At 49.5% G+C, this 1,124,703-nt stretch overlaps 33 protein-coding genes and 10 long non-coding RNA genes across 109 annotated transcripts; 22 read left to right on the top strand and 21 right to left on the bottom strand.

The window, feature by feature from the left end:
- Nucleotides 1–4,326: 4,326 nt before the first annotated feature.
- On the bottom strand, nt 4,327–39,641 carry SBNO1 (strawberry notch homolog 1). Of its 3 annotated transcripts, none has more exons than XM_068654503.1 (33): nt 39,387–39,641; nt 33,277–33,410; nt 32,581–32,685; nt 31,635–31,944; nt 29,881–29,922; nt 29,402–29,502; nt 28,224–28,320; nt 26,927–27,087; nt 26,184–26,317; nt 25,959–26,049; nt 24,878–25,039; nt 24,174–24,309; nt 23,993–24,098; nt 22,566–22,719; nt 20,920–21,102; nt 20,698–20,795; nt 19,946–20,097; nt 19,160–19,357; nt 18,691–18,861; nt 18,424–18,593; nt 17,241–17,372; nt 15,896–16,031; nt 15,380–15,492; nt 15,204–15,275; nt 14,674–14,773; nt 14,075–14,149; nt 13,660–13,806; nt 13,487–13,581; nt 13,187–13,279; nt 12,625–12,762; nt 11,997–12,073; nt 11,236–11,429; nt 4,327–10,429 (listed from the first exon to the last, which is right to left on the bottom strand). In XM_068654503.1, exons 2-33 carry the CDS (start codon nt 33,406–33,408, stop codon nt 10,287–10,289), a joined length of 4,218 nt encoding a protein of 1,405 aa, XP_068510604.1. In that variant the 5' UTR covers nt 33,409–33,410; nt 39,387–39,641; the 3' UTR covers nt 4,327–10,286. The 3 variants fall into 3 exon arrangements, with proteins under 3 accessions (XP_068510604.1, XP_068510605.1, XP_068510603.1); XM_068654504.1 differs by lacking the exon at nt 39,387–39,641 and adding an exon at nt 38,561–38,703; XM_068654502.1 differs by lacking the exons at nt 29,881–29,922; nt 39,387–39,641.
- Nucleotides 39,642–41,271: 1,630 nt separating this feature from the next.
- On the bottom strand, nt 41,272–43,667 carry LOC137841394 (uncharacterized). The gene is made up of 2 exons (XR_011088601.1): nt 43,542–43,667; nt 41,272–42,932 (listed from the first exon to the last, which is right to left on the bottom strand). It is a non-coding gene; the product is annotated as an uncharacterized lncRNA (long non-coding RNA).
- KMT5A (lysine methyltransferase 5A) lies at nt 43,560–53,499 on the top strand. Of its 2 annotated transcripts, XM_068654243.1 has the most exons (8): nt 43,560–43,704; nt 44,025–44,119; nt 46,122–46,278; nt 47,425–47,641; nt 48,404–48,488; nt 48,855–48,914; nt 49,925–50,115; nt 51,227–53,499. In XM_068654243.1, exons 1-8 carry the CDS (start codon nt 43,560–43,562, stop codon nt 51,435–51,437), a joined length of 1,161 nt encoding a protein of 386 aa, XP_068510344.1. In that variant the 3' UTR covers nt 51,438–53,499. The 2 variants fall into 2 exon arrangements, with proteins under 2 accessions (XP_068510344.1, XP_068510345.1); XM_068654244.1 differs by lacking the exons at nt 43,560–43,704; nt 44,025–44,119 and having other exon boundaries at nt 46,139–46,278; nt 47,326–47,641.
- A 1,817-nt stretch (nt 53,500–55,316) lies between these two features.
- Nucleotides 55,317–59,556, bottom strand: RILPL2 (Rab interacting lysosomal protein like 2). Of its 2 annotated transcripts, XM_068654249.1 has the most exons (4): nt 59,203–59,556; nt 58,287–58,438; nt 56,089–56,199; nt 55,317–55,633 (listed from the first exon to the last, which is right to left on the bottom strand). In XM_068654249.1, the coding sequence occupies exons 1-4, from the start codon at nt 59,554–59,556 to the stop codon at nt 55,609–55,611; spliced, it is 642 nt and encodes a 213-aa protein (XP_068510350.1). In that variant the 3' UTR covers nt 55,317–55,608. The 2 variants fall into 2 exon arrangements, with proteins under 2 accessions (XP_068510350.1, XP_068510351.1); XM_068654250.1 differs by lacking the exons at nt 55,317–55,633; nt 56,089–56,199 and adding an exon at nt 56,543–56,681.
- Nucleotides 56,521–61,566, top strand: SNRNP35 (small nuclear ribonucleoprotein U11/U12 subunit 35). 4 transcript variants are annotated; one of them, XM_068654246.1, is made up of 3 exons: nt 56,521–56,660; nt 58,835–59,070; nt 60,355–61,566. In XM_068654246.1, the coding sequence occupies exon 3, from the start codon at nt 60,358–60,360 to the stop codon at nt 61,153–61,155; it is 798 nt and encodes a 265-aa protein (XP_068510347.1). In that variant the 5' UTR covers nt 56,521–56,660; nt 58,835–59,070; nt 60,355–60,357; the 3' UTR covers nt 61,156–61,566. The 4 variants fall into 4 exon arrangements, with proteins under 4 accessions (XP_068510347.1, XP_068510346.1, XP_068510349.1 ...); XM_068654245.1 differs by lacking the exons at nt 56,521–56,660; nt 58,835–59,070 and adding an exon at nt 59,645–59,789; XM_068654248.1 differs by lacking the exons at nt 56,521–56,660; nt 58,835–59,070 and adding an exon at nt 59,836–60,153.
- A 997-nt stretch (nt 61,567–62,563) lies between these two features.
- On the bottom strand, nt 62,564–85,977 carry RILPL1 (Rab interacting lysosomal protein like 1). 5 transcript variants are annotated; one of them, XM_068654240.1, is made up of 8 exons: nt 85,445–85,974; nt 81,962–82,112; nt 76,968–77,086; nt 75,925–76,143; nt 72,509–72,681; nt 71,997–72,089; nt 67,835–67,922; nt 65,229–65,372 (listed from the first exon to the last, which is right to left on the bottom strand). In XM_068654240.1, the coding sequence occupies exons 1-8, from the start codon at nt 85,748–85,750 to the stop codon at nt 65,367–65,369; spliced, it is 1,155 nt and encodes a 384-aa protein (XP_068510341.1). In that variant the 5' UTR covers nt 85,751–85,974; the 3' UTR covers nt 65,229–65,366. The 5 variants fall into 5 exon arrangements, with proteins under 5 accessions (XP_068510340.1, XP_068510341.1, XP_068510342.1 ...); XM_068654241.1 differs by lacking the exon at nt 67,835–67,922 and adding an exon at nt 68,766–68,841 and having other exon boundaries at nt 65,233–65,372; nt 85,445–85,973; XM_068654238.1 differs by lacking the exon at nt 65,229–65,372 and adding an exon at nt 65,800–65,886 and having other exon boundaries at nt 85,445–85,977.
- A 2,153-nt stretch (nt 85,978–88,130) lies between these two features.
- Nucleotides 88,131–94,115, top strand: TMED2 (transmembrane p24 trafficking protein 2). 2 transcript variants are annotated; one of them, XM_068654357.1, is made up of 5 exons: nt 88,131–88,363; nt 89,270–89,462; nt 89,883–89,903; nt 91,621–91,728; nt 92,602–94,115. In XM_068654357.1, exons 1-5 carry the CDS (start codon nt 88,184–88,186, stop codon nt 92,724–92,726), a joined length of 627 nt encoding a protein of 208 aa, XP_068510458.1. In that variant the 5' UTR covers nt 88,131–88,183; the 3' UTR covers nt 92,727–94,115. The 2 variants fall into 2 exon arrangements, with proteins under 2 accessions (XP_068510458.1, XP_068510459.1); XM_068654358.1 differs by lacking the exon at nt 89,883–89,903 and having other exon boundaries at nt 88,132–88,363.
- A 285-nt stretch (nt 94,116–94,400) lies between these two features.
- DDX55 (DEAD-box helicase 55) lies at nt 94,401–101,076 on the top strand. Its single transcript, XM_068654346.1, has 14 exons — nt 94,401–94,580; nt 94,808–94,858; nt 94,947–95,033; nt 95,308–95,399; nt 95,513–95,575; nt 96,287–96,436; nt 96,917–97,106; nt 97,365–97,447; nt 97,763–97,894; nt 98,016–98,108; nt 98,668–98,782; nt 99,535–99,703; nt 100,047–100,348; nt 100,838–101,076. Exons 1-14 carry the CDS (start codon nt 94,473–94,475, stop codon nt 101,003–101,005), a joined length of 1,803 nt encoding a protein of 600 aa, XP_068510447.1. The 5' UTR covers nt 94,401–94,472; the 3' UTR covers nt 101,006–101,076.
- A 103-nt stretch (nt 101,077–101,179) lies between these two features.
- EIF2B1 (eukaryotic translation initiation factor 2B subunit alpha) lies at nt 101,180–105,196 on the bottom strand. The gene is made up of 9 exons (XM_068654347.1): nt 105,061–105,196; nt 104,862–104,963; nt 104,622–104,758; nt 104,420–104,536; nt 103,829–103,941; nt 102,900–102,968; nt 102,372–102,447; nt 102,054–102,179; nt 101,180–101,616 (listed from the first exon to the last, which is right to left on the bottom strand). Exons 1-9 carry the CDS (start codon nt 105,155–105,157, stop codon nt 101,461–101,463), a joined length of 993 nt encoding a protein of 330 aa, XP_068510448.1. The 5' UTR covers nt 105,158–105,196; the 3' UTR covers nt 101,180–101,460.
- On the top strand, nt 105,064–110,243 carry GTF2H3 (general transcription factor IIH subunit 3). Of its 2 annotated transcripts, none has more exons than XM_068654355.1 (13): nt 105,064–105,203; nt 105,347–105,426; nt 105,758–105,867; nt 106,263–106,426; nt 106,666–106,728; nt 106,984–107,013; nt 107,367–107,395; nt 107,480–107,554; nt 108,041–108,094; nt 108,786–108,854; nt 108,984–109,119; nt 109,201–109,237; nt 109,318–110,243. In XM_068654355.1, exons 1-13 carry the CDS (start codon nt 105,194–105,196, stop codon nt 109,385–109,387), a joined length of 927 nt encoding a protein of 308 aa, XP_068510456.1. In that variant the 5' UTR covers nt 105,064–105,193; the 3' UTR covers nt 109,388–110,243. The 2 variants fall into 2 exon arrangements, with proteins under 2 accessions (XP_068510456.1, XP_068510457.1); XM_068654356.1 differs by having other exon boundaries at nt 105,761–105,867.
- Nucleotides 110,244–110,433: 190 nt separating this feature from the next.
- On the top strand, nt 110,434–121,194 carry TCTN2 (tectonic family member 2). The gene is made up of 18 exons (XM_068654345.1): nt 110,434–110,602; nt 110,913–111,026; nt 111,322–111,395; nt 112,469–112,664; nt 112,892–112,992; nt 113,234–113,430; nt 113,657–113,786; nt 114,395–114,530; nt 115,229–115,294; nt 115,932–116,060; nt 116,713–116,790; nt 117,089–117,169; nt 117,557–117,668; nt 118,065–118,168; nt 118,575–118,731; nt 119,406–119,531; nt 120,027–120,115; nt 120,904–121,194. Exons 1-18 carry the CDS (start codon nt 110,530–110,532, stop codon nt 121,017–121,019), a joined length of 2,079 nt encoding a protein of 692 aa, XP_068510446.1. The 5' UTR covers nt 110,434–110,529; the 3' UTR covers nt 121,020–121,194.
- Nucleotides 121,195–121,642: 448 nt separating this feature from the next.
- Nucleotides 121,643–138,190, top strand: ATP6V0A2 (ATPase H+ transporting V0 subunit a2). The gene is made up of 20 exons (XM_068654344.1): nt 121,643–121,902; nt 122,993–123,071; nt 124,301–124,398; nt 124,956–125,093; nt 125,622–125,722; nt 126,406–126,532; nt 127,623–127,705; nt 128,091–128,184; nt 128,517–128,729; nt 129,159–129,309; nt 130,076–130,215; nt 131,170–131,327; nt 132,824–132,914; nt 133,216–133,334; nt 133,807–134,017; nt 134,577–134,696; nt 134,953–135,072; nt 136,281–136,398; nt 136,996–137,167; nt 138,068–138,190. Exons 1-20 carry the CDS (start codon nt 121,786–121,788, stop codon nt 138,168–138,170), a joined length of 2,553 nt encoding a protein of 850 aa, XP_068510445.1. The 5' UTR covers nt 121,643–121,785; the 3' UTR covers nt 138,171–138,190.
- A 1,154-nt stretch (nt 138,191–139,344) lies between these two features.
- DNAH10 (dynein axonemal heavy chain 10) lies at nt 139,345–203,056 on the top strand. Its single transcript, XM_068654360.1, has 78 exons — nt 139,345–139,755; nt 140,846–140,939; nt 141,744–141,849; nt 143,140–143,256; nt 143,737–143,958; nt 144,654–144,811; nt 145,476–145,706; nt 146,282–146,472; nt 146,935–147,133; nt 147,893–148,087; nt 148,721–148,891; nt 149,634–149,810; nt 150,143–150,316; nt 150,641–150,810; nt 151,537–151,688; nt 152,086–152,250; nt 152,937–153,144; nt 154,054–154,210; nt 155,268–155,741; nt 156,199–156,357; nt 156,756–156,872; nt 156,942–157,044; nt 157,275–157,453; nt 158,140–158,351; nt 158,687–158,843; nt 159,258–159,491; nt 159,591–159,713; nt 159,863–160,096; nt 160,616–160,839; nt 161,333–161,602; nt 161,692–161,875; nt 162,162–162,296; nt 162,879–163,031; nt 163,591–163,779; nt 163,889–164,035; nt 164,438–164,629; nt 164,802–164,920; nt 165,094–165,252; nt 165,566–165,701; nt 165,827–165,949; nt 166,792–166,926; nt 167,226–167,442; nt 167,923–168,042; nt 168,949–169,094; nt 169,534–169,686; nt 170,254–170,514; nt 171,218–171,390; nt 171,769–171,862; nt 172,955–173,122; nt 173,442–173,630; nt 174,129–174,300; nt 175,223–175,426; nt 176,218–176,298; nt 176,718–176,915; nt 177,568–177,729; nt 178,264–178,438; nt 179,283–179,464; nt 180,230–180,366; nt 181,292–181,509; nt 181,893–182,114; nt 190,314–190,461; nt 190,977–191,256; nt 191,643–191,872; nt 192,910–193,183; nt 193,590–193,694; nt 194,209–194,363; nt 195,087–195,241; nt 195,477–195,660; nt 196,280–196,480; nt 197,676–197,885; nt 198,292–198,387; nt 199,054–199,225; nt 199,723–199,854; nt 200,360–200,571; nt 200,658–200,825; nt 201,080–201,260; nt 202,313–202,458; nt 202,721–203,056. Exons 1-78 carry the CDS (start codon nt 139,511–139,513, stop codon nt 202,865–202,867), a joined length of 13,758 nt encoding a protein of 4,585 aa, XP_068510461.1. The 5' UTR covers nt 139,345–139,510; the 3' UTR covers nt 202,868–203,056.
- A 113-nt stretch (nt 203,057–203,169) lies between these two features.
- Nucleotides 203,170–271,329, bottom strand: CCDC92 (coiled-coil domain containing 92). Of its 6 annotated transcripts, XM_068654348.1 has the most exons (9): nt 269,817–271,329; nt 268,903–269,084; nt 268,304–268,431; nt 261,377–261,440; nt 228,457–228,636; nt 222,273–222,417; nt 207,803–208,010; nt 207,384–207,425; nt 203,170–206,080 (listed from the first exon to the last, which is right to left on the bottom strand). In XM_068654348.1, the coding sequence occupies exons 7-9, from the start codon at nt 207,930–207,932 to the stop codon at nt 205,305–205,307; spliced, it is 948 nt and encodes a 315-aa protein (XP_068510449.1). In that variant the 5' UTR covers nt 207,933–208,010; nt 222,273–222,417; nt 228,457–228,636; nt 261,377–261,440; nt 268,304–268,431; nt 268,903–269,084; nt 269,817–271,329; the 3' UTR covers nt 203,170–205,304. The 6 variants fall into 6 exon arrangements, with proteins under 6 accessions (XP_068510449.1, XP_068510451.1, XP_068510452.1 ...); XM_068654350.1 differs by lacking the exons at nt 228,457–228,636; nt 261,377–261,440; nt 268,304–268,431; nt 268,903–269,084; nt 269,817–271,329 and having other exon boundaries at nt 207,803–207,949; XM_068654351.1 differs by lacking the exons at nt 222,273–222,417; nt 228,457–228,636; nt 261,377–261,440; ... (1 more) ...; nt 268,903–269,084; nt 269,817–271,329 and adding an exon at nt 221,201–221,369 and having other exon boundaries at nt 207,803–207,949.
- Nucleotides 271,330–271,956: 627 nt separating this feature from the next.
- LOC137841441 (uncharacterized) lies at nt 271,957–337,487 on the bottom strand. Of its 2 annotated transcripts, none has more exons than XR_011088618.1 (14): nt 333,337–337,487; nt 331,059–331,227; nt 327,921–328,056; nt 325,300–326,236; nt 323,970–324,133; nt 320,780–320,933; nt 320,088–320,260; nt 318,705–318,824; nt 316,576–316,744; nt 307,990–308,199; nt 293,920–294,082; nt 287,671–288,180; nt 287,158–287,266; nt 271,957–272,077 (listed from the first exon to the last, which is right to left on the bottom strand). It is a non-coding gene; the product is annotated as an uncharacterized lncRNA (long non-coding RNA). The 2 variants fall into 2 exon arrangements; XR_011088617.1 differs by lacking the exon at nt 271,957–272,077 and adding an exon at nt 280,242–282,364.
- RFLNA (refilin A) lies at nt 327,113–344,974 on the top strand. The gene is made up of 3 exons (XM_068654359.1): nt 327,113–327,733; nt 337,667–337,776; nt 339,657–344,974. The coding sequence occupies exons 1-3, from the start codon at nt 327,521–327,523 to the stop codon at nt 339,988–339,990; spliced, it is 657 nt and encodes a 218-aa protein (XP_068510460.1). The 5' UTR covers nt 327,113–327,520; the 3' UTR covers nt 339,991–344,974.
- Nucleotides 344,975–355,055: 10,081 nt separating this feature from the next.
- On the bottom strand, nt 355,056–576,936 carry NCOR2 (nuclear receptor corepressor 2). 21 transcript variants are annotated; one of them, XM_068654328.1, is made up of 47 exons: nt 576,624–576,936; nt 514,021–514,232; nt 501,139–501,266; nt 492,160–492,340; nt 473,106–473,285; nt 467,650–467,763; nt 456,939–456,995; nt 453,208–453,260; nt 442,979–443,045; nt 438,454–438,626; nt 437,187–437,280; nt 435,032–435,210; nt 432,002–432,056; nt 430,066–430,164; nt 417,082–417,206; nt 416,021–416,193; nt 412,047–412,109; nt 402,765–402,907; nt 398,092–398,239; nt 394,664–395,237; nt 389,982–390,102; nt 388,892–389,135; nt 384,900–385,055; nt 384,256–384,395; nt 384,073–384,178; nt 383,315–383,419; nt 382,331–382,434; nt 379,846–379,996; nt 375,404–375,556; nt 374,930–375,016; nt 374,208–374,485; nt 373,128–373,491; nt 370,405–370,632; nt 370,004–370,249; nt 369,734–369,883; nt 369,165–369,305; nt 368,894–369,056; nt 367,673–368,220; nt 366,077–366,220; nt 365,790–365,932; nt 365,252–365,445; nt 363,723–363,872; nt 362,860–363,005; nt 361,580–361,633; nt 359,017–359,244; nt 357,395–357,574; nt 355,056–357,305 (listed from the first exon to the last, which is right to left on the bottom strand). In XM_068654328.1, the coding sequence occupies exons 2-47, from the start codon at nt 514,123–514,125 to the stop codon at nt 357,130–357,132; spliced, it is 7,611 nt and encodes a 2,536-aa protein (XP_068510429.1). In that variant the 5' UTR covers nt 514,126–514,232; nt 576,624–576,936; the 3' UTR covers nt 355,056–357,129. The 21 variants fall into 21 exon arrangements, with proteins under 21 accessions (XP_068510429.1, XP_068510428.1, XP_068510426.1 ...); XM_068654327.1 differs by having other exon boundaries at nt 437,187–437,283; XM_068654325.1 differs by having other exon boundaries at nt 438,439–438,626.
- On the top strand, nt 467,781–469,747 carry LOC137841443 (uncharacterized). Its single transcript, XR_011088620.1, has 2 exons — nt 467,781–468,142; nt 468,801–469,747. It is a non-coding gene; the product is annotated as an uncharacterized lncRNA (long non-coding RNA).
- Nucleotides 576,937–615,981: 39,045 nt separating the features above from the next.
- Nucleotides 615,982–628,535, bottom strand: LOC137841442 (uncharacterized). The gene is made up of 2 exons (XR_011088619.1): nt 628,001–628,535; nt 615,982–617,377 (listed from the first exon to the last, which is right to left on the bottom strand). It is a non-coding gene; the product is annotated as an uncharacterized lncRNA (long non-coding RNA).
- A 1,546-nt stretch (nt 628,536–630,081) lies between these two features.
- On the bottom strand, nt 630,082–648,190 carry SCARB1 (scavenger receptor class B member 1). 6 transcript variants are annotated; one of them, XM_068701280.1, is made up of 13 exons: nt 647,988–648,189; nt 644,580–644,737; nt 642,711–642,852; nt 642,055–642,258; nt 641,647–641,742; nt 641,404–641,516; nt 639,531–639,697; nt 638,831–638,967; nt 637,115–637,188; nt 636,227–636,278; nt 635,634–635,780; nt 633,148–633,267; nt 630,082–630,593 (listed from the first exon to the last, which is right to left on the bottom strand). In XM_068701280.1, exons 1-12 carry the CDS (start codon nt 648,105–648,107, stop codon nt 633,148–633,150), a joined length of 1,530 nt encoding a protein of 509 aa, XP_068557381.1. In that variant the 5' UTR covers nt 648,108–648,189; the 3' UTR covers nt 630,082–630,593. The 6 variants fall into 6 exon arrangements, with proteins under 6 accessions (XP_068557381.1, XP_068557384.1, XP_068557380.1 ...); XM_068701283.1 differs by having other exon boundaries at nt 638,849–638,967; nt 647,988–648,188; XM_068701281.1 differs by lacking the exon at nt 630,082–630,593 and adding an exon at nt 631,992–632,671.
- Nucleotides 648,191–650,057: 1,867 nt separating this feature from the next.
- Nucleotides 650,058–651,730, bottom strand: UBB (ubiquitin B). Its single transcript, XM_068701285.1, has 2 exons — nt 651,579–651,730; nt 650,058–651,061 (listed from the first exon to the last, which is right to left on the bottom strand). The coding sequence occupies exon 2, from the start codon at nt 651,053–651,055 to the stop codon at nt 650,138–650,140; it is 918 nt and encodes a 305-aa protein (XP_068557386.1). The 5' UTR covers nt 651,056–651,061; nt 651,579–651,730; the 3' UTR covers nt 650,058–650,137.
- LOC137865816 (uncharacterized) lies at nt 651,652–653,489 on the top strand. Its single transcript, XR_011102079.1, has 2 exons — nt 651,652–651,786; nt 652,345–653,489. It is a non-coding gene; the product is annotated as an uncharacterized lncRNA (long non-coding RNA).
- A 1,900-nt stretch (nt 653,490–655,389) lies between these two features.
- Nucleotides 655,390–663,441, bottom strand: MAJIN (membrane anchored junction protein). The gene is made up of 10 exons (XM_068654107.1): nt 662,892–663,441; nt 661,904–661,949; nt 661,604–661,679; nt 661,052–661,177; nt 659,695–659,726; nt 658,752–658,861; nt 658,177–658,231; nt 657,266–657,338; nt 656,529–656,673; nt 655,390–655,746 (listed from the first exon to the last, which is right to left on the bottom strand). The coding sequence occupies exons 1-10, from the start codon at nt 662,990–662,992 to the stop codon at nt 655,701–655,703; spliced, it is 810 nt and encodes a 269-aa protein (XP_068510208.1). The 5' UTR covers nt 662,993–663,441; the 3' UTR covers nt 655,390–655,700.
- A 5,607-nt stretch (nt 663,442–669,048) lies between these two features.
- LOC137841300 (apelin receptor A-like) lies at nt 669,049–671,103 on the top strand. Its single transcript, XM_068654053.1, has one exon. The coding sequence runs from the start codon at nt 669,179–669,181 to the stop codon at nt 670,286–670,288; it is 1,110 nt and encodes a 369-aa protein (XP_068510154.1). The 5' UTR covers nt 669,049–669,178; the 3' UTR covers nt 670,289–671,103.
- Nucleotides 671,104–673,089: 1,986 nt separating this feature from the next.
- On the bottom strand, nt 673,090–727,512 carry MORC2 (MORC family CW-type zinc finger 2). Of its 3 annotated transcripts, none has more exons than XM_068653984.1 (26): nt 725,944–727,512; nt 705,893–705,946; nt 704,060–704,094; nt 703,480–703,548; nt 699,090–699,180; nt 696,724–696,832; nt 695,302–695,461; nt 695,108–695,219; nt 694,284–694,409; nt 690,777–690,856; nt 689,732–689,814; nt 688,713–688,798; nt 686,732–686,872; nt 686,014–686,168; nt 685,735–685,863; nt 684,634–684,739; nt 680,444–680,576; nt 680,030–680,104; nt 679,530–679,910; nt 678,997–679,137; nt 678,851–678,905; nt 678,082–678,223; nt 677,543–677,734; nt 677,350–677,443; nt 676,476–676,664; nt 673,090–675,764 (listed from the first exon to the last, which is right to left on the bottom strand). In XM_068653984.1, the coding sequence occupies exons 4-26, from the start codon at nt 703,517–703,519 to the stop codon at nt 675,696–675,698; spliced, it is 2,889 nt and encodes a 962-aa protein (XP_068510085.1). In that variant the 5' UTR covers nt 703,520–703,548; nt 704,060–704,094; nt 705,893–705,946; nt 725,944–727,512; the 3' UTR covers nt 673,090–675,695. The 3 variants fall into 3 exon arrangements, with proteins under 3 accessions (XP_068510085.1, XP_068510084.1, XP_068510083.1); XM_068653983.1 differs by lacking the exon at nt 725,944–727,512 and adding an exon at nt 711,851–711,985 and having other exon boundaries at nt 673,090–675,673; XM_068653982.1 differs by lacking the exon at nt 725,944–727,512 and adding an exon at nt 711,851–711,985.
- On the top strand, nt 712,204–715,840 carry LOC137841258 (uncharacterized). Its single transcript, XR_011088508.1, has 2 exons — nt 712,204–713,001; nt 713,657–715,840. It is a non-coding gene; the product is annotated as an uncharacterized lncRNA (long non-coding RNA).
- Nucleotides 725,279–749,889, top strand: SMTN (smoothelin). Of its 4 annotated transcripts, XM_068653986.1 has the most exons (21): nt 725,279–725,440; nt 731,802–731,962; nt 732,173–732,266; nt 732,436–732,514; nt 732,622–732,953; nt 734,114–734,216; nt 734,485–734,798; nt 735,017–735,080; nt 736,195–736,272; nt 736,602–737,021; nt 738,051–738,142; nt 741,887–742,180; nt 742,321–742,396; nt 742,706–742,870; nt 743,734–743,796; nt 743,939–744,002; nt 744,373–744,543; nt 744,621–744,744; nt 744,822–744,973; nt 746,355–746,525; nt 748,843–748,939. In XM_068653986.1, the coding sequence occupies exons 1-20, from the start codon at nt 725,390–725,392 to the stop codon at nt 746,497–746,499; spliced, it is 3,042 nt and encodes a 1,013-aa protein (XP_068510087.1). In that variant the 5' UTR covers nt 725,279–725,389; the 3' UTR covers nt 746,500–746,525; nt 748,843–748,939. The 4 variants fall into 4 exon arrangements, with proteins under 4 accessions (XP_068510087.1, XP_068510086.1, XP_068510088.1 ...); XM_068653985.1 differs by lacking the exon at nt 746,355–746,525 and having other exon boundaries at nt 748,843–749,889; XM_068653987.1 differs by lacking the exons at nt 742,706–742,870; nt 746,355–746,525 and having other exon boundaries at nt 748,843–749,889.
- Nucleotides 749,890–750,234: 345 nt separating this feature from the next.
- Nucleotides 750,235–752,090, bottom strand: SELENOM (selenoprotein M). The gene is made up of 5 exons (XM_068653993.1): nt 751,968–752,090; nt 751,847–751,882; nt 751,733–751,767; nt 751,082–751,160; nt 750,235–750,995 (listed from the first exon to the last, which is right to left on the bottom strand). The coding sequence occupies exons 1-5, from the start codon at nt 752,049–752,051 to the stop codon at nt 750,783–750,785; spliced, it is 447 nt and encodes a 148-aa protein (XP_068510094.1). The 5' UTR covers nt 752,052–752,090; the 3' UTR covers nt 750,235–750,782.
- Nucleotides 752,091–752,232: 142 nt separating this feature from the next.
- On the top strand, nt 752,233–761,727 carry INPP5J (inositol polyphosphate-5-phosphatase J). Its single transcript, XM_068653990.1, has 12 exons — nt 752,233–754,551; nt 755,573–755,683; nt 757,100–757,208; nt 757,743–757,859; nt 757,926–758,101; nt 758,291–758,402; nt 758,818–758,927; nt 759,205–759,394; nt 759,637–759,774; nt 760,109–760,201; nt 760,419–760,523; nt 760,617–761,727. Exons 1-12 carry the CDS (start codon nt 753,728–753,730, stop codon nt 761,250–761,252), a joined length of 2,721 nt encoding a protein of 906 aa, XP_068510091.1. The 5' UTR covers nt 752,233–753,727; the 3' UTR covers nt 761,253–761,727.
- Nucleotides 761,728–762,211: 484 nt separating this feature from the next.
- On the bottom strand, nt 762,212–764,841 carry PLA2G3 (phospholipase A2 group III). Of its 2 annotated transcripts, none has more exons than XM_068653992.1 (7): nt 764,377–764,841; nt 764,153–764,285; nt 763,926–764,060; nt 763,352–763,818; nt 763,125–763,254; nt 762,783–762,917; nt 762,212–762,537 (listed from the first exon to the last, which is right to left on the bottom strand). In XM_068653992.1, the coding sequence occupies exons 1-7, from the start codon at nt 764,819–764,821 to the stop codon at nt 762,327–762,329; spliced, it is 1,656 nt and encodes a 551-aa protein (XP_068510093.1). In that variant the 5' UTR covers nt 764,822–764,841; the 3' UTR covers nt 762,212–762,326. The 2 variants fall into 2 exon arrangements, with proteins under 2 accessions (XP_068510093.1, XP_068510092.1); XM_068653991.1 differs by having other exon boundaries at nt 762,212–762,540; nt 764,377–764,840.
- Nucleotides 764,842–770,154: 5,313 nt separating this feature from the next.
- Nucleotides 770,155–774,141, top strand: P2RX2 (purinergic receptor P2X 2). Its single transcript, XM_068653729.1, has 12 exons — nt 770,155–770,366; nt 770,701–770,836; nt 771,035–771,106; nt 771,412–771,487; nt 771,592–771,685; nt 771,883–771,963; nt 772,418–772,556; nt 772,704–772,834; nt 772,920–773,010; nt 773,352–773,417; nt 773,489–773,566; nt 773,694–774,141. The coding sequence occupies exons 1-12, from the start codon at nt 770,239–770,241 to the stop codon at nt 773,700–773,702; spliced, it is 1,101 nt and encodes a 366-aa protein (XP_068509830.1). The 5' UTR covers nt 770,155–770,238; the 3' UTR covers nt 773,703–774,141.
- A 776-nt stretch (nt 774,142–774,917) lies between these two features.
- On the bottom strand, nt 774,918–801,554 carry POLE (DNA polymerase epsilon, catalytic subunit). 2 transcript variants are annotated; one of them, XM_068653891.1, is made up of 49 exons: nt 801,418–801,554; nt 801,197–801,332; nt 800,986–801,066; nt 800,830–800,874; nt 800,194–800,286; nt 799,665–799,819; nt 798,593–798,734; nt 798,183–798,263; nt 797,773–797,880; nt 797,193–797,303; nt 796,830–796,915; nt 796,143–796,262; nt 795,163–795,295; nt 794,295–794,408; nt 793,384–793,596; nt 792,604–792,711; nt 791,892–792,020; nt 791,389–791,491; nt 791,152–791,298; nt 790,327–790,472; nt 789,435–789,583; nt 788,942–789,034; nt 788,544–788,688; nt 787,772–787,929; nt 786,612–786,807; nt 786,011–786,225; nt 785,620–785,722; nt 785,335–785,415; nt 785,119–785,241; nt 784,818–785,036; nt 784,323–784,532; nt 783,728–783,871; nt 783,209–783,349; nt 781,588–781,741; nt 781,395–781,501; nt 781,109–781,285; nt 780,506–780,729; nt 780,102–780,322; nt 779,174–779,378; nt 778,739–778,912; nt 778,393–778,518; nt 777,810–777,942; nt 777,509–777,686; nt 777,037–777,168; nt 776,715–776,908; nt 776,286–776,486; nt 775,778–775,903; nt 775,450–775,539; nt 774,918–775,298 (listed from the first exon to the last, which is right to left on the bottom strand). In XM_068653891.1, the coding sequence occupies exons 1-49, from the start codon at nt 801,486–801,488 to the stop codon at nt 775,185–775,187; spliced, it is 6,855 nt and encodes a 2,284-aa protein (XP_068509992.1). In that variant the 5' UTR covers nt 801,489–801,554; the 3' UTR covers nt 774,918–775,184. The 2 variants fall into 2 exon arrangements, with proteins under 2 accessions (XP_068509992.1, XP_068509991.1); XM_068653890.1 differs by having other exon boundaries at nt 777,509–777,689.
- Nucleotides 801,555–804,482: 2,928 nt separating this feature from the next.
- Nucleotides 804,483–844,854, top strand: AIFM3 (AIF family member 3). 5 transcript variants are annotated; one of them, XM_068701133.1, is made up of 22 exons: nt 804,483–804,860; nt 812,477–812,660; nt 818,294–818,507; nt 822,150–822,259; nt 824,114–824,223; nt 824,691–824,735; nt 825,578–825,674; nt 826,473–826,585; nt 828,458–828,544; nt 829,484–829,575; nt 831,402–831,532; nt 832,577–832,692; nt 834,148–834,219; nt 834,658–834,721; nt 835,321–835,397; nt 835,730–835,847; nt 836,545–836,643; nt 837,150–837,225; nt 838,137–838,196; nt 841,470–841,574; nt 842,349–842,369; nt 842,955–844,854. In XM_068701133.1, exons 2-22 carry the CDS (start codon nt 812,630–812,632, stop codon nt 842,992–842,994), a joined length of 1,878 nt encoding a protein of 625 aa, XP_068557234.1. In that variant the 5' UTR covers nt 804,483–804,860; nt 812,477–812,629; the 3' UTR covers nt 842,995–844,854. The 5 variants fall into 5 exon arrangements, with proteins under 5 accessions (XP_068557234.1, XP_068557236.1, XP_068557237.1 ...); XM_068701134.1 differs by lacking the exon at nt 804,483–804,860 and adding an exon at nt 805,581–806,100; XM_068701135.1 differs by lacking the exon at nt 842,349–842,369 and having other exon boundaries at nt 804,485–804,860.
- A 179-nt stretch (nt 844,855–845,033) lies between these two features.
- LOC137865761 (transmembrane protein 17B-like) lies at nt 845,034–847,227 on the top strand. The gene is made up of 4 exons (XM_068701146.1): nt 845,034–845,930; nt 846,243–846,346; nt 846,665–846,778; nt 846,903–847,227. Exons 1-4 carry the CDS (start codon nt 845,813–845,815, stop codon nt 847,194–847,196), a joined length of 630 nt encoding a protein of 209 aa, XP_068557247.1. The 5' UTR covers nt 845,034–845,812; the 3' UTR covers nt 847,197–847,227.
- A 536-nt stretch (nt 847,228–847,763) lies between these two features.
- P2RX6 (purinergic receptor P2X 6) lies at nt 847,764–856,764 on the bottom strand. Of its 6 annotated transcripts, none has more exons than XM_068701141.1 (12): nt 856,634–856,764; nt 856,400–856,550; nt 856,147–856,218; nt 853,752–853,827; nt 852,992–853,085; nt 852,596–852,676; nt 851,502–851,643; nt 851,199–851,308; nt 850,630–850,723; nt 849,775–849,840; nt 849,120–849,197; nt 847,764–848,238 (listed from the first exon to the last, which is right to left on the bottom strand). In XM_068701141.1, the coding sequence occupies exons 1-12, from the start codon at nt 856,756–856,758 to the stop codon at nt 848,161–848,163; spliced, it is 1,167 nt and encodes a 388-aa protein (XP_068557242.1). In that variant the 5' UTR covers nt 856,759–856,764; the 3' UTR covers nt 847,764–848,160. The 6 variants fall into 6 exon arrangements, with proteins under 6 accessions (XP_068557242.1, XP_068557244.1, XP_068557246.1 ...); XM_068701140.1 differs by lacking the exon at nt 847,764–848,238 and adding an exon at nt 848,481–849,032; XM_068701143.1 differs by lacking the exon at nt 849,775–849,840.
- LRRC74B (leucine rich repeat containing 74B) lies at nt 856,757–870,166 on the top strand. 2 transcript variants are annotated; one of them, XM_068701138.1, is made up of 9 exons: nt 856,757–857,035; nt 858,746–858,878; nt 859,868–860,074; nt 861,140–861,249; nt 861,830–861,945; nt 863,526–863,604; nt 864,230–864,325; nt 865,202–865,345; nt 868,827–870,166. In XM_068701138.1, the coding sequence occupies exons 1-9, from the start codon at nt 856,757–856,759 to the stop codon at nt 868,935–868,937; spliced, it is 1,275 nt and encodes a 424-aa protein (XP_068557239.1). In that variant the 3' UTR covers nt 868,938–870,166. The 2 variants fall into 2 exon arrangements, with proteins under 2 accessions (XP_068557239.1, XP_068557240.1); XM_068701139.1 differs by lacking the exon at nt 868,827–870,166 and having other exon boundaries at nt 865,202–866,978.
- A 445-nt stretch (nt 870,167–870,611) lies between these two features.
- On the bottom strand, nt 870,612–877,103 carry SLC7A4 (solute carrier family 7 member 4). Of its 2 annotated transcripts, none has more exons than XM_068701132.1 (5): nt 876,567–877,103; nt 874,520–875,570; nt 873,727–874,403; nt 873,027–873,135; nt 870,612–872,509 (listed from the first exon to the last, which is right to left on the bottom strand). In XM_068701132.1, the coding sequence occupies exons 1-5, from the start codon at nt 876,780–876,782 to the stop codon at nt 872,316–872,318; spliced, it is 2,247 nt and encodes a 748-aa protein (XP_068557233.1). In that variant the 5' UTR covers nt 876,783–877,103; the 3' UTR covers nt 870,612–872,315. The 2 variants fall into 2 exon arrangements, with proteins under 2 accessions (XP_068557233.1, XP_068557232.1); XM_068701131.1 differs by having other exon boundaries at nt 876,528–877,103.
- Nucleotides 877,104–880,205: 3,102 nt separating this feature from the next.
- LOC137865762 (protein DGCR6) lies at nt 880,206–887,800 on the bottom strand. Its single transcript, XM_068701147.1, has 5 exons — nt 887,639–887,800; nt 887,375–887,535; nt 886,749–886,849; nt 883,139–883,279; nt 880,206–881,195 (listed from the first exon to the last, which is right to left on the bottom strand). The coding sequence occupies exons 1-5, from the start codon at nt 887,752–887,754 to the stop codon at nt 881,112–881,114; spliced, it is 603 nt and encodes a 200-aa protein (XP_068557248.1). The 5' UTR covers nt 887,755–887,800; the 3' UTR covers nt 880,206–881,111.
- Nucleotides 887,801–896,619: 8,819 nt separating this feature from the next.
- SCARF2 (scavenger receptor class F member 2) lies at nt 896,620–927,573 on the bottom strand. 3 transcript variants are annotated; one of them, XR_011102074.1, is made up of 24 exons: nt 927,254–927,573; nt 926,909–927,117; nt 922,849–922,883; nt 922,358–922,510; nt 922,187–922,251; nt 921,951–922,067; nt 921,742–921,821; nt 921,372–921,453; nt 920,987–921,079; nt 920,746–920,892; nt 920,400–920,575; nt 920,210–920,308; nt 920,013–920,101; nt 913,826–918,931; nt 908,503–908,561; nt 906,800–906,901; nt 905,958–906,477; nt 905,625–905,843; nt 905,122–905,250; nt 903,403–903,506; nt 903,215–903,332; nt 901,711–901,832; nt 898,781–898,933; nt 896,620–898,623 (listed from the first exon to the last, which is right to left on the bottom strand). XR_011102074.1 is itself a non-coding variant. In XM_068701179.1 (12 exons), the coding sequence occupies exons 5-12, from the start codon at nt 906,437–906,439 to the stop codon at nt 897,413–897,415; spliced, it is 2,538 nt and encodes an 845-aa protein (XP_068557280.1). In that variant the 5' UTR covers nt 906,440–906,477; nt 906,800–906,901; nt 907,594–907,636; nt 908,503–908,561; nt 913,826–914,261; the 3' UTR covers nt 896,620–897,412. The 3 variants fall into 3 exon arrangements, 2 of the variants coding, with proteins under 2 accessions (XP_068557280.1, XP_068557279.1); XM_068701179.1 differs by lacking the exons at nt 920,013–920,101; nt 920,210–920,308; nt 920,400–920,575; ... (8 more) ...; nt 926,909–927,117; nt 927,254–927,573 and adding an exon at nt 907,594–907,636 and having other exon boundaries at nt 913,826–914,261; XM_068701178.1 differs by lacking the exons at nt 920,013–920,101; nt 920,210–920,308; nt 920,400–920,575; ... (8 more) ...; nt 926,909–927,117; nt 927,254–927,573 and having other exon boundaries at nt 913,826–914,263.
- Nucleotides 927,574–996,091: 68,518 nt separating this feature from the next.
- LOC137841360 (uncharacterized) lies at nt 996,092–999,029 on the top strand. 2 transcript variants are annotated; one of them, XR_011088588.1, is made up of 3 exons: nt 996,092–996,215; nt 996,997–997,680; nt 997,755–999,029. It is a non-coding gene; the product is annotated as an uncharacterized lncRNA (long non-coding RNA). The 2 variants fall into 2 exon arrangements; XR_011088587.1 differs by having other exon boundaries at nt 996,997–999,029.
- Nucleotides 999,030–1,042,714: 43,685 nt separating this feature from the next.
- LOC137841328 (uncharacterized) lies at nt 1,042,715–1,043,879 on the bottom strand. The gene is made up of 3 exons (XR_011088568.1): nt 1,043,603–1,043,879; nt 1,043,319–1,043,481; nt 1,042,715–1,042,923 (listed from the first exon to the last, which is right to left on the bottom strand). It is a non-coding gene; the product is annotated as an uncharacterized lncRNA (long non-coding RNA).
- A 26,818-nt stretch (nt 1,043,880–1,070,697) lies between these two features.
- Nucleotides 1,070,698–1,075,553, top strand: LOC137841335 (uncharacterized). Its single transcript, XR_011088574.1, has 4 exons — nt 1,070,698–1,070,974; nt 1,072,292–1,072,543; nt 1,073,524–1,073,609; nt 1,074,610–1,075,553. It is a non-coding gene; the product is annotated as an uncharacterized lncRNA (long non-coding RNA).
- Nucleotides 1,075,554–1,083,847: 8,294 nt separating this feature from the next.
- On the top strand, nt 1,083,848–1,102,128 carry LOC137841297 (uncharacterized). Of its 2 annotated transcripts, none has more exons than XR_011088547.1 (3): nt 1,083,848–1,084,148; nt 1,100,710–1,100,858; nt 1,100,941–1,102,128. It is a non-coding gene; the product is annotated as an uncharacterized lncRNA (long non-coding RNA). The 2 variants fall into 2 exon arrangements; XR_011088546.1 differs by having other exon boundaries at nt 1,100,953–1,102,128.
- The last annotated feature ends 22,575 nt before the right edge of the window (nt 1,102,129–1,124,703 follow it).

The raw sequence follows: 1,124,703 nt of genomic DNA on the forward strand, positions 1-1,124,703 counted from the left end.
TCACAACAAAGGAACCTGCAGGCGAGTCCCACTTCATACCAGCGATTACACCACCTGCGTGGCCTTGCCTTTATCTAGAAGTGCAGAAAGTTCTCGTGTGAACATCCTTTCTGTTTGACGGAAAGGACAAGCAGAATTGTTTTCTTTCCAGAAAAGCCTGTAGCAGCTTGAATGACCGAAAATGGGCTAACTCCTTCCACAGCCCCGGCATGCTGCACGCCTTTCAATACTGAACAACTCCACATTCCTGCATCTGAAGGGACATAAGTTTATCTATGCTATTTTCTCTTTCTTTTTAGTGTTAGTGCTAGCAAATAGCATTTGAAAAGACGCCTTCCAGAGCCAAACACCTTCCTCACTGATCGTAATGAACCAGCACTTCCTGGTGCAGAACACCTCCTGCCCCAGGCCCTGCTCCAGGGATGCTCCCAGGGTCGTCTGGGACGCTGACAATGAGGGCAAATTGTGCATTTTATCCTTTTGGGCTCCATTGTCGCTCCCTTATCAGCTTGCTACAGCTCCTCACGCTGCTGTCTCTGTTCCCTGCAACTGCATCCTCCAGGTTTCCGTCCTGCTCATTTTGTTTCCAAGAGAAAGCTGACAGCCCTTGGTATCCCTCCACTATAATCTGCTTTCTGGCTGATGTTGGCTGCTTACTGCCCCGTCCTCATCAAAATGCACAAGGAATGCTCGATCCTGGATAGAAATACAGATTCCCTAGTTCTACTCTGATACCTTTTCTCCCCGAAATACCCCTGAAAGGACTGGATTGCTCCCCCCAGCGGGAAGCAGCCCTCTGAGACCCTCTGCAAGGGGGGCTGCGATGCAGCGTGACGAATCCAAGAACTCTGCCGCAGCAGCAGCGAGCCAGGCCCCAGGAAATCCTCTTCCAGCGCCTGGCCCGCATCAGCAGACAGGCTCGCTGTGATTTTGGATATAAGTTTGGACGCCTATTCCGGACAGACTCTCCCCATAAATTCTGCCAGATAAACTTTTTCCCAGCCGAGCCCTGCTCCCCACTTTCAGATGGTTCCTCCCAGGCCAGATGCCATATTATCTGGAGCGACTTTTCCCTCCCAGCCTTGTTTTCCTCCTACTCCTGAGCCCTTTGTCTGTCTGCCAAGTGGAACAGCCCTGCCAGGCAGACAGCTGCTCGGCATCGCTGCGCGGGTGCTGCCCTATGGGCCGAGGAGCTGCTTCCAGGCTCGTTCCATCTTTGAGGGGGATGCTGTGCCTGAGAAATGGCGTGTGCAGGAAGGAGGGAAAAACGAGCACCTGTAAAGGTGTCAGAAGAGACTGGAAACATTTAAGATAAAGAGGCCTTAATGCTGCTTGGGTTTGCCTTAGGGACAGCATGAGGAACGAGGCTGCTCCCTCCTGCTCTGGCTGGAGGTCTCCCTGGAGGACCGCAGCCCGGCACTGAGAAGTTTCCAAGCCCTCAGCCACAAAAGCGCAGGCCTGGAATCTCTCTAATGAGAGTTTTCCTCTTTGCCAGGCGAGCAAGCACCAGGCACCAATATCAAAACCAGCCAGATTCCAATGAAAACCAGCAAAGAAAATACGAACGGAAAGGAAATCGGTCTGCTGGTTAAGCCCAGGCAAATAGAGGCACGGAGCCCTGCAGCCAGCAGGACGGCCCTGCTGGGAGGGAGAGGCTGGCAGCTCCACCGAGGCTGCTCCTCCTTCGCTGCTCGCAGGGACAGCTCACCGCCTGCAGAGCATCCCGCATCGTCTTCCCAGACAGGCAAGGGCTCCACCCTGCCCCATGCCTTCAGTTTGCCTGCAAGGACTCTCCCTTCTTGCCCTGCGGGCTGGACTCCTGCTTCCCTCCCACTCCCGGGCCCTTGAAGGCCGAGCCAAGGCGGGCGGCGCGGCCCAGGGCGCAGTCAGCTGGCACCGCTGCCCTGCCTCTGCCTCCCGCCCTGTGGGCCCCAGGCGGCAGCACCCCGCCCTTTGGCTGGGGCAGACGAGGTTTGGAGACTTGCTTTCATCCCAGCCCTGTCTGGGAAAGCTCCTGAACCTGCTCTGCAGCTGAGAGTGGAAGGATCCGCAGCAAAGCTGTGCGCTGGCCGCTTGAAGTGCTTCCCCTTCGTGGGCTGTGACCAGCGGTGTCAGACACCCCCGTGCCCAAATTCGAGTGGTGCGCAGTAAACGGCCCTGTGACAGCTGTGATGGCTGCAGGATCTCGTTTCCTTTTGGAACCATGCACTGGGGTTAAGCTTTTGGCTTTTGTGGCTTCACAGAAACCTTTCCAAGTGCAAACCGAGTGTCACCAGACCCGCGACATCTTCCTGAAACAAATAATGGAGGGACACCAACTCGCCAGTCCCTCAGCCTCCTTGCGACATCAAGCTTCGAGCCTGATGGGAGCGTCCCCAATTGTTTTGTTATTGGTCATTTGAGCAGAGGAAGTGGAGGAGAGAGTAGAAGCAAAGCCCAGGGATGGAAAATGGAAATGACTGCGAGGAAAGGAATGTGGAGCTTCACAACAACTTGGGGAGAGGAGAGCAGAGCAGGGAGAAGGGGGAAGGAGGAAAACCTGAGGGTAAATCGCAGCAACGCCGTTGCAGATTCTTGCAGAACATAGTCCCAAGTCAGTGACGGGCTGTGGTCTCCAGGCAGGCTGTGTGATACTTGCCTGCAAACCCCTTCTCCCTATACAGAAGCAGAGAGAGAATCAGGTTCCCCCACGGTCTCCCTGGAGCAGAGATGCTGGGTGTTATCCCCACGGAGCCACCACCCAGCCTGGCAGCAGCCATGCCAGCTCACCTGGGGCTCCCTGTGCACAGGGAGCAAGAGGGACAACCCCAGATGTGGAGGATTTACAGCCCTGGCAGATGCTCGTCACAGGAGCAAGCATCACCTGTAATTTAAATAGTGCAGGCTGAGGCTCAGAGACCTGACAGCAGCCCCACACCACACAGCTGAGGCAGGAGCCCAGTGCAAAGCCCCCAAAGCCCTGAAGGAGCCACTGCCCTCCTGCTGCTGCCCAGAAAGGGGAGGCCACAGCATCCTCTCCTCCCCAGGAGCACACTGGCCTGGGACAGGCTTTTCTTTTGCCAGGAAAGGAAGGAAATGCCAGTGTTGGCTCAAGTCCACTCCAAGAAGCAAATGGCCAGCGGGACATGCACAGCTCAGCTGCAGTCCTGCAGCCCCCAGGCCCAAGCTGTGGATGGACAAATTGAGTCCCCCCCCCAAAAAAAATCAGGTAGGAGCTGGCACCAAGAAAGGCCCCGTCTGAGAGGTGCGAGCACGGTGCAGCACAGGGCGCTCCCAAAGCCTCTTACACTGAGGGCAGTGCCAGCAGGTTGTGGAGGCAGCGGCAGGCCCAGATCTGCACTCTGCTTTCGTTGCTCACATCTCCATTTTTATTCACTCCAACTAACTTCAGGGGAGATCTTACCTAGAAGTAATTAAGGTGCTGGCACCCTGGTTCATGACTTAACTTGGCCGCTCTGGCTAAGCTGATACAGATCTCTGTTTCGTGCCCTGCAATTCACTGCGAATTCAGCAGGCACAATCAATTCTCCTGGCTTTTGTGTAACGGGACCTCAAGTAAGGAACAAATAAACTAGACCTGGACTTCCAAGAGTAAAGGCCATCAGCTCACTGGCTGCCTCTCTGGCATTTTTAAGGTGTATTAAATATGTAAATACAAACACATATTCATACACACACAAAGCAAACAAACAAAATATCCAGTATCTTAAAACATTTCTCCCTTAAACACCAAAGTCTGCTGCTTTATTACTTCGAATTATAGAATTACTACCTAAGTTCTGAGGTTTGGGTATCTTCATTTATTGCTGAAATCTTGGCATCATCACTTTTCTGGATTTGGGGAAAAAGAGAATAAAAATAAACTCAAAATTATTCACAGTGACAGGATTAGATTAGCCTGTTTATCCCAAACATATCCCAGACATAGGAAAGATACTTCCGTGCTATGCATGGAATATAAAGGAGTTGATACTTCCCAATCTGGATACAGCTTTCATAAACTCTCCTCCCCTTTGTAAGATTACTGCAGTTAGCATTCAAAGAATCCTGCGAATCTGCTCTTAGCTACCAGTCGTGCCAATGCAATGAACCAGCGAAACACCCTCTGTCGTTTAAGAAGTGCCAGGTGCCTAAATAGATAGCAACAAAGATATTTGGCTTATTACAGCACAACTTCTGCTACTCCGAAGGATCCTAAGATGGAGCAACAATTCCTATGTTTAACGTATGCAGAAGTGTTGCTGAAAGGCGTTCCGGTGTAAACAGCCTCTGTGGGGAAGTTCCACAATAGAAAATTAAAGGGGAAAAAAAAAAAAAAAAACAAGGTAGTAGTCAGTTTAATTTATTTAGCTTAAAAAAGAACTCAATACATAGTTTGTGTTCCACAGTTTGTCATTTTTGTGAATATAAATCATTCTAAACACTATTTTATTGCCAGGCACTCACAATTCTGCCACTTTGTATGAGAGCAGTTGGCCCGTGCAGGTATCGTCTGCTCAAATGGGGAACACGGGGACGTGCGGTGCAACACTGTGCTGTAGGGTGGTTTTTAAGGTTGGCAAACATTTCCCATTAGGATAGGCAACAACAGTAACAAAAATAACCGTACACAATTCAACTGAAATGTTACACGTCTTTGGAATTTTGTCACGTTGGATTATTAAAGATGCAGACTGAAGTAGCATTAATAGGGAAGTCCTGCTATAAAAAAATAGCGTGTCCTTAGTGCAGAGGTAGTCTCACAGCAAAAGTTATTGCAGGGGTGCAGTACAGACCCTCCACAGGATTGCCAAAAGCTGCTGAGGCAAAGAACACCCACCTCAAATAAAATTCAGTATGCTGTGGGGCTTTCTGTAAATAATTAAACAATAAATCAAGTGACCCAGCAAATAAAAATGCCATCGTGCCTGCAATGAATCTGGCATTTTACTGATTAACCTCTCCAAATCAGAAAGCAGATAGGTAAATATACTTGCAGAAATGTCTCTTTATCCTTCCCAGTGCAAATCAAACGTAGGAAACCCCCTCTGCTGCAGGTGACCTGTCTAATTATGCCCTAAGAGCAACCAAGTTCAGAAACAGTAGCCAAACTTAGTTGTTATAAAGCTTAATGTGTATTGATTCAGCTACTTCACCATTGTAGGTCCTATTTATTTTTTTTTTTAAATACACCATTTGAATCTGGATGTATTTCTGTATTGGTTAAGCTAACTGCATAAGTGCATCGAATCTTTTCCCTTCAGTCTGTCCTCCCAGCACAGCTGTCTTTCTTTTACACATGCAGCATGGAAATCTGTGAAAACCTGCAATGTCAGTTCATAACACAGCAGATTGAAATTCTATATGCTAGTTTTGGCCTCAACTTAAACCTGCCCAGCTCCTATTCTGGAATCTTAGCATAGCCTCAAACTTTGTCCCCTCAAAAAATGTTTTGGGACCAATTAAGGAATAGTGAAGCAAAGCTGATTAAGAAAGTTCGTACTAGGTTTTTACTTATCAGCCAATTCAGCAGAAGCTGTTAGAGGTAATTTGCCCTCAGCTGTTCTAATTGCAGCTGAGACACTCCTATTTCCAAGTCTTTTCTTCTCTCCTTCATGTTTTTCTCCTCAAAAAGAGAACTGTTGCTTCTCAAACTGGGTGCACAACCTAAGCAGCAAAGGAGGCCAACACCACTCTCGGCTGTCTGAAGCGTCAGCCCCGGAGGTTTCCCATGTCTCATTCTGCACTCACGCATGTTTGTGGTTGCATTACTTCATTACTTCTGCCAACTTTGTCAGCCTTTACCATCAGATTCCACGACACAGAACCATATAGCTACCAGCACACGACCAAAACGCTTCTTTCTCAGCATTCATTGTTAAGCCTGTATTGACCATAGAAATTACCAGAAGTATTTTGCTGCTATTTGCAGCTGGATGCTTCTTACAGTGACTTTCCAGTCAATGGACTTTGCAAACCACTTAATTCTGGAAAAAACCTATGGGCACAGTCCATCCCAGTGTGAAGAAAAGGGGAAGGGCAAAGCTGGTGTGAGAGCTGCTGGAAGCTCAATAAGCTAAATTGGAAACAGACAATTCAATGAAATTCTCATCTGTCTCTAACTTAGATCTAAAGATAAGTGTTTTTATCTGCCAATTAAAAATGTGCACCATTTTTCAAAGGTGTAGAAATTCCCTTACCTCTGTTTTGCACATGTACAGGAAGCTCAAAACTTTCCCAGGAAACAATCTACAAGAGCAGCATCTTTTCTACTGCCAAATTATCCCTCTCTTCTAGAGTGCTTTTAAGACAGTTAATATTTAATATGGATATAGCAATCAATCTTTTACATGTTAGGCTAGTGGGCAGGTTCTGATGCTGATATGAATTCCCTAGAGCTCTTCTTGTAGGAGCTCACAGAAGGCATAACTGGAGATACCAGTAGGTGCAAGAAAATTTAAATTTACCTAGGACTGAAGCTTAAGATCTGAAACACACTGAAAAGACTAAAGAAAAACAAAGTATGTTTCTTTCTGATACAGGCACTAAAAGTGAATAGTACGAGTCAAGTCGAAGATACTGGGAACCAATTTCTTGCAAGAAAATGCATTATACACTAAAAATATCAAATAAAAACACACAGCATGAAAAGGACCGTGGAAGACAGACAACTGATAGTTTTGAAAAAAATGATGACAACATATTAACATCTACAATGTATGCAGACATCCCTTGGAAGTTTTATATATGCTATATATATTTCAAAGTACACACAAATTGCCTATTTGGCAAGTTGAGAAAATAGGAATACATCTTGGGAAGGTCATGAAGAAAAAAAACACACAAAGGAAAACAAGAGTTATTTACATTCATTAATTCAGTAGCCTTTAACATCTCTATATACATACATATTCTTTCTATATATGTACAGACTGCAATAGGATCTGAACGAAGCTTATTCCAAACGCAACTGAAAAATACAAAAACCCCTTGATAATTCACTTGACAAATGTTTACAGGTTGCAGAGCTTTCTTAATTTACAAAGAAAATACCACACATTGAGTAGACAACTAGCATCTTTGGGGAACTTTAAGTCCTTACGAGAGGTGTATATTCCTAACACACCACACAGCAATTGGAAACAATCCGAAAACTTGCTGTGCAGAGTGGGTTTTAGGGGGTTATAACTGCATTTGCTGTGTCAGACACATCTTAAGTATGAAACTAGTTAACAAGTCAATATTCAGTAGCTGTCAAGGGACATTTTAAGAAAAGAAAACCCAAGTTTTTTATCCCTTCATTTCTCAAGTCAGCTTAAAGAAATATCCTCCCCTTCTACAGCGTGCTTCCAGAACTCATCCAGTACAGGAATTTCCACCAGCATCTTACGTTTAGGCTTGCCTCTGTTATCAGAGGCATCTATCCTTTATAAATTTAACATCCATTTCAGATGCTGATTTTTGTGAAACAGTTCTGTTGTTCCAGAAGTAACAGAAATATAGATACAGTTCTAGCCTTATATTTATACGATGTAACAATTGGTCTGTCCTTTTTCCTCCCTTTGAGGATGTTTTTCTGACAGGCAGTGCTGCAAGACATTAACACATCCCTGTCCTTATCTCATCCATAGTGCTATTCATAGTCCTTTTCTTCCCCAAGTCTTACCAGCAGTTAATACAAGGATGTATTACCAAGTAATAATTAAAAAGATCTAGCAGGAATTTTTGAGAGTATATTTCTGCAGCTTGAAGACTAACTTTCCTTCTTTGGAAAGTTAACCTTTCAGATGTTGCAACACTCTGGAGCTGTGGATACAGCTGTGTTAGTAACAGAATGACAGAGCCAAGGAACTGAGAGTGGCAAGTGGGTAGAGAACATGCAAAGAAGAGTAAGTAGGGGGAACCCAGTACTGGAATAGGAACAAATCTTACAGCTCTTTTAGTATGGTATAATTTTTTCCTCCAGGTAACACAAGTCTACAGGAAATTTAAGAGGGTGTGAATGGTTTGGGTTGGAAGTGGCCTTTAAAGATCTAATCCACCCTGCTGCTACCAGCAGGGACATCTTGTGTATTTACTACTCCATTTTACTGGGGATTAAGATGGAAAATACCATGTCACCCTCAGAACAGAAGTTATTTCTACACTGATTAAAAAACAACTGAAGTCCACATACACAGCTTGCTGTTACTAGCAATTTGGTTCACTATCTGTTGCAATAGTAATCTGTCAACATACTTCTCAAAATCCCATTGCTTTTCCTGGAGTGGATGCCAAATACATCCAATGGTGGGTACATAGCACATGAACATCCTCCCCCACACCCTGTCTGTGGTCTTGAGTTTTCCAATGCATAATCAGCTTCTACTGATATCACAGCATTCAGGCAAGCTTCCCTTCACTACCAGAGGATAAAAAAAACCTCAAGACACACCTACCACCTGCATTACAAGTACTTTACAGAGATGTAGCAGGTGCTAGAGCAATAGCAAGCATGCCAATTTATCCTGGATCTGTATTTCCAGTTTGTCAGAACTGCGTTCCGACCATTTCAGGTTGTGGAGTTGAGGAGAGCAGGCCGAGAGGAGAGCAGGTGACTGCCTTCCACAACAAGCACGTGCACCATTACTGCACGGGGATGCTGGCACTGGTAGCACTAACAGAGCCTCAAGTGAAATAATCCATGCAAGGGAGCTCACTTCAGCCTGAAGTGATGGAACTTCTGGCCCCATTACTTACGGAAAAACTGAGACACTTGAATCTGGCTCCCTGAAGGTTTACAAAGTGACATGCTACGATGAATTGCTGCTCTGGCAGGAGACCCTTATTTAAAATCTGCATCAAGGTCTACATACAGTTTACTTCTTGCCTCTCTAATGAGTTCAACTGAAATATTTGGACTGCAAGACAGAAGCCTGGTTAAAGCAGACCAGAACATGCCAAGTCCTGTAAATTCCAATTGTAAAGACTTGTTAGTTGGTTTTTTGTTTTTTTTTTGGAATATAGTGATTGCCTAAACAAGACTCCACTTCTTGTTAGTACAATAACTTTTATTTGACATCTACAAGATCATTATCTTGTAGTTTTTTTGGACAGGTTTATACAATCTCAATTTTTCAATAGTGCAACCTGTGCAAGCAAGAAATGACAAACATTGTCCTTCACTTTCTTATAAACATCTACTATTATAGGCAAAACAAAACTTACCCATATTATAGATAAGTGACTATTCACATTTGTACATTACAATTTCTTTTAAACAGCTCCAGATAAACTCTACAATGTCTTACAACATATTAAACAGTATTCAAGTTACTGGGTAACAGAAACAGCACATACAGCGGAACCCTCAAGTGTTTCCCATTCTCTAATTTACAGCTCAAGTAAGGTTTCATCTTACAAGTGACAAATTAAATTACATTAATGAAGTAAAAAATATAAGATTGTATGCGAGATGGAAGTGAATTTGCACTTAAGTTTCCATAACCACCTCGGATTAAGGAAATGCTTCAATTTAAGGAAAAATAGGCATCCAGCCATCTTTGCAGTACACATTAGGAATACCATTAATACATTAAAAATGAACTAATTTTAATTTAAGATGTTTATCACAAAAAGAACATGTTGTAGACTCAAATATATAACCCCCAGGAGAGAACCAGAAAAAATGCAACACCTGGGTATAAACACTATAAAAATGCAATAACCAATGCTGTACAACTAAGATTGTGTTTCTCTCTGAATTCCTGTCTCGTGTATTTATCCTGTCCATGCCCGTTTCCAAAGACATGCACTGTCAAACAGAAACTGGGAAGGAACCTGAATGCATGATGTGCAACCTCTAGGTTTCATGCTTTTATAAACTTATAAATTGAAGAGAAAAACCCAATATATATTTTCTATATATATACTCAATACATGCATTCAAGGATATCTCCCACAGCAATGGCATTGATGCACTGCGTTAAACCCTGAGCACTGTATGACAAGATAAAAATAAAGCCTGCTTGGGGACTTTCAAGCATTTTCAAACAAATTGTGGTTTGTAGCTTAAAAGGCCAAAAGTAAAAGCAAACAGGAAGCACTACAGAGAGCATAAGGAAAGACAGATGCACCACCATGAACAACTGCTGGCTTTCAGTTCTACCAACCTTTTTAGATCTCTTTATTTCCCAAAGTATTTGAGAGCACACAACTGAACTGAAAAAGTTATATTTCTTTGGAATCTGTCCCTGATTTTTATGCAAGTGATATGCTTTTACAGCCTTTTCCTCAAACACCAAAGTCAACACCTGTAGTTTGTCCTCTTATGCATTGTTGAAATTGGTGATGCTTTGTGGGTGATGCTGCTGCCATATCTGCTGCTGTTGTACTGCAAGCTGTTGAGACTGGTCTGACGTCGACAGGAGGTTTACAAGGGGCGATACACAATTTGCAGGAATGATCAAGCCTGAAAACAGCAAGAAATCAGTTGTTTCACAAGCATACAATTTTGTTCCTTAAAACTTCAGGCCAAAGGCTGACGATTCCACCATTTAATTTAGGCAACACAACAGTGCCTGTTTCTAACATCAAGTCTAACCAAGCACAGCTACAAGTTTTGCCATGTAAAACCAGAATTCAGCTACTGCTGTTTTTCTAGTCTCAAAAAAAATACAACAGCATGAAAATTTAAAAACAAAACACCTAGTTTCACTATCTTATAGAACCGGCACTATTGTGACATTACAGATCATGGAAAGTCCACATTTAAAAAAAAAAGATTTCAGACTCTAGGATATCTATGCTATGAGAGCCTCCCTAAATGGTTTAGCAATAAGACATTACACACTTATCTCAAAGTCACTCTAAGCTACTGGTTACATGTGCTCAAAAATCACAAAGGCAACCATTTCAAGGGCTCACTGTTACTTGCGAGAAATGGAAAAAAGCTGAGCCCTTATAGTTTCAAAGACAGGCTGGCTGGAACATGCTGAATTTTATTGCTTGTGAAGGAAAAGAACTGAGAGAATAAGTGTTTCAAAGCCTGTCTGGAAAAAAAAATTTTCCTTCTTTAACTTGAGTCAAAACAGTGTTTGCACACCCAAATCCCTATTTTAATAGTACCTTCTGCCCATCTTCAACATGCACACAGATAAGCCTTTTCTCTTGTAAGCATTTTCATAAAAATATCTCCTACATGGCTCTCAGAGGGACTTGTAAGTTACAACCACCTCTACCTCAAAATGGAAATAAAGGAGCAGACAAGCCACTTACCTACGATCCTCTGACCGTCCTCTGTTCTTAGACGAACTATTTGCATTTTCACATTTGTACCACTCACAGAGGCTAGAACGCCTTCTACTTTTGTCCAGACGCTCAATACTGAACCACACAAGACATAGTAAGTTCGACAGCGGAGTCCCACTTCACAAACTAATCCCAAGCCTGCCTTCTTACAATTGCCTCTCCTAGAGGAAAGAGGAAAAAAAAAAAAAAGCTTTCAAACCAAAGTTCAGTTAAAAATAAGCCTTGAAGATATTTAATATTATTCAGAGTTAAATAAGTGCTCCAAGTAAGTATGTGGAGGATACTTTATCCACAGCCACAGAATGCTTTTGCTGGGAAAGTTTTGAGAAGTTTTTGCCTATTTAGAACCACATCTTCACAATGTGAATCTTTAAATCAAAAGATACCACTAATTTAACTCCCCTAAATCTGTTACATATGAAACCAGTATCTGATCAGCAAGTTTCAGAAGCTGATATCAACCTGAAAGTTCTGCCATTGTGCTGTTCCCCTGGAAGGAGGACATTAGCAGCTGAGTTCAGACACTGCTAGAAGAGGTAGCATGAGAGCAGCTGTTGCTGAACAACTGTTTTGTCTCTACATGAAGTACGAATATTCCTCCCCTCCCCCAAATAATACCTTAACTATTCTATCACAAACAAGGTCTCACAAATACAGAACACCATTAATGATAAACCAGTTCGTGTGAAACAGCTGAAGAAAGCATCTATGTGCATACAAATACTAACCAATACGCATGTGTGCAGGTGTCTGCAGAAGAATTGTACTGCTCTAACCAGTGTGGTAAAGCATCTTCAGAAGGTACCTGGAGAAGTAATTCAAAGTGGAAATAATATTAGTAAGATTGTAAGTAAAACACATCAAAACTTGCAAAAAAACAAAACCAATTTGTTCATTATTATGAGAAAATAGGGAGCACCAATGGTGAAAAAGGTACAGTGTTCTATAATTCGAAGAATATTCAATCAAAATGCAGTCTTGAAGCGTGAACAAAATACTTGACACAACAGCATCTCAGGAAGAATTGTGGAATTTCAGAGTTTTTCAGTAATTAACCTAATTTCAGTTTCACTTAGAATACACCATACATAGCTGCTTTTTCAAGAGCATGCCTGTACACCTTACAGAGAAGTAATGCTTTTCCTTGCCAGCCCTGAAAAACCAACCCATTTCAAATTACCACAATACAAATTACTTGTATTCAGAAAGCTTTGGATACAGCAATACTGAAAGCATGTAGCTATACTTGCAAAACCATGCTATGCAAAAATAATCCATAATTTTGATTTGACACAATTGTATACAAACATGAGAAAAAAAAACGAAGCTTGAAACTAGCATCATTTTAATGGTTACCTTCTTATATTTCTTTTTCAGGTCTGCACATGTTTCTAGTTTGAGCTGTTTCCCAGTATTTGGTCTGTATACTAAAAAAAGCTTCTTTTTAGGATTCACTTCCTTCACGAGAATAGCGGTTTTCTTGTTATTTCTTATCTGGAAAAAAATAAAGTTTCAACATGGTGACAAGTCCTACATTAAACAAGTCCATACTGTGTTCTTAGCCACACTTCATAATAGCATATGTGCAATAAATAATAACCTTAAAGAGTATCACTATATCAAAGTTTTCCTTATAGTGAAAGCACCTGGCTTTCTTGATGAAGGTTTTACATGAAAGCTCCTCACTTAAGCTCACAGTCCTATCTGCAAATACCCAGAGCTATTAAAAATGAATGCTTCATACTTAAAGAGTTGGAAACAAACTTAACATGAATCTTGAAGTAAAATTAAAAGCATTCTGAATAAACTGAACAGTGACTGACTTGAACATTACATTTTTCAAACTAGACAGCTTATTTGGTTAGCCCCAAAACAGACTTCTCTGAACATACTCATAGATACGAGCAAAGGATCTTACCTGTAGTGATAAATAAAACCCATCGTCCGGACCTGTTTGTTCTGCCCAGAGCTTAGTTGCTTCATCCCAAGACATTCCTCTCTCTACGCTGATCTGGAAGAAGGCCACACAGGGGTATTTGAAAAGGAACAGGCATTCGAACAGTTACAGAAATGGGAACTAAAGGACTACAGAACCTAATATCACCCAGTGAAAGGCACGGAACCCTTCACTCAATGCAAACTTAGCTGATCACAGTATTTTAAGAACTTACTGAAAAGAAAGTTTTATTAGTTCATACCAAAGAGGAAAAAAACTTACTGTGTATAATTCTACATGTCCAGAGGTAGAATATCCGGGAGTTAAAAACTTCTTAACATCTGCCTTCCTTACTTTCTCATCCCCAGAGCCCAGATCTTAAAACGAAAGAACAGAGTTACTCCTCTTATCTTTTCTTACCTAATTACAAGAACATTGAGATGTTGAGTACTCACCTAAGATGCCCATATCATATCTTCCATTCTTCTTAGCATTTTGAATAACAGCATTTAACGTGTCAGAAAAGTACTGGAATAAAGCATTCTGCTGATGTACTTCCATACCAAGAATTCTATTCAGAAACTTTCCTATGTTGTTATAATCTAAGAATAAGAAATACATACATCAGATCAACAAAGATTAAATTTAAACAACAACAAGCTTTCAATGAATATTCAAAGCATCTCAAAAGGACTACTTAAATCCATTCTTTCAGAAATGAAGAAAACACTCAGAAATTCTTCAAGTCTTTTTTTTTTTTTTAAAGATAGTTACAAATTCAGTTCTGCTGTTAGGAATCCCACTATCGTAATATGAGTGGACAGGTGATTTTTCTTAGTGACATTCTAAAGATACACTAAAAGCAAATACCTTTATCAAGTGTTAGAATTCCAGATCTGTCTTCTACATTTATCAAGCCCACACCAATCAATCCTTGACGAACATCTAGGGGAAAAAAAAAGTTAGATCACAGCTGCTTTGACATCTAACAATAAACCAATGACATAACAACTTATTTAATCAACCTTGTTTCAAGATTGAATCCCAAAACTTCGATACTCCCAAATACATTGCTTGCAATTACTACCTAATATATTTATAAGTAAGACATAACTTTGCCTTCTGTCCTTTCAGAAAGTACAAGTAAGGAAGACAACCAATGACATTACATATGAACCCACAGGAGAACAAGATACGTTAACTTTGACCATTATCTGTTATAAAAGAGCTGTACTTAATACTTTGGCCAACCTGACACAGAACGTGTTATATTGAGAGAGTTTACTTATCTTGTTTCGTATGTGAACTTCAACATTCAGCAAAAATACATAGGAATAAAAAAAATCCACTGACAACCAGCTAATCAGTTCAAAGAACAACAGTATTTTCTAGCTCTAGAAATACTTGCATTTTCTGTATTCTACAGAATGACCAAAACCAAGTAATTAAATCCAGTGGATTAAAATTACCTTTGAAAAAGTCTCCAGGAAAATCAGGTGGTGGAGAGACCATTGGGGAGTCTAAATTCACAATGGATTTCATAACAATCTCTAAAGCATTCCTGCCATACTGCATAAGAAAAAGAGTTGTTTTAACAACATGATTCAGTATTTGTGCCTCAGCTCCTAGCACACATGGGTTAAAACAAGCATTTCTGATTCACAACAAAACTTTTCACTCTTTATTAACTTTTCAGTTATTAGTTACACTACATAACAGCCCAGTGTTAATTTCTAATTACAATTGCCAAATTAATCTTTTAATTTTAAAAGAAAAGGCATGGACTCTGACCTGGATTGTTAGCAGATGCAGAGAACTTACATGCATATTTCTGCTCTGTGTTTTCTGGCTATTTGTAAAGCCACAATCTTAATTCTATTTCAGAAAGAGGCCTTTCATCAAGAAGTAGCAGTTAAAAGTATAAAATGCTTCACATGAGATGGAAGAGGTCATTTGTGGAATAAGCACCACAGCTTTCAAACAAAAATAGAACTGTCACCTTGTTGTCAAAATTGAATCTGCTGAGGTCTCGAGTTTCTGTAGCCCGTCTGTCACCGTGGGTGAGGGCTCCCTGTTAAGACACACCTTTGTGATTAGAACAAATTATGGAAACAATAATTTTAGCTCTATTTTCTCAAATGAAGGATCAGATTTCTTGGAAGGATCAGATCTTACCAAGCTTTCCAGTCTTTTTGCAACTATGGATGCAAATCTTTGCTCTCCAGCCAACTCAGAAATTAGGAATACATACTCTGGAGCAGTCACTTGATTGGACCTGTGAGTTCTTCCTGGATAGTTAAACAGAAACGCATATATTAAATAAATTCCACTTCAATTAACATTTGAATTGTTGAGAATTAAGAAAATAGTTTAACCCCACTGAAAATCAGCTTCTGCTGTAATACAGCCAATGGAAACTGGTACAAAAATAGAGTTTTGGTAACTTTATGAAGAGATTCGATATATGCAAAACAAACTAAGCTGTGGCGTAAATTTGTTCACTAGGTTTCTTTCAAAGCTTTTGAGACTATTAGCTACATGTATGACTATTAATAAAGGTGAATCCACCACAGGTGAAGGAGATTTCTTAAGGATTCCTTAAGAGGCCACTTACTCATTCTTCACATGAATTAACTGTAAATCTAGTATTACTGAATCTGCTAGGAGAAAGATACAAGAAGAGTTATTTACCAAACTGCTGTATTGCTCTATCCGCACTCCATGGCAACTCCAGAGTCATGTGAACTCTCCGCCTCTGATTCTTAGCTCTACGGTCTGCTTGCAATGAGATACCAGAGCTGGCAGCCTCTGAGATTATGGCAATGTTCTTTTATTAAGAAAAAAAAAAAAGATATTTAGTAATAAATCCAAGATCGAGTTTCAGTTTTCAGTTTCACAGAAAAAAATTATTTCAGAATTACTAACATGTCTGGAGTAGTATCACTGTCATTTGGTCTTAATATCTCAAGAAGGGAAGAGGGGAGGGAAAAAAAAGTCTGGTTCTCTATCAGAGTTAGAAATGCTAACTTTTTTTTTTTTGAGAAAAGTTTTTTTCACTTTTTGGCAACACCTTTCTATGCAAATGAAAAAATGCAGTGTTACAGTCTTGCCATTCTAAAGGACACATTTCTCTGATGGGAAGAGAAAGAAATGAGAAGGGACAGAGGGAGACCTGTTCGACAGCAAGCAACAGAATAACTACAAAAAGTTGTGGCTAATACCACATAAGGAAGAACACGTGGCCATTCTGGTATCTGCATTTGCCTTGAAAGAATTTAAGCTCTTGGACTGTGTGCAAGTCACTTACAGGAACATGAATATTTCCCCTCAAGTGTAATAACAGATCACAGAAGTTCCACACAACAGCTACATTTACTTGATTTGCCCTCTTGTGGTAGCATACCCAAATGAATCAGGTATGGTGTTTGGTTTTTCCTCCTCCTTTTATCAGCTCCAATTCTATCATTCCAGTCATCATTTCTTTTCGGAGTTCAATTTAAAGGACAAAAGCTATTGCTCTTCCCAGCATTACTTCTCAATCTGTGTTAACATTACCAAACTCCCACCCGTTTTCATTGAAACTTCTTCCCCCTATTGCACCAAGTCAACCTAGTTTTTCCCCCTTTCAACTGTTTTCTCTTCATAGGAGAAGTACACATTAATCCAGATAAAGGAATCTGGAAGACATGGAAGGTTTGTCTGCTTTTAAACACATGCTGTTTCAACAAGACTAGTTTAAGGGTGCTAGCTTTCCAACTGGCACATGTATACATGCCTCCTAAGAACAGGCCTCCATGCCCACCCAAACTAGAGCCTGACCTACAAAGAATGTTGTAGCCACATATTAGATAGGACTACTCATCACACTGGTTTGAAAAACAGAATGCACAGCGCTGAATAGGAAATGCTTTCTCGCTGGTACTTATTGTACTTAAAGTCACTTACAGTGAGATAAAAGTAGACTGAAATATTCGAGTTGTTGCTCTATGTGACTGACTCATCTAGCAAGTTCTTCTAAATCGTATTTAAGAGCTACCTTATCTCCATCCATGAACCTCTGCTTTTCTGTGATGTTCAGAATTTCAACAGGCACATCAAGTTCAGATCTTGACTCATAAGATATGCTGCCATCATCATTGCTCACAACTCTCCCTTTGCGGCCTGTCATCTTTAAAAACAAAAAGGGAATATAAACTCATTATGATAATACCGAAATTATTACACGCCACAAACTTCAAGCAACGATGCTATTTATTCATATACCAACCTTAAAACACAAATTACTGATTCTGAAATTTACCAAGTACAATACTCCAAGCACAAAGCTACATTTGAGAACCTGCATTTTTTTTGCTTGACGTCATTATCTGCTATGTAGAACACTTATTCAGAGGTGGCTGAGGGAAATCAAAAGTACAAGAACATATTTATGCAGAAACATACACTACACCACTGTCCATAACGGATTTATTAGTCATCAAATAATTCTACAGACTACTGGTGAAGTTATGTCTTAAAAAGAAGAGTCTAATGCCTGTCAGAAGTGAAGAAACGCTGTCACATACTAAGAGCTTGCTATTTTTACTCCTGACAACAGCAACTGGGGACATATAAAAATGCTCACAACTCCAGAGGCCTCCAAAGGTACTAGGAAAATGAGCTAAAATGGTAGCTGAGATTGTCAACGATTTTAACATGGTCTTTTAAATCATGATGATGTTTCTACCTGACAAGGACAGGTAGCTTAGAGACATGTTCCTAAGATTTTTGAGAAAGAGATACGATTGCTCACCTGACTTTTCACAAAGTCAGTTTTATTATACAGGTTCTTAATCTTTATTGCTCATACATACCAGCTTCGAATTGACAACAGCTAGTTTGAACTATATACCACTATTAAGAGACACACAAACTAATGTTATTTATCTAATAAGAAACTACCGCCAATCTCAGAAACAACCTGGTTATCCATCAGAGCTCTTCCCTGTATTCCAGTAAAATCTTCAAGTTTCTCCTTCATGCAGGGACATTCAGCAAAAATAAGTTACATTCTCATACCTGTGAGATGTCTAAAACCGATGATCAACTTCTCTTTTAAGATACTTAGGCAATACATAACCTTGAATGACAACAATGATTTACTGCTGCCAGATCAGTAACACAGCAACACAGCTGCAGTAGAAAAAAAGAGTCTTCTCTGAATGTAAACATCAGCCTACCTCTGCAACATTTTCAGGACCACCCAGTTCATCTATAAGCTCATCCAGTGTATTAGGTGGAAGATCTTCAGCCAGCTTTTCCAGTTTATCAAGCAGTTCTTTCTTCATTTGTTGGGCCCTTTCAACAGCATCCTGACTTGTTACAAAGCTGCTGTTTGTGTTACTGTTTGCTGAAATTTAAGAGAAAACCTTTATGATTAGAATTTCACTGCTGAATTGCTAAGTAGGTGAACCAAACAAGTGAGTTCCAAAGAAATTTATTCTTACCTGATGTGTTGGTGCTAGAAGTAGTGGTACCAACAGTGGAAGTAAAACAGCTAGGTCGTTTTGAGCCAAGACCAGAAGCTAATAAGGCACTTTGAATAGAATCCGGGTCTATACTTTTCTTCTTTTTCTTGTCTTTATTTTTTTTATGCTCTTTTCTAATTAGCCAGGGATCTGGGATTAAATAAAATATTTTCAAAAAGTTTACAAGCATTTAACAACAAAATGCATCCTTTCCTCTGAAAAACAATGTTCTTGTCACAAAAGGTGACTTACTGAAGTCTGAATTTTAGTGTGTAAAAATCTGCTGAAGAGATGCAGATCACTCTAGAATTAATTCCTGTCTCAGTAGGATTTAACTACAAGCTTGTCATTCGCAGTCTTATTTTTGGGTCACTGAAATATTTAAGACTTTACGCTTACTATCTGCAAGTGCAGATACTTGCTTCATGAAGCACTTAAACTGCCTTACCATCTTCGTCATCTTCACTGGATTCATCTCTGAATGGGTTGAAGTCATCATCATCTCCAGAACTCATATATCTGAGGCTCTCATTGTCACTTTCTTCATTGTCTGAAGCATCAGATTCACTTTCACTCTCATCAGAGCTGCTACCCGCAAGGCCACCTGTTTTACGAGCTTTTTTGGCTTCTCTGCTTACTTCTTCACCTAATTCCATCACCACCCCAGGACAAAGAGGTAAAAAAAAAAAGTTAGTTTAGACCTTGTAGTCTACTTTTGACATTTGTTTTCAACACGACAACAACTGAAAAAATATTCAACATTAAAACCAAATCTGTTTAAAATAAATTTAATTTTTTTCCAGTAACCCCTCCCCCCAACACTTTTAAAATCACTTTTTTTTTTTTGGTAAAAGTATCACCAGCCTGTGGAAAGAGGTTACTACTAGGCTTCTCTTTTCTTAGTCATGAGAACAAGGAAGCAGTTATTTGCTTGACTGCATCAGGAAGTGGTCTGATATATAAGCTGCTTTGGGACACAATCCCACACTAGGTATCAGCCCAATTTTTGAATGAATAACTAAAATTTACAGATTGTATTATCTTGGCAGCAGTTTTAAGTCTATTAACAGAAATTTATAACAGAAGTCTTAGAGACCTGTAATACACGCTCTTCCATGAATATTGGTACTGATACTTACATTCCCACAATTTATTCTTTCCCCCTCAGAGTTCTCTTTTCAGCAATTGTAAAATTGCTGTTTTCACTATATTAGCGTAGCAACTCAAGCGTTACCTTTCCGCTTCTTTATTTTGTTCTCCTTGCAAGGGCTGTCTCTGGGTGAATTGTTGTTGCTTTGAGCAGTCAAGTCAATTCCCAACAAGCTAAACAGTTTCTTCCTGTCAGGAGCTGGAAAGTGCTTTTCAATAAGAGACTGGAATACTCCTCTGTTTAAGGAAAAGAAAGTTCAGTTCAATTTGCATTCATCTAAAGTAGAAACTTGTAACATTTGAACAGCTTGACTTCTGTGAAGAATTATTCCTCATGAATGCAATTACAGATGCACCCTGTATAATTATCACCCATGTTACTGTGTTTGTCACCCTCTAAAAAACAGTGGTAGGAGACATTTACTTTACAGCACTGTTACTTTTAACTCATTAAATTGGTTTTTGGTGTCAAGTGTTATTGCTGCTGACATTTTCTTACTGCTCAATGTTTAAATGATAGATTAACCTAAATTATTAAGAACTTCAGCAAGGTAGTCTCAGTATTTGATCTGGCTCATCTGATAGAAGTTTTGCTGCAAATGCAGCATGCACTTGACACATCTACCCTCCCGCACACTTTGAGGTAGAACAGCACCAGCTGTTCCACCCGAAAACATCATTTAACATGGCATTAACAGAACCAGGAACTACAGAATGGCTTATATAAGTAATACTGTCAGGCTTCACATAGAGGCAGCTTAAGCACAAATTGCTACATGTATTCCAGTATTCCAGTCACTTTGCTAAAGCACAGTTCTGACAAACATCATATCTTACTTTGCTGTAGAAACAAAGTCATTCAGTTCACCACCACCTTCCTCCAAAGCTTCTAGCGTCCTTGCTTCTCCTGTTGACTGCAGGCCAATAACAACACACTAAAGGACAAATTAACACAAGGTACACGTTTCAATACCAGAGTACAAAAGCATGTTGCCACCATACCTTTTACAATATTAGATATAAACAAAAATATTTAGAGGTAAGTCTTCATCAACTTACTTTCCCATTCTTGATTTCTTCCCGAGCCAGCTGCACCACCCTCTTCACTTTAGATGCTATGCAAAGGTACTTGAAAAACCTCTGATGAGCTGACCAAAATTGACCCCACATAGACTTTTTCATTCGTTGTTCTGCATCAATAAGATCAGCTGCTTGTTGAAATCTTTCTCTAGCACAGACCCACTGAAAAAGAGAATGTTAATTGCTTTACGTGTCACATTTCAAGGTTATATAGATACATTCTTTAGTATCCAAATAAAGAAGTGTAAAGTTAGGATACTACAGGACTGCAAGTCAAGAAACTCCTTGTACATCAAAGCACACAAAAAGAAAATAGTTATGGCTGAGTGAAGTCAAAATATAATTACTTTCATAATGAAAAGCAGATATTTACATTACTGCCAATGCAAACGCAGTTTTTTCTAATTATCTACTTTCTCCATTAATGTATTCAGGCTAAGAAAGTCAAGAGAACTGCCCATAATTAGGCATAAGCAACAACCAAAAAAAGAAAACTACTGCTTTCACATTTACAGTGTTTTGTTATACTCTTTAAAACTTGTCTAAGACAAGAACAGTAAAGTAAGACTTTTGCATGCTTTTAAGTAAGCTTTGGATACGAGTCTAATGACTTTTAAACAACTTCATAAAGTACAATGCTGTTTTGAAGTTGATGTTATAGCTGTAAAAGAACAATTTTAATTATTGTAGCTATGCAACATGAATACTGAGTCATGCTTAAGCACTTATTCAGCAGGTAAAGACCCTGTTCATTTTAAACGATGTCCAAGGAACAATTAAGCTGTGTCAGGAAGTTCAGATTCCCTATTAGAAAAAAGTTCTTCACTGAGAGGATGGCAAAGCACTGGAACAAGCACCCCAGGCAGGGGATTATGGCTCTAAGCTTGTGTTCAAGAAACATTTGGACAACACTCTAACATATATGGCTTAACTCTTACACTGAGCTATGTAGAGTCAGGAATTGGACTCTATGATGGGTCCTTTCCAACTCAGGTTATTCTCATTGTAATATTTTTTCCTAATACAGTGGTGATACTGTACAAGAATGTGTACAAATGAATGTGTTTTGTGGACAATGTTAAGAACAACAAGAGATAACCAGCCAGGAAATAATAACATTAAAGGCAACGACAGCTTTGCCAATTCAGACTTGATCCACTGCACATGTAAAACTACTGTCCTGCACTGTTTAACTACAAGCACCGCTCTACCATACTGCTTCCATGAAGAAGTGTGTGCAGCCTGTCTAGCACTTCTGCAGCTTGTTGTCAGCTCAGTTGCCTAAAGGGGGAGGACTGGAGCAGCTATGGCCAGCAGGAGAACAGCAACATCTAAGGCAACAGTGACCAAGGTCTCTGAAGCACTGCTACAGGTCTGTGGATCAGTCAGATATTGGAAGATGCACCCTAAGCTACAGCTTTTATGACTCCAAACAAGAACTAGCAGCTTTTGCCGAAGTCTTAAATGCAAATTTTTACACTAAGATGATACACAAGTAGATGCCATTCCTGTCTTTCAACAAGCAACAGCACTATATTTCATTTCAAAAGCATTTAAGTTTAATGCAAGTAACTTGAACCTCTCAGAACTCAAGACAGGAAGCAAATTTAAAGAAGCGTTCTTACCAGTTTCACAGATTTATTGTACATTTTAACATATTCCTGTGAAAGCAGAACTTCATCAATTTTGAAAGTTACACCTGAAAAACTCAACTGTCTAGCTATGTACATTCCTCTCAGTTTCATATCCATAGCAACTATTTCCATGGCACCAACACCTCTAAAATAAAACAAAAAGTGAATGTTAGCATTTTCAAGAGCAATGATTTGTTAAAAACACAAAACAAAATTCAAGTGCATTACAAATAAATAGCATGCTTACAAACGTGAAGGAATGTTTTCAAAATCATTAGGAGTGTTTAACTAAACAATACTAATAAATAAGGTCTTGAAATCTAGCCTCCACATAGAACTACATCCCTGCTCCTTGAGTACTACATGTACTCCAATGGGTATAAAACACTCAGCTACTTTTTCCCTAAAAATGACCCAGCATGCATTAGGATATCAACTCATTAACAGTAAGTGAACGATGAAATTGGTCCAAACATGTAACAGAATCTTTTATTGCAATTTTATGAACTCCAACGAGGATTTAAAATAATGGATACAAACTATATTAAGTTATTTTCATACCAGTATAAATCTGAATAATTAAGTTACCTAGTAACTTAAGTTCTCTTCAACAGAAACACACCTTTAGCAATACCTCGAGAGCACTGAAGTCAATTGCAAAGCTAAGCTACTCACAAGCTTGGGCCTGTAATTTCATTATTGCTCGTTTGATGCATACTCAGTAATAAAGTGGAGACTCCACTTGCACAGTCTAGAAAAAGCATGCATCATGGAGATGGTATGTGAGAAGATGCATACTAAGCCCTATTGTAGCATTTTGAAGTGTTCAAAAATCCTTGTCAAGTAGGCAAAAACAGAATATATTAAAATGCTCACCTACCAAAGAATGCAGCAGTGGCATTATCTCCCAACCTCGCACATTTACTTTTCTTTAAAAGGTCTGAAATACGAACTACCTTTCAACAGCACACATCATTTCTCTGAACTGGGTTCTTATGCCAGAAAGCATAAGAACAAGACTTCTTACTGTTAAGCTGCCTAAACTGAGTGCATAAACATTAGAGGGCTTTTGCATATAGGGAGACACTACCTATACTGAGAGCATACTCAGTATACAGAGTGCGTTTTCATGATTAGCAGCAAAACATTTTCACCTCATACCACCACCCACATTTTGAGAGGGCCATTCTCCTAGCCAGCTTCTAAACCTCTCAAAATCTTCTGCAAGTAAGGGAAGCATCTCATCTTTCACCACATAAGATAAATTACATTTTTGCTAGATTTAGAAGCTAGAGGCAGAAAGTCCTTAGTGACAGGATGAGTTTGGGGAGGACTGTGTGTGAGCAAAGACAAAGAAACTGGAAAGCACATTCAATCACAACCATATGTGTTCTTGCTATAGCTCTTCAAATTATTACCTTCTTTCGACAGCCTGAATAAAGTCACTGAATTCCCTAAATGGAGTTCCTTCACCCCATATTCCAAGACGGTTCATGTATGCCATATTTCTTGGCTCAGATGCACCTAGGAGAAGAACACACTTTGTACCAGTGCCAGTAAAAGCATACAAACATCTAATGTGAACCAAGTAGTACATACCTGTGGCACTAGCATAAACAACCCTAGCTTTTGGAAGTTTATTTTGAAGTTCCAGTACAGCCAGACCTGTTTTTGTCGGTTTTGATGAACCAACAGGACACAGATTCTTGGCTTTATGACACTCATCAAATACAATCTGAACCATAATTAAGGAAAAGGTTTGCTCCACTGAATTTTTTTTTGACCTGAGAGTTAAGAAGAGAAAACAAGAAAGTCTACTAATTAGAAGTAGGTTACAAATGGTAAATTGCACTTTTTACTAGTCACATTTTACAATTACCACTTTAGGAAAAAATATTTAGCTAGTATTTAGTAGCACAACTACCCATACTCTTCAGAATTGAATCCTTCAAAGCATCATCGATACTCCCAGAAAAAAAACACTTAGTATACTGGAGAAATGGAATATGTAAGCTTAAGATTCTTAAGTAACATTTTAATTTTGTGTTCTTTATAGAAAATGCAAAAGCTCTTCTCTTGTACAAGAGTTGTGTGGTAACAATATGATGGTCGTAGATTGCCATGAAGTTTTTTTGTAAGATTTCATGTCTACTGTCAATGCATGAATGCAATTCATTACTGTGTGACAGTACTGTGAGAAAGAACAAATACAGAAGTACCAGAAAATATAAAAAACAGGATTGTCTTTAAGGATGTGCGCTGAAACAACAGCTTTGTTACAACCAACTTCAGAAAAAGGATACAACTCCATCAAAGTCTTCACCACACCAGTGAAGAAGCTGCTTTAATCTGGTCTTGTATTTACCACCAGACTGACTTTCACCAATAAGAGAGGAATATGTGGCAAAAATGACACCCTTCTTCACGCTTCCATTGTGTTTGGAAGAAATCTTCCCATACTTGAACTGCCGTAGAGATAAGAAATCAATTATTCAAAGGATACCTCCTCAGAACCATCTACCATATGACTAAGGCATGCTGGAGGTCTTAACTTCATGGCTTGTACACTTTGAAACCCCTAGACCCTACATCATGCTTAGGGTATATCTGGCTTATGGGAAGTTGGTTAAGAGGTTTTACAGCACTCTGCTTATACATATACTTAAGAAAGACTAGATCTGAGGCCTCAAAGATTAACAGCCAAGTTCTTCAACTTGACGGTTTTCTTAGCTTAAATACAATTAACATTTTTGTTCTGATGCATTCCTTAAAGCTATTTAGAGAGTGTATTTATTGCTGCTACTATAACTGACAATTTCTAGAAGCTTTACTGTATTTTAGAAAAAAAGCAAGAATACTAACTCAAAAGGAATTTTAAGTTCAGACAGGGAACTCAACCAGTAATCACACTTCACAATTTATGTAAGTGGCTAATCCTAAGCAGACAGCACAGAAAATAACTTCACGCGCTGCTGCCATTTTAATACATTCCAAGAAAGTCTATTATACAATAATTACACACAAAGTGTACTACATACAAACTCTGCACTGGTGGTGTAAAAATGAAAACACGCTACAAAGTCTAAAAGATTTAAGGATTATTTCAACTTCTAGAAGATACTCTACTAGTAGTATCAGTAGTAGTTTGAATAATAATGTTTAAAAGTCGCATGCTAAGATTTAATCCTACAAGGGGCCTATTTACATGATTATCTTAAAGCACTGCATGGTTCTCACAAGATTAAGGCCTGTCAAACAAGACCTAGACAGCAGTTTTATTGAAATTAGTACATTCTTGCTCTTAAAACAGTTAACATGCATAACTTGTCACACAAGCGTACCTAAAGTTTTGCCTCAACTGTACATAGTAAAAAGTTTCCACACCTTGTTTAATGAATGAACCAAAATGTTTTTTGCTCCAATATCTCTCAAGTCTCTTTCAGCATCGTATTTCAGATCATTCGACACGCTAAACCTGAAGATATAAAAAAGCATTTAAGTCACAACAGTTCAAAGAGCAGTTCAAACATTTTTCAGAAGACGGATTACACTGAATTTAAGTACTATAGTCACTATAACATCTGCTCTAACAAATCCTTACACACTTACCAGACTGCTCTTTTTCTGCCTAACAAGTAATTTTCATAGATTATCCCAGCTATGGTCCTTCCTTTTCCTACACCAGCACCATCACCTATCAAGAATCCAGCTCTGTCTCCATTGGGCAGGAATGTTTCATGTTGCTGTAGGAGAAAACAAAAACTTGTACTCATTCTCCAAAACACATCACTGTGGATTGTCATAAGCAAGCCAACATAAGAAACATCCTATCGGATGAGACCAGTGGTCCACCCCACCAAGCACTTTCTGACAAAATGAAGTTTCATTGAGGGAGAGCATACGAGCTTGACTGCTCTACATGGTTCCTGATCCCTGCCTCCTTCCCTCAGCACCTGGAACTGGAGAAGAAGATATGCATGGGTCTAGTCACTAACAGAACACTAGCAGAATTTTCTTTAAACCCTTTGATACAGTCACTGCTTACTTTGTAAAGATTCTCTTATCAGTTTCACCAAGCTCCCATTTGTGCCCATTTTGGGGAATCTGATGAATAAATCATAAATCTTGATTTTCATCCCCCCTTTATTCTTCCCTCTTCTTCTGCCTTAGGCCCAGACTTTAAGTCTCAAATACTCAAGGGGCAACTTCTTCCTACGACCATTTTATTTGTCCTCTAACCTTCACTACCTTCCTGATTTATGGAGAGCTGCATACTCATTATCAGACATGTGCCCACTGAAGTTTTTAATACAGCAGTAAAACACGCACAAGAGACGTAACATCTAGCATACCTGGGCTGCATAAGTGATCGCTTCAAGTTGCAAAGCTGACAGCCAGCCATTATCAATTGTTTCTTCTGATATCGATGTCTGGTACCACACATCAGGAGGAGTTACACTGGATAACGAGCTGGTTTCCACTACCGGGTCAGGATGACGTAGACCAATTTTTACTGGTTGGGAAGGTAAGGGGAGGAAGGAAGAGGATGAGAACATCATAAACAGATCCGTTGCTACAGAAAAGGTTAGTTTATTTTCTAAAACAAACTGCAGTTAACCACTGCAAAGGTTGAACTCAAGAAATACACTTCATTGTTTACTCTAAGTCATGTTAAACTATCACATACAAAGGAATATATCAACCTGGGTTTACATAACTGCAATTCATAACTGTTTCTCTTCTAACCACTTTCCATCAATTTTAATAAAGTTATATAAAAGCTCATTGTATTGAAAATTAAAAATATTTATGCACTCAATATGTTTGAAACTGCCCTGAACTTTGCCTTCCCCAAAAAAATAGAGGCAACCTCAAATGTCAGAATCACAAAAGCAACATTCTTCTCACTATTTATACAGTGCTGTTTTTAAGTAGTACGAGAAGAGAAAAGATTTAGAACAGACATGGTTTAATTACTGACAGATATCATCCGTGACAATAAAAATTAACCATTTAGCTGCAAGCCTCACACAATTTTTTTGCTTTACTTTTAGAGCTGCTCATTAAGTAACTAGTAAATAAGATTAGACCTTTTTGTCACTAATTACAACAAAGAGGGAAAAGGAGAAAAGAGAGGAGATGGCAATTAACAGCTGTAAGAGATTTGCTTCCTTTTATAGAAGAATAAAAAGGCAATTCTAAGAAATAAAAGTCAGGAACAATACAGGAAGAAAGCATTTAGGGTAAACTTCATACTGAAAGACTCAAAATGGATTTTAAGGATAGTAGTGACCACTCAAACTTTTTATAAGACAAGTTCCTCTGCTGAGGCAGAAAACTTAGAGATAAAAAAAAAAAAACAACAAAAAGCTTAAGAGGTAAAAAACCCGATTTCAGTTCAACTCTATTTATGAAACAGGCAGTGCTCAACTAACGCCTTTCTTATTAAAGAAAGGAACGCTACCTTCCAAAACTAAGTGCTATAGAAGAAAAAAAATCCTAGGGAAAAAAACACCATAAATTCAGATTTTTTCTTCATTCAGATAGAAACCTATAGGACTTATGGTGTATGCTATTCACTCCAGTCTAGTTACTAAAAGGTGTCAAAACATTTCAGCATTTTAATGCAATTTAGCTTTTAGGTCATACATTTTATTGGCATATACTCAGCGTAAGTTTCTGCATGGCCCATTTCTTCTTCATCTTCTTCCTCAGGTTCCTCCTCCTCTTTTACTGCTGGCACTTTCTAGAATAGAGGAATATCTGCATTAGAATATTAATAACGTGCTGTTTGACTATGTCCTGAAAATTAATCTGAGAAACATAATGAACATAAACTTGCACTTGATTTTTCTTAGCACATGCAATAGAGCAGAAGGGCAAACTACGAAAGGAAATGTACATCTCTTAGGCTCTGAAGGTATCTTCAAACACAACATCATGGAGCTTCCTCTCCCTTACAGAGAGACTCACTACAGCATTTTAAGCCCAAGCTTAAAGAAAGAAACTTAAAGAAAACAACAAGTTAAAAAACTAACTTTCAGGTACTCCCATGAAGACTCTTCTAGTTGCACTTTCATTGCACAATTTCACACCTTCAGGGAACAGTTACAATAGTTACCACAGTTATACCCAGTATTCTCCCAAACTTGACAGTTATCCATTTTTACTGTGATTTTCATTACCGTAAATACACTAATATTTTAAAACTCTCTAGCCAGCAACTCAAAGTCTTTCACAATTGATATTTAATATTTCAAAATTTGCCCAAAGAAATTTTTTGTGCCAGTTACTGAGGAGCACTGCTCATCACAATCTGCAACCCAATTCCATCAGCGAAGACGTTAAAACTCTAAAACATGTTCTGCTGCTGTAAACATCTATTAAAATTTAAGGCTATTGAATGATACTCTATTTACATCTTAAATCAAACCACCCAAAATGTCAGTCATGCTAGAGAAAGTCTCCTGGTTTCCTTGTTGCTAGCTACACAGATATTTAAAAGAAAAATGTCTTAACACAGCAAGTGAGGTGTTTATCAGCTTTAACTGGAGCACATCCTTTCATATCCAAACAACAAGGTGCTGTTAAAGATAACTTCAAGTAATTGTCATTTGGTATGCAGGCTACCTGGTCTACACGGCTGTTAGTTTTAGTCATCTAATCAAGTACTCTTAGTGGAGAAGCAAACCTTTTGAAGAAACAGATGCACTCAGTACAATTCTACCACAACAGGCAAATACAAGTAACCACTGAAACTAGTCACAGTTGGCTGGGGCCAATAAAATATAAACTCAATTAGCAGATTAACTACTTGTACTACTTACCATAGTTGGTGAAAAACTCCTCATTTTAATATCGTTTATCCATATTCTTGCTACCTCTTTTGTGGAAGCCTCCTTCTTCACTGCACCATTGCTTAGATCAGCTACAAAAAAAAAAACAACAAACATCCGCTGTGTTTTACAGGAATTCCCTCTAAACGCTGACTCAGATTTCAACACTTCTCTTCTAGCTCATTAACAGAGAAGGACACTACTGTTCAGTAGGACACAGGTGCTTCATAACACTATCATTATTTATGTCCAAAAATAATGTATCCAAGCACAAAAGGATTAAGTTCCACTACTACTTAAGATTTCCCATGCAATACCATCACATCTGACACAGGTGTGTATTAGTTTCAAAATAAAGAAAGAAACCTTCACCAAATCTAGATCCAATATTTAGAAGTACTCCACCTTGTGAACTTCTGGAGTTTAACAATAAACCAGAAAGCCCCATGTTTCAACAGAAATGAACGTACCTGGTCTGGTGGCATTTACCACCTTAGGAACTACAATTATGTCTGAAAAAAAGAAAACCAACTTTGGTCTCATTGTTTAGAGTTTATAACAGGATCCTTCAAGATGGAGATCTACTAACTTGCCTGTCCTCACCCACATTTGGAATCAACTAGCAATAGGGCTCAGTACAGAATTCAAAGAAATTCATGCAAGGATACATGTAAAACAATTAAAGGAGCTGTCAAGCTGCCATGAGGTTGATAGTCAATACGTATATTAGATTTCATGCAACTGACCATAGGAAACAAAACAATTGCACAGAAAGCATTTGCATCAGAAAGGCTGTACAATTTAAGTTTTTGTTTACAACCTGTAACTTCTGCTGCCTGAGTTGTATGAGAAGACCACGCTTCCTTCCACAAGCTCCTCTGTCCAGAGTTTTCTCTGTACTTACCAATTTTTTTTAAATTATTTTTGAATAAGAACAAAAAAGGTCCAAAACCACAAGCACATAAATAAGACTAGAAATGTGGTTCTAGAAGTCATGTTCCCTTACTTGAGAGGATGCATATTCAACTACTTTCTGCAGCTGTGCCACTACACCACCTATGGGGTCTTGATACTTCCTCATTATCTACATGCTTCTGTGAGCTTTCATTTAGTACAAAGAGTCTGAGATCCTATAAAACTCTTTCCTGTTCTCCCTCACTGCTTTTCCTGCCTCCCACCCCTCAACTTCAGTTGTTTTTTCAAGTTCAATTCAAGAACAGTGAGCAAAGAGGAACATTCTTGTTTCCATCCTCACAGCTGGCTTCATTTAGAGTGCATTCTACCTGCATATGAAAAAAGGCATACTTTCATCTCTGCCTATAAAAATTAGCAACATTTATTTCAGAGACAATGATAATATAGTAACACAGAAGAAGCCCGTGTACTTCTCAGGAAAAGCAGCAATAGAGCTATTTTCAAACTGAAGTAGCCTAATCTTACCTCATGCTAAAAGCAGAATAATTCAAAAGAATGAAACCAGTATGTTTCATGCAATACTTTAGACATCAAATTGCAATTTAAAAATACACATGCACGCAGTTTTTCCCCTTTTATTTAAGCTAATTGTGTAAGTTAACTACATGTTAGAAATAGCATACAAGAAAAGACTATGAAAGGTATCACAAGGTGAAGATTTAGAGCGTGCTAACAAAATACTTCTGGCACATAACACCATCTTTAAGCGGTAACATGGAAGCAAACAGCAAGTTTTTAGCACATTTTCTTAACACAACAGGTCTGATGCTTCCCATGGAATTTACAGGGCTACCAAGATTCTCCTTTCTTGGGAGATACTTTAGAGAAACACCGTATGATAGGAGTACTACAGATCTGTTTTGGAAGATGCAAGAGAACAAGCCCATCTGTTGTAGTTCCACAGCAAACATACAGCAGAACAAGAACTCACACAGGCTCAAGACAGCTAAGCCATCAACTTCAGTAATGCCCACAAATTAATTTTACAAATTTGCCAGCTGCATTTTAAAACATCATTTTCCCCATTCCTTATGGTAAACTGAAGGTGTTACTTCTTAAAAGCCTGTTATTTTTATTATTTTACCCCGAATTGGAGTTTGAACAGAATTTATAAGGTTTTCTGTACACTTTCATTTTACTGGGATATTCCAAAAATCAACCAAAATACAAGATGTACAAATATTTTCACACAAGATGATTTTACCATTTAACCAAAATACTGTAATTATGAAGAAAGAAGAACACTCACTTGCTGCTGTTGCCACTGGTTGGGCAATGTTAGGAGGTGGCTTCAATTTCATTAGTTCATTAAGACTATTATTCTTCAGAAGATCTTTCAGCTGAATCTGGTCCTTCGATGGTGCAGTGGTCAAGGCATTCCGTACTGCTGGTGCTGCAACTGAGGGTCGAGTAGTTGTGCTGGTCTGAATGATTTTTGCTACAGTAATAGTCTGCCTTGTGGTTGTAACAGGTGTTGTTTTTGTCATCACTATTGTAGTCCCCAAAGTTGGAAGCTGATTTATTTGATTCAGCACAAAGGTTGTGGTGGATGGTGGTTGCTACCAACAAAGAACCAGGGAGATTTTTCAGACAGCAGTGAAAAAAGCAGACTATTAGCCTTTCAGCTAGAGCACAAGAGCCACCATTTAAGAACTCTGTTAATAAGAATTGCCTTGTGGTACAACAGTCTGAGCACTAAGCGTCTTTCAAAACATTTATCACTATATTGCTGTATGTTTTTGCATTTTTTTTTTTTTTTTTTAAGATAAATAAATAGGATTAAGGATTAAATATCTAGGTACGAAACACAACTTCTACAGGTATAGAAACTCTAAACTGAAGAGAATTTCCAACATACAAACTATCTCCACAGTTGTGGTGCTCAGAATTATCTGCAGTTACAAAAGGTGATGCATAGCTCAGGTACAGGCTTCAAATTCACAAAGCTTTCACATACCCAGAATATGCATGCAGGGGAAGTAAAAGGCACACTGGACACCCCAAAATGTTTTTCTGCATGCTGTTTGTCTTCTTTGGTTCTCCTTGTCATAAAAATCCTATCAACCCATGGGTCTGTTCAGCTTTCACGGGCTCAAAATACATAGCACTGAGATGATGTCTAACTGGCACATTACAGTCCTACCTCTTGTATGTGTACCTTAGTGAAATGTCACAAAAAGCCCTGAAGTTCTTACCCGAACATTTAATAAGGCTGGAGTTGATACTGTCTCTGGTTCTTGTTTCACAGCAGCTGTGGCCTCGGTTTCCAAGCCTAGCTCTAATGCACTAAGTGGCACTGACTGCAGAGGGAAGAAAGAAAGTATCAGTAGGTACTCAGATTAGCAGGAAATCGAATTCAAGTCTAAACACCCACCCACAAAATGAAAGTTAATGGGGAAGTCCTTAACTGAGCTTATTAACAAAGGCTGCACTGGAAACAAAGGTCATGAAGTGGTTATTTCCATCCAGAAAAGTTAAAAACCATTAGTTAACTGCAGAGACAATGTTATTAGGTCCGTGATGTCACTGACATTTTATAGGAAGCAGCCAGAGTCCAGTGATATTAAGAGTGCACTTTTTAAGTGAGGGCAAGAAAACTCCAGTAACACAGAGTCCTCTATGGACACATGACACTACATCCCCATTTAATGTAACGAAACCAGGCAAGTTAAATATATGACTATAGTGACCTCAATAGCGTGTTTCAGATTGCGTTAGTTTAAAGTTTAAAATGATCTAACAAGTCATTTGCCAATCTCAGCACTATGAAGCAATAAATTTATGAAAATTCCACATTCTTTGAACATTTGCTATGGACCCTCCCTCCTCTCCCAATACATCAAGTACAAGCTCTTATGTCCTCTAGCAAACAACAGTGTTCTTGTTTTAACCTGCTGAACAGCTGGAGTTGGAGCTGGATTTGCAAGAACCACGTCCGGAGAGTCAATATCAAATAGATCATTTGGACTGATTCCACTCTCACTCAAAGCAGCAAGCAACAGATCTTGTCCTGGCTCCACCATCTCTAAAAAATTAAGATCATAAATACAAGTTATATTTAATTGAGGTTTAGTGTGCATGTGCACAGCCAGTTTAAGTTTCCTTTCCTAGATTTAAGAACGCGTGCAGTGCAGTCACCTGTCTACACAGTTTCACTTTCTGTATTTGTTCCGGCTCCTTTGTTCGTTTAAAAAAATAATCTACAAATCTTTTCAATATGCTCAAACTTACAAGTAGGTAGGAAAAAGTTTGCTATGACACTCATAAACTTAGAGAAAAAAAGGCCTTTTTAGTCTTCATCACACTACATTTTTAAGCACGACAAGAAATATCAAGAGGCAGAAGTGGCGAGACTATTATGCTAATGATGTGTCTCTGTCAGAGAAGCACAATTAAAATTCATTTAGTTTATCTTGTAACAACAATTTAGTGATAAAAAGCTTGTAAGGAAAGCTTTCATTTCTTGCGTACCATTTCATTAGGTAGTAATTCATTCATGGGAGAAATTTTGTTTTGCATAGTGGGAAGAACAAATGTTCCATATTGTAGTATGTTAGCTACACATTAAATAGGACACTAGCATCAGGTCACAGGCTCCTTCATGTGTAGGACAAGCAAAATTAATTCCAAAAAGCCGTGCTAGGCAGCGTACAAACTTCTGAAAAAGCCAAATGCTGTTCAAGACAGATGTGTTTTGCTCTCCTAAGGAAGCCCATTTGCCCTAGTCCTAAGAGAAAAACTGAATTTCACTCATTACCTCAACTATTGCTTACATATTCCAAAATACACTTTAAGCAGAAATTCATTTCACTTGCTTTCCACACCACCACCCCCCCCCATTGGTAACAAACCAGAAAACCAACAAAGCTGAACACATACTCTAAAGCAGATAAGAACACAGAAGTATTTGCCATTTCCGACACATTCACAGAGGAAGCAGCATTCAGTCACTCATCCTTCTCTACGCATACATGAAGCCACAGCCAGCTGGTCGGTTGCACACACCACCTAGCACGTTTGGCAGAACAGGTAATTCTTGTAGTAAATAAAGCCTCGGGCATTTAATTCTTGTTCTTCCTAGCTCTAGTATGCCTGATAATAGGGAGAGACCTCCTTTTAGTGGACCAACTCTCAGACGGTGGCATAACAGCTGGAGGAGTGGACGTACGGTACAGGGACAAGGGGAAGATGTACTTTTAAGCCTCAAAGACTGTTCTGTCCAGAAGAATACCAAAGCAACAAAATAATCAGTGGAACTGCTACTAACCCAATGCCACCCCATTAAAGGCCATTTGCTATGTCAGAACTATACTCTGACCTTTTTTTGCCTAAGAAAAATAAGGCACTTGAGGTGATCAGCCAAGTCGGCAGAACGGCCTACTTTGTAGTTTATTGGCACGGCAGATCTGAAGATAGCGAGCAGACAAGTTCCGTGTCAGCTCCTCCAGAGGACGTCACCTCCCACGAGTCCGTCTCCTGGAGCCCCGAATGGGTCAATAAAAGCGAGTAAGAGCAGACTGCTGGCTTTACCTTTCGGAAGCATTAAGCCCCCTATCTCATGAAAGGGGTCTATAAATACATACGCACATCGAAATGGGAAGGATAAATCTAATTTTCCTCAGGCTAAAATACTGGCAGCGATCATTTTGTTTAAAGGCTTGCAGCATTGTTCCCTGATTATAAACTGGTGGGAGGAGAAGGATGAAGCCTGAAAAATGAAGTTTGGGCTTCTCAATCCTTTTGGGGTTCGGAACTTCAGCCACTGCAGGTGAGTTTGTAAAGTGAGGGGAATTAGCACTGGTCACTCCTTCAAACTGGCAGCCCTGAAACACTTCACACTTGTAACTTTGCAGCTTTCATTTGGGAAGGAGCAGGCACTCTTCTGTACAGCACAAACACCTTTGCTCAACACAGTCAAACAAGAACATCTAAAATGTACAAAAAGAGTGACAGTTAGGTCATTGTTCAGCCTGCACATAGCTTTGCTCGAGCCATCTCTAGGAGGAGCTATGGCTAGAGCCCAGCTGAGAGGTAAGTATGCCCCTCTGTACAGAATAGGGGGCATGGGAAAACAGAAGCTTGGAGCTGTTTACTTAAGTATTCTTTTGTTCTAGTTCCCTTTAAGATAACTTCTAGTCTAGTATTGCAATACGAGGCAAGGACTTCCTACGAAATTAAGACTCAAACCAAGGCTAGGAAAAATAACAGTACCACACAGAAACACACCTTGCCCAACCACTCTAAAATGGTGCCACAACCTATCAAGTCTGTTTAAGGTCAAGTTTAACAGAACAATTACACTGAACACTTCATTTTTAACCCTTAAAAACACAATGGCTTGGATACTTCAATCAGGGTGAGTTCTGAAAATCAGTCACAGAAGTAATTTGTTAATTGCTTGCCTCAAAGTTTCTGCAAGATGAGCAGCAATAAAAGCCAGCATAGCAATTCCTAGAATTCCAGAGTGCGTATGTTCAGCTCCGAACCCCCACTTTCCTACCAGAGCTGTCTTCATACGAGAAATCCCCCAGCTGTATTCCTCCCATGCTAACTCCTGGTTTAACAGTCTTAAAAATTAGCTTTGGCTGGACTGTTAGCAACCGTTAAGAGAAACAACAGCAATTGTTTACTTGTCTGTCAGACAGCTTGGACAATGAAAGTTTGACTAACTAGTTTCATTTATTTTGTTTCTGGATGGTGGGAACAAAGCTGCATTGTTTGAAACTAGAACAAAAGGAATTCTGAACTTCTAGAATTTTTACATTAAAAGCCCTGAATACTTGGCACCAGTTTTAGATTTTGTGAACCTTCCAAGTGCCACCGCGCTGCCACCCCCCCCTTTTCTCCCATGTAGTTTTAGATTAGTAAGGGAGAGAAGATGAAAAAAATACATAGGAAAAGCTGCATCTTGATAGCTTATTTTATTTTTTGTGACATACACTAGTCAAGCCTAAAACGTTATCAGGCTGAAACAGCCCCATAATCTTGCAAGGTAGGAGGCTTCCTAGTTAACATAAGTGAAAACAACTTTATCAGGCTCTGCAGCTCAGCTTTGGCAATACTATATAAGGACCTGTTTGCCACATCTTAAAAAACTCCAAAAGAAAATATTTATAAAAAAAAAAGTTGTGAATATTACAAGCTGTTCCCTGAGCATTTCACCAGTCGAAGAGCCATTCTGAGCATGCAGAATCTTGCAGACAAGGTTGTCTATGTTTAGTCAGGCTGTCCAGTGTCACAGAGCAAGAACCAACCTGTTAGATAAAAACTAAAAATATGGATTTATAAAATTTCAAATGGTAGTGTCCCAGCTATTCTTTGCATTAAAAAAGAATACAACCTGCTGCCATTTCAAAGAGGCCTATGAAAATATACCAAACATTTTGTAAGGTGCTATACTGCTGAAGAACAGGGCCTGAAACTTTGATAAAACGACAGTTTCCCTACCACTGTGCATTATGTAAATAATTCCTGATTTAAAGAAACAAAACCAGAATGCCATGTTTAATAGTACGACATGTATCCATGCCAACCTGGCTCTCTCCCTCCCTCCATTTTAGCTTTGTTAGAAAGACAGAAAACAAAAAAAAAAAATCTAAAGCACACGGAGAGCAACCTGCTCTCGAGTTCCCCCAAGAAGAATAGGGTAGAATCTGAAACCATGAGAAGGTTTCATTCCTAAATCTGTCAGTTCCACATCGTGACACTGTATCGGTTAAAACCTATAAAAGGCACTGAACTACAGTATCACAACTTAGCCTGAAGTTAACATCCCAGTCAGCTAGGGAAGCTGTTACCAAACCCTTCAGACAGCCGGCCTCTGGCATGCCCAACCTGCAAACTCGGTTTTAATGCTCAGCCTGCAACACTACCACAGTTAAGCAACTAGTTCTCCTTTTATTAGGAGGAGCTTTCTGAGGAACACACGTCACTTAAGCTATGTTGGAAGCCATGTGAGGTATCATGCAAATCGTGATGCAGCACTGAAAGGCAGATGTGTACCCCGGCTGCCTGACCTGTGCACTAGTGGCAGCAGAAACATTTCACAATCCCATGGCAGCCTCGCACAGGACATGTGTGAGGGCTGTTAACCCCCAGTCCCACTCTATGGGATTTGCTGGATATCCACAGGGGTTCTGCCCATCCTAGCTTTTGCCTCTAGAAAGTAGCCTGGGTAACAACAACAGCAACAAAAAACCTGAGCTCAAACCCAATCCCTTCTGCTCCTTTCCAGTCACTACCCAATCAAGGAGTACAAGGCTAATTACTGAACTCACCCGTGCTTCCACGCTTTAACCTCAGGACTACTGGCTAACGCTGCAGTTAAATGCAAAGTTATCTTCAGATTTCTGTGAAAAGCAGCCCAGTCCTGTAAATACCCTGCCAGTTGTTCAAACACTGCTTCTCTCCCCAAAGAGAAACCCACGAGGACACGAGGCACAGCTCAGGATAGCACACCGTGGGATTCAGCTCTGCCCTAAAGCTCTCTCCCAACTGCCTTATGAATTTTACAGCAGGCAGGACGTACAGAACCACGATGGGAAATCCAGCTTTTTTTTCCTTAATATTATAAGGAAAAACAATGCAACGATTTGACGTGAAGTCAGCTTTCAGACTAGACACATAGAGGTTAAGTTAGCTGACAGGAAAGGTTTTTAAGAAATAAAAACCCAGAAGAGGTGATCACAGCACCCAAACACCAGAACCCTTCCTCAGTTTTGCCGTGGGAGTCAGTTCCAGGTGTAACCCAAGGCACAAGCTCCTAGAGCAGCTATCAACCTGTTCTGACACCAAAGAACTTGTCCGGACAGTAAGACAAACTACCCACGTTTTTATTTTTAAAGACTAAGATCACATTAAAATATAACAGCACACCAGCAAGAAAGGAAGATAACAGAAAAAAAAATCTGAATGTCATGCTCTTACACAACTCCTACCGTAGTAAATTATTTGCTTGACATCATCAAGTTCTTCCATTTAAGAAACTCGCAGAATATCCTGGTATTTTCACTCGCAACTTTAATCCAGACAATTTATGCACTTCAAAGGCAAACAGCCTATCGCCGAGTTAAGAATTAACTACAGGTTTTGTGTTTTTGTGTAAGAAATCGTCGCTTGTTCACGCCAATAACCTAACACATTAATTTAAATGTTTTCTACACGTAAGGTACTAACCTAACCTTTAGCAGGCACCCAAGACCAACAACCACGCCGCAAGCACCTAGAGAAAGAGCTCCGTACTCCTCGTTTCTCCCCTCCAACAAAGCGCGGAACCCGGCCAGATAAAAATAACAGCGGGACGAACGGGAGGGAGCCCCGCAAGGCCTCCCCCCTCCCACACACACACACACCTCGGGGCTCGGCAGGGACGCGGGGCCCGCTCCCCCTGGCAACCCGGGGGCGAGGCGCGGCGGCCCCGCAGGCGGCCGGGGGGAGCCGCCGCCACGTGGGGCGGACAAAAACTTCCGGGTTGGGCCCGGAGCGGCTGCGTAACCCCGGTACCGGGGGGCGCTTCGGCTGCGGAACGCCGGTACCGGGAGCCGCCTGGCTGCGCGGCCCCCCCCGCACAACGAGGAGAAGGGGAAAGGGCGCTGGGCGCACCGCGAAGCACCGGGAATCCCCTCCGTGGGCAGCGCGGCGGCTCCGCAGCCCCGAGCCGAGCACAAAGGAGCCGGGGAAGCCGCGGCGGGGAGGCCGGGGGCTGAGGGGAGAGGCCGGGGGCCCAGGGGAGGCCGCCCGCCCCCGCTCCTCACAGCCCCGCGGGGCTCCCCGCCCGCCCGAGGCCCAGCCCGGCCCCCGCCCCGCTCCCAACCGCCCCCCGCCGAGGCCCGGCCCGCGCCCAGGCGCTGAGGCAGGCTCGGGGCCCGCCGCCACCCCCGGCCCCTTCCCCTCAGAGCCCCCCCAGGCCCGAGCTGAGGCGCTGAGGGAGCCCCGGGAGGAGGCCTCGCCGCGCAGGGAACGCCCCGAGGAAGCCGCGGGGAGCGGCGCGGGGCTCACTCACTCGCTCGCGTCTCGCTCCCGGTCCCGCCGCGGCCGCTCCCCGCAGTGCCTGCCGCCGGCCCCGCCGCTCTCTAACTGCCGGCCGCCATCTTGGCCCTCCCTCCCCTCTCACAGGGGAGGGGAGGCCGGAGGGGGAGGGGGGGGGAGGAAGGAGGGGGAGGGCCGCCCGCCCGCCGCGCCGCCCCACGTGACCTCCGCCGCGCGCCGCCCCCACGTGACGCCAGGCGCTGCCCGCCGCTGGCGCGCGCGCGGCGGGCACGTGACCCGCTCCCCCCCTCCCTCCTTTACCCGCCAAGGCCGCGCGCGCGTCACGTGACCCCGCCGCCGCCTCGCGCCCCTCCCCCCCCCCCCCCAACCGCCCCCGCCGGGCGTTTTGGCGCGCTCCGGCTCGCGCTCGGCCATCACGTGACGCGCCGCTCCTCTTCCCGCCCCGCCCGGGCGGCGGCCGGTCCCCGGGAGGGGGGGATAAAAATTAAAAGAAAAAATTAAAGTAAAAAATTAAAATTAAAAAAAAATAAACGGAGAGAGGCTCCCGCGTTCTCAAAAAAGCGCCGGGCCCAGGCTCGGGGCGGCGGCCGGAGCCGGGAGGGGCCGGGCCGGGCCCGGTTCCCGGGGGTGGGGGAGGGGAAGGCGGAGGCGAGCGGCTGCAGGCGGTCACGTGATCCCGGCGCCTCCAAGATGGCGGCCGCGGCGGGGACGCGAGAAGCGGCGCTCTCGCGAGACCCGCCCCGCGCGGGGCATCATGGGAAGAAAAAAGAGCCAGGGGCTGCGCGGCGGGGTGGGGGGGCAATGCGCATGCGCGATGGCAGGGCTGGGGGGGTGGTGCTCAGGCGCATGCGTGTTGTTGAGGCGACCGGGGTGTGCTTGTGCGCATGCGCACCGCTGAGGCGCCGCGGAGGGGGTGCTGTGCTCAGGCGCATGCGCAGTGCTGAGGCGGCGCCTGCGCAGTGCTGAGGCGGCGCCTGAGGCGGCGGAGTGGGACCGGTCCTGAGGAGTCGGGGGGGGCTCGGCCCCGGCCCGCCGCCATCCGCGGGGCTCTCCGGGGGTCTGCGGGGCTTGGGCACGGTCCTGACCCCCCCCCCCCCCCGGCGAGGATCGCCCCTTTCCGCCACTCCCCTGACAGGAGCTGCCCGGCCCCCTGAGGAGAATGCGGCCGAGGCCGGCCTGGGGGTGCCCCCCGGCTGTGCCCCCACACGGCTCGGCCCTGCCGGGTGGGCCGCAGGGTGTGGGAATCGCAAAGACCTGGCTGCTTGAGAACCCGCCGGCTGCACGGGCTGGCTCTACGTCTGGAGAGTGTTGTGCCACTGAAGGCCCTCAGACTCGATTTTTTGCTAAAAGGAAGGCTTTCGTCAAAAGGTTTACCCAGTTGTGTAAGAATGCAACAGTTTCGAAGGATTTTCACAAAGTTGAAGCAGGCATAAAGCGTGGGCGGTAGTGAAATCTGTTTAAAATGTTAAGTACTGCGCATTCAATTTTATCCAAGTCCACCCCCTTCTTTTTATTACACAAAAATCCAGCAATAAAAGTTAGGCAATTTAAGATCTAAGTAATTTAGATCAATCAGTGATGCTTCAGACACTAAATGGAGGAAAAGATGACAGACTGCTGGCCAGAGATTAGAACAATTTAAATGGCACCTCACTTCTCGACTGTTGCCCTCTACATACCTCAAGTAAAGGCACAAAGGAGTACAGGTCACATACAGCATATTTAATGCTAAATGCATCTGAACAGCACCACACAATCATGACAAGAAAGTGACATTTCTGATGTCTTGAGTTGAAAAGAGGCCCGGGAGCAGAGTTTATGATCATCCTCGACTGGGAGGTGAGTAACCCGCTGGTGGCACTGCTGCTCCCTGCTCACGTGTAATTACCACATGAAAAGCTATTTCCCTATGACCTGAAATATGAAATAAGTATGTCACCAAATGCGCTTTTTGGTTAGAGAAATTATTTTTTTTTACCACTGGGTAGATGCTACTCTGAATGTATTTTTATAATCAGGGAAATGGAATTGATGCCTACTAACATTTTTCTATACAACTTTGTAAAATAACATTGCCTAGCGTAGCACTCAGCAGTTACCCTCAAGGCATTTATTTTTACTTCCTTTCCGAGGGAGAGGTACAGTGGCTGAAACAAAATTGTCAGCATTTCATCTCGTAGAGAAGCAATCTGCGTAAATGTTGTGATGCTTCATCGCAAATTTGACAGGTGGGAAAGTGAGACGCGCAGCAATCACTCGTGCTCAGTTGGAAATACTTAACAAGTGTGTCTTTGTGGTGTGTCTGAAAGAAATTTAACTGTCAGATTCAGAGGCACCCAGTCCTAAAAAGATGCTTAAGAAACGAGTTGAAGTGTTAATGGAGACTGGATGTATTTACTCTTAAGATTTTCTTTCCTTTCTGAGCACACCCAGCGCCTCGCTCGTTATTTCTCTTGCTGTCCGTTTCACATTTCACTGTCAGAAGGCTGTGCTCTGAGGAGCTGCTCCGACGCTCTCTGGGAGATGAGATTTGGGTCACTGGGTTCCACAGCTGGTGTGAGGAGGAGCCCTGCTGCTCTCTCTGGAGCACTCGGCAGGCCGACGCTGGGCGCCGAGTCACGGTGACTGGCACTGGCGGCAGGCACATCCTCCGTGGGCTGCGGGCTGATAACGCTGGAACTTCCCCTCGGCGCTGGCTTTTTGGCCACAGCTCCCCGAGGAGCTGACGCAGGGAAACCAGCCCCTTCTGTGGGGAGCGGAGGCCAGCTGGGGATGACGCTGTTTTCTTTGTTGCTCTAGAGATGAAAATGATTTAGCTTGCTTTGCCCTCTAGTGGCAGCCTGGATGGCTTCGATGCCAACTTGGTTGCTTTGTTTGTTACACATACATAAAATATTAAGAAATATCTGAGATTAAATAAAAATAAACTGAGCAAAGTGATAGGAAATGAATTTCCACAGCTTCCCTAGGATACAACAAATACTATTCCCAAATTACTGCAGGAAGGGAATCGTCATTAACAATTTATGCAGGATTTTTTTCCCTGTGACATCGTAGTCGTGTCAAAAGCACAGCGTGAATTGGGGTGGAAAAATCAGCCCAGATTCTGCCAAGAGCTGCAGTGCTTCTCCGGAGAGCCTGGTGTGCCTGTCGTAGTGGGGCTGCCTGAGGACACGACGCCCAGCTGGCAGCAGCCCCTTGTCTGCTAAGGCTTACAGGAAAACGCCCTGCATTTGGGTCACCTCCCTGAAAAGCAGCAGCGTTGCCACGGAGGGCGCAGAGCTGGGCTTCTGCTGCCTTTTCTCAAAACACCTGGGCACCTCCTGAAGCTCAGAGTGTTGCTTTTTATTTATTTTCTGTTTTCTTCTTAAGGAGAGGGGTAGTTTTCATTGGTACCGACACCTTCAGCAGGTTGACAAAGCCCCGTGTGGATACTCAAGAGGACAAGTGGCCACTGCTAAGCTGCTGGGGGGCAACCATTCGCCACGGTGGAGGTGCAGGGGCTCCGTGACTGTCGGTCCATGCCCCGGGCACGCCGGTCGCTGTTGTTAGAAGAGTCCTAACAGGGAAATAGGGCAGAAATAAGGGAGCCTGGCGGCGCCTTGCTGCTCGGTGTCACTGCTCTGCTTGGCCATGCGTGCGCGGCAGCTTCCTGACTTCACACTGCCAACACAGAGCCTCCCGCTGGTGCGCGCCGCGCCGTGCCTCCAGTTCCCCTTCACCCGGTTCCACTTCCTCGTGTCCCGGGTTTATCGCCGGTTCCACCCCGCTGACACCAATTCTCCGGTATTTCACCGCATGCGCTCGGGGCTGCGAGCAGGGCGCTCACGGCCCTGCAGGTGCTTCAGGCAGCCGGGGCAGCCCCGCCGTTCTCTGCTCGTTTTATTCCGGTGCCCTTGGGCCGCGCCCGGTGCCGGTGCGGGGAGGACCAGGACCGGCCCCGGTGGCGCCCTCCCCGCCCCCACCCACGTGGCGCAGTCCCGCGCCTTTGGGGGCGGTCCTCCTGCTCTCCGCCAATCAGAGCGCCCGTTGCCCTTCGCGCGGGCCAATCAGCGCCCGCGGAACGCGCGTTTAAACGCCGTTCCCGGGAGCTTGCCCCGGCTCCGCTTGACACGGAGAGGGCGGGGCTGTTCCACCACACCCAATCAGAGGGCGCGGCAGCGCTTACCGACAGCGCTCTGAACCAATGGGAAGGCGGCGCAGGGCGCGGCGTCTCCCCGCGGAGCAGTTGGCGGCGGCGGGGGAGCTCCCGGGGAGGGCGGCGGCGGAGCCCGGCCGCGGGGGGCTGCTGAGCGCCGGGCCCGGCCGCGCCGCCGCCGCCATGGCGAAAGGTGCCGGGGCTCGGAGAGGGGAGGCAGCGGGTTGGGGGTGGCGGCGGGGTCTCCGCGGCGCGGGGCAAGGCGGCGCTCGGGGCTCCCGGCGGCTGCGGGGCGGCCGGGGCGCGGAGGCTCCTCCCGGGAGGTGCCGGCGGGACTCCTCCCCCGCGCGGTGTGCGCAGCTCGCCGGGAAGGGGCTGGGCCGCCGCGGCTCGGCCTGCCGGGAGCAGCGAGCCCTTTAAACATGGCGCAGGCCGCGGCAGGCGGGCAATGACGGTGGCCCGGAGGCAGCGCCGGCCATGGCTCAGCCGCCGCTCTTCTCCTCTCGTTCCTAGGGAAGAACATGCCCAAGGCCAGGGCGGGCGGCGCGGAGGAGGCGAGCCCCGAGAACGCCGAGAGGAAGGGCCCCGGCCGCCCCCGGGCCGGTGGGGTAAGCGCTGCTCGGGCCCCGAGCGGGGTGGGAGGATCCTGGGGCCTGCCGTGATACCCGGTTACCCTCACGGGGCGGTAGTGGCCGTGCGGAGCCTCGGCTACCCGGGAACCGGGCCTGTGGGGTTCCTGGGGTGGGTCAGGAATGGGGGGAGTGTGAGAGGAGTTGGGCTGCGGCCGTGTCCCTCTGTGCCCTGCTGCCAGCTGTCCTGAGAGCGCCGGGTGCTGCTGTCAGCCAGCCGGCAGGCCCCAGGGTGGGCGATATTTGTGACATTTCCGGTGCCCTGTGGTCGTTCTAGAGGCATCTAGCTAGAGGTTGGTAATCCCTTTGCATTTAAGTCTCCGTGGAAATAACAGTGGGTATTGTATCAAAACCCCAGCCTCCCTCAGCAGCTCTTAATGTGCTCTGCTGTGCTGAGAAAATGTTTGCTTTAGGTCTGAAGCCTGGCACAGACAAAGACGTGGCAGCCGTGCCTCTGTAGCTGACAGCGCAGCAGGAGGGGAATTGGGAACTGGGGAGGAGGCTGCACTGAAAAAGTGGCTGTTTGGTGCCTGTTAATAGCGAGCTCAAAGCCAGGAGGCTTCTTTGGCAGGTGAACTGCTGCAGTTGGCTGCTTTTGGCTTTCTCTGGAAATGCCCATATTTCAGGTTCTCACTAAACTCAAAGATTTTCTCATTGCAGGGTTCACTGCTTGCATTTGTTAAAATGCAGTGCTTTTGTAGCACTTAATCCTTACAGTCAAATGGACTTCCTCCTTCTCAGGTTGTTCTGCTGCAAGCTTAATTCTTACTGAAATTTATTTATGCTGTAAGATTTGAGCCTTTAACTGGTTTTATTTTGAGTATGAATTATGTATGCACTGAGTATGTTACTCATGTCTTAATAACTATTAAAATTACCGTTGGTATTCTATTGCATGCTTTGTTTACTTTACTAGTTTTATGGGACAGCATACACCGGACCATTAGTTTAGTCAAGTGGCATCTTTGAGCTATTTTGTTTTTTAACCAGTGAGAACCTTTGTATGCTTAAAAAGGAGGCATTTTTTTGTTGTTTCATCTGGGTTGTGGTGCCTGTAAGTGCTTTTAGTTGAGTCAAAATATGCCAAGGCAAGCTTGCTCTAGCCAAGCTGCCTCTGTTTGCCCGGACACTGAGGCTCACAGTCACAATCCGTGTGCCCTCTGCACACAGTGCAGTCAGGCCTGGCCAGGTGGCAGAGACCACAAAAGCAAAGGTGGCCCAGCTACACGGAACTGCTAGGTCTGTGCTCCTCACGGGTGATGTTCTCCAAGCCTGAGCCCACACACAAACCCTGGTCTTTGTGGCGTTTAACCACATCAGAGCCTTCACCATTACCCTCCTGGGACCACATGTTTTGCCCTTATGTGTTTTTTTATGCTGTGAACAACATCTACACTTTATCTTTATCCGTTATAACACAAAAGATAGCATTGTTTATCTCCCAGACCTTACTGAGAGATGTCACTCAAAGTAGGCTGTCCAAAACTGATTCCTGTCCACAGTGTTGCTCAGTAGAGCATATAGTTAATGGCAATGATATTTGACGCTTTACAGGAGTGTTTGGGCAAGCTCGTATCTCTCTGACTGTGAGAGATATGTTTGAGGCTTGTGCAGTTCTTGCTGTGTTATTTGTACTTCTCTTGGCTTGCCCTCTGAATAGCTTGGTTATTTTTTTAGTACCAGAGTTCACATTCTGAAGCACAGGACGGAAATTGTAGTTATGAATATCCCATCCTACCACATTTCATGTGAGTCTCTTCTTGAACTGAAAGTTTGCATTAGTAAAGTTCTCCAAGCGCTTACCACAGTTATGTTTTCATGTAGTAGAAATAGCAACGGTAGCAAACATGAGGCATTACGGCAATATAATTTACGTTTGCCCAGTCAGCTGTCAGCCTTGTTTTTGCAGCGCGTTATGGATACCAGCTGGAGGTTCCTGGCACGTCTGTAATGTACTGATTTTTGTGTGGCTCTGTTTTAGGAGAATGTGTTTATTGGTCAATCCAAAATCTGCAGCTACCTGAATCCTAGCAAAACTCCTGGTGCTCGCCCCCCACTTCAAGAAGAAAACTCGGTCATGTATCACGAGGTGAAATGTCAGGGCAAAACACTAAATGAAACCAACAGAAAAGGAGATGGTAAGCTTGATATTTGGATTATTGGCTTTACAAGACATTCTTTCCTCCTCCCCCCCTAGTTTCAGAACTTCAGGAGGCCAGGCAGCTCCCTGCCCTGGTCGCTTTCCCAGTCCTACAGCTCTTATCAGCAAACAGAGACTCTATGGGGGTGATGGTGTCCTTATCCTTTTCAAAGCCTAGGTCCTGGATTTACGGGGTATCGATGGAAAAATAGATCAGCTGGTTTCTGTTTAAAGGTGTGGTTGTTAACTGTGGTAATCTGTCAAAATGTTCTGAGGCAAACACTTGTAGCAAGTAGGTGTTTTAAGCCCCATTTAGCACAGGGAGCCTGAGGTTTTCTGGGAACTGAGAGCTTTAGCTCCCAAGCTTTAACAATAAGGTGAAGATGGCTTTAGCCTGTTCTGCAGTGGAGCTGTGGCCTTTCAGCTGTACTTCATTTCTCTACTGAGATCGAAGCATCTGTTTTGTCATGTGGGGCTTCAACCTGGTAATTTGCCTTATATAAAAACTTTATTCAGTCTTAAGGCATGCTTATTTACCTCTAAATCAGTGAGCTGAGCAGGAGGATGTGGTCAGCTCAAGGTATGATGCACTCAGCAAAGAAAATGGAATGGGCGTGGATTAGGCTCTTTCTTGGAAGTGTCTGACCTTTGGATTCCTGAGTGGTATTGACTGCTTTGTACCAGCCTGCGAGGCTATTGATCACAGCAGTGCAGGATCCAGAGACTTGCACTCCTTCAGTGCAGGGTGCTGATTCATCAGCAGCAACTTGATAGCTTAGAATGCCAAAGGCACTGACTGGCTAACTGAGCACTTGGCTCAAATACCGCGCTGAAGGTGCTGTGGGTTCAGGTCAGGTTTGCTGCTCAGTTTTCCAATCATGACAAGATACTCAGGCTCTGTTTTACCCTTTCTCTTTCTCTGTTCATGCCTCCCTCTGTACTGCATGTAGTGTAGCAATGACTACTCAAGAGTCTGGTAAGTGTCTGGGTTCTAGCACAAAGAGATTGTATCATTCATTCCCTTCCTCTTTCTCCTGTTTGACAGAACTAGAAACTTGGACTAGAAACCATTGGAATTCATTTAAAAGCACTCTGGTATAGATGATCTTGAGTTCAGAGCCTTACTTTATTTTCCTGTCACCAGAAAAAAAGAACGGTAGCAATATAATTGAAGGTGCTATGAAACCAGACGACCAGAAAGATAAAGAAAGTGGGTGCAATACTCCGGTACCCTCTTCTGATCAAAACCAAGAAACTGCAGAAACTGAGAAGACGCCCCTGCCTTCCGATGGTGCTGATGAGGCCAATGCAAAGCCAGCTCAGAAAAAGATGGTTAAAACAAAACGCGGACCAAGGAGAAAGTAAGTGGCTTCTGAATTGTAAAAGCTCTTCTGCTTTATGTCCTTTTGTACTGGGAGGCTTGATCTACATCTTATGCTCAGGGGAGATATAGTCAGACTTGTCATTAATGTTTCTCTTGTTTGTTTAAGCAAATGGCTATGTTGGAGGGAATAAATTTTAAAGATGACTTTTCCTCAAGAATAGCATGTTTGAAAATATAAAATAGCACTCAAAGTACACATCTTCTTGCAGATGACCTTTTCCTGCAAGCAGGGCTTGTGTATTTTAACTCAAGTTAAATAGTTTCTGATCACCTCTAGAAAATGAAATTAATGAACTATTAAGACCTACTTTTCTGTGGACAAATGGGAGTGTATATTGCCAGAAACAGTATATTGGATTAATTGCAGATGGTGGCTTTCTGGCTGAGCTGGAACCCTTTCTCGTGTTATTGCAGTAACGTAACCTAATATTAATGAATTCTTTGCCAAACAGGTTATTACCTAAATTTTAGAGAGCCTTCTGGAAAGGACAATAAGGTTTCAGAGTTGTTTCAGTTGATTTCCAGCGGTATCTCATTCCTGTGGATAAAGGACTAGTAGAGGATGTAACTTGTGGCTTGGGAGGAAAAGCAGTGATGAGAAACATTGATTCATCCTAACCAACTTTCAAAATACCAAGCTTGAAAGCAAAAACTTTTTTACAGATACTTGTTCTAGAGGTGTAACTGTAACTTCAGAAATAGTCTGATATGTGTGATCCTTATTTTTCTTATTCCTTAGAACGCAAGGAAGAACCCCAAATCGAAAAGTGACAGATTATTACCCAGTTAGAAGAAGTTCCAGGAAGAGCAAATCTGAATTAGAGGTAGTGCTTCTTGTTAAAATCATATTGCTTATAATGTTGCCATTTAATTGAGCGTTTGAGAAAGCACATAACTATCTGTAAATGTTTCCACTATGTGGAAATGCTAATGCTAATGTTAGCCAGTTCACTGGAAGTATTGTTAAGAACACTTCTAAAGTACAGAAATGTTGATCCATTTCTTTTAACATAAAATCTAGATGATACATCTTTGGGGTGGGAGGGTAGAAGTCTCTCTCCAATTTTAGGAGGATGGGATGGTTTGGAAAAATGAGTGTCACTGGCTAATTGTTTACTCTTAGCTCTGGTACAAACTACAAAATCTGAAAGAATAATGTGGTCATGTGTTTTGTCTTGTTTCTTCCCCAGACTGAGGAAAGGAGGAAAATAGATGAACTAATTACAAGTGGGAAAGAGGAAGGAATGAAGGTAATTGCAGTGTCAACCCGAGTAGCTGGGCAGTCTGTTGCTCTTAATCTGTTTAAAGAGAAAGTTGCAGAACTCAGAACTGTTCCAGTTCTTTGGTAAAAAGATGAAAGGGGAGCACAATGTCTACCCCTTTTGAATGGGTGATACTTGACTCTGAAGAACATATTCTTCCAAAAATGGGGTTAGATATATCCTCTTAACTGTAATACGTACAAAAGGTAATACCCATATACCCACTGAATAGCAACAAATTCTCTTATCCTGTGTACAGCTAGTTGCTGTGGGTTCTTCATTATGGCACTGAAGCTAATTGATTCTACTGGTTCTCTTCCCAGGGGTAGCAAATGTTAGTTATTGGCACCAGCTGCTTACTGTTTGGGTTACTCTGACCACCCCTTCTAGAGTTTAAAGCAGAAGTAGCTCCTGGAAGTGCAAGAGAGCTGTGAACCCTCCCCCCCCCCTCCCCCCCCCCCCCCCCCCCAAAAAAAAAAAAAAGGAAAAAAGTAGCCTGCAGTTAACACTGGATCTTCTAGGATGGTGATTGGAGAACTTTCTTGGAGTGGGAGAGTTGCCCAGGTTAGGCTGGGGGCAGAATAATAAAATACACTAGTGAGTGACAAATGTGACTTCTGTGATTGATCTTTCTGTACCTCTGACATTTCTTCCTGTGCCTGCTGATGGTGCCCTTGAAATGGAAAAGCTTAGTCCCTCAGTAGGTAGTTTAAAAGGAAAAATGGATAGTTTCTGTGTATATAATTTATTTAAAGTAATTCTTAGTTCCTTTTTAGCAAAATCCATGATAACTTGTAGGTTGCATCTTGAACTCATCCTGATTCTTCCATGATATCATGCATTGTGCTTCCCCAGCTCTGTCTGCAACACATTAAAAACTGCTACGGCATGGTGTTTGTGACAAATGTGACGCACGCTCATTTCCTAGTAAATGGCATATTTGCAGTCAATGTAAATACTTTGTAATTTCCCAGCTGATTTTCTTTTCAACTCAACAGATTGATTACATTGATGGCAAAGGGAGAGGCGTAATTGCTACTAAACATTTTAATCGAGGAGAATTTGTAGTGGAATATCATGGGGATCTCATAGAGATCACTGATGCTAAAAAGCGGGAAGCCGTGTATGCTCAAGATCCATCCACAGGCTGCTATATGTACTATTTTCAGTACCTCAGCAAAACGTACTGGTAAGCTTCTTTGGACTTAAGTGTAGTAGTTGAGCAGTAGAAACTTTGAATGCTGTTTTTTCTTGTTGTGTATTCATACAATTTTTATTGGGAGCCATGAATTAGGGAATTTTCTTGGAGCACTTTCACAGTCCAAGGGCCTCCTGTACCTCAAAGCTAAAAGGAATGGCAGATGACTCAAAGCCGCCTTCTCTGAAGCACAGCACAAGCTATGTGGAAAGCTGTATCCGCTTGGATGAGGCTTACAGCTTTGCCACGGATTTCTGCCTCAACTCACTGTTCTGTAAAATTCTCCTGAGTTGTAATGACTTCTTTGAAAAGCAGTACGGACAGACCCTGTAAGAGAAACACCTCCTTCGGCCATACTTGACTGGGTCTTTCTTTCTCTAGTACCTGGCAACAATCTCATGTGCGTGCTTTATCACTCTGCTGTTTTATTTGCCCCAAACTCCAATTCTAAAGCAAATGCTCTACCTTCTTTCTTCCTTGGCCGATGCTACTATAGACTGGAGTGTGGGTTAGTTAACCTGTCTGTTAATTACCTTGAAGAGCTCTGTATTCTGAGCATCTGCCTTGCAGTCTAGATGTCATAGCAATAGCTGCCATTGCAATTCTTAGAGCACTGAGGCACTAGAGCTTTAAGATGTGTGTCTCTGGAAGCTGGACACGTAGCCTTTGGGCATTATCTTCTCTGTGAGTAGAGGCTTTTTCATTTTTCACTTGCTTACTCTGTGGAGACTACTTTAGCTTTGACACAGTTTTCTTGAGGGAGATTTTGTGAAGGTATAAAGGCTTTCTGGTGTTGTCCTGCATTTGGGTTGTGCTATTCCTTGGGAACAATTGAGAGCTGCTTAGAAACAGGCAACTTGAGAACATAGTCTGAAGCGTTCATTTCTCTGGTAACTTACAAGTCTTCCAGAATTACTTTGGTTAACCTACATAGTTCTTACATACTGTTTAAACATATGAATATTCCGTGATGATCTTTTTCCTTCTTTTTTGAGCCTTGTGTGAATTCCTAAGTCTTTCTGTCTTGCACTTCGGTTTTTGTCCCCTGACATGACTTGTGCATGACATGGAGCAATCCTGCACTCTGTTCTTGTTCTTTCAGTGTTGATGCTACAAAAGAAACTAATCGTCTGGGAAGACTGATTAATCACAGCAAATGTGGCAATTGTCAAACAAAGCTCCATGACATTGATGGTGTGCCTCATCTCATACTGATAGCTTCCAGAGACATTAAAGCAGGTGAAGAACTGTTGTACGACTATGGAGACAGAAGCAAAGCTTCCATTGCAGCACATCCATGGCTGAAACACTAACTCTTCATCTTTGGGTGTGATTTTGTGTGTGGATTTCTATTTTTTTTGACTGAGCACGCTCTACAAGGAGTCAGTGGATTTTTATTTTATTTTCTCCTGCCCTCATTTCCCTCAGCTTTCTTAGTGGACTGCTTATGGTGTTCTGAGCTCCTTGAAAACTACCTTTTTGCTTCGCAGTTTTTAAATTCCTGTTCCAGATCTCCAGGCAGGCTTGAGTAATTGACATTAGATTGCCAAAACTTTTATATTGTAAACGGAAACCCTCCCTAAAAAGTGAACACTTTTTCATAGTGACCAGTGCCAGCTGAGCATGTGAAGACTTGCACAGATTGAAACGTAATCGTTTGGGTTGTGCTTCTACTTTTGCAATGAAATCTCATGCTCCGTTTTGTGGGGTGATGAACTTGGCATTAGCTTTATGACAGCAGATGTACTTTTGTATGCTGACTCTTACATCCAATGGCTTGTCTACTTGTCAGACTTGTTTACATCCCAGTGCTGACAGGATTTTTTTTTTGAGATGGATGCTATTGTTTCTATCATTCTCAAATCTGTTAGGGATCTAAGTCTCTTCCAGTGTGGTGTCTCTGGCAATGAAGTTTAAATGCACTTGTGCTGAGGGAAATGGATGGTCAAATTGGCTGCTTTCATCAGAGAAATGACTCCAAGCCAAATGTGGATGGATTTTGATAGACTGGGTTGATAATGATTACAAATGTGGAGCTGTAACTTCACAGTGAGAATCAATGCTTGACATTACTTATTTTCTAAATTTGAGATGGTACCTTTTTATAGTTGACGGCTGATTCTTGGAGGTGTCTCCTAGAGGGTTTTAAAGAAGCAAAAGAAGCTCTCTCCAAAAATTTTTTATTGCCTTTCTATGCTAACTAGCCACATCAGAAGCTATTTATTTACTGTGAATGCTTGAAATAGAGCATAGTGGTTCCAAAAATAGGAGTCATCTTCATATGCAGCTTCAAACTGTAATGATGGAGTTCATGCAATGAAGAAAGTAGATTCCTTATTGCCTGGTCCTGTAGGTCTGTCCAGCACGGTCTGGTCCCACTGTCTTAAATGGGAGCTGAGCGTTTGGCATCTTACAGATGTTTGTAACACGACTGTTGGAGAACCAAATGGGTGGTATAGGCGGGCAATATACAATGCAGGTCCTTTATGTTAAAGATTAATTCTTACCGGTTGGAATTTTTGCCAAGGCAGGCTTGGCATGTGTGTAGATGAAGATGGCTGTGAGCCATCAGCCACGCTTGCTGCTGGAAGATGTCGGCAAGGGGTCTGTGGCTCTGTTAATGTCTTCTATTCCTCAAGTCTTGAAGGCTGCAGCTGCTCCAGCTAATGCCCTCTAGGACAATCTTACATGCTTGCCTATGTGATAGGTTAGACAGCAACAACATCGTGGTTGTATGCTCCAGCAGCAGAAGAGGTGGCTTAGTGATGTATTTTTTAAATTAAAAACTTGAAGACAATGTCTCTGTAAAATAAAGAATATATTTATTATTGATGAAGTGGCTGCTATAGTACCTGTCTCCATTGCAGATCGTTAGCATTTTGAAGGAAAGCTGTGAAAATCATTAGCCATTAAATGCTTAATGTTATTTACCATTTAACACTAGGCAAGCTCAGCAGAGAAAGCCTTTGTATTTTCACAATTTCTGAAGGATTAACTGGAGACCTGTTACCTTACATGTACTGAGTTACAAGTAAGCTTCTTTGGCTGACTTGTTCTAGTTGGCAGTGATTTCTCTCCGGTCTCAGTAACAGAGACGCTACAGCAGTGTACAGTACCCTGTTCTAGTAGAGTGCTTCCCTGAAGTCAAAATTGGAATCAAATGCTTCTTTATTTGTTCTTTATTTAAACATTTGCTTGTTCTATATCAGGTTAAATAGCTTAAAACCTCTGTTCTTCAGCATCACTTCCGTAAATGAGAAAGGGAGAATCTCCCTGTTTTACATAAAAAGGAAAATGTCTTCTCTGAAATGCTTAACTGGTAATCAAGTAGCACTGCATCGGAAGATGGTAATAAAGCTGATATTGCACTGAGAATGTATCTTTTACTTTTCTAGGAGCTATATATACAAGTGTATGTATATATGTGTGCATATATATGTTTGTGTGTATATATTTCAAAATAATTTTCACAGGAACACGCAGTTCTGATTTTATCCTTGTGCCTTATAGGAAGGATTCGCCTTCTAAATAAGGTTTAAAGCACTTAGCAGGGAAAGATGTCCTTGGGTTGGGAGTTAAACATCTCTCATAAAGCTTGTTCCTCTTTACTGGAGGCAGCAAGGTTGCTTTAGCAGGGCTTTAACCTGCCCTAGCCAAGGAATTTGCTTCCATTCTGAGAGAAGTTGGGCAGTTCAATTGATACCAGACTGGATGGATGCAGCTGTGATGGTGCTGGAAAAGAATAGCCCCAAAAGGTTGGGGTGCTCTTCTGTGCCCTCTAACTGGTGAACCCCTGCTTCTAGTTTTCAATAAAGAACATCTTCAGTGGCAACTTGAATAATTGCTGCTTTCATTGTCTCCTTCATCTAACAGTAAAGAAAGGCTATGTTACAGTCTTCTGTACCTCCTTGGCAAGCTGCTACTTTTACACTCATCTGTTTAATTTCTGTACTTAATGAAACAACTTCAGATAAAGATTTGATAGTATAATTACTGTGCGTTTGGACATAATCCCCAACACCTCCCCCCATACCCACCCACCCCCAAAGGATCCTGGAAAATACATCTTTGGATGAATCACCCAGGAATTTGCATTTCAGAACATATTTACATCTTTCCAGGTCAGATATGTATCCTGGCTGTTGCCAAGGCCTTACAGTTGTTTTTTTTTGTTGTTGTTTTTTTGTTTTCCTTTACCTATAAACCCTTGAAAGAAGATACAGCAATTTCTTCCCTGCTACCGTGCTCTAGAAAATCTCAGACATAGGAGAAAGGCTTATCAGCATTTTGAAGATGACAAAGTTATTTCATAATTTCAATGCACTGGCTGTGTTAACTGTAAACTAACCTACCTCGGTCAACCATCTTTGTCACCTTGCGAATTAATGTACAGTTGCCAATAAATTCTGAGCCTGCAGTCCTGCCTTCTGCGGAGCCACGTTTGCATTGTGTGTCTGAGCAGATATGCAAGGTGCCCTACATTTTTCATGCTGCTAGCATACGAGAGGGAATCAAAGGACTTCAGAACCTGCTTTTATTTCTGAAGAGTTTAAGATCATAGTTGGGTTCCTGTCACTTCTCTTTTTATGTCTGTTCAGAGACTACTGCTCTTGAAATTCTGCTTTTTCTAAATGTGGAATCTAATTGGTATTTTTCAAGCTTTTTCTACTCTTCTGTTTGCCCTATATCGTTCTGCTAGTGATAAGTGTCATTACTTAGGCTAATACACAGCTCGTATCAGCTAACTGCAAACTTGAGCTTATGAAAAAAACACAACTGTCTGCCACATAAGGCCCTCAGCTGTCAACTGAAATGTCTGGTGCATCTGTTCCAGTTTGAGTTTGTCTGTGCCTCTGAAATGTTACCAGTCCTTGATGTGTGTGAAGCACAATGTGGCAGCTTTTCCCTTGCTGTGCTGTTCTCTATCTTTAATCTTAACCCTAAAGGGTTGCTCCTGCGTGTGCCCCTCTAATGCAAAGAAGGGCAGAACAAAAGCAACAGGGGCCTTTTCTTCAAGCAGTTTAGGAATTGCTTTCCATATAACATCAGTGAGAAGTACAATTGGAATGGGTGCTTCTTTCCCAGCACTTTGCTATGAAGATGTGGGAATGGCATATATCCTTTATAAATAAAATCTGAATCTCATAAAATCATTTTGGGCTGAGCATTTTGATAGGCAGACCAGATAAATGTGTGGCCACAGGCTCTTTTAATAAGAATAAAAAAAAACACTCATATAAACGTTTATTCTTTCCAGATGGGTAATGTCTGGCAGGAATCCAACAATGCAAAAAGTGTCAAACAGTTTCTAAAAAATTAAGGTAAAATCTTCTGTGAAAAAATATACAACAGAATTCTTAGGAGATTGCTTATTCTTTACAGTAAGAGTGATGTTTTATTTTCCAATCCTTGACTCCGAACTCCTTCAGAGGCTTTCAGCAGTGCCATTTCTGAACATAAGTGGTTAAAAGTTCTCAAGGATGTTCATTTTCCATGTTTAAAAGAGAACCTGCAAAACAAAAAAGTACAAATGGAAAAGCAGGATCATACAGTGCGACTGCTGTGTCCTGCTATTTTGGGGGACTTTTAAGGACAAGGCTTGAGCATGTGGGTACTGCATACAGCTGTGTACATACAATGTAAACAAACCTCCAGGGACAGCTGGCACCTTTCATGTGCTAACAGGGCCCAACTCACATACATTTGTTCTGAAATGCTGATTCTTTATAGAAAAAAGTGATACCCTGCTTGCCAGGGTGGAGCTTGCTTTCCTGTAAAGTACTTTTTCCACAGGAAAGGATTTCCCTATCAAGTTTTAATTTTATAGAGAGGAGAGAACAATGTCCAGCTAACTAGGCCAAAGTTCAGATTTCATCCCTGGATTCACTAAATGTGAGGCATGTCCTTGTCCCATGTTCTGCCAAAAAAGGTGAAAAAAACAAACAAAAACCAACACAAACTTACAGACGCTTGGTGATTTTCTTCTCTTCTTTGTCCTTGCTGGTTCTTGGGCTGCTGCCATGGGATTTTTTTTCCACTTCTTGAGTTTGGTCCTTTGTCTGTGAGATGATCCCACTGGCAAGAGAAGTGGATTTTTTTTTTTTGTGGTTTTGTGCCTAGCATGGTATACCATTGCTGTCCGCATTTAGTCCTTCAGTGGGCAGCCTGGGACATGGGTGAGGGGGTGTTCCCAGGACAGGCGCGGCAGCCTGGCCCACTCCTTTTAATGAATTATTCATATTTTCCTTGAATAACTACTGCATTGTAATTTTGCTTAGGCTATGCTGTGATGAGGACACTAAAAAAAAGAAATGAGCTGACTTTTCAATGAAGGAAAAATGGCAAACCATAACATGAGTGAAAGGGAAGTGTAGTTACATACTAGATTTGTATGTGTCCAAAGACAAAAACAAGATGCAGACACAAATAGTGATGTTCTGCTTGGATGGATCCATTGTACCTTCAGCGCAGCCATGGAGGCTCAGGCCACACAACTGGGAACAGAAGGGAAATTCCCAGCTTTTCCTGCAAGGCAGGTGAGTGTTCCTCTTTCCATCCTATAGAGCAGAAAAGACAGGCTTTGCCTGAGCTGTAGATTTTGTCAGGCTGCTTTCGTGCTGTTATACTTTACAAAGGTTGTAATCACACATTCTTCAGCTTCACCAGCTTCTCATGCTTGCAATCAGGCTAAATTTTTACCAAATGCATATTACATTGTATTTTTGCAGCATGCTAACTTACTACTCTGAGCTGACCTCTCCTATCTCAAAAATTGAGTGGATCAAAGTTTGTTACTGCAGTAGCTGAAGGCTGAAAGTAGCTAAGCAGCACTGCTTTTTGGCCATCGAAAACACATACACAAGACATTTTAGAATACATGTTCAGATTTATCCTCTTCCCCTGCAGTTTTATGTGAACGCTTAAAGGGAGGGTGGTTTTTGACTCAACCTGTAACGCTGCATGAAGAGAAAACCACATAGCACTACTTGAACCGAAAAGTAGCTTTCATGCATTTTCTAGGTACAAAGCACTGTGACATTCACTCAAATATGTAAAACATTCATACCGTTAATTTTTAACTTGCCATATAGAAAGCTGTATAACACAGCTGGGAAATCAAAGGCAAGAAGCTATTCCAATGGTTGCACTGCAAAGGTAGTCAGCTGGGACGGGGAAGTTGGTGCCTCACTGTTATGTGAGAACTGCTGCTGTGCAGTTTGTAAACTGACTTTTTGGATTTAACTTTAACTTCTTGGCTTAACTTGATTCTTACAGACAAGGCAAAGGGCAGGCTTAGCAAATCTAAGGGATTGTTGCTGAGATAATTCAACTGAAATCTTATGTGCTCAGACATTTTGTGTCTAGATTAAAAAGTAATTTCTTGCCCCAAAGAGCTTATAGTACAGCCAGATGATGAGGGGCATGGGTGGGTGGGGAGAACAGCCTTGTAGGTGAAGCAATTTGTAGCGCCAAGAGAAAGACCTTTCCTGCAGCCCATCCGTTGGAGCACACTGATTCTCCTAGGCTGTTCCCTTCTAGAAAGGCAGAGATCCTTCTCTGAAAGAACCTGTTTTGCATCATTTAAGTGTCTTACACAAATCCCTATTGGTACTCTTTAAAAATAAAATCTTCTCAATGATAAAGAACTTAACAGTCTGCTGCCTACATTAATGCTACACTCACTCTGGGGACAAAGGAACAGTAGATAAGCTAGCGTGCCCCCATCTGTACCCAACAGGCACGTTGGAGGAGGAAGGAAATTTTGACTAAAGTGAGATGGAAATCCCCATGATCTTCTGGTATGTGGCTTTAGACAAGAATAACACGTGTGCAACTGCCGTGACTATATAGGTTAATTTGTGCGCATGAGAATCAAGCTTGTGTGTGGAGTTGCAGTAACCGTACGTAGGCTTTCAGTGGGACAACCATCAGAGCAGGCTGCTAACTGCACAGACTAAGAGAGAGTTTAGTTTTAAAACTATATTGCATAGATACTTCATTGTTCCCCCATATTTCTTCACTCATTTGTAGGCTTTTAGGAGCACAGATGTCTCACACATATTTTGAGAGTGCCCAGCCCAAATTAGATGCTCAAACCTGCAATACTTTGATTTGATAAGCTCCCCAGACAACATTGTTAGTTCTTTGCATGATATATATACCTTTTATAGCACTGTAGCTCCTCTTGCACCACTAGAAGCTGAGCTTTCAGCTGGTTACGCTCCTGCAGCACTTCTCGCAGCTCTTGTAACGTGAACCGAGGGCGGTTTGGATCCGTGAGGTCTATTACCATTTTGTCTGGTCCAAGCTTGAGCTGTAAAATAAAGGGGTGAACGTGATCTTGTAACCTGTCATAAACAGGGCATTCCTAAAGTAAAATCTCAGACTTTTATAAATCCTGGTAACTCTTAGTATCTGTTTTTCACAATCCTGTTTTTTTTTAAGCAGTTACTGTTTTTCTTATTCTCTGTCTTCCCTAACCAAGTAAGGGGCCTACCTGTGAGGCTCTGACCACATCTAAAAACAGCCTGTTCCAAAGAGTTTGCGATCTCATTTGCCAGGAAGCTGAAAATGAAAGCAAGCTTTTCTGGTGGTGAGAAAGGCTGAGAAACCTATGATCACACCGAAACACTGTAGCGGAGAGACTTCTGTTTTCCTAAGGCCTTTTTCTTAATGTCTTTTTTTTTTTTTTTTTTGTCATGTTCATCAGCTTTCCTTGTGCAGAGTACCAAAGCTTTACTGTACGATAAACGGCAAAGTGTCTGTATGGAACAGACTGGTGCTGAGAGCTGTACAACTGTGGATCCACGCTCTGAAAACCTGTAGCTGTGTGTATAAACTGATGTGAGCTCTACAGGTAAACCTACAGCGAGGGATCCCAGCCAGGCATCGTGGCCCCTCCGAGACCCCTTGGGCTGCAACAACAGCCTGCAGACGGTGACAAAGGTACCCTCCAACCCCTCTGGCGTGAGCCTGCGTTTCGTGACAGACGTGGCAGCTCCCAGGGCCTGTCCCGGGGGCAGGGACCCCCGCAGCTCCCTGGCAGCCCCCGACCCCCTCCGGGGGTCCCGCACCCACCTGCGGGGCGCTGCCCGGGGCTCCCTCTCCCCTCAGCGCCTCCACCTCCATCCTCAGGCGGTCCCGCTCCAGCCTCAGCCTCTCCTCGGCCAGGCTGCCGCCGCTCACCAACGCTTCCAGCATCTCCAGCACCCTGACGATGCTGAACTGCAGCCGGGCCGCGGCGGCTGAAGTCCGGGGACCGGCGCTGAGCTGCAGCAGGTCCCGGCCCACCACCGAGGAGATGTCGTACACGTCCTCAGCCGTTAGCTGGAAGGGGCTCTTCTCCAGCGCGCTCTCCGCGCCGCCACCTTCATCCTCCTCCTCCTCCTCTTCCTCATCTTCTTCCTCCTCCTCCTGCCGGCCGTGCTGCATGCCCGCCGCTGCCTCCCTTCCCCGGGGCGGGCCGGCCGGGCTTAGCACCCCCCCCTCAGCCGACCTCCTTCCTCCTCCTCCCCGCGGGGGTTTCCATGGCGGAGCCCGCTCCTCGCCCTGCCCCTTCCCCTCAGCGCTCGCCTCAGCCCGGGGGCGGGCTCGGGGGAGGCGGCCGCTGCTGCTCGCCTCCTCCTCCTCCTCCTCCCGCCCGTGGGGCCGCGCCGTGAGGAGAGGTGAGGGGGAAGGGAACAGGGGTTGGGGCCGGGGGGAACCCCTCAGGACGGGGGGCGCCAACCCGCAGAGCCCCGGGGCCCTCAGCGCCCGCCCGGCCTCAGGCGGGGCAGCGCCGGCCGCAGGCTCCGGGAGCTGCGAGAGGGCCCCGCCAGGCCCAGGGGTTGGCTTTGGAGGTTTTATTTTTATTTATTTCCTGAGGATTGTTGTGTTCTGGGAAGAGTTTTTCAGCGTAAGGAGGTGACCGGCACCGCCCCGTGAAGGGTTTCGCAGCGTTTTATAGATGTTTGTGCTCACATGAGCTGCTCGCTGCTGTGGAGGCAGAACGCTGCTGCTGGGCCTCAGCGCCTACCTGCAGGAGTGTAGGTAACACTGTGGTGTCCTGCTGAAAAATCAGGATCTAACAACAGTGACACGACCGTTTTGTCACACTTTTGGGGTTTCTTGGATGAAAAATGCTGTACAGCAGTGCCAAAAGTGCTTCTCGCACCACCTGATTTTGTTTATAAAATGACAGCAGTGACCTGTGAGTCCGTGTAACGCTTATTTATTTATTTTTTCCACCAGACAATGAATGACTGGGCCCCCATAGCAAAGGAATATGACCCCCTCAAAGCAGGGAGCATCGATGGCACGGACGAAGAGCCCCATGACCGTGCCATATGGAGGGCCATGCTGGCACGTTACGTACCCAACAAGGGAGTTACGGGAGATCCTCACCTCACCCTGTTTGTGGCAAGGCTCAATCTTCAGACAACAGAAGAGAAGTTAAAGGAGGTCTTTTCCCGGTATGGAGACATCAGAAAGATCCGTCTGGTTCGAGACTTGGTCACAGGCTTTTCCAAGGGTTATGCGTTTATTGAATACAAAGAGGAACGTGCTTTGTTGAAGGCCCACAGAGATGCCAACAGGTTGGTTATTGACCAACATGAGATCTTTGTTGACTTTGAACTGGAAAGAACTCTCAAAGGATGGATTCCTCGGAGGCTTGGAGGTGGGTTTGGAGGCAAAAAAGAATCCGGGCAGCTACGGTTCGGAGGACGGGACAGACCTTTCCGAAAGCCCATCAATTTGCCAAATGTGAAAAATGATTTCTATGGAGAAGGCTCAGCAGAGAAAAGAAACTTTTCTCGAGAGGGAACAAGGGACTGGAGAACAAGGGACCGAGACCATGAAAGGAGCAGAGAAAAGAGATGGCCAGAAAGGGAACGGTCATGGGCTTGGGGTGACAGTGAGAGAGAGAGGGACTCCAAAGATGAGAGGAGCAGAGGAAGAGACAGGAAGGACAGAGATAGGAAAGACAGAGAGAGAGACCGGAGCAGAGAGAGAGACACCAAGAAGCAAAGAGATGAAGATAAGCATCGATAGCTGACAGCACCACGTCTTACAGGAACAATGGGAAGTTTGGGTATGGTGACCATTCTTACCGTTCCCTAGAATATTGTGAGCCAAGTCCTGCTGCCCTTAGTGCTGCCTGGGACCTGCCTCTGCTGTCCTGGTAAATGAACTGGTGTGGAGGAGGTGATGCGGCAGGTTTGGCTCCCTGCAGTCTCTGGATAAAGCTGCTGCACCTTCTGGAGGACACAGACATGATTCAATTGCAGATGTCACCGTCAGCTTGGGGCTGTGAGCTGCGTTCCCTGAACCAGCAGCGGTCGTGTTACTGTCTTGTGCCTATGACTTTGACCTGCTAGCAGCTCTCTGTAGTTTGGTTCCTAGTGCAGTTACAATACCTTTTGTCAAATTGTTCTTCGGAGAAATTAAATTCTTCTATTAATATTTTGAAGTGGTGAATACTGTAAGAAATGCACTACATGTACTGGCACCCCACTGAAATTGAGTACACACCTCATTTGATACTCAGCTTGCTGCTTGGATGAGTGTTCGTGAGAGAGCTCCATATTTAATTCTTTATGTGTCAGATGTTCACACTCATGTTGTGAGACAGGTGCCCTTTATGAAGTCACTTGTGAAGGAATAGAAATGAAACAATAGCAACAAACAAAGCTTTTGAAAAATGTGGCCCAAACCAGAAGCTGAAGGGAAGTGACTTTATTTTCTTGAAGACACTGGGACAGGTGAGATCTTAGTAATACTCCATCCTTAACTAGTTCTGTAAGGTATGAGAGGCATGTAATAAGAAATCTATTTTTAACATCATGGGAGGGTGTCATTCCCTTTATTAGAGGAATGCACACCACACAGCAGTAAGCAGGTCAGAAAACATCCCCAGTCATTATGTCAGAGGTCACTTAAGGACGGTGTCATGGCTCGATGCTGTGGTTGCAGCTGCATCCAGCTCTCCTTTCCTCCTCTCTGCAAGTGAAGTTCTGTCTGTGCAGGGTTTGAATGTTCCAGCAACTGGGCTTGCTGCTGGTTCTAGTTGAATTGGGGAAACCAGAGGGCAAAGCACCCTCTATTTTCTGGCAGGATGTGTGTACAGGATGTGTATCCAGACATGCATCTTCCACTGAGGAGCTTACAGCATTCCTCAGTGAAATGGAAAGGATCTGTGGTGTTCTTTGCCATCATCAGCAACTCCTAAATATGTGCTAATATATTTTAAATCATATTCTTGGCAGTTTTTGAATGGCCATATCCAAAACCTTGCCCAGTTTGAGGCTGTATTTCCATTTATAAGCCTTTTTCAGGGCAAAGAAGACAGACCTGTACACTGCATCCCCAGAACAGGTATGTGGAAGTATTAGACTTCCACAAAAAAAAAAAAAAAAAATAAAAAAATAAAAATAAAAGGACACAAGTCTTTCAGAAACGCTTGTTTTTCAGAAATATTTATTAAACTGTTAAAATGATTTACTGCTCAACCAAAACAAAACCAAAAAAAAACTTCAGTGATCCTGCACTTTGGAGACAGGATTGTTACGTCCCATACCTGACAACATCCCGGCCCCCTTTTTAAAAGCAGATTTTAGTTAATATTGAGAAACTACACGACAGATCTTCAACTCTTTACATACTCATCCCTACGTGCCATCTTCTCAGATGACACTTGGTGTGTATAAACTCAGCGCTTCTAACGTGAGAAGGAGGAGCGAGGTGGTTAATACTAGCAGGTCAGGAGTGACTCATTAGATTTTTGAGGTAATGGGCTACAGAGATGAACAGGGAAGGTTGTACTGCTTAGTGCCATTGTTTGAAATCAGCTGCAGATTTGACCCAACAATAGCGCACTGGGCTCTAGCGTATGGGACTAGCTGTACGTGCACTAGGCCAGGAGAGTTTTTAATACATGAGCTTAGATGCTGGGGGAAACAGTTCAGCCTGTGGTTTCCTATTATCCCAGCTCAGTGCTCTTGGCTGATTTGAAAGCAATGTGCTTATGCAGGCTGGGAATCTGCCGCATTCTTGCATTGTTTCTGATCACTGCATCTCTTCTAAATGTGTCAAATGACTGTAAACTATGCTAGGGAGAGAGAGGAATCATTCACAATTTATTTAACTGCCTGATCCAACTGTAGTGTGCTCTTTATTCCTCCGCCCCCGTGCGGAAGTGAAGTCAGGATGTAAGCAACTTAACTTTACAATAAGACTTCCCCCATGTAAGAACCGACTCTCACGGCAGGGTGAAGTGCTGCTCTTTTATGGATACAGCTTTCTGTAAGCATAAAACTCATGATGTGTTACCAAAACGTAACCAGGCAAAATTATCTCTGCCTAATATTAGCATCAGATGCTAGTGTCACTATTTCAAATGGAAAACCCTTCCGTGTAAGGCCACATTTCCCCCTCCTGCCCCAAATGGCAATGATGCCTGGCAGGCACCGTAAACACCTTCTCTACCTAGAACCCGCTGAGGGTCTGTGTTCAAACAGAGCAGTTACAGGCGGGAGCAGAGCAACGTTCAGCCCACCCCAGCAACAAAATGGTTCCCTGGCACAGCTCCCCAAGGAGTGAACCGTTTGCTGCCCTTACACATTTAGGAATCTGGTGGGGGATCATCCTGGACTGAAAACAACTGGCCTGTACTCGACACCGGGCTCTTCACAGAGCAGATGCTGCACTGCCACCAGCAGCCCCCAGCACTAAGCAGCACCTGCACAAGCCTTGCTGTCACTCGAGGAACTCCTCACCAGTAGTGCTCTGCTTCAGCACCGACTCTCCTGGCAGGCAGCGACGTTCACGGGTGACCTCCTCACCACCTCCCTCACAAGGAGGAGCAGCCGGTGGCTGTGTTTGTGCTCTCCCACTGGGCCAGAGCCTGGTGAGGTGCAGAGCCAGGGTGCCACACGCAGCGGTTACACTGCACGGAGCTTTAGTGTTAATGTTTCTGTAAGCACAACCTCAGGCGGTCCCAAGGGTCTCACGCTTACTTAACTGCAAAGCGGATCTAAAACCAATCTCCTGGCAGTTCATGTGTGGGGTTTTTGGGGGCAAATTAAGGCCCTTGTAATTGCGGGTTACCCAAACATCAATCAACAGCAGCAGAGCAACCTGCATATGCAGAATTCGCCCACTCTGCCACCCAAAATAGTGTTTAGACTAGTCAGAAAAAAGGTTTTGAGTTGGGGTCATCTCTAAGTTAGTTAAAATAGCTCGTGTCAGCTACTTGAGGATGTCTTTTACTCTGAGTTAGGCAGAAAAGTGGAGTGTGACTTAAATCAAAACCTGTCTGTGGGAAGGGGACCTAACTCCTTTACAGCAACTGTGCTACTCTAGGGGGAAGTCCCTGGTAAGAAAAAAAAATAAGTGTTAGAATTCCTCATAGTAAGCAATTTGTTTTCCGTTAATACTGCAGAACTCATGGCAAAATGCAAGGCACGCTCACCTCGTACATTGGTTTCTTCATGCTTTAGGCACTATAAGCAGCAAGGGAAACGTATACACTCACTATCCCTCTCAAGGCTACTCCAGTTTATCAATTTGTATCAGGTGAATTTCCAAGTGGTTACTCTGCAAAAGGCAGGTGCCAGCTGAACTTGACAGGACAGAGCAGTGCTAAGACCTGCCATGGAGAGTGGCCAGCTGTGGTGTTTTCCTCTTGAAAAAAAAAATCCTAGCAAATTATGAAAAAGCAAACAACCCAAAATTTTAACAAACAGGGTAACGGAGTCTTTGCCAATAGATATTGTACACTGCAAACAAACTTCTATTAATGGCACAGGTCCTTTTTTTGGTTTAGAGAAGCTCGTGTTACTGTAGTTAATGCGTGAACAAGAACGTAGACTTGTTATTCAGCACGAAACAAGTCATCTAGAAGCTTCAACGTCCCAGGGCATCGATGACTGCAAAGCTTGGACTCTGTGTTCAACAGTCACCAAGTGAACAGTGCAGGATCCCTTTGGAGGAGTACAGCTGAGACACAACCACAGAGGTGTGCAAGGCAAATAAAAATGACGAGCTGCCAGATTTGTTCACAGAAGCTTCTTGTTACTAGACTGTCGAGATCTACTGCAGGAAGCTGATCACCTCAGGGTTTTAGTCACAGGTGCTGCAGGGCTTCTTGTCCTTGTTCGGTGTAGGTATCATCTCTATTTGAATTTGACCATTCGCCAAAAGTATCCTGGAAGTGGACATTTTTCTGGGATGCCTGCATGCGTCTCTTATCACGAGAGAAGAAACTAAACCTTCCGGTTAGGAAGGAGGAGGAAGGGAGGGGAGGGAAAAGAAAGAAGACTGTTTACCGTCTTGAAAACACTTCAAACCCCCGACACGACACACAGCACAAAAAAACACAGAGCAAAAAACTCCATTTGCATCTGCAAAAACTAAGGCAGTGAAGCCTGATGGGAGTGCATGTCAAAATGTTATTAGAGATGAAGTCATTGCAATCTCAAGCAGCTTTGCTATGGAAGCTTCACGTAAGCTCTAAATGCTGTTGACTCTGCGAGGTGCAGTTATTGTTTTAGGTGTATAACCCACCCCTTCCCCAGCCTTGAAATACAAAAGCAACAAAATACAACACGTTAGTTTCTCAGCATAAGTAAAGTGGTATCTTTAGCATTAAATCTGTATAATTTACCATGAAGCAGAAATAAATAATATTTTTAGGGGTGCCAGCAGGGAAATTCATAAGATAAAAGAAATAAGCCTCCACCATTTTTTTCCAAGTGAACAGATTTTGATACATACGCTAGGTTCCTGCAAAAATAATTGAACAAATGCACATGGGCTCACAAGAGTTTGCAGGATGAAGGCTCTAAACAAATGCACACAAGTGTGCACGTCATTTCCTGTCACACAGCTTGGGTGCTCTAAGATAATGACGTACGTGAACCAACAGCCATTTAATACAACAACATATTGCCAGCTGACAACACAGCTAAAAAATAGTCGGAAAAGCGCTTAGTGTCATTCTCATTTGTATAGCGTGAGGTTACTTGATTAAGCAAAATCAATATTCGTAACGAGTTCAGTACAAGAGGTGTTAGTGCAGTGTTTAAGTCTGCTGAGAAATGCAAAAGTTTTGGTTCCAGCTGCCGAGGGTTCGATTTGGCTGCTTGCCCTCTGGGCTTTGCTCATGCACTTCAGGGGGAAGCACTGTTGTGCTTGCACAGGACCACGCACAACACGGTGCTGATCCAGGACAGGACTTGCTAAATGCTTCTACAGTAAGAGTTTACACAAATATAAACGCAGCTCTTACAGCAGATGGACTGTTTGCCAGGGCATAAACCTGGCCCTGTGTCTACACCCCACTGTCATCACTGTTCCTCCTCTGCCCGCGCTCCCTTCAGCCTCCCTTCAGTACCACGATCCCAACCATCCCAGCTGTCTCGTGCAAAACAGGGCGTTCTGCCTCTGATGTCACATAGGAGGCTGAATTTGAGTGTCAGGTGAGGTTTAAGGCAGCTTTCCCACAAAAACATCCTATGATACGTGCAGGTAAGGACACTGGTAATTATTAATAAGCTGTTCTTGACTAGAAAGTGATATAAAAGGCTACCCAAGTGCACTGCAAAGTAACGGATGTTGCTAGCAGGACCTGAACTTTTGCATTTCCTGGCTTCAAATTACAGCCTTAACAGTGAAATAAGTCTTTTGCATTTAATTAGTCTGATAGTTTTCTACCACTTTCATCACAGGAGCTCAAATTCACACATATATGCTCTATCTTTTCAGGGCCAAGTCCAATTCCAGCTGACACATGACGTGTGCATTCACTAGGGCTTTCTTCTGGGCACCTTCAGTCCTGCGTGGTCAGGTTGAGCACCCTGAAGTCCACGCAGAGGACTGCTCTATTTATGCAGTAAGTTTCAAATGTCAGCCTTCAGTATTTTTTCACTTTTTATCATGAAATAAGCAAAAGAAAAATGTTTTTGTAAAATCTCTACACCAAGCAGAAGGATTAGGGGGGTTTATTCCTTCTGAAACAATGAAAATGGTTCTTAGAACTTGAAAATGTTTATGGAGGATGTTTCAAAAAAGCATATCTGTGGAGAGGAAGGGAATTGTGTATACTGTGTTGCTGCTGTAGATGTAAAAACCTCCAAAGCAGCAGTTCTAATGCAAAAAGAGTTTGCTTTAACAATTATCAGCAAGTACCTCCTCCGGGGACAGCCAAGAATAGGGTGACAGAATTGATTATTGAGTGTATACTCTATTCCAAAATACATAATTAGAGACAAAATCTACAGTGCATAGAGAGAAAGAAAACATGGAAGCAACAACCTATCATTAAAACTGGAAATTACTGTAGATATCAGCCGTTACATTCTGCAAATCTAATTCGTTTGTAACAAGTCATTAGAATGACATTTTTATTTAAAAGCATTCGTGTGAATTATGAATAGGCTGGCTTAGTAAGCAAAATTAACAGATTCTGGTTAAAGATGCATATTCCAACAGTTTTCTAAGGAGTAATGATTGGTTTAGCATGGTAACAGTAAGGCAAAAGGTGATCAAATGTCAATAGTTGAGGATGAGCACGGAGGACTATGACAGTTGTGCACTGACTGGTCATTCTGATTGGCACTTTGTGCTTCTGTGATCCCACAGGCAGCCGATGAGAATGCAACCAGCAATGCATGTTAACAGAGGGTCATGCAAAAGGAAAACACGGTACCAAACATTTAAAAAAAAATCCTACAAGGGACACAAGTCTTCTTATTGGCTGCAATGTGGGATCATCTGGAATCAATCCAGCTGCTACCATGGGCATTATGGCTGTAAAGATCCTGGTCAGGAAAGTACAGACACAGAAGAGGTAAGACTGGAGCAAGGGAAAGAAAAAGCATTCCATTAAAAAGAAAAGAGGCAAACATGATACACGGGGTTACTTTGAATTACCACACAGGACATACTACAGGTAGAGGTGGATCTGCATCACCTAAGACAGCTCTTCTCACTGAAAAACTCTCATTTAGAAAAAGCAGTCACCGAAACAGTTTAAATTGCTCTTGGATTTCTAAAAGATACCACTTTTCTGTTGTGAGGCAGCCTGCAGTCTGGGTTGGATTTCATCAGGGTATCACCACCTCTAGCAATGCAGAGCAGAGTGCACATTTTTCTTCCCAAGAAACAAACAGGCACAGACATAATGAAATGAACGATGAAGGTGTATGTTAAATACAAAACAGGACTGTGCTGTGACTACCGGCTATTTGCACAGAAAACAGGGTTAGATAAGACGAGCATTACAGTTAAAAGACTTTACAAATTAACGTTTGTTAATAGTTGATAGTTTCGAGTTAAAAATCACCACAGCTGAAATCTTAAAATCACCTCCTGTGCAAGCTACTTGGTTAAAGGGCCTGGGTACCTCTTCCAGAAGAGCCTGCATTGTTTCACATGCAGAAAGATGCTAACTGCAGGCAGCTAAGTACTGGTTTGAGACCTTGCAGCTACTCCAGCAGAAACACTTTCTAGCTGGCTAGCAGCAAGATCATTTCTTTGTAGGGATTCAGCACTTTCACTAGGCATTGGACAATTCATGCAACTTAGAGGCTGAGAGCATGCCGGCCGGGTGCTCAGCGCCCAGCCAGCCCCACACAAGCCTGCCAGCACACCTTCATCCGTACCTGGAACACCCTCTGTTTTTCTAAGGGTTCTCCTCAGAGGTTCTCCCTTGTGCCAAATATTTTTTTGAACTGTGGACTAATGTCAATTAAAAATTAAGTTGAAATCACGAGAGACATTTCACTTGTGACCAAACGCAGCTCTCCCCAACACAGCCACCCTTAACTGCTATTCTTAGATTCCAAACAAAAACAAACAAACATTGTTCTACCATTAGCAGTAGCTAGGACTTCTACTTTTACACACTGTGGCACACTCAGTTAGCTGCAGCAATCAGGCAGACACATCAGCTTTTGTAGGCTGCAAGAATAGGAAGAAAACGTATGGCTGTTTCAGGCATTACATCAGTGACAAACAAGCACATATCCGTGAGGAGAAAACAAAAGGGTGTTTTCTGCTCAAAACAGAGGGAGCATTTTTAATCCTTGCACTCTTTCTCCTCGATAAAGCCTCCTGGTTATATTATTTCATCAAAATTCTGACATGTGATGTGGCTGAGACAAATGCAGTATGATGAGATCAGAACCCAGTTTGCCCCAAACCTGCAAACTCTGGCAGTGAAAAAATGTGGATTACTGTGACTTCTGTTTCCTTTTCTTTATGTGGGTGCTGCATAGAAACATCTGAGCACATCTTAGATGGCACAAGCTATCCATATCTCATTCCCTGAGATACTGCATGGTCAAAGAAAAAGAGGCACACTACACAGGCAAGGATAAAACTTCTCCTGAGATGACAGCATCAGTCTCTTACTTTTGTACTTCAGCTTTTAGTTTAGTTAGGAGGAAAAGCCTGAAACAGAGGACAAAAAAAAACCCCTGCTTTCTTTTATAAAAGCACTCTGCACGCAGACTTCAACCTTATGAGCTTTCCTCACGTCATTAGGGTACACAGAGTTTGTGTGTCAGCCTGTTACCAAGGTGTCATAGGTGAGGTGCTGAGAGTGTTCGGCCTGTGACAGGGAGAAAGCAGCTCTGGAGAAAGCTTGCATCAGGCCAGGAGTGCAGGTGGAGGTTTTAGAACAGGACAGGACAGACGCTACACTTGGGTTCCTTGTTTCTCCCAGCAGTGAAATTTCCTGTCTTTTTAAAGCCGACAGCTGTATCCCTGCCACCAGCCCCTTCTTAACCACTTTGAGGACTGCTTGGGTTGCAGGAGTAACCAATCTACAAACACAACACTGACGAGACACACAGCAGAGGGGGCAAAGAAAATAAACCCACACTTGGCAAATCCCATCCAGACAGGCTGCAAGGACATGACATATACGTAAACAATTACTGTCCTTCAGGTTATTTAAATAGAAGGTTTTATCTTCCCTTATTGAATGTGAAGGCTAAGTAAGGAGAGAGCAGAAAGAAACTGAGGGATTGAAGACGGCAGCTAAAGAACATAATTCCATCCCAACAGCAGGCTCAATACGCCCTTTCACAGTCCAGCAGAAGAAGACTCTTACCTTCTCTGGAAGGGGCCAAAAGAACATGTTTTCACTTTTTATTGTGCGAGTTTTCAATTATATAAATTTAACCCAGAATCTGAGAAACAGGAAGATTAGATAGGCACCTGAAAATGTGTACTGATCAAATGGCCTGATGCTCAGCGGGTACTCGCTGATAAATTAACTGAGAGGAAGAAAGCAGCAAGCACCACAGCTAGTTGGACATGCTCACGTTCCGCCTGCCATGGCTCCCTGCACTGTGATGTCTGCATGCAGACGGCAGAGCCAAGGCTGACACCCAGTCAGCGTGTGCTTTGACTTACAATGGCTGCTTACAGCTTCATAAATCGACTGTGGGGCTGCAATCAACACAGACTGGGTACACTGAAAACAGCCACCCCCCCACAACAGCGCAAGCTTTAAAAAGTACTAAAATAAATTTAAAAGAAAAAGAAGCATTACAGGGGAGAGATCTGGTGAGACAAAGTATTATTACCAGTCACTTAATGAGTCCAAACTCAAAGTGTGTTTTTCAGTCATATGAGAGGAAGGGCTCTCAGCAAACCACGCAGCACAGAGGGAAGCTGGGGACTCTTGAAAATAATCAAAAGTGCCCTCCTGACTTTATGGTGTTTTGGACCAGCACAGATCTTCCCATGAAACTTACTGTCACAGGGCTGCTGCTATTATTAAACAAAATCTGGAGGTTATGGACATGAAGACAGGATGGAAGAGCTTTTTATGCTGAAACAAATGATTGTTCCAAAATCATTTATGCAGTTAAAAAAGCTATGCTTCTGGTATCAGAAAAAAAAATCCGAAGACTTGCTGTGAGATTATGAGACTTAATTTGGAATAAATCTAGAAGGAAGGAGTTTCAACTTCACTTTTGGACAACACTGTTAAACCCTTCACCAGGAGAGGGTGGAGTTCTTTCTAGCCAAGAAAGCTGGCATCCTCTCCAGCAAGGCAGTTGTACAGCAAACAAAAGGTTTTGTGCTGTCACAGTCAGAATCTAAAGACTTAGATCAACAGGGAAACAAGCCCAGCAAGGTCATGGTGAAACCTCATTTTCCACACCCAACTGCCAGAGGTCTGCACTTGGCTTTACTTGTGAACAACACTCTTTACACATCTTCCGAGCGTGACCTGGGGGCCAGTGGTTTGCGACATTCACCACCTTAGGGACTGTGCATTAAGGAGCTGGGGCTTGTGCTTGAACAGGAGCAGTGCTCCTACAATCCTTGCATGCTGAGATTGGTGCTGACTTCAGTTCTGGGCACACAGGACAGGCTGAGTGGTGCTCTGGATAACACCACATCTATTAGCACCTCCCTTTGGAGTATGACTGCATGGTGGAGACAAAAAAATACTCTGGGAAGATCAGGTGTATGTCATTAAGCGTTCACTGGCTCATACAGCTATAATGAAACAAAGCAACACATGCTCTTTTGGCTAGCCTGAATTACATACTTAGGAAAGAAACAGAATTGGAGTGGGCTTCTTGCACACGCCCATCTAGCCTATAAACACAAGCACATGGAACAGTTGTATTCTCTACTGCTGTCTGCATGTAGGAAGCAAAAGGTGGCACAGCAAAATCTGAGGTTGGAAGCTCACCTATAAGTAGGCTGGAGTTTTGGCCAAAGCCAGCTCTTGTTTCTTGACACCTATCCAATGTTCCTTTCTGAAGAAAACACTTGCAGACATTCAGGACCTCTCCCATGTATGTTAGGGATGTGGCTATCAGCATTTGCAGACTATATCCAGTATCCTTAGAAAACATGCTACTTACAGTCGTTTGATTCCAGATTCAGGCTGAGTCGAGGGTTTTGACTGAATTATGGGCGGAGGTTGAGGGGTTCTGGTTTCTTCTTCTATTTCCTCACTTGAAAGAAAGAAAAGGTAATTAATATTGTCCTCCAAGCCACAGAAGCACTTTCAGTTCTAAAATTCAATCTGAAGGTGGACTGTTTATGAAGAAAGGGTCTCCTTTCAATATTTTCTTCCCATTTTGACAAACAAATAAAAAAGTAGAAGAGGAATACATGGAATAAAAGTTCTATAATATCCATTTTAGACCCACTATTACCCTCATTTTTTAAGTTCAATTTTTTAAAATGTTTCTAATCTTTCCAAGAATCAGGGGGAATCTGGGAGTTAGGGAAGGATACAAGTTTTTCCCAATGTTGAAAAACCAGATATAAAAGCTTGTTGGACACTATTTAAGAGCACATTTGTTCTTTCTAGACCTGACCTATAGCTCCTCTGTGCATAGCATGCAACAGGAGAGAAGACCTAACCTACCTTTTGTAATATAAAAGCTCCTCTTGAAGTAAAAACACTTTAGATTTCAATTCATTCCTCTCATGAAGGACATCCCGGAGCTCCTGCAAAGTGAATCTTGGACGATTTGGATCTTTTAAGTCCATTGCCATCTTTTCTGACTCTGAGAGGCAGTCGTCATTGTTTGATTCTGTCTAGGAAGCGAAACACAGGCTTTAAATTCACTGTGCAAATGCATTTCTGAGGAGTTTAAAATATTTATCGGTCTAATCCCCAATATCTTTCTTTTCAGCACTATTAAATATTCTTTTAAGAGAAAAAATACGAGTGTTTTCTATTTTATTTTTCATGTTAAAAACTGTCAGCAGGAACAGCTCAGAGATCCAATCACTTTGTTCTTTCTTGTGCTCAGATTGACCGATGACACACACAGGGCTGATGATACCATGACAGCTCTCTGAAAGACGATCTGAGCGCTGTTCTACCGCTCTTCACTCGGTGCTCAGGGGAACCTTGCAGATGAGGATGACCTAAGTGACCTTCAGTCAAAGCCCTGTGCTCACAGGAACCTTTCCCAGAGTTGTATTTTTGGGAAGATGAACACACACGGCCCAATTGTTTCTAGCAGCCTAAAGACTGGATCCAAAGTGGGTCACCACACAGGTGCGAGCTTTCTTGTGGAGAAATTCCTGTGGAATCCAGGTTGCTAGAAAGCCCATTGAAAATGTAAAGCCTAATTTTTGATAAACAAGTCTGTTTAAGGAATGTATACTTTTAACCAATAGGGTAAATCAAACATCAGCATTTATATAAAAACTGAAAAAATAGCATAGCAAAAATCATGACAGTTCCTTCCAGTTCTTCCACAAAGAGAAAGTTTGTTTGGATGTAAATATATTAAGTGGAGATTTAAGTTCTTATTGCCTTCATGCCTTTATTTAAAAATGCAGAATTGGTATTAGCACTAGGATCTAGCTACAAAGTGGAAGAAACCTGCAGACAAAACAGCAGAACAATGTTCAGTTGTCCATTTGTTTGATTCACCCCATTAACCCACATGCATTCCTTTACACAGATGGTATTAAATAAAGATAGATGCACAAGAGGTTCACAGGAAATTATCCAAACACTTTTCTTCTTCACCCTCCTAGGTTAGAGTCTGAGCTGGTTTGTACAAATAACCTCTTTTTTGCTAGATTTTGCTCCAATCAGCAAAGACTGAGGGCTGGTAGCCAATGCAAATGTACCGCCCAAAGCCAACAAGCGATGTCCATGGCAGAGCACGCAGCTATTTGAGCTGCACGCCTGCCACTGCAATTCCTGTCTAACCATCAGCCTGGCACAGAGAGCAGGGAACGGCTCTAATTAGAAGAGGCACCATTGCCACGGACCAGATGAGCTAGAGAGAGGTGAAGAATGCATCCTTTCTCCCCAGAGACTGAAGACACTTTCTCTCCTGCTGGCTTTGGGCCTGGGCTCCGCGGCCCCGTTTACAAAGCGGGGTGTCTTGGCTGAATCAGCAGCAGTGAAGTCATCCTCTTCATTATTAATACACTGCTTGCCCAATTCAGCCGTGACATGTTAACAGTGGCTGTTACATTCCTGGGGGTACCAGAGCACCCCATCAGCCTTTGCCCCTGCTTCCTGATGTACGGCCCTGCCTCCTACAAGCGAATTAGATGGTTTGCTCTCTGCTGCAGTCCGTCAGGCATGTACAATGCTGCTGTGCTTCTTCAACATCGTGGTACTGGAGCTTTTACCAGCACAAGCTCTATACCACAGTGCTCCTTGAAGTTCTTTCATCTTGTAATACCCCTTATCCTACAGCACATTTGCTTGAGTAAGACAGAAGTGGTGTCACATGCACAAAGGAAAGTAATAGGAACCATGAAGAAGACTGAGGGATACAGCAGAGCAGAGAAACATCCCCTTGGATTTGCATTCTTACTACTCTGATCTCAACACCAAGCCAATTTGCAGATTTTCATTTTGCCTGTTCCAGCAAGTATTTGAGTATGCAACATTCGCTTTTCATGAACATTTGTGCTAGTAACGCTTCACTGCACAAATTCTGGTGGGAAGCAAAAGCAGGAATATGGCCAAAGTTATTTCCTCTAAAACATGCCTTCAAATATTTATATGTTGGTTCTGCAGCAACAGAGCAGCTCTGTCCCAACAATTAGATCCAAATGCCATAAGCAGTGCAAGAGTCAAGTGTGCTCTCACTCATTTTTGAAGCACAAGACCCCAGCTTTCCTGTCACTTCTTGGATTAAGAAAATTCTTATTCAGTTGTGAACAATCACAGTGAGGCAATGGATAGAAGTACGGTCAGGAAGAACAGAAAGCACAGCAAGTCTCTGCAAAACTTGTATTTTCAAATCTTTGGACACATGCTCATGGGTTGCAGTGAAATGCTGTTATTTGTTTGGTCATAACAGAGCATATCATGGAACTGTGACTGCACTGTGTTTTGTTTCTACCCCAAAGGCTTATACGCTATTAATTGTAAAGCCACTGTAAATAAAACCCAGAGGATACAAACAAAAAAATCACCCACAAAACATGCAACAAGCAGTTGTACTGGAGTTGCAGAAGGATGTTAAAACTGCTCAAAATATTCAGGGGAAGGGGGAAAATGACATTCTTCTCCTGATGCAGAGCTACAGCTACCAAGATACAAACCCACAGCACGGCTTTGTTCTGGATGTGGCAATGGCTGCATCTCATGCATGGTTTAGACAGGAACCGTTCTAACTGCAGGGCTCCTCAGCAGTTACAGACCCATAATGACCATCACGAGTATCACAAGATTCATCTCCCTGAAATGACTGAATGCCAGAAGCTGGACTAACATCAGGCCTGTTTGTCCCACTGCAGACCAAGATGTGAGACAGATCTGGTGTTTGTAGAGACTCAGCAGAGACTTTCGTAAAGAGTGTTTGTAAAGACTCTTGGAGACACTGTTCCTAGTCAAGTCACCGGCACAACCTAGGCTTGCCTGCACACACAGCCAGGGAGAGCTTTAGCAGTGTGACAGCAGCCAGCCCTCCCTTCACCTTTTGTTTTTCATTCTTTACATTATGTCCAGGGGCCTGAAGAGGACAGGTAGCATTTTAAGATTATGAAACAGAGATTTCAGGCAGAGCAGGCATATTCCACTGCATGTGAATGTTCTGTCCTCAGGCACTGTCTGCCTGCAGAGTTCTGCATTGCCTCTGGGACCCCTTCCGACACAATTTCTTTTCTACTGTGGTTCTCACACCACCACTGTCATAGTGCTGTGCACCTTCAGGACCTGTTGGGGCTTGCAGATTTGCATGCTCAACCACCGCTGCTTCTGATGCATGTTGATCACATTTAGCCAACGAAGAGGTGTTATGAAGACCAAGGCTCTGTAAAAGGCTGTTTTAAGAAGTGATTTGTAGTGCCTCTTACCTTTATTTCCTCCCCATTTTGGCTGTCCTCACCCTGCAGTTTTTCCCTCAGTTTCCCCAGCTCTGCTCGTAGGCTGCCCATCTCCTGTTCCTTGGTTTGCAGATATGCTTCTAACTCCACCTTCTGCTCGATCAGTGCCTTCCCCTGAGCCTCAACAACAGTGATCCTGTGCCGCAGGTCGTGGTTAATTTTCATTAACCTGTTCTGTTGCTGCTGAAGCTGCAAATGTAGAAGGTCAGCAGAAGTTCAGTATCCATTCAGCTATCAGCCATAATGGACAAGTCCCAGATATTACGTTAAAGAACACGTACTGAGTTCCTGTTAAATTTGATCTGGAAAATTCTCCTCACCCCCTTATTAATATCTAATCATCTAATACTGTTGCAGGCACCAAAACTTCTTTAATTCGTTTCCAGAGTAAAAAAAAAAGAAGTACTTTTCTCAAAGCACAGGGAATTCTCCAGCTAAAACCAAATCCATCACTTCCAATATAATGTTTCAAAAAAGCAAAATTCAAGGACGGGGTGGATTACAGGATTTTGAACCACTTCTTAAACTCCCTGCTCCCTCCCTGCTGCCAAACTCTGTGGAGAGTACATAAAAAATACGTAGTACCTGCTCACCCAAAGCAGGGGTGGATGGGTGGGTTGAGGAATGGGACTGCTGAGGAAAGCTGCACTGCCAAAGCAGAGATTCATGAAGCCAGAGCAGGTTACCTGTCCTGTTCCCATGAAAGGAGGGAGGTGTCAGGTCTTCAAGGAAACAAACAAAACAACAACCTGTCCTTCCTCCTCCTTCCTCCCTTGTTACACTGGTTTCCAGTCACGTTCCAAGTGTGCCTGGTCCCTCCAAATGCAGCAGAGGGCGTGTGCCTGCACCGCCTGCCTCATCATTTGGGGCATTCCACAGTTGTGCTGGACGTGTCAGTTTCTGGACTGATAATCTGACATTGCTTAAAAATTCCACTTTAACTTAAATTTGAAAGAAAGCTACAGAAGCATGGGTGAGAAAGAAATGAAAGAGAAAGAGCAAGAGCCACTTACAGCCTCTACATCCTCATTTTTAAGTCCGAGTTCCCGGTCCTTTGCCCTGATTTCATCCCTCTGTTTATCTACGACTTCCTTCAGCTTCTTCATGACTTGCCGCTCTCTCTCCGACATTCCTGGTTAAAAAAGGAACACAGAAAACAAACTGAGGACAAGCAGGAGCTGCTGAGACTGAGAACAATAACAGTTAGAAGTATTTGGATAAAGACTCTGGAAGGTGCCTGCTGGTAGAATTAAAGAGAAGCTGCTGGGAGATGCTTTGAAGGTTACTTTGAGGGCAGCAGGGAACACAGATGACAAAGTCCACTCTACAAAGCCACTGCACAGAAACTCCTTGCAAAAGGAACCAACACTCCTCAGAAACATTTACAACAGTGAAGTGATCTGCTGCCTCCATGGCTTTACATCAGTGTTCACTTTATGCCCCATGGAGCTGATTTATTTGGGTGATAAGCTATAGAAACAGGTGGCTAAGACCTTAAATTTTGGCTTGCAACCCGTTCCCCATCCTTTGTATGATAATTCACCTTCAGGATAATTGTACTACAGAGAAAAGTACCATAGGGGCTTTCACTTTGGAAAGACATTTGGAACATTGCCAAGATTCCATCATTGATCCTGTTTGAAGATGACTAAGGGATTAGCTTAACCTGAAGTCTGACCAGTGAATCATTAAGAGATATCATAAATCACAATGTAGAAATTGTTATTCCATAATCTGCCATTACAGAGATGATCAAGAACTCCTGGGCTACAGCGATGGGCTCTTCAGAGCAAACAAAGCAGAAGATTTACCTTGTTAGGATGATAAATCTATTGCACTAACTTTTTCTTGTCATTGTACAGAGATGTGCAGTCTGATGATCCTGAACTGTCACGTAAAACCACCTTGCACAACGTCCCTTTTGATGGCTTGAAGATGAGAGGCAGCAATCAGGGCACTGTGTGGCTGCTTGTTCTGTTACCTCTGGCAAAGCACTTCATTACCTGGGTCCTCAGCTTCCTCCACCCATGAAAGCAAGTAGTGATAATTCACTCAGCTCCCTCAGATAGCTGGAAAGCTACTTCCTTCTGTATTAAGGCAGTTCCCACATGAAACCCAGTGCATGCACATCCAGTGGAGCCAGCTGCTCAAGTCTCTACCTTCTGACATCAGCTCTGACTCCTGGTTATGTTCTTCCTTCATCAGAGAAATCCAAAATTGCTGCCATAAGATGGGTATGTTGCATGCCTTTAGGGACTCCAGCTTACAGAGTTTAGGAACAGTAGCTTACAGCTACATTTGAACTGGTAGATAATACAACAGAGCAAGACAGACCTGAGAGGGACAAAGGGAGCAGGAACTCTGGTGGGTGTGCACTTCTGCAGTAGCTGGGGGTTCCAATGTGGGTGTACAAAGCATGTCACTGCAAACAAGAACAGCAGCTCCAGTCCCTCATTAAAAAAGCACTTGGAATCTCCCGGAGCAAAGACCAGGTAACTGCTCTGCTGGGAAAAGGACTGGGGATCAAGGCTGGCTGGGAAGCTAGTTCAGAGGACGTGTTCCCATCAAAGCCCAGAAATCAGCTGAGTGACGACGTGGTGTTCATGTTCTCGTATTACATTCTCATCTTTTTAAGTTCTATGATAAGTCTGCTCTATTTTGGGAGCCTGGTCCTCTTTGTGTTGCAGGTTCTAGTGTTTTGCAGGATACTTTTCATTCTTCACTGCAGTAAGGGCTCATACCCACTTAGAAGGACAAGTAGACACTGACACACACTGCTGCTTGCTCTCCTAAAAGATCCACGCTCCTATCACGACACAGGGCTGGAGGGCTAGAAGCCTGTACCCAGCCCTGACACCTTTCTGATCCCTAAACCTCTGACTTAGTTTCCTGACTTGCAAGGACATAGGAAAAGATGGAAGAACTTTGATAATAACTGAAAGGAGCTGTGTAGAAGAAAGAAAAATCAAACAAACAAACACAACCAACCAACAACCAAAGAGCCAGACAAGGACCCTTGCACCAGCCAGCACAACAGAGCACTGGAACCTTCCCACAACTTGTTCTTGTTTACCTGCAGTTCCTGAACCCCACTATATCTGTAAAACCCTACTATGGGTTCCTGGATCCACCCTTCCCCAGCCACTCTCAGGGCTGGGGCCTAAAACATCAGCTGTATCTTAAAACAAAACAAAACAAACAAACAAAAAAAAAAACACTCCAAAACTTCGCCCTGAGGTACAGAGGAACTGCAGTGAGGCTGACCAGCAGTTCTACCCCAGTAGGAGCTAAGAATAGTGAGTGCAGCTATATTCATTAGTATTTGTGCAAAGCTTTGAGATTTCTAGATAGCAGGTGCTATTTAAAGAATAAAGTACCATTTCGGTGCTGACTGCTTTTCCTCCCACTGTACTCAATTTTCTCTGTAACATTTGGTGAGCATCAAAGACTCAATTGTGTGCACGGATCACTACATTATCCTCTTTATTTCAGGAGGAGAGGAAAGGAAAGGTGGGAAGTGTTTTGAAACAGTCACTCACATCTTCTTCCATTTCTCAGGCACTAGGGAAGAGGAGAGGGAAATCACCAAGTGCCCTAAATGTAAAGTAATTATCTCTAAATGACTCAAACTATGATATCTGCAACATCTTAAAGGGCACACCCAGCTGGCTTCTACAGGCACATCCTATGAATTCAGAGCTTCCTGTGAATGGCTGCGATCACAACATTGTTCTAAGGAGCAAGAGAAAGGAAAGAAAGGAAGGAAAGGAAGGAAAGGAAGGAAAACCATCCTTTATGTTCATGCTTGGAGACGTGTTTACTGTTGAGTTTATACAACATCTGTAGCAAGAAGCCAAAGCGTGGTCAGGGTCCGTGGCACTTCCTAAACATTCAGAACAGAAATTTGCCTTCACTTTGGAAAGGGAATGGCAGGCTGCTCAGCAGCTGAGCACAATACCCCGCTGCCGGTCCGTATTACCATCACCAGCCTGAGAAGGCAGCTCCTCTCGCAGCAGAGACGCAGCAGCCTGCTTGTCCTGTTTGACACACGGGTCAAGTCTGCTTGTGGCATTTCACTAGGATATTCTGGTCAGTCAGCACCAGCAAATATGCACTCGGTTTGAGCTCAGGGAGGAGGAGTATTAACGGAGGTTGCAGATTCATCTTTAACCTCTCCTATCTATTTTGTATTCTGCCACATGGAGCCTTTCATACAAAGACTGCTTGGCTCAGGCTCTCAGGGAGCATATGCTCCTCTTATTTATATGGGATTGTGTTTGCCTTTCTCACAAACACCTTCATTATGCTAAAGCAAGGCTCTGTCAACTATAATGCGACTATTAATTGGCAAGATTGAATCTCAAAGCCTTAGCACACCCAGATCACTGTCCTCTGTTACCCGTACTAAAAACAACTCCTTCAACTAACTGTCTGGTGAGCAGGCAGCAAGCTGCTAATCCCAGGAGAGTTAGCCACTAAAGGAAGACATGAGCACACCACCAAATCATGCTGAGATATGACTGGAGTCTGGTCAAAGTTAGTCTAGCCAACAAAGCGTTTAGCTTGAAAACCTGCCTCTGTGGAGTCTGGGTGTATCAGATCAAATGATGAAAAGGGGAAAAAAGCAGCACGACTGCTTTTTGACATTATTTAAACAAGTAGTTTGAGACAAACCTGATTCCACTCATTAACGATAAAAATTCCTAAAAAATTAAAACAATTGGGCTTGTTTTAACTGGTCCCACTAACAAGCTGAAGTTACTCTAAGTGAGGGTGATTTGACTTGAACTGATCAGTTCAGCTAATGAATATCAGCGATCCCAGAATCTGATCTCTGGAATGGGTTTTGTTTGTTTTGTTATCCTTGCGTAGACACAGTAAAAATAACATGCAAAGCATGTGTGGCATTTGCTTGGCTAGCCGAATGTAAAGAGTATGGTTATATTTAAACGCAAGCACATGAGCTGCAGTGAGCTAGATACCCACTGGAAAAAAAGACGAAAAAACAAAGGGGAAGATGGTTCTTTTTAACAACACATCAGTCTTTATGGTCTGTGACACATCACTGCCACTCTGACACTTGCCATGGAGTTTGTAAGCTGGCATTGAGCTACTTCTTAGAGATTAATTGACTACTAAATTGAAGGAGCTGCATTTGTTTTAGAAAAGTGGTAATCTTTAAAGTTTTAATAATTTTTGCTTTGAATTGTGGAGCAAATAGACATCTGTTCCTCTCCCCCTGCTCTTTGGAAAGAGCTATTTGCTGAGCTGTGGGTAAGAGCTGAGGACAGCAGCTGTTTCAGTCACTGCAGCAAAATCTACCTGCAGTTGCCAGTCAGAACCTTTTGTCTTGAAATTCATTCTGCCTCCAGAAAGGTGCTCATGAATTAATCAGTTATTTCAGCTCTTCCGGATTCACCCACTTCCTGCTTTATAAATCTCTTCACCTACTCTAAACTGACTGCAAGTGTCTTGAACAGGTGAGGGAATCCTAAAGGGTAGTAAACCAAGTAAAATCAGTCTCTCAACATATTTTTATAGCATATCTCTGCATGGTGGATTGATGTAATTCAGACAAATCTTGATTAGTTGCTTTACAAACAATTATCCTGGGTAGACTGACAGTTACACTTCTTTTTGTGCATAACGGTGTGAAATTGCTGAATGGATTATTTTTTGTTAGAAAACGTAAGGAGGGATTAAGAATGTTTTTGCAAAATGCTAGCTAAAAAGAAAAAGAAAAAAAATAACAATAGACCAAACAATGATGCTAGACTACTTTCAGAGATGCTTCTCAGCCAAACAGAAAGCTGTTCAGGCTTCTCTTTCCGTCCTGCCCCCACCTCTTATGCCTCCAGTGTAATCACGTGTTCAGAAATTGTCAATTCAGAAAAAAAAAAAACCTGCATTAGTCTATATAAAAAAGAAATCCAGAATATCCAGTATTTTGATAATGTATTGCTTTTCGTAACAAAAGCAAGTACTGAATTTGAAATACCAAACTTGCCTTCATGCTTCTGAAATTCCTCTTCCGTGAAATTAATGTCTTTGTGAGACAAGTTTGTCATCAGTTGTTTATTCTCCTCCTGCAGCTGTGCAATTTGGGTAAGAAGGTCCTGTGCTTCCCCTCGCCAGACATCCTCCACCAGTTCTAATTCCTAAAGGGTAGATTTAAACACATTAAGAGTCTTGGACTGGACTATTCACAGATCAAACCAGTAACAATCCTACTTCGATTCTTACGGAAAGCAATTACAGGAGACTACTTTGAATTTCTTGGAAAATATTTACCTTTGTGATGCCAGCATCAAAAAAATGAGTACCAGTCTCTATATGCTAAATGCTGAATGTAAACACACGAGGAGTCAATTCCTGATGCAAACGTTTTTGATGTGTGAGTTACCCAAAGAGTGGCTACTTACTCCCCATTTTTCTGTGAGAAGATTAAGCGGATTGCAATACAGCCAAACTCGAGCAAGAATTACCTCTTGCATCGCTAAAAGCAACCACGAAGGCTGTTATAAACGCCCCAGAAACATCACAGCACAGACAGGGGGAGGCAGCGTTAGGCTCATTTGGAAGGAGCAGCATCTGAATTTCTGTTACAAAACAAGTGTAAAACATGGAGTGCCTGAGACTGTGCCGCAGACCCAGAGCTCATAGTCTGAATGGTAAACACAAGACAAAACTGTGCTGCTTCTTACAGAAATTGTTCTGTATGGAAGTCTTGAGGGACATCTACGTTAGTGGCAGTGAGAACGGTCAAAACAGCAGCTCCCATTTGTCAGGACACCGCATGTCAACAGCAGCTGTCACCAATCCCAGTAAAGGTCAAATTAGGACAAAAAGTATAAGTGATCAAGGAAAAACGGTTGTATTAGAGTTTCATTTGTTCCAAACATCTTTGCCATAAACCATATTTTTGTAGTTGGGGCATTCTCTACTCCGTTTTCATGTGTATGCTTCAAACAGAAAAAGCTGCCTGCAAATCACTGCAGCCAGGCTGAGTCACTTGCTGACTTTCGCATTCATCCAGCAGGCCCCTCTCCTACCTAACAACAAAACACTCAGACAACAACCCCGCCAAGCACAGCTCTAGGCTAAAATAAGCTCAGCTGAGAGATTAAAGGATAGCTCTCTGCTTTGAATGCATGCTCTTGACACTGGGAAATCACGTTCCTATTGATTTCCGGGTCCAAATAAAATGCTATTTTATTCCAGCATTTATTATTGCATCACTGTCATTTTATAACCTCTGTTAGTGTGCTACGAGCTTTGCAGAAAACACTATGACGGATTATAAACAACATATAGAGCATTGTAAACTATGCAGACTTGATTAAGAAAATTTCATGAATCGCAGCTATTTTTACCTGAAACTCTTGAGAAATACAAATCTGTAATTAAACTGTTTACTGCCCAGTGATACCTAGACGATTTACAGTGATGCTGCATGTTTTAACTCTGTAGCCAGAACAACGTGCTGACCTAGTTTAGGAAATGAAACAGCACATTCACCAGCTATAAGCATACTGATAAAAAATAGAACACACAAAACCCCAGACTATCTAAACTTACCTAGTGTACAGGGAGCTACCCTGTAAACACACAACTATACCAAGGTTTAACCTGGCAAACGTTCTTATTTATTGCTAATGAAGAGCCCGAGGAACTGGAGCAGAAGTAAACTCCTGAATCCTCATTGGCAGAGGTGTCTGACAGAGCAGGCAGGAGACCTGCGGGCCGGTAGGTGCCAGCCAGCTTGGGACACTCCAGCTGTGCTCAGCCAGGCAAGAAGGATTCCCACCTGAAGGCTGAGTGCTCTGAGTGCTAAAACCCCATCAATTGCTGCTTGCCAAGGACCGCTAAAAGCTGCCTGAATTGGCTTTTGGATGCTTCTTGTTCACAAGTGTGTCCCAGTCTCTGGCCTTTTGTGTTTACCAGTATCTGTCCTGTGAGAGTTCGCCTTGAAACGCTCGCACTGGAAGACAGCAGGATGTGACACTACTGGACTGCAGCAATGCAGCATGCTGGAAATCGACTTAATTTTAAAAAATGCATCGTATATTTTATTTTCCCCATTGAACATTTCCACACAAGTTTCACATGGATTGTCTGAACGCTCCGTAAGCCACTCTGTGACTACTGGAGAAACCGGCAGAGTACTGGTGGTTAGCTGGCAGGGGCTGGGTGGCACCTGGCAAGCACAGTCGTACGTGGCTGACACGTTTAGGAAACTTCTTAACACAGGCGTGGACTTCAGAGGCATCTATGCAGACTGTCAGCTTTTCCAGCGATACTGGGTGCTGCTACCAGGCTCAGGTCAGTGTCCATTTCACCAGGCAGCATTTTTTTAGTATCTAGAGATAAAGAATTCCTGCTGGCTGACAGTACAGCGGTCTCAGGGAAACCAGCAGAGATCTGACTGCAGACACAGCACAGGACCAGCACAACAGCCCACCGCTTGCTTCCATGATCTGTTAGAAGGCAAAGGCATGGGTTTGGGATGTGCTGTAATTGCATCCATTCTCTGGACCAGTAGCCTTCATTTTCTGGAGACTTACCAGGGCTTTATACACTAAAGATCTTCTACCATCCTTTTCAGGACCCTGTCCTAAGACTCCTTCTGCAAAACATTGCAAGAATTGCCCTGCATTTTTCATATGCTAAGCACAAGTCCCCCAGCTGATTCTTTTAAACAGACCTAAAACTTCCTCAAATAAATTCAAACCAACACTTGGAGCTTGGGGTCTCACTTCCAGTAATTCCCCATTTCCTCTTTAATCTGGGCCTGTCTGAGCAAGCAGGGATGGATGGAGGCAGCAGCGATGCTTTAGTAGTCCCTTGCTAGAAGAACCATTTACTTCAATCAGTTATCCGCCTGGTATGAAAATTAGATCTGGCACTTCCATTGCACCAAGTGGCACAGCTCATCCTGTCCTGCTGCATGAGGGTAACAGGATACGGGAAATTATTTCCACCTTGGGCTTTCATGGGGTCGGGGACGCTGCACCAACCATGGGTCAAGCCGAGGGACCTCGTGCTGTCAGAGGATGGAGCAGGAGCCTGGGGGAGCGCTCCTCCCTGCTCTTCAGCTCAAACACTGACCTGAAATCCTCGGTCCTCTGTCTCTCTCCTATGCCTTGCCTACCTGATGAGCATGCCAGAAAGACCGGAGGAGCTCGGGAGAGACAAGGGTATCACAGGCACTGACTTCTCCTGGCCTAGCAGGAAGCGGCGCAGTCAGGAGAGAGAAGAACTTGGAGGGAAACGCACTGGGAAGGAAAGGCGGCGACTGGGGAAGGGCTGGGGGACGGGAAGGAGGCAGGGAACTTCCAGGAGGGAATTAATACACCCCGATGACAACCACACACCCAAACCCCCGGCGGTGGTGAGGCAGCATCCCCATGGGGCTCTCCCAGCCTCCTCCTGGCTCTCCCCCACGCCGTCGGGGCCCGTATCCCCCATATCCCCCCGTATCCCCCCGCACCTTCTGGTGCTTCCTCTCCTTCTCGATGCGATCCATCCTCTCCAAGCGGAGCCGGTCGAGCTCCAGGCGCAGCTCCTCCAGCTCGGGGTTGATGTGGTTGCGGCTCACCAGCACCTCGAGGATCTCCAGCACCCTCACCACCTTGGGCATGAGGCGGGCGATGGCCTCGCAGCCGTGCTGGTCGATCACCCGCTCAAACTCCTGCCCCACGGCCGAGGCGATGTCGTACACGTCCATCACCGTCAGCTCCGCCGCGTTCTTCTCCAGGGCGGGCGGCGCCACCACGCCAACGCCGCCGCCGTCCATGGCTCGCCCGGCCCCGCGGAGCCCTCATAGGCGGCGGGGAGCCCCCTCCTCACGGGGCGCTCTCCTGGCCGGGGACCCCCTGCCCGGCTCGGCTCTGCCCTGCCCGGTGCTGCTCTGCCCCGGGGGGACGAGGCTCGGAGGGCTGGGGGGGGCTCGCACTTGGCCGGGAGGGAGGGGAGGGGACGGGGAGGGGACGGGGAGGGAGGGCAGGGGAGGGCGAGGGCTCCCCGCCGCCTCCTCCTCCTCCTCCTCCCGGCCTCGCCCCGTGCTCGGGGCCAATGGAAGGCACCGGGAGGGCCGGGGGAGGCCCCGCGCATGCCTGGGACCGGCGAGGGGAGGCCGCCGGGGGAGGCTGCTCGGGGCTCGGTGCCCGCCCGAGGCTGCTGCGGGGAGAGGGGCCCCCGGCGGAGGGGTGCTGGGGCTCGGGGGACTGCTTCTGCCCGGGGTTCTCCAGGAAAAGCTTCGTGTGGGTGGTGGAAAAAGCGCGGTGAGGTTTTGGGGGTCTGCCTGAGTGCTGCCCAGCTCTCCAGGCTGTATTCAGCACTGATAAGGCTTCGCCGCAGCGTCTGTGCTGTTGCAGCATCCAGGGGTCACCACAGCCTCCGTGTTCAGCGCTGTCCTGTAGGCACCAGGACAGGAGGCAGAGAGATGATTCCTGCTGCAAAAGAGTTAACGAGGGCTGAGGGTAACGGGTGGCTCCACACAAACGTAATGGGAGCCACAAAATCAAGTTCTGTGTGATAGTAATGGTCTTGCTCGCAATGTTTTTGGGTTTAGGTCCTTGCTCTGCAAGAGTAAAGAGAGTCTTTATGCCCCAACACATGTTCAGGGTATCAGTGAGGACAGCAAGAGAGTCTTTATGCCCCAACACATGTTCAGGGTATCAGTGAGGACTTCATGTGCAGAAGTAGTTTGCTGGCACAAATCAGCTTAGTGATGAATCACATTAAACCAAGATACATTCTTCTGGTTAAGATTTTCAGTACTTTTGCCTTCAGGTGTGACCGTGTGCTTTTGAATGTTCTTAGGGTGATTAGTGAGAGGTGCTGTGGATGAGACTTAAGATATAAATGTGCCCTGAATTGCTCTAAGTCCTAATTCCTCTACTTTACACAGCACAGGAATACTGCGTTAAATTTTGGACCAGAGACTGCGAGTGATGTCAAACACTGGAATTAGTCAATGGAAATAAAACTGAAGTTACGAAAACAAGGCTTGGAATGACTAATACATGCTGCATGTTGGGAATACAGAATTAACTCTCTTATTTTTGGCAGATGCAAAATGCCAGCACAAGTGAATGGGAGATTTAAGTGACATGAAAAGCAACGCTGTGACACTCAAACTTATTTGTGCCACTGTGTCAGCGTTGCATTCAGTCACACGTGATGTTTAAGAAACTTCCTTATGTGCTGTCAGCCAGCTCTGGTCTTTGTTGACCTGGACCATTAAGTTTAAAAAAAGAAAAAAAAGCCTCCATACATCTGAGTTTGACATTCAATTGCCTATTTTATAATAATAATCAACGATATCCTGTGAAAATGTATCTACATGTAGTTTGTGAAACTTCTTGCCAAAACGGAATACCACAGGAAGCTGCCCAAAGTCCCAGGGAGAGGAGGAGGAGGATGAATAATGGCACAGTCATCCTTTCCTGGCCAGCGCTGCTTACGAAACCATGAAACGTGGTAGCAGCGCGAGCAGAACTTTGCGAGAGGGCTCTGCAGAACCTCGGGGATCAGATGGGATGGGAAGTGAGGATTTGGTCTGAGTTAGTGATGAGAACGTGTTCATACCACCAGCACTCCGTATCTGATTTCCTGCTGTTATGTAGGGGAAAAAAAGTAATAATTTAGAGAATGTGCTAGTGACAAACTACTTTGAGGCAGATGACCTGGGGGGCTCACTGAAACGTGTCAATGTTTCACAAGGAAGCCGGTTTGTGCTTAGTGTGTAAACGCTACGGGGCTGCTCGCAGCCTGCCGTGCTGCCGAGAGCTCTCGGTGCTTCCCCGGGGCCGCCCCGCCCGTTACCGCCCCTCCCCCGCCCCGGGGCCGCCTCAGCGCCTCAGGCCCCGCGCTCCCGCCCGGTTGCCAGGCAACGCCCCCCTCCCTCAGCCAACGCCGCTCCTCCGCTCTCCGATAGGCCCACCTTCCCCGCCGCGCGCTGATTGGCTCTCCCCAGTGCCTCTCCGCGCCCCTCTCCGTTCTCATTGGTCTCTCCGCGCACAATCCCCGCCCCCTCCCCATCCCGCTCTCCCCACCCCACCCTCCCCTTCCCTTTGTCCCTCCCCGGCCGCCGTCTCCCCGGCCCGTACGTGGCAGCGGCGCGGCGCTGACCAATGAGCGTCGGCCCCGTGCCCCCGGAAGCGGCGTGGCTCGCGACCGGAAGCGCCGTCCCCCTCTTCCTGCCGCCCCGCCGCTGGGCTCCGCCATGTCGGCGCTGCGGGCGGTGCTGGCGCTGCTGGCCGCGCTGGGCGCCCCGGCCGCCGCCTACTTCGTCAGCATCGACGCGCACGCCGAGGAGTGCTTCCTGGAGCGGGTGCCGTCCGGCACCAAGATGGGGCTCATCTTCGAGGTGGCGGAGGGCGGCTTCCTCGACATCGACGTGGAGGTGAGGCCCGGGCCTGCCCGCGCGGGGGGCGCGCTGAGGCGAGGAACCGGGACGGGGAGGGCTGAGGGGGCTCCGTGTGGTGCTGGGCGGCGGGGGGCGGCCCGCGGCCTGGCTGCGTGGCCGCACAGCGCTGCTCGGTGGGTGGCTGCCCCCTGCAAAGCGTTAAAAGCCGTAGGGGAGCAGTAAACGGGAATTGGCCTCGTCCCGGTGGAGGGCACCTCGCTGCTGGCCCGTGGTAACGTTAACGCGAGGGAGCTGCTGCTGAAATGGAGCGGAGCTCTTTACGTTTGCCCGTTGGCCCGAAGCAGGAAATAGCCAGGAAGCTGCGAAACCCCGCTCGGTTATCGCCGGTGGAACCTCGGCAGCTGGGCCTGGCGGCCTGCTGGGGTGGGAGACGTCAGGCCACGGCAAGCCCGAGCGTTCGCTGCTCTGGCCCGGTCAGAGAAGGCAGTTGCAGCACTACAGGGTATTGAAGCCAAAGCAGTGTTGACATACTGCAGGATGCCCTTTTTTCCTTTTTGTTTCCTTACAAACACTGGAGATAAGGTTTCTCTGCAGTTGTTAATTTGGCTAACAGCCAGCCTTGTGGCCGGCGTTGCAGCCAGCTCACATCTCCCTTGTTGAATGCCTCTTATCTTGAGGACAGATGCCCAGCAATCGCAGCCAGAGGGCGAGGCTTTTACATGGCTCGCCTTACTGAGAGTGCTTTAGAGATTCCTGTGCAGAAAAATGCAGCGTTACTTTGGGCTGTGGGAAGGAAAACAAAAGAATGCCAAAGCAGTCAGAGCATGGGTGCTGTTGTGAATCTGACTAGATAGCTTCAGGATGTGCATGCGATCTGTCATGATGTATTTTAAAGCGCCGTATGTTAAATAAAATGTATGATATCTTGTTTTCCCTGTTCAGATTACAGGGCCTGATAATAAAGGGATTTATAAAGGCGATCGAGAGTCCAGTGGAAAATACACATTTGCTGCTCACATGGATGGAACTTACAAGTTTTGCTTTAGTAACAGAATGTCCACTATGACTCCCAAGATAGTGATGTTCACAATTGATATCGGGGAAGCTCCAAAAGGGCAAGATATGGAGACAGAAGGTGAGGAAGACTTCTGGAAAGAAATTAGCTCCAGCTTGCGAGCTTTTCCGTACCTGCATGACTTGTGAACTTGCCTGGCATTCTCAGAATTCCTGATTCTTCAGGCAGTCTAGGTAGCTGTTCTCTTGCACAGCTAGAATGGATATGGATGTTTTTAGACCTCGTAACCCAACTTAATGCAGAATCACCAGGGAATCTTTTGGCCATCAGCAGAAACTAATGCTCTCATCCTTTAGTCTTTTCATCAGCCTCATTCTCTGATTTCTAGTTTGCTCAGCAGTACGTAGATTACTACACGCGTTAGTTGAGCTCTTTGATAAATGTGCTAATAAAAAAAAAAAGCTCTTAGCTGTGTAAGTTACTGTTTTATCTGCAGCCTTTTGTCCTGTACTTGTGTTCATCTCTTACACTTTTCTCTAGGTGGTGGAGATACCTGGGATGGTATGTGTCCTGATTTTTGAAAGCTCATTAGCATCTTGTCTTTTGCAAATGTTTATTCACTAACAGCTAACGTTTGCTTTTTCTCTGTAATGTTTGTTTGTAGCATGAGAATGTCTTTTTAATAAACTACATAAAAGGTCTGATTCTGAGCAATGCTGAGCACCTGCAAGCTTCCATCGAGGCGTTTATGTACTTAGCAGCTCTTGGGATCAGGTCCTTCAACGGACCGAGACAGTTGGTCTTCAGGTGGTTATTTATGGCTAATGCAAGACCTGATTAGGAGGATTTTTAGGGAGAATTGAACTAAAACAGTGAACATCCAGGAATTAGATATTTTAGATGCTGTTTACTTTCACTGAAACAAGTGTTGGATAATCAAGGGCTTTTGGAAGCAACAAATTCCATCTCTGTTATGAATTAGCAATAACTTTACAAGAAAACTTCAAATTTGTCATTTGCTGTAAAATAAATGTTTGGGTAACAAGTTCTAAAGTTTTCTTTAGAAATTGCTAGCTGAAGCTAGAAGGAAAAGAAGCCTTTTTTTTTTATTTTAGCAAGTAAATAACTGTGTGCCTTGAGTGCTTGATAGCTTTTGAACAAATTTAACACATTCCTAACTTGAACTTTTCATAAGTCTAAGTTAAATCTTTTTATTGAATCTGAATAGACTCTAAATATGCATCATAAAGAATATTAATGCAGCTTTAACTTTTAAGGCAAACACTTTCCCTTGAGTGTGCTTTTAGTGGATTTAAACAACCCCTGCAGCTGTGGTTTCTTCTCTTACTAATAACTGCACGCATTGCAGTGACCAGTTGGCCATGAAAATAAGGGATTGACAATATTAGCAAAGTGAGTGTGGTTTAGACATCTATTTAGGTGTTAATTATAGCTTGTATGAGTGTTACTCTGTCTGTGGAATGACTGCTTGAACTTCTCTTGGTGCTAGAAAACTTTGAAAATCCCTTGCATCATTCATAATTTTTCTAAGTGAGCAGTTCTTTGAGCATGAAGGTGTTTAAAGGACTCTGTGATTGGCAGGGCACTAAACCTCCAATCTCTGATCCGTCCATGTGCTGAATTATCTCAAGCTAATTTCCTGTCATTATTAGTTTATTTTCCTACTCTTCTGCTTTCATGGCATACCAGAACCTGCCCTGTTCCAGGCCCCTTTGGCAATGTTTCTGCTGAATGCCGTGCTTCAGCTAAACAGGAGGATCACAAGATGTGCCACTGCTTCAGAAAGTCATCTCATTTTGCCAGCATCATGATCTTAAGCTAATTCCTCAGTTGTTCTATTTTTGCAAGCTTAACAACTAGAAAAGGCTGTATTGTGAAGATAACTTGCTTGGAATATGTTGGAAGGTATTTGCGAAATAGCTAATGGTATGGTGCTGATCTCATGTGGTCTTACACTCTGTTTTTCTGGAGAGGTATGTCCAGATGGGATACAAGTGGGCTGCACTGCCTGTCCTGGGTGTCCTCTGCCACCCAGAGAAAGGTGTTTTCTCGCTTGTTAAATACCATGGAGATGTGTTAGGAAATGTGGCGGTGCGATAACAAAACCTTATGGTGCTGTAAGGCTGGGACGTGCAGTTGTACGGATTGCATTTCTCAGAACTTCCTCTGTGACAGGAAGCTAATTACAACTGTTCGTATGTTCTAACAAACTGGTTTTGGAGTCAATAACAGAATTTCTTCTGAAATTATTCTGCAGCTCATCAGAACAAGCTAGAAGAGATGATTAACGAGTTAGCAGTGGCCATGACAGCCGTAAAGCATGAACAGGAGTACATGGAAGTTCGTGAGAGAATACATAGAGCAAGTACGTGTCTTTGAATTAACTGCCTTCTCCCCTCTCAAATGCATTTGAAATCATCTTTTTTTTTTTTAGGTTAAAGTCCATAGCAGCTTTTTCATGTTACTTAAAAATTTAGAACAAGTCCTGGAAGTTCTGTCAGTATGGTAAAGAACGTGATTGACACTTGCTATCTTCTTTAATTTGGCTCATCTCTCATGTAACGAAGATCATTATGCAAAGTAATCTTTGCTTAATTGGTGTAAATTCTGTAATTCTTTGAATGTCTTACTCATGAAGATAGCAGTAACGGTGTGGTTCCTAGCACTGGACTAGGACTATGGCTCCTAGCGCCTGTCAGGAATAAAGGGCGAATGTTTTTAATGTGAAAATACAGCACTACGTTACAGCCCTGGCCTCTCAACATTTTGAACCTATGATTATTTCCAGTTTTGTGACTATTTTTTCTTTTGTTACTAATGGTCTGACTTAAAATGCTGAATTTTTAGACCCAGAGATAACAAACTTTTAGAGGTTTGAAATTCCCCACTTGACTTTGAGACCTTAAAATGTGGCTGTTGCTTGAAGCAGCAGGTGACATCTGGTTGGCAGTTACACATCTCTGTCGGCCTCTTTGAAGGTGGGCAGAATACAGAAAGACGTTTCAGTTTGTGTCCAAAGGTGAGGTTAACATCTGCTTGCACAGCACGGCTTGAGATATTCAGAAAAATAAGCCCCTGAGCTCATCCCTAAGACTGCAGAGTCTCAGAGCACTTGTACTGACATAATACAAATATCAGTGATGTAACTCGAAGGTTTATGTGCAATTGTTCAGTTCCTGTGACTAAATAAAGTACTTTTAAGTTTGTTTTAAACTGTTTTTTTTTTTTCTCCTAACAGTTAATGACAACACAAACAGCAGAGTGGTCCTCTGGTCATTCTTTGAAGCTCTTGTACTAGTTGCCATGACACTGGGACAAATCTACTATCTGAAGAGGTTTTTTGAAGTCCGAAGAGTTGTTTAAGAGTACTGTTCCTGGTCCTGGATTTCAGTTCACTATCTACCAAACATCCTGGTCACAAAAAAAGAGTCATTTAGTTTCTAAACCCTCTTTACTGAACTGTAAAACTTATTTGCTTACGTTCCTTCCTAGTTAAAAATGAATTGTTTTTATATATCTTCTGTAGCAAAAGCTATGCTGAAATCTCATCACTTGATTGGCATATTTTTTTCACTTCAATCTGCCTAGTCTGTATGCTAAGCGAGGTCCAAGCAAGCCGCAAACGCTGTAACTCAACTGTAGTAACAAGCAATGTCGGTGTCTTTTCTAACTTTCTGTTTCCATAAGTACTTGCAGTTCTGTCTAGGGAAAACGGTACAAGGCCCTAATGTGACTTGCATTTTTCACGTCTTTAACCCTGCAGTAGGTGTTATGAAAGAATCCCTTCTTCACGTATAGAAACCACCAAGGAGGAGCAATTGGAACTTTATTCTGAGGAACTTTATTCTGGTAATGAATGGAAGACAGATGACAACTTCCACTCTAGTATGTATACCTGGTTAAAATTGAAAAGGAAGTCTTTAGTAACAGTCCCAAGTACTCCAACTTATTTGTGAAGCTTTTTAATTAAGTGGTCGATTATCAAAATACATTCTCTCCTCTACCGAGTGTTCACCATATGATTTTTAGTCTCTCACCGGTTTCCTATCGAAGCCAATTGTGCAGTGTCTTGGCAAACAATAGTTGGCCCTTTGGTTTTTGCAGCTCCAAAGCTCAGCCTGTTGGTGCTATTGCAGAATGCAGTAGTGTTCAGGAAATCTGGATTCCAGATGCCAAAGGGTTAATGATTCTGGGGGTTTATTGCGATGCTATGCAGCCCTTGTATTTAAGTTAAGTGGCAGCCTCTGCCATTATCTGGTCATAATTAGCATAATGCTAAATACTGGTGTGTTTTCTTTTTCAGGCACATGTAGATTTGTTTTTGTATAAAGTTACTTTCCTTGGTATCTGATGATCGGTTTAAAATTAAAGCAGCGTCTGGTGTGGGTGCTGAGCCAGGATTATGTTGTGACTGATGTACATTAGTTGTAATCATTTTTGGGGTGGGGGGGGACCTTTTCCAGGGGGGAGCCTCTACAAGTTACACACAACAGTTTTGTACAATTAATTTAAAATTTGTTACAGGTTTTCATGTTCCAGGTAAAGATTTTTCAACCTCGGGCAAACACTTGCAGCAGTTCTTCAGCAAGGTGGCTGTTACACCTTATTGCAACTGTTGTGTGCCAATATTTTTGTGTAAAACACGCAAAATTGAATTCTAAGATGTACATTTAAAATTGCTTGTGAATCTACATATGACCCAGGTTCGATAAAATAAACAAATTCTTTAAAAAAAGAAAAAGAAACAAGAAAGCTTGTCTCTTTCTTCTTTGAGCCTACGAGGGGCTGCTTGGCACTTGGCATTTTTTTTTTTTGTGAAATATTTCTTTGGGCGTTGGGAAGTCGTTAGGCTGCTGCCCTTGTGTTGAAGGACTGAAAGGTAATTGTACACTGGTATTGGTGCTACTGGGCTCTGGCGCTGCAGGGCCTCCAGCAGCGCCTGAAGGGGCGATTTCCCTTAAAAACGGGATTTTTTTGTGGTACTTGGGGCTGCCGCGGGGCGTCGCGCAGGGCCGGAACCAAAGCTCCGCGGGGCGAGTTTCCGGGGGGGGCCCCGCCGCGGCCGGACGCTGTGAGGGGGAAGGGCCCTGGCGGCGGGACCGGGCCGGGATGGAGGCGGTGACGGAGGGGAGCTGGGAGGCGCTGCCCGTGGCGCTCAGCCCCGGCGTCCTGCGGGCGCTGCGGGGCCTCGGCTTCACCGGCATGACCCCGGTGCAGGTCAGGGGGGAGCCCCCGGCCCCAGGGGGGGGGAAGGAAGGGGAGCTCCGGGCCTTGTGAGCGCTGTGCAGGCGCTCGGTCGCAGCCCTGAGGCCTCCCCTCAGCTGTCCCCTCGCTCGGGTGGTTTCTGGAGAGCTCTGGTGGCTCCTGGGGGGGGGAATTTGGGCTCGTTGATACTTACTTCCAGCAGCGCAAGTTGAGCTGTTCCTGTGGTGTTTCTCTTCCAGTCCGCCACCATTCCGCTCTTCATGAGTAACAAAGACGTCGCTGCGGAAGCGGTGAGTGTTGTGAACCGGGGGAGCCTCCTGTTTTTCTCGGTTTGTTTCTGGTGCTGAGGAAGGGCTGATTCCGTTTCCCATTTCACAGGTAACAGGCAGCGGCAAAACCTTAGCCTTCGTAATTCCCATCATAGAAATTCTTCTCAGACGGGAGCAAAAATTGAAAAAAATGCAGGTAAGATTAAGATGTTCAGTTCTGAATGGTTTACTATGTTCTTATGATCCCTCAGTAAGATTGGGGACCTCGGTGAAAGCACCAGTCAGTCAAACTGAATACACGTAAAGTGTCTGTGTGCTCAGCTCAGGTATAACAGGAACAACAAACTGTGTAAAAATTGAAAACAAATATTGGGGTGCTTTCTTTACACTTACCTTACAGTGGACAATTTTCCTGCAGTCTTTTTCCTGTTCTGTTACTTTCCATAAACTCCTTTTGTCTTCTTGTGCAGGTTGGAGCTATAATTATCACACCGACAAGAGAATTAGCTATTCAAATTTATGAGGTTTTGTCACACTTCACAGAACACTTCCCCATGTTTAGGTGGGTGAACTTAAGGCTTTTCATGACCTCTGTTCCCTTTCCTTTGGACTTGTGTCATTTGTAGACTAGCGACATTCAAAGGTGACCTAAATCTTTCTGTTCTCTTGTTTTAGTCAGATTCTTTTAATAGGTGGTAGGAATCCCATGGAAGATGTTGAAAAATTTAAAGAACATGGGTAAGTTGATTGGCTGTAATTTTTATCAGTGCCTTGCAACTGTGATTTTCTCCTTATCATTAAAACGTTCAAATTATGAATTTGGTCTTGCTGGTGGTAAAATTTGGTGGTACTGCATAAAAATATTGGGTGTATGGTGAAGAAATTGTGGATTCGTGAATGAGGTACAACATCCTGAGATGGTAATGAGATGACAGGAAAAGATCATATATGAAATTGGTACCATTTATGTGCTGTGCTGGTAAAGCCCAGGGTACAACCTGGTGAATTGAAGAACTGTCTTCACTGACAGGTTTTCAGTTCCTTCCTTCATGTAAACATTGTACTAGCAGTAGACTCTGGCGAGATTGGTTCTGTGTTGAATAATTTTCTGGAACTATTTCGTGCTGATACTGATGGGGAACCTTTGGAGCAATTATATTTGCTGCTGGCTTTTGCATGGAGGTACCAAATATTTCTTCTAGCTAATGGTTGTTTTCCATAGTTGATGTTCTAAACTTTTATTGCTGCAAATAGCGTGCTTTCTCCTGAGGGCTTTTTTTCCCACCAATGTACTGCCTGAGAGGTCCTGAAATAGGAATACAGTGGGAAATAGCACAGAAATTGTTTCATTGAAGAGTGCAGCTTTGTGCTGTGGTAATTGTTAGCAGATCCTCCAAAGTCCTTGCCTTGTGAGGTTACAAAATTGCTGTATGTTGTTAACCCAAACAGTGGGAACATCATTGTAGCTACGCCAGGCCGCTTGGAGGATCTGTTCAGAAGAAAAGCAGATGGGCTGGATCTCGCAAGCTGTGTGAAGTCTCTTGATGTGTTGGTGTTAGATGAAGCAGACAGACTTCTCGATATGGGCTTTGAGTCAAGGTATTTAAATACTAAACTCCAGTTATACTTCTGAAATTTTAAATGAGTTCCTGTGTGATTGGTGTGAACGAGCCTGGCCTACAACAGCGTCTAAACTGAGATTTGTTCTGTTTTGGTCTTTTACCTCTCTTGGCTCTGCAGACTACATAAAGCACTTGCTAGAAGGGGAAGAGGATTGGGAAAAGGTGATTCCTTGATGAGTACAAAATTTAAGATTTCTTTTTTGGTGATACATATTAGCACATACTCATCTAAGGGTCGGTATTTACACGCTGCAATGACTTAAAACACTGTAACAAATAAGCTGTGATATTCTTTGCCTTTTTCTCAAAAAATTATGATGGTTAACTGAATAGAAGATGCTGTATAGTTGGCACTCAGTAATAAAGGCTATTTTTTTTAAATAAACTCACAGTTCCAGTGATTAAACTTGTGAGGAAGATCTTGAGACATTTATGTTTTACATGTGCTTACTTGCAGTTTAAATGCCATTCTGGACTTTTTACCCAAGCAGAGACGGACAGGTCTGTTCTCAGCGACTCAGACTCAAGAGGTGGAGAACCTGGTGAGAGCAGGTCTCCGGAATCCTGTCCGCATCTCAGTGAAAGAGAAAGGAGTGGCAGCAAGCAACACACAGAAAACTCCAACACGCCTGGAGAACTACTACATGGTGAGGACTCTGTGCCTTGTGGTATTTTTTTGCTCCCTTTCCCTTTTCCCTGGTTCCATCAACAGGTTTTTAAATCTTGGCCAGTTCATGGCCACATTAACAGGGGAATCAGAAGTCTCAAAGACACAAAGCTCTTGCAAGTCCTCTGAAGATCAGTAACCAAAATTGGGGGAAAAAACCCCACTAAATTAGCAACTGGCAGGTCAACTTGTATCGAGTCCATTTCCTTATGTATTTTTTTTCCTTTGCGTTGTGTAGATATGCAAAGCAGATGAAAAGTTCAATCAGTTGGTGCACTTTCTTCGACAGCACAAACAGGAAAAACATCTAGTCTTTTTCAGGTAATTCCATTTAGCTTTCATTGTGAAAACAGAGTGGTGTTTTATTATTTGAATTTCAAAACTCTGCCCTGTGTTGACAAGGACACAACTACTTTAAAAGTGTTTCATTTTAATAGCAGTCTTATAGAACATGCTGGTTTTATACATATTTTTAAAGTAAAATGTATATACGGTGATTAAAAAAATGTACCTATTTTAAATAAAAATAGGCAAAAGTGGCTGTTTTTGAAAGGGCTCAGACTGCTCTAGCTTGACTGCCTAAATCAGATGAAAAATACAGCATAATCTTCTGCATTTCTGTCATCATCACAACAGCACATGTGCCTGTGTGGAATACTATGGGAAGGCTTTGGAGTCCTTAATTAAACAAGTGAAAATAATGTGCATTCATGGGAAGATGAAACACAAACGTAACAAGATTTTTACCGAGTTTCGGAAGCTCCCAGGGTAAGACCATACAAATAGGCTAAGCCAGCCAAAAGTAGTAGTATAGGATATGGAATTGTGTCTGAAAATATGCTCCTCTCAAATGACAGTTTAATGAAAAAATGCTTTTTCTTCTTCCTAGGGGCATTTTAGTTTGCACTGATGTGATGGCCCGGGGCATAGACATTCCAGAGGTACACTGGGTTTTGCAGTATGACCCACCTAGCAGTGCAAGGTACAACTTCAGATCTTAAGAACCTTTACTTGTGCTCATGTTACCCTACGGTTAGATACAAATTGAGAACCCACAGCTGTGGAAAATGCATTTACTTGTTGCCTGAAAGTTGGTCTGAGTTTGTGCAAAATAATGCATGAACAAGGGAGGATGGAACATTGCACTTTAACTGGACATCCATTACAATAAAAATGGCTTTGTGTGTGTTGTGCAGAAGTCAAACAGGTGGTCACCACTTGCACTTGTGTGAAGAGGCTTTCTGTTCTAAGGGTTGGTATGAGAATACCAAAGAAGTAATGGGGTGAAACACCAGGGTGAATGAGAGCAGAGAGTGGGTACAGAGGTCTTCGAGGAATGGTACATTGGAAGCTCATTTGAAAGGAGCTTTTCCATGTGATTTAACTTCTATTGCCATAATTCTCCTGTGCGAAAGTTATTAGTTTAGTTCAAAAATAACCGGCACTCTACGTTTTCCATTCCATCAGATTTGCCCTTTTGCTCACAGCACTTTTGAGTCAGACTGAGTGTCTCTGCTTAAATGAGCTCTGTTTTGTTTCAGTGCCTTTGTGCACCGGTGTGGTCGAACAGCACGGATTGGCAATGTCGGCAGTGCTCTTGTATTTTTGCTTCCCATGGAAGAATCCTATGTTAACTTTCTCTCAATCAACCAAAAGGTTAGTAAATTTTTATTCTGTTAGACAAGGGGACAGGCAAGCTCACCAGAACCTTACTGACAGTGATGTTGAAATCCAAATTCATAGGGCTAAAGGTGACGTGCATAGATAATGTTTTAGCAGTCACATAATTTAAAAAAAAAAAAAAAAAGACGAGCTGCTTATTAATCACCAAATTCAGCTGTTAGAATGCGATTGCTACCTGTGTTTTTTTTTTTTTTTTTTAACTGAATCTTTGAAAGGAACACGTGATGCATCGATTAAGGAAAGGTTTTTCTTTTCTAACGGTGTGTAGGTTCAGCATTTCCATAAGGCAGCAAGGGCTTACACTGCTTCTGCCTCAGATCCTACCCCAGCCACTTTGTATGCTACACCCTCGGAGCTGCTGAAAAATGGCCAGAACAAATTTGTTCTTGGAATATTTGACCTTGAATTATTTCCTGGTCCTGCATTTATGGGATTAATTTGAGTTCTCTAGAGGCCTGCTAATGGGAACATAGCTTGATAAGGCATGAGATGAAGGTGTTGCCTTCTCTTGAGCTGTACTGTGTGAGCTCTTGTGCAGGGCTAGGATGATTGTTTGTGGGGCTAAACAATGAACTGGAGTTTTTAAATGACACAGTAAAAGATAGAGAACTGGGCTCAAAGCTTACTGAAGATTAACTGGGAAGAAGTGTGTGTTTGAAGTTTCTTTCACAGCACGTTTTAAATCGTTCAGCTGAACTTTTTCTGTTTCTGTTTTTGGTTTTCAGTGTCCCATGCAGGAAATGAAACCACAGAAAAATGTGTTGGATCTTCTTCCAAAACTGAAGTCTATGGCCCTAGCTGACAGGGCAGTGTTTGAGAAAGGGATGAAAGCATTTGTGTCTTACATCCAGGCTTATGCCAAACACGAGTGTAATCTGATTTTCCGGATAAAAGGTAATTCACAGCAGGACTGGTATCTTCTACTGTTCTTCAGAAGACAGTGTTTGATTTGGCAAAAATAAAACAACAACATAGTAGTGTGATTTAGGAGCTACAACTACCCATTCCTGTTCTCAAAGTTACTTTCTGCAATGTCAGATTCTGACAAAACTCCTATTTTCTCAAGCAATTCAGACAAAACATTTAATTAGCAAGTTTGACTAAAACAGACAGAAGCACAAGTAAGCGTGACTTAGCATTGTTACCAGTATAAAGTATAGAATGCAAGATAAAGAGTCACGGAAAAAAAATAACTTTTTATCCAGTGGGATAATCTTTATAATCTTTATTTTAACAGATCTGGATTTTGCTACTCTTGCGAAAGGTTTTGCCTTGTTAAAAATGCCAAAGATGCCTGAACTAAGAGGAAAATGTTTTCCAGACTTTACTCCAGTCACTGTTAATACAGACTCTATTCCATTTAAGGATAAAAATAGAGAAAAACAGAGACAAAAGCAACTACAGCAACTAGAACAACAAAGAAAGGAAAGACAGGAAAGTGGAGGAAAAAAGAAATTAATAAAGAACAAATCCTGGTCAAAGCAGAAAGCCAAAAAGGAGAAGAAAAAGAAAGCAACAGCTAAAAGGAAACATGAAGAGGTAAACTGTGCCCATTCTCTTAAGAAACATGTCATTGTTATAACATAGGTGCGTACTTTGAAAAGGCAGGGAGCAAAGGGATTTTAGTCTACATAAGTGAGATGCACTGCAGAATTACAGACTGAAAATTAACTTTCTAGGGCCTTGACAGGTAAAGTATAAAAATAAAAAGGATAGAAGAAGCTTTTTAGAGCAAAACACAAAAACAACTTACTAGTGGTAGTGAATAATGCTGCCAGCATAGGCTGCATGGGTTTTCCTTCCACAAGCTCCAGCAGCGCTTAATTGGACAGTACTTCGTTGTTATTGCTTTTTAAATTCTCAATAGGTGTAACAGAGTTAGATAGTTTCCTAGGTAGAACCTGAGTATTATTTCCTGCTTGGACACTCCTGGCAAAGTGTGGGTTGTAAAATTCTGTCATGTTCAGATGTATAGAATGAACATGGTTTGGAGTTGAATTTAATTTTCTGTTTTTCAACTGCCAATAGGGATCTGATGTTGACGATGAGGACATGGAAGAGTTGCTGAATGACACAAGACTCTTGAAAAGATTAAAAAAGGGGAAAATTAGTGAAGAAGAGTTTGAGAAGAGACTAACAGGCACCCAAAGCAAACTGAAAGCAGAAACTGCTGCTGACTTAGAGTCTGAATGTTGACAGTTATTCTAACCAGACTTTTATGTTGATATTGCCTATTTCAATAAAACAAAATATTTGTAACAAAATAATGATGCAGAGAGCAGAACTGATCTAATTTCTTCATAAAGGGACCTAACAGGTCCCTTTCTTCAGGTATGTACCACAGATCAGTAAGTGACACCACACTTTACAATGAGTCTGAATGCACCATAAGGTATTTTATTTTACAGTATCAAAATACTCCACCCATCTTTAAAACATTTCAGGTCTTCAGAAGCTGTAGCGACTTTTTTTTTTAATCAGTGGTCCATCCACTGGTAATGCTTTGCCTTAAATTCAAGAAGGCTCATAGTTACTTTAATCCTTATAATGTTGTCTTCTTACCACATCCATATAACTTACATCATCTTCCACTTTGTTACAACTGTGATAGTCGTTGAAGATGACACATTCTGTACACAGTGTCCTTTTTGTTACAGATAGAGTTTAATAAGTTCATCACTGACAGCTGATGGAGTTAACACACCAAGGTCTGTAAACAGTAATGTGATTAGTGATGGTGATGTGTAGTCAATCCAGGGATGCTCCTCTGTTAGATTCTGACTTGTTTTCAGAGTGTCTGCTTTGTACTAGAAGGAAACGAGACCATTAGTTTTTACACATCTGCAAGCTAAAACCCCTTGTGGGCAAGGGTGGTTGTGAGCAGATGTTTGTGGTAAAACTGAAAAAAAGTCCATTTAAAAACAAGGCACAGACTGCCACCTTGGTCCCAACTGTTTTATCTTTTGTACAAACAACAGTTTGTAGTTCTGAAGTGTCTCAATCTAGCTATTTCTTGTCCTCAGCTACTCTTCCACCCCAAAGGAACCACTTTAGGAAGTCAGTGATCGTATTAAGACAACTTACGGCTGTCTGACGTTTGACTTTACAATGGAGCAACTCCATATTATGTCAAGTAAGCTAGAGTAGACATCCAAATAAATGAAGACGTGCTCAGAAGAAAATTATTCATAGACACGTGAGTGGATCTTAGCCTGCTACGAAAAAAAAAAAGCATTCCTCTTACCTTAAACTTATCTGGGACATCCCGTTGATTTAGAGGGAAAAGCCTCACAAACTTGAAACTTTCTGCTACCACATAAAATGGCTTATTCTGAGCTTTGGCGCACACAGCAATTTGATTTGTGCCAATCTGTGGAGACATGTAGAAAACATGCAGACTTGGTGCTAGGAGGACATAATACTGCAATATTTTTAACAACAAAAAACCTGACATACTGGATAACGCCCCAATAGAGCAAGGATTTTTCAGAAATCCCTGACTTCTTCAAATTTTTAGAGTCCAGAGTTTACAGAATGTTATAGTAAACTCACTACTTATTACCTTGTTAATAATGCCTCCACTTTCAACTACACCTTCAGCACCAACTAAGACCAGGTCCACTTTCTCCATAATGTAGCTGTTGAAGGGGGAAAAAAAGGCATTTTGCACTTAAGCAAGATGTGAGATTCAGAATTGTAATAGTTTCTTTTGTCACATTTTGGATTTATACTAAGCAGTAGTAATTTAGTAGTTAGCTTAAAAAAAACCACAATGATAACACATGGGAAGTAGAAAAAAATGTAGCTGTTTTGTTTAGCACCTCAGTTCCTTTTTCCAAATATCCCTGAGATCTAAGATCCCTTAGGTCTGCCTCTATTCTTCATTCTAATAGGCAAACGTCAAATACTTGTTTTGTAGTAGGCATATTCTGCTAATCATGCACCTAAAGGTGTAACTTGTTTAGCTTGTTTGATGACTATGACAAACTAAGGAACAATTTCTGTAGTTTGAACAAGCTGCTAGGAAACATACATATAATTTAAAATAAAATTGTGACAAACAATATTAAGGTTTAATGATCAGACTTACCCAACTGCAGCATCCAGAATCACGGTCACAGGAATATCCAGCTTCCTCAGGGCTTTTGCCATTTTTTGCCTATTGAAATAACACGTTTGAAGCTAAGAAGACTTTTTAAAGACAATGCTAGAAAAATATTGTCTGAAAGACTGAAACCCGCAACTGCCCATATTGCTTGCCAGCAGTTTTGTACCCCCTAATAGAAAATAAGTTATCCCGTAGAAATGGAAACATTACAACAAACCCAGCAGAAGTAAAGCGAGGCTGTTTTAACAGTCAGGAATTACAGCTATAGAAAGATGAGTCAGTGAACTATTAAGATGACAGGTTACTAAGCCCTCTCAGCTTCTCCATCGCCATGATGTAAGAAATAACTACTAGCAATGCACCCCACGCTTTAAGCGAAGCTGATAAATCATACCTACTTAATTTGGCTGAACATACTTGATTCAAGTGAAAGTGGATAGCAACATGTATTATCCAGTATGCAGGATATGCTCTGAAGAGAGAAAGCTTCCTCTCTTGCTAACAGTAACATACTTTATTTGGCATCTTCAAACAATGTTACCTTGTTATCTAAATGTTTTGCTGTGTGATGCTTAAGACAATGCTGATTATTTCAGCCTACTTTTGAAGAAGGCAACTAGAAATCAATTATTTACTGTCTCCCGGGGAAACAGGTTGCTTGGCTTGGATTGAGAGGTTGTAAACCTTTGAGGAAAACCTAGGTAAAACTGTAATGAGGATATTAGTATGGGAAATTGCTTGCTAATACTGATACTTCAGTTTTCCAGAATAATATGGTATTATTAGTCATACAGTTATCATTTAAAATGCTACAAAATCTCCCATATTTTAAAAAAAGCTAGTAGGATATTTGATGCTAGCTGAAACTTAACCTGCTAACCAAGCTCAAACACAAATTAATGAATACTTGCCCTGCTTGGTCTGGCTGTGATTCAGTAACATAAACGCTGAATCGCTTCTTTGACTCAACAGCTGCTTCTAACACTCTGAGGACCACTCTTGAGTAGGCATGTGTCAATATTCGCTGTCAGAAAAGATCAGATATTACTTTTTGCTGAACTTTAAAAAAAAATTTAGTTCTGTTAGTGGTGCCGGAGCTTTTAATTCACACATCTGTCAACATTAAACAATAATGTAATGTTTGTGTACGACAAAATACAGGATGGCAAACACACTGAGATGGATGCTATGTGGCCAGCCCTGACACTGTCGGGGGGTGACAATCTAATACTTTAAATGGAAAGTTGATGTTGTGATGCTTCAGCACCTCATAGAAGTAGGCCACAGCTTAATGCTGAATTGCATGGGAACTGAAGTAGGGGAGGGCAGAAGCCTTAACAAAATAAAGCAGCGGGTGATGTTATCCCTATGTACTTGCAGAAGCCATATCAGACAACACTGCCATGAATGTGACTGAACTTCACTCCCCTCCTCTTCTGTTTTTCCATCAGTGCAAGCAGCAAAGCGCCAGAACAAGAGCAGCCCAGCCTCGGCCTACTTACAGCACCGTCTCTGATGAAAGGATGACAGAGCTTGGCGATTTTGTTCCTCGACAGCGAGACCTTCCTCAGGAAAATCTCCCCGCGCTCGATCATGATTTCTTTGCATTTGGAGTAGTCCTGGAAGAGACGGCGAGGCGTCTGCTGCGAGCCCGCTGGGTCTCGGTGCCAGCAGCGTGGCCGAGCGGGAGGCAGCCGCCCTTACCGAGTACTCCAGCGAGGTGAGGCTGATGAAGCGCAGGAACAGCTCCCCGCCGGAGGAGACGGCCACCGAGGAGTCCACGCGTGACAGGGTCTCGATGGCATCCAGCAGGCTGCTCCTCAGGCCCTGGATGGTCTCACCTGGCGTGTGTGGGGAGGGCAGAGAGAGGAGCGCGGTCAGGGCCGGGCCCGGGGGCTGGTGCCTGGCCCCGAGAGGGGTGAGGGGGGGGTGCCCGGTGCCCACCTCGGTCCCGCTTGAGGAAGCCGAGCAGCGCGCGGATGGCGGCCACCGCCGAGGCCACGTCGGGGTCGTCCCTCAGCTGCGCCCTGAACGCCTCGATCAGGTCTGAAAGGGAAAAAGGAGGCGCCTCAGGCCCGGCCCGGCCCGGCCCTGCCCTGCCCGGCTCGGTCCCACCCCGGCCCCGCTGCGCGCCCCCCGGTACCGTCGGTGCTCATGGCCGCGCTCCCGGCCGCCTCCCCGCAGCCGTGGGCATGACGCGGCGCCCCTGGGCGTGACGTCACGCCGGGCCCTGACGTCATTTGGAAGCGCCTCGCAGTGGCGGCAGCGGCAGCGGCATGAGCGCGGGTGAGGCGGCGGCGGGAGGGAGGGAGGGAGCGGGCCCCGGGCAGGGGGGAGCTGAGGGCGGCCCTCAGGGGACCCGGTCCCGGCCCCTCAGAGCCGGTCCTGTCCCGGGGAGGCCGCGAAGCACGGCGCTGTGTCTGTTGCAGATGAAGAGCTGAGCCTGCTGGTCATCGTCATCGACACCAACCCCATCTGGTGGGGGAAGAGGGCGCAGGGGGAAGCTGAGGTACGGCTGCTGGGGCTGAGCTCGGAGGGAAAGGCTCCTTTTTTCCTTTTTTTTCCTCGCTCTTATCGAGTGGACAGCGAACGGGGGTAGCCTTGGGTTCCTGAGCAGTGCTTGTCTGATAGAATGGATGTTAGAATGCCTTTTTAAAAAGACCTGCTGCTGTGTGTCCATCAAAGCCTCGTATGAATGCTCCTTATGAAGAAAGGAAGCTCCAGATCTTAAAACCCAAGTTCTTCCAGCTGCAGTTATTCCAAAGCTTTCTTGTAAATTGTTTAACTGTAGATACTACTGTGCTGTTTCTGATTTCTTTCTTTATTTTTTATTTTTTCAGCAGTTCACCCTATCAAAATGTATCGACGCAGTGATGGTACTGGGAAACTCACATTTGTTTATGAATCGTACCAACAAGCTTGCAGTAATAGCAAGTCACACACAAGAAAGGTATAGGTACTTCTTACCTGTGTTAAAGTTTAATGGGGGCTTTTCTATATATATCTCCTGATACAGTGTAGGAGAAATAATCTGATTTAGTGCCTTGCACAAAGCAAGAAAGAGACAATGAAAGTGACAAGTTTATCATTTAAATGGGTGTTTTTTACCCAGATATTCATGAGTCTCAGGATCTACACCTAAGTGCAGGAATGGTATGTATTTGATTTTTTAAATGTCTTGGAAGAAGGACAGTGAATGTTGGTATCACACCATTTAGGGTTTGAAGATTTTGTGCCCTAGGTTGCATTTTTAATGTCTAAATTATTTGAAATTATATTTCTGAATATTGTTGTCTAACAAGCTTAAAGTTGAAACAGAAATGCTTTTTACTTCCTTTCTTTCAGCCGTTTCTTGTACCCTGGGAAGCGCTGGGCTGTTGCTGATCTCCTTGGAGATGGCAGTAATTCTGTGGAATCTAATTGTTCTGGCAGCAAAGATGGAAAATATGAATTGTTAACAGCAATAAATGATGCAATTGCAGAAGAGATTAAAGATCTCATGACAAAAAGTAAGGAAAATAAATTTATAGGTTTAATATATTGAATTGCAGAGCACTTAGGCTCTCAAGGAGTTTCAGGAATTTTCTTTATTTTGATAATCTAAATTTGAATATGTTTAGAGTAGATAACTTTATTACGTTGGCACTTGGTGCCTGTCAGTTAATCTAATATGCCAAAGATAAAACTTGTAGGATTTAGTATGGTCAGATTGAGCAACTGTCTGTAATTCCTGTAACTTGTACTGCAGCTGACATGAGGGGCCAGCAAACAGAAACTTTGTTAGCAGGATCACTTGCTAAAGCACTTTGTTGTATCCTTTTTATTACAGAACTTTAAAAACCTTTATCTGTTTTCTAAGACTGTTTCCTATAATATTAATTGTGCTTCAATAGAGGCTTTACAATTACTGCATTTTATAATAACATTCAAAACTGAAATGTTTGCTTAATAACTGTGGGTCGTGCTTACTAAAATGTGTGTCGTTTACGGTGATGAATACATGGTACAGATATTGCAGTTACTTCCAAGGAATAGAACATAAATTCCTTAACATCATCTAATACAGATATTAACAAGATGAGCAAAGAGGTAAAAGGTAATACCTTTCTTTTGAGTATTTACACAAATATGTAAATCAGAATAATGAAAGAAAATGCATAACAATCAACCTTGATATTTCTAATCAATATTTAATTGTTTTTGGACAATAAATGAAATGGGCCTGCTTTCGTAACAACTCTGAATTAGTGTACAGATACTTGTCACGCATTTCTGCTGCTCTCTGTGCCACTGGGACTATAAGATAGTTTCATATATTTTAACTGAAATAATAAATCTAACACCTCGGGTGTTAGATATTTAACTGAAATGTTAAATGCTATAGAATTACAAGAGCAAACTACAAGGAATGAGTGTACTCATACATTTTATTTTCTTTTCAATATTTAGCCAATCAGGAAATGAAATCAAGGATTTTGGTAAGAGCTTTGCTGTTACTTTTCTGTTAGTCTTTAAATCCAGCGATACTATGTAGGTTAACTAGTCTGACTTGCTTTATTTAGGTCATAAAAGCTGCAGAAGACAGTGCATTGCAATATATGAATTTCATGAATGTGATCTTTGCAGCACAGAAACAGGTGAAGTTGTCATTTCATTTTGATCTTTTATTAATATGTAAAAGCATAAAAAAATGTTCATTTTTGTTATGATTGTGATCTGATTAAAGAATGCTTGAAAAGAAACCTGTCGTGCCCAGGGGGAAAGCTAATCAAGCTTTAAATAAATAAATAAAATTTCACATCACTACATCTTAACATAAAAGGTTTGCTAGACTAGTTTAAGATTCCTGTGTAAGTACAGACAGTAGCCTTTTGTCCTGCCTTGCAGGTAATGTGTACAAGGTACTTCTGCTGGTAGTTCTTTTAATGCCATGTGAGAGAACAGAGATGAGATTTGACTTTGTGTTCTGACCAAGGGAAAGAGCTTTGTTATCGCTGTGGTGGTCCTGCAGCTGTAAAAACATGTATGATGGTAAAACTGGTGAGGGTACATTGTTCATAGCTGAATTTCTGTTGTTTTTTGTTTGTTTGTTTTCTTCATGCTTTTCATCTCTTTGCTTGCAGAGTATTTTGATCGATGCCTGTGTCTTGGACTCTGATTCAGGTCTTCTACAACAGGTACAGAGTTTATTTTTACTTGCTGTTTACGTGAATTCATAGGTACTTGATGCTAGGCAGTCTGTCATATTGTAAAGGGAGACATTACACCCTTTTATATGACATCTTTTATGCCCTTTTATTATAACATAGATCTGTATTCCTTTCTTCTTCCTTTGGAACAATTACTATAAATTGTTTTCTTCTTTATAGGGCTAAACATATTTCATAGCAATTCACTTTGTTTTTTGAACAACAAAAACATGTGGGATAACACAGCAAATACTATGAGCTTACTAGGGTGTAAATTATGCCTCATGGCACATTATCTGGAGATGCTGTTTTTCAGAATTCTTCTCAAAGGAGGATTGGGGAGGGTAATTAGCAAAATCCTATAATTTTTTAGATATCACAGAGAGTATCACAGAGACTGAGGTATGAGTTGAACAATTGAGATGAATGAGAATAAATTTTTTCATTTGTCTCTGGATGTGAGATCATAGTTTATTTTTACACTTTAAATGATTCTTTTCTTTTCATAAGAGCAAGAGAGATACTTCATGATGGAAACAGTTGTTACCATTTCAATTTTTCTAAGTACTTTCATTTTTAGTTCTTTGAAACATGCAGACCTTGAGCAGCATGTGGATATTTTAAATAATGTGTAAATTTAAACAGACACAACTATCTGATCATGCTTTCTGTTTTCCAGGCCTGTGACATTACAGGTGGCATATACTTGAAAGTGCCCCATATGCCATCACTTCTGCAGTATTTATTGGTAAGATATTTAAAAAGCACTTAAAGTGTTTTTTCCTGTGTTAGACGTGAAATCTTACTGATTTCATTGACATGTTAATACAGCAGTACTCTTGCAATTTCTGAAATACATTTTCCTTTATTTGTATAGTGGGTATTTCTCCCTGATCAAGAGCAAAGAGCACAGCTTGTGCTTCCACCTCCTATTCATGTTGACTACAGAGCTGCATGTTTCTGTCATCGAAATCTCATTGAAATTGGTTATGTATGCTCTGTGTGCTTGTCAAGTAAGTTTATAAATATCTAAGACTCTAATTTCTTAAATTCCAATGGAACTATTTTAATGACAGAATTTTTTTATTTTTCAGTATTCTGCAACTTCAGTCCTATTTGTAGTACGTGCGAGTAAGTGTTTCTTCTTGTTTCAGAGTTGGGTGTGAAAATACGTTCAGTGTACCTGATAGCTTTTTTTTTTTTTTTTTCAGGACTGCTTTCAAAATATCACTGCCACCTGTCATGAAAGCTAAGAAGAAGAAATTAAAGTTAGCTGCATAACAACACTACGTAAATGCACCATTGTCTCCTCCAGTAATTCCATGAAATGGAATGTACTAGAGAAATTGACGGCACTTTTTATAGGATATGAAAGAGAACTGTATGCAGTCTTACAACTTGTTTCTTACTGGATAAATATTTAAATCGTATTTTCTACACAGTAACAAATCGCTGTATTACCATGTAACCTGTGCTGTTTTAAGTACTATTTCTTAATTGTAAGCAGAAGTTGTAGCTTGTTAAGATGTAGATCTTGCAAAGTTAGAAGGTATTCTTGCCATTGCAAAGCTTCTACCTCCAAGTTATTTTCAAAGATAAAGCTCTGATTGGTTTTAGTCCTATGTTGGTGTAAAGATAAGTTATGACTACTCCTGATGTGTAGGTTCTGAGTCTTAGCACTGTGTTATTTGGGGACTTTGACATTCTGTTAACCTTTGCTACCTATTTTTTGAGTGAAACAGGCTCAGTTTCAGAATAAATAAACCAAAATTTTCAAGATGGTTTAGAAATCCCCTTCCATTTAAAGATGTTAATTCTTCTGCATGTGCACACTTGCATGTTTTATATTCTTTTATTCCCTTTGATTGTGATTTTCTCCCAGTTGTGTTCTAACTAGTCTTCTCAAAGGAATACAGAAAGTTGTTATTTCCTACTTAAAAGAACTTTTCTTTCTTAAGGTGCATAGAGGAATTTGTGTAGTCTCAACGCTTGCATCATCAGGTTTTTATCAGCTTAACTTGTAATCAGGGCCCAACTCTTACTGGCTTGTTTCATCACCGAAAGCCATTTTGTTTGAAGCCTGTATTTATACTTTGTACAAACCATTTGTAATAAAACCTGCTCCTTTTCTCATACAGTTACTGCTGTGGCTACCACATCTTTTTAAGGGTGAGCCACACGGACTTGTTACAATTCCACTGTGTAAGAGCAGAGGAGGCTTGGGCAGGGAGGACATCACTGTGGAGGAGTCAGGAGGAACCCCGGGCCCGGCCTCGTCCCGGTGGCGGCGCTGCGGTGCCCGCCCTGAGGTGCCGAGGGCCAGGCCGCCTTCCCGCCCCTTCCCGTTGCCATGGCGCCGCGCTGCCGCCGCAAAATGGCGGCCGGGCGCCCGGCTTCTCGGCGGCGGGGCCCACCCTGACGCCATGGTGGCAGCGGGCCTCGGGGCGCTGCTGCTGCTGCTGATGGCAGCGGCAGCACCGCGGGCTGGGCAGCCCGGTGGGTGCCGGGGGGCGAGGGGAAGGCTGCTGAGGGGAGGGGAGCGGGACCTTCCCCGGCTGACTGGCGATGGGCTAGGGCGGGAGGGCACGGAGCCCCCGAGGGGTGGCATGGGGACGTGCACAATGTAAATACAGTCCTGTGGTAGGCAGCACGGGATAATTTGTGACTTTTGTGGCAATTTAAAGTATGGCAGGGTGTAAGAAGCCTAAATGTGAGACATGAATGCATCTTACAGGTAGTGCGTTTTTCAGTTTCTGTGTGTATTAAGATGTGTTCCCCCCCCCCCCCCCCTTTTTTTTCTTTTTAGTGTTTCAGCCTTCGTTTATCCATATGTCTGGGCTAAGAGTTAATTCGTTTTTTCATGGAAATTCTTCAGGAGTTAATTTTTATATAATTTTAAATCCTATAGATGAAGAGACAGGTAAGAATGCTTCCCCCCCCCCCCCCCCTCAAGTAGCATGTAAATTCTTTTTTTTTTTTTTTTTTTCCTTCTAAAGTTACTGGAGCAATACAAGTTAATTTACTACTTTAACAGTTACTAAAATATTAACTCCTAAGGACTTCTGCTAGTTAAGCCCTTAGTCCTCTGTTGTCTGCTTGTCAGCTGAGCTTAAGGATGTGCCTACCTGAAGCCACGGGAGAAATTTAAATTTACTACTCATTCTTTTCAGTCTTTTTTAAATGAAAACACAGTATATATTTTTATTTTAATATAGGAAAATTGCAAGTTTCAAATTGCAGTGGAAGTAAAACAGCTGGTCATTGGAATTTGAGCGTAACACCTGGTGTGGTATGTAAAATACTGATTCCTCCCTAAAATAGGAAGGATTGGACTATCATATGTTAAGGGCTAATGAAATGTCAACAAAATGTTAATTTACTAGCAGCCTGGTTTGCGTGTCTTGCCCTTGCCGTTTTTCCTTGATATAGCTTGACATACAAAGCTGGTGAAGGGCCTGGAACGCAAGTCCTGTGAGGAGCAACTGAGGGCACTGGGGTTGTTTAGTCTGGAGCACAGGAGGCTCAGGGGAGATCTCACTGCTCTCTACAACTACCTGAAAGGAGGTTGTGGGGAAATGGGGGTTGGTTTCTTCTCACAGATATTAGCAATAGAACAAGGGGGAATGGCCTCAAGTTGCGTCAGGGGAGGTTCAGGTTGGAAATTAAAAGAAATCTCAGAAACAGCAGTCAGGTAAAGGAACAGGTTGCCCAGGGAGGTGGTGGAGTCACTGTCCCTGGGGGTGTTCAGGGAAAGGTTGGACATGGTGCTTAGGGACGTGGTTTAGTGGGTGATAGTGGTGGTATCAGATGGTTGGACCAGATGATCTTGGAGGTCTTTTCCAACCTTAATGATTCTATTGTTCAAGACTGTTAGAGATCTACTGGAAGGAGTTGGTAACACAACAGCATTTTTATATAGCATGAGCTCTAGAACATCCACATCTATTACAATTGTCTTCAGCAGTGGTTACATTACATATAATTCTTTAAGGCTTTTGTCAACTCTGTAGTCATTTTAACCTTCAGCTGAAGGTAGCTATAAAAAATGAAATTTACTGTTTTAGTTATTTGTTCTTTTCTTTAAAGCTATGTGTGCAATTTCTGAGGGAACTTGTTCTGCACGGATTCCTTACAATTCCATGTACAGTTAATATACTCGCTTTATTTGCATATTCCAGTAGCATACCCTTTGTCATTCTGACTTCAACAAACATCTGATTTTTATATTGAAATAATATCATTGCATTGTGGCGCTGACAACGTGGTACTGAAACTTCTCTTTCGGGAACTGATGAGTGATACAAATAAGAGCAATGTAATACAAGCTGTCATATCTGTCAAACTTTATTCTGCGTTTTTCAGGACACATCCGAAGTGATCATAGACTTGACTAGAAATCTTCAGTTGTGTCTGCCCAATGCCACTGACTGCTGCACAGCCCCTCTCTGCGTTCTGGAAACGCTTCAGGTTTTAGCTTGCCATGATTCGGTGGTACTGGCACATCTCCTGATTCAAGCTGAAATATATGCCAACTCTTCCTTTACAGGAAATGTGTCAGGTAAGTGTTTAGATATGCTCAAGAAGAAATAGTATTTTCTTTTCCTCTATATATGAAAAAAGAAAATCTGGGACTTCAGCAGCAATGATTGATCCTTTGTAATTGTTAATAAAATTTAACAAAGGATTTATACATGGTTGGAATAAACTGTAATGTGCAGGGCCTACTTCTTGGGATTCTAGTTCATGTGGTTTAATTTGTCTCTTACTTTTTGTAATTCTTTTTAGAAGATGCATCTGTCATCCCTAACCAGGTGTTTCAGCCCTTGGGCCCTTGTCCTTGTGACCTGACAGATGGAGCTTGTGATGTCCGTTGTTGCTGTGATCAGGTACTTATTTCATACTAAACTTTGAAATGTTTCCAAAGTTTCTAGGCTCTGGGGAAAGTGAGGAGAAGGAGAGGTACTGAATATTTCAAGCTAGAAGAAGGGCTTGTCTGGGTTTTCTGGTATTTCTTATAGTATATAACACATCTCTTTACAAACCTGGTTTGTTTAACTGTGAGTAGGCTGTAATGGCTACGGTAATGCAATTACTGAGCTAAAAAGTGACTGCTGTTTTCCCTTTCAGGAGTGTACACCAGATTTGAAGCAGTTATTCAATGAATCATGTTTCACTGGCGTGTTTGGTGGGGATGTAAACCCACCTTTTAATCAGCTGTGCTCTACAGAGACAGATGAATATACTCCTGATTGGTTTCCCTTCCTTTGCGTGCAGTCTTCTCTTAACAATACACCATTTCTTGGCTACTTTTATCATGGCTCTATGTAAGTTTTATTTTTTTTTTCTCAACACATGCATTAGCTGTGCTACTGAAACTGTAACTTGTTTTTTATAATGAAAGCTATTTTGAAACTGGAATTTTAAGGTGTGAACTTTAAATGCAAATGTGGAAATGTAATTGGTACTATATGAAAACATGGTATTTGAGAGCAGTTGTATAATTATTTGCATGAGATAGGGAGTAAAGAATTGTCTAATTTTTGAACTTAGTTGCAGCTCTACACCAAGAGTTCCTTCATTTAAGATCCCTTTACAAACGTCTCATGCGAAAGTTTTCACTGGTTACAGTCAAGGAGATCCAATTATGACAGAAGAAAATGAGTATTTTACCATCCCTCAGGTAATCATGTCCTGTTTAGGGCTTCTGATTCCTCTTGGCTTGTTTGGCATTCTCTATCACATTCCTTACGTCTTTGTAACCAAATTCTGTAACTTGCTGTTTTGAACTGGTAAAAAATATTTTTCACCTAGCACAAAATCATTATTAAAAAGAACATTATCCTTCCTGTTTTCCCTACCCAACTCCCAAAATGGTAATGTTTTAATTATTTCAAGAGCTAAAAACAAGCTTGGCACCCCAATCAGTAGTTTATGGCTTATCATATTTCTGTATGTTACTTGTCTGTTATATTATGGAGTACTATAGTTGTTTTCCCCTTGTCTCATCTGGCTGTATTCTTTTAATTCCTTCTGCATTATAGAGAGAGGCTTGTTAGTTATAATTAATTTGACAAATTGAGATGAAGCTGGACTGTGCATTATAACTATTTTGAAAGCTGTCCATTTTAAATTGTAACCTCTTTTGTGATGTTTTGATAACATCAGAGCACTTGTTTGTCAGTCATATATGGCTGTAGTACATATTTGGAGCATTTCACTGACAAATAGTTTTAAAATGAAAACCAAGAAAAAAGCCCAATGTACATATTTCTGTTGAATTACCTGCAGCAATCCATGGCGGGGCAGTGTGTTGGAAATGCCCCTGTAGCTTATCTTCATGACATTGATGTTAAGTGCCTCACTGATCTAACATCTTACAAAGAAGGACTGCCCCATGATGTGAGAATAAACAGTGGTACAGGAGGTATGTTGCATTAACCCTAACAGAAATGTGTTGTATGTTTTCACAGCTGATAGAACAAAAGAAACCAGAGGACTTCTGACATGTCAGCTACGTGTAATATCATTGATACCTGGTAGCTGTAGTTCAGCATTTGGGGATGTTCTAATCAGCATTTGGGGTGATTTCGTACAGCCTTCTAACAAGATTCCCACAGTTACACAGGACTTAAGATATAAGAAATAAACGGGAAACAAAAGCCAATCCCATTGTCTGTTTCTGGTGACTCATACTGAGTATGGCTACACATGACAGAATAAAGCATCTCTTGCTGTTGTTTTGCAATTGTTGCAGAGCCCTTTTTCTGTCAAAAGGGTGCAGTATCATTTTAGAATTGGTGAGAGGTGCTTTTTTCTGCATTAACAAAGCATATACTTAGGAAGCGTCTTTCTGGAGTTCGAGATGGCATTATTAACAGCATGAAGATAATTTATTTTATACCGCCTAATTAAGTTGTCTAATTTTTTAATCTATACTACCTTTGTAAGATCCAGAGATAATTAGCTATGCGCTCATAATACATAAACAGTTTGGTCCTTTACCAAAAGTAATTTTCTAAATAATTTTCTGCTCCATTTCTATAATAAAAATGATTGTACCTTGGATGTGAAAATACTATCTATTAGTCAGGATTACTGCAGTGTTTTTTTTTTTATTCTCAGACTTCATCCAACAAAATGTGATCTATAGGACCATCGCTGACATGGGCAAATTCATTGCTAAAAGCGGTATGTCTCTTCCGTTTAATAAGTGCACTTCTTACCGAACCTGGATGAAACAGTTGATTTTGATGCCTAAAATGTTTACCTGCATTGATTTTTAGGAGGGATCTTGTATGTCTTCTAGTACTCAAATAAATAAGTGGCAGGGCATGTGGTCTGTGTGAGCTCTTGTGCCTCTTTAGGGACCTTTTTCAGTCAGTGAAGCAGCTCTTTGATGTAGAACAGTGGCTCCCAGTTGGTGTGTGTGTACCGCAGCACAGATGAAGTGTTGAAACCAAGCTGGTGTGTTTGTTTTTTCTGGGCAGTTACGTTCCTCTTAGAGGGATGAGATGAAATTAGAGGGAGTCCTGTGTCCAGAGAGCCCCATCAACTGATGAAATAAAGCCCAGTGCTGGGCTCTTGAGGCTTAGCTATGAAAGGACTTGCAACTACAGATGTTAAAACATTGATAATCCAGAGGACTGTGCTGTAAGTGCAGCATTCTGACCTTATATGATGGGACTTAAACAGTAAAATAATTCTCTAAAAGATCAATGTTATAATTTCCAGAACTTTGGTAGAGATTTTTAAGGTGTTCTTCATTTATAATACAGCTTTCTAATTAACAATGCGTTTAATTGTGTGGTTTTATTTTCTTCTGCAGAAAGCCTTCCTACTACTGAGGTTTTGTGTCAAAATGTAACGTTCGCAGAGAATTATACGTTCATTGGCAAAGATGAGAACATAGAGGGAATAAACGTAACAGTCTTCCTTGGACGTTTATGTGATGGAGGTATCACGATACTTCTTTTACAGATTTTTCACTTACTTTTATAGAATATAATAGAATAGTTCAGTTGGACAGGGCCTTCGAAGAGCATTTAGTCCAACTGCCTGACTAGTTCAGGGCTAACCAAGAGTTAAAGCATATTAATAAGGGCACCGTACAAATGCCTCCTGAAGACTGACGGGCATGGGGCATTAACCACCTCTCTAGGAAGATGGTTCTGGTGTTTGACCACTCTCACAGTGAAGAATTTTTTCTTAACATCCAGTCTGAATCTCCCCTGGCACAGCTTTGTGCCATTCCCATGCATCCTGGCATTGGCTACCAGAGAGATTCTTCTTTCGTTCCCCTCCTCGGGAAGTTATAGAGAGCGATGAGGTCACCTCTTGGCCTCCTTTTCTCCAGGCTAGACAACACTTTTTTTTTTTCTGCAGCATGAAAATTCTTTAATAGACTGTCTTAATTAGTTTTTCTGCTTAAAAAGAATTTCCTTTGGATTCTGGAAGAAAATTTATGGGTCTGATTTCTATTAATTTCTATTATTTTGAATCTTATGTTACTAATGAAGGGTGGAAGTTTGCATCCTATATAGAGTTGAACAGAATACTTCTTGTTAATTTACTTATTTAAAAGTAAAGTCATTTTTTTATTTTACCAGAAATACTGACGCAGAGATTCACAGCCAAATTTGTAAGTTTGAAGAGTAATAATGCAGAAGAACTGTCTGGGAATCCAGGTATTAGTTCTTTATTTTGCTTCTTAAATTAATATTTTTTTGTCCTGGACTGACCATCATCAGTGACCATATTTTATACCTCTTTCATACTTTGTTATGTTGCTAGCCTCACTCTCCTATCTTCATTGTACTGTTGGTTGTAATAGTGGTGATTGGCTTTTAGGCTAAGCATTGATTATTTTAAGTGAGGCTACTGTAATGGAAAAGCGTTTACTGTAAGACTGATGATATGTATTATTAAAACAACGTCAATGCTTGTAGATTCTTACAAAATGTTTGCAATTTCTCCTACATGTAGGTTATCAAGTTGGGAAACCAGTGAGAACTGCAAATATGAATGCTTCTGATACTTCTGGCAGCCTAAACATTTTTCAGCCAGGTACTGACTTGCAAGGTTGCAACTTCAACTTCTTTTACTGCTAAAATGCTTTTTATTTTGTCCATATTTTACTTCAGAACCTCCTCTAAGCCAAATTTTGCTTTTTCTAGACTATTTCGTAGCCTTCATTCAAACTTCATTGAGAAAGCCTGTATTAAGTACCTGTGTTAGTGAGTACAATGTACTTTAGGTATCCAAACATATTGCAAAGGAGACAATTGCAATGGAATTTAATATCAATATTTCCAGTTGAACGGACTTGAATCTATTTGAATTATACTACTTAGTGTTTTGCATCCTAATACTTGATATTTTTGCACAAAATTGAAAGCTAGAGATGAAAAGGTAAATACGAGAAACCTCTAATAATATGTTTTTGATTTACAGCTGGGAGAGGTTTATGTACATCAGCAATTGATACACCAGTTTTGTTTGGATTAGATTCCTACTCTGGATGCATACTAGAAGTTGGTATTAATGAAGACTGCACACTTTTAAGGTGAGCTACACAAGATTAGTTGTTTTTCCCTGTATCCCTCTTGCTGCTCCTTATGTGATTTTCTACAAGTTTCTACTATCAACACTGATACGTTCTTTTTAAATGTTCTTGCATACATCTCAGCTTTCTGTGGTTGAGATCATAAAAATCTCTTGTGGTTAAGATTATAAAAATTGTTTCACTCAGATTTCCTCGTATTCAAGTGAGGATTACATTGGAGTGGGATACTTTGTCATTTTGTACCTTTAGCAGATAACTCAATACTTGAAGCTTGTTTTAACTAAATGATAGCATCTTTCTGAGGAAACTGATGTTATGATATAATAATACTGTAACCCAGAGTGGTTTACACTATAGATTTACTTTTTGCTTAATATATAATGTTTTTATTTTCAGAGGAAATGTAACTGAAAGATTGAATTCATTAATACAAGCTACTCATGTTGGAAAGAGGAGCAATTCAAGTTACAGTGATGTAAATGACTGGGTGGAAATTATACGTAAGTGAGGTTTATGTTGTTATTTGTAGTCTAAATGTTTAAAATATGCTCTTGTAGTATGATCATCTCAAAATAGAATCCAAATGTAAAGTCAAGTGCCTGAAGATACTGATCTGTGTCTGGATCCATCTAGCCATCCACGTATAAATTCGTGCACACACACACATAACTTCACATGTATATGTATACCGTAGTAAGATGTTTACAACTGTCAATCAGTAGATATAATAACTTGGTATTTTTAGTTCTCTGTGGATAAACTATTCCTTTATGTATATTTATACAGAAAAAATGTTTTTGCTGTATTCCTGTGGGACAGTTAACAATGTTTCACTGGAATGTGACAATAATTACTGAAAAGATAATATTTTCTATAATATTTTCATTTAACTCTGTTCTTCCACAGGTCTTGATCCATTTAATCCTAATACAAGTGTGAGCACTGGAAACTTGAAAGGCATTTGTCCAGATATTCCTGCAAATCTGAATATTCGCATAATTTTTGCGGATGTGGGTGCAGTACAAGGGATTGCCCGTCAAGAGATACTCGCTGTGCAGATCAGGTAGAACAGAGCTGTGTCTCTGGCTATTTGATAAATAAATGTTTAATTTTGAGACTCACTTATGTGTCATACTCAGATTAAATTTTACAAACATACATATTATTTCCAATTTTTACATGCCTTTTACTTGTATTTGGAACACAAATTCTTTTGAACCCAACCAGAGGCTGAAATTTAGGTTTTCAATCTCCTGAAATTAAAAAAAAAAATAAATGGTGATCAGCAGGCAATCTTTGTGCTTCATTGAAGTATAAAAAAAGAAAAAATACTGCTGCCGCCAGTAATAGGCGTATGCAGGGCATTCCATCAGAAGTATGTTTTAATTCCTTGTTGTGGTGGAAAGGATAACAAAACAAATGTCTTATGTTTTGCCTTACCCTAGTGAAGAGCTGCTTCTTGAGAGCTGTGGTAAATGTTTTCTTCTTTCCTGAAATGGGGGAGTTTAATATTGCAAACACTTTTTTTTTTTTTAAGTCAATACAAATCAAATAAATAGATTGAACACAATCTACCTCTTTTTCCAGCCTTTGCACATTCTCCCTCTGCACAGTGTTGAAAATCCATCAATCATTAACCTCCTTCAAAATAGTGTGTATTTTGTCCTTTTATGGTTATGTTTAGGCTCTGCATTTCCACTTTACAGCCTTTTGGTAATGTTATTCATGTTCTTACAGTTACTCGACTGTCATATGGCAATTCCAGTGTGGGCTTACCTGTGAAAACACTGTCAGCTTTCTTCCCATCACTGCTTCTGTTCAGTTCATCAAAGTGCCAGCTCAGCCACCGATTCCAATGACAAGGTAATTCTTGTATTTAAAAAAAACAACACACAAACTTGTCATTAAGTTAAGCAGATGTAATGTAAAATGCATTGATCAAAAGGTTATTTTGGTTTGCTGGAGTACAGAGCATGAAGGACTGCTTCTAATATTTATTGAGTAACAGTTTTGTAGGTGAGGATCTCCCCAGAAGCATGCAGTGTGGGAAGGCCTGTAAATTACTCTGCCAAGTTGTCATTTGGTTTTGGCAGAAAGCATCCGTGCCTTTTATTTGAGTGAGCAGAGATTGTTGTGTGAGGCTTCTAAACTATTGCCTGAAGATTTGCTCATCACAAAAAGAAACACCTGGCTAAAAATGGCAGATAGGGAATAAAAAGGGGCTTCTGTTTTGTTAGAGGAACTAGAAGCTTGTGTTTTTTTTTCTTTCGTGTAACCTGGCCACTTTTCCAACTCTTTTTTTTTTCTATTTGTCCTAGTGTTCTGGTGGTATTGTAGGTAATAGACATGTTTTTTCAGGTTTCAGATTAATTATACAGAATTTGACTGCAATCGAAATGATGTTTGCTGGCCACAACTCTTTTATCCAGTGACACAGTTCTACACAGGTAAGAATAATAAGCAACGTGGAATGCCATGAACTGGCTGTATTTTTTTGAAACATAACTAAATGTGTGGATTTTTTTCTGAAATAATAGTTTGTAGTAGGAAATTGGAATTTCAAAAATGTGCTCCAAAAGTCGGATTATATTTCTTTCTTACTAATGCATTAATTTCTTAGTTATGCTTGCAGAAAAATAACTGCAAGAGTGCTTTGCTGATTGAAATTTTGTGAGCATCTGTTCAACAGATTCTTTTTCATGCCTGTTTACAGTTGGGAGGGAGGTATGCTTTCTAGAGAAAACGTTGCTTTATGATAGGGTTCTTTTTCTGTGTCTTGTGGTAATTGTGGCATTGCATTAATGTGGGCTGTTGCCCATGAAGGGAGACTCTCATTTTGCCAGTACGTGCTGTTCTGTCTGCCCACGGAAGCTGCAGCAAAATCTTGCCATGTTGGTAAGAGAGAGACCTTTGAAGTTTCGTTTGTGAACAACTGTGATGGATTATGTCTCGTGGGAGGCTGTATAGATTAAGTATCTGGCATTTCAGAGGGCATCAAAGGCACTTGGACTCTGTTCTGAAAGCTGCATGGACAGAAGCACGTGTCTATTACCTGTACTTCAGGGACTCAAGTTCTACAAAGTACAAAATTTTATAAACACAAAGGATCTTCTTTGTTTTATACTGTTATTTTATTCAGGTTATGTATATACTTAAATCTGTATCTGACAGTGGGTTTATGTCCAAACTGAAGCTTAGCTTGTTTGTGCTTATACTTTATCTTTTTTTTTTGCAGGAGAACCGTATTCCCAATGTCTCGCTAAGGGCCTGTCACTGGCATTTCTTGTTTTCATTGCAGCAATTTTGAGTAACCCTTGGTTTTCTAAAGTAAGGGATAACTTTTTGATTTAGAAAAATTGATGTAAAGAAAAACACTTTGTAAATAAGTACATTTTTGTAAAATTTATGGACAGATATTGTATTTTGCAGACGTTTTATATGAACACTTAAAAGACGCATGAAATGAGTGCTCGTAGGATGCATGGAAACTGGTTGTACTAATAAAAAATGAAAATGGTAGAATTAATTTTGGGTTCTGGAGCATTTGGTGCAGCAAGAGTGCAGAGCTGGCTTCAGCAGCAGGCTTGGGGGCCATCAGTCTGGGTGGGTGTGTGGTGGGCCCCTGGGGCAGCAGACCCAAGTAAACCTGGCGTGTACACCTCTTTCTGGAACAAGGAACTGAGTATTGCTGCCTTAGGACACTAATAAGGCAGTTTTTTGGGGGGCTGTAATTTGATGTGGTGATCACCTGCTTGGAGCTGCCTATCCCTCACAACACCCTTCCTACAGCTTTTCTTGCGGTTATTAACCACTGTGCCACCCGCAGGTACATTCCCAGGGCTTACCAGGGCTTAGAGGATCCCCTTTACCCCTCCCAGTCCTTTATTTTCTCCTTTCCCCTCCTTCCACGTGGACCCCCTTGGCTCCCCCCCCCCCCCGGCTCCGCCTTTCCCCGCTCAGCCCCCTCGGGGCCCTGCCCCCGGAAGCAGCCGGGCCGGGCCGGGCCGCGATGGCCGCGGCAGCGCGGGGCAGAGCCGGGCCCCGCTGAGCTCCCCCCCACCTCATTTTCCCCTCGGGTCCTTTCCCCTGGAGCCCGTTCTCGGAGCCGGGCCCCGCCATGGGCTCGCTGTTCCGCGGGGAGCCGCTGTGCCTGGCGCAGCTCTTCCTGCAGAGCGGCTCGGCCTACGAGTGCCTCAGCGAGGTGGGCGAGCGCGGCCTGGCCGAGTTCCGAGACGTGAGTAGCGGGAGCTGGAAACAGCCCCCGGGGACCCCCGGCTGGGCGCAGGGTCCGTGTGGGGGGGAAAAAGAGGGCGATGGAAAGGCCGCGGCCTTCCTGAGGCAGCGGGGAGGGCCCGAGCCCACCCCTCACAGGGGTATTGTAAGCTCTGGGGATGATGGAGCATCCTGCAGAGAGGTTGTTCTGCGCCTGAAGCCACCCTGATCTCGGTCTGTAGGTGCTTAGCCAGGAGGTGCAGCCACCCCACTGACAGACCGATGGAAACATCGCAGTGCTGTCAGCTCATTCCTTCACCATCGCACGCTGCTGCTCTGTAAAATGAGTTTGTTCCCAGAGCAGCAGTTCACCTTGAAGGAAAGCGAGTGCCTCGCTAATAGAAGATGGGTTGGGCAATAATTAACTTTTGTTTCTGCATAGTCTCATTGCAATTATATGATCTTTGCTTGCTGACTGAGACTTTGGAATTTCTCTCAGGTATTCTTCATAAACGTAGGTTACAAAATCTTAGTAAGGAAAACTTACATAACAATTAATTACCAAATAGAATGGGTAGGAGGATCCTGTAGGAATTAGTACTTGAGTTTTGTGTTTAAAGGCCACTGACGCCATTTCAGGTAGTCCAGATTTTAAAGTTGAACGTGTAGCCAGAGACAATGCACACTCATGGGAAAGTGGGGAAAAAGATCTGGTCAAAGTTCAACATTTCAAATAGATTTTATGGAAATGCATAGCAAAAAAATGTTTATCGATAGGTTCTTTTTTATTTGAAGTCTTTAAGCAGTAACTTAAAATGGTAGGACTGATATGGGGGTGGTTTCTCCAATAGGCTTGAGTTAGTTTGTTATCAGTGTCTTTCATTCTTTTTACTCAAATCATTCTGTTTTAGTAAAACCTTGCTATTTGAAGACTTCTGCCTTTTTTAAAATAGCTTCCTAGCTGAAAAGCAGTTTTTAGAAAGAGAAGGCTTGTAGAAAGTTTTGCATGCACGGTACATGCAAAACTGGCTCCATGGAGTCAGAGAAACAGCTGTGTTTTTTAGTGGTGTTTTTTTGTTTCATCACCTAATAAGCATTTTATCCTTCTTCAGCTCAACCCAAATGTAAGTGTATTTCAGAGAAAATTTGTGAATGAAGTAAAGAAATGTGAAGAAATGGAAAGAATACTTGGTGAGCTTTATTTTCATACCTATTTTCATCTCATCTGTGGCTTTATTAAAGTTCACTTTGCCAGAGAATCTATAGTGGAGGTTTCAGCTAGAGCTTTTCTTGTTTTTCCTAGTGTTGCACTATTCTAGTGTTTTGGAATCTTTTATACGTTTTTCATATCTGTGAAGAAATAAAATGCATGCACTCAAGTACATAGAGTGTCTGCAGCTCTTCGCAGCTAGAGCTGGCTTGTTTGACTGCAATGCTGAATTGGGTCAGAACATACAAGTATGTTGTTTAATCTGCATTCATACGCTGTGTCAGCTTTGAGTGTATCACAGGTTTGTTTAAGTTGGAAGGGACCTCTAGAGATCACCTAGTCCCACCTTCTGCTCTAGCAGAGTAAGCTAGAGCCCATTTTCCAGGGCTGTGTTCAGTGAGGTTTCCAATACATGTACAGGTAGAGACTCTACAGCCTCAGGGCTGCTTGGAAAATGGAAATGTTACTCTAGATATTCCCTTGACTAAAAAGAAAAACCAAATTTCTCATGTAGTGCTGTTGAACTTCCAAGCACTCTCCAAAGCATTTTAAGTTACTAATAATCGTTTTCACATGATAGTCAAGGAATAGAGAAAGAACATGAAGAGCATTACAGCCAGGATGCCGATTACTTCAACATACCCAGAGGAAAAGCTGCTGTTGAAAGATTCTTTTATTGAAATCTCTTATTAGAGCCACGTGCTGGTCATGCCAAATATCCCAGTAGCTATCGTGGCAATCTCACTGCCCAGCATGAGCTGCAGGCGTTGTCAGGGTTTCTTAAGCCTCCTTGTTTGAACACCTTTTATTCCAAACATGGGATGTTGAGCAGGGCATCAGTTTTTGGCAGATGGCATTAGGAGCAGAAAGTAGCGTATTATGAAGAGTCAAAAGCTTCTTAAAAAGTGCTTGCGCTTGGAAAGTTTCGGTCTGCGGTCCCTGAAGATAGTTTACTTCTACAAATGCCCAAGGGAGCAGTGCTCTCTGTCTTGGTGTTGCTAGCACTTCATAAGTCGCTCTTTTTCTCCATGGAGCACTAATCTTTATCCTTCCTTTGTGTTCTTCCTGAAGACTCTTTGTGTATTGTTGCCAAAATAAATTAATAAAATAATTAGGGCCTGATGCTGCAGTGTGATCACTGCCCTCAATAACAGCTGAAGATCAACTGTGCAGTTTTCAGTTTCATTTCTGATTGTGTTTTTTTCTCCAGGGTATTTAGTACAAGAAATTAAAAAGGCGGATATTCCTCTTCCTGAAGGAGATGTTGCTCCTCCTGCGCCCTTGCTGAAACACATTTTAGAAATCCAGGTAATTTTTTTTACACTCCAGATGCCTGAACTGTTCTCAGTTTAAAATATAAATTAAAATAAATAAACAAAAATAAATATATAAAAACACAGATAAACAAATTTTTAAAGTAATAAAAAAATAAACATCCATGTTTTCCAGGGTGTGTGGGAATTTTATATGCCCAAGACTCTGTTTTCCCATGTTGGTTGTGTAATGAAACACGGTGCTCTTTCCTGTGAGTGCTTATAATTTTGAATAGCATTCTGTTCTGCTCTAATTCTATCGGTAGAATAGGTAGCTGACTCACTCCAAGTTCTAATTCCAAGTCTGCCTTACTTAGCTCAAACACAGATTAGAGTCGTAACAACAGACTTAATGGATGCTAGTGGAGGATCAAGTATACTTGATACAAAGCGATCTTTGGCAGGCTGAGGAAGAAAATCTATGGAGCTTAAGTTAACTAAGAAATTGAGAAGTTCCTATTTTTAAGCCAAATTAACTTACTTAAAATTCATCCTCTCCTGGTTTCCGAAATTCTGTAACCAATTCTGTATCGCTTTTATTTCATGTAACAGGAACAGCTGCAGAAACTGGAAACAGAATTGAGGGAAGTAAATAAAAACAAAGAAAAGTTGAGGAAAAATCTGCTTGAACTGACAGAATACACATGCATGTTGGATGTCACACAAACGTTTGTCAGGAGAACAGCAGAGGTACTACTTGTGGTGTTTGACTATAATTTGTGTGTCATGTGATGGTTTTGTTGCGTGCTGTTAGTGCTTGTAGTTAAGTGCACGACTTCCTGTTGGGTTTTACACCACCGTACATTATTTGTTTGCTTGGTACCTAGAGAACCTGGCTCACAACTACTTGTGCTTGTATGTGCAGGCATTAGGCATATCCACAGCAAAACGCCGCCCTGAAACTTGGGAGCTTTGTGATTTCTCTGATTCATCTGAACGTTACTGCTGATGCCAGCAGACGATGAAGTCATATTCGTGTTATTTTGATGTGTAAATTGTGCTGAGAAATTTATCACGTAACCTTTGCAACAGTGACTATAATTGCTGAGTGACTCACATGAGATCCCAAGATATCTTTGTTATCTGAATTGAACGCAGGAAATGCTTTTGTAGTTTTACTGAAAGACTTTACTTAATTAGCTTTTCTTCTATAGAATAATAAATGAACTAAAATATTTTTTTCTGAATGCTGTGAATGATCTTTCTTTTATTTCATAGTATGAATCCCATTTACACATGAATTATGAAGAATTTCCATCTGTGGAAAACGAGCCATTTGTGGATTATAACTGCATGCATAGACTGGGTGCCAAGCTTGGGTAGGTATGGTTCAGCTGAGGTATGCCAGCTTGTCATGGTGTGCTGTTTCAAAACTGCTGGATGAGCTGCTGCAAATAACAGGCTGGTTTCTCAGGATGGGATGTTGTGTGACTCCAGTGATTTAAGATGAGCCAAACCATTTTAGACTGAGTGTCCCAAATGCATTTCTGAAACAAAACTGGATTCTTTAAAGGGATAAGTAGGTCTGCACCAAGAATACTGTCATAAAGCTTTTGTGTGTGTTTAAAGCATCTTCTACTATACAAACTGTTTTTCCAGGATAAACACACAGTGTTTCAATGAGCTGTTTGAGTCAGTTGTAAATGTAACATTATTAATGGTATTGCCTACTTGCCTTTAAAATGATATAGGGACACAGCTCCCTGCAATGTCGTTATTAGAGTACCTTACTGAATAAAAAATTAACAACCTTACTACTGCAGAAAGAAATTGCATTAAATATTCTAGTTGTTTGTTCAGACTTATAATCCATCTGTTTTCCAAACAGAAATTGCCTCTTTATTTTATATATTGGTTAGTTCCTATATAGGGTAGTACTTCCTTCTTTAGAGTTGACAGATATTAAATTCTTGTGACTGATCTGGAGTGATGATGTGCTCTGAGATTTTAACTCACGGAACTTGACTTATTTTTCAAATGTGTTTTTTTTTTTTCCCCATAGATTTATATCCGGGTTAGTTCATCGAGCAAAAGTTGAAGCGTTTGAAAAAATGCTGTGGAGAGTCTGTAAAGGTTATACTATTCTTACGTATGCAGAGTTGGATGAATGTCTGGAAGATCCAGATACAGTGAGTAAACATTGTAACTATTGGTTTTTGTTTGTTCTCTTTGTATGATGTGAAAGAATTGCTGCTCAGGTCTGCAGTGAATATAAATGATGTCCTAGAGCCTTTAGAGAGAATCCTTTTCAAGTATTATTACTTCCAAGGCTTCAAAATTAGAGGTCTCAATTCCATCATAACTCTAAGAATAGCAATTAATTTTTCATGGCTCAGCTTGATCACAGAATATCCCAAGTTAGAAAGGACCCACAAGGATGATGGAGTCCAACTCTGGGCTCCACACAACACTACCTAAAAATTAAAACACATGTCTGAAAGTGTTGTCCAAACACTTCTCCAGCTCCAGCAGGCTTGATGCTGTGACTGCATCAGGCTGTGAGTGGGAGCCTGTCCCAGTGCCTGACCACCCTCTGGGTGCAGAACCTTTCCCTAATGCCCAGCCTGACCTTCCCCTGTCCCAGCTCCATGCCGTTCCCTTGGGTCCTGTCGCTGTCCCCAGAGAGCAGAGCTCAGTGCCTTGAGGCCTCCCGTCAGCCTTCTGTCCTTCCAGCTGAACAAACCAAGTGACCTTGGCTGCTCGTCATATGTCTTGTCCTTTATTGCAGAACTTTATTGTGGAATAGTTGTGTCTTTGTTTGGCTACCTTGATCAAAATGTGTGGCATAGATGCCTGCTTGGATATTTATTAACCAGGTCTATACAGGCCATTACCTTTTAATAACCCTTTTATTTGTTCATTCATTCAGTAGTTAAGGAAAAAAGTCTGGAATATAGTCAGCCGTCTATGAAGATTTTTCTCTAAACTTACAAATTCACTTTGTAAATTAGCATCTATGGCTGTCTAATATTAATTTAAATTTTGCTTTGCATCTAATTTGTAACACTTAATTTTTTTCAAGGCTTATGTTACTAAAAAAAAAACTTGAAATATTGGTACACTTGAATTTTTGTTTTTTGTTCTTAACTAAAATGGTGGAATGTTAATGCTACTGACACTTTTCTAATTATATAGTAAAATAACAAATTTGATTAAGTACAGCACAGGAGAGTTGTCGGTTAAAAAGCAAACTTCATCAACTTAACCTTTTTTTTTCAGGGTGAAACCACAAAATGGTTTGTGTTTTTAGTGTCCTATTGGGGTGAACAAATTGGCCAGAAAGTTAAGAAGATTTGTGACTGGTAAGAAGTAAATTTTATATATATATAAATAATATATATAATAAAATATATAATTTCTTTATGTCTGGATTGTTTTCTTCTTTGTTTCCCCCCCCTCCTCCCCTTCCTTGGAAACATTGATTTCATGCAAGGTTTTGAAGTTAAATCTGTTTTTTTCCTAGCCCCTCAGTTGCATCTAGCTTTATAATTATCTCACATACAAATAAATGTATGGGTCATTTTATCTGCAATCCTTTTTAAGTATTGGCAAAACAGTGACTGTGAGTTGAATCTGGTCTGTGGTTATTAGGCAGCATGTATAACATGCAGATTTCACTAGGGCCTGGGGTTGGCTGTTATTTTTCTTTAGGTTGGTTATTAAGTACAGACTTCTGTGTTTCTGTAGCTATCACTGTCATGTGTATCCCTATCCAAATACCATGGATGAGCGCACAGCAGTTGTAGAAGGACTAAACGTTCGTATTCAGGATCTTCGTACTGTGAGTAAATTCTAATAGTATATTCCCTTTGCTGTAGTTAATGCACTATAGGAAATCACTTAATGTATCACAGTATTAAATACATTAATATGTTTCTAAAATGTTTGCAGCTATGGATCTGAACTTGACCCTATGTAGTGTCCATGGTCTTGTGTTGCAAGTATTTACTATACTTCAGGGTAATTCTACTGCCTAAAACAGAAGGCAGTGCTTAACGTGGCCTCCTACAAATGTGGTTCATCACTGAACAAATACTTAGTGCTTTACTGTGGTTAACATAAATGTTCCTACATTTTTCAATGAAAGTTTTTTGTTTTTCTTCTTGGACAAAGGTGCTGCAAAAAACTGAGGATTATTTACGCCAAGTTTTGTGTAAAGCATCTGAATCCATCTATACGTGGGTTATCCAAGTAAAGAAGATGAAAGCCATTTATCATGTACTCAACTTGTGCAGTTTTGATGTCACAAATAAATGTTTAATTGCTGAGGTTTGGTGTCCAGTGGCTGATCTGCAAAACTTGCGCCATGCGTTGGAGGAAGGTTCGGTAAGTCAGCTGAATGCTCACAGATGTTAGAATTTCTGTCTTCAACTAACTATACGCATAAGGAAAGAAAAAAATAATTTAAAATAGGGTGAAAATCAGTCACAGGCAGGTCTTGGTCTCTGTGTACTCATATTAAACAATTCCTTTATGGACAGAGCCTTTTTTAGTGTTTTGTATAAGAAAATTATTAAAATCTGGTATTTCATATAAAGTAAGGATTAGAACACTGTATGTTAGTGTTTTTAGAGGAACAGGTTAGTGTAATTTTTATTTTTTTAAAGGCACAAAGGGATAAATGTTAAATTTGAGGGTTACTTCAGGCATGTTTCAAGATCAGTGAAACAGTTGATAGAGAAAACATTTTCACTTTGATTAAATTATAAACTGAGTTTTCATATAAATGTATCTTCTCTTTCTGCTTGTAATTAGAGGAAGAGTGGAGCCACAATTTCTTCATTCATGAATACCATCCCGACAACACAACCCCCTCCAACTCTGATACGTACCAATAAATTCACCTCAGGGTTCCAAAATATTGTTGATGCTTATGGAGTTGGAAACTATGGAGAAGTTAATCCAGGTTGGTCCTCCAGAATCTGAACTGTGAGCTGTGCTGCCGTTATTGCTTGTTTTGTAAGGCTGTGTGTTTAAATACCTTGCTCAACTAGACGCCAGTTGTGGCTAAACAGTGACAACCATACAAGTAGCTGTTTGAAAACCTCAGTAGCTCATCAAAAGTACAAATGGGGTTCCAAGCAGTAAGATTGGATTTAATTTTAGTGCATTATTTCAGCATTAAAACAGCAGTAATGATTGTATATTTCTTCATAAACCTTACCTTGGATAAGAAAAATATTTAGGGAAAAGAAGAAAACTTGGTAATGGCTACTGTTCTTGCTCAAGTGTGCAAGCTCATCACTTGAAAAATCCTGCTTGTTGTATGGCCCAATTAGTTTAATAGCCTCATGTATTTTTGTAGCTATCTTGAGTATGAGAGTATCATGTCACACTCTACAGGAGAATGTAAGTTATACTACAGAGTCAAAGTAACTGTGGAAAATAACTATTTTCTCATATATTATATACTTTCTCATATATTATAGAATTGTGAGCTGAAGCTCATCTGTGGAGTTGTCACTGCAAAGGGTATATTTAGATAAGCAAGCTTTAAACTGAGTTAAGTTTATGGTGTGGGTGAGATGTCTGTTAGCATGAGGTGAAATGTCTTTCAAACTTAAAGCTGAACAAATCAAGAGGTTAAAATACTGTAATTGCTTACACATAATTCAGATACCACCATCATCTATTGTGCTATGTGCCTGAAATCTGTTATGTTGCCATTTCAGCTCTCTACACCATCATCACTTTTCCCTTCTTGTTTGCCATTATGTTTGGAGACTTTGGGCATGGTCTGCTGATGTTCATCTTTGCACTCCTGACAATACTGTATGAAAACCATCCTAGGTTACAAAGATCACAGGATGAGGTAAAGAAAATTATAAATAACTTAACCTCCACCAGCAAGATAGTTTCAATTGGATAGTTACTGTGTTTCTGGAAAGTAATATTTTTAGTGCATGTGTATTTTCTTTGTTTTAGGATTTTACATGTTTAAAATTACCATATTTCTCAAGATTAATGCTTGTCAAGATTAATAATGCTTGTTTAGATTAATTTTAACAAACTATTATTTTTATTTGAGAGAGGGGGCTTGTGTTTCCTTATGCTATGGCTACTTAGCAATGTGTCAATTTTACGGAATGGGATTACAGTGGCTAACCTGAAGAGAAAATGGCTTTTCAAATTCCACCTTCTTTTATTGTTTCTGAAAATGAGCTGTAGTTTGAAATTAATAACACTTAATTTTATCTCATCTTTTAATGACGTAAACTTGGAAAGCAGGAACACTTGCATCTCTTGTTAGAATTATATTTAATTAAGATTAACTTCACTTCTTGAAAAACAGTCCAGGGGAAGTCCAGGGGAAGAAACGTGGCTTACAAAGGCTATTCAATTAGTATAAGGATACCAGTGGGAAAAGTCTCAGTTTGTGTCACGGGAGCTTGCATGGGAAATTCAAATCTCTGCATTCACCTTAAACCAAAGTTGTCTTTCTGAATCTACCTGCTGCTAGCTCGATGTCCTAATGCAGCCTCTGCATATAAATCTCTTGGCATGAAGTTGCGAATGTGGAGATCTGAACCTCAGTAATTTAGTGACTGGTATTTGCAAATTGCTTATTTGGATGCTTAAAGAAAAGGTGTTTGTTCCATTTTGATTGATCTTCATACTATTTATAGATTATTTGCAAGAATTTTTAGTTTTTTAGAAGTTTTGTGAGGCAAAAAATGTTTCTTTTAGAAATGTGTAGATAGCAATTCACATAGCAGATGATGAATAATGTTTTCTTTTTTTTTTTCTTTTTTTTAAATACTTACAGATAATGAAAATGTTATTTGAAGGCCGATACGTTATTTTATTGATGGGTTTGTTTTCTGTATACACTGGACTGATTTATAATGATTGTTTTTCAAAGTCATTAAATATATTTGGTTCCGGATGGAATGTTTCAGCAATGTTTGAGCAGAAGGTTTGGCGGTGAGTAGCATACCTTCGTTTGCTATATCATTAAAGCAAATCTACTTCCTGTAACAGTTTAACCCTTTTGCCCTTTAGCTGTCCTTTTACTGAGAGTAGTAATGAAATCTAGCAAAATCTAGTTAAACTATCAAATGCTAGTGAGCTAAGCACTAAGTTTCTTCTAAAGTTTCATCTACTCTTAAAATAAAAAAAAAAGCAGTAGTAGTTATTTAGAAACAAAATAAAATTGTTTGCTTAAATTGGAAAATCCACAGAGTACACAATTTCTTCCAAAACTGCTGTTGGAATTGGAGTATGTATAATTCAGTCGGTCTGTCAGGTTAATCTCTTACCAATACTACTTTATAGGGTTATCTTGCTGTCATGTTCTCAGTCACCGAGATCATTTTCTAGACTTTTATAATTAGATGTAGATAAAAATCAGTCTCCTCCTGGACCAAATTTCGTTGCAGTACCCTCATGCTATCTATGCTAGCTAGGAACTTGTATTAAAAACTGCAGCTAGCATAATTATCGGTGGTAAGAGCTCACATGCATTAATTTTAGAGGCAATATTTCTTGGGTTAATTCAGTGTCTAAAGCTCCTTAGGGGTGTTCAGCATCTCTTCTTGTGGTCTTCTTGAGGTTAGTTCAGGATGTTTATTTACTGATAGCCAGCAGTTTTATTTCAAAGTGTTAAAAGTGTACAACTGTTCTGCTGTAACTAACGAAAATAGAGCAAAGTTTTTGAGAGAAATAGAAAACACAGGGCAAGTTTTGGAGAAACTTGTCCAAGAATACAGTTCTGGAATTAGCCAAGAAGTATGGGTATCTACTGTAAAGGTACAATGACATTAATTATCTAGCAAATATTAGTCTATGTACAGCCTTTCTTGATAGCGCAAAAAAAATAAAGCAGGCTGTGAAAAAGTAGTTCTGATGAATCACATAAACTGGGATAAGTTTATTATTTTAGGGTGTTAAGGCCTTTTGGTATTTAAATGTTCACAGCTTGCATTTCAAAAACAGGAAGTGGCTTAAAGTAGAGTCAAAACTACTGACTTCAGTTCAAATGTGACAAGGTTGCAAGTAATTTGTTAGTTAAAGGAAGTAATTTGTTAATTAAAAAGTTTGAACTTATAGTGGAAACCTTATTTTTCCCTTTTACATTTGAATATGCAGTCCTTTGAGTGGTTGTTAGTGAATTTTATGTAAAAGCAAATTGGGAGCTTTTACAATGAAGCTTTATTCTAGGGGAATGCAGAATTAAAAAAATCTAGAAACTTTCCTTTTAAAGACAGTGAATTAAGCACAGGTTCAGAGCCTTGATTTTGGTTGTTATTTTTACTAGCTGGATCCTTTGTACTTAGAAGTTGCTTTATCCTTTTACAGGCTGAATCTGGGTGAATGCTTTAGTTATGGAAAGCAGGAGTAGTGTCCTGCAGAATGCAAGGTATACATTGCCACAGTGTTTAAACCATGTTAGATCTGATTGTGATTTTCTTTCTCTGCAGTCTTGAGGATCTGAAGTCTAATCAATTTTTAACGCTGGATCCAAATGTTACTGGTGTATACAATGGAGCTTATCCCTTTGGAATCGATCCGGTTAGTTTTATTCTTTTAAATTCTCCTTTGTGATGATTACTCATCTTTAAATTAGGCTTTGGTATATATATTAGGAAGATAAACAGTTCTTTTTTTTCCCCATAGTATGTTTTTTCTCTCCATTCAAAATGTTTGTTCATTTATGAATCAAAGAAAGACTTAACTATTTTCACAGAACTCAGACTTCAGTTGTGATTTCATTTTGAGGTAGAATTATGCTGTCCTAATAGAAGAAGAATACTGTTTTATTCCTGTTACTACATTGTTCTGAAATGTGTGTTTTGTCTTTTTTCTTCCTCAGATCTGGAATTTGGCAAGCAACCGTCTCAGTTTTTTAAATTCTTTCAAAATGAAAATGTCTGTGATTTTTGGAGTAGCTCACATGACGTTTGGAGTTGTATTGGGGGTGTTTAACCACTTGTAAGTACAAAAAGTTAAGATAATATTGTCATTACATGCTTTTTGTCAAGTCTTGAATTATAACAGTTAACCTGCCAAGAGAAGTGAAGATCTATTATCGTGTTTAAAAAAAAAAATAAAAAAAATGTATTAAGACAGTAACAGGGAGATTTCCTTTTACATAAATGAGGTAATGGGTCAGTATTATGCCAAAAAATCTGAAGCGACTGATAAATGTGATAACTTATTTTACTTTTTGTTAAATGCAAGTACATGCTTCATATGGTCTTGATTTCCACTGAAATACCTGGTTAAATTTTCCTGAATATGAAGAAATTATTATTATTTTTTTTATTCTAATTTTAATCCTTCTCCATAAAAGTGCAACCACTGTTCTGTTTCATTGAAATCATGTTTGGGCCCCATATTTATCCTGACCTTTCTTGGTAAAACTTTTTTTTTCCCTTTTTTTTTTTTTTTTTTTATCTTTCAGGCATTTCAAGAAGAAGTACAATATTTATTTGGTTTTTCTTCCTGAACTTTTGTTCATGATGTGCATTTTTGGCTACCTTGTGTTTATGATCTTCTTTAAGTGGTTAGCATACTCTGCAGAGGACTCTACATCTGCTCCTAGCATTCTGATTGAGTTTATTAACATGTTCCTGTTTCCTGGTGGTGAAACAGATGTCTTTTATACTGGGCAGGTCAGTAATGTGCTTGCAATCTTCTGATGATTCTGTGTTCCCTGTGCAGTTAACTTCTTTACAAGTCATGTTCTCCTATGAAGGGGAATGTATCAGACTAAGGGGAAAATGAATAAACGGTACCATTTTTTCATTCTTAGTTTTAAGATTTTATGTAGTGACTTGTAAAAATATGTTACTAGAACAAGAACAAAATCTCCCAGTTTATTGTTGAGGCTAGAAAACAGAGCAGTATTCTTGTGATTTTGATGCTTTCCTGTGTACTCTTAAAAAAAAAAAAAAATAAAAAAAAATAAATCTTAGTACACTGAGCATCAGTCATGCATTAACTTAGAACCAAGTCCTGAAGGTGCCGGGTGCCTGTAACCCCATTTAAGGGCCTGATTAAGTAAATACTTGCACGTACATGCATTTTCAAATTGGAGCACATGCCCACTGATATCAGTAGTATTTTTCTCATATTTTGCTCAAACAGTTTTTTAAAGGAAAATGGGAAGGCTTTTACTAATTTTGATTTTGGAACCTGATCTAATTTTCTTTCTTTCCTACTTATGAACAGGTTGGTCTACAGAGGTTTTTACTGAGTATTGCTTTCCTTTCTGTTCCCGTAATGCTTTTTGGAAAACCACTTTATTTATATTGGTTGCACAGTGGAAGACGAGGCATTAGAACGTACAGGGTGAGTATTGAGATACATTTAGATATTTCTTCAGTATAGAAAAATTGAGCTAGTAATATGGCATACAGAATAATGTCCATAACTAGATGCTTCTACGCAACATGGCACATTCTCAACTGTAATGTATGATAATGCTTTGTTCCTCTACACTGGTCATTTTTGCCTTTGGGAATGTTACTTCTTGCAACTACTTTAAACAAACTTTGACACTGAGAGTCCACTTAGCAAACAGACATGATGCATATCAATTTTGCAGAGTGGCTACAAGCTAATACGAAAAGAGAGTGAAGAAGAACTTTCTCTGCTGCGATCTCATGATGTGGAAGAAGGAAACAGTCATTCAGACAGTGGTCACAGAGAGGGGGAAGAAGAGGAGGTGACTATCTTACTTAATTTCTAATTAGTGTGTCCTTGAAAGCAAATGAGAAGTTGAAAATCAAGAAGATTGTTTGTGTACTGAGTCCATGGAAATTTCTAAGAATATCAGCTGAGCCTTTTCAAATACCTTGATGCATGAATGCAATTAATGTATTCTTGTTTGTTGCTATTTTATCATTATTTGTTGATATGTTCAGATTGTGGTACAGCAAACCACATCTATCTGTAGTGGAGAACATGAAGAGGGCTTTATTTGAATCAGACTAGAGTTGTTTTGTTTTTGTTTTTGTTTTTTTTTAATTGAAGAAGTGGTATAAATTTTCTTTTTTTTCCTGTATGCTTTTATGGATTCTTAACATTAAGGAAAGAAGATGGCTATGCAATTTCCTGTTAATTAGCCTTGACTTTCCACCTAGAGAAAACTTCTTATAGTTGAAAATTAGATGTGACAAAGCTTATTTCTAATGGCGGTTTGGAGACATTAACTTGAATTTCTAGTCCTAGCTATTATTGCTATCTAGTTTGGCCAAATCTTTAAAAGTATTTACTGTTTCCACTGACGTCATGTAGATTTTTAAAGCAAGGAAACTGCTTCGGTTTCTGAGTGTGCGGTCTACCTGTAGTAGTTACTTCACTGGGGGCAGTAGAATTTTGCTTGCTATGTGTAGAAAATAGAAGAATTGTTTGGTTAAATAAAATGTTTTAGTTTCTTGCAAAGGAGTTGAAACTTGCAGTGGTATTAGGCTTGGTGCTCTACTAGCAACAAACACATGAATTTAGATTTTTCATTATTAACGTAAATGCTTCTATGTCACTTGTATTACTAATAATTAACGCTGATTTTAATGATTCAGAAACTTGCGATATCAATAGAATAGGAATTGGAGATGTGGTTGGTTTTACTACCTTTATTTTTCAAGTATTAGATCATATTCCATGTGGAAAACATAAATTTGCATACATCTGTCCACAAAGTAATTAGGGAAACTAACTAGAAAACTGTAGCATCTAATTTTTTTTGTGGTGGTGGTTATTCTGTAATGAGGCTCTTAAACGTGCCAGGGGCTTTTTTAAAATTTGATATGAAGTCAGTGTATTACCCCTTAACGGATTTTTCTGTATAGTAAGATTTGCAGATGAATGTTTTTTTTTTTTCATGCTGTGCTATGTTGTTCAAATGAATACAAACGTATTTTCATATTTTAGTTTAATTTTGCAGATGTTTTTATGAATCAAGCAATTCATACCATTGAATACTGTCTTGGATGTATTTCTAATACAGCCTCGTATCTGAGACTCTGGGCATTAAGTCTTGCTCATGCACGTAAGTATTTTTGTTGGTTTTTGGTTGATTTTAAATCTGTTTTGATTTTTAATGCCAGGTAGAGGGGGGCTGGCCTGTTGAAGTGATACTACTATGAAATTATATTTTACTTTATAATAATAATAATAAAAACTATTTAAACTAATAAACATCTATGGAAAGCCCCAAAACTAAAATTGTAACTTACTGTTTGAAACCTAGTAACATTTTTCATTGATTGTTCTTGGCTGTGTGGAAGTTGATTTATCTGGGTACAATGTTACATAATAGTATATCAGTGTCCACAGTACCATTTCTTACCTTCCCTTAATTGACCAGTTTGAAAGGTATTTAAAACTTGCTGAAGTCTTAATATCATAGTGCAAAATGTTGCCTACAGTAGACCTTATTTTGAAACTGAGATGTACCTTTAAGTATTTCTTGAAGGAAAAGGGGAAAAAAAAAAAAGGGGAGGGGGGTTAGCATGAAGACTTGGTTGTAGTTTCCATGCTCAGCAGATCCTGTAATCCTGGTTAAGATACAATACAGGTCAAGTAGAGTAGCTCACTTGGTGGATGTCTGCAGTATCAACATGAATTATGATTTTTTTTTTTCCAGAACTATCAGAAGTTCTTTGGCAAATGGTGATGAGAGTGGGTCTTCGTGTGGATACAACATATGGTGTCTTACTGCTAGTCCCCGTTCTAGCCTTTTTTGCTGTGCTAACAGTTTGTATTCTTTTGGTAATGGAGGGGCTTTCTGCTTTTCTCCATGCTATACGACTTCACTGGTAAGTTTTAACTCACCATTTTATACTTACCTCACTACAGTGTATACCGGCTTCTTTAGAGGAATTTTTGTTTCAAAATATTATGTGACTTTTTAATAAGTGTAAAGTTAAATAGTCTAATGTTATTTTAGTAGATTTTATCTAATTGCATCAAATAAATGGCTTGTTAGTTGAATGTGAATATTCCTCAGGAATACTTTCAGTACATTCAAATATTATATTTGCTTATGGTGTATATTGACCTCTACCACATTGAGTTTATTATGTGAAATATGAATGAGGACATTTGATTTATAGTATTTTAGCTTTTCATACCATAGAATGTTAGTCACTTTGATAAACATTTTAAGTTTCCATCTGGCTATATCACCGAATGGCTCTGGTCTGTTTTATTTATTTGACTCAGAACATTATATCTGAGTAAAACTTGCTAAAGTGGGACTGCCAACCCTTAAATATTTTCATCCTTTTTAGTCTCAACATCACGAGTTCCACATTATAGAGTGGGTTCAGGGATTTAGTTTGAAACTTGATAAAATTTACAATGTAAGAAAAAGCAGACATTTAGAATATAAACACATGATACAGAGCTATTTGCATTGCTAAGTATTGTCATCATGATACTGTAGATTGGCAAAACAATTAACAGCAACTCAAAAACTAATTAATAAGACTTTAGTGAGATATGAGCCATAACAGCAGAATGTCTGTATGTTTGAGTCTCTTGAGAAACATCAAATTTGCCTGTGACTATGATAGGAAGGTTAAGTAGCTGCACAGAAAGCGTAAGTGATGGGATTAGGATTGGTTTCATTTGGTTTCTCGTGTTGTACAGTTCTGTTGTTTGACAATTGGTCATTTTGGATTAATATCCAGATTCTGTTTTTTATCTTGTTTCAGGGTGGAATTTCAGAACAAATTCTACACTGGTGGAGGATACAAGTTTACGCCCTTCTCTTTTAAGCACATTTCTTTACATTTTAATAAAGATGATATGGCATAGTTTGGTTGCTGTCAGCAGAAGTGTTTGGGATTGTTCTAGTAGGACAGTGTTTTTCACTGATTGCCTTATAATGCAGCCAAATAATTTTGTAATATATACCTCCCATAGAACTACATAACAATTTGGAGCATCTTGTAAAGTATAGATATAAACTGTACATTTTTCTTGATAAACTAATGTTGTAAATTAATTTTATTCTTAAAAAAAAAGTGTTACTGCTTGTCCTAAAACCAGTGTAGGCATTTTTTTGTTTAAGCTGTTTATTTTCTTGACCAATTATTTCTAAGTTATCTGAAACATTTTAATCATATTCAACATTCATTACTACTCATATAATCATATACTTAGGCAAGCTACCATCTCATGTACTTTGGGAACAATTTAGCAGTGCAACAGAAGCAACATCTATTTTCAGTATTTATTCCAGAAGGATAACATAATATAAACATGTACATAGCAACATGACATGCTCTTCTTTGGCCATATTTAAAATTGCACTAAAAATGTTAACTTTATGTTCAGAGTTCTGCCCTGAATTACTACTTTAATGTTTCAGAAGCCACAGTCATATTTAATGGTACAGGAGGCAGGATTAGGTGTGGGAACTTGAACTTTCAGCCCTCTTACTTCTCAGTAATGAAGAATTTTGTGATACCTGCTGGTCTGTAAAGCACCTGCAGTGATTGTTATGGGTAAGAGCCTCGGAAAAAACTTGCACTGTCTAAAAGATCTTCGTGCAATGTGGTGTCGTCATGTGGAAAGTTTCTACTCCTATGAATAAGGTTATCAAGAATGAAGAATGGGTCTTAAAATCAGGTGTGCTTGTTTGGCTACCCCATGACACAAAAGCCTGGTTTGTCTTAACGCTGTATCAAAGCTGTTTTTACGCAGCAGGATGGGGGGAGGCTGCAGGGAGACTGCAAAGGGGTCATTTTTTCCACGTGTAATAATGGGGATATTGCCATAATGCTTTACAGCTGTGGAAAGGAAATATTGCCATATTGCTTAATAACCGTGCCAGTTAAAATTTGCACTTATTTCATACTAATTCCGAATAAAAACACTCTTTACGCTGCTCGGAGCCGGCCCTTACATCCCTACGTAGCCACTTAGGGCCCTGGCCGTGCCTCACACAGAGCCCGCCGGGCGGCGGGGGCTGAGGTAAACGCGATCGGGCGGGAAGGGGGCCGGGCGCGTGAGGCGGCCGTTGGGCGGGAAGGGCGCGTGAGGCGGCCGTTGGTCGTGAGGCGGCCGCTGGGCGGGCCGCGGCCATCGCTCCTCCCCGGGCCGTTACCCCGGCTACCGCTCGGCGTCGGGCGGCCGCCCGGGGCCTCGCCGCCATGAGCCTGAACGACGTGCGGGTGCGGTGGCTGCGGGACCAAGCACTCGCGTCGCTGGGGCTGAGTGATCCGGCGCCTTTCGAGGAGCTGCTGAACCGTCATGGTGGTGAGGGGGCGCGGACCGTGCTGCGCTTCTTCAGCCGCGGTGCTGAGGATGATGAAGAGAGGAAAGCTGCGGGGGTGTTGCTGCTGCGGGTCGAGCGGCGCCCCCAGGAGACCGAGGAAGCAGCGGGTGAGGCTGCCCTGCTTGCCCGGCCTGCGGGACCCTCCCCTGGGTACTGCCTAGTCCGAAACCCTTCCTGCTGCCCTCTCTCCAGCTGTTCCTCTCTCCTTCAGGCCCCTACATGTCCCATCTCTAGAGTCCCAGTCCCTTTCCTTACCCCATTCCCTGCCCCACCATCCCTTGAGCTGTGCCCAGCTAATAACTCAAAAGCTTCTGAAACAGTTACTTGCAGAAGCAAAGAGTCCTGCTCTGGTGCTTTATATCCATAAGAGAATTTTGTTCTTACTGTGTAAAAAAGTGCAAAGTTAAGCATGAAGTCTGATGTATGTATAAGTAGACTAAAGGAGTGATGTGACACAACTTTCCACTCTGTACCTCTCAGTGGATGCAGCTACAACACTGCAAGGTGGTGCTTAAAGGCATCAAGACAGGGAGAATTAATATTGCTTCGTAATAATTATAGCACACAAAGAAGTGTGATCTTTCCAGTTGGGGATGCAACTATGCTTCTTCCACCTTTTAACTGTCTAGAAGCCTGTGCTGAAAGGGGAAGGAGACATGGCGCAACATCTGAAAGACAGGAAAAATAACATTTGAAATTCTTAAATGGCCCTGGAATTCATGTAGTTGTTTCTGTGTTACAATGTCTTCACCTTTGCTTCTTGGGCGTGGCATTACTACAGACATTTTCCTCATCATAGATCAGTCACACAAAAAAAAATAATTTTTTTTTGAAGGTTCATTTTGCAAAATGCTTTCATCTTGAAATTTGTTAACCTATTTATTTTATACTAAGAAGTCAATTGTGTTGGAAAATGCTGATAAAGATATTATAGATAAAGCCCTGTAGAATGTAGCATGGTCACTTCCATGTTTGGATTCAGTCCTTCAGCAAGAATATTCTCCTTTGGGAAAATGTATGGATGTCTGATTGTTGAAAGGCAGTACTGTATGGAGAAGAAAAAGGTCAGTTACTTAATTTTAGAAGAAAATTGGAAGGATCCATCTTATGTGCATGGAATACCTGTTCTTTAAGTGAGTTCTCTTGTGTTATTCTTAGACACAACTCAGAAAAGTAAGACATCTGATCCGGAACCCTCAGATAATAAAAGTGTGTCGGGTCATGTATCAGCTCTCTCTAGCGTGTCTGAATTGAGTGAAGTAGAGCAAAGAGTTGCAGCTGACAGTGTGGAACACACACCCGATGTAAGTCTGTTGTATTCACTCTGTTCTTTTGGGGTATGAAGATTCTGGCTTTCTGATGCAAATATATCAGTAAAACTGATGGGCTAATTAAGGAGGTACAATGCAGACCAAGGACTCAGAGCAGAACAGAACATTTTACAAGAACAAAAATTTTCATTGAAACCATTGGCCTGTGGTGTCTACCACAGCCTCTGAAATTGACTGATATTACAAAGGTAATTTACTTAGCAAAACTCTATGTTTTTAGTGAGGAAACATGGTAGTGAGTTACTCAGCTACCACATTATCTATTCCCAGGTTTGCTTGTAACAGAAAAGTTGTAGTTAGAATGATTGTTAGATAAAGACACCATGGGAGGATCCTGTAAGCGACAGTGAAAAAAAGGCTTTTGTACCTCGAGGCTTTTGCCTAATTAGACACTTGGGATGGAGTCTGGCATTTATAACTAAATTTAGTTTATGACTGAGATGCAGTGGGAGGGGAGTAGGTGCTTGCACTTTCTCAGAAAGGCTCTATGGGGGGCATTTAACTGTGATCCATTTTTTTTATGTTTCAAGCACTGTTGCTCTTAGTCCTGTTGGTCTGGAAATTAACATTATTTTTTACTGTTAGCTGAGTGATTTTTTAAAACTTTTTTTTTTTTTTTTTTTTATGTCACCTGTTTACTTGGACAGCAATGTGAAGATAACGTAGTTAAAATAATGCTTCTATTCCATTGCTCATAGAAGGCAAACGTTGTCTTGCTGTTAGGAAACTTGGCAGCAAATAGTAACAGTCATTCTTCCTTCATGTTTCCTGCTACAGTTAACAGAACAGAAAGCTGACAAAGTGTATTTGTATGCGGCTCTTGATGAAATTCCTGAAGAATTTGCGCCAGATGTTAGTGTCTATTTTTTGAGAGACACCAAAGGTATTTGTCCTGAATAACTGCTGGCTCTATGTTTCCAGACTTTGTATCAATTATAGAATCATTTAGGTTGGAAAAGACCTTTGAGATCATCAAGTCCCACTGACAACCTGACCTGCTGTGTCCCATCGCTGTCCCTTAGCAACACATACACACATTTCTTAAATATTTCCAGGGATGGGGACTCCACCACTTCCCTGGGCAGCCTATTCCAATCCTTGACCTCTCCCTCCATGAAGGAATTCTTCCTAATATTAAATCTAGCCTTCCCCTGGAGCAAGTTGAGATCATTTCCTCATGTTCTATAACTTTTGATCTGAGAAAAAGGGGCTGACAACCTCCTTGCTGCAACTTCTTTTCCAGGAATTGTAGAGAGCGGTGAGGTCTCCCCTCAGTGGTAATGACTGGGACTTAGGCTAGTGCCTATCCATTCCTAACTGGGTAGGAATGCTCTTAGAGTAGAGTAGAGCCAGGAATCAAGAACACTTTTCATATTAAATTTTTGGAAAATTACGTATCTTCCACATTTTGCCAACAGGGATGAAGCTTTCAAGCTGCTCTCAGAGGAACTAATGAGATTTGGTTACTATAACTGCTAGAACTGTACAAAGTGCATTGAGAATGAGGAGCTGTATGTGAAAGTTGGACCATAAGGTGGCAATAAGCACAACTGGGGTATCAAACCTCCAGACCTGACTCAAATTTTGATATACAATAGCAGCATGTGAAAGAGAGGTTCTATTCTGATAGTTCATACTTTTATAATAAAGCCAGTGACAATAGCTGCTGTTTCTGGTCATGGTCAGACTTCAGTATCTAGTTCCAGTCCCTTCTAATCTGAAGCTTCTAAACTGAAACAAACAGCTTCTAAACTGAAACAAACAAGTATTTCCATGCCTGTTTACAGGAACAATCAGCTGCCTGTTAACTCTAACTTAGTGCCAGCCACTGATCCCAGCATACATTTATGTGGATTCACTCACTGAGCAGCAGCATGTGTGGTTTAAAGCTACTAAGTATTTTGTATGTGCCTATTACTTTCAGTTTCTCTAAAATCATGAAATTTGAAACAATAAAACTTCATCAAAAAAATCTGCAACATTAAAACCAGCAGCAGTTTTGAAAGTGGCTTGCATCAAGCCTAGTTTATTATTACAATGGCAGTCTGCTTTATTGGAGTTTTAACTTGTTATGGAAAACAATTTATACAATTGTTTTAATAATTGTGTTCTGTACAATTATTAATTACTTAATTATTGTATTCTGTATGCTAATTGTTTGTATACTGTTTAGAAACAGTTACTGAACCTAATGACCTGACTGAAGCTAACGAGGTTCTTCCTAAAATGATAGAATTTGGTTTACTGACTGCTGATACTCTTTTGATGCTAAAGAATGTCATCTCACAGGTAAATGTTTTATGGCTTTTGTATGTGAAGTTTTCAGTTTTCTGTGCGTGATTTGCCTATTTAGTATTCTGCTGACCATGTAGACTACGTATATGAAATCCTCTCATGAATGACCTTCTTATGCCAAAATGAAGTTTGGGGTAATGCTTTTTATTTTGTTTCCCAAAATTTTATAAGGGTGTGGAGACAGTCATCATTTCATTGAATTGCCTGACCCTATATAAGAAACATTTAAGAATGTGACACCACATACTTCTATTTTTGTGCTGATAGACTTTTGTGAAAGTATGCTGGAGCTATTCTCCTGCAGAACTTGTGGAGAGAATAGTCCTAAAGAGGTGAAATGGAATGAGATACATTTAAATTAAATTTTAGAACAACCTATCCAAATGCTTAAGTGAAGTAGTAGTAAGCTGAGGGTTTTGTTTATTTGTTTATAAATACAAACCATCTAATCTATGGTTCCTGTTTGAATTATACTTATTTTTTCCTGCTCTCTCCTGTAATTGGCAGCGGTCTGAGGAAGCTTCCTTACATCCAGATAGTGAAAACACAGGCTCTGAAAAAAGTTTATCTGAGACTGAGGTTGCAGGAAAGAAAGAACAGCCTGTTGAGTACTGTAATACTCAAATGGGGAGTGAGCTCCTAACAAGCACACAAGAATTTTCAAGTATTACTCAGCAGATGGTACAGCAAATTGAAGGTGCGTATTCTGCCTATGCCAGTGCTGTGTTGATTAGAGTACAAGACAATAGAAGAAGGTTCACCTAGGAATGGCTTTGTTTAGAATAACACATACAATTTCTGGGGAAGCTCCAGATCTGATTAAAGTTTCTTTTGCTGATCACAGTAGTATTTTTACTGCTCTGAAGCATAGCACACATATGAGGAATGGACTAAATCAGTTTCAAACAGCCTGGAGTAAGAATTAGGAGAGAGGGTAATCATGCCTCAGTTCTTTCCAATGTTCAGGGGACTCAGGCCATAGCAGGATATAGAAGGCAGAAGACCAAAGCAGACTTGACATGAAGTTTAGCATCGTGTCTCTGATAGGGGTTAGTGTCACGCCATTGAGGAGAATGTAATGGTCTTCAGTTAACAGACTGATAATCTTCTTCAGCAAAGCCCTATTCCTAATTTTTAATACTTAGAGGTTGCGTTGAAGCTTGAAAGCTGAGAGCTTTTCAGTTACTTCTAGGAATATATCTTTGTTTGCACTGTATTAACTGTGAAACAACTGGATGCTTTTTGTCATATTCTCAAATAGGCAGAGCAGATGGTATGTTACCTATACTCAAGTAGCTAGCAAAATGGAAGGTGTAAGCCATTTCAGTGATGTTACCTTAACAGTGCTGGTGGAACAAGACAGTTAATTTCAGATGCCTTTTCTCCCAACAGGAGAAATTAAACTGGACATGCCAACTATAAATCTAAACAGTGATGCAAGTGTTCTTGCCACAGTTCCAGAAGTGGTTGAAGCTCTTGAAAGTTGCGCAATGACCTGGCAAAAATTAATATCCGCAGCTCTAGAGGAACAACTGAAAAGGGTTCCACAGGTGATGTTGCCCATAGCACCAAGCTTGTTTTACTCCCAGAGACATTTCTTTATTCCCACAGTAATATCTCTGAATGGTTTGTGCTCTGTTTTAATCAAACTTTGTGTTTCATTTCTGGAAAGCCCATTTACTAATTGAAGTAAAGTAGAACAAAGGTAGTGAGTACCTGCGTGACTGCAGGAAATGGAATATAAAGCAATTCTCTGCAGATCCTATCCACCTGGGAGACTGTGGAAAACCAAGGCACTTTAGCTAGTTGCATTCTTACTTCTAAAACCAGTGAGATAGACATGAAATATTAAAAACACAATGCTTTAAAAAAATATAGAGTACTATATTTTCCCTGGAAAAATCATCTCTCCCAAACAATACGCAATCTAATTGTAAGGTTCTGATTCTTCAAAAAGTTACACATATGAGTAATACCATTTAACGTAATAAGACGTTTCATGTTTACGAAATAAAGTGGGCATATATTTTTGCAAGCACGAAATCTTCAGATCCAACTCAAGGATGTAATCCCCATTTTTTTGTTGAATCACATCTGGGTTTTCTCAGTATACAGCATATTGGAAAAAAAAGAACAAATATAAACCTCGTCATAGGTTTTCATCCTCGAGTAATTATAATTTAAAAATTTTATTTTTCTGCACATATCTTGTAGGGCAATGGTCCACTTGCAGAAATTGACTTCTGGCGTGAAAGACATGCTGCTTTATCTGGTCTTACTGAACAGACAAAGCTTCCAGGAGTTGAAAAAGTCTTGGCAATATTACAGGAAGCTGAATCTGAGCGTAGCAAAGATTTACAGGCAGTCTTAAGTGACCTCAGAAAACATCATGTGGAAGCTCTAGATAATGCTAGATTCCTTTCAACTCTTGAACGCTATTTGAAGGTATGTATCCTTAAGAAAACTGTGGAGTTGTAGCTGTATTTGCCCGAGTTTGGTTTCTTTGTTGGTCTATTATTATTATTATTATTATTATTATTATTATTATTATTATTATTATTTATTTATTTATTTATTATTATTATTATTTTACCAGCAATAAAGATATACTCTAGATTTTTTACATTTAATAATAAAAAAGCTTGTTTATTTTGTCTGAATTGCTGCTGTTCTAATACCTGAAAGCAGAAGCACAGAGCTGTGAACAGCTTGGTTTGTAAATCACAGCTTTGGAAGAATGAGATAGCACAGCTGAATTAAGAAAAACAAAGATTTATCTTCTCCAATTTTTGAGGTAACTTCTATCACTGGTTAGAGCTGATAGGTCAAGTTTAAGTTCTGTTGAAGATTATTCAAATAAACACTTGGGCTAAAACCAGTCTTAGGACATCTTTTTCAGAAAGTAGAATACTAATGAGACAGTACCTGACAAGTATTTGGAGCAATAGATGCAAATCTGCACAATATTTATCTGTATTTACATGAGAACTTATTCAAATTATTTAAAATATATTTAATAGAATTTAACACATGGCACTGGGTTTGATGTTGTCTTGGACACAATTCCTTTGCTGATGAATGCCCTGAGAATGGTATGGGTTATCTCACGGCATTACAACAAAGATGAACGGATGGTACCCCTCATGGAACGAATTGCGTGGGAAATTTCAACACGAGTGTGCAAAGCCGTGGACTTACACACCCTGTTTAAGTAAGTACTGGATTCCTATTTAACAAGGCTGCATTTATTAAAAGCTTTGCTTGTTTTACAGGAAGTGTGATTGATAACACTTGCATTGAATATGTTTCAGTGTTTCTCACTATCTGAAGTTGTATTAGAAGGTCAATTAAAAGCCAATTAATGTTCTAGTTTTCACAAATTATTGAATCAGCCTGAAGAAATAGGTGCTTGTCCTCTTTTCTCTTGAAAGGACATAAATCAATAAACACAATGCAAATACTCTGGTACAAAAGTGACATAAATATAAAAATCAGTCCTGAAATAACTTTTTCAAAATAAATTTCACTGAAAATGAAGACCTTGCAGTTGTAAGTTTTGCCTAGATCTTGTACAACTAGAAGATACTAAACCAGGATAGATAGATCCAGTTGAAATATCATTTTATATCTATAATCTTTCCATCTATAGTATCTTAACTCTTTTGATTAATAGAGAAGATAGAGCTGCTGCAAAAAAGAAAATAGCAGAAGGAAAAAGTACTCTTGAACAATGGAAGAAATCTTATTTGGCTGTTCGTGCCCAAATTGAAGCATCAGGAAGAGAGCAACATTGGGAATTTGACCGAAAACGTTTATTTGGAAAAACAGATTATATGGCTTCCATCTGTCAAGATCTGTATGACATTTTGCAGGTACTAATATAGACAGTAATTAAAGAGGACAGTTTGTGGTCAGTGTCTTTTTCAGGAGAGGAGATTCTTTTGTATTATAGTTGTGGAAGTATTAATAGCCTTTATTTATTTATTTATTTATTTATTTATTTATGTATGTGTGTGTGTGTGTTCAACCTTAAGAGAATTGAAATAACTCTTCTCAAGGTACTGGTTGGTGCCATGAGAAAGGTATTGCTGTATACAGTACTGTTATCAACCTGCAAACTTGTAACAGTTGTTTCACAGGTTTGCAGTTTTCATTTCTCGTTAATTTAATGGTATCATTTCAGATAAAATAATCATTTAAGTATATTGTAATATAAAATTTGACCGTATATGAATCAATGTATCAACTGCAGGATAATATACATGAAAGATAGGTGCTATGTGCAGGTTCCTTTAGGGTAGGGTAACTAGAAATAATAGTTGTCCATCAATGGCCACATGCTATGTAGACTGTGTATGTAAAATCCCTAGTGAAATAAAAAGAAATAATAACTGAATGTTATCTGTTTTGACAAATGTGGTGTTGGGGCTGTAGATTTTTTTTTTTTTTTTTTTTACCCCAAAAAGATACTTCATGTCTTGCATAGGCATATACAAAATGTAAATCACAGCAAGAATTGATTGTTCTCTGGGCTATAGTTATCTTTAAAGGAAACAATAACAGAAGAATATTAAATAGCAAAGAAAAGCATTAAAAGTAAACCTTTCTGTTATGTTCTTCTGAATTAACAGGTTGTTGAAGAGTTTTACAATATATTTGGTTCTGAACTGAAAGCTGTCACAGGTGATCCAAAACGTATTGATGATCTACTGAGAAGGGTAGATAGACTAACTAGTCCAATGGAAGAACTGACTTTTGACCCTTTTAGCATCAAAAGCACACATGATTGGAAGTTAATTATGGGAGAATTTAGAACAGAAGTTTCAGTAAGTGCCATCTACTGTGATTTTTCCCCCTTATTCCTTCCTATATGAAAATCTTTCTAGAATGTCAACATTTTCAATTAAAGAATGAATGATATGCTTTTTTAAAAAATATATAAATGAGTGAATACATAAATGAAAATGTGAGAAGTTTTACCAGATTTTTAAAGTCAGTATTTTGTGTTCAAGTTCTTTTTGTTTATAGCTTCACTTCATCTTGCAAACCAGTGAAACATGTTTTATATTCATTGGCAAAATAACTAGAGCATGAGCAGAGGCTACATATGACCTCCCTGTACTCGTGTGCTGACATATCTCAATCATATTCTACAAAGAAATCAAACTTTTTTCTGGATTTACTTCTCCCATTCAGCTACGAATAACCACAAATGCAAGTAGTTACAATGCCTTCTGTGACTTTTATACCTGCCCAGCAGACACTGGGTTAACACAAATTTCCTGTAGCTTACTGGAAAGCCATCAGTTTACTATTTGGTCTTATAAATTGCTAACAGTAAAGATATGTCTCAACACTATTAAAAAAAGATATTTTAATATTGCCTTCCTTTCTTGGTTTTGCAAGATGAACTTCTAAGTGACAGGATTTCTTGGCCTTCTTCCTTTGTCGCTGTCTAGGTTATTGAAGAAGAGGCCAAAAACTTTATTGATGAATCTTTCAAGACCCTTCGATCAGCAGAAGCTGCATTTGACATGCTGTTAAACTTCAGACACATCCGCTCTCGTGAAACCATTAATAAGCAGATGATGATGAAATTCAATGACGTTTTGGACCAATACTGTAAAGAGGTATTTAATTTAGCATTTCTTAGGTAGTATATGGAATTCTTCAGTGAAAATAATAAATCTGTATATATATCTTTAACACATATGTAGTGTCATTTACAATCCAAAAGACTTCCAGGCTTTTAAAAAAATAAACATAGTAATTGTTCTCACTTTTTTGGAACCTGTACAAGAAATAGCATGGTTAATTTGCTGAAATTATGTGCACATCTGTATATTTGTAGCACAGTACAGGAACTGAAAGATGTTTACATGTGCAAGGAAGCTTGTGGCTATTCCTTTACTTTGTGAGCAGCAGTTCAACAGCAGTCTTTTCAGAGAAAAGCCATCTTTCAGCTTTCTTGTATTGGACAATAAGTTCACAATATGACCAAAAGGAGTCCGAGATTAACAGTGAAGGCAGAAAGAATTTCTGGGTTCTGGGAAAATAACTTCTATGAAGCCCAAATATTGGAAAGTTTTTGCTATCATAGCATTTCTCTTGGTAATTCAAAGAACACTGAGTTTAACAATAAGATGTAATCTCACAAAAAACACTGACAAAGTAGCAGTTCCACGAGACACAAAAAGGAAGGTGTTCTGTGTAATGCAGTTAATGCAAACAAAAGATGAATAAAAAAAAATGAATTATTTTTATCTTGTTGCTGAAATTAGCTTCAGAGCCTGTGCTGTGTACCAGGTTAGATACTTACCGTGGAAAAACAAGTGGAGAAATGATTCTTAGCAATGTTTTATTCTCTTTTAGGTCGAAAATGTTAAGCAAATCTTTGTTCAGAACCTCAAGGATCCACCTTTGTTCAAGAATCACCCTCCAGTGGCTGGAGCAATATATTGGTCCCGATCCCTTTTCTATCGGATCAAACACACTATTATTCGATTTCAAGAAGTAGAGGACTTACTTACTAGTGAACGGGGAAAGGAAGTATGTTGTTTCTTTTGCTGTTTAATGAAGGAAGAATACTTTCCTCATACCGTTCTTCTGGGGAGGTGGAAATGTTCTTAAGTGAGCAAGAATGTTTTTGCACATAGTAAGCAATGTTAGACGTGAAAAGCTGATTGGTACCTTCCCACTGTTTCCTGAAGAAATAGTGTCAGAATAAATGACAGAACTCAAGAACCTGAATTCTTCATCACCTGTATTACAAGGCATTATTTACCCTCTCATCTGATAAAGATCAGAAACCTTATTAAGACAGGATAGTGGAACATTTCTCATGATCTTTAAAATGAATTATACAGAATTTTCCTTTCTAGGTAAAGCAAATGTATCTTAAGGTGGCCAAGAGGATGAAAGAGTATGAAGATCAGAAATATGGTCATTGGACAGAAGGAACAGAGCAGATGCTCCCATTGTTACTGAGAAAACCTCTGCTGATGGTTGTTACTGGTGAGGCAGCAAACCATATTAATCAAGAGACTTCTGAGCAGGTGAGAGAGGAAAATAACATACCTGATTTCTCTGTGGGAAAGAACTGAAACCTATCTGATGTTTGGTGAGATTTTTCAAAGAATGATGTCTTTAAGAGAAACACTGTTTTTTAATGGAAAATTTTAAAAAGTACTGAGATCAAAATTGAAACTAGAATGCTGAGATTGCTGTCAAATTTTATTGGCATTTCCACAATCTGAATGTTAGCTGTTCTGTCTGACTTTTACCTACTGTCTTATCAAATGTCTCCAGGAGTTAACTTTTTTCCTTGTGTTGTAACAGTCTGGTGTTTCTATGCTTTCTGCTGCTTTCTTGTGTTGTAGGCCTCGGCAACAGAGGAGCCTCTCACCACAGAGAAAAGAGTGCAGTTCATAGTGAATTTTCCTCCTAGACTCCAAGAGATTATAACTGAAACAAAGTACATGGAACAACTGGGGTTTCCAGTCCCAGAAATAGCAAGAAATGTGGCATTACAGGAAGACAAATACCTTGGGTAAGGTTATAACAGAATACCTGCTCTCATACAGATTTTCAGCAATGTTTCAAGTGATTTCACTCCAAACCAGAGTGTGCCATGAGTCATCAACTTTTGGAAATATGAGAGCTCGTAGTAACTTCTTTTAAGGGTAAAATTGCTGATGGCCATGGTACACTAGCAGTCTTTCCTCTTTTGCTGTCTGCATCCTTCTCCCTGTAGCACTACATTTTACAAATGAACACCTCCTCAAAATCTGAAGGAAAAACAAGGAAAGAAAGTACTTTTTTTTTGCAATGAATTCTTAATGCCATTTAGATTTCAGTTCACATTTGAACTCACTGCTGCTTTTTTGTACAGCCTTGGATAAGGCACTTTTGCCCAAATTATCACAGGCACTTAAGCACAGAGGTGTGACAATAAGAGACCTAACTGGATTTTAAAGTTTACCTGTTGAGTTCACGTATCTGATTCAAACTGAGGCTGTCTTAAATACTTCTTCTGGGTTGGGGCAGGAGAGGATGGTCTAGCTACTACTGGAGTCATAGATGATTTTTCTTTTGTTTGTGAGAGGAAGAGAATTGTATTTATGATCAATACATAGCCATTATTTCTGAAAATTTTGATTTATGTGGAAGTTTGAACAGAATGAAGAAAGTGATCTGCCTTGTTCAGAACGGTATTTCCAGAAAATAATGATTTTTATTTTTTATTTTTTGTTGTTATGTTTCTTACACTCATTAGATATACAAATGGATTAAAAACCATGCTGGATCACTATCACAGCTTAATGGGAACATTGAGTGAAGCAGAAACCAAACTTCTTGATGACCATATTAAAGAGCTCTGGAGAGTATTCAGATCAGGGCACAGAAGACTCAACTGGAACTCCCTAGGTAATGGAGATACTACTTTAGAATGGCCTTTGCTACTGATTTGCAGTTCAAATATTCTCTTCAATTCTGCATTCTATTTGATTTGTCAGATTAAAGCTATGCATCCTTAAACAGGATAGCTTATTGCCATGGTGTAAGACAGAATAGTATGTTAGACAGGGTCTGATACAAGTGGGAGTTTCTTATGTTTTTATTATATGTAAAACACCGAGTGGAAATGGATATAGACTGTTAGAGCTAGAAGGGAGATAGATGAAGGATTAGGTGATAAAACATCTAATCTATCTTTCTGCAAAGTATCAATTAATTCTCAAACACATCTGGTTGTTGACAATTTTGATTCATTGGTGAAAGATTTGGTAGAAGAAAGAAAACAAATGATTGTAATTTATTTCAGGTATTGGTGACTTTACAATCCAATGTACGCAAGCCATCAGGAAGTTTGAATCACTCGTCCATCAGATTCATATTAATTCTGGAATCATAAGCGACAAACTTCTGTTGATAGAATCAACAAATCTTTTTAAGTTTCCACTTCCAAAAAATGGTGATGAACTTCCTAGTAAGTCTTTGTGTTTTCATTTTGGAGCTCTGTGATGTTTTATCTTGTTCTGTCTGCTACTTTGCATTTTTAGTTGCGAAGATCAATCCTTATAATAGTTACCAGAATAAGTTACAGCAGTATTGCCTGGTTTAATACAGGAAGCACAAGCAGAACTTCAGTACCCTAAGCTGACAGTGTCAATGAGAGGAACTTAGATACAAGTATATAAATAGATCATTTGACCTTGCTTTTGATTACTTTCCCCCTAGCTTTCCCTTGGATTCTTCTTCCTTCTTGTATGCAGTGATGTAGTCTTATAGTTGCAATCTGCATAGAGTGTAACTTCCATCTGGGCTATCTCGACCACACTCTTTTCCTCAGAGGGAAATTGCAGTGAGGTGATTGTCTCCCAGGCCTCCCTTTCGCTTCCAGTGATAGGGTAGGGGTGATGTACCACATTTCTTCCAATGATTTGTGAGTATTACAGAAGTTACTTTTGCATCTAATGGTTACTATTGAATAATTGAATCCATATAAAATCAGAGGGTTGAAATATTAATAAATTAGCATTACATAATGAAGATATTTTTCTAGTGTGCAATATCAATTTCATGTTTACAAATAAAGACCCGCTAATTGTTCCACTACTGAAATCTGTTAGATCTTTTGCAGTTATTAACACTGTTTTTTGTAATCTTTTGCAGGTATGAAAGATTTTTTTGTATATGTTAAGGGTGAAAGAGAAAAAGATACAGAACTCATGGTTAGAAATTATACTGCCATTCCAAAATCATTAACAAAAGTAGAAGGACGGGTTGCCAATTCAAAGAGTGGCAAATCTCCAAAATTAGCTTCCTATTATGCATACTGGGAAAACAGGATTTATCAGGTGTTGACAGAGTTAATTTTGAAGTAAGTCAGTTGTTTGCTTTACTGGGTTTTTACTCGTTCATCTTTAGTATTTTCTACATCTGTTGTTCTGAATTCATGTATACTGATATTCTGTTATTCATGTATTCTGATATACCTGAGTGATTTGCTGTTTGAGACAGACTTATATTTGTACTGTTCTGTTTGTTTGTGCAAAGAATGGAGAATTGATAACAATGTAGAAAAGAAACCCAAATTGTGAGAAAATGGATATTGGACATGTTGTGGGCAGAAGAGAGAAATGCACCTTTTCTTCAGTGTATATAGTTCCATATCCCAACTTTATTTTTAAAGTCAGTGCCTTGCTTTAGTAAAGAGTACAATCTTGAAAATTTGGAAATTTGAAAATGTCTGGGTGCCAGATGCATCCCTGTAATGCAGAGAATACCAACACAAGAAAAAAGGTTTGTTGGATTACGCTTTATCTGGGCCCAAGGAAGTTTCTGTAGCTAGATATTACAATGGCCTTTTAGAGCATCTCTAACAGAGCGCTGCAGGGTTCTAGAAGCTTCTCAGCCATCTCTTCTTCTCATGATCCATGTCTTTGTATTCTAGTCCATGCTCATCTGACTTCTGTGGGCTTCCCTGGCTGGGCTGTTGCGTAGGAGTTGACCGTAGTCTCAGGATCCTTTTGCACCAGTGTATTCCCATTCTGTCCTTCCAATAGCTTCTTTTAGCCCGCCAAGTTTTTGCATTAAATCAGTCCTAGTGGGACAATTTTGCTTAGATACACATCAGTGTTTCCAGCTGAAATAACAGTTAACTGACTTCTGACAGATCTGATTGCATATCTAAGTGCATACCTTATAATTGCAGTCTCTGTTGGACATTCTGTGGAGGGATCAGTACCTGATCATTACTGTCTGTGACATGATTTTTTTCCTCTCGCAGGAATTTGCGAGCTTTTAATGAAGCTGTTCTTGCAAATGTGCCATTGTTCCAAATAGAAGCTGTTTTATCTCCTCCCGAGATAATCTTGCAACCTAATGCCAACAAGATTGACAAAATGATGACACAATGCATCCAAGACTGTGTTGAGGTCACTAAGGTGATTTTTGATTAAAATTTAATTGTTGCCAGATTTTGCTTGTGATGATTATGAATTAATTGGGCAAGTATTAATGTCAAAGGGAATATTCATATTTCTCTATCTTGAAATCAAAATATCCAGTACATAGTTCTAATTTTACAGACTGTCTTAACTTTGCAACCTGGTAACAAAGGAGGAAAAAAAAAAAACGCACACACAAAAACAAACAAACAAACAACAACAACAACAACAACAAAAAAACAAAACAAAAAACAAAACAAAACAAAACAAAACAAAACACCATAAAGCTTTATGTACTTTTTACTTAGGCAAAATTATTTGCTGCTCTTCAGCTTATACCATTGTAAGGACATCATTTGGTTCTATAAATCAGCATACATCACAAGGAAATAGTTTTCACTGCAGATACTTTTTTTTTAAATGTATGAATAACCTGATGGAGTAACAAATATGGGTAGCCTTCTCCATATTACAGCTTTCCACAAAAGTAGCATAAAAAGAGTTCAGAAAACGATAGGAGAAGGGCATCTAGGACAGCAGGTTAGCAGTAGATGGAATATGTAGCTTGTTGACAAAGATGTAGCAATATTTTCTTTATTTCATACCATAAGTATGATCATGTTGAACTTCCAGAAAAGAAGCCAAATATTGTGGCAGTAGTCCTGCCCTCTGATGATGAAGAAATGATTCCAGATATCACATGAAATGAATAAATTTAGATCAAGTGTGTTTTCTATGCTCAGATTTGCTGTTCTGTTCTATTGCTGCATCCAGCCTTTCTAATGTAATACCTCTTTTCCTGTGCCATGCTATATTGCAACTCAGTGGAGATTTTAAAACAGACTGAATAATGCATGGGAAGATTTTGTTAGGATGAAATTAACTCTTCTCTCAAGTGTTTGTGAAAATATAATTTCTTCTCATGCTGTCAGAAAAACAGTTGATGTGAGAAATCATTCACTTCCTACATAGTCTCCTAAATAATAATGAATTATTTGAATAATATTACTCTCTGAAAAGTTACTATTTTTCAACCCTGTCTTGAAAACTCTAGCATTTTGTGCGCTGGATGCACGGCACATGTATTGAATGCCCTCCTCAGCATGTCGAAGATGAAGTTATCACTTTCAGCTTTTACAGTGACATCTCCCAGAATCCTCTGATAATTGAGCAGGCTGCTCTCATCACTCAGAATGTCCACAAACTCCTGGCTTCTCTCAGCAAGTATTTGAACCAGTGGAAGAGGTATCACCTTCTGTGGGAATTAAACAAAGACATAACTATAGAGAAGTTTGCTGCAAAAAAGCCTGCTTGTGTCACCTTTGATGAAAAGTTGCAGTTCTATATGAAGATAGCTCAAGAAGTGACTCAACAGCCCTTGATTAAAGATGAGCAATTTATCAGGCTTCACACGGGTCCTTTAGTTTACATGGTGAAGGAGAATGCTAGAGACTGGATGATTTCACTTGGAAAGCTGCTTAATGAGTCTGCAAGACAGGAACTCTTCAGTCTTCAGGAAGAGATTGAGGTAGGTGTTCTCAGTTCTTCTTGTCCTATGCAGCTAGTACAGAGTAGCAGGTGACCATCTGAACTACTCTCTGAATTGGTTGAAACTGTCTGGTGTACTCTGGTGTGCCATACATAAAGAGGTGAGCCATCAATCAGTGTAGCTGGTAAACAAGAGAAAACAGTCACACACACAAAAAAAATAGGACTTTCTCACTCCTATGCTTGTGAAGGGTCCAACTAAGTAAGTCTGAAGTTCCCTTTAAAACACTGCTTATAACTATTTTTTGTAGTAAAAACATCCCTACTGTAGTGGTGTTTACTTTGTTTGATTTGTTGTTGTTTTTATCTTTATCCCATAGACTATCAATGTAAATGAATCAGCATATTATTTACTTGTGTTTTGTATTTCACTAATAATTATAATTTTGGCTATTTGCTTTCCTGGTGTTGCCTCTGGAAATTATTTATTTTTACAGAAACTATCACAGAATCTTCAGATACCACCTGATTCCCTGGAAGAGCTCAAAATTGTCCTCGGTACAATTGCAGAGATCAGAGGCATGTCACTCAAGGTGGAACTGAAATATTTAGACATCTGGGAGAGATACCGAACTCTTGCAATGTACAGTATTCCAGTAAGTGAATGTTACGCCTTGTCTCATAAAACAATTTGCGTTGGAGCTTGGGGCACAAATGCTTCACATGTGAATGAATAAATGTTTTCCTATTAAGACATTTCACACAATCACTGTACTGCTGAGGTGAGAAGGGAGATTGTCTAGTCCAACCTCCCTTCTCAAAGCAGTATCTCCACTTTAAATGGACATATTGCATGTGTTTAAATCTGATTCATAGAATCATCTAGGTTGGAAAGGATCTTCCAAATATCCAATCTAAACCTCCCCCAATGCAACCTGAGACTGATTCAGGTAACTTCAAACTGTTTTCATGTTTTGCACATTTACAATGTGAGTACATCTTTATTTTCTTGTGACTAGTTATTGCTTGTGAGAGAATGCTTGTTTTGTTTTAGATAGCTGAAGAAGAGCAAGAGATGGCAGACAAGATTAAGGAAAAGTGGGAGGCTCTCTTCTTCGAAGCATCAGAAGTTGATCACAACCTTGGAGGCATAAAAAAGAAATTCACAGAGGTAATATTTGTAATTAATATAAGAAAACAGAAATGGAAAAGAAAACAACTTAAACACTGTTCTCTTTAGATGACACAGCAACAGATTGAGGAGTACAGTAAGGAGATAGCAGATTTCTTCCATAAATTCTTGGCTGAAGGGCCTGGTTCTGTTGGGGAAAATCTTGATAAAGGTAAATGGATTAATATGTGTATAGTGATGCCTTTTTTTACAAAACTAGTCTTTAGAAAATTCTTCAAAGGTTAAATAAAACAAGCAAATTATGATTTCCTTATTGACATAAAAACTGTTCAAATGGAAATGTGACATTTTCGGTACTATAATTTCTACAGAAATGCCGTCTTACTTATTTGCTATGATTGATAGGACTGTTTATCTAGAAAATTTTCTCTCCTTTCCCAGGATTGGAACTCCTGGCCATTTTTGAAAAAGAAGTGGAGAAACTGGAAAAAGTTCAACAGGAACTGGGCAGTGTTGAGAGACTTTTTGACTTGCCAGCCACAGTGTACCCTGACTTAATGAAAGCACAGAATGATATGAAAGGTCTAAAGCAGATCTATGAAATTTATGAATTACAAAAAGTAGGTGTATGCATACATACACGTGTATTCAAAGCACATACCACACATAAAGTTGGAGGGTAGAAGCTGCTTTAGTTACTATCAAGCCTGTATCTGAGCCTTTGCATGAAATAAACTGTGACCTGTAAATGACTGTCACCATGAAATGAGTTTAATGATGTTAGCAGAGAAACAAAACAACGTCTCTGGAGTGAACCAAACACATGCTCTTATCAGATACGAACAGACCCTGGTCCCCCAGAAATTATTGGGTGGCCTTATACTGCACAAGTCTCATGATTATTGCAGTTGAACTACATTTAGCTTTAGTATGTGTACAGGTGACAATGTGGTTCTCGGGCTTTAATTGATTTTATCTATTTTTAATATGTATATATATATATATATTTTAAATTAAAATGCCTTGATAGCAGCAGCCAGATCAATCACCTGTAAAGTATGCTCTTACAGATGATTTTCCTGTTGTTTGTATTTTTTTTATTTCTTTGTTATATAACTGCTTGTGTTTTGTTATGAATCTGTCTTGAATGTGAACCTGTCTCTTCCTCTGTTTGTAAAATGTTAATACAATTATATGTACATACTGATTGTGGTCTCTAGATCCTACTATACTGATTTTTTTTTTTCTTGGTCAGAAATAAAAAGAAATATTATTTATTTTTTCTTCCTGGTGCCCTTGTTCCCAGGCAGCTAAAGAGGAGTGGTCTCGGACACTCTGGATAAACCTCAATGTCCAGTTTCTTCAGGAAGGAATCGAAGGATTTCTTAAAGCCTTTCGAAAGCTGCCCAAAGCAGTCCGCAGTATGCCAGTGGCCTTTCACTTGGAAACAAAAATGAAGGCATTTAGAGACTCCATTCCTTTATTGCTTGATTTGAAAAATGAAGCTTTAAGAGAAAGGTTTGATTTGATTTATTAAAAAAAAAATATATATATATATATATATATATATATATTTAGGAAGATTTTATTTGTTTTGTTAGAACTTTCAATTTTAGTTACAGAGGCCATGCTGTGTCCTGCAGCTTGAAACTTCACTTTCTGCTTAATGACCTGCTTAATGAACTGATGTAATAGCATATACCGTGATTATGGTGACTGAAGTACTTTGTGTATTTAAAATACTAGTTCTTTAAACAATGCGAAACATGGTTTCATTATATTTAAAATTACAGTTGTTTTCTTTTTTACTGTTTTGTGATGGTTGGTATAGTTGTTGTGTCAATTTAAAACAGGCATTGGCAAGACCTTATGGAGAGAACAGGCACAAGATTTGAAATGACAACAGAAACATTCACTTTGGAGAATATGTTTGCTATGGAACTTCACAAACACTCAGATATTATCAACGAAATAGTTGGAACAGCTGTTAAGGAACTTAGCATTGAGAAGGTAATTTAAAAATTGTAATAAAACTAAAAAGAGATGACAATAGTTTGTTTTATGTGAGATCTGTGTTGGAATGGCAGAAAATTCTGCCATCTTCAGGGAGCTGCTGTGAAGTAACTAATAGATCAATAGCTCTGTTAATAAGCTACAACATGGCACAGAATCTTAGTTGTCTTGACTTCTGCAGCAGTATTTTGGATTTCTGCTATTACATTAAGCAAGTCTAGTTTATGAAAAAGGATCTGAAACGGAATTTATTCCATTTTCATCACAGTGTTGTGAAATAGACCTCCTTATAAACCAGGGGTGAAAATCTGTGCAAAAAAAACTTTTCTGAATTAATTGATTTTTAAGTTAAGATTATAATTCCCTAGTTTTTGAAGACTGAAATACGCATCTTTTTATGCTCACATGCAGGGTGTGAAGGAGATAGCAGAAACATGGGAACAAATGAAATTTACTGTACAGATATACTTCAAAGGCACTGAGAAGAGAGGATTTATTCTGGGATCTGTAGATGAAATTCTAGAGGTTCTTGATGATAACAATGTCAATCTTCAGAGTATCTTGGGCAGTCGTTTTGTGGGTCCTTTCCTTGCAACTGCTCACCACTGGGAAAAAACACTGTCATTGATTGGTGAAGTAATTGAGGTAAGGAGGAAAGTGCTGGACTAAATAATTAATGCTTATTTATAATCAGGGTTTTCTATTGTATTTTTTTTGTTTTTGATGGCAACATTTGACTCTTAGATCTGGATGGTGGTTCAGAGAAAATGGATGTACCTGGAGAGCATCTTTATCGGTGGAGATATAAGATCACAGCTTCCAGAGGAAGCCAAAATATTTGACAGCGTAGACAGGATGTTTAAAGAGGCAAGTAACTGGCTTGACTTGTGATCAGCACAGTTATTTAATGTGTTTTGCTTTTTGTTTTTGCTGTGTGTTTTGTCATTAGCTAAATATACTTTAGTATAATCTATTGCTCTTCGGTATTTTCTAGTTTTTCTTTTCTTCCCATGTAGATAATAGATGAAACTGTAAAAGAACCAACGATAAAAAAAGCCTGTGAAGCCCCAAATCGTCTATCAGACCTCCATCATATAAATGATGTGCTGGAGAAATGTCAGAAAAGCTTGAATGATTATTTGGATTCCAAGCGAAATGCCTTCCCAAGATTTTTCTTTATATCTGATGAGGAGTTGCTTAGTATCCTTGGCAGTGGTAACCCACTTTGTGTCCAGGAACACATGATAAAGGTACAGTGTCTGGTTTTCCAAAGTGCCCTGTGCTTTTAGGTGCTTTTAAATGTTGAACAGACTATACTGTACATGCTCTTAAGGGTGCACTAATATTTCTCGCATACAAAGAACATCCTGGCAGCTTCTTGAAGTAACTTCTGAATAAATAAATCAAATCTGATCAATGGTCTCTCCTGACTCTCATACTGGACAGTAGTGGTTATGGTAGAGAAGATTCAAGACACACCAGAATGATCAATCATTAAAGAAACTTCTTGTAGCTCCCGATAGGTCTTTATTTCCTAGAAAAAAAAGGAAAAAAAAAGAATGTAATTTGAGGCAAATCATTTGCTTGTTTACAGTGCGGTTGGGCTGCTGAGCTATACATCAGCATTTATATTTGATTACTTAGAGCCAGATCCATTTTTGCTTTAGAGTCCATGGAAATTTCCTTTCAACATTAAATGGGGGCTAGATATACTCAAATCTCCAAAGCTTGGTTTCTCAAATGCCAGTGAGTTTCTTTGTTGATTTCAGATGTATGATAACATAGCTTCCCTGAGGTTTCAGGATGGTGATAATGATAAGAAAATCGCAACAGCCATGATTTCAGCTGAGGGGGAGGTGATGGAGTTCCGACAGGCTGTAGCTGCAGAAGGCAGAGTGGAGAATTGGATGACAGCAGTGCTAAAAGAAATGAGACGAACAAACAGACTCCTTACTAAGGAAGCTATTTTTCGATACTGTGAAGACAGAAGCAGGTGAAATGATCAGTATCAAGATAATACAAATACCTTATATGTTATTACGAGCCTGTAGCGATATAGAAAATGAGAAACCTAATTTTTAAATTTTTGCACAGTTTAACCTGTATTTCTGTAAGTGGAGGGGATATGCATGCATATCCGGCATTTTAACTGACCAGAAAAAATTGTGTTATCTATTGTATGCTATTTCCTAAGCCTTGAATTTTCATTTTTAGTGATGTGTGTAGTGTGTTTTTCTCATTATGGATTCTACTTGGCAATTGTTACATAAGGAATAGGTAGTTTTTCTCTGAGAGTATTTCTTAGGCTTTAGAAATAAAACATCACACCTTGATGTAATTCTATACATCTTTATAAACCTTTGTCCATGTTGTAGCTGTTGCAGAAATAGGAGGAGCTTCCTCTTCTTTTTTTTTTTTTTTTGTTCTGATGAGTTACTTAAAATAAACAGTAACTCAGACTCCCAAACTATATCTATTTCCCACAGAGTTGATTGGATGTTACTCTACCAAGGCATGATGGTGCTGGCTGCTAATCAGGTGTGGTGGACATGGGAGGTGGAGGATGTATTTCGGAAAGTGAAGAAGGGAGAAAAACAGGCAATGAAACTGTATGCTAAAAAAATGCACCAGCAAATTGATGACCTGGTTACTCGCATTGCAGTGCCTTTGAGCAAAAATGACAGGAAAAAATACAACACTGTTCTCATTATTGATGTTCATGCCAGAGACATTGTCGATACATTTGTAAGAGACAGGTAAACTCCCCAACCTCTTGAGAAAATACCATATTCACAAATTGTATTTCCATCCTTTTATCTCATATAAGCACATTTCTCTTGTGTAGCATTCTGCAGGCTCAGGAGTTTGAATGGGAAAGCCAGCTGCGTTTTTACTGGGACCGAGAGCCAGATGAACTGAATGTGCGGCAGTGCACAGGCACATTTTCATATGGTTATGAGTATATGGGTTTGAACGGACGTCTTGTGATCACCCCGCTTACAGATCGTATTTACCTTACACTCACACAGGTATATATTAAAGTAGATTTTTGCTAACACACATTTAAAAAATATACTTCCATGCAACCACATAACTGGCAACTAAGAGATAAAGTTGAAAAAAAAAAACACAACATTTTGAACACAAATATATCTGAACTAGGTGGCAATAGCCTTTTCAACTGATTTTCTCAAAGATAATATAGAATGCATTCACAGATAAGATTTGAAGTTTTTTGTACCCACAGGTTTGTTCATGATTTTGCTACCAGCTTAATACAAATGCTTTTCTTTGCTTTTTGCTCTGTCTTCAAAGGCTTTATCAATGTTTTTGGGAGGAGCACCAGCAGGGCCAGCCGGTACAGGAAAAACAGAAACAACCAAGGATCTGGCCAAAGCACTGGGCTTGCTATGTGTAGTGACGAACTGTGGAGAAGGCATGGATTTCAAAGTAAGCATTTAAGATCTGTATTCTCTGATAGCAGTTACTGTTCATTTTCAGTGCCCAGGGTAAGGGCATAATTTCAACTTTTGAATAAGAGTAGTTGGATCTCCTGAAGGTGTCAGATCTGTTGTCATTAATGCCTTTTGCCAGGCCCCAAAAAAGTGAGTATATTTAATAATTTGATATTATTGGAATTCAGGTTGTAAAATACCATAGACTGCATTATTCAGACTTGTGTAGTCATGACATGATCAAGAATTAACCATTCCTCCCATAGAGGTACTGTACCAACTGATAATGAAATATAGTAAAAAAATGTCTATTTTGAATAAATTCTCAAAGGAATTTCAGGATTCAATCTATGCTTTAAGCAAGGAAACAATGACTAGGTGATGTGTACCTGAGCTCATCATGGGCTATCTGCACTTGACAAATATTTATTGAAAGACCTTATGACAGATTGCTAGTTCCTGCATATATGGATATCCAGAGGCTTTTCCTGGTCATTAAGACTTTTAACATACTTTAAAGTTTGCTGTTTTTTTTATGTACTTATTGCTGAGGTATTTTTCTGCTTGTTTTTGTTAGGCAGTTGGTAAAATCTTCTCTGGTCTTGCCCAGTGTGGAGCATGGGGATGCTTTGATGAATTCAATCGTATCGATGCTTCTGTGCTGTCAGTCATTTCTTCTCAGATTCAGACTATTCGAAATGCTTTAATGAATCAGTTGAAAACATTTCAGGTAAAGATTAAAAAGGAAGAGCAATTGTGAAGGCTAATCTGGTGCATGAAGCCAAGATTCAGGTCTAGACACCATCATTAGATCAAAGGGCTGTTTCTTTGGAAATTACTTTGTGCTGAACATTTCAAATTCCATAATATGTACTCTTACATACTTTCAGAGATATTAAATCTTTCCTTATTTCCTAATCCTTTCCTAGCTTTTCCCTTTGTGAAGTGGGATAAGAGTAATCTAAATAGGATAACAGTAACTAAATGGGATAATAATATAGTAGTAGTTATGGAGAATATTAACTTAACTTGATGCTTAATTTGATGATGCTTATTGGAATTCAAAACCCTTAGACAAAAGATTCTATTGAAAAATTTGAAATGTCTTGATGTTTATGTCCAGGATGCAAATAATGAGTTGAATGTACCTACATGACTATCTAAAACTGAATTTTTAATATGTTGTGCTTACTGGGTACCCCAATATTTCTGTTTTTCTCTTTTATCAAATGATACTATTTATTTCAGCTCCAAATGCACATTGTTCTGAAGTTTTCTTACACTTTTAGTTTGAAGGACAAGAAATTAACCTTGATAGCCGAATGGGCATTTTTATTACGATGAATCCTGGTTATGCTGGCCGAACTGAGCTCCCTGAATCTGTAAAAGCTTTGTTCAGGCCTGTGGTTGTTATTGTACCAGATCTTCAGCAAATCTGTGAAATCATGCTCTTTTCTGAAGGATTCCTTACAGCAAAGGTAAGAAAATTGTATTGCTATCCATACCCACATATACACCCATGTATGTGTGGTCAGTGTTTGGTCATGACTTACATATTTGTGATTATCTACCTTAACTCTTAAACAGATCCTTGCCAAAAAGATGACAGTGCTATACAAGCTGGCAAAAGAACAACTTTCTAAACAACATCATTACGATTTTGGACTGCGAGCTCTTAAGTCAGTGTTGGTGATGGCTGGAGAACTGAAAAGAGGATCAGCAGACCTCAGTGAGGTAGACTTGCCACTTAGTTACCCTCAGCAGATCATCTTTTTAATTAGGAACAGGATGTGTTGACACATCTGCAGTTTGTCTGCTTTGAAAATAGGAACACTGATGTTATTTGTCTCTGTATTTTCTTACTGAGTTTCATCATGCCCTCTGCCAGCAAGTTAGTATCAGAACTCAAAGTAGGAAAACCTATAAAAAATAAGGTGCTTTACTTCCTGGTATATATTTCATATGCAGTTTTGATGTTAAATCTAGGATGCAAATAGCCTCTGGGTGAATTAATTTGCATTCTCAAAGCTGTACTAAAGCAATCAGGCAATGTTTTTTAGAGGTGTTTGAAAGTGCTACATATTAAATAATTGGTTAGCTATTTGGTAGAGATTGATTCTGCTATATTTTGTTTAGGAGGTTGTACTGATGAGAGCTCTACGAGATATGAACCTTCCCAAATTTGTGTTTGAAGATGTACCTCTCTTCCTTGGCCTAATATCTGACCTATTTCCTGGTCTGGATTGCCCTCGAGTCCGCTACCCTAACTTTCATGATGCTGTAGAACAAGTGCTGGAAGAAGGAGGTTATGTTGTTTTACCAGTCCAGGTATAAAAAAATGTTAATTGCCTGACTTTTTGTTGTAAACATTAGGCTGGGTGTGCATTGCTGCACTCTGGAGTAGTTCCAGGAAAGCTAAGCAGATATAGACCAGCTGCTGATCTTGTTCATAGAAGATTTATGAACAGCAGTCTATTGAATTAATATGTTTTTTTTTTAGGTGGATAAAGTTGTTCAGATGTATGAGACAATGTTAACTCGGCACACTACAATGGTAGTTGGACCTACTGGAGGTGGCAAATCAGTTGTCATTAACACTTTGTGCCAGGCCCAAACCAAGTGAGTATATTTGATAATTTGATACATGGAATTCAGGTTGTAAAATAGCATAGACTGCATTATTCAAACTTGCGTAGTCAAGACAGGATCAATAGTTAACTGTAATATTTGCTTGGGTTAACATGAAATGGTATTGTGTCATCCTAAAATTGGTTTTCTTGTTACATTTCTAGGCTGGGATTATTGACAAAACTTTACACGCTGAACCCTAAAGCCATGAGTGTGATTGAGCTGTATGGGATCCTTGACCCTACCACACGAGACTGGACAGATGGAGTACTGTCAAATATTTTTCGGGATATCAACAGGCCTACAGATAAGAAAGAGCGAAGGTAGACTGCTAGAATTCATTGTGATGATTTTTAGATACTAAGTTTTATGTCAATATTTTATTTTTATATAAAACAAAATATACTGTGCACATTCAGAAACAAATGCAAAATAAAGTGTCTAGGGGGTCTTTCTGTCTCTTGTGAATTTCAACCCTCAGTGAGATGGAGAGAAACCCTGCAGTTATCAAAGATGCATGGGAGGCTTCAAAGCACTTGGATTGACATTGGTGTCTTTCACGGCACCTCTGTATTGTGAAATATGTAAGTGAAATCAGAGATTAGTCACTGTATTCCTTGGATCCTGTATCCACAGATACATTCTGTTTGATGGAGATGTAGATGCTCTCTGGGTTGAAAACATGAATTCTGTCATGGATGACAACAAGCTACTGACGCTGGCAAATGGGGAGCGGATAAGACTTCAGTCACACTGTGCTCTGTTGTTTGAGGTGGGTAATAAATATACCATTCAATACATGGGAAGGGTTAGATACAGCTAGGTCTACAAAGCCTGAAAAGCAGTTACTCTGGCTATTCTTTAAGTGTATGGTTATCTAGTATGTTCATTTTATAGGTTGGTGACCTGCAGTATGCATCTCCTGCCACAGTATCCCGCTGCGGAATGGTTTTTGTAGATCCTAAAAATCTGAAATATAAGCCTTACTGGCAGAAGTGGATACAAAAAAGAGAAAATGAGGTGGGAATTTCTGAACTTGGTCATAAGGTATTTATTAAATACTGAACTGTAGACAGATGTTAAAAAAAAACAACACATCACCTTTGTAAAGCCAGTCTGATTTTCTGAATTGCTTTACAGTTCACTTGTCATTAAGGTCTTTGTTACTGAGTTTCATTAAGTGTGTAAGTTGGCCTTCAGTCCTTGTTCATGGAAAGATGCTCTATTAGGATGGGAACCAGTGAGAGAGGGCCTGATTTCTAGAGTAGCTGCCTTACACTCTCTCCCTAGTCAGTGCAGTAAGACAGGCACTTCCAGAGCGTTGTTAAGATCTTAGCAAGGACGAATTCCATGTTCTGTACCTGTCTTTCTCTTACCCCCTCCGTTGTAGGGGGTAACCTAATGCAAATATGATCCAAATGTACAAATCTCAGCTAAGTACAATCTGGGACAACAAATCCAATCGCTAGGCCTGTGGCAGAGGGCTAAACAGAGTTCTCAGATTTTCTAACTTGTAGTTGCTTCTGAGCAGAGAAGAAACAATAAAGCAGTTTACATGATCTCCAAAGAGTTAAGTGAGATTGCTTAGGTCCTTGTTTCTTACATTTAGAATAAAAACTCAAGTCCACAGGGAACTCAAGTAAGACAACTTAGTTGCTATCATATAATGAATCCAGATCCTCACCTGATGAAAACCCAGTCCATACAACAATGTCAAATTTCTTTATGTGACTGTACCCTGTCATTGGTAGAAGTGATTCCTACAAGAGCAATTATATTTGGTTAGCCACGTGTTGATGGAAAGCTTTGCTTTCACAAATCAGCTTTCAATGGGATGAATTCTTGTCCTTTTCTTCCTTCAGCAAGAGAGAATTGAATTGAATCGTCTCTTTGAAAAATATGTGCCCTGCCTTATTGATATGATTACGGAGGGAATTGTGGATGGCAAACAAGGAGAAAGGCTGAAGACCATTGTTCCTCAAACAGATTTAAATATGGTGAGGAATAGAAAGTAAATGTTGAAAAATCTTAAAAGTGAAACTGAATAATGAAGAGACTAAAACCTCCCAAGGAAATCACAAGAGTATAGTTCACACTTGAAATGTCAGTTTGCTAACAAGAGACAACAGAAAGAGTCAGTTCCTAACAATGCTCTTCTGTCATTAAAATTTATATCAGTAGATATACCTGTAAGAAGAAAAGATCAGTAAGCACTCAGGCATCTAAAAACATATTAAGGGTTCTTATGTATCTAAATGGTGATTCTATTTATAGTTTTGTCTTGTTTTTTCAACAGGTGGTGCAGTTGACTGTGATGCTGGAAGCTTTAATTGCGGTACAACCTGATGATCTCGATGTTCTGGAGTGCTTCTTCTTGGAAGCTTTATATTCCTCCTTAGGTGCTGCTCTTCGTGATTCTGGAAGAATTAAATTCGATGAATATGTTAAACACATTTCCTGTATGTCAACTGTTCATGATGACAACATCCTTGCTAAGCCAGGGGAGTTGCCAGGTAGGATTTTTTCATAATTTACTCTGAATCCCTTTGATTATGTTGGAAAAGTCTTAGTTTCCATAAAGGTACAACACTGTTCTTCCTTCCAACTAGCTATCCTGGCTGCAAAATACGTTTGATGTTCTCTGACTATCAGTAAAAATCCCTTATAGTTCCTGATGCTAGATGACTCTTAGCAACTGGTTTATCCTCACAGAACAGTCCTTTCTATGCCAACCTGAAAAGATAAACAGTGAAAAGATAAACAGAAAGGGAAAGGAAAACCAGTGGAAGGGTGCTAATAAGCAATAATATGATCTAAGTGCAGGACTAGGAGAATTTTATTTAATGTCTTACTGGGTTAAATGATAAGTAAATGTAACAGTGTTGCACTGCATGGTCCAGAAATCTTACCCTTCATTTTCATTTCAGTCAGGTTATTTTCTTATGAAATATTTCAATGTCCTAGAAAACTTCCATCTCTTTAATGGTTTGCAGGTCAGCTGCCAACTTTGTATGACTTTCATTTTGATGGTATTCAAAAAAAGTGGGTACCTTGGATGAAACTTGTTCCTGAATATATTCATAATCCTCAAAAGAAATTTCTTGACATTCTAGGTAAGTATAAGATAAAATATAGCGATGTTATATTTTTAATTTATAATGTGTGGCCACTGAGTGGGTGGCACTTAACATGAGACCTCCTCTTTCTGTGATGAAGGTCATCTGCTCATGTTCAGTTTCTGGTGATGGCAGAAATCAATTTCTTTAATGTTCTTGTCACCGCTTAATAGGGATAGAGTTAATATATACAGCACTGTGTAATAAAGAAATGAGGAAAGGATGAATATATTTTTTTCAATGCCTAAAACTTATTAGGAGAGCCAGAAGAGCAGAAAATAGATTCACAATCTGCTCTGCCAGAAACCCTAGGAAAAATCTCAGACCAGTGGTTCAAATGCTCAGTAGATAAAAATTACATTCTTAAGGCCAATATTGGTTGTTACTTAAAGCACTCTATAATGGTGAAAAGTGCTTTCCATAGTTAACGGCAAATTGACCCAGGCTGTTTTATAGTAGGATTCAGCAAGCACAGGTTAACTTCACTGACACAAGAGATAATGGTATGATCCCTGAAGTTGCTCCTGATGGCAGGCTATTCACAAAGAGCGAAATTAATCTCTGTAGAGTTCAGAGAAAATGCTTAGGATCCAAATAAGTCCTGATTATGTCCTTGAAATAGGACCTAACCAGTCCATGGCCCTCCTATATGGAGGAAAAATTCTTTTCTAACAGATCTATAGTAGAAAAGATCCCAATGATAAAAGCTGAAAAGAGATAGTGAAGCAATTAGAAATTTCCTTTGACATTGGTAGTGAATTGATATTTCATATTATGTCTTTGTGCAACTGCACATTAATACTTGGTGAGTCTGATCCAGCACTATTCTATAAATATAAATCTCCCAGCTGTACTGTACTGCATTTTAATTTAACCTGCTGTCCTATTCATAATCTTTTTCAGTGCCTACAGTGGAGACAACACGCACTACTTGGTTGCTAGAACAGATGGTAAAAATAAAACACCCAGTTGTTCTTGTAGGTGAATCGGGTACTTCTAAAACAGCAACTACACAAAACTTCCTAAGCAATCTGAACAAAGACCTTAATGTATGTATTGAGTCATTTTGCATTTTTTGTAAAGCTGCATTTTCATGTTGTGTCCTTGTGTTAAATTTCCATTATGAAGCCTGAGCCTGTGGGTAGCAATATTAACTTTAGCCTCACATGGGTTCAGAGATTGAACTGCAAACTCAGACACAAAGTGTGTGGATGATTTGAGAATACCTAAAGATCAGAAATGTTTTTGTTTTTTTTTTTTTTTTTACTTTATAAAGTAAAGCAAATGTATATTGTCAAAGATTTAAGAACAGGATTTTTACTTTTTTTTTTGTCATGTGTAATTAAAGTGAATAACTGGACCAGAGGAGTGTTTCCTGTATGTCCAATAATTTAACACAAAAAATATCTTCTAGAATGATCTAGTTTAAAAAAAAAAAAAAAAGGAAAAGGTAAAAATCCATTCTTAACCATTTCCTCCCCTTTGCAGATGCTGCTAGTGATTAACTTCTCTTCTCGTACAACATCAATGGACATTCAGAGAAATCTAGAGACAAATGTAGAGAAAAGAACTAAAGACACTTACGGCCCTCCCATGGGAAAACGTCTCATTGTTTTCATGGATGATATGAATATGCCAAGGGTAAGTTGTGAATGGTTTGCCAGGTAGTTTAGAAACATCTGGGGGGGGGGCACTGCTGTGGTCCCTTCATATATAGATCCAGCTGTATGAAGACACAAGATCTTGTATTACAAGTCAAGGAGATTCGTGGTAAGTGTGTAACTGGATTTCAGCTTAGAAACTTTGGAACAGTTGGACTTGTGAGCAGCATGGAGTATTTCTGTCTATTACAATCTTTGTCTTCTATATAAAAAAATATCTCCTTTTGGATCACTTCTTTATGCCAATAAAAACATTTGTCTGTGGCCTGATATTGGTTGCAGGTTGTCTCCTGTAGAAATCATGCCTTCCTCTTTGCAAATGGGTCAGGAGAGTATGTGTGTATGAAGTTTATCTTGGAGAAGAGGCACTTCTGCTATATGAGACATTGGAATGAACATTCACAATCAATGTCAGAGCTTTACAAAGCGTCATTTAGTCCTTGTAACGTTCTCTTGAGTAGGGAGCACAATATTTCCACATTTATAGCAGTATTTGGTGTGGTGATGTACTGTGCTCTAAATATCTTACCTCTTTTCTGTTGCAAAGGTTGATGAGTATGGAACACAGCAACCCATTGCCTTGTTGAAGCTACTACTAGAAAAAGGTTTCTTGTATGACCGTGGTAAGGAGATGAACTGTAAAATTTTCCGAGACCTGGGTTTTATTGCTGCCATGGGGAAAGCTGGAGGAGGTCGGAATGAAGTTGACCCTCGATTCATCTCACTCTTCAGTGTTTTTAACATACCTTTCCCTTCTGAGCAATCACTGAATTTGATCTATACCTCCATCCTGAAAGGCCACACTGCGGTAATTTCACTTTTTAAAGGATTTCTTAACATGTTAATAATTTTGAAATAGACATTTATTTCTGTATTGTCACAGAACCTGAAATCATTTCTTATTTCCTGCTTATTTAGAATCTCATGCAAACTTTTCCCTGCTTGTATTTTTCAAGAGATGTGTTCACACTGTGTAGATAAATTCTTGAATAATATGTGAACTTTCAAGTAAGGAGGTAATTTGTAAAACTGGTACTTTTCATAGGTTGAGACCTGTGAATCAATTGGTTATGGTTCCTATAACCACATACACAAAGGTCAGCGAAGTCTATCCCAAATGACAGTGAAAAATTCAATGTAATGCAGTAGACTGCATTACTATGCAAGTGAACTGCAACATCGAGTTAGAAGAGAGCAGTTTATTTTTTCTCCAATGGAAGTGCTGTAAAAAATCCCAGTCATGGAGTGTGATGTTATTTTCAGCATTGTGCAAACTTGGGGGTAAAGATGGACCCTGCCCGAAACATTTAACTTCAGAATGTTAATACTGCACAGGAATATGAATTTCTAAAAATTTTGCCCTTAAAAAAAAATTGCCCTTAAAAAATTTGCCCTTAGTTATTTGAAATATGCCAAGTCGGGTTAAAAGCTAGAAAGCAGAATGTGTTTGATAGTATTCAGTTTTGTATGGGCAGTTGCATCAAACGTTCTCTTCTTTCTCATGTTTGCAGATGTTTAATGAGTCTATATCAGAAATCTCTGAAAGGATGACAGAGTGTACTTTGAAGCTTTATAAAATGATTGTCTGTGACCTACCCCCTACTCCTTCCAAATTCCATTACATTTTCAACCTGCGGGATCTTTCCAGGGTCTATAATGGACTTACTCTTACAACCCCAGAGAGGTAGGAATATAAAAATTGCCTTCAGTGGTCCTAAACCTATTTATATGGGATGAGGCTGGGTGAAAATGAGGCAGCTTGGTAGTATGAGAAATCAATCACATTTTGTCACTTTTCTTTAAACTTTCAGCAAAATGAAAAGATGTTTAGGAACATCATAAATTGTGATATTATTATTGATGACAAATATTGATACATCAGTCTTTCTTAAGTAAGATATCTGGAGGTAATAATGAAAACTTTTTTCATTCTTATGAAGAGAACAATATCAAAAGAGATTTTTTAAAAAAAGCTCAGACTTCAGTCAGTGTTACTAACTCTGTGGCCTTAGGAATCTTATCAGTTTGTTTGGTGCAGTTTGATATTTTGATATTAATGCAGGTTTCAAACAGTCACCCAGATGGTGAGAGTTTGGAGAAATGAGTGCCTGAGGGTTTTCTATGACAGGCTGGTTAATGAAACAGACAAAGCATTGGTGAGTAATTTCTTTAATTTTTTTTAGTAGTCACTGAGTATTACTGTGGCAACCAGCAGTATTACCACCTGAAAAGCAGTATTACCAACTGTTGCATTCCAGTCTTGCACTCGTAATGCAGATTTGTTTAAATACTATGTTGCTCGATTAACTTAAAACATGGTATGAGGAGTTTTTGTTTCTAAAATAAAGTTACCATGGCAGACTAAGTGAGCAGATCTGTTGAAGGAAAAAAAAGTGTAACTAGGTTTGCCTGTCTGGGAAGGTTGATTAGCAGTGGCACGGCTGCCAGAGTGTGAGAGCAGTGCAGGAGAAATCTCAGGAAATGACTCCTGTTTCAAATCAGTATTTTCCTTTAGGAAGGATTATATCAGAATGTGACTTTACAAACAAGTAGGAAAAAGAGAGGTAAGAGCTAAGTTTCATTTACTCAATTTTGGTTGTTATGGAACTCTAAAATTCTCCAAATTAAATCAAGATGAGAGAATTAAGCATTAAACATTAAATCAAGAGCAAATTACGCCAGTTTTATAGCTTGAGGATTAGGAAAGGATTTGGATAAAGTTTACTTACATGTAAGCTACTTGCAAAGCAACTTGCTTAGATAAAAAGTAGTAGACTTAGGTGGCTTCATATTTTTCAGCTTAAAATTTTTTCTTCTAATATAGAATGACAGAGTTCCAGATCAATTTTCACAAATGAGGGTAATTATGTTGCAGCTTTTCTGTATTTCTACACTTAATTCAGATTTGCGAAATTTGTGAGCAATCTTGGTGATAAGACATCAATATGAATGCTGAGAAGAACATTCATTAATATAATATTAATACAAATATAACATATTTTTTTTTATCAGGTTTGTCCTTTTTTTTTGTCTTAAACTTCTGCAGCTTAGTATTAGATCATTTTATATCATAGAACATAAACAATAGGAGGCTGTGGTCTGTGGATCTTCTGGTGACATACTATTCCCTTGAAATCAGTTAGTGTTTTAGCAAAGACTCTGCATTATCAGTGTCACTCTTCTGAGTGTTCCTGGACCTAGAAATACCTGCTTTGTTAGGTTGCCTGACTAATTTCATTTATTTGAAGGTACAAGGCCATATAAAAAAACTGATTGAAGAGAATTTCAGAGATGAATTGGAACAGGCCATGAGGGATCCTATTCTTTTTGGAGATTTCAGAATGGCACTGAGTGAAGGAGAGCCTCGTATTTATGAAGATATCCAAGACTATGATGCAGCAAAAGCTCTCTTTCAGGTAGTGTGCTTCAGCTTGGAACTGTGCATGATTTTGTCTCTCTGCATGCAGAGTGTGCTGGAGCCTGCCTCAAACAGTAAGAATTTTGTTCTTCTATGTGCACGTTGCAACAGTGAGCATAGAAGAACAACCTCCCACCCCCTTCTGTGGTCTGGAGTAATGAAAATTGAGTATCATCTATGGAGTTGGCTGTGCTTTCCAACTGTTTACTTTCCCTGATGATCTTTTGAAGCAGTAATGCTGCAAAATAGATTGTTATTTTATTAAAATTATTGTTTGCTTGATTTCCTAGTAACATTCTGACCACCTTTCTCTGCAGGAGATTTTGGAAGAATATAATGAAGTTAATATTAAAATGAATCTAGTCCTTTTTGATGATGCTTTGGAACACTTAATCCATGTACATCGCATCATGCGGATGGATCGTGGCCATGCCCTGCTTATAGGAGTGGGAGGCTCAGGAAAGCAGTCTCTTACAAGATTAGCTGCCTTTACAGCTGGATGTGAGGTTAGTGACTGTGCATCTTTGCAGTGAAAGAAGAAAAGGAAAGCAATACTGGAATCAGGATTAAATTGAAGGGGGTTAGGAAGAGAAAGTCAATCAAGATACAATCAGGCTGTTTTTCTCTTCCATGTGAAGAGAAAAACATTGCTTGGAGGTCTAGACAGTGGATGATCTAGGCAGAAACCCTGCTGTGACTGATACTGTAATATTAGGAAATGTTCCTCCCTCAACAGCCTCTTACAGAGGCTGTTGGCTTGAAAGAGAAGAACAAAAAAGGAGGGTGAATGCAAAGTGCAATCAAATTTTGAAAGTGCGATCCTGCAGGGCTGTACAAATGTAGTTGTTTAAAAAGAATGTAGCACTTAATTTTTTTGATACTTACACATTTACTGAAGTTAGTATATAAACCAAAACCTTTGATTCAATCTAATTAAAATTGAGTTTCATAGTTACCGTCATGTCTTGCATCCGTGTCTTCTCAATATATGTTTGCATCCTCAGGTATTTGAGATCATCTTGAGTCGAGGATACAGAGAAAATAACTTCCGAGAAGACTTGAAAAATTTGTACCAGAAGCTGGGTATCGAGAACAAGTCAATGGTCTTCTTGTTTACAGATGCCCATGTAGCAGAGGAGAGTTTCTTGGAACTCATCAATAACATGTTAACTTCAGGTGACACAGACAGCCTGAATTACTGCCAATTAATATGCTTGTGAATTGTAATCTTGCGTGCACCCTTGGTCCAGCTATTACAGTTTCACCCTGTGTCCTCTGCTGATTTAGTTAGTTGCACCTTTCAGTACTACCTGATATTATCTTGGCCTTAATGATGGCTTTTTCACATAATCTTACTGTCATTTATATGCATTTGGGAAGGCTATAAGGGTTAGTTCACACTGATCATAGTGTTGCAGGAGTCTCAGATTTCTTCCAAGACTGGACTACATCTTCACAGTTGCATTTAGTCACAGGCCCACCTTTTCTCTCATTTGCTTTGGAATTGCACTCACCTGAAATGCATCAACTGCTTGTATGTTTATTCTAAACTATAATTTAGTATCTTTTATTGTATACAGCAGTTGAAAATGAGCAGCAGCTGGCACTGTGTGACCACCCTCCTTATATAAGTTCCTATACAGTCTGATTTGAAAGGAGATGTATTAAATCTCAGCCCTTTCCTTGTGTAGTTCTACAGGTTCCATTCTGCTTATGGCAGTCATTAGGGAATTTATGTGATATTACCATGTGACTGAGAGAATGAAAATGAATTGATGGTTTGCAGGCACTAATGATGATTTCCTCTGCAGAGTTAAAAATGTTTTGTGTTCTTGTGACATTTTGTTTATGTTGCTGAAGCCCAAACAAAACCAAATCTTCCTCTAAATCCCCTTGCATCATCCTAAGTACTTACTCTATTTTCCATAGTGGCCTGGGGTAGAGAAGGAGGAGAGATTAATAGGTTCATCCAAAACTGCCCAGAATCATTTTGGCTGAACTAAGTTTAAAACCTGTGACTCTGATTTCTCATCTTCTCTGCCCCAGCACTATGGTTACAGGTTGTTCTCACTAGCATTCTTCTGTCCTTATGTTCCAGGAATGGTGCCAGCCCTTTTTCCAGATGATGAAAAAGACACCATAATGAGTCAGATTGGAGATGAAGCTACTAAAGCTGGTGTGAATCCAACTAAAGAGAGTGTCTGGCAATATTTTGTAAACAAATGTACAAGCAACCTTCATATTGTCCTGGGAATGTCCCCAGTTGGAGACAATCTGAGAATGTGGTGCAGAAATTTCCCAGGTATTAATCGTATACGCTGGTTAGTCCCTTCCCTGTGAAACACAGGTTTGCAGGCAAGAGAAAATCTCCAGCAGGCATTCACACTTTATGGCAACTAAAGCTAAGAAGAGCAGGTTTCATGATTAGACACTTGTGTAATTTTTTTTCCAGTTAATTACCACATATCAGTGTGTATTATTGATTAACATTTACCAGATCAGTTCATTTTCCAGCTGAATGGTTAGAAATCAATTAGTCATCTTCATTGACCTGGAACTACACAGGCAGCCTATGTCTGCAGCCTCTCTTCTGTACTTACAGAGGAATGCATCATATTAAATCGTTATGAAACTAGGATGGTGGTAAGTGAAACATTTGTGTATCCAAAAGCAAAAGAAGAGCAGGATGAGAGGGACACCTACTGAGAGAAAAACCACCTGAGCCAGGTGGACATTGCTGTATAACAGGTGGCTGAAAGAAGACCTGAGAGACAGGAGCCACATGAATGGGGGGTACTGGTGGGAATCCCAGCCCAGATACTAAAACATCTAGTTACTGCTCTTGACTATATCCTGCAGAATGTTACAGTCTAAAAAACAGTATGATAGTGTTAGCAGGACAGAGATGCAAAGTTGACTGTTTACTATCAAAATAGAAGCATTGGCTTTGTGATAATTATTGTTCCTAAGTAGGAATCAAATAAGACAGATCCTGCAAATTCTTTATGCAAATGAAGCACAGGATGATCTGGCAGATTAAGGTCTAGTTTTACAAAGGAATTGTTTCAGGTAACATTATGCTTTTATTTTAAGGTCTTGTCAACAATACTGGTATTGATTGGTTCTTGCCCTGGCCCCCCCAAGCCTTGTTTGCTGTTGCAAAATCCTTTGTAGGTATGTAAAGTGTCAGTATTTTAACTCCTTAACACTTGGGCTAGCCTAAGAAACGTGTTCTTTAGTTTGAAATTATTGTAGGTCTCATTTTCCCATTGTCATTGCTATTTTAAGTCTACATGGGTAATGCAAAATCCTGGTCAAAAATGTTTTTGGATGCAATTTTCCTACTCAATTAGATTTAAAAAAATTGGTGAAATTCAGTCTCCCAACTCTGGAGACAATGTGACGTGGCTACCTGCTACCAGGAGGCCTGTGTTCTCTTCTGAACTCTGTCTTGACCTTGCTTTTTGCTCCAGAAAGCAGATTTTTTTTTTTTTTCTCACCTGGCTTAAATGTATGTTAAAGAAGGAAGATGGTCATTGACATACTCTTAAAAAAAAGTCTGATTTGTTTTTGTTTTCTTGGCCCAATTTTAGGAGGTAACACACGTGTTCCAGCAGAGATTTCCAAGTCAGTGGTTGAGCACATGGTCATGGTGCATGAATCGGTAGGGGATTTTAGCAAGAGGTTTCTGCAGAAATTGAGACGTAGCAACCATGTTACACCAAAGAATTACCTTGATTTTATCCATACTTATTCAAAACTGTTGGAGGAGAAAAATGAGTTCATTTTAGGTAAGGCTGTGTAGCCATTTTCTCCTTTTTAATAAACAATGTAAATATTAAAAATAAAATAGTGAAATGTGGTGAAAATGGGTGAAAATCCCACATGTTACCCACATTATGCAAAAATAATGTTATCTATACTATCTCAAATGTTGTGCTGACATCTGTTTTTGACATTGGACCAATATCCTGGCCATATATGAATGTTCATAATCTGTCTACTGGTATGTTTTTCCCAAAGTCTTTTGTGGATGAACCTTAGCCAGAGTTTCCAAAACAGACACTTGTCTGCTTGGGTAAGAGTGATTAGATTTAACACCAGCTCAGCCTAGCTCATGGTTTTACATTCTTCCTCAAGCAGCAATTCTTGCTCGTACTTCTGTGGGCACTGAAATATGTGAAAAGGATAAAACATGACAGTGTAGTAGGAAAAACAAGCTGTGGTGCCGGGCCACTATGTGGCAGCTCAGGTGACATTAACACCTTCTAGGGTGAGCGGTTTAGGAAACAAAAAATCTCTCACAGTGATTTTCCTTTCACAACTGAGGTTGCCCTGCTACAAAGTGCACCTATAAGTATATTTACCTTCCATGACATTGTCTATTGCTGTGCAATAATTCCAATGAATCAGTAATATTTCTCTCTTTTGTTTCCTTACTAGCACAATGTAAAAGGCTGGATGGAGGCTTAGATAAACTGAAAGAAGCTAGTATACAGCTGGTTGAGCTGAACAAGAAACTTGCAGAGCAAAGGATTGTGTTAGCAGAAAAGTCAGCTGCTTGTGAGGCTTTGTTAAAAGAGATTTCGGCAAACACAGAAGTAGGTAGGTGGTTTACAAATACTGAAGAGTCCCACAGGCTAAGCAAGGCTTACATAGTCTGTGTTGGGTCAGAAGACACTCTAAGAGCTCAGACTGCTTTTGGAGATGACCCTTTTGTTCTGTCTATGCTGATTTGGTATCTTGCTAGAAGAGTAGGTCCTGTATCGTACTCGGATTGCCATTGCTTTGCACACCTGATTACCATGTTCTGCACTTGTCTTCCCTTACCAAGGTATAGGGTGTAATGTGGGAAAGAGAAATTAGCAAGAAAGGGACCTTGTCATTCAGAAAATTGCTTTTAGAGGAAAGACAGGGAAGCAAAGGAGGAAAAGAGATTATGTATGCTTTGTGTGGAACACTAACAGTGTTCCTAGACTGATGATGGATGGAGCCCTGTAAACACTGGCAAGCTAGCTGTAAAGGGTACTGAGTTGATGGTAATTTCTGATTTTCAGCCAAGAGCAAGTCTACATTAGTACATGTTCTGCAAACAAATTTTGAATAACCCAGTTATGGTCCTGCTTTTACAATTCATAGCTGAGGAGAAGAAAAAACTGGCTGAAGAAAAAGCTGCAGAGATACAGGAACAGAATAGGATTATTGCTATGGAGAAGATGGAAGCTGAGTCAGCTCTGGCGGAAGTCATGCCTGTTTTAGAAGCTGCCAAACTGGAGCTGCAGAAGCTCGACAAGTCTGATGTTACTGAGATCAGGTGATTCATTCGGATGTACAGTAGCATAAACCCTTGGAAATTCACTGCAAGACCCTTGTTTGTAGGTCTGAACTTTAGCTTTATCTTCCTCGTATTCACAGTGTGTGGGTAAAGGTCAGGACATCAGTTGTCTGGGAGCAGAGGTCACAACAGAATCTCCTGACTTCTAGCCCAGGACGTCTCCTGAAGCCTGTTCTTCCTGCCCTTCATTTGATGTCTTCCCTGTAATTTCTACCCTGTGTCTGATGCACTGGAAACTGCTTTGGTTTCTGCTTGAGCAGTGGCTGTCCAAACCCCTTCATTCTTCCTCAATTTTTGGTCTGCATGAGTAGGAACACATAACAGTTACTTTTCAGGGATGCTTTGATAGCATCAAAGTATACTTCTCTGCTGAATTACTTCCTCCTTTGTTTTTATAATACACCTTGTATTTGGGGACACGTATGAAAGCACATCCAGTCTTTGGCTCTCCCAGAAACAGTAACAGCTTTCCATTCCCTGTCACACTTGCTTATTTTAATTTTTTTTTAGTAGATCTGTGGATTCATCCTGTACTGCTACTCCCAAAGGACAGCTGCCTCACTGCCCTAGGGAAAAATACAGATTAGGGTTTTAGGCCTTCCACTGCTGAAATCCTTTAGTCTCTTATTGATCAAATTGCCCAAATACAACAGTTGGTTTTGAGCTCATATCTAGTTATTTGTTTCTTGTCTGGGCTGGAATATGTTTTTCCCTTTGAGTAGGATGTCTTATGCACTAGCTGTTGTTGGCAGTCTTAATGGGAAGCACATGTTTGGCATCATGTGCTTTGTCTCCTCCATTATCTCTTTCACCTGTTTTCTAGATCATTTGCGAAACCCCCCAAACAGGTGCAAGCTGTCTTGGAATGTGTTCTTATAATGAGAGGGTACAAAGAATTAGACTGGAAGACAGCCAAAGGAATGATGTCAGAGGCAAATTTCCTGCGATCCCTGATGGACATAAACTTTGATGGAATTTCTTATAGCCAAGTGAAATCTATCCGAGGTAAGTAACTGACCTGTGTACTTGGAATGAATGCAGTAACTTGTTAATGTCGTTAGCCGTGTCAGTGGCAATCCTTCTGGTGTTCTTTGGAAGGTAGGATTCACTTTGTGCAAAGGGACAGCCATGTCTGGGGTGCTGCAGATGTTGTGCTGTTGGCATTACGGGATTTTTCAGAGTACAAACACCTTCTTCTCTGTGTTACATCCAGTTTGTGCCTTAGCTAGGGCTTCATACACTTTGGCTTAGAGCAGGCAAGAAACAAACACGACAGCTGAGCAGGCCCCCTGTTTGCTTTTAGATACTCAGAAAGTAGCATTACAACCTCATCCGCGTGGTTACAATTCGGATGTGATATGTACACAGTGGAAGAAGATAAGCTATATATAAAGGTTATTGGTCAAACTTTGCAGGTACTCCCAAAGTTGTAATCCATAGCTCCATTAAGAGGTGAATTTGATTCTTTCAACAAAATGGCATCTAACTTCTGTGGAGAAAATAAACCTTGATACTGAGATATGCTTAACAACTCCTGTATGCACTCCTTTTTTGGAGAAAGAACTTGAGAAATCGCTAGCAGTATTTTTTTGGTATTGTTCTAGCCCGGTACCTTCATCTTAAGTTCAGAGTCTCTTTAACATTTTGACAAATGTTTCATATTGTCTGTCATATTGTTGCTCAATATTGCTGGTATGGAAACCTTATTTCTTTGAGGATTTCTGCACTATAATTAACTCACTTTCAATATTTTTGTTTTTGCCCATTTAGCTCTGTTAAAGAATCTTAATACTACTGCCACTGAAATGGAACTTGTTAGCAGAGCAGGCCTGGGAATGTTAAAGTTTGTTGAAGCAGTGATGAGCTACTGTGATGTCATTAGAGAAGTCAAGCCAAAGAGAGAGAAGGTAGTGTATGGATTCAAACTGTGAGGAGGACAAAACATGATTGTTATTAGAAAAATAACACATCAATTTCACAGACAAGGCCCGTTTAAGAACTCTGAAGTGCTTAACAAGAGGTGTTTATAAATATTGCAGTAGGGGTGAGAAATGTGATATTCAGTGATAAACTGCTGTGTTTGTTGTGCTGTGATGCTGTGGTAGGGGTTCCCATCCACTCCATTGCATGAAGGAGGTGGAGGAATTTGGTCAGGTGGCATTTGGTAATCTAACATGGTTAGAAAAGCACAGTTTTTTAACTTTCTACTAAAAGCATACTTCAAAATGAATGGCATTTGGACAAGAGTAGAGCTCAGTAGTACACAATATCCATGCCCCTTGAGCACAGACCTTTCTCTTAATTTTTTTTTTTATTTATTATTATTTTTTTTTTTAATAAAGACTGGAAACTTAGCTGTGTTACCAAAGGAAATCTAATGTCCAGAAGATGATGTAGAGAAAATTTCTTCAAGAAAAGCTCTTTACATGCATCTAACCACTGATAAACTATATTCACTAGATGATGGGCCTCACAATTTTTGAGGTCATTGTTACTGAGTGGACAAACCTCCCTTTTTGTACAGGATAATAGTCTTGCAGACCTGCCAGGTATTGGTAGGACTGCTTACATGTACATGCTTAATATAACTTGTGTGTTGAAAGATCTGGTTTAGGAGACTTAGCTGCTTTGTAACTACAGTTTCAGACCATAATGTATATATTTAGGTTGGGGGGAGGTGGGTGAAAAACTGTGCCAGTTATTTTAGCTTACACTGTTTATTACCAGGATGCTTTAAAATAAATGAGATAGCCAAAAGAAATCCAAGAATTTAAGATTTCTCTCAAAAGCCTTTCTTTCCTCTGATACTCTTATATTTCCTTCTTAATGTAGGTGGCGAGGCTAGAACGGAATTATTACTTAAGTAAGCGGGAACTGGAAAAGATAAAGGCAGAGCTAGCTACAATTCAGGAAGAACTTAAAGCTTTGGGGGACAAATATCAAGAGGCAATAAAAGAAAAACAACAGTTACAAGAAGAAGCAGAGATTATGCAGCGGAGATTAGAAGCTGCTGACAAACTCATCTCTGGCTTGAGATCTGAGAACGAGAGGTAAATCTAGATTCAAAGAGGATCGCTCTTGACATTAGATGGCCATGTGCCAGGAATAAAATATATCAAACTGAGACATTTTTGGGAATGCCTCTTCCCATGATTTTTTTTTTTGTGAAGAGCTAATATTCATTCTAACTAATATTTATGAGACCTTGAAAAATGCTAACAACAATTTTAATGCAGATGAGAAAGGTGAATTAAGATTAAAAGGGAGAAGGTTCAGACCAACTCAGTGTCTGATGAGAGATAATAATGAGAGAACTTCTGACTGTAAGTTTCAGGGTCTGTTTCAATTTGCAGCTAAATTAGCACCAGTTAATGTACATAATTCCCATCCCCCTGTTACAAACTCACCCAGGATTCCCTTATTTTTCTTTCAGGTGGACAAAAGAATTAGAGGACTACAAAACACGAAAGTTGAATTTGCTTGGGGACTGTCTGCTCTGTGCTGCCTTTCTGAGCTACGAAGGAGCATTCAACTGGGAGTTTCGTAATGAAATGATTTATCAAATGTGGCAAGAAGATGTCCTCTCACGAGAGATCCCTCTCAGTCAACCGTTTAGGCTAGAAAGCCTTCTGACTAATGAAGTGGAGGTTAGCAGGTATGTCCAGTAAAGAAGTCCAATGACTACTGTATGTGAAATCATAAAGTGGGAGTCTGGATCTGAGTCTGTAGCATAGAATTGGCATTGTGGATGGAAGTGCACAGCCATTCTAGGGAAGAGAGCATTTTACTTTCATGCCTCAAAGATGGCAAGGAAGGAGACATTTTTTTTTCCTGGTTAGCAAGTGCACAGCCATTCTAGGGAAGAGAGCATTTTACTTTCATGCCTCAAAGATGGCAAGGAAGGAGACATTTTTTTTTCCTGGTTAGCAGAGGCTGTTTGCTATAACAGACCGTTGTTCTTTATATTCCAAGGACATTCAGTGAACCTGCACGCATATAATGCCTTTTTATATATATATTTTTTGTGAGTTACCTATAATATGTGTTCAACTCAAGGCCTAACAGGAGTCTTTTCATTGACTTCAGTGAATTTGGAAATAAACGCATGCCCAGGTAACCCATGTTTCAACTGCTGCAAGATTCCTCAGCAAATACAACAGTTGGTGTTTTGAGTGGTGTAGTTACAAATGACTCGGTCCGAGTTTTGACGCTGCTCTTGCAATCCCATACATTATATTGCTCTTTGTCCTGGTTTCAGTTAGCACAGAATTAATTTTCTTCCTAGTAGCTGGTGGAATGCTGTGTTTTGGCTTGGGATGAGAAGAGTGCTGATAACACCCCGATGCTTTAATTGTTGCAGAGCAGTGCTTATACTAAGCCAAGGACATCTCAGCCTTTTGCTCTGTCCTGCCAGCGGGCAGGCTGGGGGTGCAGTAAGAGCTGGGAGGGGACAGACCCAGGACAGGTGACCCAAACTAGCCAAAGGGGTATTCCATACCATCTGACGTCATGCTAAACAATATATAGGGGTGGCTAGCCGGGGGGAGGGGGCCGGACTGCTCGGGGTTAGGCTGGGCATCGGTCAGCGAGTGGTGAGCAATTGCATTGTGCATCACTTGTTTGTACATATTATTATTATTTTCCCTATTATCACCATATTATTATTATTGTTATTATTGTTATTATTATTTTGTTATTATTATTTTCCTGTCTTATTAAACTGTCTTTATCTCAACTCACGGGCTTCACTTTCCATTTCTCTCCCCCGTCCCAGAGAGGGAGGGGGGAGGGTGAGCGAACGGCTGCGTGGTGTTTAGCTGCCGGCCGGGTTAAACCACGACAGTCTTTTTGGCGCCCAACGTGGGGCCCGAAAGGTTGAGATAACGGCAGATCTGACCAGAGTGTGTTAAACTAAAATTGGTGTAAGGATTAGACCTGCTTAATAGTCACTTGTCATAATGCTGATTGCTTTAATCTCAACTCTGCTGCGCCTGTTTTCCAAATTGAGTATTATAGTACATTATTTTCCGTATTTGCTCTCTGTCGTGTTGTTTATCCTCTCCGGGCCCTGGTTTCAGATCATTATGGTGCTGTGTGTTGTAGCAATGGCTTATGAGACGATGAAATACGTGGTCATGACTCTAACTTGTTATTTGTATTCAGTAACATCGTCGACTCTGTACTTTGGAAACTGTATCTTGGAAACTATTAGCAATTATACCTATTGTTTTTTTTCATTAGGGAGTCAATCTGTGGAGGGGAAAGGGGAGGATATTTTTCCTTACTTGCTTACTCTCCCTTTCTCCTTCACCCCCCCTGTATCCTCCTGGGTCACTCTGCCTTCCTCCTTCACCACTCTCTTATCCCCTGAGCTTGTCACAATAGCTCTCCAAGATATTGAATATTTCTGGAATACTCAGAGTACCATAGTCTTGTTGTTCTGCCTCATGAATGCACTTCAGATTCTGCTTATGGTTAAACAACTACTTGGGAAGCTCATCCGGATATCTGCCCGGAGGCAGGATAGTTGTGGGTGGCAGGGAGTATGGGCGGATATGGGCAGGCATCTAGAGCAGTTGGCACCCCCAGTGTGTTGGAAATTCACCCCTGAACAATGGCAAAATCCTCAAAAACTGGCAGAATGCTTGAAAAAAAGGTGTCATGATTCTGGCAGTTCCAAAGTAACACAAATCATTGTAACGTGCTGGGGCCTGGCTCATGCCTATCGAGCTGCCATTGATACTGCTATCAACTTAGTGACAGACCCTGCGGCCACTCCAAGCCCTGTGACAGATCCAACGGCCACTGTGACCCCTACGGTGGACTCGGCAGCTGCTCCAGATCCGGTTCCTGCAGCCACTCCAGATCCGGTTCCTGCAGCCGCTCCAGATCCGGTTCCTGCAGCCGCTCCAGTCCCAGCTCCTGCAGCCGCTCCAGTCCCAGCTCCTGCAGCCGCTCCAGTCCCAGCTCCTGCAGCCGCTCCAGTCCCAGCTCCTGCAGCTGCTCCAGTTCCAGCTCCTGCAGCCGCTCCAGTCCCAGCTCCTGCAGCCGCTCCAGTCCCAGTTCCTGCAGCCGCTCCAGTCCCAGTTCCTGCAGCCGCTCCAGTCCCAGTTCCTGCAGCCGCTCCAGTTCCAGCTCCGGCCGCTACTCCAGTCCCAGATCCTGCAACTGCTCCAGCTCCAGCTCCTGAAGCTGCTCCAGCTCCAGCTCCTGAAGCCGCTCCAGCTCCAGCTCCTACTGCTGCTCCAGTCCCAGCTCCTGCAACTGCTCCAGCTCCAGCTCCAGCTCCTGTAGCCGCTACAGCTCCGGTTCCTGCAACTGCTCCAGCTCCTGCAGCAGCTCCTGTGGCCGTGTCAGAGAAACGAGCTGTAGCAGTGCAAGTTGACCCTGCAGAGGGTATTCCAACCCCTGTAACGGGGTCAGAGAAACGAGCTGTAGCAGTGCAAGTTGACCCTGCAGAGGGTATTCCAATCCCTGTAACGGGGTCAGAGAAACGAGCTGTAGCAGTGCAAGCTGCCCCTGCAGAGGGCATTCCAACCCCTGTGGCAGACCCTGTAACAAAGTCAGAGAAACGAGCAGTAGCAGTGCAAGCTGCCCCTGTAGAGAAGGTGAAAATATGGTACAGAAATTCAAGTCGTTTAGAACGCAGAGAGTCTTCTGCCAATCCAGGTAAGGCTTCTGCCAAAACTAAGTATAGAGATGACGAAGATGATGACGACGCTGGGCCATCAAGGATTCAGGAGGAGGAAGATGAGGATGCCGAAAGAGCAACAGTAACTACCCGAAGCCTAAACGAGCGCGAGCTACGAGATGTGCGAAAAGATTTTGGTCGCTGTATAGGTGAGCAGCTTGTCACCTGGCTGCTCCGGTGCTGGGACTCTGGAGCCAATTGTGTGGAATTAGACGGCAGGGAAGCCAAGCGGCTGGGATCCCTTGCTCGAGACGCCGGCATTGACAAAGCAATTGCAGATGGAGCACGACCCACCAGCCTCTGGAGGCGTCTCCTCTCAGCTGTGAGGGAAAGGTATCCCTTCAAGGAAGATATTTTATGTGTACCAGGCAAGTGGACCACTATGGAGAAGGGAATCCAGTACCTGAGGGAATTAGCCGTACGGGAAGTGATTTATGAGGATCCAGACCAGACACAAACATCCAAAGATCCAGATGAAGTCAAGTGTACACGACCCATGTGGCGGAAGTTTGTACGGAGTGCACCATCATCATATGCCAGCTCATTGGCAGTAATGGCCTGGAAAGAGGATGAGGAACCCACAGTGGATGAAGCGGCTAAACAACTCCGGCAGTACGAAGAAAGTCTCTCCTCTTCCTTACAGGCCTGCGTCTCAGCTGTGGAGAAACTGTCTGAAGAGGTCCACCAACTTAAAGAGAATCTATCTTCCCCCCAACCTGAACCAACCAGTGTCCAACGACCGAAAGAGAACACCTGGGAGAAACTTTCTGAAAAGTTTCACCAACTTGAAGAGAGATTATTCTCCTCCGCACCTGTACAAAGCAGTGTCTCAGCTATCAGGGGTAGGCGTTCACCCACACAAGGAAGACGATATAGTGGGTACTCACCCCGTGCCACCCTGTGGTTTTACTTACGAGACCATGGAGAGGACATGAGGAAATGGGATGGAAAATCTACCGCGACCCTAGAGGCACGGGTACGTGAGTTGCAAAAGAAAACAATCAGGAAAAAAGGATTCTCCGAAAAGTTTGCTGCTCCAACTTCCAGCAGACAATCCTTCAAACACAGAAACGAAGAAGATTCTGACCAGGATTAGGGGGGCCCTGCCTCCAGCCAGGGGGAGGAAAGGGACAATCGAGTTTATTGGACTGTGTGGATTCGATGGCCTGGCACATCACGCGCACAGAAGTATAAGGCTTTAGTAGACACCGGTGCACAATGTACTATAATGCCATCGAGCTATAAAGGACCAGAGCCCATCTATATTTGTGGAGTGACAGGAGGATCTCAGCAGTTGACTGTATTGGAGGCTGAAGTAAGTCTGACTGGGAATGAGTGGGAAAAGCACCGCATTGTGACTGGCCCGGATGCTCCATGTATCCTTGGCATAGACTATCTTAGAAGAGGATATTGCAAGGACCCAAAAGGGTTCCGGTGGGCTTTTGGTATAGCTGCCTTAGAGACAGAGGGCATTAAACAATTATCTACCTTGCCTGGTCTCTCAGAGGACCCCTCTGTTGTGGGGTTGCTGAGGGTCGAAGAACAGCAAGTGCCAATTGCTACCACAACTGTGCACCGGCGGCAATATCGCACTAACCGAGACTCCCTGATTCCCATCCATAAGCTAATTCGTCAATTGGAGAGCCAAGGAGTGATCAGCAAGACCCATTCACCTTTCAATAGCCCCATATGGCCAGTGCGAAAGTCTAATGGCGAGTGGAGACTAACAGTGGACTATCGTGGCCTGAACGAAGTCACGCCACCACTGAGTGCTGCAGTGCCGGACATGCTGGAACTTCAGTATGAACTTGAATCGAGGGCAGCCAAGTGGTACGCCACAATTGATATCGCTAATGCATTTTTCTCCATCCCTCTAGCAGCAGAGTGCAGGCCACAATTTGCCTTCACTTGGAGGGGAGTCCAATATACTTGGAATAGGCTGCCCCAGGGGTGGAAACACAGCCCTACCATTTGCCATGGGCTGATCCAGTCTGCGCTAGAGCAGGGGGAAGCTCCTGAACACCTGCAGTACATCGATGACATTATTGTGTGGGGTGACACAGCAGAGGAAGTTTTCGAGAAAGGGAAGAAAATAGTCCAAATCCTTCTGAAAGCCGGTTTTGCCATAAAACAGAATAAAGTCAAAGGACCTGCACGAGAGATCCAGTTTTTAGGAATAAAATGGCAAGATGGACGTCGTCAAATCCCAATGGATGTGATCAACAAAATAACAGCTATGTCTCCACCAACTAACAAAAAAGAAACACAGACTTTCCTAGGTGTTGTGGGGTTTTGGAGAATGCACATCCCAAATTACAGTCTGATTGTAAACCCGCTCTACCAAGTAACCCGTAAGAAGAATGAGTTTGAATGGGGCCCTGAACAACGACAAGCCTTTGAACAAATCAAGCAGGAAATAGTCCATGCAGTAGCCCTTGGGCCAGTTCGAACAGGACCAGATGTAAAGAATGTGCTCTACACTGCAGCCGGGGAGAACGGCCCCACCTGGAGCCTCTGGCAGAAAGAACCTGGGGAAACTCGAGGTCGGCCCCTGGGGTTTTGGAGTCGGGGATACAGAGGATCTGAGGCCCGCTATACTCCAACTGAAAAGGAGATATTGGCAGCATATGAAGGAGTTCGATCTGCTTCGGAGGTGGTCGGTACTGAAGCGCAGCTCCTCCTAGCACCCCGATTGCCGGTACTAGGCTGGATGTTCAAGGGAAGGGTCCCCTCTACGCATCATGCAACTGATGCTACATGGAGCAAGTGGGTTGCACTGATTACTCAGCGGGCTCGAATAGGAAACCCCAGTCGCCCAGGAATATTGGAAGTGATCATGGACTGGCCAGAAGGCAAATACTTTGGGATATCATCAGAGGAGGAGGTGGGTCGTGCTGAAGAAGCCCCACTGTACAACCAGTTGCCAGAGAATGAAAAGAAATATGCCCTGTTCACTGATGGGTCCTGTCGTATTGTGGGGAAGCATCGGAGATGGAAGGCTGCTGTATGGAGTCCTACGCGACGAGTTGCAGAAGCTGCTGAGGGAGAAGGTGAATCGAGTCAGTTTGCAGAAGTGAAAGCCATTCAGCTGGCTTTAGACATTGCTGAACGAGAAAAATGGCCAGTTCTCTATCTCTACACCGATTCATGGATGGTAGCAAATGCCCTGTGGGGATGGTTACAGCAATGGAAGCAAAACAACTGGCAGCGTAGGGGCAAACCCATCTGGGCTGCTGCATTGTGGCAAGATATTGCTGCTCGGGTAGAGAACCTGGCTGTGAAAGTACGCCACGTAGATGCTCATGTGCCCAAGAATCGGGCTACTGAAGAACATCAAAACAACCAGCAGGTGGATCAGGCTGCTAAGATTGAAGTAGCTCAGGTGGACCTAGATTGGCAGCATAAAGGTGAATTATTTATAGCCCGATGGGCCCATGACACTTCAGGCCATCAAGGTAGAGATGCAACATACAGATGGGCTCGTGATCGAGGGGTGGACCTGACCATGGACGCTATAGCACAGGTTATTCATGACTGTGAAACATGTGCTGCAATCAAGCAAGCCAAACGGTCAAAGCCTCTTTGGTATGGAGGACGATGGCTGAAATATAAATATGGAGAGGCCTGGCAGATTGATTACATCACACTCCCTCAAACTCGCAATGGCAAGCGCCACGTACTTACAATGGTGGAAGCAACCACCGGATGGCTGGAAACATATCCTGTGCCTCATGCCACCGCCCGGAACACCATCCTGGGCCTTGAAAAGCAAGTCCTATGGCGACATGGCACCCCAGAAAGAATAGAATCAGACAATGGGACTCACTTCCGAAACAACCTTATAGACACTTGGGCCAAAGAACATGGTATTGAATGGGTGTATCACATCCCCTATCATGCACCAGCCTCCGGGAAAGTTGAACGATACAATGGCCTGTTAAAGACTACCTTGAAAGCAATGGGCGCTGGGACGTTCAAAAACTGGGATACGCATTTGGCAAAGGCCACCTGGTTAGTCAATACTAGGGGATCTACCAACCGAGCTGGACCTGCCCAATCAAACCTGTTACGTACTGTAGATGGGGATAAAGTTCCTGTAGTGCATGTAAAAAATATGCTGGGTAAAACAGTCTGGGCTACTCCTGCCTCAGGAAAAGGCAAACCTATTCGTGGAATTGTTTTCGCTCAGGGACCTGGATACACTTGGTGGGTGATGCAAAAGAACGGAGAGGTCCGGTGTGTACCTCAAGGAGATTTAATACTGGGTGAGAATAGCCCATGAACTGAATTGTACCAGGTTAAATAGTATATTATACTGTATGTTATCACTACCATGATTACTATAGGTGACTAATTAGAATGTATGGAAAAAAGTGTAACCTGAGCATGACATAAATGGTATGGAATAAGGGGTGGATAGATGTCCTGGTTTCAGTTAGCACAGAATTAATTTTCTTCCTAGTAGCTGGTGGAATGCTGTGTTTTGGCTTGGGATGAGAAGAGTGCTGATAACACCCCGATGCTTTAATTGTTGCAGAGCAGTGCTTATACTAAGCCAAGGACATCTCAGCCTTTTGCTCTGTCCTGCCAGCGGGCAGGCTGGGGGTGCAGTAAGAGCTGGGAGGGGACAGACCCAGGACAGGTGACCCAAACTAGCCAAAGGGGTATTCCATACCATCTGACGTCATGCTAAACAATATATAGGGGTGGCTAGCCGGGGGGAGGGGGCCGGACTGCTCGGGGTTAGGCTGGGCATCGGTCAGCGAGTGGTGAGCAATTGCATTGTGCATCACTTGTTTGTACATATTATTATTATTTTCCCTATTATCACCATATTATTATTATTGTTATTATTGTTATTATTATTTTGTTATTATTATTTTCCTGTCTTATTAAACTGTCTTTATCTCAACTCACGGGCTTCACTTTCCATTTCTCTCCCCCGTCCCAGAGAGGGAGGGGGGAGGGTGAGCGAACGGCTGCGTGGTGTTTAGCTGCCGGCCGGGTTAAACCACGACACTCTTGCAATCCCATACATTATATGTTTGCTTGTGTTTCTAATACTATGCTCAATGGATTGCATAATTTTACTGACTACTGAAATGTCCTGCTCTCCACTCAAGTTTTCATTCCAGCTTAGTCTTTGATCCATTGCCTTCCCAGGTGGGTTTCCCAAGGATTGCCTCCAGATGAGCTCTCCGTCCAGAATGGCATCCTGACAACATATGCAAGCCGCTTTCCACTCTGTATTGACCCACAACAACAGGCATTAAACTGGATTAAGAAGAAGGAAGAAAAAAATAACCTGAGGGTAAAGATAAATTTTTAACCTCTTTACTTGTTTTAAAAGCTGCATCAATACTTGTTACCTTGAATGGGGAACAATTATGCAGTTATATAAAAACAAATGTGGTGACTATTGTGTCTCTAAAATGGATAGCAAGTATCACTGTTCACATGACCTTCAAGTCCTTGGGGATGATTATTTTTTCAGGATCTTGGACAGCCTCAGTACAAGAAAAATAATATAACCAAAATGCTGGTGTTGCTTGTGTTCTGTCTCAGCTCCAGGATGGAGTTCTGTATGACAGTAACACAGTCAGAGGCATAGTTGGAATAATTCTTCAAATGGAAGTCACTCTCAACTGATCAGAAAAAAGAGCATTTTTACTGTTCTGTACCAGTGTAGTTTATATCATTTATAAGAGTAAAGGCAAAGAGCAACATAGAGCAATCTTCATTAGTGCTAGCAGCTATTGTAAAAATAACGATGTTCAGAAAATTGAATCAGTCCTGTTTGCATATCTTCCCATTATTCTCTTGCAGATGGCTTCCTTTAATGACCCAGATTTCCTTAAACAACTAGAACTTGCCATAAAGTATGGAAATCCTTTCTTGCTGCATGGTGTTGATGAATACATTGATCCTATGATAGACAACGTCTTAGAGAAGAATATCAAAGTTGCACAGGGGCGAACATTCATTATCCTGGGCGACAAAGAGGTTGACTATGACAGTAATTTTAGGTTGTACCTGAATACCAAATTAGCAAACCCAAAGTATACTCCCTCTGTGTTTGGCAAAGCTATGGTTATCAATTATACAGGTAAGCAATAGTTTGTGTTTAGTAACAAAGTAGTGATTATGCTGTAGTGCAAGTTTAGGGCATGTGTGGTTTTCTGAAATGACAACAAAACTCTGAAACTTCATAGTCTCCCTTATACTTATCATCTGACTTAATATAAAATTATTCTCACTTCTCTCTCTTAATTTGAAATGATCTGAAAGATCATTAATTTGAAAGATCTGTTCGTAGACCTGCCAGGTTAGGATGCATTGGTAGAATCAATATATACAATTACTAACCAGGTCACTCAGTTGTATTGCTGTAGTTTTATGAGATGATTAAGATGAAATTAACTGTCTAAAGGCTGTCCTTATTTAAAACAAAACAAAACAAACAAAAAACTGTGTGCTGCGTTCTATCTGTAGTTACACTAAAAGGTCTAGAGGATCAGTTGCTCAGTGTCATTACGGGTTTTGAAAGAAAGGAATTGGAAGAACAGAGAGAACATCTCATCCAGGAGACAAGTGACAACAGAAACTTGTTGAAAGATCTGGAAGACTCTCTCCTTCGGGAGCTGACATCTTCCACAGGAAACATGTTGGACAACTTAGACTTGGTGCAAACCCTGGAAGAGACGAAATGCAAAGCTACTGAGGTACCAACTCTGTTTTTTTTTGGGAGAAGGATATTTGCTTATAGAACTTCTTTCATTTTCATTGTGCTTCATCTTCTTTCGTCCTTGAAGCTAGGAACTAGGTTGAAAGCAATGAAGAAATCTTACAAGTTTGTTGCATCTTTCAGTATTGGGCAGTATGCTTTTTCATCCAAGAAACAAATCCTACCTTCAGGAAAGTCCTTATAAGGACCAATGGTTCTTTACAGTTCTAAGTCAAAGGGTTTGTGATGTATTTGTTTCAGAGCTGAAAGAATCTCCATCTTGGATTGTATCAGATCTGAAATGAAAAATTAAGATATTTGTTATTCAGAGAGGATATCGAATCTCTGTCCTTGGAGGTTTGCCCTTGTGGGCAAAACCACAGCTGACCTGATCTAGTGGTAGTGATAGTCCAGTACTGTGCTGAAAGTTGGACTAAACATCCTCAGAGGGTTTGTCCCACACTATTTCCATGATTCTGTGTCTTTACTTTCCATAAAAATACAAGGTGGGATGTTTATTCTAACCTTTGATTTTTACAGTTCATACTTCTTCTTTAGGGTTACTTGCCCAGATTCTGAATATAGTCAACAGAGAGGCACTGGTAGGGAATGATTCTTTTCACATAGTTCAGATGTCTGCAGTTGGATGGGGACTTTGCCTCAGCAGTGTCTTTTTTACTGCTCAGACTATAAGGGGGCATGCAAGATAACTGGCTCTTATTTCTTCACAAAGTCCTGTTTGCCTTCTAAGAGAAATTTTGGTACAGTGTTTAAAGATGACTTGCATTTTTACATAAATATAGTCTTTTTAAAAGTAAGTTAATATATGGACGTTACTAGTCTTCAGTATCTTGCCTCCTGATGTTCATATGGTTTTAATGCATGCCATTACATGCAATATTTTTAGGTCCTAAATGTTCGCCATTATTGTTTCAACATGGCTTAGCCACAGAATAGCTTTGCTTATTGTGACATGTTATATATACTATGGACCCGTGTGTTAACTACTTGTGCATAATATCTATGTATGGCTAGGTGATCGAAAAACTTGATCTGGCTGCGACAACGGCGGTGGATATTGATCGACTTCGAGATGGCTACAGACCAGCTGCCAGGAGGGGAGCCATTTTATTCTCCGTTTTGTCTGAAATGTCAGTTGTCAACATCATGTATCAGTACTCCCTGGTCTCCTTCTTAGATGTTTTTGGATTCTCTCTTCGGAAATCCATGCCCAGTCCCATTCTTCTGAAGAGGTTAGAAAACATCATGGATGCATTGACTTTGAACACCTATAACTATGGCTGCACAGGTTAGTGCAATTTAGTGATACTGTGTTGTTCAAATGCTTGGTAAAACCATGCTTTCAGTTGGTTTACATTAGAGGCAAATTACCAAACACATTCACTACTGTTCAGATCTCAGCATTGTTCCTGGTTTATTCTTACTACTTCTATTCCTGTTTGAAGAAACTAATGCTTTAATTATGGATTTACAAATGGCAAATTGCTGTTATGGATTTTGCATTCCTGGATATTTCTCACAGATGCCATTTTGATTCCAAACATGTAGCTGGTCCATACTTCTGTAAGCCTAACCCAAAGCCTTTGGTCACCCAGATCTTTGTGGCGTGACCAGATGCAGAATGTAGATTTAAAGGTTGCTCCCGTTCCACGTTTTAGCACCATATTTTTGAAAATATTCTCATTTTAATGTAGGCTTGTTTGAGAAGCACAAGTTATTATTCTCATTTAATATGACTATCAAGATAGAGCAAGCTGAAGACAATGTTCCACAAGAAGAACTTGACTTCTTTTTAAAAGGTAACATGAATATATATATATATAGAAATGTATAGCTATATGTGGTGATAACTAGATCTTTCAAAGATAGATTTTTGTCTAGATATGATTTGCTGTGAGAGCTAGAACCTGAAGTCAGCTGAAATATGTTGGTTTACACAAATTTTGGATTTTTACTTTTTTGTTGTTGTTGTTTTAGAATTTGTTAAACAGTGAAGAGGCTAATCTGTTTTCACTTACAGTTGTTGACAAATCTTGTATTAGCCATGGACAATTAGAATGTTACCTGAGCAAATAGTGTCTTGTTACTTTCTAACTTTTTATAAATAATTTTAGAAATGGTTGAGAAGATACAACTTCGGCTTTTGCAAGCACTTGTGAAATGGCATATTTACTTTAGCAAACCAGTTTAATCTTATAGTGCTTCCAGAGACAAATTACCAAATGGTTCCTCTGTGCAGTGGGACTGTATGTGTGGTCATGTATTGGAGAATTTATGCCATGGACAGTCACTCTGGTTTCTGAATGTGACTAGGCAATATTTCCCTGGAGAAGAGTACACGAAAGAAACCATTCGCTTGGCTTCCAGATCAAGGCTGGGAAGACCTAATTCGCTTGTCTGAACTATTTCCTGAGCAATTTGAATCTCTTCCAGATGATGTGGAAAAAAATCCAGATGTATGGAAAAATGTACGTGCTTTTCTGCAATCCTGTTCTCTCTCCTTGTTTTTCTTCTGGAATTAAATGTTCAAGTATGATGCAATGTGCCATAGGACTCTGTAGGAGGCATGTCACCGCTGGCTTTTTCTGACAAGGCCTTCCTTTTCTTCTTGGACTCAGTGATTGGCTTATTTCCAGAAGAATTAGGGCTCTTATTTAAATGACAACCCCCCCAGAATTGTCTCTGATATATTGTACGTATTTTCCAGTCAAATGCCTTAGATGAGTTCTTTGCCCCATTCGAGTCAGTGGAATTTTTGTTGTTGGATTTCAACAGTCAATATTTCGCTGTTGTTTCTGTACAGCTAAATTGTACTTTGATCTTCTTGTGGCAATGAGTTTTATAGGCTAGTTACAAGCAAAGGCTTTCCTTTGTTCTGCCTTCAGTTTCATTCCATGTCTTCTTGCTTTATAAGAATCTTTCTGTAAGCAATCTGCTAATACTGTTTGTTGCTGTTTTCTATATCTTAAGAGAATTACTTGTCACATAATTAAAGTACAGATGTGTTTTTGGACTTGAATGCTTTATGCTGTAAAATCAGTATTTTTTTTTCAGCTGGTTGAATTTCTTCTTTGTTCTCCTTGAGTATTTTAGCCCTTCCTCAATCAAATAGCTTTGCTCTGCTTTTCCTAGTAATTTCATTGATAGATCCATTTGATCCGTCTGCATTGTCTCCTACCTTTTCTTGCCAGTGGTATGACACAGATGCTCTGGAGCAGATGCCATTCCCCATGCAGTACCAAAACAATCTCTCAAGCTTTCAGAAGCTCCTACTTTTGCGATGTTTCCGAGTGGATCGGGTATATCGGGCAGTAACAAACTATGTTACTCTGACAATGAGTGAGAAGTAAGTCAACTTGTTTTAAATTAGAATACTACTGTTAAGGTATTTCACACAGAACTGGAGTTGTACTCAGTTATGTAACTGGTTTATATACTTTGTCTAAACAGTAGAGCATGTTTTGTCTCTGTTCCATTTCTATGTAGTCTGCTATGGATGTTGATGTCTGTGTAAGAGTCATCTTTTACACATGATGGCTACTTTTTTGTAGAGCAGCTTATGGTGCTTCTTTTCCTACCAGGTATGTGCAGCCCCCTGTGATCAGCTTTGAAGCTATCTTTGAGCAGAGCAGTCCCCACTCACCAGTTGTTTTTATCTTAAGTCCTGGCTCTGATCCCATTAGTGACCTCATGAAACTGGCTGAGAGGACAGGCTTCGGAGGGGACAGACTGAAATTTCTAGCCATGGGACAAGGCCAGGAAAAGGTAGGTTCAGTGGGCGGTTGAGACATTCTGTGGGCAGTGAGTTAGTGTGAGAATGGCATCCTGTTATTGTCACGGGCCTGGCGAAATTTCCTTTCCAAAGGCCTGCTCTATTTAAAATGGAGTTTCTTTGTGCTTCAGACATAGTGTACAATATGCCAGCCTGGGAATAATGCTTTCCTGTAATGTGAGCGAGAGCATTTGGCTGTTAGGCTGATTTTATGGGTTTGGTTAGGCTACATTCAGAATTAGGTTTTCATGTTAGAAAATAGTTGAGCTGAAAAGACATTGCTCTGCAGCCTTTCAAAGGTTAATCGGTGACCCTGTCTTTGTGTAAGGACATGAGCTGATTGGAAAACAGTGTTCGTTACCAAAAACAGGATCCTGCTGCTCTTTCTTTCTTGTAGCTTTCATTTTTGGTTGTGGTCACAGCTTAGCAGCTGACTGAATTTGCTGTGTTTTTGGTCAGTGGGAGAGTTCCAATTAGCTTTGTTTAGACACTACTTCCTAGGCTCTGATCACCTGCTAGCAGGAAGAAATCTGTTGCACTAACCCATTAGAGCTGGTTTGCTTGCAGGATAAAGGGAGAGTTACTAACAGACGGTCCTTTCTTTCTCTCAAGATTGCTCTGCAGATGCTGGAGAACGTGGCAGTTAGTGGAGAGTGGTTGATGTTGCAGAACTGTCACCTTCTGGTGAGGTGGCTTGTCACTCTGGAAAAGGCCCTGGAGAAAATTACAAAACCTCACCCAGACTTTCGCCTCTGGCTGACTACCGACCCTACCGAGGGCTTCCCAATTGGAATATTGCAGAAGTCATTAAAGGTACTGTGCAGTGGGGAAACCCCAGTCAGGAAGACATGGCCTGCGTGTTCAGAAAAACGGAGGGGCTTTGGGAGGAGCATGACCTGAATGTAGGATGTTGACTTGGGCTGTATGGCTTTTTGTCTTCATAAGCCAAATACATTCTTCATCATCCTGTTTATCTTCTGGTGATTTTTTTTTCTTTTGGGTAAAAGCTGTTCAGCATATTTTTTCCTGAAGCAGTTATTTCAGAGTAAAGGTTTGTGAGTAAACCTGGAGATGTAACAAATGCTCTTCAGACTGAAATGCTGCCACAAGTATATCAAGTCAGAAATAATCCTGTCAGTCCCAGATGCTGAAGTACAGAACTGAGGTCTGTGCCTAGCCTGGCAATAGTACCAGCGGAGCAGACGCTGTAATAGGATAATGGTTTCCAGCTGCTAGTTCACAAGCAAGCTGAGCTGATTATTTTGAAGGCGCAAGCCATGATGCTGTCCTAATGTTCTTTTCTGTGGCTGCTTTATTTCTGTTGTGGTGAACCACTCCTGTAAACATAATAACTGTATTTCACAGATCTGAAGGCAGTGGTATAACAGATCCACCCAATATGTGCTCTAGTGTATCAATGACAGCTCTAGAGTATTCATCTCCAGCAGTGCCTAATTCTGCAGTGGGGGAGAAGTGAGCATGAACATATCTTTGATTTATGACTGCAGATACGCACTTTGTAGGTCTAGCCATGCGCAGTAAGATCAAAGGTTTTATAGTACTTTGAAAATGTTGCCAGGAAGCTGGCTCTGCCTTCATTTGATCACCGGTAAAGACATGTTAGAGACTGTTAAGCCATTTTACTATCATGATATGTAGGACACAGCAAAATGTGTAAAGTACTGATAATATTTCAGTATATTTGACCTTCGAGTATGATAAAATATTGATGTCTTTCCAGTAACATGGCTAGTAACATGGCTATTTCTAAAATAATACTAAGTTTCTCTTTACATATGTATTTTTACCTTGATGTACTTAAAAGGTCAGTTTCACGTCTTTATATAAGAAAAAATCCCATATTGATATGAATTCAGGAAGCTGATAGTTTTTTTTTTTTTTTTTTTCACGTTTGCATTGTGTAACTTACTTAGAGAATGTGATACATTTGCTGTTTATTTTCCTAAGGCAATTCAGTAATTGATGGCTTCCCTGATTATTTTCATAGGTTGTAACAGAACCACCTAATGGTCTGAAGCCAAATATGCAAGCCACCTACTTCAAAATTCCCCAAGAAGCCTTAGAGCAATGCCCACATCCCTCCTTTAAATCCTTAGTCTATGTCTTGGCATTTTTCCATGCTGTGGTTCAGGAGAGAAGGAAGTTTGGGAAGATTGGGTGGAACGTTCCATATGACTTTAATGAATCCGATTTCCAGGTAAGAAAATAGTGACAATAGCTCTTATATTTTTGACTTGCTCAAATTATTTTTGAAAACGATATATCCAGATTTAATCCTTTTTCACAGTAACATTTTGCCTCTCCCTTTTCCTTTTTTTTTTTTTTTTTTTTTTTTTTTTTTTCTTCTGCTGCTGTGGACTCGTGTAGACTCACCATCTTCTATAACATCAATTTCGGCCACTAAAGCTCAGATTCCCAGTCCTTCATTATTATATTGCCTCCCTTGCGGGCTTCCTTTCTTAACAAGATGTACATTTAACTTTCTAATTCTTTGAGGAAGAAACTATTGTTAGCTTTCAAACAAGAACTACGTGAAGTAAAATCTATGGACTTGTATAGATGATTTATGAATCTTATCTCACACATTTAAAAAACTTTTTTAGGTCTGCATGGAAATTCTTAACACATACTTGACGAAAGCTTTCCAGCAAAATGATGATAAAATCCCGTGGAGCAGTCTCAAGTATCTTATTGGTGAGGTGAGTGCCTACAATGTCACTAAGCAACATGGGTGGCTAAAGAACCCTGACAAATGAAGCTTCCTTTCTGTATGAGCTGCATCATAAACTAAAGCTGGTTGAGAATCTCTCCTGGGTGGTTGTCTCACTGCCTGAATGAAACAGGGCCATTGTGTTTAACTGCACAACAGGGGAGTTATGGGGCTTAATTTGGAGTGAAAGAGCCCTTGGGATCCTGTGATGAAAGGTACTGAACAGCACAGTGTTACAGTATTAGTAGTACAGTGGAGTACTGCTGATGTGAGCTGTACGAAAGGGTATTTCTAGAGCTCTTGCAGTGCTGTATGTGGTATGCGCTGTGTAGCAGCTGGCCAGTTCAAAGTCAAGGACATCTTACAAGATGTTATTTTGCAGCATTTAATCACAACTGAGATATTACCTAAGGGAGTTCCTGTTACACATTGATCACCAAGACTGGCTATTAGAAGTGGGCCGGAGCAGTTACCGGACTGAGTCAAACACTTCATGTGTTCCCCTTGAGAGGGAGCTAGAGAAGCCATGAAGGGAAACAGCATTAATCATCCAGTCACTGCAGCAGCAAGTCCTTTGGACCTTTCAGTGATTTTATTTTTTAAACTGTATTTGCTGCCCCAAAAGCCAGTGGTGTATTAGTATTATTATTTCTAGGTCATGTATGGTGGACGTGCAATTGATAGCTTCGATCGTCGCATTCTGACTGTCTATATGGATGAGTACCTTGGTGATTTCATATTTGACACATTCCAAACCTTTCATTTTTATAAAGATGATAAGGTTGATTATAAGATTCCACGAGGGACTGTAAAAGATGACTTTGTTGGTAAGCAATGCTTTTCCTGGACTTAAGTTAGCATTAGAAATAAATAAGGCTACTTACAGTATTCCTGCTCTTCCCATGGCCAGTGTTGGACATGAGAAATCGGAAGTAACTTCAGGCGTAGTATTTGTACATGTTGCAAAGTTATAATCCACAGCTGATAATGCTTTTGCCTCATATGAGCAGGCCCTCTTAACATGTGAGCTTACCAGCCAGCTCTTCACAGTTCTTAAAAACTCCAACAAAGCCCTCCCCAGATAAACAGCATGTTTGAAATGTGGTACCTTTCCATAGTGGGGAGAGTGTGGCTGTCTCTGTATTTCATGCTCTAAAATGTTTATTCAGTCCTTTCAGTATTTCAAAATCAGCTATAGCATTTCATTTTTTTCAATCATAACAATAACAAAAAGCACTCACGGAATTCTCTTACAGCATTCTTTCGGTCTGGTAGCTGTGGCTTAATATATGGTGTATTTATGAAACATGTTTTTGTATTGCAGAAGCGATAGAATCTCTGCCACTTGCTAATACACCAGAGGTGTTTGGGCTTCATGCAAACGCTGAGATTGGGTATTACACAGAGGCAGTTCGTGATCTATGGTCTCATCTCCTTGAGCTGCAGCCTCAGACAGGTACATTCACCATCGCTTTGGACTGTTTCCATGAATAGGAACTAAGGTGGTGAGCTCTGTGCTAAGAGATTGCAATGCCAACCGTGCCCCTGCCCGCTTCATGGGGTCTGGGGCCTGGCATGGACGCTGCAGCCAGTAGTGCTGCCTGCACCCTGCACGTTGCCACAGGCTGGCACGCAGAGGTTTCTGTGGCTACACAGGTTAGTGTTTGCCTGCCAGCACAATGTGTAGTGGCCTCGTGGAACAGAGGTGGCAAAACAGCAGGGACTGGGAGGCAAGCAAAGCAGCTGAACTGCTTAGTCCTGCCAGCATGGAAATTGTTCAGCATGTGCCCAGAGGCACAGTTTGAGGCATGTGGGAAGTCTTCTAGTGCAAATGTCAGTGCCACAGGGACTGGGCAAAGAATTCGGTGCCAAAAGGTGAGTCAGCCCTCAAAATGGTCTTAGAGAATAACAGAAGGGATAGTTTATTCTGATTTAGTCTCACTAACCCATTTTTATTTCAGGTGAATCTGGTACAGGAATTAGTCGAGATGAATATATTGCACATGTTGCTAAGGATATAGAAAGCAAGATACCACAAGTATTTGATCTTGCCCAGATACGAAAAGGTTTTGGACTAGACATATCCCCTACAACTGTGGTGCTGTTGCAGGAACTGGAACGTTTTAATAAGCTGATCATTCGCATGGCAAAGTCACTGGCTGAACTACAGCGGGTACGTAAGAGCACAGCTACTGGGTGAAATCAGTTGGGTTTTAACTGCGCCCATTCAGGCACTCAGGACTCTCACTGTCTTTCCAGGCCTTGTCTGGGGAAGTTGGAATGAGCAGTGAACTGGACGACGTGGCTCGGGCTCTCTTTAATGGACAGATTCCTGGAATCTGGCGGCGGCTGGCCCCTGACACCCTAAAAACACTTGGAAATTGGATCATTTTCTTTAGAGCTAGGTATAACCAGTACACCAGCTGGGTGAGTAAGACACTCTAGATAAAGTTCTCTTTTTTGTTAACCTGCATGATACGCTGTGCAAGTTAGTGCTAGGGTGCAGAAGTCATTGAAACCACGCTGCTTTAAATAAATTACTTGAACTAATGTCAATTACTACCTAAAACAAGACCGATTCATTGTACAACAGTGGAGTTAAACTGGTTGGTCTCTGAGTTGAGTGAGGTGGTAGGAGAAGAGAACAAGTGCTGCAGGTTGTCTTCTCGGACTGATTGCAGGTTAATGAGTGTGAACCAAAGGTGATGTGGCTCTCAGGCCTGCACATTCCAGAATCGTACCTGACAGCTCTTGTTCAGGCCACCTGCAGGAAGAACAGGTGGCCCTTGGATCACTCCACCCTCTACACTGAGGTGACTAAATACAGGACTGCAGAAGACATCACTGAAGGGTCTATACAAGGTAAGTGGTTTTATGATCATTTGAGGGGAAAAAAAAGCAGTTAATTGGGGCCAGAGGGGTGAGGGAGAGAAATTGCTTGGCCTACTGAATGGAATTATTTAGATCATACCTCTGCAGACAATGTGCGTGGTTATGGTTTTAACAGTCTGCATGATTACAAGCTGGAAATCAGCTTGATTCAGGTTCCTGCTTTGCTGCTGAGCAAGTGTATACACAAATGATGATCTTTTTTCAGCTTCTTTCACACACACCTGTATATTTCTTCAACTTCCAGTCTCTCCTTGTCTCTCTCTTATATCTCTTTATGTATTTTCTTAATGGGAAAAGCGTTATAAACTTGCTAAGACTAAGTAAACATGCATTTACACTGCAAATAATGTATTTAAGCAAAAAAAAAAAAGTAAATATAACTGTTGTATTACGTATTGTGTATATATATCTCTTAGAAATGACAGTGTTCTAATCACTAAATGCAACAACCTCTGGCTAGAGGGCCAGGTAAGCAACTCTTTTTGAATATCATACCTGACTGGAAATGGAGAAGAAATACATTTGCCAAATATAGCTATCAGTTAGCAACGAAAAAAAAGGTCACATCAAGCCTAGATTATTCTGTATTTACCAACATTTCAACAAAAATGCTTGGTATTAGAACAACTCTGTCCAAACCCACACCTTTTGTCAGCATGAGCTAACCTTCAGAGTGAACAAGTTCTCTCATAACTTGGCTATTACTTGAGCAAATACCAAGGGTGGTATCCACTGTGGGGAAGAAAACTGGTAGGAAATTGGTATTTATTCCTGTTTATCACATATAATGCAGCTGAGCCAATTTTAATTTAAAAATGTTTTTTTTAAACCCACAGCTCACAGCTGTGTTATACAAACAGACACCACAGGTAAATATACCTCTGTGTAGATGCAGTTTGAAAGGATAAGTTTTGTCATCACTGTATTAATGCCAAGGAGAGCCACTGCAGGAATAACGTTGCCTTAAACAGTGTTTTTTAGTGGCCTGACTTACACAAGATGTCATATTTCTGCCTTTACAGGTTGCTTTGTTTCTGGCCTGTTTCTGGAGGGAGCAGACTGGGACATAGAGAACAGCTGCCTTACAAAAAGCAAGCCCGGAGTGCTGGTGGTGGAGTTACCCATTCTGAAGATAATCCCCATTGAAGCGCACAGGCTCAAACTCCAGGTACTTTTCCTCTGGGGACACTGAGGTACATTTGTTTATCACCTTCTTCCTATTTTTAAATCTCAGTAGCTGCTGGTCATTTCCCTCTTAGCACAACCAGAACTACCACTAGCATTTTAGAGTATGCAGTGTGAAACTTCTTACAGAAACAGAATGAGTGAATTTCTGAAGTCAACCATCTCTCATAGAGGCTCCTCTTGTTTCCACTTTCATGCACTTTGAGAACTATTCAGTGTCTTCCTTTTCTTCGACACTCTTCTAGAATACCCTCCGGACACCGGTGTACACCACCTCCATGAGAAGGAACGCGATGGGCGTTGGCCTTGTTTTTGAAGCTGATCTTTACACCACAAGGCACATTTCCCATTGGGTGCTTCAAGGTGTTTGTCTCACTTTGAATGCAGATTGATAGCTTGAAGTTAGGCACTAGATTTTTCTCAAAGAACTCACTGCTTCAGGGAGGGAAGGAAAAAACAAAAACAACAAAGAGGCAAAGATTCACTACCCTGGGTGGGGTAGTGTTCACCTAGGTGTACTTGACCTTAAATAGTATGTTACAACTAAGCTAGTAGTCTCAATAAACACATTTGAAAAGGAAGCGTTTTTCATCATTTGCATTTTGTTTTAGAAACACTCTGAGTTGCTGTGTACAGATATAGGAAAGATGTAGTAAGTTTGTCACACACACACACAAAGACTAAGGTTTGCCTGTATGGTTGTAAGAAACATTTTTAATTGCCCAAAGCATCGCTTCTGCTGTGTTTAGAAGCGATGCCTTCCATCGGCCTTGAACAAGTGGCAGGGTAGTTCACTCATACAATAGATAGCCATCATAATATGGCAACAACAACCAAAAAAACCCAAAACCGAAACCACTGCTGGGTAATGCAATACACTTAGACGTGGTAAACCCTGGAATAACAAGCTGTCTTTAACCAATCATTTTTCAGGAACACAGCCTTCTCCCTGTCCCTCCCCACAATTCATGAAACAAATCCTACCACACAACTGACAAGGCACAACACTGACGAGTGTTTCTTGGGCTTTAAACTAGCAAGTGACTGAATTGTGAAGGTGCACAGGCAGACGACACGGGAGGCCTTAGGGCTAGCGGACATTCAAATCCTCTCTGACTGGCAACAACCCTGCTGTAAGTTATCATGTTACACAGGAAATTTAGCATTACCACAATTAGGAAGAACAGCTGTCTTCATCCTGCCAGTGCCTTTTTTTTTTTTAAAGGGAAGCTGACAAATAGTTGTTATCCAAGGCTCCCGAAGGAAACATACACCAACACACAGCTGCAGAAAAAGCTTAAGGGGGTTAAGACTACAGCTGGCAAAGAGGAAGGAAAGAGGGCAGGCAGGAATCCTTCACCAGGTTTCACAAAGGTTACGTGTTCCAAGTTTTTGAAGGCACATCATAAGCTTAGCAGCATTTGGGAGCCATTTTTTCTTGCTTGTCCTACTCAGAGGCTGCAGACAAGAGTGAAGCAGAGGTGAGCTGGAGGTGCTGATCAGAATTTAGGAAAAAAACTGTCAGATTTGTGCTCCCGTCCAAAATTACATACTCACACTGCTCTCAGTATGCCTTTCTTTCCTAGAAAAAAGAACAAACATAAAAAATCAAGTAGTCTAACAAGAGATGTTGGGGCTACCTGTTGCTAACTAGGCAGGAGTAAGGGAACCAGGACAAGTACAAGGCAAGTGTGTCCCAATTGGCTGAGATAAAACTTGACGATGCCAGGTTCTCCTCTCGTATGAATTGGTTAAGTCAATTACATTTCAAACTAAATGCACACATTTTAAAGGGACAGTATGGGCTTCTAATAGCTTATATATATAAGATATATATATATATATATATATATATATATATATATATATAAGCTATATAATAGCTTAGAAGCCCATGCTGTCTGATGATACCCAGAACAAGTCTACGGCTTTCAGGAAACAAAAATAATCCCTTTATAAAAAGAAAAAGTGCAGGTTAGAGCATAAGGAACCATTCCCATATTGGATAGTCAGTTACATTTGCTCCCTGAAAAAGGAGCTCTGAGCCAGTATGGAAGGTGCCACAAGTGCAGTGTACAGACTAGTGTAAAACGTGCAATGAAGCCATTCAATTTAAAAAATAAAAATTAAAGAAGTGTTCTTACTCTTTCTGTAAGAATCATTAACCATTGAAAGGAGTGCTTTAGACTCTCCTTCCCTTTTTTTTTTTTTAAACTTAAAGCCACAAACCAAAGTATTTAGGACTAATAAGTAATACTTGCTGGGACTCTCAGGATTTTTGAGCCAGAGAAACTATGAACACAATTTGCAACCAAAAGCCTATGAAGGTAAAAAGTCCTTAGTGCCTTTTAAAGTATAGCTGCAGCTGCATTATTTTCAATGCTACCATGAGAAAAGGCTTTGTCATGGAAGTTAATGTTTGTGTACGAATTGCTACATACACAGTGGAGACAAAAGACCTGTTGCTATTTTAAATGCTAACAGCCATTACCTATTGCTGCAGGGTTAGAGCTAAGTTTGTTTTCGTTAACAATAATAACACAGCCTGCAGCCTGTGCCTTTGTCCACATGTGTAGTTACCATAAATGGAGCAGTGCTCAGAAGCAAGCGGTCAGGTACCCCTGATTTGGCCACAGCATTTAGTAGTTATATGCCTTGCCATATGAACACAGTCCTATTAGGGTTCATTAGAGGAGAATAATCTATTAATGATGTATCTGGAAGAAGTTTGGCATGCATGGGGCATCAAAAGAAACTTTACTGCAGGTGCTATTTATCCTATAGGATCACAGTGCATAAACAGCAACAGAATAGAGCAAGTGATTTTACTTAAACAGTTCTGTCTGTCCCTGAGTGCTTTCTGACCACTTTGCTTCCGTTGACCTGATCCACTGCCAGCGTTTCAACCTCCGGCTGAGGCTGGGATGGCGCGACGTGGTGGATGCGATGCGCCACCCCAATGTGTGCCTTGTGTGGCTTCTCTCGGGCCGGACTGTGTGATTCACCGGATGCTCGATCTGAAGCAATTGGTGGAATAACCAACGGCCTCTCCTTGATAAGGTGGACCTCTGCCGTTTCTCTGGCCAACAAAAACGGAGTGGGATCAGGCATGGCATCCACAGGCTCTCTTAGCAGCAGCTTCCGGCTATCCGATCCTATTCTGTAGGCCTCTTCAAACTCAGGGTTGAGTGGTGTTGACAGGCTCTTCTTCATTCTGCGTCGTGGAGTCTCCGGCAGTTTGTCTTTGGGAGGGGCTGGCTTATAGTTGGACAACACTGGACTGCCAGAAGGGGTCCCCTCTGAAGTCCCACTGGAACTCAGCAGCTTCTTCTTAGTAGCGTGCAGTTGAGAAGTTAAATAAGCAATAGTGCTTGCTCTCTGCTCCAGTTCACTTGACAGCATATTGAGCTTATGGCTTTTCATTTTTAGCTCTTCCAAATACTTCTTTTCTCTTTCTTTAATAGTGTTTTCCAGCACCATTATCATTGCATTCTTTTGTTCCAGTTCTTTCAATAATTCATTGTTTTCAGCCTCTTTGCTTTTCAGTTGAGCTTCAAGATCTTCACACTTTCTTTTGAGTTCATCACTTCTTGAACTACCATTTTCTAGAAGAATAGGAAAATCATTCAAGTTAATGACTATCATTAAGTAAAACAGTGGAGCAGGGTTCCTTTTGACAATTCAAACCCATAAGACCCCAAAGGCTAACTTGTGCAAATGCTGTAAGAATCACTATCTTCAGAAGCACTGGGATGGCTCTTACAGAAGAGATGAAGAGCTACTGCCACTCACCACAGTTTAGAAGAAAGCAGTTGACACCAAGTAAAGATGCTTCACGCATTGAGGTAAATGGGGATTACAGAAACCATGAAGACATGCCCAGGCATTAGCTTTGGTCCCCCATGGATGGCGGAAGCCTGTGACTGTAGGCAGAGACGTTCCTCTTCACAGTTGTAGAAGCCTCTACCAGGATGAGGTGTCTGAGCCTGGCTGCCTCCTTTTCACAAGAACACGCCACCCTGTACACCAGGGGATCTTGCACTGTGGGCATGCCCTACAGGCTGACCCCATCTCCGCACCTGTGCCCTCACAGCACACATGGGGCATGTGGGGTGATTTTGTCACTCTTTAGTTTTTACAGCTGGACAGCTTTCCAACTGTTCAGCAGGGACCTTCAGCCCCAAATTCTCCAATAACAAGCACTCTAGTCACAGAACTTTCAACTATATATTGTTAGACATTGTCCCCTCCACAGTGGACAATGTCCATATCTGTCACAGCACCAACACATCGGCATTACTAACAGACCACCTACTCTAAAAATCCTGTTATAAGTACCTGACATACACTGCAATATCAAAAACTAATGCTAAGCCCATGCAAAGCAGCTCAGTTGCCTTGCTAGATTTGCCTGTGTTGTCTCTTATTCGCGACACACATCCAGTCCTACACTGTCCCTGATCCGGGAGGTTACACCCAGGGAGTCTCTCATTCCTCTGCTTCACCTGTTGATAACATCACAGAAAGAAGAAACCTTTGTGGTATGATAACAATACCAGCTAAGTTTTAATAAGTCTCTCTCCTGCCTCTAAAATTCCGTTCCTGCTTGCAATGCATGCAGCATGCACAGGGAACTCGGGAACTGATTGTCTAGAAACAGAGGAGTCAGCAGTTCTGCACTCTTTCTAGCTCTTTCGAAGATGGACTTGTAAAGAACTTGTGACATTTACTCCATAAATAACTGTAACTCTGGAAAGTAGAAAGCTCCTCTTGTATCTTTTGAATCTGTAGAGTCAACATCCCATACGCAAAGTATTCTCAGCTACTTATAATAGAGAAAGTAAAACATTAAGAAACATAAGGCAGTTTAACATGAACACTAAACGAAAAATGTTAGGCATTCCTTACCTGACAAATCTGAAGTCTTTACAGTCAGCTCATAGGTTAAATCTGAAGAGGAAAAAAAGATGTTTAGCTTTCTTTGTTAGAACAACAACAAATAAACCACTTGGTGAGCATGTTTACAGTAATAGGAGATCCACTGCAAAAGACCAAATCTGTAAAAAAAAAAAAAAAACAAAAAAAAAACACAAACACAAAACAACCCAGCCACAGAACAATCCCATGACAGTTTGTTTTTTTTTTTTTTTTTAAAGACAGATCTTTGCTTACTGACCACACTGTCATGCCCTGAAATACACACACCCTAACTATACCCCAATGGGGGGCTCTGTTGCAGAGGCTTCACTGCTAAAGTAGGAAGCAGTTACCCCATTCTTGTGAAGAGTCAAGCACTGACCTAGCGTATCAGCACGCTTTCCAGTTACCTGTGCAGTGCTGCTGCAGGCGTCGAATCTCAGCGTGCAGGCCTTTCAGTGTGTTGGCATGCTCTCGCTGAAGAAAGAGTAGATTCTTCTGGGCACTGTGTAGCTGGTTCTCCAGGTTTGAAGTTGCCATCCTGGCATGCAGTCGCTCTGTCAGTAAACAGACGTAGACCGGTAACACGCAGTTATCTTGCAGATATAAAGATCCTCACTACAACAAGAATCAACAGAAATAATTGAATTATACTATTAACAAACTGATATGCAAGCAAGCAAATGCCCCAGAAGTGTAAGTGTTTTTCTGTTTCATGACTATTTCATTGAGTAGTGCTCTTGGTTCCTAGAAAGCCTAATTTAACTCCAGGCCAGAGCAGCACAGGGAACTCATTTGTTTGGAGTTAACACATTTAAAGGATTAACTTCAGACAAAGTCACTAATCTTATTACAAGATATAAGTGGAGTTCTGAGAAATGGGCTAGTATGTCCCTCTGTCTGGTTGGGCATTCTCCATGTACCTCCTGGGTTACAGGACTCATTAACATCTCTGGACAAGAAAGACGAAGAAAGGACTAAACTGCATCGTCACTAAAGAGAAATGCAAAGTAAGGAGCCCTTAACTTGCAGCTGAGCTCAGCAGCGTGCATGCATGTGGCTGCTCAGGGGCACCTTAGCTGAGAAGTGCACACTGGAAGGGGGAGGAGAGCGCTCTGGCTGCTGCTGCATTTCAGCTGCACTACAGCACGGACGCTGGCCCCATGGCACTGCAGCCTGGTGTCCCACACAGGCCCCAGTGACACTGCAGTGAGGCTGTGGAAAAGCACAATGTCCCACTTAAAGACAAAACAAGCAGATATTTGTTGCTGAGGTTATGAGTAAAAGGAAAACTCTCACACCACTGGGGTTTCCTCGCAGAGCAGTCTCATAAAACTAGGCCCCTGGCCACAGCAGCGCTCAGATTCAAATAAAGGCAGAAATGGTTTGCAGTGCGATGCTGGGAAGCATCTTTGAAGACCCCTGCTGTGTTACTACTGCTCCTTGTAAGGCAACAATGGTTTTAAAACATTGTATACCCACAGGCCAAACAACAGAGAAACACCTGTCTAGTAGAACTGGAGACACAGACTCACAAATGAATTCTCTGATAAAAGGTATAAGTGCCTCCTCATACAAGGTGCAGCCATATGCTTCCCTGGGGCTCCCTCTGTGACATCTGAAGAGTACCTGGTGAGCTGCGGTGGCGGGATGACGCTCCAGAGGAGCATGGACAGGAGTTACCAGGTCCCTGGTGAATCTAATCAGTCAGTCATGACACTATTTTCTTGCTTCCTAGGGAAATTTAACTCTAAAACAAGTACACTAATGAAAAAGTGCAAAGATGACAGCATGCCACCCTCCTGCAGCACAAAATACTTCTAGTTGCTCTTGAACTTCACAGTATGACCATTGCCCCTCTCTGTGTACATAGGGTGCTGTAACATGAGCAGCACTGCTACAGCGAGGGCACACAATGCTGCTCCACCTACAGCTGTTTTGCAGAGGCTGCTGGATCTACCCGAAAAGAAGCTTCGAGAAACATATGCCCTCAATTCCTCCACATTGCTAGATTTCTCCTTTCTTTAGCAAGGAATCTGTCAAGCTTGGGAAGCCTTCTCCTCAGACAGCCCAAGAGTGTAAGGACAGCACAAAAACAGGTGGGCAGACAAGTTTGAGAGCCAGGCTGGTGGGAGGGGGAGTAGCTCATGCTGGATGGGAATCGCCCAGGCCGTACTGGGGGAAATGCCATCTTTTCCGGGCGCTGCAGAAGACAGCTGCTGACCTGCTCCCAGGAGCGAGGAGGAGAGGGCTCCCAGGCGCCCTGTGGCACCCTGCACACAGCTGCTGCTGGTGCCCACCATTCAACAAGGAGACGGGACCGACAAAGCCGCTACCATGCTGTGTCAGACGCTGCTGTTGCACAAGGAGCATTAGCTTTGTCATTTCAATACTAAGGATAAATTGAGTTATCGGTGTAGCTTTGTAAAAGCAATTCCAGCTTTTAGATTGCAAAGATAAGACTCAGGACTCTCACCATCTGCAATGGCATTACAGCTACAGACTGTAATTGTGGGATCACGTTGTGCAAGAGATGGACCTTAATTCCGTCCCCTGGCTACCTCGCAGGCTGCCTTAAGTGGTTCATATTGCTAGGTAAAACATTTCCCATTGGGCTCTTTTGGTACGTAGTTTTGTGACAAAGATTTGATTCTACAAGTTTAAAGTTAGTAGAACATACAGTCAGAGGACACAACATGCATTTGTCATTCCTTAAGATAACACAGACTTATTTTAATTTTATATCTTTCATCCCAAAGATGTAACCCAAGGAACATGCAAATGACCCCAAAGAAACACCAAAGACAGAGACTTGATAAAACATTTGAAAATTAAAAATGTACGTATACACATACACACACAATCTTCCTGGCTTTATGTGTAACCATAACTGACATAATCAATGACTTATCCCTACCACAGAAACATATATTTGACTGTCAAAAAATAAAGTAAGGGTGTAAAAGACTTTCACGGAATCGATTTCTATGCAAGAGGCAAAACAGAGCTTTCAGTTACTTTATAACGAAGATGAAAGATCAGGTTCAGTGCTCAAGAAGAATGAGGGAAACAGTGCCAACGTGCTTTATTGTGTGGAACTGGTCAGTTTGCAATCAACACAATTAAGAAAGAAGCAAGGTACAGATCAAAAATACTCTCAAAAGAGGTTTCTGGGTTGGCTAAAAATGAAGTAACCTCAGTCATGCGTGCAGGCTCCTGTGCAGCCACTACATGAGAGCGGCTCGCTGAGTTGGGACTGCTTTCTGCCCTTCAGCAAGGGGACGCACAGGGAGCCCCATGGCCAGCCCAGGAACCTCTCGTGCTGCAGCCTCAGCTGGTGTCTCACGGTCACAGCAGTTACCACGGGCACTGTTAGTTTAAAGGATTGTTGATGCTTTTGCTGTTACATTTTCAAAGTGACATCATCCTGTCCGCAAAGCTGACTATATACAGAAGCTACTGAATCATCCAATTTTGTAAGTGATCATAATACTCTTATCGACAGTATGACAGCAGAACAAAACCTGCTTCAGAGTCCATTCCCTCAACACAGCTGGAGCTCAGACTGCATGGTACACTGAGGCTCAGAAGGATTTTTACTAAGAAATGTATTTTCTAAAAAACATCAAGTACTGACAGTGCTATGTGACAGAACGGTCTACATATAATGTCCTGGAACCTTTCCTATCCCACTTGTTACTAACCACTTACAGGCTTTATGCTTCTAACTATAAACCCAACAGAAGAAGTCTTCATCACCAGCAACAAACTTTGATATAAAATGTTCATAACTCAATTCTTGGAAATAAATGCATTTTTAAACAAGTTTTGCTTGTTCTCACATTCAGAGCAAGGCTGTCACTGTTAATGCCTTCAATTATTTTTTCATCTCCATCTCTTCCACACTAAAGATCACACTAAGATTACCTCATCTGAATAAAAACAATCAGAGGCAGGCTAGTTTTATGGGTTTGGGAAGAAAAAAACCAAACTATCAGCATCAGAGCATCACCTCCCCTGCAGCACCGGTATGTGATCAGTGAGAGCAGTTCCATCAATCTACCAGGAGTTTTAGCTGCAGCCCCTCCACGGTAAGTCGGTCCTCCCTCCTCTGAGGATGAAGGACCAGAGGACTGTAGACTTGCAGGCCTTCTGCAACCCTCCGAGGCTTTCCTTCCTCACCGCAGCCTTGCAGTCTGCCTGTCCTCTCCTTCAGCCATTGCAGTGGCTGTCTAGGAAAGGGAAGGCCACTGTGGTAAAGTCACAGTTTCCACAGAGTTCATGGGCAGCAGTTTCAATCCAGTCCCCATTCAGCCCTGCCCTGTCACGTCTTTGTACACAGCACATAAAACACAGCGCAATCCTGTACTCAGGAACAGGTGAAACTACCACGGGAACAGGGAAGATGTTTTGCAGAGACAGTCACTATACAAAGCCACTTATGCTGAGAAACCTGCTTCAGCTACACAAATTAGTATTCATAAGCATATACTCCAAGACACTATTCACTTTATAGCTATTTTACTCCAAATTAAAAACACAAACCTAGGCCTATTATTAAAGCCTGGGATCTGGATAAAATAGATTTCTACTGAATCTGCCAACTGAGTTCATTAATATAATATTAAAAATATTTTAGTTTATTTTTCTTCCCTTATTTGTGCATCAGAAATTTCCTTGTGAGTTTACCTGCAAATACATTCACATTCTCAGATACCAAGGGATCACATGCATTTCACCCACCTCTTGTTTTTCCCCGTAGGAACTTTTTAGCCAGCACCTAACCAGAAAGCTGGCCAAACCACCAAAGCAGAAGCCAGCCACTGAGAAAATATCTCCCTAGAACAGCATCAAGTCCTTTTATGTCCCTAGAGATAATACAACTGAACTGGACAAAAGGTAACTGAAAACACAGATAGATGTGATCAGGCAAACCTAGCCAACTGATACGTTCTGGGGCAAGTTTACCAAACAGACCATGTCAGAAGATCTAACACGGCACTAAGAGGAAGGAAAAAGCCTCCTGGCACGACATCCCAGAACAGCACTCTTGAGAGCTGGGAGCTCTAAAAGCTGGACAGCACTGGTGCTCCCCCTGAGGAACCTAACACATTACACACTATGCTACATACAGAAAAACCTACAATTCATGCCTCTAACACCACCCTATTTATGCTGCTTGCATGGCTTGTTCCAATTTCTTCAGGTCTGTCAACGGAGTTTTTTTTTTTTGCTTTGCTGGTGCAGCTTGTCATTTTGGAATCGCTTACTATCCTAAAAGTACTGCCAAGCAGACTGATTGCGGAGTAATTCCTCAGTAAAAGCAATCGATACAAAGGACTTAACTTCCCTACTGAGAATACTGGCTGGCACCACTGTTTAAAGACTACTCTGGCTATGGCCTACTCCACTTACTCCAAGCTCCCTAACAATTGTTAACCCCCTGTTTTGTGGTACCACACGTAGCCACAAATCACATCTAACAACCAGTCTCATGGGCAGCTGAGATCTTACAGAAATGACTATCAGTCTTCAAAATCTACACAGGTACGTTCCTGTTGGAGTTTCTAAGAGGAAATCCTATAAAGTAGTTCCGGGATTGCAATAAGCTCATTACATCTCCTGCTCTTCCAAGCCTTAAGGAATGTGAAGCCATGGATACGATTACAATTAAAAAGCACAGGATAGATATGAGAAATGCAGACGTCACCCAAGCCCTCTGTAAGAGCCAGATGAGCAATCTTTACTCTCACTATGAAAATCAGCAGGACAGATTTCAGAGCAGCTAAGGCAATGCCGGGAAGAAAGCTGTAACCGCATACCACAGAGTAGTTTGGGCTCTATGGTTTTTCTTCCTTCTCTGGTCTCCAATCCAATTTTTTTTTTTTTTTTTTTTTTTTTCTTTTTTAAATGCTTGCTTTGTTCTTACACAAAAGGGGACTGTGAAACACAGAGCTAGGCAAACGCCAACTAGGAATGCATCTGTCACTTGATAAGGTTGATAAAACATTAAAAGGGGCATCACAGTATTCAACACTGCACTGGTAACACACCTGGTTCACAGGAAGACCAGCATTAAAACCAATTTCCAACCTGTCACAGTCACAAAGCTTTATCTGTATGATGGGCTGCATTCCACCCTTAAACATATAGTATTTCTCATTTCTTGATCACTACAAAACATTTCTAGATATAGCTAGAGATTTAGATCTGGAGACATCCCCCCAAGCAGTGGATTTAGAATTTGTTATGAATACAGTCTGGGAGAGCAAACTGAATGAAGCAGCTCTCCTTCAGAAATGTGAAGTGCAACACCACTCCCTGCTGCACCTGAGTCCTCATCTTCTCTTTACTACGGGAAGGTAATTGAACGTTCTTGTAAGCTCACCCTGAGAAGGAACTGTTCCACCTCTTTCCTAAGAGCGTGTTCCCTTAAAAAGGGAAAAAATGTCTTAAATTTAAAATAAAAAGAAAGAAACAAGACCTTCCAATATCTGACATCATCACATGCTCACCATAAACAACTGCTAAAATTTTAACAGCCAAATTCTACCTTGTAGATGATGAACAGGCTCCAGGCCTTTTCTGATCTCAATTATTTGGATAGAGTTCAAAATATTTCAATGAAATGAGCGCAATTTTCTGGCTCTGTATTATTAGGTGCCAGTGCACAACATCAGAGCATATCCATACCTCGCTGCAAGATAAGAAGAGGGAGATGCTAATCTATGATTTTAGACACGGTCTAAAGGAATCCACTGCAACAAAGCCCAACTGACCACAGTTATTTAACATTTTCATTCCCGTTTGGGATCCACTGAACAAAACAGAACAAATCTCCTTCAAAAGAGATGGGGCAATTATCACCTGGAAAACCAACCACTTCAGCTCCCTGCCAACAAATATCCAAGTCTTTTTTGGAGACACATTTGGGCAGGCCAGCCTTTCCCTCTAAACTGGTATCTAGCTGTTGCCCCCTCAAAATGTGACAAAATCTGCCAGAACACTTTTTGCATGCTATACAAAATACAGTTTCAAGAACTAATTAAGGACATGGGCTCTCTTGGAAGAACCTTGTAAGTAACAGTCCCCATTTTACAGACCGTCACTGACTTGACCAAACATTGCTCAGTACTGTAAGCTCTAATGATAAAATGCCCAACTGCTGGACACTTAGCTGTTCTTTGCTTAGATCAGCTCTCCCATCTCTAGAGACTTATGCCATCCGAAAAGTGTTTGGTCAGCTTGTTTCGAAGGGCACGCAGAGAAAGCCTGCAGTCTCCACAGCCAACTCGAGGGCTTGGCTGTGTCCTTCTGCTCAGACATTTCCTTTACCCGCACAGCTGACCCAGTACCACTGCATGTCCACCGACATAGATCCAGCAGCACATCCCAAAGACAGCCTGCTACGCAGGAGCAGATGTATGACCCCCTCCCCACCCCCCTGTGCATTAGACCAGACCACGTTGACTAGTTAGCAGCTCTTGATGTTCGCCCTGCCTTTCAGACTACACACTAGGCCATTGCAGCCACCTTCAGCAGCTCAGCTTGTAGCAACAACTCCGGACACTATTCCTGTGATTCTGTGCCAATGTCTATCAGCTCTTATCACATCTAGCTGCGGTCCCAGGATGCTGTTCTCACCCTCTTTTGGTTTATGTCTTTAAAGCCAGACAAAATTAGTTCTTTCCTGGAAACAGCTGAAGGCAAAGATGAAATGTGCCACCCCCCTCCCAGAGGAAGGATGACCGTTTTCTCAGCACCCCTTCTATTTCTAACACTTTTTGATGTTGTTTCACTGGGTAGTTTTTCCACCCCATTTCCTCTTCATTTTGTGATCAGGGATTCTGCAGACTCTTTACAGGGAATCTATGAATATCCCTGAGGAAGCAGAGTTTTAATATTTTACTAAAAGAATAAAATTTTGTTACTGTAACAGCAGTGGGTATGGCAGCAGGAAGAATAATTAAGAGGACACATCTCTGGTAGCAACGCTTTCATTCCTCCAGATGCCTTAACCTAACAGGCTGGTGGTGCAGGAACCACCGACTGCTTACACACTGCCCTGTGTGAAGCCACGAGGACTGACAGAGACAATACACACAGTTCCCGTCCTTGAGACCACACCACCCTGGGGCCGTCACAGTGGAAGCAGACTAAAAATAAGCCAACGGTAAGACCGCTGGTATGCCAGAGACTGGAAGAGAATCACATTGAAGTGAAGCGGTCCTACAGCGGCATTTTAGACCTGCGTATTTTCCGACTGTTACCAAGGTATCCCAACACTATGGCAACCGATGCTATGGCTGTCAAGAAGAAAGGGCTTACTCTGGCAGAAAACACTGGAAATGACTAAAGTTGGGCGTTAGGGAAATGGGGAAGGCATCACCTAAGTAGCACCAATTACTTCAAAAACAACACTCTTCTTTAACGATGATTTTTTTTTAAGTTATATTAAAACCCCTCATGAGTAAAGGGGTAATTTAGCAGAACTGGCAGGCTCTCATCAGTAGCTCCTGATGAGTGGATTTTCTATTTTATTCACCCCTCCACTCATCCCGGGGAGGAAGGAGTTTGTCACTTTAATACAGCCTCCATCAAAGCTTTCACAAATTGCACCCCAATCACAACTTGATAATATTGGAAATATATAATATTGGAAAGAAACATACTGCTCTTTCTACTAAAGCCAGTTGCTTTTGCAAGAAGGGCAATGAAAAGGAAGTTAGTCTCCAATTCCCCCCAACACTAACATAATATCAGTGTTACACGTAAGAATGACTCTGATCCTATTACTTTCAGTCATTAAGTTCTCCGGCTTCAGTTAAAGCTAAATCAGGCCTTCACCTTGTATAGCACCTGTAGGAGGTGTAGAAGGGTATGTTAAGTACAACTCCACACTTACGCTTAGAAATTATACCGTGATGGAAAAGTCATTTTTTTCCCCTATGAACACAACTTTGTGCTATCTTTTGAGTTCACTCTCTATGACCAGTAAGCAATGTGTGAATCACAGAAAGAAGTCACAGAAGATGTATGTGTGTCATTTTAAAACGTCCCAGTTCTAAAGGCTTAATGAAATGCCAACCAAAGCAATTATTATGGCTGGTTTCACATAAGTGACTTCTTTTTTTCCCCTCCCACTTAGTAGAAAAATAACCTGCCACGATGCAGATACGCAATTGTGCATGGCTATCCAGACTAGCCATGACTTTGCCTCACAGCTTCCACTCAGATATACCGATTAAGTTCACTGCCATGTTTGTGAAATGCTCCAAATCCACCTTCCCCCGGACTGCCTAGTGCTGCAGGCCGGGGAAGTGGTCCCACTGACACAGAGCCACCTTCCCACTGACTGGTTTTCACTGAGGGATTCACACTGCAGCCACCTGAAGGGCAGGGGAAAACAGGTGAGCGGAGCAGGCGAGTGGGATGGGCACAAGTGCGTCCTGAGGCAGCAGTGCCAGCTCCTAGCACTGCCCTGAACTCGAGCTCCCACTGCGAGGACAGCAGAGGGCATGATTTTCAGAGTTCACCCAGGATGAAAAGCATCAAGAGAACTGGCTGGACCCCGCTGCAGAGCACAGCTACTTGAACTGCTCTGCAGAATAAAACAACATTTTTCCAGGCAAGTTTAACAGGCTGAGGAGTATGTTTGTTCTCTAAAGCATTCTGTGACAGTTGTTTCCTAAGGCATCGATTTGATTGTTTGAGAACAATCAAACAGATGAAAATTACTCTCCATTTTGCTGAAGTAAAGGTTTTGAGAGCTGCTGCTGACAGGAACCTAGTGGCAGTGATTACCTATGTCTAAGTTCTCCCCATAAAAAAGTACAAGATTTTTTATTAAATAATATGATGCTGAGACCTAGGTACCTTGTACTCTTACCTACATAACTCAGGTACCTGGAAGACAGCAAAGCTAACAGAGCTTGAATCAAGTTTTCATGAGGAACGGAAAGCAAACAAGCACATATACTTGTGTTACAAAGGAAACCTGCCACTAATGACATCATTCAGGCTTTTTCCACACAGACACCCCCTACGTGCGACACCTCTGCCCCACAGTGGTGTGATCAATGACACCTTGTGTGCCCTCCCTCTGGGCACCGCCTCGAATTATCAGGAGCTACCTTCCCTGGTGAACCTTCAGCCTTTCTACAGGCAGGCACTTGTGGGAAAGGAATTTGCAGGTGGCTTCGCGCTGTTTCACATGTCCCTGAATTAGAGAGAACGAGGAAACGAGCGGTAGAAACAAAAACTCGAGCAAGGTTGAGATAAAAGTAAATTGGCTACAGTGTTAAAGATGAGCTTTGGGCATTGGCCACTTGCTGGCTGGCTCAAGGCGCGTGTGTGAGGGTCTCTAACCAACTGTATGACAGATTCGGGCGTGAGGACAGCGCGTGGGGCTATGGGGAAAGTAAATGTAGTAGTGAAAAAGGGAAAAAAATGTCTCCTGTTCAAGAGCTATCAGAAGTCTGTGTCTTGCATCCCTTCAGCACTGTTCTATTTGGGTGGAAGTCATGAAAAGTTCCAGTTTTCAGTCAAGCAATACTTTTAAGTAACTTGAATCCTGGCTCTCACACACATAATTAAGACTGACAAGCAGCGAGATATTTTAATGATATTTTCAAGTAACACCCCAAGTTTTCCTAGGAGTGAAATGAGAATAAACGTGCTCCTCAACAGCAGGAAGGAAAGGGATCCAAATAAAAGGCCTTTTTTTTTTTTTTTTTTTTTTAAATAAAAAAGACTATTTTAAAACCAGCTTGCAGATATTCCAATGCACTCAGAATACATTATTTTCAGAAAAGATTTGCCACATCTCTAACTTATCGTAGCATGTAAATGTACTGCTCCCATTTATAATACCATGCTCCTTCATATCATCAAGGGAAACAAGCTGGTGCAGCATCCCCAGACAACGTTACTGATCCCATGGAGATACTGACCAACACCCATTATCAGACTGCTGGACAGCTTCACTTAGAAGAAAACAGTTTTGCTATCATTTAAAAATGAACACCAACAGATCAGGCACACGCTCACTGAAGATACTACAACCAGATATATGAAGGATACCGGCTCTCAGAGAAGTGCAGGAATCGGAGACAAGGTGCAGCAGGCAGCACCTGAACACCAACACTCAAACCCGGCTCTCCAAAATACAGCATTCATCATCTTCAGTTGCTCTTTCAGGTGGTGTGTTAGACACGCACACGAAAGGAGCTGGGAGTGTTCTGGCATGCTGCGGATGCAAAGGGAAGCCAGGCTCTGATGACAGCCTCCTGCTTGAACAAAGGGCAAGCGCCGCGCTCGGGCTCCACCCTGGCGCTCAGCACCACGTCTCCAAGGGACAGGACCAGCGCTGCCACAGCCCGGCCTGCCCACGCTGCTGGCAGCTGCACAGCACCAGCTGACTGCAGCATGCTTCCACTGCCGACAGTGTGGAAGCAGAAATAAGGCACACAAACCTGTGCTTTTCTACATCTCACAGCCACTCCGAGCACACACAATGTTTTATTGTATGCTGCAGAAAACTGACATGAACAAAGCTGCAGACAGCCAGACCACAGATGGTTCATGCAACCGCCTTTTCTCAACACCAACACCCTTAGGTCTTTCTTTTCTCAGCCTGTGACTTTGTTTTTCAAACAACCAGCAGCAGGAAAACAAGGAAGATCTATGCACTTGTCTACTCCGACTACCCCTATTTCCCCTAAAGCACAACAGTAAGCTACCCGACACAGGGATTTCTTCAGTAAGTTGCTACCTGTTAAAAACCCACTGCTGTTAGTTACTAACAGACGCATTTACACAGATACACAAATACATAGTGTCACTTGTTACTTGTCACCAAAAAGATCTCAAGCATTATGAACTATTTCAGAAAGATGTTTACAATTTGCTACATTTCTTTTTACTACAAAAATGAGGTGAAACGTGAACTTGAGCAAAAAATGAATTACATAACAGCATTCTGTTTACACAAGTAAGCATTGCAATACATTGTGAATCTTGAGAATATAAGCTTGAGGGTTTTGCAATTTTAAAACACAATTTCTTAACCCATGGAAAAGCAATTACACACTTAGAAATCAGTGCCTAATGGTATTAAAGGCAAACTAGTTTGTAAACAGTAAAGTAGAGGGGCTACAGTTGTACTAATGTTCCAAAAATATTTTACCGTACATTATGCTTCACATTCTGCAATAATAGGACCAGGGAGTTTTTCTTCTCCCTGCTGCTGTCAAAGGACCCACTAATGTGGCAGATGTGAACAAATATATTGCCCTTAATGCCTACAGCCCCTTGAATTAGGGCATATGGAAGAAGAGCTTGATTTTTGTAATTAGAATGATAAAGAATATACATTTTAAATACATTTAAAAATAATTTAGAAACCTTAGAAGTATGCAATTATACCTGGAATCTTAAGTAAAGGAAAGAGCTTTATGGAATGAAATAAGATTGCTATTTCTGAGTTTACAGCAACCACTGGACCTAAAACTGCATTGAACATTTGGACTGGTCACGAGGCTTTTGTCTTTTCTAAGGCGATAGGGGCGGAAACTTTACAGATACACAAAGCAGAAGTATGGCAATAGGATGAAAACAAACAGTTATGCACCAGTTCAGCCAATTTTCTAATATTTCTACATGTTATATAATCAATATTTTCTGCTTAAGCAGATGATACTTTCCTCTGTTACAGCCCTTTTTCACTAAAAATCACTGCTGGAACCTCAGCACAACATTCACATAATTACAAGTCTTTTATTATCTGCTTAAGAAACGCTAGCTTTAAATAAATCAAAAAGTGATGCTCAATTCAAGAGCACAAATGTCTGTTTTTGTTTAAGAGCATAAACGTCCAGCTTCCCGCAGAGGTTCAGTCACAATAAAGCACTACAGAATTACATTAGCTAACGAGCAAGTTATACAGAAAAAATGCACTGTATTTAGTCTGTTTATTTATTTATTATGTTAAGGAGCATAGTTTATATTGCCAAAGCCTCAATAAAGCCTTTTAAGCTTGAGCATCTTACCACCGAGGCAAAGCCAACAAGTACCCTGTGTGCCTCCTGTGCACCTGCAATGCAGATCAAAACGGCCAATTCCACCCTCCAAGGCCGCCTCGGCGGCTGGGCTTTCATTTACCTCCACGGGCTCGGCTCTGCCCAGTTTTGCTGCCAAGCTCCCACCCTGCTGCTGTCACCCCCGGAGGCAGCGCCCCTCCTTCCTTCCTCCCGTGTCCCACCCCAGGGCTCGGCTGGCAGAGCCTCCCCGCAGCTGGCAGCTCTCCATGTCCGATGTCGCGCCGCATTTCTTTGCTGCCAGGGAGGAACCCGCTCGCCTCAGCCCAGGGTCGCTCCCCACCCACCTGCTCCTGCCTTACCGGCACAAGGGCAGCGCTAAGGCCGCCAAGCAAAACCCGGGGCGGGGGGCGGCAGCGCCGAGCTGCGTTTTCCAGACAGGGAGAGAAAAACGGGGGCGGCTCCCCGGGGCCGGGGGCACCCAGACCGAGGTCCCCGGCCAGCAAGGAGCCGGCAGCCGCCCTCCTCCTCCTCCTCCTCCTCCCCTCAGGAACACGAAGCGGGGCCGCCCAGCCCCCGGCCAACCCCCCCCTGCTCCTCTCCTCACCCCACCTCACCGCCACCGCCCCGGGGCCGCCTCACAAAGGCCAGGGGGGTCCCCTCAGCCCCTCACGATAGCGGGGGGGGGGACGACGACGACAACGCGGAGCCGTTGGGGCCGCATCCCCTCAGCCACAGCCCCGCCACCCCCCACCTCCGGCCGCCCCTCACCTGCCTTCGGCCCCTCGGCGGCCGGCAGCGCTCAGCCCTCAGCCGCGGCTCATGGCGCCCGCCGGAGCCCCGCGGGGCCGGCGCTCACCGGCGGCGGCGGTGGCGGAGGGGGGGGGACGGGGGGGACACGGACGGGGCCGGGGGCGGCGGCGGCGCAGGCGCAGGTGCGGTTGCGGCAGCCCGGCCCGGCGCTATGGCAACGGGGGGGGGGGGGGGGGGCAGCGGCCGTTACCGCGTTCCCGCCCACGGAATGGGGGGGGGGGGGGGGAACCTGGCCGCGCGCTGAGGAGCGGGAAGCGCGCGCGGGGGGCGCGGGAAGCGCGCGGCGGCTGCAGGGGGCTCGCGCGCGTGGCTGCAGCGCGGAGCGCGTGCACGGCGCGTGTGCAGCCTGCGGGAGGGAATGGGGGCCGTGCGTGTTGCAGCAGCCGAATTTGGGGGATTTTTGTGCCAATTTTTTTTTCTTTTCTTTTTTTTTTTTTTTTGCTCCCGGCCGCACGTGTGTGCGCTTTGCTGTAGGATACCTGAAATAGGCACAGCTGTATCTGGACTGCTGCATGGGTGTGCTGCTGGGGGTGGCTCTGTGCTCCGTGCACACCTCTGCACGTGCACCGTGTTTGTGCGCTGCTTTCTGCACCGACGCATGCACGTGAGCTGCACTCACACCAGCTGGGCACATCCTGGATGCGCAGCCCTGGATGTCTGTGCATCTGTGCTGGCTGCACGAAGCCACGTGAGATGGGGCCGAGTAACACAATCACATTCCTGTCTGCTCATACGAGTTCACGTGAGCGCCAACAGACGCCCAAAATCCCCCACACCCAACAAACGCAGTGAGGATGGGGCAGTCGGGGACTTGGCCATCACTAGGATGTTGTCTCTGTGAACACGCAGGGAGAGCTGAAGCTTTGCCTTGCACGCAGATTGTGGCTTTTCTGTGTTTGTAATGGAAATAAAATACTTCGTTATGGGGGACTTCAGAATGAAGACACAAAAACTTGATGATGTTCTAAGGAAAAAGAAACATGCCCAACACAGGCTGGGTATATTTCAATATATGCATTTCAAAACTTACCCCAAACCAAACTGAGCACGAAGCAGCAAGCTGATGGGTCTATGACTCCTTAGCATGATTCAGTTGCACATAAGCCAATGGAGGATGATCTACGTGTGCTTTGCACTGTATGGCTCCTGGAGCTGGGGGAAATGCAGCACATCACCTAGAGGGAAATATTTTCCAGAAGGCTTATTAGTTCTTAGTTAGCAAAGCTAAAACCAAAAATAAAGGATAAGTTTTAAATGGATAAGCGTTAAGTGGGAATCTAGGAGTGAAACGACGAGCAGAGAGGAGGCTGTGCAGGGATGCGCAGGAACCGGCAGGCAAGGTCAGACAGAGCCGAACAAGCCCTCTCCCACTCGTGGATTTCCTTCCATTTTATCTCAGATCCATCCAGCTTTTTATATAAAACAGGCCGTAACAGGGTGGACTCTTAATTTAGGATCCCGTTAGGTGATGAAGGAATGGTCTGAGGAGCTGATTCACTTAGGACTCGCGCCAGGAGAGAAATGCATTTTGCTGTTTGACTCATCCTGGCAGGGAAGACGGGAGGATGTTAAATTCAATATGGGTCCTTAATAACCTAACGCAGATGAAGGAACCCCCCAGCCGTGTTGCTGGACAGAAACTGCTTTTTATGAACTGCCCTTGGGAGTGTGACGTTCAGCCAAGAGAAAGAGATGCCTGCAACCCAACAGTGTGTTGGAAACAAAAGGACAAAAGCACAGACATTTAGAAATGAACTAGAAATAGTGCTTAACAGTGCCATTTTTTCAGCTTGCCCCCTGGTTTCTCTGAAGTTTTCAGTTCTGTGAGGTTTCAGCCTGCAAACGTCACCCCAGTTTGTGGCTCTGCTTCAGCAGCTGCATTGGCTGCCAGGTGAGTGGCACGCTGAGCTGCCCCACTTTCGTGTTCAAAACGGGAATATCTTGGTTGTGCAGGGTGCTGCCAGCTTGGTAATTAACGTGCCATGAATATCTGCAGAGCTCTTATAAAAAAAGGGTGCTGAGTAGTACAGCTAACTGTGCTCAGTGGCTCCTCCTTGCAGAAGGGGAGGAAGTTCAGGCCCTGACCACAACTCTTGGCCAAGGGTTTTGTCCCCAAAATGCAAATCAACAGGTCAGCAAAGGGTAAATCCAGGCCCTTAAGATAGGAGTGCCCTCCAATAAACTCTCCATCAGGGATCACAAGGAGCTGTGACTTGCTGTGCAGCAGTCCTCCAGGCCCTACCTGTGCTGCCTGTGGCCATGCCTCTTGTGTCATTGTCAGTGCTTCCCAATTACAGCTGCCTCTGAAAAACGCAGGCACTCTTTCAAAGACGGGTTCTAAGCAACCACCCCAGGGTCAGATGAGGAAACTGAGATAAATCCCAGATCTGACTCCCATGATTTGACCGGATCAGGAAGAAAATCCAGCAAGCAGCCACCCGATCTGTGGACCTCCGAGTCCTGGCTGTCGGTTCAAAGACCTCTGTCCCTTTATGGCTTATTCAACCACACAGTCAGGCTCTGCAGAGCGGGGAACTCCTTGCAGCAGTGGATTTACCTGGATCTGACGGGATGCAAGCATCTGCAGACTGCCAGTACCCTGCTGCTAAGCGCAGCTTGGCCAGTTTGCCTGGGAGCAGCTGGAGAACCGCGCTGATCCCACACCACGCAGCCCTGCGTGCCCTCTGCAGGCTGGCTGGGCCGTGCTGGAAGCATCTCCAAAGTTTATATATAGAAATAAACCAAGCGGCTGCAAAGCCTGAGCAGGCAGTGTAATGCCCATGCAGGCAGAAGGCTCCCAGCAGTGCCGGCAGCAGCAGGAGCTCTTCTCTGTGCCATGCTGCCTGGGGACAGAGAGAGGGACTCGGTAAGGATGAGTGGAAATCAGTTTGTACTTGGTTGAGGGGCCACGTACACTTTGAAAGGTCCAAGCTAATTAATTAATGGGAGACGAGTGTCAGGGAGAGGTGGGGGCAAGGCTGATGCTGTCCTGTACCTGTCTCAGATGATCTGCCTCTTACCCCGTGCTTTCTGTAGTCTTGGGTTTGCTCTCCAGGCCTTCCTAGGAGCAGGGATAGAGATTTTCCAGGACCTTAGAGGCAGTGTATCATCCCCTTGTTGCTGTCTATTTGTTTTTTAAGGTGCCCCTCTATTTTCTGTCACTTGCTTTTTAAAGAGCACAGATTTCAAGGAGAGGAGACAGCAGCAGGCTGCAGGGCTGGAAGCAGAAGGGGTTTGTCACCTCTCCTGGGACGCTGCCTGTGGATGTTGTTTCACTTTGCCATGCATCTGTGACACCAGCACACACTGCTGGCTGCGTTTTGCTTCTGGTGATGCAGATCTAAATCCAGACTCCTCCATTCCCTAAAGCCAAAGGCATTACCGTTAACTAGATCAGTGTGGCTGAGACGAGAAGCTGGGATTAGCTTCACATTCACCCCGGTGGAAAGGAGACGGTGCCGGAGCAGCTGCCACCCCCTGCATGCAGGCAGCCTGCAGGTTGCATGAGTCCTCTCCTCTTGGCAGCAGGGCGATGCTGGGAGCGGGACGAGGGAAGAAAATTGTGCAGAGCCTCTCCCAGAGCTTGCGGCAGAGCGAGGAACAACAGCTGGGATGAAATTCAAGCAAAATGTTAAAATCTGAAGGGTGATGTGATCCCTCCCGAATCCAAAGGGAAGACTCCAAAAATCAGAACCAAATGTACATAAGTGCATGTATGAGACACGTCTATACTAGTCCTCATTTAGTACCTCTGCCATCAGACATCCCATTCGGATGGCATCAGTGAAAATACCCCAGTTGTGGCAGTGCCACCGGCCAGGCCAGCGTTCCTCCCGCAGCATTGTGCTGGAGTGTTGCCTTTAGGTTACTCTGCTGCATCTTACCAACAGCCTCTAAGATAATTAGCAGTCATCAGATGAGATCTGATTTTTAACAAAATGAAGATTAAGAGAAGGGGGAGAAGACTTACTGAATGGCAGGAAAAGTTGGTGTCAGGGAGTGACAACAGTTCTTTTTATCGTCCTCTGGAAAACAGTGCCATGACCAAGGATTTATTTACAGCAGTTGAAAGAAATAAGGGAGGTGCTGCCATCTCCTTAAGGCAGAGACTGGTTTTAGTTATTGTTGTTTCACCTTTGTTTCCACAACACTTAGGCCAGCGGGGTTCCTGGTGCGAGACGAAGCCCCCTGCTGCAAAACAAATAGCATCTGATGACAGGGGCTGAAACAGGGGCTCAGACATCTACTGAGGAACAGAACTGGAGAAAGCGGGTCAGGATCCAGGAGGTGCCTGATCCAGGGTTGGAGGATGGGAGCAGGCTGCCGTGAGCCAAGCACAGAGGGAGGCACAACAAGAGATCCTTTTTGCAACATTGCTGCAGCGTGGGTCGCTGTTGGTGAAGCAGTGCTGAGCACAGCGTGGTCATCAGCCGGCTCCCAGAGGCAGCACACTGGGCATCGCTGCCTTAAGCAGTCCTTTGCTCTACAGTGGGATGCTCAGGAGCATCCCTGTTTGTTTTTAGTACAAGAGCGTCATCTCTAAATAGATCTGCCTGGCCTCGCTCTGGAAGTACACGCAGGCAGCTCCCCGCAGCAGCGGGCGGCCAGAAGGGCTTCGCATCCTTGATATCTATCATACATTCACCAGAAAGCTAATTTAGTGCAAGCTGCCCTTATCTCATCCATTAAATGTGCAAGTGAATTGACCAGCTCCCTGATTGGAAAACATTGCTCTAATTGCTGCCTGGGAGAAGGCAGCAGACCCTTGCTGGATCAGCCCCTTATCTGCACTTTACCAAGCACACACTTAGAAAATCTGTTATTTTTCAGCGATAATTCATGGGGTGGATGTTGGCCAGAATTCTGTGATGGTACAAATCCTAACAATCTCAAAAGCAGTCCCCACCTTTCAATTATACAGGCCTTTCCCAGGGACCTGGGGAGCAAGGGTTCCCATTTCAATTAGAAATGGTGTGATTAGGGCCCAGAACAGCTTTCAAAAAGCTCTTCAACTACACAGCTGAGCTTAGACAATCCATCCCCAAATGACAAAGGACAAATTGTGAATAGTTTGGAAGTAACAGAAGACCAAACTTTACTTTTTTTTTTTTTTTTTCCTGGGGCAAAAGATGAACTGTGCCATCTGCATTTTTGTTTCTAAGGCTTTTCCAAAAACAAACAAGTAAATCAAATACAATCTATTCTAAGTGCACAAGCAATCACTGACAGATTTATGTGTGTGTGCCCAGGCTCTGCCTACTGGGTTCTATCACAGATCATCACGATAAAGGCCAGTGACCTCTATGTTCAGGGAGCAAAATACAGACAGAGAACCTTCTCCGTTTTGTCCAACCCGCTAGATGTGCTGTAGCTATTACCATGCATTAACTCTCGTCACATACATTTACACACAGACCATGATTGCTTCCTTTCAGGTCAGTGATAAAGCGGCTTTGGAGAAGCAGATTTGCAGTGGGAGATGTACCCTTGGGCCAAAGAATCATTAAATCATCGGCATCAAGAAACCTACTGCAATGCGACTTGACAGCTGTACGGTGCTAGGCCGGGGCTGTGTTTACTCTAGACTTTTTGCCCTGGCTCACGCTGAGTTTTTTTTTCTTTTCTCTGAGTAATTTCCCATCATTGCTACCACATGGGTTCATTTCCATGGCAGAAGAAGAGACGAGTCACTGAAGCTGTCGATAGCTGAATCGGTACCATCATCTCCGCAGGTCCCAGGGTCAGCAGGCTGATGCCTCCCCCAGCGAGGCAGGCAGGCAGGTGGACAACTCCAGATCCTGGCTGTACCCGAGAACAAAGCCAAGCACAGCAAAAAGTGCTAGCCCAAACAACTGCAGGGGGTCTAGAAACTCCTCCAGCAACCAAACTCTGTGCTTTATAATCCTGCTGATTGCTTCGTGTCCCACTGAATCACCCACTGGCTCCATGCAGTCCCACAGCCAGCCCAAGGTCAGGCTTGTCTTGCACACAACCAGCCCGCTGCTGACACAGCTCCCCCTTGCCTCGTCCTAATAAGCAATGGCCACCTTGAAGAGCTTTAAGCCTTGTTGGACAAAGGGTGGGAGGAATACAGCATTCGTTTTTGCAGATGGGAGATTCAAGGCATGGAAATATTAAATAACCTGCCAGAGCACACTGGGAAGCTGAGCTACATTGCCTGAGGGCTTGCCTCACATTTTGAGAGAGATGATCTCTATTCCCATGAACGAAACAGGCTTACTGTTAGCTAGGGAAGTACAGATGCCTATAATCTGGTTTGCAAAGAAAATGGGTTTAAATGATCAGGAAACAGCACAAAGATCTGAGCTTGCTTTGGGAACCTAAACCAGCCAAGAGGTGCAGCATCCTGCTTCCGTACAACTCCCGTCTGTGGTCTTCAGGTGAGGAAAAATGAAGGGATTTTGTTTCATCTATCCTGATGGTGAATGGTAATGACCTGAAAATTGGTGTCATGTGCAGTTTTTGTTTGTTTGTTTGTTTGTTTTCCAGGCAGTAAGACAATTAGGCCTGTTCCACGGTTATAGTTTTGCTCCTTGCATTCAGGAGGGTTTTGTGCTTGCTGCTGGCCAGCACTGCGTGTCTGGGAGTTGTAAAGATGTCTGTGGTTTTACTGCTACACTTTTATAAACCCGAGGTTTGTATTTTTATTATGATTGCTGCTGTGAAGACATTTTAAAAATATTGTGTTTCTCTTTGCTGATGTTCCTCTTGATGTTTCAGGGAGTTGGGAGGTACTGGCAAAACATGCCAGGTGAGCCAGGAGAAACTCCTTCACCCCAACCCCTACCTTCACTAAACTGGGGAGGCACAGGATGTTTTCCTTCATTAACATCCTGTTAATAATTATTTATATTAACACATTTCAGAAATTAACATAAATTATCATTATTAAACCACAATACATTTATTATCTTAGCATAAATTAACATAAATTAACATGCTAGTGTGAAGCCGTATCAGAACAGAGCACCGTATGGGATGTTGTTAGCAGCCCAAGATAATGCCGTTTTCCCCCAGCCTTCCTTTCTGCTCATCCAAACCTCATGTAAGTACTCCGTTCTTGGGGGTCATGGACAAAGTGCACAGGCATTTAACTGTCACTCTTTCAAACCTGTTTTCAGACTGGGGAGGTTGTGTTTTGGATTAAGTAAATTATATACAAAGAGGAAATATCTCCATCCCTTCCCTCTTACCTGAGGTTAATGGTAAACCTGAGATGCAGAGATGCACGGGCATTTGGCTGCTGTAGAGCTGTATCACTTCTCTCTTGTGACTAGCCAGGGGAACTCTGAAACTTCATCATCCTGCCTTGAAGATACAGAATTGTTTCCATTAGCTTGCTTGCTGAAAAGACCAAAAAGGCACGTAGGAACCTGCAGACATGAAACGTGTGGTCAGTGTTGGCTCACATCTTTCTATTGTGTTTGGTTTCAAAGGGCTCCAAAGAACCTGGCAAGTATTAAGGAGTTAGTGATATAGCTGTAAATTACATGGCAGCGTCCTGAAAAGAGCCAGTTTGCAGTATTTGGTAAGAAGAAAGTTAAACTGCATTTACTGTATAAGCTGTTGCAAACACTCAGCCCTTCTGATCGATAGGATGAGGATGGGAACAGCTTAAGATAGGATATTTTTAGATGCTGGGAGTAATCCTGTATTATTTATTATCAGAGATGGTTTGGTCCAGCCAATGATAATGACAGCGCTGCAGTCGCTGAGTCTCAGCCTTAAATAAAGTATTCATGGATGTCATTAAAACGCTGCTGCTCATGTCCTCAGCAGATTTTGCAGGGATGAACTCTGAGATAATGCTGGGAGAAAAGGCTGCGTGAGCAAGTGGCACGAACCCCTAGGGGGTCCAGGCTACTGATTTTCCATCCGGCCCTACCACTGATTTGTGACCTTTAGCGAGGCAGATGCCTTCTCTCCGCACACCTCCTGCCTGGCTGGGACTGTCAGTGGCTGTGCAAGCCTGCAGCACCTGGAGCAACAGGACCGAGGTGTTGGTAGAGGCTTCGTGGCATTAGAGGGATGCCAGCAGTAGATTATCACCGGCTTGAATCACTGCATGAACACAAAGCTGCTCCGTCAGACACAAGGCTGTGCTCCGACCACCCCCTTTCTGGCCTTGCTGTGAAACCCTGCTGGTGGCAGATCTGCCCCTGCTGCAGGTTCCTCCGGGGGCCTCCACGCACGGCCAGGGCACAAACAGAGCTGGGCTCCAGGGAACGTTTCTGAACAAAACTACACGAGATAGAAGGTTTTGTATTTTGTTTTGTGTTTTTCCATACAGGGTATGGTGGTTTGGCATCTGTCAAGCGACCAGATTAAGAACAGATGGGGAGAGATGTGAAACCCCATTGATCTCTGAGGGATTATTTCAGAAACGCAGAGCACAAGCGCATGCTGGATTCCGGCCCCTGCTCTCACATCCTTCCTGCAGGGACTGCCCGAAATAGGTTTCATGGTGGTGGGGAGGTCTTCTGCTCCCATGTCTTGGGCACCTCCGATCTCTTGTCCCTTTCCTGCCCCGTCCAGCCTGCCCCATCTCATGTTTTATTGGGGATGTCGGGGGAACTGCTCGGGGAGAAGGGCTGCTCCCTGCCCTGCACTCCCAGCCTGAAGGCACAGACACCCTGACACCCCTCCTTTGTCCATGCTGCAGGCAGCCAGCTTGTAGCTCCATTTCACAGCTGGATTATTGTCCATCTTTAAAACAAGTCAGGTTGCAAACTCCACATAACATTCCTATTCCAATGCTGTTCCTAGCCCGGGTATCACCACATGCATTTTTTGCTTGCAGCCACCAGAGGACACTTGCTTTCTTCGCAAAGAGTTTGCCCTCCACTTGGATGCAAGAAGGCAAAAGAGGAAAAGATGCAGAGCTTGGCCACATGTGGGCACTGGAACAGCAAGAGATGGGCCCGTCCCAGGCTGCTTTTCAGCCCCAGGGCACTGGTGGTGCCTTTTTATTTAGCCTTTCATGAGAAGTTTGAGCTGTGCCTGCAGCAGGCTGTGAACAAGGCAGGCTGGCTGTGCTGGGCTCCCTGGGCCATGTTAGTGGCCATCCCCTCGGGCTCGTAGCCCCCAGGTGAGGCGTTACCGGGCTTTGTGTCGCTGCGCCTGACTCCGTGGGTGGCAGGAGGACTGTGGGCGGACTTGGCAGCGTGGATGCTGGTAGCAGTGCAGATCTGAGTGCAAAATGCAAAACCTTGGCAAATGCTCTGTTACTGAGCTCGCTGTTACATGGCTGTGCAACCAAACGAGCTTCCATCGGGATCAGATCTGTAACTGTGCACACGGAGCGGAGTGTCTGAGATTCAGACAGCTCAAAAGACTGTATCCAAGCCAAGCCAGGACTAACCCCTGACCTCTGCAGCCTGCTGGCTGCTCTGTCGGCCTGGAGGAACATTAAAGTTCCCCAATATTCAGCTGTGCATGCCAGGAAGTGCTGGACGAGCCGGGGTTGGCAGGCCCCAGCTAAGGCAGGTCCCTGCAGTTCTGGGGCAGTGAACTGCTGGGGTGAGAGGTACTGGGGCTCCCAGGTGCCCGGAGCAGCTCAGCCCTCTTGGAAGGAACCTCCCTCCTGCACGTGGCCCTGAGCCAGGCTTGAATGCAGGACAGCAAAACTCCCCATGTGGCAAACAGCCCACAAACTGCCCCTGTCCCATCAGGGGCTGATCTGGTGAGCAAGGGCAGGGACATCTGCAGGGCAAGGTGTCATGGCACTGACCTCAGTGTCTCTGCCTGTAAATACGCTGCTCCTGCTCTCCTTTTTCAGGCCAGCCCTGTTTGTGTTTGCAGGGCATGCCTCTGGGGAGAAGAACTCAAAAAGGCTGTTTTTGTTTACACTCGTGTTTTCTAAGTGGGTAACTTTTTGTATAAGGGTTGCTACTGGCTTTCCCCACCTCATGCGGAACGCTGATGTGTTTTAACTCTGGTGATTTATGGGAAGAGAACCAACAAAAGGAGGAAGAACACAAGTGAAATCTCAGCAGAAAGCGCAGGAGGTGTGGGCCACGTGTGACAAACACTGCACTCACTGTGCTCTGTAAAACCGACACAATCCTATCTAACCAGTAACCACGTGTCCTTAAATCATCTTATTTAAATCACAGCAGAAAAGTGATGTACAGGTGATGTACAGGCAGACTTTGGGTCCACACCAAGCAGCTGAAAAGCTTTGCCCAGTGAAGCCTGACCCTGCTCCGGCCATAAAAGTCCCACGTTGTGCTTTAAAGATTTGCTAGCTGGGGTTAAGCAGCTTTCTGGTCCCGTTCTGGTCACATCAGCTAGATGTACCAAGCCTTCCTAGTCCATTAACAAAAAGAGCTGGCAGGCCTAGATTTGATGACTGTCTGAACAATATGAAGAGGTGGTGATTTGCTGGCAATGTGTAAAAACAGGCAGCAAATCAGCTGGCAACATGCGCTGGATTGAAATTAAATCAAAGCAAAAGGCAGATGACTTTGAATGGGCTCCAAAGGTCACAGAGAAACAAGCACAAAATGATATGGTTCACTGGAAAACAGAGCAAGCAGAAGGAGCACCGCATCTTCTTGGCACTGGGAGCTGCTGGCATCTATTTGCTACAAATGTATTTCGGAGTTAAAAAAAAAATAATAAATTTATCTGGAGGGAGGCTGGAGGCATAAAAAGACAATTAAGTGGTACAGAGAAGCCTGCCATGGCACTGCAGAGAGCGGGCAGAAACCATGGTGCTGGGAAGGGCTGAGCACACAGTGGGGTTGTGATGCTGTGGGGATGGGGATGGTGGTCACGGGCTCCAAGGTGGCTGTGCAATGGGCACTCAGAGGGGCTGGCTGTGGGGCCATTTCTGTGCCCCACCTGTGCTCCACGCTGTCCCAAGCATTCCTCACTCACTGGGAAGGGCCTCCTTCATGCCATATGCGCTGCTCGAGTTGATGGCTACTGGGTAATTGAATGTGTAAATGCAATTAGCACAGAAGAAACATCTCCAGCACTAGAACACTGAGGCCAATGGTCCCATGTACAAGGCGATATGTAACCAGCAATGAGAAAAAAACAAACGAGAACCTTTGCACCGAGAACACAAAACAACAGTGCCCCAAAGTCAGTGGCAGAAGCACCCTCAGGGCAGTGCAAGGAACAGATGGGTCAGCCTGACCACGGTGGGATGTCTGAGCAGGAGAATATGAATGAAATTTGGTACTTTCCTTATCACAGGGTCCATGCAATACCATTGAAACACATGAGTCAAAAATTTCCATCACCTGGCAGTTTGGTTAGCACAGCATTAAATTATGTCTGCAGCTTTGGGGCTGGCAGCAGGTGATTTTCCTACACCTGGATGTTCTAGCAAGGACAAAACAGGCAGAAAAAGTGCAAATATCCCCTTCTCTCTTGGCTGTTAGCAAGGGCAGACTCTAGCCCCCCTAGTAGCTCCTACACAAGCTGTTTCCTCAGTATGGAGTGCATGCAATCCCATGCATGCCCCTTGCCATGGGGCTGTGAGGGATACACGAGCTTCATCCAAGGGAGGGATTGTCTCAGTGCTGTCTGCCTGGGTGGAGTGGGTCATGCCACTTCCAATTCCTAGCAGCAATCTGGATGTGTCCGTGCTGGGAAATTGCAAAACACTACGTTGTACTAATTAATGCCAAACGGGAGGGCTTTGAATATACATCATCAAACCTCAGATTCCTTCCATCCATGGGTATCTCATAAAAACATTTATATTTATTACGTGGTAATGGAAACACACCTCAAGAGCACACTGTCCAGCACAACCATAATGCTGAGTTAGGCTTAAATTGTCTAACGTGCACAGAAGGAAACACCGCTCTGTTCATTCATGCTCCAGGGCTGCTATTTTCAACACTGGCAGCTCCTGCTGCACTAACTAAAATACTTCTGATCCAGTCCAACAAGTTTTTTTCCAGGTTTGCTTCTCCACAGCGAAACCACAGATCGTGCTATATGGAAAGCTCGGAGCCTCGAGAAGTGTAGAGTTACTGTAGGTTGCAGCGGTTGGATTTGATCCTAAAACAATGAAACCGAATGTGAAAAAGACACAGATGGCTGTCGCCTCTGTGCCATTTGGAGTGGTTTTTGGTTTCTAGCCAGTCAGCCCCATGCCACAGTTATGCAAATAAAGGCAGCAGAGTTCGATGCAGTGGTACACACATCTCCAACAGGCTGTGGCAGGAGGGATGAAATAGCTGCGTGTTTCTGAAGAGGGCAAGAAGATCAGCACGCCAGCTTGAAGGACAGAGGATTTAAGGACACAGAGTGAAACCTGTGGAAACCTCCTTGGGATGGGGGCACATGGGAGCAGTTCAGCCCTGCTGCCCTACCACCAGCAACGAGAGGCAGAAAAGGAAAGTCTGATGAGAACAGGAATGAGAAGAAGCCATGGGAAAATGGTTCAAATTGCCTTGACAGAGGGCACACTGCTGAGGTCAGACCCTGAATTCCGCAAGGTGTAAGGGGATGTACATGAAACTGCATCCTCTTACTCCAGGGTTACACATAGCCCTGGTGAATTCCAAGAAGAAACACACAGAACTGCAGACCCCTTTTAAAAATGCTGCTCTTCAGTGAGACACCAGCAACAGAACAGATTTTGATAGCTGATAATTAAACTCCTAATCAAGCCCTTTTTAAAGATGCCTGATGGCTCCCTTCTCAATCTCCTGTAAGGATCGGGAAGGCTTAGAAATGTAATACAATTCTGTGGCTGAGTTAAACATCGGGCAGGTTTCAGACTGTGTTTTACTAGAACCAGATGAATTTCTAAGCTTGAAATCCAGCGTACAGAATGCTGATTAAGTTTGATCTGGTGACCATCTGTCCTTGTGTTTGTAGTATGAGTAGCTAAATGAAATTCTGGAAAAAAAAGGTTATCTTAAATACACACAGGATAAAGCAAATTGAAGAAAGCCCCATTCACTGTTGCTATGTGAATCTTCTCAGCAAGAGGGGAAAATTAGGTCTGTCTCTGAAGTTACATATGCTCAAACTCACTTTTTTGACTCTTGGAAGCTGAAACATCAAGCTGTAAGCTTTGCTTTAATTGCATCTTGTGAATTTTCCCTTAGCTGCACACTAAAGCCAAGCAGACAATACATTGATTTCTGGTAATTAGAAATGTTTTAGAGCAAGTCAGTATCTTGGAAGGTGTAAACTGCTGCTGCTCAATGCAATTTCTCACCCTTTCTGCCTCTGCTTGGGCCATTAATCACCACAAATGACTCCTTCTCTCTCTTCACCTTTACATCCGTCTATGTATCTATCCATCTTTTCATTTAGATAGAGCATGAGAAGACAATTAAACTGTGAGTAATATCTCAATAATCAACCAAAGGTCATTAAAGAGCAGAGGTGATGGCTGCCAGATTTTTTTTTTCCAGTCATAATGGAAACTTGCTGGAGAAAAGAACAGCATGAGAAGTGGTGGCATAACATAATGCCCTCCTTTGAAGAGAGACACTGAGAGGCTGGGCCCATCAGCAGCCTGAAAGGGGAAGAGAAAGTATCAGGAAAAGCAGAAATATAGCACTGGGGCATCCCACATACAGAAACAGAGACAGTGCTTGTGAGGCTGGCTAACGGAAATGGTTTCTGACATGCAAAGGCACCAAAGTCTGTTCCCCGAGCCCCAGCTCACGCCACGCGGTTCTCCTCCCTTCGTGTGAAGAACCGCAGGGAGCGCAAAGCAAAACCAAATTCAGTCCGTGCCCCGTGCCAGTTTTCCCCGGCTGCCCGCAGGACTTTGCTCTTTGAAACGGAGGGTATCTGTTCTTTAAAAGGATTTGTTCACATGTCAGCAAGTCCGTCTGTGTACCAAAGGGAAGCCGCCGAGGATGGCTGCAGGGCTCGGGCTGGGGTGTGGGACAGCTGCACAGGAGGAGGCGGCTCTGCAATAACCACAACAGAACCGACCGGCTGGGAGCTGGGGAGCACCTTGGGTGTGGGAAGCTCTCTGCTACTCCGGGAGCTGCCTGTTCCAGGCTTTCCCACCGCTTACCCTGAGCCCGACTGCTCGATCTCTTGACAAGAGGGAAAAGCCACGAGAAGTCCTTGCAGGGGCTAGAAAGGAATTTGGCAAGAAGAGCCACCCGGGCGCCTTTGAAACTCCAAGTGTGTTGGCTTGTCTGCTCTGGTGACTCCCTGCGTCCCCAGGCACGTGGATTCCACAGGTGTTAATGCTCAGCAAGGTGGGCCCTGCTCATTTCCAGTGGCCAGGAGGGAGGCTGTAGAGACAGTACCTGTGCAAGTGCATCTGGCTTCGATAAAACCCTGCTATTAGCGTTCAAAGTCTCTGGCTGACACAAGAAAATCCAGTTGTTAGGCTGCTTTCTACCTCAAACAACCTAGGAAATGAACACATCGGGCATCATTGGACTAAATTTATGCTTTTTACATGGCCATTTTCTTAGCATTTTTTTTTCCTCTCTGAAGTTTAAGAGACGCTTGTTTTCCTTGCTAATTCTTTCCTCCCGGGTGCTGATAGGGATCTCTGTAACACGAAGCCAGCTGGAAGAAATTCAAGCTGCTTTCTAAATGCTGTTATGATAGAGTGCAGGGGACGTGTCTTTGAAGCTGCTGGACTCCAGAGATGTCCCTGATTCAGGAGAAACGCAAGAGGCAATTAAGCTCTTTTTCTGGACCAGGCTTGGAGCCCCTCCATGCGAAAACACAACCACTGGCTGCTGTCACCCCACACTGACCTCCAGGGAGAAGAGAATTTGGGCAGCTGTTATTTGGTCTATCTGGGAAGATGGGGGCGTTTGGCAGAGCCACCTCCTGGTGCTAGGGAGGCTGCTTTGCCTTTGTTCAAACTAAATAGCCCAGGTCAAGGGGAGGCGTGAAGATCCCATGATTTGTGGTTCACATCTCAGACGCATTACGTCCTCTGCTAAGTCTGGAGTAGGAGAAGGAACAAGGGAGTCCCATCTCTCTGCCTTCACAGAGTCAAAGACACTTGTTGAAAGCGGAACCTGTTGCTGGCAAATGCGTGAGGTGAGTCAAGGCAGCAACCTTGCAACAGGACATGGGAATTGTGAAGATTTTCATGCAGGAGATAGTGCTTTATTTTTTATTTTTTAATTTTATTTTAGTTCCTTTGCTTCTATTTGTCTTTTCTTGCTGTGTTGATCCTGCTGTACCTGCATGGATCCCTGTGGGAACGGCCTCCATGACACTGCTGTGACAAACAGTGGCTGTCCCTGGATTAACACGAGTCCATATGTGGGACAGAAAGAGGGTGATGGTCACCATGGCCCTACCTGGATTCTGCTCCTGTCCTGTCCCTCTCTGGTGGGTCCTCCTCAGACACCACCACTCAAAGTTAATTGAAAAGGGACCATGGAATGGGACAAGGAGCAAGTCCCACTTCCTGGTCACACAGACAGCTCTTTTTATGTTCAGTGACCTGACATGCTTTACTCTGCCTCCCCAAAAGGCCCAAAACACCCTTGTGTAAGGTGAAGTGAAAATCCTGGCCTCATGCCTGGGAGCTTCAGGTGTTCAGGCCCACGGGCTCACACTGCCTAAACACAGCCCCGGCTGCTGGAAAAACTGGCTGGTTACTCCATCTCTCTGCCAGGGAAGGCTTGTTCCTGGTTCTCTCCTTCCCGGTCCTTTCTGCAAATTGGGTTGAAATCCCCACGTAAGGGGGCTCCCTTGGTCCTGAGGGAAGGAGACAGTTTGACAAGCACACACATTCGTTATCGGCACCTTGAAGCAATACAGGAGGCAGACAAAGAAAAAAAGTCCTCTAGGGAAGAGATATTCAGCCTGATGTTTGTACTACTGGTTCAGTCCTAGTTCAACTCCAAGGCACAGGGAAGAAAAAAGGAAAAAAGCAAAGGGCTTTCCTCTGAGAAAAGCCCAGTGGTTTATTGAGCTCTGGCCCTGTTTGAAAATCTGGCTTCAGTCATGGCTCCAAGTTTCTTCTTCTTCAGAGGAGAAGAGGCTTAGCGGGACTCCGGCATGGTGGGAGGCTGACAAACCATCGTGAAAACCATTTGTAATGTGTGGGGCCTCGGAAGCAAAAAGAAGAGACAGCCAACAGCCCTGAGGAAGTGCAAGAGGAGAAGCTGCACATGGGTTCCCGGTCCACAGAGATGAATCCAGGTCTGCGCCTTCATCTCCCTCCCCCCTTCCCTTTGTAGATATTTCCTGCGCAGACAGTTTCTATAGGCATTTCCTGGAGAGGCTGCGCAGCCAACGTTGCATTTTTGACATATTTTTTAAAAACCACACTTTGCAAAGTTAAGGGGTGTGTGTAGGGGGAGCACAGAAGCAGAATTGCCGAGGCAACTTTATCTGCACAGACAAAGTGTAAGCAAGTTGCCAGCCAACTCTAACAGACTCTGCATCAAATCGTACAATCTCCTAAAGCACGCAATGGCAAAAGCATCAGGTTGCCTGTCTGGAGTCAGCCTCTCTTGAGCTTTCCAGGGCTCTGCTCCCTCAGCTCAGCCATGCCCTGCTTTTTGCAGGGTGCAAAGCAAAACCCAGGGCAAGGAAAAGCTGGCACCTCCGGCAGCCTCCTGGTCCTGGGTGCTGTTACTCTCATCTCCCCGTGCTCACACATCCCTCCTCCTGCACCCACCTGCTTGCTTTTGCCTTTTCCACGATGCTACGAGCACTTTGGAGCACGTCTGTTTTACACGGCTGCGTGCAGCACTTTCTGTGAAGCAGCCCTGGTTCCTGGCTGAGAGCTCTGAGCACTCCCATATCTACATCTATATTGCAGTCCTCTGCCTTGGGAAGACAGAGCACATGGCCATTTTCCCTCCCGTCAGGGTGGAGGGAGGCTGGGCCATGGCCTGAAAACTGGATGTAATCGCATTGCTGGGGGTGCAGTGCCTGTGGCAAAGCCCCAGGAAAGGCTCTCTCTGTTGTATGATTTCAGGGTAGATTTACAGCTCTGAGGAAAGACGTGCACATCTCTGGTCCTGCCCCACAGGGTGGGGAGGAGCTGGGACACCGTCACCAGGGACACCTAATTGCTATAAATGATGGCAGCTGGAAGTAGAGAAATCAGACAGACAGCTCCGGCTCTGCCTTGTTTCTCTTGGCTGCACAAAAGAACAAAACGAGGCTGACTTCTGACAAGCCTAATGCCCAGGCAAGGCAGGCACGGTAGTTTTTAAAATAAAGGAACCCCTCTGGACCATCCTGTCTCCCATATACATACTGGTTTACAAGCATCAAGCACAGGGAAATAGCTTCAGAGGATTTCAAGTCCATATAAGACCACATAAGAATAGATGCCAGGCTGGCCCTAAGGATGTGGTTGAGACCTGCCAGCTAATTATTTCATTAGTTAAAGAAGTGACTCAGCCAGTGCCGATCCCACCCACTGGTGGCACCTGTAATTAACACGACACACAGAACTGGGTGAATATCCACAGATAACATCCAGGGATGGCACTTGTGTTGCTCTCCCTGCTTGAATTTCTCAAGACATGTAAGAACACAATGCAGCAGCCCAGGTAGAGCTGCTCAAGGGGAAATAAAAAAGAGAGAGCACCCTGGCAAGAGCACTAGTGGATGAACATGTCCTACGAACACCCTGGGACCACTGGGGGCAGGAACTGCCTTGTCCTGAGCCATGCTCAGCATCCACCCCTCCCAAATCAGTGTGCTGAGTGATGCTCAGCCTCACACAGCGCAGTCCAGCAGCTGTAACTCTTCCTCCCCAGCCTGGAGTGAGCACCCAGTGGATCTCACTTCTCTGACTGGCAAACCTTAACACCAGGAGTGCGAAGCAGCCTCCTGAGTCGCCACCCTCAAAACCTGAAGTAGAGAACATGTTTCAAAATAAAGGCAGCTTGAGTGGTGTCAGCTCTGCTTGTGTTTGTTTCTACGGAAAATTGTTACTCTAATGTGAGTCATGGGAGTAATTAAGGGATAAATAGCAGCACTGCAGTTCGTCAACACCCTGGTGCCATTGCAAAAGCGAAGGGAAGTGTACACATTCTTAGGGAGACACAAACCCAGCCAGGATGCAGGCAAAATAACCATTCCCATCCTTTGGGCTTTGGCAGTCTGCTCTGGCCTTAGTCAGGCTGGTGTCAGTCTGGAAGAGCCTTGCTGATGTGATTTACCAGGGAACCAGTGAGGTCAGGGTTGTGACTGTTCAGTTTATGTCAGGATGTACCAGACAGAGAGACCAGTGCAGGAGCCCAGCATCATAAATGTTGTAAGCCCAGATGGATGTTGTTGTTAAACTGGACAGTAAAGGAAAGCATAACGCACGGTTGCATTTTTTTTTCCCCTTCAGGATATGTTGAACAAAAAGAAGAGCTGAAATGGCAACTTCCCAGGCTGGCTAGAGGCTACAGCAAGTGGGTTAATGTGTTCTGAGTCACAATCCCCCCTGCTAATTAATCAACAATTTGGCAAATGTTTACTACAGCACCCTTGGTGCTTCTGCACACATCTCCCTGGCACAACGAGAGACACTTGGACACGGCCAATTTACCTGGCTTCAGGGCTGGCTCACCTGGTGCTCAGCAACCTGCGCTGTCCTACAAGAAATGCCTGCAGCCTCCGTTCCTTCTGCCCGGCAGATCTGGCACCACGGCCCCTCGGGGGTGCTGGCATGGGGGGCACTGGCAGCTGCTCTGGAGGGGGATCTGAAGAGTAGCGATGTGTGCTGCACGTGCTCTGTATTTGCACCTGTCCCTGTGGAAAGACTGCTTCTCACCTGAGATCCACACTGTGAGCCCTTCTTTCATTCTCCATTCTCTTTAGTTTTTGAGGATGATTTCAAGTGACTTACTTTTCCACTTTCTAACAAGCAATTTAAATGCTAAAGGGCAGCTCTCTGCTGAAGGCAACTGAAGCCAAGAGAACTGTGACAGTTTATGCCAGCTGAAGCGTTGCCTTTAAGTAAATGTTTTAAACTTTCCACTAAGGAGACTAAAATAAGCCATAGCATGAAACATTAAGAGCAAAGAATGAACTCTGGAGACCAGAGGGATTTGGGAAATGAAATGAGATCCATCTTACTGGCACATTTTTCCCCTCCTGTCTATTTTTGGAATTTAAAAAATTCCCCCAGATTCGTCTTCGACAGACCAGCTTTTTGTTCAGAGACCAGCAGTGAGCAGCCTCCCCTTTCACACAGAGCAGGTGAGCTTTGGCACGCCAACATACAAAATACAGACCTGGAAACTATTAATATCTTTTACTGCTGGAACATGGCAGGGCCTGGCACAGGTGCTATTTGTTTTCTTTAACAGGCTTTTCAGCTATGCAACTTGCAACCAAATACTAGATGAACAAGAAGATTTCAAGTTAGTGAGCTAGCCGTGATCAACCCAGCCCTTCTCCAGAATGCTGTGACACCTACCGTGACCGGGTGGATTTTACTTCGGGCGTTAAATCATGGGTTTGACTGCGTGGCTGTGGTAGTTGTGTTTACAGGGTGGAGTGGAAGGCAGCCTGGTCCTGCTCATTGGACTCTGGACAGACTCAGGAAACCTGGGCTCCAGCTCCTGGCCGTGGTATTAACTCTCAGTGGGACCTCAGCAAGTCACTTCAAGCTCAGCTCTCCAGTTGGCTTGCAACCCACATTTTCCACTGACTTTAAATGGGGCAAGGGATCTTTGTTGCCTATGAAAACCGAGCCTCCAAACACTTCAGTATCCCCATGTCTAAAACAAGGAGGAGAATATTTTGAGATCAATGGATAAGAACACCTGCATGCGCTAATACCTACGCACCCTGCCAAGATATTGGGAGATTAAGCAAATATTTTGAAGGGCTGTAGGATCTTATGAGGCGGGTATGGGGCTGTTTAGTTTGTCCAGGACATATTTTTCCCTCCTTTTATTTTTTTTTTCCACAAATGGGGAGATTTCAGGCAGAGAAAAGAAGAAGCATATCCTTTACAGGTTTGGTTTCAGCCATGCTGATCTGCTTTGTGAAAACTAAACTAAGAACACCTGCACAACCCCTTCTGAGACACAGCAGAGGGACTCTGAACTGAGGAGGAGCACATCTGATGGTGCCCTAAGATTTGGCTTGAATATCTCCAAATGGAACATAGCTGAAAAAGCAAATCATTTAGGGAATGCTCTGTCTGGGTATCACAGACCACAACTCCAAACAGGATGTAATGAAGCTGATAAGAGCTCAGACAAGATTTGCTCTGTAGTGGGAGACTTGATCCATACAGTGTGAAAGCTAGGTCCAGTTTGGGGCGGCGCATTTCAAGGAAGATAATAGACTCAGTGGAGCGTGCGCAGAGAATGAAATGAACGATAAAAAGGTTTTGAAAACATGACCTGTATGGAAAGGTGGAAGGAAGTGACTTTGTTTAGTCTAGAAGAGAGAAGAATGAGTGGAACATGATAATGGTTTTCCAATATTTGCAAAGGGGACAGCGACTGCTGTCCAGAATTCCGGAAGGGCACGAAGAAATCAGTTTAATTTATAGCAAGGAAGTTTGAGACAAGACTGTAGGAAAAGCCACATAAATAGAAAATGCTCAGACAAGCTACCTATGGAAATGTACATCATGGGAAGTTTTTAGGGACTGGACTGTAGCAATTCATATGCAAAGCCAGGTACTTCATAAATCAAACAATGGTGTTTGCAGATGCAAAGACATAAGATCGTGCCAAGTATGGGCAGACTGATTTACACAAAACAGATCTGAAAGTCACCCAGGTGTGACAACACTGAATACAAGTTGAATCATTCCAATTAAATAAATATAACTGGTGTGGAGATAGCAAACAGCATTACTGTCTTCAAAATTGCTTTCAGACCTCATCTCTATAGCATAATGCATTCCTTAAAAATCACTAATGACAAAGGAAATTACAAAGAAGGGTGACTGTGGTACTGACCTCAACAGTAGAGTGCTACGGCACCTGGAAGGCTTTCAAATCCAGCACATCACAGAATAAATAAGTTAGTACATTGTGTGACTCAGGCAATGCACCTTTGTCTCTATCTCTGTCTATTCTCCCTCTCACCTTCTGTGTCTGAAGATTAAAAATAGCAACTTTATGTATATTTTCACCCTCCTAATGACTGGCTCAAGTCACCGTTCTCACAGCCCTGTCTCTGCAGCACGGGCAATTAATCTGCCTGTGTAGCAAGATGGGGAAGGTTCAAGCGTGTCACCTCCAGGTCTGAATATGGAAACGCTACAACAGCAGAAACACGGCGTGCAGGTGGCTCACACAGCCAGTGAACGTGTCTGCAGGCACACAGAGGCTATCCACTTCACAGCCCATGCAGAAACCTGCAGGCATCTCCTGACAAAATCCCCAGTCCCAACTCTGATTTCCTACAGGCAACAGAGACCCTTCCCAGAGAGCTGAACCTTGAGTTTTGTGAATGCTGATGGTGCAGTTGTTTTGAAATGAGAAGAGGATTTGCAGGAACTACTGCTCCTGTCCAAAGGGAAGTTCCATGTTCCCCATGGGAAGAGCAGCACCTTGGCGGAGAGAACACTGCTATCTTCTGATTGGTTACTGATAAGATTTGGGTGAAAATCCACTCCCAATGACACTATTTGTCCCCCACTAGTCTTGCAAAATCTCTTCCTCTAGGGCTGTTTTTTAATAGTACACTGATAAATTCTGCTGGAGGACAGTAGCACAGGCCAAAGAATGAGTCGAAACCACCCACTGGTTTTAAGGAACTAAGTAGCCTGCAAGGACCAGGTGCTATCATGATGAAAGCTGGTTGTGTGGCACTGCCACTTAGCAAACACATCTCTCCAAAGCTCTAGGTAAGAATAAGGACAGTTACTCCAATCCTGCAGACACAGCCTTGCTCTCTTCCCAAAGTGAAGGCAAAGTCTGTGTCGAGCCAGCTTCTCTGTGGGAAGAGAGATGTGTTCAACACCAAGACGAATGAGGGGATTGCCGGGATGGAGCTCACAGCTGCATGACAGTAATACAGCCCTGCTGGGCAGGGGGAACTTGCTACAAGCACTGACCTACCTAATCCGCTGGAGATTGCCTGGCCTTTCTCATCTGCTTGCCAGAAAGGCTCTCAGGTCTGTGCCTCACTGCAGGGATGCCCTGTGTTAGTTCCTCTTCCATTTTTCACTTTTTTTTTTTTTATTTTTTATTATTATTATTATTTTTTTTGCCTAGGAAACCTCTTGTTAGGCAGGACTGAACGTCCTTGAAAGCACCACTTATAACAAACAACCAGGGGCAGATCTCAGGCGAGCACTGCACGAGTCAGAGGTCACAGCTGGAACTGCTTTTAGGGGAAATTCAAAATTACTGTCAAAAGCAGTTCTCTCTCATTTTAATTGTAATTGGTTAATCTCATTTTATTTGCCTTGTGGCTATGGCTGTGAAGCTTAGGAAACTCTCGGGGCCCCTGCTCCGCTCTCCGTTACCCTGGGAGCAATTCTGAAGACTTCAGCAAAGTTGCACTGGATTTATTCCTTGTGCCACTGAGACCACAGGCTAGTGCTTGGAGAAAGCTTCAGCAAGGGAGGGAATGGATGTGGCAGATGGCTGTTCCTTTTTCAGAAAGGAAGACAAACAAATGGTATTCACTGATTTAACCCTCCTCCATGGCCACTCTGCTAGGAGCTGCCAGTGGCCAGTGCAGGGAGGGATGGGCAGGGCTCCAGGTGGTACAGCTGTTCTGGGAAGGGTTGAAGAGGGTGTCAGGGCAGCATCAGCCACGGATACACCCCATTAGATTTGGGGAACAGAAAGTCTCTGGGAGCAGTCTGTTCCTGTAAATACATAACACACCACGCACAGTGCTGCTGGCAAACTCTCCACTAACATGTCGAACCTACCTCTGCGGTATGCTAACAGCAGGGCAGTGCTTGTCCAGTGGTAGCTCATGGAAAGGTGGAGCGCACAGTAAATACGGGTTTGCACAGCAAGACACTGCTGCAAGGCCAGGCGGTGCACTAACAACCTGCACCTCGCCTGGTTTGAGGCTGGCAACGATCGAACACGTTGCTGGCTTGTCTGAAGCCACCACCGCGCCCGCCTCTCCTCGCACACGTGCGCAGTCACAAGGAATTTGCTGCTTTGACTTGCAGGCAAGTCAAAAAGCTGTCGAACAGCGATCACATCTAATACCACTCATCATCACCATCAATTGTTCTCCAAATGAAACAGCCCCCGTCGCCAAGCAAAATGCTTTGGAAGATGTTTTTCCAGTGGACACGCATCCAAAGTAAATACAGGAAAATCTCCTTCTCCAAGCACTTCTCCTGATTACTTTTCATTTGAATCATTAGTAAACCCGAGATACACACAATAGCACAAGGCTGATGAAAACCCACTTCAACATAGTGCCCCCTTTTTTCCTTTTTCCCAGAGATTAATCCTCTTTGTTGCTCTCAGCCTACAAGAAAAACATCCTGTCAGCCTGTCCAGAGCCAAGACGATGTGCACATCTTCACACATCCTGCCTGTGAACATCCTTCGCCAGATGACCTGCCAGTTCTGATGGGACCCTGGTGCTGCAGCTTTGGGATTTTGTTTTCAAGCCACACCATGCTCCACCCTTCTGACTAAATCCCATCTCAGCCAGAAGCCCAGGTTGTCTGCCTTGGTATAGAATGAGTGGAGGAAAATTCTTCCTTCTCTAGGGGCTGGGAAGGAGCCCCTGTCTCTGAGAACTGAGAGCAACCCCACATCCCTGACAATGACAGTTTGGGCCTGGGAAGAGCTGAGATCTGCAACCAGAGCAGAAGCAGGAGGAGGAGAGAGCTTGGAACAACAGCCATGGCTTTCCCTCACCGACCAGCCCTCACCAACTAGCCTCGTCAAGGCCGAAGCTTAGTTCTGCCAAGATTTGAGTCCAAACCACACACAGCCTGCGAGCTTCAGTGGGTCCCACCCAAATGGCCCAGGTTCACTCAAACCTCAACCCAAGATCTGGCCCCAGGCTCTGCAGACAAGAGCTTCTCTCTTCTTCTCTTTGCCCAAATCCCTGCCTGCAGCAGATGTCCTGGAAATCCTGGCTCACTGTTCGAGACCGTAAAGAATGTATGAAACATTCACTCAACTCCAGTGGCCCAGAGATGGCAAAGGCAAATTACAGCCCTCTAGTTCCTGGCCTCTGTGTGCAGGCATTGCCTTTGTGCTAAATGCTGTGGGCAAGAAATGTTCTGGTTTGCAGGAAAGTAGGCTTCCACCCAGTTGCTTTTCCCTGAGGATTTTCTGATAAATCACTACCTGGCTCTGCACTTGTCCCCGTTTCAGTGTGATGAGACAGATCACAAGACCTGGATGCTCTGAGCCCAACACTTGCACTGTGCAGGCAGGTGGGACTGAGGATGTCAGCAGGCTCCCTTCCAGACCTGTCGTACCAGACACCAGGCTGGTTACCTATTTCTGTGCCAAGTACAAGGCAGCCCAGATCCTCTTCTGGAGGTGCCTGCACTTCAATGGAAGACGTTTCTTTCAGTCTTCCCTCACCTAGGCACACAGCAGAGCCCTGCTGCATCTGCAGTGAGACTGGGAGTGTTCAGATGTTAAACATGCCAGAAGCTAGGACTGTACCACTGCTTGGACAATCAATATTTCCAGCATCTCCGGTCTTAATTCCTAATGCAATTCACTTTCCCCTGCCTTGGATTGCTTCCTTTGCAAGAACACTTGGCTCCTTTCTAGCCAGCTCTCTGTCTCACACTGAAAACAGGCTCGGGGCCCTCCTTCAGCTCTCCCTGGGATGTTCCCTGCGAGTGGCACGCAGCTGGGGGTCTGGCAGGGACGTCTGCTGCTGCGCCACGGCCCCGGCAGCACCGGGAGGCACCAAACCAGAGCCGTGTGCCAAAGGGGCCGTGCTGTCCTCAGCTTCTCTGTATGTGCTGGAAGTGCCTGGGGCAAACGGGGCTCCATCCCCTGCAAAGGCAGCTGCAATCACTGTCTGGAAAAGAAAAGCTCTTTCTTTTTGGTATCTGGATGTCTGTCCTGATGAGCAGGACCTCAGTGCTGAGGAGCCTGGCAGAGCTCTGCTTCAACCAACAAGCCTGGCACTGCAGTCAGCCAAGCCTGTCCTGCCATGCCCTCGGACCAAGAGAGGCTTTGGAGATCTCTGCCCTCACTCCTCCTTTTCTCTCCTGTGATTTATGTAAACTCTCCCCCTCAAATGAAGGGTCCCTGTGTGGTGGCCTCTGAGCCACTGGCGACATCCACCCCTGATTTTTCTCACCTGCACTGGCAAGGTGGATGTGCTTCCCAGAGCTGCTGGTGACTACAGCCCTTCAGGGCAGACCCGGTACCTGGCATGGCTCTGCCTGCCCCTCTGGTTCTGCTGGCAGCAGCCAGAAGGGCAGAGGAGGGCAGTGCTCCCAGCCAGGCAAGGCTGTGGCAGCCCCCAGGAGCTGTGCCTCAGCAGGAGGCCTTGCTGTCAGTGGTACAAGATGACAGGGACCTGGGGGAGAACTGAGACGCCTTCACAGAAAGCCCACCCGTCAGCAAACCTCCCAGCTCTGAGACTTTCTTCTGTGCAAATGCCTGACATTTACTAGCATAGCCTGAATTTTGGGCAAGAGTATTTTTTTTCCCTCTTCTTGCTCCATAGCTCACTGCTGACATTTTAAGAGCAGCGATTCTGATCTCAGATGATAAGCTAAATCCAAACCTCCCGAGGCTGCAGCCCAGAGAGCAAACAGCTCTGTCTTTCACCACTTGGAAAGTGGGGCTCTGGAAGCAGCCCTCTGGGTGCCCAAGAGCTGTGCAGGACCATGCTCAGCTATAACATAACCAGGAGCCTTCCCATAAGTAGTTAGCAGCCACCAGCCAGACTGAACACATTGTTCAGACTGCTGTCTCACGAGCAGGGCTTGCAGTGATGGATTATGTTTCCGTAAAAAAAGGAGGGAGGAGGTAGCAGCCGTGACAGTGACTGTGGTTGGTAGGAACTGGTCATAGCTGCAGAGCAAGAGAGGAAGGGAGGAGGGGGCACGAGCTGCATTGTGCTGCTTTGTTAGTGCTGACACCACGACAAACCAGAGCTTGGAAGAAATTCGACTTTGTGTTTTCTTCCCCTTCCCTCTCTCAACCCACCACATTTCTCATGGAACAAAAATCCTAGCCTTTGCCCAGCTCTACCACTGGAGCACTAACACTTTGGCTGTGGCAGTGAATTAGGTCCTGGTCCCTGAGCAAGCTCTTCCAAGGCACAGTGAAGATTTTGTTTGTTGGGGTCTAACCCATGTGGCAGCTCATAGCTGCCATGGTTGTGAAATTGTGCTTTTTCTTTTCTTTTTTTCAAGCAGCCCATATGAAACAAGGATAGGAGGGCTGTTCAGAGAGACTATTCTTAATGGTCTGAAAATAAACCCAGTATTTTTCTTGGCTTGGAGAGGAAAATGGTTACCTTGATTGAAACTTGGTTCTAACATACATTGCAGACAGTAATGAAGACTGCAGATATAAGACTTGTACAGGCTCTGTTACACAGACCTTCACAGATGTCTTTTTTTTTTTTTTTTTCCTCATTCTTTCCCTTCTCTACCCAAAATGCTGCCTGGTATAGCTAGGAACCTTCAATAGCTTGTTGGGAAAAGGAGCTTTGTCTGAGGTGCAAATGTTGAGAGCCACCTTTTATTCTTTGCCATACTGACAAAGGTTAATGAAACAGCTGGCATTTCATCAAGGCCAGCACTGAAAATTAGGGACAGAGCTGCCATTAAAAATAACCAGATGCATGAGCTTCTATCCCTGACACACCGGTCTTGAAATATCTCCCTCTTGGGCTGTACAGCTTCCAAGGAATAGCAGGAAATTGCAATTGTTACACTGTCCAGAGAATGGATTTAATTTGTACTGTTTTATCCTCCCTGTTGGAAACTATCCTCTTTTTTCTTCCACGCCAGCTAAAAAGAAAAGGAAAAAGGAAAACAATCCAACAAAACCAGCACATTTCTCTATAAAGCTTTCCATGCAGTTGAAGCATGGTCTACCATAAAGCATGCACACTTCCTCTGCTAGAGGTATGGATTGCCTTCTGCAGGGCTTCTTGCAACATATCCATATAGAACATTTTATGTGCAATATTGAAGCTGTTTAATTAAAGTCAGTTTGAAAGCCACTGGTTAGTTTGTTCAACCAGCACACAAAGTTGATGCTAGAGGTGTGGGTATATATTTGCTAAAGGAAGGGCTGCTGCCTTGTGATGAGGAAGAGCTGGTAAAAGGGGTTAAATGAGTGCTGTCATTGAAGCCATGTGAAGGCAAAGCCAGAAGATTACAGTTAAAACAGTCTGCAAGGGGAGTATTAAACTGACCTTTGGATAGAGAGGAGGAAAGAAGCTGCAGTACAAGTAACACTTTGAATTGCCCAGCAGCGACTGTCCAAGCAGGGGCTCAGGAGTGCTGGCTGGTTTAGATTAGATCAGCAGGCACCAGTTTCTTCCTAAGGCCATCATGTTGCGTAAGTGAAGTTTAAGAGCTGGGCAAGTTAAGAGCATGCACACAATGGTGATGTTGCTCCAGCTGAAGGGCAGTGACTTGTTGAGCAACCATAATTTAATTGCATTTCATCACATGCCTGTACAAGGAGGTTTGCATTCAGCTAAGTCACCTGTTTTCCTTAAGTAGGTACAGCTCTGGTTACGCAGGTGGAACCAGCCTTAGGAAGGACAAGTTGCTGGCCTGGGCAGACAGCAAAGAGTTGAAGGTTTATCAGGGCTGAGCAACACTAGACACATTATTTAAAGGGGAATTTTGTACTCTTGTGACATCACGGTGGGAATATATTTGGCCCTGTTAAGACTGGAAAGATGATTGCAGTGATTGAGTTACGGAGGCGTAATGAATTACCACTGCTCATCAGCTGAGCTGCGGTAACTGACTCTGCCTGTTGAATGCACAAAGTACAATGTGTTAGCTCAAGGCTAATTTCAAGCAGAGTGAGGCATAATGTGGTTACCCAGAGCAGAAGCTGGCCTGAACCCATAGGCTAAAACCCCCTTGCTTTTGGAAAAGTACCTCGTAACGTTAATTGGCTCCAGAAGGGTTGGTTTAACAGCTTATCTGGCTCCAGAAGTGCAGCGATCCCCAAGCTCACATGAGGACCAAAGGTGGCTGCTCGCTTCGAGATGTGCAGTCCTGTTCCAGCCGAGCTCTGAACCCGCATCGACAGCACAGTCCCTAGTTTGGCACCAGAAGCAATTTAGTACCGGCTCGGGAGGGAGGAATTGTAAAAACGCAGTGAATCATTAACAGCCCGAACCTGGGAGGTCTAAAGGAGGTCAGCAAGAAGGACGGCGGCTCTGCAGCGAGGTCATGAGGAAGTGCTGGAGCTGCTCCGCTCCGGTGCTCCCACCCCGAGGTGATCTGGCTGGAAGCAGATGAAAGCAGCCTGGGGAGGCACGGTGAATCACTCCTGTTGGGAGCCGTTCCCTCTTTCAGCAGCGACTGTAGCCAAGAGCTGAAGTGATTCATGATTGTTTCGGCTGAGGGTGGGAGACAGACAGAGGATGGCACAGCCCTAATCAATGCCTGTCGTGTGGCCAGGCCACGTCAGGTCCCACAGCAGCCCCAGGGCAGGAGAGCTGCAGGCCCAGCACTGCTGGGGCTGCCACTGCCAATGTTGTTGGCTCATTACTGAAACAGGCTTTCCAGCTTTCTCTTCTGCCTCCTAAAGCTTAATTCTCCCCTCTCTAGAGAAAAATAGGAGCTTCAAGAAAACTTGTCTCTCCAGCTGTCTTCAGCCCCATCCTGTCCATGTGGGGTGCTGAAAGGGAGGATGTGGAAGGGAGAGGGGATCGGAGAGCAGGGGTGGGAAAGGGAAGCAAAGGAGAGAGCAAGGCTTGGAGGGGAGAGCGTGATCTGGCAGGGGGCAGGCTGTGATGTTGGGGTTCTGAAAACCAGCACTGAAATTGGGCGGTGAGGCAGAAAGGAGGGGCTGCAAGCACAGATGGGGGCTCTGGCTGCTGTTTGTGCAGTCTCCCTTGAGGGGCTCCTAGCTTGACATGGCCTGCAAAAATGCCCAGAAATCCTGGGCACCTTTATAATGCTCTGGATAAAACTTCCAACAAGAATGAAAGCCCCAGAAAAACCTGGTTCCATGGAAGCCCGACACAAAGAGCAGTTAATCCTGGACCTTGCTACCTGCCACAGTGCACTGCACCTCCCCACAGCTGACCCCCAGCATGAAGCACTGCTCCTTTGCCTAGCATCAGGACCGCAGTCAACAGATCTGTGTTAGTGTTCAAGAGGGCTCTTACCAAATGGGGAGCTCTGGGAGGTGGGATGGAGAGCAGGCAACCATCAAGCCCTTTTATAGCTGGTCCCAGAGGATTTTGTTTTCCTGCTATTTTTAAGTTGAACAGGATTGAGTTTCACTGCAGGAAATAGTTCTCCTCCCTCCCACCCACCTTTCTCTTTTCTACAGCACATTGGAAGAGCAGCCTGCTGTCTGCTGCAGGTTTCCAAGAACCAGACAGTCAAACCACAGACAGGGCACTTGCGATCTGCAACCAGAGAAATAAAGGGCGAGAGGCTTGAGAAGAGATTCCCCTACTTGCCAATGCTCAAAATGTTAGGGTGTATGTGCTGGTGAGATTCATCCTTCCCCATTCCTTCTGACTGGGCTGAGATTGCAACTGGGATCTCAGAAGAGGTTTCTGTGAAGCCCCTAAAGACGGGTTGTTCATATCCCTGGAAGTTGCCCTGCCTTTCCTAGGAGAGCAACACCACAGAAAGACCTCAGGGTGCGAGCACAGCAACATGCACTCAATGAATTTCTTCTGCATTATATCACTTGCAGAGCTGGACATTTGCAACAGCACTCAAACACGGGCTTAACTCTGCATTCCTGTTAGAAACAAATTCAATCAGTCAGTGCAATGCTCCTAAAACCTCAACATGTGTGGGCTGCAGTAACATCGCAACATGGATTCCTGCACACCAATAAATCTGTACCTCATTGCAGATGCAAAATGGGCAGGCAGCACCCATGTTCTGGGCAAGATGCACGTAAGCCGTTAAACTTGAAGCTCGAGCTCAATTCCCAGCCCATCACCTAGGATTTAGAGCAGGGGTCTGGCTAATTAACAACAGCCTGATAGTTGCTGTCTATAGTACACCAACTTTTAATCTACAGAATTCACAGCCCAGCAACAACTCCCTCAGTCCTTCCCCATTCTGCTGATACCGATCAATTTTGCTCACCAGACACAAACCTACCTTTCCTGCAGTGAGCCCGAGGCCAGACACAACTCATTTCTCCCATTTTCCTTGCAGTGACAGTACAGACAATGCCTCCTTTGTAGGTGCTTCTACACGCCTGGTGGAAAACCTATTGGAGACTAGCACAGTTATATCAATAATCTCCTGTTTATTATTCCTCCTGGCACAGGGCTTGCCATTACCTTCCTAGCACAGGCAATGCTTTCCATTCATCTTTTCTCAGCCAGGTGTTTGCTCATTTGCAGCAGGGGGCTTCAAAAGAGACAAAGCTGCAATTGATGGGAAAAAGAAGACCAGGCTGCTGCCAAGACGGGTCCTCCCTGGGGACGTTCATAGTCATAGAAATGATTATTACAAAGTTTTTCAACCGTGGTTCTACACACCTGCTAAAAAAGCCTTGACTTTGCTTTCATTGGACCTGCCTTTCTGATGACCTTTGTTGGGCACCTGTTAGTCAAACACTTTTTGGGTTCACATCCTTCCAGTGCAGCCAGTCTCATGCAAATAATTCCTTCTCACTCCACTGAAGCCAAGGACCCAGCTCTTCTGGGGTGTGCAGGAGGGCTGTGCCTGCAGTGGGACAACCCCCTCAAAGTGCAGGGTCTGATATTGTGTTTTTGGCCTACACTGTGATGGCAATGTGGTTTCAGACAGATTTAAGCATGGGCTTAAAGTGCAATAGCTCTTTCTTGTCAGCTCTGTGTGCAAAGAATTCCTTGTTTAGGGTAAGGGAGTCCAAAGACAGCGAGTTACTACTTGGGAATAACTTCACACAGACCGAAGCAGAATCAGGTGCTGGCACATGGGCACACCTGAACACAGACATGGAGCAGCAGCAGGTAGGGCTGCTGAGTACACAAACCCAAGCAAGTGCCTGTTAACGAACTTGCAACACAACTGCAGAGCAGAATCCAACAGAGACTCCTCTGCAGAGACCTGTTTCAAGAAAGTTTAAGCAGCTATCTGCTCTCCTTGTTTCTATTAGGATAGCACAGAATAGCTAAGTACATGCACTTCCTAGGATCTCTGCTCAGCATCACAGAGGTTTAAGGATTAAGTTAGGTAAATTTATGGTAACCAACCTCAGATAGCTTTCTGCACATCTGCAATGTATGGCTGTAGCCTGTAAAGACTGAATACCTGATTGTACGCATGATTCAAAGTAGGAATTCACTTTGCCTGTTTCAGTACCCTTTGTAGATTTGTACATCCTTTGTACAAAGAAGGGATCCTTTGTGCAGAAGGGCTCTACGCTTCCATCAGTATAAGGACCAATTTCCAAGGGGCTATACTGTCTTATCTCCTATCCCATGACCTTCTGACTCTGCTAGTTAGCTTGTGAGGGTGGACCCAGAGTTAACATTTAAACAAAATCCAAAAGGGCACGTCAAATTAACCAAGTTCTTGGCTTTAGCTTGGGTGTAGAGCTTCAGAAACACCCACTCCCTTCATGTGACACATTGGTCTGGGAGATACAGCCTCCCCTCCAGAGCTGGGTACATTTTAGATGTATAAAACTTGAATCTTCCATTTCTCATCCAGTCAAATCTCACAGTGTAAGCTGCAGCAGCACAGCTGCAGATGTGGCAAGCCTTCTGCAAAATACTTGGGGCTAGAAGACTTCTTGGCAGGGTCTGCTTGTAGAGTCACAGTATCTCCCCCTTTTTAATTGCACGAGGGCAAGTAGGATAAGTAGGATGCTTTGCTGGAAAGTGGTGGAAACATGGAGTCCTGAAAACTGAGCAAGATGCACAGGACAAACTAAGAATATCAGATTTGGGTTTGCAAAACAAATCCAGCTGGTGGAGGGAAGACGTGAATTAGAGCAGACACAGAGCAAGAGTCCAGCTGGGAAACAGACCACAGCTATCCTGGAGGAAAAGAGAGCTTTTCCAGCCCACCCTTCCCTGCACTTTTGTGGCAAAGCCTCACAGATTTTGAACCAGAACTGCCCTCTTCCTCCTCCTCTGCTCCCACATGAGCAGGCTGTCTGGGACATTAGCTCAGCTCTGCTCAGGTCCCACTAGGTTCTCTCTCTTCCTGCAGCTCCCAGCCTCTGGTAACAGATATCTCCGAGGCATGAGATGAACCCATTGCATTGTGGTTACTTCAGTTCCTTCCCTTTTGTCTGCTTTCTGGAGCCAGCACGGGCTCCTGGATGCAGATCACCCGGCTTGGCTAGGGTCCTCACCAGGGAAAGACCCAAGTCATTGCTGTTCAGACACTGCAAGTCCTGAACTCTCATTAGTAGTGCGAAATTGCTGCCTCAGTCACAGGAATTCACTCTGGTAATCCCATGCACAATCACGAGCTGGCTGCTCAGCAGGATTCGCATCTCATGATCTCAGGGACAAGCTCCTTCTTCACTCCCTTGGCCCTCCAAAAAAGCTGGCAAGGAGCTGCAGTCAAGCTCTTTGTGTTCCAGCAGGGTCACTTTTTGCCCTGCCTCCCAGAGAAATGGGCACAGAACCTGGGCTGCTGGTACAGCCCAGCAAGTGGCAGGGGCACCCACAGCCAGGAAAGACACTGGAAAAAGACCGTAGGAAAAAAAGTGAAGAACACTGCAGGGCAAAGAAGAAAAAGGAGGGGAAATGCTGCTGGCTAAATGTCTTCATTCAGAAGTTATTACTTTGTAAATACAGCTCTTGCTCCTACTATATTTTCACCCCTTGGCATCACAGAGGAGCTATAAATATAGGTACTGATTATGCCAAAGTCTGGGGAAGGTGCTACAGCCTGCCTCAAAATGTGGGCTGGCACCCGTCATGTGCAAAACAAGAATGTGCTGTTCCTCTATGCAGGTCTTAACATTTCGAGCCAGACAGAGGGAACAAATGCCCGCAAACCACTTTATCATCATCAGAGACTAGCGAGACCTCATCTACATGCCTGCAGCCCTAGAATCTTTCCATGAACATTTCCAACGTGCGTACTGCAAAAGAACATTTTTGTCCTTGGAACAGCACCATGGCGGGAGACTCGCACCCAAGGAGGGATGTCTAGGCTTGGCTCACAGCACTCTCCACCCCTGAGCACAGTTTGTTTTTCTTCTGGGTGCAGAAGAAGGTAGGCAGCGAGGAGCTAGATTGTCCCGTTCAACCTTCAGAGCTTCTTCACAGCTCAGTGCTACCTCGAATCAAATGCCAGCTCAGCTGTGCAACTGAGAGCCCCGCGAGGCTTACACAGGCACTTTGGAGCAATTTGGAAGTTTACCACCAGGCAGCCCCTTGGGTAACAACATACCTGTAAATACCATGGGCAGGAAAACGGGCTTTTGTGTGTGTGCGTGCAGTAGGTTCATAGTGATAATGCTGTCTGGATTTGCAACTGTCTAGACAATGGGAAAATTAGCATCATGAAACTGGATAGTTTTGTGAAATGCCCAGCCAAATATCTGGGAAATATTTTTGTAATGGTTCTCCTCAGAGGGAGATATGAGCCTGAGCCGTCCATTAGAGATGCAGTTCTTTTGTCTTGCTTTCTGGTCTGGGACAGAGGGCTTTAACTGAGCCTGCTGAGCCTCATCTGCCATGCTTTCCAGCCAGATGCCGGGTGCTACTGTGGAGGAAAATAAGCCCACAGCACAAGCATGGCAAATGAGCTTTCTGTAGGATGGAATTGCTGCTTTTCTCGCATGGAAAAGAAATTTCATCCTTAAAACTGGAGGTTAGGACCTCATGAGCAGTGTTTTACATCTGGAGATAAACAATTAAAAGCCTGTCTCCCCAGCTTGTTTTACAGCATACAACAAAGTCCAAATGATTTCTAGGTTGCAACATTTAGCTACTGCTCCCTATGGGGTAAAAGCTCACAGAGAGCAAGCAAGACTCATTCTGAACTTCCAGCCTGGAGCCCTGAGAGCCGTTTTCTTAAATGATTCATCTTCTCAGAGAGGCAAGGGGAGCTATCCTCTCAGCTAGGACAAGAAGATGCAGCAACCAGGATTTTGCTTATGGCTAAGGCTCAGAAGTCATTTGCCTCTGTGGTGTCTGAAAGGCCCTCCTCAGAGCTGTAAAGACAAGTTCTGCCACTATGGTTCTTGCTCCTGTAACAACCCTAGAAGTTCAGCTGAGCAGAGTTGGTGCCAGTGGGAAGAGGGAGGGAGGCAGGACCCATCCTTCCTCAGATGGCAGATACCTGAGGCTCTTGCACTATCTCCATCCTGTGAAGAAATTGGAACAATTTCAGACCACAGTGGTTCCTGGGAGTCCTTACACAAAGGTAACAAGCCTGCTGCAGCTGAGCCCTTCTCAGAGATGCACCAGTGTCCACAAGGAGAGAACACCAGATCCGCACCTGGAGGTAGGTTTCTCCAAACCAGGAATTTGCTTCAGTTTTGGTTGTCACTTCATTGTCTTGACATTCAAATGGAAAAAAAAAAAAAAAAGATATATTGTCCTGTTCCATCCTTTTTTCAACACCTTCCATTGCTTCTCTGAAAACCTTCAGAAAGGGTAGGGGAGACCAGACATCAAGCACCTTATCTTTACCAAGCAAGGATGTTATCTTCCCTTCAAAGGAATGGGCTCTCAATTCATCTCAGGACAGCAGAGTTTAGGTAGTGGCTCAATATTATTGATGATTGTCAGCCAGGGAACCTTTGGCTTGGTTTACCTTGTGGGAAGCCTTGAAAAACTGCTCTGAGCTTTCAGTGGATGTGTTATACAAATAAACAGAATAATATTTGCGAGCCCTGTGTAGATTCCAGGAAAATGTGGTGCTCAGACTGGGGCTTCTCCCCATGAACAGCAGTGGAGGCTTTCTTTCAGAGTCAACAATGACAACCAAAGGTCTGGATACAAAACACAGAAGAACTTTTAATGCAGAAGCTGAAGTTGCCATGGGTCACTTTCTGAGAGAGCTCACATTTTCTTCTGTGATGGGTTGTGTGATGTTTCTGGATGCTGTTCAGCAGCAGTTGAAAGAGATCTGGAAGGACAGTGTGTTGTAGCATGGGGTTTTGAAAGCAACAGACCTGGCTAACCTGAGGAGGGAGATATATGGTAAGGGATAAACTGCTGTGGGAGGCATGGCCAGAGTCATGCTGGTGCTAACAAGAAAGCTCCAGGAGAATCAGTGCTTGTTTGGGTATGGGTGGCTTGGCTGCCTAGGGCGTTAAGCTGGTGCAGTGCCCCAGAGCGCTCACAAGAGGAAACTTGAAACAGAAGCCTGAGCAAAGGATTGAGCTAGTGACCTTTTCTGTACTGAAAGACTCCTGTAGCATGAGGACACGGCTGATCCACAGCCAAAAAACAAAGCCTTCAAAACACAGCATGCAGGAAACGACTGGCACACAGTATGCTGCCAACCAGACCTCCGTGTACCCGATGGGTGTGTGAAGAGAACCCTACGAGCCACCAGGGACAGGTCTTCCTCTCCAGCAGGGCACAGCCAAAGCACTCACAAAACCTGAGAAAAACAGGTCCAGGGGTGTACTGAAAATGAGAAGCTGCCTTGCACTGATCCCACCATGTCATCTGTCAGTGAGCAAGGAATTTTATTACAGTTGTGCTGGCTTACCTGAATTTGCTCTTTCAGAGACAGCAGAGGCTTAAATGGAGAATATGGGGTCCTGAGAATAACTGTTATGGGAAAAGCTCTTAGCTCCTCGACTGGCCCTGATTTCTGATGAGGCACCCCCAGTGCAGTGACCCACGATGCAGAGCAGCACCCACAAGGCAGCCCTGGTGGCACCCTAAGAGACAGTTCGGATGAAGAAGGGAGGCCAGAAGCATGGGCAGGTAAATGCAATCTAATGTTGAATTGGCCTGCAATATTTGGAATGCATTCAATGGTTCCAAGGGGTTGCACTTTGCCTAAACTGACCCAAGTGAAAGATTTTATTTGTGTTTTCTTGACAGAAATATTGAGAAGCCACTGAACAACAAAGTCTCAGAGAAAGAGGGGTAAAGCTTCACCCTATACACTCAGGATTCAAACCAAGGAGGCCTGCTTTGCTCTGGAGATGAGTGCAGAAGCAGTTCAGAGAAACCGAACAAAATAAAAGCCTCTGTCCCCCATTTTATGTCAGAGGAAGATGGTATTTAAATACTTTTCAGATATCTTTGAAAGAATTTCCTACTCATGACAAAACAGCAGCACCAGAAAGCTAACATTCTTGTGCTGCAGATTCTGTTGTTGTTTGACTGTTCTGAGCTATTTCCTTGCTCCCATCCATCACAACACTGACTGGCTCAATTTTTCCCCCCTCCAGTTTTTGTAGAACTAATCTTTTAAGTTTTGTGGAGTTGATCTTGGCTCATGGCACACACCCCACATCTGTTTTTCTAGGCCTTACCATTTGACTCGGAATGATTGCGTTTTAACTTCATCCCCCCACTGCTACCGTCAAGTTTCAAAACAAAGCACTCCCACCACCAAGGCATACCCAGTGCCTGTGAAGGCACATGTCCCCTCACCTCCTGGTACTGAAGAGTGGAAGGTTACTCCAAGAATTTCAGCTGCTTATTTATATATTCTTTAAGATGATATGGTGAGAGCTGACAACATAAGTTAAGTACAATTATTCTTTATGAATGAATTTTCAAAGCTCTCCTTTTGGTTCTTACCCAAAATCCTTTGAAAGCACACCCACAGATCAGTGGGACTTGACATACTCTTACTGGGCATGTTGTTTATTCTCCCTTTTGAAATCAAGACCTGATAAACTGTCCATCCCTGTTGGGAAAGTTGCCAAAGACTTTGAGGAGAGCCTGGCTTTGGACCGAAGACCTCAGCACTGCATGTCCCAAAGTGACCATGGCTTGCCAGAACCAGCAGGTACTTGGTCTCTCAAGGTTCTCCCAAAACTGAAGCTTCTAAAACTATGAGCCCTCTTTGAAAACATAAGGCCTTAGCTTCTTAGTGCCCTTCTTGAATTTCAGTTAGGGAAATTGGAGGGGAAAAATACAGGTTTCAGAAGGACAACTGCTACATCAGAGATAGGATATACTTAAGCAAGAGCACGTCTCTTGAGCACGTAGTCAGAGAAACTCTGCTGAAACTCTGCAGATTCGTGACCTTCAGTTAAATTTGGCTAGATATATCTGGAGTGGATATGCTTTCTACCACTCTGCATCTGGTAAGACAGTTAATAAATACTTCTTTCAGCATCATCTTTCCTGTGGTATTTTGCTCATTCTAATTCTGCTACTAGGCAGAACTCAGAAATGCAGGAATGTGAAAGTTAGAGGGAAGGTTTTGTCCCAAGTGCAAAACAGTCTGGGCTCCAGTGCACATTTCCTTTGGTGTGGGAGTCAAAACCCAACAGAAAAGATGAAGGCCACAGGTTAAAGGTAAATCCCTGCCGAGGTAACCTCTCTTTCCTGGCCTGTGAGCACTGCAGAGTCCTGACCACCTTTGCTGGGTTAACCCAAGTTCTGGATGGCTACAGAACTGAAATAGTAGCATTAAAAAAAAAAAAAAAAAAAAAAAAAAGATGTGAAAAGAAATTTTGAATGCTGCTATTTGGTAACTTAATTACCTTGAAGAACAAACAATGAGGGAAACAGTTTTCATAGGGGAAAACTAATAGGACTTAAGGAAAAAAGGTGAAGTCTTTAAACTTTTATACAGGGTAAGCTCTCTGGTTGCAATTAGGAAATGTTAGCTCAGTCAGGCATGGAGAGCTCTTCCTTGCCAACGTCCGAGTCTTGTTTTGTCTCTGATAATTCCACATTCTGCAAGAGACAGCTCATGTTTGATGGTAGTGGGTTCAACATATAAGGCTAAATGCTGTCCTGGCACAGTATGACCCTTCAAAAAAAAAATAGGGAGGGAGATTTTTTTTTTTTTTACTGACAGTTTTATTGAAGATAACATGTAAGCACTAAGAATGATTATTAGCTATGTTTTTCAAACTCTGGACAAATTAATTCTCTTATTCAAGCACAAAGGAACAGCTTTAAAATATCTTAGCTGTGTTTTGACATGCAGAGAAACGAGGGATCTTCAAAACAGCCATTCTTTGCTATGAATGGTACCAGAATATGGCTTGTATCAGCGTACAGGGCCGATACTGTTCAGTGTCTCCACTTTCTCCATTCAGGTTCCCCTGTTCTGTTCCCCATTCTCAGCCCTTGCCAACTATAAGCCCAAGAGTCATTTGTGACCATCAGAATAGCAGCAACTGACTGAACCAGCGGTACCACGCGTTTCCTTCAACAGCAACTCCATCTAACTGTTATGCCAACAATAAATGACACATAACAAGGAATTAATCCACTCCACCCTCAGTCAAACCCTGCTGACATTAACCCTTACAGCTCCTCGCTGTATAAGGAAGCCTGGGGTGAAGAACAATCTACATGTATTTCTTAGAGTTATTCCTGCAAAGGGCTGCGTCAAAACAGGGAAAACTATCAGTCAGAATAGCTGTGTTTGAAACACCTCCCTCTAGATACGTACTTGGCTGCAGGAAGGAGGAATTTGGAGAGATGGCTGATGGATGGACACATGGATGCATTTTAGTGCAGTATAACACAACAGGACTTCTTGGAAATGAGTGTTCCTCACTTCACTTGGCCCAGAATTTCTTGTGTCTCCTTGCAGCAGGTGGCCCTTGAAGTCCAGAGAGCTCCAAGCCACCCTGCTGTTTGTAGGATGGAGCTGAGCAGCCCATACTGCTAATTGGCCTCAAGCCTCCTATATTCATTCCTTCTTCCCACTCCCAACACAAAACCCTTGACAGAGCAGGCGCACCTTGGAACAACTAAGAAACCCCAAAGATCCAGATTTGGGGAAAAGCAGGTGGAGAGCACGAACAACACATTTACAGTGGTCACCTGAGTGCAGCACTACAAAAATACCAAGAGGAAGAGTTGAACATTATTTTCTTTTAAACTACAGATGGGATGCATTAACCACAAAGGAAACACAAGAAGAGCTCGTATCTGGAAGGAATAACAAACATTTGCATAACATGCATGGTGCATTCAGTGCTAGCAGGAGGTGCTGCACGAACCGTCCAACAGGCTGAGGACCTCTTTTGTCAATGGGATTGCAAAATTAGAAGCCTCCTCCCGAAAGTGGCCTGAAAGCAGTTAACTGGGAAAGAAAGTGGGTCAGTCTCCCAGGCACAGAAACCGTTTTATCTCTCAGAGTCTACACAGCTTCCATGTAACCCCCGTATTGTGCGGCAACCACTGTCAGGATTCCATAGGAAGATACACGGAGCAAATTCATATGACCCCACCAAAATACAAGAAGTTTTACTACTTAAACCTGTACTGAAATTTGGGCACACAAGTGCCTTAGGTGGTGGCATAACAACTTATCACACAGGAACACCACAGGCTGGGGCTGAAAGCTGTGTAACCGCAGTGATATAAATATGCTAGTGTAGCAATACCAGTCTCCACTCTATCCTGGAGATTGCCAGCACAGCTTCTCTCTGCCACTCTACGCTGCCTCTCTCACATGTGTTGAGGTTGTAATAAATTCCAACTATTCTCTCCTGCAGGCATCAGTCAACACAAGATGGCTTGAGTCAACAGAACTTAAAGTCATTTCAGATAAGTCAGACTCCTTTATCTACCATCTCATCCCTTTTTTCTTCAGAGGATGATGCAAGAATGGATCCATCAGACCCATAACATGTAGGATCACCCAAAGCTACCTCCTCACAAGCTGTTGCCACATGTAACATCAGGGAACAAACCTGGTTCTTTAGCATAAGTAATAAGGACCTGCGTATTTTGGAGCAAAGGGAGTGTGGCTGAAATTCTTCTTCCCTTGCTGACATTCTACAGTGCTGAGCTGTTGGGGCAGGCACCAGGAGCAACAAATGTAAAGTCAAAGGCATTGTAATGTAAGGAAAGGTTGGAGAAACACAAACAGAGTTGTCATAATAACATAAGCCAGAATTCATTACCCGTGTAACCAAAAAGAAACTACTGATATTCCAATTTCCACCCATAAATAGCTGTAGTTGGGGCTCCGAGTTTAAAAAGAATTGAATGACTTACCATATGTTGTACTGGGTGGTTTCAGTCGGAAGTCCACAAAGGATCAGTTAGACATCAATTTTTCCTGTTGAGACAAAAACCAAGAGGTAAAAACTGCCTTGCCAAGCCCAGAAGATAAGCACAAAGACACATTGTTTTAAATCACAGGGGAGCAGAGTATGCTGGAACACATAAGGCACAAAGCAAATACAGACTCTTTGGGTGTTTAGACTACCGCTTGTCTGCGTTTTTGCAAGTTGGGTTGAATGAAAAACAATTTACAAGGAGTTCAGGGTTATTGCAGGCATGCCAGAGAGTCTCAGCAGCACAGGGAGTTGCTTAACCTGGGAAGTGAGCTTATTTACAGGTAAAGGTTCCAGGTGTTTAAAAGGCAATGAGGAGATGCAGCTGAAAGAGCGTGGTAGTGAGGAGCTGGCTCACAACTTCACAGCAGCTAGCCCTTGTCCTGCTTTTCCCTCCATCACATACTGTGATGTCCAAGCCTCTTGGCAAATGGGTCCCACTGCAGCTTCCTGCCTTTATCCTGGACAGCTTCATTCCTGGAGATGCAGCAGGGAAGGGCATGGCCAGCAGGAGACATCCCAGGTTTTCCCTGGCCTGTTTCTGTGCCAGGGATCTGCTTTGTTCCTGTGCCCTGAGCATCCCAGTTACCACCAGAAACAGACCTGGCATCCAGGCTTTCTAGTCCAGGAAACTGAGTTTACTGATGGGGGAGGTGTACAAGAGGCATGGAGAACCAGCAGAGGCCCTACAGACACTTCACACTGGTTACTCAGTAGATCATCCTGGTGCCTATGGGAGAGGCAGGTTGTCTCAGTCACAGAAGACTGCAGACAGCAATTGATGGTTGCTGCAGCAATGTCCGAGACTCAACAACCTCTGCCTTCACATCTCTTCCCCTGTGCCGGCAGAGATTGCAGGTTCTCTAGGACATGGCACATCTTTTACCTTCTGCACTTGCAGGCAGCATTGCAACGCTTACTGGGATCTATGGAGTATCCCTTAGCAAAGCAGTAAGGGGAGACTTTCCCTTAATCCCAATTTATCCCAGAATAGATCACTCTAGGATATTATCCAGAGTGTATTTGCCAAGCTGGTTTAAACAAATATGAGGAAGCTCCGTGAAGCAGGTCCCCTGGCGTCCCAGCCTCACCAGCTCCTGAAGGTCCCAGCCCAGAGGTTAAAAGGCAGGAAGGGAGCAAACAGCATTGGTTTTGTGTGACGCAGAGGGCTGAGAAATTTTGAAAGACAGATTATTCAAAAATAAAAAGTGGTGCAAAAACAGATTAGAAAACTACCGTGCCGTGACTATTAATGAAGCGATAGAAAATATCAATCACTCCCCAGCCTCTGAAGCTTGCTGTGAGAGAAGAATTAGGAGATTTTATGTTCCAAGTACCAGGAAACCGCAGGGCCCTGGTGCCTAGTTCTCAAAAGAACACTGTTTGAATCACAGGGAGGAAAGCAGAATGCTGCAAAGAGAGCCAAAGGCAGGGTTTAAAAATAGCAGCTTTCAGTCTAGTATCTTTTTTCTTCTTCTTAAGAGCCTGGATATAGGATCAAGTCAGAGGGTGGATGAAGAGAGCAGATTAGCCCTCGTGGAGAGAGTTTCCCTAAATACAGTACTGCTGGGTGGTGGTGGGGGGGTCTCAATGTCTGGGGAAAATGTGGCACCATTCTACCACCTCCCATCCAAAACAACAGATGAACACATTGTACTTCTGGAACGATTCTGACCCTGGCTGCATTTTGGGGCTATGAATGCAGACAGCAGAGGAGAGGGGGACACAAGAGGAACTGAAGTGGAAAGCTGGCAGCAGTGATGGATATGATGGATGCTTCCCCCGAGTCCAACCTAGGAACAAGCCATGCACAAGGAATGCTGCATCCTGCTTACACTTCCCAGGCATGCCCTGGACTGAAATGCTGAGGGATTCCTGTACCCCGTTAGTGGTGGCTGCAAAGTGGGCTTTCCTGTAATTTTGGAGACCAGCAGTACAAAGCTACTTTGGAGAGAACAATGCTATTAAGGTATATTATGGGACAGCAGCAGGAAACAATGTCTGGTGCAGCCTGAAACCTAACACTTCTCCAAGAACTGTTTCACTTGATGATTCACAGCCAACCCCCAGCACCCCAACTCCCCCGAAAAAACAAACAAACCCCAAACCAAAACCCACCAACGCTATCCCCTAACACACTTGGAACAAGCACTTGCATAACCCTGCAGTTTGTAAACCCATGGCAAGATGTTGCATGTTTAGAAACTGTGAGGCAGAAAGGAAAAATTCCTTCTAGGAAGTGGAACTCAACTTCTTCATGTATCTAAATTACAATCAAGGGCTAATCAGGCTCCTGGTACCAAACTGCTGGCTTTCTCATATCATCTGTGGCATATATAAGACGATATGGAAGAACTGCACATCTCAAATCTCCTTTCTATGCATTTAGAACCTGATTGAGAGTATTTGAAGTAGCCTTGCAAAGAATGAAGTTCTGGCAGAACCATGTTAAGAACAAATTTGAATTTACTGCAAAGACCTGGGCGTCCAACAGAGAAAAGCAATTCAGTCATGTTTTGACACAGGAAAGTTCATGTCATGGCCTGGTCCAGGAAAACCAGTGGCAAAATCCTTTTCTGAAGGAGACCAAGTGGTTTGAAGCATGCTTATACCTGCAGACACTGGACCTAGGTGTCTTACCAGCTACCGGTTTCATGCTTTCCTTCTTTGTTTATCGGATAACTGAGGCAACAATATCTCATTCACCTCTCATTTTAAAGAAAAAAAAATAATCCCCCTGAGAAGCCTTCAGATGCTGTTCTTTTCCCACGTACAGCTCCAGCTGTTTTCACCTTTGCATTACTCGTTCTGTGCAGATCCAGGTCAACTCTACAAATAACTTCCTGGCATTTTTAGAAGCCTTTCACTCTGTGATTTTTAGGTGGAATTTCAAAGCTTTCCAATAAGATACTTATGATTGGCCAGGAAGAACACACACATCATCCTTTCTCTATCTCTGTACTGGCTGAAAAGCTCCAGGATATATTTGCCAGGTGACATAAACTATGTTTTCCACATATCCTTGTATTCAGATTAGCTCTCCGCTAACAGCAATTCACCAGCAGTAAAATTGGCTATAAAACTCCGTCATCAGGTGTTTTGTGAGCCAAATCTCTGAAACCTTACACAGGATGACCTCCTGTTGCCCAGACCTAGAGAACAAGACAAAACTACTGCAAAGAGCTCATTTTCCATTATCGCTGCACTGAATGGGCTGCATCATTAAGGCCCCAGCAGCAGGAACTGCAAGGCAGCCCCTGTCCTCAGGAGTTTAAGATCTGAGCCAGACAAAGCAGAGAATAGTCCTGAATTACCTTTTCTTGTACTGGAATATTTTAGATGAATAAAGCTGCAGGTTTTGGCACGCAGCAGCCAGCTCTGACCAATTTGCTTTGTATCCAGACTGCTTAAAAGGTACCAGGGTGAATTCATCCCTTTGATTTTTGTTTGGGCAGAATTCCAGGTCTCTTATTGAACTCCCATTTTTGGTTGCACGCCACAACTGTGCCAGACAAATATCCATCCAAAGCAACAGCAGCACGTCTAGCAGATCCCCTGGGAGTTTACATTAATGTCAGTGATGTCCAGGCACCTTCTGTCCTTGTTCCTCCGCTCAGGACCATGTGGCCAGTGCAAACTGAACGATCAACAACACTTTACATGTGTGCAGAAGCAAGCCTGAGCTACCACAGTTATGACATGATGTCAACATGGGGAAAAAAAAAAAGGAAACAACAAAAAACCTCCACACCTGTGCTCCTGACATGGTCTGGAGCACTGGAAGCCTCTCCTGGGAACCCAAAACAGTTGCTCATGTCTAATCTCTGCCTCAGTTTTAGCGGGGAATTTCCTCTCTGCACTTCAGGTGGAACAATATTTTAAGCAAAGCTATTGCAGCCTGATGACTGAAGAGGCAATTTAAGGGAAGGCATCCAGTAGCTGGAACTACAGCTCCATTACGTTATATTAACTATTGAGCTCAGTGTAGGAAGCCAGACAATTGCATACTGAATTAATAACGTTATTTATTCCATTTGGTGGAGCATGGAGGACACTTAATCGTCACAGCGCTTTAGGTCAAAGCTGGCATCAACAGCTCAGCTCTGAGAGTGTTTTATGGAAAACATAGAGGTGGATTGAGTAGCTGGAAGTGAAAAGAGTGTGAATGTGTGAAATACAGCAGGTTTGGTAATAATAAAGTTATATGGCCTTGATTCTTCATTTCGCTTCTAATGCTCTGGCAACACTTTGTCTTAGGGAAGAATAACCAAGTCCCTAAAGATAAGTTTGGGTTGGAGCATGTACAGGACCGAAGATCCTATAGACCTTTTTTTTTTTTTAAAAAAAAAATAAAAAAATATCAAAACATTTATTATTTTTAAAGCAAAAAGTATCTGCTTAACCAAAGCAAGAAAATGTCACAGGGAAATCTGAAGCACTTCTTTTTTTTGGGGGGAGGAAAAAAAGTAAATAAAATAATAAAAGCTCTGAGAACGAAGAATTTTATTTGGAATGATCAACTATTAAGTAAATGTTTGCAGGAAGTTTCAGCCGTAGGAACTCTACCTTTTGAAACAGAGGGATTAAAACATTACAGAACTACAACAGGGCTTCCAAGATATCTCCCCTGTTATGCTTCTTTCATTTCTCTACTTCTTAATTTGGGGCTCTCCAATTGCCATCTCTTTCAGCCATACGAACCAGCCATCATGAAAGAATCAGCATTTTTCCCCATCACTCAGCAGGAACAGCCTATCACTACATTTCTCAACCCTAATCACCTCCAACTGCTGTGGGTTCTAAAATTCAGTTTACTGGAGAAAAAAACAACTGATCTGCCATTTCCTGGAACTCTGATTTCCATGCCTTTCACGGAACAATTTCATTGACTTCACAGCAGCCTATCTGGATTTACACCTGTGTAAAAACAAGGCAAGAAAACTGACCCTTGGTGTGGAATATCGAGTTCATAAATGTGTTTTGTCTCTCCATGAATCTCCCCATCTACCAAGGTGAACAGCTGTTGCTATAAATCAGACAGTCTGAGCTGGCCATTAGAACTTCATCCAGATGATCCGTTTAAAATATACAAAGGCAAGGTTTTGGAAATAAAATCTACCCTGATGTCCTCAGGGACATCTTCTGTTGGAGAAAATCTCACAATTCAAAGCTAAAATTAGCTCACTTGAATGCTTTTTCAGGAGAGCTATGATACTCAAGAGTAACATTGCCTCGAGAAGGCCTGTTAGATGACTTAAGGGATCCTAAACATCTGGCAGCTTGGTACATACTGCTTTGGAGACATCTAGCATCTTTTTCAACTTCTCTGTGGGTGTAACTCTGGACTGTTAGCTCAAATGGCTGTATCTGGTCCAGTTCCCATCAACCATTCTCTCTATTTGAGAAGGAAACACTTGCTAAAGTCTGGAAACAGCTGGCAGAGCTGGGCGTAGCTTGTATTAACAAAACACGCTCTTGTTTCTGACCACAGGCTGCCCTTTAAGTTCTGGCTGCAACTGCCAAGGGCTCTTCACAGCTTTTAGGGTGAGACCACGTCACCCAGGATGGGTGAAAAAAGTGACTCCAGCTCAGACCCAACACAGATGTACAGGCTGACTGTTAAAGGTTGACCCTTGGAGCATAACACTCACTGACAGGACAGATAAAGCTTTATGCAAAGGTAGAGGGGAGCAGGATGAGTCCCATTTTACCAACTGGGAAACCGAGAGGCAGGGTGATCAAATTATTGTCCTCGTATCACTTTCCAGGGAGAGCAAGAGAACAGTATCTTCCTTTCTCGGGGGTATGCACTAATTCAGGTGGGTCAACATGCAAGACCTAGCCACACACCATTCACCAGCAGTTTAAATCCAACCAGGACAGGGCTGCTGGACTGAACCTCCCACTCCTTTCCGTACATAGCACACATCTGCTCTCGTTCACATAAGAAGGTTAAATGCAGCTCAAAGGGGCAAGATGGTTGATCAGTCTCACATCAACCACTGCACAGTCACCTATTCCCACAACGACAGTCTCCTCTACCTTCATGGTCACAGCTTTGTCCTGAAAGGTAGGAGCAAGTGAGGTGTCACTGTCCTGTTAGGCTTTTGTTGTTCATCTTTCTAAGGGCAGTGGAGTGTCAGACACAACATGAACATGGAAAAAAACAATTAAACCCAGTCAGAGCACTACCTTGAGCCCCCAGACAGTCACAGAGAGTAACAAGCCCAGCTTCTTTTGCTCAGTTCCATATGTTCTGAGACCATGAAAAGGAACTTTATGATATGCTGGAAGGGATGAAGTATTAACTATCAAAAACTAGACTGAAGTAACCAAGAGTATGGATTATTTTTTGCTTTGATACATGCTTATGTAAATTCAAATACATATGCTTAAATGCAACCTTTCTTCAATTCCAGCAGAGCTTATTAAATCTATTTAAGTGAGACAAGCTAGGCTCCGTGTAATGCCAGGAACTCCCCAGACAGTTTTCCTTCCTACTTAATACGATACTCTACAATTACACATACCAGAGCCTTTCATTCAAGCATTTTAATTTACAAATACTTTTTACATTTTTTTAATGTCCCTACGGGCAGGCAGGCATTAAGAGTCCACTTTATTCAAGAGTAATCAATCGAAGTGAGGAGAGGCGGCCTGTTTTGCTCCAGATCACGCACTGAAATACTACCAGAGCTTAGAAACCTCCTTCCTTGTCCCTGCTTAGTAGTCACTCAGAAATACAATTTCCACAATTTGATAGCAGATACATTCTCTGAATGCTGGGCCCAAAACTCTGAACAGAGATGTGGAGAACAAACTCAGTAGCCAAAGAAAAAAAACAAGGAAGCAAACAGAGACTAACCTTAACCAAAATTGTCCACAGTGAGGACCCCCTTCACCCTTTCTTCGGTAAGTTCCCTTACCAAGGGAGCACTACTCTCTGTCATGCAAATCTGTCAGGCCACGTGTCTTCCCAGCACAAAGCGTTTTCTAGGGGAGAGAGGTATTAATTACTAAATACTTACTAAAATACTTGAACTCAGCTGTGTGTTTTCTCAGCTATCACACAACAAACTGCACAGCTGCATACAATCCCAACACTCAGGCATATCTTTTCTTTTTTAACTTGTCAGTTCCATTATTTCTGGAGTTTATGATGAGTTTTAAGAACGTGATTTGCCCCTCTCATGGGCCCAAAGTCAGAATCTGGTTAAGTCCAGTCTCCACAGCTCTGTGGAGCTTACAGAAAGCAGCCCAGTACCAAGAAATACAGGCTCCAATGGGACTCTTACCAAAGCCAGCCACAGGGCACCAGCTTGTCTTCTGCTAGGACTTCAGATTATCACCCCCCTAAGCACTGAGAAGCACTGCTGCTATTAATTCAAAGGCTTAAAAGCAATCCCTAAGAAGAGACGCCCCTTCAAACTCAAATTTTTAAATAAATACCACACAGCCAAGTACCTTCTGCTCAGGAACGAACTCCCACATGACACCTTTGCTTCACACCTGCAGAAGATGCACCCTTGGGGTGGAGCTGCACAGCCTGGGGCAGGCAGGTGATGCTTTCTTTGCTGGGGTGCAGCCAAGGGCTTCAGGTGACATAGACTTCAAATGACGGGTAGAAACGAAGGCTGGAGATAACACTGCAAGTCCAAACCAAGCTGTGGCAGTATTTTTCCATATGCTCTTTGTAAGTGGAGTATAATTGTACAGATGAGGAAGCTCCTACCTTTACACTAGAACTGCTTATGAGAGAAGCAACCTTTCTGGAGAGGTCAAATTTAGGTAATTGGGGCCAGCCGTGCTGGTTCAGGGCCATGGAGAATCAACAGCCCCTAGGTATTACAAAATAAGCATCTCCCCTGTCTTTGCTTGGGCTTTATAGTGAGACAGTGACCTGGCTGCAGCGGAGACAGAAGATTAAACCCAAGGTGCAAGGGGCAGGCTGTATCTGTAGGAAGTGATCTGGGCTGCAGCAGTGAAAGCTGGGAGATGAACAGCCCCAGGGATGGCTCGAAGCAAACCTTGCCCCAGCGTTTCTGTTTGCAGGTCTGTTCCTGAAACACTCTGCGCACAATGTTTAAAGGGGATAAAATGAAATCTGCCATCCCTCCATGTAAATAAAGGGATTTGTCATAAAGCTAACAGATCCTGCTCTTAAGTAGTTCCCAAGAATATGAAGTGACAATGAGGTGCCTAAGAAAATAACTTTCCCACTGCCTGGGAAAAACCACTCCTAGGACAATAACTTTACAGCTGTGATTGATACAGGCTTTGCAAGAAAACAGGGGTCTGAAAGATTCTGTGTATGGTCTCAGCAAGGAGAACAAAGACAACAAAATAAAGGAGATATTTTTTAAGGGTCTGTGTCTTACCTTCAATTATCAGCTTGAAGGAAACGTTGCTGGAATGGTTACAGCCAGCCAGTTGCTCTGTAGGAATGTGATATGCACCTGGCAGGCACAGGGAGCAGTGAGCTGCTGCTTGTAGCATGTTGACCACCCAAGGGATCACCCTGGTAGGTCACGTTCATCATGGGTTCCCACTAACTGTTGTGGTGCCACTCTCTGGCTGCCCTATCACTGCAGAGGTGATGTGGACTTTTTTTTTTAAATGGCCCCGCAGAGAATTTTTAGAGTTGCATTGTACCCAAGAGGCTGAAGCAGAGAAACATGAACCTGTGACCTCCAGAGCTGAAACTCTAGGGCTCCACAGGAGTTTTGTGGTTCATTTACTATGAAGCTAGGTTTGCTGCCAGGTTTGAACCCCCAAGACTTCCTAGTACTACACCCTGATGGTCTCCCTTTGGGATACAGTACGTTCTCCTACCATTTCCCCATCTCTTCCCATGAGCTTGTGAAAACAAAGAAGCTCACGTTTGATAACTGCTCCACGCAGAATAATTAGGTGTGATCACAGAATCCAGCGATGGAAATCATTTACCCAGTGGGTCAGTCTCACTTTCCTGAAGAGGGCCCAGACCGTTGGCTCTCTCTTTTACTGAAGGTATAAATGGTTGCTGCTTTCTAAGAGCAAAGTTCTCCCAAAACTAAAGTTATGATGGACAGAGAACAAGCAAGCTCAGTTCATGAAGAAATACAACTTCCATCTTCATGTCACTCCACTGAGTTGAGGGCAACTGCAGCAGCACTGATGGTGGACTTACCCATCAAGGGGAAAACAAGGCTTCCTTCAAATCCTCTTTTATTTACTCCAGTCAGCTGTGCTGAGTGTATTGATTCAATCAGCTATTTCCTTAACCATAAAACCAGATGTGCGCCGTCACGGCCCATCTACAGGGACTGAATCAATGCCATTTAGAAAATGCAGAATAAAAATAAAAAAAATCCCAAGAAAGCTGAGATATGCTGATGTTTGGAACTCTCAGAGTTTCATAGGTAAATTGCTTTTCTTCTGAGTCCCATTTATTTTTGTTACCTCCAAAGAAATGCTGTTTTAGCCACATTTCTTGGAAGCAGCGTTGAGATCTAATGGGTTGTTACTGATTTGAATTCTCAGGGGAGAGGCTGGAGAATAGAGGGAATGCAGTATTATCTTTGCTTCTGGGCATCAGCAACTTCTGCAAGCAATACGGTGCAGTACATGTCATTCTTTGCTGAAGCAATTAATTACCTTGGTCCCCAATGAGAAGAAATATTCAGCTTAAAAAAACACTGCAGCCCTTTGGACTTGGGTTAACTTCTGGGCGTCTGGGTAGATGTGTGGATTAGGGAGGCTGGAGCACTCAGTTTTTCTTCTCAGAGCATGTTCTGATTTTCCACTATACTTCTTATAGACACTGTCACCTGAGGCAGTTCCTCTTTGAGAAGAATCCCGTAAGAAATGTGGCCTGGCTTCTTCCCAGCTTTGAGTTCTGGCTACCAGGTCTCCAGGTCACCTATTCCTAAGGAGCAGAGGAAGAGAAGGATCTGAGGGCTGTGATGATTTCTCCATTTGCTGTGTCTTTCCACCATGGCAAAGGTGATAAGGTGGGGTCCACACACCCACTAACACCTGATGAACCTCCTCGTATCCTGCTCTTGCCAGGCTAGAGAGGCAGGGTGAGCAAACGCCAGCACTGCAGGAGACTGGGGCTGCTATGTCTCATCTAAAACTGCAGCTACAAAGAGGAGAATTGTACAGGAGTGGGGTGGAATTTTCTGCAGAGTGCTTTAAGCAGTGTAGCTGGAATAGGCTACGTGCCAGACTGTAGACATTCCTAGCGCAGCTTTCCAGAATGTGAATAAATTTGAAATATATGTACAAAACACCATACAAGATGGGCCCTGAAATGCCTGGAGAGTACATGGCATTGTGTTTGTATATTTAGGGTCTGAAGGGATTTGTGCAAGGCCAGACAACCCCTTCAACTCCAGTGTCCACGTATGCTGATCAATTCTTTCACTATATTGAGAAATTACCTCACAGTGTCTTACCTCTCTAATGCACAGACTCATTTCCCGTTGAATTGTCCCTTAATTGCCACCAGAAGATGATGTAGCTGTAAAATACCACAAATATCATGGGTAGGGAGGCAAAGGGAACTTGAGATTGTGTTACTTTGGAAGGCCTGAGTGGGCTCAAAGTTGGTCCATCCTGAGATCCGAGCCACTAGGGTAGAGTCACAAGTGATTCACTGCAAAGGGAAGCATTATTTTAGCAAATGGATAATTCAAATTTAGGAATCACTCTATAACACTCAGGTGAGCCATATCCTAATGTCTACTTAACCTCTATGCCCAATGTACATACCGGCTCTATGTCCAGTCCTGTGCTCTTTTAACCCTTCATGGAAAAAAACACAGGGGGAGTGTATGGCATCACAGGTAGCAAATATTCCAGACCAATATAGGGTAAGTCCTTCTCTAACAGCTGAGCAGTCTCTGGGGAAAGACTGCTGCCATATAGATAGATGTGCTTTCCTCTGGTATAAGAGTCAGTGGGGGTCTTTCTGCTGACATAATAATAATCCTTCATTATCACCGAGCGCTGCTAATTAAAACCAAAAGGAATAGAATATTTTCCAAAGATGACTTGCTATTTTTCCGCACTTAAGAGACTTGTTTGACATCTGAAGAGTGGAGCTCTGTGTTGGCATGGGCAAACACTTAAATTAGTCCAGAGGTAGCTTTTGTCCTTTAGTAACCATCATAGTTGCAGAAAGAAATAAGTCAACAGCAACAACAAACAGCAACAACAAACTCTGGAAACACACACAGCCAAATGTTGGATTTAAAGGCAGGAAAATGGCCTATGTACTGTTCTGCTCCTGACCTGTTCTTTACACTGTACTGTTTTGCACGTTGCTCTTTCTCTTCCCCAGAGCGGAGAGAAACCAGATCTTAAAACATTCACAACGAATTTTCAAATCAATAACATGTGAGACTTTGTCTAAAAGGTAAAGTTGTTGTAAAAATCAATGTCAGAGAGAAGGCTTTGCCAATTCAATTATACTTGTTCTTCTCAAGCTGAAAAAAAAAGGAGAAACAAAAAAAGGAAAAAGATGTGGGCTTATTTCAAGCCCAATAAATGTTCCTTGGGCTAACATCCCAATTTTGTAAATATTCTCAGGGTTTCTCAAGCCAGGTCCCCTCAAGGGGTCGTAATTAACTCTAAATAGGGTTACCTTGATTTAAAATCAGCCTCATTTCAAGCAGTGTTTCTGCCTGTGTCCACAATTTTAAAATAATGTTGTGTCCATTAGATGGCATGAAAGCTTACCAGAAATAGGAATCAGCTTTCAAAACTTAAACACAAGTAAGTGTGATTAGACATGGCAGCTGTCTAGAAAATATTCAGCTTTATCACTGAGTATTGGGAAAAATATGAATGATTGTACCCATTCCAGTAAGCGCAGAACCAGAAAGGCTCCCACATTACCCTCTGCTTCTCGAGGCAAGTTTCATTTTAAAGCTTGACCCCAAAGAAAAAGAAAACAGCAGATATAAGTACAAACAGCTGTGCTCCTGCTGGCTTAGCTGGAGACTTCAAGGAGCTTGTGAATCACTCACCCAAAGACATGCTGTATACAGCACCCAGCCAAAGTGCTGAATCCAGGCCACCGCGGGTAGAGTGAATGGTGCGGCAAAATCCTCATACAGCTGTGGTATCACAAAGGTGCACGTGGCACAAGATTTCCTCTCTGGCCACGATCTCTCTTTGTCCCATACTACCTGTTACGCACCAACCTCTCTCATGCTGCACATGGAATGAAAATTTTTTGGAGCAATAATAATATTTTTGATCTGCATTCATAGAGGATAGTCCTGAACTGTATTTCAGGTGCTGGAAGCTGCTTCGATGCCAAATAATATAGACAGAATCAAGAGCTCCAGTCTCTGATCTGAACTACTTGCATTTTTTGCCGTAGCATGGGCATGCCACCTCTGTGCCTCATGGATAGGAAATAACGCATCTGTCTGGCAGGGCTGACTAATGCACACCCTGATGTGCACTTGGTACAGTTTACTGCCAGACACTTCTCCCTCCACCAGAACAAAGACATGGCAACGTCCTTGTATCCAGGTATAAGGCTTGCCACATCCTGCTCCTTGTCAAAAGGCTGTCAATAATCTTCTCACAGCTGAAAGAAAATGCCTAGGAAATAAATACCAACACCAGTAATTAAGGTGCAAAGCCAAACTCTGAATGACCCTAGCCTCCCTCACATGACAGAAATCTCTTATAAATATACACCAAATACAAAATCAGTTACAGAAATACCCTGAAAAATCTGTACTTGGTTAAACTGAAACTAAACCATGTCAGGAATTTGGGTAAGTTTTTGCTTAAAGTCTATCATTATTGGCACTTGATCAGATACAGATAAGTTAGATTTCCAGCTTGTAAAGAGAATAACACAAAAGGAATTGGAGTAGATTAATTTCACATGTTTTGTTTCAGGACAGGTAGTTTTTTAAAGCACTAAAGCTATGTTAATATAACTCTGCATTACAACGGAGCTGTAATTTACAGGAAAAGTTTTAAAGCCTGTAGTCCATGCATTTTTGCAATGTTTAAAAGGCTTTTTTTTTTTCCCCAATATGGTGTCAAGTGAGTAAGATTCAGAAGGTGTTGAACACATTATTTTATTTATTACTGTTTTTACCAAACAATCACATTCTTTTATTTGTTCCTCACCAGGAGAACAGAGTTCAAAGGTATATTTTGTGACTTTTTAAAAGTCACGTTTCTCATTACATTTTGCTTATATGCTACTGTAACACCAATCCCAAACACAACTGGGGTTTGTCTGTGCCCTCCGTAGAGTACCTGCACTGAAGAGCTTACTACTGCAACAGACAAAAATAGAAAAGGCAGAAGCACTCCTTGCATTTCACGTGGGGAAGTGTGACAGGGACAATTCAATGCTCTATCCAAGATCCTGTGGTACCTTTGGGAAAGGGAGGCATACGACCTTTAAATCCCTTGAGCTTTGATCTGCATCCTTAAACACGTCATCTGTTGCCCAAGAACGATACAGATGGGTCTCCTTGGAGGGGTGATTGTTCCCTGCAGATGTTCCTGACAGCAGCTATCCTAGCACTGTACATTTTTATGGCTGTCCTGCAGGTGACGCATACGAAGTAAGAAGCTGGTGGTCATTTTCCTGCTGTGCAAGAAGACAGCAACTTTGAGCATGAAGTAGAAAGAGGGAAGTAAATAACTGCACATGACCATGAAAAATAGTAGTGGAACACAGTAGTTTTCAGAGGAGGTTATGAAAAGCACAGGAGCATTCTTTGAAAGGATGTGGCCATTTGGAGTAACCGCATCTCAGATGCTAGGACCAACCTATTTATGATTGCTTCTTCCCAGAGGAATCACTTCAGGGAAAACCGTGTTCATTCACAATGCCTTACCGACACAAGTCAGTCTCCCTCCAGCACCACAATGAAAATGCAGTTCTAATACACTTCTCACTAGGACACTGAAGACAAGTGATGTTGATAAAGAACTCTGGAATCTGCATTTCTAGGGAAGGGGGTTATATCACCAGGATTTATGATGAAAACCTCAGTAGGCAGAGCACATTGCAGGACACAAACCTCAAAACATCCCCATCAAGCCTCCTTTTCTCCAGAGATCTCTGCTAACACTGCAGAAGCAATAAAATACTTTAAACATACTGCATGGACAATAAATAAAGCCAACTGTCAAAGTACAGACCAACAGATCAACTGGATATGCTCCAAAAAATATCACAGTGCTTTTAAGCTATTTCCTTTTCTGTTAAAAAGGTATCGTATCTGGTTCTTTACCTAAACCATTGCTAGACAAGAGGGAAGAGATATTAAAACTCTTGCAGACATTAAAGTATTAGAACACTCTAATGTTTTACTGGGGAAGAAACACACAATGGGGAGGGAATATCCTTGCAGTATCTTTTCACAAGTTAACTGGCAGCACTAAAAGCCATTTATTTCCAAAAGCCTGGACTGATGTTACATTGGATCTCATGAAAATAGCCATAAAGTCTGATTTACCAAAATGACTCCAATGGCTTTAAGCCTTGGTGAATGACAGAGAACCCTAAAAGTAGTGTGAGTCTATAAAATCAACACAGTGTTTGATATAAATATGGTTTTGCAAGTTAAAATGAAAATATTGAATTTTCTATTAGGAAATCACAGATAATAGACCAGCTAGGGAAAAAAACAAAACAAAACAAAACACAAGTGTTTGAAGACCATGAACTTTGTAGATATCGGTATGAAAGGCAAGCTTTTTTAGAGTATAATCTCATTTTTATTGTCAGAAAAATGAAAAACCCCTTGCACAAGGTGATGGAGAAGTCCTACTGTGACCCGGCTGTAGATATGGGGACTTGAATTAATCTTGTGACTTGTTTTAACTGAGCTACTCCTGCATGGTGCTGGTATTTCTCTCATCAGACACCCCTGTGAGCCAGACTGTGCTGTCATTTCTACTCTACAGGTGGGGAGCAAGGGCAGACAGGAGTAAGGAGTAAGGGGCCAGAGTTCTGACTGCACTTGTTTAAGGAAATTAAAGTATTTGTTGAAACACAGCTCAAGCATGCCCATACACAGCTTGATTCGTTCCTAGCCCACTCAAATAGGAGTGTACTAAATAGTATAAAATACAACACCTGGATGTTATGATGAAAGGTCAGAACCACCTGTTGCAGAATATGCCAGGTACTGTGATCCCAATGGCTTTCCTGTGCTCATCCTCACTGTGACTATCAGCAAACTACACAGAACAGTTGCAATTTCACTGGCCTCAAGACTGTGAAAAATGCAGCTTGTAAAATGCAACAATAAGGATGCCATTGGTATCTGCTCCAGTCCGTTCATATGTCAACAACCACACCACACGGAAAGGTATTCTGAATGCCTAGTAAATGGTTTCCATATAATTTTAGGGAGGAAACTGGCTTTTCAAGGTAGTCTCTGTAAATTCTGAAGACAACTTAATAGGTCAAGGAGTTTCTGCCAAAGGAGCTCTGCCTCTGCTGTAGAAGAAACTCGCTGAAATTTGTAGTCATTCCCTTGAAGACTTTCTGAATTGTGTCTTTAAAAAAAAAAACACCCCAAGACATAGCCAGCATCACTCTCCTGGTGATAATGGTGCTTACAGCCCTTAAGAGAGACTGTCCACAAGTACAATTTCTCAAGGCAAGTCTGGACTGTTTCTTAGCTGCACATTTCTCTTTTAGTTTATGTTTGAACGCAGACTTGGGATAAGTCCAAGAGCTCCTTCAGTCATCCCATGCTGCAGTTTTACCCAGGTACTTAGGAGATGCAGAGCATCCACACACTGGTTGTATTCCTGTGTGGCAGGCCCCTGAGCGAGACTGCAAGCTCCCAGAAAATGAAGGCTTGTAGGTGCACATTCTGCCAACAAAGTAAGCAACCTTTAAAAACACAGGCTTACAAATATGATTAAAAGGCCAGGTAGTCTCTAAGCCAGAAGAGAATAATCTCTCTGTCTCTGTGAAGCCCCTTCCTTTCCAGCGGCTGTACTGGCTGTTGCGGCCAAGCCAGAATGAAAGATGCTTTGCATGACTTTCAGTATTTACTCTCACAGGAAGCTCAGTATCCTGTCTGGCTGTTGGTATGCTCACCACCTGATTCCAGCACACTCCAAACAGCAAAGTCTTTTTACACAACTGGAATGTACTGCAGTTCAAATGCCGGGAAGAAAACAAGCAAGAAGGGCTGCTCCTGATTTGGTAGGGCAGCGCGCTATTTGCTTAGGCGTTAGCATTGAATCAGGCTCTTTCTGTGGCAGCCCAGCAGAGAGGCACGGCACTGTGTGGCTGTGCCCTTAGTGACTAATGCAGTGGGGACACCCAGAGACCTTGGAGTCCTGTGGATCCTCCATGCTACAGCCTTCAGCCATTTGTGAGGTGGCAAGGACCACATCAAGACCACGAAAAGGAGTTAAGGCCTGCTTTACTCTTTAGGGCAACAGATAGTTAGCGTGTGTGGAAAAATTGTCCTTCCAATCAACATTTCTGTGATTCTGTGGTGGGAATTTACCAGTAAAAGAGTGATTCCATCACCTTTCCATTCGGTTCTTGGGCACTTTTTGTGGTGTGGGCTTGGGCCCACCACTCAGAGTATGTTGATAGACTGGAAAAGATTCAGACAAGAGCTGTGAGATGAATTAAAAGGCTGCAAAATTGCTTTTAATCAGAAGCATCCAAGACTGCAACTTATTCTTCATGTTACTGAGCGATCTTGCATTCTGTTGAAGCACAAGTATGGGGAACAAAACTGATCATAGGCTTTTCATTCTGGCAGACAAGAGGTATAATGAGATTTGGTGGCAGGGGCCTGAAGTGAAAATTTCTAACAACTGGAGCAATTTATTAAGGTAGCAATCAACTCTTCACTACTGGCAACCTCTGAAGCAAGATTGGACTCCTTTCTCAAACACATATTCAGTTCAAAATACATTGATCTGGAACTGATTTTGATTACTGCAGCCTGTGTTATATGGCAGACAAGAACTGATGACATAGATTCTCTCTTTATGCTTCTACAAAACTAGGAATCTTCCAAGAAATTTGGCAAACCTCTGATTCCTTTTTTTACAAACATTCACTGACTTTAAGATACACGTTACTAGACCTACCCAACTGACCTGAAACTACAGCCCAACCACAAGTAACATCTCCCAGGGAGGTGGTTCATTGCTGAACCCATGCAATTTTTCCCCTCTAACTGCATTTTTGGAGTTGAATAAACTTAGGGAAAGTTCACAGGTAACATGTGATCTGTAATTTCATACAATAGCTAGCTGTAAACCCTCTGCCTGCGTTAATTCAGAAACCAAAAAAAACCCCAAGATACATTTCTTAAAAAGCGATTAAGAAAACCCTCCCAACAGCACACAAATGAACAATCTCAGGTTGCACATAACACAAAACACACCCGGCATTTTAATTCCTAATAAGCAGAGCAATGCAAACACAACTACAGACATTGTTTCCTAATTAAGAGAACATACCCCGGGATGTTTACAGACCCCTATGGAAATGCATAGACATTTGGTTGCCTAGCAAATAATGGAAGCTGAAAGCTGTCTCAGCTAGGACATTCATGATTAGGCTGGCAGGGGTGGAAATAAAAGCTCCAGGAGCAAATGTAGGGAACAGTCCCACACTGACCCAGGAAAGGCAAAGACAGTGCTAAGGGGAATTATGTAGAGGTACACCGTAACAATGATTTCTATTTGGATGTTAGCTTACCACTACTCTGTGTGTGCAACCAGCTGAATTCAGACTGCCTGTAGGAAGGACCTGGTGGAAGCACCCATACGTGGATGCTGCTGTGTAGCTTGGGAGCTCCTTTCCTTCAGGGCACGATATTGCTGGGCAGGTGGTGCATTTGTGAGAAACTAGAGTCCAGTCTGCTCCAGCGTGAGGCAGCAGTGTGTGTGCAAAAAATCAACCAGAGAGGCTCATTTGCCACATGGAGGTGAGAGCAAAGAGATGCACGTGGCACACCACCTACAGAATGTGTTTCCTGATGGCTGGGTAGCAAAATGCTTCGGACAGCTGGATTTATGAGCCTGCACCATTCGTGACTGTGGCCTGGGTCTCTGAAAGGAGAACCTCCTGGGGTCTTAGGCTCAGCTGTGTTTGAGAACTAGTTCATACCAACCCCCCAACCCTGCCTTTGCTTCAAGCCATGGAAAGCAAGTTCCTATGCTGCTGGCTTTTGTGTTTCAATAAACAAAGGAATTTAAACGAACAATTTAATTTTTACTGCCATTGGGGCTAGCTCCAAACTACACATTCTGAAGTTTTGTTTTCTTTGCTGTCACAAGGAAACTCTTGTACACAGCAGCTCTACTTCCAAATTATAACACCTTCATGCTGATGTTGGTTTCATCCTCTTGGGAAGGGGAAATAACAAAGCCTGGCTCAAAGGAACAACATGTTTTCCTTCAGGTTAAGTGGTCAAATAGATGTGGGAAGATGGATCATACACTTGCTTGTGAAAGGAACTGTTTTCCCCAGCATCGTCCCCCATTGTGGTATCGGTTACCACAGAACAAACTTTTTCCATCCCAAATACAACAAAGAAGTACATCAGACAGAACTACCTCCAGACTATGTTGTCCTTCCACAGCATTCCTTCACCCTGGAAAAGCAGAAGGAAACCTGCCTGTATGGCAAGCCAATCACACAGCACTGCTGCAAGCATTTCCTGCCTTACTAGTTTCACCCTCTGTGCTCCTACAGCTGAAGGGTTCCAACTCAGAGCCTGGGTTTGAAAGGGGAGAGGAGCGTAAGTTTGCTGGGATTTAAAGGTTGCTCCAATTTACAGGAGCTCTTAGTGCCCTGTCATATAACTTAAGTTACCAAGTTACTGGATATAACTTTAAGAGAATTTGGTTTTAACCTGAAACACTGAATTTTGTGTGTAGAAAAAAAAACTTTTTATTTTATTTTTTTTATGATGAGGTGGCAGGAAACAAGGTAAAATTAACTCCATAATCATTAGCCAGTTCTGCTCCTGGCCAAACAATTTCCATGATTAGTAAGTGGTGTTTGCAGCAGTTCTAATCCCTCTTTGAGAAATATTTCAGATCAGCAGTTTTCAACCCTCTAGAAATTTCTTTTTCCAGTGCAAATGCGAGGCTTTAAATCGCGAATTTTAACCTGCTGATATCACCTCTCTTACCCATTACAGACCTGCAGCAACAGTCCACTGCCCTCACTAGGTCACAGCTGCTGCTCATATAACTGGCCCTATTTGTGTCACTCAGCACCAGCATTTCTACACAACTAGAAATTTTGCCTGCCTTTATTTTAGCACACAGAAATATAAGGTGTGGTGAAGCAGGGGGAAGGGATGTTTGCAATGGCTCTAATCTGCGAAGATGGTTTCCAGCTGCATTTCACATACGATTTGGGGTTTGGATGAAGTTTTGACAGAATTTCTCCATGAATTATGCAAGAGGCTGCTGGAACGCTGCGAGTACACAGATGCACAAAGAGACTTGTTCAGGCAGCGCTCAGACAACACGCTGCCATCTGACACGTGAACCAAATCAAAGCCCACTCCACGCTAGGGAGGGAAAGGGAGCAGTGGACCCCAGGGCTGTGGGGTGTCGAGGTGGGGAAGGCAGGCTGCTTGCAAGGAGGTGCTGCGATGCAGCACTAGATGGTGCTGTATTTTAGAAATAACTTTGCCTTGTGGGTGCTTTGATAATTGGATGCGAGCTCAAAGATGTGGCGAACACATACACATGCTCCTTTTAAGACACTTTCCTGCTCTCTCCAAGGAAAGTATGGGTTTGTTTGCTGGCTGGTTTATAGCATGGGATTTAATATGGGTTATTGACTTCACAGCTGCTGAGCAGTCAGTTAAATTCTCCAAATGTTGCTGTTTTCCCTTGGGTAGATAAAGGCAACTTCAGGGCACCATGTAGAGTGTCAGGAACAACGTTGTGTACCCATGTCTGCTCATCTCTAACTTAGCCTCTTCCTCCTGATTTACACTGGTGAAAATCTCCAAAAGTCCAGCAGCAAACTCGTGCTTAGGCTTTGTTATCCCTCAACACAAACTCACAGCTGGTGTTCAACTGCCAAGAAAGCTGAAACTGGGTAGCATTAGGCATGTGGCTTGTGCCAGGAATGTCCACAATGGTGCCTTTAGAGCAGCATCCTTCCTAGGGTTGTCACATTGCCACAGGCTGCACGATGCGAGGTGCTAGAACCCACCATGTCCCTGCTGGAAGCAACATCACTTGCTGAGGTAGGGCTGTTCAGATGTGATGGAGAAGTCACAGGGTCCCAGGTAAAGGGAAGGCAGAAATCTTTGAAATTAGTGGCCTAAAAGTCACATCTGCAAGGAGACAGGCTGCCTCCAGGGTTCACTCCTACTGCTGTTTCTAACTGTCCTTCTGCTGGATCTGTTTGGTGTGTTTCTAAAGATGCCGGACACGGATTCAAAGCTGGCCAGTTACCCTCACTCTCAGCCACTCCAGCAGGCATAGCAGGCACTCGGCAGTTGGCTGCACTGAGCGAAGCCTTCTAGGAGCTCTCTCTGGGATAGGAAGGTCTCAGACACCTGCTTATTGCAGTGAGCTGTCCAAGGAGGAAGACGCACTCTCTTTCCTCCTAACTCCAAGCACAAGTAAGTTTGGTTTCCTGGCTACAAACAGGGCAATCCAAGCCAGGAAAGGGTAATTAATGTCAGAAAAGATCAGGGACGCAGTGCAGCAGAGCTCACTTGGCAGGAACACAAAGTAGGGAGGGGGAGATGTCTTTCAGTGAATCTGCAAAGTGCCAAACCAGCCATACAGTCGGCTGGGCCAGGCTGTTAACCTAGGAACCAGTCTCTTCAAGGGGTCAGTCAGCTTTCTCTATAGGGCATCAGCAGCCTAAGCACAGTTTCTTAGGAGGTAAGGATGGACCAAACACTTATTTTTAAATATGAGCCTGTAAAAAAGACCATGTAGAATGGAGGCTGGTAAAACCAGGGTGTCTGCAGGGATGCTCAGCAGAGGCCCAACTCTGGCTGGGTGCTGAGCAGCCTATCCCACTATAAAGCATGGCAAAGTTTAGTTTGGCAGGAGAGGCGGTGTCTAGCTGCCAGGGCCTTGGAGGGGAGTTGGAAGCCAAGGAAACACTGTTCCAGTGGACTGATGCTTCACTCAGAGTCAGCCATTAAATGGAGATGGAAGGTTTGTGATCACATTTGCTTCATAGTCTGCAGAAATCCACCTTGTACAGATCTCCCACAGCAGATAAAACTCAGCTATAGGATATACTGTGCTCTAATCCCAAGAAAAGCATAGTAGCTAAAGGAAATGAAGCCATTCTAGGGCATGTCTAGGAGCCCCCCAAGATACATCCTCATGCTGTGGGAATTAGCTCTGCAAGAGTTGCCTCCTCTTATCCCCAGGTCCCTGTGCCGTCTCTAATAGGGGAAAGGATGCCATGCTCAAGGGCTATGTACAAATTGGAGCACGGATAAGCAGAAAGAGGAGACTGCCTACGGCAGAGAGCAGGACAACAGAATATGTCATGTCACACCTGAGGATGCTATTTTGAGAGCTCAAGGCAGGTTGAAGGAAGTAGAGTTATTCTGCTCGCTGGGGAAAAAATGTTGGAAGGGGGCTGGCATCTCTCCCAGACTGGAGCGAGTGGTGCTGCAAACAGCCCAGGAAAAACAAAACACGCTTCCCTTTTGTAGGGAAGAGCAGCCAAACTGGGACTCACAGCCTTGGCTCAGAGTCCATCCACAAAGTGTCTGCCACAGTCTGCCCATGGGTTGCGTGGGCTGTTGGTAAGAGTTTGGGGCAACATGACCAAGCCCTCAGAACCTCTCCCTATCCTGCTCACAACTAATTTTAGCAAATAGTAGGAATCAAAGCACTACAGCACTCCAGGCTTTGACCTCCCCTCACTCATCTGTCAAACAAATAAACTATCAGGGGTACACCATGCCACAGCCTCCCATTCTCTTCCAGTCTCACACTGTTCTGCTTAGTTCATCCAGTTTTCAGTTCAAGTTTTGTCTTTGCTACTTTGGCTGTATCAAGCACAGTATTTTTACATGGGATTCACCACATGTTCTATCTAGACAAGGTCTGTCTTCTATCTCTATGATTAACTCTGCGGTAAGGAGACAGATCTATAGAAATCCTCAACAGAAAATACATAATAGGAAGACATTAGGGGCTACTCCCACTACAGATTACTTGGGGGAAAATGAAAAAAAAAAAAACAAAACATTTAAGGTATTTAAGGTTGCTACTGCAATCTTCAATGCTGGAGGAAAAAAGACTTGAAGCTAAACTGCAACAGCCCACAACTTGGGGAGAGACTGACTGAGGGCCTGCCATGCTGGGGTACTTGATGTCTTCCAAGATTATCCTCTCAGAAAGCCAAGCTAACGCAGCCCACTGGCTGGCTCTGCAGAGATCTTAGATCTTGCAGCAGGACAACCTGATGGCCAGGGGACACTTTTAAGCAGAAGAGAGAGGTAAAAATCCTGCTTTCAATTAATTGCATCACAGGGGAACTGGAGGGCAATTTGGATTAAACTATTAAGGCTCTTTCAATCAGTTCCCAGGAGAAGATCCGAGCATGGAGAATCCGAGAGAAACACAGCAAGGGTTGTGAGGAGGGACTGACATAAATGCCCTGCATAAAACCATGGGTTCACACCCATCTGGACCCTGCCACTGCCAGCAGTAGGGATGTGGGGAGGTTCAGGCAGCTTTCATGAAACCTGTTGCTTGCAGATAAGGGGGTCATTAGAGAGTGATTTATTGTGTGCTGACCTGCCCGGAGATCACTCAGCAAAAGAAAGAGTGGTGCCCTGCTACCCTCATATACCCAGTTTGTGTGTGGCCCAGTTTCTAACTACTTATAAAGTAGCCTCTGTTTTAGAGGATCCAACTTCTCAGTCTCTCCATGGGCAAAGCCAGGATTTTTTTGGGTTCGCGCCTGTTGCTGTCTTTGGGATCTGCCTTACTGCTCCTTCTTGGATTAGAAAGTATGCACTACTGGCAGCTAGAAGCAAAGTCTCCTCTCCCCACATAATGCCAAAGACTCATTTCTTCTCTTCAAGTTTAAATAAAGCTCTACTGTTTTGAAGTGCTATAAAGGGCTGGCTTTTGTTCTGTAACTACTGATCAGAGCCTTGCAGCTCCAGGCCATCAGGCCACCACTCAGCTCCTCTGCACTCCACAGCCAGGCCAGCTGCCCCTGGCTGGACAGGGGGAGCATCTGTCTCACTCTCAGTTGTAGGACCAGTTAACCAGACTGGATCCCCTGCTGGGAATCAGCCTAGAAACTGGGGTGAGCCAAGTGCATCTTCTGTATCCAGCTTAAATTCCTAAGGTACAGCATAAATACCTGACTGAGGCTGTGATATGGCAGCTTTTTTGGCAGGACTTGGTGGCTATGGACTTGGGGGATGGCTCTAGTAGTGTTTTCAGGCTTTAGAGGAGCCATCTTGTGCACAGAAAGCAAAAGGCAGATGAGCAGAGAAAAAATTCGGTTTGATGAAACAAAGCTAGTTTGTTCATGGTATATAATAAGAAAAGTGGCCTGGTCCAGACTATATTCATCACTACACCTAGGAGCAACTAGAACAAATCTATCCGAGTTCAGTTTATTAAAATAACATCCCCCCCAAAGTAGCTGGAAATCCTCTGTATCTGCATTTTCGTTGTGTCCTTTCTCTGCCTTTAAAATTCAATGAATGCCAGATGTCCCTGATTTTGCTCTCCAGCAAACAGGTATCTTGCCCAAACCATCCTTTTCAAATTAGACACCATTTGCTGCAAAGTTAGTTTTGTGAAAGTGAGAAGAGGGCAAATGGGAAGGGACAAGTGAAACACAAGAACTGCCGGCATCTATCATGTGCAAAATGACTGTGAAGAAAGTGGGGGACATGCTGCAGCTGTCATGGCAAACAGCAACAGATTGAGGGCATGGCATAAAGATGCACAGAGCTCTAATGAACAGGAAGAGCAAAGCCAGAGCTACAATTTTATCCTGTGTTGATATTCTACAAGAAAAATGATCACAGAGCATTTATTGTCCCCTTAACAAGATCAAGCTTAATAACAAAGCTACACATGTTATTTACTACAATGTTTGCCTATTGCATAAGCAGAAATATCTGCTGCCTGGATCCTCGCTGCCTGCTGAGGTCCTTTCTCTAGGAAGGTGGGTGGAGAAGACCCCAAATCCGTGTTTGCATGAGAGATTGATGCTGGGGAAGGGCACACATATGTGGATTACACTGGGCACCAGCTCAATTACAGTACAGACAGACAGGTAACACAAAACCCAGCCCATCATGCTGCTCCCCTTGCCCACAGCCCCTGCACAGCTCCTATACCCCACAAGACACTGGTAACGAACAGGCCACAATTTGCATAAGGCAGCTTAACCCAAAGTGGGCTGTCATGCCCAGAGGCTCAGCTTCATATCAGAGTGACTCTCTAGCAAGTCTGCTTAGAGTCCCCGAAGGCTTAATGTTCATAGTGCTTTCTGCATAGAGCCTGAATCCCATCCTTGTACAGAAGCCTTGGATAGAATATGTGCTTATAATGCAGAGAAATAGAGGATACAGGAAAGAACGCAGAAAGATGTGAGATGCACAAAGAACAGCAGAGAGGACCTGGAGCATCTGGGCAGAATGACAAGACTCCAGAACTGCAGGGAACAGTGGTGTGGAGTCTTTTGCTCAGACAGAAGAGACACACACAAATGGGCAAATCACAACTCCTGTACTTGGTGGCTTCGTGCTCCAGTACTCTCAGAGCTGCAGCACATGCTCTTGTTATATGCATTTTCTGGAATGCTCCCCCTCAGCACACTCCCTAGTAGTGGCATGTTCTCAGCAGTCTTGCTGTAGGGAGCAATGATCTGGTTACTGCTCACTTGCTCACACTGTGCTCCACGACCTGAACCACTTGAACTTAAGCCCTGCTTGAACAAGCGCAGTGTAAGCCATCTCTCCCCCAGCTTTCTTCCATGTTTATGAGCTTCTGCTGACTTTCTCACCTCCTTGCTCCAAAGAGGAACAGGAGGGAAAAAGAAGATCCTCACATTTAATTTTCATAAGACACAGTATCTGCTTTTATCTTATCTTATCCACTAGAATATGCCTGGGTGTCAGGGAGAGGAAACTGGCCCTGGCTCAGCAAAAGCAGGAGTTCCAAAAAGTCTCCCAAACACAGCACAAAAAAGAAACATCTTTATCTGTCAGGCACTGTTTTACAGTTACACCCTGTGGGTGCACATGATTGATTGTTTGGGTATGTTTGCCACATGTGAAAGCATCCCAGGAGCAGTCAAACAGGAATATGAAACTAGTGTATTCTTATACTGATATAATTTTACCTCCTCATTAATCTTTTAAACCTCCAAAAGACATTAAAAGCCTGCATTTAAACAAGGTGTAGAGGACCTGGGCAGAGTGATGGAGGACACACACGAGCCAAGTAACAGGAGAGGAAGGTAGGAGATATCAGTGCATATCAGCAGAAAGCAGGGTTTGGAGGGTACTGGGGACATGGAAACCTAAGGTGGCTCAGTGTGGAAAGCAATGGCTGATACTGCATGTACCTATGAAGAAATACCAGGACAAAATAAGTAATACCAGACAAAAGCTGAGCGAACATCTTACTTCATGCCATTGGCCCTGGTAGCAATCTGCACAGCCTTCTCTGCTCCTCCACCATGGCAAGCTCTCTGCTCCCTCTTACCTGATGGGTGGTGCTGGCCAAGCTGGGGGACTTGCTGCCTGAGCAGAGTTTGGGTCCAGATGCTGTCAGGTTGGTACTGCAGAGTCCAGCTCCAGCAGAAAAGTCCACACTGTGAAAACAAAGTCAAATCTCCCTGAGCAGCTGATAAAGGAGAAAACAAAACAAATCAAACAAACAAAAATGGGAGAAAGCAATTTTCTTCAACTTAAAAACAGTGTCTAAGCAATTCTGTCATGCTGTTCAGGTCATGCTGCTGCCATGCTGCATCAGGCAACATTCCTTGCAGCACTGCTGATGCAATGCAGAAGGAAGCAGGAGGAAATTAATTTCTGATGTGCCAATTACTCACCAAAGGCTTGGAGCATCAAACATACTCTCAGTAGCCATTTCACAGGGCAAAATGCTTGCATGGCCCTTGCATTGGTTTAGCTTCTGAAATTCTACTGAACCACATTATCATTGTATTGCCAGTGTTGGAGCTGCCAGGAAAAGGTGGACCAAGCTAGCTCTTACCTGCTTTTGTTATTAATTGGCTCAGGTTTCGGTGGTAACTCTCTGCCTGCAGAAAGCTGTATGAAATATAGCAGGGGTAGCATCTGGCTGGGAGGTCTTTAGAACAAACGCATTCATCTCGTCCTTCAGTACTGCTGTTTTACTGGCAGGTCTAGCTGCTCTTAAGTTCCACAAGACAGATTCCCAGCCCTGTCAGAGTGAATCAGTTCCTTTAATTCCTGAATTCGGTTCCTTTAATTCCAGAGTTAGCATGACTCTGGGATTCTGAGCCTGCTCAGGCAACGTGCAGTCCTCATCAAATAAGCCCCACAGTATTTGGTACAGCTGCTGCTATACAGGACATCTAGTGATGACTTGCATTTACAGATTAAACTGTTCATCTGGTGATTAAGTTAATTTATAAATATTGTTGTATGGCACAGATCTACTCTTCCTTTTTCTCAAACAGTGGCTGGTGGGTATGCTGCAGTTCGTGTCTCCTACAACAGAGTTAATCAACTCACAGTGCACCTGAAATTGCATAGAAAAGAGATATTTCAGTTTTAGAACCTTGACTCAAAACATCCCTGCCCATATAAAGAATCCACAGGAAAATGCTGTCAGCATGTGTTGCTGCTTGGCAGAAATGAGGTAGAACTACTCCCGTTCCCAGGCTCTAAAATCAAAAATCTCCCCATTTGCAGGGACTAGAGAGCCAAAACTGATCTTACATGTAGGAGCTGTCTTCCCCCCACCACTACAAGGTAAATGCACAAGAGATGCTGGTTTCTTCCCCAAAGAAAACACAAACACACAGACATGACAGAAAGAATAGGTAAAGTCAACACTAGAGAGCCAGTTCCGCTTCTCACTGATGCATTTGTTACCCTCTTAGAGCTAGCTGGGACACGTGTATGAAAATAAGGAAAGAATTTGGCATTTGGGCTTTGAAAAACATCTAAGAAAGCTCCACCCTACCAGCATTATTTTTTTAAATCCATTCTTTTTTCCATGGGGCAGAAAGTTACGTTATCTTAATTTAACTGAAGGAAGGACGGGATGGAAGCACAGAGAGCCCTAAGGTAACCGCCATTTCAGTGGTAGACCTGCATCCCTCACCATGAAAAAAGCTTTCACCACCAAACTGTTTTGCTTCAGCTCAAGCCTGACATCCAGAATGCTTTCTCTGCTGTCTCTTAACCCCCTTTACTTCTCCTAACTTCTCCAGCAAGCAGACTGCGAGCGTACCAGCCACAGCATCTCCATTTCAAATGGTTTGGCTTTCCTTTCCACAACACTATTTCCTGACTCCTTTTTCCAATCTGTAGCTTGCTGAGCAGAGGATTAGGAGAAACTGAATCAGGCAGAAAAAGGTTCTCTCAAGGCTGGCCTGCAAATACCACCTTCTCCCTCTAATCTCAGGTACCCAGCAGCTCCTGCTTTGTACTGGATACACAGAAACCTCCCTAAATTATGTGCATGTGAGCAAAGGGATTGTTTTGAAATCAAACCTTCTGAAGTGTATCTTGATCCCAGCTCAACTTTGGACACACTGTTGAAATTTGGATTTAATTAATTCCACTTGAGTTTTGAAATGGTGCGATACATTTTTCAGAGGTTTTTTCCCCCCATTTCCTGGATCAGAGCCTCAACCGCATTCATGGAAACACTGAAGGGAAAAAAATCCCTAGCAATAATTCACCAAGTGGGAACTGAAAACATTCGCTGAAGAAGAAGGAACCTCTTGGTCTTTGGATGCTGGGAATAATTCAACCTCTCCTCCCAATTCCCTGAGGCTCAAACAGCCCTTTTTCCGGCAGAGCTGTGGTTATTTGAGCAAGCTGCCCTGGGGACAAGTGCATGTTACTTGTAGGATTTGGGCTGGGAAGATCAAGCGCATGGATTTGTAGGCAAGAAGGGTTTTGTGTTTTAATAACTGCCAACAGGCCCACAGAAGAGCCTAAGCTTGCAGGAAGAAAAGCCTGCTTGGCAGAACTCAGCTCAAATATCTTGGAAGCACGCAGGGAAGCGCAGACATGTCTGTGAGCATCATCTCCAACAGTACAACATTTTGCATGCAACAAATGTACTGATCCAGGACTCATATGATCTCCACTTTATGCTTCTCTCCTATATTGCTATTTTTTGAAGACGTTTCCCAGAATAACATGTGCCCAATCAATAATGTTAATATCACTCAATAAGCAGTAAGCCATCTTTACTGTGTGTGCTATTTGCAGCTGTACAAACAGGGCCATCAAACATGGTATTGGAGAGGTGCCACCTCCAGAAATGGAGGCTGCAGATTGCCAGGGCAGCAAGGTGTCTGAATCTTTGGGAAGAGACAAAGAGCAAACAAGGATGCTGCCACGGCATTCCCTCCATCTCCTGCAGGTAAGTGACGGAGACATGCTTTGATTGCAATGAAAACCCCGTGCAGGGCCATGGAGGGTTCTAGCATTACCCTTCAGCTTCTCTCTTCTCCTTAAAAGGTGTTGGTTTCCACAAGTGATTTTCTTCCTCTGCCTCCTAGAACAGTCCCAGCAGCATCACAGGGGCCTAGAAGGAGGCTGAAGAGAGCAGGGGATCTCAACAGGGAAACTGAACAAAAAAATGTGTCATTTTGAATTCTTTGCTCTTAGTGAGTTGAATCCTCTCAGAGTATCCACTGACCTACAATTCCAGCCATTGTGGGTGGCAACGAGACCCTCTCCACTTCACCCCAGCTGTAATAGCTCGTCTCTCTGCTGGGGCAACAGAGGTTCTCCTTACACCTTGACGGAAGCCAGATACACCCTCTAGGACTACAGAAGTAGTTCCAGTTCCTGATGTTCAGCTATGTTATTAACACACAGTATCCATTGCCTGAATTCTCCCTGACAAACACCAGAAACACTCAGAACCTGAACTTCCTAGACCATCCTCGTGTTGTTGACAGAAAATCAAAATCAAACCCTATTTACAAACAGAACAGGAGAGACCAAGAAGCTCATATGTAGAAATGTGGAAGAAACTTGGTCCTGGTATGCAGTGAGCATGTTTGCAAGTGGTCTGCAAGGTGAAAATGGGTGACACAAACTAATCCCAACCAGGAGTCAGACTCACAATGAAGTCCTGAACGCTAGTCTGACTACTAGGAGAGCAGATTATGAACTAAATGCTCTCTTCTTCTTGTAAAGCACACTCAGAGCAGCAGAACGTGTTAATGCCTGGTCATCACCCAACCTCCACTCTGTGAGCTGATAGCAGGTAAAAGTACTGCCAGCCTGCATGGAAAACACATCCATCTATTTTCCTTCTGTCATGTTTTCTCAAATCCATTACACATAAACCTAGAATGCACAGAGGGCAACGTATACACCGATCATATAAATTCCTCTTCAAAAATATACAGCATGACCAAAGACAAACCACAATCCCACAACTGAGCACACATACAGGACAGATGCGCTACACAACTCAAGTTTCCTTTACTGCTAAGAAATAATTTCATTGGTTTTGTTCTCCTGTATTTTGTGATAGCTAACTGGGTCTCTCCTCAAGATTCCTGGCACCTCTAACGACTTCTGAACCTAAAGCAAAAGACTCAGTTGGATTCTGATTTATTGGACTGCAAACCAATAGTCACCAGTTTACATGGTACAGCGTCTGTAGATTTTAGCCCTCTGAGTGCCACTTGGTGATGCAGACAAGAGACAGCAGCAGAATCTGGCACCCCTCTGGAACAGCCATTGTGTCCCTCCAAACACCTATAGCCAGGAATTGGACTGGGGGGGAGGGGGCTTTCATCCTCAGCAACTGAACCTAATATTTTCAGATGAAGTGTTTCCAGGGTAGAAATTCTTTAACTAAACATTTTGCCACCAGTAAAATGCTTGTTCATTGGCAGAAAATATTTGGGTGTAACTAGCACCTTGAAATATAAATGGAAGACAAAGCACCTTTGTTTTGATCAACTGGAAACAGAAATGATCCATTTTGATTTGAAGTGACTTCAACTCAACAGTTAAAAACAAACTTAAAAGAAATTAAAATGGAAATGAGTTGAGGCTTTTACTTGAACCAAGATGCCTCTTAAATGTTTTGGCATGAACACTGAATTTCCCAAATCTCTTTACACTGTTTATTTCTAAATACCGGATGTCTGGTTTGCTTGGAGAGAGTGTGTGCGTGTGTGTGCGTATAAAGTATTTGCCTGGCTCGTCTGTCCCAATGTCACAATCATAAAACACAGACTTGAACTCCTGGCACTGGGGGAAAACACAGCAGACAAAGAAAGGGCAGGAGAGAGCAGAAGTTATGTTTGGAACTGCTTTTCCAGTAGTATGTGCTAGGGTTCTCCTCCACAGCAATTTCTGGGAGCCTAAATCACTTGTTATGCTGGCATCACCTGACACAGAGGGAAACAGGGATCAGCACAGGGGATACAAGTGAAGACAGTTTTGCTCCTTAGACAAGCCAGTGGTTTTTCATATATCCAGATGAGTTTCTTTAAAAAGTTTTCCTGTATTTCTAGGGAGGGGACAGGCTTTGTAAGGCAGAATAAAAACTTACTTTCTGAGTGTAAGCCCCGTGGGACAAGCACTGGCTTCTCACAAAAGCTTTGCCCAGCACACTCCCCAGCAGGGCAAAGCATGGAACAACTAACACTGTAACCATGTGAGGTGTCACGAGGCATGTTATTCCATCCCGGTCCTTCCAGCACCCTGAACGAAGAATCTATGGTAATTACTCATAATCAATTCCAGATTGCATTTCCAAGGACCTAATCTTCAGCTTCATAGCAAAAGCACAGCACCTAAGCCCAGCTTGAGAAAGATGCTGGTCATCTGCCATCCAAAAGGCACGAGGTGGCTGGGCAGGGAACACCAAGCCTTTGTCTCCTTTCACATTTAAGAGAAAAGCAGTGTTCTTGCTGTTGGGCTGCTGCCAGAGCTATTTCTATCAAGTGAACCCACCGTGGACAGCAGACTGTGTAGTCAAGAATTTAACAAGCCAAAATGTCTCCCCTGATATTTGGGCTACTAAAGACACACAGCTCAGCACAGCAGGTTTCTTCCAGCAGCTAAGCTGTCAGCCACGGGCGTCCCTTGCTGTCTATGCACACAGGCTGGGAGCACAAAGGGCCAGGCACGCTCTTCAGCTTAATGAACCACAGAAAGACCAAGCCAGCATGACAGCAGATGCAAACAAGAATGTAATTAGAGGTGGATTATAAATCTCTGGCTAGGTACCTGGAAACACTTGCATTGTGAGAGAAAGCAACAGCTTTGCTGATGGCATTTGGACTTAATTTAGGTCACGATTACAGACAGGGTGCTCTGAGCTGGCAGGGGTCAGATGGCAAATCAAAAACAGGCTCCTATTTGTCTTGACTCCTGCTGCTGGCCTCACCTTTCCAGCCCCACAGCCCAGACAGAAGCAAGCACTGTTTTCCCCTGGCCAGCTGGTGAGCAGCGAGTGTGGTGCAATTCATGCTCACTCTACTTGCACTGTGTCTGTCCGCAGAGCAGAAAAAACAACAACATAGTTAAGTTCTTTTGCTCTAAAGAACATTTTTAATATCCAAAAAGCAGAGGAGAGCTCTAAACCCAGCAGGGGGAAAGCACAGGTCAGCTGCTCCACAGGGAACCCCAGCTGAAGCCACGGGCCCTGCATACTCAGGGAACATTCAGAGAATCCAGAGACAGACTTTTGAAGAGACCTCCATGCCACTCTGCACCTCCAACTCACAGCCTGGAACATTTCTTGTCAGCCAGGGCACCACCCCAGAGCACGGCAGCTCCAAGACCTCTACTGGCTTGTTTCTATCTCTGTGCAAAGTGGGGTAAGTTGCACATGCTGGTGGGGAGACCCCCAGCCAGGAGAGAATTGGTGGAATATGTCTGCCCACAGGAGCACTATTTCTGTTCAGAGCTGTTCATCTGCCTCGTGATACAGCTCCCAGGTGGATCTTTGCCAAGTTTGGGGCTGTCACTGGAGTGTTTCTTGCTCTTGGTGTTGAAATTTGAAAACATCTACTTTGAACTGTCTCCCTTACACCATGTCACACTTCCTAGATAAGCCTGGCATAAAGCTTAAACCTGCACACGCTGTCTCAGGCAGGTGCCAGTGAGTGGGAGTTAGCAGCAGAGCACCGTGAACTCAAAAACTCTCTGCTGTTCCCAGAACTACACCGTGCCAGTGGTATCTGCAGCCAACTAGGAACAGGAACACGCCTCTGAAGTGATCTCCAATCCTTGATACTGAGTGGAAGGAGCCACGACTCACCCAAAGCTGGAGAGCACATGCTTGGCAGAGCAGGTGGGAGACTTCAGACCTCCGTATCCCACCACCAGATCTCGCTGTCTCTCCTAGAGCACCTCGGGGAGGTTCTTTATCCTTGTCTATGTAGGACAGAGAAGCCACAGTCTGATCAATCCAGGAGACAACCCTGTGAACAAACAGAGCATGGAAGGCCATTAATGGACACATTAATAAATGAGCTGATTTTTCAAAGGGTTGGATGGCATTTGAAGTGTTAATGACTGAAGGCTACTGTATGATTTCAAAGCTAGCTGCTATGGACACTGGCTGGCTTTGTTTGAGGTCGTTTGCATTTCAGGCCCACCAGCTCTCATTCATCTCCAGAGAGGCATATTTAGTTGTCACTTGAGCTGAACCCTGACTGACACTTCATGCTGATTTTTCTCAGGCATTGGGTGGCTGGTCAGCAAGTCCTGGCAGAGCAATGCAAAAGTAGCTGCAAAGGTTGGGGTCTAATCTAAAATCCCTCAGAGTCCCTGCAAAACATTCCTCTGCTATCAGTAGCCTTTGGATGGGGGCCATCACAAACAAGACACATACTATAGTACATCACAGTTATTTCAATCCAGGAGAGCAAAACATGTTTCTAAGGGACAACTAGCAGCTGGAGAATGGAGTGTGAGTCCAGTCCCCTGAGTTTTACTCCTAACAACAGCTCATGACCCATCAAGTGCTTTCCTGGGGAACCCTGCTCACTCTGTTTGCAGGGGGACCCTTAAGACCATCAGTTTTACTGCTAAACCTTTACACGGTCTTGCCCCAGTTCTCTTCCCTGCTATCACACCACAGTGCAGCACTGCTGCTTGGACCAAATAAAAACATTGCTCCTAGTCAGAGCCACTCCATCCCTGGCAGACACGGCTCTGCTGCAGAGTCCCACAGGGGCCATTCGATGCCTCTGAGTTCACAGTTCTCTAAATAACCCACTGGTGCCAGAGGGCACATCTGCTCTACACGTGCTCACCAGCACACAGGTGAGGTTTGGTATCATCTGAATAATCCATAAGCACTGTTTGCTTTCTAGGGGGTTTCTTCCTTCAGCTCCATTTTCTATGTTTACCTGAAAGACATCAGGGCAGTGTGTGGGGGTGTCTCTGAACATGAGGGGAAAAAAAAGATGACCAGAGAAAGGGGCTGGGAAATTCGGAGAAGTAAAGGGATGAAATAAGAGGAACAATACACACTGCATCGTGGGGTGAGCCTCTGTGTGTGTGGTCACCCATTTGTTGTTTATTCCTTCACAAATTCAAAACAGCCCTGTTGTGCTAGTCACAGAAACAAGCGTGTCTGTCCTCCTTCAAGGGATCTGCTCCCTCCACACAGTGGCTGTGTACTTCACTGGAGCCATGTTGGCTGAGGAAGGACAATGGTCGCAGCTTTTGCTATCGTTGTTGATGCTGAAGTTGGATCCCAGCCTCTTGGACACATCTGGGGCTCTGCCAATACGCTTGCTGATTTTTAAGCATATAGGACAATACCTTGGCAATTATTCTCCTGCAACAGAGCCACTGTCCTTGGGAACCCATGGCTTCACTTGGCTTCTGGAGCTGATCCTGATGCAACATTCAGCGAATGGTGTTTTACTGCCCTTGCTGACCAAATTGAAAACCTCAGCAGCCTCTAAAAACACAGCCTGTGTGGGACCAGTGGCTCACCTCACCTGTTGTTCAGGGATGCAAACAAACTTTTTTCCAGATAGAATTAGAAACCATATAAACTGATCTCACCCCCCGTAAAGGGCTTTCCATTTCTTGTGTCCCACCAGTTTGCAGAAATCCTACTACCTGTAGCATTTTTACTCAACATCACACTATTCTGAATAGGACTGCAAATTAAAACAGACAGCACATCAGGAGGTGGGCAGCCCAGATTTTCCTCCAGCAAAGCAAGGCAAAGAAAAGTTAAGCACATCCTGAGCTTCAAAGAGCAGACAACTTCTGAAGAACAGACAACTAAAAACACTGACTTCCATCACAGCCCACAGTTGCAGCCCTTGACAGAGAGAAGACTTAAAACTAAAGCTGTCATAGGGCAGAGCGGGTCAAGCCCAGCCAACTCTAAGATCTTCCCCGCCAGAGTGCAGCATCAGACAATTAAAAGAAGAGTAGAAGGCCTTACTAGAGGGATACACGTATCCTTCTAGCAATTAGCAGCTGAGGATGAAAGCTCTTTGTGCACACAGGTTGTGGGAGAGGATTTGTGTTTTGTAGTCCTGTTCCCCATGGCTCCATCCCCCACTGCTCTGTGCTCAGCCAGCTTGAAAAAGATACTTCTGAAACCCAGTTACATCAGCACTCATGTGCCACAGCCAATTATTTCTCTGTCAAATGGTGCCTAATTATGGACAATCAATTATTTAGTGCAGAAGCTTTCCCGCTTGGCAAGGTGGGAGGCATACCTTGCCTCAGGGCTCTCCGTGCTGTTTGTGCCCAAGCAACGGGGGGTTACTGGGGGGGAGGTCACAGACATTACACTGGAGTCACGAGCCCAGCAAACACAAGGAGATAATCCACCAAATGTGCTCAAAGAGACCAGCAGCATGTGTGAGCACGCCCTTAGTATACTCTGCCTTCCAAAGCAGCATGGTTTAAACCAGATGGTCCCATGAAAATGTTCAGTGTGCTATCTTGGATTATAAATATCCTTTTCTGCCACTTATTGCTGTCTCAGAAGATGTTACAGAACCCCTCTATACATGAGACTATCCAGGTGAAGTCCTACTTCCATCTGCAGTTATCTGGGGGTTAACCTGGAACAAATGCCCCCTAGATCAGACTGGGTTAGGGCATGACCACACAGGTCACATACTGGTGAGGCCAGTAGGTGGGAGATAGCTGGGAATTCCCTCATTTTATTTAGCATCAATGAGGGCAGCCTACCTGGCAATAGCCTTGGATCTTCTTATGCTAGAAGGAGGGAACTCTGGATGGTTTGTGAAAAATAGCCATGGCAGTAAGCATCAGATGCTTTTCCTGCTCTAAAATATACAGAAAATGGATTATTTTAGCCAATATAAAAATGCAGTAAGAGTACATGAACAATCCAGTTACAGGGAAGAATAGGGCAGATGACAACCCTGTTAGGGAAACAGGAGGAAAGCAGAGATAAAAGCAATTTATGCACTTCAAAATTAAATCGATAAATAAAATTGTTTCACTCTTTTCCTCTCAACCTGCTAAAATATGCAGTTAGCTCACTTACAAATCAAACACTGATGGCTTACAAATTGCTTCAAGTTCTTGTTTGCTCCCCTTAACCTCTGAAGGGTGAAGTTAATGCTCCCATGGAAAAATTACTAAGAAGTTTCTAGTTTGGTGTGTCTTCCAAAGTTATATGAATTTCAGTAAAACCAAAACATTTTCTGAGAAATTTTCAATCCCCTCCAACCTCTGTCAGCTTTCCACACCTCCCAAACAAATCTGTGAAAAAGGATATTCGTGGTAAAGTTTCCATCTGGATAAAGAACGTTTCATTAAGGAACAGAACGAGACACTGAATAAAGAGTTCAGACCAATTCTAGTTGAAACACTGGCTAGATGCATTTCCCCAAATTGCTTTTCTTCATCTACTTTCATGCTATTTTCCTGCATTTTTTTTTAAATGGAAAAAATATTCCAATAAAGAGGACTTGGAGGGTCCCAGTTTGCACTATACAGAGCTTTTATAGCTGCTGGGCGCTTAGCAGATCGGGGCTGTGTTTGTTTTAAATATGCATTACATTTATTCCAAATAAACTCCATAAATCAATCTGAGTAATAGAAACCAGAAAAGTTTATGCAAAACAAATATAGAAAGTCATAAATACTGCGTTTAAGATGTCATTTTTGTGGCTGGTATATTTCTATGGTATGTTTTTACTGTTCGTGGGATAAATTTTTCAGAAACATTAAAATCTTTCCTCCCCTCCATTCTCTATAGGTTTATCCCAAAGAAATAATGAGGCTAGCTCTATAAACCAGCATTTATTAAATCCAAATGGGCACTTCATCTTACAGTAGCTTTCAATATAACCTATTTGATCTTTCAAAGTAGTTGGAAAATGATTTCAAGGGGAACTTTCACAGAACAAATTAACTTGAAAGAAGAGAACACTTTATACCCCAAAGAGGGAGGAAAGCAATTTCCTCAGTTTGTCTGTCTCCGGATTCCCCTTAGCCTGACGGCAGATATGCATGCTCCAAGAGGCACCCTCCCTGGCTGCTATTGCATGATCTCAGCAGCGATGCCAGGAGCCTATGGAAAGCAGGGTCACAGACTCACACACCCATAAGACTACAGTCGTGACAAGTTTATCTCTGGTGAAACTCCAGCTTACAGAAGAGATAGGAAAGAACAGGCTCATATGGAAACTAAAAACTGTTTGTCCAAGCTGCAGTTCAATTCTGCCTCTTAAAAGTTATTTATTTTTTTTTTTGGAGGGACTTTATTACCTGCTTGCTACAGCTCTTCAGAGTAAGCAAAACCAGCACTGGGGCCATAACCTAGTCAGCAGATTCAGGGACTTGGATTTTAAGAATCCGAAGCTTAAGGCATTACAGGTCCTCAGGGAGAGGTCAAGACCCTGGGACAGATGAGGTGCCAGTTTTTGGGGTGTTCCACCAAGTACTAAATCCATCAGCTGGAGAACATTATGGCTCCCATAGCCCAAAATTTCTCTTTGGATTCCTTCAACTCCTGCATGCATCAACAACCCTGTCTGAGCAAGTTTCTCAATTAACCAGGATATTAGGAATCTCCATTCAGTCTGAAAGCTCTGTATGAATCATCTTCATTAGCCTATTTTACAAATGCTAATTTTCTGTCTCCACACATGTGAAAGCTGCAGGAACCAAGAAGAGAATCGAGCTGAGAAGGATGAGGCATTTGGGGACATGGGGTTAGGGAAGAAAACAAAGAAGGTTTCTCTGTTTGAATGCCAGAGGAGAGCTCTTGGACTGCAGGAGCAGCCTGGCTGAAGCATTTCATCCTAGGCCAGGATAAAGGGAAGAAATAAAGAGCCAGAATTGGACTGTTCCCTACAGCACACTGAACTGATGCTCTCCATCTCCAATGTCTGCTGTTCTACAGTCCCTTGGAAGGTTAACAAGTTTATTTGAAGAGTGCTGGCTTTACCTTCCAAAGCTGCATAAGCTCCCAGGAGGGAAAACTTACAATTTTGAAAGGCTTTAGGAAAAGAAGATTTCCTTAATTTGTTCTTTCAGGGACCAGATATTTTTGTTTCATCCTCTTGGTGAGGTTAGGAATGGTATGTACATAAAGCTTCCCTATAAACTGATTTCTTTTATTACTGTTAAAGGCATACAGTACTGGGAGTAATAGTGCAAGATCTAAACCAGTACCTACCAGGTTTTCTTCTGTAACTGTACGGTGGGGCAGGGAAGGGCTGATCCTTATTTTAGACATGGGGAAACTGAGGCATTTTGTGAGGACAAACATAACTTGGCCAAGTCAAAAAAAAAATAGCCAGTGGCAGGTTCCAAAAGCCTCATCTTGGTATCCTAGCAATAATTACCTATACTACTTTTCTAGCAATAAGGTTGCCTTTGAGATCTCTACACCTTTGGTGCTGGAGGAGGCTGAATATGCAGGCAAGCCTTTCTTGGCTCCTAATGAAAGCTTTGTGCCCCACTCAGCAATGCTCTTCTGGCAGACATACTGGAGAGATTGCCTGCAGGCAGGCACAAAGGTAGGATCCGCCAAGAGCACAAACATCACCTCTCACTGGTCACCTACCTTCCGCAGCACCTAAAAGCCTACCCAGAGCCAACAACAACCACACTCCAGACAGGGATTACCTACTGGCTCAGGGCTGTGAGGAACCTCGGTTCACCTATAATCACCTTTCCCAGCACAAGCAATCTTTGTCCGAGCTAAGAGCCATGGCCTGGTGCTTCCCTATACTCTCTGTAACTTTCCAAGAGAGACAAAATCATTTGCTGCTCTGTGTTTAAGCCAGACAGGTGGTTTCACTACATGCTGCTCAGTGGATGCCATGTTCCAGCCCTGCAGTGGCTGTACGTCACTAGTTTAAAGCAGGACTGGGGGAAAGAGGCTAGGAAAGGAGGCATCCCTCTCACGTTTCCTGAAGGGGTTTTGTGAAGCTTAACTTACATTCAAAAGCCTCCTGTTCTCATCTTACAATTAAAAATAATTCTACCCTCATTTCTTTCCTAAGTGAAGCAGAAGGAAGTTGCAGAAGTACCACGGATACCAGAGAACTCATTCAAGGGCAAGGGATGCACTGAAGAGGCTGGTGGCCATGTTATTAAATTACACAAGTAAAACTTGATGGCTGGAGCAGGTATGGTTCTTCAGGACATCAGACTTCCCTGCTCCAGTCCGGGAGCTGCAGTCACGCTGGATCAGGTGCTCTGGGCATTTGCAAAGAGAGCTGTGTGGTGACAGCCTCTCAGAGCTATTGCTACAGCCAACTCTGAGAAAGGCTGTTGACAAGGAGGAGAACTATAATAAATGGGTAACTCCCATGACAAGGCAGAAAACTATTTATAGCAACCTTGAACTCCACGGCTGGCTAAACCTACTGTGTTACTCTGCAGATGCAGAGAAAGAAAACAAGACACCCATTCTCTTCAGGTGGCTGGATAAATCAAGCAGAGCGTGAAAGCATGCACAGGGAGACTGATGCTCCTGTGCGTTGATCCAGCAAAAGGACAGTACAGTATCAAGCCCATGAGGGCTTGGAGAAAGTCTCCCCCCAGAGAATCTCTAAACATCTGCCCTTTTCTACTCCAAATAAGAAAACAAGTGAAAGAAGAGACATTTGGAGAGTCTTAGACAGATCTGAATTCCCCCAAAATGTCTGTATGTGTGCCAGGGTTTCGCAGAAAAGACTGATGATGTTTCAGGATGGAAGTGCAGAGAGGTATATGTAAATATACCAGAGACACGGGGCCAGGGTAGCTGGCCAGCAGGCTGGGTGTAGAAGTGGAGCAGCTCTGCTGTGCCGTTCAGCAAGCTGCCGAGGAAGCAGAATTGCCATGTAATAAAGTAAAGGCAAGATGTGCGGGAGCAGGGTCTCCCTCACGCAGCCTTTGGCAAGCTGCTGGAGGGAAGCAGCATGCTTCTGCAGATGCAGAGGAGCTGTCAGGGGACAGGATGCTCCTCCCAGTTCTGGCTGAGGCTCTGCAGATGCTCTAGCCAAGTCACGTTTTAACAGCCCCATGCCTCAGTTTCCCCAGCTGTAAGCTATTATAGGGATGTTTTGCGGCTGAATACAACCCCGTATCCACAAGGCAAGCACAGCTCTTTGGACAGATGATCCCGAGGAATATAAAGCATTTGCTTGAGATTTTTTCCTCTGCTTCTCTCTGATCTTTGATGCTGTCACCTAAATAATTTACAACGTGAAGAAGGAAAGAAAAGACCAGAAGCAATCACACCAAAGCACCCAGCCTCCTCCAGGCATGGCCCAGGAGTTTTGAGTTTTGGGGAGAGAAGGAATGTGCTCCCACCCCACCCCCTCATCAGACCTTCTGCATGATGACATGCAAGTGATTGCTGATCCTTTTCTGGATCTGGGGACTGACAGACTTTGAAGGCGGCTTGGCATCCCCAGTTATAAACCAGGGCTTCAAATGATCAAAGGTGCCAGCATTTTTGAGGCCTCATGAATGAAGTGGGTTGGAAATGGGAGCTCAGAATTTGGGATTGGCTGCTAATGTCCCCAACGGTGTCATGAGCACACTGCAGGCAATCTGGTGGCCTTTTCTTGCCTGCTTGACGTGTCATGAGCAGCACATGGAGGGCAGGCTACAGCACAGTGAGACATTGTTCCTTATCTGTTTCCTAGCATGAAGGATATATTCTGGAAGTAATTCTAGCACAGGATTTCCTACATGAAAAACAGACCTTCAACAAAGAGGCACTAGTGACAACAAAAATCATAGTCAAGCTTTTTAGATCACAGCTGGAGCTTGCAGATGTGACAGACAAGGGAAAATACCCCTTCTTTTCATGGGAGTGACTTTGGTTTAGGGACTACACTCTATCATGGGTGTGTTAACGTGGACTGAGACTGGACAAGGGTTCTTTGGTGTCCTAATCCTTATTAAATGAATGGATTTGGGCTGGAGAAAAGGAAACAGGAAGACATGGAGTGGCTCTGAGTTCACAACTGCCTATCAACAGTCTGAGAGCAGCCCTCTTTCATGTGAGGCATATGGGACACAGATACGAGCTGCTTCCAGCCTGATGTGGCTGCGAGGGGTGGGGAGGGCAGGATCAGTGTGAGAGGTTTTACAACCTGCAGCCTGAGTGCCAAGCCACCAGCTCCCATGAGCTGTGTCAGGTGTGCAGGTATAAATCAAACTGCTGGATGTGAGACTTTTGATTAACATGTCCATGGACTCTCACATTCCTTGCACCATTCTTTGAAATTTGAACAAGCAAAGCTCTGTACAGCAGTTAATGAGGGTGCTGGGACAAGCACGTTGCCCGGTGGAGAGAGGTGCAGCAGGAACACAGGCTAGTCAAATAGCCTTTTGATAGACCAGGCTCACTCAGCGCAGAAATGCTGCCTGAGCCTGAATTCCAGCTATGAACCCTGACTGCCCTCATCCCAAGGTCCTCTTTGGGAGAACTGCTCAGTGACAGCAGACCAGACCCTGACCCTTCGCTGACTGACTGGCTGTCCTTCCAATTCCAGCCTTGTAGCTTTGTAGCATTTCACACATTCAGAGCCCTACAATTACATCATCCACTGCCACAAAGATACTTGCACGTTACACCATGACAGTCTGTCATCTTCATGATCAAAACCATGTCGTGTATGTTTTTTCTGGATTTACACACGTTAACCAAAAGCCATGAATTCCAGACTCCCCAGGCACTAACATTTTAAATGAGCCAAGCGATATTCATTACATTGCAAAAGGATCACTGAGACGTTACCAAGAACACCTTTGGAGTTCTCCATACACCTCCTGAACAGAGCTTATCAGTATCTGTCCTAACTAGAAGGCAGTTATAGGCTGTAAAATCCACATCACATATCCTGTTACTGAGATACTGTTCTTGGCCCAGAGGTTCAGTTCAAAGACACCCAAGCCTCATGCTTGAAATTCAAGACCACCTTTCTGTTTCCCCTCCACCCCGTGATGAAGGGATCAAATTCACCCTTTGCTCTGACTTACCTTTTTCTTTTTTTAACTGGAAAACCATTAAAGACTGACATACTGTTCACAGACATCTCACAGCTCTGAACTCAGTCTGGTCTTGGTGAAAAGTGGCCCCATACTTTACACTGCCCAACACAAGTCCAAAACAGTCTGCCTGAATTTTTTTTTCCTTTTTTTTTTTTTTATTAACTCAGACAATATTACAACTGGGAAGGCTGCATTAGTACAAATAAAATGTCTCCTGAGAGCAAAGACAACAGTCAGTATGAAAACAGAGTGTATACGGAAAGCAGAATCTACTCAGTTATAAGGCTTAATACGTGGACACAGCAAATGGGAGACTAGGCTACTTCTTTGAGCAGACCCCCAGCTTGACCCTGACAGTATGGGAGCTTTGGACAAAGGTCTCCATCAGACTGATATTACCCTGTCCTGCAACGTATCCAAGGAAAAATCACATGCCTGTGCATTTTCCCAGCTTCAGCAGTGAGAGCTTCCAATAGCAGACAGACAAGATTATGTTCTCACTGTGTTTGTCTCCTTTCTTCCCCATCTCGCTGCTGCTCTTTCTTCTCTGGCTTCACACTACACATTCTGGTTTCACCATTCCAAAGCTCATCTTTGCTTGGCCTTATGCCTTCTAGGAAACAGTCAAATTCCAGCAGCAGCAGCCCAGCCCATCGTGATTAACTTTTCTCTGAAACACCATTTCTTGAAAGCCATCTGAACAACCCTTCAAAAGCTCTCAACTAGAAAGGAATTAGTACTTACATTAAGAACCTTAACCTCTCCGTTTTACACTTTAGCTGCTTTGCGCACCTGCTCTGCTTTGAGTGATAACTTTATAACTTAAGAATTCAAGGAGGTATCAATAACAAAATAGGCGCATGCCGAACTGGCATATACTCCGTCTTGGGGACCTAAGAATTTACACTGATGTGCAACCTTGGTCATCTCCCTTTGATCCGAAAGCTCCTTTAAATACACACTTTGGCCAAACCTTGAAGAATACCAGGTTTTTGAATAAGAACTGAAATCAGAACTGCTTTTATCAAGCACCATCAAATGAAAAAGGTCATTCAGAAATCTTGTGTGATTTAATAAATACATATATAGTTTAGCTGCTTGGGTTTCTTATTAAGGAACTTAATTGCTGTATTTTAGTTTACTTGCCATTTCTTAAATAAAAGCATTTTCATTCTTTATGAGGCAGTCAGCAGGTGTACACCTAACTTTATGTCAACATCTGAAAACTACTTATTGCTCATTTACCTCAGAGAAAATTTAAAAAATTGGACCACATCTCAAGAAAAATAAATAAAAGGAGAATGCTGTGGAGTTAGAGCAGAGGTTTAAAAAAAAATCAAAAACAGGAGAGGCTCTCTTGAATACTTTTTCCAAGCGCTGTTGTTATAGGTGTTTCCTGAGGAAGTGACTGACTTTTCCCTCCCCTACCCGCTTCAAGATTTTTTTTTTTTTTAAAAGCAGAGTCTGAGAGGTGTAAGCAAACCACAGCAAGCAAGCATAGTGGACAGTTATCTAGCTTTGCTTCTTGAATAAACAGATAGGAAGAGAAAGACTTCTTTTTTTTTACACTAATAAAGCAAAGCAGTGAATAAAGGTAGTCATGTGCTTGATTTTAGGCAGGTGCCTTGCTAAGCTATGGCCTCTACAAGGCCACACAAAAGCATCAGTGAAATTAAATGCCATCTAGTTGTTTTATGACTGTGCTTCAGTGCAGTGCTCTTGCAACTGGAAGCCATCTGGCTGGGGATGGTTTCACGTTCTCTGATTTCACAGCTCCCTGCCCAGCAGGTCAGGGCACAGGGAGGACTCTAGGACCTCCAGCAGCATGATTCTACCTGAGCTTTCCCCTTGGATTAACATCCTTACAATCAACTACGCAGAGTTGCTGAAGCCAAGTCTTGGTCCTTTGATACCCTGAGTGCCAAGAGCTCAGAGAAAAGCTATTACAAGGCCCAAGCTTTGCTCTTCATGAAAAGATTCCAATTAAGCTCAATCCAGTGTATGCCCAGGTTGGATCCTACAGGATTCAGGCCTTGGTGCCAGCTCTGTGCATCCTTAGAAGGCAACTGCCCACAGAACTGGCTAAAGGCAAGCACCGAGCGTGCAGAAGCACTAAGCTGTAAATCAGGGTAGAAGGCAAAGCCCAGATCTTAACTCCCAATGCAGACACATAAGCAGCTGGCAAAGTTGTCCTCTGGTTTTACACCGACACACCTCTTCTCAGCTCTGCAGAGTGACTCCAGATTTACACCAGCACCACTGAAAATCAAGCCAGCAACCCCTACACCTCAGCTGAGTTTGCTACTTAATCAGGACAGGGGCAGCATATTTTGGGCAACAGAATTCCATAGGCTTTTGCCATTGTTCCTTAGCCAGCATTGATCAGAGAACTAAAAATGGTTGCCAAGTCCTCAAAAGATTTTAGTGTGAGCGATGCAGACCACATGTGCTGAATGGTAAACAGTTCTTGAGGATCAGAATAAAAAGGTCTTTATAGTCCAAGCAAACAAAAGTAAATGCCAGAATCTAAATGAAATTGAGCTTTCCAAAAGCCTGAGGCTACTAAGATTTCAGCACTGAAAGTGTAGTGTTGTTTGCTTCTTAGAAAGTCCGACAGAACATCGCAGTATCGAGAGGTGACCCTGTCCTGTTCCCAGCAAAGCAGTGTCCTTTGATTCTCTTCTCGTTTCATCCCATCTGAAAAATGTCAGCCCCAACAGACTGCTTGAGCCTCCTATTAAAGCTAAGTGTCATTGATTACTTTGTAAGTGGGTAGCCAGCAAAGAGGGGAATGCTGCCAATGAAGTAAATACCATTTATTACTGAACAGAGTAACATGGAATACAGCAATCCAGCCACACCGCCCAGAAAGACAGTCCTAACACTGAGAAAGCTTTGAAATACTTTGCTATTCAGTTTTAAAGATGTCTGTGAAAAAACACAGACCGAATCAGAGGAAGAGTTGTTACATTTGGGGACCACAAGTCCCCAAGAACCGAGTAAAAGCATGTGTGTTGGAAAGGACTCCAATTTAGCCACTGTAGAACAACTAGTGCTGTTCTGTCCATGCTGGGCATTTAAAATTATTCCACAAAAATCCCTGGTCCTGCTTCAAACAACCTCAGCAGCAGATCCTTTCAGATCACTGAGCCTGTGTGCAGAAGACTGCCTAGAATTTTAATCCAGCTGAGAACCAAAGGCTCCTGCAGGATAAATCCTCATGCAAAAGTCCCAGTTGGCCCCCAGACACGTTGCCTCTGTGAAGGCTGATGAATGCCTGCAGCTTTGAGGTTAGACAGCTTTTGGTTTGTTTAAACTAAGTTTTGGCTGCTGCAGCATAAACCTACTACTGCTCCTGCAGTCCTCATAGGCTGTGCGGGGCTGCCTCCTCCACTCCAGCACAACTGGTGTTGCAGCTGCCAGCAGCTGCTGCTCGGATTCCTCCAAGTGCATTTACTCCTTGCAGCTCTGCCCATGGCTTCAGAGCACTGCTGGCACGGAACAGAATGGAACACGCTGTCTCCCCACCACCTCTCAGCCCAAATCCCTCCTTCTTTGGCTCACTGCTCAGTCCTTCCCTATCTCTGTTGTTTTCCCAAGGCACTACCTCGCTGATTTAAGTGGCACTGTTCTGATTCCTTCAGTATGAAAGCACAGGTCCAACCTGTGCAGTAGGTCTCTACAACTGTGGTAAAACAGGGCATGAAAATTCCCCAAGGAAGTTTGTCCCATCTCTGTCAGAAAACTTGCTTTATGTGGGCAAGGACAGCTCGAATCAAGGGCAGGGGAGAGGGACAGGACATGAAGACATGCAGTGTCACTAAGGAGTTTGGAAAAGGTAAGGCAGTTCACACAAGGAGAGAGATTCTAAGCCCACTAGCATGGCTGGGAAGATGTTTTAAGATTAGAAATGCTTTTACACTTGAAGCTCATCCCACCCCATACAAACCACAGAGATACTATTTTGATATTACAGAAAGAAGTCCTGTATTGCATCCTCTGCCCCTTCTGTTTCTCTCCAGATCTGTACCCAGTACACACACCAACTACGGTAGAGCTGACAAGTTAAGAAAGCTTGTAAAGTAGCACCAACCCTATAGTTCCTTAGTTAGCTCTTTTATGGCCCTATGGGTGAATAGGGGAAAAAAGTATGGTTCACCTTGGGCCTCTTTTCCCCCACAGAAATTCTTTCCAGTATTATTTTACAGGTTTGCACATTCCTGCAGTGAACAGAAACCCCTAGCATAACAGGCATTTAAAAAACATGCTAAGCTACCGTGAAGTAAATTACTGACTTAACAGCCAGGCACCTACAGGTATAATTGGATTTCATTTGAAGAACAAATTAAAGCAATGTGCATATTAGCCTCTGAGTCTGCAAGGGGCAGAGAGATTCTGGAAACTTTCCAAAGTGCATGCGATTAGAAAAGTCTTACCGAAAAGCCCCAGAGATAAGTCTCACTTAAGAAGGACCATCTCCCAGGGATGGCCAGACCCATGCCTAGCTACAGCTGTCTCCAGGCTCCCACAAGACATGCCCTGTGAAGGCTGCATTTGAACTATGAACTGCAAGGCAGGGGAAGAAAAGGCACATCAGTGGAGCCTAACGTGGACACACAAGGAAGCCGAGGGATGGACACTGCGGTTACTGGCTCACGATGTTTCATATTCCACTGAACTGCGAAGTTAAGAACCCTTTTCTGAAAGAAAGCCCAGAGGCAGCCACGCTGACTTCCCTCTCCTCCAGTATCAAATCTAGCACTTCACTATATCTTAGGGCTTTAGTAGTGCCTGTACTCCTGTCACATCTCAGTTCACACACTACTAAAGACATGGATAAAACCCCTGAGAAACTGAAAAAGGCACTCACCAAAATTTTCTCCCAGCAAGATACTCTGCTGCAGTGACAGTATGCCACAGGTCAGTCTCCTCAGATGTCAGTAATCACCACTGGAGGAATGCTGACTACAGGATGAGTTTCTTCAGGATGTCTCTTCATAAAGAGATGGGACTAGCTTCCTTGCTGCTTTGACTTCCTCCATCTACACCTCTTCTCATGCTTGCCATCTCCTCTTTTCTCCTGCCAAAGAGAAGAGAAAAGGATGAAAACAATTAACAATTAACCAGCTGAAAAAGAAAATAAATAACAGCCACTGATGGCTTGAAAGTTAAAGCAAGGAAGTAATTTGTGGAACAGCTGAATGAAGAAGGCATCAAGGCACAGTGTAAAACAAACAAACAAAACAATAAACAGATGCAAGAAGTAGAGTGAGATAATGAGAGAGATAATGAACAGTCTGTTAGCAACTTTGAGGCTGTCTTGGATGTTATCCTCCAGTTATTTCTAGGTTTCTCTTTACAACAACCCTGTCCCTAGAAGAGCTGCTTTCCTTCAACCCTATTTAATTTCTCAACACTCTGCTTCATGAACAGGGCCCAGATCTCACTGGTGCTTTCTCTCTTCTGACTGAGAAGGCCACTCAAAACCTCAGCAGTCAGCTCACCCAGACAAAGCACCTGATTTCAGCTGCGCAGCCCAGTCCAAGTTAGGCAGCGAGTAACTGCAACGCTGTTTTTTTCTTGACAGCACTGTTCACAGCCCAGCCCTGTGGAGTCAAGGGACTCAAATGACTGTGCTGAAGGGCACCGTCATCAGATCTTTGGAGAAGGGGAACAACTTGACATGAAATCCTGCTAGAGCGGTGCAGAAGGGCGGCTTGGCTGGTGTCGATTCAGAATATGAGACTGTAATAATATTTGCTGTCGGTTCAACCTCATATACTGCGTACAAAAGCCTCTGTTTGAATAAAGGAATAGCCAGCGAGACATGAACTGAGAAGAGCCAAGAAACTCAAAGCAAAGTCCCAATTCTCTTTGTCCGGAAATTTAACTGTTTTGGAAAGAAACAAAAACACACCAAAGGTAGACATAGAAAGGGCAGGACAGATTTCTTGCTGATCTTTCTCATCTTTCCTTGACATTATTTAAGAAAGAATGAGAAAATATGTGTTCCACAGAAAGGGTTCAAAAGATTTTTTTTTTCCCCTCATTTAGGGGGACTTGTTTGGCTCTCTTAGACCAGCCTTAGTTTCCTGGATAAATAGAATTGTGTTTTAATAGCACACAGGTTAGAATGGAAAGAACCAGGAATCAGGCAATCTAGGCCCCACCCTACCCCTAGGACAAACCACTTGCTCATACGGCTCACAATCAGTCACAAAGGGACACGTGCCTCTGCCTTTGTACCTGCCTAAGCCAAAACACCTTCAGTATCTCCCAAAGATCTGCCTAAAATGTTTTCAGAGAGTTGGCACGTAGCACACTGAATACCAGAGCCTTTATTGATATCTGATCCTGGAACACCAGAAAATCATAAAGTTGATTATCAGGAGAAAGATAAACATGGTCCAAGGCCAGAGGGGTATCGGGATGGAGGAAAGTTTCTCAGGCTCCCACCTAGACCAAATTACTTTTAGCACAGCATTCAGATGACTTCTGCCAAGGCAGTTGTTTTTGTAGCTAGTGACTCAGACTGACCATCTGGGAGACATTTGAGCCTGTACACAACAATAAATATAGCAGGTGATCAGTTTGGTCATATGAATGCTGGTAACAAAGTTTTCAGGGCAACAGAGACCAGTATAGCAGTGCTGAGGCACCAATATTAGGATATTCCATTTGACTGTGTTTTTCCAAACATGGTAGAGAATGCCCAGGCAGCCTTACCTGCTACAGACACTACCTCTTTCTCCTTGAGGTGCATTTAGCCAGATGGCAGGTATTTTATATTTAGAAAAACATTAATGCAATAGGAAAACATTTCTGCAGGGTTGACGTCAAAAGGCTGGAGAGAGCAGTTAAACACAGTTCAAATGCAACAGTCTAAGAAACTGAGCAGCACATCACTAACAGTCCTATGAAGCACCTACAAAGTTCTGTCAGACTCCTCCAGACACCTGATGCTCTGTTCAAAAAGCAGCAAGAGCAAACCAGTCTTGAAACAGGCAGAGAGCCTCACATAGATCCAGCCAGGAAAGCAAGAGAAGTCTGAGGTTGCTGTGACCTAAAAGGCTATATTTATTCAAGATAGTTCCCTTACTAAAGGGGGCATCCTCCATGCAAAGATCTGGCAAGGAGCAGCAATAGGCAGCTGCTCCCTACAGGGCTGGGTACCAGATTTCAAGCATAGCTTGTGCCAGGCCCCTGGAAACCTACTCCCAGCCCCACAATACCTGTAAGGGGCAAGCAAGGCAGACGTGGTGGCAGCATGCAACTTCAGCCGAGTCCAGATCATCATGAAAAAAACAATGCTGATGCAGCAGGTCACACATTACTACAGAAAGCCTGAAAAAGAGATAGAGGCCCAGGTCTGAGGTTATATACTGCCACGCAGCACAAAGGCAGAGAGGGGGTGGTAGAGGCCCCAGGTGAGGCTGGTCAGGATTAATAAGGCCTATTAATGTTGTCAGGGGCAGCTGGCTGCCTGAGCTTGGTGGATTGGGTAGAAGTGGGGGCTGCAACTGTAAAAAAGAAAAAAAGAAAAAACAAAACACATGAGGACAGATTTCAGCTCATGTGATTAGAGTTTATACTAAAAATAAATGAAGAGGTTCCTCCTATATGAGGATTTTGGCAGGTTGAAACTTGGTAAATGGTTTGTCTGTAATATCTCAATAATAGATCCTGCTACCAGCAGCTCCTCTAGCTTCTGTCAGATATTGTGTTGTTCTCATTCTCCAAACCATTCCTTGTTTCAACTATGGTGATCTGCATCTGTTTGCTAAAGAGAGAAACTGAACTGATCACTGTTAAAGCAAACAGCAAAAGAGAGTACTATGACCTCTATGATACAACAGGAAAACATGAGGCACAGAGAAGTTTCAGTAACCCTGCTGGTCTAGCCTCCTGGGGGATCCCTGTCTGGTGCTCTGTTACATCATGTTGCCTTTAATTTTATTTACACACTGCTCTCCTTCCTCATAGACCAAGATTTGGAACCTAACATCCTCCTCCATGCTTGCTGCAGTTTGAAAATTGGATGCAAACCCTATCACTAAAGCCTATTTCAAAACAGCTAAATAGCTGACTAATTTGTCTTTTCTATATTTTATTTTTATTTTTTAAATCTCCAGGTCTATTCATAGTTCAGTTGTTTTCCAGAGACAACTTGTTGCAGTTTGCTTTGGTTTGAATGGGGCTTTGAAACTAGTACCTAGGGTGCACCACACTTCTACACCAGATCTTGAGGAACCAGCAGGGTAATTTATGAGACAAGCTACTAGTCTTCAAAGGATAACAGCTTTTTAGCAGAAGTCCCTTTTCTTCAAAGAAATTTGCCTTTGCCTTATAAACTTGCATTTATATATATAGTTTTATGTATATTTATAAATAAAACCAGTATTTATTTTACACTTATCATGTCTGCATGATGTGTGTATAAAGGTCAAATGAAAGCAATTGTCCTCAAAGTTTTGGAAGACGCATTGTCTGAAGACAACTGCTCCCAGCCCCTCCACAACCAAATGAGGGATTATCACACACTCCATGGAAGCAGCCAGCAGGGGCTGGCCTCCCACGGTCCAGTGCTGGAGCGCGAGCAGACAGCAAACCAGCATGTGCCAGAGAAATTTAACCTGTGGGGGAACTCTGCCATCAAGGAATCTCCGAGGAAAAGAAGCTCAAGCAGATAATTAGAAAGGCAGGAGTGCAGTGCTGCCCTGGGAAGTGGTGACTCTACCCTGCTACGCCCCTTTTGTGACTAGATCTATCTGGAAAATACCAGAATGTTCCTAATTTGCCCCCCACAAAAAATCCTTAATGCTCTCCCCTGCTGCTACAGAGAGGGTTGAAGAATGGCCCTGGATACAGCCTCTGGCCTCATCTCTCTGCCTCCTTCCTATAGCAAGGCATCCCGGGAAGCAATCTGCCTGCCTGAGCAGGATTGCTTGGTCATTGCAGTGTGCTGAAGGGCAGCCTCAGGTCACGCTCACAGCTGTGCTTCCCATTCACAGCCTCGATGGGTGACACACTTGGCCTTGGAGGCAGATGAGAGGTGCCTCAGAAACAGTGGTGATACTGTCCTGACCCAACATTGAATCCTGGCCCCACCAAAAAAAAAAAACAAAAACAAACAAACAACAACAACAACAACAGGACAGAATTCTCAGAGGCTGAAGCAAGAGAGTGCAGTCATAATGAGGCAAATGGTGCATTCTCTACACCAGGCAAAGATCATGCATGCATCTGCCAAGACCTCTACATGCTAAAGGATACGAACAGCCTGGGAACAGCCTGGATGTGCAATGCAGTGCTTCCAGCTCCATCTTCTCTTCCACGTGTTCCCTGGAACACCTCTCTCTTTACTTAAGGAAAGCTGCATCCTTACACAAAATGCCTTCTGCTGAGTGCTGGGACAATGAAAATGGATCACAACCATTGCTGGAATTAGTCCTAAGATGGGGACTCAACCATTCTGGAGCACAGATGGGGTCAGGTCAGGTTTTTCCCTACAAACAGGAGAAGCCATGTGGTTTTCGTATAATTTGGAACGTTTTCTTACAGAATGAAGATTGATTAGATGTCTGGAGTTCCCCAGAAACAATGTTGATAGTGTTAGCAGCCTGCACACTACAAGAACCCATTCATGAAAAAAAATAATCCTCATTTTTTAAATCTTTTTTTTTTTTTCTTTAACTTTATGTTCTTGCAAAAAGAAGCTTATTGGGTAACTATCAGAACTCCTCTTTCATTACCTTGTCATAAATCCCACAGGCTCTGAATTCCTTTAACAAACTCTCAGTTAAATTGTGACCTGCCTATTCTAATAAATAAACCCTTTTTACCAAAAAAAAAGCTGGAAACAGCCATGAAGTTGCTCCCCTTACCCTTACTCCAAGTTCTGCTAATTGAGACATCAAAGCAGATGGAAAATCAAGGTTGTGACTGTACAATCCCTGAACATTAAACTCTCTCTCTAGACCATTTCCAAACAGGGCAACTAAGTTTTGTCAACACAAATCTCCCTCTGAAGTTTCAGCCATATGTTATATTCTTTTATCACTGTTTCTGTGAATGATGAAACAGCTGCTGTCTTTCACCCTGAGGTGGCTGTACCTTGGGGGCTGTTGATGTGTTCCTGGTTATATCTCGTGGCAACTCTGCCTGTCAGGCAAACTCTGACATCCTAACCCAGCTCCATGTCAAAACCATGCTGTAGCTATAAGCAGAGAACATACTGCCCCTTCCCTCCTCAGTGGTCACATGGAGCAGTGTCTAATTCACAACAATATATAAACATTTTGCTTACATCCCAAGAAAAGATAGTGCATGGCCTCTGAGGCCAGAAAGGATCCACATTTTTTTGTAGCTGGTTGGATGGGATAACGTATGTGTACCCATGGTAAACCGCAAACAGAATGCACAAACTAAGGTTGCTGTTGGGTAAGAATGGATCATGTGGTGCTTGTTTTCCCCCTAATTTGCTGGCATTGTTTTTCTGCTGATGAATAACCCCAGTGAGGTTCCCTGGCACATTTTCACTCAGATTTATCTCAGGCCTCTGAACACTGAACAATTAGGAGAGAGACTGAAATGGAACCAGGTTTCAGTGAAAAGTTAGCACCTACCACGCGCATTTAAATGCTCTATGCGCTGGACAACTGAGTATGTTTAGGACAATATGCTGATCCCCAAAAGGCTTTTGCAGATTTCCTTGTAAAGCAGACAATGTCCAGTGACCCAGTGCCATCCTTGGCCTACAATGATGCACACCTACTGCAGAGACCCAGTGAAGTTTGCTGGGCGTCCATGTCCTGCAGCAAGAGCCCAGACAGTCAACTTGGAGCACCAGCGCTTCTCTCCAAAGCTTCCTGGCAGGCTCTGACTTGGAGGAGAGGGAGGGAGAGAAGAAATTTGAAAACACCCTTTCCTCTCTCAGAGGAGTGTGCTGCAAACAGCTCTGCCTGCCAGCTCTTGCGGTGTAGTTGCCAGGCAGTAGTACTGCTCTGCAGTCCAGGATCAACAAACTACACGTTTGTATTCTCACCAGAGCCAGCATTATTACTGCCACAACTTAACACCCTTCAACAGAAACTGCTGCAGCTGTGAGAGCTGCCTTGGGAATCAAGACAATTGCAGCAACCAGTGGACGGAGGAAGCAAGAGTGGCCGCTATAAACCTCATGGACGAGGCAAACACTCTCCTTCCAGTTATGGGTAGGAAACAAAATATCCAGTACTCTGATGGATGTAAAAAGATGTGTAGGAAGGAAACAGACCAACCAAACTGAAGATTCAACTGAAGGTGCTGCAGAACATGTGGCCACTTGTACAACCTCAGCAACTGTAAGTGACCAGTTACTTGTGTTCAGCTTTAAAGACTCATCAGCAAGCAGTGACGGACTGTTAAACTCTTGTGTCGGTAAAGATGAATTGAAATGCTGGAAACACTTTGCTTTTTCTGTGCACAGGTCAGATTCAGGCCATTAAAGACAGTTGGAGCAGGCTCCAGATGAAAGAGTTTAGGCGTGGTAATTACAGTGTGAGACTCGCTGTCAGTGTTTGTAGAGCAATCTTTTCATGATGCATAGCAAGAGGAATGGGTGGGGTGAATGAGATGATAACAATTCATTGCAATCAAGGGTATTCTTCTTTCTCTCATTCCAGTGAACCTGTGAGACCACGGACAGGATACAAATAATAGAAAGCACAAATTCTGTGCTTTGAGCAGTTCTTTTTCTCTTGTGGGACAGCACCTTTTGCTGGCCCCCAAAACTACTGGTGCAGACAAACTGCATCATGGAGGGACTTCTCCGTTTCCTAAACCTGAGGATGACAGCATTACATATTCCAGGAGCTATTACTGCTGCAAAACCTCCTGAGCAGAAAACCAGATCATCTCCTGAGACAACATCTTCCATCTGGAGCTGATGCTTCACAGGGAAATTATACATAAAGAGATCTTAACATTGAGCTTGCAGAATGCTCTCTCTCTCCTTGTTTATTTCAGCAAACAGAAGATAACTGGCCACAGAGGTGGCAAAATCATCTCATCATCTTCTCTCTGACAAGCTCGTACCTTCATACCATCGTGGTGGCTAAAAAGCTGTGGATGGCTTCAAATCAGGATTTATTTTTAGGTTTCCAGACTGTGTATATTCCTGCCAAAAAAGCCTGGTCCAAAGTTTATTCAAGTCCACGATAAAAATGTCTAATGGCGTGAATGACCTTTGGATCAGCTCCAAAGAGTGTGCACTGATATTAGCACTGGGGCTGGCTGGGGATTCCCTTTGGGAAGGCTGCCCAGTAAAGAGGTGGTTTTCACAAAATTGAAATTTTCAGGGAGAAAAACATCCTGATTTTGAACCCTCTTACCTTTCAGAAGCAAGAAATAAAAATACACTTTTTTTTTTTTTTTTTTTTTCAATTAAGGAAAGTCAAGAAGCAGCATTTTCTACAGGGCCAGTTGGAACAAAATCAGAAAACTATGTTTTGGTTTGAATGTGTTCAATAAACCTTTAAAACCTCATTTTCCTATAAGTACACTGCTTCACTGGGGTTGTGGTTTAGATGTCTCATCTTTCCCACAGGCTCCTTCCTTGAGGACTCCATTCTCCTTGATGCAGAGTGGACTCCAAGGTCTGCGAGACATGATAGCAGCTACACACTGTCCCCTGAGAAATATGGGTATTAAATTCTCAGATGAGAGCTGCCAGGAGGAAATACGATTCAAGGCTGATGCTCAGGGTTGAATGTAGTTCAAGCAAAGCGTTATGGGTTAATTGAACAAACTAAAGGGAAGCATGTCAACTTGGAGCACGGCAACACATACTTTTGATCCAAAAATGTCAGAGCAAAACTTACTGACCTCTGCAAACCAAGATGTTTTGAAATTTTTTGCCATGAAAAATTTGGAAACATCAGTGTTTTTTCACAGCCAAAGAGGGAAACAAAGGTTAAAAATTCCCAAGACAGAAATTCTGCATTTTATTTCACTCTCAGTAATGCTACAAGGAAGCAAAACTTCATGTCATTGCAAGTACCAAGAAATAAGAATGGTGAGACAGAAAGATGTAAGAAGCTAACTGCTCTGTAGCTGAAAAGCCCTGCAGAACTGAGCACCAAACATCTACCCTCTCTCAGCAGCTGTCTGTCCCGTATTTCAAGGGTCCTTTCCCAAGTTAACACACAATCCCCCGAGCTGGAGGGATTTGAAAGTTGCCAGCTGATCAGAGAGCAGATAGTTTTGAGTAGCCACTTCCCTGGATGCCCTAGAACACCATGGAAGGCTGCATCTCTAGGGCTTTGGAGAAATCAATTTGACCTTCATTGCACCATTTTCTTCCCTGGAGTTATTCATGGTTCATCTAAGGGAGGCCAGCAGTCCTCCAGTCTCACATACTCACCACCCAGTTGACAGGCAATAAAGTGGCATGTGTAGCAAGCACTGGGAAAATCACCTTTTGATCTCATGGAAGGTGGTCCTCAAACCAGGTCATGCTTGAGAGAACTGGCAGGGAGACTGAGGAGAGGCTGGGCTGCAGCTGTCTGTGCTGGGGCGGTCTCCAGTTCAGCAGAATATTTGCCTTTCTCTTGCTGCCAATTTTGGAGCCTTTATAAATACCACACCTAAATAAAATGGAATAAAATAAATGATCCTCTTCAGGCACCCCACGCCCTTCCATCATCCTCCCTAAGAACATCTCGACATCCAAGGGCTGCAGAGATGCACAGGGGAGAGAAATTATTGTTGAAAATAACTAATATGTGGAAGAAAACTATGCTGGCTCTGGAGCAAGGACAAGGTTCCATTACCTACAGATAATCAAGTGAAAAATGTCATCCCAGGGCCTGCTGTGCAGTCAGCAGTGACTTTTGCAGCAGCACAGCTTGTAACTTGCAGCAGCAGAGATGCAGTCAGGACACGGTGTGGGGGAGCAGCCAACCCCTTCCATGTCACTCATCCAGCAGTAAATACTTCACAAGTATCTCATCATGTCCTCACTAGTAAATCTGTCCCTTGATGTGCTAGGTTCTGTTTTGCCATGAAGCACAAAGCTTAATATTTGCTAATTATTTCGCAAGATGCCTTTGTCCTTGTGAATGCTCCTTGTACCCATCACGGGGCTATTCCCTGGGGGTCTTACACTTAAAGGGCAATATTCACCAAATCCCAGCATGTAAAAAAGAGCTCTTGATATTTAGACACCTGGTCTGAAGAAGGTGCTCAGCCAGAGATGAGACTGAAGGTAGATGTAACACTAATTAGCTCTTAATCAAAACACGGCTCCTAGGAAAGGGTAATACCACACACCTTCAAACTGGACAAACTATGCAATCTATAAAAGTCAGCTCTGGAACATACACTACAGTGTGCTATTTACAGCACCCTTTTATTATTGTTATTATTATTGTTATTATTTTCCTTTTTACCTGGGGACTGAATGTTTGGGGACTGTGGAAGGAGAAGGCCATACATCTGGAAAGCGTCAGATTTAACGCCCGAAGTCATCAGCCCAGGTCAGCTAAAAGTACATGTTTGCTTCCAACAGCAGCTGTGCAAACTCCTGTTGCCTTGGTTGTGCAGGGCTTATGTAAAGATTCCTCAAAGACAGTGCCCTCTTTGTGAGCCCAGAGCTCTGCTGATCCCTGGCAGTTCCAACCCCAGTTTCAAAAGAAACGGGCCTAAAATGGCACTCCCACCGCAAACAGATGTGTTTCAGCCTCTGTCTAAGGCAGCATTCATTTCATCATGAAAAGGAAAACATCATAATTTAGGGTCACACGTCTCTCGCCTGTCAGTCAGGCACTGCCAGCTATTTTTACAGCATCCCAGGGTGTTGTGGCAGTCTAGAGAACAAGTGACACACCTTTCCAAAGGCTGTGTAGAATGATACCACTCAGTGAGGAGCTCTGAGCTCCAAGCTTTGGTTTTGTTCCTGACTTTTTTTTCTGAACAGAAAATATCTCTGTGTGTATCGTGTGTTTTTTTTTCTATTGCACATTGATTTTCTTTGCTTCCCATTGCTCCACAGACTTGCTCTACCCAGTGCAAAATATGTATTGTAGTGTTAGAACCTTTCTCATGGTGCTGTGGCATGTGGGTGGACCAGATGTACCATGAAAACAAGCTCTCTTGCAGCAGTAGCCAACAGTCGAACAAAACTATACATACTGTGAGAGAAGCCAAATTTCACTCACTGACTTCAGTAGCTTTTGGTTGCTCCTGTTTTACATTGTGATTGAGTCCGGCCAATTTATTTAACCTAATAAACAAGATTATAATTATAAACAGTCCGGTAAAAATTCCGGTCATCTGAAAGAGGCACAGAGACCATTATAGAGAACAATCCCAAGCTTCCCTGCCTCGTAGCCAAATATTATATCTGCGATGCAAATAAAGCACCAACATATTTACAGTTCAGTGGGAGTTTTGATCATGTAATAGCTTCAGGGTTCAAACCACTGTTCATTAAAGTCCTAAGAGTCTTTGCATTGACTTTAACGAGCTCTGAGCCAAGAATGGAACATACAGAATTTTACCAAGAATTCAAAGTGGAAAAAACCCCGCCTTTGCCAAAGCTCATACCTTTGGTCTTTCTGAAAGCCGAATGCCTGAAGGGACCATGCTCCTCTTGCTGTGCAGTTTCAGCCTCCAGGGGCAGAAAGCCCTGCTGTGCCCCTCTTGGCAGTGCCAGAGTTCCTCATGCTGAAAAATCCGCCAGCAGATTTCATTACAATAATTGCACTGGAGTTAATACTACATTGTAGAGAAAGTAGGCAAGAAAACACAAGGGAACAAAATCCAGATGATCAATCATCCTTTTTTACTGACACTGTCTTTATGTGGGTTGTTTTCACTGGAAATATACACCTAATAATTGCCCAGGTTCCTTGTTTTTTCAACATCATTTCTATGGTAAATGCCATTAGTTACTGTGCCATGGTGATTTAAAGCTGAAAACCTACTGTGACCTGAACCAAAAGATAGATTAACTTATCTGCTTTAACAAGGAGTTGCTTGAAAGCCTTATAGGAAATATTGTATGAACTTAAATTTCATATGGCCAGTAATTACTTTTCCTGTTATTCTTCTATTAAAGAAATACAAACGGAAATGAGGGCTCTGTGCATAAAGGGGACTGGGTTGTAGTGCTTTTAATCTGCAGGTCATCAATTCAAGGTAATTTAGCTGATGACTCCAGTGGCCTCAACCCAGCTGAGGGGATTGTCTGGGGACAGGTGACCTCACCTGGCCATCCACCATTGCTAAATTCTGGAAGGCAATTCAGTAGACTCAGAGGACTTTGACTGACCAAGCTCAAGCTTCCATCCTGTGTATGGGACTGTTGTTTCAGGCCAGCTGCTAAGCAGCTGGATACAGCACAGGCAGACACCAGGGACCTAGGTCAGTCCCTCTGAGCACCACATACAGAGGGGTCAGTCTGTCTCTAATTATTACAGAAATCAAAAGAGACTCCCATTGATACAGGGTTATTCCTGGATAGCCATGGGGAAGAGCAGTGTGAGAGCAATCTCCTGAGAGCCTGCTGATAAGGATAAACAAGAAGAAAAATGGATTTTCAGCTCAGTGACCTCTAAGAATGAAGTTACCGATTTCCAGGATCTATGGTCTGATATCCTTGAAGAAAGTTCAATTCATAGCTTCCACTCTTTCATGAGGAAAGATGCCGAAATCACGAAGCAACTAGTTTTCAGTGGGATATTATCCGAGAACCAAAGACTTTTAACTTGAAAAGTTCCCTAGGACAGTGGATTCTAACTTTTTTTCCCATTTGTGGACTCTCAGCAATGATGCAGCTCCTGTACAGTGAATTAAGCTGACTATAGGCTTGCTTTTCTTGGCTTCCTTCCACAAGTGACAAGTTGACAGCTACTGCTCTTGGAAGAAGATGGCCTTCCAATCCTCAGGTCACCATATGGTGCACAAATCATTTCTTTCATGTCATACCTGATTTAGAGCTGTAGGAAATAGAGCTAGGAGACCAGTGAAGCCATCTCCCCCACTGTCCATCACGTGTTACTGTGTCATGCCCTGTTTTCAACGTGCCATGTCTCAGCAGGCAATTTGAGAGCTGTGGCTGTCCTTCCAAGCTTTATAAGTGTGCTAAATGGGGTGGATACCTGGAGAAGAAATGTGCCATTGACTGTGAGACATTACAGAGGGAATAATGTGTCGTAAATCAAAGAGACACAACACTACACCAATAGACTAGCCAAGAATATGAACTATAGGAGTCCTTACAATAACATCCATTTGTGGAGTCAAGAATTTAATCTGTAAGTTGCTCAGTGAGGATTTACATCTCCCCTCTGCTCCTGCATTCTAAACAAACACCAAAAAATCTGAAAAAAATGTTTATTCTTGGGAAGAGTTATCCTCACTGTTATTAATGCTTCTTCCATTAAAAAAAAAAAATCCAGAAAATCATAAGCTATGAATCACTTGCTTTTTTGAATTATTTTTTTTTTTAATTCACCAGGGTAGCTTTTGGTGTGCTTATTTTTCTTTAACCATGCTTAGAACAAAACTGTCCTTCCCAGAACAGTATTTTTCCCTTGCTTGCCATGAAATTAAGTAGGATAGAAAAACAGAAGTAGGAAACATAGTGTATGTCTGGAAATCAGGGAGTGTAAACATACCAGCAGAAAGCGACCTAGTTCTCACTCTGAATGGAAGAGTAACCAAAGGAAAGCACATTAGACATCTTAGCAGCTTGTACATGTATTCCTCCATGTGGTCTTTCTTCTCTGGCTTTCCCATCTGACCAGTCATTATTAGCTCTCCTACTCTGCCCTATGGATGGAAATGGAGACAACTAGAGTCAAACATCACTCTGAGTAATTCAAATAGACTTTGCTATAGTTAGCAGGAAAATATGCTGTAAACAGTTGTTATCCATGACTTGCAGGCAGGATCCGTTTCCAGCTGGGCTGTCTGGGGACAGCCAAGAGCATTATTCCAGAGCCTAAGACTAGCTCTTCTCAACCTAAAGAGAGATGCTGTGAGTGCTGCTTGTCATCCATGGCAGGGAGGGCAAGAACTGCACAGAAGCACTCCCTCTCCTCCTCCTCTGAGGCATAGCAGTTCAAATAAACAAAGCAAGACAAGACACAGTTTGGATCAGAGACAAGCACCTATCCTGCAGCGGGAGTGTCAGTCCAGCCCTGCATTCACACTTGGCTACAGATTTCACCGTACCCTTACAGCTTTAAACACCACGATATGCAAGTACAGATAAATTCTGAATGCTTTACTTGCACCATGAAATGGCACTGGTCTTATTCCCTTTCCGCAATCAGACCCAGAGGCATACTGCACTTGAGCTAAGAGGCTCTGTTCTGTGGGACATCCTGCCACTGCCTCCCAGATGCCCCATTTGGCCTCTGCTGGCACCCGGCAAAGCTTTAGTTCTTTGCTTTTGATGCCTTACTCCAATCCTGCTGCAGTCCCTCCAGTCGCCTGCTTGGTGCGAGAACAGGCCCATTGGGGTTGCAGAGCGCTCCCCGCAAGCGGGCAGAAGGGCCATGTAAAAATCAAATCCACATGACTGTATTTATAGGCAACCAAAGAGAGGGCTGCTCTTCCAAGAAAAACTTTTCCATGTAAAAGAATTCTTAATCTCCCCTTTGACTGTCATTGTTGAAATGATGGCTTCGCAGGCTTGAAATTTAAGACCCTATCGGCGTCTTTTCTGTTAGCTGTGATTTATGAATGGTTTCGCTGTTGATTATCCCCCAAGATTACAGCATGTCAGCCCTGACAGACAAGCAGAGGAAATTTCACAGGATAACGGGTAGATCCTTCGCCAAGGCAGTGAGGCAGTGAGGTGTGTTTTGACTCAAGCGTGTAACAGTATCAGCAAATGCTGACTGGACTCAACAGGCAATTGAACAGACTACATGCAGCACCTTACTCAAAGGCGAGCAGAATCAGCAGAATTCTTTATGATGGTTTCTCTGGGCTTTGGACCGTTTGCTCTCTGTGTAATATAGCATTCAGTTATTTTTTTTTGCCTTGGTTGTGGCACAAACCGTACAAACTGCAGTCAAAAACGAGATAGTAACATTTGCTGCAATGTAACCATCAGAGATCATCCTTCCTGACTGCAGTATAAGTCTCGTGTCTTGTCTGGGAGAAACACTGTCATTCTGTCAAGCCCAGAATATTCAAAGGAAATTTGCTACCTTTGATTTATTGCCAAGAACAGACACTCCTGACCCCAGAAAAGATTCTGTGGCTTTGTTTTCCATTTCTTGCTAGACAGTTTGTTCCAGGTCACTGCTAGGAGAGAATGTTTATCTGGTGAAGGTAACAGGGCTAAGGCAGGTGAAGCCACAACTTGAGGGAGCTTTGCAGCATTCTGGTTTCTCCCACAGTACAGTACTGACACACTGCTAAAGGGAGACAGAAACAAGCTACAAGCCCTTGAGGTGGCTTGGCAAAGCTGTGCATGAGAATGTTCCAAGGAGAAGCAACTGCTTATGTTAGTTTGGTTCCTTCTGGGCTGTGGCCTCCACTTGACCAGACAGCCAGGACTCCAGGTTGCAAGAATTTCTGATGTGGGGGCTGCCTAAAAACGAATGAGCGGGCCTGCTCATGAGAGAGGTGCTTTCATCTCCCAATAAACAGCTTCTGCTTGTCAGGCAAAAGGCTCCCTTAATTTGAACTCTGCCGCACTGTTCTGCAAAATGAATTGTTATTGACATGTGGTTTCCAGGTCTGGCACTATGGATGTGCTTCCTGCTGCTCGTAATATCATCTGGACCTGTACAGTGAGTGGCAGTATAGCACCCTCGTGCTGTGGAACAATTTTTGCCGAGGTAAAAAAACAATCCAGGAGGTATCAGGCAAGGGTGATCTGCACCTGATGTACCTGGATCCTGCTCTGTGGCTGCATTCTCCTCAGCTTGAGAGATGTGCTGCTTTGGGGCCTTTCAATACCATGATCACGAAGACACTGCAGAGAAGAAAGGCTGCACCTCTTTGGAAGAAACCAAAGAGCAAAGCTACATCCAACTGTGTCCCAAGCCATTCTTACTGAGGCTAGTTATGCTGTGGGTGTTCTGAAGGATCGGGTTCGACTGTGAACCAGAATGGACATTCCTAGCATTCTTCCAATTTTGCCACCCAGCCTGCTTCAGAAAAAGTCCCAATGTAGGTGTTTGTATCCTGTCTCTTTCTTCTCTCACAGTATTTGTCTTTCAAGCCTGGCAGCAGTGGAAGGAAACTTAGCACGTGATGCTGACATTCTGCCATGTCTGTGGGACTGCAGATTCCTAAAGTACTCAAACCTAGCTAAGAGAATAGCTAGGGAAATAGGAGGCAGAGGCTGTCTGGGCTCCTGCCTCCAGTGCCCACGCAGTCCCCTTCTCATTGATTCCCACCTGCACTACATCATTTTGTGCTAGTGATCTGATCATTCATGATGTCTTACCTGTAGGGTATTCTTGGGTGTGAAGGACTGCTGGATATTGTAGCACAATTGTGCTGGAGAGATGAGCTTTGCAAGAACCTGGACATAGGGAAGGGAGGCAGAGAAATGGTCAGGGTGGTGGAGAAGCTGCAAGGGGAATCCAGGAATACCAACAGTAGGAGCAGTGTCAGACATGAGTGCCATGGTACTTGGCAAGGCAGCCAGTAGCAAGGGGAAATGAACATACAAATATGGGGACAAAGTCCCAGCACTTAACTGAGGGATCTGTGAAGACCACATAGCCCTCAGCAGGTCTTGGTTTGTAAAGCCTCTCCTGGAAACCTCAGACACAATTAAACAGAGACTGGTGAGCCTGGGCTCAGCCCACATTGCATCCCTGATGCTCTGCTTATTACCTGAGAAAAGCTGTCAATGCCCCGTGCAGTATCATCTGTTTGGCACACAGCAGGTCTCTCTCTGGTCCTGAGGAGCACCGAGCCCCTGCAGCTCCTCCAAAAGCTCAGAGGTTTCTTCATGTGAAAATATTCACCCGTTTCAGGACTGGGCCTGGGGTCACGTTCTAGAACAAAACAGACCAATGGAAAAAAAAAAAAAAAAAAGTTGGAGAAGCTGTAAGAACTGTGTTTCATAGAGACCTCTTTAATCAATGTTGGCAGAAATACACCTCTGTCTGAGTGTGAATCTTAACAGATACAGTCCAGCTGGAATTTTCCCTGGTTTTCTGCTGCTTGACTTGCCACTCCTTATTTATTGTTGTGTTACACTCAAATTCCCAGCTAAGTAGGGTTATTCCTCCAGAGTTAGTGCTGGTAGTAGAGACCGCTGTGCCACAGTCTGTGCCTCCACACACTGCTGCCCTTGTATCACTGTGTTTGCACCTGTTTGTCTACACTCAGCTGCTTCAGAAAACTTCCCTCCAGACTTTTCCTTCCTCCATGTCCCACCGTGCACACAAGGGCCCAGTTTCCCTGCTCCCAAGCCAAGACACAGGAATGCACTAGTCCCCAGTGATTCCCTCCAGCAAATTAGGAATTGCTGAACCAAGCAGGGTTTCAGTAGAGCTACATAGCCTCAACTGAAAATCCCCTGCTTGCTGTTTTTCTTCTTCAGTAGGGCACCATGAAATATTTACATTCAGTTTTGACAGGGCTAATTCTACGGCCCCATATATACATCTGCGTCTGCACGCTGTATCCTTCACTGAGTTTCTACTCAGCCAAATTTTCACTGGCCAAGAACCAGACCCTGTGGCTTCAGGAGGACTTCTGACCAATGAACAAGTCATTTCTGTCACAGCCATCAGGACAGGAGGCATTTCTTACTATCTGCCACCCTGTGATTTACACAAGAGCACTCCATCTTGGTTAAGCTACACAGTACTAACTTTAAACAGACAAATAATAACACCATCATACGTGTATACGCATGCCCTGCAGCACCCAGCAGCAGTTTAGCCAGTTATAAGTGAAGTCAATACCCTTATAAAGGCTTGGGGCTGCTCAGTGGTGCCTAGCACATCAACAGTTCAGAGCTTGGCAAACCCTAAAACCATGAACACCCACTATTGTGCTGACCATGCATATTGTGATGAAATTTGCTTTTAAAAATATACATTATTTAGCTCCAGGAAAAACTGAATTATAGCTTCTCAAAACAAGAATCAGATTCCCCCCCCTCCAATTGCTCCCTAAATTAGAATATTTCTAAATAGGATTGCATACTCACCCCTGCCTAGAGTCCCAGTCCTTTGTCCTGCTCCGTTTTTTCTCTTTGGAGGAAAGCAGCTTTGAAGACGCTCCTTCTCCTTGGACATACAGCCTCACCAGTTCAGTAGAAGGGCAGGGGAACTGGGCTGCAGGGGAACTGCTGCGCTGAATGTCTGTAGTTCACAGCATTAACTGGCCAGAGAATCCTATTACATGATAGGTAACAATCCAAGGCCTAATTTATGGAAATTTTGACCTTCAGTCCCCTTTGACATATTCAGATCAGCCACAGCCTGTGTGAGATGTTAAAGCTCTTACAGTAAGGGGCTCTAAATCAGCCCATGCCGCTGCTGGAGCCAATGAGCGGGTCAGAGGTAAGAATTCACTGAGGTTCGTGTGTGGGCTGCTCAGAGCCTGTTTGACATTTATAAATCAGTGACATTCTTCTACACAGCTCAGTGCATACAAATTGCTTCAGTCTCTCTGAGGAGGGCCCCTCATGTCAGTGAAGGCTGGATTTGGGCATCCTTGGCCTTTCCTTTTGACTTGTGCAGAATAAGCCTAAACAAATCCAGCTTTATTAACTAGCAAGGTCAGCTACCACCTTAAGCGTGACCTGCTCCCTCAGGATGGTGGAGTGAAGGATCTTTTAGAATCAAACCTATCTCCAAGGACTTCGTGCCGTCTTCAGGGCTTGGTCATGAAAGTCTTCAACACCACGTGCCATACCAGATGCCTCATGCTTTCATCAGCTGCCATAACAAATGTTGTGTTCATTAATATTGTTATTAGTGTAGTACAAACAGCCACGGTCCTGTTCTGCTCAGTGCTGGGCCAAGAGGAGGTGACCAGCTGGATGTCAGCAGCTTCCCATGGAAGCCTACTTGCCATAAATAAAGGTCAACCAAGCCGAGACCTTTGAGTGGGCCTGCCCCAGATTTCTCACAGTCTGGCCTCTATATAGAGAGAAAACATGATGAGAAAAACATCAGCAGGGCTGCGGAGAAGGTAATGTTAACATCAGCCAGTTATTGTGCAATAAAAGTCCATCTTGGCTTCTCCAAGCCTGACCTGTTTAACCACTGCTTGCTTCTCCAAACCCCGAGGGTTTGCATGGACACCCTGTTCCCTCAGCACTGGCAGTGCCCCGGCACACCCTGCTCCTCCCTGCTAGCGGCTGCGCTGGTCTTTGGACTCCTGTTGTGCTTAGGGTGGCCCCAAGCACACGATGGTGGGACATTGAGGCCAGTTCCTCAGCGGTTGTGGACCAGCAGCCATGGAGCTGGCTACAAAAAGAGATGTTTTGGGCTGTGCTGAGCCCAAAGGGCAGCCAGGAAGGCTGGGCTGACAGAGAGGGGCTGATGGTGGGCTCCTACACCGTTGGGTGCACTGCCATGGCCACCTGCTGCCCCTCTGAAGCTGTCCTGAGGTGAAGAGGGACGATGGCCATTGGGAACAGCTCTTCCCTCATGCCCACACGCCTTCACGCTGAAGGAAAAATCTGCTGGGGCAAAGGGATGGGGGGGGAGAGGGGGGGGGCAGAAGGCAGCAAAAGAACTGAGGTAAAAATTTGACAGAAGTGAGGTAAAAATCTGACAGAAGTGAAGGAAAAAACCTGACAGAAGTGAAGAAAAACTCTAAAGGGAGCAAAAACTCTGAAGGGAGCGAAATCAGCGTAGTGAAATCGCAGCTCCGCGATGGCGGGGGGGAGCTGCTCGGGGGGCGAAGCCTGAGGGGGAGAGGGTCGGGAGGCGGCCGTGGCGCTCCCCGCCTGGGAAGTGCCTGAAAATGTCGGGCCGGGGCAGAGCTGGGGGGCCGGGGAAAGGGGAGGGCGCTCCCCGGCTCCCCTCCCACCCTCTCCGGATAAATGGGCCGGCGGGAGGCGGCGGGCGGGCGGCAGCAGCTTGCGGCGGAGCGCGGCCCCTCCGGCCTCGGCTCCCCCGCCGCGCCCAGCGCTCCCTGCCGGCGGGGCCGGCCCGGGCTCCGCCGCGTCCCGGTTCTTTCCGTGGGGCCGGGGGATTGCGCCTCTTTTCTTCCCTTCTCACCCTCCCTGCCCCGGGAGCCGCCTGGGGGAAGGCAGCCGGGGCAGCCCGTCCCGCCCGGGCTCCGGCAGGCTGGTGGCGGCCAGCGGGACTCGGGGCGGGGGGCCCCCGGGCGCCCTTCTTCCCCTTCCCTCCCTCCCTCCTTGGGAGGCGCTGGAGGATTTTCTCCCGCTGCGACCCCCTCGCTGCCCCCCAGACATGGTAGGTCACCTCCAGCTGCAAGGGATGGACGAGAGCCTGAAGGAGAAGAGCCGGGAAGGCTTGCTGGACAGCCCGGACTCGGGGCTGCCCCCCAGCCCCAGCCCCCCTTTCTACTCCCTCTCGCCCGGCGAGGGCCGAGCCGGGGGGGGCGGCAGCGGCGCGGACCCCCCGGCCCAGGGGCACCGGCGAGAAGCCAAGGACGGCAAAGTGGTAAGAGCCGGAGAGGGGAGGGAAGGAGAAAAGCGCCGGGAGAGCCGCGGAGCTGGGGGGACAGCGAGGACGCGGAGCCTGGGGGCCCCCTCGGCTCCCCCGGGGCTGCGGGGCACCGCCGGGGGGTTTCTGCTGTGCTCAGGGGTGGTGGCACCGCAGGGGGGGGACATCAGCAGCGACAACAAACCGGAGAGTGAAGCCAGGTCTTCGGTGCCTTCCTGCAGCACACGCAGGTCCGTGCCGGCTGCCTCCAGCATCGGCTGCGCGCCTGCATCCCGCATTCCTCCGGGCCCGCAGTGCAGCCACGTCTGCTGCAGCCCCTGCTGCAAAGAGAGAGGGAAGAGGTGGTTAGGACAGGGCACAGGCGGCTGTCCGGGGAGTTGGTGTGGGGACATGGGCTGGGGAAGCTCCCTGCCCCTTGCTGGAGCAGGGTTTTGGGGTGTGAGGCTGCACGGACAGGGTTGGTCTGGTGGTGGACCATAGGTTCTGGTTAGCCTGATGTGGTGCCTGGCAAGCAGCTGGCTGTGAGGTAGGATTTTGGTAGGTTTCCTGTGACTATTATTCAGCGTTATTATATTTATTTCCATCCCTCAGCTATAGAAAGCCTCTATAAAACGCAAAGTTCAGAGCATAAGCGATGGGGGGAGAAGTTTTTAAAGAACGATGAAAGTTCGTCCCCAGGGACCTTTCAGATTTTTTTCCCTAACATATAAAAGGCTTTTGTAGATGGAGTCAATACAGTTAATTGACTGCTATGCAGAATAAAAACTGCAACACTAATCTTTCCATGGGGAAAACTTATCTGCCAATGGATTAGTGACAATTCGGAGACTTCTTCCCAGTAGAGACACTTTGCAATAACTTAGCACAGCCTTATTTTCTTCCTCAAGTTCTGAGGCTATTTTAGCTTATTGAAAACTGCTTTTTACTCCCAAGCATGCCAAAACCATCCCCAAGAACAATGACTCCATCTCATCAGAGTACGGTGGGTAGGGTGTGAGATTAATTATGAAAATAAAATCCCAAACCCTCTAACAACCACTGACTGCGGATCCAACTTCGCAGCCTTACCTGCTGTTGCCTGGGCGTGTGTGTTGTCTTGATGGGACGGCTTATGTTCAAAGAGTTACTCGCATGCCTCTGATTTGGCAGGATCAAGCTGTTGCTGTGCATTTGTAAAATAAAATGTGGGAGGATGATGAATGAAGGTTTGCTGGACCAGAAAACAGCTGGGGTGGAGGTGTCTGTGAAGCTCCATGATGAGGATATAACAGCCTCCATTCCAGTGACTGTGACAGTCAGCCACCACTCCTCTCAAGAAAGCCCTTAGATATTGAAGGTGAAAGATTGTAATAAAAGAAAAATCTACCTCTTGAGCTGCTTGGATTGAGAGTTTTAGTGCTCCTAGAGGAGGAAAAAAGTTATTCCTGTGATTTGTGTAAAGCAGAACTACATTTTCAAGTTACTTTTCTTATTGATTGCAAATTAGTATTTTTAACATTACAGAGGAACTCAAAACTGTGGATGTTTCTGATTTTCGTATCACGTTGCAACAGCATGGGTAGCCTTGGGCCCCAGCTGTTAGGGTAGGGGTTTCATATACTGTGTATATTTCCATGCCCTTAGTAGGTCCAGAACATTGCATAGGTACGAACAGTGAAGCCAATTTGAGTGCATTATCTGGAGTGGTGCAGGACTGTGCTCTCAAACTGTTTGGTATTTTGCAAAATAAAGAACCAGGCTGGAGTTCTCACTCCACTTGACTGCACAGAGATTTTTCACTTCTCACTTACAGCCTGCAAATACTGTACTTGCAGCTGCTATTAAGAAAACAGGAAAAATACAGAGAGCATTGCTTGCTTTGTACTTCTAAATTTCAGTGTCTAATTAGCTTTAACCTTACGATTTAACAAGGACTTGCAGATCTATGAGCAATTATGCAATCCATGAATGTGCTTCTGTTTAACTCCACTACTCTGCTGTTCATCAGAGCATGCAGAATTGGCAAATCAATAATTGCAGCTATTTGCACACCAACACATGCTTTTTTAATTGCTTATTATGCTAGTGTTTGTTTTGCTTATAAACGTGACAAAACCAGGAATGCAGTCACCGCTCGTGGTGCTGTAATACTATAGAACCATATGGAAGCTCACTTACTAATGGCCAAAACTCTAGTATGTACAGTTACAATAAATTGCTGTCAGGTGAACAAAACAACATTCCAGATCTGGGGGAAGGATTTCCTACCATTCCTTGCTGCAGACCTATCAAAACCACCAGTCTGAACCCAGTTGCGTTCTTTTGCAGTCAGCTATTTTGCTCCAACTTGACAAATATGTTGAATTTTTCTGCTCTAGGATAACTTTTCTCATACAGACCAAAATGAGACTGCAAGCCCTTATCGAAGACTTTTTTTTTGTGTGTGTAAAATCCATGCTCTCCCTGCTTTGTGTCATTAACTGATTCTGAAAAAGTAAACTCTTTTCTCTTTAATAAGCACGACTTTGTTTCAAAGACAATGCACCATTTATTCACATTTAACCAGCCAATTTGGCTACAGCTTTGGGATCCAAGAAAATATGAAAGGCAATTTAGGACCAGAGTCATAAATACCACAAGTTCAACACCATTTAGGGACTTTTTTTTTTTTAATTTTACTTGCAGTGCAGGAGGAATTTACTTTTATTTCTTCAAGTAAAGTCTATGTGGGGAATTTGTCAGTTGTTTTGTGCTTAAGTGCAAATATCCTAATGAAAATAGAAGGTAACTTTGACCTAGTTTTGCCTTTTAAATCTGAAACATGATTAAATTGATCTTTCGTCTTGGGTTACTGAATTCCCTAGGCTTTTCCTGTAATGCTTGGGCAAGGGGAACACACATACCATGGAATAAATGTCTAATAATACACACAAAAAAGCAGTTGCTGGAAGGGTAGGGAATGAAATGGCATCACGATAGCCAGATCTGGTTAGTTTCCCTTCTTGTTGTTGCCCTGTGATATAGTTTTAGGCTAGAAGGACTGATTTTAAGCTCTTTCTAGTGCTGCACTAAAATAAAGACTTGGCATCTGATGGCATCACTCCTAATGGATACCAGAAGAGATCAGGACCACATTCATCTGCAAAACTATGCATCGTGCCTTCTCGAAGCAGCACACTTTTTGTCCCCTCCCAATGCTGCTGCCACTGCAATGAGTTCCTTTTCATTTGAAAGATTAAATATTTATGAATTCAACCAGCCTCACCGTGTACTGACTTCTGTGGGACTACCCCAGTGGATCAGTGTTCAGATGAATGCCCCCACATAGGGAATTTCTACTTACGTTCAGGAGCTGTTTGACGACAGTGTGGTGCCAGAATCTGCCCTCTGTGGTGGGAAGAGATTCCAGCTTCATCTTACATACCATGGAGGAGGAGTGTAGCTTGCCTCTTGGTGTAGCTTTCATGGGCATGATCCTATCAATAGAGTCCAGGTCAGCATGTGTGCCAAGCCTGTTGGATTTTTTGTCAATATAATAAAAATAACAACAAACACCTGTCCCTGACAATGCCACTTATTGAAGAGCTTTTGGGGCTACAGAGTGTATATCCTGCTCTACACTGAAAGAGCTCCAGGAAGGGGGTTTCTGAGGTCTGGGTGAGGAACGTGTCCATCAAAATGTTTCCAGGTCTGCCACCCCCTCCAGGGAAAGCACCTGGAGAGAAAGGCTCAGCACCCCCAACCTAAGCCAGCTTATAGCCCACACACGCAGCAGGTGACACGTCTTCTCAAGTCCTCATGGGTCCCAGCAGCTCTGAGGAAAGCCTCAGGCTTGTGCAGAGTTGGCACGGTGCTTTTTACCCCAAATGCTGTTCAAATGAAGTGGAAATGGACAAATCTCTCAGCAGACATCAGTCTGCATCACTGGTGCAATTAGCAACGAGAAGGTAGTGTCAGTACACATAAGTTGGTGTGCTCTGCAGCAGCTGTGGGGTCGGCAGGCAGGTATTCCTGATTCAGGCAGTTTGTGATAAAGGCAAGCAGGGAAAAAGTCATGGGAGTCTTATATCCTGTGCTAAAACTGTGGCTCTAGCTAGAGTGATGTCTTCTAGCTGTTTAATTTCTATTGCATCTCTAACACCGGACCATAAGTGGAGTAATACTTTTTCCACTTGAAGTAGAAGAGGCAGGAAGGATTAATTCTTTGAAATAATAAAGCCCAGCTTTATACTTGAGCTCTGCATTTACTGTTATCACTTCCAAATAAAATCTCATCCGGCTTTGGTATAAATTACTTGTAATGTGCAATACATAAAGATACTGGGAAAATAAATGGTCTGTAAAACAAATACAGCTTATCAGCTAGCGCAGAGAATGTAGATGTGTGTCAAATAACTCAGCCAGATCTTTCATTACAGCTGTAAATAACAGCTGAGTAAAGTGACATTTTCATGGGCCTGACATGTTACCATAGTGGGAAAATGTGGTGAGAGATTTGCTTATGCCCTAGCGAAGTTAGGAGCTGGGAATTTGGGAAGCTGTATCCTGTTTGTATCCCTGATGCTTGGAAAACCGTTTCCCCTTTCAGTCCCCAGGGATCTAATGCCAAATCCTGGTGCCTTCCACATAACTACCATACCTAAAGGAGTCAGTTCTGGTCTGTCTCGCTTTCTGGGGAAAAGGTTTTTTTGGGGGGTTTGTTTTTTTCAAGTCACATTAATTTCCTTCCTTTCTTTTTGCTTTGCTGCCTGGAATGTGGCAGCTACAAGAACAGCCAGTAGACTGCAGGCCCATTTCATGGCACGTTATTTACCATAACTCCGCTTCCATTCTTGTAAAATACCCCAAGCGAAAAGCATCGTAACAGAGCCCACTGATTCTAATTATTAGGGGTAACAGAAGGTTGTTCTGCCCACCGTATTATCTTTGCTGTTGTTCTCTGAGGTCTGAATACCCCCAGGAACAAGTCACTGAAGGCTGTGCATCAGGCCTAAAGCAAGAAGTCCTCTGCAATACTAACGTCAGCACAAAGGAAGTGCTCTTGATTAGCAGTGGGTTGAATTCTGTTCAGCAACTGATTTTATGTGTATTTATTTATGTACTCCTTGAAAAACGCAGAGCTTAGCTACCCAGGCCTTTACATGCCTGAAAAGCATCAGAGTTAAGGCAGGGGGAAAAATGCAGCCAAACAAGAATCACTTCAACTTTTTTAATAATACTTTAACCCTTCGCTGGTTAAGGCAAAAATATGTACTGGAAAGGAAATAAAAATGCTGACCTATTTACTGCTTAATTTTCATTCACCTAAGGGCATAATCTGTACTTCTGCCTCCTCAACCTTCCTGGACTCCCAGGCTCATGTTCTTCCTGCATAAAGATGCGGGGTTGTGGTGGCTTCTACTGGGCTGTGGAGGATGGTAGTTGCTCCGTTAGATGAGTTGCTCAGTTTTGTGCTGAGCATCTGCTAAGTAGCAACACAGCTCTAATTACTGGGGACAGATTAATTAAGTCCCAGCCATAGCTTTCCAGCACAGCAATCCTGGGGTTTCTTTGAACAGACAGACCTTGACTTGTGGGCAGCCTGCTCTAAACGGCTTGCGCAGGGCTACAAAGAAACTCACCTTATTGTGAAGTGTCTTGAGATTGCTGGATGATTGCTAGAGATGAGCCAAGGATGGTCATTTCTCAGGGCAGGTCAGCAGTCCGGTGTTTCTGTTCTTTCAACCATTCCTGTGCAGAAGGAAAAAGAATTGCATCAGTTTTTGTTTGTGGTGTTTGTTTTTTTTTGACAGGCAGAACATTTTTGTTTTGTTTTTACCTTAAAATAGACTGGAAGGAGCTGCTGTCAAACTGTTGCCAAAAAGCCAACTTCTGGCGTGTGTCAACCATTTGGCATTTCAGCCCCAAAGACAAATCTGGAAAGCTTGGATGCCCTGTTACTTGCTTCCAAACTCCAAGTGAGATTCAGGAGCAGGTATTTCAGAACATCACTGGAGGCAACACAAAAAGTCATCTGAAGTGCCTTTTAGTTGCTGCTCTGTAATATGTGCGCTCGCTGTTTACTGACCCTTGCACCCTGTGCAAGCAGCTCAGCTGCTTGGGGAGCAGACTGCAGGGTCTTGCTGACGATTTTTAATTTTTAGACCATCCTTTGTAAGGTATTTACGTCTTCCATCTGCAGAATTCCAGGTGACTTCTGAGGTTTCCCACCTGCAGCAGCTGCTGGTACTGCTCATGGCAGATGAGTGTGAATCTGTAATGGTCTCTGGTGGGTGGCACAAGTCACTCACTGGCTTCAGCTTATCAATGTGCACAATTGTCCAAACTTTCTAAATTAACAGGCTTAGTCTGCAGGTCTGAAGTTGATGCTAGTTTACAGCATACATGTACGAAATGTATGCCAGAACTAACATGGAGAGAAGCAAATCCTGCTCTCACCAAATGCAGTGGCAACTTTTTGATTGATAGATTGCAGTCAAGCATGAGATCCTTCATTCCTTCCTGCACTCTGTCCCCACATTCTGGCAGAGCAGCACCCCTGGCACACAGCAGTCTGCAGAACCTGTTCCTTTACAAACGCTGGGGGCCAGATGCCCACAAACATTCCTGCAAAGCCACAGAAAGGACCTTGCCTCCTGCATCCTTGTCTCCAGGGGTGTTCAGAGCATGCTTACTGTCAGCATATGTTAGCAAGAAGTGGGAAGGTTTGTTTGCCTGGGAGCACTGAAGTTGCTTCTTTAAAATTGTTTCTTTAAAACAGCACTTTACAAACACCCTCTGCAGAGCTCTCAGGAGATCTGGATTTCTCTTGTGTTAATCCAGCAAGGACGGTCATGGTTACCACCCTTCCAGCTTCGTTATTTGGTGTTCTAGCAAGCTAGTCTGGAGCTGAAAAGCAGCTTAATCCACAACTGTTCACAACTTTCCCTACGGAAAAGGCGCAAATAGAAACAGGCATGCGTGTTTGTCTGACACCAGAACAGCTTCATGGAAGAAACATCAGCTGTAGCACAGGCTCTTTTACATAGGAAAGAAAATCTGCACGAGGGGCACATATCTCCGGCCCTTCTGCCTTCACCACTTGAGACAATCTGCGTCTCTTTGCAGGTGACCCCCCAAGAGAGCAGTTTGCCTGCCTTCAGCAGAGCCCACGAATGCATGTGCACATGGGGTTTGATTCCAACACCCAAATGAACCTCTTCTCATGCACAAGATGTCTTTAGAAAGAGCACAGGATGTTTGCAGGCTGTTAAAAGCAAGAGATTTGCACCCTTATGAAGTAAGGCTTATTGGATCTAAACAATTCACATTTCTGAAGGAAAGGGCTTTATTTACAACTTGCCCTTCCCTGTAAAGAGTGTTGAAAGCAATCCAGGAATGAACTTTGCCTTTTAGCCAGTGTTTGCTAGGGAGAGGGAACACATTTTCCTCCCCCCATACAAATTTCCCCATTTTTTTCCCCTCATCCCTTGTACAAATATTGTCCTTTTTTGGCAGCGGGTTAGGAGCACTCAGTCACGAAGAGTGGCTGGCCATTTTACCTTACAATTTAACACACTAGTAAAGCGCAGGGATATTTCAGTATGGAAAGAGTAAACGGCTTTGTGGCTTTGGGACACAGAATTGAAGGGCTTGGAGAATTCAGATGAAGCAATGACATTTTTTGCCTTAGCCTAAGGCAGCGAGCCCAAGCCACCAGAGAAAACCAGACCTCAGCTAGTGTGAGCTGACACTGTCGAGCGGACTCCAAAGTTTGGCCAGTTAACAGCAGCCGAGGACTGACCTGGTGAGCATCGTGGGGATCTTTATGCTGTATAGGGCAGGACACAAGGGGAGGCACCTCACCCAGCACCAGCAGTAGGAACGGGGCCACAGCTCTGGGCTTGCCCCCGTTCCTCCCAACCAGAAGGTGCTGGGGAAGGTGGAGGGAAATGGCACGGGAAGAACAAGCCGATTGCTCTGTGTCCTCAGCTACCTTCAGCAGACACCATGAGGCCTGAGATGATCTTACTGACCAGGAGACCGATGAAAAACCAGTGTGATTGCAGCACACATATGGCTAACGTGTGGTGGAAGGTGGAAAAAACTCCATGAGCTTTTCAGCCACCTAGAGACCTTTCAACCCTGCCCAGTGGCTGCCAGCCATCTCCTTTAAAGAGACCCTATGTCCCTGTGTGCCATAAATCACTGCTGACAGAAAAGTGGTGGCAGGGACCAAAACCCACAATGACATTTTTCCAGGATTAGGCTTAATTAGCCGCTGGGCTGGGTCCAGACACCAGACACAGGACCCCTGTATGTGGGAACTCATGTTTAAGAGCGCTCCACTCTAGAGAAGCAGGATTATTCATTTTTGTGGTGGGCAGGGGAGCCTAGGCTGGACTGTGACAATTTGTCAGACTAATTAACTGCAGGATGAAATTAATCTTAAGAACCCACTTTCAGTGGCATGATTTGGAGCAGCTCCATTCATTAAGAAGTCCTGGCTTGAAACTGGTTCCCTGCATCGCAGCGGCCACGGGGTGCCCCAGTGTCTCACCCTGCGCTCACTTGTGCATGGTTAACGAGAACATCCCTTGGAACAAGCCAGCTGCTCCTGGCATGAAGACTTCAGCAACAGCTCATCTACCACATTCCCCACTCGATCGTTCCAAGGGATACATTATTCTCAGCACACATTTATTTATGTGTCTGTATAAAACATATAGAAGCACTACGCACTTAAGTAGAACCACATCCTTTAAGTCAGCAGACTTGGGCCCTCTCTCTGCGTTACATCAGACTTCGAGCCCTTCTTCATGCTTGGAGTCTTTGTAAGAACTCGCAGGCAGAAGAACAGTTTTTGTTTTGCATTTTGGTAATGCAGAACTTCCCCCTGGTTGATCCAAGAAAACATTTATTTCTGAAATATTTTATACAGGACAGTTCTAAAGTGCTCTGGGCACTGAAGTGAGGAGGTTGTCTCCACTCGTCAGCCAGACTGCAGCTCCTCACACAGATGTACCAACCATTGCAAACAAGTTTAAAAACCACATTTAAAAAACTCCACTTCACTTAAGCACCTGAAGCTTGCATCTACAACCAGGTCTAGAAAGCAGCTAACCTTGCCTGTTTTGCCTGTGAAGTCCTGGCTAAAAACCTAGCTCATGAGAGGCTGTGATAATTCATAACAGAGAAGGCAACAACACCAGGGTTAAAGATGACATGTAAAGAATTGCAGTTCTTATGAGAAATGGGAAAGGAGGAAGGAAAGGAAAGGCTAAATTTCAAAGAGCAGATACTGCAGCAGAGAGTGCCAGAGGTCTGGGCAGAGTCACTTACCTGGGTGGTGAACTGGGCAGAGCAAGGTCGGTCTTGGTGGGTCCAGAGGGCAGCTCGCTGCGCCGCATCAGTCCTGTGTGCAGGAAGGCAGCTGCAAACAGAGACAGGAGGGTGGAGGTGTCTTAAATGCAAGGCCTGCGCGAGGTTTGTCTGTGCAAGGGCAGGGATTAATGGTCCCATTCCATGCCAACCATCCTAAGGCTTCTTGTTAGTTTGTTTGGCAACTTGACAGTGGTCCTCCCTTTGAGCTTTCTGCATGGGGAGGAGTGGCTCCCTCCTTGTGATGAGCACCCCTCTCACCTGGGGCCTTGTTACAAACCTAGAAAGAGCAGGGATTACAAGAGGGAACTGGATGATGCTGAGATAATCAGCAAGGCGAGCTTAGCTTGTGTGCAATTAAAATCAGTGCTGCTGCACTGATGTGTTTTCATTGCTGAGGAGCCTGCCACCTGCAGTGTCCCCCGCAGGATTCTGAGGAGACCGAGTTCAGCAATGCTGGAGGCACTGGTGTCCCCTGCCAATACTGAACGTGCTGTTCCTGACTGCTCAGCTCTTAGCCACAGCATGTTAAAAACTGTGCCAGCCTCATCTATTGTGTCACAACGCTCACTGTGCTGTTCTTCCCTGCAGATGCCTTACCTGCTCCTGAACCCGACCATGCCGGAGATGAGGCCTCGAATGTACCCGGTGTTTTTTGGAGAAAGCATTGAAGTCAGCCCTGAGCCCGTGCAGGAAATTAGGTACAGATGGGATTGGGTAGGTGGGTGGGGATTTCTCTCCTTCTCCTTGTTCTTTTTCTTCTGAAAAAAAAAATATAATAAATGTGTTTAAAAATGGGAGTCATGGTTATTTTGATGGAAAGGGAGGGAGGGACAGGTAGGAGGGTAATGCCTGAATTAAAGACACTGACAGCAGCAGAAGTGGAGGCAACCAGGCAAGAACTAGGAGGAGGCTGTAGGAGAAGACGACTTTACTTCCAAGGCCAGCTCATTTCCAAGGCTATGAGAGAAAACTGTTACCATATGTAGGCCTGCCAGCCTGTACTAAGCAACCTAGTGGTCTTCATCCTGTTGCCTGCTGACTTGTATCCTCAGAAGAAGCAACATCATTATACTTGGCACCTGTTTTTGTTAGCCCTTGCAGCAGAGAAACTGACATTAGCCTAGCTCACAGAGAATTATCCTCCTCATGCCAGGGTGGTTCCTCAAGCCAGCAATCGAGGTGTTCTGACCTCCTGTGGGACCGCAGGCAGTGGCCTGTGGATAAACGTTCCCTGCTCTTCTTTTGGCATGGAATGTACTCTGCAAACAGCACGGAGCGGTTACACACAGCTTGGGGCACGGACGGTGGGAGGACTGTAAACCCAGTTCCCACCCCGCACAACCTATGCGAACGTCTCTCTGGAAATGTACCCCAGTAAATCTCTGCTTGCTGAGGAACTGCCGGCGGGCATGGTTTTATGGTGATTACATCGGAGTCTTGTTTTATGTGCGCTGAATGACTTGCTTACACCCTAGCTGTGCAAAATACATTACAGCAGCTCGGATTACATGCAGTGCACAATCAGTCAGCCCCCCTCCGGGTGGAGGTAATGACAAGCACACACCCAGCTTTTAATCTTTTTTACGTGGAACTGCACATTCCTTGGCTGCTGATTGCCAGAGGAGCGTTTGGGGAGTGGGGAAAACAACTGAAAGCCCTGCAGTTCCCCATGACCAGAGATTCTAGCAAGAGCACTTTATTTGGCTTGGTTTCCATCCATCCCTCCTGGAGGCCAGCACAGAACATGCAGGGCAGCGACATCCTGCATTCTAGGGGTTCTTCATCTGATAGCTTTGATCATTGCCACTTCTTTGGAGCCCAACAGTGTGGATCCTTGTCAGCCACAGCCCACAGCACCTCTTTGCTTTATCAGCTATTTGACCACTGCCTGTATTTTCTGAAGGCCCCAATAAGCAGCCTCACCCCTCACCTCCCAGTGCCCTGATTTTGGCTAGCTGGGGTTTCTCTTTGTGTTGTGATGGCAAGACAATGTAAAGAGAGAAAAAAAAAAGGACAAACATACAACTGTGACAACAAGTGTCTGTTACACCATGTTTCTGCCACCCATGAAAACCTTATTTATGGCATTATTTTCCTGCTGAAACAGAGCTTGCATAGACAGCAGGGACTGTGAAAGCAGCAGCAGGTGTGTTGTGCAGGGAAGTTAGATGCCCCCTGACCCCAATGGGACATTTACCTCCAGCATAGCTCTCAGGATTGAGCTGAAGCCCCAGTGGACCCATGGAGGAAGACAGAGGAAGCAGCAGCTGCCTGGAGCCTGTGCAACAAGGTCCTTTCTGTGCTGGCACAAACAGGCAGGCTATGTCCTCTGTGAACATGCACTGCAGAAATGTTGAGATAGCTTCCCAGAAAGGTGGGATTCCACCAAGATGCTCCAGCAGGAATGAGTCTTCTTGGCTCTCTGCTTTGGGTTGTAGGGTTTGCATCAGTTCCAGTGTCTGTGCACTAAGAGGTCCCAGATATTCCCAGCTCCATATGGTTAGAGGAGTCCTGCGTAGTCTCTCCTTTGCTGCCTGGCGTGTGTTCATGACATCTGACACCTTGCTGTCCTCTCTAGGTGCAATTCCGAGGTGAAGTACGACTCTGAGAAGCATTACCGGGATGACATCTTCTACGGCCCCATTCCCACCGTCACCACCTACAGCGAGACCGTCATTGCTGCACCCAACTGCACCTGGCGGAACTACAAGTCCCAGCTGATCTTCGAGCCTCGCCAGAAGCCACTGAGGTTTCAGAGCACGACCATCATTTTTCCTAAGCGTGCCAAGAACATTTACCGGACCACCCTCAACTACAGCCTGGGCTGTGCCAAGCGCTGGTTTTCTTCCAGCGTGCAGCTGGAACTTTGCGAGGAAACCAGCCCGTGTGTCATCTACAGTGAGAACCTCTGATCCACCCTGCCGCTGGCAACCTTGTGACCTCAAGGAGGCTGTGGCCTTTGCTGGGTCTCTGGTTGGGCCCTCACTGATGACGACTAAATATTAATGGCTGGAGAAAACGTCATCTTGGGTGAGGATGAACTGGCTGGGAGGAGGCTTGCAGGGCATGGGATGGTTTTGATCAGTGGAAGGCTGGCTTGCATTTTGCGACGTTCCTGACATTCGTGATCTGGATTTTATTTTATTTTATTTTTTCCAAGCATATCTATTTTTGACTTGTGCTTAGATGAAATCAAGATGACTAAGGACCCTATTACCCATAGCAGAGTGCTGCCTTGTGATCTCTGAAGGTCTTGTCTAGCACATAGGCAAGACTCACTTCAGAGCTATTTTGGTCTTCTTCAGAAAAGACCAACTGCAGAGTCAGCATCCGGCCTGCCCAGCACACACCAAGCCCAGTCTCTTGGAGTTTAAATGCAGAGGAAGATATTTGTGTAAATACTTCACATCCTGCATCCAACAGCTTACCTGGGAGATAGCTGCAATATCGTACCACTGCAAGAATATCAGGCCTAACTTGCTTGTGGGAGTGGGGACTGTCACCAAGAAAAAGAGGAGGAAAGCAGGTGCACAGTGCTCTTGCCAGCAGCTAGCTGTTTACATACTATAACAAGGCATGGCACAAGCAGGTGATGGGAGGAAGGCCTACCCTGACCCACAGCCACCTCTTCTGCAACCCCAGCCTAGCCACGAGGATGCAGGGGAGACTAAGGAAACTGAATAGCTATGGGGCTGTTTTCTAAAAGTGTCCAAGGGGCTTAGGAGCCCTTTTTCAGAAGTACTGGCAGCCCAAATGTTGCCATGCTGTTTGTTTTACCTAATACCCAATTTACAGGGATCTTTATGCACTCACAACCCTTTGAGTTTCACGATATTGCAGAGAGGAGCATAGCACAGCAAAATGTTATCTAGCTTTAAAAAAGCTGGTGCAGGGTTAACTCAAGAGCAAGGTTTTTCTCACCTTCTCAGTAGTTTCCATACCTGTGTCATGGACAGCTTACCTGACTGTGGAGGAGCATCCAGACTGTCTCTGTGTAGAGCCTGAAGTATTGAAGAGGCAAAATCTGTGCAGGATTTTCTTGATCAGCCAGGTTGTAGCAATTAAACAGGTATTTCACAAACAGCTGGGCTGTCCCTGCAACAGGATCAAGAAGCCCAGAGATAACAAGAGTCACTACAGCCATCCTAAGGTAAACCATTCCCACTCATGAATCACATCTCCCAGTATCTCTTCACTTCGTTAGCTTGCTGAAAAGCTGCAGGAGCCTGGATTCCTACAGACATATAACCTTTGAAAATGGTATGGAATTGTCTCCAAAAATCATACCAAGAATTTTTGCATGCTGCTCAGAAGAGCCCAGACTTAGAAAATAACCACATAGATCTGGAAATTAATTTCCAGTGTTCATTCTTCTAAACTTTCCATTTTTTTCTGACTTGCTGCAAGTCTGATTGAGTTATTTCAGAATGCAGCTAAGAAGCCAAGTCAGAAAACCTATTAACAGTGTCAACAAGACACAGCTGATTGCCCAGAACAGTTGACGCACAAACCCACAGAGATTTAAAAAAAATCCCACAAAAAACAGTCTGACAAACTTTAAGAAAAATGGTGACCTACAAAGATACTTTTTTCCATCAATTTCAAAAGGCAAATGGTAGGTGTGACCAGAACTGTGACCTTTATGAAACAGAGTTCTCTTGTTTAAAGTGAAGCACTTTTTTTCTTTTTTTTTTTGTGTTTAACCAAAGGTAAATATAAAGTCTTTATATACAACAATCCTGACAATTGAAGCATCAACAGTACTGAAACGTGTATTATATGGTAGTGGTGAGCTCTGCCTCTGTCTGGGAGTTAGATGTGGGTAGGGAGAAATGTCTCATAGGATTTCCAAGGCTTCCACCTACTGCAAAATTATTTTCAGCAACACAGAAAGGAGGATTGTATTTGTTACTGGTCAGATTTTGCTGTCACTCACCATCAGCAAAAAAGCCCAGAAAAGCAACATCTGCCCCCATGGGGATCAATTCCTGAAGCAACCCGTGCCGTGGGCCTCCAAGCTGAAGGATTGCCTGAGACTCCTTACTCTGACCATACATCAGGCTTTTCTGCTGCTAACAGTTGAATTAGTCCCTTGCTCCAAGCACAAAGCTGCAGTTTCTGATCTTTGAGCAGGGCAGGTTTTCCCCAAAGGTCTGTCTCCTTGGGTCACAGTGAGAGGCCTGCCCAGCCATGAGCCTTCCCAAGCAGACGAGTCCCACACAGTCATCCCCGCACTTTCAGGAATTCTGCCACGTGTTTATTTAGCCTGACAGACCTGGCTTCAGCTTTTCTACAAGTTCTTCCTGTCCTGTACGTGACAGAGTCAATGTACCAGGTTAATCTCGTGATCTTTTTTATCCTGGCCAACTGCAGTCTTCTACCTGCTTTGTCTGCTGTTCTGATTCCTCAACACTGGCTGCAATGGAAAAGGAAAATTAAAAAGCTAGTGTGCAAATACAAATCCAGTGGGTTTATATCCACCACAGCCTGGTCTTTGACCCAACAGGGACAGGGGCTGCTAAGGCAACGTCTCACAGGTGGACGTGGCCCCCAGGAAGGTGCAGGGGAGGGCTGCATCCTTGGCAGTACAGGGTCCCCACCCTCCCAGGCTGCTTTGAAGCCTTACACTTTGTTTTCTCTGCAAATAGACTAGGAATGACCTAACAAGCTCCCACTCCTTTGAGCTTAAGCAGTTTTTTTTTGGTCCTGCTATGCCAGGAAAAAAAAGCCAGCAGGCAGCTTGGGTTTCTAGGCTACCAAACACACCGAGCTGCATAGCCAGGGACAGGCTGTGGTGGGCTACCACCATGGGCCACATCCAAAACTGTGATATTGCCAAATAAGTGCCCGTAGGAATTTTTCAAAAATGCCGTCTTAGATGGTGTCTCTGTCGGGCCCATCACAAGCTGCTTTTCTTCTCCGTGAAAGCTGGCAGTGGAAAGAGACTTTGTTCTTCTGTGCAAAACCACAATGGGCACGGATCCCACCCTGCCTGCCCACCCTCTGTCCTTATTGCTCCTAGCCCTGTGGCTGGGTGAGGGAGTGGTAAGAGACAAAAGTCATCTTGCTCTGAATTTGTGAGTGCTGATTATTATTATTATTATTTTTGTTTTGTTTTGCTCAAACACCAGAAATTGAGTTTTGGGTGCATGTTGCCAATAAACCACTCCCAGGCACCAAGTGCTTTACTTCAATATGTTTTGTGCGTCTAGAAGAAACGATTAGTTCCACTAGAGAGGTCCTTTTCTTTTAAATGGAGCATTATTTATCTCAACCAACAGATCTTTGTTCAGGTGTATTTTCTCAAAGATACAAATGATAGATCTAGCCCATGGAAAATGCTGCTCAGAAAGGTGAATTTCCTTGAGCAGCTGGGACTGTGACTACATGATTTCTCCCCAGGATCCTAACATGCCTGTTGCCCACAGCCCTGCATGCTTGGTGGGTAAATCACATTCTGCCTTTAAAAATTATTTTCCACCAATAGTTATTTTGGGATCAGAATCTTTCTCACAAGGCTTCTGGGTTTTGGTTTTCTTTTATGTTTTATTATTTTTTTAATTATTTTTATTTTTTTGTGCTTTTTTGGGGGTGGAGGAGTGTCTCATGTGCAGTTTTACATCAGAACAGAACATTTCAGAAGGTCACTCTCTGAAAGGTGAGGGGTTTACCCTGTATCCCCTTCATGCCTGTGATGGTTTTACCCCTAAATGCAACAGAGTATGCTAGTATCTGGTCTGCCTGCATTGCTGTCATTGCATTGGGGCCAAAAAGGGGGAACCCTAGCTAAATATTGAACTTCAAGAATCTGCATAATACTTTGCACAAATGCAGAGAACAACTTTGACCAAAACAGTTTACGGTTTCTTTCATGTTTTTCTATTTTCTTTCCATTTTTCTTTCTTCCTAAGCCAGCTCTACTTTTCTCAATGTGAAACATATTCGCACCCTAGGTGCAGACTTTCTGGGAATGATGAAAATGAGGTTTGGGTGTTGATAGCAGTGTTTGAGTGAACTGCTGGTCAGAGAAGTGAATGCTATTTACTATTTATGTTGAGTGAGTCTTACAAAAAAAAAAAAAAAAAAGGAAGGGTCACTGGAAGGTTAATGAACGAAAGTCTTTGCAGAGCAAACTGAGGACTGAAGGCTGTGTGAATCTGAGGTAGACGTGAGTGGTTCTGTGTGTGAGCACTGTGAGCTAGGATACTTAGCCATTGTACTTTAACTTGCCTTTTTTCCCTTCCCTGCAGGGAAGGGCATCCTTGCCTTCTTTAGAGCTGAAACAAAGTCAGGTCCATCCTCTGTCACAGTCACTCAGTCCCACTGAAGTCAGCGGACCTCAGCGTTCCCCAGGCTTGCAGGGGACTCTGTGCAGAGCTGTGCCTGTGTACAGAAAGGGGAACAAGTTATAATGATGGATCTTGGTGTGGGATATTCACATTTCTACTGCCAGATAGTCTGCTCCCTGAGGATTACCCCATCACTCACAAGTTCTGAACATATCCCCTGCAGCTCACCAAAAACCATTGTATTTGATGTCTTGGGAGGCACTCATTCCTCTTCAGATACTGTGATGGCCAAGAAAATGAGCAAAGTATCCTGCCATGTGAATCGTGACCTGAAGATGGGGTTGAAAGATGTTTGAGGGTTAGAGAAGGGAGAACATATTACTGGTGGAAATGCAGAAGGATGTGTCATATTTTTATTTTTGTAAGTCTGATTCTCTAAGTGCTTGTAAAGTACTTGACTGTTGTATATGTGGTGATGCAGTAGTTCTCAATATCCTTTTATTTTTGTATATTCCCCATCTCCACAATAATCCCTTCCTGTTCAACTCATAGAGAGTAATTTAAGAAGACAAAATTTATATATCATAATAAAATGTGCAAACTGTCATGCTGATGTATGTGAGCTTCCTTCATCTTCCTTACCCATTTTCTTGGTGCCTAATGCTGCTTTCCCATCCAGAGGGAATGTTTTTGGTGTCTTCCTCCCTCGCCCATGGGATTTAGCCCAGCTGCCCCAGGTTGGGAGGCTGTGGACCCATACGGGCAGTGCCATGACCTGACACCTGCTTTGTCCTGTGTGCCCAGTGGAAGTTTAAGTGACTGAGGTAAAGGGCACAAAACTCACGCTTCCTGCAGAGGCCGTTTTGTTCTTCAAGATTTTACTGGTCAGCAGTTTTACAATTTCTTCATCTTAAATTTCCCTCTTCCTGCTCAATCTTGTTCTACCCAGCTATGAAGCCCTGGTGCTCAGTCTAGTTAATTCCTCTCCCAGCTTTTCCATGCCCTTCAAGGGCAGGCAGAACCACCGTAATGCTTCTTTCATGGCCAGGTACCCACATCCTTGTACACTGCCAGGGCCCATGCTACTTCCTGGCTTTCCAAATCACGAAGGCAGATGGGTTGCATCAGGGCTAAAACCCTGCCTAGCCATGAAATATGTTTTAAACCCATTGCTATAAATGCCTGGGGCTCACCAGCCAGCTATTAGTAGAGCTCTCAGCTGTCTTCCAAGACCTAAGATGTCTGCAGGGAGAATCTGACACTAATCCTTATGGAAAAATCATATTGGATTTATAGGGATGAAGTCAATAGGCTTGGATGAAAACGGCCGTTAAATGCTAAGGAATGGAAAGGAGAAGGAAAGCCACGTTACGCAAGAGGCTTGCTTCAGGTGCACAGGAAATGCCCGTGTCCTCATCCCAAGTTTTTTTGACACAAATTATGGCTGAACTGCTCCTAGGATGAAGGATGGGAGATGCTCATGCTCAAGCACATGAGGAATGGCAACAGCATAGCAAAGGCAGGGGATGCACGGACTGGGCGAGTTTGATGGTCGAAACCCAAACGCCAGACGAAGGACACGTGCATCCACTCCTGTTATTTAAATAAAACCGTAAGACATGAATGCCGTCCAATGAAGATTCCTGAGGTGGCAGCTAAATCCTCAGAAGCAAAAGCAGTATTAGATGCAGGATATGTGTTTTGGCAAGCGCACTCTGATGAGCTAACTCCTAGTGGCTTTTACTGTGCCATTTGGATGTTGTAAATTTAAGCAGATGATGCTTGGTATTAGTTTTGCTCCTGGGATATTTCAGAGAGTAATTGCACATATCTCTGAGGGATTACAAGGTGCTGAAGTTATAATGGATGGACTTTGAGCTTGGACGAGATGCCTTTATGAACAGAAGGAAAGGTTTAGGCTGGTTTTACAGACAGCACGAATGCTGCGTTTGAAGTGCCAAAAGCCTCACCTAGAGAAGTTGCTGATAATGGGCAGAAACAAATTAATAATACTAAAAACCCACATGCTGGGATCCTAATTCCACCGATGCCTTTATCAGTCTAACTCCACAGCTATGTACAGCCAACAAACAGTGAAGGGATTTGACAGAAAAAGAACCCGACCTGATACTGGAGTAGGAAAACCCCGCTGCCAGTCTGCCAGCTTGGAACTGCCACGTGCGAGGCCTTGGGCTTGATCTCTGCAGATGGCAATGTCACAGCCTGGATCCACAGAAGTGTCTTTGGAAGATCTAGGCAGTGCCAAACATCAGGAAAGTTGTGTCACAGTCCTCAGAACGGTCACAGGCCTGTGCCTGTGCAGAGGAACGACCAGCAGCACGCCTGGGCTGAGGCACAGACTGCCTCTGCTGCAGCACAGGACATTGAACGGCCACTGAAGGCAGCTCTGTGGGGAGCAGACATGGGTGGGTGGCAGGCTGTCACTGCAGCACTGTGGTAGCTCCCAGACCAGTGGCAGATAAGTGCTGGCACCCGACTCCTGCCTGCTCCTGCCCCTCCTGGCTCGTTGCAGAGAAGGCCAGGACCTGCCCGGCCCTGCACAGCTTCTGCACCGAGTCCCCTTCCTCTGACAACATGCTCAGCCACAGGGGGCAACTGATGCAGGAATAGTTTGTTCTCAAATAGGATAGAGGGTCCTGGAATTGTTTTTTGGGGGGGGCATAAGGATGGAGTTTTTATGAGCTCCATTTTCTGCTTCTAATAATGATGCTGGATCCAAACAGCTCCACGCCTCAGAGTCCAAGGCAGACAGGGAGTTCACATCTATGAGGATGAAAACGCTCGTCCTGCCAAGCCTTTGATGCTCATCGTATCCTTCCTACCCAGCAAACAGGCGGACAGCACATTTCTAGCATAAAAATATCCTCCTCTGCAGTTAACCACCTCCAGATTCTCTTCCTGAGCCCATCCTAGCCCGGTGATTAGACATTTCTGTACACATAAACATCCAAATCAGTTCCCTGGGGCTCTTCCTCTCTCACAAGCAGATCCTGAGACCAGCGGCTATTTCCAGCTCCTTGAAATACAAATGGGATCAGGGTTTTTCCAAGCTGACCACTGCAGTCAGGGGCCCACTGCTTCACGTAGAGCACTGTGCTTGCTCCCTGGCCATGCAGCCCCCCAGCACATCACCCACCACTCTGGGGATCAAGCTGCTCCAGGTGCCCTGCTCATGGTTTTGGGAGGCAATGCCAAGGGGCCACGTGCCCTGGGAAACCTACGGTGGCACCAGGACATGCAGTAGGGGTGCACAGAGGAGGGACAGTGCAAAGCACCCCAAGTGCAATGCAATGGAGGAAAGGGAAACACACACACAGACAAACATGCATGCAGGCATACGTGAGTACAAACTTCTCTTTGATGGGGGATTGTCGAAACGTTACCCTCCCTTGGGGCTCTGCAGTGAAAAAATCTGCTTATTCATAAACCAGCTAGAACCATCAATCCCCCATTTATCATTTTAACATAAATAATAAGGGCAAGAGGAACATGCTGGCAGGAAACCATCTATAGATGTAGTGTTGAAATCTGCCCATTTCTTTTATGCATGCCCCACTTACTGATAATAAGCAGCGATCCAACCAATTCCTCATCTGAGTCCACAAGCATTGGATTACAAAGGACACAAGCCAACACCCTGCTTTATGCTAGTGGAAGGCCATTTGGGTGGGAGGCCAGCTAGGAGAACGCAGCAAATTTAAGAAAACACATTTGTCTTACTGACAAATGCCTCAGGAAATAAAAGCCTTCGTATTCTTCTTTGACCTCTTCCACTCACAGATGGGTTTTTGCCGTGCTTCCGACGGAGTTTGTTTAGCACCTGCCCCTCCAGGGCGTTCGCTGTAGGATGGTTTTAGGAAGGGGCTGCCCAGTGCCTGTATGCTCTCAAGGTGCTGGTGCCCACTGCTGTGTTTCGGACGGGTGCCATGGAGCTACCAGCATGTTGTGGTGCAGAGCTGGCCCTAAATTGGGTTTTAGCTTCGGGTCCAGCTTCCAGTGGGGCTCTATTGGATGGCAGCAGCACAGGCCTCTTAAAACATCCTTGGCTGGTTGCTCGTGGGCTTCGCCCTGTAATATAGATGGAACCAGGGGATACAGCACCCAGAGCCACCCACTCCCTGTCAGCTGGGAGAGGAATTGAGCATCTCCACCCTCTACAGCTCCAGCGGGAGCCCACTGTCAAAGAGAATGTGGGGAGCAGCCGAGCAGCACCCCAGGCTCGGGGTCCTTTGCTAAGCACAGCGCTGCTCTGCCTCTGGCTCTGCCCTTCAACTTTGCAGCCTGGGCCCTTTGCGAGTCCCCCAGCACTTGTAAACATTTTGGCAGCGCCAGCCCTGTGCGCAAGCCCCAGCCGTAGCCGAACGCACTATTAAAGAGCCATGTGTTTCGACAGCCTCCAGGCTTGGCACTGGACCCTGGGGACCCGGCTGAGCCCGGCTCCAGCAGTGCTGGGTGCAGCTCTTGGCAAAGCTCCGCTGGCAGAGGGGCAAGCACCCGGCTCAGGGAGAGCCCTGCTGTGTGCCCATGCCCAGCCCCTTCCCTGCCGCTCACCCCCTCCAAAGGTCTCTCCTCGATGCGCGCTCAGAAAGAAAGAAAGAAAAAAATCTCCTATATTTTTAAACACTGCCTAATGGTGAGGAGTAACATCTGGAGCGCAGCCTTGCCCCTCACGCACAGTCCTCCCTGCGCAGCGAGCGGCTCACCACATCGCCCCACGAACCCGGCAGGACATCACCCAGAGGGAAGCACGAGCTCCTCTGTGCTGGCCCTCCTGCACCTGCTGGTGGCCTGGGGACAGCAGAAGTGGCCGAGTGGCTACCAGAAAGCCCTGGGGAGGTGGGCGGCTGGTTAAAGCCCTGCTTGCAGCTGGGAGGTTCTTGGTCACTAAAAGAAGCAGGGCTGCTCAGATCGCCCCCATCGCTTGTGCCTGTGCCTCCTGTGCTGGCCCCAGCTGGCCCATTGCCCTGGTGCACCCAGAACACGGGGGGCAGGAGAAACCCCGCTTCCTTCAAGCCTGTTTCCAGCAAGGCTCTTCCAGCCAACATTAACACACGTTGCTTTACTTCCCAGCACGGCCCGGGGCAGAAAGGAACATCTGGACCTAATAAAAAGGTTGTTCCCCCTGCACAGAGACCCAGGAGCAACCTCTGCTGCGTGGTTCCAGCCTCTGTTGCTGGGTTTCTCCTTCTCCAGTGGATGGAGGAGCAGCTCTGCAGGACGCTCCGGCAGCCCACGGGGACTGAACTTTGCCTGGTAGCTTAAAAGTGGGCCCAGTGCAGGGCAGTGAGATGGGTTTCATGTCTCAGGGGCCAGCACCACGTGAAATGGTTGTGACTTGTCATCTGGGTCTGGAGACGGGGCATAAGGATTTGTTGAACAGAACGGAGCTCTTTTTCTATTCCAAAACCACAAAAGCTGGAGATGGCTCTAACCCAAGGCCCAGGATTAACATCCCTGTGGGGAGAAGCTCTGATTCGGTCCAACTGGAATCCAGCTCCAGACCTGGCGCCCACCTCCAGGCACGCACCGGCCAGGCTCCTCGGGCCTGACCTCTGGCAGCCACTGCGCTTTCTCTACAGGGCTTGGGACGAAGCAGCAGCAGAAAACATTCCCTGGATCTTGGGCAGAGCTAGACCAGGATTGCCTGCGTGCTCTTCAGCCTTCCACAAAGAGAGGAGCTCACACTTCTTCAGCATCTGCCTCTCACCAGAACAGATTTGGGGCCGTCGCAGTGCGCACAGTGGAGCTGCTCCAAGCAGAGCTTGGGACCGTGCTGAGTTGGCATGCCGCATCCTTGGGAGCAGACGTTCGGATGGGAGCGTGGTGGCACTTCCTGCCCCTGCCATCTCCTCAGCAATACCACCACAGAGTTTTCTCCCAGCTGGCACACAGCCAGCCATCAAAGAGATTGCGAATGACTAATAAATACGAAAAGAAGCTGGGTGAGGGCAGCAAAAATCTCTGGCCAAAGATCAAGCTTCACTGACAATTGCTGCTTTTTCTGAATACCCTGCTGAGCTTAAAGCAGCATCGGCTTCAAAGCAGAATACCCTATAGCAGTAGCTCCTTGCTGCACTTGTACTGGCGGTGACACCGACCTCGCTTCAGACACTGCTCAACCTCCAGTCAGTGGCAAGTGATTTATTGCCACTCCGCTGCCCGGAGCCCTGACAAATACCCAGTTTGGTAATTACAGGAGGCCAAAAATGAGAGGATAAACAAACCTGACGATTAATTCAGCTGTTACACGCACACAGTGACACCTTTCCCAAATTTCATGCGAGCCCAGACCTCCCTGGCTGGGCTCACAAACCAGACAGCATTAGCCAAAGTTCCCTGTGCCCTTGCCCAGCACCGACAAGAGCCAGGCATGCATCAAAAGGCTCTCTGGTTTCCTTCCAAGCCACTCACCAGCCTGCGACATCTCATCAACTGCCAAAATCATCTCTTCAGCCCTCCACACCGTTATCAGAGAGCATACATAATTTCATGGCAAATCACAAGAACTAAGCAGTGATGTAGACTGCCACTGCCAGGACAGTAGGAAACGCTTCCTGCTGCAGGGCTCCTAGGAGCCATTACCAATTTTTTCCTCACTTTGCAATCCCGTGCTCTGCTTAGGGGCTGCTGGGCACAACCTGCCTCCTGTGAAGAGTTCAGGGACAAGTGTCCTTTGTATTCTGGTGTGTTTTTACCTGTTTTTATTTATCTTACCAAGCCCATTGCTGGGTGCCACAGCCATGTCTCTTCCTGCTACCAGCGGGGCACACGGGGCGATGGAGAAGCTGGAGCACAGAGATGCAGGGAGGACGACCGCTGTCTCACTCCATTTCCTCATGGTTCTTCTGACTCGCCCAGGCCTGTCTGAAAAAAAAATATCTTCCTCTTGCTTTAATTCTTTCCGAAAGAAAAGAAAACAAAGGAAAACACCAGCCCCATCAACCTAACTAAACATCAGTTCACCACCAGGAGAAGGTCACAGTGCTCCTGCATCTCCTTATAGCCTCTGTCCAAGGCAAAGCCATCAGGGAACATCTTTTATGTTTCCTCTCCCCTCCAAAAATCCCTGTTTGCCACCAAACCAAAACCTGAGTGAGTCTGGGTTTCTGACATTTTTCTTTATTGCTGGTTTTTGAAGCCATCTGCTTTTGTCCCATTTCATTTTCATCTCCTTATGTAAGAGCTTTTCAAGTAGGCCTAAAGTTTTCCATCATTAAATCATGAGTGCTGGCCCTGAACGTAGCGTTTTCCCACCTTCTGTTCCTTCAGTATCAGTGTGAATTATTGACCAGGGCAACTGCTGTCAGCCCTCATCACCACTGAAATCCTGAGGCGGGAAGCTGAACAGCCTGGCTTCTGTTTGTGCTATTTATTAACTTCTAATTGCCTCCCGAGCAGCAAGGCTTTCCAGGAGGAACTTCAGCAGAAACCACTCTCATTGGGCCCGGAGACCTTCAGGCTTTAGGAGCCAGCACATCTCTACCTCGTGCATGCAGCTGTAGGCTCGCTGTGCCTGGGTGCTGGCAGGGCTCTCAGGCTGGCGTGGATCCTTCTCCAGCCCAGGGACAGGAGCCTTTCGGACACCATGAGCACCGGGACAGACAAAGGGGGTGGCACAGGACCACAGACAGCCCAGGAGCATCCCCCACGATTTGGGGCAGCCTGAATGGATCTTTAAACACCCTAAATGCTGTGCCTTATACCTGCAAGCACAGATGCCCATTGCTCCTTTGAGAAGGAAAATTGTATTATTATGTGTAAAACCCATTTCTGAGCCACAGAAAAGGCAGCTGAAGGGTCTCAGTGCAAAACCGGTAACAGCCCTCTAATGGGTTAAGTTCCACAGTCACACACATATCCCTCAGCCCCAGCACCTCAGTGGGAAGCCCGTTCCAGTTCCCCTTCACCACTTGCCCTGTGAAACAAAACCTCCTCCACATCCCCCTGCAGCACAGCCCCAGGCCCCTTTCCTCCTGTGGGCCACTTTCTGAGACAGCAGCACAAACCCTCGTGCTCCAAACAGCCCCCAGACACCCTCCAACACAACCTCCCATGCCAAAAAAGAATCCCGTGGGTACAGACGTGGGTGGGGGTCTGATGGCTGCGGCTCCAGCCAAAGTCAACCAAAACCCACGGGACAGACATCAGGGGTAAAGCAATCCAGAGCAGCAAACAGCTACCAGCGCTTCTGTCCCAGCTGTTAATTAGGTAGAGCTAATTAGCTTCCCCAGTAATTCCCTACAGGGCTTGGGAGGGTTTATCCACCACCAGAACTTTTTCTTTTTCCAACCACAGCTCAACACTGTTTTTCTTGGCTGATATTCAAGGAGCATCGAAACCAAGGGGTGCATTTGGTGGCATTTGGTTAAGGGGTCCCAGAGCCATCCTTGGGGCCCAGGGTCCCCCAGCCCCTGGGTCCGTTCCCCACTCCTCAGGCCCAAACAAAGCTCCAGGAGGTTGTTTTGTTTTGGGAGGGTTTTTTGTTTCCCCTGCAAAAAGCCAACAAAAACAGTCTGGGGCACGCAGGGTCGGGGGAAGAAGCCTTGGTGGCCAAACACATCCTGCTGCCAGGAGAACCCGGGGGCTGTTTGATGTCTGGGGAGCTGCAGGCAGCATCTCAGTAAAATAAAATGAAAATATAAATAAGAAAAATAATAATAGGGGAAGAAGAAAAATCCCTCTTCTGAGATGCTTCAGGCTGCTGGGAGACACATTAATGATGGGGAAAGATAGGGAAACCGAGGCAAAGAGGGGGCTGTGACTCAGCCAGCGCACCCACCTGCAAGCCGTAGAAGCGTGCGATGCCCCTCGGGCTCCAGCCAGCAAGCTCCCCCCTCGCCCACCTTGGGCAGGGTCCTTCAGGCACCACTGCTGGGTCCTGGGGGGGACACGATGCAACGTGGGGCCAACGCTGTGCCAGTGCCAAGGCCAGCCCGGGGCACACACCGCTGCTCCTACCTGCAGAGCCACCAGCAGCCCTTTTTCCCCCTCTCTCAGCCCAATTTGCCGGGGGTTTCCCCAGCTGCACCCCACCATCACGGGGTCCCCAACCCACCCTGCTCCCACCCACACTGCGGCATCAACTGGCTCCTCCTGGGCTTACGCACGGAAAGAAGCAGGAGAGCTGTATTTTGCTGGCAAAGAAGCTTTTTTTTTTTTTTTTTTTTGGTTTGTTTGTTTGCCTTTTTATTATTTAAACAGTCAGGCAGTGTTCGGCCACTGCTGCCCACACCGCTTGCTGGTGGGCGCGCTGAGCAAAATAACAGTGAACAAACCCTTCACCTCCAGTAGAAGAAAACCACCCCTTCAGAGCAAGCTGCGTAAATATTTACACCTTGTGGTTTCTATGTACAGCCCCGTCTATCATACAACTCACTTCAAAACAGCTATGCACAATTTGCTTGTACAAAAGATAGATATTTTCCCCCCTCGGTACAGCTGAAACAATAAATTGCCCAGTAATTTGCTTGCCAGTTTGTACAAACTACAAAGTTGGGTAACGTTACCTTTACACTGGGGTTGTTTTGTTTTTCTAACAGCTTAACGTGCCTTTCTCCTCCTTGGCTGCAGGATGGGGATGCATCACGGCCGGCAGCACGACGACTTGGGTGATTTGGGGCAAAAGCGCGTGAAAACAGAGCCTTTGGCTGGCAGGAGGACGTGAGGGCAGGACGGGGGGGTGTCGCTTGCAGTGTTTGTGACTTGGAGGAGCAGCAGCTCCCTGCTTCCAGGTTTCCCCCAGGGCAGGACCCCGCTGAAGCCAACCCCACACACGTACCCCACACAGGGCCAAACCTCCAGCATGGAACCGCTGCCACCAAGGCCCTTCCAGCCCTGTGGCACCACCAACCCCTCCTCAAAACACCGCCCTGCACAGGCTACACACCCACACAGCCATCAGCCTCACGACAAAAAAAAAGTACCTCACAAACCTCTTGAAAACACAGTGAGTCCCTCACAGCGCAGCCCTGGGCCGGGCCTCGGCTTTGCTTCAGTGCTCCCAGGCCTCTGGGCGAGCCCCACCAGCTCCAACCCCTCCTCCAGGCACACGAAGCCGTGGTGGAAAGGGCAAAGAAAAGGGAATGGGGCTGTGTCACCTCCTCCTGCTGCACGGTGGCGTGAGGTGGTGCCTCAGCAGCTCCTCGCTGCCTTTCCTCACCTCAGCCAGCAGGCCCCGAGCCCAGCCCAGCCCTCAGGATCACCTCTGGCTGGTGTGGGATGTCCCGAGGGGCCATGCCTTGGGGCAGAAGGGGACAAGACTGCCCCGGCTGGGTGGTGGCAGGGCTTGTGAGGGCGACACCAAGGGTGGGGAACCCAAATGTCACCCACTGCTTCCCTTCGTGAGCCACAAGGTGAGGGAGCGCCGGCAGCCCCGCGCCTCATCCCGCCGCCTGAGCTCAGCGCCATCTCCACAGCCAGGGCTGGTGCTGGGACAGCCTGTGAGGCCGGGGCTGTCCCCTCGGTGGAGAAAGCGAGCCCCAGCCATGGAGAAAACGAGCCAGGCTGTCCTCACGCCAGCTCCACCACCTCCACATCGCTCCTCCGCGCTTCTGGGAACCGCGGCCCTGCCAACCGCATCCGCTCTTCAGCAGCGACCTGCCCCTGGCTCGGCCTCTCCTCAAGACACCAAAGCAGCACACAGTATTGCTACTGTGCCAAGTGGTAACTTTATTCTTTGTTGTGTTTTTTTTTTTTTTTTTTCTCTGTCTGAAAAGGTTAAGGAGGCGGCTTTGAAGATGGGTCGAATTTTGGATCCCAGCAAAATCTGCGACACTTTAATAGCGTTATGCCCAGACATCAGCTCTGTTAGCTTTACATCTCAGAGCCATGAAGACACCAGCAGCAATAACCTGGGAACTGAAAGACTTCCACATCGCTTGTGCATTGTCTCGTTTTTTTTTTTTTCTTAAAAAAAAAAAAAAGCACAACAGAAAAGACACAAACATTGATGAACATTAAAAACCTGTACATTGTAAAAAACGGAAAACAAAACAAAACGGGAAAAAAAAAAAAAAAAAAAAAAAACAAGCCCCAAACAAACAACAAACACCATCATTCTCTTGCTTTGAAATCAGAATCACCCTGGGAACATTGCAGGGGGAAAAGAAATAACCATCGAGAACGTGACAAGGCGATCCTCGCTGTCTGACACGCGGCGGATCAAAGAGCTGCTGGAAGGCGGCGCGGGCTGGCTCCCCCCGCAGCGGGAGAGGCGGAAAGTCTGTGCCGTGGTCTTGTTTCCTCTAGCGTATAGAATGCAAAGCATTTAATACATTTTTTGTGTTTTTTTTTTTTTTTTTTTTTTGCCATTTTTCTCCCCCAGAGCGAGAAAGCAGAAGTGAATGAAAAAAAGTCTAATATTTTGTTCTTTAACCATGTAACTGCAGATATGATCCAACATCATGGAATGAAAAAAAAATAATGTAAAGTAGAGCATTCGTGTGTATCACAAAAATACAATAAAAACTTTTTTTTTCTTTTTTTTCTTTTTTTTTTTTTAAAGTTTCCTCTGAACTCCCTGCCATGCCGGCCTCCTGCCCACGCTGCCCCTGCACCCGGCCAGCTCTGGAGGGCTCTGGAGAATCAACGACTGCAACCAGCAAATGGATTCTGCTGAATTAGCAGAGGTGTGTGTAACGGGGGGCCCTGCAACCATGGCAAGATTTTCTTTTTTTAATCTAAGTTCATACATTCTCCTGACTTACAGACAACTTTGATGGATCACTCTTACCTTTTTTTTTTTTTTCTTTTTTAAACATTTCCATACAATGGACAAACACATCAAAGCCTGTGTGTAAGAACAGAACCTCTTTTACAGCATGTAATACTGTGTTTTGTTTAAGTCCTTCCTTGCGTAAAATATTGACATAATTCACTGAAGGTATCAAAAATATACCCTGTAGACCAATACAATTTACAATTGCCTTTTCTCACCATTCAGAAAACAATGCACTTAAAGCAACCAAGCCCGTCCCCAGGCAGCGCGTGAGCCCCCCCCGGGGAAATCTCTTCCCACTCCAATTGCAGCCCGGGATATCCATCACCGAAGGGACCAGCTTTTTTTTTCAGAAACGGATCTTCCCTCCCTCCCCTGCTCCTCCCAGCCGCGTTCAAAGCGCGTTGAGGCCAACGCGTCCCGTCCCGTGCGGCCAGGACGATGGGCTCCCCACACCCTCAGATCAGCCGGGGGAAACCAAACCGGGTTTGATCCTATTCAACATTTTTAAATCTTTTTTTTTTTTTTTTTTTAAACCGTCTCAAGGTTTTGTGTTTCCGTGGCACAGCCCCACGGAGCCCCTCACTCGGCGCCGTGGGAGCAGAGCGTCCGTGTGCGCGCGGCCCCGGGACGTGCGTGGCCGCTCAGTCCCTCTCTCGAGCGCGGGGTCACCGCTCAGCCATGCTGGCAAGGACGAAGGTGGGATCCTTGGGTTTTGTATCGTTAAGGCTTTTTTTTCTTTTTTTTTTAGACTGAAGAGGATGCAGAAAATTCCAGATGTTGAGAACAAAACAAAAAAAAAAAAAGGAAAAATAAACCAACAACAAAAAAAATTGTCGCCCCCCAAATTGGCTGGTTGGGAGGAGAAGGTTAAAAAAAAAAATTAAAACCCAAAAAAAAAGCTCTGCTCCTGCGTCTTTGCTCGTGAGAGCCAGCGGGGCCGGGGCGCTGGGTGCTCGCCCCGGGCAGCTCGCTCGCTCCCCGCGCCGTCGGTTTGGTCGCCGTCTCCCTGCCCCTGGCTCGCTTCATTCACTGTCCGAAAGGGTTTCGTACTGGGAGCAGAGCAGGGGCTTGGGCTCCTCGTCCCACGCGTGGTGCTGGCTGCCGGGCGTCCCCTGCGGCAGGGGGGCGGCAGGGGCCGCCGTCACCACCCCGCTGGGGAGCCGCATGGTGAGCGGGTTGTAGGGGAACGGCGTCGAGCCTGCGTGGGGAGGAGAGAGCAGGGGGTCAGCGCCGTGGGGCTCACCCAGGGGGCTGCTGTGGGGACACGTGGCCCCCCCAGGGCCCTACCTGCGGATGACGGCCGGTCCTCCCAGACGCGGTTGGTGAGGGGCGTCCTCCGGTTGCAGTCCCCCTCCGAGTGCACCGAGGACACGGACGGCGGCCGCTCGCCGGAGGACAGACCCGGCGCCGGGGACTTGGCCTTGCGGCTGTTGGGCCTGGCAGCGATCTTTGGCTTTCCCCCTCCTCCTGCAAAGAGAAGCGCCCGCTCGTCACCAAGGCCCGCGGGGAGGCGGTCGCGGGATCCGGGCCGCGATGGATTTTTGGGGTTGGGGAGGGGGGGGGAGGAGTGCATGCACCCAGCGCTTCCCCAGCACCACGCGCGGTTTGAAAGCCTGCAGCTGCGGGTGGTGGCGCGGGAGGGACAGGGATCCACGTGCCACACACTGTGGCCAGTTACAGGGACCCCGTGGCCACGAGGGTGCCGCCGCCCCGAGTGTGTTCCCCGTCCCTGTGGTCCTTAATCAGTTCTTATAGCAAAATCAGCCAGATTTTGAAAGGCTTAAGGGCCAAAAGAGCCTGTGCTGGGTACGTTAGCCCAGCTAAGCAGGAGGAAGCTCCCGAAGGGGGGACGGATGGACGGATGGATGGGCTCTGTGTCCCACCCCACCGGCCCTGGGCAGCCTCTGCCGGGCGCAGGGAAGCGCGGGTGGAAGAAGCTGCTGGGATCATGCAGTGGCCAGAGAAGCTTTTCTGCAGCAAGCCGGGGAGTGCCTGCTCTGAGCTGGCCTGGATGGTAACACGTGTCCCCGTGGCTTTGCCCCAGCATCACGCGGGGTTGAGGCTGCCCCCGGCATCACCGTGCCCTTAGTGGGTGTGCGGGGGACAAAAGCTCTCCCCGATCTGTCTTCCTTAGCTGGGGGTGTGCAGAATGTCCCTCCTGGCCCTGCTCCAGCCCCCCAAAGCTGAGCGACCCCTCTGCAGTGCCTGGCTGGGGCCCTCAGGTGCTAAGGCTCCGAGCACCCAGGGGCTTGCCTCCAGCCCTGGTCTCTGAAGACGTCCCTGACCTGTCCCTTCGGGCTCCCTTCAGCTCTTCCTCTTGCTCCAGGCCCTGTTTGTCTCAGCCAGACCCTGCCCTGACACCCCTGAGCCTAGGGTGGGGAGGGAAGCGTGACCCTGCCCAGTGTCCCCTCGCCTGTCCTTTGGGAAGCCCAGCTCCAGGCACGCGCTGCCCGCTCGGACCTGGCATCCCGTCCTGCTGCCTGGGGCCGAGGCACAGCAAAAGGGGCTTTGCTGGGTGTACTGGGCACGGGAGGGGGTTTTACAGGCGGTTTGGGGTGGCTCTTTTAGGTTATGGCTTTGGTTTTGGGTGTGGGGTTCCCCCACCCTCCTTTACGTGATTTTAAAAAAGGGAGATATTAAAAAAAACTGTAACAGACGGGGAAAGAGCACGGTCAGTGGTTTAGAGAAAGCAACAGCACCTTCCGAGACTATTAAATTAACATCAAACAAGACCAGGATTAATCAGCGGATTCACAAAGCTCAAAGCTGGGGCAGGGAGAAAAGAAAACCAAAATGAACAAAAACGGGAGGGCGGAGGGGGAATAAATCCACCCGCAACAGGGGAAAAAAAAAAACAAAGGCTGAGAATTAATAACACAGAGAGAGCGAAGGTGGAGAGGGCTGCAGACCTGGCAAGGAGCGCACGTCCTCGTTTCGTCCATCAGCAGGAGTTATGGGCATAGCAGCGGGCAGGCTTGCACTGGCATTCAGAGAGTTAAAAGCATTGGCACTGAGAGGTGAGCGCTCTTCCCACTGCTCGTCATATTTACCCATTAGGGCTTTCCTAATTATTGCCTCCAACCCCATGTTGGTACTGGAATTCTCTTGGACCGACTGGCTCCTACAACTGATTAGCCCTGGGAGATACGGGAGGGGGAGGAAAGAGGGGGGCGGGAGATGGGGGGGCCAAATGAGAAGAAAGATGGGGGGACGGGGAAAGGGGAGAAAGGAGACAAGGGAGGAGGGAAGAAACAAACAGTCAGCACATTCTCGCAAAGCAACAAACTTTGTCATCTTGTTCTGTAAAGCTCTGCAAAGCACTCGGCGCGGGTTGGCCCCCCTCCTCCTCCTCCTCCTCCTCCTCCTCCTCCTCCTCCTCCTCCTCCTCCTCCTCCTCCCTTTTCCATCCCACCCCAGGGCTTGGCAGGGGCTGGCGGTGGGAAGGGAGCGCTGTGTCCATCTGCCTGGGGCCAGGGGCTTGGGGAGGGCTCGAAAGAAGTGGGGAAAGGGAGAGGGGTCGCTGCTGCACCCCGGGGGGGTGGCAGCACCAAGGGGGCTGCGCTCCCCACCCGGCTGGGAGCAGTGCATGGGGAGGTGGAGACCCCCCCTGCGGTCTGTAAATGTAGGTGTGCGGAGAACTTTGAGGCTGGGGCAGTTTTCCATGGAGGAAGAGACAGGGTAGGAAGAGGGGGCGTTTGGAAAAACCCCATGGAACTGGATGGGAAAGAGGTGCCCAGGTTTTGGCCCTGGCTTAAGAGGTGGGGAGCAGCCCCCGGGGAGGGGCACAGACCCCGCGGGGCCAGGCTATGCTGGGGGAGAGGGCAGAGTCCTTCCAGCCCTCCTCGCGCAAGCCCCTCACCCATCCCACTCCCTTCCTCCCCATGGGGCTGGGGGCCCGCGGCGGACCAGGGCCCCCTCCCAGGCTCGGCCGTGGCTACGGGACAGGCTGCAGAGGCGAGGTGGTGGTGTCCGAGTGGTTGTGAGTGTCAGAAGCCATGCAGTTATGGTGCAGCGCCGCACAGGGACCAGAGGGCACTAGGCTCAGCCACGCGACCGTCATTCCCAACGCGGCGGTTACAGGGAACAAGCAAGGGCAAAATACAGACACAAAAACAGCGGGCTGGCGAGGGAAGCCCCCCGACAGCCCCCCCCAGCTCGCCCCGTCCTTGGGGGGGTTTGTGCTGGGATCGCTGCCTCTCCGCTCACAAAGGGACGGCTCCCCTTGTCCTGCAAAGGGGCAAAGTCTCTCCAGGTCCCCCTCCAGCCAGACCCTGCTCCTCGGCTCCCTACGCTCTGCTCCTCCCTCCGGCACAGCAGGAGCAGCTTTAACCAGGGGAGGCTTTGGGGAGGTCAGGCTTCACCCCTAAACTCCGTCTGCCACGGACCACTGGGTCCCAGAGCCACTTCTTCCCAAGGAGGACACCACTGACAGCTTGCCTTGCCCTCCTACTCCACAAGTCCTTGCCCCCCTGCACCACAAATCCTTGCCCTCCTACCCCACAAGTCCTTGGCCCCTACCCTACAAGTTCTTGCCCCCAGACCGGGGCTCAGACCTCACCCCAGGACATATCAGCATGCTACGGATGCAGACCAGCACGGGAAGCGCGTGTGGCACCGGTGTGTGGCACCCCCCTGCTGCTGTGCAGCCCCCGGCTCCTCCCCTTGGTCATTCCTCCTCTTAATTATTAATAGAACAACCTGGAGGCGTCCCCGCTGTAGGAGGGTGTTAATACTTGATTAAGTATTAATTAATACTCGTCAGTGGGGATTCACTGGAGAAAGCTGCGCTGCTGGCAGGGCTGGATCCCCGGGGGTGATGGGGGCAGGCAGGATGTATAGGATGTACCTCCTGCCCTCTGGGACAGCAGCCTGGTCCCAGAGCCCCAGCCACGCCACGGGACCTTCACACAGATGAGATGGGAAGGGCTGGGTGCTGCTGTGAAACCCCGCAGAAGGCTCTCCTGGTGCCATTTGCGTGCCCACACCGACATTTCTGCAGCTGTGCAGGACGCAGATGGCAGCAGCTCAACAGCCTCCATGCCACCCTCCTGCCTCGGGCTGGGAAGCCCACGCTGCCTGCCCGACCCTATGGAGCTGCTTTCGGCCCCTTTTTGCCAAAACCCCTTCCTTGAGCCTCTCTCTCTCCTCTTCTCCCAGCGGGGCAGAAAGCCACGGGTGCAGCAGGCCTGGGGAGGGTGCGGTGCCTCTCGGGAAGCCCCTAACCCCCCGTTTCAGCTCCTGCTTTGCCCTTCAGCTCAGCTTTTAACCTCTCCTCAAACCCTGCAAGGCTTTCAGAGGAATCGCACTGGGAGCTACAGAGAGTACCAGGGCTCCACTCTCTCACCAGCCACAGCGCTCGGTATTATAGCACAACGAAACAAGGAAATGCCGAAATCTACCGAGCCTCCTGCTCGTCCCAGCGGTGAGCTCTGCATGGAGTGAGGTACGGTACAGAGACAGCGCGAGAGTTACCTGCTCCGGTAATCGCTGGCATATTGAAAATCTCTGTCCCAGGCTGCCCAACATCTGGAGAAAAACAAAGAAGCTCTTCAGTACGCAGAGCAGCGCACGCAGGCTGGCCCAGCCCTGCCAGCCCTGACGAGACCTCGCTGAGCCCGTCACAGCACCGAGGGGTTGGCAGGAGCAGGAGCAGGTCTGCAGGTGCTGGCCGGGACCATAAATACCGCCTGGGCCACAGCAGGCACGTCTCATCAGCTGGGCAAGGGCAGAAAAGCAGAGCCCAGAGACCCAGGGTGATGTCCACGCTCAGTGCTGAGCTCCCTCCCTCCCTCCCTCCCTCCCTCCCTCCGGCCCTGCGGATTACGAGCTCTGTGAAGTTAAAGCCTCTCCTGCCTATGGGATTTCCAAAGGCTCCCATCCCCACATCCACGGAGCAGGTCTGGGCAGTGGGGAGGGCGAGGAGGAGGAGAAGGAACGTTAAATCAATATTTTCCCTTTTAGCTGAGCTGTTTGGCTTGGATATCGCTTTCCTTAGAATAACAGAAATCCTCATCAAATGAGAGGTGTTTCCTATTTCTGTATATTTTCCCTTGATAAGGAAATGTGTGGAAGGTCACAGGGTTCAGCCACACGTCCCCAAAGGGGCATAACAATGCTGTTGGCTCATGGTAACACCATCCAGGAGACGAGACAGCTTGGTCGCTCTTATCCAATGCAGCTGTTGTAAGATGGATTCAAATTGAATTAGTATTGACTGTATAATGCTGGGCTAAATTAAATTATGATCCTATCTACTCTATTAGTGGTTAATGAATGAATGGGCTGAATTTCTAATATAAGCCAGCCTGGTTAGTTTTACAGAGCTATACCAATATTGATGTAAGGATTAAAGTAACGGTTGGGGGAGATGCATCTCAAGGAGGGAGGATTCAGCTTGGCTGGCCATTCATTAAAATATCAATTGTTCTTAAGTCTCCTCCATGCTCAGCTCATTATTTCCTTCCTCTTGAGGTTATCTGACACTGCCACACGGGTGAGACTGACAGCCCCACAGCAGGGAGATGCGCGGCTGGGAAACCTCCCAGATGCACACCGCCACTGCTGGCACCAGCAGGGCTGGGGAGGCTCAACCTAAAAAGCATTTGGCACTTGCACTGCCCAAAAAAGCATGGGGTGGTTTTGGGAGCTCCCAGCCTGTAACGCAGCAGCACCTGTTCCCAAATCTCCCTTGTTTAATGTGTCCTCAAAGCTTCCCCCTAGTGCCCCCATATACGCTCCCCACACGTCCTTACTGTACTCCGTCTCATTTTTGTTGGTCGTGCTGAGCTTCTTGATGATCTCCTGTTTCTTGGACTTCACCATGGCAGAGTTGCTCTCTGTCAGCTTGCTGAAGAACGCTGGAGGCTGCGTGTTGTTTCCTGGGGACTTGGACCCCATCCTGCAAAGCAAAAAGCCATCAGCAACCTCTGCAAGGCCAGAGTCACAAAGTCCCACCTCATGAGGCCTCTTCCTTTAGGGCAGCTCTTCCTAATCAGCCTGGGGCTTCTGAGATATTTGGGATTTCCAACCTTTCTCCCTGTCCCTACAATGAATGTACTGCACAGAGCTGCAGCACCCTTACAGGTGTGTAAGGATCTGGGATGTGACTCTGCTTTTGGATGCAAGAGAAAATCTTCTGCCTGAGTACTTCCCACCGAGCCCAACTAAGTGCCCTTCTCAGACCTAAAGCTCAGCTCCCTACCAGCAGATCTCTTGCTCAGCCCAACACTCAGGGAGACAATTTCTACAGTGAGACGTTTCAGCTGGGACTGGCGAAGGCGTTCAGGGGAGGGGATTTGGGGTGGACACAGGGGGGCTGCTGGGATAAAGCGACAAAGGGGGACAGGACGTGGCTGGGCTGTGGTGCAGAGCCAAAATTGTGGTTGTATGTCTAGGAGGAGGATGAGCATGGAGGCCAGCTCCTCAGAAAGGTTTCGGTAGCCAGCTGGCCCCTGCTGCTGGGTTATGGGAGCTGTGAGGAGGGGAGAGCCCCAAGCGAAAAGGTACGGGGCTATGTCTTAAGGCAAGGCAAAGGCTGGCTGTCCTCCTGCTCCAGGTGAGCAGGGGGCCGGGCACATCCCCAGGCTGTCACCACCGTCCCCTTGCCCTGTGGTACCTCTGGTCCATCTGCTCGCCCTCGCGGTACAGGATCGGGTACGTGGCGCTCTTGGCGTGCTCCGGTTCTCCCACGCCGTCTGGTGGAGAGACGGGCTCGATACAGTTGTCCGGCCCGCCGCTGGCTGAGGCTTTGCTCTGCTCCGGGGACCTGGGGATGAGATGCAATCGCTTTATTGCAACATCCTCTGTCTCCGCACGGGGCTGGGGGGAAGGACTAAAATAGCTTGCTGTACTGCGGGGAGAAGAGCCAAAGCCTTCCCCACCCTTGCGGGCTCACGCCGCCTTTTGACACGAGCCCCTTGGAGCAGCGCAGCCCCGGGCATGTTTTGAACCACAGGCGTGCAGAGCAGGGCTGAGCTGTGGCCCACATTTCCAGGCAGCAGGCCAGCCAGCAGCTGCCCCAAATATCCCAGGAGATGCGAGGGGGCAGCCCTGGCACCTTCTGGCTCAGCCCCAGCGTCCCCCGGCTGCACAGCGCATCCCGATCCCTTCGGAGGCAGCCCGGAGGGGATGGATGCAGCCCTCCAAGTGCAGCCGGTGCCTGGGAGGTGGCCAGGGTCGAGCCCGTGAGGAATTCCTCACGGCCAGTTCTGGGAATTTACGTCTTTGCTCTTTCTGTGGTTTCTTTCTCATTTTTTTTTTTCATCTCTGGGTGGCCAGGGCTGGGCTTTCTCCTCTAATGTTACGAATCCAATTCTAAGACCATGCAGAGCTGGGTAACTAATCACACAATGACAAGGAACCACAGGTCTGGAGACCTCCTTGTTCCTTGGACACATCTGGGTCTCACTGAACCGCTGGACTGAGGGAGGGAGCACAAACCCCCTTCTCAGATTCCCAGGCAAAGATTCCCATTTTTTCCAACTCAGCACAGCAGCAATCAGACTTTCCTCGTGCTGCTGTCTGCGTGATTTAGAAGTGACTTTAAAAGAAATAAAGGTGTTGCTTTAAATGGGCAATTAGAGTTGAGACATGGCATGTGTCTAATGAGCCTCTGATTCACTAAGACTGAAGAGAAAATTAACTCTGAACCAATGGTAAACATGCTTCTCTGTTGGTTTTTTTTTGTACCAGGTTGTGAGGTCTCCATCAGTGGAGATGCTCAAAACCCAACTGGCCCCTGCACAACTGGCTCCATCTGCCCCTGCCTGATCAGGTGGTTGGACTGGAGGATCTCAGGAGGTCCCTTCCCACCTAAACAACTGTTAAAGGATCACAAACAGATTCTAATGGGGTCCAGAAAGCATCTGTAGAACTACAAGGATGGCAAGAGAGGCACCACAGGGCAAAAACACCTGGATCAGAAGGCAGCTTTACACCCTAGACCATGTAAAGAAGTGATCCGTGCAAGCCCCAAGCTGAGGATCCTAAATCCAGCGGTGCCAAATGGCAGCCTGCCCTACACAGCACCTCACTGGGGTGCCACGTAACCAAGGGAATCTGCCAGCTCCTCAGCCCTGGTTCACTGGAGGCAGGGTTTGCACCGTGGCTTGGCAGATCCACTGTGGCTTGATTCCCTAAGCTCACCTCTTGCCTCCTTCGTTCTGCGGGGAGATCCTGGAGGCTGCTGCGTGCTCCTGCTGCTGCAGGTAAGCCTCGCTGGGGGTGCGACGCAGGTCCAGCACGGGGCACGCGGCCCCAGGGAAGGAGTACACCGGGGTCTGGATGTGGGAGTTGAGCTGCTGAGGGTGATGGCGCGTGTAGTCCTGGGTGATGACCTCCTAGAAGAAACCATTGAGTCAGAAGCAGAATTGGTCTCCACTTCTCATTTTGCAGGACATAACTAAGGGCAAGCAGGAAGGAATGAGGCAGGTTTTGTTCTTGCAGGGTTGTAATTTCTGCCTCCTGCCAGCAGTAGCTCTTGTGAGGGGCTTTATTTTTGATGCAAGGACATGGCACGACCGTGCCCAATGCACCCTGCTCTCTCCAGCCCTAGGCCAGCAGTGCTGAGGTCTCCAGCATCGCTCCCAGCCCTCCCCACCAGAAATATCTCACATCGGCTCTGGATGTGGCCCTTCCCTCCTCCCCGTGCACCCCAGAGGAAGGAAAAAACCAGGTGAATTACACTGATGTGCTGGGCCAGCGTGACCACCCGCTGGTTCATGCCCTTGACGCTCTGGCTGGACTGCAGGGGCTGGCACTGGGGGCCGTCGGGCTGCCGGAGGTGCTGCAGGTGGGCTGCTTCGGGGGCCGAGGCCTTCAGCGAGGCTGGAGGAGGCACAAAGAGCAGAGCTGGAGCCAGGTGCCACCCGTGTCCCCCTCCTCGATGGCCGAACACCATCCTGGTACGGCACCGGGGCACCAAGCCCACCGTGCCAGCCTCAGGCTCACACCGCCGGTCCCTGCCCTCACCTTGCTGCTTCTGCCTCGGGTCGTGTTCCCCGTGCCCCTTGTCCGCATCCTGCAGCAGCTTGGCCCCTTTCTCGTGGGACAGGCTGGGCGAGCTGACGGGACTCACCGCTTCGATCCGCTCAGGGCTGTAGCCACCGTGGAAGCCTGGGGAAAGGGAGAAGGGCGTTAAATCCTGGTGCTGCGGCCGTGGTCACTGGTGGGCAGTTGTACAGGCAGCAAAGGGGGCAGAAAAAAGAGACCAGGAGAGGCCTGGCAGGTCTGGCTGAATGTACGGTCCCCTGGGGCTGCACAGATCTCAAAAAAATCCCCGATGATGCCAACAGCAGGGGCTTGAAAAGGTCCCTGCAGACCTCAGGCCCTCCCACGGGGTGCAAGGATCCTCCTGCAAACACAGCAGGCTTCCCTGCTGCAGGGGCAAGAAGGCTCCTTGACCTTTCTCTGCCTTTTAAATGGAATGAAAGACGAATATTACCCTCCAAGAGAGGGAGGAACCTGAGGCACAGCCGGGTCAAGCTTCCAACCACCAGGGGCAAAGGCCCCAGGGGAGCAGGAGGAGGCACCCGCTGCCTCCTGCCAGCTCAGCGGGTTTGGTAACACGACTTCTGCCTCCACAGACCTTCAACCTCCTTCTGCTCAATTCCTAGAAGCTGCCCCATTGCAGGCTGAGCTGGCAGGGGACCCGCGGTGCTGCCGGGAGGCCCCGGTGCCCGGGCTGTGCTCTGCCCCACTGCCCCACTGCCCCTGCCAGCCCCAGCGGGAGCGGCTTGGACTGTGCTGCTCCGGCATGGGCACGTGCTGGGGGGAGCCACCCTCACCCCCATGACCCTCATGAAGCCTTCTGGTGGCCAACAGGCCCTGGTGGATGCTGCAATGTGAAGAAGAGTCCACCCCCTGCCCCCGTGTGCTGCCTGCTGCTGGGAGCCCAGATGGCTGCTCTGGGGGAAGGTTTGCCCCATGACAAATAGATGACACCTTGAGTCCATCTCATTGCCACTGGAGAAACTCCTCCTGTTGCTTTTGTGTCCTACGTGGGATCGCAGCCAGTGGGTCCTGCAATCTGCTGGGGGAACGACCCCCGAAATGGCAGCTCTCTGCACCTTTCCCTCTCGTGCCGCCCCTGCTGCAGCCCCTGAGCCCACGAGGATGCTGCAGGGGGTGGCACAGCCACGAGCGGGGCCGTACGTGTCGGGTGGCCAGCAGCCCTGTCACGCTCACACACACCCAGTTCTCATCTTAGCCCCTTTGATTTATTACCCACAACTGTTTCGTACAGACTGCCTGGGAATTGCTAATTATGGGGAAATCGGAATTAGCAAATTGCTATTGTCTGTAAAAAGCAGTACCAGGAACTGAACAACATTTGCAAAACAGGGCTTGGCAATGGAAAAAAAACTAAGAGAGTGTGGGAGAAGGGAAGATCCCTGAGACACACACAAATAAAGACTGGAATAACGTAACAACTGGGAGGGAGCGGGACAAGCACACTCAGGGAGCTGACAAAGCCAATAGCCAAAACGTGCAACTCAAAATACGAAATAACGAAATCAAATCAGTCTCAGGCCACAGCTGTCTCGCCCCTCCCCTCCAATTTCTTACCATCGCTAGTGGAGTCGTTACTTAGCGAGCCTCTTTCTCGCTGCCCCTTATCGCAAGAAATTTGGCGCATGATAATCACATCTATGAAGTTGGCCGCTGTCGTGGTGGTCTTACCGAGTGCTCGGAGCTCCTGTTCCTGCATTGAAAAGGGTTTACTTTGACTCTTTTCTCTACTGTGCTGCTCGGGGCCTGAGGCTGCGTGCTGCTGGTCCAGAGGGTGATGGTGCTGCTGGCTTTTCCCCTGTCCTCTGCTATAGTGATGAGACGAACCGGGCCCGGAGGCGGGTAAAGGCCTCGACTCCATGGCTTTAATAGGCGAAGGCGACTGTTCAAGGGCGGCCCCGCTGGGCAGCTTTGAGGTGAACACGTTGTTGTCAGGCTGGGATCGCTCGGCCTTGCCTTCCCGCGCCCTCGAGGCCTCTTTCTGCAGGACGGCCGGGTCCATCATGGCTGCGTAGCCGTCCACCGCGCCGATGGAGGAGCGCAGGGCGGAGGCCGAGGGGAAGCCCGCGGAGCGGATCGGCGACGTGGTAGTGGTGGATGAGGAGCTGGAAGGCGACAGAGGACGAAGCAAAGATGAGCATGTGGTGAGAGGGGAGTGCTGCTAAGCAGCTGGCAGAGCGCAAGTGTTTAGCCCGGGTGTTAGCCCTGTCTGGCTGAGGTACTCGAAGCTGCTCTGAGCACAGAGTTGGCCCGTGCTGGAGCAGGTGAGGAAGGCTCGGATGAAACCTCTGCCACCCACAATAATGGGCCATGGGGTATTTGCTGTGGTCTGGATGGTTGACCACAAGGAAGAAAACCCACGGGACAAGCCCATACACATTCATAAAGCCACAACCAGGAAGCTTTCAGCAAGAGCAGTGATACCTGTGCTTGGACGCATCCTGCTTTCTTTCCTGGTAGCAGTAAAAGCCACCACGTGAAGCAAAGACTCTGCATACCAAAACCCATCTCTCCCCATCACAACTTCCCCGTTAGCCCCAGTCCTGCTCCTGCTGAGACTGAATCACAGAATCACAGAATCACTGAGGTTGGAAGAGACCTCCAAGATCACCTAGTCCAACCTATGATCTGAGACTAACACGTGCTCCACTAAACCACAAGGCCCAAACAACCCTTGCTGCATCTCCGAGGTGCCCGCGTGGTGCTCATTAATTAGCCACTACATCTGCCCTTGGAAGGAGTCCGGGCAAGGGCAGGGAGCGTGGCGTGGGGACGTACCGCAGGACGGAAGGGGTGGGGGTCTCCGAGGAGATGATCTTCATGTTGGTGTTGTGGAGCACGCTGGGGCGCTGCTGGATGGTCTCATGGGTGCGGGGCGAGACGGGAGAGTGCTGGTGGCTGTGAGAGTGCGAGGAGGAACGGCTGCTGGACTGCTCTGTACCTGGGAGCAAATACAAGCAAGGGTTTCAGCCCCTTGTTTCGGAGTCCCAACCCTACCCACACCCAGCAAGGGCCCCAGGATGTGGAGCCGGGCTCCTCCCCAGCCTACCGGGTCTCCAGATGGGTGCATGCTCCACTGTGGTGGATACCAGGATGGATTTTTCACGCTCCCTCTCACGTTCACGCTCCCGATCCCGTTCCCGCTCAGACACCGACGATCCTGACTGTTTGGTCAAGTGCGTGGGGCCTCCTGAAACCCAACCGAAAGGCAGTGAAAGGGCTGCAGACAGCACGATTCCCCACGGGGAACACAGCCTGCCCTTCACATCGCTGTGTCTGCAGAGCAGATAACGAACGGCTCCATCCAAGGTCACCTGGAGCAGGACAGCCCGGGGTGACCAGCACGACAAAGCCCGGGCAGATCACGCAATAGCTGTCCTGGCGCCGTCTCCAGGATGTGACCTTCCACAAAGCTGTTTGCCAGCTGCCACTTCGGGGGAAAAGGAGGAAAAGCAACGAAGCTCACAACAAGTAGAATCAGAGGAGCTGGTGAGAGGGAGCCGGAGCGCTGGTCCCCGAGCGGGAATGGATTTGGGCTCTGCCCCAGCACACCGAGCTCATGGCCCCGAATTGTTTAAGGGAGTCCTACCCAATGGGAAAAGCAAGCTGCAGCATTACCTGGGGAGAGCGGGGAGCTGCTGTGTCGGCTGCTGAAGGTCTGGGGGGGGCCGGGGATGTAGGTGATGCGGTCCATGGAGGTGGCGGAGGTGCCGGGGGTGGGGGGCACGAGGACAGGCAGGTGCGGCACTTGGGACAGGTCGATGATTCCTGGGAAGAGAGCAGTGAGAGGGCCGTCAGGGTGACACTGAGCTGCTGCTGCTTGACCCCAGCCACAGCTCCCAAAAGGTGGGAACCCCCTCCCAGCCCCCAGGATGGATTCACAAGGACCTGCTGCATAGTTGAGGGCGAGCGAGGGCTCTCGGGGCGACAAGCCACGCAGCATGTCCGCCCGCTGCGCCATGGCCGTGGCCGCGGCGTTGTGGTGCATCTGCTGGGACGTGATGTAGTCGTTGATGATGGTCTGGCGGTTCTCCATGGCGGCCGTGTCCGGGTACCCCCGGATGAGGTACGGGGGGTAGAGGTGGGGGTACGTGGGGCTGGGGGCCAGGTGCCTCGGCAGGTAGTAAGCAGCAGCTGGGAGAAAAGAGGAGGGAGAAATGAAGTGGTTTTCCCCACTCATGGGTTTTTGGGAGGCAGCAGGCCGTGCTTTGGCCTGGTGCAACCTCAGGTTTTGGAGCACGACGAGGAAAAAAAGATCCCAAAGCAACCGTGCCCCCTGCTGAAGGTACCTGCTTCCAGTTGGATTCCCCTTGGGATGGCGGCGGGATCGAAAGCCAGCGGGATGTGTCCTCGGTACAGGTCGACCCCACTCACGCCACGGAGCAAGTGCTCATACGGGGAGATGGGGTGGTGGTGGTCGGGCACGGGGGCGTGTGGAGACTTGGAGTTGGTGAGCTCTCTTGACGTGGGGGTGATCTTTCGGTCCTGGGACACCGGCTTCCCAGCAGTGATGCTCCCTGCAGCGAGCAGAAGGAAATGAGTCAGAGCCTGAGCACCACGGCCAAGCCACGTCCCCGCGGGGTACCCCCTGCCAAGCGTTTCCTCAAGGGACGCCCACGGCTCCTGAACTCAAGGGACCCTTCCCTCCTTGCTGCATTGCCACGCTGCATTACACCGAGCCCCAGTCACAGCCAGGAGGAGAAGCCCGTCCTAAACCCTCCCATGCGTGCCCCATGAGAAATGGAAAGGGGTTCCCACCCTCCACTGCCTATGCCAAACAGAGCCCATCCGGACCTCTCCCTTTGACATCCTGCTCTCACCTTCCACCTCCCACGAGCAGAGGAGCGGGACAGGGCACGGGTACAAGGTGCAACACGCTGGGCTAACCCATCTTTGCTACAACAGCACCAGGAATGGGGTCATGCAAGACCCGGGGCAGCCCTGTGCTACTGGCAGGGCTGTGTGTGTCCCCTGGGCACGGCTGTCCGTGCAGCATTTGCACGAGGAGGACACCAGCACTTTCCTATTCATCCATCCCATGCACACCGTGCATCCTGCAGGCTCATCCTGCCCTGCACCAGCACCCCGTGATGGAGCCTGGCTGCTGTGCTCCTTGGCACACCAGCAAGGAAGAGGTTAGGGCTGCCGGGCAGAGCCGGGGACCCCAGAAACTCCCGGCCATGGTGATGAAACGTGGTTCAGAGGGTTCAGGCACCAGCTGCCCTCTGGAGCTGTCAGCTCTTTCCCAACACCCGGAGGGAGGTTGGATCAATGTCAGGGCCTTCCCTCGGCTCTTCCAACCTGCACTGGGCATTGGTGGCACTTCTCGCCCCACCTGGGACAAAGGGCACCATTTCATGGTGTTCCTAACAGGCTGGGGACAGCAGCTGACAGAGCCACCCCAAAGCAGCGTGAACACACTCCTCTTGCACCAAATTGCACAGAAACGAGCCCAGAGCCATTCAGAAAGAGACGGAGCCAGCCTGACCCTCCCCATCAGCCAAACACATGCACAAAAGCCCCGTCCCTGCAGAGGGGCAGGGACCTGGACTGTGATGTTTGTCCAAGCCCTGGCTCGGAGAGCAGCAAGCCGTCCCTGCCCGCCTCCGTGTGCTGGATCCAGCCCCGCTGGTGGGGACTTGGAAATAACCACAGCTACAGCACAGGCTGGGCACACCGCCACGCCTGCCCCTCTCACAAACCTCAGTGTCTTGGTGTGGCCACAAATAAATCAAACCTCCTGCAAGGGCAGGAGGAAAATCTAGCTGGCGTGGGAAGTTGCACTCCAGCTCCGATTTATGACTCCTCCTTGTATGGCCCCACTCCTGCAGATCTCCTGCGTCCCCAAACCCCGTGATCTCCAGACGGGCAGAAACCTACTTTGGTGCTGGCGCTTTACAGGAACGCTGATTTTTCCCTTGGGATCCCTCCCCACAGCCTGGGTGCTGCCTCCCCCGCGCCATCCTCACCATATGTGCAAATCTCAGAGCGCTGCAAAGCAGCTGAAGGCTTCCCCAGCAGCACTGACCTAGCTAGAAAAACAGCTAGAAAAGGCTGCAGCAATGGGATTTGCTGACCACGGAGACTTCCCGGTGTGCCCAGCCGGCCACGAGTCATGCCGGTGGGTTTTTGGAGAGCTCTGCCCTCTGCAGCCCCATCTCACGGTCCTCTTGGGGGAGCCGTGTCCTGGCCCTGGTTTTCGGCAGCCTGCAGTGCCTTGTGCCACACGCCCCCAAATCATAAGACTCTTGGTGTAGGACAAGGGTTTGCAGGTGGGAGATGCGAACCTCCCGAGAACGCTGCCGCAGAGCTGGAGGAGAGCGGTGCCCCGGGCTGCTGCAGCTCCCCGTAGCTAACAGGAGAGATGACAAAGTGTCCTAGGGACTGGGGTCTGCACTGCCCACGGAGGTGCCATAACGCCAGAGGACTTCCTGGGCTCTAGATCCGAGTGGATCCCACCAGATCACCAGACCTGAGCATGTGTTTGGCCCCTGGGAGCCCCGGAGATGACTGGAACCAAGGGGAGCAGGGAGACCCCCCCCGAACAGGCTGGGGAGGCAGCAGACCCCAGCTGCCAGCCAAACTGCCCGGATCTACCAGCTCTGGAGGATTATGTGTACCTGGCAGTGAGGTGCTTGGGTGCCAAGGTGATGGATAAACACACAAGGTAGGCAAACAAACACCAGATCGGTGAAAGGGTGAAAATCCCCCTGCCCAGCGCACCGAGCACTGTTATTTCCTTTAGAAATAACAAAGTGTTTTCCTTTAGAAACAAGGCTGCTCAGGGACAACTCCGGGACAGGGAAGACACTTTCTACACAGCATCAGCTTCACCAAAGTCTCCTTTCAGCTACCCCAGCGCAGGCATGCCCCAGCTCCCGTGAGTCAGCCCCAGCTGGGGAGAACAGGAGAGCAGGTTGGACGGGCACCTGCAGGGAACAGGTGGGGTCAGCAGCCACTTCCCGTGCACCTTGCTGCAAACCTCTGCATCCAGTAAAAGGCTGCCAAGTACCTTCATGCTGCCGTGGCGTGGATTCCCTCGTGGAGACCGGAGACCCTCTGTGCAAGTGGCTGCTGAACGCCGTGCTGTGCCCTGCCTGGTGGTCCTCGTAGGCGAGGGCGCTTTGGTGGGGTTTTCCCGGCTCAGGCACAATCACGGGGGCCCCCCTGGCGATCGATCCGCCCGAGTTTGTCACTGGGCTCGGCCTGTTTTTCAGGCTCTCTTCGTAAGCTCTCTCCAGGTTCCTCGTGTCTTGTATGACGTCCAGAGAGTGGACAGAGTGAAAAGTCCTCCCGGGACTGCCGATGATGGACCGCACGTCGTGCTTTTTGGTACTCGACGAAGAAGAGCCGCTGTCGTACTTCAGCGGGGTACCCTGCGGGCAGACACAAGGCAGGTGAGATGTCAAAGGGGCACAGAGCAGAAGGGGGACGCAGCGACTGCACCCCACCGAGCTTCAACGGGGCTTGTGCTTCCCAGTTCGGTGGGTCGGGACACCAGTGACACCAGTTTACGTGGTGAAATGGCAGCAGCCATCAGCACAGCGGAGAGAACAGCACCGAAACGGGCAGGGTGGGGTGCCCGCTCTGCATGTCGTGTTGTGCTACAACAAGACGAAGATGAGTCACTGCCGAGGGCTGGCTGTGCCCATCACGCCTCGCTCCTACACACGCTGCGAAATGAGGTAGGCCTGCGAGGTGCCATGGGAACCCTCCAAATATTTGCAGCCCGACAGGAGACAGCATGCAATGCTTCATCCGAAACGCTGGCCTCGCTGGGTTGACTCTTGCCCATAAAGCGAGGAGACCAAGGCTATGCACACCCAGTCACAGCTGCCGAGGGCACCGAGTCGCCTCTGGCCTTGAACGTGAGCCAAATGAGGCTACTCCAGTGTGCATGGACAGAGCACTGCCTTCCTCACATGTCAGGGAGCACGGAGGTTTTGTATTTATCTGCTTGAGGATGGAAAAGGGGAACCCATACCCAAGCAAGCCTAAATACTGAGCAGTTTGCCACCCCAAAGCCCTCTCTTCTCTCCTGTTGGGAGCAGATCCTGCAAGGGCAGCAGGCTGGGTAGGAGCGAGCCCATACCTGTGTGATGGAGCCTTCCTTCAGAGGCCTCGTCAGGGAGATGTCTGGGGTCCGCCTCAGCTCCTCCCGGGGAATCTCATGGATTGACCTTCCCGCTTCTTTCACCGTGGCCACCAGCCCTTCGTGGGCTGGCTTCATTTTCAGGGGAGTAAGGCCCTCGTGAGACCTGACCTTGTAGCTATCAGATAAGTCCCGTGGCGGAGTGTTTTCCCTCTTGAGCTGTTTGGCTTCTCTTCTGAGGTAGTCCTCATGCGCCTCCACGTAGGACCGAGGTATTCCTGCAGCCCCCGGGCAGACAAAGCAGAGGGTGAGTCCCCAGCCACGCACTGGGCTCCCAGTCCCCGTAGGGATGCTCAGCACCAGGGGCCTCCAGATAATGCAGGTAACTCAAGGGCTGAGCACACATGCAACTACATCGTTAACCCAACAGGACCCCCTCCCGTTCCCATCAGTTTCTGGACCCGTTTTGCACTACTTTCAGCCTGCCCTCATGCGAGTCACTGGGATTTTTACCCTTGACTCGGTGAGAGCTTAGGGTGGTGGAAGCTGAGCAACACTAACAGCTTGTCTGAGCACAGAGCAGACCTGCAGCTGGACCCCAACGTGTCCGTCTTGTGTTCCTCCTCCTGCTCTAACCTGACGATAAGGACAAGGGGCCACGCGTGTGAGACCCTTCCCCGTGTTACTTCTGGCCATGGCCTTGTCCTGCCTGCAGGCATTACCTTGTGTAATTGAGCCGCGGATGTGGTGCTGCTCCTTTAGGTTATGGGGACTGTGTCGGTCTGGAGGGATCGCTCGACCCATGAGACCTAGGAGAGATCCAAGGGGGAAAGCTGGGTTGTGACACAGAAGTTCATTTAAAAAAGAACGCACAGGGACGGTGTTACCAGGGCTCCGGGGAGAAAAAAAATACCAACAGTTTCTAAATGACTTGATTTCTCTTTTTTAAACGTGCTTCCTTTTTTGTAGTCCTGGAACTGGTTTACCAGGGCAGAAGCCAAAGGCAGAGGCCAGCCTGTGTCCCTAGTCCTACCATGCCTGTCACACGCTGTCCTGCTGGGACGTGCCATGGGATCCCAGCTAACCACTGCCAAAACACAGGTGTGGGAAGGCACATCGTGTAGACAGGACACCAGATGGGGTCTCTGCAGGTCACTGCTGACACAGCATGGGTAAAAAGGTTCCCCCAGACCCACCTTCAATGCTGGCAGACAGCGGATCGCGGGCTGACAAGCCCCGGCTGATCCTCCCCTCCATCATGTCGTAGGTCCGCTTGGTTCCCGTGGTCTCATGCGAAGCTCCTGAGCTCCTGCTGTCTTCTTTGGGACACTGAGAAGCAGCCACCCCACCTGGGGAAAAGAACACCAAGAAGCAACATGAGGAGCACAGAAAGCTGGCACTTGATGCAGGAGGGTGTTTACTACTGTCTGTCTGTGCTACCAAAAGGTCAGATCCCATCTGAGCACCAGCCACCGCTCGGCACCGCAAGAAACGTCGCATGAGGTTGGCTTCCAAGAAATTCAGCTGATGTCTTCTCCCCTCCCTGCCTGCTCAGATTCCAGATCTGTGCCTCCTGCCTGGGTAGGAGCAGCCGCCCTGTCGTGTCCCGCTCCCTCCCGCCCTGCGTGGGCCAGACGTAGGCAGCGGGACAGCTCGGAGCCGGCACAGCCCTGGTGTCAGCAGCTGCAGTTCCACTGAACTCAGCCCTGCAGTGCTGGGGAGGGTTTTTTTTTTTTGTTGTTGTTTTGATTTTTATTAGACACCTACTGTTTGGGATCTTGTCCAGTCTTAATATTTGCTGAGACACTCCCTGGGTGAGAAAAACAGGCAAGAGGGGAGAGGCAAAGCAGAGAAATCCTTTGAAGCAGCAGTGAGCGCACACGAGAGACGGCGAGAAGTCCCACGGGTCCGAGCCGGAGCGATGGAGCAAGCACTGGCGTGACTGCAGGCCACAGACCACGTCCTCATCCAAACTCGGACCAGATTTTTCTACAAAGTGGAGCTTGAGCCCTCGTCTCCCTGCGGCGGGCAGCATCACGCCATGCCCGAGTGCTGGGTTTGCCAGCGCAGCCGCCGGTGACCTGGAAAGCCGCTGCCTTGCCTCCGCGCCCGCCCCACCGAACCCATCCGCTGAGCCCAATTTCCTCCATCGGGTGCAGCGAGCTGTGAATCTCACAGGCCGGTTGCGATCCAGCTGAATGCCTCGTGTTTATGTAACCAGCACTGAGCGAGAGGATGTTGGCTCGGGGAGAGGAACGCCTCTGCCCATTATCTCTGGCCTGGCCGCGCCTGCCAAGGATTGCTGGTGCCCCGATCCTCCTCTCCATGGGCAGAGAATGTGGTTATACAATTAGGAAAACGGAGGAGAAGTTAAAAACGTTAATTCCATCGCGGACAATTGGGAATAAAAGTTGCCCTTTGAAAAGCCAGTCATTAATAAAACGGGATTATCACAACTTCACACCCACGGGTGCTTTCTGCCATCAGCATCCACTCGATCCAGAAAGGGTTTGGGGCTGCGTGCAGGGAAGCGAGAGGTGGATTGGGCTCTGAGCCTTCACTTCAATGTCATTCAAGGGGAAAAATCCGGGGGTGACGCTCAGAAAGGAGCCAAGCACCTTGCGGCAGACGAGGGGCGACGCTCCCACACCCTGTCATCAAGGCACATCTGTTGCAGAAGTCCCTGTGCGGAAGGGAACACGGCCCCGGGCACCCTTTGTGCTGCGGGGGAGCAGGGGGAGGGCACAAGGGAGGAGAGAGACTAAACAGAAAGCAAATCACTCCAAAAACACGTCCCTTGCCTTGCAGAAGCCCTCAGCAATCATATGCGGAATGAGAATAACCAATCTAGCACAATTCAGCTCGCACATGCTACAGGATCTCGTCTCATTACAGCTCTTTTATTTTAAGCACCCTCATGACACTAAAGAATTTGCAATTTTTTTTTCTGCTTGCCAAAATTCATAATCACCAACAATTTCATTTTCCTTTTTTTTTTTTTTTTTCCCCCCTTTTAACTCTTCGGCTTCAGGCTCTGAAGCCTTGCCAGGCTGCAGGGGGGAAGGAGAGGCAGCGGGGCTGGCTGGGCTGCGGGAGCAGACGGGATTACTCAGGATGTGATAAATGCTATCGAGCATGGAAAAGGCTGCCGTGGAGGGGAAGGAATTAATTCCTCCTCCGTGTCCCCCACAAGGGGTAGGATGAGAGGCGATGGTTGGGTGTTGGGGAGCTCAGCTCCCCTTTTGCAGCAGCCAAGTCCAAAGCAGAAACTGGGAGGGTGTGATGTCCTCAACCCAGCCTCAAAGGTCTCGTTGATGCTCCCAGCACCTAAAGGATCACCTGCCTGTGGCTCTGCAGACCCACACATGTCCCCAAGAGGGCTGCAACCTCCTATTCTGGCCATCCTGGCCATGGGAGGCACAGGGCAGTGCATGCAATGGGACCAACTTTGGGTCCCAGCTCTGCCCCGTGTGGGATCCCCTCTCGGTGCATGGCTCGGGACCCAGGGGCCGGGGCAGCCCCCGCTGCCAGGCAGCCTCCCCCATCCCCGCCCTGGTGGCACCACGTTTGTGCCCAGCCTCGTTCGACTCCAAACCCGGGCAGAGGAGATTAAAATAGCTCGTTGCACAAACAAGTCCCGAAACACTTCCCGCGTCCTCGCTGGGACGAGTCCTGCCAAGTGTCCCAAAGGGCGCGCAGACACAAGTCTCCTGCGGTGACACTTCTTATCTGGGCGAGAGTTGACAGCAAACACGGGCGGGTGCGGGACGAGGCGGCAGCCACGTGGGGAGCAGGAGGCAGAGCCCTGTCCCCACAGGTCCCCGCAGCCACCTGCAGGGAGGTGGCACCTCACGAGCCTTCCCCATGGCATGACCCAAATTTGTGTCACCAAATGCTGTTTCACCAGGGGTGAAACCAGCTCCTGGCTGTGCAGGGCTGCTCCTGGACACCCTCTGCCCCCGGGGGGATGCAGCCTGCAGGCGTGCGAGCACAGCAGCCGATGGGAGCGATACCTGCTGAGACAGGCGAGTGCCACCAGCATCTTGCTCGTCTCCGTGAGTTTGACTCAGAGGAGAAGTGACACATCCCTGCTGGATGGCTGTCGGCGTGCCAGGGCTCCAGCATCTGGCTGTTTTTACACCGAGCCCACAGGGATGAGAGGCCCCAGAGGACAAGGGGCTGCGGGGTTGCGGTGCCCATAGCTCGGCTCTTCCCGATGCCAGCCCCGGGCGAGGAGGAGCCAGGCACCGTGCCAGGGGCAGCTGCAGCCCTGCCGTGCCTGGCCCGGCGCAGAGCGAGAGGCGAGCACGGAGGAGTCGTTTCCAGCTTCACTGGAGATGAACATCTGCTTATCTCTAATGGAAGCCACCGGGGCTTGCAGTCAGGCTTTTATGGCCAGCGCTGCTATCTGCTGAGCAGGCGCAGAGGCGGGAGGAACAGCTGGTGGCTGCGTGCTGATGCCGCTAACGCAGCGAGGCAGCTTGGGCATGTACCGAGGCAGCGTTCCCGTACAGCAGGGGTGCAGGCTGCAGCACAGCTTTCGGGTCTTCCCAGAGCCTCCTGAGAGCATCCTGGTCCTCAGGCTCCTTGCAGCCACCTGCCCACGTTTGCTTTGGCAGTCCTGCTGCTGCACTGCTCTCCGGCTGCCTGGGGGTAACGTTGGTTAACAAGTGTCTCCGGGCTGGTCCTTCATGGCTCTGCACCTCTGGGTAGCTGGGAACAGGCAAATGCATCACCCAGACAGGCTCCTTGCTGGGTGAGGAAACGGCCTTGCCCCATCCAATGGCTACGGGTGCTTTAGAGAGCTCACAGGATAGCGTAACGTGGTCCTGGTGACAAATAAGGCACCCAGACTCCGTCCCGTGCTGGAGCTGGAGGAGCCAGGGGCTGACTCATTCCCGATTTTTAATGCAGGTCAATCCGTGCCACACTGCACCAGCGCCGTCCTTCCTGAGACACGGGACAAGATGCCAGCAGCCAGAGGCACAGGAGTCCCAGCCACGACCCTGCACGCAGACAGCTCCGTGAGCGAGGTCGCTTCCATCGCAGCCAGCTGAACGTGCTCACATCCACACTGCTGCTTCTTCCTCAGCCCTGCGCAGGTCGGGGCTGTGTGCCACCCAGGCCATGCAGGAAGGACACACCAAGTGCCCCACACCAGGCCCACGATGATCGGGGAGCCACAAGCTCCCCTGTGCCGTGGGGAAACTGAGGCACGGTGCTGCAGTGCCCCAGAGGTTGCAGTTTCCACGCCTGGAAAGCTGCATGATGCCCATGAATAGAAAGCCTGGTATCATGATAAATATTTATGGCAAACTATCTGACTTGCCTCCATCTTGTAGGTTCTTTGGGCTCCACCTTGGCCCAAGACCTTGGGGACCCTCTCACGGTGTGGCATGTCCCACGGGCATCCCGCACCACGTCCCTGTGTGCCAGCAGCACCGCCTCCGAGGTGAGACGATGGCACGGGACAAAGGGAAACCCAGCTGCAGGGGGGGAGAGGTGGGACGGGAGAGACCCCACGCTGGAAGTGAACCTGCGAGGTCATCCCATCGCACATGGTCAAGCCTTGCCTCAAATATCTCCCGACACCCGAGCACCGCGGCACCTGCCCGAGAGGCAGCGGGTTCCGACTTACCGTCGTAGGACAGCACGTGGCCCTTCTTCCCCTCGTATATGACATGTCCTTTGGGCAGGGCATCCTCCCTCACTTTCTCCGCTCTGCTGGGGCTGTCTTCTCCGATTATCCTGGTAATGGTTCCTTTGTACAGCACTTCTGCCGGGGTGCCCTTGGAAAGCCACCAAGATCCATATTTAACAGTGTCACAAGCAATTAAGCAAGCAGGCGCGCTCGCACACAGGAACACTCTGTTCCGCCGGGGGAGCCGAGCGGAGGAGAGCGCGCCCGGCCTCCGCTTCCTGACACAGCCAGCAGCGAGAAACCTGCAGCTTAATTATTGATGAGGACAATAACGGCGAGCGGTAAGAAGGTACGTGAGCCGGGGAAGGCTGCTGGGAAGAGGTGGGGGTGAGGGCAGCGCGGGGCCGGCAGGCACCAGGCTGAAAGGGGCGAGGTGCCGGGGCCAGCCTGGCTCTGGCTGGGTGCTGGTGTCGGTGCCGTGGTCCTCACCTTAGGGCAGCCACGACCCTGGGCCTCTAAAGCAGCAGCTCTGTTCTTTGCTGTGTGTTTTGGAGCAAGCTACCCGGCTTGTTGCCATCCCACAGGTGTGGGGCAGGGCTGGCAAGCACTGGGTTTTGCTCTCCAGACCCAGCACTGCGAGCTGTGAGACATCCCACCGAGGCAGGGCAGGTGGGGGAGCGATGCCTGCCGTTGGGCTCTCCAACAAAAATAGGCTCCTCACACAAACTCGCATGAGCAGAAATCTCTGTTTCCCCAGGGGCACACAGGAACGTGGTTCACAAGCACCTGCCCTCCCCGACTCCCCTTTGAAATCCTCGGAGCTGGCTGTCCTTGAGGATGTCGCTGCTGATTAACGTTGCTCTGCCATCACAGCCTGCTCGGTGCTGAGTGGGAACAGACACTGGGGGATGATGTCCCCCACCTGCCCATTGTAGGGGATGCAGGGCGGTGCTGTCAGAGCCCTGCTCCTGGCTGACACCCCCCTGCTCACCCTAACCCCACCGACTCCCAGGGCTGATGCCCACAAGGAGCCCTGGGGAGCAAAACCCTCCCGTGCTGGTGTTTGGGATTCATCAGACTCTTTTTCCCACCCCACCCTGGAGATGCCTCTGCTCTGTACCAAGCTGTCTGAGGGCCACCAGCCCCAAAAATCCCCCCTACAGCTGTTGGGATGTGCCCAGGTGTGGGATCAGGGCCCTGACTGCTGGTGCTCCCGGTGCGCCTGGTGCCGGCTCTCCCAGCCCCAGGTAAAGTCGTCTTCCTTCCGCGGACGTGCTCAGAGGGGATTTGAAAGCAAGTGATGACAGATGGCTTCAGAGCACAGAGCATATATTCAAGATCTGCCTCCTGCACACTGGCTGACTAATCCGAGATCAAATATCAGCCACGGCACCGGGAGCTGCTGCGGGAGCGCAGGGACGCAGGCTGCCAGGCCAGCCGGTGCCAGGCAGCAGGAGGGATGGGAACGCCAGGAGCAAGGGGCAGCCTGCTCTGGCCTCGGGACCTTAATTCCCCAGCCAAGGGAATCCAGACGGATTAAAGAGCTGGATGTACAGCATCGTACAAGCTGCTCTTATTTCCGAATTCTGGCACGTGGGGCTCAGGACCCTTCGTGCCCACCCGTGGCTTCCCACAGCTGCTGCAGGGGCGCACGAGGGGATGCGTTTGCTCCACGGGGTTATTTGCAGTTGTCAAGCATCCACTCCTGGCAGCTGCTGGATGCAGGGCACCTGGCAGGAGAAGCTTTTGCTCTGAGCCAGGATTTAGGTTCAGGTCCCCAGGGCCAAAGGGAACACGGTCACCCTCTTTGAACGAAGCAGGCAAAAATCTCAGCACGAGTGGCTTTGAATACCTGAATGACGGCCAGATAAAATCCCCGAGGGAAACAGGTGATTTTTTTTCTTTATGCTCTCTGCTCCGTTACCAGATGAGCAATAACTCACACGGCAAAAAACTATCGCCCGCTTGCCAGCTGCTCTTCTGAAGATGGATGGTGGAGATTAAGGCCAAAGCAGCTTCCTGCTCCACAGAGCCTTTGGGCAGGACCCCCAGCGCAGCGCGCTCAGCACTGGCAGACCTCATTACCTGACGTGCCCCTCGCAGCCTCCTCCTCTCCTCTGCCCAGACAGGGCCTTCCACCCCTCTCCTCCTCCTCGCTGCTTGCTTGCCCTGCCAGGATTATTTTCCCAGAGCCATTTAATGCTGCTTTCGCCCGTGCTCCTGACAGCTACTGAAAGCAAAGGGGGAGCTCAGACGCTGCGACGCTTTGCATCGCTGCTCGCCGGGCTCTGCTCTCCTGCAGGCTCGGCTGATGGGACGGGGCTTGTGCCAAGCCGAGCTGAGGCTGTTTGCGAGGGCTCTGTGCTGCTGCAGGTGGCTCAGCCCCGTGCCACGTGCTCAGCACACCCACAAACACCGGCACCCCAAGCTGCAGTGACCAGCACCCGGGAAAAGCAAAGCCCGACGGAGACAAGGGACTTACGTGCGTGATGGAGCCTCGGTACGTGATGGGCGACTCCGGAGGGGGCCTGGATGTGGGTGTCCCCTTGGTGATGCTCCCTCCCGAGGCAGAGCCGAGGGAAGTACCTGCAGGACACAAAGGCAGCGGGTTGGAGGCTGCATTTGCTGCTCAGCACAACGCCTGCGGGGCCAAGAATGGTGATGGCTAAGCCAGCAGGATTCGACCCAACCTCTGGCGAGCTGAGGGACCCGAGAGGAAGCCCACCAGGAGATGTCAGCCTTAAATCCAGAGCTTTGCACAATTCTTCCCACCCTGGCCCCCAAGGGACCCAGCCCTGGGGCTGGGAGGTGCAAACGATTCTTCTGAAGCTATCACCTCCCTGCTGCCTTTGTGGAGGGGCCAGGCAGATTTATGGGGCTGAGAGAAAGCACAGCCTGCCGCAGCCTCTGCTGATGTGGTCGGAGCACATCTCCAGAGAGATGGAGCTCCGGGTGGTGTGAGCTCTGCTGTGTGTTATCTGCCTGGAGCCGATCCACTGCACACCCTGCCTCTGCCTGCAGTAAGCTCGGGGATTTCACAAAGCAGAATTACCTAAATCACTTAAAAACAACACATCGATACTCATTCTCTAAGGAAAAACGGGAACACTAGATTTAAATGAAATGTGGTCCCTGCCCAGCTGCAGCCCCAACACTGAAAACCAGTCGATGGCATTTAACTGGTCTTGCTCTGCTGTCCTGAGCAACAGATTGTGGGGTGCACACAAAACCCCTGCCAGGATCAAAGCCCAAGCCCTGATGCAGGGCTGTGGCTAGAAATGTCTTGGTGTCCCATTGGAGATGCTGCACAGACCTATCTGCCACCGCCCTGGCAATCTGAACAGCTGGAGAAAAGGGGCAAAGAGACCCCCCTGGCTGGGCAGAAACCCCAAAATCCACCCAGACCTTCCCAGGGCAGCACGCATACCCCCTGCCCTCCCACGCTGGGGCACGGCCGCACGCTCACCCCGCAGGATGGAGCCCTCCTGGGCCGGCTGCATCACCAGACTTTCCGGCTGGCTGGCCTGGCTTCTAGGAGAAAGTTGTTCCTGCTTTACTCCAGGAAAAGGCACTGGAAAACACGAAGCACAGATCAGCGTGGCCTCCGACAGCCTCCAGCTGGCACCTCCCGTGTCCTGGGCCACCAGGATCACATCTCAGCCCCGCCTGGCACCAGCTCCTGTGCCTGGCAGAGGCAGGAGTGGGGACTGGCTGGACCAACAGCCAGGTCTTTGGTGGGGAGCCCAGGAGGAGGACTTGGAAGCCTCCCTGCAAAACCCACGGCTGGCAAAGAGCCTCCTCCAGCACCGCTGCAAGCGGCAGGGGCTGGCAGGTGCTGCCCAGGAGCACGCACTGATCCCATCCCTCTTTGTGGGGTCACAGTGCAGGGCTGGCACCCACATTCCCCATCCAGACCCAGTCCTTTGCCCAGCTCCTTATGCTATTAAGATTTTTTTTCAAATCTGCAGGCTGAACACTTTCCGTGTTCACTTCAGGCCATTTGCTCTTTATCCCACCAGCCTGGGGAGTGGCAATATGTTTCCTTCCTTCCATCCCATTATTAGCCAGAGGGTATTTATAGGCTGGGAAGTGTCCCTGCCTGAGTTGTCCCTTTCCTACACTGCATATATTTAGCTCCCTGTCTCTGCTTTCCCCAAAGACAACTGCTGTCATCCTCGGATCACATCTGCACCCTCTGTACTCCCTCACCTCCCCATTTCTTACCCAGTTTCTTGGGATCCATCGTCAGGGGCAGGCCCATGGTGATGGAGCCGACGGGGACCTTGGCATGCTCGGAGCTGTAGGGTGTGTGGAGCTGGATGGGCATGCCCTGCGGTGCGAGAGGAGGGGTCAGGGAGCAGCTGGGGGCCCCCACCGGCCGTCCCTGCCGCTCGCCCCCCGACGTACCTGGGAGATGGAGCCCACGGGTCTCTCCAGCACAGGCGGGTGCTTGGTGGAGGAGATGAGGGGAGGAGGGTTGGAGATGCTCGCTAGCCGCTGCAGCCCTGAGCGAGAGCTCTCATGCAGGTTTAGCGGGATGGGGTGTCCTGCACGGAAAACACAAGCATTAGGGAACTGAGGGACAGCAACGTGGCTCTAGGATCCAAGCAGACAATCGCTTTGGAGAGGACTGGACTAGTTTGAGTTATCGCCTCTTCCCTTTTGGTTCTGCATCCAAATCGTGTGCCCTCCAGCCAGAGAGGGACAGCAGAGTGAGGGCTAAAACCCTCCTGACTGCACCAAGGGCGGTGCAGGGAACACTCGTGGTGGTCTGTGACGAACCACGTCCCTCATCCTGCCCCGGTCAGGGCTGGGACACCCACCTGGCTGCTCTCAGCTGGCCCCACCAGCTGCGAGGGAGGCTGCTCCGTGCTGGAGCAAAGCAAGGGGCTGGCGGCTTTCTGCTGAGCCCTCTCTCCCACCCAAAAAGAAAATAACTGCACTGATTTAAGGGAACAACCCGTGATGCTGGCTGCAGCCGCAGCCTCTGTCCTCGGCCGCAGGTCAGGGCACAGAGGGGACGCGCCGTGCAGATGGTGGATTGCACTTGCCTGGGGAGTTATACTGGAACAAGTGGGGCTCCGCCTGGGGAGAGGTTTTGATCACATCCCGGGAGTAGGACAGGACAGGGGGCCAGCACGAGGCGGCCGTCGGCTCCGCGCTCAGCTTCTGGGCCTCTGCGATGGATGAGAAGTGCACCGACTTTTCTGCAAGGCAAAAGGAAGACAAACAGCTCGCTCAGCGGCACCCCACGGACAGGCAGACACGAGAAGGGAAGGCTCAGCGAGCAGCCCAAGCCACGCGGAGGCGAAACAACCTTCCTCCAGGCTCCTCGGCTGGGGGGCTGGATGCTGCCAGCACCCCGCGTCCCCCGGCACGCAGGGACATCCAGCGGGTTCTGCCCCGCTTGTGACAACCCCTTTGGTCTGCTGATGGGCCAGAAATAAAGGCATCAGCTTGTCGGATGGCAAGGGGACGATGCTCAGAGCCTGAAGTGACCAGCTGTTCTCCCAGCACCTGGGACAAGCGTGCTTTGTGAGACCGTCAAAGGCAAATGAAGTTCAAGACGGGCTCGGCGTGACGACTGGATGCGTCCTCTGCAAGGCAGCTGGGCTGCAGGCAGGGGAGCTTTCGGAAATGAACTGGCTCAGGTTTTGCTGGATGCCAGGCTGGGTTTGCCCTGGCTATAAAAAGGCTGATTCGAGGCCAAGAAGTGCCTGCTGGCTGAAGAGCCGTGCTGGGGGGGGTTTAAAGAGCAGCTCTCTTCTTGACCCGAGTGCCCCGCGGGGTGCTGGGGAGGGGAGCTTTATCGGCTCCATCCCGAGCGCATCCTCACGCAGGAACGCTTCGCTAAGCAGGCAGATGAGACAGCCGTTTTTGAATGGATTAGAGGCAGGTTTGGTAGGATTTGCTTTTAATCGATAAACACTTAATTTTGCACTGCCCTTCTTTGTCAGACCCACCTGCATTGACCAGAAATTAGAAACTGGGCAGTAAACAATAGCAGTCACAAATGAACCCAGCCTTTAACCATCAATTTTTGATAAAAATAGATGCCTGAATCCTGCTAAGCCTAATAATAGGGCAAGTAGATTATCAGAGGCCCAATTTAATGAGGCTTTACTGCATTATCATTATTAATGCTCAGTGTACTCAGAAGCTGGGAGATTATTCTTGTCCTCTTCGGTGAGACAAGAAATCCATTATCAGCACGCAGAGGTGTCTGGGCACACACACAGCTGCAGCCTGGCGGGGTCAGACCTCGCCTGCAGCATCTTCCCTCCCCGTGAAGATCCCATGCCAGATCCCAGGGAGCATCCTCCTGGCACAAGGGATCCAGGAGCATCCTCCCCACTGACGGAGGGGCCGTGGCATCCCTGCATTTTCTCCCTTTCAGCTCAGCCCCGTTCAGCTCCCATGGGGCTGATCCAGCCCACGGTGTGCAGGGTTGAAAGGCGCTGGGATGGCCCAGCTGGAGCTGCTCTCCGGAGCCAAGGCACCACCAGCCAAGGCTCCTCGCCCCCTGGATGGCTCCCGGAGAGCCACGTCCTCCTCCCCGCCCCGCGGGTGCCTCTCCCTCCCCTCCGTGCCTCTGGAGCCTGTGAAATGTGGCCAGTTCTTAATTGCCCCCGCATTAGAGGGCGGCTATAACTCAGCCAGCTTTTGATAAAATAGCACTTACGCGGGGAAGAGAGAGTTCCTATTACCGTTTATCAAGCCCCTGGAATCGGAGCGAAGGAGTCAGAGTTTATACGATCCGTCATCCAAATTAATGCTCTTGGCTCCCCGTCTCCTCCGAAGGCCAACTGAAACACGGCTAAATCAACACACACCAAACCGCCGTGCGATAACCCCAGATATGCCCGACGGCGGCTGGGCACCGGGGGAAGGGATCAGGGATCCGTCTGCCTGCCCCTACCCGGCCCCGCGCTCCGCGGCTCGTCCCCGCGCTCTGGCCGCCCTCCAAGGCGATACGGACCCAGCCAGGAGCCGCGAGGCAGCCAACGCCTTGGCCAGGATGTGTGCAAGACTGCTTTGAAGCGGATCCAGAACGGTGCGAAGGACGTCGATCCCCCGAGCGGCTGCAGGAGTTGGAGCTCTCTTATCGAGCTGGGCCTCAGCGAGCCGCGGAGGAGGCGGCGGAGCTGCTGCGGGGAAGCTGGACCCTGGCTACGAGGAGGCTCTGGGCTGCTCTGTTTGAGGTTTGCCGGCTGGGCTGGACTCTCCCCGTTTAACGAGGGCCGTGTAGACGCGGTGTGGCAGCACAACGTGTGGGGTGTGGGCACTTGCTGCCCCATGGGAGGCCTTGGAGAGCCGGGGAGGGAAGGGGAACCCCCCCTGGTACACAGATTTCCCTGCCTGTCTCTGGGTATCTGGCCGCAGACACAGCGCTGAGCCACCAGCCGAGTTCTTTGCTGCATTCAAACGGGGCTTTGGGGACTTGGTTTCTCCCCTCGGGGTGCCTCTCAGCACAAGCCTGCTGGTTTTCACACCACAGATGCATTCACACCATGGAACGAAGACTCCCGAGGGCCCAAGTGCAACCCAGGCTCCCAGCGGTACCGGCACACGGGCACGGTTAGCGGGGCTTGGAGATCCCCCGAGATGTTTGCTCTGCTCCTAATCCTCGTCATAGCCTGGGCAGCCTGCTCCATGCCTCTGTGTGACACGGGCCAGGTGCTGTGCACCTCGCAGGGTAATTAGCTTCATTAACAGAGATCTGGAGCACTGCGGAGGTGGCCCAGAGAAGGAAGTGCTCCGTCCCGACTACTGGGGTGCGGTGGTGCTGAGCTCCAGGCTCCAGCACTGGCCGTGCCACGCGGCTCACCACGAAGCTGAGCCGTGCAAGACAGATCTGCACAGGGTTACGGTGCAGGAGGAGATCAAACCCCATTACCCCATCACCCACCACTGGTGGGGAAGGGCTGGAAGGGAGCTGATGTGCCCAGGCAGCAAGCACCGGTGCGGGATCAGCTGGGATGGGACCTCATGGGTGGCAGCACCGTGACTCAGGGGAAACTCCCTTCCTCAAGGTGAGCAGTCACCTTCCCGGCTTACATGCAAAACGTTCTGGAGGGCTGATCCACACACGCTGCTCTTTATTGTTTAAGGAAAACGAAGATTTGGCCAAGAGTCAGCAACCAGCTCCTCCTGCAAGCACATCCTCCTGTCCAAAAAGGGACGTGGCTGCTCTGGGGGCTGAATGAGGGCACCGATTTTCCAGCAATGACCACAACCAGCACCAATCTGCCTCATCCACGCGGCCTCATCCCCCCCATCCCAGTGCAGGACCCACTACTGGGGGGCATCGCCCCCGCAAAACCCAGCCTCCCGGCTCCTCTGATGGCACTGCTGGTGGCAGTGTCTCATCGACACCCAGCGGGCTACGAGGGGCAGGGACGGCGACGCTGAACTGGAACAGACTGTCACCGAGATTAAAAACACATTTAGAGGATAGTCTCATCAGGACTTCCCGACTCTCCTTAACCTTGATCCCCAGGTGCTCCAGCTAATAACACTTGAGCTGCTCTATGGTGGGAAACTCGGGATTGCTCATTAGGCAGCCAAACCACATCAGAGCTATTCCGGGGAGAAAGCACTGGGAATCTTTACAGGAACCTTTGGACTCCAAGTCACAGTATTAGCATTGATTTTAAATGAAATAATGGTCCCTGCTGAGCATTAAAAGCATTCTTTATAAAAAGCCAGCAAGGTAGAAAAGAGCCATTGTACCCAAAGCCCTGGCACGCCTCCAGGCCCCTTTGCTCTCAAGTGAATGGCAGAGACGCTAATAAAGGCAATCTTCACCTCCTCGGCACTCGACACTAGCTCGGTGTTTGCTGGAGGCTCAATGAGACATGATGTACTGTCTAATGAACATGGGAAATTAGCCATGCCTCTCCGGTCCCGCTTCGAGACGCTATTAAAGAGCTTTCAAGGGCTGAAGCAAACGTCCACCTAAGAGGAGGCAAGCTGCTGGCTGCGTGCAGCTGCACACGGGGCACGTTGTGGCACGGCTCGACGCACACCATCACCGCCCTACCTTCCTTGTCCCCGACAGCGGGGCTCCGGCTCTTTCCCCTCGGGCTGCTGCTCGGCTGCTGCTGCTCCTTGTCCGCCTGCTGCTGCTGCTGCTGGGCCTGCGACAGCTTGCTCGGGGGCACGTCCTCGCGGGAGGACTCGTGGGCTTTAGTGATCTGCTGCTGGTAGAGGGCCAGGGCGTGGGGAGGCACCTGAGGCTTCACGCTTCCACTCTGCAATATCCCCTCTGAGAAACCTTCGGAAATCTGCAACGAAACAGTAAGAGGTGGTGAAACTCGCCCCTCACAGCCGCGGAGGCAGCGAGGTGTTACAGAGCCCCACATCCCAAACGGAGCTCCAAGGCTCACCAGCCATGGGAGGTTAAAAATCCCCCAGCAAAGAGCTCCAGCTCTGTTCTGGTGACACCAGCGGAGAGCCTCAGCCCTCCCTTGTTTAGAGCCTCTACTCTGCAGTTAAGTGCCCGTAGCTTTTGCAAGCAGCTACATGACTGCAGCCACATCTTTTGCTGTAAGAAGGGAAACTGAAAGAGCCCCAGGAACGGGCCTTTCCCGAGTATTGAAACCCAGCACACACAAGCAGGGATTTTCTCTCCCCAGCCCACAAATGCTCCTCCTCTGGCGCTGACCCTGGAGATAAGAGGGTGCTTTTTGTCACGGCCCCAGCCAGGAACGATCAGCTTTTTGTGGCTCTCCAGTAGCCTTGTGCTGAAAAGGGGAGGCCAAGGAGAGCTTCTGGATGAGGAAGAGCAGAAGCATGTTTTACGTGGTGACTTTAAGCACGAGACCAGGAGAAGCACAGGGCTGGGAGGGTGCACAGTTGCTTTTTAAAGCAAAGGGAGGCTGCAGTCATGTGGCAGCGAGGAGCTTTTTCTGTCCAGACCTCCCACTACTCTCTGATAGAAGAGCTCGAGGGACATCCAAACATCGCTGGCAGGCTCTCCAGCAGCGGGGAGCACGCTGCGCACAGAAGGCACCTTGCCTGCACGGGGCTCAGCCACCTGCATGCCAGGCAGGGGGACATGTCCTAGTAGAAGTGTATGTGCAAGGCACGTGCTGCATCCCCAGCCCCAACCCTTTTTTTCGGGCACTTACGATGGGAGGGATGGCAGCAGCGCGCTGCTTCAGCTGCTTCAGGTCCAGCGGCTTCTGCGGCGAGGAGTTCAGCCTGGCCTCGCTGGCGGTGTTGAGCAGGCTGGGCCGGGGGGACAGCAACCTGAGCACAAAACAGGGGTTACGGGGGCAATGCCACGCACGAGCTCCACGTCTGATCGCTCCCCCACGTCCCACACCCCCCTGCTTCGTGCTGCTGAGCTGGGGAGACCCCAGGCTCCTGAGCACACTGTGCACTTGTGCTCCTAGCTCTGCAATCCTCTGCCTGGACCCAGAGCTGTTCAGGTGGCTACAAACATGTCACAGATTGCAGGGGTCACCCTGAGGCTTGGAGAGGGGCTGCTCAGCAGGGAACCCCCATGCACTGCCCGGAGCACGGGGTGCCTGCAGCCCCGGGGAGGTGCCTGCCACCCCCACCTCGGTGGGCTGCTGGTGCCTCAGCTCCTTTTAGTCTTCCAAGGGCCCTGGGGACCCACTCTCAGACGCAGAGCAGCAGCACCAAGCGAGCTGCAGAGCGCTGGCAGCTTTGCCGTGGGATAACCAGGCCCGGGATCCACGTCCTGCTTTCCAGAGACAACAAGTCCCGTGGGACTCCGTGCTCTGAGACGATTCTGTCTGCCTCGAGAGGCTCTCAGTTCCTCTTTGCTTTGGCTGCTATGCTAATTATTTCTAGCAAACCTGCTGCTGTTGTCCAGAATAAGCCCGAGGGAGAAGCGGAGCCCGGAGTCACGGAGCAGGGCGACCTGTGCAGATTGCGTTTGGGCGCCACGCCACCCTCCCCAGCTCACTCAAGCATCACCCAGCACTCGAGATCAGCCTCACGTTCCTTTTCAAGGACTGTCTGTCTTCTATCAAGGCTCTAAAGCCTGGGAAAGCAACCACGCACACGCAGCTGGGCTGCCTGGATCACCTGAAAGGCAAGAGGCTGGATTCGGATGGGATTTGGTGCTCAGCCTTGTGGCTGCACAACCCCGTGCCCTCTCTGCTTGCTCTTCCCCGTGGCTGAGCTGTGGGGTGGATGCTCAGAGGATGGCTGTGCCGAGCCCCCGTGCCTCAAAACCTCTGCCTCTCCTCCTGGGACAGGGTTTTCACTGCCACCGAGCATCACATCCCTCCTGCAAGGGCACAAATGCAGCCAGGAGGGTGAAGGGGATTTTGGGCACCACTGGGATCTCTGCCTCCTACCCCACTGCACAGCTCCCAGCTGTAGGGTCCAGCTGATGCCTCATTTTCCCGGGGTGTTACCAGCACCACGGTGCCTTCCCCCCAAAATGGGATGGGAAAGGAGAGAGGCAAAGCCCTCGGGTCGAGATGTGCCTGTGCTGAGACCCCAGGGCCACGCCGCTCCAGGACATCTTCACTTTCTCTCCCTCCCAGCTCCCATTTGTTGAAGCCAGTTCATCGTTTCTAAGTTTTTACAGCGTGATTTGTTTATTTTAGCTGTTATTTCACTGCTCTCTTCAGCCTATAAATTTCAAGGTCATTCCATGCTCACCCTTGGATGAATAAACAAGCGTGGCCGGGCCATGTGCGGGGAATAAATACAGCGCTGCGCTGGGGCTGCATCGGTGCAGGAATGGGACCCACCTCGGGATCTGCCCCAGGGGTGGGAACTGGGATACCCTGGGGGAACTGGGATGCTCTGGGGGAGCCAGGTGAGGGGCAGCTCACCCGAGCTGCTCTCCGGACCATCGCGGTGATGTCCGCCCATGGGATAGCACAGGTGGGGTGATAGCACAGCTGGGGCTCCCAAACCGGAGACCACTGGGGAAAGCCCACGGGGGCAGCACGCTCTGCAGCCCTGGGTCCCATTCCCTGGCAGTTTGGGCTCTGATTTTACCCAAAAGAGGCCAATCTTCAGCCTGGTTTTCTGCAGCCTGGCGAGCTCCATCAGCAATGGGAGAGGATGGAGCTCTCCCTGCTGCAGGCACAGCTCTGTCGGGTGGATGCTCTGCTCTGAGAGGCACTGGTCCTGTCCACACACAGCAGGACAGGGGCCAAACATCCCTCAGCAGCTCTCACCTGGGGTCCCCAAACCCAACAACCAGTCCCTACGTGTGGGTGAGGGCACTGGGAGGAGCAGCGAGCCCTCTGCATAGTGTCAGCATGCTCGGGGTGAGCCCGGGGTGGTGCGGAAAGCTTTGGGATGACCGGGGCACCGCATCCACCCAAATCCTTCAGCTTTCACCACGGGGACCAGTCTGAGACCAAGGGACTGGTCGAACTGCGGGACAACCCAATACACCATGACCCCACTAAGATGGCCCAAACTCCATTTCTTACCCATGCAATCGTTTCATAAAGGGGACAGAGACTGGGGGCAGTCCCCAGGTTCCCCCAGGGGGTCAGCGTGCGGGGCCTCGCACATTTCCCTCTGCCCTGACCTCCCCCTGAACCACGGTACTGGCCGTGCTCGCAGCAGCCCTCCCAGCACACGCTGCGTGTAACCACGGACACTCAGCTGCCTCCTTCAGCTCTGACGAGCTCAGGCTGCGGCTCCTTCTCCCAGCCTAGCCTTTGCCAGCTCTAACACCAGGAGGACCCCCGGCGGCCAGCGACAGCCCCTTCCCCGTGCTCACAGGGACACTCGAGCCACCCCCGTCCCCTTCTTCTGGGAGATGCTGCGGCCACCCCGGTGCTTTCATGAGCTCGGCAGCGCAGGGTGGGCGGGCGAGCATCGCCCACGTGCCCGGTGCTGTCCCAGCCGGGGCGGCTCACGCGGCATCTCGGCAGCCCCGTCCTCTCCGTCGCCTCTGCCCGCGTGCTCGCAGTCACGCGGCGCTGGGGCTGCGGTAGCCGCCCGCGGGCACGCAGCCTCGGCGGGCTGGAGAAGCGAGGAACCAGGGCAGCTGGATGCCCACGGCTTGTTAGAAGGCACACACCGGGAGGCACGCCTCTGGCTCCCGTGAGATTGCATTGAGAAGGAGCGAACGAGGATGCGCGCAGCATCCCCGTGGGCACCACGGCGGGTACCAGCCCCTGCAGACTGGGTGCAGGACATGGTGCGAGCCTGCTCTCAGGCTCTGCCATCACCTGCGCCTTCCCACCTGGGCAGCAGAGGGATGCCTAATTCCTGTCTGATATTCCTGGGAGCTGTCTGATGGCTGAGATACCTGCACTGAGCCTGGGTGGAAAACTTCCCGAGAAGAGCTGTTCCTCTGCAGCAGGGAGGCTGCTAAAAGCTGCTGCCGTCCCCTTTTCGGCTGGGTTCGTGTCAAAGCGGAGCAGCAGAGCCCTGCTGGCCTCGCTCCCCCTCGCAGGGAGGTTTCTCCCAGCTGGGAAGGGGAGGGCGGGGAGGGGTGGTGCTGGACTCCTTCCACGCCAGAGAGGAGCTCCCCACAGCCAAGAGGCCCCGGCCCCACCACGGGGCCAGAGCCAGCTGCATCCCCAGCGCCCCCATCAGCATCTGCACTGCTTCCAGCGAGGGCTGCTCCCGAGGGATGCTCCTGCTCCCTCCTGTGCCGGCAGCACTCACCCACCAGCTCCCAAATCCACCGCAGTGCCCTTCTGGGAGCAGCGCTCCCGTTACGGGTGGCAGATCACAGCTGCCTGCCACCTCGTCCTGCTGCTTTCCTCATCTGTTTTTTTTTTTCTTTCTTTTTTTATTTTTTTTTTTATGCAGCCTGCCTGGCCTTGAAGCACCCGTCTGGCTGCCAACCGCCCCCTGCAAGCCCTCGGGAGGGCTGCAGGATGCTGGATTCAGGACACCGGCCAAGGCAGAGGCAGGAGGCTGGAGAGGTTTCCGTGCCCCCGTGCCACGGCCGGGTGGATGCAGGAGGTCCCTCCCGGCCCAGGAGCCAGCGTGGATGGAAGCGGGAGCCACTAGAGAAAATAGCACTACAAAGAGGCACGTATTTATATATATTCTTTAAAAAACAGGAAACCCTGTCCCGTTTGTGAGGCTCTTGGGTGGGGAGGGCTCCGCTGCTGTGGTGGGAAGAGACGGGAGGGGAACAGGACGTTTCTCCTCCGAAGAGGCCGATGTTTCCCCTCCCTGTGCCAGGAGCCACCCTTGGAGGGTCACAGACCCCCTCGGCCACCGGCCAGGGTGGCTGCAGGGCTCGGGGCCGCAGCAGCTCAGGTGAAGCCCCGGTGGTGTTTCTGCAGGAAAGCTCGCACATCCCTCACCGTTCTGCCCCCTTTCTGGCCGGGGCGGATATTTCACCCTGGCGGATCCCAGCAGCATCTCCGCCGAGGCAGCAGCTCGCCCCCTCTCTCTGCGCTGGGAACGCGTCCCCGAAGCGACTGCTCCCCTGCCAGCGCCGACTCAGACAGAAAAACCCTTCCCAGCCCCGGATGCAGGCAGCCCAGTCTACGCCTCTGCATAACTCAGCTGTCCCCAAGGGCACGTCCGGCTCCATTGCATCACCCCGCAGGGCTGCGAGCAGCAGACTCAGCGCTTCTGCGCCCAACACCTGTCTGGGGCCATTGCCCAGCAGCACCCCCGCGTTGGGACATCGCGCTGCCCGCGGGGTCACGGACCCTTCGCGAGCGATGGCCAAAGGGCCGCGGCCACGCGGGGACACAGCCGGGCACGTCCCTTCGCCTGGGGAGCACCTCAGCGGTGACGTTCCTAAAAGAAGAGCTCAGGAGGAGGGAGCACGTGGGCACGTCTCGCCCGGCCCCGTGGCCACGCCGTGACCCGCGCCTCTCCCCAGCCCTACCTGCTCTTGTCCACGGTGTCCTGTTCGTCCATCTCATCGGCGCTGCAGGTCGCGCTGGAGTCGCTGTCGGGGTTCACCCCGGGGCCTTTGCTGCCTTTGTGGCTCTCCTTCTTCTCGGCCTTGGGCGTCCCCTCCGCCCCCGCCGCCCCTCCGCCGCCGGCGCCGCTTTCCGCCTTCTTGTCATTCCCCTTGTCCTTCTCCTGGCCGTCCTCGCTCTCCTCCTTCTTCACCTCGCTCTTGCAGGGCTCCTCGCTCGCCTTCTCCTCCGGCTCCTCCGTTTTCACCACGTCCACCACCAGCTCCTCTTGGGCCTTCTCCTCGCCGCCGGGCGCCTCGGGAGCCGCCTCCGCAGGAGGGCTGGCGGCAGGAGCGGGGTTGGTGGCGGGGGCCGGGGGCCCGGCAGTGGCAGCAGCAGTGTCGGGGGGCGTGGGGGCCTCTTCCAACTTGACTGCCGGTTCTGCGCCGGAGTCACCTCCCGGCCCGGGTGGTGCCTTGGCCCCGCTTTCGCCTCCCTCTTTGGCTTCGGGCCTCGGCGAGGGAATGCTCTCAGTGTCGGAGCTGTTATTTACTGCAGCTGAGAAAAGGGAAGAAATAAAAATAAGGATCGGGCTGAGATTCTCACTTCCCATACCGCTGCCTCCGCCCCCTCCCATGGGAGGAGAACGCCCTCGTTGCTCCGAGGGGGAGACGATCCCGGGGCTGGCAGCGCGGGGCTGGGATGCCCCGGAGACACACCGGGGGTCTCCCGGCTTGCCCAGCTCAGCATCTGCTGAGCGAGCCCCCACCCAAACCCCAAACCACACTCCCAGCGACTGGGTTTTCCACCAAAACCCTGCTGCTCGCTCCCGGCCGCCCTCACCCATAGCTCTGGAGCTCGGCTTTGCTCTGCCGGGCCCGGGAGCTCTGCGGCTCGCTGCCCGTCCTTGCTGGCACGGCGAGGCCGCCGGCTTACGTACCGCGTGTCCCTGGCACTGCCACCCCCAGGGCAGCTGGGGACCATCCCAAAACACTGCGCCTGTTTGTTGTCGTTGAAGCCGCCAGAGGCGAAAGAAAGGAGGTCAGGGTCGGTGAGAGCAAAGCTCTGCCAGTGCTGCAGGACAGGTTAATTATTAAATGTAAAGGATCGTTCCTCGGATCTGCTGGCGGCTTGAAAAGGGGCTGGAAAGGCCAGGGATGGAGGTGCTGCGGGGAGCAGGGGCCTGCAGCTGGAAGGGGATCGCTCCCCTCCAGGTCTCCTTTATCCAGAGGAAGGCAGCAAGGGCCAGGCGACCACACATCGCCCCCGACATGCCTTGGCATGGCCCCTCGGGGCACAGCTCTCATTCCTGGGTCCCAAATGGGTAACGGGGCTCCCTCCCAGCTCTCCCTTTACCTGCCTCTCTCCACAGCACCACATTTGGCTTCAAACACCAGCGAAACAGGGGACACAAAGATGTGGCTGTCCCAAGAGCCAGGCGTTTGAGCACACCCAAAGTCTTCCAGTTCCTGGGCACAGCTGTGCAGCTGCTCAGTTGCCCCCATACCCGGTGCTACCCGATGTGAAACGGGCTGCCGAGGCTCAAAAAGGCTCAGCCGGGTGCTGGGCTCTGCTGCACGCGCTCTGGACCCCAAATCTGTGGCAGGGGAGGCGAGGAAGGGAGCTGGGTGGATAGGGGAGCACCCGGCTGGCTGCAAAGCCCCGAGCACCGGGCGAACAAGCACACGTGCCTCGCATTCGCAAGCAGACCGCTTGGGCACGGGCGATTAATCACACGCTACAACCCGTGCCAAGTCCTCCTGCCCACCCCAGGGCCTGCCGCGTGGCCCCCAGCCCCAAGGTGCTCCCCACGTGTCTCCAAATGTCACCCCGGAGCCCGCGACCTTCCCGAGCAGAGCTCTGACATTTCTGTGCCCGTGACATTTCATCAACCTCGGCTTCCACGTTCGCTCCGCTCAACAGCCCCCTTCGGAACCAGGCCCCCTCCGCCCAACGGGAGGAATTAGAAATGAGGATTGGGGCTCTAGGAAGGCAAAGCTTCAGCGAGTGTCAAGAGATCTGTCTTTAAGCTCAAAACCGCATTGTTTCCTCTCAGCCGCTCTCACAAAGAGCAATAACTACCTTTTACTCCGCGCCTCTGAGTCACAGATCACCTCGCACAAAGATTTACCTGGAATCTGCCTTGTAATGAGTCACTTCCAACAATGATTTGAAAAGATTTCCAATTTCAAGTCCCATTAGCCTGGGTGCTAAGGCCAGGAAGCAGCAGGGTGCCAGCAGTGCTGGTTAAGTTATTAAATTACTTTGACAAAAGTCAAATGGGGCTATTGTTGGAAAATTATGCACATTTTCTCCCAACTCGCTGCCGCGCTTTCTAAGCGATAAATAGCTGAAAATTGTCACTTTCAAGTTGTTTCCTTCCTTTCGTAGGGCTGGGAGAGAGGAAAACGCGCCCTTAAAAAGGGAATGGGGAGGAAAAGACCCGCTGGGGTCCATCAGCCCTGCTGGATAGGGGCTGGGGCAGCCCTGGGGGGGGGTTCAGCTGCCTGGGGGGGGGGCAGTGGTGGCCACGATGCCCTGACGGGATGGGAATGGGCTGTGGGAGCCCAGCGGGTTGCATCCATCCTTGTGCATCACCCAGGGGCTCTCTGCTTTGTTTCCCCCAGCAGCCTCCCCGTGGGTCTCTCCCCGAGCCCCCGCAGTGCCTGCAGTCTGCCCCGGCTCGGCCCTGCGCCCTGCCGAGCTGTGCAGGGCCTGGTTTTTGGAGGAAAACAAGAAGAAAGCTGATTTACAAGAGCCAATGCTCTGGGGAGCGTGCGCTGATGGCAACTGGAAATAAACTGGTGCAAGAAGGGTACTTCTTGCTTCTCTGGGGTGAGAAGGAGCCGCTGGGCATCACCCAGGTGCCACCCTGCGGGGACAAGGTGCGCACGGCGTGGAGAGGGGTCTGGGGAGCGCAGAGGACGAGGAGAGGACTTCATCACACCACAGCTGAACTGGGGAGGACTGGGAATGGCAGCGACTTCAGGTGGCAGTGACTCGGCACCCCCCAGTCCTCAAGAGCTCAAGGCAGCAGCAAGAGCTGCTCTCCCTGCACACCCTGACTCCTGAGACCCCCGGGGGTCCCCAAAAGAGGCCGGCTGGTGACCGAGCCCTTGCATTGCACAACCTTCCCAAAATAAACATCCCTCCCGACGGACAGGGGAGGAGGGCAGCGATCCAGCGCAGCCCTCGCAAGCGTGAAATCCCGAGGCATCCGAAAGGTCACGAGCGCCTCGTGCTGCGGGACGGCGTCACCTCGGTGCAGCTGCAGGGTGGCACAACGCGGCCCCCTGCGAGCGGTGACATTTGCGGCCCCAGAAAGGCCACGGATGGCCCCTGAACCGCTCTGCCGTGGCTGTATGGCAATGATGGGGTGGCTGAGCACGTCGCCTGCCTCGACCCGCCTCACCTTCTGCCTCCTCGGCCATCTCCTCCTCGTTGCCGCTTGTCCCCGACACCTCCATCTCCTCGTCCTCGGCGGCGGGAGGGAAGGCAGCTTCCTCGCTCTGCACGGCGGTGCCTTTTTTCTTCTTCCTCTTCGCGTTCCTTTCCTTCTCCTGGGGGAAGAGGCAGAGGAAGGTGAGAAGGAAAAGCCCAGCGGGACGGGAGCCGCACAGGAGCGGCCAGCACCCCTCCTGCCCAAAGGGATGAGAAGGGCACTAACACCACCGTGACCCCAGATCTGAGTCCTAATGCAAAACCCTGCATTAAAACCCTACAAAAAGTGGCCACCGGGACCAGACTCGCCTGCCCAAAGCCCCAGGACGTGGTCTCGTCCAGCCAAAACCCTCGGGGCACAGCAGGACGTGGGCGCACGCCAGGCACTCACTGCACATGGGGCTGCCCCTCTGGAAGGAGCACAACTCCCTGGGGATGCTGCACCCCACACAAGGAGCAGACCCGGGGTTGCATGGTGGGTGTGGGATCCACCTAGCGCTGCCGTGGTCGGGGTGCAGCATCCCCCTGCTCCCCCTCCTGCAGAGCTCGAGCCCCAGAAAACCCCCGGGGCAGGGTCAGCACTGACACATGGGCAAAGGATGCGCCTGCAGCAGCCACTAGCACAGGGCCGCTCGCTCCTGTTTGTACCACAGATTTCCAGGGACCACCTCCAGCTCCACCAACACCCACGGCTGCATCCTGACCCCCCCCCCCCCTGCAGGGAGCAGAGCTGATGACCCCCGTGCAGCACAGCCAACACCACAGCACACCGCCTTTCGTGCGTCCTGCTGCAGGCGCTGCCAAAGGACTTTGCCTCCTGCTGCTGGTGGGGACACTGGGTGCGTCACGGCATCCCAAAGGGGCCCCGACACCCCGTGCCCCGGCCCTGCCCTAGGACAGCACCGTCCCTGCTCTCCAGGGCACGTGCCGCGGCCACGGGGCGCGCACACACCGCTCCCTCCCTCCCGCCCGCCGGCCTCAAGGAAAAGTCTCGCTCCTGCTATTGTTTCCTGCTCTTGTTGCTTGAATAAATATTACCAGTAGGAACAGGCCCATCATCTCCGGCTCTCCCTGCAAGCCCCACACGGATGACGTGTGTAGGACGTTTATTTACATGGATGAGAAGATAAAGCCGTGGCGGAAACGTTAACTTTGCTGCTGGATCCCTGCGCTGGGAAGAGCCGGTCCCTCCCCTCCAACCCAACTTTTCAATCCTTTAAAAAACTTCCAGATAAAACAAACAAATCCAACGGCTTTTTGCTTGGAAACGCTGCTTGCTCAAAGTCTATTTTTATCAGGCTGGGCAGGAGAGAGGGAAAAAAAAAAAAAAACACAACACAACACTTGAGAAACTGCTCTCCGAAGGGCTGGTGGCACCGTGGGAGGCGGGCAGGGCCCCCCCGTGCCCCGTCCCACCGCGGTGCCACCCGTGGTGGCGGCGGTCACGGTGCCCCAGCGCTCACACCTCTGTCGGGGCAGCGATTCGGTAAGTGCACGTTTTTGTCTGAAGCAGCAGTTCCCCGTCATGCTAATGCGATGACAAAGCTCCGACGTTACTATGGCAAAGACTTCTCTGCCTCTTACTCACGGGTCCGTGACTCAGGCGAGGCCGGGAGCGGGCTCTTCGCTGGGGAAGCAGCCGGGAAGCAGCCCCTGCCTCCACACCGCGCTTGGCTGCAGCCTGTGGAGCTGCCCCGGGGCACCTCGGGTCCCTCCCGCTGTGAAACCCAGCAGCAGCTCCCAGCTAAATCCAGGGACATGTTGGAGGCCACCTCCTTGCCTCCTGCCCTGCCGGCAGCTCCGTGCAACTCGCCCAGCCTTGCTCGCGGGCAGGGTCCCCCCAGCGCTGGGGACACAGGGTCCCCGTCCTGCCAACAACCACGGGCACACCAGGCAGGAGCTCCTGCAGCCCGCATGAAGCCCACCAAGCATCCAGGCATCTCCCCCCACCACCGTGTGCTCTGCTTAATCCCAAAATGTTTGGCCTCTCCTTGCCACCACCAAGCAAAGCAGCTGGAGCGGCCAAACCAGCTGTCAAACCCTGCGACTGATGGGGTAAACCCATCGGTGGGTTCACCTCCCAGCCTCAGCCTCTCGTCAGGGTGACCACGCTCCCACACGGTGCCAATGACATGAATTTGACACTGCTGGGACCGATCTAACCACAGGGTGACAAAGCACCCCCAGGCCCAGCCCTGGGGTCAGCCCTTCAGCCCCTGGAGTTTCGCAGGCTCTGTGTTGCAACACGGGAGATTCCCCCACTGCTTTGCTCCCCAAAAGCCCCAATTAGGGCTAGCAGAGACGAGCGAGAGACGCAGCAGCAGAGCGGTGATAACTCCCCCGCCGCGGCTCCACAAGCCAGAACAAGCCCGAGCAGCCAGCAGGGCAAAGCAGAAACCTCCCGGCAAAGAGCTGCTGGTGAGGATGGCGCCTTATCTCCAGCCGCCGGCAAACAGAGCGGCTCCGGGAGGACACCCCGTATCCTCACGCCCCGCTTGCCTTCAGCGCCGAGATTAGAGAGCACAGCACGCAGAAGGTCAGGGCTCAGCGACGCACCCGAGGCGCTGGGCAGCGAGAGCGAGCCAAAACACCACGGCACAGACAAAGCGAGGCTTCGAGGTGGCCTGATGCTGCCCCAGCACCACCAGGACACCTGTCCCTCGGGCACCCCGATCCTCCCGGGACCAGGACCAGTTGCACACATCCCGATGGACCCCGCAGAAAGGGAACTCCTGCAATTCCGGGCACTGTTGCTGCACCCCAAGCCTTTTTCTCCCTGATGCTGGATGCTCAGAGTGGGGGGTCCCCTGCTGGTTCTGTGCTGAACCCTGATGTGTTTTGGGGCAGGAGGGATGTCCCCAGGCTCTGCGTCCCATCCCGAGCTGGGGACTGCCACCTGCTCACCCCCAGCTCCTCCAAATCACCCGCACGCTGCTAAACCAGAGGGAAACCTGGGCTCGGGAGGGAGCCCTTCAGCCCTGTCACCCCTACCCGGAGGAGGAGGCTGTAATATTAACGAGCCCCGTTTGGGGAACTAATGAGATCTGCTAATTGAGTTTACTCTCATTAAGCAAGAGGAAGAAAAGCAGCGCCGGTTTGTTTCCTCACACACGATCGGCACTAGCTGGCGGTGGGGAGGTCAGGGAGTAATTTGGGGATTTCATGGTGAACCTCCACCACGACACACCGGCTCGCCACATGCCTGCTCGGCAGAGGTCAAGGCTGACTGCTGGGTATAGGAGATTAGGAGGCTTGGGTTGCTCGTGAATATATTTAGGAGTCAGGAAGGAAGGTCTATGGCAATTTAATCTCAGTTGTTCTTTCATTTTATTCAGCTCTCTGGCATCTGCTGTTGCCACAAAACAATAGAGCACAATAAATAACAGCTGAACGTTCATTGTTCTTCTACAAAACCGAATCCCATAGCCTCGAATGCTCAAAAAATAAAATGATGATGCTGATATAAACTGCAAGTGAGAGTGAGCAATTAGACTGGAGCAGTCTAGCGGCTGCCTTGGAGGGACGGATGCAGGGAAAAATGTGGTTCTGCAGAAAAACACTTCTGTGATATAATTTCTGAAACGTTAGGAAGCAGAGTAAATTAATACACACCGATCCCATCGCCAGCTAGGCTGTGTGATCTGATTTCAGATCCTCCTCGGTAATGAACAACGGTATCTTTATAACATAACATTTTATATTCGGAGGGCTTTATGCACGTTTAATTCCAGTCTTTCTACAGGTTTTTTTTTTTTGGTCTTTTGTATAGTTTGTTTGCTTTGTCTCTAAAAACAACTCGGTGAAACATAGGAGCACAGGAGTGTCTCTGTGCATAGAGAATTAATAAAAAAGAATCGCCAATGTCTTCTCTTTCTCTCATTCCTATAGACTGACTAGGATATTAAATTCCTGGGTGAGTCATTGAATGTTTTCCTGTCTTTCTTTTTACTCTTGCTGTAATAGCTTGCTTGGAGAGATTCCTGCATTGAACATTGTCCTTTGCATTTTCAAAGCACCCCTTGGGGGTTTAAGCCATGTGAATTCTATTAGCCAGAAACTGGGAACCCCAGGATACTCTACAAATGAAATAATTATAATCCTTAGCTGCTCTTAGCAGTCTGCCCTATCTCCTGAAGGCTGAATGAGCCCTATTTCATTCATGCCCTGCACTTCAGGCCAGAAAAGCCGCGTCAGCCCCTTCTGACGGGGAAACCGAGGCAGGGAGCGATGCCTGTGTTTGCTCATGGCCACAAAGACGACCAACATCCACATCAGGATCAGCCTTCTCTGCACAATACCTGTCCCACCACCGCAGTTCTGGGCTAAACCCCTCTTTTCCTTGCATTGTCCTAAAACCCTGCATTTATTTGGGGTAAGCTGCCCTCAGTCTACTCCTCCCCCTCAGGTTAACACCGTGCTCCGGGAGCCGGGGCACGCTCCCACACGGCACCTCCCCTCCTACAGCTCCCCGGGTGCCAGGCGGGCAGACGACCCCGTCCCACATCACTCGCACCCCCAATCCCCGGTGTTTTCACCCCAGAACGTTCTCCGAACCGAGACGGTTCCCCCGTTGCTGCAGGACCGGGCAGGCCCTCGCCGGGAAGTGCCCGAGGCACCTGGCGCGGGCAGCGGGGGGATCCTCACCATTTTCAGTTTGTGCTGCTGCAGGATCTCGTCCAGGTTCTGCCTCTTCTTGTAGTTGAAGTAGAAGTTTTTGCACTGCGACACGGTCTTGGAGCCCACCATCCTGGCAATGGCCGACCAGTTCCGCCCATGCTCAAGGAGACCTGCGGTGGAAGGAGGGAAGGGAGAAGCGTTTAAGGCCAGATAAAGTCGCACAAGGGCAGCATTATCCGCACAGGATGGGAAACACCCACTGCGCAAGCCAAACTCCACAGGAACAATATGGTCACTAGCACCCGTCTGCAAGGCTTCCTAGGCCAGGGGATGACCTACAACAGCCTGTTTTTCTTTCCAAGGGGGAAAAAAAAAAAAAAGGCACTGGGCTGTCTAGCTCAGGAACAAAACATCCCGCAGCCACATCAGCACTGCGGGTGGCCAGGAGGGGCTGCCTGCCCTTGGGGACGGGAGCAGGCGGCGCTGCTGTGCCCAGGAGAACCCAGGAGGCCCTACAAAGAAGCAGCGGCGCTCTCCAACCTCCTGTGCCCCTCTGGTGGCTTAAACGAGGGTGACAAGGTGGCTCGGTGGGTTGGAGTCCTGGTACAGGTGGGGAGGAAGAGCCTGGGCAGGGAAGTGGCAGGAAACGCAGGTGGGGTCCCCGCTGGGACCTCAAAAGTCCACGGGTTCGTGCCCTGCTCCTGGGGATGTCACGGGTGGGACAGACGCCTGCAGCGACCACCCCAGAGGGACAGGTGCTCGGGCTGCACGGCTCAGACCTGGCAAGACCCCGGGCTGGGAGGAACACCACGGTGCAGGAGGCTGGGGGGGACACGGCCCCATCACCAAGCCCAGCGAGGTGCCTGCTGGACACATCGGAGGTGGGAGCCGCAGCCCCGAGCCATGCACACCGGCACCTGCTCCTGGAGGTGACCTGGGCTGGGGCCACCCGGGCTTTCTGGACAATTAAAGCCTCGCAGCTTGCCATCCTTCCCATGACCTGATTTCCCCATCTGGGGCCATCCCTGGCCTGGCAGCTCACGAGCTCTTGCAGAGGACAGCACGTTTGGGGCCAAGCAGCCTGTGAATGGGGTGTCCCTGACCCCAAACCCCGTGGATGTGGCAGGGCAGCGCGTGGCACAGCTCCCCGGGTCCTCCCCAGCACCTTGTGTAAAGGACGGGCTCACGCTGAGCCCAGGGGCACGGCGCTGCCACCAACGGGGACTTCAAGAGCTGAAAACCCACAGGGAACAACCTGCCCAAGGCACCTTCCTCTTCTCTACGGGGTTTTTCTGCCCAGAGGTCACAACAAGCCACAGAGCCTGGGAACGGGGACTGCCTGCGTGTCCCCGACCTCTGTCCCCACACCCCTCCCTTGTTGTCCCCAGCCCTGACACCGTGGGGCTCAGGACCCCGGTGTCCCACCCTAGGGCTCCTGTGAGCAGCCCTGCTTGTTCCTGAGAGCCACGCAGCCGTGCCCAGCAGGGCACGGGGTGATCTCAGCACCAGGGCCCGAGGGATGCACCTCTGAGCAGGAAACGTGCAAGGGGAGGGCATGCCTGGGGGGGACACGGGTGAGTCTGCGCTGAGTAGGTGGCACCACGTTCCTCAGGACAGGTTAAAAAAAAAACAACAAAACAAATAAAAAAAAAACAACCCCTCCCGGAGGAAAGCAGCTGTACTCAGCACGGCAAGAGTTAACGGCCCGGCCGTGCCTGTATCCTGCCCTGTCCCAGCACCAGGGCTTATCAAATTGCACGCAACACGCAGGCATCACACAGAGCGCTGAGCACCACAAAAGGCCGGGGCCAGCCAAGAAACAAGTTTGAGCTTTAACTCTGCAGCTCCCAGCGCCGCTCCTGCGAAACCCACGACCTCCGCCGCCGTGCTGGAGGGCCGGGGCTTCTTAAATAGAAAAAAAAAATAAAATAAAAAAAAAGGGATGTCCGGCCACCAACCACGAGAGGTAACGAGCCGGGGGCAGCAGTCCTCCCCCCGCGTGTCACAACCCAGCGCCGTGGCCAAAGCAAACAAGGCTCCCAGCCCCCTTGGCTCATCGCTGCGCCGTGCACCGAGCGCAGCACCCGGGGCTGGAGCCTTTTGCTGCGCCCCGGGCAAAGGCTCCCAACGCCGGCGCTGCCCCCGCTCCTGGCGGTGCCCTGAAAGCAGCCACGGGACCCAGCCCGGTAAACGGGGGGGTCCCTGTGCTGCCTGTGGTCCCCCACACGATGTGACCTTCACCGGCTGTGCGGTGCCAGCTCCCGCTGCCCTCTCCCCTGCCGTGCTGGCTGTGCCACTCTGCCCAGCGCCGCGGGGACGCTGCCACGGCTCCGCTGGGAGCTCGCAGCTGGCCGGGCAGGTGGCTGCATCCGTGCCCGGCTCACGAGGATAAGGCAGCCTGTGGGACCCAGCGGGGTGCCCAGCCGCTCTCCTCCTGACACTCAGAACAGCAAAACAGCAGCACCTGCTGCCCCGCCGGGAGGGATCACCCGAAATACGCCCCCGGGTACCCTCGCCACGCGCCCCCTGGCTCGGCAGCCCCCAGCCCAGTGCTCCCCGGCACGCCAGCCCGGCTCGGCACGGCCGTTCGTTTCCCAGCACAACTGAAACTATGACTAACTGAGTTATCAGATCGTACCGAGAGCTGCGCTCCTTGGCGTGCCGTGGGGGCTCGGCACGGTGTGGGGGCTCGGCACGGCGTGGCCCTGCAACCGCGGGGTCTGCCCCTGGACACGCAGCTACAGCTCCACGCCAGGCACCAGCCCCAGTGTTAATTAACCCCATCCTCAGCACCCCCCTGGCCGTACTTACATGCCGCGGGTCTGGCTGCGCCGGGCGGGGAGCGTGCCCGGAGCATGCAGCGGGCGGGCTGGGACGGACGCGGGCGTTGGGGCGCGCTTCAAAGCCCCCCCGGGCACGCCAGCTCGCGGCGAAGCGCTGCGAGTGCTCCGCTCACGCCCGCCCCGCTCATTTTGCTTTCGCTCCCTCGCAGCAGCCGGAGAAAGAGAAGAAAGCAAAGCCGGTTCCTTAAATCCTGGGGGCGAGAGGATTTCAGAGCCATGGGCGGCGGAGAGCGGCGAGCGGGCGCCGAGGCTGGAAACCGGGTCACAGGCGGGAGAGTCCTGACCCCAGCGCCAGAAGTTGGAGGGGACACATGCTCTGGCCCCAGCTCTCCTCCAGCGGGGCGCGGGCGCTTGGTCCTCCCGCTCCTCCTGCTCGCGGTGGAGCTTTTCCAGCCGGCTGCAGCCGCGGTTGTTAAGGTGGATGGAAGCGCCTCCGGTATTTTCTCCCCTAACCTCCTCGCTCAGCAGCCTGGGGCTACGGGGAGGGGAGGCTGTGCAGTTTCAGGAGATGCCCGATGTTGCCAAGAAAGAATAATAAATAAATAAACCCAGAGAAAAAAAGGAAAAGAAAAAAAAAAAAAAAAGCAGCAGAAAGGCGCAGGGGAGGGAGCAGCCGACGGCGCGCTGCAGCTCCGCTCCTGCCAGCCCAGGGACGGGGAGCCGGTGCCGTCGGTATGTGGCGGAGCAGCGAGCGAGCTCTAATCTGTTCCTCTGGCTGACCCAGGGCTCATTGCATCTGAATGTGACCTCTAGACAGAGCATTAATAACGAACGTGGCACTGACCCAAGCTGACAAGGGGTGCGGCCGCTTGGCACCGGCTCCCTCCCTCCCTCCCTCTCTCACTTTCTGTCTCCCTCGCTCTCATCTGAATGTCAGCGGCAGGGGGAGGGATCCAGGAAAACAAAGCTTGGCTAATAGTTTCCTCCGCTCTGAAGTGAATCAAAGGCGCTTTTCTTTGGGGAGGTGCACAGCCGGCGAGCCCAGCGGGGACAACGTGCCCCCAGCGTGGCTTGGCCCCGCAGCCCGCGCTGCTGGAGAGGTTTGGGAGAGGACGCGGGACGGCGCAGCCGAGCCGAGCCAACGCAGGGGCTGTGTGGGCAGCGGTGCCACCACGGCCTCTGCCTTGGTGCGAGCAAACGGGGGCTGGAGCATCGCAGAGAAGGAAATAAGAGGAGCCTGGAGAGCTGGGAGCACCTCAACGTGTGCTCGGAGGGGCAGATGAGGGGGCACCGGGGTGGGTGGGAGCCGGCCGCTTGCGGCCCCTTGGCTCTCCGCAGCTGTGGGTTTTTATGTGATCCTTTCCAAGGTTCCCCGGCACGGCCGCCCTGCTCCACCCAGCTCTGGGAGAGGGTGGAGGGAGCCCGTAAAAGGGTCCCTTAATGGGAGCTCGTGCGGATTAACAGGACGGGGTTACAAGGGAAAAAATAAGTGATCTCATTCCCCTACGCCTGACGGTGCCTAGAGCAATCCTCCAGCACCCCTCGCACCCAACTCCCCCACTCGGGGAGCAGGGGATGGGGACCCTCCTGGCACAGCCAAAACTGTAACCCAGCCCTGGAGAAAGACCAGCACCACGCAAACCATGGCATCCTGAAAGCGTGGTCGGCGTCGCTGGCAACCAGCGCTCTGCTGCCAGCCAAATTAGCGCGTCGCAGCGATGCTTTCCCCCGCTGATCTCAGAGCGCTTCGCAGCGTGCGGGCGCGCGTGGGAGAACCGAGACACAAAGAAGGTGAGTAACCGCTCCGGGGCCGCGCAGGCGGTGGGTGGCAGAGCCGGGCGAGCACCGGGCTCCTGACGCCGTGCCAAACCAAGCCAAGCAGCGGGGACGGTGCGCAGGCGGCCGGCCCACGTCCCCGCGGGAGGGGACACGGGGCAGGCAGGGCGACGCTCGCCCGTCCTCGGGCGCGCAGCACCAGCGTCAGCCTCCTGCCACGCTCCACTCCTCCGTGCTTGAAGCTCCCCGACTCGTATTCCTACCGTCAGGCACCTCGCCTCTCCTCTCTCCGTGCTGCGTCCCCTTCCTTGCAGCCCGCTGGCAGGGACGGGCGCTCCCCCTGCTCCCCGCGGTTCCCCCGTCCTGCCGGGGATGCCGGAGGCTCCGACCCGCGGCCGAGCGCACGCGGAGCCGCCGCTCCCCTCGGGCCCAAGTGCTCTTCCTTCACCTGGCTCGGATATTATTCCTGCTCCCTTATTGTTGAAAAAATAATGCTCAAAATTAAAATGTAGGCTGTAAATTATAGTAATTACCCAGCAGTTCCCCCTGACAGGCCTTTTGTGTTTCATTCGCTGACACTCACTAAGCAAATCCTCGCAGTTTTCTCCTACATGCCTGAGAAATGTTCAGCCAACTGTGGCAGAAAGCGCAGCGCCGGGGGGGCACCGCGGCAGCGACGTTACGGGCGTTATCCTGGGGGGCCACGTTCAACACATGCTGCCAAACACCTTGGCCAAAGGGCAGCGTGGCCAATTCACGCCTTGGATGTGGTTTTGCCCTCGTGGCATCCCATCTGCACCATCCAAATCGCCCTGATGATTTCTGCCTGCTGCCTCCCCGCAGCATCACACGCGCTTTGAGGCATGCACGCGGTTCCTCAGCAGCACTTATGGGGTTTCCCTGGATGGTGGGACCCCATAGCTCGTCCCACCCCACTGCCTGGTCCCAGCACGAGGGACAACACGCAGCGATGGGCACAGGCTGCAAACCCAGTTCTCCAGCCTATGTTTATTATCATCATCACCTATTTTTTAAAAAAATATTAAAATAGTATTTAAAATTTCATATTGGAGAGGGAAAAGCACCAGTGTGAGCGCAAGGAAGATGAAGAATGTGCGGGGCAGGGCTCAGTCCCAGCTTCCCAAGAAGACAGCATTGCCTGCTCCGCACCGCGCTGCAGCCAACTCCTTTTAAGAGCAAAGGCTGCCCTGCCAGGGAGAAGCGATGGAGGAAGAATGCGCAGACCTACACAGACCTACCTCCCCCCGCTCAGCCAGCTGTTCGTTCAAATAACAGTGCAAAACCAAATTAGGGTTGGAAGAGCGCATGCTTGTGTGTGTTTACACACCCGTGCAGGCTCCAAAATAATCTTGTGCAGCGCGATAGCGTGCTGAAACACAGCTGGGCTCGGAAGGCGATGGGAGACGGCTGGTTGCTGCCACGGGCACGCGTGTCGCTGGGCTTGGCCGTGTGGTAATTTGAAGAAACCAACATTTAAAAAAAACCTGCAGGTTTTTGTTAATTATTATTTTCATTTTTTTATTTTATAGTTTCACGGACAAGATGGAACTGGGGAATAAAAGAACGGCCCAGGTTGGTCCAAAATTCATCTCGCTTTCTAAGTTGGTTTTTGGCAGAAGTGAAAATCAGCCCTCAAAAGAAAACCTGTATCCAAGGAAATATTTTGCATCCACCCAAAATGAACTATTTAGGAGTTTTCATGGGTTATTTAGCTCTTTGACATGGGCTTTTTACGCTCTGAAATGAACATCAAAATGCTCACACGAGCAGCATGCACACGGCTGGCCCGCCAGCCCCGCTGTCCTCTCGGTGCCAGCACCGCTCATCAGTGCCTCCGATACAACTTAGGAGAGTCTCGGCCCCTACCCAAAGCCTTTTTCTCTGCTGTTATATATTTATTATGAAAGAAATCAAACACGTGCCATCTCCTTTGCCAGCCCTGCTCGCCCAGAAGCTGTGTGCCCAGGACGGCCCCTCTGTCCCATGGGGACTCTCCGTGGGGCTCGGCAGGACCGTGCTGCCCATGCCCATCCCTGTGACACCTCCATCCCAGTGCCTCCATCCCAGCTCTCCCCAGCCAGGCCACACAGAGGAAAGGCGCGAGGAACACGATTTTGGCTCTGCCCCGATAGCGAGGAGCGCAGAGCCTCGGCACGGTGTAGGAGGAACTCAGGTGAGCAAGACATTGCCATTCTTATGTGGCCTCTTTTCGGAGTACAAAACCACTTGTTAGACTCCAGGGGGCGGGGGGGGGAAGCCCAGAACCAGGGTGAGAACAGATACGAGACTAAAGAGTAACGAAGGTCGTGCTGAAACCTCCTGGTTCATTGGGTTCAGCTCCGCTGCTACCACGGGCTGCTGTGCGATGCGGCCCCGCTTGGGCACGTACCCGCTGCTCGTGCCCGGCACACAGACCGGGGGGCAACAACCCCAACTGGCTGCTGGTGCTTGCCGGGCTCCCTTCCCAGCCCTGCAGGTCCCCCCCAAAAGCTGAAGCTGCCTAAACACTGCCCTGTGAGGAGCAGCACCCAGCCGGCCCCGCAGAGCTCCGGGTGAGGAAAACCTCCTGCCTCCAACTTGGAATCGCGGCCCCTGCGCGATGAGGAGGCAGCATCAGAAAAACACGCTCGCTACCCCGTAATTACCCCAATCTCAGCACATTTTGACAGACCAGTGAATCAAAGTTTATTGCATCATAAAAGTGTCATTAAGCAAGAACTTTCCTCTCGCTAGGTTTTCGTTCCCCTAGTTAACTTTAATAACACGGTACTCCCCTTTATTGTCTCTCCCCGCAGACCCGGTCCTGCCTTCTCCTACTTGGAAGCCCTCCGTGCAGCTCTGCCCTTCCAGAGCTCTCCAGCTCCTGTTCCCAGAGCCCTGCTCGGTGTGGCCGCTCGGCTCTGGCGTCTCACTGTCCCAGGGCTGCTTCCCCTCACGATGTGCCTGCCCGACCCTTCCCTACAGCAGAGGAGGGGGGTTTCATGCCACGCACAAAGAAGCTGATGGCGAGACTGATCTACCCACTTGCCAGTGCCAAGAGCAGAGGTCCCCGTCCTCCTCTCCTTCCAGGCGCACCGAGGCACTAACCCGCAGCGGCTCTGCAGCCTCCTGCAGCCCCTGAGTTACCTCCGGAGTTTGGTCGCGCTGCGAGTCGGAAACCCCCAGCCTGCCAGTCCCTGGAAATGCCAAACAGAGCCACTTCGAAGCAGCAGCGTGGCTACTTCCTGGCAAAGGGGAATTTGGCTTCTCTGCAGAAGTCTGGCGTTGAAATCTCGGTTTCCCAGGTTGTAGCAGGCAGGGGAACGTCAGCCCAGCAACCAGGCTTTGCAACAGCAAATCCCCCTGCCCCAGCCTGGCCCCCGGGCTGGAATAACGGGGTCAGGCTCAGCTTACGCAGGAGCAGGAACCACTACGTGCTCCCACACTTCATCTTCCACGCAGGCTTTGGCGGCTGGTTTTAGGACTCCTTAAGCGCACGTCCAGCATCCAGCACAAAACAGCGAGAGGCGTTTTTTTTTTTTTTCCCAACCAGATGCGATCTCCAAAACAAAGCAGCGCTCAGAAAAGATCCCTCCAACAGCACTCCCCTGCTCGGCACCTGCTCACCCTGCTGCCTGGCTCCGGGCCAGGCTGCTTGATTAAAGTCTATCCATTAAGTTTTGCATCTATAGAGAGCTACGCTCAGCAACGCGCGAGATTGGCACCGGGCTGCAAAGAGGGTTGGAACAGCTCAAAGGCGAGCGAGCCAAACGTTTTGGGATATTCACAGGCAAAGTAATCCGAGTCCACAGCTCCCACCGGCACCTGGGAAGCCGCAGCTCCAGGACGTGCAATCACCATCCTTGCAGCAGGTGCATTTTCCAAACCGAGCCGAAGCCACTAACGCGCCTGCCTGCGCTTGCCATCCCCGAACGGCGCTCATTTCCATTTTAATTTCGCATTTACAATCCTCACCGGGCCAGGAGAATCAGCAGCCACGCAAGCAGGATGCACGGGTTGGGGATGTGAACCCGGCAGCGGATCGACAGGACGTGACTTTGGAAAAAATTAAAGCAGCGAGAGGGCTGGCACGGGAGCTGCGCGGAGGGAGGGGGAAGTGGCAAGCAGGGCTGTGCCACACTCAGCACTTTTTCAAAACGGTCTCAGCAGAGGCTCTGAATCAGCTCAGGATGTCGAGAGCCCCGCTCCTGCCCGCAGCTCTCGCGAGCTCCCCACTGCACGCCGGGCAGGGCTGGGAAGCCGCAGCTGCCTCCGCGCCGCGGAGCGCCGGGGTTTGCCACCCACAAATTGCTGAACACCAGAGTTACCAACACAGGCGGACGCCCTCGGCAGGTCTGAAACCGATCGCACAGATAGGACGAGGCGTCAGAGGGCGACGCGGAGCGAAACCTCGTGCTACACGCAGCACAAGCTGCAGGAAGCAGCAGATGAAAAGTCTTCCCCATTTCCTACGGCCGGCTCCGCTCTCGCGGGGACGCACGTGGGCTGTGGCCGCAGCACCGCCGGCACAGATGTCCTGGTGCTGCAGAAACTGGGCAAGCACCGCGCACCAACACCTGACACCCTTCTTGTTTCCTCCCGTACCACCCCCTGAGGGTACTGCGATAAACCAGCAGCGAGACGGGCAGGATCTGCCCCACCGCCCTGCGGTCAGGCACCCTCCATCGCATCGCCAGCTGCTGGGTTGGCTCCAGCAGCACCAACACGAGAAAGAAAACAAGTGGCTTACCTTTTTTAGCCGTCTCCATTTCCTCTTCAGTCCAGCGAGAGCTTTCGTTCATCTCCAGCGAAGCTGGGGGGGGAGGAAGGAAAGGAGAGAGGTCAGTGGGGACTGGGGCCGAGCGAGCCCGGCGAGCTCCGAGGGGCGCAGCGGAGGGAAGCAGTGGGTAATTGCAGAGGTGATTTAGTGAGGCTAAAGCTATGTCCACATCTTAGGAGAAGGTTCAGCATTGAGGGAACTTTCAGGGTGAGATGTGGCAAGGAATCTGTTCCATGCCAGTCCCCTCGGCAGCATCACTCACAGCCTCAGGTGCGCAGCGGAGCCCCTGCAGACAGGCTCTGTGCTGGCAGGGATGGGGAACCCGATGGCACGATGGATCTGACAGGCTGCATGGGCAGCCTGAGTCTAACTGATAACCGAATCATGTCCTCTGGGTGAACTTCACTCATTATAACCTCGTTATAATGCCAAAACACACCTCCATCCCAAACACCACCTGCCTCTGAGGTGCGACCACCCCTCACTGAGCATGTGCTCTGAATTTCTCCTTCAAACCAAAAGCAAGAAGAAGTTACACCAATCGCAACAAAGACATGTATGACTACAGTCACTCAAGCTCCACCTAAAGGTAAGAAAACAGCATAAAAATGGCTCAGGAGAGGACAGTGTCAGGGAAGACACCATCGCAGACAAGTTGGAAGGACATCGCTGACTTGTGGGGTCAGCCGCGGGGCTGAACCTCTCTACCCCCATAAGAGGCCTCGTGGGTGAGATTCGATCTCTCGGTTATACCGAGAAACCTAATGCTGCCTACTGAGTTGTTTCACGAGTTACCAACTACCACGTAGTCGGTTGCTGGTCGCATTCCTGGTATCTGCATGCACTTTGCAGCCAGTGCGTTTATCACCGGCTACCCAAAGAACCTGCGCTCCTGGGGCTTCAATAAACTCCACCGGTCGTTTGCTAGGCTGGAAGTGCACTGTGCTGTTTGTGCACCTGGCTGGTGTTAATTAAATACACCAAATGCAACTTAACACTGCCAACTTGGGCACTGCTCAAATCCCACCAAACCGCCCCCAGCCCCTCCGGTGTCTCAGGACAGGCTGGAACACAAGGGGTCCTGCCAAACGTCCCTACCCTTTAACCCAACAGAAGCCCAGATGCCACCCGGTGGGCACCCTGTCCTGCACCCTGGTCACCGGAGGCACAGCAACGATAACCCCCGTGGCAGCACCCTCCCGGGCTGCTTCTGGGTGACGCAAAGCCTCCACTTTGGTTTCTTAGGGACTGGAAGCGAAGCCAGATGGCTTGAGGGAGGCAGCATATTTCCTGCTGAATCGCTGCCACGCTCTCTGGCCCGCCAACAACAGGTACCTAAGACGGAGCCGACATCGGCTGCGTGCTTTGGAGGTGGCAGACACGGGGTGGGACCGTCACCCGCAGCGGAGGAACCGCGTCACCTCGGTCACTTTGGCCTGCCACCTGCATCGGTCGAGGGAGCCAGCCCTGCTAACAGCGGGCTCCCTCGGAGAGCTGGCACCGTCACCGTGCTCTCCAACACCTCGGAGCCACGTCCAGAAGGGACAGGGGCTCGGCTGATTTGGGGCCCGGAGCAGTTTGGGGTCAAATGGGTGCGCTGCTCCCAGCAGAGAGGAAGAGGAGGGCGCCAGCACCTGCTGCCCCTGTCCCCACACCCCGCTCGGTGCAGGGACACCGAGGTCCTGTGCGAAGCGCTCGCTGCGCGCCAATCCTGCTGGCGGCCTGGCACCGGCGAGCAAACCCTACAATAACAAACCAGGGTGTGAGTCAGAGGCAAAAAACAACTCGGTAAGGAAACAGATTTCCGGTTCAGGCTGCCAGCGGGTTATTACTCTAAACAACAGGCACAGCGTTATTTCAACAGCGATGAGAGATGTTTTGACAGTGGCCTTTTAGAATGGAGAGCAGGCGGATAGGTTAGGCTAGAGGATACGGGCGAGAGGAGAGGGAGGCATTTTCTAAGGGGTTTTATGAAAGCTGGGACCCTGCAGGAGGACGAGCTGGGCTTCAATGCCCAGGGCACACCAGGGCCAGGCTGAGGAATCTCCTTCCCAGCCGGCTGAGCACAGCCACAGGTGTCCCCTTGCTGCTTCCCCCTGCCTTGGGCAGATTTGGGGCTGTGGCTCTCCTTTATTTCAAATCGAGTGTCCCGAACACACTTCACAAGGCCCCTAACTCAGCTTTGAGACGACTGTTATTGTATGGTGAAGAACCGTCAAAGAAATGGCCCGTTTGGTTTGATTAATGATATTTACTGAGGTTGTGCAGTTATGTAACAGATGCCTACTGGGAGCTCCAGCACGCTGCAGTTAAACCACAATATGGTTTTGTGTTGTTTTTCAATGTTCAATTGGTATTTAAAATGCAATAACTTTCTTAGCCAACCTAAATTAAAGCACTAGTGGAGAGACATAAAGTGTAACCAATCGCTCAGATATGCCACTGGAATCAATCCGCTTCCTTTTCCCAATTTAACACGGTCTGAAGTCGTTTCTGCCTGCCTGCCGTGAAGTTTATCAAGGGCTCGGAGATGCTGGGATAAAAAAATCCCATCCAAGTCCCTGGCATTATCTGCTCCTTCTTTGCAGCATTGCTTAACAAGTTGGAGACAGAGATCAGGGCTCCGTTGTGCCGGGAACTATTTATATCGCCTGGATGAAAACAGCGCTCGCAATCAAGGCTTCAGCCAGTTGTCAGCAGAGGAACGGGGAGGCGAAACACCTCCGAGTGATTTATAGCACATGGAACAGAACAAGCAAGAAACTGCAAAGAAAGGAAACCGAGAGGAGTCACCCTGCTTTTATTTTTGCCTCGCCTTAGGTAGCGCAGCAATAATTTTGTACTTGATAGAGTACAAAACATCGGAAAATCAGCCAAATTCCTTGATGTATTTGCTTCTCCAAGTCAATACACGAGCAGTTTCCAAGGGTAACCACTACCGGAGCTGCAAATGCCAGAGGCAGATGCACACGAGGTGTGTCTGGGGATGATGTTGTGAATTCCTGTCTGCCCCCAGACAGCTCTCCCCGACTGCTGCTCTCGGCCAAGCGCTGGCCGCGGTCCCTGCGAGCCGGCGGCGGTGCCACGTTACGGGCAGCATGCTCTGCCTCATCCATCTCACCTTGTGCCCCTTGCTGCTGTGCTCAGCACCCCTGAGACCCTACACACAGCCCAGCCATGCCCCATGGGCAGGAATGTCCCGAACTCCTCGCCTGGCTCACGGATGGGGCAGATGAGCGGGGGAACTGGGGATGAGCACGGGCAATGAGTGCCAAACAAGTGGCACCCGGGGTGCGTGGCAGGAACGCAGGCAGTGGGGAGGTTTCTGAGCAATGAACCTTTGCCACCTCACCACATCCTTCACAGCAGCCGGGGTAGCGGCACGGATGAGGAAGGAAGAGCCCGATTCCCAAGGCCATGGGGTTACAGACCCCGCAGGCTGCAGCAGAGCTGGGTCCAGGTAAATTGGGCAGCTGAGAGGGGCAGGAGGACTGCGGGGAGCCAGGAAAAGCCCCAGCACCCAGCAGGGCAGGACAGGCTCGGTGCTGAGCAGCCCCAGCAGCTGAGGGCACTGAAAGCCCGAGCCTCTGGCAGAGGGAAGCACACCTCCAAGTGCAGGAGGAGCATGAGCCCTGCACGAGCCCAGCAAATGCACTGCTAAAAACAACGCCTTCCCTTTTCCTCTTTTGCAATACTTTCCCTCCCTCCAGGGTCCTAACACACACACAAATACTCAGCCGGGACAGCCCTTGTGAACGCCTCCGGTTCACCTGGGCGAGCAGGATAACAACTGGGCAAGAGAAACCTTCCTGCTGCCCCTGGAAAGGGGGTGCATGAGGAAAACCTTCCCTTGGGGGCTGGGGACGGGGAGCAGAGCAGGGCAGGCACCCCAAGAGCCGCGCCGCGGTGCCCCCTCCCCGCTCCCGGTGCCGGCGGCTACGCACCCAGCTCTGCGCTCTGCTGCGGGGCGGCCGCCTCCTCGTTGTTGGCCTCGTTGGCCATGGAGCGGGTGATGCGCCCCTTGCGCCTGCCCTGGCTGTTGGCGGTTTTGCGGCCCTTAGAGGTGACGGTTTCCTTCTCGTCGTTGTCTTCCCCGGACGTGTCGTCGTTCTTGTCCCTGCAGAAAAAACAAGGAGTTTTTTCCCATCACCATCGGATCGGGAGGATTTGGAGGTCAAACATTTCCCTGCATGGGTTTGGAATTTTTGCTGTGGTCTTTTGGAGGGGAAACTCTGCTTTATTTTTTAATTTTTTTTTTTTTTTTTTGCACGCACAGCCCCCCTCCCTGGCTAATTTGGCGTCGGGGTTATTTGCGGCGGGGTTTGCACTCTGCAGATGGCTGCAGCTCCACCACCAAGTGCACGCAGAGACCTGACAGAGACAGGTTTAATACCAGGCCATTCAAATTCATCACTGCCTCCTCCTCATTTATCTTCCTGAAAAGGACCTGCTGGTAAATGTCTTAGCAGCCTAGATATAATGAAGCCAGATGTTCTTTTAAAGCAAGTATTAATCCCATTACAGATAGCGAGCAGCCCGCGTGCCAACCTTTCCCCGCCGCGGCTCTGATGCTCCCCTGTTAGTTATGATTGTGTCAGGCAGGGAGGCAGGCGCGGTTATAAAACTGGTCGAATCCCTTGATCTGGAAGCTCTCATGTTGACATCAATAACACTAAAGGTGAAGCGCCACGCTCGGCTGGGCTCCCAGAGCTCCTCCGACTCGGGGAGGTTCTCGCCAGAGCAAAACAAGCCCGAGGATCAGAGCAGCTTTGCGGGTTGATCGGGTTTAAAAATAAAAAGCACATCAGAGAGCTGTTTTCCAAGTTTGGGAGCAGCAGGGGGGAGGAACAAAGAGGAAAGCAGGCTCTCCCCCTTCCCTCCCGGCAGGAGGAGATGGGCACACGCAGCCCAGCCCCGTGCCGCGTCCCACCCCGCGTCCACCCCGGGGTGCTGCACGGCCCTCGCTGCAGGCGGAGGGGAGCCAGGAGGGGAGGGCTGCGCTTACTTTGTCAGTTCTTCTTTGTCATTTTCTGTTTCCTGTTTGTCTTCCTCTTTCTCTCCCTCCTTCTCCTTTTCTTTCTCTTTTTCATCTTTCTCTTCTTGGCTGCTCCGGGGCATTTGCTGCTGCTGCTGCAAAACAAGGGACGTAAAAGAAAACAAACCTCAGCGGCGGGGCAGATAAAGCTCAGCACCTGGGCCAACCTAAACAAACACGGCCAAACAATGCCGGGGGGCCAGCGGCCAAGAGGAAAAAAAAGTGCTGCACCACCACGGGGTGCCCGTCTGCGGGACAGGGTGCAGCCAGGGGCCGAGAGCATCACGGGGAGATCGAGGGGGTTTGGGATCAACCACGGTAGCCGCGCTCTGGGTCCCACTAAGGGCAGCGGGACAGCCCTGCTGTGCTCCCTGCTAGCTGTGTGGGTCATCACCCGCACCGGAGACACCCCAAGGCTCAGGGACACGGATGCTGAGCCCTTTTTTGCAGTTTTATGTGTGCACCAGCAGCCAGACGCCACCACCGGCACTGGTACCGACCACGGCGTGTTACCGGGGGGAGGGAGGGACGTGCCTATTAGAATATTTCTGGGTTTTGTTTCAACAGCTGCAGGAAGGAGGATGCTGGGGAGGCCTGGTTCCCCTGACCTCCCTTCCCTCTGGCGACCAGCAAACGAGAGGAATTTCATAGAGGAGTAAAAATTAGAGACGGAAATGATTTATTAAAACCCTCCTGCTCCTGGCTAACGCAGGGCTGCTTGCTGCAGTAAATCCACCCGGCTCACCCAGCCCCTTCCCCAGCAGCAGCGCTCCCCCCAGCCCCGAGAAAGGGCTCGGCAGCATCAGAGGGGGGAAATTGGCTTTTAAAGGGGATTTATCAGCACAAGCCTGATCCCAGGTAGCCACGCAGGCATCTGGAAAGTGCCGTGCTGATGAGGTGTGCCCCGTCCCGGGAGCCTGTCCCCGGCTCCGCGATGCTCGAGCTCGTGGCTGCCTCCGGCAGCGGCTTCCCCCGCAGCAGCCGCGCTCAGCGTGAGCTCAACCCTCAGCCCCAAAGGGCTGCTGCTAAAATTAGAAGCACGGAGCCGTCAAAAAGGGCTTCAGAGCATTTCAGCAAGCAGGATTCTTATTCTTCCAGGCCCCAGCTCAACGCAAGCCCTTAAAGCAGGCACGCCGCGCTGCCATCAGCTGAAACCCCGGGGGCTTTCAGCTCCTCCCGGCCCCTGCGGCACCTCCCTGCCAGCAGTGCCCGAGCTGCACCCACCCGCACCCCGCTGTGCCATGGGGGCGACTCCACGGGGTGCAAGGCACCGGGAGGGCTGGGATGAGCACTTGGATGCTGAGGATCTTCCAGTGCCCATAAATCTCTAATGCTTTGGGACAGGGCTGGCTGCTGAGGTGTGCGGAGCAGCTTAACCCCGCTCGGTGCTTTGTAGGATCAGTGTCAGCATCGGCCGGCGTGCTGGGGGGGCTGCGAGGGCAGCACCTGAGAGCACAGAGCCCAGGGATGCAACTGGGAGCCTGGGGACACCGAATTCCCTGAGCAGGGCAGGGATTTCCCCAAGGCAGGAGGTTTTCGAAGTGCGTGGCTTAAAGGATTGAACCCAGCAACTGGCCGAGACCAGCACCAGATCTGACGTGCCGGGTGCTGCCCCAAAAACCTGCAGAGAAGCACGGGGGCAGTCGGCAGAAGCCTCGCTGTGACTCGGAGGCTGGCGAGCCCACATGGGCTGCAGGGGAGCAAGGGGCGCCCGTCACATGCGCTGCCCTGAACTCCCTGACTCCTCTGAGTCACGCCGCGGGTCGGCGGTGAACCCTGCACGGGTTCAGCCCAGACACGGGGCCACGAGGGGACGGCGGGGACTTGCCCCAGTGGCCCAGGGTTGGGCTGTGTGGGGAGAGCACGGGATTTTGGGCAGGCTCTGCCCCGGCCCCCCGCTGTCACCACCCATGCTCCTTCCCTTCACCGAGTGCCCCAATCAGTTCGACTGCTGCCGGTGCTTCTCCTGCTCCTCCACGAATGTTTTCTCCTGGGGGAGGAGGGGAACCGTGCAGCCCTGAGACACCAGCTCCATGGGGTGAGGAATAGCCCTCAGCACCGAGCTGCCCCTACACACACACTCATGGGACAGTTTGCCTGTCCTAAGCCCCCCCCCAAAACACCTAGCCCGAACAAAGTCCCCAGAGACACGAACCAAGGACAAGACAGCGAGGAAACGGGGCACTGCCGGAGAGGTTTCCCCACCCAGAAGCAGGAACAAGAGCATCACGCTCAGAGGGGCGGGTGCCCGTCCACAACCCTGCGCCCTACAAACACCATCCACCAGCAGTCGGCCCTATTCCTCCGGCCTTAAACCAGCCCCTGCTGCTGCAGGAGCCCCTGCCCCGGCAGCAGGCTCACGGGGGCTCCTGGGGGAAGCTCCGTTATCATTTCATCTCGTCTCGGCACTCGCTGGAGGCAGCGGGCTGTAACCCCGAGCAGCGATCGCAGCTCTTCCCCATAGTAACGGGCTGGGATCGCGGCGATGCTAATGAGCTCCCCGCGCCAACCTGCAGGCACAGGGCTGCGAGAGGCAGGGAGAGGCACGAGCAGCCCTGGGGGCTCATGCCCCGACACAAACACCTCTTAGGATGGCACCGGCCGAGCTCCATCCTGCCCAGGAGCTGCAGAGCCCCCCGGCCCGGCTGCAGGGGATGGATGTGCGGTGTGTGGGGCTGCCAGTCCCGCTGTGTTTCCCCATTTCCTGGCTTCATCCCATGGAGGTTTCAAATCGAAGGTGGTGGGACACCAAACCAGCTCTCCTACCACCGCAGAGGAGCATTTTAATCCACGGATGCCCTCTAGTGATTGCCCTGGGCCGGCCGGGGCATGGTGCCCGATGCCAGGAGTGACATCTCACAGGGCAGAAATGCTGCGTGGGCGCAATGCCCCGCGTGCCTGCGCTCTCCTGCGTGTCCCAAAGGCACAGAGCAGGCAGCGCTGTCACCCCCAGGCCCCGCTGGGGAAAACTGCTCCACCAGGAGCTGCATTTTCTCCTTCCTTGCTGACATTTGCAGGGCCGATGGCAGCCCAGGCCCACCCACGCTATGTCCTTTACCTCCAACCTCCCACCGCACGGTGTCGGAGCCCGGCACAGCACCAGGAGCTGCTGGGCACGGGGGAAACCACAGCCAGGAGCCAGCCCCCCGCCGGCCGGTCCCCAACCCTGCCCGGCACCGGGCTGCCCCCGCGGCGCACGGGGAGGCTATTCTTAGCTCTGGACACGGACCAGCTCTGCATGATTCAAGGGACGGGACGCCATCCCGAAGCGTGACGGGCCAGGAAATGCTTCCCCAATTACCAGATGATGTTTCCTTCTGATTCACACTGCCCCAGTTAGAGGTGGACCGGCAGGTGGGCTGGCTCTTATCGGGAAAAAAAAGAGGGCCAGGACTGGAACTGCTCCACTCTGGCAAGCTCCAGCCTCCCTCCAGCGACAGCCCTGTCCCAAAAAGTGCAGGAGGAAGAGCAGGTCCCCGCTCCCTGCCTCCTGCAGAAGGCTGAGGGATGTGCCCGAGGCCTGGGAAGAAGCCTGTGGCAGAGCAGGGCCGTCCCCTCCCGTCCCTCCCTTCCAGGTCAAGTGTTCTCTATGCTGCTGGACCGCCCTTCCTCCCCAGCATCGCTGCTGTTTGTTTTTGCTGCCAACACATCCTGTTTATTTAAAAAGGCCCCGGGACAAATCGCATGCGGGACGCGTGAGCGAGAGGCTGATCCTGCTCCGAGCCCCGGGGTGCGAGCGAGCCCGCGGAGCCGTGCTGCCTCCCTCCCGGAGCGAACGCCGTGCTCCGGCACGAGCTGCTCCCTAATTACAAACATCTGCTCACCTCTACCCCAATTCCCCAGCGGCCCCGGAGCAGCTGGAGAGGAGCAGAGCGCTGCCAGCCCCGCCGGGAGCAGCGTGTGCGCCTCCAGCCGCCCCCTGGCCGGGGCCGCGGGCAGGCAGGCACGCTCGCACCCACCCACCCAAGGCCACGGAGCGATGCGTGGCTGGCTCGCGGAAATCCGCTCGCCCTAGCCAGCCACCCCGTCGGACTGGCACGTCGTGCCCGAGCACGTTTTCTGGGAACACCGGCTTGCAGGTAGGTCCCGGCCACCGAAGCGTTGGCCCCACCAAGAAGCGCCCAAGTCGCCGCGTGCCCCGGCAGCGCTTGCCGCACCCCCCCCCGTGTCCCCCTCCCCGGCTACAGGCCCTGGGTCTGGCAGGGAAAAAGCCATGGCGAGGAAGAGGTGCAGCTCCTCCCACTCTGTTTACTTCCTCCGCTCAGGCACTGCCTGCTTCTGGCAGGACAGGAGGGCAGCAGGAGGTGGGAAGCAGCTCCCCACCTTCGCCCTCCCCAGCTCCGCCGGAGACGCCCTGGGACAGAGAGGGGGGAATCCAGCCAGAAACCGGCCAGAAACGCCTTCCCGACCCACAACACGCCCCCCCCACGGCTCCCCGAGCGCCCCACCACATGCTCAGCAGCCCTCCCAAGCCCCTCGTTCCCCCTGGCGCTCACCTCTTTGGCCCCGGGCTCCCGCGAGCGGCCGGTCCCCGACAGCCCCATCGCCGGCTCCCGGCCCCAGCTCAGCGCCCAGCCATCCGGGCTCGCTGCGCCTTACGTTCTCCAGCTCTGAAGGCTTCCTGACGATTTGCATAGTTAAGCCGTAAACTAACCACAACATTCCTCTTATGATTTTGCAATCTGCTGGAATAACGTGGTCGCTCTAAGTCGAGTCGATGAATCATCATCTATAAACCACAGCTCTCGTCACCGGGGCTCTCAGTGCTGGCTGCAGCCAGCGTGATTAATCTGCGAGGATGCCAAGCCGAACCTACGGCGCAGGGCTATTTATTTTCCAAACTTCCAAGCCTCTGGAGAGCCACTGCTCCTGCCTTCCCCGTCCCCTCCATGAGAGACACACGGGGCTGTGGCAGGGGGACAGGGACAGTGCCAGAGCCAGGCGCAGGCACCTCGCTGCCCCTGGAGCATCCCGGAGCTCGCTGCTGGCCCCGCACACCTTGCACCTGAGGGACCCGCTCTCCTCCAAAGCCACAGGGATGCTTGGGGTGCTTCTCACCCCATGCTTTGTAGCTCCAGCAGAGCAAACCAAGGCTCAGCTGCATCCCCAGCACTCATGCTCACAGGGAGGGGGACAGGGATGGCCATCCAGGGATGGATGAGCTCACTCCTGGCCAGCTCCTCCTGTCTGGCCACGCCGTGTGCTGGTGGATGTGCAGGTGGGGGACTGGCTGGCTGACAGCGCCGTGAGTCCTGAGAGCTGGCTGGAGGTGCTGCCTCCTCTCTCTCACCCCAGGTTTTGAGGGATGCCATTTGGCAGGTGGGTCACGTCACCTCCAGCCCCGTGCCCAAAGCCACCTCCTCCTGCCTGCTCCTCACAGCAGCAGGAAGCAAACCGCCATCCCTAATGCCAGCTGCACAGAGCCGTGCGTGCCAGGACTGCCCCGTGGGCCAAGTTGGTTCCTTACCTCTCCAACTCATCCCAGGCATCGCAGCGATGAGCTCTGAGACTTTTACTCCAAGGTGACTTTCCTGCCATTGCCACCAGCTCGCTCTGAGCCTCCTGCAGCAGCCTGGAGACGTGTGCCAACACTCTCCCCACCCACACTGCAGCCAAACCTGCCTTGACGGGGAATTTGGGTAGAGCCGTGCCCTGCCAGCCACCTGAGGCCAAGCCCCCTTCCCTCCTGCAGACCTCAGACCCCTCGGCCGTGCCTCCTCCCACGTACGGGTGCTGGTGCCTCCCTTCTCCCGTGGGTGACCTCAGACTCATGGCATTTACGGCGCTCTCCTGGTGCGCTCGGCTGCGCAGCACGCTCAGGCCGAGGTCACCGCACGCAATCAGGGAGTCGCAAATTAAAACCAGCTCGAGATAAGCCAAGGCAAAAGGCCCATGTTTTGCTGGCCCAGGAATGCTTGGGGTTTGCTTTACTGCTCTCCCCCTCCCTGTGCATCCTTCCATTTGCTTTCACGCTCTCCCCATACCCTGAGCACCCCCTGAGTGCCCTGCCAAAGCACAGCCACCACCCCGAGCACCCGCAGCGCCAGCCACCACCAGGCAGCTGCCCAGGCTCCTGAGCCCCCCCCGAGCATCCTTCCACCTCTGCCAGCCCCGCAGCAGAGGCTCGAGCCCGTCTGCCACCGAGGTTTGATCCCACACAGCCGCTACAAACAGCACCTCCCGTCGCCCTCCCTGCAGGGAGCTCGCAGCCAGGCTGGATAGAGCGCGCAGGCGGGAGGGCTTATAAATATATAAATATATATATATATATATATATATATACGCATCACGTAAGCGACTCCCAAGGCCCAAAGCCTCTGATCTGACAGTCTGGAATGCCTCAGTCCTCGCTGCCACCCACAGCCGCGGAGCCTGGCTTCTCACGACCGCGCGCAGCACCCTCCGCTCATGGGAGAAACCACAAATCAAAACAAGCCGCTGCCAAAACACGGAGGGGAGGAAGGAGGTCTGCTGGCTACTCCGCTTTGATCGCTCACAGCCCGGGCTCGGGCTTGATGCTGTTGGCTGCGGAAGCAAGTCAGAGAACAGAGGGCCAAGCTGGGATTTGATAAGGAAGATGATAGCGAGCGCGGGGCTCGCTCGGTTTGGAAGGCTCCCAGCAGGGAGCGCGGGGCAGCCCCGGTGCCGTGCTGCTTCTCTGCTCCACGCAACCACTGCTCAGCACCAGACAGCACTGGGCACAGCACAGATGTAGGACTGGGACCAGTAGGGTTGGGGCCGTGCACCTGGGTGTGGGCTCTCCACGCTGGGAGCCTCTCGGGCACGTGCCTCCCAACCTTCCTACTGCACCGGGATCCTGCTCCAGCGTGGAAGCGATTTTACAGGACCCTGCTCGAGCGATCCCTCCTTAAATCACCGAGGGCTTTTCCATAAGAGGAAATGTTTCTTTTCTGGGTCACTGCTGAGTTTTTTGAAAAGTGATTTGACTGCTTACGAAGGGAAAATGACCCGAGGGGGAAGAGAGCACAACATTTGGAAGTGGTGAAGACGAGCCCCGCTCCGTCCCAGGCAGGGAACACGTGTTTTCTCTTCTCTGCGGTTTGCTTTGCCACACTCTGCCCTGCTGCCAGGCTCCAGCTCTCCGCCGGCTGCTTTCCGGCTCCGCAGGGACCCCCCCCCCAGCACGGTGCAAACAGGGGCAGGGGCTGGGGAAGAAGCTGCTGGGCCCCACGCACACGCACCGGGGCGAAGAAAGCCCTCTGGGATTTTCAGCTGTGCCCGTTTCAGAAAGCACCGCAGCCACGCCGTGACCTGCCTCCCTGTTTCCCTTTGGCTCCAAGCCACGCATGGTTCCCAGTCAAAACTGGATCCCGACTGTAAATAAAACAACTTATCCCCAGATCCGTTCCCTGTCTGAGACCCACGAGGAGGACGCTGTGTTCCCCAGGCAGCTCCCGGCCCCCTGCAGCACCCAGCACTACTCACGTGAGCGCAGGCGCCGTGGGGCACTCGCCCAGGGGCTGCATGGACCTGCAGCCGCAGAAACACCAGTCCGAGCGTGGGGTGAGCTGGTGTGAGGCTTCACGTGGCTCCTACGCAGATGTTTTATTATCGCCGAGATGTAATTAAGCTGCACGGAAGAGCCCAGACATCGTGGCTGCGTGGTCCATCAGCAGCTGGTGCTTGGGCAGCCCGTGCCGGTGCCACCAGGATGGAGTGGCCGCATCCCCGCGTCCCGGCACAGCCTGCGAGGCTGCCGCGGGGTCCGGGACCCAAGCAGGGATCCTCCCGCAGCACCACGTCCTTGGGTTCTTTTCCCAAATATGGCCACGGAGTTCTGGTGTAATCACCCCCAAAATGCAGCTGGGATTCCAGGAATGTGAGTTTCCATTGTGTCTGCCCGCCTGCGCTGTCTGGAGGGGCGGCAGGGCTGTGGGAAGGCTGCGACTGCCTCGTACCGGGGACACGACACCTTATGGGGAGTGACCAGGGATGGGATTCTGGAGCATCAGGAGCCCAGATGGGAAGAAATCTTCACCACTGCCCTGCTGCCATGGCCAGAACAGCATCAGCCTGAACATGGCCACACCTCACACCGTGCCTACCTCCTCTGCACGTCCCCTGCTCAGACGAAGCATGCGATGGGCATCAGACCCCAGAAAAAGCCCCGAGCCCTTGCTTGCACTCCAAGGCGCTGAGCTGCAGGAAGAGCACGAGGGACAGGCTGTTCTCCCAGAAACAGCCACTTTCCTTAACCAAAACCGGCTTTTTTGCAGCATTCCACCACTTCCAAGTGTCCTCCAGCATGACCCTTGCCTTCGCTGATTTTTGGAGCACGAGGTTTCGGAGCACATCTGAGGTTTCTGGAGGTTAGGTGGTCTCGTTTGGGTTTATTTTGGCTACGAGGAGATGTGGTTTTAAAGTGTGAGCACCTGCACCTGGCAGCACACACGAGATCCCAAGGGATAAATGCTCTGCAAGATGTTTCTCTCCACAAGACCACAGCTCGACCAGGAGCATGGCATCCATCCAGGTTCAACGTCTTCTCATGGGTCCTTCACCCCCAGCCAAGCCTGGGGAATTTTTCCAGCCCTCCTTGGCCACCAGCAGTGCTGTCAGACTGCAAACCTGTCCGGATACCGAGCCAAATTCAATCCCCTCCAAAAATCCCAAATCAACAAGATCTGCGGGGTTGTTGCTTTAACACAGATGTGTTCCCAAAGAGCCAGGAGAGCCCAAAGTCCATGCGTCTGCCAAAATCCCAGTGCCCTGCTCAGGCTCAGAAGCAGCTGGGGGGTCCCAGGGGTGCAGTGGCAGGGCACCCACAGGCTCTGCTCTGCACCTCCTGCAGCCGGTGCCTGAGAAATCAGCTCCGTAAGGAAAAGAAATTTGGGTTGTGCCCGAGCAGCCTGACCCAGAGTGTGCACGGTGCGGGACGGGGCGGAAAATGGGGCTGTGCAACCTCACCACAGCATCCCAGCAGCACGGTGTGAAACCATACCCCAGCACCAAAATCCCAGCCCTACAAACTGCTCCTGTACGGGGCACGTTGCAGCCACAAGCCTGCAGCCCTGCCCCTGCTCTGATCATCCCGGTGCTGCTTAAAGACAGTGCAGGAGCCGGCACACACGTAAATGCCCATGGGATAATTTATCGGTATTTGTGGCAGCGAAGTCTGCTGGTCACATCCAGGAACGTTTCTGCGTGATGTGCTGCATTATTAAAGCAGCATTTTATGACAAGTATCTCCGCTGGTCTGAAAGGGAACTTGTCAAACCCTTGGCGTTAACAAGGAACCGCTCCCCGGATTGATGAAAATCGAATGCTTCCCAGAAATAAACACCCAGCACTCAACTCGTCAGCCGGTGCGGTTAACGGAGCGAGGGTCCGTGCAGGATTTACAGCTTGCGAGGCAGCTCGCTGAGCTCCAGGCCTGCTCCTGGCACAGGGAGAAGAGGAGGCAGTGGGATGAGCCCCGTCTGCAGCGCAGCGCCCCGGGGCCGGATCCTTCGGAGCCCGCCTGGCAGGCTGAGCCTCTGCCAGCAGGGCAAGCCGTGCCGCCACGCACCGTGTTTACGCTAAAAAACTGAAGGGCTTGTTTATAAAAACCCGGGCTCGGGCTGTTTATCCTCACCAGCGTGTGGGGATGGGAACGGTTTGCGTTCGGGGGAGGGCGGGCCAGCCGTCGGTACAGATAATTCGATTTGGTTTTTGGCAGGGGGCACGGAAGAAGGAGGGGGGGGTGCCTGGGAAAGCTGTCAGCCCCGGCAGGGGAGCGCGTCGCTGCCCAGCCGCTCACGCTGTGGGGCACGGGAGCTGCCCAGCCACTGGTGGAGCCGGGGGGCTGCGTGGGGGTCCGGCCCCTCGGGTGGGATCCTGCTCCAGAAGCAGCGCCGGGCGAATCCTCGAAAGCGTCAGCGTTACCGACTGGGTGATGTCCCACTCGCCGTGGAAGATGTGAGCGCTGTGTGACGGCACATCCCGCGGGGCTGCCAGGGTCTGTGTCCTCCTGCCACCACGTCTGACTTCATCCAGCCCTGAGTCACCCCCGGCACAGCGTGGGGACGGTGGCTTCAACCCCGGGAACCCCCCGGCACTGTGCGGGTAACGCCACCGCCGTGTCCTGCTCCATCGCGCGGGTGCGCTGCTCCGAAACGCAGCGCGGATTTATTCTGGAATCGAAGCCCCGCATGGGATAACTGCGGTGAAACAGACGCGTTTCCTCCAGCACGGTTTTGGCACAATGCTGGCACTGCTACAGCCGGGCTGAACAGCTTGCCCGACCAGCATGGCACATGGTGATAAGTGCAGTTTCGGTATCAGTGCCCCGCTCCCGGCACAGGATTAGGGGCGTTAACCAAGAGACGCTCCCTGAAATACCCCAAAGAGCGACTGCCACAGCCCCCCCGGGAATCACAGCCACACAAGGGGTAGCGCTGCGCAGCTTTCATTACACGATCATGCTAATTTATGCTTATTACTGCACACTGAGTATTGGATCAGATCATTTTTACCATGACTCAAACTTTTTTTTTTCCCTTCAATGAGAAACGATACGCTTGGAAGCGATTACTTTTAGCACCGATTCCCTCCTTTCGGGGTTAAATGACATTTTTCCTCCCCGAATGCGGAGGATTATTTTAGAAAGGCTCCTCAGCTCAGCTCGGGAGCCGGAGCGTTGTGCATAATGATGCCTCGGCTGCGTGCGCCTTTCATTCATTCGCTCAAGGGGAGGCAGCGCCGGGAGCATGCGCCGCGCCTTGGACCGGGAGCCTGCTTGTTTTTATGACAAACTGGAAGCAGAATCATGTGAAGTCCCCGCTCTTGGCAGGAGAATTTGAGCAAGAAGTAGCAGCTTTATGAGGAATATCCTTTGCCAGGGGACCATCAGCCAGGGAGCAATGGGATCCTTGTTTTTTAATGTACTTTTAATAAGTAGGCCACGATGATAAGCCTGACACCAGAGCAGCTTCGGTTTTACTTGCCATTATCCCCGCTTTTCTCTCAAGCTCCCCGCAGCCTCCGAGAGCAAAGAAGACCACCAAGCTCTCCGTGAGAAAAGCAGCAGGACAACGACACGGGGCCACTCGTGAAGCACTCTGTGTCGGACCCCAGCCTCTCCTCTCACCCCACAACGCGCACGGCTCCCTCCCCTGCACTAAATCCATGAATCCCACCTCTGGCACTTAACCACAGCTGGGATTAGGTCCTCGCCGTCCAGCTCAGCAGACGGCCCCACAGCTGGCTGAAGTGGCACGGTGAGGAGGGACCCGGCATGAAGGCCGGGAGGGGACACGAGGCCGAGGTGCAGGGTGATTTTTCCTTCATGAGCAGCGATGTTCTGCTCGAGCTCTGCTCCACCAACAAAATGCACTGACAAATTTTGCCGTCCCTTAATTGCTAAAGCACGCCTGCCTTTCGTTAGGCTCGATGCAGGATGCAGCAAGTCCCGGCTTCCTAAACGAGGCTCCCGGTGGCAGCCCACGACCTCTCCACCGCCCCCGTTGGACCGGACTCACAAGCAAGGGGAAGCATCCCAGGAAATTCTGCGGCCGGAGCTCCTTCGGGTACTTGGAAAAGGCGAAATGCGAGCAGTACCTGCTGAGCGCAGGACCGGCGGGTCCGTGGCCACGGGGCTGGTGCAGAGCAGGGCGGCAGATTGCCTCTCTCCCTCCACACTTGTTCCTTGCTCAACTTAACATTGGAGCCAGAATGAGCTGTGCTAAATGTCTCCACTGCTAACAAGAAACAAATGTGGCCTCATGTTCTAGTTGCTGTGATCTAACAAAACAGACCATGGTAAACACTATAAAAATGTACTGGAGGGAACCACCCTGTGTTTGCTGGGAGAGGGACTGGATAATCTAATAGGGTTTTATCCATCTCTAATGTCTCTGAAAAAAAAGAAGGGAAAATTGGGCCCCGTCCATGACATTCGTCATGTGCGAACTATTCTGATGGCTTAATGCTGCAGAAATCAAATTGGAGCACGGCTACCTATCTGCCTCCCAATCAGCATCTAGACCCAAGTGCTGCTTTTTATGGCCATGCAGCACGAGGAGCTGCTGATGTCAGCGGTGGTGTGGGACAGGCCAATTTTTCCGTTCCTATCCCCACGTTTTCCAGAGATCCCCCGTGCCATCACCTCGCTCTCCTCACTCCGTGGATCAGCGTTCACCTCACCAACCTGGGGGCTCACCAGGGGACCTCCCTCTGTCTGCGAGCATCTGCTGGGACAGAGCTCCTGCCCTCAGCGCTCATCTTGGCACCTCGGTCTCAGCAGCAACACTGCCAAGGTCACGTCTCGTTTCACATCTAGGCCACGTAACTGCACGGGTTGATCCATCACCTACCCCCAGGCACCTCGTGTTATCTGAGGGACCTGCCCAGCCCTCAGCTGGCACGCCAAACGGGTTATGGGTCTCCTCTAGCTTCAGCACCAAACCTGCCAGCCCCCAAGAGACCTCAGACACCCTCAGGCATTTCAGATGGCTTTAGAGACCCCTGCTCAGCGGCCAGAAGTCACCCAGGCCATTCCCCTCCCATCCTGATACCAGCAGAAGAACCTCGGGCAGTCCCTGGCAGGCAGGAGCACCCCTGCCCAGCACACAGCCCAGCACCGTCCCGCTGGCACACCGAGAGCAGAGGGGAGAGGGGAACTGCTCGGTTCTCAGACAGGACCAACATCTCCTCCGGGCAGGCTGCACAGGCCACCCCGGGTGACTCCTGACGCGTGGCCAGGTTTTCTGCATTCGCTCCAACCCCTTTTTTCAAGGGTTTGCTTTTTAAAGCTACCGTGACCTTGGCATGGGGACGGACAGACATCAACCGACAGAAAACAGCCTGTTCCGAAAAGCTTACACAGAGCAAAATCACGGCCCCGCCGCAGCCTGTAACCGCTCACGGGGCGGGGTGGGGATGCTCAGCCATAAAGTGCCACCGAGAAGCTGCAGCGGAGACATTTCCATGCATTTTTTTTGCTCCGGCTCTTACCTGGCTCTTCCCCCGCCGCCGGTAATTCCTTCTCACGAGGTTCTTGTAGTTCTCATTCTTCTTGGTCAGGTAGTAGTACAGGACGCAGTCCGCCACCGTCTGCAAGGACACGGGGAGTCAGGGCACGGAGGGACCCGGCAGCGTTCAGACCCTGCAGCTCTCAGCCACCCTGCCACCCCCGAGGCTCTGCAGCCACAGCAGGCTTCCCTCCGCGTCCCTACAGCAGCCCTTTTGGGATGCCGGGGTGGGCTGTGCCCGCTGGAAGAAGGGGACGAAGCACATTGCCCTGGTATAACAAAAAAAATAAAAATGGGGAGCTTCCAAGTGACAACGCGGGGCCCTTCCCACAAGCGTGCCGGCTCGGAGGTGGGGATGCAGAACAATGAGCACCCTGTGTGCGAAGCAGAGCGCGGGGCCACCCCGGGGCAGGGGGCAGGGCTGACCCCAGATGACTGTGGCAACTAAAAGCAGAACAAGGAGAGCTGCCTGTCACCCTCTGTTGTGGTTATGCCCCGCACAAGCTGCCACGCGGCTGTCAGCCAGCATTACTTCCAGCCACCGAGCTCGCTGGCTGGAGAGCACCCGGCTTCCTCGCCGACACCCCGCACGCTCCCGAGCCCCAGATCCCACAGCCTGCTCGGGTCCTGGGGTGGGAAACCAGCAGCTACGGCTGGGACACGGCTCTGCTCCTGGGCAGCAGCACGGAGCTGGACATAAAGGACAAAATCCCTGTGCCAATTCCTTCCCTTACCGACGTGGGCACCCGAATTGTGCCTTCGCATGGGGGTCAGCGGGTGTGCAAACAGAAATAACCCCACAGACCCCACAGCTGCATGTACCCAGGCATGGGGTGATGCCAAGTGCTCCCAGCCTGCCCCTGTAGGAGAGGTCCAGGCTGCACGGGGCTGCACTGTCCCCATCCCTATACCAAGAGTGGAACCATGTGCAACAACAGATTGTAACTTTTAAAGCGTTAATTGGATCCCTTTCTAATCTAGCCCTGATTACACACACACACACACACACACACACACAAACAAAAACTTACAGTCATCTGTTCCAAGGGCTAAGATCACTAATTTTTTTTTTAATGCAATTTAAAAATCTATTAATTCATTACATTGAGCCATACTTTGCATCTCTCTCCAACGGGATAATGGATGTGTTCTGTATCATAATTACAGCCTGATTTACAAACGAGTACAAATAAAATTAGAAGACATTTTACAGCTTGGAACACAGACTGGATTGTGAGCATCATCCAAGTCCCACCACTTTCGGCTTTAACAAGTGAGAGAGGCTGAAAAGAGCCTGGTGTCTTACAGCATGAATGGCAACAGAAGGTTGCTGCTGCCGCACGGCTTGCTTGCTGCTTTGGACAGGGAAGTTGAGCTCCTACAAATGATCTCCCCAGCCTGATTCGTGCAGGATCAGAGAGCAATTGAAGCTGGAAAGGACCTCGCAGGCCACTGGGCCCAGCCCCCTGAAAGCAGAGGGTTCCCCCCAACCCAGCAGACGTTGTGAGGATGAAACATGGTGTGAGATGGGCAAAGGATGCGAGTGACCACAAGACCCGGGGCAGACAAGGGCTGCTTGCTCAGGAGAGCACCTGGCCCGTCTGTCCTTCCAGGCTGGGTCTGTCCAGGCTTTGCCCATATGGGCTGTCCCCCAGCAGGTACCTGGCCTCGCTCAGAGCAGGAACAGAGACGTGCTTTTCCTTCAGGTCTCTTTTCCAAACCTTTCTGCCCCATTAGCAGCATAAAGGAGGTGTCACCCCACCCTCAGGATCCCTCCCTGGGGCGAGGAGGGGACCCCCAGGGCCCTGAGCCACCGCCACCGAGGGGCCAAGGATCTCCGCTGGCTGCTCCAGCAATGAAGGAGGTGTGAGTGAGAAAAGGCAGTGTGAAAAAGGTTAAAGCCACGCATAGAGGCTTACCTTCCTGTCCAGAAAGGAGGCGATAAGGCCGAAGTTCTTCGGGTGCTGCATGAACCTGCAGGAGCAGAGGGACAGGGTTAGTGTGAGCCCTGCCTGCTGTGTGGCCTTGCCCTGTGCGCCCGGAGCAGCGAGGCCAGCTCCTCGGGGGACCTGAGCATTTAAGAAAATATTTGCCTGCTGCTCAGCTTCCCAGAAAGACAGAGATTTTAAATCTAGCCCAAGAGAGCTGTGGCTCCAACAAGGCAGATGTTCAGTGCAGGTTGGGGGTGGCAGTGCCCGACAGCTGCCTGTCACCCTGCTCGGTCCCACCGCCACCCAGATCCATCCCGAGGGCAGGGTGGGCGCAGAGCAGGATGGCAGAGGATGTGCTGCAGCTGGGAGGCGAGGTGGGAAGATGTGGAGAGCAGCTCGGCTCCTCCAGCCCTGCAGGCAATCCCCCAGGCTGCTGGCTGAGCTCTCTCCACCTCCCTTTGCTGCTCAGCCCCGCTGCCAAAGCCACTGCCAGGGCTCCGGGCTGGGTCCGGGGGCTTGGCCTGGCTGATTCCAGCCCAGCACGGCACGGGAGGCATCACCCATGCTCCAGCACCCTTCCTGATGCAGGACCTCATCCCCGCAGCAGCCAGCACAAGGCTTTTGTGGGTGACGATGAGGAGTGGGGGGGACGTGGGAGCGCGGAGGGCAGCCATGGGAGCGGGATTCGTCGCAGGGACTCCAGACTCCGTCCCACGTCCAGCTGCAGCCTTTCTTTCATCAAGTGTTTTGAAGGGCAAAACTTATCCAAATATAACACAGACACCCATGGGAGATCCCCCAGGCCATGTGACTAAGTAAGTATGTGGATGAAAAAGAAAAAAAACAAAGATGCTAGGGAAAAAAGAAAAAAAGAAAAAAGGACCCGAGCTGCTCAGACAGACTGGGATCACCCCACAGATCCTGCGTGTCGTGCTGTGTGTGGCACAAACCAGGGGCTGAGCAAGGGATGGGGTTCTCATGGCCATGTTAACCATGACAATAACACAGATCAGAGGGCAACCCTGTGTTTTTTTTTGCCAGGTCAGGATGCTGCAGCTCTCACAATGCCCAATACCATGGGGACACGGTGCTGGATTGGGTTAAGGGGTCCCACAGCCACTGCTGCTGCTCTCCTGGAAAACCACGGTCTGCCTGGGATCAGGCCAGTGACGTGCTTACACAAAGACCTGAAATGCTGCCCAGCAGGAAATAAATCAGAACCTTCCCTATGGTTGTGGTTTTGATGGTTAAACTGGGTTCAGGGCTGGAGCTTGCAGGCCGTGCAATGCCTAGCTGCTTTCTCTGACAGCCCCTGTGACCAGGGCTGCACAAAAGCCCACGCCAGGTTTTCACGGGCTGAGGATGCTGCCTCCGAGCCACCACCACGGAGAGCACAACCCACGCTCACCTCAAAACCCCAGGCCAGCACCCAAGGTAGCTCAGCTCTCCGCGCACTGGGCTCAGGGAGGGCGCCGGGGCAGCCCCTCCTTGGGCCTTGCTTCCAGCTCCCAAGTGCCCATCTCCACAAATGAGTTTTGCGAGAGCCCCAAAACCCTTCTGCATTCATGCCTTGAGCTCCGCATCACCCACAGCGATGACACAGAAACCACCGTGCACAGCAGGACGCAAGAGCTGGGTGTGGATCCTTCCAGCCCCATTAGCCAGGCATGGCCCCTCCATTAAAGAGCGACTAATTAGCCTTTGCGTCATTTGCGTGCAAGCCTGGCTGTTTGGAGTGTCACATTTTAAGGGTAATTAGCAATGAGGGCTCTCCTCTACAATAGGCTTGGAGCTGTTTTGCTTGTTTTGTTCAGTTTTGGTCCGTCCCGACAATGACTTATTTCAGCTCCAAGCAGGGGCTGTCGCGGGCAGGGGAAGGGAAGGGAAGGAGACTTTCTGGCACGGAGTGGCTTTTGGTGTCAGCGCTCCCCTCGGTCACCTGGGTGGCTTCCTGGGCTCTTGCTGAGTGCTGTGGATCATCTAAATTACACACCGGCTGGCCACCACCACCTCGTGATCAGAGCTGTGCCCAAACACGCAGCCCGCCCGCCACACCTAACGCACTGCAACCTCCCGGGGAAGCGCCTGCTCCGTGTGTCCAGCAGAGCTCATCCTGCTGCAGGCTCAACTCCAGCTCGGTTTTTAAGGACACCTATAGCACACTGGGGGCACCCAGTACACCCCACTGCATTGTGCAACCGGTGTGAGGTGAGGGGGAGGCTGGATGTGGGGCTGAGCTGGGACCCGCGCTCGGCTGGCAGCGCAGCGATTCCCTGGGATCAGAAATCCCCAAAGCAATCCCAGTCGTTCGAGCCAAGCTGTTCTCAAGCACTGCTTGCAAACAGGAGCAAACAATGCAGAGAGAGTTTGCTGCACTCTCTGGTGTGGGAATGCAGCCATGGAAACAGCAGCTGGTGGCAAATCCTACAGGCAGCGGGACGGTGCTGAGGGAAAGCACCGGATGGAGGCTGAAACCTGAGTGGGCTGCGTGGCTTTGTTTGATGTTGGCAGCCCCGAGAATCCCCCTGGACGTGCAGGTAATCCAAAAATACCACGCTGCACGCAGCTCTGAGTTTCTCTGGCTCTGAACTTGAACTGGCTGATACAACAGGGGGAGTGAAAACAAAAAAACTTTGAGCCTTCTCCCTGCTGGGAGCAGCAGCTTCCCAGATCTCTACAGGGAGCAGGCAGAGCGAAATCACACGGGCACGAACACACCAAACGGATGCAAAGGCCTGGTGGGCAGGTTTGTGTCCACCTGCATCACCCTACCCCAGGTCCAAAGCGAACAGAGCGACAGAGGCTGCACCGCAGCACGAGCTTCTGTCTTCACACCGGGTCCCTGGGTGCGAGATGAATCCTCTGGGAACTCCCCCAGGGCACCTGCACTGGGGCTGCTCTCTGCAACCACCACGCTCTGCCTCAGCAGGCTGGGGCCGTGGCCAAAAGCAAGGCACGGGTCACATCCCGCAGCTCCCGAGGGCTACACGGAGATAGATGTCTGCGGGCTGCACTCACTTTTCGCGGAAGGTCTCCTTCTCCTGCTCGCTCCACATGTTCATCACCTGCCGGTCCTTGTAGACCTTCATGGGGTCGTCCATCAGGCCGTTCATGTTGATGAATTTCATGCGCTGCTGGTCAGCGTCGTAGAGCATGGGCGGGATGACGGCGAGCTGGCGCATCTGCTTCTCCAGGTTCTGGGGGGGGAAAAGCAGAGAGAACAGCTGGTCAGCACCGCGGGCCCGCGGGGACCGCAGGGGACAGATGTTCGAGAGGGAAGGACAGGAGGAGGAACGGGAGAACTGAAAAGCAAGCGCTAGGCAGCTTTAGTGCTGGAGTAATTGTAAATTAAACGCTGAAAGAGGCTATTGCCATCAGCCAGGAAGCAATTAATCTTTTTTTTTTTTTGGAATAAAAGGCTTTAAAGACGCGGGGTGGAAATGCCTGACTTAAGGAAAACAGCTCCTATCCGCAACGAGACGAGTCAAAGCAGCAGAGGCGCAGGGAGCAGACATCACACCCACGGCCACGTGGAGGTCCAGTCCCCTCTGAGCCGCCCGGGCAGCGGGTCAGCCCTGCAAAGCCTCCTGAAGGGTGCGCAGAGGGAGGAGACCTTTTTCTGACCCACAGGAAACCCCCCAGGATGCCTCCCGGCACAGTCTCTGCCTTTCCTCCCTCCGTTCAACCTGAAGTGTCTCTGAGCTACCCCAGGCCCCCAAAGCTCCGTTTCCACGTGCTCCGGGTTGCCCCCGGGGGTCAGGTTCCCATCGCTGACAGCATCGATCCCCCGTGAGCTCCCACCCCTCTCCTGCCAGCTGTGCAGCTGCTCTCCCACCACCCGGCCACCTCCTCCTGCCCCGTGAGCAGATCGGATGTCGCCGTGACGGGGCTGCGATTCCTTTCTTTCCTGCTAGCAGCACAGCCCGGCACACAACCTGACACCCGTGGCTCCATCCAGCTCCAGCACGAAGCCCGGAGCCCAGGCTGCACGCCAGCACGGACTGGGCACACTGGTTTCCTCAGCTATGTCCAACACGGTGGCCAAATGACGTCTCACTTGCGCTGTCCCCTACCTGAACGCTGGCTCTGCCCCTCCAGCTGTGCTGCCTGTGGTCCTTTGGCACAAATCCCCAATGTGGGGACGAAGGGGACCTCATCACCCTCCTCTGTTTGCTCTCAGCACCGTAACCCTGAGTCCTCCCTGCCACCCGGGATGGCACTCGGGACATAAATCCCAGCTGTTGACCCGGGAAGGCCAGGCCCCAAACATATTTTAATTCACAGCGAGATGTTGGTTCCCTGCAGAACACTGCCCAACCCTCCCTGCAAGCTGCCAAACTCAGCCCTCTGCTTGCCTGCTGGGACCAAGCACACAACTGCAGGACACGGGGGTGCGGGACAGACCCCACTCAACCACCTCCTCCTGAAACGCTGCCCTCAGCGTGGACACAGACACTTCTGCTCGTTTTGTCACACTCCTCACCCTCACTGGGACACCTTCCCTTTAGCCACGGGCAGCTCGGGATGCGCTGGGGGTGCAGCCCCACGCCTTCCACGTGGTTGCCTGAACTTGCTACCAGCAAGCTGCCTGCAGCCCGGCACCGTGCACAGGCAGCAAACATCTCAGCTATTGCCGGGCAATGGCTGCTCTCTCCCCTCCCGAGCGCGAAGCCATTCACTGCAGCTCGCCTCCGTGCCAAGTGAGTGGAACCCTTGTGAAACCAGATCCAAAACGAAGCCAAGGTCACGGGGATGTTTCAAGATGAATGGAGCACTCCCAGAAGATGTGGGCCAACTGGCTCACGTACAAACCATTCATTCCATAGGATTCCCCTGTGTCAGGCTGCACAGCCCATTCAAAATGCAAGGAAACAGAAAATCCCCTCTGCCCGTCAGCCGGGGCACCGGCTCCCTTCGCTTCCTACCTCCACCTGCAGCTGGAACCAAGAGCAGTGAGGTGTTTGTGGGGTGCTCAGGGTCTGATGTCCCTAAGGGGCAGTCACACACCACTAACTCCTACCTACTGGCCACCAGCTAGTAGGGAAGCCTGCCCACCCTGGAGCTGGTGGGATTTGGCATCTGATTTCACCGTGGGGCCTGGTGCTACTCCTCCTGGCCTTCCTGGAGAAGAGCAGAGTGGGAGGTAAAGAGGAGGAGAAGGGAAGAGCCTCACCTCTTGTTCTGAGAGCCCATCAATGATTTCTGACACCTCGTGTTCACTGCGCGCAGCCGACATGGAGAGCCCTCCGCTGCCCCTCTGTCCTACCCTGCTGGGAAAGGGCAAGGAACATTCAGAAACTGGTGCTCTGCTTGGTGCTGTGCTCCACGCCAAACACCCCCCGTGCCCCTCGTTCCTCACCTGTGCCATCAGCCACCTCCTGCATGGCTACCACGGGACATTTCCCACCCAACCAGGCCCTCCCACCGTATTTTCTCATGCCCACTTCATCGCCCCACAGCATAGCACAAAGGTGCCAGTGCCAGGACTGAGCAACCAGCACTGTGCTGCTGTGTCAGGTTTGCAAATGCTGCAGGAACGCTGAAATCAAGGTCAGCCAGCAGCATCTACCTCCCATCCTGGATCACCCGACATAACAGCCACGTGTCCCAAGCAATTCAAACTTTTCTCATTAAGCAGGTACAAATTTAAAACAATTGTCAGTACCATTTGTCCCCTTCTCTTTGAGATAAAATAAAGCCACGAATTAGGAATTTTTCATGCATCCAGCTGCTTGCGGGGCACAAGGCAGTGATGGACACGAGCAGCTGGATTCTGCACAGCAGGTGTCCCTGGGCTGGAGTGGGAAGGACGGGGAGTTTTCAGCAAGAAGGGTGGGGATCACAAAACTGCAGCTCCTGGCAGGAAACAACGTGACCTCAGCTGTGCTTTCAGTGAGGAGGAGAAAATGGAGAGGGGGGACAGCAGAGACAGGGACACCCCTTTCAGGGAGACGCTGCTCCTTTCATAGCATCTGCAGTCGTTCCTATAACCTCTGCAGATGTTTCTTCCTCCTGCCCACGCTCCCATCAAAGCACGAGCGTGTTTCAAATCCCTGACATGACCAAATCCATCTGCAAGCCTCGTACATCGTCATTTGGGCTTAGCAATGAGGAACTAATTAGTGCCATCCCAGTCAGGTGGCCAGAAAAGGGAGCTGCCTCTGTGCTCTGCTGCAGCCAGCCGGGAAATCAGCAGCCAGGGGAGCGGGCAGCCACATTCCTGACATTTTTTCTCCTGCTGGAGCTGCTCCGAGCTGCCCTGGGGAAAAAGCAGCGAGTGACTTGTCTGCTGGCTCCTGCACTTGGTGTGTCCTAGAGTTATGGGACCAGAAGGGGAGAAATGGGACTGACAGCCATCCCAGCCCGTCCTCCCGCCGACAAACAAAAGAGAAAGGCTGTCCGATACCGGCCCAGCCCCTTCCTACCGCTTCTCCTCTAACCTCTGCATGCGCTCTTGCAGTTCCCGCTGCTTCCGGATCTCTGGGAATTGCTTCTCATAGTATTCCCGCACTTTGCTCTCCTTGGCACGGCGCCGCGGGTTATTTTCGATGCGCTCCACTTTCTTTTCCCAGGCCTCCATCAGCTGGTCATAGCGCTGGCAAAACTTCTGTTCCTGGAAGGGCAGAGCGAGAGGGAGGTCAGGAGATGTGCCTGGAGAGGGCAGCTCCTCAAAGCCCTTCCCTCGATGGCTGAGCGTGAGTCACAGTGCTGGGAGAAACACGGGTTAGCAGGACACGGGCACGCTCCGGGGGCTGGGGCCAGCCCAAGGGCAGATTGGCAGTCCAGCCCATCGGGTGCCCTCAGGCTTTTCCCTCCCATGCCCAAGATTTTTGGTAAAAACAAAAGCGTGACTTTGCTCACCCACCACCCCTTCTGCTGAGCATCCTCCGACACCCTGAGTGCTTGATTCAGCAGCCAGAGCCCCAGCGAAACTCCTCTGCAGCTCCACTACGGGCTGCTCCCGAGTCCACGGAGCTGAGCTCCACACACATCTCAGCAGATGGACGGGGAGCTCGAGCACAGCACAGCTTGCTGTTCCCAAAGCACTGGGCGCAGGCACAGTGAGGGCTGTGCTCCCAGAGGCGCTGTGCTCAGACTCATCCTCACCGGCTGGAGGTTTGGAAAGAAAAAGCTTTTAAATGTGCACGGAACCCTCCTGCTGCAGTCAGTGAGACAGTGTGATTTCACGGCACTAAGGATTAGCTCTCAGATGCTAATGTGTGGTTTAATATTATTACTAGCAACGTTGTTGGGATGCAGCACGTGCCTGGCATGGCCCCGTCCTTATTACTATCATCAGAGCTCACGCGATGCCTTCTGCATTATCACCGCTTCCAAACGCTTAAAGCAAAACCCTCTGGGTGGGTTGGAGATCTCTGATGCCAGATAAAAACCTCCAAGGTACTGCAGCGCGGGGGCAAGGCGGTGGAGGGAAACAGACCCCAAAGATCTGGGCTTCCTGGCAAGGATTTGTGCCCGAGGCTGCGCAGGCTGCAAGCAGGGCGTGCGCACACCGCCCGCCCACAGCACCGCGGCTCCGAAGGCACCCGCCTCAACTTCCCCAACGTCAGGCAGCGACAGAGCTGTCATTTAGGAGACGCCACCTCCTCCCCTGGCCACAGCTCGCCGTGCCGGGGAGAGGTTTGCAGTGGCAGCACGGACGGGCAACCCCTGCCACCCACACACAGCAGCGCTGGCACTCAGCGCCACGGCGCGGTGGCAGCCAGCCCTTGGCCGCGGTGCCCTCGGCTCCTGCACCCCACACTCCAACCATGTTCCTCCCCAGGGGTTTTTGGGGGACAGACAGGTACCCAGAGCTTTAAAATGCTGTTTGCAGCACAAACTGAGCCTTCCTGCACTGCCAGATGAGGTGGCCTCGAGCTGCTCTGCCTTGCCGTGGCCAGCCCGTGTGCCCGAGGTGCCTGCAGTGCCGTGCCCCCGCCCCGTGCCACGAGGGACGCTCACGTGAAAGCAGCTGGGCAAGCAGAGGGGATTTTAAGGTTTCGTTCTGAGCGAAGCAAGTGCCTTGCAGGCCCCAAATCAGGAAGCGAAAGCAGATGGCGCTTTGCAAAATAATCAATGGCAAACCCCAGGTTGCCTCCCTCCCCCTGCACTCCTGAGCTGAGTCCGCGGGCTGGTTTCAGGAGCCGCCGGCGCGTTAGTCACCGCGGCAGCACCGGGGCGAATCGAGATTTCAAAGAAATAAAACTCATCTCTCGCCGCCACCAGCCTACGGCTGGAGGGAAGTCCGGTGCCACAGGACTTCCCAGATGCACCCTGCTCTCGTCTCACTCTCTTAGCAACCAGAATAAAAAAAAAAAAAAAAAGAAAAAAAAGCAGGGTGAGGTTAAACCCACCAAAAGGATGGAAACGCCCAGTTTCAGCCCAGGAGGCAGCTGGGTGACCCCGAGCCAAGTGGATTTGTTGTGCCACGGCCCCAGGCACCAGCAGCAACAACTGGTGCTGCTCCCATCCTGGCTCACGGGCTCAGCCCAGGCATCCAGGGCCTGGCTGTGGCCCAAGCAGACCCATCCTGTGATCCTACAGCCTCCTGGGGGCAGTTCTCAGGGCACTCCGGACAGGCAAAGCACCTCCAAACCCTGGGGTGATGCACACTAACCCTCTGCCCCCAGATCAATTAATTCCCACAGCACGGGGGAATCGCAGCTGCTGCATTTTCACCCCTCCCGAATGACAAACGAGAGCTCCCATCCTGCCAGCACTGCTGCAGCCTCTCGCTTTCGGAGCATCGCGTTTGGGAAGAGGATAAAAATACCCCGCAGGGTTTACCGAGCCGGGGCGCCGGGAGGCAGCTGGTGGCCGGGAGCCAGCCTTGCTCCGGCCCCACAGAGCCTGGGGACGCCGAGTTCACCCAGGACAAGGGCTCGGGGAGGGTTTATTTTAGCTTCCTTGATGCAATTTGTTATTCAGAGGCCCCTTACAGCACTCTGTGCCCAGGTTTTCGCAGCTCTAGCACCAGGAGAGGCTCCTGGGTCAGGCACTTCAGGAGCAGGAGCACCTCATCCTTCTCCAAGCCAGCGCGTCCACTCCCAAAAAAAACACCCGCGCCGGCTCCTGGCCTCGGCGCTCCCTCTCCTCCCCTTCCCGGCTCATCCTCCCACCAGCCTCTCCATCCCACGAGCGGTGGCGAGCCAAATGGGCCCTGCCACGCTGAGCTAAAAGCGGGTGAGTAGTAACGCTGCCGTAGCAGCTGAAGGCAGGCTGCAGGCTGCGCCAAGCCTGCCCGCAGCCCACGCGCCCGCAGCTCCTCAGTGGGGAGGAGAAGAGCGAGGGTGGCAGGAGGAGCTGCTCCAATCCTACACCAGCCCCACCGTTCGGCTTCCCCGCTTGATGGAGATAAACCTTCTGTGTCCAGAAGGGCTCCCTGTGCCCTGCTCTCACTGCAGCATCACCGATTTGGTAGGAAATAAAAAGCTTTTGCTGCGCCGACCCTGGTGGAGCAAGAGGAATCCTTGTGGGCTCCTCCGGGGGGGCTCTCGTGGCCGAACCCAGGGGTGTGCTCAGCCCCTGCTCCAGCTGGCCCCGGGCAGTGGCAAGGCAGCAGCAAGGGCAAGAGCCAGCAAGGAAGGCTGGCACGTCGATGGGCTTTGCTAAAAATAGGGCCCGCTACAAAATAGGCAGAAAAATAGCTAAGCACACCCGTTCTGCAAACAGCATCAGCAAATGTGTGCGCTCTGCAAATTCAGCAACCTTCTGTTGCCTGTTCTGTAGAATAGGCAAAACGCTTCCCTAAACTGAAAAATCCCCTTTCAAGGACACTGAATAAACCGGCTGGCAGAAATTCACCTATTTTGCATGACAGGCGACTTGACTGCAGGCCGTATTTCAGGAACCGTGCTCCTGCAGCCTAACTACACCTCTCCCCCCAGCTCCTTGATATTCACAGCAGCCTCAGTCTTGCTTCGGCACAGCTCCCGTTTGGTTCCCTTCTGGTTCCAGTAAAGGACAGCCAGCTCTGCCCCGAGGAAGGGGACACCGACCCTCTGCCCACCGCTGCAGGTCCTGGAGCAGTGCCAGAGAAACCAGCACCAAAGGAAATCCTCCAACCCACAACATTTGCACCTTCAGACCCTGACGCTGGCACCTGAGTCCGACCCAGCACAGACACACATCGGGAAGCGGTGCTGGCACCTTGCAGGTGAACCCAAAGCCCTGCGTGGTGAGCTGAATCACCCGCCGTGCTCGTAAACAGCGAGACACCACAAAATCCACCCCGCGCTTCCCGGCTGGGGTCGTTGGTTGCTTCTGACATTTCCCCTCCTTCGTGCAGCACAACCAGGCAGCTGCTTTCGGCTTCCAGCTCCCGCTGGCAGCAGGCAACTGGCAGCACCGAAAACAGCAATTCTATAAATCCCACTTGAACTTTCTCCTCTAATTGCTAGGGCCCTGGAACAGCGCTCTGAAGTCTCCTACCAACACCCACCTTCCCCCTGACACAACCAAAAACCCCCTCCTGGAAGGATGCTGGAAGCGATCTTGCAGGCAGGGCTGTCCAGAAATGACCTGCCCAGGGCCCGGTTTTGTTCTGAACCACAAATTCCTAGAACATCGCTCGGTGACCAGAGGCAGCTCAGCCTCCTGATCGTTTATCAGAAGCGGAGCCAGCTTCTTTCACGAATCTCTCAGGGTTCAATTACTCACAAAACAGACATTTACCCTAGGAAAAGTCACTCTGAGATCGCTGTGCTCCCCCGTGATGGAGCCAACCCCGTGTGCGTGCTCCGTGCGGGGTGCTCGTGGAGGGAGGTGCTGCACGCAGCAGGGCCGGGGACCTCTCCTTTACGTCCGAGTTGCTGTTAGCATCAGAGATGCCACGGCAAGGAAAAAGACAATGCAGCAGACAAAGTGCTCAGCGGGTCTCTGCTGGAAAAATCCCTTTCCTTTCTGACATAATGAATTACGCTGCTTTAAACTCATAAAGCGGGGTACGCAGGAATCACTTACCCACTGCTTGCGAGCATGATTTCTCCTCTTAAAGTACAAAATTAACTTTTTCCGCATTGCCTGGTTTCTGGAAGAGAAAAAAAAAAAAAAAAAGATGAGATCTGGTTAATGAGTGGGCTAAAATTCGACGCCAGGCACTCCCAGCTCAGCCAGGAGGTCACAAAGCCGCTTCCACCTTAGCTTGGAGCCAAACCAACGTCAGAGCAGCGAACGCGGTTATCTGGGGACCTTGCGCCAGCTTTATGGAAAGATCAACAAACTCTCGAACACGAGGAGCACCGACCACGTCTGCTGGCGAAACCAGGACCAAGGTTGAGAGCTAAGCTCATAAAATCCCAATTCTGCTAGCAGTTACCGTGCGCTCAGCACGGATCAGAGTCCCAACAGCACCTGGTGGCCGTCGCACGCCACCCAGGGCAGGGGCACGAAGGCTGGGACGTGAGGGCGATGCCTTCTCCCTGCCTCCACCTCAAGAAAACAACTTTTCCCTCCTGTTTCCTCCTGTGCTTGAGCTTACAAAGGCTAACGGGGCATCGGCGAAGCAACACAGACACACACACACACCCCAGGGTTATTCACCCCGGGCACCGCCGTGCTGATAGGGAGGCCGGGTTGCAGCAGTGCTGGCAGCAAATATCTCCTGACCTCTTGCTTGCTTGGAGCCGTGCCTAACAAAGCTGCAAACAAACCAGCCAGGAAAGTCCGGCCACTTGCAGAAGTGTGACCTCAAGAGAGAAACCAGCCGCTACGACCACAACCGAGCCAGCGTCTGCCCAGACACCTCCTCGGTTTCTTCTTCTTTCTGCTTTTTCAAGTTAGCACGAAACGCTCTTGCAGAAGAGAAACACCCACCGAAGCAGCGAGGTGCTGGAGAAGCTGCACGAAACCGAGAGCTGAGCTGGTGCAGTTGTTCCTGTTACAGTCACAGCAATAAAATCTCTAGGTTAAAGGTAGGGAGCGGGGACAAAGGAGTTTCCTGAAGTCTTTCCTCCGGATTAGAGGCAGAGCTGCAGCGTGTAATTACTGGCCAGGAGCTTAGCAGCATCACGCAGGCACGTTCTGCGGGATTTAGCACAACGAAAACACACCCTCACCGACCCCTCAGTTCCCTCCCTGGCTGGGAACAAGAAGCACCCTCCTCTCCCCCTGCATCCCTAAACGTAGCCTCCACGATCTGTTGAGCAAGGGCTCGGATAGCAAACCTCGTCCTCCCATTCCATTTCAGAAATCAAAGGGGCATTGATCATCGGGGGGGGGGGGGGGGGGAAGCTAATAAACCCTCAGACGGGCACGTTCTGCCTCTGCTCTTTTTCGACGGTACGCTTACAAAGGCCCCACTGTTGCTCCAGGCTGCACTGCAAAGATCAGAGGCCACCTCATTGGGCATATTAACAAATATCACTGCCAAGGGCTGCTTCTCCCTGCTGGATCGCACAATGCCACTGTCTTTTGTCTCTGTCTGTGTGGCACCATCCTCCGAGGAGCCGCAGAGCGGCTTGGCAGGCAAGGGGCTGAGCGAAACCTCACTGCTGAGCTCTGGGAGAACGGCAATCACTTGCCCTAAACACTTAGGGAAACTGAGGCACCCGCAGGCTCTCCTCCCCTGGCTCCTTGCGTGCTCCTGTGTCCTGTTGTGCCCGGCGAGATTTCTCCTCTGGCTCCAGCGCTGCACGGTGCCGCAGCGGGCAGCCGGCCCTTCTGCAGGGACCCGGCTGATGGATTTCATTCCAAGGCTTTAGTTCTGTGTGAGAAAGCTCCAACAGGAGCCCGTGCCCAAAAGACACATTCCCATTGTTTGCTTGTTTATTCCAACTCCGATGGAAACTCTGCTGGAGCGATGCTCCTGGCGGTAACTTGGGCACAGCCCTGGGCTGACTCCTGAGATGCGCCTCCCTCCTGGGCTCCTGTCAATTTGGGGTACTAAAACAGCCTGAAGCACGAAAAAATTGACAACCAAAAGGCAAACTAAAAGGTGCCTGGCTTGTAACGCTCTTTTACATGTTTTTGTGACTATTACAGCAACCCCACCACTTTTAAAGCCCTCATTGCTCAGCACAGAGCCCAGCACTGCTCCCCGCGGGGCGCAGCCCCGTGCTGCACATCGTGCCCACACACAACAGAGCAAACCCACCCAGCAGCAAACTGCTCACCCCTTTCCTCCTCGCCCCACCAGCACAAGCGAAGCCCAGCGATGGGTTATAGGAGAAGGATTTGGCCCTGGAAGGGCCAGCACAGCCAAATCAATTCCTGCCCTTCACGTGCCAGCCCAGGAGCGGTGCGGGACTTTGACACCGCTGCTGGATCCGCCGCAGGAGCCTGCAGCAGGCAGGAGAGTAAGGGAGGAAAATCAGGAGCTCGTACACAGCTGATGCATTGCCTTGAGTTTTGCATCATGGCTGACCTTGGGAGTGCTAATAGAGACAAAGATTTAATGGCTCTGCAGCTGTAAAAATGGGGAATGCCTTGAACGCCCGTGGATGTTTACCCCTGCCAAGGCTGAAACAATCAAGGAGTGATTAAAAACAACAACCACCCCCTGCTAAGTACCCGAAATGTTTTTGCCACTTTATCTTTTCTTTTTTTTTTTTTTTTTTTTGCATAAGGTCAACCTCTGAAAGGTTAATAAAATCTCGGTAAATATAAATAGGCTTCACAGTTTATCTTGCTACATGTGCTGCTGTTACTTAGAAACCATTTGCAGGGAGGTTAATTCAGGCCACACGTCTCCGAAGCACACGCTGTGCTCCCTGGGCGAATCAAACGGGGAAAGAAAATTCCTGCGGCACAGCCAGGGAAGGTAAAGGCTGTCTGCTGGTAGCCCTGCACAGACACAACCAGCGTGGAGCAGCCTGTCGGAAAGGTCGCTCTTGCAGCGTGCCAACCTTCCTTCACCATCCTCAGCGGATGCCTGAATCCTTCCAAATCCCCGCCTGAGGCTTGCCAGTGTGGAAGAAAAGCAGCGCATCTGGAGACCTGGCTGGCTTGGAGAAACCACGCAGTCCGCAGGCAGAGGGAAGGGAGGCTCCTTAGATAAAGCAACAGTGACTCTTGTGGGCAGCTTCAAGTACTGCTGTGCTGCACAAGACCCACGTCACACACACCAGGGCAGGCTGAAGCGCTCGGGTCCCTGTCCCGTGTGCAGCTGCTGCGGCAAAAGGAACCAGGCTGGGATGGACACAGCCCGCTGGCAAGCTGGGTTTTGGGGCTGCCAGGTGGCACATCCACGTCTTCGTACGTGATAGCCCTCGATGCAGCTCCCTTCTGTAAACTTGTCTCACAAACATTAGTGTTTCTGCTCTCCCCGCTAGCCCGGAGCTGCTGCTGCTCTCAGAGTGCTCTCCCAGCTCCCCAAGGATCTTGGTCCCCGCTGCTGGTGAGCTCAAGCAGCGATAAATCCCCTTCCATCCCTGCCGGGAATAGAAAGCCCAGCCTGCCATGGAGGCTGTGGGTGATTTCGGATATTTCACACCGGGGCCCGTTTGTTTCCATGCCCAGTGTGGAGGCAGCTCTGGAGGCAAACCGCCCAATTCAGAGGCTGTGTGCAAGCTGGATGAGCCCAGCAAGAACCCTGGTCCCACCAGTCCCCAGCACCTTCCCACGAGCAGCAGGGACAGAAGGAACCAGAGGCTCAACCAGTTAAACCAAACCGGGAGCGTGCTGCTCGAGCGTCACCCGCCACCGGTGCAGGAAGCGAGATTCGGGTATCTGTAATTTGGGGTGTGCCTCAAGGACTGCACGTCCTTGCGTAACTCTTCCTCGTCCCACAGCCCCGCTGACCTCGCTGGTGGGTCCCACACCTCAGCAGGGTTCTCAGAGCCGACCTCCAACCCACCAAGTGCCCAACAAAAAGCCCATCTCATCTCCCCCCCCCTAAGCAAAGCCGGGAGCCCCGTGGAAGCCGCCGCTTCCACCTTAACGGCCTTGGCGCAAGGTTGCTTTTGTTTTTTTGGCTTTCACAATGGGGCCAGTCAAGGAGAGAAACTGTAACTCTGACTTCTGAGTCACTTGGCTCGGGTCCTCATGAATTACTTGGCTGCGAGCCTTCTGGGGGTTGCAGCCTCGTAAGGATGTGCGCAGCCGCACGCGCGGCGGTGCCGGCGGAGGTGCGCGCAGGCGCTGCCGAGGCGCCGGGGTGAGACTGCCGAGGACACAAAGGGCCCACGAACTGCGGCACACCTGCCCAGGAGACCTTGGGCCAGGGCGAGAGGAGATGAAAGGAAGTCTGCTATTTGATCAGAACTAATCACGGGTATTTAATTACCCAGGGACGTCTTTCATCAGCCAGCCAGTGCAAACAGAGTCGGGATCAAGCCTGCAAAGAGCGACGGGAAGGAGGCCGCCAGCAGCTGGCAAACCCATTGTACGGCGAGATTTATCGTGCGGGGCCAGAAACGGAGAAGCCTCCTGGCAACTCGACCCAAACAAAGCATTGCCAGCGAGACTGCAGATCTTAAATCACAGGACCCGCAGAGCACAGCAAGAACGCTCCAAGGTTAACCCAGACAAGGGAGCAGCGCGGGCACACGTAGAGATGTCGAGATGTCTGTGTCCCTGGTGGCAACGCTGGGAGCGGGGTGCCAAGCCTTAATGCTGGCAGCAGGGTGCCGAGCCCTGCTGAGAGGGCAGGGAGCAGGATGTCCTTTCCATGGGTGGCTGCACTCAGTCGTTCCCTCGCTCTGAAATGGCCGGGGCGCAGCGATGCAGCGTCACCTGTTAGCCCACAGGCAGGTCACGTTCCTGGAAAACGAACTGTTCAGAGCTTTCTTGCAACATTCAGGAGCTCTTTCTGGGGAAGAAAAGCGAAGCAGATCTTCAGTTAATTCGCCTTGGAGCGTTTTGATGGGCTAAACCAAGAGCACCCTGATGCTGCTGAGAAGGCAGTGGTGGAGGTAGGCAGCCGGTCATGCAGCCAGCAACCCGCAGCTGTGCCTAGAAACTAGTCAGAGGAAGAAGCCATCCAGAGGTCTGCCAGCTTCCTAAATCATGTCCTGCAGGCCCATGATGCGTTCAGATTTGAAGGCCCGAAGTCATCACCGTAATTCATCCACATGTGAAAAAGTTGGTGCTGGTGATTCACCCGGCAGCTCCGAGGGCAGCGAGACTGCTGCGCTCCAAGGAGGGGGCGCCTTGGTGACACAGCCTGGCAGGTCCCTGCGGTGCCACCCCCTCATGAAGATGCTCCCAGCGAGATGCCCAAACGCCTCCCTCGGACAGCGGGTACAGCCACGGCCATGGCTTTGAACGTCAGGTTGGAAATTCCTGCCCTGCCTCTTTAGTGCCTAGGAGCTTAGGACCAACAGGAGACAAACCCAAGCGAGTGCAGAAGCACTTCTGGACATGGGTTGGACACATTTGATGCCTTTGCCTCCCCTTGAAGCCCAAGCATTTCAGGATAGTCCATGCAAGAGAACCATGGACTGGCAAGAGCAACAAGCAGAAGGCTGCAGGATGGCTCCGTCCTTTAGAAATTCATCACAAGGAAATGCTCCTGCCCTGGTACGTGCAAATAGAGAATAAAAGAGATGAGAAACCTTGAATGGGATGAGCGGGGAGCTGCTAGGTGAATTTCTAATGAGGAAAATGTCTACAAGCTCTAATAAAAAGAGCTGAAAGAGAATGCATTAGTAATTGCAGGGTTTGGAAGAGCATTTGTGTTACATGTCAGGCTTTTACTATGAATTTAGAGGCAATCCATTGCTACTAAACCCCCTAAACAGCCAGTAATGAAAAGATGACTTATATTTGCCGGAGTGACAAGTGATTTGGAAAGCTGTAGTTAGCAGCAGATTTTCAGAAGAAAGCTGTTCTGCTTTTGGGAAAAAGGGGAAGAGGCAGCTCAAAAAGAAAAAGGTATTCAGAAGCCCCTAAACCTCTCCGAACATCCAGATGAAAGATTTCCGTTCCGCACATTTCCCCCCAAGAAAAGCCATCAGCTGCAGACAGCAACACAAACGGGCTAACAGTACACACAGCTGGGCTGCCGCTGCATCTCGGCGTGCAAGAAAATCAGAACCACACAAAGCTCTTGATCAGTTTTGTGCTAAATGTAAACTCAGACACCTCTGCGGGCATCTCGTGGGAACGCTGCCTGCTTTCAGCCCAGGATTTCTGAATTGCAGCACAGCAGCAAGGAGAAGCCCTTGCAAAGAGGGCTTAAAGCAAGCTCTGTAAGCAGCACCTTGCACGTGCTTACCCTGGGCTTTTCAGTTTTCCTCTGGGGTGCTTTTTCCGGGCTCAGAAGCTCACGTTTTGCTTTCCAACACAAATCCCACAGCCTGCGATTTCAACATGACTGCCTCGAGAAGGGGGAGGAGAGTCCTACCGGGCTGCTCTTCACGGCTGACCGAGTCGGAATCCACTGCAGCGGAGGCGAAGGCCCCCTCGGAGAATCTCTCTCCAGGAGGACAGCAGGTAATTGATCCTGCTCGTGTGCACGCCTCGCCTTTGCTCAGACACTTGGCAGAACGAAGGTTAAAGCCTTTGGGGCCAGGAGCCTGGAGAACACGCAGCGACCCTACTGGGGGTAGGAAGAGCAGCTCTCACCCTGCACATCCACCAGCTGGCAAAACACCAACAGGACGAGGCACAGAACAGATGCGGTGGTGCTGAACTGGAGCACAATTAGGCGTCCTGTATTTCAGCAAGGTTTAAAAAAAAAAACAAACCACGAGAAGTCTCCGCATCCCCTGACCTGCTGCAGAATCCATCAAGCAGCCTCCAGTTGGCACACCGCAAAGCTGGAAAATTCATAATGTGAACGAGCGTGCGCCAAGCTAGCTCTGGGAACAAGCTCACGCCATCCCCTTCGGTGTAAGAGCACTTCAATGCTCTCTGTGCTTTGTGTTTCCATCCAATGAAGCAGGTACTGCGGGCACGAGGGCCCCTGTCCTGCCCCAGGTAGGTCAGCTCCTCGGCACAAAGCCCTCGGCTGTGCCTTGGGTCCCGCAGCAGCTGGAGCATGCAAAATTCAGCACGCTTGCTGGAAGCCTGCGCTCGCAGGTGAACCGGAGGGACCCGAGCAGGCGGGTAGCAGAGCACAGCGAGGCAGTCAAACAGGACTTAAAAGCTTCTGAAACTGCAGACACTGGGATGAACTGGGGCATGAAATTAATTTTAACTGCACTGAATAGGAGACAGGCCATAAAACTCCGCGGAAAAGAAGAGACCAGGAACGTTTGAGGAAGAGCAGAAAATCTTCCCGTAACTCCCCAGTCAGCTCTGCGAGCAGAAGTGACTCATCCCCGCTGAAAAGCAAAGCAAACAAGCAGCAGGAATTAAAGCAGTGTTGCAACGCGCAGAGTATCGCTGCAGAGAAATCGAGGAATTCTGGCTTTGTGATATTCAAATGCCTTCCCACTGACGCTTGCAAACATTCAACTGAGAAAAAAAAAATCACCCTAGGAAAAGCTGGTGGGGGGGAAAAAAAGGCATCTGTGAGTAGAAGCAGCCTGATCGTCCTTGCATGGCCAGGTAGGAGGCTCCGAACCCACCTCCCATGGGATCCGTTTATTTTTAGGGCAATGGAGTCAGCAAACGGTGAGGTCTCAGGGACAGAATCACCCAGCAAGGTGCCAAAAGGCTTTTTCATCATGGCTAAACCTGCTTACGGTGAGGTTGTTCAGAAGAACCTGCACCAGCAGAACCATTCCAGCCCAGCAAAGCGCAGCCTGCGGTGCCCTGGCAGCTCCCCCCTGGTGCTGCAAGGCATCGGGCTGCTACCTCCATGCCCCCCATGGGCTCCTGGGGGAGCAGCCACCCCAGGCCAGGGAGCAGAAGCTGCTCCTCCAGAGCAGAAATGCCCACAAGGATGCTATAGGTTGGATTTTGTCAAGATGCACAAGTTTAACACCTCCTCACCTTGGGCACACAACCGTGAAGTGTCTGCTCGCTGCAACTGCTGAGACCTCGATTTTGTGCCTGGCCCTCAGGCACCCAAACATCCTCTACCGTGCAGCAAGGACACAAGAGGTGGGAGGACAGGACTCACCAATCTCCCCGCACTTCTCTGCGGGCAGCACAATAAAATCCAAACCCCAGGACCTCTGAGACAAGCCCACGGTCAAAAGCAGCAAGCATCTGGAGCCCAGATAGCTCGAGGGCCTTTCCCTGACCTAGATGTGTAAATGCACCCGGCTGGCATCAATAACCAGCTGAAGACAGCTAATTGCAAGGTTTCTGGAAGGAGGAGATGGTGGCTTTTCATTAAAACGTGTGGTTTCCTTCCCATGCTTTTGCAGCATTAATCACCGAGAACATTAACCCCAGGGCTCCCTGCTTCAACCTCACCTTGGTTTTCAACCTCGCCTTGGTTTATCACCGCTACGGCCACGAGGGAGGGAGGGGAGCCCGCGGCAGGGCTGGGACGACCTTCCCTTCCTACACGCCAAGAGGAGAGGACAGCCTGCTGGGGAGGTGCTGGAAGCTGCTCCCACAACACTTCAAGCCCCATCACCAGTTTCACTCCTGCCCTGCGCAGTCACCGTCCCCTCCTGCTTGTGCCCATCTTCCACGTGGTAACAAAGGGCAGGAAATCATTTAAATCGCAGGAAAACGTCATCCTGAAACCACAAATATTGGCAAGGGAATGGAGAGTGGGTGAAGTAGCTGGATCTGCTTTTAACTCGTTCTTCCGTGGACGAAGCCAGCTTGAAATCGCCACCTCCAGTGCCCGGCTGGTGATGGAGAGCTTCAAGAGGAGGGGAGGTCGGGGGACCCTGGCAGATGGTGGCATCCACACGCCGCAAGTGCCTGGGGTGGGTCACAGCCTGCAGTGTGAAGGGCACGTCCCTGGGCCAGCACCGACGCTGCGCAGAATGGTTTATCAGCCGTCAACTCCCCGAACCAAGAGCCAAACCCAGGTGTGAGAGCAGGGGGCTGCAGGCTCGCGGTGAGCACAGACCCCGCGCCAGGCATCGTCTCTTCTCCCAAGGGTATAATCAGCACCGCTTCGTAATTCACGGCTTGAATCAGTAAAAGCTTGAGGGGTGGCTCTGATTCCCTTTTTCACATCTCCACAGCTAGCAGAGCACACCTGAGCGCGGCGCGCTGCGGGAGGCAGCCAGTGTGCAGGGCACACATCTGCCCACCGCATGCACCAAAATCCTGGGCAGCCCTTGCCCAAGGCTCCTGGCAACATCTGCCGAGCTCCAACTGGGGTAAACGCAGTACCAAAGCCACGTTTGCTGCCTCCTCCTTCCCCTGGTGCTTGGGGACAGCAGCATTTAAACACCGCCAGCGCCTGCCGCGCTCCCCTGAGCCCCGGCAGCAGAGCACAACAGCAGGAGCCCGTTAACTCTTTCCCTGTAATTCCCCTGGCACCAATTAACATACTGCTGAAAAGCAGAAGATTATTAACTTTTGTTAATAGATTATTAAAGATGATTATCAGCAGCTGACCGAGCCCGTACCGAAATAGACTTGCTGCAGGCAGCGCCGAGCAGCCCGCTCACAGCAATCATCGCTTCATTCAAGCCAGATAAAAGTTTCAGATCTGGTTTGCCTATTCAAATTTCCAACAATAATCACAATTATCACTATTCTCATTATCTGTTATATTTCTTCTGTGTTCAGGAAGTCGTTGTGGTTATTAAATGCAAGCTGATGATTAAATCATGTATTGAGGTGATAAGTCATAAATTACATGATTGCTAAGTCTCAGTGAGTATCTCTGAAATAACCAGTTGTTATTAGACATTCAAGAGGTGCTTCAGGAAAATCTAATTGTAATTGCAACTTCTCATTTCACTTCAGCTTCCCCGCATGCAAACACACACACGCGCATGCTGGCAGCTGATTTCGTACTTCGGCATGCGTGAAACGAGATGAAAAAAATAAATAAATAAAGCACCACGCAGCTCGTCTCCTTCCCAAACACCCCTGGACACCGGCGTCACCCACATGGCAGAGCCGCCCCCGAGCGTGGCACCGGGGAGGGCAGAGCTGCAGCACCACGGGGCTGTGCCCCCCAGCCCCCTGCAGCCAGGGTGAGAGCCCTGCAGGAAAGCCCTGAGAGAGGAGCCAGGATTTGCTCCCACCACCCCCAGGAAAATCAATCGGCACCTTCAGCATCCGTCTCAGCTCCCGGAGATGGGTCGTGCTTCGGGCACCCCGAGCGGCGAGGCAGCAGCTCTGGGAAGGTACGGACGGGGTCTGGGAGCGAGCGAGCGTCCCCCGCCGCAGCCTAGCACACAACCTGACATTTAGAAGAGCCTTTATTGCCCCGTACTTACATTTTAATGTTTTCATGGTATTGCCTGGTGTCTGAAGGCTGGTTGTATAACGGCTGAAATAAAGAAGAAAAATGAAGGCATAAATGGTACAGCCTGACATTTAGAAACTTAATCCTGGCTGCAACTGCCTCCCGTCCCCCCCCCCCCAGCCTCACCAGCCTGGGTGCAAAGGGACAGCAGCACCCGCAGCACCTCCCGGCCCCGTCCTCGTCCCCGTGCCCCCCGTGTCCCCTGCCGGAGGGAGCTGGCTGCCGGCAGCGCCGCCGAGTCCCCGCGCATCCCGGCGCAGCCCGTGGGAGGGCAGGCAGCGCCCGAGCTGGAAGCGTTTTTGCTACGTAATGCCTACAAAACACGGCCCGGCGCGGTGCCTGGCTGCTGGGCGCCTCCGAACAGACGACACGGGGGAGGCGAGGGGAAAGGGGGGCCCGGGGAGCGGGCAGAGCCAGCCCGTGCGCTGCGCGTTGTTATGTCTACGCGGCGGCAGCAGCACGCCTGAGCTCCCCGCAGAGCCACCAGCAGGGACAGGAGGCAGGATGAGGCTGAGCCCCTGGGGTTTCCAGCAGTGCAAGGGGTGGGAGGGCAGCTGGGCACGTCCCCGCAGCCCCCCGGCACCCGTGTGGACAGTGGTGATTTGCACAGAGCAGTGAGAGGTGTGGGGAGAGCCACCCCCTGCAGCCCATCGCTGCTGCATCTTGGCACCAGCACATTGCCAGCTTCTTTTTTCGGCTCCCCTTGGATGCGTCCCTCTTTGCTGGGGAGGCACAAGTGATCCCTCAGGTGCAGAGAGAATTGGGGAGAGGAACCAGCGTGGCCCTGAAGGCACAGTGGGGCATTTGGCACTCTGCACGGCTGCCAGAACAACGCACCCGGACACCGCGCTGGCGATGCACCAGGAGAGGGGACAAGCCCCAGGAGGAGGTGTGTGCCCAGTGGGGTCTCCTGCCCGGGGAGGAAGCAAACAGAGCAAACAGGCTGGCACATGACAAGGTGCGAATGTCCTCTGAGAGAAGGGGAGGCACCCATGTTTTGGTTTCTGTCTGGGTTAGAAGACTCCTGTGCACACAGGATGTCACCGATGCCCTGATGCTGCTCAGCTCACTGGAGGCTGCTGAAATATTTCCACTGCTCCTTATCTGGGACACGAGCAGCCACTCACACCCTCAGTTAGGGAACCCGGGTGTTAACGGGCAGCCCCTGCACGCAGCACTTGTGCCATTCAGAAATAAGAGACTGGGACCCAAAGCCAAGTTCCACACAACGAGAGCACCTCGAGGAGATTTCTGACTGCCCGGCACCATAACTCAGCCCCTGCAGCACAGCGAGCCAGGAGATGAGTTTTACCTACCCCATAACTAAATGCTAAAAAACCTAAATGCTAAAAAGAGGAGCGAGAGGCACCATCCTTCCTTCCTCTGAGCTGTCCGCAACCTGCCCAGAATGACAACTTTCTAAATGAGTAAGCAAAAGCAAACCTGAGGGGTTGGATGGCACGGGGACACGCTCACAACGTGCACGGCACTGCTGCACGGGAAGCAATGTGTACCACGTCCCTCTGGGGATGACATTTAGGAAAAACAAAATCGCCGGGCAAGCTGTGACTGGGAAATCCGTGGATTTACTGAAAGCTCTTTAAAAATAAAACAGAATGGAAGCCCTCGATTGCTTTCTGGTCACTGCAGCATTCAGAGCGCAAGTCTCAATGAAATTTCTCCCTAGGGGAAACACGGGGTCATTGTAAAATGGTCTCAGCTACACGGCAGGGATAACACGGGGATGCTCACGTTCACCAGCCACTACAAAACCACAGCCTCGGGGGCCCTGGCTGCTCCATCACCACAGCATGCTCATCCCCGGGGGGCTCCGTGCTGCCAGGTGCCCCCGGTCCCAGTGCAGGGGGGTGATTTCACAGCCAGGGAGCCCAGCCCTGGTGTGGGTCACGACCACTGGGCTCCCCAGAGCATCCTGCATCAGCTGGGGCTGATGTTGGGGCCCAGGGAGGAGGTGTCAGGGCACCCAGAAGCCCATCAGACAGGTTGGAAAAGCACCACTAATGGGCAAAGGGCTTGGGGTGCAAATCTGCACGTTTAAAACCTGCAGAGCACAGAAATGAGGATCCTCCAAAGAGAATCAGACATGAATCAGACCTCTTAAGGCAAAAAATGCAGGGCTGGTGCTTGGAGGTTCAAAGCAACAAGCAGCTGGGAACAGGAAGCCAACAGGAGCTGCTTCGTTATGATGTTCAGCTCCCAAGGACACAAATTTCAGCACAGATCTCGTAGCCCAAAAGCTGTTTAAAAGACTCAAGTCAGGAGCTAAGAGTTTCCTACCAGAGCTGGGCCAGCACCCAGCAGCTTCCAACCGAGGGGAAATCCATGACACAGCCCCAAACCCCCGGGTAAGTCCCTGCTTGTTCTATCCCGGATCGCTCTCAAAATCCCTTCTTCCATCTGATGCTGTTGGCAGGACCTGGGTGCTGGGAAGGGTCCCTCGCTGGGCAGGCAGATGGAGGCAGCCTGTGCGAGGCACACAGAGCACAAGGAGGGGCTGGCAGGGTTTGCTTGGCAGAGGTTTCCCCTCCCCTTCAAGGAACAGGACGGAGAGGCAGAGGAAAGTTTGCTCTGGGCTCTGGCCCAGCTCCCAAACTCCCCCGAAGACACAGGCTGGCTCTGGAGTGTCAGCGCCCGAGGGAAAAGCATCAGCAAATCCAAAAAAAAAAGAGGGGAAGAAAAAAAATAAAGGTGCGTGGGGGAAGGAAAGGAAGTGCACCATTTTTTGGATGAGGAAGCACCAGTCCCAGGCACCGCCAACCTTCAGCAAAAGGCCAAAGGGTTTGACCCCGGTGACTCAGAGGAAAAATAACGCGCCCTGCCTCCCCAGCGAGGAAGCGGGCTGCGACACGCAGCAGCGACCACTAATTCCCTTGTGACCTCTCCCTTCCGCACTTGGGGAAGACAGTGATTAGTCCCACCTCCGCACAGCAAGTCCAAATTACAGCTGATGAGCACAGCCAGGGCTGCTACATCCACCCTGGCAGGACGGGCTCCCTCTGCTGCACCCCGCGGCTGGTGCAGCGTAAGGGATGCTGCCAGACCCCATCCGGCCCACTCTGACCCTTTCAGCTGCTTCGCTCTGCACCATCACTGCAGATGCATCATTTTTTCCAGCACCTTTCTCATCCTCAGCCCCTCAGGGGCTGTTTCCAGCCACCCCTCCAGCAATCAGCTGCTTGACTTCCTGCGAAATTGTGCTGGATGCTGGAGCAGCCCCAAAATGACAAGTTATTAAAGGTGTTTTTCTCGGTTTCTGTGTGCATGAGACAGAAATAGGACGCGCGCAGGTCCCAATACCTGCAGGCAGCTGTGGCTGTGACTGGCGTGTGCTTTCAGAGCCCTTTCCCCAGCACCCTCCTTCCCCTTTCCTGGGTGCCAGCGTCCCATTGTGGGGCTGTGCGGTGCCAGAGCCCCCCCGTGTCACCCTGCCCTGCCGCGGCGTGCGACGGAGGAGCTGAAGGGTTAACGCTCTCCGAAGAGGGCTGTGTGTGTGTGTGTGTGTTTCAATACCCATCTCAGCCACTTCGCTTCCTGCCTTGGTGCCGCGCCAGCGAGACGTCCTGGCCAGCAGCACACTTCCTTCTGATGGCTCAGACGCACACCGCCAGGGCGCTCGCCTCCCGGGGAGCTCTCCGAGGCTGGCCCCGCTCCAAACCCCCCGCGGGCAGAGGTGGCACTCACCAGCTCCACTTGGGGACCCAGTCCTTCCAGGATCCGGTGGGCAGCCTCTGCCTTCTTCTGCAGGGAGGGAAAGGAAAGAGGGGAGGAGAGAGAGAGAGAAGGGAGGGGGGAGAAAAGTTATTTCTGCTGCTGCTTACAGCCGCAGCCCTCTGCTCCAGCGCCCCACCTGTGCCAAAACCCCTTCCCAAACAAATCCCTGCAGGCAACGGGCAGCGGCAGCTCGAGTTACCCCAACATGCCACTGGGAGCTTCCCAGCACCCCAAAAAGTCCCCCAAAGCCGCCCCAAAACCCATCCTCGCCCCGCAGCCCCGGGTTCCTCTAGCTTTGGAGCTGCTGAACCGTGCACGTTACCTCGGCGCGGCCGCAGTGCGAGGAGGAGGGCGGGCGAGCCCACATGCACACAGAGATGCCCTTTCTAGGATTCATCGCTCCGCGAGCATGTGATCATTCTACTCGAGCTGCCCTTGGCTCCTCGTTTTGCTCTCTCTTCCCTCCCCTCCCCGCAGCCGGGGAGCCCTTGGCTGCCCCCTCCCTCCCCAGCCAAACCTCCCCGCGCCTCTTAGAGAGAAACCCCGAACACGTGGCGGGGCTGCGGGGTGGTTACTAATTAAACAGGCCTGAAAAGAGCCATGGGCTCGCTGCGGCAGGAGCCTAAATAAAAGATGACATTTTCAGTAAACAGCACTTCCTCGCAAAGCCAGGCTTTTCCAGTACTGTTACTAACAGCCTGATAAATCCAGAGCTCCCTATGCCGCCGCCGAGGCACGGGGCTGATCCGACAGAGCCCAGTACCTGGCAGCGAGAGGGACAAGGAGATGGATTTTCAGAGGTGTTTGTTCAGTGAAATGGGTTATTTTACACGTGGGATAGGGGGAGAGGAAGCCTCCATCTCCTTTCACCCCCCACGCCAGCTCCCAGCAGGATGCGCCCTCCAGGCACACAGGATACCCCACATCTCACCAAACCCACACCTCTGTGGGTACCCTGAGAGCCACAAGCTTCACCCCGCTGCCAAGCGTGGCCGCCCCACAGCACGGATGCAGGCAGTGGGTGTGCAAGCTCCTGGCTGGGGTTTTGCACACCCACACCCAGGCTGAGCTGCAGGCAGGCACTGCTGCAGCCCCGGCCCCGAGCCGTGAGTCACCGTGCCCGCAGCCACGCTGCTGCTCCCTGCAATGCACAACCCAGGCCGGGTGGGTGACGAGGAGGAGCCCCCAGCTCCTCCACTGACCGCTCTTGGGAGGCTGCAAAGCTTTGTGAGATTCAGAAGTGCCCCCAAGGATGCTACCAGAGCCGTAACCACGAGCTGGGGTGGCAGAGCCCGTGCAAAATTAAGCCTGAACCCTGCGCTCCCCAATGCTCGCAGTGCCCTCACCCCTCCCACGGGCTCCTGGGGCAGAGCACAGCCACCTAAATTTTGAACCAGCAAATTTTGGGCTCCAGACCAGGACAGGAGAGCAGGACACCTGCCTGGGATGCAATTTGCAGCTGGGCACCGCAGAGGCACAGCTCGAGCCCGGGCTGCAGCCCCCCAGCGGCCTCAGCCTGCATAACCTGCACGGCTCCGCACGCCCCGTGCCCGTCTGCGGCTGCAGCTCTGCCCCTTGCCTCTCCTCCTGCCCTCCGAGGGCATTTCAGCCACAAAATCAGGCAGAGCAGCGTACGAGCCTGCAGACTAACTCATGCCTGAGCCACTCGTATCAGGGAGCTGTCACATTTGGCCTCCCACAAGGAAATAAAGGGAAATCAAAAATATCAACGCGGTCAAACCCAGCCCCTGCAGGGCTCTCCAGAAGAGGCTGGTGAGCACCGAGTGTTTCCACCGCTGTGCACCAGGATTCATTAACGGGAAGGAGCTACGCCTGCCCTGGGACCTGCCTGCTTGAAATATTCATGGTGCTACGGAGAACTCGTAGCCAGAGCTTAATACTTCAGTCTCTGAGAGCGATAAAACCTGGTGATCTCACAGCCCATCTGCATGGTGACATTAGGACATCTTAATTAAAATCGGGGTAAAACTTTGGGCAGGGAAGGAAGGGGGGCACTAAAACTGGTACAGAACCCCCCGATCTGCTTCCAAGAGGGGATGTGAACGAGCTCCATCCTCCACAACAGCAATTCCCGGTGAGTGGGACACATCCTCTGAGCAGAGCTTTTTCCAGGACGTACCCAGGACAAAAAACCAGCGCCTGATTAATTGCAGGCAGGTTAAATAACTGCGGGTTGGGGACTGCAGGCGCAGCCTCTCCCAGCAGCACCAGTGAAGGATGCCCGAGGACGCCCCAGCCACGCGTGGGTGCTGCCGGAGGGCTGCGCGCACAGCGCCAACAACGCGGAGAAAAGGCTGAACGTCCTCAGCCGCTGCGTTTGCCATGTTTAGACAACTTAATGAGACAGCCCAGAGGCAAATCACCATCGGCAGAACATGTGGCGAATCAGGAAGAATGACATGATTTGTCTTGCATTAACTGCCTGTAACGCGCACGTCTCCAGAACGAAAGATCAGGAGGGAAAGCGATTCCGAGCACGTCATATCTCCGTACGCGCACAAAGCGATGCCTCTATCATGAAAGCCGCCCAATTAACACTTGACACGCACCGTAATTGCTGCTGCTCCTTGCTGCATTTATCAGATGGGAACGGAGCTGTCGGGAAGGCCAGGCAGAGCCACGCGGGAGCTGGTGGCAGAGCCAGGAACGACGGATGGCTCCTACAGATGGGTCCCACCGCGCCGCGCCTCGTGCCAGAGCACAGACAGCTGCTGGAAAACCTGCTCCTGCGTGGCCCAGCTACCTGAAACCCACTCGGGGAATTTAGGCAAACCTCAAATCTGCCGGCCCCAGCTCCTTCTGCACCCACAGGATCCTTGCAGGAGACCAGGGCCAGCCCTGCTGAATCCTTTCCTTTCCACAGGCACAGCCACCGAGGACTCGACTCTGATTCCATGAGGAAGACGTTTCCTGGCTGACCCTCCAGGAGGAAACCAGAGAGTTCATCCCCACCTGCTGAACAACCCCCGCCAGCAATCCCCGTTATTTAACAGAGGGAGACGATCAGGAAGCAAATCTAACCATAACTTCCAGCGAGACGTCCGAAGGTCCCCGCTGCTTTACAGCCCCTCCGCTGCTCCGCAGCTAATGACCCCTTTTCCGGAGCTGGTGCGGATCCTGCAATGTTGCAGAGCGCTCAGCAAGGAGGCGTTCGCAGCAGAACCGAAGCCCCGAGGCTGAATTTTGCTCCCGTTTACATTGGTTGCTTTGCTCAGGGTTTCATAGCAGCATGGGCATGAGCAAACTGGGGGCACATCCTTCTAATCTGTGGGCACCGTTCGTGCTGACGGGTGGAGCTTCCCATCACACACACGTTTTCCGAGGGATGGAGGGTCTCAAGAAGTGTGGTTGAGCCACAAATGTCAACCAGTGTCACCGCAGGTCCCATGGACACAAAAGGGGACCCGCAGACACGGCAAGGAGCAGCACCTGCCCCCCAAAACCTCCCTCCCCAGCTCCTCCCGTGGGCAGGGATGTGCAGATGGCTCTCACCTTGCAGGACTGGGCTCCCACCTGGAAATAACAGGATCTTCACCCACAACAAAAACCTCCCTGCAGACTACAAAAACCTCTGCTCTCCCCTAAAAAGCATTTGGCTTCAAAGCAAACTCCAGCCTCTTTTTTTTGGATGGAACTTAAGTGAGGAGTGGGAGGGGAAGGGGGCAGGAGGGCAGCTTCCCAGCCACGTGAGCTCCCATGGGGACGAGGAGCTGACCCCACGAGGCAGCGCCGCACCCAAAGCCGAGCGGCTGGGACTTCACGTGGGCTCCTCTCAAAGCGAAGTTTAAAACGGGAAGATAAGGAAACACGGGGGTTATTTTGAGAAAGCGGATCTGAAATTAGGAGGCGGCATTTTCTTGGAATTGCTCCAGCCATCACTCCAAGCCGCTCCGCGCTGCTGCCGCTGAACTGTGCTCCCGGGGTTATTTATAGCAGCCCGTAGGCAGCAGGCTGCTGGCCGTGCTGGGGAATGTGAGCATTTCTATTTGGGACCCGGCCTGTCCTGCACGGAGAAAAGCAAATCTTAAAGAGGCAGCAGTGTGGACAGGCTGGGCAAAAAGGAGAACGTGTGCGCTGCCCTGCTGGGACCAGACCCTCACCTTGCAGCGCTGGTTTCACCTGGAAGGATTTTAATTCCTAGGACTGAGGCTACCCATCTTTTCCCCTGCAGTCCCAGCCCCCTTCCTCCCAGAGAAAAACCAGCCCAGAGCTCGCTGCCCTCCCAGAGGCAGGAGCTGAGCCTGCAGGACTCCCCTCGCACCCCTCCTGCCGCAGCAGCGGTGGCAGATCCACCGCCGGGGACTCCCCGCTGCGACGCACGTAAGGGAGGTGACAAATGACTCACAAAGAGCAAGGAAGCCGAGGAAAGGCGGCTGCGTGCTCATACCCGTCCTCGAGCATCCTGTGTGGAGCGTGACAAGCCGGTGGCTCTCTTGTCCCCCCGTGGCTGGGCACTGCCAGCCGGTTTCTGCGCTCTCCTGCTCTGCCCCCAGCAAGGGCAAATCCTGCTCCGGGGCTGGGCTGGGTTTCCACGTGCTCACACACAAACACAGCACCACGCTCATCTGGAGGGCTATGATGCCATGCAAAGGCGTACAAATATGAAAAGTGATGTGCTGATGTGGTGGGCACAGCCTGACGAGACTGCACAGAGGGCTTCTGGAAATCAGGCTCGGCACCGGGGCTGCTACGGGAAAAGCTTGGGGACTCCATCCAAGGAGTGCTACAGGGTTTGTGCTCCTCCCTCCTGACGTATTTTGAGTTCTTTGCACCTCTTGTCTTTAATTCCAGGACCTGAAGATGCATGACACACGGTATCTGGTCTGGACTGGTCGCATACAAAGCCTATAAGGCAGTGCACCGCCACGACCTTCGGATCTGAAGCAGATTATTAGAAATAGACACCAGAACAATTAAAAAAAAAAGGCTATTTTCTTTAAAAGCTGAGGAAAAGTGAAAGAAATCTGAATCACTCCAGGCTAAGCATCTGAATGTTATTTTTTGGGAAATCTTGCTGTTAGGCAGCGGTGTTAATAGCTCCTGACCTCTGACCTTTCCGATTTTCCCCTGGATTACCGTGCGCCACTGAGCCGAGGTGAGGCAAGCCCAGAGTGGAAGTCATCACCAACAGAAGCAAAATGAATGAGGCCCTTCCAGCAGCCAAGCGCAAAATGCCCCCATCCTGGCTACCACATCAACCAGAACTTGGAAAAAAAACACAAAAAACCCTGCAGATTTAATGTTCAGATGGCGTTTCACTGATAAGGTTTTATTTACTGCAGCAGCTCCGTGCTGACGACGCAGGCCTGATTCTTCCCTTTCTAATGTAAATCAGGAGTTCATAGAAAATCAGTTACACAGACATAAAATCACCATGGGATCTGAGTCACGCTCTGTGCCTTTGAGTAGTTAAAGGCTAGATTATACTTTGCAATGCTAAAAGCGTTCATTTATTTATTCTCGTATTTATGGATGGGGCATTAATGCTTCATGAACGCACGGATGAGGGTGAGCGGATAGCCAGGAATACGCTCGGCGCAGACACAACAGCAGCAGGGGGTGGAAAAAGTTCAAAACAACCCTTTGAATTCCAATTTTACAGCATAATGCTGAATTTATAGATAGATAGCTGTGCCCTTTTGAAGGAACAAGCACCGAGACAGAAAACGAATTAAAATTTAATCTTATTGATTTCCACCAACTCAATCCCCAGAGCGAGACAGGCGCTGCTGCCTGCTTCCCCTGCCTGCACTGCATCAAACCAGGTTTTTCGGAGAGCTGACAGCAGAGCGGGGAAGGGCTGGGGTGGCCGTGAGCCGTCGGCACCCGCAGTACGTGGGGATCTCACCGCAGCCCTCGTCACGCTGCCGCGGGTCGCAGCACTCGGTGTCCCCGCTCCGGCACGGCGGTGACACGCAGGGCCAAGGCACGCTGCGTCCTGATGCGACCTCGCTGATCAAAAAGGGAACTCGGTAGTTTAGAGGAAAGCTGGCGTGCACTTGTTTGCAGGGATGGAGGCTGCTTTTTATCTGGCAGGCAGAGAGCAGAATCCTGCCTGGCCTCGGTGCGCAGGGCTGTAGGGCTTTGCCTGCCTGCACCAGGCACCCCCGCTGCTCCACGCAGTGCCTGCAGGAACCCAGATGGCACATCCACGCTGCCACAAGGGTGGGACAGCGAGTGTGAGCACATCTATGTGCACGTGTGCATGGCAGCTGATGGGGAATCTAGGTATGAAGGGGACTCTGAGGGCTTTTAACCCAAAGCCCTGCACCAGAGGGCTGCGGGCTGCTCTGCACAGCCTCCTCCAGGCAATGCCGGTGCAGGAGAGCTCGGCGAGCCTGAGACAGGTTCAGGGAGCAATTCAGAGGCACAGTGCCCTCCCTGCATGCCTAACAAGCTGCACGCTGCAGCTCAGAGCACAGAAACGTTTTCAAGGCCAGGTATGTCACAGCAATTTCAGGGGAAGACGGACGCAAGGAATCCCACGAACAACCCAGCAGAATAAAACCACGGCTAAAAACACAGCCAGAGGATCTGCCCTGGTTATGGGGATCTGACATGAAAGGGAGATAAATTCCCTCAATATAATAACACATCCCAGAGGTGCAAATTGAAGCCCATGAACAGTCCGTGCCACAGCTACTGCCACAGAGGTGTCAGACCCAGCAGGAATCAGCTTCTCTCCCACAGGGGAGACACTGAAGGTCGCTCACACGGTTTAATTTAGGAGACCCCTCCTGGCTGCACTGCAGTCAACCTCTACCAGCAGATGCCCATCATAATCTGGTTTCTCCGGATAGCTCAGCACCACCCCATTGACGCCCAGCTCTGGGTGTGACAGCAGGCTGGAGATTGCACCCCACCACTCCACCACTTGCCCTGTGGCTCATGGCACCCAGCCAAGGTGGCCCTGAGCTCCCCTCCGCTCACAAACAGGCTCCCTCTACCACTTTCTAAAGCACCTCAGCCATTCCAGCACCTATCACTGGTTTTGAACATATTTCTGTCTCTTCAAGGGCTAAAAACCACTTCTGAAAATAGGACTCGGATGCTTTTGAAAATGCTGCCCTGTTGTTCATTCCCGTTTCTGTCTATGCAAAATAACAAAAAATATTAAATCGCATTCTCATACGTCCTTTTAGGTTTGTTTAGACAGTTTACACTCACAGCTGAAATTCTGGCTTTGGGACAGGTGTGTGTGCGCTATTCTGCATTGCACTGCAGGCATTTCCCAAGAGGTGTTTATTCAGGTGCAATTTCTCAGCTCATCTTGAAGACGAGATAAAGCGGCCCTGCTCAGCACATAGTGTCCGGGGCAGGAGGCACCGAGACATCAGAGACCATGAACGAAACCACCAGCTGCCTCTCTGTAAGAGCTGAGACCCTGAAAACCTCCCCCAACGCAGCCGCAGCCTCACAAGGCAGCATTTCACCGTGCTCAATAAGAGCTTTTCTCTCTCCCAGAACCAGTACAGTCATTTTTTTTTTTTTTTCTGGAAATCAATTACTTGTCCAGCAGAGTGTAGCGAGAGGGGATTACAGGTCACATTCTCCACAATTACGCTCTCCAGCACTGAGGAACTTTCCAAATTGCAGGCGTTAAGTAGGTCGCAAGAGGGACAAGCGGCCTGAGGGGTGTTTAAGCAGCCGAGCACCTGGATTTTCAGAAAAACAGCCACCCCAGCACCAACCCGCACCTCAACCCCTCGGCCATACCCAGCACGGCGGTGAGAAATCCATACAGGCTTCCTTGACGAACCCTGGGCTAAAATTAGCAACCATTCACCCCTGAAAAGCCGCAGCTATCGCCAAAAGGAAAAGTAGGTCAGAGAACGGCTGGCTAACTCGATTTTCCGGCGTTTCTAGCCGCTCTGTCCTCACATAACCTCCCCTCTCCCAGGCACCGCTCTCGCTCCCTCCTTTGTTTGCGCCGTGACTGCTCGCAGTGTGCGGCTCCGGCCTGGGGCTGGCAGCGGCGGTGGGAACGGGCACGGCAGCACCCGCGTGCCGGGGGCAGCACAGAGCCGTGCTTCAGGGGGAATTCATTAAAGCAGAGCCAGACGAGCGGCCCCGCGCGAACCGCGCCGCCTCCCACCTGCTCCACAAGCGCAGGCTTTCTCCCCCGGCCATAATATGGCCTGGTAACAACCCGCCGGGGCCTTGCCAGCCCTTCTGGGGTGCTTTGCTTTCTCGCCTCATCCCCAGGCCTCTGAATCCTCCTGCTGCTTGTGCTTCTCCCAGGGCAGCCTCCCTCACCCCGAGCTGTGCTCCCCCTGTGTGCCGGCAGCAGGCCCATGACAGCACCTTCCTTCTGCGAGCAGGCCTCGAGGCACCCAGCAGGCCTTCGCTGCTTCTCCACCACACGAGAGGCAAAACTTCTCAAAATTTGGCTCCCTGACCTCAATCATTACATCTCTGTTCAGCTCCCAGCCCTTTAGTCCTACAACTCACCCCTCCAGCCCACCCGAGCCGCAGTAAGGCTGCAACACAACAGGGCCCACCCCGTGTCCCACAGGGCTGGGGTCACCCCGCTTGTGGTGATGCCACCACCAAAGGAACCCAGTGTGAGACCACCAGCGGCCATTTTCCGTGTGAGGGCCTCACTGTGGGTGCTCCGTGTCCAAATGTGGGGAAAATCAGGGCCTTTCTGCTACTTTGAACGTGTTCCAAAACTGCCATCGCTCAGCCTCAGCTGTTCCATGTGGCCTGCTGTCTTCCTCAGAGGAGGAACTCCAGCCTGCTATGGTTTCTATCAAGCAGAAGGGAAGGATTGTTTGGTCCAAGCCTCCTGCCCACAGACAGGCTCGCTCACACGCTATTCTCAACGGGACTCCACAACACAGAGGAGGAACCTCCATTTACCCATCACAGAGATCACACAGATACAAACACAGAGCCAAACTCCAAATTACACAGAGATTTGGTGCCGGACGTGACCTTCCCTCACTGAACACCCACCTGGAAGGTGGGCACCCTCTTGTGAAGGTTAATAACAAAAATACTCCTGCTTGCAGCCCGGCCTTGAGGGTCAGCATAGCTTGGAACCACGTCAGGAACATCACAAGGGGATGCCACCAGCTGTGGGCAGTGTGTGTGACACCTTCCCAAGCATCACAACCATTCATTTTCAAGGAGAAATGTGAAAACCCACACTTATTCCTGCACTCTTTGACACTACCTATGGGACCGCCAGCAGCCCTGAGGGATTGGCGAGGGATTTGGGAGCAGATCACAGCTGGGAGGGACGGGAGGGAACGTGTGCCCATACTGCTGGGGCAGGAGCTGGTGGAAATGAGGGGTGACACAGCAGGACAAGGGCCCAGCAGGACACTCAGCTCTGCACCACATCCTGCTAATGGGGACCACTCCAACAAAAGCTTTTGGAAATACAACATCTAAAGATTCCTTCCCTACCTCACTGTTATCACCCATTTCTTCCCCTCTTAACATGGGCCAGGTACATGACAGTGTCCAGGGAGGATGCGATCAACTGAATAGCGATTAAAGTGTTTGAGATCTCCTTCTGTCAGCCCAATCCTCACACAGGATGCATCAGCCACCCAGCCCAAGCCTCCTGCGAAGGGCACTCGGTGGTGCCAAGGGGAGAAGCGCTTTAGAAGCGCTCGGCACCTGCCCACAAAGACCCGTGTGGTGAAGCCACCAGCAGCTGGTGTGTGCTCACGCTTCAAAACGCGCCGACCTCAGCCCTCGGCCACTTGCACAACAGGCCAACAGGCTGTGCCAGCACCGGGCTTCCGATTGCCGAGGGAGAAAAGCAGATGGAAAAAGTACAACCGGGAAAATTGCGCTGCCTGCGAGCGCAGGGTACGTGGATTTTTTTTTGTTGTTGTTTTTTGGTGGTGGTGGCGTGCTTTTTTTTTTGGAGTCAGGCACCTGGATTTCTGCAGCTCCCAGGGAAATCGCAGGCCTCGCAATTCAAAATAATTAGCGACTGGTAGTTTTCCTTTTATGCAAAATCATCCTTTTTATCCAACACCTAAATGAAAATGAATGTGCTTGATTATCTACCAAAGGGCCCAATTTTCTAGCATCACTCCAACGCGCAGCAAAATCCACGGCTCCTCAGGCTGCTATTACAGGCGATGGCTGAGCGCAACAAATGAGCGGTCAAGGCAGAGATCCAGAGGCACTGATGCCAGCGTGACCTTTGCTAATGCCATTTACAGCATCAAATATCCACAGATCCAGCCAGGGCTGCATCCACGTCCTTTCTGCTCCAGCCCCGTGGCTCAGGGGCAGCCAGGAGGGCTCAGACATCACAGACATCCCTCACCTCCCCGCAGCCCACCCCACCAAGCCGAAGCCCAGCGTTCGAGGCAATTTTCGACTAGGCTCACTCCAGGGGAGAGGATGAAGCGAGCTACTTAACAGACACGGCTCTGAAGCACCTCCTGAACGCTTCAAATCTAACACTTATCACAGGAAACCCCTGCAAGCAGGTTCTCACAGGGCTCAGAAGACGTTTGCACTTCATCCACACAGCAGAGAGAGCACCTCAGGGCTAACGGTGCTAACGGGGCTCCATCCATCACAACTTCCCCCCTGGGGGCTTTCCCCCGCCTGCCCCTCACCCAGCCCCTCCATCCCCAGCAGGGATGACACAGCACAACCACACAATCTCCATCGTTTCCAGACTCACCCTGTTCTCGTCGTAGATGATCTGCACCAAGCTGCGATGTTTGGACTCGATCGGAGGGGGGGAGATGGGTTTCTCAGGCTCGGGTGGTTTGGCTGCTTCTTCCTCCAACTGTTGCTGTGGAAGGAAAAAGAGGGGAGGAGGAGAGTGAGTCACAGCGAGGGAGGCAGCCGTCCCCGTCCACACGAGACTCTCTGCGGTGCTGCGACCGAGGCAGAAACCACCACAGCAGTTCCTGTGAGCCGTCACGGGCAGCTTCAGGCCGCGGTGACATGGAAGGGGGAGGAGGGCTGCGGGCAGCAGCGCAGCTTTGGCCTGCCCTGTCCCCGTGCTGGTGGGGCGGTGCAGGGCAGAGGAGGACCACCAGCCTTCAGCAGGCCCCCCAGAGGGGTTTAAGGCTAGAAATAATGGTTTTATTCGAAATCCTAGAGGGGAGCCGCAGCTCTTGCTTGCCTCCGGAGCTGCCATCTGCAAGGGAAGCTGTGGAAGGGCGAGGGTGAGTGACGAGGCTGCTCTCTGCTGTCGGTTTTCTCTTTTGGTGCTGCGGTTGGAGGAGACACCCCGGGATGATTGGTGTCAGTGCAATGACTCGTGCACCTCCGCTCTGCTCCGAGCAGGAGGCAGCCGCCCCTGTGCGGTCAGATGAGCCTGAGCAGGGCAGAGGAGGCCAAACGGGAGAGGCAAAGGCGAACAAAACCACACTGTGCTGCTCCCTCCAGCACCACGGGGGCCGCCACGTCCCCGTGTTCAGAGCCCAGCAGCCTCCTCGTGTGTTCCTACCCACCCGTGAGCTGCTCAGGCCACGGCAAGCGTGAATTATAAACCGTGGGGTTTAAAGGAGAGCTTTCGAACATCGCCGCCATCGGCAGGCACGTTCCCTGTACAACCTGGGCCTCCGGTTCTCCTGAGTGCTGCGAGGCAGAAGGAGACATCAGAGCCCTCTCACCCCGTTTGAGGAACTGCTCGGATAGAAGAGGAAATAACAGATTCCTCCAAGCTCCTCCTGTGGCAGCGGCTCCCTGCGAAGACAAGGAGCTCACGGCAGCTGCGGTGCAGGGCAGACACAGAGAGGGAAGGTTTCTCAGAAGCCCCATAGGATATTTTTTTTCTCCGCTCAGCCCCAAACCTCAAAATCTTTTTATTTTCTCCTGCAGCTTTCCCTGTTGAAGCAAAGGAAAAATTGACCACATCCCTTACTGGGAATTAAAATGCACCTGGGACTGAGCAAGCTGCCTTCATGGGAGGAGAGGAAACCACCATCCTCCAGAGCCAGCAGTGTCTCCTGGTCTGAGAAGAGGGTGGGCACCTATTAGCTCCTCACATCACCTCCGCTCCCCACTGCTGATGAGCTTTAGCACTGCTTGGGCCGCAGGATGCAGTCCAAGAAAACCCTTAAGCACGCAGCGAGGTCTAGTGGCTTGTCCGAGATAACTCCCAGCCTCTAAATTAAACATGGGGTTCAGTGGGTTCTGCCCTCCCACGGGTGGCCATCTCTTCTGCGGGGAAGGTCAGCAGCACAGTGAACACCCTGATACAACCCAAAAGGCTGCCAGACCACACTCCCTGCGAAACCCAGCCAGGATCCATCCCTTCGTGCCCACAACCAACCAAGGCACGCCGACAAAAAGCAAGAGGAGCTTTTCAGCTGTTCCTCAGGTGGCTCACGGAGCACGAGGGGGACGCCAGCTTTTCGGGAAGCCCCAGCTCGAAGCTCGGGCTGCCAAGGAGCTGTCAGCACGCAGCGGGGCTCCCAGGTGCCTCCCCGCTCCCACGCTGCTCCCCCGGAGCCGCGGTGTTGGTGGATTAGCAAAGGCACCCCAGAGCCCCAGCTCTGAACAACGCAGAAGAGAGAGCCGCAAAGGCATCAGTCAATCCGCTCCTCCTCTCGGGGAAAATATTTGGGTAAAAAAAAATAATAATAATAAAAAAAAAAAATGTCAGAAACTTGGCTGCATTGTTCTGGAAACCCACAAAAATTCTGCGAAGTGGTCGGCTCGGCTGTAATTGATTTCAGACAAGAGGATTTGATGGCATATCAGGAAATGAAAGTTTGCCAGTAAGTGGAGGCTCATTAAAAGCAGCTCGTTAAAAGAAAAAAAAAATACAAATCTAATTATAGCTGAAATACAGTGGAGAATTAGACTCCGCTCTCCATGGCGTAACACTGCACAGCTATTAAAGGGCCAGATGCTGGAGGCTACGGATGCGGGCAGAGTCTGCGGGCGCCGCAGCCCGCTGGAACGGCAAACCTGACCTCAGCAGGTTCAGCCCGCGACAGCTTCCCCTGGGAGCTGTGGGAAATGGCAAAGCGAAATAGGTCAAGGTTCTCAGACACGAACAAAATGGATTTCTTAAAGGTCTGCCACAAAAGCTAGGCTGGGACTGTGACCTTTACCGGGAGAGGAGTGGGCTGAGAGATGAGACCTGACGGCTCCACACTCTCTCCCTCCCCACGCCCAGCAGCGACTGCCTGGAAGTCCTCTCCTCTCCCCAAAAGCCAGAGCAGCGATGTCAACGGGATGCAAAATGTCATCATGAGCCGTGGCGCTGGCTCCCCCAGCACCTGCAGGCCAGCCTGACTGGAAGTGAGGGAGATGTCCTGTCCTGTCCCATCCCCGGCCAGGAGTCCCTGGCACCGCAGAGGGGCCACCAGAGCCTGGCGGGCGCTGCGCCTCAGCCAGCATCGGTGGGCTGGCAGGAAGGTGGGTGACACTTCAGGAAGGTGGGTGACACTTCAGGAAGGACCCATCCTGCACAAAAACCTGCCCCCACGTTGCCTGATGAAGGGAAGGTGGTTACGTGCATGTCCTACGCACCCAGCACGGCGTGCCTGATGGGCACTGGGCTGCCCGGCGGCGAGGAGAGGGCTCCCGGCCACCACGCGCTTCTGAGAACTTCCTTCCAAGAGCCTGGGGGAGAGGAGGAGAAAATCCATCCAGGAGATGGAAGGGGAAGGCCCCGAGCTCCCAGCCCAGCTGGACACCACCACGCAGGGCTCCGTGCAGCCGCCGGCTCCACCTCCATCACCAGGTGGGAGTGTTGTACTCCCGGAGAGCCCTGCGCCGAGCTCGGCATCCAGGGAGGCTCAGGCACAACTGCGAAGAAAAGCCCAGCAGTTTATTTCTTGTTAAGATTCCCAGTGCCAGTGCCAGGAATAAATGCATGAAGATTATCCTGCGCTGTCAGAAAGAGGGGGGAGAAAGAACTCAATGAGAGATGGAAGCACATATGGCACATGAATGAGCGGGGGATGGCTGAGCAAAGCGGCCTTCTGCCAGGGGTGCGCAGGATTTGGGGAAGGTTTCTCAGCTTGCTCGAGTCTTTTGCTTCTTGAAACCCCTCCTGCCAGCAAAGCCGGGCAGAGCCTTCGTTGCCATTTTTGGAACAACCGAAGGCAGAGGAATAGTGAGTTGTATTTAATTTTTTAATTTATTTTTCTTTTGCGCAGCCTTTCCTTACAAACGTATTTAATTACCCCGAGAAGGCCTCCCAAAGAAGACAGAGGGGAAAAGCATTAGGAAATTACGGCCGTGCACAATTCCTCCCCTGCTCCACCCCCTGCTCCGGGAGGAGCGGGATCTGTTTCAGGCTGATTGCTTTTCCCTCTCCCGTGCTTCTCCTGCACTGACAGCTCGGAGGCGCAGACGGACAAAGCGCTCCCGCAGACCCTCCGGTAGGAGCCCGCAGCAGCCCCCGTGTGCCCGCTCTCCTGGAGGAAGGGACGAGAGGGCTGGGACGTGTGGGGATCTGCCACGGGTATACCAAATGGCTTTCCCTCCACGTGCCTAAATAAATAAATAAAGGAGCGGAGGGGATGACTTTGCTGCCAACAACCACTTTCGCCTTCTTCCCCACTCATCAGAGCATTCTTGTGGGGAGGGAGAATCGTAAAATTTGTTCAGAGGGAAAGAAATAAACCAACCAAGCAGCCAACAATAAAAAAAAAAACACTCCTTTTCCTTATGGAAGGACAGCTTGCTTTTAACGGCAAGGAGCATATGCTGCTCCCATCTACTTCAGCAGCAGCTCCTCAGCCCCTGAAACAAGCCCCCAGCGGCTCTGCAGTTACCAGGTCTCTCGGCTGCCACCACAGCGGGCACGTGCCCCCCTCTGGAAGCCCCTCACCTTGCAGGAATGGGACATGAGTGTGTTTTGCACCTCCTTTGCAGCTCCCCCAAGATCTCAGCTCCCTTTCCCTAAGCACCCTGATATATCTGTAGATAAAATGCAACACAAAAAAGGTCCCTCACATGAATTAAACCATGTTGTTGGAAGACAAAACATCCTGCTTTGGCTTGCAGGAAAGAAAGGGAGAGTAGCTGGTGTGTGAAAATCCAGCTCCAGCAAAGAAAGAAGACGTGGGGTGTTCCTGCATTCAAAATATTTAAAAAAGAGCCAGGCACAGGACAGATTTGGGCTATAGGTAGGGGGGTTGGGAGCCTGAGAAGCACGTGAAGCCTCTCGGGCCAGCTCTCCACGCTCATTTTTCCTCTTCCTGCTCCACTTGTGCAGATGGGGAGGAAGGTCAACAGCACACTTGTCCTCGAGGAGCACTGGCCTCGTCCCCATCTCACACACAGTGACAGCCCAAGCACGCGTTTTGCTCCATTGACAAATTCTCGACAAACCTCGGGAGAGGCAGTTTGGGATTACCGGCCTCAGGGTTTTTAGCAACTTGCCACGAGCAAAGGAAAAAACAACTGGGAAGAGAGATACAGAAGTGATTTGGTTTAGGAAGTGAAAGCCTTTAAGTCCATGGGTTTTTCCAGACATCCCCCAAGGTTTTGTCATATTAATCTCTTAATGGGTTTATGGTAATTGTATATGTGGCTACAGTAAGGCGGGTGATCCTTCTGCCGGGGAGTGCTCTTGTGCAGGAAAGGCACTGCCTGGGATCAGGTTCATGTCCCTGGCTCAGGCACAGCTCTGACCGCAGCTGGTCAGGGCACTGCCCGTGGCTGCAGAGCCCTGGAGAAGCGGGCTGGATGCACGGGAAGGCTCGAGCGTGCGGGGCCGTTAGGGTGCAGCAGCAATGTTTTAAATAGCCCAGCACTACAATAGTAGCAGCAACAGCGCTGGGCAAAGACAATTGCTGGAAAGGGAAAAGAAAAGGTCTGGTGCTGGGCTGCACAGAGGACTCGGGCAACCCGGACTGCATTTCATCTCTGCCACTGACTGCCTGCATGACCGTGGGCGAGTCACTAAATACAGATTTTTCTCCCTTTATCACATTCTGATGTGTAAGAGAGCCCAAAGCTGAGTTTCCAAAGCTCCCTCATCTCGCAGCCACCAGCCCCGGGTTGTCAGCACAGCAGCCACGTCCCCACATCCCGAGGAGCAGGGACACAAACCTGGTGGCACCGCCACTTCTCCTCTGAGGACGTGCACGGGGAGGGACAGGGTGCAAGTCAGCAGGCAGCAGCGAGGACGTGTTCTCCCCTCCATCCCCAGCCTCTTACCTGCTTCTTCTTCAGCTTGGAGATCTGCTGCTCCACCATGGTGATCTCGCGGTCCACGCGGTCCATGTTCTGAATGAGCTCCTCCTTGGACAGCCGGGCCGGCAGCAGGTCCAGCTCGGCATCGGGGTGCGTAGGGCTGACGGGAGACACGGGCTCCAGTTTGCCAGGCAGGCCGCGATCCTGAGGAGCACAAAACGAGCAGGTCAGCTTTACCGACAGGCTTGGGATCCTTCTCTCACCCTCCCACAGGAGCTGTGGCAGCTCCCCAGTGCGCTCCCAGCCCTCTAAGACACACACACACACCTCAAAACGCCTGGCTAAGCGGTACCAGCTGCTACATCCCATCGCTGCCATGTGCTGCAACCCTCAGCATCTCCAGAGGGCACCAGCCTGGTCTCCTGAGGATGCTACAGCAGCTTGACCTCCTGCCAAAGCCTCCAGGGCTCCCATCACCTGCAGTCCTGCAGGACTAAACCCATGGCTTGCAGGGCTGAAATCCTAAGCACCATCCCTTCGCGTCTCAGCAGCCAGCTCATGGCTCTGCTTCCTCGAAAATGAGGTAGCCACAGGCTCGTCCTCCTCTCACACAGCCCCAAACACGCTGGGAAAAAAAATAATGAAGCACACTGGCTATGAGGGCGGCCCCAGGAGGCGAGGGGACTCCCAGCTCCTTCGGGTTCCCCTCCACCTCCCTAAGATCTTGGCAGGGTGGGGGGAGCCCCAGGTGCGAGATGTCCAACATCCTTCCAGAAACGGAGACCGCAGAGACGGATGAGGTCAGCTCCGATAAAAATAAACGGAAGTGATGGAGAACAGATTCTTGCAAATTCCAGGTACAGCAGCTCTCTGCTCAGCAGGACCTTTCAAATCAGACACCAGATGGATCAGCAAAACCTCCGCGGCCGTCGCAGAGGCCAGCTCTCTCATTTCCCCTCTGCCTCCAGCTCGTGGTAAACGCGTTGAAACTTTCAGCTTCTTCTTCAGAGAAGCGATGACTTTGCTGATGCCACCGAGCAAGCACCCCACGAGCACCCTAGAGGCACAACACCTCACCCACACACCGCCCTTCGCCCCCAAACTCCCAATTACTCGTAAGCCTGACTCCCACAGCCCCGAGTTTTGTGCTTGGATGAGCTCACGCAGCCCTGATGAATGCACCTGGGATGAAGCAGCTGCGTGACAGCAACCGGCCACGCAAACAAAACCGCGTTCTCCCTCCTGAGCAGCTGCTCCAAGGGCTCGGCACTGTCCTTGTTAGCTGCTGGTGCTCACAGCCCCGTCCGAGCACGAGCAGCTCGAGGTGACCGCTTCGGAGGGGAGCTGCGATGGATGGCGCAGCAGCTGGGGGAACTCGCAGCAAGAAGGGTATCACCGAATCTGGAGGAGCTGGTGCAGATGCTTCCTCCTGCGTGGTCACCGAGGGATGTGCAGCACCAGGTCCAGGGCGCTGAGCACACCCAGAGCACCGTGGCTGCAGGCACCAGCCCTGCCCCGACCCGGCTTTGTGGCGAGGTCCAAGGGGACCCCGGCACGCCCTGACCTGGGGCACTGCGCTCCCGTCTGGCAGTTGCCCAACACCTCAATTAAACCTTTATCTCTACGGTTGCCGAGCAGGAGGATGGATTTTCTTTCCCCCTCAAGGGGGCAGGAAGCGGGGAAGAGGAGCTGCGGCTTGGTTTGTAACCCTAAACCGCTGCCAGACTGCAGCACAGCACCCTGCAGCTGCTGGGGAGGGGAGGGGACAGGGAAAGTAAACAAGGGAAGGAGTTCACACAACCTCGCTACCTTAATTACAGCGTGGGGACAAAGGCGACCTTGTTCTGCACCAACTGGCGCTGCCGTCCTCCCCTCCGCTCTGACTCACGGCCACGGGCGAGCGGCCAGGTCCCACCACCGGACCCAAAGCAGGTGGGCTGAGCTGGCTGGTGCCAGCAGCCCTCCAAAGGGGCAACTAAAGGGACACTGAAAGTTTCTGGAGGATCCCAAAAGCAGATCCCATCTCGTTTTACAGCCCTAGGTTTAGACGCCAAAAAGGGTCGGCCTGCTGCAGCGGGGATGTAAAGTTCAATGTCTTGTCCACAGGTGTGGGGTTTGTGTTGGTTTTTCTTTAAAGCCAAGAGGAGCAGCACAACTGCAAGAAGCAAAAGCAATCGGTTGCTCCCGTAATCTGGTTCAGATTAAGAAACAGGGAGAGAAAGCAGCAGAGGCTTGTAGGTGGGTAAACTCTTCTAGAAGCCAGAAAGCTACCTGCCAAAAAGGCAGGAGAGAAAGGCTTCCCACAGCACACGGGGAACTGAAGATACTCTCTCGTGTTGGCCAATACACAAGACAGGGCATTTTTAATCTGCTACTTGGCACAAAACCCTTTGGTAAACTTTTCTGATAAAATTGTATCCTTTTACCTTTCCGAACGTGAAGCAAAATAGCAGCAAAGCTGTGTAAGGGGAAGAGCTTCAAGTCAGAGCACAAAACCCATCATCATCTGGCACTGTGAGATGATGACAGCAATAAATAGAGGCAGCGTCCCCAGACCTCAAATCACTGGTCCTTGTCATTCCACCTCAAGTGAGGAGCAGCGAGAGGAATTAAAAAACAAAACCAAAGGCCAAAAATCAGCCCCGTGCTGATCCCTCGCAGCGCAAACCCCGCAGCCGGGGCGGGCACCTGGATGCCCGCGAGGAAGGACCTGGGGATGCCAATGGGTGGGGGTGGCTTTGCTTGGACCACTGCTGCTTCCTCACCCTCCGAGTCAAAATATACGCCAGCATTTCAGATAGCATCACAACCAGGGTTGGGACAAGCGTAGCACGGAACCTAAAATCCTTCTGATTAACGGGGAGCCACAGGCTTCGAGACCAGCACAAGGGGGGAGAGCTGGAATAAGTCTGCTGCAGGGAAGAAAGCAATTACTGCATTACTCAAGTTGGTATTTTCTCAGTAATTACACCGTTTCCGTGCGATTTGTTTTTATACGTGGCTAACAGCTACTGGAGATCCTGTTTATTCCTGGCCTTATTATTATGGGATTTGTACGGTAACGAGGGTGGGCGAGCAGGGGGCAGGAGCTGCACGCACCTCCCTGCAGCAGGAGGAGATGCTGGCAGCGAGGAAACCAGTTATCACTGGGAGGCTGTCAGACAGCAAGGCCAGGCTTCGGGGGTGCTTCTCTTTTCATTTCCACCCCCCAGGGCCGCACCTCCTGGGCATTAAGGCAAAAACAAGTGTATAAATGCTTAGAAAAGCTAAATACAGGCCAAAGGATTTTTTTTTTAAACTGGAAAAGCGTCAAATACCACCTGCCCCATCAGCAACCCCAGTGTGACAGCACTGCACTAATGCTGACAGCAGAAAAACGTCAAAAAGGCCCCAAACCAACATCCCCCGTCCCCGGAGAGCAGCACAAACACGGCGTTAGAGAGCCCGAGCAGTGAAAAGTACATCGAGTTATTACAATTCCTTTGTTTGCAGCCATCTGCTGCGCTAATGGCTCTTTCAGCAGCCCAATCCTTGAAACGGAGTTTTAATTCTTAACTACTCCTGGCTCGCAGCTCGGCCGCGGCCCCGCAGCGGCAGGCGAGGCAGGCTGGAGGAGCACACGGCTGCTGGGCGAGCTGGTGGCACCGCCTGCCAAAACCATACTCGAGGAGAAGGCTGAGCAGCTCCCGAGGACCAGGGGAATGGGATGAGGTGGCTGCAGGACCCGGGGGAATAGGATGAGGCGGTGCAGGATGGAGCGGGCTCACCACGGTGCTGCAGACCCGAGCAGCACCGAGGCATCGCCCGCCTCCTGCCTCCGCTCCCACAGAGCAGGGCATGCGTGGGCAGGGCAGGTACCCAAAAAATACATTCACCTTCCCTCAACGCAGCCCAGCACGAGGTCTCAGGGGACTGCACAAAGCCAGAGATGAAGGAGCTGTCTGAAGACAAAGTCGTTTTTGTTTTTTTTCCCCCAATGTTTTTATTTTTCTTCTAAAGCAATGCGACTCGATGAGAAGGCGTACGAAATTCCTTTCCCCTGTAACCCAGCTGAATTCCACAGAGCCGGGGCAGAAAATATCCCAACAATTTTTCAGCTTGCACGAAAGTAGGTCAAAAAACTTCCCCAATGTTTCAACAGCTTGAAGCAATTGAATTGCAAAACCAGGAACAAATGCTGACCCTCCCTCCCTTCCCCACCCCCTCCAGCAGATTTACGAGGGTGGTAAAACCTTCCCAGTCGGTGTTGCAGTTAAACGCACTAACCAAAGCAGAGCATCTCATCTTGCAAAACTTGCTCGTGCTTAAAAGAGCCGTTCCGCAGCGTTATCCTTCACAGATGCTGCCTCTGGTCTTGCGGATCGCGGGATGTTACCGAAGCAGCAGCACGGGCGGATAGACGCGGCGAGAAGCTCAGGGTAACGGGGCAGATCGGGAAAACCTTGCTCAGACAAACTCCCACCGAAGCCTAAGGCATTATACTGACAAATGGATGCTGCGCCTTTCATTACCTCCTCGCATTTCCCCATTAGTGGATAATAATTGCATTGAACTCGCATGTTCCCTACTGACTTCGCAGGAGTGATGAATTCTCACCTACCCATCTCCTCATTAGGACGAGGAGCTAATGGCTCCGCCTCTCATTAAGGATTGCCCAACGTTTCCTATCCGAAAATCCTGGGTTTTCCACTGATTCTAAGTTTGTTAAGAAATTAGCTATCTGGGCTGAAATTTTCCATGCTGAATATTTGCTTCAGGCTTTTTCTTCTTTCCTTTTTTTTTTTTTTCCTTCTAAATAGTAAATTTCAGCCAAAACAACTCTGCCTTTTCCAAGAACAAGTTTAGAGGAAAATATGCCTTTCTGCAATGCTGAGAAAAATTCTGGAAACCTTTTCTTTGAGCATCTTCAGCAGCCCGAAGCTACGGAGCGGAGTCGATACATCTGGCAGGCTGCTCCGTGCCAGCGATGTGCCTTTTGCTAACTCGGAAGAAAAAAAAATGAAATGCCCAAGTCAAGAAGAATAAAATCTCCTTTTGATGCCCGCTTGGCTCAGTGGAAGTGATTCGGAACTGAGCGAGCAAAGGCTGTCCCCAGGGGGCAGGTGGCAGGGAGCTGAGGCTCGGGTCCTGCGCTCCTGCGAGGCTCCAAGCTGGTATTTTGGGGAGAAAAACACGGATCTGGAAGGCAGCCCTGCCCCAGCCCCTCTCTGCCTGCAAAGCAGGGCTCGTGGTCCCCCTGCCTGCTGGGGAAGGAGCTTGCTGGCACGCCGGCAGCAGCAAGTTGCCATGAAAGCTGTGAGGAAATGCAGGGCTGGGGCTGGGGGGGCGCACGGAGCCCGAGACCACCCAGCAGGCGGCGGGGCTGGAGCTGAGGAGCAAACCACCTGCTGCTCGCAGAGGATCCAAAAGCAAAGCCCGGGTCACAGAGAGCAGAGGCTGCATCCTGCTGCTTGCAGCAAAAAAGCAGGGGGGAGAAATTGAGGTTGTCAGCGTAACCCCCAGAGCAACAAGCCCTCGAACTCGTCACTTTGCAGCTTTTAATAATTCATGCGCCCAGCAGCCACCCAGGGCATCACCTCACCTGCGCTGCCGCCACACCAAACGATGTATGGCACGGAACATCCTTGTCCCTGTAGCACACAAACCCCAAATCCTGCCCCGGCCTTTGCTAACCTCAGATCATCCCTTTAAACAAGCAGGGCCTCCTGCTAACCAAGTTACAATCAAAACCAAACCAAAACAAAAATTAGGAGCTGCTGGAAGAATACAGGGGGGATTTTCTGAGAGGCTAAGGAAGAAAAGCCAGCCCACAGAAAGCCGTGCTGTGGCTTCCCACCAGGACTCGTGCACAAGGCGCCCCATGGCCAGGGCTCAAAGCAGCCCCTTTCCCTGGAACCGGCCAGCTTCTGGCAGCTCTCACAGGAACCTCTGAGTAATCGCCATGGCCTTCCACAGAAGCGCAGGGCACGGTGGCACGGCCCCACATGCCCGTCATCCCCCCAGCCCCATGGCTCATGGGGTTTCTACAGGCAAACCCTGAGGACCACAACATGTACAGGAAATCTGCTCGCTGCTTTCAGTGGCCCCAGGAGCATCCTGCCACCAAACCGAACAGCTTTGTCCCCAAAGTTGGGTGCAGTGGACAAACAGGGGAAGAAACTCCTCCAGCCATCCCTGCTCGAGATGCCCCTTGTCTATACGGATATGGACACCTCGATCACTTCACGCCACTGAAAATTTTAGCCTCCCTGTGTTTGGTTTTGGTTTTGTAACACCACCTGTCCTCTTTTGACTGCCACAGGCAGCACAGCGAGGCCTGAGCCTTCCCAGCACGCCAGCCACGCAGGGCTGTAGCGCCAAGGTCCCGCTAATCCCTGCAGGCACATTCCCTCTGACCGAGCATTTGAGGACGCAAGAACTGTTCCCTGGAAACCTGCGATGTCCTAAGCGGCACTCAAGAAGCTAGAGAAGCCCTCAAGCCCTGTGTGCCACGCTGAGAGCGTGCTGGAGTTTGCCTTTTGTCAAAAGGCCTCTGCAGAAGCAATTCTCTGCTTTTATGCTAGCACAGCCCTCATCTCACAGCAAATGCCATCCCACAAGCAGCGTGTGTTAGTCCTGCAGAAGGAGGCAGGCAAACGCATCCTCTTAAATCCACCCTCCACTAGGCATGGCACAGAAGCCAAAAAGCAGAAACCCATCCCACCTGGCACGGCTATTCCAGCCAAAAAGGCAGCGGGCTGCAAGTCAGCGCCATGTGAGACAGCGCGGCGACACAGGCTGCGAACGCAGGGCCAGGTCCTGAGCCAGCTCAGCACTCACTGCAGGAGCTGGGACACGCCAGGATATCCACGGTGCTCCTGTTCCTCCTCTGCTCACAGAGGGTGCTCCCGGGTTGTCACCTGCCCGGCTGAGCCCCCCGGTTTGGGACCGCCGTTTTGGGACCCCCGGCTCGCTCCCTGGTGCCACCAGGTGCATCCTGGCACGGGGCCACGCAGCCGGGGGAGGGAAGCCCACCACGGCCCGCTTCTGAAAACCTCGCTCGTTTGAAAATAAAAAAAAAACGAGGGGAAATGGAAAGACAAAAGCCCTTCTCAGCCTGGTGTTATCAAGCAGAGGAAATGAGACTTCTAAAGCTGCCATTCAGAGAGGAGTGGGGGGGGAGAGAAATCCCACTCCAGACGCACTTGAGCGAACAGCTTTTGAAATGGAAATGTCGCTCTTCAGAAACATTTGAATTTCCTCCTATTGCCAGGGAGGAGGAAGGAGGAAGGAGGGAGCGGGGACTCCTCAGCCATGCAAATTCAAACGCCGGGGCCCATTCAGGCAGCACCCAGCCGGCTGCGCAGGGGATTTGTCAGGGAGTTCATCAGGACCAGCACGAACACGGGGAAGCTGGCTGCAAGGGGCAGCAGGTTTACAGGGAAGGCAATGAATGAAGACAGCTCTATTTAAGCGCTGCAAGTAAGATATCCTCCAAGGCTGCCCTGTCTGCGTTCCCTTCCTCCATTCTCCCCTGGGCAACAACTGCCCAAATTGTTTTTCACCAAAGCCAGGGCGCTGTGCTGCGAGAAAGAGCTCGACTGATGGAGAAGGGAAGCACAATGAAGACCTGTGATGGCATTAGCAGTGGTTGAGGCGTGCTGCAGACCCAGCTTGATTCTCCTCTTGGCATCTTGCACCAAGACACTCGTGTCCCAGCACCGAGGTCCTGCCCTTTTCTAGCAGCTGCTCTTCAAACCGTGTGGGTTCTTCAGGGAAAGCCATCAGTTGCTGCTCCTAGAGCTGTCCACCGAGCTCCTCTCGCCAACCCCACACCACCAGTTCATTGCTGTGGCACCTGTAGGGCCATTCAGCACACAGGTGTGTTCCAGCCATGCCCTCATATCAAGCACCAGGGGAAGTCTTCAACAAATTTCTGACTCCAAGACTCACCCACCCCATGGCAAACTATCTGACCGCAGGTCTTGTCTGCAAAAACCACAAATTCCAAGGCTGCCAGAAAACTGGACTTAAAAGCAATCCTCCAAAGACCTTTTCTTTCCCAAAATCTAGTTAGATCTCCAAAGCTCAATTTTCACCAGCGAGGTCTTGTTGTTTCTGTCGGAGCAGCTCAGTACATACACACACACACACAACTTTTAAGACTCATATACGCACGACACAGGAGGCAAACTCGACAGCCTGGAAACGGCTACGGGTCAGTGGTGAACGCGACCTGTGAACTTCACCAGTTGAGATAATAAACAAAAAAAACAAGCCCCGTTTTGATCAGGAATCCGAGCTGGTCTGCCTTCCATTTAGCGGTGGCTGCACTGGGAAACTTGTTTGAGTGTGAAACAAAGCGCACAGCGCCTTGGATGCTTTTGAAAAAACAAATTCAACCAACATGAATAGGCTTGGGGGAAAAACAGCCCTCCCTTCAAACAGCTTTTAATGAAGCTTCTCGTGGCCTCGCGGGTCCCCAGCACCGTTTTTGTAGCTCCCCGCTTGCTCCGGCATCACCCCCTTAGGCATCCCCAGCACGTGCACGGGACACGGGGACAAGGCACCCGCTGTGACAGCAGTGCCCGCGGCCACCCCTTGCACACACAGCCCCGACACAGCTCGGGGAACAGGGACAACCCCAAATAAAGCCCCACAGAGCCGGGATATTCGCTGACAGCGGAGCACGGGTGGTGTAAAAGCGAGCGTCAGCTGCGCTATCAATCACGGCCGGCCGCCGGCTGGGCTCAATGCTTTATTGTTCTAATAATTGTGCAGACACGTGGAAGGGGGAGCCTCGACACCGGCTGTTTGTTTGAGTAGCCGTTTCCTGCCCTGCTTTCCGTCAGGAGGCCACATCCCGAGGCCTGGCGGGGCTGGAGACCCCCGGGACCCCGCCACCACCAGGCCCAGGGCAGCCCTGCTCGGGTAGACGTGGTCACAGGGTTTAGGAACCACCACATCCCAAACTTGACACTCCTCGAGCATCAGGGCATTGCCTGAGGTTAAAGACCAAGCGGGAAGAAGGCAGGACAACAGCTCTCCAGGGCCCAGGGGCAGCACGGGCCTAGCTTCAAGGCCTGTGGAGTGGCCCGAAATGCAGGCCCCGGCCTGGGCCCGTTCTGCAGAACAACGTGAAGGCACCCTTGCCTTTCCAGGCCAGCACGTTAGAGAAAAAAACTTAATATCTCAGCTCCCATGGCAAGAATAAGCCCACAGTGAATGTGGTATTATCTGTTAGCAAAGCAGCAGCTTCCCACCAAGGCTGGAATTTCCATCTCGGTTTGGCAGGCACAGGGCTATGAAATGATTACTGTGTTTACTTTTCCTTTGCTAACTATAAAATCCCATTCCACTGCCCTGCCAAGAATGACTGAAGCTAATAAAATTCAGGCATTTGGAAGAAAGCAATAATAAACTTCCCTTTTGGGGCCTTTATGATGAAATTTCCCCACTCCAATCAGAGATTATGCTGTATTCATGAACACCAGTGATGTCTCCAAGTGCACCTAGATCGACTCAAATCAATATTTAGCTTTGCTACAGACTATAAGCCTTTCTTCATGTGGCTGCTGAAGGCTGGATCATTGAACAGCACAGCTACAAGAAGCCTTTGAAAACACAGCTTGCAAGTAGAAGGCAGCATATATGCGTGTATACATACACACGAATGCAGATTGTTCAATTACTTAAACTGTGAAAAATATAGACACGGAACACGTATGTATAATTTACATACCCCCCAAATATATTGGAAGCTATTAACAGAACAGTCTATACATTTAATCACATACCTGCATGTTCTCCAGTAGCTTTTAGCACTTGGAGGCTCCTGTGTTTATGTCTGCCACTCGCCTGCCGCCGAGGCAGGAACACGTTAGCTGCTGGGGGCTATCTGCCCTACGTCATACCTGCGATTGCTGGCACGAGATAAAATGAGGCAGACCTGAAAAACAGGCTGAAATAAAAGCCTGCGCTTGCTTTGGTCCCGTAACCACGTGGGCCGGCCTGCTTTGCGCCAGGCGATGGCTCTCTCCTCAGCAGCCACGGGAAGGCCGACATCCCAGGCGGCGGCCAGAAGGCAGGAGAGGAGCTATCAGTGCTCCTCCTCGGGGAGGAAGAAACCAGCCATGCCTGCTGCCAGCACACCGGCAGGGGAGGAGAAGTGCCCAGCAGGCAGCGGAGAAGCTGGCTGCGGTGAGCACCGTGGGCTCTGCAGCCTGGGGCACCCCTGGGGGCACGGCGGAGGCTCCAGCGCCGCAGGCTGGGAGCTCGTTGAGCTGTCTGAGCAGACAAACTGTCCCCCGAGCACCGTGCCTAAGGGAGGGCCCGACCAGAAACTAGCACGAGCACAGCCCAGGAGGAAGGCAGAGTGCTCGCACAGAAGATGCTTGGTCAAAGATGACCAGAGACAATCACAACCAGATGCGGGTCAGGACCGTGAGGAGGTGTCCCAGGTCATTTCACCCCTCGCTGCTTCTCCCCCCTTCCTCGGACTGACCAAATCACAGGGCAGGACGGAGCACGGTGCTCCTGCCCCAAGCCAGCTCTGCAGCTGGGTAAAAGCACGTTTCCAAGGGCAGAGGGAACAGGCTCCACCGCGTTCTCAGTCTTTATCCTCTTGGAGAAAGGTGCCAAGAATTAGAATTACATTTTTTGAGAGCAGCAGAACAAGCCAAGGGCCTGTCAGCTTGTCCTAAAACAACCCCTCTGCTCGCAGAGCAGGCAGCCAGCATTCCTGACGCACACAAGTGTCCATCGGCCCCTCGCCCCCCCCCCCCCCCCGCAGCGCAAAGCTGCGATGCATTTTGTCATGGAGCAAGCCAGCAAACCCTCCGACTGTTCTCTGCCTAGAACGCAGCCAAAGAGTTTTTACATTTAAAAAGCAGGTTTGGGTCCAAAAAGCAAGGAGGTTTTCAGAGTGATTATAACGAGGGCCTTTGGCACTCGACGACTCCTCTCGTTATCAACGCTGAGGGTGTTGTTAGGAGATGAGGCTCCACGAAGCACGGAGGTGAAGTTCCCGAGCTTCAGCAAGGGCTGTTGCCATGTTCAATATGTTATTACAGCTCCCAGCACCACAGGCACAGAGAGCAGCAACTCCTCGCTGCCAAATCCATCTCTGAAATCACTCCCCCACTCCATCCCCTCCAGCAACAGCAGGCGAACACCATCGATCGCTGCTGCAGCTCCGGCGCTTTCCGCCCAGCGCGGCGGTGGAAGGATTCAGCACGAAATGCCCTCCTCCTCAGAAAGGCAGCACGCAAAATTAATCTGATCGGTGTCACAACTCGCTGGCTTTTGTTGCATGAGTCAGAACTGTGAATTTACTGCATTTCATAACGATGGAAAAGTACAGCCGGGCAGATGTGCTAGGTGCTGTACGCTCACGGCGGCGATGCTGAAGCGCTCCCAGGGCCTCTCGAAGCCCCTCGGCGAGGAGGGGAGCGCAGCCGTGCCGACTGAGGGAGCCCAGCTTCATCTGTGATAAGATGTACGTGCTTGTGAGTCGGTAATAATTTCCTGCTGCCTCATCGTTTGCACGAACTGGGCAGATCCCATGGAAGAATCACATACCCCGTCCCGGAGCACGATGCCTCCGGAGCGAGCTGCGGCACACACAGCCCCCTGCCAGCGGATTAGAAGCGAAGAATCCCAAAATCGGGCTGAAACTGCAGGGGGCAAGAGAAACAGCCAGAATGTCACAGCCTCTCGCTACCAGGCCTGAATTTGTTCCTGGAAATGTGCGCCAGGCGTGGGTTTCTTTCCGCCCCAACTGCTCAAAACCTGACATTTCTGACTGACCGTGGGCGGCCGGCACCAGCGGGCAGCACAGCCCTCGTCACCTGCGTTGCTCCTCGCCTCCCAGCCAGGGCACAGCTCCTGACACCAGCCCCAGCTCCTCAGCTCCACCTGAGGGCTCAAAGTTAAGCAGCAAACTAGCTCTGGCTATCGCTTTCAGGAAATAACAGCAGGGCACATAACAATCCTTGCTGTTAAAGAAAAAATGGGCTTCAAAAGCATTTTACTCCGTAACAGATGTACAAACACTTCAAAGACAGGGAAAAAAAAACAACAATCACTGTGAAGCCATGCAGCACACAGCTCGCCAGGCTGCCCTGCTGCAAGCACAACCACTGGCTCTATTTCTTCCAATTACAGGGGTGAGGCATAGGAACTCAGGGGACTTTCTTTCCCCCAAGCAGATCGGGGAGATGTCACACTACGTGAGCCTTGTAACATTGGCCGAATGGAACAAAAAATGTATGTAAATGACGAAGCAAGTTCCCAGGGAGCAGCCGGCCTCGTCCCGCTGCCTTCTCAGTTTGAAAGGCAATTTAAGAGGTCGTTTCGATGTCGATGAGCACAAAGGAGCCGGAGGAAGCAAGGCCCAGCCACCTGCGCTCGAGGCACGACCGGTTCACCTGCGGGTTTCCAGCGGCAGCGGGACTGGAGCAGCCGGGCAGAGGACAGCCGGCTGGGAGAAGGTCGAGCTCACTTCTTACACCTCATCTCCAGGGCGTTTCTGTGGCTCACGAGGGCTTCCCCTGCCATGCCCACATCTCTCAGGCCATAGCTCAGTTTTTTGCCCACGCGTGGCACTGCCCAACCCTCCTGGATGCGATGCTCCTCCAGCTGCTTGGTGCATTCAGTGCCTGTCCCTCGGTGAGCAGCAGGGGCTGCTGACAAGCCCTCGCAGCTCTCCAGCTTGGCGAGGGGCGATGAACCAACCTCCTGTACCCACCACGAGTGCCAGACGCTTTGCACAAGGCTGCCCAACGTGTGTGCTCATGCACAGGTGGGCAGGGCTGACGCACACCCGCGTCCTGTTGGAAACGGTCTTCTGGGGAGGGAGGAGAAGGCAGAGGAGAGAGGAACCCAGCCAGAAGTGTTTGCAGCGTGACAGCATGAACAATGCAAATATTTCAGCTTTTAAATATGTTTGGAATAACCGAGAATGACAACATCTCCCTCATCTTCCCAGAAATAGCTTTGAATCATTGCTGCCCTAACGCAAAGTCCTCCCCCACCCCACAGGATCGTTTCTGCAATTCGATTTTTATCAGGCACAAGACAACAGCGTGAGCAGCCGCGTGGCAGATGGGTGGATGCTCAGCGTGCTGAGGTGGGGTGCTCCTACAGCTCTCCAGCTCGACAGCCCCATGCTGCTCGCTCCTGCTGGATGCCCAACTGCACCACCAGTTTGGGACCAGTTGGTCCTGGGGGAAGCCCCAGGCACGTCCCGGAGAAGGAGGCTGCAAAGGGAGTTGGTAAGAAACGCTGCTCCCTGCTGGGGAAGGGGGCCAGAAGCAGTGGTGAAACACTTGAGGCATTTCACCTGTCGCAGGGCAGGGAGCTGGAAGTATTTGGGGTGTCCTCTCTCCATTGGGAGCCTGATCTCCTGTGGCTCAGCACTGCAAGGCTGTGGCCACCGTGCCTGGGCACAGAGTCTAAGGCCTTTCCCTGCCCACCAGGTCCTGTCCTGAGGAAATCACCTCCCCTGGGGTAAATCTGACAAGGAGAAAAGCCCCACATCACCACTGGCTCCCCAGCTTCATCAACAGCCCCACCAACAAGCCTGGAGCTGTTTTTGCCAAGCGCAAAACAACCCGGGGAGAGGAAGGGAGAGCCCCGTGCAATCCATGCCACGGGCTGGGAGGCTACGGGAGGAGGACGCGCGCCCAGGGAGGGCCGAGGCTCGCAGCTCTGCTCTATCATGCCGCCGCTTCGTGCCATTGTTCCACGGCAATAAATCTGGGGAGGCACCGGGATCCAGCTCCGCTTTCTGCGGGGGGAAGAGGCCAGAGCTTGAAGGGGGGAGCCCGAGCCGCCCAGCTGATGTGAGCGCACCGCCGTCGCCTCGCTTCTCCTCGCTCACTCCCTCGCAGGTCGCCGTGCTCAGCAAGTTTGCGAGCCCCACTCCTACACATCCTGCTCGAGCGCCGCAGCTCGCCGAGTTCAAAGCGCTGCTGAGCTTCCACCCCCTCCGCTCCCCTCCCCCTGCGCTGGATTACTCAATTAGAGATTATGCCTCTGCCAGCTCCCTCCTAGCCAAGTGGGGCCTCTGCCAAGGTCAACACAAGTTCCAGCCAGTTTCATTAATAACTGTGAGACCAGCCCACTGGAAACTCTGAGAGGTTAATCCCAGCAACAGATCAATGTTCCCATAACAAAGCCAGGCAGAAAGCACGGAGCGGAGAGGAGCCTGGTGATTTACCAGCCCGGCTAGCGGCGCTGGGATTGGAGGCACCCACCTCCTCTCGCCTTGCAGACTGGGTCCCAGCCAGCGCCGAGTCCCCCCAGCACCTCCCCGAGCCGAAGCCAGGCAAAACCCTTGCAGGAGGGAAGCCGCAGCCTCTGCTTTTGGAGTTCCCAGCCTCAAATCCCTCCCGAACCCTGGCACATTTGGCAAGGAAGGGAGCAGGGAGCAGGAACAGGGCTCCCAAAAGGCTCCTGCAGTGCCCTCGGTGCATGGCAGGGGTAGGAGAGCAGGGGCTGGCCGAGCGCCCTCCCACCGCACCGCAGAGCTCCAGGAGCTTGTTGAAAACGGGGCTCTGCAATGGGCAGCCGGTGTGAAATTTGGCATGCACGGTGCTGGCTGCAACGCATCATTAAAAATGCATTTTAAACATGTTAATTCAGCCTTTTTTTTTTTTCCAATTAATTGCTTTTAAAGCTACATTAATGTGCATCAAAGCATAATGCCCTTTGCCCTAATTTCTGCTTGCCATATATATTTCCTGGCCTTGCTGCTGCCTGTTCCTCGAGTCCCACCTTCTCTTTTCCTATCCCAGCTTCCAGTGCACAGCGCCACACAAACATTCATGCAGAAAGGGAAGAAATTAAAACCCTCCAACAATGTAAAGCCGAGCCCGAGCACCACCACCACACGGCCTGTTAACAGCCTTTTTCCACCGATAGCTGTTAACTCTTGTACAAAAGAGGGAAGTGGCATTGTCCCTGCTACAGACGGGGAAATCTGAGACACAGAAAGGGGAAGAGACTTACCCGGTGACCAGCGGCCTGCCAGGGCGGATGGCAGCGAGGTTCGGGTTTCCTGCGCCCAGCCCCGTAGCCGTGATCCCACAGGGCTCCCCGGCAGCACGGCCCTGCCGGAGCAACGGGCTCCGAGAAGTGCAGCCAGCCAGCCTGGCGAGGGGACTACATGCAGATCACGCCTGACTCACATCCTATAGGAAGAGCAGCAAGCTACATACGTGGTGGAAAAGCAGTCTCAGAAATGGGAAGAGCAAGTGGAAGCGTAGAGGGAATAAAAAGAGGTGGAAGGGAAGGGGAGAAGCAGGACTGGCCCCCAGCTCTGCAGAGCAGCGAGCAGGCTCTGCGCGGCCAGGCGCAGCACGCTGAGCCGGGGCAGCACCGCCCGCAGCACCAGCACGCGCGGATGCACAGAGACAGGGCATCACGCAGACACACGGCTGGCCTGCTGGGGAGCAGCCGGCTCTGTTCTTATCTGGCGTTACGTGACAAAGGTCCGTGGCTTTGTTGGAGAACATACAGACGCCATCGAGGGTCCTGGGAGCCAGCTCCAGCACCTCTGCCAAGAGCATGGCCAGCAAATCCGCGGCACAGCAGCTCTTCGGCAAGCTCCCAGTGATAGAAAAAGCAATTCTGCTTTACTTGTGCCTGGCTATTCTCAGCTAGCTCAAGGGAGCACCTTCTTGGAGGCAATGTCAGCCCATGCCAGCACAGAGGGCATGGGGGGGATTTCATTTCTCTTCCCCCCACGCAGCCTGAGCTCACCTGGCTCCATCCAGCAGCAGCAGCAGCGGGCTCCGTGCCCTGCAGCAACGTGACAGCCACCTCGCCTCCAGGGAAAGAGATGCTCAAGTGGGGAAAAGCAGGCAGGAAGACAGCCTTCTGATTCTGGCTTGAAAAGCAATACGAGTGCTCAAGGATATGAGCAAACCAAGGTTCACATGAGCAGGTAATGTCTTTCTGCTACAACAACTGCGACTTTGCTGTAAAGCTGCTGTTTTTGAGAGGCTCACTGCCCAAAGCACGCCTGTTTTCTCCAGACGTACGGAGCTGATCTAATAACAGACATCGCCTTCGCCTTACAAACCCATCCTTACTGCTGCTGTTATCCGGAACGGGGTAAAAGGGGCCTGGCTGTATTTGGGAAAGAGACAGATGAGGAAGCGATGAATAAAAGCCATAAAGGGTCTACTTCTTTTCTGGGGGTGTTAATGGGAAAAACTCTGGAATCTGTTACCAGGATTTGCCACGTCAATTACTTTGTTAGCGTTCACAGCACAGCTCATGGCCCAAACCAATGGCCTTGGAAACGTGCAGGGCTGTGTTACTTCTCCCCGGGGCTGACAGAGGCCAGTAAGCCCCCAAAAAAAAGGCAGAAACCCCCATTAAAATGGTGCTGGCTGGGGAGCGCTCTGCTGGGCAACATTTAGCTCCATCCCTAAAACCACCACAAAGAGCACTCCTGGCACCGAGGAACAAACGGAGCTCCTCGCAACGCCGTGACTGCAGCACCGTGGAATGGGGTGAGGGGTAAGCGGATGACTCCTAGGACACCGTTTAAGTAAGCACCAGTGTGTTTGGTAATACTCGCCTCACGTGGTGCGTTTTACCCCAAGAGCTCAAACAGTTTGCAAAGCTGCCCTAGATAAAGAATCGACTGCCTCCGTCACGCACTGAGTCAGCAGCGGAGGCAGGAATAGCACCTCTCTTTCTCTCTCTCTCTCTGTTTCAGGCTGCATGCTCCCATCGCTGGTCCAGGCATCCTGCATCTGCTCCGACCACCGTGCAGCTTGCGGGGCTGTGCCAGCCCTCCAGCAACACCCCGTGCCCACGGGGAGGGTGGATGGGATGAGAGAGCAGGGAGATGAAGGTGCTGCTAGAAGCAAAGCGAGGGCCAGCGTCTGCTGGAGGAGGCAGGGTAGCTGCTGGAAGGGAGGCACTGTGCTGTCTCATTTTAGGAGGTCACACAGACACGCAGAGCGACTAATAGCAGTGATGGAGCCCTGCGCAGCTGCTCATCAGGTCCTTATCAGCTATTGCTGCTGCTGGCTGAGCACGGAGGCAAAAAGGAGATTTAGACATGTAAACAGCCCAGATATGCACGCGTCCAGCGCTCACGGCCAAGGATCGGTCCCAGTTCTCAACCCTTCCCCTGGACGAGCACACCAAGAACGTGTCCCTCAAACAGAGCGATGCACGGATTAACTGCACGAGCTTTATCACAACCCTCATGTCTGCAAGCAGTTTGTAAGGATGGCTGCTCAATAATGAAGCCAGAAGACTGCTAATAACCCAACTTCCACAGCTGCAAAGGCAGCAAGACCTTCCGAGGGGTGGTCCTGCACCCCAGGCTTGCCTGCTGCTCCCAGCCACTTAACAGCACCGAGATCAGCCCGGTCTCACAGCATCCGCAGTCAAACTCACTCTGGCAACAGCCCTGCCAGTTCTGAGCTCCACTCAGACGCTTCCCAATCATTTTTTCCTCTTCCCAGACTTAGAAATTACAAATGACTCCGCTAAAAGCATAATCTTGTCCTGCTGAATTGTCTCGCCCAGCTTTCTCTCTCTCTTTCATTAACAAATGTTTTAAGCCCCATAAAACGCATGTAATTCTTGGAAATGTGTCACAGACCAAGAAGTAAATGCAGCCCCTCGACTCGGCAACTAATGCCTCAAGAGTGGCTTTGCCTATTAGGAACAAATAGCTGAGACAATACGTGGTTTTCCGGTGAGAAGCAGCACAGAACTGCTGATGGAAATAATGTGCAGACAGAAAAGCTGTCCTGGTTTCCTCACGTCTTTGGAGAGAGGATATTTTTTTGTCTCAGGGCCAACAGTTTATTCTCCCCATCAGCCACCCAGCCCAGCATCCGCAGAGAACGCTCCCCGGTTCAGCGCCACCGCGGTGCGGCTCGCGGCGAGGGGCAGCAGTCTCCCAGCTGGGCTCGGCACCGCCTCATCAAGATGCAGCTCCGAGGGAGCAGCAAAAACGGAACGGAAAAGGGCCACGGCCCCTCAGAGGCATCTTTTCCAAGGCAACACGCTATCGAGAGTGAAAGGAGGGAGAGCTGAAGTGTCTGGTGCGTTTTTCATTTCGCGGTTCAAACGCGGCTCTTCGGCAGCAGCGGCTCGGCCACCGCAGCCCTCTCCTCCGAGGAATGTGCTCACACCTCCCTCAGAATCCGAATCGCCCTTATTTTCCCCAGGTTAAACCTCCTTCTCACTCAGGACAGCCTCACACCATGCCCACCAACCCCATTAGGGGAGAAGTCTGAATATCCTGGCACTGCCAAGCAGAGCTGCTTGCCCACAGGTTACTGCAGCAGCTCCCGGCGTGATACAGGAAAACATCCCTCTCACCCTGGGTAATGATGCCAGCCTCCCTTCCCTTTCACTGGAGGCTCAAAAAACACCCAAAACCCAGCCTGCAGCTGCATTAATCCCCAGTGCCCATGGTGCTGGAGCCCCAGGGCAGCACCTTCCTGCCAGCCACAAACACATCCGAGCTCAGGGCAAAGCCAAAGCCAACTTACCCCGACAGCACACAGCTAAATCCAAACAGGCACCCGAGCACGAGATTTTTCTTTGTACTATTCATCACACATGCAGAGGAGACAATTGCACGTAAACAATTTGCTGTGTTACATGAGACTAAGGCAAGGGAGGCTTTCCTGGGGAAGATTATATTAAGGAACCACCAGCAACCAATTCCAGCCCTTCAAACACCAATATTAAATAAAAGAGATGTGATAAATGAGAAAGGTCAAATAAAAATCAAATCAAGGCACAGCATCCAGAAAAGCCGGACACGACCAACCCTAATTCAGCCAACAGAACTTCCCAAACGCTCTGGTGCATCTAATAGCCTGGTAAACACAGGACCACGACTATAATGGTTGAGGAGAAAACCCTATATGCCTTCCTTTTCCCCCAAACTGTCCCCCCCATCTCACTGAATGCCATCCACCAACGCCGAGCTCCGTATGACGCACCAGGAACCACCACCTGCAGGGATTTCAGCAGCGGCAGAGCCCCCAAAACCCCTCTGCACAAGGCAGGGATCCCGAGGTGCAGAGCTCCCACGGCGCTGTCCCCGTACCTTTGAGAGATCCTCAGTCCCTGCCTGCTGGCTCTGGTTGAGCAGAGGCGAGTGCCGCAGCAGCGGGTCCTGCAGCAGATCCAGGCGCGGCCGCTTCGTTTCAATGAACTCCAGGTCTGACGGCTTGGTCAGGTCGGAGAGATAGGAATGCGCCTCGGTCCTCAGGTGCAGCTCCTGAGATCTGGGGACAGAGAGGAAAGGAGACTTGAGAAAACAGGCACCCAGCTCCAAGGCATGAGCCCTTCGGGCAGGACAGAGGGCTCACCCGTCCCCCAAAGGATGGATGAAGCATCTCGTACCAAAGATGACATCCCGAGGAAGAAACGCACCCTCCTCTGCGGCTGGAGGGTAGGGATTGATTTCCTCAAACAGAGGAGGACCAAAAGGGGCCACGTGCAGCTGCGTGTACCCAACACATGGCAAGCCATCGAGGTGTTATCCATCGACAGCAGCGGTACTGACCACTCACATCAGGCCCAAATGTCTTTTCACCTGTTAAATACGACGCAGTTGGTAATACCTGGAAACTGTTTTTTTTTTTAAACAAGCATAAAACTTTTTGTAGCTCTGCGTTTCCTAGCAGGATTCTCCTGGGGGAGCTGTAATGGGATCCTACAAAAATACACTAAACCTTTTACTATGCCCAAGGATCAGCTGTGCTGAAGCAGCTCCAGAGGTGTTTTTAACACCTCATGCAGATGTCTCTCTTAAAAATTAAAATGAAACACAGAAGATTCAAAGATTGGAAAGAAAAAAAAAAAAAAAAAAGGCTTTTTTTCCTTTTTCTCCCTTAAGCAAGACTGTTGGAGTCCTCCTGAGCTGTGTGGTGCCAGCATCCTCCCAGCCACCAAAGGACGAGCGGATGCCTTTGATGCTACTCAAAGGAGAGGGAGGGAGGGAGGCGTTTGTCAAGGGCAAGCACAGAAGATGGGGGTCTTGTATGAGGCTCGGCCCCCACCCACAAGCAGGGACTGCTGACTCTGTTTTACCTAGCTCATTAAACACCTCGCAGAGGAGGACAGAAAGGGAAGGACCAAAGCCCTCTGAAGGCAGTGGAATTCCCCCAGAAGCTGTCAGGGCTCTGGACTGCATCCGAGGAGGTGGCACCTGGCACAAACCTCCTTCCTGGGGACCTTCCTGGGGAGCACGCACAGCCGCTGTGCTCCCCTACCAAACCCTGCCCAGCTCTGGGCACGTGAGCCACGGCTGCTTCTGTCTCACCCCCTCTTTTTATTTTATTTTATTTTTTTTTTCCATTTAAACACCAGCACCGGTCCCAAAGCAGGCGCAGGCCAAACTCTGCTGCTGTGGGTTTGGCACAGGCGCGCCGCGCTGAGAGTCGGGCACAGCTTGCTGCTGACACACAGAAACAGAATCTGGCTCGTCCTCTTCCTCCTTCCCCGCAGAAAGGGGATGGGAGAGCAGGGAGCCTCTGCTTTTACCACTCAAACCCCGAGCTGCGGGCACACAGAGCGAGCACACAAGCAATGCAGGCTGAGAGCAGAGCAGCCCCTCGGTTTGGCACTGAACACAGCTCACCTGCACGCTCTCCCGCTCCCAACGCAGAGCTTTTCTCAGCAAGCCCAGAATCATCCCGTGGCACCTCTCGAGTTTCCTGCTGGCTCGCCCCAACCCCTTGTGCAAACCCTGCCCGCCCGCAGCTGCACGCCGCCGATTCAGGCCCTGCTGCAAAACCCAGCAACAATGAGCAACTGTTGAGCTGGGCAGGTGTTAAAATATTCCAACACCCAAGGCTCCGCTGTACCACGGCAATTAAAAATCAGATGGATTTATTTTCACTTCTTCCCCCCCACCTTTTTTTTTATTTTTTATTTTTTTTTTAAGGCTGTATTACCAAGAAGCTGCTAATTGCTGCAGGACAGCTCCCAGAGCTGCCAGGAGCACGCTGCAACGCGCTGCACCGAACGCACGCGGCTTTAAGCGCTCGGCTTCGTGGAGGCAGTTTACTTACATTGAGGCTGGGGCCATGCCGGGGAGAACAGCTGCAGCGTTGCAGGGTGCTATTTTATTTCCATTTCCACGTCCCACTGGAGCTGTTAGCTCCCTGCACTGGAATTTCCAGCCGCTCCCAGGATGACTTTGCCCGGCACAACCCGCCCAGCCTGTCCCGGCTGCGAGCAGAAAGGCTCCTGCTTGAAGCCTTCACACCTTTCACTCCTCAAATCCTCACCCGCAGCCAGCTCCTTCCAACCCACTTTTACACAGCGGTGACGTTGCCATCAGCATAAAAACAGCCCTGCCTAACACACCGCCGTCCCGTTACACCGAGCCTGGGGTTTCGCTGCGTTTTCCAACTAGTTCCCACCTGGCTGCCGTACTCCAGAGATCCCTGCTTGGCTGAAGGGAAAGAGAGTTTGTAATTGCAGGGGAGTTAGGCATCATTACGTGAAATAAAACAAACGCCAGTGTTAATTACGGAGCGGGGCAGGTCAGTCCTCACCTGGAAGCCTTCCCCACAAACCCAACTCGACCTGCAGGAGCAGAGCAGCGCTGATGCACCAGGGTTAGGGTTTGCCCTCGTGGCCAGCCGTCTGCACGCAGCTCTGCTTTGAGCCAGAAGTCCGGGATGACCCGAGATGAGACCTTTGGTTTATTGCTAATCTAAAAAGTTAATTGCCCACCGCCAGCTGCAGAGCCGGGTGACTCACAGACCAAGTCTCTCCCCGGCAGATCCTGGCGTAAATGGCTGGAATCGTGCAGCTGCAAGGTGCTCAGCACAGCCTGCTCCCTGCAGCCTGGGGAAACACCGCCTGCCACGTCGTGCCTCCAGCAGAACCACCTGAGCGCAAAACGGGTTAAAAAGGGGTTGGAGTGCTAGCTGGGTATAAAGGAGGCTGAGCGCATCCATCACCTGGGAGAGAGGCTCCAAGCAGACATCCCGAGCTGCCCTCGGGGAGTTTGTAGGAGCAGCCCTGATTAGATCTAAATGGAGCTTACCTTTATCTTCCTTACTTTGCTGAAGCTAAATCACAGGGAAATGGGCAAGTACAAACTTTTCCTGAGGTCAAAGAGAAGCTTCCCACCCCCTTAACCCACCTCGGGAGCACTGCCCTGCTCTGCAGAGCACCAACCCCCTCCTTTCTTCAGATCTTCCCCTTCTCCACTCCTCCAAGAAGCCAAAGCTGGCAGCAGCAGGCAGACCCCGAAGCAGAAACCCCCTCTGACTTCACCCAGACTTGTCCTCAGCACCAGGGGCTCCCAACACCAACAGGAGCTCCAGGCAGGCTCCCACCAACTTCCCAGCAATGCTGCATTTTAAGTTTTGCTTCCATCCACAAATACTGCTCCCTACATCGCGGGGCCAAAGACAGGCAGGTGGGAAAACTGGCTCTCGCCGACTCTTGGAACAAGAGCGAAGGTAAACGATAGCCTCGCTGCAGCTGTTTATTTCCTCTGGCTGAGATGGTTTGGTGGGAAACAGTCTCCAAAAATAAGTCTAAAAAAAATATCTCCAGCCCCCACAGGTACAGACAGACAATAAAATGAGCGAGCACTACAGAAAACCACCAGTGCTGCAGTGAATTATTTATAGCCAATGCTAAGATTTGCAAGAGGTTTCAGCAAGCTCTTTATGGCCAATGATATCCAGAGTAGGAGACTGCGCAAATTGAGACCTGTTAAAGAGAGAAACCAGAGGGTTCGTAGGAGCAAACCTGCCACCAGGCAGCTCGAAAAACACGCACAGGGCCGGCTGATATATTCCCTCTGTCATACAGCTGGAGAGGGAGGGGGGAGAAAAAAAAAACAGCACGACTTGTCTGGGTAGGGAAGGTGGAGTTCTCACGCCCTGAGCCACGTCTGCCAGCAGCAGGGCTGTGTCTTCACAAGCCGAATGTGCGGGACGGCCCCGAGCAGGACGCTCGGCTCACCGGGATGCTCCAGGACACCAGCTCGAGCCCTGCAGGTCCCCGCTGCCAGGAGGTTCCCCCCAACGTGTCCTTGCTGTGCTCCTGCATTCCCGCACACACGGGCAGGCGGCTGAGCTTCGGCAGCCCCACGCAACCCCTCAGCCAACTTCTTCTGAGCCAACTGCGATCTGATGGGAGCAGATGCTTTATTTTAAAACGTGCATATTTAAGAGGGCCGTGCGTGGAGCCTGAATTATTCATGGCCAGGACCAGCAGAAAAGCTTCAGCGCCATGCCACAGAGTGGCACGGCCTCGCTCAGGAGGATGAATACTTGTGCGTCCCTGCAGCTCCCCGACATGCTCCTCATTCACCTTTCTTCACACACTCCAAATCTGGAGTCCTGCTGGAAAAACCTCTTGGCAGTCCTGGGTTGCTGGAGCGTTCGTTGCCCTAATGACTTGAGGGACATCCCGTATTTCACCAGACCTGCTGCCCGCAGCACAAGATCACCTTTCCTCCCTAGAAACAAATCTGGTTCAAGATTACGCATGGAGAAGTTGCTCCATCAGCTGTTACACCTCCACGGCAGCCAAGGCAAAGCCCAGCTTCCCCCTCACACCTCCCTGCCGTGGCACAGGGACCCGTCCCACGAAGCCTGGTGTCCCCACATCTCCTCCGAGGCCCCTTGGTCACCTCTGTGCCCACACACAGATGCGTCCACAGCCCACAGAGAGCAGTGGGTGCTTGTGGGACACAGCATGACACCAGCACCGAGCACCCAGGCACCAGCAGCTGCCCTCTCCAGCCAACATTTTCCCACGTTCATTTAAGGAGGGAGAAAAATCCATCTCCCAGAACACGATTTGAAGTGCGAAAAGCCACCAAGATCTACGGTTGCAGGGGATTTCAGCCGCGCCGGTGCTCGCTCCGGAGAAAAGGGTCACCTTTAAAAATGGAAACTTTAATTAAAGGCCATAAATAAACTCCGATTGGTCACGCCGTTAACTCCGGAGCAGTTGGTGCCATTTGGCCCGGCGCAGATGAAGGCAGAGCAGTGCACATTGCTTGTATTTCCAGCGGCCACGCACGCCGCACCGGCTCCCCACCCGCTCCAGCCTCCCACAACTCCTCGGGCTCCTCGGCCAGAAGGATTAATCACGTCCAATAAGCGCAGTAATTAGGCCTGCTCTCATGCTGGATTGCACATGGCCATCTCGGGTGGCTGCAGGAGCACGGCAGCTGCTCAACGTATCCCAAATATCATGCTTCAGACGAAGGCTGGGCCAACTCCTCTCCAACTCCTCCTCCGACTGCTGAGCAGAAAGACTCCAAGAAGAGAGCACGGTCTCATCAATTGGTAAAATAATCTCCGACGAAAATAGTGACTCATCTTCTTCTGGACAAAGGCGGAATGCACCGCGTTAACATGCATGCCATTTATTTAGGGCCACGTTTTCTGCCAGCGAAGCCATAATCCACCCCAGCATTCCTGCCTTGACGAGGAATCTCGCTTCAAAACTGCGACTCGCACGAGGCCAGAAAAGCCCGGGTCTTTGATTTCTCAGCCCCCTCGCCCCACTGGCACCTGCCGTTTAACTCAATCCACTTTGTCTCCTCTCAGATCAAAATACACATAGAAGAGGAAGAAAAAAAAAAACCTAATCCCTGTCACCTTGCCAGGACATTCCTCTGCAGGCATTCATGGTACGACTTGTACCAACGGCGGATCCTGAAATACTTCTCCTCGCTCCTGCAGTCCAGTTGGCACAGCCGGCTGAACAAGCTAAGGGGAAGTCGCTGGATCCTTCCAAGAAAAAGCCTGCTACCAAAAAAGTCATCAAGGAAAGCAGCACATCCCTGCGGAGCAGCACGGAGCCAGGCGGCCCTATAGCAGCGCATGCCGAAGGGCTCAGGTTTCCTTCCCTTCTTCCAAGCCAGGAATGCTACACGGGGAGCTCGGGTCTCTGCCCGTCCACCAAGGGATGATGACAACTCTCAGGGCTGACTGACCCAAAACTTAGGAATGGGGCCCTGAGACAGTCCCTGCGGCACGTTGCCACTCGAGTTTTTGCCACAAGCAGCTGATCTGTACCTAAAAAATCATTAAATGCTCCACTGCTAATTCCCTTTTCACCGGGTTATTCCTGAGTGACCACAACAAGACAGCAGCCTGGAAAGGGAAAAAAAAAAATCCTGCGGTGCTCCAGGAAGCCCATCTAACCACCTTCCACTTGCACTGCACTCACAGATTTATTCTTTCAAGGGGTGGGAGTGATCCTGGAAGAGCTTCAGACAGCACAACCACCACCAGACAGGCTGCTTCCTCTCCAGTACCCAAAGCAGAGGGGACTGGGAGGGTTTCCCCCCCCCCCTGCAGCCGACACTTGCTTGGAGGGGAGGAGGAGGAAGGCAGGAAAAGCAGCCTGGAAATTCATAACCAAATGCCTGACGCCCACCAGCGCTGCGTGCCAGGCAGGGCATCGCACAGCTCGCCCCAGATGAGATTCCTCCTTTCAGACACAGCACACCCTGTGCTTCCCTCTATTTATTCCCCCGTGCCCGCTTTGCAGACGTTATTTGTTTGCCATTGGTCGCTCCCTCCTCCCAGCCCCTCACGCTGAGAGCCAGCTGCCTCTGCTCAAAACCCATCAATCCCAGCCCAGGAACAAAGCCAAAGTGCTTACAGATGCGCCTGGCGTGAACCTGCCAAAGGGGACTCAGCTGCAGAGACGGCTGCTCTCACCGCCCTCCCTCCTCCTGCCTTTGCTCCGTTGCAGGCAGACCCAAAGTTAGGTTTTTGGGGGGGAACATCAACATACCAATATCCAGCTCAACCCGTTCCAGGAGCCCCGGGGCCCCGCAGCTCTCAGGTGAGCCACCACGCTCCCCAAGGGCTCCATTTACGCTCCATCAGGCATGGTGTTACAGCGGATCCTCACGCTACAGAAATGGAAAAGCAAAGGCCATGGGAGAGGATTTAAAGCACAGCACTTAAAGATGCAGAGAAACGGCTCTGCGAGATAGACCAGCACCTCCCCGACCTCAACGTGACTTAAAATGACTTCAATAATTAATTACACTAGGCTGAAAATTTCTGTAGACCCTTCATTTTGCGTCCCCAGATGCACAATTTCAGGTTTTGTTTCTTGTTTGTTTTTTTTTTTTTTTTTTTTTTTTTTTAAGTTTGCATTTTGGCAGAAGATGCCAACCGAGCTAAGCTGAAGTGGCAACGCTAGCTTTATTATCAAGTCTAATTTTTGCAAAAGTTCAATTCTTCAGATGCTACAGGAAAAAAAAAAAGGATGCAAAGTAAGTTGGGGCTGTCATTAAAAAAGAATTCTTTTTATAGCAAGCCAAAACTTAAACATTCAGGTTGAAAGTGCTGAGGCAACCACCACAACCGCTTGGATGCGTATCCTGTGTACCTGACAACCCCAATTTACATTTCCCCACAATCCACGTGATTGTCAACAACAACAACAAAAAAAAATAAGTTTGGGGAGTTTGAAACGTTTGTAAGCTGAAGGGCGATGCTTGGATGACCACAACAGATGAGGTGTGTGGCACAGCACACACCAGGGCTTGCAGCTGTTTTTTCAGTTATGCAGAACCACCAAGATCTTTTTTTTTTTTTTTTTTTTTTTTTTTTAAACAGCACATTCAGACCTTGAAACCTTCGTTTTACTGGAGAGCAGAACTGGTTCTCCGTTCTGCAAACCGTAATTAGTGTGAAAAGCAAAAGCAGGCAGGAACATGTTGCCAGGTCCTCGTTACCCATCTCCCCCGTATTTAGCTGAGCCTGGTTCGCTTCCAACTTAACCGTGTTACACTGCGCTAAGGAGAAGTCGGCGCTGGGGAACCAAAGCAAGCCAAGGCACCGTGTCACGCAGCCGTGAACGACTCGTTGTCAAAGTGACATTACCCCTCTGGACATGCAAGGGTCACGGGCCTGTCCACAACACAGAAGAGCCCATCCAGTAGGGCAAATGCTAAGCTAACTTGGGAGAATGTTTTTTTGCCTCCAAATTATCACGGTTTTGTTTCTGCTGAGCACCAGGCTGGATCCATCCCACTAAAAACAGAGGGGCCTGTCGGCATTTCCAGCCAAGCCCCTGGTGCCCTGGTTACTCTGCACCCTTACTCATTCAGCAGCCTGAGACATACCAGGATAGTCGGGCTGGGGGGGGGGTACTTCAAAGCTCATCCAGTCCCACTGCCTTTCCTCTCCCCTAACCATTATGATTTTAGAGAAGCAGATTCATTTCTGGCTGGCCACAGGCAGCGGCTCAGTGACTCTGCACTACTTTTATTCTTAGCCTAGGGAGCGAGCATCAAAAAAATGCTTTGCATAAACCTACGGCTGCAAGGTTCTTATTTCACTTCCAGGCAATTTTTTTTTTTTGCAAAACCACTAAGCATCAAATGCAGAAGAGAAACTGTGAGAGAGCAGCATTTTGTGATGAAACAGAGAGCGAGAGTGATGGCCTTTAAAACAGAGCAGCTCCCGCGGTTAATGCAGCACCGTGAGCCTCATGGCACTCGTCTGAGCTGCACACCCAGACACCGAGAGCCTGGCGCAGGAGGCGACGAAAGCGATGAGCGACACGGGGACAGCCGCAAGGGCATCGGGCAGGGAAAGCAGCACCCCAGAGAAAGTGGCGAGGGGAATACAGAAAGAGAAACAAAACCAAATGAAAACGGGGAGGAAGAGCAACAGAAGAGGAAGCGGAGGTGCACAATGGCAACGAGCTATTCTCATCCCTCCCGTCAGCCCGGGGAGCCGCACACCAAAACCAACGGCACATTTTCTCTGCTGGAGAGAGCTAACGCAGCACGTTGTAGCTACACAGCGATGTGCAGCTTCACAGATGGTGTGTGTGTGTGTGGTGGGGAGGGTTTTTTTTGTTTAAGATGTCTTTAAAACGTATGACAGTGCAAGGGGAGAAGCCAGAAGGCAAAGGTGCCGCTTGCATTAGCTAAGAGAGGTGCAGCACCTGCGTGCAGTCAGTACCAGTAAATAACCAGGTAGTAATTTTAAGTTGCCCAGGTCTGTGTGGACCCTCCTGACATGGTCACTGTGCCCCATGGCCCCACAGCAGCCCCCGGTACCTTTCATTGCCCGGCTGGAACTCGGAGAGCAGGGACGGCCTCCTCCGCTGCGGCTGCATGATAGACCCCGGCGGGAGGTGGGAAGCGTAATCCCTGGAATGATGCTGGTACTCTAAGAGCGCGACATCCTGCAGGAACAAACACAACAGCTCGTTAGGATGGGGGCAACTTTCAGGAAAGCTGTGAACCCCAAAAGCTCGGAAGGAGCCGTGCCAATGCCCTACAGCCCCCAGACAGGAGCTCAGCCCCAGCCCCGGGGCAGGCACGCTGGCATTTCTGGCACCCCCAGCAGTTCTGATGATGGCTTCAAACCCAAGACTAAGAACAGGTAAGGATAAAATGAGAAGTCGCAGGATACCTTCAGCTTCCACACAGCCATATGGAGAAAAAGGAGGAAAAAAAAAAAAAAGAGGAAGAAGCACAAATGTTATCTCAATAGGTCCCTTTAAACACAGCTCCCCTGGGCTGAGCTGAAGGGGTTTGAAAGGATAGTTCGCTACTTATTATGTGCACGTCCCTTTTGTTCCTTGACCCTTGGAGAGTACAGTACAGTATGTTCCTGACTTTAATTAAATAAGAAGCCCTCCTGCTCTGTGCCACAGACTGCTTCCAGCAACAGCATTTCAGCAGCTACGTTTCAATTGCTATTTTTTATTTGCAGATAGATACTTGACCAGAAAAGAAGAGTAATCATCTAATTAACTGAGACCTTCAGCAATGGCATAGAAAGCCCTGCCACAGAATACCCGTGGCAACACTGACACATATTTACATTAGAACCAATCCCACCTGGGAGTCTATTTCGAACAGTCCTCACCCAAAATGACACCAAAAAAAAAAAAAAAAAAAGAAAAGAAAAAGCAGCTCCAACTGCCTCAAAAAGAGAGAGCAACATCAGGGTCAGCAACAAAACAAAACAAAAAAACCACCCAACAAATAAAACACCGAGTACTTGCAGTTGGGAGGGGAAAAACCTCTCAGGGTGAACAGCTGCAGCAGACGTTATTTGATCAGATGTAATGAAGACTGATAAACGCCAGCACAGCAGGGACGAGCCCCAGCGAGGCTGAGTGGCAGGGAGAGGAAGGTTTGGAGCCTGCAGTGCACCAGGCGGCACCTCCAGAGCCCTGCCCGAGGTGTAGGTGAATGCAGCACCCAGCACCCAGCCAGGCTCCCCTCCAGCTCCAATCAAGGCCCAACAGTTTTGGCCAACGGAGGATAAAACTACGTGTTTGCCCAGCGGCTTTCTGGAAAGCCAGGAAGCAAAATAAAAACGCTTCACACTCCTAACGGGGAGCCAAGAGAACCGGAGCCCCGGCCCCGAGTTCAGCCTCGCTCACAGAAAAGCCAAGAAGGTCAAAGATGAAATGGAGGAGGAAGGGGGGCGATGTGTGTCCGAAAGGCACAGCAGGGTATTTTGGGAGCCAGGTTTATCTTTCCCCAGCATCAGAAGCAATGCTGTGGTGCTGCTGCCCTGACCGACCTGAGGAGAGGCCAGGAACCAAGGCCCCAGGCGGCCCCAGGCTGCGGAGCAAGGGAGGCCTCACGGCACGAGGAGGACAGGCCCGGCTCGTTTTATCAGGGATTTTTGGCTTCTGACGTGAATCCGGGTACTACAGAGGGAGCTGCCCTGCCATGCTGCTTTTCTTAGCTCTGCAGTCCCCATACATGAGGTCCTAGAACCGAAACACAGCCACAGCCAGGAGAAACTCCAACACCCGACAGGCAGGAGCACTTCAAGCACTTGGATTTCCACATCCCGGCCGAAGCAGAGTCGCTGCCCACATACAGCAAGCTCCCCTCCGCTCACACTCATCCCAGTGTTAAAACAAAACGCGGAAAGCCAGCGGTGCAGCTCCTGACGTCTGCACACAAAACCACCACGCGCCGTCTGGGAAGGCGCGCCAGCGGGCCCGCGAGCAGGCCAGGCACCTGCTGTGGGCGTACAAACGAGAATTACCCGTCTGGGAGGCTGTGCCCTTGAGAAAGAAAAAGAAAAAGAAAAAAAAAAAGGCTCAAGTGTCCCGAGAACCATCTGTTTTTCCTTTCCCTGTGCCCACACTCTTCGCCTTCTCCTCCTCTGCCCTCTTACAGGAGAGGATTTGGTGCGGCCCAGAGGCTGGATCCACCGCGGGGCCGGGACCACGGGCACAGCTCGCTGGCACCAGCGCCAAGGGCACCAATTCTGCTCTTCCAGGCGTCCCCCGATGCTCCCCGCTCAGCTCCACTTCTCCCATCGGCGCTCGATTTTACGAGAAAAAAAAAACGTAACACGAAAAGCTACCGAGGGGGGATTAAACCTGACAAATTCCTGTGCCCCGTGACGAACTGTCAGAGGAACCGTGGGAGACCTGGCACAGCGTAGGTGGATTAATTGCTCCGAAAGTTACTACAGTAAATTGCACTGTGAGCTACGGCTGTGTTTTTCAGACGCGAGTGCCGGGAAGGTTTACGAGCTGCCTCCAGAGGAGACCTTGACGCTGTTCAGCCGCGTTTTGAAGGCAGACACCAGGAGCCACCCTGCTGCCAGCGATGCCGTGTCCTCCGCGCACGGACAGGAGCAAGGCAGCAGGGTCCAGCAGTGCCCCGACACCACAGCACGATGTGATTCACCCCACAGCCGGACCCACAGTTTCTGGGGCCGTTTTGGCAGCTGCTCAAGGACAACTGAACTTCAGCAACTCACAACTCCGCAGCCCTGAGCTGCACATTGCTCCTCTTCTGTCTGTTGTTCTGCTGGGTCTTGCTCATTCACACTTTTTGCTCGTGCTCTCCCTCCTCGTCTCTTTGCATCTCTTCTTGCCCCCTGCAAAGCCTCCTCCCACTCCCCCAAACCCACTGAGGGGTCAGAGCACTTTCTCCATGGCCCTCGATACCCCTTCGCCCATTGCCTCCTGGTGGGACTTTGTTCCTTTCCTTTGTTCCTTCCTGTGGCTCCTTCTGGTTCAGGTGCTCGCACACAGATGTACTTTGTGACTCGTGGAAGTTTTACAGAATCTCATAAGCTCTGTAAACATCATGGAATAGAAATTAAGAAAAGAGAAAAAGAGTGGAATGCCACCGACACATCAACAGCTCTGGGGAGCAGGAGGGGGGTTTCCCAAAGGCAGGAAGAGATGCAAAGAGAAGGAGACGATGAGCAAAAGGTCAAATCAAGCACCTTTTCCATTCGTGTTGATAGAAGTTCTGTTTCTTTACGGCCCCAAAAGAGGGAGAATGTTTCCAAAACAAAACCAAAGCAAAACAACCGAAGTCACTTGGGAAGTTTCAAATTCATGACCTTATCACTCTCCTGATAAAACAGCAGCTTCCCAAAAATACAACCCTGGGTGAAAGGAACTCTGTCAGCTCCAACGACGTAGGCAGAGGATAAACAAACTGGCCAGAGTTTCCTCTCTACCATGACTGTACCGTCTGGAGCCGCAGACGGATCAAGAACGTGCAAGGCGATGCCAAGGCTGAGCTCCCAGGCTGGGGATTACGCTCCTGCCCCACACCACCAGAACACTGCTGGCATTAGGCACAGCCCGGGGGCAGCCATCCCAACCCATAGAGGTGGAAACCAGTCTGTACAGCACCCCACGGGGTCAGCTTTTTAAGCAATGTCCCCCCAAAACGCCTCTACAACAGAGCATGGGGGGGATGAAGCTGTCCTTAGGAACAGGCGTGGGGACCCACGGGCAGCAGCACCCTGCCAGGGGGCAGGCTGAAAACTGTGGACATCATCCAGCCAGGAGAAAAAGGCTGGACCCTTGTGCCTGGGAGCAGCCAGACATCCAGGCGCAGCGAAGAGGCCGAGCTGTCTCCGTCTTCCAGCCCAGAAACGCGTTGCTCTCTTCGTCCTTCACGAGCCACCTGCTATTACGCCATGCTGGATCGCTGCCCCGGCCCAGGCCATCAATCTCGCGTGCAAGGAACAGACACTTCAAAACCAGCAGGCCGTATCTCCAAAGCTTAGGGCGAAGCCAGCTAAGTAAAATTAGAAAATGACAAGGAAAATCTCCGTTATCCACTTTCAAGCTGTGCACCTGTGGTAGTGCTGGAACAAGTCACCTCGGTGAAATCCAGCAGCGAGCTCTCCAGGGCTCGGTGCCCTGCTGCACTACCCCACAGCTCCCAGTGACCCCCCAGGAGGGGCAGCCCTTCCCCACCAGGACACCAAACTCACTAAGGGGGCAGGGGACGCAGGCAGACAGCTGCCACTGATGGCAGAGCTGCAGGATCTCAGATTTTGGGTGCCCGCGGCGCACCCTGCACGGTGATTTAGCAGCCAGGCTGCGGCCCCAAGCAGCCTCGGGCAGACTTCAGGCCAAGAGGCTGCTGCGAGCCCCTGGCCTCTCCGGAGGGGCTGGGTTCACTCCCCAGCAGACCCCCTTGAGCTCCTCCTGGCCCCACAACACAAAAAAGGGCCGGTGGGGCCGAGCCAGCAATAACAGCATCGCCCGAAACGGGCAGACCCGGAGTGCCTACAGCGCCATAAATCACCGCCACGGCGCGGTACAGCGCATGGCCAGCCTTTAGATAAATAAAATGCTAACAAGCCAAAAGCAGCCTCATTAAAATACACTTCTTCATGCAGCAGACTGAAAAGGTGCTCTGGCACCGTCAGCCTTCCAGCAAGCTGTCCTTCGCTGCCAGCGAGGGAGGCGGGAGGCGCTTGCACTTCCCCTGCCTGGAGGTGCTGGGAGGGGGAGCTGATGAAAGCGCTCAGTCTCAAGGTCTTTTTGTGTTATTACTCAATTCTGCAGCACCGAGAGCGCCGTCTCCCTCCCCTTCCTGGTAATTCCTGTGACCCTAAATAACCCGAGTCTATCAGGCTCATTTAGATACAATAATCAAACTGTCTGAAGCCAGGAGACTGAATGCGCCGTTACAGAAAAGCCTTCAGTGGCACAAAAACACAGACAACCCCACGGGAGAAAAGGAAAAAAGAAAAGCTTTTTCTTATCTTTAAACTCTTTTTCAGGAGCTTTTGGTCTGCTGCCTCACCTACCGTAAGCTCTCCAGCAAAATCCTGCGTGTCCTCTGACCTCGGGATAACCCACGTACCACACCAACGACTGCACGCAGCCGCACAGCCTCGCTGCCGCCTCTCGCTTTCTGTTTTGACCGTGTGCACTTGCTGGCCTGCCTCGCTTCTTCCCCCTGCTCGCAGCTGCCTGACCTCCAGCTAGAGGAGGAGAAGGAGGTTTCAGAGCCACGCTGAAAGCGCCCCGGGCTCTGACCCGCAGCACAAAGAGCACAGCCACATGGACGGGGCATCGGCCAGCAGCGTCCGACCACGAATCAGCCCCTGAATACGAGACCCCAGAGAAAGGAGGCTGGAGGAAAGGAAGAGCCGGTCTCGCAACAACAAAACTGAACCGCTCCTCCTCTCTTCCTCCCACCAGCAGAAAAACAAAGTACAAACACCCAGCGCTTTTGGTTCCCTGGGGAAGCAGCTCAGGAACGAGCCCGCGGAGATGTCGAGCGCAGCCAGGCGAGCACCTGCGACAGAGCTCGAGCTGCCTGGAGCATCACCTCCCTCCCCGGCCGCTTACCGCGTCTCCAGCTGAGAAAGCAACCAGGAGCTCCCCTCCGAGTTTCAGTGCGCAAATAAAAAGACGGCTCCGCTTCAAACCACCGCTCTTCTTGTTTTGCACCGACACCCAGTAGGAGCGGTCCCGGGGTCACTCACCACATCCGCCAGCTGAGCCGGCTCCGCGCGCAGGGTGGCACTCGCTGGAGCAGCCGCCTCTAATCACGGCTTCCGCCGCGCCGCGGAGGCGGCGGCAGCTCCCGGGGCCGCGGCACGGGGCTCCCGGCACACAGCGCCCTCGTCCCGGCCCCTGGGCTCCCCCTCTCCAAAGGCAGGAGAGCCTCCAGGGCTGTGAATCCGAAGCCGAGGGCTCCGAGCACCATCTCAGGGGCTGCTCGGCGCCAGCCTGCCCGGCGTTGCGCTGCACGGAGCTGCCACCTCGCAGCCACCTGCTGGGGCTGGGCAGGAATGAGGCCGGTGATGGTGGTGCTGTGAGAAAGGGGAGGCAAAAAAACAACGCACTGCTGGTTGTTCCTCTATCTGTGGAGTGTCCCTTGATTGATTTTTAGATGATGAGGCCTCACGAGCTGTACGCGTGCTGTCCTGGGGACGCCTCTGACCCGTGGGGAACCCACTGGCGGGGCTGGTGTCCCCACGGGGCCAGCAGAGCCGAGCACTTTTTGGCTGCTGCCCTGGCATGCCCCGCTCGCCTCCCAGCAGAGCTCGTTTCCCCACATCAAAGGACACCCTCTGACACCCTGAGCTACACCCCAGACAACCAGGCCAGCCAGAGGTGACACGCCAGACCGAGAGGTTGAACGTGGTGGCATTTGGGGCTCGAGCGCCCGGCCCGGCACAGCATGCAGCAGGTCGAGCAGGCTGAGCCGAGCTTCCCACACCCACGAGCACACCACCAGCACCGAGCGGCAAACCCAAACGGGAAACCTGTGAGGCCCTGAGACCATCCAGCAGCTACCACCTGCGCTAAGATGCTGCTCAGGATGCTTTACCTAACCCTGGCTGAGCAGGAGCTGGGCTTGCCGTCAGTGCCACCGAGCAGACCAGCCCAAAATGGGGGGTCCCCGAGGTGCAGGAGATGTCCCTCACCCCCCGCTTTGTACTCTGAAAAACAGAAGTCGCTTTAAATCTCTTTCTGCCAGCAGCAAGTGTGACCTATTTTAGCAATAAAAGGAAAAGCTCTCTGGTGCCTGGATACCCCTTGGCGCTGGCAGCAGCTGCTCATCAGACCGAGAAATGCACTTTTTAGCCGCTGCCTGGAGAAAACAATTTTTTTTTGCCCAAATCCGATTCAGGTAGGAGGAAGGGGGAAGGTCTGGGAGGCACCAGCACGGTGGCAGAGCGCCCGCTGCTGCCCCAGCACAGCAGAGAGCCATCGACTCCGGGAGCAAGAGGAAACCTCTGCAGATCGTCACCGCTGAAGCGCAGAGGAGGTGGTTATTGATCAAAGCAGGCTGGCCCCGAGCACGCTGCTGTCTGCCCCACATCCTCCCCAAAACGCTGGGAGGAGCTCGCTGCAGAGTCAAAAAAACAAAAAAACAAAAACAAACAAACAGCTCCTCCACGATCAGCTCTCCTGCTGGAGATAAGGTCAGCAATAAAAACCTGCCTGAATGCGTGCATTTTTATCTTGCCTACGGGGATGCAACATGTGCCGAGAAGACAAACGCCCTCATTGTTCCGACCCGGCCTCGTTGCCATCCATCTCTCAGACGCTGCTGAGTTGGCCTTTTGTTTTAGGAGGTGACCACACTGCGCGTGGCCTCTTCTTGGAAGGCATCGATTTCTGCTGCCATCCCCGCGCTGGGGCCGCGGCTGTTGCCAGCTCCATTAGCGCCTGCAGCAGCTGCACAGTAACGCACCCGTCCTGACGCCTTTTCTCCCTCCCTCTCCAGCGAGCCAGAGCTGTCAGCGATGTTTTGCTGTCCTGAGTGTGCCATCCATGGACAAGAGGTCGTGGCATGGTGGGGGCAGCTCTCAGCGACGCTGCCTTCCTGCACCCCTGACTGCCAGAGGTGCGCACAGAACAGCAGCACGGTCGTTGCAGGGCTGCACGTGGATTTCTCTCCATCACGAGACTTTTGGTCCCTTCTTTTGTCCCCACTGGGACAACACCGCTGAGCCACGAGCGTCCCACCTGCCCTTCCTCCATCCCTCACGCACGCTCTGCTTCCAGAAGATGGTCGGGGTCACGAACGCTCCTGTGGGATGAGCAACCCCTTTCACACCACAACCCAAAATTTCCACCTTAAAAACACCAGGTTGCCCTGCTCGTCAGCACAGCCCTTGTGCAGGAAGCCCCCCAGCATCTCCCACCACACGTAACACCCATCATCACCTACCTGGGGGGCTGTGCAGGACCCTGCTGCCTGTCCACGTCCCCCATTCAGCCCTCAGCTACGCTTCCTTCTGCCCCCACACCAAGTTCTTCAGGTCAAGGGACCCGACCTGCTCGCTGGTTTGAATAAATGTGCCAACAGTGCCAACCAGAAGCAGCCCCAAACCCTGCAGGAGGCGTTTCCACCCCGCTGGCTGCAGAGGCTGGTGGAGCAACACAGCCAGAGGCAGGCTGGCAGCACAGAAAACCCGCTGCACGTCTCCAAAAGGGGCATTAGTGGGTCTCCACCGATGCCAAACCGCACAGGCAGCACAGGTTTTTTTCCTTCCCTGCGGATTTACAACCTCGAGATCAATCAAAAGCAAAAGGAGTACCCTCTACATCAAGCCATGCCCAAAAGCAGATTAGGGAGCAGCCACAGACATTTGCAATAGCTGGAAGAAAAAGAGCTGTTTTGGCTAAGAGCTGTGTGCTGGGGAAAACGAGCCCTGCTCACAGCAGCTCCCGTAAGCCAGCTCCTTGTTCCTGGCACTGCAAGAGAGACCCCAGGGCAGGGAATTAGGTGTTCTGTTCCTTCCCTTCCAGCTCTCCCGATCCCGCAGCACAAAGCCAATTCTGCTAAAACCGCTGCTCAAGCTGCTCCGATCTTGTGAAATACTTTGGAGCAAATCTCAGGGGCAGTGAAGGAGGGATGGTTCTGAGCTCTCGTGACAGAGCTGATGGGAGGGGGGGATTTCCAAGGTAGGGTTTTGCCCTCCTTTGGCCATTAGCTGCAGGCTGGCAGACAGAGGCAGGAATCGGCCCCTGCTCAGCTCCGCAGCCGGTAGCAGGAGCCTTTCTTGTCCGCTCTTGGAGGTGGTTGGAGAAGGCTCCTTGCAGCCCGGGGGATTTTAGCATTTGGCACTGTGAACTCTTCCGTTCTGCAAGCTCCAGGAGCGCTGACACAGCCTGGCATTTTGCTTCCAGTAGATAAAGGAGTGAATAACCACTCCGAGAAAAACAACGCTGCAGCAAGGGCGCCTTGTGCTTGTAATGCCGAGCACGCTGCCTCTCTACGGGGCTTACCTGATGTCACATTGCCACTGATCATTTCCCTGCGAAGACGAGCCAGCTCCTGCCACCTCAGGAACTTTCAGCTCCTTCCACGACAAGACACTCGCTTGAAGCTGCTCTACTCCAGCTGCCAGGAGTTGTTTGGGCAGGGAAGGCACACGCTGCCCCCCAGGCCACCGCTTGGCCAGGACAGCACATCACCAGTTTGCACCGAGCTCTTTGCTGGTTCAGGCACACAGGGCAGAAGTTATCACTGGCCAAAAAACAAACAATCGGCCGGGGAGGCTGCTGCACAAGTGCTGTTTTGCAAACAAAGGTTTAGTGCAGGAACTACAGAGGCTCACAGGGCTGCTCCTAACACAGGAGAGGTGGCACGGCAAGAAGCACGAAGTCCTTGAAAGCTGGAGCATGGGGTTAAGGAAGAGGAAAGCTCACGTTTCCACCTTGCTGAAGCATCCTGAAGGGAATGGGACCCCAAAACATCAGGGCACCACCAGCACAACAACCGCCGGGGCACTGCAAGTGGCTGGACACCCGGGGAGGAAGAGCAGGGAACCCTTCTGCCCTCGGGGGACATCCATCACCAAGAGGCTTTGGAGGAAAAGGGGCCGTGTGCTACGCACGTGGGACATGGATCTGTTTACAGAAAATACCTGCAGGTTGCCTGAAAACGAAAATCCTTCGTGCCAAGGTTTCCTTTGAGAGCATGAACTTCGGACACATCAGAAGGTTAAGGGTGTAAGTCGTGTGTTTGTGCACCTCCAGCCAAAGGTCGCGGGGCATTCAAACCATTCTGCTGCTCCCCAGCTGAGCACGACAGAAACCGGCTCAGCGCCCCAATATTACAGCTAATTAATATGGAAAACAAAAATGTTTCCCCTGCAGTTTGGCCAAGAACCATGTAACCTCTTCAGAAAAAAAAAATAAATAAAAACCCACCCACCCTACTGATTTTTAAAGTAAAATTAAGAAGTCCAACTAAACCAGAAACTTTTGACCAAGCTTCCTTCTTACCTTTAAAAGCACGCACATTTGTCAGTCTTTTTTTTTTGAGTAATTTTTTTAATAAGATGGAATGAAACCTGCGGTCACTGTAAGGCAGTGCAGCAAATTCACGTCTGCCTCCCTGACAGCTGCTGGCACCTGGTGCCCGTCAGCGAGGAGCAGGACGCCCCGGTACAGGTGGGCACCAACCTGCAGACGAGAGCTCTCTGCATCACCCTGCAAAGCTCGGGCTGGATCCGGCCCACGGGCCCACAGCCCAACCCCAGAGCTGGCAGCGAGGAGCGAAAGCAGGCAGCAAACTCCTTGCTCAACCGCTGCTGGATCTTCTCCATCGGCGACGAACACAGCAGCAACTCCTGGACCTGGCTGCCGGGAGATGCCGCCCATCTGTACACGGCACATTTCTGTTTGCTCATTTCAAACACATTTTTTCCCCCCCAGGTTTTGTACGATGGGAGAAAAAAAATGCCCGGCCTGCTTTCCGCTGCCTGCTGCCCCTCCACAACGCCCACTCTCGCTTGCCTCATCTGTGAAATCGAACAGCTGCAATCCTTTAAATCACTTTTCATAAAGTGTCTCCAAGCCTAAAATAATGTCACGGCTCATTTCTGAGCTCAGTATTCCTGCCGCACCGCATCTCCCTGGGTGCGACCGTCACAGTTGGGCTGTAATTATTTATTTGTGTTATAATGGCATTTGCAGCCCTGCTGTGCTCAGCCCCACGCACGTGCCCAGGAGGAGGTGACCCAGGGAGTTTCCCCAGCCAAGGGAAGGATCCCGGGGCCGACAAATTCCCGGTTCTCATGAAAGGCTGTCGTGGGATGCAGCAAACCAGAACCAAGAGCTAATTAGATGCAAGGCACGCTAGCGTTGGGTTGGTTTTGGCTTCCCTCGCTCTCTTCCAAACAAGCTCTCACTGTGCAAACACACCCCATGACAGGACTGACCTGGCCAAGACATGCGAGCAAATACCACGGACTTTTTTTTAATATTAAGCAGCGCGGAGACTTCAAAGCGACTGGGCTCTCCTCTCCCGACCGACCCCAGCAGGGACCAGCCCCAGCCCCAGCACTGCCAGGTGAGATGCTCGCGGGGGTGAGAGGCTGAGAGTGAGGGCATTTGGCATGGGGACAGGAGCCCGAGAAGCACCCTCTCGAGCAGAAGCAAGGTGTGCTCGATCCCCCGGGGCTGGCACGCTTCCCCCGAGCGGGCGACAGGATCCTCCTGGCCGTCCATCCCAAAACCTCAACCTCCCCTGCCCGCAGACACCCGAAAGGTATCGCGTAACTTTGGAAGATTGCGCCCGGCTGTAAAAATAGCTTCTAGGAGCAAACGCCAGCAGCGTCTTCCAACATTAATAGGATAGAATAAAACCGGTATTCACTCCAGCCAGGCAGCAGGACAGGTTGGAGAAACCCAGAGCTCTGACTTGCAAACAGCTGCCCCATTTGGGTCGTCCCGCTGTTGCGACACGAAGGGGAGCACTGTGTGTTGGCAGGAGACGAGGGCTCAACCCCAAGGCGAGGAGCCGCTTGTGCTCTCCCAAAAATCCCTCTCCTCCCTGGGTCTTCAGGCTTTGGGATTTGTCTTTAAATCGGCTCTGCCACAACAGCAGATCTTGCTCACCTGGGCACATTCTGCTCCTGATAAAAAGAGAACTGGGATTTTCTTGTTCAGACAAACGCTCTCGTTCCATCCCACCTCCCAAATAAACACGCTCACACTGATGGAAGCAAATCTCCGCTGGATCAAACCAGGTCAGCCTGTCTCATACCCTGGATGAAAAGCTTCTTTGTGCAGCAGCACGCAGACCCCAAGCAAGCTAGATGAGCCAGTTAATGCAGCCAAGAGCTCGCCTTGCACCCTCCTTACATTTCTATTTCAAAGCCTTTCCGAACTCCGGCTCTGCTCTCCGCGCTGCTCTGCTGAAGCCCAAAGAGGGCAGACAGGGGAATTTCACCCCTACACTGACATACCTCGGACTGCCAGCCTTTCAAGTCAAACCTTAAATTCGGCACAGCAGGAGCTTTACAGTTCAGCAGCCTTCACCATCAGACAGGTAACCCCGAGACGAGGTCACCTCGCTAACTGAGCGCCCTCCCGGCTGCAGCTCGCCACCAAGCTGGCTCCAGAGAGCAGCCTGACAAGTGCGCGCCACACTCCAGCACCTAATAAGATTCATTTAAGCAGCCTGAGCTGACTAAAGCTGTTCCACTAAGGAGAGTTTTTTTCCATTAAGGGCTTAAGCCTAAAGCATTCAAACATCCAGGATGAGCAAGCACAGACGTGAGTGACAGGGCACAGAAGGGAGAGGCCGGATCTGGGTGAATTAACCCGTGCGAGCTCCAGTGCCTTCGATAAAGCACAGCCAGCGCTCGGCTCAGCTTACGGCTTGATCCATGGGGAGACAAGAGCACAGGTCAAAGGGGAGGGAGGGAGGGAAAAATAGGGAGAAAGATAAGATGGAAAAGATCATGGGGACCTGAGGGCCAAGGACAGGCGTGCTGGGGAGCGATGAGCCCACACCCAGGTGAAGATGCTGCTCCCCTCGTGGTGCAGGGCGAAAAAGGTCACGCTGAAAAAGGCCAGAGGCAGCGTGCTCCAGCTCCGGGTGGGCTGCGGATCCACGCCTCCCCTCTCCCCCCAGTGCTCACCAGTGCTGCAGCAGCACCCCAGTGAGCTCCCTGGGTGGATAACTGGTCTCCAGCACTCAGAGGTGATGAGCCGGAGCCCATCACAGCAAGGGCTAGGAGGAGAAAAGCTGCAAGCACCGTGCAGAGGAAAGGAAGAGGATCGCATGAGAGAGGAAGGATGAAATCCCGTATCGCGAAGGCAGAAGCAGCCAGATTTCTCTGCACCAGCCCCAGCAGAGCCCGTGCAGCTGCAGCACTGCCCCGTGGCTGGGGACAGCCCCTGCCCCGCAGGAGGTGAAGGAAGGTGCCCTGCTTACCGCGTGCGGCCGTGCGATCTGCACCGGGTAGGACATGGCGTGCGGGGGGTAGCGCGGCTCGGCGGCACGCCAGTTCTGTGTCACCGGCTGGGTAGATCCAGACATGTCGAAAGAGCAGACGCGGCCTTCGCTGCTTCCAAATCGCCGACGGAGGATTAGGAGAGCCGGGAGCTCCTCTTCATCGTGAGCGCGCCTTCCACGTCACGCAACAACTGCGAGCAAAAAGAGGGAAGCAGCAGATTAGAACTCAAGTCGACCACAGTCCTGTAAAACAGCTGAACATCGAGCCTCGGGTGATCCCCAGGACCTGACCACTTGTGCTTCTCCACCAGCGAGCCAAGCCTGATGTCCCAGCAGGTAACTGGGCACCGGACTGCCCAGCAGCCCTCGGGGCCACCCTGTGTCACCTCCAGAGCCACCCGAGTACTGAATCAGCCTTGCCGATTAGGATCAAGTGCCACAGAAGACGGTGTGGCCCAGGAGGTATTTTCACAAACACGTCGCCCACATGTTCAATGGTTGATCATGTGTTGCAATCCCTTTCGCAGCTGTAACGCAGTCAGGAAAACCAGCAGAGTGGGAGGATGCCCCTCGCCCCCAGGAGAGGTTTACGAGTTGCCGATTGTTACAGACACTGCGAGTGGCGCCTTTGGAGAGGGTCTCAGGCCTCCACTCGGTCAGGTTTCCAACTAAAAAGCAACAAACGTCTACGTGCTGCCAGTTCAGGAGGCACTAACGATTATTCTCCTGTTAATGGTTAATTACACACAGTGTAAATTCCCACGGCTGCCTGGATTTGAGGATGCTGCCACCACGGACCCGCGCGGGGAGAGCTGCGGCACCGCTCCCTCCTCCTCCATCTCACGCAGAGCCGCGCACGGCGCCTCCTCCCCAGCGGAGGTGCTTATTAAGTACAGATTTGTGCAAGCTCCGCAGCGGTATCAAACTCTTTCATCAGCACACACGGAGCAGCAGAAAGAGCTTGGTGCGCTGCGAGCTACCCGCTGGCCTCTCCCCGCCGCTCTCCGGGGCGCGCAGCAAGCCCAAGCCAACGCAATTTCAACTGAACCAGCAGTTGGCATGTACAAAAACCAAAAAGGGGTGGGAAAAGAAAAGAAGAGGAAGCCTTTTTTTTATTTCTTTTCCCCCTGCGAGACCACAGATCAGCCCGTGCTGATAAACCACTCGCTATCTGCGACGAGCAGGCACGGGGCCGCCTCGCTGCTGCGCCTGCATCCATGCTCGGCTCGGCAGCCAGACACAAAATCAAACCAAACCAACGGTCCCAGCAGGGCCCGGCAAGCAAAGGAATCCCCCTTACAGAGGGCTCAAGTTATATGAAAAAAAAAAAAAATCAAATTATTCCCATTAAGGCCTAAGGATGGCAGAAATGTGGATGACCTCGACGTGGGCTATTGAGGTTTGCCCCTGATGGGGAACAGGACAGCTGCCTTGCAGGGCTCAGGAAAGCCCCTGAGCACGTGGGGGAATTCAGAGACACCCAGCAGGCGGTGGGGACACGTTTCCACTTCCACTCTGAGTGCCCTGCTTCCCCTTGTGCATCCTGACGGGATGTGATGCGAGCCACAACCCCCCCAAGCAGGCGGTCAGGCACCTGCTTCGCTCACCTCCGTGGCCACCACGCTCCCAGGGCTTGGAAACGTGGCCAGAGGGACAAGCCGTGTCCCCAAATCGCCGGCCCCAAACCTCCCTGCAGCTGCCAAGGAAGCATGCGCAGCACTCGAGAGCACCGAAAGCCAGCTGGGATCTGCACAAGTTTCAGGTACTTTCCCAACAACAGATCTGAGCTCGGGCATCCTTGCTCGCAGCCACCTGGGGGTTAATTTGCACACATGTCCGTACACATGCTCCAAGGTGAGGGGTCCCGGAGCCCTTGGCAGGTTGCACTGAGCCAAGTGCCCCACTCAGAGCTCACCAGGAGGACTGGAGCACACCACGGCAGCTGTCTGCAGGGGAAGAAACGCGATGGCTTTTTCTCTTTTTTGTTAAAAAAACAAAACAAAACAAAACAGCCCTCTTCAGATCACAAGTTCAGCTTTAAGACGCAGCGCCAACTGCCAAGACACACTGTCACGCTTCAGGAGAGTTTAAAGGCTTTTTTGCTTCTCTTTGTGCAGGCGGCGAGCAGAATCAAAGCCCTCCAGACATTCCCCAAACTTCTCGGCGCGGCGGCGAGCGGTGACCGTACCAGCAGATCCGCGGGCACCGCGCTGCACGGGGAAGTGACCGAGCTCAGATATTGGAGACCGCAGTTTCTAAGGGGTGGAGATGTGGGGGGAAAAATGCCGTTTTCCCCCTCGGTGCCATCTTTACGCTCATCAGCTCCTGGCAGGCCAGCTCGGGGAGCACCAAAGAGCGGCAGCTCCCCGGCTGCAGGACGGGTCCTCGAGGGGAGCCAGCCCCAGCAGCCGGTCCCCGTGAATTAATTGTTTGTAAGAGAGGAATGCAAACAATAGGGGCAGATTAATGGGAAATGAAACAGAAATAGCGCAGCCAGGCTCCTTAAATCTTTAAGGCCGGGCTGTTTGGTTACTACTTTTCTCAACTGATCTTGATGAGGAACAGACATTGTCTCACAGGAAAAGTATTTCTTCCCCCCTGGTTGGAGCCCTGATCAGAGCACGTTTTATCCACAGACCTGCGTTAGCCATTACGGTGCTAGGTACGAGGAGATTTACAGCCTGATTAGAAACAGGAGAAAGCGGGAGGTTCCTGGCAAATCCAGCCCCAGGACGACAGCACAGAGCTGCGGACGAGGCGAGAACCTGCAGGGGCTCCTGAACCCGCTTCTTGCCTCCCATCTGGGAGCCTCCCAGGACCCTGCCCCGCTGCTGAAGCCTTCAACACCCCCTCGCCATGGGACAGGCTCTTGGCACTTGGCCGTGGAGCTGTGCATGCCCGCAGCACAGCCCCGACCCCAGCAAAAGCACGACACACGGATTCTGCCCATGCTGAGCAAAAGCAGCAAAAGATTTACGAGTCCTTTGCAAGAAAGCTGATTTGCTAACAATTAAAAGCGCTCAACGCACTTGTTGCTCTCCAAAGTCAGAGTGAGCCCGGCGATGTGCTCCGTGATCCCAAGGGACAGCAGGATTCCCAGCTGGGTCCCCGGCTTGCTGCTGCCAGGGTAGGAGCGTGGGTGAGCTGCCCTAATTACCCTGCCGGGCTTCGTCTAGCTGAGAGGTGAGAGCAAGGCACGCCCAGCGCTCCGAAAGCCCCGCTCCAGCCCTGCTTACAGCACTCGTAAAGCTCTCAGTGAGAACAGGCTGCTCAGCTGCAACATAAACGCTAAAAAAAAAAAGCAAAGACCTGCTGAAATGAGATTAACAGACCATTCTGTTTCTGAAGCGCAGAGTAACGTTACTCAACTTGTGGTCTACAGAGCGTGATGGTCCGCAGGAGACGTTAGAAGGTAGCCCACAAGATGACAGCAGAAAGACAACGAGAGGAGACAATTTATTAAAGGCAACAGCCCGGACCCCCCCCACCATGCATCCCCTGCCCGGGATACGCTCACCGGGGTGCATTTAATTGGAAAGTATTGGCACGAAAGCTAATGCTTAACTGCAAAACGATGCAAGTTTTGGGAAAAGCAATCAGCTCCTCTTTACTCGGACACTGAATATGTGATGATTTTCCTCTTCACACTCAAAAAATATGCATCCTCCAGTCAACTCCTGCATTTCAAAACAATAATCAAGGAGACCTTCGTTTATAACGCTTAATTAACACCGAGCCACAGCGTTCACCTCCAGGAGCCCGACCAGCCAGCCATGCCCGAAGCCCCAGCCCGCACGTGTGCGCGGCCCCGCAGAAAAGCCCCTTTATTGCCGGCAGCCGCCCCGCAGCCCGTAATGGCATTCACATGCCGTACGGCCCCCGATCAAAACCAGAGCTCAAAAGCAGCCGGAGACCTGCCCCCGCTTTCTTTAGAGCGCTGGTGGAAGCAGAAAAATAATTAAGACGTAATGAAAATGGGCTGAGGGACATTCCTAAGGAGCGCACCACAATGTAACGATAATGGATTTGTCTAATCAATATGTGCATGAAATTTTCTTGGAAGACAGCTGACATTATCCACAAATATTTGTATGTACTGTATCTATTAAGGCCTTTCAATAGGAAAGCCGGCCGTCTGCCATAAATTTAGGGCTCTATTCAGAATAACAAAGAAAACAATGTCACTGTCTGCAGCCCAGGAATCCACAGTAGCATTCAATCACAGCGGGGTACAGAGGTTTTAAATTAAAATAGCAGCACAGGGTCAACAGGAAAGATCAGGCACGCCCCGAGCTCCTCCGGCAGGGCTCGGGGCCCTTCACCCCGTGCCATCTCCCAGCACCGTGCTTGCCTCGGAGGAGCAGAGCAGGAGGCAAGGGCTCAGCACAACCTGATGGGTCGCAGCACCACGATGGCTGGATGTTACCCTCGTGAGTAGGCACAGCGGGTCCTACGGCCACGGAGGGGATGGCAGCAGCTCGGGAGCTGTGCCCGTCGTGCCGCCATGCCTCGTCCTTGCTGCAGTGGCACCGGTGGCTCCGTGCGGCACCGCTTCAGAGCCCCGAGGAAAGGAGACTTCTCCGCCCTGCCCTTGTCACTGCCTGGAGCAGCAAAGCGGGATTTGGGACTGGTGTTACCGCTTTTCAATCTTTCCGAGCTATTTTGGGCGCAGGACCCGCGTTTAGCTCTGCCCCGAGATAACCTCTGCCAGCGTTCGCGAGCAAATCTTGGCACTGCGGCCGTGCGGGGCAAGGTCGGAGGGTTTCATTGCGCCAGGTCCCGCTCCAAGCAGCGGCACAGGACGGGCCTCGTGCTCCACAGCACAAAGCACACGCTGAGCTCGTGCCATAACTCCTTCTGCTCGGCAGCCCCAGGGCTGATGGTCTGTTTGAGGGGTCCCAAGCGCAAAAGCACACGGCTGAGCTCCCGCACCACCTCTCCAAACCCCTTCGCTCCTTTCTCCGTGGCGAGTGCCGGTGCACGGGCATGCGGCCACACACAGCACGCTGCTGCTGAGTGCCTGCCCAAAAGGGACCCTTCAAACACTTAAAGATACTGACAAGGAACGGGGGGGTGGGAAAGAAACCCCACAGAAAAAAAAAGGGGGGGATTTGGATCCAGGCACGGGCCATTCATGAAACAAAGGAGTTATTTTAAGTGTAGGCTGGAAATAGAAAACAAATTAGAGCATGCGAGGCCTTTGTTGAAGATGATCTGCAAAGACAAATGGAAATGCCTTAAGAGGAATTATTTTTTTAAAAAAAAAAGCACACACGCACACACACGGGCACTGGGACTGCAAAGGGAAATCAGGCAGGAGGCTGGAGGAGGAGAGGAAGGGAAAGGAGTGATGGTCAAGTGCCAGAGCACAGACGGGACAGAGGCAGCCAGAAAGAGGTACAAAACCCAGCACAGGACAACAGGAGGAACCAGCAGAAGCGCCTGGTAAAACCCAAGGGATGCAAAAAATGCTGAAAACAAGCCCGATTTCTGATGGGAGCGCAGCCAAAAGCTCCAGCCCCAAACACTCCGGGTGAGTTCACACCGAGAGGTGCCCCCGCTGGGACAGGGGGACCACGGGGTGCAGGTGGGTGGCAAAGCCCCTGCTCCTCCAGCAGAGCCCAGTCTGAGCTGCGTGCCCATACTGGGGGACGCAGGGCTGGGGGGGAGCCACGGGGCCCCCCTCCCATGTACCACCCGGCCCCTACCCCGCATATATTTGTGAGATCTTTCCCACTTCGGCGCCCCCCCTTACATTAAACATGTGCTTAAATATCCTAACTGTTATGCCGTACTAATCTCAGTTTAATAAACACGCGCAAGCAACTTTAAATCAAGGCAAAAAAAAAAAAAAAAATGCAATTCCTTGCCAACACGCGATAATGATATAGTAACTGCGGGCCTGCTTCAGCCCCGCTTCCAAGCGCATTAAACAGCACATTAACAACCCTCGCTGCACCACCACATCCTCGCTGCATCCCCTCGCAGCTCCCAGGAGCTAAGCTAACCCCCAGCCTAGCCAGATAAACACGGCTTTCAGCCTGCGAGGGAGCTTACCAAGCACCTGGGAGCTTTATTTATTTATTTCGCCCGGCACACGCTGCTGCTCATTTGGTTTTCAAACACTTCAGCTCGCATCGCTGCCGAGACAAGTCCTCTGATGTCTCGGGCACACCATGAAAGCCCGGGGAGTCGTCTCCTCGAGGTTCTTTTGTTGAACAAATTACGCAGCTCGGGAGTGACATTTTTGATTATTTACATCCCGCATAAAGAAGGGAAACTCATTTTCTGGATTCCCTGAGATAAGCTCTTTGAGGAGGATCGCACCGCTAAACACTCTCTCCTTTTGCACGCTTCCCAGTTTCAAAGATGACAAAACATCTCCTTGTTCTAAATTATTCTTTTTCTTTCATGATCCTCTAATGATTCAGGAGTCTCAACTTCACACAAGCATCTTTGAAGAGCCCCGGCTGCCAGCGTTAAGAGCTGAACTATTGTGACAAACGGCACAATTTAATGCCTCCATAGGAAGGCGTGTGCAAAGGAGCAAAATTACCCTAGGGAACTGAAACAAAGCCTGCAAATAAATTAAATGACCTGTAAACTAAGGTACTCAAAAATATGAGATGCTGTGCAGCTGGGCCATAAAATATCACTGAAGAATGGAGCCACTCGAGGCCGGAGCTGATCCAGACTGACCCATTTTGCTCCAGGTTGGGGTGAAGGAGCCCCGTACTCACCCGCACGTCACCGCACCTGCGATGCCGGACAGCAGCTTCAGCGATGCTAACTCAACTGCTGGTGATCGTCTGTCAAATACCAGCTCCGAACCCTCCAGCAGGCCCTTCTCCCAATGCTCCCCGGGTAATTACTGGTAGATTGAGTCAATTTTCAGCCCGGGTTAATGACCAGATTCCAGCCATTTGTTCCCGCGCGTTTCTGCTGCTTTCATTTCTCCCCAGGAATTGCGATGAGTTCAGGCTCACCGGTGGCCCGGTGAAAGGAGCCGCTCGTTAGTTCAGAGCAGAGCAGCCGGGGAGACAGGTCTAAGCGGTGGGAGCCATTAATTGGGTTTGTGTTCTGCTTTCCTCGGCTGGGTAATTAATAGCTTCTAGACAGAAAGTCAAAGCCTCTCTAGAGGCACCAAAAAAACTTCACCGCTTGCATCTGAGGCGTAGCAGCTCGCGGGATGCCGGACAGCCTGCGGCGAGGGAAGGGGGACAGGAGAAGGCGACCTCCTCATCCTCCTCCTGCTCCACCAGCTGGCACCTGTTTAATTTCCCTTTCCCAGGCTCGAAGCAGTGATTTTGAGCCTGTGGTTCGCAGCCCTCTGGGAGTCTGCAAACTCTTCTTCAGTCGCTTTTCAAGGGCTCCTTCCACTCCTGCTCCGCAGACAGGACACGTCTCAGGGGCTGCCCTTCCACGAGGAAGCTCAAAGCCTCCCCGAATTGGAGGGGCTGACAGATCTGGTTTGAGTCCCGTTGTCAAGCGGGACTTTCCTGGGCAGAGCTTTAAGAAATTTCTCCCGGGATTTGCACAACATACAGATTGCAAAAGTAAACCTTGGGGGGGGAAAGGAAAACATCGTTCTGATCGCCACATATTGCATGACTCGTGCTAAGCTTTTAAAATCCCAATAATTGACACCACCACACACTGGAAATTTACTCAACAGCCTCAAACTGAGCCTGTAAAGAGGAAGCAAAGGCAATGGACCTTTTCTTTGCCCAAACCCAGACAACTTCATCTCTCTTACACTCCCTTGTTCATTTGAGAGAGCAGGACGTTGCTTTTCCTTAGATACTTAAGTTTGGTTACCCCACACTTTCATGAAAATCTTAGCTTCAGCTACAAAGTTAAGCAAGAGGAGCTTGTACAAAGATAAAGGCTGAGACGTTAAGCCTAGAAAGCTGCAAACTGTACCTGCTGCAGCTATTTGTAAGTTAGAATAAACAAAGGAAAACACATTTCAACAACTTCGGCTACACATACGGCACATCTGAAAATAAAAAGCAACATGAGCACATGAAGGAAGAAATTCCTTTCCCTTCCGTTCTGTTTCTTAATGAGAGATGTGAGATTTTACCTCACTCCATCCGACCTACCAGGGACTGTTCACAAGGGATGGTTGTCATAGCTTCTTGGGGCCGCACGCACATTTTTTGTCAACAGCACTGCAGGTAAAAACCTTGAGGAAGGGAAAATTGGCTCCCAAGAATTCAAGAAGTGAGTTTCTGAATTGGCTTCTGTCCCGGGAACCAAAAGCATGATCCCACAAAGGCTTTTTCATAGGTTGCAAGAAATCAGCTTGGCAATGGGTGTTGTGTCTTCGGTGACGACTGCCAACAAGCCCAAATCCAGCCTCATGGCACGCACCTGGATGGGGTCTGAAGCCTTTGACCCACCCGTCCCCTGCTACCAGAGGAAGGGGCGAACTTTGCCTCGTTTCCTGGTGAAATTTCCGTTTCAGTCCCTGGGCTATCGGCCTGCCCTGTTTTGCAATCGCTGAACTCAGAGCTATTTATTATTAACAACTATTGCTACTAAAAAAAAAAACCCTCAGCCACCCAAGTCACTCCTCGGATGAGTCACTAGCCCAGCTCGCTGCCGAGGCAGCGCAGGCACAAGCAGGTACCCTCGGTCACCCTGCGCCTACCTTCCCCGGGGCTGAGGTTTCGGCTGGTTACTCATCCTCCAACCCTCGGCCACATGGCAGGAACGAAGAAAAACCACGAGGGAAACGTCTGACGCAAAGCGCTCCCCGCCGGCTGGGAAGCTCCTCTGGTGGGCGAGCAGGAGCCCTAGCAGCAAGTCGACGAGTTCGGGCAAAACTGGTTAGGGCAAAAGCACCAGGGAAGTCAGCACAGGCAGCAGCAGTCACGGTCCCAAGGTCAAATTTGGTGTTTGTGGAGCTACAGGAACAAGTTACAGAATAATAAACTTCTCCGAGTTTTCCTTGGTACCGGGCTGGCACAGGGACAAGGGAGGGTTTCCATCCCCAAATCTCCATCACCTTCGCTTGGGCGGCTGAGCTGCTCGTGGAACAACTGCAGCCAGCAGCCCTGGCGTGTTCATGGAAGAAGCCAACGACGGTGGATTTAGCTTCAGATAGCTGTGGTCCTGATGAGGACTCTGCACGGGGAGGGCACTGGCAGCCACGGCCGCCCCCAGCACCTCGTGTGAGCTCCCCTCTTGTCCAGAGCCCAGGGGAATCAAGCCCTGCTCCACCTCACCGCCCAAGCCAAAGGACACAACAATGCACAATGTTTTTAAAATAACCACGAGGCAGCTCGTAAAGGCCTCCGAGCCCTCTCAGCCCCCCCAGTTACTGCCAGCTGGCCTCTGTCGGGCTCCCCGGGGAGGGGACATCCGCACCCCGTCCCCCCGGTGCCCCAGCAGCAGGGCCAGCTGCCACCGCCTGCACCCAGAGAAGGAGCAGAGCCACCGCCTGCCGTGGTGGTGCCTGAGCCATGGGCTTTGAGCAGGAGGGAGCATGGCCAAATTGAGACGTACAGTCAAGAAAACTCCTGCATTTCCCTTAAAATCCCCAAAGATCAAGGGGTGAAGGTGCTTTGGGTCTGTTCTGTGACATGGATAAAACTGAGATGCGTTTCGCTAACATCCGAGGAATGTTTAAACAAGGAAGCCCCAAGGAAGGGGTAACACTCCAATTTTATGTTGCGCAGGAATTTTTATGGATGAACTGAACCGCCCCCACCTTCCCCCGCTACGTTTTGTTGCATGCCTTGTCCAGGAAATTGTCTGTTTTAATGCAAAACACTTGACCACAATTTCAACCGATGCAAGACGCTGCGGAGCTGCGTGCCCTGCAGAGGCAGGGTGTCTGTCACTCAGCAGCACTCAGGAAATTCTGGGTTTCCTCTGCAATCACAGCCAGGCTGTCCCAGCGCCTGCTGACAGCCTCCCAGCTGTGGGGTGCTGCTTGGGGGAGCCAAAATGACCCCACTGGGAAGTTGCTCGCTTACCTACGCAGGCAGGACAGGGGGCTCTTCTGTTCTCCTCCCCACAGCTCTGCTTTAAGGGGTGTGGAATGGCTTAATTATGCCCCTCCAGGTAGGAAGAAGTCACTCGTCTTTAAATACTCGGGATTTTATTGAGTTAATGTGTTTTAACGAGGTCAGGGCACCAAGGGTAAACTCTTACCCACCGGGGAATTCATTGCTTTCCCCCCCTCGCAATTAAGCAGCATCTACCGTGCTTAATTCTGAGGCAGGGATTAAAGTCACACGCTTTGCAGATAAAAAGTCAAGAAAAACATTCAAGCAGTCAGACAGGGCAAAGAAACCTTCCCTTTCTTCATCACATCTCACCTGAAACCCACACCAGCACCCAACGCCGTGCCCCTGGATGGAGCCAGCCGGGCAAGGGGCGCCTTTGCCTCCCTCCACGGGGAGTGCTGAGCTGCTCCAGCCACTGGCTGCTGTGTTTGCCTTTTGCCAGGCTGGGCATTTACCTCCTTTATTCCTGCAGGGCTATGGAACAGCAGTTCTGTAGGTTAGAGGAAATCTGCCACTCCAAAAGGCCCGTTTATGCGAAAAGGATCAGTGAGAGCTGGCACAAAGATGGGACAAATGACGCATCTCCAACCTTCGCCAGACCCAGTCCTCCTGGAAGCAAGTGCCCACGGACCCAAGTCTCACACACGGCCTGAAATAGTCCGTGAATTCACCTAAACAAGCAAACTGTAAGCAACGCTGTACCCTGGGAAGCCACCCCAGTGCTTTACCCTGCGGGGCCTCTGCGGAGGTCCCCCCGAGCCCAGCACGCGGCTGCTGCCGCTGCCTCGCTGCGCTGGGGCTCCTGGCTCCACGGGGATTTCACGCTTGGGGAGCGAGGGAAGCTCCCAGCTCGAATCCCTGTGGTCCCAGCAGTGACAACAGCTGCCGAGCAGCTGGCTGGGGGCTGAAGGAGGAGCACAGCCCGTCAAGAGCCTACCCGCAACGCTCGGCTCTTCCCACGTCTCCTCCGGCACGGTTGGTTGCCCACTGGTAGGAAATCTCCAGGAGCAGATAAATATTGCAGATGGAACGAACTGATAGATATCGCAGACAGGTTCTGGAAGCAAACACACGAATGAACGCTGAGTTGTTTGACAGCACGGGAAGAAATATAAATTGCAGCTTGCCCCCAGCCCCTGCAAAGTCTGGGTTGTGTTTCCACACCAGCCCTGTTAGCCCGTCACACAGGCAGCACCTCTGTGCCAAGCCCCTGCTTCCAGAGCCCAAGCGCAGCCCCGCTGTTGATGCTCCACGAAGATCACTGCACTCAATCATTAAATAGGTGTTTTAATAAACAGGTAAATCCATCGTTATAAGCCAGAGCTCTAAGAGAGCTATCAGGCTCCATAATAACCCACAATATCACCAACGAAGGCTCTTGTACCTGCCCATAAGACACCCTCACGGTGCTGATCTGAAGGACAGGAGATGCCATCTATCAGTTCTCGACCATTCCTATGAAGACCTTAATGTAAATACCGGCGATAGGCGGCCACATTTCATGTAGGTGATGCTAAAAATACAGCTGAAGCACCGCACAACGTTCAGGAGCAGTCCTCCGGGATCGCACTGGAGAATATTTAATAAAGTCAAAAGCTGCAGGCTAATTTCCCCTGAGAGTTGCCACTTAGAGCCTGTCGCAGTGAGGATCCATCACAGACAACACCGATTCACCCACAGCGAAGAGATTAAAAAAAAAATAAGCTCTTCTTCCTTCCTTCTTGCCCGCTGCCAGCCATTAGGACATCACCTTGGGTAAAGGAAGGACGCCCCTGGTCCTGAGCGCTGCCGACAGCACAGCCCTGCAGCAAACCTCAGGGACTGGCTCCTGCTCAGCAGCGTGCACGCCCTGTCCCCAAACTCCCACCCCATAACCTCCCCGGGAGGATCCACGATCAAACGATGCTCCTGTGCGCAAGGGCACAAGGGGAAGGCATCTCCCGTCCACTGCTTTAGGAAGTGGATTTGGGGTCACTGTCCCTTACGTAACAATAGCTACTCAGGGAGGATAAGATCAGCCCCTAAGCGGGATTACAAATTTATCTTCCCTCAGTAGTGTGATCTTCCACAAATAATCGTATCACGGAAAATAATACAGGAGGTATTTTTAAGAACCGTTCTTTGAACCGCTCGCAGAGCACGAAAACACCCACACGACACAAATCAGAGCTTTTTTTCTTTTGAAGTGCAAGGGCAACGCGTACCACGGGGCGGTTGTGGATGTATGGCTCTGATGTTGCACCTCTCCCCCCAGCAGTTTTGGGATGGGGAGCAGGAAGCAAAGCACCACGGCTCTGGTGTCACCAATAAGCCCCAGGAAAAGCAGGCAGCGCTCAGAGGGGCACGGCCAGCCAGCCGGGCTCGGTTCGGAGGAAGAATTGAAGCACCACCAGCCCGTGCACCATCGGGAGCTGGGATTTGAGGTGCTCTGTGCCTTCTGGCAGCACCGCCCCGCTGTATCGCCAGCTCAGATGTGGAGAGCAGCTTCCTGCCGCAGCACTGCCAAAGCTGATACCGGCACGGTTTAAGATCCAACCCCTGAAGAGGATGAAAGGCATTTTTTACACTCTCGCTCCTTGCTTGGCACTGAGCAGAAGCAGCTCGAGGAGCTAAGCTAGCAGAAAACCACCCCCCGAGCTCCCGGGGCAGGTACAAAGCTTCAAACCAACACTCAACTTGCAAATAAGCTTTCAGAGACCACAACTGAAATCCATAAACCTCTACCTCCTGGACTCAAATCCGGTGGTTTTGAGGTGGGATCAGAAGTATTTTCTGAAACTGTGCTGGAAATTAGGAACTCTGTGTGTAAACAACACAATTTGGAGCTGCAGACATCCCAGCTTCCCAGCACCATTTGCACAGAGACATCGCCTCGTCCCACTCATCGCTGTGCCAGGCAGCAGTGGACTTACTCCATCCGTGACATCCCGGGCGGATTTGATTGCAGGGCTGGCTGCATCACCACCCACGAGACATCACACGGCTTCCAAAGAGGCCCCAGCAGCTTCTAAATAACTTAAATTAAACAACTTCAATAGACGAAGCCACGGAGGACATGTGTTTAAGAAGTCTCAGGCTATTCATTGAGTGGCAGCGCTTCCAACGCTATCTTTTGGAAAGATCAACAGGCAGACAAAGTATTTTCACGCGTCACTGCTGTGTCAGTGAGCCAGCACACGCTCATGAATGTTTTGGTTCCAGGAAAAGTGACACACACGCGTTGTGACTCAGGGACCCCGCAGCAAGGCGGCCGAGACCAAGGCTTTGCATGAGCGTAAACCAAGGACAACATCGCTGGTGGTGGGAAGGGGCGAGCCAGGATTTGCCAAGTCCAAGATAAGGTACCTCTCCAAGGGTGGGAAAAGTACTCAGAAAAGATTATTTAAAAAAAAAAAAAGAAAGGCATGACTCTCAGCAGAAGGTAACTTGAGTTTCACAACGAGGATCCCAAAGAAAAGCAAGCAGCCATCACAGAACCTGGCAGGCAGCAGCTGGGAACGTGCTCAGGACAGTGTCAGTGTCCTGCTGTCCCTGTGCCACTCACCAGCAGCGGATCCGTCACGGGAAGCTGCTCCTCGCCCGGCTCTCCCCCTGCGTGGACTATTTGCAGCAACAGCATTAGAGCAACCATCAAGCAGATGCTTAAAAAATGCAGAATGACGTTCAAATGACATCTATCCATAAATCAGCCCAAACCACAAACATCTGAAGAAGATTTTCACTTAATCCAATTTACTGTAATCTCTCTCTTTAGTTAAAATGACAGAAATGTCAAAATGGGACTTTACTCCTCTGTCAAAGCATCTCATGGTGAAAAGGAAAATAAGCAGGCTCTCGCAGGCAGCACCACTTATTAGGTTAGAAATGTCAAAACTGTACTTTGATTCTAACTATTAGCAGTCACATCCACATGCTGTGCCCTTCTGTTTCACTTCATTTCCCCCAAAAGCGGGCGCCGAGCATATGCTCGATGCCAAGCGCCGTCTCCACCACGACACAAGCCCCGCGTTTGGTGTTTCCCATGACCCTGCGCCCATCCCTGTTCAAGGACACGTGGCCTCTTCCTCGGGTCTGTCCCATGCTACACCTACGTCTTGTTTACCATCAAACATCTCAGGAAGCCTATGTTCTATTCCCTAAAAAAAAAAATTAAAAATAAGTGAAAGAAACCAAACCTTCCGAACAGACCAACCTTAATCTGCTTTCCCCCATCTCCCCACGCTAATTAGCAAACAGGATAATTGACTCTGTGCCTGGAATAAGCCAGTCCACAGATATATTCCTGCCGGTGAGTGTATGCGTGTTTTTCCCCAATGGTCACAAAAATTAAGCCATTATCCAAGAGTCCAAGAAAGCGAAAGAAAAATACCTCCTGTCAGAGGCGGGGGTCTTCATGCATTATTTAATGAGAACTCTGTTGGCAAAACTGGTGTTGTTTTTATATAAAAGCTAATAGAAATTGTACCTCCAGGTGTCAAAACACTGATGGTAATTCCTGCTGCCTCAGACATCTTGATGTTTCAATTTTAGCAGTACGAGGAGCCTGCAGGGAATCCAAGAGGGTAAAGTGCTTGTACTCAAAGAGAAGCAGAGAGAAGGAGAGCCTTTTTATTTCTTTATAAAGGGCTCAGGGGAACAGTTCTACTCACTGGAATTATCAGATCTGGTTCCCCTGCTCCTTCCCTTCCTTGAAAGAGGGAAGAGCAAGGTAGGCTAACAAGGAGCGATTGTGTTGTGTCGACAGGAAAAATCAACGAGGCTGCTAAGCAGAAGCGTCAAGACAAAGAGAAAGTGAGCAGAAGACAGTGCTGGGGTGCGGCAGCACAGGTGCAGCTGCTGTTAATGGATTAACGGGATGCTTAAATGGTTTCCAGAGAACAGACAAGCTGCGATGGAACGGCAATTTTATTTATTTATTTTTTCTCCTTCAAGTTTCTGCCAAAAACCACAGCAGCACGTTGGATCCCAAGCCCCTCTGTTACCTTCCAGATGCGCTTCTTCGGTCCTGCCCACTGGTTTTCCTCTTAAAAACCAAACTTCTGTAACATCCTGGTGTCCGTGCATGGAAGCATCCCCCAGGCCTTCCCTGCAGACCTCCCCAGCTCACCTTTTCGACGATCTGTTCACCTTCTCTCACCTGCCGTCATTCCTCTTTCTTACGCAGCAAAGATTTCATTTCCAGACCCCAGCACTGACAACCCAACCCCCCTGGGCCAGCTCTGCCACTGGGATCGGGCAGAACCGACTCAGCACATCGCTTCCCAGCACCATCACGGGGCACCAAGACAAAAAATAAAGATGCACGAAGCACCCCCACCGCCACGCACCCCTGCAGTGCACAGCGAGCTGGCCAAAACGAGACTCACGGCAAAGGCACGAGGCAGCAAGCATGCTTTCACACCATTTCGGTAATTCATTCGTTATGGGACTTAGGAAATTGTTGTTTCAGACCCGTGACAATTCAGCAGCCTCCCCATTTTAAACTGCACCCGCACCAGGTGTGCCACAGCCCAATGATTCGAGCAGAAGGTCCAAAATCCTACAACTTTGGGGCTGAATCTCCTCGGGAAGCCCCCGGGAGCACGTCACAGGCCAGGCAGCCCCACACCGCTTCCACCGCCGAGGGAAGAGGAATCCGGACGGCGGGAGGGGAGGGAGGGCTGGGGGGGACAGACGGGGAGAAAACAATAGCTCAGGAATTCGCGAGCAGCTCCGCGTGGTGTTCAAGAAAATAAACAACTTCTCCACGCCGCCGCTCAGCCGGGGACACAAAGGTCTTGGAGAGATCCTCCGCTGGGTCGTGAACTCCCACAACCCTGGTTTCAAAAACAGCGCCGAGGAAATTCCCAAGGAAAAAGTCAGGCAGCGCAAGAGCGAGCTCAGCCCAGCAGTGCCAGGCCGGCTGCCCATCGCCTTACACCTAAGCGCACGCCGAGCCCCTCGCACGCGTGGGGTCCTCACACCGAGCAGACCCACACCCAGCTCCCATCTCGCCCCAGCATGGCACCAGCGGCCGGGCCATGGAGAGGTCCCCTTGTACCCAAATTTGTGTCCCGCAGGGTCTTCAGACCCCCCCCAGCACCCTCGCTTACAGCTCCGCTAGCGCTCCGGGGCTGGCAGCCGCTCCGAGAGGCGTTTGTTGACTTCTTGCTTCTCCAGCCGTGTCTCACAATGCGTGGTACAAACTTGGAGAGGCAATGACCTCATCCGAGCTGGGAAGAGGGAGGCGGGGGAATTGGCGACTTGCCACCTTCTCATTTTTCACATTAGGAAAAAAAAAAAATAATTTATGAGAGAAAGTCCATTTTATTAGTCTAAAAAAAGAAGGAAAAAAAAATACCATTAGAACGTGCCTCGGAGCGCGCCACTCACGCAGCCCCCAGCGGCAGCACCGCAGCTCCAGAAGGGTGCCCCACAGCCCCACGGGTACCCCAATGCATGGCTTTGGGGACACCCTGGTTCTGCAAACAGCTCAGGAGGGCACGATGCTGCGGCACAAGCATCTCTGCTGTCCGGCCAGGCAGATTTACTTCCCCTGCAAGCACAGGTAGGGACCTGCAGCCCTCTCCACCACGTAACCTCTCCAAAAGGGCCATCATATACACAGACCGTGGCTGGCGACTGCATTTGGGGTTCAAGTACCTGGTAGCAGGCCGTCAGCCACGGCTCTGCAGTGAGCAGCGGGTGTAGGGCATGCCCTGGGCTCTGCCCCACACGCCGTGCAGCCTCCCCGAACACACACACACGGCATGTGCGCCGCGCGCCGCAGACACGGGACGCATGAATCCTGCATACTCACACATTTTATGCACTCGTATTACTTATGTTATAGATTCACACATACATTACTCATAACTGTTAAGAACAGAACATACAGTTCGTCCTGGCACGAATCCCAGAGGAAGAAAAAAAAAAAAAACACAAAAAAAAATCCAACCTCGCAGTAACAAATCTAACTCGAGTCCAACAGCATCTGTGGTAGGAGCTAGAGGAGCATTATGGATCATTAAATTATTGAATTATTTTGTATAACACACCCGTGTGTCGCCAATAACACGAGTTGAGCCTGCTGTTTCGAGGAGCATTTCCCGACCTGAAGCACTCCCCCCGTCTCTGAAGTTTTTGCCTGTGACTGCCGCGCACACGCAGCAACCACAGCAAACACTGGGAAAAGCCATTTATTTCTGCAGCGTGCCTCTGACAGCCCCTCCCGTACAGCAATCGGTTCCACGCCTGCTCCGTGTTTCAAGTCAGGGCCCAAACACGTTCACGTGGGGCTGTAATTGTACCCAAATAGCGGGTTTTTTCCTCAAATTCGGCACGCTGGCCAGAGCCGGCTGTGTTTTCCAGAGGGGACTGTCACAGCCGTTCAGATATTTCCTCTTCACACCCCACACCACGATGACAAAGTCAGCCCAACCAGCACCACCGAGAACCTAACTCCCCAGCAGGTCACCAGGCGATGAGGGAAAACACCGAAATCCCAGCACACCGAAGCTTTCACCTGGGTTTTACCCACTACAGCAAGTCTGGGGCATATCATAGCATTTTTCTTCATGCCCCCTCCACACATGGGCTTCATCCACTCCAGTTTTACACCCGGCCCCAGCGAGGTTTAAGCAGTCACAGTTTGTTCTTCTCGTTCACTGAAGGAGAGGGGAGCAGGAAGCAGCGAGGAGCAGCTCCCCCCGCTGCCCCCAAGCCCCCGTCCCGCTGGGCACGGGATTCCCAGCGCGCCACCGACATCCTCCCCGGGGACTGCGGTGCCACGACCCTTGGAAGCAGCAAAGCCGTCCAAGCTCCAAGTTTTGCGGGCAGAGTTTACCGGCAATAATTCCCTTTCTGCAACAGCCAGCACAAAAACAGCAGCTGCAAACTCCCACTGGCCTGACCGAAGTCAAAACACACCGCGTGCTGCTTTTCAGGCAAACCCAAATTACAGCGTCGTCTGCTGACTGTTCCAGGGACGAACAAACCCACATTAATTACAGGCTAACTTCGCAATTCACCTCTCAAAAGCACGAAACATCAGCACAACTGCTTTGATCCCAGCGACAAATCCGTCTCCAGCCGGCACAGCAATGTGGAAGACCAAGACACTCGGGGGGGAAAAAAAAAAAAAAAAGAGGAAAAAAAAAAAGGAAAACACAAACTTTTTCTCCCCATTCTGCTTGCTCACTACCTTCCCCTCCTCCCCAAAAAAAAACCATGCTGCAAGCCAGCACGGGCTGAGGGACACGGCCACGTCTGAGAGCAGCAGAGGCTCGCGAGCCCTCGCAGCTCCTCTCCTCCAGCCAGAGGCCGGCCACCTCCGGGCAGCCGCAGGAGCGCGTTCCCAGCCTCCAGCGCCGCCGGCTGCTCCCGTGTCGCAGGGCCAAGTCCCAGCTTCTCACAGGAACTTCTTTCTGCCCCGGCCTGCTCCAAGCAAGCCAGACAAAACGCCACCAAAACAAAAGCAGCCCGGCCAGCCCCGGGGGGGGGGGAACTCACCTAGCGGCATCCCCGCATCACCTCCGCAACCTCCCGCATCGTCAGCAGCCCGCGTCGCCGCTCGGAAATAAATAAATAAGAGAGGCCACACAGCCTTAAAACTGAGCTGGAAATGAAATGGAAAGCCTGTAATTATTTCTCAATGCTCCTGCCAGTCTCAGCCTATAAACACAGTGGATTACATAAGTCCACCCCTCCTGTTTTGAAGCCAAAAGTATGAGCTTTTCCTCCAGCTCTGGCAGCAAGTAATAATTCCTCGTAGCCATGGCAACGCTGGCTGGCTTCCAGCAGACAATGGGTGAGTTGAAATACTGCGAGGCCTTTTTATAGCTTAGCTCTGAAACCCTCTAAAATATGAGCTATCTTATGGCTAACCCAACTCGACAACCTCTCTCCTCTTTAACTGTTTCCTGACGGCCGGTCCCGGGGTCGGGGATGGTTGGCGAGGGGCTGCTCCCGCTTCCCTCGCACCCCAGGCGAGGCCCTCGGTGGCTTCTCCTCATCCTGTGCCAAAATCCCAGCCAGGAGGGCCTGCAGCAGCTTGTGGTGTTTGGGTTTCTCCTGGATTCTTTCAGGCTGCTGCTCTGCAGGTAGGTTTTCTCTGACGTTGTCACTCCATCAAGCTGTATGAGGTGCTCCTCTCGTGATGCTCAGGTGCGCGTTACGCCGCCCTCGCTGTCTCGTGTGAGTAGGGATGGGGTTTGTGGGGCTTCTGGGCACGATTTCTGGAGCAGCAGCAAGCCAGCAGCTTCCCAAGGCCTTCTTAGCATGTCCTGGGAGACCTCACCTGTCCTCCTGGATCTGCAGAGCTGCAGTGAGCCCTGGAGAGCCAGCCGCACGCCGGGCACCCCCTGTCCCCACGCGGTTTGGGCACGTCCTACAGCAGGACGAGGGAAAAGCACGAACACACCAGCCCGAGCCGGACACAAGACTCGAAGGGAGGAGGAGACAACACTCAAGGCAACATCCAAGTCAATGGCACACTTCAGACTGCTGAATTTGAGTTTCAATTTCAGGGTTTAGTGACTGGATTCCATCCAACTCCACCACAAGCAGAGGCTGACGGACACGGGGCAGTTCCCAAGCCCACGAAGTCGGTGTAGGGCCTCCCACAGCACAGCAAGCTGCCCAGGACAACCCCACAGCCCCACGTCCACCTCCGAGTTGGATTGCCACAGCTCCAAGGAACGCTCACCCCAAGGGCTGGGAGATCCCCTGCAATCTGCCGAGTTTTGCAAGTTAGCAAATAAGCAAGGAAAACAATAGAAATTAAAGAGAAAAAAAATAAAAAAAAATAAAAAGCAGAGCCAAGGCCACCGCAAAAACACAGTTAGCTGACTGGTGAGCGCTCGAAATAGCGCTGCCAGCATTCACGACCCAGCTCCAAGCCTGGCAGCAGCTCTGGGAAACCCAAAGGCCCCAATTCTGGTGATTCTGCGGAGCCAGCACCGAGAGCGCTTGGGAGGAAAGGCTTGAATGTGTGACCCAGGGGAGCCTTTCGCACTCAGAGACGAGGAGGCGAGCAGAAAAGACCCATTTCTTTCTAAATCTCATTAAATTGGAGAGCACGATTGTGATTTTTTAATGCGCAGAGGTGATAATGCTGCTTGGAGCTCCAGCTCAATTAATTATTTTATGGGGATAAACACACGAGGACGCGCTAGGCCATCAAGGTTTCCTGGTACCTGGCCTCGCAGGCTCAGCCCCTGCTACAAGGCTGCATCTCCTTGCACCACAGAGCAGCAATTCTCACCGGAGTGGGAATTACCCCTCGGGATGCACCAAGCTGGAGCTCAATTTGTAGCGCTGAATTCTCACAGAAACTATCTGGGGGAAGGAAAAAAAAAAGAAAAACAAAACTCAAACAATTGTCTTCCACCTCTCAGCACAAACCAGGATGTGGCAAACCCTGGCAGATGCTCGTTCTTGCAGCGAAACCTCCGAGATGGCCACGAGCAGCAGTTGTTGCCTCGGATAATTGAACACACGTTGTGCTACTGCGGCGCCAGGCGAAGCCACGCACGGGGCAGGAGCCGCGGTCCTGGGAGCTCGGGGTTAATCGAAGCCCAGACTTGGCCGTCACCTCTCCTCACGCTGCTTTGTCACATACACGTCTGGAACACTTGTGTTTTCTAGGCGAGAAGCGCAGTTTTTGGTTTTGTTTTGTGTTTTTTTTTAAATGACCAATTTTCTGGGTTCCACCCCGGTAAGTAAGAGGCGAGCAAACCACAGAGAACTGAAACCCAGAGAGCTGCTTCGGGGCGGGATCCGGCCCTGCCTGCCCCAACACCGCAGACATTTGGCTGAATTTCAGACTTGGCTCCCGGGGTGAAATCTCAGTGGGTCTGGGGATATCTTCCTGAACAGGCGGCGTTCGATCCCCACCCCACGTCCCCAACCTGCTCCAACACTCGCCATCACCAAGATGGTGTTTAAGTAAACGTGGCCACAAAATGCTCTCCCCCCCAAAGTCTGAAAATAAAATAATAATAAAAATACAAGCTCTTTGGGAAAAAAAAAAAAAAAGGTGATGTTTTCTCCCAGCTCTGAGGCATCACATGCAAAGACACAGGACCTTCAAAGCAGGCTTCAGGGGCCACAGGAAAGGGAAGAAAATGAGGTCAGAGCAGCTCTGGAGAAACCCCGCTGCCCTGCCCCAGACCAGCCTTCCTTCTCTGGGCAGGGAACATCCCCACAACAACCCCAGACACTCGGATGTGCGATCCAAAATGGGGAATAACAAGTCGCAACTACAAAGCCCCGCTTAAACTTTAAAATGGCATCGCACCACGCACGCTCTTCCAGCTTCGCCCCTTAATTAAAGAGGCTATTCTTTACAGCGCTGGAGCCGCTCCAACTCCCATTGTTAAATTTAAAATAAAATCCTGCAACCCCACAGCATCTGTAAGACATTAAAACATTCAATACTGACTTCTTTATTCAGCTTTAAGACATCATTTAATGATTTTTCCTCTCAAACCCCAAATCTAAGGATTTAAGGGAAATAACCAACAGCACCTTTTACAGGATGCTTTTTTTTTTTTTTTTATAACCGAACCTTCTGCCATAATATCCATGACCCTTAACAATTCAAAACTAATTGAAAACACTTGATCACGTACAGCTTCCAGACAGGCTGCAAGACCAGAACCCATCCAGCTCCGGGTGTCAGGACAAAGCCGGCCCCGTAGCATGGAAGCCAGCTCCAACCACGATCCATCCGTGCTTCGGGACAAAACACGAAGCAAGCAGATTCAACCACAGAAAATCACCATGAGCACAAGATGAAATACATCAGAAAGACCATTTTGGTCGCTGCTAATAACGCTGTGCAACCACAAGCCAGAATCTTGTTGTTGTAACCACCAGCACTGCACGGTCGGCCTTCGTTTCCCCTGCTCCCTCCGGAGAGGAGCCGCACGCGGTGGTGTAAAGTTGTGCTGCCACCGCTCAGGTAGTGCCCAGGCTCTGGAAAACAGACTTCCAGCTACAGCAAGGGGTCCGGACACGATGCCTTTCCTGATGGGATGTGGAGAACACCCTGGGCTGAATGCCAGGACTCTGCAAGTCAGCGCGGCCTCCACGCACTGCACGGGGAGCAGGAATTCAAGGCTGGTGTCCAGCAATATCACCTCTGACCATGTGCTGGGAGGCCACGGGGCTGCTGATGAGCCCCCGTGTTTCCATGAAGCCTGTACAGTTCTAACAACACTGCTGGTATTCCTCCTGTTGGCACCTCCACAGCCCCAGAGACGTTTTGGGGTGACGGGTGGAAGCGCAGGAGACCTCAAGACTAACGTTCAAGTGCAGTTCAGGAAGGAGAAGGATGCCTGTGGCCTCCTCCCCAAGACAAAGGCATGCAAGAAGGTGACCTGGGTGAAAGGGGCAGCTCCACAAGGCGCAGGGCTCCAGCTGGGTGTCCCCAGAGCACCCTGTCCCCACCACGAGCCTGCCTGTCGCACTGGGGACCATTCCCACCCAGCCTATACACCAGCGAGCTGCAGTCGCTTCCGTCGCTGTCCCGGTGATAGCATCTCATCGGCGCTGTGCTCGTGGCCACTGCTGCCTCCTCGCTCACCACCACTCCGCCGAGAACACGAGAAGGGCAGCGAGGTTTGCAGAAAATCCCGGCGAGTTATCTCGAGCAGTTCCCACAGCTAATTAAACCGCTCAGTCATGCATGCCTTAAAGTTCATAAAACTCAAAAAAAAAAAAAAAAAGTCACAAAAAAACAAATACAAAAGCCTGACAATTAGTGGAAGCAGCTTTGTTTGATCAACTCTCCCCGTCCTGCCAAGCAGCTGTGGCCACAGCACCAAACCGCTTGGGCAACCCAGCCCCGCGCTGACCGAGCCACCGAGCTCCTGCCCCCAGCCCAGAGGCGCAGCCACACGGCCAAGGCTCGGGAAGCCAAAGCCTTCAAAAGCACAGCCAGCCCCAGGCGAGATGCACACCGGGCCTGCCTGCCCCTACAAGTGGAGCCTGCGGGGGAAAAAAAGCTCGGCGTGGGCCAAGAGCGTCGTCAGGAACCCGCTCTGACGTCAGGCAACGCTGCTCACACAGGCAGACCGGGGAAACACGTGGCACGTCCATAGGAACCGAAGGATGCTGGAAGAGGAACACAAAGAAGGGAGGAGATGGAAAAAGACGACTCATTCAGGCACCGATGCAAGAGCTGGCATTCCCAGGCAGCCTTCCCCAAACCGGATCGGGAGACGCGGCAGCAGAGCGCAGCCCGTGCGTTCAATGAGCCCGCGCCAGCGGAGCAGAACCGAGCCGACACACAGCCCGAACTGGCACATGGCAAAGAGCCACGGAAGGAGAAAATCCACATGCGTAGGAAGGCAGCTTCAAAGGAAAAAGGGAAAAAAAAAAAAAAAAAAGAGGGGAGCAGGGGAAGCGTTTCATCATGCTTTTTAGAGCAACAAATTAGAAGGGAAGAAAAACAACATCAAGAACACGATCCAGAGCTGTGCTACAACAATAAGGCTTCGCAATTGTTTCAGGGAGCTCTGGATTGTACCCTTGCCAAAGGCACTGCCCAGGCTATTCAAAAAACTAAAACAGCGTGAAGAACTATTCCCCCCCCCAGGCACGCCGCCCCGGTACGCGGGACCCCGCGCATCTTCCTGAGCCGTGGGACAGAGGCAGGGCAGATGCAGGAGGCCACTTGAACAAACCCAAGCGCTGCAAGCAAAGCGAGAACACGGAGGAGATACTTGATAGCCGGTTACAAAACATATCAAATCCCAGAGCAACCCAAAAAAAACAACTCGCTCGGGCTGGATGTGGAAACAGGAGGCAAGCGAGATCAGAGGAAGTACGAAAATCCCTCTTGTGCAAGCCATGAAGCTAGGTACAGATTTGAGGACCCACGTCCAGACACCGCCCAGCAGCAGTGGCTTCACACGGGTTTTAAAACAAGGCTGAAATCTTTAAAATTTTTCCAACTTCTTTCTTAATTCAGGAAATAGTAAGCCCCGATCCTACCAACCACCACACCGATCCTCTCTCCGAGGATTCAGCATCCCCTTATTTGCAGTCCAAAGTGGAAATATCCCATCAAGAAAAAAAAAAGAAAAGCAAACCGAGGGCAGGGCTGAAGCCTGGCCACACAATTGCGATGCCTCCGGAGTGCACGGCTGCTTTCTGTTTGTGTTCAGCCAGAGCTTCCCCTCCACGCCCCCCTGCTTCCCCTCACACAGAGATGCCATTTCAGATCTCCTATCTGCCGCCTCTGCCCACTGCATCCTCAGGGTTTAAAATAAGAACGCTCTGACAAATGCTGGGCAAACCCAGTCACTATGAATACTGCAAAAGCAGCGGCCGAGGGATGTTGCAGCCGAGTCATCTGCTTCGATATTTTGTCCCCAAGAGCTCGGCCAATCCATTTAGCAATAGAGCAGGATGCTAATAATAGACACAAGGATACACAGGAGATAAATGTACACAAGACAAAAATAAACTCCAGCCTTGCTATAATTTCAATGCAGGAGCTAAACTGGGAAATGATAAATGGAGACAGTTTCCACAGTTGAGTCAAGAGGAAAATTTAACTCCCACCATCCCGCGAGCAAGCACGTCGCGCGCTGGGGGGGGGAAACTTTCAGAAAGCCGAAGGGTTGGATGAGCATTACTTTTTCAATACGTTTTTCATTATTTCAAACGACACCAAAAAAACATTTTACAGTGCTCCAGCGAAGCTAGAAGCAGATATTAAGCAACTGTGCGTGTTCTCGAGCTGCCTGCAGTTGCGGGGCCAACATCCAGCCCAAAAGCTGCCTTCAGCTCCCCGAGAGCGGTGTAGCTGCACCGAAGCTCATTTCGATCTCAGTAAGCAATCTCAAATTAAAGCTTGAACACGCTCGTCCCCAGCTCTGTACTCCTACATTCGTTTTTCCTTTATGAGTTTCAGCCCATCTCCAGTTGACGCGCCCACCACGCTCCCCCCGCAGCCCCTGCCCTCACCTTCAGAGAGCCGGCCCTGGCGTTTCCCAAATTAACTGTTCCCACACACAAATCCCCCGAGGGCTAACTCTGCCCTTCCCGCAGGAATACCCAGTGGAGCCTCGGGGATTTCACAACCCTAAGCCAGGTGACGCCACCCGTTACACACAGCCACCCCCTGCGTGATCCAGCCAAGGCGCGCGCACCGCGGGCCAGAGGGGAGCTGCGGTCGCCTGGCCTGCCCCCGCCACGATGGCTCGAGCCCAGGGCTTCACCCGGCTGCCCTCAGATGTATCCCAGGCTCTGGGCTCCCCAGAAGTCCGTGTGCCCCTCTGAGCCCACCCCAAAGGGGCTCCAGCCCCACAGCACCCATGGGGTCCACAAGGCGCCCTAAGAAGCGGCACGGCCACCCCGGGGTGCCTGCGAGCACTGCTGCACTGACAAGCTCTGCTTTTAACCCACAGCTCCCAGGATGGTACCGGGGCAGCTTTCTTCTGTCCCCGAGCACCTGAAGGGGACCCCAAGCAGCCCTGGTATTTCTCCCATCTGATTCTCTCAAGCTCTCACTCCGCAACTCAACAGGCACGGGGTCGTTATCCAAGAGCTATGAAGGCCTGTTCCAACCTTAATGCTTCCAAGATGGACCAGAGCAGATCTTGAACCAGGTTCGAGCCCTTTCTCTGCTGCGTGACTGCTTGATCCTCTCCTCCCTTAAGAAACAGTCCCGTCTGTGGCTTTAGAGCCCATTAAAGGGCACATCTTGGGGCTAACGACCACAGGAGCATCCTTCTTTGGGCAGCTTTTGGATCGGAATAAAGTTGTACAAGATCGTTATCAGAACGATGAAGGTGTAAGGAACTGCTCAGAAACCCTGCCCAACACTAACTCCAGGACAGGTAGGATGGCCCCAAAGGTCTCATCCAGGTTCAGAGCTCACTCAGTGAAGCAGAACTGAACCCTCACCTCTGCTCACCCAGTTAAAAAGGAGCAAAGAGCCACGCTCAGGATGGACGAGAGCCTCTGCATCAAACCGTGGACATCTGGCACACTTTGCTGATCATGCACACAAGGTATAATGCTATCTAGTAATCTCAGGAAACATCCATGGGTTTTTCAACCTCCTCTAGAAATTGAGATTCAACAGGAAACCACAAATACACCAGGCAATTAATTTTTCTTTACCAAATGTTTTCAGTCATGTCGCAATTTTAACAGTAAGCAAACGCTTTGGGTTCCTTCCAGTTCTTGTGCAACGATGTTCCTCATTTTTCATTTTCTTTTTTTTTTTTTTTAAATAATCTGGCTGAGATTTTCAAAAAGAATTTAAAACAAGTTAGGAAGCTGGTTCGAACGGAGCCTACTCTCTCCACCAAATATTTACCCCCCAAGAGGTTTTTATGTCACACAGCGGAGGTTTTCTACAAAGAAAACAAATAAAGACTTTTCCCAGCTAAAAATACCGAGAAATAGCCTAAGAAACAAGAGCAGAAAAACATACCCACCGACACAGGCAACACCGAGCTCTCTGAACCACATAAATAAAAGTCTCATTCAAACATTCCCCCCTTCCCTCCCAGCACCATTCCAGGAGAACAAAGAAACATTAAGGCTTACTTTCCTGGTGTACATTTGATCAGACCTTCTGTTAACACAATATGACAACAGCAATGAAGGGAGGAATATCACAGCTAAACAACCGTCTACCATTCCCCTTTCCTTCTGCTGAGCCCTTGCTGACGCAGGGATGGAGCAGCTGCTGTCTGTTTTTAAACAGCTCCATATTTCATAAGAAGCTGCTGATTTCTGAAAGGACAGAAACCCCAGCCAATGGCTTACAAAATACGAACCAAACGAAAGCAATTCAGGACACAGTCTTTAAACATCGTGTCCATTTGCTCTGCTTCCTTCCAAGATACCACCACAGCTGAAATCCCGGAGACAACTTCATCCTCTACCTTAGCCCAAAAGCCTCCGTTACCCAATCAGGTGTTGATTTAACAAGAGCAGAGGACTCTGGAAAACCTATCCCATGGCTCTAGAGAAGAAAATATTAAAATATGGGAGAAAAACCAATGCCTCCAGCTCGACACCATCATAGGGACAGCACCACGTCAACATTTCCCTTCCCAAGTCCTGCCTTCTGCTGCCTAGGGGCACCCTATGGACATTAAATTGTCCCTCGGGATGGGAAGATTCTCCTTGCAGGACCCAGCCACATGTCTTCACCATCCGAACACTCCCCAGCAAAAGATACAGATATAGATATTTATTTTTAATCAGGGATGTATCAGATCTCTGGAAAGACTCATCACTACTGAAATTCCATACTTGGCTCTTAAAAATCTCCATCATAGGATACAGGTCACTGAGCAGCAGGATCTCAAAGGAAAGGATGTTAAAGCCTTTTCTGGTCTGACTCTCCAGCTCTCACTTCGGCTGTTAAAAATAATGTGTTATACCCGGCAAGTCCTTCCTGAGAGGCTCCAGATGCCTGCTGTCTCCTTCCCAGTTAATAGCTGTAGTAACAATACCGCTTTTTAGACTGTTTGTATCATGTTGATTAGCTCGGATAAAGACTTGGGAAAGGAGGAGGGAAAAGAGAACATGCAGTGGGAGGGGGACTGAAAAAAAAAAAACGAAGTCTTTCATCTGCTCTAATAATTAGCAGGTCATGCTGAAAATGATCAGCATCCCTTTAAAGCAACTGTGCATGAAATGTGCGGAGCCCTGCTCAGGTCACTGCACCCGTGCGAGTCACTTAGCTGGATCAGTCACCGAGACCTCGTGGCTTGCTGAACTCCTCGGGCTTCCTGCAGGCTCCTGCCGACATCCTTCTGATCCCTTACCCCGCTCTGGCAGAGGCAGGGTAGCAAGGATCTTGCCACAAGGGCGGCAGGCACGAAGGTGCCTAATTACAGGTTTGCAAAGGGCCTTCAGATCCTCCGATAAAGCACAGAGCAACGTATCGCAAAGCGTTTGCCATCCCTGGAGAAAATCAACCGAGCGCAAAGGCCTCGTGTTCTTCGCCTGTAGGTCCCTTTTCCCAAGGAGACAATCAGCAAAGAAGAGGCAGACTCTGCCCAAACATGACATGATCTCTTATTATTCATCCCTGTAGCTGCAGTCCCAGACGTCTCTCCGCAATGCCCACGTTGATTCACCCAAGCAGCCTTCCCCTCCCTGAGATGCGCTGCCAGCTGTGGATCCCCAAGCCCAGACAAGCTGTACGTTACCCTGAAGACCCCGTCTAGGGCTTCATACACAAGCCCTAGCCCAAAACTATCAACAAAGAAAAAAAAAATGAATTAACAAGCCACTAACAGAGCTCCGTGGTCATTTGGGGTCCCTCTCCTCCCCACGCTGCTGTTCTTCCAGGAGGAGCAGAACCAGCTCCGCTGGAGCACAGGTCCTTTAACAGAACTGTCCTCCAAAGAGGTGAGGAGATGGTTCTGATGACGATAATTCCTTCTCTCATGTACTCACATCCTTCTATTAAGGACACATTACCTCAAAGGTCAGTAATTGCAAGCCATAGACAGCTCCGGCCTTGACAGCCCATCTTCGAAATGCACTAAGTGCCTGACCGCGGGACTGTGCCCAGGATAGCAGGAGACTGCTGCTAATGTGCTGTCTGGCAGGAGGAGAATTTCCTCTGGCAGCTGTGATGGCTGTGTCTTCTCAAGTGTCTTTAATTTCAGCGGCTTTCCTCCCCTTCAAAATAGCCCTCCTGCCCCAGCTCAGTGCTTGCTCCGAGACAGGCTGACACGCACCTTTAAAGCACTGCTTGAAAGAAGCCTGGAAACATGGAAATTAAGAGATTACTTTCAAATAAAACCATGGGTTAAGTCATCTTGTCCGGCCGTGTCCCCAAGCCTTGCCACAGGCACGGCTCTCGAGCCCTCTCCCAGCTGCTTTCCAAAACCAGGAGCAACTCCCCAGGTATGCGGAGGGACAGGAAGGACGGGGACAGCCTGAGAGACACCAGCGTGGCACAGACACCAAGGAAAAAGCACCAGGACGGCCTGACTCCTCCCCAGCCACCTCTAAAAGTGCTGCCTGAATCCTGACAGCCACCAGGGCCTGTCTGGGAGAGCAGCAGGAACAAAGCAGAAACCCTTGGCAGGAAGGGAAATCACAGCTTCAAGCAGCAGAGGCTGAAATCGCCCCAACTCCCTCCGGTACAGCACAACACCACTGCTCGCACCTCCTGGGACAGAAGCATTTCCCAGCTCCTGGGTCTTGGGTTTTATGCCCTTGTTGTTCTACCTGAAGGCAAAGAAGCCCAAAGGAGCTCAGGAGGAAAAAAAAGCACCAAAAAAATGGCCAAAGACACACAATAGATTTATCGTTGTTAATGCCAGTCAACACAGCAGCCGCCTGCGTAATTGCCACGTGCTTCTTTTTCAACTAAAAATACCCAGAATTATTACCCTAAAGATCCGAGGGGTTATTTATCAGAGCACTTCACTCACTGTCCAAGATTACACTTACAAAACTATCATCTCCAGAGCACAACAGACCAGATCAGGACAAAAATCACGCAAGGTCTGTCACAGCAAATCCGTACTTCTAAAGAGAGGCATCACCGACAGGAGAAAGGGTGAAATGCTACAGACACTAGCTTGAAATCAGCACGATCCTCTTTGGATTTGTTTTATTCCTTCTCCAATTCAACATTCATCTCTAAATCTAACTGCTGTGGGTACCCCGAGCACCCACAAAACTCAAGAGGAGCTGGACGGCCAGGAGCACCCCGTGCACCCCACCAGCACAGAGGTGCACCGCTTGCCACGAGGTGCACGAGCTGCAGGCACGCCCTGGGAAGAACATCATTGCCTCCGTGTCCCGGAGACACTGTTGTGATACCCGTTTTTCACACTCCAAATTAACTCCAGACCCAAAAATAATTTAAGAGCTTAAAAAATAATTTAAGAGCTTAGGAGTTCAACACAATTGAAAATGCCATGCAAACGCTGTTTAGAGGAGCAGCCTGATGGAGAGCCTGTTCCCCGCTTGTGGGCTGGGAGCTGCTGCGTTAACAGGGAAGATACAGACCCACGGAGAGCATCTCTTATTGTGATGGTACTTGTAAACAACGGGCTGCAATCACTGCCACATGGGTTGACGATCGTCACGAAGCCAACACGCAGCCAGCAGCAGCAAGAACCGCAGTGCCTGCAGGCCTCCAAGGCGCACCAGCACCAGGAGCGAGGAGTTTTCCAGTTAGCTCAAGTAAAACCAAAACTCTGTGTGGCTTGCTCAAGGTGCTCAAAGTTAAATCTCATGCCAAGAAAATCCAGTTTTCTTCTTCGTTCGTAGGCAGCCTCCTGCAGATGTAACATGAACCACTTGCCTGTTCCTCGTGGATGAAGCCACGGAAGGATTTGCACGATGTTAGGAGAAACATCAGTGCTCGAGTTCCCTCTGATAGGGAAGGAGGAGCCACCTCTGCCGCCCTGCCTGCACAGGGGATAGCAGCAGAGGCTGATCCCTGCATCACAAGCAGGGCCAGGCTTTGCTCTCCGGCCAGGGAAAGGGCTGAAGTGGCAGGGCCAGGGTTATTCCATCCACCCCGAGGGTGAAGAGATCACGCAGACTCCAGAGCAGCAGAGATCTTGGCAACCGCTGCTTCCTACGGCAAATGGTTCTCAGGGGCCTCGTCCAAGCTCCTCCAGCAGGAAGAGGGGAACTTCTAGCACCTCATTGCTGACATTTAAGAAGGCGAAGCTCCAACCATCAAGTTGACACCGCAGCAGGGAATGAAGCTAACAGGTATACGGTTGCACGCTCCCCGGGGTGTGGATTTCAAATTACAGCTTAAAAGGAAGAGAGGAAACCAACCTGGGAAAGCAAGCAGCTTTAGCTGGGGTGTGTTTTATCCCCACGTGCATGTGGCCGTGCCATGATGTAAACACCTGTGCGGATTGCACAGCGCTCCCCCAGCGGCGTCCACGCCGTGTTCACATCTGGAATCCTTCACATTTTAAATACCCCTTGGCTACCTTCCCCCTGGTGCCAAAACGCACTGAGGAAGCGGCACGTGCACGGGAGAGGAGAGGGCTCGGGGAACATCAGGCACGGCACCGAGATGCTTCAGCTCTCAGGCTGGTGAGCAGGCGCTGGAGATGCTTTGGTTCGTGAGCCGGTCCCACCAGGTGACAATTCCTGCTCTCCTGGGCTTTACAGCACAAAGCAAATCCACGTTGCTCCCAAGTAAGCCCAATGTTTGTTATTTCTGGTTCTCTGCTTGCTCTATAGAGCCCCAGAGCCGAGCAGCAGCATTTTAAGAACGAAATAAAACCAAGTGTGCTGTGCTGCAGAGCTGACCCTGAGCACAGATGCTGGGTGCCTCCTTCCTTTTAGGCACCCCAGAGGGTTTCAAAGCGCCCTGGGGACAGGCAGATAAACCTGCGGAGGAGCTGAGCGTTTAGAGGCCCATCAGCAGCTCTGCAAGAGACGTTTGGCTCGAGACAGAGGGGCTGTACAAAACCCCTGTGCCCTCACTCATCTGTGCTGACCTTCCTGGCCTGCTCAGCTCCAGCAGCCGGCCCCTTGTCTCCTCCTGACCCACCGAGGCAGAGGCTGGCGTGACCCCAAGCCCCTTTTGGGCTCTCTGCTTTCAATGCCCAGCCTTCAGAGAGATGACCCCAAGTCCCCAGGGTTAAGGGACAGGCACAGGCTGACGTCAGGGGGGTCCCTGCATCACCGCAGCGCCTGCCTTCTTCTTGGAAGCAGGGCTGCTGGAAGCCAAGAAACAAAGCGAAGGCTGAGCAGGGGGGGCAGGAACATCCCCGCTCCCCAAAACTTCCTCACCTCGGGTATTTGGAGGTTCAGGGGTTACAGCCAGCAGCCGTCCATCCACCTGCAGCAGCCAGCACGACCTCGTCTGAACGCGGCACATTCCAGCGGGGCTGACGAGTCCCAAACATTTGCCTGGTAAGGCCAAGAGGTTCGCAGAGCAGCCGTGCTATTTACTTTCCGAGTTAAATTCTATCTAAGGAAATTTTTGGGCTGCATTCCAGAGACGTTTACCTCCCGTACCAGTCTACCCTACCACAGCCACACCAATCCCCTGGCAGAAAGAAAATAAATTATAGAAATTACCGACCCGGCTCTTTGATAGAAGCTCCCTGAAGATCCACGCTGCCACGGGAGGCAGGAGCTCCGGGACAAGTATTCCTCTTCTCCCCTGCCAGGACACCTGTTTATTTGGATGCCAAATACCAGTGGCTCCAAAAATACAAGACGGCCGAACCACCCGCCTCCCCCTGCTCCGTTTGAAGATGATGGATGTGCGCTGCGGAGAGCGGGGCAGCGGCAGACGGAGAGGCCTTTTTAACACCCCCACGGCCCGCTGGCAAGACAAGCAAATCAGTCACTAATGAAGATCAAGTCCTAATTAGACCTGAAACACGGATGGATCACACAGAACAATATTTGTGAGCGTTTGTGTGTTCGAGCTACTTTTCTGCAGCAACCAAAGCCAGAAAAGCCTAAGGCAGCCACAGGCAGGAGGTGCAAGCTCAGGGAAAGAGCTCGTGCTTAAGGGGAAAGAAAAATAAGCAAACCTCCCCTTCAAATAAAAGGTGCCTTTTGATACAGGATACAGCACAGGGGCTGGAGACACAGCACCAAGCAACCTGCCCCGGGCTGTTGGTGATGTTTGGCTGGGTTAGCACTGCTCGACGGGGATTTGCTGCCCGGTGTGTTGCTGCCCGTGCTGCAGAGCTTTTCCCCGAGCAGGCAGAGCTCAAATAACCCACGGGCAACTGGGGAAGAACATCAGGATGCAGCCACTGTGCCCAGGGCATCATCCGAGCCAGCTCCTGGAGAGGAACGGGGCCAGCAGAGCCCAGCAGAGCGGGGCAGGAGGCAGCCCTGCAGAGAGCAGCACATACCTCAGCCTTGGGAAAGCAGCAGGAATGTGGCACAAAGGTAACTGCTACAGCCCGGGGCCGCCAGATGAAAGCGGGATCAATACTCCACTATGTTGTTTAACCCGTTTATTAGGGGGAGGGGGGCCGATAACCCAGCAGTCGCGGTGCCGGAGGGTACACTTTCACCCCGATCTGAGTCAGCCCGATGCGAGTTCCTGCCCAGCAACACCGCCCCAGCCAAGTGATTGCAGCCTCGCCGCAGCGCGCACGGAGCCAGGAACCCGGCAGTCAATAATGGAATAAACTCGAGGTCAGCGGCCGGGGGAAAACACACCGCTTCCAATTATTCCCGTATTGACACGCACAGGAAACGCGGGCCCGTGTTTTTATTTATTTATTTTGAGTCTGTCTGCTCCCAAGCGGGGCCGAGCCAGCTGCTAAAATTACCAGGTTTGGTTCTCAGAGGCTGCGGGTAACCTGCACGGTGCCAGCCCAAGCCTCGAGCCCCGCAGCGAGCCACTTGCTCCAGGAGTCGGGCCGGTGACCGGCCACGATGCCGCCCATGAGCACGGGTTAGGGGGCACCTGACCCCTAAAATCTCGGCGGCTCTCTAGCAACTGAAAACAGGCAGAAAATATTTTTCTCCTTTTTCCCTTCCTGCGTACAAGGAATGTTTGTTTTATTTTTCCACCAGACGTGAGCAAAGGGAGGATGCGATGACACCAGCCCCCACGGGGAGCATCTCAGCCGAGCTGGTGTGGTTCCTTCCTCCAGCACAACGAAGCAAAATTGCTCCAGACGGGAAAACAAAACAACGGGCACGAGGCAGGACTATTCAGACAAGCAGCAGACACTGAACACAGCCAGCCTCTCTGCTCCAGGAGGGAAAGCCAAACCACTCGCCCTGTGGGCACCAAGCAGGGTTTCCAGCCTTTGGGATCAACAAAGCACCGGGTACCATCAGATGCTTGCACCCACCAGCAGCTAGAGTTGAAATTTAGCACGTTTAGCTGGATCCCGATGCCAACAGGGACTGTGTGCAGATCTGGCTGCCCTCTGACAACCTCCCCGGGGTGCTGCTTGGCTGCTCACGGTGCCCGGTGTGTGCGGATGCCGCGGGCAGGGACAGGAGCACGGCACCAGCAGAAGCACGACGCAGACATTAAAGACTTCTCCAGGAGAGCACCGAGTGCATCAATCACGCTGCTCCCCCAAATTCATTTTTCTCCAAAGTACCTGCTTGCCAGAGGGAAAAGCCTTCAGGGCTGAATTTAGTGCTCCATAAAAAGCCCAGATTAAGAGCTGCAGAGGCCGCTTCCTCCGGTCCTCCCCCAGCAGCAGCGACAGGGAGCTGCTGCAGGGCAGCCTCTGCTTGCTGCCGAGGGGAAGCTGCCGGCACAAAGGGCTGGCACAGAGCACAGCCCGGTGCCCCAGCTACGCCTTGGCACCCCCAGCATCAACACTGAGCATCCTACCGCCGTTCCCAGCAGCGGGAGAGGCACCTGCCTGCGTGGAGCTGGCCTCCTGCCACCCCACACAGCCCCCAGGTCGTAACGTGGAGCAGAGCCCACGGGCCAAAAAAGCAGAGCTGTTCTGCAGCGCACAACATCTCATGGCTCAGGAAATCACCAGCAGGTAAACACTGCCCAGCGAGCCATTCGCTAGCAAGCAAAACCTCTGCACATTTTTCCCCCGGCTCCCCAGTAACAAAGCCCTAAAACAGACCCAACAAACCTCCGCGGGGCCTGGCTGGGCTCGCTTTCACCACGAGCAAATCAATAGCTTCCCTCTATCTGCTCACGGGGGGAGGAGAAGGGGCCATTTCTTCTTTCCCAGCCAAGACATCTGCACAAGGCATCCAATGTGCCGTGAGCCAGGACCCCTAACGGGGAGAGCTGAAAGGAGCTGAAAGAGCCCTTTGGCACGGCGCAGCCGCCTCCTGCCCTCCCCGCTGCTGGCACTGCCAAAGCCTTTCATGGGGAAGGTTTTCGACCCCAAAAAGCCCCCCCCGTGACCACCGGCAGCCCGGTGCTGGGTGCTGCTGGTTCATGGGTGAGGTGGGAGGAAGAGGAAAACCGCCCCGAAATGCTGTAGGTAGGACACAAGGCTCCCACTCTGCCCAGGCAGAGCTGCTTGCTCGTGCCATGGAGCAGAAAAAAGGAGGCTCGGAGGCACTGAGGAGGAGGTGGATAGGAAGGAAAGGCAGGCCTGGCATTCAGGAGTCCCTGCTCGGGGAGGGGAGACGGCTTCACAAGTCCAGCCACCAGCCAGATGGAGAAAGCAGAGGGTTAGGCTCCGTGCAACCCCGCGTTACAGCAGAGCTGTGTCAGTCAGACCAGGCTCTGCCTCGTTATCCGTCATGTTTACAGCACACGTGAAGGGTTTCTAAAGAGCAGATGCTTTTCAAGTTTAATAACTCAGCCATTTAGAACCGCGCAGTGAAAACCCCGCAGTGAAAACCCCGCACACGGAAAGGAACGCATGCAAAACAGCAGCCTTCTTGTTGGCTTTCAACTTTCCTTTAAACAAACTACCGAGAATACCAAAAATATTTGGTTTTGAAGAACGCCAGGCGAGGAGGATGTCTAGAAGATTGAAAGCACAGAGAAGGAAAAACAAACACGAGGCGACCCTCAGACAGATCCTTGTGGGACAGCTTCCGAAAGCCACATGAATCAGGAGCGCAGGCTTCCCTCGAACAGCATCAATGGGCTGCGTCACCAGGGCTCCATCTCTGCTGCAGATCAAATGCCAGCCGAGCAGGAAGCAGCTGACACTCGGCTCAGCCCGATGACACACCGTGCCCTTTCCATTAAGGGGCTCCTCTGCTGCAGGCGAACTCACGTCAGCGTTTTCTGTCCCTTGAAGGAGAAAGGCGATGCTGGCATTTGTGCCTGCTGCCATCCAGCCAGAGCTAGCGGGTCCCTGGGTGGCCACACGCTCTGCAAGGATGCTGAGCAGCACCAGCACGGAATGGAAAGCCACAAAATACCCGATGGCTCATCTTGGCTCCGGTACCATCTCCCTGTGTCAACTGGAACGCGCCGCTTCAGGTCTCCAAGCCTCAATTTCCCCGTCTATGAAAAAACAGCGAGCGAAACCTCACCGCTCAAAGAGTCAAATGGAAAACACCTGTAGAAAAGACTTCCCAAGCGTAACGCGTGCTCTTTGTACTCGTTATGATCAGGGCTCGGGCTGGGAATTGTTCAGGGCACGAACTACCTGTGCCGGGGGCTGAGAGCAGGGCAGCGTGCTGGTAGCTCTCGGGGTTCAGCGTTATCCACACGCCCGCCTCGTCACCGCACTCACTCACACGAGTGGCTGCTCTCCGTTTACTCTCCCATAACCACACGAGCGTGGCGTTCAGAGCGCTGCGTTATCGCTACAGAGAAATTACTGTAGGGGACAAATTAATTAGGTATGCAAAGCAGGCTGAGAATAGGCAGCAGCACACTGTACCGCCGCGCCATTAAACAAAGCCTCCAAGAGAACTTCCCTCGCGCGGAGGATTACAGATCCTACCCATAAAAGGCTCAAGTGTCCCTGCTTTATCTTCATTCCGTTTAAAAGGAAACAGACTTCCCTGAAAACCCGATATAAACACGCCTTTGCAGAGCGAATGCAAACAGATTAACGCACGCATCGGCAGCAGGCTGGAGGGGAGGCACAGACACATTCCTCCCGCTGCCTACACGCTCCGAGATCCTTCTCAGAACATTACAGAGCCTCATTAGCTAATGAAAAACCCGGGTCCGTCGTCACACAACCCTCCTGCCTTGGTTTACAAACCCAGCCCCAGGATTTTGGGGGCAGGATGCTCCTTGATCCTCCGGAGCACGCACACGAGTGCGCCACGGCCCCGGCTCAGCGCTCGGCCGGCAGCTCCTGAGTCCCAGGGGAGCAGAGCTCCAGGTCTCAGCAGCCCGTGAAGTGTCTGTGCAGGCAGAAACCACCATAAATTGTGGGGTTTTTAAGTGCGTAGCACCGGCTGAGGGCTTTAACAAGCATCTACCAAAACGCTGCCCTGTCAAGTCCGGGAGCGTCAGCATTAAATCCTGGAAGCAGCCAAGACAGAAATGGCTCCAGAGGCAGACAAACGTGTCTCAGCGTTTTTCCCCGGCCTCACCCTTCTCCGTTAGCCAGCGCCTGTTTGCTTTTGCTTCTAAGCTTCACTCCCCTGCACAAAACCATCTGCTCCGGGAGGTATTTGCTCAGCCCACAAGTTTTCTGCATTTTTTCTGCAGGGCCCGCGAGTCGGGCGTTCCCAGCCCGGAGGCCCAGGCCATGAAAAATGACCTCGTTCCCGGCCTCCTCGGCAGCCCTGGCAGCCCTCACACACCCGGTCACCCGGGGAGGCCGTCTCACCGCGGTTGTCTCCTCCAGCACCCGGCTCCTGCTGCCTTTGCCAGGCTCCCCGTTCGGAGAAAAACGCTGGGATTCAGCCTGGACCTCGGGTGGGAAGTTCTGCCCGGTAGGAGAGGCAAATGGATCCTGGAATGGAGCAGGTGGGCTCTGCAGCAAGGGAAAAAGCCAAGTGATCTGAGCACGGTGGGGACAGATTTGCAAGGAACAGCACCCCAAATGAGAGCCCTTCACATCTCCAGTGGGCCAAGTTGCACCACCACGGCTCGGGGCAGAGCTGCGGGTGCATACGGCCTCTGCCCGTGGCCAAAATAAATCAGCAGGTGCATCACGGGGTGTCAGATACAGCCCCTCCTCCAGCCGAGGACCAGCGCAGGCATCGGGGACACTGTGGAGGACCAGGGGGTGTCAGAGCCCAGAGGGATGTGGCCTCCTCCTCCTCCCCCAGGGCCGGAGACACCCACAGCCCCGCGTCTTTGAAGGCGTGCTCTGAGAGCACAACCAGCTGGGAAGCCGCAGCACAGCTCTCAAAGCTTTCCTGACAGCCAAAGAGACTCTGCCCCGGGTCATGCTTTGTAGGGAGGCCAGCTCTGAAACCTGGCCCGTTTCAAGTCAGCTTTTATATAACCAGCTTGCTTCTGCAGGAGAGGTTTACACCACGCCCATCACCACGTTTCCCTGGGTTCGTGCGCTCAGCCTCTTTCAACGCAGGCCTTTTTTTCCCTTTTCCCAAGGCCTCTTACACCCACGTCTTCCAACTGCTTGCTGCAGCTACGGAGAGCCACGTCGGACCTAATGCACTGCCCAGCTCCTGCTTGGCCCGGCCCCAAGCCCCAGCAGCCCTCGGCAGGCTCTGGATGCAACTCCAACACGGCGAGGAGCGCTCCAGTTCAAAGCCCAAGGGACGCAAACAGGATCTCCAGTCGAGCAGGATTTGGTGGATGGAGGTTATTAGCGCATTACAAATAGAACAGAAATTCAGGAAGCAGTTATCTCCAGAAAAGAAAGATTCATTTCCTTATGATGCTTGCAAATCACGCTGCTAACTTCAGATCGGAAGAGCTTGCGCTCGGTAGAATGAAATTAAGCATGTTGGATCACACAGGACACCTGAGTGGATAATAGCAGAAAATTAATGGAAGCATATGTGCCTCGGGCAGAGGGCTGGAAGACCAGCGAGAGAGCTGCGCGCAACTAAACTTCATCATGATAAATGGAGCCCACTGAACACGCCGCAAACGCAGAAATGCGGTGATTAGACGAACACCGGAGGTTCAACGTCTTAAAACATTAATTTGTATTCTCCAAGAGCATCTCTCCCGGCCAACATAAGCAGATGTAGAGTCTCCTTCCAGAGACAAAAGGATGGGGGGGGCGAGGAGGGGAACCAACAGCAACGCGCTTTTGGAAAACGCTTGCCTCGCACAAGGAATTTATCCCTGGATCACCTCCAACGAAAGCCTTCCAGAGCTGCAAATGAAATGGGACTGCAGAGATGAAGTAAGCGGCCCCTCAGCTCCTCTGCTGACGATCAAGAGCCTGGCACTTTCGCAGGCTGGTGACGTCCGGGAGCTCACTTTCCCCACGTGGCTGGAATCACGGGGCAGCTCTTCCCACCGCCGCACCTGAGCGGGGACAGGGATGGAAAGCACCAGGCAGTACCGGGTCACGGGCTGCAGCCACCGTTCAGGCAGTGCTGAAGAAAACCCGTGCCCTCGCAGCACCTACCTGAGTGTTTCCACCACCTTCCTGTGCCGTCTCCTCTCCTCCACCGGAGCATCGAGTACTTCGCTCGCACATTTCCAGCAATCTGTTGTTTTCCCCGATGCAGACTCACTCCCTCCTCGCAAAACTAAATCCCGGAGTCTCCCTCTGACTTGCCTTCACAAGAATGCTAATTAGGTCTTTACTATCCTCAGGCTTTCTGAAAGAAAACAGGCATCTGCCATGTGCACTCCCACTCCAGCTCTGTTTTCCCACTCCAAAGCAACAACACAAGTGTGTTACTCGGTCAGTGACACGCAGAGGACGCAGCCGGCGCGAAGGAAAGCGCACGGGGAACCTGGGGAGGAGCTGCACCACCAGGAGCACTGCATGCTCCCGAGCTCCACCAGGAGCTGCCCACCCAGAGGAGGAGGACACACACCTCGCAGGGGGCTGCACCAGCCATCCTGCCACCCGCTGGGTCCCTGCTGGCTTTCCCCCAAGGACCAGGCTGCTGCCGTGCCCCTGCGCCCACACGGGCTTCTCCAGCACGTGTCAGACCCTCCCCGAGCCACCCCAGTGTTTTTAGCACAAGGGACTAAAACTCTGCTTCCATACATTGCTCCCACCGATGACACCCCCCCAAAACTACCCTCCTGCACAGCCTGCACCCTCCAACACCGCAGTTTTATGGCTGGGGCACCAGCTGGTTTCTCCACTCCTCTCTCATACCCAAAGGGGGCATTTCCAGGAGCCTCTGCCCCCTTCCAGGTGAGGCAATGGGAGTCAGGAGGATAAAACATCCCCCGGCTCCCACGCAGGTGAGCAGCTCCGCTGCTGCTTCTCAGCTTTCCCACTCAGGAGATGCCTCACGGCCCCCTCCCCGCCTCACCTGTGCTGTGCTTGGCAAGCAGACAGCTGAAATGCAAGGGAACGTGCTCAAACACCAACACGGCACAAGTGGCTTTGGGAGAAGTGTTTCAGGGCTGGAGAGAGCCTTTAAACGCAGGATAAAGCCCAGGCCGTGCAGCTGCTGAGCCAGCTCTCTCATTCCAGGGGCAAGACTGCTTCCCGGCAGGAGAGGTCCTCTACATTTCCTACCGCCAGCTGCACGAACAGGACTCTCATGGATGACACACAAAAATCCTCGACATTTCGGAGCTACTCAGCGAGCACACGTGCCAAGTGCCTGAATTAGTGCGGAGACCACGGTGAGAGCAAAGCTTTCTCCCAGGAAGCCTGTCCCACCTGGGACATCCCCTCTGCCTACACAAAATCCTTCTCTTGGGAAGTTTTAAGCCCAAACTCTGCTGCTGCAGCTCCCAGACCCCGTTCCACCCCCGTCCTCCTCGCAGCGCTGCACGGGGCCGCTTTGTCCACGCAGCGTGCCTTGGAGCACGGGTACAAAAGGACCCGAGATAAGCGTGTAATCAACAGGCCTCACCCTCGCTGCTCTCCCGCTGCCACTGCTCAAAGGGAACTTCTCCTTCCTTTCCACCCCTCCCCAGCCTCTCGCCGTCTCCTTTTGGCAGCCAAGCCGACAGCTGCGACCACGCTAAGCCGGATCTGGCAGGCTGCTCGGCGGAGCTGTGCCTGGGGACAATGGCTGGCCGGAGCCAGGCCATCCCCACGGGCTCCTCTCGCTGCTGCTGTGTGCGCCGGGCTTTCCGCCGCAGCTGCGCCGCTGCCCCCGCGCTGTTCTCCCACCCTAACCCCCAGCGGATCCCATGCAGCAGCCCACGTGCGAAGTCCTGCCCGCTATAAGCAGGACTCACCACGTGGACTCAATTCTGAGCATGGTACGGAGATGCTGAGCTCGAAGGCACAGGCAGGATCCATCCTGCATCGCATCCTGGGCACCAAGCGCACCCACGGCGCATCCCAGAGTTATCCCCAGGGAGCGTTGTGTCCAAGGCAGCCCAATCCAGCGGTGTCTGTACAGCCAGCCCTTGCTCTACGGTTCGTAGCACTGTTTCCAGCCCTGCTGCCGTGGTCCTTCCAGGCCGCCGGGGAGGCTCCAGAGCCGTGTCTGTCCCCGCAGGGAGGCGCAGAGGGGCTGCGCGGTTCCACCCTCCCCGCTGCAGCTCCTCCGGGGCCTGCCGCGAGGAGCAGTGGGAGAGATAAAAGCTCCGTGTCTCCAATGCGCCAGCGGAGCTGTGAGACATCAAGAACAATCTGTACTGTGTTTTCAGGAAATCCTCTCTCTTTTCCATATTCATGCTGTTCCAAAAAACTCCTACATGACATCCCCTCCAGAGCAGCACAAGCTATTACAGAGCTCGGGAAGCGCAGACAAAACCCCGAAGACGCTCTCGCAGCGCATTTGACGAGGCTGATGGTTTATCCCCCGGCTGATCTCCACCACTCGTCTTCAGCAGCTCCCGAGGATGAATGAAGACCTCCTGGGACTTCTTCCCGAGCGCGGTCTCCGCTGTCTTTCCCTGGGATCACGCTCTCAGGACTGAAATTCAGGGGTCAGAGCATGGAAAAGCACACGGAAGAAAGACAAGTGGCCAACATCAGCCACATTTCCACACCTGAGGCCCCACTAGCAGCGAGCACAACCCACAGCCACCAGGTTATGACACAGAAGCCTGGCAGGGACATTGAAGAGCTGAAGGGCATCCACACCAGCCGGGTTTTTGGCAGCTCAGCTCATTCCTCACCTTCCTGGTGTCACCGAGGATGGCTCACTCAGTGCCTGGCAGCCACCAGGAACAGATGGGACCACGCAGGCGAGGCTGTGGTCCTGCTGGGGGCTGCCTCGTGGCTGGGACACACACGGGGAACCACAGCCTGCCCCGAGCCTTCGGCCAGCCCCCCGAGGCGGCAGGTGAAAGGGGTACACCCAGGACACACAAAGGCCAAACATAATTGGGCTCAACGTGCACCTGTCCTCCAGACAAAGCCCGCTGCCGGGCGTCAGGCTGTGCCTCTCGGTGTACAAAGACGGGTCTAAATCTGCCTGTAATGGAGCTTTTCAGGCTGACTGAGCAATAATGTTCACAAGCTGCTCCCCTCCAGGGAATACTGTATCTTCCTCACCGCATTACCCCAATCAGAAAGATCAGTGAACAGCTCAAAGGCATGGGGTGGAAGAGGCACCGCTGCTGCAATTCCATTTAGAATCTCTCGGAATATTTTATTCCTCCCTTTGAAAGCGACAGATTGGGTATTTCCACGTCTCTTTGAAGTCTGGCAGAACAATTCACACCGGCGGACCAAGCAGCCCTTGCTCCTTGCGCCGTGCCAGGTACTGCAGGCAGCAGAAAAGTCTCTTTGAAAGCCCCCCAGAGCCACCCGAGGCAAAGCTTCCTCTGTAATCAAAGCCCGAACGCCCGGCCAACAGGTACCGATTCCTCTTCATCACAGCAAGCTTTATTTCCATCACAGCGTCTTTATTTTCAGAAAGTCGCCTGGAAAATGAAGCGTGGTGCACCTCCAATCCAAAAAAACCTTTCCTTGGCAAGCGCTCGGTTCCCCCCTTTCTGGCAGACGCTGAAATTAAATACAGCCTCCCTGTTTATTTCCTCCTCGCCGCGGACATGCACGTCCTTGCTGAGCTCTGGAAGTAATTTGTTAGCTGGGAAAAATAAAGATTGCTTGCTCCTACATAAACCACGGCTGGTGACAAGAGGGGAAAGACGGGGCTGGAATATTCCTCGTGTTTTACTGAGGTGGCTCTCAGGGTGCAGCAGATCAGACTAAAAGCACAAACCTGACCAAGAGAGCCAAGCAGCCGGGTCTCAGAAGGGTGCTGGGGAGATCAGCACCTCCTCCTTCAGCACCCAGGACCGTGTCCCACGTAGCCCAGCTCTGCTGGAGCGGCGGAGCCCACGGCGTTGTGCTTGCCAAACTCACCTCCTCTGCTCCTGAGTCTGAGGGCTGGGGGAGAAAAAAAAACACACAGCCTTCCCTCGCTTCATGTGCAACAGGGGAAAATAAGCAACTCAGTCACTGCTTCCTCCAGCCCAAAGCGCAAATTGATAGGATCATGCTGATCTAATCCAGAGGGCATTCCCCTGCAGATTTTAACAGCCTTTAAGTAGGTCATGCTTGGGCCTGAATTTCTCAGCAAGCCCGGCTCTGACAGATTTCTAGAGCATGTGTAGGTGCGTCTGTGTTTTTCCCTCTCCCTGTAGTACCTCACTGTGTGAGGCTCATAACCAGAAACCCAAATTAGCTCAGCCACAGAAGGGAGCGAAGTCTGAGGGCTGGATTTCTGTCGGAAACAGCCAGAGGCTGCATCTCTCCAGCCCAGCAACCTCCCCTCTCACAGGTGCTGGTGGCAGTGGTTAATATCAGAGGGCATCCCTCCTACCTGGGGCTTCCAGAGGGGTAAAGCCCAACACCAACCGGCTGAAGCAGCGCACACAGAGAGGAGGAAAGTGCTGACGTGCCCAGGACCAGCCCAGCTGGGAGGGAGAGCAGGAGCATTTGCAGCAGGCCTGCTTGCCCCCATGAGAGGTCCCACTCCTCTCTCGCCCTCCTCCGTGGCACCAGACCCAGCCGCTGCCCTCCCCAGCTCTGGGGACACCGCTGGACAAGGCTACTCCCAAAGCTGTCACCAGTTCCAGGCTCACCCAGCCAGTCTGTTGCTCGTTTCAAGCTGAAATACCCCCAAACCAGGCGGCTTGCACAAAGCCACACTCTCCACTGAGCTCATGACCTGCCCTCCTTCACCTCCCGTCACTGGGAGCAGGACGGATCCCTACAAAACAAGCACGAACCTTGCTTTATCAGCCCATGAGAGGAACACATCCCTGCTTTCCCTTCATTACCCCGGGACTGCTACAAACCACACAAAAACCCCCACAGAGCTGCTCTTCCGACGCGGCACTCGGAGCCCTTCCCATTCCTTTAATTTCAGACGCTCCCAGCTGTCGCAGCGCCTGCCTCGGCCTCAGAGGACTACAGAGGCAGGCTTTCTTCAGGGTCCTGGACCGCTGATGTGCAGAGCGAGGAGGAGAATTGCATTTGCTGAGGCTATGAATGATTTATCACCGCACTGACTGTGAGAGGAGCGGGGTCCCAGGGCTCTCCGCACGACCGGAATGGCGCAGGCGGGCTGCATCTGCAGAGCTGTGTGTGTGTGCGCTCCTCAAACCATCATTAAGCACCAGGACCCTCCAGAGGAGCATTTATTTCCTTGGGAGCGCGAGGGAGACGGCTGCTGAGAAAACAGCTGGGCAGGATTTAGCCCCATTATATCCGTCCGTCTTGTTCCGCTCTCTCCCTCCCCTTCACCTCCCGCTTTAATTGGGTACAAAAATAGAGATAATAATGAAAATGCAGCAAGAAAAAAAAAAAAAGAGGGGGTGGAGGGGAAGCACGGCGCAGGCCAATGGTGGGTCACAGCTCTGCTCGGTGGTTTGTACTTTCCTAAACCCCCCTGCCCCAGGCTTTAGGACCTCATCCCCTTCTCCGGGTGCCCACGGTGGCACAGGGCTTTCAGCTACGAAAATGGGCATCGAGGCTTCTTAATGAAACGGGCTCGCATTTCCCGGCAGTTCTGCGCTCTCTGGAGACGAGGCGATTAAACAAATACACAGAGCGAGAGCCCGGCCTCGGCTCCATCTAAGGGAGTTTTGGCCAGGGGCTGAAGCGAGGCAGGAATCTCAGCGCCTGGGCTCCCACCACCCGCTGCACAGACCTCGGATAACCTAATATTGCGCCTGCCTTTAAGGGTGAGGTACCAGCAGCCAGGCAGATTTAATATGGCACGCTACGCCGAGGGATCCGGCGGGATGGAGCCAGGCATTAATCACCGCTTCTCCTTCCTTGGGGGGATCACGCAGGCGAAGCCTCCCGCTAGGAAATATTTATGAAGTAGTTTTTCAGCTCTGGACGCCGCAGACTTTTTGTAGTTACTGTGTTCCTGGATTGTTATGCACAAAAACCTCACCTCAAACGCAGTTATTAAAAAAAATAATAATAATAAAGCCCTGCTCCCTTGGAAAGCAGTCCTCAAATTAGCAGCAGCACAGCACCCCGCCTCCATCCCCACAGCTCCGCATCCCGCTAATTACCCCGCAGACGCTCCCTGTAACGAGGGAGATGGCAACCTGAGCGAGGAAGCAGAGGACCAGGCAGGGTGCAAGCAGTAACCCTCCCCTTGTCACTACCTGCACGCGCTCGAATCATTTCCTCCTTCCTCCCCAGGCAACCTGTGGATTACACGCATGGCAGTACAGCAATTACCCTCTTCAATTACCCTAAAGACTCGGGAAGAATAATTGTTTGCAATGGAGAGCCCTCTCGCCTGCTCCCCACGCAGAGCCCAACCCTTCCCGCAGCCTGCAGCAATCTGTATGCTCCGCAGGGCACGGCCAGCGCCAGGCAGTCAGCTTTAATTTCCTCGCAGCCATCGATACGCAGCAGCGTGGCTCACACAGTTATCTGCCACGACCTTCCGAGGGTTCATTTCTGCTCTCCCCCCTTCCCACGTATCACAAAACGCGAGCAGGGAGAGAAGGGAGCAGGGAAACTTCTCTAAAACAGCCCCCACCTCCCAGGCTCGGGGATGCAGCAGGAGCCTGGAAATGAAATCCTCGCCGTGCTTCCAGGGCCGGTCGGAGGAGCAGCACCAGACATCAGCTGACACCGGCAATTACATCCAAATAGCAGATACAAGGTCTGTTATCGATCTGTTCCTAGAGGGAAGGACAAGCTACCCAGTAAAAAGGGGTGTCACGTTATTAAATTCTGAAAGGATAATAACCCAACACGAAGGGCACAGCTGCTACTGGTACACTCCAGGCTCCGTTTCCGCGTCTGACAGGGAGCAAAGATCAGCGGAGCGCTCCGGCGTTCGGAGACAGGCCTCGAAATTGCAGGAATAAATTAACATATCCATATCCAAATTACTGGGCTGCAGGGGTTGCCGAGCTGCTGGCAGGGGCTGGCCTCCCGCTACCACCAGTCACTCCCCGCAGCGCCTTTCCCTCTCGCTAGCTGGTCCCGCGGTGCTCGAGTGGAGAAGCAAAACACTTCGACCTTCCCTACCTCTGCAGCTTTGCCTCCGAGCAGGAGTTTGAACAGCACCAACCCAGAGACTGGGGAACACAGGGCAGGCACAACAGACCTCAGAGAAGGCGTTTGGGAGGCCAGATCTGCCCGCAGGAACCCGAGCCAGGCGTCCCGGTGAGGACAGCCAGCTCCATGCAAACCTGCCTGGGTTCTGCTGGGAGATGCACACACGGCAAAGGGAAGCGAGTCAGGGCCCTTCCACACCAGCAGCTCAAAGGAATCAGGGAGTTTAACCAAGCTGCTACTGAAAAAAAAAGAAAAACGGGAAAAGTTATCGATTTGTACGAGCTCGGAGTCAAGAGAGCCATGAATTATTCCACAAGGCAGCGGAGATGGCAGATTTCTCGGGCACTTCAGTGGCGCGCCGCGCAGAATTAGGGGCTCGGATCCTTTGGCCAGACTGGCCCACGGGCAAGCAGTGGTCCCTGAAATGGGTGCTGGATGGGTTCTGGGCCACCACCCCATTAACAGCACTGCAGGGCACGCTGGGGGTTACAGGAGGAGCCGGACAGACAGAGCCAGGACAGACGCGGGATTTCATAGCATGCTTGGGGGATTTTCCACCCCGCTGCAGCCAGCGGGTCGCTCCGTCTGCATGAACGAGATTACAAACATAACACAGCGAATTAGGAGCAAAATGCCCCTGCCCAAACTGACCCGGCTGGGGAATCCCAGTCCCTCCAATCATGCTGAAAGGCATTTGGAAATCAAGGTGAGAAGAGCCCTACAGATACCAGCCCTCATCCCAGATATCACAGAAGTCCTGGGGGAAACTGGGATGAGCTCATGGTGCTGCCAGCAGAGCAAGGAGCAGATGCAGGACCTGCAGGGCTGCCACCACCTGCGGCACCGCAACCCCTGGGACCCCGGTCCTGGGGGGCTGCCCCCCGAGCCACGCCCTCTGTACTGGGAGGACTGGTGTGAAGGCAGCGGCTCGGAAACTTCTGATGCTGTAAGTCTGTACAAAATGCAGCGAGGGAAGATCAATATTTTCCTTTTGTTAAGTCAATCTGGGGGCTGTGAAGACACGGGGGCAGCAGCCCCGAAGGCAGGCTGACGGCCCCACAGTGGGCTCCGGCAGGCAGAGGCAGCCCCGCTGGAGTTTCAGGCGGTGCAGAGCAGCACATCATCGATCCCTTTATCGCCTGCGGGTTGCCATAGACACCACGAGTCCTTCCCCACTGCCCCCCAGACCCCCCCACCGCTTTCCAATTGATAGCCGGGCACTGGGGAAGCTTTTGCAGCACTGTGGAAATTAAATCCCTGCTGGAGGAGCTGGGGGCTCAGGGCACACAGGGCTGAGAGCCTGCAGCTCGGGGCAGCCCGTCCATCCCTCCCCAGCAGGCAGGGCTGAGCAACGAGCCTCTCCTGAAATAAGTATTGCTGGGAGTAAACAGCATTAAAGGGGGGTTTCACACAAGCTGGAGGGTCAGCTTCAGCCGCCAGACTTTTCCCTGGCTGCTACAGGGAAAGTCACCCCTTGGTACGCAGAAGATGCACAAGCTACAAACTTTTGGGGCAGAGAGGCCAACCCCAAACACACTGCACAAAAACGTGAAAAAAAAACTCTGCTGAGTTTTTTTCAGTCCCAGCCCCACAGGGACCTCCCTGAGGACACCACAGGAGACAAACCCAGTGCCATGCAGACAGACCCGCTGTTATCGCAGCCCCGGGGCCGTGGGGCAGGCGGCTGCGGGCCCCGAGGGAAACTGGAGAAGCGTGGTGTAAATACTGAGTGTGCCCGGAGCCAGCAAGCTGGGCGAGGGCTGCAGGCATTTCCTGACGCTTCCCTCTCACGAGCTCTGTCAGCCCGCCAGCCCCGCGGAGCCCTGCCATGGGAGGCACGGCGCTGCCGGGCCCTCGGTGCCACCGCCACAGCCTGCGACAGCAGAAATGAAATTCCTCCCACGCAGCGCAGAGGCAGGGCTAGGACATCCAGGCGAGCAAATCCACCCAAATCTGGTGGAGCTGAAGGGGAGAAAACGCCCGGGAGCAGCGCAGAGCTCTCCAGCACGAGTGGCTGCCTCACCTCTCCGCCCCTGATCACCAGCACCTTGTTCCACCCCGACACGCCTTGTCGAGGGCCTTGTGAAGCTCAGAACAACGCAGAAACTTGCGACCAGCACCGGTCTCCAGCCTGGACACGATGCTTTCCAGCAAAAGCAGCAAGTCCCCAAGCTCTCTCACCAAGCCTCCGCAGCTCTCCTCTTCCCACCGCTTCCTCGGGTGCTGGGACCTGCTGCAAAACGCTCAGACGTGGCGCTGGGAAGAACCGAAGGCCAGCAGTACCTGGGAAGTACGTGCCAGAAAGCAGAAAACACGGCAAGTGCTGGAGGGAAGGAACTCGAGAGATCCGTCATTCCAGGGGGGGGAGGAAAAAAAAGCCATGTTCAAGGCCTCCTCGGTTACGTAAACTTCATTTCCATGTCTTTTATCACTGATAAGATAAGCCATTGCTCAAGTTCAAGTTCTGTATCAAGTAAACCATGATAATCCTCTTAGGAATTCCCCATGCCCCAGCTTGAACAGACCTGCAGAAAAGAGCTTAAGGGGTTGCCTTCGGCTTAAAAAAGAAACACACACAAGCACGCAGCCACACACTTATTTATAACGTAGGCAAATGGGGGCCCGGGATAGAATAGGGAAGGCTTAAACGGGGCTGCCTGAATAAAGGGAGCTACTTCTGCCCTAGTTCATCAAGGCTCCCAGCCACGGCTGGGGCACGCACCGTGCAGTCGGCCACAAAGAAAATCGCCCTTCCGAGAAGGATTTCTTGCAGCAGCGAGGAGCTGGAGGATCCCGAGAAGCAATTCAAGCGATTCACGGCCAGCCCCACGCACTCTGTGCCGGATTACACCAACAAGAGCTGCCCAGGCTGCTGTGTTTTTTGTTTTGTTCTTATTACAGCAGAGGATAATTTCACCTCATCTGAGGCCGGTGGCAGAATTACAGTGATTTCAAGCAATTACCCCCCTGCTTCAGGTGTAAGAGGGGAACTCGCCACGACCACCCCCTCCTGTTGTACCCCTCTATTGTACCGTCAGGGCATCCAGATGTGAGCCACCGCCTGCATTTCTCAGCCTGTAATCTGACCCAATCTCACAACTGGATATTCTTCCTAACCACTTAAACACACACTTGCACACACCGCCTCGCGGCACAAAAAGGCCACTTCATAAACTGCTGATTGCGAGGTAGATGGCAGAAATAAACAAACTCTCGCCCTCCGCTGCCGCACGCTGTCAGGATGCAAATTACCTGGGCCAGCAATTTTATCGCAGCATCTTCCAGGCGGCTGCCTGGGCCAACTTTTGAAGCCTCACGCTTCGCTTTACGGGGATAGCTCGACTTCACGGGGCCACCCTCGGCCACCCCCAGGCGCTTCAGTGACGTGCAGCCACAGCCCAGGAGGGCACAGCCTTGCACGAGTGTGGCAGGCACAAGAGCAAGGCACCAGGCAGCGGGATCTGGAATCAGGACTTAAAACGAAAGCTTTTTTCAGGCCTATCGACTTCCCTCAGGCAGCCCAACGGGCTCAGGTACCCGCAGCTGCTTCTTACTAATTTCCAGCTAGCGAAACTTTCATCCCTCCAGCCCCAGAAAGAAAAAACTGCCTCTCCCCCTCAGGTCTTCCTCAAACGTGCCTGGGTGTTTTGTAACACGACCTGGAGCTGCAGAGCACACCGAACCGAACAGCTCTCTCCTCCCCACCGGCAACTTCGGGATCCTTCGGCGCTGCCTGACAATCCACAAACCCGTGGCAAAGGTTGTTTTCAAATCAGCTGCCGGAAAAGCTCTTCCAAGATAGCAGCTGAATTCAAATCACCCCAGCAATTATAGCTCAGGGGGATTTCTAGGTTTTTCTTTCAAGCAACCTATCTGAAAACAAAACAAAAGAGAAAAAAAAAAAAAGCTGCTTTAAATCTCATTAAAAGATTTCAAAGTGTGTCGCAAGCATGCCACATTTTCCACCAAGGCAAGCAGGAACAAATCCAACCCTCTCCACCCCATCCGAAGAGGTTTTTTGTCCTGTAAACCCTCGCTGTGTGCCCCCCCGTTTCAGCAGAGGAGAGGGACGCAGCAGGGTCCCCAGCTGCTCCAGACCTCTCGGCATCCTGCTCGCCGCTCCGTCCCGCGCCGTTTCCCACACGGGGAGGTTTGGAGGTTTTCCACGCCGCCCTCCTCGGGTTTTCGCCCCTTGCCTCAAGGCCGCATGCAGATGACCGTGCTTTTTCTGAAGCCGGTGCCAATGAGGCCGCTGCATTCGTTATCCGGGAGGATAATGACAGAGTGCAATTCAGTCAACAGCAAATCCTCCCCGGGGAGATGCCCTCTGACCTCTCCCGAGCTCGGGGATGAAAGTAGACAGCCAGATCTCAGACAGGCGGCAGAGCTGAGTGAATAATTCCTAATGAAGCCTTTCATCTCCCCTTTTGTTTTGGGGCGGGGGGGACGGAGGGAAGCGGAGGGAAACGGTTTGGCACTATCCACCAGCAGAAAATGATTTTCTAGGGCTACTCCAAATCAGTGGCGGCCGCAGCACATTTTTCATGGGCTTGGGTTCGTACACGGAGGACGAGCTGCTCCCTGCAGGCAGCGGGGTCCAGAGGGGGAGAGCCGAGCAGAGCAGCACAGCCCGCAGCAAGAGTGGGGATGCTGCTGGAAATCTGGCCTAAAAGCCCCGTAGCAAGCAGCAGGGTGAATTCAAATATCCACTCAAACCGCATTTTTGCAATAAAATTTGGTTCCAGCAGCAAAACGTGAAGGAGAAGCAAGTTCCTTAAGTAATGCCCACGGAAAGCCAGGGACACAGGGACCTCACCTCTCCCCACGTCAGCTCACCAGCAGCTCCCTCCAGGTTACAAACCCACGAGCTGGAGAGACAGCGAGCGTGGGATATGAGCAGATTGTTATCCCCGACAAAAAGCAGCAATTCTCTGTTCTGCGTGAACTCAGCGGCAGAATCAAGTCCCGCAGCATGTCCTGAGTGTCACCCAGAGCTTTTAAGGGAAATAAGGATGGAAAACAGAGGCAGAACAAGAACCTCAGAGCTGCTTCACAAGCTTTCGGTCACCCACACGGCACCAGGTGCACGGGGACCAGTCCCCATCCGTGCAGCAGTACCGGTTGTAGGCGCACACTTCTCATCCCCATCTCTCTGCCAGGCCCGAGATCAGCCACATCTGAAGCAGTCGCTTCCACCCAGCGGCTGCCACCCTTCGATCTGCCCTCCCCAGCACCAACATTTCACGCTGCCATCAGGAATTACACAGAGGGCCCACAGCCCTGGGATGCTCCCGACCCTCTTTGAGGCAAACGAACCGACGTGAACCCACACGCTCAAACCGAGCTTGGCGAGGGTATTTATAAAGACGCCAGATCCCAGGGGTACCAATGACAATCTCTTCCCCAGTAAAACCCAATTCCAGCCCTGGGCTCTCTCAAACCCCCCCCTGACACCCGGGACGTCACGCGCGGCCGCGCAGGGAGCAGCCGGCATCCCCTCCAGGTGCCCAGCGCACGGGGCCGCGATGCCAGCGATTAGGCAGAGCTTCAAAAGGAATGGAAACAAGAGTCCTAGTCAATGACTGACCAGAGGAGCGGCTCAGGCTGCTCTCATGTGCTCCTCTCCCAGCGCATTTGTTTGCCAGGCTGCCCGAGAGGCTCCCAAGGGTCAAACCCGAGGAGCCGCGGGGTCAGCGGCTGCGCGGTGATTTCAGCTCCAGCGCAACAAACAAAATCCCGAAATGGTGAGCGAGAAGTTCCCAGCCCGTACAATTAAAACTAAAAAGACACGGATACGCAAATCCTCTAAGCTCAAACATGCCAGAGGCAGCATCAAAAAAAAAAAAAAATAAAGAAAGCCACACGTGATTGCTGGAGATCAGAGGTTAACAATATTTAGTGATCTGCCTCACATTCTGACCGGCTCGCAGGGGCTGTGGAAAGCAAAACCCTGCTTTCAGGCTATTTTGAGAAGCACTCACAAGGTTTATCCCAGAAACTGCTCTCTGCCTACTCGGATTTCTCAACCGAACCGATCACATGGCGCTCCGACGGCCTGCCGAAGACACTTGAGACTTGCAGTGCTGCCTGCCACAGCGCGGCTTTTAATTGAGGCTGAACTCCTTTAGCCCCTGCTGCAGTCGTCAGCTCCAATCACTGAAATAATAATTAAACCCAGGAGGAACGGTCCAAAGCAGCGATGCCCTTAACTAGTGCGTTAAGACGGGGAGACCTGCAGACGTGCGCAGGCACCTCCAGGACGTGCTGTTTTCTTTCCAGCCTGCGGATCTGCCTGGATTTTGGATCTGCCTGGATTTTAACGGCGCCGTCGGCACGGCAGGGATCTCGCAGTGCAGCACAGAGACAGAGGAGATGCAGAAAAGTGTCCTTAAAACTTCCTTTCACCCCGCCAAGACCGAGGAGGAAATCGCAGCGAGTTTCACCCACTTCGGGACCTTCCTCCTCTAATTCCTGGGAACGTCACAGCTGCTGATGACCTGGGTGGGCGTCCAGAGCAGAGCATGTGGTCCTGCATCAGCGTAGCTTGGGCATTTGCCCCAGCTCACGGGGTCCTAGGAAGGAAACCTGCTGCAGAGAGCACGCCGAGAAGTGCGGGCTGCGAAGGCTGGTGGTGCATCAGGCAGCACTGCCCTGAAATCCAAGGGGAGAGCCTCAGCCTGGAAACTGCTCTTCGTTAGGTTAATTAGTCGAGTTTGCTGTAACCAAGTCGGTTACCATAGCCACAGTGCCCAGAGAGGAACGCTGCACACGGGTGTCCCTGCTCGGGACCGGGGGCTGCTGGCCCTCGGCACTGCACAAACACCGCTCGCAGGGAGGCTCCTGGCCACACATCACACGGCTGCTAAAAATAGTGCTGGAGAGCAAACAGGTTAATGGCACGGCGAGAAAACGCAGCCACACGCGGAAATAAACAGGACCCGTGCGAGATCTGCCCCCCCCAGACTGCCCCGTGGATGTGTGAACAACCAGAGAGATGCTGGGTGCTCTGAAAAACCCAACCCCTGCCAGCAAGAAGCGACGGAGAGCTGCCCGTCTCCCCGCACACACAGCCAAATCTCTTTCATCTGCTCCGGTGCCTGGAAAAAGTCCAGAGTTAGAGCATTTCCCCAAACAAGCACATATTTTAAGTGTCATTAGCTACACTCTGCCCTTTTATGATCAACATCGTTGCCGTCGCTCACAGATCCACGCTGCGGCACACACTGATCCTTGTGCTCGAGGCACGCCAGCAACACCCCACTGCTCACAGAGGGGGAGAAGGGCAGATTTAGGGAAGGGGGAGAGAAAAGGCAATTTGCAATTCGACCAAGCTCCTCCAAAAGTGGGGAAAGGACCCTTCCCTCTCCCATCTTCTGTTTATCCAGTGCCTAACTGGGCCACAACTGGTCAAAAGTAACTGGAGGGAGAGGCGTTACGAGAGGGACACGGTGAGGAGCAGCACGGTAGGGAACTCAGCCCTACAGCCCTGAAATTTATCCTAAAATCAGCAAAAGGCAGTGGAAAAAGTCAAAAAGCTCAGCCCTGCTTGACAGACAGCCCCAAACCCATTAAGGAACGCGATTCAGCGCCACCTTTCTCAGCAGGTTAATGGTAAGCTGCTGCTTTTTTTTTTTTCCTCTCTTGCAGATGCCTTAATTGCTTGCTTCATACAGATTTCACTGCTGTGCTTATCGCGAGGCTCCGAGCCGGCCGTGTGACGAGGGTGCAGAGCGCAGGGCAGACCCATTTGTCTCTGTAACTAATTGTTCTGACTTCCCAACGTGCACACCAAATTGACTTGGCAAGACCGCGAGGCAAAGCTGCTGGGTTTATTTAGGCGTTTCTTCTGCTTTGCACACCAAGGTGGCAATCCAGGCACCCAGGACACGGCACCATGGGCACCTTTATCACATTTATGCAAAACCGGATCCACCGAAGGCAGGATCAGGCCCCAGGTTAGCAACATTCCTTGGCACGTCCTTTACACCAGGTATTTTAGCCTCAGTTACCTGACTCCAAATTCGCTGGCAAGTGCTCCAAGTTCACGAAGGCGAGCGCCAACGTTTTTACTCCTGGTTGTAGCCTCTCCACGACACCCGAGGCGTGTGGCCTCGCCGATCCCAGCGCAGGGAGCACCTGTGTTAGCCAGGCACGTCCGACCCCGGGTAACGTGGGGCTGCCGTCGTGCACGGACACGTTCTTCCTGGAACAGCCCCGTGCCTGCGGCCAGGGGGCTGCCCCCGCACCCGCCTTCCAGCTCCGCCAAAGGTTCAAGGTGTTTCCGCATGAAACAAGGAACTAGAGCCAGGCGAGCACAACGGCGCATTGTGCGGGGAGCAAAAGCCTCCTGCAGAGAAATCCGCAGGCTTTTCGAAAGCACGACCGGAGGAAAAACGGGGCGGGGGGAGTGCCGCAGACAGAACTCAAAGTTCTTGTCCTGGTGGAGCTGATAGCAAAACGCACGTGGTGGGAAGCAGGAGCAAGCAGAGGGCTTGCACACCTGGGTCTGGCTCCACAGCACAGCTCCTTCAGCTCTGGGCAGAGCAAACTCCCCATTTCCCAGCTTTAAAGACATCCACAAAGCGTTCTGGATTGCAGGAACACCAGTCTCGATGGAGATGCAAGCCTCAGCTTCCCGCAGCGCGAGAGCCGACAACAAAAACACGAGCCTTAAGGTATGCACTCACGTCTCTCTGCTTTCGTTTCATAACGCTGGAGAAAACCCAAACTCCTGCAGCACTTCAGCCCATCGCCACGCAGCCCTCAGGAGCACTGCAGGCAGCTGGCTGGGTGCTGGACCAAAACCGCAGCAGCTCTTTCCGTGCCTCTCTAATCACTGCACCTTGAGCCCCAAAAACGCCAAAAAAATAAAGATTTTTTTTTTTTTTTAGCAGCTACCTCGTCGAGACAGCAAAAACAAAGCCAAGACTCAAACCTACAAATGAAGAGAAAAACAGCAAGCAGAAACAAGGGCTGGCTGACACCTCCTGTACGTGCTGTCAGCAGGATCACCTCCTCCGAGAACAAGGCCGCAGCGCGATGCTCGGCGCACACAGCACATGGCAACTGCTCCACGGCCCCAATTCCAGGGTTGCACAAAACCCTCTGAATACCCATTGCCTCGCAGCTCAATAACCAACAACCACCTACACTCCCCCAGAGCACTTCAGCACCGTACGCCACTCCCCAGTCCAATTTTTGGCTCTTGACCTCCTCTCAAGCACCCACTGGGGGCGCAGAGAAGCCTCGCACCCCGTCACCAGTCACGCTCGGCAGCTCCAGCCACAGGCACGCAGCCGAGCCAGCAGCACAGGAGCTGTGCAAAAAACATCTCAAATGCAACCCAGGGTGGCCACCAGGTCTGCAGAGCACACGCAGAGGCACCACAGTCACCAACAACCCCAGCACACAGCCAGCGTCCAGCACAGGCACACGGGGCCACCTCCTTGGCACCCTCCAAGTGGGTTAGTTAAGACTAGATGACTTAGTTAAGACCAGAAAGCCTCAAGGAATAACACTGATGGCTTTTTCCACTGCCAGTTCAGAGTTTTTTTCCCCAAACACTGGATCCACAGATTCCCATGATGTGCAGACTTTGCTGCGTTTTCTTTCTTCGACGGTTTTTAATCGGCTCTGGTCTAGCATTTGGAAATTATTATTCACACGCACACACAACAGGAACAAGGCTGCAGGGAAACACGAATTTCACTGGGCTGCCTGTTTGTGTCTGTGGACACCACCTCACATATTACCAAATCAAAACAAGGCGGCCAGCTTCAGCATGAAGGGGGGAAATGAAAGGGCAGACGGGTGACCTAGAAATGAAGCGGAGACTTTGGCATGAGCTCGAAACTGCAGCAGAGGCAGAAAGAGGCAGGGAGAGAGCTTTCCAGGCTCCATTTTGAAAGCAGCTACCAAGTGGAAGTACAGGACACGGTACCTGCAGAAAAACAAGGGCAACACCTGGTCGAGGAGGTTCTTCCGAGGGGTAGGAGTGCCCCCCTTCAAAGAGAAGGAAGCCTCGTGCCAAAGCAGAAGGGATGCAGTTATTTAAAGCCTCGGTGCAGGAACCCCCCCCTGCTCCGCGAGCAAACGAGTAGAGAAACTTCCCAAGCGCCCAGCTCTGATAGCAAACACCAGGGCTGCTCCACGCCCAAGATTTACATACCACATGAGATCACGAAACGCATGACTGTAATGGCAAGGGCTTGGCGAGTCCGTAGCCGAAGCTGCAGGGCTCCAAGCAGCGGCTGAGGAACGCTGCAGCCACACGTCTCGCAGCGCGGCTCCAGTACAGACTCACCCTGCCAGTTCTAATTGGTTCGGGGAGGGTGTTAACGAGCTTCTCCTCTGTTCCAGCAAGTTTCAGGCTCCGTCAGGTAGCGTCCACGGCGCTGGCACAGAACCGACACAGGCTGCGCATCGCCCCCAGCAGGGCTGACCACTTGCCCGTGGGCCAAGCTGGACGTTGGCATGGCACTGGGTGGCCCACCATAAATTCCTGGGGACTTGCAGCCTTAAAACCAGCTCCTTGCATCGTCAGGGCAAGAGCTTGGTGGTAAACACTTGTCCAGGGCTGCAAAGTGCTGCTGCTCCACCGATAAACCACGCGCTCACCAGAGCTCCTGCAGCACTGGGAGAGCACAGCCTGGGAGCCTGCAGAGCCCGAGATATTTACCAAGTGATCATGTACCATGCCACTGAGACCTGGTCCTATAGGAACCTAGCTGTTGGGGTCATTTCATGTGGTTTTGAAACATTTTCCTATGGAAAGCTGACTTCTCATTGTTTGCTGCAGCCCATGAGAAGCCCACGCATCCTGCGGCGGGGAGGAAGAGATCCTCCACCTCCGAGCCAGGGCCGTGGGGTTTCTCGGGAAGCCTGGCTTTGCGTGCCATCCCAAACAGCCCTTCACTCTCCCCTTCCAAAATCCACGGCGACACGCTCCGAGGAGGATGAAGGCTGCCCAGGGAATGCAAGTCCTTGGGGACCGAGCACAGACAACGGGATGATCCCCATCGGGAACCTTCCCAAACCCCGTCATCCCCCACCCACGGGGCTGACACATTTCTTTCATTTTGCCTTCTTTAACGTGAAGCCATGGCAAAAACAAGGGCTCGCAGCACAAACCCTTCTGCCCAAACACGCACAGGACAAACGCTGTCTTGTTTGGGAAGACGACGGAAGGCATTCGGATCGCGGCGCTGAGCACGAACCCAGAGCCTGAAGAAAGCAGGACGGAGGGGATGGAGCAGCCCCAAAACCACACGACAGATGGGCACAGCAGCGGAGAGCTCCTGCAGGTTGCCTGCACACGCAGGGAAAAAGAGTGGCTGGGCGGGAAGGGTTAACGCCCCGGGTATTTGGGGCCAAAACCGCGCTTCTGGGCACCGCCACAAGGTCCGGCGTTACAGCGGGGAAACAATGCTAAATAAAGGTTACGCCGAGTGGTATTATGTAAATAATTCTCCTCCACAATGAAAGGATAAACCCAGGGCTGCCTGGTTAGTTATTAACTCGGGAGCCAGCACCGCGGAGAGGAAATCCTGCCGGCTCTCCCTCCCTCGCCATATGTACCGGAGGGCTGCAGATGGGCCCGCAGCTCCCCGAGACAATGCCCAGCACATCCCCTGCCTCTCCCCAGGCGCTGGCACTCTCCCCTGGAGCACTTCCCACTGGAGGAAACCATCTCAGCCCCACCACATTGTCTCCTCCGAGGGCAGCCCACTCGTCCCAAATCCTGCTGCTGCCCAGGCTGCGTTCAGAGCCCTTCCTCCTCCTCCTCCCTGATGGGAACACGCTCCTCGCCACGTCCCTCCACGTGAAGCCGGGCCCGGCCCTTCCCTTCCCCCTGCAGGCTGAACCTGCTGGAGTTTGCCTCCCCAGCACCGTTTCTCCTGCCCAGAATAACTTACTCAACCTTTCTGTTGCCTCCTCCCCCCCTCTCCGCAACCTCCCTCCAGCCTTGGCCTCCCGACTGAATGCTTTATGTTTGTCAGACAATTTTAAATCTGTCAGCAATTCATCCATCTGCTGCCTCCTGGGTTGTTTTTTTTTTTAATGCTGCGAGCGGCTCCGGGATACAGCCTTGCATAAAACTCTCCATGGAAAATGGAGCTGTATCTCATTCAGAAACGGAACCAGCTTTGAGATCATTTCTTTCCAAGGTGTTGGGCTGTTTCAGAGGCTGGCTTCTCCCCTGCAGCCAGCAGAAAAGCAGCGATGCTATCCGCTCTAAAATAAACATCATGGGAGCGGCGATAAGGGGAAATATTTCAGCTGACTAAGAGCAATGCGGGTTCAAATCCAAGCGTAAGCTGATATTGCTTGTAATTTGCTCCCAAGCCAAAAACACAGACTGGGAGTGAAAAAAAAAAAAATAATGGATGGCATTAAACAGCGAGCAGCACACTCAGCGACTCTGCACAACTTCAGCATTTGCATTATTATTTTTTTTTTAACTAACCTTCACTTTCACGGATCATAAAGTTAATTTGGAGCCAACTTCCCTTCCCTGTAACTAGAAGGAGCTGCCATCCCTCACATGTGTTAAGGTTTGCTCCCGAGCTTCAGAGCAGTCAGGGGCATTCCCCGCAGACACGTAGCCACGCCGCCTGCTTTGCTCGCCCCATCCCACAGCCCTCACACCAGGGCAGTAACCGCAGCCCCTCCACATTACCCTGGCCACCTTTTGGATACCCCCAAGCCCAACTCAGCCCGCTGGCCAGGTGGCTGCAGCCCCCCCGGGCACGCTCCTGGCCTTCAGTCATGCAGCCCGTGCCCCCGAGGCTCACCGGGGGCCTTGGGAAGAAGGGAAGTGAGCAGAGGGGTGGGCAGGGGACTGGGGGCACAACCCGGATTTCTCAACTCCCTGTACAGTCCTGCGTGTGGGTCAGGGCTCACTTCCCAAAACGTCCAAATCACGCATTTCCTGCTGCTGTTCTGCCCTCCTTCCCTTCCCAGCAGCTCCCTCCCTCGCCTGGACCAGGCTCTGGGGGCACTTTGATGCCCGCAGATCCAGAGGTTTGCCTCCCCTCGCCAGCTTCCCTTTCAGGAAGCAGCTCTGGTCACGCTCATTACACGAGACCCATTTCCATTTTTCTTCCACAACACAAAAATCTGACCCTTGGGCGCCACAGGGTAAATCCGAGGCCTTGCCACCTGTGTGCCAGGGCAACCCCAGCCATAAGGAGCAATTCTCCACGACTCCAACACGTCTACACAGCAAAGACCCCAATTAAAGCCACACCGAAGCTTATGTCATGGCATCCGGGATGAGAACCCATGGCCTCACGATGCCTAAATCCTTCAGCAGCTGCGAAAGCCTCAGACAGTGATCACAGCAGTGACTGGGTGCTGCTGCGCCTCGTTCCCGGCTCCATCAGAGCCGACCCTGCTCTCTGCTCATATCTCTCAGCGAGGACTGAAGCGTGCTGCAGCTCACCAAAGTGCTGCAGCACGAAGAAAACTGTCCTTTCAAGCACACATTGTCCTCGATTCCCATCCTCATCTACCCCTGCACGTAGCCCGTGGTCTGCGTTTGGTGGATCGCTGCTCGCAGCCACAAAACCCAGGAGAATCAGCCCCTTGCAAGAGGGAACCCTCGCAGTGAGGGCAGAGTCTCCACCAGGAAAACAATTCAAAGCGTTGAACCACACGCCGCCTCTCTGCCCTCAATTTTCAGACGTGTCCATCGATCTGGCTGGAATGAGCCATCAGGTCAGGGCCAGGGAGCGCTGCACCTCTCAAACCCAACACCACTTTGCCACTCTTCAAATCATCTGCCCAAAGCCCATTCCGGAAATTTTACCCATTTAACCCTCCTTTCCTACCCACTCTTGTGATCTCCCCAGTTTTACATCTTTCCTCCCCTCCCTAGAGCCAGAAGATGATGCTCACTCACACACAGGTTACGGCTGACGTTAAGTGGGCTTCTCCCACCGCGACCCACCTGCACCCAGGACTGCATTTCGGCAGAGGAACGTCCCTGGGTCACTACCAACCAACCCAGCAGCAGGAGAAGCACTGGAAGGCATCAAAGGGCCAAATAACACACGTGCATGTCACGAAACACGAGGACATCTGCTCCGACCAACTCCAGCCAGCGCAGCCCGGAGCTGCAGCGGGGACGAGTCGGGCAGCTCAGCTCTATTATTACCACGTGTCGCTATCGGCACAGCTGCACGCATGCCTTCATCGCCAATCATAACAGAACTGCCTTCAGACTGGGTCTTGTAATTACAAGACACGAACACGGCTGAACCAGCCCCCCTTCGGATTTGGCTCCGGGGCCGGGTACAACCTCCACTCGAGGCGGCTTGGTCCGAATCCAGCCGCAGCCGTTAGCGAAGGCGAGGTAGTGCCAAGCAGCAGCTGTTTGGTGGTGGCTCGAGTGAAGCAAGTCGACGGTTTCAGTCCAGATCTTGTCGTGAAGAAACGCCCGTCACCTCCCTGGCACCCAAGGTGTGAAGCCAGAAGCATCCACCCTCCTCTCCAGCGTGGGAGCCCCGCCGCGGGAGGCGGCCCTGCACGGAGCTGCGCAGCAGGCCCTGACCTCTGCAGGGCTCTCAGAACCAGGTACGTTTTGCAACTTGGCAGAAACACACAGCTAAATAACAGAAACCACCACCCACATAAAGCCAGAAGAACAAAGTACCAGTGTTTTCCTGCCCCAGACATGTGCATGCCCCATCTCCTCTCTCGCACCAAAAATAGCTTCTACTTTTTCCCTTTTGGCAACAACAAAGTAGGGTTTGAGTGCATTTGCTTTCAATAAACTGAACGCGTTTTGCAAGAGTCTCTCTCATACTGAAACTTACCCAATTGAAGTTATAAAATATTGTCACACACAGAACTTCCCTTCCCTCCCGTGGCTCCTCGGGACTCGGACTGCAACCTTTCTGCCCTCCCCGCACGAGGCACGGCCTCGGAGCACTGCGGAGCCAGGAGGGCAGAGCTGAGCCCCAGAGCCACCAAATACATCAGCGGTGAAATTCAGAGATTTAAGCACAACTTCATAAAAGCCATCCAGAAGTTTTGTCGCCACTTTCAGAGGAGTTGGAAATGCTAACCCGGCTGTCCCAACTCACTTCCCTTCCCTTTATGAATTATCATCATCACCCTCAAACCCTTCTCTTTAAAGAAAATCACACAGCAAACCTTAACCTTGCTGATAAAACCTCAGCCAAACGCCAAAACTCTCACCCCACGCAGCCGAGGAACACCACTGGAACAACACCACCTCCAAAGTCAGATTAAAAACACCGGATTCAGCAAAACCCCGCCGTCTTCAGGCACTCGAAGCCCCAACCTTTGCTTCGTGAGAATGCCGAGGGAGAGGTCACAGGAGAGTTCAAACCATAAACGCCTGCGAGCCCGGGGAAATACCCGCTGCACAGATCACCTCCAGCACCACGGCCCCTCCGGGGCAAATTCTTGAGCTGACCCAAAACACAAAGTTCAAGGAGCAGACCCAGCCGGGCACAGGCCGGGGCTTCCAGAGGGTTTGAAGCAGCGGGAGGCAATGGGGGGGGGTTCAGAGGGGTCAGCACAGCCCATGAAGGGGGTTCAATGGGGTCAGCACAGCCTCGAGCCCCCAGCCTTCGGGCCGTGCAGCAGCCCACATGGCAGGCAGCTGCCCGCACCCACCGCGGCCCCGCTCTTTGTGCAGGGCCAGGGTTACGGGAGCAGCAGGAGAAGTGGGAAGGGGGAAATTTGGAAAATCTGCAGGGAAAAAAAGCATCGCTCCAACGGCTGCGGCTGGGAGAGGAGCGTACACTTGTTGCCTGCAGCCACCGGCCCTGCTTACCCACCGTAAATATTGACACGGGAACAACGCATCACCGGGTGAGCTCTGGAGTTTGCAGCTCCCCACATTTGGGGTTTGGGGTCACTCCTCGCCCCCAAGGACCCCGTTTTGGGGGCAGCGGGGCCGAGCCTGGCCTGGGGCTGGATTCACCCCACTCAGCACCGGGTCTCTGATGCGGATCCGTTCCCTGGGCTCTCACGGCGAGCACGAAACCAGCAGCTTCAAACATGTGTGTCGGGCGAGAGCCCGAAAAAATAAAGCAGAATTGAAAGGGATTTTTTTAAAAGAGAAGAAAAAAAAAAAAAAAACAGCCAAAAAAAAAGCACCGCCACGCTGCGGGGGGGGGGGGAGCCTGTCCCCACAGCCCCCCATGGCCGCCAGGCTGCCTCGCGTGGGGGGGGGGGCTTTCCGTGGGGGGAAAGGGAAAGGAGAAGGGGAAAAAAAAAGGAAAAAAAAAAGAAAAAAAAAAGAAAGTTTCTTCCCCGCTCAGCCGCTCTGGGTGCACATTTTCATTTTTACGTAACCGCGGCTGGCTCGCCGACCTACCTGCCTGGCAGCCCCTCCGCTCGGCCCCTGGGCGCCGCAATTAGCAGCAATTAACGCTGCTTCCCCCCCCTCCCCTCAAAAAAATAATAAATAAAAAAATAACCACGTTTCCCATTACCCACCCCCGTGGGCTACCAGCGGGTCCTGCGTGGCCGGGCTGCAGCCCACCCCCCTTAAACCCTCCTCCCCCATTCACCCCGCGCTAATTAATTAGCGGGGGCGGCGCTAATTAGCTGAGGGGGGTGCTCTGCGGGGCTGGGCCCCCCCCCCCCCTTTGAGGTGCTCCTGCCTTACCTAATCCCGCCGCCGGCTGCCGCCCCCCATGGCCGCTCCTCGGGTGCTGCCTCTGCTCCTCCTCCTCCTCCTCCTCCTCCTCCCGCTGCGGGGCCGCCTCAGCGGCCGGCGGGGCAGCGCTGGGCGCGGGGGCTCGGCCCCGCCATTTGCGCCGCGGTTATAAATCCAGAGCCATGGGGGCCAAAACAGCCCCTGGGGGAGCCCAACCGAGCCGAGCCGGGCTGGGCTGTGCTAAACGGGGCTGCAGCTCCCCTCTCTCGCCCTGCCGAGCCGAGCCGAGCCGTGCCCTGCCCGGCCGGGAGGGAGGGAGGGAGGGAGGCGGGCAGGAGGCGGGCGGGTTTCGCTCCCTGCACCGCCCGCCTGCCTTAAAGGAGCCGAGGCTGCCTGCAGAGATGGGTGCTGCCCTCCTGGGGGTGCTGAGGGGGGGTTAGGGGGTCGTATGGAGAGGTTGGGGGCAGCCCCCGGTGGCCTCGTGTGGGCTGCTCGCGGCTCCAGCCTGCCCGAGGTGGGGTAGGCTCAAGGGGTGCTGGCTGTGGGCAGCCCGCCTCAAGGCCTGGCTGTGCTCGTGGTGGAGAGTTTAGCCCCGGTGGCTTATCTGAAGCTGCCCTGTTTGGTTTAAAATCATGGAATCACTGTGGTTGGAAAAGAGCTACAAGATTGCCCGCTCTAATTATCCCCCTACCACCAATGTCACCCACCAAGCACCACGTCCAACCTCTCCTTGAACACCCCCAGGGACGGTGACGCCACCACCTCCCTGGGCAACCCGGCCCAACGCCTGCCTGCTCTTTCTGAGAGGAAATGTCTCCTCATTTCCAACCTGAACCTCCCCCGGCACAACTTGAGGCCTTTCCCTTTAGTCCTACCACAAGTAATCTGTGAGCAGAGGCCGACCCCCAGCACCCCACAACTTGCTTTCAGGTAGCTGCAGAGAGCAATGAGGTCTGCCCGGTGCTGGCTTGTGTCCAGCCTTTCATCCACCAGCACCCCCGAGCACTTCTCCTCCTGCTCCCCGTCCATCCTCAGCTCCATGAGGTTGGCCCCTCTCAACCCTCTCGCAGCCCCATGTGCATGCCAGCAGGCGATGCGACACCCCAAAACCTTGCAACCTCCCTCAACCTGCTCCAGCTTGGCACCACCAAAGGCATGCGTCCCTGCAAAGGTCACAGCCGACCTTTCACAGCTTTTGGGCAGCCCACGTGCCCCTTTCCTTATTTTTTTCCAGTCCTCGGTCGTACGTGTCCGTCTGGCAGGCCAAGCGCCTTGTGAGGCAACGCGGCGGATCAAACCTTCCCCTGGAAGATGTGATTATCTCTGCAGATAAAGGACCGGCTCTATCAGCCTTGCATTGTGGGGTGTCCCTGCTCCAGCCGCCTAGCATTACTTGAGCTGTGCCTTCTTTTTTTTTTTTTCTTATCTGCAGTGTTTCATTTAATGAATGGGTGGCGAGTCCCGTACCACTGCAAAAAGGCTTCAGCCGTTGATTTTACTGCAGCCAGGAGCCAGGCGTTTTGATTCTACTGACCTCAGACAACATTATAATAAAATGTATTTAAAAAAAAAAAATCCCTAAGGGTTGAACACACTTTTCAGCAGGGCTGCCTATCCCACCAGAGCACAGATGGATTCTTTGACTGCATTTCTACAGTCTGGAAGACCACGGTCCCGAAGGAGATGGGCTGGCATCGCAGCATCAGTACAGGCTTTTAGTAGTGGCACTGCTTTTGTAATAGAGGGGATGGTTTCACTGCATTTCTACGTCTTCCCCTGCTCCTGGCTGTCCTGTGGGCCCAAACAGAACAAGCAGTGAGTGGTGTCCTGCTCTGCATGGTGCTAGCCTCGTTACACCCCATCCTTAACAACCTTTCTCAGGGCCTCCCAGCTTGGCGTTTCCAAGCTTTTTCCCAAGCAGAGGCGGAAGCTGAGAGTTTCTTTTTTTTCCATGGAAATCCCTGAGCAGTTTGTGGCAGGACCACGAGGTGCCAGGAGCCGTGGCCTTGCCAGGACGAGCCTCCCCAGCACCACACCGAGCAGGGGACACCGGCAGCAGGTCTTGGTGCCAGCCACATCCCTGCACATGAAAGACCCGAGAAAGAGCAGGGCTGCCACTGTAATCACAGCGTGTCTGCGCTGCGAGGCTGGAGATAGCTTACACAGATTTTCCGTAGTGTTTCACTTCTAAGCGGCCGTTGATAGCTATTCCATCAGATAAAATGGTAATGCAGCGCGCCTCTGAAACGGCGCATCAGCAAAGAAGGGGATTTCAGATCTCAGCGGAAAACTGGAGTCCCGCCTCGTATTCTTGTCTTGCAGTGTTTCGGCATTAAACTCGCCTGATCCCCGGCACAAATGCAAGAAATTGGGGCATTTTCTCACTTGGGTTCACCTAAACTCCTCCAGGAAAAGCAGCGAGATGCAAAACAGGAGCCACCCGCACTTTGAAACCGCCCTCCCATGGAAAGCTTCAGGGGAAAGTAATTAAATTTAATGCAAGCTGCAGCCTTTAAACTAAGTCATCCTGTAATTGCCTTTATCAGAGCATCAGCCCACTAGAACTAATGCTCCTGGAAACCACTCCAGGGGAAGGGGGGGGTCCCTCCAGGAATATGCGTGGCCCATGGCAGCTGGCAGGTCCTGAGTTATCAAAGTTAGAGAGAGGCCTGAGTCCTGCAAACAGCGCGCCTGTGTCCTTGGGGGGCTGGGGCTGAGTGAGGGCAACACCACGAGGACTTCCAGCACGCAGCCCCACTGGAGCATCACCGACATGGTGTGGAGGGCTTGTGCCAGGGCTGGGGATCACCTTGGGAAAATGGATCCATCTCCAAAGAAAAGCCAAAAAGGCTCCGTCTCCAAAAAGCTAAAAAGGAAAGAAGTCTCCGAAAAGCCAAAAAGGAAAGATGCCTCTGGTGCTGCTCTGCGCAGGGGCTTGCTCCATGCCCACCTCCCCATCTGGAGTCCTCCACCCAGCCACTGCCTTCGTTTCCAGCCTCGGTCACGCCAGCGTCCCCGCCGAGTCCCCGCAGCCACTCGCATTCAGCGACATGAGGAGAAGAGAAAAACTGAGATGATGCTGGGTGGCAGCTGTAGGCTGGGAACAAGAAGCACCAGGGATACCTTCGGCTCTGGCAAACGCTGCAGGGCAGATACATCAGGGCTGGTGGGGCTGCGGGGCTCCCGGGACATGCACCCACAAGGGCCACATCTCGTAGGATCAGCAGGGGACCTGGCTTTTCAGCTCAGATAAAAGCAGCAAACACAGCCATTGCATAAGAGCAAATATTGCCCTCTGCCCTGCAGTGGGGATGGGCAGCGGAGGGGCTGCAAAATGAGGGGCATAGGGATGTCGGGACATTACGATAAGGGGACATGGGGACACCTGCCAGCCCACGTTTTGGCCGGCACAGGGGTGGGTGCCACCAGGGCAGCTCCCACAGTGAATACCTGAGCTCTCCTGCAGCAATGAATTGCTGCAGCTTTATTAAATCAATATTAATTCATAATCTTTAGCACACAATTACAGTTATCTCACACACAAAACTCCCCACCTCTTCAAATCTCTGATCCGACAGGGTTATAATTAGCTTATTACTGGCCATACATCTGCTAATAACTTTTCCCTCAGCCCTGCGAAGTGAATTAAGGAGCGCTAATAAACCATGGCTGTTAATCCATTTATATGTCTTAGGCTCTTGTCTAGGTACCGAGTTTTAAGATCCTTTAAAGGGGGTTCTCCTTGTCCCAGGCCACGTGGCATGGACACCAGGGGTGGCTGGTGGCACAGGTGATGTCCCACTCGTTGCCCCAGAGGGTGCAGTGCTTTCAGGAGCAGGATGTGAGGAGAAACTCAAGGAAGCATTTGATAAGCTGGGGAACCTCAGAAGATGTAAGCACGGGTCCCTTTTCCCCGTGCCTTCCTATTCTCAGCCCTGCTGCCTGTGCCTGGCACAAGGCAGAGGGTATTTCGGGAAGGTCCACGGCAATGTGGAGAACCCCCAAAATACCATTTCTATGGGAACAACAGGCAGGAAGGTGCCGGACACGGACCCCTTTCAGCAGAGCTCCAGCACTGCCCGCTCCCCTTCACCACGGAGCATTTCTGGGGCCATTCATTGGCGATAAGGAAAGCGAGATAAGACACGGCTGGGGGGGGGGAGGGAAATGTTGATCTACAACAACGGCCGGTAATAAAGGGCAGCAGAGAGGCACGGTGCGATGTGACGAGATAAAAGCAGATGGCTGGCTGCTGCTTCTAATTATAGGTCCCCGCTAACGAAGAGGGCGCTGATTAGACTGACATTGTCCTAGGACGCGGGCTTCTGAGGGAGCTGGCTCCGCGTCGGTGCGCACGGCTGCCCCGATTGGGGGTCCCACGTCCTAAGATGTGTCCCCACTGTGGGGACAGCTGGGCCCAGGGCATCATGAGGACACCGGGAGAAGCCAGCGGAGATATTCCCCGTGCCAGGGAGGGGACTGTGGATGGGACAGCCACCGCTGGGCCACCTCGTTGGGTGCTGCTCCAAATCCGAGGTCCCAACGTCTGGAGACAAAAGGAAGCTCCTTTTGAGTAAGAAATGCGGTTGAGTCTCATGGGTGAATAATTTATGATGCTTACTGTAATAAGACAGAAAAAAAGCCACATTCAGTTCTGGTTTCATCATATTTTTGGCTATGAGTAAAACAGTAGAAAATGATGAGGGCTTCCCACAGCAAAGCCAAGTGCCTGAGACTGAAACTGGTAGCCAGGCCACTTCTAACCAGAGAGTTGATCTTTTGCATATTTTCGGTCATGTTGGCTCTTTTTCTCCTCCATGGAAGAAACTTGCCGTGCAGTTAGTTAAAGCACTGTTGTGTCTCCCTCGCTGAGCTCATCCAGCCAAGCAGGGCGATGCCCTGGCTCACATCCATGCAGGGCAGCCCCTTTCTAGGGGCCGGGGAAAAGGTATTTCCCCCTTCTATACCCACTAAAACTCCACTAAGAGCCCTGCTTTGGGTTGGAGGAGCAAAAGATCTTAACAAAATATCCCAGAAATGAGCCACAAAACTGAGGCAGAAACATTGCGAGGTCTGCAGAGGGAGCCGGGCTGAGCGGCTGGCGAGCAGCTGGGCGAAAACGGGCAAAGGCTTAAAAAAAATGAACCAGTAAGCCTGAAGTGATGTTTGGGAGTCATTCCCTAACTATTCAAACATTCATGCAATAACTCTTTCCAGGTGAAGTCCGCAGGAATTACCCGCAGGGCCTGGATCAACATCGGCGTGGCTGGGAGGGCTCAGAAGAGGCACAGGAGGAATGGGGCGAGGTGGCGGTGACACGGTGCGCGGTGCCCCGAGCAGCTCGATTTGTTTAAATCGGAGAAACCTTTTGGGGATGGGCCCCCCGGGACTTCCCGCAGGAGGCAAAGCTCACACCGTGCCTGTGCTGCGCACACGCACACCGTGCCAGGCGCTGGGCACCCGGCTGAGGGCGTTTTCCCACGGCCGCGGAGCTGGGCGAGCGCCTGCAGATTTTCCGACTGGTGACTGCAGCAATTTCAAGTCCTGCTTAGCCAGGAGAAGCAGTTGCCAGGGCACCCAACCTTTTGACATCTTAATGAGCAAAGAGCTCAAAAGGAACCTCGCCAGGATTCTTTCTTTTTTTTTTTTTTTTTCCCCTCCCTTCTCAGAGGATTCAACTTTTCATCTCCCTCCTTCCAAGCATGAGACGCAAGGATAACGAATGAGCCCGAGGAGTTCAAGCCGCAATCACCCAGCTCCTTCTAGCTGCAAACAGGCAGGAAGCGTGCACTGGAGAGGAGACGTAATTAGGTGCAATTCAAGAACAGCTCATGAGCTATATTTAACAGAAGGGCCGACTCTTCAGCAAGCAAAAATCCGCGTAGGAAAGGCGGTGGCGGCAGAGCCGCCCTCCCCGCAGCCCCGGAGTCCTGCCCTGTGCTGCAAACACCGCTTCGTTATCAGGCCCTAATGGCTGTTCAGCCCATAAACAGCTCGTGGGAGCAGGACCCCTCGTGGAGGGGATGTTTTTTGGCACTCAGTTTTCCCTTCGGTGCGATTAGATTTCGCCAGAGGGAGAACGACGCAAGAGCCTCGTTCCTGCTCATCTTTCTTGCCTGGCACAAACAGGAGAGCCCTGCTGGGCCCCCCAGCGCCACGGCAGCGAGGACATGGAGATGCTGTGCCTCTGCCGGGGGAGGAAAAGCCATGAGAGCACGCAGGTGCTGGGTGGGATGGCAGCGATGGGCGCCCACCTCCCCTTAGCAGAGACACAGCGGTGCCAAGTCCAGATTTACCTGGATTTATCTGCAGAGGCCTCCTAAACGCACACGCACACCGAACTTCCAGCTTAAAAACAAATCCCAGAGAATCAGCCTGTGAGGCTTTCTGGAAAAACACTCCTATTTTCCTAATTAAGCCACCAGGTGGATGCCAAATTTGCATGCCAGGCTTTGGTGACAATTCCCCGGGCCCGACGGGCACCAGCAAGATGCTCAACAGCTGCGAGAAGCAAACCGTGCCCAGCAAAACCCCCAGTTCTCCAACAGCAACCCCCAAATTCGTGGGCCCACTTGCAAAAAGAGCCAGCAAACCTCGTAGGGCAGAGCCTAGGGATGGTGCTGATGGTTCCCTGCGAGAGGAGGGGAAGGAGCTCCTTGTGCCGGGACGTGAAAGCCGGGAGACGGGGGAGCGCTATAAATAGGGCATATAAACTTTCAACTGACAAGGCTCTGATTTTGTTATTGTAAAAAGAGAGGGAGGGAGAAGGAGAAAAAGTGCCTGGATAGAGCTGACAAAGAGGGAAATGCATGCAGAGTGCAGGTTTGTTCCCAGGAACGCGCTTATTATAAGTCAGATGTAGTTAGAGCTATTACTTTAGCTTCAAATGAATGAAAGGAAGGAGAATAAATCCGCCTTTGTGCCAGGCTGCCTGCAAATAGCATCTCCCTCCAGCAAACCTGCAATTGTGTTTGCATGAGACATTTGTTAGAATAAATGCAATTTAAGAAGAAAAACAGTTCCCACCTACGGCAAGGGAAGGCCGCCGGTACGAGTGGCAGCCGGCGGAGGAGGAGGAGGACCAGGAGCGCCTTCGTCCGCAGGGGCAAGGGCCCCCTGTGCCTTCCTCCTTTATCTTCTGCGTGAGCAGATGGGAAGAGAAAGGCACCTTCTTAGAAGTTTGTGAGCATGCATGTCATAGTCCTGAACCATTTCCCAAGGTACTGAAAGCGCTTGCGGGTTTTGCTTGATTTTTGCTTGTTTTAAGCAAATGAGGTTGGATGTTCCTGGAGCATTTCTCCACCCTCAGCAGCCCCGGTGGCTTTGGGGAGGGGACCTGCAGGGCTGCCACCCCCAGGGCTGCCATCCCCAGGGCTGCCATCCCCCTGCCCCATCCCGCAATGAATCCTTGTGCTCATGGGCTCCATGCCTCATCACCCCAGGGCACTAATGGGAACAAAATCTGCCTCCAGCTGCCCAGAGGTGCCCTGCAGCAGGCTGAGGATGATGCCCAGCACGGTGCACGTGTCTCAGTGCCACCACCAGGCTTTGGTGCCTGGCCCATGCCCGGCTGAGCCCCTTCTCCTGCCTCCTTGCCCACCACTCAGTTTCTCTCTCTTTTTTTTTTGGCTTCTTACCCAGGATGTGGCCCAAGGGAGAGGGGAGAAACCCTCTGCAAAGTGCCCTCCTGCCTTCTTCTGTTAGTATTATTTTTAATATTATCCCCGTTGAATTTATAGGAGCAACAGCCTGGGAAAATGACTTTACCTCTGGTTCCTTCATAAATTTTTAATAGGGCAGAAATGGAACCAAAAGGGATTTAAAAAAAAAAAAAATATGCGTTAGCGTCAAACTCTGGCTCTATTCATAATTAATTATACTTTCAGGGGGAGGGGAAAAAAAAAGAGGAAACATAATTACAAGCTTCTAGTGAGAACATTCATTATCATGCTAATGCCGAAATCAGTACTGCTGCGCCTCTGTGTGTGTGTGCCTTTGCTCTAATTACTCGGTGTGCGGCGTCCTCCAGCCACCTCGCTGCGGTGCCGCACGGGGCTGCAGAGGCAGGGGTAAGGTGGGATGAGAGCAGAGCCTTCAGAGCTGGGTTTTGCCCCGTGTTTCTCAGCATCACTCCCCAAGTGTCCCGGCAGTGCTCGTTAGCAAGCAAGATCCCCGAGACTTTGGGTTTTGGGGCTTGCAGAGCACAACGAGAGCATCGGGAGGGCTTCAAGGTGCAATGAGCCAGGGGTGCACAAGGCAGGATGGGGAAAGAGGAAGGAGCTCAGAGCGGGGTGAAGAGAAATAAGGCAAAATTTGAGATGTTTGGTGCCTGACAAATGCCTGGGTTTGCTGTGCCTGGGCCACCTTGCAGAGCAGATCCCGTGCGTCAACCCTGGGAAAAGCATTTGGGCTCAGCCAGGGTGCAAAGATACCCTGGGCAGGGCAGCCAGCTGCAATCTGGGGAGAAAAGGGCAATTTTAAATGCATTTTTTAAAAAAAAGGAAGAGGCTCAACTCATCCCCAGCACACTGGTATCACCACCAAAGGGTTTTTTCTTTGCTGTCCCGATCCACTCGGCACAGGGGATGCCCCAGCACAGGACCCAGCCTCCCCTGCCCTCGTGCAAGAAGAGCTGGGTGCGGGGAGGTGTCGGTGCCTTCTCCATGCCCCCAACCCACAGCAGGGCCCGGCGGGGGCCAGCACGGCCACGTCCTGGTGGCCGTGGGCTCTCGGAGCTCCAGCTGATGTCTGAGAGGGAAAACACCAGCTTGGATCGGCGGCTCCAACACCTCGCTCAGTCCCAGACATGTTTATAGACATGAGTTATCTTAATTATATTAAACCTAAGTTAGGCATCTGCGCAATCTGAGCGTTTCTGTAGAATAATTAAACCGATCTCCCATTATTTCTGGAGCTGCCAAGCGGATGCCCTACTTTTCCTCAGCACCAGCACTGCATCTCTCCAGCGACAAATCCCCCGGCAGGCTGCGGGAGCGGGGGTCTGGCCGGCAGAGCCGAGCAGAGCGGGGGGCACGGAGCCCTGGTCGCCCCCCAACACCTCCAGCAGCTCCCCAGCCCCGCTCTGGCTCCTTGCTCCCATCTCAGCGCTCAGCAGAGGGCAAAGCCAGCCCCGCACGGGGCTGTATTTGCAAATTGCCTTAATAGCCTGAGAGCAAACGAGGCCCCAGGGCTGTGCCACGGCCCTCATGCAACCTGCAGCAGCGGCTCGCAACCCATCGGGGATGAGGCAGAAATGGGAACGGGAGGAACCGGGGCTGGAAGAGGGGACTGCTGGGGCTGAGCCCCGGTGCGGGGCTGTCTCTGGGTCAGTAACCCTCTGCTCAAGGAGGACAGCGATAATTAGAGCTCCTCTGCTTGCCTCGCTCACGTGGGAAAAGCAACCAGCTCCTGTAGCGAAGTGGAGGGAGAAAAAAACAGAGAGAGAGGATAATGTGCAGTGAATTTAAGTGGGAAAGCTTTAACAAAACCAGCAGCCGATTGAGGCTACCCCAAACGAGCAGTGCAAGGAGCCAGCACACCCCAGGAACGACAGCAGCTCCCATCCAAAGCCATGCCGGCTCCGAGATGCTGCACAGGCAGCACCAAAGCACGGCTGTCTGCATGCGAGGCAGGGAGAAGGCAATGCTGGGAGTCCTCAGGATAAGATTAGAGGCTTTTCTTTCAAAGGTGGGCTCTGTGCAACATCTGGGAGCCATTCCCATCTGTGTGGGAGCGTGCAGGCAGGCGAGGGGCCCCTCTGGCCTTGCTGGAGCTCCAGCTGTGCCCAACGCCAACATTTGGGGTTGCCTGCGAAGCTCTGCACCCACACCAGCCCCAGGGGCGCACGGTGTTTTTGGCTGGGGGTGGCAAGGGGCTACTGGGGACCCGGAGTGTGCTCGCTCCGTGAGCCAGGCAGCTGCTTGGAAAATGCTCACCACACCTCAGCACGCGGCTTTGTACCCAAAATGTGTTTGGGAGGTGGAGGCCAGGAGCCTCAAAAGGAGCTATACAGACGTGTTGTGGAAAATGAAGGTATAAAGGATGATGTGGCACCTATATGGCACAGGGCATCGGCACTGCCATGCTCCTGCACCTGCGTGCTCCTTGGGGCAGGGCTCGGATGGGCTCTGCAACGTCCCCAGGCACCGCGGCACCACGCGGAGCTCGGGCACGATGCTCGGGCTGCAGCGAGCGCTCGCACGGGGAGAGAAACCAGCGCGGCCCCCCGAAAGCCCTTCCCCTCCCCGGCAGATAAAAGGGCCTCGCTGTTCCTCAGCGCGCTGGAGCCAGAGCCAAGCTCCCTGAAAGAAAACAGATGACCTCTTGTTCTGGGAATAGCTACAATCCCTCCCTTTAGCTTTATCGCCGGTTGAACCCTGCCCAAATGAAAAGTAATCAGCCATGACACGAGCATCCGCTGCCCCGCGCAGGCAGCCAGGCGCTCCCCAGCCGGCCCCTAACGAAGCTGCCTCGTTAGGGCTAACGGGGCTGCGGGAGGCTTTGCATGCCCCATGTCCGCCACATCTCAGCCCTCGGAGCCGCCCGGGGTGCCCACACCGCTCACGTTTTCGTGAGTGTGCCAAAAATGCAGAAAGGTGGCACAGCGCGTCCCTGCCTGGTGCCTGGCGGTGTCAGGATGGTGCATGAGTTTTTTTGGGCGGTGTCGGGATGGTGCACGAGGTTTTTTGGGGCTCACAGCCCATGTGCAGCCAGCACAGCCCAGGCTGCGGGTCAAGTCCTCACCTCTGCTCTTCGCGTTTGTGCCGGGAGAATACAACCGCACTGTACGTGAACTGCTGAGAGCTGGTTAACGATGTATGAAAATAGCCCAGGAGCCATTGCCAAAAGCGTCTCTGCGGTGGGTTCTCGCACTGGGAACAGAGCCCACGGAGCTCACCGGGGCTGGGATGGCATTTCAAGCCCCGCAGGTTTCTGAATCCCTTTTTCCAAAGTTACCTGCAGCAGCATTTCCAAGCCAGCCCCAAAAACCCACAAGCTGCACGAGGCAGGGAAGGGGAAGGGAGAAGAAGAGCCATGTACCCAGGAGTGTCACCCCGTGGGCCAGCAGTAGCCAGAACATTTTCCCTGAAGCCACAGGGGGAGGATAACACCAAAACCCCGACCCCGTTTTGCACAGCCGTGGCTGCGGTGGGGCGTGCGAGCCTGCTTAACCTCCAGATCCCGACCTCGCTGTTCCGGTACATAAAGCAATTCATTAGTCATTACTGCTTAAGAATAAAGGGGATTAGGTATTTATTCAGCACGATGTGATGGGGATCGTAAATTTTTACTGTGCTCCTTGAGATGGCCCCGGGAGCAGATAAGGCAGCGGGGCCGGCCGCAGCCCCTGCACCCTCGGAGCCCGGGGCAGGGGCTGGGATCGCACAAACACCCGGACACACCAACGTCAGGGATGTCTTTTTCCTTGCTGCGCTTGGTCCATCTGTATCGAACAGTGCAGCTATGAATATTCAAGAGAAAAGAGAAGAAAAAAAAAAAAAGTGCTAAAAATTTGTGACATTTTCAGGATTCGCTTGCACTATCCAGAGAACATCATTCACAGTAATTACGAATAAAATCCACAGCTCTTCACGGATGACAACAAATCCAAATGGCCTTTTTACACAGTGAAAATATTAGCCTTAACACGTTTTTTTTTTTTTAAATATCTTCCAACCAGTTGCTGCTTTCACAGGCACCTCAGAGCAGGCTGATCTTTTACAAACTCCTCCCGTCGCGGTTCCATGTGCTGCCTGTGCTCTGCGCTAAGGCCAGCAAATGAATAGCACTTTTTTTTTTTTTTTTTTTTCTTTTTCCTCCCTCTCATTTGAGAGTTTTCTTGGTAGGGATGAAACCACGGAACAGAAGGCCGCCTAAATGAAATTATTAACCCAGAGAAACCACTGAAGGAACTTGATTAATTTGCCGGGTAACAGAGACTGGTTTGTTCTTTTAGGCAACACATCTTAAAGTAATTGAATCACCCCTTGAAAAAAAACAGTAGATGATTGAGCCCTGAGGTACACTCGTTCACTATCCTTAATAAATCTCTCTTTATGAAGGAGGTAGTATGCTTTTCTCATCAGAAACCTGTTAATTTTTTTCTCTTCTAAGTAATTGAATACAAAGTTCAAAATCTATCTGCAGCATCCTTCAAGAAAAAAAAAAAAAAATCAAAGGTTTATCTCACGTTTCATCTCAGCAAGTTAATTATGCTCTCATAATTGAGTTAAACCAGCAGCTTATTAAAAATACCACAGGACCATTTTTTATTTTTTTTTGATGACGTACCGTGAGCCCCAACTCTTTGGCAGAGCCAAGAACCCAAAGACCTGGCTCGTGTCCTGCACGCAGCAGGAGGCGCCCAGGATGGACCTCTCCAACCTGGGTTCATTTAGGAAAAGAAGCTCTTTGGACTTTTCTCCTCCTTTTTTTGATGTGGGACAAGGGGATGGAGTCCAGCTGCTGTCATAACCTCAGCTGGAGCGGCGAGGCCGGTGCGCACAGGACGGCACAGGGGGGGCAGACGGAGCATCAGCAGGCTCCCAACACCTCTCACCCAGCCCTTGTGCTCCTGCCTTGCTCCAAGGAGGGTCTCCAGGACACCTTCCCTGGGCCAAGAGCCACCATCCTGAGAGGGATGAGTCCCCGACATTTGGGGCTGGCTGCTCAGTGCCCCCGTGGCAGCGCTCCCCGGAGAGCTCACGCTCAACCAGGTGCGTCACAGCCTGAGAAAAACACCGGTCTTAGGACCACCTGAGGGCTCACTACATCACCACTTCACACAGGAATCCCATCTAAAAGCCACTGCAAAGCCAGCAGCCTGCTCCCGCTGAGGCCAGAAAGCTTCAGGGACTTCAAAGCAGCTCGGGACGAAGCTGTCCCTACCGCAGCCGTGCCCAGGGACGGACTGGGAGTGCCCAACGCCGCAGCACGGCGCACACGGCGCTTCCGACACCAGTGTATTTCTAATCAGCATCTCACTTCAGATTTTACTCATTCAACTAATTCCACTAATTCTAGGGAATTACAGAAATAATTGCTATTTTCCAATAGATACAGGCCTGCCTCTTGAGACAGAAAAAAAAAAAATAAGGCAAAAAAAAAAAAATCAATGAAGCACTGTTTAAGAAAAGTCAAAATAAGCTATTTCCATCTCCTCATTTGCAATTAACTTCGGAGCATAACACAGTGGGAGGTGGTTCATGGGAAAAGTACGACTTCATTGTAATCCTCCCTCCTTTGGAGTGGAAGGAGCGGTGCAGATGGATGCGCCGAGGCAGCCGCCGCTCCCTGCAGGTCGCAGCTGCCCCGTGCCCCCCGCGCTGATCCATGGTGTGAGGCCAGGGCAGTGGGGCCACCAGCCCCATGCTGCACCCCACAGTGCCACCCCGCTGGGCAAGGGGCCACGGCTGGGCTCTCATCGCCTGTGGCCACCACGTGCACAGCAGGGCACCACGGTCCTCCATGAGACACCCGTCCCCATCCCTATCATCTCTGTCCCCATCTCTGTCCCCGTCTCCATCCCAATCCCATCTCCATCCTATCCTAAGAGAAGGCCACCTGTTATTATCATTTTCTTATTTTTTTTTTTAATTAAATTGGGATTTTTTTTGTATGGCAGCTCCCTTTGGCACCCCAACACCGCTTTGCCTTGCATCAGCCCTGCTTCACCTCAGGAGACCTCTCCGATTATGGGCGTTTCAGCCCCGTTTCCCCAAAAAATAGGCAAAGCAACAGCCTGGAGGCAAGAGGGACCTGAAAGCGCCGGTTCCCCTGCATTGCCTGGCAGGGACGGGTGCTTCTCCTTGCTTCCAGGCAAATGTTCCTACAGGGAGGAGGCAAAGACCCAGCTGGGAACCTCCCTCCAGCCCCTGCCCGGAGGCAGAGGATGCAGACTGCGAGGAGGACGTGGGTCTGGGTCGGGTGCTTCGTCTGCCTCGAAGATTGGTTACAAAGCAGCGGCTCAGAGGCTGGTGCCCATCAGGGAAGAAGGCACCCGGCTGGCTCCTGCTTCCCAGCAAGAGCAGAAACTTGCTGATCCATCCTCAGCCCCATCCTCCAGCTCCCGGTGACCTCTGCCAGAGATAAGAGCACTCGGTCCTCCCGCAAGCACTTCCCATCCCTCGCCCTACAATATTCCCCCCGCGGCTGACGTGGCGACCTGCCGCCGAGCGTTAAGCATGCACCGACGTGAGACTCCCTTTGAAGACTTTTCCTTTTGACTGTTCTATTTTCATCGCTGTCCTCATCCCTCCGTAATGCTCCCGTCTTCTGCTCAAGTGTCATCTCCAGATTTTCCTCCCAATTAATATTTCTATGGCAACTGCATTTAATTTTGGAATCGCGGCGCTCGCTGGGTGGCGGGACCAGACCTTTCCTCCCCGCCTCGCCTCCCCGCGCCTGCTGGGGACGTTTGAGCCGTGTCCATCTGCGAGGGGCACGGCTCTCGGAGCACCTTGCCCCCCTCGATGCCAGCCCCACGAGGGTTGGGCCAGGCTGAGCTCAAGCTCATCATTTATCTCACGCTCCTTTACTGCTAATTAGCCTGTGAGCACATTTATTAGCTGCTGTCTGGAGCGAAGCACAAACATTTGGGAAGTGCACCCTGTAGGATCCAGACTTTGGGAGCAATACAGACACCCCTGAACGCCCTGGGAGGGGGCATGCTGGGCAGCACAGCAAAATGCTGTGAAATGAGGAGAGATTGGGACTTCAGGAGGCAACAGGAGGAGTTGGAGATTCTGGAGACCCCGTCTAACCCAGCTGATGCTGACGGGTGCACAGGTTTCTCCCCTGTCCTGCCCAACCCAGCGTGGTGGGGTGCAGCCCCCGCTGCTGTAATGCCACCGAGGGCAACCTCAGGACCCTCCCGCAGGGCTGTGTGTCCAGCTCACAGCTCAGAGGCTGAGCACCACCCTGAGCGGGGTGCCTGAGGGGCTTCAGGGCACTCGGTGCACTTTAGGGGCTTTTTTTTTTGCACCTTTCGGTGTCCCCCTGCTGCCAAAGGAGGGGTGCTGGGGTCGGTGCCCCGCGTGCAGCCCCCGTGCACCGGCTGTGGGCTGGGTGCTCCCGCCCGGCTGCGCTCACAATATCGGCGTTATTCCACGTCCTGATGAGGGAAGCACAGAAAAATGTCATTTTGGAAGCTGAGTAACTCAACTCCCCGCAGCTGTGGCTTCGGCTGGGCTCCAGCTGCTCCCCCGCCGCCAGGGCTCCGCCGCTCTCCCCCAGGCACCGGATTCCTCCCGAAACTCGCTTCCCGTGCCGGGCACTCGCTGTGAATGAAATGCCAGCAGAGGAGGGAGCCCGGCCCTGCATTTTGCTCACGGATGTCTCCTCTGGGCCATACCGAGGTGGCTGCACGGGCACGGTTTGGTTGAGATCCCCTTTGCCCTGCCCCAGGGCTGCCATTGCCCAAATGAGCCAAAAAAAAAAAAAAAAAAAAAACTCCTAGGGGAGGGATCCCCGCCCTCTGCACTGCCTGAGCTGGTTTTTCCCTTCTGCCTTCAGCAGCCTTGCCCAGCTCGTGCCACGGCATCAGCTATGGCCCCAGCCCTCCTGTGGAATAGTTACCCCTTTTGCCATAACACACACATCTCACCCCAAATCATGGCACTGCTTTTTGGAGGTGACCCACGGAGATAGGAGAGCTCCCAAGGTGCTGTCCCTCCTCCTGCCATTGCTCAAGGATGTCTTGGGGCAGGTCCCCTGCAGGTGACGACCTCCTGGGGAGGATGTCCCTGCCTCTCAGCAGCTGTGGACACCGTCCCCATGGGTGCAGGCACATGGTGTCACTCACGGGCATCGCTGCCCCAGCTGGAATCCCAGTGGGTATTTTAGGCTAGGGAGGGAACCACGCAAAAAGAACTCCAAAGAAATGGAAAAAAGGGATGGAAAACAAGCAGCATCCCCAAGGGCTGGTTCTGGGTATCTGTCCCTCCCGAAGGGCTTGTGATCAAGATGCAGAAAAGGCAGGGAGGGAAGGATGAGGTGATGGATGGCACCGAGCCAAGAAGGAAAGGCAATGGTGAGGGAAGGGAGAAATGGGGGAACGGCAAACCAGCAGCACGAACGCGACCGCAGCAGGAAGACGAAACCCTTGATGGATCACCCCATAGGAGGTGACCTCTCCCCATGCCTGTTTTTTTCCTGCTATTCCCTCCAGAAACTTGTGGTCCCCTGGATGCGCTCAGGGGCATTGAAACCTTGAGTTCTGCCAGGGGGGCTGAGGGGTGCTGCGCATGCCTCGTGGGCTGCTGGGCAGGCTGGTGGTGGCACACGGTGCTGGGATGTGCTGTCACTGCCAAGCACGTGTGATATTGGGACAGCCAGCTCAGGAGCCCAGCACCACTCATGCCCCAAAACCCTCCCCTGCGCTCCCCCGGCCGTGCAGTGCAGCGTGCCTGCCTCGCCAGTAACAACAGGCACCGACTTCATGTTTAACCTGCGATCCTCGAGCGAGATCAGCAAATCCGAGGGGCCAATTAGGGAAAATCATCACTTCATTAGTTCCCTGAAATGCAGCCACGGCTGGAATGACAGGCGGCAGTGCCTGCGAGGCGAGGCTCGGTGCTAAACCCCAGCGAAAGGCGGAGAGAGGGGAAATCGGCGCCGGCCACCGGCAGCTGCAGCGAGGGCAGTGAGCCTCACGGAGATGCTGAGCCTGGACCGTGAGAGCCAGAACAAACAGCGTGTCCTCGCGGCCCCAGCTGCCAGGCTGCAGACCAGCTCCGGGGCAAAAAGAATTAGAAAAGGTCCTTGCTTATTAAATGCTGTGCATCGCTCCCGAACGGGAGCCCTGGCAGCCAGCGAAGCCACCTCTCCCTCCCTGCATCCCCCTGCCTGGTGGTAACGCTTCGTTTTTAAGCCAGCCCTGCAAAAAATGGTGAAAATTGAATCGCCCTGGCTCAAAACCTTGTGGCTGCTCCTTGTGGCAGGGGCAAGAAGCGCCTCGTCACCTTTTATTCTGCTGCTAGCAGCCGTGCAGCTAATGGGAATGGTTACCTCGGGCCCAGCTTTTGTCCTGATTCCTCCTAAAATTCACCACCTCGTGAGAACTGCGGTCAAAGAAGTGGGAGCACCCAAGCTGGGCACCCTGTGCGAAAGTCTATAGCTGTACCAACACAAAAGCTGCTAAAACACCACGGGTGGCATTTCACGGGTCCCTGTAACACGCCGTGGGTGAGTGCCAGCCTGCCAGCACCTGCTTGGGGAAACCTGGGGGGAAAACTCACAGCCAAGAGGTGCTCAGGGCTCGGTGCCGCGGGCTTTGGCTCCTTCTCGCTGCTCTTTAACCTCCTCCTGGACTTGTACTCAAGGAAAGCCGTGACATTTATCATGAGAATATCCCTCGGTTAAAACCGGAGCCCCTGATTATGTTAACAATTTGGTAATGAATTAATGAAATTTTCCAGTGGAAAAGAGATTGTGAAACTCTCCCGGGAGCTCCCGAGCCGACCCAAGCAATCCGTCACAGGACGACGGCTGCAGTCTGGCCGCTTGGCGTCTCGCGCGGGCTCTGAGCTCATGGCCAGCCTAACGAGCAATAAATAAGAAAGCAGAAGACTACCGCGGACGCCAGGGATGAGCCGGGGGTCTCTGGCTACATCGATGCGGGTTTCTGGGTGAGCTCAGTGTGCTGGATGGGGGCTTCTCTACCAAAACCTGGCCGTCAGCACCTCCAAAGCCAGCCCCGCACCACGGGGCAGTCGCTCCAGCTCGGCACTGACATCCCTGGGCATCATCAGCAATAATATCAAAAACCTCAAGGTGCTTAAAGCAACCAATATCCAGGGATAAAGGAGAGATTACCATTATCCAAATCGCCTGCTCCTCGGAGGGAGCTGGGCAAACCCCCAAAGACACAGCCTGGGCAGCCGGGGATGCTGCGGCCACCCCGAGCAGGGTCCCTTCGGGGAGCCTGGCCCCATAGCGCAGCACCATGCCTGAGCCCCACAGGGCAGAAGGTGCTCCAGGGAGGATTTCTGCACTCAAAAAGGGGGTCGCAGCTCATTGCAGTTCCTCAACAGCATCATGGTTTCATCGGGATGGAGTGAGAGCACGAGCATGCCCACGGATGCATGGGTAAATCCCCATTTCTGGAGCCGCGTGGCCACCGCATCCATCCCCACATCCCGAGTCCTCCGATTTACAGCTGGGAAGTTTGCATTGACTGTGCTCTGAATCATTAAGCTACAAACCATACACTAATTATGGTGCCCTTGGCAAAAGCATTAATCCAAAGAGCATAAAATTATAATGACTTTCGTGGCATAATTAGACCAACCAAGACAAACAGCCCCAATAGCAGCCGTGGCTACTGCGTGGCCCCGCTCCCAGCTCAGGCGAGGGTCGGGCGCTGCCGAGGGCAGAGGGTGCTGAGCTTTGGGTCGGCTGTCACGGCAGCAGACTCCAGCAGGTTTCTCAGCCCCTTTTTTCTGCTCTAGACATCAGCCTCAGGGCCTGGCAGGGACACTGGCCGGGTGCTCCTGGCTGCCGAAGGGGCTCGAGCACTTTCCCTTCCAGCTACCCAACCAGCGAGCCAAATCCAGCTCCCGCACCACAATCCGTATTGTTGGAATAACCTGAGTTTCCTGTGAACTGGAAATGTATTTTTTAAAGTGTACTGTGCCTTGAAACGGCAAAGATTTCAAACTGGGGGGAACGATCACGTCTACGCTGAGCCACAGACATCACCCGAGCAAAGCTCGCCTTCCAAATCCGCATCAACGCTGATTCCTGAGCCCCCACCTCCCGCTGGGCCCCCAGCCCAACGCCTTCCATCAGCTGAAACTTTGCCTTTTTTCAGTCAAACCTCAGATTTAGCAATGAAAGCGGAGCGAAGAGGAAGGAACGCGGCACGGAGGAGCTCGCTGAAGCCTGCGTGTCCCGCGTCCGCAGCCAAAAGCCCACGCCAGCGCCTGCGTGCGCGGAATGAATCGCCCTCAAGTAAAATCTAATCAAGAACTTTTCCTTTCTTCCCCTTTCTCAAACAAGGGCACTATGTGATGTGTGCAGTCTCAAAAGGAGATTTACTAGACACCGCTGTGACTAAGGCAAGATGTAATTAGAAGAGGGGAGGGACATTTATCATTTGCCAGAGTGAATTAGGTATTTCGACTTCTCAAAAGAATTGAAAGCAGAGGGTGAATTTTTTTCCAATTTCTCTCACATCTCCAATATTATTAAGTTCAGCTAGAAAACACTCGAGACAAATTGACTCATCTGAGCCCATCTCTTTATAATTGTTACACATTTTAAATTGGTTTAGTTAAATGAATGCTTCACATAGTGTTTGACAGACTCCGTTGTCTGGATGCGATATTAAAAATATCAAAATCAACACAAGAACTAGAGCAGAGCTCAGGGATAATGCTTTTCTGAGTGCTGCATATTGCTTTAGTTGAAATGTAGCATATTCACATAGCTTTAAACACGGTTTCAGACATGGATAAAGAGATATTATTCCTTTCCTATTAATAGTAAGGCGTGTTTTTCTCTTTCCTTGCTACTTAGCATGAAGTTTGCAAGCTCAACGCCAAACCAGCGGGCTGAGCCGCCGTGGATTCGTGCACAGAAGTCATTCACGCAGTGCTTGCCCACAGAGCAAATCTGCACGGTGTGATACCTTCGTACGAGGCCTGGCATCTCCCCCCAGCCCAGCAAATTCCCCCTGCCAGCCCCTTTCCACCGCCCCAGCGCGCACACGAGACGTGCCACGGCTCTCATCCAAAGGCTCCTGAAAGATGCCGGGAGAAGGGAAGGAGAATCGGGGTCTGCAGCTCGCCAGCGTGATCTCGGATCACATTCTCAAGGCTCAAGAGCTTTGTGAAAACCCCAAGCCAGGCAAAATAATTGCTGATAGGGAAACATTTGAGCAGCTCAGGCATGCATTAGATAAGGGATCTTGTTTCTTCTCACCCTCCCCTTGGCTTTCGTGCTTCCTTTCCACATTGTTTTATCGTGAACAGAAAATAACCAGAGAGAGACAGAAAGAGCGAGCCTGCCAGCTGCGTGATTTATGCTGCCTGAAGCCAAAAGCCCTGATAAAGCATCCACAGCCTTGGACGGCGACGAGCGGGGCTGCAGCAAAGCCGGGTCCCAGCCCTGCCCTGCCCTCGGATCCCCCGAGATGCAGATCTCAGCGCGTGCCCTCGGAGGGGTGGAGGAGGGAGGTGTCTGCCTTGAACAGCTGAAGCTTTGCGACTCCACAGCCCGGTTTGTTGCTCTGTCACATGGATAACACTCGGCAACATTTTTCCCAGAAATGGGATGGGAATAAGCAGGGAGGATGGGAATCGACCTGCCTCCTCCCTGAGACCGACGTGCGCTTATTCATCCCTACACCGGGAGCGAGATTTCTCCCTTGTTTAAACAGTGTCCCCAAGGGCCTTCCCCTTCCCCGTTTAATAAATAAGCGTGTCAACACCAGCTCTGCACAGCAAAGCGAAGGGCACTCAGCAATCCCCCCACGGGACAATTAAATAAAGAGGGGAGAAAACAAAGCCCAGGCTCAGCGTGCGCAGAGCTGTCTCCTCGCAGTGCCGGGACAGCGGGATTTGCCCACCTGCGTGGGCAGGGGGCTGATTTCTGCTTTCCCAAGGAAAAATTTGGCTGCTTTTCGCCCGTCTCTGAGCTGCCTGCTCACCAGGAAGAGATTTGCTCGCGGAGGGCAGAGCTGTCCCAGCCCGTCGTCACCATCGGGAAATGTGGCGCTCACATCCCCTGTGCGCAGGGGAAGGGGGAGAAGGCCCCCTCGAAAGTGCCTCGGAAGGAATTTAATTTCAAATGGATTTCACATTCGCGTTTGATGAATTAAAACCAGTGTGGTTTAACAACTATGTAATGGGTTATATATATGATCTGTTAAACAGGTGTTTGAGGTTTAGCAATTATCTAATAAGAGACTCATACATATTACAGTAGATAAACTTCAATAAATATGTTCTTAATCAACCGGAGAGCACTCAACATACAATTACCATCCCTGCCACATCTTGTTGAAATGAGCAGCTGATTCAGTGCAGGATGGGGTTTTATGTGCTACTTTAAAAAAAAAAAAAGGAAGGAAAAAACATGCCTCTCGCTCGTGCAGCCGCTGCGTGGTGCCGGTGGTGAGGTCCCTGCACTCGGGGAGCATCTCCCAGAGCGCAGGCAGGGCAATGGGCACGGGAGGAGGATTGTGCCGGTGATGGGAGCAGCACTGACCCTCATCTCCTCTCCCATCCCGTTGGTTTCACCCCACTGGGGTGCCTCAAACAAAGAGGCACCGGGAATGGGGCAGAGCCCCGCACCCTGAAAGCTCCCCGGGGGCTCAGTGGGAGCGCGGCCGTGCCAGGACCTCGCGGTGGGTCCGGGGGGTGCAGGAACCAGACCCCAGCGGGGGCGAAGTGTGATACTCCGGCTAATTTGCCACTTTCCTAGCCCGGGTGTTAAAGCTCATTAGCACATTAGCGCTGGCTTTCCCAGCCATAAAACAGTAGGGGGGGGATCGCCAGGAACTGCTGGAGACAAAGGCGCCCGGTGCTTCTGCAGCTTCCCCGCTGCCTGTGCCCTGGAAAGCTGGGTTTCACCCCAAACACAGGGCAGGAAAATAAACACAGGGAGGGGAAAGCACCCAGAAAGCACCCTGGTGCAAGCAGAGCTCCTGTGAGTTCGTTTGCTGGCGCACAGAGCTCGGGTAAAAGTTCACGGCGGGTTTCAATCGCTGGGGACAGAGCAAAAATTATTCCTGAGGAAATGCAAAATTTTTACTTGTAGCCACAGGGTCTCTGCACAAAGATTGTGAGCATCCCGAGGGGGAACCACCACACACCTACAGGTGGCTGCACTGGGGGTCCTGGCTGCTTCTGGGGTCGGGGGCCAGGCCCATGTTTCCTTGCCCAGTATCGTGCCCCAGCACACTAAAAGCCATGTGTGCACACACAAACAGCCAGTCATCTCCCCAAAAAGCCTCCTCCGACACGACCTACCCCCACGCAATGCCTCCTGCCCCCACGGGCTGTGCTGGAGTCAGGAGAGCTGCTGGTGGCACCGCTGCCATCCTCACCAGCGCGCTCCTATCGATCGCTGCATTGCCGGCTGTTGAATTATTCCCTTTTAATCCCTTCGAGCAGATGAGACACAAAAGCAGAGGCCATTAGTGACTCCGGAGCGATCTGCACGGCCTTAGCCCTGCAGGCTGACCAAAACACGAGCTGGACGAGGCAGGAGGCACGCCGGAGGGAGCAGCACTTAAATAAAGATGTCACGGGGAGAAAAGCAAGGAGGTAGCGGGTGCTGAGGGTGCCCCACCACCGGTTTCCACCCCACCCCAGCGAAAAGGGGCACCTGCTGCAAAAAGCAGCCAAGGGCTGAGCATCCTCAGCAGCTTTCTCTGCTGATCCCTTGCCTGCAGCACCCGAAACACCCCCAGTCCTGCATCACTGCAGCCCCACGAGGTGTTCGTCTCCTCTGCCCCTCAGGACGGCCACGCTGGGCTCCAGCTCACAGCACGGGTGAAGGGAGAATAAAAGACACTCGGAGCTTTTTTTAGACCCGAACGGAGAAGTTGTACAATCTCGGCTTATAAATAATTGAGGGGCTAATGTGATCTCAAACTGAGCACTTATTAAATGGAAACGTCCCTGTTGACAGATGAATTCCTGTAAATTTTCTTTGGTTGAGCTCAGATGCCCATTTTCTGCTTTGAAGCAGATGAGGTCACCCTTGCTGGAGAGAACATGCTGCGGCGAGAGGGATGCAGGCCTTTTTTTTTTTTAAGGAAAAAAAAAAAAAAAGGAGGTACCAATAATAGCAGCGATGCAGGACTGAGATGTGAAAGGAAGGTGAGCGCAGGCTGTGTGCACGTCCCTGTGCCCTCTTTTGCCAAAGAGCATGGCTCAAAACGGGCTCTGGGGGGTGGCCCTGGCAGCGAAGTCCCCCTGTGTCACCCAGGGGACGAGGTCCCAGCAGCACAGGAGGGGTCGGGGGGCTCGGGGACCCCCCCCCGGGTGGGCAGCGCAGAGCCTCGGCTGCCCCGGCGCGCCCCCCGCCTCCCCCCGCGCTGCCGCTGTGTTTACGTTCTGCCTTCCTTCAATTATAATTAATAGCGGCTCATTATCAGGAGGGGACCGTTTATAAGATTCAATTAGAAGCCATTTATTTTAATGCTTTTGAACACAAAATGAGTTTGATCTCAGGAAACATTTCATTAGCATAATCTTCCCATAACGAGATCATCTTCCGAGCCTGACGTCTTTACCACCGGGTGCCAGGAGGGGACCGCGGCCAGCAGCAAGGACGTGGCCGTGCCCACCGGCCCCGGGGCGATTCCCACTGCTCGGGAAATCAACCTCAGCCAAGCCAAAAACCTCGGAGAATTCACATTATTGGATTCCCAGGGGCAGGAGGCAGGAGGCACCGGTGGTGCCGGAGCCGTAAAGGGCAGCAGGGAGGCACCGAGAGCCTGGCACCCGTCAGCAAACACACAGGGGGTGATGATGGCAATGCCCTCGCCGCCCCCCCAGCTACAACCCAGCCTCCTGGGCTGCTCCAGCAAAGCCAGAGCCTCTCAGCAAACCTGCAGCATGGCACGGGGAGAGGCTGAGGTCATTTTATTCGACTGCTCCGCTTAGGAAATTTAGTCATGAAGCAGGAATGAAAACTTGTGTCTCCTCCAAGTCCGAATACTCAATGCAGCACGGCCGTTTTTTTTTTTTTTCCCCAAGGATAATAATCTCTGATTTGTTGCCCATATGGAAGACGTATTGGTTTTCCATCTACCGGATGAGTTATACGTTTCATAAGCTGAGCTGCCCGTAGATTCACGGTAATACGAAATCATTCACCCAAACTGTGCAGCGCACCACCACCACCGCGTAGTTTGGGTATAAAATTATGCCACGGACATATTTTTAAATGCTCGGTGTTTATCGGAGCCCTGTCTGGATCTATTGCGTTTCAGAGGACGATGCCCACGATGCCCTGAAACATCCCCTACAAAACAGCTGGAGAGAACACCCCGGTCCTGCACAAACGGCTGGGCAGGGCTGGGTTTGGCTCCAGGGCTGCCAGACACTGCTCCGGTGTTAGCTGCTGCTGAAGGAGGTAAATATTTTAAATGCACGGGCCATACATTCTGGGAAACGTAACACACACAGCGAAAAAAAAAAGCATTGCTTCCCCAGATGGGCTCAGAGGAGGCAGGGACTGCAGCGCGCTGAGCCAGATGGCCGGTAACTCAATGCAGCTGAACAAAAATCCCTGGGCCAAATTCATCTTCCCAGCAAATTCATCCCTGTCCTGAATGCGAACGGCATCCAACACGGTGCTGGGGATGAAATCTCCCCGTGGCTGTGCCCTCCCTGTGCAGGACAGGCACTGCCCCGGCGCAGCAGGGTCTGGACCACACCAACACGGGGTCTGGGAGCAGGACAGGTTTGGCTAACTTGGGTAACAGCTTCAGGAGTGCCTTCCTGAAGCAAACAGCCTCACAGCGGAGCTGTAGGATCCCTGGTGGTCTGCCAGGTGGCCCCACCATGCCCAAAGGGAGCCCTGGCCCGGGGCAGGTGCCCACCTTCTCCATGCAGCCCCCAGCCAGGAGCCCGCTCTGCTCTTCAGTGCCACCCAGGAGACCCCACCTGCACCCTTTCGTTGATGTTTTGGCCAGAGTAGAGGAACAGAAAACCTGCTTCTGTGCTCAATTTCGGCTTCTGTGGAAACTTTGAGGCTGGAGGCCAGCCAGAAGCTGCCCTGCCAACCGGAGCAAAGCCCAGAGTGCTGCTGGCAGCGACTGAGCCCAGGACCAAAAACCCCAAATCCAGCAGCACCTGCAGCAGCACTGACCAAAATCACTTCCCAAATATCCCAAACACACAAACAAGCCAAGGGGCTCCCGCCTCCATCAGCAGCCGGGGAGGCAACGGGAGCCTTGCACTGCCTGCACCAACAGCACTGAGGAACACATTGCATTTAGGGACTGATAGCCAAGCAATTCCACAAAAGCTGATTAAAACACCCTTCGATCCTTCACCAGATTTGTTCTCAGAGATGTAATTGCTCCCTGACCCCACGGGGTTGAGCCCCTGCTGCTTTCCAGCCCCCGGTGCCAAGTGCGCATCCCGCAGCCGGCACTCGGCCCCCTCCGCCTGGTGTCACTGCAGGTCTGAATCACTCATCCGGGCCAGGACCCCAAATGGGTGTAAATATCAGTCCTTCGAAGGAGGTGAAAGGAAAACCAAGCCGGCCACGTGTTAAAACTCACCAAAACAACAGGAGGAACACGCATTTAGGGAAGAAAAAGCTGAGCATCAGCACCCAGGGGAAGGGATGAGGGTGCTGAGCTGCTGGGTGCACCCTGCCCCTCTCACTGCCTTGCTGGTGTGGTGTGAGGCAGGCTTGGTACCGCCAGCTCGTCCCAAATTGTTCACATTCCTCTGCTAATCCCCGGGTTACACCGTGGAGGAGCTGGGGGTTTCTTCCCCTTGCCCTCCCGAGACCCTCAGCGCTGAGAGCCCAGCACAACCTGGCTGGGGAAGGAGCCTCTGCTCCCAAAAAGGGCAGAGGATGGGACAGAGACCGATTTGGGGCTCCAAATTTGCCCTTGCTAGAAATAACATCCTTCCTCCAGATAAAAAACTGCTGCACCAGAGCAGCTTGCTGCTCCCAGGGCCGTGTATCAGGCAGCCACGTGGTGCAGCGCTGTTTGCATGCTCGGGAAGGCAGCAAGTAACAAAGTACAGCCCCCAAAGCCCTCGCACAGCTCCTGCAGGCAAAACAGCCGGGCACAGAGCCCTCACCAGCGAGCAGGGTGCCAGGAGGTGCCCGTGCCCAGCCTCTTGTGTGGGGAAGGCAGAGAGGAGCAGGATTCGGAGCGGCACGCGAAGGTACGCAGAGCTGCGTGCGGCCCCCGCGGCTCCGCATCACCGAGGGCTGTGCTTACCAAGCCAGCTCCCTCCTTGCCAAATGCAAACACGCTCCTCAGGGGAACAACAGAGCGAAGAATTTGGATGAAGGAGCTTTAAGGGAAAAAAAAAAAAAAATTAAAAAAAGGAATGCATCCAACAAACACCGAAGGGAACAGCTAGCGAACAGATTTCCAAAAAAAATCAGCTGCTAAAGTGGTTGCTCTCAGGGGAGAGCCAGTTCGGAGCATTCCCATGAGCTGCTGCTTCAGCGCTTGCTCTCCCTGGGATATCCCCCAGCCCCGAAGGGTCCCGGGTGTGCATTAACCCCGCATCTGTCCCGGCCACCCCGTGCCACTGCTGTCCCCAAGCCCCCGCGCCACAGCATCCTCCTCCTGCATGCGCGGCGCTGCACAGCCATTAAGCAGCATCGCTCATGAGCAGTTAAATAAATGATGCTGCTGCAATATTGATTCAGCTGCGCGGCCCTCTGAATGCTACATTAGCGTCCTGTTAGCAGGCAGAGCAAGAAAAACCTCCGTGGGGCTGGCCCCGGCGGGGTTGCGCTGCCCGCGCTGCGCCCACGGTGCTCTGGGTGGGTGGGGACGGGATGAGCCTTCGAGCTCAGCCCAGGGCTCTGGGTTTTCCAGATGGTTTGGCCGTCTGGGGATGCCTTTTCATGCCTTTCGCAAGGAAAGAGCCCTCCCTGGAATATGCGAAATGTGAACAAACATTGAAGTGCGGAGACAGATTGCATGAATATTTCCTTCTATTCAGAGCCGCGGACTAAAAATACAGATGTGCCAAGAAATCGGAGGGCGGCTTTTCCCCTGCGCCACGACACTGCTGGGATTCTTTTTATAGCCTGAGGAGTGATGCAAAAGGAGCCTTCCCTAAAAGCCAAGAGCCCATTTCTGCAGGGGAAAATTGCCGTTTCAGTGGGGTTTAGCCTCATGCGTGCAGGAAAAGGGAGGCTGGGGGAAACCCAGAGGGGTCCTGGCGAGGACATCCTTGGATGCACCAAAGCCACCAAAGGGATATCAGTGTAACAGTGCTGGTGGCCACCTCGGAAGCAGTGGGAGCACTTCCAGACGCCTGTGATGCTGCGTGCCACCTCCTGCCACCACCTCTGCAGCCTCCAGAGCCTCGCCTGGGCCAGCGTGGGACTGTCTCACCCCATCCATGGCACTTGGCAGCTCCCCGAGCCCCCAGGGAAGCTCCTGAGCCGCTGCCCCGGTTCATTTGTCACCCTGGAAAAGCTCCGTGCCCGCTCGCTGCGTGCAGGCAGAGCTCCTGCAGCGCCGGGGTCAGCCCCTGCGCAGGGAGCAGGCGCGCTCGCCGCCTGGTTCGAGCAAGAAAATCCATACATGGTAGGAAAAGTTTTTAAAAGGCACAATCATTTCGATCTCAGATAGAGCCAGCATGCTATGGAAAGAATTTCACAATTGGCAGAGCAGGAGAATCAATTTAAGGTGTTTACACAATGCAAAGCTCCCAGTGTATAATTACCATTTTATAGTCAATCAATTGTAATTCTGATCCAGGAGCGCGGCACATGAAAATTTGCATTTGCGAGCACCTTTGATAAATTAGCGGGGATTATTGAGTCTGTGTTTGCAGAGATTTTGGTCTGGCACTAGGGAAGGATTTAAAAATGGCAAAGTTTTTGCTTCTGCAGTTGAATACACCAGGGGCTGAGGAATTTAAAGCCATTTAGTTCTGGAAGAGAAGTGGGATTAAAGCTGTGGAGAGGGCAGGGATCTATTCTGTATTCGATTAGGAGTTTTATGATGCAAAGAAGCTTTGGGGAACGCTCCAGCTCTCCCTGCACGGGATTACAGACACGGCTGTATTAATTATTAGCATTAGGCTAACACCTAGCAGCCCCCGAGGAGAGCCGGGGCTGCTCCCTGCCGCGGGCACCGGGGACTCTTTGCTGCTGCCAGCGCTGCGGGGACGGGCACGGGGCAGGGCGATGCCAGCCCAGGGGGCTGCCTTCCAGAGGGATAGGCAGATAAAGAGGAAATCACCCCAAATTACAAACCTACAACACCCCTAGCCCAGTGGATGTCCCTGCCATGGGCTCATGCTCATGGCCCTGATGATGCCAGGAGCAGCCAGCATCGCTGCTCCCCACCGGGGCTGCATCCTGCAGGGGATCCTTGCTGATCCTGATAAATACCCCAAGGGAAACACGCATAAGGAGCGGTGCAGGGGGCCCTGGGTGTGATTCCCATGCAGGGGGGTTCATCTCCAGCACCCAGCTCAGCCAAAAAGGTGATGCTGAGCTCCTTGCAAAGCTCACAACTCGCCCTGTGCAAGCGGGGACCTGCACTGCACCCCTGGATGCCACAAGGCAGCAGAGCACTAAGCTGCCCCTTCAAGGCCAGGCCGAGCAAAGGAGGAATTTGGAGGAATTTGAAGGAATTTGAAGGAATTTGGAGGAATTCAGAGGAATTTGGAAGCCCACAGCCCAGAGAGAGCCAGGTAACCACCTGACTCTCTTCTCTCCACTGCTGCCAGCCTGCCTCATCTCACTCGTGTCTTAAAGTGACTTCTAGCTTCAGTTAATAGACCAAAGGGGAATAAAAAAAATAAGAAAAAAAATGAAAAATGGCCCCGAGGAGCAGCGGGCCCAGGAACCACGCTGCTGACAGCCCCTCACCAACCCCAGGGAAGCCACGGGCAGGCTCTGCAGGGCGCCCAGGGCCAGCTGCTCTGCAGGCACAGCTCCCTCCTGCTTTGTGCCGGCTTTATCATGGTAATACCAGGAGCCCGGTCTGGTGGCGATAATCTCCTCTTTCTCTGCCTGTTTCCTCAAGGGGGTAAAGATCATGGAGCATTAACAGGGCGGATGTGCACTTTGAACCAGAAGCTGTTCCCTGGGCTATAAATCAGGGCCTGCCACAGCAGCACAATGGCCCTGCAATGAATTACCCCTGACGCGGTCCCAAGCGGCGAGCGTGGGGCAGCCCCATGAGGGCTGGCTTGGGGCAGGGCTGGCTCGGGGCAGGTGGCTCCCCGAGGGCTCCAGGCAGGTCGCTTCTGATGCCCACGATGCTGCTGCAGCTCCAGGAGAGCCAAAAAAATGCCAGGTTGGGTCCAATCGCTCGTGCTTGGGGTAAATCCCTGCAGTTTGGGTCCTGGTGCTGGCATTATTAGCTCGCCCACGTTGCAGAGAAGAGGGGTTGTGGGTACGAGGCTGCCTTGCTGGAAGGCAGACCTCAAGAGCCAGCAAAAAGCAGGGAAAGAAACACTTGTTCTCATCAAATCCCACAAGACAGAAGACTTCTGAGCATCATTTTTCCCTGGCAGCTCAAAATCTCTGTCTCCAGCACCTGCCCCTGCCCTCATCCAAGCCCATGCCCTGCAGATCTTCGGCCTCACTGCCGAAGAGGAGGAAGGGCCCCGTGCTCGTTGCTCTCTAGGAGCATTTCCCTCCTCACCGCCTGCAGCTCTCCGGGATTTCTCCCTAGAAGCACAACCCCGCCTTCCCCTCCCCACAGCCAAAAAGGTCGTATTAAGCAAGTCGCTAGATTTCCATCTCGAACAGACTGTTCGGGGGTTGTTTGCAGCCTTTTTTTTTTCTTTTTTTTTTAACATCTCGAGAACTGGTGCAGCAGAGAACACACACCACACTCAGTCCTCGTCTCGCATGAAATGAAAGAGAGAAAAGTGCAGCGGGTGCCTCGGCGGTGCCCAGCACAGCTCCTGCCCAAGGCCCTGCTCCATCGCCTCCTCCCCAGCACGCGCCCTGCCCTGGGCTCTTCCCCGCTCGCCCTCGGTGCCAGCAGCACCATCCCGGTGGGAATTTTGTCTGCCTGCATGGCTCAGATGTACCGGCATTACCACGCAGCAAAATTTATGTGAAATTGAGACCTAAACGCTTCGGTGCTAATGAAAGGAAGAGCGTGCGTAACGGGAATAAAAATCTGATCAAAGCCACGCGTGGCGAGGTGGCAGCACCCATCAGCGCCCAGAGGCTCGCTCGCCGCGCGTAGGCTCAGGCTGTTGCTTTCACAAGCTTTAAACAAGGAGAGGGGAAATTACCACGCTTTTGCCGCCTGGCTTTCCTCCCATCTGTGCCGCCCAAGCGGTCCCTCTCTGCGCTAAAAGGTGTAAAAGGACGGAGAGGGAAGCGCCAGATGACTGGAACACAAGCCGCGGTACAGCGAGTGCATTTTTTTTTTTAAGAGACATTTACATTTAAGGAAGGAAAACTGCATCCATCACCAGCCCATCGGCACTCGCCCTCCAGCACGTCCCCCTCTCCATCGCTGTGAATAACGCCTCGTGTCCAGGTTGCACACCCAGGCTTTGCCTCAGACACCCAGTTATGCTCCCCGGCACTCCTGTGACTTGGAATAACCTCCCCGATGCACAGAGCAGGAAAAATACATTTTTAATTAAGTGCTTTCTGCTGAAGTTTTTATAACCGAAAGGTCCCGGAATGAGAACAAAAGCTTCCTTTCAGGCAAAATAAACGTTTGATGAGGGGTTTAATCAAAACCAGCACAAGTTTGAGGAGGAAAAAGGGTTGTGCCAAGGCAGCACGCTCCTGCGTTTCGGAGAACATGAGGTTCCCCAGCTCGGGCCAGCTCACCCCATTGCCCATGGGGTCTGCACCCAACCCCAACCACCCCGTGGAGCTGGGGCACCCTCCCTGCATCACCCCATAGTCCGGCCTTGCGTCCCAGGCTCTCCTCAGAAGCCCATCAGGGACCAAGGTTGGCCCCAAATGTCATCCCGTGGGGACCCCACCCCACCTGGCCATGGAGCCCAGCCAGCCCCGTGCCCTCCCAGACCAAAGCTGCTGCCCCAAAGCCCTGGGTTTGTGGGGAGCAGCTGAATATTTGGAGCCATCGGCGTGCTTATGGGGTGAGCTTGGTCTGCTAGAGGGGATGCTCAGGCCCCTTATCCTCTTCAGCAGGTGACCCACACGAGCACCACCTCGCCTCGCTGTAGAGAACAGCCCTCCCAAAACCCTGCACCACAGACCTGCCGCGAATATGTATTTTATATATATATATATATGTGTGTGTTTCCTTCTAATAATGAAACATTTAGTTCTAGGTCACTAAGCAAAGGAGATGGAAGAGGAGAGGGAGGGCTGCTCTGATCTCTTTTGCTGCTTTTTATAGAGAAATGTTCTGCTTTACTGCCTTGCTGGGGAGAGAACTGTCCACGGTGTAAATGGGGACTGGCTCCCAGCCAAGGCTCCCGGCTTTAACCTGCCCGTGCTATCAGCTCCGGGCTCTCGCCGGTAACCAAGGGGAAGCAGCAATTTACAGGAGTGTTGTAAAAGCCCCATTTCATTGTGGGAACAGCCAGATATTCACAGGAGAGCTGAACGGCCGTATCCATCCCCCAAAACCATCCCAGCCCCAGGAATGGCCCTGTCCAGACCCACTGCACCTCCCCGGCAAAAGCCTGGCTCAGGAGCCCCTTCCAAGAGCATCGTCCCCACCAAGCACTCCACATTTAGCCTTTCTTTAGTGCTTGGGCATCGGCAAATACCTCATTTCACAAAAAGCAGCATTATTGCAGGAATAACGCTGAGAAACAGAGGAAAAGGGAGTGGGGAGCTGGATTAAACAGCACCTGAATCTAAACTCCTGGAAGTTCATACGCTCCTACAGCAACATCCTACGAAGCTTTATGTACAATGATTTATATAAAGAGCAGTTTGCTTATTTTTTATTCCACATTACGAACCAATAAGCAAGCAAAACCCAAGTCATTACTGAAAAGCACGCTCTCACGTAAGCCTTACAGAAAATGCCTGTCTCGTGGCTTGATAGCCATAACAAAAATGATTAATAATCTGCTGCAGACACTTATAATTGCGATAGCTTCCTCTTGTGAATTTAAATAGCTTTCTTGAATTACTGCCTTTGACATAATCAATAAAGCTGAGTTATTGCTTTATCAGGCGCTGCTGGGGAGGCAGGAACGGGGCCAGGCCCCCCCGCTGCCCGCCGGGGGTGAGATGTACACAGGGTGGGGGGCACTAGGGGGACAGCAGGACAGAGGGGACAGCAGGACAGAGGGGACAGCCCAGGCACCCCATGAGGGCTGTGCCCCTGGGGCCATGGAGACCCCCCGGGGTTATTTACGTCCCTTCAAACAGACCTGACAGCAGGATGGAGAGCGGGTGGGACCCCAGCGCCTCCCAGCAGCAAATATTTAACGAGGGCTTGTAAACCCAACCAATACGTTGAACTTTTCCCATTTCCTATAAAAGGGCTCTTATTTAGCCCGAGCAGGCTCTGACGTTAGACAGGGGGTGCTGCAGCGTGCCAGCATCCCCGGGGGCACACGGAGAGGGTCTCTCCGCCGGGATTTCCATCCTCCCTCCGCTTCGCATGGAAAACAGTGCCAGCAATGGGTAACCCCCGCCAGCAGGATGGGGCAGCGACGTGTCCCTAGGGGTGGCTTTGTACCCACAGGACTTTCCCCCCCTCGCCACACACGTGTCCCCCTCCAGATCGCTGCACAGCAGGAGAGGAAGCAGCAAATGGGGCTTGAGCGAACGGCTCCCACCAGCGCCAGCAGCACGGAGGAATATTTTATTTTCTCATTTCAGCTTAAACCCAGAAACGTATAGATTTTTCCCCCTCCCTTCTCCGCAGCAAACAATAATATTTCTTTCTAATAGGGAGGCCAAAGCAAGAACTCATTTCGAGCTTTCAGCAAGGCGCTCCGATTTGGCAAATCCCTGCTTTAATTCAATACCCTTCCACGTCAACTTCATAAATTAAAGAGAAACGCTCCAAACCCATCACGTAGGTAACTAAAGGGCCTGAGGAGTATGAAGGAGAGCGGGGCTGCACTACGGTCCCCAGAGCACCCGCTGCCACCCCTGGAGCCAAAAAACCCCAGCAAGGGGCAGCCCTGGCACCGTCCCACGCAAGGCACCAGCACTGCCCTCACAGCAGCTCTTTCCTCTCTTCCTCCCCAATACGAGAGCTTCAGGAAGGTTTTTCTCTGTGTCTGAGCAGCACAAATGGCCCTTAACCACCCCAGCAATGTGCTGGGGGCAGATCCCATTTTCTGGCCCCATCCCTCTATGGTGCGAGGGAGCCTAACAATCACGGTCCGAAAATAACCCCCCCGAGGTCAGCAGCGTCCCGGGGAGTGAGCAGTTTCACACAAGGAAGAGGCTTCAATTTTTAACGCCAAGCTAAATATTGACTTTTTATGAGCTTTTTTTTTTTTTTTAAAGTTGGTCATCTCATTCCCTGACCGGGGATGGAAACAGCCGCCCTGGTGGGAACCCCGCTCAGAGCTGGCTGCCCGCTGCAGACAGATAACGCATCGACAAGGTTCAGTGCTCAGATAAAGTCGGTTTTGGCTTCTAAACTCATGCCTTTGATAGAGTCTTTGAAGCGAAAAATATTTCCAGGCTTGCTCAGCCCAGAGAACAGAAGGTTCGGGAGGGATCTGATCAATGTGTAAGAGTTTCTGAAAGGAGGGCAGCAAGAGCATGGGGCCAGACTCTTCTCAGCGGTGCCCAGCAGTAGGACGAGAGGCAATGGGCACGAGCTGCACCTCAGGAAGCTCTGTCTGGACACAAGACAAAGCTCCTTTACTGTGTGGGTGAGTGAGCACCGGCTCAGAGAGGCTGGGCAGTCTCCTTCCCTCGAGACATCCAAAAACCATTGAGACCCAGTGCCGGGCCACATGCAGATGACCTCCAGAGCTCCCTCCCAACCTCAACCGTTCCATGAAATGCTGCACTATATTAGCATGCAACTATTTTTCCATGAGAACCCTCTGCTAGATCCCCCCCCAGTGAGCAAAAACGCCCCCAAAATTAGGGAAAAAAATTCTCCCGAGGCTTACGAGGGCTTCCCATAACTCACTCTGGCTCCCTGCCGTAATAGAGATGGATGAGTCACAGGTGGGGCCAGAGCGAGGAAATAACATTTGTCATTTTGATGGCACCTTTTAACAGGAGCTCGCAAAGTGCCTGAAAAGCCCCCGCTGCAGCTCCATGGCCAGGCAGGAGAAATTCCCCTGTGGGCAGAGCACCAAGCCGAGCCCCGGGCCCGCTGGCTGCTGGAGCATCCCACACTGTGCTGTCCCCCTCGGGAGCAGGACGAGGTGAGGGCCCCAGCCAGAGCTCTGAAATGCCCCAAACCACCATGGGTTTAATGGGAAAACCAACCCGAAGAAGGATGTGGGGGGCTGCGAGCCAGAGCTGACCTTAATTTCACGCAGCAAAATGCGATGGGAGTGAAAATTTCCAACAGGATCACCTATTTTAAAGAGACAAATGAGCAAAACCTTTTAATTTGAAGACATATAGACAAGTATAAAGTGGGAGGAAACGTTCCTTTTCCTTGACTAACCAAGCTGTGCCACATCTCTCTCTTTTTGCCCTAATCCCTCAGGTGCTCACACCGTGCACGGAGCAAAGCCCCACACCGCGGGAGAGCCCTCCCGGTAACATCTCCACTGGTGGGGAAAAAGGGATTAAGGCACGTAATCACATCTCAGTTTTAGCAGAAGCCATTCTTTAATTTAATCAGCACCAAGGGTGTCACACGAGCGACACGTTAAGCTAATAGACGGGGACGCTGCTGCTCCAGAATTAAAATGATCGGAAAGCAGAGGCAGGAGCCGGGCGGCTCGCTGAGAGGCTCAGCACCCACCCGTGGGTTCACAGTAAATCCTGCAGGGCGATGCACAGAGGGGAGATAAAGCTCAATTTAGGAGCATCATTTTGGGGAGAAGCCGGTTATTGACTCAAATCAGGCATTAACATGAAGCTCAACGCCCTTGGCAGTGCACCCCCAGGGGGTTTGGCTCCTGTTGGAGACCCCTGGGCTTCAACGCTGAACTACCCCACAGGCACACGTCATTTGGGGAACAGGATGGGCCCAGCCCCTGCCTCAAAGCAGCTCCCCTGTTCCCAGCTCAGCACTGGAAAATGAGAGGAAATTACAAAAGCAAAAAGCAAGGCTATTGCTGCAGCAACATCCACCAAGGGGGCTCTGCGGGGACGGCGAGTGCTGGAAGCAGAAGGCAATGTTCCTGCCGTAACGCCGGAGCGATTACATCTTCTGCAAGGACAGAAATGAAGATTAAGGCCCCGCAGAAACGACTGACGATTTCAAGGGAAGGCACAAAAAGGGAAAAAGGAAGAGAGAGAAAAGGGGAGGCTCCCACTCAGGAGCACGGCGCAGGGCAGCGCTGGGCCAGATCCTGCCCCAGGCTGCGGGGAGGCCGCCTCTCACCAGGGCCTCTTGGCACCAGCACGAGCAGCCCCCTCACTCCTTTCCCCCACGCTCTGCCTTGTGGGATTGTGAATTTTAGGTCATTTCCACACTAAAATGATTTGAAAAGCAGAGGGGCCAGCCCCTGCTCTGGGCTGCGCAGAGGAAATTCCTGCCGGTGCCTCGGGGGCTGCTCCTCGCCCCAGCACCGCCGCCAGGAGTTGTCAGCTCTCGCTGCCCCCAGCCCCTCGCTCCGTGAGCCCCCGAAAAAGAGAGCAGCCAAAGAAAATCTTTAAAACCTGTTAATGCTGAAAGTGAGCCTCCCGAAAGGCTGCAAACATGAGAGCGAGCAGTGCAGAACAACTGCCTTGACAGCCCCCGCCGGACGGGCGTGCGAAGGACCTCGCATTTACACCAGGGCGTCCTGGGGACCACGAGGCACGGCCCCCACGTGAGGAACGTGCTCTGAGAAAGGACAAAAACAGCAGAGAAGTGTTGGGAAGAGAACAGTTTAAGAACCCTTGGCACCTCGGTGCTATCCCACGGGGAATTACGGTCGTAGGAAATGTGTTGACACGGTGGTACGAGGAGCGCTGCGCAGCCCACGGTGCCAGGACACCTCGGTCCCGTCGCTGTTTGCAGGACTGGCCGTGGAAAAAGCCCGTCTGCGTGTACCAGCACGCACAAACATTCTTCTGCTGAGCCTTTTATGATCGCTTTAGCAGCAAAAATGCAAACTGGGCCTGAAGACAGAGCGAGGCGGGACTTGCCCACGGGCCATGAGGCGGCTGCAGCGCCCCGTTCCTCCCCACCACCCTGCCCACGCTGAAGCCCACCCAGGCCTGGCCCAGCCCCTCCAGCAGGGGCACACAGCGAGCTGGCTGCTCTCACAACCCCCTATAAAACTTGATCAGATACCTGAAGGCATCCCCAGAGGTGTGAGCGAAGCAGCATCTGCCTGGAGGCTGCCCCGTGCCATGAGGACGCGTCCCCTGTGGGGCAGCGACTGCGCCCCGCAGCCACTCGTCTGGATGTGCTCAGGGGGAGCGATCCCGTAAGAGCAGGTCGGCCTTGACAAGAACCAGTTTCCCTGTTTCTTGGCTCTTGCCCTGAGCTTGCGGGGAGGTTTAAGCTATCACCTGCTATATTAAGCATGATATGCGGCTTAATGGCCAAAAAGCGCGGATCTGGCCTTCTGCCGCCTCTCCCACCCGCGCTCCCAGCTCTTAAATAATTTGCTCCCTTTAATGTCTTTATTCGAACAGGTTTTGAGGCATGGCAGAAATCCACTGTCAGCATTTATGGAGAGAGAGGGAGAAGGAGGCAGAGAGGCGCAGGCAAGTTATCTAAATCCCGAAAAGCCTCGTTTGAGGCTCGAGACGAACAGGCACCCTATAAAACACAGCAGGCAGCGAATCCACAGCTCCCCGCGCCGTCGGGGCTGCTGCCCTGTGCCTCCTGAACCCCCCCCATTGATGTCTGGGGTGCCCAAGACCTCTGCCAAAATGCAGACATCATAAAGCCAACACCCCAAAATAAAGGCACGCTCGGATCACTGCTCAGCCCCTGGCAGTGAGGCACCCACAGCCGCCTCCTTGGGGACATCCTCCCCGGAGAGTGACCGGGTTATTTAGGAACCTGATGGAGCTGGGCACGCACCCAGGCCCATAAAACCCCTCTGTGGTGAGGGGATGAAGAATCACAGCCCCATGGGGTCCTGCAGGCCCCTCATCCTGCGTGGCACCGCAGCACATTGCCCTCCTCCAGCCTCCAGAGCCCCATCCCGAGCGTTTATCGAGCCGAGAGCATCGCTGCTGCGTGGGAGGGAGAGGACGGCAGGGAAACCTTAATGCCATGAGCGTGTCCTCTAATTAACAGTGAGCCAAAGTGCAAAACCACCCAGAGCACGTGCAGTGCACACCCCAAACAGCAGTAGCCAAAGGCCAGGAGATGCTGCAGGGCCCTGCCAGAGCAGGTGAAGGGGGGGGGAATAAAGCTGAGAGCAGCCGAAAGCAATTCCTGGGGAGTGCAGCAAGTGTCTCTTCCCCTATAAGCACACTCGGAGCTTTCCTTGCCAAGCTAAACATTATTCTAACTGTGAAACTGAGACCGTAATACGTGTCACAGTTGGAGACTAGCAGGTTTTTATAACCAAATCTGGGAAACAACAGGCACACGCTTACTCCTAATACATCACAGCTTTTCCCTGGCTGGATCCTTCCAGCAGGTGAGAGGAGGAAATCCCCCCCGGGGCCGCAGAACCTGCAGGCAGCGGGTCCCCGAGCAAAGCCACAGATGGTGGAGGGGACACACAACGGGCTCGCTGCCGGACTTCCCCACCCGCTAAAACTGCGAGCACACAGTAACCATCTTCCTGAGACCATCGGCACAGCCGTTTTGCGGTCATTAAATGCGTTTCCTTTATGTTTCCCCGAGGCGAGAGCAAACCTTGCTTTCAGATCATTTGCGAGAAAACTCTCCAAAGACTATAATTTACCTGCTGCCAGCGCCATAAATCTTTAAAATTAGTGAGCTGACTGTTTGCTAATGACCATAAATGTGTTCGCTAATACAGCCACTTTTTAATTAGCTCGCAAGAAGAGCTCTGGGCGTCGCGGGACGCTCGGGGCTCCAGGGTGTGAGTCAGCACCGGGGTGGTGCTGGGCGTTATAGGGGGACAGGGCTGAGCCCGGCACCCCCCCACGGCCGGTGGTCTCCCTGTCGAAGCACCAGCTCCACGGGGTCAGGTTCACCTCCCTCGCCAGGCAGCGGTTCTGCCTGAATTGCCGCGTTTATCCTTAATTACCGTGCGGAGAAGCCTGATGCATCGACCGCCGCGTGGTGGCTGCAGAATTCACGTGCCGGGAGAGGCGATTTCCAGAAGTTCACCTTGTTGCATCCTTCCCGGGGAAGGGACCGTGGGTTTCGGGGTGTCAGCAAGCTCACACCATTAACGGGGCCGGATCCTGCCCGCTGACAGCCCCGACCCCGTGCCTGCAGGGGCAGCAGCTTTCCGATGGCAGTCACAAAAGACGGGGCTGCAAATATTAGTAGTGCTCGCAGGCATTTTGCAAGGAAGACATTTTAATTTAAATCAATGAGTTATTGATTCATTTTTCATGCTGGAAAGGGAGAGCGCAGTGTGTATTTCTGCCACTCGATCTGTACTTCTGATGACCTCAGGCATACAGTATAAACCTGATGTAAAATATTTCCTTTCCTAATAGGGGAGCTTTTATGGCCTTGGACCTGAGCGAGCAGAAAGTCATCTGGGAAAGGATGCCTGGATAGGAAACCATGGCAAGGAAGGTAATTAATGTGCGGCGCATACTCTCAAATTAGCCTATCCCTGAAGAGGAAGGAAATGAATCACAAGCTGAACTTTTATCCAGCCTCGGGGTCTTCTCAGACACTTACAGAATTTCCTGGTGCAGAGGAGCCGACGCAGAGCTCGGGGATGAGCAGTGACACCAGGGCACGGAGCTGGGCCCCACACCTCCCAGGAAGCCTCCCCGTGCCCAGTGCTTGCTTTTGACGAAGGATATGGGGTCATTTAAACGGCTCCATGCCCCCAAATCAGGGGGCTGTGCTAGGGGCTACCGTGCCAACGAGCTGCACCATAAAGGAAGGGCCAAAAAGTCCCTTCAGAAAACCTGCCAGGGCAAGGTCTTCGCCGCCACCTGCAGCAGGAAGCGCTGCTGGGGGGGATTTTTTGGGAAGAATCTGCTTTAGGAAGCTCAGGGGCAGCTCGCTGTGCTGTAGGGACAGCCACCATCTGCGCTGTGACACAGAGGACCAGCCCAGAGGACGTGCCAAGGACCAGCGTGGCACGGGTACCGTCTGGACTCCAGAGACCCCTCACCCAAAAAGCCAAAATGCCACGGGGACGGGATGTGGGGCAGGACACAGAGCCTGGCAGCGACCTCCTGGCATCTCACAGCGCCTGGGCTCCAGCCAAGGAAGGTGACAATGACCACAGGCACCCATGACCTTGTTTTATGGCATTCCTCCCCAGAAATCAGACATTTCGATCAGCCTACCGGAGGAACAGCCTGGCTGCGGAGCAGGATCTGCCAAAAGGGTTTTTCCACAGCTCCCCACAAGGTACAGGCAGGGCTTGGCCCAGCCTGCGGAGCTGCGTCCTTTGAAGCCCGGCTCATAAAACAGCCACGACAACCAAATGGCTTTAATGTCTCCAGCAAAGCAGAGCTATAAAACCCTGAGCGAGCTTCCGAGAAAAGCTGCCTGTTGGGGGTCAGGGCACAGCCGGGGAGGCAGCAAGGAGCTGGGGGCAGCAGGATACCCCGGGGTATTTGCAGCACCGTGCTGTGGCAAAACCCACAGGCAAGAGGGAGGCAGTGCCACTGCCCCCGAGTTGTGCCAGGGATGCTGGAAGGGGTTTGAGAGTCAGGGAGGAAAGGCACAGCCCCTCCTTGCACCCTGCTCACCCCCCAGCACGGCGTGGCTGCCAGAGATGCAAAGGGGAAGGTGCAGCCCTAAAGAAGCCCTTTTGCAGCTTCTCCTTCTGCAAAACCTGCGTGCAGGCAGCGCTGGCTGCTCACTCATCAGGGCTTTTCGGCGAAGGAGGCGCCGCATCAAGGGCAGTTTTTCTCCTCGGCACGACAGCCTCGAGCACTCGCTCAGGCACCAAAACCAAGCCGAGAGAGAGAGGCTTGCAGGTGAAGGGAAGAACTACCCCATATAATCTGGATAATCATTCGGGGGGATGTTTGGAGAAGAAACCCTTCTGGTAATATTAAATGATGAATTGCGTGCCAATAACTTCCCCGGCGCCGATCAGAAGACATTTCAGAGACGAGCAGGATACGAGGCCGGTGCTGACAGTGACAAATTGGAAGTGCCGACAGACACGCCGCCCTTCCCAGCGCGACGGCGAGGAAATGCCATGTGTCAGCATTTACAAATTAAACCTGCAAGCGGCTGCCGCAGCCTGCAGGACGGAGCCTCCCGGATAAATTCCTCTGAGTCACTGCTGCTTCAGAGGCGGCTCTCTCCGAAATTAGGGTGGCTCTGGGCTGGTTTGAAGAGTGAAATGCAGAAGCCGCATTTGTCATGCAGCAGCGTCCCAGCTGGCATCCCCGTCCTCTGCTTTTAACCCCTCTCTCTCCTTCCTGCACAGGGGCACGGCGTTTTGGCCACGGCCCTGGCTCCGAGGAGGGGTTTGGTGCTGAAGGACACGAAGGGATTTGACGCTGGGCAGGATGGTGAGGCTGGAAACCCAAAGCTCGGGATATTTCTCCCACAAAGATGACCCCAGGTCCCGTCCCTGCCAAAAGGTGGGGACGCTTTTCAGTGCAGGGTCACCGTGGGAAACTTCAGGGTTGCAATTAGGAAAGGCAAAAGAGGAAAGTGAAGCCCGAGTGGTGCCTCCGTCAGGGAGCACGGCCGCTCCAAAGGCACCTGCACTTGCCAGCAGAGCAGAAGGACCCCGGCAAAACCCGCCGAGCGCTCCAGAAGCAGAGGTGCCTTGCCAAAAGAAGGATTCCTGAGCAAACAATAGGTCTTTGTATCGTTAAAGAGCACCAGATGGCTGCTGTTGGGGTGATCCAATGTTAGGAGATGCGCTAATCTGTTGTCAGTGAGGAACAGGGACAAGGAGCAGAGCAGAGCAACCTCGCACCAAGCCAGGGCATAGCTGTAAGGAGAAAGAGCTGGTGTAAAACGCCTCCCTGGCTCAAAACCTGCAAAAGTGCTCCGGGCCAGTGAGCCTGGTCTGCAAAGGAACCGAGGGAAGAAGCAGAGCTGAGAGGAGAGGGGATTTGGCAGCCTCCCCGGGGAGGTACACCTGTGTCACACCAAAGCAAGGCGCAGGGACGGGAGGGGGAAGCAGCAAAGGCTTGTCCCTAGTGTGTCAGAGGGAAAATCCTCTCTCCAGATGCGTCCCACATGTGGTGCCCCCACATGCTAACAGCGGGATGACTTTATGCCAAAGTCTATAGACCGAAGGGGGGCAGGGGGGAAAGCACCAAGTACTGAGTCAGAGGAAGAAATTTTGCCTATAGATGGTAGAAACGCGAGGCAGAGCGCGTGGGATGGATGGGGCAGGTGGGGGAACGGCTGCCAGATGAGGTGGCACAGAGACACCCAGCAAGCCACGAAATGCCAGCTGTGGAGCAGGACAGAGCTGGCCCCAGGAGCTGCGCATTACGCGAGGCGAGGCAGTAAAACCACAAGAGCCAAGCCAAAAACTTGCATTCTGCAGCACTGCTGTCATAATCCCAGCGGGCACTATAAACTGCACAACAGCAGAGAGAGGATACGGGCGGATATTTTGGGTAGTAAAAACCCAACGATAATTCCAGCTAGAACCAACCGAACCCACCAGCCAAATGACCCCAATCCTGCGTGTGGTTGCTGGAAAGGGAAAGCCAAAACTGCCCGGAGCTGCTGAGATTTGGGGCCCTGAGCATCCTCTGGGCACGGCGGTGCTAGAAATGGAGGCATCCCTGAGGATGGGACCCCGGGCTGGAGGTGAGATGGGAACACAGCCCCCGGGGGGGATCAGACCATGATGGGTTTTGGGCCACCACGCTTAGGGGAGCGGGGAGCTCATGGTTTGCACACCAAAACCGTGTTCTCCAAGGGAACAGAGGCACACCCAGCCTGCAAAGGAGGGCGTGCTCCTGCCCAAATAACCAGAGAACTGGCTCGTGGTGCCAGGTGTCAAACAGTGGCAGCAGCTTGGGGAAACGCAAGCGTGCAGCCGTGGCTCACCTGGCACGGGGGGCGCAGCGGAGGGGACAGGCAGAGCCAGCCGTTGTCACCACGCACAGCCCAAACACACAGAAACACGCTGCCTTCAGCCTAAAAATACTCCCCGAGCCACGTAAGCGGCTATTTCTTGTTCCTGCCTTGAAAGGATCCAAGACAAAGCTAGAGAGGACAAAGCCCAAGGTCGAGCCTTTTGCCAGGACATCCACGGAACATGGGAAAGTTTTCCTTTCTCCCAGGCAAGAAAGCCAAAAAGCTCTCAGGCGTTGCTGGGCCATTTGGGGACAAAACTGGGCCACCGAAGGCAGCGGGAGCAGAGCCACTGCCTGGGTGACACTGCTGGGTGTCACCTCGGCTCCGTGGCACCCAGCAAATATTTTCTGGGAGTGGTGAAAGCCTCTGGAGATGAGCACAGACGGGCAGCCAGGTGATGGGCAGGGGCTGCCGGGGGCGGTGGTGGCCGTGCCGGAGCCGTGCCGGAGCCGTGCATCCGCTGCAAAGCCCAGGAGTGTCCCCAGGCAGCGGGCTCGGGCAGCCGGCCAGCGTGAGGCTGTGTTTCCACTCTCTCATACCTGGCACCAGGCTGAGCTCTCCCCGAGCAGCCTGGAAGGAGTTTAACGCTTCCCTCGGCCGCCAAAAGCCGTGCGGGGACCCAGGCACCACCCGCCTGCCCCATGGGACGGCTGCGCCCTTGGTGCCTGGGAACAAAACCCCAGAGATTTTAAGGCACAGAGCAGTGATTTCCCATGGATGTGTGCAATTTGTCAGCTCTGAGGGTGCAGCACCCAAAATCTCCTCCTGGCACCTCGACCACAGCCGCGTTTCGGCAGCCCCCACCTCGCTGTCCAGCCCCAGGTCGCGGGCGCTGCTGTCTCCCCCATCGAGCTGAGCTCTCAGCACAGGGGGGAGAAAACTCCTGGTGATTTATGTCCTGAAGCAAAGCTAATGCCTTTAGGAGGAGGTCTCTCACGCCAAGTCCTAGCTTCAGAAAAAATAAATAAATAAAATCGCATTCATTAGTCAGCTCACTTGGCTGGATCTGTAATAAGAATGTAATAAACTTTCCATATGTCTCTGATAAACCAGGCAGCTTAAGTTATGAGCAGAAAAAGGCATCAATTTTTAAAATGTCAGAATTTGCCATGCAGCTTGGGCCAAGCACTTGTTCTCAACGAGACAGGGGAAGGAGCCGGGTCCAAGTTTAGAGCCGAAGGGGAGGGGGGAGGCCGTGCCAGCCCCACGCTCGCCGCTTCTTTTAAAGCCCTCGTTTCCACCAGCCGAGCACTTCTGAGCCCCCAAAACTTCTTCTGTAGGTTTCACCCTCCGGATCGCTGCCTGGAGGGACTGCAGAGCAGCGTCAGGATCACAGCCCCTGGGCACTGCCCTTTGGAAAAGGGGCTCTCGAGAAGTGTCGATGCCTCCAGGCAGAACCCAAACTCACCCCAGCGACCAGGCCAACACAAGACCTTCAAATCCCATTAAAAGTCTCTCCCCACTGCACGGAAGCCATGGGAGATGGACGCACACACCCTAAAGCAAGCAGACCCCAGCCCCGGTGACCAAACCCACAGCACAGCCAACACCATCTGGCAGCAGCACCGTGCTCGTGGCCAGCCAAATCCCCGAGGAAAACCCACTTTGGGGTGCACGACACGGGGCAGACCCACCAGCACCCCCTGCACAGGGCACAGCTCCCTGGGGACATCTCACCTGGGGTGAATCCGAGCCCGACCAGCCCCAAAGAGTGATGGTTTTTCAGCACTTTAATTACAAAGCAGTAGGCGAGAACAGCGTGTCTGATGTTCAGCAGGAAATTGAACTGCAGAAGCGAGTCAGACATATTCCTACACGGCTCCCTTAGCAACTCTGGGAAAGTTTCCAAATTCCTGCACCATTAACATTTAAGGAATCGTCTCTGAACTCTGGTAGTTAAACAGTGAGGAGAAACAAGACACTGTAAATGGATTTGTTCGGTGTAGGTCAGGCACTGAAGGGGCTGTTTAAATCAGGGCTTGCTGCTTCACAGTGACGGCAGAGGTCTGGCCCGAAGCACTCCATCATTTGAAGCTTACCACCTTTTTATTATTTTTTTTTTTTTTTGATCACTATCAGGCATCGGCAGCGCCCTGCACCCAGAGCCACGGGGCTGGGGGCTCCCATCCACACCCACCCCAAGTGGGCGACCCTGCAGCAAGGCAGCACAGAGCATCCCCGACACTGCACCAAGAGACACCTTGCTGCTCTGGACAGGAGAGAACACCGTGATTTATTCCCCCAAATGCATCGGCTTGACATCTTTATCGCTGTTTGCAGCAGGAGCAGACGCCGGTGCCAGAGAGGGACTGCACACGCCGTCCCCGACAAGCAATTGCGTTTCTCTGCTGCCCGGCACAGGGTGCTCCGGGGGCTCGGGACGCCCTTGAGCATCCCTTGTTTTGACTGAATCATTTCCTGGCTAAATCACTGCAGCTGCCAGCACCACGACGTGTGCCTCAGGCTGCTGTTGGCAGCTACAGACCACAGCGTTGGGCTGTGTTTTCTCTCCAGTGCCCACCTCGTACCTGAGCGCGGTCTGAGTGCCCACTTTCTGAGCGTAATGGGATAGGTGGTGGTGGAAAACGTCCCTTTCCAAACAAACTGGAGTTCTGTGGCCTGAAAGGTGAGCAACAGCCCACAAAACACAGTTTCTTCCCTTGCTTTTCAGTTATCCTGCCCCATGCTGCATGGAAGCATAATTGTAGTCGCAAGCCTCTGACTCAGTGCCCTCAAACCCAGCTGGGAACCAGCTCACTGTTTCCTCTGTCCTCTTGCAAAGGTGCCAAACCCATGGATTTGGACATCTAAATCTGGGAATCTCGTTTTTCGTTCTTATTTTTTAAGCCAGATGTGTGAAATGCACCCACCATGGCAGCCTGTGCCTGGCAGCCCCCGTGCACCAAAAGCTTGTCCTGCGTCCAAGCTGCTGATGGCACCTCACGGCGATGCAAGGCACAGAGGGTGAAGGGAGCAGGGAGAGGAGAGGATTTACCAGCAGAGCAGCTCCCGTGGCTGGGTATCACCTCCACGGGGCTCAAGCCCCATCCGACTCCCTGAGACTGATACAGCGCCAGGGAGCCCTTGAGCACGGGGTAACAAACTCAACCCCAGCTCCACACAATTCTCCCGTTTATAAAATAAAGTGTCCAGCCTCATCAACCCACAGAGCAAGGAGGGGGCTGTCCCCTGTAGGACATCGTGTCCCCCAGCGTGCTCGTGCAAGCAGGCAGCTTCTGTGCACGGGGTACCAGAGGCTGCCTCGGAAAAACACGTGCCATTTGGAGACGGTACAAAGCACTTGTGTTCCTCTGCTGCCCAAATGTTTGCTAGATGTGTAATTCTCTCCACTAACAAACCCAGAGGAAAAAAAAAAAAAGTCTGGAAGGGTTTTGTACAGTCTCCTGGGACCATGTTTCAAGTCTAATTGCCACTACGCATCTTTAATTTCACGTGGTGTCCTTGCAGCTTCTCCTAATGCAAACTGGGGTTATTCGCACCCAGAAAGGTGCTCAAAAAGCCCCAAAGTGAGCTTCTGCCTCGGGTGCATGGATGGGGCTGGGACAGGCTCTGCGCTGGTGAAAAGAAAGAATCAGCCCTGCATGGATGCTGCAGCCCCAAAACACAGCCCGGCTGGCCCCAGCACTGCTCAGCTTGAGAAATAAAACCCAGACTTGCTGACGTGCCCCCTCACCGTCCCCTGCCCCTCGATTTACTGTTATGTATTCGGACACGTCCCCGTTCACCTGGTCAATAGCGCTGCACCGAGAGCCTATCGCTCAGCCGCACCCGCGGCGCTCGGGCAGCGATGCTCCGGCATCAATCACCGGGCGCAGGAGAAATAACAGCCCCGGAATATTGTTGTCCCAGGATTAATGCCTCTTGCTGTGAAAACAAACGTCCCAGCCTTGCCTCAACGTTCATTTTTGATAAATGATTTGACTTCGCCTTGACACTTCTGTAGCAGCAGGAGACCATTATCCTGAGACAATGTTTTATTCTATTGACATTATCTCTTAATTATAACGTGAGCGATATCAAAGAGGGAGCAAGAGCCCACCAATTCCTCAGGCAGAGCTCGTGCAGTTTGCCCTGTCAGGGTATCCAGGAGAGATTTCCCTACGGCACTTGGATGAGCTATGGCAGAGGGGCAGGATGCGTGCGCTGCCCTCCCATCACTGCGCCAGTTCGTGCTCACTGAAGGGCTGCGTATCTATACCCAGGAGCAAGGTATTTTGGTTTTAAATTTGCAGAAGTAGGGTTTTTTTTGTTTTGTTTTGTGCTTTTTTTAATTATTTTTTTTATTTTTTAGAAAGACAAAGGTTTATATGTTTGCATAATTTTTAACGAGACTTTAGCGAGATTCAACAGGGATTTGGCATTTACCATACCTCAGAACACAGTTAACGTTCAGGTGAAGTTTTTCTCAAGGGATTTTCTCAAGCCTTATGCTTCAGGGGTTCTGTCAGCTGCTACCTACTGGCAGGAGAGGACCCACAGGCGAGCACTCACCTCTGCTTTTTTGGGGTTGGCTCCCCCAGGAACATCCAGAGCCCAGGCACTGCTGTGTGCTCAGCCCATGCTCCGAGCCGCTGGGGCTTGGCTGTCAGCAGCTCCAATTGGCATTAATTGTTTGCAAGGTTTGGTTTTGCAATACCGTTTTGCACACAGAGAATAAACAAGAAGATGGGGAACCACAAAACACTCGTCCTTAAAGCCCTGAACCAGAGGAACCACGTCTGCTCCCTTCAGAGGAGCACTGCACCGCAACTGCTGTGGGAAATATCAGAGAGCAGCACTTTTTAATCTTTAAATTGAGCTGACTTAATTCACTTCCAAGAAGCAGCACGGCACCTTGTGCTGGGACGCGCTTTCTCCAAAGCAGAAAAATAAATCCCGGGGCTGGTGCCCACACAGGAGGGCTGGAGCAGGAAAACCCGCAGTGATGTGTCGGGTCAAGAGAGCACAGAGGGAGACAACAGGCTCACTGCTACACCTTCCTTCCCCCTCTGCACCTCCAAGGACACCTCGGCTGGGGAGAGGTGCCCTGTGCCACCCCTCAGCCAGGCGGTCCCTCGGGTAAGCGATGGGGCAGAGGGGCCAGCTCCTGCCCCACGGTGCCGGCACCACGTGCTGCTCTCACACTCAGCCCCTCCCCGGTTCTCCCTTTGAAACTGGAGCACAAAGATCTCCGTAGGGAGCCTGTGTTGATTTGTTTCACGATTTCCATTAATTACCAGGTAAACGAGATCCCCGCGCACTCCTTGGGCACCTTGCCTCGTTCGTTCAGGCTCCTGACAGCTGCTGGAGCAGCCAGGATGCCTGCAGCACGCGATGCCTGGCAGGGCACCCTTTCGCTTGCTCTGACCTCCGCAATCAGCCCATCTGCTTTATTTCAGCATCGCCCCTTGGAATTCGTTCTCAGCAGCTCAAATCCACCCCCATGCAGGCAGAGCAGCTCACGAGGCCCCATTTGGGCAAGGGGAAGTGCCTGGGAGCCCCTGGGGTGCACACCACTGGCACACCGAGCTCCAGACCTGGCCAAGGGCTCCTGCCCAGCAGAGCTCACGCACAGGAGGCACCGAGAGAATCAATCAGAGCCACATGGTACTTTAAACACTGAAACCTTTCCTGGAAAGCCAATTAACAGCACCTAGCAATTAAAGTCAGGCCACTGCTGAGCACCAGCCACCTTTGGGTGGAGGCAATGGGGAAGAAGGGAACAATCTCTGATTTATTACTCGAGAGAGAGCCCGTGCTGTGGCTGCAGTTTCTGCCTTACGAAGGATGGTTTCTTCCCGGGGCAGGGGGATGCTTCAGCTGGGATTAAGGGGTCAGACACGCTCGCGTAGCCACCAGTGACATGCCCCAGTGATTTACAGGCACGCAGAGGGGCTGCAGCCAACCGACCGACCGCGGCTTTCAGGGATTACTTGACGCAGGATGAAGTAGATCAAATGCAAATGGGTGCATGGTATGTGAACAACCCCAGCCAGCCGCGGCTGCTAAACCCTCTGGTTTCTTTCACGAGGCTTTGAAACGGGGAAACGGAGCTTCAGATAATTTATTTGCCAGGGGCACCGGGAAGGGCAGGGGAGTATTTACGAGGCAAAGAAAATCCACAAGGTATGTCTGTGGGGATGCGCCCGCCAGGGCACCGAGCGGGGATTAGGCAGGGAGGGGGGACAGATCCCAGCCTCCACCCCTCGATTGCCTCCTCGGGAGGGCAGCCAGAGTGCCCAGCCCTCCCCACAGGGCTGGGGCCGGGCTGGAGCAGCACTCACGGGGCTGGCAGCAGCACAGCAGGAGCAGATGAGGCCAAGGCTCAACCCCTGGCAAAAGCAGAACCTCCCAGCTCCTGCCGTGCGTGTGCCAGCTCCGAGAGGTCCCCGAGCCCGGCTGCAGGGGGCTGTTGGCTGTGAAGGTGCAGGCCAGCCTGCCCCACTCACCCTATGGGAATGAGTCCTGCGCACACAGCAGCTTCTAGAGAAGAGGGAAGAGCAAACATGGGGCTGTTTGGCAGCTCCACGCAGGCAGGGTCCCACAGGGGGTCTCCCCACACCGCTGCAGGATGCTCAGCACAGCTGGACCCACAGCAGCCCTGCTTTGGGAGGACAAAGCCAGGGGACGGAGTTAGCAAACACTGGGAACTATTTGCTAGAACAGCGCTCCAAAAAAAATCCCGATCTCCCTTTATTTTTGTTGGCTCCAGAGGTGGCTTTGCTGCTCCGCGTGGTATTCAGCTCACTGGAAACAGCACTCACAAGGGATGTAGCTAAGAGGGAGCAGCTCAGCTTCTTGACTCGGGGCACTCGATGCAGATAAGAGCCGTGCACTGTGAACCTGGCCAGCACCGGGCTCCAGCCCCCAACGTTCCCATGGATCTGCTCCGCTCTGGTTTCCACACACATGGCCCCGAGCCAAAGGCTTACTTGGAAAAGCAGAGGAAGTCTCCAGCAAGGGGGGAGAGGGTAATTCCTTGAAATGCTGTCTTTGGGGAAGGGATTTGCAGTTGCTGGAAATTCCTTCCCTGGAAGCTCAGCTGCAAAGCTCAGCTCCCCCCAGCCCCTGCCAGCACCACGAGCAGCGGGACACCGCGACCCACGGGCTGTGGGCACAAGGGGAAGCCTCCTGGCCGCAGCACCAGTGGCTCTGCAGGCATTTTCCTACAAGAACTGGTCCAGAAACTGGTTCAGATGGAAAAAGCAGAAAGCAGACGGGTCACAGTGTTGTTTTTTTAAATAAAACAGAGCAGTGCAGCCACAAGCAACATCATTAAATATAATGAAATTAATTCAGCTCAGTACCACGCAGCCAGACACCCCCAGAAATGGTGCTCAGCAGCAGTCACAGGGCCACTGTTGTAGGTGACATCCCCTGGCCCTGCAGGACCAGGGAAGCAGCAGGAGCAGGGCCAGGCACAGCCCTGCAGACCCTCCTCATCCTGCGGACACCACACACACCCGATGTGCAGCCTGTGCCATCAGCATCACATCCAAAGCCAGCTCAAGTCTGGGAAAATTGTGAACTTACAAAAGGAGAAAATAAACTTTATATATTTTTTTAAATCCCTCCAAAATAGCATTGTGTGCTCGTGTGCTAACCCCCAGGAACCACGGGCTGAGAGATCAAACCTTATTTCTCAGGGGACTGATATCACCATTTGGTATCAATTTTCCATCCCACTGCTCCTTTTTAGGAATTGTTTCTCTTGCTCCAGAAAACGAGCGCTCCCAGGGAGCCACCACCGAGCGCAGGGAGCCCTGGCTGCGCGCCGGCCGCACGTCACCGCTCCGAGCCCTGGGGGCACCTCCCCGACGGGCACCACACCAAGATGGGAAGGGGAAATGGGGACTCGGGATGGGTCCCTGCATCGTCTCACCCTGGCTGGGGTTCCACACACAAAGCACCACGGGGAGCCCCTTGCCCACGGCAGCAGGGATGGAGCATCCCCAGCAGAGCACCCCGCCGCACAATGGGGTAAGGCCACGGATCTCACCGCCAGGGCACGGTGACACCTTGCTAAAAGGAACTTCTCAAAGCGGGGGGGATGTCATGTTTTTTCCTTCCCGTTTTAAAGGGCAGGAGAATTCCTGACAGTGCAGGGTGGAGGAGCTCACGCAGAAGTGTTTTTTCCTAGAAATGGCCCAACCCTGACTCTGGTGCCTAGCGAGGCGGTGAAGTTAAGCTCCTGCGTCCCTGCTATCAGGAGGAATAGAGAAGTTCAGTCACGCTACTTAAACAAGGCAGTGAACACCAGGAGGTTTAGCACTGACATCCAACACACACACTTGGGAGCAGAGACTTCTTTGGCAGAGCCCAGCAGCCCTTATTTGCTTTCTGCGACGGTAACACCCTCGAAGCAGGTCTCGGCACGCAGGATGTACCCATGGCACAGCTCATGCTGGGGTCTCCCAGCTCTGTCCCTCTGTTTGCAGCAGGGGAAGGGACACGACAGAGCTCTCTGCAGCACGGGCACCACCAGGCAGGCTGGGCTGCAGCCAAGGCGGCAGAGGGCTGCGCAGAGCGCTGCGCTGGCAAGGCGCAGAGGGCAGCTGGGGGCCGGGGCTGCCGGGCACCGCTCGTGCCAGCACTGCGGCACGGAGTGGAAAAACGCTTTCTGCTCAGCCTCAGACTGAGAAAAGGCTCAAACCAGGGTAGATCACATAGATAGTCTGGAGAGAGAGGTGTCCAGGCTGGATCGCTACCCTGCGTGCAGGAGGGATGCTGGTTTAAGCAGCACAGGCACAGCCAGGACCCGAGTGTTGCACCACAGTGTGACACAGCAGAGATCCCTGTCCAAAACAGGATTAAAACCAAGCAGCATGGGACCACAGGCAAACCCCGCAGTGCCCAGCCATGGAGAAGCAACACAGGCTCTGCTCCAAACCCCCACGAGCAGTTTGTCTTCCCTCCAGATACTTCCCACCTGGACAGAGCTGTTCGTTGTGGCTCAGTGTAAAACAAACCAGGTTCCACAAAGCCCTTAATCCCCTCCTGGCACCTCCTACCTGGGCTTTGGGATCCTCAGTCCCACACAGTAAGCTGCATAGACATAAAGCTCAGTCCCATATAGTGGCTGTGGGTTTCCCCATAGCACCCTCCTGCATCGCAACGCCACCCCATAATTATAACTGCATTACCTACATACTTTAAAACAATAAAAAACACAGACAGGAGAGCAGCACCCAGGCTGTAACTGTGCCCCAAGACAACCATTGCACTTTCCAAGGCCAGGTGCCCAGGGAAGCACCCAGCTCCCCAGTCCAGCAGTGAGGCTGGTGCCTGGGTGGCTCAGGAGGGTGCTGGGGAGGCAGCAGCTGGGCTGGATCATGGGGTACCACCACTCTGCCCCACGAGAAACACACTATACACACGCATATAGGAGCTTTAGGGAAGCTTAATACGAGCCTTGCAGGTTACCTAGAGCCTGGCTACCCTCCCAGGCAGACAAAAAGCAGGAGGAAGCACCCGAGGGCACAGAGGCAGCCCTGGGGCTCTTGCCATCACTTACCACCCTTCATCGCCGGAGGAGTTTATCCCTGCTGCGAGTCCTGCACCCGGGAGACCAGAGCCATGGCCCTGTGGAGCAAACCTGAATGCAAAGGGTGGAAGTGGAGCAATCACACCACCTGGGGCAAAACAATAAGTTGTTCCCAAACCAAGGCTTAATGCCCAGCACCTGCCGAGCTTGAATCCAGCAGGACCAGGCGGGCACCTGGCAGCCCTATGGGCACAGGTGGGGGTAACGTGGGGGCTGCTCCTTGCTGGGGGGGGAGTCCCACAAAAGTCTGAGCCCCCCCCTCTAGCCCTGGGGTGCCAGGGGAGGTGGGATGGGTGGGATGGGGCAGCCTCTTGGGGCTGTGGGCATGGAGAGGAGCTGGCTGTGGCGATCCCTGGGGCTAACAGCAAGGCGGGGGGGGGCCCGCAGCCTGCTGGCAGCAGGGCAGGCCGAGCACAGCCATGGCCTCCACAGGCCGCACAGCCTCCGGGCCGGGGCCTCCGCAGCACCACAGCTCCCCCCGGCGGCCTCAGAGCGGCTCAGCAGGGCCCCGACCCCCAAAATTTCCCCCTTGGGGCAGCCTGGCACCCCCAGACACCCCCCAGCACCCTACGAGCCCCCCAACACCCTATGAGCCCCCCAAAGTACCCTACGAGCCCACCCCCAGCACGCCCGGGCTGCAAAGGGCCGGGCGGTGCCCCCACAGAATCCATCTTGACAAAAAGCTCTTGCAATTTTTTTTATTTTTTTCCATTTTTTTATTGGTCTTACCTGCACAACAGCAGCGAGCGCTGGTCGCTCATTGTCAGTCGCAGCTTGCTGAGGTGGCAGGCTGAGAGCCACAGGTCGCAGGTGGATAATTTTGGTTTCAAGACTCAGAAATAGTCCAGCAGTGCTGGCCGTAAGACTTGGCTAGTCCCGTCCTGCCTGTGAGACGTGGTTTGGGCATCTAGCTCGGCTTGTGGACCAAGTTCTGGGTTGCTGGGATCCCCCTTTATCACCTGGGCTATACCACAACTATTGCCATGGTAAATCAGGCTCAGCCCAGCTGCAGAGCTGGGGACACGGCCGGTAAGGCACACAGCAGCTCAGGAGATGGTGGTGGTTTCATCGCCTGTTCTCTTTCTGCCCAGTAAGAGGGACGGAGGCGTAAGAGGAAAAGTATTGTTTAGCTCCCTAGGAGTCACAGGGCTGTCTAGACAATTGCAGTGGTTTCCAATTCACGGTAACATCCATGCCACATGATGTGTAAGACGTTCTCTGGTACAAGAGAGACCAGGGACTGCCCCACTGACTTCTTTCCTTGCCAGAGGCACCAGCATTGTCCTCTTTGGCTTTCCCAAGGTAGTTAACCAAGAGCAGCCCTGGGCTTTGAGCTTCTTTCCCACCAGAGGGTGACCCCCATCCCCAGCTATCATCCAGCCCCAGATCCCGCAAGACCTCATTTCAGAAATCTGGAATAGTTTTGCCAAATCCCACTAAGGCGATTGTTACTTTCATTATTGCACATGACTTCCTCCATCTCAAAAGCAGAAGTATTTTCCTTAACACTCGAGGAGAGGCACGGCTTCTGCCTGCTCCCCACCCACATGCTGGTGGCGGGGGCAGAGCGAGGCGATGGCCTCACAGCACCGATGGTGCATGGCCAGGACGAGCTGACACTGCAGGGCTGAGCACACAGCACAGAAAACTGGTCTGGCAGGAGCGATGTGGTGGGTTTGATATGCCAAAGAGCTTTTTGGCAAGGCTCATCTCGCTGTCACCTGAAGCATGGAGAGAGCCAGCAGTTCAGAATAAAAAGGCTCTGGACTGGAATCACTGGAGCTGAAGGTCATGGCACAGAATAGGGGCTTTAAAAATCACCACTGTGCTCTCCAACACAAGCAAAGGCAAAAGCAAGCCTGGGCAGGCTCCAGGTACCCTGGAAAGCCTTTAGGAGAGAGATGGCTGCTGTGACAGCACCCAGAATTGATTTATAGTGTAGCCTGGTCACATCAAGTGGCAATAAAACCATAAGTGGCTTCGGGACAGCAAGCCCCATTTGTGTGAGATGAACAGTGGCTTTAAAAAAGATCACTAAATCCCACCAGCGCTATGTATACAAACCTTGTTTATTCTAAAGGCTCCCATTAAAGTGCCTTTTATTCCTGGCAATAGGCAGTTTTAAATTGCAAAACAACAGATCAGCCAGCAGCAGTCTCCAGTCCTGCCTGCCCTCAGGGACAGGGGGACTGCGGTGAGCGTGGGCCCCTTTTGGCCAAGGGCTCTCGAACACTGTGTTTCGGGGGGCTGGACGAGGACATTCCTCACTGTGTGCCCAGCGCAGGAGCACTGGTGCAGAGGCGCAGGCCCGTGGCTTTGCTGAGCAGTGCAGGGTCTCTGCGGAGCTGCCCAGGACAATGTCACCTTCCAGAGACCCCTGGGGATCCAAAGTGGTTCTCGCCCCACACGCCTCAGCGGGAAGCATGCCGGGGCCGGCAGCTCAGGCTTCGGCGGCGTCCTGGCACGACGTGCTGGTGTCTTGTAGGAGCGGTGTTGTCTCGGAGAGCTGGGGCGGCGTGCTTGGTGTGGTGGGGTTGCACAGGCTCTTCTCGTCGGTGGGTCTCTGGGAGGAGAGAAAGCAGCAGTCACAACCCCACAGCAGTGCCGCAGTCAGACCCTACAGCACGCGCATCACCCACATCCCCACCTAGGGCACTTGCACCCCAAACCCCCTGGACTTCCACATGGCCAAGAACCCTTTTCTGAAGGCATCTCAATTTGAGGATTTTTTTAATCTGTTCTCTTAACAGCATGAAATTATTCCCATTCCTGCCCCCCAATACTTGTAGCACCCCTGAACACCCAGCCTGAAGGGCTGTGTCACCAGGTAGAGGGGCTGTGGGGTATGCCAGCAGGCTGCACAGCACCAGAGAAGGCAAGAAGGAGATGGGCAGGATCTTCTCATGGTCACAGGCCAGCATATGGATGAATGAGCTGCTCCTGGCCAAGCGTAAATACCAAAAAGAAACAAAGAGAAGGTGAAAGAAGAGACAGGTAAGCTGGAGGAAATACAGAGACTGTCCCAGCATTCAGGGATGAGGTTAGGAAATTCAAAACCCAACTGGAATTCAATCCGGCAAAGGATTGAATTCAAAAGCAACAAGAAGTACTGCTATAAGCACACAGGTGACAACAGGAAGACGTGGGCCTGCTGCTGAAGGAAGCAGGGAACCCCAGAGACCCTGGAGCAAGGCAGATGTACCCTTAGTCAAAGAGGATCACGTCAGCATATTTAAGCAAAGTTAAGTCCACAAGCCCTGACAGAACACACCCACAAGTGCCGCTGGCATTACAAGGCCACTCTCAATAATCTCTGAATAATCATGGTGACTGGAGAAGTGCCCAAAGACTGGAGGGAAGCAAATGTTACTATCTTCAAGTAGGGCAGGGAGGGCCCAGGGAACCGCAGGCCAGTTGGCCTCGCTTCAGACACTGGGAAGCGCTGGGAACTGTTTCCAGGCACACCACATCATCAGGAGTAGTCAGCATGGCTTCGCCATGGAAAAGCCACCTTTGCCCAAGCTGGTAACCTCATCTGATGGAATTACTGGCTCATTAGATGAGGGCAGAGCATGGCTATTGCCTCCCTTCACTTCAGTAAGGCATTTGGCATGGTCTCCTGTGAGATTCTCACATTGAAACTGGATGGGCAGCGAGGTGGGTTAAAAATTGGCTGAACAGCCCGGTCCAGGGGGTGCTGATCAGCGCACAAAGTTACCAGAGGCCAGTAACTGCTGGTGTACCTCAGGAGTCAATCCTGGCTCCGGCCCTGTTTAGGATCTTTATTAATAATCTAGATGACGGGGGCAGAGTGCAACCTCAGCAATTTGCAGGTGACACACGGCAGGGAGGAGCTGCTGATATGCCAGAGGGACCTCGTCAGGTAGGAGAAATGGGCCAACAGGAGCCTCACAAGCTCCAACAAGGGCAAGTGCAAAGCCCTACATGTCGGGAGGAACAGCCGCAGGCAGCTGGCTGGAAAGCAGCTTTGCAGAAAAGGACCTGGGGGCACTGGTGGCTAGATACCAAGCTCAACATGAGCCAGTCATGTGCCCTTGGTGTGAAGAAAGCTAATGGCATCCTGGGCTGCACCAGGCAAAGTACTGCCAGCAGCCCAAGGTGATTCTTCTCCTGTGTTCAGCACTCAAGACACACCTGAAGTGCCACGTCCAGTTCTGGGCTCCCCAGAACCAGAGAGATGTGGAGCTACTGGAGACAGTCCAAAGCGGGACTATTAAGATGATTAAGGGACTGGAGCATCTCACGTGAGGAAAGGTCAAGTTTAGACTGCTCAGCCAGGAGAAGACAAGGCTCAGGGGGAATCTCAACCATGTATTTAAGTATATGAAGGGAGTGTGTGAAAACAACAGAACTAGGCCCTTTTCAGTGCTGTCCAGGGACAGGACAAGATGTTATGGGCACAAACTAAAACACAAAAGGTTTGAGCTGAACATCTGTGTGTTTTTTTTTTCTTTTTACTGTGACATGCTGCACATAGCAGTGAGGGGTATCTCCGAGATACTTGAGACATCTGGACATGGCCCTGAGCAACCAGGCCTACGTGGCCTTGCTTGGGTAGGGGTGTTGCTGGTGACCTCCATTGATCCCTTCCAACTTCAATGATTCTGTGACTTTGTGTTTCTGTAATACAAACCCAGATATTTGATACATAAAACTCCCTCTTGAAAGCCTTTCCATCAAGGCAGCCTACATGCAAAAGCGAAGCAAAACCCACCAGATGGGTGCCTCTGTTACCCCCAATGAGTTTTGCCCTTTTAAGAACTTACCTCTGGATCTCAAACATTTGCAGGGCAAAAAGGTGAGAAAAACATTTCCTCACACCAAACCTATTTTTGTATCTCAATCTCTGATGATATTATTAGATCAGGTACACAGGGAGAAACAATATAAGCATGTTCTTACAGCCTGGGTAAGTGCTAGTATTAAGATATTCATCCTGAATAATAAAGCCAGGAGACAACACTGCTATATCAAACACTGCCAAGAGGACACCTCTGGAACACGTGGACCATGAACGTTTCCATTTGATTGGTTTTGAACAAAGTTTAATCAAAGCAGGATGAGAGAAGAGTGTGTTACCTTGACTGGGTACCCACCTACAGTCTGGCTTCCCGCAACACCTTAACTGGAGGCAGCTTTCTGGCAGAGGAGGCCTGGTTGGCCTTTTTACTGTCTGAGTTCTTTTTATTGCTACTCCAAAATAAAGAGCATTTTTCCTAGAAGATAATCAGGCTAGTTTATGGTGCACTTTGACATGAAATCCATGGAGGGTCCAATTTCAGGAGGAGATTTTAAAAGAAGTTTCAATCAGTGTTTAACTATGATCTAGTTATTAATGAAGATTTCAAAATCTAGGTTAAACTAAGCCCTATTTAAGATTTCGGACAGCATCAAGCCAGTTTTAAAACGGTCTGTTTGCCTTTTAAATGTGTCATTACACAGGCTGTAGGTCATGGCAGCAGAGGAGAGCTACAATGCTGCATTTGGGCACATTTTATGCCTGCACAACAAATATGCACACTTCTGGAAGCGCAGGTCCAACAGATGCATTTTAAAAGTGGCTCCACTGTAAACTAGACTAAGATTTAAGTGTCTCACAGTACTTCATCTGGACTGGTTTTACAGCACACTGCTCCCTCTGGAAGTCAGAGACATGCAAGAAGCTCTAGGAAGGAACTGGATTAAGCAGGACCTTCCCACTGGCAGACACGTGAAGGTGTGGACAATGCCCCTCTTCAGTGTCCCCTCCGATATCAGCTCTTGCCCCAAGAGGGAGGACTGTGCACGATTAAGCAATCATCACTAGATCAGCAACACTTCAATCAGAGGAACGTACCTTGGCTGCAAATTGCTGTCGTCCAGTTTACAAGCTCTTATCTATTCATTAGGCTGAGACTTTAATGTGCTGTTGCATAGCTTCCTTAGAGATTTATAAAGTCATTAAGGCTTTTTATTTACTTTTCAGGTAGTCAGACGCTTCCTGCAGTTTATTTTTAGTTCCAGCACTTCACGATGCTTTGGCTGAGCACCCAAATACACTTGTCTTATACCTGGGTTTGGGACATTTCAAACAGACTGGGCAGCTGCTTCTGAGTGAACTTTAAAGCCAGCTTTTCTTCCTGACCCCAGCTGGCACAGTTAGAGCTCTTTGATACCAGGAAGTAAAACTTGCACAAGGCAGGGCGAGGAAATGCCAGCCCAGGGCTGCAGCGGGTCTCAGAAACAGCTGCCCAGCACATACTGACTTTTTTCAGATATGCTGGCACTACGCTGAGCCCACTTGTATTTGCTGGAGCCTCAAGGTTCGGCACACTCAAAGCCGGAGCATTTCAGAGCACAATAAGGGTTTAGTGCTGAGCCCTAGCCACTAGCATCGCTCTCACACCACAGGGGAGCCCATGGAAGAACAAGGGGATTTGGAATCATGTGTTTAAGTCAATTAAGCAGTTGTAGGCTTGGTAAAAATCCAATTACGTGATACTTGGAGAACCCTAGAGCTATTTAAAATGGGCTTGTATTAGCATTTCAGTGAGGGCAGTTACAGGTTGAGCAAAAGCAGCCTCTCGCACATGCTCTCACCTCAGCCCACTCATTCTAATCATTGCCTTTTCATCCCGGCATGTAGCCTCTTCTTATCTGCAGCTTTAGAGCCAGCTCAAGCCATTTGACTGTAATGCCAAGCTAAATAAGCCTGCTTTGATATAGGTTAGGGTAGAGAACTAGATCTCTACTTCAGCACTAAGCTCTCTAAAAGCTTTAGCTCTTATCAGATGAGTGTTTTGCAGCTGGAGACACAGATCACCATCAAGCATTTGAGCTGTTTTATATTCTGTCCCCACAGCTTTATGCCCAGATGGATCAGGCTCATGTGCCAGCCAGGCCCCCACGCTGCTCTCCCCTCATGGGGCAGCTCCCACCAAGCTGCCAGCTCCTTGCAGCCTTCAGAGGTCTTGGCTTCTCAGACCCACAAAGGACTGGGGGGGGTCTAACTTCCACAGCTATTTTGGGCAGTTTCACTTGTAGAGAAACAAGTGAGTTTCAGGGAAAGACAGAGTCTGGTCTGGGTTGAGAAGCAGCCGTGGTATCTGTGTCCTTCCTGTGAAAACACAGCTACTACATTGCATTTGTGAATGAATTGAACATAAGTAGCCATCCCCTCGAGAAGGCTCTGATTAGATGAGAAAATGGTTGGGACCCTGCAGAGACATACGTGTTTGGGTGATAGCACAGACTTGCTGCTTTACGTGGAAACCAGATTGAAGAGCTAGGCTTATTCTTTCATTAGCGGGATGAGCTGAGAAATGTTTCCTCCTATGGGAGCCCACGTCAGTGAGTGCTGTGTGCTGAGATGGCCAGAAATGCTTTTATATTATTGACTTGCAGCCCAATTTCTTGATAGCTGAGGAAGTCCTGCTGTTATGTACTGGCACCATTAGGACAGGGTTCTGCTTTAGGTTGTAACAGATTCACGGCATCAGCCAATGTTTCATCAGGATTGTTAGATTGTCAGCCCAATCTACATCATCCGATTAAATCTGATTTGGCTAACAGCATTTCCCATTTGATATCTGCAACGTCTTACCTGACTCATCATCGTGAGTACAGCAGCTGAGATGATGAGCGGGACGCTGAGCCCAAGGAAGATGTACTGCAGGTAGTCTAGGATGGATGGGATCAGCACCAGGTTGGTGTAAAACTGGTTTAGGACTGAGCCTTCAATGTTGCCACTCTGCCCAAGAAAGCAAAGTTGTTATAGGCATTTCGCTTGCATCCAGAGCCGAGACACACCATCTGTGCAATTCCTCTCCCACCACGGATTAGGAAATTTGGGAAAGCCTTACTAAGGCCAGAAGCTGCTACCAAATAGCTGGACATGCACTCAGCTGTAGGACCACACTCACTGGCCCACGTTAGCATGCAGACGCTGCCAGCACTGCTCTGGGCTCTATTTAACCCCACATCTAGGGCAGAGCCAGAAGTTCACCCAGTATAGTGCAGGGTTTGTTCAGCTCAGAGGGATTAACCACGCAGCCAAGTATTGCAAAGCCTGCTGTTGGCTGCTTAATTAGTCTGTCTGGCTTAAAGCTTTAATCAAAGTGGAGTTTCCCCAGCAATGCAGTTTCCCCCTTCCTGCACGGGACAATCTTCAGAAACAGGTCAAGGAAGGCAGCTCACCTCTGCGAACCACAGCAGCGGCAGCACCACTGGCGTAATTTTCCCTGTTTGACTGTAGGAATGGGAAAAAGAAATACACATTGATATTCTCAGCTGATTAGGCCACAGCTACTATAATCCTTCCTAAAGAGAAGGGCCTGGCAGACCAGCAGTGGTCAGGTTACTGGTGCAAGGATGCAGCAATTCCTGCTGCTGCAGGGAGCTCCCTCCCCTCCAGGGATCAGGTCCATCTAGGGACTTCCATGCAAGAGCAGAGGTGACATTTCCTTGTGAGCTTAACAGCCCAACAGCAGCAATAAGTGCCACGCCAGATCTGGGCTCCAAGTACGTTAACTCAGTGAACGGGAATGAACTTTACACAGCTTCAAGATATCTCAGTCACCTGCATGGTACTACAGGGTGATACAGCCAAGCTCACAGCATCAAGGTTGCCATATAGCAGCAGACAATCTCCACAACAGAGCTGAAAGCCTCTTTTTGGAAAAGAAGTATTCAACTGTCAGATCCATGAACTGAGCATGTTTGGTCTCCCTGTTTCGGAGGTTACTCTTGATCAGCAGCACAATGCAGGCAAACTGCCACTGTGCCTCACCAGGAGCAGTGCATTCAGAGCATCGATATTTCATCAGCTGCCCAGTCGGGTGCACAAAACACTGCTGGGGCTGAGCAAACAGGCAGGCACACACAGCACTGGTAGAGGATGGCAGTTCGAGGTCATTGGAGCAGCTGACATTTCACCACATCAGCCAGCTGGCCTCTGCAATGGTGACAACTGGTAATGTCAAAGCTGCCTCGTCTTTGAGGAGAGTAAGCTCTGCAGTGACCCCAGAGCCAGCAGCACTCCCTGCTTGAGGGAGAGATGGCTATTTGTAAAAGATGATCACTTACATTATACCAGACACCTGCTTCAAGTACTGATTCAGCTGGAGCTTGATGGAGCAATTCATGGGGATGCCCGTCATCTGCACAGGAGAGGAAAAACAGTTCGTCAATACAGCCCACATTTATCACGAGAGCTTTGCAGAAAAGCAGCCCTTTGCTTTCCATCACAGCTGCTCTGGGTGCCGCCTTCCAAAGCAATGAATTAGACCACCCAGAGATCCACTGCAGCTGCTGCACATGGGGCCAGGAGCAAGGCTGGGGTTTCCACCAGCACATCAGCACTGGTAAACCAGGTACTGCTCCCCAAGATCTGGGGATGACTGCTCATGGGGGGGGCAGCCATGTCTCCAGGGCATTTTAGGGTCTGTTCCCTGCATTTGAAGACTCACTAGCCAGTCAGTGAGCTGCATGCAGCAGCATCCAGAAGGAATCAGTTCCCTCAGGGTGGTCCAAAGGCAAAAAGCTAAGCTAAACAGAAAGGAATGCTGCAGAAGGCAGCACACGTTCAACAAGCAGACAGCATGAATGCAGGGAGGTGCTTTATGTGACACAATGCTTGTAGGACCAAACCTAAGCAAGTTGAAGTTACCAAGTAGCATATGCAACCTGCAAGTGATTCCCTAGGCAGAGTGTTTTTAACAGAAACTTCATTTTTTCAAAGTCTGATGAGCCTCTTCCATTGCTCATCCTTCCTGCACTAGGTTTGAGAATGAGAATACACCGATGCCAAGATTCATGCACACAAAGGACACTGAATGTTTCTCATAACTAGGACTACATATCAACAGCTATCACTGTCCAATAACACAAAGACACCACACTTCAAAGTTGGGTCTTTTGGCACTGGTTTCTCATGATGTTGCAGTTTTGCAACACATTAAGGGCAGAGAGTTTTCATTGGATTGTCCCTGCTTGTTCAAAGCAGACTGCAGCTAGATAAGACTTTAATTGTACTGCTATCAGAAGAGGTTTGATACTGTAATAAACTTAATTAGATTTCCGTAACTGTGATAAGAAAAGCAGAGAACCCAATGCCTAGGTAAGAAGCTTACCCTGCCTTGCCTCAAGAGGGAGATTGGTTTCTTGCTTGAGCTATTAACGAATGTTTGGAAATGTCCCACCCATGGCCACATGCAGAGTGGGCCGTGGGTGGAAGAGCCCAAAGTCTCCTCCCCATCAGCGGCTGGGACAAAGATGACTCAAGACACCTCAAAACATCACCACTGGGGTGGTGACTTCACCCTTACATTTAGATATGCAAGAGGCAGCGCAGTACAGAAGCAGCCAGCTAGATAGGCAAGTTGAGATGGTGGAAGAACACAGCCCCAAAATGCAAAATGGTCTTCAGACTTTGCCAGTCAGCTCTCACAGCACGGCATGTTTATAGATTTGGGGTGTAACTGGCTGCTGCTGCTCGATACACCTCCTGGTGTTGTGGGCCTTCCTGAGTCAGTGGAAAGAAGCTGACCGTGCTTATCAAAACAATTATGCTTATAATTAGTCCTGCAATTCTCTAGAAGGCTGGCCAGTTATTCAATTAGTTTATGGCTTTAACGTTTTTATCTGCACATGTCCTCGCCACTTTGCACTCTGGAACCTGCTCAAGTCAGCGCCACAAGAGCAGAGCAAGGCCACCAGACCGTAGTGGCAGGCTCCCCCACCCCACTGCTCAGCCCAGACCCGGCCCCTTTGCGAGGAGAGACCCCTCCGACGGGACGAGACCAGAGCCAGGCCCCCCACCGGGTGCACGTCGAGGAAGAGCGCGTGGTGCTCCTTGCTGGGGTTCAGGCCTTCGACGGCGTTCACCAGGCTTGGGTCGGCGTTGTAGAAGTGAGGATGGGAGATGAACATCGGTGCATCTGGGCGAGAACAAGGACACCTTAAGCCCATCCAGCCCTGCCTGAGAATTTCATGTTGACATTTTTAAGCCCTTGAAATATTTGAGCAAGCTTTTATACCCTCCTTCTTCCCCTCCTGGCAGCTTATTCCACTGGGAAGGTTAAGAGCCCGTGTCTAAGCCTCCTTCTCCCCCGTACACCACTCCACACAGCAGCAATTCACCGTCCACAGACATGTGTTAGGGCACTGAAGCCTGAATTCTCACTCCTGCGTGACCTATACTCGCTGTCCAAAGTTAAAATTTAGTTTGGCAGTTACGTGGCCTGCCTGCTCCCAGCCTGGGGGAGGTGTTGGGCCCGTCCGGCTCTCAGCCCTTCCCACAAACAAGGCCGCTTGTTTGGGTTTCCAAAAGTTTGGGTTTCCCCCCCTCTCCCTCTCTCAGAGAAGGGCACACAGACCCAAGTGGTATCCTTTTAGCACACCAGAAGGTAGTAGAGCTAATTTTTAGACAAGTAAGCTTGCCTCACATATCTGTAGGATTTAATATTAGCACAGCAAGGAGGAACCACAGGAGAGCACTCACTCAGCCTACAGGTGCTGACGTTCTGGATGCCGGACTGCCTGCAGGGGCAGAAGCCTTCGTTGGGGGGATAGTCCGTGCCATTGGCAAAGAGTGTTTTCGGGGCCACGAAGCGATAGGTGGGCACACCCTTAAACTCCCCCGACTGCTCATACACCAGTGTCATGGATCTGGAAGAGTTTCAGTGGAGAAGGATCAGGGTTAGCCAACAGGTTCCCAGCCCAGAACTGGGCTCTTATCTTCGCTGGATAAGATGCAGTTGCAATGTAACTTAGACTTTGAGATCAAGATAAACATCCAGAACAGAGCTTTGGATCAGGAATGTGTATCTAAGCCATTTGCTTTCCATGTTTTAAGCACAAATAAAGGGCTGGTCGGGACTAGTTATGAAGAGAAACACACAAGCTTATAAATCTGTTTGCAGAATCCAGATATGATTTGTTTAAGGGCATGTACTAATCCTCACGGCTGCTCTGCCAGAGATAATACCTTCTTTGAGCAAGCACTGGCTCTGAGATAGAAGTGCTCTGTGGCAGGGGACGGACACTGACCAAATCTGTTTTGCAGCACAGCTGCAGCATATAGGCCATCCATTTTCCATAGTGGAAAATTTTACCTTTTGAACTACATTACACAGCAAGATTTTATTTGGGGTACAACAGACCAGATTTGACACTGCATCATCTATACCAGAAGTCCAGGATAGAAGCAAGTTTCCAGGAGGGAAGTTTGCTTCCCTCATGCTGAAGCAAGACCCGTGTGGATGCAGACATCCCAGGCAGGCCAAGGGGACAGCTTACTGCCATAGCTGCCTTCTGACACCAGGACTGAGGAGGGGAATTCAAGGCACATTCAGCAGTTCAAGACAGTTTTGGCTGTGCCAAATCTGGGGTGAACAGACTGCTCTGCTTTGTGAAGAGACAGATCCACTTCCTCCGCAGGACCCACACCCACAGCGCTGTCCTGCAGCAATCTCCTGGGCTCGCAAGAAACTAAGCTTGCCACTTCATTTTATGCCTTGCCAGGAGACATACTTCGTTCCCTGAAAGACTTCTGTAGTTCTTCAAGAACATATATATGTATTTAAACTTTGATTACCAGTAAGTTTCCCTGCAGCAAGTCCTTGGCTCTGGGTCATTTTGGTATTTGCTGATGCCTCTTGTGTAGAGGAATTCCTGCACTAATGCTTGGCTCAGCTGACTTTGCTTGTTCGCTGAAGAGGTCATTGTTCTCTATTCAGCACGAGCACTTTGCTTGTTTTGCAGCAACTGCAAAGCCTAAATTAACATTATCTTCCCCAAGCTGAGGACAGGGCTTTGTGCCAGGCTGGCTGCCTCACTTCCCCTCCTTACAGCCTCATGGAGTTTCCACAGGAACAAGGCAGACTCTGGGGGTATTTAATCTCTGTACAATCAGCTACCTCAGGGTGTCATACAGATGTGCACAGCTGACCATGAAGTATTGCATTCACAAAAAAATGAAGCAGCCTGGAAGCAGCAGCACAGCCCCCAGCACTGCTTCAGCAAGCATTTAGCCTGCTGCAATAGCTCTGTGGTCAAATGGCTAATGCAGCATTTCCTTATGACAACCCTTGTTTCTCCCTCTATCTGCCCACATCTTATCTGGCCAGGTTATATTCTGCTCGTCCAACATATAAGCTTCCCTGGTGATCTAAAAGGTATTTAGAAATATTATCAAGATGAAGCTAGACAACTATACCGCTTGCAAAGCTCAGACACTACAACACCGATCTGCAGCTGATCCTTTACCTACAGAAACTAGTCCTCAGCACTCCGCCTCGCTGCACAGGTACTCTGCATGCACATGGCATGTCCTGCCACCTGCACAGGGACAGCGTGCCTTGCTGCAGCCTCACCTGCAGGCATCAGGGCTGTAAAACTCCAGCGACGTCGGGGACATGAACGGCGGCCACATCTCCCCCGCGGTCCCGTTGATCATGTTGCACCCGGTGCTCCGCCAGTAGTTCACCTGCGGGGTGGATGCAGAGAGAGGAGCTCAGTACTGGAAGCTTGGCGGAGAGCTGGCTTTCACCTCTGCCATTCCTTCCGTAGGAATCAGGCACTGTCCCCCTATTAGAGGTTTGCTGGCTGACACTTACCTTCTTCAACCCGTTCCACGAATCCACCATGTGAACTCTACTGATGTTCTTCATGCCCGTGTACACAGTGAACAATCCGGTATTGGAGTTGTTAAACTGTAGAGAGAAGAAACTAAATCCTAATCCATTATATGTGGCAATACTGCAATACGTTAACACCTTTGCATGCTTCATTAGCTTTAGGTGTGTTTCATGCACTATAAGCTATTGAAGTTTTATTTTGGTTGCTAGAGACAGCTTCCAACACACACACGTTTCTGCCTGAGGGGAAAATTAAGGCAGCCTTACACAACAACCATCAATCACACATTGCTGCTCTAAGCAGTTTGTGAAGGGGACAGCCTGGACTCTCAATAGCAAGAACAGTATTCCTGTGATTTTAGCCTTCCCAAGCAAGGTTTTACTTACCCCTACAAACATGCCAAATTTCCCCTTGAACGGGATCAGGCCAGGAACAATCATATTTATTGTGTCTAAAAGAGGGTCGTCGTAGCCCCACAGGATGTCCCCCACCGTCCGGTTCATAAAGGCCTCCTGTTTCAGGCCAGCCAGGGCCCCGCTCAGCAAAAGCTTCACAAAGTTTGGCAGGTTTTCCATCATGACAGATGCTCCCTGGGAAAGAAATCAGTCTCTGAGACAAAAGCCGTGTATTACCAAAGAGAAACCAATGCCTCTTCAGTGCTCAGCAACCTCCCTCTGCTGCAGCACTCTTCAGTTTTGCAGAAATCCTTTGGACAGACTGAGGCTCACCATTTATCCCACATTTGGCCAGGAAACAGTTCGTGGCAACAGCCACTGAGGTTTCATTTCCCCAGATGATGCTCTGCTAAGTTGTAGTCACGAGCCCAGCTGCTTTGCCAGCCCCTCTACACATTCTGATTTTGGAAGCGTAACAGCCCAACACAACCACCAACACCCAGAAAACTGCATTCTGTAAATTTAACCACCCCACGGCTTCACCAGACTCAATCCCTACAAGAAAGTAAGCTTCAGGTTAGCCTTGAGCATCACCACCCTCCCGGCGAGCTTGGAAGCCAGTATTTCTCCGGGGAGCAAATCCTTACCAACATCAGGATGTTTGGCATGACAATGTACTCGTCCTCGGTGCCATTGGACAAGTCCGGCCTGAAGAAGAGCTTCCGATATTCCAGGTAGGAGACTGTGTCATTGTCATGGAATGTGATGTTTGTTTTGTACCTGAACTCTCTGCAACGAGACAGGAGGGACCATGGGAACCTTCCCCCACGCAGTGCCGCTGCATTGCCCGTGGAGCAAGGATGGGCTGCACAGGCCCAGCCTTGTTCCTGAGCGGAGGAAGGAGACCAAACCCAAGCTTGAAAAAGCCTCAGGGCAGTGGTAGAGGCAGTGTGCCAGGTGCCAGTCGCACACCCAGGCCATGGTCCAGGTGTCTGGGAACACTGTAGCCTGCAAGCAGCGCACTTTGATGAGACGTCCCCGACGGATGGGATTCGGCAGCAGCCCGCAGCCACCACATGTATCCTGCCAGCTCAAAACCCAGCTGCTGAGAAGCATGAGACAAAAGCATTTGTTCCTGGTGGAGGAATAAGTCCCCTCTATCACTTCTCCTACAGCTGTTGAAAAGCCCAGCCCTAGCAGCGAGATGCCCAGATAAGCAGATCCGCACCTCCCCACGCACCGATGCAACCTGCGCGGCAGGATGGGATCAAACAAGATGGCACAAGCCCCACTGTTAAGCCCACACAGACCTGACAGGGAGCTCCCGAGCGGTTCCTGGGTCTGAGCACCCCATGTGCAGCACACCCTTTGCTGCACGCTGTGGGGACAGCCCAGCCTCGCAGCTCTGCCGTGGCACGGGGCTGTCCCCAGCATCACAAGCCGGTTACAGCTCCCTGGGGAGCTGCTGCTCAACCCACCCGCAGAAACAAAGTCCTTTACTGTGGAGCCTCTGTTTTATGGTCCATGATAGGGAAGGGCACTAATCTTGCTCAGCAGGACATTAATAAGCTTTGCCCCTTTTGTTTATTCTTATTCAGTGTAAGTGCAGCCTTTCCCCCAAGCCAAGTGACTGACGTGATCACGACATACAGAATCCACATGGTCTTACAGTTTGACCCCGCAAGCCGAGGGGAAACGAGGGCATATACATACTGCCAGGCTTCCCCCCAGCACTACTCAAACAGCTTTGGATTAGACCAGTAATCTGCCCGCATGAGCTTGCTTAGGCTGCTGACCTGACTTTGCCTACATGTGCAGGCACCGGCACCTTGAATATTGTCATGTATGGGTCAGCTCATGTGCTCATTTCAACATCTCCCATTACTTCAGATACCACGTCCACCGAGACATCTGGGGCCAACTATCCCAGATCTCCAACTATCTTTAGACATGGCAAATGGATCAAGTCCTGCTCTAGGTTGACCCAACCAAGTCTTAGTGCTCCCCACCGGTTCTCGTGACCAGATCGTTCTTTTTAGGCAGATTCAGCATCTCATCATGTTAGATGGGAAGTCTTAGATCAATCCATGAAGTCTGAAGTTTCATATTGAGGTGAGTCCAGTCCAGTCCATTTTTACTCATAAATGGTAAAAATGAATAAAAATGAAGCCTGCTCTGAAGATGGGATTTGCCCACCACCATACCAACAAACCTCACACCTCTATTGGGATCCTGTCAGCCCGGGTCTGGTTGCCCAACCCCGTGTCCCAGCACAGGACCAAGCTCCACAACTCACACTGAAGCACCAACCAACCTCACCACCCTGTTGGCCAGGGGTCCCACACGTGGTTTTAGCACGATCAGAGCAATTGTTTCACATTTGGGTTGCTTTAAAATCCCGTGCCACCAGGCTCATGCCAGGTGTGATAGCACAGTGCTCCCCTCCTGAAGGAAGCAGCCAGAAGCCTGGCAGGCAGCAGCCCAGCCACGCTGACGGCCCACAAGCAGTACCTGACCTGTAAACGTATGGCCCACGCTGCCTCAGGATCGGCTTCGCTCCGTCGAGGACCTCAGTGGGGTTCAGCACTTCGAAGAGGTGCACCGACAGGTAGAAGGGAACCGGAATGTCTTTCCACATGCCGAAGGAGATGCTGCTGGGGTCAATCCTCACGTTCTGCAGAAAAAACAGAAAGAGGCTTGGTGGCCCCAGCTGAGCACAGCCTGCCTTGCCTCCAGCATCAGGCCCAGCCGAAGGAGGCAGTTTTGGCAGGGGATCTCTAGAGGACGCAGCGTGTTTTGCAGACAGAGCCAGTTCTAAAATGGGAAATTATGTATGCAGAAGCACCACATTCGTGCCACAGGATGTCTGTAGGCTTATATATTCAGGCTCAGCCTGCCAGACACCTACCCACAGGGTTTCAAAGCCGTTTCGATGTGCTAGAGGCTTTCACCGTGCTAGACAAGCCGGCGCTGAATTCTTCACAGCTCTGCAGGTTTGACTTGCCTGACATGAACAAAAACCCTGCTCCTAAGGCTTCCATTCACTCTCCAGGTTTGGCAGCTCCACACAGCCAGAACCAGGCAAGGGCTGGGAGAGATGACCAGTCCTTGGACAACACAACTCTTTGGGTACCAGCGGGGAAGGCACCCACTAAATGCCCAAAAACAGAGAAAGAGAATGGCGATGGCAGCCAGACTGTGTCCAAGTTGCCTTTCCTTCTCCTCACTTGCCATCCTGTGGTGACTCATATTTGTCATAAAGCAGGTCAAAGGCAATCCAAGATTGTGTTTTCCATATCGCCGTCCCATTTTCTGGGAAATGCCTGCAGAAACTCAAACGCCCACCTCCTCCCCAGCACCTCCAGGTGCTGGCACCTGGCCACTCGTGTCTCCGCTCCCTCCCTGCCTCCTGGGGGCTGCTTTACGGACTGGCACACCCACAGCTTGATCTCTCTTAATTAACTATTTTTGGGTCCATTCCACCGTTAGCTTTGCTACCCCTGCGAGTACAAGCCCTTGCTACAGGTCAGGAACCCAGCTGGCTTATGGAAGCGGGTCAGATCCACTAATTGGTGACATCGTCTGAGCATTATCCAGCTGCAGCTCAGCCCCACAGCAGCTTGGTTGGGCCCTGAATGTTTGATGCTATGGCAAGGATGAGAAGTAAGCTGCCAGGAACTTCCCCAGGTCTTCCCTTCGGTGCCCCGTGGCCAGGCTGTGCCACATGCAAGCAGCAGGACTTTGCATCCATCCCCCAGCAAACCCTTCCCACCTCCGCGCCAACCTCAGCCCTGCCGGCCTCACAGACTTCATAACAAAAGGAGGAATTTTAGGACAAGAGCAGCCCAGATTGTATTTAGGCTGTTTTATAACCCCTACCCCTGCTCATCCAGTAGAACTTGAACAACATCTGCTTTCTTTTACTTGTTTGTGCTGTTTGGTGCTCCCCAGACTCCTCGTTGCATAAGCATGCATTTATATAACCTGCACACAGGCAGATGGAGCAGCATCCCAACTCCCTGCTGCCTTTCTCAGCCCTGTCCCATCCAAACCAGCAGCTCCAGCTCCTTCACGGGTGCCGCTAAGCCAGATCGACCCAACAGGGTGGCCGTGGAGTCAAGCTGCTTGTAAGTCAACACGAAAACGGTCATGTGTCTGCAATAAAAATAGATTATTTTTTCCACTTCGATGGGTTACAAAGTGTCGCTGAGAAATCTGACATCTCCTGACCATGCTGCTCCGTGTTCCTCAGGAACTGAAAGAGAAGGGTTACCACTCATCTCATCCAAAGACAGCGCTGCAAGTCTGGTCCCAGCTTTCAGGTGGGAAAACACGGGAGATCCCACGTGGAGAAGGAACCTGCCAACATCTGCCAAAGGGCTCTTGCCTGGGTCCATATCTTAGGCAGGTCCACAGTGCTCCAGGTGCTCCAAGGTTTTGCAGGGCCAGCTCTATAGGCACCCCCAGCAGTTCCTCTACACTCCGTAACCAAAAATGCCTTCAAAGCTACCGCCTCGTTGCGCTAGGTGGTTTTCCACCAGGATGCACCATCCCCACCCCCTGTGCAGGGCTCAGCGAGGCAGGGCTGGTGAAGCAGCCTCCACCCGCCTGCCCTCGAGGCCCCGCTCTTCCTCTCACCCACCACCCTGAACACCAACCCAGGAGTCAGTTTTGCCATTTTACTTTAAGCCGTGTACAAATTTGGGTTGCTTTGGGTCATGCTGAAGATGCGGAGCCCAAGTAGCTGAGACGAAGGGAGACCTGAGGAGGAATAAAGGTTGGTCTTTTCCCCTTCTTCTGTTCTCATTGCAAGGTACTAGATAATTGGGTAGAAAGAATCAAGATTATCTAAAGGAAAGGAAGTTTTCTGCACTGAGCACATCACCCCTGTCCTGGAGGTGCCTTCAGCCTTCTGTTTGCAGGCACCAGCTCCGGATGGCTGTGAAATCGGACAAAGACTGACCCGTACTGCTTGAGCCAAAGCCCTGGTTGGCTTTGCCCAGCCAGCAGCACTTTTGGAGGATACATTTAAATAGAAGCCAGCAAAGACTTTTTGGCACGGGTAGCTCCAGCCACTCGCTGTTCACAGGGGCACACGGCTAGGGGCTGGCTTGGGTAGGTGCGAGCCTGGAGAAACGGCCATGCAGCTGGGCAAGGGGGAAAAAAGTTGGTTGGGGACAATCCCAGGTGCTGGGATGGGCAGCAAGGATCCTGTAGCTGCAGGGCTGCCTCTGAGCAGAGCCCAGCAGCTGCCCCGGGCCAGGCACGGGCTCCAAAGGGACCCAACGCTGGGCAGAGCTGAGCCAGGAGCGATGCTGGGGGGAGCACGGGGAGGGAGCAGCCCCGTTCCCGCTGGCTCGCTACTGGGACTAACTGGTGTGCTGCCTGCCAGGACAGCCTCGCTTCTCCCTGGGGCTCTGTGCAGCGGTTCCTGAACAGAGCAGCACCTCGGGGCACAACCCCACAACCACGGGGACATCAGGGGGCTGCAGGACCTCTCCCGTGGGTCACGCAGCTCTTCATGGGGCCAACTCCAACCTCGCAGCCTCGGAGAACACCCCATAAAGGGGTTTTGCAGAGCACCCCAGCATGCTACCCATGCCACCACCAGCTGGAAAAGCACACTGCCAGAGCAAGCCCACATGTGTAGGTACGAAGGGAGCACCCAGCACCACCAGCACCATCACCCCTCAGCACACAAACCCCTTACTAATGGGGTCGAGCCCCCTCTCAGCCCCATCCCACTCTCTGCAACCACCTACAAAACCCCAACACCACACCGAGCTGCGAGAGCAAGCAATACCAAATCCCCTTCAAAGCCCCACTCCCCCCATCCCCAGCACCCCACAAAAAGCCGGGGGGCGCTGCAAAAGCCCCGACCCCACTAATTTCGGGGGTGCTGCCCCCATCCCCGCCCCGCTGACCTTGACCACCTGCTCCTTGACGATGGCCGGCCCGGCCAGCAGCAGGCAGACCCCCAGCAGCAGGCAGGCCCCCCCGGCCAGCCCCAGCCCCACCGCCGCCCTACGCCGGGCCGCGGCCATGGCTGGGAGGAACGGGGCAAGGAGCGGGGCCGGGGCCCGAAGCCGCCGCTTTATGGCCGGGGCCCGGCGGCGGCGGCGGGGCGGGGAGCGGGGCGGGGAGCGGGGCGGAGACCGGGGGTGGGGGGGGGGAAGGACCGGGGCCGGGCCGCCCCCACCGGCCGCAGCCCCCCCGGGGATGGTCGGGGGCTGTACGGCTTACGAGGGGTTTGTTGTTATTGTTTATTTTTTATTATTTATTATTTTTTTTAATTTTTTTCCCACTTATTTGCGGTGAAAATAAATCAGAGCGCTGCACTGCTCGGGTGGAGCCGTGGCGTTTTGGCCATGCTTTGTGCCAGTCTTTGTTCAGAACAAGAAAAGACTGTTGAAATCAGTTCTTCTTCCAGATGTATTATTATTGTTATTATTATTTTAATTGTCAGATTTGCAGGGAAAAGCTTCGCCGACCTGTGAAGGGGACCTAAGCAGGGTCCCCCCCTTGGGGACCTCAGAAAACCTATAACCGGGCTGAAGCACCTGATTTTTTTAGATTAATTAGCTCTCCTCACTCACACCAATACACTCACCCCCAAATCAGCGACCTGCACTTAAGGAGCCCCATTACAGACCACCCAAAGCTCCACTGAAGGGCTGCTGGATTTTTAATTGCTAATAATTAAAGTTCGAGTTACTCAAGAGGGCAGAGACAGCAGAGCACCTCGAGGTGTCTGCAGCCACTCGGGGCTGTCAGCTCAGTCCATCCCTGCGGCTGCACGGGGCGAAGCTCCCACCCCACGGGTGCGAATCACCCTTTGGGGCTGGGGACACGCGAGGGCAGAGCCCAAGGCTCAGCAGGGACACCCGGGGCATCGCTGGTGGCAGGGCACGCTTACCTGGCACACCATTTGGTCCCAAGGCTTTCTCCAGTTTAGCACGAAACTTGATCATTCAAGCTCGTTCCTCACAGACCACAAAGTGCCAAAATATTTCTACCCCCACTCCTCCAACATCACCCAGGACAAATCTTGCTTTCCCTCATGGAATCCCACCCTCCCAATCTCCATACTCTTAAGATTATTTCACGTCCCACTGCGGTCTGTGCTCAGCTGAACCCACTACACCAAACCCTAGCACCCCCTCTTCTACCCACCAGCACCTAACACTGCCCAGTGTTACCTGGAAAACTTCAGATTTTTTATTTAACTCCAGGCCCTTTTGCCCATTTCCCAATCAGGAGCGCAGCGCTGTCAGCTCCTCGTGACCTGCGGCTCACTGCGAAGTAGGATAGCGGAGACTTCCCTTCCGTCAGCATTCTTGGAGTGAGAACCACTCCCTAACACTTCAGCTCACTAATACCCTAATACTTCCACTCCATGGAAAGCTGGGATCAAGGTGCATTCCTCAAGGTAGCCCTTAAGCTAGGACTTCTCGAAGTTAGTCTGCTTAATAGGCTCGAACTGGGTAAAAAAAAAGTCAACCCAGTCACTGATTAAAGGCTTAGAGAGCATCAAGCACCGGGTTCAAGGGCTGCAGGATCCCAGCTCTCTCACCACTGCTCACCGTGCAGCAGCCAGAGGTTGTTGTTGGCCTTTGAAGATCCCCATCCTGAGGCTGTGACATTGGTGCATAAACACCACGGGCAGCACCCAGCCCACGGCCAGGAAAAGCGGTGTTATCAAAGCCTTCCAGCTCAGGAAGGACTTGCAGTTTCATGTCCCATTACACGCATGTTTGCACAAGGCTACCAGCTGCACACCATCCGCTGCTGGCACCGAACTCCTCTGATAGTTACAGAACACTTACACAACCTCAGGAGAAGTGTCACAAGTGTTAGTCACACTTGCCAGGCATATGTAAGCCTTGCATAACAGCGTTTTATAATACCTTTGTGTTCAGAAAGTATGTAATTATACCTTATCTAACTGCAATTAAACGACTGAAATAACTTCTCACATCATTTAAGAGACACCGTTTTTGTGGATGCAACAACTTTATTGGAATGAACATGTGCAGAGAAACTTTTACTTGGAAGCAAGCAACACATCTCCAGTTCAGTTACCACCCCTCAGGCGCAGCACGAGATGCAGGGTAGACTCTTTTTGGATGTTGTAGTCGGACAGGGTGCGCCCATCTTCCAGCTGCTTGCCAGCAAAGATCAGCCTCTGCTGGTCCGGGGGAATGCCCTCCTTGTCCTGGATCTTGGCCTTGACATTCTCAATGGTGTCACTGGGCTCGACCTCCAAGGTGATGGTCTTGCCTGTCAAGGTCTTGACAAAGATCTGCATTCCGCCCCTGAGGCGCAGCACGAGATGGAGAGTGGATTCCTTCTGGATGTTGTAGTCGGACAGGGTGCGCCCGTCTTCAAGCTGCTTGCCAGCGAAGATCAGCCTCTGCTGATCTGGGGGAATACCTTCCTTGTCCTGGATCTTGGCCTTGACATTCTCAATGGTGTCACTGGGCTCAACTTCCAAGGTGATGGTCTTGCCAGTCAGGGTCTTCACAAAAATCTGCATGCCGCCCCTGAGGCGCAGCACCAAGTGCAGAGTGGACTCCTTCTGGATGTTGTAGTCAGACAGGGTGCGTCCGTCTTCCAGCTGCTTGCCAGCGAAGATCAGCCTCTGCTGGTCTGGGGGAATGCCCTCCTTGTCCTGGATCTTGGCCTTGACATTCTCAATGGTGTCACTGGGTTCAACTTCCAAGGTGATGGTCTTGCCTGTCAAGGTCTTGACAAAGATCTGCATGCCGCCCCTGAGGCGCAGCACGAGATGGAGAGTGGATTCCTTCTGGATGTTGTAGTCGGACAGGGTGCGCCCATCTTCCAGCTGCTTGCCAGCAAAGATCAGCCTCTGCTGGTCGGGAGGAATGCCCTCCTTGTCCTGGATCTTGGCCTTGACATTCTCAATGGTGTCGCTGGGCTCGACCTCCAAGGTGATGGTCTTGCCAGTCAGGGTCTTGACGAAGATCTGCATGTTTGCCTGGGGGATAAGAGGCCGAGCTTTAGGCACTGCCCCTCAGGGCCGCAGCCCAGCGCCCCCCTCCCGCGGCACTTGGAACCCGAAAGGACGCGCCCCGCTCCGTGACGTCACCATGGGGGCCCCGCCCACCCGGCAGAGGGGCGGGGCCTGGCTTCTCCCGCCCCCTCCCGCTCCAGCCCCTCGCGCCCGCCCTCCGCCATCTTGAGCGGGGCCGTCGCGCCTGCGCGGCCGCCATTTTGCCGGCGGCTGCCCGGGCCGGGCCCCCTCCCCCTCCCCCTCCCTCCTCCGCCAACGGTTGGCGCTGAGGGGGGGCGAAGGGGGCAGGGAACGCCCCGGCCCGCGGCCCACCCGCTCCCCGCCGCCTCTCCCTTCTCGCCTCCCCACCCGCGCCTCCTTCCCCTCAGCACGCAACCAGCCCTCCGTCGGCTACTCAGCCCGCACCCAGCCCCACACACGTCCTTTTTCCTTTCCCCTTCACCCGCTGAGGCGCGGCGGTGCCCGGCCGCGCAGCACTCACCACAGGACCCGCGGGCACAGCGCGCCGCACCCCGCCCTCAGCCGGTTCCAACTGCGCCACAGACGCCGCTCCCGCCCCTTATATAGCCTCCTGCGCCCCGCCCCCTCGCGGCGCGGATCACTCCGCCGCGCACTATTTCGCCGCTGTTCCGCCGGGCGGGCGCAGGGGAGCGAGGCCCGGCTCCGCGGAGGGATCAGCGCTTCGAGAGGTGATGCGGCTCTGAGGGGTTGGGCGGGGAGCGGCGCCGAGCGGCAAAACCCGGCCTGGAGCCTACGGAGCGGGGTGGGGAGTGCTGCGCCTCCCTTTGGAGGCGGCTAATGGGGTTTAAATAAAGCTTCTTGTCAGCCTCAGAGCTTTATTCAGGGATTTTATCCAGCCCCAGCAGACGCCTCCCTTCTCAAATGTCCCTCGGTTTTCTTGCTGTGGGCACGGTGAGAGGCTGTTCTCTCACAGGGCTTGCGTGGGGGCTGCTGAGGAAAGGAAACAATTCTGTCCAAAAAAAGTCAAGTCAGGTCTCCCATGTTCATCATGTTGATGAAGGGAGAGTAGTGGCACACGGCCTCCTTGTCCTGGGCCAAGATCAGTACAAAGAGAACACAAAAGTGCCACATAAACCTGCGGGCAGGGCTGTGTTAGGCCCCCTGTGCTGCACTGCCCCTGGAAACGTGCTCCTGACATCTGGGGTGTAATGGAGTTTGCAGCTCAGGGCTCAAACGCAAACAGAAATAATAATAATGTTTATTTATTACTGTGTTCTTGCTTACAGAACATACTCCGTGTTGAATTCAGTTGGCTCCTGTGCCGTCGTAGTCAAAACGTCCGGCGATCCAAGGGCAGAGCTGAGGACAAGATGAGGCTTTGTTTGCAGGACTCGCTGGCTGCCATTTGGTTCAATCCGCTTACAAAATCCTTCGTTTCTGTGCATCCAAAGAAAAACACTGCCTACCCAGCTGACACGACACCCAGTGCACACCAGTGGGAAGGGAGCGGAGACCCAGCAACAGCTTCGTGATTGGTGTGGAGGAAACCGGCCTGTGTTTGCCTGACACAGGGAGCTCCTACAGGAGGGGAGTGCTCCAGGGATCTTCCCAGCCTCTCCTGCCTTGTATTTATATTAAAACACAGCCTTGAAATAACACTCATTAAAAAAAAAAGAAAAAAAAAAAAAGCAGCTCAGCCCCCCAAGGTGGTTTATCTGCAAATAAATAAATCCACAAGTCTTTCGATTTTTGCTCAGAATGAGGTTGCTCAGTGGTTTACAATGTATGCATGTATACAATGTAATTGTGGTTTACAATGTATGCATGTATATAAACTAAGTATTTGAATAGACTTTCGGCTTTAATAGGTCTTTCATCTGAAATTGGAAAATAATGCTAAGCTTATTCTTCAGTTATGGGGTGTGCACTCTGGACTAGTCTGCAAATAGTTGAAAAGGCACATGGCACTCTTTCATGAGAAGATAGTTTCATAACAGCCATAAATTAAGATGGTACAATGCTAATCTTTATCTAATGTGGCTAGGCAGCCAAGCACTGAGCGCTGTGGGTGAATTTCATAGAATCATAGAATCACTCCGGTTGGAAAAACCCTCTAAGATCATCTAGTCCAACCTTTTACTTTGTACCTGAATTCTGAACCTTACAACCAAATTGTGGAGCAACACAGTCCAAAAGCTTCAGATTTGTGTTGTGTTCAGACTGCAAGGCAGATGTTAGGCCCTAATGCAGCCCAGTCCTTAAATACGTCTGGCAGCTTGCAGAACAATGCTTTCCCTTGCAGGGAGGAGCTTTCCATGAGCACAGCCACTGCATGTTTCTCCTACACCATCTTTGCAAGTAACCCCTTGCTAAGATTTCAAGACAAGCTTGGTGAATAGCAGGACAGCATTCCTAGCAGACCAGGACATATTGTACTGACAAATACTGATTTCCTGTGCCCCAAACACTCACATTTGTGCCTATTGTTATAAATTCTTTGGGGCAGGAACTGTCACGGTCTGGTACCCCTGTGCAGCCCGTATTCCAGAAGTATAGCTGCTCAGAGAGATCCTGTCCAGTGAGCTACTTACAGCAGGGACCTGCAGACATACCAGCAGCATAGCCTAACACCACTTAATAAATTGCTTTAACTACTCTGACAGGAAATGTCATTTACATGTGTCACCAGTCAGCAGTCCCCTACCAGACAGAGCTGGACATGCTGCTGCTAACTGAATAAAGCAGCTGGTAACTGAACTGGGTAGATAAAAGCTGCTTTGAGATCTACACAGGCTCAGGTTTCTGAGGTGTACCTTTCATCCCTCACAGCTCAGATCACTTCCCCAGTGCAGACAGAGCCGTGTGAGCCAGGCCAGCCCACGATCAAGGCAGTGAGTTGTCTCCCGAGAAGTCCTCGCACCCTGCTCCAAGCAAAGGCAAAGCCTGGCTCCTTGCTAAGCTGAACCAACCAGCTTCAGCCCCCAGAATCTAACTGTAACACAAGAGTCACTCAAACTCCACCTAAAAGATAAAAAATGGTGTAAATTAGTCTAAGGGAGAGGGGCTGTTAGGGAAGATACCATTGTGTAAGGAAAGATAAAGATACCTTCTGACTTCTGGGATCAGTTGACATGCTGAACCTCTTTCGCCTTGCCCCTGGGATGCCTTTGGGTTATACTTGAACACTTGGTTATTCCAAGTGCCTCCCCAGGAAAGTTACAAGTCTCTATAGAGTCACTTTATATCTTTTAACACATTTGTAGCCAGGCTGTGTTACTCCTATGTTTTGTACTTGCATGTGCTTTGCAGACAGTGAATTTATTTATCCTGTGTACCTGTTGCTTTAATAAATTGCACTACTCATTAATCTAGCTGTGATTGTTCTCATTGAACATGACCGAACTCTTCAAGTGTGGCTGTGGTAATTCATGGAACGTGACTAGACTGAGGCTGCATTACGTTATTTGGGAATCCATAATTGTGACAGTTCAGTACACTGAACATGACTGGACTTACAAGCTGGGCATCATTAACCTTTAAAGGAACATGAGCTCAGTATATTCCTGAGAGAAAATTATATATATATGGCCTAATTAGATAGATAGATGGCCTAATTCTTTATAGCAAATATGATGATATAGGTAACGATATCTTAGGCTATTGTTTAGTCATAAATAATTACACAAGTTGTAGTGTAGTGGTAAAAATCTCCTCTAGAGTATTTCCACCATTTTTAACCTCTTCCATGTGAACCACAGTACAGGAATTCATCTAATACTAGCAACCTCTGCTTCCTGTGTGGTGGGTACACCCTGCTCCTGTGCTTGGTATAAGTCTTGCACAGGCGTGTGAGCCACACTAGGCTTCAATTTGATCTTTATTTGAACTGGGCAGCTTCTTAGCAGAGACAGAGCTCATTCAGAGGATGTGCATGTCAGAGCTAACCCTTCAAAGAACTAACTTGTCTGTGGACAAACACAGACAAGAGAGTAGTGTGAATAATTCATTCTAGGGGATATTTTGGAAGCATGCAACCGGGCTTCAAACCCCCCACAGGACCCTACAAGTAAGTCTTGGGTGAAACTTGCCATTCACAAACCTTTCACTAAATCACTGTTTCTATTGCAGCAAATTTCTTTAGATCATTGTGTTAATTGACTAATACTTAGACACTGATTAAGTGCTATGAAAATCATATAATCTAACTTTGTTATTTGCTATAAAGGTATATAACAATTTATTGCTTAATTGCTGCTATATTAGAGTCATGTAAATCTAATTTTGCTATCTCTTGGAAAATGTTTTTTTTTTCTGATTGGGCAAGGATTATTAAAATATCACACAGTTCCAAGATGATGTTTGTTTTATTAGAATATCATATAATGATTTTAAAATGTAAAAACACTTATCACACTTAAAGAACAAAATATTAAAGCTTTTTCCAAAAACTATAGGATGTGAAGACATACTACTGCTAACCCAACATCCTCGGTACACTAATTTTAAAATGTAAACAGATAATTTAATTTAAAGCATTTAATAGCTGAGACAAGCAATGTGAAAAGCTGAATTGCAAAAGAAACAATACAACCTGACGTTCACAGTAGAAGTTTACATTTCCATAACAATTAATACTTCAAGTTCAGTTCTTTCCAGCAAAAAGATGATGTAGTGGAGAAACTAATATGCTAGGGAAACAAAAACAAAAGAGCACATTACACTTATAATACTTCTCTGAGAATTGTAAATAACTAAAATAAGATAACTCCAAGTACAAAACTATTTGGAAGAAGACTAAAAAAAAGAGGAATAAAAGAATAACTCATGCCTTAATGGTCTAGTCTCAGTAGCTAAAAGGGACTGACATACATTATGCTTAAGAAGGATTTTTATTTATTCCAAATCTGTTACCTACCTCTTACTGTGGCTGTTGGACTTGTGTGTAGTGAATAGAATACTCTTATGCCATGCAGCTTCTACAGCTTTAGAGCACTCTTAGCAATGTCCAGCCACCGTTTGCATGGTTACTTCACACAGTCACTGTTTGTGTGATTACTTGACACGGTCACTTTACCTTCTATTTAAAATGGGGTATCTTGGAGTCAAAAACTACAAAGGCCAAAGTTGCTAAGTGACCAAATAAAGGTCATCCTTACCTTAATGGGACTGAGATGGCACTCTTTATGTGATACAAGGGCAGTGACTGAAGTCAGTAACTATCCCCTGTGGATTTTTTTTTCCCCACAGACAGATAAAAAAAGGGGCATTTATTAGGAATGTGCACCTTTCTACAAGAATAAAGCACATGAATGGATGTTTCTTTACCTTGATGACCTTAGTTTAACCACAAAAAATAATCAGGAAATATGAGAACAGGAGGTTCTCAACCTCAACTAATGGAAAACAAATAATGGACTATGAGTCAGCTTTCAGTAAGAACTACGTCTGATCATAGCTGCAGTGTTAGTACCTTCTCCAGAACTTTGAGAGACCTCTTCGTTTTGACTGCCCAATTCTGTTGTTTCTGATTTGCTCCATCTGCTGCAGTAGCTGCATTTCACCTTCAGCCTGACTGGTTTCTGTACTTTGTTCCACATTATATTCCACAGGTTCCCCTGTAACAAACAGGATCAAGAACAAAAATATGAACTCACTCTCTCCATACTCACTGCGTGCTGACTGACAGACCTTGAAACTGATACATACAAGCACTGACTGACATCTAAGAAGTTTCACAGAGTCACGGAATGCTAGGGATTGGAAGGGACCTTGAAACATCATCATCATCATCTAGTCCCACCCCCCTGCAGTAGCTGGAACACCTAAATCATGTCACACAGGAACACATCCAGATGGATTTTGCAAGTCTCCAGAGAAGGAGACTCCACAACCTCCCTGGGCAGCCTGTTCCTGTGCTCTGTCACCCTCACCATAAAAAAGTTTTGTCTAACATTTAAGTGGAACCTCCTATGTTCCAGCTTGCACCCATTGCTCTTTATCCCATCATTGGATGTCACTGAGAAGAGCCTGGCTCTGTCCTCCTGACACTAGAAAATACCAAACATGATTCTTAAAGGAAAACCAATACAAATAAGAAAGGAAAACCAATTGGTTTCTTTTTATAAGAAAACCAATATCTTGTAGTTTTTGACTTAAGATGAACAACATGATGTAACGTAAGAAATAATCCAGGAATTTCTTACTTACATAAATTCTCTTGGTTACAGCCCATGGTCAGGGATGCTGGACTATGCTCACACTGAATTTCTTTGGAATAATTCTGAAAAGAAAAGCAATCCATAAATTGTGTTATACAATACAAAATTATATTTTAAATGAGATTTTTGTTTATTTGCTTGCTTTAAGAACTTGACAAGGTCTACTCTTGTTCTGTGTTTATTTTTTAATTTTAGTATGACAACTTTCCTCAGCAATATATTTCTACCCCTCCCTCTCCAGGACATTCACAGACCTAAAGTAAAGCTGTAATTCATTTAGTAGACTTTAAAATACTACATACTGAAAGAGTAACAGCTGGTATGGCATAGATAGATTTATTTTTTTTTTAATGAAATGCTGTGAGAAATAACAGCCACTTGACAAAACAGACCCGAGACATTAGACATGCTCATTCACAGTAGTAGTCAACACAGTGACAGACAGTTAAAGGGCAGAAGTGCAAAGTGTCAGAAGCAGGAAGTGAGCCAGAATATCAGAAGTAAAAAGGGCCACAAACAACAGAATCTGCATGTATGTTTATTTAAAAGAGAGTGATATAACTTTGTCATACGGAGAAGATAATATAAGGATAGATTTACTGTCTCTTGATAATATAAGAATAGATTTACTGCCTCTTGCACTAACCTCAGGTTCAAGCAAGATTTTAAACTTTAAAGTTTAACCCTACTGTTCTTGGTTTGAGAATCAGAAAAGCACATGTGGTCTCTCTGTAAAACTCATCATATGACTAATTTTCATAAGCACCAACCAAAAATGTTCTCTATCATCACAGATGCAAGTGAAAAAAAAATTACCTGAAGGCACTTTTATGCTTGCCATTTTAAGAATCAAGGACTAAACAAATGCTGTTGTGTCTTTCTAAATATTCTGCAGCTTACCATTTCAAATCCATGCTTTGCTTTAATTATATGGTGAACACTCTCAGCTCCAGGTCTAAAAATAAACCAAATATTATGAAAAAGAAACAAACATGTAAATAGCAACCTAGGTACTTTATTATAAACCTCTAGCCTATGATATATATATCCTTAATACCTATTTGTACTCATATTTCAAATTTTCACTTAAAGAATAGTTTTTCTTTGAGGAACAACTGAGCACACAAATAAGACTTAACAGACGAGAAAATATTAGAGAGGATAAGAATTTTACGAAGTTCAAGTATTTACAAATGTCCAAGAGACATGCCAATTGAATTAATTTTATATACAACATTAAGACAAAGGAATTAAAGGGAAAGATTTATGTCCCCTATTAAATGGCATTGGAACCTGAAAGCATATGATAAGTCTTCTCCAAATAAGGGCAATACTGCTTAAATTCTTTCATCTAGGAAGAAAATGAAAAAGAACAATGGGGCAAAGGGCTACACAGCAATGATGTATGAGGATGGTCAATGGCACATGAAAAATATTTACATACACCCTGGAATAATATTTTGTAGTCAACTGACCTGTTGATACATGACTTTGGGTATGAGGTCTCTGCTTGACCTTCAACTCTTCTCTTCTTCACTGTTCCTTCCATTTCAGTACTTTCTGACATCTCATTTCTTCTCTTGACCTTCAAAACATTACAAACTTTGCATTGGTAACATTTGATTTTGACTTTTCCATTTTATAACAAGATTTGAAGTTAATATACATTTAAATGTACCAAAATTGTTCACATAATTATAATGAAAACAAACAAAAAGATTCATGAATAAACTACTAGCTTCTTTATTCAAAGGGTTGATAAGCAGAGAGGCCATCCAGAAACTTATGCTCAACAGTTAAAAGCTCAAAATTGTGCTTTCAGGGCATCGTATTTTCTCTGTCTTTAGAAGAGTGCCTTGATTTTAGTAGGAGTGTAATTCTAACAGAGATAGTGGAATTTCTTTGGGAGAATTTGGACAGTACATCTTCAGTAACTCCATCTTCAGATACATATCCATACTGAAAACAAACCTATCCTGAGCTCTCATTAAACAAAAGCATTCCAAATTAGCTTAACTTTCTTGTTGATGACATATACACTACTTAGGAAACAATTATTCAGAAATAACCTCAAACAGACTCTTACACTGAGGATATTTGACAGGTCAGTTCTACAAGTACACTTTATTTAAGTGTACTTGTAGAAAGTACACTTAACTAAAGCCAGGAAGGTGCTGAGGTCCTGAGGCAGGACTTCATCTGAAGTCCACTGGAATTAACATAAGCATTTCACCTGACTTGAATGGTTCTAGCTGAGAATTGAATGCCAATTGAAATTGCCTGACCTAGGAACTGCAGAACTACAGCATTAACTATATTTAAATACATTTGTCTGTAATCTTGAGTTTCTCTCTATATATACATTCTGTTTCTCCAGACTCTTTAAAATAAAACTCAAAACACACACACACAACTTACAAGTTCGTAACTGTTGCTGTGTACTTCTTTACCTGTAACAGAGGTATTACAAAATTCAGTGAATATTTACACTGGAGTTTCTTTAACCAACTCAAAAGTACATTTTTGTACCTCACTTTCTGAGAACAAGGCAGAGTATGCTGAACTTGCATATGATATGCTGAAGTTGAAAAACTGTAAATACAACTCCAGAACAGTTGTAGAATTAGAATTCCTACCAATGAATGTCAGACGTTGATGGCAATGGGAACAAATGCTATTCTTGAAAAAGTGAAAGAAGCCTTTAGAAGAGAAGAATGAATGTTAGAACTGTTAGCATCACACTGATCTGGCATCAGATAGAAGATGCAAGGACATCTGGAGCATAGGCTCCAGAAAATATTGTCCATCTAACCTCTGATGCATGGGATCCATATATAGTTTCCCGAAGAAAAAAAAAAAAAATCCCCGTGAACAGAAACCAGAAACATTGATGCCTGAAATTTGGCACGTTATGCTGCACATATTTTTAGAATAGAAATGTTGTACAAATATCTGGGGAGGGCAATTAAATACTGGAGTAAGTAAGGTGGGCAGGGAAGTAAGCAAGTTCTCCATGTATAGAAGTTTTTTTTTTTTACATCAAAACATGCTATGTTTGGCAGGGGATGTTACAACACAAGCAAATGAGTAAGACTAAGAGATTACTATTTCATTTTATAAATGAAAGAAGACTAGAATATCCAATTAGCTGCTGTAAGACAAAAAAAGGAAGCTTTCCTTGGGGACCAGTAACGAGTTAGAACAAGAAATTGTAAGAATAAACACTATTTTTTCAAAACAGAGAAAGATAAATGTTATGTCCCACACAGACCTTAGCTGGGACCTGAACCTGTTCAGTGAATTCATAGAAAATGTGGAAAATGAGACACTCATGAGGTGACAACATTTAAAAGTTATACATTACCATTATTACTATCATTATTTAGAGAAACAAATGTGTTCTTTCTTTATAAAAACAACAACAAAGAAAGTGTTGAAATGGCAGGTGGAGTTCCTTGTCAGCAAGCATAGTAAAGTACAAGGAATTAAAAAAATGCTGTCCACATACATGTACTGGCTCCAACCCAGCTGCTGACATTAAGCAGAGAATGTTGGGAGCCACTGGTCATTACTTCAGAAAAATACTAGCTGAAAGGGCAAACGTCATATGTAGATGTATGTATCTGAAAGCTGCAGCAGAATTACTTCACCAGTGTTTCAATGACAAAGCTAACTTCAGAGTAGAAAAGTATATTTTTATTTAAGAGCAATAATGGCACCATGCTGCAACACATTTGTTCCCAGATATTATCCAAACATAACCATACAGACTTACCAAAAGATAAATTTTGCTGAAATGAGTTGAGTTCTAGGTACATAATGCAGATGTAGGGATAAGGCGAAAGATGCACATTTTTGTGTTTGAATCTCATTTTTGACACTCTCTCCCACTTACGCAAATCTGAGAATGATGTTAAGACTTAAGAACCTAGCACTAACATTTTAAAAGTACAGGAGTCCTGAGAATGCCTTACACGTTTCAAAAATCAAACCATACTGAACACATGTATAAAGGAGCAAATACGATCTGTGAGTACTAATTTTGTGAACAAACACTTTATATACTTTTTTATATACTTTATATACTTTTGCTTTGTCTGACTAGATCTGACTTGGAATGTAAGATCATTAATCTAAAAACAATGCAAAACACCCTTCTGAAATCAATTCTTTGGTGAAGGCAACAACTGAGCTTAGTCCTCAGCTAATGCAAAGTTGTGAAGCTCAAAGTAACTAAAGATCTGCAAATTACTGGATATAAATGGTGAATTCAGTAATGCCCAACACATTCATTGACTCATTTATTTTTATGAGGCTGAAAGGATACAGGGAAAGACAGTGAAGTGGTCTGTAGAAAATGGATGCAAATCATCAAGATTTCCAAGGATTACTCGAATTGCTTCCTAGAGATAGAGAAGATGGAAAAAAAAAAAAGAGGGAATAATATTAAGAATATAACCACAATTCCATAGTGAAGTACAGTTTCAAGGACTGGGAAAATTTTAAAACAACCTTACAGTTTGCATGAGTTGTGGAAAGCACATTCTAGATACATACAGCTTTGCTTATCCTTTTTCCCTTCTTCTCCCCACTCCCTCTGTATCCCTGCTTTATACCCTAGTCCTACCTCTAACTCCTTGACAGCACTTTCAGTGTTATCTAATTCAGAAGCACTGTGAAACAAAGAGAGAATTAGTCCCACCCTAGTCACAAAACAATGGAATTACATTCATTGGCAGAGTTCAAATGACAAAACATCATGAACAAGGCATATTCTCACTACATAAAGGAAATACTTAGCAGGAATTTGAATTCTTAAAACATCATTCTTAAAAATTATATTATTTCAGAAGGACTGTTTCTTTTGGTTTGTGTCCATTTGTATACTGTGTGCATACAGGCAGAACAGATAAGAGGTCAGATCTTTTCAGTCAATCCCCACTAACTATTATGATTTCTTTTTGACAAGATGGCCTCAAACTAACACTTCTGTCTTCCAACCTATCAGTTATCCATTCTACTCAAGAGACAAAAAGAAGCCATCAGAACTTGTCTCTTAATTCCATCCACAATGCAGAACTGTTGAAGAAATGGGCTTCACATCACGAAGTATGGGTGTTTGTTGCTGGTAAGTGTGTACTGCCTACATCAGACTTTGCTCTCACAATGTTAAATACACCTTTTGTAACCTACCTTCTCAAACATTGCTTGCTGCTAGGTATCAGCCAACAATAAGATATACAGTGAGAAATGAGGTCTTTAAAAAAATCAGAATCCATTAAAAAGTAAACAAATCACATAATTGTTACTTGAAAATAAGTAAATTAAGTGGAATATAAGTAATCATGGCATGCAAGTATTCTCTGATTCATGGTTTGGTAGTGCAGTCATTTTCATATCTAACACGTTCAGGGTTCCCAGTCAGAACTTGGTCAGAGATGCTCCGTGTGTACAACAAACTAAAGCCCAACAGCAGCTTTTAAGTGACAACTTGCATAGCAAAAGAAGGCAAGAAATGAGGAGCCCCCAAAATTTGTATCGAGGTTCTTATATTAACCCAGTTCCACACATGATTACCAAGCTGCAGCTTGACTTTTCAGCTTTAACTTTCTTACCTTTTGAAGCTACCGTAACGGATTTTAAACTTATACACAAGTCTGCCTGCATGAAGAAACCTTGTTTCAGGCAACAGGTACTTAAATGGTTTTAATGGCATCTTTTTCTTCCTCGGTGTCAGCCTAGGGAAGCAAAAGAATTAAAGGTAAATTATTAAAAGCCTTAACCAGAGTAAGGGAGCAGGGTAAGAGGCCGAAGCACCGGGCCCTGCAGCCTCCCCCCGGTGCCTGCAGGCCTCCGGGCCCGGCCGTAGGGGGCGGGTCGGAACCGGGGGCGGGAGCAGCGGGGCCGGGGCCGCCTCACGGCCTGAGGCTCCTCATGAGGAGGCTACGAGAGGTGCCTGGCGGAACGGCCGGCTGCAATCACAGAATTGTCTAGGTTGGGAGAGACCTCCCAGATCACCCAGTCTAACCTCTGACCTAACGCTAACAGTCCCCACTAAACCATATCCCTAAGCTCTACATCTAAACGTCTTTTAAAGACCTCCAGGGATGGTGACTCCACCACTTCCCTGGGCAGCCCATTCCAATACCTCACAGCCCTTTCCATTAAAAAATTTTTCCTAATATCCAGCCTAAACCTCCCCTGGCACAACTCTAGCCTGTTCTCTCTTGTCCTGTAACGAGGCACATGGGAGAACAGGCCAACCCCCACCTCACTACAGCCTCCTTTAAGGTACCTGTAGAGAGCAACAAGATCGCCCCTGAGCCTCCTCTTCTCCAGGCTGAACACCTCCAGCTCCCTCAGCCTCTCCTCATAAGCCTTGTTCTCCAGACCCCTCACCAGCTTTGTTGCCCTTCTCTGGACTCTCTCGAGCACCCCCATGTCTTTCTTGTAGCAAGGGGCCCAAAACTGAACACAGCACTCAAGGTGCAGCCTCACCAGAGCCGAGTACAGGGGGACGATCACCTCCCTAGCCCTGCTGGCCACACTGTTTCTGATACAAGCCAGGATGCCGTTGGCCTTCTTGGCCACCTGAGCACACTGCTGGCCCATATTCAGCCGACTGTCCACCATCACTCCCAGGTCCTTCTCTGCCTGGCAGCTCTCCAACCACTCATCTCCCAGCCTGTAGCTCTGCTTGGGGTTGTTGTGCCCCAGGTGCAGGACCCGGCACTTGGCCTTGTTGAACCTCATACATTTGGCCTCACCCCATCAGTCCAGGCTTTCCAGATCCTCCTGCAGAGCCTTCCTACCCTCGAGCAGATCGACACATGCACCTACTTGGTATCATCTGCGATTTTCAAAGGAGCATGGGTTCTGCCTAGGTTTCTCAATGCAACATTAACTCTGGTGCCTAATGACAAACCCTTGACAGCAGCAGTAGTAGCTCTGCCCTTTCTCATCTAAATTTCAATGATGTCAGTTTTGTCTTTTGCTTTAGGAACTCTTCATGCAAAGATTCCCGGGTATTTTTTCATTCCACCAACAAACAGAGTGTGCTTCCTTGGAGGGTGACAAAAATGCTACAGAGGTAGGTTTGAGGATCCCTGCAGTTCTACCCGACTTTCCCACTATGCTGCAACAGCTTCAAGGACATCTGTAAGCACACAGATCACCGCAGCAGCCTGTCTCATCACGGCATCACAAACCCCTCGCAAAACCACTGGCAGGGAGGCAACTGAAAGCAATGGAAGCAGCTGCAGCCTATGACTGTTTGGTGCCCAGGTTTGTCCCCTCTGTCCCATAGCACCCATCCTCAGGTTGAAGCCACACCTTCCACCACAGATTTTGTCCCAGTGCCTGCTGAAACAGCATTGGGCTGCTTTTCTGGTGAAAATAAACCAGAGACTAGAGACAAGCAGACAGAAACAGCAGCATACAGTGCGAGGATGAGGATGGAGCACCAGCAGCAGGAAAACACTCCAGAACTACTTCACCTTCAGGGCAAAAAGAGTTGCCTGCAACATCCCAGCCGTAGGATGCACTGTCCCTGAGAGTGGGGATGTGGGCTGTCTGACAAGCCCAGCTGCAGAGTTGGGCTTTCCAGCAGTGCTGTGTAAAAGGCAAAATATTTCCCGTGTGCAGCCAGCTGCTGGAAGCTTACACCAAAGGGGAAGGCAATCTGGAGCAGTGTCCTTGCTGAAGTTTTATGCCTCTAGAGAGCGCTGAAGCAATGAGAATCCTCTCATTCCCTTTCCATCAGTGTCCTACTCCTCACCGCAGTTGCTTGCCGAGACAAAGGAGGCCCCTGGATTGTCCTGCAGCCTCCTACTCCCCTTCCCTCATTAGTGTGCCACCCCAACTGCCCCTCCTGAGCTAAGGAGAGGCACATCTGCCGGCTGTGGCAGAGAAAGGCAGTGTGAAAGTGTCTTCCTTCAGACTTGCATTTGAAACCCCTGTAAAAAATGTGTATGATTTTGATGTGCTTCTGAAAATTGACAGTGTGTGCTGGGGGAACTCCCTTTTCCCCCAGGCCACTGGACAAGTGTATTAATTTGCGTGTGGCTTGACAGCCGTTTCCTCCAGCTCCAGCCCATTCCTCAGTGCTACTGCTGGCCCTTCTGTCCTGCTCTCCAGGATATCCTGCAGCCAAGTGCAGCCCTCCTGCAGAGAAGCTCAGACAATGCCCAACCTGCCCAGCTCACCAGGCTCCTTTCACTGTTGCACTGAAGACATCCCCGAAGCCTCTCCATGTGGCTCTCCTGCAATGTGCTGCCTTGTCATGTGGGTCCTAGCGGTCTGCAAAGCACTGGCCACGCAGATTTGGAATCCTCTCAAAGCATGAAAAAGGTGAATTTTGTTCTGTGGGACCTTTGTACAACAAGTAACCTGTTCAGATCAAAACAGAGAACCCCAGCCCTGTCAGATACCTTCAAAAAATTGAGCAATACCAACTTTGGTAGGCAGATAATACAATATCTGATGCCTTTTTTTCCCCAAACCCTGGGGATATTTAGGACTCTCAGTACTCACTTTTCCTTGAGAGAAATTTTCTTTATATGCTTGAAAAAAGCCTTGCACCTGTAGACAATTGCTGGCTTATAAACCAAGAACAAAATTAATACCATTTTGCTTTTGATCTTACGATTTGTAAACTGTTCTCATGATATTTGCAGGTAATTGCCCCCAGGTGTTAACTGCACTGCCTGTATATTTGTTTAGGAAGCTGACAAACCTGTCTCTGTAACAGAATCTGCCCTGGAGAATCAGAGCAGCCCTGGGAAAGTAAGACATCATTTCTTCTGCTTTGCCTATCAGCAATGAAACGGTACCTTCACTGCTTCTGCTCTGGTGTTGCCCTGGCTGGATCTGCAGCACTCAGGCTTGCCCAAGGGCTCCTTCTCCTAATTTCTAACAGGACTGCTCTCCTTAGTAAAGCCCACAGTGCCCCAGGGCCAAGAGTGTGAGAGACCATTTTATAGGTAGATTAGGCTGTTTACATCTCACTTCTGGCAAAGCAGTCCACATAAAAATTCAGGGATATTATAAAGGGAAGAAAAACTGCTCATGCATCTTCAGCCTGTTGTAGAGCAACAATCTCAAGGAAAGAGGAAGACTGAAGAGCCTCTACGAAAAGTTCATTGGAGGTACAGCTGCTGCTGAAAAAAATAGCAGCAGAAGAAATCTGTGGAGGGAGGAGACGGAAAGTGACACTTCCTGTGGATGCTTTTCCACACACCAGTGACAAAATCCTGTTGTGTTGGCTGGTTGTCAGTTCAAAAAAGGACCAAGAAAATGAGGAACAGTTTTGAAAGAGAAATGGAGAAGACAGGCAAACGTGATTTAGGCAGAAGGCTCACAGGGAGGTTACAGTATTCTGCCTTCTTCCTAAATGAGCCCAACCTGAGGCTGAAATGTGGACCGTTGGGAGGAAATTATGTGCCTCATGGTATATGTGATCTGTCTGCCTCCGTTGGAAATCAGCCAGGCTACAGACACTGCACTGGGCAGAACACTGAATTTTAGGACCACTAGGGGGACACCAGAATTATCCACCACTACAAAAATAAATAAATAAATAGATAAAAATACATAAAAATAAATAAAAATAAATGCCAGCACAACAGGATCAGGACAAACGAGCTCCTGCTCTCCCAGGTGGCAGTCTTCTTTGCTGGAGATTTTGTGCCGAAGCATGTGAAATAAAATGATGTGGTGCTTTTTTGATTTTTTTTCCCCTCTTTTTCCTTTTTCCCTCTTTTTCCCCCCAGAGTCCTTTTAGCTGGATTTCCTGGCTTGAAAAGCTTTTTTTTCAACCTGCTGCCATTTCATTTGCTCAGGAATTAGGTTCCCTTTGGAGCAAGGTAAGAGTAACACTCATCTGCACAGCCTTTAACAACTGATCCAACCGTTCCAGGGCAGACAACCCTGCATGACTACAATCTGCAGCAGGTGTGGGGCACCTTCCTGCTTGCCCTGAAGTCCCCTGGGATGCCAGGTTTAGCACAGCAGGGCAGCTGAGGTGGAAGGAAGGCTTTATGGTGTTGGGCAGAGAACAGGAGGCACAGAAAGGCCCTGCTGCCCTGGGAGACATGATTCCTGGCTCCCAGGTACTTACTGATCTTGATTCAGAGCTCAGTTTGTTCACGTCCCACTGTGGCCACAGGCCTTGGCTGCTTTGAGGGACGCAACTTCTCCAAGGAATCCTGTTGCAGGGGAAGAAACAGCGGAGATGTACAGTGGTGACTCAGAAGAAGCTTTGGCTCACCTGGCTGCAGAGTCTCACCCCTGTCAAACGCTGCTGGCCAGTGAGGCATCAGACCCCACATGCTGAACTTGCTTTATCGTGCTGCAGTAACACACAGCCAGGGAACAGGAACGTCCTCTGTCCCAGTGAGGGAAAAAAAAAACCTCTGCTGCAAGCAAACAGCCCACCACAGCCCAGCGCTCCCTCCCCGCTCCTGGCAGAGCTGCAGCTGGCCACATGCCACCCTCAGGACCAACACAGGGGAAGTGTCTTCTGCAAGGCTCTCCCCGAACAAGGACGTTTTTATGGCATGTCTGAGAAGAGGAAAAAAGAAAAAACAGACCCGAAACACAGAGACTGTGATCAGCAGGAAACCAGCCCAGCGGACAGAGAATTTTGCTTCCGGAGACTTTGCAGATGCTGCTGGCTCCAGGGCTCCTGACTACAATCCTGCCTGTTCCCAACCCTGGGCACAGCTGGGGGGTACGAGGATGCTCCGTGGGTGCAGCAGGCCCAGTCCTACCGGGGAATGCGTAAACACCTGACAAAGGGGCTCTGCTGCCACCGAATGTTGCTGACAGGGACTGACCCGACATGTCCAGCTACACTCAGCCATAGTGTCATCCCGACCTTCCCCCTCACCTGAAACAACCCATGCTAAGAGCTCTTTCTCTTGCTCCAGTACAGGCACTGTGGACACTATGCGTGCAGGCACTATGCACTGTGCATGCTCTCCTCCTGGACACTACGCATGCACTCTGTTTTCAGGAAGTAGCCACTTTCTCCTTATCATCAGGGAATGAGGGCCTGACAATTGTTACAAGAAACCAGCCAAAACAGATAAAACAAACTCAGTTCTGCCGTTGAGAAATCACAGTAAATGTCCAGGTCTCCTGGGATGCCCCTCCACCTCTCTCCCTCTTTTCTGTGTGAGAAGTGCTGGGGGAAGGCGTGAGTTACTGATGGGGAGGCGAGGGATGGTGTTTCACAAGGTCAGGATGCTTTTTGGCTTGCTTCATCTTCCCCTAGACCTGCCAGCCCTACTTATCTAAGGCTGTGCTCTGGCTTGGCATCACCAATAAATGCAACAGAATGGTTTTGTGCAAGGATGGGGCACCAACACCCCCAGAGCAGGGACCCCCACAGGCTCCCCATGCTGAGCACTGCTCCGTTTCCCTGCCGTGCTCACCGTGAAGCTCCCGCAGCATTCACTTTCTGCCCTCCCTGCTCACCCTGCACGTTTCTAGCCTGGCTTACAGCTCCCCGCCGGCTCTCCGGCACCCAGCTCTGCCGCAGCATACAGCACACGCTCCCCTTGGACGGCTGGCAGGGATTTGGGCTGTGCAGCTGACACCCGCCTAGGTCGTTCCGAGAGGCAATTCCCAAGCAAAATCTTCCCACCCGAGCCTTTCCTCTCCCAATACCCTCGGCCCCCTCCGGCCGCTGCCCCTGCGGAGGGGGCTGCGGGCGATGCTCTGCCGGGTGGGCACCGATGCGGGGCGCTGGGCGGGGTTGGGGCGGGGGTCCCGGCGCCTCCGGGGGGCGGGGGTCGCGGCGGGGCCGCCCGGTGCGGGGTCTCGGGGGGGCGGTGCGGGGCGGTGCGCGGCGGCTCCTTTTTATAGGGGCGCTGCGGGGCGCGGGGGGCAGCGCTGCGCCATGGAGTACGGGGAGCTGGACTACTACTACGAGGAGGAGGAGGGCAACGAGACGGGGGAGGCGTGCGAGTGGCAGGCGGACTGGGAGGCGTCCTTCTCGCTGCTGCCCGCTCTCTACACGCTGGTCTTCGTGCTGGGGCTCTCCGGCAACGGGCTGGTGCTGCTGACGGTGTGGCGAGGCCCGCGGGCCAAACGCCGCTCCGCCGACGCTTACATCGGCAACCTGGCCCTGGCCGACCTCGCCTTCGTGGCCACCCTGCCCCTTTGGGCCGCCTACACGGCGCTGCGCTTCCACTGGCCCTTCGGGGCGGCTCTCTGCAAGCTCAGCAGCTACCTGGTGCTGCTCAACATGTTCGCCTCCGCCTTCTGCCTGGGGGGGCTCAGCGCCGAGCGCTACCGAGCCGTCACCCGAGCCGCTCCTCCGCATCCCCGCAGCGCAGCCGCTCCCCGGCGCTCCGCCGCCGGCTCCTCCGCTCCCCTGGGCCCTTTGGCCGCGCTCTGGGCGGCGGCGGCGGCTGCGGCGCTCCCCGCGCTGCTGCTGCGGGAGGCGCGGGGGGGGCCCCGCAATCGGACGCTCTGCGACCTGCAGCTGGGCGGGGGGGCGGCGAGGGCGGCGGCGGCGCTCAGCTTGGGCACGACGGCGCTGGGCTTCGCGGCGCCGCTGCTGCTGATGGCCGTCTGCTACTGCTGCGTGGGGGCCGCCGTCCGCCGCCACCTGCGCCCCCGCCGAGCCGAAGCGGCGGCCCGGAGGAGGTTGCTGCGCTTGATCGCCGCGCTGGTGGCCGTCTTCGCAGGGTGCTGGTTGCCTTTTCACCTGCTGAAGAGCCTCTTCGTGCTGGCCGCCGCCGGGCTGCTGGAGCTGCCGTGCGCTCTGCTCGGCCTCATCTCGCGGCTGCACCCCTACGCCACCTGCCTCGCCTACCTCAACAGCTGCCTCAACCCCTTGCTCTACGCCTTCCTCGACGGCCGCTTCCGAGCCCAGTGCCGCCTGCTGCTGGGGCTGCGCGGGGCTCGCCGCCCGCCCGCCTCCTCCGCCGCCGTCCCCGCCTCGTCCACGCTCAGCGCCCCGACCCAGCGCTCCGAGGTGCCGTCGGGGGGCACCAAGGTGTAGCGGCCCCAATAAACGCCCGTTCCGCCGTCCTAGCCTGCTCCCTTCTTCGTCCGGCTCCGCCCGACGGGGCGGCGCCCCCGCAGCCCCCCGGGGGCTCCCGAGGGAGGGTTGGGAGCGGGGCCGTCGGGGGCTCCGCCGCCAGCCTCCCCCCCCCAGCGGCCCCCGGTCCGGTGCCGGCTGCTGAGGCTGAGCCCTGCGGGTTCCCGACCGGGGGCATCCCCTGCACCTGCTGTGTCCCCACTGTGTGGGGCCGCTGCCGTGCGTGGGGATGCTTCGGGCTCTGCTTTCCTTCCAAGCCAGCTCCTGGGCCCTTCTGGCCGGGTCTGTCCTGGGCTCAGGGCGTCAGTGCACTGCCACGGCTGGAGGCTCGGCTCTTCTCCCCCCCACCAAAGCTCCCTGAGTCAAAGGGCTGTCAAAGATTGTGTCTGGGCTGGTGGCTGAGGATGTGGGTGTGCTGCTGTCTGCAGGGTATGCTCGTCCCAGAGGGGGCTCTGCAGTCTGTTGGGCCCAGCTTGCCATGAGCAGGAGCTCAGTGTGTATTCCTTGAACCCAGATGCGCCAGCAGTTCCCTGGGTGCAATATTTCCCTGGGCTCCTCTCCCCGGGCTGCAGCTCCAGCCCAGAATCTGCTCCAGCAGGGGTCTTCCACAGGCCTCTGTCAGTGCAGGTCCACCTGCTCCAGCGGGGGCTCCTCCATGGGCTGCAGCGTGGAGATCTGCTCCGCGTGGGACCCATGGGTGCAGGGGGACAGCCTGCTCCACCGGGGGCCTCTCCACAGGCTGCAGGGGAACTGCTGCTCTGGCACCTGGAGCACCTCTCCCCCTCCTTCTTCACTGACCTTGGCCCCTCCAAGGCTGTTCCTCACTCCTCTCTCTCAGCACTGTTTTTGTTTTTGTTTTCCCTGTCTTAAATCTGCTCTCACAGAGGCACAAACAACATCGCTTATTGGCTTGGCAGCGGGGCCCTTATCTAACATGGGGCAGCTTCTAGATTCTTCTCACAGAAGCCACCCCTACGGCCCTCTGCTACTAAAACCTCGCCACGTAAACCCACTGCAACCACGGATGTGAGAAGCCTCCTGTGCTCACACAAGACCTGAAGGGTGGAGGAAGGATAAAAACCAACCCATGCTACTCTGGCTTCCCCCTGGCTCGGGTACGATGGGGCAGGGGCTTGCGCAAAGGCAGGCAGAGCCAGGGAAAGACAATGGGGGCAGAGGCAATTGAGAGAAAACAAGGGGGGATGTGGCCCCGAAGGATAAAGGGACGTGGAGTCCCAAGGAGGAGGGGGACGCAGCCAGAATGTGTGCCCTGGGAGCCACGGTGCTAAAGTTGGGGCACACTGGCAGCAGGAACACCCCCAAAATAGCTCCTGGCTCTCCCAGGACCAGGCAGAGTCCTGCGTGGCCAAAGGCTCTGCTCCTGCCAGGAGAGCACACAGCAGGTGAGAAGCCGACAGCCCCTCTGGTAGCTGTGACAAGGGCCCTCTGTGCGCTCACCCGCAGCAAGCTGCCAGCCCTGGGCCTTGCAGTACCTCGGGCTCATGGTGATGCTCAGTGGTTCCCTTCTCTCCCCCGGGGCAGCCGCCAAACCCCCCCTTTCACAACAAGGGAGCCGATTCCAGGCAGCTGCAGCAGGAGCTGACGGCTGCCAGGAAAAGGAAGACTTCATCCTCTTTCCTCCCAGACAAACACTGCGGAGCCAAGGTCAGGCTAGGGGTGCCCCAGCGGTGGCTGGGGATGCCTCTACCATCACGAGATGTTTCCCCGGAGACAGGGCAGCACCAGGGGCTGGCACAGCCACACGTGCCCACGTTCCCAGGCGCTGGCAGCCCCCGGGCAGACAATGTGATGCTTCATGAGCTTGTGGCAGAGCCTGCTCAGAGGCTCCCAGCCTGCAGTCCCCACCTGGCAGCTGAGCTGGCAGCTTCCTTTCAGCTTCCCCCGGGGCTCAGAGGGATTGGAAGGGGAACGGCCCCAGTGCTGGAACCACACCGGGTGGGGAGGGCATGAAAAGCACCGCACAGAGCTGCCCCTGCTTTCCTTGGCAAGGCCAAAGCCACGGATTGTGGTCAGCACAGAGAGCTGCTCCTTCCCTCCAGCAGCCTGGATCCTCCCCCTTGCCTTCCACACTCTTCTAAGGAGGGCAAGACAGCAAAAACAAGGGCTGTAGGTTCAACCCGCTATGCAAACACCCTGGACACTCTCCCTTCTTCCAGGCTGAGACAGGGCTTCCTATGTATATATATTTTTTTGGTTTTGTTCGTTTTTTTGAAGTCCCAGTTGCCTGTGACACTGGGAGTCTGGCCACCTCCTTCCCCGTGAGAGCGATGGGCTCTGCAGCACCCAGTACTTTGCGCACAGGATTCAGTAACATCATCCTTAGAAGGGCCTTACTACCCCCAGCCCTGTCCCACTCACCTTGATTAATGATTAAACACAGCAAGGTCTAGCTGCCTCGGCTGCAGCAGGTGAGGTGTTTTCAATAGGCAGCTGTTTTAGCCTCCAAAGCTGCAACAGGGACAGCCTTGCTTGATGCAAAGGTAGAACACCATCACTGGAAAGGTTTGTGATGCAGAAAACCGGTGCAACTCCTACCCTTGAAGATTTTATGAGGTCAGACAGAAGGCCTTGAACAACTGATACAGCTTTTGAGTACATCCTGCTTGGAGCAGAAGGTTATTTAGACTTGGTTCCTGTTTTCCTAAGGGCATTAGTAAAAATCTAATGCTCTATATAGGTCTAGTTACCAAGGTTATTAAAAAAATATTCTAAACAGACGCAGAGAAGGATGAGCAGAAAGGTTTTGAGAACGTTTTTAATTAGCACTTAAAAGCTAATAAAAAAAATAAATAAGCACTCTTGCCTTCCTTTTCCTAGCAACATGGAAATTGAGAGGGGACAGTTACACATCAGTTGCACTGTTGAAAGTAACTCCAGGGAAGAAATATAACTCGATCAAAAATATTTGGTGTGAGAACAAAAAGATGAAATGCCTTAAGAGAAGTTAAAACTGGAAAAGAGATGTTCCTAGAGAATAGAGGAGTAAGATTGTGTAATGCCTTCCTAACAGGAGAGGAGAGGAAGAGTAGGGATCAAACTGTTTCATGAACCTTAATAAACATGTGAGAACTATAGGTTCCACATTGGCATACTCCCTCGTGTTATGAAATAGATTGCAATCTGCATAATCTTTGAGCTGTATTTTAATGAAATCTAGTTCGGAATTCCTGCTGGTCACCTGAAAAGGACAAAGATTTCTTTTGACCTTAACATAATATTCAGGCTCTACAAAGGGAACATCACCTGATGAACCAGTGTGCAACTGCAATTAACCAATAAACTGCAATTAACTTCCAATATCACAGAGTCACAGAACGTGAGGGATTGGAAGGGACCTTGAGACATCATCTGGTCCAATCCCCCTGCTGGAGCTGGAGCACCTAGGTCACGTCACACAGGAACACGTCCAGGTGGGTTTTGAAAGCAGAGAAGGAAATTCCACAACCCCCCTGTGCAGCCTGTTCCTGTGTTCTGTCACCCTCACCATAAAAAAGTTTCGTCTCATATTTAAGCAGAACCTCCCATGTTCCAGCTTGCACCCAATTGCTCCTTGTCCTATCATTGCTTGTCACCGAGAAGAGCCTGGCTCTGTCCTCCTGACACTCACCCTTTTCATATTTATAAACGTTGATAAGGTCACCCCTCAGCCGCCTCTTCTCCAAGCTCCCTCAGCCTCTCCTCGTAAGGGAGATGCTCCACTCCCTCGTGGCTCTGTGCTGGACTCTGTCAAGCAGTTCCTGTCCTTGAACTGAGGGGCCCACAGCTGGATGCAATACTCCAGATGTTGTCACCAGGGCAGTGCAGAGGAGGAGGAGAACCTCTCTCGACCTACTAACCTTTCTGCTACACCCCAGGATAGACTCCCACTTGACTCCATCCCATTGACCACAACTCTGCCTTCTTCCCTCCAGCCCATTTCCAGCCCACCTCACTACCCGATCATCCAGAGCACACTTCCTCAGTTTAGCTGCGAGGATGCTGTGGAAGACAGTGTCAAAGGCTTTACTGAAATCAAGACAGACCACGTCCACGGCTTTACAATGAGCTTGCTCCTGCATTTAAGGAACGCTGCCCCTCCAACCCAGGAATGTGCAGAATGGTTGGGGGGATGCTTCTTACCTTCATTTATAAAGGGAGTCAGGGTACACACATTCTGAAAGAAGCTGATCAGTCTCAAATTTATGCTATTCTTGCAATATGCTTTCTTGACCTGAAATGCAGGCAAATAAGTAAATCTACCTTCTCTTCTCTTTTTTTTTTCCCCCTATGGTATGTAAAACTTAGGAGTTGTCTAGTACTATATATTATTACTGCTTGAGATTTTTTGTGCAACAGATGATTAATTTTTTTTTCTCTACAACATCTGTTACACATTCAGCCACCAAAACAACTCCAAAGGCCCATTTCATTTGGTGTTCCTGAAGGTGAGAACATTTTGGTCACACAGTGTTTCTTTAAGCCATCAGGCTGTAGATTTCAGTTTGTTGCAACCGTCCTTGTTGCTGACCCAGAGCCAGATGCAATTCATCAGTGCAGGGCTCCAAATTACAGCACTCTAATTAAAATTACCTGGAACAGCAATTGGATCAAAGCAACACAAACCTCTCTCTAATGATCACAATCCATTGAGAGTCACCGAGGAGGCCACACTCTTTTAAAAGTATTTTCATCCTCTGAGCTGTTAGCATCATGACAACTCCACCTACTTACAGAGACTTATTGAGCAACCTCATTGCACTGGCAAATGCCAATCCCCTACCCCCACATCCAGCTTTGCCAAAATCTTCAAGATTTCATACCTTCTGCTCATGCTCCCACAGATACTGTTTTGATCTCCTCTGTGTTGCTCAGAGTCCTAGCTTGGATTTCTCTCACCCCAGGTCAGCATCTTGGAAGTCAAAGTCCTGACTTCTTCCACGACTCAAGACCTAATTGTAATTTGCTGTCAGATTCCTATTAGAGACAATGTGCTAGGCATGATGTTCTGGTCTTTCAGGTTTAGCATATACCCCAGATGCAAAAATGGGTACTCACACGTTAACCTCACTAAAAACATACAGCAACCCTCCCATCATACCAGGCACAGTTCCCATGTCTTTTAAAAATAAATATTTATAAACAAAAGTAATAGATTCAAAGAACTATAATGTTAAAAACTTTCCTGCCAAAAGCACGAATGTCTTTTTCATGTGAAGTCACAAGAACGAGTTGTACACCAATACAAAGGAAGTACTGTCTAAAAACCCTCTCCTCTCATCAGCTGTCGCAGTCCTCCACTGCAGGAATCCACATCTCCATAGAAGAAACCAGCTCCTCTGCACTTCCCTAGGATGTAAAATGGGGTTATTCAGTCTCCCTTTGTGATCAGGTCCTCGATATATGCATCCAGTTCATCATCTGTATTAATGTCAATGTCCTGAAACCAGAAGCACAAGAAATACTAGTGAAATAGTGAATCTTGAAGAGCAGTGCAAGAATGAATAAAACAAAATGCCTCCTTGTACAGCAGCACAGCATCCTCTGCAGCATTCGTCCTGATCATCCTTTGCATCTTGCCTGCCAGCACTCTCCAGGAGCACACAGCTGCACTCATCTGCTGTGAAAGCACTGCCAACTTCCCTTCTCAGAGACTGGCAGACTTTATTAGTATTTAATGTAATATAATGTTAAAAATAAAGTTTTAATATTTGATAGTATATTTAATAAGTATATTTAATCAAAGTTTTTTATTTGAAGTATTGTTTAAAGCCTTGTATTTCTATACAAGAGATTCAGAGTCTAACACCAGCTTCCTGCATGAGAACAGGACAGAAATTCCTGCAGTGCCGTGTTTAATAGCACAAAGCAGAAACTAATAAAAACTGTGTGCTATGTACACAACACGGAAGTTCCAACTACAAAAGTTAACACTCCTCACCGCCACTAAGGCCTAGATCCTGAAAGGTGGGCAGCAACAGCAGCACTTAGTAGCTTCTGACGGTCTGGGCCCAAGTTGAAACAAACCAAGTAAGAACTGAAGCACAGCTAAATCGTAGACTAAAACATCTCAGGTGCCTGAACTGGCCTTGGTCTGGTGAAGGTTGCTACTTGTGGTGCAGTTCTGGTTTCACACCCCTTCCTCACCTACCTCCTGCACTTTCTGCAGCAAAGCCACAATGTTAGTCCTCAGCTTCTGCAGTTTCTCTTCTGTCTCCTTCAGCTTTTTCTCTGAGTTGCGCAGGTTTTCTTCACAGGCTTTGGCCCGGGCATCAGCACGTGTCTGATATGAATTGCACAGGTTCTGCAGACCCACTTCATACTGTTTGAAATATTCTTTCTGTAGAAGACAAAAAACAACAGATGGTACCTTAAAAAAAAGGCACCAGCTGTAAAGAAAACCACAGTACCTGCAGCTTCCAGAAGAATCCAGCTACCAACATACTGTGACTGAGCTGTTGACTACAAACTCTTTTAGCATGACCATCCTTACCCACAGAGTGGTCCATCTGTCAAATTCATGTCTCTCCAATTTAAAGGCAATGATATCATGGGGGACAGGTGGGCTGTGAATCTTTAAACTCTGCTCTATTTTTGTGAGCCTGGATATCTGGAGATGTACAAGGGGCGTTAGCGTCCACGTTCTCTCTTATTTTTCAGATTTTCTCTGCATAAGTTGGACTTTTAAGACTGGGGCATAACAAACAGATGTGCCTACGTTTTATTTCTATGTATTTCTAACCTGGCCCCTGCCCCTCTTCTTTAAAGCTTAACCGCAATGGACAAGAACTCCAGACTGTAGCAGCCAATAGGGTTCTCACACAGATGTATGGTAATAAAAAATTCCTCATCAAAATCTTCTCTCAGAAAAACTGAGGCATGCTTCAAGAACTCTCACTTTTTTCTCCACTATGTTAATCATGCTAAGGATACAAATAACTTCCATAGGATGCAGGATTGCCGTAAGAATGGAATGTGTAAGGGAAAAAAAAAACAACTCTTTTTTCTAGATGTACTGAACTCACCAAGGGAAATGCCAGCAACCCTTCTGAACTCATGGAACTCAGCTCCTTCTTGGAAACAGGAAAATTTGGAGGCAAGAAGTATCGCAAACAATTCCTATGCAGGAAAGAAAAAGCAAAGCCAGAGTTTGAGATTGAGATTGAAGGACTAGAGCAATCAGGCTGCAGCAGCTCACAAGCAGCACTGTGAACCCACCGAAGGATTTGAGCTAGCAAGTCTACTGTTTCTTGGTTACTGCTCGGTCCAGTGGTGTCTGGCTCAATTCTGACACAGTCTGAGGTAGAAGGTTCAGCCACAACAACCCCCTCTTCCTGCTGTGTATCTGGAGGCTGATACTCTGGAGACGGAGGCTTCATCAGTCTCACATCTTCACTGCCCTTCTCTACCCTGAAGACAAAAAAAAAAGGAGGGGGGGAAGGGATACATATGTTTTTTTCTTACATCAGCCATATCTGAAATACTGTCAGCCTCATCAGAACCTGTACACATCCATCACTGAGACTTCTAGATTACACAACAGCTGCCTCCACAGGAAGATCACACTAAAATGATGAGCAGACTGTACTGAGCGTGTTGTGTTCATTCTTTAAAAAGCAGATGGACAGTCCTGAGCACACACACTCTCCCTGACATGACAACAACATATTTTTGTCTTCAGCACCTGTTAAGTAAAACAAGGTCCTCCTCCTGAAAGCAAAACAAGCCTCCAAAATCTAGTAGCTGAAGATAGTTACCAGCGATCTCTTGGTGTGGTGTCTGTGGGAACATAATCAAACTTCACCTTCCAGCGCACTGCATGCTTGCCCATTTCCACAGCTGTGACGCGGCCTGTGAACCACTCCTTGTTTACACGCACTTCCACATGCAGCCCTTTATCTGAAGGGAAGAAGACAGTAAAGATGTTCGCAAATTCAGATGCTGGAGGGCACCTTCTGCGTGGTCATTAGAGAAGACAGCCACCCTCAACTGTGACTGAACCTACAACTGTGACAATTCTTTCAAGCAGTACATGAACCATAAAAACACCACGTTCATACAGTTCAACTCCTACTTAGAAACATTAATATGCAAGGAAATGATATGGCATTCTCAGATACTGTTTCTCTTGTATTCTAGGCAGTTTGATGCATGCTGTTCAGGCTTGTATTGGACTAGGACAATTTGCTATTATCTTTCACAGAAGATCCTGTCTGAAGAACATTATTTGAGATTTTTCTCACAGCATGACATCCATCTACGCAGCTGAACAGCACAACAGTTAAGATGATGCAGCTCTCATATTATGGGTCTTCCTACACCACAACGACTTCTGTCCAATCAAGGGGTCCTGAAATTTTGTTTCACTTAAGAGTCATCTCATGGTCTAGTACCCAAATTTACATGAATTTTTGTTTTAAAAAGCTCTTTAACAGAAAGACATGCTTAACCAATGAATCTAGTTCTGCAAGAGCTCTTTTTCATTATTTTATATACTGGAAAAGAGTTCACGGGTTCATTTCTCACCTTTCTGAGCTTTCTTCAGTTCTGCTAGTTCTTCTTCTCCTGCACTATCTGTGAGCTGTAAGCAGAGAGCTCAGATTAGCTGTCTCCTGACAAGATTATAAACACTTGACAAATATCTTCTGCTGGGGAAACCAGTGCACTCTCACCTCTACCACAACCTCACTGGAATCCTTCTCCTCTTTCACTGCCACAAATTTGCCCCGTTTTGTCTTCTCCTTCTTGTATTCCCCTTCCCCCTCAGACACCTCCTCTGTGGTATATAAGGTCCTCTTCCGGGTTGCGGAGGCCTGCAGAAGCAAAAAAGCACTAGCTATAATTCAAGTACACTACCAGACAAAATCTTTTATACAAATATTTAAAAATTTTTAAAAAGATCAGCACTCAGTATCTTCATTTGATATCTTAATTGTTTTTTCAAGGATTTAGAGGGTGCCATATGATAACATAAGTCCTCAAGTCTACCATTCCGCACTTCTTTTTGTCTGGAGAAATAGTCTGGTCTAACAGGAAAAAGATGAAACAAGCCTTTATTAGAGGTGTAGAATGGCACTCTAACCCAAGAATAAAATAGGAGTTATCTTGTCCTGTGCAGAGAATGAGCCATAAATCCCACGTGACAGAGAAATATGGGTTATGCAGAAAAATTGGTAAGGATAGTTTTCATCCCTTTGAATCTCACCTGTGGGCATTTGACAGTGGCAGATTTCTTTACTGTTGGCGCCTTGGCAGTTTTTGAGCTGGGTATCTCACGTGGGCTTTTGGGGTTCTGCAGGACAGCAGTGGATGGTTTTGTTGCTGTAGCTGTTTTGGCAAGAGTTTTTGAAGTGCTATTAGACTTTCCAGCTGTCACAGTATGGTGTTGTGTCCTGGAAGTACTGGCCTCCTCCTTGGAGAGAATGCTTGCCAATTTGGGAGAGCTAACAGTTGGACTAGCTGGAGAACTCTTCTTGAGCTGACTGACAGACCTGGGAAGAGGCGTAGCTGGTGGTGGTCTGCTGGGAGCATTTTTAATTACATCAGGTAAAGGAGGAGATCGCGGGCGCTGAAGTCGAGTCTGTGACTGGGTGTTCCAAAACAGATTAGGGTACAGAGAGAGGAGACAAAAGTCAGGCTTTGCTTTTCAATACCCATTAAGGATAGCACAGAAGAGTACAAAGCCTACAGTGGTATCCCATTTACCTCCCCTGCGGGCCGTGTAGTCACTTCTAGAGGCAGTTTTTTCAAGTCAGCTTGAGATCGAATTGGAGTGGTTTTCTATTAAAAAATGAAAAAAATCAGAAAATTTATTTTTGAAAGCTGTCAGAACCTGCATGAACCCATACTAGCAAACAGTCTTCCAGTTTAAAAATCAGTAATTGCAAAGCAGGTGTTTTCTGCTGTCTTTCAAGACCTGGAATACAGCAGTCCCCCCCATCCTCCTAGCAAGAAATACAATCTAAGATGTTTGTTTAATAAAACAACCCCTAGCCCATGAATGCCACATGGCACATGTGCTATTACAGGCTGAGACAGACTTTATTCTCAGCATCACCTCCTTGCACTAAGGAAGCCCCTGGAAGCCTGCTATGATTAGCAGGAGACCTTCCAATTTACCTGCAGAGCTTCCAGTTTTTCCTGCTGCTGGCGGATTTTCTCTGTCAGTTGTTTCTGCTTTTCCTCTTGTGATTTCAAGTCTTTCTTCAGAGTTCCTAGTGGTACTTTCTGCTTCTGCTCTGCAGCTTCACATCTAGGACCGAAGAAATGTAAGACAACCTCAGCAAAGACAGCAGAACCTGCATCATCTCTCCCACACAGCATCATCCCCGTGTCCCATCCCCAGTGCAGCAGTAAACCCCCCTTTCCTTTCTGCAGAGGCCACTATCTCAAAGAAAGCCATTTTCTCCTTGGGAAACACACATGTTTAAGGATCAAAACCACAACCAATAAGAAACAAACCATTTACACTGGGAATTACCAATTCAGAGCCCTGGAGCCACAGTAAACAAAGTTTGGGAGCTGACAGGTCAATACAAAGACAGGTAAGAATTTGACTGCATCACCATACCAAGGACCTCTTTTTAGCTTGCCCTGAGAGAGACTTGTAATATAGGTTCTTGGGGAGTGCAAAGGCTGTAGGAAAGTGACCCAAGTTAGACACCATCTACAGGATGATCACCATTATCTACACAAAGGCAGCAATCCTCACGGCACACAAGCTGGAGGCCCCTGACCCATGCTGGCAACTGCAGTGCTTCCCAAAGCCTCGGTTGTCCCTCAGAATATGCAAATACCTGGAACAGAATAGCTGGGGGACAGCCAAAACACAGCAGTAAGGGTGTCCAAATCCATGGCACAGGGAAACGGGAAGAAACATCAGAGAGTAGAGCACTTAAGAAGGCAAGTTCAAAAACACAGGGACTGCAAGTACACCCTGCTTTCTATTGGCACCGACAAAGGCAAAGGAGCTCTACGACATCTTCTGCAGAAAACCTGCCTCATGTAAAGGGACACAGTGGCACTCACTGATAGAAAGGGCAAGTGAGCCTACTCAATACAAAAATATTTGAGTTATTTATCCCTCCAGAGTGAGATTTCTTTCAAAGAAGGTGAAATGAGCGGAAATTTGGATCACCTCTCCAAGGAGTCTTGCCTGCTCTTTCCCACCTCCCTGGAAACAGGATGTGTGCACCCTGTGGAAAAGTAAAGAATTCCAACTCATGCTCCAACTGAAATTCCAACATGTTTTCATATAACGTACAGCCACACCATTCCAGATTTTCAAGATATTGCAAATATAAGAAATTTCATTTCTTATTAATTCATATTTCCATCAGGTTAATTGATAAAAGAGCTTGGCTGCACATAGGCAAAAGAGCACAAAGGCAAATGTGGGGGAAACCTGAATAACACCCTTGCTTTGGCTACTCTCAGGCCATCACAGGAGTCATCAGCCCTTCCAAGGCCCATGCCCACATGCACAGAGTCCCAAATGCACTTCAGGGAACCCAGATTAAGTATTTAGAGGAACAGGCACCCCGTTTGGGCTCTGGCAGGGCTTTCCAAGGGCAGCCTCAGCCCCAGTGTCCAGTCAATGGGAATAACTCTCCAAAGCATCTTTTGGATCAAGGGGGGGAACCGAAGGCAGGGTAAGGAGGGGATTCAGATGATTTTGGGAGGAATAAACATGGGAAAACAAAGAGATAAAAGGATAATAAGGATTGCTGTCATGTAAAGAGGAGCCTTGGTCAGTACGCATGTAGGGCCATGCCCTGCACCTGATCAGCACTGTCCCATCTTCACATTAAACTCCATTTCTGGCTATTTTCTTGAGTGAGGGGCTCTGTTCTGTGTGAATGTGTGTGTATGAGGGTCTGAGTGCCAGCAGCTCAAGTGGAACCACAGCTCATAGGGGCCTGTGTGTCTGGGGTTCACCAGCTGCAGCAAGTACAGGTATGCAAGGAAACGTGTGCTTCACAGCAAACGTTGGGCCAGACATGGCAGCAAGGAGGTGAGCTGGCCTGGGAGCAAGACCTCAGAAAAAATGCTTACTGGAGGGAATGGGGAGTCCTGACCAACTGCTGCAGAGGGGTGTGGGATTGTAGGTAGAGATGTGGGAGTCTCTAGGCAGGAGACAACGGTGAAGAGCAAAGATCCAGGATCTGCTACCGAATGGACAGTGTGTCCAAGGTGGAAAACTGTGGGGTGTATAGTGTGCAAGTGTCAGTGTGGGTGTTTCAGGGGGGTGACTGTTACATCTGTCCACACGAGGGGGTCTGTGGGAGTTCAGGTCCCATATATCCCACTGCAAGTAGCTATCAAGACAGGCAGCAGAGGGCAGCAGATACGGATGGTCCTCATCCTGACCAGAGGAGAAAGAGCAGGATGAGGTTACCGGTGTGCTTCGTGTTTGTGTCTGAGTGCTGAGAGTGTCTGTGTTGAGCTGTACAGCCAGCTATGTGTGGTGTATCTGTGTCTGTCTACTGGGAATACGTTCCCAGCCTTGCTACTGCTTCGACCCAGGGTGCTGGAGATGGGGCAGCCTCTTGTCGGTCTTGCAGATTTGGCTCTGCCCCCAGGCGTTTCATCTAAGGACATCCATCCTGAGTGAAACAGCCCCCATTACAACCACATCTCAGCATGAACACACAGAGCTACAGGGATGTTATCACCCATACTTTTCAAGTGACAAGTGCCAAAGGGAAGAAGCTAGAAAATCAGTATTTTCCCAATATCAACATAAACACTTTTTGTAGCTCTTCTGGTTATGGATATATCAAGGTTTTGATTCCAATTAACAGATTCTACCTGGATTCATTTGTATTTAAAACACTAAACCAAGGCTCCTGACTTACAGCCTAATCAGCTTCTCTCATTATACAACAAAGATAAGAATCAAATTCTAGCAGTGTCTTTCTCCACAGACAGAAAGGAGAAGCCTAGAGCAATCATTTTTCTTATTCAAAGAAGTAGTGAACTCTGCTTAGTCTTATAATAACGAAACACACCTTTGGTATGAATCAATGTGCTGCTTCCTCAAGTGAAAAAATGCCATTCTTGGGCTCACTGCAACTCAGAGGTGTTGTTCCAGCTTGTGTGCCTAATGAGTTGGAGCAACAGCAGCAACAGAGACAACTGAAAAGACGGAGCACTGAACCCATGTTGCTCCCAGCCTCCACTTAGGACTATTCTTCAGTTGCTACCTATAAGTAAAGCTCACATGCATAAACTATAGCTACAGTCATACCTCCAAAGGCTTTGCAGAAAAACCATAAAGGAATTAAATTTCACAGAATGGTTGGAATTAGGAAGGACTTTCTCGAGACCATCTGGTCCAACACCCCTGCTCAAGCAGGGACACCTGGTTGCCCAAGGCCACATCTAGACAGCTTTTGAATACTTCAAGAAGGCAAACTCCAAAGTCTCTCTGGACAACCTATGCCTATTACCACTCTCATGGTGAATGACCTTGAATTTCCTGATATTCAAGGGGAAGCTTCTGTTTCAGTTTGTGCACATTGTCTCTTGCCCTAGCACTGGGCACCACTGAAAAGGGCCTGGCTCCATCCTTTTTTCACCTCTCCTCAGACACATACAAATCATTGGTGAGATCCCCTCTGAGCCTTCTCTTCTCCAGGTCGAGCAGTCCCAGCTCTCTGAGTTTCCCCACAGCAGAGGTGCTCCAGTCCTTTCATCTTGTGGTACGTCACTGGACTCCCTCCAGTATGTGCATATCTCTTGTACTGGGCAGCCCAGCACCAGATACTCTCTAAGACTGACCTCATTAATACCTCAACTCATCAACCTCCCTGTACTTGCCAGCAACACTCCTCCTGATGCAGCCTAGGACACCATTGGCCATCTTTGCTACAAGGGCACATTGCTGGCTTATGCTCAGGGTGGTGCCCACAAGGACCTCAGGTCTTTTTCTGCAGAGATGTTTTCAGCTGGGCTCTCCCAGTATGTCCTGGTGACTCAGGCTGTCCCCTCTCCTGAACCTCCAACCCACCCTTCCCAACAGGACGGGGGAAACTTCGCCCTTCTTGCAGCGTATGATCCACCCTTCCAGTTTTGTGTCATCAGCAAAGTGGCTGATGCAATGTGCCGTGTCCATCCATGTCTCAACTCCAAATAGGTATGCCATCATCATGCATTCACAGACTCTGAGCACAGCTTACAGGTGTACCATACAGGTATAGAATTCCTGTCTATCCCTCCAATAGTTCTCAAAGAATGCATGACTAGGAAAAAAAAATAGTGCAAATAAGACACACTGCAGAAAGTTCTTTATATTAACTGATTCTTACCTGTCTTGTTCAGGATCAGGGTTCATAGAGCATACCCAGGTATCAGGGTAATTCTTCTCCACTGAACTCAGCTGGAATGGGAGCGTTCGCCACTTCAGACACACATCTATTAAGGTAATAAACACTTTGCAAGTCAGAAATATGACATAAAATCAGCTTTTACCCCATAGCACTTCTCAAGCCTATTTAAAGTCCAAAGATCACATCAATTTCCTAAATATATCCAATGACAATTAAGACCAGTGGCAAAAAAAGAAACAAAAAAGATATGCTAAGTCAATTTTTGCTCCATGTTCACAAAGTACTTTGATGAATTCACATTTCACATTCACTGCTGTAATGATAGCACTTACAAATGAAACTGAACAGCCTGTCCTGAAATCACCACTCATCTTAGAAGGCAGGCTGTCCCTTACTGGTATCAACACCCAACACTTCAGAGACGTATCCACTAAACTTAGGTAATAATTGAATACATTTTAGATAAGACAGATGTACTAGATTTGGTTTCCAGAACATGATTGGACTACCAGAAAATCAACATCTTAAAAATCACATTTTGCCAAGAAAAGGCAAATATTCTTAAATCAGTCTCTGGAAAGGCTTCGCAGGCCCTGGCAGATGTCAATAGAAAAAGTCAAGAAGAATGACAGGAAAGCTCGTCCTATTTGGGAAGTTTGATGGTTCTCTATCAAAAGAGAAAGTGCTTATACAGAGATCTCCCTTCTTCCAGCTGGAACAAGGACTTAGCCATAGCCATTCAGGGGTGAACAAAAGACAATCCAGTTCAGATGACATTTTGAAGCCCATTCTCAACTCTGCTACTGACCACACCAGTCCCATTCTCTAAGTGCACCTGAAGAAGAACCTGAAGACTGTGCAGGAAAGAAACCTGACTTTAAGATATTTAAAAGTATGCCAGCAGATGCAAGCAAGGGCAACTCACAAAAGGAGGCAAGCCCCAGAAGGGAGCAATGATAGAGGAGGTCACCTCAAATCTCCTACCCATTTAGCTGTTCCCCAACTGCAGACAGGATTTCCCTCCCTCTCTCCCTTTCCCAGGGAGGACCAGCCTCCTAATTGCAGCCTGGTCAGACGCACCACACTGAATCGTGGTAGGAATCTCCATGGCTCTTCGGCGTTTGTAGCGCAGTTCACTAGATGGAGGCTGGTTCCAGTTTGCTGACAAATAGCCAAATTCATCCCAGAACTTGATGATACCCTTCTGGGCTGGAAAACAAAAAGCCCCCATTCAGTACGGAGATATTATCACAAAAATCACCACCTTCACTCTTGGTTGTCCTCCCCCTTAGCTCCTTTCCAGCCACCAAAGCCTCCCCTTCCAGCAGCTGGCAAAAGCAGCTGGTGAAGCTTCATTACCTATAGCTACATCTTTCCAATACTGAGCTAAATGCTCTCCCATGGCCTTCAACAAGTGTCGATATTCTTTGGCATCAGCAAAGTCTTGTTTATTATGGGTTGGTTCCAGAACCAAATAGGGCACATCCACTACACCTACTACTCCACCACATGCCCTGGAAGAGGAACATACAGTTATGAGCATCATTAAACTACTAGGTCAGCGTTCAGACAAGCAATATTGAAAATAGTGGATTACAGACACACATGTTCCTGCAGTAGTACTATTCTGAACTTACTAGCTTTCTAAATCAGACTTGATTCAGGCTTGATACTTAGCGCTGGTATTTTGAAAAAAGTAAGGTGGGCTCAAATATTTGTATTTGCTTTCAAGACCTATTCTCCCTGTCCCTAGAATGAAGTAGTATTGCTACCAGTATTTATCTGTTAGCCCCAAACATCAACACCAAGCATACAAGCCTCATACTGCTCTAGGTATGACCAAAATCTGTGGTCATAAAAAAGAACTTTTTTTTAAATTTTTTTTTTTTTTAAATTGGGAAGCTAGGGAAATACTGAGAAACATAAAAATACATTTTATTTGCCAGAATCCACACTGAAGGTTGATAAAACGAAAAGCTCTCATGCTCATGAAGAATGATTATAGCAAGGCCAAAGTTATGTGTGGGAACATGCCAGACTTAAGCAAATTATTGCTGAAAAATCTCTAAAAACTCACATGCCACCCTCCAGCTGTGGGCCCACCTTCTCATACATCTTTATCAGCCGACTACAGTTATAAATGAACATGCCATCCAGTTCACGCTGCTCAATATTCACACCAAAAATAAAATTCAGTTCTTTGGGTTCCTTCAATGCCCTGTAAAAGAATGAAACAGAACCTTTGAGATACTAAAAATAAAGATTTTGGAATCAAAATTATTTGCTAATTATTAGAAAAAGGGCATGAAAATTCCAGCACCTTTGAGCACTAAGGTTTTGCTAAAAACTTGTCCTATATTCAGTTATTTCTAAAAAAAAAAACACAAAAAACAAAAAAACATTTTTGTTGAAACATGATACTGAATCACATTACAACTGAAGACTAATTAAAAAAATGACTTTGCAATACAGACATCAATTTAGGCTGGACAGTATCTGTTGAGGCAATTTAATTATTCATTTGGATACATTTTCTCCTATAGGAATAGACTTTGGTTTTTATTTCAGATCTAATTTTTGAAAAAAATTACAGTTGAGTCTTATGAAAGTACTGTTAGGCACAGACTGGTCCTCTATGTGATTTTGGTTCATACCTTCTAGACTGAAATAAATGCTAAATCAAGCATGAAAATTAAGATTTTGATACAAAACTACAATTTTGATATTCAGATTCTTGGAAAGTTCTCGTAATTAAGAATTTTATAATGTTATTCAAATTCAAATAATGTTATTATAACGTTACTCAAAGCTTGAAAGCTGGAGAATACAACACACAGCCAAAAAGAACCTTTTTTTTTTTTCCTGGAAATGACAGGATAGCAATTTGCATGATTTCTATCTTATTGTGATGACTTCAACAGAAGTTGGCCTCAACTATGTTTGTGAGCACATACAGATTTTCTGAATATGAGTCTTTGATTATCATGAATTGTATTTCCTGTGATGCAGAAAGTCTCAAGAAATTTAGCAGTGTTGTAAAATCAAACAGAACCTCTTTATTTAATAGAAGTATTTCTCTTCAAAGACTAACTTGCATGGATTTCACAGCTTTCATGAAAACCACAGATTGTTTTTCATGAGGATACCTGTTCCAGGCTGAAGGTATCATCAAATGAGGCCAAATTTTTTAACAATTAAAAGGCATAGTCTACACCACTGTCCTACTCATTCCTCTGATTTTTGATCTCCCCTGTTTTTCCTCTAATCATCAAATTTTTAAGCACTAATGTGCATTGTTCCAGTTAAGTCATTTGGCTTCTCTAAGTGGCTAGTTGAAGATACTTGGAATTCTTTAAAGTTTAAATTCTTGAAGATCTCTTAACTGTCTACTACTACCATCAGATACTACGAGAACCTGAGCTGTGCATTCATGAGCGCTATGCAGTAATAATACACAACTAAAAATTAGTGTACACTAATTTTTTTAATTACTGTACACTAATTTAAACTATTTTTTTTCAAATGCGTATGACAAATTTGCAGACAACTGATATACAAAAAGAGAAATACTCCTGTGGTTAAATAATAGCTTTAATTGTAACCAGAGCTAAGTTGCAACAATATCTGAGGATTTCATGGTAGAGACTACAGCAGAATTCAACAAGCTTTTAGGAGACACCCTACAACTCTAAAAGCCATTTCACTGTTTCTTGCTGACACTTGTGTATTTCCCTGAATCTTACCTGTAAATGAAAAACAGATAAGCGAAGCAATGAAAAAACCTAATGTGAAAATCAGGTAAATATCTCCAAAACAACCAACCAATCAACAACAACAAAGCCAAATTCAAATACTTCTTACAGCAAGATGGGAATAGCAGAAGTAAACAGAAAAGCAAACTTGTGGTTAAACAGGCAGGGCATATAGAGTACTCACAGGTATTTAAGCTTTGAGCTGAACTGCTCACCCCACCACATGAAGTAAAGCAGAAGAAACACTCAAAGCACGTGGAGTGAACAGCCTGAGAAAATCAGAGCTTTCAACTGCCTTTTACTCACCGCTGCTTTGCCTCCTTAATCCTTTTCTTTACATCAGCCTCCCGGCGCATGGTTATTGCAGTGTTCTGGACTTGACGTAACATCACCTGCCAAGAGGTATTTCACAGTGAAATTCATGAAATTAACTCACTTCTACAATTTTTTCCCCTTCAAAAAGATCTCAGAAAGAATTCACCAGCTGTGGAGGTCAATAATTAGCACACCAAAACATTTAGGGTAGCACCAGTTGCTGCCTTGGTTAAGTAGCTACACAGTTGCTTGGAAGAAAATATCCAAAGGGAACTAAACATCTAATGTAACTAAAACCACACAGCAAATGGTTGGACACAAAATGGAAATAGATGGGCTACTCAAATGCTTTTTTTTTCCTTCCCCATTAGATGTCATTAGGAAGGAAAGTAATTTTATGCTAATATCACCTGCTGGCACTTCCCACAAATCCTCTTTCCACCTAAGTGCTGGCTAGGCCTAGGCCTTACCCACCTTTCAAAAAGCCCCTGGTCTCAGCACAGGAGCTGTGGCTTCACAAGGTACCATTCAGAAGGAAACAAAAAGAACTCTCTAGCAACAGCCTGAGAAAACTTAAGAGCAAACTGCAAAGGCAATCAGAGAGAATATCCAAAAAAAAAAAAACCCAACAATTTTACTTCTGTTCAAATACTTAGCATTCACCCAGACTCTTCAGAGAACATCAGATATAGCATCTTCACAGTAAAACTCAAACAAGGCATTGCCTTCCCACCTGATATTGTATGCTGTATGCATGGGAATGTCAGCGTGCGTCTTGTTCAGATTGGAAAATAAACACGTTCAAGCATGTCCTGTGGTGACGACACCACACAATTGCCTGGGACTGAACATTGCTGACAACATATCTCCAACAGCAGTCACCACCTGCTTCACATACCAAAGTGCTAAAAGGAGATGTTAATCAGCCAGTTCTCTGCTCCAAAAGCACAGTTCTAAACCTTCCCCCTCAATATTTAAAATCCAACTCATTGGAATAGCGGAGGTCTCACCCTGGACTCCCGCGTAAGATCTCCCCCGAGGCGCAGCTCAAGTGCACGAGCTTTACTCTCTGCTTCTCGAGCCTTCTCCTCCGCTACAACACAAGGAGAAAGAACAGTATTAGCCATTTAGTACAGACATTATATCATCAGGCATTCATCTGAGGTAAGAGATTTCCAAAGACAGGATTAACATATACAAGGGAGAGATGACGAAGCAGCATAAAAAGGTACAAAAGAAAATCTTACATATGAGAGGATACTGTTGACAAGCTGTCTTAAACTTGATCAGCAGTCACAGTCAATATTACATAGTACATAATACACAATTCAATCCTCTAATACATAATTCATATATAACATGTCGTACAAGTTCAATATTCCTCGTTTGCTATGGGTTTTCCCCATCATGAGTTGGGATGACTGATTTATATGCTATATTTATGAAATTTAACAAAGATATACACTATATATATATATATATATATATATATATATATATATGTTCATGTTATTTCTATATCCTGAATGTCCAATACTGTCAAATTTGGTTTCTCCTGAGGACAAGACCTAATAAGAAGGCCAGACTAAATGCACAAAAGGTAGTCTTGAAGCAAGAAAAAAAAAATTAACACCCAGATCAATCACTATGTATCAGGTGATAGAATAAAAATCTTTGTGTTCGAACAATTGCTTCAAGAGGGAAGTCACAGAAGGAGTAGAGAACTAAAAAGCTAAAGATATGCAAAAAGATGAGAGCAGAACAATGGGATAACAAGTAGGTGAGGTTTCAGGTGGAGCAAGCGGAGAGCTGTGCATTTAAAGGGTTATTCTGTACCTGTATTCTCTATAGGAAGTGGTATTAGGGAATTATGTAAATTCCCTCCACTGCATGGAAGCAAGTCTCAATCGCCTGTAATCACTGTAATAACTGCCTGAGCAACCACAGCCATCACAGAAACAAGCAATCCAGGTCATATCCAGCAAGATAGCCTCTTTTATTCCTTTCTTTTGCTACAGCAAAATCAGGATGTACACGCATAACCCAAAGACTCACCTATCCTTGCCATATGCTCTGCTTTCTTCACCTCTTGCTCTGCACGGGTCTTGAAACGATTTGAAGTATATTTGTACATCCTGTGATGATCAAAACTTAATTAGCAATCTCAGCAGTAAGGTCAAACCGAGATTTCATCACTGTATTCCTGGAGAGTAAGATCTTCACATTCCACTCTACCTTTTTCAACAGATTCAATAAATGAAGGAGGTTTACATATCAGTAACTGGGCATTTTTGGAAGTACTTAGGACAAGTCAGAGATGCTTTAGCTGTTGCTGCAACCACAATACCCCCTTCTACATTATCCAGTGGAGGTACAATATATCCCATATTCTTGGAAGAAATCCCCAGGTTAAGGGAAACAAGTTCAGAAGTGAAAAAGAGGACGGAACGTATTTATAAAACTTCTCCAAATCCTCCCATTCTACACAAACGCCCCTTCCTCTCTCCTGCAAATGGCCATCTACATATGCAGTTTCACAGTTCATGTCTTTAAGCAGGGTTAGCTCAAAGCCTCTAGGTGGTATAGGAATTGTCTGAACACAGCTTCAACTTGCAGCTTCAAAATTTCAGGACATTTCCATATGCTACACATGTGACTCACAACCTTGTAAAGTGTTTGATTTGCAGTGACTTGTTTTACCTTCCCTGTACCATGAAATGCCAAATGCAGATTAAAATCTAACTATGACTATTGCAGAGTAAAAGAGGCAAAAGCTTATGAGTATGCGTCACTTCTACATAGAGGTGTGTAACTGGGGAAAGAGATGACGCCAAGGATGACCAGAGCCTGAAAGAACTTGAGCCACCTTGGACATGAGGTTTTGGAAGTATCCAAAGGAAAATCCTGTCTAAAATACATTTTTATGGAGGAAAAAAAAAAGGGAAAAAAAAAAGAAGAAAAACAACTCTCCACCATTATGCCAAAAGTAAAAGCCACAAAAATGCTGTTTTTACATATGGGAAAATGTAACAACTTAGAGCTTGATTGAAGTAGACTGAAGTACATTAAAGTAGAAGGAAGCACATATAAGTCCCAATGAGGTAAGATTCCCCCAAATGAAATACAGTCTATCAAGATCCATGAGAAATCACCTTTCACAGATGAAAAAGATTGGTTATATATGGTTCTGTGTGTGAACACGTACGTGCTCAGATGTCAGAAACAGTCTCACTATCAGAAATCCTTTACTCTCAAGTCCAGTAAACTCAAAACACAAGCACAGTCCACTTAAACACATTTCTGCATCTAGTAAACTCCTTTGCTGCTACTCATAAGGACCTCTTCATTGCAGATAAAGCAGATGCACACTAACTCTTCCAGAAAATCACCCAAGAACCAGGAGATGCAGAGTAAGGTTTTGTGTGGCACAGTCTCTTCAAATCCACCTAAAAGGTGATTTAAGCTACCTGGAGCCAAGAGCCAGAACGTACTCTGAAAACCAGAACTACCTTCAACATGCTGGCATAATTACATTACCTCATCCACATCCTGCCTTACTTTCCTGGCTGGGAGGGAACAGGGTGAAGATGAATTCTCTCAACACACACACCTCTTGAGACAGAGAAGTACCTGAGCGTGACCACAGACAGACTGCTTTAGAAAGTGAGGTACACCTCACCTTTCCAATACGACGCACAGAGCACAGCTGTGGAACAACCCAGAGAGGCAGTGAAGGATGTCATCCCGACTCCACGCCCTCCTCCCCAGTCCTACTCCCTGTACCAGCTTCAGGTGCCTGCAGGAGCGTTCAATATCCCAAAAGCAAACCAAGGACTACTGGAATTCAGATCTGGTTCCAGATAAACTGTCCCAGAGACTAACCATTTCAAGAAAGAAGAAACCAGCCAGTCATTACGTTTCACTTTAGTTTCCGACACCAAATGACTTTGGCCACAGCCAGGAAAGCCAACATTTAAGTGATCTGGAACATCGTACCTAGCAAAGACATACGTAAGACCAATATACAAGAAATCCAGATGATTTGATAGCAAAACATTCATCCATCTTCAAGAGGTTCATTACAATCGTCCTAGAGTGCCCTCATAAAAGGAAACTCCTTGCACGTGGTTCAATAACACATGGTTCACAGTAACAGCCAAAGAAAGCAAAACAGCACATGCTACTACTGCGGCCACCAACACTGGATGTCTGCTGGGATCACTGGCCGTTCAAACGGCTTACATACAAAGCGCCATGCCAAACGGCCTGCCTCCTTCTAGCTGTACAGCCTGCACTGCTAAACAAGTTCCAACAGTGACCGTGGGAGGAAACAGATGAAGTAACTCTTTCAGAGATGAAAGCAGCTTCCAGGGAGTCTGCTACTGTGGTATCACACCTACAAATGCTGCTGAATGATTTGCACAAAACCAGCCTGCTCCTGACTTCTGTGCATTACAGGCTCCAGAAAGGTTTTGAGAAGTCTCGCACTGATCTCTAGCAAAAGGTAGAAGATAACTGGAGCTCTTCTGGAAAGAGGAACTACTTCCTCTATGGTCTTGGATATCCTTGACAAATCTCCATTCTTTGTTCTCTAACACCAAAAATTAACCCGCAGACAAGTCACTGTTAAATGCTTTTCCTTCAGAGATGAAGACAAGCTGACTTGCAACCCTACAAACAGGAGAGAATACGCTGCCTCCTGAAGACAATCTTCCTAAGCAGATCTTGCAAGCAGAATGCTGTACCTACCAAGGCCTGATGTAAAGCATAAAAATGATCACTTCAAGCAGAAGGACACCTAGCAAACCATGATTTACAGCGCCAAGTCATGCTGTACCAAATTGACTGCCTCTAAAAATGAAACGACTGACTATTTTGACAAGGGGAGAGCAAGGGATGCAATCTCGTGTGACTTCTGTGAAGTCTGATACCACTTTCCAAATTTTAAGAAGCTGAGTAAGTATTAGCTTGACAGGCAACAGCCAACATTGCTTCACTACGGGCAAATCACACCTCACAAGTCACCATAGATGGGATGATAGCGCTGGTGGATAAGAGAAGAGTAATTGATATCATCTGCCTAGACTTGTGCAAATTCAAAGGTTTAAATTAGATACTTGGAAGAAATTCTTTACTATGAGGATGGTGAGGCAACTCTAAGAGGTTGACAAGAGAAGCTGTGGATGCCCCATCCCTGGAGGTGCTCAAGGCCAGGTTGGATGGGGCTTTGAGCAACCTGATCTAGTGGAACGTGTCCCTGTCCATGGCAGGGGGGTTGGAACTAAGTGGTCTTTGAGATCCCTTCCAACTCAAACTATTCTATGATTCTGTGTTTGGTTTTAAAGGAAACAAATTGCACAAGCTACTTTTGATTTACAAAAGCATTAGATTTTCCATTATCTTCCTGTTTTTCCAAGATGTCAAACCCACATCCTATAATCTTGTGATCTGTTTCTGTGGCTTTAACATGGAGTTATGCAGGATACACACAGAGCAAAATGCTAAACCTCTTCTGTAAGGGAACTCCTGCACAGATATGCAGACTTGTGGTCTAACGCTTACCTTGGCTTGTACAAGCAGCAGGAAAGTCGCTTGGTTTGTACTTTGTGTCCATTTATGAATATCCTCATTCTAGGATCGATATAGAGCACAGCAGCATAGGCACGGAAGGAGCGGCGCTCCGGCTTTCTGTAGGAGATGGATGTTTACAGATATTTATCAGTTTGTTCAGCATTTCACTGTAGGACTACCTGGAGATATTCTCCCTATTACATCCATGTACCTCAAAGATGACCCCATCAATTTACTACCCGAATAACCAATGTCTTATTTGTCAGAGTACTCATCCTTGTCCCTCCTTTTCCTTCAAAATTTTTCCCCTTAATTATTCTCTTGTTAAAAAACAGCCATCACCTACTACTGTCATAGTCTCATCCTCTACCCTTACCAAATGAACAAGTTTCTCTGTTGAAAAAATTTGTAAGATTCGTATTTCCCAAGAAACTGGTACCCAGGTTCAAAAAGACCAACAGAATCACCTCCCCACACTACTTTTCCCTATCCTGTGACATATCCTGGCACAGATTAAACCTATAGCTGAGGGCTTCCTCTCCTTAATACAGATAATTAAAAAAGGGTACTGAGTTTGCCTGCTTTGACTAAGCTGAGACAAGTCAAGGCGTAAATTCACAACAAACACACAAGCATAACATCTGTGAGCTATGTAAATGCATGAACTCTAAACTGCTGAAGAACTAAAGAACATCTAAACTCTCCTACTCACCACAGAAAGAGAAACTTTGAAAAAAACAAACGTATGCACACAGCATACAGATAAGCCCCAAAATATAGTTAGATCAGAATCCTGTAACATCAGTCATACTTACGTTCCCTCTGGGGGTGTTTCTGCCATCTGAATATCTTGGAGGTCAGAAGTCACATCCAGCTCTGGCTCTCCATTATCCATTAGCTTGAGGTTAAATATGATCACCAAGGTGCCTAAGCAAGCAAGAAGTTGATCAGGTGAATCCCCCCCAAACCCCCAAATTCCTTGCCCATGACCAGCACCACAGATACATACCTTTCTCACCACGGATCTTATTGAACTGCTCCATCACTTGCTGTTCTGATTTGAAAGGGGAATACTTGTAGATCAGCTCTGTCTCAATAGCAAACTTCTCCATGTTGTCAGTCACAGGCTCTCGGCTCCGTGCGTTCCAGGTGGGCAGTGGAACAATGACCTACAAATAGCATTGTACCAGGAGCAATTCAGACCTACCCACTCTAGTCAGCCATTTACATGGAACAAGGTTGTGCAGTAGCCCTTCCTAACTCTTCAGCAGTTTGCACAACTGTCAAGTGCTCAAGGACCTTTCTTTTCCACCCTTCAAGTTACTTTTCTAGAACATCTAGTCTTACAAGATACCACTCCAAAGTAATCTGTGTGGTATTGGCTGCTCAATGTTAACACAACCAACATCATTTTTACCTCTTGTAATAACTTTCACCTAACAGTAAAAAAAACAAACAAAAAACACAAGTTTTGTTTCTTAAAAAAAAAAAAAAAGAAGCATCAAACTCTGTGTTCAACTCTTCTCTTAAACTGAAGAATTATTCTTCATTTATTTTTCTGATTTCATTTTTTCTTCTTGGTAGGATTCTAACAAGATTATTGGTTTTGTGTTGTTTAGAACATGAACAGAGATAGAATTACAGACTGCAGCTGTATATCAAGGACAGTGAGTCCCCTCCTTATTTTAGAATTAAACTCAAGCCAAAACTTCTAGCTCCAGAGGCACTATGGGAACTACATTACTGCTAGCTAGCCACTAGCAAGCACTGCCCCCTCAACAGCTTCTTTGTACAGCTCCCTCCACTATCAAAATGGAAAATCCTTATATATTATGCCAGTGCAAAAACGTATCTTCTCATTATTGGCTATGCCTTAAAAATACTTGCACTTGAGCATAAAAATACTTCCATGTTAAGAGTTCAGATACACAATGGTATCTGAACTATCTGTTAAAGATATACAAATTCTCAGTAGTTAGAACCATACTGATTTTTGACTTAAAAAGATGCGAAAAGAGATACATCTGGGAGTTTCTGACCTATTGGAAGCATCTTCAATCATACCTTTAATTCTCTACAGATGATCAGATATGAACAAAAATTTAACTACATCTCAAAATCAAATTTTGTGGGAAAGGAAAACACAAGAAAGTCTGGACATAGCCTGAGCTTGGCACAAGCAACATAAAGTGATGTTAAGCCCTATAAACCCACAGTAGTTTAGAGAGACCTCTTGAACAGATTTAAAGCCAAAAGGAAAAATCAGTCATGACTTTGCAGATCCCCTACCAGTGTATCCCCAAGAGAAAACCATACAGTGAATAAAACACAGTAGAAATCCATACTGACACAGACTCCTTCAAGAGCTGGGTGAAGTTCAGATGAAACAACATTCACCATATTACTTCATTAAAATATTTTATGTCCAAACCTCATCGATGCCTTCTTCTTCATGGAATGTCCGTGACAAGAGAAGGCAAGTCATGGTGTTGTTTTTCTTTGTGAAAAGGATAAAGTCTTTCCCAATCCGCATGGAACCCCTGGAGACAGATTTCAAGCAGCATGTTATACTTCCTGACCAATACTTTTCAGCAGATTAGCAGAATTTATGCTAATTCTTTAAAAAGCAGAGCAAGTTATGTTTTCATTCCATTATGTTCAAGTATGAGACACCAAAAACAGGTTAAGATGGGTAAAAAGACTTAAACAGCAGCTACCCTCTCTCTCTATCGTTCCTTCCAAAAAACAAACAAACAAAAAAACAAAAACAAAAAACAAAAAAACAACACATCTAAATCTGGACATTTTCACAAGAAGCAATGGAGTTCTCTAAATTCTTTCCCTAAAACATTTAACACTAATCACAATTAAAAAGTGCAGAATGGAGCTTTCCAAACTCATACTATGAAGAAAGTTTAAAACAAAGGTTTTGTTTTTAAATCTGAAGAAGTCGACTACAGTGAGATGTGATAATAACCTTCAAATATATGAGCAAAAATGTAAGTCAGTGAGAAAATGAATGCAGCCTTCATTTTGCTGTACACACAAATGAATAGCAGTAGACAAGTTTCTGGGAGACAATATATTTTCCAATGTGACAGGAACATTAGCAATTCAGCAGTTCAACTCATCAGCTAGCTATCACAAAAAGGACAGTCCTCCACCTCCTAACTCTCAAATTGTGAGCAACAAAGTTGTGTTTTTGCAACAGAGAACTAATTTTCTGTATTCCAAGATAGTTGTGTAGTCATAATAAGGAGAAATGCTAAGTAGATTAGTGGACAGTAGAAGGCCTCACTGTTCCAAAATAAAGTAGAAGTTTGAGAGAAATAGGATGAGCAGTGTGAGAAGAGTTAAACAATGTTCACAAGTTCTCAAAAAATAAGAAAGGAGAAATTAAAAGGTTGGAAAAAGGAAAAATTGTACATATATGGTGTAGAGGAGTGTTGAGTAGCTTGTGAACCTGTAGTACTCAGCCAATGAGGAAACAGGGGAGGTGATCAGGCATCAGGTAATAGGGAATACAAGGTTATGATTTATTTGCTGGGATGCGCTCCTGATTGACAGGACGCCCGCCATTGCAATCGTGAATAAAATAGCTTCACAGAAGATCCTGTCTGAAGAAAATTATTTGAGATTTTTCTCACAATATTCCCAATAAGACCCTCCTTCCCAATATTCTCCTTTATCCTATCAGCCAACTCCTCCAAAAACCCTTAATGGACAAAAATTTCATTTCATCTAAAGCTGGATCAGGGGTTCTGTCAGTTCATTTCTTTAGATTAGACCAATGTGATAGCAAACATCTCCTTTTGCACATTTAGGCTTCGGTCTGCAATTCCTAGCTGCAATATAGTATGCCCCTTGCTCAGGTTTAAGAACAGGCGAGAGTTCTGCCCTGGAAGAGCACAGGTAGGATCTATTCCTGCACTGAAGCTGGATTGATGATATTTCTAGAACCCTTTCAACCCTCCCTGCTTTCTGTTCTCCCCCAGATATCTATTGAATCACAGAGATTCCCCCACTAAGATGAACGTACATCAAGAAGCCACATGGAGACCAGAAGCATAAAGGCAGAACAGACAAATAGAGTAATCTATAAAAGTCCTCCAACTTTCTCAATCAGGTTTTACAGCTGTGAATGGTTTTTCTCTTTCATATCAAATCTGTTCCAATCAGCAAGATTTATTTCTGTTCATCTCTCACTTAAATCCCACCCCTCTCCTCATTCCTACCATCATTCCCCTTCATCTCTATGCAGTTCATAGGATCATTGAATGGCCTAGGTTGGAAGGGACCTCAAGGATCATCTAGTTCCACTCCCCTGCCATAGGCAGGGATGCCACCCACTGATCAAGTTGCTCAGGACCTCATCTAACCTGGTCTTGAACACCTCTGGTGATGGGGCATCCTCAATCTCTCTGGGCAACTTGTTCCAGTGCCTCACCAACAGACAACCTTCCTAGAGAAAGGCTGCAGCACTATTTTGCTTTGATTTTACTATTTGTCTGATATTGACATATTAAGATGTTTTATTTTTCCTGCTCTTTCATTTTTCCAGCTGATCCATATCCCCTGAATCACTTAAACATAATGGAAAACACTGTCATCAGTTTGAACACACTTCTCTACTCATTCTGTCCATAGGGCTCCTGCATACCAAAACATTGTATATTTCTTTAGATTTCATCTCCAAGTGTTTTTCTGGTAAAAAAGATACACACTCCAAGCAAAAAATACATTTGCTATCTCATCTCTAACCTCCATAATCTCACGACGCTGGCTTTTAATACCTACGATTTCAAGCCGTTCCCATACTGCCCAATTTGAGTTGACTCCGGAGATCGCTTGGCTGATTTGCCAAATTGAATAACACTGGCAGCTTCATCTGGAACGAGAGACAGGTAGCAAATCCAAAGTTTGTTTTAATATACACAGAAGCGCATATTACAATGACGAAGAAGTTTGTATTTAAATAGCACAGAAGGACTGCTGCACGGAAGAGGCCTGAAGTCCAAGCCAAGGTCTCACCCTGAAGTTCTGCCATCCAGCCCTGTAAGAACTACACTGGTCAATGACACTGGCATCAGAAGTTTTGTACAGATGCTGTTATGCTGACAAAAAGAGTTTTAAGTTTCAGACTAGACCAGTACCCCATCTGAACTGGGTAAGGATGTTTTCTTTTTACAAAAAAGAAAAAAAAAAGTCAATAAGATGATCTGTTGTGTTAATCACAATTCCCAATGTGCTCATAAATAAACCAAAATCCAACCCTGGGACACTGCAGCTCTGGTTCTACTAACACCACAGATAAAAACCCTTGGTACTAGGGCATACGTCACTAACACAGAAAGGTCTTGAATTCAGGATAAACTGAGCACATTTTCTTTATGGAGCTGAGCTGAACACTACTACCAATTAATGCACTAGCAAGACAAAAACTATTTTTTTTGCAGCAGATTCCTGGACAACTGACAGCAAGACAGCTGTATTCAAGCAGTACTAGCAAATACCACAGGAAGCCAGAGCATTTTATTAGCACAGGACTAAACAAAAGGATATGATAGTTTCACAGATGAGAGGGATTGTCATTTTTAGCTCAAGCCTTTCCATTGTTCAAGGTATAAAGCCTTTTAATATCATCCATAGGACAGAACAATTGTACTCCCTTCTGCCAAGAGATAGCAATCGTTTCACCATAGAATTTACTGGGAGAAATGCAATGCAATTCCAGAGATGAGGGAACATGAAGTGCCTTAACAGGAACAATCCTTCAAACAGGAAGGCTAACAACAATTACTGCCCTCAACGCACATACAAGCTGCAAGGGAGGAGGGGACAACTATTGCAAATACAAATTTTGACTGGATCACAGTACTTCTTCCCTTTCCTCAGCCTCCTATGGTGTTTTCTTGCCAGCCAAAGCAAACATTAGAAGATTATCTCATATTTGGAGATGTGGATTTTATTGTTATTATTATTGTGTTAGTTTTAAAGCCTAGTCAAACAGGGGTATATGGGATATTCTAAGAAGAGAATATTACTGCCCCCTCTCCCCTTGCTGTACTAAAAGCTGTATCAACAGCTATTTTTAAGAACAAATTCAGAAGCCTAAAAAAGGAAAGGAGTAATTGCCTGGCGCATTTCCTCACTCAGACAAGGTGAACATATGGTTTATCATTCAGTGGTGGAGACCTAAAGCCACCCTAAAAAGGTGATTCTTCTTGGGAAGAGAAGGATAAACAATACCCAGAAGAGGGGACTCCTGAAGGGTGAGGGAGCTTCTCTCTCTGCTACAGTTTGTCTTTGGGAGAAATTTAGTCTTTACACTCCTCCAAAAAAATCAAGGTATAAATTTATTTTTTTTTCCCAAATTTTTAGTTAAGGCTCTACAGGGAGTTTCACTTACAACTATTTTAGTCACACTGTGTTCATTTTGTTGTGTCTCAGAGTTACTAGACTTTAAAAATAAACTCCCTGGCAACAAAAAGAGGGTTGATGTGATCTGTGCCAAACAGACAAGAAAAAAAAAAAAACAAAAAACAATCTGAAGGAATTCAGTGAAGATGGCAGATTGATATTCAAAGCCCAAGAAAAGGAATCAGGTCCTGCACTTGGAGTACAACAACCCCATACAATGTCACAGGCCGGGGGGAAGAGTGGCTAGAAAGCTGCATGGTAGGAAGTGACCTGAAGGTATTGGTTGATAGCCGGGTGAATATGAGCCAGGAGTGTGCTCAGGTTGCAAAGAAGGCCAACAGCAGCCTGGCCTGTATCAGAAATAGCATCACCAGCAGGACTATGGAAGTGATTGTTCCTCTGTACTCAGCTCTGGTGAGGCTGAACCTCAAATATTGTATTGAGTTTTGGGCCCCTCACTACAAGAAGGACATTGAGGTGCTGAAGTGTGTCCACAGAAGGGCAACAGAACTGGTAAAGGGTCTAGAGAACACCTCTTGTAAGGAGTGGTTGAGGGAACTGGGGCTGGAGAAAAAGTGGCTTGAGGAGACCTTATCACTCTAGAATTATCTCAAAGAAGGTTGTAGTAGAGTGGGTGTTGGCCTCTTCTTCCAATCAAGAAGTGATGTGACAATAGGAAATGGCCTCACGTTGCACTAGGGAAGGTTGAGGTTGGATATTAGGAAAAATTTCTTCACTGAAAATGTTGTGAGGCATTGGAACAGGCTGCTCAAGGAAGTGGTTGAGTCACCATCCCTGGAGGCATCCAAAAGACAGGTAGACGTGGTGCTTAGGGACATGGTTAGTGGAAGACTTGGCAGTGCTAAGTAAAGATTTGTACTCATCTTGGAGGTGTTTTCCAACCTAGGTGTTTCTATGATTCTAAATTAAAAAAAAAAATAATAATCCTAGTAAGAAACATCAAACAGCTGGGATATAGAACTGGGGGATAAAGCTGTTTATTTCTGGAGTGTTGCCCTCACCCAAGTCCTTGACAAATACATTAAACAGCACTGGTCCCAGTACCGGCCCTTGGGGGACTCCGCTGGGTGCAGGACTCCCACTGGACTCCATCCCATGACCACAACTCTGCCTTGTTCCCTCCCCGCAGTGCGTGCGGTCTGTGCACAGTGCACGTGTGCACGCAGAGTATCAACGGGGTGTTCCTGGGTGTGCTCGCAGTGGGTGTGCATCAGCTGCGTGCACGTGGCGTGCAAGATTTCCAGTCAACTTTTTCGTGGGCCAGCGGAAAAGCAGGAAGAAGCTCTGAGATCTTTCATTACCTTGACAACTACAGATACAAACCAACTATCTAAGGGAAATGACTGAGCACAGCTCATTATTGAGAAACCAGTTTCATACAAGTTTCTCAAGAAACCAAAGATTTATTTCAAAAATACATCAACACAAGAGGAAACTTCAGTGTGCTAACAAGACTGTAGACACACTTACCCTTAGAGATATGCAGACCACTCTTCTGACACTGGTCCTCTAAGTGTCATTGACTACACACAAAAACATGTATGTGTGCTTTTAAAAAAACTGCCAGAATCCCAAATACATTTAAACATTGTTTTTCAAAGTATGTAAAACGAAAGCACTTTGGAGCTCCCAAACTTCAAAATATAGCTAAAGCTTACTAGAGCTGGGATAAAAAGCAAGTTAAAGACTCATTTGTTTCTATCATTTAATAATACAATTACAGATTACTTCCTAAGTTAGTTGTAAGACTTCAATCTACAATCGGTTTTTGAGTCATTATAATCATGCAACACCTTGAGAGTCCAAACAGTAGGTTAAATTTCTCAAATCTAAGTATCCTCAGCAATGACACCACTGATAATATGAGAAATCTCAACCTGAGATGTGCAGCATAAGATCTAGAGTTTGGTTTTCTAATTGTCTCTTATTTAGTAGTCCCCCATGAAAAAGCTAACCTTTTGAACCAGTGCTATGAGCTTTATATTTTATAATATATTTTTATATTTCCCTGCGGGATGCACTGCTTTTTAAAAATTATCTGTACCATGATGACACTGAATCCTCAAATATTTTGAAGGATTTTTGACTCTACAGCATAAGGTAGGAAGACTGCAGTTTAAGTAGGAGCTGCCATCTTCAAGATGCAAAGAAGTTGGTATGGATTAAGAGTACTGTTCAATGATGCTAAAGCATTGCAAGAAGTCTTTACTTCCACTAGATCCGACAGACATCAGTTCTTATGATGAGGCAGACTTGCATTTATTATATTCTTCTCATGCTCCTAAGAGTTTATATTGTTAAATATTGATCTCTACCACAATGATAATGATGAAAGAACAGAAAAATGCTTTCGAAGTCAAGTTTGACGTTTTTGTCACGGCACACTTTCATACTGGAGACAAGATTAACTAATCGCTCAGCAGCCCCTAACATGCTCAGAAACCTTTTCCCTTTTCTGGCTACGTTATTCTCCCTCCAGCCCCAAGGCCAACTTTGGTATGCTGGAAAACTACAGACCAGGCTGACTCATCTCTATGATGCAGCACAACAATTTTGTTAATTTTACTCCAAACTGAAGAGGTGAAGAGTTTGATAAGTGATACTGCTTGAAAAAGGCAGTGAAGAGGCAGGAACACATACCCAGGCACATAACTTCCCTCTTTCAACAGGACCAAGCTGTTAATTCAGTTTCAGCCATAAAATGAAACCTCATCTTGAAAATATAAATGTAACTTGTGTCACTTACTTGAATCCATTCCAGCTCCATCATCCAAAAAACACAGCATGAATCCACCTCTCAGGTCTTCTCGTCGTTCTATGAGAGAAGAATTTTTCAATACTCCCATACAGAAATTCGAGCTTCATAAAATGGAATCAAACTAAACAGTGTTCACGAGAAAAGTAATGCAATAAACTGGACTTTCATAAACCTAATACGGCTATGGTCTAAAAAAGGCACCTTTTTTTTTTTTTTTTTTTTTTTAAATAACAGAATGACTAATTTCTCCTACACTTTAACTTCTATGTAAATATATGCTACAACAACGGTGTATTGTAAAAGCGGGTTTCCTGAACACCCAGTACAAATTGCTGTTTACTTTGTTATCTAACCTCATCTGAAAACTGGTCTAGCAAACTTGCCTCAGTTACTTATGAAGTCACTACTTTTTGAAAGATAACAGACATCGGGGCACAGGACAAAAAGCAAAAGGCATAAACACCTTCACTCTCGTTCTACCAGGCGCAACACACATTTGCAGCCTAAATCCAAGTTTTAACTTGTGACTTGGCTGATGACATGCAATGAAGCAGCAGGAGTGACTTACCAGTATAAATGTCTATTCGTGTGGCATCTGCATCTCTACAAAGCAATAAAAACGCAGTCAGTACTCAAATAGAGATGAAGCTAAAAGCCAGGCACATGCAATAGTTTCCAAGATGAACCAACGGCACAGATCAAAGTCCACAGAGGCATAGCAGACAGCTCTAACGAACAAATAAAACACACACTGTTCCAGTTTTTGCCTATTTGAACCCAAACTCAAACAAAAAACATTGTTACTATACAGAATTAAACCTAGTTACAGTGAATATCAGTGACTTTTTAACCAAAATCATGCTAAGGAAAAAAAGAAAGAAGCACACATTTCTGAGCTCCCTCTTGTATGCAATCAACACCTAAACTTTTTTGGTCAAGCTATTCTAGGAAAAGCTTAGTAACTTCTGCATGAAAGTCCATCTAAATACATTCACGTTTGTCATAGGAAACTGTCATTAAAAGATCATTTAATTAAAGGCATTCATATGCTCTATCCTCCTGTATATTGGAAAAAGTAGCACATACAGCACTGTTGCCACCTTCTCACACCAATTTTTTATCTTATTTTTTGCCAAGTGCAATGTAGACCTTCACATATCTTTGGTTTACTGATCAGAAGAGTGCAGTTGTGCTACTGCAATAAAACCCTACTTCCTAAATGCCAAGTCACCTTGTTTCATAGCTGTATCTCTAGTCGAGTAAAACTACTTTTCCCAGAAGGCTAACAGTGTATAAGCACAGCTCCTCCTCTAGGAAAACAGAGATAAGGAGTTTGAAAATAAAAAAAGCCTCAGTCTAAAGTAAGCTACATTATGTTGTAGAAAAAGTGAAAATAGCAACAGCTGCTGATCTGAGTTAAAACGCAGTTCAATACATAGGCGCAGAGTCCTGGCTAGCTTCCTACAAAGACTTTTTCCAACAAATAAATTTTTCAGTTCAGCTCCTTACATTACTAACCGCATAGTGTGACGATTCATGCTTGAGAGAAAATAATCTCAAAACATTTCCACAGTATCACATCATAATATTTGATGAAGCTGAAGGAATAAATATGCAAGGCTTGGTACGCCACCATAGACTGCAGTATGAGAAATGTGGCCTAAAACCTCTAATTTCCAAGTACCAAGTCTCTCAATTATCACAATTGCTCTACTTGTTCTTGCTCTATTTTTCAACATCCCACTTCTGATTTCATTTTCATCCTATCACTACCAGGAGCCAAAGATTCTTGAAGGATCTTAAAGTCCCTAGCTCCAGTAATCACTATTTTACCAATTTCTTTAAACAAAAAGGAAGCGTAGCTGAGGGAACTAGGATGGTTTGGTCTGGAGAAGAGGAGGCTCAGGGCAGACCTCATTGCTCTCTGCAACTACCTGAAAGGAAGCTGTAGGGATCTGGGGGTCGGCCTCTTCTTGCAAGTGACCAGTGATAGGACAAGAGGGAATGGCCTCAAGTTGCACCAGTGGAGGTTCAGGTTGTAAAATAGGAAACATTTCTTCTCAGAGAGTGGTCAGGCATAGGAATGGGTTGCCCTGGGAAGTGGTGGCATCACTGTCCCTGGGGGTGCTTAAGGAAAGGCTGGACGTGGTACTCAGGGACACGCTTTAGTGGGTGACAGTAGTAGTAGGGTGATGATTGGACCAGATGATCTTGTCTTTTCCAACCTTAATGGTTTACATAATCTGCTATTGATATTTACACTAAACCATGATGAGGTTTTCTATTTTTGTTTTTCTTGAAGTCTACTAGAAATGAAAATTGCTCAAGATCTCCTAAACAGACAGACTAATTAAATCTTTCCTGAATCTCCCTTGGGAATTAGGCAATCTCAGAAACATACCTGGCATTATCCACAAGTTCAGCAAGGGCACCAAATAAGAACTCATGGGTAGTTCTGCAACAAAACAGAATCAGCAGGGTTACACTGACACGGAAGAGAGACCTTTGATTAAACACTAATCTCAAACATATTTTAAACAAGTCAAATCATGTTTACAATACCAATTGCTACTGACACAAGGCTAAAAATTAGTGTTTTACTATCTGCTGGGAGCAGAAGCTCAGCAGAGATGCCCAATGGAGTCCATTTCAGCAAACCTCATTCTCTTTATGTTCTGAAAAACATCGTGTGGTAAATGCAAGCATTCCTAGCAGACATAACAGAGAAAGTTATTGACCTGTGAAGGAGTCACTGCCTATGAATAAGACAACAATTCATAAATCCTCAATCATTCACCACATTGCCAAGTCTCTTTGTGGCAACTAAACACAGTCTGTATGTAAAATATGGACAGATTTATATTACACATAAAGTCCACCTCTACCATGCACATATTCACATAGCAGAAATGATTTCTAACATGGAGAAATTTCCAGATCCTGCTAGACCTCCAATAGATGCAGCTGCTCCTAGTTCAGGAAAAGACAATCTTCTGCTACCGCTGTACCACACCACCTTCCAAACTCGATGCTAAAATCATCCAGACAGCTGCCACTAGCACAGTCACAAAAGCTATGTTTAGCTTCTCGCCTTTGAACTACCACGTTTTATAAGCAGCACCCATAAAAAGGCTTTAGTTATGCACCTTAACCTTGATAAAAACAAAACACAAAACATGATGAGGAAACAGTAAAGCTAGTAAAGTGATTCCAATATGTTGCCCGCAACATTAATGTAGTATCTCCACTGAAGGCCCTTGATGCACTTCTTGATGCATTTTCAAAATCCAACAATTATTTCACGTGTAGATGAGATGTATCTACCCTTATCTATTAACTGCAGCTACAAAACCTGGAGAAACAGTTGATCTTGCTGAACCAAGTAATTTAATCTACCCAAGAAGGATTTATGCAGTTTATTTTTCCTCTAGGATGGCTGATGAAGAGACTGAGTCCTCAGAAGATGTTTTTTATCTACGTATTTGAGTTTGTATGAAACCTCTTCACATACAACCTGTTTTCACTACTACACAAAAATGCCAAATTATACCTAAAATCAGACTACCATACCGGTCAGAAAGTCACATCAGAAGCTCAGACCTGGTACTCCTTCATTTGAGCAGGATTTCCCGTGCACATATATGTATTTCAAGTGCTCCCTATCATTTAGTTTAACTCTACAAATCAACATCCCAGAAACACATTTAAAAATTAGCCTGTATCAGGGAAAAACCACAAACAAATGGATTCTGTAGCACTAGTAAATATGCTTTGTAAATATCTTTCACTCTACAATTTAAAGAACGCTTAAAATCAAGGAAAAATGTTCACAGGGATTTCCAAAGAAAGATATTGGAACAAAATAGCTGAAGAAATATCAGAAGATAAGAAAGGCGAGAGAAAACATTATTCCTAAGTAGCATGACACCATACCCAACTGAAACACCTACCAAAAATAGAATCTCTTATGCTGACCAGGTAAAGTGAAACCTTGCTACAAGCAAGCAGAATCAATTCAAGCTATTTACCACTAACAAAAGTGTATGTACACTATAATATACTTAATGCAAGGCAATTAATCTCAACACTAAGACTTCTGAAATGTCCCAAATTATCTTGTCAATATCTAACTGAAGTCACACGTAGAGCTTGGCCTAACAAAAACCATGATCTCGCCTTACAACCAAGTGTGCCTAAAATACCTAATGTACATCATTATCAACTGGTAGCAATCCTCTCCCCATCCTCTATAAATTGCAATAAAAAAGGACTATTTTATTGCAACATAAGTGTCAAAAACATACTGTTTTTGAACTGTTGGTTCCTTATCCAAGGATAAGCTGCTGGTAAAATTGAGGCTGTACAACCTTGTACATAACCTGGACATACTTAAGCATAAGCTAGATCATCATCATCGGAGGCAATACCAACATCAATCAAAGCACGAGAAATACAACTATCACGGATCATAAGACTGCTTAAATGAAACGTGGGGAGTCAGGAAGAAAGCATTATAAAAATCTGCAGCCTCAGTGAAAACTTGGCATAAGTGGGTTGACTTTGAACCCTCTTACAACTTCTACCTTTCATTCAAGGCAGCTCCATCCATGCAGGAGGCCAAACTGGGCAAGGAAGAACAGAACAGGGACATCTAAGGCTGCCAGTATATCTATTCAAATACGGGTTACAAAAGTCAAGTCAGACAACTCCATAGAACGTGACCAATTTCAAGCATGTCTACAAACCATTTAGAGTAGCATACCAAGGGGTGGGAATGAAAAAAGAAATAGGCAGCTTATGTTCTGAGTTCAAGAATCATTCCTGTTTGAACCCAGCTGGACTTCCAATCCTACATAGTCAGACAAGTACCTAATAACTAATGAAAGATGTAAGACTTTATGTTTGTGCTGAAGGAGGCCACATCTGGGAAAATATTTAAGTTGGAAGTTTGGCATCAGTGTCAGAAACAAGAACTATCCTCTTGTTACTGCATTGTTTCAAGCCAAAATACAGAATATCCACAAGTAGAAATGTGAGGGCTTGACAGCTGGGGAGATGTTGTTTGTCTATTACTCGTATTCCTCAAGTCCACCGTTCAGTTATTCTGAAATCTTCTCATCTGAGTGAGCTTCTACTCAAGCTGTGTTTAACAGGGGAGTTCTGGTTACAGAAAAAAAACCCTCAAGTTCAATCACAAGTTAACTCTTTCTATACAACACTGAAGACAATTTCCACTCTTCAGATTTTAACAAGCTCCTTCAATCGTGCATTAGAAATATTCAAAATATACAAAAAAAGTTGGCTGAGATGAGATGCATTTTTGTTATCATCTCAATGAATAGCCCTGGAAGCATTTTAAAGTGGCAGCATCTCGTTTTCAAGGAAAAAATCCCAATCATTGTTAAGACAGGTAGGTAGCTTTGGGAATTCACCCTAAAGACCATTGTCCTGGTTTCAGTTAGGACAGAGTTAATTTTCTTCCTAGTAGCTGGTAGAATGCTATTTTTTGACTTAGGATGAAAAGAGTGCTGATAACACCCTGATGTTTTGGTTGTTGCTGAGCAGTGCTTAAACCAAGCCAAGGACATTTCAGCTCCTCACTCTGTCCTGCCAGCGGGGAGGCTGGGGGTACAGAAAGAGCCGGGAGGGGACAGACCCAGGAAAGCTGACCCAAACTAGCCAAAGGGGTATTTAATACCATCTGGGGTCATGCTAAACAAGATATAAGGGTGACTAGCCGGGGGGGGGGGGGGGGGGGGGGGGGGGGGCCTGGCTGCTCAGGGTTAGGCTGGGCATCGGTCAGTGGGTGGTGAGCAATTGCATTGTGCATCACTTGTTTTGTACACATTATTATTAGTAATACTATTATCATCATTATTATTAGTAGTATTATTGTTATTTTCTGTCTTAATACGCTGTCTTTACTCAACTCACAGGCTTCACTATCCCGTTTCTCTCCCCCATTCCAGAGAGGGAGCAGGAAGGGTGAGCGAACGGTTGTGTGGTGTTTAGCTGCCGGCCAGGTTAAAACCACAACAATCATGCACTGGTAATTTTCATGTGCTTATGCTCTCAGGCTTTCATTACAGCATAATGACATTATAGCATAATATACAGGAACTTTCACATAGCTCAATTATTCAAGTTCCATAAAAGCACTTGGAATAACATCAGTGTTATTTGAGAAATAAATAAAAAAGCAACTGAAATGCTTCAGGTACATCCTGTCAAATTTGCCACGAGGCATGGAAGCATTATGAAAGCATTCAAAATATCAGCTGTAAGTCCTCAAGTTTTCAGGAGCCAGTTTATCTGGTCCTCAAAGCACTTCGGAGCATACCCTTAGATATATCACAACTTATCTCTCCTTCAAAGAGCCTAAAAAAGGAGCAAATACAAGTCACGGTTTCCTTCTGCTGCTCAACACTGAGGGCTGACTTTGAACTACAACTTAAAGAAATTCTACCTCCACGTTATGAAACATCTTTTGACACTGAAGTGAAATTTGAGATGGTATAGTTTTCCTCAGAGAGCAAAGTATAGTTTATAGTATAATTTGAGATGGTATAGTTTTCCTCTGAAAGACAAGCCTGCATCATCAAAAACCTTATGCTGTTGTTGTATGTTGGGTTGTTTTTGTTGGTTGGCTTGTTGGGTAAAGATAGAAGTTGTTTATTTGCTGTTTGTTTGGTTTTGATTTTAAAAAGTATTTCCATTCTTTTCCACTGCTCTTTGTAAGGCAGTATTGGCTTATGCACTGATCCCCACGATCTCAGAAGGCTCTTCACTCACAGTGGATGACAAGCCCTGGCTTTGGCTTATTCATGACCGATAGCCTCCAACTCCTCCTAACAATTTTATAACGCAGCATACTACAAGGAGACCAGCAGCGTATGCAGGACAAGAAGTACAGTGGCAATACTAAATAACTTCATTACTTTAGGGCAGGAACAACACCTTCAGTCTTTTCTGTGGCACAGACTTCATCTTCTTACGAAACAGCCAGAATCCTGTTGCCCTACAGGCAAATACAAGCCACCGCCAGGGCAACGTTGTAGTTTTCTAACACGTATGAACATATATATGCCTTCCACAACCAGACATGAGAATTTCACATGGCAGTAACAGCACCAGGATCTTGACTCAATGTTGTATTATCTTCGGGCACCAGACTGGTTGCTTCATGTGCAACTGCTACAGGCCAAACCAGAGAACAAAGCCACTGGACATGGAACCAAGGGTGACATCTGGCTGTTACCATCTTACTCTTTTGTGCAGAACCTCTTACTTTCCTTATAGCAAGAAGAATTTGATGACGTTCTTGGCACACGTGAGATTTGTCTGAGTAGTTCCTCTTGTAGCCATATCTTGCATCACCAACACAGTCAGATCTGCTTCAAAAATCAAGCTGGCCAGTTTTGTGCATTAGTAGTCCTTAGACTGCTGCAGACCACTGAGGTCCCTCGTTCTAAGCTTGCCTTCATACACTGAAAGTAGCGTGCAAGGGATGAGGTGGCTCTTGGTATCTTCTGATGCTAACGTTCAGAGTCAACTCTTCCATAAAACGTTAGAAGACAACCTGACGCTGGTCTTCAGTTGATCAAAACGAAGAGATGCCAAGTGTTTCTTCATGTTTCTTCTCCAAGACAGTTTGGCCAGGGTGAGCTCCTTCCTTAAACTCTTCTGTTCATGACACAGCAATATTACTGTGTTTTGTTGTTTTGTTTTTTTCCAGGCATGTCTCAGGTGGACGCTTAGCCATGTTAAGCACCCGTTCCCAGCGGCACTTCTCATTTCCTAGCCATCCATTCCAAAGTAATCAATTTTAAAGCAGATGAAATTTTGTCTCTTCCCTGGAGATTTTGTACTGGGGACTCTACAGCGAAAACAGCCGCAGTTCCTTCACGAAGCCCATCCGAAGATTTTCACCATCAGAAACATACCTCTACGAGACATCCAGGCGCAGATAAAACAAGCCGACAGCCGCCTGAAACCCGAGGCTCCTCCGGAGGGAGACGGCAGCAGAAGCCAGGCGGGCCCAGCAGCTGCTCCCTGCGTCCCCCCATCACGCATCCTTCCTCAGGACCTCCGCTGTCCGGATATCACCTCGGTGCCAAGCCTGGGGGGCTCTGCTTCGGGGGCGAAGTTTGTTCACGAAGCTTCCCCCGGGCTCCGCACTTACCTGCCCCGGGGCTCCGCGGCGCTGCCAGCCCTTCCCCACCGCCCTATCGCGCTGCTGGGCCCCGCTCCTGCCTTTTTTTTTTTTTTTTTTTTTTTGCCTTTCTGCCCCACCGCGACGGCTGCAGCTGCGGGTGGTGGCTGCAAAGAGACAGACAGAGCCAAGGCAGGCGGTACTCACGAGTTGGTGTGCAGGTACTCGAAGGTGAGCTGCGCCCGGTTCAGGCTGCTGTAACTGACACACGACATGGCGGCGGCCCGCGTGCGCGCCCTCGAGGCTGCCTCCTCCTCCTCCTTCTTATCCACCACCACCCCCCTCCTCCTCCTCCTCCTTCTCCTCCTCCTCTTCCTCCACACACAACCCCAATCACCGCCCTCGCCGTGAGGTCGCCACCATAACGCACAGATTCCCCCTGTGCTGCTGGGGAAGCCGCTCCCCTTCCCTTCCTTTTCGCTTCCTTTCCTTTTCCCTTCCTTTCCCCTTCTCCTTCCCCTTCCCTCCCCTCACAGCCCCCGCGGCCCAGCTCCCGCTTTGTCTCCGCCACCGTCACGCCCGCAGCCCCCCCCCAGCAACCCCGCAAAAGGCGGAGCCGTTCCCGTTCCCCGCCCGTTAGGGCCGGGCAACGGCCGCCTGACGGAGGAGCCATGGCGGGGGCCGCCTGACGGGAGGCCTCGGCCGGGGAGAGGAGGAGGAGGCGGCCGGTGGGGTGGGGGGTGGGGGGCTCGCGGGTGACGGGACTCGCGGCGACCCCACCGGGGACAAAAAATTGAGGGGAAAAATCAACGGAAACGGGGCCAGCGGCGGCTTCAAGGCTGGCACGGAGCGGGAGGAGCCGCCCCCAAAGCGGGCCCGGGGACCGGCGGCTTCTCCTTAGGGTGACGCCGCGCCTGGGTTTGCCTGCCGGGGGCTGCTGAAAGCTCGGGGAGGCGTTAAGGAGAAGCAGCTGGATGTCTCCACGCTTCTTAAAATATCTTAATAGGGAGGGTATGTAAGCTCGCAAACGGTCTTGTCGCGTTCCTGCGCCTGCGGTTCGTCTGAGCTGAAGCGGCAGAGCAAAGCTGCGCTGCCTTCCTTCTGTCCTGCCTCTCGAAATCACAGGCACCAAGAATGCTGAAGGCCTGAATTGTACTGCTGAATGCGTGGAAAAAAATGCCGAATGCTTCGGAAATGGACTCTGAAACGGGACGGCTGCAGTTGTGTCTTGGATACTAGGAATCCGGGCAATCCAAAGGTCCCAAACTGGAAGGAATTCAGCCTGCAGAAACTGAGGTGGAGCAAACTGCATTGGAGCAAGACACTGAAAAGTTAGATCTAATTATTAAGCTTCAAAGGTGAATGGCTGAGATGTTTGTGTTGCTTGCCTCCCATTTTGTTTTGTAACACCTTCTGGGCTATGTTTTTGTGTGGGGTGTGTCTGTCCCCAGACACATCTCCACGCCAGAGCTGATGATTTTGCAGCTTTTACTTGAGAACTTTGCTTCCCGGCATAGGATTTTTGTTCTGTTCATCCTCAACTCAATCAGTTCAAATCTAAATATTCCTTCCAGTCCGCGAGTCCTGTTATTGCTGCTGGAGCAGAGTGCTCTCTGTATGCTTGTGTAGAGTGACTTTTTGATGACTGCCTATGTGTGTGCAGTGATTCTTTCAGGCCTTCTCTTTGAAAGCTGTGCATGGCAGAACATCCAAGCCGCAGGAATGCATTAGGAAAATTGTTGGCAGTAACAGTGTTTAGGTGTCTGAAGGTTTATGACAAGTATCTGCTTGGGTCTTTTAAAGATTGTAGCATTATCTATTGTACTCAGCTTTCATTGCATCATATTGCACTCAGTATGAGAAGCAGATAGTCAAAAGCAATGCAAACCCAATCAACATAAGGGCAAAGTAGATATCCAAGTACATGTCACTAAGGAACACGAATCTAAAACTTGTATGTCCTGTCAGCCCTGCCCTGTTTGGTACTCAGGATATCCCCTCTTTTCCTAACAGGAACTTTGTGGTAGTCTCATCATCTTATGTTTGGGGAAGAACAACATTCCGTTCCTGACAACAGAGAGTTTAACAGCTTCAAGAGAGTACGGTGTCAGTCTGCAACAGCGCAGTTGGATGCCTTAATTGATGCTGCTATGGAATCCCAGGACTGGGTTGGATGCCAGTCCTTAGCACCTGGCCCATGGGAGAAGACCGGCACATTGCAGTTCCATTTTATTTCGTCAGTCCTCGGCAGGAAATTACTCTTTTCCATCCCACCAATTGGTGGTGTTGACTTCCAAGTCATTTTCATTTTCTCCAACAAAAAAGAAATAAAAAATTCATTTTTACTTTTTCTGTAGCTGCTCTGAAGTAGATTTCAGATATATTTCTGTCTTCTGCTCTTTGGCTTCTCTTGCTGAAGTCTATAAAGGATTATATTGTTGTTCATTAGCCCACTGAGCTGCCAGACATCCAAGGAAGAATGAAATTACCTTTGGCAAAACAACACTGGATCACACCACAGCTCTGATTTGGCCACAACATAGCTATTATTTGATGGGCAGCCTTTCTGACAGTGAATGGAGAGGAGATGCGCTCTTTTTGCGTGTGTGCCACTGCTGCAAACTGCTCAGTTCCTTTGCTTGTGAAATGGAAGTCTTCCCATTGCAAATTCACTTACATCCTTTTCTGGGCATGACTTTTATCTCAGGAACTGTCTCTCCAAACTTTCAGGAGTTCTAGGTCTCTCTATTACATGGTTTTGTCAAACAGCTTTTCTTTTTTTTCCATCTGCCATCAGCACCATTTTCTTGAGATCCTGTTCAGCACATGGGTGTGTATGCAGACATCTTACCCCAGTAGGCAGAACAAATCTGGCATCTTCCATCACTTCCTTTTCCACAGATGTGACAAAGTCATCCACCCCCTCCCTTTTGAGGAGCTATTCAGTTGCAACAGAAAGCAACAGCTTGCTGTGATGCACACAACTAGCCTGATAAATGATCTGTGGAATGGTGGCTCCTCCAGCCAGTGCAGGCTGGGGCGTGAGGCAAACCGTCCTGCTCTTCTTTAACCTGTATTTGAGTTTCTCACACAGAGTTGAATGTGGACATCTCAGTCTGTACAACTTTCCTACTCTGAAGTAATCCCCGAATCCCCTTGGGAAACTAGTCTTTTGAACCCACACTGGTCAAAAGTTGTGTTCCTGGGTTCAGTGAGAGTTCCTACTGAATCCTGCGTAGTGTTTGTTCCTTACTCTAGTGCAGGATTTCCAAAGCATCTTCCTGTTAGCCTGGGTTGTAGCCAGAGGTACTTGGCTATGTTCAACAACAGCTCTGTTGTGTGGCCCCTGTTCTGAAAAGTGGAGGTAACTGCTTGTAATACCTACACAGGCCTTGAATCAACAGATTTGTCTTCTCTAGTTTTTGAGAAACTTGACTTACAAGCCAGTACCCCAGGAGTGAGTTGCTGTAGTGGTGAGTGCTATGGCCTGCACCAGACAAGTGCCATGAGGGCAACAAAGCATCTTTCCCACACTTATTTGAAGTTTCCAAAGCTAGTTAGTGGCTTTATTCTGTGTGTATGGACACAAAGAAACATAAACTTTTGCACTATATAAATGTGCTTTTCCCTGTTGGAGTAGTACCTGCAGTGATGGTACTGGAAAATAAACCTGGGAACCTCACCAGTGATCCTCAGTGGCTTACCAGTGCTTCCTTTATCTTTCCTTTCTCTGGAAAGAAAAATCAGCATCTAGCACTGTCTCTGTGTGCAAAGTCCTCTGTATACATTGTGACAAAAGCTGCTGAAGTTCTCCACCATGTTGTTTTTGCACTGAGTGTTCACTTTCAGTGTACTTATCAAAAAGTTCATCTGCATTACGGGACACAATAACCTAACTTGCACAGATCCCTTTTCTATTGCCCTGGATTTATAGAAGGAATTTCAAAGTATCTTACTTTAATGGGCTGTGAAACATCTTGTGGACTCGCAGCTTTTTGTTCTTTTGTGTTGTGAGGCACGCTGGCTCTGCGCCATGATTCACCCTGGTTACCTTCTGTTACAGATGGACATTCTCCATGCCATGAAATGTGCTGCTCTCAAAACAGGATAAGATATTCTTTAAATGGAGCATGATTGTCTCATTCAAAGAGAGGAGCAACATTATTCAAACCATTCTGACTTTGCCTGGGCATGAGTTATATCTCAGGATCAATCTAAGACAATGCAAGAATGCAAGCCATAAAGTCAGGAATTTAGATAAAAACGAGTGTCTTACCTATAGTTTCTCTTAGCAAGGAGTTCTGCCTTATGTGATCTGGAGTGGACACACTTCTTGTATTCATAATAACATTCGTCCCATCTCTCTGTTGTTCGAGTCAAGTAGCAGAACAATTGGCTGACTAATTCAAAGTAGACATGGAGTGACACCTCTCTTCGTGGAAGACTCTGTTTCTCATTTGTGGGGAGACATAGCTCCTGGCTTTCTCCTTTCTGGAACAGTCATTTAATGAGCAGTCAGCGAGTCAGTCCTTATAAGACATGCAGACCAAGATGTTCAAATGCGTCTACCTAAACGTGTATGGGAGGTCCAACATCCTTTTCCGTAGTGCCAAATGTCAGCCTCGTGCTTGCCTGTCTCATGGGGAAGTCACCCCATGGATTTAAATTAATTATTTCAATCTAGATGCTATTCTCAATAAGACACTGGCTGTCAGAAGTGACTTTGTAAATTAGTTTGCGGAAGAATGGGAAGGGAAGGAATAGATGAGAACAAGGAGACATCCTGAAGGAAGAACCAGGAAATTGTCAGCAGAATGTCTGGATGTTGAGGATCCTCCTTCTGCACCGGTCAGGATTCCCCAATCCTCAGTCTATCTTTCCCTAATGAACTAAGCAAAGGAAGGAATTAACAGACAAGAAAAAAAAATCACAAAATGTCAGTATACCACTTCTTCACCACCTTGGGCTTAAACCAGAAAACGTTCTGTGCCTTTTTGAGAATGATGTACAGAAGAGCCCACGAAAAGCTAGTCTATGTGGAACAGCACTGGAGTCTTAAAAGAATTTAGCTGACAAACTTGGAAGGGTTATGAATGGCATGCACTGATCAGAGATTTAGTTTGGCTAAGTTGCATGATTTCCCCCAGGAATGATGAGAAGGGTCCAAGCCTGAAGGCTTCTTTCCTTCTAAGCTGATTGCATGACATTTTAGTGGCCTCTACCACGATGGGGAAAGGCTTGCGGGCTTCTTAAGAATATGACTAATGAGCAGAATTTATTTTGTTCATGAATAGTTTTTCCTATCTCATTATTTGAAAAGTGTGGACTGTGTTATCTGTTCAGTTAAGTGTTTTCTTAAACCAGCCCCATGGACATGTCTAACAGAAGCAGCTCAAATTATTTCAGTCTGGCAAACTTGCAAGCAACTGAAAACATGATCTTGCCACGATCACAAATCTACTAGTGATTTTGTAGCTTAGGGAAATCTCAGGTGTAGTTGCCTCTTAAAAGTATCATCCAAGGAGATGGGGCTGTGATACAAATGAAAAGCTGAACAGCCAAATGATCACATCTGGAAGAGAACAAAGCGGGGACATTCTAGCAAGGGAGGAAGGCTCTGTAGGCTCTTCCTATAAAAACATCTCTCAGTGACTGTCAACAAAGAACTGCTCCTCTGTTTTATGAATCCTACTGTGTGTTAAACGTCTTTTATCATCTCCGAAGGCATTCATCTACCTTAACTTTAGATGCAGGCAGATACAGTACCCCGGAACTCTAAAATGCCTTTCTGCATCATGTGAAGTTGATGTCAAAGAGCTCATCTGCTTTGGTGGTGGAGGATAAGAGGAGCTACACAGATGCAAAGCATCTTGTCTGCTGTACAGCTGCACGATGCGACTGCAGGAAGCCGATCGATGTGACAACTACAAGCACGTTGCCAAGAGATGGTACATGGAGCAAAAGCACCATAGCAGCTCAGTAAGGGTTGCACCAGCATCGTGTGATCATCTCATGTGATGACTTGACCAGTCCTCAGTAGTCCTGTAATCCCATCAGCGTCTAATCTGGAGGCTGTGTGGAGATGTTGCCATGCTTGTTCAGTACATCCTGAGCTCTTGTTCTTCTTGGAGTCTGTCTTTAGTCTGAGCTAATGATTGAGGTAGTACATGTTCTGAAAGTTAACTCAGATGCTGCAGCAGCTGTGTCAGCAGTTGAACGTTAATGACGTTAAGGGTGACGTTGTGGGCAGGCAGACAGCCCTGGGCTGAGATTAACTGGAGGAACAGCAGTGAAAGAAACCACCAGGTGCTGCAGAAAGTGGAGAGGCTCATGTGGGGCCAGCCCTGACCTGGAGCTAAGCTGCTGGAGGGAGCAACAACCAGAAAGAAGTGTGAGAGGTGGTGTCAGACCTCCCCTGGGTGGAAAGTGAGGGTGGGTGCTGGCTTAGGGATCACTCAGCAAAGCTATTACTAATTAAGGGCTAGGGGGATCGGGTAAAAGGGAAAGAGGCCTTTTCTCCCTCTCTCCCCACATTCATGACCATTGGAGCTGTGGTCAGTGGTGCTGCCGTAGGTCCCCAAGGCTGCCCAGGGCTCCTATCTGCACTGGAGCAGAGTCAGTGGTGCAGCCAGGAGCCAGGAGAAGCTATGGTCGGATACACGCAGCCACCTTCTTGTGGTGTCGATGAGCAGGCTGCACTACACAACTGGTACTGGCGAGATCTCTGTTGCCTGTCTGCACATGGACAATGCGATAGCCAAGCTTCAAGGTTTATGGAACTGTATCTCTGCAGCACGTGCAGGTATTTGGCTCAAATCTGGAGGTACGCCGTGCCAGGAGGAGCACCACCACTCCCAGATGCATGCCACCAGGCCTCTCAGCGCATCTCAGTGCCACCAGCAGTCATCCCAACTCCAAACCCTACATGGAAAAGCTGCCTGAACAATGGGGGAAAACGTCTGCATCAGGAATGACTCAGGACTTTGGTATATCACATCCTTAAATATTTATTTCAGTGATCTTATAAATGTTTTATTTGGAGAAAAATATTGTAATTGGCCAATATTCCACAAAATATAAACATTTTGCTCTAAAACAGTACTTCCTTCCCCTGCTTGCAGAGGTTTTGTTCTTTGCTGATTATACGGTCCGAGCTCTGTGCACGACCAGGGCTTTTCCCCATGCTACAGTCTGTTTACATGTGAATGAAGTCTTAATCCAAGCACTGTAATAGCAAGGGGGAGAAAAGAGGGTTTATCCTTGGTTAATCTTCAAAAATAACTTTTCATCTGACAGTCTTTTCCACTGAAAAAGTTTGCATGTGTGAAGAGTCTAGGAAAATTGAGTGGAAAAGACATCCCTGGAACACCTGCAGTGGCTGTGCAGAGAAGTGAGGACACTTGTCAGGAACAGTAGCTGTGCAAGAGAGGCCACTTGTGCAACACAGGGCTTCTCTGTGTGCTGATTTCATGGCCCAGAGACCCACCAGGCAGTGCAGGCCAGTGCTGAGGATGCTCAGGGTCCTACCCTTGCAGGATTCCCACCGGGGCATGAGGAGCTGGCTCTGCTCTCATTTCTCCCAACCCCGTGGCAGAGCTGTGATCAGACCATGGGGCTGCAGCTATAGGAGCGAGCAGGCAGCAGCCTGGGTGGCTTGCCTTCAGAGTGCCAGGAGCTGGGAGCTGGGCATCTTTTCCACAAGCATTTCCCTGAAATTAGAAGAAAGATGCAGAAACTGGAGGTTGGATGACTCAGGGTTGGGAGCAGTGGTGCACAGCGTGTTGATGTAACCTCTGCCCAGCACAGAGAAGAATGCCCGGCTGAAAGTTCACCACCCCAGCCTGCTACTGAGGTGTAGCTAATGAGTTTAGTGTCAGCTGGATGACCCTGCTGCCAGCAGGAGGGTAAGTCCTTCAGAGAGAGATCAGGCTAGGCATGGTGCGTGGTTGTTAAGGGGACCTGGGCAGGTGGTGTCCTTAGTTGTATGTGGTAGTTGGTGGGACTTGCTGCCTACATTTTTTGCTTCCAGCAGGACCCAGAGTGTCACAGAATCAATCACAGAATTGTAGGGGTTGGAAGGGAGTTCCAGAGATCATCGGGTCCAACCCCCCTGCCAAAGTAGGTTCCCTAGAGCAGGTTGCACAGGTAGGCATCCAGATGGGCCTTGAATATCTCCAGAGAAGGAGACTCCTTCCACTTTGGATGGAAGAAAAAAAATAAAACAAAATTGCTTCAAAGTCACCACCAGCAACTTCTTCAAATGAGGTTTATTTCAGCCTATTGCATCCTTCCCCCTCACTGCGGCTTCCAGCGCTGTTTTTTTGTAGTGTGGTGGGATGGTGGCAGAGGTGGAGAGCAGGAGAGCTGGCAGAGCAACATGAACTGGAGGCAGCTGCTCCCTCCCATCCCCATGGTATGTTGAAAAAGCAGAGAACCGGACCCTTCTGGGCACATCCTTTACCCCCAGTGCTGGGAAAGAGAGTGAGGAGCTGCCTGGGGTGCTGGTTGGAGCACTGCATGCAGCACTTGCTGTGTGATAAGGACCTGTTGGTACCAGCTTTGCTGTAGATAAATTCAGCTCCTATCTACAAAGGGAATTTGAGACAACATATGCAATGGAAAACAGTGTGCTAGCAATCTTTTTGTGTGTAGACAGGGCATTCAGATGCAGTATAGCTCAGCCTGCCTGCAGCAGACCAGACATACCAACAAGGATTAGGAGTCCAGTGCAAGACTTGGCAGAGTCACAGCTGGGCAGGAAGGACTCCTAACCAGGCAGCTGTTTGGTTCTTTCTTATATAAGCTGTCTAGACCAGACAAGAAGAAACGAAGCCAACCCTGGCATAAGACTGCTGCTCCTGCACAGACGGTTTCCAACCTCCGGCTTTCATTTTTGAGCCTGTGCAAAGCAAGAGGGAAGCAGGAGGATGTTAGTAGTCAAGCCAGCTCTGCATCAGAGAAAAGTCTGTGCGCAACTACAAAAATAATGGAAAAGAACAGTAACTGGTGAGATTTATTACAACTAGAAAAACATTTGATGTTTTGCACACAGAAGGTACTGTGTTGCCAAGAAATTTCTTCTCACAGCAAGCCCGCAGATGCTAGGGGACACAGCTCAAGCTGCAGGAGAGCGGAGGATGCTCCTAGGGAGACGCAGCCCAAAAGAGAAGGTGCAAACTCAGAAATGGTTCACCCAAGTTTCCCTGTGACCATTTCAGCGTGAATTCAAAGAGAAAAAGCGACCAGAAAAGAGGCTGCTCTTGAAATATTTCCTGTGACAAATGATATATTTGATATGAAATATTTCACTGTGGCTGGGACAAGTGTGGCCACAAGGGAATAAGAACAACCGGGGCTGTTCACCGGGTGCAGCAAGAGCCCTTTGTCACTGCATCATTGGTCTCAGTAAGGAATACCAGAACCAGTCTCTTACAGGTTGTCCACGACACTACAGGCTTCCAGCCTTTTCGGAGCAGCGTGCCGTGAGCGCCTGTGGTGCCGTTTCTTGCTGCCCGAGCCCGTGAGAGATCAGTTGCTGGGAAATGGGGTGCATGGGACCCTGCTTCGGTGAGTCTAGGGGAAGCAGGTTTGCTCCCCTGCCCAGCCCTGGAGGAGAAATGCGTGCAGCCTCCTTCCCTGCGGAGAGTGGGGCCTGGGGTAGCCCTGGGCTACCATTTTGTGTTCCTCCTGTAGCCCTTGTGACCCTGAGGATCTTCCCCAAACCCATTTCTGTAAGAAGAGCAGTGCTGGATGAAGCCAATTTTTAAGGCAGTTTGAAAAATGGATTCCTTGTCTCTCTGTTAACATCCTGACGTCCAAAAAGCTCTGTTTGAAGGGCCAGGCCCTTGGAGAGGCTGATGGCCTCTCAGATCTTCTGGGAAGCTCTTAGGAAGGACCATCATGTTGGAGAGCGTCTGAAACCTGGTTATTAAATGACCAGGATTGGTAGCTTCCCCGTACCCCTTGTCCTTATTCCAAACCCTTCCTTTCTTGGCTACAGCAGATCTCAGCATTGTAATTTATGGGCTTTAGAGGTGTCCCAAAAAAGGGAAAAAATAGCTATGTTCAGTCAGTGTGACAAAGAAATTGGAGGGGGGGCGGTGCGGTGGCAGCTCTGGGGAAGGACGGGTCACCTCTTAGGAATGTCCTGCCCGTGGAGAGGCTGGAGCAGCCTCCCTCCCTTTCACACAGGGCCAGGGCCTTGTGCAAATTCCTGGAGCTGGGCTGGAGCCGCAGCACGTGCGTAACCTCCCTCTGCTCTGCCAGGCAGATTTCTCTCCAACTCCAGGTGCGGCTTTTGAGATGGCCAGGAGCTAGGACACCACACCCTGCGTGCGGTTCTGCCTGCAAGCCCCCCGCAGCCATTTACCAGCTTTAATTCAAGCAGGATTAAGAGCTTCCTGGCTGACAGCTGTGGAGCAGCACCTCTGCTCATCTCCCTCCTCTCCCAGCGGACGCAGTGCTCCTGCCAGCCTCCTGCCTGCAGCTGTACCCTGAATTGCTCGCTGCTGTGTGGCACTGCAGCCTGGCTCGGGGCTGATAAGGAGCTGGTGGTGCTTCTCTCTGCATCCTAGGGTACACGCAGGGTCTTGTGGCTGAGCAACCCTCGGCTAGTGCTGGGGAAGCTGCTGTGGGAGAGGCTCCAGGCTTCTATGGTGGCCCAGCACAACCCCTGGCAGAGCAGATCTTGGAGACCTACAAAGTTGATGGCTTTCTTGTGTGCAGAGTGATAGACGCAAGAGGTGTTCGGCCCTGGAGATTCACATGTGTAAGTCACAAGTAATTCACAAGTGTAAATCACTTTTTTAAATCACTTTTTACACAAAGAGAAGCGGTGCGTGCTTTCTGTTCTCATATTTGCCAGCAGGTCAGGAGAAGTGGAGTCCTCAGTGCCTGTAAGAGCATCCCTCCTCCTCAGGCAGAAGTGTGAGCTTCCATATCACGTGGCTCCTTCACACCTTGGTGATGCAGCATCCCCAGGGCTGCTATGAGGCTGCACAGTGCCCATGCCAGGGCAGGACATGATAAATTAATCACACACGATGCTGCTCTGGCCCTAAGCAGGACATGAGTCACGCCTGAGTAATGGGCACGTGTGTTTAGGTGAGAATGCCCCGTCCTGAGCAAATGGCACCAGTCCTGCCAGGCATATGGTCACCGTGGCTGGTCCTATCCAGGGCTTGTGCTGCAGGGGTGGCAGCGTCACGGTACTGATGTACTTTGCTCAGCTTCTTTTCCCCAAGGGGACAGGAGGGGAATTTTGGTTCCCTTAGGAGCTGGCTGATGCTTGTGCCTTACAGAGAGCCCAAAGGGGTGCCCAGCAGCACCCTTGGGGGAGCTGTAAAGAGACTGAATTCTCCTTCCCAGAAGCTGCAGCAGGGTCCCTACACAGTGGCACTGACACCTGGCCTCCGTCGTCCTGCCCTTGAGTCAGGCAGGCGTCTCCACACCCAGGCAGAGCCAGAAGAGTCACGGATGCACCCTGGCACAATATAATCACGTTGCTGTTATCTAACCTTTCATTTATCACCTACAGCAGCAAAAGGAATCCGAAGGACTCCTGAACCACCTCCCCTGCTGTGCTTGTCCCCTGCCTGGGGGAGCCCCCAGAGACCAACCCCCAGTGTGCGTGCCCCCCGTGATGTTTTTTTGTCCCCTCTGCTGGGCAAACTGCCCGTGCCAGCACACGGCAGCTGCCCTGGGACTTCTGTGTGCAGGTGAGATCACGCCCTCACGTGCTTAGTGCTGATGCTCTCGGTAGCAGCCTCAGCCTTTCCTGTGCTCCCCAGAGCCAGTTCTGCTGCCACATTCCTTGCACTCACCCAGAGGTTTGTAAATCTCTCCTTGCCTCACTTTTACATGACTAACGAGGTCTTCTTCGACAGGGCTGTGTTCAGCTGGATGCACACGCAGAAGTTCCCTGAGCTTACAGCCATGGGGAGCCTGGAGGGATGCAGAGCTGTGCTGCCCATTGGCACTGGGCTTGTAAGAACGCAGCGGGGTCATTACCTTGGATAAACGAAATTCAGAGAGGCGTAGGCTTGCAGGAACAGAGGCAGGGATGAGATTACAGCAATATTTGGTACATATCTAATGAGAACTGGGGTGAAAAGACTAATTGGATCAGACTGGAGTTGTTCCCGCGCTTTCCAGATGTCGAGCTGGCAGAAGCTGCACAGCAAAGCGGAGAACAAGGAGCTGAGTGGTACAGGAAAGCAATCTCCTTTTAAACACCACTGTACAGTGACAACCGATGGACAGGGAATGCAAGAGGAGTCCTCTGCACGTGCTGAGGGCTGCTTTATTGTTATAGCTCAGCATGCTTCCCCTTGCAACAGCAACACAACCCTGCAGCAGTAGCCAGTGCTGGAGATCCACATCACCAAATGGTCCCCGGGGTAGGAATTTTGAACCAAGAGCACTCCCGACCTGGAAATTGCTGTAACAACCAGGCACTTCCATTGCACCCCTTTTTTTGTGGCCTGCAGTGGTTTCTGTTTTTCCTGTGGTCCCGCTCCACACCCAGAAACCTTCCCAGAGAGCTGGAAGCTCCCAGAAGATCTGATCTTGGGAAACCCTTTGGTCTCTGGGCTGCCGGGTAGGGCTGTAGGCCAGCACGTCCTCTCCTTCTTCCAGGAGCTGAAAGCAGCTGGGAGCCCACAGCATTTCTGGGCAGTGGCAGGCCAGGCTTTATTCCCTCTGGGGAACCTTGTCCAGAAAAAACGGAGACCCAGGGCTGCAGATAAACAGGTGAGGAGCTTGGGGTCCCCCACTGTGACACCAGGATGTGGCACTACACATCTGACTGGGTGGATGCAGGCGCTGCAAACACGGGGGTGATACAGGGAAACGTGCAGCTCCTTAAGCCCATGCACCCCTGGTTGCTCTCAGGAAAGGAAGAGTTAAGAGCTGCGGCCCAGAGGGGCACTCTCCGGGCAGATTTACACCCAAATTTGGGGTTTTTGCTAAAAGCTGTCACAAAAGGCTGACTGGGCAGAAATATTTCCATGATGTATCCTGTTCCTTTCTAATTCCAAACGAAACAGTTTCCTTTTACACAAACAAACCGCGCTGTGCTGTGGCAGCAGTGGACAAGGCACTGGGTGTAGGCAATGGGCCCCGGACCCATTTGGGGCCTTGCACCACAAAGGTCCCATTGGGTATGGGGGCAGCACCCAGCCCCAATCCCCCAGCACCCAGGGATGCTGAGCCCCGCACCAACCCTCCCTATCCCATCCTTGCTGACCTCCAGTGATGACGGGGTCTGATGAACCCAAACCCAGCTGCCCCGGGGTTTGGGGAGTTTGAGGGGTTTTTGGGAGGGTTCCCACATCAGGGCTGCCCCATACCTGCAGGATCAGAACCCAAGGGGGCTCTTGGGGGGTCAGCACCAAGCCACACGGGGACGCGACCTCCTCTAGCCCGGTCCTCCCCCTCCACGCCCCGCAGCCACCGGGCAGCCAAAAACCGGGACGGGGGGGGGGAGGAAGAAGCCCGGAGGAAACCCAGAGGAAACCCGGAGCAGCTTCAAACCCACAGGCCCGGCCCCCATCCCCACCCTTTGGCCGCCCCCGCCCCCGAATTGCGGCGGGACCGGTCGGGGCCGGGCGGGGAGCGGGGCGGAGCGGTGGGGTCGCGCCGCCCTTCGTTGTCTCGGGCTCGGCGGGGGCAGCACCGGAGGGACCCCGAGCTCCGAGCTGCGACCCCGGGGAGCCGTCGGGGAGACGGGGGGGGGGGTCAGCCGGGATGTCCCAAGAAAATCTGCTGGGTATGGACGAAGGGGCGCTGAGGAAGCTGGTGAGTCCCCCCCCGCCACCGGTGGAGAGCTTGGTGCGGGGCTGCGGCCGGCCCCGGGGTGTTTTTTTGGGGGGGTTTGGGGGGGATCGGTGTGTGCCCCAGCCCTGGGGCTCCGGTAAAGGAGGAGAGAGGGATCGGGGGTCCCTCTAGAGGCCGGGGTCCTCCCGCCGGGTGGGAGAGCTCCTGCTCCCGTATCCGTGAGCTGCAACGCGTGGGGCTCCGCAGCTTGGGAAATGAGTGGGATGAGTGGGATAAAGGGGTGCCTTGGCCCCAAGGGTCCCAAGGGAAGATTTGGGCCCTACCTGGCAGAAGGGGGGGGTCTGGGCACGAGGGAGTGCTAGTGATAGTCCGCTTCTTGCCCCATTGTTGGCCTTTGGAGACCCCAGCCCTCCTGCGCTGGCCTCTGCTCGCACCCGTGCTCAGGCTGTGACATCTGCGTGGTGGCTCTGCCACTTTGGCTGGCAGCTCCAAGCCGAGATGTTTCCTGCTGCCTCTTCGATTACCTGCTCGCTGCCAGGCGGGGAAGGTGCTGTCTGCTTTATCTGGCTGAGGTCTCCTCTTCCTCTCTGCCCCGAGAGCTGAGCCCTTCCCAGTCTCGGCCGCTTGCCTCCCGTGGCGGTGCTGTGCCGGGCATCCCGGCAGCGGTTGGAGCAACTTCCCGAGAGTCCCCGCGGAATTGCTGCCCTGCTCAGCTCCAGTCCCCTAAGAGAAAGAGCAGGAGCTGAGCTCTGGGTGCGCTCATGGGCCGTTAACACTCGTGTGGCCCAAAAGCAGGAGCGGGGTTGTCACTTGCTCAGACATGGGACACCCCAGCAGGATGCTGCGCTGCTTGGGACAAGCCAATGCCTTCCCGCTGATTCAGCCTCCCCAAAGCTGATCCCCTGCTCTGTGAGCTCGGGGCTGGGGGGCTTCCTTTGTGCCTTGGCTGAGCACAGGGTAGCCGGGAGCAAGCGCTGGAGCAGCACTGGGGAATGGTGAGCGGCAGGAAGCTGAGTCAGCTTGGAAAGAACGTCTGCGGGGAACAGGAAAAGGTCGGGGTGCTGGGGCAGCGCTGGGGAACTGGGAGCTGCACCTCTGGGGGCATGGGATCGGCGTGGGGGCCGTACCGCAGAGAGCTTCCCACCCTGCCTGCCTCTGGGTGACAGCTTGCAGACCTGCCCCCTGTGCTCACCAAGGCAAGAGGGGTGTAAGGACTCGGAGGGAGCTGTTGTACAAGGCAGTTGGTGCCAACAGCGATCCCGGGGTCTTGCTGTGTGCTAGGATCATGCTGTGTTAGCCACTCAGGGTGTTGTGGCTCCTACTGCTTGCTCCCTGTGCACCGGAGGAGCTGCTGTGGCCAGCAGCATCCTTGAGGAAGGAGCTGGCTGGGTAGCAGAGTTGCTCATGGGCTGAGTTGTGCTTCAGCTAAAGAGCCCACCGCTGCCCTTGAGATGAAGCAGGGGCCAGAGGGTGACCCTAGAGATGTGGGAACGGCTGGTCTGGGTTTGTCCCCATCCTGCCAGTGCCCTGGCTCTGCCGCTTCCCACCTGAGACTCGCTGAGCTCTTTGGATTGATGCAAGGCCCCAGGGGTGCTGGCAGGGAGGTGGTTGAGTGTCCAGATGGAGCTGGGTCCCTGGCCCGCCTAGCGAGGCAGATTTCACCCAAGCAGCAGGCAGTGCTTCTCCCTAGGGCTTTCTTCTTCTGAACCAGATGGGGTTTTGCAGCCCGGGGTGGGGACTGGTGCCTTCAATCTGCAGCAGACTGTTTGTGCGTGCTGCTCCCCGGCCAGGCAGGTGTCCAAGGCAGAAGCTGCCCCCACCTCACCCTGTGATTCAGAGCACGGGGATGCTCCTGGGGCTGTGGACAGGTCCATGAGCAGAGTGTTTTTCTCCATCCTGCTGCGGGCTGTGAGGCTGCCCCTCCATCCCTGGCTGCTGTGGCTTGTCCCCTCCTCCCCGTGGCTGTGGGGGACTCCGGAGGATGGTTGTTTCCCCTAAGCCCTCAGATTTCCTCCTGCCCTGGCTGCACCCAGCCTTGCAGTGGCTGTTTGTGGTGGGTGCAGGTCTCCCCGTGCCTCTGCAGAGCGGGCTGGGGAAAGCCCGTCCCAAGCTCCTGTGAGGCGGGGAAGGATTTTTTTTTTTTTTTTTTTTGGTTAGGTTTTGGCTCCACTCAGCTGGAAGAGGATTAGCCCATATAAGGGAAAACTGCCTGCCTCTCCCACTGCTTCCTCCTCACTCCTTCGCTCTCCCTATCCCTCAGCTTCTGTCCTGTTCTCCTCCTCCTTTCTCCCAGCAAATGAGCTCCCGGCAGCAGCCTGGTGTCCCTGGGGGTGCTGCTGCGTGGGGACCGAGCGGGCTGGGCCAGGAGTGACCAGGGGAGCCTCTGCCACCCACCTGGCTCCCACGGGCTCCTTGGAGGAGCCTGGAGCAGATGCTGGCTGGCAGGGCAGCTGTAGGGCTGGTCTTTTGATGTGTGGCTGGAAGCAGCGGGGATTTTGGAGTTCTTGGAGCCGTGCCAAGCACCAGGCTGCCTTCTACTGGCCCTGGACTAGGGGACACCTTCCTCTCATAGCCTCTCCAGGTCTCAGGATGGTTAATTAGGCAGGATACAAATCCCTTATCGGGTAGAAGTAGGGGTAGGGCAGGCTTGAGCTAGGGAAGTCACAGGTGTGAGGAACCCTGATTTTTACATCCGACAGCCTTTAGGCAAGGCTGCTACAGCCCCAAGGAGCTTTTGCATCCCTGCCACCCAGCTGTCCTTCCTGTTTCCTCTGCCTGGGAGGCAGTCGTGCTCTCCACATCCTCCCAAAAGTGACAACAGCGGGGCCGCAGGGGACACTTCAGGGGCGAGTGGCACTTGATGGGCGAGTGGCACCTCTGAGGATGCGCCTGGCTCCTGTCCCCAGAGCTGAGCATCCCCATGGCCGAGCTCCAGCCCGCTCAGTGTCCCCTCTGTGCTCAGCCTCTTCCCGGAGGTGGGTGGATGCAGGGCTAATTGCGGGGCTGATTACGGGGCTAATTGCAGCCCTCTGCTGGCAGGCCGGGGCTGAGGCGAGGCTCTGAGCTTGGGCATCATCATGGAAGCAGCCCAGGGGTGGCTTTGCCAGCGCCCTGCTCACAAAGCCACTTTGTGTGTGTGTGTGACGAGGAGGGCGTTTGCTCACAACCGTTAATTTGCTGCTGGCTGGGCAGGGCCCGTGGGGCCCTGGCATGTCCCGAGCTCCGGGCTTGCTCTTGCAGCCTGGGCCGGGCCCCGTGGCCCCTTCCCACCCCTGGCTCCAGCTGTGGTTTCCGGCACTTTTCCCCTCGCTGCTGGCCACGAAAGCCTCCGGAGCCGTTTGTTTGCCTTGCCCTGGCTCTGTGCTGACGTGGGCTTGGGATGAGGCTCCTGCTGCTGCTCCGCTGCCATCTCTCCTGCAGAGAAAAGGCGTGCTGAACCCACCGGGACCCAGCTGCAGGTCAGATCCCATCCGGAGCCTCTTGGGCAGGGCAGAGCCTTCCCGGTTGTCCTCCTTCCCTCCCTTCTGTCCAGCACTGAGTTCCCTCTCGACTTCATCTTACTAAGCGGCAGCTGGGGTGCTGGAGGCAGGACGCCTCTGGAAGTGCTGCTGCCTGGTTTTTCTTTGCCTTTCACCCCTACCTTGCTGTGGGTTTGCCCCCAAGAGAAGCCAAGGCTGCTCTGAGGAGAGCAAAGCCGGGGTAACAGTGAAAGAACCACAGGGGGGCTGTTGGGCATGCTTGGGGGTCAGCAGGGTGTCCTCCGCGCTGCGATGTGAACCATGCTGTGGTCCTGTAGGAGCCATGGAGCTGCCTTTGCACCACGGCTGTGAGGCTCTGAGCCTCCTGTGCTGGGTGCCAGGGCCGAGCAGCGTGCAGCCAGCAGTTTATTTAGCGAATGGTGCGGGCCTCCACCTCTCAGCATGGGGTGGAAAGAGTTTTTCTGTCCTTACGGCCTTTGCACAGCTGCAGACAGCCTCGCTTGCCACTGTTCCTCCCCATCCTCCTCCAACCCCCTGCCTCAGGTCCGTGAAGATACCTCAGAGAGCCTGCAGGTCCCTGTTTTTTTGGCTCGTTGCTCCACCTGGCTCCTTGTTTGGGTCAGATCTGTGTGGTCCCCATCTCTTTCCCCAGACCCTTGGCATCACCTTGTGCACCTCGAGCTGGGTTCCTGCCTGGCTGGGCAGCACAGGGTGACCCCAGGATCCCTCCTGCTGCCTTGAGGGCATCTCATCTGCAGGGGCAGAGGCTTCTCCCACCCCGGTGCAGGCAGCAGGGAAGCTGTCTGTGCTTTGGGGCCTGCCATGGCAAGGGCTGTGCGGCTGTAGGATGGGCTGGGGCTGGCCCTGCTGCCTGGCCCGATGCTGTTACGGCTCCACGTGGTGCACAGCTCGCTTCACTCTGTTCCAGGACCCGAATTCTCTGCTGCACGTGGAGCCAGCAGAAAAAGACCTGCCCCCTTTGTAAGGGATGCAGCTCTCCTCCATTCAGGCTTGGGGTAGAGCTGCTGCTGGGGAACGTGCACAGAGCGAGCTGGCCAAAGGGTCTCCAGCTTTTCTGGGCGCTTTTTTCCGTGCAAAAATGTGCCAAGGAGTTGCTTGGGGGAGTCCCCCCTAAATCTTTCCTGTCTCTAGGGTGCCATGCCCGTTACCCACATGGGGAGAGGCCCCACTGCTGGTGGCTTTGTCCTCGCAGCAGCTTCCCAAGGGTGCTGGCAGCAGCTGGGGCAGGCGAGCACAGTTTCAGAGCTCTGATAGGAAGTGGGAGGCCCTGTGGATGGAGGAGCCGATTTCCTCCCTGGGTGTCCTGCCCTGACACTCCCCGTGTCCCGGGAGCACAGCAGCTCTGCCTCTTCTCATCTATTTCCCTGCTCTTGTGCCTGCCGAGGCGTAACCTCCAGCTGAGAGCCCCCAGTCTGTGGGGTAGGGGTCACGGTGCGGGGCTGCAAGCCCCTGGCTTTGCCCAGGAGGAGGATGCTGGCGCTGTGCAGGATGTGACAGCTGGCTGCAGCCTGCTGATATCAGCCTGGTGGCCCAGCAGGGGGTGCCAGGAGGGAAATGGGAGGGAGAACTCTGTGCTTTGAGCTGCTGCCTATGAGGTGAGGAGGCAGAGGGGAGCCTCATCTCTTAACACCGCGTGTCCCGTGCTGCCTGGCTTTGCAGGGTGGCCCTGAGGGTCAGCAGCCTGGAGGTGCAGCCATCTGGGGGCTTCCCAGCATCGTCACTGAGCTGTCCAGGTACCTCGTTTCCGGCTGCCACTGGGGCAGTGCAAGGCAGCTCTGCTCCAGGGTCCTCAGCCTGGATGGAAATATTCCCCCCAATCCAGTGCTGGGAGGAGAAGCTGGAGAGCGATGGCTCTGCTAGGAGAGCCCGTGCTGGGAGCTGCAGGGTGTGCAGCAGACCTGCAGTGGCTTGAGGCTCTCCCCCGGCTTGCTCCAAGCTTGCTGTGCTGCTCACAAACCTGGCTCGAGAGCGGATGGGCTCAGCTCGGGGACAAAAGCTGGTCTTCTCGCTCAGCTGTGACCCAAAGCCTCCGTGCTTGGCTTGGTGGTCTGGCGGTGTCCTGTGGGACTGCAAGGAAGGGGACCGATGCTCTCGTTCTGTGCTGTGGATGCTGTGACTCACAGCGTGCTGGGGCTTGATGCTGACAGCAGCTGCTGTGGGTCACAGGGTTTATTTTTAACAAGCTCCATGGGAAATCACCCCCTCGCTTCCCTCGCTGGGAGCCAGCACTGCTCCTGATGTCCCGCAGCGGGAAGGCAGCGAGGCTGTGTCTGCCGTGCCTGACCTTTCCCCACAGGTCTGGCACCCCGTGCGTGGACACAGACTTTGTTTTGGGGTAGATCCTGCTCTTGGCCTGGGCTCCAGGAGCCACCTGCCATCCCTCAGTGCTGCCGGAGGGGAGTGACGAGCCCGCCTGGTGCTGGATGCGCTGGGGGGACCCTTTCCGAGGGGGATGCTAGGATCCACTGTGCCAGCACCTCCCAGGGAGATGGGTGGCTATGCGAGAGGGGTTTGGGCAGCGTCTGTGCTGCTGTGGGGAGCAGGAGGGCTTGCCCCATGCTGCTGGCATGGGAGGGCAGAGGACTGACCCACAGGCCACTGATGGGTGCCATGCGCCCCATCTCCTTGCTGCGCATGGTCCCAGCCATGGTGCCCAGCTCCCTTCCTGCATTTTCAGCCTCGTGTGTCCCATCCCATGCCAAAGCCAAGCTCTTGCTGTCCCTTGAGGGGGGAGGGGGGTGCCCTGCTCTGCCCTGTGTAGGGCCAACAGTGCCAGGCAGTGTGTGCCGCGCGCGTGGGCCGAGCAGGACAGACGGCCCCATTGTACGGCGCGTGGGCACCCGGGGGGGAGCACAGCACCAAGCCCTGCCCTGTCCTCCCAGCTGGAGGCCACGCTGGACCTGGCTGAGCGGCGCCGCATCCGCTCGGCCATAAGGGAGCTGCAGCGACAGGAGCTGGAGAGGGACGAGGAGGCACTGGCGTCCAAACGCTTCCGACCCGAGCGCGGCAGCCACCGGCAGGACAACAAGGAGAATTGGCTGCGGTGAGTACAGCCTGGGGGGACCACGCTCATCTGCACCCTGCTCCTTCCCCTACGCTGATGGGTGCGGGGCTGGGAGCAGCCTGGCACCGGGTGGCTGCGTGCGCGGGGACCCCGTTGCCCGTGGGGTGCTGTTGGCTGCGTGGTGCTTTGCTCCCCAAGCACCCACCGTGGCTGCCCGCTGGCTGCTCTGATGCCCCGGCCCCCGTGCAGGTCCCAGCAGCTGGAGGAAGAGCAGCAGAAGGCTCTGGCTTCCCTGTCCCGGGAGCTTGAATCAATCACCGATGTGGAAGAGCTGACAAAGCTGGTGAGTAGCTGCTGCTGGGGTCTGGCCCGGCCGTGCCTAGCCCCTTACCTCGAGGTCGGGGTGGTGTGGGGGAGCCGGGGGTCATCAAGGCTTCCCTGCTCCCCACCCTGGAGAGCCTGCGGTGGGAAGGTCCTCCCTGTGCCTCACTCCTGGGTCTTCGCCTCTGCAGCTGCGAGCGGCCAGCGAATACGAGGAGCGCAAGCTCATCCGGGCTGCCATCCGCAAGCTGCGGGCTGAGGAGATCGAAGGTGAGGTGTTCTCCCCGTGTCCCCGCCAGGGCAGGCTGCTACACCTACCCGAGAGGTGCTGGGATGCGGCCAGCTCCTTCCTAAACGCCTTCTTTGCTTTCATCCAGCTGCAACCCTGGCTGGTAACGTGCAGAGCAACCGGAGGCACGGCACCGAGCCCCCAGCCGTGCCTGCAGAAGGCAGCCAGAGGGATGATGCTGAAGCACCAGCTCTGTCTGGGAATGGGGAGAGCAGCCAGAGAGGAGACTCCGAGCTTCCAGCTGCAGTGAGGAGCGTGGACGACGGCTGTCAGGGCAGCACCGAGGCCCTGGCTGTAGGCAGGAGCGTGGAGGACAGCCACGGGGGTGATGCTGAGCAGCCGGTGCTGGATGGGACGGAGGAGAGCAGCCACGGTGGAGATGCTGACCAGCTGCCTGCTGAGGAGCTCGAACGTCCTGTGGTGAGTGTGCAGGGTGCTGCTAGCAGGGGAACTGCCAGACATCTCCTCGCCCTTTTCTTGGGCTCCAGTGCTAGCCTTCTGCGGGGAAAAACCCCCATGCATATGTGGCTAACTTGCCTTAGGGGACTGGAGCAGGTGCCACTGGGGGTGAAGCAGGGCTCTGGGGGGGCCTGGGGACGCTGGGGATGTGGCTGTGCTGGTCACAGGAGCACCCAGGACACCAGTGCAAGCTGTGACCAGTGTCAGATGTTGCCCTGGACCAGGTCCAGCTGGGCCTGTCCAGCAGTTGCTGCTGCAGCTGGCCACCCTTTCCTCACACTGGCTGTCCCTGCTCACCTTCAAGGGGCCCAGGCTTGGTCTGGAGCTAGGCTGGAGCCCACCAGTGATGACTCTTCAAGTGGGGAAAGGTTGAGCTGGTGGTGCAGGCAGAGGGCCACAGCCAGGAGGAGTGGGTGCAACCCCAAATTTCCTGCCTGGCAGTGATGCCCCTGTCTGTGCAGGGGCATTTCCCAAGCAGCCAGTGGGGCTGTCCCACTTTACCTGGCCAATTTCTCCAAAAGCTGAGGCATTTCCTTTAGACAGAGTCCACAGTGGGGTACGGGGTTGAGGACTGGTTTCTCCTGTGAAACTTTGGAGCATGGTCCCCTTTCTGCCTCCCCCCATCCTGGAGTTACACCAGGATCTGAGCCTGTTTCACCCCGGATTTGTTCTGTTCTACTGCCATGGGGCTCTCTGGATACCTGGAGATGAGGAAGCAGGACAGGGGCACGGGGCAGGAACTGTCCTCTCCTCCCACCTCCTGCGATCCATGCTGGACGAGGCTGACCTGCTGCTGTGTCATGAACAGGCAGCAGGAGGCACAAGGGGACCCAAGAGGAGCTCTGTGTCCTGCTGCCTGTCACAGGGGTGCTGGGAGCCCCGGCGATGTTAGGAAGGAGGGCTCTGATCACATTCCAGTGCACACAGCATCCCTCCAGCCTGCCCAGTGCTGCCTGCCTGCCCTCTGACCCCAGGCAGTGCTGCAGCAGGTTGCCAGCAGCCAAATGTAGTCTGGGGAAGGCAGTGGAAGCAGCAAGGTGTAGGGACACTTGTCCCCGATGAGCCTTCTAGGGTGGGGGCAGCTGCAGGCATGGCTGGGCTCTTACCCCGACTCTCCCCAGGCCCACGAGCAAGACGCATCAGTGGAGCAGGAGCATGGCCAAACGGAGACGCAGGAGCTGAACAGCCAGCAGCTGAGAGGGCCCCAGAAACCCAGTGCCCAGGGTGAGTCCGTGTAAATGCCATTTACCCTAGGCCCAGCCCTACCCAGGCTCCTGCCCGGGGTATGGAGCAGTGCCTGGGAGTGTGGGGAAAACTGGGCTGTTGGGAGGAGTAGGAGGATGGAGAGGTATGAGGGGGAGATGGGGGAAATCCCCTTAAAAGCCCAGGCTGGGTCAGAAAAGCTAGTTGCCTGCTTGGGCTTTTGGGAGTGGCGATGCTGCACAGGCAGCTTGAGGTTCCCCTGCATGGAGCCCATTTTTCTCCCCCACAGGCACAGCCTCGGGAGCCCTGGTGATCCTCGACCTGCACCCAGCCCCGGAGCCTGCTCCAGCCCCGGAGCCTGCTCCAGCCCTAAAGCCTGAAGACCACCCCACAGAGCTGGAGCGGGTCCAGCCATGCACCCAGCGCGTGGCCGAGTGCGAAGTGCAGTACCAGGCCTCCTGGAAAGACAAGAGCCCCCGCAGCCCCTCTGCCACGCAGGAGCCTCACGCTGAGCAGCTGGAGACCCCACGCAGGACGGGGCAAAGCCGCCAGGCAGAGCAGCATCCCCAGCACCAGCCCGGTGCCGTCAGCCAGGGCAACCAGGTAGAGGAATGCTGGCATAAGCTAGAAACCACTGAGACCATCCCCCCCAGGTCCTCTTAGCAGGGGCTGGAGGTGCCACACGTGGGGGCAGCTGTCACAAGGCTGGTCCCAGTGCTTGCCCCTGGGGGCTGTGACTTGGCAGGGGGTTTGGGAGCCCAGGGGGGCTGCGTGTTGGGTAGTTCCCCACCTCACTGCACTGCCCTTTTCCCCTCCTGCAGTTTGTCATCTGTGTGCGAGGCCAGGCGTCGGGGAAGGCTGTGAAATTGGAGGAGAAGCGAGCGGGTAAGGACAGCCCTCGACAGGGCGACGTGGAGCAGCTCGGGCAGGAGCTTCCCCCAGCAGCAGCGGGTGCCAGCACCCCGCACAGCGCCAGGCCTCGCTGCCCCAACCCTGCCCTTGCAAGCAGCCGCTGGCCCCGTGCTGGGGAGGCCGCCTGGGAGGATGGATGCGCTGCCCTGCTTGGGGGCTGAGCCTCCCCAGAGCCGCCACGGAGTCCACGGGTCATGAACCCTGGGAACGCGACTCAGGGAGAGGAATGCAGCAGCTGGAACCGGCCAGGTCAAAGGGACGCGGTGGCTGGTGACTCCGTGCCACCTGGCTGTGGGCCTGACCCTCTTCCAGCTGCTGTGGGGCTGGCCCAGGCCTCGGTCCTGGCGGTGGGGTGCCAGGCGCGGTGTTTACAAGTCCCCCAGCTACTGGCCGGGCTGCTGCAGGGCCATGAAAGGGAATCTGCGCCTGCAGTAAACCCCGGCCTTTTGCATTCTTTGTCCCAATAAGGCTGGGAGCTGAGCACCCGTCTGGCCCCAGCACCCTCCCCCCCCACCCGGGGCTGTGCTCGCTGGCCTGTCCGGGAGCTGAGCACCGCTCCGGGACCTCCTTGCCTGGCTGAGTCCTCTTGGCAGCCTTGAGAGATCGCGTCGGGCAACAACAGATGCCCTGTCCTGCCGCTGGGAAAATCCTTCCCTTCTGCTGTGCCAGGAGGAAATAAAGAGTGAAAATGAGCTTGCAGCCCCAGGCACCCTAAAGGTCAAGTCCCTGGTGGTGGTTGGCCTGGCGAATATACCACCCGCCTCCCCATGAAGCCAATGCTGGGCTGGCCTGGCTTGGACAGGGTCCCACAGGGGCAGGGATGATCCCAGCTCCTCAGCACAGCCCCCAGGTTCTTGGTGCCCACCCGGGTGTGGACGCTTTGGTCTTTCCCTTTCCTTTTCATGCTATAAGTCTGCACTGCAGGTGCCAGTGGGTTTTGGTGCTGCACTTTGGGAAACATGGGGTGACGGGGGTGCTGTGCCCATCGGGGGCAGCTGAGAACACAGCCCTGCGCTGTGCTCACCCTCTGCTCCCTTCCTCTTCTTCCTTGCACATCTGGGTCTGCCTGGCTCCTCTCCAACCTCAGCGCCCACCCGGGACGCAGCGAGGACCCCGTCTCGCCTGAACACTCACCGCTGGGAGCAAGCACCGGCCGGCCGCGTGGGTAAGGTCCCCGTGGTGGCTCTTTTCTCTCCGTGCTTCCCCGGGGAGAGGGGGGGGAAGGTGTCCCGGCAGCAGAGCCCAGGCAAGCGAGGAGCTTCGTGGTGGCACGATGCCGCGTGGCAAAGCCTCTGCCTGCCTGCACGTTTCCTCTGGGGGGGCAGAACGCGAGGTGGGGACCCCTCGAGGTGGTGGCAGCGGTGGCGTGGGCGTCTTGGGGTCAGCGTGCGTGTGGCGGGGGCACCCTAAGGGGCTGCGTGCACGGGTGGGACACTCGACGGGATGCTCGGCCAGCCCCCCCCGGGGCTGACCCGGCTGCGCTGTCCCTCGCAGAGCCCAGCCCCGACGGCCCCATCCAGCGCTCCTCCTCGGTGCGGGAGCGCGCCCAGCGCTTCGCCCCGGCAGCCCCGACCCCATCGGGTGGCCCCGAGGGGGCGGGCGGCGGGGGGGGGCGGGCCGGGCCCGCCCAATTACAGCGGGGACCGCGCTCGGCCCCGTCGTCGGGGATCGCTCAAAACTCGCGGGGCGGCGGCGGCGGCGGAGGCGCAGAGCAGAGCCCGGCCCAGCCGCCCGCAGGCCCTCGCCCCGTCGGCTCCGGCACCGGCTCCGGTTCTGCCACCGCCGCCGCTGCCGCCGCTGCCCACGACGGCATGAAGACCTACTTCACCATCGAGATCAAGGATGGGCGCGTGCAGCCCCTCACGCAGTCCCTCACGCCCCGCGTCGTGGCCGCCCCCGGCAGCCAGCGGGCAGGTGGGCACCGGGTGGGGATGTGTTGGGGGCACTTGGGGACCCGCTGGGGGTGGTGGGTGCCAAGGCGGGGGGGGACAGCAGGGAGCGGCCGTAGGGGCTGCAGGATGTGCCGGGAGGGTTGATGCCCCGAGGGGCGATGTGAGCAATGGAGGAGGTGCCAGGGGCTGGTGGGTACTGGGGAGCGGGTGGAAACCAGTAAGCAGGAGGGTGGCAACTGGGCGTGTGGGCAGCCGCTGTCGGGGTAGACCAGTAGGATAGGTGGGCAGCAGCAGGCAGGTGAGCACTGGTGGGATTTGGGTGCTGGTGGCCAGAAGGCTGAGCGTGGGCTCTGCCAAAAGATTAGACCCTGGCAGGGAACGCCCAGCCTGCTCAGCACGTCCCTGTGCTCGTAGGCCATCTGTCCCCAAGGTCTGTCCCTGGCCCTGCTGTTCTGCCACACTCCCTTGTACTCCCATGGTCCTTGCCCTGTTCCCACAATCTTCTTTCTTCTTGTCCCTACGGGCTGCCCTGACCCATCTGGCCCCAAAACACCGCCCTATCCTTGCATCCTGCCCAGTCCTCTGCCCCATATCCGTGCCACGTCCCCATAGGCTTGCCATCTCCCACTGGCCTAAGTAGCCATGCATCATCCCGTTCCTGTCGCTGCACGATGCCCAGTCCAGCCCTGCCAACCTGCACGAGGACATTGCTGGCTCAGGATGCTTCCGCATGTTCTCCCGGGGCTGTCCCTCACGCCAGGGAGTCTTGGCCACAGAAGGAGAGCTGTGGAAATTGTCCTTCTTAGGGGGGTTAGGGCGTGCTGGGATGGTAAAGGGGGGCCTGGCTCCCCCCTCCTGCAACAGCTCCCACATTTATCAGCTGTCCCCAGAGCCCTTTCCGTGCACCAGAGCTCAGCGCCCTGCTGCCGAGGCAGGATGCACACAGCAGGCAGACAGCCTGGCAGGGGCCGGAGCCTCTCCCCAGCCATAAGTGCAGGGCTGAGCCTGCCAGGCTGGAGCAAGCCCCGAGTACCCGTGGCTTCCTTTACAGAGCTTACCCTGGGGCTTAGGAGCACCCCCATCCGCATCACCACCATCCCCAGTGGCAGCAGCAGCATCTGCATCAGCAGCAATGTCGTCAAGGTGAGTGTACCCAGGTGGTGTCCAAAGGGGCTGGGGGCCACAGGGCTGTGCCTACCCTCAGGCACGGCGTGCAGGGTCCTGGGCGTGGGGTGGGGAGCAGCCGTGCTGTTCTGTGGGTCGGGGCAGGCAGCTGTCTGTGGCGGGATGAGCTGGAAGCTCCAGCTGATTTTCCTACAGGTGGGGGAGCTTCTGGGGTCTGCGTGTAGATCTGTGTCCCTGGACTGATGAGCCCTGTGCGCTCCAGTCTGTGCCAAGCATATACAGGTGCTTGGGGTGGGGGCAGGTGGAAGGCTTTTGTGTGTCTCTCCCTCTGATCTCAGAAACCTCTTAGGGTGGTGGTAGCTCAGCCACCCACCCCTGTGTTTTCCATCCTGGGAACGGAGCTTGGCCATAAAACAGCAGAGCCTGTTGTGGCAAACACCTCCTAGGGGCTCTGCCCCTCGATCTGCCGTGGGGCAGTGGGCTGGGGTCTCACCGATTCCTCTCTCTGTGCTCTCAAGCTGTGCCTACCTGGCACACAGGGATTCTTGGGTACAACTGGAACCACCACCTCTGCCCCCCGGGGCTCAGCTCTGGGGGGAGATCTGAAAGCAGCCTGGGGTGCTGGGGCAGCAGGGCTTGCGCAGGGCGATGGGTCGGAGGTGCCCAAGAGGCAGCCCGGTGTGTACAGCTCTTCAAGTGCTTTTATCTGCTCTTGGCCATCTAGGGCAATGCGAAGCATGCGTGCACGCAGTGGCATTGGCAGAAGCTGGGTTGTCAAGAGCAGCGCTGCCTCTAACTCATGGCCCTCCGAGGCTGAATGCCAGCCCTGCCTGCCTGCTTCTGAGGGTATGGCAGCGCTGGTGGCCGGAGCGTTGCTTGCTCGTGGTGGGCTCAGCCCAGCCTTTGCCTCTGCCAGCATGAAGCAGGCAGTGCCTGCAGCCTGGTGGGGGGCTGGCTGCAGATGTTGCCTGCACCAGGATGCAGCTCCTGCTGCCCGGGGGCAGCTTACTGCCCTCGGAGGATGACTGCCCTGTGCTAACGCGCTCGCACAGGCTTCTCCCCAACGGCCCGTCAGCTCTCATTAAGGTATTAGCAGTGCTGCCGTGCCGGGAGGGGGGGGCTCAGGACACTTCAGCTGCCCGGTGGCAGACGCAGCTTCCAGGTGTGCTGCGAGCGGGCAGGGAGGTGGAGGAGGAAGAGGCTGTGCTGCCCCCAGCCCTGCCAGGTAGGGGTCAGTCTGAGGGGACCCGTGGCGTGCGTGGAGCTGGGGGACAGTGGCTGCTGTGGTGTGCACCTCTTGCTGGCACGCTGGGGGTGCTGGGGGTGCTTGGTGCGTGGGGACCTGGTGTGCCATCTGGCTGTGTGCTCTGAGGGGAGATGGGTCCCCCCCGTGGGGTCCCACGGTCACAGCTGGTGGCACAGGGCCCCGCACCCTCACTGGCCTGGAGCTGAAGAGGTTTGTGTTTCGTGGGTGACGTGGGACGGCGTCCTCAGCAGTGGCAGAAGGGACAAAGGAAGGCAAAAGGTGGTCCCTCCCGGTCTCTTGAGCTACCAGGGCTGTGTGCAGGAGGGGCTGTCTGCATGCAGCACGGCTGGGGTGGATCATACGGGGCTGCTGCCTTTGCCTGCCTCGCTTTACAGCCCAGGGCTCATCCCACAGAGCCCCGGTGCCACTTGGCCATGACGGCACCTACATACAGACAGGAAGGGTGCCGTGGGCTGGCAGAGGCAGGACCCGGTTTCCTGCAGCAGCTGCCTGGCACCCACCCTGCCCCACAGTGTCATTCCACCCCCCCGTCCCCTTTACTGGGCCACCTGGTCCCTTAGGGCCTGGAAATCCTTCCAAGTGTCAGCGCCTGCCTAAGCACCCCTGCACGGGACCCCCGGCCGCTGCGACAAGAATAGCCGAGCCGGCGTGTGGAGCCGGGCTGGTCTCCAGCCAGGGGGGGGTGGTGCCCCCGAAGCTTGTATAAAAAGCAGGAGACAGCTGAGAGGGGCTCTCGCCGCAGCACCCGCAGCCCTGGAGCCCACCGGCACCATGCCGGGGGCCAGCCTGGAGGGCCTGGCTCAGGCTGGGGCTGCCGAGCTGGAGGAGCTGCGGTGGGAGCTGCAGGCTTTCGGGCGGGCAGTGGAGGGGCAGCTGGAGCAGGCGCTGCGGCAAGTGCAGCCCCTGGCCCGAGCCCTGCATGACCTGGAGGAAGAGCACTTGGTGCTGCGGGCAGAGCTGGCGCGCCTGGGCCGCCGGCTGGACGTGCTGGCCTTGTGGCTAGGGCCGCAGGAGCCCCCGGAGAAGGATCTCAGCACCCTCTTTCTGGAAGCACAGGACCCTTGCGCTCACTTTGAGGGCACCGAGGAGCCCGGCAGCCCCGTGGCCCATCCACCCACATTCTCCAGCACACGCCAGCAATCAACCGTGCACCTCTCCCGGAGCAACAGCTTTGTGAGTGTGAGCAGGGCTGGTCCGGGCTCCAGGCGGCTCCCAGCCTGAAGGGGGGGCGGCGTTTTGGGGGAGGAGGGTGGCACTGTCCTAACCTGGATCTCTGTGGACTGTGGGGCCGAGGGCGCTGAGCTGAAGCTGGAGCCCCCATGCCAAGCGGGTGCGGAGCCGGGGGGCCGAGCAGAAGCCCTTGGGGGCGAGGGATGGCAGCAGGAGGGCCTGTGAGAGTGGGTGTCTGGAACGGGCAGGCAGCGTCACCGGGATTAGCTGCGATTATGGCTCGCTGCTGTGGGAGGCTAGCACCGGGCAGGGCCCCGAGCCCGAGCCAATGGTGCCTGCCTGCTTTGCATTGCTGGCGTGCCAGCCGCAGGGCGTGCTGCCTGCTGCGGGGCAGCTGTCGCAGCCCCCGTGCGGGCTCGTGTTGCGGGCTCGAGTTGCAGGCGTCCTCTCGCCCTGCGCTGGCCCTTGGGCTCTGCGCTGCTCCTGCCACACTTTGGGCTTCACTATAGGGCGCAGGCGTTGCTGGGCCCCGGCCTGGGTTGAGCGGGGAGCCGGGTGCCAGCAAGCGTGTGCCTGCCTGCCCCACGCCTGGCAGGGCCATGGGACGGGGCCAGGTGTGCAGTGGGGCTGCCTCGGGCCCCCGCTGACACCTCCTGCCCACCGCCTCCAGGCCCTATTCTGGGCCTGGACAGCTGCCTGCGGCACATTGCTTGGGGGTCGCGCTGAAAGGGACTTGGCATCCCGGCTGTGCTCCCGTGGGGGCTGAGCTGGCCTAGTTCCTGAGCAGGGATGACAGGGAGGCTCTTGATCTGCTCCACAAGCTCTTCTTTACACTAAGTCCCTTAATTCCCTGGAAATCTCCTTGCTGCTAATGGTGCGCACTGGCCTTGCCAGCACCTTGCCGGCTGCGAGGCACCAGGCGTGGTGTGGCCCAGCCTGGTCCCTCTGGGTTCCCCCTTGCCTTGCTGGAGGCCCTGGTGGCTGTGGTGGGTCGCGGACACCCCCAGGCTGCAGTGGGAAATGTCCGGGGACGTTTCAGCAGCCGGAGTAGAAACAGATAAGAGAAAGCCTGGAGTCTCCCAAGGCATGGTGGGCTGTGGTGTGCTGAGCTGGGGGTCGTGACGCTCCCCTGCCTGCCTTGGTCACTGCTGTCATGCACAGAATCCCACCAACTGTGGGTTCTTACACCACACACGTCTCCTCCACGGTTCCTGCTGCCTGTGGTACTGTGCAAGCAAAAAGGCTCCTGGGGAATTTGGGCCCCGAGCAGCCCCGAGCGGGCAGCAGGGCTGGTGAGGCTCAGGCGTGTGGCACTGTCCTTACAGATGGAACCAGAGGCGGTGGAGCAGCCCCAGGCACCAAGGGTGGTGGAGCAGCACCAGGCATCAAGGGTGGTGGAGCAGCACCAGGCACCAAGGGTGGTGGAGCAGCACCAGGCACCAAGAGTGGTGGAGCAGCACCAGGCACCAAGGGTGGTGGAGCAGCCCCAGGCGTCAAGGCTGGAGCCGGAGCTGCCCAACGGCATGGAGAAGGTCCAAGTGAAGGAGGTGGAAAAAAGGACCAAGCTAAACGTTGAGGAGCTGAACAGGATCGAGGACGAGGACGTTCTGGATAAGATGGTACTTCCTTCACCGTGGTTCGCTCCTGAGGGTGGTGCGGGCTCCTGAGAACAGGATTCGGCCTGGGGTGCGAGGGGTCTCAGAACCGGGCTGGAGAGAAGAGCAGAAGGGAAATGCTAACCTCCCCTTCCCCCCTGCAGCTGGATCAGACGACGGACTTTGAGGAGCGACGACTGATCCGTAACGCCATGCGGGAGCTGCGTCAGCGCAAGCGAGGTATCTGGCAGCTGCTGGGCCTGCTGGATGGCGACCCATGGTAGACACGGGGCTGCAGGGAGGGCTGGGGTGTGTGGGGCTGCTGTTAGCCACAGAGGTGTTGCAGGTGGAGCCAGGAGGAGCCTGGTTGAGCAGGGGCATCTTGGTAGTAAAGATTGAGGGTGTTTTATCTTCTGCTGCACCCCTGGCCTTGACGGGATGGTCCTGGACTGGCTGCAGCTGGCAAGACCCTGGGATGGCTGGGCCCATGTCCGTCACCCCACGGCCCTCGCCTCTTGCTGCTGGTGCCATCTCACGTGTGATTTGCAGACCAGCGGGAGAAGGAGCGGGACCAGAGGCTGCAGGAGATGAAGAGCCAGGCTACAGCGGGCAGGGCCGGCCACACCACCGAGACCACTACCACACAGAGCTCCCAGTCGGCCGATGGCTCAGCCCGCAGCACTGTCACCAAAACAGAACGCCTCGTCCAGTCTAGTAAGGGCAGGTCTGGCAGAGCAGGAGCCTTGCTTGCTTGGCTCTGCAGGCGTGTTGGCCATTTGGGAAGCTGTGCCGAGAGCTTTCCTGGTGCTCTGCTGCCAAGGCTCACCGCTGTTTCTCTCTCTGCCACTCTCTCCACTTGCCCTGGATCTGGCCTGAGCTTACCATCTACAAGGACCCCCGGCATTTCCATCATCAGCCCAGCTTGTGGTGTGCACGGGGCCTTGCAGAGCCCTGGGCAGGGTCCAGCACAGAGACCCAGGCACCTTCTGTTGCTCTCCCTGTGCAGGGAGGTGACAATGTGGGTGTGTGGGGTCAGCTGCACCCTGGAGAGAGCAGAACCTTGGTTTAGGGCCAGGTTTTGCTGCCTTCCCTCTGTTTAGCCTCCTGCTTCAGGAGGACGTGGGAGTCTCCTGGCTCTCGCAGAGCCTGCCTGGGGCCTGAGCTTTAAGGGTTCAGTTTTAGTGCCTCCCTACCTGATCTGTACTCCCAATCAGTGTTGGCATAGGCCTTGTCTGCTCTCTGCACCTCAGGACACTCCTGTCACCCACACCTCTTGCTGTCAGCATCCCTGGACGTGCTGGCGAACTGAAGCTGAGAGCTGCTCCAGCTGTCCTGCCTCCCTGCTCCCTCACCTGGCCTCTCCACTCTGCCTGGTCTCTGCTGCCTGGAGGGCACATGCCATCTGTCTGGCCCTTCTTGTCTGTCCTGGACGTAGCTGTGCCCCTTCCTCCCACGGGCTGTCCAGGACTTCTCCCTTTCATGCTCTGTGGACACAGGGGTGCTTTGCAGCAGTCAGTTTCTGTGGGTGCTGCTGTCACCCCGACCCAGCTGATCCCACTTTGCCTTCCCCCTCGCAGATGACGGCACCAAGACTTCCCGTACAACAACCATGGAGTCGAGTTATGTGAAGAGAACAGACAGTAAGAGCTTTTGCTGCCCCTTTGGGCTGCCCTTTTTCCACGGCATAACCATGGGGGCAGAGCATGCGGTGGAGAGCCCCTCAGCCCGCCCAGTTCTGTTTCTTTCTGCTCCTGCCTGAGGCCTCTTTCTCTGTCTTTGCAGATGGCAGCAGCACATTTGTTCAAACCAAATCATCCTACAGCTCCTCGTCCAAGAAGACAGGCAGGTGAGTGCTGGTGCCTCTGCAGGGCTCTCACCGGCCCCGCAGCAGGACAGATAAAGCAGTCTGTGTCAGCTGTCTGGTTGCACACTCTTGGTCCAGCTTGTGTTGTCCCCATATGGGGACACCCCCAAAGCCAGCACATTCACTTTTTCCAGTGGTCCTCACAGCAGCAGCCTGGGGGTTCCCTTTTGTGGGCAGGAGCCTGGGTGGGAAAACTCACAGCACAGAGTTCTGCCACCTCCACGTTCCTGGGGCAGAACCAGTGGGGTGGTCTTTGAGGTGCCAGTGATGACAAGGGTCTGAGGACACTGTGTGCACTTCCCAGGGCTGCATGCATCACCTTCTGCACTGACGCTTTGTCTGTTGCTTCCAGCATCTTTGACCGGGAAGATGAGACTGCCTCAAGGCAGAGCAGTCTGGCGGCACTGGAGCGGCGCCAGGCTGAGAAGAAGAAGGAGCTGATGAAAGCTCAGAGCCTGCCCAAGACATCTGCCTCACAGGCTCGCAAGGCCATGATTGAGAAGCTGCAGAAGGAGGGTGGAAGGTGAGGACAGGCCAGGCACGGGACAGCTGGAGTGGTAAACATCACGCGCGTGTTACCCTCTGTGTTTTCTCCCACAGCTCTCCGAACCCTGCGGCGGCGCGCACAGCCGTGCAGCGCTCCTCCAGCTTCGGTGTTCCCAACGCCAGCAGCATCAAGCAGATGTTGCTGGACTGGTGCAGAGCCAAGACCCGGGGCTATGAGGTCAGTGCTGCCTTCTCCCCATCCAGGGCCAGGCTGGGCCGGTCACTGTGCCCCTTGGTAACTCTCCCTCCCCGCAGCACGTGGACATCCAGAACTTCTCATCCAGCTGGAGCGACGGCATGGCCTTCTGTGCTTTGGTCCACAACTTCTTTCCGGAGGCTTTTGACTACAGCCAGCTCACACCCCAGAATCGCCGTCACAACTTCGAGGTGGCCTTCTCCTCTGCAGAGTACGTAACTCGTGGTGCTGTGTCCCGTGCTCAGGACAGCTCTCCTTGCTGACTGGGCAAGGAGGATGCAGGCAGGGCAAGAGCAACGGCTCTAGAGGAGCTGGCTGTGCCCTGGGCTCAGCACCCATCAGCATTGCTCTCCTGTGCCATGCAATGAGGTTGGGACACTGGGAAGAGCGGTGCCTGGGTGTGCAGAGAGGCTGGTACAGCCCAGCCTGGTGCGGAGCTGGTGGGCACGCGGTCTGGGCTTCCTGGGTGTGGGGCACAGGACCCAAAGCCAGGGCAGGCTCTGCGAGGCATGGCAGCAGCTCTGAGCTTGCCCTGCTGTGCATAGTACATCCTGTTCCAGGGTGCTGGGTGAGGGACTACAGCACTTGGGGAGCTGGGACCGGGGAGCTGGGTTTGTACGTACCAGGTGCCTCCTTCACAGTTGTAGGGGCTCAAACACCATCGCAGCTTCTCAAGTCTCTTCCCTCCCCCTTTTGCTTCTGGTTTTCCTGGGTGCTGAGAGACGGGAGCGCGTCCAGCTGGAGGGCTGGAAGCCAGGCCCTCTCTCCTTCCTTCTGTCTCTCCTCCCATCCACTCCTCTTCCCCTCCAGCACCCTGCTGGCGGCTGCCTCAGGGCAGGATCAGGCAGGTTTCAGAGGGGGTCCTGTCCCCGCCTGCCCTGGCGGGTGCTCAGTGCGGCAGCATGAGCTGGGAGCTCCCGGGAGCTCCCGTGGTGCTGTTTGGTGGAGCAAGCAGGAACAGGGGGCCGTCTATCTGGGTCTTGGCGCTCCTATTAATAGACTTTTTGCCTTAATTGGGGACCGGTACGTGGACTGAGAGAGCCATCGATCTCTCCGGCCTGGAAGCCAGGTGGCCTCTCATCCTTCCTCCTCCTCCAGCTCTTGTGAGCATCTTCTCCTGAGCTTCCTGCACCAGGGCTGTACCGTACAGTTCCAAGCGGAGCTGGGCAGGAGGGCTGGGCTTGCCTGGCCCTCCCGACCAGTCTATATACGAGCTATATAGAACACTGCTCCGCTCTGGAACCTGCTCCCCGAGCACCAGGCGCGCCAGAACACCTCACTCCCTCCCTCCTCTGTCTTGTTCTGTCGTTCCCTCTGGACCTCACGCCTGTCCACACTGCTCACCTGCCCCTACCCTCCCGTCCCCCCGCTTGTGAGACCTGGCCCCCCAAATCTCACCTGAATGGCCTTGGAGTGTGGCGGTGCCTGGACCTGTCCCGCCCTGCATCGTGCACCCCCAGAGCATGCGAGAGCAGAGCAACGTCTGCCCGAGGAACGGGAACTGCATTGATATGTCTCTTGTTTTCTCTCTTTCTCCCCCTCCCCGACTGGGCTGCGGTCACTGGCTTGCCCCTCTCTCTCCCTGCCCCCAGGAAGCACGCAGACTGTCCGCAGTTGCTGGACGTGGAGGACATGGTCCGGATGCGCGAGCCGGATTGGAAGTGTGTGTACACATACATTCAGGAATTCTATCGCTGCCTGGTCCAGAAGGGGCTGGTAAAAACCAAAAAGTCGTAGCCCATTTTCACCCCCCGGGAGCGATGGTGAGAACCTTGCTGTCAAATTAACCACCCCCCCGCACCCACCTGCCCGCGTCCTGCAGCTTGGCCATGTGCTCGGCAGGAGGGCCCGGGGAGCTGCGGCTGGGGGAGAGGATGGGGGATGCTGGTGGGCAAGGGTCGAGTTCTGGTGGCGTTTTTTGGGGCAGAGCCGTGGCCCTCTTGCCAGGAGCAGGGTGGAGGGCAGATAGCCCTCCTCTCTGCTTTCAGAATAGCCCTGGGGGGTCGGGGGGGAGATGGTGGCCGTGGATGGGAGCGTGGCAGCCGGGGTGGGGGGCGATGCTTCTCCAGCAACAGGGGTCTCGGTGGGAGCGGTGCTGCTGGGGGTCTTCCCTGGCCTCCTGCTCACCCACCCCAGCCGGGTGCTGAGCGTTTCACCCGTAGCAGTTGTACCCAGGTGAGGGGTGAGCACCCATCGCCCCCTAACCTCCCCCCCCAGCCCCACCGCTTGCGTTTGCTGCTGCCCTCCTCGCCCCCAAAAATCAGGGCTGCCTGCCCTGGGCGGGTGGAGGCTGATGTGGGGGTCAGGCGTGGCAGAGGATGTTCTCTCCCTCCCTTCCCCCTTGCCAAGGTGCTGCCTGCTCTTATATGGGAAAGAGAGGGGAGCCTGGAAAGTGTGACTCAAGGCTCCGGTCCTGCCTCTTCTTGCACTGTTTGTGCCTGTTCTCAGGGGCATCCCAGCTGGCGCTGGAGCCTCCTCTCCCCCGGCTGCGCACTGCACGAGCACACCGAGGCCCAAACAATGCCTTTATAAGGACAGAGACTGTCTCCCCGTGCTGCCTTAGCTTTTCCATCACCCTTGGGACTGGGCCCACGGTTGGGCTGGCGGTATAACAGGGGCCTCCTGTGACCAGGCGGGTGCTTTTTTCCAAGGCCCTGAGCGTGGCCCCCCCCCTGGGCTGCTGCTGGATCACGTGGAGGGGTTGGTGCTAGCCAGGTCCTGGGCTCAGGGCCCGCTGCTTCCCTGGCCTTTTGAGTTCCAGCTCTGCAGTGCTAACCAAAGGAGCAAGGCAGAGAAGCAGGGCCCCAACACAGCTGCTGGGCTGGCCTGAAACCCCCCCAGCATGGCTGCAGCGCTCGTGAGGAGCCCAGGAGCTGGGGATTTCTCTCCTTGAGCCCGCTGCTCCTTTCACCCCTACCTCCCTGCCCAAGGGCTGGCACCAGCAGTGGTTCTGCTCTGTGCTGTGCCCGTGCCAGACCCGAGTCCCCCCCTCCAGGTCCTGTGCTGGGGGTACTGAAGCATGCAGCAAATCCAGGTGGGACTCTGCAGCTTGGCACGGGGGGGAGAGGACTGGGGGAAGGGTTTTGCTGAAGGGTGTCAGCCAAGCTGTCTGATCCTCCCAGTAGGGTTGGAGCAGCCCCAGTGAGCCCCCTTCTTGGCTCAGCCTGCACCACCACTCAGCCACGAAGCCAGGCCTGTGTAGGCACTGCAGGAAGCATTTTATCTCCAGCCCTGATCACTGCACGGAGGTCCCAAGTGAGGCTGTGTTCCATGCCCAGCCTTAGGCTGAGCTTCAGCCTCCTCCTCCCCAGCCCTGGCCTCAGCACGGGGCTGTTATTTTGGGTCCCATCACAGCCTGCACTGCTGCCCAGCTGGGACTGCTGGGAGGGGTGCTGGGAGCTGTGCAGGCAGCAGAAGCTCTGCTCTGCTCCTGGGCACCCCCTTGCCACCCCTAAACTCTCAACAACCAGGGGGTGGGGTGGGAGCTGACCCTACTCTCCCCTCCGTACCTGACCCAGCGGTGCCAGCAGCCCCCGAGGCTGAGGATCTGCCTGGAGCCTGACAGGACGGGAGCCCCAGCTCAGGGTTTGGGGTGGCACCAGGCGCTGGGAGGGCTGTGGGATGGCAGGGGCAGGGTGCTGGGGGGCTGGCTGGGGGGCTCTGCTGCTCACGGCAGAGGGGCAGCGTGAGCTGGCAGCAGCTGGGGACGGGCCCAGCACAGCCCTTGGTGAAGCAGATGTGGCTGTGGGGCAGGAGAAAAGGGCAGTGTGGGACAGGGACACTCCAGCGGCTCCTCTGCAGCCAGGCGTGCCCAAAGGGGCTGGGGGGGTGACTGCGGGCACTGAGAGCAGGGCAGGAGCTGGGGCAGGGTGTATGTGGGTGGCAGGGGAGCACGGGGACAGCAGGGGTGAGCGGTGCCTGCAGGCTGCCCGGCCTCGGAGGCAGCAGGAGGGGTAGGATAAGGGCACGGAGGGCAGGGTGAGTCCAAGGACAGAGGGACCCAGCGCTGGCGGACCCCATCCCAGTCCCCTGCAGGAAGGGGCAGCCCGCCCAGCCGTGCTGAGGCCTGCGTCTCCACAGGATGCTGGCAGACTGCGTGCCCCTGGTGGAGGTGGAAGACATGATGATCATGGGGAAGAAGCCAGACCCCAAGTGCGTCTTCACCTATGTGCAGTCCCTCTACAACCACCTGCGTCGCCACGAGTTGCGCATGCGGCAGAAAGAGTGCTAGAGCCTGCCCTGGCCTGCAGCTGCCCGACACCTCACTGCCCCCTCCCCGCAGGGACGCTGGTGTGCGGAGGAGCTGCTGCTCCGCTCCAGAGGCTGGCGGGAGGGCCTGGAGAGGCTGCGGGGCTGGTCCTGGGGAAAAGAGGGGGGGGGCTCCATCACTCGGGTCACCCCCTGCTTCGGCCTCGCTGGAGCTCCTCGGTCGGCCTCTGCCCGGCTGAAGGCGTGGGCAGGGCAGGACAGTGCCAGGCGGGTGCTGCCCAGGATGCCACCCTCCCTGCAGCCAGCTTGGTTCTCCTCCTCCCTACCCCCCCCCGCCATGCTCTAGCGTATTAAGTTATTCGTTTTCAAAGGAATTGTTTGTAGGTGGGCAGTGCCCCTGTTTCCCAGGGAGGCTGGGGCATGGTCGTGCCCTCGGGCCCTGAGCCAGCGTGGGTCCACGTAAGTGCAGCTCAGCCCGCGGACCCCCCTCCAAGAACCGGGGCCCTGGTGGGCACTGCTGGTTTTGGTACCTCCATGAGGCAGAGCGCCTTGGTCTCCAGGCAGCCCGAGAGCGGTTTTCCTGGCCCCCCCTGCAAGGAAGCCAGCCTCTCTGCCCACCACAGTCCCTGCTTGGTGCCACCTCTCCGGGATGGCCCCATGCTGACACCCTGCTTCCCACTGCACTCACGTGCCCAGGGCACTTCCACGGCAGGGACCTGCAGCACCCACGTGCTGGGGAGCTGGAGGGGAGCAGGGAGGGCGTGAGGGGCCAGGGCCAGGGTCTAGGCAGCCCCCGTGCTCCTCCCCAGCTCTGGGCACGTTGTGCTCAGTGCCACTCACCCCTTCATCACCGTCTACACCTGCGTTGACACGTGTACCAACACCAGCCAGACAATAAAGGTTTATTCTATAGGGCAATGCCTCTGCCTCCAGTCCTTCTCCCCAACCCCTCCAAGCAACGTGGCCGCACGGAGCCCCAGGAGCAACCTGCCTGCAGCGTGCAAGGCTGCCTCCCTTTGCCCGGGGGTGTTTGCAGCCCCACCTGCATGGAGCCCCCTCTGTGCAAGCACAGCTCCTGCTGCACGGGGACAATACAGAGCTGAGAGGAACCATTCGTGTCCCACCCCAGTTGAGGGCTCACCAACCAGAGGTGACCGTGCACCCAGGGTGACCCTGCGGCCCCCCTCCACCTCTGCCAGCTGCTCCAGGCATTGACGCATGCCCCACTGAGCCCACCCTGGAAAGATGACAAGGTGCAGCAGATTGTAAGCAAAAGTTTTACTGTGTGCTCAATATGAGGCAACCCTGCTGGTGGTGTGAAGCCGAACCCTCCTAGGGGGCAGCTCTCCCACCTCCAGGACTCAGCACATCGACTCTCAGCACCTGGGGCTTTCTGCTGAGGGTTTCATCCTGTCCTGCGCAGGTAGGATATCGCTGCCCAGCACCAGGAGGTGACTAAACCTCGGGGGCATGGTAAAGGAACAATGAGATTACTGCTCCTTCAGGTTGGCCGTGTCAGAATGGCTGGGGTGGGGGAAGGCAATAACAGGCAGCTATGGCTCACTCGGATGTCCTCGGTGCACTGGCAGCCTCTGCTCAAGTCTAGAACTGCTCAGGGCATCCCCGGGGAAGAGGCTATGAACACTGAGCAACAGTGGGGGGAGCTGGAAAGATCTCCCTGCATCGTGGTCAAACCCTTGTCACCCCATGGACCTGTTCCCAGCTGCACAGGCAGAGGCAGCTGCTCTAACACCCTCATCCTCACCCACTGAGGCTGCAGGACCTTCTGCCACTTCTCTTTGCACCGCTCACTAGAGGTCTGGATGTTCTTTGTCGTCACGTTCAGGTGGGGTCTCGCCGTCAGCTGCAGGAGCTTTGGGGGGCTGCAGGGTGGGCAGAGGCTTAGCAGGGGCAAACCGAAACTCCTCAGGAACAGGGGCATCGGGTGTCTCCTTGCGGTAGAAGCCCAGCTTCTGCACCAGCTGGTTGATCTCCTCCCGGGTCATGTCACTCAGGGGGATTCTCTGCACAGAGACAGGGATTGCAGCCTCTTCAGACCCAGCCCACGTGCCCTGCACAGGGACACAGGGGCTCTGGTGGCTGCACTCACCTCCAGCTCCTCATATCTGTGGTTGAGGAGTACAAGCTCGGGGTCGGCGCCAGGCAGGTGCTTCATCTCCAGGTTATGGCTTGCAAGCGTGTTAAGGAGCGGGCAGCACCAAGCAGGACTACGCAGCCCCCTGTCCTGTCCCATCACCCCATCCCGTGCTCTGTCCTGTTCCCATCCCATGTCCTGTTCTGCCCTGTATCCCGTCCTGCTGCAGCCCCACATCCCGTCCTGTCCCAGCCCATTCCATCCCCTGCCCTTCCACATCTTATCCACACCCCGTCCACATCCTGTCCCGTCCCATCCCATCCCCTCCCGTCCCGTCCTGCCGTCTCCCCGTTCCATCCCATCCCGTCTCCATCTTGTCCCTGTCCCATCCCCATTCCATCCCTATCCTTACCCATCCCCAGTCCAACCCCATCCCATCCCCATCCTGTCCCTGTCCCATCCCCATCCCCATCCCATCCCATCCCGTTCCCATCCCCATCCCCATCCCGTTCCCATTCCCGTCCCCATCCTATCCCCGTCCCCATCCTGTTCCCATCCCCGTCCCCATCCCCATCCCATCCCTGTCCCATCCCCACCCCATTCCGCCCCCCCTCCCCAACACAGCCCCCCCCGTGCCTCGCAGCCCCCGGCAACCCCATCGGGTACTAGAGGGGGATGTCCTGGGTGACGAAGGCTTTCACCTGGGGGCAGAACGGACCCGGGGTCAGAGCGGGACCGCGCCTGCCGCGGGGCCGCGCCTCCCCCCCCGGCACCACCTACCTCCCGCAGGCGGTTCAGCCGTCACCCGCCGCACGTCTGCGGGGAGAAAGAGCACAGCACAGCCCGTCACCACCACCGGCACCATCACCACCATCACCAGCACCGACCCCGCGGCACCCACCTCCACCTTGCCCCGGGCCAGGTCCCGCAGCTCGGCCCCCGCCGCCACCGCCAGCAGCGCCAGCAGCGCCACCGCCCGCAGCATCGCCACGTCGCGGATCGCGCGCGCGCGCGCGCCCCCGCCGCGCGTGCGCACAGCAGCGGCGCGGGGGCGCGCCCCCGCGCGCCCCCGGTCCGCGGCTCGCAGCGCTTGGGCGCGCGACCCGCGCGCAATAGGCGCGCGCAGCCCGCGTCCGCGCGCGCGCGCGCCTCGGATGCGCGTGCACAAGCACGTGTGTGCGCACACCCAGTGTGAGCACGCCCAAGAACACCCCGTTGATGCGCTCTGCGCGCACACGGGCACTGCGGGGAGGGGAACAAGGCAGAGCTGGGGGCATGGGATGGAGCCCAGTGGGGGTCCTGCACCCAGCGGGGTCCCCCAGGGGTCGGTACTGGGACCGGTGCTGTTTAATGTATTTGGCAGTGACGCGGGTGAGGGGATGGAGTGTGCTGCCACCAAGCTTGCTGCTGACACAAAGCTGGGAGGAGCCGAGCTGCCGTCCAGCAGGAACTCAACAGGCTGGAGAGCTGGGCGGGGAGAAATTACTGAAATATAAAGAGGGCAAGTGCAGAGTGCTGCATCTGGGTGAGAACAACCCCAGACACCAGCATGAGTTGGGGACGGCCCTGCTGGAGAGCAGTGAAGGGGAGAGGGAGCTGGGGGTCCTGGGGGACAGCGGGATGGCCGTGAGCCAGCACCGTGCCCTTGTGAGCAAGAAGGCCGATGGCATCCCGGGGTGTAGCAGAAGGGATGTGGTTAGCAGGGCGAGAGAGGTTCTCCTCCTCCTGGTGACAACATCTGGAGTATTGCATCCAGCTGTGGGCCCCTTGGTTCAAGGACAGGAACTCCTTGAGAGAGTCCAGCGCAGAGCCACGAGGGTGATTAAGGGAGTGGAGCATCTCCCTTACAAGGAGAGGCTGAGGGAGCTTGGAGAAGGGGAGGCTGAGGGGTGACCTTGTTAACGTTTATAAATGTGTAAAGGGTGAGTGTCAGGAGGACGGAGCCAGGCTCTTCTCAGTGACAAGCAATGATAAGACGAGGGGCAATGGGTGCAGGCTGGAACACAGGAGGTTCTGCTTAAATATGAGATTAAACTTTTTTATGGTGAGGGTGACAGAACACAGGAACAGGCTGCACAGGGAGGTTGTGGAGCCTCCTTCTCTGCTGACTTTCAAACCCACCTGGACGTGTTCCTGTGTGACCTGACCTTGGTGTTCCAGCCCCGCCAGGATGATGATTTGACTAGATGATGTCTCAAGGTCCCTTCCAACCCCTAATATTCTGTGATGCTGCGCTTCTGCGTGACCCTGCGCACACACTGATAACGCGCACACAAACACCGCGCACACAGCAGACGCAGGGCAGGCTGTGCACACACACACACACACACACAACGCGCGTGTGTGCAGCCGTGTGCGCGCCCCCCCCGCACCTCCCGCACGGCGCCGCGGGCACGCGCAGCCGCACGTAGCGCACCCGGCCACACGCGCTGCGCGCACCGGGGGAGGGGGCGCCGCTCCCGGTCCCGGGGGAATTGGGGAGGGGAGGGAGGGGGGGGGGACCGGGACGCGGGGCGGGGGCGGCGCTGACATCGCGGGGAGCGCCGCCAGGTGAGAGCAGCGGCGGCGGCGGCGGCCGGGGGGGTGGCGGGGAGGGGGCGCGGAGCCCGGCGGCGGCCGGTGCCGGTGCCGGTGCCGGAGGGCGCCGTGGCTCTGCCGCAGATGGAGCCGGCCCGGCGGGGCAGCGCGGAGCTGGGCTCGGCCGCCCTCGGTCCTCGGCCCGTCTCCCCGCGGAGCCCCGCGCCCTCCGCCGCCGCCGCCGCCGCCGCTTCCCCCGCGCTGCTCGTCCCCGACAGCACGGCCCCGCCGGCCTCGGGCCCCGGCGGCCGCGGCTCCGGTGCGCGGAGATGCTCCCGGCCCGATGCCGCCTTGGAGGCTCTCTCCTGCGGGTCGCCGCGCTCGCAGCCCGAGGGGGCTCAGCACGGCTGCGGGTGGCCCGAGGAGAGGGTCCCCGGCCGGGCTGCCCAGCCCCTATCGCTGGACGTCGGTAGGGCCCCGGCGGATGGGGCCGGGGTCCCGCAGATGTTCCCGCTGCCGACCTTGCTGTCCCCGGTGGAGCGCCGGCCGCTGTCCCCAGGCTCGGGCATCCCCCTGGCCCGTGCCGCTGCGTTGTCGCCGGTGAAGCCGAGCCAGTCGCCGAGCTGGTCATCCTTCCCAGAACTCAGCCCCGTGGACCGAGCTGCCCCCGGGAAGGCGCTGCCTGCGGAGCGGAGAGAGGCGCTGCCCAAAGCGGAGTCCAGCGACCACATCTCGGCCTGGGCAGGCTCATCCCCCAGAGCCCTCGGTCTGCCCAAGGCCGTCTCCAGCGAGTTCATCGCCACAGGACACGTCGGCCTGTCCAAGCCCGGGACCCTCGCCAAGGCAGAACCGGATGAGTTCACCCTGTTCGGGAGGTCTGGGCCATCTCTTGGCCTGCCGAGTGCCAGCAACTCCTCCGATGCTCTCCTGGACTGTGTGGGAAGGGCGACAGCGGACGGCTCGTTCCGGTGAGCGCCTGGTGCTGTGCTGCTGCCCGCGGTGCGTGGGGGAGAGGGGGAGTCCCGCGTCTCGGGGCAGGGATAGGGAGGAATGTCCCCATGGAAAGTGGCAACCGAGGCCTCTCTTTGGGTTGGAGTCGCTTCGGTCTTCCTGCTGTGGATGGTGTTCAGCTGGAAAAGGTTTTGGTTGAGGGTCTGTGGGCACGTAGGGTCCTGTGCGCATGCTGAAGGTGGGAAACATACCCAGTGCCTGCTGCTTGTGCAGGCAGCAGCTTGGGGGAAGGAGGTGGGGTGGCGTTCCTAGGTGGAATTAGAGGAACAGGCTCTGGAGCAGGTGCTGCTTGCCCCCCCGCCGCGATCCCTGAGCTCTCAAAATGGTGCAGCGCTTCCCTGCCTCGCTGTTGAAATGTGCCTCTTGTGACTGAGGCTTGTCCTAGTGCTGCCGAGAGAGCCTGCGGGCTGCTGCTGTGTGCTGCGTAATGGTGTTAATGTGCTGTGACTGATGGTGGCTTTGCACTCGTGAAGGACACAGCTGCTGGGCTTGCAGCACTCCTGTCGCAAGCGATGCCCGGGCCGTTCAGGCTGGCTGTGCTCTGGGGCAGGACCTGCTGGGTGGAGATCCAGGCCCCTTTCCCCGGGAACCCAAGAGGCAAGCGGTGCACGGGAAGAGGAGGGGAAGCAGTTTCCTGGGGGTATCCTGTCTCACAGGCTCCCTGCTGTGCCAGCCTGGCTGTGGCAGTCAGCACTGAGATGAAAATGAGGGCTGTGTTTGTGCTGGCTGCTGGAATTACACCGGGGCTTGGGTTACAGCGGGGCTGCCACGCTGGGCAGACCCCAGAGAAATTTGGAGGTTGTAATTTGTCTGCCACAAACGGGGGTTAAAGGACATGGTGTGTGTGCCCCGGCTGAGCCTCTGCTGCAACTGCTTCTGCTCCAGGCAGGTTCCTTGGGGGGAGCTGGGGGCTGAACGGTGTGGGAAATGGGCTTTTGAGCCCAAATGTTAAGCCTGTTCTTTCTCGTTCTTCCCAAGCATCACTGTGGTCACCTGGAACGTGGGCACAGCCATGCCCCCGAACGATGTGACATCGCTGCTGCATCTCAACACGGGCGAGACAAACGATGTAGACATGATCGCCATCGGGTGAGTGAGCCAAGTGCAGGGCCCCCGCCCCCAGCCTGGGTCCTGTCTGGGGAATTCCCCATACCCCGGGGGGCTTAGGATGGAAGAGCTGCAGCTCCAGCCTGCCCTGGAGCTTAGGGAGCAGGGAGGGACGGACATCGCAGGTGTGTGGTATCATGAAGAGTGAAGGAAGATTGGCTTCTAATAAAATGGGAGTACTAAGAAGAGCTGAAACCCTCAAGTCCTGGATAGCCTTGAACCCTTGAGCAGCCCATAGCCAGCCAGGCCGTGCAGAGCCTGGCCTTGGGAGGTGCCGTTCTTGCTGCCAAACCCTGGCAGTCCCTTGGTCAGGTTTGTAGAGGCATTTAAGTTGCCTGCCGGAGTCCACTGGGAGCATTTTCCTCGTTTCGGCTTTTGTCCGTGGGTATGCAGGCCTCGAGGGCACAGCTCTGCTGCTTTCTCACAGCTGGATTGGCTCCGTGCCTCTGGCAACGCTGAACTGCTGGCAAGGCAGCTCCACGGCGGTGTGGTGAGGCTTTATTGGCGTGGCCAGCAGCGCGAGCTCTGCCATAGCCAAAGGGAAAACCAGACCCTCGGGGATCGCTCTGGAGCACGCGGATCCTTGCCAAGGCCGGGGATGTGCTGCTTTTTTTTTTTTTACAGCCTCTGCCTTGGCAAGCTCCCTGTGCGTGTGAGGTGGAAGAGCTCTGCCTCCAGCAGCTTCACAGCTGCTCCTGCCTGCCTGGATGTGGGCAGGGGGGGCACGTGTGGTGCGAGGGGCTTGCTGGAAATGTCTTGGCCAGGGCAGGGTGCGCTGTACCGGGGAGCCCCTTCGCCTCTAGGGTGTCTGTGCCTGGCAGCCCCCCTTCCTCCAACCTGTGCCTTCATGCCTGGGGCACTTGGTATTTTTGGGCAAGGCGTTTCCCAGTCCTGCTGCTCTCTGGGGACGCTCTCTTTCCTTCTGCTCGCTAATTGCTGAGTGGGTAGGAGCGCTGTTAACCTTCTGTCGCTGCTGCTCTGAACTGGGAGGCTCGGCTGTGTCTGAATGCTCTGTGCTGAAGGAATTGTGTGATGTGACTTCTCTGTAGACATCGGTGCAGCTGGCGGGCCCCGCAAGCTCTTCTTGAACCTAAAGATAGGCTTTAGACTGCTGCCTAGCCTTATGAAGTTAAACTGCTCCTGATTAAAGGGCTAAGGGCCCTATGCCACTTGTGTACCACGCAGCCCAGTGTTGCTGGAGCAGGGGTATAGCCAGGTTGTGCTCTAAATCACTCCCCTGAAGCGTCCTTCTGACCCTGACCCCACTCCTCAGCGCTGTCCTTAGGCACCTCTCCCAAGGAGCATTCCCTGGATGGGATGCAGGCACCTTCCTGGTGCTGCTGAGCGACCTGCCTGGGGTCGGGCAGGCTCTGCAGAGGTCCCCATCTTTCTTCCCAGGCTGCAGGAGGTGAACTGCAAGATAAACAAGCGCCTGAAGGACGCCCTGTTCACAGATCAGTGGAGCGAGCTGTTCATGGACGTCCTGAGCCCCTTCCACTTTGTGCTGGTAAGGAAAAACCCCAAGGGGCTGGGTTCTCTTCCCCTGGGGGAGGCAGGTTGAGCCATGCACAGGCAGAGCCATGCACAGAGAGGATTTGCAGTGGGAGAAGTGGCCAGAGGGGTGCACTGCAGCCCTGTGAGCAGCGTGGAAGGTGAGGGTGAGCGGGGCACCCCACCAGCATGCTGCCCAGCTTTTGTCACCACCTCCTCGCTTTCTGTCTGCCTTTGATGTCCCCTGTGGCATGCTGGGGACACATCTTGCTGCTTGCTTTTAACTCCTCGAGTTTCATTAGCTGTAAAACACTCCTGTATTTTTCAGGAGCAGATCCCAGGGCACTAGCACAGAGTACCTAAGACCTAGCATCGCTGGGCTTCTCAGTCAGTATTTAGGAGGGTGTACGTGGATCTCTGAACCAAAATGTGCTGTTGAGCCCCTGGAAGCGGGGCACGTATATATCGTGGCTGCCCCTGGTCTGCAGGTAGAGGAGGCTGTGCCTGCCTCCGGGCTGCAGCCACCATCCTGCTGCAATTCCCGTTCCAGGTCAGCACAGTGCGGATGCAAGGCGTGATCCTACTCGTGTTTGCCAAGTACTACCACCTCCCCTTCCTGCAGGACATCCAGACGGACTGCACCCGCACGGGGCTGGGCGGCTACTGGGTGAGTAGCGGTGAGGCTGGTGGCGGTGGTGCCTCGCTGAGGGCTCACGGCAGCTTTTTGGTGCAGGGCAACAAGGGTGGGGTGAGCGTCCGCCTCTCCATCTTCGGCCACATGGTCTGCTTCCTCAACTGCCACCTGCCAGCGCACCTGGAGAAGGCGGAGCAGCGCAAGGAGGACTTCGCCACCATCCTGCACATGCAGCAGTTTGAGGGACGTGCAGCCAGCGGCATCTTGGACCATGAGTGCGTACCCCGCTGCTTTTCTTGGAGCCTGAGCCAAGGCATCTGTATGCTAGCAAGGCGTGGAGGTTGGGTCTTGCATGCGGAGAGCTGGAAAATTGTCCCTTGGTGCAGTGAGAGCCAGCGCAGTGGCTTTGCTGTCTGCTTCTGGTGGCCCTGGCCCTGGTAGCCCACTGCCCTCCCACCCCACAGCCTCGTCTTCTGGTTTGGGGACCTCAACTTTCGCATAGAGAGCCTCGACATCCGCTTCGTCAAGTACGCCATCGACAGCAACATGCTGAACCAGCTCTGGGAGAAGGACCAGGTGAGAGGGCCGGGTGTGCTGCTGGGCTGCGAGCGCTCCTTGGCCCTCACCAGAGCTGCCTGTGTGGCTGTGGGACTGTACGTCCTCCTGCAGACACAGGGCCCTGTTTCTCCTTGCTGTGTGGGGACTGGTGGGCATCATAGTCTTAGGATATTTGTCACTGGAGCTGCACACACGTCAGTGTTTTCTTTACTGGAGCATTGGGAAGAAATGGGGATGTTGAGCCTGCAGACTTGCTGCACAGCACGGATGAACCCTGCGTGATGCTCAGCAGGGTGTTTGGGGGTGGCTGCGTGCTGTTATCCCGTAGGGTGTGGGGGTTATCGGGTTATAGGGTTTGGGCTGGGTTACTGGGGCCGCGTGTAGGTCTGGCTGGGGGTCCTGGTGTGCTCCCCGCCTGCTCTCTTCCCCTCAGCTGAACATTGCCAAAAGCACTTGGCCTGTCCTGACCGGCTTCCAGGAGGGACCCCTCAACTTCCCACCCACCTTCAAGTTCGATGTGGGCACCAACAAATATGACAGCAGGTAGGACAGCGGGGCAAGAGCAGGAGGCATGGCTGAGGGGTGAGGGGTAGGGGAGGCCATGCCGGGGCAGGCGTGGGCTGGGCTGGGGACATCAGGCTGGGGACACAGCTCTTGTGCTGGTGCCAGTGCAGGTCTGTCCCTGCAGCTGCACTGAGCTGTGCGCCACGATGAGCTGCGTCCCCTGCCCCCACGTGCTGTAGTGCCAGGGGGAGGCAGTTTGGGGTGGAGCCCGCTGCCCCCCTGCCAGGCAAGAGATGCCCCCCTCTGTGCCCTGCAGTGCCAAGAAGCGAAAACCAGCCTGGACTGACCGCATCCTCTGGAAGATCAAATCTCCCAGCGTCGGGCTCGGTGCAGGTGGATGCCAGCCCAGCCGGGGCATCCTGTCGGTGAGCCAGCTCTGCTACTGCAGCCACATGGAATACACGGTCAGCGACCACAAGCCGGTAGCCGCTATCTTTGCAGTGCAGGTGAGCGCCTGCCGGGGCCACTGGGCACGCGAGGCCCTGGATGCCCAGTTCTTGCGTGCGGCACGGGGTGGGGTGTGGATTTCTTGCCTTATTTTTGCAAGGCAGCTTCAGTCCTGTGGCTGGGGACGGGGTGGTTGCTGCTCTTGGTGTGTGTTGGAGGGTCCGGTGCCAGATGGGTGCCCTGGGCAGCAGGGGCAGCTCTCTGGCATATGGCCCTTGCCCACCATGTGCATGTTTATCAGTTTGCTTCCAAGGCAGACAAGCCTCCAGTGGAGATTTACGTGGCTGATGAGTGGAATAGGCCTGAGCAAGCAGTTGTCAAGTACAAGGTGGCTGCTGGCTTCCACCGGAGCTCCTGGGACTGGATAGGCCTCTACCGGGTAGGGGCTTGTGGCTGGAGAGGGTGGGGGGCATTTCACAGCACCAGAGGGTCCCCATCAGCTTGGCCTTAGCCTGTCCTCTCTGCTCTCCTATTCTGTGGATACCAGCAGGCTTTGACCCTGCTGCAGGAGTCATGGATCCAGAGGTTTCATCCTCCTCCTCCTGCTCTGTGGGTTTCTCATGGCCCAAAGCTGTTACTGGGGCTGAGTGTGTGCATGTGCAAGGCAGCTGTCGGTGCCCTTGTGCAAGGAGAGCAAATGCCAGGCAAGGGCTGAGGGTGCTGAGTTTGGCAGATGGCCCCCAGCTCACCTCTGTTCTCCCGTGGACATGCAGGTTGGGTTTCGGCATCCTAAAGACTACGTGTCCTACGTCTGGGCCAGGAGCGATGATGGAGAGCGCTTCATCGAGAAGCAGCTGTGTGCACAGGTGAGCGTCTCCAGGAGCCACGGCCAGCCCTGCAAGATGCTGGGTGTGTGTGTGCCCTACGGCAAGGCACCAGCCCCCACATCAGTGGCTTCCCCTATTGCACGGAAGGCCCTTTTGCCCCACTGTGTGGGCATCAGGGCTCTCAGTTGGGTCTGGAGGTGGTGGGGGATACCCCTGTGCCCAGCCCCGGTGCCCATCAGCTTTCCTTGGCCTGCAGGTGCTGTTCTCAGAGGAGGCACTGCCCAAGGGGAAAGGCGAGTACATCCTCGGGTACTACAGCAACAACTCCAGCAGCATCGCAGGGGTGACGGAGCCCTTCCAGGTGAGCAGGGATGAGGGGTGAGGGTGGTGCTTGGCTGAACAGGGCGTGCTGCTGCGGCGTGCCACAGCCAGCAGCCCTGACGCAAGGCTGCAGATCTCCATGCCCAGGTCAGAGGAGGGCAGCAGCCCCACAGACAGCTCGGGCAGCAGCTCGGAAGAGGAGGATGACAGCACCCTTGTCCTGCTGGCCCCCAAATCCCGCAGCCCCAGCCCAGGCAAGATGAAACGGCACCGGAGCCGAAGCCCTAGCCTGGCCAAATTCCAGGGCCTCATCCTGCGGCCATCAAGCCGGGACAGGGGCACCAGTCGCAGCCCCTCACCCCAGAGCCGTCGAGGCCTCCCTGGGGACATCCCCACCATCCACCTGCCCCAGGAGGAGACAGGGCACCGCGGAGCCAAAGCCAAGGAAGCGGGGCAGGCAGCTGAAAGCCAGGAGGGCAGCTTGGGCTCCTTTTACCAGACTGTGCGGGAGCAGCGCGCCTCCCGCTGCATCTCTGCTGACAACGCCCTGGCCAGGGCCGACCCCAGGAACCTGGGCCTGCTGCCTGCACTGCGCCTGGAGATGATCGACCAGGCTTTGGGCAAACAGAGGGAGAACGCAGAGCAGGGCCCTCCCTGCCGGAGGGTAAGCCCTACAAGCCCCCCAGGAGCTCCTTATGGCACCTCTGCGAAGGAAGGGAGCAGCCCCTGGGAGCGAGACAGCAGCCATAGATGTGCCACGGGCCACTAATGCAGCAACCCCTTCCCCCGTAGCGCGCTTGCTGTGTGCTTTCCTTTGCCACTTCCCTGCTGAGACGTCCCTCTCCCTTATTTATTGCGGTGACAGGCCTCTGCCCTCCTGCTGCCTGCCTGCCCCTGCTCCCCGCGGCCTGGAGCCGCTGCCCTCCCGGGGCTGCGAGGGGGGCAGAGGGGAGGGGAAGGCTGGTCCAGGATGGGGTTGGCAGGGGAGTATTGGCCAAGGGAAGCCCCTGCGAGGTTCAAAGGTGCGAGTGTTGGGCTGTCAGGCAGGAGGGCAGGCCTGAGGAGGGGCAGGGACAAGCGCTGGAGGCGGTTTTGAACTCCTTTTTGAGCGAGGCCTAGCCCCAGGGCGCAGTGCTGCTGTGGGTACCCCAGAGAGCGGAGCGTGCTTCTTTCCTGCCACTACCACTGTGCCTCAGGCTTGGACGTAGCGTGAGCAACACAATAAAACCATCCTGCCTGCCCCAGATGCTCTGTGCTTACTGCAGCGGAGGAACAGGCCCAGAAAACAGGGGCTGCAGCAGGCACGGCCCGGGCCCAGCACCACACACCATACAGAGACCACCCTTTATTTGTCTCGTGCCGCACACAGGGACTGACCCTCCCCAGCTCTGTGCCTGGATGTTGCCCTTCACCTCCAGAGCCCAGCCCAGCAGTCTGAGGAGGGGGCCAGGCTCACCCCAGATCCCTCAGGCCCCTCTCCTCCCCCCCCCAGCCCCTGCCTGAGGCTCATACGCCCAGAGCATTCTCCCTGCCCCCTGGCACAAAAGGGAAGGGTGATGGTGGCTTCCCCCTTACCCAAGGGCTCCCCTTCCTTTCCCCTCGCTTTGATGCTCACAGCTGGTGCCACAGCTCCTCAGGAGAGGGGTAGCTGAGCCTTCCTAGCCCCTCTGCTTGCCCTCCTTCCAGCTGTGCCCCCCCCCGCCCCAATTCCACGTAGTCATGCCAGCAGCCATGCTTGGTGCCATCCTTTCTCTCAAGGACCAGACATTAAGCAGCTCCACTCAGTGCCCGCTGCACAGCACGTCTTCCTTCCCACGCGAGGCATGCCCATGCTGCTCAGGCATCACGGGGGGGCTGCACGATGCTGTGCACACAGCTTCTGCTCCAAAGCCAGGTGCCGGCACTGCTTGTAGAGGGTGCTGCCGCTGCCCCGTGTCTTCCAGTCTCGATGCTTGACCTTCTTGGAGGTTATGTGAGGAGCACCCCAGTGCTTCAGGATGTTGCTGAGATGCCGTGCAGGTGCTACTAGCACAGCCCGGGTGGCTGAGGTGCAGCTGCTGGAGGAGTAGGACAAGGAGTGACAAAGCAGCACTGGAGGCTGTAGCACTTGACAGCCTCTGCCTTCCACCCCACTCCTGCCCCTGGCACAGAAAAATGGGACAAATGCTTGTGACGACCGCCTCGCACCAAACAGCCAAACCTGCATGACAGCACCCAGCCCCGGGGCATCCATCCCACCTTCCCAGCAGGTTAGGAATCCCCAAGCACACCACATTTTCCCTTGCCCCTCTGCACTTACTTGTGCTGTGGCTCCTTGCCCGGGCTGCAGTTGGTGAGTGGCTCCAACACAAAGCAAGCTGCAGCAACGTGGTCAGCCAAGACTGCTGCCTGCACCTCATGGAAACCCTTCGCCCTGCGCAGGGACCGTGCCAGTCTGTGGGCACAGATAGATGGCAGTCAGCAGCTGCTGGCTGGAGTGGGCATCGCACTGGGTCCCACCTCTTTTGACCCCAAACCATCTCTTTGTGCCCCGTGATGGCAGATGGAAGCCCTGCCATCCTCCTGGGGCACATCCCAGTCCCAGATAGTGCTCGCTCAAAAGGGGCCAGAGCTTGGTACACACATGAGCTTGGACACAGACCTGCGGGTGCAGTTGCAGTGGAAGAGCGTCCGGTTGTCTGCGTTGTGCAGCTGGTACTTCATCTCATGGGGTGCAATCTGGTGCTCACACTGATCCAGCCGCTTGTAGCACCTGCACATCTTCCCCGGGCCTGAGGAGAGCGAGCACAGCCAGAGTGACCAAACCAAACCCGCTCAGTCCCCAGGAAAGCCCCGCTCCTACACGCGCTGCCCCAAGCCCCCACTCACTCTGCTGCCTGTGTCCATCCCCAGGAGGCGCAGGGACAGCCTCACAGGGCTCTGTAACGAGGCTGGATGCGATGCTGCTGTCTTCATGGCCAGCCTTAAGGGTGGGCTGTGGCGAGGTCCCCGGCCCCTGCTGTCCTCCAGTGAGCTCCTGTCCTGATGTGGCCACCGCTGTCGGCAGGCCTGGCTCCAGCTCACCCCAAGGTGCTGCGTGCCCAGCAGTGGGCTCAGCCTCATCCCTGGCAGACGCAGGGGACGAGGCACCCGTGTCCTGCACCTGCTGGGCTGTCACAGGCCTCCGTGCACGGCGGAGCCCAGGACCGCGTCCCAGCCCCTGCCGCGGGCGCTTCCGACGTGCTCCCGAGGGCTTCCTTCCCCGGTCGCTGTCACTGCCGTCCACGGGCAGCCCGTGGCCGTACTGCTTCTGCTGCACCATCCTGGCCAGGGGCACCACACCGTAGCGTTCACACCTTAGAGAAAGGTGAGGGGGGGGACACCGGGCAGCGTCAGGCCCCCGCAGGCACAGCCCCGGGGGTCGCAGAGAGAGGGGGAAGCGGGGACGCGCGGGGACACTCACCCGCCCCACCAGTGCCACTGCACGCACTCCTCGCTGTCCTCCAGCACGAAGCACGGCACCTCCAGCAGGTTGAAGAAGGTGACGCCGATGATGTTGGAGATGGTGTCGTTGAGGGCCAGCAGGCACCGCCGGAACCTGCGGGCGGGCAGGGGGTGAGCGGAGCGGCCCCGACAACCCCGACAACCCCGACGGGGTCCCGGCACGACCCCGGAGAGGCCCCGGCGCACCTGGCGTCGCAGTCGCAGTGGGACACGGTGTGCAGGCGGTAGTTGCGGATGCCGTAGTTGAACTGCAGCGCCGTGATCTGCGCCTCGCACTGGTCGTGCTCGCGGCAGCACCGGTCGGGGCCGCGGAAGACACCTGCGGGAGGCGGCACCGCTCAGCGCCCGGCGGCCACCGCCCGATCCCGACCCCGACCCTAACCCCGACGGGGCCGTCCCCGTTCCCGTACCCAGCTCGGTGGCGTTCCCGGCCGAGTCCCCGGCTCCGCACCACAACGTGCCGGGCACCGTCCAACCCCTCCGGCGGCGGCGGCGGCGCTCGCCCCGCGGCTCGGGGTCGGTGCAGGCGGCTCGGCGCCTCCAGAGCGCGCCCAGCTCCCTGCGCAGCGCGGCCCCGGGGGCGCCGGGGGGGCGGCGAGCGCAGGCGGCGCGGAAAGCGCGCACCAGGCGGGGGTCGCGGCGCGCCCAGCAAGCGAGGAGGCGCCCGCGCCCGGCCCAGGAGCTCTCCACCAGCGCGGGGGGTCCCGGTCCGAGGCTGAGGAAGGCGACGTAGCGAGCGCCACCCGCACCCGTGCCCGGCGCCGCCGCCACCCGCTGCGCGCACACCGCGCCGCCGGGCCAGGCGCGCGCACTCGCCAGCACCGCCGCGCACGCCAGCGCCGTGCGCGCCCACATCCCGCGGGCCGAGCGCGCGCGCCCCGCGCCGCCCGCTTTAAAGCCCACGGGCGGCGGTGGGGAGGAGGTTGGCCCGCACCGCCCCGTCCCGCCCCGGGGGAGAGGCCGGGGGAGCCGCCGGTGCCCCTTCCCCTGTCCCTTCTCCTGCCCCTTCCCATCCCCTGCCCCTGCCCCTGCCCCTCGGGCCAGCCCCGGGCACTTGGCCCCGTTCCCGTCCCCTCCCCGCAGGTGTCTGTGCGCACCGACGGGGTGTCCCCCCCCTCCCCAGCCTGCTGTCCGTGTTATCGTTATCCCGGTCCCGGCAGCCTGTCCAGCCGTGTGGGTTGTTCCAGGCCTTGCAGCATCCCAGTGATTCCCCCCCCTCCCCTGCCTGTCGGGGGGAGCCCAGCCGGGATGCAGCCCCCCGGGTGCTGGCCGTGCTCTGCCCGGGTGATGGCCTTGGCCGTGAGGACACCTCGCTGGCTGCGGCTCAGCCACTGCCTGCCGGAGGAGGCTGTAGTGAGGTGGGGGTTGGTCTGTTTTAGCCCAAAATGGGCTAAAGTTGTACCAGGGGAGGTTTAGGTTGGATATTAGGAAGAACTTCTTTACTGAAAGGGTTGTGAGGCATTGGGATGGGCTGCCCAGGGAAGTGGTGGAGTCACCATCCCTGGAGGTCTTTAAAAGACACTTAGATGTAGAGCTCAGTGATATGGTTTAGTGCAGGACTGGGTAGTGTTAGGTCAGAGGTTGGATGGGGTGATCTGGGAGGTCTCTTTCAACCTCGACAATTCTGTGATTCTGTGAAAGGGCTTGGCAGCAGAGCTGTGGCTTATCGCATCAGGATTTCCCTAACAGTGTGCACAGAGGCCAATGTCACAGGCGAGTGCAGAGTCCGCTCTGCAGCTGTGACATGGCTGCCTTGCGCCGCCCTTGACATTGCCTGAGGTGTCGCAAAGGTCTCCCAGCTGCCATGTCACCTGGCAGAGTCACCTCCGTGGTCCTGTGGGGGTACCACAGCTCCCCGAGGAAAACACACCATGTTTTTCTTAGGGAGAAACTGGCACAGAAAGGGGCTCTGGGAAAGACTCAGCCTCCCCTGGCATCGTCCCCCAGCTGCCCACCTGGCCCTGCAGAGCCCTCCTGCTGCAGCTCTGCTGTGCCATGCCGTGCCCGACCCCCTGCACCCCATAAACCCACTCTGCCCCACACCCAGGCTGTGCTTGCAGCCCCGTGGTGCCTGGCAGGAGAGCCCCACGCTGGCAGCATGGAGCAGCAGCCTTGGCCACGGCGTACGAGCCCGTCAGGGACTCCGCCGAGCCGTGCCTCAGTTTGGGTTTGTCTGGAAGATAACGGGGGATAAGAAGGACGCACAGCGCTCTGGCCTTCACCCCCTGCCCCCAGCCAGCAGGGCTGCGGGGTTGGCCCCATGCGGAGTAACCGAGCTGCCTGAGCAGGCGATCGAGACCCCGCTGGTGCTGGGCTGAGGCTGGGGCTGGGGTGCGGGCTGAGCCCTGGCCACCCGCCTTGTCTGGCAGCACCACCCGCACCCAGCTCTGCTGACGTGGCCCAAGGCTGCAGCCAAAGCTGGCATGGAGCCGAGACACCCGAGTGCTCGCCCTGCCTGTGCTGACAGCCCTGCTGTCAGTGGCCAGTCCTGGGATGGAGTGCAGGGACAGGCTGAGGGAGTGATATTTCCCCCCTGCTAGCACGCCGGGTTCTGTTCTGGGGCTCCCCGTTATGAGAAAGGCATCGCCACGCTGCAGCTGGGCCAGTGGAGACCCCCGAGGTGGTTGTAATGGGAGCAGAGTGTGAGGGCATGCCGGGGGAGCGGGACCTCACCTTCCCCACCCTCAGGTTGCAGTGGGGCTCAGTCCTTCTCCAAGGGCACCGTGGGCATCAGGGAGATGCCTCCCGTGGGATGATGTGCTGGATACCCGGGCTGCACAGGTGGCCGGGTGCCCACAGCCACCAGACCCGGGGCCTCAGCTGTGTCCTGGAGCCAGTGCATCCCCTGGCTGCCCCTGTGTCCAGCCTTGCCCTTTGCCCTGGCGAGCCAGCAGAGCCCTGGCCTGCGAGCGTGCGTGCTGTGCATGCTGCCTGCCATGCTCTGCCTGCCCCTGCAGGAGAGGCAGCCGTGGTCATGATTTGTTCTCCTCACTCTGGAGTTGGGGCTGTTGTGCTCGGAGCAGATCTTTTGCGTCCCCGTCTTGTGCCCCCTGTGCTCCGGGGTTTGCTCTCTTTGTTTTTTTCTGCACGTTTGCATGCTCAGCCACCTCCTCTCTCCTGCCCCGCCAGCTCCTCAGGGTGCCCTTGAAATCCCACATGTGGAAGGGCAGGAATGAGCCCTTGGCAGCCCAGAGCATGTGAAGAGCAGACTCTGAAGGAAAGGGACATTCCTCCTGGACACATAACCTTTCTAATATAGTTTTACGGGAGAAAGAATTAAAAAGGGGAAATTAGCTCCTCTCCAAAACTTTCCAAACTCTCCATGCAGAAGCTGGGCTGGGTCCATCAGCTATTTTCAGTGCAGTTCTTGGCTGGGGGATGGTGTGGCTTTGGATTTAGGCTCCCCAGTCATCTGCAGGTCCTGCGGCTCAGGGGCACCTGGGGACAGTGACACCTTCTGTCTGTCCCGCAGACCCTCAGGCCCTGGCACAGGGCCACGCTGAGCACAGACCTCCTCCAGGCTTTCCCCGAGGTTCTGGTGCTGCCCTGTAACTCCCTTCCCACACCGCAGCCTGTTCTCAGTAACCTTGCTTGGGACAGGGACGGGGTGAGCTCCACCCCAGCAAGGCTCGGTGCTGAGCTTCTCGAGCAGCTCCCAGCCACAGTCCCTGATAAACTGCTGTGCCTGAGAGGAAATAGAGAAAGCCCCAAGGAGTGGAGAAAATGAAGAGGAAAGCTCCCTAAAAACCTCCCCAAGACCCCTGGGTTCCCTGTAAGAGGTCAAATACTGATGCTGGGAGAAAGTTCCCTTTATCTTCTGCTTTCCCTTAACCCCTAGGCAAACCTCAGTGCCTGGGAGGTGCCTGGTTTTACCACCCTAGTGAGTACCTTCCTTTAATTTATGGGAATACTTAGCAGGAATCAGACTTGCAAGGAGGAGCCGGTGCCTTCCTGACATGTATCACCCCACTTCCAGGTGAAGGTGGGGTGAGGTTGAGTCAGCAGGGCTTGGGGTGAACAACAGCGTGAGAAGCTGTGGCTCAGAAACAGGGTCTGGCTTGTCAGCATGGGTCAAAACTCAGCAGAAATTATTTGGGGCTGACAAGCCTGAGAGCAGAAAAGGCTGTGAGGCTGGGGTGTTTCTGCATCTCTGGAAAACAGATTCTCCTTACTTGCCATGTGAAGGATGAAGTACACACCGGTATTTTCATCCCTCTGGAAGGTGCAAGGACAGCTGGAGAGATAAAAAAAAATTCCCACGTGCTTAGGGTTTGCTTCATGTTATGTGTGTTGTCTCTGACTTACACAACGGTTGCTGATGTGGATTTTCGGGAGCTTCCAGCAGGAAGTGCTGTATCGCACCAGGTGAATCATTAATCGGCAGGGGAAGGCTGGCAGCTCGCAGCGCGCATGTCTGCATCGCTCCCAGCTTGGGCAGAGTCCGGGCTGTGCAGACAGCTCCGTGCAGATCACAGCAGCACCGTGGCTCCTTTTGGTGCCAGGGCCGTGGCCTGGCCACCCTGGACCACAGCCGTCTATGTCCCGTCTGCATTGTTCAACAGCTCAGCAGCAGGGCAGGAGTGCAGAAGAAGCCTAAAAGCTCGAGGTTTCCTCCTTGAACCCTGCACAGCTACTGATAAAGCCAGTTCCCACGGTTTTGGCTATGGGAGAAGGCAAATTCAGTCAGCCTTGAGATTTCTCCTCCCTGGCCTGCAAGAGGTTAGCCTGCTGTACCCAAGCCCAGGGTTTTTCCTGTCTCAGTCTGATGGAGGTGGCTGCTGCAGTTCCATTGCTGAATTCTCCTTGACTTCTAATTGGGTCTGGAGATCGGTGGTGACCCCCTCAGCCTGGTCTCACCCCTCTCTGGCACCCAGCCCCGCAGGATGCTTGACCCACAGTGCTCGTGCAGACAGGGAGAAGAGCGGTCAGGCAATCTATGAACAGGATTCAACAAGAAGAGAGGGCAGGCTGCACCTGGCAATCCTCTGCCATCAGCCAACGCCAGGCTGGTGGCTCAGCCCCACCACAGAGACAAAAGAAAAGACATCGCAGGTATTTACCAGTGGCAGGATCAGGCTGGCAGAGTCCAAGGGTGTTAAAGGGTGTCAAAGGTAACATAAGGGCAGCGACACAGAGCAGTAAGTTTTGTCGTGAGCCCTGGGGCCCAGGGACGAGGTGACTGTGTTGACACAAGGGGTTGAGCAAAGGGGATTGGGCTTGGGAGCTTCTTTGTCCCCATCTGAAGGTGGTGTCCCATGGACTTCATCAGGGTGGTGACTCTGCAGCAGCACTAAGGTGTCATGAGGGTGAACCTGGCCTAGGAAAGCACTGTGTTAATTAGCAAATCCATCCAAACTGCTATCGAAGGAAGAAAGGATCCTGAAGAAAGAATAAATGCAGGTCGGATGATGACTTGTTTATATCTCTGATAGTCACAGCCCCTCCAAGAGCCTTTCCAAGCAAGCAGTGCTGTGTACAAGGTAGAAGCCCCCCCAGATTACACAATAAATCAAAGTCCCTGAGTGTCTGCTGCAACCTTGGCACAGGACAGGGAGCCAGAGGGACCAGGGACACAGCCGGTGTCTTGGTCCTGCCACAGCAGCAGAACGTAGGGTAGATGGGACTCTCCTCCCACTGATATTGGTGGAAGAGCTGAAGACTTGATGGCCTTCAGAGAGCAGGAAAATCCATTCTCAGCATGGGAGACCGCCTCAAATCTCCCTCTCCAGAGCCAGCAGCTGTGTCCATAAGAAACAGGAGGTGGGGTTGTTCAAGGAGGTAACGTCATTGCCCTCTCCCAGTGCTTTGGAGCACCCACTGGTCTCATGCACAGCCTGGGAAAGTTTTTTTGTTTTTGTTTTTGTTTTGTTTTTGTTTTTGTTTTTGTTTTGTTTTGTTTTGTTTTGTTTTTCCCCACATCTGCCAGGTCTGCTCTTTGTGCCATCCTCAGAAGGTCCTGAGATAGCTTCAGCGCAAGGGAGGAAATGGGTCCAGCAGTCCGGGTGTCCCCTGGTGGGTGTGCCCCGACCTCTGCCTCTCCCAAAACTGCAAAACGGGCACCCGCTTCCAGCCCCTTCCCGACCGCAACCTGATGCCCTGCTTCTGCCTTCACCAGCACGAACCATCCTGCGGGGAGCGACAACCGCTTCGGGGGGGGGTCCCTACTGCCGAACCCCCCCGAGCAGACTTATCCGGGCCCGCAGGGGTCGCTGCCGCGCCGTGCCGAGCCGTGCCGAGCCGTGCCAAGCCGTGCCGAGCAGATCTCAGCATCCATGGGCGTGCAGGGCTGCCTGCGGGCGGTGAGCAGCTACTCCAGCCCGCAGGTGGTGGTGGTGCGGAACGGGCACCTTGGCACCGCGTACCGGGCGCTGCAGCTCCTGGTCCTGCTCTACTTCACCGGGTGAGTGAAGCCTGCTTCACAGGCTGATACCTATGCCCTTTCCCCTTTCCCCTGCTCTTTCCTCTGCTTTCCCTTCCCTGCGAGCACATCCCAGACCCCTCTGCCTTGCTCTTGGGGCCAAGCTCCTGGCTGGGCTCCCCCCATGGGTTGTCCAAGGGGTGGTGCAGGCAGGCTCTGAGCCCCTCGTGCCCTGTGCTGCGCAGTGAGGTGTGTGGGTGCTGAGCACACCCACTGCACTCCTCGGACCCACAGCTCTCAGCGTGCTCTCGGGGTCCTGGGGCCAAGGAGGAGGGCACCGTTGGAAGCTCCTTTTCCCATCCTTCCTTCCCTGCAGGTATGTGTTCATCATTCAGAAAGGCTACCAGGAGAGGGAAACGGGTCCAGAGAGCTCCGTCATCACCAAAGTCAAGGGTGTGACACAGTCACCAAGCAAGGTCTGGGATGTTGGGGAGTATGTGTCCCCTCCTGAGGTGAGGCTCTGACCCCCCATTCTGGCCCTCTTATCCCCATCCTCTTCCTTTTGTCTTTTGTTTTCTACCCAGTGTGTTCCCTGTGTGCACACGTGTGTGTGTGACCGTGTGTGTGTGTGTAAATACACTTGTACCTCTCCACGTGTTCACAGCTGTGCTGTCCTGTGACCGGTATCCCACCTTCTGGCTGCTTTGCAGGGTGGGAGCACCTTCAGCATCCTCACGCGGGTGGACGTCAGCCCTGCCCAGGCCATGGAGACCTGTCCTGAGGTGAGGACAGGGACAAGGGACTGGGGAGTAGCAGTCATGGGGCCAGGGGAGAGCAGCAGGAGCTGCTCATGGGGACCCCAGGACAGAGCTGGTCAGGACATGCAGGTGGCTGTAGTGCTGGGTCCCCACAGCTCTCCTCTGCCGCTGCCCTTCCCAGCAGGAATCCTGTGGCCTTCCCTGGCCTGGGGGCAGCACAGAGGCTGTGACACCACAGGGGGAGGCGAAAAGAGACTGAGTAGCACTTGTCAGGGGAGGGGGAGCACCAGTGAGCACAGCTCCCAACAAAACTCCCCGTCCTGCTGCAGGGCCGAGCGGTCGCCAACGCCACGTGCAGCTCTGACCAGGACTGCGTCCCCAGGGACAAGGACACGTCTGGCCATGGTGAGTCAGGAGGGATGTGTGGGCAGAGCAGCCTGCCCAGCCACCCTGCTGCCGGCAGGACAAATCCTGCTGGGATTTGCAGTGCCAGGCACCCGTCCCCGCAGGGCAGAGGACGGGGCGCTGCGTGCCCCAGGCTGGTGGCACCGGGAAGAGCTGCGAGGTCCTGGCTTGGTGCCCGGTGGATGGAGGCAGCATCAGGTACCGGTGCTGGGGTTGGGCCCTGGTGGGGAATGAGGCTGCCAGAAAGTCAGAGCAGGCTCTGGGGTGCTGGCATCTCCCACGTCCTGCAGGATGCAAGGGGATGCTCCCGGCGTGGCCTCCTTGGTGCTGCTCCAGGGGTTTGGGGCAGGGTGGGGATGCCTGTGGGCAGCTGTGCTCACTCCTCTTCCTCGCAGCGAGTCCCTGGCGGAGATGGCATCACAATTCACCGTCCTCATCAAGAACAACATCCACTTCCCCCGCTTTGGCTTCTCCAAGTGAGTATCTGTGGCTGTGGGGGACGCAGCCCGGGTGCCCTGCTGCTGGCCTCAGCTGGCCCTGCTGTTCCTGCCTTGCTGGTGGCTGGGTGTGCAGCGTGATGGGGACGGGATGGACACCCTCACACCATACACATACACACATGGGGAGCACAGGCAGGGTGAGGCAGGCTCCCATTTCTGCTGCCTTCCTGAAAATGGGCAGCGGGGACACTTCCCCTGGGAACTGTGCAGCGGGGAGGGGGAGATGCAACACGAGGAGTGCAGAAATGTGGGGTCAGCGCAGGGTGGGTCTAAGGGATGGAGATGCAGGCGGGTGGCCCTGGTGTCCTTAGCTGGAGAGAGGCTGCTTCTTCACAGGGGATTCCCATTCCCAGCTCATTGAGTGACGGGGTCCCGTTCGGACTCGGTGTGTCCCCTCTCACACACAGGTCTCTGGCTTGGTCTCCCCCAGGGGCAACATCCAGGCAGCTGAGAGAGGCTACCTGAAGAGCTGCATGTTCAACACCACCTCTGCCCTTTACTGCCCCATCTTCAAGCTGGGCTTCCTCGTGGAGCAGGCGGGCGAGGACTTCGCGGAGCTGGCTGAGAAGGTGTTGTGTGCCGGGTGGCTGCAGGGCCCAGGCTCTCACGGGGTCTTGCCTGCAGGGCACAGGGCACTCATTTCCTGGGGACGTGCTCGGGTGCTCTGTGTGTCACTGCTTGCTCCTTGATGCAAGGTCTGCTGGTCCCTGCTGCAGGGTGGGGTGATCGGGGTGATCATCACCTGGAACTGCAACCTGGACCTGCCCGACGCCGAGTGCAACCCCCACTACTCCTTCCGCCGCCTCGACCCCAAAGGGGTTTCGGCTTCCCCAGGCTACAACTACAGGTGATGGCCCTGTCCCCACGGTGGCCCTGCAGCCTTCACTGGCCCTGCCTTGCCCTCACTGGTGTGTCCCTCGTCTCCCAAGCAGGTTTGCCAAGTACTACAGCTGGAATGGGACTCGCTCGCGGGTGTTGATCAAGGCCTATGGGATCCGTGTGGATGTGATTGTGCATGGCCAGGTGAGACAGTTCGGGGGTGGGTGTCTGTGTGTCCCCCACTTTGGGAGTGGGGGCATGCATGTGTGCCACCTCTGCTTTGTGCTGCTGTGGCTGTACTAGCAAAGCAGCTCTGCCTGCTGCTGCAGGAGGACGGGGATCCCAGATACCCCAAATGGAAGCCTTGGGCTCTGTCTTGGCTTGGTGGAAGGGGCAGCTACAGTGCCTGTGTGCATGTAATGCCCTGCAAGTGCAAGCCTTGTGGCACCACGCAGGCATTAGGGCTGGGGAGGGTGGAATCAGCTCAGCCCAGTCCTGCTATGGGGGCACTGGTGGGGACAGCTGACCCCATCCCTCTCTGTCAGGCAGGAAAGTTCAGCCTGATCCCCACCATCATCACCCTAGCCACGGCGCTCACCTCGGTGGGACTGGTAAGTATGGGCGCTGGGGGGGTTCCTCCTAGCCACCCGTGCCAGCCCTGACCTCCCCGCCTACCTTGCAGGGCTCCTTCATCTGTGACTGGATCCTGCTGTGCTGCATGGACAAGGAGCAGCGCTACAGCAGCAGGAAATTCGAGCAGGTAGCACCTGGCTGCGGGTACAGCTGAGGATTTTCCTCTGTGGGGGTCCCATCCCTGGGGTACCCCATCAGCAGAGCAGCCCATGCTGCAGCCCCAACCACCCGCCCCTCCTCTGGTCCCGCTGCAGGTAGGATAACTCGTGCTCAGCTCGAGACCATCCAGCCCCCCCCTCAGCTCTCAGCAACCCTCTTGCCCGTGTGGAGCTGCACCCATGGATGGGTGGCACGTGCCCTACAGCCCCCGTGAGCCACGAGCCCGCCGGCATGTGATGGTTGTGACCACCAGCAGGACCCAGCAGTGCTGCTGCAGCTCGGAGTCACACCGGGGGCTGCTCAAATCCTGCCTGGGGGGGCTCCCAGGGCTAAGCACAGCTTAAACTGGGGTGTCCAGGGGGGCTCCAGCTGCTGCCCTTCCCAGCCCCTTTCTGCGGGCACTCTCAGACCCATCCTAGCCCCCGTTTCCCTCTTGGCAAGGCCCGCGTGTGCTCTGAGCCCCACAAAGCTGCTGCTGCTGCACCAGGGAGGGGGGGAGCCTTGCCCTGGGGTAGCAGCCCAATAAAACACCGCTGCTCAGCATCCGTGCCTGGGGCTCCATGCGGCTGTGGGCCCTGGGGAGATGTTGGTGTCACAGTTTGGTGCGGGAAGAGGCAGGGACAGGGTCGTCCCCCCTCCCCTCCCCAGGCCCTGGAGCACAAACCCCAAGTGCTGCTGGCCTGAGCCCAAAGACAATCTGCAGCAGGCGCCTGGCGGTAACCAGCTGGGGCATTTCTGAGCATAATTCTGATGTTTTTCTGCTCTCATATTACAGCACATCCTCCCCCAGCAGCTCAGCTGGGCTCAGGAGGGTCGGGGGGGGGGGGGGGGAAGGAAGGGCTGCAGTGGGCAGAGTCCCAGGGCTGAGGGACTCAAGGTCGCTTTGCTTGGCTGGGTGCCCTGCTCTGAGGGGGAGCTGGCCTTGTGCACACCCCCAGCAGTGCTGCTGCAAGGGGGCACCTGCAATTCCACCTTGCCCTTGTCAGAAGCAGGACGAGGCCCCCCTGGGACAGCAGCAGCACAGAGGCTGAGCCCAGGCACTGCCTGGCCTTGGCTGCAGCCATCCGGGACTCAGTTACCAGAAGCAGAGGCTGAGCCAGACAGTAACTTGATTGCACAGGGCAGCAATCACATTAGGGGGGGGCGAGCGTGCTGCCCCTCGAGGCCAGCTCATCTTCTCTGCTTCTAGCACCAAAAGGAAGAGAGAGGGGGGCACAGCTCTCCCCTTGCAGCCGGGGATGTGCTACCAGGCTGGGGCAGGCAGGGTTCAAAGGGGGACAGATCCTTGCAAGGAGCCACCCCAGCTCCCACCGCACAGGAACCAGACAAATAAAACTATTTATTTATACAAATTCCACATTAAAAAGAGGTACAGCCTTGCCTACAGCACCTAGAGCATGGGTAAATGGTCCCCATGGAGCACAGCTCCTGCCCTGTGTGCTGGGCTGGTGCAGGACAGCCTGGCCCCTCTCTGTGCCTGCTGCTTTTGCCCTCCCAGCACAGCAGGAGGGGCACGCAGCTTCCCGGGGCTGGCGTAGTGCACAGCTGAACCCTAACCAACAGCAGAGATGGGACGAGCCCTGCTTTCACTGCTGGAGCTGGGGGTTTGTACGCAGCAGCCACTCGATGGTTTCCAGGAGATAGGCCATGCTGTAGTGCCGAGCGATGTTCTGGAAGATGGTGATGTGCTCCATGAAGACCTGCAGGAAAAGGAAGCAGGGAGGGAAGGGGGCTGCCTAAAACTGCCCACCCAGCAGCCAAGCAGGTAGAGGAAAGGCAGGAGAGAAGCGAGGTGGCCCCAGGGGGTGGAGAACCACGCAGGAAGGCCCAGGCCCAGGTCTAGGGGCATACCTGGGAGGAGATGGTGAGGGCAAACTCTCCAGCACAGCTGCAGTACACAGGCATGTGCGTGTCCTTCACGCCACGACACTTGTTGCACACCTAGAGTCAAAGCAGTTTTAGGTGGGACAGGAGACAGGAGACAAGACCAAGCCCATCAGCCCACCATCAGGGGCACACCCGTGGCACGAGGGCAGGGAACTGCTGCTGCTGTGCCACAGCATGGGAGCCAAACCCTCCTCCCAGCTGCAAGGCTCATCCTCTCCCCTCCTGCAGCACCGAGGGGTGGCAGGGCCTGTCCCTGAGACAAGATCCTGCAGCGGGGTGGCCAAGGGCTCACCAGGTCCTGCAGCATGAAGGCCATCAGCTTCTTCTGCAGGGCTTCCACCAACGCCATTTCAATAGAGTCAGAGTCATACTGCGCCTCACAGTTGGAGCAGACCCAGCTGGGCAGCACTGATCCATCCTACAGGCAAAGAGGAAGGCAGGGGACATGAGGAGATGGCCAAACAAAGCGGCCTTGGAAAGGCCCAAGCAACGGGGTGGGGTATAAGCACTAGGACAGGTTGCCCAGGGAGGTGGTGGAGTCACCATCCCTGGGGGTGTTCAAGGAAAGGTTGGACGTGGTGCTTAGGGACATGGTTTAGTGAGTGATACTGGTGTTAGGGTGATGGTTGGACCAGATGAGCTTGGAGGGCTTTCCCAACCTTAATGATTCTATGAATATGATCACCAGCACAGGGCCAAGCAATGCTGCAAAGCAAAGGGCTTAAGAGGGGAAGGCAGTAATATGACTGACAGACAGAGAGCACAGCTGTGCTGGGATGTCCACAGGAACGAGGCTGAACCTGGGAGAGAGCGGGGTCCTTGCACAGGTCTAGGTCCCTGCAGAAGTTGCAGTTCCTGCAGATGACTTCAGGGAGCACGTAGGAGCGGCAAGGGTCCCGAAACTGGGCTTCATCCGAGAACTCGCCCACCTCGATGAGGCGCAGCAGGTCCCTGCGCAGTTTGTTCACCTGGTTGGTAATGTTGGCATCCAGAGACAGCACCTACAAGGCAAAGAGCCAGGTGAACCTACCAGCCGAGACCAGCCCTCAAAAATGACGACTCATACCTCATGTGGATGTAAGAGTGCTGGCAGGGAAAAACAAATTGGCTGTAGATCTGCAGCACACTCCTGAAGCAGAACTGTGGCAAATCGGAGCCACACACGTGGACTAGAATTTGAGCCCCCGATCATAACCCTTCAGAAAAGAGTCCCAGCCAGACTCACTGACCTTGCAAACATATTTGATGAACTCTAGAGCCGGGTTGTTGAGCGGCAAGTAGGAGCCAGGCAGCACTGGGAACAAGTCCGAAGGCTCGGTGGCATTACGAGAACCGGCCATCTTCTTCTTGATCTTCTGGGTGATGGTGAAGAAGCTCTGGGTGAGCTCATTGGCCACGTAATCCTGTGAGAACGTGATCATGCCTAGAGAGATGAGCAGAAAGCACTCAAGCACAGTGGCATGCAGGGCCAACAAGGCAGGTGGCTTTCTGCCTAGGGGTATAGCCCAGGGCTGCAGCACTGCTACCCCTAGGACTGTGCTGGGCACTCACCAGGCATGGCCCCTGTCTCACACGGTGCCTCTTGGGACACTTGGCTGGTGCCTCTCCTCTTGACGGGAGTGCTCCCAGGGGCGTTGCGCTGCAGCTCCTCCTTCATGCTGTGGTACACAGCCACGATGTAGGCTGCAGAGACATGAACGGGGCTCCTGGTACAGCCCATGCCAGGGCAGCTGCACCAGCAGCCAGCCTGCTGCAGACTCTCCCAGGCACCCAAGAGACACAAATAACCTTGTTCCCTCCCCGGGACAGCTCACAGCCAAACTGGAACACCCCCAAACTTGTAACACCCACAACAGAGGAGGCTCCCTCTGTACTGCTCATGGCACAGCACAGGCTCGGCCATAAGGGGCTCTTGGAATCAGCCATCAGGCCTTTTTCAGCAGCCCTGCAGGCATCATGAAGCAGTGAGGAACGTGGGCTTATCTCCAGGAGTGGAACCAGGCAAGGAGCTGGGAGCACTCACCTGACACAATCATTAGGAAGTAGCTCTGGCAGGAGGCAGCCTGGGGCAGGAACTGCACGATATTCCAGCTGTTCTCCAGCAGCTCCTCCACGTTGGATTCCCCTTCCTCCTCTTCTTCCCCCACCTCCTCCTCTTCCTCACTGTCTTCCTCCTCCGCCACTTGCCTCTTGCTGGTATCCTTCTGGAACAGAGCACAACGAGTGGCATTACAGCAGTTCCTTGTACCCAGCCAACACTTCCCCACTCAGTTCAACCCCTAGCCCCTGGCTCCTGGGGGAATTGGGCACTTCGTATTTCTTACCTCCCCGTAGTGGATGCGAGAATGCACTTTTCCCTTGATGCCTCCATAATTTGCTGGATCCATCCAGAGCAGGAACTCCCAGCAGCGGGAGAAAGAAATAGTAAGGGAGTGGAAGATCTCCTTTGAGTGGATGCTGGAGGGAAGAGAATGCAGTCACCCACAACATTAGCAGCATTTTCCCTGGTTAAGAGCCTTCTCCAGGGGGACACACCAGGGAGGAGGTGGTGCTGGCAAGGAGAGAGGAGTCACCTCACTCTTCCAGCCCTGCTTCAAAAATATGGGCTCTGCACAAAAGTTGGCAGTGTAGTCACCAGCAGGGACACCAAGGGAAGCCGTGCCTGAGCCTTGGCTTGTTGTGCTTGCAAAGAGGTGCCTGCTCTAGATGCCTGGACACCATGGCTGGGATGCTGGGAGCCAGACAGGGTATGAATTTTGCAAAAAATTCCGTGCTGAGGCCCAGCAAAAGGCAAAAATCATCATTCTATGTCCATGCCCTGAGCCATGTCTTAGCTCAGTGATCCAGGAGCCTTATCCCCGGGCCTGGCTTGCTAAACACACCCCCGAGCAGCCAAGTGCACCCCACCTATTGATGATGTACTCCATGTAGCTGATCGCATCCTCGATACGCCGCTTCTTGGTGCACAGGATGATGCGGTTGAAGTTGGCGTACACCACGGAAGAGCCAAGCCGCTTGAACTCAGCCACTAACCTGCAGACAGGGCAGAGGAGCAGAGGGTTTGGTGTGCAGGAAGAACCGCTCCTGTTCAGCACCCCGTTAGTTAGACAGGGAACAGCAAGCCAGAGGAGCAGGTGGCAACCCCCAGAGGCCACTCTCTGGAGGCTGTGGGTGCCAACAGTGTCCTGCTCACTAATGCCATGCCTGTGTCCTTCTCATCCACAGGGCCTGACAAACTCCAGTTCTCACTTACTGGAGGAAAAGCTTCTTCATCATGTTGTGCAGAGTGCGGTGCAACGCGGGGTCGTAGAGCAGCGAAGAAGGAGAGCGAAGCCAGCGGTAAAAATGAATGACCTGGTTGTCCGCATAGATGTTGTGATACTGCGTGATCTCCTTCACCCAGCTCACCACCATGCTCTTCAAAATCCTGTTGGGGAGCAGAGACCAGTGTCACCCCCACCTGAGCCTAAGATCTTCAAAAGATGCCTACCCCAGGGGGCTGAGCACCCTCTTCTGCCAAGCAAAGGACCTGATTGTCCTGCCCTACAGGCAGGAATTTTTCCTTTAGAGTACCCCACAAGTCACACCACGGGTAAGAGTCTGGGAAAGGCTAAAACCAGAAGGCAATAAGAGGCATGACACTGGTGTGAACAGACACTCCACGTCTTGTTGGCTCCTACAGCAGTACCTGAATGTGTTGGAGCAGAGGGCAGTTTCATCATAGCTGGCTGGGATGTTGGCTGCTTGGTTCCCTGTCACCATGTCTTCCAGGGATGCCTGCTGAATCACATCAAAGCTGACGCTCATGCTGGAACCTCCTTCCATGTCATTTACGTGATGAGATTGCAACACTGTGTTTACAGCCAGGCTCTGGATGTCCAGCTCCAGACATACTAAGAAGAAACACAACCTCTCAGCAGGCAGGTAGGGCAAAGAACCACCAAGGACACCATCCACACCTCAAGCTCAGCAAGTGCAACCATTTGCCAAGTGTGCTTTTCACAAGTTACAAGGATGATCCATAGAAGATGTTGCATCAAGCTGCGAGATGCTTTCACGTGTTGGTCTAAATATAAAAGCACAGAGCACAAGGTGTGCAGCACTCTGATGTCTAGATCAGGAAATGGTGAAAGCCCACACTGTACTGCAGCAGTGTAGGAACTGTGCTGCTCCTCAAACCTTGTTTAACTGACTTCAAAGGACACTTTCCACTAGACCAGGTTGCTCAAAACCCCAACCAACTTGGCCTTAAACACTTCCAGGGATGAAGCATCCATAGCTTCTCTGGGCAACCTGTTCCAGTGCCTCACCACCCTCATAGTAAAGAATTTCTTCCTTAGATCCCATCTAGGCCTCCCCTCTTTTAGTTAAAAATCACTCCCTCTTGTCCTATCACTATCTATCTGTATGAAATGTTGCTCTCCATCTTTGATAGTGCACGCAGAACTTCTTTTCCCCTTGATGTGTCCATTGCACCTGGCCCAGATGACTGCTGTGGTCACCACCATCCCCACAGAGCTACTCAGAGACTTCGGATACTGCATCCAGCTCCATACGGTGCCCACAGGGCAGCACCTGACTCTGCCCCATGCTGTGCTACCCTGCTCCCTCCTCACCTGTGGAATAGCAGCCGGGGTTGTTGATCTCCACCAAGGCTCTCTCATCAAACTCCATGACCAGGCGGTTGTCATCAGCCTCCTTGCCCCCCAGGTCTGGGCGAGCTGTGGGTGAAAGCCACAGCAAATGGTTGTGGCGACGGAGGTGGCGCGAGAAAAACAGGTCAGAGCCAAAGGTGGAGATGTCGTCAGGGAGATTCCCAATCGGAATGTGGTAATACCTAGAAGAAAGGGAGAGGCACGTTCACCAGGAATGAGCATGGCTCAGGAGAAGCTGTGCCACCACTTCTGCCTGTCCCATTAAGGGACAAAGCACCCGGCCTTGACTTGGCCTCGGTCTCTGCTGCAGTCTCGTCCCCACCCAGCCAGAAGTGCAGCAGGAGGACGTGGCCAACCCCAGGCACCTGCTCATTTCAAAAGCCTGGGTCAGGCACGTATCCAGGTTGAGGTAGTGGCGGATCATGCGGCGGGCTGCGTGGCGCTGCCAGTCCAGGACCGAGTAGCTGATGTCGTCCGTCACTCGGACAGGGACCAACGGGAACTCCTCGATGATGGGAATCCCACTTGCCAGCCGTTTCAGGTCCCAGTTAGACTGCACAGCAATCAGTGTGGGGCCCCGGCGCTCATCCTGTGCAAAAGAAACATGTCCTGGTGCAACTCTCCAGCGAGCATCTCTGCTCAGCAGGAAGCTGTCGGTGTTGTATGCCCCTACAGCAAATCCCTGTGCTCCCCGTGGTGGGGACAGCACACTCCAGAAGCAGTAATCTGCGAGCAACCAGCTCCATCGATGAGATGTGGGGAGATGCCAAGCTAGCCTCCCTGCACTAGGCAAGCCACCCCAAGCAAGGCAGAGCCCTCCAGCAACATCCACTTTTACCTCTGAACTTGGTGCTAGCAGCTACATGCAGGTGCTGTTGGAACTGCTGGACCAGTGCCTTCCACAACCCTCCCACATGCCCCTGGGGACAAAGTCCCACGGGGACCTTCCTCATGCCTTCAGCTCTCACCTTGTAGCCCAGCAGCAGCCGCTGGATGGCTCTGTAGATGGTCTTGGGGTCGGTCTCAGCACGCACTTCGAAGACGTGCTTGTCCGGAGGCAGCAGATCCTCACCCACCTTTTCCAGCAGCGCGCTGCGCTCCGCAGAGAACATGTTGGTGAGGTTTGGCATCTGGTTGCTGCGAACCTGCACCCAAGGCAGACTTGGTCAAAGAGACAGCCCCCTGCAGAGAAACCCCTTGGATGCTGCTGCCTGACCCCCACGGTCCCCCCCAGCCTCTAAAGCCCCCTCTTACCGTGTCCAGCACAAACACGGCGGCTTTGCGCTGCGAGGGGATGAAAAGGCCAAAGAGAGCCTTGGTGCCCTGGGAGCTGTGGTAGAGGTAGATGTGGCGAATACTTCCTAGGGACACAGAGCAGCCATCAGCAGTGCCCACCGGGTGCCTGCTCCTGGGTGCACCACGAGCTCCTCTCCCCACGGGGCCTTACCTGGCTCCAGGTAGGTGAATTGGGCCAGCGAGCGCATTTCCAGGTGCTCAATGTCAAAGGTCTCGGCCTCTCGCCCCGTCAGGTGCCTGACCAGCTGCCTGCTGACCATGCACACGCAGCCCAGGTGGATGAGGGCTCGGAAGAGCAGTGGCACCTGTACCAACGGAGATACTATGAAATCACATCCCTCTGGGGAGCTCCTCCTTAAGGTTTTGGACCTTAGCCCCCTGATGTTCTCCTGTGTTAATCCTGCCGCATTTTTGGAGACGATGTTCAGAATTGCAATGCAGTTTTTTGCATATCAAGATTCTTTTTTCCCTTCTTCCCCCAGACCATGTCCAGTTGGTTTCTCCATAACTCCAAGGACCGAAACCTTGCAATCCCCTCTGAACAACCAGCTTGACTACCCTCACAGAAAACATTTTTTCTCACATTTACATGACATTTCCTGTGTTTTAGTTTGTGCCTATTGCCTCTTGTCATATCACTGAGCACCACCGAGAAGAGCCTGTCTCAATCTTCTTTACTTCTCCCTCCTCCCATTGATAAAGTCCCCCTGAGCCTACTCTCTTGCAGGGTAATTGTTATTAGCTTTCCCTAAAGCAGAAATTTATGGTGGCTAAAAATGTTTTCTCTGCATCATGCCCCATGTAATACTTCCCAGTCTATACAAATAACTCAGGTTGCTGAAGTCTCCCAACATTATGATGCTCTTTTTGCCCTTACAGCATCTTGAATCTCATAAAGCATTTTGTAGTCAATAGCACCAGTGATTAGACCAAGCTTTTCCTGCTTAGGCAAAGATTTTCAAACCTTAATAGTTCTATGTTGCATTTCAATAGCAAATTCATTTGTTTTTACCCTTTCTTCAACACACAGCTCCACTCTTAAAATGGTGCAACCCATACGTCTATATAGGTCAGACCCTGACACTACAATGTCTTTTCAATTACATTCCTGTCACTGGGTTTTGAGCTGCTGAACAAATCACTGTCCTCTTTAGAAGTAGGCATTCCAGTTTCCCATCTTCATTTTCAGGCTGTCATCGTTAATAGCACTAGTACATTTAATTTTGTCTTGACTGCTTTGTACATTGTACAACTGAACTTTGTTTAGATGGGTCTTTGCTCTTCCAAAAATGTCAAGTTATTTTATCTGTCAAGTTCTTGTTCTTTTATCTGGCATAAAAAGACTTTATAGTCATTTTAGAGGACAGGACACCCAGAACTACATGGGGTCAGTCTCCCTCCACCCTTCCCCTTTGCTCTAAATGATCTTTTATGGTTTAAATACTAACAGGCTGGCTCTGGTTTGGTTTAAAGGAAGATCTCCCTTTCTGCTTATAGGTCTTATTTTCCCAAAGTTTTCTAGCTCCAGGTAAACCAAAACCCTTTTCCCTGACATGCCTTAACCCAGATACTGACATTCTGCATCTCTGGCCATACAAGAGCACGTATATTCCAGAGTACTCTGCTGTGGAGGTTCAATTTTTGCTCTGTTAGCATGATGTTGAATTTTTAACTTCCAGGCATCCTCCTGTGCCACCGGTACTTAGAGTAGGGAACTACCGCTCAATACTCCTTAAAAAATGGAGAGGAAAACTGAGCACTGGAAGAGTTACCTGAGTCTCATATACTCCCTCGATGTCTGGAGCAGAGAGGTCAGCATTGATTTCGTTGATATGCTCTTGGTACATGTCTTCAGGGACAGAGTACTCGTAGAGGTTGTAGACCAAATTTGAGCGGGGCAGGATCCTGTTTACCTGCCAAGCAAAGGGGCACCCTTAGTGGGCACCTGGCACCAGGTGGTGTGTCTCCCATGAGCAGGGCTGTAAGGAGCTGGGCTCTGAGCACCTCCAGGATCATGCTGAGCCACCTCCTGGTGTTCCTCTCTCAAGAATATCAGGAAAATTTATGCTCATGCCCATTACAAATTCCCATAACTGACACTCTGGCTTTTGGGCAGGTTAAGATTAGCAGAGGAACAAGGGACTGGATGTGGAACATCAGCAGGGCAGGACAGTGAAGCCCTGCATAGCAGATGCTCCTAATACCTGCTTGCAGCAGATGTGAAGTGCCTTATCTCAATGCAACCGGCTGTTTTGCCTTCCAGAAGCAGCAGGTCTGGATCAGGTACCAACCTTCCTGTAGACTGCTCCCTCCTCTGGTTTTGCAATGCGCTGGTTGACGTAGAACACCCTGGGGATGCTCAGCTTGATGCAGTGCAGGTCACTCCCGATCACTGCCCACAGCCTGAACAGGCCTGGCTGGCTGGTCTCAGCGATCTGCAGGACACAGGGGTTCAAAATGGCATTAGTAGGGAGATCCAACACATTACTAGATCTTATATATGTGCTATGGAGCACTTTTGGGTCCTGTATGGCCTCACAGTTACAGTCAGGCAAAGGCTGCCTGCAGCTCTGAACCAGTCGAGGCCCTTCTGGAAGATGAGGTGTGTGACAAGGGGCAGGGCTCAGACAGCTGAGGCCATGCCTAGACGATACCACCTTGCCTCCACATTTGACGTTGGATGCTTCCAGGCACCACAACTCAAACCCAAACAGGCCGACCTGGGGCTGCCCAGCCGGAGGAGATCTACACACACCTTCCAGATTCACCATCAAGAATGCCCATTTGCAAAGACAAAACAGTAATCCCTGCAAAGGCAAGGCTTCGGGCCCCAAGCTGCTCCCTGAGGCAGACGCACGCAGTGGGGGCCTTGTGGGCACCTGGTACCTGCACAATCTGCCATGGTAAGTCCAGGATGCTCCGTGCTGTCCTACGCAGGTAGCTGCTCAGCCCTTTGGAGAGCACATCACGGACCACTCCTCCTCCTGCGGCCACACTGCCATCCTCCAGCCGCCGCCGCTTCCGCCGCTCCTGCCGCTGTCGGGCCTGCAGCTCCCACTTCTTCTTGTGGTAGCGCAGCCACACCAGGTGCTGCTCCTAACAGGATCAACAGCACGCATGAACAGGAGCCACAGAAACCAGGCTACGCTTCCCAGCCACGTAACTCCAAGCTGTGCACTGCCAAGGCTGGATGGTGTCCTTGCTATGGCTGGGAAGCTGTCACTGCCCCCATTTTCTGTTAGTGGGCCTCTCCCAGTTTTATTTCTTTTTGTAGCCCTAAGCCATGGAAGTAGAGAGGATTTCAGAAGACCCACAGATTGCTCCAGCTGGTAGAACCCCAGGACATCTTCTGGTCTGCTCCTAACCCGTTGCTTTGCCTACCCTGCTGGTTCCCATGGGAGGAGGTGGGCCCAGGATCTCTCGCCAGGACTGGGATAGCTCCAGGCTCTGGGACATCTGTTGGCTTTCCTCTGCCAGAGGGACTCGCTTCCGTTTATTTGCGATGGGAACTGATGGCTGAAGGCTCTTGGCAACCCCAAAATCCTCCATGTCGCTGATCTGTGAGCTGGGCGTTCCCTCTTGGGGCTGGTTGGCAAGGACCTGAGAGGAAAAGACAGCAGGAAGACGTGCGTGTAGAAACACTTGCTCAGCACAGCCAGCATCCTTTCCTCACCCTCATTACCTGTCTCTTGCCTTCAGAAGTGAACAGTTCATTGATTTTTTTTTGTTTGTACACATCGTTCTTCTCCAGGAGTTTCTTATGCAGCCAGTCAGGGTGCCGGACCCGTGGAACCGGGTTCTTTACCTGGGGAACATCCCCAAATTACAGAGTTTGCTGACCAATGCCCTCCACACACCCCTCCCACCACCACGGACCTGCAACCCTCTACTCGTGTACCTGCTGCAGAGCTGCAGGAATAGTAATGATTTTCTGGATGGTGCTGCCCAGTCTCTCAATGTAGTAGTCCCAGTCCAGGATCTGCAAGCAGGGCAGAGCAGTGGATAGTGAAAAAAAAATGCAGCAGGAGGGTGCAAATTTAGGTTTTGCTGCTAAGATGCAGGGTCGGGCATTTCCCTAGGGACCTTCCACAGCAATCTGCGAGCACAAATAGCTGCTGCCCATGCAGTGCCTCCAAAGGGAGGAGCACAGAGCCGTGCTGCATCACAGAGGTGCTCAACTCACTGCACGGATGTTGAAGTCCTGTAGCGAGGGGCTCTTCAGCCATTTCCGGAGGTAATGCTTCCGTACGGTGGGCTCTGCTTGGAAGATGGCAAGGGGGATGGCCCTGGAAAAGGCAGGGAAGCACTTACTACCCAGCAGGACTAAGGTTTTGGCTGCACGGGATCCCCTCTCCCATACTGCAGAGACCCTCAGGGATTCTCCTTTTCTTCTTCCACTGCACAGCAGCTGCACAGGGTTACAAATTGCTCGCCTTGCTCACAGTCCAAGCCAGCAGGCAGGCAAGCTTGTGGTCACACAGCACCGACTCACTCAGGTGCTGCTACCCTGCCCTTCCCTCGTAGTCACCCTATCAAGCTATCAAAAAGCCTCGTCCCCTTCAAGACAGGTTTACCTCTCAGTGACTGGAGACCCTTCTGGTTTCTTGGAAATGATGAACCGGCAGCTCAGCCCTGCATCCTTCACCATCTGGTCTCCCAGGAATTCTGCCAGGCGCTTGGCAGTGCTGATGGAGGTGGATTTTTGCTCCCCGTAGTCCTCCAGCTTGCGAGACATGGAACGGTTCTCCGAGATCAGCTCAAACAGCTCTGAATCAGGCATGTTGGCAGCCTGAAAAGGAGAGGTGGGGGACACAGAAAGAGCTAGCAAGAACCCAATGATCAAACTTTGCTGCTGTTAGCTACAGGGAACGCCCATATGCAGCTGATGTGGCTCTCTTCATAATCAGTTTGGAAATTGCCCGCTGTTCCAGTTGTCAACGTGAAATGAAAGAGATGACTGGAAAAGCACAACACTCAGCCCTAAAAGACACTGAACTGCAGCCCTAGAGAGCCAATGCGGCAGAATTAAGCTAGAAATGACCAGAGGCACAATGGTTCACCACCTCCCTCCAAACAATGTCCACCCTCCCACAGTGTCCTATCAGCTTTTACACCTTTTTTTTTTCCAGGAGCAAGGATGCACAAGGGACAGACAACCTGCAGAGGAATGCCTACCTTGCTGTACAGCACGTCTAGCCAGTAGTCAGCCACCTTGGCCACAGAAGCGTAGACCTCCTCCAGGGTGGTGCCTTTCAGGAAAGCCTCAAATACAGAGGACTGGAAGATCTTCACAAGCTGCAGCTCACCTCGTCGCTTCACCTCGAATCCCTTCAGCTCAGCCAGGGACCCATCCTCATTGAACACCGCGTACCTGGGACACACACAGCCCATGTAAAACCTGTCCTCCGACCCTGGGATGTGTTTCCCAGGGCTCCAATTGCTCTCCTCCTGCCAGGGCCCTTCTCCCAGCAGTGCCACACAGGGCAGACATCAGGCAAGTTAAGCTAAGCTGCAGTGCTCTCTGTGCTAGGATGATCTCGGAGAATTTATGGTAGCTCTACAAATTGTTTCAGCTTGGCCTGCAAAAGCACATCAGCTCGTGACCCAGCTCATTCATACCAACTAGGAAAATGTTCTTAGTTGCACACAAGAAAAAGGCCACGAGGTGAGAGAAAGGATAAGATGGGCGGGGAAGTGGAGAAGAGCTTTAGAGAAAAAGTAAAAAAGTTTGTAAGCTTCCAAAAAAGAAGCTTACAAATTGTTTTGCTGGCAAAGGACAGAGGGGGCTGGAGGATGGCAATGGCATTTTTCTGAATTCAGACCCAGGCCTATGGGCACTCCTGTTGCTAGTGATTGCTGGTATTATGGTTTAGGATGCTGTGGAAAAAAAATCAGTAAGATTTGACCACAACTGTTTCCCTATAATAACAGCAAGACCTATTCCTTTCTCCACATAGAAAACAAAGGGGAAACTTCATGGAAAATGATCAGTGGAACTCCCGAGAGACAGAAAGACCAGAACTAGTGAGTTTAAAAGACATTAGGTCGAGTATAAGCAATATTAAAAGTCCTCAGAAGGAAAGTCAAAATTCTCTGCACACCTTACAGCTAAACAGGGAGAATATGTTGGGTCAGCAAGCTGGAGAAATGTTGTTTTACTATTATTTTCTAAAATTTATTGCTATAGCATGTTAACGGAGGCAAGTACATAACTGGATTCAAAGATGGATCTGACATATAGAGCTTGCCATTTCAAGAAAGCAACTGAAACATGCTGCCAGCTCAGAGCCAACAACCACAGGGACATAACAGCATTTCAAGATTTGAAGTCTTACCTTTTCTTCAGCTTCTTGCCCTCCTCCTTGGAAGCTGGGAGGATCATGGCCAGGTATGGTCCATCCACTTCAAAAAAGATGCTGTTCTCTGAGCGTGTGACATAGGTGAGAGAGGCCGGGTCCTCCAGTTCCTGGTACTGATCGTTTGTGAAGCCTTCCTGTAGGCACAGCCCCAAGAGAAGGCTTCACTCAACAGCTGGGCTGGTTATATCAAGAGATGCCCTTCAGGCACATCCTGTCTGAAGGGATCACTGAGCATCTCTCTAGAAAGATGAGATGCGCCTGAAGGGCACATCCTGAACATTTGAGCAGCCTGGTCGAGTGGGAGGTGTCCCTGTCCATGGCAGGGGAGTTGGAACTAGGTGATCTTTAAGGTCCTTTCCAATCCAAACCATTCTACAATTTTATGGTAGATGAGAGCACATCAATCCTAGCCTCTTGTATGCCACCCTCTCAGCTGCACGGATATCAGAGCCTCTCCCTCCACTTAGATGCTGTCCGTATCAGAGAGCATCTGTGTTGCAAGCAAAGCTACCAGCCTCAACATTTGCTTGTTACGTATGGAGCAGAGACAAAACAGAGCCCCTTCTCCATGCTGGGCCAAACTCCAGAACACAGAGGCATACTCCACTGCCTCTATTGCCAACTCTGCTTGCAAGAACAGTCCAGGTGTCTCGCAGGCCCGTAGAAAAGCAAAATACTTTCTCTCCTTATCAGTCCCCCATTTTTTCCCCCAGACTGCAGAGCTGGCCTGGATGTGTGCAAGACTCACCTTCACCAAGATGTTCAGCATAGCACCTGGGTAGGAGATTGTCACCTTTGGCTTCTTGGCATTGGTTGACTTGATGACAAAGTTTTCTGGGAAGCTGTTAGGAAGGACACACCAGATCCCATCTGTATCCAGTTCCAGAGGTCTCCTAAGGAAGGGAGAAAACTCACTCAGGAGAGCGGATAATAAGCCAAAGAACTGCTCTGCTTCTGCCTGCACAGGGGACACAGCCTGTTGCATCCACCCTCCAGTCCCTTCTGCAAAGGGAGCACTTGTAGGGCAACAGGCAAACCACATCTGTCCCACTAGTCCTCTACTCCACATAGTCCAATCCTGCTCTTACCCATTTTCTCACACAACATGCAGAACCACCCTTCTTTCCCAGCTCAGCACGTACTCACCCAATCTGCTCAATCAGTTCCCTGGCCTGCGTGATGATATTTGCTCCGGTGAAGCAGACAATCCCAGCCATTTCCATGGAGTACCAGCGAGCTCTGTGAACAAAGGAGTTTAAGTGATGAGCATGCAGTGCTATCTCAAACCCATCTATGGGAAAGGTCAGGAGGATGTGCAGAGAAAGAAGCACAAGAAATACAGCAACACTGGGCCTTGGTAGATTGCTCTCCTTTCCCTCTTCATGATCAGAAAAGCTGAAAAAATGCTAATAGACAAGATTGCTGACACTTGTTACTCAAAGCCACAGGGTCTTGTCTGGGAAAGGTCTCAAAGATTAGAAGCCATTAATAGAAACAAGAGGAAAAAGTGTTCCAGTGAAAAAGTGATGACCCATCATCATCTTGTGCTTCAGAAGCAGGTGAAGCAAGTGACAGCCTTCCTAAAATAATCCTGGTTTTCAAGGATCCTCTCTGGAGGACTCCAGCAACAACAACTCACCCTTTCCGCATGACATAGCCGTAGAAAGAATTGAGGATGCACTTGTGTGCCAGCTGCAGTGAATCGTAGAGGATCTCCATGTTCTTGCAGCGTTTCACTTCAGAGGCATCTCCCATCTCCACAGCTGCAGCCAGCTTCTTCTTCCACACCTGGGAGCGACAGGCAGAGTCAGAGCAGTCCCACACGTCACTGCTGGCAGGAACACCCAGCTGCTCCCCCCCAGGTCCCACTATGACATTAGAGCTCTAGCCCAGTACCACTGCTAAAGAACAGTGGGAAGACATTACATGTAGCATTAACTACATACTCTTTTTCCTTCCTGCATCAATTGTGCACCATGTGTCCCGTGGGCAAGACCTGAATACGCTGCCTGCAGCAATAGATAGCATCTAGTTTAACAGCTGAACCCCTTGTGTGGAATAAACCTCTCAGCAAGCTGCATGATTCATGGCAAAAGCAGCATCAAGGAGAAACCACAGAGCAAATGGCTCCTTAATGAGTTCTTTCATAGACAGAGTCCCAAGGCCCTGTCATTTCCTTCAACATAATTTAAGAATAAACATGGCCCGGTCCCCTCTATCACAGGCTCCAAAAAGGTGAGAACTGGAATGTGCTTCTCTCCTTTCTCAACCCAAGGTCTACACTTTGCTCTCAGTATATCCCATTTTCAGCTTAAGAAGAATGCCTGAAACTGAACACAGGCCAGACAGAACAGCTGAACTAAGCATTTGCTAAATCCAGTAAAATCGGAGGTTGTAACTACTGCCAGGAAATCCATCGTTTCCCTACTGAATACAAAGGCCAAACAACACCATCCTTTAGGGCCCCAGGTGAGAGATGAGAACTCCCCATCCTCGGGGAGACAAACAAAACCAGAATTCAAGCCCAACACCTTGTGCAGCCCCTTGAACTCGTAGCGACGGTCCCTGAAGGCTCGCACGGTGTCCACATAGAAAGAATTCTCTCGCTGGCAGATGGTGGTGACCCGCTCCTCCACCTTGGTGACGTGGATCTTCTTATAGGCCTTCCGGCAATAATCTGGTTAAGGAAATAAAGAGAAGGAGCTTCTCAGGGGTCAGTGCCCCACTATGGACAGAGAGGATGGACAGAACTGCAGCAGGGCACTCCCAGCAGATCCACAGTGAAGCGGTCCAGGAAAGGTTCTTTCAGCACAAATAACCATCAGGTGTGTGTGAGCAGAGAGACAGTCCTGCTAAGGGAAGAGAAGGAATACAGCAGTGTGGAGAGAAGCAGCATCTCTTTACTGAGACGCAGGGACAGGCAGGGAAATAAAGTCATCCTGATGTTTGCACATCTATACAGCCCATCCACAAATCCAGGCTCTGCTCACAGTCCCCACCTATCTGGATGCTTCATCACTCTAGGTGCAGGGATAATGTGATGCTTCCGTTTCATGAATTATGAATGTCTTTAATTAGTACCCTTCAAAACTGAGTCACTCGTGTTTGAACTCAAAGGCATGGCTCTCAGCAGACGGAAAGAAAAAAGCTAACACAGGTATGGGTGCCCATCCTGTCTTTGGAAAGTGTGCAGGCACTCCAGGCTGGGATCCTGGAGAATTTTCATTGCATAGTTTGAGGCCAGACTCGTTCTGACCCAGCACGAGCAAACTAACCCCAGAACAGCAACTATTGATGCACGCCATTTACAGTTTAGGTTGCAAAACACTACTCCAGATCATGACATTGACTTCTACCTGCCAGTCGCTTCTTCTCATACTTGGCCTGTTCTTCACGGGAGAGCTCGTGGAAGGCCCGGGGTGCTCCTTCGGGGTACAGGGGAGGGAACTTCTCAGATTCCAGCTGCTGCTGGATGCGGTGGTACTCGCTGCGGCTTGCAGGCACTGCAAAGGAAGGCAACTATGATTTTTCCAGGGGAGAAGCAGGAATTAGTCTCAGCCTGAGTTGGAGACCAAGGTCCTTTTCATACTTACTGAATTCTCCTCTCCACTGCCACGTCATCCGGCGCTGACAGTTGGCACCCGGCTTGTTGAAGTCACAGGCAGCACAAGTGGCCTCGTCTACTATTGCTGAGGGCTGGAGACAAGTAAGAGACGTGCAGGTGTCAGAGGACACAGCTCTGCTTTTAAACCATGATTCATGTCAAAATCGAATCGAATCAAAATCAGGTGTTGGGTGGCAAAAGAACACATTTATGAGCAAAGAGATGATATACTGTAAGTTCTGCTTAAAGTTACAGCAAAAACAATAGATGTTTCATTTGTCTGTTTGGAAGAGTCCTACCCAAACCTTTAGTTCTACCTCTAACAGACCTTTCTGCTCTGCACACCATGGCAGTTTGACTGAATTTTAGACCCACCCGTACTTGATGCCCCTGACTCGAGCAAAGAGGGGATCTGCTGTTCAGGGGATCAAATCAGAGGGACCAGAGAGATCTGGAAGACAAAATAGGAGAGACTTCCCTGATGTTACCCACCTGCAATCTGTTGGTCAGAATGATGTTGGGGTACATGGCCCCCACGTCTAAATGGTAGATAAGGGGACACTCAATTCTGTTAGGGACATCCTTCAGGGAATTCAGTTTGACTTTGATTTCATCACAAACCTGTGGGGAGACAAAGAAGTGAAACTCTGATAAAGAGGTAGGGAGCCAAATTCATGCTGAATTCAGTCTCTCAGATCTCTGCTCAGCTTTGCTAGTGGTTGAACCTGCAAATGGGAAAGTAGCAGTCAAATCGTGCAACTGGAGCAAGAGACCCTGGATGGCCAGTCTGGGTTCCAGCAGCTGGGGAGGAGATTCCTGGGCTGGAGTGGCTGGAGGAGGTGGCTGCTTAGAACATCCACGACCATCATCTACCTTGCAGGTGGTCGTAGATAAAATTTCTTTGTCTCTCTCCACAGAGTATAAAATGATTTCAAAATAGGAGCTTTAAATGTGAAACCTCTCACCAGATACTTTCAGGATAAGGAAACATCACAGCCTGGCCCCCAGCCTATGCCTATATTCCCTATTGAAACGGGAAATAGGTCACAGACATACACAGAGCAGAACTCAGCGCTGAAGACACCCATTATACAACACTGACCTATGCGCACAGGACACGGGCTCGCTGCAGCTCCAGCCTCACAGCACAGCTTTCCCCAGAAAGCCCAGACATGCCCTGCAGATCAGGGCTTGAACAACTTACCTCCTGGAAGTTGGTGACTTGATCCAATGGCAAACCCTCCTCCTCCTCAATAGCATGCCGGAGTGTCTTCTCCACGTGCTGCACCAAGAAGTCAAAGGCAGCAGGATTCTGCAGGGGCATGGGAACGGCATTAAAAAACAGCACTGCTTCTAGGACATCTCTCATGAGAGAGAGATAACTGAACAGGAGGGATCCTTTTATACATGTGGCGCATGTTCCCCTGTGATCATTTCTTAGATTAGAGCCACTGAGGTGTACAACAAAGTGTGGTGCACCACACAGCAGAGTGGAGCTGCCTCTAAAAGCTTATTCCATGAGCACAACGCATGCATCTCAGAGGGGGAGGTGACAGAAATAACACAGCAGCTTTAACGAGGTGAAAGAGGTCCAAGCAAGGGTTCAAAAGAAGCTTGGTTTGGGAGGCAGAAGGACAGAGGGAAGACAGAATCCCAAGTGCACAGGAAGAGAGAGACATCTCTTCCAAGGACCACTGGCTTAAAACCAAACAAAATCACTTAATTCCTTTCTCTTGCTGCCAACACTGGCTCCCCCTGTGATGGGGCAGACGGTCAGCTTGAGGCCACAAGGAGTTCCCATCCCTTTGCAGCTCAGCTCCAAGCACCTTCAGGTGTTCAAGCAAGATATAGGGTCTCCTGGAGCACAGGAGGTATTGCCCAACCCCAGCAAAAGCAGACAGGGAACGTTAATACCAGTGGAGATGATTCCACACCACCACACTCAGCACACAAGGGGACAGAAGATGGTTGCAAGGCCCTTTACCATCTTGAAGCGGCAGGGGATGTCACTGCGAAAAACTCCCGATTCCAGGGCTTCCACGTGGCCTCCTACATACGTCTCCGAGTCCAGCACGTGCCCGTCCTCTGTGAGTTTGTTAAATTCCTGCTCCTGCTTATTGGGGAAGATGATGTTGGCGTGATAGGCTTGGACCATCAGCAGTGCCTCACACAGCGTCCCAGAGCCTTTCCGCAACACCTGCAAGAGAGACATCAAATTTGGGCACAAAAAGAAGTGCTGTACAGAGCGCTGGTGGTATCCACACCAGTGAACTGAAATGTGTCGTCTGGTGACAAACTTGTGATTACACCATGCAGCAAGCAGGACTGCAGTGCAAGGCCACTTGCAAAGCAGGGGAAAAAGCAAAACTCCTTTGCTTCGCCTATGCAGGAATACTTTATAGGAAGACAGCGATGGCTGATGCACTGTCGGGGTTAGAGCTCATAGCAGTCTCTGTATAATCACAGCATAAAGACATCTGAATGTCTGCTGTTGTCTGTCTTCTGACCCTCCTCCACTATCTGGAGCCTTTATAAAATGCACCAGTGTGAGGACAAAGGGACATTTTCTATGTGTTCAGCATAGACAGCTTCCTGTCTATGATCCTCCCTAAAGCCAAGGACAGAATAGTGATCAGGAGACCCAGCTTTTCATGGCTATAGTCCCAAATTAAAAATCAGCTGAATCTGGGCACCACCAGTTCACAGGCCCCCGAAATGCCCAAGGACTGTGGAGGAAAATGGAGTAGCCTCCAAATCCACTCCCCCTCCTTTACTGTCATGGGTGGGAATGGACCTGAGCAGCAGGAATCTGTCCTTTTGCCAGGGCATCGCTGTGTTGTGGGAGATGCAGCTCTTTGCCCAGCAGGCGATTTGTCATTTCAGGAGTGCACTCACCTCATCAGGCTCCATGGGAATGATGGTGCATAACGCAAAAATGAAAGGATGCACATACTTCATGTACATGTAATAGGTAGCAACTGCGTCGGACACTGAATAAGTGGCCAGGGTCTGTTGGGTAGGGATGAGAGCAAAATTAGTCCCTATCATATGTGATACAGCAACTCAATGAACACAATCTTTTACTATTTCCTGCTGTACATGCCCATCTCATCAGGCAGCAGGGAAAGGCATACTTCTACATATCCTAGGATGCAAATAATTTTCTGTTGGCTTAGAAGGACATCCTGCTATAGCTCTAATTGCACAGCTACACCCCAGTTTTCAATTAAAGAAATAGTGAAGATGAGCTCATTGCATGTATCTGCACAGATGCTGCAGTCAGGAGGCCTGCAAAGATGGGCTTGAACCCTTGAGGGCTTCAGCAGAAATCACAGAATTGGAAGTTACAGGTTGGAAAAGACCTTCAAGATCATCTCATCCAACTATACACCCCATGCCTTTGTCCATAACCTGCTCTGCTGCAACAACCTTGAGCAGTAAGCCTGCTTTATGTCCCTCCAGAAAGTCATGGTGTTCCTAATTTAGGTGATATCTGACACCTTGCACCCATGTAAATAGTATACAGTGCAATGCCACTGTTAGAAACACTTCCAAAGAAATCCCATCCTTTCTCCCCACAAGCTCAAGTGCTTCAAAGGTATCTAAAATTTGGAGAAACAGATTGAGTTAATTTCTCAAAAATCACTGCATTAAGCAAAGACGTTCTGTAACACTTCAAGAGTCAGAGATATTGCAGGTGCTGTAGGCTTCCATGGATCGTTTTCCAGTTGCTCAGAGGAGATACAGCACAGGGAGGGAATACCTGAGGCTCCTCTGTAGCCATCCGGCACATCTCTTCAGGGTCCAGCTCCACTGGATCATAGCCCAGCTTTGCCTTAGCTGCTGCTTTCAGGTTGTGACTTCCCACTGGGAGGTAACTGTCTCTCTTCACCCACCTGGACAGAGCAATGAAGATGTCAGTCTGTGCGCAGAAGCCAGCCCTTACCTTCTGAAATGGCTCAGGCATGGAAACAGGACCTTGACTTCGGACAGAACAGGGACAGCTGAGAGCAGGGGATCCAAGAGTGGTGGAATAAGAGGCTGCACATTCTGCATCTGTCCTAATGCACTGAAATCCTGACCAGGACAAGCCCACATCCAAACATTGCCATTGCTAAGATTTACAGCATTCCCACTTCATCCCTCAATGATTTAACTACAGGAAGAGAAGCCATCAGCATTGCACAGCCAGCCAGCCATCCTCCAAAGCTCAGACACTGGTCCAGGGGAGGAAACCCCCACAAAAACCTTAGCTTCTGAGACAGATCGCAGTCTCTTGCACACGTCCTTTCCTCTCCTCCCTGTGCCAGGCAGGCTGGTGAGCCAGGATATGGTCCCTACCCAACCACAATGGCCTAATCTCACCCTGCTCTTTATCGACTGCTCAAGTCAGGTCTCAGACACCTACAGTAAACCAGTGACAGACTGCATGAACAGAATCAGCCCTTCAGGCTAGTATGGTGAAGACTTCACAGCTTCTGTAGTGAAGAGTGTGCCAAGGGGAGCAGCAGGGCAAAGAAACACTACGATGCCCATCTAGTGAGGTAGGATAAGTGCAAGCCTCGAAGAGACAGGAATACAGTGTTCAAATACATTATCTTCAGGTATTTTATATAAATCTAAGATTTATAAAATCTTAAAATAGAAAGATTTATAATCTATAATTTATTATCTATTTGTAAAGTTTTATAATCTATTATTTGATATAAATCTAAGACACAGTCATGTGGTAGCATTTGATACCTTAGACAGTCCATGTGGATGCACTGTGATGCTTTGTACTCTCCCTGGCTGTCCTTCTGAAATCCAATTTCCTGATACATATTGATTCCGTGAGCTGCTGCTCTTGCTTCCACAAAGGGCCTGAGGAAAGAGGCGAAGAAACAATAGTCATTTGCCTTCATCTCCACCAACCATTTGAGACGAAGCCCATATCTGGACTCAGGGAAAGCTTCCTTTAGGGCAGAATTACAGGATGAATGAAGAGGCAAAGCTAATTGCTTATATCGTTTACCAGAAGGCAGAGCTCTATGACCTAGCTTCTCTTGCTTCCCAAAGGCTTGCCAGTGCTCCTCCTTGTTATTCCCCTTTTCTTTTGAACCCCTTTTCCAGTTCTCCACCTTCAAACACTAGGCTCATCAATATACAACCACTGCCAAACTGACAATGATTTAGAATTAGCTCAGCAATCCCCTGACCAAGTGAATGGGACTCTACAGAAGGTCATACTGCAAAGCTACTGAACAGAGGATTCAGTGAGGTACTCATACCAGCTGGATAATCAGCATGGATCATATACAGCAAATCACACACAGCCCCTTTGTGAGCTACGGAAGGGGAAAGATATCGAGGCTGGTACCTGACTCTGACCTGCAGCTCATGTCACACTCCCCCAGCAGAAACCAGGTTAGATTTCGTTCCTGATCTTACCAGTCAAAGAAGTCTCCATTGTATGTGACAATGATAGTAGGTTTGGTCTCCTGGACATGTTCAAACCACCTCTGGATTAAATGAGCCTAGTATGAAACAGGAGAAAAATAGGAAATCACTTCACTCCCTTCACAGAGAGCCACTGGGCATAACACAATTTACTCCACCCTTCTGCTCTCCTCCCCACCTAGCCAGAACCCGATCTGTCTTACCATTATTACCAAGAAATGAAAGCATGACTGAACCTACAGGGCCCACCATGTTTCCCAGGGAGGCAGGATACTGTGCAACAAGCTATCCTTGGCCAACAAGAGAACCACACATGTAAGAAGCAGCTGTATCTAGCAGGTGGAAGCTACTTACTTCATCTGGTTCGTTAAAGACACAAAATGGTCCCTCATACTCCGGCTTGGGAGTAAACTCAAAGTCTTCAATATCCTCGGAGACAATCTCCCTGTTTGTGATCAGGTAGCCCTAGGATGGTGATAAAGAATCAATTAGGAGGACTCACATTCCTTGTGCACCAGAGACAGGTTTGCAGGCAAACAGAAGATGCTGTCCAAATGATGAAACATCTTTCTCTTGCTGGGGATAAACCCCGCATGCTTTGACAGAGTTTTTGTCAGGTAGGAGCAACTGCTTGGGCATCAGCTCCTGACCCACAGCTGCACATCAGCAAAGGAAGCCACAGGCAGACAACACAGGACAGCAGAAATGTCTTCTGTGCCCTCCAGATTCCCTTGGAGGAGAACCATCAGCCTGAGCTGGGGTCCATGAAGCACCAAATGAAATTCTCATGTATCATTCAGACCTTAATTTCATTTCCAGATCCATTGGCTAAACACCAAGCAGCCAGCAGCAAAGCAAGCCTGGTTGGAGGTGAAACACTGGCCTGCTCCCCAGCTCTGCTGCTGAAACATAAAGACAACTCTTGTTCCATTACCTGCCCATCAATCATGTAGGAGATCATCATGATCTGGTCTGTCTCTGCATCAGGAAACTTCAAGGGGAGTTTGGTAGTTTCAATGTCAAAGGCAAGAACAACAGGATCCTGGGTAAGGGCAAACACATTAAGACATTTTAAGGCTGATTTGAAGGTAAAAGTGATTCTCATCAGGCTTGCTAGGCCTAGTGGTGGGGCAGTAAGTAAGCCAGAACCCCCCCCTGTAATCATTTTACTGCTTTATCCACCCAAAGTAATACCACTACCCAAGCCTATGGACAAAACTTGCCCCACCAATGCTGTGGGGGTAACACCAGATGCATATTGGAAATTACTGCTGCGAGCCAGCTTCTAAGAGGAAAACAAGCCATGTCCAGGGCCAGACTGCAGCCGGCCTGACAAATGCTTACTGGTCGCTCCACGAGGTCATCTCGGCGGGTGATTTCTGGAGGGAGGGTGCTGCCCCGGTATCGCACGTTGTACCAGTGAGCCTAGCAAGAAAGAAGGGTCAGCAGTGCCTTACTGCAAGGCTGGCTGCTAGCAGTGCGTTTGTTTGTATACTGCACACAGAACTGCACAAATTAAGTATGCTTCGGAAGAAAGGCACAAACTGTGGGCGTACAATCATTTAACTTTTCTGTGTCATTAGCTGAGAAAAAAGCCCAGCAGTACAGGACCGAACTTTACACATTCACTTTTTGTCAAGGACACCTTTGTAAAGGTTCTGAAGAGAAAGGGAGAAAATTCCTATCATGCCTGCACTTCAGGAGCACAGCAGCAAGAAAACAAAGTTTTTCTGATTTCTCTATTCCTTACGCACCACGTGGATCTTCAGGTCAATGGAGAGGCGGACATGGTAGGGCACGTCGTACTCCCGCATATCCACAATGTTGTCCATTTGGTTGGCAATCTTTTTTGAGGCTCCTTCCTCCTCTGTGGTCAGGCTGCCTCCAGCCAGAGCACTGCGAGGAGCAGAGGAAAGCAGCCACTGTGTGTAAGCAGGCTGATGCACATCTCAGACATAGCAGCATTGGCAATGTAAGGGACAGCAGCATGGTGGCAGCAACATCCCAAGAGCAGTCGATGGTAAATAAGATGAGAAACACTTCCCCTTCATACAAAAAACTGTGGAAAGATAGATCTCGGGACTGACAGCATGAGGCAGTGCTGCACCATCCCATCAACTCCCCATCTGCAGCTCACCTTTGGTCATACTTGTGTGCTACATCTATGGAGAGGTACAGACAAAAACCCACAGATGCCTGTATAATGAATATGTTCTACAGAGCTGGATTTATAAAGTAGGGTAACAAGTCTAAAGATAATGGGGCAACCCAGGAATAACTGAAGAACAAAAGTACACCTTTCAGGTGAGCAGAAAATGCTCATTTCCCTTGACTCTTCTTCCTCAGATATGTCTCAATTGAAAGCAAACTTCAGGGACTTTCCAAAAAGAAGGCTGAATTTTTTCACTTGCATTTTGTAGGCTTTAAGAAGTGTGTTTTATACTGTGTTTCCAGTTCCGTAAACAAGTGTCCAGCTTGTCATTCTGATAGAAAAAGGTGTTTGTTTTTTTTTCCCTTCTTTAGTCACAGCCAGTAATAAGGATATTCTCAGTGATCTGGGAGGCACTGGACAATCTTTTTCAAGAATGAGTGAATCTTTTACGATTACAGGCAGAGGTACTAGCTCAAGACATCACGAAGAGGCTTTGAGGCCCTCTTGAGGTGCAGCATGTCTCTGTCACTGAGCTCCAAGAATCATCTTGGAGCGTGGTGACAGTGGCACACATGCATTTAGTTCCCAGGCAGGAAAATCCCTGTCTAAACAAGAGCTAAGAAACATCCAAGGGAAACTAAATACCGGGGATCAGCCATCCTAAGAGCTCTCACCTGGACAGCATGGACGTATAGACATCGTTCGCCTGGTCTCGCTCTCTGTTTTTCCTTACAGCAGGAGAAATCTCTTTTCGCACCTTCACCAAGTCATCCACTGTGTTGAAGGACAGCTTGATGTAATTCCGCTTCAGACCCACCAAGTGATTTGGCTGCAAGGTAATGAGATCATAAGGGTGGAAAAGCATATTAATTACTATCAGTAAGCAACAAGCAATAAGTAATCCATTTCTGATATGCACTGCAAACAGTGCTAGGAAACTGAGGCCAAGCATGCAGTTTCCCTTCAGCACTCAAGAGATGTGGTTGATGCCCCAGGTCTGTCAGTGTTCAAGAAGCATTTGGGCAATGCCCCCAGTAACATGCCTTAGTTTTTGGTTAGCCTCAAAGAGGTCAGGCAGCTGGACTAGATGATCTTTGAAGATCCCTTCCACCAGGACGGTTCTCTATTTTACTTATATTCAGCAGAGATAGAAAGTCAGAAAAAAATGTTACTCAACAGTACAGTGTGCAGAGGAATACAGACCAGATCCAAGTCTTCTTTGGGGACAGTTTCCAGCTTTGCAATTTTCCCTTGGAACTTCTTAGAAAGAAAGGAGGACACTTCTCGCTCACAGCCCTGTGAAGGAATTGCGACTGAGCACCGCAGCCAGGCACTGCTCTACCAGAGAAGACAGCCTCAAAAGTGGTTCTGGGTGCTGGCACAGCAAGGTAAGGACAGGAGCTGCCCCCAAAACTAGTCCCTTCCAATAGGGAGGTTTTGGCTGCCAGCTGACAGAGCGGTCAGACTGGGCCCAGGTTTGCAGCTCACAAGGTTAATTTCGGTATGGCAGATGAAAAGGGGGGTGAGAGCAGATGGTTACCACTGCCCAGGCTGTGGGAAACAACTTGAGAACTAAGAAAAAGAACAGGGGAGAATACGAAACAGGCAGTGTTGGGGGTAGCTCCTCACCCCAATGAACAAGCTTGGACGAGTCCCAGCATGGCCAATGGCCACTTCCCACCACAGCTCTTCTCCAACCACCCCAAGGAAACCATGGACAGAAGCACTGTCACCGCATTTTTCTCATCCCAAACCAGGGTGCCCACGAGCCCCTGCAGCTCCCCAGGGTCCTGTGCCACCCGAGGGGCTCAGAGAGCGCAGCTCCGCACCCGTTCTCACCTGCTGGGTGGCGATGTAGAAGTAAGGTCTGTAGGGCAAAGCCACCTAGGAGAGAGCACAGAGGTGACAGCCGTGCATCCCCACTGCCATTGGCACCCTACGGGGGCAGCGGGCAGGGCAGGCACCGCACCCACCAGCACCTGGGCACGGACCCACCTTGAAGCGGCTCCCATCCTCCTGCACAAAGTAATAATCCACAGCGCTCACCGGCCGCCGGTCCTCATCCAGCACCTCCGTCTGCACACAGGCAACGCACCCTCAGCGGGGCGATGCCGGACCCACGGGCGCCTCTCCGTGGGCACCCCCCGGGACCTCCCCTCGCCCCCCAACCCAGGGCTGGCTGATCACCGCCCCACCGGCCCTTTACCGGATGCATATTGATGAGCCAGCCCGTCCTCTCGCCGGGCTCCGAGGGCCGCTCGAAGCCGAACAGCGCGTCCAGCCGGTCCGTGCGCTGCGACCGCTCCAGGCGCTTGAGTGCGGACAGCGCGGGGCCATCGTCCCTGCGAGACGCGCCACCGTCAGCCGCCACCCCCGGGGCTGCCGTTGTTGTCACTGTCGCCACCCCCTCCCCCGACCCGTCCTCACCTCGCCCCTTCGGGATCGGGGTCGCCGCCGCCGCCCGGCTCCGCTCGCCCCGCGCCTCCCCGCCGCCGCATCCCGGCCACCGCCGCGGGAGGAATTTGGCGCGCTGGCGCCCGGTTCCCGCGAGAACCGCGAGGCCCCGCCCCCGCCGCGGCGAGCAGCACCAATCAGAGCGCGCCCCTTCTCGCCTCCAGCCAATCACGGCGCGCCCCGCCCATGGCGCGCCCGGCCCCTGGCGCGCCCCGCCCATGGCGCGCCGCCTTCTGCCTTCCCTTGCGGTTCCGCTGGTTCGGCGCCGCGCGTTCCCGTTCCCTGCTCGGCAGCAGCGCTGCTCGCTGGCCAAGGGGCTGAGCAGGCAGAAGGTGCTCCCACCGCCATCACTGGGAGCGCTGGAGCCAGGGCGAGGATGGGTGTGGGAACACAAAGGCAGAGCTGAGGGTGGTCAGGCTGGGGGCAGCCCGGGGGGCTCTCCATCTAGGGCTCCTACAGGTCTTGGACGTGAAGTTGCTGTCTCTCCCTGCACCCTGCAAGACAAGGAGCTTCTCATTCAGAGCACAGCTCGCTCAGAAGCTCTGAAATCAATCCTGACTGCAAGTGCTTCGTGAAGACGTGGAGCAGTAGTGGGCAGCAGAGTGCTGACGCCGAGGGTCGATGCAGTGGGCAGTGCTTCCCAGTTTCTCCTCCCTGCCCGCCCCTCCAGCCACCCCTTGCACCAGAGCACGGGCACCCAGATCCATCTCCAGGCTGGGCCCTGATGAAGTGCTGTGGCCCTGGAGAAATTAGGCTAGGATACTGCATGAAAGCTACCGGACAGTATTTGAAGCAAGGGGGAAGCAAAAGCCCTCAGTCAGAAATTCCTGAAGCTGCTGGACAGACAACCCTGCTGTCCCCTCTGCTGACAGCTGATCTCAGGCTCACCCCTACCAGCCCAGAGCTGTCACCCCTGTGGGAGTGGGAAAGCTCCACGTCTGTGTCCTTGGGCAGGGCATGCCAGACCTTTAGGCTGGGAGCTGGCTGAGAGCAGAGTGCACCCGATGCCACAGGGACCAATGCTTGTTGGCTAGGAAGTTGGTTGGAGAGGATAGAAAAGGTAGCAAGAGTTTGTCAGAAATTAGAAATGGTGTGGGTGTGGGAGAAAGTGGAGAGAGAAGAGACAAAGTCTTAGCTGGGAGAACTGACCAAGGGAGGACAGATGGCTGGGTTTAATTTGAGCTTCATCAGGAATTTATATTCTGCAGAACTTCCAGTTCTGTACTATTTCTGTCATTCTGGAGGGCTAGATTTAAATGATCTCTTCCCATCCCCACGGCTTTCCCTTAACCCATGTGTGCTTGGTGCTGGTCCCTGTCAGGACAAGAGGTAGCAGAAAACCAGCACTGGGTTGCAAGCATCAGAGTGCATCTGGCTGCAGAGGCAAACACGTAGCCCTTGTGTTTTCAAGCTCTCTCTCCTATGAAAAATGGAATAGAAACAACAGAACATGTGAGAAGCAAATTTCTGTCCCTCATCAGGCCATCTTTAAACCCCACTCTTCCTACCTGGAGGAGCATCTCCAGTGTGAAGGGTTTCTTGGCACAGTATCTGTCCTATCAGATAAAGTACCTTTGCCTGAAGCTGCTCAGTCAGGATATAGAAACTATCAGAGGATCCTGGCTCTGTTATAATGTATGGGATGCAACAACTCTACCAGTTGTTGAAAGTCCAATTAAATATTATTTATGGACAATGAACTGTATGAGCTGTATCTCATCCTCTACAGTAACAGAGGTATGAGAAAAAGTGTCGCTCTGGTCCTGTTCCTGCTTTGAAATAAGTTCACTACAGACAAGATGATGAAGGACTTGGGACCACACCTTAGTCAACATCCTTGAAAATCCTTCCTGAATAGCAGCTACAACAAGTCCAGCAGGTCTCACCTCATGATCTCTGCCATAAGGAAAACCAAATGGAACCCCCATAACCTTGCCAGCATGGCTTTGGGGTGGGCTCCGTGCTGTTTCAGGGGATGTGTATCATGAAGTACCTTTGTCATTTGTAATCACAACAGTTTCTTGCACCTCTGGGTCTGAGAACTTGTAAGAGACATTCTGGTGGTAGAATCCAGCTGAACATGAAGACTTCTCATATTTTCTATTTTATGTATCTATCTATATATCTATTTTATATATCTAACTATCCCACTATCCCACTTACTTCAGGCATTATCACTATGTGAGATGTATTAGAAACCTGGTAACTGCAGCCAAAGAGTAGAGAGCTGAATGGAGGAAGCTTGGGGATAATCTTCAAGTTCATTTCTTCATTTTCAGTGATGTGGTGGCTTGGAGCTGGAACACCCAAAAGACAACCAGATTGGAGATCAAATAATTTCAACCCCTACTTCTAAATCAAGGTTGGCTTCATTCTGCCTAGTGTGGGCCCGGGTCACAGCCTCTCTGCAGCAGATTCTCTCTAAACTATTCCAGCACTGCTCACGTGCAATCCAAGGAGTGCTGCGAGCAGGACGTGCTAATAGGGCAGGCAGGTAGTGCAGGCAGTTTGTGCAGGGCAGTTCGGGCAGGGCAGGGAGCCATGGGTCCCCGCTGCCAGCTGTACTGCATCCCTTGGGAGCAAGCTGTTTTTAACAACTGTAAAAAATGTATATGAGCAGCCCAGCTAAGCCTTTCGTATCGTTTGGATCAGGGAGCAATAAAGGTGTGCATTAGAGGGCAGTCAACGACCTGCATAGCATCAGGGAGTCATATAATCAGACAGCAGTGACCCAAGACAGCCTGCGTGTAGGGGAGAAAAAGCCTTTCTATGTATCCAGGGGCATCATACAGAGATGCTGACATTCCCCCAAACGGAGTCTGATGGATAAGGAAAGCAGTTTATTGGGGAAAGCAGAAAACATGCCGGGCAGGCAGGAGGGGGAATAGATCCCCGTCTCCAAAGCGAGTAGAAAACTGTAAATCCGGAAGGGCAACGTAAAATAAGTGACCCGGGGAAGGATGAGGCTGGCTGTTTCCAAGAAGGCAGGAGTAACTGTGCCCAGGCAGCAGATGGCGATCCCCTGCCTGGCTCTTCAGCAGCAGAACAGCAAAGGCCGGGCTACGGGGCAGCAGCAGCGGCTGGCCCCGACCCCCTCCGCCGCTCCGTGACGCTCGCCACCGGGCTACCGAGCCCGGAGGGGCAGGCAGGGACCTCCCGGTGCCCCGGAGCATCGCTGGACTTGTCCTCTCCACCCCTCCGAGGCCTGGTAACGGGTCCTGCTTCACCCCACGGGCTCACCCGCACCCGGCCCCGCAGCCCCGGTGCCGGTGCCGGTGCCTCCGCTCCTCCCCGCTCCGCCCCGGCCCGGCCCGCACGGGGGCGGCCGCGTTTTTTTTCCACCCCCCCCCCCCCTTCCACCTTTCCTCGCTGCCGCGGTGCTGCGGGACGCGCCGGGACCCGCAGCCGCTGCCCAGGTACCGGGGAGGGGGAACCGCAACGGGGCGGGCACCGGAGCCGCTCCCGGAGCAGCTCCGGGCTCGGCTCCTCGCCGGGAAGGGGGAAAAAAAAAGGGGGAAAAAAGGGGGGTGGACCGCATCCAGGGTGCCCACCGGTGTCCCCCGAGCCCAGCAGGACGGCGGAGCGGGGGCTGCGCTGCACCGGGAGCAACCTGCGGGGCTTGAGGGAGAGCGGCCGGTGGCACTGCGGGAGAACCCGCCTGCTCTTCCGAAATGCAGCAAGAAATCAAAGCAGCTAAAAATACGGGCCACGGTCGCTGACGAAGAAAACGCTGACGTTTCTCGTGACCCCCATCCCCCCCAGTTTTGAATGAGCCAAGTGCTCAGCGTGTCCTCCAAGTTTGGGGGGACGTGGTTTGTCCGTCTCTGGGGACCGTAATCCCACCTGGGCCAACAGCCACGGTTTCATGGACCAGCAGCTGGTGGGCTGGCAAAATGCATATGATCCAGATAAACATATAGATGTAAATCTGCCCTTGCATGAGTGAATGGGGGACTGGATAAGTGGGTAACTGCATGGTCTTCTCTCTTTGAAAGCATCAGATTCCCAGTGTGATGGATGGAAGCTCAAATTTGGTGGTTTTGTGTTTAGCTGTTAGCCTTGGAAAACATTCCCATGACAAACTCCTTTTGCGCTGCGTGCATCTTCTGTAGGAAACACGATTTTCTCTTGTGCAATAGTGAAACAGCAATGATGGCAAGCAGGAGAAGGTCTTGGCTGTAACAGAGTGATTGAGAACTAAACCTCTTTTGTGTTGTGAAATACTTTGATTTTTGCATCAAGCAGTCTGCACCTGGGAGACTTTTCAGCATTTCTCTATTTATTGGCATACCTTTGAGATCTGAACCAAATCTCTTGTTTAATTATTAATTTCAGAACATTTCCAATCCAGCTTGCAGAGGATGTATTAGAGCGGTGGCAATGAGAGCACTGCTGACTGAGCCTTTAACCTGGAGCCTATAAATTGCTGAAGCAGCAACCAGTAAAACAGTTGTGGCTAATTGTAGTCTGATGGAGTGTTCCTGCTGTGCTTCTTCAGGAGCCATCAGGGCATGTTGAATGGCAGCTTTGTAGCTATATTTGCTGCCACTGGGAATCACTTCTAGTGGCAAGTGCACCAGGATGGGGATTTCTCCCCATCCTCAGTGACTGAGCCAGAAGAGATGGGGCTGTTGTACCACATCTGTAGGGCTGCAGGTATGCACAAGCTATTCTTGGCATTTTGCATCATAAATTTTGCTTCTGTTTCTCATGGACATCAGAAAGCACCCAACACCGCCAAATCCATGCTGATGCAAAGCAAACCCCTGGCTGCCCAAGTCAGCTCCCAGGGACAGGTGTGAAAATGGCAGAAAAATTGGGAGTGGGAGGGTTGGGCAGTGGGAGAGGAACTGTCTGGAGAGCTGCTGGGAGGAGAAAAGGGGGGTAAAGATGTGGGGACGTTGGGGTGCATGGGACCAGGGCAGACAGGAGGAAAGGGGGGTCCCTGCTGCAGCTCCTGCACGCCAGCCTCTGTGAACTCCACTCATCACCGCCTGGGCAGGGGATGTGGTCGGGTGCTGTGTTGGTGCATGGCAGTGTGATGGCATCAGGATGGCATCGCCTCCTTGAGACGGGGATGGGAGGCAGCAACACAAGCCAGTGCATTTCCCTCCCCGTTTGTGCACCCTGTGCCAGGAGGTCAGTTTGTGTAAGCGCCGGGAGCCAGATCTCAGGGGTTTGTAGGACCCCGTGTGCATACTTTGTAGTACAGTTCCTGAAAGAGGTGATACCATAACCTCCGGGTTGGAGACACATATATTGTCACCCCTAGATTATTTTAAAAATACACATTTGAGTAACTCTAAAAATGCACGTTGCCTCGATAACACAGAGCACGCAGCATGACTGGGTCGGTGCTGGGCAGTGCTTCAGCACCCCTGATGCTCTGGCCACACATGGGCTGTGTTTGGAGCTGTGTGTCCAGAGGAGAGTCCTGCTTTCCTTGGCAGCAGAGCCTGTGTTATTCTGGAGATGGAGCCAAGAGCCAGCCCTGGGGCAGCTCAGCTCCACGGAGCCAGACCTTGCACGGAACTGGAGCTTCTGACACTGAGCTCCTTGAGTTCTCGTGGGGACTTCAGCCACTGGGCTGTGCCCTGGGTGGAGGACAGATGCCATGACTGGCAGAGAATAAGGTGCATTCAGCTGGGGATGCTGGCTGCACTTCATGCCATGATTTTGGCAGGTGTGATGGCTGGTGGGCTACAAGGGCTGTTGTGGGTGTTGGTCATCACTGAAGGTGAAAGAGCAGGGAAAGAGCTGTGCTGGAGAGGGTGTCAGACTGGGGAGACGCTCGCAATGGAATTCCAATAGGGATCCACCTTACATTTTTTAATGAATGACCTCCGCCCCACACAGCAGCAGATGCTGATGAAATTTGCCAAGGATGGTGAGAGGCATCCCTGGTGGCTGGGACCTCCCCACTGAGCAGGGAGATGGAGGAGAAGAGGTGCACAAGGCTGGGGACTGGAGGGGGGGGCAAAAGTTTCTGCTGTGAAACAGGAGCTAACCTGTAGGAAATGATGGAGGTGGACAGCCTGGGGCAGCCATCTGGGACAGGGGGGGATGTGCAGTGACCATCCTAAAACCTTTCATGTGGTGGGGGCATGTCTAGAGGGATGGGGAGCTGGGGTGTGCTGCTGTGTGCTGCAGGTGGGGAAGGAGGGCTTGGAGCCCCAGCATCGTTCAGGACTCAGCGGGAAGGGGGACACCAGCAGGTCTGGGGGTGGTGGTTAGCTGGTGAGGGGTCTGGGGGCTGTCAGCAGGGACAGCCTCAGGATTCACAGCGAAGCCCAGTGCCTGAGTCTGCTCTCAGCCTGTGGTGTGGGAGGGCCATGCTCCCCCCTCCTTGTCGGTCCTTCTGCCACCAGTTCGTGGCTGAGCCACTGGCGAGGCACCCAGGGAGCAGAGCACGAGTGGTGGGACGGGACAGGATGGGATGTGGTGCAGCTGGGCCCTGTGCCCTGGTGGGGTTTGTTCCTCACAGTGTTTGCGAGGCCTATCCAAAACAGGTCTCCTGCTGGAACTGCTCAGTGGTTCCTGCTGTGCCCTGCGTGAAAGACAATATTGTGCATGTACAGAGAGTTGGGAAGGAGGTAACACTTCAATAGATCTGGTACACTTTGGGATCAAGGGTCATTTTTTTCCACAGTGAGGACCAGAGTCAGAGCCAGCGCTTTCCTGCAAGAGCGGATAATGCCACAAGATGCTCTGAGCCTCCGCCCTCTGCTCCTCCTGATGGGGGCACAGCTTACAAACACACATCTCTCTCACTAGCAAAGGCACATGGTTCTCTGCTCGTCTTGCTGAAGTCATGTTGGCCATTACCAGTCACCTCTTTGTTTTCCATGTCCCTTGGCACAGTTTCCAGGAGGATCTGGTCTTGAGCAAATGCAGAGCTGCCATTCATATTTTGTTCCCTCCTGTCCCTGATCTACATGGAACTGCATGCTGGTAGTTGGTGAGCACAGGGCAGCATGTCTTCAGGCTTATAAACAGGAAAGTTTTGTTTTCTTATTTTTGAACGTAGATTCGGTTCAGAGTAGAGATGGAAAATCTGCTGTGTGTCACAGTGTACTGTCTGGTTGCAGAGGGCCCAGATTGCTGGATGACCCAATGGACAGAACTGAAAGCACCATAGCTATACAAGGCACAGCCAGGAGGTGATGTGGTCTGTGCTCTTTGCTAAAGGACCCTTCAGGGGGCCTCCATGGGGAAGGTGGAGGAAGAACTGCAAAGCTGTGTATGGGCTCATTTGGGGGATAGAGGAGCCAGAAGCTTGTGCTCACCCTTCTGCATTTTTTCCTCTGTCTCACAAAGTCCATGCGGAGGTGTTCTGAGATCTAGGCTATGCTAGAGAGCTTGGGTGAGGGGTGTAGAAAACCAGTTTCACATGTTCAGCACTGTTGTGACAGTTCAGGGTGGTGGAGCAGATTGGAGGGGTTTCCTTGTCCAAGTCCCCAGCTGCAGATGGTTTCTGGAAGGCTAAATTCTCTTATCTGGCCTTCCAGATAAGGGATTACCTGGGTAAGGTAGGAAAAGGGCACTGTTGGTAGACATCAAGCACCTTCCAAAAACTCTGTTGGGAAAATGTCCCTGGGTACAGACTCCATTGACTTTATTCTCCCCTCTCTCAGACCTAGGTGCATTGTGGCAGTTGGTGATATCCAAGCGTACAAAGCACAGGGTGCTGTTGAGACCCCATTTAGGCATCCTTATACTGAGCAGGAAAGAAATGCCTCTGACATCCTCTAACTTGGCCTCTTCAGAGATGCTCACAAAGGATGTCCTGAGAAGAAAGTGCTCAGTTCTTCCAATGCTGTGAGCGTGAAAACTATCTGCAGTAACTTGTAATACTTCTGAAAGCCAAAGCTCTTGAGACAGAAACAGGCATATGTTTGCAAACAATGGAACTGAGATACAATGAAAAGAAATTTTTATTGTATGCAGGGGCAGTTAAAAAATAGCAGCTCCTGTTGAGCTTGAAGCTCTAGGACATTTCCTTAGAATATCTCTGCTACAAATGACTGAAAACTAGAAAAACAAAACTGCCATGGGGAAGAGTGTTGGAGAGATCAAGGGCACAGCTGGATTTCTTCTGGTTCTGCAAAATGGGGAATCACTGACCTGAAATGGCCTGGAGGAGCAAGGCAGGGGGCTGTGCTCAGTGCTGCAGAAGAAGGAGACTCCCTCTGGAGGCCTGTGCCAATCTGCCTAGGGAAAATAATTCCTTCCTGAGCCCACAGCTGGAATTGGCTGTACCCTGAGCTTGTGAGCAAGACCTGACTGCTGGCCCCATGGCAGGGGTCTGGCATGCCCACCGAGGAACACCAGCATGTCAAACTCCTTTCCTCCATCAATCTGAAAGCATCTCAGGGGCTTCTGAGAAAACTCCAGAAGTGATAGGGAGGAAAAAAAAAAAAAAAAGTCCTTTCCAGGCCCTGCATCTGACCAGTGGGTGCTCCAAAATGTTGTGAGAGTGGTGTGACCATTTTGCAGATATTGACTTCCCATTTCTTATGGGTGCTGCATCTGGCAGTGGAAGAGGTGAAGGGACTTCTCCACTGATGCCTTTTATAGCCTTTGGGAGGTGAGGATGTGTGGTTAGGTCTCCTCCTGTTTTTCTATCTATCTCCTGTAAGTTTTAACCTCTTAGCCTTTAAGTTCCTGCAAGTTTTATGGAGATATGTGGCTGGGTGGAGGAGAGAGACCCAGAAGCGTGTGCTATGCTCTGCTCCATAGCTGCTCCTCTTTGGCTTCCTACCAACCTTTACATGGCATTTGTTTTTACCGTTTTACAGTAAATTATTGTCCTGTATCACTAATACATCAACAGCTGAGGCTCTCTTTCTCTTATACAAAACCATTTTCCGTTTCTTCCTGTGAGTTTTGGCAAAGGTCCATGCAATTTCTGCATGTGATTTTCCTGCTGTATTTTTCCCAAATCTTCCTCTGCATTTATGCACCTTCTTACTTGATATTTTTTTTTTCGCATTTGCTCTTGCGTAAGTATTGGGATGCTGCTTTTCTTGAGTGTTCTCGCCCTTGCCACTCAATGAATTGATTCTTCCCTGCTTCATTCCCTTTGCAAATGAGCTTGTTTGGTAGCTCTGTGCATATCCAATAGCTCTTTGAATGTGGCTCTCAGAAGCAGGTACTCGAAGGCAAACTTGTACATTTTTAGTCCTGTTAACAGTCTATTTCACATTGGCATACCTCTTGGATTTGGCAATGAGGCACTTATGCTTTATGTCATTTGGTAAGGCACCAGTTTTATGTTCCTCTACAGTCTTGGTTACTAATTTCACATATTTCAGGCTTTGAAGGTGCTCCTAGGACTTTGTTGAGGGCATGCCGTACGTGGATGAGACATACAGCAGAAGGGAAGTTTGTAGGCGTGTGGAACTGTGTGTGTCTGTTTTGGAGGATTATAGCTGGAAAGGGGGAGAGACGTCTGGATATTTTGAGCTGTTGTTTAAAGAAGGGGTGTGTCTGGGATGCTTTGATGTAGTCTGTGTTGAGGAAGGTGCTGTCAGGGCTCTGCAGAGGTGCCCGTGGTGATGGTGGCTGTGTCTCCCATCGCTGGAGCCCATGGTGGAGGAGCAGGAGGCTTCACCAGGAAGATGTCCCACTGCCATGTGTCTTACAGTCAGCCACTGCTGGAGGGACAGCAGACTGGGTGCCACTGGTGCTGGGGAGCTGGTCCTGGCTCAGCCAGATGGGGCACGGCATGGGACAGAGGCACCAGGGGTTTCAAAACTAGCAGGAGACTGGGTGCGCACCAACCTCCCTGGCAGGGCGCAACCTACGCCTCGTAGTTTCTTATCTTATCTCCAGGAGATAAATGTGCACAGAAGTGCTTCGTTCAGCAAGAGAGAACAGTGCTGGTGGCTGGCTGGCCACCCAGCAGAAGATCAGCCAGGCTGGAGTGCTGGGCACTTGCTGTACCACGGCCCTTGCTTGCCATGGGCAGGGCTGGCTCTAGCAAGTGGTTAAATTTTTTTCTTTTTTGCTGTACCTTTGCCAAGTTTTCATTTCCTGGGGAGAAATTGCAATGCTTGGTATCTGTCTCCTGGCACTTATTTTTCTGTATTTTCTTCTGATTGGAAAGGTCTTCAGGTACTTCTGGCACTGAAGCTGAAAAAAAAAAGTATTCTTTGCCTGGGTTAATCTGTTCTTTGGAAACTGTTTTACCTTCCTGCTGAGTTTGGAAGGCATTGTAAAAAATAGATGGTGAAACCATGGTAAATCAATTCAGGTACAAGTGCAAATGGGTAAATTTTTTACAATATATATATATATTTATAACATATATATAATGATATTAAATGCTTTATTTTATTGCCAGTTATGTTATGTGGATCTTCACTATTTCCAGTCAAGGAGTATAACCTAAAACCTTTATCCCAATTCTTAGAGTCTGTACCAAAACTGAGAGCAATATCTGTCAAAGCTAATGAGCTAAATATAATTTGGAGTTCTGTTTGGCCATCCCACTTAAACATAAAATATCCTGACCTAACAGTATTGAAACCGGGTTTTGGTGCAAAATGGCAAGATAATGAAAACCCTGTCTCAGATAAATAACTGTTCCAAAGGGAATGGGATTTCTGCAGGAATAAGTGTTAATGGAAAGGGACTGCAGAATGAGTAAAGTGGATTTTTTTTTTCTTTTCTTTTTTTTTTTTCTTCCCCATCATCTAATAATAAAAGCAGAAATCTGACTGAACTGTATTTATGGTTTAATCATTGCATTTGGGCTCAGATCTAAGTGCTTAAGGATTTAATTACCAAAGACAGGGCTTCGGAAAGTATAATGAAGTCTGAAGATAAATCATATGGGGTTTGTAGTTTTAAACTTCAGAAGGGTGATGGAATTTTCCGGTGGACCCCAGAAGGGTGACCTTGGTGCCGCAGTCTCATGTTGTCCATCGTGTCACCGGCTGCCTGGGTCTCGCAGCAATCACTGCAACACCCATCCTCACCCCAGGCGGTGCTTCTCACGCTTCTCACGCATCTCTTCTCCCCCATGCAGGTGGTGAAGGAAGCCCGAAGCCCAGGACGGTGTGAGCAGGAGGGCTGCCATGCGAGGATGTGCCTGCGCCCTCGCTGACCTTCCCACCATCCCCGTCCCTGGCTTGTGTCCTGTGCAGCACGAGGGCTGCAGCGAGGTGCTACTCGGCTCGCCATGGGAGGATGCTTCTCCAAGCCCAAGCCAGGTGACGATCGCGCCCGCCCCATGGTGACAGGGATGTAGGTCAGCAGCAGCTCCACAGGCCCTGCTGGGGAATGTTAATTCTCTGCTCCTGCGGGGAGGATTACTGCCCACTAATCCCCCAAATTCCTGTGCTCTGGCTGCGGTGGGGAGTCCCGCGGGGCTTGGGGGGGAATGCAGGGCACGCGCCCAGCCTGCAGCCACCATGGATGCAGAGGCACGTCCAGAAGCTGCAGGAACATTTCCCTCCCGGAGTGACCTCCCTGCCCTGGTGGCTGCAGTTCTCATCACTAGCTGGTTTCGTGACCCCATGCAAATACTCTGGACCTCAGCTGCATCCCACCCAGTCCCAGTGGCCTCCTGGGGCTCTGCATCACTCACCATGTGCAGTGGTGCTGGTCCCTGAGGGCTCACAGGTGTCAGGCTGTTGTGGTTGGTGTTCCCAAGGAGAGTTCGTGTCCTTCATTTCATCCTAGCCACCTGAGAAGGACCTGAAGGACTTCCTTGTCCTTGCCACCTGCTCATTCCCAAAAGAAAGTAAAATCAGCTCACAGCACTCATCTGTCAGATCATCCATCCATCCATCTTAGCAGTTGTGGATGGAAAAGTTCTTGTTATGAACCTTTTTTTGGGAAATTTGTCTACACTGTCTCAGGCAGTGGGGATTTCAGGCTGAAGGATTGGAGAGTTTGTTGCTGTGATACAAGTCATGTCTGCAAGCCCCCAGGTGTGCCTAGACTGAAGTCGTCTGCCCTTGCTTTGCATACTTCTTTTTGATGCTGATGTGGGCAGTTTCTGAGACACAAAGGAAAAAATTAAGGGTGGTTTCTGTCACTGACCTGTGCTGTGATTATTTCACTGGTGATTGTGGTACCCAAATAATACGGCATTGGATAGTGTGGTCAAATTCCTGTCTTCACGTTCCCTGCAGAACTGTAAGTTTTCTTTTGTGAAGAACCACACTGTTGATAGCCTTCCTTGAAGTCTTTAAGAAGTGAAAACACATCCAGGAATAAACACCATCACTGAACAAACTTGTAGCAAAGTCTGCTGGCAGTTCCACTTTATTTTGTATACCATCAGCAAAATTGTGTTTAGTCTTGGACTGATGCAGAAACAAAAGCGCTCTGCAGGCGCATTTCCTGAGCTGTGTATTTTCATGTGGAGCTGTATTTGCATGGTAGGGCCAATGACAGAAAATGCCACCCTGTAAGCAACACTCCTGCAACTCTCTTTTTGATTAGCAGCCTTTAGGATCGCTTGATGAGCCTTTCCCCAGCCCTTGTTAGCACACCAATGACTGCAAGTGCTTCACCTTGGTGGTTGTAAAGCCTCCGAGTGCAGTGAGATAAACAACTACAGATTTGCAGATACTGACTGCTCTGCCAGAGGTTTCACAACCTTTTTATGACACTTGTTTTTCGTGTTCCTTGCAGGAAGAGTGAACTGTCAGAGCTAGCTTCTGGACTTTACTATTTCTAAAAATCCACCTATCCCCTGTACAAATGAGGAGTAGGCCATGCAAGGACAAAGTAACTCTGTTTTCTCTATTAGTACTGCTCCAACATGAAGGAAATATTTCAGGTACAGCCTGAAGTCAATAGAATTTAACTTATTTAGAGACTTTTGAGAGGTCTGCATGAGGTCCTTATCTGCTCCATCTTCTTATACATGAGAAAGACCCTCAGTTTCCCCAAACAGTCTCAGCATTTCTTAAGATAACCTTGATAACACACTTCTGTATTCCAGGAAGACCTTCCGATGGGCAGATAACCAGTGCAGGAGTGGAGTCCTGCAGGCAGTAAATAACTGTGCTGGCTGCACCCAGCCCCAAAGTCCGTCTGCTGCTGCAGAGCCCAACCAAGCCTGATATAAAGATCACTGCTTAATTAAGAACTTATGTTCAAGTAGCAATGTAGTCTCCTGTTATTTCTAGTGCTGCAGTCCCATGACTCCAGATACTGTTCTGAAGCCTAGCCCTCAGTCTCTGCATATATATATATATATAATTATTATTATTATGTTTGTCACATCTCTCACTGCCCATGTCCTGGGTTTTGGGAGCTTGGTAACTTCTGTAGAGAAACGGTAGAACCAGACACATTTGATCTTACAATTTTGTCATTAGCTCTACCATTTTTTGAGTCTCTTTCAGGCCACAAAGAGGGCAGAGCAGTGTCGAGGGGGAGGAGGCTGGGGCAAGGAAGCGCTGGGTAGGGGCATGTGGGCAGGAGGCATGGGTGAGCGTGTGTACATGTAGATGGGGACTGAGGTGGACAAAGGGTTGGGGAGAGGCAAGAGAGAATCAACCTGTATGGAGACAAGGGACCTGAAATAGTGGGGGTAAGATCTGGTGCTTCATCTTCCTTTCCTTGGTGATATTTATTCAGAGCTGGGTGGCACACGAGTCCCTGCTCAATGAGAGCTGAGCAGTGCTGAGAATGCTGCAGTGTAGCAGTACCAGAGAGCTGCTGCTTTCTGCAGGCATCTTTCTGACAGGGAAACAAGCAAAAGGCTCAGATCTAAATTTCCATCTTCATTCATGCAAGCTCATGGATTGCCAGGTGCTCTGTGCGCTCACGTGATCCAAACATAGTTTGGAAAACTAAATTTCAAGACAGCCGGCCAGTTGCTAGGGGGGTTGTCACGAGCAGAGAATTCAGCAGCATCAGCATCGCTGAAGGCATCATCCTGCACAAGGGGCTGCAGCAGCATGGTGATACCCAGCTGTGGGTCCAGCAGCCCTGGGTGAGTTGGGTGCAGACACCAGTCCAGGGCACTTTGTTTTCACGCACACCAAAAATTATCATCATTTTGGTGCTTGATTTTTAGCAACCCCAGTACGGCCTGCTACAGAGCTGTTAAGTCACAAGAAACTGTGGGTGCGTTAGCTCCTGCTGAATTACTGATCAGCCTCATAATTGTGTGAAGTGATTCTCATGTTTCTTTGACGGGAAGTGTTTTACAGGAAATGACATAAACAGATGTATATGACATTGCCTAGCTCTGTGCTGGAAAATTCATGCCTGCTTTTCCAAATGCTATAGGACAGCCACGCTGAAAAAGCAGTCTCTTTGCTGGGTGCCTGCTGGAGTGGAGCTGTGTCACTGCAGTACCCCTGGAGAGAACCAGGAAGACATGGGCTTATCACAGCATTTTTTATTTCAGTGCATAGAGCCAGACCTGTTTGTGTGCAGTAACTCCTGCAGATGGCAGATACCGTGCTGCAGCAGCAGTTCACATTTTCTGTCATTCCATCAGTTCAGCGTAGGCGCACAGAACTTCACTTTTCTGGCTCTGTCCCTCAGAGCCACAGACGAACCTATGGTGATGATGGTGAGGGTTGGGTGCTTCAACACAAAGCAGCTCCAGGGATGAGTGCAGGGACTACCTCATGCAGTCATGCAGGATCACAGATGTCATATTGTCAGGTGAAAGCTGGTTGTAGGGCACAATGCAGTGTTAGGTGCTGATGTGGAAAAGCACAGACAGTGGCTGCTCACAGGCCTCATAACAAGCTACTGCTTCCAGTGTGCCAGAAGGGGAAAAATGTGGTTGTCCTATATAGGAGACAGCTGCAGAGGTCTGCTTGGCCATGCCAAGGCGGGCGAGGGGCAGCCTTTGTGCTCTGACCTCAGCAGCATGGCTGGAGCAGCTCTTTTGAGATCATCTCTTGGTGATTTCCTTTGCTTCCCTCAGCTCTGGCATCTTCCCTGCTGAGAAAAATATTTGGTTTTCCATAATTTGTCCGGTATCTACTCATTTATTGAAAGATTGTCAATGGGGTAACCTCCACACCAGCCTTTTCCCCATCTCTGCTTCTGGATTGAGAGAAAACATGCAAAATGTGCAGTCATCTCCACTCCTGTTAAGCAGGAAACAGTGGGGCTTTGCCAGAGATCAGGGAGCAGTGTGTTCTTGATTTTGTAGCTCTCAGTACCTTCATTTCCTACCTGCCCAGCCCTTGCTCCCTGCCCTTTCCATGCTCAGGTGCTTGCTGTCCTCCGTGGCTCCCTGGCTAGGCTGGAGCAAGCTGACCACTTTCTGCTCCATGCTGGGCTGGTGCCATATGTGGTGGGAGCAGTTTCCTACCACACCACACTGGGACGTGGGATTCCCCTGGTTTTGCCTGTCCTTAACCTCTTTCAGTTGAGAGCTTTAATTTTTATCTTCTGTACAGCTCTTTGTTTTCATGACATTTACAAGACTGGGAAAGCTAAATACTCACCCACGTGCTTGGGGTGCCTCTTTGGTCTCTGGCAATTATGCCCAGCTTGCTATAAAATCCCCTGGTGTTTATTATAAATATTAATGGCTTTAGTTTCATGAGGTGCCGAGGAGATAAAGTGATATTTTGTGCCTGTTTGACAGCTATGGACCTGAAATATATATTTTTAAAGTCAAAGCTGTCATCTGGTGTGACTGATTTGAGAAGAAAACACAGTTCCTTGAAGGCCCTGGCATGTACTGTGACTGTCCTCCTTCTCCTGTGGCACCCCAGTGATGCTCAGAGACCCTAACTAGTCATGCCCAAGGAAAGGCTGGATGACTAGTACCATCAATGACCGAGGAAATTCTTTCAACTTTCTGTCACTCACAAGTTGGAGTGTCTAGGAACGAGCTGATGTGGGAGCACCTCTCCTGGCAACTCCTAGCACCACTGCATGGGCACTAGGGGTTCCCATTACAGGGAGCAGCTTTCCTGGCTGCCAGGCAGAGGACTTCTGTGCGGATGTGATCCTCACGAAGGTGTCGGGAGGGCTCCTGTGCCCCCATGCCTCTGCACGGGTCGGAGGTGCAGGTTGGAGCTGGGACATCGCCACTGCCCAGCCAGGCACGAGTGGATCACACTGGCAGGTGCAGGGCTCAGACACGGACATTCAGCCGAGGGGTTGAGAATAGAAGAGTGCTTGTCCGGCTCCCACTTGGGCACAGATCCTCATGCCTTGCCAGAATGTAAAGCCTCAGTGAAATCACTGAGAATCTCCTCCAGAAAGCTGGCGATTGACCTTACATGGCCAGGGATGCTTTTATAGTCAAATGTGCTCAACAGTATAAACCAGACAAGTAAACTTACTTAAGTAAACCACACAATTCTTGCTTTTCCCCTTTAATGCTGAAGATTCACTCTACACTCTTACAGAAATAATGTTGAGCATTTTTAATACGAGTTCCTTATTAAATGGTCTCCATCTAATGAACCAGCTTTATATACCATTCAGTGATGGCTTTCACTTCCAGTTAATGTTATTTACGAATAATCAAAAGATTTTTTTGAAGTCTCTTTGAGACCTAGAGTTGTTGGTATGCTCACGCTTAACTTCCTGAAGCTATTTTTCATTAAACAGGACAGGAACTGTGATAGATGGATTGTTTTGCACCAATGAGTAATGCCTGATTGCAAGAATATTTACTTTATGAATGCAAAGGTGCACAGTTGAGAAAGAGCAGTGGAATAATGGACTCAAGTAATCAAGCCAAGTTTGCTATCAAATATTTTTTCCCAAGCAAGCTGACAGAAAATGTCAGTTCTGATGACATCTGTCAGCCCCTTTTGAAGTCCAAGGAAGGAGAGAGAGTCATCATGGCAGCAAAACCTCTGGCTTTGTTTTAATGAAGACTTATTTGTTCCTGCAGTTGAAGTGAAAATTGAGGTAGTGATACCTGAGAAGGAGAGAAGCAAAGAGGAGATGTCACCCAATGGGAAAGCCAGCCCATTGATTTACAAAGTCAATGGGACTGCCCGGCATTATCATCTCGAGGAACACCCCATTGCCAGCAATCCTTACCACAACCCAAAGGATGTGGTGGAAGCATCTGTGTGCCATGTGAAGGACCTGGAGAACGGACAGTAAGTGCCTAAAGTCTTTATAGGTAACTTGAAAAATAGTGCATGTGTGGGATGGAGGGGTCGACTGCGTGCTCCACCATTTCTGCAGTGCCTTGTTTCTCTAGCTGAGCTCATTTCTTTCACCTTGTTCATTCACCAAAAATGCGATTTTCCAAAGGTTTTCCTAATGGCAGCACACTTCAGCTGTGCACAATTTCCCCCTGATTTACAAGTTTTCTTAACTCTGAAAAGTGCCTGTTCCAGTCACTGTGCTTTACAGGCACATTTTTCTTACCTGGGATAGATGAGCCTTTTCTGCAGCGTGTCCCATTAATATGACAGAATCCAAACAGGCTGAACTGTGTGAAAAATAATGTAATTTGAATCCAGTGAGCAGTTGGGTGAAGCTGGATGTAGTTGGAATCTGGGAGCATTTGCTTTAATTTGCTATTGCATGTAATGATACTCTAGAATAATACGTGATGATGATCTAGAATAATCCATTTAATACAAGCTACTTCATGATAAACGTACAGGGCATCATGAGCTATAAATTCTTGTTAGCAAAGTTCATCCAGGAATAAACTGTGCTTTTCATCTCTGGGAATTCATGTATTAAACCATTCTACAAAGGGATGCACTGGACTCTCTGCTGGATTAAATCTTCATGTGAGGTTTGGCCGACTCTGCAATTTCTGCTGCTGCTCAGAGGAAGGATGGAGGTCTGTCAGGACCTGGGGGTGAATGGCCTCTGGTGAGGCTTTAGCAAAGACACACTGGGCATAAGGAAGGCACAGTGGGAGTAAGGCTGCTTTGGGAAAGTTGAAGGACAGAGGCAAGGCAGGGGGAGAAGGACCTGGGAGAGGACAGGCAAATGCTGGAATTGACTTTTGGCTGGAGCAAAGCCAAAAAAAGACACAGTCCTGGGGAATATTTGTTGCACAGGGGCGATCCTGAGAGTGAATTTGCCCTACTGAATTTCCAGTCAAGAGGGAGCAGATGCAGCCTGGTGGCTGCTGTAGTCATTGCAGCCAAGGAAATGCCAGGTGCTCACGGAGGCAGCTTCTGCTAACTTCATGTTCGGGGTGTTCCTAAAAGAGTTTGCTGTGTTTTGGTGCCCCAGTGCAAGAAACATATTGGAAAACTAGGGCTTAGGTAAGTATATTGCCTGGAAAGATTGCAGTATAGCAGAGAAAATGAGTGTAAGAGCCTGGTTTACCCTGTAGGTCGCAGAGGGGTGAGTGGTTTGGCTGCAGCATGCGAGAACATATGTGGCTGTAGCAGAAAGCTCCTTGGTCGAACAGACAACAGCTAAAGCAAGAGCTAGAAGCTGTAATCAGTCAGGAAACTGGCTCACACTTCGACTGTGTGTGCATTTAACTACTGAAACAAGTTCCCAAGTACTGCAGCAGACTTCCCATCAGCAGACGTTTTAAATTCAGAATGACTCTTTTTCTAATAGAGTTAGTTTTGAACTTTCTGGCACCAGGATGGACCCAGCAGAACCAGTGCGTGAGCATTGCTGCTGCCTTGCCCAGACATTCTCCCAGCTGGCTGACAGGCCCCGGGGTGGGGAGCACACAGTTTTTAGTTCAGTGTTTTTAGTTCAGGGAGCTGCACCCAGAAAGCAGCCCCCAGCCACCTGCGCCTCCTCTGCCACGTCCTTTGTGGGCCAGAGCTGAGCTTCTGCTGGTGCTGCCCAGGTTAGAAGGGGAGCTGGGCAAGAGGACAAATTTCCCACTGGGGAAACAGCTCAGTGGGGAGCAGTGCAGTGCCAGCCACTCTCTTACTCACTTTGGACTGAGTGAAGGTGGCTGTGCATTGCCTTCAAGATGCCAGGTCTTGTTTTTCCCTCTGTCAGATCACACAGTTCCTTAGGTAAGTTGTAAAGTCACTTATCTTATCTTATCTTCCTGTGTAGTTTTGGTTGTCATTTAACGAGAGCCCCAGGTTTTATCTGAAGCACTGCACAGCTGAGGAATGCAGCAGGACTTGTATTGCTCTATCCCCATTGTGCTGACTGAGGGACACCCGAGTGCCAAGTGTCCTGCATGGGGAGGGAGCAGAGCTGCCTTGCTTGGGAGGGCGTCTGCCAGCTCACAGGGCTGGATGGCTCCCAGGGCAAGTGTGACGAGCTCTGCTGCTGCTTTTGACCGAGGTAGCAAAGAAAATCAGCATCTGCTGTTCCTCTAGTGGGATGGTTCATGCAGGTGAAGCCTGCACGTGCCTGAGGACTTGTCCGAGGTAGGTCTGCAGGTGTTTTGGGCATGCTTGTGGACTGAGCACTGTTCTCACACCCCTCTTCACCAGAAGTGTGTCTGCAGCCCGGGTGCTGGTTAGGGTGATGTTACCCAAACTGCAATGGGCATGCAAAGTGAGTCCCGTTTGTCTGAGATCAAGGTGTGTGGTGCATACGCAGCATTCGTGGCTCGCACATGGCCAGTTTTCCTGAGCACAGGGGGTTTGCTGTGTGCACACCAGTGATACATACAGCACACCTAATGCAGCCTGGATAGGACTGTGAGGTGGAAACACCCTGCAGCTCTCTCTACAATTACCTACCTGAAAGGAGGTTGCAGTGAGGAGGGTGCCGGTCTCTTTTCTGGGGTGACTAGGGATAGGATGTGAGGCAATGGGGAGGTTTAGATTGGACATTAGGAAGAATTTCTCCATGGAGAGGGTCATCGAGCATTGGACTAGGCTGCTTAGGGAAGTGGTGCAGTCTCCATCCCTGGAGGTATTTAAGAGATGTGTGGGTGTGGTGCTTAGGGATGTGGTTTAGTGATGGGACTTGGTAGGTCAGGTTGGTGGTTGGACTTCTGACCTTGAAGGGCTTTTGCAACCTGTATGATTTTCTAAACTTCAGCTTCCCAGCACTGATAGCAACATTAACCACACATTCAGCAGGTGGGGATGCTGTGGTAGCTTTTTTTATGTTTTTTTGCTTTGGAGAGAGGGTGCATGATTGGCAAAAGTGTGCTTCTGGCTAGGGCAAGGGTGGCTGGGGCTGGAGCCCGATGTAGCTGGTGGGGGACCCATCGTGAGACCACAAACTTTGTATACGGGATGCTTGCTGTGCTAATTACGCTTTTTCCAGGGTATCTCCACAAGCAACAGCTGTGCTTCAAAGAGCACCTGACTGCCTCCTGGGGGACTGCCTGCACGTAGGTTGGCTCCTGTAAAAGCCTGAAGCTGAGTGCTGGGGCAGCAGGGAGACAAATCCCCGCTGTGATGCAGAGTTGGGCCATCAGCCTGAGCAGGAGGGCAGGTTGCCATATGACTTGTGTTCTGCAAAAACAGCAGAAGAAAAGAGCAGGGGAGTCGGGTGTAGATGACCTGGGGTTTCTATCAGAAAAATGTGCCCCATATGACGTGGCCAGGACCAGAGCCCAGCCCCTGACACAGAGCACGCAAAGGGTCACAGGTTCCTCTCCTGGGCACTGCTTGGTGACCCAGCTTGGATCTGGTGTGGGCTGGCAGCAGCAGAGCCACTTCCAAGGCCAGCTTGGTGGCAGGGGTGGCAATACCTGCGAGCCACCCAGAGCCATTGGCAAGCAGTTTGGAGGAAGGAGGAGCTGGGCAGGGTGGAATGGGGCTGGAGTGCAGGGTGAGGGGTTTGGCACCGGCTGTTCTGCCACCTGCTTCTGTGCTCCTCCTCCTTAGGATGCGTGAGGTGGACCTGGGCTGCGGGAAGGCGCTGCTGATCAAGGAGAGCGGCGAGTTCTACGCCATGGGACACAAATGCCCTCACTATGGGGCCCCGCTGGTTAAAGGTCTGTCTGTATCACTTGCTGTGCGCATAAAAATGGGAGGCAAAGCGTTTACCTTTACAGCCCCGAGGTCCTTCATGGGTGCTGTGGGGAGTATGGGGTAGTGTGGGTAGTGCCATTCCTCTTAACTTCATCCCAGCATCTTCTCGGTGAGGGAAATGTGTCTTCAGAAAGGTGGCAGTGCAGAAGCCTCCGAGGGTTCTCAGCCTTGGGTTTGGTTTGCTGGTGATCTCACTGACACAGGCCTGAGGCTTGCTTGGGTGACTTCAGAGAACGAAACTCATCTAGCATCATTACGTGTTGTCTCTTCAGCTGGGGTCTGAACCTCTCTTGGACTGTGTGAGACAGCCTCAGCTCACTGCATCCAAGCAGAGATGAGTTTTATGGGGCTTTGTTCTGTTTATTGGTTCTCAGCCATCAAGGAGTTAAAAGATGTTTTAAAGGAAAACAACAACAACAACAACAACAACAAAACAAAACAACAACAAAAAAAAAAAAAAACAAAAACAACAACAACAAAAAAACAATCTTTTGCATTTTATGATTTTTCAGGCCACTCAGTCTTAAAAAAAACAAAAATCCACAACTCCCTATAAATCAAAATCATGTTCATGAGGGAAGGATCTGTGGTCCAATGGACTTATTTCAGCAGCAAAAAGACACGGCTCTGTTGTCAGTGGTGGAAGTGGGGTGATGTACAGTGGTTTGCCCTCATGGTACCAGAAGCCTGAATTAAGGCCCCCTGGTAGTGCCATCTTGGCCGTGTGCCTAAACTGTGGGCGCTTGGCTGAAGGAGGGGTGCTGGGGAAGGTGTCAGGGTATCCTCACATGCTGTCCTGGGACCAGTAGCAGTGCTGGGTGCAGGCAGGCACGCTCTCGGCCTTGCTTGTCCCCCTCTGTTGTCAACAACCTTGTGACCTTGCACAGTGATCTCACTGGAGATGCAGGAGGGGTGGCCCCTGAGTCCCTGCATCTAGTGACAAGACATGGCAGTGCAGCAAGCAAATACACCAACTCAGGATGAGCCCAGCACAGCTGAACTGTAGCAGTTCACTCTGCCTCGAGCCAGTTCTTCCAGGCAGGGACAGACAAAGTCCAAGGTAGCAGACTCAGAGCAAATACTTATGAGGAGTGACCTCACTGCTTTGAACATGCCCCGTGCTTTTCCAGTGGCATGCATACTCCTTGATGTGTCAGCATCTGTGCTGACATAGGCTTGCTCTAAATATGTGATGCTCTGTTTGAGGCACTGCTTGCTTGTGGTGGTACTGGACTTGTAGAGATGACCGCAGGACCTGGTGATGTGATCCCTGAGTGAGATTATCCTGTAGGCACAGCAGAGAGCTGGTGGAGCTGTGCACAGAGGCATTGGAAGGGGCTCTCTCAGTGAGAGCATCTGAGCTAGGATCCCACACCCAGGATCCCAGTTGGCACCTCACCCTCTAGCCCAAATGGCTGGACCAGTCCCATGCACAAGCTGGAGAAGCCCACCTGAAGCAGCCAAGATGCTGCTGACCATCCACGTCCACAACAGCTGCCGTGTGCCCTGTAGGAGAGATGACAGCTCTAGGTAAAGATAAGAGTGTCACAGAGATATGTTCAGAGTCTGGACGTTGAAACTGCTCTGTGTGGAGGTGTATAGCTCCTGCCACTGCAGCAGGCTCAGGACAGCAACCTCTGGCCTTCAGGTCAACCTCGCTCAGCAGCTGTGGTGAAACAAGAATTCTAGAATCGTAGGAGCATATTGGCAGTGAGACCTGGCCTCTGCCCCCTGTGCCCTCAGCTGGGGGCAGCAGCTTGACCTCAGTGGGCTGTGGGCAGGGACGTACTGATGTGGCTATGCTGTCTTTCACGCAGGGGTTTTGTCCAAAGGAAGAGTCCGCTGTCCCTGGCACGGAGCCTGCTTCAACATCAGCACTGGTGACATAGAGGACTTCCCTGGCTTGGACAGCTTGCCCAGGTTCCAGGTGAGAACCTTTGTTCCTGCAGCAGAGGAAATGAATGTTAGCATGGCTTCTGCAGAGGTGTGGAGCAAATATTTCCCACGCACATGGTGGGGTGGCCAGTGGAGATCACCCAGCACTCCATCCTCCCTGCATCTCCTTTGTCATTCTGTCTGCACCAGTCAGGCACTCCTGGGAAGGTGAGGGTGGAGGTGCATGGTCTGGGAGGCTTCTTGTGCAGGAGAAAACAGCCCTCAACCTGGGGGAAAAGTCAGGTAAAGACGGGCAGTTTCTGCACTGAACATCAGAGCATGGTTGGTGTTAGACAACGCATCCTGGGGGCCTGGACAGCTCTCTCATGAGCTCTGCAGTGCATGTGAGCTGGTGAGACCACTTCTGTGTTCAGAAGTTGGTGCACAGATGGAGCAGGCACCTTTTTCACACCAGAGACGCTTGCTGTCCTGCAAACCACTGCTGTTTGTCACCCTCAGGTGAAGATCGAAAAGGAGAAGGTGTACATCCGAGCGAGCAAGCAGGTGAGAGGCTGAGCCACTGCTGACACCCCAAAAACAAGGCCCATGGCTGGCTCCATGGGGGAAGGCAGGGGAAGAAGTACCTGAGCAGAAGGATGTGTGAGCATCCAAAATGAGTAACCCAAAGGTCTACCTAGCCCAACCCTGTCTCAAGCAACATCCTGAAGTCTGTCCCTGGGACACGAGTGGAGCCAGGCAGAGCTGTAGCATCTCCCCCTCACCCTCCTGCACTCCCCTGACTGCTAGGAGCTGCTCCAGGGTGCCTGAGCTGTATGAGGTGTCTGTGAGTTCAGGATGTCATGATTATGCTTGTCCTGAACTCACGCCGTGTTTCCTTCAGCTCATAGCAGCCGGTAGTTTGGTTGGGCCATGAAGCAGGCCTCTCCCTTCAGCTGTGTGGCCTCACCAGCTGGGTCTGAATGCAGTGTGGTGATGGCAGAGGTCATCTCTGCACAGACATCAACTGGAGAGGGATGGGGTGGGTGGGCAGGGAGGGAAGCCTATTGAGGCCAGTGCCATCTTTCTTTCTACAAAGACGTTTATTCTGATTCACACTTGCATATATGCATGTGTGAATACAGAGGCTCAGTGCTCAGGCCCAACTGGACCTTTTCACCACCTGAGGGGTTTGATCCCCACAGGTCACTGGAATGGAATCACACTGCTCCAGCTTGTGCAGGTGGGATGTGGTGAGGAGGGCTGTGCTGGATTTTGGCCTCTGATGGCTTCTGCATCAAAAGCAGCAAGGCCAGCAGGTCAAGGGAGGTGATTGTCCCCCTCTGTTCTGCTCTCCTGAGACCTGCATTGAAGGATAATGACTGTTTTTCTTGCTGTTGGTGATGTAGGCTCTTCAGACACAGAGGAGGACAAAGATGATGGCAAAGTGCATCTCCTTGAGCAACTATAACCTGAGCAGTACCAACGTGCTGATCATCGGTGCAGGTATTGATTTGCACTGGAAGGCTGGATTGTGCCTTCGGTGAAGAAGAGGGTGGGAGGGCACAGGCTGTGCCGTGCTGGACCTTGGGGCTAGGAGGGAATGCGCAGGGCACTTTGGTTGTTCTCACTTCGTTATAGCCCTCAGGTCACCAGATGCAAGCTGTGGGAATGCTCAGCACGCTGTGATCAGCTGCTCCTATCATCTAAGTTATGTCTCACAGCTTGAGTAGAGAGGGAAAACCAGCCAGGCCTGCTCTTCCCTTGCTGCTGGGCAGCATTTTTCCCTTCCTTGTGCCCATGGTGTTTGTTGACTGAGATGTGGAGTGTGACCTTCCTGCTGGCCAGGGGCAGCTGGGCTCTTTAGGGAGCACAGCATGGCTGCAGGTAAATAGTCATCCAAATCCTGAGCCAATATGCTCAGCGGGTGATGTTAGTTGTTGCTGAAAGAGCTTTTTCAGGCTTGATCAGCTACGTTGACAGCTCTTTCTGCAGAACAAGGTCTGTTCTGGTGAACAGGAAGGGAGATTTCAAAGCTCCTTAGGTGGGAAGAGACTCCCCCTCCAGCCCTGCATAGTCAGTATCAGTGCAGCATCCGTCCTGGCTTAGTGTGCTCCAGGCAGCATGCACAGGACAACTGCCTTGCTGCCTGTCCTTCCACTGCCCCCTGCCTCCATCGATAGCAGTGTTTTGTAGATGGACCAAAACATGATACTGTTCAGATCCATCTTTTTCTTTGGCATTGAAAGAGTTCATTCAAAGGGTTCAGACCACCTAATACCATGTCTCTTCCTTCTTTTTTAGGTGCAGCTGGATTAGTCTGTGCAGAGACCTTGCGCCAGGAGGGTTTCTCAGACAGGATTGTAATGTGCACAATGGACAGACACTTGCCCTATGATAGACCAAAGCTCAGTAAGGTTTGTATCATCTTGAGGATGCCACCTGAGTTTTACAAATTGCCTTATGTCCTTTCTCCACCATTATTCATTGCACCAACATGTTTCTTTTTCCTTATTAGTCCTGTCTCTCTTTTTTCTTGAGCTGTCTTTTCTGTTAGTGACTGAAAGTCAGAACACAGAAGAGGAGTTGTGAGTTGTACAAACTCCAAACAAGAGTTCACCAGCATAGAAACCAGGTCATTCTCCATAGGTCTACAAGCAGCTGTCTTGGCTTGCTTGTACCTAAATGGATCTGCTTCCTATGTTTCTGGATCAAAATCTTTAAAGCAATGAAATGGGGCTTGTAAACAAATGGTATTGTCTACCTGGATTTTTATTAGTGCATGTTTCTTAAGATGCAGTGATGCACCTTGCTACAGTTACTAATATTATTGCTCATCAGATAGCCTCATCTCAGTGCAAAGATCACTTTTTCTGGCACACATTCCATTCTGAATGCCAATTTGTAGCGACAGGATGGTCTTCTAATCACATTTTTATCACTGACACAGGGCTTTGCTTGATAACAGACCAGCAACTCAGGTTGAACAGCAACAATTGGTCTTGAAGCTTAGAGTTAACATAAGAGCAGACAGTGTGTTCCCCTTTACATCATGGACACTTATCTAGGGGAGAGGTAATCAGAGCATCTGACTCAGCTTCCATCTCCAGGACAAAGCCATTTGTAACACAAACATGCATAGAGCATTCAAGCTGTTGCTCTGCTTGGACAAGATTTGCTTGGGGCAAGGAGCAGCTGGCTGAGTTGCAGAGGTTGTGCTGGGCATCTCTGAGAAATTCACAGTCTCTGTCCTGGCCAGGCAACTCTCAGAAATGCTTATCCCCATCATGTGACCATTAAACTGCCTGCTTCAATCTCCTTTAAATAGTAAAAACACCTCATACAATGGAAATGTTATACATGATTTGTTAAACTCTCCGCTAAACATATCTGGCTGCAGTTGCTTTCGGAAGTTGCACAAAACTCATGAAAAAAAAAAAAAGGCAGAATATTCTAGAGCAGGGTGAAGAAAGGGGGATTTTTCTTAATCCTCTTGTGAGTGGTATTAGCACTGGAAAGAGTCACTAGAGGAGGAGCACATAAAGCTGTAAGCAGCAGACTTCTTGCCTCCTGAAACTGCAGCATTGTCATTATCAGCCTGTCCCAAGCTCCTTCCAGACTGCTCCTCTCCATGCCCTTTGGACCATGATCTGCTCCCTGCTGTGCTGCTGTGTCCCCATTCCTGTCGCAGGAGCACTGGATGGCAGCAGAGGCTTCGGGGTCTGTGTACTGCTCCTGCTGCCCTCCCTGTGCACCAGCTTGGGAAACAGCACTCTGAAGTGGTGGGGTCAGAAGCTCCTCTCTTGGTAAATGTTAGGTGTTTAAAGAATCTGCAGTAAAACTGGAGGTTTTGGTTGACAGCAAGCTGAATATGAGCCAGCGGTGTGTCCTGGCAGCCAGGAGGGCCAACCGTACCCTGGGGTGCATCGAGCACAGCATTGCAGTCGGTCAAGGGAGGTGATTGTCCCGCTCTGCTCTGCACTGTGCAACCTCACCTTGAGCACTGTGTGCAGTGCTGGGCACCACAGTACAAAAAGGATGTGAAAGTGTCTGAGTGTCCAGAGGAGGGCAACGAAGATGGTGAAAGGCCTAGAGGGGAAGACGTAAGCCTAGAGGGGAAGACGTGTGAGAAGCGGCTGAGGGCGCTGGGCCTGTTCAGCCTGGAGAAGAGGAGGATGAGGGGGGACCTCATTGCAGTCTACAGCTTCCTCACAAGGGGAGTGGAGAGGTATTCAATTTACAGGTATTAAGAGAAAAACAGTCTTTTTTTTTTTTTTTTTTTTTTTCAGTCAATGGATTCCCACCCGGAGCAGATAGCCCTGCGCCCCAAGGAATTTTTCCGCACATACGACATTGAAGTCCTGACTGAAATGCAGGTGAGGAGAATCGTGTTTGTACGGTGTGGTCTCACCATTGTGCCTGCAGATTATTCTCCAGGTGCTGGCACACAAAGTCTGTGTCTTTGTTTTCAGCTCACTGATTTCCATTGCAGAAATGCCAAGTCTCCCTCATTCCCCGGGCTGTTTTGTGCCTCCAAGGTCAGGCTGCCTGTGGTTTTCTAAGTCATAATTAATGCAATTTCTTCCTGTGCAAAATCCATAGAGACCATCATTTCTTACCTGCCATCTGCCCGTCATCCTCACATGGATTTGGGGTGACCAACTGGCCTCTGATCAGGATAATCTGCCTGCAAGCAGCACAGACAGTGATGGATTAAATACTTCTCCCTATTATTTTATTCATATTGGGAATTTTCAAGGATTTGTGAAATGGCAGCTAGGATGATTTAAGATCTGGGTCGGCTAAGCTGGGGACAGAAACCAAGGGGACTAAAGACCATGTCCAGGCAACATATGAATATCTCCAAGGTGGGAGACTCCACAGCCTCTCTGGGCAACCCATTCCAGTGCTTGGTCACCTGCACAGCACAGAATTACTTCCTGGCTCTCAGTTCCTGTTAAAATCTAAGATAAACAAGTACTAGGTGCTCAACTGGTGCCTACATATTTCAGGGGATTCGACACCAAGGAATGCTGCTGCTATGGATTTTGGTGGTGCCTTGAGGCTTGCTCTGAAGTCTTCCCTTCTGAGCCTGTGTGCGTTAGTGGGTGCTGATCATCCCCTGCAAGAAAGCAATTCAGAAGTAGAAAATAGTAACAAATGGTTTGCATTCTCTGCAGTCATTAACAAAGCAAAGTGTGCCGTAAGAGGCTCCTGGTGGGCTGGTGCAATTGGGGTGCTTCTGGATCAGCACATAGCATCTCAGTGAATGTCTTGAGATTTCATCTCTTAACATTATTTAGAAATGATTTCAGGTTGCGGCTGTGGATATCAAGAACAAGATAGCTGTGTTCAAGGATGGATTTAAGATGGAATATAACAAACTGCTGATAGCGACTGGAAACACGTAAGCTACAAACATTTTAAAGATCACAAGAAGCTATTTTATCTGAGAACTTGAGGAGCTTGTGCCTGGGGATAAGGGATCAAACACAGCAGTTGCGTTTAGAAACTGAATTTGTTTGCAAGAATGTTTGCAGAAAAGGCAACAAATACATATTTGATATGTCAGTATCTCCCTCTAGCTATGGTGGGTGTATCTGCTCAGCCAAAGTTGAAGAGCCTGTGTGTCACCAAATGTAGCCCAGAAAGCAGGGGACCACCAGCACCAAGGGCTGTGGTGTGTGGAAGAAGGCTGCGCAGGAGCTGCTGCCCAGGGGTTTCATGATCAAAGTCAAGGTCAAAAGACTGTTAGTGAAAACTACCTGCTGAAGCAGCCTGAGTTCATGAGTTGTTTCATACAGATACAGAGAGAAAACTGGATCTTGCAAAGGTGGAGGAATTTGCCAGCAGCACCCTAATGCTGCACTGTTCCCAAAGTCTCTCCTGTGGGCCAGCTCAAGAGCAAATTACATTTTCACAGAAAATGTCAAATATTGTAGACAAAACCAGGCTTTTCTATAGCAAAGCCTCTGAACCTTACTGCTCCATGGATATTTCACTATTTCACTTTTTGCCCTGTTTTGGGGCAAATGCGAGTGTCTGAATCCCTCACGTGCCAGGCCTTGAGCAGCTGTGCTGGTGTAAAAGGGGCTGTCAGGATGGCACCCAAGCACAGGTCTGGCACCCCTGGGCTGCTCACCCTTTTTGTGTGCTCCTGCCACAAAGGCACAAAATGGACTAGGGCAAATTCAACCTCTGCAAAATTATCATCTGGGTTAGGGATGCTTCCAGTCTGGTGGTACAGGGAGCTTCAAGCCTGGTTGGAAGGGAGCAAAAGAGAAATCACTCCCTTTGCAAACTGCTGATGCCGCTGGTAATTGTCAATATTTGGTGCTGCTTCATATTTGGGTCTGATGCCTGGATTCCTTGCAGTCATCTGCAGGTGTCTGGCTCTGCCAGTGGGATGCTGTGATTCAGCTGCAGCCACATCAGCTGCTAGGCCTGGTGTTGGGTGATGTGGTACTCAGCCAAATGCACTTTCCACCTAATGAGGTTCAAGAGAGGATTAAACCTTTGGAAATAATTTCAAAATCCTTATGCATAAGCTCCAAGTACACTGGGTAAATGTTTTTAAGATCCCTGAATTATTTAGGATCATCATTCGCATTTCCAGACATGAGTCATATACATGTATATGGAGGGGACAGATATTTAAAAATACATATGCCCCAGTAAATACACAAGGATGACAAGATTAAATTGCTACAGAACCCGCATCTGCAGATGCTTCTAGAACCTTTAAAATCTGGCTCTGAATTTTCTACCGAAGGATGGAGTTAGTTTTCTGTGTCCTAGTAAGCTTCTGAAAATTTTACCACATGACAGCAGTTAAACTTAAAATTATAGCAGGAACCATCCCGCGTTGCACTCCATTTCTCTACTCACAGCATAGGCCAGGCTTGCACCATTTGCCTGCCAAGCAGCTGCATGAGGACTGGGGCTGGGGGCTCATTCCATTGTCCACCAGCATTTTTTTTATTTTTTATTTTTTATATTATGTGTCTATCCAGGGTGACTTTGCAGAGAAACATGACAAAATTTGGTGTTTTGGCTGTAGTGTGACATCCTGCAGCGTATTGCCTTCTCCTGTCTATTGATCTGTGTCATTCCCCCATCCCCCAAAAAAGAAAGCTCCCCCAGAAGCAGGTAGCCAAGCCAAAGTGTCTGCAGAAGCCCAACCTAGACAGCCCTCAACATTTTTTATTTATTTATTTGTTTATTTATTTTCAGACCCAAAGCTCTCAGCTGTAAAGGCAAGGAAGTGGAAAATGTTTTCAACATCCGAACACCAGAAGATGCAAACCGGGTGGTGAAACTGGCCACCAGCAAGAATGTGGTTATAGTGGGTGCCTCCTTCCTTGGTGAGCTCTCATTTTGCAAATTTGCATTTTTCAACTTTCCATGTGTCCCTGCAGCTTGTCACAAACCCTCCCCTAATTTGTCATTACCCTGTTGGAGGTAATCACCCGCAGACTGGACCTGGATGGTTCAACCTGCAGCTCCAAGTGCTAAAAACATCTCAAACCTGAAGAAATTATTTTTACATGAGAGGCTGGGCAATTCAGTTTGCATGGACAAAGAGCATTGCTATCCCAGTCTGGAAGGCATATGATGAGTCCAGTACTGTCACTCAGGTGTTTTCAAATCCAGCGTGTAAGTGCAGATTTGGCTTCAGATAGGAGAGTCTTTAGTAGATGAAAGGTTGTGGGCTTATTTCTCTTCTCCTTTTCATCAGGGCTGAGAATTTTTAAAATACACAGAAGCCTTATAATTTCTTTAATGTTTCATTTGTTTGTTTGTTTGATACGTCTGTAACAAAATTTTGGCATGTCCTGCAAGCTTTAAGCGTAAACGATTGTTAGGGAGGGAATTTATTTCAAAATGTGGAGAACTTTTTTTTTTTTTTTTTTGAAATTTCCTGCTTTAAAGGTTCAGTCAGTCCTGTCTACAACAAAATGTGTGGTTCGAGGGACTGATTGTAAACTGCAGACCACCAAAAAGAACAGTTTCTAAAAAAAAAAAAGAAATCATAGAAAGAAAATGCTGAAGGTTTCCGTGCAATTGCCAGCACCAAAATTGGTCTCTTCTGAACAGAACAAAAAAGCTGAAGTCACAGAGGCAGTTTTCAGCCAGTAGCTCATTACTTCTGCTAAGCCATAAGAGGCAGATTTCTCTCTTCCTCTGAGGTCCATTAACAAAAGCTTCCTGGGGTTCTTGGGACTTCATTATGGCTGGTTGCTTGTTTTGATCTTTAAAGTCCTCCTGTGACTTCTGCCTCTAAGAATAAATCTCTGTAAATGATAAATCTCATGCAAAGCTGTGGGGCCCTTTGTGGCCACGGGGCCTGGCTGCAGCCCAGGAGTCCCCACAGAGCAGCCCCACTGGGACGTGCTTCTGTTCCCCAGGGATGGAGGTGGCCGCCTACCTTGCAGAGAGGGCCCACTCGGTGTCCCTGGTCGAGCTGGAGGAAGTCCCCTTCAAGAAGTTCTTTGGGGAGAGGGTTGGCCGCGCTGTCATGAAGGTGACCTCGCTTTCCTGTCCTGGGGGTGGTTTTGGTGACAGAGTGGGTTCTGCTGGTTTCACTTATTGATGTGAACTTGTTCACTTATTCACTCCTTCTACGATGGAGTGATGGCATCAGTTGACAAGGGAAGACTGACCAACGTCATCTACCTGGACTTCTGTAAGGCCTTTGACACGGTTCCACATGACAGCCTGGTGTCATCATGCCTCTCCAAATTGGAGAGATAGGGACTTGATGGGTGAACCATTTAGTGGACAAGGAGTTTATTTGAAGGTCGCACCCAGAGAGTGTTGGTCAATGGCTCCACGTCCAGGTGGAGGCCAGCGATGAGTGGTGTCCTTCAGGGATCTGTCCTGGGACCTGTTTGATATTTTTATCAATGGCATAGACAGGGGGATGCTTGAGATTTGGGCCCACATGAACCTAGTGAGCTTCAACAAGCCCGAGTGCAAGGTGCTGCACCTGGGTCGGGGCAAACCCAGGCATGAGGACAGACTGGGAGAAGAACTCATTGAGAGCAGCCCTGCAGGGAAGGACTTAGGGGTTCTGGTGGACAAAAAGCTCGACATGAGCCAGAAGTATATGCCTGCAGCCCAGAAGGCCAAGTGCACCCTGGGCTGCATCACCAGAGGGGTGGGCAGCAGGGGAGGGAGGGGATTGTCCCCCTCTGCTCTGCCCTTGTGAGGCCCCACCTGGAGCACTGCGTCCAGGTCTGGAGCCCCCCAGAAAAAAAAGGATGTGGGGCTGTTAGAGCAGGTACAGAAGATGGCCATGAAGTTGATCAGAGGGCTGGAGCACCTCTCCTATGAGAGAGCTGGGGATGTTCAGCCTACAGAGGAGAAGGGGTGACCTTATTACAGCTTTTCAATTCTAAAAGGGGGCTTACAAAAAAGATGGAGAGCAACTTTTTGCTGAGACAGATAATGACGGGACAAGAGCGAATGGTTTTAAACTAAAAGAGGGGAGATTAAGATTAGAGGTTAGGAGGAAAATCTTCCCTCAGAGTGTGGTGAGGCACTTGAACAGGTTGCCCAGAGAGGCTGTGGATGCCCCATCCCTGGAGGCGTTCAGGGACTGATTGGAGGAGGCCCTGGGCAACCTGACCTAGTGGGTGGCATCCTGGCCATGGCAGGGGGGTTGGAACTGGGTGATTTTTAAGGTCCCTTCCATCCCAAGCCATTCTATGATTCCATGATTCCATTCGATAGCATTCATTAACTTGCTGATGCAGTTATTCTAAAAGCTGATTTATTGATTAAGATGTGAAGGTGCTCTACAGTAGTACCCCTGAGGAAGACGGGGCTGGACCTTCCCCTCTGGGGGCTGCTTGCTGTGAAGGGACCTGACCCGGGTTTGCGTGGGAGGACTTGAAGGCAGGGAGGGGAGCTCAGAGGGTGCCAAGGCACGAGGGTGGGACAGCGTGGGGCTGTGATGTGCCTGCTGTCCCCACAGATGTTCGAGAACCACAGGGTGAAGTTCTACATGCAGACTGAGGTGTCAGAGCTGCGGGAGCAGGAGAACAAGGTACAGTGTGGCAAAAGCTCCCCTGGGGCGAGAGGTGGCCACATCTCGCCCTGGGGCTGCCGTCTCCTTCATTGCTGGGCTTTTGCCCTCTCTCTTTCCCTGCCCCCAAAATTCGTATTCTTGAGCTTAGCCCCCAGGAGCAAGTGTGCTCCAGCCACAGTGTTTGGGGTGGTTTCATTGCTCTGAGATCCTGGAGGGACAGAGAGAGCATTGAGGGTGACCCTGCTGAAGCACTGCATGGTTTTAACCCTGTCCCTAGAAAGCACCTGCAGGACTCTCTTAGTGGTCTCTGAAACTCTTCTTTTTCCCCGTATAAGGAATTACAGCCAACTTGCATGTCAGAAATGAAGCAAGAAGCTAGTTTCACTTGCTGCTGCTACAGGGTTTTTCTTTTTTTTGTCTCTAAAATAACTGTAATTTCCCCTCTCTCCTGTAAAGTTGAAGGAGGTGGTGCTGAAGAGTGGGAAGGTCCTACGTGCAGACGTTTGTGTCGTTGGTATAGGTAAGGGGCTGCTGCTGCGTTGCTGAGTGCTGGTCCCATCAGGCCAGCAGTGCTTTGCTTCAACAGTGCTGGTGCTGGAGGAGATGGGGCAGTCATCTTCCTCCTGGCCAGGTGGCTGAAGGGTGCAGGTAGAGGTGTACCAGCTTCCACCCTATGCTTGTATCTGTAGCAAAGCTGAAAAAGTCTTTCCTAGGTCCTAACATCCAAAAAATGAAATTGAAAACATTTGGGTGATATTAAGTTTCATTTTATTATATATATATATATATATTTTTTTTTTTTCAGAAAAAACATTAAATTTAATTCTCTCAATTTTTTATTTTCTTACAGTCCAAACTTTTTTTTTTCTTGTTGCATTTATTTATTTATTTTTATCATCTTATTTTATTGCTGCTGCCATAGACAGTATTTTCTCCTTGACGCTTGGGGAGAAAAAAGCCCCTAACTAATGGCAACTTTTCTAAACATTGCAAACTGGAAGAATCACAAGATTCCGGTTTCGTTCTCCTGCTGTTTTATGGACTGCTTCCCAACAGTCAACAATCCACAACAGGTATATGAGGGCTAGAGGAAAAACAGCCCTTTGCTTTCCCCCGCAGGTGCAGTGCCAGCAACGGGATTTCTCAAGCAGAGCGGCATCAACATCGACTCCAAAGGCTTCATTGTGGTCAACAAGGTGAGCCTGGTGTTGCAGCCCCTAGAGCTGCAGCTATCTTGGTTGCACTGGCTCCTCCAAGCTGGACTTGCCTCGGTCTCTGAACCACCAGCACGGTGACAGTCTGTCCCTAGATGCTGAGGTGTGAGGACTGCCATGCACTTGGGCCAGCACACCCTCCTTGAAGCGATGGGTTTGCAAAGCCCCAGCTCTTTTGGCCCTGGATGCTGTGGGTGTCCACACACACACGCCTCCTGCCCCTGGGGATCTTGGTGGGTCTCAGGCAGTTCCCTGTTGGCTGCTCCTGGAGGGTGCAAACCCCCCCAACATGCAGTTCTGCTTCCCTCCTTCAGATGATGCAGACCAACATCCCCGGAGTGTTTGCAGCTGGTGACACTGTGATGTTCCCGCTGGCCTTGAGGAACAACAAGAAAGTGAACGTTCCTCACTGGCAGATGGCCCATATGCATGGTAGGTGCTTTTCAGTCCCTTTGCAGCAGCAAAAATTGCTTGAGGAGAAGAGCCATTTCCTGATACCCAGGAAATTTCCAACACTTTAAGAAGAGAATGAGAACTGAGAACATGGAAACTGTGTAGTTGCATTCAACATTTGGAAATGCGTATTTTATCCTGTTTGTTACCTATTCATTTGTCAGCCTTCTTGACATACACACACTGACGATCACTCATGATGCTCATTACTCCTAGACCAAGGTGTCCCCAGGAGATCAGTCCCTACAGGAGCCTGATCTTTTCCTTGCCCCGGGGAGGGTCAGAAGCATTTCATCCTGCACTCATCAGCTCATAGGGTGAGAGGCTGCAGGCACACGTCCCCAGCTGGGCTGCCCAGGGCTGGATCCTATAGCTCCCAGAGCGAGTGGCCAGCTCAGGACCTTGAGCATGTTAGCTCTGATGGAGTTGAGGAGTCAGTAAGAGCTGCACTGCTGGACGACTCCTCCAAGCCCAGCCATGGAGGATCTGTTGGGTTTCCTCTGTGAAGGTGCTTGTGCTGTATGGTTACTTTAGCTGAAGCAGAAGGAATTGGTCTTTCTGTGCTCCTGGTCTAGAGATGCTGATGCTGATGCCCTGAGCTGTGCTGTGGCCTGAGGGCCCGATGCTTGCTCAGACTCAGAGCTCTATTGCTTATTCTGCTGCTTTTGCTTTCCAGGCCGTATAGCAGCACTGAACATGCTGGCCCATGGCACGGAGATCAGCACCATCCCCTACCTGTGGACTGCTATGTTTGGGAAGAGCATTCGATATGCAGGTGAGGGGGTCCCCAGGGCTGCCATAGAGATTGTGCTGGTGGAGGTGCTCTGGGATACAGAAATCACAGCCACCTTCGTCTGTGTCCCCTCTGGGCCAGCCTCTGGCTCAGGTCTGCTTTCCTTCCTGGCACATGATAGAAGCAAATAAAAACTAGAGCAAAACATTTGATCTGGAAATTGCTTTCTCAGCAACTGTCCTGTGATCGCGTGGGTTCATCCCTTTCCTTCTCCCCGACATCGAGGTCTAGGCTGGTACAGGTGTTGTCCCCAGGTCATTTCACACAAGACTGCACTGGGAGGTGCAGGAAGATGTAGGGAGGGAGGTGTCACCTCAGGGTGCCACACAGGGGAGGAGGGACAGCAGCAGGGTGAAGCTGAAACTCCCCACCAGCGGCAGGATGAGGCTGGGAGGCTGGAGGGGAGCACAACCAGGGCCATCCTCCTGCCTGTGGGACTGCAGGGCAGGGACTCACCTGCTCCAACCCATGATTTCTTTGTCTTTCAGGCCACGGGGAAGGATTTGATGATGTTGTGATTCAAGGGGACTTAGATGAACTGAAGTTCGTTGCATTTTATACCAAGTAAGTGTTTCTCTTCTCTGTGTCCCTAAGTGGACATTTGTCTCAGCTTGTGCTGCTAGGCTGGAAAATATTTTTGCCGGAGATTTTTTCAGTCAGTTTTGTTTCTATCTGGACACTGATGTTGCAGGACATGAATAAAATTGCACATACAGACGCATTATTGCCAGGCACTAGAGAAATGTTGTGCTGAGTGTAAAGCAAGTTAAGGAGTTCCTTGGACCTAGTATCTCTGCCAGATTTGTTCACCTATCATCTGAGAGCAAATAATGGCTTCTGTTAATTTGTCGCTCACTATTTCCTTCAAAGATTTCCTTCCCATATCGACAATGTGTTAGTATTTGTGACCAAGGCTGGACCAGTCAGGCACCGCAGTTTCGGTTTCTGGTTTGACAAGTTAAGCTTTGAAAACTCCCGTCTATTAGCAAGCTGTGAAAGTTAGCAAGAGTTCAGGAGCTTTTGCTACACCTGGACTGAAAAGCAGCTATCCCCAAGGCTGGGAGACTGTCTGGGCATACTTTTCCTGAGATCTGTTGACAGCTGGGATGTCAATAGCCTTGGCTGTTTAGACAGCTGGCTGTTTAGACTGGAAAGACTATGTGTTGTAAACTTATTCCCAGAATATTTGCTGCTGTTTGTTCTTTTGTTGCCTTTATCCCATTTCTTTCCAGCATACAATCTATGAACTATCACCCTATTCCTCCCTCCCATATCAGAGCACAACAGATTTAGCTATTTATCCCTACCCTAATTAGAAAGAAAATGCCAGGCCACTTTAATAAAACATCTGTAGAGCCCTTTCAAGAAGAAGGCCCTGAGCAAAGTGACTAATCCCCTGCGTGGTGCAGGGCCTCACACTGGGTCCGGCACTGACATGGGGCGGGTGCTGAGAGCTGCCTTCTTCTGCCACCCAGGAGGGGCCCCAGGAGATGGCTTTGGTGTGGTAGGACGGCATCCTGTGCAGAGAGCCAGAGGTACTGCAGCTGGTGGGGCTCGGGCTGGTTCCTCTCTCACTGCCCAGCTGTGAGAGGCGACTGGGAGCATTTCCTGCTTTTCTTCTTGTTTGGTGATAGTCCTGCTACTGGTACTAACACTTTTGGATTGAGGACACTGTCCCAAACAGGCCACCTCCTCCTGCTTTCCACATCCACCTGATGGTTTGGACTTCTGGTGTGCACTGGTTCGGTTCCTGCATGAAACACTGGTGATGCCCATTTCCAGAACCTGCTCTCAGCATCAACTTTCATAACAAAACTCTTTTATTTTCCAGAGTTTGAAGAACAAAACTGTTTGTTTACCCCCATTCAGAGCTGAGGGTGAGCTGCTGAGAGGTCAGCGTGAGGCCCTGTGCAGGGATGTGCATGATGGGGTGCCTTGCAGTTGTCCTCACGGGACACTGTGCTCACCACAGCACCTCTTCCAGCACAGACCAATGTCACCCTGGTCCCTAAGACCTTGGAGATCATGGGAGATCCACTGGGTAGCTGTGGTTGTCTTCCTCGTGGTGCAGTTTCCCGTGCATTGAACCCTGCAGAGGAAGGGAAGGCCATATGGACACGGTGCACATCCACAGCGATTCATCTTCCCTCAGTCTTTAGGCCAAGACTTCTGATTATTCACAGTCCCAGTTTCAGAAAGGGCACCCTTGTTGCCTTAAAAGACCACTTGAAAAAAAAAGAGACTCCTCCTGGCCTTCCCTGTCTGTCAGACAAAATGTTTACAAGCCACTGCTGATGTGGGATTCTCCAGTTCACTGTTGCCCTACAAATTATTTCACAAAAGGACCATCTGTCACTTTTATTGCTGACAGAAACGTTTGGGCTGCATTCACCTCCCAGCTGGCAGTATTATGTCTTTTTGCTCTCCATTGCTTACCTTGGTTATTCCTTCCCTCAGAATAGCACATCTTTCCCTCTCCATCCACTTTGTTTCTCCTTTGGGAGCAGAAATCTTCATCTTTCATTCTCCTTCCCCCAGCAGCATGGCTGGGAGCTGCACTCAGGAAGAACAAAGCTTTGAAATCTCCACGTCTGATCCATGTACCGTGGTTGCCTGCGTCAGTACAAGACAGCATCTCACTGGGGTGAGAGAACCTCCTGGATCAATTGTCAGTGTAGGGTTCAAGAGCATCTGAGGTCGTAGTGTTTCAGCTGCTGTCCCCAGTGGCAGGATGCTCTTTTGTGCAGGCATTAATGGAAGAACTGAGGCCTCTCACTTGGTGCAGTGCTGTCACTGTTCCCTCTGCAGCATGCCTCTTGCATCCTGGCACAGAACAAACAGCATTCGGAGGAAAGAAGAGCAGAAGGAGGAAAGAAAGCACACCCACTGTCACCCACAGAGGCCAGAGGCACACGGAGGAAACCACTGAAGTGTCATGAACATGTGTTGTGGTGTGGCGGTGGTATGGAGCCTCCCAGGAGTCCTGAAATCTCAGCTGCCTTTTGTGTGCTGAGCACTGAAGACATCAAGCAGTGGTGCAGGATCTGTGTGATGGGTGCACCTGGGGGATGGTGCGGAAGGTTCTCACTTGTAGATTGTATTTCTGAATTTCGGGGCAAAAGGAAAAGAGGAAATCTGCAGTGCGGTTCTGTCAAATACTGCTGCAAATATCCTCAAGCTGTATTCCATAAACAAAATTGTCAGTCTCTGCACAGATGAGAGTTATCTCCTTAGGGAAGGTTGTCCAGTCCTGGGGAGAGTGGAGGACCTCATTCATGTTGCACAAGACGTAAGGCCAACCAGATGAGGAGATCCAGGCTCAGAAGTTGGAGAGCTCTTCTACATCACAGCAACAGGCCTCAAATGTAACAGCCCAGCAGGCAATTCAGCTGAGCACACGCATGCTTTGTGATCTTCTCGGGTGGTTAGTTATCCTTCCTACCTGCCGTGGGTGCTTGTTTTCCAGTGTGAATGTATGTCTCATCCATTGCTGCTTATTTTTACCTTGTCTGCTGGATGGAAGAGCCACATGCCATCAGAAATGCCCCTCTGCTGTACATGTACATCCCAATTTCCAGTGGCACCAAAGCCTCTCTAGAGATCTGGTCAATGCGGTGGCTCTCACTTACTGTTTTGTGCTGGCTCCACAGGACTCTGCATTTGGGCAGGAACCACAGGTCCAGCCTCTGACCTGAGGTCTGTCCGTCTCTGGGTCTGGCCAGTTTGGAAGAGCTCAGTGTCTCTGGAGAAGATTCGAGGCTTATGTTCTGCTCTACATTTCTGTGCTTGCCTGTGATGCTGCTGTCCCACGGCTCTGTGGGACAGCTAAGAGAGAGGACTTCAACTCTCCTGGCTCCATGAAGATGAAGTTTTCTCTGAAGCATGGTTTCTGCTCTCCTCCTCTCATGCCAGGCACGTGTTTCTCCCCCACGCTGGTCTTTTCTCTGTTGGTCATGGAGCTCCTTGGCAGCAGATTGAATAGCAGATCTTGATTTGTTGGGTGCTTCCACTCCTCAGCTTATTCAACAACATCACCCGTATTTAATATCTTATGCACCTTCTCTAGTCATTGAATTGTTTGTTTGGTTACCTATTTATGAGTCATCTCCTGAACCGGACTTACTTATGCTCAGATTTATGCTCAGGCTGAATTTTGCAGATGTCAAAGCAGAGGTGCCCTTCTCATTTGTCCCGTGCCTTCTCATCTTTATCCAAATCTTCTCCAGCATTTTTATATCTTCCTTCCTTCTGCTTCATTCATTTCACATTCAGCCTTCGATCTTGTGTTGTGCCACCAGCAATGGGATCCTGACCATCAGGTCAGCCAGACTGGGATGTGCTGCTGGATGTGGAGTTGGCCACCCAGCTGTCCTGGTGCTTCATTAGGAGCCCTGCTCTGCTCAGAACCTGAGCCTCGATGCAGTTGTTTCTGCCTGTGGAGCAAGCTCAGAGGTGGGCGCTCTTGTTCCAAGGAGTATCTCAGGAAGTGATGTGGAGCAGCACAGCCAAGTGTGCCACTGGGAAGTCCCTGCTAACATCCCCTCTGCTCCCTCAGCACAGGGCAGCAAAGCTGTGTGGTTGACAGTGACCACTGGGCATTCTTGCAGCTTTTTCTCCACCATATCCACCTTTTCTAGTGTTTCTCCCAGGTGCCAGGGTATCCAGAGCTGTCTCCATCCCACCTCCCTAGCCCTGGAGCAGAGGGTGTTTTTCTTTGCTTCCCGCTTCTCTCCAGCATATTGCTTCGTGGGTGATGGAGATGTGGCCACCCTGGGCTGTTCTAACTGCTCTGCTCTGCCTGGCCCTAGGAGTGACGAGGTGGTGGCTGTGGCCAGCATGAACTACGATCCCATCGTCTCCAAGGTGGCTGAAGTCCTGGCTGCCGGCAGGACCATCCGAAAGCGTGATGTGGAGTAAGTAGGTGCACTGCAGGATCCGGTGGTGCTGGGGCTGAGCTTACCCTCACGGTTGCAAGGCAAGGCTGAGCATCCCCAGCCAGGACACCACCGGCACCAGGCAGATCTTTCCCATCCTGTACACTGCTCACATCTCCCTGCTCACCCCACTCATTCCTTCACCCTGTGTGCTGCCTCCTGGCCTCCTCCTAGACTGTGTCATGCACACAGGGGATTTGTCTTGAACACCAGGATCAGGATCCATATCCTTGCAGAGACTTGATGGGATTGTTTCCTCCTGGGCCAGAGATGAAAGGCTGGCTTTAGAGGCTGGCATGCCTGGCACTTGTTGCCACCAGGACAGCACTGCCTGATGCCAAGGGCACCTCTGGGCACTTGGGGGCACCTGCAGAGGAAAGGCTGGGGGTACCACCCGTGTGCAAGTATTGCAGCCCTCAGCCTGGAAACCTCACGGCTCAGGGAAGCTTGCCCTGAGCTTGCTCCCAGCTTACACTGGGAGCATATCAAGGGTCTGCCCAGCTTCCAGGATGCATGTTCTGGGGGGAAGTTGTGCTTGGTGTCTGGGAATCAGGCAGTGGTTGCTGACCACCAAGTTTGGAACTGGGAGGGACTGGGAAGGAGGCCATTTCTTGTGGGTGGCAGGTGGGGAGAGCTGCTGGCCCCTGTGCTGTGGCGAACCGTGGCAACTCGGTGAGCACAGAGCAAGCAGAACCACCTAACCCGAGATGTTTTTTTTCTCTCTCTGTCTCCTACTGCATTCGCACCTTTTAGGCTGTTTGTCCGTCACGGCAAGTACGTTCAGTTTTGGGTCTCAAGTTCACACGGTGGTGTAGGGCTCACAGAAGGGTCGCTCAGCCCCCTGCTTGGGCCACATCTCCAATTCCTGCATGGAGATGCTGACTATAACCGTGTGCTTGTTTTGCAACCCAGACTCTCTGTGGGCAATGATGATGTGTTGGGTGGTGGAGCTGGCAGGAGCCATGCCAGGAGAACCCCGTGCCAGGCTGCTTTATGCCCTTTGCAGAGCCCTGGTGCCCAAACCTGCCAGGATGGCATGCCTGCCATTTGGCTGAATTCTCCCAGCCCCTGAGAATGTATGTCATTCAGTGGTTTTCCATGAATTTTCACCTGGATGCCACAAGGGCTTGTTAAAAAAAAAAAAAAAAAAGTTAAAAAAAAATAACTGTTTGAATTCAGTTTTGTGTGGGATGGAGCGAGGGCAGAGGGAAGGGTGCTGCCTGGCCTTGGTGCAGTGTAGTGCTGCGGCAGAGCTGCACCTGACCTGTGTGGCCAGCAGCTTGGGAAGCATGCTGAATAGCTTCACTTATGCATGCCGGGCAAAAATCTCACAGTGCTGCTTGTTTCTGTCTCTGCTAGAACTGGCGATATGTCCTGGCTAACAGGGAAAGGCTCCTAACGCCAGACGTGGCTGCGTCCTCCTGATGGCTGCGCTCGCCTCAAGAAGAGAGCTGCAGCTGCGTGGAGCACCTCAAACACTGCACCTGAATCATTTTCCTTTGGGACTCGGAGGAACCTGGCCTCTTTCACCCAGCAGTCACCTTCCCAGGTAGCTCCTGTGTGTGCAAACCGCCGGCTCCTTTGCCCCACCAGCCAGCGGGCCTGGGGGGTCCGCAGCTGAAATTCACGCTGGGAAGTCAGGAAACAGATCCTGGGGATAGCAGGCGAGGCACCAGCAGCCAGCGTGGGCACCACACGGCTGGCAAGGAGCTGCTGCGAACTGCAGACACTGGTGTCAGGGGAGCCAGTGGGAGCTGTGTCTACGCTCGTCAAGGAGCACAATGAGAGCCCCGAGCGCGTCTGTTGTCCCTGTTAATAGCATGAGTGCCTTTCATTGCTCTCCGTGGCCCATACGTGCTCTCCAGCACCTTTCCCCTCCCCAAATCCTCTTTCCTGCTGGCTCAGCGCATCCCCGTGGAGGCCAGTACCCGCACCCTCTCTGCACACTGCATGGCTGCAGCACTCACCCATGGCTCTCCCCTGCCTGCAGCCAGTCCCTAGCCCTCAGGAGCACCCCGGGTGGCCGGGGAGATTTAGCATGCGGATGGCCTCAGGTTTCCCTCGCGTTCTGAAAGCCCCTGTTTGTGTTCTGGTTGTCCTCTGCTCTTTGTCAGGTGGTGACAAAGCCACCTGTGTCATCTCAGCTCTCCGTGTCAGTGCTCTGCAGCTGTGTTTTACCCCTCATGGTGGCAGAAGGGCCTCGTCTCTAGCTCAGGAGTGGGCCTGGCCAGTCCAGAGCCCCGTGTCTGTCAGCCGAGCAGAGCTGGGGGGGAGATTCCCCGTGGAGAGCTTCCAGTGCTCTGTCCTGGGGGAGCTTTGTGTTAGGCCCAGCACGTTCCCTTCTCGTACATCCAAGAACCTTCTGAATCTTCCTATTATGACAGCACTGGATAATAGGCTTATTTTTAGTTCATTTATACCCTAAGCCTTGGTTAAAAAAAATCACAGCTTCTTGTGAGGTTGCTTCCCAGCTGTTAACCATGGCCTCAGCCTTCATCCTGTGATCTCTGCCCTGGCCTTTGCTTGCATTACAAGCTGGTTGCTGGGGTGAGCATTGTTTCTTGATGTCTTGGCGTTCATGCCTCTCTTTGCTCCTTTGTACAGCTTCCCAAGGAGGCTGTGGCAACACCTTTGGGGTACGGTGCACATCCCTGGGGGCCCTTCTGCTTTTCTGAAGTGGTTCTGATGTGCAGTGTTACTGGTTGTGGCTAGAACCCTCCCCAAGACAGTGGAGTGTGTGTCCTCACCAGTAGCATCTCCAGATGTCCTGTCCAGGTATGGCCAAATAGACCAGAAGGACCTCATGGGTATTTCTTCTCATCCATCATCCTCCCTTAGTTCACCATCCTTATCTAGCAACAGACCAACACTTAACAGCATGATGTATTTTTTTCCATATCTGGTCTGATTGCCTGTGAAGTCCATTTAGTGAAGGATTTTTTTTCATTTTTTTATTTTTTCCCAACGGTGCTGTAAGAACAAGCAAGGAGCTGTCCTGAGTGGGATCGTGGGAGCCATGCTGGGGTGTTACCACAGAGTGGTTTGAGTTGGAAGGGACTTTAAAGATTATCTAGTCAGCACTAGCCCATCACAGGTGCCCAGGACCAAGGACCGAGCCCTTGATCAGCATGACCAAGTCATGCACTGGTCTAATCACGTTTTGCTCACCCCTTTCTTCTTGGCAGCCTGTGACAATGAGCTCCACAGCTTCATTTTGGCTTTAGCAAACAGAAGAATTCCCTTTTTATTTGTTTTCTCATGTTCCTTGCCAGTGCCTGTTCCTTAACGACCACTTTTGCAATAGTCTCAATATTTGCAGTAGCTCGGACAAGCACTGTTGGTGTCAGCAGAGGCTCTAAGGCACCTCCTGGGATGGGTTGGAGGCTGAAGATCATGAGAGGAGCCGCTGCCTGTTGTGTAGGCCCAACCACGAAGGCCCCAGCACACCATCCCTTTCCTCTGCCATCCTGCTTTGGCTCAGCCACCCCCTTGGCACACACCAGCTCCAACACGCCGCCCTTCCCAGGAGCCCTGAGCCACGGTGGTGCGGAGACCTGCGAGAGCCCCACTGTGACAGGGACAGCCCATCCCAGAGAAGGGTAAAACGAGTCTGGGAGCTTGGAGACGCGATTTTATCAATGCCATCTTCACCACCACGGAGCTGGTGATCCACTGGAAACATGGGTGGGTGCTGGCAAGGAGCGGCCCCCAGCTCTGACAGCCCTTCTGCAGGGAAGGGGTTCACGGTATGGGGCACATCCTCATCTTTCACGGGCATCCTCGTCTGTCAGGGAAATTTAAGCAATAATGATGCTGATACAATGCAGCTGGGAGAGGGTGCCGAAGAGCAGAGCGCTGTGCGGGGCGCATGGGGAGATCACGTCCCTGTCACGGTGGTGGAGGGATGGGCACCGCCTGCTGCTGCCCCCACAAGCCGCTACGGAAGGGAGATGCTCTGTACCCTTGGGCTCCTGTGTGGGTGACCGGGAGCTCTCACCATGGCAATAAATGCCCTTCCCCAGCCAGTGACGTGTTTCCTTGTGAAGATGGAGAAGGGGCACGTCCCTCCTCCTTGCTTGCAGCCGAGGAGCCTGTCTTACCCCCCCGGCTCGTGCCGTGGGAGCCAATGGCCAGGTGGCCTCGCGCATTACCCTGAGTTGTCATCTCATTATCCACCCTCCTGCTAATCCTGGCGGAGCGGGGCTCAGCCGCTGGCCATGGCTGCACAAACACCACTGCCCCTCAACCTGCGGTGGGGCTTGACGGCGTTCAGCAGCTCCCTTTTCATCAATAACAAGACACGGGACAGTGGCGCTGCCCGCATCTACCGCCCAGGTACCCCCGGGGGGGGGCTCAGCAGAGCAGGGCTAGAGGTTTTAGCTGGGCTGGAGGTTTTAGCAGCACTGCAGGCACTCAGTTTGTCAACGCTGCTGACAGCAAAGGGTCCCAGTGCCCAGCCAGCAATGAGCTGGAGCAAACTCCAGGCATTTACTGCAAGCAATGCCTCTTGCTGGAGGTGACGGTGGGGGCCAAGGTGGCCAAAGCTCCTGCAGAGCTGGTGCAGCCCCACAGCAAGCAAGGCTGGGCTTGGGGGGGGGTGCTGGGGGCCTTGCCCAGCCCTGCCCAGCCCTGCCTTGCCCTATCTAGCCCACGAGGTGCTGGCCAGCCTCCCCCTGCAGATGATGCTCTACTTCAACGCCTGCTACTTCCCCTTCTGGTGCTTGGGCGAGGGGATGATGCTGCAGCTGAAGGTACTGTCCGGTGGGCAGGTGGGGGGGGGAGCTCACAGGACAGGTTTAATGTGCAGGAGACATGGTAAATGGAGGTGGGATGCTGGTCGTGACACACAACTAATGGGTCCCCACACGTGGATAAAAATGCCCTGTCCCACACCTTCCAAGAAGATGGAAACGATGAGAGCAACCACTTAACTTTCCAGGCAGGGAAAGTTAAACTGGGAGGGCAGAGCAGGCAAGGCTGGGGCATCAGCACTGTTGGGGCTGGCAGAGCGTGGGGTGTGAGGCATCGGGCACAGAGCTGGCTGGGACGAGGCTGTGCCCCCGTTACAGTACAGCCTGCTGCCTCGCTACTACCAGCTCCTCCTGCTCGCTGCCTTCTTCATCCTCATGCTGACTGAAGGTGCCCGGCTCTACCTGGGCTACATTGGGAACCTGCAGGAGAAGGTAAGGGTGCCAAGTCCTGGGAGGTCCTAGCAGGGTAATCCTAGAGCCATGGTCCCCAACAGAGGGGGGACCCACCCCATCAAGGGCACCCACGTCCCCCCCTCAGCAGCCTCTGCCCACACAGGTGCCCGAGCTCGCTGGGTTCCTCCTCCTATCCTTCCTGATCCAGCTCCCCCTGCTGCTGTTCCTGCTGACGGATGACCACATCATTCGGCTGCCACTGGAGATGGCTGTGCACAGCCTTTTCCTGGCCTTCCTCGTCTCCGAGGTCGTGGCTGCCTTCCTGGCGCTGAGGGTGATGACCACGCAGCTGGCAGCACAGTTCTACCTGCAGCAGTTCACGAGCGGCGGACGGGGCAGGAGCCTGATCAAGGGTGATGATATGGGACCTGTCCCCCGCTGGAGTCAGATCTTCTGAGGGCAAGGAGCATTAAACAGCGCTCACCCCCCCCACTGCGCCGCTGTGGACTTTCTGAGCCAGACAGCTCCGGGGTTTGTGGGGTTCCCTGAGCACCCCACGGGCATGGGCATTGACCCAGCCTGTCCCTGCCCTGCCCCAAGCCCTCCGTGTCCCTTTGCTGAGCTGGGGCCATGTGTGGCCATGGGGCAGACTGGGTGCTTGGTACCGGGGTGTGCCTGTAACCGAGGTTACAGGTATTTCTGCCCAGCCGAAACCACGCTGAAGCTGTGCGCACACATCAGGGAAAGCACAGAGGGCAGTCAGCTGAGCCCAGGAGCCTCATTGAGGGGTCAGTATGGCCAGTTCCCATTCGGGCAAGTGGCAGGATGGAGACATCCAGCGCTGTGACACGCTCCCCAACGAGCAGGACAGGAGTAGATAGGGTGGGCAGCCCAGTGCTTCCAGGACTCTGGTGCACCGCCCTTTTATTTTTTCCAGGCAAGGACACAGGGGTCCAAGGGACAGAGCAGTGCCACAAAACCTTCACAGCCACCCTGTGGGCTAAAGACAGAGCAGAGCCACCTCTCGCTTTCCGAACAGCTTTATTCCATTGCAACCCTGTTTTTCCTTGGGAAATCAACCCCAAGGGCCATCCGGGAAGGGAAGAAGCGCAAAGTACTTTAAGCCTCTTGTGTTGAGCATGGACCAGCCACTGCCCAGCAAGCTCCAGCTTCCACAGCAGCTCGATGGCATGGCTGTGCTTGGCTGATGCCTGTCGGCCCTGGGAGGTGCACGGCTGTGTGTTGTGCCAAGGGGACACCCAACACATGCTCTGTGTGCCAAGGGCTCCTGTTGATACAAGCATTTCTCCAGGAAGGGCAGACCATGCGCATCCAGGCCAGCAGTAGGTCATATCCACTGGGCTTGCAGCTCTGCCCCCATCACATCTACCTGGAGGTCACTCCAGACTGAAGAGTGATCGTCACTGAGCATTCCTGATGTCTTGGTCAGCCCACTGTGGGTCAGCTGCTGCCTCTGTCTTACCTTTGGGGGGTTTTGCCTGCAAAATGAACAGGGACATGGTCTACGTACAAGTGGGCAGCCTAGGCAGGTGGTCTTGCTCTGCTCAGTCCCGTGCAAACAGATCCATTCCTTGAGACTCTAACCCAACCTGTAACTTGAGATTCAGACTGGAATTGTACAAAACTTTTTTCCTTGGTAGGATGGTGCAGCCCTAGGACAGTTTACCAAGGACCTGGAGGATCCTTGGAGGCTTCCAACACTCAACCAGATAAAGCCAAAGATGACCTGTGCTAGGGCTGGCAGCAGTCCTGCTCTGATGGGGAGTTTGGATGAGGGAACTCTGATCAGGCCTCCTGGTCCATAGTTCTGTGACTCTGGGATTCACCTGGGCAGTGCCAAGCCAAGCACCACGCACAACAAGAAAATCTGATGCTGAACTGCAGCATTGACACTGACATAGCTCCAGCACACTGTGAAGATCTACCCTTTTTCACACACAGTTTGGCCAGATTCAGTTCTGAAGAGGGTGAATAAATGTGGAGCTGGTTCAGAATTCCAAGCTAAAGAACAATTTAAAATTTTCCTGTGTAGGAGACTTGGGGAAGCCCAGGCTCCTGGCTGTGTCCTTGTGGACTCCTTGTTATTTGATGGGTTTCCCTGCAGTTTGGGCACCAGCTGGGTCCCCCTGTTTCCTCTCAGTTATCTGTTGTCTTTAATCTTGTAAGAGTTAAACCTGTGCCAGGTGCAGTTCAGACTAGCCACCGAGTTCCAAGAGCTGGAGGGAGGAGAAATTGAGAAATGCTCCACCTGGGCTTTCCCACATCTTGCAAACTGCCAAAGGGCAGAAAATAATTCAATCAGCTCCCAAAATTCACTCTCATTTCAGTTCTCCGAAGTTGCCCTGCAGCCTGTTCTTACCTCCTCGAACTTCTCCTTCCAGTAGAAGTCAGCCTGTGTATCCAGATAGAGCAGAACCAGGTCACAGACCACTGTGGCCTAGAGGAGAACACATGCAGGAGAGCAGTCAGCAGTGGATCATCGTGCAAGGCCCTCTGCCCATGGCACCCGTACAAGCCTGGCTGGCTGCCACTCCATGCTTGCCAGTCTCTCCCAGTCTGGCAGCACAGGGGCAATGTGTAAGTTTTCTGCTGCCCAGCTTCCCAGGCAGTGCAGAAAGGACCTTTCTGGCCCAACCTGCTGCCAGCAGATGCATGAGGTCAGGTCCAGTCACCTGGGCTGTGATGCACCGGTGAAGGATCAGGGCTGGCAGAGTGTAGAGCCATGGTCCCAGCCACATAAGGGACAGGACAAGTGGTCTTTTGGGATACTGTGTCTGGGATTAAATGGGCAGAAGGAGAGCTCAGGCTCCCCGTTACTCTGCCAAAGGGGAAGGGCCATGACAGCATGTGCCAGACAGGTCTAGAAGGGACTGCGGTGGCAACATCCATGCTGGAGCCAGACACCAGCTCCCTTTAGTAGAGAAGCTTGGCACTGCAGGCAGACAGGGGAAACGGCAGATGAGTAGCAAACCCTAGCCTATGGATCAGAGGAAAAGAGCATATTTAGCACTCACGGCTCCGAAGAACGCAATGCCAGTGCCAAAACTCACGGCAGCAGGAATTATGCTGAACTTCCCAGCCTGATGAGAAAGAGGGGGTAAAAGAGAAAGAGTGGGCAGAGAATAGTGAGAGGGCTGTGAGAAAAGCCAAGCAGCGTGCTTAAAGCCTACTGTCCTGCGAAAGGGGAGGTGCTGGAAGAAGCTAGGATCATTGCTCCATGCCCAACTGTAGGAGGCTGGCTGCTATGGACGTTATTCAAAACCCACCAGGCTGTGAAAGAAGCAACTGAAGCAGCTCATGATTCAATGGCAGCAGAGTGACCCACCTAACTGTGACCCACCTAACTCCTACAGGCACAGGGGGAGCCTTTGTCTTGCTGCAAGACTGCTACACACGGAGCTACACCCTACAGAACAGCAAACATCCCTGATGCGATGTGTCTCTCTCTGCTCAAATGGATCTGACACCTCTGGGAAAAAAAAAAAAAAATATATATATATATATATATTTGGGTACCTGTGTCTCTCCTGGTTATTTTCTCCTGCTCCACACTTTCCCTGACCTGGTCTCACCACCCAGAAATGGTGCACCCTGCCCTACAATCTATGCTTGTCTCTCCTCAAGTGAAAAGTTTCTCTTCACATGGGAGAGACCTTTGTTTTTTTTCCTGCTATCCTCCATCGATCAACCCAGAGGGAAATAAAACTCTGGAAAGAGGTAAAGAACTCACCAGGGTGAGGAGAAACACCACCAAAAGATGACAATAGGGCTCAGTGGCAGGAGGGAGCAGCAGTGAGCGGAGCAAGCAGTCGCTGCTGGTGAAAAGCAAGACAGCTCTGTGCGTGCAGGGTCTCCCAGCGATATGGTACCTGGCCGTGCACGGAGATGTCAAAGCGGATGCCGTAGAGTTTCATCAGGCTCCGGTAGGGCCGCCGCTGGGAGTCCCAGTAGTAAGAGGCCGTTCTGTGGGAGACACATTGGACAAAGCTCGGGAAACCACCACCATTCTGCACAGGGAGAGTGAGGGAGGAGGACTCCTGCCAGAGCCACATGATTCCCATGGACACTACGTGCCTGCGCACACCTCGTCTCCTCCAGCAGACAGGGCTGTGGGTGATGCATGTGCTGCCACATCTCCCAAGCTTGGCTTTGGCAGCAGGCTCACCACCCAGCTGAGGAGCATGGCACTGTGAGCAGCTCCCAGAGCAACCACGGCCAGCCACACATCCCTGCCTTCAGCCAGGTCATGGCTTGTGCACCTCCAAGCAGAGCTCAGTTATGAGGTCCCAAAAATGCCATGGCACTCTGCACCTGACAGACCCTAAGCTGGGTTACCAGCTCCCATTAGCCCTGCTGCTCTTGGAAAACCAAGATCTTGAGTGATTTTGCAGTGTGCTCATCCTAGGCACCCACGTGGCCACTGTCCTGGCACCCTCACCTGAAATTGTACCTCCTGTCCACAAGGATGAAGGAGTACTGCGGCTGGCACCGGGCACTGGGCTGATCCAGGTCACAGTTCCACTCGATGCGAATGCTGATGCTTCCTCCCTGCAGCACACCAACACACATTTTATTCCAGTGAGCAGAGATTTGCTGAGTTCTCTGCTGTTAAGGTTTTCACAGATCACAGAGAGTTCAGGCCATGCCGTTTGCATTTCAAGGGTCAGTCCAGCCTCTGCCTTACCCACACCCTTGGGAAATTTGCAGTTTTCTTCCATGTTTTAAGAGGAAAAGCACATACCAGCAGTGCGAGATCCCCAAAGGTCTCCCCAGCTGCCTCTACCACATCGCCGATACGGAACACGGGGCAGGAAGGGTTGAAAAATGGATCATATGTGCAGCTCTTGAAATAGGTGGAGTCGTTGGTTTGCAAAGTATTGGCCCTGAAACAGGAGAGGGAGAGAGATGTCATGGGTACAGCAGGGTGTGGGAGGCCACAGTGCTCTGCTGGGAGACTGAGGACACCCTTCCACAGGTCCCAGTGTCCCCGAAGAGTGATGCATGGGGGAAATGCTCCTGCTTCAGGGACACACAGTCATTGCCCCTTGTCAAGCCTAGGCTCCTTCCTCTCCCAGCTCCCCCCCCCCCCCACCTCTGCCTTCATGCTTCTTTCTTCCCCTGGCACCTTGCTCCCATGGTGTCAGGCACCCTGTGAGATGTAATGACCCAGCTCTAGCTCACAGAGGGACAGCAGGAGCAGTTCAGCTACTCAAACCATTTTTCTTGCCAGAGTAAGGCAGCACTGGGGCTGCATTTTCATCCTTCCTCTCTCTCCTCTCTGCCTGTACAACATCCCCTGCAGGAACCAGCCCCCCTCTCCCACCAATAAGGGGAGCTGTGCACTCAAGCAGGCAGTCAAGGAAGCATGCTGCTATAGAGGGTGAAAAACACTGTACCTGCTTATAAGACGAGGGAGGCAGACAACACTGCCTCAGGCTACGCTCAAGACAGGCTAAGGTCTCGTATTTAGATGACTGGTAAATCACAGCTCTAATGACTCCCTCAGCAATACATGCGCTTGCAGGGACTAAGATGCAAAAACATGAGGCAAAATGAGGCCTTGGGAATGACTGGCCTTCTCCTGCTCTGCTTGCTGTGCTCTAGACAGGTCAGCAATCCCTCTGGGGCTCCCCATCCCACGGCTCTTACATATGCAAAAACATATGCAGCCAAAGCAGCCAGCATTCTCCTGAACACATCACCCTGAACCTTCACTGCCCAAGCCACCACGGCCTCTTGGTACATCTTGCCTGCTCGGCTTCTGGGCAGACAAGCTCAGCACAGAGGCTGGACCATGCTGCAAACGCAGTCCCTGCTGAAGGGCATCGTACTTACTTGGAGAAGTTAAATTTGGTGAAGTTGACGGTGTTTTTTATAAAAAGAGTAAAATTCTCAGCCTCAGCCAGAAGAGGTTTCCTGGAAAACAACCACCAATGAACTCAGTTTTTGCACAGTGGCCAAGACATGTCCCCATTCCCCTCGCTCTACAGTTTCTTCCATGATCCCAGGACTTGGGCTACTATGGACAATTGCAAGCAACATTCTTGTGTGAAGTCCTCTGGGCTTAAATGACCAGTAGGTCAACGTCACAGGCAAAGACCACCCTCAGCTTGGCTACCTCTGGGCAGGTAGGATCAGGATACCAATTATGCAGACCACAAAAGGCAGAAATCAAAGCACTGCTCTTCAGACTGCTCTTGCCACCCGCTATCCTCTGACCCTGTACTGTACCTGGGCAGGGTGTTGTTCTCCACGGGGCACCAGCCATAGATCTCACAGGTGGAATGGGTTGCGTTGAACATCACACATTTTCCAGTTTTTATCCCTAGAAATGAGACAATGTGCATCATTTACCACTCTCTTAATGAAATGTTTCCTCTGCAGCTCCTGAACCACAAAGATGACCCTGGGATCTTCAGTGTTTTCCCCCATCCAAAAACTTTGCTGTGAAACTCTCCCTTCAAGGCCAGGTGGCTGTTTTACACAGACAAGAAACTGGGTGCTGCTGCTGACTTGGTGCCTGTCCAGCAGTGCCTTTCCTGCCCGGCAGCTGCTGAAGCCACCTACTCCCTGGAGGGAAACAACTTGCAGGGGGTAATCCGGCACACAAAGCTCTGTTAACCAACCTAAAGGTGAAATTTTTTAGGTGAACTCACATAGCTTTCTAATATTAATCAGCATGAAATAAAATCCAGGTTTTATTATGAAAGGAAAACCTGCCGAACACAAAGCACATTGTTTGCAATTCCAGCAGCCAACATCAAAAACAAAGCAACTCTATATTTGCTGCTGACAGCAGCTTTTGCCAGAACCACCTGTTCTCCTGGCAGTAACAGGTTTTGTCAAGAATAAATGGTTGGAAAGACCTTCAGCACACACTTACAAAAGCACTGAACTTGTGCAGTTAGGCACCTCTGTGAATCTGTTTAACGAGCATGAGGAATTAAAACTTTTTAATTATTACTATTATTTTTAGCAAAACACCCAGTACCATTGCCATGAACCACTGGGTTTCCCACGGGACAGTCCACATCTTCTGTGCACATCCCATCTAGCACAGAGGGGCTCTGAGAGAGACAGAACAGAGGTGCTGTTACTCTGCTGCGCAGCCAGTTAAGGCCACGCAGCCACTTACCCACATTTCTGTGCAGTTGCTCCTCTGTGCATGTTCCCAACACTTACAAGAGACATGCACCATTTCCAAAACAGCACCCTGGGCAGCCTGCAGGTTGAGGAGGGAGGCATTTCCAAAGGGCAATCCTTTCTGCCTGCCTGGGGTGCTCAGCGCTTCTGCCTTGGCAGCAAGGGAAGCCTTGGGTGCTAGCTCAGACCTCTTGGCTAGCACTGGGAACAAGCACAGTCAGGTTTGGGAGGACTTTTTTTGGGCAGAACCTAGAGTATTTTGTAAAACACCACCACAGTTCCCCCAGGGATGGGATGAAGAGTCCTCAAATACAGCGTAAGAAGCTTTACAGCAGAGATTGAAAGCTTCACCCCTACTCAAAACATCTAAGCATCTGAGACCTGCTGTGCATAAACTGTTGAAACTTCAGAGCTGAAAGGTTAAATAAAAAATAAATATTCTTGGGTACAGAATTACTTTACTCTTAATCTTTATCAGAAGCAACTGATGATTCCCAACTGCTGATTCTCAACAGCTGGACAGCCACACACCAGGGTCAGGAAGCAAATCAAATCTTGGAGAGCAAACCACCAGTAGCATAAGATGTGAGCAACCAGGGATAAGGCTTCTCCCCAAAATCCAACAACCGTCTCACCCTGAGGACATGGTCCTCCATTACATGGGACAACGTGACACTCACAAGCACCTGGTGCTGTAAGAGCTGAGCACAACTAGATGTGCTAAACACCACAATCTATGTGAAATGTTCCTTTAGCCTCAGAGCTTGCGTCTGGGCAAGGCTGACTAATGCCTTGTAGCTCTAAGGCTATTTTGGTTACCTTCATTAACCTTCAGAGCTCCTTGTAAAGAGAAGCAGAGGGTTTTCAGTCACTCAAAGCACTGGAGATCAGTATGGAATGCTCTCGCTAGGAGACATGCCACTGAGCTCAGCACAGACATCACCTTCTAAAAAACCCTCACCTGTGTGAGGGTGCTGGCTATGACTTCAGCATAAGTTCCCTTTTGTTTTGCAACTTGGGTAGTGCCAAGAACAAAATCACCCAGTAATACACACGTTGCCAAATGCTTATCAGTCAATCAGAACACACCTTTGTGTTAATTTGCCCTGCATCCAGCTGCACCTGCTCCCTGATCTGCCAGCAAGGAGTACTTTGGTAATTAAACTTTGCAGGAGGATCTGAATATTCTCAAAAGCTGCCACTGCTATATTTTCAAAGCTTTCCAAACAGACATTTCAGCTACAGCCTGAAAACCAGGACTGAGAAGCTACTGGAGAGAGAGCAACACAGGGTGAAGGCTCTCACAGGCATCCAGACAATCAACATCAGGATTAAATGCTCTGCTGTCTACCTGGCTGGCAGACTGGAAAAATAAGCATCCAGAAATGCCAGTGACCACCCACGCCAAAGCTCTGAAACACTCTATGGCACATGTTTTCCTCTGAGGACATCCCTGCAGCTATCAGTGCTTTGGGAATCCTCGAGCTGGGAGCCGCACAGCAGCCCACAGCAAAAGCCAAGAGGAGCATTAGGACAAACAGTGCTTGGCTCTGGCACAAGGGGACAGCAATGGCTTAGCTTAAAGAACATTTGCTCCTGTCTACCAAACAGGGTCCAGCCTGGGACAGTTGGCTGGCCTGAATCCAGCCTTACTGGGAAGATTTCTCTCACTAAATATATACCACTGAGTGACTGCTGATTGGGAAACCACCCAGTCCTTGTGTTCCATTCCTCCTAAGAGCAGGACACTATGATGAATAGATATTAGCACTGCAGTAGGGTATTAAAAAGGAAACAGAGGTGTCCATGGAGTGTGTGTTCAAAAGTATCACAGAAAACAGCAGAACAGAGAGGTAAGAGAAGTAAGTCTTCACGGTGAGTGAAGAAGTCAAGGACATACGTGACTGCAGGAGGTACACGGGTAACAGGAAAGTATTAGCCAGGGCGGGAGCGATGATGGTGCTGATGCTAGGACATATGGAATAAGGATGAGGCAATGCAGCGTCACCAACCTTCAAGAAGCCCAGACAGCTGCGGAGGACCCAGCAGCCCGTGTCCCTCGTCCTTCTGGTCTCAAGTGGTCCTGGCTGGACTGCTCAGTTACGTGCCTTGGTTCATGCAGGGAGGCGAGTGAGCGCAAACAAGCACGCAAAATTTGGAGCAACTAGAACATGGGAAATCAGCTGCGTTTGTCCCTTGTACACATCGCAGGCCTAGGCTACCCGACAGCACGGCTCATTTACCTCGGGGCAGGTGCCTTGGGCTTGCTTGGCTGTGGCAATGAAGTTGGTGACCAGAAAAACCACGTTTTCCCCCTAGGAGGCAAGAAGACACCTTCAGTGCTGCGTCGACACTGGTATAGTTTTCCAGGAGGCTTCGGAGCTTGCAATCCTTGCTGGCTGTGGAGCTGCTCCCTTCACGGGGCCCTTACCACAGCCTTGCAGTGCTCACCCTGGACCCACTGGGATCGGGACTGGGACTGGGATCGGTGCCTACCTGAGGAGGACTCGCATAATCGACCACATCCCAGAGCCGGCTGCTCGCGTCCTTGCTCCGTGTGACCGAGACCCCCTTCATCTTGGTGATGACTGAGACGTGAGGGGCTGCGTCCGTGTCCTGGTAGCCCCTCCGCACCACCAGCACCCACCTGGGGACGGGACGGTGCGGTGCAGTGAGCCCATCCCCGCACCCCAACCCGGCCACCGTGGGGAAGGAGCCGCTCGCCCTTACCCGAGCAGATAGCCCAAGACGGCGAGCTGCAGCAGGCGGTGCAGCAGCCCTACCCGCCGGTTCCGTGTCAGGGCGAATTTCTCCGTCTTGTAGTCCAGCAACCCGCAGCACAGCGCTGCCGCCATGGCAGCACCACCACCAGCAGCAGCAGCAGCAGCAACGCGGGGCCCCACAGCGGCTCACGAGATGGCGGCGGAGGAGCCCTCGGGCACCTCCGAGGCTCCTGGTGAAGCTCTCCGAGCCTCTCCCTGTCCTCCCGGCCCTCTGGCAGCCCCCCGAGCGGCTGGGGGGAGCTCGTACTTGGCAGCGTGCCGGGCCTGCGGCGTCAGCCCGGCCTCCTGCCTCCTGCGGCGGCCGCCGGGCACCGCCATCCCCCTGCGGCACCGGGGGCTGGGCCCGCGGGTGAGGGGAGCCTGGAGTGGGCCGGGGGTGGTCTGCACCTTTTGTCCTCTGCCCCGTTATACCCCCTTCCTGATACCCCATCCTTTATCTCTTCCCGTTACCCCCCCTTCCCGTTATCTCTTCCCATTAACCCCCTTCCCCCGTTATCCTCCCTTCCCCTCCCCCTTTCCCCTGTTATCCCTCCTTTCCCTTATCCCCCCTTTCCCTTATCCCTCCTTCCCGTTATCTCTTCCCTTTATTCCCCCCTTCCCATTATTCCCCTGCCCCCATTATCCCCCCTTCCTGTTAACCCCCCTTCCCGTTATTCCCCTTCCCATTATCCCCCTTTCCCCATTATCCCACTTCCCCCATTATCCCCCCTTTCCCTTATCCCCTCTTTCCCTTATCCCCCTTCCCGTTATCACCCCTTCTCATTATCTCTTCCCTTTATTCCCCCTTCCCATTATCCCCCCTCCCCGTTATTCCCCTTCCCCCATTGTCCTCCCTTCCTGTTATCCCCCCTTCCCATTACCTCTTCCCATTATCTCCCCTTCCCCTGTTATCCCCCTTCCCGTGTTATCCCCCCTTTCCTCATTATCCCCCCTTCCCGTTTGGCACCTGGCTTTGGGGAGCAGTGGCAGTGAGGGGGCTCAGAGCAGGAAGGCGTCTCCTCCCCGGGACCTGGAGGGTGAGATGTGCAAACATCGCTTTGGCACGCTTCCCTTGGGATCGAGAACTTTGCCTGGGAGCGTGCAGTCTCCCCTGGGGTGTCCTGCATTTTATAGCTCGAACCCCAACATTTTAAAGAATCACAGAATCCTTGAATGCTTTGTGTTGGAAGGGACCTTACAAGTCATTGAGTTCAAACCCCCCTTCCATGGGCAGGGACACCTCAAAGCCCCATCCAACCTGGCCTTGAACACTTCCAGGGATGGGACGTCCACAGCTTCTCTAGGCAACCTGTTCTAGTGTCTCAAAACAAGAAATTACAATCATTTTTAAGTGTGCACATTGGTTCTTGTTGGCTACTTCTACCGAGGAAAGCTGCTTTCAGTGTGCATGGCATTTTGGTCATTTGGACCACAAAAAGGGCACGGCCTTTCCTAGTAATTTTTGATATATCCATTTGCTCTGGTAATTTTATTTCATCTGCAACAGTTCTGAGCCTCCGTCTAGTTCATTTCCTGTGTCTGATACCCAGGGCTGGAGAACGTAACTTGAGTAATCACAAGATCATTGCAACACTTCTGTTTAATTCTAGGGATTTTTTTTGAAATGAAAAATTTCCTTTGATATTGGCTGCACCCAAGCTTCTTACATGTGGAGGTCAGGAGTCAGAGCAGCCTGCGATAAACAGGGGGTGCTCATATTGGCTGTGCACACAGGCTGCCAGGTAGAAGTGATGTCCAGAAAGGCACACAGGCTAGGGTGTTTTCCTCTACGTCATGAATATTGTCAGTGGAAGCATTTTTCCTGATTTTTATGGAAGGAGGTCTTAATTCACAATTGACAAGATAAATGAAAGCTCTTAAATGTAAGCTGTATTCAGCATTTGCTTTTCCAGTCCATTTTTAAATTATTTTGGAAGGGGGATCTTTTTCCAAATCCTGCTGATTGCTTTGTGAAATCCCCCTGATCCCTGCCAGGCTAAGAGCTGAAACAGGAAAGCTCACCAGAGCTTCAGGAACCTGGTGAAACCGTAAATGACCCACTGTGAGGTTTTTGTTGCAGGGTGCCAAGGCCTTAGCTCTTTCCTTGGTGGCTGATACCTCCATCATCAAGTTAGACCTGGGTGACAACTGGCTGCTGGGAGAAGGGGTGGCTGCAATTGCAGAGATGCTGAAAGAAAACTGCTACATTTCAGGTTTGTATTATCCTTCCTGCTCTTCTTTGGTGCATCTGTTCCTGCTGTGCTGTAGAGGAGGAAATTGTGCTGGGTTTGTGAATTTAGCCAATCCCACTATATTGGTGACTGCTTTTGTGAAACGCGTAAGGGAATTGAGGTGCTGTTTGAACAGTGAGTGTTTAAAACTGTGGTGCTTTCTCACCTTTCTCTATCTGTGTCTGTGGGTCTGTATCTGTCTTTATTTTTGTGAAGTTATGATTTCATTACTGGAAGTTATGATTTAACTGCCTGGAGTCAGCTCAGTCCTGTTCTTCCTGCAAAGAGTTATCAGGAGAAAGAGCAAATTTTTGCTTTGGTTGTGGATCAAAGGCATGCACCTGAAATTTAGACCATTCAGAGGTTATAGTTAGTAATGGTTAAGGCTCTGTAAGTAGGATTTGCAGGATTGCCATCGAGGAAGACAGCTTCTAAGTAGGGACAGGTGAAAGAGAAGCACATCTACACTGAATCTCAAGCCTTTGTTCAGGCAGCAGCACTCATCTGCTCTTCCCAGAGACCCTTCATGTCTAATAATTCTGTGTAACTTGGGAGCAAAAGCAGAGCACTGCTTCCTCATAGTTAAGTCTCATTTGGGCAGTGCTGTGTCTAGAGATCTTGTTTTCAGTCCCTCCTTTTCCAGGGTCAATATTCTCCCCTTTCATAAATTAAGCAGCCACTCGCAGTTAAACACGTGGCCAGGGAGGAGGGTTCTGTGCCAGCTCTGCACTTCTGACTCATTCTGTGTTCATGTGTGGAACATGAATGAGGGCTATTTCTTAGGGACAGGTTGTGAATTGAAAAACGAAGTTCTGTTTTTCCTGTTAAAATACTGTGTTAGACCAGTTTTCATCATTCTTACTTTCTGAGCCTGACACTACTTCTGCCATTAAAGGTCAGGCACCTTCCTGACAACTGTTAGGGAATGATTTAATGATCTGATAATGTTTTTGTTTTTTTTCTTTCCTCAGATGTCAATTTATCTGACAACAAATTGGGCACTGAGGGAGCTAAGGCCCTTTCTGCTATGCTTCTAGAAAACAATACAATTGTGTCCCTCCAGCTCTCAGGAAATGAATTTGATGACCATGCAGCAAAGTATTTAGCAGATGCCATCACAGCAAACAGCAAAGTGGAAATTCTTGATCTGAGTTACAACAGGTTTGGTGACAAAGCAGGTAAAGTGCCGTCTGCGTACCTTGCATATAGAAGGATGCTACAGAAGTTACCTCCAACTCTGTCTGTGATGGAAACAGGCTTGAAAATGGAGAAACTGAATTTCTGCTCTCCCATGCCATATCCCATGCAGTCTGTCAGATCCATGTTCTTTCTCCCCACACCTGGTTGTGTTTTTTTGTGAAAAAACCCACCGTGTTCTCTCCACCTACTGCTTTACAATCATGTATCCTCACACATCTCACCTGATGTAGTCCCCTTGAAGATCCTTCATGTCTTCTTTGGCTCACAAGAGAGGAAACAACCATAATCCTCATCTCTTCTGGTCACTGGGAAGACACCAGCTTTTCACTTGGGTTCTTTTTATTTTTATTTTTATTTATTTATTTATTCCCTTCTCATTATTACCTTGAAGGCTGCAAGGGCTGCTTTTCTCTCCACTCCTGCTGTCCATTCTGCTGACCTCCTGCTGCCTTTACAGTCAAACAGCTCTCCTGCCTTCTGGTCTTCAGGCACGGCCATGGCTTCTATTTCTTCTGTGCTTGTTGCTGACCTCATTTATTTCCTGCTCCATCAGGTGCTTGCAGAATATTTACTGAGAAAGTCTCTTCAGGTTTCAGAGCTTGGGGTGTGGTTAGAGAACAGAGCTGGCTTCTGTGTCACCCGTTGGCTGGAGGCCAAAGCTCAGGAAGCAGGAGAGGCTGTGGGAGGCTACCTGTTACTGGGTTTCAGCTTTCAGAGTCCCATCAGGCTGGAGAATGAGCAGTCAGCTCTTGGAGCATGAGCAGAAGATCCTGGCTGTTGCATGGTGGTTGGATTTTTCCTTCACAGGCTACATTTGCAGCCTGTAGTCAGAGAACACATTCACTTTATTGCCTGACAGCTTCTACTTGTGTCTATGGTAAACAAGGTATAAAAGAAAATAATATGTTCTAGCTCTAATTGCCTGCCCAAAGGTAACACAGACAGTTGCAGAAATATACCTAACCTAAGTCAAGCTTCCTGCTTTGCAAAGCAGCTAATTAGTTTAATTCTTAAACTGTTCAACACCATATATTTTTCTTAAGGTGAAGCTCTTGGAATGGCAATAGCAGAAAACATTGGACTAAAGGAACTTAAAATCAGCTGGAACCATTTCCATAGCGAAGGGGCAGCTGCTTTGGCCAGAGGCCTGGGGGTAGGAAATGGATTTCTCTCCTGTTTTTAAATTCTGAAATCTCACATGAAGCTTTATCTGTTTTAATGAGTGTGAATTTCATCGTGTGCTGTTTGCATGATGCTGTTGTCTGTCTACTGGCCATCTCTGATCTGGGATCATACACACCTTGAAACTAAGGGAGTAAAATTATCCATTGTTTATTGACATATTATGTTTCCATTTCTCTATTTCTATTTCTCTCCCTTTTTAGAGTAAACATTATTGTAATGAATGTTTTGAATTGTTTCATTGCACTTCTGATTCATAAATCAGTACAGAAATTGTTTTTTTATTCAATATACAGTTTTATTCTACTAAAAAAGAGTAATTTCTCATTAAAATAAGAAACAGTTCTTGTAGTCTCTTAGGCTGAAAGGGGCCATTAAAGTAGTTTAATAATACAAATCACATGTGCCATCCAAGGACTAGTGCAGCAATCCTCCAACTGCTGTTTGGACAATAGGAGGGATAGTAGTCCGCAGAAATAGTCTGTTCAAGCTTGCATCAAGCAACAGGGAAATTTTAAGATTTTAAGTTGTATGATTATGTCAAACTACAGGCAAACATATTCCTCAAGGTGCTGGATGTTTCCTACAATGGTTTTGACAACAGTGGAGCAGCTGCCTTGGGGGAGGCTCTCAAAACCAACAATGTACTGGAAGAGCTCAACATTAGGTGAGTCTGACTCTGGTTCCTCTCCACATTTTCTCCCATTTTGCACTGAGATCAAATGTGGTGAGCAAAGCCTGCAGCAGCCATTGGTATCTCCTACGCCAGAGAGTAATAGGTGCGTAAGGCCGGGGGAACACCACAAAATGTGAGTGCTGCTGGTCTCATCCCAAATGCCAATTCCTATCCTTAAGCTTGTGGTGCAATAAAATCTGATCTGTGTTACTTCTTCTGCCATCTCCAAGTTGCATATTCCTTGGCACCAGTTCTGCATCAGCCTCGCAGTCCAAAGACAGGAGATACTTTAAGATTGGTATGAGAGGCAAAGGATGGGATCAAAATTTACAACAACGAAACTTACAACAAGAGAGAAAGGAATGCTGTAACTGGTAGAGGGGCCTTGATGAGATTATTGATCAGTTATGAAAAAACAGCTTGTTAGAACCTGCAGAAATGAGGCTTAAGAGCACGAGAGAAAAATCTTATGCTTGGAGCAGGAACTGGACCATTGCCTCTGTTTTCACATGACTTGTAGGCAGGCATGCTTAGGACTGGATTGCTTGTGAAACAGCAATGGAAGCCAGGCAGCCAAGAAGCTGAGATCTCAACAAGTTCATAGTCATTAATATGACAGGTGGAAGTTGTCGCAGCGAAGGAAAAAAAAAAAAAAAAAAAAGAGGAGACAAAGATGGTAAGAGGAAGGCTGTGGTGCAAGCTTGTGTTTATAGGAGTGTAGCTATGGAGAGTTTAATCTAATTAGAAATGATTCTGGATGACAATAACATGACGGAGGAAGGCTGGAGCAGGAGGAACTGTGCAGAGTATCAAACCCTGCAGATGGGTTGACAGTTAACCATTTTGTGAGAGCATAGGGTTAGCGGGCATTTCCAGGCTCCTGGAAAGTAAAGAATATCTGATTTAATGAGTCATGAGCGAATTGGCCTGACTGATGAAACTGTTTAGGAGAGAAACCAAAGGCAGTCAAAGGGATCCAGGTGGTTTGGGGAGGAGCAAGCATTGAAAGAGAGGGGGACAAAGTATGAATATTGAATTTCTGTCTCTGTTGGTCCGTGTGCCCAGCCATGCACGTATATGTTGCCTATTTTGCATATATTGCTTTGACACAGTCCTACATGACATCCTGGTCTCCAGATTGGAGAGATATGGATTTGATGGATGGACTGTTCAGTGGATAAGTCGTTGGCACCCAGAGAGCAGTGATCAACGGATTTATGTCCAAGTGGAGGCCAGTGATGAGTGGTGTACAAGTGGTGTTCAAGACCAGGTTGGAGGAGGCCCTGGGCAACCTGATCTAGTGGGTGGCATTGCTGTCCATGGCAGGGGGATTGGAACTAGATGATCTTTAAGGCCCCTTCCAATTCAGACCATTCTATGATTCTATATGTTTGTGTATTTGCCTACTGGAAATACATGGTGAGCCTCACCACTTGTTGAACCTGGGGACATGGAGACGTGGCAGCCATGCCTCTATCAGGCTGCTGGAGTTGGTAACTCCTTTCCAGTTCCAGCCTCCCAATACATGTATTTATTTGGATCATCTCAGCGTTCCTTTTGTCTGTTTTTAGCAATAATCATATTTCAGTGGAAGGAGCTCTGCGATTTGCAGTTGGCCTGAAAGAAAACAAGACTCTAAAGACTCTCAACGTAAGTAACTTTCCTATGAAGGTATTCGAGCCTCTTATGTGTGTTTAAGTATCACTGATGCATCCATGTCTTGACTTGAAACCTCCTAGAGCAAACCCTCAGCAAAATCAGGGAGCCACTTGCCCCAGCCCATCTCCTCCCGTGTTTCCCTGCAGTTTCCTCATTGAGACAGAGCGCTCATATCCAGCAGTTTCTTCTGTGAACAGAGATTTCTGTGAGCTTGCCACGGTGTGAACCACAGCCTGTCCTGCCACATTCAAGCATCGTCAGTGCCCTTTCTCTGCAGCTGGACCAGCAGCAAGGCTGTGCTGATGTGGGGGCTCCTGGGCTGTGGCTACTATTCCTCTGTGCATTGCAACACCATCCTGTTCAAGGGTGGACTCCTGGGGGTGTCTGTGTTCAACTAGGAGCCATTTCTGCAGCCTGTGCTCTTTGAGACATGGAGCTCGTGTCTCTTGCCCTTTGGCCGTGAGGAGGCTTTGAATGTGTGACTGATGGTTGGCTGCTGCTGTGGGAGGGTGACAAGCAGAGCTTGAAGAGACAAGTTGAAGCTTCCATGGTGACAAAGAAAAACATGTTAGGGAGGAGAAGAGGTGTCATACATCCTGTCGCTGTTTCTTTTCAGATGATCAGAAATCCCATGCAGAATGAAGGCTGTTGTGGGGTCCTCAAAGCTCTCCAGGCAAATCCTGGCACTGGTGTGGAGATCCTGGATCTGCCAGTAAGTGTTACACCAGGAAGAAGAGGGAGGGGAGGGAAGAAGTTGCATGTGCAGTATGTGAATGACAAAGTGCTGCCAGAGGGATTCTACCTCTGGCATTGTTGTAGGTCAGTGAGGACCCGGAGTGGCCCCCAGCTTGGAAATGTGGACACGTTGGTGTGTGCCTAGGCCCCACTTAGCATGTGTGTAGCAAAAAGAGGTGCATGAATGCACCAAACTGGGCATTACTCAATGCTCTGGGCATTCTTCTGGGCATCTCAATGCAGGGCTCACCTCTCAGCACAAAGGTGGGAGGAATCTGGCCTTTGAATTCAGAATTTCTCTGAGTAACCTGAGCTCTGTTTACTCTGATGATGCAAATAGTTTCAGAGGCATTTCTGTTCTATTTTTCATGAAGCTAAGCTATGGTTGGACAGGGCATTTCCCACCTTTATCTGCCTTAGTTCGTTGTCTTTCAGTAGTGCTGTGAGGAGCTTGCACCCATATCTTTCTTTGATTCCTGTGCTGCTTCCATCATCACCTTAGCTCTTGTGCTTCTTGCCAGAGAAGGGGAGCAGGATCCTGCTGCTCAAATTTCATACCTACCCATAATGTGGTGGTGTTGGCTAACAGTCTCAGATCTCACAAGATTGTGGTAGAATTTTGTATTTGGGTTAAGAGAGCACAGAATATGTTGCAATATTTTATTTTATTTTATTTTATTTTATTTTATTTTATTTTATTTTATTTTATTTTATTTTATTTTATTTATTTTTAATTTCATTTTATTTTATTTTTAATTTCATTTTATTTTAATTTATTATTTTTTTTTTTTTTTCCTGAGGGATGGTAAATCATAACATGCACTTGCTTACCTGCATTGATTTTCCCCTCTAGGACATACCTGTGAGCAAAGAGTTTGCAGAGTTGTGTGATGCTGTGAAAATACTTTTTCCAAATCTACTTCTCAGACATGGTGGAAACACAAAGTTGCAGAGGAAGAGTCAGTTGAAGGTCGAGCTTCAGACTCAGATGCAAGTGGTGGGTAATTCCCAGAATACAGTGGATTAACGTGAGTCTCTTTGGGACTGCTTTAGCACGTCAGTCTAACATCCCAGTACCACTAACCAAAGCTGTGACATAGGAATGCCCTGGGGTACTGCTGAAGGCAGAATCTGTGGAATTACTGGCTACTTCACCATGGTTGTCACTTGGAACTTTTTGTATCTGTTTAAGATTTCTGCTGTGTCCAGCTCTGAGTCTCTTCTAGCACATGCGAGAACATCTCCATGGATGAAATTCCATGGCTCCTCTTTACATAGAGACATTTCTGCATAGAAACGTTTACCGTCTTACCATCTATCTTTCTATCTAGAGGCGTTTGTCTGGAGCAGCTGGCAGAACACAACGTGCCACAGCTGCTGCTTGTGGCTGCTGTTGTTTAGATCCATGGCCCACTGCAGTGGGGTCTGCACAGCTCGAGAGCGCGGTGTGCTTACGTAGCAAGTAAAGTCCTGTTCAGAGATGTGCTGTGAACAGATGCTTTCTGTCTTAGGCTTGTTCTCCTGCTATACAGCCAGGATTGCTTTTGCTGAATTGGCTGTCAGATGCACTGGTGACTCATTTTCAGCTGCCTCCTAGTGCAGTTCCTTAACCTTATGAGGAGCCCATACTCTCCAGGGTAAAGACCCTTTCCTAAGTCATGACTGGCCTTGTTATTTCCTGGGTTTGGGGTGGCAGAGATGGGTTGTGAGTGCCTTCAGGAGCAGCATGTGGTGGGAGAAGAGTCACAGGGTTGTGCAGTTAAGCTGGGCTTAACTCTCCCTCTCCTGGCCTCCATGAGAAGTGGTTTCATGCAGCAATTTCTGGCAGCCTGGGAGAGAAAGTTGCTGAGGACAGTCACACGAAACCATCTGGATGTCTGGCATGGGCTGGAGGTGCAGGTGGCCCCCAGCAGTGTTCAGTGCCACCTTACCCTACTTATGGCTGTACAGCCATATACATTATCATTGTCTTCCTAATTTCCTGAAGGTTTGCAGGCATTGTTGGCAGAGTGTGTGCACCAATGTTGGCTTTATTTGGGTCTCCAGCTAGGCAAGCCTTGTCTGTCCCAAGGTGTTTTAAGGTTTTGGTTTTCTCTGCAGCTAACAGGCTGACTGATGAGGTTCAAGGCAGTGCTCTCTTGGAGGGGAGCAGTGACACCTCCCTGAGAAGGCAGCTCACTAAGGCAGGGGCTGGAATTCAAGGCTCTTCTGCCAGCCTCATCCCAGAGTAGCTGGCTGGTGCCCTGTGTTTTGCTTTGTGCTTTTTTTTCCCTAGAACAGAAGCATTTTAGTCACCTTGCTCACTTTTGTATTTCATTCACCTAAGGAACGTGCCTACCAATGAAATTTCACTTCGTGTTATTTCTCAGTTGAAGATGAGTTTTAACTTTTTTATCTGGAAATTTCTCTATGCTGTTACTATTTGCCTTATGGAAACTGTCCTATACATGCACACATTATTTTACATTTATGTATGTAATACATCACATCTGTGCCTTGGACTCATAAACTGTTCATACCACTTGGAGAGGTCTCTTGCATGTTTTAAGTTCTGTAAATATTGTTTGTTTCTAGAAATTTCATAACTATCCTGGCACTCCCTCAAGATTAAAATTCCATGTGTTGAATTAGGCATCATTTAATGTTTCTCTTAACTCCTTTGCACCTAGCCATTTTTATACTCTCCAAAAGAGGGATGCAAGTTCAAATAATATAAAAAAAAATATGGTAGGTAAAGAATTCTTATATGCCAATTTATTTCCTATTTACCAGGTGGTGTAACAAGAGAAGATCCCTTAAAAAATCTCAGGTAGCAGTTCAGTGCCTTTATAGTAGAACAACAGCACTGCTGCCTTTTTGTAACCCCCTGACCCCATCAAAGCACAGAGGTTACAGAAATCCATGTCAATGGGCATTAATGATAGCTTCTCCTTAATTCTTGAGCAGCTTTTATTTTGATCAGTGTCAGTTTGCTGCCTGGCATCGCCTTGCACCTCTTCACCTCTCTGAAGGCTCAGCAAGCTTGTCTTCTTGCAGTGTTCTGGCGTTTCCTCAGCTGCCCAATTGTTTCTGGTAAATGGGTGTGAAAGCTCCAGGGAAGCTCACTGGCCAGTTCCATGTGAAACACCTCTGGTGCAGGTCACGTCAGTGATGACAACATATTAAGATATAGTAGATACTAATAAACATCATTGTTAGTGGTGATAGAGTACAGGAATCTGAGCTTTTCTGCCAGCACAAAAGAGTTTTTTTGAGTGCTGCCATCTCTTCTGCAGTATTCCCTCTGATACTTTCATCCAGTCAGGGTGACTGCTTGCCTGGGTGCTCTCCTAAGTACTGTGGAGGTAAAAAGCAGGTCAGGAGCAGGGAGGGATTTGTCAGGTGTGCTGCCAAGCAGGAAGGCACCTTGTTTCATGTCCCATTGAGCATCAGGGCCCATGGTGCTTGGTGCTGCCCTAAAGCACTTCCAGTTTGGTGCGGGAAGCTAGGCAGGGGCAGATGGGATCGAGAGAAATCTGTTGTCCTTCCCAGCATGGGATCAGCACCCTGCAGACCTGGAAAGCATCTGAGAGACATTTCATAAGCTGACAAAGCTGTCATCGCCCTGAGGAGCGATGGCTAGTTTGTTACCTAAATCTCCCTTGTGACAGTTTAAGTCCATTGCTTCTTGCCTTGTCTTCTGTGCAGATGGTGAATATCGGTCGTTTTGTGGCTGGGAGGTTGGAGACAATGGTTGCTGTATGAAGGGGAGCCTCTGTGATGGGACCATGTTGTACTTGCACTTAGACAAATCGAATGAAAATGTCTGCACCATGTGGCGAGACAGGGAAGAGCTGTGGCCCAAATGCAGCCTTGTTTGGGGAGCTGCTGAGATGCAGGCTGCTGAAACACTTCCGAAATGCAAGCACAAACCTTCTGCAATGCATTGGGTGCCCCTGGGCTCAGCAAGCCAGCTGCTTGTGTTGGTTGCCAGCACCTTGTGGAAGGAAAAGGGGGACAAAGACACCCGTGGTCTGTGCCACCTATTTCAATGCCCTGCCAGAAGAAGCAGGTTTGCTGCTCTTAGGAATGAAGCATGGTGCTTACCTCATCCTCTGGCTGTGTTTGTTAGAGGAGGAGGAGGGGAGGCTCGTGTGGAATAACAAGAGGATTACTTACAGCCAGCCTTAAACGAGCCCTGCAGCTTGTGTGTGCTGCTTGCAGAGCTGCGCTGGGGGCTGGGAAGTGACTTAACCAGGGCACTGAGCCGCTGTGTGTCCTGGGCACCAGCCCACCACCCTCTTTCAGCATCTGGGGCTCCCTTTCCCTTCCCTCCAGTGTGGACAGGGTCTGTAACCGGGTCAGTGCTGTCTCTGAAGGAGCTCTGGGATGTACCTGCGACTTGCTTTGCTGTGTGGCATCCCTGCTCCTCTGTGGCTGTGTGGGCAGCAGCAGTGAGCCTGTTTCTTTCCAACATTCACCAGAGCTGTCCCTTTCAGTCATCTCTGGACATGGCTGGGGCAGCCTGGGGCAGGACACCCTCCGACAGCTGTCTGAACCTTGGCAGCATCTCGGGGCTGAAGGAGACACCACCTCTGTCACAACGGTGAAATCACCCTTTCCCAGGTAAAGCAGCCCTGGCACCACTTTTCTCCCTAGTACCAAAAGCCGTATTATTCCTGATCTGAATTTACATTTCCCCTTGTCTTCTTCCATCTTCTTGTACGGCCTTCCCTCTTTTAACTTCCTTTGCAAACAAGCAGTGCCCTGCAGCTCCCACGAGCCCTCCTACTTCAGCAGTGCCTTCTCCCTGCCTGCTGCCTCTGCTGCAAGTGGGGATGATCCCCCAAGGATCCCGTTAGCCCTCTGAGCAGAGCCTGGCCATGGACACGTGCTGAACTGCTTATGCCCCACGACCTCTAAAGCCCTTTCAGGTTGCCACAGCCCTGGCACTGGTCCTTATATCTGACCTACATACTTCACTCTGATATATTCGAGTTAGACTGATTTACACCAACTCCAGCTAGGCTGAACAGACCATTGCCATGGGTCTCAGAAAAAAGTGGTTTTCTTTTTCCTTTTCTTAATTTTCTTTTTCTTTTAAACAACTAATCTGGAGGAAGATACTGCCATGGAAAATCATATCACCCACTGTAAAACAACAAACTCCTCCCTCCCCATGCCCTATGAAAGTGAATTGTGAGCCACACGTGGGGGTGGTTTGTTTTCCAACCTGTGTGGGAATACAGAAGGGGAGCTGACATCTTTTCCATGATTTCTGATGCACCTGCACCCAGCTGATGGCCACGTGCTGAGCCCCGCTGAAGGTGCTTGCCTGGCCACATCTCAGAGCACTGTTGACATGCTTTGGTTTAGATTTTTCTCCTGCTGATACAATTTTAGGAGCATTGTGGGAGGGCTCCGTTGGCGTCAGTGGCTGCTGACATAAAAACAGGCTTTGCTGGTTTTGAGCATAATTAGGTAAGCAATTTAAAATCAATTAATATATGTTCTGCTTCTGTCCAGGACACATTAGTACAATAGGATGTCGTATGGGACAGATGAACTGACCAATTCTGAAATCCTCTGTAAAAACAAACAAAAAAAAAAAACAACAAACGAATGTGCTCAAGAGGGCATGCTCTCCTCCCAGGCTGCCACTAATTACGTTTTGATCCTTTAATTCCCTGCCAGCTGCATCCACGTCACTCCCTGATGCCTGCCCAGCCCATGCTCGTGCGCAGTCCCCACAGCCACACGTGGCTTTTATGGCTCAGCACAACAGGAACTGTAAGCGCTCTGCATTTTTACAAATAAACGTTTTTAACTAGGTTAAGTAGCAGTGGCTTAGTGGCTCCTTTGGCATCACTGAGGTCATCACAGCAGATGAAGCTGTACCAAACACCACCCATGCAGGGTGAGCTCAGCCCGCCACCACTGAGTGTATTTCACGGAGTGACAGCACCTTTCTGACAAAAGAGAACAGAAAACTGATCCGAATGTCAGCCTCCTCTGCTCTGCCAGGACTTCTACTTCTTTCCTGGTCAGGCAAACCTGTGCCAGGCTCCCTCCCTGGTATCTTGCTGTTGTTTTGTCTGCTGGCCTTTATCTTGAAGACAATAGATTTATAGTGGAGGTTAAGAGGAAACAAATGATAAAGAGATTTAAAGCTATCTGCCTCCCCAGACAGCTGCTGAATATTTATTTATTTTTTTAAATTAAGTCACTTTCTTATCAGGGAAAGGAGCTTCACTAGCGAATGATGGTGAGGCTGGGGCCAGACAGGCTATCTTGTGACTTTTTAATTCACATTATTTACACTGATTCACAAGTTCTCTCATCAGCTCGGGTCATGACTTTTGGCAGCATTAAAGCCTCTGCCCTGGTGCCAGGACACTTCTCTGCTCAGCATCGTCCTTGCAGCTAACAAAAGGGTTCAGGCTCTCACAGGTGGTGCAAAACTCCCCTTGCCCAAGCTTCTGGGGGCTTTCCTGCTGGGGGAGCAGCTTCCAGAGGTGGGCTATGGGGGGACATACAGCACAGACACGCAGAGCCATTGCAGAACCAGTGTTTATGAGGGTGACTGAGTCAGCCCATTGCTCACAAGCCACTACACAGAGGTGCCAAGCAGGGCTGCAGCATGGTGGGGACACAGCAGCCCCCCCCCCTACGGCAGCAGCGACAGCGCAGGGGGCAAGCAGGACATGGGCAGGGCCAGCAGATTTGTGCCACTGAGGGAGGGGGGTCACTGAGGAGCCATCAGATTGCACAGAGCCCCTGCACCCCTGGGTGTGATGGGATGAGCAATGGGAACCAGCTCCCTGCCAGGGCAGGGCTGACCCCATGGGGGGGATGCAGGGGATGCTGCATGCCCACCCTACAGCAGGGCAGGGCAGGGTGTGCATGCTGGAGGCCTGGCGGATCAGCAGCCTCTTTCAAAACATGCCAAAACCCCGATACCTTCAGCTTCAGGCAGGGATTGCCCAGTACAGCATCCTCGCCAGGTGGGTGCTGACACCCCCTACCACCAACACCACCGCTCAGGGACATGTGCAGGGCAGGGGCTGACACCAAAAAGCACCCCCAGAGCCCTTCCTGAGCCACCAGGAGCCAGGAAAAGGCAGTGCCTGCACCCATGCAGGTGATGGTGTGGGATGAGCTGCTGGAGCGCAGAGTAAGGGGGGAGCTGGGAGGCTCTCAGGGAGGCTGCTGGCACCTCAGGGGACAAGTTCCTGAGTGCCCACCCCTCCTGCAGGGCCGGGCAAAAGTCTGTCCCGACAGGACCTTGGAATCGGGCTCCCAGTCTGCCCAGTGTGGCCGCCAGCCTCCAGCACACCCCAAACCAGCAGGCACCAGCAGCTGGGAAGAGGCAGCAGGGCTCCTACCATGCAAGCCACGCTGGCTTTGCCATGGTCCTGGCTAGGAAGGAGGTGCCTGCACCGTGCCACAGCCCTTCTCCAGCTCACACAGCCCCAGCCGCTCCTTGCAGCCCCCGCAGCCCTGGCATTTCAGGAGAGCAGCCCCTGGAGAGGTGGGGGCAGCCAAGGGGACAGCCAGCTCCTGCTGCAGGTAGCACAGGGCTGCAGAAAGAACCAGGATCAGGCCTGGGATGGGCAGCACGGGGCTGTCTGGCCCAGCCCCGGTGTTCCCGGCTGTGCAGGGCTGTGGGGACGGGCCAGCAGAAGGGAGATTTGCTGCACAGACCCTGGTTGCGCGCAGGGGAGGGCGGCAGGTACGAGGCTCCCCGTGGGCATGGCAGGCACTAGGTTTTGGGGGCCAAGAGCCACGGCTCCAGGGCTGGGGACGGAGGCAGCCAGCCCCCCACACTCTGCAGTAAGCACATGGGGAAGGGCGAGTGTCCCCGTGCCCTCCCTGGATGGAGCCACGCACCCAGGGGACCGGGCAGAAGGGGGTCCCTGGCTTTGTCGTGGGGTGGGGGCAGGTGCTTCCAGAGCTGTGGCCACCCAGCTGCCCCCTCCCCTGGGGCGTCATCTCTTGGCTTCATCGGTGTCCGTGTCTGGCAGCCCAGCAGCGGGCTGAGGGCTGGGCTGGACCGCTTGCACCGTCTCCTCCAGGCTGCCACTGGGGAACACCACGTAGTGGGCGCTGACACGCTGCAGCTGGGGCTCCCGCAGGTTCTCCTTGCTGTGCCAGATGCCATAGCCAAAGTAGACGAGCAGGCCTGCAGAAGGAGATGGAAAGCAGTGGCTGCAGCAGAGGAGGAAAAAGACCCAAAGCAGCAGGGCTCCGGGTCTGCCCTCTTCCCCCTGACGATCCCACGAAGCCCCAGGACCTTTGGCCAGGACCATCACTAGCCCAGGTAAGCCAGTGCTGTGCCCTCTGCCCGGGCAGACACAAGCCTGGTGGCCCAGTCCCAATGGTGCTCAAGCTGCTGGGCCCTGTGCTGGACACATCTCCAATGTCAGGGGGGCCTGCAGGCAGATTGGGCCAAGATATTCCAGGGATTTTCCTTGCATGAATGGAGGAAACTGGGATTTCCCCTGTCTGGAGATGACTCTGGTCAGCGCCACATGCTGAAGGAGTGATGCAAAAGATTTCTGCTGGATGCAACAGGGGATGCTTAAAGCAGGGAGGCCACTGCTGCCCTGCTCCTTCTCCCCAGGGCCACACCAGGCACTTCCCTCTCCCCAGAAGGGAGCACGGGCTCCCAGGGATTGTGCTGCCATGAGAGCACTCACCTAAAATAAGCCAGACTGTGAAGCGAAGCCACGTCACGTAGCTGAGCTTCAGCATGAGATAGATATTGAGGACGATGCTCAGTGCTGGGGACAGGGGCACCAGGGGGATCTGCAAGAGAACCAGAGCCATCGGTGAGAGACCTGCCAGGAACAGGCACAGCTGCTGCGCTGTAGGGCCGTGTCCTTGTCCTTACAACCACAGAGACAAAATGGCACTGGCAAGCAAATGTGGGGAACGACAACTTGTACCTGGTCACTGGGGCTTTCTGAGAACCTTTTTTTCCTGGCTGTATGCCAGGCTGGCAGGGCAGGCAGGGGAACGAGGACCAAAGCAGACCCAGTGCAACCCAGAGACAACAGGGTCCTGGCTAGATAACACAGGCAGGGAGCAACAACACTGCCTTCCAGATGCCTGGACTGCTTGAGAGGTACCTGGGATGGGCAGGAGGAGCACCAGAACCTGCAGGGGACACGGGGAGGAATGCTGGAAGGCAGCAGTGACCCTCGAGGGCAGCGTGTGCTGTTCCCCATCAAAGGGACGGGGAGGACACCCATCCCAGCACAACCCGGGCACATCTGCTCTCAGGACACGGCCACCAGCTGCGGTGTTTTCACCAGGTCAGGGTGACCGCAGCCTCTCCAGGGTCTGGCAGCGAAGCTCACACCTTACCTCGTCCCAGCCCACGGTCCCCAAACCTACCTGGAAGGTCTGCGTGCTGTGCTGCTGCTCGTGTACCCAGATGAGGAGGAGGCTGAGCAGGAAACCCAGGCTGAAGAGAACCAGCAGCAGGGAGTAACTCCAGGTGGGCAGGTGGAGGTGGGTGTTGCCAAACACCAGGATGGAGCAGAGGCAGACGGCAGACACCATCAGGGTCACCACAGCCACCGTGACCACCTCGCCCGGGTAGAAGTCGCTGAGGAACTCCAGGTAGGGCTCGAAAGCTGCCTTCAGCTGCCCTGGCTCCCGGTGCTCTTTGCTCTTGTCTCTATCCACCAGCTGGAGCTTGTCGGAGAAGGACTCGTACTCCTTCAGCTCGCCGGTGGCGGGGCCCTCGCGGGGCTCGGGGCTGGGCCGGCTGCCAGCGGGCTGCGTGGGGGCGCCTGCCTTCTGCTGCTGGAAACGCAGCACGATGATGCTGGCGGCCACAAAGGTGTAGGCAAGCAGCGTGCCGATGGACAGGAACTGCACCAGGGCCTCCAGGTCAAAGACGAGGGCCAGCAGGGCCATGAGGAACCCGAAGACCACAATGCCGATGACGGGCACTTGCGTACGGGGGTGCACTCGGGAGAAAACCTGGAAGAAGAGCCCGTCTTCGGCCATGGCGTAGACGATGCGTGGCAGGGAGAAGAGGTTGCTCAGCAGGACTGTGTTCATTGCTGAGGGACAGGCAGAGGAAGGGAACCCATGTGAGATTGGGTGCATTGCCCAAACCACCCCACCTCCCAGCCCCGGGTCTGCACGCTCCCACCTCCACCAGCCGGTCCGTACTCACCGCAGATGGAGCCAGTGGCCACCAGAAATCCTGCCCAGGAGTAGCCTCTCCTGTAAAATGCATCAGCCAGGGCAGAGTCAGGGTCCAGCGTGTGCCAGGGCACCATCAGCGTCAGCACCATGGACACAAGGATGTAGGCGCCGGTGGCCAGCCCCAAGGAGAACGCTATGGCCCTGGGGACAGCCTTCTGTGGGTTCCTGGCTTCTTCACTGGAGGCTGCGATAACATCAAAGCCCACGAAGGCGTAGAAGCAGGTGGCTGTGCCAGCCATGATCCCTGACAATCCGTACGGGGCAAAGCCTCCCTCCTGGGCACTCCAGTTCTTGGGCTGTGCGAGGACAAAGCCCATGATGAGAATGAAGAGGATGACGCCTATGCTGACAGCCGAGAAGACGTGGTTGAGCCAGGAGGACACTTTGGCCCCAAAGGAAATGAAGGCAGTGGCCACCAGCAGGATGGTGGCCGCCAGGAAGTCCGGGTAGTGGGCCAGGAAGGGAACCTGCCAGGTGCCGATGTGGGTCTCAGTGAAGTTCTTAATTTTGTGGTTGAAGATGGAGTCCAGGTAGCCACTCCAGGCCCTGGCCACCGCTGCGCCCCCGATCATGTACTCCAGCAGCACGTTCCAGCCGATGAGAAACGCCCAAATCTCCCCCACGGACACGTAGGTGAACATGTAGGCAGAGCCCGTCTTGGGTACCCGGGCCCCAAACTCGGCGTAGCAGAGAGCAGCCAGGAGCGAGGCGAAGCCGGCGATGATGAAGGAGACGATGACAGCGGGGCCAGCCATCTCCTTGGCCACGGTGCCTGTGAGGACGTACAGCCCAGAGCCCACCATGCCCCCGATGCCCAGCAGCGTCAAGTCGATGGTGGAAAGGCATCTGTTGAAGGACGTCTCCATCATGTCATCCTCCAAGGTCTTCACTCGGTTGAGTTTCTGGCAGAAGCGGGTCAGGTCCGCGGAGCGAGGCAGCCATCTCGCCATCCTGCAGGCACCAGGCCCTGCTCTCCGGCAGGACGAGGGCTCCGAGGCAGCGATGCCCTGCTCGGAGACCTAGAGGGGGAGCAGGAAAGCATCAGGAGCCCCAGCGGCAGCAGCTCCGAAATGCCCGGGTTGCATTCTGCTGCAAAAACCCTGCAGGGTTTTGCTCAGCCCCAGCACCGTCTCTGCCCAGATCCTGCACCTTGGCCAAGCCCAGGAGAGTTGGGGACAGGGTAGAAAAGTCACCAGGCATGTTCCCCATGATTTGGACCTGCGGGCTCCAAATAGAGAGCGTGGTGGGGTCAGCACCCAGCACCACCCCATATCCTCCTGCAGGGCCACCAGAGCCAGCTGCCCATGCCCCAGTGACATACTAGTGAGGCAAGCAGATAATTGCAGCACCTCAAGGGCAGCACTTCCCCACCTTTCCTATTTGAAAATGGAGCTGTGCTAAAAAAAAATAAATAATAATAATTCCAAACCAAGCAACTCAGGGCCACGCTGAAGGTTTCTCTGCTGCTTCCCCCCTGCCTCACTAAGCACCTCCCTTCCCAGGGGAAACCTTGGCATGCCAGGAGCCCACCGAGGGGTTGTGCAGGGTCTGCGCCCCCCCCCAGCATCTCACTGCTTCCCCGGGGAAAGCCCAGGCACGACAGGGAGACGCAGCAGGAGGTATGGAGAGGCCGAGCACGGCAAAGTAAGGCCGTGGGTGTCCTCTCCAGACCAGGAGAGAGACATCCACACCTGGTGGAGCACGATGCAGAGCTGGGGACCCTCTGGGGTCTTGTAGTTAGCCTGACACCCACGAGCTGCTCCCTGCTTCCAGCTGCCCCCCTCCCAAATCCCACCACCTCGAGCTGCCCACCGAGCCGTCCCCAAACCACAGCGCTCAGCAGGCCCCCGACACCGCTCCCCAAAACCTCCCGGGCCGCAGGAAGGTCTCCAAGACACCCCTAACCCTAAGGGGGGGGAGAGGCTCCGTGGGGAACCACGCTCACGGCGCTGCCACCGGGGGGGGGCCCCGCTCACCTGCCGCGGGCGGCCCCTGCGCCCCCCGGAGCTCCGCACCTGCTCCGAGCCGATCCGATCCGATCCAAGCCAACCCGATCCGATCCAACTCGATCCGATCCGATCCGATTCAGCCCCGCCCGGTCCAGCCCCGCGGAAGGGCGGAGGCCGGCGCGGCCCCGGCAGCGGGCGGGTCCCCGGCAGCGGGAGGTGGCGGAGGGAGCCCCGCAGCCCTCGGGTCGCTGCCGCTGTCCCCCCCCCTTCTTTTGTCCCCATCAGAGGTGGGCGGCAGCCGAGGATGGAGATGTGGTCCCAAAACCCGGGAGACGAACACAGACGATGGGGTGAAGGGCTGAATGGCTGCTCTTCTCCACCCCGCTGCTATCCAGGGGGGGATTTTGTCTCTGTCCTCCCCATGCTCCGGAGCTCCTGGCGGGGTGGCTGGGATCGTCCCCACGCTCGGCTCTGCCCCAAGGAGAGGAAGAAGTAGGGGGAAGCAGCTGGAGGGGCTGCAGTGGCAAACAGGTTCTGGACTGGCCCATCCTGCTCGCAGCGATGCTGCGAAGCAAAAAGCAGTGCCTGCAGAAGAGCGCAGAGACCCCAGCAAAAGGGTACCCAGAGTCCAGCAGGGAGACTGAAGTGTGTGATTCCTCTTCTCCAGAACTGCCCCATCTCCTCTAAAACCAGTGTAAACCCTCTGCACCCCCACCCGCTGCAGCAAGGAGCTTCCTAGCTCTGCTGCCCGGCACACAAACAACCCTGTTCCACCCCAACCTGCCTTTTACACTTTTGTTTGAAGAGAGTGAAGCTCCCCCCCTGTGGTTTTATCTCAGCCCTGACCCCTCTTGGGCACTGTTTCCATCTGGAGGAATGGAGGTGAAGGTGCTCCAGGCCCCACTGCCTCTCACAGAACATTTTCCAGCTCTGCTGCACTCTAGGAATGAAGGGGGCAGGGTTTGGGTTTTGGTGCACCAGCAGCTTCACGGCAGCAAAATGGTTTTAATTTTCTCCTCTGCTCCCATCCTAATACTTCCTGATGTGCCATTTGATGGAGACTGAGCACGAAAGCTCATGTTTGTGTAGACCTGTCAGTCATCACCCCAAATACCCAGAGTGGTAACAGTCAACTTGGAGCCTGTCATTTGAAACTAAGTGCTCCCACGTGCATAAATCCGCTTCTATCCATGCTCAACGTACCTCCTCCTTTGTAGGGGACCTTGCTATCCTCCCGTTCAGCTCAGCAAAGTACAGAACAAAGCACCAGGAAATGGGCCTTGTCCCTTCCTGTCACTGCTCATCGACCTTTCTCTAGCTCATGAGTAAACACAGGGCTGGCACAGCAGCTCTCCGTTTGCTCACCTGCTGCCAAATGAACAGGTAGCTCAGTACGCTCGTGCATCCCCTCTCCACGCAGCTTCTGGCATGCGTTGAGACTTCGGCAGAGCTTAAGGCCCAGCTTTGTGGGTGGCTGAAGCCACCTGAGCTGCAACCAAAGGTGCAGCAGGCCCCCAGCTGTGTGTTCCTATAGCACCTGTATGGCCGATTGAGGGCTCTGGGGCTGCACAGGAGCTGAGTCAGCTGAAAGCCCATAATCTGTTTTAGCATTTCCAGCCAGATCAGCTCCTTTGGATTACTCTCACAAGATTTGACTCCAGCCCAAATACCATGGGCAGAAACACCGTCACTACAGAAACAAGGCCATGGCCAGCCCTGTATGGAATCATTAAGATTGGAAAAGCCCTCCAAGCTCACCTGGTCCAACCATACCCCTACTACTAATCTCAACCATGTCCCTAAGCACCACGTCCAACTGAACACAGTACTTGAGGTATGGCCTCAGCAGAGCTGAGTACAGGGGGACCATCACCTCCCTGGCCTTGCTGCCTTCACTATTCCTGACACAAGGCAGGATGCCGTTGGCCTTCTTGCCCCCCTGGGCACACTGCTGGCTCATTTCCAGGCCATGGGCTGCCAGCTTCTCCAGGAGAATACTGTGGGAGACCGTGTCAAAGGCTTTGCTTAAGTCTGGGCAGACTACAACAGCCTTTCCCTCACCCACCAGGCAGGAAAGGCATCACCCTGTAGGAAGGTGTCACCCTCTAGTGACACAAATGCACTGATGTGGGGGGCTGGAGAGAGAAGGAAAACTTGCAGCTAAAAAAAAAAAAATTGAATATCTTCCTATTCTCAGCCTTATACCTCCTAGTAATGCTTCATGTGGGGGCTGACTAAATTTTCCTCCACTGAAACTGGGCTGATCAAACGCTCCCTTGATCACGAGCTATCCCAGATGATTTATTCTCTTAAAATAAATCTTTTCAACCAATTAACCATGTCGGAGCGCCCCGCCACCCTCCACATTGCTCAGAAAGCCCCTCTAAAGCTCAACCTGAGGCAGACCGCAGACATGGAAAATTTCAGCTTGGATTGTTTGCCTGGCAGAGCCGTAGGCTGCTGAAACCAGATGGTGGGAGCACGAAGCCCAAGTGCTCCCGCTGGAGCTCTGCTGCCGTTGTCATGGTACCACTGGAGCAGCCTGCCAGGCGCTGATCACAAAATCATTAAGGTTGGAAAAGACCTCCCAGATCATCTGGTCCAACCATTCCCCTGCTACCAGTATCACCCACCAAACCAGGTTCCTAAACACCGGAGAAAGGCAGCCTGGGGCAGAGGGCAGCAAAGCCTTGATGTTTTAGCAGCTGAGTGCAGGGCTGAGGGTCAAGTAGATACAAAATTCATGGTAATTCTTGGGGATTCTGCAATAGGGCAATTCCCACATCAACCTACTTTCCAGCTGGGGATAGTGATCCCACAAAAGATACACCTTCTGTCTCCGATCACTGAACCGCAGTAGCATGATCCTGTGGGGGGAAAGTCATGATGGATATGGGAGCGTGACTCAGCCCTGAATTTGCAAAAGCCTCTTTGCTTCTCACAGCGTTGCAGAAAATCAGAATGCTGTTGCATTTGCATACACCAGCAGGCTACACCACCACCTCACCCTACTGAAACACCACCCACAAAGTCTCCCAACACCTTTGCAGTTTCCTTGCTTCAGCTGGGGATGGTCCCAATTTGCTGAAAACCCCCATGGCTTCAGTGATCTGCTTTCGTAAGAACCTAAGGGCTTACAGAAGTGACACATTTCCCAGCTTCAGCAATTAACAGCATTCTGAACCTTCTAACACTGCCTTCTACTGTGAAAAGAGATAGCAATAGCAAAGGATGCAGGCAAGAGCAAACAGTAACACAAAGGAGAAGTCTCCCAAATACAATCCTTTGCTATAGGAATGCTAGAGAACCCTTCAACAATGATCTTCGTGTAATCAAAGCCCTTGAACACACTTTGGTAAGAGTCCTTGATCCATCCCCAGCAGCTGCTCTAGCTTGAAGGGCCGTTCATCCATGAAGAAAGCAACTGCTTTCAGTCTCTGCCTTGCCCATCCCATTTCCTGTGAGGTCCCAACATTGCTTCAGGTGTGCAAGAAATGTGCTGGTGTCAGGTGATGTGCAATGTCTTTTAACCAAGCTCTCAGCAAGTGCTCAGACTCCTTCTGAGGACCAAGTCTGGGGGATGCAACCAAGAGTTAATCAGTTCAGCCCTACAAGTTCTTAGAAACTCTCCAGCTCTCTAGCTTTAATCTAGTGAAGCCCCAAACCCATGCGTATCTAGCAAGGATGGAAAAACTGTGTGATTGCTGACATTTAAAAAAGCTGCAGCCCCAGGAGGCTGTACGCAATATTTTATTTCTATCCATTTGGAAACTGATTTGAAGTAACAAAGCAAAAGCTCTGAAGCCTTTTCTGCTATCTGACTCGGGTGGAAACACCACTGACATCACGTCACAGTCCAGTGCAGGTGGACAGAGGCCTCCCTTAATAAAAGTCAGAGGAGAAGCCTATGCTGTTAACTGCCTAAATGTCTCTCTGTAAGGGGTCTGCCTGTTTAGGATGTCATTTTTGCCTCAGCACACACAAATGCATCTTCTTGTAGATAAACTTTTTTTTTTCCCCCCACCCGCCAGCTATCTGCACACTGAGGCTGCACCGGAAGGCATTGGAATGCTTTGCTTCCTGTCTGATAGGACAGCTGCTCACATCTTCCACCCCTTATCAGAGACACTCATTCCTCCTTGACTCAGAAGAGGAGATTGTAATTTGGAGATTACACTCCTCACAAATTCAGCTTTACTCCCCTGGATAACAGAGAACATCCATACACCAGCGGTTTGGGTTTGCTGACTTGATGCCTACAATAGTCTCTCTTGACTTAGTAGACTGCCTCAGTGACACTGCAGGCTGTAACGTGGCAGATTAATGCCCTCGGTCACCTCTTGTCTTAGTGACACTTTGCAATGCCGCAGGAACTGCAACATGCATCTTGTTTTGAGTAGAAAGGCAGTCTGAAGCTCTCCAGCTTCGGACTCTGCTCTGGAGGTCTGCTTCTCTCATCTCTAGAGGTTTCCTAAGGGACACAGCTATTTCTTCTACAGCTGCAGACCAGTAACCCCTTCCTTATATAATATAAAGCAAATGCATTAACAGCCTATTCTTTAGAGGGAATTCAGAAGAAAACTCTGGAAAGTAAACAGCAGATTTGCTTGTTCAAGAGAAGGCCTTCTCTGACTCAGACTCCTTCTGCTGTAACTTCCGAATCAGTTCCAGCAAGTTCATCTGTAAAGTCAGCTCCTGTAAAGCAAAAAAAGATATTTTTGCAAGAATAAAATGATCCCATACCCTTATGCAGGAAGCAGAAAGGACTGGTTTGTACCACCCACTCAAGAACGAGTAGTCCTAAGGGAACAAGAGAAAAAGCTTGCAGATGCAAAACAAGGGCTTAATCTTAAGTGTTTCTACAAAACACAAGGCATTAATAACTTAAATCTGCTGCAAACTGTAGCTGCATCAGGAATCCCAGTGCTTTACAAACTGTTATTGGTTAAAAAAGGTTCTTTCTTCTTGACAGTTGTTGAACAATAAATCCAGTGAGGGCTGTCAGGCTGGCCAGTTTTGAAGGTTTTCCCTTTTCTACCACACAGCCTTCAGTGGAGGAGAGCAGCAGTGTCCCCTTGCACACACAGAGCCACACACCCTGGAGGAGGTTCTCCAGGTAGGTGCAGCTCGCCTCCATTGTTCTTGAACAACAACTCCAGTGCCTGATCCTTTTGCAGGAGACAAGGAAAGGAAGCAGGAGGAAACATTTTGTGTGCTTTCCAACTGGTTTCTTCTAAGGTACGTGCAACACACTGCTGTGCTGGTGTATACAATCCCCTCTTTCATTCTTCAAAAACTCCTTTTTCTGTGACTGCCACTGAGTTGAGATCACCATCCCCTATAATCACCAGCATCAGCTTATTGCTTCCTTATACTCCCCTTGCCATCTGCTTGTTCTTCACTCAAATTTATCTCACAAGCCATTTAGCAAGCAGACTGTATTACCCCTGCACATGGCAGGTTATCTAATTCAGTAAACCCTGGTTCTGTGACGCAGGCTTGTAGATGTTACGTTATGGAAATAAAAACCTATTTTTGTAAATACATATTATATACATATATCTCAACAGCATAAACAGGCAGTTTATATAACAGACTGGGAAGAACACATCTGCTGATGGAAATGTATGAAGAACAACAGATTTCAGCAGTGATTTCTTGTATGATGGCAGCATTCAAAGATGCAAGTCAAGGTCTGGTTTACCAGCTATCATAAAGGCAAACATAAATAAGAACAGCAAATAGGAACCCTGGTAAGAGTTACTACTTATAAAAATAACATAAAAGGCAGGGGCAGGAGGGGAGACAAAGAGCTGCTTTCAGTATGAGTAATAGTGGCATAAGAAAAAAAAAAGGGGGGACTTATTCAAGGCTACACGAGCAGGAATCTTGTGAGTTTTAGAAAATCGCTGTTTAACTAACTTAGTGTAAGCCAACTTTTCTCTCTAGTAGGTTTTTATCAAAGCTAAATTTAATCAGCTGAAAAATACAGTTAAGAATAGTCTGTTCCCACATTCTCTGCAAACTTCAGTGGCATCATAATGAGACTTTGGAATTTTCAGTTTTCCATTCCTGTGGTGTTGGAAAACAGAAGAAAAAAAAAAAAAACAACAACAAAAAGCTAGGCAACTGCTCTCAAGTTTTAAGAGCACTGGAGAAACACAGAACAATTCTCTTATCACAGTCTGATACAACTATCTCCAGTAAGTCACAGGCAAGAATTAATGAGATGCCTTTTAAAAAAATAAGACATTGAAGGCAATTTATATAGCTAAGCTAATCACAAAAATGACAAACCTACTTATCTATTTATTTCAGTATTCCATGGACCTGTTCAAGGGTCACAGGACTGCAGGCTGTTGGCACAATGTTTCTTCCATCCACAGTGGGAAAAACACTGCAGAAGGTTGGGGATATTGCCCTCTCTAATGGGTTTCTGTTGCTTCAAACCCATTACCTGGCCTGCCCAGAGCATGTTACACATCAGCTGATGAGGCAAAGGACTGATCATTCTTCTTGAGCCAGCAATTCAGAATTCATTAATAGAGTAAGATTTTTAAAAAATCAATCAATAAAAAAAAATTGTTAGCACAAGAGCACTACCAGATCTTACGCTCGCTGCTTAAACACAAACCTACCTGTGGGTTGGTGGTGATGTAGAAGCCTGATACCCCAGCCTTCTCCAGAGTGCTCTGCTGGTCTATCACTTTTTGGTCCAGTTCCAAGACAATTTTCTCATCCATCATTCGCTGTTCCTCTCGAATTCGTTGCTCCACAGCCTGAGGTGATGATATGCAGAGTGGATTATTCACCTTCCTCGTATATTTTTCTCATCTCTAAGTCTTTTACCAAAACCAAAGAGCTACTAGATCCTCAGTAATTCCAACTGTGACTCTGAACTCCGGCCTAGACTCTTCCACAGACAGTAGAGGGCAGCAAGCACGGCCTCAGATCTTACATGAGTGACTGCCATGCCTTACAGCAAGCTACCTCTCACGAAAGAGCAGGGAAACAGCTTTTTAGCCTAGTTTATGTGCGTTCTGAGGCTAAAAAAGAGACCACGAGCAACAGATCACAATCTGAATAACTTTTCCTTAGGAGCAGCAGGATGTAGCTGAGTACTCCAGCAGCACGTGTGCTAAATAAGTCCGTAGTCCAAAAAACACATATCCCTCGCAGCACTGATGATGCTGCAGGAAGACTTGGAGGAGTAATACAAGCCACAGAAAATCACCACAGAGCCAGTTCAGATGCCTCCACGTTCTCTGAGAACAAACATGTACAGAGCTGGAGCTTTACAACAGACCCAGTTCCCATTTATTGATTAAGGAGTCGAGCTCCTCAACTCCTAGCTTTGCAATAGGAAAGTCAGCTTATTTTGTATGGACAACAGCAAGTTGAAGCTTTGCTTGGAACTACAGTAGGGGCTCTATTTCTGGCAGATGAAGGATATTATCAAACAAACACTTTCCAAGTAGCCCTACCAGCAGATCTCTCCCGCCTTGCCTTTGCAGAAAACTGCATTACCTCAGAAGAATGAATGGAAGAACAGAGCAATGTAAAGGTATGGGTTCACTGCCTAAGCACAGGATGGCAGAGCAGGAACTCACTTGCCACGGACACGCAGTATAATGGTGGGGTGTAAGTTATCCTCTCTAGCTGGAACACAGTGATCATTTGCTACTTCAGAGGCACACTGGAAATCAAGTGTTGAGAGCATGCTCTACAAAGGCTACTATGTTCTGCTAGCTGCAGAAGTGGGCTTGGCTAGTCACTTATGGAGAAAATATCAACCTACTTGGCTAAAAGGAACACTTTTAGAGAGGGCAGAGCAAAGCAGAAGGATTGCAGGGGTTGAGGAGAGCCCAGCTCCAACAAAAAGCCACACGTGCACAGCTAAGGCAATAAGATCTTACTGGGCTGCACTGAACAACAGCCTTCCATCTCAAGACACAGGGAGTCAGGAAACACCCAATCTGCTCTAAACATAAAGGAAGGCTCCTTCTCACGTAAGGACTAAATGACAAGTTTAAACATTTTACCCATGCAATGTTGTTCCTTTGTAACATGGTAAACAAAGGCAAGCATTTAGCTAGAGACATTCAGGGCAGTAAATAATCCTCACTGCACAAACAGGGAGAAGTCACTAGGTCTGGGATTTCCTGTGTCAACAACTGTGGTTTAAAAGGCCTGGGCAGATCCATCTGAAAGGGAGGACAAGTTCCACAAGTCCTGTGGAAAAGCCAGAATCTGAATGACAGTGGCCTTAGTCCTGTAGCATGAAAATATCAGCTGCTGTCTCCAAAAGGCCTGACCCAAACAAAGGGGGTTTCAAAGACCTGACTGGACAAACTGTGAACCAGTTGAAGCAGCCTCAGAGCTTACTCTGCTTTGAGCAGGTGTTTAGATCAGACACCTCCTGAGGTCCCTTCCAACACTAACTATCCCACAAACCTAAGAAAACTCTGTGTTTATAAATTCTTTAGTCTGGAAGGCTCATAATCCTTGTCTGTGGAAGATTCAAATCCTTCGGCTCCCACATTCCCCAAGGACTTTCCTTCCTCTGATGGCCTTGGGACAAAGGAGTAGGTACCACACCATTGTCTTCACTTAGTCCTGTGCTGAAGAAGTGATTTGCCTGTCCTTGGACTTGAAAAGGCTTGAAAATCTCTTTAAATGAGATTTAGTTACCTGCATACTGTTTAAAGTAGACATACAGAAAAGTAACAAAGACTCTGAGAAAGTAAGGCTTAAACACAAGCTTCGGCTCAAGTGGCTGGTAGGCTAAGTCAAGATTTTAAGTACTACAGATTCCATTAGGAAGCTGGACATCTAGAAACTACAACTTGTATTGTCCCTCCTGTGACTGGTCCCAAGCTATTCCACAAGAACTGGTCTTCAAAACCTTTAACCACAGAGAGCAGGTCTGATTAGAAATGCAGCAATTGTTGCTAAGATTACTGACCTATTCCCAAAATGCTCTACAGAGTTTAGAATAACAGAGCAGTTATTCTGTCAGAGAATAACAGCACGTATAAAAGGGAAGAAGTAAATTCAGTAACTTCCTCCTGACAGAGGAAAAAATAATACAAAAAGGCATGGGGAAGGTAAAAATATGTAGGAAGTTGTGCATGATACAATACAAGCTAAAACAAAACACATAATATGGATGATTATGATCTAATGTGAATCAAGTCCACTGAGCAAATACAATATTAAAAATGCTTTATAATCAGCAATATAGATCATTACTTACTGCTGTGCTGCAAGTAAAAGTTATGCAGACACACAATGTCTAATATAGGTCCACACTGGCTTTAGTCATCTCAGTAAGAAATGAGGGAAGTGAAAACAAAAAATCCGACAGTGAGCTCTAACACCACGGTTGTTATGTACAAAGGTCAGAAAATTGCTTACGTTTAAACAGTTATGCATTTGCCTTACACGTAGTAAAGTAATTTCATGCATACATTTCAATTATATGAATTAAGAAAACTAGCTACTTGTAATTTCCCTTACTTTAGTGATAAGATAGAGACAGTTTTATAATGTATAGGTAAGATGATCTTCAGACCCTTGGGAATGAATTTACCACTCATGCTGAAGATCCTTTCTAGAAATGCCTTGAGAAACACTAAGAATCAATTTTTGGTTTTAGTTTTCTTAGGTTATTTCTTCCTTATCAGTGTAACTAAGTAAAACACGAGTTTTGAGTGTTCTCTGCTTTCTCACTTTCTAACACATAGTGGTAGATTTTATGCATGTTTATATTTTGCATCAACTTGCTGTCTATCCAGATGCAGGCTTAAGCTTGTAATATAGCAAACAGACTCGTTAGCATATTGTGGAGAAGGCCTTGCTCTTTTAGAGCAGGTTCCTCAGCTTCCATGATTGTCAGATCAGGTCTGGGCTCTAACTACACTAGATGGCAATAGCCTGGGGCAGTCACCTACTCTGTCAGAAGGGACTGAGGGGTTAAAGGGGCCAGAAAGAGGACCACCCAGCTGGAGCAGAGAGCCCAGGGGTCTGCGAGCATGGCCAGACAGGATGGTGGCAGCTTCCAAGGCTTCAAGGAGGATTAAATAAACCCTTTGGACGTGCCAAGGGCTGTGACGCCCCCTGCAACAGCACCAGCTCCTTGGGTGGGACAGCTAGGAACAACCTTGCAGCAAAACAGCCGTAAGCCCCAGAGAAGGGGATACCGTGAAGGGTACCTAGGGAAACTGCACCCACTTGCTCGCCCCTTACCTCCATCTCCCGCTGCTGGGCGGCACGGAGGATCGGCAGGTTGTGCGGCCTGCAGCACTGCTGGGCCTCCTTGTGCCGGTGGAAGAGCTCCTGCTTCAGCCCTGCTTGGGGAACAGGGTCAGGACCCTGCAGCTACTGCACCCCCTCTCTCCTCCCTCCCTCCCGCCCTGTCCCCACAGCGTCCCAGTGCCCCGCTCTGAAGCCCCACTCCTGGCTTCCCAGCCTCCCCGTGCAGCCCCCTGGTGCCCCAGGCCCGTCTCCTCTGTGACCCCCCCAGTGCACCCAGTTCCCCCAGTGCCTTCACCGCCTACCTTTAAAGTGCCACAGGACTGTGTCCCCATCACCCTCCCCCCTCCCAGTGTCCCCATCACCCCACCCCGTGTCCCCTTCACCCTCCTCAACCCCCAGTGTCCCCATCACCCTCCCCCCTCTCCTCAGTGACCCCCCCCAGTGCACCCACTTCCCCCAGTGCCTCCACCACCCACCCTCATTGCCACAGGGCTGTGTCCCCATTACCCGCCCCACAAAGCGTCCCCATCACCCTCCCAGCCCCCAGTGTCCCCATCACGCCCCCCAGTGTCCCCATCACCCCCTCCAGTGTCCCCCTTTCCCGGCACCCCGCTGACCGCGGTGCTCGCTGTGCAGCTTGAGGCGCTGGCTGTAGAGGTTCTTCTCGGTGAGGTGCTGGATCTCCAGCAGCCCCTGCACGATCTCGAACACGGTCCCGTCCAGCAGAGCCAGGGCCAGGTCGCTCAGCGTCGTGTAGGAGAGCCGCTGCTGGCAGGAGCTGGCGGGGGGCGGTTCGGGTCGGTACCGGCACCGAGATCAATACCGATATCAATACCGAGATCGATATCGATACCGATACCACCCTGTCCCGCCCCACACACCTTGGCAGCGCCTTCACGAGCGCCTGCAGCTCGGAGAGCAGCCGGTAATGCCGCTCCTGCTGCCGGGACAGCTCCGCCGCCGCCGCCTCGTACCCACCGCCCCCGAACCGCTCCATGGCCCCCTCAGCCCCGCTCCGCCCCGGTCCCGGCCTCCGCTCCCCGGCGCAGGCGCCTGCGGTGATCGGGCGGAGCCTGGCGGGGCCCCGACGGGGAGCTCCCGAGTGCCGAGGGCCTGGGGAAGCCGGAGGGACGGTATCGCACGATATCGGGTGATATCGCGCGATATCGCGCCCTATCGGGACGGAGGCGCGCGGTGCCCGAGCTCTGGCTGCACCCAAGTGGGCGCAGAATTGTAGAGTCACAGAATCATGGAATATCCCGAGTTGGAAGGGACCCACAAGGATCACTGGTGCACAACCCCTGGCTCCACGCAGTTCTACCCAAAAATTCAGACCGTGTGGCTAAGTGCACAGTCCAAACACTGATTAAATTCCAACAGGCTTGGTGCCATGACAATGTCCCTAAGGAGCCTGCTCCAGTGTGCGACCACCCTCTGGGTGAAGAGCCTCTTCCTGATGTCCAGCCTGAACCTCCCCTGCCTCAGATTAACACCATTCCCATGGGTCTTATCACTGGTGATTAAGAATAGATCAGCACCTGCCCCTCCACTCCCCCTCATGAGGAAGCTGTAGGCCTTGATGAGGTCCCCCCTCAGCCTCCTCTTCTCCAGGCTGAATAAGCCCAGTGCCCTCAGCTGCCCCTCACACGTTTTTCCCTCCAGGCCTTTCACCATCTTTGTAGCCCTTCTCTGGACACTCTCCACCAGTTTCATGTCCCTTTTGTACTGTGGTGCCCAGAACTGCACACAATGCTCGAGGTGAGGCCACACAGAGCAGAGCAGGACAATCACCTCCCTCGACCGACTGCAATGCCATGCTCGATGCACCCCAGGGTATGGTGGGCCCAGGGCACGCTGCTGGCTCATATTCAGCTTGTTATCATTAAGAAAATAGCTGTGGACTTACAGACAAGTGCTTCCTACTCGTTGGTTTCCAAACCCCAGAAACAGGGAAGTTTTTCTGAGAGCTGCTTGTTGATACACACTTGGTGTGGGAATGAGCCCTGACCTGCTCGGTTATTTTGGGGACAGCTATGGTGCTGCTCTGGGGGTGGTTCAAAATGTAAAGAGCCAACAGGGTCAAAATAAAACAAAACAAAACAAAACACCAAAGCATTAGAATCTGGAGGTGTATTTTAAAGCGGTTCAGGATACCCACAGCCCTTCTCAAAAATGAGAGCACATTTTCTGTGAGCTCCTGGTTTGTCTCATATGCTGCCCAGTACTGGAGAGCGCGTTCAAAGTATCCCAGTGCTGCATCGTGTAGGCTGTTAGAAATGTTTCCAATCACTTCATCTGTCAAAAAATCTTCAGCGCTGCTGTCAGGTATGTGAGCTTGGCAGCAATGACTATACGGCCATTCTGAGGCCTGTTGGTACACTGCTGGGACCAAAAGGTGCCGAGCATCTGCCAGTGCCCAGAAACCACGGCTGATCTTCGAGGGGCAGAACTCTTCCTCCTCCCTGAATGGGAGCTGCTGCCCTTCCTTCTCTAAAAAAACGCAGGATGTGTTTTTTTTAAAGAAATCATTATAATTGTTATAATGCCTGAGCTAGAAATGGTGAGGAAGCTGTTTGAGGACTGACTGGGGGAGCATTGAGGAGGGAGCGATCAGACTGCTATGGCTGTGTTGTGAGGGTATGGGAAATGTCTTCAGATCCTCGCTCTTTTAATTTCTTAAAACACATGGAATTTATTAAGTGCATTTCAACTTCAAATGCACTGTTGGAGTGAAAATATTTTCTTTTTTTGTGAGCACTTTTGTGCAGGTAATGAGATCAATATTTAATAGGTTTCTTGCAAGGCTGAGTTTCAAATTAATTTCAGTGGTACACATGAAGAGATTCCTGACTTGAGTTAGCAAAATGAAAGATACACTGAAATGCATTAAAAAGCTTAAGAAGTGTAATATTTAATATTGCTTCAAAGCTTACAAGAACTGCATTGTATATTCGAGGGGAGTAGAAATGTCCACTTTAGAGAAGAATACTTAGCCTCTCCAGAGAAATTGGGCATCCCTAGAATGTCCCTGAATATAAATTGTCTTTTTTTTTTTTTTTTGGTTGGTTGCCTCATATTTCTACCCAAGGATGGTGATCCCTAAATCCCAGGTCCTGGAGAGGCTTTTGGTGGGCTGATTACAGATCCCTCTGCCTCTGGGCTGCTTAGACCAATGCTTTTGTACAGTTAACTCTGCTGTGTCCGTCTGTCCTGCTCTTCCCCTGCTTGGCTGCAGCGGTGCAGCAGTGTCTCTGGGAAAAGGCTGCAGTGTATTTTTAACAAGCAAATCAACCTACATTTTCCTAACCCCGTTCTCAGGAGCTGCCAAACCGTTTTTGCTGAGCTGCAGCTGCCAGAGGCAGAGCCGTGGCGCAGAGCCCGGCTGGTTACAGCCTGCTGAGGTTCCAGGGAATGGAAAACACGGGCTTTTAATTAAAAGGTATTAGCCGTGGTGCTTGGCTCCGGCTGGGGCAGCATGGAATACCAGCATAAAAGCACTGCTAGTCTATTAGCTCAGCCCCCAAAACCTTACCATTCTCTGCCACAAGTATTTAATAACAGCTCTTGCTTGATGTGCGAGTTTGGGCACTTGGAGCAAGCTGTACAGGGCTGGAGCCCTGCTGTGATGCGCTCCCATCCCCGCGCTGGGTCCTTGTAGCCTCCTGCTCCCCGCGTGCTGTGGCTGTGCTGTTGGCACCGCTCGCTGCTGTGCTCCTCTTGCACCAGCTCTGCTCGAGCAGCCACCGGTGGGCTGCTGAGCACAGCCTGGAGCCTTGCATCAGCACAGCCCTGGAGGTGGCCGTGGCCGTGATGTGGCCCATGCTCTGGCGTCCCCATGCCATCAAGGTTGTCACAAACAGCCCTGCAGAGCAGGGATCCTGCTGTGCACCAGCTGGCAGGGACTTGAACCGTCTTGAACTGTTGAATCAGCTTCCTCCTGGGATGAGATGCAGCTGGAATTGAGCAACTTTGGATGTCTCGATCTTTGCCCTTCCCCCACCTGCATCCCAACCAGGCAGCATTTTGCTGTGCCAGGGGCCTGTTTCTCTCTGGCTGTGTCAGGGCATCCATCCCCTGGCCATGCAGCCTGCAAACCCTTCAGCAGCCTCACCTGCCCTGTAGTGGGGCCAGGACTCCACCCGGTACCAGCACCAGACGTGTGGGCCCGCTGCTGCTGAGGACAGCCCTGAATGCAGCCTGCCTTGTCCCTATCCCAAGCATGTCTCACTTGTCACGGAGCTGCCCCTGTTTTGAACTCTCCAGCCCATAAGGCTGCTTCACCAGCTCTGTCTTTTCCACCCTCTTTCCAATACTCTTTCTAGGGGGAGCCTCAGCCCATCGGCGCTGTGACCCTCTGCGGATTTAATGGCCCTTGTGCCTTTTATGCCCCAACCCCTATCGAAGGAGCCTTGGCTGAGCTGGTGGAGGGAGGGGGCTGGAGTCACCGTGTGTGGGAGGGCCCTGCACCCTGGGGCCCCCACGCTGCTCTGCTCTGCTGTGGACATTCCTCTCCCTTCCTTTGTGCTGCAGGAAATATGTGCTTCCTCCGTTCCCAACGCTGCTCCCTGCTCAATTGCTAACAGATGTGGGTCCCATGCGCTTCTCATTAGTCTGGCAGGCTCAGGGCGCTGTCTCCTCCCAGCTCTCAGGCTGTCTTGGAAAGGCTGGGCTGCTTGTGGGAACCGGCGCGGATATTTGAGCCGGTGTGCACGCCACGAGGCAGCGGGCTCGGGGTGCGTGGGGCCAACGCTGCCTTTGTGCTGGGCTGGGAGGCACCCGGAGCGATGCGGGGCAGGCGCTGCAGCAAGCCAGCCAGGGGGATGGAGCTGGAGCTGGGGGTCAGGGCCCTGCTGGGGGGCTGTGTGAGACCATGGGCATGGGGATGAGGGCACTGCACACGGGCAAGGAGCATGCCCTGAGCTGAGGTGTGGGCTCACGTTGGGGTGGGAGTACTCAATCAGGTGGTGGGGGGCATCAGCAGTGGTTCCCCGAGCAGCTGGGGTAAGATCCAGGGGGCTCAGGGGGTGCAGCATGGGATGAGGAAGCATGGGACCTTCCCATGTGTGGCTGTGCATCCTAAAGCCTTGCACTGAGTCACGGGGCTTGCAGGGACATCCAGAGGGCTGGAGGGATGCTGTGCTGACAGAACTGCTTGTCTTGCCACTGCCCCAGGGCTGCTCCCATGGGGTGTAGCACTGCCAGAGCACCTTGCTCCCAGCAGGTCACTCACCCAAGGACACATCTCCCAGGGCAGCGAGGTCCCCAGCCTTTATTTGCACAGGTGTCCAGTGCTCCCTGCACATTTAGGGCAGGGAGTGTGGTCATTACCTTTCCCCGAAGGGCAGGTTTGCCTGTGCAGGACTGCTGAGATCCCAATTTGAACGGGCAAGGCAGAGGGAGCGAAACGTGTACACGCATGAAGTGCAACGACTCATTTTAGCAACTGGAGAACATTGCAATTAGGAGCAATCCTCCAGAGAAACCTGAGCGCAAAGCCATCCGCAGGGGACAGCTGCCAGAGCCCGGTGTCCCCGCGGGGCAGCAGCCACATCGCTGTGGCTCTGAGTCACCGAGCCGGGGCTGAGAACAGCTGCAGGGCTTCACCGGGCAGCCCGCTGTGCCAAAAGAGGCAGCTGCACTGCGGCGTTTGCACAAGATGTTGCTTTACTGCTGTAAGCAAGAAGCCCAAAGACTTCTCGGTAGAGGTGGAGGGGAAGTGATGCAGATCCTCTGGGCACAGAAGGGCTGCGTTTCGGAGAGCAACCTGCCCGCAGCCCTCCTCTCCAAGGCACGGCTACGGGTTTGGCTAGCCGTGACAGAGACTGGGGATTCGGCACCAGCTCTGCCCAGGGATGTGTTGGCCACCACGAGCTTGGTTTGTGCCCAGCTGAGATCCCCCTCTTGTCCCTCTGTCCCTCAACCTCTCTGTTCTCATCCTGTGCTCGCTGCCCGCCTGTTCTGCTCCGTGTGGTCGCTCTTGGTGGTGGCTTTGCCACCCAGCCCCTGCTCTCTGCCTTCCTCCTGCTGCCTCTGTAATCTTTTGGCTGGCCTCAGCCTCACTGGCACTCATCCCCTGGGTGAGGAGGGGACCGGTGGGAGCCTCACAGCCACCCCCTCAGGCTCTCTGGTTTTATCCAAACTTGACAAGTGCTGCGGAGTGAATGTGTTCCCCTGCTATGGCCTCAGGAGCTGAACATCCGAACGGGGAATTTCAGCCTGAGCTGTAGCTAAAATAAGATCTGGATTTAGGGGGATCCTACCTGCCTGGTCCGAGTGTTATTTTTTTGAGGGGGGAGCATGGGGTCTTCATGCCAGAGCTTTCTCCCCTGGAGCCAAATGGCTTGTGCCACGAGAAACATCCAGGCTGACGCAGCTGGGGGCTGCAGCCCTGCCCTGGCTGGGGCTGGAGGTACTACAGCAGGTGGAGATCTGGACAAGCTGATGTTGGTTGGGACTCAGCAGCCCGAGAGGGTGTCCCTGACCCCCCTCAGGTCTGGGTGACTCGTTCTTACAATCCCAAGTACTCTGCAAGTGATGCTCTGGGCTCCTCGCTGCCTTGGGTGCTCTGGGATCGCTGCAGGGTACCTGGGAAGGAGGTGGGTGAGAGGGAGAAGCACGCAGGCCTGCCTGGGAGTTGTGCAGGGGCTGCAAGGGGCGTGCACGGTGCAAGAGCTACAATGGGGTGCAAAGGATGCACTGGGCTCCAGGGGGTGCAAGGGCTGTGAGTGGCACAAAGGATGCAAAGGATGCAGTGGGCTGCAGGGGCTACGAAAGCTGCAAGCCCTGCAGCCAGCCCCTTCCATCCTCAGGCCCAAGGCACGCTCGCAAGCACTCTCCCTTGCCCTGAGGATATCGTCAGGGTCTCCAGACGTCCCAGGGAGACCACCCCATGTTGTGGAGGCTGCCGGGCTGCTCTCTGCGCTCTCCCTGCTGCTGCAGTCCTGTCCCACCACTGCTGGCCCTCACCTGCAGGCAGGGAGCAAGCTGCGTGCCGTGCCCCAGCCATCGCCTCCGCGTCCTGCGCAGTGCAGGGGGAGCGCGGCCATCCCCGAGCAGCAGCCTGGGCCGATCATGTGGCTCCTAATGAAATCCAGACCCTGGCAGAGCGATGACATAGTGCCGTGATTTGTGCTCCCATACAGACTAAACAAGCACGGGTGCTCTGCAACGTGCCGTGCTGCAGCCAGGCCAGCGCAGACGCGGGGATAAATCAGGTAGCGGCGCTGCAGATGCCTCTGCCTGCCTTCCGCCGACTTGTCCTGCCTCTCCCGCTCACAGTGCTTGGATGTGAATGCCCTCGCACTTTCCACGAGACAAAAGAGGGATTTTCCTAAATTATGCTGACCAGAGCTTTCCAGAGCTGTCATAAAGCTTCAGGCTCTTGGATCGGCCCAGAAGCACTGGAGTTGCTGCAAGTTGTCTGCTTGCTGCTTGCATTTTGTTACGACCAGGGACTAACTGGTGCCCTGGACCACAAGGGAACGCTGCCCCTGCTCCATGGGGTGAGCAGGAAGGGCACAGGGGGTGCTTCTGGGCCAGCTGGACCTCCCCAATTTGGGTCAGGTTTTGGGATTTTGAGCTGCATCTTCTCTCAGCTCCCCTTTTCCCTGCTGAGCACTGCCGAAAGGCATTTCACCGGCACTTGGGTTTGGCTTTGGTGTTCCTGCCTTGCTGCTCTGGTGAACCTCTGGCTGTGCAGGGCTGAGGAGCATGGAAAAAGGAACCAGAAAGTATCTGGTGCATGGAGAAAGGGCAGAGCTGGATGCAAACAGCTGGGGAAAGGTTCTGCCATCTCTGAGAGAAGGCTCAGGGCTTTGTGCAGCTCCAGGGCTGGTGGCACAGGGTCCCTGAGCTGCACCCTGATGGGGGCTGATAGGGACCCTGGGACACCTCCTCCCCCCCCGGGTTGTGACCTGCTGCTGGCTGAGCCCCTGGGGTGTCCCAGGCCCCTCGCAATCCCTCCTCAGCACCAAACACCACCGCTCCCCTCCCGGCGAGTGCTTGGAGAGAGCTTTCTATATAATCCCGGGAGCTCGCTGTCTCATGCATATTTCATTCTCATTTGAATTTCTTTTAAGAGTTTATTTTTGGTAGGGCCTGAAATAGGAAATGAATTGCTGGCAACGGACTTGCTTTTATTGCTGCTCTCTGGCCAAGCCAAAACAAATGCGCTGTTTTCCAACCCAACGACTCCTCTTTCAGTTTTGGAAAGTGGGATGAAGTGGGAAGAACACCGATTTCACAGCGCTGGCGGAGGAGAGGAGGGCCGGGGGTCGCCCCGCGCTTGGACCACATCGCCTGGTGCTGCTGGTGGGTTTTTGTTGCCCCTGCCTCTGCTCTAGGACAGCCGTGGGGCACCAGGCTCCTGCGTGCCATGCGCTACAGGAGTGGCCCACCACCCTGGGCTCAGCACCACGCTCATCACTTCTGCTGCAGGCGGTGGCTGGTGGCTGCTGGGCACTTTCTGCACCATCCCAGGAGCTCCTCCTGGCCATATCCACAGCCTCTCTTCATCCGTGTTTGCCCCAGATGTGACACTGACACCCAAAACCTCTGGCTGGTCTGTCAGGGAAGGTGGCTGCAGGAGATGCTTGGTCTTGGGAGAGCGGAAGGCTCGGTTACTTTTTTATTCCATTATTCCATGTTATTGTCCCGTGTTCCAGCTTCCTCTTGTGATGGAATTCAGCTGTTCCTTTCCTTGAGGTCAAAGCCTTATGTATGTCTAAGAGAGTGGTGGGATGAGGTTAAATAAACAAGTTTATTTATGCTAAGGATGAACTTTTTAGTGGGGATCACAGCTGCAGGGGAAATTGTTTAGGGGTCCACAAATCAACAGAGTCTGAAAACCATAAAACAAGCTCCACACGGCACTGTGTATCACGTGGAGCTGTCTGCTAGCGATAACCCAGGAGCAGGAGTGGGAGGAGAGTCTGCAGGCCCCAGCAGATGCTTGGAAAAGGGACTCAGAGTCACATTCTGCAGAAAAATCAGCCCTTGGTGATGCCGAGGTGTGGCGGCGCCACATCCATCGCACTGCTGATGATCTCCAGGGCCTGGGGTGCAGGTTTGAGGTGAGCCTGACCCATCTGAGCTGGAGGGACCCTACGAAGAACTTGGGGGCTGCAGATGCTGGGCTGAACAGCTTGTTCTTGGCTCCTGAGGGTGGCGAAGCAGTCGGGAAAGGCACGGGCAAAAGCTGCTGTGTCCTCCCCGCAAAGCTGCACCTCAGTGGGGTCTGGATGTGGATCAAGTTCAGGTGGGATGTGAAGGAGCTGGAGAGGCTCAGAGGAGGGCCACCAGCCTGGTCGTGGATCCTTTGTGCCCGAAGTTGCCCCACGGAGCAAGAGACCTGCTTTTATTTCTCGTGACACCAGGCAGAGCCAGGCAGACGAGCAAGGCTGCAGCCTGATGGGCAGGGGAGGCTCCTGCTGAGGCTGGAAGCTGCTGGATGGTGAGGAGACATTGCCCCAAAGGAGCCAGACAGCAACACAGAGCACAGGCAGCGTGCAGTGGCCAGAGCTCTCCCGAGCCCCAGTGTCCAACCCTGCCTTCGCCGGAGAAAGTCTGACTACAAGGTGGATGGCACCTGCAGGGTGCCAATTATTCTGTCCCCAAAACTGGTCTCTGTTGTGGGACATAAGCTCACAACAAAGGCTGAGCCTGCAAAAGCAGCTGCAGCAAAGAGCTGCAGAGGCACCGGGCACCGGGGGCTCTTTTGCAAAGAGAACCCCCTGCTAGGACCAGGTCCTCCCCTCTCCCCACCGTGCCCTGCTTAGGACCACGGGGTCCTGAGCACCCGAGCGAGGCCAGGCAACGCCCAGCCCGTGGGCAGCCTGGGGCACGGAGAGACGGCACCCAGGCGTGGTAGAAATACACTTTATTAGAAAAGCGCTCTGCAGAGATGCCAGGCTCTGTCGTACCAAACTCATCCGCTCGGCTCTGCTGGCTGGGCCCCCGTGAGCCGTGACGGCCTCCCTGAGCGCGGCGTCTGGCTCTGGCCATAAATAGTGCTTACCTGCTGGCTGCTCCTGGCAGAGGCAGCCCCAGGGCCGGGGGGGGACATCGGTCGAAACCAGCTCGACCCCGCGCCAGGAGCAGCGTGGAGGAGGGACGGCGGCACCGGGGAGGGGGGCAGCGGCACCGGGGGCTGCGCCTCCAGGCGCGGAGAAGCTGAAGCGGCAGCGCGGGGATGTGCGAGCAGCCTGGGCACGGGGCGAGGATGTTGGGGGGCACGGCCCCGGCCCTGCTCATCCCCTCGCCCCCACCACGGCAGGGACCGACGGCCCCGAGCGGGGCCGTGGGAAGCGAGTGGCTCCGTTACTGCAGAATATACCATGGGCACGTCTAGTACAACAAGCGCTGCTTATGCGATCGATAATACTGCTAACAAAAAGGGGGTGGGGGGGAGCCCCCAGCTCCTGCCCCTGCCTGGGGAGTGGGGAGCAGGGCACAGGGCGGGTACCGGGGCAGGGGAGGAGATGGGATTAAGGGAAAAGGAGGATGAGGGATGAGATGGGGGAAAGAGGAGGCTGGGCGGCTCTTGCGGTGCCCCCTCTCCAGTCCAGGCCCCCAGGTGCCTGCAGACGTCCTTCCTCCTGCCCAAGCACGCCCGGTGTGGGGCAGGCTGGCATGGGGCCGGGGTGCCAGGCTCCCCGTTACTGCACCGTCTGAGCGGGCACCGCGGCTGCTTTGGGCGGCTCCAGGGTGGCTTCTCGGCTCTTCTTCCTGGGAGGCTTTTTAATGGGCGTCTTCTTGGCTGCTTGCTCGCTCTGGGGAGCCGGGTCCTGGCTGCTAACGGGGTTTTGCTTCTCTGCCCTCCTGGGCTCCCCGGCCGCTGGCTCGGCCGCAGTGGGGATCAGTTTCTGCAGGTTGGGCGAGGTGGGCAGCAGGGGCTTGCTGGCCTTCTGGCTGCCAGCAGCTGCTGAGCGCTTGGCTTTCTGCGGCGGGGTGGGCTTCTCCCGCTGGGCACCCACCCCGTTGGGCCGGGCGCTGCCCTCCCCCTTGTTGAGGCTCTGAGTCTTTTCCTTCAGCTGGGCGGCCAGCAGCGTGGCTGCCTCGGAGGCCAGGTGGGGATGGAGGGTCTCAGAGCGCGGCTTGCCGGCACCGGGGCTGCGGGGAGCCTCCCCGCTGCGCCGCTCTGGGTGGAAGCCGCCCATCTTTTTGAAGGCGTTCTGCACCGCCCCGTTGATGTTCTCCATCTGCTCCGCGTTGGCCTTGCTCCTCTGCTTGGGCTTGGAGGGGGACTGGGGCTCCACGGTGAGGCCGGCTTTGCCTTCGGGGACCCCGGGCTCCTTGGGGTGCTTCTGCGTTCTCTCCTTGCTGCGTGTGCTGCCCTTCTCCTCCGTTTTGCTGTGCGCGCAGGCTGACGTCTCGCTGGGGCTCCTCTTCCTCTTGGCCAAGCCCTGGCTGTGCTCGGGGCTGCTGGGCAGCGTGGCTGCTTGCTCCGGGGACCTGCCGGGTGCCGGCAGCGAGTTGGACTGGTTGGAGTTGTACCGGCCGTGGATCCAGGACACCTTGGGCTTGGTGGATGGGTCGGGGGGACGGGGCTTGGTTCTCTCCGGGGACGGTGGCTTCCCGGGGCCCCCCCTGGGCTCCGCTGCCATTTCTTCCTCCTCCTTGGACTGCTTGGAGAGGCGGGCGACCCTGGCGTAGAGGGCGGCACTGGCTGAGCCCGACCCGCAGGATGAGCGCTCGCTGTCCGAGGACTTGAGCAGGGGCATTTCGCTGCTGTCAGCCTGGAAGGCTTTGACGGAGCCAGTCTCCTTCAGGAAGGTGTACTCGCCTGCCTCTTCCCCGCCGCCTGGGGCCACCAGCTTCTCTCCAGGGCTGGAGGACGTCCCCCGGTCCCTGCTGTCACCCACGCTCTCTGTGGGAGGAGAGCACAGAAAGCGTCACGCGAGGACGCGCCCGAGGAGCGCACAGCCCTCTCCAGGCACGGTGCCACCTCCCCTCCCTCATCTCCCCGCGGTGGGGTTGGAGCTGGCCCCAAAGCACCCACGGAAGCGCCGTGCCCCTCTGCTCACCTTCATGGGGGACGCAGTACACCGGCCCCTCGTCTGTAGTGTCGAATGAGGAGAAGGAGCCGCGGGAGGACCAGGACGGGGAGGGCTGCTCCACCACCGAGGGTGGCTCGATGAAGCTGCAGTTCAGGGTGTTCTCCAGGTCGTGGTGAGCCACTGCAAGGGCAGGGAACCAGCTGTCAGTGCCTGCCCTAACACACCCCAGCCCTGCTCCACCCTCGATTTAACCATGGGAATTGGGGTCCCGGCAGGATGATGGGGATGGCTTCCCAGGCACAGGGACGGCCTCGCCTTCAGGGGGTCCCAGCAGAGTGCCCACACTGCGGCCAAGCTCCCTGCAAGGGCAGTGACAAATATCCTCCGTGCTCGGGGACAAGTGACCATGGGCAGCCTCGCTATACAATGCTCAGGGGCACTGTCCCCTTCCTGGGGACAGAACCGAGCTGCCAGGGTTAACTGCGGGGGTTCCCATTTCTGTGAACGTGAGTTTTCCAGTCTGGGAAGCAGCTGTTATTTCTCATCGATCGCATTTAAGTATTTTCACCAAAAAAAAAAAAAAAAAAGTCAGTATAAATCCTTGAGGGTGAGATTTTTTGCCCTGCCAACGCAAACAGCAAGCCCCACGGTGCCTCCCTGCACGCCCTGCGCCCTGACCCAGACGCTTCGGCATCACCTCTGGTCACTGCGACACCCCTGGGGCTCTGGCTCTCGGAGAAGAACAAAGATGCAGCAAAATAGCAGATGGGTAAGTGCAGGACAGACAAACAGGGGGGATGAGCCATGATATGAACGGGCCACACTCCCCACGTGCATCCCAGAGAGCCATCCTACTCATCCTCCGCCACCGTGCAAGTAAGAAAGAGGGTAGCAGAGGTGAGCATAAGGGGGAATAAAACTGGAAGGGGACTGACATGGATGCAGCAGGGGCTGAGCCACTCGCCAACGCCTGCTCAGTGCCAGCGTGGCTGGACAGGGCACCGAGCCCCGGCTGCATAAGGGGATGGAGGAGGAAGCAGCAGCAGAGAGAAACTTCAGAGCAGTTGTGCCAGAGCAAAAGCAGCAGTGGTATTTAAAGAGCAAATGGCCGAGAGAGGGGGAAGCAGCAGCTCCGACATGACTTTCCTTGTAATAAAAACCAAAAAGGGAAAATTAAAAGCAGACCGTTGGAAACAGATGAAGCACAATGCTTCCTGAGAGAAGGCGTGACAAGTCGCTGGGACTCATGGCCACGAGGCATCTCCAGGACTTGGATGAGGCAGAGGATACGGCCAAAGGAAAGGGAGGCTCTCCCCGAGCACCAGCAGCAATTGAGAGCTCAGCTGGGGGCTCCCGCCTGGCCTCTGGGAAAGCCCATCAGCGTGAAAAAACACCACCAGAGCACGCCTTTGGAGCAGGGTCGGGTCTGGCCAAGGCTCATTTCCCCTCGGCAGGAATGCCACGCTGCCCCGGGTGCAGCCCAGGGATGCACAGCAGGGTGCAGTGGTGCTGGTACCAGCCGGGAGCGCAGGCGGCTGCTGCGCTGTGCGATGCCCCTGGGGACAGCGTTTCCTGCTCTGCTCTGGCATCTGGCTTGGGGAAACTTGGCTGATAAATCAGGGGCTGACAGGAGCTGCAGAAATCCATTCACTTCTTGCAGGCCAACAAGGAGCCCGTTTGCTCACCAACGCCTCCATGAGCCTGGCAGCAGGACCGGAGCGTTGATGCCACCTGCGGCACGAGTCCTGCCCCACGTCACCTGCACCCGCTGCCTTCTGAACGAGAAGTCGTATCAGCCCTAAATGCATTTGGGGCCGTGCTGTTAGATCTCAGGATGGAGACAAAGCCACGAGAGGCCCCATGTGAGGGCTCCCTGGAGCCTTGAGACGCGGTGTGGGCACTGCTGGCACCCCAGGTCCTTGCACCGATGCATGCAAGGGCTGGCACCCGAGCCTCATGGACCCCCCCGCCTTGTGCTTCCCACTGGGATGGATGCTGAGGACATGGGGAGACGTGCCACCAAACTGCGGCATCCCTGAGGCCAGTCCCATGCCACCACATGCAGATGCCACCAGCTGCCTCACCCAGGGCTCCCCATGCCGAGCAGGGTCTAGAGACACCCAGGGCTGAGCACCGGAGGGACCAGGAGCTGTCAGCATCGACACCTCGTGGGATCAGCGAGCCTCACGAGCATCTCCCAGTGCAGACTCCTCCGTCAGGGAGGCCGAGGCTGAACTATGAGGGATGGGGGCCGCCGGGCTCCCTGTTTACACAGGGCAGCTGGGTGGGAGCCAGGTGCCACGGGGCGGCTGCAGGAAACGCGCACACAGCCCCATTGAGCCCCGCGCACACAGACCCCTCTGTCCTCCTCCGAGCCCTGCCTGGCCCCTTCCACAAACACAGCCCCTGTTTTGGTTGCAGCAGGGATGTTTCCCCGGCCTCAGCACGCTCCGCTCCAGGGTAGGGCTCTGCTGCATCCCAGGGAGGGAAGGAATCCAGCCACGCTGCAGACCTGCAGCAGCTTTGGCTCAGCTTGCAGAGAAGGGGGGAAACTTCTCCAGGATGGAGGACATCTCCCTGCCAGCCCCCTGCGCCTTGGGGGGCAGCTGCTCCACCGTGGGGTGCTTCAGCCCCTCGCAAAACTGGGGTGGGTTAGGATTGAAAATGCAGACGGGGGTTTTTTACTGCAACACGGATCATTCCTCAACGCGGGAAACTAAAAATGCACAAAACAGCTCAGCAGAGCTCCAGGCACCATCCCTCGGCAAGCAAAGACACCCGGATCCCACCTTGGGATCCAGCAGCCAAAGACTGAGAGGGAAGGACTGAACCTCGGGGTACCCAGTGCCCTGCAGCGTGGCAGGGACCCTCAGCACAGCCAGGGACAGGCAGCTTCACCCCAAGCCCTGCAGCCCTCCTGGGGATCCCGGTGTCCCTGCAGCCCCTCAGCTCCCTACCTACAACCTTGGGCAACTTCTGGCGGCGCAGGGGGATGCGCGGGAGCTTCATGCTGATCCGGCTGAAGCGCCCACACAGGCGTCTCGGCGGCTTCTTGGCTGCTGCCGGGTCCTGATTTGCTCTGCAAGACAACGCAACAGCCCCATCAGGCACAGTGAGACACCAGCTGCTGGCTGCACAGGGCAGGAGGGCATCAATCACTGAGCCACTCATTGAATCAGGAGCTCGGGGATGCTGGAAATGGAAAGGGGTTTTGGGGAAGAGACAGGACTGAGAGGGAGAGATGCAGCAGGGGAGCCCAGGAGCGCAGTCCCTGTTGGTTTTGCTTTGGAGAGATTTTGCTCAAGTGGCTGAAGCCTGGTGCAGCCTTGTGGCACGGCCAGACCCTGCCTGAAACACCCGCAAGCTCCCAGACAAGGCTCGGAATTAGATGATTAATGCTTAAAAAAAAAAATAATTAAAAAAAATAATCCCAACCCCAAGCAAACACGTGGCTTCTCTTTATTTGCTCTCTGGTTTTGAAGCCTCTCGGGGATGAGCTCCCAAGCAATTATCTGCAGCCACAGGAGCAAGAGGCTCAGCGTGTCAACGCCACTCAACCTGTGCTGTCTCCCTGCTGCAGGACCCGGCCACCGCTGTCCTCTGCGGCACCGCCACCGTGGGCTGCTCGGGGACAGGACACGGCAGTCACCAAACGGGGTCCGGCACCCCGCATGGGGAGAGAAAACTATTTGGAGCCACTTCCCATGCAATACTTCTCCAAGTATTGCTTGCTGCAGTTGTGAAGTGGCTGCTTTTATCTGCGGCGTAATGACACGCAGCCCGCAGGCTCTCCAAACCAGATGTGCCAGGCTGGAGTTGAGCTGGCACAGCTGCAAGCTGAGGCTTTCCGGAAAAATCCCGTGCAGTGGCTGGCAGCACCAGGGGAGGCTTTCTTGCTGCTGAAGGAGCTCCCTGAACCCCCTCCTCCCTTGCCCAGCGGTGCAAACCTTCTCCCCAAAAAGTGCCCATCCCTGTTCCCATCCCTGCCCCTGTAGCAGGGACTGGGGGGCTGGCTTCACCCCGTGGACCACCCGGGAGGTTGATGTCTGGGATTCTGGGTTTCCCTTTGCAGGGTGGCTCTAACCCTCAGACACTCAGGGGGATCTCAGTGAAGTGAGTGGGACACAAAGCCAGGGGCCACCCCAGGAGCGCAGGGAAGGGGGTCCTCCTGCCCCCACCCCATGCTTTCTTCTCCCTATCCTCACGAGGACGGGAAACCAGCCTGGGTTTTCCTTCCCATTTTTCCCTTTGCCTGCCAGCATCCACTCACAAAAAAAACAAAACAAAACAAAACAGCCAATGCTGGCACACCAAAGGAATTGAAGAAACGCTCTGGGGGATGCCGTGGGCACCTCAGGAGCTGCTGCCAGGGTCCTGCACCTCCGCACCCACTCAGGGTTCACCATGAAGACCAGAAGGAACAGCACCGGGACCCCGTGCTGCCCGCATCCCAACACTCACCCGCGGGCTTCATCCTTCTTGCGGCAGACACAGCAGCAGCAGAGCAGCGAGAGCAGGAGGATGAGCAGCAGCGCCAGGAGGGCCCCTGCCCCGATCACCCCCATCCGCTGGTTGGCCTCTGCAAGACAGGAGCAGGCTCAGCCGGGAGCTGCCCGGGGGTCCAGCCACCCGCACCCACCGGCACTCACCCATGTGGCAGGCGCCCGTCAGAGGGTCACACGTGCCGTCGTGGCAGCTGCAGGCTTCGGCACAGTTGGCTCCGTAGTGGCCGAGCGGGCAGGTGAGGTTACAGCTGGGGAGAGGGCACGGAGTGAGTGAGCGCACTGCAGGTGCAGCATCCCGGGGATGCTCCCTTCCTCTCTCTATCCTAAACCCTCGGGCTCTGGGAAAAGTGGGGGGCACCACTCCGGGCTGCTCCAACACGGAATCCCCCTGGGGACCCTGTGATCCCCACTGTGTCAGGACCCCGGTGCATCACAGCCACCTTGGCGTGTCCCCGGGTTTGCTCTCGCTGCCTCTGCTCTCCACATGGCCAAAGAGTCCTCCCCATCCCTGTGTGCTTTACAAGGCTTTGCAACGAGGCTCATGGCACAGCGGTTATAGAAGTGTCCCTAACCCCTCGGTCACATCCGACACCAGCCCAGCAGCCCTGAAGCAGCCCCGAGCATCCCGTGCCAGGTTTTTCCAGCTCAGCTCTGCGGTGACGTGGCCGTGGCACCCTGCGGGCCGCCCCGTGCTGCCCCAGAGCATGTGCGGCTCGGAGCCCTTCCCCCGCAGCCCACGAGCTTGGAAAGCTCCCAGCTCGCTTTATTTACAGAAAGGAAAACAACTGATCGGTCTGAGCAAAGAGCCACGGCTTCTGCCTCACCAGGGTGAACCCTCCCGGGTCGGCATCAAACCTCCTTGTGCAAAGCAGCCTCCTCGGGGGCTCTCACCAAGGTGAGGAGCACACACAGGTGTAGGCGCCTTCCCACAGACAGCGGGGCTTGAGCACAGAAAATACAAGCTGGGCACACACTGACAGAGCCAGGGCTTGGGGTGCCACGTAGATCTCCGGCAGGGTGGGACCCATGGGACCCCTCCTGACCTGCATTCTGCCCCCAGAGCTCTGGGGACAATGACAGCGCAAGGTGTTTTATATCTCGTTTTATTTTTTTCCTTCTCTCCCCTCCTATCATACTTGGCTCTAGGCATCCTTTTCGAACAAAGCATGTTCAGAATAAAATAAATAATTAAAAAAAATAATCAGCCGAGCCCAGCCATGTGGCTGCAAGGCACCGAGATGACCCCACGGCTGGTGGGACAGGCGCCGCACTGTGGCACCAGGGCGATTTCGGGCAGGCTGCTGGCACCGCTGGGCACCGACCCCATCGCCAGCTGTTCCCAGGTGGCAGAAGCCACGCTCCAGCCCGCTCACACTTCATGCAGCTCAGCCCATTTCATGCTACTCCAACTTTCAAAGCGCTGCCCCAGCCGAGCCTCGTGCCTGCAGCGTTTGGAACGGGCGCTGAGCCCCCGCAGATGCTCCCAGCAGCTGTTCCGCCGCAGCAGCCACGGGGCAGGACACGGCGATGGGTGAAGGGATATTTCCAGGGCAGCCCAGCTGGATCCACATTTCTGCCCCAGACTAAAAGATTTTGGGAAAGCACAGGAGGCTATTTTTTTTTCCAAGAGGGTCCAGACACCTCTAGGAATGATGCAGAGCAGGTAGACTTTGTGCACACCACAGGTGTCTCAGCAACCTTTCCTTTAGCACCCTCCCTTCATGGTGAGGACACACTCCTTGCCTTTTCAGGCAGCATTTCTGTTTTGCTTCCCAAACTGCAGCTTTCCCGTGCCGATACCACAGCTCAGCAAGAACACGCTCCGTGCTTGCTGCACCGAGGCAGGGGCTGCAGCTCACTTACTACGTGCCATGGGATCCGGCGCGGCACAGGCACCTGCCCGTCTCGAAGTGGCACTCGCCGTTGACGCAGTCGCTGCAGACGAAGGCGCAGTTCTCCCCGTACGTCCCATTGCGGCACTTGGTTTCGCACCTAGGGGTGGCGAGGGCAGGCAGCTGGAGCTTCAGGGAGTGGGGTTTCTTGCGGCCTCCCCCCCGTGTCCCACAGCATGGCCACCCCACACCACCCTGCCTGCTCCGTGCAAGGAGGTGAGACGTCAGCCCCAGACCCAACCCTGGGCAAAGAGACTCCACGAAAGCTTCAGAGCCACTTTTAGGTGGGGTCACCACAGGCTTCCTGTGGTCCCACGGCCGTGCCAGCAGGCTCCCACCCTTGCCACCCCCTCCTGGCTGCACAGACCTGCCTGCCCACCCCATATCCCCACGCAGGGAGCAGCGGGGATGCTCGTGCTGCTCCAGCACGATGCCAGCACCCGGTGAGGACCGACTCCGCCGCCTGGCACTCACCGGTCACCGATCCAGCCGGGGTTGCAGTGCGAGCACTTGCCATTGATGTGGTTGCAGGTGTGGCCATCCTTGCAGGGGGGACAGACCTTCTCGCAGCCCTCCCCGTAGAAGCCAGCTGAGCAGGGCTGGTCGCACTTGGTGCCGTTCCACCCTGCCTCGCAGGTCAGGCAGCGCCCATCCGCCACGGTGCAGGGCTGCAGGCTCTTGCACTGCCCACAGCTGCAACGGCCAAGGGAGACTCCATCACGGCATGCAGCACCCCCAGGGCACCTTGGGGCACCCCAAAACCCCCCTTTCCACCCCTCCCCGGACCAGCGGGGTCCCAAAACTCACCGCCGCCGGCAGCCTTGGCCATAGAAACCAGCAGGGCAGGGCTCACGGCAGTATTTGCCCCGGTACCCCGGCTCGCACGTGCAGGTCCCATCCACCTGGTTGCATTTCCCCTTGTAGCACTGGCAGTAGCGGTCGCAGCGGGGCCCGAACGTCCGCTCCCGGCACTGGCAGCGCCCCGTGAACTGCTCGCAGGGCGAGTTGTTGCAGGAGCACTGGTTGTTGCAGCCGCGGCCCCACCAGCCCGGTTGGCACAGGCAGTTCCCGGTCTGCTGGTCGCACTGGGAGTTGTGGCTGCAGTAGCAGGAGCTGGAGCACTGGGGGCCCCACCAGTTCGGCTCGCAGGTGCACTTGCCCGTCTTCTGGTCGCACTTGCCGTGCTTGCAGAGGCAGACGTTCTCACACTTGGGGCCCCAGCGGTTGGGGTTGCAGGTGCACTGGCCCGTCACGTCCTCGCACTGCCCGTTGGGGTGGCAGCTGCACATCTCCTTGCAGTCAGGGCCCCAAAACTGCCGGGGACACTCTGCGAGCAGCGCACAGACAGCGGAGTCGTCAGCCTCGGCTGCAGTGCACAGCCCTGCGCAGCCGCGGGACAAACCCTGCCACGGGGCCCCATCCTGAACAGCATCTCCTGGCCACCATCCCCTCACCTCCCAGTGCATTTCGGGTGTCACCCACCCAAAGGGACGCTGCCCTGGGCACACAGCCAGGGGGGGACCAGCAAGGGCACAGCGGGAGCACTGGCAGCCCGTGCCGTGTTCTGCTCCGCAATCACCCCAGGACAATCCAGCTCTTTTGTCCCCAGGGCCACCCCCGGTGACACCACCGGTGCCGCTGATACTCACTGGTGTCACAGTTGGCCCCGAAGTAGCCATGGCGGCAGCGGCACTCGCCGGGTCTCACGCACACCTCATTCTCCTTGCAGGTGAAGTTTCCTTCGCAGACGGCTGGACCGATAACAGGACGCGTGAGGGCACGGCACGGGCACAGCGACAGCACCTGCTGGCCTCAGGCACCAAGTGCCACCGAGGCTTGCCCCTGCTGTCCCTGTCCCCTACCCTGTGGAGCAGGGGACAGGGAGCACAGCATGGTGGTGGCACTCCGAGGGCTGCAGAGCTGTGACACTGCACCAAGTGTCCTAGCAGGGCCCTGGCTGGGCAGGCTGGTTGGGGCCACCACCAGAAAGATGCCACCAGCCCCCTGCCACCGTACTCAAGCTCCATCCCTGCCACCGGCTTCCTGCCACCCAGCTCAGCCCCGTTCCTGCTGCTGCCCAGCTCCAGCATCCCGCACCCAGCTCCACGTCCCCAGCAGAGCCTGCTGCAGGTGGGATGCGGGATGTGGGGTTGGGGGGGTTGCAGGCAGCCACCGGCAGAGGACACCCCCTCCCCGTCCTCCCCGCAGCCTGCAGCGGGGACACTGCCACCCCTGTGCCTTGCTCCCCAGCAGGGCAGGTCCGCAGCCCCCCAAAGCCTGCAGAAATCCCTCTCCTGTCAAGGGGAGTGGGTGCTGGGGGCAGGGGCAGGATGCGCTGCGGTCTCCCCGTGCCAGCAGGCATGGGCAGAGACCCCCATCGCCCTGACAGAGCTTCCTCAGCCAGTGGAGAGGGAGAGCAGAGAACCCGCACAATCCGCCTTACCTGGCAGTTCTTAGACCTACGGTGATGGATACTATAGAAAACCCTAAAATAGACAGATTAAACAGGTTAGGAGAAGTGAGTCTAACGGTTAGAACAGGTCGAGGGGAAAAAGGGGGGAAGAGGAGGCGGGGGACAGTTTGCTGCGGGACCGTCCTCCCTCTGCCATCCGGGGAGACCCCATCTCCTTCTCCCTGTGTCCCGTCCGCCAAGTGCAGGCACCGGCCGCATGCAGCGAGCGGTTACGGGGCGCGTGCAGGGTGAGTTAGTCGGTTACGTGGTCTGCAAACCACTGCCTCCCTGGGCCAGCATGCACGGCTCTGACTGCAGCGCCAGGGCAAAAAGGGGGAGTGCTGCGGCCAGCCAAAACCGCGGGGAAGAACACGGCATCCCCCAAACCTCCTGCGTGGCGGTGGTGCAGAAGGCTGACGGCTTGCAGCAGCCCTGCGCCAGGCTCACCACAGCCCACGGTGGGAGCCGTGATGCCAGGCACGGTCCTGGCTCCCAGCTGGTGGGCTTGGTGGCACCAGCGCTGGCAGGGACCCTCTGCACCTCATCCTCTTCCTCTGCCAGCAGCCCTGGCTCCAGCACCTGAGGGAGCCCCACTTGTCCAGTGTCCCTCCATGGTCAGCTCAGCCCTTGGGGACACTTTGTGGACCCTTGCATCCCAGAGCTGCACCCCAGCTTGGGGACAACGCTCCTGCAGACCCTGCTGGGGGACGGCACCCAGGGGATAGCACCACGGGGACAAGGGCAGCCCGGAGCCGGGCACTCGCTGCCTGCTGGCACAAGATGAGCTGGGGGCAGGCTCCGAGCGCTGCACAGCTCCAGAGCCCCCAGGCACGGCCAGGAGGACTCAGCAAAGGTCGGGCAGACCAGCAGCATCTAACGAGCCAAAATGCTGGGGCTTACCTATCAAACACTCGCTTCCTTGTTGCCTCCATCCCGAACAGCACACGAGCACCGAGGAGCTGCAGGAAGCAAACACAAGTGATTAGGATCCCCCGGAGAGCCTCTGTCCCTCCTGGAAACCTGATGAGAGCACCAGCCTGCAGGTGACACCACCACATCCTCTTCAGGCATGGAGAGCCACCAGCTCGTCCTCTGCTGTGCAGATGCTTGGCAAGGGGCACAAAAACTTCACCTTCAAATGTTGCCAGCTAAAAACAAACAAAAAGATCTCCCCCAAACCTGGGAAAAAGGTCCTGGGCAGAAACACCAGCTCTGCCCCATGGGTCTAGCCAAGCTTCCAGAGGTGCTTGGATGTGAAGGATGCTCTGCCTGGTCCCACAGCCCCCATTCTGCCACTGCTCCTCTCCCCACCCAGCCCCAGCAGCAGGTTTCATTGCTGGAAAGTGAGGAGCTCCTGCAAACCTCCTTGCTCTGGGAGAGTCTCTTACAACATGGCTTGTTTTAGGATTAGCACAGGGGGCAGATCCTCAGAGCAGCACTGCCTGCGTTCACCCTGCTGCCCTCTGCACCGGGCTCCCCAGGGGTGTGCGGCACGGGGGGGATATATTACAGCAGGGCACGGCTGGGGATACCTGCAGCACTTGCAAGCCTGGGGCTCCAGCTGTGCCAGCTTTCTGAGCATCACTAAATGTTGCTTGCTCAGCCCCACGTAGGAACCCATCAATACCGCCAGCTGCTCCACGGAGGCTGGGACAGGTTCCCGAGCCTTGGGTATCCCAGTGCAGAGCCCTCATATCAGACCCCCGGTGCCCCCAGGTCTCAGAGCACCAGGCAGCAGCCGCGTCAGCTAAAATGTTTTTGGCAGAGGCCTGACCCAACGCAATGCAGGGACAGGGGCTCAGAGCCCTCTTGGAGGTGCGGAGATGTCTGCAAGGGATGCCATCCGAGGTGCAGGCTCAAGTCAAACCAGGGCTGCTATTTCCAAGCCTCCCGTGGTGGGCAGTACACACTGATGCAACTCAGGTATAGCGAAGACACGTGGAAAAGGTGCTCCCTGTCCCCAGAACCAGCAAGGGGCCACCATACTGGGGGTTACTGGGAACATGGGCGATCCTGGAGGAAGCCCCACGCACCTCGGCCAGCGCTCAGCATGAGCCACCCAGTCCCTGCTGAAGGTGGAAGCAACCCTGGAGGTTTAGGAGCAGGCCAAAAGCACGCTGCAGTCGAGGGAAACTTTGCTCGGGTTGGTCCAGCAATGAACGACAGAGCCTGGAATGTGGTTTTTTTTTCTTTCCTTTTTTTTTTTTTTTTTTTCCCCTTTATATGTAACAAATGCAGAAGAGGAGGAGGAGACAGCAAGGAAGTATTCGCTCGAAACCCAGCGTAGTCACAGGACCGCGTCTGGCTGCCAGAATGAGTTGTCCCAGGCTGGTGGGGCTGAGGGCAGCCCCCAGCAAAACCCACGCAAGGCAGAGGCTGAGCTCAGCCCCCCCCGAGCCAGGCAACGCCAAGCCCTGCGCGGGCAGCACCGCACGCGGACGCAGGAGCACCGCGTCCGCCTTGTGCAGAGGATGTTGAAAAATTGGACAGGAGGCAGAAAGGAACCACAAAAATGATTCAGGGCCTGGAAAAAATGCCTTGCAGCTGGAGACCAAAATAGCTCCATCTATTTAGTCCGTCAAAGAGATTACACGGCGCTGCGATTGCAGCGGGCTCAGCGCTCCCCGCGGGGACCCCGGGGCTCGAGCAGGGTCTCTGCCCCCGGCGGGAGCAGCAGCGCGGGGCTGAGCATGCAAGGAGAGGTGGTGGGGGCATTACCCAAAGCAACTCCCCAGGGACCGGGTGGGCCCGAGGCGAGATTCTTCCCTACAAGACGGCCCTGAGCGAGCTACCGGGCTCTGCTCCAGCACAACAGGCTGAAATTCATCGTGCTGTGATAGACAGGAGCGGGGCTGACCAGGGATTGTCCTGCCCTACGCTTCCCTGCCTTTAGAAATCCAGTGTCTGGTGATTTTTTCTAGTGAAAACAGTTTCAAGTCCACAAGGGGAAACTCCCCACTAGGGGAATCCCCACTGCCCTCCCCTTCCTCCCCGTGCGCACCCCAAAGCTCCTCGCTTCCCCCCTCCTGCTGCAGGGAGCCCTCCAGGAACCCGCAGCCACTTGGGCACCTCCAGCAACCCAGCTGCATCCTTGGATGCACCAAAACACCTGGGGGGGCCCTGGCCAGGCAGCCCCCAGCGCCCTGAGCTGACACCGAAGCCAGGCAGCAGCAGGGAAGACGCCTCCCTCTGCCACGAGCAGGACCCCGACCCCGCCAGCCGCAACCCATCCCGCACCCCCCACCCAGGATTACAGCCTGTCCTTTAACAGATAGCTAATCTCTCCTTCGCTGTGCCTGGCCGTGGTATCCAACACCTCCGTGCTCAGCCTCCCCTCATTTATCAGCTGCTCCGACAGCAAATAAATACGCTCGTGTTTCACAGCTCCAGTTCCCTCCCCACACGGTCAGCATCCCTCGCCCGCACAGCACAGCAAGGATGGGTCACGGAGTGCCAGGACGGTGCCGGGACCAGTGCTTGGCCCCAAGGATGCCCTTGGACCCGCTGCCCGGTTTCAGCCCTTCTCTCTCTGTTTTATTTCTTCCCTTGAGAAAGGGCGAAAAGTCCCTCTGATTCCAAGCGTGGCTACCCTGCAGCACACCCGCAGCCCTACGGTTTCAGCGGGGTGAGGAGAGGTAGACGGGACGTGGCACTGGGTATCTGGTGCTCCCAGTGCAGCCCTCAGACTGGATCCAGCCCCGTGCTGGTGGCAGATGACCTGAACCTGTGGGTTATTGGGATGTGTTTCCGAAATGTGCCACATGGCTTTGTCTCCTCTGAAGGGGGTTCAGTCCCTGTGCCCCACAACCGCTCAAAGCGGGACAACTGAGAAATTTGTTTAAAAACTTGCTTCTGACCCAAACTGACGTACCAGCACAGACATGCCCTGAGCAAGCAAGCGCTCTGGGCTTCATTATATTTTTCCTTTCCTCAAAGTGCTATAAATGCTGGGAAAAGGAAGAAGACGTTGCCTGTGAGATGTGGCTGGCTCACGGGGATTTCACTGATGCAGAGGAAAAGGAGCGCAGACGGAGGCAGAGCCAGGGCTGCCCCTGCTCCCTGGGACACAGCTGCATCCCACTGAGCATCCCGCATCGTGCTGAGCTTTGGGCTGAGCATCCTGCACGAGCTGAGCATCAGCAGGGATCAGGAGCTGCAAATCCCAAAGCCCAGAGCACCACTGCCACCTCCCCCAGCCAAACCAGTGCTGGCACAACGCTGCCCAAACTGGGGAGGAGCACATCACCCTGACACTGAGCCCCCTTTTTCTGTTACCCACCACTTGGTGCCACCCTGTGCAGCATTGCCAGGCCCTAGACAGGCTCATCCACGGTGGACTGGGACATCCCTGCAGCTCCCTGACCTGATCCTGCCAGAAACCACCGGCCTTGAGGTGCAGGCACAGACAGGTAATGCCTCGGCGCAGTTGTGGGAGCCTATGCGAAAGGAAACTCTTCACATAGAGAAAGAAATTAAAAAAAAAAATAAAAACCAAAGGAGAGTTTTGGAGAGAGGAGGACAAGGTAAAGGAATTTCCATGTACACAGGGCTTGCTCTCACCAGCCCTGCACCCCTGCATCTCAAGCTACAGGGAGAGTCATGCTGAAAGTTAACAGCTTACAAAAGAGCTTCAAATTTAAGAGGAGCAGTCACATTTGGTACACAAAACCACGTCGCTCCAAAACACTTTTCTCCTGCCCTAAGTGACTCTTTGAATCGCTACCCACTAGCCAGGTCTCCGGAGCTTGCAGTGAGATGCTGAAGTAGAACCCCCAGCGCAGAGGGGTGCCTGGACACGCTCGGCAGAGCCCGGCACTCGCACAACCACCCAGAGAAACGCGTGGCAAGGAGTCAAAGCAGCAGCTTGAATGAATTCAAATGCCTAGGAAAGCTGAGCTGGGGGAGGGGGGGAAAATTGGACACCAAAACCCGGTGGCTCGGTGCGCAGGCTGACTCGGGCACCTCTCCAAGCGTCGCCTGGAACCGCTGCTCCCAGCTCCGGGTATGTGGTAGGACCTGCATCACCTGCCTCAGGTCTCCGGGGCCACCAAGCTGCGTTGGGATGGGGACATCGTGTGCTGCAGGCTGCCCTGGCTCTGCGTCCTGCAGACTGGGGGAAGAGGATGCACACAGCTTGTGCACACATGAGCACCAGCCCCAGGATGCCGGGAACCCAGGGATCACTGCTCGCCGCCCCTCTGCTGGGGGCAAGTTTTGTAGGGTACCGGCCTCAGGGGTCACGGGTACCCGAGGAAGGCCCGCTGAGAGACCCATCGAATCTCCCTGCTGAATAACAGCACGGGGCTGGGAGCTGCGGCCGTGCTGGCTCGTGAAAAAGCCTCCTTAGGAAACTCGGCCTGTAATCTGAGGAGGGGGCACCAGCGCCCTGCGGCCCTGCTGAATGGAGCCATTATGCGGCCCCTTCTAGCTCACAGCACATGTTTTCCTTGTGGACTCGCCTGACCTCACGAGCGAGATGTAAAGGTGCATTTATAGCCGGGGCCCCCCATAAAGGGCAGGGCCTGGGGATCCTGCTCCTCTCGCAGGATGGAGCAGCTCTGGGCGCTCTTCCCCCTTTGCTACTAGAGCAGCTCTGGGCGCTCTTCCCCCTTTGCTACTAGGGCCAGCACCAAGCCCGAGCACCGCAAAGCTCGGCCCCAGGTGATGCTCTGTAGAGCGACCCGTGGTGTCCACGGTATGCGGAGCACAGTGGGAGCGGGGAAGAGGCTGTGGCATCCCCAGGACTCAGCCTGTGGCCGAGCAAGCAGGATGCAACCTCCGGGGAGAGCCAGGCAGTGCTGGCACCCACCCTCCGAACCCAAACCCAAGTGTCCTGGAGCTGCCAACGCACCCAACCCGAGCACCAAAGGGCAGCTCCACCAGGACGCCCGCAGCATCCCGCATCCTGCCAGCAGCACCAGGCCCGGGGGGTGGGGACCCCCTGCGGTGCTCTCCACCCCCTGCAACACTCAGCACCGGCTCCCCACGGCAGAACCGACCCCGGGACACCCAAAACCGTCCCCTCCGCGCTCGGACCGTGCTCGTCGCCCCTTCCCCTCCACCTCCCGGCGCAAGCTTGGGAAGGCTCCGGGGACCGGGGCTCGCCCGGCGGAGAGGAGCGGTCCCCCCGCAGCGCCCCGCAGCGCCCCGCGGCCCGACCCTACCCCTCGGGGGGGGTTCCCGCTGCCCCCTCCCCACCTGCCCCCCCGCCCGCCGCTCCTACCCGCCGGCCCTGCAGACGTTCCTGCCTCGGGGGCTCAGCTCCTGCGCGGCTCCGCAGCTCAGCACCAGCAGCAGCAGCAGCAGCGCAGCTCCAGCTCCAGCTCGGGCGCGGCGCAGCGGCCGCAGCCCACGGGCCTCCATGGCCGTCGGTGCTGCGGAACCCGACCCAGCCCGGCCCGGTTCGGCCCTGGGGAGGGGGGGGCGAGATGTCCCGGCTACGCTTGTGCCCGGTGCCGCCCTGCCCTGCCCTGCCCTGCCCTGCCCTGCCTTGCCCTGCCCTGGCCGCAGCTCGGGCAGGCGGAAGCTTCACTGCGAGCTCCGCGCCGCCGCCTCCCCCGCGCCCCTCTCGGCGGCGGCAGGAGGGGCCCCGCCGCCAGCCAGGAAATTCCGCATTGGTTCCCCTGACGGCGGGCCAGGCTCCGGGGGCCGCCGCCGCCGCCGCCTTCTCAGCGCCCGCCGCGGGGCAGAACCGCCCCGGGGCCGGCCCCGCGCCCCGACGGCGCCGGGGGTGCGGGCTGAGAGCTCCGCCGAGCCGGCGGCGGGGGACTCCGATGGGGAGAGGCTGCGGAGTTCTCTGCCCCTCTCCCTGTTCGGCCCGGGGGTCCAGCTTTGGCCGGCTCTGGCTCCCCCCGGGGCCGGCACAGCCCCAGGGTCCCGTGTCCCCGGGGTCCGACAGCCCCCGGTGCTCAGTGCCCCCCCAAGGCAGCTTTTTGGCTGTCCCGCGGGAGCCAAGCGGTGTCTGCAGGGCCTAGGCAGCCACTCGTTAACCCGCTGCAAGAATAAAACCAGGAACCCGGGGGACACGCAGGCACTTGTAGCATTTACACCCCTGGCATGGATGGGGGAACACCCCGGCCACCTGCCACAAGGCAGCACAGACGCAGGTTGTAGCAGCACGCTTGATGCACGGCATCATTTGGTGATCCAGCAGTGCTGTTGCTCTCTGCGAGCTCAGCTTCCCGGGAAGTCAAATCAATTTCTTAGGTTTAATCACTGCATCAGTTTCCTGCTGAGTGCTGTTGTGTCCGAGGGGCTGTGTAATGGTGTACGGACTGTGTACATCTGCAGAGCTGGGTGCCAGGACCATGCGCCTACACGGTTTCCCCACGCAGGGAATGGATCCCCTGTAGATAAGGCATGGGTCAGGCAGCATCCTTCAGGTGAGGATTAGGGAATCACCAAGCAAAGGGTGGATGAAGAGTTTCTTGCCACCAACCTCCTCTGATGTCTGTGGTTCATGGGACTGGCGCGCATGGAAGGTTTCTGTCCTGTTCAAGTCCACACAGACAGAAGTTCCCAACAGGGAAGTCAGCGGTGGTCTTACCAGTGGAAACTATGCTCTTAGGCAGTTAAATCCCAATAAACGTGGGGGGCACAATTCCTGAGCAACACTCACCTCCCTCCTGCTCTCTCCATCCATCTGTCCAGAAACTATCTCCCATCTCCCCGGTGGTTACCTGCTGTGACCCACCGACTTTCCTTCCCAGACCTTAGTTTTCAAACAGGCTGGTGATCATCGCACATCCCTCCCTCTCCCCTCTTTGCCACCCTCTCCTCTTTCACGTGCCCCCATTCCCGTCCCCACGCTGTGTTGCTGGGCTCCAGTATCTCTTGCCTGGGTGACTCTGCCACCATGTCCAGCTGCCCCAGCTGCCCCATCCTGCGGGCAGGGTCTGTCTGGTGGCACCCAGCACCGCCTGGCACTTGGTCCCCTTGGCCAGGCAGGAGTGCTGAGACAGCAGTGGTCTGGCCGTGCCAAGGCACAAGGGACTCCCTCAGGATGAATGCTCTGCACCGAGTGAGCTCAGCATCACCTCCTGTCTGGGAAAAAGGACTGGGGAGGGGGGCTTGCTCCAGAAAAGGGTGGTCAAGAGGCGCATGGATCCATGAAGCCACTGGCACAGAGGCTGCACCATCTGCTCATTCACTTCTCCTTGTCTTGTGAAGCTCCAAGGGATGAGCTTGTGAAGCTCCGACACTGCTCCGTGCTTCCTGAGGGGTGCAGGGGGGCTCACGCTGCCCCCCAGGCTTGGCTGCTACCGTGCCCAGCCCAGCCCGTGGCACCGCCAGCTGTGCTGCAGCAGGAAGCTGGGCTTGGCAGCCCCCTGCCTGCCCTGGCAGCCTGCCCCCCCTGGAGCTTCAGCCTCGCTCCGGCTGTTTCCATGGCTGGGATTCCCTTCCTATCTGCTCTCTCCATTACCTCTGCTCTGTGCCGAGTGGGGCTGGTGCTCCCTGGCCCCGCTCCTGACAAGCCAAAGGAGACACTCACCGCCACGCATTTTCCACGCTGTTGCTTCGTGCATGGATGTGTTTACTTTTTGGCTCTTCACTTGGCTTCCATGAAGAGCTTTCTCTCCAATTCCAGGCAGAATGTCCTGTGCTGCTCCATTTTTACCAGGTCTAACCAAAGCCACCCTTTTCTCAGCAGTGTGGCTCACCTCGGCATGGGGGATAAGCCTGTCCCTTGGCCAGGAGCCTGGGGCTGGAGAAGCTCCTGAGGATGCTGCAGGGAGGGGGAGGATTAACAGTGTGCTGGGGACAGCTTGGGCTGGGCTGGCTCATACTGCCCGACCGGGCAGGAAGAGTTTTGCAGACATGGGGGGATTGCACATCCCATGGGTCATGCTGCACTCCACCAACGCTGCTCTCCCCCTGGTCCCAGTGAGGTTTTTGCCCCTGCCTTTGAGCAGATCAGGCTGTGTGGGTGCTCTGCAAGCTCATCTCAATGCTTTCCATTACAGCACGGTTTACAGTTTCTTTTTCCGACTTCAGGCTGGCAATGCCCTACCAGGTGCTTGCCTCCCATCGAACTGTGTTTTGGAAAACAGCAAAAGAGAGAAAGAAACTCCAGCGCTGTAGTATTTCCAAACACAAAAACGAAGGAAAAATATGTTGTTTTGTCCGTGTTTCAAAAATCTGTGCAGCTGTTTTACCAGGAAGAGCTGCACAGCGGACCACAGGGGAGCCATACGATAACAAGGCACCCGTCCCTGTCCAGCGGGGACATGTCCAGGCTCTGCTTCTTGGAAGAAATCCCTGCTCACGTGTGCTTGGACCACTCACGGCATTTGAGTGCAAGTCTGCTGAGATGGCTTCTGCACAGATGTGAGCTCTCTCCCTCGCAACTCCCCCTGCTGCTGTAGCCAGCACCCTTGCAAGTGAGTGGGCTGCAGCACAGGCTAGGGCATACCCAGTGATTTTTGTGCCTCCCCTTCCCTCAGCTTCCAGCAGCAAGGGCTAAAACTGGGCAGGCTGGTGAAAGCCTGAGATAAAGAGAGGGCTTAGCCAGGTCACTGTGCCCAGAAACAAGAGGGGTGGTTGCTGCTTCTGTCTGAGCATAGGTAAAGGTTGCTGGGAGCACAGGGCTTTGGGGTGTTGCACAGGCACCCAAGCTTGCAAAGCCATCCAGCACCTTGTGCAGAGAGCAGGCAGCACCCTGCACCCCTCATCCCTGCATCCATCACCCCTGCAGACAGCAGCCTGCACCAGAGACATGCTGCAGAGCTGCATGATTAATTTTTGCAATAGTTAACTTTTGCTCCCTGTGCCCGCATCCCTGGGCTCGGAGGGTGCAGGGAGCTTTGGGTCTTGGCATCTTGAGCCATTTCTTCGTGCATCCCAAAAGTCGTTCGCTCCACAACAAGCAGAAGGGGCCAAAGAGGTGGTCAGGAGCAGGGATCACGTCTCCTCTCTTCCCAGGAGCCCAGCTGCTACCTGCACCAGCACCCTGCTTTTAAACACCCGCAGCTCCAGAGTCCCTGCCCCAGCCTGTAGTCACGCTGCCTGCCCCTCCGGGTGCTCAGAAAGGCAAAACCAGGAGACAAAAAAAAATAAATTAAAAAAAATAATAAAAAATAATAATATTAATAAAAAAATAATAAAAAAACGGAGACAAAGCAATAAGCAAGCGTAGCTGAAAAGCCTAAACATCCCCCTTCACCCCTTGGGCTTTCAGAGAAGGAACCGCGAGGGAGGCGAGGGGGGACCCCCGGGTGCTGCCGCGGATGCTGCCAGCCCCTCCCGCTCGGTTCCGCAGCTCCCCCTGGGGATGACTCTAGGAGAGGCAGGAACAAGAACAGCCACGCTTTAATTATTGCCATTTCTCTGACAAATCCAGTGTCCAGTAGCTGTGCGGATTTCCCCTTCCCACAATACAGCTCCGGCCCCACGCGCGTCCCCGCAGCGTTTGGGGCAGCACAAGGATGGGACCCGGTGGCTCCTGCTCCCTCTCTGGATGTGTGCCCCAGGGCCAGTGCTGCTGCAAGAGGTTGAGACCGAGAGCTTGGGGAGCTTTGGCTCTGCTCAGCCCAGCAGGATGGGGCAAAAGCTTAGGCTTGCCCCAGGTGAGCAGGCAGCAGGGCTCCCCTTGTGCCCCAGCCACCTCTGCATGCTGCTAAATTCAGCCTCTGCTGGACCTTCTGCAGAGCTGGAGCCTGGTGGTAATCCTCAGGCCCTTCTTCTGGCCCAGGGAGGGCTGGGGAAAGCTGAGCCGCCCCGTGGGCTTTGGATGTGTGCCATGGAGCTGGTGGCCAAACCTCCGCCTTCCCTGTGCTTGGAGGGCAAAACACCAGGACAATCTTGGCCAAGGCTGGTAGGGAAGGGAAGGGCTGGCAGGGGAGCAGCAGCATGTGCCGTGAGGGGAAGATCTGCTCGCCCTGGGCTCCCAGTGCTGGGACAGCAAAGGGGATGTCCCTTGGGGCAGTGCCCGCTGGGGCAGCCCTACAGTAGTGGCCTCCTGAAGGAGGATGGGGTTCAAACAGCAACAGGAGAACATCGCCTCCCCAGGCAAAGGCCTCAGAGGGGGAGAAAAAACAGCAACGAGGAAGTTAGTGGGTTAGTGGTTACACACGAAGGCACGAGAGCCCCATCCCCAGGCACCAGCTGAGCCCAGCACTGGGTCCTGGGGGGCTGGAGGAGGGTCAGGGGTTGGGGCTGAAGATGGTGCCCGCAAAGAGCCGTCGCTTGAACTCCCTCCAGAGGAGATCCCGCTCCTGGTTCGCTCTCTGCATGAAGCCCCTGTTCTCCTGGGCTCGGCGGGACAGGTAGGGCAGCACCTCATCCACCGGGCCGTAGGGCACGTACTTGTAGACGGGGAAACCAGCCTGACCTGGAGGAAGAGAAGGGGATCATGGAGAGCCCTGAGGTCACCGGCAGCCCTGGGAATGCCGGCAGCCAGGGCTGGGCCAATTCAAGAAGCATTCAAGCAGAAACATCGAGTTAACACATTTTTCCAGCATGACCAGAGGAGGCCGCAGACGCACAGCCAAGCCCTGCGTACTGGGGGAACTCCAGGACAGAGCAGCATCCGCGCTGGACAACTGCCCAGCCTGCCTCCTGCTGCTCTCCTGGCCTCGGGTCCCTGCTCCAGAGACTGGGATGGGGAAGGAGGATCAGCCCTGACCTGTGAGTGCCTGTGTCTGGGCCTGTCTGTGGGGCACGGGGGTCACAAAGAAGCAGGGAAAGTCACCTCAGGTGTCAGGGAATATGCGAGAAGCCCTGGGCTGGAGCTGGGAACCCCACGCTGGGTGCCAGAGCTGGTGGTGTGGGGCCAGTGCAGGAGCACAGCTGCTCAGAGAAGGGGCCCTGGTACAGGACAAAGGTCTGGGCATGTGGCTGACAGGGGGACCTGCCACCACCAGCCTTGCCTCGGCTGAGCCAGTCCGCATAGCAAAGAGCTCTGGCTCCCACCACACCAGTATTTACCAGCAGCCCCATTTCAGCTCGTGGCCTGAAGGAGGAATTCCCCCATCCTGCCACCATGGACACTCAACTGGACTCTACCTCAAAAGTCCTCATCTACACCCTCCCTCTCTATAACCCTGTGCAGCTGTCCCAGCACGGACACAGCGATGGAAGAGGACTAATCCATCCCACCCCAGCACAGCTCTTCTGGTTACCCTTTCACGCAGGAGCTTCGAAACCTGTTGGTCTCCCCCCTACACACTCCCTGCGGCACCCAGTGTTTTCCAGGTCAGGGCACCTTCCTCTGCTAGTGCCATCCTCTCCTGGGCTTCACCACTTCTGCCCAGGCAACAAGAAACCGTCTTCAGCCTTGTGACAGCCCACAGCCCAGCTCCACCGGCCCTTCAGACCCCACAGCAGGTCAAAGAGACCTCAGGGTGAGCACGGGACAGGAGCACATCTGCCACGTCCCCTCTGCTCCCAGGTACTGGAGCTTCAGCACTCACCCAGGGGGAAGGTGATCTGGTCACACATGCCCAGCAGCTGCCCAAAGCAGACCTTCTTTTCTGAAGGATGGATCCCAAGCTCCATCATCCTGCAAGCCAAACCTTGGTGTTAGGAAAAGAGCAGAGACAGCGCTGCCACTGCGTGCCCCACATCCCACTTGAGAGCAAGGCACCGACCCCTCCTCGCCAGTCCCCACCTCCGCAAGGTGAATTTGATCGTGTCCTCGTTGTGAGATGCCACCATCACGCTGGCTTTCTGGCTGTGCTTGATCTCCTCCAGGATATAGTCTAGGCACCTGCAGGGAAGCGTGGGGTCATGCGGGGTGGGTGTCCAAGCCCAAACCTGGTGGGAAGGGAGGTGGGAGTGTGGCTGGGGCAGGTCCCTACCTGTGGTACATCTCATTGGTCTTCTCATAAGTGGGGTTGATGGGATCCTCATAGCCAAACTTTGCTGCTCTCTCCCGCTCCTGCTCCATGTAGGCGCCGCGGACCAGCTTGGTGCTGAAGTGCCAGCCCTCCCGGCGTGACAGCTCCACGTCCACAGTCACGTTGTTGTAAGCCTCCTGGGAGGAGGTGACAGAGACAGCATAGGCTCATCACATCAGTGCCACGAGCCAGCCCCAGGATCACACCAAATGGACCAGAGCATCACCAAGGTGCTCATCCAACTGCTCCAGCAGGTCCCTTCCCTGCTATGCGCTCCAGAGCCTGCACAGCTTCTGCCAGCCCTCACCTTCAGGTAGCACTGGTAGGTGTTGAAGATGATTGCCCGCTCCCTGTTGAAGCGGCGCTGCATCTCCAGGGTGAGGTGGCTGATGGCTGGCTGGAAGTAGCTCTGCTCTGCGTCCACCATCAGCCTCACGCCCGTCTCCGTGGCTCTCTGGTGGGTGAATGATGCAGGGTGGGCTGCTGGGGCCACCTGCCACGTGTCTCCCCCCCCTCCACAGTGGCACCCAGCCCCAGCTTCCTCAGACCTTGGCGAGGATGTCCATCCGCTGCAGCATCCGTTTCATCTGCTGGTCCTCCTCCTCGGTGAAGTGTGAGAACAGAGGCTCGAGCTGCCTGGTCTGAAGTGAGAAGAGCCCGTTCACCAGCCTGCCTGGGGAGCAGCACTCCAGGAGCTGCCCACGGGAGACAAATGCCCTGGGAAGCTCACCCCCAGTCCTTCTGCAAACTCAGCATCCCCCGACCACTGCAGCATGCAGGGTGCCTGCTCCACCAGCCATGCAGAGCCTGGGGACAGCAGACACACACCCTGTGCCCTCCAAATGCCCCTCCAGCCAGCACAGATGCTCCTGTTGTCCCCCCCCACCAGCTTCTTGGCACTGGGGGCAGAGCCTGGCCAAAGTGTGTACCCACCTTCATGTTGGGGATGAGCAGCGGCTTGGAGAGCTTGGTGCGGCTGTCGATCAGGCTGTTCCACGCCAGCAGGTCCACAGTGCTGTGAGCAGGAAGCCAGGTCCATGCTGGTGACTTCTGGGGGTCTCTACCATCTCCCAGTCTCACCAGCACACCATAGCCTGACGCACGAGGCACCCCGACCCATCTTGTCACCTCCAACAAAAAAAACCCTCTGCTTTCAGAGCCCCTGGTTTCTGCACCAGGCCAGCGCTGGTCTTTGAAGAATTCCCCTTGCTGCTGCCCAGCTGTCACAGGGACACGGTGAGGCTGGCCCAGGTCCCCTCACTGCCCCCACCCCACAACACCCTGCAGGTCACGGACAGCTTACCCGCTCGCACCCAGGTTCTCGCCTGTCAACCAGTGCTGGCTCTCTGCCTTGGTTGCGATGCCGAGGTTGGCCAGGGCCTCCTGCCACCAAGAGGAACATCAGTGCCAAGGAGATGTCAGACCCCAGCAGAGGTGTCACAGCTCAGGGCTGCTCTGAGGACCTCCAGGGCCACCTCCAGCAGCACACCCCTTGGATATCAGCCCGCTCACCTGCAGCTTCTCCACCTCCAGCTTCATCTCCAGTGCTGTCCGCCCACCCTGGCCCTGCTCCACGGCCATTTGGTGGAAGAACCGCCGCCACTTCACCAGCACCTCCGAGAACTGCAGCTGTAGGGGCAGGACCCTGGGTGAGCTGCACAGCTCGGAGCCTTCTGCCATGCCAAGACTCTGAGGGATCATGCCCAGCACCCACATCATCCATGGCCCTGGCACCGAGGGACACTCACCAGAAACTGAGGCCTTGCCAGCGCCGTCAGCTTGATGGCTGAGAAGCCGTCCTCTGAGCTGCCACCTGGAGAAAGCCACCATGGCACAGCTGGCCAGGACACCAGGGGGACAGGAGGGGGTGCGGGTGTCCCTGCAGTCCCCAGGACTGTGAGGACACACCAAAGGCTTACTTGAGGCATCGATGCAGCGGAGGAAGGTTTCCATGTGCTGGTCGCATTTGGCCTCATCGGCATAGAAATAGGTGCGGGGGCTGGCGACCCCGTTGCGGTGACTGCCAGATCCACGGTGGGCATGGTGCTGCTTCTTCTCCCTCTGCTCTGCTCCTGCGGTGGAAGAGGCCAGAGAGAGGCCATGTAGGCCCTGTGTTGCCTCCAGTCCTGCCAGCCTCCCTGGGAAGCTCCTGCCATGGGCTCAGGGGTGAAGGAACCTGCCTCGGACCTCACAGGAGCCCAAAGACACCCCAATGTGCCCTCCCTGCTCTGCTGACTGAGCGGGAGCTCAGCCTTTGCTGAGAAACGGGGCTGGCTGAGGACCTTCGTGTTCCTCCTTCAGCTCACGTAGGAGCTGGGCCCTTCCCCCATGCCAGGCCCGTGGTGCCCGGACCGGCTGGATGCTCTGGCAGATGCTATCTCCTGTGGGCAGGAGAGGCTGGGTCACTCACCTCCTCTCTCCTTCTCGGCTGCAGAGGTGCAGGAGCTAAGAAGAGAAACAGGGAAGATAAGGGCCAGGTCAGCAACCCCTCGCAGCCCCACGCTGGTGGCCAGGGCAGCTCCAAGGCTCCCCTGCTGCCAGCCTGGTGCTGGACCCTGCTCTTCCCTTGCCATCCCATCGCTAGTGGATCAAACGCTGCTCAGCATAAGCTCTGTTGGCAGCTCAGTTGCCCCAAATCCTCTCATGGAAAACAAGCGAGGTTCAGCATCCAGGCAAGTGCTACCTGGGGACCCCGAGGAGCACAGGGAGGATGCCCTGACCCTGGGTCCGGAGCTGTTCTCAGCACACCCAAGCCAGCTGTGGTTGAGGACACCCACCCCATGGCAAGGACAGGGTCAGCACTGGTGCTCCATCTGCATGGCCCTCACCAAACCTCATCTGAACACCTCCCGTCTCACAGGCACCAGCGACCAGACCACAAACGGAGGAGCTCTTTCAGAGCAGCTTGCATCAAGCCATAGAAACCCTGCTGCAGCTCAGCTGTCCCGCTCCTCTGCACCTTGGTGTTAGTCAACAGCTTCCAAACACGGCCCCAGCTTTGGCTCCAGCCAACCTCGGATGTAATTTCAAGCCCAAGCCCTTTGCCACGGAGATAAAGGGCTCTGACAGCCCATGCTAGTGCTGGCCAAGTCATGAGTTCCTCCTGGAGCTCAAGCAGCTAAACCTCCTCTCTGACACCCTAAATCCAGCCTGCAGACAGCGGTCTTGCTGAGGAAACCCTGCCAGCCCCTGGAAGGCAGCACAGAGCTGCCTTCTCCCAGGAGATCTCTCCCTTGTGTAACCCCAGAGTCACTGCCCCCAAATTGGCCATGCCCTACGGAGCCCCATGGGGAAATATGCTGTGAGTCGAGCCAGGGGACTTCCACGGGGGAGTGGGGACACGTGCTCACCCACGTGGAAACCCTGTGACAGGGATTAGGAGCTGCTGGAAGCACAAACAAGCAGAGACAAAGCCCTTCCGTCCGGCTGGAGGCTCCCTGGAGCAGCTTTGCTTTGCTCACAGTGCAGCAAAGCCTCGTGTGAGCTGGGACAGACACAGCCAGAGCTCATGGGGATCTGTGGGTGCCGTGCTGCAACCCGTTGTGCCCTCAAGTCTCTGCTCCATGCCTGGGCTGCCCCTAGGATGACAGGTCAAGAAACTTGCTGCCCCTGAATATGAAGGGTGAGGGAAGGAAAGGAGAGGAGACATCATGTGCTGAGGGATGGGATGTGGTAGCAAAGTCCCTGTCAGCTGAAAGGTCCCCTTGAAGCAGGCTCTGAAGCCCCAAACACACCTTGCTCTGGCATCTGAGGTGCTGGGGACAAGCAGCAGGAACAAAGCTCTCCTGCCCTGTGCAACTTAATTAGCAGAAAACACTCTTGAATTTGGAGTGTTTTGTATTCCTAAGGACAAACACACCCTTTCCAGCAGCATTCCTGCTGCATGACTGCATCGAGCCCATCACCCCCGAGGGGGGCATTCAAAACAGTGCCATGGTGCTCATTTTATTGTTCTGCATCAAACAAAATAAAGGAAGCTCCTTCCAGCTGAAGAAATAGCTCTTCCTGGATATCATCTGCTTTCTTTGCAATATTAGTCTTGGCTAGTGAAGCCATTGCTACAAGAAGCAGATGCCACTTAACCCAGCAGAAGTCAGCTTATACCTGGCCACAAGCCTCCCAGAGCAGGAAGCATATCTGAGCACAGCCCGAATGCTTTCAGCAGGCTGCAGCTGGAAAGGAGCCACTTCTAAGACCTGCTCAGGACCTGGGAGCTCACACTTGCCCAGGCAAGCACGCTGATGCCACCACGCACAAGCCACGTGCTGTGGAGCCCAGCACAAACCAGGCCCTGTGTGTGCTACAAAGCAGGTGATGAAGAAAGCTCCAGTGGGATGCAAAGGCAGATGCAAGTCACCTCGGCCTCAGCTGCGAGCAAATGTGACTTTCAACTTTAGAAAGTCCCAAGACCAAATCTGAAGAGAAGTGTGAGAGCAAGAGCATGCAATCCTGCTTTAACAAGGAAGAATCAGTGCAGTAGCACAGGGCAAACCTGCCTGTGGACTGCTGTGCACAGGTAAAGTGGCTGACACAGGAGACTCAGGCTTTCAGTAAGTTTTTGATCAGGCTCAAGTAAGTTGTCTCAGGAAAAGCACAAACGTTCCCCGTGTCAGAAATAAGGAGGTGATAATCCATTTCACCCTGGAGGTTACCACGAGCCCAGCCTATTTGCTTTGCTCATCAGTAGGAGATGGGTCTGGCAGAGGGGATGAGGGAGAAGTCATTCCTCAATTACCACATGAAAGGCAAGCCTTGTGGTTAGGGGAAGCCCGCACTCAAACTACTGGTGAGGTCTAACGACATGTAGGTAGGAATCAAGCAAAGCACTTGGCAGAATAGAGTCCTCCAAGCTTGCCCCACACACAAGTTGCCAGCAAACAGCAGGACTGCTGCAGCACCTCCCTGCACAGCATCAGTTCATATCCTCAGGTGAAGCAGAAAGCACCCTGTGCCCCCCAGCACCCACAGCACACCCTGGCACAGCACCCGGCACCAGCACTGGGAGTTGGAGGATAAGGGGATGAGGTGTTTTGGGGTGGCTCATTGGCCAGGCTGGTTCATAATCTTGTGCTGGGACAGACATCAGTGGTCCACACAAGGAATCTCTAGGGAAAGTGAAGTCTAAACACGGTGGGATGCTGCAGACACTCGGGGAGTCCAGAAGCATTCAGGGAGCCTCTGCTGCAGGGGCAGGAGGGGCCCTACCCACATTAGCACAGCCACAGCCCAGCTCCTGGTGCAGGGTGGCCGTGGGCCAGCAAAGGACTGGAGGCTTCAAGGGGACCACGAGCAGCACCACGATGGGAGGGGGGGGCTCTTCCTTTCTTCCCATGGGAAGCAAAGTCCCTGTCCACCCGTGCCCTACTAGGGGCTGGACCCCATCCCAAAGCCCATGGGAACAGGCACAGCATCAGGCCGTGCTGCCTGCAGGGGACCTTTCTCCAGCTGCGTCACCGTGAGTTGGCGGCAGCTCTGCTACTCGCGCCTTGAGCACTGGGCCAAGGACACCCGTGACAAGCTGGCGGAGCGCTGGATGCCAGCCCAGGCGCTGCAGGACCCAGCCTGTGCAAGGCATGCAGGGGCACAGGCTCAGCGGGTGCCTGCCCCCCCGCATGCTGCTGTTCCCAGCTGGAAAACCGGTTGCAAGGAGCAGCCACAGCCCGTTGCTGGGGCAGCGAGGCATTGAGGCATTTCCACTCGGTTATCTCCAGCTTGGCTGCAGGGGAGCAGGCTGTGCTGGAGGCCCTACACAGCTCTTTGCGCAGGAGCTCAGCAAACAGCAGATGGCATCAGGCGGCCAGAAACCTGCCGGCTGCGGCTGGTTTGCGCTGGAAAAGCCCCGAAGCACCCAGATGTGGGAAGAAAGCAGCTCCTGAGCCCGACACCTCCAGTCCCGCACCTCCGAGCAGAGCAACAATTTTGGCAATGAGCAGAGTGTGGTGCCCTACGATGACACCCGAGGCTGAGCGCCTGCGTGCCATTTTTGCCATTTTTCCCTCCCCCCCCGCCTCGTCCATTTGCTGGAACAAATCGGGCACGGTGACACCGCGGCAGCAAGGGCTTGGCAGAGCCTCCCGTGCGGGATGCACCGGCAGCAGCACCCCCCCGGGGGGACACCCCCGGGGACAGCAGTCCCGTGCCCGCCACCCCCAAAACCTGCTCCGGTGGGGCCAGCAGAGCCCAGCCGCAGCTCGCCAAGTGCCAGCCCCCCCCCGACAGCAGCCGCTCCCCGATAACAGCACCGGGCTGCGGCGGGGCGATAAGGCTCCGGGACGGGGCGGGGTGGGGGGGGGTGGAGCAGCGCGCGTCGGGGCACGAGGCCCCCGTCGGGTGGCGGGGCCGTGACGCACGCGGGTTCCCGCGCGCCGCAGCCAATGGGAGCAGGGGGATGGGCGCGCTCAGCCAATAGCGGCTCAGCCAAAACCCGCGCCCGCGCCCGCCGCCGCCGCCGCCCCGGTCCCCGCGCTCACGGCTGCGGCTGGCGCCCGGCCGGCGCGGGGCCCAGGTCCTCCTCCACGCTGTAATCCAGCACGGCGCCCACGCCGAAAGCTCGGTTCCGGCGGATGAGCGGCTTGATGGCCTCCTGGTCCTCCCCGGCCACGAACTGCCCGTAGAAGGTCATCTTCATCAGCCGCTCGAACAGCGCCCGGCCCAGCACCCGCCGGCCGAGCTGCAGCAGCTGCGGGATACACGGACACGGCAGCTTCAGCGCCGGGCTCCGACCCCCCCCCCCCAAAAAAAACCCTCAAGGGGACCCCCGGGTCGGCTCCGGCATCCCCCGCCCCGCCCCACCCCGCGGCCGGCCCGGTACCCACCTCCCGGTTGTGCTCCACCAGCGGCTCCACGGCGCACAGCCCCAGCACCAGCAGCCCCCGCAGCAGCTCGGCGCTGCTCTTGCTGCGGAACGCCTCCCGGGGGTCCCCAAAATCCACGGCGGGCGGCGGAGGAGGCACCGGCCGGGAACCGGGACCGGGACCTGGACCCGAGGACCGGGGACCCCGACCCCTACCGGTGGCCGGCGGCGGGGTGGCCCCGGGTACGGAACGGGGGGCGCCCCGGGGGGCGGCGGTGGCGCAGAGAGCCCGCACGGCGCTCCGCGGAACCATGGCCCGGCGGTGCCGCCCGCCCGCCCCGCCGCCTTAAGTACCGCCCGCCCGGCGCCGCCCCGCCGGGCTCCCGCCGGCAACGGGGCTGCGGGGCCGCCGCTCCGCCCCGCGTTCCGGCCCCGCAGCCCCGGTGTCTCCCCGGGCCAGCCCTGGGTCGGGGGGGAGCCGTGCAGGGACGGGGATGGCCCTAAGGGAGCCGCGTCCCCTTGGGAAGGGTCGGAGGGATAGCGGGGGCACAGCCGGGTGGGGCCCCGTCCCTTCGGGAGCAGCTTCTGGAGAGCGGTGCGGGGCCAAAGGGAGCCGCGAGGGTCCCCAAAAGGGGTCCCCGTCCCCTCGCAGCCATCCGGGAGCAGCCTGCGGTGTGCCAAGCCCACGGAGCCTCCTCCGCAGGGGCGACCTGGGGTGGGATCTCAGAGCTGGGGCACCGCGCACGGGGCGGGTGGCATCGCGAGCCCCCTCGTTCACTCCTCCTGGGCTGCTTGTGAACGGTTTGGGGGTCTCAGCCGAGCCCCCAGTTCGCTGGGTCAGGGTCCTGGGGTCCACCTCCCCTCTCCCCGTTCGGTCTGCCAGCCCCCGTTGTTCCCCGCAGGGAACCAAAACATCTCCTCCCGGCTCCCCGGTGACACCTCGTGCCCGGCGATGCTCACGGCAGCCGCCGCCCGCGGGGTTTGCTCGGGTGGGAACCCTCGGGGGGAGGGCTCCTGCGGCTTTGGTGCAGGATTTGGCTTTTCCAAAACATCTCCCGGTCATCTGAACCGGAGATCTGAACGCTGCCTGGGTGAGGTGTTGCCACCACCGGGTCGGCGGAACAGGCAGAATTAATTAATTGCGGCAAATGTTTTTTTTTTTTCCTCCACACCCCAGCACTGGCAGTGCTGCAATTAACGAAAGCGTGGAGTTTCCTTGAGCTCCGTCACAAGGTTTCCTTTTGGGATGTCCTGCTCCTCCCAAGTGTCAGGCAGAAAAAGGGCCCAGAGCCAGGTAATGGCATTGCCCTCAGCAGAGCTGGATGAAATGTTCGTTGCGAAGAAGCACCCGTTTCCTCCGAAATATTTCCTGCTTTGCATTAACTCTTTCATGCCCCAGAGTGAAATAATTCATGTGAAGCTTCTTGCTGCCACAGGCTGTCTCACGTGAAGTCTCAGGTTTGAGTTGTCAACCTGGGAATCTTTAGTCTCAGATCTGGACACAAAGACAAAATCTCAAACAAACAAACAAACAAAAAAACCTCAACCTAGTGGTATTTGTATCAAGCCAGCTACAGCACGCTGCTCACAAAGCAGCTCCCTGAGTGGGCTGCACTGCCTGGGCCACCCTGACGATGGCTGGAAAGCCATCAAGGGATGATTGCAGATGCTGTGGGTGCCATGCCAAGCCCTTGAGGCCACTGTCCTGGTGTCCCACCATGTCCAGGCAGATGCTGCGGGTGCAGCGTGGTGGCTGCAGCCAGCCTGTTTCACCCAGCTGCCAGCACTGTGCTGGGGTGAGTCTCTTGCTGATGGCCTGAGAAGCCATAAGAGATAAAGAAACAAATCTGAATGCGAGGCCAATAGGCAAAAAGGGGATTTAGCAGCACTTTGGGAAGGGGGAGGACACGGCATGCATATTTCATGGGCCTGTGGTTGGCAGAGAGGCATTTTGACACAACGAAAATAACAGATGGCAACAAGTTACAGCAGCCGCTCACCGCACCTGGGAGGGAGATGTGAGATGAAAATTGTGTTTTGGCAGAGGTGGGCATGGGTGCGCTCTGCTCCCAGTACAGGAGAGACCTGAGCACACTGGAGAAAGCCCACTGATGGGCACCAAGGTGCTGAAGGGCCTGGAGCATCTTCTCTGTGAGAAGAGGCTGAGAGAGGTGGGACTGCTCAGCCTGGAGAAGAGGAGGCTCAAGAGGAGGCCGTCAGTGTCTGTAACTACCTGAAAGAAGGCTGCAGAGAGGATGGAGCCAGGCTCTTTTCGGTGACACCCAGCACCAGGACAGGAGGCAATGAGCACAAACTGGAAGGCAGGAGGCTCCCCCTGTCCACCAGGAAGCACGTCTGTACTGTGCAGGTGCTGGAGCCCTAGCACAGGTTGCCTGGAGAAGTGCTGGAGTCTCTGTCTTTGGAGATCCTCAAAAGCCACCTGGACATGGTCCAGGGCAACCTGCTCTGGGTGGCCCTGTGTGGAGCAGTTGGACCCTGAGTCTTTTCCAGCCTTGACCATTCTGTGATTCTCTCATCCTGTGATATGGCTGCTGCATTGTTGGGGTGTCGGATCCAGCCCTTGGCTCTGGGGCTATGGCAGTTCTGCCCCATCCTAGGTACCAGGGACCTGGAGCCCCATAGCTCTGCCAGCCCCCCAGCCCTGCCTTTTCATGCAGACCTTGCTGTGCTGCGCACCCTGCGCTCCAGCACTCGTCCTCTGTGGTTTCCCTGGAGAATGCTGACTCAGATCCTTCTCCCTTGGGTATTCCTCACACTGTCCACACGCTTGCCTCATGCCCAGCATCAGCGCTACCAAAACACTTCCAGCCCAGGGCCAGGAGCTGGCAGGAGGACCCTCAGCAGACCCTCAGCTGGCACCTGGCTGTGTTGCTGATGTGCCCTGTGGGGTGCGACATGGTTGAGGGTTATTTTTCCCCAGGAGAGGCTTAGTCTTCTGCTGTGCCACACTTCAGGGAGACCCACAGACCCACTAACACCCACAGCAATGGGGATAAAGCCCCCGTGGGGTGTGCGGAAACTCAAAGTACTAGGACAGGATTGGGACTTTTGCTCCATAGTTGGTTGTGTTTAGGGGATGAGCTTGTTCTCCCCAGTCCATTTGAGCAGCCCTACTGCCTCCCTGTCACCTGCCCTTAGGTGGCTCTGGCTTGTGCCAAAGTCCAGGCCCCTTGCAAGCTCTGCCTAATTTTGCTGTCCCACCTCTGGTGCACTGGGTGCCCGTACGAGGGCAGCTGGGAGCTGCCTGCAGAGCTGCTGGTGGAAAGAGGAGCCAGGATGTTCCTTCATCACATCTCACATCTCATCTCACGACCACCTGGGACCTTGTTCTCTCAGTACAGATGGGATTTGGAGGCTGCACTGGGCTCTCAGAGTGCTCCCCATCCCTGCCATTTTCTAACTGCATTCCAAAGAGTTTTGGTTAATTGCTTGAAGCATTTGAAGAATTCAAATTGAAGAATTCTTTATTGAAGAAATAAACGTTGGACTGGTCCAGGTTCTTCATCTGAGTTCCTGCAGGTCTGATGTAGCTCAGCAGTCATGAGAAAACACCTGGGTGAGTTCCCATATTCAGAAAGGTTGGAGCTATCCAGAAAATTGAGGTTGTCTCCAAAAGGTTACCTGGGAAACATCTGGAGTGGAGAGAGGCGTATCAGACTTCCCTGATTCACCTCATTTTGAGAGGGTCCCTCTGGTTTTCCACCTGCCTGGCACAGAGGGTGAGGGTGAGCTCTGGGAGATGCCCATGAGAGCGTCTGGGGAGGAGGAAGGTCAGTGAATGCCTGAAACCATTTCTCTGCGCTTGCAGCCTAGAAACGATCACGATGGAAGATTTCTGTGGAAGTGGGGTCTGGGGAATAGACACAAAACGTCTTTTTTTTCCAGGCTGCCTCTCGTGGCAGGGGGTTGTTTACAGAGCCTGGATGCCAGAGCGCCTGGAAGGGAGCCAGCCCTGTTTTAGCCTGCTGTAAATGATTTAAGCACCTCGCACCGGGGAGCATTTCTGGGAAAGCAGCACGGAGGGAGTGGAGCATGTTGGGGCGCAGAGAAAGCTCTCCAGGGAGCTTCTCCCCAGCCTCTGTCCTTCCTCCCAGGTGATGCTGCTGGAGAGCCCTGCACCCTGCCTTGCAGCCCCTCGTGGCCCCGTGGCGCAGAGCCCCAGGTGCAGGGCTCAGGGGGTGCTCCCTGCAGAGCCCAAACACAGCCAGAGATGGCTGGGCTGGGAGCGCAGAGATTTCCAGGCTGAGGCAGATTAACTCGAGCCACCTTTACCCTTGAGAACTCGGCTGTTCCTTATTGATTAACACGGTGTCTCATTTTTTTCTAAAAATACACTCTTAATTACCGTGCCTTGGGAGGCAGAGATGTGTCTCAGCAAAACCTCATCGATTTGAGGGCTGCTGCAGACACGGCGAAGCCCCTTTGCTCGCAGAGCCTTGATGTCCACTGCACAGACGTCTCCCCTTGGCAGGCGGGTTTCTGTCTGCTTCGGGGGACAGGTCGATTCCCAGCTTGCAGCTGGAATTGATGCTTCCCTTTAACCAAGTGCCACTTAGTTTTGCTTCTTAACTTTCTGTGTATTTAATTGAGAGCAGGGAGCAACGAGTGGCACTTGGACTTCTCTTTCAGTGGAAAAAAAGAAGAAAGAAAAATGTCCCCTTTTCCCTTTCCCTCTTGAGATGTCTGTAGGAAGAGGGGGCAAGCCATTCTGTTCTCTGTTGTTGATGTTTTCCTGTCCTCCTCTCTTCACAGGCAAATGCTCTGCAGGAACCTTCACACCTTTCCCTTATTCTCCTGTCCCAGGGAAGCACGGAGCTGTTACCCAGAGGGACAGCACCCACGGAAAGGGTCTGATGCTCCCCTTGGAGCACAAGATCCCAGGCAGGCTGAGTCTTTCCCCCCAAAACAGACCAACTCTAGATTCCTGGGGTTGTCTCACCTCCTGTTGAGGAGACAGTGGGTTGCTGGATCCCAGGAAGGGGGTTGCTGGTGGTCCTGGCATCCCACCACCGCTCTGATGCCCAGGTGCAGGTGATCCCCTGCAGCCTCTGCTGTGTGATGCTGCCAGCGCCTCCTCCATGAGGGAGGAGGTGCCCTGAGTAACAGCGGATGCTGCAAGGAAGGAACCTCATTCCCTTTCCCCTCCACAACTCCTGTAAGAGCTAGGAGATGGCCTACAAAGCTCAGACCGCGTAATCTTGCTCACCACATGGGCTGCAGGCCCTTGCTGACAAACTTCTGCACATTTTTAATGTATATCCTTTATACTTTCCGTGCAGCTGCCCCTCCATGCATCCAAACCAGCCCCCGCTTGTTCCCCACTTCTCTGTGAGACTCTCCTTTCCCTAAGCACAGGCTTTGCCAGCCCCCAGGAGAGGGGCAGGTGGCACTGTCCTTTCATGCAGATGGGGATGGAGATGCAGGATGGAGCCAAGGAGAATGAGGCAGGTTTCCCATTCCTTGGGATCCACCTGCGCTCATAGCACAGCTGCCATCGATGCAGGCTCAGCTGGGAGCCCTTGGCATCCCTACAGGGAGTAGTGGGGCTCTCTCCCTGAGCACCCAGAAGGCAAGGAAACCCTAGGTGCACAGCCTGCACGATGCATGCAGCTGGTGAAAAACAGGCTGTGTGGCTGGTGTCACCTCGAGGTGTATTTTACTGCCCAGGAAAGCTGTTTTTCTGAGGCTGAATCCAATCTTGCATGGTTACACTGCTTCCTTTTGCATGTTTGAAATTCATTCCGGTCACATTTTTATAGGTAGTTTCTCCGGTTTTGCCCGAGGAAGTACTGAAGGGAGCATCCCTCCTCAGAGGGATTCTGGCCAGCGCTGATCCAATTAACACCGGTGACTCCCCTGTGGGAAAGCTGACCTGGGGGTGCCCGCAGCCCCTGCAGCTCTGCTGTCCCTGAGCCCTGCTCCTGCTGCTATGGGGGTTGGTGGTGGTGAAGCCCCCCAGGACTGCAGGGCGAAGGAGAACCAGGGACAGAACCCACGCACAACGGACCTGGCAGCTGCCACCAGAACTTGCACCCAGAGTGGATGAGAGCTCAAGTGATTTCCTGATGTCATCAGCCAAATTTCTGCAGATCTTCCTGGGGAGAGGAGAAGGCAACACTCCAAGTCCCCATTCCACAAGCTGGCAACGTGACAGCTTTCCGCTGGAGTGACTGATTTTTTATTTTTTTAATGCAAGCCAAACAAAGCCATTTTCCCTCATTAGACCTGCTGATACAGCTGGAAAAAGTGAGCTCGCTCCCTGAAAGCTTCCCATCCATTCTCAGCTCATTTGCTGCTCCCATGAAGGGCACCATCCCCCGGCAGACCTCGAGGCACTTGCTCATCCCAGCTCCAGTGCTCCCTGTCCCCTGGCTGCTTTCACTGAGACTTGGAAAAGAAAAGACCCAGGGATGGAAAATTTCATCCCTAAAGGGTAAAGTCAGACAAAATCCAGGCAGGACTTGGCAGACAGACCTAACAATGGTGGCTCCTCTGGCTGACGTTTTTGTTTCTGCACTTTGGGGAGCCTTTCTGTGGCTCTGCTCCATTGGGATCATGTTTTGCAGCTGCAAGATGTGACGTTGCCACCACAGCTGAAAACTTTCTCCAGGGTTTGCCTGCACTGGTAGCCAGCTGAAACCCTGGACCCTCTCCCAAGTGGGTCACCCCTTCCTCCAGGCTGACGTTGCACAGTGCTTGGCATTTCTCACCTCTAGAGCTGAGGATGTTCCAGATGTCCGTGCTCAACAGCCTTGCATCCCGTGGGGACAGCCATCCTGTCACCCCGTCCCTCGCCATCGCAGAGGTGGCCAGAGGGCTCGGATTTGCACGAGGTTGCCAGTAGCAAGAAACATGCTGAAACTTCTCACTCCTGGGTCTTCCAGGGAGGACACCCCGGCTGTCTCTGCGAGGCAGGAGATGCTGTGCAGGGTGTCAGGGTGCTGAGCTCCTCTGCTGCAGGAGGAGCTCTGCAGTGCTCCACGGTGACAGCGACCTCCCCAGCAAGTCCCCCGCGCAAGGAGGGCAAACGCAGAGCAAATTCCCCCGGCAGAGGAGCAGCTGTAGCAGGAAACCGGATCCGAGCCGTTCCAAGTCTTGGAGACTTTTTTTTTTTTTTCATTCATTATTTATTTATTTATTTATTTATTTATTGGCACCGGGCGGCACCGCTGGATGGCGATGCGGCTCCGCCAGCCGAGCCGTGCCGGGCCGAGCCGTGCCGTGCCACTCCTCAGCCAGGCGCAGCCCCGACCTGCATTTCTCTTGAAAACCCCAAGCTGTCTGTGCTCCTGCTGTGTGCCATGTCACCCCCCATCCTCCACCTCGACTGCTTCGTACCCCAGGGAGGCTGCAGCGTGCTGGGAGAGGGGAGCTGGGGTGGGGGCACTCGGCTTCGTTTCTGCTCGTGTGGCACAGCAGCTCTCAGGGCCAGGTTTCTCCGAGCAAGCCTTCTTCCCAAGCACGTTGTCTGCCAGCTCCACTGGTGTCTTTACGTGCATGGGGTGGAGGTGTGGGGGTGTAGGCATGAGCACATGCAGGACTGTGCACAAAGCGTGTGCGCACCTGTGTGTGCATCCACATGTGCTGGGAGTTTATTGGGGAGCGTGTGTGTCAGAGGGCTGGGGGTGGCAGGGATGTGTGTGGAACCGTGCCCAGCAGGACAGAGGCAGGTCCATCATCCCTGGGGTGGCCCCACACAGGGCTGCCCCCTTCCCAGTCCCTGCCCTGTGTGCCTCACCCCTGTCTGAACAGCATCTGAATGGCATTGCATTGCTTCTCCTGGGAACAGCTGCTGGAGCTGTTGCAAAAAGCATCCCGGGAGGAGTGCCCAGCCCATCCATCACATGATGACTTGGCATTTACGAGGGGTCTGAAGCAATAAATTCTCACTGGATGTGCCTGGGAGTCAGTGTCAAGGACAGGCTTTGAAAAACCTCCACCATGTGCCAGCACAGCAGCTTCTGGCTGCTTCTGTGCCACCAGTACTTGCTGCCTGCCCCTTGCCAGTGCATGTGGGGCCCCACTGGGCTGGCCCAGGCTGAAAAGCTGCTGGCTTGTAGAGGTGAGGACAGTTGTGGGTGCAAGCTTCTGGTCAGGCACAGCTCCTGCAGTCCGATGTGTTTATTGGAGACCCATGGTTTTGGTTTTTAAAAAAACAAAGACAAGAAAGATGGCATCTGCAGTGCTGCATTCATTTCTGGGCTTCCCAGCACTAGACTGGGGGACAAGTACATGGGCATAATGGAGTGAGTCCAGCTGCAGAGCACTGACAGTGTTGACAGCCGTGGTGAAGGACAAAGGTGGTGGTGGTGGTTGTTGTGGGGAGGTGGAAAAGAAGCTTGAATCCCCCAAACTTCCTTTTCGCTGCACAGCCCCACCAGAGGGCATTGGTGGGGAACTTGGCGCACCCCCAGCGACAGCAACCAAGGCCCAGAGCCACATTTCCCTGCCTGTTACTGGATCACAGTAACAACAGAGATGATAAACAATAGATAAATCGTCCAAAATTTGGCGTTTTTCTCTGAAGGGTGCTGAGATTCTGATTAAACCTGGTTTTATCATGACATTTTGCTCTGTGAGAATACTTGTCTTGGCTGTGCCCAACGCTGCAGTGTTGCTCAGCAGAGCACAGACGGCCTGACAACAATTTGGCTGCTAAAATTTCTAAAAATAAAAGCTGCCTTTTTTTTTTTTTTTTTTTCTTCCTCCAAAGAAACATTGCAGCATCACACCTTCTTCCTGGTCCAAACTGTCAAGCATCTTCAGGCAGAGGGGCTGCAGCCATGGTGCTGAACTCCAAGATTTTGTCACTTCGTTTTTCTGCAATATTTTGTTCTGAGAATGGGGATTTTTTTATTTATTTTTTTCATGTCTTGGCAGTGGCTGAAGAAATGGGGAAGCAAATATCACAGGGTGTATTCAAACACTTGTCATTGGCCGGGAAGCAGCAGGGCTGCCCAGAGAGGAGCTTTTTGGGGTACTGCTATGGAAAAGGTCTGCCCAGATGGAGCTCACCCTGGGCACTTGGCACTGCTGGGTGGTTGGGATTCCCCGGGGGCTTTGGTAGCACCCTCCCTATAACCCTTCCCACCCCGGACAGCAGTGGTCACTTTGCCTATGATAGATCACATCCACGACATCCTCTGCTCCACTAGACTCTGGCAAAGAGGGAAATGAGATCACCTTGACATGATTCTTTCTCCCTAGAATGGTGTGGCTGTTTTTTATTCTTTATTTTTTCCACACCATTGTCCTCTAGGTGTTTACAAATGGATTGTGTGACATCTTGTTCCAAAGTCTTTCAAGGAAATGAAGGCCAAGTGGATTGATCTGTAACTTCCCACTTCTTAATCCTCCCTCTCTCTCTTTTTTTTCTTTTTCTCCATATAGATGCTATATTTGGCTCTTGCACTTCTCTTGGATCAAGCCTTCCAAATTTGTCACAGACTCGTGCAAACAGTTCAGAGGTTGCTTAAATTTTCCAGGGTAATTTTTCCCAATCTCTGACTACTCATACAGATTTGGCTTATTGCAGCATCCTGTAACTACTTCCTTCCTGATACTGGCCTCAGCTTCTGTGCCCTCGCTAGTGTTAAGTGCCCTAGACACAAGTCACAGCCTTACAGTGCAGAACCGTGGCGAGGAAGGCACTGCTTCCTTCAGCCCTCCCTGTACACTTTCTTTGCTTACCTTCTCCATTACAACACATGAGTGTCAACATTATTTTCTCTCCATTATACTTCCACTGTATTTGTGGAACTTCTTTTGTTGCTTACTATGCTCCTCGCTATCTGTCACTCGTTTAACTCCTTAGCCTTTCTCATTCAAACCTCACATGCCTGTGCTATCCCTTTACACTCATCCTTCTACTCTCGTTCCCATTTTTATAGGATTCCTTTTTGATTTTCAGGACACTGAAGTGCTCCTGATGCAACAGTGTTGGTCTTTTACTGTTTTCCTGTGGGTTCTCTGCATCAAGATGTTTAGCTGCTGTGCACGTAATATATGCTCATTGAGTAACTTTTTATTTATTTATTAATTTATTTTTTCCTGAGGATAGTTTCCCAGGGGACTCTTGCTGGTGGTAAACAATCCCCATGAGTTTGTTAAGTTTCTGTTTGTGCAGCCAACTGTCTTTTTTAGGATGCTTTCTTTGTTTTAATGTCAAAACCAATGAACCATGCAGTCTGTGACCGCTGACCCCACAGCATATCACTTCTGTAGATGCTCAACCAGTTCTTCCATATTGGTCATAATCAAGATCATAAGCAACAGCTGCCCCACCCTACGTTCCCAATCCCACCATTTTCTAGCAGGAAAAAAAAAAAAAAGCCAGGGAACTTTCAAAAAGTTGTCTGGGTAGGTTATGTCCTCCTGTATTTATTTTTCCAGTGGTATGTCAAAACGAGATGGTTTAGACATAAAAAGTTGCTGTTTATTCAGCCAACTGCTTGCTGAATGAGGCCTTAACTTGAGAATAATTGCAGATAAAATGAAGCCATATTTTTGACGAATAAATTGTTCTTCTTTCAAATGTGCTCAATTTGAGGTTTAGTGCCGCGATAAATCTTCACTAACTTCTGTTCCCGAGAGAAGCAGCAGACAGGGAGGGAACGTGCCCAGCCCCTGGGTGGACAGATGGTTTGCGGCCGTCCTTTCCCCTGGGCCCCGCTGGGACGCCTACTGGGAAGGTGCTCTCTAGGTGATGAAGAAAGCTGGAGGCAGTCTGTCCTTCCTTCCGTCCCTTGCTCTGTTCCCCAACCTGACAATCCATTGATCCTTCCCTCCCTTCTCCCGTCCACCACCCCTCTGCCACCTTTAAGGACGCAGTGTGGGAGGAGGGGGCTGTCTATCCTGCACAACCCTTTGAGACAAGGAGGTGGAAGGGTGCAAACTAAGCCAGGTTTAAAGGTGCCATGGCAGCTCGCCATGCCCAGGGGGGCACAGCCAGGCCAAGCTCAGCACCGGGGAATGGAGGCTGGGATGGAGGATGAGGATTCACCACGGTGCTGCAAAATGGGAGGGAGCTGAGGGTGCAGAGAGGCATGAGGACAAAATGGCTTCCCCAGAAAGTGAAGCCATGTTCTGGGTCAACACAAAACAAAGCTGTGGCCTTTGTGTGTGACCCTATTCAGCGAGGAAGCATGATGTGGGCAGCCCACTCGCTCAGCAGGCACATCCAGGAACAGCAGCCTCTGCCAGCCTTCATGTGGCCTGGGCACAGCGAGGACTGTCCTGACTCCCCTTCTCTCCTCGGGTCTAAAGGGAGAGCAGGCTCTGCCCACCGGGCAGCAGGGGACTTGGGACACTGTCATGTCCCTGTCAGGGGGCATCTGCTGCTTTTGTGCCACCAGGAAGGGCAGCGCAGGGCCAGGCTGGTCCTTGACCCTAAAGCCCCCGCCGCAATGGCCGTGGCTCAGCAGGCCGCACGTCACAGATGTGACCTCAAAATGAAAATGCTAAGCCGTTCTGCTTTCGGAGAAGCTTAGCACTTAAAGCTGATTTCAACAGCTTTTGCCTAAAGTTTTAAGACCCGTCACTAATCAGCAGCTGGTTTATGGCTGTTGTAAAAGACGAGAAAAAAATGAAGAAATCTCCCAAAGTTGAGGGGAGTGCGTCCCAGGGCCTGCATCCATCACCCGCAGTGCTGACGTTTATGAGCCTGGGGAGCCATAAATCCACACGGGGCCGACACCGGCCCAGGACTCGGTGCTGAAGGGGAAGCATTGTGTCTGAAGCTGTGTTCTGCCCTGGGAGGAACTTTATTAATGCTTCGCACGGTGAGCCAGATGCATCTGAGCTCCAGCACATCTATCTCTAGGTCTTGCAGGCTCTGCTGCCTGCTCTGTGTAGCCCAGACTCCTCATGGGCATTTTTCTGCTCCTGGTGCATCTTGTGGGCAGGAGAGCTGGGTATTTTGGGAGGGGAGACAGGAATTGGCATCTTCTGTTGTTATTTTGCTTCCTTCCCCCTGTTATTTTGAACCTTCCCCCCCTAGTGCTGCATTCCCAATGGCTTCACAGAGAAGCTCTGGTACAAGCCACATCCCTGCTCGGACGCAGATGGGAAAGAATGAAATGGGCTCCAGATTGGACCCCACTGCAGGGTCCCACCTTTTCCTTGACGAAGCTGCTCAGCCTCAGCCCCTGGCCACTCTGGTGTGTAGAACAGAGTCCCTTTAGGGGATGGCCATGGTTTGAGGGGTCTTTTTTTCACTCTACAAGCACTTCAGCAGACAGTGGCCAGGTACTGCTGCCATAGAAACCTTCTGGGAAAAGCTCCCAGCTCTGTGCGTCAGGGCTTGAGCTGAAATCCAGCCTGAGGGGCAGCAGAGTGAGGTCCCTGCCCTGCTGACAGGGGCTGCATCAGTGAACATGGGACAGCTGAAGTGAAGGCAGCCCAAGGGAGCAGCTCAGTCCCCACCCTGCAGTGAGGTGCCCATGTAGCCAGCATCCCCTCGGCTGCCAACTGAGGCTGCCAGCCCTCCAGCAGCCCTGCTTCAAGTGCAAGACCTCGCTCCATCGCCTTGTAAAATATTTTCTTTGCAAATCTAAGTAAACTGCTCGTGTGTGTGCAGAGGGAGAGGCCCAAGACGTCCCCAGCTGCAGCGTTTGCTCCGATTACACATAAATTGACATCTTGTAAGAGAGCTGTCCAGAATACTGAGTAATTATAGCTGCTACTGAATCACAGAGGAGTGTGGGCACAGCATCTCTCTTACAAATCATTGCAAAGACCCTGCAGATTAAATCCATTCCCCTCACCTCCCCCATAAAGGGCTGCATTTGTGCTGTAAACAGTAAAAAATAGCAAGAGCTGTTATTAACTAGGATGTACAACTGCTGACTCTAATGCAAAACGTGTCTCCATATGGTCATTACAGTTGAAGGACAAAAACAATATTTTATGTTTCTCACAGTTATTGTTCATCAAATGTTTATGAAAATGCATAATGAGTGTGTATGATGAGCTCGTTGTTCGATAAAGAGAATGAGATGAGAACCTGTATGAATTTCCAACCCAAATAATAAGGACCATTAAATTAATAGCTTAATTATATCATAAATTTCAAAACATTATCCAGAATTCATTTTATTTTTATTTAACCTAATAACACGTTTATCTGCAACTCTTCCTGGGATCTGTACATAAACCCGCAGCGACGGTTATGTTTCTCCAGCCTCGGTTTCTGTTTTATGGCCCTTCTGGAAATCTGTTGTCACTGACAACCTGCCACGGAGGGGCAGCCTGGGGGGTCCCTGCCCTGCTGCAGTGGTGCTGGAAGTCACTGGAGAGGCTCGTGTTCCTCAGTGGATCAACTCCATGTTCTCCGAAGCACTGCTACACATACTCTGATAATAACCAATGCCCCATTAACAGCAAGCAAGGCCTTGCAGCAGGCTTCTGAGAGGCATCGTGTAATTAGCTGAAACTTCCATAAACTATAAATATATAATTAGAGTCTCTCTAACAGATTACAGCGGTGGAGGGGGAGGGCTGTGTGTGCGCTTTCTGGGTGCAAACGCCTCTGTGGGTGAGTGCAGGGTGTTCAAGCAGCACCATGACATTTCCACCCGCTTCTTATTCTGCTTGCAAAAAAGTGTTTCATTAAAGGACAATTTGAAATTTAATTGTATTAATCTTCCTCTGATTGCATATTTAATTCTAAATGAACTCACCCGCACCTCCCTTTCCCACCCGCTCGTTGGATGAATCTCAGCAGCTGAGTAGCTTGCAAACACAGAGGCTTTACGGACGCCTGGGCTTGTCACCTGCTCTCCCCATTGCCACTCCTGGTTCTGAGCCAGCCTCCAGGCTCTCCATCCTTGTTGCACCCTTTGTGTGTCCAGCCTCAGTGGCTGGTGGGTGGATGTGGACCCCCAGGCTGTACAGCAGGGTGGGGTGGACCATCGAGGTCCAGTGAGGCATACTCCCGTGAATACTCACACCTCAGGTCCCATTCCTGGCAGCAACCACGCCAAGCCATGGAAGAAGTCTGGAGCCCTCTGGTTTCTAGCAGCGGGAAGGACACGGCTCGCTGCTGGGTGGGCATTTGAGGACAGGTCAGGATGGGTTGGTGGGGCTTCCCTTAACTGGGAAGTGGGCACCCATGGTTGGGTGACAGTCTGTGCACGATGCTGGCTGCTGGGGTGGGCTGGGGATGCTGGAAACAGCCTGCTGCAAAGAACTGTGAGGTGTCCTTGCCCCAGGCACCGGCGTCCCTGCTCCTATTGAACAGAGACCTCGCTTTTACAGGCACTCCGGCAGTCATCACTTTATTCGAACAGAGGCTTCTTATGGGTTTAATATCATTAAATACAGATGCAACTTGTGTTCTCTAAAGCCATAATGCCCCTTCCTGTTACTGCCTTACAATTAACTGGGCTATAAAGCTTTCAAACATATTGCAGGCACTAATTCAGCTGGATGGTGAAGAAACATGATTTTATTGGGCAATTACAGTGCTTGGAACATGCTCCAGTCCACACTATTGCTTCCCAACAGAAACAGGGGCAACCAGGCCATGCCACTAAGCAATGTTCAAAGGTGGCATCCAGATAATCTCGTCTGCAAGCTGCAGGGGTGGTTTTATTTACATCTTAATAAAAAGCTGCCCAGGAGCAATGTCAGGGCTGGGCAAACCAGTGAGCGCAGCTCTCAGGTCAGAGCCAAGACAGCTCTTTGCCCCCCCTGGCTCTGCACTGCCCATTGAGCTGCCCCCCACCCTGTTGCTGGTGCCCACCTGCTCATGCCTCTGCTCTCTGTACTCAGTCCATGCCTTGCATTTGGATTGCTGAGAGCTCTGTGGAGAATCCCTTCAGCCCCCAACTCCTGATGCCCCCCGAGGATGTGAAGATGGCTGGACAGGAGGACCCTGGGCATGGCAACTTTCTGGGTCTTGGTCTCATGGCCTCGTCCTGGGAGCTGGGTGTGAGCATCTGCTGTGCTCCTGTGGGGATTTGCCTGGAAGGGACATGGCACTGATTCTCATTCCCCTGAGGTGTCCAGCTCCCATGGCAACACAAATTCACCCCCACAGCACCGCTGGCTGTGTCTCAGAGAGCTTTGAAACTGGCCTTCTGCTGCTGATGGCCATGGGTGGTGCAGGGTGAGAGCACAACCTGGCGGGGGTACAATTTTCTCCCCCTGCCTCAGCACAGGGGTTATTTCCTGCAGAGCAGAGCATGGAGGCTGGCAAAGCACCCTCCTACTGGTCGTACTGATGCCAACTCAGTTGTCCCCATGTCCCCCTCCTAGTGGGAGCAGAGGTGACACCTCAGCAACTCCCTCTTGACCACGCTGGTTTACACAGCCCAGACTGGGAGTAAGAGCAGGCAATCTTTATATTTCTTTTTATTTTTCTCCCTTTCTGGAAATGGAGAAAATTTGTTAAGCGTTGAAGGGAAATGATTTTATTTCAGCTATAATAGCAGAACACTGTATCCATGTTTATCCCCAGTATGACTGCTGCTTTCATGGTATTGCCTTCAAGAAACCGTTTCTCATTTGTATGTTTCTCTCTGGAGCGGAAGGTCATGTCCTTCACAAATGGGAAAACTAATTAGAGAAGTAATTCAGCAGTTGCCTGATAGGTCAGATATTGGAAATAAATATACAGGTTAGTGTATTATTACGACAATGGCTTTTGCTCCTTTAGATGGTCATGAGGAAAACACGTTGTATTAAGAAAAGAATAATTTTATCACCCACTGGTGGAGCAGAGGGTTTGTAGCTACAGCGTGTGCTTGGCAGCAGCCTGTGCACAGCTGCGGAGCCTCTCGTGTGCAGCTCTGGAGAGCAGCTTCCATTTGCAGTGGCAGTGGAGTCTGGCACATGGGACTCAGGCGTGGTCAGCAAAGCTTGGGTGAAAAAAAAAAGCATGCAGGATGCAGATGAACAAAGAGATATTCCTCTTCACCAAACTTCTGCAAAAGATGCAGCTGCTCTCATTTGCTGTCATAAAAAATGAAGTACCACTTCACCAGCAGTGAGCCCACCTGAGATCTCTACAATCTATGCTGTGTTTAGGCACTTCCCAGGCAGGGCACCACAGAGTGACACCTCTGGACATCCCCTTCCACCTCCTGCAGGATTCATTTCTTGCCCATAAATGTTATTTCCCTGAACGTGCCTGTCAGGGAATCCAGGAATTCGCATGCTTGCAAAACTGGCATGGTGTTCAGAGGCTTGTTAGTGGTTTTATGCTGCCTGCAATCCTTCAGCTGAAGGTGCAGCATCACTGCAGGGGAGGCTCATCTCTGCAAGCACTCTGAGCCTCACAGGCAGAAGCAGGAGTAATAAAGAGAGCATAGACTGAACTGGCCCCAGGTCTGGGAGCAAATAACTCTTCTTGATCCCAAAACAGGAAGAAGCAAGCAAAATGCCTGACTGTCAAAGCAGAGTCCCAGGCAGCGAAGTACTTATATAAGTGCCTATGAATTAGCATGGGAATTACCATGTGGCAGGTTACACCTGGGATGGAAGCTAGACATGTGCATTAGACACTGCTGAGCTGGAGAATAAAACCTACCAGCAGCCCAAGAGAACTGGAGCAACCATACAAGACAGCAGGTTGCAAAGTGTGTGTGTGCCTTGGTCCCAATGGCTTTTGCTGGTACTGGATTTGGCTTTGGTGGTGTACCTGTGACCAGTCAGGTCAGGACAACTGCTAACACTAAATAACACTAAATAACAATAAATATAATAAATAACAATAAACCTATTCCTGGGAGCCGCAACCACAGTCAGGCAGACTGAAGAAATGGGCACTTTGTTCCACAGGACTATGTGGCTCATTGGTGGTCCAGGCCAACCCACAAAGAGGTCACCCCTAGGACTGGGTTGTCACTGTCCAGTTGGGAAACCTGCCTTGAAGCCAGGACTGTGCAGACACAGGTCAGCTGCTTCCCAGGAGTCCTGCTGGACTCAGGAACTCCTTAAATTGGATATCAGCAGGCACAGATACAAACCTTGGGCACAGATCAACTCAGGGAATTAGACATCACCAGCAGCCATCTGGCCACTGCTGCTGGGGTGCTTAATGTGAGCAGGAAAAAATGAGATCAGGCAGGAAAAAGAACAAACATTCCTGGTCAAGAGTTGTCAGAAAAGCAAATCCTTAAGCCAAAGACAGTACAGGTGAAGCAGCAAAGTGTCGTTTTTCTCATAAAAGAAGTTTTTCACACAAGAGTCTCTGTGGGTGAGATGGGAGTGGTGCAGAAGGAGGTTGGCCACTCGCCATCTCCTCCTCCAGAGTGTCCCGAGCATTTTGCCCTGCCCTGTGTGGCCAGCCCTGGCAGGGGCTTGATGTGCTCTCTCCAGCTCCAGCCTGCTTTGTGTGACAGAGCTTTGGGCATCTCTGCCTGCACTCCTGAAAAGCCCACAGGGCATTTCAATTCTCCGTGCTCCAGCTGTGGCAACTTGGATTTGTCTCTTTCTTTCTGAAAGGTAACGCCAGCTGGTGGCAGGTCCCCTCACCGCAGGACTCAGGGAGGGCAACCTCTATTAACCTGCCCAGTGCCTGTGAGAGGAGGCTCTGACCCTGCTGTTTCCTATGGCTTGATAATTTAATTTGAGTTTACTGACTTTGTTACACTCCTGGAGCACATGCCATGGTTCTCGGGATCCAGCTCAGGAGAGGATGCTGGCAGATCTATGTGGGGCTGGAGCAAACCCCAGCACGTGTGGATGCCCTGGGAACAGACCCAGAGCTGTCACCCACATCACCCATGGCACCAGGTTGCATCTTTGGGAGGGATCAGGTCCATAGGGCCTGTCCTCCACAAACATGCTAGGAAGGTGGGCTTGTAGGTGATTCGTTAATAAGGGAAACTTTACAGCTGTCTGCAGAGCTCTGATGTCTAGAAGCTCTTTCTCATCTCAGTGGCTTTCTCTAAATGAGGGAGCAATGTGGAGGATGAGGACAGGGAGTGCTCAGTTAAACGGGCCTTCAAAGGCAGAAGCAGTCTTGCTATTGGGATGGACATTTCCCATTAGAGGGCAGAAAGTGTTCACATGGAAAGAAAAGGGCTGGAGACACTCAGGGGTGAATGTGGGAGATGTGTGGTCCTGCTCTCTGGCTGAAGGGACCTTACTGGGAGCTGCTGGGCTTGGCTGTGAGCAGGCAGTTATGCAGAAGCTGCCTTCTGAGAGACTCATCTTTGGTGCTACGTGGTTTTCTCACTGCCAAAGGAGCAAGTACCATCATTCACTTATAGATTCCTGCTCTCAAAACCTCCAGCTGGATGGAGCCTTTGACCCAAACTCCACGGAGAGCCTGGAGGCAGGCACACAGGATCCCTCATTCCCTAGCCACTCTGTAGATGCTGTATGTAGGTGGTTCATGTGCTGGGTGCTGGTCACTGCCTGTGTCAGAGTGCGGACCTGCTGGGCCTGGCCAGCTCCTGGGCTGGTGGGGCAGTACCAGTGGTCACACGTGTATAATAATTCTGGTTTCTGAGAGTTAGAGACTTCTCCAGAGGTACCAGGCCAAAAGTCTCTGCAAGAATTGATGTTGCAATCAACAGCACGTGAATAATTTCATTCTGTGTGCAACTGTACCAGACTTGCTTCAGCCTTTCTAAATTCCAAGGCCAAAATGTCTTCTGGTGCTGGAAAGTCCCACTGGCACTGTGTGCAGGAAAGCATTACCCCTCCCCTTGGGAGCTGCTGCTTTCCAGTTTCACTGTGTGCCCTTCGGTTATGAGGCAAGGAGAACAGACAGTGCCAATCTCTCTTTCCTAGATCATTTATCATTTTATTATGCCTCACTTGCCCATCTTTTCTCCAAAGAAGCACCCCGGGCTGTCTGACCTCTCTTCACAGCAGAGATGCCCCAGGCTCTGGGCTCCTGTCTCAGCTTGATGTTGCCTAGGATGAGTTCAGTTCTGCTGCCTTCTTCTGTCTCTATTTACTTGGTTTAAACTGCACAAACCACGATTTTCAGCTGCCCCCCCATGACATTTGCTATCAGACCATGGAGGGGCATCGCATGCAGCATCCCTCATGGCAGGTGCCCTTGCTGCAGGGCTGTCTGATTTCTGAGGGTGGTTGTCTAGAGGCCAAGCACCATCAGTGTGCTGCCAAAAGAATTGGTACAAGCACAGCATGCCTGAGTATGTTGGGTTGCTTTGTTATAAATTTGTCCAAGTCCAACAGGAGTCTACTTCTATGAAGTCAGTGGGTCCTCCCCAGCCAGGATTCACTACAATATCCAGAGGATCTGAGGGCCATGTAAGGGGATTTTTGTGGGTCAGTGATGCTGGCAGGACTCTTTTTGGCCACAAGCTTCCACACAAGCATGTGGGCTTGGTGCGGGCTCGTGCTGCCACCTGAGGGAGTGGCAACAGGGTTATTTTTCTGAATGATCCATTGTTTGCTATAGGAGATAAGGCTGCCAGGAGTGAAAAAGATAGAAAGTGCTCTGATAGCAATGCGTTCTGTAAATATTTGGTGACTGCATTTGATTCTATCCAAGCAGAGACCACCAGCATGCCCTGTCCATAATGGGGAGATTATTTTCATGTTGTCAGGGAAATTCTGTTTGTTATCTCCATCTGGAGCTGCTTTCCGCAGCTCACGTCCTCAGCCCACAAGCACTTTTGCCTTGCCCCAGCCTGTGACTGACACGGCAGATAGGATTCAGTGCCAATCACAAGGCATGGAAAGCTTTCTGAACCCTCCCAGGCTGTACCAGGCTGGGAGCACCAGCAGAAGCTGGGATGTGGCTGTGCTGGGACGTGTATGAAGGACTATCCTGGTGCTCTCTTCATAGCAGTGAGCCGCTTGCCACTGGCCCCTTGTTGTGGCCGAGGTCCAGGCTGGTCCAGAAGGGGTCAGAGAGTGGAGGAAAGTCCTGGAGGAATGGCCAGGGCAGTGCAAGGCAGGCACAACACAGTAACACCCAGACTCATGCCCTGTTATGAGAAACCCCTGAGAGCTGCTGTGCCACCACCTGTCCACTCCTTGCTTTGCTCCACATGGGTCCTCTCCATCATCACCCCAGCTGGTGTTCCCAGAGACACCTCATGCTCCCCCTGCCCCTTGCAAGCTGTTTCTCCTGATGGATTACTAAGTCTGTCACCCTGGGATACAACCTTGGTCCAGAGGTGACTTCTCAGTGGCACCACATTCAATGATTAAGTTTCGCTGTGCTCTGGCAAAGGCATTTTGTAAATTGAGGTTTCTGGTAACAGCTGGGGTGCATGGTTTGTGGCAGGCTCTGGAGGCACCTTGCCAGCTGTGGATGCTCTGAGTGTGAGGCACGGGCAGGTGGAGAGTGCAGGGAGATACTCAGGGAAGAGGAAACAAGTGACTGAGAAGTTCAAGCAAGCCTCCTTGTGGCTGTCTGGCATCCAGTCTCCTGCACGTGTCACCCACTCATCCCTTGTGTGGGGACATACCACTTGCCTTCAGCTAAAGCATCCCTAGGACATCAGCCCACCGCAAGAGATATGAAGACTCAAGGAATCCCCTTGGAGGTCTGAGCACCTACCTCCACTGCTGACTCTCTGGGACATTTATCTCCTAGAAAAAGCTCCTTCCAGCACAAAACTATTTTCTCCACAGGAAGGTGCTTATGTGGGATGATTAAGTCAGCCTGCAGACTTCTTATTTGTCAAGATAAACAGGTAGAGCTCTTTCAAGTCCCTCATTTCTCCATCCATCTAGTTGCTGACTGGCCTCCGCTCTGCACAGGCAGGCTGGATGCAGAGCACACGCATCACTTATACCTGCAGCCAGATGCAAGGTGAATGCTCTGCTCTCCTCTCTCTATCCCTCAGCTCACCCAAAAACTGTGCAGGGAGCACTGCACATACTCCCCATGACGCTTACAGGGTTTGCAGAGCCCATGCGTAGATCTGTAGGTCTCCTTGATGAAGCACTTGGCTGTAACGCAACACTTCTGGGTGAGGGTGTACACCTGTACACCACTGCACATAGCATGGGAATGAGCAGCAGGAGTTAGAAATGGCATGGGAATGAGCAGGAGGAGTTAGAAATCCGTGTTTGGTCAGGAGAATGTGATCTAGTGGCAGTTGCAGAGGCATGGTGGGCCAGCTCACATGGCTGGAATGTGGTCATGGTTGGGTATGTCCTGCTCAGGAACAGGCTGCCCAGAGGGGTTGTGGAGTCTCCTTCTCTTGAGACTTTCAAAACCCACCTGGACGTGTTCCTGTGTGACCTGAGCTAGGTGTTCCAGCTATGGCAGGGAGATTGGACTAGATGATGTTTCAAGGTCCCTTCCAATCCCTAATATTCTGTGATTCTCTGATTTTGTGAAGGGCCTGGTTTCCTGGGTGATCCCATCTCTCCATGAGCTCAGACTGATTTATCAATCCCTCCGTTCTTTGCGTCAGCCACAAATTTTTTATCAACGTGTTTTTAATATGCATTTTTGAATCATTGATGAAAATATTGACTACTTTAAGCCTTCTGCTAGAAAACATTATGAGATGCACGGATTTAATGACAGCTCCCCATCAACGTCGGCTGTCTGAGTTCTTACCCAAGTCTCTGTCTGTCTCACGTGCTTCTCCCTGATGCTGTCGAGTGCTCATTTTTAATCAGTCACGCAGCACTAAATCAGGCGCAGTCCCTATGCTGAAGTATATCACATCTATTCAGCTACTTTTATCAACCAAACATATAATCTCCTCTGTGAATGAAATGAGGGCTGACAAGACCTGTTTTCCATAAAACCATATTGATTGGTTTTAATTCTCCAAGTTCCTTTCATCTGACTCCTGTATCACTTTCCCTTGGCTTCGCCCTTGTCTGATGCTCAGAGGCATCACCCAGCTTCCTTTCTCCAGTAGGACAGTCTGCTGCAGCTTCCCCCATGGACCAAGATTTACTGGGGATGCTCCCAAGTGAGGTAACACCTTCTCCAGACCTGACCATTGTATGAGATAACCCCATTTAGTGTGATTTAATGCTGTCCTTGATCTTAAAAATGCTGGCAATCTTTTCAGCATCCTCTTGCGAGACTGACACAAAGACAGCACAGAAACATTTATTACATTTGCACCTTATCAACTGTTTGGTCATCTCTATAAGGAAAACTTCTGCACCATTTTTTTGTTGTTGTTCCCTGAGCCTTCTCACTGTCATTCATTCACTAAGTCATGCATTTTTAACTGATGAGTGTAGCTTCTTGAATCAATTTTTTGTACTTCATAACATGTAATTCAAAATCAATGGTTATCTATTTCCTTCTCTCCACTCCATTTTGTTATATATATATATATGTATATATATATATTATTTCTAATAGCTACCTCCATCACTGAAGAGGACAGGCGTCTGGCTGAAGACGCCCTCTTACTTGATTATGAAATCATGACTTTTTGCCCTCTAAGGAAAAGTCTGTGTTTTCACTCCATTTTTTTAATTATTATTATTTTTTAATCCTTTCCACTCAATTTTGCTTGCAATTTACTTCCTTGCTGGAGATGTCTCACCTTCTCTGCAACACCATGCAAGGCACTTCTGACTGTAGGTCCTTCTGTCTGCCGCAGCACTGGGGAGAACATGACTCTCTCACTTTTCAGAGTCCCTCCTAGCCCCATTTCCAGTAATTCTACAAATATGACAACTAGAGGATTCTTTGGGCCACTTTCACGCTGGCATTACTGCCCTTATCACCTTCCAGATGGGTATCTCTCAGCCAAGTTAATGAGTCTGTAGGTGGACTTCCAATCACAACAGGTCCCAACACCAACTTGTTCCCACCTTGGGTGGTTTTTTGCCATCAATATACACTGTTTGATATTCACAGTACTGACTGTATCAAAGCAGCCAGTCAACACTCCTGCCCCAGAGTGATGTGGAAGGACCAACCCCCACGGGAGTTTCTGGTGCCTGCTCGTCCTTTTTGAGCCAGAGCGCTTCTGGGGCACACCTCCACGGACAGCCCTTGCTCCTTGAGCATTTGGAACCCTGCAAAGAGAGCAGGGCAAATTGAAATTAATAATTTATGAGTGACAGTAACAATTTCCACCATTCGGGGAAGCAAAGAAAATTGTTCTATAAACATTTTTCTTTTCAATTTCCTACCAGTTACTTGAAATTTGATTTCCATCTAGTTGGTTTCATTGAACCTCCCTGAAGTGATTTAAAAAGTGTCACTGACAATTACCCAGCTGCAGAAAGAAAGAAACAGCGGTGGGGCAACTCCGTCTCACCAGCCCCAAAGGGACTGGGAGGAGGAGGCTTGGGGTCACTGGCAGAGAAACAATTAGGCGGCACCAGAAACGGCTCGTCAGAAGTTGACCTAGCCCACCTGCAGCTGCATGGCACTGCCTTTGGTGTGGCAGGGGCACCTCATGGAGCAAGTGGAAAAGGACCTGTGGGTAGCAGCAGGAAGCCACCTAATTACGTGCAAGCACATCATCTCTAGGTCCAAATTGCCGGCTGCACCATCAAACAGCTGGGACTGGAGTCTCAGCACACCTGGAGGCATTGCCAGGTTGCCTTGGGTGCACGGTTCATGGGGTTACTTCTGCCACTCTGTGATCCTGATGTGGCTGCCCTGTGTGCTATCCAGTTTGGGTTCTGCCTCTGTCCCTCTCTAGGGATATTCTTCACTGTTTCCAAGTAGCAGAGGCCTATCTCCTCTGCAGGGTCAGGCCTCACTAACCCTAAAGCACACACAGTCCAGGGTCTCCATCCCTCCCCCCTATTTATTTTTTTTCTTTCCCACACACAGCTATTCTCCCCCGTGGCATTCAAGATCCATCCCACATTGTTCAACACCTTGCCATGGTACTGGCTTTGCGGATAGACTGATTGCTTTTGTTTTAACAGAAGCAATTCCTCCTGCCACCAACTTAGATACTATAGAATGAGAGCAGGAAAACTGTAATCTGGGAACAAGGGATTCATGGGGCTGGAAGGCATCAGTGAATGAACGTCCACAGTTCAGTGGAAATCCCTGCACTGGACATCCCCGGGAGTGGGATCCCTGACGCTCCTAGTATCTGGGGAAATTGGGAGGGGCAGACTGCTCACCCCAAAGGCCACACCAAAATCTTCTGATCCTCCCGATAATTGCAGAAGACAAGTATGTAAACAGGCAGCAGCCCTCTATGGACATCATCCAAGCCTGGAAGTGTTTACAGTGTCATCGCTTTGAGCATAATAGGGAATTACATGAATAGGCTGGCTGAGTTTTAAAAGTAATAGCTTTGTTAAAAGCAGTTAGGATCAGGTGCTACTCGTCAGTGCTACGCTGTCTCATGGTCATGACAGACACGGGTTTGCCATCCTGTGGACCTCTAGCCAAGTAACACATCATTTCCCTTCTGAAAGAAATTACAGAAAATGAATACAGAAATTAAAAACAATTCAGAGCACCTGTTACATAGGAGTGATTGCCTAGTGCCTTTCCTTAGAGCAGAGCAGCACTATAAAGGAACAGTTCTCTTGACCTTTTGCTTTTAAATAAACACCCAGGATGGCAATAACTGCTCAGAGTGTGAATTCATTATCGGAGGGATTCTGGAGGCTGCTAGGGATGGGTGTAGGAGACTGTGAGGAAACCTGCGACCACACCAGGAGAGAGGCAACACCAGCTCTGTGTGCGGTGCAGTGCCAGTGCTCTCCTCCAACCCCAAGGGAAAGCTTAACACATTTCAGAGGTGTGTGCCACCACACACCAAGGGCAGATATTCCTCTCTGCAAGCGCAGTGGGACAAGTAGGACACATCCGAGGGGTTCAAGTGGCTTTGCGGGCATCAACTCCACCCAGCTGGGCAAAGATCGGCCCAGTGTTTGCCACGACACCCCCCGTCCTGCCCCACAGACCCTATGCAGAAGAACACATTGCAACACTGGTGTCACATCATTTCACCATAAGAGCTAGAAGAGGTTTCCGTGGAGGTCCTATTTTTAGCTTTTCACCTGGCTGCGTGGCTCTGAAGACTGATGAGTGCACTCTGCAAGCTAATTAGAAGTTTCTTGCAAAGTTTGACTAAAATTAGTCAAATTGTTATGGCGATCCAGGTCAGGGACATTACTCAGATTTGGATTTGCTCCTTAAATTGCAGTTTTTGGAGTATGTTCATTCATCTTAACTAGAAAAATCATTCACATTTTCCACTGGGCAGCTCAGGCCAAGGCAGGAGAGTGACAGTAATTAAGCACTGCTGCTAATGAGCTTTTTATTTAAGGGTTAGAAACACACCTTCTGGTGGCAATTTTCAGCCTAGAGATTGCAGGTGTGAAAAGTTCCCGATTTGCTTTTAATATCTTTTTATTAACAAAAGTGAAGGTGAAGACACAGAACTCAATTCTTCACTGCTCTCCAGGGCAGGAGATGTTAGTATGGCACCTCCAAGTTCCTGCACTGAGCAGCACTGATCATTTACCCTCATCCATCCCCTTGACTCCCTCCTGAGAACTGGATGAGGTGGGAGAGGGAGGTGACCAGGAAGGGTGCAGAGGGGTCCCACCTGTGTTGGGAAGGCAAAGCTTTGCTGCAGGGATGAAGAATGAGCCAAAATTTAGGCATCTCTTGGCCATGGTTGGGTTGGGCGAGTGAAGACCATGGTCTGCAAAGTCCTACATGTATGTCTGCAAGGAATGGGGGTGTGTGCATGGAGATGCTCTGTACAGAGGGGGAGGCAGAGCTCTCCATTGGTGCTGACCCATGGCAGGAGCAATCAAGGCTGGACATCACCCAACATGTCCCGCAGATGTAGGACCTGCCCAAAAAGACACCACCATGGCCAGTGTCTCCAGCTGTCCACTTCACCTCCCGTGGGGGCAGACTGAGCACAGCTCCCTGCAGCAGAGCTGACAATGGATGGTCCCCCCTGCCTTTCATATCAGATAATGGCTGTTCTAAGCAGATAATTAATACAAATTCAGTGGCCATGTATGGGATTTTCCTTTGTTCGTTGGAGGGATGTGAGCTGGATCTCAAAGCAGCCTTCCTCCTGACTTCTATGCCTAATGCAGGCAGTGCTGCTGCCCCTTGCCAGCTCTTGCTGGGCCATGTGTTGGCTTGCTGCTCTGATGTTTCAGAGAAGACAGAGCCCTGAAAAATTCATGTGCGGATCTTGGAGGAAAAAAAACAAACTTAATTTGGGTTTTCATGACATGCAAGACCTCTATTAGGCCCTGTAAACTTCTCCTGACATTACCACTTTATGAAAACTTTGATTTCAGTTGTTGACTAAATCTTTAATCTCCCTTTACCTGCTGGGTCTGTCTCCTTTTCTAACTTAAAAAAAAAAAAGAAAAAAAATTTGGATTTGTCTTCGATGGCATCTTTCAAATGTCAGCAGTTACCAGACTAACATGGAATGCAAAGGCCTTAGCAAACAGTCTTTTAAAGAGCTGGGGCATATAAATTCAAAGGCATGATATAATCTAGGAGGAATCCATCAGTGAGGGGAGCCTCTTGCATGAAGTGTATTGAGAACTAAACACAATATGAGCAGAAGGAAAATTGCTTTTTCCCTTTTGAATTTTTATTCACTTACCAGCAATATTTACTAGTAGCAGGCAGAATCTATTTTTCATTTTCAGGGGAGATGGGAGAATTCTGGTGCCACTCATCTTGTCACCAAATTAAATCTGTCAACTTGCTGCCAGGTCGCTGTGATATTAATGATACACTTGTAATCCCTTTCATTTGGGAGGTCTGTGGATGGAGAAGTGAGACACTTGACCATTGTTCACACATTGTAATAGAGGGAAAAATAGCACTTCTGAAATGCTGGGAAATTGCAGCTCGCTCTGTCATTTATTCCCTTTATGTTAACAGAACCAGGCTGCAATCAGCTCTCGCAGCTCAGCGTGCGGACGCCTGGCAATCGCCGGCTTTTATTTAGTAATTAGTCAGCGGACAGGGAGCTGGGTGCAATCAGCAGGCTTGCAGGCTTCAGTAAGCTGGGACCAGCCCTGTGGCTGCTGTGGCCTCGCCTCCCTTCTTGCTGGGTTGGATGCTGAGGGATGCAGGGGCGAGCAGCACCAGCCTCATTGCAGCAGCCTGGGTGTGATCCCCACAGCCCAAAGGGAGGGACCAAAGGGAGGGACATGAGCCAGCTGGGTGACCCGTGGGCAGATGTCTTGTAAGTGTACATGGAAAAGTCCAGCTCTCTTCCTACAGGGTGTATTCCTTGGGGTTTCAGCTAGAAACATCCTCTCATGCAACGCTTCCACAGATACCTGCTGAGCTTCATCTAGGGCAGGTCAGAACAGATCTGGGACATCTCTATGGGTCCTCAGCAGAACAGGGTGGGTTTTGAGGACAGGTACAGATATCCAGAGCCTCGGGCTGTGCTCACTGCAGCACGGCTCCAGCAAACCCAAGATGTTTCAAAATGCTTCACATAGCTCCGATCTTCTGCTCCCCTTTTCCCCAAAGCTTTGGTCTCTCCAAAACTTGTGTGCAGAAGGGTGCTTTGGAAATGGAGCTGGAAAGGAAAAGGCTGAACTTCCAGAGACAGATCTGGGACCCCAGGCTTTGAACTCCCAGGCTGTGACAGGCTCTGGGATCTGGCTGTGGCAACACAGGGGCTGTTACTCGGGGTTAGGACGGAGGGACTTGCTCTTGGAAGTCATTCTGCGATTGCACCATGCCTGTACCCTTCTCACTTACTCTCTGCTAATTAGCAGTCCTTTTGCACACTTAATTAGCACATTCCTGACTTTAAGTTATGGGTTGCTTTCCTATATTTACGCCCTCCTAAAATATCAAGGGAGAGGACTATAAATTAAATCTGATGAAAACGTTAATTGTGTGAACTCCTTCTAGGATTTATAATGTTCAGCTTGCTAAAGCACCATGCCTGGAGCCTGAAGGCAACAACCCCTGGTCTGGGAGGAGGTATCAGCAGCTCTGTTTGAAGCTCTCCTGCCCCCGGTCCTCCAGGAGGACCTGCTAGAGGGATGGACAGCCCTACGCACCCTCTTAAAAGTTGCTTGGTGAAGGGTTTGTGCTTTTGTGTCCCACTGGAGCAACTCATGGGGAATTCCTGCATCAGTGGAATTATTCAGGTAAATCTGAGAGTAAAGGGTAAATCAGGTACTCGCTTGGTCCCTGTGCAGCCCCCATGGTTTCTTTTCATAAACAAAACATGTGTGTATTTGTGCACACAAATTCTAGAAATCTGCTCATGCCTGGATTCTGAGTTTGGAGATGATCTGACCAGAGCTGTGCACAGTATTCAAAATTATGTTTGGACGATGCTCTCAGACACATGGTCTAATTTTTTGGGTGATCCGCTGGGGACCCAGGAGTTGGTCTCTAATGAAAGTCCCCTTGTCTGTCAGTCAGACTTCCTCTGTGGGAAAGCAAGAGTGAGTTTGGAGTCCATTTATGAATTATAATTACTTTTTCTTGCATTTCTGGAAGAGGTGGGCACACAGCAGAAACCCAGGGTAACAGTGGTAGAGGACTGAGGCTGAAGGCAGGAGTGGCTCAGGCATGGACTCTGCCACTTGGGCTGTGCTGCTGCTGCTTCTTCCTCTGCTATGGGACATAAATCAGCTGCCTGGCAGAGACCCTGGTGAGGAGTGGTAGGATTAGTTTGGCTGGTGGGACTAAGTGTGAATCTGATCATAACCTCTTCATTTCAGACTTTGCTGTTCTAATCATCCCAAGCATGAGATCAGAAGTCCATGGGGCTAAGAAGCCTTCTGGCATAGACCCAGTGGGTCTGAAGGTTGCTCTGCACCTTCCCCAGCAGCAGTCATCATCACTGAGCCACGGTTTCCCTGCCAGCTTGCCAAGGCTTATACCACACCTAGGGCAGCTGCAAAGGGCTGGGTGGAGCAGATCCACACCTCCTTACCTCTGTTCCCTGGGAGGGAGGCTGAAGCCACTTTACTGGTGCCCCCAGCACGGCTATGTTCCCAGGGCATAGCCTCCTGGAGACAGGCATTGTGCTTACTGGCTCAGCACTGCATGGCACAGTTTTCCTCCAAGCACCAGTCCCTAATCCTTCACCACCCTGCAGTAAAGGAGTCTGAAGAGTTCCTGTGCCCCAGCCTTCCTACAGGGATGGCTGGACACGAGCTAGAGGCTGCGAGACAGTTGGCACACATTCCTTCCATTTACATGTAACAAGCTTCAGCTATTGAACTCTCATTAACAATTAAAGTGCAGCCAAGACCTCGGCTAATGAGAAAAAAATGTCACCCTGAAACCTGAGCTGGCCTGGTGCCTCCTGCTAAGTGCTGAGTGGCAGAGATCAAGAGGGCTCTTCATGCCAGCACTGCTGTTTAGCCCTGTTTGCTGACAGAGAGGATCCTTGCTGCTCCATGAAGAATGGATTCACCCACCATGCAAGGGTATTGAACCTGAAAGAGAGACCCAGGGAGCTCTGCCAGCCTTAGATATCTCTGGAAAGGAGCATTGCTGGCATCTCTGAGTGGGTGTCATGGAGCACTCTGCTGGGAGGGTGTGTACATCACTTCACCTACAGAGGATGCCTGGCTGAGCTGGGGTACAGAATAGAAAGGATAATACAAAGGTTTCTCCAAGCACAGTGCAGGAGGAGACCTAAGAAAAAAGGACTGTGGAGACGTCAGGGCACTGGGAGCAGGTGGGGGCTTTTATAGTTCTCTGCACTTTCCATTTGGGGATGTATCAGAAGAGAAGTACTAACCAACGTAGTTCAATGCTGGAGTTTACTTTCATGCTTGCTATCATGTGTAGAAACCTTATGACCCTCAGGTGTAACTGGCTGCTGCTGCAGTCCTTCTGTAAAGGACATTGTGACAGCCCAGGCACATTTCAGAGGGTCTCAGTGGCCAGTGCTGGGCATCCACGATTCTGTAGGGGACACACATAGGTGTCTGAACCAGGCAGAAGCAAGTGGGGTGAGGAAGTTTTAAGGGAATGAAGCTCTCAGTCTCTCCACACTGAGTGGGTCCAGATTGAGTGTGATGTTTTGCAAACGCTGTGCACATGCACTCGCCCAGTGCCCCAGGCAGCATGCTGCACTCAGCAGAAGTGAGCACCGCATGATTATCAAGTGAGGGATGTGCATGTCATCTTCAGTTACTTACTATGTCATCCCGGGGAAATTGCAACAATGCAGACAGTAATTCTTCACCTTTTGCAGGAGGTTTTATATCTACCTGGAATTTACACATTACTGCTTTTGACACTCTCTCATGAATGTGTGTTTTTGGTAATATGAAAAAATTGCTTGCATACTAGGATGCCCCATGAACACCAGCAAAGCCTCCCAGTGAGAGAAACTTATCAGGAAGTTTGCTGCTGAGTTTGGCCTCACAGTGCTAGAATTTCTGTAGTATGCAGTCACTCTGCATGTGTTTTCCACAGATTGAGTGGGTATTTACTGCATTTCTTTTAGTATGTATTTGGATATGGAGGCCTAAACCACATCCACAGGAGTATTTTTGGTCTGTTACAGAGCATGGAAAGATCAGAAAGATCAGAAACCTATCAGCTGTTTAAGAGGTGGAGAGAGAAACCTTGAGTTTCCCTGGGGTTTTTTAACCTCACAGGGTTCCTGAATGGCCAAGGGTGAGGCACCACCACCTTGAGTGCTTGGAGATGGTGTCGCATGGTCCTGGCAGGGCCACATGTTCCTGATGGTGAAGGGTGCATGCTAAACATCAGGGGAGAAAGTGGGCAGCAAGCAGAGGGATGCCTGCTAAACCCATTAATGGAATTATGGCTGGAGAGCAGTCGATGGAGAGGAGTCACTGGAGAGGAACAGGGTGGCCATAGATAAAGCATGCACATGAGATAGCTGGTAACTGCCTGCCACTGCCGAAACCATTTCTAGCCATGCCCCTTTTGGCATGCACGTTGTCAGCAAACAAGCACGGTCTGTTGCTTGCTGGAACTGACCTAGCAGGGACTCTCAGAGCAGCTACACTGATAGGCTGCTGCATATTGACTTTGGTTGTACCACCCCTGTATTGCAGGCGGTCAGGCATATTTGCACAGTGTTGCAGTAAGATTTGGGTGCCAGGTTCTTTGGAGTTCCTCTACAAAGCCTAGTCCAGCAGAAGATTCCATCATCCCATCGGGGAATGCGTTGTTTAAGTTGGCTGAGATGGGAGGTATTTGGATTGTGGAGGGCGCAGCTTCAGGAGCACCCCTGTGCAACACAGGCCTTTTGTTTGATCTTCTTATGGTGGATTCCATCTCAGTTTCTAATTTGCTAGCTTGTTCCTTGTTTCTTGACAGGTCCTGTTCCTTTTCTATAATGGAATAGTGACAGATCACTGGAGTGTGCACACACTGTGTAGCCACTTACAAAAACGCATGCACAAGTAATCTCAAACAGGTTTTTTTCTACTGAGATCCTTGTAGTAGAAATTGTGCCATTGATTTTCCAGCATCCTATGAGCAATATTTATTTTCGCATTTGCCAAATGCATATACTCTTTGTACAACAGCAATGCACATTACCTTACCATTCGTCAGGTGGCTAAGCATTCCCAGGCAAGACACAGAGCCATTCTGCACCTGCTCATCTGGAAGGGAAAATGAAGAACACTACAACCAGATGAGAAGATGTAAGAAATTTAGACAGACAGCATTTAATAATGGGCTTATAGTATGGCCAGTAACTAGAAACAGCAGTTTTGCTCTTGCAAAAAGCCCCCATCCTGATTATTTTAATGACCATGGGCCTCTGTTATAATAATTAGGGCCTCTCATTTAACTTTTGTTTGAAAGATAGGATCTCCAGGCAGCTTAACATGCTGCAGTGCCAACGCCAAGGAGAGAAACTGGTGCAGTGGCTCAGTTCCCTGCAGCACTACAGAGCCAGCTCCCCCTTTCCAGTTTTGACTTTATGGTAGTGTCTGGCTGTTGGCTGCATAATGTATCAGAAGCGCAGGTTATTTCCAAAAATCCCACCCAGGGGGATTCTCCAGAGTGGCTGGTGGGTCTGGTGCTGTATCAAAACCTTTTGCTTTTCTATGAGTCTTCCAAACCACCCCACAGATTTCAGCTTAGATGAGGGCCACACCTTGCCCCGAGCAAGAGGAGGTGAAATATTTACTACAAAGACTTTCCAGAGGGGTGAGATGGACTACGTGTTCCTCTGGCTTCCACAAGCTGAATGCTCAGAGGGCTCAAAGTCACAGAAATGTCTGCAACCACTTGACAGCATGGTCAAAAAGACCATCCTGTGGGCAATTAACCCCCCAGGTTTATAGAGCCAACAGCTGCTGAGGTCTGAGGCATCTGCATCCTGCCCCACTATCCTTTATCCTTCCCCCTCCCAGGGCTCCTCTTTCCCTTTGCTCAGGACCACTGTTGGGTACGTAACACCTCATGTTATCTTCATTGTCCTTCATGGTCACATCCTTGGGATGTCTCTGCACAGCCAGGGGCCTTTCCCATGCCAAAACCAGGCTCTGCACCAGCCCCACGCTGGGATGGCTTGGGAGTGTTTGGTCAATGCCTCCTCATTTCCATGCTTTTTTTTTTTGGTCTCTCAAACTCTTACAATGGTAATCCCATGAGGCTGAGCTCCGCCTCATGAGACCTTGGCACCTTGTCTCTCACGGCTCACCAAAAACACCCAATCCCCACTCTTCTGTCCCCACACTTCTTGTTCCATCTGTGTCTGTGTCACCTCAAGCCTGACCCCACTCTGCATGCCATTTGGCCCCTCTGCACAATGAGCCAGCTTGGAAAGGAGATGAAACAAACTGTGGTGGGCCTGATCTCCCCCTGCTTCTCCTTCATCCCATGGACCTTGGCTCTGTTTCCTCCCCACTGCCTTTTTTCCCTCTTTTTCCCCACATCCCTCTTCTTTCCAGAGCAGTGCTCTGGTCCATGCTTGCTCACAGCCAGCAAGGTGGTTCCAGGGGCTGAAAGCAATCTTGCCAAGAACAGCATTTTGCTGTCCCCTGGATAGCATTTCTTTATTTGGCAACTTTGCAAAACCCAGTTAATATAACCACAAATAAAAATGCTCGTAACAGGACATATATTAAGAGAGAACTGGCTAAATCCTCAGTGGGTGTAAGTCAGTGTGGCATCACTAGCTTCCAAGGGGCTACCCTGATTTACACCTGCTGAGTTCAGGCCAAACATTTACATTTACAGTGTACAGACATGATAAAATGAAATAAAAACAAAATACTAAACACGATTCCATCTTAAAGCTTTATGTGAGCCATAAATGTGTTTGAAATAAATCACGTACCTCTCCTGGGTCTTATAACTCAGACCACTCAGCTTCCAGAGGAGCGTAGTGCAAAGCCAATTGCTCACCCCACCTGCTCATTCGTGTGGAGATTTGTTACTCTGTGGAAGTGTACTCCATACAAAGCACCATTTTTTTGAGGCTGGGAGTTATGCTGAGAAGTCAAATACTTGAAAGTCTGGGGATGCTGGAATTAGGACTGTGCAGGGAGTATGAACTTACTTTTCCTGGTGCTTCTGATTTATGAAATACCCTCTAGCCTCAGCCACATCTGATTTTCCCCACCTCACTCATTTTTTTTTTGTGGTTTCATCATTTTTTCCCCCCAGATTTTATACTTTATAATTTATGGGAAATTCCTTTAGAGATCAGGTGAGACACTGAATAGCATTTCCCTTACTGAACACTGCTGTGTTTAATTTCAGGTTTGTACTTGGGGCATCTGTCACTACTACTGTTTGAAGAGTTGGAAAGAGGGCAACAAAATTATGCCTTATATTGTCTCTAGGCTGCTTAAAAAATGGTGGTGTCACTTTAAAAATTGCATTTTCCCCTAGGCAGAGATCAAGGGTTAAAACATGGGGTTGATGGGATTGGTGCAGTTAAAAGTAACTAAAAGCAGTCATAAGGGTAGCTGTGACTTTTGATTTGGGTGAACTCTGCAAAGATGTTGGATGTTTTGGGGCTTGCAGAACAGAGAATACGTTTTCTGTGTAGCTTTAAAGCCTTTTCCTCAAGTCCTTCCACAGCCGTAGTGTGCACGATGCTGGGTCATCCTTGGAATCTCTGCTCCTTTTTGCAGCTATAATGTGCTGAAAGGCAGCTTATTGGCTCAGGACTGCTGCATTTTGCAAGAGTTTGCATTCACTTCTCTGTAGTAGCATTTGAGTGACCTTGAAACACAAAACACATCCTGATACACTGAAAAAAAAAAAAAGAAAAAAAGAAAAGCTTAGGGGCAGAGCCACTTCTAGGGGACAGGATTTTGCTGGGCAGTCATGTCCATGCTCCCCTGTAATGGTGACTCCTGTTTTTTGCCAGCAGCAAAACAGACTTTCAGATGACTTAGGAAGTGTCTAGCTTATGGATTCAGAAAGCTTTGGTGCAGAGTGTACAAAGGCAGCTCCAGCAGTGCACGAGCCAGCTGCCGGCTGCTGACCAGAAGCTCCTCACTGCAGCCAGCCTGTTAGTTTTCTTTGATAAGGTGAGCTAGCTTGGAAGGTTTCATCTAAACTTGCCAGAGCTGCTGGGACCCCTGCCCACACATGCCCTGGAGCCAGATGCACCAGCAGGTAGAGATGGAGGGGCATGGCCATATCCCACCTCCACGGTGCCTGATTCCAGGGAGGGGCACCCAGCGCACCCAGCGCCTCCAGCGAGCCCGTGTTCTCATCTCTGAGCTTTTAATGGTCCAGGTCCCACTTTGGGTGGGACATAACAGGCATCCTGCAACCTGGAGCCTGGAAAGGGTGTTTATTCAAAGCTGCTGGTATTACTGCTTAGAAAAGAAAAGAAAAAAAAAGAAAAGAAAAAGAAAAAAAAAAAAGAAAAAAAAGAAAAAAAAAAAAGAAAAAAAAAAGAAAAAAAAAAGAAAAAAAATGTTGCAAACTTACACGACAAGCCAAATCCTAGGATTTATCACTGCCTCCTGAGGGATTAGAGTAGCAGGAAGGAGCTGAGCCTGTGTTTTCTTTCTGATGGGTGATTGCTTTGGATACTGTCTCTTCTTAGCCTTCCCTGACAAGAGCTTCGTCTTTGCTTCATGCATCTAAGCTGTGTGATAAATTGTTGGGGTGATCCCATAGACCTCTGCAGCAGCTTAAGGCACTCTGTGGTTTTGTCGCTTCCCAAAGTGCCTGGCAGAGTGGGACGCAGCCCTCCCATAACAACATGGGGCTCTGCTCCTGTCGTCTCAGGTCCTTCTGGCCCTATTTGTGGCGTTATGTGGGATTTCTCCATGCATTTCTCAAGTGGGTGGACACTGTGCCCACCCCTTTGGGAATGCTGCCCCACCGTGCCCAGAGGAACCACCACTGTTGGGAGATACACTGAGGTCCTTCCCCAGAAGCTCTCCTGCTGGCTTTTCCTCCCCTTATTTCACTTGTCTCCTCTTGAGCCAGCGTTGCCCGAGGCCGGGACCATCCGCATTGTCCCAGCAGGCAGACACAGCCTCATAGCGGAGATCAGCATCATTATCACATCAATATTCCATTATCATAATGAAACCCAAGGCAGGCAGCAGACAGCTGCACCGGGAACAAAGCCACCCAGATGTAGCCAATTCCTTTATTCCAAATTTTGATGGGTGCACTCCAAAGCTTTTCTGCTCCTCAGGTCGCTCCCCCTTTCGTGTCAGCACACACTGGCAAACCCACGCACGTACGTGTGACTCTAGCTCTTGCCAGCACACCCCCTATCCCCTGGCATTAAAGCAGCGAGGAGCAATGCATGAATTGATGACTGTGATGGGTAATCACCGCTGCTGATCTGACAGTGATACATACATTGTATTTTTTAAAAAAATCTTTATTCTGTCAACCCATCGTTCACAAGCAATGCATTTCATAAGCAGTTTTCCCAAGAGATTCCCCTTGTCTGTTCTCGCCCTAATCCTTCCAGCTGATGGCATCTCCCCTGCCTCTGCTGGGACTGTTGTCTTTCTCACAGTGCAGCCCTCGACTTGCTAAGCCAGCCCATGTCTCAGTTCAACCCTGACACCATTATGGAGTCAGGAGGCAAAGGGTTTGCAGCAAACCTACCGCGTCTTTGCTCAGATAAAGTATTCGATAGAAAAGCTTGCAAAATCTTCATGTCAAAGCACTGAATGTCCTTGGCTTTGAGAGCTGCGCAGCCAGAGAGAGAAAGAGCAGCAGACCGTGAGCAGGGGACACTTCCCAGAGCTGAGGAGCAGCCAGCTGGGGAGCTGGGTGCAGCCTGGATTTCACTGGTGAGCAAGGCAGGGGCAGGCAGCGTGAGCACCAGCATCACCGGTGTGGTTATTCCAGAATTTGCTTCTGAAACACCCGTGTGTGTGTGGGAGGTGGGCAGAGGGGTGAGAGGGGATTCAGGTTATTGAGGGGCAGTAAGCAACCGTCTGTGTTTGGGAGATGGATACGTGGATATGGCTGGCACAAAATGCCAGGCAGGCACAGAAAAGTGGCTGACAGCTATTGAATTCAGGTGCTATAAAAGCTGTCAGAGCTCTGCCCTTGGTCCTTGTGCATGTGCCGTGGGAGGGGGCCAAGGAGAGCCTGAGACAACGGGACGCAGTGGCCATGGGCACTTGGCCATGCCCAGCTTGGTCTGCAAAGGAAAAGCAGCTCCTAACCTAGAATGCATCTCTTAGCAGCTGTTCCAAACTGAGCTGGAAGTGTTGAGAGACTGAAAGGTCTCAGGGAGGACGCAATAAGGTTACCCTTGAGCCTTCTCTTCTCCAGGCTGAACAGCCCCAGCTCTCTCATAGGAGAGGTGCTCCAGCCCTCTGATCAACCTTATGGCCGTCTTCTGGACCAGGGGTGCCAGGCAGGGACATTCACCAACTTTTTCAGGCTTGGGTGTTGTACCCTCAGGTTGCCTGAATAAACTTCATGGTTGTTTTCCTGGTAAAACTCTCGTTTTAAAGCCTTTTTGTTTATCTCAAAATTTGGGAATTTAGGGTTGGAATTTAGGAAAGGCTGAACATCCCTGGGAGCCCAAATACGCAGTATTTGGCTCAGTATAGACTTTTAGGAGTGTTGAAAGAAGTGAGTGGGGGCTGATGAGTGGCATTCGGAGGGAGGACTTCAGAGGTAGGATATGAAAAGGCACTTCAAAACAACTGATCTTAAGAGGACCAGGGATTTGTGACAATGCACGGTCGTTGGGCATCCGGCATGCTGTGATGAGCCTTAGTTGTTAGAACTAAAAGATTAGGCCATTTCATTGAATCATAAAGCAGAAGGGCTGTTACCCCCCAAGTACTCTGTAAACAAACACAGCCTGGAGAGGAAAGGAGCCAAACTCAGATGTTGCAACACGATCCAGAGGGAGCCTGATTGATTTTGCAAAAGTTCTGTCAATGCATTTTAGCAAATCAGTACATCCCATTTGGCCTGGCTTTCCTCAAGTAGGTCACTGGTTAATCTAATGCAGGCAATGAACCTCTTCCTTTCTTTATATTCTTTGATGTTGCTTTTCTAGCAGGTATGGCTTTGCAAGCAGCATGATAACACCGTATTTACTGCCAACACCTGAAAACATTCTGCTCCAATAGGTGTCTGTATTTCATTTCAAACACATCAGGGCATCCCTAATTCCCTGGCCATGGGAAGTTGGGTGTTGTGAACTGTAGAATAATTTTTATTAGTTCTCCAGTAGGGATGTAGTGAGGCTGAATTTTAAAAGCTAAAATAAAATGTCTGCTTGTCCAATTACAATAATCTCTCTTAGAAGGGAATGGTAAAAACACCTGTATGATGTGTGCAAACGAAGTTACTGCAATTAAAAGTTATGCAAGCAGGAAAATTGACACAAGTCTTCTAAAAGGCAGGGAAAACATCACTAATAGACTTTGGGAATAAGGGCTGTGAAAAACAGAGACATGGGAAATATTTCCTGCTATACATTATTGCACTACATCTAAAATAAGCAGGAAGGCAACTTTCTGAAAGGATTTTTTTTTTTTTTTTGTTACTTTGAAGATACATTAGAGAATTTTCTTTTGGAAATACGAGGCAACAAGAAACTTTTTAACATTTCTGTGATTCACCTGTGATGGAACATAAAAGTTTTGAGGTAAGCACACTCTGAATGTTTGTGATAGATAAATGAGCTAGGAAATGATTAATGTTATTTATTTTCAAAATTAATGCCTGTCCAATTAATAGGCTCTTCTTAGCTCTTTTGGAGCTATTATTTCAGGCTGCCTTCAGCTGCAGGGAAGAAATTGCTGCATTTGATTCACATTTGCAGGTTTCTCCAGCAAACATCACTGCTATAAACTTGTATTTACATTGAAAATTCAGATTATGGAACATTCTGAAGATAACTTCACTAATTACCTGACATTGGAAATGAAATACAGGAACAAGCCTGTGTTTAGAAAGTGAATGCACAAAGGGAACTACTATTTGGGGCTGGGATACGAGCACTGTTTTCCTTCCTGGTCCTGAGAAGGACCGCAGCCCCTGGAGCCAGCCCTAGCAAACAGAGCGGGATGTCAGCATCCTCTGTCCCTTTGACTGGAAGGAAAAATTCATAGCACATGGTGGGGAAGTCACGGAACCCCTCAGACTTGCTTCAGTAGTGCTGGGGCTGCAACTTGCTCAGTAAAAATAGATATAGTCAATTTAAGGCTGAAGGACCCTGCTGTCGAGTGCATGTGTGTGAAGGGGACTGTAAATGTCTCCTGTTGTCAGCTGAAACAGAATATAGAAAAATAGGATGAGGATGAATTGAGCCCATCTATCCATCTATCCCCTTCAAAGTGGATCAGCTCAATGGATGCTTACCTAGCAGATTATTAACAAATCCCTGATTAGGAGGATTTCTCTGACCATCTATTCCAGTGCTCTGCTCTTATGAGATTATCAGAAGGTTTCCCAAACACCAGGAAGAGTTTAACCTCTGCTGGGCTTCTGGCTCTGTCCTTTTTTGCACTTTTAATATTTTTTTGCACTCACTACCTTTGAACTCCCATTGTTTTAGGAGCAAAACCAAAAATAACACACAATTAAAGAGCCTCACAAGAGCTGAAGCTGTATGACCAGTTTCAAAACAAATGGATAATGGTTAGGCAATGTTTCATTGCTTATTTTGTTTCAGGAAAGAATTACCAGGAAAAAAGAGAAAGTTTGAAGGCAGCTTTTCATGACAATTGCTTTCTCTGAAGCTCCTGAAGAGTTTCACATTTTTCAGGCAAGTCAAGCGGAAGAAGCTAAGTGCACCCAGCTGTAGTACAGAAAATTGGGGAGTGCTGCAGTCCATGTAGAAAATAAAAAACATGAGCTTTTAAACGGATGGCACACAAAGAAGACAAAATCATAGGATTACTTGTGATTGATCTAGACAGAAGAGCCAATCTTGCAATTTTGGGGGCTTGCTGAGCCTCTGATAAAAGGCAAGACTGTGACTGAGATCTGAGAAGGAGGAAGCACAGGGAGAAAAGGGAGCGAGAAATGATGTATAAGAAGACCCAGCTGTACCTCTTGACAAAACTATCACAATTCACCAAGCAAAAAAATCGCCATCATTGGAGAATTTGGTCACTGAGATGAAAAAAATGGGGAAGTCCAGATTAGACTCACGCTGTGGAAGGAAATCTTCCTGATTTTGTGAATAGTGTGTATATTTGGAAAAATGCCTTATGTCACCAGGCCTCTATATATACCTTGGGGACAACCAGAGCCTCTACAGCTGTGCAGATATCCCTGTCCTCACTTTGGGTGGTGTCCTGAGCCTTTAGTCAAGCATAGGCTGTATTGCTGATGACAGATTTGCACTTATGAACTCGCAGGTAACGGATGATGAAGACAAATTGTTGTGTTATGTAATTTAAAGTGAATTTTGCCCGTTTGGTACAGATGAAATGAATGTGTTCATTCCCACAAAATGGCTGGTCTGTCACATTACCCCGTGTCCTCATTGTCTCTCCAATTGAGCCTAATAGTGGGAACTGGGTACCCAATTGCTTTAAAAAAATGAATTTATCATACCCTTAATCTCTGTGCCATACAAAGAGACAGCTTTGGTGTTTGTTTGCTTAGATCCCAGCTTTTCCTCTGAAACATCCACCATGGGCAGGGCCATGCACTGCACCGGCTGCAGCCACCCACCTATCCCATTTGCCATCGAGCACCCTTTGGTGCTGGCCATGTCAGAGCACACTGCGCTGATGCTCACAGTGCTGTCTACCTGAGAGCAGACACTTTGTGTGGCTCCTGGTGCTGCTCGTGTACTTTATCTTTAAAGCAAAGGTACAGCTCTGATCCTTTTCTGTGCAGCCTGCCATGAACAAGCAACTGGCATGCAATTACAGTGATTGGTGTTAATCCTACCTTTTAATTCTTTATCAGCGGAGCTCTGTGTCAGTTTTCCCATTATTTTCTTTAACTGATTTGGGGTTAGAGACCTTCATGGGGCACAGAGAAGTAAAATCTCAGCATTCTCACCATCTCCTGAAGCTCCCTGTTGTCCCTGATGTAGTCAAAATTAATAAAAGCCAGATATCTCCTTGTTAACTGGTGGGAAACTGGGGGTACCCTGTCTGGTATCATTAGTTTGGAAGGGCTTCTCAGCGAGAGGTTGGGTTTAACCCTCTGCAGCGAGGGGAAATGCTCAATGGCTCTCGTGTTACAGCAGCACATCCTCAGGCTCCTTCCCACATAGCACATCAGTATTTCTGTTCCTCTCTTCCCTGCCTCATTATTAGCAATTTCATCATCTCTGTTTAATAACAGGCCTGCTGACTGGTGCTCTTTGACAAATCCTCTGCCTCCCTTCCCAGTGGGACATCACTGGCTGGTGTTACTTGCATCCCAACAGCAGCAGGAATGCTGCTCCAGTATCCTGGAGCACTTCAATGCAGCAGATGCTTGTAAGTGGGATGAACCCCAAAATCCTGCTCACTCTCTTGTCTGCTTCCTGCACCTGGGGACTCACAACCTCTGGTCCCTTGTCACCACTTGGTACTGTCCTGGCAAATGGTGGTCACTGTGGCTGCAGAAGCTGCTAGCCAGATACAAAACCACTGGGGATCCCTCCAGGGGTTGGGGACAGCACGTTTCATGGGACCTCCTGCCACCATCCCACTGCACCAGTCCCTCCCCAGCAGGACCCAGTGAAGTCTCAGTTTGCAGAGGGCTGCTGATGTCTTTCTTGGCACCTTTGGGAGGAGCATCTGGCCAGCTGCTTTGTATGCTTTGCACCAGGCTATGAAAGCACTGGGTCCTGCAGCAGTGGAAAACCAGAGTTCTCCTGGTTTCCCAGCTCCCTCCTCCTCACCCCGTCTGTCGGGGGGCTGAGCTCAGCTCACAGAGACTAGTCCATCATTTTTCCCTGGCATCACTTTTCGCCTGCTTCCCAGGAGAAACATTGCACTGTAAAGTGCACAGAACTATTCCCTTCCTCCCGCTCACCTGCACTCAAGACCCCACTGCACAGGTTTGCCTTGCTCAGCACCTCCCTGCCCAACGTGCCCTGCAGCAGGCTCGGAGGAAGCTGCCATACCCTGTGAACAGGAAAACGTCTCTTCATTCACCGCATGTCTTCCTGTAACAGGACCACTATTTCATAGCAACTTATTCCTTTCATTGAAACCTTCAAATAATTCCTCAGCATAATCAAACTTTTCTATCCCTAAATCAGTTTTATAACCACCTTATTACACCTTGAAACTCAAAGTGAAAAATTTCTGTTGTAAATAACTGTGCTGTGCTGTGAATACTAAGCGTGCCAGCAGGTTTCCGAGTACAGGTTAGCAGGGATGTCCTCTGCCACCTGCCCTTGGAAGTGTCCTGCTTGGCCAGCCAGCAGAACCATGCTGACTTCTTCACTCTGGGTTTGGATCAGTCATTGCCAAGCTCTAGACTGCCTCTTGAGCTCCTAGGAGACAGTGTGCCACTGCTCCAGGAGGTTTTTTTTTTTTTTTTTTTTAAAATGAAGTGAACCCCAGCACTGGCTCAGCCTGGGAGCTGTACGGTCCAAATCAGCTTTCGAGTTCAGGTGTCACCAGAGAGGCCACTGCTAAGCTGGGCTTAGCCCCAAGCCAACAGCATTACTGACCTCTGGGTGCCTCATCTGTGTCTCCACACCATGTCCCTAGACTGACATGAAGCTGGATATTGTTGTGACCCTCCCAGACCACAGCCCTTCAGCAACCTGCCCTGGGCCAGGCAGCATGGCACTGGATGCTGCAAGACCTCAAAAAACTGCCTGAGTATCTTTGATAGCAGCTATGTATTTATGGGTCCCAAATCTGACTGAAAGCAGGATTTTCCCCCTTCCTCCAAATTCTCCTTCCCAACAGTGTCAGGAGGCAGAATAAAGGTTGCAGGACAAAGAGCATAAAATTATCTGCCTGACTTTCCAAGGAGCAGTGTGTGCCTCCAGGAGAGCTCCAGCCACCTCTTCATTTTTAGGTGTGTGTCAAGAAAGAAGGAATTTGTTGCTGGCTTGCAGCTTATGTGATGGTTTTATTTAATAGATTCATGGGGCATAAAGCTGGAGAGATGCATTAGATCATCACACCTGATTTCCCATGTATCGCAGGCTGTTACATTTCACTGTACTCATCATGTAGTGCAGCTAGTGGTTTGGATATGACTGAAACATGTCTTTCAGAAAGATCTCTTCAGGCTACTTTCATTGGTGGTTAAACACTTTCCTTCTCAAAAAGCGTCTAATCTATAATTCAAATGTTGCTGGCTTTGGCTTCAAGCTCTTGTTCTGCCTTTTGCAGTGAAGTCACAGTCTTCATTGCACAATATTTTCTCCTCCGAAGGTATTTAAATGCAATGATGAAGTCACTTCTCAGTCTTCTTTTTTTTCTCTCTCTCTCTTTTTTTTTTTTTTTTTTTTTTTTTTTTTTTTTTAAAGCTAACCAGCTTGAACCCTGTAAATCTCTGCATAGAAGGTGTCCTTCCTGGACCTTAAATCATCTTTGTGGTTCTTTTCTGCACCACTCTGGGCTTCCAACTTTATTATTATTATTATTAAAGGAAAGACCCATACAGATACCATAATTTAGCAGAACATGGTGTTAAACTGAAGAGAGAATAATAGACTGATCCCAGGCTCTAGTGAACGGCCCATATGCCTGCCACCCAAACAAATAATTACAGAGCTGTAAATGAGGTGCAGGCAGCTCATTTGTCTCTGAACTGCCTCAGCAGCTCCTGGTTGCCAGGAGACTGGTTAAAGCTGGAGGGGACAAGGAGAGCCCACTGGAGCAACACCCATGCTCTGTGCATCCAGCCCTCCTCTTCCCTCCCAGGCTCCAGCTGTCAGGGCATGGAGAAGGAGCTGGCTCTGGAGTACTTTGCATGTCTCTGCTAGCAACTCCCAGGAAAAAGATAGCATGCCCCTAAGAGACCTGGGCACATGCAGACCCAATGTCTGGCCTTCACCTTTAAATTCTTTTGCAAAACCTGCTTTTATTCACTTGGCAGGTGCATCATCGTAGCCTGGGCTAAGCTATCACACCTGAGCTGAATCATCTCAGGAAGGAAGTCAGCCTCATAGGAAGGTGTTACTTAGAACACATAGGAAGGTGTTACTGAGAACTGCTTGCCAGACAGTGTTCATGCAGTGTCACTTACCTGCTCCCATGCTGCACACCTGTATGTGTCTACTGCTGTGTGGTAAGCAGTGAAACCAAACTCCAACCCTCCATGCCACCGACTGAAGCTCTGTTGCCCCTAGGCCAGCTCTCATGGGGATCACATTGCTAACTGATACCCTTTACAAAAAGACTGAGGTGTAGCCAAGGGAATCCTGAATGACCACAACCTAAATTTTCCTCAGAGTCTTTGCTAGTACTAGGACAGTGAGTTAGTCCCTGTTATCCATCGTGGCTTAAGGCAGGTATAATAATCACTGTTATTAAGCATGACTATTTGGTTATTAAGGAAAGAAGAGAGGACGAGAGACAGAACATGAATGGCAAACAGCAGCCGGACCCCCAGAGAGCTCTGCAGTGAGCTGATAATTGAGATGTGTGGGCAGGGAGCACATGTCCCCGGAGGGCTCCTCTCCTCTTGTGAGCCGAGGACAAAGCACGTCCTTCCCCAGAGCTGCTGGTGAATTCTACCTGATGCTTTTTTTAACAATTAAAGGAGCTTAGATATGGGCACAATAGCTGAATTCAAGGGCTGGAGAATCCTCTTTGCATATCTGACATAATCTAAATGGTATCTGCATATGCAAAGTTGAATAATCTCAGCTAAAGCCAATGAAACCAAAGAAAGCATTTAAATCAGTTACTTAAAAGAAGTCACTCAGAGGAGCAGTCTTGAAAACCACAAAATGACTGGATACTAAGAGTCCTAAATCCAAACTAAATCCCACTATTTCTCTCTGTTTACCAAGATTAGCTCATGTCTTTTCTCAAGGAACGCATGGTCTAAGCAAGTTGGTATTTAACAGGAGAAGCTGTTAATACCTTCAATTACAACAGCATTTCATTATCCCATTAAATTCATTACGAGAATACATTAACTCTGACTCCTTGCCAGAACATTGACAACTTCCTATTGCTCCCAGTGCTGAGGAAATAATGCGGTGTGTCACATTAAAAACATGGTGTGTCGTGACTCCTCATTGCTCACTGCTTTGCACTTTAGCTATCCAGCTGCTTCTTACCTGAAAAAAAAAACAAAACCACATAAGTGAGGAGGACAGTGTGGTTTCTCACATCCTTTCACTGTCTGGATGCTTTGCTATTGTCTGCTCATTGATATGGAGCACGTTTGAGTATATGCAATGTTACTGCCATTGCTTCTGCTGCTATGGTGGCAGAGTCCCAGAGCATCCTCAGAGTGCTGACTTCTCTGATTTAGTCCACTTCCTAGAATATCCCTTGAGTTCATCAGGCATTAAAAGGAGCTGACATTTTGCTTTGCATGGGGACAAATCTCTGTTCTTCCCATGATTCTTCAGCTTAGCCAGTCTTTTAGAGAAAATTAATTCTTAGGGAGGTTTGAAATAGAACAATCATCAGTCATTACAGAAATCTTTGTCTTTGCTATTTAAGCCTTTGGAGGTGACTCTTGTTCTGCATTGATATTCTGAAGCAGTAGCATGCTCCCCTGCAAGGAATGAAGTTTAGAAGAAGGTCCCCAAATGCTTGTGGGCCCTTTCACCACCTGAAAGCAGAGGCCTGGGTACCCCAAACGCATGTGCCAGGTGAGGTAGCTGCAGCACCATTTAGATCAGGGCTGGGCCCACTTCTGCTCTGTTCTGTACTCAAAACAGTGCTTGCATTGAGATCCAATTATAACACCAAATGGCCTTGCTACTCTTGTACACATCCATCTCCTGCAATGAGAACAATAGCAGTGGAAGTTATTATATGAGGCTTACATATGGAAGCAGATCATTTGTAAATAAACACCTCTGAAGGAGCCTATCAAGGAAAAAAACACCCAGAAAAGTTTTGACCTTTAAGCAGAAACATGAATTTAGATGCAAGAAAGGTCTTCCACAATGCATTCTCCAGTTCTAAATGTTCTACTTAACATTTGAGAAATAAAGACGTTAGCATGCTTTTGAAATTGATTCATTTAAGTTAGAGTAGTTTCTAATCCACACAGAATATTCTAGAAAGGAAGGCTTTTTTTTTGCCAACATGGGTAAAAGTTGCCCCACTTTTATGATGTGCTTTACAGCTTCTGCTAAGGATCCCTGGGGTCATCTGTTTTGATCCTAAATAAAGCACTTCTCTCTTCCTAAAGACAGGCTCCTCTAAACAGTAAATGTCTGGGATTTTTTTTCTCTTGGAGTTACTCCTGTGTCTGAGTTGTCTTGCTTTTAAGAGGGTGATCATGCAATTGTTTCCTTCTGACCCAAAGTTTCTCCTGGTATCATTAGTCCCATGCAGTACATTTACAATGCGCAATTAATGACTCTGGGAAAGAATTCTGCATCAGGCACAACTCCTGATGACAATGCTACATCATTTGCTTTCAAACTATAGCACAAAAGGCAGTAGGATATATAGCTTCAACAAGGTGAAGGTACAAAAGCAAACCTGTAATTGTGGTGTGAAAGTTATAGGGAAACAGCACATTGCAGACATCGGAGGTGTGCTGACTATGCTGTGGCAGAGTTGCTTGCAAAGACCCCGTCCCTTGAAGAAACTTGTTCCTGCTCTGGCAATGGCAATATTGCAGTGGATCACTCGGTGCTAAGTTCAAGTTTCTCTTCAAATATCCTCCCTTAGGGTTTGTCTTGGTCTTCTCAGAGCTTTCCCGGGAGCAGGACAAGCCCTGGTCATGGGGTCACTGCAGTGGGATGGGTGGGATGCATCTCAGCTTCCAAGGAATTGGAGGGCGCTGGCTGAGGCACCCCAGATACTGATGGTGTTAGATGGAGAGGACCCCACTCCTGCTCTCAGGGGTTGCCCAAGGCTGTGCTTCTCATGTCATGGTCCCTCCTCCCTGCTCCCTTCAAGTGGCATCTGCGCTGGCCATACTACTCACGCTACTTGTCCCTGCAGCGAGATGCAGGGCTGGAGCTCCCAGCCCACTTCTGCACCAGCGGCACTCCCGAGGAGCTCCTTGCTCCCTCCCACGACGCCAGCAGACCATTGCTGCCACCAGCCAGCAACACAGCAGCACTTTTCATTTACAGCACGGCGGAGACACCAGCTGAGCAGAAAGCAGCTGTGGGATTTTTGCAGCCTCAGACATCCCTGAGCAGCATCCTGCCCCAGCCATTTACTCCCTTCCCTGATTTAATTCCTTTGTCACCCAGCTCACCCCTTCCCTTGTGTACCATCAGGTCCTTCCAGCCCAGGCGTCCTGGCTCTCAGAGGTGAGCAGAGCAAGGCATGCTGAGCCAGCTGTTAGGAGAGGTGTGCAGCTCCTGGGAGCTGACGCCGTTGGCTTCGAATGTCATTAAGAAAAGCCAAAGCCGTAATGAACCCATTGGCATGAAAGATGTTTTCTGGAGACACAGTCACATTTTCACTGTTCAGCTGGTGTTTCCCTGCTGTGTTCTCACCTTCTGGCTATTTGTTAGAGGGGTGCTGCTGGGGCATTTGTCATAACTTCACAGCTCATTGCTGCAGTGCCTGTCACTGGTAATTGCTCCTTCAAGGTGTGACAATGCTTAAATCTACTTCTCCACTGAATGTCTCAGTTCCCCGCACTGTGCCACTGCTGGCTGTGTGGTGGGGGTGACTCAGAACAGACACTCTGGGCTTTGGATTTTGGTGCAGAAAGCGGGAAACTGGACCAATCCAAAAGCTGAGTTCAGCGAGCAGCCTGGAATGAGCTACCAGCTAAAAATGAGATCTATTCCCTCCTCTACCAAAAGGACAAGGATAACACAGATGTGCCAGATTTCCCTGTAAATGCTACCTGTGAGCTTTTGTGGTGGGTGTAGTGATGTCTGCTTAGTCAGCAACACTCTGATGTGCCACGGGGTATTCCAAGCCCAGCAGCTCTCAGGGGACAGCCGCACTCCATCAGCTCCAAGGCTGAGGGGTCCAGGCAGGGCTGTGCCCTCCATCCTCGACCTCCACTTTCCACACAGGCGTTTGAGAGAGGCCCAGAGGTCACGGCAGCAGCAGGGAGCAGGGCAAGTGGGGTATTCCTATTGCTTTTGCTGGGATTGCAGGGTGACTGGGAGTTAGGGGACACGTGTAGCTGGTAAGGGGCTGGTGCCTGACCGGTGTACAAGAGAAGGTGTGATGGCTGGTGGTCTGTGTGGAAGGACCAGGAGTATGGACTGGGCTGTGGAAGGTGAGAAAGGAGGGAGGTGAGTTCTGGGGGCAGAGGCTCTAGAGGGTAGGAAGCTGGGAAACAAAGCGAAGAGGAGAGTAGGGCTGTGCAGAAAGGATGCTCCCCTAAGCACCAGGACCCACTGGCCCCTTGTGCCCAGTCCCTTTTCCCATGTGGGGAAGGTGCTGGGTGTTTGCCTGCTCCACAGGCATGTGAGGGGACACAGAGGTGTCGGCGCCTGCGTTCTGTGGTGTGTAAAGTATCCAGGAACAGGCAAAAGGTGAGATTTATGCTGCACGATCTGTAATATAAATTTAAGCCTCTGCCATATTCTAATTGGGGTGCTGGGAGCATCTCGGCAGTTCTGAGATGGTTCTGCAGTTTTGTGTAAATGCCTCATCAAAGTGGTAATGCATTCTAATTATTAGCAGAGCACTGGCTGCCTCATGAACCTGTAATATTTTGTGGCATGTGACATTACAATGAAAATGTATGAATAACAATTTTTCATTTAAATTACTAGCTGTATGATCTTTTTTTTTTTGGTAGTATTATGAGGTTTGGGGTAAATACTCCATAAATATGTAAATAACTTGTGATATTGTTCCATTAGATAATTGCAGGATGATGCGGTTTGTGATCCAGATGAGCTGGGAGCAAACACACCCCATGACCCTGTGTTGGGGGCATGTGGTGGTGGGTAGCGGGTTCCTGCATTTGCTTTCCAGTGTCTGGGGTGCCCGCCGTGGTGGACACCTGGGACAATTTCTGTCTTGCTGCACCAGTGTCTCACCTGAACTGGCACAAATGTCACCCCAGTGGGCAGTTACCTGGTGCAGGACTCCACAGATAGTAGGGAATGGGGACACCCATGAGCTGGGGACATCCATGGGCATCCTGTGTCTGTCATGGGACATGGTCCTTGGTACAGACCAGGCAAAGCTCTTACAGAGTGCTGTGCACCTGCACACTCCAGCCCTCAACGAGGAGGCAAGGCAGCTCTTAATTACTGCAAATGAGCAGGCCAAGGGCTCCTTGTGCAAATCGCTGTGTTTGTGCAGCTGATCGCTTTGTAATTGGTTGGTGTGTGGCCACATTTAGGGCTGATCATGACTGCAGCACTGGATCACTGTAAACATCCCACAGCAGAGACCCTGGGTGCAGAGCAGGAGTCTGCTGGGCCCAGTCCTGCTCTTTCTGTGGGGTGAAATCTTCTGAGGAAAATGTCCCTGCACCTTCCACACGCAGCCTGGGTTCTGCCACCTGGCTGGCCCCATTTGGGGCTGACTGCTCCTGACCCAAGGACATCCAGTGAGGACAGGGGGATAGCTGCCAACAGAAACCCAAATACTTTACACATCAGCCCAAAATCAAGATTTTTTTTTTTTAAAAAAGCTTGTACTTCTGCATATTTTTTCCCAGTTGAGTTTGACCCTGAAATGCTCCCTCACAAGGCTGTGCCTGGCTCTTCCAGGGCCAGTCTGGTCCTTGGGGTCATGCACATGGGGTCACACCTGGGTGTACAGGACTGGGTGCTGGGCCGGTGATGCCGGGCATTGGCCATGCTCTCCATGACTACTGCTGACATCTCCTGGGAATAATGCAGCATCCAGGGCTGCTGAAGTGTGGGGAGTAGGTACAAAGACAGGATCAGACCTCCTGACCCTCATCTGTGTCCTTCTCTGCTGATTGCAGGTGGGGCCTGACACTTCCTTCACCTCTGTGGCTCATCACTATTGCTACCTGGGCCAAGCAGAGGGTCTCCAGGACATGCTTGCAGGGTCTCCCAGAGCAGAACACTCTTGCATTGTCCCAGTCTTGCCTGCAGAACACAAGCATTGCCATAACACATTGTGCACCATCACATATTGAGATGTCGTGCACCCATCGAGGTTGGGTTCCACCAACATGGTGCTGGGCTTCTTGATGGCATGTCAGGAACACTTGGATGCCCCAAAGCCAGGAGAGGATACAGGGAACATGGGATGTCCCTCTCCACTATGTGAAGAGGGCAACTGTCCCTTTGTGATCCTGTGGGAGGAGCGAAAATGTGCTGTTCTGAGTCATTTTTTCACTGGAAATACTAGAGCAACTTGAGACCTAATTAAAACATGAAGGAGAACAGTGTGCCTGCACCAGGAAGAGGTGAAAACAGCAGCACTTTTATTAGGAAAATGTTATTTCTGCAAGAAAGCATCATGAGTGTAATCTTCTGTAGAGTTTGGGGTTGGCGTGGGAGTGGGAAGAGAAGTGTTCCCTGAATGGTGTTTGCTCAGAGAAGTGAAGGAAGGATTATGATAGTGGCAGCAGCAGCCTGCCCATCATCGCCAACACCATGCTGTGGACACTGAGCTGCCTTTGGGGCTGACCCCTGTTGCTCATGGTATTATATCTCTGCACACACAGGCACTCATACAGATGGATGTGCTGTGCTCTTTGCCTGGGACCCAGAGCACTGCTGGGGGCAGTGCTTGCTGCTGGGTGGTTTTCTGGGTTGAAAAATAAGGAGACCTCATTTTTCTGAGTTGAGATTGTTATCTTTGCTGTGGAAATTGTGGAAGCCCTAACTGCAGAGAAGAGATTGACTTCCTCCTTTCTTTTCTCACAGTGGCTGTTGATGGGAGCTGTGACCAGGTGCCAGGTGAGCTCTGCCTCTGTGACCGAGGAATGTGGCTGAGGGTCTCAGGTTTTATTACTCGAGAGCTGCTCCGTGCTTCTTTCCTGCTGCTGTCTGGAGGAGACCTGACACTCAGTATAGGTATTTGCATCTTCACTATGTCAGGCCTGAAGCTGACTCCCATCTGTGCAGACATCCCTTGCTGAGAGGGCTGTGGCCTCTTTGCTGCCTACCTGACACTGCTGGACACTCTTCACTACATCCCCTCCCTTACAGAGATGATCACTTTGGGATCACTGTCCCCGCACTGATTATTTTTTTTATATTTGTACAGTTTGAAGGGGCTTAAAATATGCCTGGAAAATGACAAGTGTACCTGGGGGGTGGCTCATGGCTGTGGTCTGCTCAAGCACAGCCTCCTGGGGAGAGTGAGCCCATCATCCCAGCCCATCCTTCCCTTTCAGGGAGAAATAAAGCAGGCTTGTTTTTCCTTTTTTCTCTGCCCGAGCTCTGTAAGTGGCTCTGAGTGTGACTGGAAATGCAATGGAGCTGGGAGAGGGAATCCCAGCACCGAGCAGCATGGCCTCGAGAGAGGGAATATTTGATGAAGCCGGGTTCTGTGAAGAGAGAGCAGAGGCTGTTACCATCACAGATATTTCAGCGCAGATGCCACAGAAGAAAGAAGCTGGGCTTTGTAAAGAGCCTTTGCATTATTTCCTGCCTCTCCAGTTTCACTGAAGTGAAAATGAAGCGATTTTTTAAGAGTGAGGAGATAAAAAAGAAAGAAAGAAGGAAGAGCAACTTTTTCTTTCTGCTGAAAGCGTGGTGCTGGGCTTTAACTCTTCCCTGAGCTCATCTGCCAAAGACAGGCTCCTCTTGGGCTCTCCAGGCTTCAGAGCAGAATATATTTTCTTTAGCAGACCCTAGCGAGCAACTTCTTTCACCAGATATATCTTCTGGGCTGGCGGAGGGAAGGACTGCTCAGTCCGGGTGGAACCGGCACGAAGTGACTGCAGATGAAGGACGTGCCAAGTGCCATCGATCACAGACTCTCTGCAGGGCCAGGGAAGACCAGCTGGCTGTTTGTCAGCCTGACCCACCACATTTTGCCAGGTGGCACCCTCCTTCCCTTAATTATTGTCATTATTATTACTAGCTTTTTCCAGACATGACTGGGTCCAAAATCTCTATGGTGCCAAGAGCTCAGCTACTCTGTATTGTGAGCTTTCCAAGCCTGAGCTTTTGTTCCCTTTGCAAACATTACAGATGAATGAAGTGCTCTGTTCCCTCATTTGTTTTACTTCTTCCACAGCAGGATGGCTCCAGCTTTATGCAAGGGAGGGGAGAGCAGGACGAGGGTGAGCAAGCCAGCTACATGTCACATTAGGAGGGCTGAACCTGCCTGCAGACTCCTACCTATTGCTCCCAAGGGACTGCCTGGATGAATGGCTCATGATCTGCTCCATTCTCCTCTGGTAATCTGCCAATTGTCTCTTAAATACTTGCACCTGTACATTATTTTTTACCCATGTTTGCCAGCAAGAACTGCAGGAGGGACCTGACTTGGCTCCTGGGTTGATGTGGTCTATAAGGAAGAGAAGCAAGAAGTGGATAGAACAGTCTTGCAGCAGTCCATAGGGTGCAGATTGCTCATAAAAATCATGTAAAATCTTTCTAGACAACAACCCCCTTGCCAGAATTCAGGAAAGCCTGTGAAATCTCTGAGAAAGCTGTACTGGGTGAGCCAGTCCTGCCCATTTCCTCCCCAGCCTGTGTCCTTGTTTGCTCTTTTCCATGTCTGGAGCTTTCAAGAGGTCTTCAGAGAAGCAAGGGTGTGGATCAGAGATCCTGTCCCTATCCTGAGCTGTCTGACTGTGAGACACTTCCCTACGAATCTTCTGTATCATAAAAATAATAGGCATGTAAATTAAATTGTCCTGAAGGTATTTGGCAGAATGCTAATAGGGAGCTGGCTGGCAGGGACCCATCCTCCTTGCCAGCTTATCAGAGACAGAGGAGACTGAAATAAACTGCTTTCCTACACCTTCTGGGCAGGCAGAGGGGTCAAGGTCGCTGTCACTGTGAGGAACCTGGAGGTGCACGGTGCCTCCTGCCTGCTGCTGCAGCGCTTCTCATTGAAGCCGTGCCCTCGCTGCTGTGTGCCAACCACTCAGCCAAGACCAGCAGTAATTTCGGAGGGGTGGACGTGACTCCATAACTGACACTACACAAGTTATTTTGCAGTGACCTCCTCATTCATTTCCTGCTGATTTCTCTCTGTACCTATATATCTCTGTATGTCCTGTTGGGCTGGTACCTTCACTTTCCACCCAAGAGAAAATTTTGAGAAATTCTGAAAAAAAAAACCAACAACAGCTTGTCTAGCAGGTTTGGCTTTGTAGCAGCAAACAAATGGACAGTTTCTCTTTTTCAGAGGAGATTGTGACTTTCTGTTATGACAGGTAAGGCAGAAGCTGCTCCTGTTCAGGACTTCCAGTCTGCCGTGCACTTAGCCTTCAAATGGGACCAAAGCAGGTGACAAGTTTGAAGAAAGTCATGTCATAAATAGCAGAATTATGAACATTAAAGCACGGGGCACTGAGCATGCTCTGCAGAGCACTTTTCCCTGGTACATTTCTTTTTCATTCCTGTTGCAGCTCTTTTCATGGGTTAGCAGCTAAACAACAGGGCCATGAGGACAAAGGAGTTTTGAGTCAGCTCTGCTTAACCAGAAATGATAACAGCCCTTCCAGAGGAAGTTTCTTCAGCAGAACAGTTGAAAGGTTCACCTGGCAATTCCCTAATATCAAGTTCCTATCATGCTGATGGATGAGCAGTAACTCAGGGTTTTGGTTGGGGCTGTGCAAGCTGCTCCTGTTATAGCTGAGCTCAGCCAGGTCCCAGGTGATGGCTCAGAAGCAACACAACTGACTTTGCTCTGCACTGCACGGCTGAACAGAAATGCATGCTCATGCTCCCTGGACACAGGATGCTCAGAAGAAGATCCTGGGAACTGCAAAGTGAAGCACTTAGATTTAGGTGCTCCCCATTCCCCACCACATCCCTGGGACATAGAGAGTGAAGGGACTGGAAAAGCCAACTCAGAGCACCACCTACCCAGCTGTGTGTGACTAAGAAAGGGGTTTTAGCAGTGCTGGATGAAGACATGGTGCTGGGGCTCATCTGGATATCTGTGATCTGCACTCTGGTCCACTGCCCAGTGTTATACCCACAGGCTCTGCTATTTGCCAGTTGCTTCCCAAGGTTGTTTATTTATGGCAATTTCATAACATATGGGTAAGCTCACCTGTAGAATTAGCACCTTCAGCACTAAGTTACTGTTCATCTGTGAAAAGGTAGATACATCAGTATGGAAGCTGACATCGAGTGATATGCTGGGATGTGAATATTGAATTAGGAAAAAAAATCTGCTTTCCGTGTGTTTGTGCACAAAACAGAGAAGCAACAGCAATTGCAAGAAGCCTTGGCAGCAGGTGAGCTTCCCAAGGTAACAACCCATAGCCAGCCCTTGCTGCCAGCCCTTGTACTTGGTACCAATGGGACCTGAGCACTTTTCTAGGGTTAAGCACAGACTGAAGTGCTGCAGTGAGCAGGGACATACAGCGGGGAAGCTCAGACCTTGCAGAGTTATATCACAGATACTGCTGCAGTTTTTGTGGACATACACAGGCTCATATTTCTTGCCCCTCTGCTGCTTGCCAGGCCTGAGAAATCCAATCCTGTGACAAGGATGCTCTCTGCCAGCCTTCAGTAACCCTGAGAAAGTGTGGAAAGCCTTATCTGCAGAGACAGATAAAAGTTTAAAATTAAACTGCAACATAAAATTCTGGTGAGAGCTGTCACATCAGTGGTATTTTATTGTGACATTTTTCTATCAAGCACATTGCTATTGTTTAATATCAATCACATCGATGAACATACATTTTATATATATTTATGCAAACTTTCAGTTTCTGGTTTCATTTGCTTGGGTATTAGAAATTGCATTATGCACTTTTCCGATAGCAGCCTTGCTTTTTCTTTTGGGAGATCTATCAATAGTTGGATATATTTTTATACGGATCATTTTCTCAGTAAAAATATTGGTAACACTTTATTCTCGTATCATATCTATTTCAGCATGGTGCAGTCATAAAGCAGTGTAGAGAGGATAACCTCAACATGATGCTGCACTGGCAAACACATGGATACAAACAACTCCTGTAGCGCAAACTTCCATAAATCAGGAAAAAGAGAGCATCAGTGGAACAGAAGAAGAAGGGGAGAGGGAGCATGGGAAATGAGGACCGGAAAAAAGCAGCCAAAGAGCAGCTGGAATAAGGATAAATAACAATGCCAAACCTTGCTCGGTCAGAGGAAGGACATCATCTTGTTCCTCCCCACACCTCTGGAAGGACCAGCTCACCAAGCATCTGTGTGAAGGGCTGGAGGAATGTGGATGTGGTTTAGATGGCAGCTTTCCATTCACATCCTGCCTGCTTTGCCCAAGATATGTGCATGAAGGAAGCTGGCTGCTGAGCACTTTAGGGATTTGCATGGGACAGCTGCCCAGCAACCTGCCCACCTCTGCTGCTTCAGTCAGGTCTTCTCCACAAGAAGGAATTTATCTCTTGCATTTTCCTGCTGCTGATGTCTGTATAGCCTGCATTTCTGCACCACTGCCAGCTGTGCACGATTATGAGGGACAAACTCATTGCCAGAGCAGAATGCTGCTGAGGCCTGGGCAGCACAGGGCATGCACCATGCTCCGGCATCCAGCTGCATGGTGGGGAAAGTGCTGATGACATTGAAGGAGGATAATGAGCATCACAAATATACCAAGCACTGAGCTACAGCTTGGCCTACATCTCCTACCACACCACCGTGAGGCTGAGGTCAGCCATCCCATCACTGGTTTGTCTCTGTGACAGCAAAGGGCCAGGGACCAGTGCAGGCCTTCAACAAGCTGCTCAGTGCAAGGGTCCTAAAGGCATTGAGGAGCTTCCAAAACTCAGTCTCTGGTTCTCTATTTGTGGCATTTATCACAGACTCTGCAGGGTCTGTCTAGTCATTGCATCCTTACCCTGGCAGAATTCCTCCCTTTGCCAGTAAGTTTTTCTTGTGCTAGTAGAACTTGTTATTATCACTATTTTTATTCACTATTTTTAGCAGTACTATTTTGTTGGTTTGATTCCGGTGGCCTGGAATTGTGCTGGGTGCTTGTTCTGTGGATTCAGTGGAAGGCAGACATCAAAATTCTCTGTGTCTCTCCTTGACGCTCCCCCAAGGATCACACAGTTCCCCCTAGGAGAAGATGATCTGTCAAGAAGGAGAGTTCTGCTGAGTGCCCCAGAGGCTGCTGCATGTCAGATCTGCTTCCTTGTCCTCCTGAAGCAGCTTAGCTGTGGCCTGAGCTCCAGGAGGGTTAGGAGAGAAAGACACGTTCTGTCCCTAGGAGCTGCCTATTCATTAGTAAGGTTCCTAACAGAATAGTGATCATGTTTTTAGTATGATTAGTGAGACATGCAGCTACATTTGTTAACTGCTTTTACAGTATTGCCAGGCAGAGTGCAGACCATATTAAATGTTCCAGGGCTGGTGTAAGGAGATGGTAATTAAGCAATAATATGCAGCCAGGGCTGTCAAAGGGTGAGACCAGAGCAAAGCAAGGCAAATGCTGCCGGGAGGCGAGTCTGGGCAAGGGAAAGGATTTTCTCTCTTAGCAGCCTTTATTTCACTGATTTGAATAGGATAGCTAATGACGAGCCATGGTGTTTATGTAACCTACCAGGCCCACCTCACCTACCAGTACCAATGTGTGTCAAAGAAGCTGGAAGACCATGAGGTAACAAACTAGGGGGAAATATTGATAGGGATAGTAAAGCTCCCGCCTGCCCAGGATTGTCTGCAGGCCCTGCAACAGAGGAGGGCTTGCTGGGCTGGGGATGCTGCAGTGCTGGGAATTTGCTGGAAGTGGTGCTCTTTGTCCTTGGGGCAGGTCTTACCGCCTGGCATGTTGTCCACATAGGCCAAGCAGTTGGACCTCTTGTTTTTCTGCTCCATCCTTGGCACTACTGAACACCTGTCTGATTTTGTCTTACAGGTAAATTTGTTTTCACTATCTTTATCTCTGTCTATCTCTAATCATCTCACTTCCCTCTGGTTCCATGGTTTAAAGCTGGCCTTTGCAAAATCCTTTCATAATACCCTTGTGCAATGAGAACTCCCTGCTCATTTTGAGATCAGCTCTTTTTGTCCAACATCCAGCATATTTACACATCAGCTTCACCAGCATTGTCTAGAACTGTTTTTTATCCAAAGCTGTAAAACCTGATTGTGCCTGGCCTCTTTATCCTATCAACCACGTACGTGCTCTCCTCTGCAAATGAGGCTAGATTTGTTGGGCAAAGGCTGCTTTCCATAAAACCATGTTGACTGGACTTGATAATATTCCTAGCCTATAATTCATTATGAATTCAATCCTGTATCAGCTTTGCTGTTACTCTGCCAAGGACTAATATCTCTGGAGAATGCTATACCGCAAATTCAGCCCTGGCACATCAATTTATACTAAGCAAACCTCTGTTATTCTTCAGTTACCCAGTGACATATTGAATTTGACCCTATTTTTCCCTTTTTTGTCATCATCTGAGGGTAATTGCTAAGTGCTCTTACATCACAGTTGGTGTGTGCAACCAATATTTCCTGAGAATGTCTCTCTCTTGAGTGATGGTCGACAGTCTCTTGATGCATGGACTGTGGATACACTACTGAATCTGTTTCCCCGTGGGATATTACAGGGAGATAGCAACACCCTTTGTGTGTTCAGCCTCTGATGGCATCTTGAACAAGTGTCTTGTGATACAGTCACAAGAAGCAGCAACTCTCCTCATCCTGCTCTTAGGGGGCAGGTGTGTGCCAGGCTAGTTCTGGGGCTATGTGTGCACTGCCTGCACTTTTCTGGTCCCAGTTCCTTCTTCACTAACTCACCTGCATTGTTCCCAGAATCACAGCCCTTAACAAACTGTCCACACCATCCTTCCAGATTCCCTGTCTTCCTGTAACCAAGTTTTTTTTTTTTTTTTTTTTTTTGGTCTTGCCATTTATTTTGTATTCTTTTTTATTTTTGTTTTATTATTATTTTCATATTGCACCAAGTGCAATAGAGATTTCTTCCATTTAAAATCTTCCTGGACATCTGTGCTGCTCCTGCAGTCTTTCCTTTCACAACATTTTCTTCACCTTTGGCAAGCCTGTCCTTTCAGGCACTCAGGAAGCCCAGATGGGATTTGTAGCAGGACCACCCAAGAGCTCTTGTTGGCTGTGCTGATCCTGGTGGTGAGCTGGGGCTGAGCAATTGAAGACAATCCTCCTGGCACTGTAATTACATTGCAAAGAGACTTGAAAGTTTCTGTTGTTAAATATTTAATGCTGGAAGAGGAATAAGACACTGAATGTGAATTTTATGATGGATATCTTGCTTGCCTGTGGATGCGCTGAGAGCTTCCATTCACCTTGCAGACACGGTGATGATGAATATTCATTCTGCTTCCTCCAGGGCTCATCTCCTTTGTGAGGCTGCTGGGAACTATACACTAGGAGCTCAGATAAGCAAGGAGGCTAATGGGGCATCCAGAGGGAGAGGGGATGTTCAGAGAGTGACTGTCAGATGGAGATGATGTGGTAGTAATTAAGAGCACCTCATTTCAGGTGTGTCAACCCTGAAGCCCAGGACAGAGTGGAGCCAGCTTCTGTCTTGCTTACCAGGAATAAGGGGGCTGTGCAGGCTGCAGCATGGGTTGAATGAATGCAGTAGGGTACTTAGCTCCATGCTCAGCCTGCATTAAAATAAATGGTCTGTTTTAGTCTTTGCTTGGTCCTAGAGTGGCATCACCATTAGCTGGAGCAACATTCACACATCCTTTGGGTTTTGCAGAGAGGGGAGGGGTGCATGTACTCAAGGCAGGGCTGTGCAACCCCATTGTCACCTCTTTTGGTGGATTCCTCACCACAGCCACAGAAGGACAGTGACTTTGTTCCACAACAGCTCCTGAGTTTGCAAAATTGGTGTACACCTAACATATTCATGGAAACCAAGCCCCTGGGTATGCATGCTTGGGGCTGGAGCATGGGGTTGGTGTGAATGGCCTCAAGTGCTGGTGCCAGCATCTGCTGAGCCTGGTTCGACATGATCAGGGCAGGGTGGGGAACTGACATAGCTTTGTGAATTATATGTGCGGTCCTGATTTTTGCCCTCTCTGCCATTAGTCCTACCTTCAACCTAAAGGATGTTCTTGCTGTGAAGGAGATGAGAGAGCTTTGCAGCTGCCAGTGCATGGGACTACAGCTCCACTTCTGTGGACACCAGGCTATTCCCTTTGGAGACTGGGCTCATGCAGCTCAAAAAATGAGAAAAGAGGATAATCCTTGCTGGCATGGGCCTCAAACAGGACTGCCAAGCACTCACTCTCATTTCAAGACCCTGGCTGTCACACAGATGTGAAGAGGGGTCATTTCCAACTTTAAAAGCAGTAGTGATGCCCACCCTTTAAAAGAGTCTGTGTTGTTGACTGCTTCCCTTGGGAAAGCACCAGTGGGGCAGGAATACACTGCTTCCTCTGGAATCAGTGAAGAGAAGGAAACAAATTTTCAAAACTTAAGATTTTGTACACAGCAGGAATTCCCCGTTTCTCTGATCTGGGAGATGAAAAACTCTAGAAAACATTAAGTTTTCTAATATTAAACCATGTCTCTCCACTCAAGTTCTGGTATTCTCGAGTTTTCTCTTTTACAGTGACAGCATTTCAAGGAAAGTGTATGTTTCCTACGTCCAGTGATTTTTCTTCCAGAATCTTAGTTTTTCACTGAGAACAGGTTTTGATAGCAAGTTCTGAATCACCCTTGATTTATCACAGCCACCAGGCTGTCCTAGCTGGGATGCCAGCTTTGACAGTCAGCCTTGACTGATACAGCCACCAGTGCTTTACAAGTATGCATGCAGGCAAATGTGTATCTGAGGTAGAAAAGATGAACTATATAACACAGCACAGCTATACTGATTTCTAAGCAGTCTTGCACTTCACATCTCTTTCATTAAGTCCCCCCTGCACGCACACACAAACCAGACTGACACCCAGATGCAGTTCTGGGGTAACACCCTCAGGTTCTCTCTGCAGACTTGTGGGTGCAGCTGTGCAGAGTGCGGGATTTCCAGGCTTGGCTAAAATCCAAGAAAATTAGTTGCATTGAGAAGAGGTTTGGCCTGGGGTGCTGTTCTTTTACTAGATTCCTGCTTGTCAGTGTGTGGCATCGGGCTGCCTGCACACATCCCTCAGGAAATGGAGAGAATGGGTATGTTCTCATGCTGATAGAGTCTTCTAGAACTGATGTATGGACAGAAGGAGCTGTATTGGCCTGAATAAGATGGAGGAATGGAGGGTTCTGAGCATGAAGAACCTAAACACCAGTGAGCAAAGGTTTGGTGAGCTTGCAGGACGCTGTGTGGCTGGTGGTGGGAATTGTGTCTTCAGCATTTCCTATTCTGTTCCTCACCAGCCACAATACTGTCTGGGGATGTCTTCCACTATTATGGCTGTGGATCTTTGCACACACTGTGAAACATGTTCGCAGCTTGTGGGGCTATCCAAAAAGTGGAGAGCTAGGGCAGCTCGGTGTGGGTGTGCAGAGGGGCTCCTTCCTGTGCAGCAGGGCTCCTGCTCTGAGCAGGTGGTATTCCAGGTGAAGGTGGACATTGTCTATGGTTTCTGGGCAACGGGTGTGCAGAAGGCAATGTCTACAGGAGCTGTCAGGTTGTCCTCACACAGCCTGAAGGCAGCTAGGGGAACTTCTGAGTCCACATCTGTGTTGTTGCAGCTCCTTTCCAGCAGGTCCAGCCACCCCCTTGTTTCTGGCAGATGTGAATGGCAAGCACAGAGAGAGGGAAATCACCCTGGAGGGTCTGACTGTGAGAGAGCTGGGGGAACCTGCAGGCTTGCAGGCAGCTTTGGGCAGACAGAGCTGTCTTGTGGACTGTAGGAACTCTGGATGATGTTGTCAGATGGACTAAGGGTGAATGCAGCAGGGATTACACTCTGACTCAAGACTAGGTTTGATTTATTATTCCAGGAACCTTTATCACAGCAAAGCTTTCTGAGTTCCCTGCAACAAGCGCTCATTGTTTTACTGCCTTTATAAATCACCTTAGTGTGTAGAAATGTAGGAATAGAAAATGTTAGTCTAGAATAAACAATCACTAACCAGTGAGAAAAAATAATCAATATTCATAAGATAAAGCACCAGTGTAAAGAAAGCAATGATAATAATGAGGATGCAAAACAAATCAAGAGGTGAGGCTCCCCAAACCTGGCTGGTAAAACATACATGCTGCTCTAGAAAGAGATGTCAGTGAGTTTTACCAAAAAGCAACAATCAGTGACCTTGGATGCAGCTAAGGGTGTGGGATGGCACCTTAGTTCAATTTGATCTGTGTTAGATGTGCAGGAGAATGAGCCTAAAGTACATTTATCATGCATGGGGTTGCGATCCTGCAGAAGAGATCAAGAACATGAGGTGGGAAAGTGGTAGAAACGAGCAAGAGGATTTTAGCCTAGGAAAATATACTGGGTGAATGACTCCATGGGGTGTGGGCAGGGTGAGCCTGATGGCTTGTCATCATTGTCATCTGAGGTGGGAGAGGGCAAAAGAGAAGGGTTTCAAGGTTTTACAGTAGCACGAATAACTCCAGTACTAGGTGGGATGAGGGTGGAATCATTGCTGCCTCCTTTGTGCCGCAGTGGGCATTGGAAGGAGTAGGGCAGCCCCTGCACACCCTATGATGTGTTGCAAGGCCAGTCCCCTGGTGGGCCCTGCTTCTGGAAGCCACCTGCAGCTGAGGCTCCTTCTTGTCCCTTAGCAAATGACCTTCTCCAGGGCCTGGACTGGCTCTGGTCAACACAGGGCAGCAAGACAGGGAATGAGTGAGCAAGGATAAATTCTCTGTGCTTGAGGGCTGCCTGGAGTGAAACCATGGCTGTCAGCCAGTCAGTTGGCTGGGAACTGTGCTTGGCTGTGCTTGGGAAAGCACCCTGAAAAGAACAGGAGGGCACAGGTTGAGAAATGGTTGTTTACACCTTAATTCAGGGAAAGACAGATTTCAGACCCCTCTGGGATGGTTGGCTTTTTAGGACACCTAAGGGTAGTAGCGTCTGGCAACAGTTGAAGTGAATTTGGATAGCCTTAGATGCCAAACTCTCTTGTGCTGCAGACCTACCAAGGTCTACAAGATCCAAGACCTACAAGATCCAAGGCTGAGGATGGAGTCCATGTCTCCTAAAAGTGCACCCACAGTTGTGGTGGTTTTACTCAGCTGGACAGCTGAGATACACCACAACCACTCTCTTGCTCCCTGTCCTCAAAGGAAAGGGGTAGAAAATACGATGAAAAAGACTCAAGGATTGAGATAAGGACAGGGAGATCATTAAACAATTATCATCATGGGCAAAAACAGACTCAGCATAGGGAAATTAATGTAATTTATTGCCTATTGCTAACAGACAAGAGCAGGGAGAAACTAAAAGCAAATTACAGACACTTTCTCCCCATCCACCCTCTTCTCCATCCTCGCCCAAGATGGTGCAGGGGAACAGGGGAATGGAGGCTGCGGTCAGTCCGTAGCACTTTTTGTCTCTGCTGCTCCTTCACAGTCACTCCCTGCCCCTGCTTCACGTGGGGTCCCTCTTGAACTGATCTTGTGTGGGTTTCCCACAGGCAGCAGCTCCTCAAGCACTGCTCCCACACGGCTCCGTCCCACGGGGTTCATCCATCCCCCAGGAGCAAAATGCTCCAGCATGGGTCCCTCAAGGGTGGGCAGCAGCTCCCCCCAGACTCACTGCTCCTGCGGGGGCTCTCCACGGGCTGCAGCATGGAGATCTGCTCCATGTGGGACCCATGGGCTGCAGGAGGACAGCCTGCTCCACCAGGGGCCTCTCCAGGGGCCGCAGGGGAACTGCTGCTGTGTGCCTGGAGCACCTCCTGCCCTCCTGCTGCACTCACCTTGGTGTCTGCAGGGCTGGTTCTCACTCCATTTTTTTTCCATTTCTTATATATGCTGTCACAGAGGTGCAAACAGCATTGCTTCTTGGCTCAGCTCTGGCCAGTGTTGGGTCCCGTTGGAGCTGGCTGAAACTTAACTAACATGGGGCAGAAGGGAAGCAGTGACCCAGAACCAGGGGCTGGGCAGGGAGAGAAGAGGACAGGAGAGTGGGTGGCTGGGTCCAGAGAGCTGTGCAAAGAGTGGAGAAGGACAGAGGCCGAGGGAGATGGACAGAGATACAGAAGAGAGCAGCCGAGCTCCACAAACATACATAAATAACTGATAAACCCAGTGCCAGATAAATAAGTAGAAACCTTCAACCAAGTACACACAAAGATCTCTATAAACATTCTCCCTAGAAAACTCTTTTGAGGAAAATCTCAAAAACTTTGATCATTGTTGCCATGGTGATGTGATTTGGAATAAGTGGCAGAGTATTTTTTATTATCAGCCTTTGTCATAAACAAATAACCTGCTGTACACTTAGAAAAAAAGAATAGAGCTGGGCTCAGATCATCTAATCATCAGACACAGAGACTGCAACTAATAAATCAAGGCAATAGGAAGATTGTAAATTCCACCAGAGGTCACTTGGTTAAACAAAGTGCAGGCATGGGAGACAGATGGAGTGGGTGTGGAGTGAATTAACGGCAAGGTCTGGTCACTGTCAGTTGGCATTCAGATGCTAGTTTATGGTGACAGGCATCTTGTCTCCAAAAGCCTTCTAGGAAATACAGCCTGCATACTAAGCATGGGCTAGCTGGTGAGACTGCAGCTGGGCTGGGGAGGTATTTCCCTGTGGTCTTATCCTAGGGATGTGGGCTGCACCCTGCCTTGCATAATATCACCTAATACTTTGACTCTAGAGTCAGAAACCTGTCCTGACAGGGGTCTAAATCACTTCACTTGATGCAGCTTGCTAAACCCCCAGACACAATGGTTACAGCAGAATGAATCTTTTGTACATGTGGTGGTCCTTGTGCATCTCTGCTCTCTGGAGCTTTTACTAAACTCCTGGATTTGGCCATCTGTGGACCAGTAGCAAATAGTACACATGAGAAAAATTGCAATTCCGCTAAAGAGGACTCACTCTTATGTGTCTGCTCTGAATCAGCTTGAAAGGTAAAGTAAAAGCTGTGGGACTGAGCATAAAGTTTGTGACTGGACACTTGAAGAGTTTTCACTCAGTGCTGGAGCTCACGACTACTGGTGATGGTGCATAGCACTCTAGGGAGAAAGCTGCCAAGACATGACAATGGGAGTGTGGTAGGAGAAAACCTGGCTTTCCCCGTCTTATCCTGAGATCTTGTTGCTGATAGGATTGATGCATTGACAGAAAGGGAGGGGGGCATGCAGGAACCTGCTCCTTTCGCTTTATATACTAACAAGATGTGATAACCACAATGAGGAGCAGCACAACTTTACCCAGGTAGGTCTCCCTTTGGGGGACGTGTTCCAGGCACATTATCTGGACATGGTACATGCATGTTGAGTAGAAGCTGGCGTCCACTGTGAATCCCTTTGGAGCTAGGGTCAAGGCAGCCCAGGACTGCTCAATGCTCTCAAGATCAAGTATTTATAACCCAGGGAGGAAGGACAACCCTAGAAAACCTGGCGATCTGGAAATTAGCAGTTGGAATGCCCTACCTCCAGGGAGTGCCTGTGCTATGTGGCTCTTTGGGTTTGTCTTGGAGACACAGTTTCTATGGCCTCCATTTCTCAGATTTGCAAGTGTGCAGATTTGACAGCTGAGTTGACAAACTGAGCTGTGAGTCAACTCTACCTCTAAGTGTGGGGCATCTTGTGCAGTTTCCCTAAACTTTTTCTATAAACTTGAAATACTTCCTAGACCTCTGTTGCAATCTAATGAGTCCCATCTAAATTTCTAGCAAAACTCACCCCCCTTTCTACTACAAAATCTAATCCTACAGGTCATCAGTGTCACATAGATGATGGCTATGCAAAGTAAGGCTAACACTGAATTTCCGGTGCAAAGCACCTACCGTGACTCATTTTCCTCTTTAATTCAGAACGCCCTTAACTTTGAACCTCTTCAGAGCTGTGATGCTTCCATCTTGCTGAAACACATAGCATCATATCAGTTCAGTTTCTTCAGGGGAAGTTTGAACCTATTAGCCTAATTGTTGCCTGTGAGAGCAGCATTGCTCTGTCTGACTCCCCCCAGGGATGTGATGGATCAGTCTGCTTGCTGTGGGTTATGCTCAGAGTGCCTTTCCTCCTGCTTCACCTCATGCTCCCAGCAGAGTGCTCTGCTTCCACAAGCCAAACTGTATCAGTCCTTGTTCAGCTTCAGCCTGGCATTTATTCCTGCCAGACAAACCCTTGTTCCTCAGAAGCCAGTTTCACTTCACTGGGTCTCTCAGTCTGACCAGCTCGCTCATCTCTATCCCACATCTTTGGAGAAATGTAAAATATGGTGTTATGGCTTCTGAGAATGAAACAAAGTCCCCCTCATTGCATCCCTTCAGACCCCATATCTCCACAAAAGAACTGGTGGCCCTGAATTGCACTGTAAGAGCTTCTGCTCATTCATGTCTTAAATAATTTCTCTAGCCTGCTTTCCCTGAAGTTACACAGGATAACACAGCTTTTATGTAAAGCTCAGGCTGCTAACGAACATTCTGCAATACCCTTTTTTTTTTTTTTTTTTTTTTTTTTTTGCACAAAAGACCATATAAAACCACTTGCTTGTATGTTAAAGTACCAGCATCAGAAAGCAGGGAATGAGAAACGTGGTCCAATCACTTTGTTATTGTGACTCAGTGTCACCTGGTTGTTCTGCTATGTACAGGATTTCAGCTCTGCTCATCTCTGAGGACAAGTGGGGAAAAGAGAGATGACATTTTTCAGTTTGGATTTGTGGAGAGGTGGCAGCAGAGAAGATATTGTATGAGCAGCAGGAGTATTTGCTTTTTTTTTGTGTGCTTGAGCTTGGAGTTTATTTTAAATGTAATTAACTCCTGGGAGTTAATTTTCCAGAAGCTTGGTCTGAGTGGTGGGTGGAAACTCCTGTGTTCGAGTACCTCAGCTCTAGCCCTTGGGCAAGCACTGAGATAAAACTGTTGTGTAAGAAGCATGCCCCACTTGGTGAAACATTTCTCCTGCACAGACAAGCTGCTCTGAAGCACCCCAGCAGCATGCACCCACACAGCAAAGGTGGCTCACAAAGGGTTAGTGCTTTGATCCACAGCCTGATTCTATTGCCTGCAGGACAAATCCCTAACAAAGTGCCTTAATGAAGAGGCTGTTCTTTATTAAACGGCCACCACACCCTTGGAGTTGACAGGAGACTGCTGAAGGCTAATGCTCTGAGGAACTTGAACTCCACGAGCGGGCTCTGCATGCTGGGCCACCCTGCCTGGAAAGGGTGAGAACAGTTTCAGGTGTCACCGGAGCACCACCACAGGCTCACCACAGGCCTAGGACACCTCTCTAGACACATGCCTCTGTGAATGCGATATGTGGGCACACACACCAATACACCTCTGGCATATCCTGGGTTGCAGATAGCCACTGCTCTCCCTGTTACAGGAATGATTCTCTGCTACTAGCAGTAGTCTTAGATGGGAAGTGTAATCCTTGTTTTCCAGGCTGCATGCACTTATTTTCTAACTTCTAAGGCATCATACAACTTTTCTTCCTTGGAGCATGCCCCTGGTTTAATAAAAATAAGTAACTATTAGAATATAAAATTAATGTAACAATACTATCTGGCACCTTAGCCAGCTCCTACAAAATACATCACTGACAAAATTTGCTCAGTTTCTGCATCAGATCATTTCTCCCTTGTATTCATAGAGCTTGCCATTTTTTGCTAGCAAATTGTAAAATTGTCCTCTTTTGACATGAATTATCTACACCAGAGTCACCCTGCATTTATTCCCCTTTTTATTTCTAGCCATCACTCAAGCCATTTGGGTGGGATGTGGGGAAAATGTGCATGAATTAATTGACAAAATGCACACCCTGAATTCCATTGTTGAAAGCATCTAGTAGCCAGCCGAATTCTTCAAGGCATCCTGAATCTCTGAATGGTTCATGAAAACTAGTCAAAAGTCCTTTTAGGAAATGACCCAGTTGAAGCAATCAGAATTCACTCACAAATGATTTGCTAACCCAAGAATTAGTCCACAGAGCCTGTTTCCTATGGCCTGACTCATCCTCAGCAGTATCCTTTATTTTTTTATTTTTTTCTTCTGTGAGAAGTTTCAAAAATTGTGTGGAATTGCTAGAGTATTTTAAAGATATTACTCACCAGCTCAGCATGATTAAATGTAACCTATAATAGATATAAAGAGGGCAAAATTTAAAAAAAATGTCAGACTAGCTCAGGAGCTAAATTTCCCAGGAGTCTTAAGTGTTGCAAATGCTGAGGACTGCAGCACATCATTTTCAGGCTCTGTGCCCCCTAGGAGTACTTCTCCTTAGTTTTCAGGGCTGTCAAGGCAACACATGGATATTCGCTTACATTGACCAGCTGCAACTGCCCAGCCCCTCTTCCAGTGGAGGTAGTTTACCAGCAGCAGGGAAGAGTCTCTTTTAACCTAGAACTCTCTTTTAGGGTGAAACCTTAAAATCCAGATGACTTCAGTAGACAGACTCATCCTTAGGCTCTCTTCCCTCCCTGGAAGAGAAAGGGGATTTAGGCACTTGATGTAGGAGGGGTAAGTTCCTCCAGTGTAGGTGCAGCACTACCAATTTAAAGACTAAAATTATAATTTAATGGGATTTAGCTTTCCCTTCTGAAGCCAGAGAAGGGTCAGAAATCCCATCCCCAGGAAGAGAAGGTGACAAGGGAGGGCTGCACCTCTGTCACACTCCCATGAGAGCCTCGTGGAGCTGAACGCCTTGCAGTACAGTGGATGAAAGCCAATGAATTAGAACTCAGCATATGAGCAAAGCACGGCTCCATTGAACCGCTTATCCCTTAGCAGAGGCAGCCTAAAGCTTCCTGAGGGAATAATAACAAGCTTGAATTTTTGTCCCTCTGAGTGCCAGGAGAGACTATAAGGGCACACGTGTGGTGAGGACAGAGAGAGCCCTGGAAAACCTGGCTGCTATGAGGATGGAGCTGATCTGGGGCCAACCACCTGTCCCCAGCTACTGCCGCTCTCTGGGAGAAGGGGTTGTATCCAGCTTGTTTTGTTCCAGGGATCCAGCACAGGCAAAACAGTGCAGCAGAAAATTTTTTGGCCAGAGTATTTCTCTACCTGATCTCTGCCTATTGATAACTCTGCCTTCAAGAAATTTCTGAGCAACATTGTACCAAAGGCAAAGCAAATCAAGGAAACACCTGGGGTGGGAAAACATTCCTAATTCCCACTTGGGCTGAAACTTGGGAAACTTGAACAGCAAACAGAGAGGTTTGAAAAGGGCTTCACCCTATCTCCGCAAACTGTGGGTGTTTGCAAAGAAGAGGTGAGTCAGCAGCACCCTTTCTGTACAGCAATAGTAATCTTGGCTTTTAATAGCTCTCTGTTAGCTCAGGAAGAAGGAGCAGCTGACCATGAAACAGCAGCAAGGACATCTGAAGAGGCCTAAAAATGTAACATGTGAATGATATGTTTTTAAATAGAGTACGTAAAGGGAAAGAGAGAACTTGGAATAAATCCAAAGCTAAAAATCCAGTTCTGGAGAGGAAATGAATGCAAGGTAAGACCAAAATATTACTTAGATCTTGAGTGAGAGGGGAAGGTTGAGCTGTCAGACCTAGACCCTTTCCTGGAAAAAAAATAAAAGTAAAATTTCTTAGCAGAGGATACTTTGGGTGAGAAAGGCATGTGATGCTCTGGTCCCACCAGAGTTTCAACTGTAGGGATATTTTGGGCTCTCAGTTGTCTAGCTGGGTCAAATCCCAAATTTTGGTGGAAGAAAATAAATGGTCTGGAAAGAGCTGTGGAACTCAGCCTTAGATACCACAAAGCACAAATCTGGTCTTCTTTCTATCCTTCATTCTGAAGTGCTCCTTTGACCCTCCTTCCCAGTTTACATTTCATCATGTGAAACTTCTTTAAAAGTAGCTACAGGGTATACAAAAATAATCCTTACAATAGTCGACTTTCCATCTAATGCATCTCCCCACTCAGTAGGTCAGTTATCATGGCAAAGAAGGGAATGAGTCTTGCCTGACATGATTTGTTCTTCAGAAATCCATACCTGGCATTTTTATTACCTTATCTTTTAGGTGACTATAATCTAATTGTTTAATATTGTTTTCCTGAAAATCTCCAGGCTCTGGAGATGAACTATAATTTGGAGTTGGTCTATAATTTCCCCTCCCTCTCCTTCCTTCCTCATCTGAAAACAGAAATTATAGTTCTCCCTCGGTCCCTGCTCTTACAGCTGCCCGAAGGTATAGCAAACAGTTCAGAGTCTGCTTCAGCTGAATCCTTCAGTACTCTAGGGGGGATGTCACCAGGTGCTGTAGATCTGACTACCTCTGTTCTGGTGCAGTCATCTTTAACTCATCCTTTCTCACACCTGGCCCGTCTAATCTCTTTGTAAAATGCATTGCCTTACACAGCTTGCTGCAATTATTTCTTTAGTCCGAGTGCTGAAGAATACGCTGAATGCTTCAGCTTCATCTGTGTCATCTGTTATTTGTCGTCGTGCTACCATAGGGTTAGGCTTCCCTTTGTCATCTTCTTACTTTGAAGGTATTTCTGGAGCCTTTTGTGGTGCCCTTTCTGCTCCTCGCTTGCCTGGTGCATGTTGGGACTGCTGCTTCTATTCTGGTGTGATTCTACTGCCACAATACATGCTCTGTGCTCATGTGTCCTTACTCCTATTTGCTGTGCGGTTCTGCTTTGTTATTCATTATATAATGGCTCTTGTTATTTTTCCCTCTCCTCTGCATCAGTATAGTTTGCTCTTAAAAGGGAACCGTATTGCACTGGGAGCAAGGGAGAATCAGCCGTGTAGGGGTGCTCTGCAGGGTCTCTGGGTGCTGGGAGGGCTTGGCTCAGCAAAACGGGTGCAATTCTGGGAGGGAGCAGGCAAAACCTGGGCTGCAGTGGGGGCTCCTGTCTGATCTGTGCTTTCTTCCAGACCTTTTGTTTTGATAACCCCACCTCTTGTCAGTGGCCATCTGGGAACTGATTTCATGCCAGGATCATTAACTCTTAAGGCACTGTTCTCATTTTCCTCATTGTTTTTGCCATATTTCAGCTTGGTACTGGTACTGGTGGGAAGTACTTTTCAGGTGAGGCATACTGTGCTAATAGAGCACAATGTGTGTGATAATAGTGACTGGCACTGGTGATCTGATGGCCTTGTCTCTATATCAGTCTCATCAAAAATCAGTCATTTACGGTCTGAAAGGAGATGCAGGCAGAGTTTGATTAAATGGAGGATGCATGGAGGAGCAGCTCCTTGTGCTGTCATTTCAGGCATTAGTGCAGGGCAGTACAAATTTTATTTAAATTATCTTCTTGACAGGGGTACTTCAGTACAAGGCAGAACTTGCTTGGAAGACACCAGGACTGAGTTCCCTAAAGTGATGTGGAAAAACCTGCTTAAAATTGTGCACAAAGATCATTTAAGTCTGGAAAATCCAAGAGAGGGACTGGAGACAATGTGTGCCAGCTACAAAGAAACCCTGACGCTGAGGAAGCAGGAGAAATTTTGTTTCATACCAAAATGCAGCTTCATGAAAGCATAGGAGATAAAAACAGGAGAGATGGGTAACTGCTGTGTAGTTATACATTAATACCTGTTAAAAGTTTATGTGTCCTTTGGGGGGGTTACAGCTGATCTGGACAGGTCAGAGACGCAGCTGGGGACACAAGTCCTTCAAAATAGGAATGCAATCCTTTCCCACCTTAAAAAAGGACTTCTGATGTTTTCAGCTGGGTTTTCTTGTCTTGAACTTTGGTCAGGTTTGGCATGGGAACACTCTGAAATCATTCAGCTGCTTTATGTCCTTGGACAAAGGAAGATATTTTTCTGGGGTCAATTTTAAATTCAAAACCTGCTTGGCCAAGAACTTTTAATGACTGATAGTCTTTCAGCTGCCTTGTCATAATAAAGACACAGGGGTTAGGTGCTGTTTTCCAGTAGTTTGAAATGCTGTACAAGGTGGCTTGTCACTCACCTTGACAAACCCAATGTGAAGGTCCCCAGGTAAATTTCTGACTTACAGCAATGTAAATGTTGATAATCCAGCTCTCACCAAGCTAATTCAAATTTTATTCTAGTCTCCAGATGCTATCCAGCTTGTGCTCAGAGACCCCAGTGATGCTGTTAGCATACTCCTGCCTGACTACTTTGTGAAAACAGAGGAGACATTTACAGAACAGCTTCCTTAATTCCTTCGGATGCAGCTTCTGGGTCCTGAAATGGCCCAAAAGACTGGCTGTGAAGAAACTGTGACATAATTTCAGTGTGCCAAACTGCAACACAGGAGGTAGATTAGGTTCTTGAAAAATGAAGCCCTGTACTTGATGTAGAGCATGAAACTGGTGCTCAGACTGTGGAATCCAAGAGGTGCTGGTTGGGAAACACCTCTGGAGGCTTTTGGTCCAGTGACTTGCTCAGATTAAGGTTGTGACCAGCACTAGGTCAAGCCAATTGCATTTTTTTTGCAGCCAAACATGGAAAACCTCCAAGGATGCACATCTACCAGCCCTCTCTGCTGTTCCAAGGCTGCTCCCCCTCCCCCAGTGCAATTTTTTTTCCCTGATGTTGAGTTTCCCAAGCTACAACCTGTGCCCATTGCACCTTGTTATAGTGTCTGTCACTGCTAAGAAGAGTTTACCTCTGTGGTCCTTATGGCTCCCTTTCCAGTTTTTGCAGGCTGCTCCTATTTCTCCACTGAGAAATAGCCACCTTTTCACTAGGTAAACAGTGCTACATTTTCTGCAATGAGAGGGAGAGAGCTGTTATCTTAATATTCAACCTAGTGTCCACTGTATAACCCCTAGGTCTTTTGCAGCATTGGTAGTCTTGAATTTGATGGAAAATGAATGGGTATGTTGGATCTGATATGAAATATTAAATCTCTATTCAAGGTGACATTTCATAAATTACATGCCTGCGAAATCATGGAGAACTCAAATCTTTTTCAGTAAAGATGTTTGCTCCAACCACAAAAAACAATTGGGGTGCCATTCTTGGGGCAAAAGCCAGGAAGACCCAGGATCACCAGACCTCTTGCAGGTATGATTTTGGTTCCATAAACCTGCAAGTGCATGAACTGGAAGCTGCATTCATTGAGTGCACAGGGCAGATGCTGATAGAATGTACTGCTCTTATCTCATCCTAGTACACATAAAGCCTGAATGCGGCCCATTATGTTCCCTATCAAGACACACTTAAATAGGAAATTTGGTTATGGATTCAAGATTAGCTAATCAATGAAAACAAAGGACGTGTCCCTGCACTTTGTAGGGTGTTTCTGTACAGCTGTCAGACTCTCCAGAATTTCCTGAGCTCTTGTCTGTTCCAAGCTTGTGTTTGCCTGGACGTTTGCAGTCAGGCTGTCAGTGTGGATCCCATGCTGCCATCTCACTATGAGTCACACTGACCCAAACATCAATTTGGCCCAATATTGCTTTTCTTTATTACCATCAGACTGGTAGTTTAATTTCTGAAAAGAAAACAAACCCTCAAACATCACTTCTGTCAATCTCAACATTAAATTCAATTTGGAAAGCAGAAAACAAAATGAAAGTGCAATGCCCAAACTTGTCCTTCCCATCACTGCTGCGCTGCAGACCACATGCAATCCAGAGTCAAGGCAGGGAGACAAACACTCCAGGCAGGACTGCTGTTGTGTCTGCTGAAGGCTCCAGTTGATTTCTCTCCTGCATTATTTTTTTTTCTACAACAGGCCTAAACAATCCCCAGGCTACCCAGATGTGAGAGTGAATGTCACATTTATGGCAATAATTTTCATCACAATTTGGTGTCCAGCTGTCCCTCCATATTTCGTTTTTCTTCATATGGGAAGAGAGTCTTGTGTGCCTCTGCAGCACTGTGCAGTGGACCCCACATCATGCTGTGCATGATGCTCATGCCCTCTGTGCCATGGAGGTTTTCCTGCCCTATGACTTTGCATAAATCCTGATCTCAATGTGAGCAGCAACAGAACTTTTAGAGGGAGATTTATAAAGACTGTAAGGACCTGGGAGTCCTGAACAGCTTCTGGCTTGATGGTCCAATGGCTAACCATTCTAACAAAAAAAAATGTGTCATATTTAAGTTAGTCTGATCTGATTTCAGAATTCACCTACAGGGTCTTATGTATGCTTGCCTTCCAACCTGAAGAAACCTCTGCTTTCAGTACCTTTACCTTTTATCTGATGAACTAAGTGGGTTGAGCTCCTTTGTTTTCAGTTTTTTGGTATATTCAGTAAAATGCTCTCCTCTATTAAAAGCAGATAGTGTAATATGGAAAAAACACAGAAACCTTCTACAGCAGGCACTGAGGCAGGGCAGAGGTGTGGTGGAAACATCCTCTTTCTGTCATCTCCCATGGGCAGTGTGGAGTGAGGGCAAAACTGAGTGTGAGAGATGCCAAGCTGGATTTGTCTCAATGGACTTCAGACTCCTATAGTGAAGATGTTAGCAGCTGAACTGGTCACTCTGGTAGGGTGTGCTTCACTTGATATTAATAGTCTCATTTAGAATGAGAAGGAACACATTTATTTCTTTCTCTCAACTACAAAAGAAGAGAGTGGTTGAATTCTGGGTGTTTACAGTTGGTAGATGAATTTATAAGGTGTGAGAAGAAAAAAGGTATTTGCATAACTGGTATCAGCTATTTGCATAACTGATAAATCATAAAAGCTTGCTTATGGAAAATGAGCCTCTTTGATTTACTGCAGGACATCACTGAGACCTAGGACAATGTGAAGGAAATTCTCTGAGAGGATTTTGAGTCTCATCCACTTTGTATCCATCTGTCACTACCCTGTGTCTAATGCCAAGGATTAATGCAGCAGGATGGTGCTGTTTTCCATATTTTCAGAGAAAAAGACATATTATGACAAAAACTAGCCAGAACTGCATCTTCAGAGAGTTTCCCCTCGTGCACAGAAGAAAATATCACCATCTGGAGAACTCATCTCAAGGTGAGGTGAGCCCCTTAAAAGATACTGATCTCTCCTGTGGAGGAGTGTGTGTGGGGTTGGGATAGCAGGAAATCTCAGTTCCAGTTCAGTGATATTAGTGCATCTGCATGAACTCAAGTTTAGTGAGGAATGGATTAATCAGATGAAGTTCTATTAGGGGATCAGGGGAAATCCAAAAGGCAAGTAAGGAATTATTTGAGCATAGCGTGATGGCAGATACATGCTGTAACCAGAAAAGAGAGAGATGCACATGATATGTTAAGCTCAATTACACTTGGTACAAGTCCAAGGATGCCCCTGGGGCTGTGCCAAGCTTAGAAGACTATAAGCTGGGTTGAGAGCATGGTGAAAAAAAGAAACAGCAGAGTGTCTGATGGAAGTGCCAGAAAGATCCTCTGAAACTGAAAACCAGAGAAGACCACTGGACTGGGGACTCAGTTGAGATTTATGGGTTGTATACATGTAACTGTGACTGACCTCCATTGACAATAAAATCAGAAATAGTGCTGAAATACATGTATAGCGTAGTGGAGATATGAAGTTCTTGCAGAAGAAAATTATACTAGGAGGGAAACATTATCCTTGACTGACTGCAAGGCTAATGAAGTTGACAACTCGGGAAGCGGAAGCAGCTGCAATTCTTTCAGCTTTTTCTGTTATGGGGAAAGTCCAGACAACAAAAAATTTTCAAAAATTTTACAATGCAATTCCTTGAGAAAAACAGGCTTGAAGATGTTGGGACAGTGCAGAGAGGAAAAGGCTGAGTGAAAGAGGTTTTGGAGACAAGCAGCAAGTAATTAAAGCAGTTCTTTACAGGTAAGAAGGAGTGAAATATGTAAAAATAATATGAATGTTTTTGTTCCATTATAAACCAAAACAATCTTTATTATTTTACACCAGAGCTCAGGAACATGACCGGGAATAACTTGTGGGACTGTAGGGCAGAAGGGATGGGTAGAGGCTAGGCAGTTCTTCAAGCTTCCTGCCTACACCAATAAATAAAAGACCAGGCACTGTTCTTTGTCCTGGAGATTGAAAATTGTGATATGACTCATGCCCAAATGATTAAACAGGTTTTCCTCCCGTGTAGGAAGGTTGTGCTCAAACTCTTAGGGAGCATTCCCTGTCTTATGTTGTGCATAAGTCTTGCCATTTTTTGGGTGAGCGCTAGAGGTCCTGGGCCAAAGCTGTGCCAAGAGCCATGCAAACTATTAGGTAGTCTGGACATATGTAGGACTGTGCTAAACCTTGCTAGTAAAGAAGTAGACTGTGAGTACAGATCCCTTCTTCTTGAACCCACGTAGTTTGCTAGGTATCTTTGCAGTGCTCTCAGCTTTTACATACAGCTACTGCAAAAGATGTGACAGAGAAGTGGTGAGTCTTGCAAGGCACACATCATCCTGAAACTCTCAGCTACAGTGGTTCTGTAGCACAGTACAGCGCCAGAAATGCCTCAGGACCCTGGTTTCGCAAACATATTCGTTTATTCCCTTGTGGAAGGGTTATACTTGAATCACTTTCCTATGCTAGCATGACATCATAAACAAAACAGGCACAGTTACATCAGCTCAAACTTGGAAGCTCTGCCCTGTGTCCCCCCCCCCGCACTTCCCCCTCACCCACCCCAAATAAACAAACAAAACTAACATTTAATCCAAAGGCACAACACAAGCATAGAAAACATATAATGAACTGGGAGAACACAATATGTGCATCCGGTAGCGGCTGAAATAGCAAAGACCAGCAAAAAAAGAAAATCTGCATATAGAAACGAGGTTAGATTTATTAACCTCTCATTTATTAATGAGTTTAGATTTATTAGATTTATTTAATTATTGAATACCCAATAGCTTAACAGAGGTAAATCAGATGCAGCTCCTTGTTTCCAGGTCCAGCCACTAGCGAGACTGAGTCTACATGCCCAGTAGGCACATTAACACAGTACCTAAACAGGTATTTACACAGCCACCCACACAGACCAACAGGAGCAAGGCACAGAGTACTCATGCTATGAACAATGACCTAGTCTCCTCTCTGATCAAGATGAGAGACCATCAGTGATAAAACGACACATATGAATATGGATCCCTCCAGTAGCTGGGCTTAGGCATTCACTCTGCCCAGTGTCTACCCCTGGATCCCAGCTCTCTCCAGTAGCTGGCACCTGTACATACGAGCTCCAGAGACCCACAGCCCTGCTGCAGCTGATGGTGCTCAGACCCCCTCACACAGAGGCATGTGCAGACACACGCACTGAGGACTCACATGTATTCCCTCCCCTTCCTTGCCTTTAGTTCTTCCCCTAAGCATCCCCAGATAAGTCTTGTGCAATCCCCAAATACTCTTCCTGGCATCACATAAAATGTCCCATACCCCCAGGCAGCGACCCCTTTCAGGCTCTGAGGCAACATCTGGAGACAGCCACTCCTATTGACTCATTTGGAGGGTGTCCCACTTGGCCCATGGGGCTGATGTCTCTGCTGGGACAGCCCTGAGAGGAACCATGGTAGGGGACTCTGTTGAGTCTGACTGGGTTGTTGGGGTTTGCCTGTAATTGTTCCCACATCCTTTTGTGTTTGTGGAGATGAGCTAACAAGAATTACAAAACTACCAATCCTGGGAAAAAGTAAGTTGAAACAAGAATAAGCAAGACCTTGCAGAGCTAATGGATGGAAAAAAAAAAAAAAAGACAAGGATAATAAGAAAAGGTTAAAACCTGTAAATAATCGACGCAGATGTTATTAACAAAAACATGTCAACATAACTGCAATTTCCATTGTATCAGAGACAAAGTGCCTAGGATGTTGGAGCACTTGGCAACAGCTTCTCTGAGGATGGGCTGAAAGCATCTTGTTGATGAGGACTAAATTTATTCTCAGCAGAAGATTTACATGGAAATGAAATTCAGAGAAAAGTTCAGGCAAGCAAGGGTTGTGCTGAGTTCTGGTTGATGATAATCTTCCAAAATCCAAGGTAATCCAGCTGTTAGGAACAATGACAAAGAGCCTCTCTACTATTTTATGGGTTTATGGGACAGCATAAGTGCACTGAACATTGTCTAGCAAGTTGATGAAGATGTTCAAGAGGAGTGACATGAATGGTTGTCCTCACTGAGAAAGCTCTTTTCTTCTTTGACTGAAAAATCTTTGCAGACAACATCCTTCTCTCTAAACATTAAGCAGCCTTCTCCTAAAAAGTATATAATTAGTTTGTCAATGGAAGGAATTGATTTAGGAGTTCACATGGAATAATATTTGTTTCTGTATTTCACTAAACCTTGTTGCCCCATACATAGTCCCAACCAAAATCACAGCTACATGTAGGTTTCCATATCAGCCAGTCCTTTTCCTATCATGGCTCCTGTTCACTGATCTGGGGTTGTAATTCACCTTAGGTTGCCTAAGGTTGCCTTCAGCTTGGACAGGTGGCACAGCTATTTCAATCCTCTTTGCAATGACACTGGTGGGTAACACTCCTTTCTTGGTACTGCAACTACTACTTTGTGCATCTACCTTTGCAGAGAACATGCTTCTGCTTGAAATCTGGAGGTCAGTCAAGGTCTTACTTGAGAGTAGCCTGGAGAATCTCAAGACAATTGACCATAAATTGAAGCAAATGTGAGTGAAAAGTTCCCATGTGGGACAAGTTCTGTTGTTGCAGCAAAGGTAGCAAACTCCAGCAGAAGCCTAAGCAATAAGGAAGAGCAACAACCTTTCAAAAGGAATCCACTTCTTGTCCTTGCTATTACAGCCTACTAGATGTGCTAAAAAGGTCTCCAGGTCCTGGATGTCTTGTGGTCCACATGGAATATCTAAGGGATTGAGAGTCTTCCCTGGACATCATCAAGTAAGGCCTTTTGTTTTATTTTTTCTCTCTTTCCCCCCTTCCCCCTCCCCAATTTCTGGAGTCTCTTCCCTGTGCCAGAGCCTAAAAGGAAGGTTGATGACAGTGCCCCAGCAGATGCTCAGACTGCAGGGCTGGCAAGGGGGCTATTCCTGTTGGGAGCATGTGCCATACAGCACAATGACTACTTGACAAGTGTGTGAGTTCAGCACCCTGTGGCTGCTGTGATATTGGGTGCATGTGAGCTAAGAGGATTTCTGATCTCAGTTTTATTGCCTTTTCTTTCAATTCCTGTTTTCCAAATTGTGTCTGCAGAGAAATTGAGCTCCAGGCTGTTATTTTTATAAACTATTAGTACTTTCTCTCTGTTAGGTATTCTGACATTTTCCAGCTCCCTTTCATGTCTTCCTTTGCTTTTCCTTGCCTTCTTTGTTGACTTTTCTTTCCTTACCAAAATGCTACCTACAGCCTTAGGTTGAGGACGACCCCATACTTGTAATCTCTCTGACACATCAAAAAATCTTCCCTCCCTCCTGGCTTCTTATTCCTCTGTTCTTCCACCTGCTGAAGTTGATTATGCCACAGGGGTTAAAAAACCCAACATCTTTAATGCAGACAAATTGGAAAAGAACAAGTGCAGTACAAAAAGATTTTTTTTTCCCCATAGCGAGAACAATGCCCTCAGCTTTCAGTTACCTCAGGGTTTCATGAGATGTATCTTCTAAAGTAAGACATTTCAAAATGTGTGGAGATTGCAAGACATTTTAGATTGGACTCCCCAAGCTGTTAACCCCTCTAGTTCAGATGGATTACAGCAAAAGACTTTGCTTTGTCTCTGCTGGACACTCAATGTTGGCAGGTACTTTGGTGGAGGACTTACAGCATAGACAATATGTTGTTTTGGCAAGAACATTTCAATGCAGTGACACCTTGGCAAGGCTTCCCATTCCAGCAGCATAATCTTTTCACTTCAGCAGCTTTAGGAGCACCTCTGGGAAGGAATACTGCATCTGCATAGCCTTCAGTATGTCTGCTAGCTCTGAATGAGACCTCTTTGTGTGGGCATCGCATCCTTCAGAGAAATGAATTGTTTACAGAAATGAATGTTCTTTCCTAATACATTCCCTTCCTATCCCCACCCAAGGTTTTCACTGGTTCTTTTAAAAAGCAAAAAAATATAAAGAATATTTACATATGGGAAGACTCTAAGCACTGTTCATCCTCTTTCCATCTATCCCTCAAAGTAATACTTGCTGTTACCGTGGGATAGACCTTTCTGTTGTTGTGCCTCGGCTCTCCCAAGTCTTGCCTCTGACATGTTGGATCCCTTAAGAACAGTCCTGTCTTCCTTAACATGAGACTAACCTAGAGAGGAAAAAGAGGTGTGGAAAACAAGAAAATATGTGGACATATCATGTCTGTTTCTAGGAAAGAGGTGAGCAGAAAGAGGGACAGAGAAGTGATCTTCTTTAGAAGAGATGTCAACAAGTCACAGCAGTTCACAAATAAGGGGTCTGCAGAAACGGTTGCTGAGTTAAGGTAACAGCCACCAAATCTGTTGGAAAATATCCAGAGAAATGCTTCCACTCAAGCCACGGATCTATTTTCCAGCTGCATCCAGCAAGTCCTGCAGAGCGGCGTTATCTCAATGCGCTCAGATCATAGAATCATAGAGTCAAAGAATCATAGAATTGTTTGGGTTGGGAGGGATTTTAAAGATCATCTAATTCCAACCCCACTTTCAGGGACACCTTGCACTAGGCTAGGTTGCTCCAACCCACGTCCAACCTGGTCTTGAACTCTTCCTGTAATGGGACATCCACAGCTTTTCTGGGCAGCCTGTTCCAGCGCCTCACCACCCTCAGAGTAAATAACTTCTTCCTTATATCTGATCTAAATCTCCCCTCTTTTAGTTTAAAACTATTACCCCTTGTTCTATCACTACACTCCCTGATAAAAGAGTCCCTCCCCAGCTTCCCGGTAGACCCCTTTAGGTACTGGAAGGCTGCTGTAAGGTCTCCCTGAAGCCTTCTCTTCTCCAGGCTGAACAACCCCAACTTCTTCAGCCTGTCTTCACAGGAAAGGTGCTCCAGCCCTTTCATCATCTTTATGACCTCCTCTGGACTTGTTCTAATACTTCTGTGTCCTCTTTGTGCTGAGGGCCCCAGAGCTGAACGCAAGGTTCCATGTGGGATCTCAGGAGAGCAGAGCAGAGGGGGACAATCCCCTCCCTCGCCCTATGGGCCATGCTGCTTTCAGTGCAGCCTAGCTTATGGTTGGCTTTCTGGGCTACAAGCACACATTGCCAGCTTGTGTTGAGCTTCTCATCAAGCAATACCCCCAGGTCCTTCTCGTCAGGGCTGGTCTCAATCCGTTCTCTGCCCAGCCTGTATTTGTGCTTGGGATTGCCCCAGGAAAAAGCGGGACCTTTCACTTGGCCTTGTTGGACTTCATGAGGTTCGCACAAATTATCAGCCCCTTGAGTTTATTTTCCCACCTCACAGCAAGAGCACCTAGTCATCACATTTAAGCAGTGACTTCTCCCATCCTCACTCAAACCCCACAACAAGATCAGCATCTAGAAACCCAACATCTTTGCTCCTTGGAACAGAACAGCATGACCATATGCACTCAATACTTTTAAAGACATGTACCTATCTGTGCTGTTATGTACTATAAAATGTACACTGCTTTTTGTTGTAGTTTATATTTCACAGTAAAGCTGGTATTGCTGTCTTCAATTAAGATTTTTACTATTTTCACTATTTGATGTTCATTAAGGTTTTTATTGACAAAGGTTCCATAAAAGTTTAAATGTTACACAAATACCTTGCACAAATAAAATGAGCTTTCATAAAAGTGCTGCCCAAAGCATAAAGAATGTTCCTTCAGCTCACCCACACCTCTGCTTGTGATTTGCAGCAGCTTGCTGGAGGAAACTAATGTAGCACTGAAGGTCTTACAGAGGAAGGGACTGCTCCTGCCAGCATCATTGGCTTCACCTTGTCCTTCCACATGCCTGTTTTGGTGCTCATCTCTTCACTACGCAGCATATTCTTAAGCCTGTTCCTCCTCTCTAAGTGCCCAGGAAAAACATTCAACAGACAGACACAGAGGCTGGAATTCCTCCTAAAGATTATGGATTTCCAGCTTTGAGGACCATCAACCGAAGTGCTCACTGGAGATGGTGTTTTATCCAAAACTGTATCACAAAAACACTTTGTAATTCTCCAGCCTTGTAAAAGTACATTTAATGTTGCTTTCTATGTCTGAGTGTTGAGACCTGTAATGGGGAAACACCAAGCATGCAAATTAGATCTTTCAGTCTAAGGGAGACGTTTCAGCAAAGCAAAATATTGAGAGCCTCTCTTCTTTCCCAGGCTCTAAGAAACACTTTCAAAGACAGGATGTGTAAGACCCTCTCTAGGGAGCAGAAGTCCCACTCCCTGGCTGGGGGAGGTCTCCTTCACTCACAGCTGCAGAGCACAGGGTTTGGCTACACAAAATACCTCTTCCATCCACAGATGACATTTCTTTCTTTTAATCTGAAGTGGTTTCTGCTCCCTAAACTTTCAGTTCGGACTCAAAGCTGGGTCTTGAGTTCTCACCAAAGCCAAGCAGGAGGCCCTGCTAAATCATGTAGGTACATCTTCCTGACTCCTAGTCCCACTTTGCCCCCTTCTTCAGCACAAATCACCAAAATGTTCTGTCAGCCTAGATGGCAACAGGGCCCCTGTCAGTCTGTATGAAAGTTGTCCTTTGCCAGCAGATGATCAAGAACTTGGGCTCAACTTTATTTAGACAAGTGTTTCAAAATGCTTGCCAAAGAACTAAAGCTGCAAAGAACCTCTGAGGCTGCTGGGAAATGTTACACAACAGCATCAATCTATGTATTAACAACCAGACAAACATAGCAATTGGGAGACCTTTCTGTCACTGGTCATTTCTTGTAATAGTGCCAGGAAGACACGAAGGCCACAGGGAGCTCCCCGGTCACCAGAGCCATTTTAAGCAGTCCCCCTTGTTAACATGCAAGAATGTGTCTGTGGAGCTCCCGGAATTTGTGTTAAATGAGCAGATATAAAGATGTACTGCTCTTTCCTGAAGATTTGAATTCTGTGCATTTGCAGGAAGAAAGATTTCTCCAACACTTAATCTAAGTTGTTATTCATGTTTAGAGTCCTGTTTGTCTTTTTTTTTTTTTTTTTTTTATTTAACAAATCTGAAATTTATCATAAATGTTTTATGAGTAAACAGTGGTGGTAATCTGTTTGTTAAGTGTGGCTGCTGTTTGCAGTGCTGCAGAGAACACAACAGAAAGCAAGCTGATCTCTAACACCAATGTCAGGCACACTTAAAATGCACCCTCCAACCTGCCCTGGAGTACATGAAAAAATCAGGGTCATAGGCTTATACCAAAAGAGCATGAAGCAAGGCCAGGTGAGTGTGGATTGGGGAATAGTGTTATGAACAGAGATCCAAGACACCTTTCTCTCAGGAGAGGGCAGCTAGTTTTCAGTGGAGTCCGGAGTGATAAACAACATGGGGCATGAAATGATGACAAGACTCATTCCAATTTACAACCCTGTCCATCCTGGAGAAGACTGACCTCACTGTGATCCCAAGAAACATGCTGTGTGGACAGGAAACAAGGCTTCCTTAGACACACAGTGCTTAGCAAGGACATTCCCATCACATTCCTCCTCGCAGGTTTGTCAGACGTTGCACTGATGGTGGACACGTACGTGCCTGCTAAGGGAGTTTCCTGGTGAGAGGAGACACTGCTGGGATTGAGGAGTTTGCTTGATACACAGTGCTTTTTCATGCTTGGTGAAACCCTGTGCCCAAATCCCTAGCAATGGTACAAGGTGCTCAGCACCCACAGGCCTTGCAGTATAGATGGTAGCATTGTCCAACACTCAGAGAAAGGCTAGACCTGTGCTGCCAGGGCTCTGCGTGGGTGAAAACCTTTATAGCCAGGTTTGGCATGCAGAGATCAGCTTCTGCAAGGCACTGGACTGCCAGTCTGGCCTAAACACATCCTTCGTCTGAAAGAGCAGGGACCTGCTGCTCTCTCTCCCACATCCTCAGGGGCTGGTCAGCGTGACCTCAATCGGCATCACCGTTCTTCATCTTGCCTCGTGCTCCTCTCAGTTGGGTATCTGGTGGACTCTACATCATGGCAGACACTGTTTCCACATGATGCTGAGATGATCTATCCTTTGGGGGTGGCCGGAAAGGAGGACAGCCTTCCTAGTGCTAGTCTGGCAGCACTAGCACCTTGTGTTGGCAGTGGAAACCTGTAGAGCTTATCCAGGACTCCTCCTCCCATGCAGTTCCCACTCTTGTCTTCAGCAGTTAGAAACTGGCTCAGCTCTGCTGCAGGAGGTTTAGTAATAACCTTTCCAAAACATGTTGGTGTTAACTCTGTTAATTGGATATTCTCATTATCCAAATAAATTCCCATCCCACTGGGGTTCTGCACCACGGATGTGCAAATTCAACTTTACAATCCATTGCTCTGGCATTTCTGGGTTGTGCTCAGCATGATTTAAGTGAAGAACAATACTGGCTGATGATTGCAAAGGCATCTGAGTGTGCTGGGGATTTAAACCAAAAAGCTCAGACACATCACTTGGAAAAGTGGCTTCTCTGGAAGGAAAGGGCTTTTCAGAGAGAAAATTTTAGAGCGAATATTAAGTCAATTTGACTGTAAGCTCCTTGGGAGTGAGAATACCTGTTCCTGAAGTTTGTGCAGTTCATAACACCATTGTCTGGATCCAGCCAGCACAGTCATTTAATGGGTCCATGACTGCCACTGATTGAACGCTGCCCTCCCAGCTCATTTCCTAGAAATTACTTAAGTAGCCCAATCATTTGGACTCCTTGGCCAGCTGAGGGCTGAATGTACCTCCTCATATTTGCTCTTGGATGTGAATCAGTCCCTGATGTGTCTTATTCTTGAATGGGAAAGCATTTGGAATTTCCCTGTATTGTAAGACCAAGCCAAGAATAGCAAAGCTAATGTAGAAGACAGAAACAGAAGGAGTCAGAAGACTTGACATGGCTTGGTTGTTACCACTGTGTTGGCAGATGTAAAGGAAGGGAGAGTGATACTTCCAAATGGGATCAGAGCACTCTGGATCTGATTTTCACTAAAAAGTGGTATTTTATTTTTCTCTTATATTCTTAAACAAAAAAGTCTGGAAAATACCCAAACGCACACTAGTGTGGTTGGAGATTTTTTAGATATATGTATTTGGCTTTTATAAAAAAAACATCACCAACCTTTGAAAAAAAATATGAAAAAGGAGAGGTAAGAGAAAGGGAGATTTTTTTTTTTTTCTGTCTAATTTTTGAATCAGGTCCAGAAAGCATGTCTTTGCTAAAACAAATTGATGCAGAATATGTTTGTGTGGCTATTTTGAAATACCTGTAATTTCCCTCCTCCTGTTTATAAAAGACTCAGAACATGATCAGAGAACAACACCAATAAAGAGCAATTCTAGCCAGCTCCCTCATTTATGGGATGAATCTCATACTGTGAATAATGAAGAGTGAATAGCTGAAGTAAATAGTTCACAATCAATCTGCCTTGCCTGGTGCGGCAAATGCAATCAAACAAGATGCAGTATAATAAAGCTGGATGCAAGGTCACTGTCTAGAAACAAAGAGTGCAGGTTGCAATTACATAGCGAGAGACTACATCTTGGAAAGCATGGAAGGAACTGCGGTAATGCTGGAAACCAACAGGAGCACTAGTTTTGGGAAGGGTGCTGTTGCAGTCAGCCCCCCTTCCTCCCACACTGCTTCACTGATGCTCCTGCAGGACTCTGTGCTGCTGAACACTTCAGAGGAGACACCATGGAGGTGGTGTCCATGTCCATGTCTTCTAGGAACAAGTCCTGGAAGTATCCTGAACCAAGCTAAAGTGCCAGATAGAGCCTTTCAGCTGGCTTTGTTTGGCAGGGTAGGCAGTACAGGAGCTGTGCCTGGACGCATCGCACTCTTGGTTGATGTTATCTAGGGCAAGCGCTAGGATTCATCTCAACTTCAGACATACAAGAGGACTTTTGTAGGGAAAGTGCTGTCTTCCTCATTGCCTCTGAACTGCCCTGAAAATTGGGACTGACCTGTTTTCAAATGGTTTACTAATCCTTGGGTTTAGTGGTCACGCTCTTCACTCCACATAATTATTTCTGATTTCCTCAGTTTCCTTTTAAAAGAAAGAAAGAAGAGCAGCAGATAGAAGAGGAAGAGAGGATTGTATTCTGTATTTGAGAAGGACTGAGGGAAACAGGCTAAGAAGGCATGGTGAGCAGGGATGTCATTATTGAGGAGCAAGAAATGGACAGGGCTCATGGCACACTCATTCATGGTCCAGTGCATCCAGCAGTTCCCTTAAGCCAGAGGAAAGAGGAAGGGGAGAGGTCTGGAGACTACATGAACTGAGGAATGTCCATCATCAGACACCATCAATGGTCATGTCAGTGCTTCCATCGTCTCCTTTTTGGAACTGCACCCCACTTGGGAAAGCAGAATAAAGTGCCAAGAATGTGTCTGGAAATGCAGTAACTGAACAGAGAATCAAAGAATCATTCAGATTAGAGGTCTTGGAAAAGACCTCTAAGACCATGTAGTCTTTAACCTAGTACTTAAGTCCACCACAGATACTCACGGGTCTTTTGTAAAAGAAGTGCTTGCACAGCATTCAATTTTGGATGTGCACATCTTTGAAGAAAAAAAAAAATAAGAAGAAGTGTAAATTAGAGCTGAACATTGCTCTCCAGGGAGGTCACCAGAGGTACAGGTGCTGCTGGCGATGCCACAATGCCAGCCCTGCCTGGAAGTTAAGCTCTGTAGGTCTCAGATCAAGGAGCATCTGGCTGACATTGCCTTTCCTAGGAAAATCGTGGATTCTTGGCAGCAAGCTAATAAGCCAATCAACAGTAATTAGCAGCTTTAGAGGAATGAACTGTCTGGTGGCATTCAAGGAGCAGAACATCTTGCCTCAGTGAAATGAAGTGTGAAAGCACTCTGTAGAGAGGTGGGCCTATTGCTATGGTGCTGCCTTTGGAGATCCAGTACCCTGCTACAGCAGAGGAAAGAGGCTGGACTGATGATCCGAACTACCCACACTCCTTCTTGAACAACTTGTCTCCTCTGTTTTCCTTTTTGAACTGTGATTTTTCACTGCAGGCTGCAGCCCTGCTTTGAATAAAGAAGATACTTCCTTGGGGCACATTTAGGCTTTTTTTTTTTTTTTTTTGCAATGACGTATTTTCTCTTGCTTTGTGGAATTTCTGAATAAACAAAATAAACAATAAACAACTTTTTGGATAAAACAAAATAAAATAAAAAATGTAAAATCACCAGTTCCAGAACCGCCTGCTGACTCTTCCATTTCCTGGCAACAGATTGAAATTTTCACTTTCTGTGCACCCATGTGCCCTCAGGATGATTGCTCCTCTCTGGTACACACCAGGTTACCCTAGGGAAATGGATGTTGTCATGTCATGCAGACAACTCTTCTCTCTTTCAGCTGAGATACTCCATCAAGCTGAATCTACAGGAAAGGAGCGAAATAAAAGCCATCCTTGTTCATTTGGATCTTTCATTGCAGGTGCATCAAGCAGAGTATGGACACTTACAGCTGCAGCACAATCTCATGGGCTGGATCTGGCTATGTGCACGTGGTGGTCTGAGTCCACAGCAGTCAAGAGTGCTGAGATCAACAGGGGCAAGGAACAACCTATGACATTCTGGTTGCTTACAGTAAAGAAAATATCAACCTCTGTAGTTAAAAGACAAAGTACAGCTGGGGAAGAGAGAGGAAAACTGAGAGTCTGGGAGCCTGAAACACCACTTGGAAATGCTCAGCTTCTGAAGCAAATACTCAAAAAGGGTGGCTGCTCCCTGGCACTGATGGTTACAAAGGTGCAGCCTTGTACCTGTCCTGCAGTCACATTAGATGGACTCTGCAGAGCCTTTGTGTGTATTACAAAGAAACACACAAGAAAAGGGGCAGCCTGAGCTGGCCAGCATGTGCTGTGGGATGAGGGAGGCTGAATAATGATTAAACACGCCAACTGTAAATATTTCCATCAGAAATAATGGCGGACCAAGAGTGTTCAGATTTGGGCCAAAAGATATATTCAGCTTTCAAGTAAGAATGAAGAATTCTGGAGGTCAGCTTTAATTCTGTGACAAAATATATACTGAGAATTTACAATCCACAAAACTATCAAACCATCCCTGCTCCCAGACTCCTAGTGAGTGGCCTCCTCTGCCCTCTATGTACTGGGAAAGGGAAGATGGGATGCGTAGACAAGGACTTTGCTATTTGTGCACCAGCACTGCTCCCCTCCAGAGCCCCAAATCTGCATGGAAATACAGCTATTGACCCCATGGCTTGTTTGTCTGTTGACCTGCTTCTCATGCTGTAGCATCAATGCTGGTGGTTTCAACAAAGTGTGTCCAGTTAGGGCTACGATAAGCAGGTGAGAGGAGGCCCCTCAGGATTGCAATGTGTAACATATGGCAGGCATACTGTGACATATTGCTAACAGACCTGCACTTACAGGTCCATTAGTCTCAATTAAAGTAGATTGGAATATTTAACGTAGGTTCAAGTAAAAGTGACTGGAAGTGGTGCATTGGGGCTCATTGGTGTGGCTGGTGGGATGCATCAGGAGCCAACAAGAAATGCTGGACGAGCATGAAGCAACACAGCTGGGGGAAGGAGGGTGGTGCTGCAAGAGCACTGCTGTCAGAGGCTCCTTGGTGCTTCTGTGTGTCGCTGTGGTTGCTGGGCATCGATCTCTCAAGGCTTGCCATGAAGCAAAGGCTGCACTTGAGGTATACAAAGGAGCACGTTGGATGGGTTGGTTCCAAGGGATGGGGCTGAGGGAGCAAGCAGGTCTGCCCACCCCAGACCCTAGAGCCCAGCAAGCAGAAGCACTGCTGTAGACAGCCAGGCAAGAGGGGGCACCTTTCTGACTTCTGCTTAGTGGAGATATATAGCAAATATTTCATCCCACTTTGCCCACAGGCTGCAAGCTCCCCTTACTCTAAAAGCACATTCCTGCCTCTGGTAGTAGCTCACAATTTGACACTCAACAGGTCTGAGGCTTGCAAAGCAACTCCAAGAAAGTGCAACAGAGTGACGGTAGTCAATATTGATTCCACTGAATGTGGGGACAGGACTGGGGGGCTTTGGCTTGCCAAGGACATATGAAGGAGTCTACACAAAAGGAAGCAATGATCCCAGACCCAGCAAAGACTTCAGCCAGGAAACCATCATTAAGAACGTCCTCATGGAAATGCAGACATGCTGTGAGCTCTGCTTAATTCCTCACTCTGTTTAATTGCCTCTGTGGGACACTGTAAGAAAAAGAAAAGCAAACATTAAAATGCACAGTGGGATGAGGATGACAGTTGCTACCTCTGCTGTGATTATGCAGTGAGAGAGAGATCAGAAAGTCCGGCCACAGGCTGTGTATCTCCCTGCACCATTGGAGAAGTGTGGCTACTGGCTTGGACCCCTTCAAAACAAACTACAAAGTTCATTTCTTGAGCTGGATTTTTCCTCAATATATTATTTATGTGTACAAACACAAACATATATGGACCTGCAGAGAAGTAGAGAAGCAAAGAGGCAGGCATATGCATAAAATTATAAGGTTATCAAACTTTTCCTCTGGAAGTTGAGAAGAGGAAAAAAGTTACTGTGATGTTTATTTTTAAACACTTCAAGCAGTCATGGATATGAAGGGTATGGCAGTCAGAGAAGTACTGGGTAAAATTATATTTCTTTCTTATTTTTCTAATGAACCAAAGCCTTGAATCATCCTCAAGTTCCCTATGCACAAAATGTGACATTTCCAGCTGAGAAGAATTGTTTTCTACGAATTGCTTTTTTTTTTTTCCATGTATCTTAGACTTGTCAGACAGCTCAGTCACATGATTAGTCTCTGAAAATTTTATGGAGAAATAGAGCAACTGATATCTTTGGTGGTCCTTATGCCCCTGGTGTGTCAGCTTGGCTTCCAGGAGATGGAGAACTTGAACCACTTGCTCAGGAAACAGGTGGATTCAGCTTGTGGATGAGGTGACAAGGAGACCTGCAGCTGAACGGAGCTTAGGCAGGCCCAAACTCTTGTGCAGTGGGAACTTGTGGAGAGGCATTTGGAAACCTGCCTTCATGTCCTTCAGCAACTGCTGCTGTAACCGCTGCAGTCTCTGCTCCTGGCCAGTGTGAGCACGTGTGTATACAACAGCTTACACCGAGCACAAAGCAGCCTCTCCTGAAGGTTAAGTGTCCTTTGAGCAGATGTTTGCTGAAAACATTAAGGGTGCTGCTGGGCTTCTGGGTGGTGGCTTATTTGATCTACATGTGTTGCCACCTTTTTTAATAGCAAAATAAGTAGTAAAACGATCGTTTTTGATGCAGTTAAAGCAGAAGGGTCTTGTTTTCAATCATCACATTACTCTTTATGGTGCATAGAGTCTGCAGATAAACCACACATTATATTTAGATTAATGTGATTCTAATCAGACATGAAAGTAACTGGCCAAAAATTATTTCTAGAGCAGGTACTCAGAGACCAGAAAAAAATATGTATGGACACTTGCTTTATCTCTTGAGGCACATTTAATAAAGCAAGAGCATCTGGAGCCCTTTGAAATCCATGTAGATGCTTGTCCCTCCAGAATCTGAAATGATTTTTATGCTTTCCAGCCTGTTGTCTGAGAGCTAAAGGCATAATTTGTATTGATGTGTGTCTTATGGGTTATAGCATGCTCCCATAATCTGCTCGCTGTGGTGTGACCTCTCCTGGTGCACCTGTGTACACAGTGAGAGACTGGCTTAGCTGGAGACACAGCATGCTCCCACCACCTCCTTTAAGCTCAGAAACACAATATGGACCTCAAATGTGTGACTGGTGCATCTTCTTTCTCTCAAAGAACCACTCCAAAGTTGCTGGCATTGTGTCAATTACTTGTTCATTTGAGTGTGTCATGCAAATGTTTTATCTTCCTAAAAGCTGAAATAAGATGTGAAATGAAAATGTGAGGAAGGTGGAATAACTGATCAAGAGCATTTGGTCTTTGCTCTGTGCCTGAAGACACATGGAGATAAGTGCAGAGTTACCAGCCTGGAGAGAGGGATCTGAGTGATCTCTGGCCCTGTTAGATGTCTTGTTGAAGACTTTTCTGTGCCTTTTGCTTTGATGGAGTGTGGAAAGCTGAGTAAATAATGGGTAAGGGCTTGCCTGGATATTTATTCACTTTGAAAGGGAGCTTCTAATGAGTCCATCTTCATGAGTTCTTCACAGAAGTTCTCTACAAGCCATTGTGCATGCTGGATTTAAATAAATAATTGGTTCCTGCATAAATACATGAGACCAATCCCTGAATGTCATTCACTTTGGTTCATAGATGTTTGATAGTCTGCACAAGAATTTGGGTATTCAAACATTTGTTTTTGTGAAAACATCCTGGTGTATACAAAGCAGTATAATTTGAGGTTATTCAACCATAAATCCTTGGTTGCTATCTGTGACAATCCTGATTAAGAAATGCAAGTTATGTAAGCAAAAAATGACTTCAACTAACAACCTGAGACATAGTACAAATAGTTATATACTTGGAATGTTAACAAAAAACAAAAACAAAAACAAAAAAAACATGCCTGAAGAGATTCAGTTTACCAGCCATTCACCAATTCACAGAAAAAAAATGAATTCCTAGAAAAATACTGTTGTAATGACTAAATCAAGCAATGCTTTTTGTAAAACCACATTCTTAGCCCAGTCACTGCAGTGTTTACTAAACTGATTTCAGACCTAATATTGTACTCCAAGGCCTGCACTTGACACTGCAATCACAAAACATTAGTTTTTTTCAAAGATCTGCATGAAGAATCTGAGGCAACTCAGATTCCCCCCAGTCTCCCCCTCTACCCCCTTTTTCCTTTTTTTTTTGATTCTCTCCCCATCTCGTTATGGTGGTGGGGGCGTGAGTGAACAGCTGTGTGGTGTTTAGCTGTCCGCTGGGTTAAACCATAACAGCTGGGCTGTTTCTGGATCTTCAAACTGTCCTCTCAGACAGCAGATAGAGCTGTGTCTGGAGTAATCTACCTCTGCTTGAATTCCAGAAACCACAACTTTAATGATAGCATGAGTGAAGAGGGACATGTGAAAACTGACCACATTTAGGGTATGGTTCCTGGAGTGCCTCAAGGAAAGAGGCTCTCTTGTACTGCTATTCACAGTTCCTTTCCTGCACAAGTTTTTATATCCCTCCTTTTATATATCACTTCATCATCTACGCAGGAGAGAGGTACTCCAGGACCCTTCAGCAGCTTGAGTGCAGGCCCACACATATCTCCATTCAATGACACTGCGACATTTCATCCATCCAGCACGGTTATTCAATGAAACTCTTTGTTTCACCGTGATAAATGGGGCACGCAAGGAATCGATTTCCTTCCTTTGCCTGCAAGGCGTCAGAGGGCTGCTTTCACCAGGAGGCCTTCTCTCTGCCTCAGTGCTCAGATTAACTTATTAGGAGTTAATTAATCAGCCCCATTGATTGGCTGTCACACTGCTGGATCGTTAGTCTGCTCTCAGGTCAGAAGGTCGTATCAGAGTAGTTTCTTCTGTCCTCTGCTGTGTGATGCCTGTCGTCACCAAGAGAGGCCAAGCAGCAAGGAAGATCAAGAAGAAGATGAAGTTTGGCCTCTTTGCTTACAGTAGAAAGGAAATATAACTCTCCTATCCACTGCATGGTGTTTGCACACTGTATGAGGGAGAAGGATAACTTCTAGAACTCCTCTCTTACAAAAGGAAGGAGGAACTTGAGACAGTAGATAGTCAGATGGGCAGATGGAGACTTAGATTTTTGGCCTTGCAGGTTCCCACTCACTTCTGCCCATGGGTGTTGTTGTTCGTGTATAAAGATTGCTGCTGTAGCCAGGTGGGACGTTTCCCACAATGGATTGCTTGCAAGTATCTATGAGGTTTTCTGCAAATATCCATGAGTCAAAGAGAGTGGTATTTTGGAGTGTAAAGATTTCAGGGAATTAATGCTGCATAACAGAAATTGACTTGTTCACCCACAAAAATCCAGAGAAAAGATCCATAAAGAGAGGCATGGAATTCAACAGAATTTGGATGAGATTTTGAGGCTAACAACCCTGGATCTTGTAAGATAACTGATGAGGTTTTTGATGACCATATGTGATCAACATCTCAAATTTTGTCTGAGGGGTCACCACCAACAGCACAGTATACCTGTTTAAAGCTACGCTTCTTGAAAACCTGCCTTAAAGCAAAACACTGAAGAAGTTTGACCTGTTTTGTTTATCCAGGAGTGTACTAGGCAGTGACCTGATAGAGGTTTGTAACTATCTGCATGGGAGGGAGATTTCTGACAGTAGAGGGCTCCTCAGTTGCACAGAAAAAGGTCTCCTTGTGTCCAGGGTTGAGAAGCAGGACTTATAAACAGTGAGGGTAGAACTAAGGGGCAGATTTTTGGAAGTGAAGAGTTGAAAACTTGCCTTGAGAGGTGGCCCATTCTCCCTTCCTTTGACCATTTCCTAGAAAGAAGGGATGAATGGAAGAAAAGAGCTGGATGAAGATCTTGCCCTGTGTTATGCAGTCTGACTTCCTGGATGAAATTTGCAGATGTGTGGATCTGAACAGTGTCAGGACCTCAGCTCAGAGCTCTGCTGGACCTACCAAGCCTTTAATGCCACTATCCTTGTCACATTTGGCATGTGTTTCACCTGCTAAGTGATTCAAAATTGCCCCTCTCTTGCATGGTCCCTGGCAACTTCTACCCAAGAGTGCTTACAGCAAGTGGTTACAGCCAGGGTTAATCGTTCCCACTACCCGCAATAGACCCACACTACAGGATTATCCATTCCTGGACATCTCAGCTCAGATCTACAAGGCATTGGCTCCAACAGGTCTAGCCACTGGATTGATCACATTCCTCTGCACCTTTTGCTTGAGGTGCTGAGAGAAAACAATGGGACATGCATGGCAAGGGATGGTGGGTGAAACCTGGATGGACGAAAGTCAGGCAAAGATTTTCTGTTGCAGAACATGTGAAGTGGAGGGGTTTTATTCCTCAGATAAAAGCATTTGTTCACTTCTTTATCAGGACAGACTTTGTCTGAACACTGCACTTCCACTACCGTTTCCTCTAGTACTCTAAAACTGTGCATGCATTTACAGGACCTATAGGGAAATCAGACAAAGAGCTGAGGTGATTATTTCTTCCTTGCTCTTAACCCCTGCTCCAGCTTCAGCCCTGTTGGGGATCAGCAGCAGCCAATTCTGCAATTATTCCTGATACACAATGTTAGTTCAACCTCTCCTTTTCTTTTTTTTTTTTTTTTTTTTCTATTTTTCCCACAGTATCTGTCCCATCAAGCCTGACAGTGCAGACATCATCAGAGGATCCAGGAGATTCTGCTCCCATCATCCAGCTGTGCTTTGCTCTGTGGGGATCTTATGCCTTGTCTGGAAATAGAAATGGAAGGGCATTCTCAGGGGCTCTGATTGCACACTAAATCTGTACAAGCAACCCACTACTAGATCTGTAGTGTAGATGTCTGTTGTGTTGCTTCGTGGTCTTGGTCTTCTTTTATGGCTGGACCCCTGGGCTGGCTGCATCCATTGAGATACATCATATCTCTTTTCATAGGGAGAAGAGAGATGGGAGAAGAAGAAACCACACACAGCTCTGAAGATACAGTACAGAAAAATATCCATGTAGAGATGTTCGGTTTGGGACATTTGACTTTTGACTAAAACCATATATTTTCCTCAGCAGGCAGACACATGGAAAAACACAACAGAGGTGTTTAGGTTAAAAAGAAACATCCAAAACCTAAGTTGTGTTTTAAAACCCATTTCAATGAAAATGCTTTAATCAGATTTGTTCCATAGTATCAGGGGTTAGAGGGTGCCTGTGGACCTCTGGAACCAGACCTCTGGAACTTGGCAGGGCCTTGGTGGGAAGACAAAGCAGAAGCAGCATTAATGAGGATTTAGTCTGTGTGTGAATATTTGGCAAATCCTGCTTGATAAGCTTGTTGACCAGTGAAGAGACCAAGAGCCTCCTCAATGCACAGTAAACAAATCAAGCTCCCAACCATGTTTTCTGCAAAGGAAACCAAGATGCATCAGTCATTAATCAGAGAGACCTGGCACATGACAAGAGCTTGAAAGCAGAAAACAGAGCCAGTCTGGGAATCCTTGGACTCCAGCCAGCAAAGCCTGAGCTTCCCAGCCATGCTCCTGGACTGCGTGCAGTCACACGATACATGCAATATGGGAGCTCCCAGCTGAGTAATAGCACATGAGCTGGGCACACCCACAGTGTGGGATATCCTCTCAGTCCAACTCATCTTAGTCCTTGGTTCCTGATCCCTGTACTTCTCCATCACACCTGTCCAGGAAGCAGGAAACCGGTGCTGGGTCTCATACCAGTGCATTTTGCTGCTTATTTCCATATGAACTTGCAAAAGTTGAGGGAACTGCAGGAGGTCTTTTTATTGCTGCAACCATGCTCCTTTAGTCACCCTGCTGTGAGCTTTCTCATACCCCACACTTACTCAAGACAGGAGACTTCTATGTAGGAGCTCTCTGCTAAACTGTGATCTTCCTTTGGGATCTTGTGCCTGTGGAGCACTGCTTCTGCCCTGAGGCGGTCCTGCCTCCCTTTGGGTGTCTCCAGAGTCTGGCACTCCCCCTTAGCTCATGTCTTCTGCTCAGATAACTGAAGCAGTTCCCATCTGTTCTGTGCATGTTAACAGCTCAAGCCACAGCAGCCAAACCCTTTAATGTTGCTTGCATGCAGTGCATATCCTGGAAAATAGCCCTGAATATATTGTACACAGGGGACGTCTCAAGAATCATATCTATTTTCTCCCAAGATGTGACTTGCTTAGATGGTGATGCCTCAGTCTTTACCAGACCCTGGATCCTGAGCTGGACTGGTTCAGCACAGCTCCGTTACCAGTGTGATGTTGTCTTCACTGAGCATCTCCTGGGAACTTGCAGTCCATTTTCCTTGGACACTGGACATTTGGAAGAGCCACTACTGTTTGATCTGTTTTTTTTACTAGGATTATATGGTGTCCTGTTTTTACATGAGGACAGTGTCATGCATGAATCACATATGTTGCTTTTTTATTTTTTATTTTATTTTATTTTATTTTATTTTATTTTATTTTATTTTATTTTATTTTATTTTATTTTATTTTATTTTATTTTATTTTATTTTATTTTATTTTATTTTATTTTATTTTATTTTATTTTATTATAGTAACATCTATAAGACAACCATCTTGGATATGTATACCAGAAAGAGCTTGCGATAGCTGTCTATCTTCAGTCTATGGATATAGAAGAATCCCTTGGTATGTGTCTCACTCCTACAAGCCTGTGCTCATCCCCCAATCCAGCTGAGCAGGTCGAGATGGTCTGCATGATGCTCTCAGTCACCCCAGAAAGCCATGCTCACTAATTATAACCACAGAATCACTGAATAATTCAGTTTGGAACAGACCTCAGAGGGTCTGTGGTGTAACATCTTTCCTATGTCAGGATAACACAGGCTGCTCAGGACTTTCTCCAATCAGGTCTTAAAAACCTCTAAGAACAGAGAAGCTACAGTGCCTCTCTGGGCAGCCTGTCTCTTGGCTTGACTAAACTAGCTGTGAGAACATTTTCTCTTATATCCGAAGCCCTCTTTTTTCAAGTTATGTTCGCTGTCTCTTGTTCTTCCAACAGGTACTATTTTGAAATGTCCAGCCCTGTCTTCCTGATGACCTTCTTACAGGCACTGGCAAGATGCTAGTATGTACCCCCAAAACCTTCCCTTTTTCATACCAAACAAGGCCCATTCCTGTGGCCTGTCTCACTGGACCAGTGCTCCAATTCCATAACCACCTTGGTGACCCTCTGCTGAACTCCCTCCAGCTCATCAACAGATTTCTTTTATTGGGGACCCCAAAAATGTACACAGTACTCTAAAAGTGGTCTGAAAAATACTGAGTAAAAAGCAATAATGACTTCTTGTGATTTGCTGGCCATGCTCCTGGTAGTACAGTACAGGATGTTGTTGGCTTTCACTGCTGGGATGCACTGGTATCTCATCAGTCTGAGGAAGGAACAGGGAGAAAAAATGCAAGGGCTGTATATAGGACTCAGTGAAAATTTCAACATATCAGAGAGCCTACTAAGGTTTTTTCTTGGACTTGTATTGGATGCTTTCTGCCTAGACAAGATGGTGACGGCCACTCCATAAATGTTACCAACGGGTAGAGAGATGGAATAGGTCACATTGTACTTTTCTGCAGGAAATTACATTTTGCAGTCTGTGCCATGTTACTTTGTTATTACCAACACATAAATCTGCAAGTGCACAGCTTATTGGAGCTCTCTGACAGCTAGGAGATGGGGAATTGTTACTATGACAGATGGACTGACAAGTATATTCCTATAGAAAAAACTTTGTTCAGCTTAGAGTTAAGGCTGTAAATATATAAACCTTACATAAAAGGAATGTGATTAGAACAGTGCAGATCGAGAGGCCCAAGCATCCCATGGCAGGCAGTGGTGGGAGAAGAAGCATTGTGGGTCCTTACTGGAGGAAGCGCTTGAAGCAGTTTTCTCCCCCTCTGGTTCCTGTATGACACGTAGTGACTATTGTCTGATTAGGAAAGGTTTTTAATCTTCCAGCCAAGCCTTGCTCCTGGATATTGTGTAAAACAGTCTCTATGCCCTGGATGACAGGTCTACCTTGACCACCTGTGAGTGCACAAACAGGTATAATGGTAGCAAGGTAGGGAAGTGCCTCCAGAAGACTTTCAGGGTGACCCCATCCACTTCTGAATGATCAAGGATTGATTCTCCCTTCCATGGAGTTTTCAAACTGTTTGCTGACTAGCAGAGGGAAGTCAGCAGGACTGTACCTTGCTCTGTGCTGGGTGTAGGGTGGGTCCAAGCCTGTAGAACCTGCAGAAAGTAAGCACGGTGAGAAGTCTGGTGGCAGTGTATTGCAGGTGCTGAGGGTGGAGGGTTCAAATGAAAACACGGGGAGCATAAAGCAGTGGCACGGTGAGGATCAGATGAACCACGTGGCTGTCCCCAGATCTTCTGGGGTGCTCTGTAGCCCACTCAGCAATTCAAGGACAACTGCACCCACTGTTACCCCTCTGGAGCAAGCCCTTTCCCTAAAGACATGGTGGTGGTGACTGACAGGCACAGCAAGCAGGACCAAGCACCCCACGAAGACAGGAACCCATGTCCCCCAGCATTTGTCCTGCCACCTCATGAAGAGCAGGAGCTCCCTGCAGCTCAACAAGGCCAGTCTGTTGCTGAAAATCTTTGACATTTGATTTGAGGAATAAAGGTCAGGCTCCTCAGAGAATGGTAATGTGGGTTTAATGAACAAAACCTGTCAGAGTCTGCATTGCTGCAGCCTTTTCAGAGTCTGGGAGTGCTGCCCCTCTGGCAGGAACAGTGTCTGCTGCTTGCATCCTGATCTTTGCACATCCCAGTGCAGTGAGTACCACTGTGGCTGGCAGGGAGGTACCTGGGGTACGACTGAGACACATAGGGGCTGGCTGATCTCATCCATGCTGTGCTACTGGTGGGAAGCAGGCTCCCCCTGCACATTCATTTCCCCCTTAAGAACTCGTCTACTTGAGCACTGAAACCTGTCTGTCCCTAAGCTCGTCCTACAGCATTCATCAGCACAAGGAGGGTGGAGCAGTACAGGCACAGGACTACCCAAACCTGGTGTCATGCAGTGCTTCATGCTTTGAGCATGGCTCAGCATAGCTTCACTACCAGCTGCTCTTGTCACTCCTGTTAGTGGTACTTCATTCCTACTCCAGCTATTGTACCCAAATGTCTTGTACAACATGGAGGAGTTTAGCTCTGAAGCATTTTTCCTTGGTGAATTCATAAGAATTTTTCAAAATATAAAGGTAAGAAATATCCAAATAAAACATTCTAGCATTTGTAAAATGAAAAACTCAATTAATTTTAGCTACTGTTTGCCAAACTGAAGAGCTTTAGACTTTTTTTTCCCCATTTGTTGGGAGTGTTTTGCCAGTTCTGTGCATCCCCCCTGTGTGTCCATCTCCCTTCCCCATTCCAGGACCTGCTCTGTCTCATTTCCCTTGCCAACTGACAGAAGCCTTGCTTTTGTGCCCAATAATGTGCATCCCAGTCCAATTTCATGCTTTTATACTCACAATGCCCACACAGAATGCAACCCTTTTCACATACACAATTGCAAATACATGGCTAAACCATGACCGATTTAATATTTGCAATGAAATACCTTTCATTTATAGATGGGCATTTTTTCTGACCACAAAATGCTTAAACTATCAGCATCTCTTGAAGCTAAACTATTTCTTTCGAGATAATTTCAGAGCCATCAGCATCCCTCAGCTGTCCATAGCTGGAAATCACTGCTGATGTATCCTCCCTTCTCTTCTTTGCCTTCTTGGATAAGGGTAAATGCTGGATATCATGTTTACCTCTGCAAGGTAACAGATACTCAGCTGCAGGGAATCAGGTAGCTCCCTATGGCTTAAGCTTTAAGTCACTTTTCCTCTATACTTGTGGAATTATATTTAAAAATCTACACCCAAAGTATGCTGATGCTTAATATCAAGTGCTTCAAATGATGGCAGTGCCAAAGTTAAAGCTGTTCTCAGCTCTAGCCTCTTGAGCAGGACCATTACGATGCAGTCTTTAATTGCATGATCATATATTAGTTTTTCCATAGCATCCCTGACTCATTTGTTGCTTGGGTAATCATTCAATATTTCTGTTCATCTTCACCATTCAATGTGTGCCACAGGCTTTATTTACTGTGCACTATCCAAACCCTCTGTTGGCTACACAGTTATTCATTTCCTCTTGGGTGTTCCTCTGTTGCCCTCATCAGGGTCTATGAATGCTTCTCAAGTGCTAACAAATTTATTTTCTACAAAACACCTCTGTAATGACCTCGCATTTTCATCCTAACTGAGGCAGGAAGCTGAACATCAATAAAAGAAAGAATTGAAGTTTGGATACATTCATGCCAAACCACATAGCAGGCCCTGGTGCTTGATTTTCTGTGGACGTAGCATTTTCTTTACATTTTGTCTGTTCAAAGCATAGCTTCCTGTTGGCTTCCGTTTTGAGTGTTCAGCACTTCTGCAAACTTGACCCTAAGGTTCTCCCACTGGGGACCCTGAAAATGAGAAAGATATAATTAAGCTCAGCTCCAAATTCTGGAGGAAATACAAGGGTAGGAAGGGATCCTCATGAGAATACACTTTCTTCTCATACAATTCCTTGCTTTGTTCAATAAAGCTTCTCTAGTCTTCCCGGGGAATGAGTGATACTGCTTTGTTATACAGTCCCCAGAGCAAGTCCAACCTAAGCATTGAGTGGAAGCTGAATGAAAACAGAGCACGAATGTGTAATTAAAGCAGTAAAAAAAACTATGCTCTTTCATGCCCTATCTCTCACCACCCCACTCCCATTCCCTGTCTACCTTTACACACTTCTTAGTCCCTTTGAAAATGACTTCATCCCCTGTGCTGATTTTTGCAGCCCCCTCTCCATTCCTCACTGCCTGGAGCACTCTTCTGGCTTGGACAGTGTCCTCCTACTAAAGCTCTGAGGGTGAAGCAGGGGTCCTGGCATGATGGACAATTTTCATCCCAGATCCTTCTTTATCCAGTATTGTCTCCTGTGCTCTTTCTACACTTGGGGGCATCCAGCCTTGGTCAGATGTGGCTACGAGTCCTGGAGATGAGTGCTGGAACTGAGCTAGCAAACAAGCTGTGCAGAGCCCAGGCTCCAGCAGTGAGTGAGTGCCAAAGCAATGGCTTAAAACACTGAAATTTAACCCAAATCAATCCTATTTGCTCCAATTCCATCTCATGCTAGAGCTTGCCATGGTGCAATTCCCAGATTTATTTCTAAGCCACTAACAGTACTTGGCATCTGTGGCAGTTTGTAATGAGGTTTTAGGAAGAAGCCAGAGGGGTATTTCAAAGCTGGTGACTCCACTATGCTGACAGCCTGCTCTGTGATCTGCGGGGTTTTGGTTATGTTCTGGAAGCCCAAGATCCCAAGTGCAACAGCTGCAGGGGCACGCACCTCCCAGGCCCTCCCACCCTGTGTTTTGCATAGACACTGCTCTTCCCCAGCTGATGGGGTGCCTGAGGTGGAGGCAGAAGCTGACTGTCCCTTCCTTTATCATACCAGCAGCCTGTACTCTGCTTTTCTGTTTAGAAAGGCTTCGTGTTCACCTTCCCAAACTCCCAGACAACTGCTCTGACATATTTTCCCTGTCAATGTAAAGACAACACAGTCTGGTAAAACATCTGCCTGGGCCTCCCAGGTTACTACGTTCTCAGTATTAAAACAACGTTTTCTGAGGGGCTGGCAGGGCAGCTGTGAGTCCCACACAGTCCAGACCAGCACTGCAGCTTGCTTCTGGAGGGGTACAGCATGGTCCCTCTTCCAGACCTCTCTTTCTTGAGATGCTTCTTTACAAGCAACACAGATCAGCTGTCTTAAAGCACTGACCCACCTGCTGCTCAATGTCTGACCAGAAACACCACCGACTCTCTCTCAACCAGTAAAATGCACTCTGCAAATAGTGTTTCAGTAGCTGAGGCGCAGCGGAAGAGTGAGGCCTGGTGGGAGCTTGTTACACATGATGTAAGTGCCTGGAAGGCTGCTTGGTGCACTGTTAACTTTCAAGTTCATGATTACAGCAGATGTATTTGTGCTTCACCATCCTCCATACCAGGGCTTACCCTGTTCACACTGACCAAATGCAAACCTGTGTGTGGGTAACCATGCTGCATATTTGTTCTCACATTAATATTCAAAGTGCTGTCTTTTTTGGACAGAGCACCAAGCTGACGAAGTGATGCAACTTTTGGTACAAGGTGCTGAGGCAGAGAGGTGGCCTGCTACAGCATGTCTAGCTTCTTCTGGAAGCCCGGTTTCCATGGTCTGCCACGGGAGCCTGAGAGACTAGCTTAGCTCCAGACTTCAGCAGACATGTGAAGTGAAGCGAGAATAACCTCATCTTTTGTGCTTGAAAGAGGAATAGTCTCTTAATTTTGCACAGGATGTGCCGTATTGCATGGCAGAAGGGAAGCTGGGATCTGGTAGGACTGCAGCTATTTTTGGAGCCAGATACAGGTCAGCTCTAGTGGGGTACAGGGAAAAGAAACATGGTTTTCCAAATCAGTGATGATTTGCAGGATGGAATTAAACAATAATAACATATAATTGGCCAGGCTGCTTGCCTAGAAGAGAAGATATATTGACTTTGCTGGCTGACAGAATACCTTTGTAAAACTGGAATTAGCCAGAAGCTGCTAATAGATAGAGAATGAAGACAGATACAGAAGAGGTTTGAGAATTAGTATGCCATGCTCACTCCAATATCACAGGCCAGTGTGTGCCATGACATACTGCCAGGCACCATACTGCAGGGTGCCTGGCAGTATGTCATGGGCCAGGTGTATCATCACAGATGCTAGCATTACATGGAGGACACTGTGGTGGGGAGTTACACAGACACTGTCCGAGGATGCATATGCTTTTGAGCTGGGATGGCAGCACTGCAGCCACGCAAGGCAGCTCTCAGAGCATGCCACAAAAGGACATTGAGTGTTGCCTTTGCTCATTTACCACTCACCACCTTGAATGGCAGTGAAGGATTGCTTTAAACCCACCTGATAGCAACCAAATTCAGTGCACCATTTTGGAAGAGAAAAATCTGGGACCCTTATGGGTAACAAGTGTACTTTTTTGTAGCTGGACATCAGTAAAGAGCAGAAAGAAGTACACATTTAAAAACTGGGAACAAGTGTGCATTGCTGCTTCTTGCACTGCTGTACTGGTATCCCCAGTCATGCCTTTCCTCCCTAATTCAGTCAGCCAAGGTGGAGGGGGGGGACCTGCAGCCAGGATGCAGCAAGAAGCTAGACAAAATGGGAGCAGGAAGCCTGGACAACTGTTCTGGTGATGTGAGGGGAAGGGACATTCCTGAATTCTCACAGTACTTTGGGACAACACATGCAGCATGCAGGCTCTAACGAGCCTGTTTTCACAGTGAAATCAACAGAGCTTTCCTGCCTTCAGAATGAGAGCCCACAGCCTGGCAGGAAGAATCTACCTGACTCCATGCTCAGAGCAACTTCCACCACTGTCACGGGTGTTATGAGGACATATCTGAGAGCAATTGTAGTGTAAATGTGAGATTTTTTTTTTTTTCAGAAGTCCTTGTCTTGCTTACAAATTGGGAGGGAGATGCGTATCACCTTTGCCTGCCTATAGTTTTCAATAGGGTGATGCACAGTGCCTCGTATCTTGTGTAGGTGAACAACCTTTCTAAGCAGGCTCTGTGTCACCCTGCTGCTGGTGCTTTTCATCTGCAGGAGGTGTCAGGCCAGGATGAATATGCACTGAGAATGTGAGAGCCTGCACTGCTTGTTCTGGTGAGAGGGGTTCCAATCTCTACAGATAAACGTTGATCCTTACCTCAAGATGAGAACCTGGCATAAAAATTAACTTTCCATCTGACCCCCAGACTGCAAGGATCCTGTTTTGGAAAAGGCCAGCTGAATCTGTCAGATGTCGACTGCAGGTAGGGAGCGCTAAACGAAGCCCCGAAACCATCTCCATAAGTGTGGGAAGTTATTTGGCTTTAACTGTTTGCTGCAGAGAGCCCTTGGTATCCATGAGGGTAGCACTGGGCCATGAGCCACTCACGTACACCATGCAGATTGAAATTTTCACTGGCAGTGTTCTGGGAAGAGGTTGTGAGCCTCTCCTCCACATCCATCCCCATGCACACCTTGGCTCAGACTTGCATTTTTCTTGCAGGTTTGTTAAGTGTTCCTGTGGTACCAGTCTTCATTACAGTGATTAACTGCTTCTGCAAGTGGGCTTGCAGATTTAGTGCCAAGGCTTTCGAAGTCCGTGCACACTCCTGTGATGTGGAGAAGTTGTTCCCTGCTTTAATGGAACTGCAACCTCTGGCTACATTCGAAGGTTACTGAATTTGTGAATAATGGTTTTCTGTGGTTACATTGCCTTGCTTTTATGTTCTGTGACTGTTTTTCTCTTTTAAAACATTGTATAACTGAAGTGCCAATGATTCCAAGAGCAGTGCTGGTGGGTGACAGAGACAGCAGGAACTTAGCAAGGCAATGAGGTGGCATCAGCAGGTGAAAATCACCCACTGCACGGCCTCTGAGTGCTGTATGCTCCCACTTAAAGCACAGTGAGAAGGTGACACACGTGCCCACTCCTTAATGTGGCTGTGTTCATCTGAGCACCACACACTTACCCATGCCTGTCGCCAGAGCTGGACCCTGCCGGAGGATCATTCAGTGCATTCATATGGGATTGCCCTGAAATAACCATCTGTCAGAGATCTCAGAATCATGACAATGAAATGAAATGTGCAGCTGGGAGGCCCTCATGTAACAATCTTCCATTTCCAGTGTGGGCCCCCTGCACACCCCCACATTTCTCATGCAGGGAATGAAATCAGAGCCAGACCATGAACAGCAGAAGAGGAGGGCTTGGTGAATCAGTGCAGCTCTGTGGGTGTTTGCTTGGGCCCCCATGCATATGGCAGCAAGTTTGAGTCCTACTCCATGCTGTGGGCCCATGGCCAATGCAGAGGCTGATTTGAGGTTGCTCTCCTTTATGTTATATGTTAGTTTAGATTCTCGACAGTCCATCCTCAAAAGCTGTCCAAGCTGTGGCTTCATGCTGCTCTGTCCCTCTGGGACCATCGAGTGTTAGGGATGATGCAGACCACTCCCAAGGACTTTGTTGTTGGCCCAGACCACTGACAGGGAGCACTGCAAGACCAGAAGTGGTGCAGAGACATTGGGAGTGCGCTCTTGCAGACAATGACTTTGAGAGCACTTAGAGGCGTTAGTGGGATTTAGGAATAAATCAATGACTGGATTAAAATAATCAAGAAAAAAACATTTAAAATGAGCTTTAGAAAACTGAAGTGTTGGAAAATTCACTGCAGAGAGCTGCAGCACAGCAGTGCATCCTCCCAGCTTTGCCTCTAGCCATGAAGTACAGGATAGTAGTGGATATCTCAGTAGATATCCACTAGGTGCTGAGTACTTGTAAAAGGTTTTCCCCATCCCAGGAGGCAGGCTGCTCCCTGGGATCTCCATAGCACACAGTTAGGACAGCCCTGTCACCAAGGGTAGGATGGATGTAAGAAACACGTCCCTGGACAAATAGCTGAAATGGCTGGAGAGAGAGCAGAGGGAAGAGAGGAATGTCCCGGTGCTGAGCCTTCAAAAGACAATGAGGACCTGCCAACAGCACTGGGAAAAGACCAGTGAGGAGAGTAAAGGGAGGGAGGGGAAGAGGAGTTGGGGCACAACAGTAGCTGATGAGGGACAAGGAGTGAGTCAGAAGGAGACCACATGTGATGGTGGAGTGGTAGAGATGAGAATGGGGTGGTGGGGAGATGAGTCAAAAGATGTAGGAGGTGAAAGGGCTGAAACAATATGTTTTTGACCCATCTGGCTGGTAGAAAGGGACATAGATTGATTTCTATATGTTCTCACGAAAGCTTAAATAGCACTGACTGAAGCCCCCACTTGGAAAGCCGGGGAAATAAATCTTCCTATCAGAGCTCTTGAGAGTGAGCAAACACTTATGTGATGGATGGTTTCTGTTTTGTCTACTTGTTCGCAGTTTCCCACACCTGTATGACATATTCCTTTCAAAAGCTGTGTCTGAGGTACCAACAGGAAGGGGCATTTTGCCTGTGCCAGCTGCTGTATGCAGACAAAGGGTTCAAACTCCCGGGTTGAGTTAAGGATAATTTAATGAAAGGAAAAATAATTATTAAGGGAAAAGTATTATTATTTAAATGATTTAACTAAAGGGAAATGGGAAGAGGGAAAAGGGGAAACAAACAAACAAACACCAAAACAACAACAACAAACAAAACAAAACAAAACAAAACAAAACAAAACAAAAAACCACAAAACACCACAAGCAAATGCCATGTGGAAGTGCAGAGGAAAGAAATTACTCTCTGCTTCCCAGAGATGGGAGATGCTTGACCAGCATGGGCAGGTAGGCCCTGTTCCAGACTATCAGCTCGTTAATCCACAGGACTTGTCTGCATTTGGGAGCCCAGGAAGATCTTGCCTTGTCAAATCAGGGTTACTGGGTGCGCGCCAGCCTCACAGTGTGTCGTGCCATGCCTGGGTGCCCCGGGAGCTGGGGGGAGCAGGCTGCCAGAACTCAGTGGGCATCCTGCAGAAGCTGTGACAATTGTCAAGTATCCCCTTGAATGCACACATCCATTTTAATGGCTTTCTTAGTGGCTGGGATTCCCAAGGTGCATAAGCCAGTCAAGAACTTCCTGCCAAAATGGTTTTCATTAGAAAAGTGCTGGATTGCGACCAACATGTGTCATAATGTTTTCAACAAATTGACGATAATGACTGGGAAAAAATATAAGCCTGGTGTAGCTCAGGTCCAGGTTGAAACTCATCATTCAGGCTCACCAGGACAGCCATGCTGGAAGGAAAAACCTTAAAATATATACAAGTCTCAGATTTGAATCTTCTCCTTTACTTTTACATAGTAAAGTAAAGCTACCTCCTTTACTTTAGAGGTAGCTTTTTGAAGAACACCCTCTGCCTTATTTAGGAGCTGGATTTCTTTCTTTCTTTCTTTTTTTTTTTTTTCTTCTTTTTTTTTTCCACCCAGAATTTTTCCACGGCCCCAGCTTTTTGGAGAGATTTCCAAACTGCAGTGCCTTCTGGCCAGTCTTTTGTGTGGGACTTCTGTGTGTGCTGATGCTGTCTGAATCCTTGCTCAGTCTTTGTGCTGGTGACGCTGATCCTGCAATTCACCCAACTTCCATCTTCAAGACAGAGCTGAACAGAAATCTTGGAACAGCTAGAGGGCTGGCACTGTAGGTAGACGTACATATTTGTCCCCAAGGTTTTAAAAGTGCACAGGGGCTCCAGTTAAGCTTGTATCCCTGTAGGGCAGAACTTCGGGAGAAAATTCTGCACTGAGCTCTCAGCTCTTCCCTGTCCAGGTCAGTCTCAGGAGACTCAGTCTCTGCAGAGCATTGTTCCTGCAAGGGTTCAAATTCCCAGGTACTTACCCTTGTCTTCCTGCTCTCCTCCTGGGTGCCTGGTTTGCTGTTTCGCTGCTGAGATTTACAGCCCCTCTCTCCATCCCAGTAATCACTGTATGCTTGCAGCTCCTCTCTGCCTGGCTGCTTCACCCCTGCAGCTCCTGTGTGCAACTCACGTCCCCGGTTTAAATCTCCCTTTAAGCACACACCTGTTTTCTATTGCTGTTGCAGCATGATTTTAACTGTGTATGTATTACATGTCTTTAAAATTTATGCAATTCATTTTTTTATGTGCAGAGCTTTGCGATAAGCTATGAAAGGTACGCTATAAAAATGTGTAATTGCACTGTATTTTTTGCTTGACACATGGCAAAAATGTATTTTTTTTTTCCTAGGGAAATATGCAGAGGGGGAGGGGAGGAAGAAAACGGGAGAAGCAACAACAATCAATTCGACAGAGACAGAGTGCAGACCTGTCCTGTTATGAATTCACCCCGGGTATGGCAGGAGAAGGGTTTGAGGCTGGTGCAGGGAGACGGCTCGCTTTGCAGAGCATCTCCAGTGGTGGTGAGCTGTGAGCTGAGACTTCAGCGAGTGACCCTCTGCCTCGCCTCTTGTCAGTGCCCCTGCTCACTCCTCCGTAAATCACTTCAGCACGTGCTTCCTTATCCTAGCAGGTGGAGATAAGAGCTTAGTGCAGAGGTTAATTGGACTACAAAACAGCAGCTTCTCTTGGTGTTATTTCTCTGGCTGACTGGTGAGTGGTTAGGAAGTGCAGCGCTGGGGGCTGGCAGGGCTGGCTGAGCTGCAGGTTGTACGGGCAACTTCAGGCTAGCGTGGAGAAGTGGATTACTGGTGAAGGAGAAGTTGCTGTGGCCCATGTGGGCAGTGGCAAACTCCCTGTTCATCTCTCTTGACCTGCCAACCAAGTGCTCAGCTCCAGAAATAGGAGTCGGTGGAGCAGCGCTGCTGTAAAAGGCCTTCGGAGCCATTTCTGGTGAGGATGGCAGATATATGGATATCTTCCAATGCGGGGAGGGGGAGGAAAAGATCAATCATTAACAGCGAGTTTTGCTGAATGCTACCAGCAGATGGTACTGGCAATTTTCACTTCTCTGCCTGTTTTAACATATTGAATTCCAAGCCAAACAAACCAAAACATAACCCCCTCTAAACAAACAAACACCAACAGCCAAGCCACCTCTGAAGAAGAGGTGAAATGTCTTTGCAACAGGCATCTGCTGTGGCTTGTCATGGTGAACATCAGAGACTTCCCCGCTCCTACTCCCTTTCCATGCCACCACGGGGCTGTGATGCCTTGTCCAGCTCTCAGCTCAGTGAAAACTCAGCGGATTTTCAGGCAATAACAGCTTTTGGGAGAGGGGCCGTGGCTCACAAATGCTGCTGTCGTGAGTTTTTCAGGTGTTGGACAGTGAGCAGAAACTCTTTGCTTACTTCCAGATGCATTTCCGTGAGAACATGCATCCCTTGAGAGAGGCTGTAAAGACTTCTGAAGGGGCAAGTCCAGTCTGGGGACAGGAATGTTTTATTTTCTCTCTGCTGTATTTCCTTGGAGGACTCCACCTGTGCTTCATCCTGTTAGATCTTGGTGAAAAACTTCAACCATTAAGATGCAGCTTGATTAATTGTTCATAGGGATAGTCCCTGTATGGTTTGTGTCTAAAATATATGATCTGTACCTTCTCTATGTGTGGAATGAAAGCAACCCAGCAACAACTTTTAGAAGCAGGAATTTTATCAAGTAATAGCAGCAATACAGTGAGCAATAACATACATTAAAAAAAAAAAAAAAAGTTTAAAGCTATTAGTCAATTTTAGCTGCATGAAATTTTGGTCAGACAGTTCTTCACTTCTGGTAATATCTTCTCCTAAGTGCAATAGAGTTGTGATTGCCTTCAACAGTCTCCATGTGTAGAAGATTGCTTCTTCAGGAAAGGATGTAATGGGCTTTTTAATATCTATTGTGTTGCACAGGCAAATAACTTGTGAAGGTTTGAACTGTCCCGACAGCTACGATCAACAATAAATGGGAAAACTCCACTCTGAACAAATATGTGCACTGTTGCACAAAGCAGCTCTGTCCTATTAATATTTCTTTGCTGATTTATCTTCTGATCCAGCCTGGATCTTAGGACCTACTGGTCACATGCCAACAGACAGGTCTCATTTGTTTCCTCACTGGAAGCTGAACTCTCTAATCCTTAAACAAAACATGAAGAAAAATCCTCTGGAAGCTGCCAAAGGCGTCACTGATGCAACTCAACATCAGTTTTGAATAGGAGGGAGGGGTAAGATGCTTCATGTCGAACAGCTCATGTTCTAGTCTACAGAACTGGCTGCAGGACTCCCCTCTCCAGGGTCCTGTGTGCTCCAGTGCTCCTGTGCTGTACTGCAGCTGTGTGCCCCACAGCAGCCCAGAAGAGGCTCGTCAGTCTTCTCTGTGTGATGTGCAAATGGAATCTGAGCCACAACTTGTCCCTGGGACATCCTGCTGGCAAAGACACACAGTTTGCCTGTGTTCAGAGAACCATCTCCTCCTGTCCAGCTCATACCAACTGGTCTCTAACAGTGTTTTGGAGGAAACACAGCTCTTGCTCAACTCTTGTAACACAGTTGGTTGAGCCAGCCCTCTAATCCATCCGTTCCTTGGGGCTGAAGTCACTTCTGCCTGATAAATCTCCCTGGGCTTTTTCCTTCCTGCTACTGGACAAAACTAAGGAAAATGATAACCAAGTGCATCCAGAAAAGTACATGATCAGGCATTTGGTTACCAAGCTGGAGTCACAAAAGAGCAAGGCATTTGAATTTGGGTTTGCTTTTGTTACTTGCTCATGTCCCAGGAATGATCACAAGGTAACATCCTCTACTCCAAACACCACCTCTCAGCAGAAGAACCAAGATTTGTCTTCTTTTCTATGCAGTAGGAACACAGAATTTGTTCTCTGGAATCCTTTTTTTTTTTTTTTTTTTTTTTTTTTACTTTTTCTGTTTTGTCTCACTGTATTTTAAGAAAATATGGTCACACTCTTGTTTTCCTCTCTGCTTGGAAAGTTGAAGTTGAAGCTTTCACTGGACATCTGTCCTCAGAAATGCCTCATACATTTTGAGACCTTTCCAGTAAAATATGCATTATATATCATAGGAAGTTTGGGTTATATAAGAATGCCAGTGACCTGATAACAGTGGCAGTGCACTAGTTTTTCATGACTACCACCTGGGACACACCATTTACGCAGATGACTGACGTCGCAACACAGGGTTTATGCAATAAACACTCTCCTCCTGCCATGTAAATGGTGCTCATTTGGGAAATGTCACCTCTGCTATTTAAAGCATTTTTTTTTGATCACTGCATTATTCTTAAGCTTGTCACCATACTTTGTAAATCACATAAGAGGAGTTTATTATACAAACATATATATATATATCATTTTTTTTCTTTTTTAACTTTACAGTTTCCAGATCATCCCTGGCTGTATGTACAAATTAGACCCAACACATCTCCAGGGATGAGACAGATATGGGAATGGGGGTGTTGTGCTCTCTGCAGCCACCCTCTCCTCCCCAAAAAACCTGTCACTTGGGGTCCCTCTCACTGTGTATCGCTGCCTCCTCTTCATCTCTGGTGATGTTGAGTCAGATCCTTTTCTCCCTGCTTGGCCATGCCTGATGGCACAGAAGTCTGTTGCACAGCAGACCTGAGGAGTGCTGTGCAGAGAGGTGTCAGGATTGTGCACTTAACCAGTCCCTCACTGATGCATGTCTCTGATTTCCCCCATCCTGGCGAAACTCATGCTACCCTGGGTCAAAATCCACCCCTGCAGTGGGCCAGTCTTGCTCAGTCTTGGAGGAGAGTTGCATGATGGCTCGTGGAGCCAGCTGCCAGATCTGTGCTCTTGCCTGGATGCTTGAGTCTGTCTCTTGTTTGCATTAATTACTGCTCCCAGGGAGCACAGACCTCTGCTGGGTGCCATCCCATAGGCATCACCTATTCCTTAGGTTCTTCAAAGTGTGGCCTCTCCCGTTCTTTTTGCCTCTGCGTGGCTGCTGCTGAAGATGAAGATGAGAAGCCTTGTGCTTATAGTTACTGTCCCTAAGCCTTGAACAAAGAGGCAGCCACAACCTCTTGAAAGCCAAGTCTGGCCCATGGAGATATTCCAGATGTTGAAGCAGGTCTTTTTGTAAGTGAAAGAAATCTCACTGGAAGTTTTTGGGTGAACTGATTAGAGCAGGATTAGATGATGAGTAGCTCTTGCAGTAGCACTGATGCCAGCTCCATGTGCTGTGATGGAGCTCAGCTCCCTTGCTCCAGCCTGTTCCTCAATATTGTGGTGGATTATTCTCCCTGGGTGAGTTACAGAACAAAACCATTGTAACAAATGAATATTAGCAATTATTAAAGAACACAGCTGATAAGAATTATTTTGAAGCTTTTATCTCAAAGGTCAACAAACCCAATTCCAGGTGAACTAAACAAGCATATTATACTATGCTCTGTGCAGTAAAGCAAAGTAAAAACGTGCAAAAGAATTTCTAATTTAGAAATGTAGAAATGATGAATTAGAAGGAAATTTCAGAACTATGAAGAAAATAACATATTTCCAGAGAAGGGTATTAATTTTGATGTACTTTCCACTGAAATCCATCTGTTTTACAAATAAATTTTCATGAAAATGGTGTTTTTACTCAAAGATATAAAGAAAGAAAATCTTTGCCGTCTCTAAATCATACTCTGCTCTCTGAAGTGGCAGTCTTCTGAGCTGGCCCAAATGGAGGTCCGGAGATACCATATGGCAGAGTCTATGAAGTATGTGGGAACCTGTAAAGTGTGTTGGTTTTTTCATGTGTTGGATGTATTCATTCATTTACAAAGCTTGTGATATAATGATATATCCTCTATTCCATTTTAGTTCCAAAGATATACTCTCAGCACAATGGCACTACAAGTTCTCCTCTAATTCACCACCAACTCTCAAATACAAGATTTATTCATATAATATATGATTAAAAAGAATAGAAAAAGGCCTTTTGGTCCATCTTCTGTTACAGGGCAAGATCAATTCCCTTGGGTCATTCCTATTTTTTTTTTTTTTTATTTTTTTATTTTAAATTCTGATCATTATATCCGCTAGTGATAAGGATTCTCTGACTTGTCCAGATACTTTGTCTCCCTATACCAACCAGGCAGATGCATTTTCCTAAAATCTGATCTTAAAAGGTGCCATGTAATCCCATGGTTTCTTGTCTCCACCACTGTGTGGGACAGAATTTGTTTTCCTTTTTTTCACAAAGATTTCTGTGTTTCCTCCTAGTCTTGTCTTCTCTCTTGCCTAACCCTTTCAGTCTTGCCTGATGGGACCAGTTTGCCTTGATCCCTGACCTTGCTTGTTTCTTTCTTTTGAACACCCTGTAACTGATCCTCTGTTTTTACAAAGCACTGTGCTGACAATTAGAAAAATAGTATTCCAAGCGGTACCTTAATGGGAAAAGAGTGAAGAAGGTATCTTTTTTTACAAGTGACAATCCTGTGCATGACACCAGAATGAAAGAAGCCTTTTTTTTTGTTGTTGTTGTTTTCTTTTTTTTTTTTTCCTTCCCTGTGCTGCTTTATCTTGTTGACTTTATTTTTCTTTGGGACACTTCTAAGCCCCTTGCCTGCTTGTATCTGAACCCTTGCACTTCTCCTTGCAGAACTCCATTCTTTTTTTTTTTTTTTTTTTTTTTTTTTTTGCCTGTTTCTCTAATTCATGAAGATATTTGGAATTCTAATCCTGTCCTTCTGTGTACATGTTGTCTCTCAGAACCTGGCATTATCTAGGAAATGAAATAAGCCAGATATTTCTTCCATCATCTGGGTCATTAATGAAAACACCAAATTGTGCTGAAATTGAGAGGAACCCCTAGGGAACTCTATCCAGCACTGAGATTAATGAAACTTTTTAATTAGAAGGGGTCTGCAAAGCAGTAGGTATAAGACTTTCTAGCCCGCTGTCCTGACTTTGGCTAGGATAGAGTTAATTTTCCTCCTAGTAGCTGGTATGGTGCTGTGTTTTGGATTTAGGGTAAGAATAATGTTGATAACATGCTGATGTTTTAATTGTTGCTGAGCAGTGCTTACACTAAGCCAAGGACTTTTCAGCTTCTCACTCTGTCCTGCCAGCAGGCAGGCTGGGGATGCAGTGGGAGCTGGGAGGGGACAGACCCAGGACAGCTGACCCAAATGGCCAAAGGGGTTTTCCACACCACAGGGCGTCATGCTGAACAATTAATATGGGTTGGCTGGGGTGGGGAGACCGGCTGCTCGGGGTTAGGCTGGGCGTTGGTCAGTGGGTGGTGAGCAATTGCATTGTGCATCACTTGCTTTGTACACACTACTGTAATTATTATTGTTGTTATTATTTTCCTTCCTTTTCTTTTCTGTCCTAATAAACCGTTTTTATCTCAACCTACAGTTTTTTTTCTGATTCTCTCCCCTGTCCTGAGGGGTTGGGGGGGGGATCAAAATGCTGTGTGGTGCTGAGCTGCTGGCTGGGTTAAACCACAACACCCACTTTTAGGGTACTTTCAGTCTCAAGAGTTCACCCAGGAGCACACACTCAGGAGTGCCTGACCAGCAGAGGTATTTTCCATGGATGATGCCTAGGCTTATCAGACAACAGGGGGGCACTATCCCACCAGAGGCCTAGGTCGTGTCTGCTTTCTGAACACTCCTTACACAATTTGTATTAAATTGCCATTCTTGAATTCTGGGTACAGGATGCCTCTCCAGATTAGGGTTTTTCTTTAACACTCTGTAGTGCAGGCAGATTCAAAAAACCTTTTTTCTTCTTTTTTTTTTTTTTTTTTTTTTTCTGAAGGTGTCCGTGGCTTGGACTCCTACACATGCTTACTGCAAGTGCTGCCTGTAGCTTTTCATGACAGCTAACAACATTTTGAAGCAAGCCTTGTGCATGAGTCCTGACTGCCAGGCTAGTGTCCATTTTAACACATCCTGTGTCTCAGAGGTGTCTTGCACAGTTGCCTTTCTGTCTCTCCGGCATCTTCCTGATCTTTCTGTGTGGAGGATGTCACCCTTGCTCAGGATTTGGAAAACCTCTTTATTCTTGACTGATGGAATATGTTGATAGCAGTCACATCCATTTGGGAATTTTCTCAGGAATCCTCATTTTCCATGGTGGGTGCACAGGCTGGAGAGTTCTGGCTCCTCTTGCATGGTTGAGGGTGGGACATGGCTGTCACCAGAACTAGAGTCTCCTTATCCCCAGGGATGGAATGAGCGTGAAGCAACGTAGATGTCACCCCTGCGTCCTCCTTCAAGTGTACTGGGCTATCAGTATCTCTGGTCCAGAGACTCTGCTACAACACAGCTGTGCAGGCTGCGGAGAGGGGAGCAGACATGCTCTGTGACCTCCCTTGCCCCCATGCCCTTGCTGTGTGCATGCTTGAGCCTGAACAAGAGTTTTCCCTTGGCAGCTTCAGGAAATTGCTCACCTGATTTTGTCCTCCCTCTCCAATGCAGAGGGAGGTAACGGAGAGCCTGTCTGGCTTAAGCCTGTGTCTCCTAGGAGCAAGCTAATTTTCCTCCAATTTTCCTAATATTAGGCTGCAGGGTTCATCATAATTAAGTGACTGTGCTCACCGATAACTCCTGGAGTAGGATGCCTCTGTACAAGGTGAGATACGTCAAGCCCAGAGAAACAAAGCACAGGCACTCTGTGATCAGAGAAGGTTTGGGTGATGCCACTAACGAGGCAGCACGTGTGCTGGGCAGCACTTGCAGGACACCTCTTTCATGGGCACTGTCAAGTTCTAATTGTACAAGTTAATTATTGAGTGTAGTCTTACATAAGGTTAACAGGAATGACAGACAATTAATAACTGTGTCTGCATGCTAGGTCGTGGCTATGATATCCTCTCACTGATGTTTCTGAGAGAGCACAATAATTTCTCAGTGCAAGTTCCATAGCACTGCAATAGGAAACAAAATTTCTGAGTCACAAATGTAAGCAGCAGACATACCAATGGGCTTAACCATGGCAATAATCCTGTTAGAGTAGGGAAAATGCCCAGGTCTCCTTAGTAAATATTTTAAAGGGCTGAAAAGTTTAATTTGCAGTTAGTCTAGCCTGGGTTTATATTTCCACTAGTTCACAAATAACACTGTGCATACATGACCTCTGGGCCTCATCAGTGAGTTGGGCAATTTTAAGTTTAGCACTCAGTGAATAAGAGATGTAGGATGCCACTGCTCAGGATCTGTCCCCTGGCCCTTTCCCAGTGAAGTCTTGCTCTGCAGGATTAAGGTGGCTTTGGTGACTGGTTCTGAAAGACTGAGCAGAGCTCACAGTATTGCTGCACAGCTCCTGAGGAGGTGATGGTGACCCTACAGCCACCACATTTGACAGAAGAGCCACCGACTGTGTGTAGGGTGTTCATCTGGGAGGCAGAAGATCTGAATTCGGTCTCATCTTGGTCTCTGGGAGCTGAAACCCACGCCTCCTACCTCCCAGCATTTGTCTGATGGGAAAAGCCAGCCTTAATCCCCTTTCCTCCCAGGACAAGAAAGATATTGAGTGTGTTTCAGTACATGTTCTGATATGCATCCTGAGATAGATCAGCCCTGTCAGGTTGGCAGCTTTCAGTGATGTCCTCCTGGAGCATCTTGAAATAGCGCAACACCCAGCCAATCCCATATGAAAGGGAGAGGCAAAAGGAGGGGAGCTGGGCTCAGGTGAGGAAAGCAGCCAGACTACAGCTCAGCTCCCGTACGTACACAAAGGCACTTGTGCACTGCAACAGGGCCAGGGCCCAGACTGGTATCATTTAGCAGGATATGCTGTGCCAGGTGGTGCTGGAAAGCAGCTTGCCCTTGCAAGACAGGAGGCACCCTGGACGCATCTGTAATCAGATCCTGGGCTGACGTGGGGGGATGGATGCCCATTCCAAACAAATAAAACAGGAAGAAAAGGAAGGGGCTTTCCTTGGACAGCACCCATCCCTTGTTGCAGCAAGGCTCTTCCCCAGCACACATGCAATGTCATGCTGGGCTTGATCTGGAGCAGTCTCCAGGCACCAGCCTGCCCTTGGGACACCACTACCAGTGGCTCTGTCACTCCTCTGCTACCTCTGTTAATTGGCTTTATCCAGCCCTCTCCAGCCCTTTTCTTCCCGGTGATTGGCAGAGAACAGAAAGGCAAAGCTGACTGAAGCTGACAAGATTTCTTCTATAAAAAAAAAAAAAAAAGGGAGAGAGAGAAAAGCTGAAAAGCTTGCATTGGTTCCATCAAAGACTTTTATTAAAGCCACATGGGGAAAGAGCTGCCCTGTCAGACAGCTTTCTGTATTGAGAAAACATGAAAGAAACCAACGGCTATAATCAGCTCAAGATATTTATTGCATTTTTGACCCTGATGTGGTTGTGTGCTGCTTGAGATTTCTTTGAAGGTGTTGCAGGTTTATTGATTGTGAAAAATGTCAATGTGTCACATGCCCAATTAACTTGGCACTTCTTGCAATCAATATCCTAATTGCATTCTCTTTAGAGAGGCCTTTAATTTAATTAACCCCCCTCTGCCCCCCTCCCCCCCTTGTTTTCCCAGCTAACAAGTTTTAATAAATAGTTGATCTGGGGCCTGCGTTGTTTGTAATGGAGGAGATGAAGGAGGGTGGTTTTCTTATAGAGTTGCAACACCCATTTCCAAGGGCCTCTAAAATTCTTTATCTGCTTGCCAAGAACACCAAGCCCAAGGGAGCAGGTGCTGAAGGTGCCTTTCTATTGTTCATTAGTTCCCTTGTCCCTGCGTCTTCTTGGGCACCAGGAGATTGAACCCTTCTTAGCAGGAAAGAGACATGAGAATGAAGCTGACACTAACGTCACTAACATGCTGCCTTGTGAAGGTCATGTTGGAAATGAAAGACTTGGGACAGTTTTTTTTTTTTGTTCCCCTCCCCCCCCGCCCCCAAGACAAGGAAGCTTCATAGGGTTGTTAGTGGGCTGCCAATGCCAAGAGTTAATCTGGGTCTTTTCGACCTGGCTTTGTTTTTATTTGTACTTAACAAACGAATATGACATGATTAACTTGGGTTTAAAAACTGGCTAACTGCTAGATCTCAGAATATAATTGTTGGTGATACATCAGCCTTCAGTGCAGCCATTTCTAATTGGGTCCCACAGGTACCTCCCCTGGACTCCTTGCTATTCTGTATCTTTAGCAATGATCTGGAAGAAAGCAGAAAATCGTTACTGATAAAGTTTGAAGATGACACTGAGAGACTGCTGAAGCAGTAAATAATGACAAGAGTGGGGTAATCAGGTGGTGTTGTTTATATCACTTAGTAAATTGGATGTGATAAAACAGCCCCTGGTTTAATGCAGCTAAATGCCAGGCCATAAATGTGCGAACCAGAAATACACGTTACACGTTCAGGATGGGAGAGAGGATGCGGTGAGAGCAGTGTCTCTGGAAAGATAGAGAGCTTGTGGTGGAAATCTATCAGAATTACAAGCTTCTCATTTGCTGCCGTGATTAAGGCTGGACATGCAATACATAGAATACATAAGCCAGCTTGAAGTTTAAATTAAAATAATATAAAAAAGAAATATTGAAAACTAACCTGAAAGTAATTGTTCTTGAGAATTTACACTCCTCTTTTATTCCCCCTTATTTTGATCAGCCAAAGAAATAGTCAATCTTCCAAAATCTGATAGTACAGAGAGGAGAGAGAGGCTGGAACTCAAATCTCAGCTGGGAAACTTTCTATCTTCCTTTATGACCAGCTGTATTTAAATACAAGATCAAAGAATCACAGCAGATATTAAGCTGAAGGCAGCACAGCCATTTAAGCGGGGGCTGCTGCCCTTGGGGAGCAGAGGTGTAGGTAGAAGCAACCACACTTACCCCTTGATCTCCAGCTGTGGAGGGAAACCCTCAGAAAGGGGATTAAGAGGGAGCAAACAGCCCACTACCCTTTCTGTCATCCTCAGACTCCCAGAGAGAGAAGCTACAGGGAAACTGGCGTCTTCTTCCTGGCCCAGCACACATTTAATTAGTTAACAGAATGAATCCAAGACAGCAGCAGCTGCTGGGTTTCAGTTGCTGCTTTAGAACCTCATCCATGGCAGGTTCTGTCCTTTTGCAACCCTTCCAGCCTGGGACAGAGAGAGACTCTGCTGTGTTCTTGTCTCAGCTCAGGCTTTCACCCTCTGGGCAATGCCTTATTTGTGACCCTGCCCAAGGTATGCTGGACACCCACCTCCCTCTTTCCCTCTCACATCAATGTCATTTTAAATGTGTGTTGCTGCAAGCTGCCTCCTTGCTCTCACAAGATGAGAGCTCTCCTCCTTCTCACTCACATTGCCCTACTGAAACCAACAGCACTCCCCTTGGCCTGGCACGTCTCAGGGACCTCAGCTCTCCACCACTGGCACAAGCTTCCCCCAGCCCCCCAAGGCTGTGTGGGGTCCCTGCTCCAGATTTGCTCCTGGGACCTGCCTAGGCTGCCAGCTTTCCTGCAGCTCCTCAGCCCTGTGCTATTGTGGGCCAGGGGAACCCGAGTAAGGTTGGTCCTGGGGTGCAGTGCTCTGGTTTTGGCTGTCTCCCACCTGAAGAAGATGCCTGAGGGTTCAGCATGGATGCTCTGAAGGCACCAGAGCTGCTGCCTTCGACACCCAGGAACCTGCTTCAGCTCTCAGGACTGGGAACGGGTTTCTGACTTGGGCACTTGAGGACACCCATGTTTGGGAGCCAGGAGCCCCTTTATCCACCCTCAGAGGCACTCAGCTTGGGAAGCATTTTCTCAGCAAGCACCCACGTATGCTGCAGACACCTACAACACAGCTGCTTGTAGGGGAGGTGCTGCCGGGCTTCTGCAAGCACCAAATGATCGGCATGAGTCCCAGGAACAAGCAAGGCTTCATGCGGTGCCATTCGCAGCTCAGCAGGACCCACATAGCCACCAGGAATGGGAGCAGCGCAGTTCGTGCTGCAGGGCAGGGCGCTTGCTGCCCCTGGGAGCAGTGGCACTACAGATTCCCCAGGAGACTGCCATGGGAGAAACAGCTGGACATGGACATGGACATGCAGCTGAGGCTGGCCTAACCAGCAAACTGGAGAGGGTGAGCATGGATAAAAAACACCAGCAAAACAGTTGGCAATAAATTAATATTAATGCAGCATTCCCTAGGCTTCCCCTAACTAACCAGCCATGAATGAATGGCACCTATAGTAAACCTTTTGTAAGCAACCCATTGCCTGCAGGGACCACCCCAAAGCACCTCCGAACAGGCTGCCTACCTTCCTGCTCTGTTGCTAATAGAAGTGATGATTTTTGCTGATCCTTTGAGTGGTCTCGAGGGACCACCAAAAGGTCCCTTGAACAGATTTCACAGGACTGGCAAAGACAAAACTGTAAAGATTTTACTGCCAGTTCCCGAATTCAGAGCTGTATCTGCCTGCTAACATGAAATCTGCAGCACATCTAGAGTGGCCTGTTGTTGTCTGGGATTCCTTTGTCCTTAAAGCCTGTGCTCATCTACATGCACATAGCTCTGTGGCCTGTCTGAGCTCAGGCACCTTCTCAGCAAGGCTCAGAAAAAAACATTCCAGAGCCAATGGCACCACCTAAGGTGATGAGGCTACTTGTTACAGCTGTTTGTTGCTTCCAAAGGTCAGTGGCCACGTATTCACCCCAAGACCTTTGGGAAATCTGCCTCTCTAGCTCTTTGGGACAGTGTTGATTGCACTTGTACAAAGCAAATATTTTTTATTGTTGCTGCTACAAAAAATTGGACTCGGCACCTTGTAGAGAGGTAGGTAGGGGAGCTCCTTTCCTGGGGAAGAGGTTGTCTCATATTGTGGCTGTAGCAGTCCCAAACCCAGACAAAACTCAAGCTGTGCCTGTGTGTCAGACTGTGGTAGTGCAAGGAAGAGCTTCGGAGTTCACTCCTGGGGTCCTGCCTGTGCTTTATGCAGTTTTGGGGACAACAAAACGGCAGGAGTAATGGGAAACCTGTACCACTTCTTCTCTGGCAAGCTTTGCTCCCCAGGCTTCTCTTTTCCTACTTTCCTCAGGAGATGGGTTTTCTCAGAAGACACCAGCTCTCTGATTTCTAAGGACTAAAACTCCTGAAGCCTGCTGGAGAGCTCGCGTGCATCGTAAGCTCCTTGCAAGGCTGCTCCCAAGGAGTGACTGACTCACCAGCCCCCTGCCCACCTGGGGCTGCTGCAGCATCGCAGCAGAAAGGTCTCAGGCTGCCTTGTGGGTGCCAAAGTTAGCTCTGCGCGTGTGCACACACGCGGGTAGGCATTCCTCTGGCCATATGGTGGGACGTGGCTGCTGAATGGACATACCCACACCATTTCTCCCTGCTTCTTTATAGCAGAGAAAGCAGAGGGTTTTGGAGCTAAATGATGTTGTAGGCCAAACTGAGCAGCCCTGGGGCTTCCTTCAAGAAAATAAAGGCAAAGAACCTGCTTTATGACTGATGTATTATCTCTGTTCTCCTCATGGGGTAAGGTGTTGTGCCTATTCACTTCAAGGTGGAACAGGACTTTTGTGCTATCAGCAGAGGATGGATGAGAGAATGGGGATTGTTCTCAGAGCATCCAGAAAATTTTCTTCTGCCCCTGTGTTAGGATGCAGTAGATGGGATATGATCCTGATGGGACAGTTTGGGCCTTGTGAAGGGAGGATAACTTTGAGCCTGCAGCATGGGGTTGGTCAGGAGGGGCTGTGCTCTCTTTCTTTTGGTGTAGGGATGTGACTGTCATTGCCCATTTTCTGACTCAGATTATTCCTATTTTAACACTTAAGAGTATTTCCCATATCACAGGGATTAACCATGGCTATTTGGAAGGGATTCAGGGTATAAAGAAAGCACTTTAAACTTTTGAGCCAACCCTGGGTAGCCAGGAAGAACAGTAGGATATGAGAAACACTATGGGTTAACCATCCAGGGTGGAGGCGGACATCTCTGTGTTAGCAGGTTGCAGCCTGTACAAGGTAACCATTCATAAATGAGCTCTCGAGTATTATTTGCAGAAAAACAAACAAACAAACAAAAATAAAACAGCCTCTAGCTATCCCTGAACAGGTTTTTGCTTCAAGCCAGTATCTCTTAGGCAGAATGCTTTAATTTAGAATTTTCACTGTTGGTGAATCCCCCAGAATCCTTGGCAAATTAGTTCCAAATCTCAGTTTTAAGACTTCTGTGCCCTATTGCTAGTTTCAACGCGGCAACACTTTGTATCTTGTTAGATCTTTGCTGGTTTGAAGAGCTCTGGTATATCGGATTTCCATTCTCTGAGCAGGCAATTGCAGATAATGATCAAGTCACTCTTGACCTTCTCCGTGATAAATGAAACAGAGGGAGACTCCATGACCAATTCTTGTGGTTCCCTCCAGCACCTTCTCCAGTTTATCGCTGTGCTTCAGGCATGGGCCATGCTATTTTAGCAGTGATACCACCAGTGATAAACTCAGAAGCACAGACTCTTTACTCATATTTGATAATTCAGAGATGTCATTTGCCTCTTTAGCACGATATATAGAAATCACTCCCAATTAATTGCCTGCCATTTAGTTATTTTTAGTTAATTCAGTTAATTTAGTTACCCCCAACTTTTTCTTAATTGTTGGAATGACCCCCACCCTCACTCCTCCACATACCAGTCTGAATTATTCATTCCTAGGTTGGTGGTTTCACATCTGGACATTTCTCAGGTTCAATTCCATATTTTCCAGAGTGTTTTGGGTATTAACCCATCCTTTGCTGTGTTTAATCAGCCCTTCTAGTCTGCCTGCTGACTGCATATCTTGTCAACGATCCTGTTACTCTCTTCTCCAGGTTATTGTTAAAAACATTAACTGATGTATGGCCAAGAGCCAATACCTTTATCAGCCCTTGGGAAACATCCCTGCTGTGTCACACAAAAAGTGTGACACAGCAGGGCACATTTACATTTTGAAACCTTGCACAAGAAGCAGGCTTATCCATTCAGTATACACTCCATTCATTTTCTGAGGCTCCTTTCAGAAACATGGAGCAATTGTGGCTCCAAGGCATCCTCTGACAATGCTGTGAGACATAAAAGAATGATGTGACCCCCCTCTGCTCTGGCATGCCTCTTCTGCTCCATGACTTGACTGTCATCCTGCTGTGTGTCCACCAAGGGAGAAAAGCCATTTGGGAGAACACGGGGATAGGAAGCAGGGGTGTTTGATCATCCCGTGACACGTCTCCATCTGAACATGTGGTTCTGACTCCAGGAAAGCAAGTGGGAGAAAATCTCATAATGGGAGATTCAAATACCTTCTGGGATGAGAGCGGGGAGGCCTCCTGCCCTGGGTTCTCTGCTCCTCTAAGGCACTTGCCATCAAAAGCAAGCAGGCTTAGACATCATCAGGCAACAACAAAGGTCACAACTGCAAACTCTCCCACTCTGAGTGAGGAACTCTACTGGTTTTGTTCTAATTTAAAGTATGCTATTGGGAATCTGTGGGATTTGCCTTTGGCTTCAGTCTTACTAGCCCATTTTACAATAAGATTAAGGACTTGTAATAGAAAAGATCCAAACGCTCCTGCCACTCACAGAAGCAGACCTCTTTCTGAAAACAGCAGGAAATCCCTGTTCATTCTTGCAAGCTCTAACCCAGCCATATTTGCTGTGCATCTTGCATGCAAAAGGTTAATGTCATCGTGGTTGGTGTCAATACTTCACGATCTTGACTGGCCTTCAGCTTGACAGGGAAAGAGCCATGCCAGCGAGTTGTGGGAAACAAGCACACAAACATTCCCATGTATGTTTTGGGAGAACAAGAGAAAGTTTTCCTCTGCTCACTCGGAGGACAGCTTTATTTTTGAGCTGGTGATAAGATGAAACCCAGTGATGCAGCAACAAGCACTTACAGCCAAAGGATTCTTTCTGCCACCACAAAGACACAGAGCCAAGCAGTGTTATTTTGGTAGCAGGGTCATGCAGCAGCCCAGGCTGGACACCTCCTGCTTGGCTGGTTTCCATCATTCCAGCAGGTGTCTGAGGCTCACACGTGCCATTATAGGGCCTTGGCTACCCAAGTCAAAGTAGCTTGCATAAGTCTTGTGTCCTACTTATATTTGCCACATAATTTTCTAGACAACACAAAGCAGATAAAACCTTGCATATTCCCTGCATGGATGCATGCATGCAGGCACACAGCGTGTGCTGTGAGATTACCTCTGGGCTTGGCTACTCATCATTCACCTACAACGTCCCCCCCACACTCTTGTGTACCCGTATGGAGCACTTTTGCCTTGATCTGATTTGATGGCACATCCTGTTCTTTGATGACAACTGTGAGTTATCACTCATCTGAGGTGCTGTATGGAAGCTGTTGGCTCTGAAGCACTTCCTGGGGTCCTTGTTACCTGGCCCCGTGCCTGTGGCTCGATACAGAGCCATTAAGGGGAAATTGCCCCAGGTTTAAGCTTTGACTGTCCCTGTTTCAGAATTTCACATGATTCCCTGCATCATGTTTGGATCTCACGGATCTTTGGATTTCTCTTCCTTCAGGAAAGGCAGGAAGACAGGGTCCCTGATGACCACAGTTCAGAGCTCTGACTCTGAGGTTTCCAAATTGTGTGCAGATTTGCTTGAAATATTTGAAGAGAGCGCTGCCAGAGAGTCATTGAAAAGGATTTCCTTGACCAGCCAAGGAAAACTGGCAGAACTTCCTCAGCAAGTATCAGAAGATCAGCTGTTGTCCAGTGGCTGATTCTGAAGATCAGGCTCAGCCTGGGTGCAGCAGGGCTGGCCACTTATGTAGGTGGGTGGAGGATGGGGAGACAGAGCTGTCTGAGATCAGCCTCCAGCTCAGGAAGTTCTTGAGAAGTTTGAAGCTTTTTGCAGGAGGAGGAGGGTTTCAGGAAAGTGTCAAGAGAACATGAGATCATATCATTGCATTTATTTATATACCAAACCCGGCATCTGCTGCGCCCAAGCTCGCTGCAGTCCTCAGCATTAAACATTTCATTAGCCCACAGCCCCTCTGGCAGCGCTCACACCCGCACACAGGCTGTTTAGCAGCCAATCCATCCATTTAATTTCTCATTAAACTTTAGATGTAATGAATTTTTTAGTGGTCAAATGGATAAAGCAGTTAAAATTAAAAATGGCTGGATAGCAAAGGTTTGGCCTTTGCTATTTTCAGCCTTTAACGATATTGTGGTGAAGCCAAGAAGTGCCTGTGCTTGCTTGCTGGGTGAGCAGGTCTCTTCTGGGGGAGGTTCTTTGAAAATACCATCCTTCCAGCATGAGCCAAAGGCTTTGATCTGAGGAGGGAAAGCCAGGGAATAGTCAGTCCCATCAACGAATATTTTGTAGAAGAAAATGTTGGGAATCTTTAAAGGGACAGTTTTAATTTTTTTTTCAGGTGAATATTTGCAGTTTTGTTAAGATAATTATGTGGAAAATAAATAGCCACCACCTACCTTTAGTCAAACTGACAGATCTTTAGATGATTAACAGCTGCTACCATTTTAATTAGCTGAAAAACAATATTTATGAGTCCTAGACAGAAGACTGGTTTATGTCTGTGCACAAAATCTAATGGACGTCCACCAGCATTCCCTGTGTCACTCTGTACATCCGAGGTCATCATTCAGACTGAGGCTTCAGCATCACAAGTCAGATGTGTCACTGCCACATTTCAGCTTATAGAGGGCACGGCACAAATAAGGGAGTTTGCTGTGGGACATCTGTTACTGTTGTGCCTTTGCTTTTGGCAGGAAACCCTCTATGGGAATCAGTCTCATGAGCTTTCCCAGCAGCTTGTGGGTGTGGAGTTGAGCCTGAAGGCAGCTCTGCCCTTCATAGAGCAGGAGACCCAAGACAACAGCTTTGTGTATTGCACAGCACCAACATGGCAACGAGCCTTCGTCCTTCCTGTGAAACACAGTGTCACCCAGTCCTGACACTCTGTCAGGGAAGTGGCAACAAATTTGGGTTTCAGATCCAGATAGAAACATCTACCTGCGGGTGTCCAGGTGCAGCTCCATGGGAGGTGCTCAGTGGCATCTGGAGGGCAGTTCGTCTTGAATTCATTGCTCTCACTGACTCCAAATCTCCGGTGCCTACCACTCAAGTAGGCCCCAGCTCATGGAGAGATGGCTATACATTGGGATTTTAATTTTTAACAAGGTCCTTCCTCCAGCTCTGTGGTGCCAATTGCTGATCGGTCTCTCAGCAGTGCCTAGCACTGGAGGGCATAATCTACATTTGGGGTTGGGAGGGTATGATAAGACCAGGCATATCCCAAAGAAGCCAAAAGCAAAGGAGGAAGAAGAGGAAGGAGAGACCTGGAGGCTTGCCCTGAAGGATGTAAGTAAGAACATGTGGGAGCAGAGGCAGATGAGAGCAAAGAGGTGCTAGCAACCTGGGCAGGTGCTAGAGGAGAGCAACATCATGCAGAGGACATTAGCAGACTATTAGAACCCAGAAGGTATGAGGAGTAAGGTAAAAGGGCATCAGAAAGGGTGAAAACTGCCCATCCTGTAGGACCATGCACTGATGTATACCAAGTATACCCGTGTAGTGGTATACTGAGATGGAGATTGGGGGTGAAGGCTGAGAGATGGGATGGATGGGGACATGGCAGTGCATGCAGAGGGGTGAGGTGGAAAGCTGTGCAGTGGGAGTCAGGATGAATGAGGGAGTAACCTGCAAATGTGGGGAGGGAATAGAGGTGTTTATGAAAGCAAATGAGGTGGTGCAAAAAAAGACCGCTGAGTCTCTCTCCCTTTTGTTGCACTCTGTCAGCTTCTCTTTATAATTGCCTTTTTTTTTTTTTTTTTTTTTTTTTTTTATGAATAAGAACCGGGCCCAAAGTTATCATAGCAAGGAAGAAAAAAAATAAATGTGTTAACAAGTCTCTATCTTCAGGGTAGAGGCTCATGCCTAGTCATCTGGGACAGGAAGAAATCAATCTGTTCTGATGATATAGATTTGCACTCTGCAATGTATATCGGGCTTCAGGTCTTCCTGCATAATACCCAGTAGGACTCACTTCCAGGAGCTAGACTTTCTGGACTGTTGTTTTCTTAGAAATCACTGTATTGTGCTTTTTATTATTATTTCTTATATGCTTTGTCTTCAGGAGTCAGGCTGTATTAGGCATCGGCAACATTTGCCTCCCAGCAGGTGAGGCTGTCCATCAGTGTGTAAGGTGCCTCGCAGGCACCTCTGAGTGTCTCAGCAGGTGGCTCTGTGCCCAGACTATGGCTGTTTTCCAGCATCGCCAGTTTGATAATTTACAGAAATGCAGATCTTCATTCCTGTGAGCAAAGGGTCTAATAAATAAATCAATAGAGAAGTGCAAGGCATGAATTATCCAGCGGCCCCAGGCTAGCCACAGTTGATCGAATGGAGGCCATCACCTGCCCAGGCTTGGCCAGCCCAGGGTGGGAGTCCCTGGCACCAAAGGACTCTCCCACATCAATCACAGAGCTCAAGCCCAGGAAGCCCTGGCATGCAGAGGAGAGAAAACATCAAAAGGACACGTTGACACATACTTAACATTCTATATGTTTTGTGTAAAATAGCAGAAAGGAAAATTTTAAAATATTCATCTCCGGGGAAAGGCAACTGTGTGGGTAAAAAGCTCCTGGTGCACAGGGAAAGCAGGAGGAGATGAGGACTGACGTACATCTCCTTTGACTAGTGAAGGAGACAGCAGGCGATTCCCAAGAGCTCCTGGGGTGCCTAGCAGGTGCTGGGGGCTAGGGGAGCTGGGAGAGAGCCTGCAAGCTCCCCCTGCCAGACAGCCACAACTGGTAACTCCTGCCAAGGGGCAGCAATGTCACCTCCCAGGATGGAGTCACAAGTCCCATTGTGGGTGAGGTTCTTGTTAAGGTGCCAACGGCTGGAGTCCTGCTAGGAAGTGTAGTTACCAGGTTTTGTTTTGCAGAGGAACGTTATAAGCCTCTGGCCATGGAGAAGTTTGAAGTTACTATCACAGCACAACTCAAAGCTTTGGAAACTGGTTGATAAATCATCAGTATATATTATTTTTATTTATTTATATTTCCACAGTATTCTCTTGCTTAGCCAGCCCCAAGACTGGGGGGCAAATGGAGGGAAGGAGAGTGTCTGGGTTTTAATATTCAGCCAATGATGCAGATACTGGAGCGACCTCAGGGATGGAGAGCGACCTCAGGGATGGGCTACAGAAGGACACTGTTGCAGAAAGCATCTTGTGGGGTGATGTGTACAAGGAATACTTTCAGGATTTGAGTTAATCCACTTGCTCGATTAGCCTACTGCAAACTAAAGTCAGTCTACACCGTGAGTGCCCATTTAAAGCACAGTGTGCTTTGGCTAATACCTTCCCTTCAAATCTGTTCTTAATTTTTCCTTCATTTTCTGGTGTGTATCTGCATGAGACTGCTGTCAGGGAGGGTTTTCATGTTAAGCACACCACTCCCTATGCTCAGCATGTAGATGGGATGGTGGAGGAATGGGATACCTGCAAACAGGGGGAGCAGAACAAGGGGTTTCACATCTGGCAGTGCTCTCCCACCTCTCTCAGGAGACCTTACATTGGCCTTCCAGTACCTAAAGGGGGCTATAGGAGAGCTGGGGAGGGACTTTTTGTCAGGGAGTGTAGTGATAGGACAAAGGGTAATGGTTTTAAGCTATAAAAGGGTAGATTTAGATTAGACATTAGTAAGAAATTCCTTACTCTGAGGGTGGTGAGGCACTGGAACAGGCTGCCCAGAGAAGCTGTGGATGCTCCATCCCTGGAGGTTTCAAGACCAGGCTGGACGGGCTTTTGAGCAACCTGGTCTAGTGTGAAGTGTCCCTGCCCATGGCAGGGGGTTGGAACTGCATGGTCTTTAAGGTCTCTTCTGACTCAAACCATTCTACAATTCTGTGATCCTATGAAGGCTGCTCTGACCATCTCCTGGATTCCTCCAGCTGCTGTCAGGTCCTTTTACACCCACGCTGTCCATATCTATGTCCCAGAATAGCTTCTACTATTTACCCTGGACCTTAATGACAGTTTCTCTGGTCCCTGTCTTCTCTGGTTGGAGAGCTTCAATCCCAGCCCAGGGGCCTCCTCCTTTTCCTTTACTATATAGTAGACCCCTGACTGGTCCAGACCCAATGGGAATGTAGTAACTGCAGTAAGGAGACCTGTCAGTAAGAGATGAGGAACACTGGGAGGAAGATTTTGGAGGGGTGTGCTCTGTGCACATAAGAGAGCAGGAACGAGGGCAACTTCCTAGGGTTGAAGCCTGAACAGCAGTGTCTCTCTGGAGATTTTGAGATGGAGCTGCTCACTGGAAGTGGAGAACCGTGCACTGAGGAGTGGGGTGGAGAGACTGAGGCAGCAGCTGTACAGGATGGTTGTCAGGCACTGACACTACTAAAGCAGCACTTCTGTTTAGTCAGAGAGTAACATCTCATTTTCCAAAACATTTCCATTTTCATTCTGTTTTATTTTCAGTGAAAAATGTGAAAACTGTAATATAAGGTTTCCCATGGAGGTTTCCCATTTTGACAAAAAATCAATTTTCCTTTGTGCAGATATTTTTAAAAAAACACTTCTGCCTGCTGTATGAGGAATGAAGAGCATCAGCCACATTTAGGGGAGGGAGGGTCATGCCGTGGTGAACAGTGACTCTCAGAGATGCCTGGGCTTGTAACAGAAAACATCTGCTTTGGGCAACCTGGGCAGCATTGTGGCTAGAGTAGCTGATGTGAGGGGGGATTCATCACCCCCCTCGCTGGCTTCCAGCCCTTTTCCTAGATGATGGGGAGGGGTGGAGGTGGTTAATTCATCCAAGAGAGGTGCTGTGAACAGGGCAGTTATGCTAGGACAAACATCTTTCCTCTGACAGTGGGGGGAGCTGGAGCCATCTCACCGGGTTTCAGAGCCTAGTGTTAGGATGGGGAAAGATAAACAGGATGAATCCCTCCCCATGGTGCCTGCATGTGTGAGAGGGATATAGGGTAGAAATAACATGGAGTAGAAGTAAGGTTGTGGCATTCCCTCTTCTGAGCAATAGTGTCTGCTTGATCATTTTGTTCCTTAAGTGTTTTGCTCCTCTGGAAGAAGAATGAAATGGTTGAGCAGAACCCCCAGGAGGGAGGAAATTGCTCCTGTCCTGAGAGCAGCCAAGCCTGCCTGGGGAGAGACATTTCTGAACGGCAAGATGGGAGGAAGAGCATAAAGAAGTCGCAGCAGGGAGATGGGCTGTTGAAATAAACAGCTGGGCCTCCAGAGAGACAGAAGCAAAACTGCCTGGGGATAAAACTTCCAGGAACAAAACTTCCCAAGACTGTGCAGAGCCTGCTGTAACTCAGAAAGTCGCTGAATTGACTGAAAGCCAGCCTGGAAGCAGGGACCTGCTTGCAAGGGCTCTGTAGGCGGGGGAGAGCTGTTAATGAGCCTTTTCATGTCTATTCTATCTGATCTAATTCTATTCTGTCACTTTGATTTTTTCTTTCTGTATAAAAGTTAATGCATGATATAAATAATATCTGTCTCTTGAACTGACTGATCTTCTTTGGGGATCTCATTTTGGGGAAAAAGGTTAGGCAGAGACCTCAAAGCTGTGTCTAAATTGGGGTCCCATCACAACAGCACACATTGCATCACACAGGAACCAGAACTGTTTTTCAGGCTGTAAAGAAGAAAGGGCTGAGAACGGATCTATAAAAGTATGGTAAACCTTTGTGGAATGGGACGTTAAAGACCACTTTGCCTACTGAGTCTTTTAGAAAGGAGTCTGAGGTGCAGCTCAGGCTGTTTTCTAAGACCCCATATGGGAGAAGGTTTCTAACATTGTAGAGCTCATTCAGTGTTTTGGACAGAGGCAGGATACTGTTGAGAAACAGCAGTCAATAACATTGAAATGTGGAAGAGCTCATGGGGGGTGACACATTGGTCACAGGTAGAAAGCCACAGAAAACTGTAGACACCTCCTTCCACTGAATTTGGTGCCTCAGAAAGTGGGTTCTCCTTCTGTTGTGCCCTTTTCCATCAAACCTTAATGATTCTGTTATTCTATGTTTGAAACTGAGTTCTTCAATAGCCTTTGAAAGCTAGTACACATGAACCCAACAACCATAGGCAAAGACCCTTGCTTATAGATAGAAAATCAGAGCTCTGTTGCATGGTGTGTGTGTGTGATGTTCTTGCCTCAGTCATCTCCATTACTGAATATTGTCTTATTTTTTATATCTGGTCTTGATCCCCAGCCTAAGTCCTGTACTGGGCTTGGCCTAATTTGAACACTGAGGCAGTCAGCAACTGGTTGTCCCAAAGCTTAACGCTCAATCCCAGCCAAGCCCACACTGCATATTTTGCCTCAGTGATCTGTTATCCTTTTGTGATCACAGTCCTCCTGGCCCCAGAAACTATGAATCTACGACTCCAGTTTGGTGCCCATTGGTTCCCTTGGTCTTCATCTCTAGGACAGCAACCCCATGCTACAGCAGTGGGTAACCATGGCTCACAGGAACCTGCTGTAGCCTGGGTAGATGCTGTAGCCGAGTCTGGCAGTGTCCAAGCATGGTCTCTCTTCAGTGATGTTATCTGCAGGTCAGTGGAGCTTTCTTCTTCTGAGGACCCAATTCTTGAATCAGGACAGCAGTACCTGGTAAAAGAACAAGAGGAAATCTTTCACTCTGCTCTTACTACATGTCTCTTCATCTTGCTTCTGTAGAGGAAAGCTGTCCTGCCACTGTCTATATGTTGTCTCTTTCTCTGCTTCCAACAATCAACCTCAACCGGCCCAGTTTTCCTCTGTTCTCTTCTCATCTTCCATACAAGACTGCTTCTAGTCAGTCAGGGGCTAAAAATTCAGACAAGGAGAGAGCTGCTCTGCATATTAGGCTTGCTGCGAGCAGTGCAGACATTGAAAAAGAGGCATGTGGGGAGTGTTTTTGGATGGACAGGGGTAGTTGGTACATACATTTATTGAACTGTGTATCTGATGGTGTGAATGCATCAGTGGATAGGGTTGGAGTTAGTGGCGATTTAAACCATTAATCCGTTTCTTGGGGAAAAGTTGGTTCCCTGCAGCTCTCCTTATCCCTTTGACTACAACAGGCTGCTGGGAGCTGGAGTCACCTGGGTCCGAGATGGTTGAGCTGGTACCATGGAGAAATCTGTCAGCATGAAGGAACATTTTGCTCTTCAGCCTGGTGCTGAAAATTAGAGGACTGAATGCCTGGGCATGCTGGCAAGGCTGAATTTTGAGGCTTAATTTGACAAGAAACACATTAATTCCTTGCTGTTTAACATTTTGCTAAATTAGCCTGTGTGTTTTAGGGACATGGACCTGGTTATAGAACGAGAACTACAACTGGAGATGTTCTCACTGAAGGGCTAAAAATTCACTGAGAACAGCAGCTACACCCCAGAAGTGTCACTTGAGGTTGTCAGATGTATGTTAAGTTGACAATGTGAAGAGGAACCTTTGCAGTAAGGGTTACCTACCTGTGGTTAGGCTTTGACAAGAGGTAGTGGAGTACATGAACTTTTGGCAGGAGATTTTAGGTGAATAACTTTATGGAGGTGACCTCTTGGCAGCTCTTCCTGTAACAGTGGGTTTCCTGTGCTAGTAAGCTGCCTCTGAACAAGCTCCTTGTTTAGACCTGTGCTTCAAACTTCTTGAAGTGGGAGTCCAGGCAGGCTTACCAACACTCTTGTTTGCTTGGAGGAGAAATAGTGAGCCACTAGGACCTCTAAGTCTTGGAAAAATCCATTTAATATCCTCACTGCTCTGGATCTGCTATGAGCAAGTGAAACAGTTCTGCTCAACTTTGCCTTCTTGCCCTGGTACTGCAAATCCTCCCCACGTACTCAATAAACTGTGTTGCTTCTCTATCCCTCCCTGTAGCTTGCTGTGGTTATTAGGGCTTCATGTGCCCATACACGAGCAGCATTGTTCAAGTGTTGTCCCTCATCACCCTGTTGGCTTGGCACCCCTGTGTTTTGGCTTAGGACTTATGCTCTTTTTTTTTTTTTTTTTCTCTGCAGTCAGATCAGACTGTGAAACTTTAATTTGCTGCCCTGCAGTTCTCGCAGCCTCTCGGCTTCCCTGCTTGGCTGCCTTTCCCTCCTGTTGACTGTCTGCTGTTTTGGATGATTTTTTCCAAACAGTCCTAGACTGTATTTACCAGGGCAATTTGCATTTTATTATTTTCTGCATATATTTTAGAGGCTTTCTGTGCATTTCCCTTTCCTTTCTGGGGCTTATCACTTCCTTTTATTTAGCATTACCCACAGGACTCTATCCCATACACCCATGTTTGAGCTTATTTCCAAAGAGTTTGCTGTTTCTCTGCCTGTGTAAAGCTTCCCATGTTTGGCTCACCTGGAGGCTCTCTCAGCAGGTGACCTGATTACTAACTCAAACCATTTCACTATTTAAATTATCTTCACACACATCACTTGCTCCTGTTCTTAGCTAGAACTGTGGCTCCTTCTCCCATCCTTGTCCCAAGTATTTTTTTTTTCCAAGTAGGTAGAAGAGTAACTGCTATTCCCACTGGATTCCTGTCCCGGCTGTAATGGGGTCATAGGCTGCTAGGGGATTGCCTGGACATTTTTAGCTTTTTTGGGGGGGCAAATCCTTGACAGCATATCCTTTCCACATTTTTCTTAAATCTGTAGAGCAACAGGTTCTGGTCAGCTGCATCCTGAGCATGTGGAAAGTTTGTCTTCTTCAGCTTCTACCTTTCAAAATTCCTGTTTTGTTCCCTGACCCTTCATTGAAGGACACTTCCCAGCTTCACAAGCGACTCTTCAGATTGTCAAGAAAAAAAGACAATAAATTGATAGCACACCAGAATTATCTGCTGGGATTAAAGGGACACCGGATGTCTTTTAGGGAGAGAGGATGACCAGCAAAAATTTGGGACCACACTAAAACACTTGATGTCGTGTGGCTGTGCTACTCTACTACTACTAGGCTTTCAATTTGGATCAGAAATGAGCTTTTAAAGCATACCTCCCATCATTTGCATTTACCTTGCTTGGACAGACATTGTGGAGTGCTCTATGAATACATGAACTCTTTATGGATGGCATTAGACTACCCATTTTAGGAGTTCATCTGATGTTCTCCAGGGGGTAGTGGAGATTCAGCCCAAAGGACTGGACTTAAGCAGTGCTGAAGTTAATCCAACATGCACTGCATGGATGTTGGGTCTCCAGCATCATCAGCTTCACTCCATGGAGCCACACTGATTTCCCTGTACTGCTTGCTAATGAAGAAATAGTCTGCACCAATGCTCATCTCCGAAGCTCATTGCAGGTGAGAGAACAGAGCTCAAATTTTCCCAAATCCTCTCTAGAGATGAGATCGTGTAAGGCACGTTGGTGATTTCCCATTGTCCCTGCTGAGACTGAAGTGACCCAGGTCCCACATTTTTCTAGTCATAAACAAATATTTCTAGTAATAAACAAATCCTGTTGTAAAACCATTTTTTTTCTGCTTTTCTTTTTTTTGAATGTAATATGCTGCTTTTCATTATACTAGCTGCTTTGTCAGCAGTGCTTTGAAATCCAAAATTTTGTTATAGATTCAAGTGTGTATTTTTTTTTTTCCCTTAGGACTGAGGTATGTGGTAAGTTTTTTATCTAGTGTTTCTTTTTTTTTAATTATTATTTTATATTTTCTTTTTTCTCCCTCCCATTCCAGACTGTTTCCTAATTATATTTATGATATTATTTGATCAGCTTCCCCCCAACACCTTACCCCCCAGCTTTTCATCTACAAATTTCTCTGCATGTCTGCTTATCACTTCCTCCCACTCCGTCCCTATTTTGGGTTAAAGTGCAAGGGGTTGGTAGCAGGGGAGCTGCAGCGGAGCACCTGTGAGCAGAGACCAGCAGCTGCCCCATGTTAGATAAGATGGCTCCAAAAGGGATCTGCCACTGGCTAAGGCTGAGTCAAAGAGAGACGTTAGAACATTGTAGAAGGGGAAAATCTGCTGCACAGCATCAGCTGGGAGAGGAGTGAGAACTGGGAGAGAAAGAATCCTGCAGACACCAAGGTGCGTGCAGCAGGAGGGCAGCCCGTGGAGAGGAGTCCACGCAGGAGCAAAGGGTCTGGGGGGAGCTGCCGCCCACCCATGGGAGCAGTTTGCTCCTGGGGGATGGACCCCTCGGTACAGACCTGTTTTGGAGCAGTTCTTGAAGGGCTGCTGCCTGTGGGCAGCACCCCCTAGGATCAGTTCGTGAAGGATGGTATCCTTCCTTAAAGAGAATGAGGATGAGTGAGCAGAAAGAGATGAAGTGCCATGAACTGACCCAATCCCCATGCCCTATGCCCCTGTACTGCAGGGGAGGAGGCAGAAGAAGATGGATGGGGAGGGAAAGAGTTTTTATTTTGCTTTTAGCTTCTCATTGCTCCAATCTGTTAGGCAATAAATTATACAGATCTCTGTGTGCTGTTTTGCCCATGATGGCAATTCGTGAGCAATCTCTGCATTTTCTTCTCAGCCCTTGAGCCCTTTTCGTTGCATTTTCTCCCCTTTTCCCTTTGAGGAGAGGGACCTAGAGAGTGGTTATGGTGGAGTTCAGCTGCCCAGCAGGGTGAAACCACCACAGATCCCAAACTCCTACACCTGTCTGTTAAACATTTTTAACCATTTTACCATTTTCAAGTGAATTTGGTGGATACGACAGGATCTGAAAGACAGGTAAGTTCATGCTTAAAGGGCTGCAGCATGTACTTAATTATTACTTCATCTCTTTGTCCTCCACCATCTACCCAGACAACACTCAAAGCCACACACAACTGGGGAGAATTGCAGTGAGCTCCTCCTCTTGCCCAGCAGTAGCCAGAGGACATGGGATGTAATTAGGGATGCTGCATGTGTGTGGGTTTGGGGAAGTGTCATGTCTCTGCAGTGACTCAGAAGTTCTGTCAAAGCAAAAATGTGAGAGAGGACATGAGGAAAATCCGATGATATGCAGCCAAGGAGTAGAAACTATCTAAAGAAAATAGATTTTAATTCTGATGTTTATTGAACAAATTTCTTTTTACTTACGGCCCTTTAATTTGCACTGAGAAGGGAAGGGAGGGCTCTGTGTGAAATATTGTGGAACTTTTCTTTTTCTCCTACTTCAAAGGATATGGAAGCCAGACCTCAGCAAAATGATGTAGAGAAAAGCTTATTCTTACATTTTCAATCGGTCGGTGAAAGCCATTTGATTTGATTACTTTGGCATCTTCAAATTTCTGTGCACTGTTGATGCAAATGTGTTATTTTTAAAATTGAAACAATGCGGAATACAAAGAAGCACAGATCTAACACTTGTACTGAATTCAATCTTTTTTAAACAAATGTGTACAGTAGTTTTAAAATTAGCAGTAAAATTACAGATATTAACAATCCATTGGTTCATTGACATCATAAACAGCATTTGTATTACGCATTTACTTGTTATGTCTTCCATTTTCCATGCAAATAAGTAACTAATTCTTATAACCAAAAGATTATCATTGCATAACATGTATTTCATTTTTTCAGTAAGAAGGTAAAAGGCTTTGGAGCCAAAATTGGTAATTTTCTAAATGGCAATAGAAATGAAAACATAGCCGAAATTTCAAGCTGGCTTCATTTCCACAGCAAAAATGTTTCTGTCTCATGGTACTAGAAACCTCTCTTCTAAAGAGGACAAGAAAGAGCTGTGGGGACTATTTTAAACCAACACTATTCCCAAATATCATATATTTCTCAGATCCAGGATGATTTTAAATAAAGATCCACACATGAACACGTATTTGTTCATTTAAATTCCTTCCCATCCACTTGTTTGTAAATATTTTTTTCTTCAATCATACTTAATGTTTTTTTTTCCCCCAACAGAAATTTCTTGGCCAGTCCATCCTTTAAAAGTATGGCAAATACAGCAAATTTGAGACCTGTTGAGGTCTCTCTGAATGCCTCCACATGTGTACAAATTTCATGTTTCGGAATCATTTAAGAGCTGTTATTTTGTACTCTTTCCATTCACATTTCACATAGAGGAATTTCAGACCATAAGCAAACAAAGGAAAATTCGAGTTTCAGTACTGCTGCTTAGCACATGCATCACTGATGGAAAGCACCACTGGGCTCTGCCATTCAGCAGCTCCTGCCAAGAGCTATCAAAGAGGGCAGATGTTCTACTATTTCCTGCCTTATGCCCAGATAACTGGTGCAAAGTTAAGGTAGCAACTCTTAGAAGAATTTCTTGGAACTTCTCTGAGTTTATGACATAGCCTGGCATTAAAACCTTCCAGAACAAGGTTAGATAACAGTAATTTCTCCATGAGCAAGTCAACAAAAAATTTGAGGTCTGTCCAGAGAGGCTAATTACAAAACAAAAGCCAAAGGGACAAACAAGCATTCAGGGTAGATAAAAATGGAATTAGTTGGTAAAAATTACAAAAGATGCCTTAACACACAGGTTTCCTAATGTTGGATGGCATTTAATTTGTTAGAGACCAAGAGGGACATTGCTCTTGTGGGTCTGACCTTCTTGCTCTTTTTAAGAGGTTTCAAATATTGGAAGTTAATATTTCTTAGAGGAACATGACATCTAATCAAAAGCTAGAGATTTTTAGCCACTTTTTTCTGTGGGACATGTGAGTATATAAGTAGTTAGTCAGCCCTGTCTTCTCGTGTGCCTTTTTCTAGCAAGGTTTCTGTTAAAAGACTTTCTGGTAAAAATCTCTACTTGATTTTCTAAGGTTTCTGCTTCACCCAGGTTTACAGTATTTATCCTTTTGGATTAGCTTATATGTTCTGCATTGAGCAATAAAGCTTAAATTTGGGCCATTTGATTTCACTACATAATAGGTGGAATCTGACAATTTTTAGCTGTATAGCCTTGTTTCTTTTATTGTAATGTGGACGAGGTAGTTTATACCTGTCTTAGTGTTCCTACCCTGTTATCCTTTTCTATCCAGAGGCATGAACAGTTGAGATATCTAATGTCTGTCACACTCCAGGTTTCCTTAACAGCCCTAAATTTCATTTCTTAAGCTCTATCTCCTCTCTCATAACCCTGTATTGCAGACACTTTATCCAGAAATCAAATTCAAATGGTAAAGAAGAAGCATCACTGTTATCCAACTGTATATATGCATGGTGCAGTAGGCAGCTTGTGATACATTTCTTTACCTTAAGCATTAAAAAAATCAGACCTTTAACATACCATACCTTAAATTTCCGAATTTCAAATTAATCTGACTAGAGAACTGGAACAATTCATTTGAATCACAGGTCTGGCCCTGTCTTCAGAAGCACAGGGACAAAAGGGATGGAAATGGGTTAAGGACAAGCAAAATTTGTACCAAACCTGCCACTTCCATCTCCTCTCTGCCAAAAGGAGTGGCTTGGAATCATAAGAGAAGTTTTCTGTTTCCTTATGCAGCCTGTTCATCAACTCTCTTCTGCAAAGGGTACAGTGGTCCTAGATCCAAACTGAGGCAATTGCTCTGGGCAATTACTGGAGCGAATAAACTTCACCTTTACTCTGTCTTTAGCAATTAAGATGTTTATAACTGTTTCTTCCTGACCTCTCCATTCAGGCTCTGGATTTACCTTTTCAGGAATCTATGTGAATGAACCTGCAAAGTCTAAGGAGTGCTCCTCCAAGAGGAATGAGTGGATTTATGCATGAGAAGGAATCATTCAAGAGGCTAATGATGGACAAGGAAGCTTTTTTTTTTTCTTTTTTTTTTTTTTCACCATGTCTTGCCAATTTCATGTAATAAGACCTTCCTGAGGGTGAGAGCTGCCTCTGTGCCCTTCACCAAGTGCTGACAACCTCCTAGGAGCATCATCTCCACAGTGAGAGGGATAGTTCAACCCTAGGCAGAAGGACTTGGGCTGCTCTTCCCATGTGATGCACCAATGCTGCTTTCTCTACAATCTCACTTCCCTTAGACCTGTTCAGAGGTTCCAGCTCATCTTGGCCATTTGTTGTGTCTTTCTTCTGCATGCTCTGCCTTTCCTCTGGAAGCTACAGGCTTCATCAGACCTTCCCTAATTCATCACAAGTTGGGAAAGGAGGGAGATCACACACAGCTGTCATGTGTCAATGAAGCTGTTACCCATTGTCACCTTTTCCCAGGCTTGCTCTGACTTTCTTATCCTCAGATCATATATTCAGTGATAAAATTGAGTCTCCTTCTACACATCATGCTTTAATAAAGCCTAAGGGCTACATCCTGATCATCTTGATCTCACTTCTATATGTGAGATGAAAGTCACATGGACGTAGCTGGGTTTACGTGCTGTGTCTAAGAACAGAAGCAGAGTCTGCTTACTTTTCAGCTTAACCATGCAGGTTTTTTCTTTTCTTTTTTTTTTTCTTTATTCTATTCTTTTTTTTTTTTTTTTTTTTTTTTTTTGCTCATAGGTGCACAGCCATCTGCCCCTCTACTACAGTGCTGTCTGCCATCTGTCCTAGGAAAATAACTGTAAACTCCAAATGCTCACAGGCTGCAGAATTAACAGCTGAGATGGTACTGAGCATGCTGAACAGGAGGCAGCGGATTATTAATTTTGCTCTAGGAGTCTTCGCTGAATGGCTAGTATCCAACCTGAGTTATTTGGGCACATTTGACCAAGAGAAAGCTTAAATAATGGAACAAGCAGAGATGCTAGTTAGGGCTTTACTTCATATGGCACAACAACTGACTACCTGCCTGAAGAGATCTCTGTTACCTACAGGGATGTTGCATGGAGGCTTCAGTGGCAGGAAACTCCTCATCCAGGTGCTGCTGGTAACAGGGAATAGTGGTCAGGCATCCCGGAAGGTTCAAGGGTAATTCGTTGCCAGTAACAGGCACCCTGCATCCTGCTAGGATACATGAAACAGCATGAAGCTGTGACAGGGAAGGTTCAGGCTGGATGTTAGAAAAAGGTTCTTCACAGAGAGTAGTTGGGCACTGGCACAGGCTCCCCAGGGCAGTGGTCACAACGCTGATCCTACTGGGGTTCAAGAAGCATTTGGCCAATGCCCTCAGAAATACGGTCTGAATTTTGGGCGGTCTTGTGTGGAACCAGGAGTGGAACTTGATGATCCTTGTGGGGTGCTTCCAAAGTGGGATATTCTGTGGGTTTTTGATTCTGTGATGAGGGCAACCACAGCGATCTACAAAGCTTCTCCCTCTGCAGTGATGAAGTCCTGGGCAAGGAACTGCCTTTCCTCCTGGGATTCTTCTCTTCTTGGGGTCCTGACTTGCCTAATACATAACTCAGACACATCATCCCAGAAAAGGCAGTGCCTTGAGTGTGGGCTCCATGAGATCCTGCTCTGTGCTTGCAGCAGGGAGCCTGGTGGCTGAGCTGAAGGGCCTGTTGAAAAGAAGCCAAGAGCAGTCCCCAACCACCTGGAGACCAAGAACCCGAGGTCCAAGCTCCAGGTGAGGGAAATTGGACATGACCCAGTTGTCCTGCTGGGTAGTAACCCAAGGCAAAAGCTGGCCAAACTGGAAGGGGAAGAACAGCCCCAAAGGAGTATTCTTGCACATGGGCTTCTCATCTAAATGCCTCAAAATGCTGACCCAAACCGTGTTAATTTATCATAGAATAAGTTATCATGTTAGATTATCATAGCTAACTTAACAGAGGTAAAATACAATAGACTCTTAATTCTGAGACATCTGCTCCTTGAAAGTCACCAGCCAACACACAGGCAGGGAGCCTACTGTGATCATTCGGGTGGTACCATGCTTTTTTTCCGTCTTTCTTCCTTTCCTGCTTGTGGTGACAGTCCAGACAGTAACAGTCATGTCCTGCCCTTTTCCCCCACACCACTTAAAGATGGCAGGGGGTCTGTGCGTACCATTGCATTTTCACAGAAATAAGAAAGTATCCCTAAAAACCCTTGATTGCCTGCTGGGAATACAGCAGACGGCTGGCATTGAATACAGATAATAGCTTTGTGGGCCTAAAATGTTGAGGACAAAACTCCTTGACAATTTTACTTCACCAAGGGCTCTTTTTCACCGATTTTCACTCTGAAGGATTTTAATAGCTCTGGCCTTGATCACTTCACCAGCACATGAATGACAGCTGCAGGAAGAACTATAACATTTTAATTGACATTTGTGTTTAGAAGCTCAACTATAATTAGAGGCAAGTGAATCATCTGCAAGAAATAATTAATTCAGGCAGTTCTGCCTTTCTTCCTCTTCGTGAATTTTCTATGAACAGGTTGCTACGTTTGCAAGCCCATTCTTCATTCACACTTAGTCACACATTTTCTCTAGGTCTGCTGATGGCTTGCAGCAGCCAGCAGCAGGTCTGGGTTTCCCACCATGCTGGGCAATGACACGAGTTTCGTACTGATGTTCCCAGTCCTCAGCTACATGCTATAGGGAAGCAGCCAGGACATTGTGGATGTGAATTTTATATCCCAGTGCAGAAACCTGGTTTAAAGTATGTGTGCTGTGCTGGACAGCTGGGATCAGTCCAGAGCCAGGAGGGGTAGGATACCCTCTCTGGGATGTTTGGCTTCAGACCTGCTTACACTGCATGGGGCTTCCCTGAAAGTATAATGACCATACTGCTTGTTTCTTTCCTACCGACGGGAGAAATGTGCAATCCTACTGCTCTGTTCACAAACATTTCTTCAACCTTTATGTCCTGCCCCATGTCATCGGATCTTCCCATGGAACTTCAGTCTCAGTTTATGGTGCAGGACCCTACGTTCATGAGGTGCTGGTGAAGCTGGGGAGAAGGTGGCTAGGATCTGGGAACCTTGTTCATGTTATGGGGCCAGGCAGGATGGTTTCTGTATCCTGAGGAACTCAGTTTGCCAAAGGTGTCCACTGCTCCCTGAGAAGATAGATAGAAAAAAGAGTGCTGGGGATCGACAATAATGGACGTCACATTTCCTTTCAGCCTCTGTAGTTTCATTCCACCTCCAGGAAGCAACTGGTTCTGGAGGCTTTGCAAGCAAAAATTGCTGAGATTCAGAATCTGGAGGAAATATCCAAGATGGAAAGGTTAGCAATGCCTTAGTTGTTTCAGTGGGAAGGAAATGGCCTAAGGAATACATGTGGAAATGAGAACACTAATGCAAACATAGCAGATCTTTCTTAAAGGAGCTACACCCAGAAAGGTATTTTACCTTTTTAAGAAGGGAGGGTTGGGAGGATAAGTGCCATCAAGACAGCCACTGTAAGAGTGGTGATATTCTGTATGAATTTACTAGGGACTGGCAGCGTCCTACCAACCAAAAAAGCAACCCGTTCCAAAGTGTCAGTAGCACCTACAGAAATGCCCTGGATGTGGCCAGGAAATGTGGCAGAAACCAGAAACCAGATTGTTTCCTGCCCTGCCTTGTCAGCTCATCCTGGTTCAGCCTACCACACTCAAGTTGGTCATGATTTCAGCTATTCTTTGGCTACAGAAAAGCAAAAAAAGGAAATGAGAAGATTCTGTTTCATCTGAAGAAATTTGGTCTCCCTGCTCTCACTATTCAGTGTCAGGGCCATGGGCCAGTCCAAGGAGATGGGAGATGGTTATCAAGCAGTACTCCTTCATGTAACTCCACCTCAACAAGGTGTGAGGAGGCGGAGTGTGTTTGTTGCTGGGTAAATTTCACAAAGTGTTTATCTTTCTCGTATGGACTTCGCTTATTTGTACCTTTCTCAGTTTTCTAACAGTTATGTTTTAAGTTCCTGTTTGCCGTTTTGCATTTAAGCTTATTTCTTCCTAAGAGCTTGATGCAAAGCCCAGTCAAACCAAATTTGCCCTGAGTAATTGTTATGTCTTTAACAATCTTAATACAGCTTCTTAAACAAGTTCTGTGTTTTTCATCTGGGAGTATCAATAAGCAAGTGCTGACAATAATTTAAGTTTTTATTAACTTGTTATTAGTGGCCTAGACAAAGAACCTGAAGTTTGTATATAGCTGTAAAGTCTAATCTAATCTGATCTATCTATCTGATATACTTGCCTGGGCAATCAGCCACAGCTTGATAGCTGGGAGAGCATAAAGTTCACCTGCCAAATAGCTGAAATGACAAAAAAGGACAGAAGCTGAAAAGCAATTATTAATTGATGTGTTTTTGATTGAAGTTAGCTGCTATTGATCATCTCACTGCTTAAATGAACGAGGCTTATAATGTAATCTTTATGCTGAACATTGATACACCATGCACCATGCACCTTCCTCATTGATCTGTTGTACATTGGCAAAGTTATTTAGCATCCCATTACATGAAAATCAATGATGAGATCATATTACACAATCTGAGGCCCAACTGTGGCACTTTTATTAAGATATGTAGCACACTGTCACCACAACAGAGGAATTCATTTGCGGGACTCTCAGTCGCCATCAATCTGTGGGATGCATATGTATATCTGTATGTACAAAATTAAAAGAAGTAACTGCTACTTTGAAATCATATTATATCAGCTGATGAGCAGTTTTATAAGATATTTCATATTAAAATGTGCTGAAATGCTTTTCTAAATTTTTCTGCATCTCCTGCGTGAAGTTGCAGTAATTCATTCTATAGAGATTTTTATACTGCACCATATGCTTTCAAACCGTAGCTGTTTTACATCGTTAGCATAACCATGTGATAAAATTAGAGCAAGGTCTTGATATGCTGTCCTGTCATGGCACTTTGCCAACTCACAGCCAAGCTTGGAACTTGCTGTGGGCGGACTGGTGCACGCACCATCAAATTTCGTAGCCTTTGATGAGCAGTAGGGACTGCTCTGCTGTGGGTCTTGAGGTGGCAGTAACCAGGAGCACTTACTGAGTCAGGTTCATAACCAAGCTACAGGGGGGGACAAATTGTCTAGCCATTATGAATACTGGCCATATCCATGATCCACTGTGCTGATCCTGCATGTTGTTTAATTCCTGTTGGGAATGCAGTCTTCACCACCCAAGCGTTACTGCGTTTTATTTTCATCTCATAATCTAGCATGTCCTTTAGCAGCAGTATGGAAGCAATTTTTCATCTTTTCTGCTTCTGCCTCCCTATCCATCTTCACAAAATCTTCTTAACCTCAACTCAGAAGTTTGTTTCATCTAAATCTGCTCAGAAAAGGTCATCCCCACACTCTAGCAGCTTCCATCTAAGCATCTTGTTTATGTAGATTTTTTTTTGCAAGGTTTCTAAAACATTCATATTATTTCCTGGATATTTTCTCAAATTCTGACAAAGTATTTTCACTCCATATGTTGCTGATTCATGTATGTCACAGACTGATAATCTGCTTCAGGACTGCAAAGAAGAAATGCATGTTGACTTTATGCAGTTAGCTTTCATGGGTTGAGCAACTTGCTGCTCCTGTAATTGGGGCCTGTTTTTTTTTTTTGTTTTTTTTTTTTTTAAGTTGACAGTATCTGGAAAGATATCCAGCCATTGGGGATGATATCCCTTTTTGTGCTGAATCAAGCATTTTGTGTTCGTCATTGGAAATTTTAATTTGAATGAAACAAGAAAGCTGCGTTTGTATCTCTTGCAAGTGCTTAATTTCTCTAAGAGCAGCTTACTCCTGGAGAATGTCTGTGATTTAATTTGTGGCTAGTCCATTTACCTTCTAAAACTGCTGAATACAACTCTGTACCATCATTTCAAAGAAGACCAAATGCTATATTGAGTATTAGTCTGCCTATCTGTCTGTCAGTCCAACCATCTATCCATCCATTCATTCATCTATCTATCTATCCTTATACTCCCATCCTTAGGAGTAACTAAACACTTCCCAGGTAAATCAAATCTGCATTGGTATGGAGAATCATTCATTCACAACAGCTGAGCCCACTAAAAGCAGATTCTTGCCATAAAAGTCATCTGATGCTGTGGGTGAATTATCAGTCCTTGTAAACACTGTGCTTCTAGATGTAATTTATCCTAATTTAGCTCTTGTTATTGTCTTGTGTATTGTCTCTGAATAAGGCAATCTTGAAAATGCAGTCTAAGATACACTAATGAATACTGAAAGTCTGCAGTGGAGTTGACCTGAATGTTTGCAGCTTCTCTTCTCTACCTGGTGACACTATTACAGATTTATTTTTTTATTTTTTTAGGAGCAGGCATGTTATTGCAAAATACAATTTTTCATGGCTTTTGTCCAAAAATGATATTTTGGCAAGAAAAAAATTAGCAGTATTGGATAACTTCCTAGCAGTGGGCAATTATTATTTTAGGGGGACAATTTTTAACAACCATGTATAGCTTGCTCTGAGACTGACTTTCCTGTCCCATTCACACCTAACATCTCTGCAACTCCTCTCTGTGCAGAGGCCTGGGACCCTGAGGAGCAGCATCAGTCTTTACCATGAAATATTTCCAACAGATGCTGCAATTCCATGTGTTAGCATCTTGGAACCCCTAGCCAAATAAATGGTTCATGAACTTAATTATTAATTGGGTCATTAATTAATTAATAATTATTGAGTCATGGTCAGTCTCCCTTGCTAGCTTACGGTCTATTGCTCTAGATAAAGCTTTTCCTCTTACTGACATGTCATAGGCCACACTAGTCCTAGACAAGCAGAGGGAAGGAGCAGCCAAGGTATGCTGAAGTTTGAGACCTCCTGCGTGGAAATCCCCCCTGTTATTTTAGGTATTGTAATTCCATTATGGCACCATACACCAGTGCACACACAAACACTGCCCTGCAGGCTGAGTGCTTGCTGACACATGCAGGTTAGCAGCAGTGACCAGGGAGATGCTCTGCCTTCTAGTGCATCTGCTCTCCAGCTTGACTCCTGTGCCTGCAGCATTCCCAAGGGCCAATTCTCAGCTTTTCCAGAGCACTTCTGAGTAGCTGTGAATTGGAGATAGCCCTGTGGGGAAGTCCTGTGCACATTGCGAATGGATTTCTGTACTCATCACATTTTTCACTCTGTGGTCCGTCACCAGACTGAAATGCATGCTCAGCTCTTTACATAGGGATCCTGCTGAGCTTCTGTGTCTTGGGCAGCACTGCCCTTCAGGCGGAGGGCTGAGTCTTCCCCCCAGAGCTTCCTGGGGCTTTCCCTTTGTTCTGGCTCTTGCCTGGCAACCTATTTTAGCTCGGACAGAATTGACCCCACTTATGTGGCACTTAACAACAAATTATAGCCAGCAATTTGGAGCTTCTGTCGTTTGTTATTTAAATGTATTTATTCCTGGTTATCACCCTACTACTCCAGCCTCAGAAGCTGGGATAAAGGCAGCAATTAGCAAAGCAAAACCTACATGCAATTTATTCCTGGTGTAATAGCTCAGGGTGACTGGGGCATGACTCCAGCTGGTAAGGCTCTGCTCTCTCCTCCCTTCCTCTGACCTGGGTGTGAGCTGTCTGCCTCAGCCTGTGGATGTGAGGGCGCTGAAGGGATGCCAGCAAGTCCCTGCACTTTCATGCCACTCCTGTTGCTAAGGCAACTCCATCTTTTGGCTGCCAGAGCTCTGATCCGGGGCTGCACTGTAACACAGATAGTGGGTAGTGGGAATAATGGGATAGAGAGCTCCATCCTGGAGGGTGCTGGGGTGTGGGCTGAATTAAACCAAGCAGGACCCAGGTAGGGTTCTACGTTTGTGTAGGGTTGACCCTGCATGTGTGCAGAGGCCACCAGCAGTGTGCAGGGTGTAAGGTGCAGGGGAGCAAAGGGGCGGTGTAAGATCTGGGGGTGATGCAAAGGGCTGGTGCCAGCCATGTGAGGGTGTACCATGGTGGTTTGGTGAGAGGGCAGGCAGTGAGTGGTTCTGGATGCTGTTGGCCTTGGCTGGCTGTGGTGGGGGTGATCGCCCTTGTGACACCTCTGTGTGGAAACTGGCATAGGGACTTTCATGTCCGTGTACATCTCATGAGAGGCATCTCTGTGCTGAAGACCATTCCCCCGGGTGCCCCTGGGGTGTCATGGTGGGGAGGCCAGGCAGTAAAAGGGAGCACAGCTGAGCTGTGTCCTGGGGTTTAGTGGACTGCTCCGGTGAGTAGAGATGTGGGCATGACTCTGAGGGCATGGGGGTGTGCCTTGTGTCCACAGACCAAGATACCTGCTGGGTAAATGGGCCGGATTAGAAGGCTGTCCTGCATCAACACCACTAGGCCTCTGACATGGTCATCCTGCCTGCCTGAGTAGGGCTGTGGTGGTATCTCCTCAACCCATCCCTTCCAAAAGAGAAGAGCTCTGCAGATTCCTGCACTTCTGCAGGTGGACAAAGCCCTCAGCATTTGCTTTGTGTTAAAACAGACTATTTATTAGCTGGGAAATGACAGTCTGTGCCCATCAGGGGGTGGAGAGTGCACACCAGACCCACATGTGCAGGTCTGCACTTTCTCATCTCTGTGTCAGTGGCAGTACTGCAGCAGTGTGATTAAGTGATTCGCCTTCATCCCCTAGCCATTGAAAGACACTGACCCCTTCCCCTCCCCAAAGCTTAGACCAGCCGTTTCAGCTAGGCAAAAGCAATTGTCAGGAGAATAAACTGCAGTGTGCTGCTTCCAGACTGCCACAGCAGAGGGGGCTTGGTGTCAGGGTGAACCTAAAACGATAACCCTGCATCAACAGGGACAGTCAAACAGCAACATCATAAATCTCCATATGCCTTTCATCCCCATACCTGGTAGCATGCAGGTGGGATGAAGTCTTTTCCATCCTGTGCTGCCCTAGACTGCACCCTGTGTGTCCTCCAAGAGCAGTTCAGCTGAGGAGTCTTCTAGCTGTCACCTCTTAGGTCCTCCCAGCCACCCTGCAGCACTCCCACTACAGAGCCAGTGGCTCTGTTAGAAGACAGCTCAGTGTCTTCTCCTTGGGAAAGACCTTCTCTGAGCCTTGGCTCTCCCATGGCCTTCAACAGGATTCCTCATTGCTCTTGTATGGTGAGTTTCTAAATCTGCAGTAATTCTTTACACCAAATGCATTGGTGCTTTTATCAGACATTTTTCTGATCCTAGCAAGGAATCCCCCACACACTATTTCATACCTTTAGTTTTTCTAATATGCTCAAAAAAAAAAAAAAAAAAAAAAAAAAAGAAAACAGAAGGCATTAAATCAGCTCTGGTACTTGACAAAGCAGTCTAAATTTTTATTTACATCTGGCTGAAGCTTTCGACTGACATTTTTCAAAATAAAATATGATAGGAAATACTAATTTTGATGCCATGTTCCATTTTAAAAATGAGATTCTAAAGAAAGTACTTAATTTCAGCTCAAAAGTTTGCTGTAATCACGAATACCAATGTCAGAAATGGAAACAGAGCCTGCAAAGGAAAACACAGCTATTCTGTAATCTTTCTCATTCCTGCTAAGGAGGAAAACTTGTGACAACCCTACTTAGACTCATTCTACCACCCAGCTTGAGTGATGGTCCCCTCTGAGCTTCTAGTTTGTGCATTTATGAAAACAGCTCACAATGATTAATCTTTGTTGTATTACTCAGTGCTCCTTGGTTGTAGTTTCATTCATGAGCTGATACTCAGTCCTGCAAATGGATTCATTATTCATATGGATGCTGTAAGTGCACGTAAATCATTTTCATTCTCCAGGGTTACCAGAAACTCTTTGTTGTGACAACTGACTGCTAATTACTATTCAGTACATGCGATAGGTCAGTTGAGACAATTTCTATCCCTTTATTGGGTTACTGAGTCTTTTTACTAGGAGAGTAACAATTAAAGGTGAGTGAAAAACGGTCATGACTGCTTTCAGCATCTAAAAAAAAAAGTAATCCACATGCAGAGAAAATACTGGGAGAGAATTGACAAACACAGCAAAAACAGCAGAAAATAATTAACAGTTATTCATTGATTGTGTGTTGATGTGCTCTGGAGGCTTTACTCAATATTTCATGCTTTTTCAGCAAACAGGACGGGTGGAAATTTGCTCTTGATATTTTGATGATAACTACATGAATTCAGCAGATGGGGCTTAAAGAAAACATACCAGGTATTGTAAAACATGTAAAGAAAGTCATGAGAATTATAGACAGCAAACATTCCCAAGCAAGCATACAAACATACTAACTGTTAAAATTGTGACAATTCCATGAAGCAGCCTCCTTTCCCAAATCCTGGAGACGGAGAACAAAGCAACTTTGCCGTGCAATATTCCTAGTCTCTGAGCATATTTCATTAGTTCTTTGTGGCTTCATCAGAGATACTCCTGCCTGACAAAGTAAAAGCGGAGCAGGGCCCATGTTTTACACAAAGCAAGGTTCATTTGTATAGAAACGAGCTGCCGTACAAGAGATAATGGTTTATTATTGCACTTTGTGGTTCTCCATTCATTCACAGCTCATGTGACTCTAGCTACAGCCAAGTCAGTTTGAATTAATTTCTCAAGTATGGCTTCATGAGACAATGCATCAGATGTTTTAATAAAATTCAGACAGGCTGCTGCTATCAAGGTCCTTTCAGGCGTTAATTAGGGGTTTCTATCAAAAAAAAAAAAAAGCAATATTTTTTTCTGGTACTGTCTTTTTGTGATTCTGATGCTCTCAGTTCCATCCTCCTGGATGTTTATAAATTCCTGCCTTTAATATTTAACATGTAGTACATTGGTTTACCAAGGATTAGGCAGATATTACAGCCAGCTCAGTGCCAAAAGCACTCTGTTTTGCTTTGTTCAAGATGGCTCTCACATCTGCTTTGTTTCACCCAGTCTTGCCTTTCCTTTGCTCTCTAACTGAACAGAAATAAATGTCATTATTTTCATCCATTCCTTAAGTAAACTCTGTGGCCCTCTGCCTGTGAGTTTGCTACGCCCTATGATTTGCTAATGCTTTACTTTTGCATTACATGTGTGTTCACTAACTTCTTAAGAGCCTTAGTATTTCCCCGATATGGAGGAACAGCATGAAAGTCAGCTGGGACTCGCTGTCTGCTTTAAGTGAAGTTTAAAGAAACCCAGGCATTTCAACTCACTTTCTTTTTGCTTGTGATTTCAGAAACCACTTGACCAGGTCAGAAGCCTCATGACACATGCTCTCAGCGCCCTATGGTCATGGGCTGTTACAGTCTTCCCTTTGGTTAGGGTGGTGATGACAGATGAAGCTTTGATTTTTCTTTGTGAATAAACCACCATGATTCCAAGTACATTGGCAGTCCAGAGCCCACTCACAAGGCACTACTAAGCAACTAGGGACAGAGACAGTAATGGATGCTTCAGGTCCAACAGGATACCTCTTCTATACTATGATGGGTTTAATCCTGGCCTAGCTCAGGACGTGGACGTCTGAAAAAAGCAGCAGTGGTCTAAAGGATCCTCAGCCTGGTATCCACCATAGGCTGGGATGGTCATCAGCCATGCCCAAACTGATGTGTGATGGGTCATCCATTGACAGACTGATGTTCAGAAAGTGGAGACTGGCTGCAACTCAGAGAACCTGGTGTCCAAATGGATGGACCAACCCAAACTGGATCTGATGGGACACCAGGCTGATTTGCATAGAGAGGCTGAGTCCATCCCACTTGCACCCAAGCTGGGTCCAGCAGATCTTTATACGTCCCTACAGGGGCCTGGCATGCTTACTGGGCTATCTGCCAATTTTCTGCACATATTCCCTTATTGCTCTTAAGCAAAAAAAATTTCTGGCAATTCTTGCCAAAGATGGGTGGATTGTTTCCAACTTGGCTGCAAGCTATGGGTTTGACAGGTAGTCATCAGCTGCTGTTTTACAATGGTGGCAAGCTTCAGTGGGTAATGAGGAGCACAGACAGCATCCCCCAAGTTCTCAGGCACGTTGGTCTGATTGCAGACCACACCAGCCTATTGTGATCAATGACTGAACCCTTACGTGGGATATCTTTTGGTAGATGGCACCATGGAAGTCAATGCATAGATGGTTTCACTGTTTCAAAAGAGCATTTATTTCCCTTCCAAACACACACACATACCCCAGCTCAGAGAGAGACAGCCTTTGCTCTACAATGCCTTACAGGTGGAGAAGAGTGCCTGGCAGGTTCAGACAAGCACAAATAATTCTACATTCATGGATGGAGCTGCTTGAAAGCTGTAGTCTTTGAAAGATTCAACTAATACATGTAGGTCAAGACAATCATTGATATAACTCTGGCATTTCCAAATTTTGCCCTCTACATTTAGAATAAAATGTGTCAACATAAGAGGTCTGTTTCAGGTGCCTCATTATCTGTGCTAACGGCACATTGAGCTGTGTTCTTTGCTCTGCGCTGGCATATGTACCCCTTCTTCCATGGCCTGGATCTTGAGGTCCAGGCTACATACTCTACACTCACTGCTGAAACAATGCACTGACTTTTATATTTATTCAAAGAACCATGTGACTGTAAGATCCACATGTGGTAATTCAACAGAAAAATTATACTAAACCTCAAAGGGATGGAGCCTTTATTTGAGCTGATACATTCTGAGTAACACTCGTTAGGAAAGTAATTTGGATTCTCCCTTGAGAGATCTGGCTGTGTGATAGGTACATCAGAGATAAAAGGAAGACTAGGGAAATTGTGGGCCCTGTCTGGAAGGAGACGGGAGACCTGGTCACTTGGGATATGGAGAAGGCTGAGTTACTCAGTGACTTTTTTGGCTTGGTTGTCACTGGCAAGAGCTCCAGCTCCATGATCTGGCAATGTGCGCTTGCAGTCCAGAAAGCCAACCATATCCTGGGCGGCACCAAAAGCAGTGTGGCCAGCAGGTTGAGGGAGGTGATTTGTCCCCTCTGTTCTCCTAAGACCCCACCTGGAGCCCTATGTTCAGCTCTCAGACCCCTGGTTCTCAGGCCCCCAGCAGCGAGTGCTTTCTGCCCCCGTCCACCACATACTTCTACTGTAGGACTCCTCTGCCTTCTCACTGTAGCAGTGTTCCCAGACAAACTTGTCCCTTTCAAGATCATTTCCCCACCTCCCTGACAGACCCATCCCTGGCTTATCACTGTCCCTGTTCCCACACCCTGGCTTTTAACACAAGGCTCTGTAATTGTGTGTTGGATGCCCAGAGCGCTTCCCCTGTGAAATCTCCTGAGCATGCAGCTCCACATCAGGTAGAGCCCAGCTGGGACTGGCCAACTGTCAGACAACTCAACTCTGTGTGAATCAGAGATATCAGCCTTGTAAATCCAGGCACTTACCTGAGCTGTGTGCTTCAGGATCACACAGCCCAGCTCTCAGCCATTTCCAGTGTTCCCAGTTGTGTGATGGCCATGACAGTGTGGGCTGGTCACCTTTCTCTGCATGGTGTCGTCTCACATTGATGTAGATGATGCTCAAGCAACCAATTTTCTACATGTGGGTTCAAAGCAGTGGTACAAGGCTGACCTGCAGTCTATGGGCTTTTTGCATACATGCTGGGTCCCTGCCTGTAGAAATGAGCAGCAGCAGGACTGGTGGTGACACAGTGGCAGCCAGGGACACCCAGGCAGCTGAGAGACCTCCTGTGGCAGATGCTGTGAGTGCACAGCCGTGCAGGGACCAGCTGCTTGCACCACGCACAACTCAGTGATTTGGAGAAGTTAAAACCGAAGCAAATTAATTACTCAGCATTATTTTCAGTTAGCAACTGAATAGCTTACTCTCTAATAGAAGCAACTGAATAAATCAATTAACAAATGCAACCCCAACTAGCTCACTTGCAGGTATTTAATATGAATTACTCCATGTAACTGCTAACTCTTTATAGAAGAGGCAATTATCTTTACTGCACCTCAGTAATTATTAACTGTAGTACACACCACAGTATTTCAGTGTAAGTCAGAGGACAGTACTGCCAAACCAACCAGCAATGAATGTGGGCAGCAGAACTTATGAAAACAGACTGACATAAAGCAGAATCACCCAGCATAAAACCTGCTGCACTGTCAATAGGTGCAGGACACACGATCTCTCCTTGGATGGATTTTGAATCAGGAATACATTCCCTAACACAGGATTTTGCCAGCAAATGCAATTTCTACACATTTCAAAATTCCTGTAGTAGTTTCCATTCAGTTTTTATTTTGTATTCTTATTTTTTTTTCCTTCTCATTGGAAAAATGAAATAAAATGGTAGGATGATATCACCCAGTGCAAAACTTGCCACTGGGTTCATGTGGGGATGCTTGATGACCCAGTATTTGTAGCTGAGCTGAGATGCAAGTGTGGAGTTCTGCCTGAGTGAAGAGGGTACTTGCTGCTTAACTCAGAGTTTGTGCCCCATCTGTTTCATGATAATCAATTTTCTGAGGAGTCTCTTTAAAGATCAATTAGTTTCTCCTTGTTTCTGTATCTTCACAAGTCCTCTGGGAACTGGAAATTCTCCTACTATCAGGTTGGTGCAATCCAGCTCTGCAGGGGATCAACGGTGCCATATATAATAAGGAACCAGCTTAACCCAGCCTGGGCTGCTGCCAGGTGCAGCCAGAATGGCTCCTGAGATCATTCTCCTAGGAACCAATGTCACCTGAAGGATCTGGCTCTGTGACCAGGGAATGTGGCAGAGCTGTGAACCAGTCTAAAGCTGAGCAGGCTGCCAGAAGGTGCTTGGTAAGGCTTAGTTGAAGGTACACCGGTCTTGATGGTGCTGCAGACAGCTCTGAGGAGTCATACTCCATGCCAGGGACCTGCTGTCTCCATTGGCTTTACCTTGCTTCCATCCAGCCTCCTTGGGACAGTACTCCCAATACTGCTGGAGAATGGGTATGGCCACAGGTCAGGTAAAACAGCAGGGGATTCTGCTTGCACCATGTCCTGAATATTCCAGAATCACTCTCAGGGCTAAGGAGAGCTCTGTTCAAGCTTGACCTTGCTGTTCTAGTCCTGGGCTGATTGGTATGCTGCAAGCTGAGCAGATAAATGAGTGGCTTAAATGCAGCACCACACGAGGAATACATTAGAGAGAGTCACCATGGAACAATCTCCCCACGACTGGGCAGGACAGAGTGCACAAACCTCACCCCTGACTGCTGCACAGAGACTCTTAAAAACCTTCCTGAATTTGGGGAGAGCTCAATGGATCCCTTGAACTACAAAGGATAAGCCCATGAAACCTCTCTGCCAGACACAGGTGCCCTTTGCATCAAACCCGGGGCACGAGGACCATGTCAGATTTTGGCTCCAGCACTCTGGAAAGCCATCGCCTGGTGTGTTAGTGCCTTCACAAACTGCAGATGAGCATGGTCCCTCTGGCTGAGTGCTGTGCTGCAATGAGCTGGGCAACCCTTCATGTGTGCCTCCTGTCTAGGAGCTGTAGGTTGTCAGAGCTGGCCATGAATCCTTTCTGCATGCTCTCAGCATCACCCCCAGTCCTGGGAGTGTAAAGAAGCAAATGGGCCTTTAGACTTGGGAACAAGAGAGTGTCCTTTTTTGTTATATAAGTTTTGCCTCAAGCTGAGTGGAGCCTGCTGAAGACCACCTGGAGGAGCCGTTTGCAGCCCCACCAACCAGGCCACCTAGGGCCAAGACAACAATTGAGTGCTACTTGCACAGAGCATGTGCTTTAACTCCTGCAGAATAAAACAGGAGAGCCACACATGAGGGAGGGACTCCTGCGCCAAGGCAAATAGGAAGCAGTGGGTTGAGGTTGGAGGGCATGGGGAGAAGAGATCCCATGCTGGAGCTGGCACCAAGAGCAGCTGGAATTTATATTTTGAGGTACCTTAGTACCCAGTTTTGCTCTTGGCAGGAACACATGACCAAATGGTGCATTCTGTCTTCAAAAGGGTGTTGAACTGCACAAGGCAGCCAATGCAGGCTTCTGGGTGGGCCCAGGGGCAAAGCTGGGGCTTTTGGAGAAGTGGAGTGGCATTGACAGGGCAAGGCATGTGCTTTGCAGGGGTACTGGGTGCACAGGATCTGCTTTCCATGGGGGGTTGCCCTGTTACAAATGTTTTTGTTACAGAACCAGTCTGTTGTGCTCTTTCTGCATTCTCATTTTGTGGTCCAAGCAGGTTCTGCCTTCATAAAACTCAGCCACCTGAGACATCACAGGAATCAAAGGTGTCCCTGAAAATGGCAGGGAGGTACCGATGGGATCCTGCCCACAGGTTCTGTTGGTCCCAGGGGCATGGTCCTGGCTAGGTGGTAGTCACCACGGGAGGTGGGCTGTGGAGGTGTGGACAAATGCTGCAGTGCAGAGGAGCGGGGCTGGGGTGGTTTTAAATGCATTGTACTTCTCAGAAGGTGTTTTTGAAGGAAAGTGCAAAAGTGGGTAGATTAAGATCCCACTGAAGGGATGTGCCAGTTTTCCCATTCACAGTAGCTGCTCCAGTCCAGCTCTGACTCACCCACCCCAAGCTCTGCTGATGAAGCTCAGGATGGTCTCAGACATCCAATTGCCTCTTGTGCCCTGCAAACTGGGACATACAGATGCTGATAGAGGTGTTGTGGCCCCTTAGTCTCCTCCCCCCATCCTCCTCCTCTTCCTGGTCCTTATCAGCTGTTCTTCCTTCTCGCACCAAAATTGTGCTGAGTACGATTGCATTTGTGACCCCTCTTGCGTGGGAGAGGATTTGTGTAATTGATTGGTGTGACAAGCTGCTACCAACCTACAGCGACAGGTTACCCTGCTGTGGTACGAGTGGCTGTAATGAGACAAAATAATGAGCTATTGCGAGGCCACCCCAGCCTGCATGGCGGCGCAGTGACAGATTACTGCTCAGATCTTGCCTTGCACATGCGTGGCGAAGCATCCTGTGGGCACCGTGCACTTTAATGAAGCTGCGATGTGACAGAGGAACCAACCTCCCAGCACAGCATCGAGGGAGGACACAGGGGTCTGTGCTTCGAAGCAGAGGAGCGCTCATTATGGCTGGGATCCAGCCCCAGCACCTCCCCTCCCCTCCTCGAGCATTGCCGGCTCCATTCGTCCCTGCGTGTGCTGCTCCAGAGGCCGCCACGGCAACACGTGTTGGAGTGGGGGAGCAATTACAACAGAAATACAACAGGATGGAAATAAATCTCAGCTGATGCCAGCAACACAGGTAGTTTCTAATTAGCAAGGCGCTGGCTTCAGCTTGTGATTTCATCTGGGGAAAACGAACACTCCCACTGCAGCTCCGTTCAGTTGCTGGCACACACCGGGAGATGTAGCTCGCTGGCACACACCGGGAGATGTAGCTCTCTGGCACCTTATCTGCCTCCAGACGTCTCTGAAGCCCTCCCTTGTACTGCTGCAGGGCTCCGCAATCATCGTGCAGGCATCACAGGCTAAGGAGACAAAAATAGGCTGGGATCGTGAACCTGGCAGAAGTTTCCAGTTGAGTTTTACTCCAGTTTGAGAGCAGATCTGGGGTGGAGCAGTAAGCGGTTTTTCTCCCTCTCAGAGGGGATTTAAACTGATTGCATCAAGTTCTTCCATTAACCACCGATGTGATTAATGTATCCTGTATTGTTATAAAGTGATTCTGTGTTGTAGATCTTCCTGAATGCCTCCTGAATTTATTATTTCCTTGTCCCAGTTGCTATTGGTGACGGCCTTGGTAAAATCCCTAGCAACATATAGAATGCAACATACATGGAAATTAGTTGAATACTTATCAGTATTATAGTCATAAAAGGCCCTATTTATTAAATATATGGCTAAAGTGACACCTTAACAGCCAGGGGTACTAAATGACATGGGTAACATTCATTTGTATGTTGGTACATTGGTATGATAGTGCTCCAGCTACAGTGAACTTTATTACCAACATCAAATTAAGATATATTGTGGGTAACATCATTAGGGCTGGTTGGACTGAACTGAATTTAAATAATGTCTTTAAGATGCAGATTTTTCTGCTGCTTCAAAACACTCCCAAGCTAATCTCCCATGGCCCAGAAGTGCTAGCCAGTGAGCACGAGTCTTCACTAAAAGAAGTGCCCTGGTTTAATGTCCTTCTGCTGAGATTAGCTACAGCTCCTCGGCGAGACCTGGAAGATGATGCTGTGCTGAGTAAATGTTCCTGACATGCAATATTGGTGTCTTTGCTGGGGTGAATGGAGATCTCAGTATTAAACTCATCACAGGGAAAGTGACAAGATCATTAGAAGAATGCTCCTGATTTGGGGAGTTCTTTTATGTGACAGCCAGAGATAACATTCAGACTGGAAATAGGGAATGTGCTCCTCACAGGGAGAGGAGACAATTACTGAAAGCCACGGAAGGTTTGCAACACTCTGGGACTTAAGAAGCTATCTGATGCTTTTTTTTCTACAAGAACCACTTTAGGTCAGCCATGTGTTATGAGTTTGAGGCAGGAGTCACAGGGTGAGATTTTTCAGACTGAATCATAGGGAGGTCAGAGGAAATCCTCTTAAGTTTAAACTTCTGATAGCTCCTAGCAGAGGTGGTCACTGGCTCATGACAGCTGCAGCACTGTGTGATGTGTGACTGGAGCCTGCTCTTTTCTGCTCTTGTGGAGGAAACAATAGGTACTTCTTTGTAGGCTCTAGTAAAGGAGAGAATATGCATGTCCTGATGAAAGCTTGATGTCTATGATTGATGAAGAGTAACAAAATGGATCATATGGTTTGAACACAATGGTTTAGAAACACGGTGCTTCAGAACAAATAGTACATATCATTTCCCAGTGAATACAATACCTGAAGGAATTTGTCACCATGGACAGGCAGCCAAGCACTTGGCAAGAGTCAGAGCATGGCCTTTTCTGAAGGAATGAGGCCCCATCAAAAAGACTGGGAAGAAGGATGCAAGGGAACAACTGAAGTTGTTCTGGTCTCTGATCATTAGACACTAAGAAAAGATTCAGTCTGGGAAGCAGACGGTTTTCACTTCTCTCTGCACATTCTTACAAATTGGAAAACTTCGGTGTTCCCACAGCCATTGCTGGATTAATCCATCCTTGCCACTTGGTCCCTATGCCAGGGAGTGGGACAAAGTCTCAAAGTGCTTAGAATCTGTCAACAAAACCATTCTTTCTACACAGAAACGGGGAAATATGGCAGATACTGGTCCTTCCCTGCATGGATCTCTGAAATCCTACCAATTTAATTAAAACTCCTTTGTGTGGGGAAAATTATGATTTACAAATTCTTCCCTAAATCAAGGCCTTAAAAAGAGTCCATGTTTCCTGCACCCACAGACAGAGGCTGCAGGACATTTGTTTCCCAGCCACGAGACACCAGTGCTGGGCTAGCATTGTTTTTATGCATGAAAATCAGAATGAAATTGCAGTTTGCAACTTCAGAGATGTACACTTCCCCATGGAAACCACCCATTGAGGAGCACAGCTCTGCACACTCACTGTGCACTTGGTGGAACAGCTCACTTATTTTTGTGATTGACAGTATAAAGGACAAGAGAGATGGAAAGCTTGGACCTCGGACACCACAGCAACATGCACAGGTAGATGTGCAGGTTGCATTACAGGGCTGGGCAGCTTTCTGTTGGCTCTGCACAGCACCATAGAAACTGTCATCACCTGGATGTGAGCATGTGCAGGTGAACAACTAAACACAGTGTCTGTGCTTGCTGGGCTTTATCTTCATTCCAAACCTAAAAAAATACTCCTGAAAAAGCTGAATGGTCATTCCCTGAACATTCATTTCTTCTCACTTTTCACTTGCCCAGGCCTCCAGAAGCCTTGCAGAAATACCTTGGAGATCTGTAGATGGAGGATGGGTCTAAGCCCAGCCTATCCCAGAAATATTACAAAATCCTCAGAGACCCAGACACCTATCAATTAAAACAAACAGAAAGCAGGTATGCAAAAATGTTATTTTCTCTTCTGGAAAAGCTGCCTTTGTCTTTCTGGGTTTATACAAAACCCTTCTCCATACACAGCCTGGACCATGGCATGGTTCTTAGGTCACTGAAATGGTGTGTTCATTTCAACTATTTCCAGTGGACAGGAGCACGATCAGAACTTTCCTCTAGTTTTTCAGTTTTTAAAAGCTGTAAGATCAGTTTGAAACTACACTCAGATGCATGTGGGTAGTACCTATCTTAGTTTTTCTCAGCCAAAAGCAGGGTTGTCAACTCACACAGCCTTATCACAAACCACCTGAATTTTTCAGCTGTCAGCTGTGACACTCCCCAGCTTCCAGGTGAGCTTTAAGCAAGGTCAGATGTGCTTGTAAGACGTGCTTGAACTTTAGGGAAGACCCAGCATCCATCCCAGCTCTTTGTGTGACTTCCAACAAGTACCTGCAACAAATGGGGAGGAACTGGAGGAGAAAACAGCTGCTCCTCATCTATTTCATAGCTACAATATTAAACACCAGTGAGATAAATGCTGTGGATCCTACCACCTGCTTCTGTAGCACAGTCTTTCTTTGCCCCAGATTGTAAATTCATTGGAGTAGAGATGCCATGTGTTAGAGCACCGCTGTACTGAGAGGTTTTTCGACTGAAATAGGCTCACCTTCTCCTTTGATGTGGGAGAGATGGCAGCAAGGTTGTGTTACCCACATGAGTAGAAAAGAATTCAAAAAGAGAGAGAAAACAAACTATCCTTCTAAACCTTCTTAATCCTTCTAAAAACAAGTCTCACCCTCTGGGGACAGTTTCATCTGAAGGGCCTGTGTCTCTTTCAAGGTAGGTGATTTTGCATTCTGCAGTTGGGGTGTTTGACAGCATCTCTCATGCTTTTGGTTGACCTTCTGCTCCCAATCATTTTCTGTAGCAGCAAGGCCACCAACCTCTCCAGCTCTGCTCCTTGATGCTAGAGGGAGCTCTGTGAACTGAGTGCTGGATAGTTAATAGGGCTCCTGAGGGCTTCCTTCAGCAATGCGTGGGCCTGTTTAATCAGAGATTTCCTGGGAAATCATTTTGAAGGAGACTGTCACTTCCTATCTGTGTCTGACCATAAAGCAGCAAGGTCTGGGCAGGGTCCCTGGCTGGGCCCACTTGAGGATATGGTTACTGATTGTGTTTTCTGCTTCAAGGTTATTATTTGTGTTCTTTATGCATGTTCTTATGTTCTCATTTATGTTATCATTGCATCTGTGACCTGATCTCCTATTTATTAGATAGCTATTTACACTTTCTAGTAGCATGCATTTAGGTTTTAAGAAGCATCCCTGCCTAAGTTGCAGGCTTCCACTCTTGCATTCATCAGCTGGCTTGCGGCAGGGGAAAGGTACCTGCTAGATATGTACATTGGCTATTTTGCCCATCAATTTGCACTAAATTACAAAGATCCTGAAGCACATCTGGCAGCACTGAGTGCAATCCTGGCAAGACTTGTCCATGAGTAGTAGGAAATGAAAAAGATGCAAACATCTGGTGTGGTTACACATGGAGAAAATCAGAGAGCCTGATGGGTCTCCCACTAAATGGGTGACAGAAAACCAGATTGCTGTGATACAGGAGTGCTGAGTGAGAATTGTTTTAGAAGGGATTATAGCTTGCAACCCCTCTTTTAATGGGCTGCTTTTTCATCCTGACTCTTCCAGAAACTCCTGTGCAGGACGTAGGACTGCTCTGCTTGATAATTATGTGCTTTTTAAAATCTGTACCAAAAATGTAATTGTTTTTAAATAAAAGCCAAAAATGTTCATGGCACAGTGCTTTTACCGTAATTTTAGGAACTGGAACAGGGTGCTCAAGGAGGTGGTGGAGTCATCATCCCTGGGGGTGTTTAAGGAAAGGTTGGATGTGGTGCTCAGGGACATGGTTTAGTGGGTGATGGTGGTGGTAGGGGGGTGTCTGGACCAGATGATCTTGGAGGCCTTCTCCAACCTTAATTATTCTGTGATTCTTTGATTTCTGTGGTTTTTAACTTGTGAGATCAGGACTTCGTCTCTGTCAGGGCAGTGTTCCTCAACAGCTTTGCCTGCTTCCCACCATTTTCCCTATATCTTAGTTTCATTTATCAGGAGTTTTGCATGAATTAAGCAAGCTCAAATATCTCACAGAAGGCCACACATTGCTGATTTATACTGATTTTGGTCTTGTAAAAAGGGGTGAGGTCTTTGTCCAGCAACACATGGGTAGAGTGTTATAGAGAACACATCCACAAGAATACCCCGCAACAACAACAGCTCTGGTGAGAGGACTAATAGAATTAAGGTAACATGATATGTAGCTCTGGGAGACACAGGCAGTGCTATATCCACCTGTAGACACAGACAAGGTCTTCCTACCACATGCATGACGAGGGGCTGTGAGAACGGGAGCTACCAGGGGTCACAGGCAGAATAATTGGCTGCACTGGGCATAGGGAAATCTTGAATCAGGCCCTTGCTGTTCCAAAACCTTGAAATCATTCAACCACAAATCTCCTGATGGTTTTCCGATTATGCGAATGTAAACGACATCCACAAACTCACGCTCATTAATGAACAAGATCTTAAAGAGGGGCCATTCAATGCACAGAGCAATTAACACAGCAGTTGATTAAGGCAGTTTGAGGATAAGTCCTGTGTAGAATTCAATATTGCTGCACTGCTTCATAGAGGTGCTTCTCAGAAGCACGAAATCACAGCAAATGCTTGCTGCTAGCTGCAGACATGCAGGTTTCCCAGAGAGGTAAGCACTGCTCCATCCCCATGACACCCCCTACCTCCAGCACCCGATGGCACTCAGTTGCTGCACTGATTGCAGAGCGCCCAAATACAGGTGTCATGGGTGTACTACAGAGTGCTGTGGCTCTGCCTTACACACCATCTCAGTAGCACTGTCACATCATTGGCAACTCAACAAGGACAAGGATGCCCTGGTCAACATCTGTGGTGACTACATTTCTGGTACAGTACCAGACCTTGCTGAGCAAGGCAGAGACATCAGGTCCACTGGCCTCATTTTTCTCTTCCACAGGGTGAAGTTGGCATTGAGTCTCCTGCCATTTGCTGAGTGCTTTGTGTCCCTCAGAAGCAATGTGCTCTCGCAAGCCCTAAGCACTACTGCTACTACGATTGCTAGGAAGGAGAGGTGACTCATTCTCCTAGGAAAATACTGCTTTCATTCAGAGCCTGGAGCATTTCCCAAAAGTAATTAACTAGGAGAAACTGCTAATTAAAAGACCTCGTGTCTTCAGAAGCGTTTGGCAGAGGTGGGTGCCTTCATGCCAGTTCTGAGGTGCTAAGACTGAGCTCTCAGCTCCATGCAGACCATGGCTGGTGCTGCTGCCTGGTCTGCCCCAGCAAGGTTTCAGCTGCACAGGTGCTGTCTGTCCCCAGCAGTGAGCAATGACAGCAGCTGCAGGGTTTTGTTCTCCCCTGAAGAGAAGAGATCTCTTCAAGAAGTTAACCCTAAGTCTAGGTTTCACAGAGGAGCTGTGGGACTGCTTTGCATTCATCCGGCAGGACCCATTTGGATAGCTGCCTGCGAGGGACTTCAGACTGCTTCTGATGGAGTCAGTTTGGAGGCAATGGCCTTATCAGGAGCTGTGTAACCCCTTGCACAAAGACAGCGAGTCTGAGTGACAAAACTTTATTGTGAGGTGGCATGTGCACTGGTGGTACCTGTATAGACAGAACTCAGAGAACCTCAAAGGTCTCAGCTTCAGGTCTCCTGTAGCTTCTATAATTTTTGTATGTGATGAGGACTACTTTTCTGCAGTAAATTCAGTAGCACTCTGAGGACAGGGTGGATTGGAGACCAACCAACCTGTTTGGGCTGCAGTGGATGCAACAGGGGGGTCTGTGCCACAGGACAGGCTCTGTGCCCTTAGCAGGGAGCATTTTCCAGACAACTGAGAAACCTCATTTGGAAAAGGAGTAGGAGTGCTTTCTGCCTGGCTTCCTGCCCAGAGAGACAGCATGGGACCAGGTGGTTGGGGATAGAGGAGCAAGGGGTTATCTTCTCCAAGACATCTCCCTGGTTCCACAGTGGTGGCTGGGCTGAGCTCCAGATACAGACACAGTGGCACCAAGAGATGTGAATTAGTTACTTCTTTTTGTACTGTTCCAGCAATCTATGTTTGGCATTAATGACTTGCAAATGTGCTCAGGTCGTTAAGGTAATAACTCTTGTCACTGTGGGTTCCAGATAGTGGCAATATCAGAGCATCTTTTACGGACTCAGCAGCCACTACATCAGCACAGTTCCAGCTGTTTTGATCATACTCTTATCATGGCTTGGACGTGAGCACCGTTAGGCAGAGCATAGGCACCTGCAATATCTTTCTCCAGACTATACTATGGATGTGATTATGCATATTGTTAGGTGATGGGCACCTCTTTAATATCTTTATTGATGACTTGAATGAGGGAATTGAGTGCACCCTCAGTAAGTTTGCAGGTGACACCAAATTGGGGGGAAGTGTCGATCTGCCAGAGGGTAGGAAGGCCCTACAGAGTGACCTGGACAGGATGGATTGATGGGCAGAGACCAACGGCATGAGGTTCAACATGGCTCAGTGCTGGGTCCTGCACTTTGGTCACAACAACCCTATGCAACACTAACGGTCTGGGGGCAGAGAAACACTACAGGTTTTTGGGCAGAGTAGCTGGAAAACTGTGCAGAGGAAAAAGATCTGGGGGTGTTGGCTGATGCTCACCTGAACGTGAGCTGGCAGTGTGCCCAGGCCAACAGCATCCAGGCCTCCTCTTCCCTCCCTGCAAGAGAATTAGGGAGAAAGTAGTGGCTATGGGCAAGAAGAGGGTAAAGGACAGCATGATTAGAGGACACTGAATACACTGTACTGGAAGCTGTCAGTGGCCACCATCGTGCAGGTCTGTCACCTGCCAGCACATCCAGATGCTGCTGTAAAAGCCAAATGAGTCAGAAGTGTGTCTGTTCTCCAGCTGCAGCGCCAGCATTAGCAGCCATGTCCCAGTGATGGGAGTCCCCAGCTCAGTACTGCTTATTTGTTATCTGGAAAACATGAGATGCAGCAGCAGTACTGCTGGGCTGCGCTTTGGGATGTGTCTGTGTACCTTTAATGGATGATGTAGGTAATCAGACTTCAGAAGAAATTATTTGGGCCCAAGTCTCCTCTTATTCTCTCTGTGTACCACTGCAGATTTCACTGAGGTGACTCCAATTTACACCCCATCAGAGAAGAAAGAGTTAGCTCCTGCATTTTTAGCTGTAGTAAATTATTTTTAGAAACACAACATTCATCATGAAAGCCTCTCTGTCTCCTCCTGCAAGGAAGGACTGAATAATGAATGAATACAGAGCTGGACTAATATCTACTGCTCAGCCATCCATGAGAGCAGACTGAGCAGACTGCATGTGTGCTGCTAGTGGGCAAACTTGCTTGAGTCTGCATCCTGAGAGCACCAGCACGTCCAGAAGCTCTGCCTGCTCCTTGCAGCTTGGCACAACTACAGCCCCTCTCATTGCTCTGACCCACCTCCATTTGGGCACCCGTCCCTTGACTAATGAGATGCATTTAAGCTTAGGCACAAGCCTTTGGCCTTGGCTTGAGCTGTGTTGTGTGTATGCTTTTTACCTAGCTGATTTGACCTTGGTCCTGCCTCATCACCATGGACTTGTCTAGCAATCTGTGCTATTGACCCTCATTACTGTCACTACATCTGCTCCTCTTGCTTGGGTGATGTGGGACTGCTCTCTTGCTGGTGACATTCCTGTCCCTGCCTGCCCCACTGTCACCCCTGGATCCTGGCTGGCCTGCCCTTGGAAAGCAGCCCCAATTGAGGTGCTCCCTGACAGCCCAGGATTTCTTGTGGGGGCTTTGCCACCACAGCTTGCCATAGCTCAAAGCTGACCTCCAAACCCTGCAGGGCCCTTGGACAGGTCATAGCCCAAGACTGTGGCATCTGCTGTTACCATGATAACCCCTGAACCTGTCAGTAAGGTTTGGGGGTTCACATGTCAGATGTTGCTTTCTAATCAGGAGGGCTACAATTCAGATATTAGATACTTAGTGAAAATAATCTCCCAGGGTAGTAGGTAGATGTTATGTGGATGGATGCCCTGACGAGGCTGCTCAGGAAAAATAAACTCTGTTGATGTACCTCAAGACTTAACAATGTGTTTGTTTTAAGGACTGTAAGCACTTGGTATGGGGACAAAATTTTGAATAGCACATTTACATGCCTTGATTTCTTGTTGCAGCTGGGTTCTGCGTGCTTAGTGCACAGACCTAGCAGAAGTGCTGCCTGTAAAGTTTGGTTATAGCTGGTGATTAGTACTGGCCACACAAGGCCCATGTCTTACTCTCACAGATGTTGCCCTTCAGCCAGGTTGAAGTGCTAAATTCTTCAGGCCCATAACCATTTCAGGTCATGTACTAATGGGCTTGAAATCAGTTATTGTGCAGGAAATGATAAATGACTGTACACTGCAGCTAATGAAGGGGATAGATTATTGGGATATAAATCAATTAAGTGGTTCTGAGGAAGTTGCAAACCACAAGAAAAAAAAACAAAACATGTAGGGAGAGAAAAACATCCGACACATAGGGATGAGCAGGAGCCAACAGGTGCCGTCAGCCATCATGTTATCCCTCAGGGGAAGTGAGCTTAACACCGCTAGTTATGACCCTACTCAATCGGACAGTGGTGGCTGAGGAGGGAACCAGTCTGTGCTCTGCAGTTACCAGGTGGCTACTGGCAGCAGGCTGTCTCTTCCAGGAGTTACCTGTACGATACTAAAGTGACGTGTCCTGCGCTTCCTCACGTGGTCAGGACTGCTTTGGAGTGGTGACTGCTCAAAGGGACTGCTGTTATGTGGGGAAGCCACGTGGCTTCTATGCTTCTCATCTTCTGACTTGTTTTCTAAAGGTTTGCTGATAAAAACCAGCAATGCAGCATTTTCTAAATTCTAACGAGCTGTTTTCTAATAGTTGTCTAATGAACTGTGGCAAGTGACAAAGAAGCCTGTTGTTTGCTTTAATCTCTTAAACTACAGTATATTCTGAAGGCAAAGCATCTCAAGGGAGAAGTGGACTTGAGGCTAAACAGTTGCCCCAAAGAGTGGGGTTCATCCCCTATGCTGTTGGTGATATTTCTGTTGCAGGCCTGGAAGATGCCAGTGCATACATTAGACCATGTTTGTACCTGGGTTCTCCTCATCTCCTCCAGTGGAGCAGCAAGTCCCGCACATGTTTGGGGTTGGCTGGGAGTTTGTCATTCCCACCACCACAGTCTGAAAAGCCCATCAAGCAAAAGAGGGTGGAGATCATGACAATGAGCATTTGAAAGCATTTATTTTTATGCTGGGCAAAAAAAAGTCTCTTTGGTACATTGAGATATTCTTAAGATGCCTCCAGAAGGGATGGTCTGGCTGCCTCTTTGCTGATATTTAAAGAACTCCACCTAATCAGAGTACGTTTTCTCCAAGAGGCAAATTTTATTTTTGTGATCAGGGTATATCCAGTAAAGCTGCAAGAAACAAGGTACTCCGTTTTCATATATTTGTATGGAGAGGCCCAGGAAAGGTGGTTCCACCTACAAAATCCTGCAGGTAAAACTTTAAGAAATGTCTGCATCTTCAGTATTCAGGTGCTGAGCTTCTCACCAGGGTGAGTGCTCAGGTGATAACTCTCTGCTTTTGATCTATTGAATTTTGCACTGACTTTGGTATGGTGATGAGACAGCAATATCCCATAATATATGGCTGTTTCTAGCAAGAACTCTGCTATAATTGTATTTATGAGCAGAATACTTATAGAGGCCTTCAGGGAGCTTCAAGTGTAAAAACATTCCTATAACACCATATAGACAGCCAACAGCCAAGCAATTAATTTCTTGAGTACAAGTGGTGTTTGGGACTCTGTCCTGGTATACAACACCCATTAGTGCTGTGGATTCCCTGCTGAAGGGAATGAGGGAGCTGCCGGCTGGATGCTCACTTTCCTCTGTGCTTTGTATGCCTAAACTGTTTTCTAAACAAAGTTCACTAGAGCTAAATGAGACCACTAAAATTCTGGTATATCTGGGGGCCAAAAAAACAGCTGTTTGTCTGTGGTAACAACTCTCCCACTTGTGATTTGGCCATCCAAATGAAGAGGCATGTGCAGACACCAAAACAGAAAGCAAGAGAGAAGTTTTCTGAGTTTTTCATAATCATGACTTGCTGAATACCCTCACCTCCATGCTTCTTTACTACCTAAACAGAAGCAAATTTGGGCTTGTGGTTTCTCCCTGCATGGTTTTGAAGGTCCCAGTACAACCATCCCCAAAGCTCAGCTGCCCCAGATGATGCCATTACCAGCTAAGTCTGGACACTGCTCCCCATAAGGTGAAATCAAGCCAAAATGAATTCCATTAATAGGAATCTCAGTGCCTGCATTTGTCATTGCTTTGTCTGAAATTAATGTAATAATAGCATATCTCACACAATTCAAGCATCCCATAAAGTAGCATTAATCAGTCTTGTACATATAGTACAATAGCAGAAATTATGTTGTAGTTAAAGTTTTTAAGTAGTATGGTGAGAGGAAAGGAGATTGTTCTCATCATGTTATGAAACAAAACAAAGTTATTCAAATTCGTAAAAGGTTTCAAATTCAAAATTGTCAAAAAAGTTTTCCACTCAACAGACAAACTATCACAGGATATTGCTGAAGCCAGACTTAACAAACATGAAAGGACTTTAACATTTACATAGTTAACTATGATTACAAATAATTTTGGTGGTTACAATATGGATGGTTCCAGTATTATAATGAAAAATATTTTAAGAATTGAGTTTTATACACCAAATACCTTGTAAGGATTTCAAACTCCTTTCTAGGAAGAATCTCCAGTTTTGGTACTTCGAAGCTTTTTCCAGAGCAGTTGTGCAAGGGCAGCTGTAGTTATATTGCTCAGTTTAGGTATTAAAAACAGTCATTGGGACTTTGCTGTGCTCTTCTGGTTTCTCATATACCCCTGACTGTGTTAAAGCAGGCACCACAACAGCTGGTCAAGGAAGGCAGAGAAGTAGGAAGTGCTGTCGTAGGGCTTGGGACTGGGCTGTTCATGCACAGAGAGAGAGAATTAAAGGTTTCTGGCTCCCAGGTAAAAGCTGTACAAGAGATGTTGCTTGGAAAGAGCAGCTCTGCACTGAGAAAATGTCTCTTCAATAATCCCACACTTCTGGGCTTCAGTCGACCACCTGCAGCAGTCAGGAATAATTTTTTCCCCAGAAATCATGTTTTCCTTATTTAGGAGGAGTTTCTTAATCTCCTCTAATACATAAGGATAACTGCAGCTGGAGATGTAATACTTAGTGGAGGGATTCTCTTAAATGAAGCAGCATTATGTTGAAGCTCTTAAAACCCTACTAGAGAGGTGTGTGTGTGTTTGTGTTTATAACTGAGCCTGGCTTGAAATGCGCTGCTAGAAAAGTTGTTATATTTAAACAGAGTATAGTTTGTAAACCCATATTGTGTTTTTGTTGTGTAATAAGGAGAAGACATTAAACATCTTCAGGGATGCTGGGATAATTAGCAAATGAGTCTTGAAGAGAGAACATTTACTGCTGGTGCTCATGCATCCTTTGGATTTCTGATTCCTCTTTTGTGCATGTATTGGTGCAGTTCAGCAGCTCTTGAAAATGTGTCCAGGAAAAAAAGTGTAAAAAGAATTTGTTTGACTTGTTGTATTGGGTTTATGTGGCAAGGTTTTGGTAGCTGGTGTGGCCTCAGTGAGAAGAATCCAGAAGCTGCCGCATGTTACATAAGGGCCACTGGTGAGGCTGCACCTCAAGTACTGCATTCAGTTTTGGGCCCCTCACTATAAGAAGGACATCGAGGCCCTGAAATGTGTCCAGAGAAGCACTGAGAAGCTGGTGAAGGATCTGGAACACAAGTCTTATGAGGAGTGGCTGTGGGAACTGGGGTTGTTTGGTCTGGAGAAGAGGAGGCTCAAGGGAGACCTTATTGTTGTCTACAACTACCTGAAAGGAAATTGTGGGAGCTGGGGATCAGCCTCTTCTTGCAGATAACCAGCAGCAGGACTAGAGGGAATGGCCTCACGGTGAGCTAGGGAAGTTTTAAATTGGAAATTATGAGAAATTTCTTCTCAGAAAGAGTGGTCAGGCATTGGAACAGGTTGTCCAGGGAAGTGGTGACATCACTGTCCCTGGGAGTTTTTAAGGAAAGGTTTGACTTGGTGCTTAGGGACATGGTTTAATGGGTGATATTGGTGGTAGGGTGATGGTTGGACCAAATGAGCATGGAGATCTTTCCCAACCTTAATGCTTCTGTGATTCTCTGACATTCATAGGTGGTCCCTAGCAGATAGTTGTGATTTCCTCATTGTACTTCTCTTGTCTAGAGTGTTGGATCAACAATTGACTTTAAATATCACTTTGTCCAGAGTGAAATGACCGTAATCCACTTTTGAAGCTGATAATTTGGAATATGCTTCTGTCAGTACTATTGTGCTGGGCTGTCAGAAAACACAGAAAATTGCCCGCAACCAACTGACTCATCCATTGAGGATTTCTGCCTAACCAGAAATTGTTGTTGGTGTGTGTTAAAAGCTTATAGTACAGCCCAAATGCTGTGATGTTGCCTACACTGAGGTCTTGGGACACTAGTGCAGGGGACTGTGGGCAGACATTACTTGACCACAATACAGAGGCACATTCTTGTACTGAGAAATGTTCTTCTGTCCTCAAACTCCCAGATGCTCTGTGAGGAAGGTGTTACACATGTGAGCATTCGTGAATATCTACAAGATGCTGCAGAGACTCACCTCATCAGAGAGATCCTACAGGGACTTGCTAGGCTGGGGGCCTTAATGAAGGTAGTCATCCAGCTACTTCTACCTTTTCTGCTCCTCCCTGGGAGACTGCTGGGAAGGTGCAGAGCTGATTGCCACTGGAAACTGCCACTAATTGGACCTTATTAAAAATTTACGTCTGTTTTACAATAAAGCTGGAGTATTTATCTTCCCCCAGCAAACCCATTAATTAACAACACAAATGGGCTATGCTGCCAGGAGAACAGCGAAACTCTGACTGTCAATACAGTGACCTCACTGCAGCCCTTCCCGCCAGCCCTGCAGACAAAACCAGCCACCCATACCACCCTGTACAGGTCTACATGCAGATAAATAGCTTCTGCAGTTTGTTTCTCACTGGGTGAAAGCTGTACAACTTCCTCCAGGAAGAAGCTAGGATGGAGGAAAATGTCCTGGTAAATAATAATTAAAAAAAAAAAAAAAGGTAACTAATTGCCTGATTGAAGCAAGCTGTCCAAGAAACAGAGAGCATTTAAGAGTGAAAGAAAAGCTCCAGGTATCCCTGCATTCTGGGGAATGTGACTACCGTTTGTCTCAATGATCCGTACCGCAGCAATACTGTGCTTTCGTTGCTGCGTGTTGAAGAGCAGATGTTGGTTGGTGATGTTGATGGTATTTTTGCAGAGGTCACTGTCTGTTGGGTTTAAACCACATGACACCAGTATCCTGGCTTGGGAGATACGCGGGTTTTCAAATACAGGCACAAGATTGCAGGATCATAGTGGAAAAAATAGGTCCTGCCTTTGGCTGAAGGCTCCTGCCCAATTGTCTATTTAATTACAGTGAGTTAAAATGGCCAAGAGTGAGTGCAACTGTTGGCCAGACACTTAGTGAGCTGGTTTCACTGGATGTGATTTAGTATTCATCCTTCCTGCATCTTGAAAAGCGTATCAGTTCTTCCTCCATGTAGGACTCAGTGCAGAATCTGCAGAAGCAGTGGGGGCTAAGGCTCTGTCTTCCCAGGTAGCCTGACCAGGGTGGATAGGTGTGCCCATAGGAGCTGGGTTTGGGAGCAGTTTCTCCTTTTGCTGCATCAAGCTGTTAAGTCCTGAAATCTCCAATCCCTATGCCAAAAGTTCAGCATCTGGTAGCAGCAGAATTTCCCTCACAAGTTTTCCTTTCCCAAGGATTCACATCACTCTGTGCAAGCCAACAGCAAAGTCATTGCTTGACTTCCTCCTGGAGCTTATTACTAATAGAGATCTTTAGCACTTGGGCAGAGCAAAGGCACCAAGGAGAGATGTGAGTACTACCTCCCCCTTGGACTCTGCAAGTTAAGCTGAAGCAGAGCATGGATTCTGGGCAGGAGGATTTTGGCATGGGCTTGTCTTTATCCTCCGTCTTATTTGCAAATTTTCATTGCTCTCAAAGCAATGTTCTTCAGCCAAGTGTGAAACTTGTGAAAGTTGTTTCCAGCTTCCATTACCGTGTCTTTTTAGCCCAGGGTGTGAAGGGAGCAAAATTCCTCCAGTTACACTCATGCAGAAGCAGTTGTGGGAGGGATGCTGCAAACCACATTTCCAATTAGGTGCAGCACTGTGGCACCTGTCTGGATGTGACACGATAATGCACCTGCTAAACATTATAAGAAGCTTCAGAGATTCAATGTGACACACGTGAAGCAATAGCTGGAGTTTAGTCAACACTCCATCAGTTAAAAGTCTATATTTCCAATTATCTGTGGACAGTTTGCCTTCAAGGATAATTGGCTTCCTGCAGCTCTCTAGAACAGATATCAGAGAGCTCTTTCTCTTCCACAGAGGAAAATCTGGAATGGTTTATAGCACAATAGTGTGGAGATGTCCATGTCAGAGGGAAGGCAAGATCCGGGAAACAGTAAGGTACCACACTGGTCAGAAGTTTAAGGGGACTAGCCTCCAAAAATCTGAGGGACATTCATTACCACATTCTGCTTATGAACTGCTGGGCTTGGAAGTCTGTGCCGTTATGCAAACCTGTGGCAATGTTCTTGTCCCTCTGAGGAGACTGCCAGGAGATGGACAAAGAAGGGTTTAATCACCAGGGACTGCAATGATCCCCTTGGTACCAGGCAGATTGAAGTGACACCCTGGGACAGTGGCTACCCTGCTTCCCCTTTTGATACTAGACATGGAAGCTGGGAACAGGGAGAGGGGATTTCATGTGAAAATAGGTATTTGAAGAACTGCATTTAACAGGCCTTCTGTGCATATTCCTGTGCAGTCTTCAAGCCACCAGCCAGACAAACACAGCCTGACAGATTCTGCCAGCTGTCCACCAGCTCCAGGATGCGTGTGCTGGCAGTCCTGCATAGTCAGGCTGCACAGTCCATGGAGAAGAACTGATAGAGAAAGCAGGAAATCACAGGTGAGGGAGGACTGCAAAAAACAAAAACAAAAAACAAAAACAAAACAAAACAACAACAACAACAAAAACAAACAAACAAACAAAAACAAAACAAAACAAACAAACAAAAAAACACACCAAATCCACTGAGGAACTGAAGCTTCATGTAAACATAATTATTTGAACAAAAAATTGTGTGTTGTTTTACTTTATTTTACTTCAAAACATTGCTGATGTGCCTCCTGCAAGATGCAATTTCACCACTCTGTGCTCTTGCTCTCCTCTGTTGACAAGGCCTGCTGACTAAAGGGCAGCTTCTGGGAGTCAGTCTGAAACTTCAGTGGCCTCTGTGAGTGCTGGCAGATGTAATCTTGTCTCAAAGTGATGCCCAGATGAGCCCAAAGGAAAAGGAGGGCTGTTGGTAACTCAGGAAAACTTCAGTGCAGCACTTCAGCCCTGTTTCTGAATTAAATCATTTGGGACTCAGTTCCTGGACTTTGTTTTAAAGATGAAAAATCTGCAGCTTGCAAGGGAAGAGTGAGAAGTGCAAGAGGTAGAAGAAGGGGCGCCAGGTTGTACACATCCCAGAGTGCTGGAGCAGATCTGCCTAAGAATGGGTATATCTTTCAAAGAATTACTAACTCAGTTGTGAACCATCTCCATGTACATCCCACCCCTGAGTCATGAGGTTTTGGCCCTGTACAGTGTATATTGGATAGTCGCCTCTGAGGAGCTTCTGGCTGCAGCTCATCTGCAGTCGCTTGGAGAACCAGGGAAGCACACGGTGCCTGAGAGCATGAAGGCAACTGCCTAAATATACCAGTTCTTAGTAATGTGTCCCATAAAGGGGGAAGTGAGGTAATTACCTAAGCCATAGTGAGCAGCATCATACCAAAGAAAACAACAGAGAGAAAGATATATGTGAAGGCTCCTGGCACAAGCCAGCTCCCAGCTAGTTCCTGACCTGCTGGTATGTCTGAGGCACTCGGTACCAGCTGATGGTGGGTTGTGTCAGAGCTTTGTGTTCTCCTTTTGCAGCCTGAGCAGGATCTGCTGCCTCCCTGCCTTTGTCAGCACTGTCCCTTGTTCAGATTTCTGTAGGGCTGCTAGAGAGCAAGCAATTTGCTCCATGCCAGCAGGATGCTAATCACCAGGGACCATGGGCTGCAAGTTCCCAGGAGCAGCTGGAGGGCACCCAAACAACTGTGGGACACCGGCACCTCCCTCTGGGCATGTCCTTACCCACCACCCATCTCTGTTAGGCTGTGGAGCTTTTGGCCTGAATTTTACCCTGTTTGGGTCAGGTGTTTCTGCCTTTCTGCTAAGCAACCAGCTGCATGGTATTGGTGACCTGGCTGCGGAGTGCAGGCAGCCCATGGAGGAGGATCTGTTTGCACATTATTCGCAACTGGTTTTTCTCTTCCATCTGTCTGACTCTGCCATCTGGGATGTTCTTCATTCCTGCAGGATAGCAGCAAGGCTTCTGGGCCTGGCTCTCACTCCAATTCATCAACAGAATAACACAGTCATTGCACAGCAGCTCTCTGATTCAGGCATTTTGGCTTACCGGCATGGTGATACCGCATATTATTGCCCTATAAACCTTTCTGGGTAGAAATGCAATGACTGGATTAACTGTCCCCAGCCTACCTCCCATGTGCTCTGCCTGTAGCAATCCCATCCTCTCCATTCTGGGGAAATTAAAGGCTTTTCTCTGTTGTGTTAGGAGGGCAGTGCTGCTAAATTTAATGTCTCTTCTTTCTCGGAAAAGGGGCTTGTGCAGAAACAGACATTGTTTCCATCCTTGTCCCACTGCTGCAACAGTAGACTAACACATAGCCCAGTTCTACACCAGTGGTATGTCATCAAACTGCTCCTTGTGTATGGCCATGTGTTTAGAAAAACTGGTGGTTCTGTACGAAAACTATAAACTATTCTTGATATGTTACACAGTGCAACACAGCTTGAGAAATGAAAAATCCACCAGTAAAACACATGGGGAAACACTCTGAGGCTAGATTTTTGTTTGGGGCATGAGAGACCCAGTTGAGCTTTCCCTGTCAAATATGGGAAAGCTTTATTTCTGGCACCAGGACAAAGCTGAGAAGGCTCAGTTTGCCTGTGAATTAAGTTTTCTGTGGGCAGGAGTTACTGACATAACTGATAATTACCAAAGCCATGGCTCCTTGTCAAAGAAAACAGGAAGTGTGGTGGAATAAGGCACTTCAGTTCAATATATGGCACTTTTTCAACCATTTCCTTCCATTCCTGTTCTATCAGCTCTAAGGGGGAAGAGCATGCCGTGCTGTCGTGCAGAGTCTGTCCCATACATACGTTCTACTAGGAAAAGAGGCAAAGAAGATAGGTACCATCTCTCCCACCATCCTGTCCTGGGCACCTGACATTTGGAAGTGGTTTACATTTCTTTCTAGAATGATGATGAGATCTGCATGACATAAAATGGAATGGTCGTGAAACCATAGAGGTGAGTCAGTAGGGTACCCCGAGCTCAAACATGCTCTGGGTTGTACTTGCTTTATCAGCGTTACTTCTAATGCCCAAAATTCTTGCACCCTGTATTTAGTGGAGTTGTGCTAACATAACTAGAAGACTGTTTTTTGGAGTATGTAACTGTCTAGGCCTAAAAAGATTTTTTCAGAAGTGAAAATAAAAGACTCAGCCAAATTGCTAATATTTGTACTGACCTACAGATAAAAGCAGCACCATTCCCCAAGTCTAATTATGCTTGGAAAGGGCCAGGTTTTATTCATTTTTCACAAATCTGATGGATATTGACTTAAATGTTTCTACTGGCAGGATACGAAATAAAAACAACTCAGATGCTAATTGCTATTTAGTCAATCAAAATGCTGTGATTTCAGAAAATAGAATTCGGAAATGAACTCAAAGTGCTTCATAATATTTTGGAGTGCTAAAGAGAGCTGGTGGCAAATGTGGAGAAAAATAATCTCAAAGCTCAATGTAGGATGGACTTGAAAACACTGCTACAATACAGAACACTAATGGTGGTCTCTTTCTTCAGTGGTTTGGTAGTGGAAGTGGCTTATTAGACATTTACAGATTAACTGCTGTAATCACCATTGCTATAACATAGTGTCAGCACCTGGGGGCTCTAAGTTCACCCCTGGGAAAAAAAAATACACATATATATACACGTATATGTATTTGACACTTTAGTAAGTAGCACTGCTAACCTCAGATTACCTTTGATTCCTTGTATTGATAGCCTCCAATGCCCAAACACACATAAGCAGATGAAGTCCAATAAAAATACTCTTCAGGGCAAGGATCCATTTGCAATGTATGAAGCATTCCTGTTTAGAGCTGGGCAAACAATTATGATTTTGCATTTCTTGGTCCAATAATTTGGGGTTCAATGGAATATTTTACTAGAACACACTAGGGAATGCTTCATTCGTGCATTTTTATTTTTATTTTATTTTTTTTGTGTGTGTTGTAGTGTTTTTTGTTGTTGTTGTTATTGTTTTGTTTTGGTTTTTCCTTAACAGCTTAAGAATGAAGGGATGGAGCTCTGGGAAAAAGCCTGCTGTGCAGAAAAACAATAAAATTTTAGATCTTGAGGGCATTTTTAAAACTTCATCTTTTGACTGGAGCAATTTGACAGCTTTGTAAACTGTTTACATTGTATATTTTCTGAGGAAAAAATTGTCTTCAGCCAAAGTAACTAACTAATCTCTAGCTATGCTACAGATGGATCTGGTATTGCTAAAGCTGTCTGATTCTTCCATTTTAAGTAGCATGTGCTTTTGTCACACTTTGATAGATTGGGCTGATGTTTCCCATGTCAATTGTCTTCCTCTAGATAAGCGCTTATATATTTGTTCTGGAATTTTCGTGAAAAACAAAAACAAAACAAAGCAACAACAACAAAAAACAGTTCAACAGCTCTCAAAAATGTATCCAGGAAAAAAAATATAAAAATAATTTGTTTGATTAGTTGTATTGGGTTTATGTGGCAAGGTTTTGGTAGCTTGGAGTGGCCTCAGTGAGAAGAATCCAGAAGCTGCCCCAAGGTAGATAAGGGCTGGTTTCAGCCAGCTCCAAAGGGACCCGCCGCTGGCCAGAGCTGAGCCTGGCAATCCCATTTGCACAAAGCATGGCCTGTCCCTTCATTCTTTTTTCATGTAATGTTGTGAGGCCAGCATGTGTCCTCAGGTTGTCCCCGGTCAGCTCTAACCTCACAAAGCTCTTTTTGGTGGAAGCTGATGAGTCTTCTTCTGGCACTGTCCTGGAATAGTGGTGCTGCTGCTTGACTTGATCTGGCCTTGGATGTCATATCAGCCTGGAGCATGTAATGATGGAGGTAAAATCCTGCTGTATATGAACAGATGCTGAACCTCTTTTCTCTTTCCCATTCACTGTTTTAATTGCAGTTGTCCTTCCAGATTCATCTGCCTTCTACAGATGCCTGCTGCTGCAGTGCCTGTGTTATTCCCATGCAATCAAGCGTTGGCATGAACCATCTGGAAGGCTTGGCTGACCTGTCCAGTGTCTAGTTTACAACCCTACTCAGGCATAGCACACCAGGGAACTGCATAAGACAAACTGGTCCTCCTGGGACCTGACCCAGGGCTCTAGCACCCACAAGATTTGCCTGTTCTCATCCTCATTAGTCCCAGAGCAGTGTCAGGGAGATTGCTTTCATGTTATGCAGTTATAAAACAAAGGGAGGGAAGGCAGCTCTATGGGTACTGCTTGAACTCTGACATCAGATCTCAGGCAAGATTTGTGCCCTTGTTTGTTCAAGCAGCAGCTTGCCTCTGGAAGTCAAGAACTGACAGATTGCTTCCATGTGACACTGGCTGCAGGAATTGAGGTATCCTCATGCTCTGAAATGGACAGTTGGATTCTGGAGGACCTTTGGTCCTGACGGTGAAGTGAAGCATGAAGCTGGTCCTGCTGCATCTGCCCAGGCAGGATCTGCTCTCTGCCTCCTCCAGTCGTAGTGAGAGCAAAGTCAGCATCTGTCATGTCCATGTGCATGCCAGTATGGCTGCAGAAACCTCCTGGGAGGCCAGAGGTGGACAGGGAGCCTCTGCTGGGGCAAGGAGAAAGCACAGAGCCTGATGGGCTGCAGAATCCCTTTAGAAGAGAGCAGACTTCACAGAAGTTAGCTCGATGTCAGTCATCAGCCTCCGACTCAAAAGAAACGTTGGAAGGGGAATAAAATCCAGCAGCAGCAACCTCTAATCCTGAAGAGCGAGACTGCAAATGTTGTCAGAGAACCCACTTTCATATGTTTTTAATTCAGAGGGAAATATGGAGAATTTGTGTTAATCTGCATATTCAAGAGAATGAGATGGCCTGAAACACAGTGCTATGTTTCATTAAATATTTGTCTTAATGCAGAATGCAACAAACCATTATAATTGTGTATTCATGGAAAACACTCTCTTTGAAGCCTCCTTCCTACATTACAAAGAGTTTGAATCCTGGATTTAACGACAAAATTCAGCTTGGCCTGAATTACCTACTATGCAGGTGCAGTGGCATCTCCATAGTATAACTTTTCTGTATGTTTATGAGCATAAACACTAAGTGTATAAATCTACTATCAATAAGCAATATGTGAAACCCTGTTCCTGGGACTGTGAAGTATTTCAGCTCCATACAAGTGGAAGATGTGGTCAGTTTATCTTAGACATAAGAATAATGACGGAGTGGTGGCAATTTGAAGTCCTTGTCATTTAGGGAGCTCCAGCAAGGTTTCTCCATCAGCTACCTTAAACCATGGTCTTCTCCAAGTTCTGGAATGATTGACAGGACCATGTGTAGGTTTGTTCCTTATCAGGAATACCAGGGAAAAGTTTATTTAATGCAGAGAAGATGAAACTTTGCCTTATCCATCACTGCTGCTCAGAGCAAAATAAAGGCACCGATTGATTTTGTGTTAGGAAGTAATTAATTGTTGTGCAAAGCCTGGTTTAGAGTTTAAAGGCCACATTACTGCAGCTAGGACCTCTGGCTGTGTCAGCAGCATCTGGCAGCTGAGAAATGTGAAGAGAGGAGCTGAGTTTGCCCTGAGCAGCTAGTCTGTTCACTCCAAAAATAGGCAGAATTCACAAGAAGATGATGGAGGATCATCTTTGCAACAAGAATGGGTCACAGCAAGCCTGGGGGCTTGTCTGTGTCTCTCTGGTTGCCAAACAGACAGGCGCATGTGCTGGCCAGGCATCTCATCACAACCACAGTTCCCATTGATCTGTGTGCTGATCCAACTGCCTGCCCTGGTCTGTACACACCCAAATGATATCTCCACCAAAAAGTAGAGTTACTTTCTAAAAGTAAAGTACAAAGAAAGCTATAAATCACACATGCAGTAGCAGAGCTGGAAATCCACCCCTGCACCCAGCATAGACAGCCCTATGGAAGAGTCAGGCGTTGGATGAGGAAGCTCCTTGTGAGGACTGGAAAGAGATGAGGGCATGAAGAGGGACACAGCTGATTCTCCAGCATGAAGAGCCCTGGGTATATCTGCCAGAAACCAGCCTTTCCCTGCTGCTGAGAAGCAACCGTTCCAGGTGGCTCTTGCTGAAGGACCTGCATTTGTCTGGAGAGTCCATCAAAATGCAGCATGTATACTTTGCTGTGAGAGTACACCGCCTGGCTGGCTATAGGGTATGTGAAAAGGTTGTAGTGTGCTGTAAACACAAAACTACATTTGTTCAGAGGCAACAGGCTCTGTGTTTCATCACTTTCTGTCACTGCAGCTCTGCAGAAAGTTCATTGTAGAACAGATGGATGACCAAGGGAGTGGGGTATTCCCTCTCTGTGCATTAAGTCCTCTTCCCAAGGCTGCAGATGTTCATGAATGTTGGTAAAGCAAGGTGCTCTCCAAGGAAAAGGAGACTACACATTCCCTTTGACTTCATTGCTAATCATTTTGTTCAGCACATCATGCTGCAAGTGCTTCTCAGCCTGATGTGTGCCACCTTGTGAGGACTGAGACCTGTATTTTTTCTGTCTTTTCTGCCACGTGCTGGTTACTCTGTGTGGGCTGGTGCTGTCCCTATCGCAGGCACCTATGGATCAATTGCAGGCATTGGTGGGTGTTTAGGACAGCTCTGTCTCCAAATGCTGCTACTCTCACGGGACAACACAGAACACAACACCTGTGGCTCTGCTGAGAGCAAGCTGGCAGCTTGTGGACTGTTCCAGTTGGAGGACAACCTCTATTTCCTACAAATTATATCCCTCTGGGTGAGTTAAGGTTGATGTTCTAAAATGGGTGCCAAGAATGGAAAGGTCCTGAAGAGAAACAAGTTCTTGAAAGGCTTCCACTGAGCCGTGCTCAGCGGGGAGTTTTGTTTAGTGGAGTCAGCAGAATTCTGCCTTTTGAAACTGGGGCTGAACAGAGCCAATTGCTGCAGGAAAGAAAAAATAAAAAAAGCAAACCAGGAAGATGAGTCACTGTTTCAGGGAAGGCCTTTGATTTAGGGAGCATTCAGTTGGATATGCCCTGCAATGTGACTCAGCAGGGCAGGAAGAATCATACAAAATCCTCAGCAAATCTGGACATCAGCTTCACTGGGTCTTTAGGTTTAGCTAGGAAGGAGAGTGACTCCCAGACTTGACTTAAAAGAGAGAAAACAGTTGTGAAATACCAGGCATGGGGTGCTAATAATTCCAGTGCCTTTATCACTGTGTATTGTTCCCTACTCTTAAATGTCACAGCCACAGACCATTTGTCCCACAAACTGCTACCTCATTCAGTGCATTGCTTGGATGGTGATAAAGGAGCAGTTCTGTAATACTTTGCCTCATTGGGTTGCTTCAGGCCTTCTTTACTGTATATCATAGTCCTGCCCTGCTCAAATTGTCCCTGCAGGGTTTTCTGCAGGGCTGAATGCTAAGTGTTGCAGAAAGTTTTATCCTGTTGTGCATCACTGTCCCAGGGGCACAGCAGCACTCACCAGGCACTCAGGTCCCAAGCTCTCCGTATTTTTGAGATGAGACAGAGAGGATCAAGCTCTTCAGAAGTAATTCTTTCAAAACATTGCATTTCGTTAAGCATGCAAATCACCTTGGCACCAGTGCAGATGCAAGTACGCATTTTTTTCTGCAAATCACAGTATGATGCTGGTAATCCAGAAAATGAGGGGTGTAAGATTTGTGAGCACTTGATAACATCCTGCTTTAAGTCACTTGTTGAGGACGAGATGTGGTCCTCTGGGAGGAACAGGGACAGGCTGTGTTTTTCCAAACCTGCGTTCAACATCACAGTCACAAGAATTTGCAGATTTCTTTATGACACAGCCCAGACTAATTCCCAGGCAAGTCCAGCCTGCTTACTGAATAAGAAAGGTGTTTTGTTTAAAAAATGATGAATAATCATATGATTAAACTCAGCCTCCTAAGAAGTATTTACAAGAGGGCCTAATGATGATTATAGAGGCAATGTCATTTCTAACTACTGATTGGCTTTTCGATCTTATATATTGAACGTGGGATTGTGTGCATGCTTGCACGTGCATGCATATGTGCATAGATGAGCCAGCACATACTTGTCTGCTTCCATGTCCATGTATGAATGTTTCCAGAGTTTTTAAAGACTGGATGAAAACCCCAGGCTTCTCACAGTATTTCCAGGGTGGGCAGAGTTTGAGCATACCATTAGTGAGAGCAGAGTAGAGATCAGAGGACTGCTCATTCAGGAGGGAAGGAGTGTCCCCAGAAGGTCTGGACCGCTGTGGCTCCTCTCACGTCTTGAAAAGCTGAAGGTCCCCCTCTGAACTTCTGCCATGCTCTGACTGTGGCTCTGCTTCCTCTCCAGCACAGCGTAATGGACTGAGGGTGTTTCTCAAGGAGGTGTAGCCTCAGCGAAAGAGCACAGAGAGAGTAAAAGGAAAACACACCTATACATCTCTTTAAAGGATGAAGTGGAGTTGTAGACTCTTATCATGCCTGCCTCTTGATGTCACATTAAGACTCAGCTCTGCTGTGAGCAATAGATGAGGCTTTTGAATCTTTCTCGCACAGTTGAAAGAACTGAAAACACATGTTTGAGTTGCTAATTAGAGTCTGAGCCAAGGTCTGTTGTAGAAATCCTGATCACTCTCCTGTCTCTAGCAACAAAAACCAAAGCAATCCCTTTATATACATGCCACATTTTCCCTGAAGAGTGTTTCTGGTATCCTTTGCTGATCTCTGGAGTGATGTTTGTTCAGCTGTGACTAGAGAAACATCTCTCCGCTGTTGCAGTGGATGGGAATGTAAAATGCAATTAACTGGCAGCCCAGGCAGGGAGCCAGTTGCTGGCAGTACCCAGGCAGTACCTGTACCCTGCAGACCGTCAAAACCCAGGTTCTCTTGTCAACAGGATAATATGAACTCCACAGACCAAGCACTGCCCCTCCTGTCCCCATGGTTATGTAGGTCTCTAGTAGAGCAGCTTATTTACTGTGAGGCACCCTTTCCTCTGTCCCCACCTGCCAAGGCAATGTCAAGGCTCACAGCCTCCCAGAACTCCTCCATGTCAGCCACCAGGAGAACTCCAACTGCTCCCTGTTTCTGCTGCTGTGCTGAATGCAAGCTGGAGCACACCATGACCTTTCTTCACTGAATGTGCAAAGCACTGCATTCAAAAGAGCACACTGTGCACAACTGGGAAAAGAACAAAGGTGGAAGGTCCTTGGGTAGGGCCAGGAGTTGTCATCCTGGGCACTGCTCATTGGCAAGGATTCAGCGAGTGTTATAATAGCAAGGAGACTGTGTATTGTGTAGAGTTCCCTGAGTGCATGTGCCAGGAACGATATGACACAGAAAAATGATTCCATCAGTGTTCATGGAATTTTCCATTGTGTCAAATTAGCCTTTCTACTAAGCATGATTCAGGGCTTATGTGAACCCAGATGCCAGGGAGAAATATGTTCTTGTGGTATTCCTGGCTGCAGAAGAAGACAAATGTGTCCAAGAGATAACCCAGTGCAACTTAGCAGCAGTGCAATGGGTGTGCTTGAAATGAAGGCTTATACACCAGGACATCGACAAATGAGCAATCTCTGCACACCCCATTCTCAAGTGCTGCTCTTAGACTCTTTCCAGAAAGGAGCATCCCCACCTCCTTTCCAGACTGCCTCAGTCCCCTGTTCAGGAGAGGGTGTAGGAGGTAGACTGGCCAAGGGACAGTTCAGATGCACAGCGGAAATGCAAGAATATAGATTTCTCAGCTGGATAAATAATAGAGCTGATATCAGAGATAAATTTGCTTAATTAACCCCCTTTTTAGTGAGTCCTAGAAGTGTTTACTGCGTAATTTTAACATAAGCATCTTTTCAGGTCAAATTTTTCATGGGACACTGTTTATCAAATTGGGACACTCAATAATCCTACAAAATCTGCAGATTCACTCCTTCATCAAGAAGCAAAGTACACAATCAACAATGCACTGATAATATGTAGATACACCCAATTCTGCCTGCCTGAACACACAGATTCAGTTTTGAGGGCAAACCAGAAAACAAAGCAAATCTCTGAGCTTTCTGTTTGCATTCACATTTAATTGCCATTTCTCAGGTCTTTTGTATCTGATATATTTTCACCCTTGCAGTAGTTCTCCCAGGAGTAAATGTGTTTATGATGACACATTTGGGAGTGTGGACCCTGCTGTTAGAACAGCTGAATTGAATGGGATTCATTACATATATCAAGAACAATTGATCAAGGTAATTTTAGAGAAATTTTTCTTGGGCTGATAGAGAAGAAATTAATATAAAAAAAAAGTATCACAGAATCACAGAATTGTAGGGGTTGGAAGGGACATCAAGAGATCATCAGGTCCAACCCCCCTCCCAAAGTAAGTTCCCTAGAGCAGGTTGCCCAGGTAGGCGTCCAGACGGTTCTTGATTATCTCCAGAGAAGGATACTCCACAACCTCCCTGGGCAGCCTGTTGAAGTGCTCCATCACCCTCACTATGAAGATGTTCCTTGGCATACTGGTGCAGAACTTCCTGTGCCCCATTTTATGGCCATTACCCCTTGTCCTGTCCCCACAAACCATTGAAGAGAGCTTGGAAGAAGTGCTGTTTAAATGTTGCCCAGCTCTCACAAGCACCCACACCTTCTAGCAACCTAGCCCATGAGATATCCCCAAGTAGGTCCCAGTAGAGGTCTGAATTGACTCTCCAAAAGTCCAAGGGAGCAATCCTACTTTTTGCCTTACTTCTTCCACTCCAGATCTTCAACTCCACCATCTCATGATTGCTGCATCCCAAGCTGTCTCCAGCCTTTACATCCCTAACAAGCCCATCCCTGCTTATAAGAACAAGGTCCAGAAGCACCCCCTGCCTCATCAGCTCCTCCACCACCTGTGTCAGAAAATTATCCTCAACACATTCTAGGAACTGTTTGGACTGCATGTGCCTGGCCGAGTTGCTTACTCAACAGATTTCTGGATGATTAAAATCCCCCATGAGAACCAGCATCCAGGATTGTGAGGCTACTTCCAGCTGCTTGTAGAAGGCCTCATCAACTTCCTCCTCCTGATCTGGTGAGCTGCAGAATACCCCCCTAGAGCAGTGTCACTCACACATAACAGCCCACCCCTTGATTCTCACCCACTAGCTCCCCACTCCTTCTTCTCCCTCCCCTAGGTGGAGCTGGGTACACGCTAATTGCTCCCTCGTATAAAGGGCAGCTCCTCCATCTCACTTCCCTAGCCTCTCTGTTCCTGAGAAGGATGTAGCTCTCCATGGCAGCCTTGTAGGCATACAAGCTGTCCCACTACAGCTCTGTGATCAAACAAGTTATCAACTGAAGTCTGCATCAGATCTCACAGGTAAGTGCCCAGGTACAGAAAGACCTTGCAAAGGCAGAATATAGAGGTGTGCTTGTCTTGCCTTCTTTGTATGACAGGGGACATCCCACTAGGCAGCTGGCATGAGTTTTTTGAGAGCTTCTGGACTCTGCTCTTCCTTGGGAATATAACAATCTGTTCTTGGCCCTAAATGCCTCTAGAAAACAAGGGAGTCTTACAGTGACTTGCTTGTGTCCTGTGTTGCATTCACTTTGTGGAGTCTGTTTTGGAGGTACCAGACAGGGTTTGCCCTTAGGTCTCTATCACACGGTTTCCTACTAGCACTGCCTGGAGCTCCTGCAGGGTCCCCAACACATACAGGCAATGTCTAACAAATTACCTCTCATGCTTCTTAGTCAGAGAGGTTTTGCATTTTGTTCTTTCCATTGATTACATTGCTCTTTACCTGTCCTGGTCATTAATCGTGGGTCTTCATTTTCAGCAACATCTAAAGACAGGTCATGAATAGAAAACTGCATCTTTTAACATTGATTTCTCTTTTAGGCCATACAATTTATGTCATTTCAAGAGGGCAAATACAATTTGGAAAACAAGCCAAAACAAATTAAACCAAACCTTTTTAATTCCTGTAAATATAATGATCAGAGTTACACATGCTTGTATTATGCATTTTGGAACTATGTGGGCTTACAACAGAGGCATTGTTCACCCAAGGCTTATCTTACACGACAAAGAAATGTCTGACTTTTGATTTCAGGTGAAGGGCACACTGCAGAACCAGATCAGTCTATCTATATCTGTTTGATTCATAAACTAAAGAAATATCTATTTGGGCTAAACTCATTGTGATGTTTGAGAAGAATCACAGAAATTTGGTTTTAAGCAGGTCCGCATTATTTTTGTAGAAGTATTGTCTTCTGTCTCACAGTCTAGATTCACTGCTGTGTAAAATGGGGTACCTGATTGAGCAAAATGGGGCATCTTTCTGCCCATAGGTCAGAAGTGGAAGGGAATTTTGAAGTCTATCACGTCACAACACACCATAGTCTGCATTGTGTCTTATCTGGAGGAGTTGCAAAGGGTTTACCCTACAGGCTTAGGTAGGAGGCTGCTGGGAGCTGCCTCCCAGGACCTGCAGCACAGACAGAGGACTCTCTTTACTATAATGGTGTATCAGACCTTTATGTTGTAGCATGTGTCAGTGTGTTTCATGCAAACTGGCTGTAAAGTTACTTCCAAAAAAGAAAATAAGTATAAATAAAAAAGAACAATTATTATCTGGGGAGTTGCTGTTGCTGTGTATCCTTGAAAACATGACATGTGACGGCTACCTGCCAGGAAAGCTCAAAATTCACACGCATGTGGATAGGGAAGGGCTTTATTCTGTCCATATTACATAGAGGCAAAGCCATGACATTTCTGAGCTTTGCTGCTGCTGTTGCAAGGAATTGCAAAAGGAGAAACTTTTGTCTGAGCAGGTGGGGTATGGTTTGTCCCACATGGACATGTGCTCAAGTGCCAGAGACTTTTTGAAGCTAAAAGGAATAAAAAATATTTAACCTACATTTATAATCAAACTCCAAATCTGGAGGGCTTTCCACAACCCTCAGTGAAAGGTCTAGCTAGGAGTGCTTTTCTCCTTATGATATTTGCTTTGTCATGGATTCAAGGTGGTGTGAACTTGGAGGGGACAATTTACAATTCTGTTGCTGCAAAACACTTCATCAAGAGTGTCTGGAGGTGATGAAGCCAGGCTTTGCACAGCTTGTTTTCTATCTGGCTCTATCCCCCCAACTCTGATATTAATGCTAATAGATTAGGGAGAGATTGAGCCGGATCAGATAAATATATTAACGCATCATCTGCATACAACATTAATGCAAAGCTCTCTGAGCTCTTATAATGCTGGGATATTTTCGTTTTGGCATGTATTAGATGCCAAACATCCAGTTGCAGAATCAACTGACAGGAAAGCGAGATGTTCTTTTATCACTTTTCTGCCCAGGGAAGCACCTGGATATGAGGCTCTTTGTCACGAGTTGGGAGAAATAAGTTAAAGTAAAGACAGCATCACACCTGGGAGCTAACCAGACGTGGTAAATCCAGGATTCACGACATGTTACCAGCCAGGACATAGACGAAATCAAATCAGCATGGTTTGTTTTCCTTAGGGTTTTCTGGGCTGAATTTCTATCTCCAGAGCAAGGGAGAAGAAACAGAGGTTTGTAGTCTGGTGTGCTGTGCAGGGCGAAGACTAGCAAGTTAGTTAGTGACTGTGGACCCAGGCATGTGCTCCAGTAAAGCTCTGAGTGTCTGGGCTGTTCTCATTGCTGCAGGGCCATGGGAGGTGTAGTGACCTACACACAACCTTGCTAACTGCACAGGACACCTTCTCACAGAGGTACTGGCACCAGCCATGGAACTGTGGAGCTGCTCCTTCTCACAGGAGTGAATCTTCCAGCACTGGAAGCAGAGAAGCTGAGTAGCCTCTTTGATCCTAAGAGCCAGGACATGGTCTGTACAAATGGTGGGTACCCATTGTTCACATGTATTGCATGGTTTCTGAAGCTTCATCAGGTCTTCCTGACCCAGCAGAACCTTACCTCACTGGGAAGTTTCCAGGTAATTTCCTTCTGAGGTAAAATGCTACTAACCAAGTGGTGGTAAAAGAGGTGACTTTGCAGTGCTACGTGTTGGGTAGATAACCCCCAGATGACGAGAGGTACTGATGTTCACTGCTCAAGGAAGGATTAACTCGCCCTCACAGGATAGCCTGAGACTATGGCTTCTTGGGAGAAATTTGTAACTGCAGCTCTGCGGTGAGGACTCAGGAAAAAATCATCTTTTCTTATGGTACTTCTGGTACATTATGGACCCTTGAGAGGCCTGGCAGGATGGAGATATGGTTGTTGGTGGCTTAAGTGCCCACAATACATGCTTTCAATAAATATTTACACTTTCCTAGTGTGCCAAAAAAAAACACACTGCCAACAACAACTAAGAAAACATAACAAAAACACAACCAACAACAGTTCTGCATGGCAGGAGTTGGCAGCAGTGTAGAGGTGATGAAGCCCACTGTGTGAACATGGTACTGCTGGGCTCATGGTGCTGCTCCCTGGGTACTACCAACATCTCTTCTGTCTGCTGCTGAACAAGGCAGGCAGGTCCCTCTGCAACTGATTCCCCGTGAATATCTGTGGGCATTTCACCCAGTCTCATCTAGATAAGGGTTTTGCATTCAATTAAAGGAACAAGTAGAAATATCAAATGTTAAGAAAACTCCACTATGCGCAGCTAAAACCAGGGACACCTGGGTGAATGAACACAGTTATAACACCTGGGGTACCTCACTTTAATACCTGGGGTATTAAAGTGAGGGAAGCCAGCTTGGGAAAGCAGAACCTGAGACCTGAAAAAATTGTATGGCACAGGGACACCCACCAAAGGCCCTGGTGCACTGATGGAGGGTGGACATGTTAGGTCTCAGCACCAGTCACAACCATCTCACTGCTCCTGGCAACACAGAAGATGGTGTGATCTAACTGCTAGAGGCACCTGTGGGTTTAAACTAGTCAGATTTGCTCTGGGCAGATGCATAAGACTCAGTAGTCTTTTAGCAAGAGGGAGTTAATGATTTCTTCTCCTTTGCTTGGATTAACTGTCTTTCTCTGTCTGAAGTGCAAATGAAGCTGTCTTTCCAAACCAGGATAATTTGTGTTGAACTCAGTTGTCACAAGTCAATTATTGCCCACACAGTGGAAATCAGGGCCAGCTTGTTTGTAATGAAGGAAGGAGGGTGTTAGATGTGCCGGGCAGCTGCCTGTCCCTGAGCCCTGTGGAAGAGGGAGCTACCTTGGGTGAAGAGGGGTGGTCTCATGAGAGTGATACCCAACACCCTGTTGTAGTTTGCTATGTGCCAAGATGTCCCCCAGGGACTAGTCAACGAAGGTATTATGAAAAGTTTGGTTTAATTAGTATGGTTTAATTAGTATGGGACCATTCACCCTGCCATTTGCTGTCCCCCTTGGACTTTCCACATTGGCTATGAGCTCTGCTACTTGCTGCTTGCCAGCATTAGCACTGACACTGACCTGGGAAACAGCAGATGCACCACCTGTGTTGTGTGGCTATTGCTACCACATGCCTCATCACTTCTGCTGCTGAAGATATCATTTAAAATGTGTTTGATGTAACACTTCCCATTGACCTGACAGTGGTGAGATCTGGAGAGTTGCTGTGATGCAAACAGAACAGTTGAGAGTGTGATCAGGATGATGCCTGGCTTCACACAAATTTGAAGTGTTGTTCCTGAAAATTTGAGTTCTCTCAAGCAGGATATCAGAGGAACAGTGATTATTTTTGTCTGCTCTGCTGCTTAGACCTCAAAGCCAGACCAGATGACCCACACCATCCCTCTGTCCCCTTCCTCTTCCACATACCAGTCACATCTCTGTGCATTAGCTGAACTTATTTTTTATTGCTAGTTCTACAAGAAAACCTCTCCAAGGGCTCTGGCAGTTAGAAAAGCACCTGCAGGAGTGATTTGTGGTGTTTCTGCTGTTAGCTTAGAGGCTGGACAGACAGACTTCTGCTGATTTACACCCTGAGTTGATAGGGTTTTTCAGGCTGTCACAGGTGTGATGTTTCAACAAAGATTGACTTGCTGATAACTGCTGTCACCAGTGAGAATACACTGCAAGAAGTTGAGCTCTCAATGCAGAGCTCATTTCACCAGTGCTGGTTGCACTGTATGTGTAAATCCATGGATGAGTGCTCTGACTTCTCAGGTCAAAGGATGTCACCTCCTTCCCTGGGACAGATTCTTGAGCAAGCCTTGAAAGAACTTCAGACCTTGTGAAACTGTTAGCACAGAACCATCACCCGAGTGTAGGAACTGCATCTGTTCATGAGAAAGCACCTTACACTGCTTGCTTTGTCACATCTCAATTTGCAGGTCGTCTTTCCATAAGCTCTTTGTACACCTGCTCTTCAGAGAAAGGTGGTAGACAAAGCTATGTGGCTTAACTAGGCAATTAATTCTTCTCCTCTGCTCCTTGGCAACTGGGGGCAGAGGGCAACCTGTAAAAACAGTGATGGCTGGTGACATGATGTATTTGGATGGTCTTTTCCAGTCCCTGCTTTGAGTTAGTACTTAACAAAGTATGTGACCGATGGAGGGAATAGATTATCCAGTGGTGCCATGGGCCCATCCAGTCTATTCTGAAAATCTTGTAGGCTCACAGAGAGCGCCTTGGGGTAGTAAATCCCCTTTGAGGGTTCTCAACTCAGCCATGTGCCCTGTGATGGTTCTTGACTACCTGGTGCAGAAATCCCTTTAACTGAGCTTCTCTTGGGGAGTGAGAGAAGAGAGCAGTTCAGATGGTTCAGTGACCTGGCAGCCTGCATCCTCATTTAGCTATCAAGATTAATTGGTTTCTGGTCCTATAGCCCGTCCTGGAGTCTTAGCACCCTGCTGATGTGAGCTGACTGTTAAACAGGGTGTTCTTGCAGTAAAACCAGGCATAGTTTTGGAGCATCAGTGACTAGGAGAATACCCATACCTGTTTTTTCTCCATATCAAAGCATCTGGTATGAGTCACCCCTACCAAGGCTGCTGTCTTGAGCATGGCTGCAAGGGCAAGCTCCTTGGCAGCTCCATCCCACCGGTGTCAGCAATATTTTTGGTTTGTCTGGTTCTGCCACCTTCAACCAGGTCTGGGTCCCAGAGGACATGGAGAGAGCATTGATAATCAGATGACAAAAATATGGCTGCATGGGGAGAGACTGGAGAAGCTTCTGCTGCTGCTTTAGCCTAAAAGGAGATAAAGGAGACAGGAAGAGTCATCTATGGCAGGTGAGAGCTTTTTAAACTCCTATGCTCATGCACTCTGGACAATGCCTTTTTCTACTCTAACAATTAACATCTTCTTACTAATGGGAGCCTGATGACTCATAAATCATCCTCTTAATGGGTCATAAGACAATCTTTCCCTTGAAAGAGATAACAGCAAGCTGTGGGGCAGGTTTTTGAGGAGGTCTTTGGCATGCCTGGCTTGGTTCCCCCAAGGGCAGGCTATCAGCTCTCTCTGAAACAGATCTGCAGTGTCATGCCAGGGAGCACTCGGTCACACTCTGAGTGATTAGGCAGCAGCAGCAGGCAGGTTGCAAAGAAACCAGAGGAATACCCCAGAGAATACGTTCATATAGGTGGGAATTCTTGGTTAGGATGCTTTGAGAGGAGGTCATGAGGAAAACAGCTATCTCATGCCTACATGAGCAATTAGAGCAGAGACTGCACTCACTTCACAGAACGCTGTAGTTACTGCTAATCAAATCAAGCTACATTGGCTCTCACTGGAATAATTGCCCATGGGAATTCAGAGCATGTCCGAGCATTCAGCTCATTAAGTGTGCAGGCTGCAGGCTGCTCCTCCACTTATAAACCAGCTTGGTTTCACGGAAATTCCCCCATGCACAGCCAGCCTCTGCCTTGTGGGATGTCAACAGCACTTGTTGGCTGGTGGGACCCTGGGGTCTGCCCCAGAAGTCTTATTTCAATCAAAATAGGAAAGTGTCTTGACCACAGAGAGGGGCACACTGTTGTGTGTTCCTGGATTCAGGCCAGTGTGTGCCAGTGAGATGTGTGACATGTGACACATTTGTCATGGTTGTGTCACTAGTCTAGAGTAGCAGTGAGCATGTCGGTTGGTGTGAAACCTGGCGTGGAGATGAACAGTTATGCAGCTGACTGCACAGATTTGTCTGTGAAACTGGGCAATGAGGACACTGACACGAGTAAGACCAATTGGCTGGATTAATTAGTAATAGGAAATAGTAGACCTAAGAGGTTTGTACATCATCCAGCTTCCAGCCTTGGTGAGAACAGCTGTGTGAGTGACAGAATAGTTTAGAGCTTGTTAAATGTGTAAGCATCCCGTGAAGTCAAACAAAACATACAGTGCAATGCAGTGGGAATTGGGCTGTGTACAAGAAGCTGGAACTCATAGTCCTTGGCTTCTTAATAACAGGTCATTTGGGCCCTAAATGTTGTGCTTTGAGCAGCAGCCACAGTAACTGGGTGGTAGTTCTGTAACTGGGCTGAGTTTGCAAGTAATGAGGTCAAAGTCTCTGTCTCATAGGAGGCACAGAGTGTGGAGGACTGAAGAAACGTGTCCCCAGAATTTCAGGAGCAGAAATCAGTATTGCTTTCCTGCTTCCTCTGTCAGGATCCAGCTGATTATCTGTGCCATGTCCTGCACTTTTTAAGGTGAGCATTGCAGCTTCTGAAACAGGCCCTGGAGTAAAGAATTGTCCCTGGAGAGCAACACAGTTTCCTGATCCAAGGATGTTTTTTGCCAAGTGAATCCCCTCCTTCACTTTCGTCAGGCTGCCTCTCTTGTGCAGCTATTTGCTTCTAGGTGGCAGGCTTCAAAGCAGCTTAATGACTGCCAATGGCCACATTTTATGTGTTTGTTTTACCTTTCTTGTTTCGGCTGGCAGTTGTTAAATACTAGGGGCTCTGAATGTCTACTCAGGTTCACCCCATTCAATAAAGACAAATACAAAACTCCATTTGCATCAAGGAGATTAATCAAGGCTAAATAAGTATGCCCTCACTAATGAGAGGTGAAATGCTGCTGTTGGAGGGCACCTTTCCTCCAAATTACCTTTGTGCAAGTGGTGATTTTTTGGGTTATATAATCCATTTGGAAGGAACAGGTAACTAAGGATGGACCTCCCTATGGTGAGGCTCCAGCCTGAAAGCAGGAGGTCTGGTGTTGCCATTGACAGCTGTAGGGCTCCATATAACCCCCCCCCCCCCCCGGTTCTGTACGTCAGCCCATCCCTGCTGGCTGTGTGCTCCCTGGGAGTCAGCCTCTCTCCTTAAGTCCATATTTATAATTCCAGTTGTGACTAGGTGCACAGGAAGATGCAGTACACAGGGTGAGAATGCCCACAGGGTCACGTCCTGTGGAAATCCATGCAAACACTCAACCATCTTTACTGGGAGACAAACAGCTCTCTGGTCCCTTGTCTGCACTCCACATCAGGGGCTTGTTCCCCATAAGGGCCCCTTGGTGGATGTCCTCCCATGATATGGTCAGACGGGGGAATATAGAGTATCCAGAAGTCCTCTGGTGTGTGTCAAAGGCTGGTGTCAAGCCAGACAGTAGAAACTGGCTGCAGGTGACTGCTGCCACAGCTCTTCCTGCAAGAAGTGATGTGCTGCTGGGAACACGTGGCATGATCAGAGAGTGACTCAGCTCCAGAAAGACACTCTCAGGGGAGGTGGCTGGACACCTTCCTGGAGGATGTATGTTAGTCAGGGGAAAGCCTTTGGTCTCAAGGCAGATGGTGCAATTACCTACCTTTTGCCATGCAGGAAATCAGATGATTGAATGTTTCCTTCTACTTTTACCATCAATGAATCAATAAATGATGCAATTGAAATATTCTCGCAGAGGATATATGACGCTAGTTCCATGGTAAAAGAATAGCTTAAAGCAACTTCCAAAATCCAATTTGTGTTATCAAAAGCAAGAAAGTTTTGAATTAAAAGATGATTTAAACCCAGGGAACTGTGCAAGTTGCTCACCATCCTCACCCATTTGCAGCAAGCACTGTGATGCAGCTTATGTGTGAAAGGCACGCTCACCAGAGCTCCTTCGTCTTGCTCACTCAACTTACTAGTCAGTTCTTGAATCATATAATAGCTCAGAGATTCATCTGGTGGCTGACCATGACTCACAGGCCTTAGGAACTGCTTACATCTGCTGATACCTGCTAGAGTCATAGCATCAGCCGCACAATCCCAACCAATCCCTACACTTCATCCTCTGGGTTATCATTATAATTAGTGCTTCTGAAATAGTCCCAGCAGAGCTGATGGCGCAACACATATATAACTAAAACAGTCAGGAGACTTTGCATACCATGTGCCTTCCTAGCAGTAATCAATGTCCTGATAAAAAATTTTTGCCTGTTAGAAGCCTGAAAAATCTTTGCCTGTGGACTTCACATTTCTTAGGGGCATTAATTCCCCCTAATGAAAGAGCTGGAAGTGCTGGTGAGCATTTATATTCATCCATAGGCTTTCTGAGAATGTGAAGGTAAATTTAAATGACTGCTAGCAAAGGCCTGTTTTTAGTAGGGAGCCCTGAAAAACACTTGCCACAGGTTTCTTTCTGCATCACCAAGTCATGTTACACCTGATGCTTCCAGTGCCGCTGAGCAGGATCCCATTAATCCCTGCTGAAGGTAGGAGAGCTTCAGTGGGGTGTCTGCAGTGACAATATTCTTTCCTCAGCTCATCTCTCCAAAATGTCATATCCAGCCCTTCAGAGTGCCATTTGCACCCCACTGGGCCAACTGCACCCCAAAGCAATGTTATCACCAGACATGCGCTCCTTCCTGCTAGACAGCTTTGCCTGTCTGCTTGCCATTTCTCTGCTCTCTGAGCACTGCTCCCTAAGGATATATAACTGAGTTTTATAATGAAGCACCTCTCACCCAGCACATATTAAATAAATTTCAGTTGCCCTTTATTACACAATAATGATAGTAAGATTTAATTACCTCTGCACCCAATGGGGACATGAATTTTAACCAATATGACTAAATCTTCCCAGTAGTATAATTGGAGTTGTCTGCAGCTGAGGGTCATTTTCAGTGCATTGGTGGGTGGCAACAGAAAAAATCCTTCCTAAGGAATGTGGATCCCAAACAGAAATTGTGGGCGGACTATGAGGCCAAAGCAGGTAGGGAGCAGTTGATCCAAGGAGCCCAATTAAACGATGACACTTAGCGGAGTTTCAGGTCCATGTTAGAGGCTAAAGATGCAGGAAATCATGTGAAAATCCAAGAGCTGGTAGTGAACAACCAAGCTAGAGCTTTTGGACTCTGCTTGAGGTGTGGCAACAGGCCTGTGCTTCTCTTTTCACATTTACCATCATTTTCCGTAATTTAAAATAGATTTTTTTTTTTCCAGAATAAAGAAAACAGAGTACACACATTCTTTGAATGACTGTTTCTGTGATGTCTTTTGATCTATGCTGAAAATTGTGTGACCCAGATACATCCTAGGCACCGGCAGCTCCTACTGTGCTTTCACAGTGCAAGGAGAAATGAGGTCTCCGTGAGCAGGGGCAGCGGGCAGAGCTGGAGTCCCCCACGCATGAGCCCTCCTCTAGCAGCAGTGCTCCTGCCCTGGCCACAACCTCCTGGCATTACTCTGTGGAGAGGAGCAGTAAGGGCTGAGGCTGGATTTAGGACTCTGTACTATGGAGCCACAAATTGCCCCTATCCCTTTGGAGAGGCTCAATTTAAGCATTTTCTGCCCAGAGCACTCTCCACAATTTTGCAGTATTGGTATAATGAAGAATTAATGCAAGACTTGTGCCAAACCTTTCAGATCCTGTGGTTTTCTCTGTGGTTGATCACCGAAATGCAACACAAGCAGGCTGAGCTCAGCTATATTCACACCAGCCTTTTTTGTTTGCCCTGTTTTGGGGTCCTTCTTCCACTTGTGCCCACCTCATCCATCCTGCCTTGATCTTCTTTGTCCACATTTGTCCTGGTGCTTTGTTTCCAGGGGCACATACCCCTCTCTTCCGTCTCCAGTTTTGTCAAGTATCATGGGATGACACAAGGCTGTGAGCTCTCACGGACCTGAAACACTGCAGCACCCTAGGGACACCTGTCCCAGCTTTCAGCCTTTGATATGTTTTTGTGCCAGTGCTTGCAGGTCATGCTTGGTTGCCTTTGTCCACAAGTCTTCCCCTCCAGATCCCTCAAAGGATTTCTGAGGAAGGTAAAATCAGCTTATTGTACTGGTAAACAAAAAGACAAGGCCAAAAGAAAAGGGTTGGCAGGCTGGTGTCGTATTTCTGCCTGTCAGCTTTGTGTGATGAGCTGCTTGTGGGTCTCCCATATGGAAACAAGTATTTTTCTGATCAAACATCCAAACTAGTCTTGAGAGGAGTCAGTGAGGCCATTTTAAAGCCTACACAGAGGCTCACAACTGGCAATATAGAGGACAAATGAAGGCATGAAGTCCTGGCAAAGATAACCTGTAAATCATGTGCTGCCTTTTACTTTCTCTTTCAGTATTTTGGGAGGCAGAACATATTCTGGAAGCCAAACAGTGGCCATAAAGCCTTTCCAGAGGTGCACTGGCAACTGTCACCCCTCTGTAACAACCCTGGGTGACCTTCACGGCAGGAGCCACCGGGGGATAAACTCATGCTTGTCTATTTAGGAAGCATTGATTTAAATGGATGATGATGGGATTCAAGCAGGGTAGGACTGTACCGTTTGTGGGATATCTGCAGAAGGAGCTACTGATTCGGTTCACAGCTTTTGAGAGCTATTCTTATTAGGCAGCAGTGGGAAATACCCACGTTTTGTGGGCAAATCTGGCATGCCTAGCACCATAGCAACATCAAATGTTCCCGGTGCACGTTCACCCCAGATATATTTGGGACACCCTGCACAGCCCAGACACACTGATCACAAACCAGCTGGTGATTCTCCTCCTGAATGCATCAGCTGCTGCTTCTCTGGTGACTACATCTGTCTCTGCGTATATTTCTCCCTGCAACTCTCACTGTTTGGCCAACGACTGCACAGCACCAAGTCAGTGCAAGTCTTGTAAACAACCCTGAATGTATTAAAACAAGGGCAATGCCCCATTATTTCCTGTCCCTGCAACTGCTGCATAATTACACCTGAACTTCTGAAGTTTCTCCAATTTCTCCAAAATTAATGAGATAACAGCCACCCCACAGATTATAATAAACCTTTAGGCTGTGAAAGAACTTATTCCTGGCTAATTACTGTAGGACTGATTAGACAAAACTTGCCGTAGCCGGGCTATTCATGGGGCAAGGATGGCTCATCACTAAGCAGCATTTCTCCATCTGCTCCCTGTGGCCTGCTTGTCCCCTGCCTGTCCCACCCTGCTTGGTTTTCTTTCTGAGCAAAGGCAAGGCAGAATCTGGGCATGGGATTAGGAAGAGCCCCGTCTAACAGCATCCACAGCATCATGAGGTCCAAATGTTTTTTTTCAAAGCAAGCATGATTCAGGCACTAGAGCCCACAGTTGCTGGAAGACAGCAAGCCCCATGAAGAAGACTCCTGTGACAGCAGAACTGAGGACACTGGGGGTGCCTGTGGCTCTGCCCACTCCCCTGCAGCAGTGACAGTAACACTTGTGGCTGTTGGTCTGCAGTGTTACAGGGATTAAAATTTCCAGGTGTTCTTGGCATGTATTTCTGACCCATGGTGTGGAAGTACATCCTTGGCACTAAACCTGCACAATTGGAGTGGTCCAGGTGGCACAGGACAAGGATGTTCTGGGAAAAAAAAAAAAAAAAAAAAAAAAAAAGCACAAAGCAGGAGAATGAGAGAGGAAATGAAAAAAGGAAGAATTGTAGATGAACAGCAGATAAAAGCCCTTGAGCTGAGTAGGGTGCAGTGGGCTATGGAAGAACCCTGTGGAGAAGAAGCCTGCTTGCTCTGCTAGCCAGGAAGATGCTTATTTTAGATGATACAGCATTGCCAGGGAAATGCCTGCCCTTCCCTAGGCAGCAGGAGGAGCTGCTCCATCCTCACTGTTTCACAAAGGTCCTGAGTACCTTCAAGGAGCTGTGTTCCCAGCAACTTATATATTGGAAGAGGAGAATTGAGGGGAATTTAGGAGCTCTCTGCCACTGCCCTCAGCAGCAATGCCAGCAAAAGATGGGAAAGTCAGTATTTGTGGGCTGAAAAGCTCTTTCCAAATCTGATGAGGATTTTGGAGATTTTTTTTAATGTTCAAGCATTTCCTCAGTGAAAAAGTTTCTAGTTGAAAATGACATTCAGTGCTCTGGCAGCTCTATCTCCTCTAGCACTCAGGCAGCTGGAAAGGCAAGATGAGCAACGCCAGCCTGCTCAGGGGCCTGGAGCAGGAGACATGCAGCTTGGCTCCCTTGTCCCTACTCCATTTCCTCCAGTCATTGCTCTTCTAAGGCAGCTGGGCTGGCTGTGATCACCAGGCTCTATGGCTTGGGGTGGGAACAAGCATTTTAATGTTTTGTTGCAGTAAGAGAATACAGACCTTTTTATTTACCTGTAGGAAATTTATCTTGTATTTATGTTTTAGGAAATGACAGTTCTGACTCACATTGGGCTGGGAACATCCCTGATGACCCTGGCTTTGCATGGACAGTCTCAAATTGTTTGCCTGTTGTGCTCAGGGTCCCAATGAGAAATTATGGAACGGGTTTTGGTTCATTTGTAATATTATCTCATAATTTGTGTTTCCCTGTGGGATAAGACCTCACGTGCAGTGGTTACTCATCCATGTAGTTCAAGGACTCCTATCCTGCTCCCCAGTTCCTGCGTGGCCCTACGGCTGACCACTACAATTTTAAACCTGTCCTTCTTGGGTTTGGTCTAACCAGCCTGTCAAGGGTATTTCTAAAAGGGAGTGTAAAAGTCATCATAGAATGGCTTGGGATGGAAGGGACCTTAAAAATCATCCAGTTCCAATGCCCTTGCCATGGGCAGGATGCCACCCACTAGATCGGGTTGCCCAGGGCCTCCTCCAACCAGTCTCTGAACACCTCCAGGAATGGGGCATCCACAGTCTCTCTGGGTAACCTGTTCCAGTGCCTCACACCCCCTGAGGGAAGAATTTCCTCCGAACCTCTAATCTGTATCTCCCCCCTTTTGGTTTAAAATCGTCCCCCCTTTTCCTGTTGTAAGTCCTGCCTGTACTGTGCTGTCCTACTTCCAAGTTGTTTGCAGACACTCATAACAAGGGCACTGGGGTTCCTCTGATCTCCCTTCTTTTGACCCTGTTCATGTGCAGGCATTTTTAGGACGGCTGCTCCTTTTCCAGGCAGGTTCTTGCAGCTCAGCAGCACACTTGGCTTTTAATTGCTTAAGATGAGGAGCAACGATTTTAGAGCTGTGAAACTGTCGTGTTTGCAGGAAATTGGGATGTGCTAGATATGAGTGGAGAAATTGTCTTCAGGGTCTCACCTCAGAGGAAGTGTCCCATTTCTCCAAGAAGGGGATTGAACTGGCCCCAGCCATTTAAAACCCAGTTGTGCATGTTTCTTTCTTTTACCAGCCTAGGAGGGTGTATTGAGGGCTGGTAACTGAGGTCTGAAGGATCCCACTCTGGTCAGTAGTTCTCAGTGTCAGGACTTCTGCAGCAGGGGATAGAAGGCCCCACAGGAATTCAGACAAGAACCAAATTGATAATCATTTAAGGTTTCAGGTTCAGTGAAACTGAACAAACTTTCTGAATGATATTTTCATTTGAAAAATGGCAGTTAAGCAGTAGATCAGCAAACACTACTCCTGCTTCAAATTGTTTGCCATTGTTTTTGTGACTGTTCTTATGGAGATGCATATCAGAGTGGTGTTCAAGTGATTTTTTTGGTAAATATTCTGAAAATTTTTGGTAAGGCATTTCTTACAAATACCATCATATCATCAGCTATCTTTGTAGACAGGTAAATTTTAAAAACCTACACCAAATCAGCATTTCATTTTTTTCATAACTTAATTTTTTTCCATGTTTTTAGCGAGTACCAAAGATGAAAGCTGAAGGTCAAGTGGTGACAGGAAGTTTTTTGTTGGGCTGTCTTGCTCAGCTGTCTTCTCGTTGTTGCGTGTACAGAAGTTTGTGCTGGAAGGAGACACACCAGAGGCAGGTCAGGGCCCTGAGTGCACTGATGGGCTGTCATCACAACGACCAGGCTGCAACCAGCTTTCTGCAACCCCATCCCTCTGCCCCAGGGGGTTAGATGCCACCCCATCACCACACTGCTCTGCATGTCAGACGTGAAAAATCCCTGAGGAGTCCTTGCACAGAAAAAAGCAACTGAAGGCATCTCCTGAAACTGCAGCATGAGATAATTGTGCCAGGCTGATGTGTTGTGCTTGGCATTAGGGCACCGTGCCTGGGAACATGTGAAGCTTGGGGATGGTGTTTTTTTTTGTTTTTTTTTTTTTTTTCTGAAGAGAAGGAGAGTTTAACAACAACAACATCTTCCCAGAGTGCTGTTGGATATGTTTCAGTGTTGTTAGGGACACCTGACCTGCAAAAGAAATTTAAGAAAGAACTATCATACATGTGTTTGCAAAGTGTAGGACGCTGAAGTGGCTGAAGTCAGTGTAGGAAATCCCCCTGTGGGAGGGCATTGGAGGCCCCAAATTTCAGAATGCCATGGTAGAACAAGTAGACCCAAAGGGCCCATTCCAGAAAGGAAAACAAGCTCCTGATAGCTGGACACAGTGTTCATACTCCAGTTCTCATTACAGGAGCAGTGCTTGCAGCCTGCTGTGACTACAATTACATGGCCTATGCTTTGCAGAGCATTTGCATGGTTGCATCCTGCTTAGACTTCTCCTGGGGAATCAGCCACAGCTACTGCTGCTTCTCTGATTCACCAGGGCCCTCTGGACTTTCCCTAGTACAATGAGAAGCTGTGTTTTGCCTGAAGTCTTATTTTCGCTGTATCAGCTTAATAAAAGGCAGAAACCACTTCTTTATGTGAAGGCCTGAAAACTTTATTTGATCCTTTCCTACCTGACTCTCAGGGTAAGGCTATCTGATTGTCTGGCTTTTCATTATGTTATCTCCCTGGATTTTATTTCTCATTCCAGCAAGAATGTCTAAGCTATACTCTTTGGACAATAAATGCTAGTGGAATTAGTCCTCTCTTCACAGTGCTCATTTTGGAGCACTTTTTAAAGGGGAGTTTGTCCCTGTTGTTTGAAGCTCCTTCTTTTCCTTGTCATTTTCAGGACGATCCCTGAAAAGAATACATGCAGCCTTATTTCAGAAATTTAATCTGAAACCTTGGCAAGAACATTTTCACCAGGTGCTTTGCTCTTGAAGCTCCACAGTTTTCACTTCACTCCACCATCAGCAACACCTTTGCCTTCACTGGGACTCGTGGCAAAGGGCCCAAAGCTTGTGTTCCCCAAGACAGGAGCAGTTTCCATCCACTCACCAAGCTGCAGTGAGATTTCCCTATCACTCCCAAAATGACAGTTGAAATAGGCAGGAGAAACTGCACCAAGGAGATCCTATAACAGGAACTGAAGGCAGCTTGCTCAGGCAACAGCACTTAAATTACGGGCAGTGAAAAGTGAGCCTCACGACTGACTCACTAGCCCAGCTTGCAGAAATCAAGAAGAAATACAGAAAAGCAATGAGTGCAGCAGTCCTCAGACAGGTGGCTTTGGGCAGTTTTTTTGTGCAGTTTTTTGTTGTTGTTTTTGTTTGCTTGTTTGTTTTTTTCTCCTTTTTTTTTAGTCATAGGTTACAAACAGGTGGTAGAAAACTAAAGGCATTTGTACAGGTGGAATACCTTTTTAA

Source organism: Anas acuta, chromosome 17 (genome assembly GCF_963932015.1).
Source record: "Anas acuta chromosome 17, bAnaAcu1.1, whole genome shotgun sequence".
Taxonomy (NCBI): Eukaryota; Metazoa; Chordata; class Aves; order Anseriformes; family Anatidae; genus Anas; species Anas acuta.

Coding starts and splice junctions, on each gene's coding strand:
- SNRNP35 (XM_068654246.1), top strand. CDS start 60,358: ATGAATGACTGGGCCCCCATAGCAAAGGAATATGACCCCCTCAAAGCA.
- SCARB1 (XM_068701279.1), bottom strand. CDS start 648,107: ATGGCCGCGGCCCGGCGTAGGGCGGCGGTGGGGCTGGGGCTGGCCGGG. Junction 635,781..636,226: donor CGCTGCTGTGGTTCGCAGAG/GTGAGCTGCCTT, acceptor TTTCTTGGGCAG/AGTGGCAACATTGAAGGCTC. Junction 630,594..635,633: donor TACTCACGATGATGAGTCAG/GTAAGACGTTGC, acceptor CTCTCCTCCCAG/AGACCCACCGACGAGAAGAG.
- SLC7A4 (XM_068701131.1), bottom strand. CDS start 876,782: ATGGGGACAAAAGAAGGGGGGGGGACAGCGGCAGCGACCCGAGGGCTG. Junction 875,571..876,527: donor GCAGGGGCCGCCCGCGGCAG/GTGAGCGGGGCC, acceptor CTCCCCCTCTAG/GTCTCCGAGCAGGGCATCGC. Junction 872,510..873,026: donor CACAGTCTGGCTTATTTTAG/GTGAGTGCTCTC, acceptor CTCCTTCTGCAG/GCCTGCTCGTCTACTTTGGC.
- LOC137865762 (XM_068701147.1), bottom strand. CDS start 887,754: ATGGAGCGGTTCGGGGGCGGTGGGTACGAGGCGGCGGCGGCGGAGCTG. Junction 886,850..887,374: donor GCTGCACAGCGAGCACCGCG/GTCAGCGGGGTG, acceptor TTCCCCAAGCAG/GGCTGAAGCAGGAGCTCTTC. Junction 883,280..886,748: donor CCCAGCAGCGGGAGATGGAG/GTAAGGGGCGAG, acceptor TCATCACCTCAG/GCTGTGGAGCAACGAATTCG.
- CCDC92 (XM_068654348.1), bottom strand. CDS start 207,932: ATGGCAACTTCAAACCTGGAGAACCAGCTACACAGTGCCCAGAAGAAT. Junction 207,426..207,802: donor CCTGCAGCAGCACTGCACAG/GTAACTGGAAAG, acceptor TTTCCTCTTCAG/ATTTAACCTATGAGCTGACT. Junction 206,081..207,383: donor AAAGACTTCAGATTTGTCAG/GTAAGGAATGCC, acceptor CTATTCTTCTAG/AAAATGGTAGTTCAAGAAGT.
- SMTN (XM_068653985.1), top strand. CDS start 725,390: ATGTCCCAAGAAAATCTGCTGGGTATGGACGAAGGGGCGCTGAGGAAG. Junction 725,441..731,801: donor AAGGGGCGCTGAGGAAGCTG/GTGAGTCCCCCC, acceptor CTGTCCTCCCAG/CTGGAGGCCACGCTGGACCT. Junction 735,081..736,194: donor ATTGGAGGAGAAGCGAGCGG/GTAAGGACAGCC, acceptor CTCCAACCTCAG/CGCCCACCCGGGACGCAGCG.
- SBNO1 (XM_068654503.1), bottom strand. CDS start 33,408: ATGGTGGAGCCAGGACAAGATCTGTTGCTTGCTGCTTTGAGTGAGAGT. Junction 20,796..20,919: donor AAGAAATCAAGAATGGGAAA/GTAAGTTGATGA, acceptor TTTGTCCTTTAG/TGTGTTGTTATTGGCCTGCA. Junction 14,150..14,673: donor TCCTGGAGACTTTTTCAAAG/GTAATTTTAATC, acceptor TTTTTCCCCTAG/ATGTTCGTCAAGGATTGATT.
- P2RX2 (XM_068653729.1), top strand. CDS start 770,239: ATGGGCGTGCAGGGCTGCCTGCGGGCGGTGAGCAGCTACTCCAGCCCG. Junction 770,837..771,034: donor AGTATGTGTCCCCTCCTGAG/GTGAGGCTCTGA, acceptor GCTGCTTTGCAG/GGTGGGAGCACCTTCAGCAT. Junction 773,418..773,488: donor CGCTCACCTCGGTGGGACTG/GTAAGTATGGGC, acceptor CCTACCTTGCAG/GGCTCCTTCATCTGTGACTG.
- LOC137865761 (XM_068701146.1), top strand. CDS start 845,813: ATGGCTGCACAAACACCACTGCCCCTCAACCTGCGGTGGGGCTTGACG. Junction 845,931..846,242: donor TGCCCGCATCTACCGCCCAG/GTACCCCCGGGG, acceptor TGCCCTATCTAG/CCCACGAGGTGCTGGCCAGC. Junction 846,779..846,902: donor TTGGGAACCTGCAGGAGAAG/GTAAGGGTGCCA, acceptor CTGCCCACACAG/GTGCCCGAGCTCGCTGGGTT.
- KMT5A (XM_068654243.1), top strand. CDS start 43,560: ATGGGAAGGCGGCGCAGGGCGCGGCGTCTCCCCGCGGAGCAGTTGGCG. Junction 47,642..48,403: donor AAACGCGGACCAAGGAGAAA/GTAAGTGGCTTC, acceptor CTTATTCCTTAG/AACGCAAGGAAGAACCCCAA. Junction 48,915..49,924: donor GGAAAGAGGAAGGAATGAAG/GTAATTGCAGTG, acceptor TCAACTCAACAG/ATTGATTACATTGATGGCAA.
- NCOR2 (XM_068654321.1), bottom strand. CDS start 514,125: ATGTCTGGATCTACCCAGCCGGTGACACAGAACTGGCGTGCCGCCGAG. Junction 467,764..473,105: donor CCAAGCTGAAGAAGAAGCAG/GTAAGAGGCTGG, acceptor TTCCTTCCACAG/CAACAGTTGGAGGAAGAAGC. Junction 385,056..388,891: donor CGCTGTCGGGGACAAGGAAG/GTAGGGCGGTGA, acceptor TTTGCCTTGCAG/AAAAGTCGGTGCACTTCTCA.
- UBB (XM_068701285.1), bottom strand. CDS start 651,055: ATGCAGATCTTCGTCAAGACCCTGACTGGCAAGACCATCACCTTGGAG.
- MAJIN (XM_068654107.1), bottom strand. CDS start 662,992: ATGCCATTAAAACCATTTAAGTACCTGTTGCCTGAAACAAGGTTTCTT. Junction 659,727..661,051: donor TCAGCAAAATTTATCTTTTG/GTAAGTCTGTAT, acceptor CCTCTGTTACAG/GTAAAGAAGTACACAGCAAC. Junction 658,862..659,694: donor ACAGCAACAGTTACGAACTT/GTAAGTTGTGTG, acceptor AATGTTTTGAAG/GTCAAGAGAAGAAATGAGAT.
- RFLNA (XM_068654359.1), top strand. CDS start 327,521: ATGGTAGGTCACCTCCAGCTGCAAGGGATGGACGAGAGCCTGAAGGAG. Junction 327,734..337,666: donor AAGCCAAGGACGGCAAAGTG/GTAAGAGCCGGA, acceptor TCTTCCCTGCAG/ATGCCTTACCTGCTCCTGAA. Junction 337,777..339,656: donor GAGCCCGTGCAGGAAATTAG/GTACAGATGGGA, acceptor TGTCCTCTCTAG/GTGCAATTCCGAGGTGAAGT.
- TCTN2 (XM_068654345.1), top strand. CDS start 110,530: ATGGTGGCAGCGGGCCTCGGGGCGCTGCTGCTGCTGCTGATGGCAGCG. Junction 112,993..113,233: donor TCCGTTGTTGCTGTGATCAG/GTACTTATTTCA, acceptor TTTCCCTTTCAG/GAGTGTACACCAGATTTGAA. Junction 113,431..113,656: donor TACTTTTATCATGGCTCTAT/GTAAGTTTTATT, acceptor TTTTGAACTTAG/TTGCAGCTCTACACCAAGAG.
- MORC2 (XM_068653983.1), bottom strand. CDS start 711,918: ATGTCGTGTGTCAGTTACAGCAGCCTGAACCGGGCGCAGCTCACCTTC. Junction 678,224..678,850: donor ACTGAAGAAAGCTCAGAAAG/GTGAGAAATGAA, acceptor TCTTCCCTTCAG/ATAAAGGGCTGCATGTGGAA. Junction 677,735..678,081: donor ACCACACCAAGAGATCGCTG/GTAACTATCTTC, acceptor TTTTGTCTTCAG/GGTAGAGAAGGGCAGTGAAG.
- GTF2H3 (XM_068654355.1), top strand. Junction 105,427..105,757: donor GGGCGCAGGGGGAAGCTGAG/GTACGGCTGCTG, acceptor TTATTTTTTCAG/CAGTTCACCCTATCAAAATG. Junction 109,238..109,317: donor CCTATTTGTAGTACGTGCGA/GTAAGTGTTTCT, acceptor TTTTTTTTTCAG/GACTGCTTTCAAAATATCAC.
- LRRC74B (XM_068701138.1), top strand. CDS start 856,757: ATGGCAGCACCACCACCAGCAGCAGCAGCAGCAGCAACGCGGGGCCCC. Junction 857,036..858,745: donor ACCGGGGGCTGGGCCCGCGG/GTGAGGGGAGCC, acceptor TTTTTGTTGCAG/GGTGCCAAGGCCTTAGCTCT. Junction 865,346..868,826: donor TTCAGACTCAGATGCAAGTG/GTGGGTAATTCC, acceptor TGTCCCTTTCAG/TCATCTCTGGACATGGCTGG.
- TMED2 (XM_068654357.1), top strand. CDS start 88,184: ATGTCGGCGCTGCGGGCGGTGCTGGCGCTGCTGGCCGCGCTGGGCGCC. Junction 89,904..91,620: donor TGGTGGAGATACCTGGGATG/GTATGTGTCCTG, acceptor ATTATTCTGCAG/CTCATCAGAACAAGCTAGAA. Junction 91,729..92,601: donor TGAGAGAATACATAGAGCAA/GTACGTGTCTTT, acceptor TTCTCCTAACAG/TTAATGACAACACAAACAGC.
- LOC137841300 (XM_068654053.1), top strand. CDS start 669,179: ATGGAGTACGGGGAGCTGGACTACTACTACGAGGAGGAGGAGGGCAAC.
- RILPL1 (XM_068654238.1), bottom strand. CDS start 85,750: ATGGACGGCGGCGGCGTTGGCGTGGTGGCGCCGCCCGCCCTGGAGAAG. Junction 72,090..72,508: donor GAGCTTTTATATTACAAAAG/GTAGGTTAGGTC, acceptor CTTTCTTTCAAG/TGAGGAAATAGAAGAAGAAA. Junction 67,923..71,996: donor GAATCTGGAATCAAACGACT/GTAAGTAGCATG, acceptor TTTCCTGACCAG/GATCTTTACAGCCATAATGC.
- ATP6V0A2 (XM_068654344.1), top strand. CDS start 121,786: ATGGGCTCGCTGTTCCGCGGGGAGCCGCTGTGCCTGGCGCAGCTCTTC. Junction 126,533..127,622: donor GTCTGGAAGATCCAGATACA/GTGAGTAAACAT, acceptor TTTTTTTTTCAG/GGTGAAACCACAAAATGGTT. Junction 129,310..130,075: donor CTATGGAGAAGTTAATCCAG/GTTGGTCCTCCA, acceptor TTGCCATTTCAG/CTCTCTACACCATCATCACT.
- AIFM3 (XM_068701133.1), top strand. CDS start 812,630: ATGGGAGGATGCTTCTCCAAGCCCAAGCCAG. Junction 812,661..818,293: donor CTTCTCCAAGCCCAAGCCAG/GTGACGATCGCG, acceptor TTGTTCCTGCAG/TTGAAGTGAAAATTGAGGTA. Junction 824,224..824,690: donor ACAGCTTGCCCAGGTTCCAG/GTGAGAACCTTT, acceptor TGTCACCCTCAG/GTGAAGATCGAAAAGGAGAA.
- RILPL2 (XM_068654249.1), bottom strand. CDS start 59,556: ATGCAGCACGGCCGGCAGGAGGAGGAGGAAGAAGATGAGGAAGAGGAG. Junction 56,200..58,286: donor GAGCTACAGTGCTATAAAAG/GTATATATATCA, acceptor TTCTCTTGCCAG/TGGGATCATCTCACAGACAA. Junction 55,634..56,088: donor AAGAAAATCACCAAGCGTCT/GTAAGTTTGTGT, acceptor TTTGTTTTGCAG/GTTCTCTTTTAAACATGGAA.
- PLA2G3 (XM_068653991.1), bottom strand. CDS start 764,821: ATGTGGGCGCGCACGGCGCTGGCGTGCGCGGCGGTGCTGGCGAGTGCG. Junction 763,819..763,925: donor CAGTGGCACTGGTGGGGCGG/GTGAGTGTCCCC, acceptor CCTTTCTCTAAG/GTGTGAACGCTACGGTGTGG. Junction 762,918..763,124: donor CACTGCAACTGCACCCGCAG/GTCTGTGTCCAA, acceptor CTGTGCCCACAG/ACTGGCACGGTCCCTGCGCA.
- SCARF2 (XM_068701178.1), bottom strand. CDS start 913,965: ATGGAGGCCCGTGGGCTGCGGCCGCTGCGCCGCGCCCGAGCTGGAGCT. Junction 906,902..908,502: donor AGGAAGCGAGTGTTTGATAG/GTAAGCCCCAGC, acceptor TTATCGGTCCAG/CCGTCTGCGAAGGAAACTTC. Junction 901,833..903,214: donor AAGAAGGATGAAGCCCGCGG/GTGAGTGTTGGG, acceptor GTTGTCTTGCAG/AGCAAATCAGGACCCGGCAG.
- DDX55 (XM_068654346.1), top strand. CDS start 94,473: ATGGAGGCGGTGACGGAGGGGAGCTGGGAGGCGCTGCCCGTGGCGCTC. Junction 95,576..96,286: donor GAAAAATTTAAAGAACATGG/GTAAGTTGATTG, acceptor TAACCCAAACAG/TGGGAACATCATTGTAGCTA. Junction 97,448..97,762: donor AAACATCTAGTCTTTTTCAG/GTAATTCCATTT, acceptor TCATCACAACAG/CACATGTGCCTGTGTGGAAT.
- POLE (XM_068653890.1), bottom strand. CDS start 801,488: ATGCGGCGGCGGGGAGGCGCGGGGCGAGCGGAGCCGGGCGGCGGCGGC. Junction 794,409..795,162: donor TGGCTACAGAGGAGCCTCAG/GTATTCCCTCCC, acceptor CCTACCCAACAG/ACCCTGGCCACTTATTCAGT. Junction 781,286..781,394: donor CCGTGTTTGTGCTGGACACG/GTAAGAGGGGGC, acceptor CCTTGGGTGCAG/GTTCGCAGCAACCAGATGCC.
- P2RX6 (XM_068701140.1), bottom strand. CDS start 856,758: ATGGCGGCAGCGCTGTGCTGCGGGTTGCTGGACTACAAGACGGAGAAA. Junction 851,644..852,595: donor ACCAAATTTAACTTCTCCAA/GTAAGTACGATG, acceptor CTCCTGTTTCAG/GGCCAATACTTTGCAAACCA. Junction 849,198..849,774: donor GCATTGCGTTCTTCGGAGCC/GTGAGTGCTAAA, acceptor GTTCTCCTCTAG/GCCACAGTGGTCTGTGACCT.
- EIF2B1 (XM_068654347.1), bottom strand. CDS start 105,157: ATGACGTCAGGGCCCGGCGTGACGTCACGCCCAGGGGCGCCGCGTCAT. Junction 103,942..104,419: donor CTTTCATCAGAGACGGTGCT/GTAAGTAGGCCG, acceptor CTTTTCTGACAG/CGAATATTGACACATGCCTA. Junction 102,448..102,899: donor ATTCTGGATGCTGCAGTTGG/GTAAGTCTGATC, acceptor CCCCTTCAACAG/CTACATTATGGAGAAAGTGG.
- DNAH10 (XM_068654360.1), top strand. CDS start 139,511: ATGAGCCTGAACGACGTGCGGGTGCGGTGGCTGCGGGACCAAGCACTC. Junction 182,115..190,313: donor AATGAAGTGGAGGTTAGCAG/GTATGTCCAGTA, acceptor TTGCCTTCCCAG/GTGGGTTTCCCAAGGATTGC. Junction 199,855..200,359: donor TGAGCTGCAGCCTCAGACAG/GTACATTCACCA, acceptor TTTTTATTTCAG/GTGAATCTGGTACAGGAATT.
- INPP5J (XM_068653990.1), top strand. CDS start 753,728: ATGGAGCCGGCCCGGCGGGGCAGCGCGGAGCTGGGCTCGGCCGCCCTC. Junction 758,403..758,817: donor AGCTCTGGGAGAAGGACCAG/GTGAGAGGGCCG, acceptor TCTTCCCCTCAG/CTGAACATTGCCAAAAGCAC. Junction 759,775..760,108: donor ACTGGATAGGCCTCTACCGG/GTAGGGGCTTGT, acceptor GTGGACATGCAG/GTTGGGTTTCGGCATCCTAA.